The following is a 1,153,433-nucleotide window of genomic DNA, read 5'->3' on the forward strand; positions in this document are numbered from 1 at the left end:
AATGTCACAATAGCTTATCAACTATGGTTTCTTCCACCTATTCCCCATCCTAAATCCTTGCAATGTTCCTTCTTTAAGAGCCCATCCTAAAACTGGTATTTTGACCTAGAATTGAGTCATCTCCTCATGTCTCTTTCTTTGGTTTCTTCCATCTGTGTAAAACTCCTTGGAATGTTTTACTTTTTTAAAAGTGCAACTTAAGCACAAGTTGGTTTTGTTGATTTCGATAAAAATAACTTGTTTCAAATGTCATCTGGGTGCTTAATACCAAAAATCATCCAGACTCACTGCCTTTGAGCAGTGTGAAATCACGAGAGTGACTCATGCCGTGGTTTTCCTTGTGCTGTGGGTGGATATACATTTTCATTGGGTATTAATATTATACTTGCTCGGTGTGAATAGCCGGGTCAGCTCCAAACTCAATAGGTTTGAAATGTGAATGGAATAAGTTGCTCAGCATTGTTTATATGTCACTGTATAACGCGGGCCAACTATACAAACTTTCAGCTCAAGTATATGGGTTACACCAGTTTTAGTAGTATGTTCCAGACTGCCAATGTTAACCCATCAATACTGAAAAGCTTCCTTTCTCTAACCATATTGTTTTCTTACAAGACTTGGCCTTGCATGCAAGACATAAGACCATAAGACATAGGAGCAGAATTATGCCACTCGGCCCATCGAGTCTGCTCCGCCATTCAATCATGGCTGATATTTTTCTCATCCCCATTCTCCTGCCTTTTCCCCATGAACCCTGATCCCCTTATTAATCAAAAACCTATCTATTGTTGTCTTAAATAAATAAACATAAATCAATGAATAGAAAATAAATGTACATGTGTGTTGAATAATTCTAGCCATTACTACCAGGTGGCACAGTGGCACAATGGTTAGCACTGCTACCTCACAGCGCCAGGGACCCAGGTTCAATTTTGGCCTTGGGTCACTGTCTGTGTGGAGTTTGCACATTCTCCCCGTGCCTGAGTGGGTTTCCTCCGGGTGCTCCGGTTTCCTCCCACAGTCCAATAATGTGCAGGTTAGGTTAACCCTAGTGTCAGGCGGATTAGCAGGGTAAATATGGGTGGGATTGTGGTTGATGCAGACTCGATGGGTCGAATGGCCTCCTTCTGCACTGTAGGGATTCTATGATTCTACCTAGAAAATGATTTGGCCATTAATAGTCACTAAAAAAAATTTCAATGACTGAACATTATAGAGATTCTATTCCTCATCCTTCAGTGTCACTGTGACTCAATGGCAGCACTCTTGCCTCAGGTTATGTATGTTGTGCCCTCCTTCAAGGTTCGAGTGAGGAATCTACTGGAGGCATTGCATTTTCCTATCTTTCAGATGACATATTAAACTGATGTAATGTCTACCAGCTAGTTGTATATATTTAAAAAATGCCTTGATAGGTCAGTTCCCCTGATATGGGTGGCGTGGTGGCACAGTGGTTAGCACTGCTGCCTCACAGCGGCAGGGACCCGGGTTTGATTCCCGGCTTGGGTCACTGTCTGTGTGGGAAGTTTGCACGTTTTCCCCCATGTCTGCGTGGGTTTTCTTCGGGTGCTCCGGTTTCCTCCCACAGTATGAAAGATGTGCTGGTTAGGTGCATTGGCTATGCTAAATTCTCTCTCAGTGTGCCAAACAGGCGCCAGAGTGTAACGACTAGGGGATTTTCACAGTAACTTCATTGCGGTGTTAATGTAAGCCTACTTGTGATACTAATAAATAAAATATCATGGCGAACTTTATCACTCCACCCAAAGCAGATTATCTATTATTTGTTCCACTGTTGTCTGTGGAATGTTACTGTGTGCAAATTGATTGATGTGTTATCCTACAAAAACAATAGTGATTTAACTTGCGGTGAAGTGCTTTCAGATGTCCTACATTTGTGAAAGGTGCTACATAAATGCAAGCTCTTCTCACCAGATATTTATCCAGATCCTTTTTAAGTGGTTGGTTGTGCTCTCTATCAACAATTGCTGCATATAGGGTAGATTTTGATTTATTATATTTTAATGTAAATGATTGCTTGGCTAGAAGACCTAGCGCAATGCCAGGCAGAGTGAATCACACACGTCACAGAGTCGCCCCAACTTTTAGGTGTTTACGTGAGCAGAAATTGGGGTCCAACGTGGACACCTCATCCTCCCTGCCTAAATTACCCTCACTCAGGTAATTATTTATACTGATAAAAGGAAAATCTGTCCTCAATGAAAAAGAATCTACACAACTTCAAAGAAAACACTTATAATTGATCATCTTTTCACTGATTCATACTTTAAAAAGCAAAATTTCCATTTGACCTTTAGTTGGAACTGAAGGGAGAATTTGAGATCCATTAGTTGCCTTTGCCTGCTTGCTCTTTCTCCAGTCTATCAGTTGCCTGCCTCCCTTTCTCTCTCTCTCGCTCTCTCGCTCTCTCACTCTCTCACTCTCACGCTCTCTCTCACTCTCTCTACGTTCCCCCTCAATTCTTTTTTACACAAACCAACTGACAGGAAATATACCTTCAACTGGCAGAAAAACTAATGTCACATCTGCACAGGAAACTGAAGGTTCGCACCTACTCATTTCTCACATAGACTCATAAGGTCACAGTGTGCCACATGCATATTTAATATTTATAAATTGCGCCATTAAATTGTCAGAGGTTATGGTGATACAGACTGTATGAGTTCCTTAAAGCTTACATTTACTGGGTCGATCCACACCATGTTCTCATTTCACGAAGAGTTACGCTGAAGGGGGAACTATTGGCATTTTTTAAAAATGTATTCATAGGAAAAGAACATCACTGGCTGGGCCAGCATTTATTGCTCATCCCTGATTGCACTTGAACTGAGTGGCTTTCAGAGTCATTTAAGAGTCAATCACATTGCAGTGGTTTTGCAGTTACATGTAGGGATGACAGACTGGAGGAACCCATTGTGTTCTGGCTTAGAAAGAGCAGTCATGCTTAGGTTCACATCCCCATTTTTTGTCCATAACGCTGTAATTACTTCATCCTCAAGAATTTGTTCAAAGCCCTTATAAAATAATTTTTGGAATCAGCTTCCACCAGCTTTTCAGGTACAGCAGTCCATATCCTGACCACCCACCATGTGAGAGCTACCGGGCCTAATAACCTTTTACAACACTGGACCGAAGGCTCAGAGAACTGAGGCTGGCCTTCTAACTCGACACTTGTCCACCTCCATGACCACCTTTGACTGCTGCCAAAATCAGCAAGCCCGACTCAAGCATACCCTGTCCACCTTGAGCAAAAACTGTGCATGCAGGGATTATTTCCATGAAGGTGAGTCTGCCAGGTCAGCTGATCTGCTCACTCGTGCTTCCTGACTACATGGTGAAAATCCAGCTCACTATTGAGGCTGATCTGTATGAATAATACTGTATCAATGAAAATATTACTTTTAGCAATTGTCTACATGCAAATATACATGATGTGACAAAGAAAATATATATATATAATGTATCCATATATTCAAATATATACATCTTGTTGATTGCAGTTAAGTTAAACCCTATTAGTTTTACACATCACCACCCTGCAACACCCATCCCCATTCCCACCTCCCACCTCCACCAGCAACACAATGAAAATATTTGAGCATTGCCAAAATTTGTCCCCCTATGCCAAAACTATAGTTAAGAAAGCCCACCAACAACTTTCTCAGAAGACGAAGGAAATTTGGCATGTCAGCTACGATTCTCACCAACTTTTACAGATGCACCATAGAAAGCATTCTTTCTGGGTGTATCACAGCTTGGTATGGCTCCTGTTCTGCCCAAGACCACAAGGAACTACAAAAGGTTGTGAATGTAGCCCAAATCCATCACGCAAACCAGCCTCCCATCCATTGACTCTGTCTACACTTCCTGCTGCCTCAGCAAAGCAGCCAGCATAATTAAGGACCCTACGCACCCTGGACATTCTCTCTTCCGTCTTCTTCCTTTGGGGAAAAGATACAAAAGTTTGAGGCCACGTACCAACCGACTCAAGAACAGCTTCTTCCCTGCTGCTGTCAGACTTTTGAATGGACTTATCTTGCATAAAGTTGATCTTTCTCTACACCCTAGCTATGACTGTAACACTACATTCTGCACTCTCTCGTTTCCTTCTCTATGAACGGTATGCTTTGTCTGTATAGCGTGCAAGAAACAATACTTTTCACTGTATGTTAATACATGTGACAATAATAAATCAAATCAAATCAACAATTTATTGAAACAAATACATTTAGGACCAGCCTTCATTACCCAAACTTATTTTTTAACAGAATAAAAGTCTTGTAGTTTTTCCAAATTTTCATTATTACATACAACTTGTAAATATCACACATAAGATATACTTCAGACAAAGTGAATTATAAACAGAAGTAATATAAACTTTTTATATTACAAATATTTGTTCGAGGATGACTACAGAGTTTCAAAAAAGTGTAAGCTCGCAGACCATGTTATAATACAGGGTGGGGAACGTATTGAGATAGGTTATTACATGTAGAACAAGTTCACCTCATCCAAGTTATTCACAGGACAGAAAAAAATATTAATACTATTATCTATTAATACCAGTTTGATCATTACATTATTTAATAGATTCCCTTTTAAATAATGAATGTTTGCAAGTTCCTCAATGGCCTATTGCAGAATGTTTATTGCTGTTGATTCTGATAGCTACGCATGTTTGCATCACTTTCCTATATGCTACCCAGAACAGTACAATACTGAACAGCTAATGGCCCTATATTATCAAATGATATATCCTGCAGTATTGGTTTTAATGCTATCTTTTAGGTTGCTTCTTTCAATTATCATTTTATAGTTATATAGTCCATGCTAGTTTTTTTTAAAAACTTAATAAAGTTTAACTTTTTGCATACTTCCTAGTGAATATGTGACAGATTTCGACTCTTTAACAAAACTAAAGCTTAGTTGCTGTGATAACTTTAAATAACCACTTTCATGACCAAAGTAGCATACATTTAAATAATTGCAATAGATTCTATCAGCTCAGACAGTGAGAATGCCAATATTAATATCACTTACAAATATCCCCGAACCACGATTGCCACAAATCTCCACTATACTTTTTAAACAAAACTTATATATTTTGTCATATCGTTGTCTTGCATTCTTTCTTGAAACTTGGTCTAATATTGCACTTAAATGCTGGGCAATCTGATGCGGTGAAGAAAAGGACACTATTCCAGGTATTTGATACTCATCCATTTTGCTTTCATCTCCTCATGGCTCCTGATGGCTGTCCATAGTCAATACTTGGTAAGTGGCTATTGGATGGCCAGTTGCCTGGTAAACAAAAATAGACAAAATACCTACGCAGAATGTTTTTGAGTGTTCTCAATATATTTTCATTCCACATCCAGGATTTTGAACATGTGAGATGCCACCTTATTTATATCCATTCACTGAGACCTCGTTGATTAAGTCCAACAATTCACCAAAATTAGGACGTCCATCTGGTTTCTGAAAAATATTTTTTAAAAAAGCTACAGTGATCATCTGCGCAGGAACTGTCCACGAGTATACTGTGCCCCTGACCTCATCTTAAATCTCTGAGACTGAGGCATGACAACATTTGGAGAAATCCAAATAGCTCCCTGCCATTCTGTAAAGGATAGCCATGGATAGTCTATACAAAGTCTGAACAATCACGCTAATGTACTGGCAAAACGGGATAAGTAGGGAAGTGAGCGTTCATTTAAACTGGTGGGGGGAGCAGGGAACAAGAAAGCAATCAGATGGGCAAATAGAAAGTTAGAAATTGATCTGATTAATATTTTAAAAATTCCCAATGTAGCTCAGGAATGTCATGATGCCACCACCTCCCCTTAAGCTCAAGCTTTATTTCCAACCCCCATGCTGTAGTCTACCCAATCACAACAGAGTTGCGTACATGCATATTTCCCAGTAATACTCCAGTGGGTATTTTAAAGTTAGAAGAGAGCTGACATTGACATTTTAAACTGACACTGCTTATAGTAACATTAAAATTAAGTTTGAAACATTACAAAGAACCTTCAAGGGAAATTCCATTGTCACATATGACATCAAAGGTCATCTTTGTTGTTGAGACAACTTTACGAAGTATATAGTGTGTCCTAATCCTAGTTGATCACCTATAACTTAATTAGACAGTAAAGGATGACATTTCAGCCAGCCCAAGACATTGGGTGGGCTTGGTGGGGGGGTTGGGGGGGTGGGGGGGTTGGGGGGGGGGGGGTGGTTGGGATCTACAGGTTAATTCTGTCGTGCAGGGGTAGGTGCTACATTTTGGAAAGCAACCCAGATCAGAAGCTATCCTTAGGGGAGGTGTTGGCATCGTGGTATTATCACTGAATTAGTAATCCTGAGACCCAGGGTAATGCTCTGGAGATTTGGGTTTGAATCCCTTCATGGCAGATGGAAATTTTGAATTCAATAAAAATCTGGAATTAAAAGAGAAATCATTGTTGATTGCTGTAAAAGCCCATGTGGTTCACTAATATCTTTTAGGGAAGGAAATCTTACCTTACCTGCCCTGGCCTATATCTGACTCTAGATCCAGAGCAATGTGGTTGAACCTAAAATGGTTGCGCAAGCCACTCAGTGGCTTAGGGGTGGTCAATAAGTGCTGCAATACCCTCATCCCATACATTTAAAAAAAATGTAACATGGGTTGTCTTTTGAGAAAAGGTTGAGCATGTTGGGTCTATACTTAATGGAGTTCATATTGAAATATTAGATGTTGAGAGGATATTTTCTCTCATGGGAAATCTAGAACTAGTGTGCACAGTTTAGAAATAAGGGGTCTCCCAGTTAAGATGGAGATTGAAATAAGAAATGAGTAGAAAAGTTGGAGGGTTGTTGGTGTTTGGAATTCTCTTTGACAGAGGGCAGTGGAGGTTAGGTCATTGAATATATTCAAGGCTAGGTTTGACAGATTTTGGGTTATGGTTTATGGGGCCTGGGAGAAAAGTGGAGTATAGCCCACAATCAGATCAGCTACAATCTAATTGAAAGGTGGGACAGGTTTGATGGGCTAAATGGCCTACTTCTGGCTGCTATTTCTTATGACCTGACTTCACAAGTCGAAAACGCAGTGGATCCGGGTTGCTTCCCAAAATGTAGCACCTACCCCTGCACGACAGAATTAACCTGTAGATCCCACCCCCCCATCAAGCCCATCCAATGTCTTGGGCTGGCTGAAATGTCATCCTTTACTGTCTAATTAAGGTATAGGTGATCAACTAGGATTAGGACACACTATATACTTCGTAAAGTTGTCTCAACAAAAAAGATGGCCTTTGATGTCATATGTGACAATGGAATTTCCCTTGAAGGTTCTTTGTAATGTTTCAAACTTAATTTTAATGTTACTATAAGCAGTGTCAGTTTAAAATGTCAATGTCAGCTCTCTTCTAACTTTAAAATACCCACTGGAGTATTACTGGGAAATATGCATATACGCAACTCCGTTGTGATTGGGTAGACTACAGCATGGGGGTTGGAAATAAAGCTTGAGATCACCAACAAGTAATTTCCATTGCTTGATCTGTGAAAAATATTCCAACTTCACCACAAGAAATTATAAAGAAAGGTTTGTATTATATAGCATCTTCTACGATCTCAGGTTGTCTTAAAACATTTTACAGGCAATGAAGCATTTTGAACTACAGTAACTGTTGTAGGAAATTCACAGCCAATTTGCACATAGCACAAAAAACAAAGTGATAATGATGTAGGATAAATGGGGACAACAGGGAGAATTTCCCTGCCCCTCTTCAAAATAGTGCCATAGTTCTTTTTACATCTTTTGCATCCTGTGATTCAATTCATCCCAACTTGTGGGCACAAGGGAACCTTCATGCCTGGGAGTGGGAAACCCGGTCACGGGCATTCGGCCTCTGATATTCGGGTAAGCGTTCTCCAAGGCGGCCTTCGCGACACACGACAGGGCAGAGTCGCTGAGCAGAGACTGATAGCCAAGTTCCGCACACACGAGGACGGCCTCAACCGGGATATTGGGTTCATGTCACACTATTTGTAACTCCCACAGTTGCGTGGACCTGCAGAGTTTCACTGGCTGTCTTGTCTGGAGACAATACACATCTTTTTAGCCTGTCTTGATGCTCTCTCCACTCACATTGTTTTGTTTCTTAAAGACTTGATTAGTTGTAAGTATTCGCATCCCAACCATTATTCATGTAAATTGAGTCTGTGTCTTTATATGCCCTGTTTGTGAACAGAATTCCCACTCACCTGAAGAAGGGGCTTGGAGCTCCGAAAGCTTGTGTGGCTTTTGCTACCAAATAAACCTGTTGGACTTTAACCTGGTGTTGTTAAACTTCTTACTGTGTTTACCCCAGTCCAACGCCGGCATCTCCACATCGTGGGAAACCTATCATGGTGTTTCATTGGTGACCCCTTTAATTCATTAGTTGGAATTTCAAAGCAGCAACATGCCCCTAGCAAAGAAGAGACCTTGGAAGGAAGGGACTTATGAAATTTGCATTGTGATCTTCAGTGGAAGAGACAGGCATTCTCAGCAAAGTGATTGCTGCCTGAGAGGGTCAATGAATCAATGAACTTTTCCCAGCAAAGATTTTGGATCTTTATAAAGCTACTGGGGCAGTCACATTTGCTCTCAATAAAGGTGAAATACATGGCCTGAGGATTCTACAGAAATTATCCATCAGAAGTACAGAAGAGGGAGGAGCAATGCTCCTTTAAAGAGTCACTTTAATCAGGCTAGTGTCCAGCTCAAACCACTTGTTTTTCAAATTCCAGCTCCACCTCATGAAAATCTTCCCTTTGACCCTACACAAATCTAAGAATTTCAAAGCCACAATTGTATTATTTGCTGCATTTTTTTACAAATAGACAGGAACGAGGATGCCCAGTAGGCAGTGCCAGGATGCCGAGTGAGCGCTGCCAGGCTGGCACTGACCCCGACCATCTAGGGACTTCGAAAGTCTCCGATCTCCATGATGAGGCCATCATATCGGATCTCCCACTGGTGGAGACCAGCATGACATTTAAATGATGTCATTGATATTTAAATCGCCTTTGCGCCCTTTCGGGGCACAAAGCCAATTTCGCTGTCAAAACAGGGCCTGTACAAAGAACAAAGAACAGTACAGCACAGGGACAGGCCCTTCAGCCCACCAAGTCTGTGTCGACACAGATGCCTCTCTAATCTAATATTTTCTTGCCTCTACATGGTCCATATCCCTCTATTTCCCACCTATTCATGTATCTATCCAGATGCCTCTTGAACATTGTTACAGAATCTGCTTCCACCACCTCCTCCAGCAGCACATTCCAGGCATTCACCACCCTCTGTGTGAAAAACTTGCCCCTTACATCTCTTTTAAACTTTTCCCCTCCAACTTTCAACCTATGCCCCCGAGTAATTGATGCTTCGACCCCGGGAAAAAGATTCTGACCATCCACTCTATCCAAGCCAGTCATAATCTTGTAATCCTCTATCAGGTCCCCCTTCATCCTCCAGTGCTCCAATGAAAACAATCCAAGTTTGTTCAACCTTTCTTCATGGTTTATATCCTCCAAACCAGGCAATATCCTGGTAAATCTCTTCTGCACCCTTTCCATCCTTCTGGCAGTGCGGCGACCAGAATTGTACACAATACTCCAAATGCAGCCTAATCAAAGTCTTATACAGCTGCAACATAATTTTCCAATTCCTATACTCAACACCCCGACCGATGAAGGCCAGCATTCCATACGCCTTCTTGACCACCTTGTCCACCTGAGTTGCCACCTCCAGCGAACTGTGGATCTGCACGTATAGATGCTAATATTTCTAAGGGCTCTACCATTTACTGTGCACTTTCCTTCTGCAGTACACCTTCCAAATCGCATCACTACCCATTTGTCCGGTCCGATCGGGGGAGGTGAGAAACCAGGTACATTTTTTTGCCTCTCACCTGGACGTGCCACCTCACCTCGCCAGACATCAAGCAGGACGAGGTTGTAAGATCGCGCCCAAAATCAAGAAAATTCTCCTGAACATACTCTGGAAACTCTTGCTAACCTTGGCCCTTTACACTATTGTTATCCCAGTCTATATTACGATAGTTAAAGTCCACCATGTAACTACTCTATAGCTTTTGCACCTCTAGAATTTCCCTCAACTTTGCTCCTCTATATCTTTCACACTACCTCACTAGTTGGTGGCCTAGAGAATAAACCCAGTACTGTAATGGTATCTATTGTTTCTTAACTCTAACCAAATAGGTTCAATTCTTGGCTTCCGTAGCTCCAGCACTATAATATTTTCCCTAATCATTACCGTCACCACTCCTTCTTTCTTTCCATCCCTATCTTTCCTGAACCGCTAGTATCCAGAAATATTTACTACCCAGTCCTGTTCTTTATTGCCACAACATCATATTCCCATGTGGCTATCTGCACCTGTAGATTTGCCATACTTCTGTATTTACGTGCACGCACATCACCCTAATTTAAATCTTATTGCATTCCTTCTTAGTCAGACCTCACCTGCTACCTATTTCTTATTCTGATGTTATCTGCTTCTCTGTATCCTTGTTTATCGTTCTTCGTGCACACCTGGTCCCCATTCCGCTGCCAAGTTGGTTTGCTCCTTTTCTGATAGCAAACAGCAAACTGCCCGGTGGGGACAATGTTGCTGCTCTGTTCAGGTGCAATCCATCTGCACAATATATGGTCCCAATGTCCAGGAATTTAAAGTCCTTTCTTCTACATCATCTCTCCAGCCACACATTCACATGCTCCAACCCTGTATTTTTATATAGCATGGCACAGGGAGTCTATCTTTGATATCCTGCTTCTTAGTAGTTAAACCTGTCTGCAAGATCTCATCCCAGTTTCTACCTCTGAATGACGACTGGTTATTCACCTGCTTCCTCCTGCATCTGCTCAGTGACATCTTTGACACAAATACCGTGGAGGCAACATACCATCCTGAAAGATTGCCTGTGGCCACAGAAATGCCTATCCAAACTATTGAATCCTCTATCACTACAGCTTTTCTAATCTTCCTCCTGTTCCCATTCCCACCTCCCATATACAGTGGAGTCACCCACAGTGCTGTGGATTTGGCTGTGTCTGCATTCCCCAGATAAACAATCACTCCCACCTGTATTCAGAACGATTGGAGAGCGAGATACACTCACGGGACTCCTACAATATCTGCCTGATCCTTCCTGACTGTCTGGTGATCACACATTCCCTCTCTGCTTCTATACTCTTAAGCTGCCTTGTGACCATAGTGACAGCATGTTGTAACAAAGAGAAAATAGTATAAAGAGCTGCAGTAGCAACTGACCTCATGCCAGCAGCTGTACATGATTTGATACACCGTGAGTGAAGCCAGTGACGGTCGATAGAGCCGTTCTCCTCGAGATATCTCGTCCACAACCTCAGCATTTGACTTGTTCTCAAAGGGCATTCTACCCTCAGTGAAAACTTCCCACATCAAAACACCTGAAAGGAAAAAGAAAGAAAAATGGAGGATCAGTAGAGATTTAAGAATGTTAACTCAACTAATAGAATCAAAGTAGGAGACTGGGTTAGGTGGAAATTCATCTGCGCTTGTTGCTTTGCAGGCAGTGCACACAGTAAGTTGGAGTGATAAAGCTGCCCAAAATTGGATCTGATGAAGAAAGTTTCCTTGACATCAGTCCTAAATCCTTAATCACAGTGAATTTGTCTTGGCTTAACTTGAAATAGTGTCTGAGTTTCATTTATTTTCTACATCGTTTAGTTTAATTTTATTTGTTCTTTGGATATGAGCATTGCTAGTTAGACCAGCATTTATTCCCTGTGCCTAGTTGCCCTTGAGGAGGTGATGGTGAGCTGCATAGAAACATAGAAGCCCTACAGTGCAGAAAGAGGCCATTTGGCCCATCGAGTCTGCACCGACCTCAATCCCACCCAGGCCCTACCCCCTTATCCCTACATATTTACCGCCAATCCCTCCAACCTACGCATCTAAGGACACTAAGGGGCAATTTTAGCACGGGCAATCAACTTAACCTGCACATCTTTGGACTGTGGGAGGAAACCGGAGCACCCGGAGGAAACCCACGCAGACACGAGGAGAATGTGCAAACTCCACATAGACAGTGACCCAAGCCGGGACTCGAACCCAGGTCCCTGGAGCTGTGAAACAGCAGTGCTAACCACTGTGCTACCGTGCCGCCCCTGCCTTCTTGAACATGTTTCAGTACATGGTAGTGTAACATGTAGTGCTGTTAGGGAGTTCCGGGATTTTGGTCCATTGACAGTAATGGAAGGTGTTATAGTTCCAAGTCAGGATGGTGTGCGACTTGGATGGGAACTTGTAAATAGTGGTGTCGCCATGTGTCTGCTGCCCTTGTCCTTCTAGACAGTGGAAGAAACAGGTTTGGAATGTGCTTTTGAAAGGGCCTTGTTGAGTTGCTGCAGTGTGTCTTGTAGATGGCACACACTACTGCCACTGTGTGTCTGGGGTGGAGGGAGTTAATATTTAAGATGGCGACATTGTCTTGGATGGTGATGAACTTTTTGAGTGTTGCTGGAGCTACACTTATCCAGACAAATAGGCAGTATTTCATCACACTCCTTATTTGTGCCTTGTAGATGGTGGACACACTTTGGAGAGTGAAGAGGTGACTTACTTGCCACAGAATTCCCAGCTTCAACCGTGCTCCTGCAGCTACAATATATGGCCAGGGCCCAGAGCCTTTGCTCTCAGCAGTCATTTCCTGACATCACATGGAGTGAATCAAACTATCTTTAGGATGGCATCTATGATGTACAGACATCAGGAGAAGGCCGAGTTTTGCCACTCAGAGCTGCCTGAAGATGGTTACAAATGCTTCAGCCTTGTCTTCTGTGCGGTCGCCCTGGCTTCACTTATTATTGAGGATTGGGATATAATTGGAACCTCTTCCTTTGCTTAATTGTCCACCATCATTCACAACTGAATGTGGCAGGATAGTAGAACTTTGATCTGATCTATTGGTTGTGGGATTGCTTAGCTCAATCTATGGCATGCTGTTTGTCGTACATGCAAGTAGTCCTTCAATGTAGCTTCATCAGGTTGGCACCCAATTTTTAGCTATGCTTGGAGCTGCCCCATCATAATCTCCCACATTCCTCAATTAACCAGAGTTGATCCCCAGTTTGAAGGTGATGGTAGAATGAGGGATATAATAGACCATGATGTCACAAATAGTGGTTGAATACAATTATGCCACTCATGGTGGTCCACAGCAACCCATGGATGCCCAGTATTGAACAGCCAGATCAGTTCTGAATCGATATTAGTCTGTCCCATTTAGGTGTTGGTGTCTCACAACACAACATTTAACATAATCTAGATTTATAACATCCCAAAAAGGATTGCCTTCTTTTGAGATTAAAGAAACCCACTTTCTCCTTCCAATCTACCCTCATAGCCTGGTCCCGTAACATTGGAGAAGAAAGTATATAAAAGTAACATTGTGGATGCTGCATATCTGAAATAAAAAACAGAAAATGCAGGTCAGCCAACATGTGTGGAGAGAGAAATAGAGTTAATGGTGGGATTCCAGCCAATGCTTTTCCTTTCTCTGCAGATGCTGCCTGACGTGTTGAGCATTTTGTTTTAATTTTATTGTGAATATATGTAGGTTGAAATATTTCTTGCCCGGATGATCAAGGTAAAGAGTGAACTGAGAATTATACAATTTTCCCTTGATTGTCTAGCAATTATATTCTGCTGATTTAGCAATAGAGTTCAGCATTCTGCTGTGAGTTGATTGGTTCACCACATTACCTGAGAATGTTGACACACAAGTGTTAACATATCTCTTCCAAAGTCTCCTTCAACTATTTCAAAAATGTACAGAAAAAGCATGCCAAATAATGTACAGACCCTACAACCATATTCCCATGTATTACATTTCCTCCGCTGTTGTTCTATCCATTACAAAGTTGATTTCATTCCTTTTGTAGGTGCCGAATTGCCTTTAAATCAATCTTATCCCCCACAATAGCCAACCCAAACTCGCCTTCCAGACCAATGTCATCTACGAATTTGACATTGCCTGTATTGAATTTCTGGGCTATGTTTTTGTTGGAAGCAGACCGGCGCTTTGAGATTTTCCATCAGAAGGACAAAAAAGTGGGGACAAATAACATGTCCATCAAAATCTGAATGAACATAATGTAATGGATTAAAATCAGAGCAAGGTGTAACATCATGCACTTCACCTTAGGAACACTTTGAAGTCAGGAATACATGTAAGGCTATTCTGGCTGCAGTGAGGGCATTAAAAAAATCAATTACATAGGCTAAGGAGTCATTTAAAATAATTAATGAACAGCCTTAACTTTGGTCCAATGCTGAAGCCCCCAGCCATCAGACACAGAAATCTAAGGATTGCTCCCAAGGTTCCCTACCCACTCCAATACAGTGATCAGTAGAAACGAATAGGTATCAGTTGGCCTCCAAGCGGAAGGAAAAGCAAATTACATTTCTACGCACTCATCACAAAGCTCTCAGAGCTGTGTGTCTCACATGCCAACCGGCCTCAAAAAATATGTAACGCTCGAAAGAATTTTAATCCCACAAGTTCTCTGAACAAATAAGAAAACATCTTACCAAATGACCAGATATCCGACTTGCTGCTGAATTTAGAAAAGTGAAAGACCTCAGGGGGCGACCATTTGACAGGAAACTTGGACCCTGTTGAGCTGGTGTACTCATCATCAAGGACATACCTAGGAAACAGACACTGGTGTTGTTTTAAATAGAAATTCAGCAGAAAAGAAAAATTGTTTGGAAAGGAAATCAATTACATGTCAGATCAAGTTATATTTGAAACTAGAATCACTTTTTGGCATCTCAAAGTGCACAGTCCTGACTTTATTATGAAAATAATTCTTTTAGTTTAGTATAGATTAAAGAAAATTAAGATGCGAAGAAAATTATTTGAAAATTCATTGATCTTATTATGTTGACTGCTAAGCACAAACATCAAAAGATCTCTTTCAACCTCACCTTTAGCTATTTTGATAACATGAAGAAACAAAATGCCAAATAATGGGTTTCAATACCGGAATGTCTAAAGAATGACTTTATATTTGTATTGATCTACAAAGCGGATTACTGTTAGCTCTGCTGAGCTAAGCAAAATAGAATAAGTAGGTTCAAGGGACAATTTGATTTCATAGAAACACAGAAAATAGGTGCAGGAGGAGGCCACTCAGCCCTACGAGCCTGTACCACTATTCAATATGATCATGGTTGACCATGCACTTTCAGTATCCCACTCCCGCTTTCTCTCCATACTCCTTGGTCCCTTTAGCCACGTCCAGCTCCCTCTTGAACATATTTAACAAACTGGCCCCAACAACTTTCTGTGGTAGAGAATTCCACAGGTTCACAACCCTCTGAGTGAAGAAGTTCTTCCTCATCTCAGTCCTGAATGGCTTACCCCTTATTCTTAGACTGTGACCCCTAGTTTTGCACTTCCCCAACTTCGGGAAGATTCGTCCTGCATCTAGCCTGTCCAGTCCCATCAGGATTTTATATGTTTCTATGCGATCTCTCATTCGTCTGAATTCCAGTGAGTACAAGCCTAGTCGATCCACTCTCTCTTCATATGTCAGTCCTCCCATTCCAGGAATCAGTCTGGTGGACCTTCGCTGGACTCCCTCAATAGCAAGAAATTTCCTTTCGGAAGAAGGGATTGAATAATATGGTGAGTGGGTAGAGTTAAATTTACCAATTCTTGGATCATGGAATGGATCATGGATCATGGAATCCTACAGTGCAGAAGGAGGCCATTTGGCCCATCGAGTCTGCACCAACCACAATCCCACCCAGGTCCTATCCTCTTAACCCTTGTTTTCAACTTGTTAAAATTCCAGGTAGAAATAGTGTCAGATATTACTGTACAAATTCTTAATGCAATTGCATCAAATTCTTTGCTATTTTAAAAGCGATCATTAACCAGTTTGTTTTCAATTATTATTTGCCTCCATTCAGATTACATTGAGACATATTAGCATGCTCAGGTTAAATATTTATAAGGTATTGCCCACCTCATCTTCATTAACTCATCCATCACAGACAAGTTGAAGCAGAAACTGTTCTGGCTTAACTGAGTTCTGCCCACTCAATCCACAGTAGGCATGATATTCAACTGCTGGCATCACTTACATGCTTGCAGCATGTTGTCACCTTCACAGACGTCTTACCCCCATGAGATAAATGAATTTCAGGTCACATGCTGAAGGGCAATGCTGATTGGGTAGGGAGAGGGTTGAAGAAGGCAACAGGGGTTAGAAGTTGGGGGAATAAGTGAGGAGATGGAAGATGGGACAGCGCTCCTGGGTTTTCCACCCCGGTGCTGTGGCTACAATGTATACTATCTACAGCATGCACTCCAGCAACTCATGAAGATTATTTTGACAGCACCTCTCAGTTCCATAAGCTTAATCACAAGAAAGACAAGGTCAACACCATCATAAGATCACCATCACCTCCAAGATCTCCTCTAAGTAGTATACAATCCTGACTATGTCAAAATCCTTGAATTACCTGCCTGAACACTCTTGTCGGACTAGGGGTTGGCAGCAGCTCAAGGAGAAGGCCAGCTATCACCTTCTCATAAGAAATGTACAAGAAATGCTGCCTTGCTGGAATGAGAACAAGTAAAAAAGATATTCTCAGCTCTTGTTCCTCTATTGTCATGTTCTCTGATCCAAAAGTTACTTTCTTTCACAAAACTAGAAATTGCGCAGTTGTTCGTTTTACTCAATTGTTAGTACATCAGAACTGATCAGGTTACTCTTTTGGGGTGGCATTATTATTAAAAATACAAATCTGAATTACCTTACAATAATTAGTAGTTTGCATTTGGCACTGATGTTCTGAACACATAGCAGCCAGTAATTATATCATAATGAATAGCTATTACCCATAGCTGAAAAGTCTCTCAGGAAGGAAACTTGTAAAATAACATCCGGTCTACACCTGCCTGCATCAACATCTACATTTACAGACAAACACCACATCAGACTATTCTTGTATATTATTGTGAATAAACTGCAAATAAAACAACAACTTGCATCTATATAGTACCTTTAACATAGTAAAAGGTCCCCGGTGTTTCACTCAGAAATATCAAACAAATCAGACAAGCATGGATAGCGGTGGCTAAACTACTCAATTGGAGGTCCCAGCTCAAATTGAATGCATCTCCTGGGGTCACGTGTGCAAGTGCCCTGCTTCCAGCTGTCCCATTTTCAATGCAGATGAATTTCTGGACTATTGTTTGGCAATATATTTTTTCACCAAAATGCATCTAATAAATTAATAGCCGTAAAACCTGTAATTAATCTGTTGGGTTACAAACTGTCTTTCTCGGTTGAAAGGTAAGCAAGTGCTTTGTTTATGTGGATATTTTTATGAATTGGTAATTCATTGCATCCAGTATTAGTTCCTTTATTACAGGTAGTGTCTCAAATCCAGCTATCCTAAAACCGGCAATGTCTGAAAGCCAAACATGTTTTTAAACTGCCATGTTTGAATTGTTATTGTTGTTGGATAAGTAAAATAATTTAACGGCTTGTTGAGCTAGGTGCTTCATTGTGGTGGCGTGCCAACTAGTTATCGGCTTTGCGTCCCTCTCTGTACCCATGCACCAAGTGATGGGAACAACAATTGACCTAACTGATCTGGCCCAAACAGCCCAACCCAAGCTGTCTGACCTGATAACTGGCAAGATCCAAAATCCAACACAGACTCGGTCACGCAGTTGGCAGTTTTGAGACATTATATCTTGCTAGAAAAGCATGCGGTAATTCCATTGTAATTATAATCATCAAACAAGGATAAAATTACATGAAAAATATGTGAAACACATTGCCCAATGAAACTGATAACAAAACAAGATCTGAATTCCATTTGTGAACAACTCTAAAACAAATATATGGAAGAGAGCAATAATCTCATCTCAATCTTCAGATGACTACAAAAATGACTTCATTTCAGCAATTTATGAATACCTTGTTGAGTTTACTGCCTAACAAAGGTTCCATCAAGACCCCAAGAAAGTTAAGTAGCATCTGTTAGCATTCAATTGGCAATGGTAATCTTAAAGAAACTTTAAATTAAATTTAGAACTCCATTTCTGAGAAAGAAGTTACCTTGCCATTCCAAAATCAGATACTTTCACCACATTCTTGTCACCCACTAAGCAGTTCCTGGCAGCCTAGTTATAAGAAGAAAAGAACAAAGTTATTGATTAATTCCATGATTAACAGATTTCTACTTTGCCTGCGTAGTTAGATCTGTTTCTGAGTCTACAAATTATTAAATAGCATGCAGAAAAAAATTCCTATTCCCACATATTGTACCATACAGGCAAAACACATAGATGTGGATAGATTCTTGGTAAGCAAGGGGGTGATAGGTTATCGGGGGTAGGTGGGATGCAGATGTGAGGTTACTATCAGATCAGTCACAATCTTATTAAATGGCAGAACAGGTTTGAGGGGCTGAATGGCCTACTCCTGTTCCTTGTTCATAAGTTCATAATTTTACCTAATTTTAGAAGTATATTATTTCAGATTTGAAATCTAAACTAAGCATGATCCTGGATCTACAAATGGTTCTTCATAAGAGAGAGCAATGTGTGATAGTGCTATTCAGCACACACACATTTACTTTAACCGACTATCTTGTAACAGATGCTGATATTCTACAAATAGCACCCTAACAGATTGATGGTTAATACTCCTGAACTGAGTTATAACTGTAGTAGGAAGGCTTACCAAGTCCCGGTGAATGAAGTGGTTCCTCTCAAGGTACTCCATCCCTTCGCACACATCTTCACAAATACCCAGTAAGGCTTCTTTGAGGAGTCGGCCTTGTCTCTGTCGCAAATAATTGAGTAGACAGCCATTTTCCATGAACTCAGTAACTATACAGATTGGCCGCTTTTGTGTGCAAACCCCATAGAGCTGCACTAAATTCGGATGGGATAATCTCCTGAGGAAAGAAAAAAGCATTGATTAATGTCATTTTGAGCAGCATATGAAAGCTGTAGAGTTCTTAAACTCTTTTTTATGTTTGAATTTAAATTGGATCACTTGATCCAAAGACTATAATCAGTTTAATATTGATCCCAAGTTAATGGGAGCAGGTATTGACAAAGTTAAATAAATCTATAAATATATTCTCCTGATGAGACAGTGCGTGAACAAGAAAGCCACTACAAATGCTGAAATCAGTCAGATATCCAAAATTAGTGCCATTGCATTTAATATATTAACAACGAATAAACTTGAGTCTTGATTCATACTGTGTTCAGAAGCAGCCAGCTGACTGTTAAGTTAATTCCAGTCTTATGTCTTTCCTCATAATTCCCATTTTCCCATAATTAGTCTGCCATAAATCTGTCCACTCTCAGATAGTTGCATTAGAGGGGTTATTGGGGAGTGTGGAGGTGGAAATGTGATTGGAAAATTCCCCACCAATTCCTTCAACTTCCTGAATTTCTGTCAGACGTGACAACAGACATCGAATATGTTGGTCCCAGTATGAACGAATGTGATTCGAAGTCAGTGGCAATAATGGGGTACCTTTTTTGTTACAAGTTATATAATCATTTTGATGTTGATAATGTCAGCATGTTAATAGTGAAGCAAAGGGCCAATGGAAAAGCTTACATTTTAAATCCGTCCACATGGAAGAGGATCATTCACTTGAGCTCAATTCATTCTTTCAATACGTGACCTTTAAATATTAGGCACAGAATTCCTTCCCATGGACTCTAAAATTCAGCCTCTCTGGCAAAGGTGAGAATACCACTGGAAGCAGAACTGAAAAATGCAAATTGACTGTCCTCAGGATATTGTCTGTGGTCAGCCGCATGAATCTCTTGAGGATGGAGGTTCTGCCCTACCACCCTTGCCCTGACACAGTAAAAAGAAAACTTTCCACCTATGTCTTCCTTTCTTTCTTTTTCACACACATACCTCTGGATTTTTTTATACAACTAATAACACTTACATCATGACCTTAGCTTCCTCGATAAAGTCCTCTTCTGACATCGAACCTTCAGAAATGGTTTTAATGGCTACTTTATTTGTAGCTCTCCATTTTCCTAGACGCACCACCCCAAACTGTCCACTTCCCAGCTCTTTCATGAAGGTCAACTCAGATGTGTTGATCTCCCATTTTTCTGTTTGAAAAATCAACTTTAAGTAATTCAGCATCTAACAACAACTTGCATTTATCTAATGTATCCAAATGAAAATGTCTCAGGGAATCGCTCAATTTGCATTAAAAAAAACTTCATTGGAATATCACAACATGAAATGATAAAACGCAATCAACAAATGAGATAAGAAAGGTTTAGAAAGACACTGAATGCTTGTGAAGTTGTGGCAGAAGATGCTGAGGCTGAGTGCTAGGCTGGTAAGTTTGGCAGTAGACCTGTAGCTCGTGATACACTACTGCTTGATGAAATTAACTAGATCATTATAATACAATGCGTATTAACTCAAAAATGTATTGGTTATGGCAAACCTTTGAACTAAACTTGTGATTACTTTTAAACTATTCACATTATCCACAAGTAATAATTTCACAAGTTAATATATGTCTGACATGACATCCTTAGTTAACTATTCCATGCAGTGCTTCTCCACTTAGCCATTGGAAAAGCCAAGGCTCTTCCAGTTCATAGAATCATAGAATCCCTGCAGTACAGAAGGAGGCCATTCGGCCCATTGTGCCTGCACTGACAATAATCCCACCCAGGCCCTATCCTCGTAACCCCGCGTATTTACCCTGCTAATCCTCCTGACACTAAGGGGCAATTTAGCATGGCCAATCAATGACACCCACACATCTTTGGACTATGGAAGGAAACCGGAGCACCCGAAGGAAACCCACACAGACGTGGGGAGAACGTGCAAACTCCACACAGTCTCCTGAGGCCAGAATTGAACCCGGGTCCCTGGCACTGTGAAGCAGCAGTGCTAACCACTGTGCCACCCCAGATGATGAGCCAGAGAACCCACCCTCCAAGCTTCAAGTACACAAGACTTTTCAAGAATAATCTTCTTGGAAGTTAAAGGGGCAGATTTGATCACCTGAACAGACAGGATCACATACACACAATGGAGACAACACTGGCTTCCTGTTCATTGCAGCTTCCTGCTTTGGTGAATTAAACATAGACTCATAGAATCTACAGTGCAGAAAGAGGCCATTTGGCCCATCGAGCCTGCACTGACAACAATCCCATCCAGGTCCCATCCCGGTAACCCCACATATTTACAGTCCTAATCCCCCTGACTCTAAGGGGGAATTTATCATGGCCAATCAACCTAACTCACACATCTTTGGACTGTGGGACGAAACCCACGCAGACAGGGGGAGAACGTGCAAATTCCATACAGTCACCCGAGGCCAGAATTGAACCCAGGTCCCTGGCGCTGTGAGGCAGCAGTGCTAACCACTGTGCCACCGTGCCATCCCAGTGTGGGACCAAGCCAGACTAGGCACTGCTCCATTCAGACATGACCCATACTATCTGTGATCAGCTAGCAAATGTTGAAGGGCCAGATTCTCCAACCTCACCTGCAGCTGGGATTCTCCAGTCCCACTGCAGTGAATAGAGTTTTGACTAAGCGCCAAATTCTCCGTTCTTGCCGGGGTGTGAATAGCTGGAGAATTCCGGCCAAAATCTTGAATGTTTTTGTTCATCATGACCGCTTTTCATATTTACCGCCTTAATGGAAAGGGAATTAGGATGTTAAATCTTTTACAGGGATATAAAGAATAACAGACAATACCATAGCTGAAGCCAGCTGTTGCAGGAATGCATCTTCCCATTAGGCCAACAGGATAGCGGAATCTTGTGACAAGGCCTAGGCAGTGTTATGGAATAGAAAGTATAAATATGCATAGATTATTATTTCACCAACCACATTCATTTCTGTTCATCATTATGCTCAGATGTTTATAAAGTACAATTAAATTAATAACACTGTCTGTTCAAGTCAAACCCAGCAGTACATTCATGTCTTGTACAGTTATAATTGCTCTGTGTTATGGCATATGAAGTCACCACAATTAAGTGAAAAGTAACGGCATTGCTCAGAATGCCCCAAGTGCTCCACAGTAAATTACCTTTAAAGTTCTTATTACTTTTGTCCTAGGATGTGGGTAATATAACAAGACAATAAATTATTGTCCAATTGTCACCTAGTGCTGAGGGCATTAACAATCAAGCATAACTTTTTTTATACATTTATGAGATCTGGGCGTCGCTGGCTAGGCCAGCATTTATTGCCCATCCCTAGTTACCCTTGAGAAGGTGGTAGTAAGCACTCTCTTGAAAAGCTGCAGTCCCTGTGGTGTAGGTACACCCACAGTGCTGTTAGGAAGGGAGTTCCAGGATTTTGACCCAGTGAACAACGTCAATATAATTCCAAGTCAGGGAGATGAGTGACTTGGATGGGAACACCTCCCGGAAACACCCACCAAGTGTGTGCTCAAAGATGCAGCTCTAGGATCTGCCATGCAAGGACCCACAGAACCTATATCCAATAACACGGCGTTTCTTAGGCTGACAATCACACTCATTTATGAGTGATCGCCATAGAAGAAGACTCAAGGATAGCAGTTAGAAAAAGACATGCATTTACATAACTCCTGATTGCGGTTCACAGACCACAAAGTACATGTCCAAACCGCATTACACAGCAGTAACCTGCTCACAGATGCTCAGTTGGGGTTTCGCTAAAGCTCCTGAACTCATTTTAAGCTTGGTCCAAACACAAACAAAAGAGCTGATTTTAAGCAGGGAAGTGAGAGTGACTACCCTTGACTTCAAGGCAGGTTTTGACCAGTGGCACCAAGGAGCCCTAGCAAAAGTGAAGTCAATGGGAATCAGGATTGGAGTCATAACCAGCACAAAGGAAGATGGCTATGTTCACTGGGGGTCAGTCATCTCAGTCCCAGAATATTACTTCAGGAGTTCCTCAGGGTAGTGTCCTAGGCCCAACCATCTCCAGCTGCTTTATTAATGACCTTCCCTCCATCATAACATCAGAAGTGGGGACATTTGCCGATGATTGCACAATGTTCAGCACCATTTACAACTCCTCAGATACTGAACCAGGCCATGTCCACTTACAGCAACACCTGGACAATATTCAGTCTTGTCCTTACAAGTGACAAATCACATCCGAGCTACACAATTGCCGGGCAATGACCAGCTCCAACAAGAGAGAATCTAGCCATCTCCCATTGACATTCAATCACCGAATCCTCCACCCACCATCAACGTTCCCACTGGCCAGAAACTGAACTGAACTAGCCATAAACAATAAATATTGTGGTTACAAAACCAAGTCAGTGGTTGGGAATTCTGCATCAAGTAACTCACCTCCTGACTCCCCGAAGCCTGTCCACCATTTACAAGGCACAAGCCAGGAGTGTGAAGGAGCATTCTCCACTTGTCAGGATGAGTGCTGCTCCAACGACACTCAAAGTTCAACACCATCCAGGATAAAGCAGCCTGTTTGATTGACACCCCATCCACAATATTCACTCTCTCCACCACCAACACACAGTGACAGCAGTGTGTACCATCTACAAGATGCACTCCAGGAACTCACCAAGGCTCCTTCAACAGTATCTTCCAAAACCATGACCCACCTACCTCCTAGAATGATAAGGGCAGTGAACACATGGGTACACCACTATCTGCAAGCTCCCCTTCAAGGTACACACCATCCTGACTTGTAACTATATTGCCCTTCCCCCACTGTGTCAAAATCCTGGAACTTGCTCCCTCCCAGATACCCTCGCGAGATGGACTGCAGCTGTTCAAAAAGGCAGCTCACCACCACCTTCTCAAGAGTAACTATGGACAAGCAACAAATGCTGTCCTTCAATGACACTCACAACCCATGAAGGAATAAATAAAATGCAGCAGCCATCTTGAACATGGCAAGATGTTGCAAAGAGAAGAGATGAATGAGTATGCAGTCTAAAATTTAGTAGTGTTGATTGTGTTAAGCAATGTTGCCAAGGAAAGCTGCCTAGTGTTCACCACAACCATTATGTGCGGGTTACGTTGATTGGCCATGCTAAAATTGCCCCTTAGTGTCCTGAGATGCTTGGTTAGAGGGATTAGCAGGTAAATATATAGGGATATGGGGGTAGGGCCTGGGTGGGGTTGTGGCTGGTGCAGACTCAATGGGCCAGATGGCCTCTTTCTGCACTGTAGGATTCTATGATTCTATGAGATTCATAAGAGCCAAATGAATAACGGGACCAGGCAGAAAAGGCCTTTGTTTAATGACTCACCTAAAGGATGGCAGCTGCCGCAGTGCAGTACTGCCTCAGCACTGCCTGAAGTGTCAGCTTAAATAATAAGCTCAAACTCCTGATATACAGCTCACAACCTCCTGGCCCAAAGGTAAACGTGTTACCAACTTTGCTAAATTGACACTTGACATAATCATTATGGAGACTGTAGTTATTGGGGCTTCAGTCTTTCATCAAATCTATTGCTGATTAGGACTCTTGTACCATCAAAATCCAAAATGAATCAATATCGACAATCCACACATAACGGCGTTTTGTATTTCAAATATGTGCATAGCATCATATTTACACTGTACCTGCTGCGTTGTGTTCATGATACTCAATGAGTTCAGGGATGGTATCAAATAGATGTTTTTCTGCCACGTAGAACTGTCTCTTTGATGTCTGCGTCTGTTTTATGTGGTAGTGTCTGACTGATCCATTTTGATCACTGTAGAAACATATAAGGATCATAACTAAACAAACATGTTGAAATATTCCTTTCTTAATGCCTTCGAGAATATTTCCTCACTGGAAGCAATGGAACCAAAGGGAAATAGTTGTCATTAGTTACAACGACATCATTGTCGACTGCTCATGTTACTGTATTTTCTACCACAAAGTGACATTTACTAGCCTAGTAGCAAAAGTCAATAAGATAAAAATACTCTGTGTCTTTCTGTGAGTTAATGATTCTGTAATTTCTACGTTAATGCAATGTGGTTTTTGTGTCACGTTGCCACAACATTTGCTGTGGAACTGTGCTATTAAGTCATCCATTTTGAAGCAAATTTTGGCATGAAGCCTAAGACCACCTCAAGAAGCTCGTCTAATAAAATTTCGGTTTCTGACAGGTGACTATATAAATTATATATTTTCCCAAAAAATTACCAAGGGTGCGATCTTACAAAAAAATTCTAAGTGCCAAACGAGCGGGAAAATGGGAGAGAATGGCGCTGGTTTTTGCAATGAGCTGCAAGTCTGCAGACTCTCAAATACAACTTTAAAATGACAGTGTAATAAAGGAAAATGTTATACAGATTTTAATGTGTCAGATATGAATGCAACTCTGCTTTGTCTATATGCATGCAAGTACCGAGCTCTATTTCAGCTTATTACAGTGTGGGTGGAGGCAGTATAATACTCAAAGTGCAAGAATTGATGCAGATGATTCTTCCAATGTGTATCACTGTAATTCATAAAGCACCTGAAGTATTACTAGGCCACAAAATACGGAAAACAAATGGAAGACGTCCATGGGGTCTTTAGAAGCCCATGTGTTTCACCCTAGGTCTCTGAAGCTGTCATATATGTTTTGTGTATTCATTCATGGGTGTGGCGTTGTTAGCTAGGCCAGTTTTTATTGCCCATCCCTCATGTCGCGGCTGAGTGCTACACTTCAGTGAAGCTGTGACTATTCAATTCTGGAACATTCATGTCCTGTGAAAAGAGGACAAGCTTTATTTCAGGTCAGGAAATTGGCCTGAAGATTGATCTGTGATAAATCTTCCATGATGTGGAGATGCCGGCGTTGGACTGGGGTAAACACAGTAAGAAGTCTCACAACACCAGGTTAAAGTCCAACAGGTTTATTTGGTAGCACAAGCCACTAGCTTTCGGAATGCTGCTCCTTCATCAGCTAAGTGGGAGTTCTGTTCACAAACAGGGCATATAAAGACACAAACTCAATTTACAAAATTCTCAATTCTCCAAGGCGGTCTTCAAGACACACAACAACGCAGAGTCGCTGAGCAGAGACTGATAGCCAAGTTCCACACACATGAGGACGGCCTCAACCGGGATCTTGGGTTCATGTCACAACTTGCCTGGGCTTGCAAAATCTCACTAACTGTCCTAGCTAGAGACAATACACATCTCTTTAACCTGTGCTTAACCCTCTCTCCACTCACATTGTCTGTACCTTTATGACTTGATTACCTGTAAAGACTCGCATTCCAACCATTATCTTGTAAATTGAGTTTGTGTCTTTATATGCCCTGTTTGTGAACAGAACTCCCACTTAGCTGGTGAAGGAGCAGCATTCCGAAAGCTAGTGGCTTGTGCTACCAAATAAACCTGTTGGACTTTAACCTGGTGTTGTGAGACTTCTTATCATAAATCTTCCATCTCAGGTCAGAATTAGCTAGGAGCTGAAATAAGATGTGTCCTTATTTTATAGATGGCATCTGGACCCTTGCCTTGTGGACAGTAGTCATGCTGTAATATCATGATTGCTTTGATCAGTTCTAAACTCGATAAACTCCAGTCTCCATGAAGTGGAAACGCTTTCTGTCCATGTGTTCTTTAGAGTCTGGAATAATCGAGTAATATTTTCAAGGTGAAAGGGTATTGCACAAACTCGGATCAATGTGGACATGTCTACTCAAAGGGAAAGTATTGGTGTGCATAATATTGAAAAGGTTATTCTAATCTTCAGGTGGCGCATTTGAAATGAACTTTGGGCTATGCCCACTGAAGCATATCCTAACTTAGGCAAACAAAATAACAATTACACAAAAATAAAAGCGGTCCACAAAACATTACCTATTTTTATAGTTGCACACTCAAATTAAAACACATACAGTCATAATGTTACGGTTGAAATTTCATGAAATAAAATCATTGATTACCCTCCAGCTTTGGTATAAACAGACACGGTGTAAACCCCTTGCTGGCTGGAGTCTCTGACGATAAAAGCCCCTTCTTTAGCCTGAAAGAAAACATACACAAGGATATATATTTTTTCAAATAACTAACACTTGCAAAAGATTTAGGGTGATGAAAGTTCCTGCGAAAATCCCCTAGTCGCCACACTCTGGCGCCTGTTTGGGTGAATTTAGCATGGCCATTGCACCTAACCAGCGCGTCTTTCAGACTGTGGGAGGAAATAAGAGCACCCAGAGGAAATCCATGCAGACACGGGGAGAATGTGCAGACTCTGTACAGACAGTAACCCAACCCAGAAATCAAACCCAGGTCCTTGGTGCTGTGAGGCTGCAGTGCGTTAGCCACTGTGGCACCCCTTGCACTTCTAACAAACAAGCTGCCTTTTTTACACCTGTCAAATATTGCAATCAAAGGAAAAGAAAACAGCTTGGTGCAAAGCTTGCTGCCAGAAAACACAGGCAGTGAAGAGCAATTTCACACCCTTGCTCCTGAAAGTATAAATCAAGAGTTTAAAGATAAAAACAGTCTGATTAAGTGAAATAATTACTCACGTTATTACCGCTGCTTACTTAATGCAGTCCCGTGTAATAAGATAAGTGTGTGGAAAAGCTACTCGTGCTCATTTATTTTACTTTCATTTTGTCAATATTGGGCGGAATTTTCCCAAAATGTTACTAAGGGTGCGATCTTACAAAAAACATTCCAAGTGCCGAACGAGCGGGAAAACGGGAGAAAATGGCGCTGGTTTTTGCAGCGAGCTGTGAGCCTGCAGAATGTGCTAAACCACTCGTCCATGATTCTCCAGCCCCGCTCCACTCCAACACGTTCTGCGCCGGGCACGTGGTGACTGGAAAAATCAATGCCCTTGTATAGTTTGTCAAAATAGTAAAAGTTCTAAAATATATTGTGTAACCTGAATTTATATGTACATCCAAATAATATCTTTGGAATTGTGGTATAAATTACCTCTTGCCGGAGAAGCTGCTCTGCCTTAGTCCGTGTTATATTTTTACAATACCACCTGCAGAGAAAGAGAGATTACTTGCATTTCCTTTTTGCTGTCATTTCAGCAAATCATGTTTGTGAGACATTGCTTCACTGACAGTGACACTAAACAACCAATGCTTTTTTCTTAGTGTACAGATCCCTCCAACAAGTTTTTCTTTATATGAAAACTCAGAGTGTTGGGAACATTGACCAGACTGGCAGGCAGCATCTGTGGAGAGAAACAGAGTTAATGTTTCAGGTTGTTGACTCTCATTGACCTGAATCATTAACTCTGTTTCTCTCCACAGATGCTGCCTCACCCATTGAGCATTTACAGCAGTTGAATTTTTATTTCGGATTTCTATGTTCCATAACATTTTGCTTCTGTATCAGTGAGCTTTTCTCTATCCCTGCTAAAGCTTTGCCCTTTATGCTCAATTGAGCAGAATGAGGTTTTGCGGTCTACTTCACTGGTTGCTCCACTTTTCATAGAAACCCTACAGTGCAGAATGAGGCCATTCGGCCCATCGAGTCTGCACCAACAACAATCCCATTTAGGCCTTATCCCCGTAACCCTTCTAACCTACACATCATGGGACATTAAGGGTCAATTTAGCATGGCCAATGCACCTAACCCACACATCTTTGGATTGTGGGAGGAAACCGGAGCACCCGGAGGGAACCCATGCAGACACGGGGAGAATGTGCAAACTCCACACAGACAGTGACCCAAGCCAGGGATCAAACCCAGCTCCCTGGAGCTGTGAAGCAGCAGTGCTAACCACTGTGCCACCCTGCCGCCCCAAGAAAGGCATATTTCACCTTGCGCAATTGCAAAGATCACTTGAAAGGGATTAGGGCTCCAGCTGGGATCTGAACCCAGGATCTTCTGTTTACTCAGCAGGCACTTTAACCAACTAAGCCACAGACCCTGATGGTAAAGTACTGAAGGGGGCACCTGGATCATTAATGACCAAAATGAACAGCATTTAAACAGGGTAGAAGCAAACCGCAACAATGCCCAAAATTTTAATTCACCTGGGGACTGATCTGATTTGAAGCCAAAGATGAGACCATGTTATCTGCCTTATTTACATGTTAAAATTCTGATAGAAATTTCCAAGGCCCAATTTTGACTACCTCAGGAAAAATTCATAAAGGTCCTTAGCAGTCAGATATTAAAATCTTGTCTGCTGAAAGGAAAAACTGACATTGTTTGCGTTACGTGATCTTTTGGTCAAAATTTGTTCCATGCATTAGTTTGTTTTGCTGAGTAGACTTCCCTTCTTGCATTTTCTGTTTGATCCCCTGAACGCCACATTCCCCCTGCTCCCTTCCCCACAAGCACTGCAACAACTTAATTCTGAACTTTCCAGTTTACCAAATATCCCGCTTCACTTCTCAGTGAGAATGGCTATTCTATTGGAAAACCCAAATGGACTGCATAACTGGGGTGATGAAAGAGGTTTGTTAGGGACTGCTGTAACAATTCCTGAGGCTTTCTGCTAGCACCTATTATTATTCCAAGGCATGTAATGGTATTTCAGAGGAGACAGGTTTTTACCACCTCTGCATTATTAGACAGGCTGCCATATAACTGTGCCATTCGTTACCCAATGATCTGCACACTGACCCGTTCCAGAGGTGTGAAGTACGGATAACCGAAGCACAAAGTTTTTACACCACTGCATCCTTCCAAGCCTCCCAGGAAACTTCTGTCACTTTGAGCAGCCTGTAATGCGCAATTGTATCAGGGGAGACCAAAAGAGAAAATGCTGGAAAATCTCAGCAGGTCTGGCAGCATCTGTAAGGGGAGAAAAGAGCTGACAAAGGGTCATCTGGACTCGAAACGTCAGCTCTTTTCTCTCCTTACAGATGCTGCCAGACCTGCTGAGATTTTTCAGCATTTTCTCTTTTGGTTTCAGATTCCAGCATCCGCAGTAATTTGCTTGTATCAGGGGAGAGACTATTACCATCAGTATAGCAGTCCATGACACTGTTAGAGTATGCTGAACTAGACTGAAATACTAACATTGATTTGTTTTTAAAGGGCTAGCATTTGTTTGCATTCAAATAGCAAATACAGTAGTTAAATAATGAACTTACTCAAACGCCTCTATGTTATTAGATTTCTTCTCCGTCACATAGTTGCTTGGAATTAACCCTTCATTGCTGAAATAACATATGTTAATTATTTTCTGTTTCATAGGAATCTTTCAACAAGATTATATTAGAGAAATCTAAGATGAAGATACAAATGAAACAATATGAAGACATTTGGCAGTGAGTGACCGAAATTACGAGTGAAGACAAAAATTGCCTTTAATTTCACATTTTTCTGAAAGTAAAAACCTTGAGAATCCATTTTAGTTATCACAAAAGATTTCATAAGTAAAGTTAGCCTATCCTGTCAAAATGAAGCATCATAAACTAGCTGAGATGGAGAGGGAGGTAAAAAGAGATCCGAACCATGTACAAGGACAAACCGGATAATGCTCAGGACAGAACCAAGTACAAAACACAGCAGGAGTGCCATGTTATCTAGACAGCAAGACCAGACAGATAGATAGGAAACAATAATTAAAACTGAATGTAGGTATATGAATCCCAGATTATTTGAAGGAAAACAAAAGATCATTTAAAATATTCTATTCTTTGAGTAAAAATTCTTTTCCTTACATTCTAAAAGTTGCTTCTCAATCTTTTCTATTCATGTCTATTTTCACTTGGTAACTCAAGAAACTCAACACCATCCAGGGTATAGCAGCTCACTTGATTGTCATCCCATCCACAAACATTCACTCCCTCCACCACCAACACACAGTAGCAGCAGTATGTACCATCTACAAGATGCACTGCAGGAATTCACTAAAGCTCCCTAGACATGACCCATGACTGCTATCAAAAGGACAAGGGTAGCAGATACTTGGGAAGACCAAAACTGGAACTTTCTCTCCAAGTCACTCACCATCCTGACTTGGAAATATATCGTCGTTCCTTCACCATCAGTGGGCAAAATCCTGGAACTCCCTCACTAACAACACTGTGGGTGCATATGCGCCACATGGACTGCAGTGGTTCAAATCACCAGATTCTCGAGGGCAATTGGGGATGGCCAATAAATGTTGCCCTAGCCAGCAATGCTCACATCCCATGAATGAATTTTTAAAAAACATTCCTGCCTCAGGTTGTAGTGATTTATCAAGGTTTGTGTAGAAAATTTAGGTTGACAGTCCAGAACAGAATTGGGAAGAGCTGCCTTCAGTGAGGACTGTAAACCAAGATTCACCTGGCCACATCTGTTGGGTGTTCAAGATTCCATGAAGGAGAGCGGGGAGTTCTCCAGCTCTCCTCCTTGGTCAATAACACTGCAAAAATAAATTTGGCTACTTAATATTGTTTATGGAACAGTGGTGATGGAAATTGGCTGTGACATAACAACAGTTACCATTATATTGTTCTTTTATTCAAAAATAATTAAAACCTATATTTTTATGCAAATATATACATGTATGTTCGGATACTATTGCAATATAGTCAGTGTACTGAGCTACAATGTATCAGTCTGCAGCACATGCTGAGGTCTGAAAAAGTACATCGGATGTTAGCTCCAGCATTTGTGTCTAATAAGGGTAAATAAAACAATATTTTATGCTGCTAGGAATCACAAGACATAATAATCACCACACTGCAAAGTGGTATTTTGGTGGAGGTATTTGAATGATAAGTCACTTTGTGAATGTAACGACCCTGATTGTTTGATTCATGGGAAAAGTGAAGACACAGTATAGTCCAGGTTAATGTCTCTACAATTTGTGCATGTAGGGTGAGATGAGAGGGGAGGGAGAGGTTGTTTCTTGGGTAGTGCCATTCTCCCCTGTAACTCTGGGTGGAGATATGGGAATCCCTATCGAACTTCAGAGACAATAATTGCAGTTGCTATTCCCTGAATGACGGATGGAAGGAGCTTTGGATATTAGCAATTTACTCCATTCTTTTAAATTACGATCTGAACAAAACTTTAAAGTTAAAGTCATTCAGTTTCCCATACCTCACGGATGAATCCCAAAGGTTCTGCTTTGCACCATATGTTACTGGTGATTTTTATCCAGATGTGAAGTATTGTAACTCAATGTCATAGCATTGATAGTACTAAGTATGGTAAAGGAAACATCATTCTTACCCATGTTTGTCCCTCGCTTTCCACCAGTGAGGGTCAGGTTTCTGGAGAATAACATATTCTTCATATCTCTTGACACTCAGGTCAGTAGATTCCCGGGCCCAGAAATCATACAGTGCTATCACCCTGACCTCCCCGCCCTCCTCCTCATCACCTGGGGGTGGTGGTGGTGGCTTCCTTCTTGATGGAACCCCCACTGGCCTGTTCACCTGAACAATGATACAGCCAAATATTAAAAACAAATATAACAATGGCTTTATCTGTTAATCTATGCCAAAATGTACCTTATTATAATTGATTGAAGAATGCTGGTGAATTGTTCAAATTCAGCAGTGCTAAATACATTCTTCACTTTTTTGAAGAACACTCAGAAACCATTAGAGGCACAGTATCTTACAGTCTTTCTGCACACTGCATACATCTTGGAAATGCATATGTTAAAATTTGTTGCATTAATTATTTACTTTTGAAATGTATTTACTAGTGTAATATTAAAATAAATTCCCTTTGAAACTTATGGAGATCTATTTCAGGGAGACGCCCCACTACTTTGGTCCTTAATTCAGTTTCACAATGTAACGTTGACAACAGTCTATGAGGAAGGGGCCAGTCTGCTGTTATGTAAATGTACCCTTTGGCTGGGTCCGTGGACACAAATTGCTAAATCTACATTGGCAATGTTTGAAAAAGTAAGGATTTTAATACTCACACAATTCAGGGAAGCCAAACTCCACTCTGACAATGGTGAAACATAAGTTCCGATATCTTTCTAACACTAAAGGGGGTGAATTTACATGAAGCGTTCTCCCACTTGTTTGCAGGAACTTTAGCAAAAAAGTGGTGGAAATCCTGGAGAAACACATGTGCTGTCTGTCAAAGTTACAGCAAACAGAAGAACCCAGGTGAATTTCGCCCTGAGACACTTTGAAAATAGACAGCAACAGTGGACCAACACCTTGTTTTAAAACATCTTATTTTAAATATTCTCTTGGTGTAATTTCCAGCCCTGCGTGTTAACCTGTCACAGCTTTAGTATAAGAACATTCAGTCCTTTAACATATTGATCTGTCCATTTATAAACAAAGGCCCCATAGAATGATAGAATTCTACAGTGCAGAAGGAGGCCATTCAGCCCATCGAGTCTGCACTGACCACAATCCCACCCAGGCCCTATCCCCATAACCCTAGGCATATACCCTAGCTAGTCCCCTTGACACTAAGGGGCAATTTAGCACAGCCAATCCACCGTACTGTATATCTTTGGACTGTGGGAGGAAACCAGAGCACCTGGAGGAAACCCACACAGACATGGGGAGAATGTGCCAACTCCACACAGACAGTGACCCAAGCCAGGAATCGTACCTGGGTCCCTGGCGCTATGAGGCAGCAGTACTAACCACTGCTAACCATCAGAGTCATTAGTCACACATGACTTGGCGGTGAGGTTTTTCCAATCAGGGTTTTAATAAATCCACTTGACACTGACTGGATGCTCCGGATTCCTCCCACACTCCAAAGATGTGCAGGTTAGGTTGATTGGCCAGGGTATATTGCCCCGTAGTGTCAGGGGACTAGAAGGATAAATATGTGGGATTACGGGGATAGGGCCTGGGTGGGATTGCCGTCGGTGCAGGCTCGATGGGCCAAATGGCCTCCTTCTGTACTGTAGGAATTCTATGATTCTGACTGTAAAACCATATTTCAGTTGCTCTCCAATCAGGGAGCTAAACTAAGGGGATTTGTATAAGTAAATTCTATGCTTCACTGGCAAGCTACATAATCAAAAGAAATTCTATGGTTTGTCAGCTGTGTTATTGGGTCTTCACTGGTCTTTAATACAGGCATTGTGAATGAAGACAGGGCCTGTTCCACCCCAGGATCAGCTGTAACCAATGAAAGCCATGCTTCTGGCAAGCCTGCTATCTCACATATATTGGGCAGGTGGCACCCACCTTGTTCACAGGGGCAGGAATGGGGTCAGGCTGTGTTTCATACATGTTCACTTCACTGAGACAGCTGCCATTAGAAATCAGCAGCTGCCCACACTCAATGTGATTTTGGTGAGAGGTATCAGAAACCCGGTGGATGCAGATGAAAGCTGGTCTGAACTTTATGAATGCAGTTGGATAGGCAGGCTACCCTTTTGGAGAGGTAGGGTACCCCTTTGGATATGGTCATGGGACATCTTTGGGGGGGTCAGGTGATCTTTGGAAGAGTTCGGGTGTCCTTTGGGATTTCTGAAACCAGGCATGAATTTATGCAAAATGTGCATCAACTAATTGAAACTTTGAAAGTCAATGGAACTATTAAAAGCAGCTGTCAAAAGTATAAAGATGAACTGTCAAAGGGGGCTGTCAAGCTTTCAAGGCATTTAAAACTCCAATCCTTAAAGTCTTTGCAAAAACTGAAGTTTTAAAAAACAATTGCTTGCTATTTCACTCTGTCTGTTGACATAGGCCTTAGGGTTACCATTACTGGATTAATGCTGCATGACTGATTTTGCAACAGTCCATTAACACAATAGCGTACCTGACATTTCACAGTTTGCTTGGCAGTTGCAAGTGGTTATGGGTTCTTTGAAGTGGAACTATGAATTCCAATGTTTGTTTTTAGAAGGGATGTGTTGGTGTTGAAGGAAATGATTGTTGTTATAAGGGATAATATAGCTGAAGGAATGCCAATGTATTAAACGAGCGTTTATGAATGAAATTGGAGCAATAAAGGGGATGGTGATGGCATAGGGTTGGCAGGGAGGGTATGAGGGATCATAAGGGGGTGGGTGGGGGAACATGAGGTGGGTTGATACAAATGGGAGATGGGGAGTGGTAGGGGTGGTGATGAGGTGTGAGGAGTGAGGGCTGTTTTATTTTTTTCAGTTTTAAAAAAACACTTTGATTCAGTGCTGGTGCACCGAGGCAGGCCTTCCACCCAGCCCACCTCCACATTCAGCATCCTCTGCATTCATTCCAGGGCCATCTGACCCAACTCCCAGGGAACCTCGTCATACCAGAACAGAAATCTTAACTCCCAGGATACTTTCTCCTGGTCAGCCTTAAGGAGCTGGGAAATGTGCTGACTCTGTACTCCCGACCTGTGAGTGAAAATCCAGGCTAAAATCTCTTCTAATGTGCAGGTATCTTCCTATAAATGCAGCCTGAACATATATCAAAAGCATGTCACCTACTCGGTAAATATTTGAAGGATATGGCGCCTGGCGGTCATTCATAGGATAACCATCCATGAGATCAGCATTATCATCTAAACTCACTTGAGTTGTCACTGCACTGAAATTCAATAACAGAAAGAAACAAATGAATATAATGTTAATTAGAGGATTAAAAGGAGTGTACATTAAAGAAAGGTAGAAAAATCACTTTAAAAGGTATTTGAAACTTCAGGCTTACCGTTTCTGGACAGAACAGCAACAGCAGAACACTGACTGGATGTTTTGGTCTGTGGAAAGATGAGATTTCAATTCAACAACACTTCTTCAACCGCAAAGTAATGTACATTTCAGGAAAAATCAAAAGCAAAATACGGCTGATAATGGAAATCTGAAACTAAAATAGAAAATTCTAGACAAAGACAAACTTTTAAAGTTAAATTTAAGTTAACACCGCACTAAAAAGTATTTCACTCACATTATCGCTCATATAATCAATCTGTGATTACAAAACAGCATAAATATATTCGGTATTCTAACTGTTGTGCCAATCCAAATTAGACTGTCTAGAACAAGTTTTGCACTCACTGGAATACTGCTAATCTCAACTCTTCTTCCAACATACTCTGCAGGTTATTTTGAGAATGCCAGAAGCTTTAAATAATATATTAATATTCATTTGATACAATGCTATTCTCTATGCTTAGCCATACCAGTTGGGCTAATCAGACAGAATGCCTATATATTTGAACAGAGTAAGGCTTAATTGTAAAGTTAAAATATGAAAAGTGTATTCACAGCTATACCAGCAAACAATGTCATTGTTGATTAGTCAATTATGCTGTGTTGGTTTAATGTGCCATTCATTAGCGTGGAAGGAATGGGTGTTAAAACAACAAATGCTGACTCTATTCATTGATAAATATTGACCTTCACCAAATTTCAGCAACTCCAACAAAGTGAAATGATCAATCATTTTGGATGTTTCTTACATAATGGCTAATCAGATAGTCAGCATTGCATTGGACAAAGCAAAGTGATAGGCATTTTAAAAATCCTAATTTCATCCGTGATTTTTAAAATTTTGTCTTAACTATAAGGCAATCTTCTATTTGAAAATCTGCTGTTTTGTGATTAAAAATCCCTCCTAAATACCAAGATGCTTCTAGATCTACATGTGTCAAAAGATGGTCGGAGGATTAAAAGAAACATGGGGATGCTGTAAATACTCAGTAAGGTAGTATCTGTGGAGAGCAAAACAATTCACTTTTCAGGTTCATAATCTGTCATCAGACATTTTGTTCCGGTTCTTATTTTACTTTATATTTTTGTTTCAGATTTTCAACACATCAGTCATTCAATCAGATGTCATCAGAACCCTTGTAAGATGCATCAAATATTGTGCTTGAAAAGTAGAAGCTTATTTATTAGTCACAAGTAAGGCTTACATTAACACTGCAGTGAAGTTACTGTGAAATTCCCCTAGTCGCCACACTCCGGCACCTGTTCAGGTCACTGCACCTAACCAGCACATCTTTCAGACTATGGGAGGAAACCGGAGCACCTGGAGGAAACCCACGCAGACACGGGGAGAATGTGCAAACTCCACACAGACAGTGAACCAAGCCGGGAATCGAACCCAGGTACCTGGCGCTATGCGGCAGCAGTGCTAACCACTGTGCTACCGTGCCACCCCTTTGTTATTGATTGGGGGCCAGTTAGCTCAGTTGGCTGGAAGGCTAGTTCATGATGTGGAGCGATGCCAACAGCATGGGCTCAATTCCTGTACGCGCTGAGAGTATTCATGAATGTTCCACTTTCTCAACCTTGCCACTCACCTGAGATGTGGTGACATAAGAACATAAGAACATAAGAAATAGGAGCAGGAGTAGGCCATCTAGCCCCTCGAGCCTGCCCCGCCATTCAATAAGATCATGGCTGATCTGACGTGGATCAGTACCACTTACCCGCCTGATCCCCATAACCCTTAATTCCCTTACCGCTCAGGAATCCATCCATCCGCGCTTTAAACATATTCAGCGAGGTAGCCTCCACCACCTCAGTGGGCAGAGAATTCCAGAGATTCACCACCCTCTGGGAGAAGAAGTTCCTCCTCAACTCTGTCTTAAACCGACCCCCCTTTATTTTGAGGCTGTGTCCTCTAGTTTTAACTTCCTTACTAAGTGGAAAGAATCTCTCCGCCTCCACCCTATCCAGCCCCCGCATTATCTTATAAGTCTCCATAAGATCCCCCCTCATCCTTCTAAACTCCAACGAGTACAAATCCAATCTCCTCAGCCTCTCCTCATAATCCAAACCCCTCATCTCCGGTATCAACCTGGTGAACCTTCTCTGCACTCCCTCCAATGCCAATATATCCTTCCTCATATAAGGGGACCAATACTGCACACAGTATTCCAGCTGCGGCCTCACCAATGCCCTGTACAGGTGCATCAAGACATCCCTGCTTTTATATTCTATCCCCCTCGCAATATAGGCCAACATCCCATTTGCCTTCTTGATCACCTGTTGTACCTGCAGACTGGGCTTTTGCGTCTCATGCACAAGGACCCCCAGGTCCCTTTGCACGGTAGCATGTTTTAATTTGTTTCCATTGAGATAGTAATCCCATTTGTTATTATTTCCTCCAAAGTGTATAACCTCGCATTTATCAACGTTATACTCCATTTGCCATATCCTCGCCCACTCACTCAGCCTGTCCAAATCTCTCTGCAGATCTTCTCCGTCCTCCACACGATTCACTTTTCCACTTATCTTTGTGTCGTCTGCAAACTTCGTTACCCTACACTCCGTCCCCTCCTCCAGATCATCTATATAAATGGTAAATAGTTGCGGCCCGAGTACCGATCCCTGCGGCACGCCACTAGTTACCTTCCTCCAACCGGAAAAACACCCATTTATTCCGACTCTTTGCTTCCTGTCGGATAGCCAGTCCCCAATCCACTTTAACACACTACCCCCAACTCCGTGTGCCCTAATCTTCTTCAGCAGCCTTTTATGGGGCACCTTATCAAACGCCTTTTGGAAATCCAAAAACACCGCATCCACCGGTTCTCCTCCATCAACCGCCCTAGTCACATCTTCATAAAAATCCAACATATTCGTCAAGCACGACTTTCCCCTCATGAATCCATGCTGCGTCTGATTGATCGAACCATTTCTATCCAGATGCCCTGCTATCTCCTCTTTAATAATGGATTCCAGCATTTTCCCTACTACAGACGTTAAGCTGACCGGCCTATAGTTATCCGCCTTTTGTCTCCTTCCTTTTTTAAACAGCGGCGTAACATTAGCCGTTTTCCAATCAACCGGCACTACCCCAGAATGCAACGAGTTTTGATAAATAATCACTAACGCATCCACTATTACCTCTGACATTTCTTTCAATACCCTGGGATGCATTCCATCCGGACCCGGGGACTTGTCCACCTTCAGTCCCATTAGTCTACCCAGCACTGCCTCTCTGGTAACATTAATTGTATTAAGTATTTCTCCTGCTGCCAACCCTCTATCGTTAATATTTGGCAAACTATTTGTGTCCTCCACCGTGAAGACCGACACAAAAAACTTATTTAAAGACTCAGCCATATCCTCATTTCCCACTATTAACTCCCCCCTCTCGTCCTCCAAGGGTCCAACATTCACTCTAGCCACTCTATTCCTTTTTATATATTTATAAAAACTTTTACTATCATTGTTTATATTAATTGCTAGCCTAGCTTCATAGTCTATCCTTCCTTTCTTTATCGCTTTCTTAGTCTCTCTTTGTTGTTTCTTAAATTTTTCCCAATCACTTGTTTCTCCACTATTTTTGGCCACTCAGGCTAAATCATTATCACCCTCTGAGGGAGGGCAGCCTCTGGGATTGTGGCGACATTTCGTTCATTGGATTAGCTGGATGAACCCAGGGGGTGGAATTTTACTCTCCTGCCCATCACGGGAATCATAGCATGCGGGACATGGACCTCGGGTGGGATTTTCCAGCTTTGGAGTGAGAGCGGCTGGAAAATCCTGCCCAGGGTCTGTGTTTGCAGCTTGCGAGACCATTCTTAAAGGCAGTATTGTGAGCAATTAATCAGATATGCATTTTTTTTTAATTGTGCATGTACAGCTATAATTATTTTGGCAAAATGTTATTCTGAAAGTGAACCCATATTGATAATTTTTCCTTAGGAGCACAGATTCTCCATGGGGAGAATTCTCCAGTCTCCCAGCTGCATGTTTCTCGGTGGCACGCTGTTCGCTAGTGGGGGGATTCTCTGGTCTCACCACCGTCAATGGGATTTCCCATTGATGTCACCCCACACCTCCGCAAAACCCACGGGAGGGGGTGCACTGCTGGCAGTACCGGACAATCAGGTCGGAGTGAGTGGCCGGAGGAATGCCCCCAGATCTTATCAAGACCATAAGACCATAAGACATAGGAGCGGAAGTAAGGCCATTCGGCCCATCGAGTCCACTCCACCATTCAATCATGGTTGATTTCAACTCCATTTACCCGCTCTCTCCCCATAGCCCTTAATTCCTCGAGAAATCAAGAATTTATCAATTTCTGTCTTGAAGACGCTCAATGTCTCGGCCTCCACAGCCCTCTGTGGCAATGAATTCCACAGACCCACCACTCTCTGGCTGAAGAAATTTCTCCTCATCTCTGTTCTAAAGTGACTCCCTTTTATTCTAAGGCTGTGCCCCCGCGTCCTAGTCTCCCCTGCTAATGGAAACAACTTCCCTACGTCCATCCTATCTAAGCCATTCATTATCTTGTAAGTTTCTATTAGATCTCCCCTCAACCTCCTAAACTCCAATGAATATAATCCCACGATCCTCAGACGTTCATCGTATGTCAGGCCTACCATTCCTGGGATCATCCGTGTGAATCTCCGCTGGACCCGCTCCAGTGCCAGTATGTCCTTCCTGAGGTGTGGGGCCCAAAATTGCTCACAGTACTCCAAATGGGGCCTAACCAGTGCTTTATAAAGCCTCAGAAGTACATCCCTGCTTTTGTATTCCAAGCCTCTTGAGATAAATGACAACATTACATTTGCTTTCTTAATTACGGACTCAACCTGCAAGTTTACCTTTAGAGAATCCTGGACTAGGACTCCCAAGTCCCTTTGCACTTTAGCATTATGAATTTTGTCACCGTTTAGAAAATAGTCCATGCCTCTATTCTTTTTTCCAAAGTGCAAGACCTCGCACTTGCCCACGTTGAATTTCATCAGCCACTTCTTGGACCACTCTCCTAAACTGTCTAAATCTTTCTGCAGCCTCCCCACCTCCTCAATACTACCTGCCCCTCCACCTATCTTTGTACCATCGGCAAACTTGTATGAGTTGAGTTCCATCTAATTCAAAGTTTAAGGTCCTGAAATTACAAGCCTGGGTAAGATGCTCTGTCAGAGAGTTGGTGCAGACTCGATGGGCCGAATGACCTTCTTCTGCACTGTAGGGATTCTATGATTCTATACATGTTAGTTGAGACTGTTTGCATGTCTTCAGGAGTTAAAGAGGAGAATGAAGCAAAATGAGATGTCAGCTTGATATTAAAAGGGGGGAATTAGACCAAATATAAAAGTACAGAGGAGAGGTGAAAAAAGAAATAAGATGGGTAAAGGGAATATTTTTACAACTAACATAAAAGGAATTTCATGGGTATTCTATAAGCCTATTAACCATAAAACAGTTGGTGGAGGTGTGGTGGGGTCAATTAGGGACAAAAATAGAGAACTATTGGTGGAGGTAGAAGACCATGGCTGAGGAATTCAGCCAGTATTATGCATTTGTGATAACCAAGGAGGAAAACTTTGCTAAGGCTGTGGTATATGAGCAGGTTGTTAGATAATTGGATAACATTAAAAATATAGATGGACTACAAGAAAGGCTGCCACTTAAAGAGATAAGTCAGCTGGCCTGGATGGGACGGATCCTGGAACAGGATGCTGTGGGAAAGAAGGGCTTACTGAGGTGCCAACCACAACCTTGCAATACTCCCTAGATACAGAGACAGTGCTAGGGAACTGGAGTATTGCAAACCCTTTTTCCAAAAGAGAGAAGAATGAACCTGGAAATTACAGGCCAGTCATTTTAATATTGATGGTTTGGAGATTTGTAGAAACGATCTGAGGGAAAATGAACAGGCACCTGAACAAGCATGGACTAATAAAGAAGAAGTCACATGGATTTGTTAAGGCCAAATTCTGTTTGACTAACTTGATTGACTTCTTTGAAGAAGGAACAGGGAGGGTGGATGAGGGTAGTGAAGTTGATGTTGTGTAAGAGGACTTTCAAAAGGCTTTTGACAAAGTATCACATATTAAGCTGGTTAACAAAATAGAAGCCTCAGTGATAAAAAAGGATAGCAGCAATATTGATGCAAAATAGGCTTAGGGATATGAAGCAGAGATAAAAACAGAAAATGATGGATAAACTCAGCAGGTCTAGCAATATCTGTGGAGTGAGAAACAGAGTTGATGTTTCAAATCTGTACGACTCTTCTTCAGATTCCCAACATCCACAGTGCTTTGTTTTTATTTATATAAAACAGGGTATTATGGTGAACAGCTGTTTCTCAGACTTGAGAAAGACATACAGTGGAGTCCCCAAGGTTCAGTATGAGGATCGCTGCTGCTTTGTTGTACATTAATGAGTGGCCTAAAGGGTACTGGGCACAATTTCAAAATGTCCAAACGACATAATGGTGGAAGTGCAGTAAACGGTGAGAAAGATAATAATAGACTTCAACAGGACATAGACAGGCTGGTGGCAGAGGCATAGCAATGGCAGGTGAAATTTAATGTAGAAAAGTGTGACATGATACACTTTGGTAGGAAGAATGAAGAGAGATAATACATGCTAAATGGTACAACAATGACAAGAACAGAGACACTTCGGGATTTTCAGCACAAATCATTAAAGGTGGCACGATTGGTTAACAAAGCATTGTGGGATCTTGCATTTTATAAATAGAGAAAAGGACTACAAAAGGTAGGAAGTTATATTAAACCTTTTTAAAACACTAGCTCCACCCCAGCTGGAAAACTGCATCCAGTTCTGAACATCACACTTTGATAATGGCACAGAAGACATTTACTGAAAAGGTTCCATGAGATTAGGGATTACAGTTAGATGGATAGACTTGAGAAGCTGAGGCAGCAGAGAAGGAGATCTGACCGAGGTGCTTAAATTATGAAGGGTTTGGATAGAATAAATAAAGAGTAAATAAAGAAGAACTTTCAAATGGGTGAAGGGTTGATAACCAGTGGACACAGATTTTAGGTGAATCATGATGATACAAGGAAAAAACACATTTACATAATAAGTGATTAGGATTTGAAATGTGCAGCCTATAGGGTGGTGGGTATAAAATCAATAGTAGTTTTCAAAAAAAATTAGATAGATGCTTGAAGGAGAAAAAAATACAAAAATAAGGATAAAGAACAAAGTGTGGATATAACTGGATTGCTCTTTGAAAAAAGCAACGCTGACTCAATGATATTGGCCAGAATTTTACCAGCACTCCCGCCCCAGAATCGGGGCGGGCAAGACTCGCAGAACGGCATTCTCTGTTGGCCTCGGGCAGGATCTTACGAGCCCTGGGTGGGTGAGGTGGTAAAATCCCAGCAATTGAATGCTCGATGAGTCAGTTACCTTAATTAGACCTGGTATGTCGTCATTAGTAGCTGAAGGCTGAAAGATGTAGGCCGTAAGATTTTTACCCAGATAACAATTACTTGAAGTATCACATGATTTTGAAGCACATGTGAGTTACACCCATGGCTACTTTATACTGAATTATCCACGACTTTAACATTAATTCAAAAGTCCAGTCACCTGAAGCAATTCACATCCACCAGATTTGCCATGCCTCTGGGATGGAATGGTGAGTTTCCATCAGTTGAACCTGTTTGGGCTGTTTGTCACATTATGCCCAAAGCTTTAAGTGCACAGGATCCTCCACCTTTATTGATCTGCCACTGTGGTGAACAATATTCAATTGAAGCCTCACTCAGATCATTTTCTCATACTTTAAATTATTTCAAAACCAGTTCACTGATCTGCCCTTGAGCCGATGATCAGAAGTCAACTGAAAACTGTTGATCAGCCTCAAATTATTCAGCTGCAGTAATTATTTAAACAAATTTTCAGTTTAAGCCCATTTAAATTCAGTCATTTGACCCATTGGTCATGTTATAGTCAAAAATTGCTTCCGATCCTAATGTTACTGATTGCACAGATTCACAGGACATTTTATGTTCAGGTGTATGTTAATTGCAAGTTTGCTCAGAAACGTAAGCGTGACTTCAACTTAGCAAAACTGTACAGTACCCAGCACTTTCTGGGTGCATTTTCCAGTTTACACCGCTAGGAACTCCATACTGTAACTTCTATCTGCCCCGAGGATGTACCTCTGGATCTTTTTAACATCTATTCATCACTGGTTCAGGACAGTCATCTCCTACAGGAGCAGACAGCTAGCCTCCATCCTGTAAATAACTCCACCTCTGGTACTTCATTGAATGTTCTGTCTACTGCACCTGCGTTAGTAGAGTAAAGCGGCTGGATATTCAGCCTCAAGTTTATATCATCGAGTCTCAAGCAGATTGTCGGTTTAGTATAATATTGTGAATTAAATGATGTATTTAATTTTTCAGAGTGAGCGCCAACTCCCTTAGAGAAACAGTCACCAGATAAAAACATAATCTAATAGAGAGCTATGATGCATCTTTTCAAAAGTGCTTTTGCTCCAGCTTGCTTATCTCAAATCACTCATGAGTGAAACTCAACTTTCCATTTCCTCACAATGATCTAATGTTGTCTTGCGATCTAGGTAGCTTTCAGTTATGAGCTCAAGAAATGAGCAAATGGCCCTGTCCAGTAATTGCTTTTAATTACAGGACTTATTTTACATATTGTAAGTTTGTCCACCAGTCTTCAAAAATACCATTGCCCCAGACTCATTTTAAGTTTCAAGTATCGGATAAATTTATTTTAACACAGATGTGCAACCAAATAGATATACAATACTATTGAACATTTATGCATTTACAATAGACATACTTCTGCCTAACTCCTCAAATAAAGATTTAAGAATGGAACTTTCCATTTCTGTAGAGATGTAAGAGGGGAGACCATCGTCTCCAGCGTCCATCAACTGCCCCCCTCCAACCCGCCCATCAAGTCTTCTTAATTATTTAGTAAGTGACTAATCTACTAATACTCATCTCACACTTCTGCAGAAGTTGAAAATTCTGTCCTAGAAGTCCAGGAGCTTAACTAGCCCTTTGTAATTTATTTTACTTATAATAAGTGATTCATTTCCTAACCTTTCTGACCAATGTTGGAGCAAATTAACCCAAATTGTTTCTTAGAAATTTTTCACTTTTTTAACAAGTTTCAAGCTGAGCATTCTCTTTGCTCCGAGATCTTCAAACAGTCACTGCCAATTCAGAAAAAAACGCTCTTTAATATACAATTTTACTTGTGAAAATACCATAATGAGATATTTTTAAATTCATTCTTGGGATATGGGCATCACTGGTTAGATCTGCATTTATTACTCATCCCTAATTGCCCTTGAGAAGGTGGTGGTGAGCTGCCTTCATGAACTGCTGCAGTCCATCTGATGTAGGTATATCCACAATGTTGTTAGGAAGGGAGTTTTAGGATTTACACCTAGTGAAGGAACAGTGATATATTTCCAAGTCAGGATGGTCAGTGGCTTGGAGGAGACCTTGCAGGTGGTGATGTTCTCGGGTATCTGTTGCTTGTGTCCTTCTAGATGGCAGTGGTCGCGTGTTTGGAAGGTGCTAATGAACCCCTGGTGAGTTCCTGCAGTGCATCTTGTAGATGGTACACACCGTTGCTGATGTGCGTCAGTGGTGGTGGGAGTGAATATTTATGGATGGGGTGCCCATCAAGCAGGCTTATTTGTCCTGGATGGTGTCAAGCTTCTTGAGTGTTGTTGGAGCTGCACCCATCCAGGCAAGTGGAGAGTATTCCATCACATGCCTGACTTGTGCCTTGTAGATGGAATAGGCTTAGGGGAGTCAGGAGGTGAGTTACTCGCTGCAGGATTCCCAGCCTCTGACCTGTTCTTGTAGACACAGTTTTTATACAATTAGTCCAGTCCTAGTCCTGGGTAACCCCCAGGATGTTGATAGTGGGAGATTCAGCAATGGTAATGCTATTGAATGTCAAGGAGCGATGGTTAGGTGCTCTCTTGTTGGAGATGGTCATTGCCAGGTCTTTGTGTGGCACAAATGTTACTTGCTACTTGTCAGCCCAAGCCTAGACATTGACCAGGTCTTGCTACATTTAGACATGAACTGCTTCAGTACCCGAGGAGTTGCGACAGCTGCTAAACATTATACAATCATCAGCGAATATCCCCATCACTGAGGACGGGGATATTTGTGGAGTCTCCTCCTCCCTTGTTGTTTAGTTGTCTATCACTATTCACAACTCGATGTGGCTGCAGAGCTTAGATCTGATCTGATGGTTGTGGAATTGCTTAGCTCTGTCTGTCACTTGCTGATTATCCTGTTTGGCACACGAGTAGTATTGGATCTTCACCAGGTTGAGCCCTCCATTTTAGTTATGCCTGGTGGTGGTGCTCCCGGCATGCCCTCAGTAACTCTCCATTGAACCAGTGTTGATCCACTGGCTTGGTGGTAATGGTAGAGTGGGAGATATGCTGGGCCCTGAGGTTACAGATTGTGGTTGAATACAATTCTGCTGCTGTTGATAGCCCATAGTGCCTCATGATTGCCCAGTCCTGACTTGCTAGATCTATTTGAAGACTATCCCATTTAACACAGTGGTAGTGCTACACAACATGATGGAGGATATCTTCAATGTTTTGATGGGACTTTGTTTCCACAAGGACTGTGCAGTCATCACTCTTGCCGATATTGTCATGGACAGATGTATCTGCAGCAAGCAGGTTGGTATATTTTCTCCCTCTTGTTGGTTCCCTCACCACCAGGCACAGGCCCAGTCTAGCAGCTAAGTCCTTTAAGACTCGGTCATCTCGGTCAGTAGTGGTGCTACCGAGACACTCTTGGTGAAGTCCCCCACCTAGAATACATTTTGCACCCTTGTCACCCTCACAAACTGGAAGTGATGTTCCACATGGGGGAAGCATTGATTTATCCTGGCGCTGTATGTGGTAATCAGCAAAATGTTTCCTTGCCACAGTTTTTTTTTTAACTGGTCGGTGCAACATCGTGGGCCGAAGGGCCTGTTCTGCGCTGTAATGTTCTATGTTCTATGTTCTATGTTTGACCTGATGCCATGAGACTTCATAGTGAGGATTATCAGGACAACTCCTTCCCAACTGTATACCACCGTGCCGCCACCTCTGCTGGGTCAGTCCTGCTGGTGGGATAGGGCATACTCACTGATGGTGATGGTGGTGTCTGGGACATTATCTGTAAGGTATGATTCTGTGAAAATGTCAAGTTATTCCTCAACTTGTCTGTGAGACAGCTCTCTCAATTTACTGAATGGACAATGAAACCAAAATCATGATATATTGGCAGTACAAAAAATAATAATGCAAGTCCCACATTTTAACAGATTCTGTTTTAACCAATTCTGTTTCAGCAATTCAATATTGTGCAATTAAAACTTATCCAAAACTGCCTGGATAACAACAGCTGTAAATTACTCAAAATAGTTTGCAGTACCAATAAAAGAGAAAGTTAAATTTTTGGAAAACAGAAAGAAATAAAAGATGTGAGGACGGGGAACTGAAGATATTGTTGAAATATACCTTAAGGAGATTTTGGAAAGCAGGAAGGCAGATGGCAAGGTGAAGTGGAATAGAGAAAGGAAGCAAGAATTATCTGCCAATATAAGATTCAGTGGACACTTACAGCTAAACAGCTTCAGAGCACAATCACTATTTTCACATCGAAGATTCTCCTTTCCTATAGAAAGTTGGAGGTTTTAACATAATTCTGAACATAGGGAAAATATTGAAATGAAGGAACAAAGGAAGATTTGCAAACATTTTCAAAACATTTTGATTGCTAAAATATGTATAAAATTTAATACATTTTACATCGTGCTTCTGTTCGAGTTTGTAATTCCATTGACTTGGACTAAGTGATGATTTGGGTAAATATTGCAAATGCCACAAATATCAGCAGCCTCAGAAAATGCAACTTAAAAAATCCAGCTAATTCCAGCTACATGACTAAAAGCAGGTGGAAGGGAAGTTTATTGCCATACTGGTCCATTACACCTGTGGCATATGCCATTGCCATGTGGCATTAGTCAATGCCTGGGAGATGGTTATCCCACTTTCAAATGTCATCAATGCCTTTGCAGCACTTATGGCACAGAGGAAGGTTCAGCCCAACCAATCCATGCTCCCATCTTTCCCCATCTAAATCTACCATCAAAACTCTCCATTCCCTTCCCACTCATGTGTTTGTTTAGCTGCCCCTTCTCTCCTTTTCCCTTCAACCACTCCCTGAGGTAGCCATTTCCACATTCTCTACACTCTTTGGGTAAAGATGTTTCTTCTGAATTTCCTATTGGATTTCTTTGTGATGATCTCCCATTGATGGTTCTAGGTATGCTCTTCCCCACAAATAAAATCAAACCGATTGACTTTGTGAATTTTTATGATAATTTTAAACAAGTTATAAAACGGATGGTATATTTTTAGATACAGCCCCATAAACATTTTGGATATGAAACATCAGCACCACCAGCCAGGATATGAATTTCTAATTATACCAAAGCTTGTGGGAGGTGTAGTTTTGCTTTCTTACTGCTCACTTCATGAGTAAATGGAACATTAACAATCAGAGAAAAGTTCAGAGGAATGTAAATTATATAAATATGACAGATCATTTGCGGGGTTTTTGTTGTTGATGTGGTTAACTTTAAAGCTATGAAACAGAAACATTATTTGCAATCATTCTTCCCAAATAAAGCTCAAATGGCAATTTGGACAACGGCTGTCCCCTCAGACCTCAAAGCTTTGTTTTAAAGATGATTTTTCTATAAAAGCAATTCCAGTAATCCCACTATCAAACTGGCCATCGTCATTACTGGTGTAAAATCACACTTGACAAACTACTGGGTTTTTTTTGGAGTACGTAACTAGTTGAATAGATAAGAGTGGACCAGTACTTGTGGTGCATTTGGATTTTCAGAAAGTTTTTGATAAAGTTCCACATTAGTGGTTAGTGTGCAAAATTAAAGTGCACGGGATTGGGGTTCACATGGATTGAGAATTGGTTAGCAGACAGGAAACAGAGAATAGGAATAAATGAGTATTTTCCGAAGGTAGGCCATGACTAATGCGGTCCTGCAGGGATCAGTGCTTGGACCTTAGCTATTCAGAATATATATCAATGATTTGGATGAGGGAACCAAAAGTAATATTTCCAAATTTACTGATGACACGAAACTTGATGGAAATGTGAGTGGTGAGGAGGATGTTAAGACGCAGTCTGGGAACTGTGACCTGAAACTTCCTGTGTTGACCAAATATGGGAATTTGTTTACGTTGACTTAGACACGATGGCACTGAGTTTTATGGGTTTTATGTGAGCTACGCGCTATCTGGACCAAACATGATGGCATTGTTTACAAGCAATTTCACTGGCTGCTTGCGCCATGTGATCCGATTACATCATTGGCTGGGTACCAGAGAATTTTCTGGAAGCATGTGAAATCAATTTGTGGACAAAAGAGATGTTTCAGCCTTTTGGCTGCAAGGACAATTCTAGAGATCAACCATCGCAAGAAGAAGTGCCCTGAGAACATCTTCAGAGATTATGAGGACAGATTCTACTTCAGGAATGGATTTGGCCACTTCATTCTAGCCGGGTAGTGTTTGTTTTTAATTAAAGAGCTAGGCTGAAACGCGACCAGGTTCCCAGAACGGAAATCTCCGTTAGCCTCGGACGGGATTTTATGATCTCACCCGTGCAAGGCTGTAAAATCCCACCCCTAATGTCCAGTTAAAGAGCTAATACTCAATTAAGAGTTAAAGTTCAATTAGAGTTAATGTTCAGTTAAGAGTTAAAGTGTTGCTACGGTTTTAAGTTTGAGTTGGGTACCCAAAGTGTTAAATAAAGGAAGATTGTTAAGAGAATTAAGAGTCACTTCCTGTTCTTGTTTGTCACATTAACCTGGAATGCTTGGAGGGTGTTAAATTAATAGCTGAATAATAATGTATTGTCTGATATTGTTGTTGTTCTTGTTTTTAACACCATGCCTGTGTGTTTTGAACTGTATGGCAGTAAAGATAGGCGGATAAATAAACAAATGTGGATAAATGTGAAGTTATCCACTTCGGACAGAGAAACAGAATGGCAGAGTATTACTTAAATGATGATAGATTGAGAAATGTTGATGTACAAAATGTCCTGGATGTCCCAGTAAGTTTAAGTTTAAAGTTTATTTTTTATTGTCACAAGTAGGCTTACATTAACACTGCAGTAAAGTTACTGTAAAAATCCTCTAGTCGCCACACTCCGGCGCCTATTCAGGTCCACTGAGGGAGAATTTAGCATGGCCAATGCACCTAACCAGCTCATCTTTTGGGGTCTATGGGAGGAAACTGGAGCACCCAGAGGAAAACCAAGCAGACACTGAGAGAATGTGCAGACTCTGCACAGTCAGTGACCCAAGCCAGGAATCAAACCCGGGGTCCCTGGCACTGTGAGGCAGCAGTGCTAACAACTGTGCCAGCGTATCAGTCACTGAAAGCAAGCATGCAAGTACAGCAAGCAGTTAGGAAGGCAAATGGTATGTTGGCCTTCATAGCAAGAGGACTTGAGTACAGAAGCAAGGATGTCTTGCTGCAGCTTTACAGGGTTTTGGTGAGACCACATTTGGAGTATTATGTGCAGTTTTGGTCTCATTATCTAAGAAAAGATATAGTTGCCAGAGAGGGAGTGCAGCGGAGGCTCACCATCTGTTTTCTGGGATAGCAGGATTGTTGCATGAGGGGAGATTGTGGCACCTGAGCCTGCATTCATTGGAATGAGAAGGGATCTAATTGAAACGTATAAAATTCTGAGGGGGTTGGATAAACTGGATTCAGGGATACAAAAACAGAAAATCTCAGCAGGCCTATTCTCTCCCCAGCAACTGTAGGGGGAGAATTGAGCCAACGCTTCGGGTCTAGATGACCCTTCGTCAGAGCTGAGAGCAAAGAGAATCAGCAGAGATTTGTACTAGGAGGGTGGGGGAGGGTGGTGGAGGTGGGGGGAGGATGGAATGTGACAAAGGGAATGAGGATACAGAAGGCTGAGGAGGTACTAAAAGTGTCCATTAAGTGATCAGAATGTGTGAACGGCAGAACAGAGGTGCAGATTGCAGGGCAGTCAGGTGGTGTGTTGAAGTGGCAAGCAACAGGAAGGTCTGAGTCCTATTTGCGGACAGTCCGAAGGTGTTCAGCAAAGCGATCACCCAGACTGCGTTGGGAGCAGCGAATGCAATGGACTAGGTTGAAAGAGGCGCATGTGAAGTGCTGCTTCACCTGAAAGGGGTGTTTTGGACCTGGGATAGAACATAGAACATTACAGCGCAGTACAGGCCCTTCGGCCCTCGATGTTGCACCGACCAGTGGAACCAATCTAAAGCCCCTCTAGTCTACAATATTCCAATATCATCCATATGTTTATCCAATAACCATTTGAATGCTCTTAATGTTGACGAGTCCACTACTGCTGCAGGCAGGGCATTCCATGCCCTTACAACTCTCTGAGTAAAGAACCTACCTCTAACATCTGTCCTATATCTCTCACCCCTCAATTTAAAGCTATGTCCCCTCGTGCTAGCCAACACCATCCGAGGAAAAAGGCTCTCACTATCCACCCTATCTAATCCTCTGATCATCTTGTATGCCTCTATTAAGTCACCTCTTAACCTTCTTCTCTCTAACGAAAACAACCTCAAGCCCCTCAGCCTTTCCTCATACGATTTTCCCACCATACCAGGCAACATCCTGGTAAATCGTCCTCTGCACCCTTTCCAACACTTCCACATCTTTCCTATAATACGGCGACCAGAACTGTACGCAATACTCCAAATGCGGCCGCACCAGAGTTTTGTACAGTTGCAGCATGACCTCCTGGCTCCGAAACTCAATCCCTCTACCAATAAAAGCTAACACACCGTACACCTTCTTAACAACCCTATCAACCTGGGTGCCAACTTTCAGGGATCTATGCACATGGACACCCAGATCCCTCTGTTCATCCACACTACCAAGTATCTTTCCATTAGCCCAGTACTCTGTATTCCTGTTACTCCTTCCAAAGTGAATCACCTCACACTTTTCCGCATTAAACTCCATTTGCCACCTCTCATCCCAGCTCTGCAGCTTATCTATGTCCCTCTGTAACCTGCCACTTCCCTCCGCACTGTCTACAACTCCACCGACTTTAGTGTCATCTGCAAATTTACTAATCCATCATTCCACGCCCTCATCCAGGTCATTAATAAAAATGACAAACAGCAGTGGCCCCAAAACAGATCCCTGCGGCACACCACTAGTAACTGAACTCCAGGATGAATATTTCCCATCAACCACCACCCTTTGTTTTCTTACAGCTAGCCAATTCCTGATCCAAACCACTAAATCACCCTCAATCCCATGTGTCCATATTTTCTGCAAAAGCTTACCATGGGGAACCTTATCAAGCGCTTTGCTGAAATCCATATGCACCACATCAACCGCTTTACCCTCATCCACCTCTTTGGTCACCTGCTCAAAGAACTCAATAAGGTTTATGAGGCACGACCTACCCTTCACAAAACCGTGCTGACTATCCCTAATCAAATTATTCCTTTCTAGATGATTATAAATCCTATCTCTTATAATCCTTTCCAATACTTTGCCCACAACAGAAGCAAGGCTCACCGGTCTATAATTACCAGGGTTGTCCCTACTCCCCTTCTTGAACAAGGGGACAACATTTGCTATCCTCCAGTCTTCTGGCACTGTTCCTGTAGACAATGATGACACAAAGATCAAAGCCAAAGGCTCTGCAATCTCCTCCCTAGCCTCCCAGAGAATCCTAGCATAAATCCCATCCGGCCCAGGGGACTTATCTATTTTTACCCTTTCCAGAATTGCTAACACCTCCTCTTTATGAACATCAATCCCATCCAGTCCAACAGCCTGCATCTCAGTACTCCCCTCGACAATACTGTCCCTCTCCTGTGCGAATACCGATGAAAAATATTCATTTAGTGCCTCTCCTATCTCTTCAGACTCCATGGTGAGCAAGGGACCGCCAACTCCAGACGATGCCACTACTCAACACGTCTTCCCCTCACCCCTCCCTGTCAGCATTCCGCAGGGACCACTCTCTCTGGGACACGCTGGTCCACTCCTCCATCACACCCAACACCTCACTGTCTGCCCACGGCACCTACCCATGCAATAATAGAATGTGTAACACTTGCCCCTTTACCTCCTCCCTGCTTTACCGTCACCTGTCCTCATGTCCGTCCTTGGCCTTTTGCAATGTTCCAGCGAACCCCAACACAAACTGGAGGAACAGTACCTCATCTTCCGATTGGGCACTTTACAGTCTTCCAGACTGAACATTGAGTTCAACAACTTCAGAGGATGAACTCTCCCCTCCATCTTCACCCTATTTCCATTTATTTTATTTCATTTTCTTTCATCTCATTCATCCATTTTATTATCCTTCTCTCTCACTTCCATTTTTCCACTTCTCCATTCCAGCTCTCCTCCTTGCCACTACCCCACGCCACCCCTCCCCCCCACCCCCACTTCAGTGCAACTGCCACATTCCTCAGGTAGTCCTTTAACAATCTGTATCTCTGTTCTGCTATTCACGCATTCTGATCACTTAAGGGACACTTTTTAGCACCTTCTCAGCCTTCTGTGTCCTCATTTGCATTCCCTTTTCCCCACCCTCATAGTATAAACCTCTGCTGATTCTCTTTGCTCTCAGCTCTGATGAAGGGTCATCCAGACTCAAAATGTTGGCTCCATGGCGACACACGACAGCGCAGAGTCGCTGAGCAGAAACTGATAGCCAAGTTCCGCACACACGAGGACGGCCTCAACCGGGATATTGGGTTCATGTCACACTATTTGTAACTCCCACAGTTGCGTGGACCTGCAGAGTTTCACTGGCTGTCTTGTCTGGAGACAATACACATCTTTTTAGCCTGTCTTGATGCTCTCTCCACTCACATTGTTTTGTTTCTTAAAGACTTGATTAGTTGTAAGTATTCACATTCCAACCATTATTCATGTAAATTGAGTCTGTGTCTTTATATGCTCTGTTTGTGAACAGAATTCCCACTCACCTGAAGAAGGGGCTTAGAGCTCCGAAAGCTTGTGTGGCTTTTGCTACCAAATAAACCTGTTGGACTTTAACCTGGTGTTGTTAAACTTCCCACAGATACTGTCAGACCTGCCGAGATTTTCCAGCATTTTCTGTTTTGTTTCAGATTCCAGCATCTACAGTATTTTGCTTTTATCTGGAGTCAAGGATGATCTTTCCTCTGGTTGGGAGTTTAGAACAAGGGGTCACAATCTCAGGTTATAGGTGGAGCACTTAGGACTGAGATGAGGAGATATTCTTCACTTAGAGAGTGGTGAACCTACTGAATTCTTTACTACAGACAGCTTTGGAGGCCAAATTACTGAATATATTTAAGAAGGAAATAGAGAGATTTCTAGTGTAAGGGGTATGGGGAGAGTCCCTGAATATGGTATTAAGATAAAGGATCAGCCAAGATCCTGTTGAATAGCAGAGCGGGCTTGAAGCCAAATGGCCTACTTCTGCTCCTATTTTCTATATTTGTATATTTCTATGTCCTGTATCTTCAATTGAAAAATACCACAGACCAAGTACTCACATGTTTATTATCCCATTATAGACTGTGTGATCATTCAGTAAGCCTCAGCAGCACTTACAAAGATGCTTTGAACAGCTTCTCTATTTAACAATGTTAGTGTGATGGATCTGATTTGTGTTTTACTCCTGTTTTAATACTTGGGTTGCTCCAGTCCTTGGCTATATGTATGGAGCTTCTCAAATTATTAGTCAGAATTTTCCAAATGCATGTTCTGGATGCCCTGGTGCTTAATGATTTGAATGCATGACTCTATCTTGTCATCATCTGATTTTCATATGGACAGGAATCACTGGTTAGCAATCAGAAACAGTAGGCCAAGTTGATTTTTCACCTACTTACCTGAGAAACAGAGGCCAATGAGTTCAGAGCAACCAACCCAGCTCTGGCCGTGAATAGAACCTGGAGTATCTCTGACCTGGGTAACTATGTGTCATGACCAGCAGTTAATACTGAGCCAAGAGGGAAGCTAGTGGGGATTCTAAATATAATTGAAGCATAAAAGGGTCACTGCTAAGAATTTGAGCCATTCCTCAAAATATTCTTAACCTTTTAAAATAACTTCACTGAAATAACTACATTAAATCATAGAAGCCTACAGTGCAGAAGGAGGCCACTCGGCCCATCAAGCCTGCACCGACCACAATCCCATCCAGGGTCTATGCCCGTAACCCCATGCTTTTATCCTAGCTAGTCCCCCTGACACTAAGGGACAATTTACCATGACCAACCCACCTAACCTGCACATCTTTGGACTGCGGGAGGAAACCGGAGCACCCAAAGGAAACCCACGCAGACACGGGGAGAATGTGCAAACTCCACACAGACAGTGACCCAAGCTGGGAATCGAACCCAGGTCCCTGGTGCTGTGTACCACCGTGCCACTGTGCCGCCCATAAATAAACCCGTTTGTAAATAATCTTTATTTCTCCGCCTCTTAAAGTGTGCATCATTACTTCATGTGCTCAGGCCCTGAAAATATGGATCTGAAAATCCATTTTTATATTGATAATGTAACAGCAGCAGCTGGGGTTGTCACTCCATTAAAACATTCGGCAAAATCCAACAACAACTCAACTTTTCATGTGGCCTGAGCTCAGAGGCACATGATGCTCAGGGCTCTTTTTATTTGCTGTTATATGGGGACTAGTAGCATCCAAGTCTTTTATTCAAGTGCCTCTCTCGCAGACCCCTCCGGCATGAATACAAAAATATTTTCTATATCAAACTAGCAGCAGGTGCATCAGAATGGTTCATCTTATCTCATTATCTGAGTTTCTTTCTGTGGAAGTGGTTTATCTTCACTTAACATTTCCTCCCCTCAGCCAAGTCAGTGACTGCTCACTGTTCATGTGTATAACTCTAGGCCTTAACCTACAAGTTACCAAGCCGTCATACAAACACATGTAGTTCAATCTGCTGTTTCAGTGATTTATTGAAGTCAAACATTTCCAGTCCTAATTCATTAAAATATGTTAAACTATATGAAAGCAGCAAAAGAAGACAAAGTAAGTGAGAAATAGATAATATTTATGTATGTTTCATCCATAGAGAATTTTGTACCTTTTATTTTTAACAATATTTTATTCTCTAAGGGCATGTCAAAGTCTAATAGTCAGTGCACTTCTCCCTGCTCTAGCCTCCCTCAAATAGACATTTAAAATGAAGCATAATTATGTTATAAAAGAATGATGTTAACCACTTGTTGTCAGTGCTTCTTATTGGATTTAACGCTGTGGTGCATAGCATCAAACTGTTTGAAAAAACAGCTGGCAATCGAATCTTGGGTTAATGTACAAGCACAGATAACATCAGCCATGGACCCTACTTGTGATGGCACCACAAACTCTCATTGCTGCACATCTGCTCCCCTGTGCCACTGACCTCATTTCTTACTTTATAGACCTTCAAAGCCCAGCCCAAAACCAAATGCCCAAAGCCTGATTTGATCACTACAATAAAGCAATCAAGTCTTTTTTTTTAAGGTTCTTTCTCTGGACTGACCAGGTTGGCAGCCTTTGGAACTATTTTCAGTTATCAGTGGCCAAATTATAGAAACATCAAGACATCATGAAAGGCAGTTCACCGACACAAGGCTGGATTTTGTCAGGCCGACAGGGGTCTCACCTAGCAGTTGGAGAACTGGCAGGAAATCCTTCCCAGTTCTGTGGAGAAGACCTGATGGAATCAAGTACCTTATCAGGCACTTAAGTGGCCACTGTTGAGCATTCCTTGTGGCTGAGAGGCTGCTGACAGAAGCTCCACCAACCTAGAGCTGCTGACCAATCAGAGGCCAGAGGCTACTCATCACCACCAGCACCAGCAGGAACAGTGGCTGATGGGGGCATTGAACACATCAGAAATCCAGGGCCATCATGGGATCCAAGAGCAAAGAATGCTGAATGGAGATCGTGGGAGAGGGTGGGGGACAGGGGTAGCTTTCAGTGGACCCCTTTCCTGATGTCAGATCCCACTGAGTGCCTGAAAACAAGAAACACCCCAAGCCCAGGCCACTGGCAAGCCAATCAGGGTTTGCTGGGCAGCCTTCTGAGGGTACAGGAAAATTGTGTTGTAGCTAAAGCCTCCGGAATGGAGAGAAGACCTGGGAAGGTTGTTCCCTTGAGTTTCCCCTCTTACCTAATGCTTCTGCTGAGGGATCTGAGGGGCTGAAGTGAGATTATGTTGGCCACAGAGGAGAGGAAGACTTGATACACAGGGCATAATTTCAAAGCTTGCAGATGGCACAAATCTTGGAAATGTAATTAACAGTGAGGAGAATAGTAACAGATTTCAGGAGGACATAAACGGACTGATTAAATGAATAGACATATAGCAGCTAAGAATTAGTGCAGAGAAGTGTGAAATGATTCATTTGGATAGCAAGAATGAAGAAGGATATACCTAAATGGTATAACTTTAAAAGGAGTATAGGAACAGAGATATCTGAGGTTGTGCATACAAAAGTCTTTGAAAGTGACAGGACAAGTTGAGAAGACAAGACATACACTACCCTTGGCTTTCTACATTAGATACAGAATACAAATGCAAAGATGGTAAATGGTCCTAGAACAGTGATTAGGTCCCAGCTGGAGTATTATAGACAATTAGATATGATCTCAAAAACTTAATTCTTTTATTTATTCATAGGATTTGGACAAGACTGGTCAAGGTTTATTGCATGTCTTTAATCGCCCTTGAGAAGGCGGTGTTAGCTGCCTTCTTGAACCATTGCAGTCAATGCAGTATACTCACTTAGTGATGTAAGTTATAGGGAGTCTCAAGATTTTGGCCCAGCAATAATGAAGGAATGGCAATATATTTCCAAGACTTTGAGAGGAACTTGGAGAGGAGATTTATGAGAATGGTACCAAAGTTTAAATGCTTCAGCGGTGTTTAAAATCGTATTGGGTTATTATTGAATAAATAAGGAAAAGCTTTTTCCACGTGGCAAAAGGTCATCAAATAGAGGACACAGATTTAGGTAATTGGCAAAAGAACCAAAGACGACATAATGCAAAAAAATGTATACAGCAATTTATGATCTGAAATGCATGAAAGGATGGTGAAAGCAGATTAAATGGCAACTTTCAGAAGAAACTTCAATAAATATTTCAAGGGAAAATATCTGCAGGGGACTGGTACTCCTGAGTAACTCTTTCAATGAGCCAGAATTGCGCCAAATGCTTTGCTTGTGTGCTTTATCATTCTATAATTCAATGATAATGGCATTACACATGGTGCAACGCTCGTGTTTTGGCAGGTTACTGATATAGAGTTGCATTTTAAAGTTAAACATTTCCATTAAAGATGTATTGTAAAAATCATCACTACAAACAAATCCAACACATTGTACTGAATATAATGGTTAGTTTGAATATATCGGCAGAGAGAGATGCAATACCTAGTTAACCAAAGAAACTCTATTTCTTAATTTTCCCTACCACCATTTTTGAAGGTGTTCATTCCATCCAAAGAAATGGATGCTTAGAAAATATTGAATTTTATTTGAAGCTTGAATACTAACTGTGAGCCAGGTATTTTATGTGGAGGAATTCTTTTACCACTGAGAACAGTTTTTCCTTAATTACTCTATCAAAACCCATCATGATCTCCTATACCTCTATCAAATCTCCCCCTTTCAAAGGGATATAGGATAATTATTGGAATTGGAAGAGAAAGAAATTGCAGTGCTACAAGTGAAGGGTTGGGGAATGGCACTAACTGAGTTACTCTTGAGCTAGTACAGACATAAGTCTGAATGCCTCCTATTCTGCTACAACCATTCTTAATTTTATCTGCTTTACAGAGAACAATGACAGCATCACCCAATTTCTTCACTTAATTGAAGTAAATTGATCCAATCCTCATGCAATATCTACACATGTTTACCTTCAACATGGGTTATTTATTATTGATCAGGAATAGAATACTCTGGACATGTTTCCCTGCCTTAATCCAGGCACACAGCGACTAATTGTGGTGCCTTTGCCGCAACACTGGTTGAGACAAACTAACTCTGAACAGACGTGGGAATGAAACTGGGTTGTTCTTATTGCTAGATAAATCAATAATATTATTGGAAAAGCTGAATAAAAACCTTGTGTAAACAATGGGATCCAATAGATGGCAGCTTTTAATTTGATGTCACTGAATATTTACCTGTTCACCATTGTTTTATTTGTTCTTTGATACCATAGGCAATAATAGTTAGCAACATTCAAACTGATAAAGTGAGTTACTATATTAACCAGTATGACATTCATTTCCAGTAGTAGCAGAGATAAATTATTAATTCTGTGGCATAATGAAGTTTGCAAACTGCACCAATGTCAAACACAAAACAGGCCCACGTATTTCCATCAGTGTTGTTATCAAAGCAGGAAACAGAGAAATGTAAGAAAACCTACAGCATTAGCGGAAACTCCAACCTTCCTGTCTTTAAAGCATGCAGCATATCTCATGAAATTAACTCTTTCACGCTCCAAATAAAAAAAACACAACTGTTAAATGGCTACCATATTTAATCAAAATGTCATACTGGAAAGGAAGCTACTAAATAGGCAGCATTATTTAGCCTGATTATTTGTCTGAATATATAACATTACCTCTTAAAGAAAACTTACATTTAAATAGCACCTTTCACAACTCCACGGTGTGTCAAAACATTACTTTTTGAAGTGCAATAACTGTTGTAAATCAGGAATGCTAAAGGATGTTGTAATGTAGATGCTACAATAACACCGTCAATTAACTGTATTTTATGTCGCTTCCTGTCTTTCAGCGAGGTCTAACTAACAACATGATATTGATGTATGTCTCAGTATTACGGAGTATAAAAAACTTTATATATCTTTGAATAGGCTGCAGTAAATTACTTCCCAAGGCATACTTTAATAAGCATTAGACCTGGCAAATAATATTTTCCTTCCACAATTGTGTCAACATATCCATGCAATTGGTCTCTGATTTTGCTCGACAAATTAAATCAAATGAATACCTAAAGCATGTGGGACGAGGTATACAGAATATTCATTTGATCCGATCTGACAGATGTAGTTAATAATTCATGGTTCATTTGCTGTTTTTTTGTTTACTTGGTTGTCAAAACAATTTCAAGATCTTGCTAGGTGGCAAATATCAAATTTAGACACAAAAATATTAAATTAATGATCTAAAATAATAAAAGCAAAAAACAGATCTATTCAATTTTACAATATTATAAAATGTCATTTAAAACTTTGGTTTTTTTTCCAGTGTAGTAACATTATAATTGTCAATGAGTCAACTACATTTTACATTTTCAATTATTTAAATATAACTATTTACAAGTTGAAATGCGTTTTAAAGGTTTTACGTGTTGTAATTGCTTGAGTTACATGTTTGTTGTGGAGCCAACACAAATGAACCTTTTTAAAAATACAGAGCCTGAGAATGTACAATACTAACAATGATAAGTTATATCTTAATATATTAAAAGCATTTTACCCAATATTACCCAAAACACTCAGAAAAAGTTAAAACAAGCTGCATAGCTTATTTAAACTGACCAACTCAAAAAAAATATTTCTGAACTTGTCCTCTTTGTTCTGCAATTGTTTAACAAGAAAGTTCAATTTACTTACAAGTAGAAAGAATCATCTTATTTCTTTTAATGTAATTTAAATCATCCTTTTGAATGCGGACTGCTCAAGTCTTTCAATTCTTGTCATCCTCAAAGTTCTGCTTGACTCGTTTGCAACTTTGTGGTTTCTAGCTAGTAAACCAAATAACTGAGTAACACCCAGGATGTGACATAGACATAAAGAATCATTTAAACAGGTTACATTTGTTCTGCAATAAAGATTTAATTCCCCACATGATTTTCCTCACAGAAGACTTGACCACCTTAAACTTAAAATCTCTACTGTGTTTATCGCTAATGTGCTACCAAACAAAATCATTGTTTAATCAGTGCTGTGAAGTACTTTGAGAGAAAAATACTTTCACTTTGGATTCTTATTACCTATGATGGCAGATGGACTTCAACCCAGATAAATGCGTAGTGGTCCATTTTGGCAGGTCAAATGGGATGAAGGAGTACAATATAAAGGGAAAGACTCTCAGTACGGTAGAGGATCAGAAGGACCTTGGGGTCCGGGTCCATAGGACTCTAAAATCGGCCCCGCAGGTGGATGAGGTGGTTAAGATGGTGTGCTGGCCTTTATCAATCGAGGGATTGAGTTTAGGAGTCCAGGGATAATGATACAGCTATATAAGACCCTCGTCAGACCCCACCTGGTGTACTGTGCTCAGTTCTGGTCGCCTCATTACAGGAAGGATGTGGAAAAGATTGAAAGGGTGCAGAGGAGATTTACAAGGATGTTGCCTGGATTGAGTGGCATGCCTTATGAGGATAGGCTGAGGGAGCTCGGTCTTTTCTCCTTGGAGAGACGTAGGATGAGAGGAGACCTAATAGAGGTATATAAGATGTTGAGAGGCATAGATCGGGTGGACTCTCAGAGGCTTTTTCCCAGGGTGGAAATGGCTGCTACGAGAGGACACAGGTTTAAGGTGCTGGGGGATAGGTACAGGGGAAATGTTAGGGGGAAGTTTTTCACACAGAGGGTGGTGGGCGAGTGGAATCGGCTGCCATCAGTGGTGGTGGAGGCAAACTCAAGAGGGTTTTTTAAGAGACTCCTGGATGAGTACATGGGACTTAATAGGATGGAGGGTTATAGGTAGGCCTAAAAGGTAGGGATATGTTCGGCACAACTTGTGGGGCCGAGGGGCCTGTTTTGTGCTGTAGTTTTCTATGTTTCTATGATAATCAGCAGAGCCTTTTGAACAGTTCAATATTTTATGAACATATGAATTAGGAGCAGGCGTAGGCCGAGCACCTACTCCACCATTCAATAAATCATGGCTGATCTGATTGTGGCTTCAAAGCCTTTATCCTGCTTATCCTAATTCCCTTGTTAGTCAAGGATCTATCAACTACTGCCTTAAAAATATTCAATGATACTGCCTCCACCACTCTCTGGGAAAGAGAAATCCAAAGACTCATGGCCTCAAAGAGAAAATAATTCTTCTCATCTCTGGCTTAAATTGGAGACCATGATGCGGAGATGCCGGCGTTGGACTGGGGTGAACACAGTAAGAAGTCTCACAACACCAGGTTAAAGTCCAACAGCACACATGAGGACGGCCTAAACCGGGATGTTGGATTTATGTCACATTATCAGTAACCCCCACAGCTTGCCCCCTGGACTTGCAGAATCTCACTAGCTGTTCTGTCTGGAGACAATACACATCTCATTAACCTGTGTTTAATGCTCCCTCCACCCACATTGTCTGTACCTTTAAGACCTGGCTGGTTGTAGGGATTCGCATTCTAATCAGTATTCTGTAACTTGATTTTTTGTGTCTCTGTGCACTGTTTGAGAGCACATTTCCACTCCATCTGACGAAGGAGCAGTGCTCCGAAAGCTTATGGTATTTGCTACCAAATAAACCTGTTGGACTTTAACCTGGTGTTGTGAGACTTCTTATTAAATTGGAGACCCATTATTTTAAACATTACCCCCTGGTTTTTGTCTCTCCCACAAGGGAAAATAAATTTTCAGCATCCACTCTGTCCATCCCACTCAGGATCTTAAATGTTTCAATAAGATCTCCTTTCATTCTTTGAAACTCCAACGAATACAGGCATAACCTGTCCAAACTTTCCTCATAAGATACCCCTCATTCCAGAAATCAGTCAAGTGAACCTTCTCTGAACTGCTTCTAATTCAATTATATCCTTTCTTAAATAAGGAGACCAAAACTGTACGCAGTACTCCAGATATAATCTCACAAATGTGCTATATATCTGTCACAAAACATCCCTACATTTATATTCCATTCACCTTTGCAATAAATGACAACATTCTATTTGCCTGCCTAATCACTTGCTGGACCTGCGTTATAACATTTTGTCATTCATGTATCAGGACACCCAGATCCCTCTGTACCGCAGAGTTCTGCAATCTCTCTCCATTTGAATATTATGTTGCATTTCTATTTTTCCTGCCAAAGTGAACAAGTTCACATTTTCTCACATTCTTCCATCTGCCAATTTTCTGTCCACTCATTTTACTTATCTATATCCATTTGCAGAACCCTTATGTTCCCTTCACAAATTATGTTCCTACCTATCTTTATATCGGCAGCAAATTTAGCAACTACACGTTCAGCCTCTTCATCCAAATCATTGATGTAGATTGTAAATAGTTGGTCCCTGTGGTTCTCCATTCATTACATCTAACCAATTCGAAAACTACCCACTCCCTCTTTCATGTTAGCTAACGAATCATCTAACCATGCTAAGATGTTACCCCTTGTGGTGAACCATCGTTGGTTCCCACTAGATAGTACTGAGCCAGGGTCTGGCCAGTACTACAAGTATGTATATATGTTGCTGTTGGGGTTAGGGATGGGTTGTTCTACTTGTTGCTGTTGGGGTTAGGGTTGGGCTGTTACACCTTGTATTAAAGTTATTATGGTACATCCCAGTCGGGTTCCGCCTCCTGGGAGAGGTATAAAGGTCACTGCTCTGTCTGGGACCCCTCAGTCTGGGATCGTGTACTATACTTAGTAGCTTCGTTGTAACAGTAAATAAAAGCCTTTATTTCCTGAGCATCTCAAGCCTCGTGTGTGATAACGCGCATCAATTTTATTTACTGTTAAGTAAACTCTTGTCGTAAAAAAAAACGATACAGAGAGTATGGAGCAGATGTTAAAACCTGAATGTCTTACACTGGATCCACGTGTGGCGGGCGCCTCTAACACCTTCGACCACTGGTTGAAATGTTTTGAGGACTACCTGGCAGCCTCCGCAGCGGTCACCACCGACGATGACAGACTCCGGGTCCTCCATGTGAGGGTAAGCGACACCGTATACCTCGCGATCCGTGCGGCCACCGACTACACAAGGGCCCTCGAGCTTCTTAAGAAGCGTTACATTAAACCGCCAAACGAAATGCATGCTCGATACCTCTTAGCCACTCGACGACGGCAGCCAGGCGAAACGACGGAAGAATACGCGAACGAGCTCCTACAGCTAGCCAGGGGCTGTAACTGCAAAGCAGTGTCGGCAGACCAGAATATGAACGACCTCGCTCGAGATGCGTTTGTGGTGGGAATCGGATCATCTTATATCCGACTCAGACTGCTGGAGCAAGGTAATCTTGACCTCACTAAGTCGATAGAACTAGCGGATACGTTGGAGACGGCCTCCAAAAGCCTAGTATTGTATCCTGAAGACCACGTGGAGACAACGTGGCAGGAGCAGTCGCTGATCCCTCCTCGTCCCTCGGGTTCAAAAAGCTGCATGATGGCGTGCCCACACTCGGGCCTGACGACGGCAGCAGCTCCGGGCGGCCCGCGGTGTTACTTCTGTGGGGGAGCGAAGCATACTCGGCAACGGTGTCCCGCTAAAGCTGTGTTGTGCTCCGCCTGCGGTAAGAAGGGGCACTATTCGAAAGTATGCCGGTCTAAACTTACTTCTAGGAACAGCAGTGCGGCCTGCGACTCCCCGAAGCCCGGTTCTTCGTCGTCGGCATTGTCAAGGGTTTCGTCCACGTGCGAGGCCAGGATGACGCCATTACAGTCGACGGAGTCGGAGATGTGTGACCACCAGGGGTCGCTGATTTTGGCGCCATCACCCACGTGCGACCTATGGGAGCGGCCATGTTGGTCGGCACCGACCGCGAACGACCAGCAGGGGTCATCTTCGTCTATCTCAGCGGCCTGCAGTGGCGCTCACGAACCAACGGTGGCGTCGATCATCCTGGACCAGGCCAAGCCTCATAGACTCGACAAGTCTATGATGGACATTCAGGTAAACAACCACTTGATTTATTGTCTGTTTGACAGCGGGAGCACTGAGAGTTTTATTCACCAGACGCTGTAAAGTGGTGTGGCCTCCAGATCCAACCTGTCAAACAGACAATTTCTATGGCATCAAGGTCCCGGTCTGTCACCGTGCTAGGGAGTGGCGTGGTAAATTTAACGGTGCAAGGCACGGTTTACGAGCGCTTCAAGCTCCTGGTGTTGCCGCACCTTTGCGCGCCAATACTCCTCGGACTAAATTTCATGGTCCACTTGAAGAGTGTAACCCTACAGTATGGTGGGCCACTCCCTTCGCTTTCAGTGGGAGAACAGCAGCTTCCAAATTGCCCAACACCTGTAGCCTGTAGCCTCTCGATGCTGAAGATTACCACACCCTCCCTGTTCCAGAATCTTGTGCCAGGCTGCAAGCCCATTGCGACTAAGAGTAGGCGTTACAGCGCTGAGGATCGGATCTTCATTCGATCTGAAGTTCAGCGGCTCCTCAAGGAAAGGATCATACAATCTAGCGCTAGTCCATGGAGAGCGCAGGTCGTGGTGGTCAAGAGTGGGAACAAACCCCGGATGGTCATTGACTATAGTCAGACCATTAATAGATACACGCAGCTGGATGCGTATCCCCTCCCGCGCATATCCGACATGGTCAATCAGATTGCGCAGTACCGGGTGTTCTCCACCATAGACCTCAAGTCTGCCTACCACCAACTCCCCATTTGCCCAGAGGACCGACAATACACGGCTTTTGAGGCGGATGGTCGCTTGTATCACTTTCTCAGGGTTCCCTTTGGTGTCACCAATGGGGTCTCGCTCTTCCAGCGTGCTATGGACCGAATGGTGGACCAGAACGGGCTGTGGGTTACCTTCCCGTACCTGGATAACGTCACCATCTGTGGCCATGACCAGCAGGACCACGACACAAATCTCCTGAAGTTCCTACGCACTGCATCTCGCCTGAATCTGACCCACAACAGGGAGAAGTGTGTATTTCGTACGCGCCGTTTAGCCATCCTCAGATACGTGGTGGAAAACGGGGTCATTGGCCCTGATCCAGACCGTATGCATCCCCTCTTTGAACTTCCCCTGCCCACTAGTGCAAAAGCACTGAGAAGATGCTTAGGCTTCTTCTCTTATTATGCACAGTGGGTTCCCAATTACGCGGACAAAGCCCGTCCGCTCATTAAGTCCACCTCTTTTCCCCTAACACCAGAGGCTCGATTGGCCTTTGACAAACTAAAAGCCGACATCGCGAAAGCCACGATGCACGCTGTTGATGAGTCCATCCCCTTTCAGGTGGAGAGCGATGCATCTGATTTCACCCTGGCCGCCACACTTAACCAGGCGGGCAGGCCCGTCGCCTTTTTTTCCCGCACCCTCCAAGGCCCCGAAATTCGACATTCAGCGGTGGAAAAGGAGGCCCAGGCCATTATGGAGGCCGTCAGGCATTGGTGCCATTACTTGGCGGGAAAACAGTTCACCCTGATCACGGACCAGCGGTCCGTGGCGTTCATGTTCAATAACACGCTGAGGGGCAAGATCAAGAATGACAAGATCTTGAGGTGGAGAATTGAACTCTCCACCTATAATTACGACATCATGTATCGTCCAGGGAAACTCAATGAGCCCTCGGATGCCCTGTCATGTGGAACATGCGCCAGTATACAGGAGGACCGTTTGCAGGCTCTCCATAATGACCTATGCCATCCTGGGGTCACTCGGCTCTCCCACTTTGTAAAAGCCCGCAATCTGCCATACTCGGTGGAGGATGTCAGGTCCATAACGAGAAGCTGTCGGGTATGCGCGGAATGCAAACCGCACTTTTACCGACCTGACCGGGCACAATTAGTCAAGGCCACTCGTCCCTTTGAAAGACTGAGTGTCGACTTTAAGGGCCCCTTTCCCTCAACAGATTGGAATGTGTACTTCCTCAGCATCATTGATGAGTACTCGAGATTCCCTTTTGTTATTCCCTGCTCTGATACATCCGCTGCCACGGTTATCAAGACATTCCGTGATCTTTTCACCCTGTTCGGGTACCCCTGCTACATTCACAGCGATAGGGGCTTGTCGTTCATGAGCGATGACTTGAGGCAATACCTGCTCTCATACGGGATTGCCTCTAGTAGAACCACGAGCTACAACCCTAGGGGTAACGGACAGGTGGAACGTGAGAATGCTGCAGTCTGGAAGGCTGTCTTACTGGCGTTGAAGTCAAAAAGCCTTCCAGTCTCCCGTTGGCAAGAGGTGCTCCCTGATGCGCTCCATTCCATACGCTCACTCCTGTGTACGGCAACCAACGCTACTCCCCATGAGAGGCTGTTTTCATTCCCTCGGAAGTCTTCCTCTGGGACCTCATTACCGTCTTGGTTGACGTACTCAGAACCTGTCCTCCTGCGGCGACATGTACGGGCCCGCAAGTCCGACCCGTTGGTCGAACAGGTCCATCTCCTCTACGCCAACCCTCAGTATGCCTATGTGGCATACCCTGACGGGCGAGAGGACACGGTCTCAATCTGAGACCTGGCGCCAGCAGGGGATGTAGAAACCCCTGTCGCTCCCATACCTCCTGTCAGAGACCCCCCAACTATTGTTTCCCCTCCTGACACGGCGCGGGCAGCATCGGGACCATTACTTAACCCTTTTACTCCCGTGTACAGCTTGCCTGAGTCCAGAGGATGGTCGCCACTTCAGGGCGTGTCGGAACTCAACGGATTATCATCACCTCGGGGTCAACTGGCCCGTGAGACTGTGGAGGAACCGTTGGACATCGCCTTGGGGAGAACGCCACCGCGAGTGCCTACTCCGGTGTCATCACCGGTGTTGAGGAGGTCACAACGACGGTGCGGTCCCCCTGACCGTCTGAACTTATAGACTGATGACAAATTATTCTGTTTTTTTTGTACCCCGCCGGCCTTTGTCTTCAAAGGAGGGGTGAATGTGGTGAACCATCATTGGTTCCCACTAGATAGTACTGAGCCAGGGTCTGGCCAGTACTACAAGTATGTATATATGTTGCTGTTGGGGTTAGGGATGGGTTGTTCTGCTTGTTGCTGTTGGGGTTAGGGTTGGGCTGTTACACCTTGTATTATAGTTATTATGGTACATCCCAGTCGGGCTCCGCCTCCTGGGAGAGGTATAAAGGTCACTGCTCTGTCTGGGACCCCTCAGTCTGGGATCGTGTACTATACTTAGTAGTTTCGTTGTAACAGTAAATAAAAGCCTTTATTTCCTGAGCATCTCAAGCCTCGTGTGTGATAACGCGCATCACCCCTACATCATGGGCTCTTACTTTGTGTCTTAACTTTTGGAATGGCACCTTCGTGAAGGAATTTAAGTACACCCCTTTACATTGCTAGCTTCTTCCTCAAAGAACATCTAATAGATTAGTTAAACATGATTTCCCTTTCAGAAAACCACATTGACTCTGTCTGATTGCATTGAGATTTTCTAAGTGCCCAGATAAGTTACCCTCCTTAATAATAGATTTCAATGTTTTCCCTATGACAAATGTTAGGCTAACTACGGGCCTAAATGTTAGGCCCGTAGTCCCCTGCTTTCTGTCTCTCTCCTTTATTGAATAGAAGGTTTACATTGCTTATTTTCCAATCAGATGGGACTTTTCCAGAATCTGGGGAACTTTTGGAAAATTAAAACCACTGTCTCAGCAGCCACTTCGTTTAATCCCCTAGGATGAAGTCCATCACTGGTCAGCTTTACATTCTAATAATTGTTTCCATTCCCATTTCATGGTGGTTGTATTGTTTTAAATTCCTCCCTCCTTTTCACCTGTTGATTCACGATTAATCCTGAGATGTTATTGTATCTTCTACAGTGAAGATCTGTTTAATTAATCTGTCATTTCTGTATCTTTCATTAAAGTTAAAGTTTATTTATTAATCACAAGTAAGGCTTACATTAACACTGCAATGAAGTTACTGTGAAATTCCCCTAGTCGCCACAGTCCAGCGCCTGTTCGGGTTAATGCACCTAACCAGCAGGTCTTTCAGAATGTGGGAGGAAACCGGAGCAACCGGAGGAAACCCATGCAGACATGGGGAGAACATGCAAACTCCACACAGACAGTGACCCAAGTCGGGAATTGAACCCAGGTCCCTGGCGCTGTGAAGCAGCAGTGCTAATCATTGTGCTGTTGTGCCGCCCACTAATTCCCCCATTCATTCTCCAGAGGATAAATGCTCACTTTACCTACTCTTCTCCTTTTTAAATAGCTGTAGAAACTTCTACTATTTTTTTTAACTTTTAATTAACTTTCTCTCATACTCTAATTTCTCCCTCCTTAGTATTCTTGTAGCCATTTATTGTTTTTTTAAATATCCTGTCCTATCTTCTAACCTGCCACTAATCTTCACAGAATTATACAATTTTTCTTTCAATTTGATACCATTTTTAAATTCCTCACAGTAAGAAGTCTCACAACACCAGGTTAAAATCCAACAAGTTTATTTGGTAAGCTTTCGGAGCGCTGCTCTTTCATCAGGTGAGTGGAGAGCAGATGATACCAAATAAACCTGTTGGACTTTAACCTGGTGTTGTGAGACTTCTTAATGTGCCCACCCCAGTCGAACGCTGGCATCTCCACATTTAAATTCCTCAGTTGGCCATAGCTTGTGTATCCTTCCCCTGGATTCTTTCTTTCTCAAAGGAATGTATCTTTGCTGAATCTTATACAATATCTCCTTAAATGTCTACAAATATATTTCTAGGGACTTATCCCTGAACCTAATTTCACTTCAGCCAGATCTGTCTTCATACCTTCATAATATCCTTTATTTAAGTTTAAAACACTAGTTTTAGACCCACTTAACTCTCCTTCAAACTGAATGCAAAATTCAATCATGTTATGATCACTGCTACCGTGGGTCTCTTTAATTGTAAGGTCATTAATCAATCCTGTGTTGCTGTACATTACCAGATCTAGATGCTCTCTGGTTGGCTATAGGTTGGTAATAACATTAAGAATTACATTAAGGTGGTTCAAATCTTGCACCTTCTGCTTATTTTTATGCAACTGTAATCTCAACTATTGAAGTTGGAGTTAAGTTACTTGGAAACAAGATAATTTCCAGGATTGTAACTCAATATACATCAGTTAATTGACCGAGTTCCATAAAAGAACATACAATGCCAACAATTGTCACAGAACTGTATTGATTTATATGGGGTAGAAATCATAGAATCATAGAAATCATAGAAACCCTACAATGCAGAAGGAGGCCATTCGGCCCATCGAGTCTGCACCGACCACAATCCCACCCAGGCCCTACCCCCACATATTTACCCACTAATCCCATTAATCTACGCATCACAGGACTCTAAGGGGCAATTTTTAACCTGGCCAATCAACCTAACCCGCACATCTTTGGACTGTGGGAGGAAACCGGAGCACCCGGAGGAAACCCACGCAGACACGAGGAGAATGTGCAAACTCCACACAGACAGTGACCCGAGCCGGGAATCGAACCCGGGACCCTGGAGCTGTGAAGCAGCAGTGCTAACCACTGTGCTACCGTGCCGCCCGTGTGGGTAGAACATAATGCTTTGAAAACATAAACTGCAACATCAGCTTTTACTGAAATCTTTTGTCCATTTTCATGAGAATTCTGCAGGGTACTCATCTCCTGCCATGTTGATAAAGTTCGACTATATCTGCCCAACTACCTGCCCATGTAACGGGCGATGCAGTGTACCTGGTGTTGGTGAGTAACCATTGCTTTGTCCCCTTTGAGGAGCGTTGATCCACAACAGGCCATGGTTGAGATCTGTTGGCAGCAGGCAAAAGACATTGAGGCAGGGCTCTCCGAGGCAGGGATGGAGAACGGCTATCCGAGGCAAGGCAGTTGTCCAAGGCAAAGTGGGCTGGAGGGCAACTGTGGAGGGACATGTGGAGGAGGGAAGGCCCTAACACCATGGATGATCATGTAGTTGGGTGGTGTGGGGCCTTTCTGGCAGGGATAGTCAGATAGAGGTGGTCCTACATGGTGAGACCCTGTGGGTGGAACTGAAGGTACTGGGCAGTGGAAAGAACAGTCACAGTCAGAGGTGGGAATGGGATATGGTTGGATGGAAGTTCCCAGGTCAGAGTAGTGTATCGAATGGTATCATGGGAAGTGACAGAATTGTATGGTGCTAGTGGTCTGTCTCTCCTCTTCTTGGACCTGCTGTGAGGATTTGCAGTGGAGAACAAAAGAAAAATGCTTATGATTGTACACAATTGCTTTTCTCAACAGTGTTTCAGGTGTTAGTCCTGTATGTCCAGTTATAAACAGCAGATCGAAGGCACTTTCACTAAATTTCTGAGAAACTCCATTTTGTCCATAGGCACACATTCAGTCCAGATCCTTTGCAGCAAGTCCAGTGGGTGGGGATTCTTATATTGGATGGCTCTCCTCCAATCATATTGTGCTCCCTCTGATTATGAACTCTTTTCTCGTACAACGGAGAATGATGTGAATGTCATTCCAGTGTGTGCATTATGAGCACATGTGCCCATAACAACTCCTGAGCCCTCCTCACTCAGTTGGACATTGACACTGCCCCATAACTGACACAAAAACAACAGCATGAAGTGGCTCCCACACATTCTATCTGATTCATGAGGTCTGCACCCAAACTCCTGTCTGGCATCCCTCTACACTCACACATTTATACGGCTTTATACCTTTATGAGTGTCACTTTGCAATGTCTACATGGTGCCACTTACCTTTGCAGAGTGCAGCAGATTGTTCATCTTTAATTGGCCATGGACCCAGGTTTTTCTATGGGCCCCCCGGCACTGACCTGGACCCCTGTCCAGGCTGCTTTGGTCTTACGTGAGTGCCCCACTGTCATCCCTGTGAAACAAGACCTCCCAGCTTTCCCACACAGCCTGGAGATTTTACAGCAAAGCATCACTCGTTGTCTATGCTCGGACATAGCAGATCATGATCAGCAGCTGGAGAGGGGATGGCGGCATTTTAGTCCCAATGCTCCTCCATCAAACAATCCTGAATGAGCTGCAATTTTCTCCAGTTAATTATGGAGAAGACAAAAATGATTGTGTTCTGTTCCACCACTGAATCCACTCTGCATCACCCTACCTGCTCCTTTGGCCACACTTCACAAACTTGGCAAACTATGTGATGTGACATATTCTATCCATCACAAAGCGCGATCATTTCTATCTCTTTAACATCACCAATTTCCATTTTTAGCTCAGCTCACCTCCTGCTGAAACCCTCACCCATACCTTTTGTCATTACAGACTTAACCATTAAAACACATCCCTGACATTCCCCCAATCCTGCATGGACTTTACCCAACTAAACCTCTGCTGCTGTTTGTGGTGAACCATAGATGGTTACCACTATGGGTACTTGTACATATATTACTCTTGTTGCTGTTGGGGTTCGGGTTTGGGTGTTCCACCTGTTATTATTGTTTATGTGGTACACTCCATTCGGCTCCGCCTTCTTACAGGAGTATAAAGGTCACTGCTACTTCCTAGGATCCCTTAGTCTGGGATAATATTGTTAAGTAGTGTGCTCCAATCTTGTTGTGAATAAAAGCCTTTATTCCCGGGTACGTCCTAGCCTCCCGTGTGAATCAATCGCGCATCACTGTTCTCACTTCATGGCCTTACCTCTCTTACCTCTGTAACCATCTCCAGCCCAACAAACCTCAATTAATTCTTGAGTTTCCCCAAGTCTGATCTTTTGAGCATCCCCTACTCCTTTTACGCCATCAATGGCACCTTGACGTCAGCTATCAAGGTCCTGAGATCCGCAATTTGTCTGTAACCTTCTCCACCTTCTGCTCCTCCTTTAAGATACTCCTTAATACCCAGACCTATGAGCAAACCTTTAGTCATGCCTCGCAATACTTTCTTTGGCTTGATAAAATTTTCACCTAGGTTTCTGTGAAGCACCACGGGATATTGTGTGATATAAATGCAAGTTGTTTCTATTGTAGCAAATTTGCTCAGAGTTTCTCACCTCCGAGGAAACTAGTTGTGGATAGGGAGAGGGTGACAAGTGCTGTATGTGCTGATTTTGAAATAGACAAAGTTACACAATGACAGGGAAGGAGAGGCTCATGGGCCAGCGGTTTCTCCCCCACTGAGCGTGTGGGCATATGCATGGCAGATACAGTATAATGTGGATAAATGTGAGGTCACCCATTTTGGTAGAAAGACAGATTATTGCTTGAATGGGTGTAAATTGAGAGAGGTGGATACTCACCAAGACCTTGGAATCCTCATGCATCAGTTGCTGAAAGTAACCACGCAGGTACAGCGGGCAGTAAAGAAGGCAGATGGTACGTTGGCCTTCATAGTGAGAGGATTTGAGTATAGGAATAGGGATGTTTAACTGCAATTGAATAGGGTGTTGGTGAGGCCACACCTGGAGTATTATTTGCAGTTTTGGTGTCCTTATCTGAGAAAACATGTTCTTGCTATAGAGGTAGTGCAGTGAAGGTTTACCAGGCTGATTCCAGGGATGGCCGGTCTGCCATATGAGGAGAGACTAAGTCGGTTAGGATTGTATTCACTGGAGTTTAGAAGAGAGAGATGGGATTTCATAGAAACTTATAAAATTCTAACGGGATTAGACAGGGTAGATTCAGAAAGAATGTTCCCGAAGGTGGGGGAGTCCAGAACAAGGCGTCATAGTTTAAGGATAACCTTTTAGGATTGAGGCGAGGAGAAATTTCTTCACCCAGAGAGTAGTGAATCTGTGGAATTCACTACCACAAAAAGTAGTTGAGGCCAAAACACTGTATGATTTCAAGAAGGAATTAGATATAGCTCTTGGGGCTAAAGGGATCAAGGGATTATGGGGGGGATCAGAATATTGAATTTGATGATCAGCCATAATAAATGGTGGAGCAGGCTCGAAGGGCCGAGTGGTCTACTCCTGCTTCTATTTTCTATGTATATCACTTTCTGACCCTATTTCTGTTCCAAAAAGAACCAGCTGCGTCTGTTGATGCGATGCAATGAAGCCAAAATCATCTATTTTTTTAGTCTACTCAAGGATATAGAATAGTAAACAAAAACAGAGAAAGCTGGAAAACTCAGCAGATCTGGTAGCATCCATAGGGAAAGAAAACAGAGCTAACGTTGAGTCCGCATGACCCTTCTCCAGAACTAAAGAGAGGAAAAAAAGTGATTAGTGGGAGCTGGGAGAGATTGCAACAAAGATGTAACAAAACTCAGGAACAAGTGACAGATCACCTGGTGCAGGGAGGGTGAGGGACAGTTTTTACATTGGAACAGAAGAAAAAAGGTAAAGATGGAAGAGTTGGAAGGCAACTTGGGGTGGGGGGGGGGGGGGGGGGGGAGGGGTGTGGAGAAACCGCTGGTCCATGAGCCTATCCTTTCCTGCCATTGTGTAACTTCTTTTATTTCAAAATCAGCGCACACAGCACTTGTCACCTTCTCCCTAACCACCACTAGTTTCTTTGGAGGGACAGAAAACTGACCAAATTTGCTGCATAGAAATAAAAATTAGTATTCATGTTACAAAACATCCCATGGTGCTTCACAGAAACATGATGAAAATTTTATCAAGTAAAAGAAAATATGACTGAAGTTATTGGACTCAATGTTGAATCCTGAGGGCTATAACATGCCTAATCAGAAGATGAAATGCTGTCCTGCAGCTTGCGTTGGGCTTTACTGGAACATTGCAGCAGGTCAAGGACGGACACGTGGGCACGAGAACAAGATGCTGAGTTAAAATGGCAAGCAACAGGAAGGTTAAGGTCATGCTTGCGGAATGCAGTTATCCAGTCTGCATTTAATCTCCAAGATGTAGAGGAGACTGCAATGGGAGCAGCGAATAGACCACAGTGAAGTAAGTGCAGGTGAAACATTGCTTAACCTGCAAGGAGTACCGGAGGCCTTGAACAGTGAGAAGGAGGAGGTAAAGGGGCAGATGGTGCACCTTCTACGATTGCTTGGGAAGATGCTGTGGGAAGGGGATGAGGAATTAGGCACGTTGGAGGAGTGGACCAGGGTGTCACAGAGGGAGCGGTCCCATGTGGAATGCTGACTGCCAGATGGGGGGAGAGGGGGTGGCGGATGGGGGGGGGGAGATGTGTTTCGTGATAGCGCATCACAGAATCCATACAGTGCAGAAGGAGGCCATTCGGCCCATTGAGTCTGCACAATCCCACCCAAACCCTATTCCCGTAACCCCACATATTTACCCTGCTAATCCTCCTAACACTAGGGTTGATTTAGCATGGCCAATCAACCTAACGTGCAAATCATGTTGGAGTTGGCAGAAATGTCGGAGGATGATCCTTTGAATGCAAAGACTGGTGGGGTGGAAAATGAGAACACAGGGGACCCTATCATGGTTCTGGGAAGGAGGGGAAAGAATGAGAGGTGCAGGAAATGGATCAAACCTGGTTGAGTGCCCTTGGGAAACCTTGGGTTAAAGAAAGAGGCAGATACATCAGAAGCACTGTTTTCAAATGTGGCATCATCAGAACAGATACAACAGAAACAGAGAAACTAGGAAAATGAGATGGAGTCCTTAAAGGAAGCAGGGTGTGAGCTGTAGTCAAGGTAGCTGTGAGAGTTGGTGGGCTTGGAATGAATAGTGGTGGTCAGTCTAACACCAGAAATGGAGACAAGAGGTCAAGGAAATGTCGCAGATGGACCATGTGAAGCTGAGGGCAGTGGAAATTGGTCGTAAAATCGATACATTTTTCCAGTCCAGATGAGAGTATGAAGCAGCATCATTTGATTTGATTTATTATTGTCACATGTATTAGTATACTGTGAGAAGTATTGTTTCTTGCACTATACAGATAAAGCATACCGTTCATAGAGAAGGAAAGGAGAGTGTGTAGAATGTAGTGTTACAGTCAGAGCTAAGGTATAGAGAAAGATCTAGAGAAAATCAATTTAGTATATTCAAAAGTCTGACAACAGCAGGGAAGCAACTGTTCTTGATTTGGTTGGTACATGACCTCAGACATTTGTATCTTTTTCCCGACGGAAGGAGATGGAAGAGAGAATGTCCGAGGTGCATGGGATCCTTGATTATGCTGGCTGCTTTGCTGAGGCAGTGGGAAGTGTAGACAGAGTCAATGGATGGGAGGCTGGTTTGCCTGATTGACTGGACTTCATTCATGACCCTTTGTAGTTCCTTACGGTCTTGGGCAGAGCAGGGGCCATACCAAGCTGTGATACAAGAAAGAATGCTTTCTATGGTGCATCTGTAAAAAGTTGGTGAGAGTCATAACGGACATGCCAAATTCCCTTAGCCTCCTGAGAAAGTAGAGGCGTTGATGGGCTTTCTTAACTATAGCGCAGCTTGGATGGACCAGGACAGGTTGCTGGTGATCAGGACATCTAGAAACCTAAAGCTCTCGACCATTTCCACTTCATCCCCATTGACGTAAATAGGGACTTGTCCTCCACTGCACTTGCGGAAGTCAATGACTATCTCCTTCATGTTGCTGCCATTGAGGGAGAGATTGCCATTGCACCAGTTCAATAGATTCTCCATCTCTTTCCTGTACTCCATCTCATCATTGTTTGAGATCCAACCCACTACGGTGGTGTCATCAGCAAACTGGAAAATCGAGTTGGAGCGGAATTTGGCCACACAGTCATAGATGTATAAGGAGTATAGTAGGGGGCTGAGGACATAGCCTTGTGGGGCACTGGTGTTGAGGATGATCGTGCAGGTGGTGTTGTTGTCTATCCTTACTGATTGCGGTCTTATCTTACTGGTACCAGGAGTGTTCCACCTAATCTACCAAAAGACAGGCATAACTGGGGTCCAGGTGGGTATCCATGGCAACACTTTTTATTTTCAGAAAGTGCAACAAATTAAGCAAGATGGAGGAGAGCGATGGTGGATTAATCCTTCCACCCATCTCCCGTATTCTTCCTCTACCTGGACCTCACTCTCTGGCCTCTTACCTGCTCTTGAGTTTATCATCAAGCTGTGACATCAGCTGTCTCCCACCCCTCTCTTTCCTTCACATGGTCCATCTCTGACACTTCCCTTCCTTATCTTCGCTGTCTCCATTTCCAGTGATAGACTGATCACCAATATGTAGCACAAATCCACCAACTCCCAAAGCTACCTTGACTACAACTCCTCACATTGTTTCCTGCAAGGACTCCATCCAATTCTCCCAGTTTCTCTACATCAATCTGTTCCGATGACACCGCCTTTGAAAATTGTGTTTTTGACATGTCTGCCTTTTTCCTTAACCAAGGTTTGCCCCTGCCTGTGGTTGACAGGGCACTCAACTGGGTTCAACCCATTTCCCACATACCTCTGCCCCTCCCAGAACCATGATAGGGTTATCTCCATTCAAACAATCATCGTCCACCATTTCCACCAACTCCAGTATGATGCTACCATGAAACACATCTTCCCCTTACCCCACCTCAGCATTCCACAGGGACCACTCCCTCTGTGACACCCTGATCCACTCCATCACACCCAACTCCTCATCCCCTTCGCACAGCATCTTCCTATGTAATCACAGAAGATGCAATACCTGCACCTCTACCTCCTCACCATTCAAGGTCCTATACACACCTACAATTTAGTCTACTGTATTCGCTGCTCCCAATGCAGCCTCCTATATCTTGATCAATTGGGCCAGTGGGCTGAAGAATGACTGATGGAGTTTAATTTAGATAAATGTAAGGTGATGCATTTTGGTAGATTGAACCAGGCTAGGATTTGCTCAGTTAATGGTAAGGCATTGGGGAGAGTTATAGAACAAAGAGATCTAGGGTACAGGTTCATAGCTCCTTGAAAGTGGAATCACAGGTGGACAGAGTGGTGAAGGCAGCATTCGGCATGCTCGGTTTCATTGGTCAGAACATTGAATACAGGATTTGGGACGTCTTGTCGAAGCTGTACAAGACATTGATAAGGCCACACTTGGAATACTGTGTACAGTTCTGGGCACCCTATTAGAGAAAGGATATTAAACTAGAAAGAGTGCAGAAAAGATTTACTGGGATGCTACCGGGACATGATGGTTTGAGTTATAAGGAGAGGCTGGATAGACTGGGACATTTTTTCTCTGCAGCGCAGGAGGCTTAGGGGTGATTTTATAGAGGTCTATAAAATAATGAGGGGCATAGATCAGCTAGATAGTCAATATCTTTTCCCAAAGGTAGGGGAGTGTAGAACTCGAGGGCATAGGTTTAAAGTGAGAGGGGAGAGATACAAAAGTGTCCAGAGGGGCAATTGTTTCCACACAGAGGGTGGTGAGTGTCTGGAACAAGCTGCCAGTAGTAGAGGTGGGAACAATTTGTCTTTTAAAAAGTGTTTAGACAGTTACATGGGTAAGATGGGTTTAGAGGGATATGGGCCAAACGCAGGCAATTGGAACTAGCTTAGGGGTTAAAGGGGCAGCATGGACAAGTTGGGCTGAAGAGCCTATTTCCATGCTGTAAACCTCTATGACTCTATATAGTGGGGAGACTAAACATAGACCGGGGACCAAAGAACAAAGAACAAAGAACAATACAGCACAGGAACAGGCCCTTCGGCCCTCCAAGCCCGCGCCGCTCCCCGGTCCAGGATTGAATCCTGAATCCAGGATCCCCGCCCAATTTTCCAGCCTATCTACATACCAATATCCTATCCACCGAGCTGTCCCTCACAGCTACGATGCTTTGTTCATTACAACCTATTAACTTACCCCCACCCCCCCATTCCAGACCATGTGATCTCCAGGGAGAGGCGAAAACCCAGAGTGAAAAACCCCAGGGCCAATATGGGGAAAAAAAAATCTGGGAAATTCCTCTCCGACCCCCTGAGGCGATCAAAACGAGTCCAGGAGATCACAATGGCCCCGATCGGAAAATGCTTCCCAACCCGAGTCATTTCCACTTCCACGAACACCATATGAATCCCCTGCCCCCGAGACAGGTTCCCAACTATCCGCAGTCTCACTCTGTACTGGCACCAGCAAGATGATCGTAGAATGAAGCCTTGAAACGAGAAACCAGGAACAATTAGCCCGCGCCGCTCCCTGGTCCAAACTAGATCACTCTTTTGTATCCCTCCATTCCCACTCCGTTCATATAGCTGTCTAGATAAGTCTTAAACGTTCCCAGTGTGTCCGCCTCCACCACCTTGCCCGGCAACACATTCCAGGCCCCCACGACCCTCTGTGTGAAATATGTCCTTCTGATATCTGTGTTAAACCTCCCCCCCTTCACCTTGAACCTATGACCCCTCGTGAACGTCACCACCGACCCGGGGAAAAGCTTCCCACCGTTCACCCTATCTATGCCTTTCATAATTTTATACACCTCTATTAAGTCTCCCCTCATCCTCCGTCTTTCCAAGGAGAACAACCCCAGTTTCCCCAATCTCTCCTCATAACCAAGCCCCTCCATACCAGGCAACATCCTGGTAAACCTCCTCTGTACTCTCTCCAAAGCCTCCACGTCCTTCTGGTAGTGTGGCGACCAGAACTGGACGCAGTATTCCAAATGCGGCCGAACCAACGTTCTATACATCTGCAACATCAGACCCCAACTTTTATACTCTATGCCCCGTCCTATAAAGGCAAGCATGCCATATGCCTTCTTCACCACCTTCTCCACCTGTGACGTCACCTTCAAAGATCTGTGGACTTGCACACCCAGGTCCCTCTGCGTCTCTACACCCTTTATGGTTCTTCCATTTATCGTGTAGCTCCTCCCTACATTATTCCCACCAAAATGCATCACTTCGCATTTATCAGGATTGAACTCCATCTGCCATTTCCTTGCCCAAATTTCCAGCCTATCTATATCCTTCTGTAGCCTCTGACTATGTTCCTCACTATCTGCAAGTCCTGCCAGTTTTGTGTCGTCCGCAAACTTACTGATCACCCCAGTTACTCCTTCTTCCAGATCATTTATATAAATCACAAACAGCAGAGGTCCCAATACAGAGCCCTGCGGTACACCACTAGTCACAGGCCTCCAGCCGGAAAAAGACCCTTCCACTACCACCCTCTGTCTTCTATGACCAAGCCAGTTCTCCACCCATCTAGCCACCTCCCCCTTTATCCCATGGGATCCAACCTTTTTCACTAGCCTACCATGAGGGACTTTGTCAAACGCTTTACTAAAGTCCATATAGACAACATCCACGGCCCTTCCTTCGTCAACCATTTTGGTCACTTCTTCAAAAAACACCACCAGGTTCGTGAGGCATGACCTCCCTCTCACAAAACCATGTTGACTATCGTTAATGAGTTTATTCCTTTCTAAATGCGCATACATCCTATCTTTAAGAATCTTCTCCAACAACTTCCCCACCACGGACGTCAAGCTCACCGGCCTATAATTACCCGGGTTATCCTTCCTACCCTTCTTAAATAACGGGACCACATTGGCTATCCTCCAATCCTCTGGGACCTCACCTGTGTCCAGTGACGAGTCAAAGATTTGCGTCAGAGGCCCAACTATTTCACCTCTCGTCTCCCTGAGCAGCCTTGGATAGATTCCATCAGGCCCTGGGGATTTGTCAGTCTTTATATTCTCTAACAAACCTAACACTTCCTCCTTTGTAATGGAGATTTTCTCCAACTGTTCAACACTCCCCTCCGAGACACTCCCAGTCAACACATCCCTCTCCTTAGTGAATACCGACGCAAAGTATTCATTTAGGATCTCCCCTACCTCTTTGGGCTCCAAGCATAAGTCCCCACTTTTGTCCCTGAGAGGTCCGATTTTTTCCCTTACAACCCTTTTGTTCCTAACGTATGAATAAAATGCCTTGGGATTCTCCTTAATCCTGTCTGCCAAGAACATTTCGTGACCCCTTTTTGCTCTTCTAATTCCCCGTTTGAGTATTTTCCTACTTTCATTATACTCCTCCAGAGCTCCCTCCGTTTTTAGCTGCTTGGACCTAACATACGCCTCTCTTTTCCTTTTGACCAGTCCCTCAATTTCCCTGGTTATCCACGGTTCTCTAATCCTACCCTTCCTATCCTTCTTTTTTACAGGCACATGCTTGTCCTGTAGCCCTAACAACCGTTCCTTAAAAGACTGCCACATACCAGATGTGGATTTACCCTCAAACAGCCTCTCCCAATCAAGAGCTGCCAATTTCTGCCTGATCCCAATAAAGTTAGCCTTCCCCCAATCCAACACCTTACCCTTGGGACACCACTCATCCTTTTCCATCACTATCCTAAAGCTAACAGAATTGTGGTCACTATTTGCCACATGTTCCCCGACCAAAACTTTGAAGACCTGACCGGGTTCATTCCCCAGCACCAGGTCCAGTATAGCCCCCTCTCTAGTTGGGCTGTCCACATATTGTTCCAACGAACCCTCCTGTACACATTTTACAAATGCCTCACCATCCAGAGTCCCTGCCCTCAGCGATTTCCAGTCTATACCAGGGAAATTGAAGTCTCCCACTACAACCACTTTGGAGAACACCTTCACTCAGGCTGCAAGCATGACCCCAACCTTCCAATTGCTTGCTATTTTTTCCTCAGTCCCTTGCTCTCATATCCACATGTCCGTCCTTGAACTTGTGCAATGCTCCAGTGAAACCCAACGCATACTTAGAGGAACAGCACTTCATCTTCTGATTTGGCATGTTACAGCCCTCAAGACTCAACATTGAGTTCAACAACTTTATATTGTGACCTTTCTCCTCCATATTTATTTATTTTTATATCCAAAATATTTTTTGTTGTTCCAATGCAAAGACCCTCTCTCACCCTTCCCACCAGGCCATCTTTGTTGCAATCTCTCCCAACTCTCACTAATCACTGTTCCACACCCTCTTTCATATAATCACACTTTTCCCTCTCTATAGTTCTGAAGGGCCATGTGATGCAAAATGTCAACTCGGGTTTTCTCTCTCGATGGATGCTGCCAGACCTGCGTGTTTTCCAGCTTCCTTTGTTTTTGTTTCAGATTCCAGCATCCACAGTATTTTGCTATATAGTAATTTGCCCCATGGTTATTTTACACATGGGTAATGGGATCTGATATCCCACAGGGATCGAAGGTGACCAAATGTGTTCATGACTAATACTCTTACCTATGCAGGAAATAAATTAAGGAAAAATCCAATTATAATCCTAATAGGTAATGTACAAGCTGTTGGAAGGAACAACTCGTCGGTTGTCTTTGAAGCAAGAGAATATTATTGTTGCGAAGGACTGCAATCTCATCTTCCTGTTGTTTACTGGAAAAGCACAACTATACATTCTCCATTTAATTAATTAATTTATTTAGCATATGTATCAGGGCAAAGGTGGAAGTAGTACAATACATCTCAAGTTTCCAGTTTTTGTTGTTAAATATTTGAGTGTCATTACCAGCATGAGCAGCAGAAAAATACAAAGTATTGTAACATTATAAAAGTTAACCTAATTTCAAAACTAAAATAATTGATTATATTCATGACCGATTATCCCTGGGCCAGTTATTTATTTTCAATTACCGAACAAGTTTGAACTGCAAAAGGAAACAATTATTCTTGATATATTCGCATTTCCTAAATCACATTTGTGTTACATCTCTAATAATTTTTAAAAATATTTTTAATCCAATTAAAGCAACTTTCTAAACTGGAAGTTCTAAACTAAATTCGCTCTCTTATGGTAATGCTTTTCTAGTGTTGGAAAGATGCACATTCACCCTTGGTTTGTTAATCAATGTTAACAAATAATTGAAAACTTAATAAATATTACAATACAGTGCAGGATTGCATATGCATGTCAAATTGCTTTGATCTTCCCATCATTTAGTTTTTCCTTCAACAATAGGAAGAACAAACAAGGTACATGATTGCTAATGAAATCTTTGGGAGGTTTCGAGATAATTTCAGGCTATCTTGCTTCCTAACTTGTCATTTTCATGAAGAAAGCACTTACGTGCCCTTGTTGAATTTTGTAACTTATTCAGAAAGGAATAGAGTGTGGAAATATAGCCCTATTATTACTCCATTGTACAGCAATGTGTTAGTGTGCCAACTTGATACTGCCACCTGACTAATTTTAAAAGATTTTCTGGTGTATCTGTGCTATTTGACTATTGAAACATATTTTCTGCGAGTGAATGTAATATTTTTATTATTCAGCAGCTAAATCAAAATAGGTATCTTTCGATCTGGGACCTTGACATTTCTCTGCTTCAATCTGTCACTGTCCTCTACCCTAATGCTGCTGGCACATGACCTGAGAGAGCACTCCCCACATTTCGAAAAAGTAGCACCTGTGCCTTTCTAGGTGCTTCGTTGACAACTGGGGCTACAAAAAGGTTGCACCCTCCACCTCCTAATAGGACAGTCAGTTTGCTCTCAGCTACCTTGAATCTTCTGGATATTCCCAGTCTGGATACCCCTCTGGGCTGCTGCACTTATTCTTCTCCATTGACACAAACTCTGGTATCTATCCAGAGTCTGTGTCAATGTACAGGGCCTCTGCTGGCAAGACAGAGCCCATAAACAGATGTGCCAATACAGACTGAAGCTACTGTGTTCTTACCCCTGACATGTTCAAGTCGGCAATCCATCAGCAGTCAATGATGTTTCCAGGTCACCACTGATTTTCCAATCTCACTGCTCCACTACCACAAGTTTAGCAACGCAATTCTGCCCCAAGCCAAATCAGGACTTCCAACTTTGAATCAGTTCCAACAAGAAGTTTTCCCAATTCATCAGTTTTCTTCATACAAACCTAGTTACAGATTGGTACCTTTCACTCCTGTTAATTTATATGCAAATCTACAAGTTATCTTCCCATTGCTCAAGAAACATGCTGCGGGCTTGACAGAAAACAGAGGCTTTACATTTGACAGAATAGCTTGACTTCACATCAGATCATCTCAAATTAAACTTCTCATTTTGTTGGGAAACATTTCATCATCATTTGAAATGAAAAAAGACAGGTTATCATTTCAGTTGCAGAATGGATCTGATCAAAGATCTACATTTGAAACCTTTTGTCTATCTCCAGCATTTTATTTTTATGCTGTCGCAAGATGTTGGAAAGCTTGTAGGTTAATAAATATATGCAAATTAATTTGGATCGTGGGTTGCTGCTCTAGCTGTTAGCCATCAAAAAAAGCCATCAAATATGGTCCACCCAACTCAGCAATTCAGACAATAGTTCAGTAATTTAATGGGGATCATGTGGTATAGTGTTATAGAATCACAATACTAAAATATAGGAGAAAACCCAGCTCCCACAGAGGCAATGAATACTTACAGCTGCACGGAATTTGAATAGTAAAATACTTTTGGCTGTTACATTAAATTTTTAGTGAACAGAAATAGACAACGGATTAAAAATTGCGCTTAAGTGTGGATTTTGCAAAGAAAAAAATTACTCAGACAATGGTGATGATTCAGGATCAGTTTCAATGCAGACAAATGGCACTGTGTTGCAATCCAGGCTGGCAGAATCACAAGAGATAATATCACAGGAAACAGATATTCTCCTCAACAAACGTGTACGTTGATGTTTAAAACGCCAGATGGCCAATGAGCATCTGCATCAACAGATAGTCTTCCTTTAATCTTCTTAAGTGTACAATTACCTACACTTTTATTCAGATAGAGACAAAACTTTCATTTGATGTTTCCAATCCACGACAAACAGCTCAAAGAAAATCCGTCATAATACAGAACAGGATTCACTGCATCATGATTTAATTCCAGCAGTCCACAACCAACCAGGAAAGTCACTTTAACTGTCACATTCCATTATTTGATTAATCATTTGTAACAGGTCTGAAAAACTCGGTCGCCTCTCTGCTTTCTGAAAAAAGAACAAAACAGTAATTTAAAATCCAATTGAATGAAATTGCATTCCTGTGACTGAAAATTGTCTGAAACAAAGTTAATACTTTTGTTTCTCTTTTGCATGGTTCTAGAGAACCACTATTTAAATTGTGGTTTTTGAGAGACTGGATGTGTTGTGACCAGTGCTGTTTCAGTACCAGAAATAATTTTAGCCTTAGTTTTAGTCTGGTGCTTCACTCGCATTCACGACCCAATCTTCCATTTCTCCACAAAATTCTTCCTCAAACATCCATGCCCTTCTTTCCCCAACTCCATCATTGAATCTCTCCATTAAGTATTTGCTCACATGACAGCACCAAACCAAAGTCACAAGCTACATCCTCTGTGCTCATCACCATAGTACGTTGACCCTCTGAGTCTTCTCCTCAATCATTTCTGAAATATTTGAAACGGACGAATAATACTATTTTCCACCAATTTACACTATTTTCCCCAGCTGAACGGGACCAATCATAGCCAGTGCATTTTCAACACTGGCTTCTCTTTCCACACAGTCCTTCCAGTGATGGGACAAAAGAAGGGCAAATATGGGCGGCGCAGTGGAACAGTGATTAGCACTACTGCCTCTCAGCGCCAGGGACCCATGTTCGATTCCCAGCTTGGCTCACTGTCTGTGCGGAGTCTGCACATTCTCCCCGTGTCTGTATGGGTTTCCTCCGAGTGCTCCAGTTTCCTCCCACAGTCTGAAAGGCATGCTGGTTAGATGCATTGGCCAGACTAAATGCTCCCTCAGTGTACCCGAACAGGTGCCGGAATGTGGCGACTCGGGGATTTTCATAGTAACTTCATTGCTGTGTTAATGTAAGCCTACTTGTGACAATAATAAATAAACTTCAAACTTTAAGATGCACATGCAGCCAGAGTCAGAAGAATGGGTTAAGGCAAGTGCTCATGGGTTTAGGAATAATATATCAGCAAGGAATGAGGATTGGTCAATGTACAGAAAACAGAGAGGAGGAATAAACAGTCCATTTTTGGAAAAGCAGGGTCTAACTTGGGAATGGTGCAAAGATCAGCACTTGGGCCACAACTGTTTACAATCTGTATCAAATACTTGGATGAGGGGAATGAGTGTAATTTCGATGATAGAAAACTGGAGAGAAAGGCCTGATGATCATGATGTGACGAGGTTGAAAGGAACACAGAACAGTTAACAGATTAGGTAGCAGGTGGAGTATAATTTGGGGAGTGTAAATTCAATTATAGAATATGTTTTTTTAAAGTCAAAAACCAGTAAAATTGGTATGCGGATGGATTTGGAGGGTTCCTTCTACTCAAACTTAACATTCGGTTACAGGAAGCAATTAGGAAGGCATACAGGCATGTTAGCCTTTTATTGCAAGGGACTTGGAGTATAAGAGTAAGAAACTTTGGTCATAATTATACAAGTGAGACTATGGCCAGAATTCTCCAGTCCCTCTGCAGTGAATAGAGTTTTGGCTGATCACCAAATTCTCTGGTCTCTCTGGCAGCGGTGGCAGAGCAAACGAGATCGGAGAATCCCGGCCTATATCTCATATGTACGGTTTGGTCTCCTTACTTTAGGGAGGATATATTTAGAGAGGATGCAAAAAAAGTTCATTAGATTGATTCCAGGGTTAAGAGGGTGGTCCTTAAGGAGAGATTGAGCAGAATAAGTCAATTTTCTCTAGAGTTTAAAAGAATAGTTTTTAGTTTAGTTTATTTATTAGCATCACAAGTGAAAATCCCATAGTCGCCACACTCCAGCGCCTGTTCAGGTACACTAAGGGGCAACTAAGCATGGCCAATGCACCTAACCAGCACCTCTTTATGAAAATTAAAATTGGCTAATTATAAGCTCATTGCTGACACTAATCTTCCTGGGAGCTTGGTCGAGGGGAATGCTATCCTGGTTCTGATCACTAATGTCACATCACACATGGAGTTAATATGTCTATTATTTTCCCTGATCCTGCACGAGTATTTCATAATTGACTTTGGACATAACATAAAAGTTAAATTCTCTCTTCTCATTCATATCCAGAGAGGAATTTGGAGACAAATACTCAGAACAGCATTGAACTACTAATATAGTGTTTTCTAGCCACGTTAAGCTATTGTTGATTCATTTACCCTTATTAAAATTAGGAAAAGAAAATTTGGCCTATGCATTTGCATCTTCCTTTATATGTTGCCAAGTCTTTATTTTAAATATTAGCTGTTTATTGTTATTCAGTTATGCATCTTTAAAATAAAAGTATTTAAATATTGTGAAATAATAATGATTCCATGAAAAATAATTGTTGGTGAAGCTGAATGGCATTTATCTTTACCTGCTGTGTCCATATTTTCTGACATGGGAAATCATAAACTACAACAAGCACTAATGGATAAACAATGGGCAGCAGGCGCTAGAGTGTGGTGACATGGGGATTGTCACAGTAATTTCATTGCAATGTTAATGCAAGCCTACTTGTGACACTAATTTTAAAAAACCTTGAAATGGTGCACAGTGGTTAGCGCTGCTGTCTCACATTGCTAGGGACCCAGGTTCAATTCCGGCCTCGGGTGATTGTGTTGAGTTTACACGTTTTCCCTGCGTCTACATGAATTTCCTCCAGGTGTTCCGGTTTCTCCCACACTCCAAAGATGTGCGGGTTAGGTTGATTGGCCATGATAAATTGTCCCTTGGGGTCAGGGAGATTATCAGGGTAAATCACATGGGGTTACGTGGATAGGGACTGGGTAGGATTGTCATCGGTGCAGGCTTGATGGGCCAAGTGGCCCCCTTCTTCCCCGTAGGAATTCTATGATTCTATGAATAACTGAGCTAATTTATTGATTGATCGCAAAATGACAATATAATTTGTTTTGCTGTAATAGCCAAATGTGATATTTTAGAAAAACACCACCAACCTCATGCCAACATTGATTCATGATCTCATACACGGCCTTCGATGCTTGTTTTGGTCGATACAGTCGACAACCGGATGAAATGAATTCAACCACCTCAGAATTTGTTTTGGTCTCAAATGGCATCTTGCCCTCATTGTAAACTTCCCATATCAAAACACCTGCAAATTAAAACAAAGTGTTGTTTTTGACTTCACTAAATGCAAGTTATTCACTTTATATGTGAAAAACAACATTATCACGGCTGAAAGGAGGTAGGCAGAATTATCTTGGGAAATAAATAATTTTTGGTAGCAGATTCCAAAATTGGCCAGATATCAGTGTTTTCAATGCTCAGTGGAAGAAAGGGTAGGTGCGTGAGGTGGGATGGCCAGCAAAAAAATGGACCAAGCATGTGATAATTTTATTTTCTTATATTATCTCATGCCATGAAAGGGTAATTTTCCAACTATGCACTGGTTTAACACAGTTGGCTGGATCGCTGCATTGTGAGGCAGAGCGACGCCAGCAGCATGGAGTTCAATTCAATTCCCATATCAGATGAGGTTATTCATGCAGCCCCACCTTCTCGACCTTGCCCCTCACCTGAGATGTGGTGATCCTCGGGTTATATCACCCCTCAAAGGAGGGAGCAGTCTATGGTCATCTGGGAAGCATGCTGTTAGAAAACCATGCATGTGCGCTCAGGTCATATGAGGACCCTCCCAAAGATAACATGAACTTGGAAAGTTAACCTTAACTGTCAAAACTATACTGACAAAATATTGCACCTTTTTACTTGTGGGATTTATTTTGGGCATACAAACAAAAAGCACTTCGTTGGTAAAACTTAAATATAGAATAGAAACCAGAAGCAGTAGACCATTCAGCCCTTCAAGCATGCTCCGTCATTCATTATGATCATGGCTAATCATCAAATTCAATAATCTTAAACCCCCCCCTTCCCCCCATTTTCCTTGATCCCTTTAGCCCCAAGAGCTGTATCTAATTTCTTCTTGAAATCAGGCAATGTTTTGGCCTTGAGTACTTTCTGTGGTAGTGAATTCCACATAGTTACCACCCACTGGGCCTCAGTTCTAAAAGGTTTACCCCTTATCCTCAAACTATGACCTCTAGTTCTGGACTCCCCCACCCATCAGGAAGATTCTTTCTGAATCTAGCCTGTCTAGCCCTGTTAGAATTTTAAGTTTCTATGAGATTCCTTCTCTCTCTTCTAAACTCCAGTGAATAGAATCCTAACCAACTTAGTCTTTCCTCATAACTGACCTGCCATCCCAGGAATCAACTTGTTAAGCCTTTGCTGTACTCCTTCTATAGCAAAGACATCCTTCCTCAGATAAGGACACCAAAACTGCACACAATGCTCCAGGTGTGGCTTCAACAATGCTCTACACAACTGCAGTAAAACATCCCCATTCCTCTACTCAAATCCCAATGAACAAAGAACAAAGATAACAAAAAGTATGGCACAGGAACAGACCCTTCAGCCTGCGCTGATCATGATGCCCTAAATAAACTAAAAATAAAACCTCCGCCCTTACTTGGTACGTATCCCTCTATTCCCTCCCTATTCATGTACCCACCAGATGCCTCTTAAATGTTGCAAACGTGCCCACTTCCACCACCTCCTCTGGCAGTGCATTCCAGACACCCACCACTCTCTCTGTGGAAAACTTCCCCTGCACATCTTCCATAAACTTTCCCCCTCTCACCTTGAATCTGTGCCCCTTTGTAATTGACACTTCCACCCTGGGAAAAACCCTCTGAATATCCACCCTGTCTGTGCCTCTCATAATTTTGTAGACGTCTATCAGGTCTCCCCTCAGCCTTCATCTTTCCAATGAAAATAATCCTAGTTTATTCAACTTCTCCTCATAGTCAACACCCTCAAAACCAGGCAGCATCCTGGTGAACATTCTTTGCACTCTCTCCAAAGCTTCCACATCCTTCTGGTAGTGTGGTGACCAGAACTGCACGCAAGTCTCCAAATGCGGCCTTACTAAGGTTTTATATAGATGCAACATGATTTCCCAACCCTTGTATGCGATGCCCCGGCTGATAAAGGCAAGCATGCCTTATGCCTTCTTAATCACCTTGGCCACCTGCATTGCCATTCTTAGGGAACTGTGGACCTGCAGGCCCAGAGGGTTCTGCCATTTACAGTATAATTCACACCCAAATTTGATCCTCCAAAATGCATCACCTCGTAAATGAAGGCCAACATATCATTTGCCTTCTTTACTGCCTAACGTACCTGTACACTTACTTTCAGCAACTGATGCATGAGAACACCAAGGCCTAGCTGAATATCCACCGCTCTCAATTTACAACCATTCAAGCAATCTGTCTTCCTATTATTGCTAACCTCACTTGCTGATGTCAAAACATTGTGCATAATACACCAAATATACAGTAATCCCTAAATGTAAAATGCCAATTTTTCATCAATAGTTTTTTTTTACAATTTTCACTCCCAAAAATAAATAATGCAATCAGAACGATAAGGCGGTGATGTCCAGCCCTGCAGTGAAGTGCAGTCAAGTCACCTTTTCAGTTTTTGTTATCAAATGGAAGGACATGCAAACAAAACTTGGGATAAATGATAAAGGAAATAAAAGTCAACTTCTATCTTTGCCAATTTGAAGTACAAGAGAAGAAAAAAGTACACAGGCCACCATTTTGCTGACACCCCTTTCACCTTCTACTGATTCTATACTTGAGGTAATTCATGCTCTTGGATTAACTCAACATCATGAAATCAGAGAAATCCGGAGGTGCATGTACCACCCACACAATCTCTAATCACAAAATACTACAGTGCAGAAGAGGCCCTTCGGCTCATCGAGTCTGCGCCGAAGTATGAAAGGCCCTGACCTGCCCACCTAATCCCACTTGCCAGCACTTGGCCCATTGCCTTGAATGTTATGACGTGCCACGTACTCATCTAGGTACTTTTTAAAGGATGTGAAGCATCCCGCCTCTACCACCCTCCCAGGCAGTGCATTCTAGACCATCACCATCCTCCCAGGCAGCGCATTCTAGACCATCACCACCCTCCGAGTATAAAAGCTTTTCCTCAAATCCCCCCTAAACCTCCCATCCCTCAGTTTTGACTTGTGTCTCCTTGTAACTGACCCTTCAACTAAGGGGAACAGCTGCTGCCTATCCACCCTGTCCATGCCCCTCAATCTTGAACACCTCAATCAGTCTTCTCTGCTCCAGAGAAAACAACCCAAGCCTATCCAACCTCTCTTTATAATTTAAATGTTCCATCCCAGGCATCATCCTGGTGAATCTCCTCTGCACCCCCTCCAGTGCATTCACGTCCTTCCTATTATGTGGTAACCAGAACTGCACACAGTACTTCAGCTGTGGCCTCACCAATGTTCTATACAACTCCATCATGACCTCTCAGCTTTTGTAATCTGTACCCCGACTGATAAAGGAGAGTGTGCCATATGTCTTTTACACCACCCTATTTACCTGCCTTTCCGCCTTCAGAGATCTGTGGATAAACACGCCAAATTGTCACTGAATTTTAAAAACCATTATTGCTTTCTTTAAAAATGTCTTAGACTTTCCAAATAAATATGATTGAGAAAAATATTTCAAGGCATTTGCTTGCATATAAAAAAAGTCTCTCTTACCAAATGACCACACATCTGATTTACTGCTGAACTTCGAGTAATGTAGCACCTCAGGAGGTGACCATTTCACAGGAAACTTGGCGCCTGATGAACTAGTGTACTGATCATCCAAAACGTATCTAAAGATGTTGCAATTAAATAAGATATATTCGTTAATAAATCATAAAATCCTTAGCACAGAAGGTCACTTGACACAATGTAAACGGATTGGTGTTCACTCCACACCCAACTGATCCCCTTTAACCCTACTCTTTCCCTTCGTAATTTTTCCCAAGTGTTCGTCTACTTGTCAGTTAAATTTAAAAATTGACACGTTGTGTGAATGCATTAAATATTGCAATAAATTCATTAAAAATATTTCTAATCTCCCCTTTTACACTTTTTGTTGAAACCCTAAGTTAATGCTTCCTTTTTATTGATTCATTGACTGGTGGAAATAGTTTTTCACTATTTACACTCAAAACTGTTTCAGTGCCAACTTGGTTCAGTTGTTCCTGTTCTTACCTCTGAAGGTTGTGGTTTGAAGCGGTACCCCAGAATTGGAGGATATAATCTAAACTGACACTCTAGTGCAATACTAAATAGATACTCCATGGTCAGAGATGCTGGTCCTTCCGTAAATAATTAAAAACAATGCCCTGTCTACCTTTTTTAAATGGTTGGGGTGGATGCAAAGATTCCATGCCATTAGTTGATTAAGAACATTCAATTTCCCCAATATTCATTCTCCATATGAACACCAATAATTAGATAAATATCTAAGTAGCCCAAGGTGACATGATTACAAGTCGCCCCATGTACATAGGGACAGGAGTAGACCATTCAACTCCTTCAGTCAGTTCTGCCATTCAATGTGATAATGGCTGATCTGCATCTTAACTCAATTCACTTGCCTTGGTTTCATATATCTTAATAACTATGACCTGCAATAATCTAAACCTTATATTAAAATTATTAATGAACTATTAACTACCACATTCGTGCAAGAGAATTCCACACTTCTATCATCCTTTGTGTTTCCTATCTTTCCTTCTGGATGACCTGGTTCTGATTTTGAGATTATATCTCCTTGTTACAGACTCCACCACCATCAGAAAGAGTTTCGATCTACCCTATCACTTCCTTTAAAAATCTCAAAAACCTCAACTAAAACTTCTTTTAACCTTTCACAATTCCAGGCAATTTGATTCTTATAGCATTTAAGTCAGTCATATTACAAAGAACAGTACAGCACAGGAAGAGGCACGTCGGCCCATCAAGTCTGTGCCGACACAGACGCCTCTCTAATTTAATATTTTCTTGCCTCTACATGGTCCATATCCCTCTATTCCCTGCCTATTCATGTATCTATCCAGATGCCTCTTGAACGTTGTTATAGAATCTGCTTCCACCACCTCCTCCAGCAGCACGTTCCAGGCATTCACCACCCTCTCTCTGAAAACCCTGCCCCTTACATCTCTTAAATTTTCTCCCTCTCGCTTTCAACCTATGCCCCGAGTAATTGACCCTTCAACCCTGGGAAAAAGACTGACTATCCACTTTATCTAAGCTTGTCATAATCTTGTAAACCTCTATCAGGTCCCCCCTCATCCTCCGACGTTCCAACGAAAACAATCCAAGTTTGTTCAACCTTTCTTCATTGTCCACATCCTCCAAACCAGGCAACATCCTGGTGAATGTCTTCTGCATCTTTTCCAGTGCATCAACATCCTTCCAGTAAGTGTGGCGACCAGAATTGTACACAATACTCCAAATGCAGCCTAACCAAAGTCTTGTACAGCTGCAACATGATTTTCCAACGTCATACTCAACGTCCCGACCAATGATGGCCAGCATGCCATTCGCCTTCTTGACCACCTGAGTTGCCACCTCAGGGAACTGTGAATGTTCATGCCTAGATCCCTCTATATGCTAATATTTCCAAAGGCTCTACCATTTACTGTAAACTTTCCTTCTGCAATAGACCTTCCAAATTGCATCACCTCACATTTGTCTGGGTTAACTGTGCCACCGTGGGGTGGCACAGTGGCAAGCACTGCTGCCTCCAGTGCCAGAGACCCAGATTCGATTCCTGGCTTGGGTCACTGCCTGTGTGGAGTTTGCACGTTCTTCCTGTGTCTGCATGGGTTTCCTCCCACAGTCCGAAAGACGTGCTGGTCATGTGTATTGGCCATGCTAAATTCTCCCTCAGTGTACCTGAACAGACGCCGGAATGTGGCAACTAGGGGATTTTCACAGTAACTTCATTGCAGTGTTAATGTAAGCCTACTTGTGACTAATAAATAAACTTTAACTTTACTTTTAAATTCCATCTGCCATCTTTTGGCCCAGGTCTCCAGTTGATTTACATCCTGTTGTATCTTCTGACAATCCTCCTCAGTATCCGCGACTCCCCCAATTTTTTGTATCATCTGCAGATTTACTAATCAGACCACCTACATTTTGTTACATATTGTTAGTGATGGACTAGAAAATCTAGAAAAATTCAGCGAAAGAAAGCTTGAGATTGATCTGTCACTCACAACTCTATTTCTTCCCATTGAACTTGAGATAATCTTGTAAACTAATACCTTACCAGACAGGATGGTCATACCAAAGCAAGTTGTGGGAACATACACATGCTCTGATCGATTATGTGGTTTGGTTTTAACCAGTTAACCTCTAGCTGTGCCAAACTTCAGTTGATCTCACCAAACCTAAATAGCAAGATGTTTCCTTTGGAAAAAGTGTGCACTCTGTTCTAGGCAATCAGAAATTTTACAGGGCAGCTTGAAAAAACAGTTAAGGCATCCAGCATACAGTCTTATAAATAGACGCATTGAGTACAAAAGCAAGGAAGTTATGATGAAAAACATTGATTTAACAACAACTGGAGTATCGTGTCTACATTTTTGGAAAGATGTGAAGGAATTAGAGAGGGTGCAAAAACAAATTCTCCAGAATGAGTCCAGAGATTAGCTACGTGGAGAAGCTGAAGTTGTTCCCCTTAGAGAAGGTAGAGAGAGATTCGATAGAAAAGTCAGGAGGGATCTGGACATAGTAGATCGGGAGACACTAATCCCAATATTGTAAGGTTTGAGAATACTAATTGAAGGGGAATGGCAAAAGAACCAAAAGCGACACAGAAATATGTTTTAAGCAGTGAATAGTTTGGATCTTGAATGCATTTTCTGAGAGCATAGGTGATGGCAGATCTAATTATGACTTTCAAGAAGGAATTGGATGCTTTTTTGAAGAGAATAAATTGCAGGGATATGGAGAAAGTCTGTGTCAAAGAACAAAGAACAAAGAACAGTACAGCACAGAAAACAGGCCCTTCGGCCCTCCAAGCCTGTGCCGCTTCTTGGTCCAACCAGGCCAATCGTTTGTATCCCTCCATGCCCAGGCTGCTCATGTGACTATCCAGGTAAGTCTTAAACGATGTCAGCGTGCCTGCCTCCACCACCCTACTTGGCAGCGCATTCCAGGCCCCCACCACCCTCTGTGTAAAAAACATCCCTCTGATATCCGAGTTATACTTCGCCCCTCTCACCTTGAGCCCGTGACCCCTCGTGAACGTCACTTCTGATCTGGGAAAAAGCTTCCCACCGTTCACCCTATCTATCCCCTTCATAATCTTGTACACCTCTATTAGATATCCCCTCATTCTCCGTCTTTCCAGGGAGAACAACCCCAGTCTACCCAATCTCTCCTCATAGCTAAGACCCTCCATACCAGGCAACATCCTGGTAAACCTTCTCTGCACTCTCTCCAACGCCTCCACGTCCTTCTGGTAGTGCGGCGACCAGAACTGGATGCAGTTCTCCAAATGTGGCCTAACCAACGTTCTATACAGCTGCATCATCAGACTCCAGCTTTTATACTCTATACCCCGTCCTATAAAGGCAAGCATACCATAAGCCTTCTTCACCACCTTCTCCACCTGTGTTGCCACCTTCAAGGATTTGTGGACTTGCACACCTAGGTCCCTCTGTGTTTCTATACTCCTGATGACTCTGCCATTTATTGTATAACTCCTCCCTACATTATTTCTTCCAAAATGCATCACTTCGCATTTATCCGGATTAAACTCCATCTGCCACCTCTCCGCCCAATTTTCCAGCCTATCTATATCCTGCTGTATTGCCCGACAATGCTCTTCGCTATCCGCAAGTCCAGCCATCTTCGTGTCATCCGCAAACTTGCTGATTACACCAGTTACACCTTTTCCAAATCATTTATATACATCTCAAATAGCAGAGGTCCCAGTACAGAGCCCTGCGGAACACCACTGGTCACAGACCTCCAGCCGGAATAAGACCCTTCGACCACTACCCTCTGTCTCCTATGGCCAACACAGTAAGAAGTTTAACAACACCAGGTAAAGTCCAACAGGTTTATTTGGTAGCAAAAGCCACACAAGCTTTCGAGGCTCTGAGCCCCTTCTTCAGGTGAGTGGGAATTCTGTTCACAAACAGAACTTATAAAGACACAGACTCAATTTACATGAATAATGGTTGGAATGCGAATACTTACAACTAATCCAGTCTTTAAGAAACAAAACAATGGGAGTGGAGAAAGCATCAAGACAGGCTAAAAAGACAGGCTATGGCCAAGCCAGTTCTCCACCCATCTAGCCACTTCTCCTTGTATCCCATGACCTTTAACCTTCTTAACCAACCTGCCATGTGGGACTTTGTCAAATGCCTTACTGAAATCCATATAGACGACATCCACGGCCCTTCCTTCATCAACCGTTTTTGTCACTTCCTCAAAAAACTCCACCAAATTTGTAAGGCACGACCTCCCTCTTACAAAACCATGCTGTCTGTCACTAATGAGATTGTTCCTTTCTAAATGCACATACATCCTGTCTCTAAGAATCCTCTCCAACAACTTCCCTATCACGGACGTCAAGCTCACCGGCCTATAATTTCCTGGGTTATCCCTGCTACCCTTCTTAAACAATGGGACCACATTCGCTATCCTCCAATCCTCAGGGACCTCACCCGTGTCCAAAGAAGCGACAAAGATTTCCGTCAGAGGCCCAGCATTTTCATCTCGAGGACGACATATTGATGTGTATGGACAGGGTGAGTAGAGAGCAGATGTCCACTTGGTTGAGGGGTCAAGCACAAGGGGCATAGTTTTAGGGTAGGGGCAGGAGATTAAGAGGGGATTTGAGAAAAAAACTATTTCACTCAGAGGTTTGTGGGATTCTGGAATGCATTGACTGGGAAGGTAGTCGAGGCTGGAAACCTTACAACCTTTAAAAATTATTTGGATGGGCACTTGAAGTATAATATTCCAGGATATGTGACAAGTCCAGGAAAATGGGATGAGTGCGCCTTTAGTGGTAGATAGTGAGTGCAGACTAGATTGGCCGAAGGGCCTTTTCTGCACTGTATGACTCTATGACTTTAATAGCCCTTGAAGAGTTAATTAACAACAGCTATTCATCATTACGAACATAAGGAAGTGCGTTATAGATGATTGGGAAGAACAGCACAATAAATCACTTAGGAATTCAAATAAAATAGTCCACAAGAAGAAATTATGATCTCATGTGCATTGTACACAGTACATCACAGGATTCAGTCTCCCAGCTGTTGCCATTGTGTTTTGACTACTGTTTTCTCTCTGCCTCTTGTTTTCCAATTCCAGTGAATGAATGGAGCTTGGCAGAGAATTAAGGTGCCTTGGGAGCATGTCAGGGAAGAAAGCCGTGTTAAAAAACATGATTAGAAATGGAGCATCAAGCAGGCGGGATCAGATAGGAATTGCTGGGACTGAGGCAAAAGTGGGGCTGGCATTTCACACAAGACGAGTGAAGTAGAGTTGGAACTGAACTGAATTAATGTGGGAGTGGAAAATTTTGCATGTTGCACAAGCTTTGAATACATAACCATGGCTGAAAGCTCTGTCTAAAACTATTGAGTTAAAATACACAGTTGAAGCCCAGACTGAAGCATTGAACGAAAGAATTTAACAAAACAAATTCACTGGGTAAATTTAAGATTTTAATATGAAATATATAACTTTTGAATTAATGAATTTTGTGGTAAAGTTGATTTTAGTATTAAAAATTACTGTTCCTATAAGTAAAACAGTGGATGAAAATTTTAGTAATTTAATGAAATACTGATATCGAATAAGGGTTTTTGATTGTGTTTACATAGGGTTGTTTTACTGTGGCGTGTTGATATACAAATTTTCCATTATAATTGCCACACGCAAGGAGTAAGCTTAACCATACAGGCGTGTGCCATATTGCAAAGCTTTTAATTATATTTATGTATGGAGCTACGTTTTATTTTGTAAACAAACATTTAGGTTTAAGCAACTGAAGGACTTCCACAAGAAGTAGTTCTCTTTTAATGATTTGGTTCACTTGACTTCAGGATGTATTCTTGGCTCCCTCCTATTTCTCAACTATATGCTGCCCCTTGATGACATTATCCAAAAAGCAAAGCACTAGACTTCACTTGCAAACACTCAGCTTTACTTTACCACCACCTCTCTCAAAGACCACTAATTTTACATTCGGTACTGGATGAGCTGAAATTTCCTCCAATTAAATATTGGGAAGACTGCAATTTGTGCTCCAAACTCCGTTCCCCAGCTAGCAACACCACCATTCTCCCTGATGTGGAGATGCCGGCATTGGACTGGGGTGGGCACAGTAATAAGTCTCAACACCAGGTTCAAGTCCAACAGATTTATTTGGAATCACGAGCTTTCAGAGCGCTGCTCCTTCATCAGGAGAATCTGATTATTCACCTGATGAATGGGCACCATTCTCCCTAGCAACGGTTTGAGATTGAGCCATTCTGTTCACAACCACGGTGTCACATTTAAACTAGAGAAGAGCTTCTGATCTTTTTTTGCATCATCACTAAGTTCTTTCCACCTCTGTAACATCATCTGCTCAGCTGGGCTGTAACTTCCGATGGAGTGGCAATTGAATTGGTCTGTGTATGTGTGGGGGAGGAGAGGTGGTTAGAATCCCTGTGGGGTTGGGGGATCTGCACAATTGTTATCCACAAGCTGGAAATGGTTTTACTTCTAACTTTTCTGGGGAACTATTGATGTAATCTGGTCAGAACCATTTGAAGTTTGCAATTTAAATCACATTATCCAGTAGTTCCCAGTGCAGGGCAATTGTCCAAGAGAAGTTTGCACTTACCAGGCAATGCCATGCAAACATTAGCAGGGAGCCTCCGAAGGAATGGGGGATGTTCCCCAGCACATCTTTGGAATATCCTTCAAAATATGACACCCTGGAGATCAGAAGTTACGTCCCCACTTGATTGTGTCGTTGCTTCAGCTCATGTACTGGTGAAACCCTAATTCATATTTTCCTTACCTCTAGGCCTGACCATTTCAAGACACTCCCGGTTCATCTGCCACAGTCTCTGCTGCCTGTGTCTTAACTCACACCAAGTCCAATACATTATCACCACTATACTTGCTGACCTACCTTCGCTTCTGGTCAAGCAAAATCGTGATTTTAAAATTCTCATTCTTGTTTTCAAATCCCTCCAGGGCTTTGCCCCCTCTCTAACTCTGCAATCTTCTCCAGTCCCACAACACTCAGATATCTGTTCTCAGAGGTGGATTTAGAGTTCCTGGTGCCCTCATTTTAGAGCCTTCCCCATCCTAGGATCTGAAGGCCCAAGTCCACCTCTTTCACGCACACTCTCTCTCTCTCTCTCCCTCCCACCCCTTTTACATGCACTCTCTTCCCCCACCACTTTTACACACACATTCTCTATCCTCCACGCCTTTCATATACACGCTCCCGCCCACCTCCACCAGCACCATCCGTGGTGTACTGGAACATTGAGGTGCAGAAGCTGTTTGAAGATGTGTTGGCCAAACAATTTCTGAATATTTTATTATGCTGTATTCCTATGTATTAATCATTTGAATCCCCAAATATTGGTAAAACTATGCTTTTCAATTGAAAAATATTAGTGCCAGTTGGCATTTTACTTTGAACTATGAATCATTAGTCTCTAGCACAACTAGAAATTCATTCTGTAACAGTTTAATTATGTAATTAAAGCCTATTAAAATCATGAATTATAGAACTTTCCTGACAAGATATGGAACGAAACTGGATAAATAGTTAAGATACAGATCAGCCGTAATTGCAGAACAAACTCAAAGACCCAAATGGCCTTTCCTGTTCCTGTGTTCCTATCTAGATATTAATAAATGGAGCTTGGTACATGTGTGCAAGCATTCATGCATCAAGCTCTTTCTCCAGCCAATTCAAACTAGTCCAGATGTCAAAGAACTATGAGTCAACTAAATTAATGGCTCGCATAGTGCCTCTAATTTTCTACAACAGTAAAGGTTAAAGGTTATCAGGTCCAGCAACCTGACCAATCTTCCGTGCCTCAAACTAAGCTAAAGCCATTTATGCATTTACATTCAAGCAGTCAATATCTAAAATATTTGTGTCTCACACTGTATCATATTCATATTCTAGTGCTGAGATTCTATAATAGATTCACTTCTGCTTGTGATGACACAAGGAGGAAAGGACATTAATTGAAAAGCAGAATACGTTTTTCTTTCAGAAAGAATACAGGTTTCAAGTGGACTGACTTGATCTCGCCTCAGTGCTAGGGTGAGGGATTTACCTGTAAAATGAGTTTCGCTCTTCCCATGGACTGGTGACGCACCCCAAAATGCCACATTCCACTGTGATGGCGGCTGCCCTTTGAACACTGATAGTAGCCAACTGCCGGGGTGGCACTGCTGTCAGGATTGGACCACTGTTGAAGCAGCCTGGATATAAAGAGGTTTCCCACACAGTCAGCGTTTTCCTATTGGTGGATGGGGATGTGTGGGAGGGGTGGTGATGGTGGTGTGCGGGTGAGAGGGGGAGAGCAGGTGGGAGGGGGAAATGGGGGTGTGCAGGTGGGGGCGGCTCACCTCCCACACATCCCCAACCACCAGTAGGAAAACGCTGACTGTGTGGGAAACCTCTTTATATCCAGGCTGCTTCAACAGTGGTCCAATCCTGACACAGAGTCTCTGAGCAGAAACTGATAGCCAAGTTCCGCACACATGAGAACGGCCTCAACCGGGATATTGGGTTCATGTCACACTATTTGTAACCCCCACAGCTTGCCTGGATCTGCAGCGTTTCACTGGCTGTCTTGTCTGGAGACAATACACATCTTTTTAGCCTGTCTTGATGCTCTCTCCACTCACGTTGTTTGTATCTTAAAGACTTGATTAGCTGTAAGTATTCGCATTCCAACCATTATTCATGTAAACTGAGTCTGTGTCTTTATATGCCCTGTTTGTGAACAGAATTCCCACTCATCTGAAGAAGGGGCTTAGAGCTCCGAAAGCTTGTGTGGCTTTTGCTACCAAATAAACCTGTTGGACTTTAACCTGGTGTTGTTAAACTTCTTATTCAGGAAAGAAAGAACAGCACTTCCTGTGTGATTGTCTCAGCAGAGTGATTGACATGTACATTCTGGAAAGGAGTTTAAAGTAGTTCTGTCCTCAATTGGCTGCGAGACACTCGCTCATCATTTTGGAGCTCCCCTGTGGTTTGGAGACCCTGTGCCAAGGCACGACATTGTCACTGTGCTACTTTAATTCTGGCTTCTTTAGCAATCTGGACTGTAATTGCTCCATTGGTTGCCACACTTCATTTACGCAGAACCTAATCTCTGGAATACTCTCCCCCTACACATCTGTCTTTGCCTTCTTCCTTTAAGACACTCCTCAAAACTTACATAAAATAAAAGCAAATTACTGCAGATGCTGCAATCTGAAACCAAAAGAGAAAGTGCTGGAAAATCTCAGCAGGTCTGGCAGCATCTGTAAGGAGAGAAAAGAGCTGACGTTTTGAGTCCAGCTGACCCTTTGTCAAAGCTTTTCTCTCCTTACAGATGCTGCCAGACCTGCTGAGATTTTCCAGCATTTTCTCTTTTGGCCTCAAAACTTACATCTTAGCCTAAGCTTTTGGTCAATTGATCTAATGTTTCTTCACGCAGCCCAATGCCATATTTTGTTTTATAATGCTCCTGTTAAGTGCCTTGGGATGTCTTATTTCAAAAAGGCACTATATAACTAGTCATTGTAGCCAATATACATGAACGTGCTTAATACTGATGCTTGCTATTACCTGGTCATTCCAAAATCAGATACTTTCACCACGTGCGAGTCACTCACTAAACAGTTTCTGGCAGCCTGAAAAGAAAACATAGTTTTTATAAAGATATATGGTATACTTCTACCACAATTTTTAATTGTTGACATGAATGGGTGGCAATCAAGGGCTGCATTACTTAGGATAAGTGCCACTTGGATATTTGCTTCTTTTTCAAGTAACACCTTGCATATTTTAACATGTCTTATATTCACAGAAGTTAAATTTACATGGGATTTGTTCAATTGTTTCTGTAATTTCAAAAGGAAAAGGCAAACTAATCCTACTTCCATGGAAATTCAATGTCATTATTTATCATCATCATAGAAATTCAAATTTATGCACAAGGATTTACCAATACATTACGACTTTATTAATAAAATGGCATAAAATCGTAGAATCCTTACAGTGAAGGAGGTGGCCATTTGGCTCATTGAGTCTCTATCAACTCTCCAACTAAGCATCTTACCCAGTCCCAGCCCCCCGCCCCAGCCCCACCACCTCTTATTTACCCCACTAATCACGCTAACCTACACAGCTTGGGACACGAAGGGGCAATCCACCTAACCCACACATCAGTGGACTGTTGGAGGAAACTGGAACACCCAGAAGAAACCCACGCAGACACAGGGAGAACGTGTAAACTCCACACAGACAGTCACCCAAGTCTGGAATTGGTGCTGTGAGGCAGCAGTGCTAACCACTGTGTCACCTATGATTCTACATAATATTCTAATATGCTATGCGATGATGATATCCTGAAATGTTTTTTTTTAATGAAGTGTTTATTGTTAGTCTTTAACTATTCATAGATCCCATGTAATAGTCATGCATGGTACAGTCTCTATGCAGGTAAACTGCTTAATTGGAAATTTTCTGTATATATTGTTCTCTCACACAGTCTCTTACCATGTGACTACACATCATGCCATGGGCAGAGCTATTCTCCAGTCCTATGTTAACCCTTGCTCTGCTGAGCACCATTACATTACTATATCATGCAGGCACAATATTACAACATCCCCTTACTTCTCTAAAGAAATCTTATCTCCCTTCTAACAGAATATTACAATACAATCTTTACTTGCTATCCTTTCTCCCCCACTTCAGGTCTCTGACATTACAAAATAAGACGGTCTTAAGTGCTGTTGTGTTGGTCTTAAGTCTTGACAGTTCTTTCACATCTCAGTCTGTCATGTTTGGAAGAACGGTACTAGTACTCTGCTTCTGGTACTGGGCTTCACTTTTTTACTTCTTTGAGTCGCACTTCTCTTTATTAACAACTCATTAACCTTTTTGGACACTGAGTGTTTGTCCCATTCCTTCTGAGGGGAATGTGCACTCTGTCCCTACAGCAGACTCAAATTTTATTTTTCCAAGATGTCCTTCATGTTCTTGTTGGATGTATACATTTTGGAACCTTCATTTCCAATTGTTTCATAATTTCAGCTCAATGATTTTCAGTACATCGGAGACATCAACTGCTTTTTCTTCTACGAGTGCCTTTACTGTTTTCAGGTTCATTTCTGTCTTTTCTTCTGTCAGCAACAGAACTTTGTCCTTGTTTTTCAGTTTGGTTTTGCTGTTGACCAGATCTGTCACTGAAGTCTTGTTTCAGTTCTGTAATTGCGTTACTGATGACTTCATTATCCACTTGCAGCTTGGAAAGTTCTATGGCTTTTCCTTTCAGTGTATCCTCTTTTGCACTCAACTGCTTCTTCAGGTCTGTAGTTTGCTTCTTGTAACTTTTGGCTTCTTCCTGAATATTGAACATTGCAGAGTCAGTTCTGCCAACTGGTTCTTCAGTTTGTTCAGAATGACACAAAATTACTTTTCCTTTTCTCTGCAATTTTCAAGAATAATTTTTGGCTTGAGGGATTCTTGTAACATGTGAACATCTTACATCAGGTTTTCCTTTTCTTTACAAAGCTCACTAACTTCATCTGGCACTTTCCTGTTATTCAGATGAGCCTCCTCCAGTGATCCTCACATCCCACAAACATTAGGGATAAAGAAAAAGATGTACAACTAAACCCGGATTTAATCTGGATCAGCAATAACAGGATTGCTGGGAATCAAGATCCCACCGCATAAAGTAAGGTGAATTAACATGACATTGTAGGTGGTGGGGGGAGGGAGAGTGGTGAGTCAGAGGACATCAGACAAATTGCAGTTTCAGGTGGCAAGATACATGATTTGTCTGTACATTCATAGGAAACAAGCATGGATTCCTTAATCCCAAAATAACAAAAGTACAAAAGAAAAACACGACCCCAAAAGTTCTATGGGAGATTTTGCTCACTCACAACGACGACTTAAGGCAGGGTGGTGAGTAGGTGGTTTATACCAAACCACCTACCCACCACCCTGCTGTGTCGCTACTCATCTTATCTAAAAAATAAAGTGAAGAGTACTAAAATTGTACTCAGTGTAAATGCAAGGATTACAGTACATACAAAGAACAAACCAGGCAAATACCACACAGCCCTCATTGCATACAACAAAGGTAGCAGGGTGGGACAGTTGTTAGCACTGCTGCCCCACAGCTCGAGGGACCTGGGTTCAATTCCCAACTTGGGTCACTATCTGCATGGAGTTTGCACGTTCTCCCCGTGTCTGCGTGGGTTTCCTCCGGGTGCTCTGGTTTTCTTCCACAGTCCAAAGATGTGCGGGTTAGGTGCATTGGCCATGCTAAATTGCCCCCGAGTGTCCCAGGATGAGTAGGTTAGAGGGATTAGCGAGGTAAATATGTGGGGCCTGGGTGGGATTGTCGTCGGTTCAGACTCGATGGGCCGAATGGCCTCCTTTTGCACTGTAAGGATTCTATGATCCCACACAGCATGTTCCCCAATAAAAAGGAGACCAACAAACAAGCCCCAAACAAGGAAATATCTCTGTATTGCAAATACTGAAACCTAGGAATTAACACTTAACACAGGGCCAGAAGCAGAGTAGGCATCCCCTCCCCCCAGTACCAATCAGCAAAACCAAGATCGAATGCTAACAGCAATGCACCTTAGACTATGGCCTTCCTCATTCCACCGTCGGAGCATGTCAGTGGACAAACACCATCAAAAAGATAAAATAGACAATCCTGATTTTCGCAGGATAACGGGCAACAAAAGCCTCTGTGTTCATCCTTGTCAGGATTAAAGACAGAATCACAAAATCTGGAGTAAATCACAAGGGAACAAAGTTCAGGATTAATGATGAACTGCAGGATAATATAACCGTCCACAGAGCTTGAATAAGCTAAAGCCATGAAAGATCATCAAACAACATCCAGGATCCATCCAGAATTTCAACGAAGCCTCTTCACCTCCTCCATGTCATCATCCTGAAGCTCCGGTGAAGAAAACTTTAGGCCCTAGTGGGTGGAAAGACCTAACATATCCAGCTGCCTCCAACCCTTCTCGATGAACACAGAGGACACAACAAAATAAGACCAGTGGTCGATGCCTTCCACCGACCCCAGGCCTCAAAGGTTGGATACAATGTATTTCACTGAACGCAAAATGTCAAGCCCTCAAATCAAGCTTGTGAAGGCATGACAGCCAGTTCTCAAATTCAGTCGGAAATTCATATCCGGCTGCCCTCAGGAGAATGGACACGTGGATACTCCTCCAGCTCCATCTCCCTGAATCAACCAGGATGTTCTACATACCATGCAGCAGGATCTCCAAATTTCCAAGAACAAAGAACAATACAGCACAGGAACAGGCCCTTCGGCCCTCCAAGCCTGCGCCGCTCATGTGCCCACTAGACCATTCTTTTGTATCCCTCTATTCCCAGTCTGTTCATGTGGCTATCTAGATAAGTCTTAAACGATCCCAGCGTGTCCGCCTCAATCACCTTGCTTGGCAGTGCATTCCAGGCCCCCACCACCCTCTGTGTAAAATACGTCCCCCTGACATCTGTGTTGAACCTTGCCCCCTTCACCTTGAGCCCGTGACCCCTTGTGTTCGTCACCTCCGACCTGGGAAAAAGCTTCCCACTGTTCACCCTATCTATGCCCTTCATAATTTTATACACCTCTATTAGGTCGCCCCTCATCCTCAGTCTTTCCAGGGAGAACAACCCCAGTTTACCCAATCTCTCCTCAAAGCCAAGTCCCTCCATACCAGGCAACATCCTGGTAAACCTTCTCTGTAATCTCTCCAAAGCCTCCACGTCCTTCTGGTAGTGTGGCAACCAGAACTGGACGCAGTATTCCAAATGTGGCCTAACCATCATTCTATACAGCTGCAACATCATATGCCAACTTTTATATTCTATGCCCCGTCCAATAAAGGCAAGCATGCCATATGCCTTCTTCACCACCCTCTCCACCTGTGCTGCCACCTTTAAGGATCTGTGGACTTGTACACCCAGGTCCCTCTGTGTGTCTATACTCCTGATGGTTCTGAAGAACTGAAGGTGATCCCCACCAAGGAAACTGCCCTCTTGACTGATGGGATTCTCTTCTCCACGCCACCCATTCTCTTTAGGATATCTCAGTTCATCAATCCGAGTAGCAGAAATTTGTACCTAGACCATCATCCATAATAGTGGCCATCATCTCAACACTAACAGCATCACTGAAACATGTGTCCACTCAGCAGGAAAACTGTCACTGTGAACTAGGGCACACCTCGGCCGTCTCCAACTGCCTCAATCAAACATGGATGTTCTTGACTTAACTCGGCTCCCCACGTCAAAATTCAACCAGGATTGTCAAGGAACATAGCACAGATTATACACATCAGGATCGGATAATTATGGCTTGTGCATCACGATTAAAAAATGAAATAAAAATGTGTAGTGCTAGAGCCTGCGAAAACACTGCCATTTCAGTGTCTGCATCATGCAATCCCCCCAGGTATATTTAATTGCCAATCCATATATTATTAAAATTGCACTGTATTACTTTATCTCTAATTTGTTCACATATATCCATGTCAGATCCAATGACATGCAAGAGGTTAGAGAAAGGGTGCTGCTAAGCTGACATCAGAAGTTCAGAGCAAACTTGTAAAGTAGAACCTTGCAAGTAATAATTACCCAAATCTCTCCCACAAACTAGGATAGGAACAGACAGATTAGAAAAATTAGCTGAGAAAACAGAAAATGGAGGGGATGGGAAAAGAGTACTTATTAAATTGGAGGAACATAAAATATGTTCCCCAAGGATCAGTGCTTGGACAACCACTATACATAATTTATATTAATGATTTAGATTTTGGAACAAGTAACTCTACCAAAGTTATGGATGATACCAAACATTTTTGAGGGCAGGGCATAACATACATGTAATCATGAGGAAGAATGTAATATAATAAAACAAAACATTAAAAAACCTGCAGACTGTGTAATTAAGTAGCAAATGACATTTAATAGATAAAGGTGGGGTGATGCACTTTAGTAGGAAAAACAAACATCATTTGCACCGAATAGGGTAAAAGAGAAAAGGGATCAATGAATACTGGGAACAAATCAATAAAAGTAACATGATAGGTTAGCAATTAAAAATGTCAAAGCACTGGGATTTATTTCTGGGGTAAATAATTCAAAAAGTAAATGCAGTTATGTTAAACATGTTTAGGACAGTGGTTAGGCCACTCATGAGTAACGTGCACAATTCACTCTATGCTATAAAAATGATTTATAAGCACTGGAGAAATTGGAATAAAGATTTTTAAGGGTGGTACTAAAACTGACAGCTATTGTAAAAAAAAATTGAACAGGTTAGGGTGTTTTTCTTTAGAAAAGAGAATACTTAATGGTGATCTAATAGAGGTCTTTAATTTAGGTTAGACAGGGGTAGATGCAGAGAGAATGATTCCACTTGTGGGAGAATCCAAAACTATGAGCCAGTGATACAATATAGTTACTAATAAATCCAATAGGAAAATAAGAACAAATTCTATTTGTATATGGAAGGATGGTGGAGGGACCCAAGTGTCTCAGTACACGGATATGAGAACCTGCTCCCATTGGTGGAAGGGTCATGAACCAGGGGTCAGCATTTTAAGGTGTTTGACAAAAGGCGACATGAAAAGTTTTTTCACACAGTAAGTGGTTAGGATCTGGAATGCACTACCCGAGAGAGAGTGTTGTAGAAGCAAATTCAATCATGGCTTTCAAAAGGAAATTGGATAAATATCTGAGGATAAATAATTTACAAGCCTACAGGAAATGGCTGTGGGAAGAGTGGGGACAAGCTGAGTTGCTCTTGCAGAGAGGTAACATGGATATAATGGGGCACATAGACTCCTCCTATGCTGTAACCATTGTATGAGAGTTTGAGCAGACTAGGCCTATATTCACTGGAATTTGGAAGAACAACAGGTTGCGACAGGAAAAAAACTCTTAAGGGGCTTGACAGGTGGATGCTGAGAAAATGTTTCCCCAGGCTGGGAATCTAGTACACAATCTCAGAAAAAGAGGTCAACCATTTAGGACCAAAATAAAGTGAAATTTCTTCACTCAAAGAGTAATGAATCTTTGGAATTCTTTACCAGGGGAATTGTGGATGCTCAATAATTCAGTATATTCGAGATAGAAGTTGATAGGTTTTTGAGTATTAAGGGATATGGGGATAGCGTGAAGTTGAGGTACAGGTCCAGCCATGATACCGTTGAACAACAGAGCAGGTTCCCAAGTCAAATGGCATACTCCAGGTCTTTTATTTCTTATGCTTTACACTCAGACAGTGGTTAGAATGTGCAACTCACTACCACAGGAAGTGGTTGAGGCAAAAAAACATAGCAGCTATCAAAAGGAAATGAAGCGAGAACATGCTCAAGGTCTGAAATGAGGTATCTAGAAAGGGACAATACTAAACAACGGCACAGACTAGTTGAGCTGAATGGTGTAGGACTTTCCTACTGGAAGTGATTAGCAAATTCTGTTACATGCACACGGAAAGCCGTTACTTTTGGCCGACTCACAAAACGTGCATAGAGTATCAAGCTGACTCTTAGGACCAATATGCTGGTTTATAGAACACAGAACATTACAGCGCAGTACAGGCCCTTCGGCCCTCGATGTTGCGCCGACCAGTAGCACCAATCTAAAGCCCCTCTAATGTACACTATTCCGATATCATCCATATGTTTATTCAATAACCACTTGAACGCTCTCAACGTTGACGAGTCCACTACTGCTGCAGGCAGGACATTCCACGCCCTTACTACTCTCTGAGTAAAGAATCTACCTCTAACATCTGTCCTATATCTCTCACCCCTCAATTTAAAGCTATGTCCCCTCGTGCTAGCCAACACCATCCGAGGAAAAAGGCTCTCACTATCCACCCTATCTAATCCTCTGATCATCTTGTATGCCTCTATTAAGTCATCTCTTAACCTTCTTCTCTCTAACGAAAACAACCTCAAGCCCCTCAGCCTTTCCTCATACAATTTTCCCACCATACCAGGCAACATCCTGGTAAATCTCCTCTGCACCCTTTCCAACACTTCCACATCTTTCCTATAATACGGCGACCGGAACTGTACGCAATACTCCAAATGCGGCCGCACCAGAGTTTTGTACAGTTGCAGCATGACCTCCTGGCTCCGAAACTCAATCCCTCTACCAATAAAAGCTAACACACCGTACGCCTTCTTAATAACCCTATCAACCTGGGTGCCAACTTTCAGGGATCTATGCACATGGACACCCAGATCCCTCTGTGCATCCACACTACCAAGTATCTTATCATTAGCCCAGTACTCTGCATTCCTGTTATTCCTTCCAAAGTGAATCACCTCACACTTTTCCGCATTAAACTCCATTTGCCACCTCTCAGCCCAGCTCTGCAGCTTATCTATGTCCCTCTGTAACCTGCCACTTCCCTCCGCACTGTCTACAACTCCACCGACTTTAGTGTCATCCGCAAATCTACTAATCCATCCTTCCACACCCTCATCCAAGTCATTAATAAAAATGACAAACAGCAGTGGCCCCAAAACAGATCCCTGCGGCACACCACTAGTAACTGAACTCCAGGATGAATATTTCCCATCAACCACCACCCTTTGTTTTCTTACAGCTAGCCAATTCCTGATGCAAACCACTAAATCACCCTCAATCCCATGTGTCCGTATTTTCAGCAAAAGCTTACCATGGGGAACCTTATCAAATGCTTTGCTGAAATCCATATACACCACATCAACCACTTTATCCTCATCCACTTCTTTGGTCACCTTCTCAAAGAACTCAATAAGGCTTGTGAGGCACGACCTACCCTTCACAAAACCGTGCTGACTATCCCTAATCAAATTATTCCTTTCTAGGTGATTATAAATCCTATCATAATCCTTTCCAATATTTTGCCCACAACAGAAGTAAGGCTCACCGGTCTATAATTACCAGGGTTGTCCCTACTCCCCTTCTTGAACAAGGGGACAGCATTTGCTATCCTCCAGTCTTCTGGCACTGTTCCTGTAGACAATGACGACACAAAGATCAAAGCCAAAAGCTCTGCAATCTCCTCTTTAGCCTCCCAGAGAATCCTAGGATAAATCCCATCTGGCCCAGGGGACTTATCTATTTTTACCCTTTCCAGAATTGCTAACAACTCCTCCTTATGAACATCAATCCCATCCAGTCCAACAGCCTGCATCTCAGTACTCCCCTCGACAACACTGTCCCTCTCCAGTGTGAATACCGACGAAAAATATTCATTTAGTGCCTCTCCTATCTCTTCAGACTCCACACACAACTTCCCACTCCTGTCCTTGACTGGCCCTAATCTTACCCTAGTCATTCTTTTACTCCTGACATACCTATAGAAAGCTTTAGGGTTTTCCTTGATCCTACCTGCCAAAGACTTCTCATGTCCCCTCCTGGCTCTTCTTAACTCTTTCTTTCGGTCCTTCCTGGCTAACTTGTAACTCTCAAGCGCCCTAACTGAGCCTTCATGTCTCATCTTAACATAAGTCTCCTTCTTCCTCTTCACAAGAGATTCAACCTCCTTAGTAAACCACGGTTCCCTCACACGTCTGCTTCCTCCCTGCCTGACAGGTACATATTTATCAAGGACGCGTAGTAGCTGTTCCTTGAACAAGTTCCACATTACAATTGTGCCCATCCCCTGCAGTTTCCTTCCCCAACCTATGCCAGCTAAATCTCGCCTAATCACATCATAATTTCCTTTCCCCCAGCTATAACTCTTGCCCTTTGGTATATACCTATCCTTTTCCACTGCTAAAGTAAACGTAATCGAATTGTGGTCATTGTCACCAAAGTGCTCACCTACCTCCAAATCTAACACCTGGCCTGGTTCATTACCCAGTACCAAATCCAATGTGGCCTCGCCTCTTGTTGGTCTATCTACATACTGCGTCAGGAAGCCTTCCTGCACACACTGGACAAAAACCGACCCCTCTAAAGTACTCAAACTATAGCTTTTCCAGTCAATATTTGTAAAGTTAAAGTCCCCCAGTACAACTACCCTGTTACTTTCGCTCCTATCCAGAATCATCTTTGCAATCTTTTCCTCTACATTAGGGGCGGCACGGTAGCACAGTGGTTAGCACTGCTGCTTCACAGCTCCAGGGTCCCGGGTTCGATTCCCGGCTCGGGTCACTGCCTGTGTGGAGTTTGCACATTCTCCTCGTGTCTGCGTGGGTTTCCTCCGGGTGCTCCGGTTTCCTCCCACAGTCCAAAGATGTGCGGGTTAGGTTGATTGGCCAGGTTAAAAATTGCCCCTTAGAGTCCTGAGATGCGTAGGTTAGAGGGATTAGCGAGTAAATATGTGGGGGTAGGGCCTGGGTGGGATTGTGGTCGGTGCAGACGCGATGGGCCGAATGGCCTCCTTCCGCACTGTAGGGTTTCTATGATTTCTATGACATCTCTGGAACTTTTCGGAGGTTTATAAAAAACTCCCAACAGGGTGACCTCTCCTTTCCTGTTTCTAACCTCAGCCCAAACTACCTCAGTAGATGAGTCCTCATCAAATGTCCTTTCTGCCACCGTAATACTGTCCTTGACTAACAATGCCACAGGCCAATGAGGCCTGTGTTCCTGCACTTTTTTGTGTGGCTCTGAAACATGGATGGCTTGCAGCTATCAAGAAAGGAAGTTCAATAACTTTCATCTTTGTTGGTTGTGGTATATTCTGGACATCTTATGGAAGAACAAAATTATAATGATGGCTGTCGTCTCAAAGCTCCCAAATATGTTGATATTCATCAGAGGCGATTTTACTCAATTGGGAACGTTGGCAGAGTGGAAGATGGTCGCAATAGCTAAGAATTTTTATAAACCAGAGCCGGACGAACAGTAGAACGCCCAAAGCTCTGCTTCGAGAATGGGATCAAATATGACATGAAGACCCAAAACATTGATTCTCAGAAATGGGAAACACTAACTGGCGACAGAGGAAATTGGTGATCTAACTGTGGGCCAGCATGTGCATGATGATCTGTGGCTCCAACAGATACCAATACCAAAACCAACAACCTAGAATGACACCAGATAACCACGCCACATCTGACACTCGCAGCAGAACCTGCTCTCATAGATTTATCTCTTCAGCCTTCAGCACAAATGCTGAAGCTACCCTACCCCTAATGGATTTATTCACTGCTGATTATGCCATTGTGCAGATGGAAGGATGCTGTCATATGTGTTGAAAAACAAGCCCAAATTACAGAAAAGAAAATGCCATACTTGACAATATAGTTAACGCTTTTACAGGTAAAAGATAAGTCGCCATATTCTCAGATGATCATAGGTTGCTCTTCCCTTTGAGGGAGAGAGCTGACTCATGGTGATTTAACCTGAGGATCACCGCATCACAAGTGAAGGACATGGTTGAGAAGGCGGGGCCTTCATGAATAACCTCAACTGGTACAGGCTGTTGGCATCATTCACCAACTGTCCAGCCAACTGAGCTAACCAACTACCTTCTTAACAATTACTAACATGATAATCAAACATTACATACACCTTTTGTAAAAAAAGTGCTGTTTAGTTATGTTGCATAATATTTTCGACAATCATACAGCCCAAATTTGCATTAGATTCTGGTGGTCGAATTAACTTCCTGGTATAAATTTATAATGTGATAAGTAATTAAAATAATTAAAATAATTACCAGATCTCTGTGGATGAATCCATTAGCCTCCAAATATGACATGCCATGGCACACATCCTGGCACATGCTCAGTAACATCTCATTGTTTAACTGGCCCCTTCTTTGTCGGAGGTAGTTCAGCAGACAACCAAGTTCCATAAATTCAGTCACTATATACATTGGTTTTTGCTGTGTGCAAACTCCATATAATTGCACTAATTTAGGATGAGATAATTTCCTGCAGACAAAAATCAATCATGTTAGCACAATTTTGACTCTTCAGTTCATGCAATATACTTTGCATCACTATTACCACATTTGTGGAACATTTGACTTGTTTAATATAAACCACTAGCAAGTTCAGTACCAAAGAGTAATTATGCAAGATATATATGCACTTATAATTTAATTTGCATTGTTTATTTACTTTTTTCCAGCTGCTTTTCCTGCATTTATACTTTCCATTTTTCCTGAAGACCTTTAGTTTGTGTTGGGTATAGCTCAAAGGTCTATCTTGAACCCAACTTAACATTATTCACATGCAAGCCTTGACAGTGAGTGTTGAAAGACTATTCGGTCACAAGACTATCAGAACCAAACCCCATGATATCCTCCTTACCTAGTGTCCATATATATGTATGCCGAATAAGGGTCACAGAATAGTCATCAGGACCAGGAACCAAATTGGGAGGGAGAGGGGGCTAATGCCAACACCAAGCTGATACTAGGTTGTGATTGAAAACACCATATAATTTCCTGAATAAGAAACTAGAAGGAGCTCTCCAGAACTGAAATCTCTGCATTAAAACCATGGTGTGCTACCAAGTAACACTTGCATGCCCCTTCTGATCTCTCCAATACCCACCTTCCCCAATCCCATACTTGGTGTGGTGTCAGTGACATGAACCAATCTTCATCTTCTTGGTAACTGCACTGCCTTTTGGGATGCAACTGGCTCTCTAAGGGTTCTGGTGACGCAGGAGAAACTATTTTGCATAGTCCTGCTCACCAGTTTTGCAGCAGTTTGCGATTAGCACTGGAGATTCGGGTGCAAAATAGTATTTTTAATTGTGGTAAAACTCCCTTTATCTAAATCAGAATAAATATTTTGCAATGTATAAAAGGCTGTCTACCCTATGTTTAATTATATTTGTCCACAAATTGAATCTCAGATATGCGGTTTAGTGCCTCAATTGTATTTTTAAAGTAATTAAAATAATTTTAGCTAATTTGTTTCCAGTGTCTTCTCACTAGTGAATAGATGCTCTAAAATTACAAGTAGTGGCAAAAAACATGGAGGATCTAAGGGAGTGTTGAGGTGTCAGGGTGCAGCTTTCTTGGGTAAATTTTAAGTGGTTCAAGGAGTTAGTTGCATGCTAAAATGTCAACGTTCTGGCAAATTTCTGGCGACAGTCTTTAAACTTTAGTATGGCACACACACATTAGAGTGATTTGTTACTTTTATAAACCTTGCAAATTTCCTCCCTTCTCTCTTCCTAAAGCATGGAGTGGAGCTCCATGGCCCCTCACGTCCTCAGATATACAGTTCAAATAGTATAAACCGCATGCAAATTTAAATAGTGGCTATTAGCACCGTGGGAAGGATTAATGCTGAGCCCAATTCTGGCCTCATAAGCTATCCATACACAGATTTACCCGATAGTTATCAAAAACAACAACTCTGGCTGATTTTCACCTGCAATAGTAGCAGCGCGTCTGAGGCAGCTAATTTAGCAGAGACTTGGAATGTGGGATTTTATCAGACTATATGGTTCAATAACTTACTGGATAAACTTACATTATATGTAGAGTATCAGAAATTAATGTGCTGTCACTCACATCATGATTTTGGCTTCTTCTACGAAATCCTCTTCATACATTGCACCTTCACGAATTGCTTTAATTGCTACTTTGTGTTGAGCCCGCCACTTTCCTAAGCGCACCACTCCAAACTGTCCACTTCCCAGCTCTTTCATAAACGTTAGCTCAGATGGGTTTATTTCCCATTTATCTGTGTGAGCAATCATTAAACATGTTCAATTATGTAAACTGACCAGAAACATTAAAGCTATGGCAGAGAAATTAACCTACTTAACGTGCATCAATAACTTTAATTTTACTAGTGTTTTTTTTATTCATTCATGGGACATGAGCGTCACTGGCTGGCCAGTATTTATTCCCCATTTCTAGTTGCTCTTGGAGGGCAGTTTAGAGTCAACCACATTGCTGTGGCTCTGGAGTCACATGCAGGCCAGGCAAGGAAAGGATGGCAGATTCCTTCCCTAAAGGACATTAGTGAACCAGATGGGATTTTCTGACAATCGATAATGATTTCATGGTCATCAGTAGATTCTTAATTCCAGATTTCTTTTTATTGAATTCAAATTTCGCCATCTGCTGTGGCAGGATTTGAACCTGGGTCCCCAGAACATGAACTGGTTTCTGGATTAATAGTCTAGCATTAATACCACTGGGCCATTGCCTCCCCTTTGTTGCTTTAGCCAAAGTACTGACATTTGTGTCAAAAATGTTGTTAACCAATTAATAGAAACCAGTATTTGAAGAAATAAAAGCAGATCATATAGCTTTGTTGAAAATATTAGCTGAATTCCAGACACAAAAACAGATCAGTACTTGAGCAATATTTTGTAAAACAAAATCAAAGTGTTTTAAATTATGCCCTAAAATTTACATTTCCGTATAATCTGCAATGTAACATGGCCTAAAAAAGTATACTTTAATACTCAATCAAATATATTTCAATATATTTATTTTTCCAGGTTAGATAAAGCTAACATGACAGTAAATGAACAAATGTTTCAATGGAACTTTGAGTAGAAATTAAAAAGTCTGGTTCTTCAAAAATTGGAGCGAAATTAAAGGTTAAGGAAGCAAATCAGAAGGTAACAGCACTCAACTTAATCAAGAGCACCTAGCTGCAGCTCTTAAAAAATGTAGACTGGGTTCTGCTTGCATTCCTATTGATCGAATTGGGTCAAGATGATTTGCAAATATTTAACTAAAGCTCAACGGCTAGAGAACAGATAGCACTGACTATATGCTAGCTACGGAGAATAATTTACATCTTAAAAAAGATCTAGCAGCTTTTGGAAAATTAGGTAGTTACATTACCATAGCTAAAGCCAGCAGTTGTAGGTGCAGATCGTCCTTTACAGCTGACTGGATATCGCAATCGTGTGACAAGACCTAAGACAATACTTCATGATGTTAATCAATGCATTACTTCAACATATATCTATATAGTTTTATTTAATGTTCTACAATTGGTGCTAGGACCACTATTTACATGCACAACATATCTTTCTTAGGCTGTCACCTTGCACATCTCAATATCACCAGTTTCTAATTTGATAGCTGGCATACTTCCAAGAGAGATCAGGTGCAGGAGCACATGGTGTTCCAATGTTCATTTTTCATGCAAAAACAGGAAAAATAATATTTAATTTGCCCCCTAAATGCCTTTTTTTAATATAATGGGACACCTGATGCTACTCAGTCCTTTAACTATGTTAAGTTTCGTTAACTATAACTAAATGTATATTTACCACTTGCACTTTTAAGCTATGAAGCTAGATGTAAAACTCAAAACATGAATTGCTTTTGATAGAATTATAGAATGGTTACAGTGCAGGGGGCTGCCATTTGGCCCGTCAAATCCATGCTGGAACTCTGCATGAGCAATGTAACAAGTCTCATACTCCTGGCCATTTCCCTGACCCCTGTAATTCTTTCCCTTCAGGTGCTTATCCAATTCCACAAATGTCACAACTGAACCCGTCTCCATCATTCCTTCAAGCATGCTTTTTAGATTGAAACAACTCACTGTGTAAAAACATTTTTTCATTAAGTTTCCTTTGGATGTTTTACCAATCACTTCAATTATGTGCTGTTTGCCTCTTCTATCAAAGGGATCTACCCTTTCAACTTGATTTCAACTACAATTCTTTGTAGCTAGATCCACAACATTTGCACTTGCAGGAAATTATACATCATCCCTTCAAGCATTCTTGTTCCCCCAAACCCTCAGGCATCTTTCCCCATTGACTGTCTGCTCTAACTATCTTTCACTGACTGTATGCACTCAATGCCTCCCCTCGACTGGACAAGCTCACAGCCTCCCTTGACTGGAACCGCTCAGTGCCTCCTCTCAACTATAAAGTCCACAATTCCTTTCCGTTGACTGTATATTCCCAAGACAAAAACAGTGTTGACGTTCCTGGATGATGACCTGACATCTGCAAGAGTATTTCCAACAATTTCTGTTTCTATTTCAGATTTCCAGCATCTGTAATATTTTGCATTTGTACTCCCATTCCTTTCTTTTTCTCTGAATTTTAAAAACTTTATCTTAAAATACACTACAGCACACTTATCCTTGTTGAAAATTCATGTTATGTCGACCATTTTGACAAGCTGACTTCATTCTTCTAATCGTTCACAGCCACTTCGGCAAAGCTCTCACTTATGCTTTCAGTTCATTTCTATATCATACTCTCTGTGCTCAAGTACAAATTACCTACACCTGCAGTTCCCAACCTGGGGTTACATTAGACATCTCTGGGGAGAAATCATATGCCAGCAATTCCTCTCACGTATCGCCTACTCACCTACTCTCTCTTACAGACATCTTGGGCTCCGTCAGCAAGCTCTCTCACTCTCGCACATGGTCTCTCTGTACTGTGTGCAATTGCTCATTAAAATGAAACCCCTCTCACAATCTCAAGCAAGCAAGCTCTGAAGTCCCAGCATTTTCCAAAGATGTGAGGAGGAATTTTCCACAGAATATAGGCATCGCTGGCTAGGTCAGTATTTACTGTCCATCCCTAATTGCCCTCGAGAATGTGATGGTGAGCTGCCTTCTTGAACTGCTGAGGTCCATCTAGTAGAGGTACACCCACAGTGCTGTTAGAGGGGGAATTCAAGGATTTTGACCCAGCGACAATGAAGGAACAGCAATATAGTTCCAAGTCCAGATGGTGTGCGGCTTAGAGGGGAAATTGCAGGTGGTGGTTTCCCCATGCTGCCCTTGTCCTTCAAGATGGTAGAGGTCGCAGGCTTGGAAGGCACTGCCAAAGGAGCCTTGGTGGGTTTCATTATCAAGTATCATCTTTCCAACATTAGGGGGGAGGGAGATAAACCACAAGTTATTGTACATGTGGGGACACACGACATAGGGAGGATAGGGGAAGGGGATATTAGGCAGGGATTTATGGAGTTGGGGTGGAAACTAAAGGCCAAGACTGACAGAGTGGTTATCTCTGGACTCTTGCCTGTACCACGGGATAGTTTAGAGAGGAATAGGGAGAGGGAAGGTTTGAATTCATGGCTGAGGGGATGGTGCAGGAGGGAGGGGTTCAGGTACTTAAGCAATTGGGGCTCGTACTGGGGAAGGTGTGACCTCTATGAGAAGGATGGTCTACACCTTAATCAGAAGGGGACCAATATCCTGGGGGGTAAATTTGCTAAGGCCATGCAGGGAGGTTTAAACTGATTCGGGGGGGGGGAGGGATCCTGAGTAGTGGGGCTGAAAGTGAGGGATGCATGGATGGGGACTGCAATGCACGGCATTGCAGAGGTGGGGTGGAGCAGGGTTTGAAATGTGTATACTTCAATGCCAGGAGTATTCGCAATAAAGTGGGTGAACTTGCAGCGTGGATCAGTACCTGGGACTTCGATGTTGTGGCTATTTCAGAGACATGGATAGAGCAGGGGCAGGAATGGATGCTGCAGGTCCCGGGGTTCAAATGTTTTAGTCGAAGTAGGGAAGGAGGTAGAAGAGGGGGAGGGGTAGCATTATTGGTCAGAGATTGTATCACAGTGTCAGAGAGGAGGTTTGATGAGGACTTATCTGTTGAGGTAGTATGGGCGGAGATTAGAAATAGGAGAGGAGAGGTCACCCTGTTGGGAGTCTTTTATAGACCTCCTAAAAGTTCTAGAGAGGTTGAGGAAAGGATTGCGGAGTCAATCCTGCTTAGGAGTGAAAGTAATAGGGCAATTGTTATGGGGGATTTTAACTTGACTAATATTGACTGGAATTGTTATAGCTCTAGCTCGTTAGAGGGGTCAGTTTTTGTTCAAAGCGTGCAGGAAGGTTTTTTGACTCAGTATGTAGACAGGCCAACTAGAGGTGAGGCTATATTGGATCTGGTGCTGGGAAATGAGCCAGACCAGGTGCTAGACTTGGAAGTTGGTGTGCATTTTGGTGATAGTGACCACAATCCGGTTACGTTCACCTTAGTGATGGAAAGGGATAGGCATGAACCTCGGGCCAGTGGTTTTAGCTGGGCGAAGGGTAATTATGAGGCTATTAGGAGAGAATTAGGAAACATAGGTTGGACTAGGAGATTACAGGGACTGGGAACGTCCGACATGTGGAGTTTTTTTCAAGGAGCAGCTACTGCGAGTCTGTGATAGGTATGTCCCTGTCAGGCAAGGAGGAATTGGTAGGGCTAGGGAACCGTGGTGCACCAAAAAAGTTTCTTTGTTGGTTAAAAAGAAAAAGGAGGCTTATGTTCGGATGAGACGTGAGCACTCGGGTAGTGCACTAGAAAGCTTTAGATTGGCTAAGAGGGAGTTGAAGAGCGAGCTTAGAAGGGCTAAAAGGGGACATGAGAAGACTTTGGCGGATAGGGTTAAAGAGAATCCTAAGGCGTTCTATAGGTATGTCAAGAACAGAAGGTTGGTTAGGGCAAGTTTAGGGCCAGTTATAGATGGCAGAGGGAAGTTATGTGTGGAACCGGAGGAGATTGGTGAAGCATTGAACCAATATTTCTCTTCGGTGTTCACGCAAGGGGACATGAATATAGCTGAGGAGGACACTGGGTTGCAAGGGAGTAGAATAGACAGTATTACAGTTGATAAGGAGGATGTGCAGGATATTCTGGAGCGTCTGAAAATAGATAAATCCCCTGGTCCGGATGGGATTTATCCAAGGATTCTCTGGGAGGCAAGAGAAGTGATTGCAGAGCCTCTGGCTCTGATCTTCAGGTCGTCGTTGGCCTCTGGTATAGTACCAGAAGATTGGAGGTTAGCGAATGTTGTCCCATTGTTTAAGAAGGGGAACAGAGACTTCCCCGGGAATGATAGACCGGTGAGTCTCACTTCTGTTGTCGGCAAGATGTTGGAAAAAATTATAAGGGATAGGATTTATAGTTATTTGGAGAGTAATGAATTGATAGGTGATAGTCAGCATGGTTTTGTGGCAGGTAGGTCGTGCCTTACTAACCTTATTGAGTTTTTTGAGAAAGTGACCAAGGAGGTGGATGGGGGCAAGGCAGTGGACGTGGTATATATGGATTTTAGTAAGGCGTTTGATAAGGTTCACCATGGTAGGCTTCTGCAGAAAATGCAGATGTATGGGATTGGGGGTGATCTAGGAAATTGGATCAGGAATTGGCTAGCGGATAGGAAACAGAGGGTGGTGGTTGATAGTAAATATTCATCATGGAGTGCGGTTACAAGTGGTGTACCTCAGGGATCTGTTTTGGGGCCACTGCTGTTTGTAATATTTATTAATGATCTGGATGAGGGTATAGTTGGGTGGATTAGCAAATTTGCTGATGACACCAAAGTCGGTGGTGTGGTAGACAGTGAGGAAGGGTGTCGTAGTCTGCAGGAAGACTTAGACAGGTTGCAAAGTTGGGCCGAGAGGTGGCGGATGGAGTTTAATGCGGAGAAGTGTGAGGTAATTCACTTTGGTAGGAATAACAGATGTGTTGAGTATAGGGCTAACGGGAGGACTTTGAATAGTGTGGAGGAGCAGAGGGATCTAGGTGTATGTGTGCATAGATCCCTGAAAGTTGGGAATCAAGTAGATAAGGTTGTTAAGAAGGCATATGGTGTCTTGGCGTTTATTGGTAGGGGGATTGAATTTAGGAGTCGTAGCGTTATGTTGCAACTGTACACAACTCTGGTGCGGCCGCACTTGGAGTACTGTGTGCAGTTCTGGTCCCCACATTACAGGAAGGATGTGGAGGCTTTGGAGAGGGTGCAGAGGAGGTTTACCAGGATGTTGCCTGGTATGGAGGGGAGATCCTATGAGGAGAGGCTGAGGGATTTGGGATTGTTTTCGCTGGAAAGGCGGCGGCTAAGAGGGGATCTTATTGAAACATATAAGATGATTAGAGGTTTAGATAGGGTGGATAGTGATAGCCTTTTTCCTCTGATGGAGAAATCCAGCACGAGGGGGCATGGCTTTAAATTGAGGGGGGGTAGTTATAGAACCGATGTCAGGGGTAGGTTCTTTACCCAGAGGGTGGTGAGGGATTGGAATGCCCTGCCAGCATCAGTAGTAAATGCGCCTAGTTTGGGGACGTTTAAGAGATCCGTAGATAGGTTCATGGACGAAAAGAAATTGGTTTAGGTTGGAGGGTCACAGTTTTTTTTTGTTTTTGTTTTTTTTTTTAACTGGTCGGTGCAACATCGTGGGCCGAAGGGCCTGTTCTGCGCTGTAATGTTCTATGTTCTATGTTCTAACATCTACATGCCATTTAAATAGAACTGATGACCCCATTTATCACTTTGCCTGGGACTGCCAGCTAATTTGTTCAGATTAGCAGCTTTTGGGCTGCTTTTTGAAGTAATCCAGTGGAAGCTTCCAGGAGGCTCGTGAGTCATTACATACCATGTCTGACTGTAAGTCCTGTTAAAGACTGGGATGAGGAGGAAGTAATTGATTTTGCCATGTCCTATCAGTCCCAATGCAGGCACTGAAATCACTGGTGAGGCAACAGCTAATGACTCAACACGGGAATCTCAGCCTGTGAAATGAAATGAAAACTTGCCACCTGGCACAAAACAGGATCTAATTCAAAGAGATGCAAATGTAAATGAAAAGATATCCTGGGACTGGATACATCAAATCTGGAAAATTTGTGGTCACGATTTGTTAACTGTTCTCCTAATTTGTCACACCTTATTTCCCAAAACCCAAATCGAGCTACGCGCCTGATAAAAGTTCTACCCGAAAGATTGGATGAGATTTTCCAGTCCCTCCTGTCAGCAGGATCTTCCAGTCCTGCCGAGGTAAATGGACTTTTTGGCTGGCTCATTGCATCTGCCATGACGGGACCTGCCACACTAGGACCAGGAAATCCTGGCCACTAACTTGTTTCTTTCTGCCCAAGCCTGCTAAGACTTTGCAGCACTATTTCTTTTTTTACTGTAGATTCCCATCATTTGCCATATTAGGCTTTTGCATTAATAATTCTTACCTCATTGGATTTGAAACATACTGATCTAGGAAACAGCCCAGTCTGCAGGTACAACAGGTGATCAAGAAGGCAAATGGGATGTTGGCCTATATCGCGAGGGGGATAGAATATAAAAGCAGGGATGTCTTGATGCACCTGTACAGGGCATTGGTGAGGCCGCAGCTGGAATACTGTGTGCAGTATTGGTCCCCTTATATGAGGAAGGATATATTGGCATTGGAGGGAGTGCAGAGAAGGTTCACCAGGTTGATACCGGAGATGAGGGGTTTGGATTATGAGGAGAGGCTGAGGAGATTGGGTTTGTACTCGTTGGAGTTTAGAAGGATGAGGGGGGATCTTATGGAGACTTATAAGATAATGCGGGGGCTGGATAGGGTGGAGGCGGAGAGATTCTTTCCACTTAGTAAGGAAGTTAAAACTAGAGGACACAGCCTCAAAATAAAGGGGGGTCGGTTTAAGACAGAGTTGAGGAGGAACTTCTTCTCCCAGAGGGTGGTGAATCTCTGGAATTCTCTGCCCACTGAGGTGGTGGAGGCTACCTCGCTGAATATGTTTAAAGCGCGGATGGATGGATTCCTGATCGGTAAGGGAATTAAGGGTTATGGGGATCAGGCGGGTAAGTGGTACTGATCCACGTCAGATCAGCCATGATCTTATTGAATGGCGGGGCAGGCTCGAGGGGCTAGATGGCCTACCCCTGCTCCTATTTCTTATGTTCTTATGTTCTTATGCTTTCGAAAAACCGGTCCCCACTTTGTCCAGAAATATTACCTCTATCTCAGTCTATCTTGAGATAATTAAACTTATCCAAAATCATTACACATTTTCCTGAATTGTATACAATTATTATATGTTGACTATTTGATAGACAGCGATGTAATTGGAAATTGTACAATAGCCTCCCTACCTCAGCTTTATCCAGATGAAATCTAATGCCATTTAGAACATTATTTTGTGTTTTGGTGCTGTGATAAGATGCTCAATTAATGCTACCACCTCCATTCCATTGTTTTTTTCCCCTCTATGTACCTGTAACTGGCATAACCAGGAATATTAAGTCATCAGACCACTCCATACTTACAACATATTTCTGCATGTCATTCCCCTCCGTTCAGTTATTGTTACTAACACTTAATCTGATTTAAAAGGTTTTGTTTGATCACAGACATACTCAATCCTTCCTCAAATTCTTTTGGCAATCTTACGCTTTTCAACTCTTCCTTCTATTGATCTGCTCCTTACTATTTTCCTGACTGCCTTTTTTTCTTCCCTCTACCCCTTGCCTCTTTACTTTCCCTTCTGCTGACCCATTACATCCCCGCCCAAGTCATACTATTCAAACTCTCTACTACAGTGCTAATTACTAGATGCCAGTTCAATAACAATAAACTGTTAAATCAGCACCAACAAGATTTATTTTATTTCAATACCTGCTGCATTGTGCTGGTGGTATTCAATTAATTCAGGAATGCTGTCAAACAAATGTTTTTCTGCCAAATAGAACTGTACGTGAGGTCCTTTGGTCAGCTTTATATGGTAATGTCGGCTGGATCCATTGCCATCTCTGAAAAAAAAAAATTGAAGTTTTTAACAATAATACTTTTAGTCACTAAAACTGGGGACATTGACTTATAACTTCATAGGCAGCCCACTAGACAGCACTGCTCATAATTGCTCATTTCATTCTATGAAAGAGTAAAAGTGTTAAAAGTTAAAGACCCTCTCTGCCTGTTCTGCTTCAGTGGCTATGACATGTTCCTCCAATAAGTTAATGCCACTATATCTAAACTTGATGGAATGCTTTATGTCATCGCATACATACCACTGCCTCATGTTTGGGGATAATTTTAAGATGGACTGGGATAAAGGTAATTCATGCATTCAAAATAGGGGCTATCGGTTCTTATCACAGAGTCATTGAATGATACAGAACAGAAGACTCATCATGCCTGTGCTCTTTGGTTGAGCTAATCAAGTAATCTCATTTCCTGACTCTTACCCCACAACTTTGCAATATTCTCCCTTCCAAGTATTTATCCTATTCTGTTTTGAATGTTTATGTGGCTAAACGGCCGACTTCTGCTTTTAAATGTGCTAATTGGTTACTCATTTTACTGTCAATGTCTGCATCATTTCACAATTATAAATGACTTCAAACTATTTACAGGTCAATAAAACCATTCAGCCCAAGCAATCCCTAAATGTGCCTCATTCCTCTCAGCCTAGCGAGCTGCCTTTTGGAACTGCTGCAGTCCATTTGGTGTAGGTACACCCACCGTGCTGTTAGGAAGGGAGCTCCAAGACTCTGATCATGTGACAGTGAAGGAACGGCAATATATTTCCAGGTCAGGGTGGCAAGTGGCTTGGAGGGGAACTTTCAGATGTTGGCGTTCCTTTGTGTCCACAGCCCTTGTCCTTCTCGATAGTAGCAATCATGGGTTTGGATGGTGTTGTCAAAGGAGGCATGGTGAGTTCCTGCAATGTCTCTTGCAGATAATACATACTGCTGCCGCTTTGAATCAGTGTTGGAGGGAGTGAATGTTTGTGGATGGGGTGCCAATCAAGCAGACTGCTTTGTTCTAGATGGTGCCAAGCTTGAGTGTTGTTGAAGCCACAGTCATCCATCACACTGCTGACTTGTGTCTTGTAGATAATGAACAAAGAACAGTACCGCACAGGAAACAGGCCCTTCGGCCCTCCAAGCCTGTGCCGCTCATTGGTCCAACTAGACCATTCGCTTGTATCCCTCCATTCCCAGACTGCTCATGTGACTATCCAGGTAAGTCTTAAATGATGTCAGCATGCCTGCCTCCACCACCCTACTTGTCATTCCAGGCCCCCACCACTCTGTGTAAAAAACGTCCCTCTGATATCTCAGTTATACCTCACCCCTCTCACCTTGAGCCCGTGACCCCTCGTGATCGTCACCTCCAACCTGGGAAAAAGCTTCCCACTGTTCACCCTATCTATACCCTTCATAATTTTGTACACCTCTATTAGGTCTCCCCTCATTCTCTCTCTTTCCAGGGAGAACAAGCCCCGTTTACCCAATCTCTCCTCATAGCTAAGACCCTCCATACCAGGCAACATCCTGGTAAACCTTCTCTGCACTCTCTCTAAAGCCTCCACGTCCTTCTGGTAGTGCGGCGACCAGAACTGGACGCAGTATTCCAAATGTGACCTAACTAGCTTTCTATACAGCTGCAACATCAGACTCCAGCTTTTATACTCTATACCCCGTCCTATAAAGGCAAGCATACCATATGCCTTCTTCACCACCTTCTCCACCTGTGCTGCCACCTTCAAGGATTTGTGAACTTGCACACCTAGGTCCCTCTGTGTTTCTATACTCTTGATGGCTCTGCCATTTATTGTATAACTCCCCCCTATATTAGTTCTTCCAAAATGCATCACTTCGCATTTATCTGGATTAAATGCCATCTGCCATTTCTCCGCCCAATTTTCCAGCCTATCTATATCCTGCTGTATTGTCCGACAATGTTCATCGCTATCCACAAGTCCAGCCAACTTCATGTCATCCGCAAACTTGCTGATAACACCATGGATAATGAACAGGCTTTGGGGAGTCAGGAGGCGTGTTCCTCACTGCAGGATTCCTAGTCTCTGACCTGCTCTTGTAGCCACAGTATTTATATGGCTAGCCAGTTCAGTTTCTCTTCAATGGCAACTGCAGGATGTTGATAGTGGGGGATTCTGCGATTGTAATGTTATTGAATGTCAAGGGATCATCTCAACTACTCCTTATTATGTGTCCAATATTCCAAACACTTGTCAATTAAAAAGTTCTCCTTTCAATGGTTTCTCTTTCCATTCTCTTGTGGCGATCCCTGGTATATAACAAGGATCTATTCTTGGCCCTTTCCAATTTCCCATTTGCATTCTGCACCTCGATGACCCAAAAATGCAACATCAGTTTTCACAAGTACGTTGGTGATACCCAGCTCTACCTCGCCACCACCTTTCTCAACACCTCATTGTCCCTAAATTGTCAAATTGTCTGTCCAACATCCAGTACTGGATGAACGGAAATTGTCTCCAATAATTATTACTGCTATTGTGAAGGTCACCTATTTCCCTCTCAATATCACCAATAGGTGATATTGAGAGGGAAATAGGTTCTTTCCCACTGCCTCAGCTCATCTGCTGCTGAAACCCCTATCCATGCCTTTGTGACCTGTAGACGTCACAACAATGTACTTCCAGCTACCCTTACTTCTTTCAGTAATTTAGAACGTGTTCCATCCAGATCAGCTGACCTTTCTACTACCAATCTTTTAAGTGTCTCCTCTTTACTGATTTGACCCCATCAAATATTGCTACTTTCTCCTCCTTTACTGCTACATTGGCAGCATCCTCTTTTCCAGTGAAAGCAGATGCAAAGTGCTCACTTCGTAACTTCCTCATGCTCTCTGTCGACAGAAGAAAATTTGTTTATTTGACCCCTGTGGTGAACCATCGTTGGTTCCCACTGGATAGTACTGAGCCAGGGCTGGCCAGTACTACAAGGATGTATATATGTTACTGTTGGATTGTACTACTGTTGCTGTTGGGTTAGGGTGGGGTTGTTACACCTGTGTTTGTTACTGTTGTGGCACATCCCAGTCGGGCTCCGCCTCCTGGGAGAGGTTTAAGAGTCCCTGCTCTGGCCGGGACCCCTTCAGTCTGGGATAGTGTACTAAAGTTCTGATAGCTTCATTGTTAGTTAATAAAAGCCTTCTTTTACTGAAGCTTCGAGCCTCGTGTCCAATTGATGTGCATCAATTTTATTAATTAAAATTAAACTCTCGATGGAAGAAAAAAAGAAAGGAGAGTATGGAGCAAATCCTCAAGCCAGAACATCTGACGCTATATCTACGTGCGGTGGGCGCTTCTAACACCTTCGACCACTGGCTGAAGTGTTTTGAAGATTACCTGGCAGCCTCCGCAGCGGTCACCACAGATGATGACAGACTCCGGGTCCTCCATGCGAGGGTAAGCGACACAGTCTACCTCGCGATCCGTACGGCCACCACTTACCCTAGGGCCCTCGAGCTTCTAAAGAAGCGCTATACAAAACCTCCTAACGAGATCCACGCTCGTTACCTCCTCACTACACGACGTCGGCAGTCGGGCGAAACCACGGAGGACTATGCCAATGAGCTCTTACAGCTAGCCAGGGGCTGTGACTGCAAAACTGTGTCGGCTGAGCAGAGCATGTACGACCTCGCCCGAGATGCGTTTGTGGCCGGGGTCGGGTCATCATACATCCGTCTCAAACTGCTAGAAAAGGGTAATCTCTACCTCACTCAGGCCATCGAATTAGCTGAAATGCTCGAGTCGGCTTCGAAGAGCTTAGTCTTATATCCAGAAGACCACGTGGAGACAACGTGGCAGGAGCAGTCGCAAATCCTTTCTCGCCCCTCGGGCTCGAAGTGGTGTGTTATGGCGTGCTCCCATTTGGGCCAGACGACGGCTGCAGCCCCATGCGGCCCGCGGTGCTATTTCTGCGGAGGAGCAAAACATACCCGACAAAAGTGTCCCGTTAAAGCGGTAATCTGCACCGCATGCGGTAAAAAAGGTCATTATGCAAATGTGTGCAGATCGAAACCCAGGAACGGCAGTGCGGCCTGCGACTTTGAGCTTGGATCATCACCATCGTCGTCGAAGTCGTCGCGGGGTTCGTCCACGTGAGAGTCCAGGACGACGCCATTACGGTCGACGGAGTCGGAGGAGTATGACCACCAGGGGTCGCTGAGTTTGGCGCCCTCACCCACATGCGATTCATGGGGGCGGCCATGTTGGTCGACGATGACCACGAGCGACCAGCAGGGGTCCTCAGCATCGACTTCAGCTGCCTGCAGTGGCGTTCATGAACCAACGGTGGCGTCGATCATCCTGGACCAGGCTAAGCCTCACAGGCTCGATCGTTCAATGATGGATATCCAGGTAAACCATCATGTGCTTTATTGTCTGTTTGACAGCGGGAGCACTGAGAGCTTTATCCACCCTGACACTGTGAAGAGGTGTGGACTCCAGATTCAACCTGCCAAACAGACAATATCTGTGGCATCAAGGTCCCGGTCTGTCGCCGTGCTAGGGAGTTGCGTGGTAACCTTGAAAGTACAAGGCACAATTTACGAGCGTTTCAAGCTCCTTGTGTTGCCGTATCTTTGCGCGCCAATTCTTCTCGGACTAAACTTCATGGTCCACTTGAGGAGTGTGATCCTACAGTACGGTGGGCCACTCCCTTCGCTGGCAGTGAGAGAACAGCTGCAGTCTCCAAATTGCCCAACGCGCCCCGCCTGCAATCTTTCTACGTTAAAGATCACCACACCCTCTTTATTTCAGAATCTGGTACCAGGCTGCAAGCCCATCGCTACTAAAAGTAGGCGTTACAGCACTGAGGATTGGTTCTTCATCAGATCTGAGGTTCAGCGACTCCTCAAAGAAGGGATCATACAGCCCAGTGTTAGTCCGTGGAGGGCACAGGTTGTCGTGGTCAAGAGCGGGAACAAACCCCGGATGGTTATTGATTACAGTCAGACCATTAACCGATATACGCAGCTGGATGCGTATCCTCTCCCGCGCATATCTGATATGGTCAATCAGATTGCGCAGTACCGGGTGTTCTCCACCATAGACCTTAAGTCCGCCTACCACCAACTCCCCATTCACCCAGAGGACCGACAATACACGGCTTTTGAGGCGGATGGTCGCTTGTATCATTTTCTTAGGGTTCCCTTTGGTGTCACCAATGGGGTCTCGGTCTTCCAGCGTGCTATGGACCGAATGGTGGACCAGAACAGGCTGAGGGCTACCTTCCCGTACCTGGATAATGTCACCATCTGCGGCCATGATCAGCAGGACCATGACACAAACCTCCATAACTTCTTACGCACTGCATCTCGCCTGAACTTGACCTACAACAGGGAGAAGTGTGTGTTCCGTACACGCCCTTTAGCCATCCTGGGATACGTGGTGGAAAACGGGGTCATTGGCCCTGATCCAGACCGTATGTGCCCCCTTGCTGAACTTCCCTTGCCCGCTAGCGCAAAAGCACTGAGAAGGTGCCTAGGCTTCTTCTCCTATTATGCGCAGTGGGTCCCCAACTACGCGGACAAAGCCCGTCCGCTTATTAAGTCCACGACTTTTCCCCTCACGCCCAATTGGCCTTCAAGAAATTGAAAGACGACATCGCGGAAGCCACGATGCACGCGGTAGACGAATCCATCCCCTTTCAGGTGGAAAGCGATGCATCTGATTTCGCCATGGCCGCCACACTTAACCAGGCGGGCAGGCCCGTCGCATTTTTTTCCCGCACCCTCCAAGGCCCTGAAATTCGGCATTCAGCGGTGGAGAAGGAGGCCCAGGCCATTGTGGAGGCTGTCAGACACTGGCGCCATTACCTGGCGGGAAAGCGGTTCACCCTGATCACGGACCAGCGGTCCGTGGCGTTCATGTTTAACAACACGCAGAGGGGCAAGATCAAGAATGACAAGATCTTGCGGTGGAGAATTGAACTCTCCACCTATAACTACGATATCATGTATCGTCCAGGGAAACTCAATGAGCCCTCGGATGCCCTCTCGCACGGAACATGCGCTAGTATTCAGGAGGATTGCTTGAACGCCCTCCATAATGATCTGTGCCATCCTGGGGTCACTCGGCTCTACCACTTTGTCAAAGCCCGCAACCTGCCTTACTCGGTGGAGGACGTCAGGTCGGTAACAAGGAGCTGTCGGATTTGCGCGGAATGCAAACCGCACTTTTACCGACCTGACCGAGCACATTTGGTCAAGGCCACTCGCCCCTTCGAGAGGCTGAGTGTTGATTTTAAGGGCCCCCTTCCCTCAACAGATCGGAACGTGTACTTTCTAAACATAACCGATGAGTACTCCCGGTTCCCGTTTGTTGTCCCCTGCTCAGGTACATCCGCTGCCACGGTGATCAAGGCATTCCGTGATCTTTTTACCCTGTTCAGGTACCCCAGCTATATCCATAGCGACAGGGGCTCGTCGTTCATGAGCGATGACTTGAGGCAATTCCTGCTCTCATACGGGATTACCTCTAGTAGGACCACGAGTTACAACCCTAGGGGTAATGGACAGGTGGAACGAGAGAATGCTACAGTCTGGAAGGCTGTCCTACTGGCGTTGAAATCCAAAGGTCTTCCAGTCTCCCGTTGGCAGGAGGTCCTCCCTGATGCGCTTCACTCTATTCGCTCCCTCCTGTGTACGGCAACCAATGCTACTCCCCACGAGAGGATGTTCTCATTCCCTCGGAAGTCTTCCTCGGGGATATCTTTACCAGCTTGGTTGACGTACCCAGGACCCGTCCTCCTGCGGCAACATGTAAGGGCCCGCAAGTCCGACCCCTTGGTCGAACAGGTCCACCTCCTCCACGCCAACCCTCAGTATGCCTATGTGGCATATCCTGACAGGCGAGAGGACACGGTCTCGATCCGAGACCTGGCGCCTGCAGGGGACGTAGCAACTCCTGTCGCTCCCATACCCCCAGTAACACATCCATTATCTCTCATTTCTTCCCCGGACACGGCGCGGGCAGCATCGGGACCATTGCTTAACAATTTTACTCCAATGCACAGCTTGCCCGAGCCCCGAAGATGGTCGCCACCGCAGGGCGTGTCAGGATCCCCTGCACTACCGTCTCATCAGGGTCAACCGGCCTGTGAGTCTGTGGAAGAACAGCTGGACGCCGTTTTGGGGAGAACGCCACCGCAAGTGCCTACTCCGGTGTCACCGCCAGCATTGAGGCGGTCACAACGACGGTGCAGTCCTCCAGACCGTCTGAACTTATAGACTGCTGACACTTTATTCTGTTTTTGTACCCCGCCGGCCTTTGTTCTCAAAGGAGGGGTGAATGTGGTGAACCATCGTTGGTTCCCACTGTATAGTACTGAGCCAGGGCTGGCCAGTACTACAAGGATGTATATATGTTACTGTTGGATTGTACTACTGTTGCTGTTGGGTTAGGGTGGGGTTGTTACACCTGTGTTTGTTACTGTTGTGGCACATCCCAGTCGGGCTCCGCCTCCTGGGAGAGGTATAAGAGTCCCTGCTCTGGCCGGGACCCCTTAGTCTGGGATAGTGTACTAAAGTTCTGATAGCTTCATTGTTAGTTAATAAAAGCCTTCTTTTACTGAAGCTTCGAGCCTCGTGTCCAACTGCTATTGTGAAGGCCACCTATTTCCCTCTCAATATCACCAATAGGTGATATTGAGAGGGAAATAGGTTCTTTCCCACTGCCTCAGCTCATCTGCTGCTGAAACCCCTATCCATGCCTTTGTGACCTGTAGACGTCACAACAATGTACTTCCAGCTACCCTTACTTCTTTCAGTAATTTAGAACGTGTCCCATCCAGATCAGCTGACCTTTCTACTACCAACCTTTTAAGTGTCTCCTCTTTACTGATTTGACCCCATCAAATATTGCTACTTCCTCCTCCTTTACTGCTACATTGGCAGCATCCTCTTTTCCAGTGAAAGCAGATGCAAAGTGCTCACTTCGTAACTTCCTCATGCTCTCTGTCGACAGAAGAAAATTTGTTTATTTGACCCCCGAGTGGTCCCACCCATTGTCTGGATCTCTTACTCTCTACATGTTTATCAGAGAGTTTGGGGGTAATTTTTAAGGCAGCCAACAAGCTATTCTCTCTCTCTTGTTGGTCAAAAAAGTTCATTTGTACTTTTCAGGAATTCCATCCCCTTTTGTCTTTTACAATGTTACTATCCCAGTCTAAATCAGGATAATTGAAGTCTCCCATTATCAATACTCAGTAACTCTTGCTTAATTCTGCAATCTGTCTACAAATTTACTCCTTTATCTCCTTTTACACACGTCTTTTGTATATCATAATAGTTCCCCTACTGATCATTAATTCTAACCAAATAGGCTCTGCCTTTGACTTTTTGACGATATCATTCCTCTCTAGTCCTATAATAGGTTCTTTGTCAATACTCCCCTCCTTTGCCACCTTTCCCAAATTCCTTGTAACTGGATTATTAAGTTTCAATCTACCCCTTCATTGAGCCAGATTGCTGTCCAACGTGACAACTTACGCTACAGCTAACCAATCTTATTCACCAATGATAGGAATCCTCCGGCACCAGTTCATAACAAGTAGGCGATTTCTTGACACTACGTTGAATATTCAATGAAATGCTCCCTGACCCAATGTAGGGTCCACTAGAAATCTTAACCAAGCATTGTCTTTGAAATTTGATTTGATTTATCATATGTATTAACATAGTGAAAAGTATTGTTTCTTGCGCGCTATACAGACAAAACATACCATTCATAGAGAAGGAAATGAGACAGCGCAGAATATAGTGTTACAGTTATAGCTAGGGTGGAGAGAAAGATCAACTTAATGCAGGGTGGGTCCATTCAAAAGTCTGATGGCAGCAGGGAAGAAGATATTGAATTAAGGCATTGTTAGAGAGTTTGAGAGAGTCAGAGTGAAGTTTTAGAAGCTTAGAATGAGAGTAAAAAATAGAATTAGAAGGTATGCTGGGCACAGCTTGCAAGTCGCCTCGCTCCAGCGCCATCTTGGGAAAGTTTTGATATGGCGATGTACTTGCTGTCTAAAAAATTCAAAAGTGCTGGAAATAAAGGTCCTTGTATAGGTCTAAAACATTTTATCGTGCATCTTGAAAATATTTCTTTTATGTTCCCAGGGTGAAGCAGGTTAGTAAAGTAGTTTTATATTTGCCAATGAATGCTGAGTAATCTTCAGATAAAGATGCAGCACTGCCATCTACTGGTTTAAATAGTTGACTGCATATAATTCTGCCTCTAAGTGATGAGATGTCTTAACACAAATTAAAATACCCCACAAACTGATTGTTTATCCAAAGCACAAATATTTATTACAACGATGAAAATATTTGTTCAGAAACAGATTTGGTAGAAGCCGTAAAGGTAGAACATTGTTTGAGCCTGTTTTTATGCTGCTATTAGGAAGCAAAATTTAAGAGAGGCCCTTATCATCATAAAGTAGGTGGGCTGCCAGTGCTACTGACTGATCGTCTAATGTTGGCAAGTGGAACTGGGTTACCCCGATAGATTTGCAAAAAAGCCTGAATCTCTTAAAAGGTAAACTACAATGCGACTACAAGCAACTTGTATTCAACTTGCAGAAGAAACAGAAGACAGCTGGAAAAGGTTTCAGCTGCTGCATTCGAGGTGTTGTTGGAGGAGATGAACATGAGGATGGACACCATCATCCCCGAGGAAGACCTCAAGATGCTCATCCTCAGTGAGCAGGTCAGCACCAAGAGACCATTCCACAGAGAATGTTCAACTAAGCCAAATGAGTGCGCAGCAGCCTAAAAAGGTCACAAGTAAATTGGAAGGGCACTAATATCCTGGCTGGGAGTCTTGCTAGTGCAGTTCGGGTGGGTTTAAACTAATATGGCAGGGGGGTGGGGATCAAAAAATTAGGTCTACAAGTGTAGAGGCTGGGGACGAGCTTGGGGCCAGGACAAGGCTGGAAAAGAAGAAGAGCACTCTGGGGGAGGATGACCTCACTAGGCCTGGAGGTCTGGAGTGCATCTACTTCAATGCAAGGAGCGTAGCAGGTAAGACAGACGAACTTAGGGCCTTAATGCTTACGAGGAATTTGGATGTGGTTGCGGTGACAGAGACTTGGTTGAAAGAGGGACAGGACTGGCAGCTGAATATTCCGGGGTACAAGTGTTTTAGGCGAGACAGAGGAGGGGCCAAAAGAGGTGGGGGAGTAGCAATATGAAGCGCGATATCACTCACGAGGCTTGAGATGCTCAAGGAAATAAAGGCTTTTACTTACTATTACAACGAAGCTACCATATATAGTACACGATCCCAGACTGAGGGGTCCCAGACAGAGCAGTGACCTTTATACCTCTCCCAGGAGGCGGAGCCCGACTGGGATGTACCATAATAACTATAATACAGGTAGAACAGCCCAACCCTAACCCCAACAATAACAAGTAGAACAACCCACCCTAACCCCAACAGCAACATATATACAGACTCGTAGTACTGGCCAGACCCTGGCTCAGTATTACCTAGTGGGAACCAACGATGGTTCACCACACAGTATTAGTTAGAGAGCATATTACAGCGGTGCAGAGGGAGGACAATTCAGAGGGGCCGTGTAACGAGTCACTATGGGTGGAGCTCAGAAACAGGAAGGGCGCAGTCACTGTGTTGGGGGTATACTTGTGGTGAACCATAGATGGTTACCACTATGGGTACTGAACCATAGATGGTCAGCACTATGGGTACTTGTACATATGTTACTGTTGTCACTGTTGGGGTTAGGGTTGGGGTGTTCCACCTGTAGATATTGTTCTGTGGTAAACTCCAGTTGGCTCCGCCTACCTGGAGGAGTATAAAGGTCACTGCACTGCCTGGTGACCCTTTAATCTGGGATTGTATTGTTATATAGTATGCTCCATTCTTGTTACTAATAAAAGCCTTTATTTCCCGGGTACGATCTAGCCTCCCGAGTGATTTAATCGCGCATCAATACTACAGGTCCCCCAACAGCCCAAGGGAAGTGGAAGAACGGATATGTCAGGAGATAATGGATAGGTGCAGGAAAAATAGGGTTGTTGTAGTGGGAGACTTCAATTTCCCTGGTATAGACTGGAAATCGTGTAGGGCTGGGAGTCTGAATGGGGAGGCATTTGTAAAATGCGTACAGGAAGGTTCTTTGGAACAATATGTAGATAGCCTGACTAGAGAGGGGGCTATACTGGACCTAGTACTGGGGAATGAGCCCGGTCAGGTCTTCAAAGTTTTGGTAGGGGAACATGTGGCAAATAGTGACCACAATTCTGTTAGCTTTAGGATAGTGATGGAAAAGGGTGAGTGGTGTCCCAAGGGTAAGGTGTTGGATTGGGGGAAGGCTAACTTTAGTAGGATTAGGTAGAAATTGGCAGCTATTGATTGGGAGAGGCTGTTTCAGGGTAAATCTACATCTGGCATGTGGGAGTCTTTTAAGGAACAGTTGTTAGGGCTGCAGGATAGGCATGTGCCTGTAAAAAAGGATAGGAAGGGTAGGATTCGAGAACCGTGGATAACCAGGGAAATTGAGGGATTGGTCAAAAAGAAAAGAGTGGCGTATGTTAGGTCCAGGCAGCTAAAAACGGAGGGAGCTCTGGAGGAATACAAAGAAAGTAGGAAAGAACTCAAATGAGGAATTAGAAGGGCAAAAAGGGGTCACAAAATGTCCTTGGCAGACAGGATTAAGGAGAATCCCAAGGCAATTTATTCATACGTTAGGAACAAAAGGGTTGTCAGGGAAAAAATCGGACCTCTCAGGGACAAAAGTGGGGAATTATGCTCAGAGCCCAAAGAAGTAGGGGAGATCCTAAATGAATACTTTGCGTCGGTATTCACAAAGGAGAGGGATGTGTTGACTGGGAGTGTCTCGGAGGGGAGTGTTGACCCGTTAGAGAAAATCTCCATTACAAGGGAGGAAGTGTTAGGTTTTTTAGGGAATATAAAGACTGACAAATCCCCAGGGCCTGATGGAATCTATCCCAGGCTGCTCAGGGAGACGAGAGATGAAATCGCTGGGCCTCTGACGCAAATCTTTGTCTCGTCACTGGACACAGGTGAGGTCCCAGAGGACTGGAGGATAGCTAATGTGGTCCCGTTATTTAAGAAGGGTAAGAAGGATAACCCGGGAAATTATACGCCGGTGAGCTTGACGTCCGTGGTCGGGAAGTTGTTGGAGAGGATTCTTAGAGATAGGATGTATGCGCATTTAGAAAGGAATAAACTCATTAACGATAGTCAGCATGGTTTTGTGAGAGGGAGGTCATGCCTCACTAACCTGGTGGAGTTTTTTGAAGAAGTGACTAGAATGGTTGATGAGGGAAGAGCCGTGGATGTCATCTATATGGACTTTAGTAAAGCGTTTGACAAAGTCCCTCATGGTAGGTTGGTGCAAAAGGTTGGATCTCATGGGATAAAGGGAAAGGTGGCTAGATGGGTGGAGAACTGGCTTGGTCACAGAAGACAGAGGGTGGTAATGGAAGGGTCTTTTTCCGGCTGGATGCCCGTGACTAGTGGTGTTCCGCAGGGCTCTGTATTGGGACCTCTGCTGTTCGTGATTTATATAAACGATCTGGAAGAAGGTGTAACTGGGGTGATCAGTAAGTTTGCGAACGACACAAAAATGGCTGGACTTGCAGATAGTGAGGAACATTGTCAGAGGCTACAGAAGGATATAGATAGGCTGGGAATTTGGGCAAAGAAATGGCAGATGAAGTTCAATCCAAATAAATGCGAAGTGATGCATTTTGGTAGAACTAACGTAGGGGGGAGCTATACGATAAATGGCACAACCATAAAGGGTGTAGATACGCAGAGGGACCTGGGTGTGCAAGTCCACAGATCCTTGAAGGTGACGTCACAGGTGGAGAAGGTAGTGAATAAGACATATGGCATGCTTGCCTTTATAGGACGGGGCATAGAGTATAAAAGTTGGGGTCTGATGTTGTAGTTGTATAGAACGTTGGTTCGGCCGCATTTGGAATACTGCGCCCAGTTCTGGTCGCCACACTACCGGAAGGACGTGGAGGCTTTAGAGAGAGTGCAGAGGAGGTTTACCAGGATGTTGCCTGGTATGGAAGGGCTTAGTTATGAGGAGAGATTGGGTAAACTGGGGTTGTTCTCACTGGAAAGACGGAGGATGAGGGGTGACCTAATAGAGGTGTATAAAATTATGAAAGGCATAGATAGGGTGAACAGTGGGAAGCTTTTTCCCAGATCGGTGGTGACGTTCACGAGGGGTCATAGGTTCAAGGTGAGGGGGGGGCGGTGGGGAGTGGGGGGGAGGGGGGGGGGGGGGAGGTTTAACAGAGATATCAGAAGGACATATTTTACACAGAGGGTGGTGGGGGCTTGGAATGCGCTGCAGGGCAAGGTGGTGGAGGCGGACACACTGGGAACGTTTAAGACTTATCTAGATAGCCACATGAACGGAGTGGGAATGGAGGGATACAAAAGAATGGTCTAGTTTGGACCAGGGAGCAGCGCGGGCTTGGAGGGCCGAAGGGCCTGTTCCTGTGCTGTATTGTTCTTTGTTCTTTGTTTGTAAAAACAAATACCGTGAATGCTGGAGTTCTGAAAAAGAGTCATATTGGACTTGAAACATTAACTCTGCTTCTCTCTCCACAACTGCTGCTGGGATTTTCCAGAATTTTGTTTTTATTGCAGCCTAAAAAAGTGTTGTGCAGGTCTCATTGTGATAGGTAGTGTTTATGTGGTTGCGCAAATAAATTTAAAGAGGATGTGCATTGGAAAATACTAGCAGCACAGACCAACTACATTTTAAAGTGAATGTTTCCCCACAGACTTGGCTGCAATGCCACAAGAAGTTTAATGACTTGACTGAAGAAAGACTCCTAACTCGAGCCCTACTTTATCCTCTACTTAACCCGAAACTGTTTGCAATTCCAGCACTAAACACTTGCCTGACCAATTCCCAAAACTCTCCTCCAATGAGTGCCGTATATTGCGCTCCATCTCTTTCTGCTCCTAATCCCACACTCAGCACTGACTATTCTTCTTTTATTTTCCTTATTTCTTATACTGCTGTCACCCTTCACCCATCTGCATCACTATTTTCCCTTGACATGTATATCCTCAAAGCATCTCGCGGTGCTGCCACTAACATTCTTGCTTCCTTATCGCAGAAAAGACATATAAGCAAAAAGAGAGAGGAGGAGGGAGCGCCACCATTAACATCCTTGTCCGAGTTGGGGTGATCGTGGAGATTGCGGAGATAGATCATGTCAGATAAATGGTGAGGCTGGAGTTGATCTGACAAAATTCTTGGCCATCTTGCTCCCTTTCTCTCCTTGCTGATGTACCACCATCACATATTATGACAAAATACAGGTTTTTTAATGAACAGTCATTCATTTATCACCATCATCAAATTCTGACCTATTTTAGGTGAAGGTAGAGTGGGAAGATTAAAGAGCTAATACCCACGAAGACAGTATCATAACCATACCTGAGCAGATGTCAGCTCAGAGACTGGAACCCTGGCTACTCTCCACCCAGCTCTGATGTAGGTTTTTTTGGCACTATTTAATCTCATTTGGCAGAACTGCCACAAAACTTGAAGTGGAAATTATGTTCTGCAGGGATTGGGTTTCTGCAGTCTTTTGCGTTAGTTTACGCTGTGTTAGAAGTCAAAGCACCCACAGAACTGACCAGAGCCCCAGGATGAATTGGTTACTTCTGAGATCTTCTGCTAATTGTGCTCGTTTGCAGGCCATCAAGGAGCTCCAAAACTTAAGTTGTTCCTATTGGGCAAAAAGCTACTAATAGGCATGTTTCAAAAACTTCTGATTACAAAGAAACTGAGTACTGTACCTCGGCTTAACTAGCCAATGGTCATGTATATATTTTTGAAGCCATTTTCAGTCATTCAAAATCAGGTTAACCTCACAGGTGGTAGATTGTCACTGCAATTAAATTCTTAATATTTTGTGACGTACCTGTCTTCAGCTGCATTTATCAATTCTTTGTCACCACCATTTTAACAAGTGGAACCACTGTGAATGCCTGAATTAAATCCTTCAATTGAGCACAGTTGGGAAAAAAAAACTGTTGACCAGCTGTCTGGTCCCTTTCTAATAACTCCTTGATTAACTTCGAATGAACTTTTGGTTGACTGCAAGGTGCTTCACAGGAGTGTAATGTTTTTATATTAAAGGTGCTGTATGAATGTAGGTAGTCATTGTGGCCACAGATATGAAAGGTAGCATGTTTCTATTTACTGTCGCATATTAACTCAACTTAATAGTAACAAGCAGGCCAATTAAAACCACACCTTTCACCAAGACATCAATGTATGACATTACATCATGCTCGCCTGCCCCACGAGCACAAATTTATGCTAACAGGAAATTCACAACTTCACAATCTACGAGAGAAATGAAGAAAAACATTCCCTGGTGAAAAAAGAAACAAAACACCATAGAAATGGAGCTATCACTCAACATTATAACTTCGAATATACTACAGCCGGAAATTTCCAGCACCACTGTAGGCGGATCCTCCATCGATAAACTTTTGGCGGGCTGCATCGTGGCACAGTGGTTAACACTGCTGCCTCACAGCGCCAGGTTCAGTTCCCGGCTTGGGTCATTGGCTGTGTGGAGTTTGCACATTCTCCCCATGTCTGCGCGGGTTTCCTCCGGGTGCTCCAGTTCCTCCCACAGTCCAAAGATGTGCAGGTTAGGTTGATTGACCATGATAAATTGACTCTTAGTGTCAGGGGTCTAGCAGGATAAATGGGGTTACGGGGATAGGACCTGGGTGGGATTGTGGTCAGTGCAGACTCAATGGGTCAAATGGCCTCCTTTTGCACTGTAGGGATTCTATGATAAGATCCTGGGGTGGATGGACACAAAAATCCTGGCTTATGCCCCAAACAAATTTAATCAGGCTGTCTGGGACCATTTCAAAAAGGTGGCTTTATATGTCACCACTAAAATACGTCAGCTATATATCTTTTAGTGGTTAAACTAACTGAAATCACGTAAGGAAGGGTAAAAAATGGCTTTATATTTAAAACATTAAACAGGATAACCAAAATCAGTGAAATTCAAGATGATAGTACAAGCTCACCCTCCAGATTTGGTGTAAAGAGATACCGTATACATTCCAGGTTGGCTGGAATCTCTCACAACAAAACCTCCCTCTTTATCCTGCAAAATAAATTAAATAAAGATTAAAACCTCCACAAAGTAATGTTCTACCAAAATAACTGCAAAGAATTCAAGGTCACCAGTTGCTTCACTGAAAATTCCTTCCAGTTAATACTACTAAAAGTACCAGAGGTTAGCAAGACCATTAAAAAGAGCAAACAAAACGCTGTCAGGCTTTACTTATAGTGAGATAGAACTGAAAACCTGAACTGAATCTTGGTTATACCACACATAATACTCCATGCACTTCTGCAGTTTTATATTATAAAAGTAATGCAAGGACAACAGGGAGGATGCAGAGATAATTTACGGGCATGACATCAGAAATACATGGGTATACGTTTCATTAACTGGCTAGGTGCCTTTTCTCTTGTTAAAGGGCTAAGGGATAGAGGTTTTAAAGTTATGAAAAGCTTTGATAGAGCGAATTCAACGAAAATTACAGTTTCTGGGGAAGTGGCCACAATTAGTCACCTCTGCATGACAGTTACCAAGAAATTCAATAAGGAATTCAGAAGAAACATCTTTATCCAGCAAGTGGCGAGAATGTGGAACTGGCCATCACAGGGAGTTGGGGTGAAAGGTATAGATGCATTTAAAGGGAAGCGAGACAGAGGGGAAAAGAGGCTAGAGGATTATAATAATAGATGTAAATTAGGAGGGATGGGAGGAAGCTCAATAGAATCAATTCCAGCCTCCCAGACTGCCTGGATCCACTACAGTTCGCCTATCACCGCAACAGGTCCACAGCAGTTGCCATCTCCCTGACCCTGCACTTGACCCTGGAACACTTAGATAACAAAGATACCCATGACAAACCCCTATTTATTGACTACAGCTCAGTCTTCAACACTATTATTCCCACGAAACTCATCTCCAAACTCCGTGGCCTAGACCTCGGCACCTCCCTCTGTGACTGGATCCTGAACTTCCTAACTACAGACCACAATCAGTCAGGATAGGCAACAACAACACCTCCACAATCATCCTCAACACTGGTGCCCCACAAGGCTATGTTCTCAGCCCCCTACTATACTCCTATACACCTATGACTGTCTGACCAAATTCCTCTCCAACTCGATTTTCAAGTTTGCTGACGACACCACCGTAGTGGGTCGGATCTCAAACAATAACGAATGGAGTACAGGAAAGAGATAGAGAATCTGGTGAACTGGTGCAGCGACAATAATATCTCCCTCAATGTCAACAAAACAAAGGAGATAGTCATTGGCTTCAGGAAATGTAAAGGAGAACATGCCCCAGTCTACATCAATGGGGACGAAGTAGAAATGGTCGAGAGCTTCAAGTTTTTTGGTGTCCAGATCACCAACAACCTGTCCTGGTCTTGCCATGTCGACACTATAATTCAGAAATGCCTCTACATTCTCAGCAGACTAAGGAAATTTGGCATGTCCGCCATGACTCTCACCAACTTTTACAGATGCACCATAGAAAGCATTCTTTCTGGTTGTATCGCAGCTTGGTGTGGCTCCTGCTCTGTCCAAGACCACAAGAAACTACAAAGGGTCATGAACGAAGCCCAATCCATTGCGCAAACCAGCCTCCCATCCATTGACATTGTCTACACATCCTGCTGCCTCGGAAAAGCAGCCAGCATAATTAAGGACCTCACGCACCCGGACATTCTCTCTTCCACCTTTTTCCGTCAGGGAAAAGATACAAAAGTCTGAAGACACATACCAACCGATTCAAGAACAGCTTCTTCCCTGCCGCCATCAGACTTTTGAATGGACCTACCTCACATTAGGTTGATCTTTCTCTACACCCTAGCTATGACTGTAACACTACATTTTGCATTCTCCTTTTCCTCTCTATAAACGGTATGCTTTGTCTGTATAGTGCGCAAGAAGCAATACTTTTCACTGTATACTAATACATGTGGCAATAATAAATCAAATCAAGCAAACTCTTCATGTGGACTGATTTTGCTGACTGCCTATTTCTGTGGCATATACCTCATGTAATCCTACACGCGAACAAACTGAGGCACTATAGGAACATTTAAGCGGTTATTGGATAGGCACATGGAGCACACCAGGATGATAGGGATTGGGATAGCTTGATCTTGGTTTCAGATAAAGCTCGGCACAACATCGTGGGCCGAAGGGCCTGTTCTGTGCTGGACTGTTTTATGTTCTAGGTTCTATAGCAATAGTAGCTATTGTGTCAGCCTTGGTTCTGGGGTAGCACACTCATCTTTGAATCAGAGCTTGTGGGATCAAAGTCCTACTGCAGAGACTTAAGCACATAATCTTAGCTGGCAATTAAGTGCATGATGAGGCAGCTTTATGGGTGAGATATTAAACTAAGGCTCTGTCTGCATTTTAGGTCGGTATAAAAGGCCCAACTGCATTGTGAAGAGCAGGGAAATTCACCTGTCCTGGTGAATATTTGTCCCTCAACCAACACCTATAAACAATGATCTAGTCATTATTTGACTGTTTTTGGTGGAAGCTTGCACTGCACAATTTGTCTGCCACGTTTCCTACGTGACAAATCAGATAAGGTCAGCTCTGATCACTTCCTTGTATCATTTTCCACCTCTATCCCCTTCTACATTCCAATCCATCCTTCTCCATGTCTGCCCTTGGAAAAAGCAACCTCCACCACCCCATCCCAACCTCATAACTGCACTAACAAAATGTCTACAGCTGGTCAAATATCTCGCCTTCAGTTCTCCATTCACCGTGACATTCCTCTATTACATTACCTGTTTATTTTCCTCTGGCATCTTTCTGTGCAAATGCAAGAGATGCAAAAGTGGTCCAATTAGTTTTCCTAACTACTGTCCAGCATCTCAAAGTGGATTCGAATGACAATTTATCTGCATGTCCTCAAACCTATATACTGTATCCATTGCTCATCATGTGATCCCCATGATGTTGGGAAGACCAAATCCAAATCTGAAGGCCACTTTGCCATTTTTTTTCCATAATGATCTCTCTGTTGCTTCCTACTTCATTTCCACATACAAACACCGATTCTAATCTTTCCTTCTCCACTATTTCAATCAATTCTCATATAAGTTCGAGGAACTGCACCTTGTCTTTCAATTGGGTATTTTGCAATCCTTTGTTGACTTTAATAATTTTAATTTCAACTTGAGATCTCCCAGATGTTGATGTATAGAATGAGTGCGGTGCAGTGGCTGGAATTTGGGAGGGGGGGGCCCTTTTGTGCAGAACCAACAAACAGTCTGCACCGTTAATATCAGCTTGCTTTTGCCTGCTCCTCAGACTCCTGCTTGTTGTCAGCCTTTGCTGTTTCGACTTCAGATCACCCTTACTCTTGAACACCCCAATTTTTAAACTTTATTTTCCAATTATGCTTCTTCCTATCACTTCCTGCTGACATACCACCAGCCGTTTAGCCGTTTTCTGCTTCGTTTTTAAATCATTTTACAGCCAAGTTTACACATGTACACATGCTTGGCTCTAACTTCCTTCAATTTGAATAAAAATCAATTTCTGATTAAGATTACATCAACATTTCAATTGGTCATTAACCTCCCAAACTGCTTCCTGGCTTCTGCAAAGCCAATTGATTACAAAGCTGAGATCATTGGGGTTGCACAAGGGCACGCAATTCACACCTGGCATCACACAATCATAGATAAACCGCAAGGTCATTGATACTACTGTCACCCTGCTCCCATTTCTTATATTTTCAAAATAAAATTAAGATAAAGGCAAGGCAAAAGGTGAAGGCGTTTAGGAACAGAGTTGCAAAATGTAGAACCACACAGGCTGATTATTCTGCCTTTAATGTCAAAGTGAGGAAGAAGGGAAGTGAAAGAACACAGTTAGTTCAGTTATTCTCAAAAGTTGAAAGTCAGCACAGAAAGGACAGAGTTCAAATCAACATTATCTGCTTACTATATCAGCTCAACTAAAGTTTTTGTGAAACAAGAATTTGTATCAGAAAAGCCTCAACTAAAAAGTTGATGTTTTTAGCCATCTTATTCTGCCACATCTGTATGTACCCAACTTACTGCAAAAATTGCATCATAATTAAATGGTGTACTGAACAAACACCCACGTATATCCTCACCCGCATGCAATCTAATGGAAACTAACACATCAATTAAATGTATAACTGATAAATGTGCTCAGAAGACAGACCAAAACTGAGTGGCTCACATTCAAGACCATTTCATTTGAAGTCTGTGGTGGTACAAAAAGTAAACTGGAAAAAATATGGTTGAACGTTTCCAAGACATTTTAGAACCGAGTATAACAACATTTTGCACAACTAGAAAAATAAATTGCATTCAGCACCCTCCACATTCTAATTTTGGAAAATAACACTAACTCGTAAAATTGTTTCAACTTCCTACTCCCCAATTTATTTTTTCCAGTTGGAAGAGCACATAAAGCACACTGTGAAATGGATCTCCAGCAATTTCCCACATATTTATCTTATGGACTGGCATACAAGCTCTAAAGGAGGCAAAATTGTCACCATAATTCATGAACACCATTTCAGTAACTGTCATCCAATGCTTTTATTTTCTGAAGGAGAAGCAGCATACTGAGGATCAGCATCTGTTGATGGTGAGAAATGGCACTTGAGGAAGGCAGTGGCATTTAGGTGCTGACAAAATAATGGCTTTGCTGCTTCTAGTATGAAACTGGTAGTAGTTATGGGTCACTCACATTTATATATTAGCCAAGAGTTTAGCCGCTGTTTCACCAGATTTACAGCAACAAAGGAGCAGGGAAGCAGAACTAGGTGAGTCAGCATACATGTGAAAGTCGACCAATGACTTTGGATGATAATGCCAAACAGCAGTATCTAAATAATGAAGACAGAACTATTGGAGTACCTCACAAAAGGCCAGTCAGAGAAAGGGAAAGCCTGGAAAAGATTATGGGCAGATTTTAGTTGGCCCAACAGGGATCTTGACCATGGGTCTCAAGGATCGGCAGGGAATCGGAGGCCCAACGGTATTTAGTGTTCTTGAGCACATAAGTGGCCACTGCCAGATCTTTCCTAGGATTCAGGATTCCCACCATCGTCAACAGCACTGGAAGCAGAGGCAGCTGCCAGCAATGTACCATCAGAGGTTCGGCAGCTTTGAGCAGCTGATCCCCCTCTGCCCCGAATGCCAGGTCCTCAATGGGGATGGAGTGCCTGACAATGAGAAAACCCACCTCCCGCATCCAGGAGGCTGCTGACAACCTGACGGGGTTTGCTGGGCAGTCTTTGAGAGGTCCCACGTAATCTCTGAACCTCCACTGGATTGTGGTCATCAATGAGCCTAATTGACATCTTGCCGCCCGTGACTGGGAATCCCACAACCCCTTCCATCCTCCAACATTAGAATCATAGAAACCCTACAATGCAGAAGGCCATTTGACTCAGCGTCTGGACCAACTCTGAGTATTTTACCCAGGCCGTCTCCCCCACCCTATCCCTGTAATCCCACGCATTTACCATGGATAATCCATTGAATCTACACATCTTGGGTCACTAAGGGGCAATTAGCATGGTGAATCCACCTAACCTGCACATCTTTGGACTATGGGAGGAAACCAGAGCACCCGGAGGAAACCCACCCAAGGAGAACGTGCAATCTTCAAACAGCAACCCAAGGTCGGAACTGAACCTGGGTCCCTGGTGCTGTGAGTCAGCAAGGCTAACCACTATGCCGCCCATTATCAGTGGAGATTTTTGGCACAGAGCACCTCTGACGATTAGCTGGGCCCAGCTGCTATGGTGGCACCGTGATAGGCTGAATTAAATTTTGTCAAATATCTATCACTTTTCGGATGCAAAATAATACTTTATTATTCTTGAAAAAATATTTATCCTGGCTACATAAAGATTATCAAATGCTAACGTGTGAAGATTCAGAAATAGAATATTCTCTGCATATGTTGCATGTATCTAGACACCTGTATGAGAACACCATTAGCTCATACTGCCACATGTTCTTCTCCATGTGGGACAGCAAAATGATTGTAGTCCTTTTGTTTATATGGTTGTAGATTTTCCACAATCAGCAGACAGAAGAATCTATTCAAGTAGATCAGAAAAGTCTCAGTAACCATTTCCCCATCCTGACTCTCCACACCCGAGAACATCCAGACCTTGTAACTCTTACAGGGTTGATCTAGGACATAAATCAGCATCCTCGCTAGTTCAAAATGTAAAAAGCACTCTGATCTCTGATGAGGAAAATTCCAAGGACTAATGATCCTCAGAAAAAAAAAATCCTCCTCATCTCTGTCTTAATGGGACCAGTTATTTTTAAACTATGTCTTCTAGTTCTAATTCTCACATGTAAAGCCCCCTTGGAATCCATATTTCAATGAGATTATCTCTCGTTCTTCTAAACTCCAATGAATCAAGGCCTAACTTGCTCAACTTTTCCTCATAAGATAAACCCCTCACCCCAGTAATCAGCATAATGAACATCTTCTCTGAACTGCTTCCAATGACAATACATCCCTCCTTAAGACACATTTAATATCGTCTTGTTACAAAAATCACAAAAACATAAATGAAAAAGAAACCTGTTATATTTTAGTTAGTTTTACTATCACATCTAAGTTACCGAACTGGAATTCGAACTTACTTGAACGCTAAACACTAATTAAGCCATTTCCAAGTAATTGGAAGTACATATCCCGCCCTTACCTCAGATCTCAGTAAATGTTCTGCTTTACTCCTATTAACGTTTCTGCAATACCACCTAAATAAAAATGGAAAAAAAGAGGGAAATTAGGCACAATTTCCACCAAATTGGACCTTCAGCATTATTGTTTACGAACACAATCAAAAATAAAATAACTAGTCATTCACCTAGTCGTTGCATCTTGGAAGTTAATGTGTGCAAACTGACCACTCTGGACTGTGAAGTGCTTTGGGATATCCCAAGGATGTGAAAACATTTTTTTAAAACAAACATAAAAGCGTCTAAAAAGAAAATGACCAATAATGCAATGATCTTGCATCTATTTTAGATAGTCTGATCCATCAATACGACTTCGAACGATAAGAATCTTCTGCATCATATTAATCTGCAATATTAAATAGCAATGCACCATATGATTGTAAAGAGGTACAATATAACTTTTGTGACCAAGATTAGAAGCATTAAAATATATTCCGTAGTGTAATATAATAACTCATTTCAAACATTCTTTTGGAAATCGCTATAATAGCAGCCAGTATTACAGGTTGTTCACCTTCCAAAGTTCTGAATAATTCATTAGCTAAGGATACATTAGCAGTAGAAGCTTCGACAAAAGCAGAAAGATGGTAAACATGAGAAGCTGTGCTAAACAAACAAACCTCATCCCCACAATGTTCTTTACAGAACTATTCCTTAAGCATCCATGTTTTGGTATATCATCAACTGAATAGAATGGTCTATCAGCTCTATTAGAAGGGTACCCTCTGGAGGCCATTCTCTATGATGTAGCCTTGTTTTGCACGTCTCTGTTCATTTCTACTTTCTCCTAGTCTGCCTCTAGTATAAGAACATAAGGGTGTGACCATAGTGAACCCTACAGTAAGACCACTATGGCAGAAGGGTGGGAAGCAAATGACTTCCATGCCTGAAACTGTTGAAAGTAAGTTAGCAGAATCTTTTCTTGATTGGATAATTGCATAACTAAAAAATATATTCTCCTAATAGTTTCTGTCAAAGCTAATGTTTAAGACAAGATCTGTGGCTGTCAAAATCTGTGCCCTCAAGGACATTCTGACTTGAAAAGATATGCAGATAACTTACCCACTTTTCTACAAATCTAATTTGTCTGTTGCATTGCCAGTGTAATTGGTAGAATCTCAGGGACAGAAGTTTGGTCATCATTCTCTCGTGTACATACACATGAACTTGGAGGCAGGCATATCATCTGCCAGCAGCCAAATTCTACTGGAATACAGCATGTATTTTAGAATTGGTGTACCTCTAGCATCAAAACTAGTAAAGTTGTTGCACCAGAAAAGCTGAATTTTATGATCACAATTTTTGTGCCTCTCTCCATAACAAGCATTTCTAGTTCCAAGCATTATTCTAGCAACCGTTCCAGGGTTCTAACTCTTTACAATAACGGAGTGGTCAGACAGCACATAACACTCCAACCAACATCAATTTTTTGTAGAAATTCAACATTACTGACATGCTTTTACACTTAATCTCCTCATATATATGCCCATAAATTAGAAAAGTGTTTATCTGGAGTAAGGGGAAATATGAAGCCATCAGGCAGGAGATTTTTGGGTGGCACGGTAGCACAGTGGTTAGCACTGCTGCTTCACAGCTCCAGGGTCCCGGGTTCGATTCCTGGCTCAGGTCACTGTCTGTGTGGAGTTTGCACATTCTCCTCGTGTCTACGTGGGTTTCCTCCGGGTGCTCCGGTTTCCTCCCACAGTCCAAAGATGTGCGGGTTAGGTTGATTGGCCAGGTTAAAAATTGTCCCTTAGAGTCCTGAGATGCGTAGGTTAGAGGGATTAGTGGGTAAATATGTGGGGGTAGGGCCTGGGTGGGATTGTGGTCGGTGCAGACTCGATGGGCCGAATGGCCTCCTTCTGCACTGTAGGGTTTCTATGATTTTCTATGATTAGAGGCGTAAATTGGAAGGAGGCATTCTCGAGGAAAAGTACCGAAGTAAGGTGGCAGATTTTCAAGGAATGTTTGTCTGGAATTCTGCATGACAACGTTCCAATGAGACAGGGAGGTTTTGGTAGGTTACGGGAACCGTGGTGCATGAAAGCTGCACTGAACCTAGCCAAAAAGAAAAGGAAAGCGTACAAAAGGTTCAGAGAGCTAGGCGATGATAGGGATCTAGATGAGTATACGGCTTGTAGGAAGGGACTTAAGAAAGAAATTAGGAGAGCCAAGAAGGCCTTGACAGGTAAGATTAAGGAGAACCCTAAGGCGTTCTATAAATATGTGAAGAGTAAAAAGGATGAGATGTGAAGGAATAGGACCTATAAAATGTGAAGGTGAGAAAGTCTGTACAGAACCGGAAGAAATAGCAGAGGTGCTTAATGAATATTTTACCTCGGTATTCACGGTGGAAAAAGACCTGGGTAGTTATACTACAGGATTGAGGTGGACTGAAAAAGATAGATACGTTGCCAGGAGCGGATGGGATGTACCCCAGGTTACTGTGGGAGGCGAGAGAAGAGATTGCAGAGCCTCTGGCGATGATCTTTGCGTCGTTGATGGAGACGGGAGAGGTTCCGGAGGATTGGAGGATTGCGGATGTGGTTCCTATATTCAAGAAAGGGAATAGGGATAGCCCAGGAAATTACCGACCGGTGAGTCTAACCTCAGTGGTTGGTAAGTTGATGGAGAAGATCCTGAGGGACAGGATTTATGAACATTTAGAGAAGTTTAGTATGCTCAAAAGTAGTCAGCACGGCTTTGTCAAAGGCAAATCGTGCCTTACGAGCTTGGTGGAGTTCTTTGAAAATGTGACTAAACACATTGGTGAAGGAAAAGCGGTAGATGTTGTTTACATGGACTTCAGCAAGGCGTTCGATAAGGTCCCCCATGCAAGACTTCGCGAGAAAGTGAGAGGGCATGGAATCCAAGGGGCTGTTGCCTTGTGGATCCAGAACTGGCTTGCCTGCAGAAGGCAGAGAGTGGTTGTAGATGGGTCTTTTTCTGAATGGAGATCGGTCACCAGTGGAGTGCCCCAGGGATCTGTTCTGGGACCCTTGTTGTTTGTCATTTTCATAAATGACCTGGATGAGGAAGTGGAAGGCTGGGTTGGTAAGTTTGCCAACGACACGAAGGTTGGTGGTGTTGTGGATAGTTTGGAGGGATGCCAGAAGCTGCAGCGTGACATAGATAGGATGCAAGACTGGGCGGAGAAGTGGCAGATGGACTTCAACCCGGATAAATGTGTAGTGGTCCATTTTGGCAGGTCAAATGGGACGAAGGAGTATAATATCAAGGGTAAGACTCTTAGTACTGTAGAGGATCAGAAGGACCATGGGGTCCGGGTCCATAGGACTCTTAAATCGGCCTCGCAGGTAGAGGAGGTGGTTAAGAAGGCGTATGGTGTGCTGGCCTTCATCAATCGAGGGATTGAGTTTAGGAGTCCGGGGATAATGATGCAGCTTTATAACATCCTCGTCAGACCCCACTTGGAGTACTGTGCTCAGTTCTGGTCGCCTCATTACAGGAGGGATGTGGAAATGATTGAAAGGGTGCAGAGAAGATTTACAAGGATGTTTGCCTGGATTGGTTGGCATGCCTTATGAGGATAGGTTGAGGGAGCTCGGTCTTTTCTCCTTGGAGAGACGAAGGATGAGAGGTGACCTGATGTAAGTGTACAAGATGTTGAGAGGTATAGATCAGGTTGATTCTCGGAGGCTTTTTCCCAGGGCTGAAATGGCTGCTATGAGAGGACACAGGTTTAGGGTGCTGGGGAGTAGGTACAGAGGAGATGTCAGGGGTAGGTTTTTCACTCAGAGGGTGGTGGGTGAGAGGAATTGGCTGCCGTCAGTGGTGGTGGAGGCAAACTCGATAGGGTCTTTTAAGAGACTTCTGGATGAACTTAATAGGATTGAGGGTTATAGGTAAGCCTATATATAAGCCTAGGTAGGTAGGGACATGACCGGCGCAACTTGTGGGCCAAAGGGCCTGTTTGTGCTGTATTTTTTCTATGTTCTATGTTCTAAACAACAAGTCGTGTCATTTAGAAGATACTCCCTTTCACTGTTTCCGTTTATAAAATGTATTATATAACATTTCACTGCATTCAACACTATCAGACAACTAAGTGCCCACTCTATCAGCCTATCAGTGGTCTTTTGCAATTCTGTGTTTGTAGTTTAACATCTTCCTCAGATTCTGCTGAAGCGTTACCTTCTGTTGCAATAACTGACGCCAACAACTACATTGTTCACTTACTCTCAAGATGACATTTCTGCCAGTTAATTTTTTTTTTTGCATGTTTTATGGGCCTTGCTATTTCCAAAATAACATTTTGTGCTATTCTAGGCTCACACTTCAATGCAGTGCTTAGGTGGTGCTGGACTGTGAGATGTTGTCTTTCAACTGAGGTGTCAAACTGAGGCTTTGTTGGCTCTTTCAGTTCGACATAAAGGCCAGAATTCTCCCAAAAAAATTCTAAGTGTTTGAAGAAGGGAAAGGGTTCATGTTTTTTTTTGTACTCAATGTACTTTGTGCCTAAAAGGTTGAACTTTGTATCTGGAATGTATCATAAACATATCGTTTACTTGTGGCTAGTCACCCCTTTGTTTATATTGCTCCTGGTAGTAGCATAAGCCATTTGTTCATGTCTTTCATCTTTTACTTTTAGTATAAGCCATTTGTTCATGGTTCCCTCGCTTGTTTATATCATTCTGATAAAACAGACAGTTAAATATAGATGTTAGGGGGCAAGTCTTTCTTTTCCGTAGGCTTGTCTATGATTTAAACAGAGGAAGCAGCGACCAAATGGTAGAGTGCGAGAATGGCCGTTTGAAGGACTCCCCCCACTGGGACAGTTGCACTCAGTCACTCAGTCACTTCAAAGGAAACGCTGCGGGAAGAGCAGGGGACCAGAGGTGACACCTTGACTGCAACGACCAGAAGAATTGTGCTTTATGACCCAAGGATACCAGATGGTCTCTAACCATGATCCAGAGACTATCAGAAGCTGTTAAAGGAACTATAATTTATGATCAAGGACTGTTAACTGGACTTTGCTTTATGGCTTGTATTGGGAACCCTGATGTATAAATATCCACGCTTCTTGTGTTCAGAGAGAACTTTGGCTTCCGCTTTCAAGGGGTCAAGTTCTCCCATTAGCTTATGAGAATAAAGCATGACTGTATTTTGACTCATACCAACCTATAGAGGTATATTTCCGACTTCAGTGTTCAATTCATGTGAATACTGGAGTAATTCATGCTGCTTTTTTTCAGTGGGAGTCCAGACTAAAATCTCCCACACTCTGTGCACTGCAGAGGCCACCAGTGAGAATATTAGATTTCAGTGGGCGGGGCCACCTGGGAGGCTGAAACCAGTGGACCTCTGCGCATGCGAAGTGGACCCGCACTGTCAGCCTCCTGATTGCTGGCCAGCTCGATCGTTGACCGATGCCAATGACAGAGTAGCAGCGGGACCCCCCACCGATTGCCCCCAAGGCCACACGCCCATCAGGTCCCGCTCCCTTGGCACTGCCCTATGCCCAATGGGCAGTGCCAAGGTGCCCCCCAGGCATGGTAATTTGCCCCTTGGGCAGTGCCGGGGCACAGGCTGGCACTGTCAGGGTGCTCACGCCCAGGGACACCACCCCCCCCCCCACCAATTGCCTCCCCTTCACACGTTTGGTCAGGCCACTAGCTCCCCAAAAGTGGGGAGCTGGTGTAATCCCCGCTGGAGTGAAACATTCTGATGGTGGGAGGGGTTAGCGGGCCCGGAGAATTCAATTTCGGACCCGTTAATGCCATTTAAGTTATATTTTAAATATCATTTAAATGCTAGTGCAGCAGGATGGGAGAATCGCTGCCAAAAGGTCCCATGGCACTGTTTGAAGAGTCGGGGAATCATGCCTGGTGCCCTGAACAATATTTATCTTCAATCAACACCAGCAATGAAGGTTACTTGGTCATTACCACATTTAATGAGTTTGTTATTTACAAATTGGCTGCTACATATCTGACAGCATAACAGCAGCTACACGTCATTGAATCACACAATGGTTACAGCACAGGGAGGCAGCTTTTTGGCCCGTCATCCCTATGCTGGCATTCTGCATGGACTCAGCTAGTCCCACCGACCTGCCTTTTCACTGCAGCCCTACAAAGTTTTTCTCTTCAGATAATTATCAAATTCTCTTGATTGAATCTGTCCATTCCATACTCTCAGACAGCACATCCCAGATCCCAGCCATCAAGAGGGTGAAAGAGAAAGCGACTTACTTTCATCTAGTCCATTTAAGAAAGTTTTCTGTTCCATCATCCCATTTGGTAATCTATTCCGCAGTTTCATCATCCAATTAAAGAAAGCTTTAACTTCCTGTTTTCTTTCAACAGTTAAATAGCAAGTCTTCTTCACAAGTTCAGATTGCCCTAAAGCATATCAGACTCAAAGTAGTATTTTTCTGGTATTGTCACTGTTGTACTATACCAGGCAATTTGCTCATATCAAAGTATCACAAACAGCAGTGGTTGAAGAATGCATGTGGTTCAGGACACAGTAAGGACCACACATGCTTCATTCCAAAAAGTGCCATGGGATCTCTTATTTCTATTTGAGGGAAGACAGGCCTCATGTTAACATCTCATCCAAAAGACGATTTCCCTGAAAGTTCTACACTCTCTCTGAACTAAATGGAAGTGCCAGCCTAGATTCTGCAATTAATTTTCTTTGAACCGATGCCAAACTGATTCAAAATCATACTCTTTGGTTAATTAACACACAACAGAAAAATCTTAATATATAACTGCAATTTAGAAAACTGCTCGACTTACTCGTATTTTTCTAGATTATTGGATTTCTTCTCAGCTACATAGTTGCTTGGTATGTAACCCTCACGCCTGGAAAATAAAACATATTCAGAAATTTTCATGTTAAGAGTACCATCGACATTAGCTTGCAATTTAGGTTCCTATTTTACTGAAATACCAAATAAAACACTTAACTGTCAGCTTACTAAGAAAATCTATTAACATTGGCGGAGAAGTAAAAATGCACACCAGTTCAGTAGGCAGTGATGTTCTAAGACAGTGGTGATGACATGCTGCAACAGAAGAAAGGGACATCAAGTCCGGATATATCTAAACAGCAACATACAATGACAATGTTTGGACAGGAGCAGATCATTGGTGGCCCCAGCCGACCATTCTGAATCTTGTATCAAGCTCGTCGCACTGATTCTAGAACTTGCAGTTTGCAATCTCTTCCCTAATGGGAATTCATCTCATCCATTTAAGAAAGTTTTCTGTTCCATCATCCCATTTGGTAATCTATTCCGCAGTTTCATCATCCAATTAAAGAAAGCTTCAAGTTCCTGTTTTCCTTCAACAGTTAAATAGCAAGTTACAATGTTCTGAAATAAAGAAAGCATCCTCTGTATACTTTAGCTCATCCCAAGCTGCTGCCTATATTCTATCCCCCACGAAAATCCAAACACACTCTTGAGGTGTATGGATCCCATAAAGCGAAACACTAATGCTCTGCCAGTTCTTAACTTGATACAAAAATTCTACGGAGGTCAACTATTATTGATCCTATGAAATAGGTTTCATAATGTAAGCATATAGGGCTTTTGTGGTTCCAAGTCTATTCCCTATTGCAAATCAACTGCATTATACATAATGGAAATTTATATTCTCATTCCATTTTCTTTTAAAGAAACAGCTTTATTCAAAATTGTAAAAGCAACAATTTGAAACATTTAGATTGGTCTTTAAAATGATCTGTAAAACTCCAGCAGAATAGTCTCATGATAAATGGCTTAAACAGATTCTGGTTACAATTTTGTTTAAAACTTTCCATCCAAAAATGTACATGGCACACTTTTAAAAGTTCATTGACTTTTGATGAAAATATCTTCGGGGAAGAGATCTTCATTTTGAAAATGAAACATGTTTTTGGTGCTGTAACACTTCTGTGAGTGACTAAGAAATTATTTGGTAATGGATGAGTCAATTTCCTCCAGCTAAGCAATAGTAAAACTGAAGACAACACTGTCAGCCTTCCACCACAAACTCTGTACTCTGACCATCAATTAAATTCAGTCAGTGTCAGGCTCTTTGTATGCTTTGCACTATTAGATATTAAGCTAAGTTCTGCATATGATCCACCTCCATCAAAACTCAGGTGAAATGCTACTGAATCCTGAAACTTTCATCCATGCCTTGGTCACATCCAGACTCAATTATTCTCATGATCTCTACGTTGGCTTCCCACGAATCACCCTTTGTATACTTTGATTCATCCAAAACTGCTGCCCATATTCGGTCCTGCGCCAGTCCTGCTCATCTACACCATCCTTGCCCTCACTGACCAATATTAGGTTTCTGCTTCTCAACACTTCGGATTTAAAACTCTCAACCTTGTGGTTAAATATCTTCATGACCTGGCGCCTCACTGTCAATCTATTTTTTCTCTACACCCTGCAGCAGAAATGAATTCACACTGTTCCTCTCACCACAGCCTCTTGTACATTCCTACTTCAGTGCACACCGATGGCAACCGTGCGTTCAGCCATAGAGTTGCCACACTCTGGGAATCCTTTCATAAATGCTGACAACTCTTCATCTCCTCTCCTCCTTCAAGATTTGCCTTAGAACCTACTTCATTGACCAAGTTTTGATTTCTCCTCTTAATACTTCCTTATTTGGTTCAACATCCACCTTTGGATTAAGTTTCAGTAAAATGTCTGATGTGCTTCACAATGTTAATAACACTACATAAATTGTCGTATTTGACAAACTGTATGGCCTGGAAATGCCTTGGGGAATATCCTAATCTCCCACCATAACTTTACTAGGAGGGCACTAGAAATGCCAAAGAAGCAATGTGACTAGTAACTTTCAGCTGTTTAATTCATTTCATAGGATTTCACTAGTCTCCCACCAATCCCTCAAAATTTCAAGTACTACACCTTCATGGGGGCAAGGCTATAACAAGAGTGACAGCAGAAAACAATTCCAAAAACTGTCATTGCAATGCTTAAAATCTAATTTATTTTAAAAAGAATGTTTTCCTCACTTTGTGTTCTCTTGTATTCTACCCAAGTTATGAACATTAAAATAAATCCTAATATCATCACTATCTAAATCATGTGATACTTCATTGCATGTTCAAACTGCGTATAACGTCACTTCTATTTTAGTTCATGAATCAAGTGTGGGTGTTCTCTCCTAACAAAAGTAATGAAAACAGAAAAAGGGAAGCTAAAGTAAATAATTTTTTAACAAATCTTTAGAAGGCACAGCAGACTTCAGATTAGAAAGAAAATGCAGGAGCTGCTCAGCAGAACCATTACGTAGAGGTGCCGGTGTTGGACTGGGGTAAGCACAGTAAGAAGTCTCACAACACCAGGTTAAAGTCCAACAGATTTATTTGGTGGCACTAGCTTTCGGAGTCTCAGGCTCCTTCATCAGGTGAGTGAGGACTTGTGTTCTCAAACAGGTCATATACAGACACAAACTCAATTTACAAGATAATGGTTGGAATGCAAGTCTTCACAGGTAATCAATGTGAGTGGAGAGAGAGCCAAGCACAGGTTAAAGAGGTGTGTATAGTCTCCAGCCATGACAGTTAGTGAGATTTTGCAAGCCCAGGCAAGTCATGGGGGTTACAGATAGTGTGACATGAACCCAAGATCCCGGTTGAGGCCATCCTCATGTGCGGAACTTGGCTATCAGTTTCTACTCAGCGGCTCTGCGTTGTGGAGTGTCGTGAAGGCCGCTTACCTGAAGATCAGAGGCTGAATGCCCGTGACTGCTCAAGTGTTCCCTGACTGGAAGGGAACACTCCTGCCTGGTGATTGTCGAGCGGTGTTCATTCATTCGTAGTCATAGCATCTGCATGATCTCCCCAATGTACCATGCCTCGGGACACCCTTTCCTGCAGCGTATCAGGTACACAATGTTGGCCGAGTTGCAAGTGTATGTACCCTGTACCTGGTGGATGGTGTTCTCACGTGAGATGATGGCATCCGTGTCGATGATCCGGCACATCTTGCAGAGGTTGCTGTGGCAGGGTTGTGTGGTGTTGTGGTCACTGTTCTCCTGAAGGCTGGATAGTTTTCTGCGGACAATGGTCTGTTTGAGGTTGTGGGGTTGTTTGAAGGCAAGAAGTGGGAGTGTGGGGATGGCCTTGGCAGATGCTCGTCTTCATTGATGACATGTTGAAGGCTCCGGAGAAGATGTCGTAGTTTCTCTGCTCTGGGGAAGTACTGGATGACGAAGCGTACTCTGTCCGCCGTGTCCCATGTTTGTCTTCTGAGGAGGTCGGTGCGGTTTTTCGCTGTGGCGTGTCGGAACTGTTGATCGATGAGTCGAGCGCCATGTCCTGTTCTTATGAAGGCATCTTTCAGCGTCTGGAGGTGTCTGTTGCAATCCTCCTCATCTGAGCAGATCCTGTGTAAATGGAGGGCTTGTCTGTAGGGGATGGCTTCTTTAACATGTTTAGGGTGGAAGCTGGAGAAGTGGAGCATCGTGAGGTTATCCGTGGGCTTGCGGTACAGTGAAGTGCTGAGGTGACCGTCCTTGTTGGAGATGCGCGTGTCCAAGAATGCAACTGATTCCGGAGAGTAGTCCATGGTGAGTCTGATGGTAGGATGGAACTTGTTGATGTCATCAAATAGTTGTTTCAGTGATTGTTCACCATAAGTCCAAAGGAAGAAAATGTCATCGATGTATCTAGTGTATAGCATCGGTTGAAGGTCCTGTGTGGTGAAGAGGTCTTGTTCGAACCAGTGCACAAAGACGTTGGCATATTGAGGTGCGAATCTGGTCCCCATGGCTGGTCTGTGTGTCTGGAAGAAGAACTGGTTGTTGAAGGTGAAGACGTTGTGGTCCAGGATGAAGCGGATGAGTTGTAGAATTGCATCTGGAGATTGGCAGTTGTCAGTGTTGAGTACCATTAGCACGTACAAAGAGCGGTAGCCTTCTGTCAAAACTGAAAAGTAATCCCCTCAGCTGAACAAAGCAGGGGAATAGGGAGAAGAAAATAATAGGGATAGGAGATCATATTCACGGGTGAAATAGTCATCATAAAGATATGCTGAATGCCCCTGTTCTGCCGCAAGTTTGACCCTGCCTGACTTACTATTCACTTCCAACTCCCTCTTCAGCATCTCCATGCTTAGCATCCTATGTGGTTCCAAACAAACTCAAAAGTATCTAACTATTCCACAGGAAATTCTACAGCGCTTTAGATAATGTCCAAAAGTTATTGTTTAGGTTATTTCTCCCATTTCTTTGGATGCAGGGACCGTTAGGAATATAGGTCCAGTCAGAGGTGTTGGGGGATCCAGGAGGGAATATGAATGTAATAATGAGGAGTCAAGATTGCTCCGTCGAACCAGCTCCACCATTCAATAAGATCATGGTTGATCTGATTGTGGCTTTATTTTCACTTTCCTGCCCGTTCCCCATAACCTTTTACTTGTAGATCAAAATTCTGTGTAATTCAGCCTTGAATGTATTCAATGACTCAATCTCCACTGCTCTCTGGTGTCATAAATTCCAAAAATTAATGACCCTTTGAGAGCAGAAATTCCACCTCATCTTCATCTTAAATGGGAGACCCCTCATCTTGAAACTATGCCCTCTTGTTCTAGATTTCACACAAGGAGAAAACATCCTCTTAGCATCTAACCTGTCAAGCCCCCTCAGAATCTTAAATGCTTCAACAAGATCACCTCTCATTTTCTAAACTCCAATCCTATAGGCCCCTCTGAGCCAATATTTCTTGTTAAGTCTGTTATCATCATTGTGGGTCTTAGCTTAAGTTGCCCTTAAGTTAGGACTGATAGAGACTGCTGGAGGCAAGGGTGTTGGTAACTTTTATCTTTTATTAAGCATTCTTCTAATTATATACAGGACAAGGCTTAGCACAATGCTTCACACAGAACCCTCCTCAGTCGGGTGTTGTCATGTGATCTTTCATCAATCATTGACGTAGACTGTCTTTTTACATATTTAACATTATCTCTTTACACTGTTACAGTCCCAGCCTTTACACTGTTACAGTCCCAGCTGATGTTACTACCAGAGAGTCAATTCCCAGAATGGTGAAAGAAAAACCATCAGAGTGCCGAGCTCACCCAAAAGACTGGTGTGGAACACTCCCATTTTCACGTTGTTATGACATTTCAAATTTTGGGGGGAAAAAATTTCACTCACTATTTACATCATCCTACATAACCCTCCAGTCTCTGCCTTCATCCTTGGTTAGAGATAACCATTGGGTTGGTTTCACCAATTTCTCAATATTGTTTTCAGCTTTCTTGGACAGGATTGAATAGGATTCAGGTTTTTCATGTTCCCTCATTTGTTAAAGTTGCTATCTAATACAAGTTGGTATTGTTATTTATTGTTTTCTTCCTTCCCAACAGTATTCCCATGTTTTAATCTTATTCTCCTGTTGGACATCTTCCTCCAGCTGCCTGATATTGTAAATGGTTCCTTCTGTTCAAGTACTGACCCCCAACTTTTCAAAATCAACATTATTTTGTTTCACCTGTTGAAAAAAAGCACGCTCAACCCCATTCTTCAACCGCCTCTTCCTTTCAAATACATGAACGTGGTGTTGCCACACTAATCAATGCCTAACTTTCCCACAACTCCATAATTTAATCTCTTCCCCCAACAAAGTCTGTTCAACCATCATCCCTTGGCTCAGTGATTCACGTAGGCTGCCAGCCTTCGATAGCTGGTAATTGAATATTTTTATTCACACATTTCAATCCCTCCATGGCCTCGCTCATTATCTCTTTAACCCTATATAGCTCTGTTAGAGGGAATAAGGATAGTCTGATAAAATCAGGGTAGACTAATCTAGGAATGAATATAGTACAGAAAAGGTATGACGTACCTGTGATTACAAAGTTACAGATGCATAGAAACACATATAACCACTGTTCGAGATTTTAAATATGTATTTTTGAAAGAATTCTGTGCATCTTGGCCAAATACAGACTGCCCTAAGGCATAATGGGATGAAAGCTCAGTGAGAGGAACCACATTCTTAAAGAACAATATGGCCACAGAGCATGGTTGTTGTCAGTATAGTTCCAAGGCACTGTTATCAGTATAGTTCCAAGACACTAAATGAATGAGACAATTGATTTTCGACTGATAAGGGATGCTTAGCAGATGGTGAGAACGGCAACTCTTGAACTCTACAGAGACAGTGAGAAAGTTACCTTTGAATTCTATTACTTACATAATAGAGGTTGCTTGCTAAAGAGACAATGGGTGGGAGTGTCCAGATTCTACAGACCAATGAGTTCTCATGTTGCCAGAGAGTAGGATGTAATTGGCCAAGGTAAATAATTCATGTTAACATGCTTGGTCCATCCTATTAAGATGGACAGATGTCTAAATTTAATTAGAGTAATGTGAGCTGCCTTAAATTGCTTTCCCATATACATGGACCAGGCATGGGCAAAGTAAAGTACATCTTCAACCAGAATTTATTGCCTTTGTGAGTTCTTTGTATTTGCTGAGCTGAATTAATAAAGAGAAGAGAAATCTCTCGGAAAAAGCCAACATAATACTTCGGCCTCTAAAAAGCTCCTACAAGCTCCATAACCCTCCAAGAACTTGTTACTCCACTGCAGGCCTCCAGTGCATTTGCCACGTCCTTCACTCCACCATTGCCTTCAACTGTATAAGATTGAAGCTCTGAATTCCATCCCAAAAACTCTCCATCTTCCTCTGTCTAAGAATCCCTGTAAAACCTATGAATTTGGCCAAGTTTTTAGTCATACATCCTAGTTTTCACCTCTTTGATTCGGGTCAACTTTTGGATGATTCCACTTCTGTAAAATTCCTTTAGTGGTTTTCCAATGTAAATGATGCAAGTTGCTGTTGTTGCTTTACTCAGCAATTTACACATCCCTTATTTTCACCATGTCTTTTTCATGGCTGAGATAAACTTTGTTCATGCACCAGGTTTCATCTGATTCCAGGTTTACAAAAAACTATATTTTTTGCTGTCCATTTAACTTATCTACCCTTCTTCATGACAGAGTCAATATTCCTGATTTTTCATTTGTAGTTACCATTTTCCTTCTTTCACCTGTCCCACCCCGAAATCCACTTCCCGCTCCTTAGCTTTGCTGAATCAATGCTTCCACTGCCTAGAGTACTCGAGAAGGATGCTACAGTACTCAGCAAGGACCCCACAATACTCAGCAGAGCAAGTATTAAACCTGAATGTTGCACAGTCTCGCCACCACGAAAAGACAGGGCGTGACACAAGGTAAACAACAAGCAGCTAAGGAGGTGGAGGAGGAGAGAGAAAGGGGAAAAGGAAAACGTATATATAAAATTAAGGTTCAATAACATTGAACAAATATGGGTGGGGGGGTGGTGGGAAAACATTCAGCTGGGCACTGATCGAATCAGTATTAATGATACGTGAAAAGCACATGGGAGTTTGAAAAGTCCAACCCACTTTCAGGCCCAGGCCTAATGAACATTTTCTCACCAGGTTACAGGTGCCAAAGGCACACTTAAATTGGAGCTCACCAATTTCTGATGACAGAAAATCATTCGGCTGCAGTGTCCAAGGCCTGTGGAAAAGGGAGAAAACCCCGGGGAAAAACAGATTGCAAGAATGGTAGGGCAACAGGCTGGAATAATTTTGTAGGACCCTACAAAACTGTTTTAAAAAATCAAAACATATGTTTTTGGAGTTGTGTCCAGTAGTCTCTTTCAGATTTACCAGTTGGGCTTTCAATACCCAGTGAAACAGCATTAGTCACATACGATCTGGCCATTTCACTTGGAAATTTGCAATTGAGGTCTTCCAACCGTCATAGAATGCTGATTTGTATAAAGTAAAACCTCCCCATCAGTTTTGGATGGGAACGTAGGGAACACATTTAAAGGTGTATCTGAAAGCTGATTCAAGTGGCCAGCTGGATGAATGAGGTCCTCATTGGCCTACTTAGTGAAAAATGAGGGCCAGCATTTAAAAGTTTCCCTTGTAATTTATTTTGGAAGACTGCTCTACCTATGCAGTCATTCAACATCCATGTTGTAATGGGTTTCACTCCTCTCACTCTGCAGTTTACAACACTATCTCTTTATGATTGGTCATCAACTAGAGTGCATGGTGTTCAGTTCTGGACATCACTCATATTAGGGAGGATGTGAACTTACTGCAGAGGGTGCAGAAAAGATTTACAAAAGTGGATCGAGGGATGAGGGACTTCAGTTACATGGGTAGTTTGAGATGCTGGGGTTGTTCACCTCAGAGAAGATATAGAGAAGTTCAAAATCATTAGGAATCAGAGCACAGCGGATATGAAGAAACGGTTACATTTGGAGGGCGGGTTAAGACCAGAGGACATCAGTTTGTGATTGGCAAAAGAAGCAATGAAAATATAAGGTGAAACTTATTTAGTGTAACAAATGGTTAAGATCTGGAATGCACTACCTAAGAGTGCAGTGGAGTCCGGGTCATCAAGGCTTTCAAGAGGATTGGATAAATATCCAAAGAGAAACTATTTGCAGAGGAGTGAGACTAGGTGAGTTGCTCTTGCAGAGAGCCGGTAAAGACACAATGGACGAACTGCTTCTTTCTGTGTAACCATTCTATGATCTGTTGGTCACATAGTCAAATGAGCAATAAAGTTAAAAGTTATGGTTAATAACGGGGAGACAGACAATAAACAAGAAGCTTACCATGAAGATTCAGAAAAATCCTAATTCTTAACATTTCCTCATGAACTATCAAATACTAAAACTAACAATAAAACTTAAACTTTTTAAGCCAATTAAACAGTAGTCTTGAAAGGTGCCAAACAGGATGTGCTATAGCAGTCATTCTTTTAATTGACAGATGTCCAGCATACCAAGACAGTTTCAGCTATCAAGAGCCGAAAGTGCTCATTTCACAGCATAACTAATGACGATGGGTCTGACTTTGTGGTCAGCAGTGCTTTTCATTACTCTTGCCCACAGACCATCTATGGATTCTTGCACCGCAAGATCCTTCTAGCCAACAACCCAAAAAGGGCATGTGCTCGACAAGGCTTCAGGGACCTGTGTTGAACAGGATTAACAACTGTTTATCTCCTTAATCAGACTGAAAAAATTGTTGAACAGCACCATCTAAATCAGGAAGTGGAATTTAAATTGTGAATTCAATGCCAAATCAGGTACAGAAATCGAAGTAAACAAAGATTCAAACAGAAAAAGAAAGATTTTTTTTTTAAATTTAAAATCTCCATAATGAAGATCCCAAGAATGGCGACTCCCCATAATAGTAAGAGTTCCCTTTCAGTGCCATATATGGAGTTACTGCGTATGGCTTTGAGCAGTTTCTGTACTAATAGCAATGGAATTTCTCAGTTATATTCACTCTAGAATTATCATGTGCTTGATCACACCGCACAGTAAAAGTAACAGACACTTACCCATTTTTATCTTTTGCTTTCCACCAATGCACATCACATTTCTGTAACAGGACATATTCTTCACCCTTAACTAGGTTTAGATCATGGGCCTCTAAAGCTTCAAAGTCATACATTGCTAGAACCATCTCCTCCCCCTCTTCCTCCTCCTCCTCATCTTCATTTCGTGGTAGGGGAGATGGAGGCTTATAAACAGATCCTTGTTGGTTGTTACGTAGCTGTTGAATAGAATAAAGGGACAAGATAGAATACCATTTAACAGAAAGTCATTTCTGTGAATTAAATAATATCCAAATCTGGCTAAAATTATGAAATTAAACCAAAAAAGTAACCAGTGGTGTAAGTTACATCGGATTTCCACGTATTATTAGATAACAAAGCGTCTAAAGCACGAAGGTGTTTGGGCACCTTCTAGTCAGTTATCATTTGCACCTTATGATTCTTTAAACAGAAAAAATAACAGCTTGATTTTAGAAAAAAATAGTTCGCACCAAATCTGCAGGTCAACTTGAGTTTTACCCCACTTACTTAAGCAGCAAAACCTTGAACTATAATCAGACGGCCATTTTCACATGAAAGAGCACACACCCAAATACTTCCTCTGCCAAGGAAAAAGCTTGTTAAAATTCTGTGGCTCTTGTGGTAAACACATGCTGCTTGGAACCTCTCCAGATGCATTTATTAACGTTCAGCCATTTGTGCAGCCTTCATGGAGGTAAAATAGGAGTGAAACCAATGTGACAGAATAAGGTTAACATTCCATTCAAGTTCTCAAGCAGAGCACAATTTTGGTGTTTAAAACTGGATCAGAGAAACTAAATGGTCAAACCAGAATAGACAAACGACTGATCCTGTATTTCTAGCTCAAACAAAAGCAGAAAATGTTGGAAAATCTCAGGAGGTCTGACAGCATCTGCGGAGAGAGAATAGAGCTAACGTTTTGAGTCTGGATGACCCTCATAAAAGATGCTTTTATCTGCATTTCCAGGTGTTCACAATCCTATAATGAGTTGTTGAAAGATAAATGGCCTTTAGGTCAGGAGCCACCAATATCCTATAAAGAAGCACTTTGTGCAATCACTAAGAACAGCCTTCGATTGTAATGGTGCTCTTTTGTGACCCTACATATGCATTCAAGAAAACTTGAATAAAACAGTCCACTTGGGTACTTGAACACCATGTGCATACACCAATGTTTCTGTCTTACAAATATCACAGTATGGGACAAAGATGGAATTATGGATTTCCCTAGCCGAATAAACTGGGTTGGAGTAGCTTCCAACAAACCAACAGAGGAACTCGGTTTTTTTGTTGAATTATAGGCTACAAAATCCTGTCCTGGAGTAAAGGCTGTTTGCACATGTGGGTGAGCTAACCTTCAAAGGTGGTTGCTTCAATAGGTATTATTGGGAATCTGGGAGAACATGGCCATGACCGAGAGGCTTTCAGAACATTTGTGGAGCAGCTGGAGATGATTTTCACTCCTAATAAGATCCTGATAATCCAGCTGCTAATAAGACAGTGGGGAAAAGGAAATGCTGCGGTCAGACATTTTGTATAAGCTTGAGCAGCACTGCAGTTCCAAGCCAGACGAGATTGCAGAAAACCTTTAGTTTGGAACAAGGAAGCAGTTGCCCAGTAAGAATACTGGAGAGTTTATCATGGCTTTGAAAAAGCTGTCCATTCATTGTAATTTTTGTGAATTCCAAGAGAGAGCATTGCACAATGGATGTGTGTGTGGTTTAGAAAGGGAATAGACTTAGAGTCATAGAGATTTACAGCATGGAAACAGGCCCTCGGCCCAACTTGTCCATGCCGCTCTTTTCTTTTAAACCACTAAGCGAGTCCCAATTGCCCACATTTGGCCCATATCCCTCTATACCCATCCTACCCCTGTAACTGTTTAAATGCTTTTTGAAAGACAAAATTGTACCCGCCTCTACTACCACCTCTGGCAGCTTGTTTCAGACACTCGCCACCGTGTGAGAAAAAATTGCTTCTCTGGACCCATTTGTATTTCTCCCCTCTCACCTTAAACCTGTGCCCTCTAGTTTTAGACTCCTCTCCCTTTGGGAAAAGACTATCCAACTGATCCATTACCTCACATGAGCAGCACATATAGCAGCCTCCAACAAAGATCCATATTCAACCTCTATGTCTGCCTTCAGCTTTGTTTGTATAGTCTAGAAAGAGCTAATACAACATGGTGCTAGTGGTATTGAGCCGTCAGTAATTTTCTCTCCTCCATAACTTCATAATATTGTGTGTTTTTTCACAGTATAGCGATTCAGGAATCATGCTAAGTGATGCACTTATATTGATGCCCGCCAGAGTTCCATCCAATGCTGCTTAGATCATAATGTCTTGAAAATTTCTACTGGACATCCCTGAGTCTAAACCAACTCCTCATTGACCTGTCGCTGTTCGACAACTCTAAGCATTTTCTCCAGCCAGAGGTTTCTCCATTTACATTCTTGAGATATACCTTGCCAAGAAAACTCTTCTTGCAACTGTAGCACTCTGCCTTCACAAGTGGACAATTCTGTGCCCAATGTTAAAGTTTTAAAGTTTAAAGTTTATTTATTAGTGTCACAAGTAGGCTTACATTATCACTGTAATTAAGTTAGTGTGAAAAACCCCGAGTCGCCATACTCCGGCCCCTGTTCGGGTACACTGAAGGAGAATTTAGCATGGCCAATGCGCCTAACCAGCACATCTTTCGGACTGTGGGAGGAAACCGGAGCACCTGGAGGAAACCCACGCAGACACAGGGAGAATGTGCAAACTCCACACAGACAGCGACCCAAGCCGGGAATCAAACCCAGGTCCCTGGCGCTGTGAGGCAGCAGTGCTAATCACTGTGCTACCATGCCATTCAGCTGGTGAAGACCAGATGGTGAAAAAGAGAACCCATTGGAAGGGAAAATCATCAGTCGACCTTGGGCCGACACTATTCAACTGTGCCAGCTACAGAAGGGACTGCCATTCATGAACCAGCTTCTATAGCCACAACAAACCATGGTCAATACAGAAGTGACATTGACCCTAGACACAGTTGATTGTCTCCCGTGACAGCCAGAATGCTTCTTAGGTTCAGCAAGGCACGTCACTTCTTTGGAGGACAAGCTACTACTCAAACATAAGTTGGCCGGCAAGAGATGCTGGAACTGTTTTTCTCAATGATAGCAAATAACTGATGACCAATTATTTAGTTTTCATTACTAACAACTATAGGAAATATTGTTTACAGTAAGTAATAGACCATTAATATGGGCATGCAAAAAATAGCAAAATAATAAGTAAAATGAATTATTAAAATCATTTCTTACCACATCGTCTGGTGTTGGAGGAAGTGGCTTTCGAGTAACTAAAAAGAAAAAGCATTACTTTCAATAAAGAATATATTCTGGCAATCTCCAAAAGAAATCTATAAAAAGATGGCTGAAGAACATGTTTGATCATAATCAAAAGTGTTTGGTTTGTAGATTGATGGATATTTCTAGAGTCAATGCTCGAGAGAGGAACAATCAATAAATATTCAACTCACTCAGAAAAAAGCTTCAAGCCAAAAACTTAGCCTAATCAAGGAATTTGCAAGGTAAGAAAGACTCAATATTAGGTAAAAGACTAAAAATGCACAGGAATCCTGTTGAAGTACTAATTGCAATGATGTGTGTTCTTGACAGAATTTTTTTGTACGGACAGTTTGGTCATTATTTGCTTAGACATGTAATAATCATTTGTGCAATAAGCACGTCAACATTGACAGCTGAATTTACCTATAAACAATAACTACTTATTAAAAAGCAATTCATTTAGTTTAAAGCACTTTGGGGCATCCTGAGGTCAATAGAGCACATTCCGGCCTCAATGCACTGAGGCTCAAATTTTATCCAAGATGTATGATAATGGTTTGACCTGAATTTGAGCCATTTTTCTTTCAGGTGTCCCCAACAGTCACCTAAAACAGGGGTTAGGTTGCTTCATTATTTAAAAGAGGGGCCTAATACCCGTGTGGTGAACCATAGATGGTTACCACTATGGGTACTGAACCATAGACGGTTATCACTATGGGTACTTGTACATATGTTAGTCTTGTTACTGTTGGGGTTAGGGTTGGGGTGTTCCACCTGTTAGCATTGTTCCGTGGTACACTCCATTTGGCTCCGCCTTCTTATAGGAGTATAAAGGTCACTGCCACTTCCTAGTGACCCTTAGTCTGGGATAGTATTGTCAAGCAGTATGCTCTATTCTTGTTGCGAATAAAAGCCTTTATTCCCGGGTACGATCTAGCCTCCCGAGTGTATTAATCGCGCATCAATTTTATTCGCAACGAATTTTGTTCTGAAAAAAAAATGGAGCAGATGCTGAAACCTGATCGGCTAACCTTGGATCCACGTGCCGCGGGAGCGTCGAACACTTTCGACCATTGGTTGAAGTGTTTCCAGGATTACATCGACGCCTCAACAGCAGTCCAAACCGACGCCAACAGATTGTGGATCCTCCACGCAAGTGTAAGCGACACTGTGTATGCAACAATCCGTGATTCCCAAGATTACAAAGAGGCCATCGAATTACTCAAGAAGCTGTACCATAAACCGCCAAACGAAATTCATGCTCGTCACCTATTAGCAACTCGACAGCGGCAGCCCGGTGAAACGACGGGACAGAACCTGCGCGAACTTCAGCAGCGAGCCAGAGCCTGCAATTGCAAGCCGGTGTCGGCTACTCAATACACCAACGATCTGATCCGAGATGCGTTCGTGGCGGGAATCGGCTCATCCTATATTCGCCTGCGGCTGCGAGAGCAAGGTAACTTGGACCTGGCTAAGACGGTAGAATTGGCTGATGCGATGGAAACGGCCTCCAGAAGTCTTGAAACCTACCCCACCGACCACGTGGGAACATCGTGAAAAGTACAGCCACCGACTCAACTGTACCCGACGGCTCCTCGGAACTGCGCGATCATGCTTTCAACTTCAGACCTGCGGCAGCTCCAGGAGGCCCACGGTGCTATTTCTGTGGATTGGCGAAGCACCCTCATCAGAGATGTTCGGCCCAGACAGTATTTTGCTCCGCTTGTGGGAAGAAAGGGCACTATGCAAAAGTGTGCCGAGCGAAGCCGCCTTCTAAGCCAAGCAGTGCTGCGTGTGACTCCCCAGGATCCGTCTCCTCGTCTCCGGCTTCGTCGATGTCTTCAACCACGTGCGATTCATGGGCGCCGCCATTTCTGATGACGACGACGCAAGGCACGTGCGACCTGCGGGTGCCGCCACTTTCAACGCCATCGACCACGTGCGATCCATGGGCGCAGCCATTTTGGTCGACACCGGCCGCAGAAGACCAGCAGGGGTCCTCGTCATCGACTATCTCAGCTGCCTGCAGTTACACTCGGGATCCAACAGTGGCGTCAATCATCCTGGACCAGGCCAAGCCTCACAGACTCGACAAGTCCATGATGGACATAGAGGTAAACGGACGCCTGACACATTGCCTGTTTGACAGCGGGAGCACGGAGAGTTTCATCCATCCGGATACAGTGAAACGGTGCGCTCTCCGCGTACAAACTGTCAGGCAGACAATCTCTATGGCGTCGAGGTCCTGATCTGTTATCATTCTTGGGAGCTGTGTGGTAACTTTAACGGTGTGGGGCACAGTTTATGAGAACTTCAGGCTCCTCGTGTTACCGCACCTTTACGCCCCGGTACTCCTGGGACTAGACTTTATGGTCCACCTGACGAGTGTGACCCTGCAGTACGATGGGCCACTCCCTCCACTTTCAGTGGGAGAACAGCAGCCTCCAAATTGCCCAGCGCGCTCCACATGTAGCCTCTCGACACTCAAAATTACCCCGCCTTCCTTCTTTGAAAATCTCGTGCCAGGCTGCAAGCCCATCGCGACTAAGAGCAGGCGTTACAGCGCTGAGGATCGGATCTTTATTCGATCTGAGGTTCAGCGGCTCCTCAGGGAAGGGGTCATTAAACCTAGCACTAGCCCATGGAGAGCACAGGTCGTTAAGACTGGAGACAAGCCCCGGATGGTCATAGACTATAGTCAGACCATTAATAGGTACACGCAGCTGGACGCGTATCCTCTCCCACGCATATCTGACATGGTCAACCAGATTGCGCAGTACCGCGTGTTCTCCACCATCGACTTGAAGTCAGCCTACCACAAGCTCCCCATTCGCCCAGAGGACCGAAAATACACGGCCTTTGAGGCGGATGGCCGTCTCTACCACTTTTCAAGAGTCCCGTTCAGCGTCACTAATGGGGTCTCGGTCTTCCAGCGTGAGATGGACCGAATGGTGGACCAAAATGGGCTACGGGCTACCTTCCCGTACCTGGACAACGTCACTATCTGCGGCCATGACCAGCAGGACCACGACGCCAACCTCCAGAGGTTTTTACGCACTGCGTCTCTCCTGAACCTGACCTATAACAGGGAGAAGTGCGTATTCAGCAAGCACCGCTTAGCAATCCTCGGATACGTGGTGGAAAACGGGGTCATCGGCCCCGATCCAGACCGTATGCGTCCCCTCCTTGAACTTCCCCTACCCACTAGCATCAAAGCACTGAGAAGATGCTTAGGCTTCTTCTCGTATTATGCACAGTGGGTTCCCAATTACGCGGACAAAGCCCGTCCGCTCATAAAGTCTACCTCTTTTCCCCTGACAGCAGAGGCTCACCTAGCCTTTGAAGGGATAAAAGCTGACATCGCGAAAGCCACGATGCACGCTGTCGATGAGTCCATCCCCTTCCAGGTGGAGAGTGATGCATCTGATTTCGCCCTGGCCGCCACACTTAACCAGGCGGGCAGGCCCGTCGCCTTTTTCTCTCGCACCCTCCAAGGCCCTGAAATTCGGCACTCCTCTGTGGAAAAAGAGGCTCAGGCCATTGTGGAGGCTGTACGGCATTGGCGCCATTATTTGGCTGGCAAACGGTTTACCCTGCTCACGGACCAGCGGTCCGTGGCATTCATGTTCAACAACACGTTAAGGGGAAAAATTATGATAAAATCTTGAGGTGGAGAATCAAACTCTCCACCTACAACTATGATATCATGTACCGTCCGGGGAAGCTCAATGAGCCCTCAGATGCCCTGTCGCATGGAACATGTGCCAGTGTGCAGGAGGACCGGCTACAGACCCTCCACAATGATCTCTGCCATCCGGGGATCACTCGGCTCTTCCATTTTGTAAAGGCCCGGAATCTGCCCTTACTCCATAGAAGATGTCAGGTCGATAACTCGAAGCTGCCAGGTATGTGCAGAGTGCAAGCCGCACTTCTACCGGCCTGACAGGGCACACCTCATTAAGGCCACTCGCCCTTTCGAACGACTGAGTGTCGATTTCAAGGGCCCCCTTCCTTCGACAGATCGGAATGTGTATTTCCTCAACGTGGTTGACGAGTACTCTCGATTCCCCTTTGCCATCCCCTGTTCTGACATGTCCGCTGCCACGGTCATCAAAGCCCTGCGGAGTCTTTTTACCCTGTTCGGATACCCCAGTTATATCCACAGTGATAGGGGTTTGTCGTTTATGAGCGACGACTTGAGGCAATACCTGCTCTCTAAAGGAATTGCCTCAAGTAGGACTACGAGTTACAACCCCAGGGGTAACGTGCAGGTCGAAAGAGAAAACGCTACAGTTTGGAAGACTGTCTTACTGGCGTTAAGGTCTAGGGGTCTTCCAGTCTCCCGTTGGCAAGAGGTACTTTCTGATGCGCTCCATTCAATCCGGTCCCTCCTGTGTACGGCAACCAATGCTACCCCACATGAGCGGATGTTTACCTTCCCTAGGAAGTCTTCCTCTGGGACCTCACTGCCGTCTTGGTTGACGTACTCAGGACCTGTCCTCCTGCGGCGGCATGTTAGGGCCCGCAAGTCCGATCCTTTGGTTGAACAGGTCCATCTCCTCCACGCCAACCCTCAATATGCCTATGTGGCATATCCTGACGGGCGAGAGGACACGGTCTCTATCAGAGATCTGGCACCTGCAGGGGACCTGGAAACCCCCGTCGCCCCCGCACCCCTGGTTAGGATTCCTTTGCCCATTCTCTCCCCTCCTGACACGGCGCTGGCAGCATCGGGACCTCCACTTAATCCTCTTACTCCCGTGTACAGCTTGCCTGAGTCCAGGAGATTGTCGCCACCTCGAGGTCCACCGGTGCGTGAGGAACTGGAGGAGTCACTGGACACCACCTTGGAGAGAGGGACACCACGGTCACCAGAACCGGCACTGCCGCCAGTGCTGCGGAGGTCACAGAGACGGTGCAGACCTCCGATACAACTGAACTTGTGAACATATGGACAGTTCGTATTGTTTTCTTTACCCAACCGGCCTTTGTTTTTAAAGGAGGGGTGAATGTGGTGAACCATAGATGGTTACCACTATGGGTACTGAACCATAGATGGTTATCACTATGGGCACTTGTACATATGTTACTCTTGTTACTGTTGGGGTTAGGGTTGGGGTGTTCCACCTGTTAGCATTGTTCCGTGGTACACTCCGTTTGGCTCCACCTTCTTATAGGAGTATAAAGGTCACTGCCACTTCCTAGTGACCCTTAGTCTGGGATAGTATTGTTAAGCAGTATGCTCTATTCTTGTTGCGAATAAAAGCCTTTATTCCCGGGTACGATCTAGCCTCCCGAGTGGATTAATCGCGCATCAACCTGTTTTGGATATCTTTCCAGAAATTGGGAAATACAGGCATAAGAACATAAGAAATAGGAGGAGTAGTAGGCCATCTAGCCCCTCGAGCCTGCCCCGCCATTCAATAGGATCATGGCCTGATCTGATAGTGGTTTAGTTCCACTTACCCACCCGCTCCCCATAACCCTTAATTCCCTTATTGATCAGAAATCTATCTACCTGTGACTTAAACATATTTAACGAGGTAGCCTCCACTGCTTCAATGGGCAGAGAATTCCAGAGATTCACTACCCTCCGAGAGAAGAAGTTCCCCCTCAACCCTGTCCTAAACTGACTCCCCCTTATTTTGAGGCGATGTCCTCTAGTTCTTGTTTCCTTTCTAATTGGAAAGAATCTCTCTGCCTCTACCCTGTCTAGCCCCTTCATTATCTTATATGTCTCTAGAAGATCTCCCCTCAGCCTTCTAAACTCCAACAAGTACAGGCCCAATCTACTCCATCTCTCCTCATAAGCTAACCCCCACATCTCCGGTATCAACCTGGTGAACCTTCTCTGTACCCCCTCCAAGGCCAATACATCCTTCCGCAAATAAGGGGACCAAAATTGCACACAGTACTCGAGTTGCGGCCTCACCAGTATCTTGTACAATTGCAGCAAGACCTCCCTGCTTTTATACTCCATCCCCTTCGCGATAAAGGCCAACATTCCATTTGCCTTCTTGATCACCTGCTGCACCTGCAAACTGAGTTTTTGCAATTCATGCACAAGGACCCCCAGGCCCCTCTGCACAGTAGCATGTTGTAATTTTTCACCATTTAAATAATAGTCCATTTTACGATTATTCCTTCCAAAGTGGGCAACCTCACACTTGTCAACGTTATACTCCATCTGCCAGATCCTCGCCCACTCACTTAGCCTATCCAAATCTCTCTGCAGACTTTCCGCATCCTCCACGCAATTCGCTTTCCCACTCATCTTTGTGTCATCCGCAATCTTTGTTACCCTACACTCGGTCCCCTCCTCCAGATCGTCTATGTATATGGTAAACTATTTGACGCCACTAGTCACCAAATGCCAACCAGAAAAGCACCCATTTATTCCAACTCTCTGCTTCCTGTTAGATAGCCAATCCTCAATCCACGCTTACACTTTACCCCCAACTCCGTGTACCTTAATCTTCTGCAGCAACCTTTTGTGAGGCACCTTATCGAACGCCTTCTGGAAATCCAAAAACACCACATCCACCGGTTCCCCTCTGTCAACTGCACTCATTACATCTTCATAAAAATCCAGTAAATTCGTCAAACACAACTTTCCCTTCATGAATCCATGCTGCGTCTGCTTGATCGAACCATTTTTTCCCAGGTGTCCTGCTATTTCTTGTTTAATGATGGATTCCAGCAATTTCCCAACTACGGACGTTAAGCTAACCGGCCTGTCGTTACCCACCTTTTGTCTACCTCCTTTTTTAAACAGTGGCGTTACATTAGCTGTTTTCCAATCAGCCGGCACTCCCCCAGAGTCCAACGAATTTTGATAAATTACAACCAACGCATCTGCTATTACTTCTGCCATTTCTTTCAGTACCCTGGGATGCATTCCATCCGGGCCCGGGGACCTGTCTACCTTTAGTCCCATTAGCCTACCAAGCACTACCTCTTTAGTAATAGTAATCGTTTTAAGGACCTCACCCCCTACAGTCCCACGACCGTCAATTTTCGGTAAGCTATTTGTGACCTCTACCGTGAAGACCGACACAAAAAACTTGTTTAAGGCCTCGGCCATTTCCTCGTTTCCCATTATTAAATCCCCCTTCTCGTCTTCTAAGGGTCCAACATTTACTTTAGCTACTATTTTCCTTTTTATATATTTGTAAAAACTTTTACTATCAGTTTTTATATTTTGTGCTAGTTTAGTTTCATAATCTATCTTTCCTTTCTTTATCGCTTTCTTAGTAGTTCTTTGTTGTTTTTTCCCAATCTTCTAATTCCCCACTAGGTTTGGCCACTCTGTACGCATCGGTTTTTAATTTAATACTCTCCTTAATTTCCTTAGTTATCCACGGCTGGTTATCCCTTTTCTTACATTCCTTCTTTATCACAGGAATATATTTTTGCTGAGTACTGAGAAAAATCTCCTTAAAAATCCGTCACTGTTGCTCAGCTGTCCTACCAACTAGCCTGCGCTCCCAGTCTACATTAGCCAATTCTGCCCTCATCCTATTGTACTCCCCTCTGTTCAAGCAGAGGACACTGGTTTGAGACCCTACTTTCTCACCCTCTATTTGTATTAGAAATTCAACCATATTGTGATCACTCATGCCAAGAGGATCCCTCACAAGAAGATCATTAATTTTACCTGTCTCATTACACAGGACCAGATCCAAGATAGCTCGCTCCCTCGTAGGTTCTGCAACATACTGTTCGAGGAAACTATCCCGACAGCATTCTGAGAACTCTTCCTCAAGTCCACCACGTCCGATTTGAGTCAACCAATCAATATGCAGGTTAAAATCCCCCATGATTATTGCTGTTCCGTTTTTGCATGCATCCATTACTTGCTTGCTTATAGCCTGACCCACCTCAGAGTTATTATTTGGGGGCCTATAGACCACTCCCACCAGTGACTTTCTCCCCTTACTATTCCTTATCTCCACCCACAACGATTCCACATTATGCTCCTTCGAGCCTATATCGTCTCTCACTACCGCCCTGATGTTATCTTTAATTAACAGAGCTACCCAACCTCCTTTTCCTTCCTGCCTATCCTTCCGAAATGTCTGATACCCCTGGATATTCAGTTCCCAGTCCTGGTCACCCTGCAACCATGTTTCTGTAATGGCCACTAGATCATAGTAAGAGTTTTAACAACACCAGGTTAAAGTCCAACAGGTTTATTTGGTAGCAAATACCAATGGTATTTGCTACCAAATAAACCTGTTGGACTTTAACCTGGTGTTGTTAAAACTCTTACTGTGTTCACCCCAGTCCAACGCCGGCATCTCCACATCATCACTAGATCATACCCATTTGTGCCATCAACTCATTCACTTTGTTTCGAATGCTACGTGCATTCAGGTAAAGTGTCTTTATGCGAGCCTTTATATGGACCCGATTTGTTAGTGCATTCTTTTGATTGCACGCTCTGTCCGTACCTGTCGCAAACTGGTTATCCTTCCCCAGACCATCTCCTTGCACTGCGTTGACCACCTCCCTTTTTACTCTGCCTGAGCCCTTGACTCCTTTAACTAGATGAATGTCCTCATCATTAACCTGCACTCGTACCCTCTCCTTTACCTTCGATTTTGTAACTCCCCATACCCCTGAACCCTCCCCCCCACTATTTAGTTTAAAGCCCTATTTACAGCCCTGGTTATATGATTCGCCAGGACTCTGGTCCCAGCACGATTCAGACGAAGACCATCCCATCTGAACAGGTCCCATCTTCCCCAATACTGGTGCCAATGTCCCATGAATTCAAACCCATTCCTCCCACACCAATCTTTGAGCCACGCATTTACCTCCTTAATCTTATTGACCCTGCATCAATTTGCTTGTGGCTCAGGTAGTAATCCAGAGATTACCACCTTGTTGGTTCTGTTTTTTAATTTGGCTCCTAGCTTTTCATACTCCCTCTGCAGAACCTCTGTTCCTGTTCTGCCTGTATCGTTGGCACCTACGTGGACCACTACAACTGGATTCTTACCCTCCCACTCCAAGTTCCTCTGCAGCCCAGATGAGATATCCTGGACCCGAGCACCAAGGCTGTCTGCTCAGGATCCTTCAGTACTCAGCTTTAATTGGCCATGACGGCTTGGGTTGCACTAAGTTCTTTGAGCAAGATTGGTCCCCAACTCAACAGTCTTAATGATGGCTGACTTCCAAGAATCAATCACACCCCCACCCAAATCTACTCCTGGAACTTAACTTTGAGCTGCTCCAGCATGGTAAATGCTCAGTTTGCTTCCAAATAAAACGCTTATTTTGTCAGCAATAAGAAATGAAATACTTACTATCACCAAAGAGGTTATATTCCTCACATCCCGGAGCAAGTTTATCTGCTTGTCCACAACACTGCCATGATCCTTCTGTCCAGAACTTTGGATGATATTTTGGTACTATAAATTCATTATTTCTTATTTCTAATTTCAAAAGAAAAGAAAAGTACAAATTAGCTTCAAAGAATGATGGTCACACAAGCTCTGTTGAGGAAAACAGATTCTAATTTGAGAACAATCAGATCTTTTCCAAGTCTAATGCTCCACAATGTCTGAAGCAGACTGAATGTATTCTTAGAAGTAATTTGTTTAAATTCATAAGTTGGAGCTGAAAGGCACTTTCCTCATGAAACCATGGTGACTTTACTTTTAGGTTAGAATTAGCTGCCTGAGGCCCACACATCAGGTACCAGGGCCACGTGCCATGGCTCTCTGCATTGCTGATATCATCAGCACTGAAATTTAACAGAAATAAACAGTATGGAGCGACTAAAAACTTTCCAATCAAAATTATTCCTTCCACAGACAATATAGTAATAATTGTATCAATGACACTACCTAATCTAGGTAATCTTTCCAAAAGTGTTCTACAAAGGTTCTTATTTGCCAAGCTATAGCAGTAACTGAAATGGAGTTAAAGTGAAATAGTTGTCTGAATTGTTGGATCTACTCTATGCTATTGAACTGCACAGACAAGAAAGGAATCGGGTCTCTTCCCTGCTCTACTCAGGTAATTCAGCTGTAATGTTATTGATTTCAGTGCCTGAGGCTAGCCATCCAACAAGATGCAGAGAGAGAAGAAGCATCACTACCAAGATTCCTGTGTTTTATCATTATTTTGCAACCTCTTCTGAACATCAATGTGGGAAACTTGGCTGTGTGGCTGTTATGGTGACCCCTCTGCTTTTGAAGTATGCACTTTTCTCCCACCATTGTTTCACTTGCCCTTTCCCAACATCATACGTTATTCACAACCCAGGAGGGCTGATGGAACAACTACTCTAACAATTTTACTAATTCCACAAATTTGACCTTTTGCAAGTTCCATTTTCTAGTGACAGCTAGAACAGTTCAGCATGTGTTTTATTTACTTCCTTTCCTGCAAAAACCTTCCTAAAACCAGGTTCGCTACATCCCCCAGATTATAAATTCAATAAGAACCATAACCATTCAAATGTCTCCTATTACCTCCTGTCTCTGCATTCTTTTGAGACAGTGCTATTTTCCAAACATAGATACACCATACTCCCAAAGTCAAAAATTTACTCTTCAGCAAAAAGGTGAACTTAATTCACTTTCCTGGTTTTATAGTTTTCCCATACTAGGTATAACTCTATCAGGATAGCTACTGAGTGCAATTAAAGCTAATGAAGAAGCTGAAAATTTGAAGGAATTTAAAGATAAACTGTGAAATCCCACTGACATAATGGGGAATTGATTTGAGGGCACAAAAGATTAGGAATTCACCAGTATAATTTTGCATGTTTTTTTGGAATTTTAAAATTTTAAAAAGTTATTTTCCACCAATTTTATGGAGTTTCATTGATTATATTCTTCAATGTGAGTAATGCAGTCAACACCACTGAATCAAGATCCTAGATCTCCTGACCTGTGGGTACACAATCACTGCAGCAGCGGTTCAAGGCGGTAGCTTACCACCACCTTCTCAAAGACAATCAAGGATGAGCAACAAACATCAGCCTAGCATGGTTGTGCAACAACCCAAAAATCCCCGCACAAGTCGGCAACTTAAGTTACCATGTATGTGTGGCCATGCAAAAAACTGTAAAAGTGCCACACACGAAAGAAACCATCCATGCAAACAAAAATAAGAGGGAACTTAGCTGTGCCCATATTCCATAGCGAATAAAGAATGAAGTAGAAAAAGATTGTTACTTATAAATCTTACCTTCTTTTATTGCTTTCACCCACACGCTTCTGCTCTCAGCAGTTGGAGCAAAAACATATAAAGTATTACAATCGTATATAACCTGGAACAAAAAAAGTTAAAGTTACAATAATGGGGCATAAAAATTCTGGCCATTGTATCACTTACATGGAACATAAAATTGTCAGAATTGACTCATGGCTCATCTCATTCGTAAAAGTAATAAAGGACTAATAAATGTTTTGATGCAACAATCATAGTTTTGAAATATATAACAGGTAGAACAGTGAGAAATATTTAACACAGTAATCCAGAGTGTTCAAAAGAAATATATTATCTTTAAAAGAACAAACTAACTAATATTGAAAAAGTATAGGTTAATAAAAGAGATGTGGGTAAAACTTAAAACTAAAGAGAAAGGCATAATATAAGTAAATAGACATTAAAGGATTTGGTGCCCAAAGGGAATACAGATAGCAAAGGTTTCTACAAATATATAAAATGAAAAAGAGTGGCTAAAGTAAACATTGGTCCTTTAGAGGATGAGAAGAGGGATGTAATAACTGGAAATGAGAAAATGACTGAGACATTGAACAGGTATTTTGTGTCGGTCTTCAAGGTGGAAGACACAAATAATATGCCAAAAATTGATGACAGGAAGGCTATGGCAGGTGAGGACCGAGAAACTATTATCACGAAAGAGGTAGTATTGGGCAAGTTAATGGGGCTAAAGGTAGACAAGTCTCCTAGTCCTGATGGAATGCATCTCAGGGTACTAAAAGAGATGGCAGGAGAAATAGCAAATGCACTAGTGGTAATTTACCAAAATTTGCTGGACTCTGGGGTGGTTCCCGAAAATTAGAAAACAGCAAATATGATGCCACTGTTTAAAAAAGGAGGTAGACAAAAGGCGGTAACTACAGGCCGGTTAGCTTAACTTCTATAGTAGGGAAAATGCTTGAATCTATCATCAAGGAAGAAATAGCGAGACATCTGGATATAAATTGTCTCATTGGTAAGACGCAGCATGGGTTCATGAAGGGAAGGTCATGTTTGACTAATTTGGTGGAATTCTTTGAGAACATTACATGTGCAGTGGACAATGGGGAACCTGTGGATGTGGTGTATCTGGATTTCCAGAAGGCATTTGACAAGATGCCGCACCAAAGACTGCTACATAAGATAAAGGTGCATGGTGTTACGGGTAATGTATTAGCATGGATAGAGGATTGGTTAACTAACAGAAAGCAAAGAGCGGGGGTAAATGGTTATTTTTCTGGTTGGTGATCAGTGGTGTGTCTCAGGGATCAGTGTTGGGACCGCAATTGTTTACAATTTACATAGATGATTTGGAGTTGGGGACCAAGTGTAGTGTGTCAAAATTCGCAGATGACACTAAGATGAGTGGCAAAGCAAAGTGTACAGAGGATGTTGAAAGACTACAAAGGGATATAGATAGTCTAAGTGAGTGGGCGAAGGTCTGGCAGATGGAGTACAATGTTGGTAAATGTGAGGTCATCCATTTTGGTAGGAATAACAGCAAAATGGACTATTATTTAAATGGTAAAAAATTGCAGCATGCTGCTGTGCAGAGGGACCTGGGTGTCCTTGTGCAAGAATCTCAAGGAGTTGGTTTGCAGGTGCAGCAGTAATTAAGAAGGCAAATGGAATTTTGTCCTTCATTGCTAGAGAGATGGAGTTTAAAAACAGCGAGATTATGTTGCAGCTGTATAAGGTGCTGGTGAGACCACACCTGGAGTACTGCATACAGTTTTGGTCTCCTTACTTGAGAAAGGACATACTGGCATTGGAGGGGTTGCAGAGGAGATTCACTAGGTTGATTCCAGGGTTGAGAGGGTTGGCTTATGAGGAGAGACTGAGTAGACTGGGGTTATACTCATTGGAATTCAGAAGAATGAAGGGAGATCTTATAGAAACATTTAAGATTATGAAGGGAATAGATAAGATAGAAGCAGGGAAGTTGTTTCCACTGGCAGGTGAAACTAGAACTAGGGGGCATAGCCTCAAAATAAGGGGAAGCAGATTTAGGACTGAGTTGAGGAGGAACTTCTTCACACAAAGGGCTGTGAATCTGTGGAATTCCCTGCCCAGTGAAGCAGTTGAGGCTACCTCATTGAATGCTTTTAAGGCAAGGATAGATAAATTTTTGAACAGTAAAGGAATTAAGGGTTATGATGAGTGGGCAGGTAAGTGGAGCTGAGTCCACGAAAAGATCAGCCATGATCTTATTGAATGGCGGAGCAGGCTCGAGGGGCCAGATGGCCTACTCCTGCTCCTAGTTCTTATGTTCTTATGGTGATTGGAAATAAGTCAAAAAATAATGAAACAATTATGAAAGCTACAGAATTAAATTAACAAACTATAAAGAAGAGTAAAGTATGGGACAGTCATAGAAGTAACAAAAAAAGGCATTAGACCATGATGGACTATACAAGCTAAAAGTATCAAATATTCAGAAGAACACAGAGATTTGAGCAGGAGTAGACCATCAAGCCAATTGAGCCAGCTCCACCATTCAAGATCATGGTTGATCTTGGATTTCAAATCAACCTTCCTGCCCACTCATTTGAGAGAACAACATAAAATGGTTGTGCTAGAAGATTCTCTTATTGATAACATTGGGCCTGAGCCATTTGCTCACCATCCAAGCTTGATGCATCAACGGCATCCTGCAGGAGAATGGCTACCGTGATTAGATCATTTTGCACTGTATATCATGCAAAATCATGAACAGGCTGAAGGCAGTCACTTTTGGCCCCAAAATTTGCCTCAGACTGGCCTGGAAGAGTATGGTACCTTAAAAATTTGAGCAACAGGTGAGTTTAGCTGTTTCACGTTGCTACCAAGCAATAGCAACATGAGTGTTATCCACTACTAACAGGATGCTGTCATAAAGAGGCTCTGCCTAGCACAGAATGAGTAATGTGGTATATGAATCCAGTGCTGGTGTGATGCTAGGTATGCAGGCCGAACATCCCAAAGACTCGTGGATTGCATCAAACAGCATGCTCGCAACAGGCAAGATCAGACCGTACCCAACCAGCCTTTGCTTGAAAACCTCAAGAGAGTCCAACATTAGGTGCAATTCCATGATTGGAAAACATCCACTAAATAATCCTCAGTGCACTAATAATTACCCTGACACCAATTTATCATCAGTCGGATTTGCAGTGCATTTGCATGAATTACAAGCTGTATATGTTAATACAAAAGACCTTGTTCTTTGCAGACAAAGAAAACATATACACACATTGCACCTGTTTCAGTCAAGCAAATTAAGTGACAGCCATTCACTGATTCATTCCTCAGGGCAATGCCTTGACCATTCAGGGTCAAACTGCCTGGTTTAAATTTCAAATGATGTTTGGCAGTTGATACAGCCCCATGGCAGTGCCTGTAACAACCAATCAATCAGTGCTTTCTTCTCATACAGTATAATTTGTTTTTTTCCTCTTACATTGGCATTCTTGAAGTGTCTTCCTGAGTGCAAGAATGACTTCAACATGTCCCTTTTTTCAGGAATACTCAAGATCGGTAGGAACTCACTTGAGAGTGTAAGTTCATAGGCCCCCTAAAAGTAACCACAAGTAATGGGGTATACAGTAATGGGGTATACAGGAATAGTAAAGGGGTATACAGGAATAAATAATGGGGATTTGTGACAAAGTTACAGTGATGATCATTGGCAATTTTAATTTACACACATGTTGCACAAATCAGCTTGACAAGGGTAGCCTGGAAGATGAGTTCAGAGTTCTTTTGGGATGCATTCTCAGAGCAGCATGTTTAACAGCCAGAGAGCAGGGTAGTCTAGATCTGATAATGTTGACTAAAGCAAGATTAATTAATGACTTAATAATAAAGGTAGCAGTGATCATGGCATGATTAACTTTCACATTCAGTTTGAGAGAAGAGAAGAGTGGGTCTGGGACTAGTGTTTTAAATTTAAATAAGGGCAATTATGAGAGTATGAAAACAGAACTGGCTCAAATGAACTGAAAAATTAGGTCAAGGAGTAGAATGCAATGGCATTGAACGAGTTATTTCATAAAACTCAGTAAAGATACATCCCAATGAGAAAGAAAGGTTCTCGGGGAAGGACACACTGGATAGGGCTATCTATAGAAGTTAAAGGTAGTATAAAAAAAAACATAATTCCATGAAGATTAGCGGCAGAAGGTTGAACAGAATAAAAACAACAGCAAAGAATAATGAGGGAGAAATAAATGAGAAAACCAGCTAAACATAAAAACAGGTAATAAGATTTTCTACAGGTGTTTAAAAAAGGAAAGTAAGTGTTGATAAATAACAGACGGAAACAGTAAATGAACTGAACAGATATTTGCATCTGTCTTTATTGTAGAAAACAGAAAATAACAAGCCAGAAATAATTGTGAACCAAGAGGTAAAAATGATGGAGGAATTTAAAACAATTACAATCACCAGGGAAAGGGTACTCAGAAAATTAATAGAACTAAATGCTAACAAGTCCCCAGGTCTTGATTGACTTCACCCTATGGTTTTAAAAGAAGTGGCTGCTGAGATAGTGGATGCATTAGTTTTAATCTTCCAAAATTATATAGATTCCATAATGGTCCCATCAGATTGGAAAATAGTGAATGGAATTTGTCTACTGAAGCAAGGAGGAAGACAGAAAATAGGAAACTACAGGCCAGTTAGCTTAACATGTCTGATACGGAAAGAGCTGGATTCTATTATAAGGAGGTTATATCTGGGCACCGAGAAAATCTCTGTGCAATCAGACAGAGTAAAAGGGAAATAGTGTTTGTCTAATTTATTAGAGTTTTTTGAACAAATAACCAGCAAGGTGGATAATGGAGAACCTGTGGATGTGCTGTACTTAGATTTCCAAAAGACATCTGAAAAAGTGCCACATCAAACGTTATTAAACAAAGGTAAGAAATCACATATTATCATGGACAGAGGGTAGTTTAGCCAACAAGAAACAGACTGGGCATAAATGGGTCATTTTCAGGTTAGCAAAATGTGACAAGTGGAATGCCACAAGGATCAGTGCTAGAGCCTCAACTATTGTATCAATGATTTAGATGAAGGGATTGAATGTTTGGTTGATAAATTTGCTGATAGCGCAAAGGTAGGTTGGAAAGTAAGTTGAGAGGAAACATTTCTTCACTCAGAGGGCAATGAAACTGTGGAATTCTCTACCACAGAAGGCTGTGGAGACTAAGTCACTGAAAGTATTCAAGAAAGAAATAGATAAAGTTTTAGATTTTAATGACATCGCAGGATATAGGGAGAAATCAAAAATGTAGCATTGAGGTAGAGGACTAGCCATGATCATATTGAATGGCAGAGCAGGCGCGAAGGCCCAAATGGCCTACTCCTGCTCTTAGTTTCTATGTGAAAAACATAAAAGGCCTGCAAAGGGTATAAATAGGTTAAGTGAGTGGACAAAAAAATAGCAGCAAAAGATTCATGTTGGAAAATGTGAGCTTGTCCACTTTGGCAGGAAGAATTTTTTTAAAAAGCACATTATCTGAATAGAGATTATAGAGGGTGACCTGGATGTCCTGGAACATGAATCAGGAAAATTTAGCGCAGAGGTACAGCAAATAGTTGGGAAGGCACATGGAATGTTGTTACTTACTGAGGGTCAGGGATGTTTTGCTACAGTCGTACAAGGCATTGGTGAGACCACATCTAGAGTACTGTATACAGTTTTGATCTTATTTAAGAAAGGTACAACACATGCCCAGAGCTCCAGAAGAATCAGGGGGCACAGGTGAATGTAGTGGCCATCACTAAGGAGAAGGTTCTAGGGAAACTGAAAGGTCTGAAGGTGGATAAGTTATCTGAACCGGATGGAATATACCCCAGCGTTCTAAAAGAGATAGCTGAGGAAATTGTAGAGACATTGGTGGTGATTTTTCAGCAATCACTCAAGGCAGGGAGGGTCCCTGAGCTCTGGAAAGTAGCTAACGTAACGCTGCTGTTTAAGAAGGGAGGGAGACAGCAGGCGGGAAATGATAGGCCGGTTAGCTTGACTTCGGTCATTGGCAGGATTTGTGAGTCCATTATCAAAGATGAGATCGCGGAGTACTTGAGAGTGCATGATAAAATAGGACTGAGTCAGCACGGCGCTGTCAAGGAGAAGTCATGTCTGACAAATCTGTTAGAATTCTTTGAGGAGGTAACAAGGAAATTACATAGAGGAGAAACAGTGGACATGATTTACTGAGATTTCCAAAAGACCTTTGACAAGGTGCCACATAGGAGACTGTTAAATGAGTTAAGAGCCCATGGTGTTAAGGGTAAGATTCTGGGATGGATAGAGGATTGGTTGACTGGCAGACGGCAAAGAGTGGGGACAAAGGGATGTTTTTCAGGATGGCAGCCGGCGACTAGTGGTGTGCCTCAGGAGTCGGTGCTGGGACAACAACTTTTCACAATATACATTAATGGTTTGGAGGAAGTAACTGAAGGCACTGTTGCTAAGTTTGCAGATGATACAAAGATATGTAGAAGGACAGGTAGTATTGAGGAAGTAGGGGGGCTGCAAAGGACTTGGGCAGGTTAGGAGAGTGGACCAAGAAGTGGCAGATGGAATACAATGTGGAAAGGTGTGAGGTTATGAACTTTGGAAGGAAGAATGGAGGCAGAGACTACTTTCTAAATGGGGAAATGCTTAGGAAATCAGAAACACAAAGGAACTTGGGAGTCATTGTTCAAGATTCTCTTAAGGTTAACGGGCAGGTTCAGTTGTCAGTTAGGAAGGCAAATGCAATGTTAGTATTCATGTCGCGAGGGCTAGAATACAAGAGCAGGGATGTACTTCTGAGGCTGTATAAGGCTCTGGTCAGATCCCTTTGGGAGTAGTTTGAGCAGTTTTGAGCCCTGTATCTAAGGAAGGATGTAGTGGCTTTGGAAAGGTCCAGAGGAGGTTCACAAGAATGATCCCTGGAATGAAGAGCTTGTCGTATGAGAAATGGTTGAGGACTCTGGGTCTGTACTCGTTGGAGTTTAGAAGGATGAGGGGGGATCTTATTGAAACTTACATGATACTGCGAGGCCTGGATAGAGTGGACGTGGAGAGGATGTTTCGGTAGGAAAAACTAGAACCAGAGGGCACAACCTCAGGCTAAAGAGACGATCCTTTAAAACAGAGTTGAGGAAGAATTTCTTCAGCCAGAGAGTGGTGAATCTGTGGAACTCTTTGCACAGAAGGCTGTGGAGGTCAGATCATTGAGTGTCTTTAAGAAAGATAGATAGGTTCTGGATTAATAAGGGGATCAGGGGAAAGGAAAAGGCAGGGGAATGGAGATGAGAAAAATATCAACCATGACTGAATGGAGGAGCAGACTCAATGGACCGAGTGGCTTGATTCTGCTCCTATATCTTATGGTCTTATCGGTCAGAGAAGCAATTCAGAGAAGATTCACTAAACTGACTTTTGGGATAAGGGTAACCTGAGGAAATCAGATTGGGTGGTCAATCAGATCTGGCATGATTTTATTAAATGACAGAGCAGGTGAGGGAGCCAAATGCTGCACTCCTGTTCCTAACTCTTATGTTGTACATTCTAATTGTTTGCTGTACCTGTATGCTAATTTTGATTTCCTTGTTTCCGAACATCATTCACGAATTTCACACCTTTTTAAAAATATTCTGCTTTTCTATTCTTATAACCATAATTGAATAATCTCATGCGCTATCTGCTATCTTGTTGCCCACTCACATAACGTGTCTACCCATGAGAGGTAGTCAGGGAGGTGATAGTGGGAAGTCCCATGGTGGGAGTTCGAAGGAGGGTCAGGGTGGGTCAGTGGTATAGATACCTGGAAGTGGTTTTAATTCTTCTAACTTTTTTTGGGTAATGTAATAAAGTAACATGTACATAGACCCATGACTAAGGCTAGTGCATTTAGAGTCAATGAACAGGTACCAGAATGGACAATAATCTGACTACCGAGGGGGAAAATAGTGACTCAAAACGGAAAAAGGTGGGAAGTGATATTCCACAGGAATCAATGCTTAATCATTGTTGTTCGTAATTTACATTAACCATTTGTACTCAGGAATCAGAAGCATGTTTTCTAGATTTATGGATGGCACCAACCTGGGGCGTACAGTTCACACAAAGGAAGAACGTGACAAAATATAATCAATGTTGCGGGCAGGAGGGGAATTAATTTAAACAACCTTGATTTCTCCTCTCATTATCTGTCCGTAAACAAAAAGGGCTTTTTGATATCCCGCTTTCAGAAATGGTGGTGTATTTTCTCCAATCCTTAAATTTGGAGTGCTCTAATCCTGTATGATTAACAAGCACAGCAAACTGAAAATAAGATAAAACAAAAGTGTCTAACACATGCACATACAAGGGAAAGAAAAGGATACAGGGTCAGATTGCAATAAAAATACAAGGTATGTTACATGAGAATACATAATTCAGAATCAAAAGTCTAATGGAGTGTTTCTTCAAACAGTGGGTTGGTTAACTATCGCAGCGTGACCTATCTTTCCAGAAGTCTTTCCATGAGGAGAAAAGGCATATAGAGTTGAAGTACTCTTGAAGGCATCAGTTCCAAAGTTCCAGCAGTTCACTGTGCAGTTGAGGGCCAAGCAACTGAGTTCTTTCTGCTGCTACCTGTTCGATGGCAAGATGGTAGACGGCAACAAGCTGTGCACCGGGAATTACTGTTCTTTTCAGAGGTCAGTGACTGACTTGGACTCAGGTCCACATGGCAATATTACATGTTCTAACAACTTGAGGGAGGTCATGTGACATAACTCCCACCGCTTCTCCTGGGGTGTTGGACAAAGGACATATTTTCTCAGGCCTGAAATCTTAAGGTGCGAAATAGAAGTCAGGATTCCTTTTGTCCTTGGCGACAGCGGGCAGGATTTTCTGGCTGTGCTCACCCCGAAACCGGAAAATCCCGCCAGAGGTCAACGGTCTGTCATGGTCTGCCCCCCTTGCCCGCTCCGATTTCCATGGCGGGCAGGACAGCAAATTTCGCCCCAGCGTCTCTGGGGATCAGAATTCTTCTTTAGAAATGCAAGGAAGCTTTATGCTGTTCCAGGAAACGGCATTAGCACCTTTTATTGTTTAAAAATATAGCGCCTCTGATAGCTTGCCTCAAGGTTAGAAATTCCTCTGGTATGAGCCTAGTCAGGGTAACCATGATGTGGAGATGCCAGCGTTGGACTGGGGTGGGCACAGTAAGAAGTGTTTGTGAACCCAACTCTCCATTGACCTGATGAAGGAGCAGCGCTCCGAAAGCTCGTGATACCAAATAAACCTGTTGGACTTTAACCTGGTGTTGTGAGACTTCTTACTATAATCAGGGTACGGCATTGTCTATTATAATAATTTTATAGATTAGCCCAGTTGACCGAGATATGTATTAATATTTTCCTTCCTTTCTCATTAGGGCATGAATGACTTGCAACATGGGTGTTGAATGAATTTCAATATAGGCAAGTGTGAAATGGTGCATTTTAGAAGATAAAAGACGGCCACATACTGAATTACTCAGCAGGTCAGGCAGCATCTGGGAAGAGGAAAACAGAAATGCTGCAGATGGTGACAGGAAGCAGTAAATTACAGGTCAGCTAGCCTAACATCTGTCATTGGTAAATTACTAGAAGTCATTACTGAGGAGGTTATAGCAGGATATTTAGAAAATCCTAATTTGATCAGGGAGGATCAGCATGGGTTTATGAAAGGGAAAGCATGTTTAATTATTCTGAAAATGAGGAGGAAAGGCTACTGACCCCAGAAGGATCGAACCCCAGTAACACCTTAAATATTTTTAAAACTTAGAAGATTAAGACAAAAACTTAAGCACATAAAATTAAAGTTAAAATAGTCTAACAGAACACCCCCCCCCCCCCACCGCCCCCCTGCAACCACCTGTCCAAAAAATAATTGGTCAGAACAGTATTCTTGGCAACAACTCCTTTATAGATTTTTTAACTATAACAATTCAGTAATATTACTCAAGCCAAATAATTGCTGTCACTTTAATAAAGGTACACCACATGACTTCTCAAATACCTTCAATCTGATGTGGAAACCCAAAATAAAGGTTCAGAAACAGGCTGCTCCCTGAAAATGAAGACTTTTCTGGCTTGACTGGATGGCTGCTTCAAATTCACGACTGTTACACCTTCACTCAGCACAGATCTGAACTCAAGACATCTCCCTCACACAACCAGCTAAACACTTTCTCTTGAATATCTTTTTCCCTTTCAACTCAGATTTAATTGCACTCAAACATCTCTTCTAAAATATAAAAGCCTTTCGTGCTTTACTATTGCCCATATTTTCAGATCAACAGAATTTAATATGCCGCTTCCTGTTTATTTATTAAAACATTTATAAGTAGTAAATGGTCCTTGTCACTTCAAAAGTCCCCCTTAGGAATTCACCAGCTGAAAAGGCAAGATACTACTCATCTCATAATGCAAGTTTTTGATAGACAAGGGAGTCAAGGGTTTGGGTGGGTTCAGACCACAACCAAATAAGCTATGAGCTTATTGAATTGCAGAACAGGCTTGAAGGGCCAAACGGTTTATTCCTGCTCCTTAGTCCTATGTTCCAGAGTTATTCCAGCATTTTCTGCTTTTATCTCAGATTTTCAGCATACACAGCATTTTGCTTTTCTATGAGGCCACATATTGCTTGGAAAATCAGAGACTAAAGAAGAACAAAAGGAAGAGGAGAATGAATAGGCCATATGGCCCCTCTGCCTGCTCTGCCGTTCAATAAGACCTTGGCTGATTGTCAAGGTCAACCCCACTTTCCCACCCAATCCTGAAATGGTGTGATGGAACAAATCCATTCGGATATGTTTCAGCTTCTAAATTTGATGTAGTGATGTAACATATCCTGTTCTCTTAAAGTCCAAAAATCTCTTTACTTCAAATGACTGAGCATCCACACTGCTCTGAAAGATTAACAACCATTTGGAGTGAAGAATGCTACAAATACACATATATGTAAACACACAAGAGAAATTCACCCCATGTTTCTCATGCAACCGCAAAAATTAACCTTTCCATAATGTGAACAATGCCTTTTCAGCAACAGTAAATATAATATGCAAGTTAAACAAGTTGTATTTAAATTTATGTCCCAGGCATGCAGGTTTTCCTGAGATTAATCGGAATTCAGATTTTTTTTTTGTTGACTGGAGCACCGCTCTCATCCTCGATAATAATTTTAAAGAAAATTTGGTTCCGATTTTGTAATAGCGAGCATTAACTAGTCCATTTGACAATTAGTGTACAATACCCCCCAGTTTCGCGAGTGGGATATTATCCATGTTGCGATACTACATGGAAAAAAACCCACAAAATATAAAATTAGTTATAGCAATAATTAGTTGAAATAATCGAATGAATAGTTCACATTAAGGTTACATTTACCGTATATTTGCTTTGCAGCGTGAGCCACAGGTCACATTTTATTGGCAGTTTAAAATACAACGGCATTGGGCAGGAAATTGTGGAACTACCCACTTCCTTCATAGATAGGCAGCTACTCTACTGAGTAATATACATGCGGCACAGAACAAATAATGTAAACTTCTTTGCATCCAATAAAAAGCTGCTCTTTTAAACAAATTTAACTTCATGTTTCAATTGTTTTTGCACACTATAATGGACTGATAATTTTCAGAAACAGAAACTACATTCAGAATTGCTATAATCTTCCCATAATATAATGAAATGAAGGGTTGATTATCTTCTTTAGAATGAAAGTTCTCCAGATTCTGGAAAGGTGGAAAATTGATCACAATGATCCCGCCAACAGTCAGAGCTTGGGTGAGGGATGATTCTAGAGGCAGAGTAACCAAGAACTTCTGCTTCTCCTGGCACAACCAAAAACATTATTTTTAAAAATATATATTTTTAAACATATCCTAGGCTATTTTGTAAATTTCTCCTTTCTGAATTTTTAGCTCAAACATAGGACCTTGATTCCAATCTTGTCTTAGGACTCTAATATGCAAGGCGACAGCGATCAGAACAGCAATCTAAATGTGTCAGTAAGTGACCTGACACCATTTCTGAGCCACCACCATCCCAATTACACCAGGTAGAGGGAATTAGAAGCAGCCCTTGTATTTGTCTGTCCAGCTTCAGAAATACAGAGGAGCTGTTGGTTTCAATTACAAGGTGAGTGATCTCCTGATTAGCCACCACATATTTTTAAATTTCAAATGAGAATTTAGGAACCACCCCTCAATCTGCAGGATCTATTTAATGCCACTATAAAGAACAAAGAACAAAGAAAATTATAGCACAGGAACAGGCCCTTTGTCCCTCCAGGTCTGCACCAACCATGCTGCCCGACTGAACCAAAACCCCCTACCGGGGACCATATCCCTCTATTCCCATCCGATTCACGTATTTGTTAAGATGCCCCTTAAATGTCACGATCGTATCTGCTTCCGCAACCTGCCCCAGCAGCAAGTTCCAGACATCCACCACTCTCTGTGTAAAAAACTTGCCTCGTACATCTTCTTTAAACCTTGCCCCTCGCACCTTAAACGTATGCCACTGAGTAATTGACTCTTCCACCCTGGGAAAAAACTTCTGACTATCCACTCTGTCCATGTCCCTCCTAATCTTGTAGACTTCTATCCGGTCGTCCCTCAACCTCTGTTGTTCCGGTGAGAACAAACCAAGTTTCTCCAACCTCTCCTCATAGCTAATGCCCTCCATACCAGGCAACATCCTGGTAAATCTTTTCTATACCCTCTCCAAAGCCTCCACATCCTTCTGGTAGTGTGGTGACCAGAATTGAATATTATGTTCCAAGTGCAGCCTAATTAAGGTTCTATAAAGCTACAACATGACTTGCCAATTTTTGAACTCAATGCCTGACCAATGAAGGCAAGCATGCCGTATGCCTTCTTGACTACCTTCTCCACCTGCATTGCCACTTTGTGACCTGTACACCCAGATCCCTTTGCCTATCAATACTCTTAAGGGTTCTGCCATTTACTGTATATTTCCCATTTGTATTAGTATTTCCAAAAAGCATTACCTCACATTTGTCCAGATTAAACTCCATCTGCCATCTCTCCGCCCAAGTCTCCAACTAATCTATATGCTGCTATATCCTCTGATGGTCCTCATCGCTGTCCGCAATTCCACCAACCTTTGTGTCGTCCACAAACTTACTAATCAAACCAGTTACATTTTCCTCCAAATCATTTATATATATTACAAACAACAAAGGTCCCAGCACTAATCCCTGAGGAACGCCACTCGTCACAGCCCTCCATTCAGAAATGCACCCTTCCACTGCTACCCTCTACTGATCAGAGGACCTTTAGAACAAGGAATAAATGGATTAAATTAGAACAAATGGTGTTGATGGACCCTGCTTTCATGATGCCATTCTCTTTCCTTATGACCACTGATATGGTTTTCCAAACTATCCCCCTTATTCATGTCAGTTGCGAGTTGCAGGATCAGACTGCTCTAATTGTGAAGGGACAACACAGTCTGCTGAAGCCTCCTCTTTAGACTCAGAGGCTCTGTCCCAAGAGACTTATGACACCACAACACAGCCAAGTACCTCTGGCTCTCAAGGTAATAACTTAGCACATGCCAGGTTTAAGAGCATTATTCTTTCATAGATACATACGTTAGGTTCTTTGAAATAAAATACCACAAGTGTGCTTGGATGATATCCCTATTATATGAAAACTTCCAGTTTACCGAGGGATGTGATCAGAAACATAAATTATCCTTGTGGCATAGTAGTGTCATGGAACAAATCCATTCCAATATGTTTTAGCATCAAAGTTTTTTTATGTTTATATCCAATTCAATGCAATCAAAGTCTCAGCAAGTGAGACATTCCAGATCCAAGCTGACAAGACAGGCCTCTCACTTCCGGTCTTGGGCTTGATCTACATGATCCAAGCTGATTGGAGCAGGCATTGCACCTTCTCCAAGGCTTGATCTCATTTGCATCTTAGCCAAAAGGCCAAGATGCCGCTTTTAAAAATTGTTTCAAATGAAGCCTTAGTGTAACCTCATGACTTCAAACAAGTGCAGGATGTCGATACTACACTTGATCTTAGCCAAAAGGCGCTAAGTTTTTTTTTGTTTTTATTCCAATTCAATCAAATCAAGTCCAATTCAGAGTCTCAATAAGTTGAGACATTCCCGATCCAAGCTGACAAGACAGGGCTCACACCTCCTGTGTTGGGCTTGATCTACAGGATCGAAGCTGATTGGAGCAGGCATAGCTCCTCCTCCAAGGCTTGATCTCATTTGCATCTTAGCCAAAAGGCCGAGATGCCTCTTTTAAAAATTGCTTCAAATGAAGCTAAAATGTAAAAGACGCTAAGTTTGCAGTAGTGACATAACATATCCTGTTCTCTCAGTCAGATGACAGCAGCAAAAGATCTGTGGGAAGCATTTGATCTTTCTCTATTCTGGTCATGTTGCCAACTCTTGCTTTGCGATCTTGCCTGAATATAAACCATCACTTCAAGCTAGTGTAATCCACCCCATTGTATGCTTTATGCCATTATGTAATTACAAAAAACATGGACAATAGCATCAGCAATATGAGATCCAATATTCCAAGGCGTGCCTATCCTTTGGATTTTCATCTAAAGGTGTTTGCGGAATGTTTATTCAAACAGAATGGTTGCAAGTTAGTTTGTATTGCAATCCTTGATATATTGCTGCAGTTGAGAATTCTGATTAATTCTAAATACCCAACATGAGGATAATTAGCAGCTAATGTTTTAATATGTGGTTCGAGAATAATACAAAATATGTAAGTAACATCTTAATGTCTCTAAGAAATGTTTTTAACATGCCATTAAAATGAAAGATGTATTCATGAAAGATATCAGCACAGGTCAGGCACAAATAATGCCAAGTCAATTACCAATGTATATCTAAGCTGGGGAAAATAAGTCCAATAGATAAAGATTCCTTCAATAGAACCGGTTTAAATTGGTTAGAGAAAATGCTGAATCATAAGAAGCCATTTTTTGGGAGAGAACATCCATAAAACAGGCTGACAAATAACAGTTATATTTGAAGGTGTCAGAGAATTATTGATCGAAAGACATGTCATCAGTAGATTGACAGACCAATGAATGAATAAAATTGCTGTTAATTAAGTGCTGATGTGGAGATGACGGCGTTGGACTGGGGTAAACACAGTAAGAAGTTTAACAACACCAGGTTAAAGTCCAACAGGTTTATTTGGTAGCAAAAGCCACACAAGCTTTCGGAGCTCCAAGCCCCTTCTTCAGGTGAGTGGGAATTCTGTTCACAAACAGGGCATATAAAGACACAGACTCAATTTACATGAATAATGGTTGGAATGCGAATACTTACAGCTAATCAAGTCTTTAAGAAACAAACAACGTGAGTGGAGAGAGCATCAAGACAGGCTAAAAAGATGTGTATTGTCTCCAGACAAGACAGCCAGTGAAACTCTGCAGGTCCAGGCAAGCTGTGGGGGTTACAAATAGTGTGACATGAACCCAATATCCTGGTTGAGGCCGTCCTCGTGTGTGCGGAACTTGGCTATCAGTTTCTGCTCAGCGACTCTGCGCCGTTGTGTGTCGTGAAGGCCGCCTTGGAGAACGCTTACCCGAATATCAGAGGCCGAATGCCCGTGACCGCTGAAGTGCTCCCCAACAGGAAGAGAACAGTCTTGCCTGGTGATTGTCGAGCGGTGTTCATTCATCCATTGTCGCAGCGTCTGCATAGTTTCCCCAATGTACCATGTTTCGGGACATCTTTTCCTGCAGCGTATCAGGTAGACAACGTTGGCCGAGTTGCAAGAGTATGTACCCTGTACCTGGTGGATGGTGTTCTCACGTGAGATGATGGCATCCGTGTCGATGATCCGGCACGTCGTGCAGAGGTTGCTGTGGCAGGGTTGTGTGGTGTCACGGTCACTGTTCTCCTGAAGGCTGGGTAGTTTGCTGCGGACAATGGTCTGTTTGAGGTTGTGCGGTTGTTTGAAGGCAAGAAGTAGGGGTGTGGGGATGGCCTTGGCGAGATGTTCGTCTTCATCAATGACATGTTGAAGGCTCCGGAGGAGATGCCGTAGTTTCTCCGCTCCGGGAAAGTACTGGACGATGAAGGGTACTCTGTCCACTGTGTCCCGTGTTTGTCTTCTGAGGAGGTCGGTGCGGTTTTTCGCTGTGGCGCGTTGGAACTGTTGATCAAGGAGTCGAGCGCTATATCCTGTTCCTATGAGGGCATCTTTCAGCGTCTGGAGGTGTCTGTTGCGATCCTCCTCATCCGAGCAGATCCTGTGTATATGGAGGGCTTGTCTGTAGGGGATGGCTTCTTTAACGTGTTTAGGGTGGAAGCTGGAGAAGTGGAGCATCGTGATGTTTTCCGCGGGCTTGCGGTACAGTGAGGTAGCCCAATCCATCACGTAAACCAGCTTCCCATCCATTGACTTTGACTACACTTTCCACTGCCTCAGCAAAGCAGTCAGCATTAATAAGGACCCCACATATGCCAGACATTCTCTCTTCCAGAGAGAAAGATACAGAAGTCTGAGATCATACATCAACTGGCTCAAGAACAACTTCTTCCCTGTTGCAATTAGACTTTTAAATGGACCTATGTCACACGAGGTTGATCTTTCTCTACACCCTAGCTTTGACTGTAATACTACATTCTGAACCCTCCCCTTTCTTTCTCTATGTATGGTATGCTTTGTGTGTATCACGCGCAAGAAACAATATTTTTCCCTGTATACTAATACATGTGACAATAATAAATCAAATCAAATTCAAAATTCTGAAAGGTAAGTGAAAGTGGAAATTGCAGAGGCACTAGTCATAATTTTTCAGTTTTTCTTAGACTTTAGAGGACTGGAGCATTGCAAGTGTTACACCCTTATTCAAAAAAGCATGTAAAGATAAGCCCAGCGTCTGCACGCCAGATAGCTTAGCTATGGTGGTAGGGAAACGTCTTGAAACAATAATTTGGGACAAAATTAATAGTCACATGGATAAATATCATTATATTAAGGAAAGTCAACATGGATTTCTTAAGGCAAAGTCATTTTTAACTAACTTGTTAGGATTTTTGAAGAGGTAACAGAGAGGGTTGATTGGGTAATGCAGTTGATAGACTTTCAAGAGGCACTTGATACAGTGCCACACAAAAGACTTGTGAAAAAAGTTACAACAAATGGAATAAAAGGAACTGTGGCAACATGGATACAGAATTGGTTAAGTGATAGGAGACGGAGTAGTAGTAGTAGTAAGTGGATATTTTTCAGCCCAGAGGAAGATTTGTAATGGGGTTCTCCAGGGGTCAGTGTTGGGACCCTTGCTCTTCCCGATGTATACTAATGACCCAGACCTTGGTGTGTATAGGGTACAATTTCAAAATGTGCGGGTTTTACAAATCTTGGATACATTATAAATTTTGAAGAGGATAATGTAGAACTTCAAAAGGATATAAACAAGTTGGTGGAAAAGATAACAGGTAGAAGATGGAGTTCAATATGAAGAAATGAAGTTATTCATTTTGATAGGAAGAACAACGAGACACAATATAAAAGGGTGACAAAGGCAGGGTGACCTGGGTGTATATGTGCATAAGCCATTGAAGGTGGCAGGAATGTTGAGAGCGCAGTTAGTAAAGCATACAGTATCCTAGATTTTATTAATAGGGACATTGGGTACAGGAGCAAGGAGGATTTGTCAAACTTGTATAAGACACTAGTTCGGCCTCAGCTCGTATTTTGCACATCGCAATTTAGGAAGGGTGTGGAGGGATGCAGAAAACATTTACAAGACTGGTTCCAAGGATGAGGAACTTCAGGTACATAGATAGATTGGAGAAATTGGAACAGTTGTCCTTGGAGAAAAAAGGCTGAGGGGAGGTTTGATAGAGGTATTCAAAACCAGGAGGAGTCTGGACAGTGTAGATAGGGAGAAACAATTCCCACTCGTGAAAGGATCAAGAACAACTGGCCATAGATTTAAAGTAATTGTTAAAAGAAGCAAAAAAGTGACACGAAGAAAAGCTCTATTACAGAACAAGTTGTTAGGCTCTGGACTGCATGTCTGGGAATGTGGTGGAGGCAGATTCAATTGGAGTGTCTAAAGGAAATTAGACTTATCTGAAAAGGAAGAATGTGCAGGATTACAGGGGGAGGCAGGACAATGGAACTAGGCAAACTGCTCATTTGGAAAGTCAGTGCCAACAACAATGGGCCAAATGGCCTGCTTCTGTGCTGTAACATTTTTGAGATTCTGTGAACAGGTTCGACATTTATTAGCAAACACCACTACATGGACAGTCTTTGTCTGAAATAATTGCTTTATCTGGAACAATTAGAAAAATGTTTCTTTGGCCATGTTATAAAATAATCCTTTATTCACCAATTTCAGGCAACAAAATGGTTTCCTTCCCAGCTCCACCACATATTGGAATTACATTAGTTTTGTCCCATAAAAATAAATTTTAGGTCCCTTGTATTCAAGAGCATTATAGTTTTGTTGTGCACCAGGAAAGTACTATGATTTGACAGTAATCCTGTAATTTAGCAGCAATGCAGTGAGGCTGGTGGAGTTTTGAAGCATTTGGGTTCTTAGCTATTGCATCACAGTGGGAAAACAACTGAAGGTTGGTAGAACAGGTAATTAAATGTGAAGTTTGGCATACATATTGGTCAGCAGTTAGGGCAAGGGCAGGGAATGAGTTAGTGTTACAAATAGGCTTACATTAACACTGCAATGAAGTTACTGTGAAAGTTCCCTAGTCACCACACTCCGGCGCCCGTTCGGGTACACTGAGGGACAATTTAGCATAGCCAGTGTGTGCACCTAACCAGCACATTTTTCGGACTGTGGGAGGAAACCGGAGCACCCAGAGAAAACCCACGCAGACACGCGGAGAATGCGCAGACTCCGCACAGACAGTGACCCAAGCCAGGAATCGAACTTGGGCCCCTGGTGCTGTGAGGCAGCAGCGCCACCACTGTGCCACCCCAGAGTCTAACTGGTAAAAGCAAAATACTGTGAATATTGGAATCTGAAACAAAAACAGAAAACGCTGGAAAATCTCAACAGGTCTGGCAGCATCTGTGGAGAGAGAATGGGGTTCTGATGAAGAGTCATCCAGACTCAAAACGTTGGCTTTATTCTCTCTCCACAGATTCTGTCAGACCTGCTGAGATTTTCCAGCATTTTCTGTTTTTGAGTCTAAAAGCAGGATGGAGACAAATCTCGTGTCCAATAGCATCAGTTTGCAACTTTCTAAGTGACTTCTGAAAACACCAAAACTGGTGTTCTTCAATTGTCGTTCAGACAGGTTTGTGTAATCTGTCTCACCTCTAAGTATGCTAATTAGCAATGCATTGATTAATAAAACATTAAAATTCTATTTTAAAAACCTTTAAGAGAAGAGACACCTATGCCTCACTCTCTCCCATGTGACTGTCAATAGCTGTTAATTAATTAGAATGTTTACACTTGCTATCAGCAGGGGCTACACAAAATAGCGAATAGGGGCCTTTTCTATCCAATAACAAAACGGGGTGATAATGGGAGGCTTTCATTTCAAAAGGAAAGACAGTCTCGGTTCACTGAAAAAAAAGTTCTTAATCTCTTTTGTTCATTTACATGAACTGTGAACGTCAATTGAAGTTAGCCAATAACTTTTCATGCAATAAGAGAAAATGCAGGAAAATTTGAGCAGGTCTGACAGCATCTGTGGAGAGAGAATAGGGCCAATGTTTTGAGTCTGGATGACCCTTGGTCAGAGCTTTGCATGCATCAGTTCAAGCAACTGCCACATAAAAGAATTGTATCAACAACAATTTTACTCAAATAGTATATTTTTAAACCTTTTATCATTGACAAACAAAAGGCTGGTGCACTCCTACATTTGACTTATCTAATCATTTGAAAACCACACGTATATCAAGTTGTTAACTCCACCAATAAACCATTTTGGTCACTATTAGGCAGCTTTTCCATTCAACATGATAGCAAACGTACACAGTGTTGTGATAATACGGTTGGCACAGTCAACGTGTTTGCAGGTAGAAGAGATGCTGTCCATTAAACATTCAAGTTAGAACTGGAAACTTTTCATTGTTCTGTCACAGAATTAAAACAAGTTAAACCACATCCCATTAATCCCCTTCCTTCTTTTGATATGTAGCCCCAGCTGACAGCAAGTGTAAACATTCTAATTAACAGCTATTGACACAGTCACATGGGAAGGAGTGAGACATAGGGAGCGGGATTCTCCAGCCACACTCGCCTCAAAACTGGAGAATCCCGCCCAATGGATCTTTGCATAGTCCACCTGCTACAATTCCTGTGGCGGATGAGACGGGAGAATTCCGGCCCAGTAGTGTCTCTTCTCGTAAAAGTTTTTAAAATAGAATTTTAATGCTTTATTAATCAATGCATTGCTAATTAGCAGGAAAGTGGATGAAGGGAAGGCGGTGGATGTTGTCTACCTGGATTTCAGCAAGGCCTTTGACAAGGTCCCTCATGGGAGGTTAGTTAGGAAGGTTCGGTCGCTGGGTATACATGGGGAGGTAGTAAATTGGATAAGACACTGGCTCAATGGAAGAAGCCAGAGAGTGGTTGTGGAGGATTGCTTCTCTGAGTGGAGGCCTGTGACTAGTGGTGTGCCGCAGGGATCGGTGTTGGGTCCATTGTTGTTTGTCATCTATATCAATGATCTGGATGATAATGTGGTAAATTGGATCAGCAAGTTTGCTGATGATACAAAGATTGGAGGTGTAGTGGACAGTGAGGAAGGTTTTCAAAGCTTGCAGAGGGATTTGGACCAACTAGAAAAATGGGCTGAAAAATGGCAAATGGAATTTAACGCAGACAAGTGTGAGATATTGCACTTTGGAAGGACAAACCAAAGAAGAACGTACAGGGTAAATGGTAGGACTCTGAAGAGTGCAGTTGAACAGAGGGATCTGGGAATACAGGTACAGAATTCCCTAAAAGTGACGTCACAGGTGGATAGGGTCGTAAAGAGTGCCTTTGGTACATTGGCCTTTATAAATCGGAGTATCGAGTATAAAAGTTGGAGTGTTATGGTAAGGTTATATAAGGCATTGGTGAGGCCGAATTTGGAGTATTGTGTACAGTTTTGGTCACCTAGTTACAGGAAGGATGTAAATAAGATTGAAAGAGTGCAGAGAAGGTTCACAAGAATGTTGCCGGGACTTGAGAAGCTGAGTTACAGAGAGAGATTGAATAGGTTGGGACTTTATTCCCTGGAGCGTAGAAGATTGAGGGGAGATTTGATAGAGGTGTATAAGATTTTGATGGGTATAGATAGAGTGAATGCAAGCAGGCTTTTTCCGCTGAGGCTGGGGGAGAAAAAAACCAGAGGGCATGGGTTAAGGGTGAAAGGAGAAAAGTTTAAAGGGAATATTAGGGGGGGCCTCTTCACGCAGAGAGTGGTGGGAGTGTGGAATGAGCTGCCGGATAAAGTGGTAAATGCGGGGTCACTTTTAACATTTAAGAAAAACTTGGACGGGTTCATGGATGAGAGGGGTGTGGAGGGATATGGTCCAAGTGCAGGTCAGTGGGACTAGGCATAAAATGGTTCGACACAGACAAGAAGGGCCAAAAGGCCTGTTTTTGAGCTGTAATTTTCTATGGTTCTATGGTTCTAATGCTTAGAGGTGAGACAGATTACACAAACCTGTCTGAACGACAATTGAAGAACACCAGCTTTGGCATTTGCAGAAGTCATTTAAAAAGTTGCAAACTGATGTGGTTGGACGAGATTTGTCTCCATCCTGATGTTAGGAGAAGGGCAGGGAATGAGTCTAACTGCTGACAAATCTAAGTATGCCAAACTTCACATTTAATTACCAGTTCTTCCAACCTCAGGTTGCTTTCCCACTGTGATGCAATAGCAAAGGATCCAAATGCATCAAAACTCCACCAGCCTCACTGCATTGCTGCTAAATTACAGGATTACTGTCAAATCATAGTACTTTCCTGGTGTACACAAAAGTTTAATTATAAACCCAAAATTCTACTCAGCTCTTTAAAAACTTCATCCACTTGCACTCATACTTTTGAGAAACAATAAAGTTGAATCCCCCCCCCCCCCAAAGTCTTTTGTCACCCACACCATTTCGCATCTTTCCATAAGTATATAACACTCCTTCTTCATGGTTTTGTGCCATCACAACAAATACATAATTCCCCTCATCTGTCTGCTGCATAAAATTATTTTTTAAAAATAACACCACAGAAACAGGACATTTGGCTAAGTGGTCAATACTGGTGTTTATGCTCCACATGAGCCACCTCACACCCTACTTCATCCTGTCAGCATTTCCTTCCATTCTTTTCCCCTTCGTGTTTATTGAGACACCCCTTTAAAACATCTATACTATTCATCTCAACCATTCTCTGGGGTAACAAGTTCCACTTCCTTATCTCTCTGCGCAAATAAGATTCTTCTAGATCCCTGTCAGATTCATCAGTGACTATCTTAAATTTATGGCTCCTATTTCTGGTCTCCTCCACAAGTGGAATTATCTTCTATATGTCTACCCTATCAGACCCTTAGATTATTTTAATTACATCTCTTAGGTCACCCCATATCCAACTTTTTTTTCCAGAAAAAAGTAACTCCAACCTAGCCAATCTTTCTGAATTGTTTTAGACTCTTAGTTTCACTTGCATTCTAGTGGATCTTTTTTGCACTTTCACCAGAACTTCTCTGCCCTTTTTGGAATGTGGAGGCTGGAACTGTCTACATTTCTCATGGTGTGGTCTAATCAAGGTTTCTGGAAAGTTTGACAAAAAATTTCCTTCTTTTCGATTCTATTCCTCTAGAAATGAACTTGATTATTTCCAAAATGTTACTTATGGAGAGGTGGTGTTGCAAAATTAATGTCATTGGACCAGTAATCAAGAGGCCCAGGTTAATGTTCTGGGACACAGGTTCAAATCTGGCAGTTGGTGGAATTTTAGGTTTAATTAATAAAATCTTGAATTGAAAGCCAGTCTCAATAAAGGCGTCCTGAAACTATCAATTGTCTCGGCACGGTGACACAGTGGTTAACACTGCTGCCTCTCAGCGCCAGGGATCCAGGTTCCATTCCCGGCTTGGATCACTGTCTGTGTGGAGTTTTCACATTCTCCCCATGTCTGCATGGGTTTACTCCAATGCTCCGGTTTCCTCCCTCAGTCCAAAGATGTGCGGGTTAGGTGGATTGGCCATGCTAAATTGCCCCTTAGTGTAAGGGAGACTAGCTAGGGTAAATGTATGTGGTTATGGGGATAGGGCCTATGTGAGATTGTGGTCGGTGCAGACTCGATGGGCCGAATGGCCTCCTCCTGCACTGTAGGATTCTATGATTAAAATCCCATCTGGTTCACCAATGACCTTTAGGGGAAAAGAATCTGCCATCCATACCAAGATGTGATTCCGATCCACAATTGTGTGGCTCTGAAATGGCCTATAAGCCAATCAGTTCAAGGGCAATTAAGGACGGGCAACAAATGATGGCCTTGCCAGCGACATCCATGTCCCATGAAAATAAATTAAAATTAAGTTACGTTCAATCCTCATCACCAACCTCAAAGCTAAGCATTCACCATGATAAAGAGCAGACTTAACTCCAATCCCATTGCTGAACCACCTGGCGAGAGGTACAAAGTGCCATTGGACTGAGTCAAGCCTCCATTTCTTTGTTCCTCTGTATCTAGTCTACAGGAGGAGTTATGGCCATGTCCTGGGCCAATATTTATGCCTCAATAGACATCATCGAAACAGATCACCTGATTATCATCATAGCCATAAAACAGCTCCCCTGCCCTCCCAAACCATTAACAATGGCTAAGCTTAAAAAGTACTTCAAATAAAGAAAACCATTGAAGATGCTGGAAATCTGAAATATAAACAAAAAATGCAGGAAACATCCATCGGACCTGGCAGAGAGAGAGAGAGAAACAGAGCCAACTTGTATAAAATATTGGTTTGGTCTCGGAATCCTCCTAATTATTTGCTGAATCTCCATTTGTTTCATTATCTGGGCGACTTTAGTAAGATTGTACGACAGAAAACCCTTCAACCTTTTAAGAGCTGAGGAAGAATATCATTACTGATATTAATGTTTGCTCTTGTGGAGACGTGAAAAGCTACACATTTAAATCAGTGATGTCCTGTAAATTGAAGAATCCTGCAATTCCCAAAAATGGGTTTCCATTCATTTTTCCTCTGCTTTGCACCTCAGCAATCAACTGAGATGAAATACAAAGCAAAGGGAATTCAGCTTTCAATATACTGGGCAATCAAAATCTAGTATTCAAAATATTAAGAGTTAAGATTTCACTAGTATGTTTGAAATGGAGTTAATTACTTTCCACAAGTCTTCATTTTGGAATCTAAATTAGGGCACTGTATATATAGGGGATAGTATATAAAGAGGAATAGTGAAAGTAGATGTTGGCCCTTTAAAGGATGGAAATGGTGGAGCAATAAGGGGAAACTCAGAGATGGCAGAGGCACTAAATCAACACTTTGTCTCTGTCTTCACAGTAGAAGATAATAATTCTGCCCAAAACTGCAATTAATACAGTGGAACTTGGTGAAATTACTAGAACCAAGGAGAAGGTACTCAGTAAAGTGAAGGGTTTAAAAGTAGGTAAGTCCCTGGGACCTGATGGCCTACACCCTAGGGCAGTGGTTCCCAAACTTTTTTCACTGGGCCGCACTTTTGGGATAAAAATTTGCTCGCGTCACACCGAATTTTTTATTGATAAGAAATACATTCATAAACAAAAAAAAACTCCTAGCAGAGCTTGATTCATAACATAGAACACGACTACTTTATAATATGATCATGAGACATCCAGAAAGTATAAAACAATCACTTTGGAAAAATATCTAATCCATGTTTAAATGTTTCTTTGATTGTCCTTGAATCTTCCCGCCACACTTGCCATCCTCTCTTGCCGCACCCTTTGGGAACCACTGCCCTAGGGTGTTAAAGGAAGTGACAGCAGGGATAGTGGATGCATTAGTTATGATAGTCTAAAATTCCCTGGATTCTGGAAAGGTACCGGTAGACTGGAAACATGTTAATGTGACACCTTTATTCAAGAAAAGAGTGAGGCAAAAAGTGGTAAACTATACACCAGTCAGTTTGATCTCTGTGGTGAGAAAGCTGCTGGAGTCAATTGTTAAGAAGGAGGTGACTGAGCATCTGGAAAATCAAAGCTCAATTCCCAGTGTCAGCATGGTTTTGTGAAGGGCAACTCTTGTTTGACAAACCTGCTAGAGTTCTTTGAGGATGTAACCAGCAAGGTAGATAACAGGGATCCTGTGGATATGATCCATCTGGACTTCCAGAAGGAATTTAATAAGGTGCCACACAAGAGACTAATCCAGAAGGTTAGATCCCAAGGGGTTGGTAGAGTAGTGGCTTGGATTGAGGATTGGCTGACTGAAAGCAAGCAGATGGATCCTTGTCCAGTTGGTGATCTGTAACTAGTGGGGTCCCGCAGGGTTCAGTTCTCAGACTACAACTATTTACAATCCATATCATGAGCTATAAGCAGAGACAGAATGTAACATAGCGAAATTTGCTGATGACACGAAAATAGGTGGGAAAGCAGGCTGTGATGAGATAAAAAGTTTACAAATGGATATTGAGAGGCTAGAGAAATGGGCCAGAATCTGGCAGATGGAGTTTAACGTGGATAAATGCAAGGTTATCCATTTTGGCTGGAAAAATAAAAGGGCAAATTACTAATTAAACAGGAAACGGGTTCAAAAGGTGTCTGTGCAGAGGAATCTGGGTGCTCTTGTGCATGAGTCTCAGTAAGTGGGTATGCAGGTACAGAATGTTATAAGGAAGGCAAATGGAATCTTGGCATTTATTGCAAAGGGTCTAGAGTATAAAAGTAGAGAAGTGTTGTTACAATTGTATAAGGCATTGGTGAGACAGTACTGTGTTCAGTTTTAGTCACCTTCGTGAAGGAGGATATGGTGGCACTGGAGGTGGTTCAGAAGAGGTTCACGAGATTGATTCCAGGTTTGAAGGGGCTGTCATGAGGAGTGGTTTAGTGGTTGGGCTTGTACTCGCTGGAGTACAGAAGAATGGGAGGGGGGATTTGACGGAGGTATATAAAATTCTCAACGGGATTGATAAAGTAAATGTTAACCAAATGTTACACCTCCTAGAACAGTCTAGGACAAGAGGTCACAGTTGTAGACTAAGAGGGGGGAGATCAAGAGAGAGATAAGAAGCAGCGACTTCTCACAGAGGATTGTGAATCTATGGAACTCTCTGCCCCAGAGTGCAGTGAATGCAGAATCAATGGATTCATGAAAAAAATAGATAACTATTTGATCAAAAGCAGAATAAAGGACTATGGGGAACAGGCAGGGAAATGGAGTTAGGATGAGATGAAGATCAGCCATGATCATATAGAATGGCAGAGTGGGCTTGAAGGGCTGAATTTACTAATCTCGCTCCTAATTCCTATGTGGTGACCTTTGAATCTGAAGCAGTACAGTAAGATAAATTTCTAATTCTTTGAAACATCTGTGGAATCTGTAATAATTTTTAAGAATGTTTGAAAAGGGGCTTTGAGCAATTTGCATCAATTGTAAAGGGATCAATTTTAATTTTCTAGGATAACAATATTGGGCCATGTAACCTGGTGACCCTTGACCTGGAAGCAGTACCAACAAGGAGGAAGTTAAGAGGAGAAGCCACGTGGCTGACAGACATAAAGGAGGACTATAAGAGCAGGAGTTGGAGGGTGAAGGTAATTAGTGTACAGATGTGAACATAGAGAAAGCAGGCAGACAGAAAGAGGAACAGAGAATTGAGAGAAGCAGCAGCAAATCACTTAGGAAGAGGACAGCTTTTCTGCTAAGCAGAAAAGGAGATACAAGTTCTTGGAGGCACTATGCAAGCTGGCTATAAAGGTCAAAAATATGGAAAGCTGTTTGAATATCTCAAAGACGCAAAGTTGAGTGTTTTCCAGGAAGAGACCAAACCATGAACAGTTATTGGTTCATCACTTCCAAAGGAAGTCTGGAAATGTACACCATCAGGACTTTTGTGGCCCATAGGCGAGGGGGTTCACAAAAGTGTGTCTTGTTGATGTTTATCATATCAGTGAAACATGAAGGTGAAAGCTGTTAACAAATCAGACTCCTGACCTACCCCAAATAAAGAACAGCATATTGTAGAACTATGTAGTGACATAGTGCCACAATTGTGCAGGGAATGATGTGAATGCTTGTGTTTGTGTTAAGATGCATCTTTGTTGCACTGGCTATTTAAAGTGAAATTTGCCTTTTTAGTCCATCTAGTGTAGGTGTACTCCCCATGCTATTAAGAAATAAGTTTAAGAATTTTGACCCAACGACAATATAGTTAAAAGTCAGGATGGCCTGTGGCTTGGAGGGGAACTTGCAGGGTGTGGTGTTCCCATGTATCTACTGCCCTGGTCATTCTAGATGGTGGAGGTCATGGATTAGGAAGGTGCTGTTGAAGGTGGCTTGGCAGGTTGCTGCAGTGTATCTTGCTATGGCACACTGCAGTCACTATGAATTGGGGGCGGGGGGGGGGGGGGGGGGGGGGGAGGTGGCTGGGTAAAAGGGAATGCAAGGTTAAGGTGATGGGTGGGGTGTTAATCAAGAGGGTTGCTTTGTCCTGGGTGGCATTGAGCTTCTTGCATGTTGTTGGAGCTTACACATCCAGCTAAGTGGAGAGCATTCCCTCACACACCTGACTTATGTCTTATGGATGGTAGGCAGACTTTGGGGACTCAAGAGATTAGTTAATCCGGGCAGAATTCCCCACCTCTGATCTGCTCTTGCAGTGAGTGTTTTTACGGGCCAGTTAAATTCCTGGTCACTGATAAACACCAGGATGTTGACAATGGGACATTCATGGTGGTAATGTTAAAGGGAGATGGTTAGATACTCTCTTGTTGGAGATGGTCATTGCCTGGCATTGTGTGGCATGAATGCTACTAGCCACTTGGCAGCCCAAACCCAAATGTTATCCAAGTCTTGCTTTGTTTGGACAGAGCGCGCTTCAGTTCCCAAGGAGTTGTGAATGGCACTAAATGTTATGGAATCATCAGCGAACATCCCCACTTCTAACCTTATGATGCAACGAAGGTCATTGACGAAGCAGCTGAAGATGATTGGGCCTCGGACACTACTCTGGACAACTCCAGCAGCAATGTCACAGGGCTGAGACAATTGGCCTCCAACAACTACCACCATCTTCCTTTGTACTCGACATATGAAGCCATTCAACTCCTCAAACCTGCTCCACCATTTAATAAGATCATGGTTGAACTGATAGCAACTTCAAATTTGCATTCCACCTCGCCTCAATAACATATCACCCTCTTTGCTTACTATGAGTCTATCCACCTCGGCCTTAAAAATTTTCAAAGACTCTGCTTCCACAACTTTTTCAAGAAGAAAGTTCCAAAGACTTATAAACCTGAGTGAAAGAAATTTGCCTCATCTCCATTTTAAATGGGCAACCCGTTATTTTTAAACAGAGACCCCTAGATCTAGATTCTCCCACAAGAGAAAGCACCCTCTCCACATCCACCCTGTCAAGATCCCTCAAGATGTTGTATGTTTAAATCATCTCTTACTCTTCTAAACTCCAGCAGATATAAGCCAGTTTGTTTGTCTAACCGTTCCTTATAAGGCAACCCACCTATTCCAGGTATTAGTCTGGTAAACCTTTTCTGAACGGCTTCCAATTTATTTACGTATGTATGTATAAACTTACCTTAAATAAGGAGACCAATACTGTATACTATTTGCCCTTGAGCAGATGGTGGTGTCCTGCCTCCTTGAACCATTGAGCAGCTTTTGACCCAGCAAGAGGGAATGTACAGCAATATTTCCAAGTCAGGATATTACTTGGAGAGGAATTTGGAGAGGAATTTGCAGGTGATGGTGCTCACATGTGCCAGGTACACTTTAGTCTTTTAGGGGGGGTGGGGGGGGGGGGGGGGGGGGGGGAGTTCTGTCGGCAGAATGTGCTGCCGACAGAACCTTGGCAAGTTGCTGCAGTGCAGCAAGATGATGCAGTGCAGCAAGATGATGCAGTGCAGCAAGATGATGCAGTGCAGCAAGATGATGCAGTGCAGCAACAGTGCCCAAAGGAAGCTGCATGCAGCTGAATGCAGATATAATTGTAAAATATATAAACAAGTAGTAGATGGAATTCAATGTCAGTAAATCCAAGGCAATACATTTTAGTTCTAAGTTTAAGGAAGTCACAAGGAATGGTGGTGTAGTGTAAAAAGAGAGATATGGTATTCGGGTATGACAATCCCATTGCACTATTTTGAAGAACAGCAGGGGTGTTAACCGTGGCCAATCTTTCAATCAACGTCACAAAAACAGATGATCTGGTCATTATCACATTGTTATTTGTGGGAGCTTTTATGTGCGCAACTCAGCTGCAAAGTTTCCTACATTACAACAGTGACTGATGCTAATTAGTTAACCTGACTGTAAAGTTCTTTGAGGCATCCAGTGGTCATGAAAGGCACTATATAAAAGGAAGTCTTTCCTTTTTTCCCCCCTCTTCGTTAAGGTGAGTACATGCAAATAGGAAAAAAGGCACCTGGCCGTTTAAAGCTTTGCTAATGCAGCAATTGCCTAATTTTATGTTATTGCCTGTAGAAACTACTCCTGCTGAGTCAGTCACTCTTTAGTTCCCTTTCCACCTATATTAATCATATGACAACTTACAGATTGTGAAAGCGATATATTCATGACTCTGAATTTCAAACATTTCCTCCATAATTCATGACTGAGTGTCAATAACAGACCAGCATGCAACAAACAAAATGCCTTTCCTTCAGTTGTGCTTTTGGAATGTGTAACACAAAGTTAATCTTAGAATTAATGGTAGATTGGAGACACATCACATTTGATATTATCAGGAGCCAGTGAAATCTGGGGTTCTTTTCTGCATGTTTAAAGGAATATGAAGATTGCAATAGAACTTTCCATCCAGTGTCAATGAAGTCTGGCAGGAAACAACCATCAACAACAGTGAAAGCAAGAGAGTAGTCAAAAAGGGCAAGTGCAATAGGGCAATGAGCCAGAACAGTAAGAAGCAATTTGGTAATGAATCATAGATTCCAAGAACAGAATGAGGCCATTTGGTCTGTTGTGTCTGTCTTGGACACTTTATATTGAAAGAACATTTACAATGCAACACCCGGGTACACACTTGAAAAATAAAATGAAGGGTGAGTTTTTGGAGGAAAAAGAGCTTTCAAGAGTGGATCCATGCTAACTTCAGTCAAACACTCCGATTGTTCAGAAGACTTCAAGAAACAGCAACACACCCAAAAAAGGAAGAAGTGAGAAGAAAACATGCCAGCTGTCCTGGCCGATAATCGCTACTTGTCACAGTTATCTATTTTTGCTGTGTAAATAGTATGTTATAACCATCTTAAAACTCTGACTAAATTCAACATATCCACTAGGGGATTTTCACAGTAACTTCATTGCAATGTAAATCTAAGTCTACCTGTGACGAATAAGTAAACTTTAAAACTTTATTTTAAATGTTGTTTGATGATCCTGATTGACAATGCTCAACTGAAATTATGAAATTGTGTTAAATTTGAAATTTTAACATGTGGCCCAGAATTGTCCACCGGACTTCAGCTGGCATCTAATGTGATTTTTAAGGTACTCGCACTATCTCTTGGCTTTTATATTATCTGCCTCTATTCACAAACTCAAGTAATCCCTGTGTTTTTTTAAAACCACTTTAACAACTTTCCCTGCTACCTTTCAAGGATTTGAGTACATGGATACCAAGTTGTTTCTGCTCATCTACACTTTTCAAAATTATGTCAATTATGGTATACTGTCTTCCCATTGAACTACATCTATAACTATCCTCATCATGTTTTTGCCAAGTTTTGAATCATCTGCAAACTTGGCAATGCTGTTCCATATACCAGAGTCAAAATAATTTAGAGCATTTACGAAGTGGATGATCTCATCTTTGTCTATACAGAAATTTCGCAAAAGTTTTGCTCATTTGCTTAATCTATTCGTTTCTCTAGTAATTTTATGCTTACAATGCTTCATCTTTGTGACATTGGTAAACTTGGAGACTTCTGTATTGTGTCATCTGAGTCATTAAAAAAAGCGTGAATAATTAAGGCCACGCCACAAATGCCTGTGGGAGGCCACTATTCATAACCTATACCTGCCCATTAATCCTACTCTGCCTCCTAATCTAGTAAATGTGCCCCCAAATCCATGAGCTTCAACTTCAGTTAAACATCTCTATCGGCCATTTTATCAAGTGCCTTCTGGAAGTCCAAATAAAAATATCAGAGTCCCCTGTGCGCTATTTTTTCATATTTTCAAAATTTTCAAATCAGGTTCATCAGCATGGCCTAACCTTTATAAATTGATGATGCCTGTCTGTGATCAGCTGGAATTTTAAGGTGTTTGGTTATTCCAATCCCCAATTATAGACTCTAGTAATTACTTGACAACAGATTTTACATTAACTGGTCTATTATTCCCTGGTTTCTCCCCTCATGTATTATTTCACTATTTAAGGAAGGTACAATTTTCTAGTTTAAAAGAACCTGTACCTGAATCAACAAAACTTTGGAAGTTGGAACATTTGTCTCCTTCTCCCTTACTTCCAACAAATATGCAAAGTTCATTGAATTGTCACAATCCATTGATACAATCCAACAGCTGTCTCTCCCAATTCCTTCTCTTTGCCTAACCACTCTATCAAACTTCTTAAGATTTTTCATGCTCTTAACCCACATTGTTCTCTACTTTCACCCTGCACGCTTTCTTTAAGTTCATCTTGTCAATGTGACCCGCTTGCTTCTCCCTTGACCCTATTCTCACCAGACTGATGTCCGGACTTCCATTTAGTGTTTCTCCCTTTCCACACGGCACTGAACTGAAGCATGTTATGATTGCTATTAAATTAATGTTCAGACACTGTTGGGCTGATAACTAATTTGGCTTATCAAATCCAACATGACATGTCCCTTGGTCAATTTAAGGATACTTTGTTGCAGAATACAATGCTGAACACACGAAAATCTCACTACATTCCTGAAATTAGCTTGTCTCCTTATCCCAATCTATATGGCAGTGTGGGGAACCATCGTTGGTTCCCACTAGGCAGTACTGAGCCAGGGTCTGGCCAGTACTACGAGTATGTATATATGTTGCTGTTGGGGTTAGGGATGGGTTGTTCTACTTGTTGCTGTTGGGGTTAGGGTTGGGCTGTTACATCTGTATTATAGTTATTATGGTACATCCCAGTCGGGCTCCGCCTCCTGGGAGAGGTATAAAGGTCACTGCTCTGTCTGGGACCCCTCAGTCTGGGATCGTGTACTATACATGGTAGCTTCATTGTAATAGTAAATAAAAGCCTTTATTTCCTTGAGCATCTCAAGCCTCGTGTGTGATAACACGCATCAGGCAGTTAACCACTCTGCATTTACAACATGTTTGTTGAATCTCTGCATTAATGCATGCTACCATTTCACAGCACACAGAGTATAGCAGTTCAGGATGGTGTTCCACTTCAATGACAATTAAGCCCAGACAATAAATACAAAACTGCCAGTATCACCCACATCCTAAGAAAAAACAAAACTGCAAATCAGAAAAAAGAATGATGACAATTTGACATACCTGAAAAGGATACTTGTTCTGACAAGGTATAGGGCCACCGTCGTGTTTGACAATTTCTGCACACTTGATTTTTTGTAAATCAACTGAGCCCTTTTTGTATTTTTTCTGGAGAAAGATTTAAAAAAGTGCCATAAATAATGCATCAGGAATATTTTAAGTTTCAATCTCTCTTATACCATGAATTATAACAGAAGTATTTCAGTATATTCCCTTCTTAGGAGAGGATCCACACAAAAGATAGTTTCCAGAATATCATTTTGGTCAGCTGTATCAAATGGACAGTATCTCATTGGCTGCCTGATGTGTGCCCCACCAGATGTTCATAGATTTCAGTGGAAATACAAGTGTGGCATATAACAGGCCGTCAACGTGCCACCACCCAGGACGACCTTCTACCTAAATAAGTTTATATCTGCAAGTTGAGTGTCAGCATTACAATCATATTGTAGGCCCTGCACCTTTCAATAGCAATAAATAGCAGGACTCCAAAGAGTTGCATCAACTTTTAGCGAGAGGGATTGGGCGGGGGGGGTGCAGATATGAAAGTGGAGCTGAGATCACAATCAGATTAGCAATGATCTGATTGAATGGCAGAAGAGACAAGAAAGGCCAAATGGCTATTAAAAACAATTTAGGTGAGGAGAAATTCATAGGGACAATATTTTTACTTGAGGGGCTTTACACGTTTGAGGACCGGATGTCCTGTAGCAAGGTGCTATATTGACTATGACTATGGGAATTAGATAAGGTTTCAAATTCAACACAAGATTAAATAAGACCAAGGAAAGAACTACTGAGTCTTGATTTTCTTAACCTTCTCTTAAAATCTAACTCTATTTTATGCTCTACCGGTCAAAAGAAGCAGAGTTGTTTTTAGATTTCCTTGGACGATTTAATTGAACTCCACTCATTTCTTGTACTATATAATTGCCAGGCTGTGCAGCACAGTACAGCCAGAAAAATGGTGATGTAGACCAGCATACCTTGTATTGTTGTTTGGAGTGCGTAGAAGATTATACAAGTATGCACCCTCGTAGTAACTTAAAGTGTCCAATTTGTGTGAGGACTGCAGGTACTTTCAGGTTGCTTCACAGCTTCAAGGGAACATTATTGTGGATTGCCCCTTCCAATCAATCAGCTAACTAAAAAAAGAGTCTCTGGGGTTTGTGCAGCAGGCTAAAAACTAAAAGCTAACTCATCTGCTTTATTACACCTTTAAACCTAGGTTTCTGAACAACAATTGGGACCATCTGTATACTGGCAATCAGAAGGAACTGATGGCTGAGCCACCAAAAATAGATGCAAGGCTGACAAACCTGCAAATGCAGCTTATTTGCCTGTCAGGTCTGTATTAGAGATGTCCTATTTTTATTTAAATGACCAAGGACACAAATTCCAACGACCCTGGGGCTGGACAGCAGCTGTTCACATTAGGTCCAGCAGGGTAACTGCAGCAAGAAATTTTCCTTCATGAGCCTACCAATGTGTATATTGGTAATATATATATATATATATATATGGTCATTTTGACCTTGAGATTGTGGCCAAACAGGCCATCTAAAATGGCGATTTGCAAAGCACTCTGGGACAATTGGGCAAAACTAAAACGACAGGCGGCAACCTAAAGACAGAGACAAACAGGCTGCAACCTTGACGAGTGAATAAACAGGATATGGGTCATCTCCAAGATGAAAGAGACTTTCTGATCACACTGGGTTGTTTACCAGACACGAGGGCACTGTGGCCCCTTGTTTGGGGGGGGAAGGTGTGAACTCTATGTGCCTTGAGCACCTACAGGCATGGCTGTTGGGTACACACCCAGAGATCGGTGTGGCAGCACCTGATTGGGCTTTATTGATCAGGGTGATCAAGTCCTGATCGATTGATTGGCAATGGCCAAAAGGGGCGCGAAACCCAATGGGGTATAAAGGGTGCTGCGCAACCAGGAATCTCTCTCTCTCTGACCCCACGAACGGGCTACAATAATGGTGCCCATCGCCAGTGACGACCAGCACGAGGAGAGCCACCACACCCGAGAAGAAAGGAAGACCAGAGCCAGAGTGCCAGACCAGACTACGCCGAGGGCGACCAAGACCGATGCACAGATAAAGGCCAATATCTGCTTGGGTACTTGCCAGTCACGCAAAGTTAAGTCAAGGTCTTGTATTGGACTTGAATTCTAGTATTTTCTGTAAGATAACTTATTGTTGGTTGGGTGGATGATTATTGATTGTGTGTCTTAAATAAATATTGGTTGTACTAACAAGATGTCTACTCGCAGTTATTTGTCCACCATATAAGGATTAAAACAGACTGTGCAGCAGGCACAACAAGATCATGCCATATATGTTACCAATTATTGGCATAATCCTACATAGCATATAAATTCAGAGTCAACATGGTTTTCAAGGCCACCGGCAGTGCCAATATAACATTTACAACTGACAATATATCTTCCTGGTCAACCTTAATCTCTATAGTTATTCCTCATCTGCCTCAGCATGAATTGTGCAAATGGTTTGGTGATGGAGGATTACGCAGGGAATTGATCATGGAGGTCAATAATCCTTCAGTAAACTTCATGAGGGAGAATTTCAATAAGAGCTGAAAACAGATGCAGGGACTGCGGTACACGATTAATCCAGAGTGTTACAGATAGTATGTTAAATTTGTGCTGCTTGCTGTTTTAAATGATTTCTATATGCAACCAGCATTATCTGACAGTGTAATTTGTAAGATCACGCCAGTGGATATTTCCTTTGGCTGCAAGTAGGTAGCATGTTGTGTTGACAACAATATTTGACAAATATCTACACAAAAGGAGGTCACTTGCGATCTATCAAGTCAACTTCATTTTAAGTAAAAAGACATTGTCTATTTATAACATTAACGGACTGGCAGCTGTAAAAATGAAATTTTCGGAGCATTTTGTATCAATAATCTAGTTCAGCAGTAACTTGTATTTATATTGCACCTTAACAGAGTAAAATGTCTCAAAGCAGTTCACAGGACTGATAGTAGACAAAATTTAACCAAGACACCAAGATATGAGGAGGTATTAGGATAGTCTGGTCAAAGAGATAGATTTCAAAGAGCATGCTAAAGGGGTAGGGAGGGGCAGAGAGAGATGCAGATTGGTTTTGAACAGTAATTTGCAAATGGAGGATTGCAACTCCAATTGGGGTCACAGAAACAGCCATTCAGATGGCAAGTTCCGCCTCCTCCAACACTGCATCACTGTCATCACCAACAGTGTCTCAGTTTCAGAATGTTTTTTCTTTTTCAAGATCATATGAAATATTACTCAGCTGGTGGCATGGCTGGGGATAGGGGTCCCAAAGAAATCATGATGCATGGCTGCCCAGAATTGGTGACTTCAATTCGTCATTTAAATGTCATAACTTTGAACATGATTTACGAACATATAAAATAGGAGAATTGGGTAATATAGAATTTGAACTGAGCTAGCTACAGAGTTCTGATGGATCAAATAACAAGAACAGTTGAGACCTTTAAACTAAAGAGTGGGGGAAGGGATGTGAGAGGAGGTAGTAAATCAAAGGGTAACATTAGAGGCAATAGGACAGGGCAGCTATTTGGATAATAACCAGAGAGTGTGCCAGGAAGGAACAGAGATTACAAAAATATAATTGTGCACAAGCAGACAAGGCCAGAGATTGCAAAAATGTTAAGATGACAGAGTTAAGGCTCTGCATCTGAATGCACATGACATTTCATAGAATGCTTAGCATTTCTGAATGGAGGGCTGTGACAAGTGGTGTTCCTCAGGGATTAGTGCTGGGACCTTTGCTGTTTGTAATATATATACATATACATACATAAATGATTTGGAAGAAAATGTAACTTGATTGATTAGTAAGTTTGCGGACGACACAAAGGTTGGTGGATTTGCGGATAGCGATGAGGGCCATCAGAGGATACAGCAGGATATAGATCGGTTGGAGACTTGGGCGGAGAGATGGCAGATGGAGTTTAATCTGGACAAATGTGAGGTAATGCATTTTGGAAGGTCTAATACAGATAGGAAATATACAGTAAATGGCAGAACCCTTAGGAGTATTGATAGGCAAAGGGATCTGGGTGTACAGGTCACTGAAAGTGGCAATACAGGTGGAGAAGGTAGTCAAGAAGGCATACGGCATGCTTGCCTTCATCAGTCGGGGTATCGAGTTTAAAAATTGGCAAGTCATGTTGACGCCTTATAGAACCTTAGTGAGGCCGCACTTGGAATATAGTGTTCAAATCTGGTCGCCACACTACCAGTAGGATGTGGAGGCTTTGGAGAGGGTACAGAAAAGATTTACCAGGATGTTGCCTGGTATGGAGAGCATTAGCTATGAGGAGAGATTGGAGAAACTTGGTTTGTTCTTACTGGAGCGACGGAGGTTGAGGGGTGACCTGATAGAAGTCTACAAGATTATGAGAGGCATGGACAGAGTGGATAGTCAGAAGCTTTTTCCCAGGGTGGAAGAGTCAATTACTAGGGGGCCGAGGTTTAAGGTGCGAGGGGCAAGTCCAACAGCATTTGCTGTGAGGTTCGCACCTTACGACCCAGCTTCAAATGGGCTGGCAGAACATGCAATACAAACATTGGAGTCATCAATAAAAAACAAGTAAATAAGCCTCTTACTTTACATGTAGCCAATTTTCTATCGTCATACAATACCACTCCAAACATAACTACGGGATCGTGCCGACAGTTACTGATGGGATGGCGTTTATGGACATGATGGGTGGGACTTTCCAGCCACGCTTGCCCCAAGGCATGGTCCGTGTCCTGCCCGCTATGAATCCCGTGGCGGAAAGAATGGGAAAATTCTACTTAATGTTAAGTAGAATATAAATAAAGGGCTAATTCAGAAAATATGGGTTAGCATGGCTTGACAGGGGTGAGAGAGGATAGCATGACTCAAATAAAATGAAGGCATACAAAGAATGGAATGCTCTAGGGAAAAAAAGCTACAACCGCATAAGTAATTTGGTTATGGGTGTAATTGTATTCTGGTAAAGACCTATTGGGTAAACAAGGTAGGAAATCCATTGTATTGAAGAATGTGATCAGATCTGTACAGACTTGAATATATCCGTATGATCTGTATAAAAGACCGTTGTAACAGGACAACTTTGAGCAGATCCTTCTGATCATTCCCAATGGCCAGTGTAAGCCAAAATAAAGTAATATTGTGTGGATTTGCCACAATGTAGATGTTCTTTAAAAATTTTCTTTAACAATATTTCCAAACTTGGCAGGGAGGGTCTTTATAAGCTCTGTTTGTGAACAGAATTCCCACTCACCTGAAGAAGGGGCTAAGAGCTCCGAAAGCTTGTGTGGCTTTTGCTACCAAATAAACCTGTTGGACTTTAACCTGGTGTTGTTAAACTTCTTACTAGGGAGGGTGAAGGCCAGGGAAGCATCCCAAAAACAAAATCACAATTCAGGAAGAAAAAAAGTGTTTAAAGTGGAGGATGCCATCTTGGCTAGAAATTATACAGCAGGCCCAACGTGGATGGCTAGTAAAATTGAGAACAGGACCAGTCTCACACATCATAGAGGTACATGGCTGCAGGCTGAGGAAACACATGGATCATCTAAGGAGGAAACCAGCAATGGACACAGGGGATCCACAAATGACCTTTGCAGATAGTTTAAGGATACGAGGTCTGGCTACTGGGATTTCAGTAGCCAGAATGTGGGACCAGAATGTGGAGACTGAGGAACCAGAAGAGCCACTGGATCCGGTAATTAATTAGCCTACCCGTTTGGTCTGTCCAGTCTGACCCTACTGTAGAAGAGCTTACCAGAAAACTGATCCACTCTATCACAGCTCAGAAGTCTCAGGACTGATTAAATCTTTGATGAATTTTCCACTGGTTCTTCCTGACAGCCTATTTGCGCAAGGGCCTATTGTATATCTTACTAACCCTGTTCTTTGTTTCTCCTTAGGAGTATTTCAGATTTTTGGGGAAACAAGTGTCATAGCATGGCCCTTTAAAGGGGGGTTTGCATTTCCCAACAGCTATGTTAGCAGCAAGGACCCTATGGATCATCGCAGCAGGAAGCTGAGCCAATCAGCAGGAGGGTACATACCACGGTCAAGGAGAGACACTCAGTTGGAGCCAGGGAGTCAAGTAGAGAAGTCGCATTGTAATTTCTGACCTTGTATGTATATATATATATATATATATATATATATATATATATTCATTTTTATTTGGCAATAAAGCCTATCGTTGATTCAAGCCCCATTGAGTCGCCCTTGATCTATTACAAAGAAGTAGTCTTATAAAGAAAAGGTTGAGCTTAAACTCATTGTAGTTTAGAGGAAGAAGAAGTGATCTTATTGAAACATCTAAAATTCTGACAGGGTAGATGCTGAAAAGAGGTTTCCCATTGTGGGGGAAGTCTAAAGATAGGAAGCACAGTTTAAAAATAAGGGCCTCTTATTTAAGATGTAGATAAGGAGCAATTTCTTCTCTCAGAGGATTGTTCGTGTTCAGAGTTCTCTTCTACTGAGAGCAGTATAGGCTAGGTCATTGAATGTCTTCAAGATTGCAGTAGAATGGCCTACTCCTGCTTCCAGTTTCTGGAATTTGCTTCCAGACACAATGAGCTGAATGGCATCCTTCTGTGCTGCAATACAAAAAAAAAGTTCTATGGAAAATAATGCTGCCGTTTGATCAAGCACACTTTGTAGGAGCTTCCTTTTTGTATGTGTTTAACTTCCTCATTGCATCAACTCAGATATGCTGTTGTTTATGCCTCTGCTTTAAAGAATTTGAAACATCCTGTTCAATGACAAGTGAAACAAATGGGTGTTGGAATAACCACATGACTGTGGGCCTCAATCTCTTAAAGTACATGGGTCAGTGCTCTCTTTGAGTCCCTCTTTCTGTTTGAAGTTACACTGGAAGAAGAGGGTGAACTATGTTTAATCATAGAAATCATAGAAACCCTACAGTGCAGAAGGAGGCCATTCGGCCCATCGAGTCTGCACCGACCACAATCCCACCCAGGCCCTACCCCCACATATTTACCCGCTAATCCCTCTAACCTACACATCTCAGGGGCAATTTTAACCTGGCCAATCAACCTAACCCGCACATCTTTGGACTGTGGGAGGAAACCTGTGGGAGGAAACCATTAATCTAGCATTAATGTCACTAATTAAATTGTTTATAAGAAATCTGATCTAGCATGGTCATCATTCTTGTTAAAACCCGCTGTCTGGGCTGATGAACAAGGCAGAGTGCACATGCCAAAAAACTATTCCACCAATGATGGTCACTACAAACAAAAAAGAATAATTAAACCAAATGTTAATTTCATAAAATTTATAAATCTACTAAACTCCCAAATCAGTTTTCTTGTAACCTATGAAAACAGGTCACACAGATGTGTCAGACCCTCCCTCTCTTCTTCACAGCAGCACAGAGGTTAGGACTGCTGCCTCACAGCGCCAGGCACCAGGGTTCAATTCCAGCCTTGGGTGACTGTGCAGTTTGCACCATTCTTCCCATGTCTGCAAGGGTTTCCTCTGGGGTGTTCCGGTTTCCTCCCACACTCCAAATATGTGCGATTAGGTTGATTAGAGTCGTAGGAGGTTTACAGCACAGAAACAGGCCCTTCGGCCCAACTTGTCCATGCCTTGGTTTTTAACCACTAAGCTAGTCCCAATTGCCCGCATTTGGCTCATATCCCTCTAAACCCATCTTACCCATATCACTGTCTAAATGCTTTTTAAAAGACAAAATTGTACCCACCTCTACTACTGCCTCTGCAGCTCATTCCAGACTCTCACCATCCTCAGAGAAAAATTGCCCCTCTGGATCGTTTTGCATCTCTCCCATCTCACCTTAAACCTATGCCCTCTAGTTTTAGGCTCCCCTACCTATTCACCAGAAACTTAACTGAACCATCCATATAAATACTTTGGCTACAAAGAGGGGCCAGAGGCTTGGAATTCTGCAGCAAGTAACTTTAAAGTTTACTATACAAAGTCAGAAAAGTAAAGCAATAAACAAGATCTATCATATACTCTAACATTTAGAATAAACCCAAGGTAAATCTGAATTAACACAATCTGTGGTCAAAAAAAAAAACAACACTACACATTAAGTGGCAGATGCAATCAAGACAGATACCACAAATTTCTCGGCAACTCACCCAGACATCAGTGCCTACTGTTAGTCATAAAATATCACCAAAACTCTTCCTCCCTCATGAGGAATTTCAATTCTTCACTTTCAAGGCTTCTTCCCAAGCTCTGTCCAGAGCCTGCTAAACACTCTCAAGTCTTCTGCGAGCTGCAAACTACATGAGGTCCAAACTGCAAACAAACCTCTCTCCCGACAAACACACAGATAACAACTCCACCCATCTTCGTGATCACACAGCTTCTCAGTTCACCAAACGCTTTTAAATTAATTTTGCTCCAACATCCAAAAGAATCCCTCTGGACTGAACTTCCTGGCAAGCAGTGTGCACATTACATCTCATGTTCTCCAGTTAAGTAAGCCATCCAGCTTCTATGGCTCTATTATTTCTATTCTGACACTATTAAACAAACATGAGTAACCATCAGAGCTGACATTTTCTTTTAGATGTTCTGACAATCTTTAAAATGCTGGGCTTTAGTTACCTGATCACAACAACAATTGTTCCAGAATTAAACATTACCATGAGCCATGAAACTAGATCTTCAGTACCTAAGTAATATGCAGACACACTGCTTCAGGACACTATTATAAGCCTGCTTTATGGAGAACCTATCTGTCTGGACTAGAACATAGAACATAGAAAGCCACAGCACAAACAGGCCCTTCGGCCCACAAGTTGCGCCGATCACATCCCCACCTCTAGGCCTATCTATAGCCCTCAATCCCATTAAATCCCATGTACTCATCCAGAAGTCCCTTAAAAGACCCCAACGAGTTTGCCTCCACCACCACCGACGTCAGCCGATTCCACTCACCCACCACCCTCTGAGTGAAAAACTTACCCCTGACATCTCCTCTGTACCTACCCCCCAGCACCTTAAACCTGTGTCCTCTCGTAGCAACCATTTCAGCCCTTGGAAATAGCCTCTGAGAGTCTACCCTATCCAGACCTCTCAACATCTTGTAAACCTCTATCAGGTCACCTCTCATCCTTCGTCTCTCCAGGGAGAAGAGACCAAGCTCCCTCAACCTATCCTCATAAGGCATGCCCCCCAATCCAGGCAACATCCTTGTAAATCTCCTCTGCACCCTTTCAATGGCTTCAACATCTTTCCTGTAATGAGGTGACCAGAACTGCGCGCAGTACTCCAAGTGGGGTCTAACCAGGGTCCTATAAAGCTGCAGCATTATCTCCCGACTCCTAAACTCAATCCCTCGATTAATGAAGGCTAGTACGCCGTACGCCTTCTTGACCGCATCCTCCACCTGCGAGGCCGATTTAAGAGTCCTATGGACCCGGACCCCAAGGTCCTTCTGATCCTCTACACTGCTAAGAATGGTACCCTTCATATTATACTGTTGCTTCATCCCATTGGATCTGCCAAAATGGATCACCACACACTTATCCGGGTTGAAGTCCATCTGCCACTTCTCCGCCCAGTCTTGCATTCTATCTATGTCTCGCTGCAACTTCTGACATCCCTCCAAACTATCCACAACACCACCTACCTTGGTGTCGTCAGCAAACTTACCAACCCATCCCTCCACTTCCTCATCCAGGTCATTTATGAAAATGACAAACAGCAAGGGTCCCAGAACAGATCCCTGGGGCACTCCACTGGTCACTGACCTCCATGCAGAGAAAGACCCCTCCACAGCCACTCTCTGCCTTCTGCAGGCAAGCCAGTTCTGGATCCTCAAGGCAACAGCCCCTTGGATCCCATGCCCTCTCACTTTCTCAAGAAGTCTTGCATGGGGGACCTTATCGAACGCCTTGCTGAAGTCCATATAGACCACATCCACCGCTCTTCCTTCGTCAATGTGTTTGGTCACATTTTCAAAGAACTCAACCAGGCTCGTAAGGCACGACCTGCCCTTGACAAAGCCGTGCTGACTACTTTTGATCATACTAAACTTCTCTAGATGATCATAAATCCTGTCTCTCAGGATCCTCTCCATCAACTTACCAACCACTGAGGTTAGACTCACCGGTCGGTAATTTCCCGGGCTGTCCCTGTTCCCTTTCTTGAATATAGGGACCACATCTGCAATCCTCCAATCCTCCGGAACCTCTCCCGTCTCCATCGACGATGCAAAGATCATCGCCAAAGGCTCCGCAATCTCCTCCCTCGCCTCCCACAGTAACCTGGGGTACATCCCATCCGGTCCCGGCGACTTACCAACCTTGATGCCATTCAATAGTTCCAACACATCCTCTTTCTTTATGTCCACATGCTCGATCCTTTCTGTCCACCGCAAACCAGCAGTACAACCACCCAGATCCCTTTCCACCGTGAATACCGAGGTAAAGTATTCATTAAGCAGCTCCGCCATTTCTAACGGTTCCGCACAAACTTTTCCCCCTTCACCTTTTAAGGGTCCTATGCCTTCACATCTCATCCTACTGACATATTCAGCTTTTTGCTCTACTTGCAATGTCTAAAATATTGGGGACTACAATCCATCTGACTTGGATCTCTTGATATTATGTTCTGTGCAAGGAAGCCGGGAGTCAGTGAGTAGCTGTTGAGAAGATAATAAAGATGCGAAGGGCTTGTGCATATAGCACTGAGTGGAGAAAAAGTAACATGGGATGAGGTTGGGGAGTGATAAATGGAAAGAGGAGAATTTATACATAAAGAGGAAGCAGTGGTGGATGCAGTGAATGTTCAAGTGGTAACATGTGTAAAGAGGAAAAAACAGACTGCTTAGAATAAGAACAATAGTTTCAGTTTCACCTTGTGATTGGTAAATGTGGGAGCAAATTGCTGAGTGATGGAAGGATGTCAGATAATGCTGCAAAAATGCTAGCAAGTGGTGAAGACCCTCGCTTGCTGTTGCTTCTGAGGTCATTGAATATCTTTTGCATTGAAGACAAGTTCCAGGAGTGGCGATATTGACAAAGATCCTATCAGTCACCTCTTTCCAAGCCGACTTTATCCTGGCCTTGGGATACCATTGCAGATTGTGGTAAAGAACTGCTCCCTGCTGTCCCTCACTTACGCAACAGGGACCTCAAAAAGCAGAGATTAGCTGTGTGACTCATCATTTACTTTGCCAAAAAATCATGCAAACTTGTTTAACTGGAAGTGCAAGCAGGGAAAGTAACTTCACTTTAAGAGGTGCATCTCCACTTCAGGTAGGCATCACATATCATGTCAACATTTGCATGGGTCATGTAGGTAGGTTGTCTGATTCTGCATGCAGTCCAAATTTAAATAAGGTCGAGACATTAAATACTCCAGACCTCCTGCCAAGGATCTGTGGAGATTCCTGTCCACCCTAATCCACCCCAGGTTAAAATTGTGGATCATTGAAATGAGTAAGCTATACAAAGCATGATTCAAAACTCCAATAAAGGATCAAACTGTAACAGTACATGAATTTTCAGTAATTAAACTCACGGAGAAGGTGATTCCCCTCTCACAGCATTCAATACAATCACATCAGGAAAGGTAGTGCAGTTCTGGAAAAATAGCTGATATGGAACCATTGTTTCATAGGTATTCATAGGCAAGCACTGCAGAGAACCATGGGAACAATGCTGATTAAAATTGGACTCAGTTATGAATGAACTCTTCAACCTTGAAAGGAAACATTTGAGAGGTAGTCTAAAGTACAAAAGGATGTGAAAAGAGTAATTCCAGAATATCACTTTAAATTAAATTTTGAGAGCAAGACAAGGGATCACAAGTTCAAACCAATAAAATTTAGATTTATAACACAAATCAAGAAGTTCGCTTTGCAGCAGGAATGACCAACATAAAATTGATTCTTTGATAGAGCTTGGAGTTAAAAACTCGATAATCATTTATAAAATGCTTGGATGTTTCAGTAAGGCAATGAGAAATGTGAGGTTGTATCATACAAACACTTAAGACTATACAGAAATTATCCTTAAAAGGAAAAAATGCAAACAGATTGAACGAAGAAATCAGATTTTTACCCAAATTTTTTCAGGAACAGTTTTAACAATGGCATAAATGGAAAGCAAGCGCAGTAGCTTTGTGCGCAATCTTTCCTCAGTGTAAATAAACCCTTTTTTTCTAGTGTGTGCTTGCACCAGTTAACATTTATTTATAATTCACTTGGTAGAATAAAGACTCAATTCAGTATACATAAAATTGATACCCCCAATTTCCATAACAGCTCTCTGTCATTTATTTACAAGCTAGTAAGTTTCGAAATCTATGCAAAGTAGTACTATAATATTGACAATAAAACAAGAGACAGGCAAAGCTCAAGAATGAACAGCTTCAAATAGTAACCAGTAAGGCCTACAAAAAACTGGTCGCATTATGTACTGGGGTTAGCCAAGCCCTTTCCCGGCTGGATGTGTACATTCATGACTGTTCAACCTTGCATTTGATGTAAATCTGCAGTAGCTATTAAATTTAAACTGATTTCTTGTAATGTTGGAAAGGTATGTCCCTCTGTATTTCCAGTCATTTATAAATTAATTAGTTTAAACGTCTGTGTGATGTAGAAGGCCCCACAAGTGTGCCGCAAAATAAGATTGAAAGTGATTAAAATGATTAAACATTAACCTAAATAAATTAAATCTAATTTTCATTTTCAGCTCCATGGTCAGCATTTCCAAGTCCCAATGAACCTCAGGCCTCCCATGCAGGCCTCAGCTGGTAATGGGCCACACCTGTGGCTTGGATTTACAAACAAACAATATAGCATAGGAACAGGCCCTTCGGCCCTCCATGCCTGCATCAATCATGATGCCTGCCTAAATTAAAACCGTATGCACTTACGGAATCCGTATCCTTCCATTCCCATCCTATTCATGAATTTGTCTAAATGCCCCTTAAATACGCAAATTGTACCTGTTCCCACCACCACTCCCCAGGCAGCGCATTCCAGACATTCACCACCCTCTGTGTAAAAAACTTGCCTCACACATCTCCTCTACACTTTTCCCATGCACCTTAAACCTATGTCCCCTAGTATTTGACTTTTCTACCCTAGGAAAGAGCATCTGACTATCCACTCTGTCCATGTCACTCAATCTTGTAAACCTCTATCAGGTCACCCCTCAATCTCCGTTGTTCCAGTGAGAACAAACCGAGTTTATCCAACCTCTCCTCATAGCCAATACCCGACAGACCAGGCAACATCTTGCTAAACCTCTTCTGTACCCTCTCCAAAGCATCCACATCCTTCTGGCAGTGTAGCAACCAGAACTGTACACAATATTCCAAATAAAGCCTAACTAAAGTTCTGTACAGCTGCAGCATGACCTGACAATTTTTATACTCAATGCCCCAACCAATTAAGGCAAGCATGCCGTATCCCTTCTTGACTACTTTATCCACCTGCACTGCCACTTTCAGTGATAGGTGGACATGTATGCCCAAATCTCTCTGCATGTCAATGCTTCTAAGGGTTCTACCATTTACTGTATAATTCCTACATGCATTGGACCTTCCAAAATGCATTACCTCAGTTGTCTAGGTTAAACTCCATCTGCCATTTCTCTGCCTAAGTCTCTAACAGGTCTATATCTTGCTGCATCATCTGACAATCCTCTTCACTATCTGCAACTCCACAAATTTTTGTGTCGTCTGCGAACTTAATCAGACCAGCTACATTTTCCTCCAAATCATTTATATATACTACAAACAACAAAGGTCCCAGAACTGATCCCTGTGGAACACCGCTAATCACAGCCTTCCATTCAGAAAAGCACACCTCTACTCCTACTCTGTCTCCTATGGCCAAGCCAGTTCTGTTTCCATCTTGCCAGCTCTCCTCTGATCCCGTGTGACTTCACCTTTCATACCAGTCTACCATGAGGTACCTTGTCAAAGGCTTTACTGAAGTCCATGTATACGACATCCACTACCTTTCACTCATCTATCATCTTCGTCACTTCCTCGAAAAACTCAAATTGGTGAGACACGACCTCCCCTTCACAAAACCATGCTGTCTATCACTAATAAGTCCATTTATTTCCAAATGCGAGTAAATCCCATCCCTAAGAATCTTTTCCAATAATTTCCCGACCACTGATGTAAGACTCACCGGCCTGTAATTTCCTGGATTATCCCTGCTGCCCTTCTTAAACAATGGAACAACACTGACTATTCTCCAGTACTCTGGAACCTCACCTGTAACAAATGAGGACTACATTTTTGTCAAGGCCCCAGCAATTTCCGTCCTTGCCTCCCTCAGTATTCTGGGATAGATCCCATCAGGCTCTGGGGACTTGTCTATCTTAATGCTTTTTAAGACGCCCAACACCACCTCCTTTTTGATATCGACATGACCCAGAATATCTACACACCCTACCCTAGGCTCCTCATCCATTAAGTCCTTCTCTTTGGTGAATACTGAGGCAAAATATTCATTTAGCGTCTCCCCCATTTCCTCTGGTTCCCTCCACTATCCTCGAGTGGACCAACCCTTTCCCTGGCTCTTGCTCTTTACATATAAAATGCCTTAGGATTTTCCTTAATCCTGTTTGCCAAGGACTTTCCATGACTCCTTTTAGCCCTCCTAACTCCTCCTTTAAGTTCCTTCCTACTTTCTTTATATTCTTCAAGGGTTTCATTTGTCCTAAGCCTTTTAGATCTTACAAATGCTTCCTTTTTCTTTTTGACAAGGCTCATAATATCCCTCCTTATCCAGGTTTCCCGATACTTTCCACACTTGTCCTTCATCCTCACAGGTACATGCCGGTCCTGAATTCCAATCAACTGACATTTGAAAGACTCCCACATGTCGGATGTTGATTTACCCTCAAACAGCCTCCCCCAGTCTATGCTCTCCAGATCCTGCCTGATGTTGTTGTAGTTAGCTTTCCCCCAATTTAACACCTTTGCCCAAGGACCACTCTTGTCCTTATCCACAAGCACCTCAAAACTTATGGAATTATGATCAGTGTTCCCAAAATGCTCTCCTACTGAAACTTTGATCACCTGGCTGGGCTCATTCCCCAACACCAGGTCTAATATGGTTCCTTCCCGAGTTGGACCATTTACATACTGTTTCAAGAAACCCTCCTGGGGATGTTCCTTACAAATTCTGTCTCATCCAAGCCCCAAGTAGTAAATTAGTCCCTGTCAATATAGGAAAAGTTGAAATCGCCCAACACAACAACCCTGTTGTTTTTATAGCTTTCCAAAATCTGTCTACATATCTGCTCCTCTATCTCCCGCTGGCTGTTGGAAGGCCTGTAATAAATTCCCAACATTGTGACTTAACCCTTCCTATTCCTAAGCTTTACCCATATTGACTCGCTGCCTGAACCCTCCGAGGTGTCCTCGCTCAATACAGTGTGATATACTCAACCAATAATGCAACTCCCCCACCCATTTTACATCCCTCTCTATCCTGCCTGAAGAATCTAAATCCTGTTCCTCTTTCAACCAAGTCTCTGTAATAGCAACAACGTATTTGTTTCAGTACTAATCCAAACTTTAAATTCATCTGTCTTACCTGTTATACTCCTTATATTGAAACAAATGCACTTCAGACCACCAGTCCTGCTGTGTTCAACAACTACTCCCTGCCTGCTCTTCATTATCTTATTGGCCTTAGTCTGTAGCTCTCCCTCAGTTATTTCTCCTGCTGACCTACATATCTGATTCCAACCCCCCGTCATACTAGTTTAAGCCCTCCTAAGTGACTATAGCAAATCTACCCGCCAATGTATTTCTTACATTGTGTCAGGCACATATGCATTGTGTACCAACATAAACCAATCCAAATCGCACATATGCAGCCATTTCCTGGCATACATAGGAGATCCCAAGTTCTTTGGGAATTGGAGAACCCGACCACAGAATTGAAAACAAAGGCCCTTTTTGCCTGTGCAAAAACACAAGAGCACAAAAGCTTGGCAGAAGCGAGGGAGACAGGAAGGGATTGAAAAATAAAAACAGGGAAAAGTTTTTTTTAAAGTTCCCACTAAGACAACCAAGGTAAGAAACAGGAAACAGTAACAGGCTCCAATGTTGTATTTGACATGCAAATTGTGATAGGCTTTCATTGTAAACATCAAAACTAATGAAAATTTATTAAATGGTGAGCTGACATGTTTTTAGGAGATTTTAGAGATAAAAGGCTTTTGCGAGAGGGCAGTTCAGTTGGAGAAAATAGGAAATATGCATCAAAATTTTACAGTATGGGTGTGCCATGACATAAAAAGGTTGGGCACCACTGATGTACCTATAGAAAATTAGCAAACCTGAAAATGAGCGATCTGATCAGAAATTAGTGACAATTGAAACCCCACACACCAAATTCATCATATTTTACAAGATATTTGAAACAATTGTATACTGGGTAAGTAATGGACACATTTTAAAATAGAGATTCCTGTCACGTCCCCCTAACAAAAAAAAAGTGTAATAAGTTTGGGGGTCTTTTCTTTGATGTTCCTTTGATATAATGATGCTGGTGACACCTATTAGCAGTCTGAGCACCTCGAGTTTCCATGTGTGACTATACTGTTCTATATCTAAACATACAGTAACCTAACCACAGCATCCTTTGTCACCTGCGCTGAATCTGTATCTTTCACTTGAGCTACTATGTGTTTCTCTAAACCTTTTGAAGTTGGCACAAGAAAACATTTGATAATTGATGTACCATCAATCGAGCAAAGTCTAGTTTGTATGCAAGAACAAATAGGCTTTTATTAGCAAAAGACTTGGAGCACACCCATACCGACTGAGGCGGGGGGGTGGGGAGCAGTCGCCTTTATACCTGAACTGGGGGAGGGGGGGGGGGGGGGGGGGGGAGAAGGGGAGGGAGACTCCACTGGGGGGGGTGGGGGGGGAGAGGAGTCTCGGGTAGGGCCGGCAGGGATGTGTCCAGGCATGTCACATATACAGGTAATAAGCTAACAGTGGTTTACCACAATGATAAAATAATTAAGTTTTTTTCTTAAATTTCACTGCAAGAAAACATACAGAGCAACCACTATGATCAGACTCACTTAAGTTAATCAGTACTGTTGGGAAAACCACAACATTGCATATTTGGACACTTTTTTACTAAATGGTCATAAGTTCACCTTTGGACTGGGAGCAACAGTGTTTTTTTCAAAGAAATCACATGACTAGCATGACACTTGAATGGGAAAAGCTGTCTTTTGTTTTGAACTGCAATTATTAATCGATGGAGGGAAAATGAAGAAAGACTGGTGACTTACTGGAAATCACATTGATATAGACAAGCTGAGTTTTGAACTCCATTTTTTGAGTTCATTTGGGACTGAAACGAGAAAGTGAAAAGCTGTCCAGCTGGTCTTTCTGCCTCGCCTGAAATTCCAGATATGGTTATCAACCTGCAGCCAGAGAATCCTCATCTGGGTGAAACACGTCTGCATTTATAAACCGGAGATGAGAATTGATCCATCTCTATTTTCTCCTCCTAGCCAAAGCTCTGACATCAACTGAGACCAGAGACCTGATTTCACACAAGAAAGCTCCAGATCATCAGCGTCAAATCTCTGCAAGCTTGAGCTTTTTCTTATCAAGTTTTTTTTCTGACCACCCACCTCTGCAAAGATAACTTGTGTGCCCTTGTGTGTCCATATGCACATTGAGGAATTTATAGGAAGTGTTAGGAGGTGGTATTTCCAGATTACAATTGTGAATTAATCTGTTCGTGCAACTTATTAAAAAGTTTTATTTTATAATAAATCAATAATTCTGAGTTTATTGAAAGAAGCCTGGTTGAAGTCTCTTTTATTCTGGGTCTAACAGTAGTGAAGGCATGAAACTGGCTATTTTGATGGGTGAACTAAACTTTCAAATGAACGGTGTGACCTGCGGAGTAGTGGGGCTAGGTAAAATCTGTACTTCTCCAATCTCGGTTATAATAGTGCAACTTGCCTATTTGTAATAATAGAAAATAATGAACATATTATGCTTTGACAAATCAAATGGAAATCTTAATCTACTTAAACGAAATAACTCCAAACTATTCCACACTTAATGCTCAAACCTGGAAAGAGTTAATCCTTCAGTTTCATGTTTGAAAATCTTGACTGACAATATCTCTGTTTGTTTTTAAATCTTCCTGTGTTGGCAAGAGGAGGACAGCATATGCCAACCAACTCTCAACAACTTCATGTACTGTTGTATACTAGCTATGTTATTGGACTTGCATCCAGAGAACAGGAGTAGTGACCTGGAAACATGAGCTCCAATCCCACCACGGCAGTTATGAGATCTAAATTCAGTTAATTAAATAAATCTCAAATTAAAAAGCTACTATTAATAATATTAACCATGAATCTCCCAATTCAACATATCAATCTGTTTTACTAGTGTCGTTTAGGAAAGAAAATCATCGTCGAGTATATTCAAGGTTACAATAGACAGATTTTTGGGTCTCCCAGGGAATTGAGGGATAGGGAGGGTGGGTGGAAAGGTGGAGTTGAGGTAAAACAAAAATCAGCTGCAATTCTACTGGATGATGGAACTGGTTCGAGGAGCCATGTGGTCTACTCCTGTTCAGATTGTTTATGAAATTTGCCGTGCTTACCTGTTCTGGCCTTTATATGACCCCAACCCCACAATAACATGATTGCCTTGCCAGGAACACCCACACCTCATGAATGAGCAAAAGGCATCCAAAACCACAGTCTTTCCAACACAAAAAGTGTGAAACAAGCTGACAAATTATTTGTTAGTTGCAGTACAAGGAACAAAGCAGGTTTTAACTAGCTAAGTTTTAACTGGTCGCCACACTACCAGAAGGATGTGGAGGTTTTGGAGAGGGTACAGAAAAGATTTACCAGGATGTTGCCTGGTATGGAGGACATTAGCTATGAGGAGAGGTTGGAGAAACTTGGTTTGTTCTCACTGGAACGACAGAGGTTGAGGGGCGACCTGATAGAAGTCTACAAGATTATGAGGGAAATGGACAGGGTGCGTAGTCAGAAGCTTTTTCCCAGGGTGGAAGAATCAATTGCTCAGGGAAATAGGTTTAAGGTGCGAGGGGCAAGGTTTAAAGGAGATGTACGAGGCAAGTTAAATCTGTCTAACCACAGTGCTACCGTGGCTGGCACGGTAGCACAGTGGTTAGCGCTGATGCTTCACAGCTCCAGGGGCCTGGGTTCGGTTCCCGGCTTGGGTCGCTGTCTGTGTGGAGTTTGCGCGTTCTCCTCGTGTCTGCGTGGGTTTCCTCCGGGTGCTCCGGTTTCCTCCCGCGGTCCTGGGTTGTGCGGGTTAGGTTGATTGGCCATGCTAAAATTGCCCCTTAGTGTCCTGAGATGCGTAGGTAAGAGGGATTAGCAGGTAAATATGTAGGGATATGGGGGTAAGGCCTGGGTGGGATTGTGGGCCAAATGGCCTCTTTCTGCACTGTAGGGTTTCTATGATAAATTTTTTACAGAGGGTGGTGGGTGCCTGGAACTCACTGCCAGGGGAGATAGTGGAAGCAGATACGATAGTGAGTTTTAAGGGGCGTCTGGACAAATACATGAATAGGATGGGAATAGAGGGAAATGGTCCCTGGGAGGGTAGAGGGTTTTAGTTCAGTGGGGCAGCATGGTCGGTGCAGGCTTGGAGGGCCGAATGGCCTGTTCCTGTGCTGTAATGTTCTTTGTTCTTTCTTTGTTCTTAGCTTGCATTTCAGTATTTGTTTTTATTGATGTAAATACACTTGCTTTAAAGTATAACCCTTGAATGAAATTATTTGATTCCAGGCCTATAAAAAATATCCTGAAATGTGACAAGGAGTCAAACAACCCTTGGAAATTTCACTTGTCTAATACATGCGAACTCCCAAAGAAAACATTCAACTAAGGCAGTGCCAAAGAATTCCACCTTGCACAATCTGTTGGGATTTGTAGAAAGACAGAAAAGAAAAGGCTACTTTTCTTGCCAAACTCTGCTAGGGTTTTTTTGTTCAATCAACTTGGATGTAGAATTCATTTATCCATGGGGAGCAAGTTTGTTGGTAATTGTAGTTCGGTGTTTTAAATACTTTGAAGTTTTAAAGGTACATGTAATACCTTTAATTAGTCCATACATATAAATATATCTTCTATACATTTTTAGAAGTTAAACAAAGAAACTTAAAAGCACAGTTACAGAGTGCCCTTTGATACAAACATATGTTAATACATTCCTTTAAAGCACAAGGCTATAAAGGACACTGAATTGCCTTACCAAATACCTCATCAGAAACAACTGATACAAAAGTGAGTTTTAATGAGGCTGCCTTCACAGTTTCTAATCAGAGTCAGAAATACATTGTCACAGCTAACAAAAATGTTATGGTAGGGGACTTAGTAGGAACTGACAAGAATTAATGATAACATGACACCACCCCTTGAAATTGTAGGTTGTGATAAAAAGCTCAGTCATTGAATTGATAAGCAATATATACATGTGTTTCATTATGTTGGCATTAAACAAACTTATCAGGGCTATAAATTGGGGAATATGCTGAACACAAGTTGAGTTGACCACATTCCTTAGAGATTCAGTTAACTTCACTGACAAGACCATAAAATACTAATGGCTTTTGTAGACCCCCTTTATCAATTAAAGGATGCCCATGTGAGACTGTTTCAGTGAAGGTGTTTTGTGAGGCTGCTATCAAAAAAGAGACATGATGTCTGACAAAGAGACTAGAGTAAGAAGTTTAACAACACCAGGTTAAAGTCCAACAGGTTTATTTGGTAGCAAAAGCCACACAAGCTTTCGAAGCTCCAAGCCCCTTCTTCAGGTGAGACTAGAGAACAGGCTTAGGGATGATATATTGGGGCATCCCACGAGACATCATGATTTCATAGATCAGGGGTGGTTCAGTATTTTCATTCTATTGGATCAATACGTAAAGTATGTCATTTGTAGCACTTTTGATTGGATTGTGTCCAACTGACTGTGAGCTGCAGAATTGTATAAACCTGGATGATTTTCTTTGTCTGGTGGAGTGGTGTCTCTGACCCATTGTGTCAAGATCTCCCATTGCTAGCAAGTAAATAAAGACAATCTGTTGGTTAAGTATCTCGTGTTAATGTGTGTTTGTGTTAAAGTCAAACTTGGAAGTCGAGATTTTGACAGATTCTACAAATTTACATAAATTTCACTAATTTTCAATCATCAACCTCACCTCAGGACGGCCGTCATAGTACGTTAATCTTGACTTTGTCAAAACAAATAGTCTTTCTTTGTAGTTGAGTGGAGATGTTCGTTTCTTCTGTTGCGATCTTTTAATTAAGGTCTCTTCAAGAATGGGATCTGCATTCATCTCTTCCTAAGATCCTCGTCACTTCGTACCCGTGAGCAGAAAGCCCACCACACTACAGGCTGAAATATTCTAAAAATAAACAGTTCATTTATAGGTTTTCATGTTTAAAAGAATCAAACTTATAACTTTTTATTTGGTTTATCAATGATTGATTTAAAAAATGATTCACTGAAATAGATTGTTTATCTTTTAATAATTTATTTTCCAGTGAAATGCACTCAAAATTTCTTATTTGAAAATAAGCTTCTAAAATCTGCATAACTAAAAGTCAATCCCTTGTTTTTTTGATAAAATTGTGATTTCAAAATCTATTTTGTAACAGTTCATTGTCCTCCAAAAACTTCAAATTTAAATTGCATCTACACATTTCAAACCAATGAACACTAATAAATGCTCTGAAAAAAAATCATAAATTAGGCAGTATCTGTGGAGAGAGACAGAGTTAATGCTTCTGGTTGACGATCTAACTAAACTATTCCTATTTTTATTTCAGGTTTCCAGCATCCACAATATTTCACTTTTGCATTAATATACATTTACTTTTGCAATGTATTGTTGCCCTAATGTTGAACAGCAATACAGGAATTTGGCTGGGGGAAATAAGCCAACATGGTCCCCCCCACCCACCCACTCCCCACTGTTGCCTCAGCTCATCTGCTGCTGAAACTCTCATCCATACTCTGTCGCCTCCAGACTGAGAATTTCCCATGCTCTCCAGTTGGACTCATATCTGCCGTCCTCGTAAACTTCAGCTCAATCAAAGTTCTGCTGCCGATATCCTGACTAGACCCATTCACCAATCACCTCTGTGCTTGCTGACCCTTTTCCATCAATGTTCCAAAATTCCTAGTCTTTTCAAACTAAATGTCTGGTACTTCAAATTTTGCATGGCCTCGTCCCTTCCTATTTCCGTAACCACCTCCAGCTCAACAACCCTCCAAGAGCTCCGTGGTCCTCCAATTATGTCCCTTCTACATTCCCAATTCCCTTTACTCTTCTATTGATAGCAGTGTCTTCAGTTGCCTAGCCCCTAAGCTTCTTCACCTCAAACAGTCCTTAACATCTACCTCTTTGACCAATCTTTTAGCCAACTCTGCTAACATGTTATGCAGCTTGATGTCAAATTTTGTTTGATAAAGTCCTTGTAAAATACCTTGAAAGATTTTACCACACTGGCTCCTGGTGCACCAATACCTCAACCTCAAATTTCTCATCATGTTCAAATCCCTCCATGGCCTCACCACTCCCTATCAATGCAACCATCTCCAGTGTTACAACCCTGTAAGAAATTCTGACCTATTCTGGATTCCCCCGCCACTCCATGGCTTGATGCTTGTGCTTTCAGCCTTTGGTCACCTCTTCTGTTAAAACTATATCTTCAAGAAATGTGTTTTCTTTTAAAATTTAGAAACAAAGTTCACCCTGGACTGTCACCAAGCATGTCTTTTCTAAGAAATTGTATGACTTTAGCTAACTGACCAGACGGCCCTCGAGAGGGGAGAGTTGTTTGCTTATTTGAACTGCAATTACTTTAATTGATGAAACAGCTTGTGTTAAAGGCAAATGACCTTGTGATTTACTGGAAATTTACTGAACTGCCCAGCTCACACATTCTTTGCCTTGCCTGAAATATGGTGTAGCTATCAATGACCAGCTACGAATCCTCATCTCAATGAAACTCATCTGGATTTGAAAACCCAGGAGGCTGAAGACAAGGAGGATCAATCCTGCTCTATTCTCTCCCGCACCAAAACTCTGTTGGTGAGAACTTCCAGGCATCTACTGGGACCAGTGCCTTCACACAAGGGAACCGCGCAGATCAACAGCACTTTATCTTTCCTTTATATAAAATCATTTCTTCAACCACCCACCTCTGCAGAGACACAATTTGTCATGCACGTCGGTGTATGTGTGCTAGAGTGTTTTAAAAAGGATTGACAGTTACACTTCCAGATTACAAATTGTGTTAACCAGGTCTTGCAACTTGTTTTAAAAAGTTTATTTTTTATAATAAATCAATTATTGTGTTTAGTGAAAGAAGCCTGGTTAAAGTCTCTATTTTTCTAGGAGTAACTGTAACCAAGGTAAATAATTGGCCACTTTGAGGAGAGAATTAAACATTTACACTAATGTTGCAACCTGTGGAGTAGCGGGGCGAGTTAACCTGTGCACTCCTCCCATCGTGGTCATGGCAGTTCTGATATCATTTTATGTGGCTCAGTATCAGATTTTGTTTGATAATGCTCCCAAAAACAATCATAGGAGATCTCACTATAGTAAAAAAAAAATGCTATACAAATACATGATGCTGTTTATGTAGTTTTAGTTTGCACTCATTGGACCATCTTGTCATAAGGTTACAATTTACTTTGTTAAACATAGGAATTAGGAGCAGAAGTAGGCAACTTCAGCCCTTCGAGCCTTCTCCGCCATTCAATCAGATCATGGCTGATCTCTCCCTGGTCTCAAATCCACCTGTTCCTCATATTCCCTTATCCTTTTTTTTATTGGAAATATATCCATCTCCTTCTGGAAATGATTCAGAGTCCACCGCACTACGAGCCAGCGAGTTCCACAAATTCACCATCCTTGGCAAGATGTAGTTCCTCCTCATCTCAATTTTAAATCTACTGCCTCTCAACCTAGACCTGGGACCTCTTGTTCGAGATTGCCCCATAAGAGGAAACATTTGGTCTACATTTACTTTATCTATCCCTTTTTAAATTTTATATACCTCGATCAGATCCCCCCCTCATCCTTCTGAACTCACATCCTTCCTCAAATAAGATGACACAAAATGGGACACAATACTCCAGATGTAGTCTCACCAACACCCTATTACAACTGCAACAACACTTCTCTACTTTGATACTCCAGTCCCTTTGCAATAAATGCCAACATCTCATTTGCCTTTTTTATTACATGCTGCACCTACATACCTACTTTCTGCAATTCATGATCATAGTCACCCAGATCCCTCTGCCTGGAAGCATTTTGAATCAACTTTCCATTTAGGTAATGTGGTGAACCATAGTTGGTCACCACTATGAGTGCTGAGCCATGGATGGTCAGCACTATGGGTATTTGTAGATATGTTACTATTGTCACTGTTGGGGTTAGGGTTGGGCTGTTCTACCTGTTGATATTGTTCTGTGGTACACTCCAGTTGGCTCCGCCTACCTGGGGAAGTATAAAGGTCACTGCACTGCCTGGTGACCCTTTAGTCTGGGATTGTATTGTATATAGTGTGCTCCATTCTTGTTAGTAATAAAAGCCTTTATTTCCCGGGTACAATCTCGTCTCCCGAGTGATTTAATCGCGCATCAATTTTATTACTAACAAAATTTTGGTAAAAAAAAAACCATGGAGCAAATGTTGAAACCCGACCGGCTTACTTTAGATCCACGTGCGGCAGGAGCGTCGAACACTTTCGACCATTGGTTAAAGTGTTTTCAAGACTACATCGATGCCTCAACAGCTATTCAAAACGACGCTGATAGACTGCGGGTCCTCCACGCGAGGGTAAGCTACACCGTATACTCATCAATCCGCGATGGCCAAGACTACAAAGGGGCCATCGAACTACTTAAGAAACGGTACAACAAACCGCCAAACGAGATCCATGCTCGACACCTTCTAGCCACTCGACGGCGGCAGCCCGGTGAAACGACAGGACAGTACCTGTGTGAACTTCAGCAGTTAGCCAGAGCCTGCAACTGCAAGCCAGTGTCGGCGGCCCAGTATACGAACGACTTGATCCGAGATGAGTTCGTGGCGGGAATCGGCTCGTCGTATATTCGCCTTCGGCTGCTAGAGCAAGGTAATCTAGACCTCGCTAAGACAGTAGAATTGGCTGATACTATGGAAACGGCCTCCAGAAGTCTAGAAACATACCCCACCGACCACGTGGGAACATCGTGGCAAGTACAGCCACCGACTCAACTTTACTCAGCGGCTCCGAAAAACTGCGCGATTGTGTTTCCAACCTCGGACCTGATGACGGCGGCAGCTCCAGGAGGCCCGCGGTGTTACTTCTGTGGATTGGCGAAACACCCTCGGCAGCGATGTCCAGCTAGAACGGTATTGTGCTCCACGTGTGGAAAGAAAGGGCATTATGCCAAAGTCTGCAGGACCAAACCACCTTCCAAGCATAGCAGCGCGGCGTGTGATCCTCCAGAGCCTGTCTCCTTGTCTCCAGCTTCTTCGAGGTCTTCCACCACGTGCGATTCCAGAGCGCCGCCATTCCTGACAACGGAGACGCAAGACACATGCAACCTGCAGGGGCCGCCACTTGTAGCGCCACCGACCACGTGCGATCCATGGGCGCAGCCATTTTGGTCGGCACCGACCGCAGACGACCAGCAGGGGTCATCATCATCAACCATCTCAGCTGCCTGCAGTTGCACCCAAGACCCAACGGTGGCGTCAATCATCCTGGACCAGGCCAAGCCTCACAGACTCGACAAGTCCATGATGGGCATAGAGGTAAATGGACGCCAAATTCATTGTTTGTTTGACAGCGGGAGCACGGAGAGCTTCATTCACCCTGACACCGTGAAACGGTGCGGTCTCCGAGTACAGACTGTCAGACAGACAATTTCGATGGCGTCGAGGTCCCGGTCTGTTACCGTGCTAGGGAGATGCGTGGTCAACCGAACGGTGCGGGGCACAGTTTACGAGAACTTCAGGCTCCTCGTGTTACCGCACCTTTGCACTTCGATACTCCTGGGACTAGACTTTGTGGTCCACCTGAGGAGTGTAACCCTGCAGTACGATGGGCCACTCCCTCCACTTTCAGTGGGAGCACAGCAGCCTCCAAATTGCCCAGCGCACTCCACGTGTAGCCTCTCGACACTCAGAATCACCCCACCATCTTTATTCGAGAATCTCGTGCCAGGCTGCAAGCCCATCGCAACCAAGAGCAGGCGTTACAGCGCTGAGGATCGGATCTTTATTCGATCTGAAGTTCAGCGGCTCCTCAGTGAAGGGATCATTCAACCTAGCACTAGTCCATGGAGAGCGCAAGTCGTGGTGGTTAAAACTGGAAACAAACCCCGGATGGTCATAGACTATAGTCAGACCATTAACAGATACACGCAGCTGGATGCGTATCCTCTCCCGCGCATATCTGACATGGTCAACCAGATTGCGCAGTACCGGGTGTTCTCCACCATTGACTTGAAGTCAGCTTACCACCAGCTCCCCATTCGCCCAGAGGACCGAAAATACACGGCCTTTGAGGCGGATGGTCGTCTTTACCACTTTTTAAGGGTTCCCTTTGACGTCACGAATGGGGTCTCGGTCTTCCAGCGTGCAATGGACCGAATGGTGGACCAGAACGGGCTGCGGGCTACCTTCCCACACCTGGATAATGTCACTATCTGACCAGCAGGACCACGATGCCAACCTCCTTAGATTTTTACGCACTGCGTCTCGCCTGAATCTGACCTACAACAGGGAGAAGTGCGTATTTAGCAAGCGCCGCCGAGCAATTCTCAGATACGTGGTGGAAAACGGGGTCCTTGGCCCTGATCCAGACCATATGCGTCCCCTCCTTGAACTTCCCCTGCCCACTAGTATCAAAGCACTGAGAAGATGCTTAGGTTTCTTTTCATACTATGCACAGTGGGTTCCCAATTATGCGGACAAAGCCCGTCCGCTCATCAAGTCTACCTCCTTTCCCCTAGCAACAGAGGCTTGCTTTGCCTTTGAAAGGATAAAAGCCGACATCACGAAAGCCACGATGCACGCTGTTGATGAGTCCATCCCCTTTCAGGTGGAGAATGATGCATCTGATTTCGCCCTGGCCGCCACACTTAACCAGGCGGGCAGGCCCGTCGCCTTTTTCTCTCGCACCCTCCCAGGCCCTGAAATTCGGCACTCTGCGGTGGAAAAAGAGGCCCAGGCCATTGTGGAGGCGGTCCGTGGTGTTCATGTTCAACAATACGTTACGGGGCAAGATCAAAAATGATAAAATCTTGAGGTGGAGAATCGAACTCTCCACCTACAACTATGATATCATGTACCGTCCAGGGAAGCTCAATGGGCCCTCAGACACCCTGTCGCATGGAACATGTGTCAGTGTGCAGGAGGATCGATTACAGGCCCTCCACAATGATCTCTGCCATCCGGGGATCACTCGGCTCTTCCATTTCGTAAAGGCCCGGAATCTACCCTACTCAGTGGATGATGTCAGGTCCATAACCCGAAGCTGCCAGGTATGTGCTGAATGCAAACCGCACTTCTACCGACCTGACAGGGCACACCTCATTAAGGCCACTCGCCCTTTTGAAAGACTGAGTGTGGACTTCAAGGGCCCCCTCCCTTCGACAGATCGGAACGTGTACTTCCTCAATGTGATTGACGAGTACTCACGATTCCCTTTTGCCATTCCCTGTTCAGATATGACCGCTGCCACAGTTATCAAAGCATTACGGGATCTTTTCACCCTGTTCGGTTACCCCAGCTATATCCACAGTGATAGGGGCTCGTCATTTATGAGTGACGACTTGAGGCAATACCTGCTCTCAAAAGGGATTGCCTCAAGTAGAACTACGAGTTACAACCCTAGGGGTAACGGACAGGTTGAACGAGAAAATGCTACAGTCTGGAAGGCTGTCTTACTGGCGTTGAAGTCTAAAGGTCTTCCAGTCTCCCGTTGGCAAGAGGTACTCTCTGATGCGCTCCATTCCATCCGCTCACTCCTGTGTACGGCAACCAATGCTACTCCACATGAGAGGATGTTTTCCTTTCCTAGGAAGTCTTCCTCTGGGACCTCATTACCGTCTTGGTTGATGTACTCAGGACATGTCCTCCTGCGGCAGCATGTTATGACCCGCAAGTCCGACCATTTGGTCGAACAGGTCCATCTCCTCCACGCCAACCCTCAATATGCCTATGTGGCATATCCTGACGGGCGAGAGGACACGGTCTGTATTAGAGATCTGGCGCCTGCAGGGGACTTGGCAACCCCAGTCGCTCCCACACCCCTAGTTAGGGACCCCCTGACCTTTATCACCCCTCCTGACACGGCACGGGCAGTATCGGGACCATCACTTAATCCTCTTACTCCCGTGTACAGTTTGCCTGAGTCCAGGAGATTGTCGCCACCTCGAGACGTGCTCGAGTCCAGCAGATTGTCGCCACCGTGTGGTCCACCTGTCCGTGTGGAACTGGAGGAGTCACTGGACACCGCCTTGGAGAGAAGGTCACCACGGTCACCAGAACCGGCGTTACCGCCAGTGTTGAGGAGGTCGCAGAGACGGTGCGGTCCTCCAATACGAATAAACGTGTGAATATATGAACAGTTGTTCTGGTTTTTTTTTGCCCCGCCGGCCTTTGTTTTAAAGGAGGGGTGAATGTGGTGAACCATAGTTGGTTACCACTATGAGTGCTGAGCCATGGATGGTCAGCACTATGGGTATTTGTAGATATGTTACTATTGTCACTGTTGGGGTTAGGGTTGGGCTGTTCTACCTGTTGATATTGTTCTGTGGTACACTCCAGTTGGCTCCGCCTCCCTGGGGAAGTATAAAGGTCACTGCACTGCCTGGTGACCCTTTAGTCTGGGATTGTATTGTATATAGTGTGCTCCATTCTTGTTAGTAATAAAAGCCTTTATTTCCCGGGTACAATCTAGTCTCCCGAGTGATTTAATCACGCATCAGGTAATAATTTGCCTTTCGATTTTTTCTGCCAAAATGGACAACCTCACACTTATCCACATTAAACTCCATCTGCCAAATTTTGGCCCATTCTCCTAACCAATCTATGTATCTGTAAAATCTTTATACCCTTTTCACTGTCGGCTTTCCACCTATTTTAGTATTATCCGCAAATTTTGTTACGTCACACAGTGTCCCTGCTTGCAGATCATTTATATAGATTGTAAACAGTTGAGGTCTGAGGACTGACCCCTGTGGCCTCCTGCTAGTTATATTTCATCAGCCAGAAAAGGACCCATTTATCCCAACCCTCTGCTTTCTGTCAGTCAACCAATCCTCAATCCAATCTACTACTCTACCCCCAATCCCCTGCAATCTCACCTCTGGATCAGTCAAATACCTTCTGGAAGTCCAGATAAACCACCTCCAAAGGTTCCTCATTGTCTACCTTGCTGGTTATGTCTTCAAAGAACTCAAGCATGGCTTATCCTTCATAAAACCATGATGACAATGGTGGATAAAGCTTTGTCCTTCCAAAAGCTCATTCATCGCTTCAGTGATTGATTCCAGCAATTTCCCCACCACAGAGGTCAAGCTAACCGGCCTATAGTTTCCTAATTTTTGCCTCTCTCCCTTTCTGAATAAGAGCGTCACGATTGCGTGTTTCCAATCTACCGGGACCTTACTGGAATCCAAGGAATTTTGAAATATCACAGCCAATGCATCCACTATCGTTGCTGCCACCTCATTTAATACCCTATGGTGCAAGCCATCATCCCAGAAATTATCTGCCTTTAACCCCATTAGTTTATTCAATACCTTCTTCCTAGTGGTGGTTATTACACCAAGTTCCACTGCATTAACGAGAGTTTTTGGAAAATCTTCATTATTCTCTACTGTAAAGACAGAGGCAAAATATTGGCTTAATGCCTCCGCCATCTCTGTATTCCCCATTAATACCTCACCAGTATTGTCCTCCAAAGGGCCAACATTTACTTTAGCTATCCTCTTTTCTTTATATACTTATAGAAACTTTTGGTATCTATGTTTGTGCTAGTTTCCTTTAATAGTTCATCTTAACTCTTTTGATTATGTTTTTAGTAGCCTTTTGCTGAACTTTAAAGTTCTCCCAATCCTTGAGCCTACCACTAGCTTTTGTAGTTTGGTATGTCCTAATTTTTGCCTTTATGTCCTCTTTGACTTCCTTGTCTAGTCATGGAACTTTTTTTCCTTTTACAATTCCTCTTCCTCTCAGGAATATATTTTAATTGAGAGATATTCAATGCCTCCCTGAACATCCGTCATTGTTCCTTAACTGTTCTGCCCTCAATTATTTATGTCCAGTTTACTTGGGCCAACTCTTTCCTCAAGCTTGCATAATTACCTCTGCCCAACACTAAAAATCTAATATGGCACTCTGTCTTCTCTCACTTGATAAGATAGGAGTCATAGAGGTTTACAGCATGGAAACAGGCCCTTTGGCCCAACTTGTCCATGCCCCCCTTTTTATTTTAAACCCGAAGCTAGTCCCAATTGCCCACATTTGGTCCACATCCCTCTATATCTATCTTACCTATGTAACTATCTAAACGCTTTTTAAAAGACAAAATTATACCTGCTTCTACCACCACCTCTGGCAGCTTGTTCCAAACACTCCCACCCTGTGAGTGAAAAAATTGTCCCTCTGGACCCTTTTGTATCTCTCACCTCCCACCTTAAACCTATGCCCTCTAGTTTTAGACTTCTCTATCTTTGGGAAAGGATATGGACTATCTAGCTGATCACAAAGCCATGCTGACTATCCGTGATCAGTCCTTGCATCTCTAAATGCCTGTAGATCCTGTCTCTCAAAATATCTTCCAACAATTTATCCACCACAGACGTGAGGCTCACTGGCCTGTAGTTCCCAGGCTTGTCCCTGCAGCCCTTTTTAAACAAAGGCACAATATTTGCCACCCTCCAATCTTCAGGCACCTCACCCGAGACTATCGATGATTCAAATATCTCTGCTAGGGGACCCACAATTTCCTCCCTAGCCTCCTATAGGAATAGAGTATTATATTAAGAACCTTATTTCAAGATCTTCAACTTAGCCATTGTCTGTCATGAGATTTTATGTACTTCCACCTTTCTAAACACAAGTGAGTTACACACCAAGTGCTAGACTAGTTATTTATTGCAACAATAGCACCAAGATATTTCCTGAATTACACATAATCATGTTAGAAACAAAAACTACTTTGATATCAAGTTACCAATACAGTTTAGTTATGCAAAATTATACAAAATCTCCCCTCTGATTAAAGGTTTCATATTTTCACCCTTGTCCCCAACATTTCAACAAGCACCTATCTTCATAAAATAACATGATAGGGATTTTAGCTTTTTTATCATCACTACAACTACTGTAGTGAAGATTTCATACTGTTGGTAAATCTCTTAATTCCCTATCAGAATATGGATAATATTTGGAGTTTTTTTTAAAGTTATAAAAGGATCTGCAGCTCCTTCAAAACTACAACAAATATTTGTTTTGCCTGCAAATAGTGATCAGTAAATAGTTCAAGCAAACACAGCATTCAGATGCTCACATAAACAGCTTTTAAAAGTATTGAGTGAAAATTATTTTCCTGAGAATTGTGAAGGCTGCTCTCTATGTCAGTTTTATAACATTTGAAGTGAAGTCTTAATTCCTGAGCATATCCATCTATTATTTATCTAGGATATTGTCAACATATTGAAGCTAATTCACTAAGTTTCCTCATCTTGTCAATACACTCTTGCCATTACCTTCACATGTTGATCAGAAGCAGCGGGTTTCTGGTACATTTACATCTGCCCAGCATATTAAATTATTTAAACATAAAATTGATTGCTTGAATTGGAAATGTTGATCTTTGGAAGCAGTGATGAAAATTAATGTTGCATCAAAATTATCTATCTACTTGTTGATTTCCACCATTCACACAATATTGAAATATATTAATCAAATTACATTTTAAAAGACATCTTGGATAATAGATCATGCTACTGCAGTTCATCAAGGAACCATTAATTTTACAGCCTAAATAGCAGCACTGATGAAATTGGTGCTACTTCAGCAAATCAGATTCCCTACAGTGCAGAAGGAGGCCATTCGGCCCATCGAGTCTGCACTGACTACAATCCCACCCAGCCCCTATCCTCATAGCCCCAGGAGGAAACCCACACCGACATGGGGAGAATGTGCAAACTCGACACAAACCCCAAGCTGGCAATCGAACCCAGGTCCCTGGCACTGTGAGGCAGTAGTGCTAACCACTGTGCACCATGCCACCCACCTCCATTGCAGTACTGGATGAAGTCTATAGGGATATAGGCCACTGACTAGTGGGAAAGATATAGAGGAATATAATTACAATGAAATTAGAGAGGTGCAAAAACCATACCATAGTTTTTTTTAATTCATTTGAGGGACATGAGCATTGTTGACTGGCCAGCATGTATTGCCCATCCCTGATTGCCCTTGAACTGAGTGGCTTGCTAGGTAGGCCTTTTCAGAGGGCAGTTGAGAGTCAACCACATTGCTGTGGCTCTGGAGTCACATGTAGGCCAGACCAGGTAAGGACGACAGATTTCCTTCCCTAAAGAACATCAGCGAACCAGATGAGTATTTCCGACAATTGATAAAGGTTTCATGGTCATCAGTAGATTCTTAATTCCAGTTCTTTTCTTTCAAATTGAATTCAAATTCCACCATCTGCTATGGCAGGATTCGAACTCCAGGTCCCCAGAACATTAGCTATGTTTCTGGATTAATGGTCCAGTAGATGGAGACTTGAATTATCCTAATTTAGATTGAAATAATACGCGTGCATAAGAAAAAGAGGAGTTTCTGAAGTGCATTCAGTTGCATTTTCTTGACTAGTATATTTTTGGCCATGGAATAAAAGGAATAATAGCAGCATGCACACAAAACTGGCTGAGTAATAAGAAACAGAAAATAGTGGTTAACGGTTGTTTTTCGGAACGGAGGAAGACGTATGGTCATAGGTACTAGCAACACCAGGTTAAAGTCCAACAGGTTTATTTGGTAGCAAATACCAAATAAACCTGTTGGACTTTAACCTGGTGTTGTGAGACTTCTTACTGTGTTCACCCCAGTCCAACGCCGGCATCTCCACATCATAGGTACTAGAACACTGCTTTTCTTAATCTATATTAACGATCTTGCTTGGGTGCTCAGGACACAATTTCGTAACTTGCAGATGACACAAAACTTGGAAGTTTAGTGATCTCAAAGGAAGATAGCGATAGACTTTTAAATGGAATTAAACAAGCTGGCAGAATGGATAAAAACATGGCAAGTAAAATTTAATGCATAAAATATGAAGTGGTGCATTTTGGAAGAAGGAAAAGCAGTGAAAAATGAAGGGAATTCTAAATGGAGGCAGCAACAAAGAGACTTGGGGTACATGTGCACACATTGTTGAAGGTGACAGGGTGGGTTGAGAAAGCAGTTAAAAGGTTGGCTGAATTCTGAGCTTTATAAATAGAAGCATTGAGCACAAAAGCAAGGAAGTTAAGATCAATTGTTATAAAATATTGATTCAGGCCTTGTCCAACTTGATTTTAGGATGGATGTGATAGTTTAAGAGAAGATGCAGAAAGGTTAAGTACCTGAAAAAAAAATTGGATCACAGGGAAAGGAACTAACAATTGTTCATGCAGAGATCGGAGACAAACATGAAGGGTCGAAAGGTCTCCTTCTGTGCTGTAACCATTCAGGGATCCTACAAAATACTCAGCAGGCCAGGCAGCATCTGTAGACAGAGGCATAGAGTTAATGTTTCAGGTTGGCGACTTTTCTTTAGGACTAAAGCTTTTGGATCAGGATAACCCATTTCTTTCTCTCTCATATATTTGCCAAGGTTCTCTTTAAATGCATCTGTGCTATTCATCAACTACTCCTAATAAGTTTCACATTCTAATCACTCTCTCGATAAAGACATTTCTTCTAAATTCTCTGTTGATTTTTGCCAGTTAACTTAAAATAAATACTTAATCCAAAATAAACTGTCTTTCCATTAATTATTTACATTCATTTGTCAGATCACATCTCCAGTATCTCCAAAACATGAAAACCAAGTTTTCCATGTCTTTCCTTCACCATTATGACTAGGTTTGTATTTGATGACTTCTTTGTTTCTTGACAAATACAACTATTCAGGAAAAGATGTGACCAGAGAAGCATATAATTTTATCACTACCTGCTTCCACGTGAATTCTAATAGCTTGACTATGTAGCTCAACATGTTATTGACTTGATAGTCAATTGTTGAGTCCACATTGGATCTTTTTCATACCAATCCTTTGTTATCTCCACCCAATAAAACAGAAAGACAAAGTGGATGACAAGCCAATGTAAACGCTTAAGATTTCTCTGCCTGGAATGTTATCTATAATTGTTTTGTAAATTTACATACTTGTCCTACTTTTCCAAGGTGGGAACTGTCTCTTTTGATTTCACCATCTCTCTCCTGTCATTTTATCATTTTCAAATTTGAGAATTTTACATGAAGTTCTGCAATCCAGGTCATTTACATAAATTCAAAACAGTTGTGGTCATAACATCATAACCTGAAACACACACCTTGAAACATCTAATTCAATACTGTCTCCAGTCTGACACAACTTCCCTGATAAACACAATTGTTTACCACCCATTCCCAGAGTTTACTCTGAATCCCCATTGATATGACTTTGTTAAATAGCCGTTTAAGTGGAACTTTAGCAAAAGCCTGAAAAGTCAAGGTAAACTATTTCATTGCTCGTTTGGGTTTTTACTTTATCAAGGAGTTGGGGAGCTATGTATATTTTCCAGTTATACATCTTTAAATGTGTAATGGTTTACCATCCACCAGCTTGTCCAGAATCCATCTAGACAACAGTCAACTATAAATAACACTTGATTACAAGTGCTCGTGTTACCTTTGACCAGTTTGAACATACAGCTCATCCCAAAAGGCCTCAAGGGGAAGTTTGAACAGAACACCATATGAATTCAGCCTGATATCCTTCAATTTACTCTGAACTGTTTCCTTTTAAATTATTCATTGCGATTCCAAAGACTAGACGTTAAGTCTAGTAACATCGTCAGAATTTTTCAACTCAAAAGCAGACAATGTAGAGGCTACCAATTTTCCCCCAACGTGCAGTATATTACTCTTGCTCATACTGAATTTCAACTGCTATTGTTTCACCCAATTATACATTTCAGCTGGTTATTTTTGTTGGTTGTCTCAGACTCTACTGTGCCTTCATATCTAACAATTTATTAATTTAATGATTTGTATTAAGCTTCAACCCATTGCTAGATATTAACAATTGTGACTACTTTTGGGGATAGCCACTCATTTCTTCCCCGCCATCACATTTTATCTATCAAGAATCACCGTTTTCTTTCTTTCAATCATTTTAAAAATCTATTTAAAGTTGTTACTTTAAAATCCTATCAAAATGATTCAGCAGCCCTTTATCAATAATCTTGTTGAATGATTTCTGGATGACTGAAAACACAACGTCTTAAAACTGCTTGGTTTAGATGTCACTTCCTCAACAAAAGAAGAAAACGATACGTAGTGCAAGTCATGGTCACTGCAAAATGGATGCATTTAATATGCTATGACTGATTTGCAACTCATGAAAGTTGGTTCAATTGCTTTACAATATTACTGTCAGTGATATCATGTCTGTAGAAACTGAATTTGACTCTTCCATTGTTTGCCCAGATAGAGGGTTACAAGTTTTTTTTTGTTGTTACACTTGGTTGTGGGTGTTGCTGGCAAGGCCAGCAGTTGCTGCCCATCCCCAAATTGCCCTTGAACTGAGTGGCATGTTCAATTATTACAGAAGGCCGTTGAGCGCCAACATTGCTGTGGGTCTAGAGCCACATGTAGGCCCAACCAGGTAAGGATGGCAGACTTCCTTCCCTTCAGGACATTAGTGAACCAAGTGGGTTTTTAACCATCATTGACAAGAGTTTTATACTGACCATAACTGAGGCTAGCTTTCAATTCCAGATTTATCAATGGAATTTTAATTCCACCAGCTGCCCTGCTGGGATTTAAACCCATTGAACTCAGAGCATGAGCCTTGGCCTCTGGATTACTAATCCAGTGACATTACGACAATGCCATCATCGCTCCCTCAAACAACAATAATGTGCCAATATTTATGTTAGAACAAAATATTCTGTCCACAAGCACCTTCAACAAAATTTGACGAGACACCAATCCATTTTCTTCAAAGTCTTTATATGACTTTTAAAAGCTACAATTAAAAATAAAAGTAGGCCACAAGATAAGCAACACAAAATATTTATTGTCTGCCCAATCCCTTTTGGTGAAATGTTCTAATATGAAAAACTTAACAGAAATTCTCAACCTGTAGCCTGATGAGATTGTTCTAGTTTAGCATATAAAAGTTTGAAGAATCACTACTTACATTTATTAAACATAAAAAATAGCTAAAATTAGAAATCTGTTTAAGAATGGAAAGAGCAAGAATCCAGATAACTACAGACCAGTCAGTTTAATTTACATGATGGGAAATTTGCTGGAATCTAGCAGAGAGCATAGCAAGGCCAGCAGGAGGACAAAAGAGCAAAGTGATTGCATTTGAAAGAAAATCCAAGTGTGACAGCACAAGGAAGCAAGCAAGTGTTTGATTGGCAAGTATTTTTCTTTTTCAATCTCTCTAAACTAGGGGATTTGCTCAAATTAGGAGCCAGAAAATTAAACATTTCAATTGGGGCAAGTATAACTATTAGTGATTAATAAAAGTAGATGCACAGAGCAAATCTGGAGACACCAATTAAAATAAATACTGTAATTTTAACATTCTAGTTAATACCATTTTTTAACAGGGAACAGATGGCTTCTTTTTAGATCCTGCATGGACGTCTGAGAATCTTTGCTTCCAATTCCTGCAGCATGTGGGAACTTCAGGACGCTTCACCTGTCTTGGGAGAGCAGGGAGGATATGTTTCCTGGATCATAATTTCCTGGAGGTGGCCAATCCACAGGCAGAGAGAGTTCAGGATAATAGATGGGTGGCCATCAGGAAGAGTACGAAAAGACAAGTAGCACAAGAGTCTTCAGTGTGTGCGTCATTCTCAAACTAAAGACTGCTGGGAATGACCATACCTTGAAGGAGCGTATAAATGCTGTGGTTATTGAAGATCCCATAGTCAGGGGAATAGACAGGAATTTCTGCAGCTGACACGGAGTGCCAAGTGGTGTGTTGCCAGGGTAAAGAGCATCACCTGCAGAATATTCCTGCAAGAGGAAGGTCATGAGCCAGAAGTTGTATCTCATGTTGGTACCACTGACAGAGAGGACCGTTGAGATTCTACAGTCAAATATTTAGGAGTTAGAAAGGAAGCTAAAGAGTAGGACCTCCAAGATAATTATTTCTGGATTATTCCCAACATCACAGAATAAAATCAAGCAGAGATTGACAGGAAAAGCTTCAGGTGCCGACTAAGTACAGCTGAACAAGGGCGAAAGGTAGGAGAACCAAAACCCCAGGGCTTGGATAGAGTGTGAGATTGAGACTATGATGAAATAAAAGAGGGTGTACAACGCACACATTTTTCTAGCGAGAACCAGATAAAATACAATATGCTGAAATAGGAATTGAAGAGGAAAATAAGACTGGCAGTCAACATAAAGGAATCCAAAACTCACGTACTGACAAGTAAATAGTAAGCAGGTATCAAGCGATGGCGTTGGTCCTCTTCGGGAGAAAAAGGATGATACATACGTAAAGGTGCAGGGCAAGACTAGGATACGTACTGGGTACTTTGTGTCACTGTTCAAGAAAGAAGTAGAGATAGCAAGGTAATGGATGGAGTGAAAATTGACAGAGGGAAGGTTCGCTCAAGTGGATAATTGTCTAGTCTGCATGACTTGCATTCCAGGCTGCTAAAGGGAGTGGAGAGATCCATCTTGGCCTCCTGCGGAGATCCCCAAAATCACAGATGCCACTTTTGAGACAATTCAATTTACTCTACATGATATGAAGGAATGATTAGAGGCAGGGGACACAACAAAGACTTGGGGCCCTGTTAACATCCTGGCAAAAACACCAAAGACTTGAGCTCCAGAAATATCTGCACCCTATTCAAGCTATTCCAGTCCAACTGCAACAGAGGGATCTATCCAACAATGTGGAAAATTGCCCAGATATGGCATGACCACAAAAAGCAGGACAAATCTAATCCAGGCAACTACCAACTCATCAGTCTATACCCAATCATCAACAAAGTCATAGGTGGTCTTGGAAGGTCTTGTTTACAATGCTCTCCAGCACCACTTCCACAGCAGAAGCCTGCTCATTAATGCTCAGCTTGGGTTCTGCCACGGCCATTCAGCTCCTGACCACATCACAGTCTTGGTTCAAACAAGAACAAAATAAATTAATCCAAGAGATGAGGTGAGAGTGACTGTAGTTGACATCAAGGCAACATTTGACTGTGTAGTGTTATGATCACCACGGAGATCAACAAACAAAAATCAAACTAACTGAATGATGTCTGAGAAAATCAATGGACAAGATTTCATTTTGTATAACTTTAATTTTATCAAACCAAAATCAACATAAATTAAACAGTTATGAATTAATAGCTATTTGCAGACAATATAAATAACATATTAAATAGCAAATGCAAAGTATATATTATGGGTTTACTAAGCGATGCCAATCAGCAAATCACATGCCATCAATTTCAGCCACAAAGGCCTTCAAAGCTCTGAACTTCCACAAATTTCAGCTCCTTTATTTCAATGATTTAGCCACCAATCCTCATATGACAACATTTCCAAAGCAACCTGACTTCCAAGGACAGTCTTCACTAAATTTTGATTTATTACTGTCACATGTAGTATATAGTGAAAAGTATTGTTTCTTGCGCGCTATACAGACAAAGCATACTGTTCATAGAGAAGGAAATGAGAGAGTGCAGAATGTAGTGTTACAATCATAGCTAGGGTGTAGAGAAAGATCAACTTAATGCAAGGTAGGTCCATTCAAAAGTCTGATGGCAGCAGGGAAGAAGCTGTTCTTGACTTGGTTGGTACGTGACCTCAGACTTTTGTATCTTTTTCCCGAAGGAAGAAAGTGGAAGAGTCAATGTCCGGGGTGTGTGGGGTCCTTAGTTATGCTGGCTGCTTTGCCGAGGCAGCGGGAAGTGTGGACAGAGTCAATGGATAGAAGACTGGTTCGTGTGATGGATTGGGCTACATTCACGACCTTTTGTAGATCTTGGGCAGAGCAGGAGTCATACCTAGCTGTGATACAACCAGAAAGAATGCTTTCTATGGTGCATCTGTAAAAGTTGGAGAGAGTCGTAGCTGATATGCCAAATTTTGTCGCTGACATGCCTATTTCTGAGAAAGTAGAGGCATTGGTGGGCTTTCTTAACTATAGTGTCGGCATGGGGGGGACCAGGACAAGTTGGTGGTGATCTGGACACCTAAAAACTTGAAGCTCTCAACAATTTCTACTTCGGCCCCATTGATGTAGACAGGGGCATGTTCTCCTTTACGCTTCCTGAAGTCGTTGACAATCTCCTTTGTTTTGTTGACATTGAGGAGAGATTATTGTTGCCGCACTAGTTCACCAGATTCGCTATCTCATTCCTGTACTTGTTTCGTCATTGTTTGAGATCTGACCCACTACAGTGGTGTCGTCAGCAAACTTGAAAATCGAATTGGAGGGGAATTTGGCCACACAGTCATAGATGTATAAGGAGTATAGTAGGGGGCTGAGGACACAGCCTTGTGGGGCACCGGTGTTGAGGATGATCGTGGAGGTGGTGTTGTTGCCTATCCTTAATGATTGTGGTCTGTGAGTTAGGAAGTTCAGGATCCAGTCGCAGAGGGAGGTGCCGAGTCCCAGGAGTTTGGAGATGAGTTTTGTAGGAATAATGGTGTTGAAGGCTGAGCTGTCGTCGATAAATAGGAGTCTGACATAGATGCCCTTGTTATCTAGGTGTTCCAGGGTTGACTGCAGTTTCTGTTGTGGACCTGTTGCAGTGATAGGCAAACTACAGTGGAGCTAGGTAGTCCGGGAGGCTGGAATTTATTCGTGCCATGACTAGCCTTCAAAGCACTTCATAATGATGGATGTCAGAGCCACCGGCCGACAGTCATTAAGGCATGCTGCTTGGTTTTTCTTAGGTACCGGGAGGTCTCACGGCATCTGTGGAAAGAGAATCGAGCCAATATTTCAAATCCAGATGACCCTTTGGACTCAAAACATTGGCTCAACTCTCTCGCTACAGCTGCTGTTAGACCTGTTGAGATTTTCCAGCATTTTTCATTTTTGTTTCGTATCCCAGCATCCACAGTATTTTGCTTTTATCTCAAGAATTACTTGAGCCTGTTTTGCATCCCACAGCATGGGTTACCGGCCTCCAGCCAATCAGCTGGCACCTATTCCATCACAGTGGTATCAAGAATCCTTGGCAAAATTCAAATCAAATGAGAATCAGGTAGAAAATTCCCCACTGATTCGAGTCATATCCAGCACAAAGGAAGATGATGTGGGTATTGGAAACCAATTACCTCAGCCCCTGGCCATTGCTACAGTGGTGCCCTAGCCTCATCCATCTTCAGGTGCTTCATCAATGACCTTCCCTCTATCATAAGGTCACAAACTTCAAGCAATGACCACCTCCAACAAGAGTAAATCCATCCACATCCCCTTGACATTCAATGGCATTAACATTGTCAAATCCCACAATCATCGATCAGAAACTTAACTGGTCCAGCCATATTAATATTCTGGCTACAAGAACTGATCAGAGGATAGGGCAAGTAACTTGCCTCCTGACTCCCTAAAATCTGTCCATCATCTACAACAATACAAGTCAGAAGTGTGATGGAATACTCTCCATTTGCCCAGATGGGTGAAGCTCTAAAGTAATAGTGAAGTAGCTTGACACCATCCAAGATAAAACAGCTTGCTTGATCGGTGTTTTAAGAGGCCTTTATGGGCTAGGGGTATGACATCATGAGAAGGGAAACATGCCATGTGACCCTGTATTAGTTTCACCTATGTTTTAAGCAGCTCACACACACACACACACACACACCAGAGCTCTATGTGCAACAGCTCTCATGTGTCTAGATTTAATAAACGAATGTGTTTACCAAATCCCTATCAGAGAATGGTGCTTTGTACAGTAAATAAGCCCAAGGGGTATTGTATCATTGTAAGAACACAACAATTGACACCCCACCCACCAATGTAAAATTTGCTCCCCCCACCACCCAAGATACAATGGCAGCAGTGTGTACCACTTACAAGGTACACTGCAGCACTCACTAATGCTCTTTGCAAAGAATTTTCAAAACTCACGACCTCTGCCAAGAACAGGGACAGCAGACTCATGGGGACACTACCACCTGCAAGTTCCCCTCCAAGCCAAACACTGTCCCAACTTGAAACCATATAGCTGTTCCCTTCACTGTAACTAGGTTAAAAACCTGGAACTCATTCCCTAAAAGCACTGTTGGTGCACCTCCACCAGACTTCAGTGATTAAAGACGACAGCTTTTTCACCATTACCTTCTCAAGGCCAAATAGGGACAGGAAACAAACACCGGTTTTGCCAGTAACACTAACATCCCATGCAAGTATATAGAACAAATGTTCCAATTTTGAATTTAACAGCTTAAAGTGGAGTAGCCTGCTATAATTGGTGCCTGCACCTTTGTGACAGGCTTGTGGAAAACCACTGTTCCTCACAGTCAAATCATCCCTGCTGGAATATATGATATTTCATGTGACAAAACTGCACTGACTGCGATGCTCAATCATAGGCCGGAATGCTCCAACCTCACCCACGGCTGGGATTCTCCAGTCCCACTGTGGTGAATGGAGATTTAGTTGAATGCCAAATTCTCTGTTCTTGCTGGCAGCAGTGGTGGGGCATAAGAGACTGGAGTCTTCTGATACTTAACATCTTTATTCACAGGTGGAGAATGGTCACTTGGGTAGGCTGCAAATAGCAGGGAACTATTACCCTGTGTGACTCAGTGATATCAGGAATGTAGAAATGATATTTCTTAAAATCATATGTATACCTCCACCCAATTATTTTCAGCATGCAGTATTAATATAAATTCATTATGAAGATGTATTGAATAGTATTTGTACTCCCCTCGTGGTGCTAACCAGTTTTGATTTGTTACTATTATTTATCAGCAAAATCTATTTATGGTATTAAGAGGTGGTATTGGAGTAATTGGATGTTGCTAAGGTTGAAAGGCCAGAATGTGGCACCCAATGTTCATTACTGAATTTAGTTTTGTTTTGGCTTAAATTTTGTGCACCCTATTCCAAAGTCCAATTTTGAAACTTTGAAACGAAACAGGATATTCATCAAACCGTGAAAAGAAATGCTCAGACTTTGGGAATATACAGACAGGTTAACGGCACGACCAGACAAAAGTAATTTAGCACAGGCAAGTAAGAGCTAATGCAATTTGGTTGTAACAGAAGTATACTTGAAAATGAAACCCAAGGATTCAATTCAGTGTAAAGCAAATACCCTTAGAGTAAAATACCAGGACAGAAAGAGGTAGATTTCAAGAAAGGCCTAAAGGAGGAAAGATAAGTAAAATGGCTGAAAAGGTTTTGAGAGAGAATTCTGTAATTTTGGGCTGAAACAGGTGAAGGCAAGGCTAACAAATGAAGTGCCTAAAATCAACAATGCACAAGATGCAGAGATCTGTTATAGAGTTGAAGGCAGTTACACAGACCTGATGGGGCAAAGCTATTTGGGATTTGAAAACAAGCATAAAAACTCTAAAATCAAGGCTTATCGAGGCATAAAGTTGACCACAAGACTGTGATAACCCCCTTACTCTTCGTTAAATATTACACAGCCATGCGACTTTTGCTTTAACCTTGGTTTAATATTTAATCTAGCCAATAAGATTAATTTATACACAATGTTAGTTAGTTGTAATCTAAGAGTATTGGATGACCAATTATAGAAAGGACATTAGTTCCTCAAAGAACCGATAATATAGATTCATCAGGATAATGCTTGGGATGGGAAGCTGAGAGATGTACAACGCTAGAACTATTTCCATCACAGCAGAAAATACTAAGGAAACTTAATCAACATTTTTAAAAAAATTTATTTTGATGCAAGAAATAAGATAATTTTTTTTCTGTTTGGGTAATGAGATGTCATGATTTAATATCAGCAGGCATGGCAAGGAAGTCTTTTTTTTTTAATGCAAAATTTCCAGCAGAACCCCGAGACGTCAGATTGTGATCCAAATGATAATAACATTGCCCCGATGTCCTTGTACAAATTATGTTTTTAAAAAGGTTTTCACCCAAGATGTGGAGAGTGGTGGAGGCAGAAACTACCACTTAAGAAAAGAGGAGAAATATTTAAGCAGAGAAAAAGTATCGTGTTCTGTCAAGGGTGCAGCAGTTTGGTTTGTTTCGAATTGTTCCTATTAATAATGTAGCACAGCCAGGGGAGGTCAATCGGTGTTGGTAAACGTGTTTGTTTGGTTGCTTAAGGGGAAATTTTGTTTGTAAAATGGCTGCTATATTTACCAATACAAAAAGTAATTCGTTTTGAGAAACACTTTTGAGTCAGCTTAGATGGATGCTATACAGAGTATGGATGAGAATTTATATCACAAATTCGCTGATTTGTCCCTTCATTGTTTTAAAGGTACCATCTGACTGCACCCTTGTTCAAAACAGTAAAATATTTACAAACCAAAATAATTTTTCAATTTATTCAATTTGTAACAAAAACCCAAACGCAGAATTTATAACCAGTTTTCTTTAACTGAAAAGGGACTTCTGTATGATAGCAACTTAACCTTAAAAAATTAACTAGCTCTGACAGCCAAAAAAAGTCTCAACTCAATAGTTAAAGTCGCTATACAAACTTAGGCACAGCTGCTAATGTATAAAGTACAAACTCGTAAGTAAGAAGTTGCCGGCGAACAAATAATCAATGTGCCTGTCTTATGTAAAGACCTCCCAAGACCAGAGAAACTATACAAGGACATCACAGCAAATATGACGCTCTTATCTGAGATCACACTAGCTACTCTGTTGCCTTCCAGTTGTGGAATTTTCCTGGTCAAGAAGTGCTCTCACCTACTTTGATAACGTATTTGCTATGTCTTTCACACTGTTCCCTCTTTGACTTTAAAAGTGTGCGTAGCCCCATTTTAAACTGTTATTTCGCAACACCAAGAGAAATGAACAACGGTTAAACCGACTCTCTCTACACAAGTGCCGTTCTTATCAGCTCACAGCAAATATAGTAAAACACTTCCTGCGAACAAAGGGGGAGGGGCGGGAGTTCCACTTCAAACATGTTCTATGGTTTACAAAATAAACTCAAAACGGCTGGGAAAAACATAAGTTGCCGAAATTTTTGTCATAACATCAAGCCAGTTAATATCAAAGCAAGTATCGAAATTGTACAGGAGACATGAATGTTGACTTCCTGCATTTCGGCACTCATACTAATCCTCCGTCCATAATTTATCTTCACTGCCTAAATAACTCCATAGTCGATTCATTTCCACTCATATTTGTTACTTGCGAAAGAAAACGAGGAGCGGGTATTTTCCTTTCCTCGGGTTTTGTACCTTGGCTTGGATGCTGCTGATTCAGACTGAGCGGCTCGGACTCCTCGCCATGTCCGCACTCACTTGTCCCCTGGGTGCAAATCAGCCGTGCCGCTGCTCAGGTGTGCGGGGGTTCGGCTCCTCGCGCGCGCTCCCTGCACCTGCCCAGGAGCAGAGCAGCTGTTCTCGTGTGTCCCCAGTACAGCGCTTTCCGCCTGGGCTGAACCGGACACTTGCCTCCCACACACAGCGAATGCTTCAGCGGACACCGCAGCCAAACAGCTAGAGCACGCTGGAACAAGCTGTTCCTGGAAGGCTCGGCCAAAAAAAAAAGAAAAGCAGAAATTCAACTATTTAGTTCCGGCTGATTATCAAGTTCTTTCAATGAAAGTGCTTGAAGTATTGCGTAAAAGGAAGTGCACAAAAAATCGTAAGACCTTACTGTATTGGTCAAAATTTCCACTGTAGGACCGATTACACCCTATGTGTAATAGACCGATACAGTGCTAAAGAAACTACTAATTGTCGCTGTTTTGCCTAATGTTTTCAGGCATTTCGGTGTCAGTGGCTCCCTGAACTATTCACACACTTCTGGGAAGCATCTGTCCTAAGTTTCAAGAGATGGTGTCAAAGTCCATAATTTACACTCTCGCCGCTTCTTCAGGTAGCTGCGTCTAAATCCAAGAACTCTCTTCCTAGCAGTCCTATGGATGTACATTTAGACCACATGGACTGCTGAGTTCAAGAACCTTCTCAAGTTCTTGAGGCCGTGGTCAAGAAGGAGAAAGAGGCACATGACATGCATAGACAGCTGGGATCAAGTGAATCTCTTGAAGAGTGTCGGAGTAGAGTTAAGAGAGAAATCAGGAGGGCAAAAAGGGGACACAAAATTGTTTTGGCAGATAAGGCAAAGGAGAATCCAAAGAGCTTCTACAAATACATAAAGGGCAAAAGAGTAACAAGGGAGAGAGTATGGCCTCTTAAGGGTCATGATGTGGAGATGCCGGCGTTGGACTGGGGTAAACACAGTAAGAAGTTTAACAACACCAGGTTAAAGTCCAACAGGTTTATTTGGTAGCAAAAGCCACACAAGCTTTCGAGGCTCTGAGCCCCTTCTTCAGGTGAGTGGGAATTCTGTTCACAAACAGAACTTATAAGACACAGACTCAATTTACATGAATAATGGTTGGAATGCGAATACTTACAACTAATCCAGTCTTTAAGAAACAAAACAATGGGAGTGGGGAGAGCATCAAGACAGGCTAAAAAGATGTGTATTGTCTCCAGACAAGACAGCCAGTGAAACTCTGCAGGTCCACGCAACTGTGGGAGTTACAAATAGTGTGACATAAATTCTGATTCTAGGATCGCATGATAAAGACTCAGGAGGAAAAAAGCAGAAATATTTATGTGAAATAGTGTGACATAAACCCAATATCCCGGTTGAGGCCGTCCTTGTGTGTGCGGAACCTGGCTATCAGTTTCTGCTCCGCGACTCTGCGCTGTCGTGTGTCGCGAAGGCCGCCTTGGAGAACGCTTACCCGAATATCAGAGGCCGAATGCCCGTGACCGCTGAAGTGCTCCCCAACAGGAAGAGAACAGTCTTGCCTGGTGATTGTCGAGCGGTGTTCATTCATCCGTTGTCGCAGCGTCTGCATAGTTTCCCCAATGTACCATGCCTCGGGACATCCTTTCTTGCAGCGTATCAGGTAGACAACGTTAGCCGAGTTGCAAGAGTATGTACCGTGTACCTGGTGGATGGTGTTCTCACGTGAGATGATGGCATCTGTGTCGATGATCCGGCACGTCTTGCAGAGGTTGCTGTGGCAGGGTTGTGTGGTGTCTTGGTCACTGTTCTCCTGAAGGCTGGGTAGTTTGCTGCGGACAATGGTCTGTTTGAGGTTGTGCGGTTGTTTGAAGGCAAGAAGTGGGGGTGTGGGGATGGCCTTGGCGAGATGTTCGTCTTCATCAATGACATGTTGAAGGCTCCGGAGGAGATGCCGTAGCTTCTCCGCTCCGGGGAAGTACTGGACAACGAAGGGTACTCTGTCCACTGTGTCCCGTGTTTGTCTTCTGAGGAGGTCGGTGCGGTTTTTCGCTGTGGCGCGTTGGAACTGTTGATCAATGAGTCTAGCGCCATATCCTGTTCTTATGAGGGCATCTTTCAGCGTCTGGAGGTGTCTGTTGCGATCCTCCTCATCCGAGCAGATCCTGTGTATACGGAGGGCTTGTCCGTAGGGGATGGCTTCTTTAACGTGTTTAGGGTGGAAGCTGGAGAAGTGGAGCATCGTGAGGTTATCCGTGGGCTTGCGGTACAGTGAGGTGCTGAGGTGACCGTCCTTAATGGAGATGCGCGTGTCCAAGAATGCAACCGATTCCGGAGAGTAGTCTATGGTGAGCCTGATGGTGGGATGGAACTTGTTGATGTCATCATAGAGTTGTTTCAGTGATTGTTCACCATGAGTCCAAAGGAAGAAAATGTCATCGATGTATCTAGTGTATAGCACCGGTTGAAGGTCCCGTGCGGTGAAGAAGTCTTGTTCGAACAGCCATGGGGACCAAATTTGCACCTCAATATGCCAACATCTTCATGCACAGGTTCGAACAAGACTTCTTCACCGCACGGGACCTTCAACCGGTGCTATACACTAGATACATCGATGACATTTTCTTCCTTTGGACTCATGGTGAACAATCACTGAAACAACTCTATGATGACATCAACAAGTTCCATCCCACCATCAGGCTCACCATAGACTACTCTCCGGAATCGGTTGCATTCTTGGACACGCGCATCTCCATTAAGGACGGTCACCTCAGCACCTCACTGTACCGCAAGCCCACGGATAACCTCACGATGCTCCACTTCTCCAGCTTCCACCCTAAACACGTTAAAGAAGCCATCCCCTACGGACAAGCCCTCCGTATACACAGGATCTGCTCGGATGAGGAGGATCGCAACAGACACCTCCAGACGCTGAAAGATGCCCTCATAAGAACAGGATATGGCGCTAGACTCATTGATCAACAGTTCCAACGCGCCACAGCGAAAAACCGCACCGACCTCCTCAGAAGACAAACACGGGACACAGTGGACAGAGTACCCTTCGTTGTCCAGTACTTCCCCGGAGCGGAGAAGCTACGGCATCTCCTCCGGAGCCTTCAACATGTCATTGATGAAGACGAACATCTCGCCAAGGCCATCCCCACACCCCCACTTCTTGCCTTCAAACAACCGCACAACCTCAAACAGACCATTGTCCGCAGCAAACTACCCAGCCTTCAGGAGAACAGTGACCAAGACACCACACAACCCTGCCACAGCAACCTCTGCAAGACGTGCCGGATCATCGACACAGATGCCATCATCTCACGTGAGAACACCATCCACCAGGTACACGGTACATACTCTTGCAACTCGGCTAACGTTGTCTACCTGATACGCTGCAAGAAAGGATGTCCCGAGGCATGGTACATTGGGGAAACTATGCAGACGCTGCGACAACGGATGAATGAACACCGCTCGACAATCACCAGGCAAGACTGTTCTCTTCCTGTTGGGGAGCACTTCAGCGGTCACGGGCATTCGGCCTCTGATATTCGGGTAAGCGTTCTCCAAGGCGGCCTTCGCGACACACGACAGCGCAGAGTCGCGGAGCAGAAACTGATAGCCAGGTTCCGCACACACAAGGACGGCCTCAACCGGGATATTGGGTTTATGTCACACTATTTCACATAAATATTTCTGCTTTTTTCCTCCTGAGTCTTTATCATGCGATCCTAGAATCAGAATTTATGTCACACTATTTGTAACTCCCACAGTTGCGTGGACCTGCAGAGTTTCACTGGCTGTCTTGTCTGGAGACAATACACATCTTTTTAGCCTGTCTTGATGCTCTCCCCACTCCCATTGTTTTGTTTCTTAAAGACTGGATTAGTTGTAAGTATTCGCATTCCAACCATTATTCATGTAAATTGAGTCTGTGTCTTATAAGTTCTGTTTGTGAACAGAATTCCCACTCACCTGAAGAAGGGGCTCAGAGCCTCGAAAGCTTGTGTGGCTTTTGCTACCAAATAAACCTGTTGGACTTTAACCTGGTGTTGTTAAACTTCTTACTCTCTTAAGGGTCAACAAGGTCACTATGTGCGGATCCACAAGAGATGGGTGAGATCCTAAATGAATATTTCTCGTCAGTATTTACTGTTGAGAAAAGCATGGATGTTAGGGAACTTGGGGAAATAAATAGTGATGTCTTGAGGAGTGTACGTATTACAGAGAAGGAGATGCTGGAGGTCTTAAAGCACATCAAGGTAGATCAATCCCCGGGATCTGATGAAGTATATCCCAGGATGTTGTGGGAGGCTAGGGAGGAAATTGCGGGTCCCCTAGCCGAGATATTTGAATCATCGATAGTCACGGGTGAGGTGCCTGAAGATTGGAGGGTGGCAAATGTTGTGCCTTTGTTTAAAAAGGGCTGCAGGGAAAAGCCTGGGAACTACAGGCCAGTGAGCCTCACATCTGTGGTGGGTAAATTGTTGGAAGGTATTTTGAGAGACAGGATCTACAGGCATTTAGAGATGCAAGGACTGATTAGGGACAGTCAGCGTGGCTTTGTGAGTGGAAAATAGTGTCTCACAAATTTAATTGAGTTTTTTGAAGGGGTAACCAAGAAGGTAGAGTCATAGAGGTCTGTAGCATGGAAACAGGCCCTTTGGCCCAACTTGTCCATGCCGCCCTTAATTTTTTTTAAAGCCCCAAAGCTAATCCCAATTGCCCGCATTTGGCCCATATCCCTCTATACCCATCGTACCCATGTAACTATTGAAATGCTTTTTAAAAGATAAAATTGTACCCGCCTCTACTACTACCTCAGGCAGCTTGTTCCAGCCACTCACCACCCTCTGTGTGAAAAAATTGCCCCTCTGGACACTTTTGTATCTCTCCCCTCTCACCTTAAACCTATGCCCTCTAGTTTTAGACTCCCCTACCTTTGGGAAAAGATATTGACTATCTACCTTGTCTATGCCCCTCATTATTTTATAGACCTCTATAAGGTCACCCCTCAGCCTCCTACGCTCCAGAGAAAAAAGTCCCAGTCTATTCAGCCTCTCCTTATAACTCAATCCATCAAGTCCCTGTAGCATCCTAGTAAATCTTTCCTGCACTCTTTGTAGTTTAATAATATCCTTTCTATAATAGGGTGACCAGAATTGCGCACAGGTAGATGAGGGCAGTGCAGTTGATGTTATCTACATGGACTTTAGCAAGGCCTTTGACAAGGTACCGCATTGTAGGTTGTTGCATAAAGTTAAATCTCACGGGATCCAGGGTGAGGTATCTAAATGGATACAAAATTGGCTTCTTGACAGAATGTTGAGATGTCGGCGTTGGACTGGGGTGAACACAGTAAGAGTTTTAACAACACCAGGTTAAAGTCCAACAGGTTTATTTGGTAGCAAATACCATTAGCTTTCGGAGCGCTGCTCCTTCGTCAGATGGAGTGGATCTGACGAAGGAGCAGCGCTCCGAAAGCTAATGGTATTTGCTACCAAATAAACCTGTTGGACTTTAACCTGGTGTTGTTAAAACTCTTACTGTCTTCTTGACAGAAGACAGAGGGTGGTTATAGAGAGTTGTTTTTCAAACCGGAGGCCTGTGACCAGCGGTGTGCCTCAGGGATCAGTGCTGGGCCCACTGTTATTTGTCATTTATATTAATGATCTGGATGAGAATATAGGGGGCATGGTTAGTAAGTTTGCAGATAGCACCAAGATTGGTGGCATAGTGGACAGTGAAGGAAGTTATCTCCAATTGCAATGGGATCTTGATCAATTGGGCCAGTGAGCTGACGAATGGCAGATGGAGTTTAATTTAGACAAATGCGAGGTGATGCATTTTGGTAGATTGAACCAAGGCAGGACTTACTCAGTTAATGGTAGGACGTTGGGGAGAGTTACAGAACAAAGAGATCTAGGGGTACATGTTCATAGCTCCTTGAAAGTGGAGTCACAGGTGGACAGAGTGGTGAAGAAGGCATTCGGCATGCTTGGTTTCATCGGTCAGAACATTGAATACAGGAGTTGGGACGTTTTGTTGAAGTTGTACAAGACATTGGTAAGGCCACACTTGGAATACTGTGTGCAATTCTGGCCACCCTATTATAGAAAGGATATTATTAAACTACAAAGAGTGCAGAAAAGATTTACCAGGATGCTACCGAGACTTGATGGATTGAGTTATAAGGAGAGGCTGAATAGACTGGGACTTTTTTCTCTGGAGCGTAGGAGGCTGAGGGGTGACCTTATAGAGGTCTATAAAATAATGAGGGGCATAGACAAGGTAGATAGTCAATATCTTTTCCCAAAGGTAGGGGAGTCTAAAACTAGACTCCTTGTAATGGACAAGGATGAGTGCTGTCCTACGGGCAGGGTGCTAAATTGGGGGAAGGCTGACTATAGCCGGATTAGGCAGGAATTGGTGGATGTTGATTGGGAGAGGATGTTCGAGGGTAAGTCCGCGTCTGGCATGTGGGAGTCTTTTAAGGAACTATTGATAAGGCTGCAGGATAGGCATGTGTCTGTAAAAAGGAAAGATAGGAAAGGTAGGATTCGAGAGCCGTGGATAACCAGGGAAATTGAGGATCTGATTAAAATGAAAAGGGAGGCGTACGTTAAGTCCAGGCAACTGAAAACAGATGGAGCTCTGGAGGAATACAGAGAGAGTAGGAAAGATCTCAAACGGGGAGTTAGAAGGGCAAAAAGAGGTCACGAGATGTTCTTGGCAGGCAGGATTAAGGAGAATCCTAAGGCATTCTATTCATACGTTAGGAACAAAAGAGTTGTCAGGGAGAAAATCGGACCTCTCAGGGACAAAGGAGGGGATTTATGCTTAGAACCCAAGGGAATAGGGGAGATCCTAAATGAATACTTTGCATCGGTATTCACGAAGGAGAGGGGCGTGTTAACCGGGAGTGTCTCGGAGGGAGGTGTTGACCCATTAGAGAAAATCTCCATTACAAGAGAGGAAGTGTTAGGTTTTTTAGGGAACATTAAAACTGACAAAGCCCCAGGGCCTGATGGCATCTATCCTCGACTGCTCAGGGAGACGAGAGGTGAAGTTGCTGGGCCTCTGACGGAAATCTTTGTCGCTTCTTTGGACACGGGTGAGGTCCCTGAGGATTGGAGGATAGCGAATGTGGTCCCGTTGTTTAAGAAGGGTAGCAGGGATAACCCAGGAAATTATAGGCCGGTGAGCTTGACGTCCGTGGTAGGGAAGTTGTTGGAGAGGATTCTTAGAGACAGGATGTATGTGCATTTAGAACGGAACAATCTCATTAGTGACAGACAGCATGGTTTTGTAAGAGGGAGGTCGTGCCTTACAAATTTGGTGGAGTTTTTTGAGGAAGTGACAAAAACGGTTGATGAAGGAATGGCCGTGGATGTCGTCTATATGGATTTCAGTAAGGCATTTGACAAAGTCCCACATGGCAGGTTGGTTAAGAAGGTTAAGGCTCATGGGATACAAGGAGAAGTGGCTAGATGGGTGGAGAACTGGCTTGGCCATAGGAGACAGAGGGTAGTGGTCGAAGGGTCTTTTTCCGGCTGGAGGTCTGTGACCAGTGGTGTTCCGCAGGGCTCTGTACTGGGGCCTCTGCTATTTGTGATATATATAAATGATTTGGAAGAAGGTGTAACTGGTGTAATCAGCAAGTTTGCGGATGACACGAAGATGGCTGGAATTGCGGATAGCGAAGAGCATTGTCGGGCAATGCAGCAGGATATAGATAGGCTGGAAAATTGGGCGGAGAGGTGGCAGATGGAATTTAATCCGGATAAATGTGAAGTGATGCATTTTGGAAGAAATAATGTAGGGAGGAGTTATACAATAAATGGCAGAGTCATCAGGAGTATAGAAACACAGAGGGACCTAGGTGTGCAAGTCCACAAATCCTTGAAGGTGGCAACACAGGTGGAGAAGGTGGTGAAGAAGGCATATGGTATGCTTGCCTTTATAGGACGGGGTATAGAGTATAAAAGCTGGAGTCTGGTGATGCAGCTGTATAGAACGCTGGTTAGGCCACATTTGGAGTACTGCATCCAGTTCTGGTCGCCGCACTACCAGAAGGACGTGGAGGCATTGGAGAGAGTGCAGAGAAGGTTTACCAGGATGTTGCCTGGTATGGAGGGTCTTAGCTATGAGGAGAGATTGGGTAGACTGGGGTTGTTCTCCTTGGAAAGACGGAGAATGAGGGGAGATCTAATAGAGGTGTACAAGATTATGAAGGGTATAGATAGGGTGAACAGTGGGAAGCTTTTTCCCAGGTCGGAGGTGACGATCACGAGGGGTCACGGGCTCAAGCTAAGAGGGGCGAAGTATAACTCAGACATCAGAGGGACGTTTTTTACACAGAGGGTGGTGGGGGCCTGGAATGCGCTGCCAAGTAGGGTGGTGGAGGCAGGCACGTTGACATCGTTTAAGACTTACCTGGATAGTCACATGAGCAGCCTGGGAATGGAGGGATACAAACGATTGGTCTAGTTGGACCAAGGAGCGGCACAGGCTTGGAGGACCGAAGGGCCTGTTTCCTGTGCTGTACTGTTCTTTGTTCTTTGTTCTTTGTTCTAGAGGGCATAGGTTTAAGGTGAGAGGGGAGAGATACAAAAGTGACCAGAGGGGCAATTTTTTCACACAGAGGGTAGTGAGTGTCTGGAACAAGCTGCCAGAGGTAGTAGTAGAGGTGGGTACAATTTTATCTTTTAAAAAGCATTTAGATAGTTACATGGGTACGATGGGTATAGAGGGATATGGGCCAAATGCGGGCAATTAGGATTGGTTAAGGGTTTTTTAAAAAAAGGGCGGCATGGACAAGTTGGGCCAAAGGGCCTGTTTCCATGCTGTAAACCTCTATGACTCTAAGTTACCTTCTCAAGAGCAGTTCAGAGTGGGGAAACAAATGCTGGCCCAGCCAGCAATACCCACATCCTGTGGAAGAATGAAAAAAGAAACATAAATCATAGAAAGTCGATAAATGCAAAAAGCTGCAAAAATTAGTCGTCTTCAGTCTCCGAGAACCCCATTCTTAAACATGACATGCTTGATCTCTTAAAATAGGTTTGTAGTCTGTGCCCACTGTGTTCACATCTGTGCAACTAAGTCTTTGCGGAATCTTTTTGCAGAGCCTTCCATCTCCAAAAGATAATGAAAGCGCAACTGAAAATCTATTTCAGATGAGGTGTCTTCAAATGGCACTCCTTTGCTGATGGCTGAAGAGGTCAATCCTTGAGTGGCAGGTGTGAAGCTTCCAAGTGTCAGTAAGGGTAGTTGTTTTCGGCATTGGCGCCTGTTGTCAAGCTGCCATAGCCACTGGTCCATCGTAGTGGTGCACATCAACCCACAAGAGGTGGCACCATTTTCCTCTGCCATCCAGCTAGTGACTCCCCGTTGCGATAATCAATGTTTAGAGCTTTTCCTGACTTGCTTTAAGCATCCTTTAAGTGGAACTTTGGGTGCCCCATTGGCCATCAGTCTCAGACTACCTCACTGTACAGAAGGTCCTTGGTGGAACGTCTTACGCGGGCATTCATGAGCCAACAAACTCCATCTGTCTGATGAGCGTTAGTCAACCTGGGAACTCTGCCTTTCAGTGGAGTGCCATGTCCATGATTTTGCCCAGCCAGGATATGCCCATAATTCATTACAGATAGTGAAGATGGAAATTGTTGAGATTCTTTTCTTGATAGCTGTAAACCTTACAAGTTTCACAGCCATACAACCAAGTGCTAAGAACACAGGCCTTATAAGCCGCCAGCTTGGTGCGAAGAATCAGTTTAGTGTGATTCCATGCACGCTTTGTAAGTCAGTCAAAAGTGATATGCATGTACAAAGGGACAGATTGTCGCATGATGCAGAGAGCTGCAGAACTTGCTAACCATTTCCAGTGAAGTACTATTTAGTGTGATCAGGGTGGAGGTGCAGCTCCTTGTCTTGTGACCATGGCTTTCCTGATGCTTAGAGTCAGGGAGAACAAACTACAAGTCATGGGAGAGATAATCCATAAGCCTTTGTAGCTGATTTTCCATGTAGGCAGCTAGCACAGTATCATCAGCATAAGGGAGTTTTCTGATCAGAACACTTTTTTCTTTGCTTTCAGTATTATTAGATTGTCGAGCTAGCTATCTTAACCTGGTATGTAAGTAGACTCCTTCAATAACTGCGGGGAAGCCAAATGTCAGGAGCCTGGAGAAGAAGATGCCAAACAGAGGGATGGCTGGGGCACAACCCTGTTTTACTCCATTCTTCACTCTGAAACTGTTATTAGAGCCATCAAACTGTACATGCAGTGCATGTTGTTGTGGAAGGAGCAGATGAGACTGAGAAGCTTTGGGGAACAGCAAATTTTCCCCAAAAGCTGTTGAGAGTCTTGCTCTGCCAACAATGTCAAATGTGTTCATGAAATATACAGAAATAAGATAAAGAGGTATTCCTTGTTCCCTCCAATTCCCCATATAGAAAAGATCATAACACAGAAGATCACTGGCATGGAAACTACAATGCACACACTCAATACCAGTATATGTTACACTAACTGCCCTTGTAGTCTTTCTGAGCTTTTGCAATGTTTCATCAGTTTTCTGTATAGGTTCTCATACGCAGCTGAAGTTGCATGAATTCATTTGATTTAGGAATCTGACAATCAGCCAAGACAGAAGACTCTCAAATGAACAGTCTGAGCTGAATTTAAAAAACAAAGTCCACAGAAATGTTCACCCTTTAATTAAATTTTTATTTTGTCCTTCATGGCTCCAAGAGAGCAATGTGAAAAGGAAACATCTGAACATCACTCTCCCTGTTTTTACTTGCAGTATGCCACCAGATCCATTGAACACATGTAATCCAGTACTTTGCATTACCACTAACTTCTATATTCTCTTAGGTAGTCCTTTGGGACCAAGGATGACTTCCTTCTACTCTGAGTTTGCTGGTCCCATGGTGACTAAAAATTCCAATACTGGATCCATACACTCTGTCATAAGTGAAGCAGGTAGTGTTTGATGAGGCGGCTGCATGGGATGCTTGGATTTTTGTATGTTTTGTATGCTCCTTCCGTTGTTTGCATTTGGCATCCACCTGGGCCTGTCGCAGATGTTCAAAATGGTTAAGGAACCTCTGCGGATAAGTCTACTCCAGTTTGGGTGGTCTCAAGCAAGAGGTTCCCACAAGTCGGTGGGAATGTTGCATTTTTTCAGGGAGGCTTTGAAACCATCCTTGAAATATTTCCTGTCCTCCTGGTAAGCACTTGCAGCAATGAAGCTCAGAGTAGAGAGATTATTTTGGGACTCATATCAAGCACGTCGATGATGTGACCTGCTCAACATAGCTGATTAACCATAACTAGTGGATGCTGGGGATGGTGGCCTGCAAGAGGGCACTGATATAAGTGCCTATCTAGCCATTGAATTTGTAGGGCTTTGCAGAGGCATCATTGGTAATATTTCTCCAGGAATTTAAGGTGTCTGCTGTGCCACGAACAGCAGCTGTGAGGATCCACCACATTTTAGATTCTAATACTGTGGAAACTGCAAATCTCATTTCCTTTGTGCTAGCAAGCAGTGTAAGTGTCACATGGGGTCAGTAATGGCAAATTAACAAACTGAAGCTACGGTAATGAGCTATTTAGAGGTTAACACTTACTTAACAATGTTAAATTTTGAATGTAAATGAAACCCAATAAAGTGGCTAACAGTCTGGGCCAATTTCACGTGTCCTGCTCATCAAAACTGGGTTTCACAAAACATTTTGCACTTGACGTTTATTTGCAAGTTTTTACTTGCACGTGCATTGCGGAGAAGACAGTGCATTTCACACAAATCCCTGTATTATAACTTTGCATTTAGTTTATGCAGCCATAATTACTCTGCTTTTATGTGACAGATCAAAACCTCTTGCAAGATTTTTCTTATATCTGTCTACACATTTCTAGTTGTTTCCATGAATGGCAGATGCAGATATGAGATTGGGTGAATCCTCAAGTCAAGAAGAATACTCAGTGTGTGCCATGTTTTTAATGTATCTACCATTAGTGTTAGAAAGGGTTTAGACCATCACATGGTTAATATATAAAGGTTTTCAGACCTAACTCCCCTTCCAATTTGATGTTGTAATACCTAAATTAAAATTTAGGACCTTATGTCACTCAAGGAAATGTCTAATATACACTGACTAAGTTTATTGAAGGCCTCATCTGAAATTCAGGCAAACTGTCATCACTGTAAGTTCGAAGGTAGGAATTTTAGGCTGTCAACCAATTGCATAATTTGCCATCATTAGGGCCAGCAGAGAGACCAGTGCCATTTTTGTGAGGACAACTCATTAGCAAAAATAATTAAAATTAATTTAGGGGGTGTGTGTGTCGCTGGCTAGGCCAGCATTTATTGCCCATCCCTAGCTGCCATTCAGAAGGTGGTAGTGAGCTACCTTCTTGAACCACTGCAATACCTGAGCTGCAGGTATACCCCTGTGCTGTTGGGGAGTAGCAGGATTTTGACCCAGCGACAGTGAAGGGACGGTGATATTATTTCCAAGTCAGGATGGTGAGTAGTTTGGAGGGGAACCTCCAGGTCGTGGTATCTGCTGCCCTTGTCCTAGTTGGAGCGGTCGTGGGTTTGAAACTTGCTGCCGAAGCAGCCTTGGTGAGTTCCTGCAGTGAGTTCCTGCTATGATGTCATCAATAGTCGCAAGTGAGGCGCCTGAAGATTGGAAGGTGGTAAATGTTGTGCCTTTGTTTAAAAAGGGCTGCAGGCCAAAGCCTGGGAATTACAGGCTGGTGAGCCTCACATCTGTAGTGGGTAAGTTGTTAGAAGGTATTTTGAGAGACAGGATCTACAGGCATTTAGAGACGCAAGGACTGATTAGGGACAGTCAGCATGGCTTTATGAGTGGAAAATCATGTTTCACAAATTTGATTGAGTTTTTTTGAAGGGGTAACCAAGAAGGTAGATGAGGGCAGTGCAGTTGATGTTGTCTACATGGACTTTAGCAAGGCCTTTGACAAGGTATCACATGGTAGGTTGTTGCATAAGGTTAAATCTCAAGGGATCCAGGATGAGATAGCCAAATGGACACAAAACTGGCTTGATGACAGAAGACAGAGGGTGGTTGTAGAGCATTGTTTTTCAAACTGGAGGCCTTTGACCAGTGGTGCACCTCAGGGTTCGGTGCTGGGTCCACTGTTATTTGTCATTTATATTAATGATTTGGATGAGTATTTAGTAGGCATGGTTAGTAAGTTTGCAGATGACGCCAGGATTGGTGGCACAGTGGACAGTGAAGAAGGTTATCTCCAATTGCAACGGGATCTTGATCAATTGGGCCAGTGGGCTGACGAATGGCAAATGGAGTTTAATTTAGATAAATGCGAGGTGATGCATATTGGTAGATCGAACCAGGCAGGGCAGGACTTAATCAATTAATGGCCGGACATTGGGGAAAGTTATAGAACAAAGAGATCTAGGGGTACAGGTTCATCAATCCTTGAAAATTGAGTCACAGATGGACAGAGTGGTGAAGAAGGCATTTGGCATGCTTGGTTTCCTTGGTCAGAACATTGAATACAGGAGTTGGGACATCTATTTGAAGTTGTACAAGACGTTGCTAAGGCCACACTTGGAATACTGTGTACAGTTCTGGTCACCCTATTATAGAAATGATATTGTTAAACGAGAATGACTGCAGAAAAGGTTTACTAGGATGCTACCGGGACTTGATGGCTTGAGTTATAACGAGGGGTTGGATAGACTGGGACTTTTTTCTCTGGAGCGTAGGAGGCTTAGGGGTGATCTTATAGAGGTCTATAAAATAATGAGGGGCATAGATAAGCTAGATAATCAATACCTTTTCCCAAAGGTAGGGGAGTCTAAAACTAGAGGGCATAAGTTTAAGGTGAGAAGGAAGTGATACAAAAGGGTCCAGAGGGGCAATTCTTTCACACAGAGGGTGGTGAGTGTCTGGAACAAGCTGCCAAAGGTAGTAGTAGAGGTGGGTATAATTTTGTCTTTTAAAAAGCATTTAGACAGTTACATGGGTAAGGTGGGTATAGAGGGATATGGGCCAAACGCAGGCAATTGGGACTAGCTTAGGGGTTAAAAAAAGGGGCGGCATGGACAAGTTGGGCTGAAGGGCCTGTTTCCATGCTGTAAATCTCTATGACTCAATGACTCTATCTTGTAGATGGTATACACTGCTACCACTGGTTGGTGGTGGAGGGATTGAATGTTTATGGAAGGGGTACCAACCAAACAGGTTGATTTGTCCTGGATGGTGTTGAGCTTCTTCAGCTGACAACTGTGCCCAAAGTGCAAAGCAGTGTTGGAAGCAGATGAATGATCTCATCCACTCCGCCAGGATAAGTGATCCTTCAACTCCCTCCAGTATCAAACTCTCAGCATGACATTATGTACTCAAACGGCTGCTCTCTTAATGGATCTCACACATCCATTAGTGGGGGACATGTATCAACACTTATCCACTTGCAGAGACTTTCACATTACCACCATCCAATCCATCATGTTGTTCATATTCCATCCTCTGGCATTTCTGGGAAGGGCTCACCACACACAGGGGACATGCATTTAATCCAACCTCTGCTTCATCCCTCTGATCCACATGCCTTTCGTACATCTTCATACAGGCCAAGCTGGCACACAGCAAGCAAGGGCGAGCCCAGACCAGGGGATGGCCGGCAGAGATCCTTACCATGACCAAATTCGAGGAGTCAATCTTGCTGGGGAGGACAGGGATTGCTCCTGTGGGAAGGGGAGATTGGCCTTTCCCAACAATATAGTACATCACAACTCCAACCCTTCATCAAATCGTGACATTCAAAGTGAGTCAAGTGCACACTGAAATAGCTTAAGCTCATCCACTAAGACTTTTTTTTACGCACCAGCAGATCGCAAGCATCCAGGTAGCTGAGCAGCCACTATCAGCACAGAGATACATCCCTCGGTGGGTCGGAGTTCTAGGTTAAACTAGGAGTCACTTTCTGGAGAACACGTCACTGACATATCCCTGCAGCAATCGGGTCTTAGGTCTTAGACACTGGGAGGGCTGATGCAGACCAGCCAACCACTCAGTCCCAGTCAGGTGATGAGCCTCTGGAAAGGCTACTAGCTCAATGCAGCAGCAGGCTGCGGAACGTCAGGTTGAAGTTTGAGAGTCACTCAGCAGACTAAAGCAAGTGATGGAGGAGTCCATCCACACAATGTCTGATATCGTGATGTAAGTTTCAGGGCAATCCTCCATATTTTAAAAGGACTCAGGAGAAACCTGACAGTTTACAAGTGGCCAACTCTGGCCACTGGCTGATAAAACCTCCCAGAAGGCTCGGCAGGACAAACATAACCTGCCTGTGGACTGTGCTAAGGAAAGGTATGAGCCCCCAGAATATGCAAGTGGCCAGAAAGGCAGACACACCAGTGATCTAATCATCAGAAGGGCAAAGGGAGATGGAGACCAGCAGACGAACAGTAAACAGACCAGCAGGGAGACAATGGCCACGGAAATCGGCCCACCCACAGAAGACAAGAAGACCCATCCACTAATGGGAATCCCATTCAGGAAGCTCTGGAGGAGCATTAAAAAGACATTAAAGTAACGACCAACGGGGGTCAAGGCAGTTCCAGCCTTTTGTGTTTGGACTTGACTCAATTAAACCAAGACTGCCGGTGATCGAAAGCCCATTGTCCTTGAAAATCACCTATGGGGGCAGGGAAGTTGGTTGTTAAATTGGGCTGAAGTTAAGATCAAGAGAGGCAGACAAGCCAAACTGAGCTCTCTTCCAGAATCGCAAGCTCATGTGCAGAGGTGAAGATCAACAGCAGCCCAGTTTCGACCCTGCACTAAGACGTTCGAGCCTACCACAAAGGAACCCCTTTTAGAATTGTGAGTATCCCAGCCAACCTTGTGAAGCTCCCGAGGATAGGATAGAGGTTGAGGCAAGGGGAGGGGTGGTGTATTGTAATTTTAAAGTTCAGTAATCTTGTTTTGAACTGTGTTAAGTAAGATTTTACGTTGTACCCATTAGCATTTCTCCCATAGTGATAGTATAAAGTATAAGTTTTATTCATGTGTGGTGTGGTATTGGAGAGGTTGCTTCTATTGTTAAATAAATCACTGTAAGTTTTGAAACTCATTTGGAGTTTGTCTTGCCTCTTGTTCTCTCATCAGCGCACTCTGATAAGGTCACAGTTTCAATATCCCTTACCATAAATCCGGAGTCTAGAACCAAGGGTGATCTGAGCGATTCGAACCCGCTCACTCAAGGGAGACTGCTGGTCAGGAGATAAAGAACAGAGTCTCTCTGTTCTCTCTCTTGGAGACCTACTCGAGTGGAGTGGATGCAGGGTGGCCATTGTCCCACCGACAAGGGAGAGAATCATTCAGGCCTTGGTGGCGGTTTTGGGATGGCTGTGTGATATAAGTATCAGGCTACCGGTCAGGTATAAACGGTGAGCCTGGTTCAGCGCTCTCTCCTGCGGAGTTGCCCCAGTGCAGCATTCCCCGGCCTTTGAAATTTCAAGGCCTGTAAGAGAGAGACCCTCGCAGCTATCGGCAGACCCCCAAATACCGGCCTGTAAGTGGAGTAAAGAGAAGGATCCCGCTACAGTGGCTCCAACATGCAAGCACTCAAGGCTACCATGGAAAGATTGGTGATAGCACTCGGCCCTGCACTCACCCTGATGGGCACCATCAAAATATCGGCAGCATGGGGATGAAGTAAGGAGGATGCGCATTGGCTGAATATCCCAGGAGCCTCCACTCAGGACATTCTCGGGGTGAGTAGCCGCTCAGAATCTCCTGTGCCTGTGCCCATCAGCAGCATAGGCTGCCTAGGGTGCTTGTATTCCTGAACAGGAGGCCCTTATCAGGCTGGGGCCTCCAAGCCTGAGGCCACCAGAGGACATTCACCAAGGTCATAACAGGCATCAGAATGTGGCAGTCACAGGCTGCCCCCATTTCTACTGCGTGTGTTAAGGCAGCACCAATTGTAGTGGTAGAGTTAGGAAAGTTTTTAAAAATGATGTAACTTCTCATTCACGAGTCTGCTATCACTGTAACTAAACTGTATTTATTGAAATTCATTAGAATCCCCTGCTCACTTTGACAAAGTCCCACATGGCAGGTTGGTTAAGAAGGTTAAGGCTCATGGGATACAAGGAGAAGTGGCTCGATGGGTGGAGAACTGGCTTGGCCATAGGAGACAGAGGGTAGTGGTCGAAGGGTCTTTTTCCGGCTGGAGGTCTGTGACCAGTGGTGTTCCGCAGGGCTCTGTACTGGGACCTCTGCTATTTGTGATATATATAAATGATTTGGAAGAAGGTGTAACTGGTGTAATCAGCAAGTTTGCGGATGACACAAAGATGGCTGGAATTGCGGATAGCGAAGAGCATTGTCGGGCAATACAGCAGGATATAGATAGGCTGGAAAATTGGGCGGAGAGGTGGCAGATGGAATTTAATCCGGATAAATGCGAAGTGATGCATTTTGGAAGAAATAATGTAGGGAGGAGTTATACAATAAATGGCAGAGTCATCAGGAGTATAGAAACACAGAGGGACCTAGGTGTGCAAGTCCACAAATCCTTGAAGGTGGCAACACAGGTGGAGAAGGTGGTGAAGAAGGCATATGGTATGCTTGCCTTTATAGGACGGGGTATAGAGTATAAAAGCTGGAGTCTGATGATGCAGCTGTATAGAACGCTGGTTAGGCCGCATTTGGAGTACTGCGTCCAGTTCTGGTCGCCGCACTACCAGAAGGACGTGGAGGCATTGGAGAGAGTGCAGAGAAGGTTTACCAGGATGTTGCCTGGTATGGAGGGTCTTAGCTATGAGGAGAGATTGGGTAGACTGGGGTTGTTCTCCTTGGAAAGACGGAGAATGAGGGGAGATCTAATAGAGGTGTACAAGATTATGAAGGGTATAGATAGGGTGAACAGTGGGAAGCTTTTTCCCAGGTCGGAGGTGACGATCACGAGGGGTCACGGGCTCAAGCTGAGAGGGGCGAAGTATAACTCAGACATCAGAGGGACGTTTTTTACACAGAGGGTGGTGGGGGCCTGGAATGCGCTGCCAAGTAGGGTGGTGGAGGCAGGCACGCTGACATCGTTTAAGACTTACCTGGATAGTCACATGAGCAGCCTGGGAATGGAGGGATACAAACGATTGGTCTAGTTGGACCAAGGAGCGGCACAGGCTTGGAGGACCGAAGGGCCTGTTTCCTGTGCTGTACTGTTCTTTGTTCTTTGTTCTTAGAATGGTATGTGAATGTTCTGCACAACAGAAGCATTGCAATGTTGTACTTTGGAATCTCTTATCTCAAGGTTTACTCATCCTCCCACTCATGTGACTGTGTCTCATGATAAGATGAACATTCATGTGATAGAGATATATGGCACAGAAAAAGTCCCTTTGGCCCGTCACATCTGCACTGGTCAAAGGCAAACCATTAATTATTCTAATCTCATTTTCCAGCACTTGGCCCATAGCCTTGTATGCCTTGGCATATCAAGTGCACCTCTAAATACTTCTTAAATGTTATGAGGGTCTCTGCCTCTGCCACTCTTTCAGACAGTGAGTTCCAGACTTCTGCCACCCTTTGAGTGAAAAAGGTTTTCTTCGCATCCCCTCTAAACCTCCTACCCCTTCCCTTAAATCTATGTCCCTTAATCATTAATCCCTCCACCAAGGGGAAAGGTTTCTTCCTGTCTACTCTATACATGCCCCTCACAATTTTATACAACCTCTATGACTCTATAACCTCAAAGCAACCAGTCTCTGGATCGTTATGTGTTGTCTGGGAGATGTGTTTAAATCTTTCTTGGAGCTGTATGGTCAGAAACCTTTCACATAATCAGAGAATCATAGAATTGTTAGGGCACAGGAGGAGGCCTGTCTGCACTGGTGCTCCAAGTGAGCAGCATGACTTAGTGCCATTCCCATCCCTTTTCCTCAAACCCCTGCACATTATTTCTATCCAAAACATCACCTAATACCCTCTCGAATGCCTCGGTTGAATCTGCCTCCATCACACTTCCAGGCAGTGCATTCCAGACCTGAACCATTTGTCATGTGAAAAAGTTTTTTCTCACATCACATTTGTTTATTTACAAATCATTTCAAATCTGTGCGCTCTCATTCTTGATCCTTTTATATGTGGGAACGGTTTCTCCTTACCTACTCTGTCCAGCCCCTTTATCATTGTGGACAACTTCTATCAAGTCACCTCTTTCCCTTCTTCTCTCCATCGATGTGGGGATGCCGGCATTGGACTGGGGGAGGCACAGTAAGAAGTCTCACAACACCAGGTTAAAGTCCAACAAGTTTATTTAGTAGCACGAGCTTTAGGAGCGCTGCCCCTTCATCAGGTGAGCAAAGAGTTGGGTTCACAAACAGGGCATACATAGACACAAACTCAATTACATGATAATGGTTGGAATGCAAGTTTTAACAGTTAATCATGTCTTTACAGGTGCAGACAATGCGAGTGGAAAGACGGTTACGCACAGGTTAAAGAGGTGTGAATTTTCTCAAGCCAGGACAGTTAGTGAGATTTTGTAAGCCCAGGCAAGTTGTGTGGGTTACAGATAGTGTGACATGAACTCAAGATCCCGGTTGAGGCCGTCCTCATGTGTGCTGAACTTGGCTATCAGTTACTGCTCGGCGATTCTGCGTTGTTGTGTGTCTTGAAGGCCGCCTTGGAGATCGCTTACCCGAAGATCAGAGCTGAATGCCCTTGACTGCTGAAGTGTTCCCCGACAGGAAGGGAACACTCCTGCCTGGTGATTTTCGAGCGATGTCCATTCATCCATTGTCGTAACGTCTGCATGGTCTCCCCAATGTACCATGCCTCGGACATCCTTTCCTGCAGTATATCAGGTAAGCAACGTTGGCCAAGTCCCAAGAGTATGTGCCGTGTAACTGGTGGATGATGTTCTCACGTGAGATGATAGCATCCATGTCGATGATCCAGCACGTCTTCCAGAGGTTGCTGTGGCAGGGTTGTGTGGTGTCGTGGTCACTGTTCTCCTGAAGGCTGTGTAGTTTGCTGCAGACAATGGTCTGTTTGAGGTTGTGCGGTTGTTTGAAGGCAAGTAGTGTGGGTGTGGGGATTGTCTTGGTGAGATGTTCGTCTTCATCGATGACATGTTGAAGGCTCCAGAGAAGATGTCATAGCTTCTCCGCTCCGGGGAAGTACTGGACGACAAAGGATACTCTGTCCGCCGTGTCCCGTGTTTGTCTTCTGAGGAGGTCGGTGCGGTTTTTCGCTGTGGCGTGTCGGAACTGTCAATCGATGAGTCAAGCACCATATCCTGTTCTTACGAGGGCATCCTTCAGCGTTTGTAGGTGTCTGTTGCGATCCTCCTCATCTGAGCAGATCCTGTGTATACGGAGGGCTTGTCCGTAGGGGATGGCTTTTTTAACGTGCTTAGGGTGGAAGCTGGAGAAGTGGAGCATCATGAGGTTATCTGTGGGCTTGCAGTACAGTGAAGTGCTGAGGTGACCATCCTTGATGGAGATGCATGTGTCCAAGAATGCAACTAATTCTGGAGCGTAGTCCATGGTGAGTCTGATGGTGGGATGGAACTTGTTGACGTCATCATATAGTTGTTTCAGTGATTGTTCACCGTGAGTCCAAAGGAAGAAAATGTCATTGATGTAACTCGTATACAGCGTCGGTTGAAGGTCCTGTTAGTGAAGAGGTCTTGTTCGAACCTGTGCATGAAAATGTTGGCATATTGAGGTGTGAATTTGGCCCCCATGGCTGTTCCATGTGTCTGGATGAAGAACTGGTTGTTGAAAATGAAGACGTTGTGGTCCAGGATGAAGCGAATGAGTTATAGAATTGCTTCTGGAGGTTGGCAGTTTTCGGCATTGAGTACTGAGGCAGTTGCAGAAATGCCATCATCATGGGGGATGCCGGTGTAGAGTGCCGAGACATCTATTGTGACGAGGAGTGTTCCTGGTTCAACTGCGCCATGGGTGCTGAGTTTCTGTCGCGCCAAAAGCTGGGGGTTCTTTGTACGATGGGTTTCAGGATACCCTCGATGTAGCCGAAGAGGGCCTCACAGAGGGCCCCATTGGCTGTTATGATGGGATGGCCGGGTGTGTTGGCCTTATGTATCTTCGGGAGGCAGTAGAGATCTCCAACGTGGGGAATATGTGGGATGAGAGCACGGAGGGTGCTCTGAAGGTCCGGATCAAAGGTCTTGATCAGTCTGTTGAGTTGACGGTGTGTTCTTTGGTCGGATCTGCGGATAAATGTCTGTAGTCTTCCTCGTTGTTCAGTTGTCAGTACACTTCTTTGCAGTAATCCGTTCTGTTCAGTATGGACAGTGGCCCCTCTTTTGTCTGCTGGTTTGATGACAATGTTGCGGTTGGTCTTGAGAGCGTGGATAGCGTTGCGTTGTGCTTGGGTGACGTTCGGGGCTGTCTTGTGAGTGCAGTTAATGAATCTGGTGTTGACGCACCTCCTGGCGGCATGAGTATACATGTCGAGTCGAGAGCAGCGGCCTTCCGGAGGAGTCCAATTCGACTCTTTCCTCTACGGTTGTTGCACCGTGGATCTCTCTGTTGGCTGTTCCGGTTCATTGGCTGTCTCATTGGATTCATTATTGGCCTCTTGGGGTTTGTGGAAGAACTCCCGGCACCTCATTCGCCTGATGAATTTCTCTGTGTCCGCTGCAAGACTGATGGGGTCCATTTTGGTGGTGGGGCAGAAATTGAGCCCTCAACTGAGAACTTTGATTTCATCTGGTTGAAGTGTATAGTCCAGCAAGTTGACAATGGACTTCCCTGCAGTGGTACTGTTTTCTACTGTGGTACCGGGGGAGGCTTGGTTGCTGCTGATGGTGATGCCAAGTTTCTCAAGTTTCCTGTTCTTGGTGTGCATGTAGATGGCGTAGTTCCATTGTCTCGTCTGCTTGGTAGTGTTGCGCAGCTGGTCTCTCCATCGAGATCAGTCCCAATTTTTCTAATCTATCTTCATAACTGAAGTTTCTCATCCCTGGAACCATTCTTGTAAACTTCTGCTTCATTGTCTCCAATGATTTCCCATCCTACCTATAATGCGGCACCCAAAACTATATACAATATTTCAGCTGAGATCCAACTTTCATCTTGTCTAAGTTCAGCATAATCTCAGTGCTCTTATGCCCCTACTAATAAAGCCCAGGATACATTTATTAACTGCTCCCTCCAACGATCTTGTGACCTTCAATGAACTATGACCCAGTACATTCAAAAAGAAGCAAAACAATGTGGATGCCTAAAATCTGAAATAAAAACAGAAAAATGCTGGATAAGTTCAGCAGGTCTGGCAGAACTATGGACAGAGAAACAGAGTTAATATTTCGAGTCCTTATGATCCAATTCTGCAGAATGGTCATGTAGACTTAAAACATTAACTGTGTTTCTCTCTCTACAGATGCTGCCAGACCTTGTTAAGAATTGGGAAAAATTCAGATTAGAGAAATAGTAAAAGTCGGGAGTTGATTCGAGGGAGACAGCTGGAGAAATAATGAGATGTGAATTAGCCTATCGGTGGAAAACAAATATTTTACACATGTGACTAGAGAAAACAATGGGGCTATAGAAATAGTAACTTCAAAGTGGAGAGATAAGGAAATTGAGACATATCCCTGCCAAAAGTCAAATCAAAGGGAAATAAATTATATATTTGTAGAACAATAAGAAAAAAATGGAGTGTGTGTTTTTGTTTTCCTTTCAAGTTAATCAGCATTATTTAATAATTGTACACATAACAATTGGACTGTTTCCTCACTGAGTTGTACAACATTCCTCACATAATACCAAAAAAAACACCACTACGAACTGGTTTTCCAAGATACCTTCTGGTTTTGGGATAGCTTCACATTTAACAACATCTTGCACTTCCTTAAGAATTTTACCCCTATTTTATTTTGTCTCTCCATGTTCTTTCTGCCAAAATGCATCACCTCACACCTCTCTGCATCGAAGTACATCTGTCACCTATCTGTCCATTCCACCAACTTGTCTATGTCCTGTTAAAGTTCTACACTGCCTTCCTCATAGTTTACAATACTTCCAAATTTTGTATCATCAGCAAATTTTGAAATTATCCCCAGCATATCAAGATTTAGGTCATTAATATACATCAGGAAAAGCAAGGGTCCCAATACCAATCCCTGGGAAACTCCACTTCAAGTCTTTCTCCAGACCCAAAAATATCCATTGATCATTACTCTCTGCTTCCTATTATTCACAGTAAGAGTTTTAACAACACCAGGTTAAAGTCCGACAGGTTTATTTGGTAGCAAATGCCATTAGCTTTCGGAGCGCTGCTCCTTCGTCAGATGGAGTGGATATCCTATTATTCAGCCAAATTTGTATCCATGTTGCTACAGTCCCTTTTATTCCATGAGTTATAATATTTCTGACAAGTGTGTTGTGTGGCACTGTATCAAATGCTTTTTGTACACCACATTAACCCTCATTGACCCTTCCTGTTATATCTTTTAAAAATTCCAACAAGTTTGTTAAACATAATTTCCCTCTTAGAAATCCATGCAGGCTCCTTCTAATCAAGGCTGTTCCTAATCAAATTTCTCCATGTGACTACTAATTCTATCCCGAATAATTGTTTCTCGAAACTTGCCCACTCATGTTGCTAACTTGACTGGTCTGTAATTGATGCATCTATCCTTTTCTGAACAAGGGCATAATATCTGCAATTCTCCAGTCCTCTGGCACCTCCTCCATGTCTAGAGAAGACTAAATGATTATGACCAATGCCCTGCAATTTCCATTCTCACTTCCTTCAATATGCTTAGATCTATCTCATCTGGTTCCGGTGCCTTCTCAACTTTAGGTACCACAGTCTATTCAATACTTCCTCCCTATCAATTTTGAACTCTTCTAAAGACAAAGTTTCCTTGTCTGTCTCCATGGTTGCATCTGCCTCCTTGGTAAAGATTAATGCAAAGTATTAAATTGATACCTCAGCCATGCCCCCTGCCTGCATGTGTATATTTTGAACCCTTATTCCTCAAGGGACAGCAATGGTTGACAGCAGCTCATCAGCAATGATATTCGAGTGGCAATTGGGTCTCCTCAGTGTTAGCATCTGAACCCAAGAAATACACTTCCAGATGAGATCCCTAGGCTGTCCCACATCTGGTTTACAGCCATGTTTGCATCATTAGATGGTGTCAAAAGCGTCACGTCTTTTTCACAGGACTGTCATTCCACAGTGAACTTTAAGTTTAGAGAGTCAGCAATTAGAAGGTCACCATTGATCAAAGCTAAGGTCATCACCTAGTGAGTCATGAGGTCAGAATGTTCAGGTGTGAATGCAGGACTTATTCTCTCATCAATGGTTCAGCTATCACCTGAAATGACAGGGAATAGCTGAGAGGCCTAAGAGAGATGTGTCCAAATGACCTCACTTACAATCATAGAACAGAATCATAGAGTCCCTACTGTGCAGAAAGAAGGCATTCGGCTCATAGAGTCTCTACCGACTCCGAAAGAGCATCTTACCCAGGCCCAAGCGCCGCCCTATTCCCACAACCCGATGCACTTACCCTGCTAATCCCCCTAATCTACACATCTTGGAACACTAAGGGGCAATTTATCATGGCCAATTTAGCTAACCTGCACATCTTTGGACTGTGGGAGGAAACTGGAGCACCCTAAGGAAACCCATGCAGACACTGGGGAATGTGCAAACTCTACACAGACAGTCACCCAAGGCTGGAATCGAACCCGGATCCCTAGCGCTATGCCACCATACCACCCTACTTAACTATATTCTTCCTGGAACCTGTCAGCTATTAAAGTCTCAAGGACATGTCTCCCATTTCGACATGGCATCAGTGCGCTTATATTGTCCCTCAGTGGTTCCCTGGGCTCCTATTCCTCCAAGTGTTCATTTTCCGATGTGCTCTCATCCTTCTCCAGTTCACCTCCTGGCAAGGTCTGAGCTCTTTGCATTGCCAGATTGTGAAGGACACAACACATAGCGCTCATGTGAGAAACCCTCTCCAGTGTGTATTGCAGAGAGCCACCTGAGCAGCCCAGGCATCTGAAGGACATCTTCAGAAGCCCTATGGTCTGCTCTATAAGGGAGAGTGTGGAGTTGTGGACAACGTTGAACGTCTCCTCAGCAGAAGTCTGATGGTGGTGCACCAGAGTCTTCAGCCAGTGTTTAAGAGGGTAGCCCTTATCGCCTAGCAACCACCCCTGCAGACATTCTGGCGTCTCAGAAATCCCAGGCAACTGGAAGCGATTGAGGATGTAGGAGTAATGGTAACTGCCAGAGTACATTGCATGCACATGCAGAATGTGCTTGCGATGGTCACACTCTAGTTGCACATTGATGGAATTTACTGTAGTTATACAGGGCCTTGTAGTACCTGGAGTACTGCATGCAGTTTTGGTCTCTCTCACTACCTAAGAAAGGATATACTTGCCATAGTGGGACTGCAACAGAGTTTCACCAGACTGATTCCAGGGTTCACGGTCCTATTAGGAGAGATTAGGTCAATGGGCCTATACTCACTAGAATTTAGAAGAATGCAAGGAGATCTGATTGAAATGTATAAAATTCTAATGGGGCTGGGCAGACTAGATGCAGGAAGGATGTTTTGCCTGGTTGGGGAATCTAAAACTAGGGGACACGGTCTTAGGAGACCGGCTGGACCATTTAGGTCTAAGATGAGGAAAAATTTATTCTCTCAAGGGTGGTGAACATGTGGAATTGTTCACCACAGAAGGCTTTGGAGGCCAAGTCATTGAATGTATTCAAGAAATAGATAGATAATTTTTTGGATTTTAATGGCATCAATGGGTATGGGGAAAAATCAGAAATATGGCATTGAGATTGAGGATCAGCCATGATCATATTGATCATGGAGGAGCAGGCTCAAAGGGCCGAATGGCCTGCTCCTGTCACTAGTTTCTATATTTCTATGAATCGTAGTCCCTGTGGTTAATAAACACTAGGGGTACTGTCAGGGAACCCATATATCTACATGGGTGTAGTTTATTGCAGTCTTAGAATCATAGAATCCCTACAGTGCAGTAGGACACCATTTAGCCTATTGAGTCTGCACCAACCACAATCCCATCCAGGTCCTATCCCCATAACTCCACTTATTTACCCTGCTAGTCCCCCTGACACGAAGGGGAAATTTACTGTGGCCAATCAACCTTACCCGCACATCTTTGGACTGTGGGAGGAAACCAGAGCACCCAGAGGAAACCCACGCAGACATGGGGAAAACATGCAAACTCTACACAGACAGTCACCAAGACCGGAATTGAACCCAGGTCTCTTGCGCTGTGAGGCAGCAGTGCTAATCACTGTGCAACTGAGTCACCTTTCTTGGGAAGTCTAAGATGACTGTGAAGCCAGTGAATCTTTGAACCTGGCTATCTTTATCCAGAGCAAACCTGACATAATGATGGGCCTTCCTGAAAGTGCATCAGTGACCTCTGTGATGCAGTGATGTGTTGTGACATGAGAGATGATGCATAGGTCCTGTGTTGATCCCTAGAAAGACCCAGGGGCAAAGAAAGGAGTTGAGTCAGTGAAAGGAGTAAGTCCATGAGTCCAGCCACACCATGCCATCCATGAAGACCAGCTTGGCATTGAGTTGGAGGCCATAAAATGGTCTGCCCCAGCAGAGAGGCATTCAGAGCAGCATGAATGGTGCAGTACTATGGCAGGTAATCAATGCATGTGGCACTCAGCTCAAAGTCTTGAGAAGGTGTGGGGAAATTCCAGTGAGTAGCTGTTTTAATGAGCACTCATGAGATGCAAACAAATGCAAATGACATTTTCATCGCTAGGCAGTGGGAAAACCGAGCCGCTATGAACCCATTATTGGGAGAATTGCAATGTGTTTTTATGTCACTGGCTTTCTGACTTTTTGCCTCCCATTAGGTTCTCCACTCCTACCCACCACCAAAACTTCCATAGGCAGGATAGAAGAATTCCACCCATTAACTCTGTTTTTCTCTGGGAAGAGTGTCCTGCTGTCTGCAATGCAGTAAGGCAATCTGGGAACAACGTGCTGCAATCAGAATCACAATGAAGCAGACTTGAAAGAGTGTCCTGCAGTTAGCATAGAAATGAGGCAGACTGGGAAGATTATCCTGCAGCCAGTATTGCAGTGCAGCAGTCTGCGAAGAGTGTCCTGCAGTCAGCATTGCAGAGAAGCAGTCTGGGAACCTACTGATTGATAAATAGGAACTGGTGAGTGTCTATTCAATTGTTTGATAGTATAGTAAGAAAACAGGTAACATAGAAACTAGAAGCAGGAGTAGGCCATTTGTCCCTTTGAGCCTGCTCTGCCATTCATTATGATCATTACTGATCATCAAATTCAAAATGTATTTATTAGTCACAAGTAAGCTTACATTAACACTGTGAAAATACCCTAGTCGCCACACTCTGGTGCCAGTTTGGGTACACTGAGGGAGAATTTAGCAGGGCCAATGCATCTAACCAGCTCATCTTTCGGACTGTGGGAGGAAACTAGAGCCTGATCAATATCCTGATTCCCCTTATCCTTTGAGCCCTTTAGCCCAAAGAGCTATATCTAATTTCTTATTGAAATCAGACAATGTTTTGGCCTCAATTACTTTCTGTGGTAGTGAATTCCACACATTCACCACTCTCTGGGTGAAGAAATTTCTCCTCACCTCAGTCCTAAAACGTTTACCCCTTATCCTCAAACTATGACCGCTGTTCTGGATTCCCCCACCATTCTTTCTGAATCTACCTTTCTAACCCTGTTAGAAATTTAGCAGTTTCTATGAGAACCCCTCTCATTCTTCTAAACTCCAATGAATACAATCCTAACTGACTTATTCTGTCCTCATATGCCAGATCTGCCATCTCTGGAATCAGCCTGGTAAACCTTTGCAGCACTCCCTCTATAGCAAGGACATCCTTCCTCAGATAAGGACCACCAAAACTGCAAACAATACTCCAGGTGTGGCCTCACCAATGCTCTATACAATTGCAGTAAAACATTTCTATTCCTATACTCAAATCCTCTCGCTTTGAAGGCCAACATGTCATGTGTCTTCTTTACTGCCTGCCGTACCTGCTCACTTACCTTCAGCAACTGATGCACGAGGACACCAAGATCTCATTGATTGTTATGTTTTTATGCTTAGGTAAGGTCAGTTGTTACAGAGTCAGCATCTGGTGGAGAAGAAGATCCTTCATGTTTTTAATGTTCTTGAACTTGGAACTAGTAAAGGGGGGTGATCTAAGGGCAAGTCATGACAGGATAGCTTGACCACAGGGACTGCTTCTCCTGTGCTATGTGGGAAACCAGGGACACTTCCAGTGTCCAGGTTGAGCATGTGTGCAGGAAGTGTTTCCAGTGGTAACTACTGGAAATCCATGTATCAGAGTTGGAGGGTGGCTGGAGTCACACTGGAGCATCTGTGAGGCTGAGATTTTCTTGGATCACATGTTTAGAGTGGTGGTCACATCCTGTGATATTTCTCCACAGGCAGAAGGAGAATGGGTGACTGCTAGGCAGAGTAGAGGCAGGCAGATAGTGCAGGACTCCCTGGGGCCATACCCCTCTCAAACAGATATGTTGCTTTGCAAACTGTTGGGGGTAATGACATCTCAGGGGAATGCAGTGAAAGCCAAGTCCATGACACTACAGGTGGTCCAACTGCACATATAAGGAGGAAAAAGAGGGGGTAGGGCTATAGTGATAGGGAATTCAAATATAAGGTGAGCAGATATGTGTTTCTGTGGCCTCAAAAGTACTTCCAGGATGGTATGTTGCCTCCCTGTTGCTAAGTTCCAGGATGTCACAGAGTGGCTGCAGAATATTTTGGATGTGGACGGCGAGGAGCCAGCAGTCGTGGTACACATCAGTACCAATGACATAGGTTAAAAAAAGGATGAGATCCTGAAAGCTGAATGCAGGGAGTTAGGTGATAAATTAAGAAGTAGGATCACTCAGGTAGTAATCCCAGGATTACTCCCAGTGCCACATGCTATTGAGAGCAAAAATAGAAGGATAGGTAGGATGAATGCGTGGCTCGAGGGGTGGTGTAGGATGATTGGATTCAGATTTCTGAGGCATTGGTGCAGGCTCTGGGGAATGAGGGTCCTCTACAAATTACACCCCAACAGGACCGGAACTAATATCCTTGCAGGTTTGTTTGTTACTGCTATTGGGGAGGCTTTATCCTGATAAGGCAGGGAGATGTGCACGTGAACAGGGAGTTAGAGGAGATGGAAACTGCATTAGAAACAAAAGGCAGATAAAATGGAAGGAAAAGAGAAAGGCAATAAAATAAAAGGCAAAAAAACTAACAGTGGTTTTATTGTCCTTTGGGATGGTCTTAGTGTAAGGAAAAGTGGTAAAAAAAACAAAATTTAGAGTTCTATATTTTAATGCACGTGGCATAAAAAAAACTAGATGAATGAGCTGATGCCAGAAATTGAGTTAAATAAGTAAGATCTGATAGCCATTACTGAGACATGGGTGCAAGGAGGTTAAAGTTGGTAAATCAATATTCAGGGTTATTTGACTTTTATAAAGGACTGGCGGGAAGGACAAGGCAGTGGGATAGCTCTGCTCATAAGAGAGGAAATAAGTATAGTTCTGAGAGATGATCTAGGCTCAGAGGATGTGGAGTAAATTTGGGTAGAAGTGATAAGTGCCAAAGGAAAGAAGAAAGTGGAAGGAGTCTTGTATAGGCCCCCGAAAAGTAGCCATATTATAGGAAAGAGTGTAAAACAAGAAATAACAAATGCATGCAGAAAGAGCACTGCATTAATTATAGGCGACTTTAATTTTCAAATGGATTGAGTGAATCAAATTGGAATTGGCAGCCAAGAGAATGAATTCATAGAGTGCATTCAGGATGATTTCTTGCAGCATAATGTTATGGAGCCAACTAGGGATCAGGCAATTTTGAATCTGGGACTGTATGATGAGGTAGGTTTAATAAATGATCTCAAGGTTAAGGATCCCCTAGAAAGTAGTGATCACAGTATGATAGAATTTAGCATTCCGCTTGAGTGTGAGAAAATTGGGACTGAAAAATCAATGTTAAACTTAAAGAAGGGGAATTACGAAGGTGTGAGGATGAAATTGGTCAAAGCGAACTGGTCATATAGATCAGTAGGTAAGGCAATAGGTGAGCAGTGGCAGACATTTAGGAAGATAATTCATGACTCTCAGCAAAAAGTACATCTCAGTGAGGAGGAAAAACTCTAAGGGGAGAAAGAATCTATCAAGGGTAACCTAGGACGTTAAGGAGGGCATTAAGTTGACAGCAGAAACATATAAGATGGCAAAGGTTAATGGTGGGCCAGAAGAGTGGGGTAGATTCAGAATGTAGCAAAAATGGACTCAAAAAATAATCAAGAAGGGGAGAATAAGCAGGAAGGAGAACAAACTAGCGAGAAACAGGAAGAGCTTTTTTAAGTACATTAAAAGGAAGAGAGAAGGAAAAGAAAGCATTAGCTCCTTAGAGAATGAAACTGGGGAAGTAACTATGGGAAACAAGGAAATGGCGGAGGATTAAACAGATATTTTGCATCAGTCTTTATTTAGAAGATACAACAAGTATCCCAGAAATCGTTTAAAAAAATACAGGGCCGGGGGGGGGGGATTAAATGCAATCACCATCACCAGAGAATTAGTTTAAGACAACTTAACAGGGTTAAGGGCTGACAAGTCCCCTGAACCTGATGGTTTGCAACCTAAGATTTAAAGGAGGTAGATTCAGAGATCATGGATGCATTGGTAGTAATTTTCCAAAAATCCTTGGATTTTGGTACTGTGCCAAAGGATTGGGAAACTGCTAATGTGGTACCTTTGTTCAAAAAGGGAAGGAGTCAAAATACAGGAAATCACAGGAAATTTAGTCTAACTTCAGTTATTTGAAAAATATTAGAATCGATTATTAAGGAGAGAATAGCAGTGCATTTGGAATGTCATAATCTGATGAAGCAGAGTCAACATGGTTTCATCAAGGAGAAATCATGCCTGACTAATTTACTAGAATTCTTTGAGGAGGTATCAGCAGATGCATCACTCGCTTCACCCATTTTTCCTCAAAAGTGCAATCTGGATCCTATATATATATATATTATATATATATATATATCAAGTGACAATGAGGGCAAGATTTTCCTGGAAATTGGAAAAGCCCGAAGGTAGGCAGGAAAAGTGGAGTTGAGCCCATCAACTGCAATGGCGGTATTTCCTGTCACATAGTGTGGAACTTAGTGCTAAAAATTTTCATCCATGGGTTCCACACCTTATCGATGGTGGGTGGCCTCTGATTTGCCGGCCCTGTCATTGCCTCAGCACGACAATCCCCGAGGGCACTACATTTAAAGGCCACTCAGCACTTACTTAAATGAGTTGATGGCACAAATCATCATGAATGAGTATGATTTAGTGGCCTTTACAGAGACATGGTTGCAGGGTGATCACAACTGTTTAATATCCAGGGGTGTCAGACTATTCAGAAGGACAGACAGGAAGGGAAGGGAGGTGGTGTAGCTCTGATATTTAAGGATGACATCAGAATGATAGTGAGAGATGATGTAGGTTCTATGGAGAAAAAGGTTTAATCCATTTGGAAATCAGAAATAGTAAGCAGAAAAAGTCACTGATAGGTGTAGTCTAAAGGCCACCAAATAATAACATCACGGTAATGCAGACAATAAACAAAGAAATAACTGATACATGTAAAAATGGTACAGCAATTATCCTGGAGGTTATAATTTACATGTTGATTGGTCAAACCAGGTTGGTCAAGGCAGCCTTGAGGAGGAGTTCATAGAGTGTATCCGTGACAGTTTCTTCGAACAGTATATAATGGAACCTATGAGAGAGCAAGCTATCCTAGATCTGGTCTTGTGTAATGAGACAGGAAAAATGATCTCACAGTTAGGGATCCTCTCGGAAGGAGCGAACACAGTATCGTTGAATTCAAAATACAGATGCAGCATAAGAAGCTGAAATCCAATACCAGTGTCTTGTGCTTAAACAAAGGAGATTACAATGGGATGAGGGAGGAGTTGGCTAAGGTAGACTGGGATCAGTCGTCACGGTGGAAGACACCAGTGGGATGCCAGAGCTCCAGGAGAGTCAGGGGGCACAGGTGAGTGTAGTGGCCATCATTAAGGAGAAGGTTCTGGGGAAACGGAAAGGTCTGAAGGTGGATAAATCACCTGGACCAGATGGACTACACCCCAGGGTTCTAAAAGAGGTGGCTGAGGAAATTGTGGAGGCATTGGCGGTGATCTTTCAGGAATCACTGAAGGCAGGGAGGGTACCATAGGACTGGAAAGTAGCTAATGTAACACCGTTGTTTAAGAAGGGAGGGAGGCAGCAGATGGGAAATTATAGGCTGGTTAGCCTGACTTCGGTCATTGGCAGGATTTTAGAGTCCATTGTTAAAGATGAGATCGCAAAATACTTGGAAGTGCTTGATAAAGTGGGACTGAGTCAGCACGGCTTTGTCAAGGGGAGGTCATGTCTGACAAATCTGTTAGAGTTCTTTGAGGAGGTAACAAGAAGGTTAGATAAAGGAGAACCAGTGGACATGATTTATTTAGATTTCCAGAAGGCCTTTGACAAGGTGCCACATAGGAGACTGTTAAATAAGTTAAGGATACGATCCTGGCATGGATAGAGGATTGGCTGACTGGCAGAAGGCAGACAGTGGGGATAAAGGGGTCTTTTTCAGGATGGCAGCCGGTGACTAGTGGTGTGCCTCTGGGGTCGGTAGGATTTGGTGGAAGGAACTGAAGGCACTGTTGCCAAGTTTGCAGATGATACAAAGATATGTAGAGGGATAGGTAGTATGAAAGAAGCAGGGGGGCTGCAGAAGGACTTGGACAGGTTAGGAGAATGGGCAAAGAAGTGGCAGATGGAATACAATGTGAAAAAGTGTGAGGGATGGAGGCAGAGACTATTTTCTAAATGGGAAATTGCTTAGGAAATCAGAAACACAAAGGAACTTGGGAGTCATTGTTCAAGATTCTCTTAAGGTTAATGTGCAGGTTCAGTCGGCAGTTAGGAAGGCAAATGCAATGTTAGCATTCATGTCAAGAGGGCTAGAATACAAGAGCAAGGATATACTTCTGAGATTGTATAAGGCTCTGGTTAGACCCCATTTGGAGTACTGTGAGCAGTTTTGGGCCCCATATCTAAGGAAGGATGTGCTGGCCTTGGAAAGGTCCAGAGGAGGTTCACAAGAATGATCCCTGCAATGAAGAGTTTGTCGTATGAGGAACAGTTGAGGACTCTGGGTCTGTATTCGTTGGAGTTTAGAAGGATGAGGAGGGATCTTATTGAAACTTACAGATAATGCGATGCCTAGATAGAGTGGACATGGAGAGGATGTTTCCACTAGTAGGAAAAACTAGGACCAGAGGGCACCAGCTCAGGCTAAGGGGACGATCCTTTAAAACAGAGATGAGGAGGAATTTCTTCAGTCAGCGAGTGGAGAATCTGTGGAACTCTTTGCCGCAGAAGGCTGTGGAGGCCAGGTCATTGAGTGTCTTTTAGACAGAGATAGATAGGTTCTTGATTGATAAGGTGATCAGGGGTTATGGGGAGAGGGCAGGAGAATGGGGATGGGAAAAATATCAGCCATGATTGAATGGCGGAGCAGATTCGATGGGCCGAGTGGCCTAATTCTGCTCCTATGTCTTATGGTCTTATGGGAGCAAAAAACGTTATGGTGGGACAATTGAGGAACAGTGGAGGACTTTTAAAGCAATTTTTCACAGTGCTCAGCAAAAGTATATACCAGTGAAAAGGAAGAACTGTAGGAAAAGGGATAAAACAGCCATGGATATCTAAGGAAAAAGAAGAGGTATCAAATTGAAAGAAAATGCATACCAAGTGGCAAAGATTAGTGGGAAACCAGAGGATTGGGAAATCTTTAAAAGTCAACAGAAAGCCACAAAAAAGCTATAAAGTAAAACTAGCTCAGAATATAAAAACAGGCAGCAAAAGCTTATTTAAATATATAAAATGAAAAAGAGTGGCTAAGGTAAACATTGGTCCTTTCGAAGGTGAGAAAGGGAATTTAATAATAGGAAATGAGGAAATGGCCGAGGCATTGAACAGGTATTTTGTGTCGATCTTCACAGCGGAAGACATAAATATCATGTCAAAAATTCATGACAAGGAGGCCATGGCAGGTGAGAACCTAGAAATGATCATTATCACTGAGGAGGTAGTGTTCAGCAAGCTAATGGGACTAAAGGTAGACAAGACTCCTAGCCCTCATTGAATGCACCCCAAGGTACTTAAAGAGATGGCGGAGGAAATAGCAATTGTGCCCGTGGTAATTTACCAAAATTCGCTGGATTCTGGGGCAGTTCCGGCAGATTGGAAAACAGTAAGTGTGATGCACCTGTTTGAAAAAGGAGGTAGACAAAAGGCAGGTAACTATAGGCCAGTTAGCTTAACTTCATGTAGTAGGGAAAAATGCTTGAATATATCATCAAGGAAGAAATAGCTAGACATCTGGATAGAAATTGTCCCATTGGGAAAATGAAGCATGGGTTCATGAAAGGCAGGGGATGTTTAACTAATTTACTGGAAATCTTTGAGGACATTACGAGCGCGGTGGATAATGGGGAACCAGTGGATGTGGTGTATCTGGATTTCCAGAAGGCATTTGACAAGGTGCCGCACAAAAGGCTGCTGCATCAGTTAAAGATGCACGGCGTTAAGGGTAACATATTAGCATGGATAGAGGATTGGTTAATTAATAGAAAGCAAAGAGTGGGGATAAATAGGTGTTTTTCTGGTTGGCCATCAGTGATTAGTGGTGTGTCTCAGGGATCAGTGTTGGGACCGCAATTGTTTACAATTTACATAGAGGAATGTGGAGGAACAGAGAGATCTTGGGGTTCATATCCACAGATCTCTGAAGGTTGCCACTCAAGTGGATAGAGCCGTGAAGAAGGCCTATAGTGTGTTAGCATTTATTAACAGGGGGTTGGAGTTTAAGAGCCGTGGGGTTATGCTGCAACTGTACAGGACCTTGGTGAGACCACATTTGGAATATTGTGTGCAGTTCTGGTCACCTCACTATAAGAAGGATGTGGAAGCACTGGAAAGAGTGCAGAGGAGATTTACCAGGATGCTGCCTGGTTTGGAGGGTAGGTCTTATGAGGAAAGGTTGAGGGAGCTAGGGCTTTTCTCTTTAGAGCGGAGGAGGATGAGAGGCGACTTAATAGAGGTTTATAAGATGATAAGGGGGATAGATAGAGCGGACGTTCAGAGACTATTTCCTCGGGTGAATGTTGCTGTTACTAGGGGGCATAACTATAAGGTTCATGGTGGGAGATATAGGAGGGATGTCCGAGGTAGGTTCTTTACTCAGAGAGCGGTTGGGGTGTGGATTGAACTGCCTGCTGTGATAGTGGAGTCAAGCGGTTATTGGATAGGCACATTGAGCACACCAGAATGATAGGGAGTGGGAGAGCTTGATCTTGGTTTCGGACAAAGCTCGGCACAACATCGAGGGCCGAAAGGCCTGTACTGTGCTGTACTGTTCTATGTTCTATGTTCTATGATTTGGAGTTGGGGACCAAGTGTAGTGTGTCAAAGTTCGCAGATGACACTAAGATGAGTGGTAGAGCAAAGTGTGCAGAGGACCCTGAGAATCTGCAGAGGGATATAGATAATTTAAGTAAGTGGGCAAGGGTCTGGCAGATGGAGTACAACATTGGTAAATGTGAGTTCATCCATTTCGGCAGGAATAACAGCAAAATGGACTATTATTTAAATGGTAAAGAAATTGCAGTATGCTGCTGTGCAGAGGGACTTGGGTGTCCTTATGCAAGATTCACAAAAGGTTGGTTTGCAGGTGCAGCAAGTAATTAAGAAAGCAAATGGGATTTTGTCCTTCATTGCTAGAGGGATGGATTTTAAAAACAGGGAGGTTATATTGCAGCTGTAAAAGGTGCTGGTGAGTACTGTGTACAGTTTTGGTCTCCTTATTTGAGAAAGGATATACTGGCAGGAGGATGCAGGGGGGATTCCCTGGGTTGATTCTGGAGTTGAGAGGGTTGGCTTATGAAGAGAGACTGAATAGACTGGGACTATAGTCATTGGAATTTAGAAGAATGGGGGGGATCTTATAGAAAATATTAAATTATGAAGGGAAGAGATAAGGTAGAAGCAGGGAGGTTGTTTCCACTGGCAGGTGAAACTAGAACTATGGGGCAGAGCTTCCAAATAAGGGGGAGCAGATTTAAAACTGAGTTGAGGAGGAACTTCTTCACCCAAAGGGTTGTGAATCTGTGGAATTCCCTGCCCAGTGAAGCAGTTGAGCCAACCTCCTTGAATGTTTTTAAGGCAATGAAAGATAAATTTTTAAACAATAAAGGAATTAAAGGTTATGGTGAGCGGGCAGGTAAGTGGAGCTGAGTCCACAAAATGATCAGCCATGATCTTATTGAATGGTCAGATGGCCTACTCCTGCTCTTAGTTTTTATGTCCTTACCAGCCAGACTTCTTAGATGACCGGGAAGTGTTGGCTGCCAAGAAATTGAATCCACTGAATCCCTACAGTGCAGAAGGAGGCCATACGGCTCATCAAGTCTGCACTGACAACAATCCCACCTGGTCCTACTTCTGTAATCCCACATATTTACCCTGCTAATCCCCTGACACTAAGGGTCAATTTAGCATGGCCAAACAACCTAATCTGCACATCTTTGGAAACCTGCCCTGAAGTTCTTTGACACCTTCCTGGCGAGACATTTTGAAGCAACAGAGGCCCAACATGATGTCCTTTATCTGTGTTCAGGAAGCAAACCCAGCCAGCAAGATCATCAACCCAGTATGGAAGGCAGTGCCAGTGGTTATGAGTGCCAATACCCTTCAGAAGAGCATAGCCACCCAGTGCAGGAAGAGGATGAATGATCTCCTCTGTTCTGCCAGAGTAAGTCATTCCTCTCATCACTCTCAACCTGTACACTCACACACCCATCACACATCCACAGAGATCTTACTCACCACCCTCTGTGTAAAAAATCTGTCTCATACATCTCCTTTAAACATTGTCCCTCGCACCTTAAACCTGTGCCCCCTAATAATTGACTCTTTCACCCTGGGAAAAAGCTGCTGACTATCCACTCTGTCCATGTCTCTCATAATCTTGTAGACCTCTATCAGGTTGCCCCTCAACCTCTGTCGTTCCAGTGAGTACAAACTAAGTTTCTCCAACCTCTCCTCGTAGCTGATGCCCTCCATACCAGGCAACATCCTGGTAAATCTTTTCTGTATCCTCTCCAAAGCCTCCACATCCTTCTGGTAGTGTAGCGACCAGAATTGAACACTATATTCCAAGTGCGGCCTAACTAAGGTTCGATAAAGCTGCAACATGACTTGCCAATTTTTAAACTCAATGCCCCGGCCGATGAAGGCAAGCATGCCGTATGCCTTCTTGATTACCTTCTCCACCTGCATTGTCACTTTCAGTGACCTGTGTACCTGTACACCCAGATCCCTTTGCCTGTCAATACTCGTAAGGGTTCTGCCATTTACTCTCTGTATTAGACCTTCCAAAATGCATTACCTCACATTTGTCCGGATTAAACTCCATCTGCCACCTCTCTGCCCAAGTCTCCAACTGATCTATATCCTGCTGTATCCTCTGATAGTCCTCATCGCTATCCGCAAATCCACCAACCTTTGTGTCATCCGCAAACTTACTAATCAATCCAGTTACATTTTCCTCCAAATCATTTATATATATTACAAACAGCAAAGGTCCCAGCACTGATCCTTGAGAAACACCACTCGTCACAGCCCTCCATTCAGAAACACACCCTTCCACTGCTACCCTCTGTCTTCTTTGACCGAGCCAGTTTTGTATCCACCTTGCCAGCTCACCTCTGATTCCATGCAACTTCACCTTCTGCACCAGTCTGCCATGAGGGACCTTGTCAAAGGCCTTACTGAAGTCCATGTAGACAACATCCAGTGCCCTACCCTCATCAATCACTTCCTCGAAAAACTCGATCAAGTTCGTGAGACACGACCTCCCCTTCACAAAACCATGTTGCCTCTCATGAATATGTCCACTTACTTCCAAGTGGGAATAAATCCTGTCTCGAAGAATCCTCTCCAATAATTTCCCTACCACTGATGTAAGGCTGACCGGCCTGTAATTACCTGGATTATTCTTGCTACCCTTCTGAAACAAAGGAACAAGATTGGCTATTCTCCAATCCTCTGGGACCTCCCCTATAGCCAGTGAGAATACAAAGATTTCTGTCAAGGCCCCAGCAATTTCCTTCCTTGCCTCTCTCAATGTTTCTCAAGAACCCCAATACCTCCTCCTTTTTGATCTCAACATGACTCAAACTATCTACACATCCTTTCCCAGACTCATTTTCCACCAAGTCCTTCTCTTTGGTGAATACTGACGCAAAGTACTCATTTAATACCTCACCCATTTCCTCTGGCTCCATACATAGATTCCCTCCCTTGTCCTTGAATGGGCCAACCCTTTCCCTCACTACCCTCTTGCTCTTTATAGGTGTACAAAAAGCCTTGGGATTTTCCTTAATCCTGCTGGCCTTTTAGCCCTCCTTGCTTAAGTTTCTTTCTACTTTCCTTGTATTCCACACTTGCTTCGTGTGTTCCCAGCCTCCTAGCTTTGACAAATGCTTCCTTTTTCTCTTTGACTAGGCTCACAATATCTCTCGTTATCCAAGGTTCCTAAAACTTGCCATCCTTATCATTTGCCCTGGTATGCATGCTGTTTACACTTTCTCCATCTGTCTTCATGTAGTAAATGTTATTTCACAACAAGAGGGAACATTCCCAGATGGAGTGAGAGATGCCAGAACTAAAAGTCTTCATGGACCTCAAGGACAGTGCTCATTTCAGCCCATCATGCCATTATTAGTTTGTACCATATCACACTCTCTATCTCAAGGAGAAGACCAGGGATCCTTGGATCCCCATTGGGAGGGGGAGGAGTTGGTGCACGCCCCCATGCCATCCATCCAGGTGACTCCAGGAGTGTGCTACATACTGAAATCCCCTCTTCCTGTGGGCACTTTGGCTCCTGCTCCACATGCCGAAGAGGGTGGCATTGTCACATAGCAGGACCCCGAAAGCAGTCCGAGCCTTTCATGTCTCGGCTCTTCAGAGGACACCTGACAAAGTCATCACAGACAACAGGCCTGACAGATAGCAGGCTGTCTCCACCTTCACTGTGGATGCTGGGGATTCACCAACATGTAATGGCAGGGAAGAAATGTTAAGAAGCTTCAGTTCTGGTTGCCACACTCTAGGAGGGATGTGATCACACTGGCGATGGTACAGAGGAGATTCCCTTGATGGGAAACTTACAGGTGGTGGTGTTACCATGCATCTGTTGCCTTTGTCCTTCTAACTGGTAGAGGTCACAGGATTCAAAGGTATTGTTGAAGGAAACTTGCAAACTAATCATTATGTAAAGCAATGTTGGATACGCAGGGCTCTGGCTATGATGGTGTCCTTCATGGACTCCTCATCTCCTCAACGTCAGGTTGTCTGCTTCACCTTTGGGATTCCCTCCTTTGGGTGTCCCTTCTCACTCTCCTTTTTTACCTGAAATTCTTCTTCCTCCTCCTCCTCCTCTGAGAGCCTCACTTCTGTTGTTCCTCATCTGAGGAGCGGCTCTTTTCCTCGGCCTCCTTTGCTGGGGCTCTTTGCTGACCCAAGTTATGGAGCATGCAACAAGCTACAATCAATTGCGATAGCCTGAAAGATGCGTAACGTAGAGCCCCCACCGCCGCTTCCCCCACCCACCCCACCCCCCCCCCCCCCCCCCCCCCCCCCCCCCCCCCCCCCACCACCACCGCCGAGTGATTGAGGGATCTGAACAACATTTTGAGCAGCCGGGTGGTCAATTTGCATCCTTTTATGAAGGTGGCTTTCATTATATTTTCTGTGGACATATTTCTGCAGTTGCTGTAATGGTGTGATACCCACCTCCTTACGGGATACCTCTTGTCTCCAAGTATCCATCAGCACCCCTGTGGAGTTGCTTGGAACATTCTCAGCACCTACTAATTCCAGTAAAATAAATTAACATGGGCACTGCCAGGGTAACAAGTGCAGATATGGAGAAACTTCTTGCTATGGTTACAGAGAAGCAGCACCTGCAAAGAGTGGCAATGCTTTTGGTTAATATACTAGTCTGCATTCTGTGTGGGAGCCCCGTTTGCAATATGCATGCAGTCGGCCATGCCCTGCACCATGAAAAATGGCCACCCTGGTGAAGTGGGCATTGGGGACTGCGGGGTGCACTTGTACGCTGCTGACTGCAAGATGCCACAGAGGTCAGCTGTGGAGCCTTAGAACAAATGGTTCCTGACCTGGCAGAAATGATCACCACTCAATGTGTTTTTTAAACTATGGCAAATGAAAATTACATGTGAAAGGAAATATGAAATTGCTGCACTTCCTGTAATGGTAACCATGACGTCAGTGGATGTGTGTGCTGAGTCATGACCCAAAGCCTTCCTAATCCATGGAAAGGCCATGCAACAATAGCACAGGGTCAGGAAGGGACTGGAATTCAAATTTGCTACAAACATTTTGAGGCTTTTGACTTTCCCCACTCTATTCCCTCAGTGTATAGAAATGTGACCCAAGCAATCTAGGAGCTGGAAATCACCCTGTAAATAATTTAGGTGCAAATGAAAACATTGTTAAATACTGTTTGGGTGGTGATAACAATTCTACATAATTCTACTGTTGGGTCGAACACTGCATGACACCAGTGCAATTTTTTGTTTAAATGGTGTTGATAGCATCAAACAACAGCAACTGAAATATATTTATGAAATCTTGTCTCCCTTGGTGGCAGCAGAGTCACCGCTGAAAAGTGTGTTGTTAAAATGGTGCTGGACAGAAGGGCATCAGAAATGCAATGGTAATAATGGGCCTGATTCTCCCGTCGCAACCCATAACTTTTCTAGCAGATCCAGTTGGGAGAATCGCGTCGTCGGTACATGCGCTGGGAATGCATGCGCATCTCCCAGAGCCGGAGAACAGTCAGAGTCCAGACCACGCTGGAAACCGGCAGGAAGAGAGTTTGAATCTTTTTTTAATATGTTTTACATGTGATCATCGGGAACTTGCTGGGCCCGATTGAATCTCCCACCCTGCCAGGAGTACTTAATTCCGGCGGGGTTTAGAGTAGCTCCCCAAGTTCGGGGAACTAGCGGGAGACCCGCCAGAATGAAAGGGGGGGGGCAATTGGGGCCCACCAGGGGCTCGGGCGGTGGGGCATGATGCCCCCTGGGATGGGCACCCTGGCAATGCCAGCCTGTGTCTCCTGGCACTGCCCAAGGGGCAAAGTGCCCATGCCCAGGGGGCACCTTGGCACTGCCCATCGGGCATCGGGCAGAGCCAAGGGGGTGGGGCCTATTGTGGTCAGGACTCAGGGGCAATCGGTGGGGGTGGGGGGTCCTGCCACTCTGCATTGGGATCGGTCTGGGCTGGAGGGAGGCCAGCAATCAGGGTGGACAGGGGGAGGGTGCTCTGCCGCGGGGGTGGACCTGCCTCCCGGGGGGGGGTCTGCCTCCCGAGGGAGAGGGGTCTGACCCAGGGGGGTCAGCGGTGGGGGGGGGGGGGGGGGGGGGGGCGTGAAGTCTGTCAGGGTGAGAGGGGTGGGGGGTGAGCTGGACATCGGGGTGCTCCAGGGCGGGGTCAGGGCTGGCCTGGGAATTGTTGTGAGGGCCGCAATCGGGCCGTGGGAGGGTCGGGGGGGGGGGTGCTGGAGGAGCAGCATTGCGGGGGTCCTGGTCTGGCCAGCGATCGAGCTGGGAGTCTGACAGATCGGAGCCACTGCGCATGCACAGAGTTCCAAAACTGTCAAACTCCAGCGTGAATAGGCCCCACCCCCCTGGGTTTTTAATGAGATTCACGATTGTGACCTCTGCATTGCTCAGAGTGCGGAGATTCAAGTGAGAAGCTGCACTGAAAAAACTGTCGTGATCTAGAACAGTTTTCCCACCAATTCAGCATTTTTGTGAGAATCGCCCCCAATGTTACTGCTGTTTTAGTCATCCACTCCCCCGTTCCTATAGGGTGCAAGCTTAAAAGGAACTTCCAGTTTCAAAAGCATTCAGATTCAATGTGCTTATTTCCTTGTTAATATTTGTATGTTCTGCAACTGAAATATACTGAAGCTGTACAGAAGAAATCCAGTCATTAAGTAACTTTTTATGAAACATTTGTAAACCACTTCTGTGTACTTCTTTGGTGGGCAATATGATTAAGCAAGTAGCAGTAGGCCACAGTATATGCATTATTATCAAGGTCACACTTTGATAGATTCTGTTGCATTGTTTAATGGGAAGTGTTGAATTATGGCATTATCCAGACAGATTCTAATTTAATCAATCCTTTTCTGGACATAGGTTCTGCCTTGCTTTGATCAATATTAATATTACCAAATACAATGGGTGGAATCTTCCCATAATTTGTCAGAGTATCAGTTTCAGTGAGAAAACCGATGTGTAGCTCTCCAGCTCTCCAGATGGGTTTTCTCTCCAGATTCACTGACAGTCTATATACAGAGAGTCTGAGGGCATGGTTTTTGCTGTCATTCTGGTGAGGCGGGTTGGGGTCTGATACGGCCAGCAAGACTGGCTTCACACAGATCTGGGCAGCAGTTTTAAAAGGTGTTGAAAAAGCCTCCCTCCCCTCCCCCATAGACATGGGGAACCCCTCCACCAACATCTGTAAATGTTGGTGAGAGTCACAGCAGACATGCCAAATTTCCTTAGTCTTCTGAGAAAGTAGAGGCATGGGTGGGCTTTCTTAACTATAGCATCAGCATGGAGGGACCAGGAAAGGTTGTTGGTGCTCTGGACACCTAAAATTTTGAAGCTCTTGACCATTTCTACTTCGTCCCCATTGATGTAGGCAAGGGCATACCCTCCACTACACTTTCTGAAGTCAATGACTATCTTCTTCATTTTGCTGACATTGAGGGAGAGATTATTGTCATTGTACCGGTTCACCAGATTCTCTATCTCTTTCCTATACTCAATCTCGTCATTGTTTGAGATCTGACCCAATACTGTGGTGTCATCAGCAAACTTGAAAATCGAGTTGGAGGGCAATTTGGCCACAGAGTCACCATGGGGCTCCCCAGCGGACCTGTACCTCGCACTACCACCCTGGGGAAACATATTACTTGGAAAATCAGGAAATGAAATCTTGCTGGCTGGATAGACCATATACAGAATCATTTGGTTTTGTGCATGAGAATCTTAAGAATATATCTAAATAGCAAACATGAGGCTCGTGTGGAAACACTACCATTCTGTTGGTTGTGAACTAGTTGCAACTCAACATTGCTGATTGTTTGAAGTGCAGAAAAATTCATGTTTGAGTTCAGTTTAATTGCTTAATTGTAATCAATGCAGGACACTATAACCATGTGACTGCCCCTTTGTCTGCAGTTGCAACCTGACTTGACAAGTGAAATACACCACATGACCCTAGGCCAATGTAAAGCTACATATTTATAGTTTAATTACAGAACAAATGTTGCAAAGCACATTAAGGTTGGATGAGCTAAGCTCTGGGATCTGGACTCCTCAGCAATTGAGACTTACGGAATTGTATTCAGTCACCTAAGACTCAAAAGTCTATTGTATGAAGAAAACAGGTGGGAAGTTTCAAGGATTCAGCCTTGTGTCTTAAGTTAGTTTAGTCTTTTAATGTATAATGTCTTAAAAAGAAGCAGTCACTTCCTTTCAGATTATTTAACAAGCTACATATTATTTTGGTTTCGGAATCCATAATCATTTTTGTAGCTTTGTAGTTATTTTGCTCTTATTGTTTCTCAGCATGTATCAATTGAATATACTGTATGGATCCTACTGTATTTTGTAAACATACCTTGCTACCTCATCTTTAGATGTTAATTGTCTTTGTGCATAAATTTTTTAATGTATTATGTATAGATTTTATGTATGAAATGACTTTAAGGCTGTGTGCCTCTTTGCATTCTTTTAATCAACTTTGTCCCAGGCTTTAGCACTGCTATAGAAACCTACCCCAGTAAGCAGTTCTTTCAGCCAAAACACTGATAAGCACTTTGCCTTAATGAGAATTCTACGTGACACCTAATATTGATACCTGTATATCAACTCAGAGTATGGAACAATGAGCCGAGAAGTTAAGCATTGGTACATTGACACCACATGCTCTCTTATCTCAAATTAGCAGACACAGAAATTATCTAAGGTGCCCCATTATCTTAGTAGAAAGTCATAAAATGTAATGAAAGGACAGAAAAAGCTATAATGAGAGGGACAGCTTAGGAACTCAGTCAGGAGAAAACAGCAAGGGACATGAGTAGACAACCTTAAGCAATCAACTAGAAACCGATCAGAGAACATAGAACATAGAACATAGAAAGCCACAGCACAAACAGGCCCTTCGGCCCACAAGTTGCGCCGATCACATCCCCACCTCTAGGCCTATCTATAGCCCTCAATCCCATTAAATCCCATGTACTCATCCAGAAGTCTCTTAAAAGACCCCAACGAGTTTGCCTCCACCATCACCGACGTCAGCCGATTCCACTCACCCACCACCCTCTGAGTGAAAAACTTACCCCTGACATCTCCTCTGTACCTACCCCCCAGCACCTTAAACCTGTGTCCTCTCGTAGCAACCATTTCAGCCCTTGGAAATAGCCTCTGAGAGTCTACCCTATCCAGACCTCTCAACATCTTGTAAACCTCTATCAGGTCACCTCTCATCCTTCGTCTCTCCAGGGAGAAGAGACCAAGCTCCCTCAACCTATCCTCATAAGGCATGCCCCCCAATCCAGGCAACATCCTTGTAAATCTCCTCTGCACCCTTTCAATGGCTTCAACTTCTTTCCTGTAATGAGGTGACCAGAACTGCGCGCAGTACTCCAAGTGGGGTCTAACCAGGGTCCTATAAAGCTGCAGCATTATCTCCCGACTCCTAAACTCAATCCCTCGATTAATGAAGGCTAGTACGCCGTACGCCTTCTTGACCGCATCCTCCACCTGCGAGGCCGATTTAAGAGTCCTATGGACCCGGACCCCAAGGTCCTTCTGATCCTCTACACTGCTAAGAATGGTACCCTTCATATTATACTGCTGCTTCATCCCATTGGATCTGCCAGAATGGATCACTACACACTTGTCCGGGTTGAAGTCCATCTGCCACTTCTCCGCCCAGTCTTGCATTCTATCTATGTCTCGCTGCAACTTCTGACATCCCTCCAAACTATCCCCAACACCACCTACCTTGGTGTCGTCAGCAAACTTACCAACCCATCCCTCCACTTCCTCATCCAGGTCATTTATGAAAATGACAAACAGCAAGGGTCCCAGAACAGATCCCTGGGGCACTCCACTGGTCACTGACCTCCATGCAGAGAAAGACCCCTCCACAGCCACTCTCTGCCTTCTGCAGGCAAGCCAGTTCTGGATCCACAAGGCAACAGCCCCTTGGATCCCATGCCCTCTCACTTTCTCAAGAAGTCTTGCATGGGGGACCTTATCGAACGCCTTGCTGAAGTCCATATAGACCACATCCACCGCTCTTCCTTCGTCAATGTGTTTGGTCACATTTTCAAAGAACTCAACCAGGCTCGTAAGGCACGACCTGCCCTTGACAAAGCCGTGCTGACTACTTTTGATCATACTAAACTTCTCTAGATGATCATAAATCCTGTCTCTCAGGATCCTCTCCATCAACTTACCAACCACTGAGGTTAGACTCACCGGTCGGTAATTTCCCGGGCTGTCCCTGTTCCCTTTCTTGAATATAGGGACCACATCTGCAATCCTCCAATCCTCCGGAACCTCTCCCGTCTCCATCGACGATGCAAAGATCATCGCCAAAGGCTCCGCAATCTCCTCCCTCGCCTCCCACAGTAACCTGGGGTACATCCCATCCGGTCCCGGCGACTTACCAACCTTGATGCCATTCAATAGTTCCAACACATCCTCTTTCTTTATGTCCACATGCTCGATCCTTTCTGTCCACCGCAAACCAGCAGTACAACCACCCAGATCCCTTTCCACCGTGAATACCGAGGTAAAGTATTCATTAAGCAGCTCCGCCATTTCTAACGGTTCCGCACAAACTTTTCCCCCTTCACCTTTTAAGGGTCCTATGCCTTCACATCTCATCCTTTTACTCTTGACATATTTGTAGAAAGCCTTGGGATTCTCCTTAATCTTACCCGCCAAGGCCTTCTCATGACCCCTTCTCGCTCTCCTAATTTCCTTCTTAAGCTCCTTCCTACATCCCGTATACTCCTCTAAATCCTTAACACCTCCTAGCTCTCTGAACCTTCTGTACGCCTCTCTTTTCTTATTCACCAGGTTCATCACAACCTTCGTGCACCACGGTTCCCGTACCCTACCAACACCCCCCTGTCTCATCGGAACGTTGTCATGCAGAGCTCCAGACAAACATTCCTTGAAAATCCTCCACTTTCCTTCGGTACTTTTCCCCAAGAATGCCTCCTTCCAATTTACCCATCTAATTTCCTCCCTGATGACACTGTATTTCCCTTTACTCCAGAGAAACACTTTCCTAGCCTGCCTGATCCTATCTCTTTCCAATGCTATCGTGAAGGAGATAGAATTATGATCGCTATCCCCAAGATGCTCACCCACCGAGAGATCCTCCACCTGTCCAGGTTCATTAGCCAGCACCAGATCAAGTACAGCCTCTCCTCTAGTAGGCTTATCCACATACTGTGTCAGGAAACTCTCCTGGACACACCTAACAAACTACTCTCCATCCAAACCCCTAGCCCTAGGGATATTCCAATCTATGTTTGGGAAATTAAAATCTCCCATCACGACAACTCTGTTATTCCTACATCTCTCCAGGATCTGTTTCCCCATCTGCTCCTCAACATCTCTGTTACTATTGGGCGGCCTATCGAAAACACCCAGCAACGTTACCGACCCCTTCCTGTTCCTAACCTCCACCCACAGAGACTCCGTAGTCAATCCCTCCACGGCGTCCACCTTCTCTACAGCCGTGACACTATCCCTGATCAACAGTGCCACTCCCCCCCCTCTCTTGCCTCCCTCCCTGTCCTTCCTGAAACATCTAAAACCCGGCACCTGAAGCACCCAGTCCTGTCCCTGAGACATCCAAGTCTCCGTAATGGCCACCACATCACAATTCGAAGCCGCAATCCACGCTCTAAGCTCATCCACTTTATTCACTACACTCCTGGCATTAAAATAGACACATCTCAGACCTTCAGCCTGAGCACTTCCCTTCTCCATCACTCGTCTAACCTCCCATACCCTGTTTACATTCCTTATCTATTTGCGAGCTAACCTCCTCGCTCTCAGTCCCCTCATTTCGATTCCCTCCCCCCAACCTTTCTAGTTTAAAGTCTCTCCAGTAGCCTTAGCCAACTTTCCCGCCAGGATATTGGTCCCCCTGGGATTCAAGTGCCACCCGTCTTTTTTAAACAGGTCACACCTGCCCCTAAAGAGGTCCCAATGATCCAAGTACCCAAATCCTTGTCCCTTGCTCCAGTCCCTCAGCCACGCATTCATTCTCCACCGATTCCTGTTCTCACTCTCCCGCGGCACAGGCAGCAATCCCGAGATTACTACCTTTGCATTCCTCTTTCTCAGCTGTCTACCTAACTCCCTATATTCTCTTTTCATGCACCACCTAAGCCATCAGGGACTGATCATGTACTTCCTGAGATAATCAAAGTTCAGGAATCAAGATCATGAGGATGGACTGCGTCCTAGCAAGGGCTACCAAACACCAGCTTTTAGTTACCAAGTTTTAAACTGAAGACAAGAAACTGCTTTCCAGCTGAGAGCAGAAGACCACAGAAATGACAGAGAGAAGACTACATGTCACCTTGCACCCAAGGCTGAATTGAGGAGCAAGAACCACGTTGAGCCAGTAACGTCGCTGCCTAACTGTGCTGCATTACCTTTTGTTGCTTAATAAATGTTTCCTAAATTACATCACCAGATTGTCTCCTATTGCCTGAATGATTAAAGTCTCAAAAAACAAATTAATGTTAAGTGTGTGTAGACTCACAGAATTGGATTTGAAACACACCAAGACTTACAGAAGCTTTTATCTGACTCAGAAGTAGCTAAACACCCTTTATCATTCTTGAAAATGCAGTCAGCTAAAAGGAAAGTTAAAGTCGTAGAATAAATGAGCAAATGTAGATTTTATTCAAAATTAAATAAAATGTTATGCACAATTCAAAATAGGCAGTGATTTATAGAAATGCAGGAATGCAGGATTTTGTCTAACAAGTCATTTCATTTTGCAACCGACTTGAAATAAGCTCATATGTTTTGGTGCCTCAGGTAATTCCTTCTAGCTTCATATAGTTCCTTATTGACTGTATACAAAAACTATGATTGATCAAATTGCACAGACTATAATTTAATTAACTGTCCTCCTTGCTAAAGTATCAGATTTCAATGCACAAACACAATGAAACATCATATTCGCTAAAGACAACTTCCTGGCATTTTCCCAGTGAAATGCTGGCTCTGAATAATGGGTGATATCCAATGATGCTTCAAATAGTTGCAAGTGACCCTTCCTCTCCCCTCTATCCACTCACACATCCTACCATTACAAGGAGGCTCTTTTCCCTTGGTTGAAACCCACCTTGGAAAAGGTGCTCCAAAGATTTTTTTTAACTTGTCAGGAAGGCAGCAGAAAACTATCTCAGTTTCTATTAGCTTTTGACTTGAGTTAGGACCTACTGTAGAGCAGAACAGTTCTTTAACTTGAAATAGTGTTCACGGTTAACATTCCGCTATTAAATTCTGTATTATTTACCTACTTTAAAAGCTGAGGAGTCCAAGTTTTAACCTTTCTTCATGGCTCAATTCTTGAGTATAAAGGATCACCCGAGCATTGAACAAACAATGTAGGAAAGAATATAGGATGTAGGAGCAGGAATGGGGTATTTGGCCCTTTGAGCCTGCTCTGTCATTCAATAAGGTCATGGCCAATCTGTTTGCGGTCTCAGCTCCATTTTTCTTTCTGCCCCCCATAACTCATGATTCCCTTATCTCTCAGAAATCTATCTAACTCAGCCTTGCATTGCTTTTTGGGGAAGGAAACCAACGTCTCTCTTGGAGAAAAAAAATCCCCCCCTTTCTGTCTTAGAAGGTAGACCTCCTAAACTATGTCCTCAAGTTTGTTCACTCACAAGAGGAAATATCTACTGATATCCATTCCTGTCAGCTTTCAGGGAGCTGTTGCTGCTCTATTTAAAGCCTCGGTCCGCATTGGACCAGATGCCCAATAGACCCCCAGCCCGACTGGCAGCACTGAGTCTATTTCCAGCTGCATTTCAGTGATAGCCATGATGTGGAAATGTCAGCATTGGACTGCAGTGGGCACAGTAAGAAGTATCACAACACCAGGTAAAAGTCCAACAGGTTTATTTGGTATCACGAGCTTTCGGAGGCTGTCCCTTCATCAGGTGCGTTTCACACTAGCCAGCCCTTAATTAGTGAGTCAGCATGAAATTGCATGTCAGTTGAAATCAGTGGAATCAGAACCTGATATCACAGCCGCTTTTTGGTCTGCCTATCACACGCACGAGATGTGTGCAAAATTCAGGGCTATATGTTTCAATAAGACCAGCTCGCATTCTTCTAAATTTCAATGGTTGTAGGTCCAACCTTTGCAACCTTTCTTCATAGGATAAGCCCTTCATTCCATGAATGAGTCACGTGAACCTTCTCTGAACAACTTCCATAACAATTATATCCTTTTTCATATAGGAAGACCAAAACTGTACATTATGTTCCAGATGTGGTTTCACCAAGGCCCTGTACAGCTGCAGCAAAACTTTTATATTCCTTTCTCCTTGCAATAAATACCAACATTCCATTTGCCTTCCTAATCACTTGCTGTACCTGCATTATAAATTTATGTGATTAATGTACCAGAACTCAATGATCCTTCTGTACCACCAAGTTCTGCAATATTTCTCTATTTAAATAGTACACTGCTTTTCTATTCTTCCTGCCAAATTGAAGAAGTTCACACTTACCATGTTATCCTGTATCTACCTAATTTTTCCCACTCATTTAACCTGTCTATAATATTTTGCAGATGCTCTATCTCTTCTTGCCAACTTAAATTCCTACCTATCTTGGTGTCATAGGCATATTTAGCTCCCATACATTCAGTCCCTTCATCCGAGTCATTGATATAGGTTGTAAAGAGTTGCGAACCCCAGCACTGTCAATCTGAAAAAGATCCATTTATCGCTGACCTCTGCTTCCTGCTAGCTAACCAATCTTTTATTCATGCTGACATGTTACCCACCCCCCCCCCCCCCCCCCCCGGCCCCCCCCCCATATAATGTGAGTTTATCTTCTGTAGTAATCTTTGATGCGGCACCTTATCAAATGCCTTTCAGAAATCTAAGGACACCTTTCATCCACCTTGAATGTTACTTCATTGAAAAAGCTCTAATAGAATAGATAAACAGAATATTCCTTTCAAAATACCATGTTGGCTCTGCCTGATCGTATTCTGATTTTATAAGTTTCCTGCTATAACCTCCTTAATAATAGTTGCTAGCACTTTCCCTATGACAGACTTTAGGCTAATTGGCCGATAGTTTCCTGTTCTCTGCCTCCCTCCTTTCCTGAATAAAGCTATTTTCCAATACACAAAACCATTCCAGAACCTAATGAATTTGGAAGATTATAACTAATGCATCTATTATTTCCACTGTGACTTCTTTTAAAACTCTAGGATGCAGGCCTCCGGTCCTGGAGGCTTGTCAGCCATTAGGTCTAATTATTTTCCTAGCACATTTTTCCTGGTGATCATGATTGCTTTAAGAACATAAGAACATAAGAAATAGGAGCAGGAGTAAGCCATCTAGCCCCTCGAGCCTGCCCCGCCATTCAATAAGATCATGGCTGATCTGACGTGGATCAGTACCACTTACCCGCCTAATCCCCATAACCCTTAATTCCCTTACCGATCAGGAATCCATCCATCCGCGCTTTAAACATATTCAGCGTGGTAGCCGCCACCACCTCAGTGGGCAGAGAATTCCAGAGATTCACCACCCTCTGGGAGAAGAAGTTCCTCCTCAACTCTGTCTTAAACCGACCCCCCTTTATTTTGAGGCTGTGTCCTCTAGTTTTAACTTCCTTACTAAGTGGAAAGAATCTCTCCGCCTCCACCCTATCCAGCCCCCGCATTATCTTATAAGTCTCCATAAGATCCCCCCTCATCCTTCTAAACTCCAACGAGTACAAACCCAATCTCCTCAGCCTCTCCTCATAATCCAAACCCCTCATCTCCGGTATCAACCTGGTGAACCTTCTCTGCACTCCCTCCAATGCCAATATATCCTTCCTCATATAAGGGGACCAATACTGCACACAGTATTCCAGCTGCGGCCTCACCAATGCCCTGTACAGGTGCATCAAGACATCCCTGCTTTTATATTCTATCCCCCTCGCAATATAGGCCAACATCCCATTTGCCTTCTTGATCACCTGTTGTACCTGCAGACTGGGCTTTTGCGTCTCATGCACAAGGACCCCCAGGTCCCTTTGCACGGTAGCATGTTTTAATTTGTTTCCATTGAGATAGTAATCCCATTTGTTATTATTTCCTCCAAAGTGTATAACCTCGCATTTCTCAACGTTATACTCCATTTGCCATATCCTCGCCCACTCACTCAGCCTGTCCAAATCTCTCTGCAGATCTTCTCCGTCCTCCACACGATTCACTTTTCCACTTATCTTTGTGTCGTCTGCAAACTTCGTTACCCTACACTCCGTCCCCTCCTCCAGATCATCTATATAAATGGTAAACAGTTGCGGCCCGAGTACCGATCCCTGCGGCACGCCACTAGTTACCTTCCTCCAACCAGAAAAACACCCATTTATTCCGACTCTTTGCTTCCTGTCGGATAGCCAGTCCCCAATCCACTTTAACACACTACCCCCAACTCCGTGTGCCCTAATCTTCTTCAGCAGCCTTTTATGGGGCACCTTATCAAACGCCTTTTGGAAATCCAAAAACACCGCATCCACCGGTTCTCCTCCATCAACCGCCCGAGTCACATCTTCATAAAAATCCAACATGTTCGTCAAGCACGACTTTCCCCTCATGAATCCATGCTGCGTCTGATTGATCGAACCATTTCTATCCAGATGCCCTGCTATCTCCTCTTTAATAATGGATTCCAGCATTTTCCCTACTACAGACGTTAAGCTGACCGGCCTATAGTTACCCGCCTTTTGTCTCCTTCCTTTTTTAAACAGCGGCGTAACATTAGCCGTTTTCCAATCAACCGGCACTACCCCAGAATGCAACGAGTTTTGATAAATAATCACTAACGCATCCACTATTACCTCTGACATTTCTTTCAATACCCTGGGATGCATTCCATCCGGACCCGGGGACTTGTCCACCTTCAGTCCCATTAGTCTACCCAGCACTGCCTCTCTGGTAACATTAATTGTATTAAGTATTTCTCCTGCTGCCAACCCTCTATCGTTAATATTTGGCAAACTATTTGTGTCCTCCACCGTGAAGACCGACACAAAAAACTTATTTAAAGACTCAGCCATATCCTCATTTCCCACTATTAACTCCCCCCTCTCGTCCTCCAAGGGTCCAACATTCACTCTAGCCACTCTATTCCTTTTTATATATTTATAAAAACTTTTACTATCATTTTTTATATTAATTGCTAGCCTAGCTTCATAGTCTATCCTTCCTTTCTTTATCGCTTTCTTAGTCTCTCTTTGTTGTTTCTTAAATTTTTCCCAATCACTTGTTTCTCCACTATTTTTGGCCACTCTGTACGCAACTGTTTTTATTTTAATACTCTCCTTTATTTCCTTCGTTATCCACGGCTGGTTCTCCCTTTTCTTACAATCCTTGTTTTTTGCTGGAATATATTTTTGCTGAGAACTGAAAAGGATCTCCTTAAAAATCCTCCACTGTTCCTCAGCTATCTTACCTGCCAGCCTGCTCTCCCAGTCTACCTTAGCCAATTCATCCCTCATCCTATCATATTTCCCTCTGTTCAAACAGAGGACACTGGTTTGAGACCAAACTTTCTCCTCTTCCATCTGAATCAGAAATTCGACCATATTGTGGTCACTAGACCCAAGAGGGTCCTTCACAATAAGATCCTTAATTCTACCTACCTCGTTACACAATACCAGATCCAAAATAGCTCGTTCCCTCGTCGGTTCCGTAACATGCTGTTCAAGGAAACTATCCCGACAGCATTCTAAGAACTCTTCCTCCATTCCACCCTTACCGACTTGAGTCTGCCAGTCAATGTGCATGTTGAAGTCCCCCATGATTATTGCCGTTCCGTTTTTACACGCATCCCTTATCTGCTTGTTTATAGCCCTCCCTACCTCAACATTATTATTTGGGGGCCTATATACCACACCTACTAGTGTCTTTCTCCCTCTACTATTCCTCATCTCTACCCATAATGATTCCACGTTTTGTTCCTCAGAGCCTATGTCATCCCTCAGTACTACCCTGATATTATCTCTTATTAATAGCGCGACCCCACCACCTTTTCCTTCCTGTCTATTCTTCCTAAACGCCTGATACCCCTGGATATTCATCTCCCAGTCCTGGTCACCTTTCAGCCACATTTCTGTAATGGCCACTAGATCGTACCCACTTGTGCTGATTTGCACCATCAACTCATTCACCTTGTTCCGAATGCTTCGTGCATTCAGGCAAAGTGTCCTTATTCCAGCTTTTATCTGGACCCGCTTTGATGAGTCGCGAACACCCTCTCCCTCTACTCCCTTATCTAAATTACCGCCTTCATTCACTTGCACCCTCTCCTCTACCATTAATTTTGTAATTCCCCTTACCCCTGCATCCTCCCCCCCATCAATTAGTTCCTTGATCCTAGTCAACTCTTCTAGCTCCCCTCCCCCCAACCTATCTAGTTTAAATTCTCCCCAGTAGCCTTAGCCAACCTACCGGCCAGGATATTGGTCCCCGTGTGATTCAAGTTTAACCTCTTGGTTATCAAATATCTTTGGGAAGTTTTCTACCATGAAGACTGTGGTGATTGTCCCTTAAAGGGCAACACAGCAGAGTAAGAGTCATCTGGCTTGGGAGACCAATGGGGCACAGAGTGGGTAATCAACCCAAGCGTGGAGTCCTCTCTTAGGCAAGAGACACGTAGGGGAGCAAGGGCAGCAGTGTGGCTGCTGCATTGCACTGTTGTACAGTTTTTCTTATTAGTAAATCGTTTTCGTGTTTCTAATGAAGTGTAAGTGCATCATTACAGAGACAGACACAAAAAACCTGTTCAATACCTCCACCATTTCTTTGCTTTCCATTATCAATTCCCCAGATTCACTCTCTCTGGAGACCAACTCTAGCTTCAGTTACTCTTTACCTATTTAAATATTTGTAGAAACTATTCCTCTCTGTTTTATATTACTAGCTAGCTTCCTCTCACATTCTTCCTTCTGCACCTTTCTTATCTTTTTAGTCATTTTAGTGACTGAAGGAAACTTCAGTATGGAAGCTTCCAAACAGCAGGAGATTTCCAGCTTGCAACAATCTGTCATTTGCAGGATTACTGTTCTGCAGCAAGTTGGAGCACCAATTTTAAATAAATGTTCAACAAATGCAGAACTGCACTAAAAAGGCCATTGGGGATTGGTGTAGGTAATACCATTCACTTGTATAATTTTACTGTCCTTAATGAATCTCACACATGCTTGAAACATGGCCTCAGAAAATGTAAATTATTACTGGGTCTCTTTCTCTCTCGGAATCAGGAGTTGAACATTGAGCTCAGCATTGATTAACTACTTTGAACAGGGGGCCATTCCAATTGGGGAATCAATTGTTAAGTACATTTTTATAAAAAGGGTTTATAATTTTACGGAACATGACACAGAGGGGAAATATTCCCATAAGCTATCCGTTGAGGCTATTTTTATTTAGGTTTCAAAGACTTTCTCTCATAATATATCCAATTCAATCAATAGTCAAGTCTTAATTTTATTATTAATGAGCTGTGGGAACCTAAGGTCCTTTTCTTTCCTTCTGTTTGTTGTGTAATCCAGTTTTAATTTAAATGTCAAATTTAGGCATGGGAATTCAATTTACAAATTTTTATGTGCAGCATTGATGCTTACTTTAAATGTTATATTCATGGATAATGATGTAGATCTTCCATTGTGCTTAATCCCTTAACTCAGCTTGAAAGCTGGTACCTCTTTACTGAGGGATATAAAGACAAAATCAGGTGAAGAATCTTCAAAATGTTGCTCACACTTTCTAATAGTTGCTCAAGGATGTTTGTGTACATGCACTTCCAGCTCTGTGTGTCAGCAACCTCTTTAAAATTGTACCAGATTGTTTAACTTTTGGCTGTCCTCATTGTTCCCATCACAAACTTCATAATCCTTTGCATTAACTTTCATCTGCCATGTGTCTGCCTATTTCATCAGTCTATCTATGTCCTCCTGAAGTCTGCTACGATCCTCCCCACTGTTGGTTATATTTCCATATTTTACACATCTGCAAATTTTTCCATTTATACCCAAGTTCAGCCCATTAATAAAAGTGTTAATAAACAAAAACCAGAAACAGTACTTCACACTTCCCTCCAAGCTGAAAAATAACCATTTATAATTACCCTCTTCTTCATGTCTCTTAACCAATTTTGGATCTACGCTGCCACTGCCACCTTATCCCGTAGGCTTCAATTTTACTATCAAGTTTATTATTCAGTGCTTTATTTTCTGAAAGTCCATTTGCACAATAACTATCATGTTAACCGATTCAACCATCTCTGTTATTTTGTCAAATAATTCAAACGAGTTAATCAAACACAATCAACTTTAGATTTTGTCCTTTCTCTTCCATCTTAAACCCCCCTTCCTTTTCTTTTTTTAATATTCCATACATGTATTGCCTCAATGCAAAATACCACCTGCCCCTCTCACACCTGCCCTTCTGTTAATTGTTCTTAAAGTTGCTACTTTTTGTTGCAGTTTCTTTTGCTCTAACATTCTCCCTCCTTTCAGTTCCGATGAAGGGTCGATGACTCAAAACGTGAACTCTGTTTCTCTCCTGATAGATGCTGGCGGACCTGCTGAGTTTTTCCAGCTTCCTCTGTTCATGCTTTAATCAGACATGAGTTGTCTTTCACAAATCCATGTTTTATGGTGTTAAGTTAATAATTCAACTTTCTCCAAGTGCAGATTAATTTTAGCTCAGTTGATTGCAGTGGTCTCTGAGTCAAAATGTTGGGCAAGATACTCCGATCTAGTCCATGGCAAGACCTATTGTGAGAGAGAACAGAAAATTTGGCGTGTCAACCAAAAATCCATTCACTTTCAATAGCACTGGAAAATCCCAGCCGCGAATGAGGACAGAAGATTTTGATCATTGTGCATTCAAGCTTCATTGCAGAGGTTTGAACACATTTGTCTCACTGCTGCACACAAGTTGCCTGCCAGGTTTCGTACATCACAACAGTAACAAGATCTCCAGAGTATTTAATTAACTAGAAAGTGTTTTGGGAAATCTCGAGATCATGAAATATGCTATGTAAATGCAAGTCTTTTCTTTTTTTATAGTCAGGTTTATCCTGCTCCTTGTTTTAAACAGACATATAATATTTACAATTCTCTATACCTCTGGCACCACTTTCACATCTAAGATTATAGTCAGCATCTCCACAACCTCCACTCTTACTCCCCTCAACAACTGAGAATGCTTTCCAACTGCATTGGTTGACTTTATTACTTTGAGCATTGTCAACCTTTTAAGTATCTCCCTTTTTAAAAAAACAACTGTAATACGTGGTTTTAAGAACATTAACCACAATACAGTTGAATGCCATTTTATGCAAATTGACCAATCACACCTATTTGTAACCAATCATTTTGAAAGAGATGACTGAATTTAAAAAGACATTAATGACTAAACTGTAGATTGCAAATATTAGTCTGAACAGGAGTAATAATTTTCTGATACTTTTTGTTTTGTTTCAAGGATTTAACTCAATCATTTCATCAACCACAAGACCGTTTTCTTTCCCTGAGCTGAAAAGAATTGTAACTTTTATTTACAAAACTTTAATGCAACAGGACACAAGCCAAGTTTGCTTTGTCTTGCATTGAACTCAAAGACACATCCTGGAGAACTTAAGCATTATGCGCCAGAATTCTTCCACCTCGCCCGCCCAGAATCGGAGCGAGTGAGAGTCCAACAACAGAAATCTCAGTTGACCTTGGGCGGGAAGGTCCGGTCTCGCCCAAGCGAGGCTGTAAAACCCCGCCCATGTCCACTTTAGTTCTTCATTTTTTCCTTCCTCTTAGGTAGTCCGTTAGGATACAGAATGATTGCTTCCACTTTAATTCAATGGATTCTGAGATAGCTGATAAGCTCAATGCACAATCTGCAGACTGCCACATGCAGGCCAGGTAATTCTTGAAGCGTTTGGCGGATGGGTTGTTTGGAGGTTTGTGCACTCCTTCTGATGCCTTAACTTTGCCTCCACAGGTTCCCAAAGAAGTCTCTTAATGTGTTCAATGTTTTCCTGAATGAGACTTCTCCGTTTTGGTTAATGCAAGCCAAGGTCTCCCGTGAGTCGCTGGGTATGTTTGGCCTCTTCAGAGATGCTTTGAGGACATGCCAAAAGGGTTTCTACCATCCTCCTGGGAGTCTCCTGCCAGAATCGAGTTCCGAGCAGAATAGGTACTTCAGAGGTCTGGTGTCAGGCATACGAATGACATCACACTAGTGGAGTTGGGTTCAGGGGATTCGCACTTCAATGCTGGGCAAGTAGACTTGGGAGAAGACACTGCTATTGGACTACCTTTCTTGTCACCAGATTTGGAAGATTTTGGAAAGGTATCGCTGGTGGTACTTCTCCATTGCTTTGAGGTGCCTGATGTAGGTCATCCAAGTCTCCGAAGCATGTAGGAATGAGTGGGGATCATTGCTGCCCATGACCTTAGCCTCACTTTACATACAAGTTCACTCACAATTTCAAGTCATGAAGCACAAGTCTTGAGAAAACAAATTTCCTGCTTCAGGTCAAGAAAGGAGAAAACATTCAACCAGAGTTTCAAAGCTCTTGTTTGCTACTCAGTGACCCTGTAGTTATGTTTAGATTGTTAGACCACACCCAAGCACAAATTATTGGAAAAGCAAGTCTGATTATTTATCATTTTATCATATTTTGAGCGTTGTAATTTTGTTTGGAGAGGAAGAGAATAATTTATTCCTATATTGTCCAGAGAGGAACAGGTAATGAAACTGTCTATTAATCCTGTTTACATGGGGTTACAAATTGATTTGTGTGCTACAAAGCATCATGAACCAAGAAAAGCTTCACAATCACATTTACGAAACCTACATAGGGCAACCAAGGGAACTCTTATCTCTTGATCTTTACTGGAATTTTCAGTGAAATTGGTTCATATGTTGTGGTTTCAGCCTGGTTTCCAAACCTGGCTGGTATAATATCACTGTATCATTGCTTCTATGTATGCAGGTGCTTACATTTGCCATTGTTGATTAAGTTCTCAGACTCCATATCTAAATTATGTTGATACCACAAGCAGCAATAAGATGAATGACCAGTTAGTTGGTTTTTCAAGATTGATAAAAGTTGAATGTTAAAGGTTGAATATCAGCCAAGACATTGGGGAAAAAATCCCTCCTCTTCTTTGAACCATGAAAAGGGAAGACTTTCAATGAATACTGGTCTTACAGAAATATTTCAACCTATAAGTTACTGCTTCTCAAACCTTTTCCCAGTGTGGCCCCATTTTAATTTATTGGACTTTGTGCGACCTGAGTGAAAATTGAGGGGACAGGCTAGGGAGTTGTTGAGTTGGGTGTGGTGGTTTAGAACTGCTGTTTCATTTTAAAATCCCTCTTTGTTATTTTTATAGTAATAGCTCAGAATGACTCATTTCCTAACTTTCTGATGACATCACAAAAATGGGTTTTCAACTCCACAGAGGTTCCTCTGCATTTAATAACTCAATCTCAATAGGAAATCAAAAATTCTGAAGATGTGCTTTTTTGATCTGTTTTTCATTGTGGTGGTGACCATTTTAAAAGTGCAATTTTCTGAAGTTGCTCCAGAAGTTTAATTGATAAATATATTATTTGAAATGTATGTTTGACCTGAGACAGCAAAACCAAAGCTCTGTCAGCTTAGGGTTAGCTTGGATTTGATTTGATTTGATTTATTATTGTCACATGTATTAGCATATAGTGAAAAGTATTGTTTCTTGCGTGCTATGTAGACAAAGCATACCATTCATAGAGAAGGAAACGAGAGAGTGCAGAATGGAGTGTTACAGTCATAGCTAGGGTGTAGAGAAAGATCAACATAATGCAAGGTAAGTCCGTTCAAAGATCTGATGGCATCAGGGAAGAAGCTGTTCTTGAGTCGGTTGGTACGTGACCTCAGACTCCCGTATCTTTTTCCCGACAGAAGAAGGTGGAAGAGACAACGTCCGGGGTGAGTGGAGTCCTTAATTATGCTGGCTGCTTTGCCGAGACAGCGGGAAGTGTAGACAGAGTCAATGGCTGGGAGGCTGGTTTGCGTGATGGATTGGGCTACATTCACGACCTTTTGTAGTTTCTTGCGGTCTTGGGCAAGCAGGAACCATACCAAGTTGTGATACATCCAGAAAGATTGCTTTCTATGTCTCTATATTTCTATAGTCTGACATAGATGTCTTTGTTATCTAGGTGTTCCAGAGTTGAGTGCAGTGCCAGGGAGATCCGCCGTGAATCTGTTGCAGTGGTAGGCAAACTGTCGTGGATCCAGGTAGTCCGGGAGGCTGGAATTGATTCGTGCCATTCAAAGCACTTCATAATGATGGATGTCAGAGCCACTGGCCAATAGTCATTGAGGCACGCTGCTTTGTTTTTCTTAGATACTGGGATGATGGTCGTCTTCTTAAAGCAGATAGGGACCTCAGATTGTTATAAAGAGAGGTTGAAGACGTCTGCGAATACCTCCGCCAGCGGATCCGCGCAGGATCTGAGTGCTCATCCGGGTACCCCATCTAGGCCAGTCGCTTTCCGTGGGTTGACCCTTGAGAAAGCTGCTCTGACATCTGCAATGGTGACCCCAGATACAGGTTCATCCAGGACTTCCAGGGTGGAGGGCATGCTCACGCTGACCTCTTGCTCAAAACAGGCTTAAAATGCATTGAGCTCATCAGGGAGGGGTGAATTCGAGCTGGCAATTTTACATGCCTTCATCTTGTAGCCTGTTATTTCTTGCAGACTTTGCCATAATCGGCAGGGGTCTGTGTGGCTAGCCTGGGATTCTAGCTTGGTCCGGTACTGTCTTTTGGCATCTTTGATGGATCTCCTTAGATCATATCTGACTTTCATGTATAGGTCAGTTTTGCCTGACTTGAACGTCTCAGCAAGCAGTGAATATCCCTGTTCATCCATGGTTTCTGGTTGGGAAACACATGGATTTGCTTTTTTGGCACACAATCTTCTACATACTAATGAAGTCAGTTACTGTAGTGCTGTACTCATTCAGGCTGGTCGCAGAGTTTTTAAATACTGACCAGTCCCCTGACTCCAAGCAGCCCCGTAGGAGATCATCCGATTCCTCAGACCAACATTGCACGACTTTCTTTGATGGATTCTCCCGCTTCATTTTTTGCTTGTAAGCTGGGAGCAGGAGCGCAGCCTTGTGGTCTGATTTGCATGAGTTAGTTGCAAAATCCATGGAGTAGAAATTAATCTGGGTCCAGTCTCAGCACATTAAATACATGAAGTTTAAGAATCAATTAGAAATTGGTCCTCAGGCCCTGATTTTATAATTGGGAATGGTCTACTGTCACTGGCTGCTTCTCCATAGGCAGATGTTTGATATTTGCCCCCGTAAAAATTGAGGACTCGCCTTTTTCACGCTGTGGTTGTAGCAACAATCAGGTCACAGAGAACAGATGATTAAGACATGCCCACCAACAGAATAAAAAACAAATATATAAAGGAGCCTCACAGCTGACAAAATGAATCCAAACTCCATGGCCACCATTGCTATCTCAGAGCTTGTGGCCCCAAAATCTTCTCCCATGAATCCACAGGGGTCACAACCCATAGTTTGGGAACCCCTGCTTTACACGTTGGCTAAATTGAGCTTTGGAATGCCTGTATTCTTAGGCTCTCTGAACAATTAAGATTCAAAAATGGGATCTTGAGTATGTGTACACACTTGGTAAAGGGATTTGTGCATATTTGCAACTAACTTGGCGTGTGCAGAGCAGAGAGAGGGTGATGTGAATTCAAGGGCAATGCTGAAATAAGGAATTTGAATGACTTTATAAATTTGTTAATGGGATGTGCGCATCACTGGAAAGGCCAGCATTTGTTGCCCATCCCTAATTGCCCTTGAGAAGGTAGCAATGGGCAACTTTCTTGAATTGCTGTGGTCAATCTGGTGTAGGTACTATGCTGTTAGGAAGGTAATTTCAGGATTTTGACCCAATGACAATGAAGGAACAGCGATATAGGTTCGAAGTCAGCATGATGTGTGGCTTGGAGGGGAGCTGGCAGGTGGTAGCATTACCATGTGAGTCTGCCATGGCCCTCTAGGGGGTAGAAGTTGTGGGTTTGGAAGGTGCAGTTGAAGGAGCCTTGGTTAGTTCAGCAGTGTACCATGTATATGATACACTCTGCTGCTACTTGCATTGATAGTGGATGGAGTGAATGTCTAAGATGGTGGATGGGGGACAGATCGAGGAATTGTTTTGTCCTTTTTGCTGTGGAGCTTCTTGAGTGTTGTTGGTGGAGGCAAATGAAGAGAATTCCATCACACTCCTGAATTGTTCCCAGTAGATGGTGGACAGGCTTTGACAAATCAGAAGGTGAATTTTTCACCACAGAATTCGCAGCCTCTAACTTGCTTTTATAGTCGCAGTATTTACATAGCTAAGTTTCTGGTCAACAGTAGACTCCAGGATGTTGATGGTGGAGAATTCAGCGATAGTAATGCCATTGAATGTCTAGGGCAGATGGCTAGATTCTGTCTTGTTGGATGTTGTAATTGTCTGGTACTTGTAGGGCATGAATGTTACTTGCCACTTAGCAGCCCAAAACTGAATATTGTCCAAGTCTTTCTGCAGACTGTTTCAGTATCTGAGGAATTGTGAATGGTACTGAAAACCGTGCAATCATAAATTAACCTCCCCACTTCCGATCTTAAGATGGAGGAAAGGTAATTGATTGGGCTTAAGAGAATACCATGCAGAATTCCTTCAGTTCTCAAGCTGAGATGATTTGCCTCCAACAACCGCAATCATCTTCCTTTGTGTTAGATATGACTCCAACCAGTGGAGGCTTTCCCCATGATTGCCATGTCTTAATTTTGCTCAGGCTCCTTGATGCCACACTCAGTCAATTTCTGCTTCGATGTCAAGAGCAATCATTCTCACTTCGCCTCTTTGAGTTCTGTAATGAGCTCAGGAGATGAGTGGCTCTGGTGGAAACCTAAACTGAGTGCCACTTAATAGCACTGTCAACAATACCTTACATCAATTTGATGATGATCGAGAGTTGGCTGGTAGGGTAGTAATTGGATTGAAATTTTCCTGCAGTATAGTTGCTGGATTATGTCTTCTGGTGCAAACTTGGCTAAAGTTTGAATAGTTTAGAGGGGATGGTCTGGCTGATTTTTGATGTACTTCTTGTTTCATTTTCGATGTTGTGCTGAAAGAAGTTTCTTCAAACATTGGTGGCCTGGTGTGTCTTCCTCTGGATTAAACATGACTGAGAGAATGAAGAAAGGCCACACAAAACAGGATAAGCTATTAGAAGAGGGAGGAGGAAGGGAAAGGAAGGACCCTTAACAGGTCTTCAGGTTGAAATTCTCATAAAAGAAAAAGTAGGATGAACATTTATATAACACCTTCCATGACACCCAGACATAAACTGTTTCTGTGTCACATTAAATGTTTTTGAACATCTCCCATTGATCTTCTATTTAATCCATTAGCAGATTTACCCACTTGATTGTGAGCAGTCTCTGTCTCAGCACATTGAAGTCAACCTTACTTAAACCTAGAATCTTAGCAGCCGTTTGGAATTTCTCCCTTCCAAATGCTACATCAAAATTTATCATATTATGATTGTTACCAGAGAAATCTTCATTCACCCTTAGGTTATTAACAAAATCTAGCTCATTTCTCATTATTAAAACAGATATGTCTTCATGTTGGTTCTAGAACATGTTGCTGCAGAAAACTATCTGAGCTCAATCAAAAATTTCACTCTCTTGTACATGTACTAAACATGTACAACTCTGTTTAGCTTGGATGCTCTGGAGGATCACAATGAGTGATCTCACCCTCTGGTGAGCTGGTGTCTGCACTCTCCTTTTACCCTCTACTCTGGCTCCTGTGCATTTGTGCCTGGTGTCTCACCACCTGCAGGTCCCTCCTCAATCCTAGACTTTACAATCAATATGTGCTATAGGTGGAAGATCAAGTAAAGGTCTCGCTTCATCTTTACAGTCTTCTTCCTCTTTCTCCTCTGACTGAGCAGATTCTAGTTCTTCACTATCTGGGATGAAAGAGACAAGAATTTAGGTTGTACTGAAAGTTGAGCAGAAGGTAAGGAGTGCATGCTCACACCTTCTGCAGCTTCTCAGCCGGAAGAGAGATTGCGGGATTAGGGAGAAGTGGAATGAAAGGAGGAGCATTAGGGATACAGATCCCTCATTATCGATCCTTGCCACCCTGCCAATCACAATGGCCTCAATGATGTTCCTTCCCATGAAGACTGACACAGTCTCCTCCATGGGGGTTAAAATATGTAGACACACACATCCTCCTCCAGTTCTTTCCTGCTGCCTTAAGTTATGTTATGAGTCAGTTCCTGCTTGAAGAAAAAGGACATGAGTCAGCGAGTGTCCTGCGTTATGTTTGGGTCATGTGTTTGTTGTGATTGAATAGCTGTCAGTATGTGAGCTTTTAGTTGCAGTGTGAAGATTGCAACTGACCTAAATATGGGAGGGTGATATAATTGGCAAAAAAAGAGACATTCACCAGTGGAGATCCTGCGTCAGACAGCTGGTGGCCAACACTGTAGTCCCAATAACACCTGTGTCAATAGTTGCCAGGGATGGAACTACAAGCAGTCCCCAGATTGTAACTGGATCAGGTAAGGGTGGATGGGGAGGTGGGGTGGGGGTTGGTGGCGGGGTGGGGAGGAGAGATGAGGCTCTGGGGGAGGGGTCTGAGGAGAATAGGTTGTGGGACATGATGAAGAGGCCAGGGGAGGAGGAAGCACCTATGGAAGGCAGACATTGGTGGGAAGCGGCTAATGTGGAAAGGGGATTCTTGAGGGAGGTGCCCTCCTGCCTTTTTGCACAATGGCCAAGCAGGTTAACCAGCCGGGCTTCCCCCAGCCCCTAAATTCCACCCACCAGCCTCAGAAATGAGGCCGGTCAAGTAGTGGCCCTTAAGTGGCTAATAATTAAGCTTTAATTGGGAAGTGAGCCAGCCTAGATCTCACCCATCTGACATAGAATTGTGGACATGTATGGGGAGGGTAGAGAGCGGCAGGAGGGCCATACAGGGAATTTTATGGTCACTCCCATCTGCAAACCCCTACCCCCAGTAGAGGACCGTAAAATTCTGTCCCATGTTCTTGGAGCTGGATTCTTGGCATTGACCTTACTGCTACTTACATAGAACATAGAACATAGAACATTACAGCGCAGTACAAGCCCTTTGGCCCTCGATGTTGCGCCGACCTGTGAAACCAATCTAAAGCCCATCTAACCTAGGCTATTCCAATATCATCCATTTGTTTATCCAATGACCATTTAAATGAATGTTGGCGAGTCCACTACTGCTGCAGGCAGGGCATTCCACGCCCTTACTACTCTCTGAGTAAAGAACCTAACTCTGACATCTGCCCTATATCTATCACCCTTCAATTTAAAGCTATGTCCCCCCGTACTAGCCATCACCATCCGAGGAAAAAGGCTCTCACTGTCCACTCTATCTAATCCTCTGACCATCTTGTATGCCTCTATTAAGTCACCTCTTAACCTTCTTCTCTCTAACGAAAACAGCCTCAAGTCCCTCAGCCTTTCCTCATAAGACCTTCCCACCATACCAGGCAACATCCTGGTAAATCTCCTCTGCACCCTTTCCAATGCTTCCACATCTTTCCTATAATGCGGCGACCAGAACTGTACGCAATACTCCAAATGCGGCCGCACCAGAGTTTTGTACAGCTGCAGCATGACCTCCTGGCTCCGAAACTCAATCCCTCTACCAATAAAAGCTAACACACCGTACGCCTTCTTAACAACCCTATCAACCTGGGTGCCAACTTTCAGGGATCTATGCACATGGACACCGAGATCTCTCTGTTCATCCACACTACCAAGTATCTTACCATTAGCCCAGTACTCTGTATTCCTGTTACTCCTTCCAAAGTGAATCACCTCACACTTTTCCGCATTAAACTCCATTTGCCACCCCTCAGCCCAGCTCTGCAGCTTATCTATGTCCCTCAGGATTTAAGTGAAAAACTTTATGCTGACACTGCACTGTAGGACTGAGGGAAGGCCGTGCTGTCTTTCTGATGAGTTGAAACAAGGCTCTGTCTGCCTGCAGCTCCGGTGAATTTAAAAGATCCTATTGCATTATTTCAAAGAACAGAGGAGTTATCTATCTGCAGTGTATGGACCAATATTTATCCCTCAATCAGTATTATATAAACAGATCATTTGCTCATTATATCACTGCTGTTTGTGAGAACTTACTATGTGTACAATTAGCTGCTGTATTTTTTACATACAACAGTGGCTGCACTTCAAAAATACTTCATTGGCTATGAAGCACTTTGAGACATCTGTTGGTTGCAAAAGGTGCTGTATTAATGCAAGTCTTTCTTTAACTGACAGGGTCTCGATTTTACATCTCATTCAAAAAGCAACTCCTTTGATCATGCAACAAGTTTTAGTGAAGACGATATGTTGGACCCTTGACCCTCAGGCATGAGTAGTATCACTTAGCCAAGGCTGATACCTTCGGCAGAGCAAGTGTGATTCTAGTTCTGGAAAGTTAATTTTGGGGCTTCTGTGCACCCACAAACTGAACGATTTCATCAAGTGGCTGTGGTAAGACAGAATACTAAAATGCAGCAAATAGCACCACCTGCTGGTCTGACTGAGAGCTATTTAATCCAAAGACTGAGACCCTATGTCCTCACTGTAGTGCCTGGGTTCCACTTCTGGTTTCCAGTTGCTTTAACGAAGGAATGGGATGGAAACCTATGATATGGGTCTCTATTTCCCTAATAGATGTAATCTCAGTGTTGCAATAGAAGCGAGGTAGCTTGTATTGTTCATAGGCCTCCAACCTCAATTTCCTTAGTCTACACCAAAAGGGCAGTTACTTTAACAGCTTCCCAGGTAACCGAAGCTAAATTTTGCACTATAACCTCCCATCATAACATCTCATGAAGCCCATTAGAGAAGCAAAGCAGATCTGAAAAATAGTTGACTCTTTCCCTTATCAAAGAATTTTTGAGCCTTAAGGATTCTAACCGCAGTCCTCCAACAAGGCCTGTAGCTCCTGATGTTGCCTTGATTCCCAACGCAAACCCTCACTGGGTGTGGACTAGTCTGACCTCAGACAACAAACTTGGGTGTATGGCATTCTGGATATTGCAGGCGTTCTTACTCCACCTATTCTCTATGTGAGCTGGAGTGAAGGGACATTAGGCTGGTGGATTCCAATATTCCACATCTGTACCTTTAACCAGTTTAACCTGGCAGCAGGTAGCTTCGACAGTAGAACTGAAAGATCAACATGCTGTTCAGTTGCACATATAAGCTAAGAAAATTGTTCTTCATTTGAAAGCAAATATATGGCCATTTCAATTACCCTTGTGGCTGACGTGCAGAAACCAATCACTGCCCAGAAGGAAAAAACAGTTCAGACAAGTGTTCTTATTTCCCCGGTTTTACTGTTTTTCTCTTCTGGGGTAGTTGAAACTCTCCAAACCAAGTGACTCACAAATCCATGTAAGTACGATCTTCTGAAAAAGCATCCCAATACATAGAATTTCATGAGAAAGAAAATCTCCAAATCTGGAGATCGATTTTTACTTTTACCTCTCCATGTGACATCAAGAACCTGCTGAGTGCATTAGACACAACATCCCGATTGATAGGCTGGAGGGCTGTGCTCCAGAACCAGCCAGTACAGTTGCAACACTAGCATTGCCTAACAATGTGGAAAACTGCATATGAGCCGTGTCCACAAAAAGCAGGACAAATATACTCCAGCCATTTCTGCCCAATATCAATCAACAAAGTGAATGGGCAATAATGCCAATCTTGAAATTAACATCCACATACATCTTCACACTGTTAATATGGAGATATTTGGATTAAATACCTGTGACTGACTACACTTCCCAAGTCTTATCCCATGGATATACAACTACTTTATTTTACTTCAAGTCTTACATTGTTATAAGTCTTGTCCATTCACCTTATTATTACAACCAATATTCCAATATTATTGCTATTTCAGTATTCACATTAACAACATTTTTGCTACCCCACCTCCTCCCATCAAGTCCTTGAAGTTAGAGGTTCAGGCGGTCTGGAGGCCTTCTAACCCTTGCACATCTCAATCGCCATTTGGTCTGGAGAGTGGTGGACTCTAGTGGTTGTGGTTTGTGTTGTTGGCTGGGAGGTTGGTCTGATGTTGAGGTATGGGTTCATCCATTTCTCCCATTGTTTGATGTCAAACCTTTTCTTCTTTTTCCATTTTCGCCATCGGGAAGCTTTCTGCGGCTGATAAAGGGCGTTCCTGTGGCAAGAAGAAGGTCGATTAGCATGCTCACCTCTGTTTTTCATTGTTGATGGTGCCAGACTGCTCTGAGATTCCAGCATCTATTATGGTTCTGATGTGCTGGCTGGAAGTTGCCATGTGCATGCATAGAGTCATGGAGTTTTACAGCATAGAAACAGGCCCTTCAGCATCCAATTTTTACCATTAAGCTAATCCCAATTGCCCGCATTTAGCCCATATCCCTCTATACCAACCTTATCCATGTAACTGTCTTAATGCTTTTTAAAAGACAAAATTGTACCCGCCTCTATTACTACCTCTGGCACCTTGTTCCAAACACTCACCATCCTCTGTGTGAAAACATTGCCCCTCTGGACCCTTTTGTATCTCTCCCCTCTCACCTTAAACCTATGGCCTCTAGTTTTAGACTCCCCTTCCTTTGGGAAAAGATGTTGAATATCTAACTGATTTGTGCCCCTCATTATTTTATAGACCTCTATAAGATGACCCCTAAGCCTCCTACGCTCCAGGGAAAGAAGTTTCACTCTATCCAGCCTCCCCTTATAACTCAAACTGTGATTGTTGTGTCTGCCAACAGTGCCATCATCATTGCTGCAGGTGCGGGTGCCGCAGACTGTTGATCCTTCTCTGGTATCACTTCCAATAGAGGTACTATGGTAATCTCGTGTGCAGTAGGTTGGTCTGACCATTAGGGCATTTCCCAGACCTAGAATGATGATGGAAAACCCTGCTTCACAAAAAGCAAGAAGAGATGATTGGTGAATTCAAAGTCTGAATACTCCTTAGTGTTTGAGGACTCAAGACCAAGCTGTTCTGGCAGGGACTGGCTAATGATAGTGGTAGACTTGACATTGTCTGCCATCTGGAGGAGATCTAGGGCTAGGAAGGCATCTCTGTTCAGAACAGAGAAAGACTGATTCTGGACAACATATATTAGCTCAAAGATCTGTTTGTTGTCAAACATCAGTGGTTCAAGGATCACTAACCAGGAGTCAGACTCTCTCTGTTCCATAAAGTGTCCATTGTTCGAATCCAAAAGCCTTGGAGCTATGGTTCCTTGTCTGACAGAATTGTGAAGCTGGCTCCTGAATTTAATTTAAAATTAGTTAGGTGACCATTTACCAGGATGTCAGAATTCTGAAATGAAGAACTGTATCCTCTGATGTACAAAATTATGAGGAATGTAGATAGGGTAGTTAGAAAAGAATTTTTCCCCTTAATAGAGAGGTCAATAACCAGGGGGCATAGATTTAAGGTAATGGGCAGGAGATTGAGAGGGGATTTGAGGACGACTTTTCACTCAGAGGGTGGCAGGAATCTTGAATACACTACCTGGGAAGGTAGTGAAGGCCAGAAACATAAGAACATAAGAACATAAGAAATAGGAGCAGGAGTAGGCCATCTAGCCCCTCGAGCCTGCCCCGCCATTCAATAAGATCATGGCTGATCTGACGTGGATCAGTACCACTTACCCGCCTGATCCCCATAACCCTTAATTCCCTTACCGATCAGGAATCCATCCATCCGCGCTTTAAACATATTCAGCGAGGTAGCCTCCACCACCTCAGTGGGCAGAGAATTCCAGAGATTCACCACCCTCTGGGAGAAGAAGTTCCTCCTCAACTCTGTCTTAAACCGACCCCCCTTTATTTTGAGGCTGTGTCCTCTAGTTTTAACTTCCTTACTAAGTGGAAAGAATCTCTCCGCCTCCACCCTATCCAGCCCCCGCATTATCTTACAAGTCTCCATAAGATCCCCCCTCATCCTTCTAAACTCCAACGAGTACAAACCCAATCTCCTCAGCCTCTCCTCATAATCCAAACCCCTCATCTCCGGTATCAACCTGGTGAACCTTCTCTGCACTCCCTCCAATGCCAATATATCCTTCCTCATATAAGGGGACCAATACTGCACACAGTATTCCAGCTGCGGCCTCACCAATGCCCTGTACAGGTGCATCAAGACATCCCTGCTTTTATATTCTATCCCCCTCGCAATATAGGCCAACATCCCATTTGCCTTCTTGATCACCTGTTGTACCTGCAGACTGGGCTTTTGCGTCTCATGCACAAGGACCCCCAGGTCCCTTTGCACGGTAGCATGTTTTAATTTGTTTCCATTGAGATAGTAATCCCATTTGTTATTATTTCCTCCAAAGTGTATAACCTCGCATTTATCAACGTTATACTCCATTTGCCATATCCTCGCCCACTCACTCAGCCTGTCCAAATCTCTCTGCAGATCTTCTCCGTCCTCCACACGATTCACTTTTCCACTTATCTTTGTGTCGTCTGCAAACTTCGTTACCCTACACTCCGTCCCCTCCTCCAAATCATCTATATAAATGGTAAACAGTTGCGGCCCAAGTACCGATCCCTGCGGCACGCCACTAGTTACCTTCCTCCAACCGGAAAAACACCCATTTATTCCGACTCTTTGCTTCCTGTCGGATAGCCAGTCCCCAATCCACTTTAACACACTACCCCCAACTCCATGTGCCCTAATCTTCTTCAGCAGCCTTTTATGGGGCACCTTATCAAACGCCTTTTGGAAATCCAAAAACACCGCATCCACCGGTTCTCCTCCATCAACCGCCCTAGTCACATCTTCATAAAAATCCAACATGTTCGTCAAGCACGACTTTCCCCTCATGAAACCTTAACGTTTATTTATTAGTCACAAGTAGGCTTACATTAACACTGCAATGAAGTTACTGTGAAAATCCCCTTACAATCTCTAAAAAAAATTTGGATGGGCACTTGAGATATCATAACATTCAAGGATATGGGACAAGTACAGGAAAATGGGATTAGCATGTTTTTAGTTATTGTCAATGCAGACTCAATAGGCCAAAGAGCCTTCTCCGCACTGTATGACTCTATGACTCTATGACCCAGAGGGTGCTGGGAAATCTAATACTCACTGCCTGAAAGGGCGGTGGAGGCGGGAACCTCACAATATTTAAGAAGTATTTAGATGAGCACTTGAAATGCCATAGCATTCAAGGCTATGAACCAAATGCTGGAAAATGGGATTACAATCGTGTTTGATGGTTGGTGCAGGCATGATGGGCCAAAGAACTGATTTCTGTGCTGTATGTCAGTTGCACTGGAAGCATTGGGCTGTGCTCGCGGGACACAGACCTACCCTGTGAGGGAAACTTTGCACCACAGCGATGGCAAGGTCGCTCTGTTGGGTGGTTCAGGAATTGCTTTCCTTGACTTGGATGGTCCCTGCATTTCTGTGAACTGATGTGATGGATTGAAGGTTGGTTTCTGCCCCAAGTGGTGTTCTCTCCCCTTAGGATGGGCCTGTGTTGTTCAGGTAGCTCAGATAACAAAACTAGCTGGATTACCTTGTCTAGGCTAAGATCATCTTTATCATATAATAGGTCAGAGAATGAATCATCTGCAACACCCACCACAGTTTTGTTTTGGATTAAATTTGGGCGGGATTTTCCGTTCCTGCCCGACGCCAGGATTGTCCAATTCATTGAAAGTCAATGGATTTTGGTTGGTCCACCTCATTCCCTGTGGCAGGTCCACCACGATGGGTCTAGAAATTCCCGGCCTCAGTCTTTAAATCATCATATTCACATCCCTCTGCCAGTCTCTTTAGATTATGAAGGAATCAACATGTTCCCTAGGCAGTTGGACTTTCTTATTAAACTTGGCTCTCTTCAATACTTTATAGAATATCAGGTTGAAATAAACATCATGGGATTTTTAAAAATCGTCAAATTTGACAGAGGACTCATTGATAGCAAATTGTGCAATGATGTCATCTGCAACTGCCCCATAGAATCCCTACAGTGCAGAAAGAGGCCATTCGGTCCTTCCCGGGTTGGAAGGAGGAGTGTGGAGGATCCGCCCGGGGTTTGTGGGTGTGCAGGGTATTCCGTGTGATGTTCAGTCTGGGTGTTTAAATAGTTACGCTGAAGTTAGAAGTAAATTTTTTCTTCTAACTCTTTCAGAGTAACTATCCGGATAAAACTGAAAGTTAGCCATTTGGATGGTTCCCAGCCCAGTGCAATTGTCTAAGGGAAGTTAGCCCTTCTAGATAATTGCCAGGTAAACCCTTACCTGGGAACTCCCGAGATGGATTCCCCAGCACATTCTGTGAATCTGATCATTGAGATACCCTTAAATGAGACGCTGGGGAACCAGGAGATTTTGGCTCATTATTAGGCATGGAGGGGCCAATTTTCTAATACACGGCCACCTATTTCACACTTGAAAACCCAATAGCCAGCAATTGAATTCCTGTTGGCAGGTGGTGGAGTGGCAGCTCAGCTATTCCATTGAAGCCCATAGTCTGCCTGATGCACAATTCTGTGGTACAAATCTATGTCAGAAAGTAGTGTGTTGAAGTTCCAATCCAAAAACCTACGCCCAGAATCAAGGCTGGCATTTCAATGCAGAATGAGGAAGTGCTGCAATGCTGGAGGTGACTTCTTTCTGATGAGATGTTAAACTGACGGTCCTGTTTACCCTCAAAGGTGGATGTAATAAAGCTTACAACATATTGGAGGAAGAGAAGAGAAGCTTTCCTTGTGCTCTGGCTAACATTTTGCCTTCAACCAATACCTAGAACAAATTATCTGGTTGTGTATTTCATTGTTGATTGTGGGAGCTTGCTGTACAGAAATTGGTCCTTGCGATTCATATCTTATAACAGTGGCTACACTTCTAAAGTACTTAATCGGCTGTAAAGCACCCTGGAACTCATGACTTTGTGAAAGGCATTGTTATATAAGTGCAATTTTTTTGATGCAATATTGAAATGAGCCTGTCAATGAGGCAAAAGCTCATCTACTTGAAACATTTGAGATACTGCATAAATGTGCCCTGCCTGGATTTAGGGCTATGATTGCGATTTACAAGTATAACTAAGTAGATTGTGCACCCTGCAGGCTGTTCCCATTTGTATCAGTTATTATGGGTGTTACTCAAAAAACAGCCAATGAAACTTAAATTTCTTTTTCGTGGGCCCAGGGGGTGAGGTCCCCCTGAGACCCAAAAACCTCCCAACCACTCTCAGCCCATCAGAGGCGCTCTCTATTTCTCCAAGGAAAATCCAATTGTTTCTTTTTAAAGAAAGGGGATAAATATTTGAAATAAAAAGACTGAATTTGTGATGGTCAGTTCTGACCAGTGTGAGGGTTTCAATGTCACTGTTTGAGCTGACTCCTCTGATCAAATCCTTGCTGATTAAATGTTACTAAAGTCTTCCCCCACACCTCAAGTCCCTGCTCCTCTATCAGAGGAAATAATAAATGGTCAGACTGTGCAATGTGAAGGAACCTCTGCTGGAGATTCCAATATTTCGAATCACAGGACATCATGTCGGTAGAATGAGCAGATAGAGCATGGAGGTGAAATATTGACTTTATCGTTCAGTTTTGGTTTTTAGAAGCCACTTAACCTGTGACATATTTGCTGTACACCAGGCTGGGGTCACTTGATGACGATGTTGGCTTTTAGCTCTTCGCATACTTATAGAATCATAGAATCCCTACAGTGTACAAGGAGGTCATTCGGCCCATCAAATCTGCACTGACTCTCCGACAGGACATCTTACCCAGGCCCTATCCCTCTAATCCCACACATTTACAATAGCTAATTCTCTAACCTACACATCTTTGGATACTAAGGGGCAATGTAGCATGGCCAATGTACCTAACCTGCACATCTTTGGACTGTGGGAGGAAACTGGAGCACCCGGAGGAAACTCATGCAGACACAGGGAGAAAATGCAAATTCCACACAGACAGTCACCCAAGGCCGGAATTGAACCTGAGTCCCTGGTGCTGTGAGGCAGCAGTGCTAACCATTGTGCCACTGTAAATCACGGATGGTGATGACATCTCTCCTGGGGCCTTCTCTCTCATGCTTCTTTGCCTCAACCAGAGTTCTGCAGCAGTAATTCATTAACTATTAAAATCAGGGAGTTATCTATCTTATTATTATAAATTTCTTAGCTTTGACTAGAAGAGATGCAGAATTTTAGTCCGCAAATCTGTTATTGATGAGAAAGGAAGAAAAAAATTAAGAAAATTTGATTTTGAAACTTTATGAACTATCGTCACTGTTGTAATGTGGGAAACATGACAGCAGATTTGCAATAAAAGCAGAAAATGCTGGAAAAGCTCAGCAGGTCCGACAGCATCTGCGGAGAGTGAAACAGAGTTAAAGGGCCCGATTTTACCATCAGGTTGCGCCCGTTTCCGGGCGCGAAAAATTGGTAAAGTCGGGCATGAGGCAAGTAGCGCGATCCGCACCCACCTCCGCGCCGGTTCCTCCTTTACCAAGGCCCGAAAATGTCCGTGATAGGGACCGCAGTCAAAACGGGCACGACAGCCATTTTAATGCATTTGCATGCATTTAAATTGACTCAGTGGGCTGCACGCCCAACCTTAACAGCACTTCCCACTTTACCATCACGTTCGCCCATCCAGATTCGGCGCAAAACAAACATGCTCTACAAAAGTCCAATTCAGGCACTCCAGCTAGTGAGGAGGTAAGTGCCGAGCGTCCGATGGCTCTCTGCTTGAGATGGGTGGGGGGAGGGGGCGGGGGAGGTCCGCTGCCATTCTGCCTGTGAGCAGTGGGGGGAATGGGGGGAGGGGGCCGCGATCGGTCTGAGTGGCGGGTTGATGGGGGGATAAGGGAGTCAGTAATGTTGTGAGTGTGGGGTAATATCTATGGGGCCAGGAGGAGGCATTATCCGGCCAGGGAGCGAATGCACAGTTGGAGGCGCTGATCGGAGCTGCAGGGTTTCAGGTGCGTTAAGTCCCACCCACAGGCTTCTACAGTGAGATTCGCAATCGCTGATATTTTTTCAGGCAGAGTGCGTGCGGGGGCACCTAAGAACAGGTCTAAAAGTCGGATCTGAAACATTCCCAGTTTCAAGGTCTGTCCAGCACTTAGAATCAAAGTGGTAAAATAGGGCCCAAAATTTTGAGAACTCTTCTTCAGAAGGTCACACACACATCTACGAGATAATAACCAGATAATCTGCTTTAGATTTTGATTGAGGTATAGTATTAATGTTGGCTAAGGTATTGACGCAAACTTCCCAGCGTTTCTTCAGACATTGCCAGATGGGTGTCACCTGATGAGAGCACAGGAATAGTTGTGTTTCCATGAGCACTGTCGCTGCTTGAGTTTTAATCCCTCTTTTAACCTGATGCATGCCTCATAATCATTTTATCCGGGAGTGTATACTCTGTGCTATGTCCTGGGAACATTTTTGGTGGAGTATTGATAACAGAATATTGAGGAATGTCAAGAAAACCCTCGATAAAAAGGAGCAGTCGGAGGAATCCAGGGCGCAGCATGGCGACCTGGCTGGGAAGCAGGCTGTGGGCCCAGTGCTCCTGAAGGCATTGCAGAAGGTGACTACAAACATTATCTAATTTATAGATGACAAACTTGGTGTTTTGACACAGAACATTAATGCTCGCTCGAATGAACTGTAGAATACAGGCAAGAGGCTTAGCAAAGTGGAAAATAGAATACTTAATGTTGAAAGTGCCACTTCTTTGGTCGCGACTCGACTGCAATCCTTAAAGAAGCAGCTGCATGGTAGGTCAGGTATCCTGATGGCTCTGGAAAACCAGGGCTGGAGAAAGAATGTCTGTGTGATCGGTTTTCCAGAGGGAGCTGAAGGCAGGTTTCTGGTTAAAGATTTTGAAGATTGGCTGCCACATTATTTTTTAACTTCGACATGAAGGCGGGGCAAATCAAGCTCAAAAGGACACATCATATCCTACCCCTGGGGCCCAGGGGCAACCCACATTCATGGCCTATTATCATACATTCCCATAGCTTCAGGGACCACTAGAGAGTTTTAGGGGTTGCCAGGTGTGGTGGGACTTGGCTCTGTGATGAGGCAAATGTCACATTCTTCCAGGACTTCTCAGCGGCAATGCAGCAGGAGTGCAGAGGCTTTTATGTGGTCAGAAAGCGTTTCAAGGCTTTTGGCATTCAGTATGCCCTAAACTATCCTGCCGTCCTGAGGATCACCCTCAAAGGGTGCATTAGGATGTTCGGCAATCCTTCTGAGGCTGTGGCCTTTTTATAATCTGTGAAAGGCAATAATTTCGAGTCGCAATCTGCAGCTTCTTGTTAATCGTCGACCATACCCTCTATAATTATTTCCTTGTGTTAATCCTGTACGATGCCTATTAATACTGATGGGGACAATCCTGTGACTGACTCAAGAGGTGTACTTCGCCAACTATCCTGTTTAGATTCACATTCTGCAGTTTTTTGTTAATCCTTGTTCATTGTTGAATGTAGGTCCTGTAATTCCATCTCTTCATTGATTCTGTTACGTGATTTATCACAATGATAGAGGCAATCCTATGACTGAATACGCTAGCGAATCTTCGCTGGTTAACTGTTATCCTGATGGTCTAATGAGTCGAAGGACAGTCATCCATTCATCCTTATCGTCTGTAATTTCATCGTTCCTTTTTTAGTGAATAAAAGACTTCTGTTTCTGGCAACATCAGCTTTGTCTATTTACCAGACGCGCATCACTAATATTCTGTATTTTTTGTAGCTAAAGAATAAAGTTTTGCTCCTGGAATGTGCAGGGAATTCATCACCCTATTAAAAGAAAGAAGACCTTGTATTTTCTTAAGAAGGAAAAAGTTGACGTAGCTCTATTGCAAGAAACTCATTTGGATGACAGTAAGCAGCTTAAACTCAAGAAGGATTGTTTGGGATGGGTGCTTTTTGCTTCCTTTTTGACCAGCAGACATACACAGAATAGAATCATAGAATCCCTACAGTGAAGAAGGAGCCATGTTATACAACAGTGATTGTATCCAAAAGCAGCAATTTATTGTTTGTGGAATGTTTCAGGCTGTCAAATGAATATGAAAACTGTAAATGCAATCTTTTGTTTCTACATTTACTAATGGTGTCATGCTTATCTCGCCTTCTCCAGGTTAGACAAAAAGCATTATTAAAGGAATCAGCTGTGGTTCGGAAAAAGTTTGAATGTCACAAAAGCTCTTGATTTCTTGAGTATGTTTTATTGTGATAAACAGATGATGTGCGAATGTCATGGGCACGGTGGCACAGTGGTTAGCTCTGCTGCCTCACAGCGCCAGGAGCCCGGGTTCAATTCCCAGTTTGGGTCACTGTCTGTGCAGAGTCTGCACGTTCCTCCCGTGTCTGTGTGGGTTTCCTCAGGGTGTTCCGGTTTCTTCCCACAGTCCAAAAGATGTGCTGATAACATGCAGAGGCTATGCTAAATTCTCCCTTCGTCTACCCGAACGGGCGCCCCGGAGTGTGGAATTTTCACAGTAACTTTGTTGCAATGTTAACGTAAGCCTACTTGTGACACAAAAAAATAAACTTTAAAAACTTTGCTCTGACTTCTTGAGTGTGCTTTATTGTGATAAACAGGTGACTGGGAGAAGTTAAGCCAGTTGCTGCTGCAAGTGATTGAGTTGCAGGACAGAGACACAAGATAGGCACCAGCCACAGTACTGAGTTAGACAATAGGACTGAGGTGACCCCATGCAGATGACGCGTGGCTGGGGTGCGCGCTGACATCATGAATGGGAATGTGGGTGGAGCCCGTGACGCAATGGCGCTGTGGGCGGGGCGGAACCCTCTGACGTCAGGGGGCGGCAGGAAAATGGCGGCCGAGCCGGAGTTGGGCGTGGGAACCGTGCGGCTGTGATCGCGGGAAGGCCGGCCGGCCGCGAGCCCGCCATGTACCGGTAGGCGAGGAGGAGGGAGAGAGAAAGAAAGAGAGAGAGGAGAATAAACACCGAGTGTGGAAACGTCGAGAGGATGGAGGACGTTAACTCCAACGTCAGCGCCGACCTGGAAGTACGGAAGCTGCAGGAGTTGGTTCGCAAACTGGAGAAACAAAACGAGCAGCTGAGGACCCGCTCCACCCTCCTGAGCCCCAAGCAGCAGCAGCCTCCTCCCCCCGCCAGCGGCCAGGCCTGGCAGCCCCTCCCCAGCTCGGGCCCAGGCCCGGCTCCCGGTCTGGAAGGGGAGGCTGTGTCCCACTTGCCGCTTGCCCGGGCAGGAGGAGGCGGCTTTCAGCCGGTGTTGGGCGGCAGTGAGTGCCCCGCCGAGCAGGCCGAGTGGACGGTGCTGGATGAGGTGGCGGCGCTGGATCTGGAGACAATGGCTTTGGAGGATCAGGAGGAGGAGGAGGACAGCTGGTGAGTGAGGGAGGGGACAGGCTGACAAATGGCACTCCCCTGAGTGTCTGACTCCAGCACCAACCTCTGACAACATGTCTGGGCAGACGGATGGGAGTGACTGCTTTTCCCTCGATTCTGTCCCGGTGTGTCTGCCTTTTGGTGTTTTAATATCGTTAGGTATTTTAGGTTATTTTTCGGGACAAAAACATCGCTATATAAAACCAGAGAGATCGATTGGGGGACAAGTGCCAGTTGTGAGTTATTGCCTGAGGATGACTCAAATTTATTTTCATTCTTAAAAGTCTGCATCTAAGGATGCAATAGGTACTCTTTCATGATGACAATCCCTAATTGCTCTCTGGGCAAAGGCTGGAAAAATGGAGCGTTGATCACGGAGTGAATGAAGAACTTCTTTAAGAAGTTAAATGAAAACACATTTATTTCATTCATTATTGTAGATTACAGTAGTAGGTCTGTATATGGCTTTATAATGTGACTTATGTCTGCAGCAACCATAGTGTAAACGACCCTTGTCCCACCAACATAGATGAATGAAAATATGCCTGCACAAATCTGTTATAGTGGAGTCAGTTTTAATACCACCAAGAAAGCTGTTTCAAACATTTATTGTTCATATAATCTATATAAAACAAAGCAGCTGCTCCTCTCCTGAAGTTACATGTAAGAATACAAGTGCCTTGAGATCATCATTGCAGCTTAGATTTGGCAATCAAGACTGCAGCTCACTGATTAATTGCATCATCTTCCATGTTTAACTAATGTCCCTTGGTTATAGCCATTATGGCACAGGAGGCGGCAGCCATTTGGCCCATCAGGACCAATTCAGCTCATTGAGCAATCCAATCAATCCTGATTAATTCTGAATACAGTAAGAAGTCCAACAGCAGCAGGTTAAAGTCCAACAGGACAACAGACTGTTGGACTTTAACTGGTGTTGTTAGACTTCTTACTGTGTTTACCCCAGTCCAACGCTGGCATCTCCACATCAATTAATTCTGAAGCAAGACGAAGTAACAAATCAAGTGTCAATCTTTTACATACTGATTTGTTACGTAATGCAACATTACAAATGTCCACCTTGTCCCTAACCAACACCCAGTACACCAGAAGCACCATTTCATATACTAAGTACAATAATCAAATTAACCCCTAGGTTACTGTAGCAAAAACAAACTTTAGCAGACCCTTATTAAAATATAATTAAGGGGTCTGATGATGCAGTCCAGCTCAGGGCATCTGCCATTTGAAGAAGGCCCCAAGCATACCAGTGGGCACAGTGTTCCACCTCCAGGGACATGGATGAAACCGTGGGAGAGAGACGGACAGTATAACCCCCTCGACCACCTTCTGCCTAAACCTGTAAATGGGCCAGGCTCAGGGACAGACCCACGAGGAAGTCCTCTGGTCTTCACTCTTTCACTGCCATCCCCCCACCACTCTTGTGCAAACAGATTAACTAGTTGACAGCCCCTTGAAGGACACTAAGAAAAATCGAAGCGAAGGAAACTAATTCATTTAGATGAAAATATTGTTTCCATCTGATGATGAACTCAAGCCCTTGGGGTGTCCAACAGTGTACCAGCAGAGACACCACGTGCTTCCTCTTCAAGGCCACCCAGGCACAAACACAGCACAAAGAGGCAGGCACTGAGGACGAATGACCCCCTAAACATGAACCTGTTAATAGCCAACCTGGGAAGCCACTGGAGCAGGTTAATAAAGTCTGAAATCTACCCGGCCTCCCCTTAGTCTCCTTTATACTCTTGAATAAATTAAAACCAACACTAACAAATCAGTCTTTATACTCTTGAGCATATCAATAAATCTAATAGCATCTTAAAGGGACACTGGAACAAAAATAAAACTTGAAAGGAAACTTTTAATTCAATCAAAATGTCACTTTCTTGGCTGATGCACTCCAGTGCCTGTGGGGTCCACCCGGTCACAGAAGGCCTAAAGCATACAGGCAGACACCATGTGCCTCCTCTCCAAGGCTACCCGTCTGCAAATGTAGCCATGGAAGAGTGAGCTAAAACCAAATAAATGAGTTAACATATCTCTTTAAATGCACCAAGTGTTTGTTCAGTGTTCTTTACTTGTGTATTCTTAACCTGAATAATGCAATTAACATTTGATTTTGATTTGATTTATTATTGTCACATGTATTAACATAGTGAAAAGTATTGTTTCTTGCGCGCTATACAAACAAAACATACCATTCATAGAGAAGGAAAGGAGAGAGTGCAGAATGTAATGTTACAGTCATAACTAGGGTGTAGAGAAAGATTAACTTAATGCATGGTAAGTCCATTCCAAAGTCTGACAGCAGCAGCAGGGAAGAAGCTGTTCTTGACTCGGTTGGTACATGACCTCAGACTTTTGTATTTTTTTCCTGAAGGAAGAAGGTGGAAGAGAGAATGTTGGGGTGCATGGGGTGCTTAATTATGCTGGCTGCTTTGCCGAGGCAGCAGGAAGTGTAGACGGTCAGTGGATGGGAGGCTGGTTTGCGTGATGGATTGGGCTACATTCACGACCTTTTGTAGTTCCTTGCAGTCTTGGGCAGAGCAGGAGCCATACCAAACTTCGATACAACCAGAAAGAATGCTTTCTGTGGTGCATCTGTAAAAGTTGGTGAGAGTTGTCACTGACATGCCAAATTTCCTTAGTCTTCTGAGAAAGTAGAGGCATTGGTGAGCTTAACTATGTCAGCGTGGGGGGACCAGGACAGGTTGTTGGTGATCTGGACACCTAAAAACTTGAAGCTCTCGACCCTTTCTACTTCGTCCCCGTTGATGTAGACAGGCCTGTTCTCCTTTACACTTCTTGAAGTCGATGACAATCTCCTTCGTTTTGTTGACATTGAGGGAGAGATTATTGTTGCTGCACCAGTTCACCAGATTCTCTATCTCATTCCTGTAACATACCATTAACAGTCCTATTAATCCTGTAAATGTATTTCCCTCGGGTCCAATTTTCTTTTGAAATCATTTATCTCTTTAACCACTCTTATAGACATCCAATTCTAGGTCAGTACTACGTGCTGCATAAAAAGAGTTTTTTTTGTCACATTTCTCTGGATCTTGTGCCCAAAACTTAAATCTTTGACTTCTAGATTGTGTATCACCTGCTAATGGGAACAGCTTTTCTTTGACTACCTTACGCTAAACCTGTCTTAAACTTATACTATCAAATCTCCTGTTCCAAGGAGAACAACCCCAGCTTCGCCAACCTAACCGTGGAGATAAAATCCCTCGCCTCTGGAACCATTCTGGTAAATCTCCACTGCACTTTCTCAAGGATCCTTGCAAACTTGCTAAAGTGTGACCAGAAATGGATTAATTAGTCTAGTTTTGGCCTCACCAGGGCTTTATACAAGTTCAGCATAACTTCCTTGCTTTTGAAATTTGACGCTTTGCAAGCTGCTCTTTTAATATGTCTTGCCACCTTCATAGATCTATCCACATGAACCTCCAAAATGCTCTGTCCCTTTAGCATTGTGCCATTTAGTCTATATTGCCTTCCCCTCGTCTTTTTGTCAAAATGCATCATTTTAGCTTCGTGAAATTGCCATCTGCCACTTGTGTGCTATTCTTTTAGCCCATCTATATTTTGTTGCTGATGGTTTGTATCATCCTTGCTATCAGCCACTCTTCCGAGTTTGATGTTATTGGCAAATTTAGAAATTTTCTGACTTTCAATATTGAAATTATTTATATATTAAAACGGTACTGGTCCTGGCAGTGATCCTTGTGACTGCCTACCATCCACCAATCTGCAAAAAGGAAATCGACCATGGCACACTTTTTTTTGTCCTTAAGCCTTTTTTTATCCAAGCTGAGACTGAACTTCCTCTTCCATGAGCCTCAATTTTGTCAAGTGATACTTCGTCAAACATTTGCCTAAAATCCATTTAGACAACATCCATTGAATTTCCTTCATCAACCTTCTCTGTCATGTCATCAAAAAAATAGTAAAGCAGGATTTGTCTTTTACAAATCCATGCTGGTTATCCTTAATCAAACCTCTCCAAGTGCCTGTTGGTTTTTTTTCATTCTGATTACTGTTTCTAAAATCTTATCCATGACAAACTGACTGACCAATAGATACTAGGATTGTCCTTGCACCTGAAGTTGAATAAAGTTGTCACTGTCGTCTTGATTCTTATGTGACTTGATTTCATATTTTGTTTTATAGTACATCTGTGAAATGCCTTGGGGTATTTTATTATGTTAAAGACACCAAATGAATATAATTTGGATTTATGTAGCACCATTGGTATTTTAAACAATGACGAGTTCCTGCATGTTACAGATAGTATATTTAATCATTTTAATTTTTTTTGAAAAGCACCCAAAGAATTTTGCACCAGTCTTCTAATCCTGGAGGAAACTTTGCTTTTGCGTTTAGGTGAATGAGGTTAGCCCAGTCATTGCCATACAAATAGTTGTTCATTCGATTGTTGCTCTGTATTTCTTATTAAAGGATTATAGGAGTGAAATTGAGTTTTTGTGCACACTTCTGTCGTGTATTGTACTGTGTGAAGGTGCTAGCACGAGAGCATTTGATGTCCACCAGATTTATGCAGAGCAGATAGGTATGATGTCTCACACCATCCAATGTTAATTTGACATGAGTACTGTCATTTTGGGGCTCCACAGTCTAGCTGACTTATCTTAAACCCTTAATGTATGATCAGCTATGTAAGTGATTTAAGGGGATCATCAACTACCAAAGAGGTTAATTGCCAGTTAATTCTGTCTGTGGCCACAATTCTGAAATTGTTCAGTGTTTTCCAGAGTGTTTTAAGTTGGAAAAGGCTAAGGGAGTAATGTAGCCAGGTGAAAATAGACTTGTATTTTGCAGTACCTTATGGCAGCCATTTTGCATACCACAAACTCTCTCAACATAATGCCTCGGTAACTTTTAAATTATTTGTTGAGGAATAACTCCCTTGCTCTTTTTTGAATTCTGCCATGGAGTTGGTTATGTACCCCTGAGAGGCAAGGCAGGACTTTGGTTTAACATATCATCTGAAAGACACCTCTGTGCAACACTCCCTCAGTACTGCCGAGTGTTAACCTTAATTTTTGTGCTCAAGTCCGATAGTGGGACTTGGACATACAACTTTGTGGCTCTGAGGTGAGAGTGCCACCAAATAAATCATGGCCAACAGCCATGTTTGATAGACCTTTTGCTGTCTTCTAGGCTTCAGCACAAACATGAGTGCAGTAGCAGGCTTTTCCCTTGGAGCATGACTAAGAGCATGAGAAGATGCCATACATAAGGACAAGTGCTGGAGAAATAATATCAGCAAATTGCTCCCTAAATACCGCACGGTATTTAGGGAGTAATTCTTCTGAACCTCTGCAAGGAACTAAATTAAGAGCTATCTGTGCTTAAACAATGATGGCCCCACTAAAGTCTACTGACTGCTGCAAACAAATATCCAAGTTCAAATGGACAGGGACCTCATTACCAGTGCCTTAAAGATGACAATGGTCATGAGGTTTTTGTGTGTCTGGCTCCTTCCAGGCTGGAGATGTTAGCAAAGTCTTGCAGTTTGTCATCCACTGTTGCAGAAGGGAGGTTATTGAGGCTGTGTTCAAAGGGAAGCAACTGCATTTGATTCTTGTCAGAAACAAGTAGGAGGAATGAATGCCAATGTTTGCATGCTTCCCCATGTTGCAGGGTAGCATTGACTTGATGCACATCATGTTGCTGGACTTGCATGACAACTCTGCATGTAACAGAACTGAAAGGGATTTCACTGATTTGATTTATTATTGTCATGTATTAGTATACAGTGAAAAGTATTGTTTCTTGTGCTATACAGACAAAGCATCCTGTACAGAGAGAAGGAAAGGAGAGAGTGCAGAATGTAGTCTTGCAGCCATTGCTAGGGTGTAGAGAAAGATCGATTTAATCCGAGGTAGGTCTATTCAAAAGTCTGATCGCAGCAGGGAAGAAGCTGTCTTCCACAGATGCTGCCAGACCTGTTGGGTTTGGTGTTTTATTGCTGTCATCTTCACTGGCTCCAGCCCCACCATTGGCAGTGGCCTCAGTGATATAGCAAAGAATGGTACAGCACAGGAACAGGCCCTTCGGCCCTCCAAGCCTGCACCGACCATGCTACCCGACTGAACTAAAACCCCTACCCTTCCGGGGACCATATCCCTCTTCCCATCCTATTCATGCATTGTCAAGGCGCCTCTTAAAAGTCACTATCATATCTGCTTCAGCTACTTCCCTTGGCAGAGTTCCAGGCACCCACCACCCTCTGTAAAAAAGAACTTGCCTCGTACATCTCCTTTAAACCTTGCCCCTCGCACCTTAAGCCTATGCCCCCTAGTAATTGACTCTTCCACCCTGGGGAAAGGTTTCTGACTATCCACTCTGTCTATGCCCCTCATAATCTTGTAGACTTCTATCAGGTTGTCCCTCAACCTCCATCATTTCAGTTATTCTAGTAATGACCAGCACTGTCATCTCAAAGTGGGTTAGGACGTGCAGGCACTTGATCAAGTTGTGTATCACCTTGACCTGTAAGGGAGAGGGAAGTGTTGTTTGTGAGTGTTGTGCAGTCTGGGTGATCTGTCATGGCTGAATGACTGATGGTGTGTGCAAACTGACATGTTGGTAGGAGGCTTAAAATTACAAAAACATTGTGATCCCCATACCTTTTTTTGGAGCTATCCAATTTTGCACATTTGTGCTCGATTAAATTAGTTGTACAATGCACAGAAAGGACGCTCGTTCTTTTTATTTTTTTCATCCTTTTACTGTGAAATGTACAGTTTTTTTGCTGATTTGAATTATCATCAACAAATCCTGTGACTTTGGCATTAGAGACTGTAAGAGTGAAGCTCACTAATTTGGTCCCTGGGATGAGAGTGTTGAGAGACTGAATAATTTGGATCTATGTTCTCTGGGGTTTAGAAGAATGATAGGTGATATAATAGAAACATTCAAGGTTGTGAAGGGATAAAAGCAGAAAATGCTGGATTAACTCAGCAGGTCTGGCAACATTTGTGGAGAGAAACAGTTAACATTTCGAATCTAAATGACCCTTCTACAGAATTGAAGCAAGATAGAAATTACAGATTAATATAGTTGGAACGGGAGCAGGGGAGGTGGGGCATTCGTAGAAAGGTCACTTGGATCTGAAAAATTAGCTCTGTTTCCCTCCAGATGTTGCTAGACTTAATGAGTTATCCTGCATTTTCTGTTTTCATTTCAGATTTCCAGGATCCACAGTATTTTGCTTTTGTTTCAAGATTACAAAGGGATTTGACCAGGTTGTTTCCTCTGACAGTAGAATCTAGAACAAAGGGGATAAGTTTCAGGATATGGAGCCAATCATTTAGGACTGAGATGAGAAATTTCTTCACTGACCGTTTTGTAAATCTTTAGAATAGTCTGTCCCAGAGTGCTGTGGTTATTTAAGGATGAGTTTTTTGGTGCCTCTGGAAAAAAGGAATATGGAGAGTGGGTAGGAAAGTAGAGTTGAAACCCAAAACCAGTTATGATCATACTAAATAGTGGAGCAGGCTTGACAGGTTGTATGTTTCTACCCTTGCTCCCATATGTTCAAAAGTTTCAAAATTATGACCAGCAACATTCAATTAAACATTTTTGTGTTGAGCTCACAGGTTACCTTATTTCACTGCATGTGTAATACTGGAATAGGTAGATTTTATTTTCAGTATCAGATAAGTGGACCTATAATCATTCTTTTACAAAATATGCTTACTTTGGCACATTCTTGTGTATCTATTTTTCTGAAATTGTAAATTTTGAATCATTGAGACAATTTCATATCTTGTCCTGGTTTTATCTAATGTGCTATATTGAGAGAAATGCCTTATGATCACAATTTTCATGAAAATAACATTTGAGTTATTCTGTTTAAAGCAAACGACCACTGATATATAATAAACAAATCATCTTGGTGAGGATTTCCTCATATTTCAAATATTTAATTACTTTTTGAATCACTGAAACTTTAACTTTGAATCTCTAAACTTATCCACCTTTTGAAATTTAAAATTTACCATTTGGGAGAAAATTTTGAGAAATTGAGCAGTATCTTTCAATGCATAATTTAAAACCCTAATTAAAATATTGATGCCTGGGTATAAGCAAATGTGCATTTATCCTCACTTGCCATGTAACTTTCCATTGCTGTTTGTACGTTTCTATTAATGCACATGTGTACTCACTGTCACCAGACTTCTGTCAGCATAGGAAAAGAAACCCACAGTAAATGCCAAAACATTTTTGAAATGTATTAATGACTTGCCCTTTTGACCTTCCTAGAAATTGCTTTCCTGCTGTCAGACTCCAGAATAATTTATAAAAGTCTCACTCTCCAGATTGGAAGAATAAATACTTGAGTAAAAGTATTAGTAAAGTTCATTTCTGAAAGTGCTATTCTTCTCTTACCCTTGTATTTAATTTGCCTTGTGGTAACAAGTATAACAGCTGGAGTCTGATGATGCAGTTGTATAGAACGCTGGTTAGGCCACATTTGGAGTACTGCGTCCAGTTCTGGTCGCCGCACTACCAGAAGGACGTGGAGGCTTTAGAGAGAGTGCAGAGAAGGTTTACCAGGATGTTGCCTGGTAACCTTATTTATCTTAGCTATGAGGAGAGATTGGGCAGACTGGGGTTGTTCTCCTTGGAAAGACGGAGAATGAGGGGAGATCTAATAGAGGTGTACAAGATTATGAAGGGTATAGATAGGGTGAACAGTGGGAAGCTTTTTCCCAGGTCGGAGGTGACGATCACGAGGGGTCACGGGCTCAAGCTGAGAGGGGCGAAGTATAACTCAGACATCAGAGGGACGTTTTTTACACAGAGGGTGGTGGGGGCCTGGAATGCGCTGCCAAGTCGGGTGGTGGAGGCAGGCACGCTGACATCGTTTAAGACTTACCTGGATAGTCACATGAGCAGCCTGGGAATGGAGGGATACAAACGATTGGTCCAGTTGGACCAAGGAGCGGCACAGGCTTGGAGGGCTGAAGGGCCTGTTTCCTGTGCTGTACTGTTCTTTGTTCTTTGTAACAGTTGATGGGTTGAGTGAGGTTCGTTTTGTTAACCAAGGTCAGTAGGAAAATATCACCCACCATGACAGCAGATTTATGCCATGAATATTTTTCTTGCATCCTAGGGGCAAATTAATTATTATTCAGAAATTGTGGGATTTCATTATTATATGCTGTGACCCTATTACTTGAAGGGAAATTCTACAATAAGCCATGCTTATATTTTCTATCTACCTTTGGCGCACCACTTTGTACTATCCGTGTCAATAATAGTAACATGAAACGCTAACCTTATTTTTCTCATCAATTAATTTGGTTTGCCCTGCTAAAAGAGCAGCTCATTTGTTTTTTGTTTTACAATTGCCCATATTAGTTTTTCTATGCTAATATTGTAAACATCAATTATTCTCTTTTCCTATTAATATGCTTACAGCTGACCGTTGCACACTAAATGATGCAGTGATGAGTTTTACAAACACTACTACATTGTGCAACATGTGGCAATTTGAACCAGGCAAAGAAACCTTTATAAATTGACTTCACTTGCCATGAAGTATGATTATTAACTGTATATCAGTTGGGTGTTTAATTGTATTTGGGTGGTCAGCATTAAACTGGGGACTCACCTATAAGCATATGTACATTGTGATATGGAAAATGTGTTATGTTTACCTAGCTTAAACTATTTACTCAGCAGAACTGCCCTTTTGTTCAAGTTCTTCTGTTTCATATTGTAGTAATGATTTCATACCCGCAGAAGATTCTTGCATGTGAATGACTCGTATGTTATATATTGTTGCATAAAATATTAGCCATGGATGGGGTTTTAAATTTTAACTACTTTTATGATAGTACTGTGTGTAGTGCACCCTTGCATCACCCTCAGTCAATTATTCTTTATAGAATGCAATAATTAATGTTAAATAATAATTGATCTCCCTCAATGTACTTGAACAGGTGCTGGAGTGTAGCGACTAGGGAATTTTCACAGTAACTTCATTGCAGTGTTAATGTGAGCCTACTTGTTACACTAATAAATTTTTAAATGTATGACCACTTGACCTTTGGAGGGAGAAATGTTGTTGAGGTATTTAGGAAACTCACCATTGCCCTATGGATAGTCTCATCTGAAGGATGGCGCCTGTAACAATGTAACACCCCTTAAGTACGAATTGTCAGTCCAGATTATGTGCTTAAACTCAACCTTCTGTCCCACAAGCAAGAGTGCCACCAGCTGAGGCCAACTGACGCTCAAACTGATTTTGTGCTACGTTCATAAAATGTTTGAAAATATTGAATGATAACAATGAATGAGAACCTACCATAAAATTTTTAATTTGAGTATCGAGAGTACAATACAGTCCACCACAGATCTTTTCTAAGTGTCTTGTGAGAAATTGTCCATGGGCTTTGCATATACAATATTGTCAATCCTTGAAACCCAATCTTTTCAGCTGTTAGCATCTAGAGTGGATGGTGAAGATCGGAACTTATTCAGGGCCATCCCTTTCAGTATGTAATTTTATAATGTAGAATGAACTTTTTTTGAGGCCTTCTCTGTCCTGCGCAAGAATGCCCTTTTTACTCCAATAACTGCTGGAAATTTGAGAAGAATGTTTGCCCTTTATGCTAATCCAGTGTGGCTTACTGAGAATGTGATTGATGTATTTTGGTACTATTGAAGCATGTCCATTTATTAAATTATATTGCCACTTAAGTTGTCAGTACGGAGATTGCATATTCAGTGTTGTCATCCCTTTTCTATTCAGATGTGCATTCTCATGAACACCCTTGTGAGGTGCTGGTTCTGCTGAATTTTGTCTTGATTACTATCTGTGATGAGACCCAGTCTTTGGTGATAGTGATTAGCACTGCTGCCTCTCAGCGCCAGGGACCCAGGTTCGATTTCCAGCTTGGGTCACGGTCTGTGTGGAGTCTACACATTCTCCCCATATCTATGTGGGTTTCTTCCGGGTGCTCCGGTTCCCTTCCACAGTTCGAAAGATGTGCTGGTTAGGTGCATTGGCCACGCTAAATCCTCCCTCGGTGTACCCGAACAGGCACCAGAGTGTGGCGACTAGGGGATTTTTAGAGTAACTTCATTGCAGTGTTAATGTAAGCCTTTGTGACATTAAAATAAACTTTAAAAAAACTTTAACATCATTGGTGAGCGAGCTTCTTAAAACAATTATTCCGGATGGAATGAGTAGCTGCATGGGACAGTGTAGGTTGATTAGGAAGAGCCAGCATGCATGTCGAAAGGGGAAATAATGTTTCAACTTGCTGGAGTGTTTTTGAGGAGATAACCGGATGGATGAGGGTAATGCTGTTGATGGTGGTATACATGGATTTCCAAAAGGCACTTGATACAGTGCCATGGAACAGACTAGTGAGAATTTTTAGCTCATGGAATAAAAGGGACAGTAGCAATATGAATACAAAATTTCCTGAATAATAGGAAACAGAGTGTAATGATTGAATATTTTTTGGGCTGGAGGAAGGTTTGTAGAGGACAGTGTAGAACTTCAAAAGACATCGACAAGTTGGTGGGGTGGGCAGATAGGTGGTAGATGAAGTTCGAAGTGGAGACGTGATGCATTTTAGTGAGGAGAACACGGAGAAGCAATGTAAAATTCTTAAGGGGGTGCAGGAGCCGAGGGATCTGGATGTGTAAGTGCATAGATAATTGAACGTAGCAGGACAGGTGGAGAGAGAAGTTAATAAAGTATATAGTATTCTGAGCTTTATTAATAGTGGCATAGAGTACAAGAGGAAGGAGGTTATGCTGAACTTGTACAAGATGCCAGTTAGACTTCAACTGGAGTATTGTGTACAGTTCTGGGCGCCACACTATAGAAAGGGTGTGAGCACACTGGAACGGGTTTACAAGAATAGTTCCAGGGATTAGAAATTTCAGTTATGGAGATAAATTGGAGAAGTTGGGACTGTTCTCCTTGGAGAGAGGAAGGCTAAGAAGAGATTTGATAGAGATGCTCAAAATCATGATGGGGCTGGACAGAATAGATAGGGAGAAACTGTTCCTGCTTGGAAAAGAATCAAAAGCAACAGATTTAAAGTGATGTGAGAAATCATTTTTTCACAGTGAGTGGTTCAGGTCTTGAATGCTCTGCCTGGAAGTGTGTTGGAAGTATGTCAATCGAGGCATTCAAGAGGGTATTAGGTGATTACTTGAATAGGAACAATATGCAGGGATACGGGAGAAAGGCATTAAGTCATGATGCTCATTTGGAGAGCTGGTGCAGACACGATGGGCCAAATCACTGCCTCCTGTGCTGTAACAATTCTGTGATTCTGATTTTTGTGATTTTATTCATTCAGTGTGATGCAAAAGATATATTTTTCAAAACAGTTAAAATAGACATCTCTGAACGAGAAAGGATAGGAATTAAAATTATGGTAAAATGTATAAGTAAATAGTCTTTTTTCCCGTCCCTTATCTTGAGGCATATGTCTTCAACTTGACTTTTTTAAAATTCCAAGTCCGTATTCTGCTTTTCACTTCCAATTAATAGAATTAAGGAATGCTAGAGCAAAAAATAGACAGGAAAGGCTGTAAAATTTGTTACAACTTGTAAAGTGGAAAAGAAGACTACAGCTATTTTGATATTGCTTTAAATATCAAGGTTGTTTTTTTTTTCAATCTTGAACTTGGAAATCAATGAAACTGATGGTGTTGAATTATGAAAAATGATGCTCAATCATATAATTAACCAACCATTTTTATTTTGTTGTCAATTTTAGGTTGTACACATCACCAAAGAGGTTGCCAACCCCAGTTCAAAAAGCTTTTAGTCCATTGCAATGGTGCAGACAGGTGCTGGATCATCCAAACTCAGATATTGAAACAGCAAAAAGATCATTGATACATAGGCTTGATCAAGCGATAGCAGGTAAATATTCAAATTTTTTCCTCTCTGCTTTTGTGTGAATTTAAATTTGTAGTTATTTCTGACAACCAATGTGTGAAAAAATATTGTTGTTCAAATTGTGCATGTCGTTTCTCACCTTTTCAGAGTCCAGTTTGACATGTGTAGATAAAAGTGTACATTGCTGTTTTCAATTTTGAAATTATTTTTTGACTAAACTATGGTACATTCAATATTTATTCGGTATTGGCAGCATAGTAAGCACCAAGTACTAAACCTGTATATAGTCTTAATGTTGGATTTGAGATGGCAATGCCTTGCGATATGAATCTTCATTCTGTTATATTGTCCTTTTTTGTTCTGCTTTAAATGTGCTCATTGCAGCTCAGAATCATTGCATTTCACTTTTTAGCTCTTACTGATGACCTAGTTGTAGCCAATTATCAAGAGTACCGTGTGATATTACATGCATTACCTAATATTCTCTAAGGTTATTGCATTATCCTGTTTTGGATGGTGGAAATCAAAGTTCTAGAATAAACTTGTCCAAACCTTTTGTAGCTGGGATTCAAATACACCTGTTAAATCCAAATCCAGTGATTCGGCCACACGTAACGTGCAATAATGCAAATCTCATACACAAAATTAAAGATTCCCTTATTAAAAAAGAGGTCCCGCATGCACAACTAGCTTTAAAAAGCACCATCTTTGCATGCAAAGAAAACCAAATATCCTTGTCCCCCATTTATTTTCCCTGCTATTGAGTTCCACCTTACTTTTACCTTAATTCCTCTCCTTCCATTCTGTTCCATGTACTTACAGCTTTTTTAAAAAGATGCTAGTTAATGTTGTGGCGGTTTAGTTCAAACCCTACCAATAAACTATATTTTCTCTAGGTCACGAACATTTTTTCTCCCAAAAATGGGCACACAGAAAAGCCAGATATTTTGATCTGCATTTTACATTTGTGGAACTAATGACGCAAGAGCTAAAATAATTGCTGTATCTTTATCTCTGGCTAATTTTGGATCTGAGAATCTAATTGCATCAGTATCCCACCACAAAATTACTGTCCTTCCTAACCATATGAAAAATCATACCGCTTAAAGACAGACTCTGAAGACACACCAGCATTAGATTTATGCAGTACACAATGATGAGATCTCTAACTTATGGAAGTAAATTTCTGTACTGGTGTGAGATCTTAATGCAAAGATTGCATTGCAAGCTTCAATTGGAATAAGAATTATGAACTTAAAAAATGTAATTTGGATTAAAAGTTGCATTCAATAAATTTTAATCATTAAGGTTCAAATTTATATTCCAGTGCAGTCGATCTGGACTTATTTAATCACTCTATGCTGACTGAATTATTTTCCAGTAATCAATATAATTTTGTTTGCAGTCATAACAACATTGAATATTATGAACCAGCTTGAATAGATTTCAAGAAAATCTGAGTTTCTAGGGTATTTTAATCTTTTAAGCTTGGTGATTTTAACTGCTGTTTCTTGCAGTCTGGGATTGAATTATATTGTAGTCCTGACAAAGAGCATTATGTATCTAGGTGAGTGGTACCCATTACAGGACCAAACTGGTGGTTGTGTTGTAGGTAATTTGCCCTCTTTTGGATGTAGGAATGAATTAGGGTGTCCGGGGGGAAAAAATCCAGACACCCATATCAAGCTCAAAGTTGATTATAGAACATTACAGCGCAGGACAGGCCCTTCGGCCCTCGATGTTGCACCGACCAGTGAAACCAATCTAAAGCCCATCTAACCTACACTATTCCAATATCATCCATATGTTTATCCAATAATCATTTGAATGCTCTTAATGTTGACGAGTCCACTACCGCTGCAGGCAGGGCATTCCACGCCCTTACTACTCTCTGAGTAAAGAACCTACCTCTAATATCTGTCCTATTAGGTTGCTGATTGCAACTGAGACACCTGGGCAAGCAGTTAAGAGTAACATTAACACACTGGTGTTAACAGTTCTGTGCTTTAGGCATGTGATAAACTTATATAACAGTTTTCAGTGATAACTACTGGAAGTTAGTATAAGAGTATTAAAACTAAGGCTTTATTAAAAATGTTGGTATAATGTCTTCAAGCAGTGGGAAAATATTGTTTACTGCACCAAGCAACTGAGTGAAGTGCTGAACTAAGGGAATAACAGATCATTTATAACATACTTTGGGATATGTGCCAAATAAGTTGCAAGGTTACTACCATGATATCTATTTCTGATAGTGTTAATCAGCCTGTTTTAGTTATGACACTCTGCCCTTGCATTAAGCAGCGTTCCAATATAACTTCATATGACAAAACATTTTTTTTTCCATGATCACACTGGACCTCAGCTTAGGAAAATAAATTACAGCTAATGAGCAATATAGTGGTGCCTGAAGGGGTTAGATACTGCATCCTAACTTCCTATTTCTAAAACTAACTTTTAACATCAATTTGATTGAAACTGTGTACAAGTTATAATGCACAATGGCATATTTTAATCACTATTTAAAGGTGTAAATCTAATAAAATTTAATGGGAGAAAGTGGATTCTGCACTATTAGTGGGGCAACAGAAGTTCATGCCCAGCTCCTAAAAGCTATTGTGTGTGTTCTGGATCTTAGATCCATATCAAGATTCGATGCCTGATGAGCCTTGAAATCGCCTTTCTGAGGCTGATGAGTAAGAAACTGTGTTTCCAAGTGTTTTTCTGTTTTTTATCCAAAAGGAAGGTCTGAATTAAATCAAAAACTATTGAGACCTTGTGCTTATGTTAGTGGTTGTTAAGGTGATCTTCAACTTGTGACCTCCATATTGATTGCTTTGGTGGTCTCGGCATAATCCGAAAAAAGTGGTTGAATTTTTGCTCTCGGAGAGCCTTAAAATAACATAACAGTTGACAGAGTGCAGTGACAGCAGCATGTTTTATCTAATTGAGTCATATATTACAGTACAGAAGGAGGCCTTTTAGTCCATCATGCCTGTGTCAGCTCTTTGACACTATCCAATTAACCTCATAATCTAGTAAATGATTTATTTTTAAATATTCAATTCCCATTTCAAATTTGTTATTGAATCTGCTTTTAGGAGATGCATTCCATATCATTACAACTCTCACCCAATGTTTTTCCCTCCTCGTGATGCTTCTGGTTCTTAGGCCAATTGCCTTAATTCTGTGCGCTCTGGTTACTGTCCCTTCTGCCATTGGAAACTATTTCTCCTATTTGCTCTATCAAGGCACTTCAAGATTTTGAACATCTTTAACCTTCTCTACTGTAAGGAAAATATCCCCAGTTTCTTTATAACCGAAATCCTTTAGTCTGGTGTCATTCTAATAAATCTCCTCTTTACCATCTCTTGTGCCTTAACGTCCTTGAAGTGCAGTGCAGAGTCTTGGTCATCTGCAGGGGAACATACAAATTTGGAACAAGATTAGACCACTCAGCCCTTAAGCCTACTCTACTATTTGAAAAGAACGCCTGATCAGGTTGTGGACTCTACTTTCCTATCTAACCCCCCGACTTCCATGTCAATCCAGAATCTATGTAACTCAGTCTTGAAAATATTCAATGACACTGTCTCCACTGCTCATTTCGAAAGAGAATTCCACAAACTAAAGATCCTCTGAGATGCCTTGCTAATCATTTGTTGTACATGCATACTAAATTTTTAAGGTTCATGTACTAGAGAACCCAGATCCCTCAGTACCATAATCCTGCAATCTCTCTCTATTTAAATAATATGCTGCTTTTCTATTCTTCCTGCCAATGTTTATAAATGTGCATAAATTCTCCCATATATTCCATCAGCCAAGCCTTTGCCCATTGACTCAACCAAAGTGAATGACCCATGATTTTCTCAGGGTTTCATGTAATTTGGTTTTTTTACCCAAGAGCTGGGTCAGACCCTCACCCACTCTGCCAACTCCCTCCCCCCACCCCAAGCAAAATGTCTCTTACTTTTTCACCAAGGTAGTTAACCTATCTGTATCTCGTATCCATTTGCAGAGTCCATATGTACTCTTCACAACTTACACTTCTAACTAGCTGTCATTCACCTGATGAAGGAGTGGCGCTCCGAAAGCTCGTGCTACCAAATAAACCTGTTGGACTTTAACCTGGTGTTGTGAGACTACTTACTGTGCCTACCCTAGTCCGACACCGGCAACTCCACATCATTCACAAATTTGGTCTCTTCTTCCAAATTGTTGGTGTATATTTTACATAGTTGAAGCCCCAGCATTGATCCCTGTGGCATTCCATTCGTTACAGCTTATCAACCTGAAAATGATCCATTTATCCCTATTTTCTGCTTTCTGTTATATAACCAATCCTCAATCCATGCTAATCTGTTACTCACTATTCCATGAGCTCTTATTTTGTGTAGTAACTTTTGATTTAAAGTTAAAATGTATTTATTAGTCACAAGTAGGCTTACATTCACACTGCAATGAAGTTACTGTGAAAATCCCCTAGTCAGCACACTCCAGCGCCTCTTTGGGTACACTGAGGGAGAATTTAGCTTGGCCAGTGCACCTAACCTACACATCTTTGGACTGTGGGAGGAAACCCATGCAGACTCGGGAAGAACATGCAAATGCCATACAGATAGTGACCCAAGCCTGGAATCAAGCCCGGGTTCCTGGCGCCGTGAGGCAGCTGTGCTGACCACTGTTGCCATCGTGCCACCACACCTTATCAAGTGCCTTTTTGGAAATCCAAGTACACCACTCCTACAGTTTTCCTCTTTATCCACATTGCTTGTTACTTCCTCAAAGAACTCTAATAAATTAGTCAAACACTACTTTCCTTTCATAAAAACCATGATCACTTTGTCGGATTGCATTAAGATTTTCTATAACCTCCTCCTCTTCTAGCATTTTCCCTATGACCGATGTTAAGCTAACTCATCTGTAGTTTGTTGTCTTCTATCTCTCTCCTTTCTTGAATAAAGTGTTCACATTTGGTATTTTCCAATCTGATGGGACCTTTCCAGAATCTCGGAGATTTTGGAAACTTAAAAACCAATGCATCCACTATATCAGCACCCACCTCTTTTAAGACCTAAGGATGAAGTTCTTCAGGACTTGTCAGCCTATAGTTGTAGTAATTTTCTCAGTACTCTTTCCCTGGTGATTGTAATTGTTTTAAGTTTGATTCTTTTTTTTGCTTGTGCCAACATGTTTTTCACGTTTTTGCTTATGGACAGAACTGTTCATTATTCTGCCATTCCCACTCAATCTAGACAAATATTTTGTTTCTTCAATATAACAATTACTACTCTTGTTGTTCCAGGACATCTTTATCATTTAATCTCACCCATCCTCTTATTCATTCCCTTTTGTTTTTCTTCCCTCTCCCCTTTAACAGTACAAAGCCCATCACGTTTCTACCTTCCTTCAGTTCTAAAGAGAAGTCTCCTCAAACTTAAAACATGAGCTGTTTTTCTCTCTCCATAGATGCTGCCAGTCCTGCTATGTATTTCCGACACACTTGTGTTTTTATTTGAGATTTTCAGCATCCACAGTATTTTGCTTTTACTTTAGGCTAATATCTGTTTCGGGCTCCTGCTACTAAATTACATTCTGATGATGCATCCTGCCCAGCTATCTGTGGAGATTCAATGGGTGCCAACGGCTCATCGAAGCATTCTCTGACGTTCAGTTCTAGCCTGCCTCTGGGTCAGATTGTATGCTGTTTTAAGAACCACTGGGCATGTGCAGGAGAACAAGACATTTTTTAGGCCCCTATTTGTAACTGGACTCATTTCTGTAACCTAATCCAGTTTGGTCTTTTTAGCCTACTTGGCCTTGTGAATATTGATTTCTTTCCTAATCTCTGTCCTTCTTTGTTGCCCTCCTTCAAACCCACTTCTTTGACCTCGCTTCTCATCAACCCTCTGATTCTGTCCTGTCAGCCTTTGTGGAAAACAAATTGATTGGTGTTGTGACACACAAATGACCAAAGTGTAATGATAAAGTGAAGTTGACATCACAAAAATATTTGGCTAATTTCAGAGATATTTTTTCCAGTTCTCCTATTGATCACTTTTTTTTCATCTTGCAGAGAGCAAAAGGCGGAGTCTGTTCAGTAGTTCTTATTATCCTGCTGGTTACCCAAGTTCTTTCAGCCCCAGTGGAGGCAGCAGTCCCTATGGCAGCGGCTTCAGTTCCCCATCCTCCACACCAGTCCGATCGACTCCACTTGTGAAACAGTTGATGACACCTGGAAGTGCAGGTATAGTGACCTTCGGATCACAGTGTTCATTTAATCAGTTTTGTTATTGTACACATGCTATTGCATAATAACTTGGGTTCTTATTAAAACCAGCACATATGCTTGCAGGGAAATTTGATTTTGATACCATTATCTGCTAATGGTTTTAAAACCTTTAAGCTTGGAATTCAGGCACCAGTCCAGTAATTACAAGATTCCTGCCTAACATTTTACTTCACCATATGCTGGTAAGATCAAATGATGAGTTGATACTATGTTGGTTGTGCATTTTCCTGTGGAGAATACATAAAATTCCCGTCTTACTCCAACCATAGAGCTCTGCCTTTGCTTGTGGTTTTGGTGGCACAGTGGTTAGCACTGCTACCTCACAGGGCTAGGGGCCAGAGTTCAATTCCGGCCTCAAGTCACTGTCAGTGTGGAGTTTGCACATTCTCCCCGTGTCTGCGTGGGTTTCCTCCGGGTGCTCCGGTTTCCTTCCACAGTCCACAAAAATGCAGGTTAGGTTGATTGGCCATGATAGATTGACCCTAGTGTCAGTCGGATAAGCAGGCTAAATATGTGGGTCAATGGGAATAGGATGGCATTGTGGTTGGTGCAGACCCAATGGGCCGAATGGCCTCCTTCTGCACTGTAGGAATTCTATGATTTTTCTGGGGAAGAGAGAAGGGAAGACTTCCGGACCCCAAAATTCAGTTCAATAAGGCCAGTGATCCCTGTGCTACAGGAGCTGGTTCAGGTTCAAAAGGAAGGGGAAGATGGGGCTCCCTGCTTGTTTCTGGTCCTGCATGATAGAACAAAGAACAATACAGCACAGGAACAGGCCCTTCGGCCCTCCAAACCTGCGCCGCTCCCTGGTCCAAACTAGACCATTCTTTTGTATCCCTCCATTCCCACTCCTACAGCATGATCACCATGCTGTAAAAGTTGTGATGCATTCATCCTCCATCTGCCTATCGTTCTGGCCACTTTCAAACCATCACTTTTAAAGCAGAGGCTGGCTGCTCAGTGAAAAGGCTTTATGCTGTCCTCAGGACTGACATGGAAAAGGAGCAGGACGAGGCCATTCGACCTTTCAAACCTGTTCCGTCATTTAATAAGATCATGGCCGGTCTGCTAGCCATAAATCTACATCCTGTCAGGAAACGGAGGCAGTTTCAAATCTATATTTGTGGTGTTGGATATCAGAAATAAGGTATAGATTTAAGTGCAAAGCAAAAATAAAAGCAAAATACTGTGGATGCCGGAATCTGAAACAAACAGAAAATGCTGGAAAATCTCAAATCTGACAGCATCTGTGGGGAGAGAATAGAGCCAATGTTTCAAGTCTAGATGACCCTTCGTCAGAGCTAATTGCAGATTTAATTGCATTTAATTTAGTGTTTGTGTAAGAAGGGGTTAAAACTGGTTAGCTTCAGGTTTAGCAAAGATGTTTGTATGTGGGGGCTTTGGTTTCATTTCAAATTATGTCTGCATTATGGGTTTGAGAGTCCACGACATGAAAATCAAATGAGCTGAAAGAAAGATTCAGCTGTTTGTTGCTTTAGCTTAGGAAGGATTTTTGAGTTTAATTTGAACTGCACCCAAGGCAGTAGGAACTTAGCAGCTAGAGAGGAAACAGCTTTCATAGCTCTGTCAGAAGCAAAACAGTGGAGTAATGGCCAAGGAAACAAGTCCCAGGAACTAAAGGACAGTTAGTTCTAGAAACCAGGGAATGAAAAAAGGTCCCAAGAAGATTTAAGTCAAAGGGGAAAAAAAAGGAACTACAATTTAAAGAAGGTATTATTCATTGAAGTTGAAGACAGCTGAAACATGCAGACCTGGTAAAGTTAGCTAGAGGACTTTGTAGCCTTTGAAACAGTAGTGTTCTATTGACTTGGCTGAGTATCAGAAAGATTGTGTGGCTTGAATGCACGTGGCACTTCATAGCAGATGAAACCCAAAAGAAGAGTTGGAAATCCTAGAAGTGGATGCTTGCTGAAAACGTTGTTTGGAAGAAGATTCTAAAGTGAGTCTTTGAGAGTGGAGTTTGGAAACATTTCATGTGATGATCATCTGGGGGAACTTGAGGAAAAATTGAGGGAATTTTGATTGGGTGACATCTGCTATTTGGTTTCAGCATGTCTGACCATAGTTAACCTGTTGGTTTACAAGGACTATGTATTTACTGAAAACATTACAGCCTAAGATATATTTTGTAATCAGTGTTATCCTTGAAATCTACGAATATCTTTGAAGTGGGAGTGATGGATTATTGTATTCAAACTTTATATGTTGAATAATGTTTTTGTTGTTAAAGACTAATTGGCTGTCCTGTGACTCTGTTCATCCACGGTTTCTAAAAACGCATAAAAGTTGCACTCTTCTGAACCAGGGTTCCATTCTGTGACCTTCCTATCCAGTACTAACATTAACTGGAATCGTAACAATTCTACCTACAGCTGATAACCCATCAACTCTTTGCTTATCAAGAATCTATCCATCTCTTCCTTAAAAATATTCAAAAACTCTGTTTCCACCACCTTTTCAGAAAGAGATTTCCAAAGACTCACGACCCTCAGTTTAATCTGTGTTTTAAGTGGGCAGTCGCTTATTTTTAAATAGTGAATTCCCAGTTCTAGGTTCTACTACAAGAGGAAGCATCCTCTCCCTGTTCAACTTGACAAGATGCTTCATCTTGTATGTTTCAATCAAGTCTCCTCTTACGCTTCTAAACTTCAACACAAGCCTAACCTATTCAACCATTCCTTAAGATAATCAGCCTATTCCAGGTATTAGTCTGGTAAACCTCTGAATTACTTCCAACACATTTACATGCTTCCTTAAATAAGGTGACCAATTGTACACGGTACTGCAGATGTGGGCTGGAACACGCCACAGAGAGGCCAGAGAATCTTTTCCTCCAGTGCTTCAACGACCACTTTGGGAGGAAGAGGTAACTGGCATGTGCAGAAAGCACCGATGTAAAGCGCTTGCCAAAGGTACCAGTGGCAACACAAATGTTTTATTATTGAGTTGTCTGAAGGAGTGGTGGAAACCGATTCCGCAGTAAATTTCAAAAGAGAATGGATAAATACTGAAAAAAAACTAATCAATCTGGAAAGAGCAGAGATGAATTGAGACTAATTGGAACCTAATTGCTGCCACCTGTGCTGGATGATGTGCTTCTATGATTGTTATCTGATTGTCTTGTGATACCATTTGGCTTGATTCTGTTGCGACCTCTTGGAATTTTTTCCATTGTGCAAAATGGGATATGGGTTAGTAGACAATTCCATTGATTGTATAGCATTCTCCCCTGCAGAGATGCTTGGTGTTTTTCTGTTGAATTAACTATTGCTGTTGTTAATAAGAACATTGAAATGTTATCTAGCTTTTGCAAATGCAGGGGATCAGAACCATGTAGCAAAAACAAACTAGCAACTTCCTCCTCTTCTTCATATTAGGTCATTTTAAAGGTTCTGTAGACCAGAATCCTCCCATTAGCCCTCCATCATCTGTGGATAGTGAACTAAGTACTTCAGAAGTAGATGACGATTCACTGGGCTCTGGTTACAAGCTTGCTGATGTCACAGATGTACAGATCCTAGCTCGGATGCAGGAAGAAAGTAAGTATTGAACTAATATTTAACATGAATTGTGAATTTCAAGTAAAACACAAGTTGGCTGAAATCAATAAATTTAACAATGTTAGTTGCATGCCTTCTAACACCTACTTTAATGTAAAAGTACTCACTCAGAGGATGCTTCTTATGTAGACATTTTTTGTAAGAAATATTAAGTGTGTGGTTTTTGTTGCACAATGTTCTTTTTTGAATTAGTTCCTTCTGCTGCATATTGGTACTGCTATCTGGTGGTTCTCCAACATATTCTTTCTGCGTATTGCATATATGTCTCACATTGGAGCTGAATGAACTTTATTGAAGCTCAATAATTCAGTGCAAAGCTGTTATCTAATACCTCCGTTAGATAACCAGTTAGAAGCCAAGACACCTCAGTTGCAAACATGAAAATTGGATAAATAAATGATGACATTATATTGCATAACAATTTCCATTTATATAGTACCTTCAAGATAGTAAAACATCTCAAAGGCAATTTGCAAGAGCATTATCAATCAAAATTTGACACTAAGCCATATGAGATTTTGACAGACATCAAAGACTTGGTCAAAGGGAGAGGTTTTAGGGAGCATCTTAAATGAGGAAAAAGAGTACAAAGGTTTAGGGAGAGAATTCCAGAGTTTAAGGCCTTGGCAGCTGAAGCCACAGTCACCACTGGTGGAACCGGTCAAATCGGGCAATGTGCAAAAGAGCAGAATTGAGGGAATGGAGCTTTCGTAGAAGCTTTTGTAGGGCTGGAGAAGGATACAGAGATGGGGAGGTGAGAGCCAATGGAGAGATCTGAAACTAAGGATGAGAGTTTTAAAAGTGAGGTGTTGGTGGACTGAGAGCTAATTAGATCAATGAGTAATGGATGAATGGAACTTTGTGCAAGTTAGGACATGGTGTGAGTTGGGACATGAGCAGCAGAGCTGTGGTTGAGGTCAAGTTTATGGAGGGTGGAAGATGGGAGTCTGATCAGGAATGTCTTTGAATAGTCAATTTCTTGAGATAACAAAGATGTGCAACATTTTGCACAGAATAGGATTTTGGTCTATTTTGTGGAACAGCAAACAAATTGAATTAACAAATCACTGAAATTGTCTGAACAATACTTTGTATTACTAATGTTTAGCAAACTAAGTTTTGTAACTCAGATCATTGTAATTTATAATCACTGGTTTTTGGGTGAAATTAAAATGGATTATTTTAAGTTAGCTTTATTTCCCCCACTACCTATACTTCAATCCATGAAAATGCTATTCATTATTTTTTCATTCAGTTTAGAAGCTAATACAAGTGTAATCAGATTATATTGGAATAACTTTGGTTGAGGCTCTTCTTTTGTTTATTGCACTAGTTGAAATACTGTGGTCTAGTAAATTAAAGCCACATTCCGTATCCTTTTGAAAAAAATTTGCACTCGAGCATTGGAGAAAATTTACTGTTCTGTTAATCTTGCAATAATTCAGTTATACTTGTACTTACTATCCTTAGGTCTCAGACAGGAATATGAAGCCACTACCTCAAGACGTAGTTCAGGTTCTTCCTGCCACTCCCTGAGACGAGGTACATTCAGTGATCAGGAGTTTGATGTTCAAAGTTTAGAAGATGAAGAAGAATGTGTTCCCCATGCTCTGCATCCTCCCGTGAACAGATTCACTCCATCTCCACGGCACACCCCTCGAGCTTCACCAAGACACTCACCTCGGAACTCTCCACGTTCACGCTCTCCTGCTCGGAGCCTGGATTATGGGAGAGCATCTGTCTCACCACAGCCCATGATCAGTCGTCTACAGCAGCCTCGTCTCTCCCTGCAAGGCCATGCTACAGACCTCCAGTGTAATGTTGTAAAAAATGAAGGTAAGTGGTTGGTACTAAATTAAATCATTTATGATATAACTGCTGCATTGATCACTAATAATATCTGTAATAAAATCCAAATCTACAACTTCAAGTTATATGAACATTTTGTAAATGCACTCATTCTCTAGGTTTTACATATTAGTGTACTGTTGTTACAAATAACCTGGCTGTTTGATATAATGTCATAGTTTCATGGACTTTGTAACATTATGGCAGAAACACTAACCATTGTTTCCCCATTGCACTTGTACTTGCAAAAGTGATGAGAAACAAAGAACTGACAAATCATGTCTGTCAAATTTATTAGAATTCTGAGGTGGTAACGAGCAGGATAGATAAAGGGGAACCAGTAGGTCATAGAATCCCCACAGTGCAGAAGATGGCCATTTGGCCCATTAAGTCTGTACTGACTCTGAAAGAGCATCAAACCCAGGCCCACCACCATCTCCCCCCCCCCCCCCCCCCCCCGGTAAAGCACTTCTTCCCTGGGTTGGATGGAGCCACGAGCCTTTCGTTTAACAGTCAAACCCGACAATGCAAAACTTGGATTTCCAAGGCTTTGATAAGCTAGCACATAAAAGGTTACTTAAGATAAGAGTGCACTGTTTTGTGAGTAGTGTATATTAGCATGGATAGAGGATTGAATAACTGATAGAAGACAGAGTTGGGATAAGAGGGGCATTTTCAGGATGGCAACCTGTAACTAACTAACTGGTGGAGTGCCACAGGGATCAATGCTGGGACTACAATTATTTACAATATATCTTAATGATTTGGACATGGGATGTTAATGTACTATTGCCAAGTTTGCAGATGACACTAGAATAGGTGCGAAGACAAGTGGTGAGGATGACACAGGGATATAGACAGGTTAACTGAGTGGCCAAGAACTTGGCAGATGGAATATCAGATCGGAAAATGTGAAGTTATGCACTTCAGTAGAAAGAATGAAGGACCTGAATGTTGTTTAAATGGAGAAAGCTGCAGCACGTATTTGTGAGTCCTCGTGCATGAATTACAAAAGGCTAGCTTGTAAATTCAGTAGGTAATAGGGAAGACAAATGGAATGTTGCCCTTTATTTCAAAGGAAGTGGAGTATAAAACTGGACAAGGCACTAGTTAGACTATACCTGGAATACTGTAAACAGTTTTGATCCCCTGATCTAAGGAAGGAAATACTGGCATTGGAGACAGTCCAGAGAACATACACTCAGTTGATCTCAGTTCTGGAGTGATTTTCTTACTAGGAGAGGCTCAGGTTTTCCATATACTGGGTGAAACTTTCCTTCTGAAAGTAAGTTGTGAAGCATAAGGACAGAAGTAGGCCAATTGAGCCCCTTAAGCCCGTTCTGCCAAATGGTAATGGCTAATCCGTATCTTGACTCATTTATCTGCCTTTGCTCCATAATCATTCATAGAATTATCCAACAAAACGCATCAATTTCAGTTTTATGAATTTCTGTTGAACTGAAAAGATCTGGATAACTGCATAATCAATGGAATATGATAGTATTTTTTCAGTCTTTCTATTCAATATTACAGATACTGAGAGTATATATGTTAGGTCATCTTGGTCTGTACGGTGATAAATTCCCTGTTGACAGGTAGTTAGTTAGATAACCAGTTAGAACTGGTTCCTCAACCAGCAGTACCTGACTCAGCTCACTGGAATTTCCACAAGAGGTCTTGCGAGTGCACAAAAGAAGTAAACATGAAGTCTATAGCTTGAGACAATACAGCAAGGCTAGGTGCTTAACTTTGGGAATTTACTAAACGTGGCAATGCCAGTGCAGTGAGGAAACTGGTGCTGTTCTGATCTAGCACAAAAAGTGATGAGCGAGAGAGAGCCAGAGATAGCGATACCGGAAAGCTGAAGCTTGGTGATATTAATTAGAAAAGCAGGTTGGTGATTGCTGACAAAGCTGAGGCAGCGGTTTAAACTGGTACTGTGGAGCTATGCATTTATGGCATTATTAGTTGAGCTCAATCATGTAATTAAGGATAATTGCTGAGTAATTTTTTGAAATAAAACATAGTAAGTATGACGGGGCAGGTGATGTGTTGCAGCTGTGGCATGTGATTGCTGTTGGGCACCTGTGTGATCCATGGCAACTACATATACAGTGTTTGCAGCTCAGGAAACTTTGGCTCAGAGTTGATGAGCTGGAGTCCGAGCTTTGAACACATGCATCAGGGAGGAGGTAATTACCTGGGTGCTTTGTTCCAGGAGGTAATCACAACCCTTCGGCTAGGTACTTCAGGTTTAACGTGTGATCAGGGACAGGAGGGTGTGAATGCAATGAGAGGCAAGTATGAGAATCCCAAAGGTAACAGTGGAAAAACCTTGACCCTTGTAGTTGTCCAATAGGTTAGATATTCTTGCAGTTTGAGTCGACAAGACTGCAGGATTGTAGACAGGTATTTAAACTAAATAGTGGGTGGTGGCAATTTTTAAAGTTTGGTGGGAAATAAAGGAGTTTATAAGCATTAGAGTGCACCGGGAAAAATAAGACGAAATACAAGACTCTTTGGTATGAATGCTGCATGCATTCAAAGTGGATAAATTGATAGCACCAATAGAAATAAATGAGTATGATATCATACCCATTACAGAGGCATGATTAATGAGACAGTGGCGTGGTAGGAATGCCATTGGATGAGTAATCCAGAGATGCAAGTTAATGCTGGGAACAAGTCTTGCTATAGTAGCTGATGGAATTTAAATTCAGTTAATAAATATAGAATTTTAAGCTAGTTGCAATAATGGTGACCATGACAACCATCATCAATTGTTGAAAAAACCCACCTGGTCCCATTTGAGTTGGAAACCTGCCATCCTTGCCCAGTTTGACCTACATGTGACTCCAGACCCACAGCAATGTGGTTAACTCTTAACTACCCTCTGAAATGGCCTAGCTAGCGACTCCATTCGAGGGCAATTGGGGATTAGTCACAAATGCTGGCCTTGCCAGTGACATCCACGTCCCATTCAAGAATTTTTCGAAAGTGACCACTTCTAAGACAAATGTTCACGGTATTTTGTAGTGAAAAAGAGGTGGGAATGCATCTGTTAATAAAGGATTTGAATAAAGATTTTGAACAAGTATTTTGTATCTGTCGTCTTGGTAGATGTCACAAAAGGCATCCCGAGAATAGTAGGCAAAAGGGAGAAACAAACTTTAAAAAATCACAATCACTAGTAGATAAAGTACTCGGGGCAAACTAATGGTTTTGAAGGCTGACAAATCTCATTGACTTTATGGCCTACAATCCTAGGGTCTGAAAAGAAGTGACTGCTGAGTCAGTAGATGTATTGGGTGTAATTTCCCAATTTCCCTAGATTCTGGAAAGGTCTCAGCAAATGAAAAACTGTAAATATAACACATCTATTCAAGAAAAGCAGGTGGTAGAAAGCAGGAAACTTGACATCTGTCATTGGGAAAAATGGTAGAATCTATCATTAAGGCGGCAGTAGCAGGGGATTTGGAAATCATAACACGAGCTGGTTGTGGGTGATGTGTTAGCTTGGTTGGAGGACTGACTAATTGAAACAAGATCTGGATAAGTGGGTCATTTTCAGGTTTCCATAGTATTAACTAGTGGAATGCCACAAGAATCAGTGTTGGGCTGTCAATCACTAACAATCTGTATTCATGACTTGGATGAAGGGACCAACTGTATGGTAGCCAGATTTGTTAACAATATGAAGATAGGCAGTCTCAATGGCCACATGGCCTTCTTAATTGTTATGAACTTTGGAAAGTAAATTGTGACGAGTACAAATCTACAAAGGGATATAGGGTTAGGAGAGTGGGTAAAAAGTTGGCAGGTGGAGTATGGTGCATGAAAATGAGAGGTTATCCACTTTGGCAGGAAGAACAACAAAGCAGTATATTATTTAAATAGATTGCAGAACTCGGTGGCACGGAAGAACCTAGGTGCCTTGCACATAAATCACAAAGCTAATGTGCAGGCATAGCAAGGAATTAGGAAGGCAAATTGAATTTTGGCCTCATTACAAGGGGGTGGAGTCTAAAAGTTGGGAAGTCTTGATACACTTGTACAGGGCATTGATGAGACCACACTTGAGTACTTTGTCATTTTGGGTCCCCTTACTTGTGGAAGATTGCATTTGCATAGGAAAAAGTTCAGAGAAGGTTCACAAGGCTGATTCCTGGAATGAAGGGCTTGTCTTACAAGGAAATGTTGAACAGGTTTGGCCTGAGGGTATAGTTGGGTGGATTAGCAAATTTGCTGATGACACCAAAGTCGGTGGTGTGGTAGACAGTGAGGAAGGGTGTCGTAGTTTGCAGGAAGACTTAGACAGGTTGCAAAGTTGGGCCGAGAGGTGGCGGATGGAGTTTAATGCGGAGAAGTGTGAGGTAATTCACTTTGGTAGGAATAACAGATGTGTTGAGTATAGGGCTAACGGGAGGACTTTGAATAGTGTGGAGGAGCAGAGGGATCTAGGTGTATGTGTGCATAGATCCCTGAAAGTTGGGAATCAAGTAGATAAGGTTGTTAAGAAGGCATATGGTGTCTTGGCGTTTATTGGTAGGGGGATTGAATTTAGGAGTCGTAGCGTTATGTTGCAACTGTACACAACTCTGGTGCGGCCGCACTTGGAGTACTGTGTGCAGTTCTGGTCCCCACATTACAGGAAGGATGTGGAGGCTTTGGAGAGGGTGCAGAGGAGGTTTACCAGGATGTTGCCTGGTATGGAGGGGAGATCCTATGAGGAGAGGCTGAGGGATTTGGGATTGTTTTCGCTGGAAAGGCGGCGGCTAAGAGGGGATCTTATTGAAACATATAAGATGATTAGAGGTTTAGATAGGGTGGATAGTGATAGCCTTTTTCCTCTGATGGAGAAATCCAGCACGAGGGGGCATGGCTTTAAATTGAGGGGGGGTAGTTATAGAACCGATGTCAGGGGTAGGTTCTTTACCCAGAGGGTGGTGAGGGATTGGAATGCCCTGCCAGCATCAGTAGTAAATGCGCCTAGTTTGGGGGCGTTTAAGAGATCCGTAGATAGGTTCATGGACGAAAAGAAATTGGTTTAGGTTGGAGGGTCACAGTTTTTTTTTTAACTGGTCGGTGCAACATCGTGGGCCGAAGGGCCTGTTCTGCGCTGTAATGTTCTATGTTCTATGTTCTATGTTCTAAACTCACTGGAGTGTAGAGATGTTCTTATTGAAACATACAAGATTTTGAGAGGCCTTGGCACGGTAGATGTTGAGAGATAATTTTTCCCTTTGTGGGGGAATCTAGAACTAGGACACAATTTAAAAATAACTGGTCTCCAATTTAAGATGGTAATGAGGAGGAACTTCTCAGGTTGTTAGCCTTTGGAATTCCCCTTCCACAGATAAGAGGAGGCTGGGCTGAGTCACAGATTTTTGACCTACAAGAGAGTCGAGAGTTAGGGGGCATAAATGTAGACAGGAAATTGGAGTTGACGCCAAAATCAGATCATCTATGGTCTTATTGAACGGCTGAGCAGGCTCAACGTACCAAATAGTCTACTCTTATTTCTTGCCTTACATATGGTTAGCACTGCTGTCTCATCACACCAGGGACCCAAGTTCAATTCCAGCCTTGAGTGACTGTCTGTGCGGAGTCTGCACTTTCTCCCCGTGTCTGCGCGGGTTTCCTCCCATACTTTGGAAAACGTGCTGGTGAGGTGGATTAGCCATGCTAAATTCTCCCTCAGGTGCCAGAGTGTGGCAACTAGGGGATTTTCACTAACTACATTGCAGTGTTAATGTAAGCCTACTTGTGACACTAATAAATAAACTTTAATTCTAAAACCTCCAGCTTTTTTAATCCATGCACCTTCAATTTCGTTTGCAGGAAAGTTGTTCCAAATGCCAACTAAACGAAAGGGGCAAAAATTCTTCTGATCTGTTTTCAACTTTAATTATATAATTATTTATATAATTAATGGGCGGCATGGTAGCACAGTGGTTAGCACTGCTGCTTCACAGCTCCAGGGACCTGGGTTCGATTCCCGGCTTGGGTCACTGTCTGTGTGGAGTTTGCACATTCTCCTCGTGTCTGCGTGGGTTTCCTCCGGGTGTTCCGGTTTCCTCCCACAGTCCAAAGATGTGCGGGTTAGGATGATTGGCCATGCTAAAAATTGCCCCTTAGTGTCCTGAGATGCGTAGGTTAGAGGGATTAGTGGGTAAATATGTAGGGATATGGGGATAGGGCCTGGGTGGGATTGTGGTCGGTGCAGACTCGATGGGCCGAATGGCCTCTTTCTGTACTGTAGGGTTTCTATGATTTCTATGATTCTAATAGCTTACTGCATAGAGTGAGCTTTTATTTGCATTATATTTTCTATTGGTTAAAAACCTGTTGCAGTCTTTTCCATTTTTCTTCAGTAAGGGTAAGATTGTACCTTGAGTTGCAAAACAGTCAAATCAACGTTGGTAGTGACGATAGTAGAGTGACTGAGGTTATTTGTTCAGTGAGAATATAGGATGAAAAGACCTGGAGATTCTGTTTATTGCACAATGAACTGCCACTTTTCTTTTAAAGAGAATGCATGTCCTATTAACATTTTGATCAGTGTTTTGTGAGTAAGGAAAAATCATTTTGCATAATTAATTTGTATTAAGATTGCGCACTCATTTTTTTTTTGTGTAAGTGGGTAACCTTTGCCATTTTGTCTTTGTTTCTGTTCTAGAAAAGTTGAGACGTAGTCTTCCAAATCTATTCAGGACTTCTAATGCACAGTCAGCAGAGTCTGTTAAAAGCAGTAGAAGTTGTGACTCAAATTTACAAGTGCCAAATGGGGGAATACCCCGAATTCAGCAACAAGTTTCAGCGAGTAAGTCTGCATTAAAGTCTAAACAAATAAGTTTATACACAAAGTTTCAAAAGATGTTCAACAAGGTACTACATAGTGGATTCATGATTTAAGATCAGAGCTTGTGACATCAGGAGACGAGTAACAGAGTGAATAGCAAATTGGATATAAATCCGAAATTAGAAAGCAGGAGTTAACAAAAGAGTGACATTACTCATGCTGGAACCACAATTGTTCACCTTATGTAAATAGTTGGGACTCAGAAATCAGAAGAGCAATATCAAAATTGCAGATGTAGCCAAATCAGGGGATATAGTTAATACTAAGGGAGACTGCAGCAACGTGCAAGATGACTTAACAGCTTGTAGAATGTGTGTGTAAATGGTAAATCATTTCTGTTAATGTGTGAGATGGTGCGTTTTAGCAGGAAAAGTAGGTAGGCCACCTGTTTCTCGGAAAATAGGAGTCTAACTGAGGTGGAAGCATAAAGGATCTATGGGAACAGATTCACAAAGTGTTCAAAGTAGCAAAAATTATCAAATCCGTAAATGCCTCGGGTTCATTTCACATTTGGAGCACTCTGCCTTTCTGGTCTCCATATTGTGAAAGTGCAAAAAGACTTTCAGGGATGATTATGTGCAACTATATAAACACTGAAAAGGCTGGGTTTCTTTTCTCTCGCAAAAGGACCGACAGTGACCCTATTACAAAGACATTTGATAAAATAGTGTGTCCAAATCTAGGGGCTAGAAATATAATAAAACCAAAATATTGCAGATGCTAGAAATCTAAAAAGAAACAGAAAATGCTGGAAAATCTCAACAGCATCTATGGATAGAGAAACAGAGTCAACATTTTGAGTCCATGTGACTCTTCAGGGCTTTAAAGAAGGACCATAAATGTAAGATGAGGAAGTCAGGAGAAATTCCTTTCCTTGAGAGTGGTGAGAATGTGGAATTTATTACCACATCAATAGGTTGAGGTAAATAATATAAATTCAATTAAAAGTAAAATGGATGGGGGGTGGGTAGAAGGAACAGCAGACTGTTGATAGGGTGAGATGAAGTGGGTTGGCAGAAGACTTGTGTGTTGGGTTAAACATCCTGTTTCTGTGGCATTAAATTCCATTTAATTGCACGAACAAGATTACTTGTAGGCTTTTTTTGATTTGATTTATTTAGTGTAAGATAGCCCTTGTTCTTTTATCTAATCGATTTTTAGATGTACAAGTAAGTTTTTCAATGACTCACTGGAAAATCCTTGTTTAAACCAATGACCAACAATGTAATTTAGTCCTAACATTTCAAGATGGGGACTTGAGCAGTTTCAGTTGACAGCATCTGTGGACTTCATTATGAGCATCAACATCCACTCGTAATCTATATTCTGTTTTTGTTCTTAGATCCTGTTTGAAACTGTTCATCTATTTTTCAGCTCCACTCTGTCTAAACTGTGATGTGATTTTCTCTTGTCTTCCTGGGCGCAGCGATAATTGTTTCAATTGATGATGCTGTGCTTTTTGCTCTCTTGGGAAATTGCCAGCTTTCCATTCACTGTCTAGTCTTACAATCAACATCTTATGCTTCATTCACTGGCACTTTAACTCATTTTAATTTTTAAAAGTGTCAATAAGATTAATGGGTTGCTGTACCAGTGAATAATTCCTGCATAGTCAGCTGGAGGCAGAGCAATTCACAGTTCTTCCTGTTGAAGAATATGACCAGTAAGAGGAAAATTTGCCTGTTGTGTCTGATAAATTTTGGGATCAAGTTTTATCAGCACTGTAATTCATTAAACAGTGTTTGCAATCTAACCTAACAATCTCCTTTACAAATGATTGATTGATATAGTGTGCCATTGATTGCTGCTTTAATTCAGTAATTTTAAATGAACAATCAAGAAGGGTTGTGGAGATAATACAGCTAGAAAGGAAGAGGTAATTGAAGGAAGTGTTGATGTTTCTCTTTTTTTTCCCTCAAGTCCGTGGTGTCTGCTTTCTCACAGCTGAAATAAGTTTAAAGGAATTTGGCATATCTGGCACATGGTGTCTAAATTATGCCCTTTTTCATCGTGTAGTTCATGATATGATGCAATACAGAAGGGGCTCATTTGGCCTTTCATGATTGTTCTGGCCCTTTTGTAAAGCTATCCAATTAGTCTAATTCCCCTGTTCTTTGCTCATGGGCTTGCATTTTTCTCCTTTGCAATATTCATCCAGTTTCCTTCTGAAAGTTATTTTTGAATTTGTTCCCACCATTTCTTTAGGCAATACATTCCAGATCAGAACAACTTGTTCCATAAAAAGTGTTTCTTCATGTCTATGTCCTCTCTTTATCTTTTAATAGACTGGTAATTGTCAGAGGTTATTTTATAGAATAGACTTTTGTTTCCCTGCAGCTCGGAGAATGAAGCTACCATTTTCACATGCCCCAGAATAATACTGTATATTTGCACCAAAACTAGCAAGGGCGATAAATAGTTCATTTTCAATGAGAAGAAGTAGAAAATAGCCAACACTTATGATAACTGGTACTTTCACTTCCTTACCATATAATATTTTACTTTTAATAAGTGTCATCAAGGAATGTAGTTGTCAGTAAAGTTATTCATAAATTGTGAATTTAAAAAATGTTAAATTGGCAGGGTTGCAGATCTCTATGCTCTTTGTAGATCTAGCCAACAGTCTCTTGAACACCAACTCTGACCTCTAGGGCAGATTGTAAGAGGTATCTGCCCTTATTTAGCAAATCCATCTGAACGAAGAAACCAGGATTTGATCATTACATTTTTCAAATACTAAATCTGTGACCATATGAGAACAGTGGTTTTAACTGCTGAGAAGCCAGTGAAGATGAGGAAGTGTAGAGATAGCCAGGGAGCAAGACGTATTGTGGGATAGGGCTGGATAGCTTTGGCGCTTGTGCTGAACTAACAATGTGTAGTGAAGTATGGTTGGCGAGCAAGAAGTTTGGAGAAGTAGCCTCTGAAGGTGACTTACAGGTGTGAGTGAGTGATTCAGCAGTACTGGAAAGAGCAGGAGTGGGTGAAGCTTCAAAGTTAGTAATAGGCAGTCTTGGCAAATAGTGGGTGGAATTGTCACCAATTGTGGCAGGCGGGGGCAGAAAGTTTGGTAAGAATCAAAAAGTCAGTTTCCCAACGTCAAGAAATTCAAGAACCTTGTTCTCCCATCTTTCATGGTTGGTTAATGGTGGGTCAACTTTCCTGTTGATGAACGTTGGGAATCCATTTTGCATCTTATGATTACTCATTACCAGGCCAACAGATTGGAAGCTTAATCTCTCTCTCTCCCCAAATGTGGAGTGCACCTAGTGCGGGAGACATCCAGGACTTACTGGCGCTCAATGTTGCCTTCCCCATTCTTGAACACTGCTCCTGGGTGCCAGAAAACATCAACGCAGGAGATGGTATTTGTGGGGAGGGGTGGAAGGCATAGGGTTGAAGACATGAAGGAGCAGGTGGAAGGCTGCGAGGAGGAAAGAGTGTTTTATAGGTTGGGGCCTGTAGAGTCAACAGTGGAGTCCTGGGAGGAGAACTTAGAGTATTGATGATATGAGGGAACAGTCACAGTGAAAGGGGAAAATGGGATATGGTAGGGTGGGAAGGCCTGGTTGTGTCTTTGTAGTTCTCATCAGGATGGATAATGGCAGTGTGGGCAGTGTCAGACTAGGCATGGGCATAATAACAGATGAAGGCTCCAAGAAGTGGGAAGGCATGTGGAGGTTCATCATGATAGTGTCCAGGGTGATTTTTGGGGGTGGTGGTTCAAGGGTTGGAGGGGAGAGTAAAGATTACATTGGATGGGTCCTTGGTGATGGTGAAAGCGAGTGGGTTTGGTGGCAGACGTGCACGATCTCTGCAGCAGAGCAGCTCATCAACAAGACCATGTCCTCTTGTGTCCAACGGCAATACACCAAGGCGGGAGTAGGGTCTTGGTGGATGGAGCTCAAGGTCAGCACAAGTGGCCAAATAAAGGGGCACACTAATAATCGTGTAAGGGAGATATGGCCATTTGAAATCTTTAATATGGTGAAGACCACAAAGCAGCAGATCTGGGCCAGAAGCTTCTCATAACCACGAGATCCTAGCAAAGTTCTGAGCCTTTGGAAACCTCTTCCTCAAAAGGTGGTGGAAGCAGCATTTCAACATTCTCAGAGTAGACATAGATTCTTGATAAGCAAGGGGGTGAAAGGTTATTGGGACTAGGCAGGAATGTGGAGATGAGGTTGAAATCTGATCAACCATGATCTCATTGAATTGTGGAGCAAGCTTAACAGGATGAGTGTTGTACTTGTGTCCCTAGGACATTTATGTTTACACATAAATAGAAATGGATAACAAAAATGTTAGTTCAGCCACATCTCTCCAACTTCCTGCAGTGGTTAGCACTGCTGATTCAGTGTCAGGGACCTGGGTTCAATTCCTGGTTTGGGTCACTGTCTGTGCGGAGTCTGCACGTTCTCTCCTTGTCTGCATGGGTTTCCTCTGGGTGCTCCGGTTTCCTCCCACAGGTCAAAAGATGTGCTGGTTGAGGTGCATTGGTCATGCTAAATTGTCCCTCAGTGTACCCGAACAGGCGCCAGAGTGTGGCGACTAGGGGATTTTCACAGTAACTTCATTGTGGTGTTAATGTAAGTCTACTTGTGACACTAATAAAATAAACTTAAAATGAAGAGTAATACGAAGCGGCTCAGTTTGTCCTTCCCTGTGGGAAAACTACAAGGGTGTTTCTCATCTGCACCCTTTCTGTTTGCCCAGTTTCCATTATGAGTAAGAGCGAGACATGGAGGAAATTGCAGTTGTGCTTACCTCCATAAGAAAGCTGTTTGCAACCCTTGATTTCTTCCCGCAGATACGCTGGAATTTTCCTTGGGCTCTCCTCTGCCCTGACTCATTGTGGTTGCAAGGATAAGTATAGACTGAGATGATCAAATACTTCATGTGATGCCCTGCTGTCGAGACTGCAGCAGTGGAGGAATGTTGTTGGAACACAAATAATGATTAAGAATAGAGTTGCATTCTGCAATTTTGTTTGATCCTTCAGATGTCAGGTGCATGTTCAGACATTTAATCGGTGGATTAGAGTTTGCAATAGAGGAATTTCTATAATTCCCATAAGTAGCAGGTTTAGTGAGTTAAATACTAATTTTTCAAGTGACTTTTTTAAAGATTTTACTTATGACCACATATTTGTGAAAAAATATTTTTAGTACTTTGTATGCCTGAGTGCTGCCCCAGGTTTAACTTCAAAATATTAAGTATTTGATGAATTAGATCTTTGTCAACTTCTAATTCTAAGATTTAATTTGTAGAAAGGATTTCACAGATATCAGTAATACATCAAAACGTGCAATTGTGGCAGTATGATTCAGTTACTGCAGTAATTGCATTCTCTGCCATAACTGTCGAGAATTGTTTTTTTGTGCATAACTGTTTGTTATCATAGCTGATGTTATGGGGAATGGTTGTTACCCGAAGGCAAACTGATCTAAGCTTAGTGGAAGATTGAAGGTGGCAACAATGACAGAGGGCCAAGTTCACTTGAAGTCTCTCAGCCACTGTTGCCACCTGTTTTCTCCTTGTCTAAATTCACGTGATAGTCCTGTCCCTCCCCCCACCCCATGTCTGTGGCTTTCCTCCGGGTGCGTTGGTTTCCTCCCACAGTCCAAAGATGTGCGGGTTAGGTTAATTGGCCATGTTAGCTTAACCCTAGTGTCAGGGGGATTAGCTGGATAAATATGTGGGGTTACAGGAATAGGACCTGGGTGGGATGTGGTCAGTACAGACACGATCGGCTGAATGGCCTCTGCTGTACTGTAGTGATTCTGATTGGTTCAGCTGTTTAACAACGGTATTGGTCAGTCAGATAGCAGCATTGATGGAGGCAGATGAAAGGCTTTCACTATTTGACAGAGGTTCTTGGAAAACTCTGGGTTAAATCATTCAAATCAATTGGAAAACAAACTGATATATAAAGGATTTAAAATATATTATCAGTAAAGCTTCTGTTACTGAACTTCCATTCTTTATAACGGTCTATATCTTGTTAGATTTAAAGCCTCTGGTAAGATGCTTCTTGAGTCCATGTTGGTATTTCAGTTTAAGATTAAAGTTTATTTATTAGTGTCACAAGTAGGCTTACATTCGATGAAGTTACTGTGAAAATCCCCTACTCGCCACACTCCAGCGCCTGTTCAGGTACACTGAGGGAGAATTTAGCATGGCCAAAGCACTTAACCAGTCTTTCAGACTGTGGGAGCACCCAGAGGAAACCCACGCAGACACAGGATGAACATGCAGATTCTACACAGACAGTCATCCAAGCCGGGAATCAAACTCAGTTGCCTGGTGCTGTGAGGCAGCAATGCTAACCACTGCCATCCAGTTTTCCAAGCAAGGGATTTCCAGATGTAGTCGGTAAAGAATGAGGAGGACAGCAATGGATTTACTGCAAAAAGAACAGAGAATCCTGGAAAAACTCAACAGGTCTGGCAGCATCTGTAGGGAGAGAAAACACAGTTAACTTTTCATGTCCATTTGGCATCTGCAGTATTTTGCTTATTTTTAGTTGATTCAGGCAATATATTTACATAGTCAAACAAAGCAAACACTAAATACAGTCATAGATAGTCATCCATACTCTGAAAAACCAGCATCAGCACAAGTTAAACATGGATTAACAGGGAAACTACAGTTGGTTATTAGCTATAAATTGTACAGTAAATGGCATCTGCAACTAAAACAGACTTTGCGAATTGGTATGACATTCTACTTGCCCTATATGTCATCACTTCAGTCACAAAATCCTTCAAAACTCTACCTTAAGAGGAATTATAGCTCCTCCAGAATTTATTGTGATCCCCAGCAGACAGCAGTGCACCACCAACCACTGGGACCAGCAGTGACTACTAGCTTGGATGGCTGTGTCCTTTAATATTTATGTGGACATACCTGTGTCTCTATTTGCCTCATATGTATTTTTGTGGATGGCCATGATGAAAAATTCCTGAAACATTTTTCTCGCACCAAACAAATGCCATAATTCTGTGCATTACAGGAATGTAAATTGATTCAATTTATTTGAATGCAATAATCATAAAATGTTAACAGCTTAAAAATTGCTCATTTTATCGGGAACAAATAATTGTTGTATTTGACCACTTTTATCTCTGCAATTTCTGTATCATGATGTGGAGATGCCGGCGTTGGACTGGGGTAAACAGAGTAAGAAGTTTAACAACACCAGGTTAAAGTCCAACAGGTTTATTTGGTAGCAAAAGCCACACAAGCTTTCGAAGCTCTAAGCCCCTTCTTCAGGTGAATTCACCTGAAGAAGGGGCTTAGAGCTTCGAAAGCTTGTGTGGCTTTTGCTACCAAACAAACCTGTTGGACTTTAGCCTGGTGTTGTTAAACTTCTTACTATTTCTGTATCATCCATTATGGAGAGGAACATTGATTCCAGAGCCGCCTTTCTATATTTATAACTCTGTAAGGATTCTAGTGTTTGAAAATCTGTGTGGATTCAATAAGGCTTTTTCATCACAAAAGTTTAGGTTGCAAAACTTCAAAGTAATTGTGTGAAGTTAAATTACAAGGGTAGTAATATCAAAATTGTTGTTAAATGCAAATGAGTTGTTCAAGAATAATTACATGTAGCATTTTCGTTTCTTTTGTAGTACCTTCTCCAAGTAAGCTCAGACATCCTACTACACCATCTCCATTGGCCCTCCGACAGCCACTGAAAGCAATGGCCAATCCAGGGCCTGTTTCCACAAATTCTGCATCTAACCACAATAGTTCTGCATCAGGGCCCTCTGTTCAGTCTCTCAGTTCTCCAAGTCACACTGCTGCAAGTGGCATCAATCCTAATAAAGGACAAGTTGCAGGGAGTCGGAGTGGCTTGCCGCGACCTAGTGCCTCTACTGGAGGGGGGATACCAGTGCCTCGGAGTAAGCTTGCACAGCCTGTCAGACGGTAAGAGTTTTAACAGTCAAATTCTTCATTTGCATGAAATCGAATCTCTCAAAATGCTAATCAAGGAACGTTGAGAACCATTTCAAAAGGCAATCTGGAAACCAAATGAGCATAATTTCAGGCAGAATAATTGAATTAATTTTCCTTTTCTATCACTTTTTTTTTGCCAAACTTGGAAAAATAAAGGCTTTGGATGGTGTAGAAACAGAATTCTCTGCCATGTGGGATTTTTTTCTTAATCTATTTTTTTGATACGTTTATTGACAATTTTCTTAAATTTACATAGCAAACAGATACAGATCCACACCGTGCTCGCGTGTACATTCCAACGCGTCTGGGCACAGGACTCCCCATGGCTAGGGGACAAGCCCCTGGTACCCCGGCACCCACCCCGCCCAAGTGCCATCTGATTGCATCGGTAATGACGGTAATAATATAAAAACAAAAAGGCAGAGGAACGCCACTGAAGAACCAACTGAGCGCCAAAACAGCCCAGGCTATAAACTAGCGAGCAGAGAAAAGAAAGAGAGACAGCGTAGGAGAGAGAAGAGTGAGAGGGAAAAAAGAAAAGTTCTCGTGTTGGTCCCTACACCTCGGCAGGGTGGGCGGATGTACTCGGGTAAAGGGCCAGGGTGCGTCCACCAATGAGGGGGGGAGAGGTTTCTGTGGAAGCACCCAGGGTCCTGGGGCCATCAAGTATCTACTCACCCGGCTCCAACTGCAGCGTCCCAACATGCACTATAAATGGTTGCCAGGTGTTATAGAACCTAGTAGTGGACCCATGTAGCGTGCACCTTATCTTCTCCAGCTTAATGGTATCTACCATCTCCTTCACCCACTGAGTGCGTCGGAGGTGCACCTGATTTCCACCTAAACGGGATTAGTCATCTTTCCAGGAGTGTAGTGAAAGCTACAGAATCCGCTTGGAATTTCAGCAGCGGTAGATTTAAAGGCACGGCTCCAAACAGGGCAGCCTGGGGCGGGATGCATTTATGTCCTGATTTAGTGTTGCCGCAATCGTCTCAAGTATCAATGTCCAGTAGTTATACAGTGATGGGCAAGCCCAGAGCACATGTAAGAGGGTGGCGGGAGCTTGCCGGAACCGTTCACAAATGGGGCTTATATCTGGGTACATTCTAGAGAGTCTAACCCTTGTTAGATATGCTCTGTGAAGGAGTTTACGTTGTATCACACCCAGCTTGGCACATATTGAGGAGGCATGTACTCGATGCAGCACCATGTCCCAATCCTCCTCCTAAAACTCCTCCCCCAGATCTCGTTCCCATAAAGATTTAACCACAAAGTTTTGTTGGGACAGATTTTGAGAATAAAGAACAGAAATGATACCACGCATCGTAATAGAAGGCACTAAGAAGATGTCAATGGAGGCACGAGGTGGGAGCGTTGGAAATTGAGGGTCGGCCCTACGCACAAAGCCTCGAATTTGCAAATATCTGAAAAAGTGCATTGCAGGTAAAGCAAACTTGTCCACCGCCTGCTGGAATGACGCAAACCTGCTGTCCACATACAAGTCCCGAAATGTTCTGATCCCGTGCTTGACCCATAAAACAGACGGAGGAAAAAAAATAGTTAGCTGGTACCAGGAAGGCCAGCGACCAGGCTTGAAACTCAGTGGCGTGTAAATTGTGTCCAAATTCTAAGAGTTGACTTGACAAGTGGGAGGAGGGAAAATTTACCGGGGAACATATCAAGGCAGCCAAGGAAGATGGAGCACAGGAGGAGGATTCTAACTGCAGCCAACAAGGACCCTCCTGTTGTCTCTCTCTCTCTTTGCACCCAATACATTACCGCTCTCATTGGCTGCCCAATAATAGAAAATTGGGCAATCCCATACCCCACCCCTCCCATTTGGGGCTTGGCAAGACTGTCCTCCGCATTCTTGGGTTTCCCCTATCCCAGACAAAGCTTGAAATGAGCCAATCACGTCTGTAAAAAAGGGATTTGGGGATGAACACCGGGATGCACTGAAAGAGATGTAAAAACTTAGGTAGTATGTTCATCTTCATCACATTGATATGGCTCACTAACGATAACGGGAGGATGGACCAACGTTTGAGGTCCTGTTCCGTCCGCCCCATGAGTAGAGCAAAGTTAGCTCCAAAGAGCCCACTAAATTTGCTAGTCACTTGCACTCCCAAGTAAGTAAACTGCCTAGTGACAATCTTGAAAGGCAGGGTGTGGAGCAGGAGACTACGAGCAGCTGCATTCAAAGGAAGGAGTTCACTCTTATTGAAGTTAAGCTTGTACACCGAAATACGACCAAACCCCTCTAGTATAGATAAGACTTCGGGAATCGAGTTGGACGGTTCGCCAACATACAATAGTAGGTTGTCTATATACAGCGATACTCTCCACTCGATTCACTCCCGACCAATCCCCACCACTCATTTGCTGTTGCGAAAAGCCGCAGCAAGACGTTCAATAGCAATGACAAAAAACGGGGGAGAGCGGGCATCCTTGCCTGGAGCCCAGGACAAAGGGAAAAAATGCTGAATGCACATTGTTTGTCTGGACCGAGGCTGGAGGGGCGGAGTACAGGATTTTGATCCAGGAGATGAGCTTTGGGCTGAACCCAAACCTCCCGAGAGGATAAAATAAATAATCCCATTCTACCCGATCAAACGCTTTTTCAGCGTCCAGCGAGATTAACATCTCTGGTAGTTTGGAGGTGGCAGGTAAATACATAATGTTAAACAGCTGCCGAATATTCGAGTACATATGTCTATTTTTAATTAACCCAGTCTGGTCAGGCAAGATGATAGAGGGCAGAATGTCCTCCAAGCGAATGGCCAGAATCTTAGAGATCAGTTTGAGATCCACATTCAGCAATGAGATCAGTTTGAGATCCACATTCAGCAATGAGATCTTTCCATAAGAGCTGCAGATTTGCGGGTCCTTATTCTTTTTAAAGATAAGCGAAATTGTCGCTTGCCTCAAAGTCTGTGGGAGAGAGCGATTCTCATGATTCATTGATCATGCGCAGTAGCAGGGGAGCCAACCTATCCATTAATTTTTTTGTAGAATTCAATGGGGCACCCATCTGGTCTCGGACATTTCCCACTCGGCATAGTTCTGGCTGCTCTAACAATTTCTTCAACGTCGATTGGTTTCTCCAGTGCCGAGACCTCTCCCCTGTTGACCCTGGGGAGATTCAGTGCCCCAAAGAACTCCTGAAAGTCTGCCTCATTGGCGGTAGACTGAGCAATAGAGGGTTGAATAAAAGTCCCTAAACAGTTCATTTATTCATTATGGATCAATAGAGACACCATTCGGAGTCTGCATTAGTGGTATGAGACTTTTGGCGGAGAATTGGCGCAGCTGATGAGCTAGTAGCTTTCTTGCCTTGTCCCCATGCTCATAGTATGTATACTTAGATTGGAACAGCATCTCTTCCGCTTGACGTGAGGACAAGGTCTCGAACTCCACCTTTAGTAGTAAATGTTCCTTATATACCTCTGGGGAAGGGCCCACAGTGTACGCAGCACCAACTTGGGCGATACTCCCCAGCAATTCCGATAACCTCCTACCTCTCTGCTTCGCCTTGTGCGCTGAATAAGATAAGATCTGGCCCCTTAAATAAGCCTTCAATATCTCCCATAACGTGGCTGCAGAGACTCCTGGAGCATCATTAAACTCTAAGAAATCATCGATCTGGGTTAACAGAAATCTAACAGATTCAACATCAGAGAGCAGGCAAGTTGTAAATCGCCAAGGCGTACAGGGCCCCATTGTCCAGTCCATTGTCAAGGGAGCATGGTCCTAGATTACAATGGTTTTGTAGGAACATGAGCGCACAGCTGTGAACAACTTATTATCTATCAAAATGTAATCTATTCGTGAATATGTTCGGTGGACAGGTGAAAAAAAATAGTGGGGTTAAGAAACCTCCATGGATCCGCCACCGCGTATTCTGTGAGAAATGATTTAATAATTTCTGCCGACTTGGAAGATACAGCGGTCCTGGGGGAGGAGCAGTCTAGGGCAGGATTCATCCAACAGTTGAAATCTCTGCCCAGTATCAACTGATGTGAATTCAAATCTGGAAGAAGTGCGAAAAACGACAAGAAGTTTTCACAGCCCAGTTTGGGACATACACATTGACTAACACCAGGGTTGTCCCATATAGTTTACCCATGACAATGACGTATCGGCCATTTGAGTCAGAAATGACATTGGCTATTGCCACGCTCTCCACCCCGCGCCTTGGTGTGAAAAGTTGAGTGAAAGCATTGACCCCTCCCCCCAATCCTCTACGGAGCCTAAAATAGTCCACTGGCCTGAGGTGGGTCTCTTGGAGAAATGCAATTTTGGTACCCAGTTGTCAAAGATGTTGAAATATCTTGCTGCGCTTAACCGGATGATTTAATACCCTGACATTCCAGCTAGTGAAGTTGATGGCTCGAGGTCGGAGTGTAAGGGCCTCCTAGCCAGCATTCCACATACACCATACCTCAGAACCCCCCCACAAGTCACGAGGAACCAACCACGAGAAAGAGGGTGGACCTGAGTGGCCAAACCACACCCACAGAGAAAAAAAGATAGAGCAAAGAACAAAAACACCCACACAGACAAAACCCACAAACACAGCATCCCCCTCCCTCCGCACGTGCCCTCCCAAATAGGGTGCCTGTGCCTCCGCCTCCAACACCACCTTACCGCGGCGCCTTCACAGCTCTCCACATGGGACACGATCTCCACCTCCATTCCCATCGCAGTCACAGGTGCTATAACCTGAAAAGGTCTGTAGAAATACCAAATACTTAACCTCTCAGCCGCAAAACCCATTACCCTTTCTTGGCTGACAATTCGATCCGGGTATAGCATACAGGTTCATAAAAAACAAATATCAGTTTACATCCGCCGAGCGGTCACCCGATTCAAAAGTCTGTTCCACAAATTTCATCGCCGCCGCCGGATCCGTGAACTTGTGCTCGGTTCCATTGAGAGTAATCCTCAAGCAGGCCAGAAAGCGAAGCCCAAACCTGACCCCAGGACAGTCACACAAGTCGTTTGACATCAGCGAAGGCCACCCTTCTCCTTGTCACCACCGGGGTAAAATCTGGAAATATCTACAGCTTACTTTCCTGGTACCTCAGTGGAGCCTCTGCTGCTGCCGCAGGATTCTGTCTCGTGCTGAGATGTAATGTACTCATGCAATAATGGGCTGAGGAGCTTCTCCCAGCATGGGCTTTGCCCGTAACACTGTGCGCACGATCCAGAAGCGGCTCATCCTCAAGTTCCAGCACATTCTTCAATAGCCGGGCGACAAAGTCTGTGATATTTGGCCCTCTATTCCCTCCGGAAGTCCTATCGGACGGATGTTATTTCGTCTTTGGCGTCCTTCCATCTCATCACATTTCTCCCTTAGGGACTTAGCCTCCGATGTCAAACGAGTAACTTGGCTCTTCAGCTCAGAGATGGTGTTTCCACTAAATGCTCCGAGTCCTCCAGCTTCTTCAAGCGGTTCTCATGGGCGACAGTGACACCTTAGAGAGATTTAACAGATGATCGAGCTCCTCTCTCAGCTCGTCTATCTTGGCCTGCAATTCAGTGGCCCACCAGTCCAACTTGCTGTCCAATCTTTGCATGGCCTCCATAATAGTTTCCCCTGTCCTTTCGCACAGCATGCTCTGCTCAGGGATCCCTCCAGGAGAGCGTGGTGGGGACCCTCCTTCTGCCCCTATGGTCCCACTCTTCGATTTTGGTTTGCCTCCTGCCATTTTGCCAGTGCCAGCGCCCGTGGGCTTACCCATTTCCTCCAGCCTGGAACGCTATTTCTTGGTCCAAGTATCAAGCTGTCTCGCTGTTCGATTTACCAGAGTTCTTAAGTGGGTTGTTTTTCACCTTACTTCATCCTTAACTAGGCGAACAGAAGCAGCAAAGGGTTCCCAGCCGAGCTGTAAGTTGCAACTCTTCTCCCTCACTTTAATTCACCCATGGTTGGGTGAAAAAAGAAACAGCAGTTGATCTGACGGTTGCAGTTTTGATGACACGGAGTTCTTCCCTGGGCTGCCCCCCACCCTAAACCAATTCACACTTGACTGAGTGAAAAAACTACAAGAAGGTCCCAGGCTGAACTGCAAGTCCCAACATGCCCCTCATTGCGCTTTAGCTGCAAAAAAAAGCAATCCAAAAGTAGAAATAACAGCAGGACCTCAGTTGCTCCTGCTTCCCACTTTAATTCATCCTTTCTTGGGTGAAAAAAGAACAGAGTTTGCAGACAGCTGTAATCCACAGCCCCTCCCCTGCTGAGCACACACAGGAAGGAATCTAACCTTTACCAGCTAGACTTTTGAAGTTCTCTCTTTGCAACTGTCCTCCAGGTATGTTTAAAGCTTGCTTGATGTACATTAACCTCTTTCCAGACCTCAACAAACAGCCGGATTTCAAGAAGGATCTTGCCACCTGTGGATCATGCTTCCCCTTGCACCAGCGCCATCTTTGATTCCCCTTAATCTATTTTTTGGAGTGAATTTTCTGATAGATGCGTCCTATCAACTATCTGGCTGCTTTGAAATTAGCAAGTTGTGAGCAGTTTGAGAATTTCCCCTTGTATTTTAATTGGCAAAATGTGCATATGAGCCACACAGGTCAAAAGTTTCCCAATTAAGTCTAACTAGTTAACTAGGCTCAAATGGGGACAGCTGAGCCGCAACAGTTCGTTCCTGTGCCCTTGGTCTAAAGAGCGGAAAAGTAGGCATGCTTCTGGCTCTTGTTTCTGATTTCTGTTCTAAAGACATGCACAGTTATCTAGTCTTGATGGTCATGTAGCATGGTTATAATAATGTCTTGGTTCACATATGGGGAATTTACATGTTTTTAGCAAGACTCCAGAGAGAAAGCAGTCTCTCTACTACAGGGAAAGTCAAAGCTGTCTTTCCAAAAAAATTGAAGCAAATCTCTGAAATTCACCAGAAGATACAGGGTCAAAACTGCTTACACTTCAAAGAATCGACTTGCATTGCACTAGAGGAGGCAAGGTTTGAAGTTGGGTCCCAAGAGTACAATGTATAACTCATTGATCCACACTTTATCTTGTCCTTTTTAAAATAACATTTTATTCATTCAGAGTGAACATTTCATTGAAAATTGCAGTGTGGAAAGCTCCTGGTCTTATTACAAAAAGGATATCGAGTCACTGAAAGTGCAAAATGAGTTACAAAGATGATACAAGAACTGAGGTTATAAATATCAGGAAAGACTGAACTGAATTCGCTCTTTTTTCTGTAAAAGAGCAGGCTGAGGTATGGCCTAAAAGAGGTCTTTTAAAATTAAGAAGCAGTTTGATAGATAGACATGAGGATGTTTCCGCCTGTGGGGAATTCAAATCTAGGGGTCATAGTTTTTAAGAAAATCACTAAATCCAACAAGAAATTCAGGAGAAACGTCTTTACCCAGAAGCTAAGAATGTGGAACTTTATAGCACCGGAAATACTTGAGACAAATAGATGCATTTAGATGAAATGAGATTAGTTCATGAGAGTGAAAAGAATAGAAAGATACACTTGATAGCATTAGATTAAGTACTGGACGGAAGCTTGCATGGAGCATAAAAGGTTGTCTAGATAGGCTGAGCTCAGCAACCTGTTTCTGGGTTGCAAATGCTGTGTAAAAAGCAATGTCATAATTTGCTGCAAAATTGCACCTGCCATTGGTTCAATCTTGTCCTTGAATATTCAGCTTTTAAATTTTTTGTTGATGGTGAGATTTCAATAAAAATCTGAAATGAAAGTCCATTGTCAGTTGTCATAAAAACTGATCTTGTTCACTAATGCCCTTTAGGGAAGGAGATCTGTCATCCTTATCTGGTCTGAACTATGTGACTCTAGACCCACAGCAATGTGGTTGATAAATTCCCTCCGGGATGGGCAATAAAGCCTGGCCCTGCTAGTGAGGCCCGCACCGCATGAATGAAAAAAATACAAACTTAACAATACAAAAACTAAAAGAAGTTCAAATTAGAGTGGGTGAATTCAAGTCAAATAGGGAAGAGAAAGTGAAAGATTGAGTAAAGAGACGGACAGAATGGAGAAGTTTTTTTTTTCTGATTTTACTTTAAAATTTCCTACAATTTAAATCTAAGGAAATGAGATTGTTCACATAGGTTAAGATTCCCTACCAAAGATCAAGTCATTAAATGGACATGTGGCAAGTTCCATCATATCTACCGTGTAAGTATAGATATTCGATGCGGTCCAGCGGCAAGTCAGTTGGCGCAATGCAAATTTCACTAAAACCCTCTCAGTATCCTTTGGATTTCCAAATTTAATCATGCAGCTGGCCTTGTTTGAAGTTGCTATAGTAGTTGTCCCAGAATTACAGCAAGCATAATTAGGTTTACCATTACTTTGACAGAAAATGATCAGCTCTGGTTAGTACATGCAGTTCCTATAACTCCTGTAGACAGCAATATAATGAATGCCTTCAATGTTAAATGTGATCCACAACATTTGCACTTCTGTAGTGAGAGCATTGTACAACATGCCCTGATTCCTCTGGTCCTGAAAGCCATACTTTTACATATACTCAGCCTATCACTTTCGGAGAGCCGGTGCAGACTCCATGTGCTGAATGACCTCTTTCTGCACTGTAGGGATTCTGTGGTTCTATGTTCAGATCCCATGTAACAGATGAGATCAAAGGGCACTTGTGAAGAAATAGCACCCACGTTGCAGTTATGCTGAAGGAGGGGGTCGAACGTCCATAGTTCAACCAATGGGTGCATCCCTCAACATGCCGTTTTAAGTATCATATTCACACTGAATGGAATTGGTAGATGGTTGACAGAGAAAAAAACCTTCACAAAGAATGTAAATATGCATGCTGCCCACTTGATATTTTGTGTGATTGTGTCATCAAATCATGGGGATAAAATACATTTTTGCATTAAGAGCTTCCATCCCACTGAGATGGCTTCAGGCAACACACAACAACCCACTCTGCCAACTCTGTTCACATTTTGACAATTGTGACAAATTCCACCACAGCATTTGAGACAATCTAATATTCTAAACAATCGGCCTCCTAGATAAAACAACCCACAACATTATTTTTAAAAGAAGACAATTCACTCTTCTCTCCCAATATTACTTGATCCTTTAAACTGATAGGATATGGTCCCAAGTTTTGTTGAAATTTCTCCCTTAATTTTTGGGATATGTTGTTCGCAAACAGACTAATAGGGGCAAAAGCATTACTTCCTCCCACCTGAAGTAGCAGAAATAATTATGAAAACCAGAGTGAATTTAGTCTAACGGCATCAGTAGCCGCACATTGATTTTTAAATTAGTGCAGAAATTCGACTTCCATATATATGAAGGTCCACAATCTTGTATTGATTTGCCCAATTTTTGAGTGTGTCCACTGTCAATAAGTATAACCTAGAGTCATAGAGGTTTACAGAATGGAAACAGGCCCTTCGGCCCAACTTGTCCATGCCGGCCCTTTTTTTCTAAACCACTAAGCTAGCCCCAATTGCCCGCCTTTGGCCCATATCCCTCTATACCCATCTTACCCACGTAACTATCTAAACGCTTTTCAAAAGACAAAATTGTACCCGTCTCAACCACTACCTCTGCCAGCTTGTTCCAGACACTCACCACCCTCTGTGTGAAAAAATTGCCCCTCTGGACCCTTTTGTATCTCTCCCCTCTCACCTTAAACCTATGCCCTCTAGTTTTAGACTCCCCTACCTTTGGGAAAATATGTTGACTATCTAGCTGACCTCTGCCCCCCATCATTTTATAGACCTCTATAAGATCACCCCTCAGCCTCCTACGCTCCAGAGAAAAAAATTCTCAGTCTATTCAGACTCTCTTTATAACTCAAACCATCAAGTCCCGGTAGCATCCTAGTAAATCTTTCCTGCACTCTTTCTAGCTTAATAATGTCCTTTCTGCGATAGGGCGGCCAGAACTGTACACAGTGCTCCTTCTAAAGGTGGCTTTAAGTGAATAATTAACAACTTATTTTATTCAACCAACCCGGGAACTTTAACTAAACCAGTAACAATTTTAATTAAAGGATGGTTCGAATGAAATGCTGTTCAAATAAAGATAAGGATCATTTAGTACCAAAACAGTAATAACAGAATCTTAGTCACTCTCAAAAAAACTAGATACAACCAGGTCTGGTGGCTTGGAATAGATTTGGAGGTTCTTCTGTAGTTGTCCGCTGTCTGTAAGCGCTGTCCAATTGGGTACTTTTCGCTGGTTGAATGGTGAGTTCTCTTAAGGCATATCTGAAGCTGGCAGAGTTAAGGACTAACTGTTGATTGAACTGCCTTTAACTGCTTCAGCTGACCTAGGGTAAGCTGTATCCTCATTTTCTGTGTAAAGTTATTTAGCTTTGAACAAATGTTGCTAATAATGTAGATTTAATAAAATACCACCAAATTTCACAATGTCATGCATTGGTTTCTAAACATAATACATATTTGCCATTCAATAAGAATTTGTAAATTAACATTCAGGAAGATTCACAGCAGATCTCAAAAGATCAGGCAATTTATATTTTTCATATGTTGGTTTGTTTTAGAATTTTGCAGCCGTAGAGATTTGGGCAACGGTTTTTCTTAGCTATGGTTATAATCTGAGATTAATATCTATTTGTATGAGGAACTTGGACTATAAATTTGACAGAAGCATGGATTTAAATTTAATACATGGCTAACAGAATTTAGATATTCCTGTTTTACAATGTCCAGAGCCTCCTACAACTCTTTACGTCAAAGTGACTATTCAATGAAGGGTTAAGTTATGCCCACTAGCCACTTCATACATAATGTTTATGATGGAAATATAAGGTGTTGATTTGAATGTTTAGTATCAGCTTTGTTTTCCCATTGTTTATTATGTAAATTATGTAACAGAATTAAATGATTTAAAGCTGTGCAACTGTTAAATTGCAATCAAAGTACAATAAGTGTGTTGTCAAGTGTATTAATTTCTCTTATAACTTGACTTCCAGGTCATTGCCAACTCCGAAGACTTATGGCAGCATTAGAGATGAAAGCTGGAAAGATGGTTGCTATTGAACTGATTACGTAAGAGTCTGAAGCTTGCTCCGCTACTATTCCTGAAACAAAAGGACTTTTTACTTAAAGACTGTTCAGAGAGATTTAGTAGGATTTGAGAAAATCCAGTTCTCTGCCATAAATCAGCACAAATTGGTGGAGATCATGGAGTAGCACTTTATTGACATTAAACATCAGACTTTTTCATACATGTACAATCAGTTTTTCCATGACTGTCCATTGTTTTGATGCTTATGAGCAATTTGTCGTCATTCAAAAAAAGAAGTCTGGACACAATCCCAAAAATGCCAAAGAAAAAGCTTGCAACAACCATTGGTAGGGGGAAATGGATAACTAACATTGTTGAGACTTTAGAATAGTCGCTAAAAGACTAATTGTGGAATCCTGTTTTGTACAAATCAGATATTGTACCAGTTACAAATTTGATGTTCTGGAAGTAAAGCAGGGCACAATTCCATTATCATGGGCAGATAGCGTCACAACAATCCACAGCCCACTGCAGTCTGATTTATTTCAGGACATAAAGGAAAAGAATCCCAAGTGTTACAGTTCTGAATACCTTGAGTGACATACAAGACGATAACACATTTTTCTAATTTTATTTGTGAAACTTTGGGGAAGGGGTTGGAGAGCGTTATTTTAATTTGTCGCAATTTATTTTAACACCCAACAGTAATGTCACACTAAAATGTTAGCTTCACAATTTTTTGCTCACTTAAAATTAATATTGCACCAATAAGTTTTCATTGTAAAAGCTTAAATGTATTATGGGCAAGTTAATGTAATTTTTGACGCTCTGCGGGTGATCACTGGAGTTGTGACCTGTTGTACTTTATAACGGACTGAAAATTTAGTAGGAAAAGACGAGTTGTAACCTGAATGGTGCTTTGTGCAGATAAGATACATGTGGATAAATGGCTTAAGTTGAAAGTTGAGTGTATATTGTAAGTGAGACACTTTGTTTAACTTTTGCCCACATCAAGAAAAAATATTGGTAGGGAAACCTTCAGTATCTGTTTTTTTTTTGCAGTTGACAATTGTTGTTTAATTGCCAAAGGGCTTAGTGTCAAGTGTGTTTTACACAATTGCTTTTGTCAAATTGTACAGCACTGGCTCAGGAAAGAGTGGCTTTAATGTGCAGCCAGGTTTTCAGCATGCAGCGCATTAATAGGACATGTCTGTTTTGGTAACTTATGTTTCCTTAAAGGGTAGGCAGTGAAAACTTGGTCCATTCAAGTTGTAATCCGATCACACCACAGTGCTTAAAAAATAATGCAACATGGTTCTATCTATGCACTCATATCCTGTTATACAAACACAGTTGCTTGGAGCTGTTCAATAAATACTGCAGCCTGGTAGGTACTATATCCAGTAATTACAGTGTTCAACGACATCACTACACTTGTGTATATTATGAAAGATTGAGTTTACACTTAAGTATATTTTCATACTACATGAGTAGTATGTTTTAAGTTTAATTTGCAGGTGATGCCATAAAATAGCTTGAATTGACATTCATGTTAATCATAGGCTAATTGTTCAAAAAAAAGTATTTTTGGATTTGTTTACAGGAAATATTCCTTGCAAATTTAGAAGAAAGCCTTTCCAAATGCCCTTAATATTCATGGAGCCAATAACAAATGGTGTGTTAGGAAGAGGTGGTCAGTGAAAGAGTGTGGTAAATATGAAAGTTATGAGTGAGTAGACAGTGAATGAATGAGACGGATGTGGGATGAAGGATGAACAGATGAATAGGATGACTGAGTGAATAGTGAAGAGAGATGGGCATGGGTTACAGATGATTGGGTTTGCAGTTAGTGTGGAGTGAACATGTGATACCATGTGAACAAATAGTGGGTGAGTTGAATGTTGATTTTTACACATTTGTTTACCAACCTAAATGGCCAACTGAAGTAAAGTTGTCACGTCATCTCAATTCTACAAGTTGGATAGATCTGAAAATCTCTGGACTTGAAAATATAGTCATGTGTTGAGGGGAAAGAACTTGTTCAAATGTAATCCTGCATAACAGCTGTTTACTGTCAATATATTTTAAATATATACCTATGAAACTTCTTTGCCCTCTGTTAAGTAATTTCCTAAATGAGGAAAAAATATTTATTATATACTTTCCAAATTGCCTTTTACTATCTAAAAAGTAGCCCAGCGAATGGGCAGTGTAGTTCCAAATTAATTAATTCCAAATTAAACATGTGGTTTCATTACAAATTATATTATTTCTAAATTCGTGTTGAGGTAAACGGTCTTTTCAAAAGTTGGAGGTTGGATTAGTCCTTTCCACAGGAGGGATGTTATGTTCGAAAACTTAATGTAGAATGAAGGCTGGAAAAATCTTCTAAGCAGCACCTTGTGGGAGTGAAGTGACGTAACCACAAACCCATTCCAAGTTGTGGAACTTCCTTCAGAAAATTGCTATGAATGTTGACAGTGCACAATAGTGGGATTCTTTTGTTTTTAATGGAAAACTTTGTTTTAACACATTATACATACACAAGTATACACTTGCACACTGCAGTACCATGAGACACAATTGGACAAAAATAAAACCTTATGGTAATTTTAAGAATAAATTAATCAGTAAAATTAAAGGCATGTTATCCCACAGTGATTTAGTTTGGAGGAACTAATCACAAATGTGACACACAAACAACATTGAACTAAAATTCTGTGGGCAAAATAAACTTGCTTTCACTCGAAGTGTGGAATTCTTAATTTTATATATAAAAAATAGTGCCTATAATTTAAACTCATTTTTGAGATTATGATTTTGTTTGTTGAATGTGGGTTATTTTTGTGCCAATAGCTTGGAGTAGATAATACTCAAATGTAAATAAATGGTCATCTATTGCTTTCAATATTTAATTTTTTGCTCTGCTATGTAACTTTTGTAATGTTAATGAACTTGTTTAAAAAAAAAATGCAAGAATCATCTTGTTTGGGGGGAAAAATAAAGTTCTTGACATTGGAAAACAATTTCACATTGTATTATTGAAATCTATTTCTATAGAACAGAGGAAGGTTTCTGACCAACTGGTTTGTAACTGTTCATATACATTCTGGCATTCTATCAACAATGAAAAAGGAAAGTAACAACTGGCGAATATAGTCTTGATCAGAACCATTGTAAATTGTACATTTGTTTAAATTATCTTAATGAAAATTAAGTTGCTCTGATTTAATGCAATTGCTATATTGGAATGTAACTCTTGCCACTGGGGCTTGTCAGATCTTCTGATTTTTATGCCAAGTATTGTTTAGGTCAGGGAGGGTGGGGGTAGTTTAAAAGATGAAACTATTTTCTTTCATTTAAGTCAGAACTGGATGATCTTTCTATATCATTATTTATGCTGATAGTCACTGAAAGTGACTGGTAGATTCTTTCATTACCTCTTGAAATCTGTAACTAAAAATCCAACTACTCCATACAGTAAGATGATGGGGAAGTGAAAGAATTGGATAGTGTCAGGAATGACATCCTAACCTTGGGAAAGTAAAAGCCACCTTGACTCATTATTCCTCCTTTGCTTACAGAAACCTAATGTTCCCTAACACATTTCGTTGGCTTATTGTTAAATACTTTACTAAACTCCATTTTTTTTCTAAAATTACAAATAAATTAATCCTGGAAATGTTGGTCACTAAGATCTTTGCAACTTCCTCCCTCAACTCCCAATTCCGTCTTCAAACACAGGAGGGAGTATCTAACTGAACCTGGATCGTGGAGCATTGAATTCCTTCATTCTGAAAGGGAATTTGAAGATAATTGCACTCTTGCAGGATGTTGGGGCTGAATAACAGGCTCTTGGTAAATCTCATCTTGCAGTCAACTTGCGAAAGAGCTTATATGCTTCCATTGTTGGAATACCAATACTTCAGGTAATCTTACTATCAAAAGGGCTGCCAATGCCAGGACAGCTAAAGGTTAGAGGCAAGACCGAGCAACCACACAATTTGACCATTCTGTACGGGGATTCAAATTTAGAGCTTCAGGATATCCAAGGATCCTAACTACTATGAAATCTTCCCAGTATCTTAAGGTGTGATGAGTTTGCTGCTTTCTCATGAATGAATTCCAGTCATGTTGACTAATACTAAACTCAGAAATTGGAGAATACATCAACTTGTAATCAGCATAATTCAAATAATTTCTATGCTGGTTTTTCCCTTGTTGAGGGAGATTAAATAAAGCAATGTGGTGATGGGCATCTGCCAGCAGCAGGTTTGATAACAGCCATAACTGCAGACTTGAATGCAAGAAGTGTGGGATCTTGATTGCTCAGTGCTGGACACATCCTGTAGAACTAAGCAGCCCTGCTCAATTGCATTTGGTATGCCACCCTTACTATAGAGCAGACAATAAAAACATTTGATAGACACGATAGAATAGAGAATTGCATTGTTAACACCACAGCTGCCTTAACGGTGTTTGGATCACTGCACTGAGCAAGACTGGACTAGCTGGAAAGGTGGAATATTTTCATCTTGTATGGCCAGTTGCAGACATGATGGGCTGAATGGCCTCTTCCTTAGCCATAACTTCTATGGTTCTAGATGAGGCACCCTGTGCAAGAATATGATTTACAAAGGTATTTTGAAGTTAGATGCTCTTGCAATGGATTATCTCAAAAGCTGATGATGACACTACCACAAATGAGTGCTACGCCATTGGTACCTACACATCAGTGATAGTAAATGAAAATCGGGTGAAGGAGAGATTTTATGGAAATGAAGGTGATGAAATTACTGCAAAATCAACAGGCAAAACTTTCACACTTCAGTATGTAGGTTGGTAGAAATGTCTTATTCATTCATTCATTCATAGAATGTGCATTGCTGGCAAAGCCAGTATTTTTATTGCCCATCTGTAATTGCCCATGAGAAGATGGTGTAGTCACCACCCTTTAACCAAAGCAATCCATGTGCTATAGGTACATCCTTCGCTGGTGGAAAGTAGTTCCATTGTTTTCACCAGGCAAGTGATTGAACAGTGATATTTTCCCAAATAGGATTGATGATGGTGGTGTTCCCATTGTGAAGATACTGGACCAAAGCCCCAAGGTAGCCAGACTAAACCCCAACAGTTTTTCTATTTTGGCATAAATGTGAGAATATGATGCTTCGCTACAGAAGTAATTCAACAGACCAATTAGGGAGCTTTTAAAGAAAAAACAACTTTATTTAATAAAGCTCAGTTGAAGGGTCATCCTGACTCAAAACTTTGGCTTCATTCTCTCCACAGGAGCTGTCAGCCCAGATGAGGTTTTCCAGCATTTTCTCTTTTGGGTACCTATAAAAATTTTCTGTTTAAGAAAATGTTTAAAATACGGCTTTTTCTGCAGGTACCAGATGTGTCTGAAAAACATTTAGCTCAGATGCTGGGAGAGCAGGATAATTACTTACTTTAGCCTTGTACTGTTTACTTAGGATAGAGCTAATGGATTTTTGTTTATAGGTGAAGATTTCCCTTGGGGTTTTGATTAAAGGAATGGATGGTGGGTTTAGATATGCAGGATCATGTGATGTAGTTAATGGGAGGAGCTAGGTATGTCGCAGAGAAACAGATTTTCAGTTCTGGCTGGGAATTGCTTGAAGACAGGTTTTCTGTAAGCTGCTGAAATTCAATCTCTAGAAGCTTCAAGACTGCCTACACTCAGCAAGTATAATTAAAGTGGCATCGTAAAGCTGCAAGTGGGTGTTGCTTATTTGGAACTGAAACAGTGATGAGTTAGAAATTAAAGCTGTTTCTTTTCATTTTTAAATATTATTCAACTGTTACTAGTTTAATAACTCTAACATAAAGCAGTTTAACTATTAACAGTTGAATAATATTTAAAAATGAAAAGAAACAGCTTTATTTTCTAACTTATCACTTTCAGTTCCAAATAAGCAACATCCACTTGTAGCTTTACGATGCCACTTTAGCTACAGTTGGTACCCATAACTATACTTGCTGAGTGTAGGCAGTCTTGAAGCTTCGAGAGAGAGATTGAATTTCAGCAGCTTACAGAAAACCTGTCTTCAAGCAATTCCCAGCCAGAACTGAAAATCTGTTTCTTCTGCTACATACCTAGCTCCTCCCATTAACTACATCACATGATCCTGTATATCTAAACCCACCATCCATTCCTTTAATCAAAACCCCAGGGGAAATCTCCATCTATAAACAAAAATCCATCAGCTCTATCCTTAGTTAAACAGTGCAAGGTTAAAATGAGTAATTATCCTGCTCTCCCAGCATCTGTATGTTTTTCAGACACATCTGGTGCCTGCAGAAAAAGCTGTATTTTAAACATTTCCTTCATCAGAAAATATATATATATATATATATATATAGCCAAAAGAGAAAATGCTGGAAAATCTCAGCAGGTCTGGCAGCATCTGTAGGGAGAGAAAAGAGCTGACGTTTCGAATCCAGATGACCCTTTGTCAAACCTCTGGACTCACCCTGGAACTGCAGAGAACTATGTCTGTCCTCCTGACTGTACTTCCCTGACAACCACCACATTCCTATTAACACCCTCTGCTAGAATGGCTTCTTGTAGCATGGTGCCATGCTCAATTTGCTCATCCAACTTGCAGTCCCCGCTCTCAACCTTACAAGCTGCAAGAACTGCAAGCAGGTTGGGCAATTTCAAGGGCTAAGGTTCCTCCACTTCTATTTTCTCTATTCCCTTACCTGCCTCAGTCCCTGTCCCTGACCACAGACCAATTTGGATGACCCTATGCTAAAGGGTATGACTGCTTTCTGAAACAAAGTGTCCAGGTAACTTGCCCTTTCCCTGATGCATCAGTGTCTATAGCTTGGCCTCCAGTTCATTGACTATTAACTGAAGTTTCTGGAACCATGGACACTTAAGCAGATATGTTTGCTCTGGATCACACTGGCATCCATCAGCACCACATACAACAGCTGCAACACACCACCTGGCTATCAAATGTATTATGCGCTAATTTATTTTTCTTAATTAATAAACCCTACTACTTCTAATAATTATTAGTCCCGCTAGTAAACCTTACTATCCCTTACAATCATTAATAAATTACCCAGATTCCAGAAGAGAAATGAGAAAAATTCTCACTGCAGATTGCTGACCTTAGTCTAGTCAGGGAGAATGAGAGAATAATTGAGTTATAAGGTACTAGTTACACCGGGGCATCGGGAGGAAGACACGTGGGTCACAGTTAGGAGGAGTAAAGGTCAGAAGGGTAACGTACCAGAGTGTATTCCAGTGGCTGTCTCTCATAATAGGAAGGGCTCGGTGACAGGTGTGAGAGGGGAGGGGAGTGAGCAATTAGTGGAGGGGGTCACCTGTGGTTGTCCCACTCCAAAACAAGTATATTGTTTTGGATAGTGTGGAGGAGGATGACTCTCCAGGGGTAAGCCACAGTGACCAGGTCACTGGCACAGAGTCAGGCTCTGTGGCCCGGAAAGGAAAGAGAGGGGTTAGGAGAGCAATAGCGGTGGGGGATGCGTCAGTTAGAGGCACGGGCAGGCGATTCTGTGGGTGCGAACGGGACTCCAGGATGGTAGTCTGCCTACCTGGTGCTGGGGTAATGGATGTCTCCAAGCGGATAGGAGGCATCTTAAATGGGGAAGATAAAGAAACGGATGTCATTGTACACATTGGTGCAAATGACGTAGATAGGAAGAGCAGGGGGATCCTTCAAGAGCAATTCAGGGAGTTGGGAAATAGACTAAAAAGTAGGGCCTCCAGGGTGGCCATCTCTGGGCTGCTCCCAATGCCTCGTGCCAGTGAGGCTAAGAATAGGGAGTTAGTACAATTGAATGCTTGGCTAAAGGACTGGTCCAGGAGGGAGGGCTTCATTTTCCTAGATCAATGGGAAGTTTTCAGGAGAGGATGGCACCTGTACAAGAAGGACGGGTCACAACTAAGTTGGAAGGGCACGAATATCCTGGCTGGGAGTTTTGCTAGTGCAGTTCGGGGGGGTTTAAACTAGTATGGCAGGGGGGTGGGGATCAAAATATTAGGTCTACAAGTGTAGAGGCTGGGGACGAGCTTGGGGCTGGGACAAGGCTGGCAAAGAAGAAGAGCACTCTGGGGGAGGATGACCTCACTGGGCCTGGAGGTCTGGAGTGCTTATACTTCAATGCAAGGAGCGTAGCAGGTAAGAAAGACGAACCTAGGGCCTTAATGCTCACAAGGAATTTGGATGTGGTTGCGGTGACAGAGACTTGGTTGAAAGAGGGACAGGACTGGCAGCTGAATATTCCGGGGTACAAGTGTTTTAGGCGAGACAGAGGAGGGGCCAAAAGAGATGGAGTAGCAGTATTAGTTGGAGAGCACATTACAGCGGTGCAGAGGGAGGACAATTCAGAGGGGTCGTGTAACGAGTCACTCTGGGTGGAGCTTAGAAACAGGAAGGGCGCAGTCACTATGTTGAGGGTATACTACAGGCCCCCCAACAGCCCAAGGGAAGTGGAAGAACGGATATGTCAGGAGATACTGGATAGGTGCAGGAAAAATAGGGTTGTTGTCATGGGAGACTTCAATTTCCCTGGTATAGACTGGAAATCGCTGAGAGCTGGGACTCTGAATGGGGAGGAATTTGTAAAATGCGTACAGGAGGGTTCTTTGGAACAATATGTAGATAGCCCGACTAGAGAGGGGGCTATACTGGACCTAGTACTGGGGAATGAGCCCGGTCAGGTCTTCAAAGTTTCAGTAGGAGAACATGTGGCAAATAGTGACCACAATTCTGTTAGCTTTAGGATTGTGATGGAAAAGGATGAGTGGTGTCCCAAGAGTAAGGTGTTGGATTGGGGGAAGGCTAACTTTAGTAGGATTAGGCAGAAATTGGCAGCTCTTGATTGGGAGAGGCTGTTTGAGGGTAAATCCACATCTGGCATGTGGGAGTCTTTTAAGGAACAGTTGTTAGGGCTACAGGACAGGCATGTGCCTGTAAAAAAGGATAGGAAGGGTAGGATTCGAGAACCGTGGATAACCAGGGAAATTGAGGGACTGGTCAAAAAGAAAAGAGAGGCGTATGTTAGGTCCAGGCAGCTAAAAACGGAGGGAGCTCTGGAGGGGTACAAAGAAAGTAGGAAAGAACTCAAACGGGGAATTAGAAGGGCAAAAAGAGGTCACGAAATGTCCTTGGCAGACAGGATTAAGGAGAATCCCAAGGCATTTTATTCATACGTTAGGAACAAAAGGGTTGTCAGGGAAAAAATCGGACCTCTCAGGAACAAAATTGGGGAATTATGCTCAGAGCCCAAAGAAGTAGGGGAGATCCTAAATGAATACTTTGCGTCGGTATTCATAAAGGAGAGGGATGTGTTGACTGGGAATGTCTCGGAGGGGAGTGTTGAACCGTTGGAGAAAATCTCCATTACAAGGGAGGAAGTGTTAGGTTTGTTAGAGAATATAAAGACTGACAAATCCCCAGGGCCTGATGGAATCTATCCAAGGCTGCTCAGGGAGACAAGAGATGAAATCGCTGGGCCTCTGACGCAAATCTTTTGTCTCGTCACTGGACACAGGTGAGGTCCCAGAGGATTGGAGGATAGCTAATGTGGTCCCGTTATTTAAGAAGAGTAGGAAGGATAACCCGGGTAATTATAGGCCGGTGAGCTTGACGTCCGTGGTGGGGAAGTTGTTGGAGAGGATTCTTAGAGATAGGATGTATGCGCATTTAGAAAGGAATAAACTCATTAACGATAGTCAGCATGGTTTTGTGAGAGAGAGGTCATGCCTCATTAACCTGGTGGAGTTTTTTGAAGAAGTGACGAGAATGGTTGACGAGGGAAGGGCCGTGGATGTCGTCTATATGGACTTTAGTAAAGCGTTTGACAAAGTCCCTCATGGTAGGCTGGTGCAAAAGGTTGGATCTCATGGGATAAAGGGGGAGGTGGCTAGATGGGTGGAGAACTGGCTTGGTCACAGAATAAGAAGTTTAACAACACCAGGTTAAATACACATCTTTTTAGCCTGTCTTGATGCTCTCTCCACTCACATTGTTTTGTTTCTTAAAGACTTGATTAGTTGTAAGTATTCGCATTCCAACCATTATTCATGTAAATTGAGTCTGTGTCTTTATATGCTCTGTTTGTGAACAGAATTCCCACTCACCTGAAGAAGGGGCTTAGAGCTCCGAAAGCTTGTGTGGCTTTTGCTACCAAATAAACCTGTTGGACTTTAACCTGGTGTTGTTAAACTTCTTACTGTGTTTACCCTAGTCCAACGCCAGCATCTCCACATCTTGGTCACAGAAGACAGAGGGTAGTAGTGGAAGGGTCTTTTTCCGGCTGGATGCCTGCGACTAGTGGTGTTCCGCAGGGCTCTGTATTGGGACCTCTGCTGTTTGTGATTTATATAAATGATCTGGAAGAAGGTGTAACTGGGGTGATCAGTAAGTTTGCGGACGACACAAAATTGGCAGGACTTGCAGATAGTGAGGAGCATTGTCAGAGGCTACAGAAGGATATAGATAGGCTGGAAATTTGGGCAAAGAAATGGCAGATGGAGTTCAATCCTGATAAAAGCGAAGTGATGCATTTTGGTAGAAATAATGTAGGGAGGAGCTATACGATAAATGGCACAACCATAAAGGGTGTAGATACGCAGAGGGACCTGGGTGTGCAAGTCCACAGATCCTTGAAGGTGGCGTCACAGGTGGAGAAGGTGGTGAAGAAGGCATATGGCATGCTTGCCTTTATAGGACGGGGCATAGAGTATAAAAGTTGGGGTCTGATGTTGCAGTTGTATAGAACATTGGTTCAGCCGCATTTGGAATACTGCGTCCAGTTCTGGTCGCCACACTACCAGAAGGACGTGGAGGCTTTGGAGAGAGTACAGAGGAGGTTTACCAGGATGTTGCCTGGTATGGAGGGGCTTAGTTATGAGGAGAGATTGGGTAAACTGGGGTTGTTCTCCCTGGAAAGACGGAGGATGAGGGGAGACTTAATAGAGGTGTATAAAATTATGAAAGGCATAGATAGGGTGAACAGTGGGAAGCTTTTCCCCAGGTCGGTGGTGACGTTCACGAGGGGTCATAGGTTCAAGGTGAAGGGGGGAAGGTTTAACACAGATATCAGAAGGACATATTTTACACAGAGGGTGGTGGGGGCCTGGAATGTGCTGCCAGGCAAGGTGGTGGAGGAGGACACACTGGGAACGTTTAAGACTTATCTAGATAGCCACATGAACGGAGTGGGAATGGAGGGATACAAAAGAATGGTCTAGTTTGGACCAGGGAGCGGCACGGGCTTGGCGGGCCGAAGGGCCTGTTCCTGTGCTGTATTGTTCTTTGTTCTTGTTCTTTGTAATCACTTACCTGTTTCCCTGGGGTGCCACACTTTGATTTGCTCAGAACACAGTTGGTCTGCTCCGGAGCCACAAACTGGCTACTTCCCTTGTGCTCTTTTACCCTGTGTTACCTCCACTCACTCGTACCCTGCATCTCCACTGCCCTCTCGAACTCTTTTACTCTGTGTGGTTTTGACAATATGACAATATATAGTGGGATAAATCGTATTCTAGCATAGCCAATACCAGGCTTTAATTATCTTTAAACAAATAAATTGATAATTTATCTCGTTTACTGTTTTTGGAGCTTTGTATTTCCATTTGCTATGGAGGACCTGTGGCACAATAGGTGGCGTCCCTGCCTCTCAGCCAGAAGTTCTGGGTTTGAGTCCCATCCTGGGGACTTGCTGGTCATGGAAGGCTCCTAATGCAGCCAAACAGCCAATCAACCTGCAAATCCTGTCAACACGCGCCAATGGCAGGCAGTAACAGCGGGAGAAATTCCTGGTCAGCCTTGCCATGAAAAGAAAGTTGAAGCGCCTACCATCACTATCCACAGCTCCAGACCACAGCATGCATGTGAAAATGTAAGTTGCCCCAGTAGCTCAGACTCCCTGAGCAATCTGTAACACACCCCCACCACACACATTTTCCACCACACTTGCCTATAAAAAGTGAGGAGAATCTCAACTTGTGAGCCCATGTTTCGTTTCCAATAAACATAAGAACATAAGAAATAGGAGCAGGAGTAGGCCATCTAGCCCCTCGAGCCTGCCCCGCCATTCAATAAGATCATGGCTGATCTGAAGTGGATCAGTTCCACTTACCCGCCTGATCCCTATAACCCCTAATTCCCTTACCGATCAGGAATCCATCTATCCGTGATTTAAACATATTCAACGAGGTAGCCTCCACCACTTCAGTGGGCAGAGAATTCCAGAGATTCACCACTCTCTGAGAGAAGAAGTTCCTCCTCAACTCTGTCCTAAACTGACCCCCCTTTATTTTGAGGCTGTGCCCTCCAGTTCTAGCTTCCTTTCTAAGTGGAAAGAATCTCTCCACCTCTACCCTATCCAGCCCCTTCATTATCTTATAGGTCTCTATAAGATCCCCCCTCAGCCTTCTAAATTCCAACGAGTAAAGGACCAAGACACTGAAAGTCCAGTCGTAATCTCACGTGACTTCTGCAGAGAATCATATTAGACTCAAGATTATAGTTCTGGCCTTGATCGTCTCATTTCCACCAAATTCCCACCAAAAGTCAATGCACATTTTGCTGAGTCGTCAAATTTTCAGTCCACCTGGGAAGGGTCCGGGCCGGCAAATCCCGATCTGTTGCTCTCTCCGCAGTTGTTGCCAGTCCTGCTGAGTTTTTCCAGCATTTTCTGTTTTTATTTGTGATCTGCCACCTTTCACTCACACAATTTGTCCATCATAGCTTTGAACTGGGACTGCGTCCAGTGAGGCAGTTTCTAATCTGAGATTGCCAATTAAAGCACCTTATTGAAGGTCTTGCCACTATTAAGCACCCAGACATGTTTGCCTAGCCTGGTGTTCTATTCACCAGATTCTAAATCAGTCACAATCGTGATTGGGATCAATCTGGAAGGTGCCATTTCCTGGTGATATTGAAACAGGGCTTCAGCTTCTATGGTGGCTAGTTTATTTAGACTGTGCCCTGCTTTTGCACTTTTCTGGGACATTTGACTGCTGGAATTGGCAATAATGAGTTAGCAGAAGGGTTTTTGGCATGACATTTCTTGCAAACTTCTGATTGGTCTCAGTGAGTTTGCTCATTTTACCGACATTCTGGTTGGAAAAGGAGGATGAATGAACAGGTCAGGAACAGCGGAGCTCCAGCATTCTACAAGCTTCAGTGTTCTCGATAGAAGCGCACCTTGCAGGAAGCTCTGGACCCACGCCTGTGAGTGTGTATGCCCAGAACGTCTTACAGTTCATCAAGTTGCTGTGTGTGCAGAAGTTCCACTTTACAAAGAAGTTCTCATGGTTCTCATGTTACTGTTACTGGATTAATTGCCGCCCAGCACAAGGGTACATGTACACATCCTTGTCTATGATTATCAAATTCGCAGTGGCTCTGAACATTTATGCCTCCGCGTCATTCTAGGCTGGAGAAAATAACATCTGCAACACCAGCTAATCAGGTGTGAAGGTTTGACAGATGTAGTGTAGTATGTTTTGGGAGTGAGGAGTCCCGTGAGGGTGGGGTGGAGGGGCATTCAGGACGGGGGATACTCTAGGGGATGGTTAGTCCAAGTGTGTGAGTGCCTGCTCCGAGGGGGATGACCCCTGGGGGCGGGGGGTGGCGGGTAGTCTGGGTCTTTACAATAGTTATCCAGAAGACAGAAGAGGTTTTAATTCTTCTAACATTTTCTGGGTAACTATGAGTGTAACCCTATCGGAATCATCCGAAGTTAGCTATTGAAATCACATTCCCGAGTGGTTCACAGCATAGTGCAGTTGCCCAGAGGAAGTTTGCTCCTGTGAAGTTCCGAGAGAGATTCCCCAGCACATTTTGGGCCATCCCCTTAATCTGACGCTGGCAGTTTAGAAGTTACAGCCTCAATGGTTTGATGGATCAATCATCGTCAATATTGGGAAGCAGGAACATTGGACTCTTGAATAAAAACAGAAACTGCTGGTCAGATAGGATCTATGATGAGAGGAAGGCAGGGTTAATGTGTGGGTAGATGACTTTCTGTCAGCATTTAGACAGCTTATAAGAAGGAATAGAGCCAGGAGGAGGTGGGGGTGGAGGGGAGAAAGAATGTTCTTTGATTAGGTGGAAGAAAGGACAAGATTAAAGAAGAAATAGTGAGAGAAATGAAAGAAATAACAGATGTAATCGAGTTCTGGAAGACCCAGTCCTGCATTGGCAAGCTGTGACAGACCATATTATCTCATCTGCTACAGCAGTTGTGTGTACTAACATCTCCAATGCAGAAACCAAAGATCGTTCCTTACACTCATGCAGGCGGTAACATGCTATTTTATTTGATTCACAAAGGCTGTGGGAAAGGCTCTCGTACATTAGACTAAGTATGAGGCACAGTTTCAAATAAAATCCCAGGTGTGTTCTTGTCAGAATTCACAATTAAATCCATCCATATTGTTCTGACATAGGCTGTCAGGTTTCAGTCTGTACGCCTGGGTCAGGAATGTAAAACTGTCTGCTTCTGTTTAAAATCTTTGATGGTGTAGTTCCATTCCAGCCAGCAGATGGCCTTCCAGTCGTTCACCACAAATCAACACCGAAACATACTGACATCGCACTCATTCTGGATTTATATTTTCAGCAAAATTTATTGTGATTATTTGATGCAATAGTTTGCAGAATGAAATGCCAATGACTTCATTTAATATATTAACCTAATATTAATACAAAGAGCTTATATCAATCATTCTTCCCTAAGCAACAGATGCAAGCTTGTCAGCATTGGCCAGATCTTGCAAAGGATTGCCATGTGCATTTAAAAGGATGCTTATCCTAGCATTGATTTTAACGCGAGCAGAATCTGTTATACAAACACAGAAACCTTGTATTTTTCCAGCTTTCTTTATGCAAGGTATGTCAAGTCCTGAAATAGCACAAAGATCAAACTAGAGCAGCTAGGCAGATTTGAGGAAGCAGCAATCAAAGTGCAAACAGCATTCATTAGCCCCACCTAGGCCATGTCTGAATGACTTGGTAGAGTGCATTTCCAGGACAATCAGTTTGTCTCAATTGCCTGTGGCCCTTCAGTGTGTACGTGGATGACAGATAGCCTCTTGAAGCAGAACATTCAATCAGACTCTGGGCAGCATTCAGTGCTTTGCTGTTTGGTACAACACCTGCAACAACGCAGAGACTTTATAATAAAATCCAAATTACATTTGAAGAAAATTGAATTAAATCACAAATTATATCAAAGTTGAAATAAACGAAAATCACATAAAGTTGCAGTGCTAAAAGACACATCTTATTGGTCTTGTATCTCTCTTCATGTTGTATCTTTGGTTGCTAATCATGCTTCTCCATACATTTCTATCCCTTATCAGTCTTGCTGTGATATTACAGATGGGCAGGGAGAAGGCCCCACATTGAGACTGATAACACACCATCAGCGTTAAGCCCCACATTCTGACCACCTCAGAACTCATTCTTACTGGTTGCAACAGGGAGAAAAATCAAATGGAAATTTCTAAAATATCTGGAACTTGCTTTTTTCTAAGCAGCCAGCAGTGGCCCCTTTAAACACTGGTGGTTAGGTCACTTTACGCCTTATACCATTCAAAGGAGCAAATACAGCACACAAGCCACCATTAGGTTGCTCCGAATTGTGTTGGGGAATAGAGTTTTAGATGAGCTAAGAATAATGAAGGTGAAGGATAGGAAAGCAACCGAAGCTCAAGAGATTAGTTGAACCTGGAGGTGATAATGACAGGCTGAGGGTTGGGCAGAGGCAGGGAATCTTATGGACATTGGAGTTTGTGATGGAGAGGATGTGGGATCGTAAACTCAGCTTGTGGTTACATGAGATTCCGATGTTCAAAAAGTCTAGCTCATCCTGGGACAAGTCACAAAAGATGAATCATAAAGGAGTTAATACTGTAGATAGCCAAGGGGAGTATAGAAAGTACAGGGGTGAAGTTAAATGAAATTGCAAAAGCATAAAGTCATAGAGTCATAGAGATTTACAACATGGAAACAGGCCCTTCGGCCCAACTTGTCCATGCCGCCCTTTCTTTTTTAAAACCCCTAAGCTAATCCCAATTGCCCGCATTTGGCCAATATCCCTCGATACCCATGTAACTATCTAAATGCTTTTTAAAAGACAAAATTGTACCCACCTCTACTACTACCTCTGGCAGCTTGTTCCAGACACTCACCACCCTCCGTGAAAAAATTGCCCCTCTGGACACTTTTGATCTCTGCCCTCCCACCTTAAACCTATGCCCTCTAGTTTTAGACTCCCCTACCTTTGGGAAAAGATATTGACTATCTAGCTGATCTGTGCTCCTCATTATTTTATGGACCTCTATAAGATTACCCTTCAGCCTCCTACGCTCCAGAGAAAAAAGTCCCAGTCTATCCAGCCTCTCCTTATAACTCAATCCATCATGTCCCGATAGCATCCTAGTAAATCTTTTCTGCACTTTTTCTAGTTTAATAATATCCTTTCTATAATAGGGTGGCCAGAGTTGCACACAGTATTCCAAGTATAGCCTTACCAATGTCTTGTACAACTTCAACAAGACGTCCCATCTCCTGTATTCAATGTTCTGACCAATGAAACCAAGCATGCAGAATGCCTTCTTCACCACTCTGTCCACCTGTGACTCCACTTTCAAGGAGCTATGAACATGTACCTAGATCTCTTTGTCCTGTAACTCTCCCTAACATCCTACCATTAACTGAGTAAGTCCTGCCCTGGTTCAATTGACTAAAATGCATCACCTCGCATTTATCTAAATTAAACTTCATCTGCCATTCGTCAGCCCACTGGCCCACAAGATCCCATTGCAATTGGAGATAACTTTCTTCACTGTCCACTATGCCACCAATTTTGGTGTCATCTGCAAACTTACTAACCATGCTTCCTATATTCTCATCCAAATCATTAATATAAATGACAAATAACAGTGGACCCAGCACTGATCCCTGAGGCACACCACTGGTCACAGGCCTCCAGTTTGAAAAACAACCCTCTGCAACCACCCTCTGGCTTCTGTCAAGAAGCCAATTTTGTATCCATTTAGATACCTCACCCTGGATCCCGTGAGATTTAACCTTATGCAACAACCTACCATGTGGTACCTTGTCAAAGGCCTTGCTAAAGTCCATGTAGACAACATCAACTGCACTGCCCTCATCTACTTTCTTGGCTACCCCTTCAAAAAACTCAATCAAATTTGTGAGACATGATTTTCCACTCACAAAGCCATGCTGACTGTCCCTAATCAGTCCTTGCGTCTCTAAATGCCTGTAGATCCTGTCTCTCAAAATACCTTCCAACAATTTACCCACCACAGATGTGAGGCTCACTGGCTTGTAGTTCCCAGGCTTTTCCCTGCAGCCCTTTTTAAACAAAGGCACAACATTTGCCACCCTCCAGTCTTCAGGCACCTCACCCGTGACTATCGATGATTCAAATATCTCGGCTAGGGGACCCGCAATTTCCTCCCTAGCCTCCCACAATGTCCTGGGATACACTTCATCAGATCCCAGGGATTTATCTACTTTGATGCGCTTTAAGACTTCCAGCACCTCCTTCTCTGTAAGATATACACTCCTCAAGACAAAGCAAAGCGAGCATATGAAAAAACATTGACAGGTAAAATCAAAGAAAATTCTAAGATGTTTTAGCAATATATTAAGAGCAAGATAATAATTAAGGAAAAGGCGGGGCCTATCAGAGATGAACATGATAACCCGTGTGTTGATTCAGAAGATGTGGGCAGCGTTCTCAATATCTCCATCCACATTAAGGAGAGGGATACTGCAGACATTCTAATTAAAGGAGAGGTGTGTGAAATATTAGACACAATAAGAAAAATGAGACAGGAAGTACTGGAGAGACTGGCATCCTTGAAAGTGGGTAAATCGGCAGGACCAGATGGATTTCAGTAAATGCATTTGACAAGGTCCCACATGGCAGACTGGTCAGAAAGGTGAGATCTCATGGGATACAGGGGAAGGTGGCAGGTTAGATCCAAAATTGGCTCAATGACAGGAAACAAAGGGTAACGTTGATGGATGTTTTTGCAAATAGAAAGTGGTTTTCTGTGGTGTTCCACAGGTCTCAGTCTTAGGGTCCTTGCCGTTTGTTGTCTATACTAATGATTTAGGATTAAATGTGGTTGGCATGATTGGTAAACGTGCAGATTAAACAAAAATTGGCCGTGGAGTTGATAGTGAGGAGGATAGCTGATCCAGAATAATATCAATGGTTTGGTTGAGTGGGCAGTGAAGTAGCAAATGGAATTCAATTTGGAAAAGAACAAAGAACAAAGAACAATACAGCACAGGAACAGGCCCTTCGGCCCTCCAAGCCCGCGCCGCTCCCCGGTCCAGGATTGAATCCTGAATCCAGGATCCCCGCCCAATTTTCCAGCCTATCTACATACCAATATCCTATCCACCGAGCTGTCCCTCACAGCTACGATGCTTTGTTCATTACAACCTATTAACTCACCCCCACCCCCCCATTCCAGACCATGTGATCTCCAGGGAGAGGCGAAAACCCAGAGTGAAAAACCCCAGGGCCAATATGGGGAAAAAAATTCTGGGAAATTCCTCTCCGACCCCCTGAGGCGATCGAAACGAGTCCAGGAGATCACAATGGCCCTGATCGGAAAATGCTTCCCAACCCTAGTCATTTCCACTTCCACGAACACCATATGAATTCCCTGCCCCCGAGACAGGTTCCCAACTATCCGCAGTCTCGCTCTGTACTGGCACCAGCAAGATGATCATAGAATGAAGCCTTGAAACGAGAAACAAGGAACAATTAGCCCGCGCCGCTCCCTGGTCCAAACTAGACCACTCTTTTGTATCCCTCCATTCCCACTCCGTTCATATAGCTGTCTAGATAAGTCTTAAACGTTCCCAATGTGTCCGCCTCCACCACCTTGCCCGGCAACACATTCCAGGCCCCCACGACCCTCTGTGTGAAATATGTCCTTCTGATATCTGTGTTAAACCTCCCTCCCTTCACCTTGAACCTATGACCCCTCGTGAACGTCACCACCGACCCGGGGAAAAGCTTCCCACCGTTCACCCTATCTATGCCTTTCATAATTTTATACACCTCTATTAAGTCTCCCCTCATCCTCCGTCTTTCCAAGGAGAACAACCCCAGTTTCCCCAATCTCTCCTCATAACCAAGCCCCTCCATACCAGGCAACATCCTGGTAAACCTCCTCTGTACTCTCTCCAAAGCCTCCACGTCCTTCTGGTAGTGTGGCGACCAGAACTGGACGCAGTATTCCAAATGCGGCTGAACCAACGTTCTATACATCTGCAACATCAGACCCCAACTCTTATACTCTATGCCCCGTCCTATAAAGGCAAGCATGCCATATGCCTTCTTCACCACCTTCTCCACCTGTGACGTCACCTTCAAAGATCTGTGGACTTGCACACCCAGGTCCCTCTGCGTCTCTACACCCTTTATGGTTCTTCCATTTATCGTGTAGCTCCTCCCTACATTATTCCCACCAAAATGCATCACTTCGCATTTATCAGGATTGAACTCCATCTGCCATTTCCTTGCCCAAATTTCCAGCCTATCTATATCCTTCTGTAGCCTCTGACAATGTTCCTCACTATCTGCAAGTCCTGCCAGTTTTGTGTCGTCCGCAAACTTACTGATCACCCCAGTTACTCCTTCTTCCAGATCATTTATATAAATCACAAACAGCAGAGGTCCCAATACAGAGCCCTGCGGTACACCACTAGTCACAGGCCTCCAGCCGGAAAAAGACCCTTCCACTACCACCCTCTGTCTTCTATGACCAAGCCAGTTCTCCACCCATCTAGCCACCTCCCCCTTTATCCCATGAGATCCAACCTTTTTCACCAGCCTACCATGAGGGACTTTGTCAAACGCTTTACTAAAGTCCATATAGACAACATCCACGGCCCTTCCTTCGTCAACCATTTTGGTCACTTCTTCAAAAAACACCACCAGGTTAGTGAAGCATGACCTCCCTCTCACAAAACCATGTTGACTATCGTGAATGAGTTTATTCCTTTCTAAATGCGCATACATCCTATCTTTAAGAATCTTCTCCAACAACTTCCCCACCACGGACGTCAAGCTCACCGGCCTATAATTACCCGGGTTATCCTTCCTACCCTTCTTAAATAACGGGACCACATTAGCTATCGTCCAATCCTCTGGGACCTCACATGTGTCCAGTGACGAGACAAAGATTTGCGTCAGAGGCCCAACGATTTCACCTCTCGTCTCCCTGAGCAGCCTTGGATAGATTCCATCAGGCCCTGGGGATTTGTCTGAGGTAATGTATTTGCGGAGGGCAAACAAAGCAAGGGAATACTCAATAAACAGGAAAATATTAAGAGGAATTGAGGAAGTGAGAAACCTGGGAGTGCATGTCCACAGGTCCTTGAAAATGGTAGGACAGGTGGACAAGGTGGTCAAGAACACATATGGAATACTTTTCTTTATTGGGTGAGGTATTGAATATAAAAACAGGGATGTAATGCTGGGAATAAACAAAATACTGCGGAAGCTAGAATCTGAAACAAGAACAGACGATATTGAAAAATCTCAGGAGATCTGGCAGCATCTGTAAGTAGACAAAGCTCCTCGTCAGAGCTGAAGGGAAGGACAATGCATTAGATATTAAAGTGTAGCCGTGAGAGATTGCAATAACAAGTAGCAACTTTAAGAGACAGATGGCCTGGTGTGTGGGGGGTCAGCGGGGAGGATTTTCTGTTTTTATTTCACATTTCCAGTACACACGCTTTTATTTGTGATGTATGATATTCAGAACAAGTGATTGATAGTTTGAAATTGCTGGGAAATAATGGATTATTTCACCAGAGTTTAGCAATGATGTGGAGATGCCAGCATTGGACTGGGGTGGGCACAGTACGAAGTCTCACAACACCAGATTAAAGTCCAACAGGGTTTATTTGGAGTCACGAGCTTCCAGAGCGCTGCCCCTTCATCAGGTGAGCATACCACCCACCTGATGAAGGAGCAGCGCTCCAAAAGCTCGTGATTCCAAATAAACCTGTTGGACTTTAACCTGGTGTTGTGAGACTTCTTACGGAGTTTAGCAAGGTTGAGCATATTTAGTGTTTTCATTGATATAACACAAATTGTTTGGCAAAATATTCAAACATAGTTACTCACTTGTAAAGTTTCCCATGAAGCTTATCCCGATGCTGACATCATTGTATCCACGGGTTTGGGCTCCCCTTTTGGTCCATCCTCGGCCTTCATAAACATTCCCATCCTCCCCAATGAGAAAACTGATAACATGAGAGCGAAATACAGTTAGCTCGTTTAAAGTATATTTTTCCTTTGAGAAATAATTCTGTACATACCCAACTTTCTGAATTAGTAGATTTGTAGAATTAGAAAACACTGGTTAAAGAAAATAATTGAACATTTTTTAAGTCTCTTTTTTGCAAATAGACTAAGAATCATTTTTAACTCCTTATGCCATATAGCAGACAAAAGATTCCACGTAACTAAAACTGTTGGCTGGAATCTTCCGCCCGGGGCCTGAGAGCCTGAGAATTTGGCAGGTTGGTGTTGAGACTGATACTCAACATCTTCCCACCTCCAATGGAAGTGAGTTGTAGACAGGAAGGCCCATAGTGGTCAGCCTTCCCACCCCACCTCCATTTGAGTCCCTTACCACTTCCACTGCAATCAGCCCAGCTCCAGGCGGGTGTACATGCAGCTTCCACGACTGATCAAACCATGTGCGCTGCATGTCAGCTGGGGTGGTGGTGGGGTGGGAGGGGGGTCCCTCCTCGATCTGCACTAATCTGTGCCTCCTTTTACTCAAATGGGAAGCATGAGGTTATTTGTTTCTGTAAGTAAAAGTAGGAAAGTAGAATTTTTATTTTAAGAATTAAACTTCTAAATGTTGATGTTCAGAGGGATGTGGGTGCACTCTTCCAAAGGAACACAGAATGTTAGCATGCAGATATAGAAAGTAATTAGGAAGGCAAAGGGCTTTGTTGGTTTTGATTTCAGGAGGATTTGAGTACAAAATTAGACAGGTCTTGTTACAGTTGGGATTTGGTGAGGCTACACTTGGAGTACTGTCTGCAGTTTTGGTTTCCATATTTAAGGAAGAATATACTGCCTTGGAGATGGTACAACCAAGAATCGCCAAGTTGTTTCCCGGGATGAGAGGGTTGTTCCATGATGAAAGGCTGTGCAAATTGGGCCTATAATCTTGGAGATTTAGAAGAACAAGAGGCATTGGAACATACAAGATTCGGAAGTGGTTTGACAGGATAGACACAGATGTTTTTTTCCACTGGCTGCAAAACCTAAAACATAGGGATACAGTCGCAGGGTAAGGGTCCAATTGTTTGGAAGATAAATTTCTTTGTTCAAATGTTTGTGAATCTTTGGAATTCTTTACTCCAGAAGGCTGTGGATGCTCTATCATTATTTGAGGCTGAGATGACATATTTCCAATCAGTCAGGGAATCAAAGGAAATGGGGAGCAGGCAGGAAGTTGGAGTTGAAGTTGAAGATCAGCCATCATCGTATTGAATAGTGGTCAGGCTCAGGTGGCTGTATTCTTTATTCCTGCTCTTATTTATTGTGTCCTCACTTGCTGTGTAAGTTAATATACAAATGCAAATTATTTTCTACATTTTGTGCTCCTTGTTAATAGCCACCTAAATGAAACAGCCCATTGTTTATAGATCTGAAGCCAATTCTTCTTTTGCAGTATCATTTTGTGATCTCAAATGTAAAATTTAATTTTGATTTAGAGTTGGTTTGTAGTTTAGTTTTGGGGGCATTAGTCAAATAATCAAAACATGTCAACCCACTATGTTTTATGTTGAAATCTGGGACACTAGCTCAGCACATGACGTGGCCCTCAGCATGACATTCACACTTGACAAGGAAGAAGAGAACATATGACCCCTGAGCCAGTGATGCAAGACGTCAAAGTTGAACAACAAAGTTTAACAAGGGCTTGGTTATGAGGAGAGATTGGGGAAACTGGGGTTGTTCTCCTTGGAAAGACGGAGGATGAGGGGAGACTTAATAGAGGTGTATAAAATTATGAAAGGCATAGATAGGGTGAACGGTGGGAAGCTTTTCCCCGGGTCGGTGGTGACGTTCACGAGGGGTCATAGGTTCAAGGTGAAGGGGGGGAGGTTTAACACAGATATCAGAAGGACATATTTTACACAGAGGGTCGTGGGGGCCTGGAATGTGTTGCCGGGCAAGGTGGTGGAGGCGGACACACTGGGAACGTTTAAGACTTATCTAGACAGCTATATGAACGGAGTGGGAATGGAGGGATACAAAAGAGTGGTCTAGTTTGGACAAGGGAGCGGCGCGGGCTAATTGTTCTTTGTTTCTCATTTCAAGGCTTCATTCTATGATCATCTTGCTGGTGCCAGTACAGAGCGAGACTGCGGATAGTTGGGAACCTGTCTCGGGGGCAGGGAATTCAGATGGTGTTCGTAAAGCAGAAGTGGAAATGAATAGGGTTGGGAAGCATTTTCTGATCAGGGCCAGTGTGATCTCCTGGACTCGTTTCGATCGCCTCAGGGGATCGGTGAGGAATTTCCCAGATTTCTTTTCCCCATATTGGCCCTGGGGTTTTCACTCTGGGTTTTCGCCTCTCCCTGGAGATCACATGGTCTGGAATGGGGGGGTGGGGGTGAGTTAATAGGTTGTGATGAACAAAGCATCGTAGCTGTGAGGGACAGCTCGGTGGATAGGATATTAGGATGTAGATAGGCTGGAAAATTGGGCGGGGATCCTGGATTCAGGATTCAATCCTGGACCGGGGAGCGGCGCGGGCTTGGAGGGCCGAAGGGCCTGTTCCTGTGCTGTATTGTTCTTTGTTCTTTGTAATCCACCTCCCTGGCGATTAAAACCTATCAGCACCATTCTCCAAATTCAAATACCCATTCTACAAAGAAAAAGAAGTGTTAAAACATTCAGCCTTGTGCTTCAAATTAGTGCAGTTTAACTTGTGATGTTTAAAAGAATCATAGAATTCCTACAGTGCAGAAGGAGCCATTTGGCCCATCGAGTCTGCACCAAACACAATCCCACCCAAGCCCTATCCACATAACCCCACTTACTTACCCTGCTCCTAAGGGGCAATTTTAGCATGACCAATCAACATAACCCGCACATCTTTGGACTGTGGGAGGAAACCGGAGCACCCGGAGGAAACCCATGCAGACACGGGGAGAATGTGCAAACTCCACACACACAGTGACCCGAGGCCAGAATTGAATCCGGGTCCCTGACACTGTGAGGCAGCAATGCTGTGCCATCCTGTGAAAAGAAGAAGTCACCTTCTTTCAGTGTATGTAACTGTTTTTGATTTTGTAAGTTTAGAATTAAGTTGTGCAATTAGCTTTTGTAACTCTACAGTCCTTTTACATTTTAATATGTACCAGTTGAATATGTTGTGTTGTATTTAGCATACCAATCATCCTCAAGCATTGCTTTGAACATTTTCATTGTATACCATGCTGATCCAGCAAATCCTCTGCCTCATCCCCACCGACCTTGCTGAGTCTTTCATCCCTTATCCCCTCCAACAAAAAGACTGCCTGCTTCTAACTTTATTGAATCACATTCCCCAACTTTAGTCCACCCACTATTGAAATACTCAATGAAACTCCTTATACAATCAGGTTTTCTTTCAAAAGGAGCTATCTCTCCCCTGGAATGACAAGCCGAACCCTTTCAGTGCTGTTGCTTTGCCCGATTTTGTACATCCCAGCCAATTACAGGCAACCTGCATCTTTTCAATCAGCGGCACATCTGAAAATGGAGCAAAGGGATTTGCTTCCATTCACTGAGTGGAACTGGTCTTCCCCACTGGCAGAGCAGATGTTCCTGTACCACTTCACTGATATTTCTGTACTTCCAAATCAAGGCTTAGGTGTTCCTGGAGACCATTATTGCAAATCTAGCACAGAAAGATCGGCCCGAGTTACTGCAATAAAATGAAGCTGTGAAGCATTGACATTTTCTGGAGCAACAAAAGGAAACAAAGTTGAGGATTTCCTGGCAGAGACTTACTTGTAGCCAATATCGCACCAGCCACGTTCGTCCATGTGGTAATGTTGGATATTCTGCAGTTGCCTCTTGCATGCTGGGAGGGTGAAGCAGGGATTGCCATCAGTGTGATGAATCACAGCATATTTAAGAGAGGTCGGCAGACTATGGGTGCAACGAGAAGCCCGTGTTGACCATTGAGAATGCTTTATAATCGGTGGGCAGCCTGTGAGAAATGTGGGAGGACAGATCAATATTGCAACCATGGAATGATACAACACAACAGGAGGCCACTCAGTCCACCATGTCTGTGTCAGCGCTTTGAAAGAGTTATCCAGTTAATCTCATTCCCCTTGCCTTTCCCATAACCTTGCATTTTCCCCTTTGAGTATTTATCCAAATCGATTTTGAATGCTCTTAATGAATCTACTTCCACCACCCCTTCGTGCAGTCATTCCAGATCCTCATCTTTATAGATTTGTGCATATGTACCCCAAAGCCCTGTGTTCCTGCAATCCCTTTAAAACTAATGTTTATCTTATATTGCCTCTCCTCATTCTTCCTAACATCACTTCACATCTTTTTGGGGTTTTTTGCCCTGAATACCAAATCCAGGTAATTATTATATGTCAAAACCTTCTCCTACTAACCCCAGGGGAGACACCACTGTGTATATCCATCCAGTTTGAGCCATTCACCACTACTCTCTACTTTCCATTTCTTGGTAACTTTCATATCCACAATGCCACTGCCCCTTTAGTCACATCCGTTTCAATTTTACTATAAAGTCTATCATATTGTACTGCATGAAACACCTTTCAAAACACCCAGGACATCAACTAAATCAATCAGGTTTGTTAAACATGACTTACCACCAACAAATCCTTACTGCCTTTCATTTATTAACTCATATTTTCCAAGTGCCAGTTAATTATGTCCCAATTGATTGTCTGTTTCCTATCACAGGTGTTAGGCTGTCTGACCAGCAGTTGCTGTGTTTTTACCTCTCCCACAGGGCTATAAGATTAACAATCCCATAGTCCTCTGGCACCACTGAACTCTCACTCTCCTCCATTACAGGAACAGCTTGAACACTGACCTTCCTTCACCACAGGAACAATGAACAATTCATTAGCAAAGTCTAGTCACTCCAAAAGAAATCTGGCACCTTGATGATTCCATTTTCTAGTGATCCTGTTGCCATGCTGGGTCAAATGCTGCCTTGATGTCAAGGGTAGTCACTTTCACCTCACCTGTAAAGGCAGCATTTGCCCACGTGTCAGGGTTCAAGGAGCCATAACAAAATTAAACTCAATGGGAATCAGGAGGAAAACTCTCTATTAGCTGGAGTGATTCCTAACACAATGGATGATGGTTGAAGTTGTTGAAGGCCAATCATATCAGCTCCAAGACATCTCTGCGGGGTTTCTCGGGGTAGTTTCCTGCAGCACTCCCTCAGTACTCCAACAATGCAGCGCTCCCTCAGAACTCCAAAAATGCAGCGCCCCCTCAGTACTCCAACAATGCAGCGCTCCCTCAGTACTCCAACAATGCAGCGCTCCCTCAGTACTCCAACAATGCAGCGCTCCCTCAGTACTCCAACAATGCAGCGCTCCCTCAGTACTCCAACAATGCAGCGCTCCCTCAGTACTCCAACAATGCAGCGCTCCCTCAGTACTCCAACAATGCAGCGCTCCCTCAGTACTCCAAAAATGCAGCGCTCCCTCAGTACTCCAAAAATGCAGCGCTCCCTCAGTACTCCAAAAATGCAGCGCTCCCTCAGTACTCCAACAATGCAGCGCCCCCCTCAGCACTCCAACAATGCAGCGCCCCCTCAGTCCTCCAACAATGCAGCGCCCCCTCAGCACTCCAACAATGCAGCGCCCCCTCAGCACTCCAACAATGCAGCGCCCCCTCAGCACTCCAACAATGCAGCGCCCCCTCAGCACTCCAACAATGCAGCGCCCCCTCAGCACTCCAACAATGCAGCACCCCCTCAGCACTCCAACAATGCAGCGCCCCCTCAGCACTCCAACAATGCAGCGCCCCCTCAGCACTCCAACAATGCAGCGCCCCCTCAGCACTCCAACAATGCAGCGCCCCCTCAGCCCTCCAACAACGCTGCGCTCCCTCAGCCCTCCAACAACGCTGCGCTCCCTCAGCCCTCCAACAATGCAGCGCCCCCTCAGCCCCCCAACAATGCAGCGCCCCCTCAGCCCCCCAACAAGGCAGCGCCCCCCTCAGCCCCCCAACAAGGCAGCGCCCCCTCAGCCCCCCAACAAGGCAGCGCCCCCTCAGCCCCCCAACAAGGCAGCGCCCCCTCAGCCCCCCAACAATGCAGCGCCCCCTCAGCACTCCAACAATGCAGCGCTCCCTCAGCCCCCAACAAGGCAGCGCCCCCCTCAGCACTCCAACAATGCAGCGCCCCCTCGGCCCTCCAACAATGCAGCGCCCCCTCAGCCCTCCAACAATGCAGCGCCCCCTCGGCCCTCCAACAATGCAGCGCTCCCTCAGCCCCCCAACAACGCTGCGCTCCCTCAGTCCTGATCTGTGCGCTCAAGTACTGGCATCTGACTTGAATTCATAACCTTCTGATTCAAAAGGAGAGAGTTTTACCAAATGAACCATGGCCGATGCTGAGTTAAGTTTCCACCAATATTCATGACTGGATGTGACAGGAATGCAGAGCTTTTTTGTGGTCCATTAGTTGTAGAATACTTAGATTTGTCTATAACATGCTGTTTGCATGCATATGATTGTAATGTAGCTTCAATCAGGTTGGCACCTCATTTTCAGGCACTCCTGCTGTTGTTTCTGACATATTTTTCTTATTGAACCAGGGTTGGTCTCTGGACTGCATGGTAATGATGAAGTGAGGGAATCTGCTGGGCCATGGGGTTACTGATTGTGGTGAGATTGAGTTCTCCTGTTGTTGGTGGTAGAAAGCGCTCTCGCAATGCCCAGTTTTCAGCTGCACGATTCTGATCACTCTATCCCAGAAAAGGTGGGAAGGTGTCATCAATGTGACTTGTATCCATTGAGTGGTAGTCACACCAACCAGTGTTTTCTCAGACTGATGCATCTGCAACAGGTAAATTCCTGAGGATGAGGTCAAGTATGTTTTTTCCCCATCATTTATTTTGTCACCTGCCAGAAACTTAGTCTGCCAGATATGTCCTTCACGGCTCAGCCAGCATGGTTAGTGGTGGGGCTACCAAGTCACTCAGTGCTAGATATTGAAGTCTCCCCCTCAAAATACATTCTGATCTCTTGCTACCTCCGGTGCTTCTTTCAAATAGGATTCAGGAGGGCAGAAGTAGGTAATCTTCAGGGGGCTTCCTTGTTCTTGTGTGACCTGATACTATGAGACTCCATGGGATCTAGGGTCAAAGGTGAGGATTCCATGGATCCCTCCCTCCCAACTGCAAGGGCTGAATCTTTGCTTTGGGGGCTTGGGACACGGATCAGGACTGTTCCTGGATACTGAACCTGTCTCTGGGCGGGGAGGGGGGCTGATGTAGTCATAGACCTGGGATGTTCATGGAAATAGAAATAAGGAATATGACAGATGAGTCAGCATTTATGCTTATATAAATCCTGGAAGATACAGCATACTATTACCCTGGACAGAATTTTACGCTGCCTGGTGGGTAGGTTTGCAGGCGTGTGTGTAAGGACATAAAATGCCATTGGTGCCTTTTTTCCACAACTTTCCAGCCCACCCTTTTCACGCTGTAGTTTTACAAATAGCCAGATAGCCCTGTGTATCCACTACAGGAGTGCTGGCCACGGCTGGGACTGCATCCATCCACTCACTGCCTGTAAATCCATCCACAGGGGGGCATATAATTCTGCCCAGGGTCATTGCATGCTGCATGTTCAATGACTTACATAGACTGGCTCATCTATCATATTCCTCTTTTCCAACAACAACTTGCATTTACATAGAAGAAACACGGTCAAATGTCTCAAGGCTTTTCACAGGAATATTATCAAGCAAAATTGAACACCAAGCCAAAGATTGACCAAAGAGGTACGGGTGTCTTAAAAAGTGAAGATGATGGTAGTGAGGCAGAGATGTTTAGGAAGAGAATCCCAGAGCTTAGGGCTTAACAGCTGCCAAAGGCACAGCCACTAATGGTGGAGCAATTGAAATAGAGCATGCACAAGAGGCCAAAAGTAAGGGAGCATCAAGATATCCGAGGGCTCTGGGGCTTAGGAGGTTACAGAGGTAGGCAGGGAAAGTAAATGGAGGGAGCTAAAAGCAAGGATGAGAATTTTAAAACTGAAGTATGGTCAGCTCAGGAACTGATGTTGGTTACAGAAGCACAGAGGCGATTGGTTAATGAGACTTGGTGTGAGTTAAGATACTGGCAGTAGACTTTTGGATGGCTTCAAGTTTACAGGTGTGGGTAGTTGGTGGGGTTGGAGGTAAGGAGGGCTGCCAGGAGAGTGTTAAAATAATCAAAGCTAGGGATAACAAAGGTATGGATGAGGGCTTCAGCAGCAGATGAGTTTAGGTAAGGGCTAACATAGGGATTGTTATGGAGGTGAAAGTAGGAAATCCTGATGATGAAGCAGCTATCTGGTCTAAAACTCATCTCATGGTCAAATGTGACAGTAAGGTTGTGACTTATCTGGTCCAGCCTCAGACAGCAACCAGGGAAAGGGATGGAATTGGTGGGCAGAGTTTTGTCAGGGTCCAAAGTGATTTTACTCTTCACAATATTTAACTGAAAGGAATATAACTGATTTTTGAGAGAAGGTACTTAGACAGAATGATAGTCTGATAAACATCATCCAAAGCGGTTAATGAATTCTTACTATGAAATATGAGAAACAGGATTATCAGTTAATGCTCCCAATGTGTGTGATGAATTGTGTCTGTTTACCTTGGACTGCAAGGAAGATTCCAGAAATCACAAGGAGGATCATCATTCTCTCAACTAAAACAAAAAGAAATTTAATAACTAGCCTTTTAAAATAAACACTTTTGGCTCTTAAAAATATAACAGGAATGGACTTTTCCAGGTTCAGTTTGTTACTTAAGTTCACTTGTAAAAACATCCTCATCATTCAAAAAATTTGATTGCAGACATTTCAGACTTGTGCAGTGCGGTAATGGAGACGTACCTTACGTGTATGAACACAGATAATATATGCAGAGGAGATCATGGCTACAATCATGACCTCAAGTTGTTCGGTGAGCAGCAAATGCATTTTTTATTCATTCATGGATGTGGACAGGCATCAGTGACTTCATTGACCTGAACACATGCAAGTATAAATGATGAAAAAATGTATTTGCTTGCTGCTCAGAGCGAATGCATGCAGTCACCAGGAGAAATCCCTTGTCTCAGCCATTAAAATAAATTGCGGTGCCACTTCTGGTTTAACCTCACAGCAGAAAACCTGCCATGAAACCACTGGTAAAGAAGTCAAAAATAATATACTGAACACACTAAAGAGTGAGGAGAGTCTGATCTCTTCCCCCTCTCTATATCTCACTCACTAAACCGTTTGTAGGGTATGAAGGCTTGTCCTGCAGGGTGCTCCCCATGAATTTCCACCTTTTGGTTAAGATCAAGCGTGAATCAAGCCCAAGGTGGGCCACAATGCCTTATCTTGTCAGCTCGGATCTTGTTTGCCTCTCTTGTGGGGACCTTGAATTGGATTCAATTGGAATTTGAATTGAGTTTTTGGAGCAAGCAAGGAATGGATTCGGATTTGCACGGTCCACTCTGAGCATTTGTAACTTTAAGGATGGAGTAAAAACATTTTTAAAAAAGTTCTCCGTGAATTTCCAGCTTGTCCTCCAAAACCTGACCCCCACCCCTGCATTCTGTCCCTGCTGGCAAATCAGATTGTCCCGTAGCTCCCGAAGGTGGGACTTCCCTTCCCTGAGTTAATACTCCCAGTGTGTCCTCCCTGCCCATTTTAAGATTAGTGAGCTGGGAGGGGAGGCAGGAATTCCTGATAAAATTCATCCCAACATTTCTGTTTAATTCAGTGAGTTAATTCTGAAGTCAGTCTCGCATCTTTGAGATAATATCACAAAGTGAGAAACATCATTCTGTATCACATCGCATCTAAGCTGTATTAGTTTCTTCAAGCAAACTCATTATTCATCATCCAACATCCTTTCCAACATAAAAAACAAAATAATATTATTCAACGAGCAGGATTTGATCTTGATTTGCTAGAAAAAAATCAGCAATGTAATATTTCCAAAGAACAGTCAGTGTTTACCTCCAGGTTGGAGCATGGACCACAATATCAATAACGTTCGGGTGAAAACTTCAAGCCTCAATCCCATTAAATCAGGCACTACAATAAACAAAGCAAAATGGACCGCATGGGAAACGGGCTCCCAGCCACCAATGGCCTGTAACATTTCCTGGTGCAAAATGCTACCAGTGGACATGGAGCTTGGAATAGGATTGAGGGGTCGGAATGTCTGCTGGTCACTGAAAGCAGAGATGGAGAGGATAGAATAATGAAGATTCCAGAAAACAGACTCATGTTGAAAGAACAGCCTGGAAAAAATTAGCACGGGAGGTGGCACGGTGGCACAATGGCTAGCACTGCTGCCTCAGAGCACCAGGGACCCAGGTTCAATTCTGGCCTCAGTTACTGTCTGTGTGGAGACAGCACGTTCTCCCCATGTCTGTGTGGGTTTCCTCCAGGTGCTCTAATTTCCTCTCACAGTCCAAAGATGTGCGGGTTAGGTTGATTGGCCATGCTTTATCACCCCTTAGTGTCAGGGGGATTAGCAAGGTAAATGTGGGGTTATGGGAATAGGGCCTGGGTGAGATTGTGGTCAGTGCAGACTCAATGGGCCAAATGGCCTTCTTTTGCACTGTAGGGATTCTATAGGAAACATGGAATTATGTGAATTCAAAGAGTAGGGGATGCCAATAGTGACATGGAAAGCTTCAAACTATTGCAAAGGGCTGGGAGTTATCCTAGTTGGTGTCTGAACCAAATTCCCTCAATCAGCATCACAATAAGGTCACTATTTCATTGTGCAAAATTGGCTGCTGTGTTTCCCACATTATAATAGTGACTAGACTGGCTGAGTTTGGGTGATTGTGAGAGACGTTGCATAAATGCAATGTCTTCTGTCAAATAATATTTGTCAGTCTCAACACAGTGAGCTTGCGCGTACCAGTGGGAGAGAGACTACAGCCGGAGTGAGATTCAGCCAGAGTGAGGGTTTAAGGAATTTGGAGCTGAGTGGGAATTCGGTGCTGAGGGGAAAGAGATGCTCATCTTCGGGAGGAGCGGAGAGGCAGACCTGCGAGGGAAACTCAAGGACAAGTGAGGGGTAGAAAGAAATCGAACCGTGCATCACAGCCAGTAGTAAAGTGATTGGCTGGTGACTGGTAAGTCGTTTTTCCTTTCTTTTTCTCTTTTTTTTGTCTTGGGATTGTAGTTGTTGTTGTAAGTTAACTTAAGGGTTAAGTCATGGCAGGAGATCCCAGACCTGTGACATGCTCCTCTTGTGTTATGTGCAAATTCAAGGACCCTTCCGGTGTCCCTGGCTCCTTTATGTGCAACAATTGTGTCCAACTGCAGCTCCTGTTCGACCGCTTGACGGCTCTGGAGCTGCAGATGGATTCACTTTGGAGCATCCGCGATGAGGAAGTTGTGGATAGCACGTTCAGTGAGTTGGTCATACCACAGATAAAAATTACTGAGGGAGATAGGGAATGGGTGACCACCAGACAGAGAAAGAGTAGGAAGGCAGCGCAGGGGCCCATTCAATCATCTCCTCCAAAACAGATATACTGTTTTGTATATTTTGGGGGAGATGGCTTACTTGGGGAAGGTGGCAGCAGCAAGGTTCATTGCAGCATGGCTGGCTCTGCTGCACAAGAGGGCAGAAAGAAAGAGTGGCAGAGCTATAATGATAGGGGACTCAACTGTAAGGAGAATAGACAGACATTTCTGCGGATGCAGACGAGACTCCAGGATGGTATGTTGCCTCTCTGGTGCAAGGGTCAAGGACAACTCAGAGCGACTGCAGGGCATTCTGGAGGGGGAGGGTGAACAGCCAGCTGTCGTGGTGCATATAGGCACCAACGATATAAGTAAAAAACAGGATGAGGTCCTACAAGCTGAATTTAGGGAGTTAGGAGTTAAACTAAAAAGTAGGACCTCAAAGGTAGTAATCTCAGGATTGCTACCAGTGCCACGTGCTAGTCAGAGTAGGAATGTCAGGATAGCAAAGATGAATATGTGGCTTCAGAAATAGTGCAAGAGGGAGGGATTCAAATTCCTACACATTGGAACCAGTTCTGAGAGAGGTGGAACCAATACAAATCGGAAGATCTGTACCTGGGCTGGACTGTAACCAATATCCTAGGGGTGGTGTTTGCTACTGCAGTTGGCGGGGGTGGGGGGTGCGGGGGGGGGGGGGGGGGGGGGGGGGAGGGGGTTTAAATTAATGTGGCAGGGGGATGGGAACCAATGCCGGAAGTTATTAGAAAGTAAAGTGGAGACAGAATCAAAAGGCAGTAAGGGGAAAAGTGGAAGACAGAGAAACCAAAGACAAAAATCAAAAAGGGCCACAGTACAGAGTACAGAGACTGTGGAGAACTCAGTGAATGGGTCCAATTAGGCTAAGAGAAATAAAACACAGGGAGAGTGTACAAAACATGACAGGACAAATGGTCTGAGGTGTGTTTGCTTTAATGCAAGGACTATGACAGGTAAGGTGGATGAACTTAAAGCTTGGATTACTACATGGAACTATGATGTTGTGGCAATTATGGATGAAAGAAGGACAGGACTGACAGCTTAGCATTCCAGGATTTAGATGGTTCAGGCGAGATAGAGAGGGTGACAAAAGAGGTGTTGCTTTATCAATTACGGAGAATGTCACAGCTAAACTGAGGGAGGACACCTTGGTGGGATCATGCAGTGAGGCCATATGGCTGGAACTCAGGAACAGAGCGATGCAATCACACTGTTGGAGTTGTACTACAGACCTTCCAACAACCAGTGTGAAGTGGAGGAACTGAAATGTCAGCCGATTACAAGAAGATGTAAAAACAACAGGGTTGTTGTGATGGGTGATTTTAACTTCCCCAACATAGACTGGGATTCCTTTAATGCCAGAGGCTTGGACGGGGCAGAGTTTGTTCAGTGTGTCCAAGAATTCTTCTTGAGGCAATATGTAGACAGTCCAACTCAGGAAGGGGCTATCTTAGGCCTGGTTCTGGGAAATGAGCCTGGACAGGTGATTAATGTCTCAGTGTGAGGACCATTTTGGGAACAGTGATCACAATTCTATAAGTTTCAAGATACTTGTAGAAAAGGATAAAAGTAGTCCCAGAGTGAAAGTACTAAATTGAGGGAAGGCTAACTGCAACAGTATTAGGCAGGAGCTAGGGAATGTAGACTGGAGGCAGCTTTGAGAGTAAATCCACATTTGATATGTGGGAGTCTTTTAAAAGTCAGTTGTTAACAATTCAGGACAAGTATGTCCCTGTAAAAATGAAGGGTAAAGATGGCAAGATTCGGGAACCCTGGATTACAGGAGAGATTGTGAGCTTAGTGAAAAAGAAGAAGGAGGTATACATAAATTTCAGGAAATTGAAAATGGATAAGGCTCTTGAGGAGTACAAGGATTGCAGGAAAGAGCTTAAACAGGGACTTAGGAGGGCAAAAAGGGGCCATGAAATGTCCTTGGCAGGCAGGATTAAGGAGAATCCCTAGGCTTTTTATGCATATATAAGGAGGAAGAGGGTAGCTAAGGGAAGGGTAGGTCCACTCAAGGGGAGTGGAAGGAATTTGTGTGTGGGGCCAGATGAGGTGGGTGAGGTCCTTAACAAGTACTTTGCATCAGTATTCACAAAGGAGAAGGATGTGGTGCTTAGTGAGTGTAGAAAGGAGGATGTTGACATTCTAGGACGTATTGAGATAAAAAGGGAGGAGATATTGGAGGTTTTGAAAAACATTAAGGTGGACAAGTCTCCAGGGCCAGATAAGGTCTATCCCAGAATACTGAGAGAGGTGAGGGAAGAAATTGCTGAGGCCTTGGCCAAAATCTTTGTATCCTCTTTAGCCACGGGTGAGGTACCAGAGGATTGGAGAGTAGCTAACATTGTTCCACTGTTTAAGAAGGGCAGAAGAGACAATCCGAGAAATTACAGGCCTGTGAGCCTTACAGTGATGGTGGGGAAATTATTGGAGAAAATTCTTAGGGACAGGATACACTTACAACTGGAAGAGATTAGGCTTGCTTATTAGCGATAGGCAGCATGGTTTTGTGAAGGAGAGGTCGTGTCTCACAAACTTAGTTGAGTTCTTTGAGCGAAGTGACAAGAAAAATTGACCAGGGCAGGGCAGTGGATGTTATATACATGGATTTCAGTAAAGCTTTCAATAAAGTTCCTCATGGTAGGCTGATACAGAACATGAAGTCATATGGGATCCGAGGTGAGCTGGTAAGATGGATACAAAACTGGCTTGGGCATAGAAAGCAAAGAGTAGCAATGGAGGATACTTTTCTAACGGGAGGTCTGTGACAAGCGGTGTTCCACAAGGATCAGTGCTGGGACATCTGTTGTTTGTAATATTTATAAATGATTTGGAGGAAAACATAGATAGTCTGATTCATAAATTTGCAGATGATACAAAAATTGGGGGAGTAGTGGATAGTGAGGAGGATTGTCAGAGGATACAGCAGAATATAAATCAGCTGGAGACCTGGACCAAAAGATGGCAGATAGAATTTAACCCAGGCAAAACTGAGGTGATGCGATTTGGAAGGTGTACTGCAGAAGGAAAGTGCACAGTAAATGGTAGAGCCCTTAGAAATATTAGCATACAAAGGGATCTAGGCGTGCAGATTCACAGTTCCCTAAAGGTGGCAACTCAGGTGGAAAAGCTGTCAAGAAGGCGTATGGCATGCTGACCTTCATTGGTAGGAGTGTTGAGTATCGGAATTGGAAAATTATGTTGCAGCTGTATAAGATTTTGATTAGGCTGCATTTGGAGTATTGTGTACAATTCTGGTTGCCACACTACCGAAAGGATGTTGATGCACTGGAAAGGGTGCAGAAGAGATTTACCAGGATATTGCCTGGTTTGGAGGATATGGACTATGAAGAAAAGTTGAACAAGCTTGGATTGTTTTCACTGGAGCATCCGAGGATGAGGGGGGACCTGATAGAGGATTACAAGATTATGACAGGCTTAGATAGAGTGGATAGTCAGAGCCTTTTTCCCAGGGTCGAAGCGTCAATTACTCGGGAGTATAGATTGAGAGTGAGAGGGGGAAAGTTTAAAAGAGATGCAAGGGGCAAGTTTTTCACACAGAGGGCGGTGAATGCCTGGAACGTGCTGCCGGAGGAGGTGGTGGAAGCAGATTCTGTTCAAGAGGCATCTGGATAGATACATGAATAGGTGGGAAATAGAGGGATATGGACCACGTAGAGGCAAGAAAATATCAGATTAGAGAGGCATCTGCGTCAGCACAGACTTGGTGCGCTGAAGGGCCTGTTCCTGTGTTGTACTGTTCTTTGTTCAGCGCAGTTTCTAGTCATTGATAATCAGTCCCTGGAAACCGGGAGTGTGTCAGGCTGCGTATCCTCAAGTGACTCAGCAGATTCATCCCAGAGCCACACACCCACTGGCAAAGAGAACAAAGAACAAAGAACAAAGAACAATACAGCACAGGAACAGGCCCTTCGGCCCTCCAAGCCCGTGCCGCTCCCTGGTCCAAACTAGACCATTCTTTTGTATCCCTCCATTTCCACTCCGTTCATATGGCTGTCTAGATAAGTCTTAAACGTTCCCAATGTGTCCGCCTCCACCACCTTGCCTGGCAGCGCATTCCAGGCCCCCACCACCCTCTGTGTAAAATATGTCCTTCTGATATCTGTGTTAAACCTCCCCTCCTTCACCTTGAACCTATGCCCCCTCGTGAACATCACCACCGACCTGGGGAAAAGCTTCCCACCGTTCACCCTATCTATGTCTTTCATAATTTTATACACCTCTATTAAGTCTCCCCTCATCCTCCGTCTTTCCAGGGAGAACAACCCCAGTTTACCCAATCTCTCCTCATAACTAAGCCCTTCCATACCAGGCAACATCCTGGTAAACCTCCTCTGTACTCTCTCCAAAGCCTCCACGTCCTTCTGGTAGTGTGGCGACCAGAACTGGACGCAGTATTCCAAATGCGGCCGAACCAACGTTCTATACATCTGCAACATCAGACCCCAACTTTTATACTCTATGCCCCGTCCTATAAAGGCAAGCATGCCATATGCCTTCTTCACCACCTTCTCCACCTGTGACGTCACCTTCAAGGATCTGTGGACTTGCACACCCAGGTCCCTGGCTGGAGTTGTCCTAGGGAACCGGGAGGGGTGAAGGAGGTTCTCACTCGCTCAGTGTTTTTCCGCAGCAGTGTATCCGGCTGTGTTGTGGCCTGTTGGATGAGACAGTGTCACATGGTCCAGTTTGTGCATGTTCTTCCACTGAACCAATTTCAAATTCCCCTCTTTGAACCGTCTTGGTAGAGAGACAGAGAGGCAAGCAGACCCTCCCCTGGGACTTCTTCCCAATCCGGGAGGAAGCTTCTACTCGGGAGAACCCTTGCACTTTTACATGTCTGGTAGGCAAGAACTCAGAGCAGTGAACTGTCACCAGCGGATTTGGCAGTGACATTGAGGAAAGGCCCTTCTAGCAAGTGTAATATCTCAGATGGACAAGTTGCAGCGCATTCTCCTCCAGTTGGGGCGAAGTCCTATGGTTGGGATAAAATCAAAGAGGATTTTACTCTGCAATTGGTTCCCTCTCTGCCTGTCCTGGAGGGTCACTTTAATAAGTGCAGGCTATTCAATAAGGATAGATTTGCACTTGCCATTTCTTCAACATTTTAGTTCAAGCTTCAGGGACTGATGCTCCCAACTGCGGTGAGTTACTGAACCTAATGGCACCAGGAATTCATTAAAGTGCAAGAGAGAACACATGGCTCTCTCTGAGGCTGGAGTCGCTGTCAGGCTCAGTAACCCCAGATTTCACCCCATGTCAACACCTGATATTTTAAAAAGATTGAAAATAAACAGGCGCAATAAACATTCAGAAGCAAGTTTGGAGCTAATGGGATTTGTTTCTTGCTTCACAAGAAAGGGGTTTAAAATTTTTTTATCTCGCTCTGTGGACTCTGATGCTGAGTTTTACCTTCATCTGATTTCAGTGGCTGCCTTTCTTCAGAATAACGAGCACCGCGTTTCAAAATTGTTGGGGGCCCAGAGACGATCTACAGAAGCCTTTCCGTGAACAACTGATCCCACATTTCCCGCAGAAACAGCGGGGGAAACTCGCCAGCCGCACGGGCGAGTGTGGATCTCTCTCCCAGTCACTCACTCACTGCTGACAATGTGGGCAGCAGCTCCCAAGTGAGCATCGGGGGAGGGAAATCAATTGAAATGAGGAGAAATATCATCATTTCCAGGGAAAGCAACCGCTTTCCTCGGTGTGTTTTTTTTCCCCTGACAGAGAGGATGTGGGGTTGAAAAATAACCTAAAGCGGGAGGAGTCTGGGTATTTACTAACTGAAAGTGACCAGTTTCCATCCACACATTTCACCTACACACCTCTGCACTTCCTGCACACACAGAGTACAAGAATAGAAAGAATATGTGTCGTTCCACTGCCTCGCTTTAAAATATCAAATAATTAATAGCACCCAAAGAAATCGGCATGAAATAGAATTTACATTTATTATCAGTAACTTGTTGGAGTGGTTCCCAATTCTGTAATTTCTTACCGAGTGGAGATCGTTCTGCTTAGTTCCAGAAATGGAAATCTCGATTAATACAGAAAGGACAGAGAGAGGAGAGGGGGGTGCGCTCATAAATCTGTGTCCTCCCTTGAAGAAGATGCTAATCAGGCTTTCTGTTGCTTCGGTCGTGTCCAAGAGTTCTCACTCCCCAATAAACTCCCCCTGGAAGAAACCATCGATCGGTGGGCTCAGGGGATTGTAGGTTGCTGATATAAATATAGTGTGTGTCCTGTCTGAGACAGAGACACAGCTTACAGAAAGCTCCATAGAGATGGAGAACAACACTTCAGCAGAAAATGTTACCTGGGTCCCGGCAGTTTCCTCGGATATTTTGAATTTCACAGATTACTATAACAGCGACGCTGTGAGTTTCACCAGCCTCTGGAGCCAGGAAAGTTCCACCCTGGGGGATGTTACCCCCAGTGAGCTTTCCCCTGCCAGCCCCGCCGCAGCTTCCTGGGACTCTGCCCTGAACCAGGGCATCAATGTGCTGGTGGGGGGGATTCTGAGCCTCACCATGCTGGGCTTGGGCTGCACGGTGGAGACTAACCACCCGGGATACCACCTGGGGAGACCCGTGGGGGTGCTGCTGGCTGCTATCTCCCAGTTTGTTATCATGCCTCTGGTTGCCTTTCTCTTGGCTTTGATCTTCTCTCTGAGTGAAGTGGCTGCGGTGGCCGTGCTCCTGTGTGGTTGTTGCCCTGGGGGAAACCTCTCCAACATCATGTGTCTGCTGGTTAATGGAGACATGAACCTCAGGTAAGAAACTCCGGCCGCACCGCTCAGGGAGCAGCCAGTCCATCATTTGATATATTACACCAGCCACTGTCCACATTAAATCATGTCCGCGTAAAACTAAACCAAACTGATAAGTTCAAAACACCCGCACCATTTAAGGAGAGGGAATAACTGGGAGCAGGAGCGGGGGCATGGGACAGGGGCATGGGGGAGAGGAGCCCGCAGAGGGCGGGGGGACGGTGAGGTTGGGAGGACATGGGTGGAGGTAAGGGAGGTTTTGGGTAGGGGTGAGTGTGAGGGTGAGAGAGAGTGGGGGTGAGGGAGGGTGAGGTTGAGGATAGGGAGCTGGACAGGAGTGAAACCTCTTTGTGAGAGGCCGGGCTGAATATGCTGATGTGGTTATTGGGTCCACATTCCCTCTGATTGGAGGGTGGTCCTGTCGAGATAGTGAATGGTGCAGGGACTGCCCTGCTGCCGGATCCACACACTGCAGTGTTTGTCTAATCTGTCTCCCCTTTCCCTTTTTTTAGTATCATCATGACCATCTCCTCCACGCTGCTGGCCCTAGTCCTGATGCCCTTGTGTCTGTGGATGTACAGCCGAGCCTGGATTAATACCCCTGTCGTTCAGCTGATGCCCTTCGGGGCGATAACCCTGACACTCTGCTGCACTTTGATCCCCATTGGCCTGGGGGTGTTTCTCAGACACAAGTACAGCCGAGCAGCAGCCTTTCTCCTGAAGGTACAGTGACCGGAATGGGCGGAGTGTGGTGTACCTCCCTTGTGTAATCCTGGCACCAGCCTCGCCATAGTTTGTTCAAACAATACAAACTCAAAAAAGCAGAAACTAGAGCAGAAAGTGCTGGAAGAACTCAGCAGGTCCGGCAGCATCTGTGGAGAGAGATAGAAAACATAGAAATCATCAAAACCCTACAGTACAGAAAGAGGCCATTCGGCCCATCGAGTCTGCACCGACCACAATCCCACCCAGGCCCTACCCCCATATCCCTACATATTTTACCCGCTGATCCCTCTAATCTACGCATCCCAGGACACCAAGGGGCAATTTCTTTAGCATGGCTAATCAACCTAACCCGCACATCTTTAGACTGTGGGAGGAAACCGGAGCACCCGGAGGAAACCCACGCAGACACGAGGAGAATGTGCAAACTCCACACAGACAGTTAGAGAATGTGCAAACTCCACACAGATAGAGTTAACGTTTCCAGTCGAATATGTCTATTCCTCAGCCCTGACGAAGGGTCATCCAGACTCGAAACATTGGCTCTATTCTCTCTCCACAGATGCTGCCAGAACCGCTGAGATTTTGTAGCATTTTCTGCTTTTGTTTCTGATTCCAGCAGCCGCAGTGTTTTGACTTTTACATCAGTGCCAAAAATCAGAAGCTTTTTCTCCTTCCTTCTGGATGAAGCAAACAACCTGCTAAATCGTGCGAAATTTAAACATGAATCAGGGTCAGGATTTGATCATGTGAACATTGGCAAAAGCATATTATATATATGTAAAAATTAGAGTCTGCGATGCCTGCATTTAAAGGCTTGACTCACAGCAGATCTGACATCAGATTTAAGATATCATCCCACCTTCAGCAAACCCCATTAGTCATTCATCCAGCCATGGTAAAGGTGACCTAGCTAAAAAATTAAATTTGACTGCGACGTGCTCGTGATTTTATGTTGATATATATTTCCGATCTAAACCGACACATGGAGACTCCAACCTAGTCCAGTGGCATTTGCAAAACAAAAATATCTTACAAATGTAGACTCTTATAGGTTTGTCGATGGACCTGGGCTCTCGAAGTCAACTGAACACTGAGAACAAAAAGCACATTTCAACAGATAATTGAGATCTGAAATAAAAATTAGTTTTCGTGGAAATTCTGAGCGGATCAGGCAGCAACTGTGGAGAGACTAGGCTTGTTAATGTTTTGTGTACGGACCCTTCTTTGAAAACAGTTTTGGAGTTTTGGCACACTCTGCCTTGCCAGGAGGTATATAATATGCTTGGTGAATGCAAGTATGATGTTTAACTCCTCAACCGCCAATTCTTCATTTTAGAAAGAGTGAACCATATCATTTGTTTTGTCACAATATTAAAACACTCAATACCAGTGTTATTTAGATGCCGAGGTAACCCAAAGGACCCTTTCAAACACGTTTTCATATTTGACTGGGATTGTACTCACCTTGTGTGAAACCTAAGTAGTGTGAAGCAGCGCGTTAGGAAAGGGTTCTTCCTTACTTTGCTTTAATGTATTGCAGAATACAATTCCCATCAAAGTGCATCAGAACTACTTTGCACTATTGCAAGAACTGGTGCTTTAACAGCAATTTTATATTATTTCAACGACTTTCTTGTAGCTCTGTATTTACCTCCTTCAAATGAGTCCTGTGTCAGGTCTCAATCACAATTCTCTGGTGTGGAAGTCTAATATATTAAATGCAAACAAAGATTTAAACATAATGTTATTACTTCTCTCACTGTTGAAAAATAGCAAGACCAATACCGAAGTTTATTTAAACGATGGATAGAATACCAGTGCAGGTTGTGTTACTCTTGCCTCTGACTCAGAAGGTTGAGAGTGCAAGAGTCATAATAAATTTATCTACATAATTTATGCTGACATCCGGTGCAGTTGGTGGTTCTGTCCTTGGGATACGATTTAAAGAGATACACTCTCTAACTCGGAGATTCGGGTAAATTTGAAAGGTCTCGCAACACTATGTTATCTTAATAATTTATTTTAAAAAATGGTAAAGAAAACAAAGATGCGTCACAACTCACATACCTTTGAGCAGTGTTCTCCTGTTGGAGGTTATTGGGAATAAAAAGCAAAATAGATGTTCAGGTCAGTGCACGAGCAGCATGATTTCACCGCTTACTGTGAAGTGGCGACTTGGTTGAAACCTTTGTTTAGCAACTTCTTCATTTCACTTCCGCATGGGGTAAACAGAACTTCTGCCTTTTCTAAAACAGTTCAATTGCAGGTTTCACTTCTGGACTGTGAAATGTTTGTTTGACTGCACAATTTGGTAATTCTATACCTTTGCTATTGTCGCTTCCACTATTATGTTAGAAGATTTCTAATTTGCCTTAATTCACTGTTAGAAAATCGGGTACATACTGCCATCAGTTTTTGTGAGTATAAATATGATACCCTACTTCAAAAGCCTTGCAAAGCAGAAATTAAATGTGATGCAAGTAAACACTTCATAGTAACCCACAGGACTCAAGTCCTCAAATTTATTTTGCCACATAGCAAACAGAAAAGGGAACTGCATAGATTCAAATGGTATTTTATGGAGTCTCATATTCCAATCCCTTTGTAGTAAAGAAAACAACAATTATATAGGGGCTTAGTGAGATCATGCCTGGAAAACAGTGTACAATTTTGGTCCCCTCACCTGAGGAAGGATGTATTCCTGGATGGAGTGTGATGAAGATTCATTAGATTGATTCTAGGAATGCTCTCTGGGAAGATATTGAGTAGACTTTGCCTACATTATCTAGAATTAAGAAGATGTGAAGATATCTTATTGAAACATGGGGTTTAAAATTCTAAAAAGGCTTGACGGAGGTTTCTGAGAGAATTTCCCCCTAGTTGGAGAAACCAAAACCAGAATTCCAGTTTCAGAATAAGGAGTCAGAAATACAAGATTGAGAAGAACAAAAATGTTCATACTGCATGTGGCAGGACTATAGAGGTTAGATATGATCCATTTGTTGTAGGATTACTTAGCTGTATGCATTGCATGCTGCTTCTGCTATTTGATATGTGAGTAGTCCTGTGTTGTAGCTTCACCAGGTATGCCTGGTGTTGCTCATGGCATGCTGTTCTGAACTTCTCATTGATTCAGGGTTGATCCCCTGGTTTGATGGTAATAGTACCATGGAGGATTTGCTGGGACATGAGGTTACAGATTGTGGTTGTATACAATTCTGCTGCTACTAATGGCCCACTGCGCCTCATGGATGTCCAGTTTGAGTTGCTAGATTTGTTCCAAATTTATTCCATTTTGCATGGTGATAGTGCCACACATGATGGTTGGTATCCTCAGTCTGTCGGTGGGTTTTGATTGCACAAGGTCTGTGCATTGGTCACTCCATTAATTGTATCATAGACAGGTGCATCTATGATAGGTAGAGGGTGAGGACAAGTAGGTCTTTCCCTCAGCATTTTCTGCAGTCTGGCAGAATTTCATTCAGGGTTTGCTTAGTCGTGGATAGAGACATCTGGGATAGTACCTGTATGGTATGGTTCTATAAGCATGACAATGGCTATGGAAGGTCATTGCTTGACTGATCTGTGGGATGGCTCTCCCAATTGTATACAACCACAATCTGTAACCTCATGTCCCAGCAAATCCTCCATGGTACTATTACCATCAAACCAGAGGATCAACCCTGAATCAATGAGAAGTTCAGAACAGCATGCCATGAGCAACACCAGGCATGCAGTGAACAGTGCATTATGATGATGAAGTTCCCCAACCAGGGTATATTGCAACCATCAGTGCTTCTTCTAAGTGGTATTCCATGTGGAGCAGCAATGATTCATCAAGGGAGGTAGGTGGTAACTGGCAAGAAGTTTCCTTGTTCGATGATGTGAGATTTTGTGGGATCTGGAGTCAATGTTGAGGACACATCTCTTCTGACTGTATACTACTGGCCTGTCTCAATGGCTGGACAGAACTCAGGATAGAGACATCTGGGATAGTACCTGTATGGTATGGTTCTATAAGTATGACAATGGCTATGGAAGGTCATTGCTTGACTGATCTGTGGGATGGCTCTCCCAATTTTGGCTTGTTAGCAGGGAGGATTTCGCAGGATCGGCTGGGCAAGCTATGCTGGTGTGATTTCCAATGCCTTGGTCAATACCAGGTGATCTGTATTATTCTTATTTGACTTTTTCATAGTGGTTTGGTGAAGCTGAACATTTCAGATGAGTTAAGAGTCAACCTCATTGTGTGGATCTGGAGTTCCATGTAGGCCAAACCAGATAAGAATAAATGATAGATCTAATGAACCAGATGTATTGTACTACAATGGTCACCATTACTGAAACTAGCTTTTAATTTCAGATTTATTAATTAATTGAATTTAAATTTCACTAGTTGCTATTTTGGATTTGAACTCGTGTCCCAGAGCATTAGCCTCATTAACATAACCACTATGCCACCATCCCCTTTCCAAAAGTGTGGTGCCCAGAATCACACATAGTACTCCAGGTGTGCTTCAACCAGGGCTTAATATAGCTGAAGTATAACTTTCGTTACTTTAAGTATAAAGGTCAGCATCCCATTCATCTTTTTGATTACTTTCCTGTCTCTAAGTCACTTTGGACCTCTGCTGTATCGAGCCTTTTGCCATTCAGAAGGTTCAAAGTGGCTGATTTCACATTTAGAAAATTAATGTGAAATATTTAAACCAGTAGAATTTGCACATGGTGAAATTATTTTTAAAACAGTATTCCTTTTCTAGGTTTCCCTCTGGTCCTTGACGGGCACTCTAATACTCCTCTTCATCCTCACTGGCACCTTGCTGGGACCTGATCAATTGGCCACTATCCCAGCTTCTGTGTACATTGTGGCTCTGCTGATGCCTCTCACTGGATATGTCGCTGGTTATGGTCTAGGCGCTCTCTTCAAATTGCCTCCCAACTGCAAGAGGACAGTTTCCTTGGAGACTGGATGTCAAAATGTCCAACTCTGTACAGCCATCCTGAAATTAGCCTTCCCGCCCGAGATAATTGGCGGTATCTACATGTTCCCGCTGCTCTACGCGTTATTCCAAGCTACAGAAGCTGCCTTGTTTGTGTTGGCATATAGAATCTACAGAAGAGATGAGTTAGACAAGAAGCCGGCAGACCAAGAGGATGACACAGACATTTCATATAAGAAGCTCAAGGAGGAAGAGGTGACTGATTCAGCCTATGGAGCTGTGAGTAGCAGTGAACAGTGCGTTATGATGATGGAGCCCACTGCTGGTAGTCGCTGACTGCAATAAAATGTGATGTTAATGAGCTGACACAAGTTTGACGATTGCCAGCTGTTATCCACTAAAACCCTTTAATAGGGCAATTGGTCGTTAGTCTCATCATTTCTACATGTTCTGCGCGATCCAGTTTTTGTGTTTTGGGGGAATTAATAAAGTTCAATTTAAAATTAATAAACTTTAACGATTAGTTTGAGTAAAAATGTCAACTATTTTGTAAGCCGTTGGGCGCAGTGTAAATGACTGGTAGTCTTTAATATGTCAAGAAGTGATTCCCCAGGACACAGCTGTGTATCCATATACTCCACCTGCTCATTTAAAACATGTTGGTGTTTCATGAATAATATTAAGGAAAACGTATTCTATGTTCATTTGCAATATTTCTAAATTAGCAGAGACCATCAACGCTTTTGAAATTTCTCTAGAATTAGCGGAGCCACACTATATTGTACCTCCCAGTGCAGTTTTTATTTTTAATTGCCATGTTTTGTTCGCTCATTGCTAATAAAAGTTGTCTAAAAGCCGTGACTGGAGCTTGTTAAATGAATTGATTTAACTAGTGGGACTTTGCAATTGACTGGTTGGGTGGCCTATTTAAAAAAAGCAGCGGGGGTAGCACCTCAGCCTTGAGACTATGGCTACCTTAGGTGAAGATGCGTTTGATTACATTTACTCACCGTTTAATCCCTATTCTTACCAATATATAAGCAACCGAGCAAAAGGTTCCACTTGGAGACAAAGGAATTACCTGAGCAGTTATGGTGATCCTAGCGAATATTTTGACAACTATCAGAGAGCCCAACTTAAAGCGATCTTATCCCAAGTCAACCCCAACCTGACCCCAAGAGTGAGGAAAGCAAACACGAAAGATGTGGGAGTCCAGGTTAATCCCAGAACCGATGCGTCTGTGCAATGTTCCTTGGGCCCCAGGACACTCATGATGATGACCATGAGGCGGAGGGGAGCGTTCAAGCGTCGGCCTTCCCAGGTCCAAGTGCAGGGGAGTCAGGCCAGCATGCCCAGAAATGTCCGCTTTCGGAGGACTATGGCCATCTACTCCCCCATCATCTCCCCCAATCTAAACACCTTCCTGTCCAGAGGGGAGCCGCGGGATGTTGGCAAAACCGATTCCAAAGAGCCAGCAGAGAAACCTCCGCAGGAAGAAAAGGAGTGTGAAGTGGTGGAAGAGGAGGATGCGCCAAAGATAGAAACGGCACCCGAGCAATTTGAAGAGAAAGGAACTGCAATCGGGGATGGTCCAAACAGGCCGATTACCGAGCAGCCTGAAGGTCCAGTTATAGAGGAGAAGGAGCAAGACCCCGGTAATGTCCCGAAAATAACACCGAGCGAGAAACGCTTAAGATTTCAGGTGAGTTCCTCTTTTTCTCCCTCTACGTTCAGGTCTGGCAGCATTTGTGGCGAAGTTAAATGTTTCAATTGGAATAAGACTTGATCAGAGCTGGTAAATTAAAGTAACATTGATTTCATTGTCGGCTAGACTATTGGGACAGAGGCAGGATTGAATATTGAAATACAATGGGCTACCTATTTAAATCGCCAATTGACTTTCTACTTCCTACAACTTGTTTACCTGCGCCTTTAAGGTAAAGCGCCCCAAGGTGTTTGAAACCTTGTTACCCTCCCCGGGCCACAGAGGGCAAGATTAGGATAATGTTTCCGCCTTGGTTAAAAACATATGAAATTATCCTCGCGGTCTGAAATTTATCATATCGCAGACTCCAAAGCAAACTCCTGCCAAATCTAAATAGTTTTTATCCATGGAGAGCACCGTTATATGGATTCATCCACTAAACTATTGGGGAAAGTGTATTAGAAGCTGCAGTCTAGTCAGTAACAAAAAGCTGTTTCTATTTAAGCCAGCTCCAATAACTCTCAAATCCAATCACATTGTTACTTTGAGCGACCTTAGTCCGGCTCTGCTTTCACTCCCCGCCCCGCGCCCATCACTTTCCATTAAACAATTGGGGAAAACCTGGAAAGTTTCCGCTGAGGCTTTGGCCGGAGATGGAGGAGGCGGCAAAGCCTTTACCTGGCACGGGTAGCACCAGAAACACTTGCCGACTAATGACATTCGCCAAGAGACTAAGTTTACAACTGTGGCCACTTCTACACAAACCTGGATAAACTGCAGCTCTATCCTGACTCCAGACTGATGGAGATGCATTTAGGGACAGTCTTTGGACGCTTAATGAGAATCTTTGATTTGGATACAGTACCTGCAGTTGGATTGCTGGTAACAGTCCTAAACATTTGTTTCATTTTAGTTCCTAGAGCAGAAATACGGATACTTCCATTGTAAAGACTGTAATGCTCGCTGGGAGAGTGCTTACGTCTGGTGTGTCCAAGGCACTAATAAGGTGTGTAAAAAGGTGGTTGTGTTTTTAAGTGTGTAATCTATTGAGAACTATCTACATAACGGATCTCCTTGACCCACAGGTCTACTTTAAGCAGTTTTGCAGAACCTGCGAGAAGGCCTACAACCCTTACCGTGTCGAGGACATCACCTGTCAAGTAAGTAGCGCAGGAAGCACACAGGCTGAGTAGACGTTTACTGAGGAGTATCCAGCATCCGTACAGTGAGACTTGTTTTTTCCTGCCCATCAGACCTGCAAACAGACAAGATGTACATGTCCCATCAAAATGCGCCACGTTGACCCAAAGAGACCACATCGCCAGGATCTCTGCGGGAGGTGCAAAGGCAAACGGCTCTCCTGTGACAGCACTTTCAGCTTCAAATATATCATTTGATTTCGACGGTAGCGTTAATTTTCTGCCGGGACTCGAGTTAATGGAACGCAGGAATCAACTTTATTTTTGTCCTTTTTGGTTTCTTTAAACATTCAAATGGAGCTGAAGGAAATAAAGTGTGTAAAAAGCACGTTTCTCTTGCCGTCACTTGAAATGGGGCATTCTGTGCTTGCAATGTCTGAGGATTAAAATCCTATCTAACCACTACTTTTCAACAGGGTTAATACTTGAGGGAAACGGTCCAGTTTCCATCATGACAAATTATCCTATCTGACGGGGATCATAAGCAAAACCTGGCATAGGCACCGGATTTTCCTCGAGGACTGCTTCGTAAACATCCACAGAAGCAATCAAAACCTAGAGTGGGATTCTTCCTATTGGCTGGATACTTGTTCAAAAGGGAGCCGGGTTGTTGGCATAAATTGACACCAGCTGGAGAGAAGTAATTGGCACTTTATTGAAAACTGCATTCAGTTCAACATTGTCTCAATTTGGTCTAGTTAACATGGATTAATAATTCCTTCCAAATTTGACAACGCTGGCAGTATAATTCATAGAATCCCTACAGTGCAGAAGGGGGCCATTTGGTCCATTGACTCTGCTTTCCCCCCCCCCCCAATCCTACCTAGCCCCATGTATTTACTCTGGCTAGTCCCCCTGACACTAAAGGGCAATTTAATACAGCTAATCAACCTAACCCCCACACTTTTGGACTGTGGGAGGAAACCCACACAGACAAGGAGAATGGAATTGAACCCAGGTCCCCAGTGCTGTGAGGCAGTAGTGTTAGATATCATGCTGCCCCAATTGTAATTGCTACAAAAACAAAGGTGTCAATTCTAATAGTGGTAATCTAGCTTTAATGGAATGTGTGTAATGTGTATGACCCAAATTAGTTTAAACTCCTTTTTAATCCAACATTTGAGGAAATAATGGCTTGTAAAGGCTAGGAGATGGATTTGACCAAATGAATTTTTCAAAATGAACTAGGTGCATGATCTAAAATCACTGAATCCCTACAGTGCAGGAAGTCATTTGGCCCACTGAGTCTGCACCAACTGTCAGATCCCATCCAGGCCCTTTCACCTAACCCCATGTAGTTACTCTGCTAATCCCCCTAACCTACACATCTTTGGACATCAGGGGCAATTTGGCATTGCCAATCCATATAACATGCACATCTTTGGACTATGGGAGGAAATCCATGCAGGTACAAGGAGAATGTACAAACTCCACATGGTCACACAAGGCTGGAATTGAATCCTGGCACTGAAGCAGCAGTGCTAACCACTGCCACCCTAATCTGTCAGCGTAGCAATGTTAAAACCCAATTTTTCTTTAAACTGGAAGGGACAGGAATGCCATTAGTTCATGGGAAATATGTTCCTCCGTGGCAAGGAACTAATTTAATACTATCCTCAAATGCTCTGTAGGGCTGGGTTTGCTGCCATGCAATGAATGCTATATTAGCTGCATGTGTTGATGAGGACACATTCTTATACAGCAAGATTGTGTTAGGGTTGCTAGGTAATTTGGTGTAAACAAATGGAATATGTAAACTAAATAAAGCCCTACTGCAGTTTTCAAAATTTTTCATCTTTCCCACCACACCCCCAGGCTATAATTTTACTGCTCTAATCACACTAGCCTAAGTGGATTATCTTGCAAATCTTTCAAAATAATTTGACAAATTAGTTCCTGACCATCTGGTCTTGGAATATGGAAATACTCAAATCTTTAAGAATTAAGAATGTCTAGAATTTGGATAAATGGCCCAAATAAGAATCTTTTAAAATACAGATCATGCCATGGTTCAGACTGAATCATCCTGTCCATCAGGAAAATAACTGTAAACTGTTGGTTTGTAATGTGAAAACAATTTACCTTTTATGGGAGGTGATGGTCCAGTGGTATTATCACTAGATTATTAATCCAGAAACTCAGCTAATGTTCTGAACACCCAGGTTTGAATCTCGCCACAGCAGATGGTGGAATTTGAATTCAATAAAAATTATCTGGAATCCAGAATCTACTGATGAACATGAAACCAATGTTGATTGTCAGAAAAACCCATCTGGTTCACTAATGTCCCTGAGGGAAGGAAATCTGCCATCCTTGTTGTTACCTATGAATGACTTGAGCCACAGCATTGTGGTTGACCCGCAACTGCTCTCGGGCAATAAATGTGATGCCAGCCAGTGATGCCCATGTCCCACAAGTGATTGAGACAAAATCTGGAGTTAGCAAAAATCTTGACATCTTACCAAGTTGTGTGAATCTTTTAGATGAGCAGTTCTCATCATTCAAGCTCTACTTTGGGTAAGGTGGGCTTTTAATGTTCTACACATGAAGGTCAGTAACTAAAGTCTGTTGCGTTTGACTGATCAAATGAAGAGAAGCTACAGGATTTTTGGGGCGAGGAGGTATAATTAGAGACTAAAGGGGCAGCTAGTGTTGGAATAGAAAAAGTGAGAAAAGAGCTAAGATACTATCCCTATCCAGATGGTAAGCAATTATTTGCGAGAGACCAGAGTAAAGGGAGCTTAGTAGATAAGCTTGCTCAAAGTTGCTGAATGTCCCCGTACTCAGTTGAAACATCATACTTTGATGTGGACTTAACCATTTAGCTCAAGTATGTAATTAAATATTGAAACAGCCATAGTACCAAACTGCCAACAAAATAATTTATCATTGTTGAAGAATGATTACAGTGATTTGTTAATTTGCTATGACTGGTTACAGAGCCTTAAATTATGTTAACTACTGTTTGCAGTCTGATAGCATGCACAGTGCCTTTAAACTCATACAATTCATCACAATTATTCCTGGTCTATAGTTCACTTTCTCAAAAGGCAAATGCTAATAATTGAACAGTACATTCTACACTCCATGGTATAGAGCCCATAAAAATCACAGTGGATAGGATAGATGCATATTATAAGCAGGGTCATTCCCAGCAAACAGAGGCAGGTACACCATCAATGGGTGATTTTTACATTCAATATCTTTCCCCACAGAAAGCCACTGCTGTGAACGGAATCTCAAGTATGAAAGCTGGAGGATTGCAGCATTTCAGTCCTTTGAGTATGTTGAATGTTGCGTATTCAGTCTTTTGACGTTCTTTTCCAATAATGAAGAAAAAGATGGTCCCAAAGTTCAAAGTCCGCTGGAAACAGATGAGTAGACAGAACAGTATCTGCTTTCAGAAGTATCTGTAAATTCACAGACTGCAGTGACAGCAGATAAAGACTCATTACCAGTACTTAAGTTTTTTGTTTTGCATTAGTTTTATACACCTATTCTCATAACAGTGCAATGCACAAATGTACAAGAAAAACAATACTGATTTTACACTATACAGGTCTAAAATATTTACAGAGTAAAATAAGTTAGGTGAGTTCTCCTAATAAATTGCTAGGCTGAAGCACTTTTTATTTCTGTTGCCATTCAGTTTTAAGTACCTACAGGCAAATTTTTGGTTAGATACCACCAGTATTTATAACAACTACTGATCAGAGAACATCTAATGCCCACTGAACAGTAAACAAAATAACAGATGTAGAATTAGTTTACAGTGCTGAGTAAAACTCAGTTTAAATTTACCTGTCACGTATCCTAACTTTGTATAAGATTTTCTACAGCATACCATGGATCACGTTAGTTCTAATATAAAATAAATTTCTTCAAAAATGATTTTTCAGGCATGCTTGACTTTATGAACTATTAACATTTTATATTATAAAGCTTGCAGTCAATTTGTCATAAATCAAGTTTTAACCTCTTACATATAATAATTTTGCCACATGGTAAGTGGCATTAACTGGTCTGTTTATGCAGGTGTTTGATCTGTTTTTGTCCACAGACACTATGAAAACAAAGTTAAATATTCTTGTTTGCCTTAAAGCCTTGCAGGTTATTCAGCCTAAAGCCATTTCCCAGATGATTTTAGCATCATTCCACCTGCTGCAGAGAGCCTGAATGTCACTACTATACATTATTACAAGGGAGCTGGCTTGTCTTCAGAAAATGAAGAATAATACCCCTTTCCTCCTTCCATGCCTTTATCTTTCAGTATGACTGACAGTACGAGTGCAATGAACCAATAAATAGTTTGCACAGTCAATCCTATATGTCTTGTGCACATGGAGTGATTTGCTGTTAATTAGTCCCATACAGCTTATTACTCTTTCCTGTTTTAATATTTGATTTCATGTGCATGACTTTCTATAAATAGAGGCAATCTGGACAGTTCAAAAAGTTGAAGCCGATGTGGTTAATATACATGATGCACCTTCTTATCAACACTGAATGGGATGAATTTTGAGTCAGAGTTTCTTAAAATCCAGTACTTAGAACATCTGCTGCAGCTGTTGCCTTTGCCAGAAGCTGGTACGATTGCACTGTTCGGAGAGACTCTCGAATCTGCAGATTCAGCTCCATTAGTTTGGAGCAGACTTTGGTTAAGTCCTGGTTAGACCCCACCACAGCAAAGCTACCGGTTTGGCCCAAGGTCTGATGGCGGAAATAGATGTGCAGGAGAGTTTGTACTGGATCATCATCACAATTCCCAAAAATATCATTGGGCCACACAGATCTGTGGATAAAATATGAAATATTAATTTACACTAATATAAAACTATCAACTGAATAATGCATTCAAATTCATGGTTGTTGGGTCTCTCACTTAATTAATTACTTCTTGAACTTGGTAAAAGTTTCAAACTGGACATTGAACAAACAGATTTTTCATTGTCAAATTTTAATTGTGATGATAAACTGACGGCCCCAAGGTGTTTCACAGGAGCAAGAAGTTGACACCAAGTTATACAAAATGATATAGGAGGATGACAAAGTTCTTGGTCAAAGAGGTGGGTTTTAGAGTGTTGTATAAAGGAGGGAGAAGCAGAGGTTAAGGGATGAAATTCTGGAGTTTAGGGCCTTGACAGATTAAGGCACAGCCCCTATGGCAGTGCATTTAAAATTGAGGGAATGGAAGAATACAGATATCCTCAACGATTGTAGGATTAAAAGCGATTGAGATGGCGAAGGAATCAAACTCGTTAAAATTGAGACATTGCTCAACTGGGATCCAATGTAGGTCATCGATTGCAGGGTGATGGGTGAATGGAACCTGGGTGCGAGTGAGGACATGGGTGACCTCAAGTTAATGGAAAATTGAATGTGGGAGGCCAGCCAGGAGTACATTGTTACCTCCAGAATGGACTATTCCAATGGCATGGATAATAGTTTCAGCAGCACATGAGCTGAGGTGGGGCGGTGTTGTGATGTTACAAGGTGGAAATCAGTGTTCTTAATGAAGATGTCGATATGCAATCAGAAGCTCATCTCTGGGTCAAATATAACACCAAGGTTACCTATATTGGCTCCTGATTAAACAATGCCTCCATTATATAATTCTTATCATGGTTTTCTGATCCCTCCATGGCCTTTCCCCTTCTAATCTCTGTTTGCAAGTCAAGACTGGAGGAGATTACAGTCATTTAAATTAGTAAATGTAGGGTTGAATATGAGGTGAGCACAATTGAGTAACCCAGTTAAATATCAAGATTACAGTTCTATTATTACTGGCTGTAAATGTTCTACACAAGTTTCTACGTATTAAATAAAGGCTTATTTTGTTTGGATAGGAGATTGGGTGGGGGGTGGAGGGGGAAGTCATGATACAGTTCAACATAATAGTGGATAGGTAAATTTGAAAGTAAGCAAATTAATTTGGACTGTGCACAAGACTAGCGGACAAGTACAATATTCAAAAGCTTTGGTCAAGTTTAGAAAGGAGAAAAAAAAATGATAGCATATTAGACATTCAAAGGTGGCATTGATTTGGGGCCAACTGATACTTGAAGGCAGTTGATTAATTCTGAAGAGATTGAGAGTTAGAGAAATATTAACAGTACTAATGCATTTTCTTTTCAGGGAGAGGGGAGGAAGGAACAGTGTTTCTTAGAGTGAGAGAGTAAGGGATTAATAGGTGAGTGGGATGGAAAAAGTCCACAGGATAAAATACGATCAGGAATGCAGTATTAGTAATATGGACAAGCATCAACATGGATAATCAAATATGTCTTGGAGCAAATTCAAACAATTGGGACAGAACATAAGATGCCCCACTCCGGCAAATTTTGGGCTATTGATCCTTCTGCTGCAGGGCAATAAAGATGTCAAACATAGACAGCTCAAGTTACATTTGACAGCCAGGCAGAAATATTTCAGAAAAATTGATTAATTCACAACAGAACAAATTACGAATGAGCAGAATGGGTCAAATAGTATTTGCTCAGTCCATGCTTTCCAATATGCTCTTAAAACTCTTATATATTCACCAATAATGGTGTTGGTGAAGGGTGCTTATGCATGAATTGCAAATCATACACAAATAAAACTAACAGCCATTTAGTATCAACCTAATGGATCATACTGGATAAAATGTAATTTAATGCAGCAGTTTTTTTTTGAAAAATGTACACTATAAATACGGATGTAGTTAGCTCGTACAAAATACAGTTCAAACTAGAGACCAACTGCATTTCAGAAGTTTTAAATTTAAAAAAAGCATGACAGACTCCTTCAGTTTATGCCAAAGCATGCAATGTCGCTCGAAGAATCTCTACAAGTGGTCTTGCTTGCCGCCAGTTTCTTGCTGACAATGACTACGATTAATTGTGTGAATTACCTGAATGCTTTGACCTGAGCAAGTGCAGATGGAAACTCCTCATTTCTCAAGGTCTCAATGAGGGAGTGAATGGCAGTCTCTGTGCATGTCTGCAGGGCTTCAGAGACTTCAACTTCATTACTGAGACTTTCTGCTTCTTTCAGGCTGGCTTCCAACCGAGCCAGTTCTTCCGACATATTTATAACCTGAAAATTGATAAAAATGAGGAAACTTCAGTTGTGACATTTCTTGAAACATTCCGATCATTCAACCCCCTTTGTTACCTAAACTAGTCTGTAAATAACTGAAAAATAGGAACTTCCAGTACAGAACAGGATGTTCCAAATTTCTATCAGATAACAGCTGAATGATGAAGAATAGACAAGTCTACAATTTGGAAATTATATGTAAATACTATTGTAATAATTGTAAACATTTCCCTATTGATATTGTATCTTTTGTCACTGGGCTGTTGACTGCCAGTTCAACTGCATTACTGGCAAATGATGTACGCTTACTATGGAAAAATATGGATGTCACAAATGATGGGGTGTCAAAAATGAGCCTTTTTTCTGACTGATCAGGAAATAACATTAATTTTTATTGTTGAGAAATCCATTGCCTATTGCTACATTGTAAAAGAGAGGACTGAACCTGTCTCTCAGAACTGATTTCAATAATTTTCTCACCACCGAAGTCCGACTGACTGGTCTATAATTTTCTGCCCTATCCCTCACAATCTTTTAAAATAATGGTACAATACTCACAGACCTCCAATCCAGAATCTCAGAATTGTTGCGGTGCAGGAGGAGGCCATTCAGCCATTTGTGTCTGCACCAGCTCTCTGAATGAGCATTACAAGTTAGTGCCATTCTCCTGCCTTTACCCAGTACCCCTGCACATTACTTGGATAGAAACAATCATCTAATGCCCTTGATTAAATTTGTCCCTATCACACTTCCAGGCAGTGCATTCCAGACCCGATCCACTGGCTGTGTGAAAACTTTGTTCTCTCACATTATGTTTTCTTCTTTTGCAAATCACTTTAAATCTCTACTCTCATTCTCAATCCATTTGAGTGGGAATCGTATTTTCCTATCTACCCTGTCCACCCCCCCTCATGATTTTGATCAAATCTCCTTGTTCTATAATTTATCTTCATAACTGAAGTTTCTCATCCCTGGAACCATTCTTGTAAACCCCTTCTGCACTCTCCCCAATGCATTCACACATCAGAACTATACCCAAAACACCAGCTGAGGTACAACTAGTGTCCTATACAAGCTCTGCATAACCTCCTTGCTCTTATACTCAAATCCTCTATGAATAAAGCTTCGGATATTGAATGTTTTATTTACTGCTCTCTCCACCTGTCCTACCAACTTCAATGACATGCACATATACACCCAGGTCTCCTGTTCCTGCACAGCCTTGAGTTGTACCCTTTATTTGGTACTGTCTCTTTATATTCTTCCTACCACAATCAATCACCTCATACTTCTCTGCATCGAACCTCATCTGCCACCTACCCTGACCATTTCACCAATTTATCTAAGTCTTTTTGAAGTTCTACACTATCTTCCTCACAGTTTGCAATGCTTTCAAGTTTCATCCACAGACCCTGAAACTGTTCCCTGCACACCAAAATCTAAATCATTAATATGTATCAGGAAAAGTAAGGGAACATCACTACAAAACTTCCTCCAACCCCAAAAAAATCCATTGACCAGTGCCCATTGTTTTCTATTACTTAGGTAATTTTGTATCAATGTTGCTATTGTCCCTTTTAATCCATGAGCTATAACTTCTCAAGTTTGTTGTGTGGCACTGCCTTTTGAAAATATATGTACACCACCAACAGTATTACTGTTATCATCCCTCTCTGTTAACTCTTCAAAAAACTCGAGCATGTTAGTTAAACATGATTTTCCTTTAAGAAATCTATGTTGGCTTTTCCTAATCAACCCACATTTTTCCATGTGACTATTAATTCTATCCCAAATAATTGTTTCTAGAAGCTTCCCCACCATAGAAGTTGAACTGGCTGATCTGTAATTGCTGGGTTTATCCTTACAGCATTTTTAAAACAAAAGTTTAATATTTGCAATTCTCCAGTCCTCTGGCACCTTCCCCGTGTCTAGGGAAGACTAAAAGAAAAAGGCAGTGCCCCTGCAACTTCCATTCACACTTCCTTCAATATCTTTGACGGCATCTCATCTGCTCCTGTTGCCTTGTCACTTTTAGTACTGACAGATTATCCAATTCCCTCCTCATCAATTTTGAACCCTTCCTGCTCCGTCACCATGGTCAGGATAGCATCTGCTTCCTTGGTAAAGACAGATGCAAACTATCAATTTAATTACGCAGCCATATCACCTGCCTCCATATGTAAATCCCTTTTATGGTCCCTAATTAGCTCTACTCATCACCCATTTGCTATTAACGTGCCTGTAAAAGACTGGGATTCCCCTTTATGTTGGCTGTCAGTCTTTTTTCATAATTCCTCTTCACTTCGCTTATCTCTTTCTTCATCTTTGCTCTGAACCTTCTGTATTCAGCTTGGTTCTCAATTGTATTTTCTACCTGATACCTCTGATAAGCACACTTTTTCTTTTTTATCTTAAATTTCCATCTCTTTTTTTCATCCGGGCAGTTCTGGACTTGTTTGCCCTTTGTTTTGCCCTTTTGAGGGAATAAACTTTAAATGTGCCTGAACTATTTTTTCTTAAAGGTAGCACATTGTTCAGCTACAGTTTTCCCCGCATACTTTTAGGTTCCAGTCCAGTTCTGGTCCTGACGTGCTGAAGTTGGCTCTCCCCCATTATTCTTACTCTGGAATCTTGTTGGTATCTAGTGAGGATTGGAAAATGATCCTCACAGCATCTGCTATTTTCTCCCTGGCTCCTTTTAACTGCCTGAGATGCAATCCATTCGGCCCCAGTGATTTATCCACTTTCAAAGATGTTCATCCCTCCAGTACTTCCCCTCATTATTCTTATTGTATCTAATATTTCACACTTCTCCTCTTTAACTAGAATGTCAGCATCATCCCTCTCCTCAGTGAAGAGGGAGACAAAGTTCTCATTGAGAACCCTGCCCACATCTTCTGAATCAACCCACAAGGGATGGCATGGTGGCAATGTTGGCACTGCTGCTTCATAATGCCAGGGACCCAGGTTCAATTCCGATCTCAGGTGACCGTCTGTGTGGAGTTTGCACATTCACCCCATGTCTGCATGGGTTTCCTCTGAGTGTTCCAGTTTCCTCCCACAGTCTAAAGATGTGTGAGTTCGGTTGATTGGCCATGGTAAATTGCTCCTTGGTGTCTGGGGATTAGTAGGGTAAATATGTGGGGGTACGGAGATAGGACCTGGGTGGTATTGTTGTTGGTGCAGGCTCGATGGGCCAAATAGCCTCCTTCTGCACTCTACAGGTTCTATGATTCTAAGTTACCATGGACATCTCTGATAGGACCTATCCTTTCCATATTTTCTTGCTCTTAATGGATTAGTACACATCTCCGTGTTAACTTTTATCTTACCTGCCAATACCTTTTCGTATCCTCTCTTTGCTTACCTAATTTCATTTTTTACTTCAATAATGTACTTTCTACAGCTGAAGACACTGGATACTGTAAAGGCTATGGACACTAACAACATTCCAGCAATAGTACTGAAAACTTGTGCTCCAGAACTAGTCACACCTCTAGCCAAGCTGTTCTAGTAAAACTGCAACACTGACATCTACCTGGCAATGTGGAAAATTGCTCATAAAAATCAGGGCAATTCAAACCCGGCCAATTACCACCATCAGTCCACTCTTGATCATCAGTAACATGATGGATGGGGTTGTTGAAAGTGCTATTTATACAGCACTCACAATAACCTGCTCATTGATGCTTAGTTTGGGTCCCATGATGGCCAATCGACCTTGGTCCAAATATGGACGAAAGAGCAGAACTGCATTTGACCAAGTGTGACATCAAGGAATCCTAACAAAACTGAAAACAATGAAATCTGGGAGTAAACTCTCCACTGGTTGGAGTCATACCAAGTACAAAGGAAGGTGATTGTGGTTGTTAGAGGTCAATCATCTCAGTTCCAGGACATTGCTGCAGGAGTTCTTCAGGGTAGTGTCCTAGGCCCAATCATCTTCAGCTACTTCATTAATAACCTTCCTGCCATCATAAGGTCAGATGCAGGGATGGTGATTGCACAATGTTCAGCATCATCCGTGACCACTCAGATACTGAAGTGATCTGGATCCATATACAGGAAAACCATGGTCAACATTCAGGCTTAGGCTGACAAGTGGCAAGTGACATTTTGCACCACACAAGTGCCTTCACCTTCAACAGGAGTGAATCTAATCATCTCTCCCTGACATTCAATGGCATTACCATTGCTGAAAACCCCCACTATTAACAACTTGGAGCTACCATTGACCAGAAACTGAACTGGACTAGCTATATTAATACTGTGGCTACAAGAGCAAGTCAGAGGTTAGGAATTTTATTGCTAATGACACACCTTCTAACTTCCCAAACCTGTCCAACATGTACAAGGTACAAGTCTGGATGAATGCAGCTTGAAGAACATTCAAGAAGTTCTGCATCATCCAGGACAAAGCAGCCTACTTGGTTAGCATGGCATCCACCACCAGAAATTTACTCCTTCCACCACTGATGCACAGTGGCAGCAGTGTGTACCATGTACAAGGTGCACTGCAGCAACTTACGAAAGCTCCATTAACAAATCCCTCCAAACCTGTGACTTCTACCACCTAGAAAGACAAAGGCAGTAGATGCATGGGAACACCGCCACCTGCAATTTCCCCTCCAAGCCATACACCATCTTAAAAGTTTATTTATTTATCAGTCACAAGTAAGGCTTACATTAACACAGCAATGAAGTTACTGTGAAAATCCCCTAATCGTCATATTTCATCGCCTGTTCGGGTCAATGCACCTAACCGGCACATCTTGACTTAGAACTATATCACCATCCCTTCACTGTCACTGGGTTAAATCCCGGAAATCTCTTCCTAACAGCACTGTGGGTGTACCTATATGATGTGGAGATGCTGGCGTTGGACTGGGGTAAACACAGTAAGGAGTCTAACAACACCAGGTTAAAGTCCAACAGGTTTATTTGGTAGCAAAAGCCACTAGCTTTCGGAGTGCTGCCCCTTATACAGGTGTACCTATATCACATGCACTGCAGCAGAAGGCAGCTGACCACCACCTTCTCAAAAGATAGTTAGGAATGGGCAATAAATGCTGGCCTAGAAAGCAATGCCCTCATCCCGTGAAAAAATTAATAAAAGAAATTCCCCATTCATTTGTTCAAATATAACATTATTCTCATTCATTGGTCTTCTTTCCGTCCTTGCAGGAAAAGAGAGGACAGAACATGAAGGAGAGGCAGAAAACTGGAGGTAACCATCTAGTTACTGACATTTGTAGAGTTGGTGATTCTAGACACCAGTAAAGTCTTGGAGTGGAATTTTACAGCCTCTGCGCCTGCTTTGCCATGGGAAAAATGTCTCAAAATCAGGTGTAAAGCGGCTAGCGGGAATGGCGCCCGTTTTCACACTTGTTGCAATTTTACAACACCTGGATTTCTGGCGCGGTCACCCTCCCGCCAGAAATGGACAAGAGGCTGATTAATTTATTTAAATTTATTAAAATAGTGTTTTGCATGTGTTTAGTGAGCCCGGTGCTCAACCATCCAGGCTCGCTTGCCTTTATGGCCTCGCTGAGGGTTCTCTCCAGTGAGGAAAACACCTGCTCCCCATGAACAGGAACAGTCGTGTTAGCCTCGCCGGTGGAACTGGAGGCCACTGAGGCGCCCTGGGGTGGCCGAGTGCAAGGCGGGTATGCCCCTTGGGCAGTGCCAGTCTGGCAACTTAGCACTGCCAGCCTGAGACCTGGGCAACGCCCACTGGGCACCTTGGCACAGTTCACCGGGCAGTGCTGGGGATGGGGAGGCCACTACCATTCTGCCTGCGATCGGTGGGGGATGGGGGGGTGGGGGATGGGGGGGGGGGCAGGGGAGGCCCACTGGCACTCTGTCTGTGATTGGTGGGGGAGGCCACGATCGGTCTGGGCTACATCTCAGGCCCCCACGATTGCGGGGGTGCTAGTTGAGGCTGCCTGCAGTAGCAGGGGCCTGACAGCTCTCTCTCTGTCTGTCAGACCCCTGCTACGGCACATCTGCAGCATCAGAGGTCTGCACATGCGCAATACCTCCATTGACAGGCTGTCTGGAAAGTCAAGCCCAGCCCACAGCCTCTCTGGCGAGAAACTGACTAGCCCATCTTTTCAGAGACAGAGTGCATAAGATTGGGTGTGAAAACGCGCCCAAAAAACAGACCTGGAACTTTCCCATTTTCAGACCAGCTGGACACTTAGAAAAGATCTTGTAAAATTCCACCCTTGGTGTGTTGGCCATTGGAGTTGGGGGCTTCCCACCTACCTGGTCACAGAATTAAGCAACATACAGCTGCATGGCATATAACACTCACTCCGACTGACAATATTTACCAGCAAGTGACTTATTCATATGCACAATGATCACTAAAGCATTTTTACCTTTACAGTCTTAATTCATGTCTTAATCACCCACAGAAACTGGTGCAGGAGGACAATGGCCAACTCCTCAGTGCAGGTCACTTATTCTGAGGGTGCACTGTCAGATGCGAGCAAGACCATGCACCACTCAGCTACTCACACAGTGAGGTCAGAAAAGAAGTTGAGCTTTCACCTGGTGACTCACAATCACATGTGAGCAAAAACAGATGCTGGAGACTGGACCTGCTGTGGAGAGTCCGCATCAAAGGACACAGGATGCAACAAGCTCTGCTCAACTGGACTCAAGTGCTGAACCTTGGGGCTGTTGATGTAAAGCAGTGGTTCCGTGCGGCGCGCCAGACTGGTGCGGCGAGAGAGGATGGCAAGTGTGGCGGGAAGATTCAAGGACAATCAAAGAAACATTTAAACATGGCTTCACTAATTGGGTGGTTCTTGTGTGATTTCAGCAATGTGTTAAGTGGGTATTCTTCATCTGAAGGGCATTCTTCATCTTAGAGCAGCCAGCTGCTATGTGTGCTTCAAGGTGCAAAAAAAATAGGGAGGGTGGATTGCAGTCAGGCAAAAACATCATTGCAGAGCATAAGAAATAGGAATAATAGACCATAGGGTCTCATTTGAGCCTGCTCCAGCATTCAATATCGGGTGGATGGAGCTATTACAAGCGGGCATAACTATAGGGTTCGTGGTGGGAGATATAGGAAGGATATCAGAGGTAGGTTCTTTACGCAGAGAGTGGTTGGGGTGTGGAATGGACTGCCTGCAGTGATAGTGGAGTCAGACACTTTAGGAACATTTAAGCGGTTATTGGATAGGCACATGGAGCACACCAGGACGATAGGGAGTGGGATAGCTTGATCTTGGTTTCAGATAAAGCTTGGCACAACATCGTGGGCCGAAGGGCCTGTTCTGTGCTGTACTGTTCTATGTTCTAATATGATCATGACTCAATTTTGGCCTCAGCTCCATTTTCTCACTCTGTCATCTCAGCCTTAAATATATTCAATGATGGATCATTCACAACCCCTCTGGAATAAAGAATTCCATAGATCCACAATCCTTTAAGTGACACTGGTTACACCTCAGCTGGAATATTGTGTACAGTTTTGAGCACCATACTATAGGAAACATGTGAACATATTATAGCGAGTGCAGAAGAAGTTTACAAGAATGGTTCCAGTGATGAGAAACTTACAGTTATATAGACAGATTGGAGAGGTTGTGACTGTTCTCCTTGAGAAGGAGAAGACTAAGGAGATTTGATGGAATTGTCCAAAAACATGAGGGGGCTGGATAGAGTAGGTAGGGAGAAACTGTTGTCAACAATGTGGAAACTCTTCAAATATGTGATACTTAGAGTATAAAATAAATATATTTATGCAAGGTGAAAAAAGGATGCATGAAAAATGAGGTCTATGGATAAACTAGGAAATTAAACTAAACTGAAACTTAATAGGGAGACATTTGATAAAAGCTGAGACTAACACTACTAAAGGTAATAAAGATAATTATAAAAAGGATATTAAAGCCATAAGTTTTGTCAGCGTAGATTCACTGATGCTGTTAATCAGTGATGGAAAAGTATAGTTGAGGGTTGAAAGATCAGAGGGCCAAATAGGAATGAGAAAAAGTTAAGCAAATATTATGAAAGGTAATAGTAAGCTTTTAAATACATTTAAGTAAACCAATAATTAAGAGAAAATAGGAAGGCTCAGGAATGAAGGAGTAAATTGAATTGCAGAGAGTAAAAGTATGGTGGACATCAAAAATAATCAGTTTCGACAAAGATTTACTTTGTGGAACAACTTATTAAGACATGACTGTTGTAATGGAATTGGTTCTGAAAAAATTTTATAAAATAACTCAAGGTGGATTAAGAAAGGGCTTGGTAAGGTAACACACAAAATAATTGAAAATATTATTCAAGTTACCTCAGCTTTTTGCTTGATGGTGTCTACTTGACTGATGAGTTTACAGTAGGCCTGATACAAGAGCAATAGTTGGAAATGAAGTTTGTATAGTCTTCGACACAGCTCCAGCTCCTAAAGAGAACACAGGCAGATTAGTATCTTCCTTAGCCTACTGCACATGCAGTAATTATGCAGTAACTTGAAGATTAATCACAGTCAGCTTTCTGCAATGAAAGATTAAAATTGGTTACTGGCTAATTACGCAGAGCAGATGCCAGCTTAAAATGAGCTGATACAACGTAAAGCTGATGGAAGGGCAGATGAAAGCTGACCTTTGCACTACAGTCACAGTTACAGCTCCAGCACAGAAAGCAAAAATAAATCAGCTCACTGGCACATCTGACACAAAGCAGCCAGCATTGCTCTGACAGACTGTTATCTAACATCAAGTGAAACAATTGTTAAAGCCATGGTATTCGGAAATCACTATACCACATCATAAAATATTTCCCTCAAAATAATTTTAAATCCCATTGCTGAACTGATATCTGTGAAATTAAAAAAAAAGGCAAAATGTCAGGTTCTGACTGAAAACCAGCGCACTTCTCTCCAGAAACACAACCAGGTATTCTCACCAGATCCTCTGACACTCTGTCATAACAAAATCGGGAGCGTGGTTTGCACCATCACTCTGGCAAGGCGAGGTGTGGACTGATAGAACCGGTCAGCTGTGCAGAGATTCCATTCCGCCTCCGCCCCCCTCAAAAGACTCGGAAGACACATAGGTAAGGAGGCTGCAAAGGTATATAGATAGGTTAAGTGAGTGGGCAAAGAACTGACAAATGTAGGAAAATGTGAAAATGTCTATTTTGGCAGGAAAAGTAAAGGGAAGGAAAATGGTGAGAGATTGCACAGCTCTGAGATGTAGGGGGATCTAGGTGTCCTAGTGCATTAATTACAAAAGGTTTGTATCCAGGTGCAGCAAGTAATTAGGAAAGCTAATAGAACATTATTATTTATGGTACATTGAATACAAAAATAGAAAGATTATGCTTCAGTTATATAGAACATTGGTGAGACCACATCTGAAGTACTGGTCTCCTTGTTTAAGGAAGGATGTAAATGCATCAGATACAGTTTGGACGTTTACAAGACTAATACCTGGAATGGGTAGGTTGTCTCATAATAAAAAAGTTGGACAGCTAGGCTTGGATCCACTGGAGTTTAGAAGCATAAGAGGCAACTTGATTGAAACATATAAAATCCTGAGGGGGCTTGACAAGGTAGATGTGAAGAGGATGTTTCCTCTTGTAGGAGAATCTAGCACTGTTTAAAAATAAGGGAGGTCCATTTAAAACGAAGTGAGGAGAATTTTTTTAATTACGGAGGGCTGAGAATCTTAGGAATTCTCTTTCTTAAAAAGGTGTTGGAAGCAGAGTCTTTGAATATTTTTAAGGCAGAGGGAGATAGATTCTTGATAAGCAAGGGTATAAGAGGTTATAGGAGGTAGGTGGGAATGTGGGATTGAGGTTTCAGTGAGATCAACGATAATCTAATTAAATGGTGGAACAGGCTCGAGGGCGGAGTGGCCTAATCCTGCTCCTAATCTGTACGTATGTAGGCATATTGGAACTCATCATCGTCCTCTTGAAAAATGAAACAGTTAAAAAGAATCAAAATTATAATTACGAGAAGTAAAGAAACTAGTTCTTTATTCAAAAGGTGATAAATATTTGAAATAATTTGCTAGCAAAGATAGTGGAGATAAATGCAATTGAAGCTAGGTTTGGATTGGATTGTATGGATATCAGAGGGCTATCAATTGTTTGGGTACCAGAGGGATGAGTATCAATGGATCAAATCATTAATGGTGAATATTTTCATGATTTTAAAACTGCCATATATGCTTTGTGACATCATTGGACAACAAGCTGTGTACTTGATCATTGACCTTAATAAGCAAACAACAGCGGTAAATAGTATTTTCACAAGATTTCTTTTTATCCAAGTAAACTTAGAATTTTTAGCAAGAGTCATACTTATTTTCTGAGTAATAAGTACTGTGGCTCATCATAACTGTTAATCTTAAAACTCAACTAACTCAAGAGACTATCAATAGGAAACATTACACATACTTTAGAGTTTAATTGCTAAAAACACAATTCTATTAAAAACACTTAGAAGCTTGGATCTCCTGAGGAGTGGCAATCATTGTCAGATTGTCACTCTGCTCCTATTTGCCAGTTCCTAGACAATGCTCCAATTTTCTGGCCAGGTCTTCCAAGTCCAGTGTACAGTCCATCAAGGAGCTTCAACGTAGTGTTGGGGCTGGGGGAGAGACAAGCCCATATTCCCTTTTTACGGCATTAGCTGCCATATTCGGGTAAGTGTTTAAAGGTCCCAAAGCTTCTCTGTATTAATGTATGAGTGAATGGTGAGTGGGTGAATGTGTAGGTAGTAGGTCTAAGTGGGTAGGTTTGCGAGGTAAGTTGGCAGGTGGATAGGGTGGCAGCTGGGTGAGTGGGTAGATAGGTCAGGGAGTCGGGGGGGGTGGAGTTGGGTGGTGGACAATAGTCAAGTTAGGGGGTGCGGAGAGTCAAGGGGTGGGTACCAAGAGGGTCAATGGGTAGATTCAGGATTGGGGGCAGGGTCATTAGAAGAAAACAACGTTTCTGACTATTTCATTCTTATAATGACGTGTGTTCAGTGTGCTTTCAAACCTGTTCAATGTATTATATTATATTTTACCACAGTATTTCAACACCAGACCATAGACTTTGTGCAGAGTTATTGCTTAAACAAAAAAACCAAAGCAAGAAATTAAATGCTAAATTCAATGAAGAGCTGTTATGTATATTTAATATCACTAAGTTGTTCTGACAAAAGATAGGGAACATTGTAAATATCTGTTGGTACATAGACACAAACTACAGCATAACACAAACAGTGAGAAACAAGATAGATTTTATAGATCAGTCAACCTGAGTTGGTAGTGGGGAAAATTCTATCAAAGATTATATAGCAGAGCACTTGAAAAACAGTGGTAGAATCGGACAGAGTTAGCATGGATTTACGAAAGGGTAATCATGCTTGACAAATCTACTGGAATTCTTAGAGGATGTAACTAGTAGAGTTAATGAGGGGGAAGCCAGTCGATGTGGTTTATTTGGAACAAAGAACAGTACAGCACAGGAACAGGCCCTTCGGCCCACCAAGTCTGTGCTGACACAGATGCCTCTCTAATCTAATATTTTCTTGACTCTGCGTGGCCCATATCACCCTATTCCCTGCTTATTCATGTATCTATCCAGATGCTTCTTGAACATTGTTATGGAATCTGCTTCCATCACCTCCTCCAGCAGTGTGTTCCAGGCATTCACCACCCTTTGTGTGAAAAACTTGCCCCTTACATCTCTTTTAAATTTTCCCCTTCTCACTTTCAATCTATGCCCCCGTGTAATTGACCCTTCGACCCCGGGGAAAAAGACTCTGACCATCCACTATATCCAAACCTGTCATAATCTTGTAATCCTCTATTAGGTCCCCCCTCATCCTCCGACGCTCCAATGAAAATAATCCAAGTTTGTTCAACCTTTCTTCATAGTCCTCCAAACCAGGCAACATCCTAGTAAATCTCTTCTGCACTTTCAAGATGGTTTATGACAAAGTCCCACATAAGAGATGAGCATGTAAAATTAAAGCACATGGGATAGGTATTGAAATGGATAGAAAACTGGTTGGCAGACAGGAAATAAAGTATAGGAATAAACGGGTCTTTTACCAAATGGCAGGCAGTGACTTGTGGGCTACCACAGGGATCAGTGCTGGGACCCCAGCTATTCACAATATATATTAATGATTTAGATGAGGAAACTAAATGTAATATCTCCAAATTTGCAGATGACACAAAGCTGGGTGGGAGGGTGAGCTGTGAGGAGGATGCAAAGATGCTTCAGTGTGATTTTGATAAGCTGAGTGAGTGGGCAAATGCATGGCAGATGCAGTATAATGTGGGTAAATGTGAGCATTTTGGGAGCAAAAACAGGAAGACAGATTATTATGTGAATGGCTACAAATTATGAGAGGGGAATGTGCAACAAAACCTGGGTGCTTTTGTAAATCAATCACTGAAGGTAAGCATGCAGTGGCAGAAGGCGGTAAAGATGCCAAATGGCATGTTGGCCTTCATAGCAAAAGGATTCGAGTGCAGGAGCAGGCCTGTCTTGCTGCAATCATAAAGGGACTTGTTGAGGCCACACCTGGAATATTGTGTGCAGTTTTAGTCTCCTTATCTGAGGAAGAATATTCTTGCTATTGAAGGAGAGCAGCGAAGGTTTACCAGACTGATTGCTGGGATGGCGTGACTGATACATGAGAAGAAATTGAGTCAGTTAGGATTATATTTGCTGGAGTTCAGAAGAATGAGGGGGAGTGTCCCAGTGCTAACAAAATCTATTTACCCACTACTGTGCTACAAATTGAACCTAAATCCCTTGAGATGATTGTTAGATGATGCATTTTTAACCTGAATTTTCATTACATTTCATAAAGCCTCCTTTAATTAAAACTGGATTTTAAATGTTTCTCATAGAAACTTATAAAATTCTAACAGGACTAGAATGCTCCAGATGGTGGGAGTGTCCAGAACCAGGGGGTCATAGTCTAAGGATATAGAGTAAACCTTTTAGGACCGAGATGAGGAGAAATCTCTTCACCCAGAGAGTGGTGAGCCTATGGAATTTGCTATCACAGTGAGCAGTTGAGGCCAAATGGAATGTTTTCAAGGAGGAGTTAGATATAGCTCTTGGAGCGAAGGGGATCAAACGAAATGGATGGAAGACGGGATCAGGCTTTTGAGTTGGATAAACTGCCATGATCATAATGAACAGTGAATCAGGCTCGAAGGGCCAAATGGCCTACGTCACTCCTATTTTTTATGTTTCTATGGAACAATAGTATGATTCACTAAATATTTTCTACACACATCTTTTCATTAATGTACATAAGTTGGTAAGTTTTACATACTGGAAAACAAACCAGCCTCTATAACTTTTTAATTCTACATTTCTAGCTAATGGTTTATGTATTCTATATTTAAAGAAAATAATTTTCATTAGTGCTCTGCCACACTTCTCAAATCTAATAAATTTATATGGGGAATAAAGAATTCTTAAGTCTGATAATAGAATACAAATAATCATAGAAATACGGTTTGCTTTGAAGCTTGTCTGAAGTTTCACATTTTAAAAATTTCTGTTGCTGATTATGGATTCAAAATAAAAACAAGGTTATACTTTCTATATTTTGGTTATACTGTATCTAAATTTGAAATTTACACAAAGTAAAAGTTCATAGTCTAAATTGTTTCATAGAAAAAAGAGCTTACTTTAAGTTTAAAAATAATATTTTCGAATATCTATCTTCTGCACAAACAAACCACAATTTTGATATCCTAAAAGACTTTGAGAGTAGTGATAATAAAAAAATAGACTTTGTTAACATTTTTTTGTCATCAGCTTTAATTTCTGAAGTATGCTGTCAGTACCACGTTTGTCATAGTCATATGTACACAATTCAAGAACAATACTGCCCACTTGTTATATATATCATCTGTAGAATCCAAAATGTGATACTTGCAATGTTATTTATTTCAGCATTCAGTACGTAATATAGATGTTTAATGAAAGAAAATTATCTTTTTTCTTTCAGCAATTATTTATTGAAAGGCTACAAGCACGTTGTATAATTGTCATCAAAAAGCATGAAAGCAACACATTGCATTCTTTGGCAACTGCACAACATCTACACACATATATGAATGATGTCAGACACATTGCAGGGTTACAAATGTAAACGCGGCAAACAATGGTCAGCTTGCGATTCCAACACTGTTAATATGTCTAGAAGACAAGAACCATCACTTACTGCTAGAACTTCCATTTGCTAAGCAAGAAGGTGAAGTCACAAAACAAAGAAAGAAAAAGAGATCAAGAATTAGTGACAGTTAAACCTCATACAAGGTCAAAGATGTCCCAGTGTTAACAGAACCAATTTACCCACTACTGTGCTACAAATTGAACCTAAATCCCTCGAGATGATGGTTAGATGATGTATTTTTACCTGAATTTTCATTACGTCCGAGTCATTTCATAAAACCTCCTTCTTTAATTAAAACTGGATTTTAAATGTTTCATATTAAACAATTACAGAGTCAAAACCATTTTTGGTTTTGTGGTAAGTTTACAATATAATAAAGCTATGAATTGGTTTACGATAAGATCACACTGCTCATTGGAAACCCACCTGCAGTTGACAAGTTGGTAAAATCTTATATTTTGAATTATCTTAGATTTTACCAAAACCATACTTACATATTTAAATCCAATTTCAGCTTTAATGGTTGCAATGTGATAAAACGATCAATTTAATATTTCTATCCTAGTAATGGATGTAAATCAAGATAATTTTACTGTGTGGCTTTAATAATGCAGAATGAAGTATAGAATGCTATATTTCATTTTATTGATTTTTAAAAATTAAAATCTGGATTTAATGCCTTCCTACTTAAATACCTTCCATTTTTAAAAAAACTAGATACATTCAAGGCTCTCTCTATACTGATTCTCTTGGGACAAAGTGAATTGATACAACTCTGACTCACATTACAGCAAAAGCAAGCCAATCCCTCAGTTTCTTGAAATTATACTAACTGCAGGAGTCCAGCCACTACAACATTTTGAAGGACTAAAATAGAACACGTTTATTTTCTAACCTTAAGAATCACAATCGTATAGTGAGTCACTGACTTTTGTAGGCTGCCAATATAACCTGGATGCAATTTTAAGTTCTTTCCTCACTAACATTTAAGATAAAATTACCTGAGGTGGCATAACATGTTTCTTAGTTTCCAAGTGTAGGTTTTTACAGCCAATTTTCTCCATGCTTACATAAAAAAATAATGATGCAGAAGGTGGCCATTCCAGCCATCTTTTTTGTGCTAGCTGTAAAAGAGATAACTAGTATAATTTCACTGTGCACCTCTTGGTCTGTAATGTTGTGGCATTGCCAAGGAGAATTAGCTCAAATGGTAGAGCGCTCGCTTTGCATGCGAGAGATACTGGAATCGATGCCCACATTCTCCACTCTGATTTGGGGGCGGCACGGTAGCACAGTGGTTAGCACTGCTGCTTTACAGCTCCAGGGACCCGGTTTCGATTCCTGGCTTGGGTCACTGTCTGTGTAGAGTTTGCATGTTCTCCCCGTGTCTGCGTGGGTTTCCTCCGGGTGCTCCGGAGGTGCTTCCTCCCACATTCTGAAAGACGTGCTGGTTAGGTGCATTGACCCGAACAGGCGCCGAACTGTGGTGACTAGGGGAATTTCACAGTAACTTCATTGCAGTGTTAATGTAAGCCTTACTTGTGACTAATAAATAAACTTTAACTTTACTTTATGACACCTCAAGTGCACATCCAAATATTCTTAAAATGCAATGAGAATTTCTGCCTCTACCAATCTTTCATGGAGTAAGGTTCCAGGCCCTCATTACCAACTGGGTTAAACATTTCCCCCTCATCTCCCATGTTTTCCTTCTACTAACTATTTTAAATGTATGCTATCTGTTTATTGATCTTTCTTAAGGGAAATAGGTCCTTCCTATCCATTCAATCTGGGCCCCTCAATTTCATTCATCTCATTCAAATCTCTCCCCAGGCTCCTCTGGTCCAAAGAGAACACCCTCAGGTTATCCAATTTTTACTCACAGCTAAAAATCTCCATTCCTGAAAACATTCCTGTAAATCTCCTTTTACCCTCTTTAGTGCAATCTTACCTCTCCTGTAATGTGACGACCAGAATTGTGGGCAGTACTCTAGCGTGGCCTAACTGATATTTATACCATATTGGCATAGCCCTTTGCTCTTATGCTTTGGCCCCAGTCTGCTGCAGAGAGTCCACCTCCAGGCAGTTGAAGGTTCATCTATTCCTCCATATTTCTCCAAATCCTCCATTTATTGTGGATTTCCTTGCTTTATTTGCCTTCCTCAACAGCATTACATCACAATTTTCTGTATTAAATTACATTTCTCACTATTCTACTCACCTGACTAGTCCATTGATAGCTTCCTGCAGTATACAGCTTTTTCCCCCTCACTATTGCCTATACTGCCAATTTTCATGTTATCTATAAACTTCTTAATCATGCCCCCTATAATTAAGTCTACATTATTGATATACACAATTAACAGCAAGGGATCCGTTACTGATCCTTGTGGAACTCCATTGGAAGTAGCCTTCCTTTCACAGAAACACCCATTTCCCAATACCATTTGCTCCCTGGCATGTGTCATTTTGGCTCCAACTCACCATTTTTCTTTGGATCCCATGATATTTTAACTTTCTGACCAAGTCTGCTGTATGGTACCAAGTCAACAGCCTTGCCAAAAAACACATAGATGACATCAAACACATTATCCTTATTACGTCCTAAACAAAATCAACCAAGTTAGTCAGACACAGCCTTCACTCAACAAACCCATGCTGACTGTCCAGATTAAATGACAATTCATATTGCCTCTCAGAAATGTTTTGAATAATTTTCCTACACTGAGGTTAGGCTGACAAGCCTTTAATTATTTGGGCTATCCCTTTCCAGTTTTTAAGAAGAAGGTATAGCTCTCAGGGCGAAGGGGATCAAAAGGATACGGAGGGAAGATGGAATCAGCCTACTGAGTTGGATGATCAACTATGATCATAATGAATGGCAGGTTGAGCAGGCTTAAAGGGCTGAATGGCCTACTCCTGCTCCTATTTTCTATGTTTCTTTCTCCCTTTTTAAAACAATGATCCAAAATTAGCAGTCCTTCAGTACCTAAAGCCAAAGAGGATTGGAACTGATGGTCTTGCCTTTGGCATCCAGTTGGGGTTCTTTAGGTTTGACTGTTTCCATAACAAAGTTACTTAAGACTGTATAAAACCATTATTACTTATTTATAGCTAAAGGTACATCTCAGTAACTCTACAAGAGGTCAGACTTCTCTTACCCTCCAGATCCCTGTTACTTTGTCCTGTGACATTGCATTATAGTTACATCAGCATCAGACGCTTCTGATGTTAACTATTGACTCTACATCTCCCCCCAAGTCTTTATCCTAATTATACACATCCTTCCACGTTTCTCTGCATATTTCACAGGGTTTGTCTCCGAGGTGCTTTGACAAACCTCCCTAATCTTGTTCTGATCTCATTCTGAGGTCAAGAACTATTCTGCACTCTCGATTCTTTTGAAATGAGTGTTGTGGGTGGCTACAGAGCCTAGTCTTGATTCCTGTTTCCATCCAGATCTCAGTAATAAGCTAAAGTTCAGTTTGGCTTTCTGTCCAATGATATTAAGGCGCTTAGAGTTCTCCTGCTATTTCCCTGATCGTCTCAATCTTATAAGATGTTGGGTTGTTGAGCAGTTTTTATTATTCTACCTTCTTTATGTTTTGTTTCTACACTCTCTCCCAGGCTGCAGCTGTTTTAAGTCTCGTGTTCTGTGCCTAAAGTTGAAGTTATGAGCCGGTTTGTGTCTCTGTTGCTCCTCATGCTTCTCGTGATCATTTGAGATAATGTTAAATTGTAGTTTCTGTTGCAGAGCTGGAATTTGAGTTCTTAGTCACCTTCCTATTAAGAATTCCCGTTTTGTCATGGTGAGGTTCCGTAACTAGGAAGGTTTAAGTTGATATCTTCATTCTTTTTCATCCGTTCTTTGATTGTTAGAACCCCCTTTTCAGCTTCTCAATTTGCAGATTTGAGGATTTTCAATTTGAGGATATCTAGGTGAGCCAGTTTATTCCTTTGCAAAGTTATAGAATAATTTGTTAGCAAACTGTGGTTTATGGTCTGAGACTACAATGTCTGGGATGCTTTGTGCCGCAAAGATTCTCTTCAGTGATTGATGACTGCCTCCACCTTGATGTTGTGCCATCTGTTCACTTCAAGCCATCTGGAAGAGTAATCAGTGATGATGATTTGCCTTTAAACACAAATTAATCCATTCCAGGTGCTCTCATGGCCTCGATGGTAAAGTGGAAAGTGACAGTGGTTTGCTATGATGTTAGCTATTTACTGCACACACAAGGCAATTCAAGATTGGTTCTTCTATAGAATGATGAATGCCTGCCCACCAGACTGATTGCTGGACTCTTGCTCAACATGTTGCAATCCCCAAGTGACCCTGAAGAAGTTTTTGAAGAATCTCAAATTGAAGTGTTTTAGGGACGACTAGTCTTTAATTAAAAACTGAGAAACCAAAGATTATGGGATGCTTTCTCTGTTCAAAATACTGCTGTAGTACTGGGTTGTAAGGAGTATAATTAGGCCATCCTTTCTTGCAGTATTCCATTATTTGGATACATTTGTCAACCTGCTTGTTTAATCTCCTGTAGTCTCTTTTCGGTAATGTTGTTTGGTAATGAGTGAAGTATGCACTTCCACTTGATTAAATTCTAATCTTCCATGTTGGTTTCTTCCTCTGGTATTCTTGATAGTGCATCTACTATCATCTAGTACTTCCCTTGAACATACCCAGTCAATTAATCATACCTTATTAGTCTTGGTCTAAAATGTTGAATTCTAAGTGGCAAATTTGCAATCACTTTTAGGTTAAGAAGAATGATCAAAGGCTTGTGTTCGGTTTCAATTTTAAACTGCAATCCCATCATGTAATCGGAGAACTTCTCACACACCCATGTTGCTGCTAAAGCTTTGTTCTGAATTAATGCACACCTTTTCTCAGTGTCTGAGAGCGATCTCTTAAGGCGTAATAAACTGGTCTTCTTTTACTATCTTTTTGAACTTGAAACAATACTGCATCCAGACCAGTAGATGATGCATCTGCTGCTATGATGGTTGTCATGATGTGGAGATGCCGGCGTTGGACTGGGGTAAGCACAGTAAGAAGTGGAAAGTGACGTCCACTCCATCTGACGAAGGGGCAGCGCTCCGAAAGCTTATGGTATTTGCTACCAAATAAACCTGTTGGACTTTAACCTGGTGTTGTGAGACTTCTTACTGTGCTATGATGGTTAGCAGTTCTGGATCCATGTGCGTTTGAAGTTCAGGTGAAATTAGAGGATTTTTGACTTTGTTAAAAGCATTTTGCTGGTCTACATTCCAGCACCACTGTTGACCTGGTTTCAGCAGCTGTCACAACAGGTCATTAATTTCTGCCAAATTTGGCAGAACTTCCTGACTTGGTTGACTATCTCAAGGATTCTTTGCAGAGCTGTAACATTGAGTTGTGTGAACTTTCTAATCACCTTGGCTTTCTGTGGTTTGGACAATGTGCCCAAGGAATTTAATCATTGACTTTGCAAATTCACATTTCTCATTCAATGTCAAACCTGTTTGCTATAGACTTTGAGGACTACTCTCACTCTGTGGTTCTGTTCTTCCCTCAGAAACATGTATGAGTATGTCGTCAGTATTGCATATTACTCCTTCAATGCCTTCTAGGGTTTGAGACATAATTCTCTGGAATATTTCTGGTGCAGGAGCAATTCCAAATGGTGATCTATTAATGCAATAATGACCTAATTGCATTATGAAAGTGGTCAGCAGTCTGGATTCTTTCTCCTGAGGCAACTGCCAAAAAACTCTCCTTGCATCTAATTTAGTGAAAAGGGTACTAATTTCTAACTTGCTGGGTGATTTTCATAGTAACTTCATTGCAGTGTTAATGTAAGCCTACTTGTGACACTAATAAATAAACGTTAACTACTTTAAAATTTGGCAAGTTTTTCATCCACTCACTGATGCCATCAGGTGGATCTCGTAGAATCATAGAATCCCTACAGTGCAGAAGGCGGCCATTCAGCCCATCGAGTCTGCACTGACAACAGTCCCACTCAGGCCCTATCCCCATAACCCCATGCATTTACCCTAGCTAATCCCGATGACAAGGGACAATTTAGCATGGCCAATCCACCTAACCTGCACATCTTTGGACTGTGGGAAGAAACCGGAGCACACGGGGAAACCCATGTAGACATGGGGAGAATGTGCAAACTCCACAGAGACAGTGACCCAAGCCGGGAATCGAACCCGGGTCCCTGGCACTGTGAGGTAGCAGTGCTAACCACTGTGCCACCCCAACTCATGTTCCACTGATTTGTTTACAGTCAGTTCCACACAAATTCTAAGTGAGCCTTTGGGATTGTGACCATTCCAGAACACCACTTTGTTGGTATGGTTACTAGAGAGATAACCCCCTGCTATCCAATACGATCTATGGAGATCCATCAAAGATGCCAAAAGGCAGTACCAGACCAAGCTAGAGTCCCAGGCTAGCCACATGGACTCCCACCGACTGTGGCAAGGTCTGCAAGACATAACAGGCTACAAGATGAAGGCATGTAGAATCTTCAGCACCAATGCACCCCTTCCCAATTAACTCAATGCATTTTATGCCCATTTTGAGCAAGAGGTCAGCGAGAGCATGCCTTCAGCCCTGGAAACTGTGGCCGAACCAGTATCCATCACAGACGACAGATCCACCTTCTCAAAAGTCAACCCACGGAAAGTGATTGGCCCAGATGGGGTACCCAGATGAGCGCTCAGATCCTGCATGGATCAGCTGGTGGGGGTATTCTCAGTCATCCTTAACTTCTCTTTACATCAATCTGAGATCCCTATCTGCTTCAAGAAGATGACCATCATCCCTGTACCAAAGAAAATCCAGGCAGCGTGCCGTAATGACTGTCGCCTGGTGGTTCTGACATCCATCATTATAAAGTGCTTTGAAAGGTTAGTCATGCCACAAATCAATTCCAGCCTTCCAGCTTGCCTGGATCCACTACAGTTTGCCTATTGCCACAACAGGTCCACAATAGACACCCTCACCCAAGCCCTACATTCAACCCTGGAACACCAGGATAACGAAAGACACTTATGTCAGACACCTATTTATTGACTCCAACTCAGCCTTCAACACCATTATTCCCACAAAACTCATCTCCAAACTCCGTGGCCTGGGGTTTGGTTCCTCCCTCTGTGACTGGATCCTAGACTTCCTAACTCACAGACTGCAATCAGTAAGGATAGGCCTCCTCCATGATCATCCTCAACACCGGTGCCCCACAAGGCTGTGCCCTCAGCCCCTTACTATATTCATTATACATCTATGACTGTGTGGCCAAATTCACCTCCAACTCTATTTTCAAGTTTGCTGATGACACCACCATAGTGGGATCTCAAACAATGATGAGACAGAGTACAGGAAAGAGATAGAGAATCTGCTGAACTGGTGCGACAATAGTCTCCCTCTCAATGTCAGCAAATGGAAGGAGATGATCATCGACTTCAGGAAGCGTAGCGGAGGACATGCCCCTGTCTACATCAACAGGGCTAAAGTGGAAATGGATGAGAGCTTCATACTTTTAGGTGTCTAGGTCACCAACAACCTGTCCTGGTCCCTCCACTCCGATGCTATAGCTAAGAAAGTTCACCAATGCCTCTACTTTCTCAGGAGGCTAAGGAAATTTGGCACATCCACCACGTCAATAGTTAAGAAAGCCCACCAACGACTCTACTTTCTCAGAAGACTAAAGAAATTTGACATGTCTGCTATGTCTCTCACCAACTTTTACAGATGTACCATACAAAGCATTTTTTATGGTTGTATCACAGCTTGGTATGGCTCCTGCTCTGTCCAAGACTGCAAGAAACCACAAAGGGTCGTAAAAAAAGCCCAGTCCATCATGCAAACCAGCCTTCCATCCATGGGCTCTGTCTACGCTTCCCGCTGCCTCGGAAAAGCAGCCAGCATAACCAAGGACGGCATGCACCCCGGACATACTCTCTTCCACCTTTTACCATCGAGAAAAAGATACAAAAGTCTGTGGTCACGTACCAACCAACTCAAGATCAGCTTCTTTCCTGCTGCCCTCAGACTTTTGAATGGACCTACTTCGCACTAAGTTGATCTTTCTCTACATCCTAGTTATGACTGTAACACTACATTCTGCACCCTCTCCTCTACGTAAGTTATGCTTTGTCTGTATAGCGCGCAAAAAACAATACTTTTCACTGCATACTAATACATGTGACAATAATAAATCAAGTTAAAGTCACAGACCTAAAATGTAAACATTTATCTCTCTGCAGTGGAGTATTTTTCTATTCTGCCAGAGGATTGGGAAAGTTTTAAAAACCAACAATAGATGACCAAAGAAAAATAAAGAGGGAAAAGACCAAAGTGAATACAGACCACTTAGCAAATGAGACTGGAGAAATAATAATAGGGAACCAGGAAATGGCAGAGAAGTTAAACAAATACTTTGTGTCAATCTTCACAGTAGAAGTATCATAGAATCCTTAGTGGAGAAGGCAGCCATTTGGCCCATCGTATCTGCACTGACTCTCCGACAGTCCATCTGACCCAGGCCCATCGCCCACCCTATCCCCACGCATTTACCCCGCTAATCCTCCTAACCTATACATCTTGGGACACTAAGGGACAATTTAGCATGGCCACCTAATGTCCCAACAGCACATCTTTGAACACGAATAACATTCCAAAAATACTAAATAATGAAGGGGCAAAAGGGGAGAGGAAACAAATACAATAACTATCACTGGAGAAAATATACTACGGCAACTAATGGGGTCATAGGCCAAGTCCCTTGGACCTGATGAGTTGCATCCAGGATATTAAAGGAAGTAGCTACAGAGATACTGGATGCAATGGTAGTAATCTTCCAAGAATCCTTAAATTCTGGAAAAGTACCAAGGGATTGGAAAACTGCCAATGTAAAACGGGGAGAACGTACAGATTCTACACAGACAGTGACCCAAGCCGGGACTTGAACCCGGGTCCCTGGTGCTGTGAGACAACAGTACTAACCACTGTGCGGCAGCCCTGTACTCATTGGAGTTTAGAAGAATGAGAAATGACCTTATTGAGACAAAAAGGATTCTCAGGGGGCATAATCTCAGAGTAAGAGTTGCTCATTTAAGTCAGAGATGAGGAGGAATTTCTTCTTTCAGATGGTAGTTAATCTGTGGAATTCTTTACCACAGAGAGCTGTAGAGGCTGGGTCTTTAAGTATGTTCAAGGCTGAGATAGACAGATTTTTAATCAATAAGGGAATCAAGGGTAATGGGGATAATGTGGGAAAGTGGAGTTCAGGATTATATCAGATCAGCCATGATCTCATTGAATGGCGCAGCAGACTCGATGGGCCAAATGGCCTAAGTCTAATGGTTTCATATATCAAAGGAAACTTATACAGCTTGAAAGATGGATTCTGAATATGTAAACATACAATCAAATTATCTAAAAATGAACACACTTAGATAAACCTGATAATTAAATTATGAATTACAACAGTTTCTAATTGAAAATATACTTAACTACAACTTTATGAAATTCAAGTACTACTTACTTTTAAATAGTTCCCTCATTTGATACAAAATGCTTTACTATTCATGTTATTTATAAAAAGAGACTTTTCACTACATCTTGCCAGTTTTTGCACAGCTTTATTGAAACCTTGCAAACTCAAATGCTGGTTAAACAGCAAGGGCAGAGGTAGCCCCAAATTAAAAGTGGCTTAGATATTGGATTACAAATAATCAGCTTAGACAAGAGTATAAAATTCTAAACTGGTTCGAGATTTCAGTCCAATGTATGTACTAGGTAAAATATCAATGAACTTTGAGGTGGTATTCAATAAGGTATCTCGCAACAGACCTGTAACAAAGTAAAGAATGTAGAAGCATAGATAGAAAACTGGTTTACAGACAGAACCAAAGAGTTAGGATCAATGGATTTTGAAATGGAGAAAGCTTAAAAGTGACACACCTCATAGGTCAGTGCTAGGTCCACTTTTCCTCTCGGTATTAATAGATGATTTAAGCTTGCATACAAGACACAATCTTGAAGATTGTTGACACCAAGAAAGGAAAATATGGGCATGTTATAAGAATGCCAGTAAAGTAGCAGATGCAATTTAATGTGGATAAGCAATGGGTGTGTACGGTCAATGACAGGACACTGCATGGATAAATGGAGAGATCTAGAGATTAGTCATAATTCCCTGAAAATGTCAGGGCAGCCATGAAAAAGACTGATAAAATTCTGGATATTAAAAATCAAGTAATAATATAGTTATATAAAATAACGATTTCGCCACAAAGAGTACTGTTCAGTTTTGGGTACTTCACTGTAGAAAGATAATTAAAATCCATGAAAGTATACAGTGCAAATTTATTAGGAGGGTGCCAGGGATGGGAAACAAATAATTATGAGGATAACTTGAAATACTGGGACTATTTTCACTGGAGCAGAAAAAGGGAAAGAAGATTTGGAAGAAGTTTTTAAAATTATGAAGACAAAGAGTGTGAATAAAAAAAAGTTACTTCCTTCGGTTGCAGACTGAATGACGAAAGGACATTATTTCCAAAATTTCTAAAATAAGCAAGAGAGATGGGAGAAATTTCTTGTTGCAGATGCAATATTTTGCCAAAGGAAGTGGTTCAGGCAGAGACCAATACTCCTATTAAAGGAAAATTGGATGAGAAGGTGGCACGAAATGACAGGAAAAATATAAAGTACTGAGATTAGTTTTGATTTGCCTTAACACAGAGTTGGTAAGGATATGATGTGTTGAATGGCTTTTCTGTTCTGCAAATTTCCGTTTTTCTGCTGTAAATGCCAATGTTGAAAATGATGATAGTTAAGTATCAACACAAAACTTCTACAACTCGCTTACTTATTTCATTCAGAACTTTTCAGAGGAGACATATCTCAGATGGTATATAAGATGTATATAAGTACCAAATGGACCGTAAAGATTTTCAAAATGTACTGTCAAAGTTGCTGTTGGAAGAAATGGTGGTATTTACATATAGCATATTGATTGGATATGTAGAAGCTTGATTTTCGGCACCTACACCATGTGAGCGTACAGTTCAATTTTCAAACTTGGTTAGTAGATTTCCCATGTGGCCAAGAAATAGAGGATTTTAAGTACAGAGATTCTCTAAATGACTAATTAACAATTAAAATTTGCCACAGCAATGCCATGAAAAAAAAGCAGTGGCTGAGTCTTTAGTGAATTGCTGTGAATCAACCTGGTTGTCCAAACATTGACCACCCCATTGGCTCAGCGAAAGCCTGTTATTTCCATCAATTTATGTCAAGTAGCTGACAACCCTTCAACTTCAGAATGTCAATTGGCACATTTTGGCAAGGATAAAGGCATTGCATTCCACCCCCACAACACATCCTCCCATTCAGCTCCATTCATAATAGCCTGACCCCAGCACTGCAATCAGAATGTTTTGTGGCTGTTCCTGCAGAAGCCATCTTCAAAATCTTCCCAAGAAGGCCATTGCAGAACTTCAGACTGGGTATGTTTTGGATGCTTGTGGGGAATGTCAAATAGTAGAAATGAAGCTCACCTGATATGAGAAACATTACACTTTTATATTCAAAATATCAGGACACGTTTTGCAAATACCTGTTAGCACCAAAATATCTTTCAATTTCAGGTAAATCATATCTATTTGTATGGATCGATTCTGTATTCATGGGCCAGATAGGCATGCCAATGCAGGCACACGGCATGATTTATTGTTCATGAAAATTCATGTCCTCTGTGTGAATGTCACTAGCTGCTGAAACTGTGGAATCAGTAACGGATAGCATTGTTTACGTCTTAATGTTGAGCTGGTCATTTCTTCATTTACAATATTACAGAACGATAGAAAGTGAAACAGAGCAATTGAATTAATGTTTTACTAATTATTTGGGTGACAGACTAAACAGACCAGTTAGAATATTCACTGGATGAAACTACCAACTGACCATTGATTTTTGCTTATTTCTGTAACATAATGACCGGTAGTTCCGATGGAATGACTTTTGTTTGATCAACATGAGTGCAAAACCATGTTTACCCACGCATATGAATATGGAACAAGTTACATGGACATCAAACAATTTGAAAACAGGAAACCACAAATACCGTAAAAATACGATTTAATTCAAAATGGTGTAGAGTAATATTCACAAATAAATAACGAAACCACTTGCGGGGATTCAAACCTCACTTTTATTTACATGGTTTCCTAAGGGTTGGTCAAGATTTATTTTCCTGTGCTCTCCATCATTAATAATGAAAATGGTCAAGGCTTTTGAGTTATTAGAGAAAGTCTGTTGCAATTAGCCGCATTTGTAAAAATTATGTTCAATAGGAATAATCTTTTAGCATTATCATAAAATTGCTGAAATGGAAAATTATGTTTTAAAATTGTGTATATTAATGCTCCTTCTTCCAATTTCTCCTGAGGTTTGTTCTGTATCCTAGTATACAAGGGAAGTAGAAAAATGGATAAGGTGGGTGGGGGTGAGGCAGAATATTGGGGAGAGAATAGAAAAATTAGGTCACTCACCTGTGCATCTCTATTTGTTGTTTGGAGACCATCCCCTGCGCCAAATGTTCTTTTACAGTTTTCCAACCACTGCAATAGAAAATGTTCAGTCATATTAGTAAATAAACAACTTAACAGGCACAAAAACTATGATATCCTCATATATGCAGTTATTCATTCATAAATCAAGGGTGACCACCCCCAGTGCCCAAAACCAGAACACTATTTAAATAGCAGGTTCATCAACTCCAATCACCTGCAAAGTTACAGCACTTACCTGTTGTCTAACAATGGCAGAGCTTAGCATCTGAATGTAAAAGACAAGGCTGAAGCACCTATCTTCAGCCATAAGTGCCAAGTGATTCATCTTGGTCTTCTAAGATCCCCAACAACTCAGATGCCAGATTTCAGCCAATTCAAGTCACTCTATGTCATTATGAAGAAACAGCTGAGCCCACTGAATACAGCAGAGACTACGGGTCCTAACAAAATACTGATTTTTGTTTGTTCCATAACTAGCTATGTCTTTAACCAAGCTGTTATGGTACAGCTACAAGACTGGCATCTACCTGGCCAAGCAGAAAATTGCCCAAGTAGGTTCTTCCCACTAAAAACAGGACAAATCTATCCAGCCAGCAATGCTATCAAGTGGCCCTTACTTACCAAAAACCTGCTCAACAATGCTCAGTTTGGATTATGTTGGGGCCACTCAAATCTCAACCTTATTACAGCATGTGTCCAAAAGTGGACAAAAGAACTGAATTCCCGAGGTGAGGTCAAAGTCACTGGCCTTAACACCAAAGCTGTATCTGACCAAGTATGACATCAAGCAGCCCTAACAAAATTGAAGTCACCAGGAATCCAGGAGGAGAGGCATAGGGGGGATACACCTTTGCACAGGCTGAAGTCATACCTAGCTCAAAGGATGATGGTGGTGGTTATTGAAGGATAATCATCTCAGCCTCAGTACATCAGTGCAGGAGTGCCTTGGGGCAGTGTCCTCGGCTCAACTATCTTCAGTTGTTTCATCAATGACCCTCTCTCCATCATAAGATTAGAAGTGGGGATGTTCGCTGATGATTGGACAGTTGCAACTCTTTCGATAAGAAGCAGTCGATGCTCGCATGCAGCAGGACCTGGGCAATATTCTTATACTGGTATGTGGCAAATAATACTCTCACCGCACAAGGGACAGGGTAAAAACTATTTACAACAAAGAGAGAATGTTATATCTCTCTTGACATTCAACAGCATTACCATTGCTGAATTTCCCACCATCAACATGCTGGTGGAGGTTAACGAGAAACTTATCAGCCACACAAATTACCCAAAGCCTTTCTGCCATTTACAAGACATAAGTCAGAAATGTGAAATACTCTCCACTTACCTGGATGAATGCCACTGAATCTCTTTCTAGCAGCCTAATGGTCAAGATGTATTCTGTTTATTCCACTAAGCAAGCTCAATAGATGTTCAGCTTCTTATGTTGTTGGAGCTGCATTTATGCAGGTAAGTGGAGAGTATTTCACCAATTTCAAGCTGATGTCATAGGGAAGGAAAAATAAATATCTAGATTCCCATCCCGGCTAACTTTTTACTTTGGGTACCATTTTCTTTCTCCCCAGTCAATTTCCTTGTTATGCTGTCATGGTATAGACATGACAAGTGTGAGGTGATGCATTTTGGCAGAAGGGATAGGGTGAGGCAATGTAGACTTAATGGTGCAATTCTAAAGAGTACGCAGGATCGCTGACCTGGGGGTGCATGTATATAGATCAGTGAAGGCAGCAGGACATAGAGTGGTTAGCAAAGGATATGGGATATAGAGCTTCACAAATAGATGGGTCGAGTACAAAAGCAGGGAAGTTACACTGGACCCTTACAACACTTTGGTTAGGCCACAACTGGAGTATTGTGCCCAGGAAGAATGTGAGCATCCTCGAGAGAGAGAGTGCAGAGGAAATTTCCCAGTATGGTTCCAGGGATGGTAGATTTTAGCTACAGAGTTAGGCTGGAGAAGGTGGGGTTGTTCTTCTTGGAGGAAATGAGGTTGAGGAGGTATTTGGTGTTCAAGATTATGACAGGTTTGGATAAAGTAGACAAGGAAAAACTGTTCCTGTTAGCTCATTGTACAAGGAAACAGATTTAAGGCCATAGAAATGATACAGCACAGAAGGGGCTATTTGGCCCATCTTGTCCACGTTGATCCAGAGACACTCAAGTGCCCTTTCTAATCCCATATTCCTGCACATAGCCCATAACCTGGCAGCTTACAGCACTTAAACTGCAGATTCAGGGACTTTTTAAAAGAGAGTTTGGGGTCACTGCCTCCACCAGCAACTCAAGCAGCGAATTCCAAACACCTCTGCATAAAGAAGTTTTTCTCATGTCCCCTCGAACCCTTCTGCCACTTAGCTTGAATCTATGACCCCCTGGTTTTTTAACTCTCTGCTAAGGGTAACAGGTTCCTCCTGTCGACTCTTTCTCTATCCTTCACAATTTTGGATACCTCAATCATGTCACCCGTCAGTCTTCTTTGCTCTAAGGAAACCAACCAGAACCTCTCTAATCTATCCTCTTAGCTACAATTTTCCAGCCCCGGCAACATTCTAGTAAATATTTTCTGCACTCTTTCCAGAGAAATTACGTCCTTCCTGTAATGTAGTGACCAGAACTGCACACAATACTCCAGTTATGGCCTTATCAGTGTCTTATACAGAGGAGATGTTATTTCACAAGAGGGGTTTTGATAAAGGGTTGTCTGGACTCGAAACGTTAGCTCTTTTCTCTCTGTACAGATATTGCCAGACCTGCTGAGATTTTCCAGCATTTTCGTTTTCAGATTCCAGCATCCGCAGTAATTTGCTTTTATCCAGTGTCTTATACAGTTCCATCATTATATTCCTAGTTTTGTATTCTATACTTCTGCCAATGAATGAGAGCATTCCAGATGCCTTCTTTAGAACCTTATAAAACTTTACTGCTATCTTTAGGGACCTATGCACTTGCACACCATGATCTCTCACTTCATCTACCCCTCTCAGTATAATACCATTTATTGTGTATTCCCTTTTACTGTTTGACCTCCCTAACTCAATGGCCCAAAGGGCCTTTTCTGCACTGTATGACTCTAAATGCATTACCTCACACTTTTCAGAGTTGAACTCCATCTGCCACTTTCCTGGTCACTCCACCAATCCATCTATATCATTTTGGAGCTTACAGGCAACCTCTGCGCTATCCACTACATGGCCAACTTTTGTGTCATCTGCAAATTTCCCAATCGTGCCCCTCACATTCCATGTCCAAATCATTAATATATAAAACAAACAGCAGGTGTCCCAACACTGAGCCTTGAGGAACACCACTTGAAACAGCTTTCCATTCGCAAGGGCAGACATCGACCATTACCCTTTGTTTCCTGTTACTAAGTCAGCTTTGAATCCAATTCGCCACAATACCATGTCCCATGGGCTTTTGCTTTTTGTGGGACCTTGTCAGATGTCATACTAAAATCCATGTAGACAACATCCACTGCACTACCCTCATTGATCCTCCTTATCACTTCCTCAAAGAATTCAATCAAATTTGTAAGGTATGACCTTCCCTTAACAAAGCCATGCTAATTATCCCTGACTAGTTCATGCCTTTCTAAGACACATTTTATCTGCTCTTTGAGGATTAATTCTAACAATTTGCCCACCAGTGATGTAAGAATAACTAGCCTATAATTGTTTGGCCTTAGACAAGAGATGCAGGGAGAATGTGAAGGAGAACTTTTTTTTAATGCAGAATGATGCTGACCTGAAATACTCTGTCCATGAGGGTGGTAGAAGCAGAGCTGATCAGTGTTTTCAAAAATAACTTGAATGGGGAACTTGAAGGGAATAAACTTACAGGTCTTTGGGAAACAAGTAGGGCAATGGCACTGAGTAGATTGTTTCAAGAGTGCTAGCACAGACCTGATAGACTAAATGGTCTCCTTCTATGAATTAAATGACTGTGACGTTAGGCCATTCAGACACTTAAGTCTGGTCCACCATTCAATTAGATCAGGGCTGATCTGTACCCCAACTCCATTTTTCACCATTGATCTACATTCCTCGGTAGCCTTGAGACTAATAAAAATCTGTTTACTTCAGTTATGAAAATCTTAACTGATCCAGGATCCACAGTCTTTTGGAGCAGAGAATTCTCGATCATCATTACCATGAAAAAGTACTTCCTGACTTTATTTCCGATAACCTAGCTTAAATTTTAGGATTTATGTCCCCTTATTCTGGATTCCATCCCCTAGAGGATACTGCTTTTTTATATCCACGCGATCAAACCCTTTTATCACTTTAAACACTTTAAACCAAAGTGTCCATGTTCCCTTGGGACTGACAGATCTGGAGACTTACTTTCCATTTATGTTTCTAAATTTCTCATTTAACTCTTGAATATCTTTACCACAAACCTAACCATCCTTCAAATTTTCAAAATCCAAAATTGCTCCAAAAGTTTCAAATCCCTTATTTCTAGGTTGTGAGGAAATCTTGCTACAGGAAGTCCATCTGTGAACAATGACTCATTAAACTATAATCCACTTGGGCAGGTACAAATTTAAAAGGGCTGATATATTTTTAAAATACAAGTCCATAGAGCACTTAGAGATTTCTTGTTAACAATTATGGTCATTTTGTCCACGAGAAAACAATATTGTATATATAAGCACCACCACAGCTACAAAAATCATTGTAATTCTCGTGACAAACAAGGAAGCCAATTCTTCATTTAATCAATTTAAAAGGTATACCAGAATCTGTAAAGTAAATTTGATGGCATGTGCTAAAATTGATGGAATACTCCAGAGATTGCAGCATCCATTTCAATTAGTGAATGGATTTCAAGTTCCATTTGTAAATCTTATTATGCTTCCAATGTGACCTGATTTAATTATATTTATGAGACAGAGTTCACAACAGGACATGCTTGTGAAATGAAGCAGGTCCTTTTAACCCATCACCTACTAGTCATATATTTAAATAAAGGTTATAAAGGTTATATAAGCTTTATAAAAGTCATAAAGCTTAAGTATGCTAAATGTGTGCGTGTTAGGTGCAGCAGTGGTCGTGGTGGATGGAGTGAATTTTGAAGATGCTGTACAGGATGCCAATCAAATCGGTTGCTTTGTCCTTGACTGTGTCGAGTTTCTTGAATGTTGTTGAAGTTGCACTCTGCAACTGGGGAGTGTTGCATCATGTTCCTGACTTACATCTGGTAGATGGTGGACAGGTTTTGGGGAGTCAGGAGGTGAGATAGTTGCCGCAGAAATCCCAGCCTCTGACCTGTTCTTGTAGCTGCATATTTATATGACTGGTCCTGTTCAGTTTCTGGTAATGGTAACCCCAGGAAATTAATAATGGAGGATTCAGCAATGCTATTGAATGTCAAAGGGAGATAGTTGGAGATAGGCATTGTCTGGCATGTGTGGAACATGAATCTAACTTGCCAATTTTCAGACCTAGCATACATATATATATATCAGGAGAAAAGTTACTAAAATTAGCTTTTAAAATTCATGTCCAGAATCACCATTCTAAGTCTCTAACTTTTGAAAGAGACAGCAACCAAACATGAAAAATCGTAACAATGGAATCCTTCGAATGCGCAGGCTCTTTGGCACATTTCCCAATTGTGCAATCACTGTATAATGAAAATCCAACAAAAGCCCAAACTTTGCACAGATTTTTTACTATGAACATGTCAATTATAAAGTCAATGAAAACAAAGAAGAGGCTCTCAAGAACTCCTTACTCACCCATCCCGGTTAAAATGGAAGTGACTGTGCTTGCAGCAGGTTTCCCATTTTTCCTCTGCGGCAAGGGATGAGTGGGGTGAGGGCTTGAAAGTCTCCCCAATGCATTGGGGACAAAGAATGTGAATGCAGAGAAATTGCATAATGCATTAAGATGGAAGTCTTTAATGGTAAACAAATTTATTTTTCCCATTGGTGATTACTGAAGAGTCAATCAGATGTTCCAGAGGTCTTATCTACCAAACGCTCACATTTTAAAAGTTGCAAACTTAAATACAGCATTTAGAAGATGGATTAAAATTCAAATCAAGTCACAAAAGGAAAATTATTTATTGATTGAAGGTGAAAAGTAGCAAGCATAACATCTATCACTAAAAGAGGTGGCACAGGATGAGCCTTGAAATTACAGATGATTGAGCCTAACATCTGCTGTAGGTAATGTATTCAAAGGCATTCTGTAAGACAGAATCATGAAATACTGAGGTAGCGTGGTATGGGAAAGGATCAACATAAATTTACAGAAGGAATTCTTGTCTAATACATTTATTGGAATTTCTTGACAAATAATGTTGACAACAGAAACTCTGTGAATAAGTTGTGGCTTTCAATACCATACCACACAAGCAATTAGTTCAGAATGTAGAAAAACAAAAAATATGAGGCAAGCTTCTGAGGTTTCAGGAAAAAAAATAGTTATAAATAAAACTGCACTCATATGGCAAAGGTTTCAAATGAATCAGTGCTAAGGAATTGCTTTTTGTATATAAATTAAGAGCCAGGACATAAATCAATCTGCCTAAGCTTGCAGAGGCCACCAAATAGGGTGGTGTGTGTGCGTGTGTGTATTCCAACAATTAGGTAAAACAAGTACAAAAAGATCAGGTTGGTTTGGAAGGTAGTCTGATTGAGTGAAAAGTGGCATATAATGTAGACAAATGCAAGGTAATAAGATTTGGGAAGGAAGTTAATAGCATGAATATCAACTAAGTGGCTCATAACTGGACACAATAAAGGATAGAGTGGTCTCGGGCACTGGTGGATCTGAAATCAACAGGGCAGTCAGCAGCAGCAGAGAGCTTGTTGGATCATGGAATGTAAAGCCAAAGAAATAGAGCATAAATTTCAAGAGCTGACAAGAGTCTCAAGTACACAGTAACAACCACAGCTGGAGCGCTATGTGCAATTCTTTTCAGTGCACTAAAAAGGATACTCAGACACTGGAAGGGATGCAGAAAAGGGCAATTAAGCTTCCAGTATAAGAGGCTGGAGAGCCTAACATTGTTCACACAGAAAGGTCCTTAAAAGAATAGATAAATTAATCACCCATGGCTTGGAAAGAGGAAATGCATTGTCCGAGAGACCAGTGGTCTGCTTTGTTCAGTATTCCTCTTGCACATGTTGGACTGCTAAGATAATTTCAGTTGTAGATCTTCCAGTCCTGAAACCACACTGCAATTTAGGGCAACTATGTTCAACCAGAATTTGAAGTCTCACAAAGGGGAAAATAGGCAAATACCTTTTCCATAGTGGAATAGAAATGCCCCAATAGTTGTTGTAGTCACTGCAGTCATCCTGTGCTTGTACAGGGTCACAATCTTTGCATCACGCATAGATGAGCAGTTCCCCCTCCCTTCAGCACAGATGTATGTGCAGATATCACAAGAATGCTAGCTTCCCATGCCTGATGAATTCAGTCAGTATATGGAACTTTGACCATGGCAAGTAAGTCAATAACTTTGATAAGCTCCTCGACATCCAGCTCTGCCATGACAGATAGGCTTTCTATGGAGTCATGTTTCCTTCGTGACTGTATTCTCCCTAGAGTACAATGCAAGATAGTGTTCCATCCATCTCTCCAACAGTTTATTGTTGTTGATGATCTCACTATTTGTTGGAGCGGTTTTCTTTGCTAATGGACCTATTGCTCCATTGGTCCCTTCATATTTGCCTCTAGCATTTTGTATCAAAGGACATCTGGATATTCTGGCAAAGTTGTAACCAGTGGTCATTGGTGCACCACCAGCAGTCTGTTGGACTTTACTTTGAGCGGCTCTTAGTGCATTCAGAGTCTTCTCACTTGGACTTCTCTTGTAATTAATGACAATGGATTGGTTGGCTTCAATGACAGGTATTATTACAGTAACAATGGCCTCGAATCGGTCAGCAATTTTCTGCTCCTGTTTTCCATAGAGAGAGAGTGTGGTAGTGTAGTTGGGGAAAGGAGACAAAGCAGACCACTATCTTTACCTTCATCAATTTCACCATAACATTCAACATTTGAGCAGAGGGAGACGATTCAAGCTTCTGCGGAAAACTGGCTATCCACTCAGGTTGCTCAATGAGATCATCTCTTTCCATGACAACACAAGGTCAGCTATGACAAGGTAACATCAGAACTCTTTGAGATTTGCAGTGGAGCCAAACAGGGTTGTATTTTGGCATTGATACTTTCTGGCATATTCGTCACTTTGTTGCTGTCATATGCCTTTACGTAATCTACAGAGAATGTCCACTTACATATCGGAACTGATGGAAAGCCATTCAGCCTTGCTCATCTTAGATTCAAGACAAAAGGTGCGCCAAGTCCTGAGAGTTGCTCTAGATTGATGATGCTGCATCCATACTTAGGAACACAGTCAGCGGCAAATGAATAGACTGTCTCAGTGGCAATCTGTCACTTGATGCTGAAACCAACATGCACATTGCAAAAGCTGTAGCTGTTATATCTAAGCTGAGAAAGAAAGTATGGAACAACAGTGACCAGACCGTGAACACTAAAATGAAAAATCTACCAAACCTGCAGACTCAGTGCAAGCTTCTTCAGGGAAGAGAACCGGACAACATACAGTAGGCAGGAGAAAAGGTTGAAAAGTTTCCACCTTCACGGTCTCAGATTTATCCTCACCATCTCTTAGCAAGACAAGGTCATCAAGTCAGAGGTCCTGAAAGTGCACTAGTTACATCAGCATACACTCATTGCAAAGCCAACAATGTCTGTGCTGACTCCACTATGTTCATCTGACAAATGACAGCTGTATATCCAAAGACCTTCTGTACAGTAAACTGGCCACTGGGTCCATCCCTCTGCTACAAGCCCAGCTGCAAGTGAAATATGAAGATGGTGGACATTGATACTGACAACTGGAAGACAATTGCTCACAGCTGTGACTTACGGGAGCTGATTAAAAGGCATTGGAAGGGGTGAGCAGAAACGAAAAGCTCAGCTGACCCAGGAGAGGGCCCAGTTAAAATACAGGCCAATGATCATACACCTTCTCAGCTCAATATCTTCCTCTGCAGTAAATGCATCAAAGACATGCCCTAGTGGGGCTCTTGAGCTGCATCACGCGATGCTTAATGGAATTCATCACCATAGTGTGAACCATTGTCTTCTCAGATTGAAGGTTGCTAAAATGAAGGTGCCAGTGGAGGTCGGCAGTGTGGGAGAGAATTAGATTTTTGAGGGAGACTGAGGTGCATTTATCTGGCAATTGCCAAATTGACAGCAGTGCTTTTTGTAGCTCTCTAATTTTCTACACAACTTGCTCTCTAAAACCATAGATACCTTTTCTGTTCAAACTTGTCAGGTTCTCCTTTAAAGCACCACAGAAACTTCCTTTCATCATGTCTTGGCAGCTTGTTCATGATGACAATTACTTTGCAAAAAAATACTTCCTGGCAACTAATTTCCTGGCAAACACTTTGCATAATGATTTTATAGGAATGACCTCTAATTCTACCGTCCCTGTACATTTCAAATAATGCATCTGACAGGACTGTATTCAATCCTTTCATCAATTAAAAATATAATTCATGTGACCTCTAGACCCACCATTCTCTAAATCAAACATCTAATTTTTGGAATGACCCTCATTGCTGATAATTCTAAGATTTGATTTAATTTTGTTTGCACTCTCTTTAGAGCCTAGATATTCCTCAACATATGTGTGGTCCTAAACTGGACAAATTACTCCAAGTACAGATATACCTGAGCTTCATACATTCCAAATTATTGGGTTCCTTATTTTGTATTTAATGGTCCAACTACCATTTGTGTGGTTTTAACAGGAGATCAGCCAGTATCCCCAGGCTTTGTTCCTGATATATGTATTTAAATTGGTTTTCCTACATAAATGCTATGAATTCAGGCCTGCCCCAGATATATTCTCAGATACAGTGATGCCAGTAATTTCCTTATATAGTAAATGTTCAGACATCTTGTAAAAGCTTATTTTCACTGCCTTGTGGGCAGCACGGTGGCACAGTGGTTAGCACTGCTGCCTCACAGCACCAGGGACCCGGGTTCGATTCCCAGCTTGGGTCACTGTTTGTGTGGAGTTTGCACGTTCTCCCAGTGTCTGCGTGGGTTTCCTCCAGGTGCTCCAGTTTCCTCTCACAGTCTGAAAGACGTGCTGGTTAGGTGCATTGACCCGAAAAGGCGCCGGAGTGTGGCGACTAGGGGAATTTCACAGTAACTTCATTGCAGTGCTAATGTAAGCCTTACTTATGACTAATAAATAAACATTAAAACTTTAATTTTGTAATCCTTTGTGCAATAGCAGGTCACAGGAACATAATAATAAAAAACAGAAAGGGCTGGAAATATTTAGCAGGTGTGGTAGCATTTGGAGAGAAAAGCAGAGTTAATGTTTCGAATAGAATATGACTCTTCTTTGGAAATCTAAAATTAACACAATTAATTGTTAATTTTAGATTTCTAGCATCTGCAGTATTTTATTTTTATATTAGCATAACAATCCTTTAATCTTTCCAAAGGAGGACTGAAACCATAATAAGGGAGGTGAAGTTCATGTCAGACTGCTTTATTGTACAATATAAAACAAACACACAGAGAATATCTTGCAATTAAATTACCTACAAACCCACAAGTCACGATGGGACTATCTTGAGAAACTAATCTTTTGGTAAGAATGGGAGAGAGGGGAGAGGAAAGGAATTGAGACTGGAAGGAGATTGGATAAGGTGGGGGTGTGGGGAGAAATAGAAAAGTGAGGAGAGGAGCATGAAAAAGAGGCAGAGGGGTAAGTGAGCAGGAGAGGAGCAAGAAGAAAATGGGAGAGAGAAGAGAAAGAACAAGGGTAGGGAGATAAGGGGAGAGAGACTGGTGGGAAGAAAAAGGAGCATGAAAAGGGAGAGGGGAAGAAGAGAGAGGTGTAAGGCGAGCTGGAAAGAGACACACACAAACCCTCAAATAACTTTCCAAGGAATCAGTTTTGAAGTTCAGTTACAGTTGTAATGTAGGGAAAAGCAGCCACCAACTAAGATCACACAAATAATAGTAAGGTATTGGTCAGATAATCAGTTTTAGTTATGCTGGTAGAGAAATAATTAATTATGGGCTGGGATACCAAGAGAACTCTCATTCTCTTTTTTGATGGTGTCATGGCAACTTCTGTGACAACTCGAGAGGGTAGATAGGTCAGTTTAATGTCACACCCTTTAGAACTGCACTGAAACATCGGGCCCTATTTTACCATTGCCTCGCGCAAAACGTGGTAAAGACGGGTGAGAGGCCATTATCGCGATCCGCATCCGCGCAGACTGCCACTTTACCAAAACCCGGGAATGGCGGCGATTCGATTCGCGCCCAAAACAGGTGCAACGACGATTTAAATGCATTTGCATGTATTTAAATAGAATTAATGAACTGCCCGCCCAACTTTATCAGCATTTCCCCCTTTACCACCGTGTTTGCCAATCCGGAACTGCGCCGTAATGGACTTGCTAAATAAAAGTCTGAAACGGACGCTCCAGCTTCTGAAGGGCCCGTTCAGTGTTTCCAACGGCTCTCTGACTCAGATCAGTGGTGGTGGTGGTGGTGGTGGGGGGAGATGGATCTCTGGCGGTGGGGGGGGGGGCAGATGGATCTCTGGTTGGGGTGGAAGGCAGATGGATCTCTGGTGGGGGGGCAGGGGGGTCCGCTGCTACTCTGCGGGCAATTGGCGGGGAGGGGAGGGGGCAGGGGTGGCGATCGGTCTGGGTAGTGGGAGGGGGGGGGTGGATAAGGGGGACAGTGATGTGTGTGGGTAGTGGGGGGGTGGATAAGGGGGACAGTGATGTGTGTGGGGGCCATCGCTCCCAGTTTTCGCTCCCAGGCCGCTTTCCGCAGCCCGGGAGTGTTCTGACTCAGGCGCGCCTTTTCAAATTTTTTTCAAACTGCGCATGCGCAGTTCAGAGCTCCGATCGTTTTGGCTGCGCTAAGCTCCGCCCACAGCGCGAATGGGACTGGAGATGGCTGAGAGCGTATGGGGGCGCCTGAAAGCAGATTTCTAAGTCGGATCTGCATTATGCCCAGATTCGGCACTTAGAATGAAAATGGTAAAATCAGGCCCATCGTGTCAGGTTATGGAGTGGGATTTGAATCCTTCTGACTCAGGGCTGAAGAACAGAACCCCAAATGCGCTTCTGAATATGTGAACCATTGGATCACAATTAGGTATTCCATTTCCTTAAGAACTCTGGGGAAATGTTCTTACAACATAGAACACAGAACAGTACAGCACAGAACAGGCCCTTCGGCCTATGATGTTGTGCCGAGCTTTATCCGAAACCAAGATCAAGCTATCCCACTCCCTATCATCCTGGTGTGCTCCATGTGCCTATCCAATAACCGCTTAAATGTTCCTAAAGTGTCTGACTCCACTATCACTGCAGGCAGTCCATTCCACACCCCAACCACTCTCTGCGTAAAGAACCTACCTCTGATATCCTTCCTGTATCTCCCACCACGAACCCTATAGTTATGCCCCCTTGTAATAGCTCCATCCACCCGAGGAAATAGTCTTTGAACATTCACTCTATCTATCCCCTTCATCATTTTATAAACCTCTATTAAGTCTCCCCTCAGCCTCCTCCGCTCCAGAGAGAACAGCCCTAGCTCCGTCAACCTTTCCTCATAAGACCTACCCTCCAAACCAGGCAGCATCCTGGTAAATCTCCTCTGCACTCTTTCCAGCGCTTCCACATCCTTCTTATAGTGAGGTGACCAGAACTGCACACAATATTCCAAATGTGGTCTCACCAAGGTCCTGTACAGTTGCAGCATAACCCCACGGCTCTTAAACTCCAACCCCCTGTTAATAAAAGCTAACACACTATAGGCCTTCTTCACAGCTCTATCCACTTGAGTGGCAACCTTTAGAGATCTGTGGATATGAACCCCAAGATCTCTCTGTTCCTCCACAGTCTTCAGAACCCTACCTTTGACCCTGTAATCCACATTTAAATTAGTCCTACCAAAATGAATCACCTCACATTTATCAGGGTTAAACTCCATTTGCCATTTTTCAGCCCAGCTTTGCATCCTATCTATGTCTCTTTGCAGCCTACAACAGCCCTCCACCTCATCCACTACTCCACCAATCTTGGTGTCATCAGCAAATTTACTGATCCACCCTTCAGCCCCCTCCTCTAAGTCATTAATAAAAATCACAAAGAGCAGAGGACCAAGCACTGATCCCTGCGGCACTCCGCTAGCAACCTGCCTCCAATCCGAAAATTTTCCATCCACCACCACCCTCTGTCTTCGATCAGACAGCCAGTTACCTATCCAATCGGCCAACTTTCCCTCTATCCCACACCTCCTCACTTTCATCATAAGCCGACCATGGGGGACCTTATCAAACGCCTTACTAAAATCCATGTATATGACATCAACTGCCCTACCTTCATCAACACACTTAGTTACCTCCTCAAAAAATTCTATCAAATTTGTGAGGCACGACTTGCCCTTCACGAATCCATGCTGACTATCCCGGATTAATCCGCATCTTTCCAAATGGTCGTAAATCCCATCTCTAAGGACCTTTTCCATCAATTTACCAACCACCGAAGTAAGACTAACCGGCCTATAATTACCAGGGTCATTTCTATTCCCTTTCTTAAACAGAGGAACAACATTTGCCATTCTCCAGTCCTCTGGCACCATCCCCGTGGACAGCGAGGACCCAAAGATCAAAGCCAAAGGCTCTGCAATCTCATCCCTTGCCTCCCAAAGAATCCTAGGATACATTTCATCAGGCCCAGGGGACTTATCGACCTTCAGTTTATTCAAAACTGCCAGGACATCCTCCCTCCGAACATCTATTTCCTCCAGCCTATTAGCCTGTAACACCTTCTCTTCCTCAAAAACATGGCCCCTCTCCTTGGTGAACACTGAAGAAAAGTATTCATTCATCACCTCGCCTATCTCTACTGACTCCATACACAAGTTCCCACTACTGTCCTTGACCGGCCCTAACCTCACCCTGGTCATTCTTTTATTCCTCACATAAGAGTAAAAAGCCTTGGGGTTTTCCTTGATCCGACCCGCCAAGGACTTCTTGTGTCCCATCCTAGCTCTCCTAAGCCCCTTTTTCAGCTCATTCCTTGCTAACTTGTAACCCTCAATCGAGCCATCTGAACCTTGTTTCCTCATCCCTACATAAGCTTCCCTCTTCCTTTTCACAAGACATTCCACCTCTTTCGTGAACCATGGTTCCCTCACTCGGCCATTTCCTCCCTGCCTGACAGGGACATACCTATCAAGGACATCCAGTATTTGTTCCTTGAAAAAGTTCCACTTTTCATTAGTTCCTTTCTCTGACAGTTTCTGTTCCCAACTTATGCCCCCTAATTCTTGCCTAATCGCATCATAATTACCTCTCCCCCAATTGTAAACCTTGCCCTGCCGGACATTGAATGTCTTCATATTTAAGCCAAAACTGTCTAATATACAAACTAAAAAGTTATATTACAGTTACGATATACTCTAGTATCCTTAACCACACTAATAATAGCTAATGCATTTATGGTTACTTTTAACTTTTATATTATTCATTCCTGGGAAGAAAGCATCTCTGCCATCCTTAGTTTCCTCTGAGAAGGTGTGTAATTGAACCACTGCAGCCCATGTTGTGAAGGAACAGGGTGGAGAAACACGGTTCACAATCAATGCTGTTGTGGGGAGTTGGAGGATTTTGAGCCAGTGACAGTGAAAGGATGTTGATACATTTCTAAGTTAGGAAGATATGCGACTTGGAAGGGAATTTGCAGGTGTGCTGTTTCCATGCGCTTACTGAAATTGTTCTTCAAGAGGAGAGGTTCTTTAAGGGAGAAGTTGGGAGGTTGGAAGATGCTGTCAAAGGAAGCTTGCGAGTTGCTGGTGAGTCTCATGTGGATGGTGCACACTGCTGCAACAGTGCACCAGCGGTGAAGGGAATTAATATTTATGGCAGTAAATGGGGTGTCAATTAAGTAGGTTGCTTTGTTTAACATGATATTGACCTTTTAGAGTGTTAGTTCTTCGCTTATCAAGCAAGGCAAGTGGCAGGTATTTCATCACATTCCTGACTTTACCTTGCAAATCATGGAGAGGCTTTGGGGAGTCAAGAGATGAATTACATGCAACAGAATTACCAACCTCCAACCTATTTTTGACCTACAATTGAATTCCACATTAAGTTTGAAAGTGACATACTTAAACTCAAACAAGAAACTTAAACTTAAAAAGCCAATTACAAAGGTATGAGAGGAGAGTTGGCTAAGGCTGAATGGGTAAATAGACTAACAGATATGGTGGTAAATAAACTATGGGAAGCACTTAAAGAAACAATTTAATATGTTCAAAAAAAAAATTTCATTGAAAAACAAAAACTGAGCAAGAAAGATCCATGCGTGGTTTATTAGGATAATATTAGATTAAAGAAGGGACTTGTAATGTAAAAAAAATAGTACTAAGTCTGAGGATTCGGAGTGTTTTAGAAACCAGGAAAAATGAACAAACCGTCAGGATTTCAGAAGAAGGGAGAAGTGGAAAGTAACACTAAATTCATAGTATATTGGAGGAGCCAAAGTCTTTGCACTTGTTCAACAGGTTCAATGCTCTTGTAGCCTGTGTGGATGAGAGCAGAGGCTGCAAGATGAATGAGCAAAACTGATCAGCGCATCATGGCGCGGGGCCATTCAAGTGGGAGTGTAAAAGGGAAATTAGTTGTTCTGGGGACAATATAATTTGGGGGTTTAGATACTGCTCTCAGCAGCCTACAGCACTCATGCTGTAACTGCAGTAAGCTTGCGCAAGCCAGTGGAAGAGAGACAGCAGCGCGAGTGAGATTCAGCCAAAGTGAGGGTATCGGGAATTTGGAGCTGAGTGGGTAACTATTGGTAAGTGTTTCTCTTTTTTTCTCTTCAAATTCAGTAGTCCAATTTAGAGGTCAAAAAGCAACTGATCCAGTTAGATAAGTGGCAGTTATTTGTCAATCAACCGAAGCCCGATTAGAGCCTCAATAGGTGTGAACACTTAGGAAATTTAAACTGGTATGTAAATCAAGAGAGAGGTTGAAAGAAATCAAACTGTGACGTCAAACCAGCATGCAAGTGATTGGCAAGTAGTTTTCCCTTTCTTTTTTCTCTTTTTTTTTGTCTTGGCATTGTAGTTGTTGTTGTAAGTTAACTTAAGGGTTAAGTCATGGCAGGAGATCCCAGACCTGTGTCATGCTCCTCTTGTGCAACTTGGGAATTCAGGGATTCTCCCGGTGTCCCTGGTTCCTTTACATGCAATAAGTGTGTCCAACTGCAGCTCCTGTTCGACCGCTTGACGGCTCTGAAGCTGCAGATGGATTCACTTTGGAGCATCCGCGATGCTGACGAAGTCGTGGATAGCATGTTCAGTGAGATGGTCACACCGCAGATAAAAATTGAGGGAGATAGGGAATGGGTAACCACCAGACAGAGGAAGAGTAGGAAGGCAATGCATCTCCCTCCAAAACAGATACACCACGTACCTGGCAGCAGGCTCTGCTGTGCAGGGCGGCAGAAAAAAGAATGGCAGAGCTATAGTGATAGGGGGCTCAATTGTAAGGGGAGTAAACAGGCGTTCCTGTGGACGCAAACGAGACTCCAGGATGGTGTGTTGCCTCCCTGCTGCAAGGGTCAAGGATGTTTCAGAGCAGCTGCAGGGCATTCTGGAGGGGGAAGGTGAAGCTGTCGTGGTGCATATAGGCACCAACGATATAGGTAAAAAAAAAACAGGATGAGGTCCCTCAAGCTGAATTTAGGGAGTTAGGAGTTAAACTAAAAAGTAGGACCTAAAAGATAGTAATCTCAGGATTGCTACCAGTGCCATGTGCTAGTCAAAGTAGGAATGTCAGGATAGCTAAAATGAATATGTGGCTTGCAAGATGGTGCAAGAGGGAGGGATTCAAATTCCTAGGACATTAGAACCTGTTCTGGGGTAGGTGGAACCAATACAAATCGGACGGTCTGCACCTGGGCAGGACTGGAACCAATGTTTTGGGGGAGTGTTTGCTACTGCAGTTGGGGAGGGTTTAAACCAATGTGGCAGGGGGATGGGAACCGATGCAGGAGGTCAGAGGGAAGTAAAGTGGGGACAGAAATAAAAGGCAGTAAGGGGAAAAGTGGAAGGCAGAGAACCCAAAGACAAAAAGGGCCACAGTACAGAGTACAGAGACTGTGGAGAACTCAGTGAATGGGTCCAGTAAGGCTAAGAGAAATAAAACACAGGGAGAGTGTACAAAGTATCACAGGACAGATGGTCTGAGAGAGCAGGGCAGAGAGCAAGGGAAGTCCTAGATTAAACAGCATTTATTTCAATGCAAGAGGCCTGATGAACTCAGGGCATGGATGGGCATATGGGACTGGAATATTATAGCTCTTACTGAAACATGGCTAAGGGAGGGACAGGAATGGCAGCTCAATGTTCCACTGTACAGATGCTGTAGGAAAGAGAACAGGAGGTAAGAGGAGGGAGAATTGCGTTTTTGATTAGGGAGAACATCAGGGCAGTACTGAGGGGATCTCTCTGAGGGTTCGGCCACTGAGTCTATATGGTCTATATGAACTGAGAAATAAGAAGGGAAAGATCACTTTGATGGGATTGTACTACAGGCCCCCAAATAGTCAGCAGGAAATTGAGGAGCAAATATGTCAGGAGATAGGGTGGTAACAGTCGGGGACTTTACCTTTCCCAACATTGATCGGTCAGCCATAGCATTAGGGGTTTAGATGGAGAGAAATTTGTTGAGTGTATTCAGGAGGAATTTCTCATTCAATATGTGGTTGGCCCGACTATAGAGGGGGAAAAACTTGACCTCCTCTTGGGAAATAAGGAAGGACAGATGACAGAAGTGTTAGTGAGGGATCATTTTGGGACCAGTGACCATAATTCTATTAGTTTTAAGATAGCTATGGAGAATGATAGGTCTGTCCCAAAAGTTAAAATTCTAAATTAGGATAAGGCCAATTTTGATGGTATTAGACAGAAACTTTCAGAATTTGATTATGGAGTCTGTTGGCAGGCAAAGGGACATTTGGCAAGTGAGAGGCTTTCAAAAGTGTGTTAACCAGGGGTCAGGGTAAGCACATTTCTTTCAGAGTGAAGGGCAAGGCTGGTAGAAGTAGGGAACCCTGGATGACTAGGGATATTGAGGCCCTGGTCAAAAAGGAAGAGGCATGTGACATGCACAGGCAGCTGGGATCAAGTGGATCCCTTGAAGAGTATAGAGGTTGCTGGAGTAGCGTCAAGTGACAAATCAGGAGGCCAAAAAGGGAACATGAGATTGCTTTGGCAGATAAGGCAAAGGAGAATCCAAAGCGCTTCTACAAATACATAAAGGGCAAAAGAGTAAATAGGGAGAGAGGAGAGCCTCTTAAGGATCATCAAGGTCATCTATGTGCAGATCCACAAGAGATGGGTGAGATCCTAAATGAATATTTCTCATCAGTATTTACTGTTGAGAAAGGCATGTATGTTAGGGAACTTGGGGAAATAAATAGTGATGTCTTGAGGAGTGAACATATTGCAGAGGAGGAGGGCTGGAAGTCTTAAAGCACATCAAGGTAGATAAATCCCTGGGATCTAATGAAATGTATCCCAGGACATTGTGGGAGGCTCGGGAGGAAATTGCGGGACCCTAGCAGAGATACTTGAATCATCGACAGCCACAGGTAAGGTGCCTGAAGATTGGAGGGTGGCAAATGTTGTGCCTTTGTTTAAAAAGAGCTGCAGGGAAAAGCCTGGGAACTACAGACCAGTGAGCTTAACGTCTGCAGTGGGTAAGTTGTTAGAAGCTAACAACTGAGAGGGAGGATCTACAGGCATTTAGAGAGGCAAGACTGTTTAGGGACAGTCAGCATGTCTCACAAATTTGATTGAGTGTTTTGAAAGGGTAACTAAGAAGGTAGATGAGGGCAGTGCAATCGACCTTGTCTACATGGACTTTAGCAAGGCCTTGGACAAGGTACCATATGGTAGGCTGTTGCAAAAGGTTAAATCTCATCGGATCCAGGGTGAGGTAGCCAATTGGATACAAAACTGGCTTGACGACAGAAGAGAGAGAGTAGAGGGTTGTTTTTCAAACTGGAGGCCTGTGACTAGCGGTGTCTCTCAGGGATCAGTGCTGGGTCCACTGTTATTTGTTATTCATATTAATAATTTGGATGAGAATTTATGGGGCCTGGTTAGTAAATTTGCAGATGACACCAAGATTGGTGGCAGTGAACAGTGAAGAAGGTTATCTAGGATTGCAACGGGATCTTGATCAATTGGGCCAGTGGGCTGATGAATGGCAGATGGAGTTTAATTTAGATAAATGTGTGGTGATGCATTTTAGTAGATCAAACCGGGGCAGAATCTACTCAGTTAATGGTAGGGTGTTGGGGAGAGTTATAGAACAAAGAGATCTCGGAGTACAGGTTCATAGCTCCTTGAAAGTGGAGTCACAGGTGGACAGGGTGGTGAAGAAGGCAGTTGGCATGCTTGGTTTCATCGGTCAGAACATCGAGTACAGGAGTTGGGACATCTTGTTGAAGTTGTACAAGACATTATTAAGGCCACACTTGGAATACTGTGTACAGTTCTGGTCGCCCTATTATAGAAAGGATATTATTAAACTAGAAAGAGTGCAGAAAAGATATACTAGGATGCTACCAGGACGTGATGGTTTGAGTTACAAGGGGAGGCTGGATAGACTGAGACTTTTTTCTCTGGAGCGTAGGAGGCATAAGGGTGATCTTATAGAGGACTATAAAATAATGAGGGGCATAGATCAGCTAGATAGTCAACATCTTTTCCCAAAGATATGTCTAATACTAGAGGGCATAGGTTTAAGGTGAGAGGGGAGAGATACAAAAGTGTCCAGAGGGGCAATTTCTTTTACACAGAGGGTGGTGAGTGTCTGGAACAAGCTGCCAGAGGTAGTAGTAGAGGCAGGTACAATTTGGTATTTTAAAAAGCATTTAGATAGTTACGTGGGTACGATGGGTATAGAGGGATATGGGCCAAATGTGGGCAATTGGGACTAGCTCAGTGGTAAAAACTGGGTAGCATGGACATGTTGGGCTAAAGGGCCTGTTTCCATGCTGTAAACCTCTCTGACAATGGGCAGGGTTTTACGGCCTCGCTCGGGTGAGAACGGAAATTTTCACTCAAGGTCAATGGAGATTTCCGTTGTTGGACACTCACCCGTGCTGATTCCGTGGCGGCGAAATGGTACAGTTCCAGCCTATGACTGTGCTGCCTGCCTGGCACCATGGCTGTGGACATATCCTCAGGGCTGGAGAAGAACTGGGAGTGGAAGGGGAAGGATCCAGTGCTGTGGGTACCAACAACATGGGTAGGGCTAAGGAAGAGGTTCTGCTCGGGTAACGTGGGCAACCTGCAGCCTGGTGGTGAAATGCGGTCCAACTGTGGTCTAAGTGTGGCCCACGAGATATTTTGTTGACCGTTGCCCACATGCAGAGATGCTATGTTCCGCTGATTTCCAACAGTGTTTTTTTTTCCTGCCGGTATGTCTGAAGTGATGTACGCGTAAAGCAAGGGCAAGTGAATTGAGGTGCATGCTGATTACACACAAATGTCCTCAGCAAATTCTACCCCCTGATGCTACCACAATTGCAAACTCAGAGCAGGGCAAGAACAGCATTGCCAGTGGCTGTGAAGGTAACCAGGACTTTGAACTTTTATGTCTGTGTAGATCCTTCCAGCGTAAGAGTTTTAACAACACCAGGTTAAAGTCCAACAGGTTTATTTGGTAGCAAATACCATTAGCTTTCGGAGCGCTGCTCCTTCGTCAGATGGAGTGGAAATGTGGAGCATCTCCACATCAGATCCTTCCAGGCCAGAACTAGAAATATTTGCGACATCTTGCAGCTTGCTGGCCACTGTTATGTAGGGATGATCAGTGAGCCTCTCTAATCAAAGAGAGCTAACTACATTTCATTCTGCTTTGTCAAAGACCAGAAGGTGGAGCAAGCATATAGCTTTGCCGAGGTTATAGATTTCCTTGTGGTGCAGGGTGCCATTAACGGAACACATTGTTTTACAAGCATCTCATCAACTTTAACATATTCTGGAACTGAAAGGGATTCTATTTCCTCAATGTCCAGCTGGTGTGTAAATAGGCAGTAAATCAGGCAGGTCAACGACCAGTATCCTGACAGCAGACATAATGTTTTAATTCTGTTCATTGGAGCCAGCACAGCAAATTAATGGGTAGCTACAGGGTGATAAGGGCTATCCACTGACGATATGGCTCAAGCATCTCGTGTAGTGAGCAAACAATGAAAGCCATGCTGTCAAACAGACCAGTGAGATATGTGCTTTTTTAAATTCATTTTTAGGGTAAGAGTGTTACTGACAAGGCCAACATTTTTTCCATCCCTAATTGCCCTCGTGAAGGTGGTGGTCAGTGGTCCACATCTACAGCCTGGACCACTCTGGAAGAGCACTGCAGTTGTAGCTGGCAGAGCAATATGCTGCACAAGCTTGGCATCATGAGTTGCAGCCCTTCCCACCATCTACATAGCAAGCAGCTGAGGATCAGTATCATGGGAAAGAGGAGGAAGAGGAAGGGTGAAGGCAATCTAGCCAGTCTCTTTCTGCTCAGATTATCTGTGAGGGGCTAATTCAAGCATGATATGAGTAACTGAAACCGCTGCTTCTCTTCCACCAACATCCCCACGACTTTCCTTCCCTCTGACCACAGTGTCCATAAGACCATAAGACCATAAGACATAGGAGCGGAAGTAAGGCCATTCGGCCCATCGAGTCCACTCCACCATTCAATCATGGTTGATTTCAACTCCATTTACCCGCTCTCTCCCCATAGCCCTTAATTCCTCGAGAAATCAAGAATTTATCAATTTCTGTCTTGAAGACGCTCAACGTCTCGGCCTCCACAGCCCTCTGTGGCAATGAATTCCACAGACCCACCACTCTCTGGCTGAAGAAATTTCTCCTCATCTCTGTTCTAAAGTGACTCCCTTTTATTCTAAGGCTGTGCCCCCGCGTCCTAGTCTCCCCTGTTAATGGAAACAACTTCCCTACGTCCATCCTATCTAAGCCGTTCATTATCTTGTAAGTTTCTATCAGATCTCCCCTCAACCTCCTAAACTCCAATGAATATAATCCCACAATCCTCAGACGTTCATCGTATGTCAGGCCTACCATTCCTGGGATCATCCGTGTGAATCTCCGCTGGACCCGCTCCAGTGCCAGTATGTCCTTCCTGAGGTGTGGGGCCCAAAATTGCTCACAGTACTCCAAATGGGGCCTAACCAGTGCTTTATAAAGCCTCAGAAGTACATCCCTGCTTTTGTATTCCAAGCCTCTTGAGATAAATGACAACATTACATTTGCTTTCTTAATTACGGACTCAACCTGCAAGTTTACCTTTAGAGAATCCTGGACTAGGACTCCCAAGTCCCTTTGCACTTTAGCATTATGAATTTTGTCACCGTTTAGAAAATAGTCCATGCCTCTATTCTTTTTTCCAAAGTGTACGACCTCGCACTTGCCCACGTTGAATTTCATCAGCCACTTCTTGGACCACTCTCCTAAACTGTCTAAATCTTTCTGCAGCCTCCCCACCTCCTCAATACTACCTGCCCCTCCACCTATCTTTGTATCATCGGCAAACTTGGCCAGAATGCTCCCAGTCCCGTCATCTAGATCGTTAATATATAAAGAGAACAGCTGTGGCCCCAACACTGAACCCTGCGGGACACCACTTGTCACCGGTTGCCATTCTGAGAAAGAACCTTTTATCCCAACTCTCTGCCTTCTGTCTGACAGCCAATCGTCAATCCATGTTAGTACCTTGCCTCGAATACCATGGGCCCTTATTTTACTCAGCAGTCTCCCGTGAGGCACCTTGTCAAAGGCCTTTTGGAAGTCAAGATAGATAACATCCATTGGCTCTCCTTGGTCTAACCTATTTGTTATCTCTTCAAAGAACTCTAACGGGTTGGTCAGGCACGACCTCCCCTTACTAAATCCGCTTGGTTACAATGTAAAAATAAAAGCCACCACAAGATAACCAAAAAACCAAACCAAATTTATAAATAAAATGATGCCACATCACAAACAAATGTAAACGAATCACTCTTGTGTATTGTGTCTATCTTCCATTTGCCTTAAGACAAAGGCAAAAGGCTGCGGATGCTGGATGCCTTTAGTTCTATTCTCTTTCCACAGATGCTGTCAGACCTGCTGAGATTTTCCAGCATCTTCTGTTTTTGTTCCATTTGCCTGGCTTACCTGATGCTTCTATGCAGTGCAACCCCAGTGGCTGCAATAAAGCTGGTGGTAAGCTGCTGGTGTTCAGTAAAAGAGACTGCAGCCAGTCTTCAAGGACCATCTTGATCCAACTCTGGAACTCTCGGGCCCAGATGCAGACTGCAATTTCAGCATGGGTATCAGCAGTCCGGTCTGGCTTGCTAACAGACCGGAGGAAAGGCATGTGTGGGAGGATGCATGTGATCATTTTGAGAGAGGTCAGTCGGTTCATGCTCCATGGAAGCCATGTCATTCTCTTGGGCCAGTGCCTCAGTGAATCTAGTAGTCAGTTGATGGACAGATTGCTGGACTGCCATGACACACTGCAAGCCCCTTTGCACACTAATCACACACTGATGAAAACAGGGGCTTGACTCTTAGTATTGATCTCCACACTATCTGCTCCAACTACTTCTTGACCATTTGTTGGGAGGGCTTCCTGTACATTGTGGATCTCTCCTCTTCTCTACGAAGACTGTCAATGCAGTACCCCAAAACCTTGAAGCCTGGACTTTCCTATAATGTGCCATTTCTCACTGATTCCCTGGGAGAAATTAACTTCCTGTGCAACTTGCAGCAATTGCTCCAGCCAAGTGTGCTTCCTTTTTAAGAGATGAAAGCTAACATTAAGTGATATTGGGAAGTTACAATTTTATGTCCCCTGCTAATGTGTGCAGTCGATGAACAGTGTGCATTTAGTGTTGGATGAACACAAAAATAATTCTAATAGACAGGCAATGGGAAGTTGGCAGTTGCCTGCATTTCAATTAATAGAGGTGGGTTAATCTCTCATTGTTATCCATGTGCCTGCTTTTAGGTGTTAACCACCATGATATTTCAAGTGGTATACACTATTCCAGAAGCAAATTTACCAGCAAACTTTTCATGATTGCATTATGTTTGATATCAAAACATAGAAACTCGACAGTGCAGAAAGAGGCCATTTGACCCATTGAGTCTGCACCAACCACAATCCCACCCTGGCCCTATAACCCCATGTATTTACCCTAGCTAGTCCCCCTGACATTAAGGGGCAATTTAGCCTGGCCAATCCATCTAACCAGCGCATCTTTGGACTGTGGGAGGAAACCAGAGCACCCAGAGGAAACCCACGCAGACATGGGGAGAACATCCAGACTCCGCACAGGAAGTGATCCAAGCCAGGAATCAAACCTGGGTCCCTGGTGCTGTGAGGCAGCTGTGCTAATCACTGTGCCACCGTGCTGCCCCTAATAACAAATATAAAACATTATTGGAAATACCCTTATTCTGGTTTACAAATATTCTAAACAAGAGAGAAAAACTAAAAAAAAAATACAAATAACTGACCATTTAAGTGTATTAATCACTTCTGATTTGATCTTGCCTCTTTACATATGAATTTAGGCAACAAAATGCTATACTTGAGTTTGCAGTAACCAATATTTTCACAACAGTATGTTAAAAAAACACAGCAAACAGAACTCATAAGGCTCTGCAAAACACAATCTATTTTATTTTTCATTCCTGACCCTGTGTATTTTTAAAAATTCTTTTTTATGGGATGTGGGTCTTGCTGGCAAGGCCAGCAGTTATTTCCCATCACTAATTTCCCTTGAACTGAGTGGTTTGCTGGGCAATTTCAGAGGGCATCTGGAGTCACTAGTCAGCCAGACTGGGTTAGGATGGCAGATTTCCTCCCCTAAAGAACCCCGGATGGGTTTTTACAACAATCGATGATCACCATTGATGAAACTAGCTTTATATTCCAGAATTATTTATTGAACTTAAATTACACCAACTGTCATGGTGGGATTTGAACTGGTATCTCCAGAGCATTAGCCTGGGCCTTTGGATTACTAGTCTAGTGGCATTAACATTACACCACCATCTCTTGGGTATATACCTTAATGTTTCATTCCAATGTGCGAATTTTGTCATGACTACAAATTTTTGTCAACTTTGAAAATAGGTTGGTGTAATTGGGTTTCGAGGTGGTAAAGGTAAAAAAAATCCAAGCTTGATCGTTAATTAACATTTATCTAATGGAATTTCTGCCATGCTACCAGCTTACAAGGTAGTTCTTCCAATTTGTCAGCTGAAAAAATTGTAAAAAGTATCACAATTGTACTCCAGTCTACCCTTTGTCTCAGTGAAACATTTAAAATGCAATAATTGTTAGAAGTTGGAATGAAATGAAAGGTAAATAATTGGATAAAAATAAATTGATAGAGATTGAGCTGCACTGAAGACTTGAGAGATGCAGATTAGCTTAGTAGTGGGGTAAAAACAGACACTTTGTTAAACAAAATGGAGATTAGCAGTCTAGAGACCTAGATCATAGCCAGTCCTGTTGCAAAGCAGAGCTCTTTCAGCGAATTAAATTACAGTTCAGAAAACAAAGTAGAAGAAGTCTGTCTTGTGAGACCCCATAAATTCCATTCGAACCTAGAAGAGAGGCTCCCAAAAGAAAGCTATAGGTCCTGTGTGGTAATTATTTGCTGGATTTGGATTATAGTGTTAAAACCTATGGGATGTTGTTTGGGGAAAGGTATATTCGCGGCATTTAGTAAAATAGGGAGATTTAGATTGGGGGTTAATTTAAACATACTGTCTGGGTAATCATTATTCTAGTTAATTGTAAATGTTACTGCTGCCTTTCTTGTGCGTTGTAAAGTTTAATAAATGTTTTGTTATTTGAATAATTTACAAGACTGCTCCCTTTCCTCACTGGGTTTCATCTCTTTTATCACACTTTTTTCCAAATTGCAAAAATAAGTAGTTTAAGAAACGGCATTCCAAGTTTCCCATCTGGGATTTAGGATGTTCTCACACTGACTTTGGTGGGACCGGAAGATTCCACTGGCAGGAGGGGATGGAAAATTCTGGCCTATGAGTCAGAAAATCAGGGTAAAAATGTTCTTGCACCATCTTCAACCAATACTCTCTTCAAGAAGTGATTTTGGATTGGGATAGTGAGAAAATGGAAACAGTACCTAGTTTTTCCTTATCAAGTACAGGCACAGTAAATTATATAAATAAAAATTGAGTATTCTGTTCTGCAGATTTTAGCAAATTCTAAATTTTCATTCAACTTTACATTCCCAACATTTAGCACTCTAAAAAGAAGTAGGACACTCCTTTACAATGATAATAATAAACGTGTTGCATTCACCAGTTCGGTGTTCTGGAACAAATATGGTCCCAAGCACTAGGTTAATGGAGAAAAGAGAAGTGTGAGGAAACAGTAGTATCAAGTTTTTCCTTCCTTTCAATGTTCCATACTTTTCAAATGTTTGATCCCAATATCAGTGGAAATGTGATTCTGTAAAGATTGCCACATATAAATCAGAAGTGCAAATGTAAGAAAAGGAGAGTTTCTATGGCTCACCTGCTCTGCTCCTTCCCTTTTGGCATTGTAAGTATCCAAGTGCTCTTGTAGCTCTAAAACGCTGAACTTTAATGTCTCTAACAATCCACAGGAGACAAGCTGCAAAGAAATGAGCAAAAACAATCGTGAACATTATATACTCCTGTTATACTTTAAATAACTTGAAAATTAGAATGTATATTTATGTCAGAAATAATGTCAGAGACTGGTGAACAGACTTGTTCAGTGGTTTAACACACTTGTGTTTGCAATTCAGGTTCCTGGTTAACATCAAAAATCATGAAGTGAGGAAAACTAGGGTGCAAGTTTTCCTCAGCAACTCTGCATGGCCAGTTCAATAACACTAGTGGTGAACTGGATAAAAAATTGCTCGTGTGCCTTCTCATTTGTGGACTGATGGATGGATATAACCCTTTCACATCTATTGTGGCAGGTGGAGGAGAGGTGGGGAAGAAAGAGGTTAAATAAAGAAACCGAGAAACATAACTGGCATCTTAAAGATATAGACTGTTCCACCTCCTCCAGAATTTTCTTCTGCTTCAATTTCTTGCAGAAACTTGGCAAGGTTTCCCATTTGTTCACAGAATTCCTGGAATCCTTATAGTGCTGAAAGAGGCCATTCGGCCCATCAAGTCTGCACCGACTCTCCGACAGAGCATCCCACCAAGGCCCTATCCCTGTAACCCCTCATATTTACCCCGCTAATCCCCCTAATCTAAACATTTTGGGACACTAAAGTGCAACTCAGCATGGCCAATCCACCTAACCTGCACATCTTTGGACTATGGGAAGAAACCAGAGTACCCATAGGAAACCCACACTGACACAGGGAGAACATGCAAACTCCACACAGACAGTCACCCAAGGTTGGAATCGAATTTGGGTCCCTGGCACTGTGAGGCAGCAGTGCTAACCATTGTTCCACTGCGCCGCACACTTGTTCCTTTAAAACATTTCACCTTGATCTGAGCCAGTGCCATAGACTTCCTTAGGGAAGTGCTTATCTCACTTGCATGTCATTAGGAACTTATGAATGATAATGTATGTTACATATAAAAGTGTAATACGCTATATATAGATGACCAAGATCTTGGACTACAGAGTAGAATTTCAAAATTTACCAATGGTACTGTAATATAATTCTAGATCATTTTTGGAGATGAAGGCATGCAGATGCAAACTCTTGTAATGAAACTTTATTTGTAGTCAGCACTTAGTGCAGGAACTGGGTAGCATTTTCATGTCATTCTGGATCAATTTGATAGTTCCCATTACATGGGCAACTGCTGAAGGAAGTAACTTGTGAACAGCAAGTTTAAGTTTACACATGACTTAAATTGGATGAAACTAGCAGAAGGCTCAAAAATATGACTAGCAAACAATTTTTAAGAATTACTTTCAAGAAATGCAACCTACATTTTCTAGAATAGAGCTTTATGAATACATGTGATAAAGTTGCCTTCTGTGCTGTAACCACTCTGGTTCTATGATAGGAATGCCATAGCATTTTATAACAAATTAGTTTACGCCATTTTTATACAACTGTTACTAATTTTATTGTAGTAAAAGTCTAAAACTTACAGTTTCAGCATCCACAAACACAGTAGGGCAATCTGAACACATCATCATTATTTCCAATGAGCTCTTGAATTTCGATCCAATCCTCTGCAGACTGTCCCCCAAATGACTGACTGAATCATGAGTTATGGCACAGAATTTTTTCTGAATGTTCTGTAGAAACAAGCAATTGGTTATCAACATCACTTTTTACTCTGTTCCTATCATATATTAAAATTTAAAATGTTTTCACATCAGCACAAGGTTTATGTAGATTGGTGCAAAGCCATTTTGGCTTCAAAGCAATGTTAAACTTGTAGTGTAAATCAGGGAAGGCAGTGGCACAGTGGAATTATCACTGCACTAGCAATCCAGAGACCTAAGGTAATGCTCTGGGGACCCAGGTTTGAATCTCTCAACAACAGATGGTGAAATTTGAATTCAATGAAAATCTGCGATTAAAAGTTTAATGATGACCATGAAACCATTGTTGATTGTCATAAAAAACCATCTGGTTCACTGATGTTCTTTAGGGAAGGAAATCTGCTGTCCCTACCTGGTCTGGCCTACATGTGACTCCAGAACCACAGCAATGTGGCTAACTCTCAAATGCCCTCTGAAATGGAGGGCAGTTAGGGATGGGCAATAAATGCTGGTCCAGCCAGCAATACCATATCCTGTAAAATTGAATTAAAAAATAGGTGGCACTCTATTAGTTTATGTATTCAATATTAGATTTGGCTGGACCATGGACCTTTTGGGCCACACTCTCTTCTGTCAAATCCACTACTCCAGGACAATCCTAGAGAGCAAAGATGACCTGCTTCTTTCTGCAATTCAGGAGCAGGTCTGAGCACCGCTGTTAAAAGAGTGGAATGCACAGGAGGCCATACTTGAAGGAATAGAGTTTTGGGGAAGTTGCAAAGCTGGAGGAGGTTTGAGCTAGAGAGCAGGAATGATAGGTGGCCAATTGGTGTTGGTGGGTTAATGGGAGACTAGTCGGGGGTGTTGGAGTTAGTGAGACATGACCTCCCCTTTCACAAAACCATGTTGTCTCTCACTATAATACGTCCACTTATTTCCAAGTGGGAACAAATCCTGTCTCGAAGAATCCTCTCTCCAGTAATTTCCCTACCACTGATGTAAGGCTCACCAGCCTGTAATTACCTGGATTATTCCAACTCCCCCGACTAGTCTCCCATTAACCCACCAACACCAATTGGTCACCCATCATCCCAGCTATGGCCTCCTGTGCATTCCACTCTTTTAACAGCGGTGCTCAGCCCTGCTCCTGAAATTCTCTTAAGCTTCCTCACCTTTCTTTACCCTTTTAAAATCCTCTGCAAAACCTACATCTGTGAGCAAGCTTTTTACCACACCTTCTATTTGCACCTCCTCTGGCTCATAATCCAATTTTTGGCTGATTACTTTTCAGTGAATCATTTTTCTACGATAAAGATACCATATAAATGTAAGTTGTTGTTGTCTCTGCATCAATGAGAGATATTACAAAAGGATTAGAGAATATAACTTACTGGACCTGCCTCATATATTAATTACAACATAAAATTGGTGTAGATAGATTGCAAACATAATTTTGCCACCTAGAATGGGGAAATATTAAATTTCTTCCCCTTAATGCAACTCTTGTCTGAAGACACTATTTGTAAAATATTCCAAAAGCATTGCTTAAAGGCCTTGTATTTTGCAGACACTTAATCTTACCTAAATTATACTTTTATTCAAAAGGCTGAGACATCCAGAAATACATAAATAGTCTGGACTATTTTCACTTCAATAATATCTTCATATCATTGTTAATGATGGATGACTTATAGGATGTCAGTCAGAACATTCCAATTGACAAATTCAGTTTCAATAATTTTGAGTAAAGCAAACTTCACTGACACCACATTTACTGCACTTCCTGAATCTGTCATCTCCTCAAAAAAATTCTCATCAGGTAATAGACTACTGACCTGAAACAGTCTAGAGAACACATGAAATGTATGCACCGCACAGGATCCATCTGTATCTGACAGCATCTGGTTGACATGGCAACGCCAGGCTTCCTCCTCATCCTCATAAGCCACTGGTTGGAAAGCAGACAAGATAGCTGACAGGAAAGGTGATGGTGGTGGTGAGGCTTGAATCTCAGGAAACCCTTCTTGGTCTCCTTCATCTTGACTGAAAAAAGATACAAAATAGATGATCAAAGCAAAGCATCTGAATTAGGTAGAAAACCAACTCTATAATTGATAGTCCATTGTACGTCTGGAAAACCAACATCACTGATGCTTTATATTATAATCCTGAAGCCTAATTCCAATATGCTTTTGTGATTATGCTGGCAAACAGTGCTGCACTGGAAATGAAATGGTTAGTTATATTTTTTAATAATTCAATTCCAAGCCTACACGGGGACACACAAATTTCCTTGCATAGATTGTTTCTGGTTTATATTGTTGAGGAAAACATTTTATTAAAGTCTCAAAGGAAATTCAGTTTCTAAATCCAAAATCATCAGCTGCAGGGCAATTTTTGGTTGTTTCTTTCGAAAATAACAGCACACTAAAGACATAACTTAAGAAATGTTCACTTTAATAAATATATTACTTTTGGCAGTTGATAATTATTGTAATAAAATACTGGATTATCAAATTGGAAGAGGTGAAACATGCAAAACCTGACATCAACTGTCATTTTAACTCATAAAAAAGTGCCGGGACTAGTCCCAACATTCAGCACACCCTGGGTAGATTATATTGACACCAGTCATGGAGAAGTCAGTGTTCTAAGTTTTCCCACTTCTCTGTCCTAAAGGATGCCAGTGTTATAATTTAGGGCAGCAACGAGCTCTAAAAAGGAGTGGGAACATAAAAATACACAGGATACATTCCTTAAGCCATGACTGCAATGTTACTAGTTTCCAATCAGTTATAATGGAGAATAAGGATAGCCTTTTATAATTTTTCCTATAGGTGCATATATAATCACACACAGTCTCTGCAGGAGCATTCTAATGTTAAATATTAAAGTAACATTTGAGAAGTAAAAACAGCCACAGGGCATTCTCTGAAAGTTAAAACTTTTTAAAATTTTGGTGCAGAAATACCACGAAAAGCCTGAAGGAGTAATGCACACAGTAATAAATGACAATAATGCTGCAGGGTGGAGAGCATAATTTAATTTAATCCTTCTTTAGGTGCAACCTCCTCTATCATATTTGATTAGAACAATGTAATTACATATTAGTTTACAGAATCTTTTACTACTGGTAAAATCAATAACCTGATTAAATTATTCTTAAACCAAAATCATTACTAAAAAGATACTGTGAAATTAAAATACATGCCTATATATTTGTTTCCACTCAATGTATATTTTGTTCCAGAGAAAGCTAGAAAATGGAGGAAATCTACCCAAATAATAAATCATAATTTACAAAAATATATACTCACTGTTCAAGTTTACTGAATATTCTTACAAAGCATGCAGAGTAAATATATCTGAGACTGTTCCTGCTTAATGCAGATAACATTTCTACAAATGTTAGACAGCACTTTGGTTCAAGTGCATTCGAACAGCTACTATGCGTTAGCTGGAAGATTATCTGCATATAGACGCAGTTGGTCGCTGCATGCACTAGTGAAATGTTTCTCTTGGAAAAGGCACAGACCTTTTGCTGTCGTAGACAGTATTTTTAATTATCTTAAGTAGGGTCTGTTTCAAGAGGTTTGATGCATCAACATGTCAATTTGCAAGCACAATCAATTTAATGGGATTCACAACTGTCAAATTCCTTAACATTTCCTCTTGGTCATCTATCTTTTGCTGTTAATTGACATACCAATCAATTTTATTCATTTTACTCAGTGAATTATTTTATTGCACTTGATGTATATACTGAGGTTAATCACTTGTTCTTTATCTTTCACATTGATGAGAAAAGATGATGGGATTAAATAATCTCACAGAACAAAAAACAATGAGAGATCTCAAAACAATCTGCTTCCAATTGCTGCAGAGCCAAAACAATCTGCTTCCAATTGCTGCAGAGCCAGAACAATCACTTCACAACAGCACTGAGAAAATGGCATGAATTTCGTCCTTAAATGGCTTGGGTTTTCTATTTGAACATCACAACAGGAAGGCTGTAAATGCAGTGGCTGCCAAACTTTAAGATCTCTCATCTAATGGTTGCAGCAATTTTATAATAAATCTTGACAAGACAGTGCAGAACATCAAAAGTGTACGCTAAGAGATAAATCAAACAGAAGTGTTTAGGTGCAGCAAAGCCTGGGTTTTAAAAGCCCAGTGGATGCAGAAGAAAAGGAAGGCTGAGGGGCACAAGGAGCTTCTTCCTTTCCAGATCCTTAGAAAGTATATTGTAGGAAAATATGAAGCGTTGCAATGAGTCTTAGTTTAATGCAATGATATTACATGAATCAAAATGTTACTGACAGTTGCTACCCTTGCCATCAATGTTACTAACCCCAGCTACATACTATCTGGTGCAGTCACTTTTCCCTAAAGCAGCAAATCTTTTGGACTCCACTAGGGGGCACAGGGTTCTTGTTTTGGATTGCATACTTGTGACTCTATTCAAATACTGAATAAAATGGATGAATTGGCAACAAGCAGAATAAATAACATCCCGTCAGTAGTATAGTTTGTTATCCGAACCAATCATGATCAGAATGTTTTCCCAATTTTTGGCAGTTTCCCATGAATGAAGCAAATTCTGGAAAACCAGAGGATAAAGGAGGCTGACCTCCTTTCAAGGATTAAGGATCAATATCTCTGACAGAATTTGTAGAGGGGTCACATTTTAGTGCAATCCAGGGCGAGGGTAGACAAATGTAAGCTTTAGAGCAAGAGATGCAGGGATAAAGAAAAAGGGTCAGTCGTTTAAAACTGAGGTGCATAGAAATTTCTTCTTGCAGAGGGTGCTGAATCTCTGGAATTCTCTGCCCCAAAGGATGGTGGAGGCTGGATTATTAGAAGCATTCAAAGTGGAGGTGGATAAATATTTGATGGATCAAGGAACAGAGAGCTATGGGGAAATGGCACAAAAAGGAATTGAGATCTGCATAGATCAGCTATGATTGTATTGAATGAGGGGCAGGCTTAACGGACCTGGTGGTCTACTCCTGCTTCTATTTCGTGTATTCTTGTGATTGGAGGAAAAGCAGTGAGTGATAATGACCCGGAAGTTTCTGCCTACAAGAGTGGTGGAAGCAGAACCAGGGTAAAATAGGGCATAGTCGGCATGATGTCATCAAGGGGAGGTCATGCCTGACAAATCTGTTAGAATTCTTTGAGGAGGTAACCAGCAGGTTAGACAAAGGAGAGCGAGTGGATGTTATCGACTTGGATTTCCAGAAGGTCTTTGACAAGGCCGCACAGGAGGCTGCTGAACAAGATAAGAGCCCAAGGTGTTAGAGGCAAAGTACTATCATGGATAGAAGATTGGCTGACTGCAGAAGACAGAGAGTAAGGATAAAAGGGTCCTTTCCAGGATGTTGGCCAGTGACTAGTGGAGTTCTGCAGGGGTCAGTGTTGGGACCACAACTTTTCACTTTATACCAATGACTAGTGGAGTTCTGCAGGGATCAGTGTTGGGACCACAACTTTTCACTTTATACATCAATGATCTAGATGAAGGAACTGAGAGCATTGTGGCGAGGTTTGCTGGCAATACAAAGATAGTAGGAGGGATAGGTAGTATTGAGGAGGCGGGGAGGCTGCAGAAAGACTTGGACAGGTTAGGGAGAGTGAGAAAAGAAGTGGCAGATGGAATACAATGTGGGAAAGTGTGAGGTTATGCACCTTGGTAGAAGGATAGAGGCGTAGACTATTTTCTAAATGGGGGAGAAAATTCAGAAAATCGGTAGTGGAAAGGGACTTGGGAGTCCGAGTTTAGGATTCTCTTAGGGTTAACTTTCACGTTGAGTTGGTAGTTAGGAAGGCAACTGCAATGTTAGCATTCATTTTGAGAGGACTAGAATACAAAAGTAGAGATGTATTGCTGAGGCTTTATAAGGCTTTGGTCAGACCACATATGGAGTATTGTGAACAATTTTGGGCCCTGTATCTAAGGAAGGATGTGTTGGCCCTGGAGAGGGTCCGGAGGAGGTTCACAAGAATGATTCCAAGAATGAATAGCTCGACATACGAGGAGCATTTGAGGCCTCTGGGTCTGCACTCGATGCAGTTTAGGATGAGGGGAGACCTCACTGAAACTTGCAGAATACTGAAAGGCCTGGATAGAGTGAACGTGGGGAAGGTGTTTCCATTAGTAGGCAAGACTAGGGTCCGAGGGCACAGCCTCAGAATAAAGGGACGACTCTTTAGAACTGAGATTAGGAGGAATTTCTTCAGCTAGAGGGTGGTGAATCTATGGAATTCATTGCCACAGAAGGCTGTGGAGGCCAAGTCATTGAGAGTATTTAACACAGAGATAAATAGGTACTTGATTGGTAAGCGGATTAAAGGTTACAGGGAAAAGGCGGGAGAATGAGGTTGAGAAACTTATCAGCCATGATTGAATGGCAGAGCAGACTCGATAGGCCGAATGGCCAAACTCTACTCCTATATCTCATGTTTTATGAAATGATGAATGATTTCAAAAGGAAATTGGACGGTATTTGAGGGAAATAAACTGGCAGGGCTACAGGGACAGAACAGGGGAATGGTACTGTTTAGATTGGGCTACAGAAAGCTGACATCTGAGCTGACACCATGACATTAAAAAACATTTTTTTGAAGATGCAAATGTCCTCAATTTCAGTCACCGAGGTGATCCCTCATAAAATATCCTCCTGCAACCAATCCATGTTTCAAAGTGGAAGGTATACAAATGTATTGAAGCACAATGAAAACCAGTTAGTTGCTTCCTGTAAATGCTAAGCTAATACAAGTACATTAATACATGACGCAAGTTCCTTCATTATCCCAATCACCAACTCAAGGAATAGAATTAAATGATGTGAACCATGGTTCACTCTAGCAACATAATCTAGGCTGACACTTAAATGGTATACTGCAGAAGTGCTGTAGTTTTGGAGGATCTGATCTGCTGGATGTAAAATATCTAATGGTCTTATTCCAAGAGCAGGGAATTCTTCTGGTTTGCCAGTATATATTATCTCACTGCTGTTGGTAGAGCTGCCTTGTTTTCCCGCATTACTACAGTGACAACACTTCCAAAGTACTTCATTAGCTCTGAAATGCTACCAGATCTCGGAATTTGTCAAAGGCACTCTGGAATTGTAATATCTTTCTTTAAATGTCTCCTTCTTTAAAGAACCTTGAAAAGAGGTTGACCTCCATGTGCAGCAATACCCTGCTCATTGATGCACTGTTTGTGTTCTGCCAGGCAACTCAGATCATGACCTCATTACAGCCTTGGTCTAAACATGGACAAAACAGCTGAATTCAAGAGGGGAGGTGAGAGCAACTGCCCTTGAAATCAAGGCAGCATGAGATTGAATGTGGCTTCAAGGAGCCCCAGCGAAATGGAAGTCAATAGGAACCAAAGGGAAAACTCACAGCCACTGGAGTCATACCTAACACAAAGAAAGATGGTTGTGATTGTTGGAGGTCAATCATCTCAGTCCTGGGACATTGCTGCAGGAGTTCCTCAGTGCAGTGTCCGAGGCCCAACCATTTTCAGCTATTTAATCAATGGTCTTTCCACCATCATGTCAGAAGTGAGTGTGTTTGCAGATGATTGTATTATGTTCCCATTTATGACTCCCCAGATACTGAAGCAATCCGTATCCATATATGAAGCCAAAACTTGACAATATTCAGGCTTTGCTGATAAGCAGCAAGCAAAATTCTTGCCACACAAATATCAGGTAGTGATCATCCCCAACAAGAGAAAATCTAACCATCGCCCTTTGACAATCAATGGCATTGTCACTGCTCAATCCCCCAATACAAACACCCTAAAGGTTACCATTGACCAGAAATTGAACTGAACAAGCCAAATAAATACTGTGGCTACAACAGGTCAGAGGCCATGAATTCTGTAGAGAATAACTCATCTCCTGACTCCGCAAAGCCTATCCACCATCCACAATACATGTTAGAAGTATGATGGAATACTCTCCACTTGCCTGGATGGGTGCACCTCCAACAATACTCAAGAAGCTTGACATCATCCAGGACAAAGCAGTCCACTTGATTGGGACCCCATCCACGACTTCCAATGTTCACTCCCTCCACCACCAATGCACCATGACAGCAACGCGTACAATCTACAAGATGCACTGTAGGAACTCATCAGGACTCCTTCGACAGTACCTTCCAAATCTGCGACCCCTACCACCTAGAAGGACAAGGGAGTAGATGTATGGGATCACCACCAATGGCGTTCCCCTCCAAGTCACACACCATCCTAACTTGCAACTATACCGTCTTTCCTTTATTGGTGCTGAGTCAAAATTCTTCCTCAAAGCACTGTGGGTGTTTTTGCGTGAGCTGCAGCAGTTCAAAAAGGCAACATGCCATCATCTTCTCGGGCGCAAGTTACAATGGGCAATAAATACTGACCTAGTCAGTGATGCCCATGTCTCAGAAACAAATACAAAAGGTTTGAATAAAGGACGCTTGGAACCTGTATTTTTGTTGCCTCCTTTTAAAATCTGTGTCAAAGGAGATCAACCTTCTTTGAAATCCACAGTCACTAAGCAGAGAAATAAGTAGTTTTATGATCAACTCAAAAGGATCAACTAACAAACGTTGCGTGGGTATGAACAAAGCTCAATTTAAAATTTAGTTGTTCTGCATGGCTCTTTTTTTTTTGCAGTGCATAGCCCTTTCAAATACTTCTGCGCAGCTTTGAATATACGCTCTATTCATCACGAAACAAGGCCTGATTAGTACCTTTCAGTCCAGCAGGTACATAGAGCATGAGTGTGACAGCCAAACGCTCTGGACCAAGTACCAAACCAGAAGTTCTAATAGGAAACTATTTTATACTGATACTCAAATTCCGAGCGAAAGTGCTTTTGTACTGCTGCAAAATAGCCAGTGGCTATTTCTGCTTCAGCCATTATTAAAAGTGTATACGAGAGACACAGATGACTGTGCATGACACCAAGTTCTTCCCCCCAGCTTTGTAAGCGGACATGGAACACTAAGTTTGGTTATTACTTCTGAAGTAACATGATCCAAAGATGGGCAGTACTTCTACATACTAAGCTCAATACTTCTGCTTCTTTGGAGTTTTAGCCTGTGCTTTAATACTTTCAAGCAGGCTGTGTACCTTTTGCTGCAAAGATCCTACTGACCAGAGATTAACATCTGACTGGAACAAATACTTCCATCAGAGCAGTGGTATGGATTGACCAAAGAACACGAAAGACAAAAAGAACAACAGTGTTCTGAAACTGAAGGATCAATGCTGAGAACTGGGGATAAAAGTACTGAAGAGAAATTGCAATAATTTTCTGAAAAAACACTTGCTCAAATTAAACACACAGTTAAGCTGGAAAGTACCATGCAAACAATATTTTAAATCCAAGTTCTACTTTTCAGTACAGCACTGTCTCAGATCAAAAAGAACATGGGGGTAAGAATTCATAAAAAAGTTGTGATCCTAACAATGAATACTGGAATACTGATGATCCTATATCTTTCAAAAACACTGAAATGCAATCAGAATTACTTTTATGACCACGTGTGGACGGTTTCAATGGAGAACATAAAGTATAAATTGGTTATAACATTGTGTCACTTGTTTGGAAGGAGTTAAAGATGTTTGTGTTGATTATTACTATTTATCCTATGGTGAACATCAAACTAATGCCATATCATCAGCTCCACATAATAGCATGACCATATTATATAATCTTGATTAAAAATGTTTCTATTCTTACCACTAGATTCAAATATTAATCTACATTAGCCCAGAATTTTGGCTTCCAATGTTGGCAAAACTTGCAATGTTCGCCATCATTCCTGTATAAAATTGACAGCAATACCTGGTGCCTGCACACGTGCAGCTAAATATGGAAACCTGGAGTTGCCGTCAAGTGATAAACTTCTCAACAGGGTAGATGGTCTTTGCATATAAATTAACACATAATGAGTAAATTGATGCCAACTTCAACTTTTGACACATTATGGTTGCTGTTAAAAAAAAGTGTCTTTGCGAAGACTTTTTGAATAGAGGGTAACTGAATTTTTTAAATGGCTCAACTAAAAGTCATAATTACAGCTGAAGAACCCGTCTGGCCCCAAAAGGGTAATTTTAGAAGTGTGGAGTGGCATTCCTTCACAATATTTAAAAATGCCATTACTTTTAAGATAATAACACTTGTTTTTTAAAATTTGATGTTTTAGCTTAATTCCATATGTATACCCCAATCTATATTTAACTTCTCGCAAAATGATTAAAACGTGAATTCTAAATTCCTTTAACTTCCTGATTTTTGTGACTGAGAGAATTTTTCAACCCAATAGACTGAACAGCCTCCCTGATGACACCACTGTTGCTACATGTGACACATGGTGCCAGATTCAAAGTTAGTTTGGAATGGGGAAAACCGATGCTCTAGAGCGGGCCAAATCTTTGTGGGTGGTTTTCTTTGCTGTCAGTCAGTATGAGTGATGTCCCTTCTCTGATACTCGCAAAATCTTGCTCATTACATATACTACAATGGGTTTGGTAAATACGTGGCTATTACTCTTCCAATTTTAAATGTAACAATAAAAAGTAATGCGCTAATTGGAAAAAATAATTATATTTGGCACTCTCGTGTTAGCTGGGTAATATAGAACTAATACCTTGAATGACTTGAAAGATCTGCTTCCTCTTCTTCACATCTCTCGTCAAGCTCTTTAAGTGCAAGGGTGACATCCTCATCACAGATGGACTCTGGGGAACTCCCAGGAACAAGATTCTCTTGGATCTTTGGGGATTCTTGGTTAATATCTGAAACTGTGTCTTCACCAACAGTGTTAGCCAGTTCATCCTTCAGAGCTACACTGGCATCCTGCAATCAAATACAGAACTAGAAATACAGCACCAAACATAAATTGTTGATGATATTTTCACAATTACATTGATCAATTAGGTTTTAAATATCCAAAACTAACATTTCAACATACTAAGATGCAATTTTAAAAATGGAGTCTTGTCATAAGTTACGAACAGCTGATTAATTTCAGGAGAAAGTAGAATTTCTCCTGCACGGTAGCACAGTGGTTAGCACTGCTGCTTCACAGCTCCAGGGTCCCGGGTTCGATTCCCGGCTCGGGTCACTGTCTGTGTGGAGTTTGCACATTCTCCTCATGTCTGCGTGGGTTTCCTCCGGGTGCTCCGGTTTCCTCCCACAGTCCAAAGATGTGCGGGTTAGGTTGATTGGCCAGGTTAAAATTGCCCCTGAGATCCGTAGGTTAGAGGGATTAGCGGGTAAAATATGTGGGGGTAGGGCCTGGGTGGGATTGTGGTCGGTGCAGACTCGATAGGCCGAATGGCCTCCTTCTGCACTGTAGGGTTTCTATGATTCTATGAATTTGGCTTTCTAAATGTTGGCAATGTTTATGCTGCTTATACCTTGGTTTGGAACTATAAAGAAAGTCCAACTGATAATCCAATTGATCAGGCAGCACAGTGGTTAGCACTGTTGCATCACAGCGCCAGGATCAGGGTTCAATTCCAGCCTTGGGTTACTTTTTGTGTGGAGTTTACACGTTCTCCATGTGGGTTTCCTTCCGGTGCTCCAGTTTCCTCCCACAGTACAAGGATGAACAGCTTAGATGGATTGATCATGCTAAAATCGCCACTTTAGGTTAGATTATTAATACATGAGAGTATTAACCCCAAAGAAAATATGACTGACAGCTCTGGCTCTCTGATCTATGCTGTCAATTTCACCAAGTTTATTTATAAAAGATTTAAAGTTCCTGCAGATTCAGCTACTGAAATGTTAAAGACTATGGATGATTAACACTTTGATTGGACTGGGAGGTTTTTCAAGTAGTTGGAAAGCTACTAATAAATGACTGTTTAAAAAGTATTTTTAAACCACACCTTATTGTGTACAGTGCATGGACATGGCTTGAGAGCTGGTGCAGGGGGCAGGGATTTAGATTTTTGGATCATTGGGATCTTTTCTGAGGAAGGGCTGATCTGTTCAAGAGGGATGGGTTACATCTGAACTGGAGGGGGACTAACATCCTGGCGGGGAGATTTGCTAGAGCCACTCGGGAGGGTTTAAACTAGTTTGGCAGGGGGGTGGGACCCAAAGCAGTAGGGAGACAGAAGAGAAGTTTGAGGACAGCACAGAAGTTAAAGAGAGCATATCAATTAGTAAAGGCAGTGTCAGTAATCCGAGTACAAGACAGGTCAGGCAAAAGCAAGACAGAGAGCAAGGGAAGTCCAGATTAAACTGCATTTATTTCAATACAAGAGGCCTGATGGGCAAGGCAGATGAACTCAGGGCATTGTTGGATGCATGGGACTGGGATCTTATAGCAATTACTGAAACATGGCTAAGGGAGGGACAGGACTGGCAGCTTAATGTTCCAGGGTACAGATGCTATAGGAAAGATAGAACAGGAGGTAAGAGAGGAGGGGGAGTTGCACTTTTGATTAGGGAAAGCATCACGGCCGTACTGAGAGGGGATATATCCGAGGGTTCAGCCACTGAGTCTATATGGGTAGAACTGAGAAATAAGAAGGGGGAAATCACTTTGATAGGGTTGAACTATAGGCCCCCAAATAGTCAGCGGGAAATTGAGGAGCAAATATGCAAGGAGTTTGCAGATAGCTCCAAGAAAAATAGGGTGGTAATAGTCGGAGATTTTAATTTTCCCAACATTGACTGGGACAGCCAGAGTACTAGAGGGTTGGATGGAGAGAAATTTGTTGAGTGTATTTAGGAGGAATTTCTCATTCAGTATATGGATGGCCTGACCAGAGAGGGGGCAAAACTTGACCTCCTCTTGGGAAATAAGGAAGGGCAGGTGACAGAAGTGTTAGTGAGGGATCACTTTGGGACCAGTGACCATAATTCTATTGGTTTCAAGATAGCTATGGAGAATGATAGGTCTGTCCCAAAAGTTAAAATTCTAAATTGGGGCAAGGCCAATTTTGATGGTATCAGGTAGAAACTTTCAAAAGTTAATTGGGGGAGTCTGTGGGAAGGGACATCTGGTAAGTGGCATGCTTTCACAAGTGTGTTAACCAGGTTTTAGGGTAAACACATTCCTCTTAGAGTGAAGGGCAAGGCTGGCAGAAGTCGGGAACCCTGGATGACTCGGGATATTGAGGCCCTGGTGAAGAAGAAGAGGCACATGACATGCATAGGCAGCTGGGATCAAGTGAATCTCTTGAAGAGTATAGGGGGTGTAGGAGTAGAGTTAAGAGAGAAATCAGGAGGGCAAAAAGGGGACACAAAATTGTTTTGGCAAATAAGGCAAAGGAGAATCCAAAGAGCTTCTACAAATACATAAAGGGCAAAAGAGTAACTAGGGAGAGAGTAGGGCCTCTTAAGGATCAACAAGGGATGGGTGAGATCCTAAATGAATATTTCTCATCATTATTTACTGTTGAGAAAAGCATGGATGTTAGGGAACTTGGGGAAATAAATAGTGATGTCTTGAGGAGTTTACGTATTACAGAGGTGGTGGTGCTGGAAGTCTTAAAGCGCATCAAGGTAGATAAATCCCCGGGACCTGATGAAGTATATCCCAGGATGTTGTGAGAGGCTAGGGAGGAAATTGAGGTTCCCCTAGCCAAGATATTTGAATCACCGAAAATCACGGGTGAGGTGCCTGAAGATTGGAGAGTGGCAAATGTTGTGCCTTTGTTTAAAAAGGGCTGCAGGGAAAAGTCTGGGAACTACAGGCCAGTGAGCCTCACATCTGTGGTGGGTAAATTTTTGGAAGGTATTTTGAGAGACAGGATCTACAGGCATTTAGAGATGCAAGGACTGATTAGGGACAGTCAGCATGGCTTTGAGAGTGGAAAATCATGTCTCACAAATTTAATTGAGTTTTTTGAAGGGGTAACCAAAAAGGTAGATGAGGGCAGTGCAGTTGATGTTGTCTACATGGACTTTAGCAAGGCCTTTGACAAGGTACCGCATAGTAGGTTGTTGCATAAAGTTAAATCTCACGGGATCCAGGGTGAGGTATCTAAATGGATACAAAATTGGCTTCCTGACAGAAGCCAGAGAGTGGTTGTGGAGAGTTGTTTTTCAAACTGGAGGCCTGTGACCAGCGGTGTGCCTCAGGGATCAGTGCTGGGTCCACTGTTATTTGTCATTTATATTAATGATTTGGATGAGAATTTAGTAGGCATGGTTAGTAAGTTTGCAGATGACACCAAGATTGGTGGCATGGTGGACAGTGAGGAAGGTTATCTCCAATTGCAGCGGGATCTTGATCAATTGGGTCAGTGGGCTGACGAATGGCAGATGGAGTTTAATTTAGATAAATGCGAGGTGATGCATTTTGGTAGATTGAACCAGGGCAGGACTTACTCAGTTAATGGTAGGGCATTGGGGAGAGTTACAGAACAAAGAGATCTAGGGGTACATGTTCATAGCTCCTTTAAAGTGGAGTCACAGGTGGACAGAGTGGTGAAGAAGGCATTCGGCATGCTTGGTTTCATCGGTCAGAACATTGAATACAGGAGTTGGAATGTCTTGTTGAAGTTGTACAAGACATTGGTAAGGCCACACTTGGCATGCTGTGTGCAATTCTGGTCACCCTATTATAGAAAGGATATTATTAAACTAGAAAGAGTGCAGAAAAGATTTACTAGGATGCTGCCAGGACTTGATGGATTGAGTTATAAGGAGAGGCTGAATAGACTGGGACTTTTTTGTCTGGAGCATAGGAGGCTGAGGGATGACCTTATAGAGGTCTATAAAATAATGAGGGGCATAGACAAGGTAGATAGTCAATATCTTTTCCCAAAGGTAGGGGAGTCTAAAACTAGAAGACATAGGTTTAAGGGGAGAGGGGAGAGGTACAAAAGTGTCCAGAGGGTGGTGAGTGTCTGGAACAAGCTGCCAGAGGTAGTAGTAGAGGCGGGAACAATTTTATTTTTTAAAAGCATTTAGATAGTTACATGGGTACGACGGGTGTAGAGGGATATGGGCCAAATGCGGGCAATTGGGATTAGCTTAGGGGTTTTAAAAAAAAGGGCGGCATGGACAAGTTGGGCCGAAGGGCCTGTATCCATGCTGTAAACCTCTATGACTCTAAGTGCCATTCCTTGGCAAGGGTGATTGAGGAATGTGTAGGGAGGGGAGGGCTGTGAGGAGTTAGAGCTGGAAGGCCTTTTTTAATTTTAATTGGGACAAAGTTCACAGCACCAAGGTGGGTCTTTTAGGCTGCCTGCCGTGACACTTGACAACCCCTGAAGGTTTTCCCAGGTTGATTGGCCTGTTCTTACGGGTACTTTCTCCTGAAGTGGGCAGGCTGAGCTGGGAATTTTCCCAACTCCTGCTACCTGTCTCGAGGATGAAAATCCAGGCCTACTTGTCCATTGGCCAAAATAATGCAATGCCCACCTGTTTTGGGGTTTTGTCACCTCTGCCACAACTGTTAAAATGTTCTTCATCACTTTGATTAGTCTATACATTGTTTCAAGTTGATACAAGTCAACAATATAAAACTGTCTCACAATTTAGCACAAATAGTTACCAAGTTACCAACCTTACTCAATATTTGAGATGGGAATGTGAAAATCACACACTGGTTAAATTTGTTTTAAGGCACTTTGTTCGGCTAGGAAGATTTACTCCCCATCTCAAATATGCTTAAATTGATTCGTAAACACTTGATGCAATCAATAGGAGCAAAATGAGAAATGTTTAACCATATGCATTATCACTTTGCACTTTGAAAATATACTTTCCTTCATAAAAGTAAAAGGAATTCAGTTTTAGTTCTATGCGCAAATGCTTAAATAACAGCAATAAATTTAGTAGGAATTTTAGTTGCAATATTTAGAAACTAAAAATAAGCAATTGAAAACTGCCAGACATAAATTATCAAATGTATATTAGTAATGTAGTATGAAAGGAATGTTATACTTACAAATCAGGTTTAGCCCCAAAGGTGACACTAACCAGCCTTATTTCATAGGCCTATACATTGTCATTTTAGTGACATGGATGATATGCTAACACAGCAAGCCTGAGGCTAGTACCCAAAATTTCAACCCACAATCAAAGTGCAAATGCAAAGCCAAGAAAAGATTAACATTGCCAAGCCCATAAATCAGATTTCTTAGGATTAGTTACTTAGTAAAATCACCATCACCCTTGAAGACCACAGAATTAACCAAGAGAGAATGCAAATTTCTTCTTCAAATTGTATCTCTGCAAAAGTGTTGCTTAAATCTCTTATACAAAAGGATTTTTTTAACCCATGCAAACAATTCATGCATCTAAAGACAACCCTTTAAGGATCATATAATAGATACATCTTGTCTAAATACTGTCACAGGTTAAAAATATTAAAACTTCATATGGCTCTGTGAATCTGCAATGTTTGATCAACTTTCAGTGCAGAAATATACAAGGAATAAATGTCATTAGAAAGATCCCAAATCAGCCATGCACCAACCCATATTTCTACCCACATTGCTTCCCACCTCAGGCAGCTGGCTGTTAGCGCTATCTGGAAGAGGTGTCTCTAAATTTGGGGTCTCAGCTCTGGGCAGTGGTGTTTCGTCAGACACCACATTGGTTGCTGTGTCTTTTAAGTGCAGCAGAGAATCCACATGGTTTGGAGCAGCATCATCTGTTGCTGAGTCACTGTTTAACTAAGGGAAGGACACAGGAAATTACAAATGAGAATAAATCCATTAGAATTTGTTTCTGATTACTAGAACATAACTACACCAATGAAAAAAATAGTTCACTCAATATAATGGTTATTATAACCACAAAGCATGGTGATCCAGAAACAAAGTTTGATGCTGAATATTTGAGCAATGTATTACATCAGTGGGCTTTTACTAAACATTCAATTAGCTAATTTTCAAGAGAAATTGCAAAACAATTGGTTCCCACTGTCCAAAACATGTATGCTAATGTATGGACTTATATATATGTACATGAATGCCTTTAAATTTGAAATCTCCGTTCGAAGTGTTTTTGGTGTAGAACTCTCACTTTGTCCAAATGCAACAGAAAAATGGGTGTTTAAATATCCCAGTAGAAACTGTACGAACAGGGAGAGGCAGCATTGTAGAAATCATTCAGCAGCAAGCATGCTTGAGTTCTTCACAAGTTCTCCAATTACCTGAACTTGTTTGAGCTCTTTTTACTGTATATTTATTGAAATTAAAATGTAAGTTTGCTAAGTTATATATTCTGATAGCCATGCGGCCAATTTTGCAAATTGCTGAAGTTTTTATAACCAGAGCCAGGAGGGAAAGGACATAAATGTGAAGGAGTTTGGGTAAGCACAGAGCAGGGTGGGCATGGGGATCAGTGAATGAGGTTAAAAAAACTAAAGTGATGTCAGCACAAGGAAAAGTGTCGACTGTCGAGTAGCTATTGAATATATTTTTAAATTAAGTCTTCAATTTATTTCAGCTTAGTTTAGTTAGTCTGATAAATAGAGGTATGGCAGGGCACCTCATTCCTGTGGGATGCACATTCTGTTCCATTTGGGAACTCCAGGAAAAATCTGGATAACTACATGTGCAATGTTTTAGAGCTTGAGCAGCAGCCTGTGTTACTGCAGTGCATCTGTGAGGCGAGGAGCTACATGGATTGCTTGTTTCGACAGGTGGCCACTCCACAGATTAAGGGTATGCAGGCAGAAGGGAAATGCATGACCACCAGATAGTCAAACAAAGACCAGGCTGCAGGGGACTGTATCTTGCTCTGCAACTAATAAGGCAATGGCTCATCTGGGAAATACTTCCTGAACCTTGGCCATACCAACAGAGGTGCAAAGGAGGGGTGGGGTTTCAGTACAAATATATTCCTTATAAAAAGAGTGGAAGCCAAATTTAGCCGCCTGGATGTCAATAATCATACAGATTTGGATAATTGAAAAATAGCTTATATCAGAGATGCCAAAAACCTCAATATTACTAAAAGAGTGTGGGATGAAATTAGAAAGGGAAATTAGGAAAGCAAAGAGAGGGCTTGTTAATTATTGATAAGGAAGATCAAGCAAACTCCGAGAAGTAAAATCAAGGAAAGATAATGATGTATTAAGAATACATAAAGAGCAAGAGGATAACTAAGGAAACGTATGGCCCAATTAGAGACCAAAAACTTGTGGGTGCAGGTGGAAGGCATAAGCATGGTTGTTAATGAATACGTTGCATAATAGAGGGGGCAAAACAAAGATAGTGGTTAAGGAGCAAGAGGTTTGTGAAATATTTGACAAGATAAATAATGACGGATTAAATATTAAGGTGTTTTAAATCACCAGGCCAGGTGAAATATACCCCAGGTTGTTCAGTGAATCAAGGGAGGAAATAATGGAAAGCTCTGATTATAACATTCAAACTATGTCTGGTTTCAGGCATGGCGCTGGAGAACTTCAGGATTGCTATATGTTGTGCAATTGTTTAAAAAGGAACAGACAGCCCATGTAATTACAGGCCAGTCAGCCTAAGATTGGGATGGGCATATTAAAAATTCTCAGGGACAGTAAAAATAATAATTTGCAGAAGCACAGATTAATCAGCATGGATTGATTTGGGGAAGGAGGTCATGTGGTGAACTCGATTGAATTTTTTGAGGAGGTCACAAGAAGGGTCAATAGGGGCAGTACATTTGATGCAATCTAAATAGGTGTTGACAAGATCCCACCAAGCAGACTGATCAGAAAATTAAAAGCTCATGGGGTTCAAAGGAAATTGACAAGTTGGATTCGAAATTTTTCAGAGACAAGAAGCGAAGGTGTCATGCCCAGTAAAAGATTGTCATGGATTAAATATGAATTGTATTTCTGGAATTACCTTCTTTTAAAAATGGACATCAGAAGGCTGATGTGATGGCTGCTGAGGGTCAGGGGACTTTCTCAATTTCTGCATAGACTCAATTATCTCCAGTTTCCAGAAGGGTCCTGATTGAATATCAGGGACCTTGGGCATGCACTTAAGGTGAGATGGGGAAAGTGCAAAGGATATCTGAGGGGCAAGTTTTTTTTACAGAAATTGGCAGGTGTCTAGAATGCACTGCCAAGGATGGTGGTGTAGGCAGATACAATAGAGGCGTTTAAGGAGCTTTTAGAAAAGCATTTAATATGCAAGGAATAGAAGAATATGGGCCAAGGACAGGCAGAAGGGATTAGTTTAATTTGGTGTCGCATTCAGCACAACACCGTGGGCCAAAGGGCCTTTTCCTGTGCTGTACATTTCTATGTTCTATGAATAACTACAGGTGGAGTGCCCCCTTTACATGAACATACCAAGAGGAAACCATCTCTGGAATTCATACCTTCTGTTGTTGTCGACTTATCCAAAATTCAAAATGAATAGACTTTCAGGCACTCTGGGCGGAATTGTACTCCCGCTTTATGCCCATTTTGGGAAAATTCGTGAATGACGCCGGTTTTCGCGACCGGCGTTAATTCTACTAGACCCGGATTTCTGACGCGGTCAGCCTTTCATCGGGAATGAGGGAGAGGCTGGTTAATTTATTTAAATTTATTAAAATAATGTTTTGAATGTGTCGAGCAAGCCCGGCACTCAATCGTCCGGACTCGCTTGCCTTTACGGCCTTGCCGGGAGAGGTTCTCTCCGCTGAGGAAAACACCTGCTCCCCATGAACGGGGAACAGTCATGTTGGCTTTGCCAGTGAAACCGGAGGCCACTGAGGCCCCCCGGGGAGGCCGAGGGCAAAACGGGGATGCCCCTTGCGCAGTGCCAGACTGGCAGTGACACTTTAGCACCTTGGCAATGCCAGCCTGGCATCTGGGTAATGCCCACTGGGCAGTGTCAGGGGCAGGACCAATGGATGGGGGGGGGGTCCACTACCACTCTGCATGTGAACGGTGGGAGAGGGCATTGGGGCAACAATCAGTGGGGGAGGGAGGGGGTCCGAGATCTCTCTGGGTGATGGGGGCTGCCCCCCCCCCCCCCCCCCCCCCCCCCCGATTGCAGGGAGCCGGCCGGGTACTACTTGAGGCTGCCTGCAGTAGTAGGGGCCTGACAGCTCTCTTTGTCTGTCAGACTCCTGCTACTGTTAATGCACATATGCAGCATCAGAGGTCTGCACATGCACAATACCTCCCTCTACAGGTTGTCAGGCGCATTAAGTCCTGACCAATGCCTTCTGTCGCGAGAAACAGATTCACCCAAAATTTTAAAGACAGAGTGCATAAGATTGGGCCTGAAAACACACCCAAAAAATGGATCTGGAACTCTCTCAGTTTCACGCCCACCCAACATTTAGAAAAAAATCTTGTAAAATTCTGCCCACTGTTTCAAAGCTCGATACTGAACAAAAAAGAACTGAGAAACCAGTTAAACATAAGGTGTGAATAACCCATCCATTTTCTCCATTGTGCAGCAATAGTTTTGGACTTCCAAGCCAATCTGGGTGGATAATAGAAGTATTGATCATGTGATCAAAACTATCTTCTGATAACAAATCTTAGAAACCAGTCAGTCTAAAGGCAACAGGACAATAGGGACTATAGGGAATTTCACAGTAACTTCATTGCAGCGTTAATGTAAGCCTTACTTGTGACTAATAAATAAACTTTTACTTTTACCATTCCTCTAGTCAGGAGAACAAAACCCTGCCTGAAAACCAGTCAGCTTATTGAGACTAATTGGTTTTCACTTGCAAAGATTTGCCTCCTTGAAACCTGGTCATAACTTCTTCCAAAATCCAGAGACTTCCAACTTCAGTTCAACTCCAAAGAATCATGAGAGTGAATGCATTCAGGACTGCACTATGTACATCTTAAAGGATTCAATCTGCATGAGATTTGTTTCTTGAGATTCTATCTAGAATCCACATCTACTTGTATGCGCTTGCCTAAGTGAAAGGAGTAAGTGCTATTTGTTGTGTTTACATTTTGGAATTGTGTGTGAAAAATCACAATTTTTTTCTGATTTAAACTTACCCGAAAGTCTGCTCCATGTCCATTATTAACATTCACAACAAAGAAAATCACGAAACATAAATCTTGTTCCTGACACCCAACAGGTATCCCACCATTTCTTTCCCCATCCATAACAAAGGGTTATAGTGAACAAGAATCTTTGTGGCTGGAAGGCTATTTTTAATTGGGTACCACATGACTCAGTATTGGATCCTTTGTTATTTGTGGTTTTATGAATGATTTAAACTTAAATGCAGGGGGCACGATTAAGAAGTTTGCAGATGATATGAAAATTGACTACATGGTTGATAGTGAGGAAGAAAGCCGTAGACTGCACGTAGATATCAATGAATTCGTCAGGTGGGCAGAAAAATGGCAGTTCAATTCTGAGAAGTGAAAGCAATACATTTGGGGATGACAAACAAAGCAAAGGAACACACCAAGATTATGAGAAGTATAGAGGAACATTTGGATCTTGGAGTTCACATACGCAGATTCTTAAAGATAGCAGGACAGGTAGAAAAGATGGTTAAAAAGGCATATTGGATACTTTTCCTTATTAACCAACGTTTGGTGAAAAAGAGCAGGGATATTATGCTAGAACTGTATGAAACACAGATCAGACCACAGCTAGAGTACTCTGTACATTTCTGGTCAGTGCATTACAGGAATGATGCAATCGGACTAGAGAAGGTACAGAGGAGTTTTATGAGAATGTTGCCAGGAATGGAGAATTTTAACTATGAGGAAGGCTGAGGGAAGATTTAATTGAGGCGTATAAAATTATGAGGGGTCTAGATGGAATGGGTAGGAAAGACGCATTTCTATTATCAGAGAGGTCAATAATCGACAGAGAACTAAAATAATTAGTGGAAGGATGAGAAGGATGTTGAGGAGTATTTTTTTTAAACCAGAGAGTGGAGGGGATCAGGAATTCACTGCCTTAAAATGTAGTAGAGATGAAAACCCATGATGCATTCAAAAAAACACTTGGGTATGCAATTAATATGCTGTAACTTCTAGGCTATGGCCATAGAGCTGGAAAGTGGGATTAGGCTGGATGGGTCTTTTTTGACTGGCACAGGTACAGTGGAGCCACCATAAATCTTTCTATTATTTTAGATAAATCTGTGGCAACCCGATAGTTCAGGTCGTTGTGGTATTGAGATGTTGGTTTCTTTCCCTCTCAATGTCACCCAAACATTTTGTACAATGTGCCAAGTAGACCCAACTACTGTCCAAACATCATATAATCATAGAATCCCTACAGTACAGAGGGAGGTCATTCAGCCCATCAAATCTGCACCGACAATAATCCCTTTCGGGCTTTATCCCCATAACCCCATGTATTTACCCCACTAAACCCCCTGACATTCAGGGGCAATTTAGCACGACCAATCCACCTGACCTGCACATTTTTGGACTGGAAAACCTTAGAGTAATTGTTAAGGTAATTTGATGAGAGGTTAAGGAGAAAAGCTTTGTCTTCATAAACATATTAACTTAGTGCCTCTTTCTCATGCCCACATGTCCATCCTTAACCTACTGCAATTCTCCAATGAAGTTCAATGCAAGCTGATGGAGCAGCATCTCATCTTCCATTAAGCACATTACAGCCCTCATCGAGTCCAACAACTTTAGATTGTGACCTTTCTCCTACAACTTAAACCTCTTTTCTAAAAATATTCCATATATTTCTTGTCTCAGTGCAACAACCACCCCCGCAAATCAAGCCATTTGTCTTTTGTTCATAAAGTTGCTACATCTTGTTGCAATTCTCTCAACTAACACATTTCTCCCTCTCTATAGTTCTGAAGAGCCAAATTGACTCAAAAAGGCAGATGGGAATGGTATAGAATCATTGAATCCCTACGGTGCGGAAAGAAGCCATTCGGCCCATCGAGTCTGCACTGACAACAATCCCACCCAGGCCCTATCCCCGTAACCGCACACATTTACCCTGCTAATCTCCTTGACACTAATGGGCAATTTAGCATGGTCAATCAACTTAACCCACACATCTTCAGACTGTGGGAGGAACCTGGAGCACCTGGAGGAAACCCACGCAGACACGGGGAGAACATGCAAACTCCACATGGACATTCACCCGAGGCTGGAATTGAACACAGGCAGCTAACTGTGCCGGGTGATAATGGAGACCAGGCTCAAAAAACGGCATAACTGGGTACTAAATATAGCCAGATACAGAGTGTTAAGGAATGACAGGAAAGGAACAAAAGGAGGTGCAGTTACAGCAGTGAGTTAGGCAAATATATTTCTGGAGTGAGATGTCCTGGATGGATTAGGGTCAGAATCTATTTGTTGGCATTAAGAAACACTAGGTACCATCACACTATTCAGTGTATTTATATTTGTGATGACAGAGGGCTGGAGAACTGCAAATATTACACCTAATAAAACCAGCAACTATAGGCCAGTTAATTTCATCTTGGTTGTGGAAAGCTTGTAAATATAATAATCCAAGACAAAACTAACAGTCATTTGGTCAAATGTGGATTAATTAAGGAAATCAAGTTAAAGGCAAATCATGCTTACATAAAAACATAGAAACATATGCTTCATTTTTTGATGCGATTCCAGAAAACGTTGATGAAGGTAAAATATAGTTGATGTGTTGTCTATGGGCTTCCAAAAGACATTTGGTCAAGCGCTACATAATAGCTTTGTCAGCAAAGTTGAAGCTCACGGAATAAAAGCAGCACATGGACAAAGTTGCCTGAGTGATAATTTTCTTGATGTACATTAATGACTTAGACTTAGGTATACAATTTCAAAATTTGCAGCTGACAAATTGGAATCATTGTGAACTGTGGGGAGCATGCTGATAAGACTTCAATAGGATGTAGACAAACTGTTGGAATGGGCAGACGTGACATTAAATTTAACGCAGAGAAGAGTAAAGCGAAACATTTAGGTTGGAAGAGGAGAAGTAATATAAATGAAAAAGGTACAAAAGGTACATGTGCACAAAGTTTTAAAGGTAGCAGCTCTGTTTGAAAAAAGGCAGAGGGGCTCCTGGGCTTTATAAGAAGTCATGATGTGGAGATGCCGGCGTTGGACTGGGGTAAACACAGTAAGGAGTCTAACAGCACCAGGTTAAAGTCCAACAGGTTTATTTGGTAGCAAACGCCACTAGCTTTTGGCGCGCTGCTCCTTCGTCAGGTGAGTGGGAGTTCTCTTCACAAACAGGGCATATAAAGACACAAACTCAATTTACAGAATAATGAATAATGATTGGAATGCGAATCTTTACAGCTAATCAAGTACCTTTAAATCTGTACCTTTAAGACTTGATTAGCTGTAAAGACTCGCATTCCAATCATTATTCAGTAAATTGAGTTTGTGTCTTTATATGCCCTGTTTGTGAACAGAACTCCCACTCACCTGACGAAGGAGCAGCGCTCCGAAAGCTAGTGGCGTTTGCCACCAAATGAACCTGTTGGACTTTAACCTGGTGCTGTTAGACTCCTTACTGTTTATAAGAAGTGGCATAGAGTGCAAAAGTAAGGAAGTTGTGATGAATGTTTATGTAATGCTGGTTTGGCCTCAACAGGAGTATCGTATGCAATTCTGACATTTTAGGAAAAATGTGAAGGCATTAGACGTGTGGGTTAGGTTGATTGGCCATGGTAAATTGACCTTTCGTGTCAGAAGGATTAGTAGGGTAAATACGTGGGGTTACGGGGATAGGGCCTGGGTGGGGCTGTCGTCGGTGCAAGCTCGATGGGCCAAAAATGGCCTCCTTCTGCATTGTAGGTATTCTATGATTAGAGAAGGTGCAGAAAAGATTTACGAGAATGGTTCCAGGATGTGGGGCTTCATTTAAATGGATAGACTTAAGAAGCTCCTTAGAGAGAAGATTGAGAGGAGATTTGATAGAGGTATTTAAAATCATGAGAGAGTAGATAGACATAAATTGTTCCCATTAGCAGGAGGATCAGGAACCAGAATTTTAGGATGAATGGCAAAAGAAGCAAAAGCAAAATAAAGAAAAACATTGTGACAAAGTGAATGGTTAGGATCTTGAATGCAGTGCTTAAGTGAATGGTGGAGGCAGATTGAATTGTGGCTTTCAAAAAGGAATTGGATAAGCACTTGGAGAAAACAAGAATTTGGGAAAGAGCAGCAGAGAGGGAGTAACTAATCTGCTCTTGCTGACAGCCGGCAACTGGGCAGGTTGAATGGCCTCCTTCTGTGCTGTAGCCACTCTTATGATATGGTACAAGGAAACAAAACCAGCAGGATTAGCCCCACTGTGCATTGATGACAGCCATGGAGAAATCTCACTCATAAACAAATAAAAATAGCTGCAGGCAGTACTGGGGATTTGGAAGGGAGAAAAATAATGCCACTAATAAGCAAAAGATAGCTTTTTAAAAAAATAAACCAATAAGGAGACACCAGTTTTCCCTGGTGAAATCTAACAAAATATGGAAATTTATAAACTTAAATAATAAATCAGTATGGGATTTAAGCATACATACCTTCCTGGATAACATTTTTATTTAAACTAAGGTTCCAAAATACACTTTTAAAATGTGTGTTTCATGCAATGTCTTGCTCTAATTGCATAATTCACGTCATTGCTTTGTCAGTCAGAATTACTAATTATTTTCATGTTAAGAAACCAAATTTTCTTTTGAGAAACAAATTTAAAGTTGCTTACAATACTAATTTTGATCCAAGAGTAGCTCGATTTTGATAAAATTGCAAAAACTTAGGGAACTCATTTAAAAAGGGAGGAAAATGCTGGAAAATCTCAGCAGGTCTGACAGCATCTTTGGAGAGAGATTAGAGCCAATGTTTTGAGCCTGGATTACCCTTCATCAGGGCTGAAGACAATAAAAAATAGGATGAGATTTATATTGTTAGGGTGAGGAAGGAGAGGATTGACAAAGATGTCACAGACAAGAAGACAAAGGTAATGTAAATGGTGGGTGATCATGGCCAAGAAGCGTGCTGATGGCAGCCATTAAGAGATCAGAATGCGTAATTGACAGATCATCAAAAACGGAATTGAATGGACACAAATCTTGGAAATTCACATCTTCCTTAAGTTCGGTCAATGTATCCATTATGATAACATGACAAACAAAACTGTAAAAATAAAAAGACTGTTTAACACAAGAGAAAAGCATTGACTCACCATCTGTGACCGGGTTAAGATCTGACTAGCAGTCAGCACCTCCTCTTCAGATGACTCGTCAGTGTCCTCCTGATTGGTTAAGTTTAAACTGGGTGTGCTTCCGGAATACTGGAACTCCTGGAGTGATGGTGTATCTCCCTTCTCAATGCTGTCCAATGAACGCCTCCGCACACCCCAATTGAAGTTGTCCATGCTTTCACCCTGCAACAGTTTTACTTTTAATTTATTTTTTCTTAACAGGATTTTTCTTAAAACTGCATTACAAAAGACAAATTTATATGCTGCCAGAGCATTATGAGATTGCACATTACAGGTGTGTTGAAAATAGTTTATTCCCTTAACATACTGCACCAATTCAGCTGTAAATCCCTTGTGATTTACTGAAATACCCAGAAGTAATAGTGTGCAACAATACATGAAACATGCAGTCAACCACATTAATAAACATGTAGCTCATTATACTCTATCATGGTACTTTCTGTAAGTAGATAACCAAATTTTGAACATACTTCACGGTATTTAATATTAAAATTCCCTGAAGAACAAAGTTAGCTCGTGCTTTTACATCAGTATATTGTTTGTTAATTTTGTTTTTCACATTTATGTGCAGGCATGTTCTAGAGAGGGCCAAAATTTGCACACAACTATAAACAGAACACTAAGGCCCTGCACAGTAATATTACACCATTAATTAACATTCAACATTTATCACACACAAGACAAAGACTGAACAAAACACCGCACCAGGCTGCAACTTACCTGCAGCTCCTGGTTAGCAATGAGGAAAAGAGATGACCAGCATTAAAAAGTAAGAAAAGAGAAATATTTGGCACGATGTAAGAAACAGGAGTATGCCTTAATCTGAACAAACATCTATTACATTGAATTTAACAGGCAGTTTAGTTAGGGTGTGACACTTCAAGGAACAAAATACATGCAGGAAGCGCAGCTCATTTTTTAAACATTTGTTTATTAGCTGCATATGCTATTTAAAGACATCACCTAAGTCACTAGAAAGGACCCGTGACTTGTTGTATCCTGAACCTCCCTTTCTCTCTAGGGAAATCCCACTTATTTCAACTTGTCTTAAAATAGAAGGCCTGAGTGATATTAGGAATGAATGGGAGCCACTGCCACTCTCTGATACAGTCTTCTTGTACACCAAGACAATGTACCATGTCATTTCAACACTTTTTGTTTTAGTTGGAAAGGTACTGTATAAATGTGAGACAATGCACTGCGGATAAACACTGACGTGGAGTGAATATCATAGTAATCAGTGACATTCTCCTGCAGTATGGTCACTGCTATGAAGGTAAATACAGAAATCAACGTTTGCACAAGATTCCAAATTAATATGAGTAAAATGGGCAGTTAATCTATTTTGCTGGAGCAGGTTGAGAAGTTTCCCAAACTTCCTTGAATAGCATTATGGCATCTTTTACAGACACTTGAATAAGCAGTTGGAGCCTTGGTTTATGAACTCAAAGATACCTCCAACAATGGAGTGCTCCCTCAATACTGCAATAATGTGTCAACACGGATTATATGCTCAAATTCTACAGTAGGGTTCTGTTTGAACCCATGATCTTTTCAGTAAGAAGTGATACCAGTGAGCCAACTTGATACTTAAAATTGAATCACAGCTTATTAAAAGTGAATCCAGGAAAATGTTCTGCATGCAAAGGGTTGTGACACATCATCCTGGAAGACGATGGATATAAAATCAATCAGGGTATTTAAAAGCAAAATCAATGAGGAGTAGATGGGCCACATGTTCTTCCAGTTAAACACTGAAGACCAAAGCCATTGTGTTTGACCCTGATTGCAAACTCCATACCCTCACTACCAAATTCATTTTCTTGCCTGATCTTTGCCTCATATTGAATCTGTTTGCAATTTTGGCATTCCATTCAATCCCAAATTGAGTTTCCTACTTAATAAATTATGAGGGACATAGATAGGGTGAATAGGAAGGAACTTTTCCCCTTAGCAAAGGGGTCAATAACCAGGGGGCATAAATGGAACTCTCAGCCTGAAAGGGTGGTAGGGTCGGGAACTCTCACAACATTTTAGTTAGATGAGCATTTGAAATGCCTTAGCACACAAGGCTCCAGGCCAAGTGTTGGAAAATAGGAGTCGAACAGATAGGTGCTTGATGGCTGGCATAGACATGATAAGGCCAAAGGGCCTCTTTCCATGCTGTAAAACTCTATGATTCTATATCTTTCCAGCATAAACATTAGCTATGACTACCTCCATAATATCAGCCACCTTCATCCCTATCTCTACCCATCTGCAAGTGATATCTTATTTATGCTTTTGTCATCTCCAGACTCATTATTTCGCTGGCTATGCATTTCTTTTATCACAACCCCAAAATGCTTGGAGGCATTTTTCTATGTTAAAAGCACATTAGAGATGCAAATTGCCACTGTAAAGTATTAGGAAATAATGGCTGGGTGTTACACTCTGCTTTTAGCGGGGTTAAAGGTGGGAAGGCACAAAAAATCCAACTTTCCCACTATGTAACCTGTCCACCCCGACCGGTCTAAAATTTTATGGAGGGCAGGGAGGGAGAGCGTGTCCAGCAGCTTTCCTGTTCTTGGGTGTTATGAAGCCATTAAATGTACAATTAAGAGCCTCATCACACTATTGTAATTTGCCCAAGGTGGGGAGTGGCTCACACCATACACAAGGCCTGCAGTTTTAACTCAGCAGGCTGATGTCGGGTCATTTGGGGGAGGCACGGTACCTCCCCTGGGTTCATCAGAGGCAGGCTGCCAAGGTCATCTGCCTCTTAAACATTCCCATTGGCCGCTTAATCCCACTGCCCCTCCCCACTCACCCCATCACAGAGACCCCCCACCCCAGCCCCTGACCCAGAACTTTCTTACCTCCGCATCTTCCAGTTCGACATCCAAGAAATCGAAATCCTTCAGCACTCCAAATTGCTGTTCAGTATTAGCATCCTCCACTGGTATTTCCTCTTCTCTGATTGGATCTTCAGTTGTGGAAATTAAACTTGTCTGTTGTTCTGCAATGTCTAGGTCTTCACTGGATGAAAATATAACCTAAAAAAGTGTTTTCTAATTATATACAGGTGTATCATGCATTTGCAAAAACATGTTTTTACATTAAACATTTTTTTGCCAATCGTCAGGCCCCCTTGCGTCACTGCCGCTTCCCTGTCTAAGGCTGGATATGTGACCAGCTCCTAAACCTGTACAAAAGATATCCTGTACCTGGGTCCCAGGAAATGTGAAATGAACTACTTTCTTTCCCAAATGTACAACCTCCCTGGGACCAGCAGAAGTTGTATCTTAAGTTGAGCTGTGAGGAGGATGTAGAGATGCTTCAGTGTGATTTGGACATGCTGAGTGAGCAGGCATATGCATGGCGGATGCCGTATAATGTGGATAAATATGAGGTTATCCATTTTGGTAGTAATAATAGAAATGTAGATTATTTGAATGGATGTAAATTGAAAGTGGTGGCTAGTCAGCAAGACTTTGGTGTCCTTGTGCATCAGTAGCTGAAAGTAAGCATGCAGGTACAGCAGGCAGTAAAGGAGGCAAATGGTATATCGGCCTTCATAGCGAGAGGATTTAAGCATTCAAATAGGGATGGTTAACTGCAATTTTATAGGGTGTTAGTGGGGCCACACCTGGAGTCTTGAGTGCAGTTTTGGTGTCCTTATCTGAGGGAGGATGCCCTTGCTATAGAGGTAGTGCAGTGAAGGTTTACCAGGCTGATTCTTGAGGTGGCAGGTCTGTCACATGAGGAGAGACTAAGCCAGTTAGGGTTTTATTTGTTGGAGCTTAGATGAGTAAGAGAGGATCTCATAGAAATTACACATTTCTAACAGGGTGAGACAGGGTAGATTCAGAAAGAATATTCCTGATGATGGGGGTGTACAAAACTAGGGGTCATAGTTTGAGGAATAAGGGGTAAACCTTTTAGGACTGAGGTGAGAAGAAATTTCTTCACCCAAAGAGTGTTGAATCTGTGGAATTCACTACCACAAAGTAGTTGAGGCCAAAAAATTGTGTGATTTCCAGAAGAAATTAGATATAGCTCTTTGGGCTAAAGGGATTAAGGGATATGGGGAAAGGCAGAATCACAATATTGAATATGATCAACCATGATCGCAATGAATGCTGGAGCAGGCTTGAAGGGTCAACTGGCCCACTCCTGCTTCTAATTTCTATGTTCCTAAGTTTTGATGCTCAATGACCTACACTGGCTCCCAGTCAACCAATGCCTTGATTTTAAAATCTCTTAATGGCCTTGTCCCTCTTTATTTGCATAACCCCCTCCAACCCCACAATACTCCAAGATATCTGCCTCTCTAATTATGGCTCGTGTATTCCAAACTAAAATTGCTCTACCACAGTTGGCCGTGCATTCATTTGCCTTGGCCCCAAGCATTGGAATTCCCTCCCTACACCTGCCCGCCTCATTACTTCGCTTTCTTCCTTTAAGACACTTCTTGAAGCAAAACTCTTTCACTAAGCTTTTGGTCACCTGATCTAATATCTGCTTATGTGGCCTGGTGTAATACATTTTTTATAATGCTCCTGTGAAGGTGTCTTGGGATGTTTTGGTGCTGTTAATTATTTAATAAATGAACAGTGATAATTATTGCTGTTGCTGTTTTGATATAAAGGCTACATGCATAGGGCTGAATTAAATGAATCTGAACCAAAATAGATTTTGGGGGTGATCGTACTGGCTTGTCACGCCGGTCGATCGGTATGGCAAGTAGGCAAGATCCCGAGAGGCAAAAAAACCAGCTTCGCGCCCAGTCTCCCGATCTTTCCAATCTGTCGGTGTAATATTTTTAATATTCATAAGTTAATTAGAATATTATTAGTGAAAACCAGGACACAAGTGTCTGGGCTCACTTGCCTTAATGGCCTTGCTGGTGGAGATCCTCACTGGTGAGGATCACGTATGTCCCCAGCAATGGTGACTGGACGTGATGGCCTCGCTCTTGGGACTGGAAGCCATTGAAGCCCCCCAGATAGTCGGGGGCAGGCAGTGCCTGGGACCCTGGCAATGCTAGCCTGGCACCACCAATGGGACTAAGGGGCAGGGCCTGAAGGGAGGCAGTGCTTGGGGCTGCCCATAGTGCATCAGGGGTCACTGGAGAGGGAGAAAAGGGCAGGCAATGTCCTGGCCGGGGGCGGGGGGCACAATCTCCCAGCACACTGTCTACTCTTGAAACAGTAAACTGGGAGATCAGGCGCATGTGCCCAGCAGTTAGCAGCCAGCTTCCCGGCGTGAATAGACTCCATCCACTCCCCCAACTGGTGAGAATCACATTTTGCCTCTTTTTTCTAAGTGTCATAGGATTTGGGTGGGATTCTTCATCCGTGTTTGCCCCAAAACCGGAGAATCCCACCCGAGGCCAATGGACCTTGCCTCCTGGCCTGCTACAATTCCCGTGACGGGCGGGATGGGAGAATTCCTTAAATGTTTTCCCTCACTGAAAAATCAGATCTGAAACTCTCCTGTTTTCATGCTCATTCGGCACTTAGAATTTTTTTGGTAAGATTGTCCCCTTTATATTTATATGCTGCATTAATAAGAAAGGAAATAAAATCAATTGGTTTCAGATACTATATAACTCTTAGCGGAATACATACATTAAAGGAGGGAGTATTAAGGAATTTAAGCAGTTAAGGATAAGGGTTGTGGGGAGAAAAAGACAGATTATAGCAGTAAAAAGTGCTCGATATGCAGCAAATGTTTTTTGTGCCAGAGATAAAGAACATAGGCAGCAATTAGTTGCAGAAGAAAAGATGCCAGGAGAGAAATTAGTTTTGGGGTGGTGTCCATACTAAAATAAAGGACAGAGAGAGAAGTCCAAAATTCCCAAAACAAAGTTTCTTCAGTGTTTTCAACTTTTCAGATAGAAACATAGAAAATAGGTGTAGGCCATTCTGCCCCTCAAGCCTGCACTGCCATTCAATGTTATGATAATATTCAGTCTCAGCTAGAGCATTGCATCCAATTCTGGGCAAGCTAAATGATGATTATTTTTTCACTTGTGGGACATGGGCATCACTGGCAGGCCAGCATTTATTACTCATCCCTTGTTGCCCTTGTGCAGAGGGCACATTGTTTTATAAATGGTTGGTATTGCTTTTGGAGTAATCATGTTTACAAAGGACAATCAAAAGGTAACCAAAAAGAATAGGAACAAGCACATTATCTAATATATTGTACTAAAGGAGCAGCAGTGGAAAACAGGAGAAAATTTGAATGGCGCTGGCAATAGTAATGAGAACATGTTTTTGCTTTTGCAAATTTTGATTTGAACAAAATTCTTGTTAATTGGGAACTTATTAGCGAAACAGTCAAATTCTTTAAATCAAGAAAAGCAGTGTCCCTTGTACCAACAACCGACAGCATTGGGGGCTAGCAAATAGAACTCAAATTTTAAAAGTGAAACCAATTAAATTTAACTATCAACAAATAAAATAACTTAAAGTAGTAGAAATGAATCAGCTGGAAGACTGTTTAATTATTAAACTAACATTGTACAATCAGCTGTCACCGTTGGTTATACCCTTTTCTCTGAGCAACAGGCTCTGGGTTCAAGTCCCACTTCAGGGCTTGAGCACAAAAATCAGGGCTGATACTTCAGTGCTGTACCGCAGGAGTACTGCACTGTCACAGGTGCCATCTTTCAGATAAGACATTAATCTGGGTCTCATCTGCCTACTTGGGTGGATGTAAAAGAACCAAGAGCACTATTGTGAAGAATAGAATGAGAAATGTCCTGGGCAATATTTATCCTTCAATTAATGTAACAAAAACAGATTCTTTTTACAAATCTTTGTACATTAAAGGTGCTCGATGAACACATACTTGTATTTAGTATTTGGATGACCCAACCGATTTTGGACAACATATAAATACTTGCTGGTACTTGGGTCACTGCTTTTCTTTATTTAAATTAATGAACTAGACTGTTCAGCTAATAAGCCCTCAATGAGCAAGAATTTTGTTCAACTCAAAATTTGCAAAGTCAAAAATACTGATTGGTTGCTGACTAAAACACTGCACTGCAGCATTCAACATCCTTCCTATCTCTGCTAGCTCCCTCATACTGAAACTAGAACAGTGCAATCTAGATATTAAGTGTAGTTCTAATGGTAATTTGATGCTAGATTGCATTAGTTAAACATACTGCAGGAATAAAATCAAAGGGGAGATTCTGTATTGTCCTTCTTTTCTCCTGATATTCTTATGAATTAAATAGTCGTTCATTTCATACCAAAGACACAGGATGCCAATTTTTAAAGAGCTATTGCAAAGCCATCTTTAAGCAAAGATTCTATTTAAAAATATTGTATAGTACAGTGAGCTAGAAATGTACTTTAGATTGAATGAAAAAATTTAACTTACTGATGGGTTCTTCGGGAGACCAACTTCTTGGCCACAAAGTGAAAGTACATTCATTAATTTCTCTCTTGTCCTCCTCTAAAATAAAAAAAACCCCAAATGTAAGAAGATTCAAAACATGTTTTAAAAAGCTTATTCAATCAAACTGAAGTACCACAACATTTTAATATGATCAGATTACACTTTGAATACAAACAGGCTACTTCACTACTTTGTACTTTAATTTTTTTATCCCTATATTTCCACAAAAAATGGGAAAGCTTGAGTCAGAATGTCACCTCATCTAAGAACAACATCAGTTGTCAATGGCTCAATTGCATTGATAATGCTGCACAGCAATATCCATTATTAAAGGCTCCCTCAAGTGTACAGTAATAAAATAACAGTTGCTTACATGAAGGAAACATGGGGGAAGAAAAAGAAAACTTTTGAATATTTAATTTAAAATGATGGTTCATAAGATGATAGCAAATTCTTCAATGAAGTGTCTTTGGAAATTTTCGTACATTAAAGATGCTCTATGAACACATACTTTTATTTAGTATTTGCATGGCCCAACCAATTTTGGACATCACATATATACATACTTTACAGTTATAACCAAAGCTAATAAGTTTTGGTGAATTTGTGTGTTCATCAAAGCATGATGCAAGTGCTAGCAACTGTGATTTTATCTAATTCCGACATCCAGAGGCAGCATCAAATAATTCAAAGGTCAGTTATAGCACAGAGTTATGTTTGCTTTTTGCTGTTTTACTATCTACATCAAAAGCTCTGAAAAGCATTCTGACTACACCAGCATGACTGTCTATTTTCCACACTGAATAAGATAGTCAATTAGTGTTGAATTACTGTGGAATAATTACAGCCCAAGACTTTGGTATATTAGGAAAAAAACAATAATTATATTGAGAAAATATAATCTCATTTTTAATGCACTGGATTGGGAATGTATAATTTATCCAGACCAACTGAGTTTGGTTTGGGTAGAGTTCGCCGTACCTGGGATAGCTGTGGCCTTTTCCAGCTGACGGGCACTAAGGCATTTGAGTTGGACCCTGACGATGTAGAAGAAGTACTCCGGGTGACAGCAATGACTTTTGGTTTTCCATTTCGGCATGCAGCACTGTGTTGGTCACCATATTTCTGTCCTATAATTGGCGTCTATAGAAATCAAATGGCATTAGAATAAAATCAACACTGTATACTTACAGAAGTGGTTTCAGTGAACTTTCTTTAATGCACATACAACACAAACATTTACATTCCCAAGCTAAGATCTGCAACAGCAGGCCAGTGGAATACAAGAGTAAAAACATCATCCAGATTTTTCTGTACTAATACAAAATTGCACTATAACATTGTACTATACAAAACAAAAACCGCAATAAAGAAAATGACTTAATTGGTCCTTGGTAGGACATTGGCAAGCATTGGCTAGGAGGATCACTATTAATTATCTTCAATAAGCCGTGAACAGTAATTACATACCTCAGAGATGTCAAAATGGAAGTCGAGAGTCTTTCCAGGCAGTTCTTTTGAAGCATTGTTCCAGATTTTGGTGAAGGAAATTTCAGGAGATGTAGACAAATCCCCTCCATAATTTGATCTATGCACTTCATCTGGCACAACAAGGCTGGCTGAACGAGATACCACCAATTTCAGAATATTAAGTGCTTCTTTCCAGTATGGGCTCTAAATAAAATAAATAAAACAATAGTACAGCTAGAAAGCTTACTTATACTGTATAAACTGTCAATAGACAATTGCAAAATATGCTGAAATCCGATTACAGCATACAATTGCGATGAGGCAAAACTGTTATCCAAGAAATGCAAGACTGAGTTAGCTTTGCGACTTTGAGGCCCCAGTGAGGTTAAGAACAGATTTACATTGATGCAAAATAAGGAATGGGCAATAAATGATGGTCCTGTCAGTGACTCCAGCATCCCATGAATGAATAAAACAGTTTAGGATTTTTTTCTTTTTACCCTGTTCCTTTTCTCTGCTTTCTCCTTCTCTGTGTGCCATTCATTACTTATGGTCTTGTTCCCATACTTTGGACAACACCATTCTAAAACCAGCTGATGGGATGTACTAAAGGTTATTTCTGAGTAGCTTTCTCTTTGATTATCTCACTCCATTCTACGAAAAACAACATGGATGTGTGAAATGAGATAAAGTTAAAAATCAGCCCATGGGCATGAAGTTTTTCAGATCATTTCAAGAACTGTGTCCCATGTTCCAAAGTGATAAGCTCCCACCTCCATGCCATGTTTTTAAAAATCAAATACTCTTCTATGTGCAGGTTCCTAATATCTTCTTGGTACCACAATAATGAGTCAAAGTGAATGTCACAGGTGTGGTCACTAAAACTAGCTTGTCCTTCCTTTATTTTAAAAAATGAATTATTTTTCTAAACTGGTGATTTTCTCTTTTATTTTGCTTAATAACTACAACCCAATCAAACCATACACACAATGCAAATCAACTGCAAGTGATGAAATTATTCCAAGATCAGATCAAACTAAATACTGTGTGGCTGCCTCTATTTCTTTAATTAGTAAAAATATTGTTAAATGTAACTTCCCCCAACTTATGCAGGTGTTTTTTCCATCTTCAGTGAAATATATTCGCAAAATGTGATAGGTTCACTTCAATGTCTGCATGACATACTGTAAATTGAAATATCAAAATTTGCATCTGTACTGTCCACTCTACTCTATCCAATTTATTATTCCCTTTCGCAACTGACACTCAACTGACAGTCGAAATTCCTTCAAAGTGCTTTCAGACTTAAATGACCATGGAGGATAACAGCAAATCTAAATATAGTGACCATAAAAATTAAAGCAATCACTGAAACAGTCACTAAATTGACAAGCTTCTCTAGATAACAGCTTAATGACTAAAGTGCCACGCTATTAAGATCACTGTCACAATCATTCAAATACAGGCTCTTTGAATAACAGTTCATTGACCTGCCATATGTATTTTTCTAAGGATCTATTCCAATGAAAAGATAAAAATGCACAAGGTGAAAAAATGTGAAACAAGCAGCATGCTTTAGACAAAGCTTGAATGCATCCATTTCTTCTGTAGGCCTCAAGCTCACTGCATTCCAAAGGATGACTCTTTGAAAGCAACCAAAGCAAAAAGTAAAATCCCCTTTAAGATATTCATTTTAAAATAGAGATGTGTGTTGATTTACACTGTTCCCCTACTACCATTAATGCTGAATTGAAATCATCCTGAGGAAACACATCTATATTGTGAGAAAGCACTATACATAAAAAGGAATTGCCTTCATCCATTTTCTGGATATTTTAATCCACTGTGATTTAGATGGAATTATTTTATGACATGGCACAAAGAATTTGAAATGCAAGAAATTGTGTCTCAATTTTTGAGATTTCTTGTGCAAGATGGCATAAAAGGCCAAATTACCCCATGTATGAGCTAAAACTAAAAGTTTCACACAAAGTTATATGATAAAGTGCACATTGGCTTGAGCTGGTTTATAAATAAAGGCATCATGACTGAAAATGAAGTTGAATTCATCTATTTTCGCAACCTACTTTTTTCTGAATATAACCATAAAACCTCAATGAAGTACAGATGTAGATTAAAATTCGAATTTAAATGTTCTCAAAATACCTGTAATAGTATGCAGTTTCTCCACAATGGTAACCAATTCACTTTGAGGAACTGTGAAATGTACACATTTAACTCTCTGTCCCACTCTCTCTCTGTTCTCAGCCTCCAACATTGGCCTCCAATGAAGCACAAGCAAAATTGAAGAACAGCACCTCATCTTTCGATTAGGTGTTTTGCAGTCTTACAGACTCAACATTGGGTTGAACAATATTAGGTAATTTTTTGTTTTTATTTCAGATTTCTAGTTTTAACAGTTAGATTGTTGAGTTTGGTTCCTATCCGACATGAACAAATTCTCCATTGTTGCAAGATTCCTGCAGGCATCAAGTCAACCTATATGGTTGGCTTGAGTGAAGACCTCTAGATACGAAATGATAGTTGTTGGCCTTCTGGTTTAAACTATGTATTTGTGTGACAAAGATGTAGATGGATATTGGTAAAAAGTCTGCACAAATAAAAAATATTCATTTTTCAATTTTCATTCAGTAGTTACACGCTCTGTTGCCCAGGGACTGAAAGGGGCAGCAAAAGTCTGCAAAGGCTGCTTGAACTGCAGTAACCTGAAACTGGTTTGAACTTGTTAAGCTTATTTAGTTCTGTAAAAAAGACAAAGGAAATGGTGCAAGGCATAAGCCTTATTTAGCCAGACAGCAATGAGACAATCCTACCTAGGACCTTGGACTGGGGCCAATGAGGGAAAGATATGAAATAATTGGGCAAGTTTACACCAACAAGGAAGAGGCAGGCACATCTTGGAAAAGATAACCAACAGGATAAGAATGAAGATTCCTGAACAAGGAGCAGCGAAACTCCAGAGATTAACAATGCAGAAGACGACCGTGCGTCGGGGATGTAGAAACGGCAGATCGAGAGGGAGGGCTAAATGCCTAGCCAGCGTCAGCTCTCCTGATTGGGTATTATCTCTCATATTCCGTGATTACTCAGGGATTGCCATGGAAAACTAGTGGGTGTGCATTTAGACTGCATAGTTTTGATACAAACTGCATGCTTATTTTCTAACCAGACGTATGATTTATATGTATACTGCCTAACAACAATAATAAAGTGGATTACTAATTGAGGCAGGTGACTCTTTTCGTACCAAGCTGATAATCACTGCCAGTAAGATGCAGACAACAGCTCTTAAGCTCTCATCTTACTTTAATAATTACGAAGCAAGAACTTCAACAATTATAATTTTCTCCAGATAGGTATATTGCATCTAACAAAGGAAATAACTTTTAACACAAAATTGTTTCTTATGACTCACCTGCACGTATTTCCCAATGATCTTCATGATCTCCAAATTGAACTGTTTTACTGGAGCACCAGACAGATCAATATGACTCAAAAGGCTATAGATAATTTGTAGTAATGACTGCTGCATACTAGTTAGGCCCTTTTCTAATAGCTGTGGAGAAAAATTACAGAGAGGTAATACCTTTATTGCCATTTCAGTTATGAATTAAAATAATAATGGTAGCATTTTGAAAAAACATTTTCATTAATTACCATCAATATTGCATGCAAGCACAAGGTTTAGCTTGCTAAATTCTCCCTTCATGCATGCTACTTCGAAAGTTTTCAATAAAACTACAGCATCCCCAATAGCTTTGCTCACACCTCGTCATGGCAAAAGAATTTTCCCTCAGTGCATCATAGATGTAGGTATGTGGATTTACAGAATCTGGAGTTCCTTGCACTTCTTTGACTGATTGTAATGTGCAGCTATAGATGTAACTGCGTGTGACCGAATGTGATAACCAAATAAAGAGTGCAGGACATACATGGCAAATTTAAGATATTTCAAACTTCCCTTATTTTAAAAGTCCAATATTTCAGTACACTAAATTGGGGATGCGTAAAGATAAGTAGATTGAATTGGAAGAAACAAGTCTTTCATTTGTTCACTAAAGGGGATATAAATAGAGTGATTTGTGCATTGTGATGGGAGTTGCATACAGTAAGAGCACGTCATCTGAAGGAAGTTGATAAATCTAGAGTGACATCATCAACAAAATGTTGGGATTGTGTTGCATGTTAAATGGAGAGCATAACTGATACAAAACAAAATACAAACTGGGATACAGGGTCGAGAACAAGTCAATTAACCAAAAAGGAGTGATATAATGGGATCCTCAATTTCAACAAAAATAGAAGTCAGTCAGTCTTGGTTCTTGACCAACACCAGTCAACAAGTAATTTAAAAAAAGAATCTGGTATTTCTTCCATGCTTCTACCAAGTCATCCTCTACAACCAACATATCAATTAGATAGACAAAATTACCTCAGCTAAGTAAGTGACCAGGTTAAAAGTGATATCTGAGAATGCATCGTGGAGGTATCGGCAAACCACATTAATCCAATTTGCACTGTCTCGTGAATAACTGTGTGCGCTATACAGGCTCATCATGTGAGCCAAGTTGGAGAGTGTGGCTGTCTTTTCTTCTGCACAGACCTAGGATGAAAATATTACATTATTCAACTACAAAAACAAGTAAATTCAAGCATTAACTTATTTTATTGCCTGGCAGCTTTGTTACCTAAATTCAAAACCAGAGTGTCCATTATTTCAGCTTCGCTTTTTTTTGCAGTAGCAAATGAGAGAGATAAAAACATACTTCAACAATCCTGTTGTAATATTTCTGCTAAAATTCTAGGGTACTTGACTTCTAAATGGGTGGCTCGAGTTTATAGGAAATAAAAATAAAAGTAAAATTCATCAAGTTTTAGGTTTCATTTTCACACAATACATGTTTATTTTTTCACCACTAATGACAGAATATACTTCAACATTACCACTCCTTTCAGACCTTAAGCATTCATTCCCACCACGCCAATCACTAATACAAACTGGTTGTATTCTGTATGACCTACAACAATCCACCAAGGATCTTGGCATTAGCAACATGCAAACTTGTAACCTTTAATATCAAGAAAATCAAGAACAATAGGCAGATAGAAACACCACTGTCTGCAAGTTCCCCTTCAAATCACACACCAATCTGACTTGGAAATATATAGTCATTGTGTCCACTGTCTCAAAGGCAATTAGGGGTGGGGCAATAAACAATGGCCTAGTGTTGCCCAATTCCCATGAATTCAAAAGAAAACTTCCCATGTGGGTGATTAGAAATAAAAATTGCTGCAATCTAGCATGGCCAATCAACCTAACCTGCACATCTTTGGATTCAAAGTATGATGCAGTTTGATGGCCAAATTGTAGTCATTTTGAACAATTAGTAGCATACTTCTCCAAATCATTGTCAATGCTGCTGCACCTCAAGAGCTTCGGAGTATCTTCAAAACGTTTTTGGTCCACAACAACCCATCCTGATGTGATGGAGCAAACCTCCAAGTGCCAAAAGTGGATTCCCAACTGCCAAAAGTAGCCTCTCAGTGAAGGTGCTGTGAACAAACCCTCCGTCACAAAGGGGTAGGACAACAGCTGTGAGTACTGAGTATTTATGGGCACATTTCCTCAAAATTGATTCAGCCTCCTCAATCGCTGCACTATATTTGCCTCGTTTTCACCAGCGAGTTTCAGAAGCCTGGGAAACCCATGCATCTGACACTAATGTAAAAAGTTTGCATTAATCCAGTTTTAACTGAACTATTAATATGATAATTTGCAACTTGTTTCACCCTAGGAGGTTGCACACAAACAGCCAAATGTATTGGAACTAAATGCAGCTGTAGGTGGGTCAGAGTTAAGTTTCCAATGTGCCCTCATTTTTCCCAGTTGTAACCTCACACTTGCATTTAAACCCATGTGCATGTCCAGATTAAAAGCATTCCTGTAGTGTTTTGTTACACTGCTTTTAAAATTGTATACACACACACACAATCACTTATTAAATATCTGGGATTGTGTTCCAAAGAATAAATCATTTATATTCAGCATTCCAATACTTGTGCACTTATTCAGAACTGTGTACATACCTTTGCTATTCTATCAGCAGTTTCCTTGCAGAACTGGGTAGGGTTATCAAAATGTTGAATTAAATGAGGTAGCAGGCACAGAATATTTAATGGGAATCCTGAAAAATAAACACACGTCTAGTCAAATACAAATTACATCACAGGGATTTTTGTATATTTATCGAGATAATCAGGAACAAATAAATGCCCATGAATTAGATTCCCCATATATTAATACTGCACTAATATAGCACAAAGTGCGGAATTTTCATTTATTTAGTGCATTTTTGAGCTGGTAAGTTAATTAAGCTGGAAGATTCTTCTCCATAAGTAATATTACTGCATTTTTTCAATAATTACTGAAATTACTATTATTTCTAATCATTTCAGAGTGAATCAAATACATATGAATCAATGCAAATACTTAAGTTAAATTAATCTCTTTCAATATTGTGAAGTGTAATATTTTGGATGTTTTTAAGTTTATTTATTAGTGTCACAAGTAGGCTTACATTAACACTGCAATGAAGTTACTGTGAAAATCGAGATCTAGGATGAGCATGCAAGCGAACTAGATCCATGGTTTTTGTTCAGCAATTTAAAATGATCTTGATTTAACACAGCTGAAAGCAGGCATGAATTCATGAAATTTAAACAAGATGTACTGAGCTTTCAAACTGTTTGTGCAAAATGACCCAGCACTTGTCAGCCTGCAGCTCCAACAATCTACTCAGAACCACTTCTCAGGTGATTCCAATTTTCCTGAGTTCCTCCCTCCCTTCCACTTCCTGATTTATAGCTGCTTCTGGGATCTTGGATCTTCTACAGTGAAAGCTAATGCAAAATATCTGTTCAATTCATCTGCCGTCACCTTGTTTTCCATTAGCAATTCACCAGACTCACTTTCTATCCGGTCAATGCTCATTTTATTAACTTGTTTCCTTTTCAAAATATTTATAGAAACTCTTATGGTCTGTTTTCATATTTCTAGCTAGCTTTCTCCCACAGCCAATTTTCTCTCCTTATTAATACTTTAGCCTTCGTTGGCTCTCCCTTATATTCTGCCCAATCTTCTGACATTCCACTAGTATTTGCATGTGTATATATTTTTAATAAAAATTATAAAGATAAGCTCATCCCTATATCTTAAAAATTGAAACAGGACAAAGATGTGGCGACACAGTGGTTAGCCCTGCTGCTTCACAGCTCTAGGGACCCGGGTTCGATTCCCGGCTTGGGTCACTGTTTGTGTGGAGTTTGCACATTCTCACCGTGTCTGCGTGGGTTTCTTCTGGATGTTCCAGTTTCTTCCCACAGTCCAAAGATGTGCGGGTTAGGTTGACTGGCCATGTTAAATTGCCCATAGTGTCTCGGGATGTGTCGGTAGAGGGATTAGCGGGGCGGTTGTGGGGATAGGGTCTGGGGTACGATTGTTGTCAGTGTAGACTCGATGGGCCAAATGGCCTCCTTCTGCACTGTAGGGTATCTATGAAAGACCTTAAATACTGAATCTCTTTGTGACCTCTGACAAAAGGAGCTACCTGGCAGTATTGGATAAACTTGCAACTTGTTATCTCCGAAGAGCCACTAATTACCCCTTGTGGGCTGCACAAACCAAATTCAAAACGAGCTATACAAGGCTAATTTTGTTTCACAACCCAGGCTGGCCAAGTAGAATCTACTTGTCTGCTACAGCAAAGGACCCCACAACCTTCCTTTCAATTATTAATATTGAGACATTTAACCATCTCAAAGATCCCAACGAGGGATACACATCCTTGCCAAAGACACTGTGAAGAGATGGAAGTCATGTGACACTCGAGTTAGTGAACATATTGCCTGGTGGAACTACAAAAACAGTGTGCTGTTTACCATCCTACAAGAAGCCTCACAAAAGAAACTCTGTCCAAGCTGGACACTTGATCCAATCGACACGGCTTCTATCTGAAAGCCGTACCATCGCTTAGAAGACTGAATCATTTCTGCATGCCTATCTCAGTGTGTGAAATCTACACCACCAGAAAAGTGAATTAACCAGCAATGGGTTTCAGCTCACAGGCCTCCATAATGGACTATCTCATTGGACTTTGTTTTGCATGGAGTAGAGTCGAGAATCAATATTTGTTTTCTTTGTGGTCTCTGCTCTGTAAATCTTTCTCTTCTCTAACCCTCTTTTACTGTATAAATGTTGTGCAGATGCCAGTGTTGGACTAGGATGGGCACAGTAAGAAGGTTTCACAACACCAGGTTAAAGTCCAACAGGTTTATTTGGAATCACGAACTTTCGGAGCGCTGCTCATTCATCAGGTGAGTGGACTCCAAATAAACCTGTTGGACTTTAACCTGGTGTTGTGAGACTTTTTACTGTATGAATGCAAAGGAGGCAACTTGCAACCCTTCTCCCATGTTTTGAATGGGTACAAAAAGACTAACCCTTTGAGTTTGCTGTGGGGTTATTAATAGAAAATTGGATCACACCAAAACTGAGGGGTTGAGAAATACACCACTGCTTATATAGGCGGAAGCTAATTATAAAAACCTTTCTGTTAATGGATAAATGGTGAGAGGAGAATTTATTTTTATTTATTTATGGGATGTGGGAGTTGCTGTCCAGGCTACCAAGTTATTGCCCTTCCTTAGTTGCCCTCGAGAAGGTGGTGATAAGCTGCCTTCCTGAACCACTGCAGCCCATGAGGTGTAGGTACACCCATAGTGCTGTTAGGGAGGAAGTTCCTGGAGTTTGACCCAGCGATAGTGAAGGAATGGTGATATAGTTCCAAGTCAGGATGGTGAATGACTTGGAGGGGAACCTCCAGGTGGTGGTGTTCCCAGATATCGTCCTTCCAGATGGTAGTGGTTGTGGTTTGGAAGGTGCAGTCTAAGGAATCTTGGTGAGCTCCTGCGATGCATTTTGTAGATAATACACATGGTTGTCACTGTTTGTCAATGGTGGGAGGATTGAATGTTTGTGGGAGGAGTAGCAACCAAGTGGGCTGCTTTGCCCTGGATGGTGTCAAGCTCCTTCAGTGTTGCTGGAGATGCACTCACCCAGGCAAGTGGACAGTATTCCATTACACTCCTTACTTGTACCATTTAGTTAGGGGATAGGCTTTGGAGTCAGGAGGTGAGTTACTTGCTGTAGGATTCTTAGCCTTTGACTGCTCTGGTAGTTAACAGTATTTATATGGTTAGTCCTGTTCAGTTTCTGGTCAATGGCAACCTCAGGATGTTGATAGGAAGGGATTCAGCGATGGTAATGCATTGAATGTCAAGGGGCGATGGTTAGTTCCTCTTTTGTTGGAGGTGGTCATTGCCTGGCACTGGTGTGGCATGAATATTACTTGCCACTTGTCAGCCCAAGTCTGGATATTGTCCAGCTCTTGCTGCATTTGGACTTCAACGGCTTCAGTATCTGAGGCATCATGAATGATATTGAACATTGTTCAGTCATCAGCGTGCAGTCATCAGTGAACATCCCCACTTCTGACCTTACAGTGGAAGGAAGTTCATTAATGAAGCCACTGAAGATGGTTGGGTTGGGCCTAGGACACTACCCTGAGGAATGCTCTGACAAAGGGTCCGATTTTACCAAAACTCCGCGCCCGAAATCGCGGTAAAGTTGGGTGTCGGGCCTTTAACGCGATCTGCACCCGAATCAGAGCAGGTTGCGGCTTTACCGACACCCGATTCGGGCGCGGGTCTGGCCCGCACCCAAATCGGGCGGCCCGACGGGGTGGGGGTGGGGGGGAGGCGGTGGGAGAAGCGGGGGGGGGTTTCATCCTCTGGGGGGGGGGGGGGGGGGGTGACGTTTATCCTCTGGGGGGGGGGGGGTTCCGCTGCCAGTCTGCGGCCGATCCCCCCTCCCCACCGGAGGAACGATTCCCTCCGCCGGAGTGGCTGCATACTTCAAACACCAAGACTGTCATCATTCACCTCAGCGGAATGCAACAGTGCCACACTTTCTTTGCAACATCTGTTCAGGGCACTGATGCAGAATCTATTTGACGCCCGGATTCGGCACTTAGACTCAAAATGGTAAAATTCCCCCCAAAGGGTCATTTAGACTCGAAACGTTGGCTCTATTCTCTCCCCACAGTTGCTGTCAGACCCGCTGAGATTTTCCAGCATTTTCTATTTTTGTTTCCGATTCCAGCATCGCAGTATTTTGCTTTTACCCTGAGGAACTCCTACGGTGATGTCCTGGAGCTGAGTTGATTGACCTTCAATCACAACCATCTTCCTTTGAGCCAGGTATGACTCCAAGCAGCGGAGGGATTTCCCTCTGATTCTGGTTTTGCTAGGGCTCCTTGATGTCATACTTGGTCAAATAATGCTGATGTCAAGGGCAGTCACTCTCACCTCTGACACCTCTGTTGTCCATGTTTGAACCAAGGTTGTAATGAGGTCAAGACCGAGTGACCCTTGCGGCACCCAAACTGAGAGTCCATGAGCAGGTTATTACTGAACAAGTGCAGCTTGACAGCGCTGGTGATGACCTGTTCCATCACTTTACTAATGATCGAGTGTAGACTGATGGGACGGTAATTGGTTGGGTTGGATTTGTCCTGTTTAAATTAGCCCTTCCTGTCTGTAACACTATCTTCTGGCATTTTCTCAATCCTTTTCAAAAACGTACCAAATTCAGTTTTAAGCAGTAGCCACATGTAGCAAGGAATTGCATAGCCGTCAGTGCAAAAATAAAATTACTTCTCACTCTGGTGTTCTTAAATAACGCGTTTTCCATTCTTCCTTGTGCTGATTTGCTAAATACTGGAAACAACCGTTCACCATTTATCTTCTCAAAATCTTCATTAAATCTCTCATTTGTTTCTATCGATAAGACACCCCTGTCATTTTCAGGCTTTCATCATAATCTCTCATTCGTGGCAAAATCCGAGTGAGTCCCCACTATACCTTTTCCATGACTCTAATATCTATTCTATAAAGTGGTTTTCAAAATGGAGGGCAGTACACCAACAATAGCTTAACCAATGTTTCATACCAATTCAACATCATTTTTTATGCTGAATGTACTTGTGCATAAAACCCAGAATACCATATTCTTCTCATGGTCTTTTCTAACTTCGGTCCCGGTTCTCGGCTTCTGCAACGTTAGGTCTCGCTTTCAAAAGAATGGAAGTTGGTAACGAAGTGGGTAAACATAGTTTTTTTAGGGCAGGAAAAATGGATGTGCTACAATGTAATTGCTGACATTTCTAAGGTGGAAAAAAGAGTAATGGGCTAATTATGTATGGTTTTAAAACCATTACATTTTGGGATATCTCCTAGCTCACTATAAAGGAAGCTTTCATATCTCAAGCTTACCCTCATGCATTTTTTGTTCTGGATGTAGGGATAACAAAGCTCTCTTCATTGCTGAGTAGGGAAGGACAATATAATAGAATCCCTACAGTGCAGAAGGAGGCCATTTGGCCCATGGAGTCTGCACCGACACCAATCCCACTCAGGCCCTATCCCTGTAACCCCACACATTTAACCCGCTAATCCCTCTAACCTATGCATCCTGGGACACTAAGGGTCAATTTAGCATGGCCAATGCACCTAACCCGCACATCTTTGGACTGTGGGAGGAAACCGGAGCACCCGGAGGAAACCTACGCAGACACAGGAAGAACATGCAAACTCCACACAGTGACCCAAGCCGGGAATCAAACCCAGGTCCCTGGAGCTGCGAGGCAGCAGTGCTAACCAGTGTGCCATCGTGCCGCCCTAATGTCTACCCCTGATCATTCATCATTGAATAAACAACACATTACTAGAAATACATTTCAGGGTAAATTCCAAATTATTTAATTTTTAAAAAATATACGGAGATGCAAGCTACGTCAGCATGCCAAAAAATTAACAGAGTATTTAACTCTCACTTTAATACTTGAAGCCGACTCTTTTGATCAGCTTTTTACATTTCCATCTGCACTCTTTTCTGACTCACCAAAATCACATGAAAATACAATTGAACTGAATCAACTAAAGAAAATAAGCAATCACAAAAAAGCCTTCCATTTATCCAAGAGGCTAATTGCTTTGCTAGCAGGGCACCTCAATGTCACTGCCATTACAGATAAAGGATCAGTCTCTTTCACGGAATTCATCAATCCAATTTTATCCTGATAAGGATTTGTCTACAAGTAATTGATATAAACTGAGGTAGGATTGATTTCTTTCGTAATTAATACCTAAACTCCAAGTATTTGCCTCATGCAGGCAGCAGAAATCTCTTCCAGAAGATAATCAACACAAGCTAGTTTAAATTTGACATTAATTTTTGACAGCTCCAGATCGTTTTATAATCTTCCTCTGTACAGGTTATCAAACTAAACAAAGGAAAACCTAACAGGAACAGCATCCAGACCTCTCTACAATTGAAATGAGAGGACATGATCTACAGATGTAGCAACTAGTAAAGGATGGAACGTCATTTCAATTACAGTAATTAGAGCCTAGGTGATTTAAAGAATGTTTCAGATTTCCAGCGTAGGCAACTTTATTTGTTTTGGTTTCCATCAGACTTATAACACATAGGGCAGCACGGTGGCACAGTGGTTAGCACTGCTGCCTCACAGCGCCAGGGACCCGGCCTCAAGTCACTGCTTGTGTAGAGTTTGCACATTCTCCCTGTGTCTGCGTGGGTTTCCTCCGGGTGCTCTGGTTTCCTCCCACAGTTGAAAGATGTGCGGGTTAGGTGGATTGGCCATGCTCAATTGACCCTAGTGTCAAGGGATTAAAAGGGTAAACACGTGGGGTTACAGGAATAGAGCCTGGTTAGGATTGTGGTCGATGCAGGCTCAATGGGCCGAATGGCCTCCTTCTGCATTGTGGGGATTCTATGATAATTGACTGATCCGGCAAAATAGCTGATCATTCCATTTGCTTTGCCTGATGCTCTGAAATGACTGAATATGATCATTGTTGAGTTGACAGTCTTCCAACCTCTCCTCCAGCTTGTTTGAATCAGTGATCAAGTCCCTGGACTCTTCTTTCAAATGGCAATTGTACTGAAATTCTTCTGCTGTAACCTTGATCCACTTGCAAATTTTGTGTAAGCTTTTTATGAGCATTTTTTTTGCAGTTTGTTCACTACTTCAAATTAAACTTCTCATTCTACTTTAGGATCACCTGTGAATTTGGCCAATATATATTGGATTTCTGAATTCGAGTTACGTAGTTCAGAAAAAGAAAGCAATCTCTTGGGCACACCACAAAGTATATCTAACCAGACCAAAACAAAGCACTTCACAGCATTGGGTCCATCATACCATTTCAGTTCTCTGTAATGAGCTGACAACTTAGTCCCAATTGCCTACACTTTTAGTTGTTTTCTTTTTCAAATACTTAACAATTGTTCTTTTCAAAGTTATTGCAAATTCTGTTCTTTTCAGTGTTTCTGTTAAGGCATTATATGTTCTTGTAGTTGCACTATTAATAAAATTGAGGATTTTTTTTGTACAGCTTTTACCAACATGTTCGCACATTTATAAGAACATCTGGATATATTGGGAGATATTAGTTTTTGGAACTGGGCAAGTGGAAAACATTTTTTTTCAATCTGCACTTGTCACGTTCTTAGTTGTTACAGTGCTGGTTTGAACCTGGGCTTTGCAGGAGATAAAGGAGAATGTTTTATATAGGTTTCTTCACCATTCCAAAATTCCTACTTAAATATAGTAAGAATGTTAGAAATAATAACTGGTAAACTAAAAATGACATGAAAAATACTTGAAAACGAAAATAACAAACATACCTGCCACCTGAGCTGGATCCACCAGAGTGTGTCTCGAGATGGAAATTAGTTTGCTCAGCAAATGGACAGTCATCTCCTGAGTGGAAGCTGAGGTAAAGCCCTTAAGGAATAACTGCTGGAGGCCAGGAAAACTGTTCCACTTCAGTTTGCTTTGCACTTTTTCAATCTTCTCCCGACTCTCTGCCTTATCCAGAGGCAACTGCGTGAGCAGTTTGTGGAGCAGTTTTAGTGCCAAAAGGTATTCATATTCATAGTCAGACTCTAGTAGAGCCGTAGCTATCCAGAATATGGTGGCCATCAGGCTACTTGGGTCAGTAGTTGGCTGCTGGTCAGGCATTTCTCCCTCTCTAAGAGAGGATAGGCTTCGAGTCCTTGCTAGGTTACCATAGTTCATCCTCCCATCCAAAATATCCAGTGTATTACTTCGACGCCTGTCACACCGTCTGTCTCCCAGTAGACTGGCTCGCAACGAGTTACTTCTCGCATGACAACTGTGATGAGTTAGGAAACCACTGGTACTGAGTGGGCTTGTGCTTAGGTTTAATTGCCCAGTGCTTTTCCTGTTAGCTGCCAACTTAGTGCCCATTAAGGGATCAGTTAAATGTGTTCTGTAATAAGATGAAGACAAATACAAAAGATCATTTGCATGTTTAAGTCAGATACAAATTTTGATATTAGGCTGTAAATACAAGCAGTGTAGATTATGATAACTTGCTTTCTGTACATTCATTGATTTTCTATAAAGCTCAGTTTTAAATCCTTTCATAGTTTGGTTTCACCCATGTTTAATAATTCACTCCACAACTGTATAGTGCAGCCAGCCTACATCCACCACTTTGAATTATTGTTTAAGGTCAATCATTCAGGGCCACTTTCAAGATCATTTCCAAATCATGTTATCTTACTATTGCTATCCCCCCTTTAAAGATCTCTGTGACCATGCTTAGTTTCTTTGATCTAATCTTTAACTTCTCCCTTCCCCTTAATGTGTGCGAGTCTTCTGATCAAGAAGCACATTATAAATATGAATATATATCATTGACAAATATGGAATTACATAATGTGCACATGGTGCGCTCAGTCACAAGCAGCTTAATACATTCTGAAAGCATTTGTACACAGGTTTCAAAGTAGGACTGTATGCAAACTGTTGACAGTTGATTTGAATGTTAAATGTATATCTGTCCTGCTTTAGGCTCATTTAAGTTCTTTTCCCTCTTGCACAATTCCTTCAGGCAAGCAACAAATGCATCCAGGCCATAATCCATGTTGTTGTCCTAAACCAGTTCGTGGGATAATTGTTCCTCCCGCTACTCTCTCCATTTGGCATTTCCCTAAACAACATGGTGATCATAAGGTCAATATGTGGGAAGTGGAGTAAAGTTGCACCTTTCTAATCATGCTAGTGAGTTGTACTCCAAGTTGGTATCCCATTATATTACCTAGTTCCTTTCTCCTAGTGAGGCTATTGGATATCAGCCTTTACTTGGCATACCAAAGTATGCCAACAGGACATTATAATTTGGCGTTTTGAATTACAATTACATTTTTTAAAAATAAATTGAACAGTAGCTTGCTTTTTTGGGGCAGTGTTATTCAGGTTATTTTTAAAATATAAAACAAAACTACACACGAGTTGCAATATTCTGTTCAGCACATAGGGGTTTCCTGCATCTTAGAGACTCATATTATTCCATCTCCTGCACTCCACTGAACAGTGTGCTTCCAAACAAATGACACAAATTTTCAAATGATGGAAGGGTTTAAGCTTCTGAGAGTGCCAGTAAAATTTAAGGGAGATCAATGTAACTCCTGGATACAGAAAAGCCACATAACTAGGTTCTCTGCATAACATGTACTGGAGAATGTTTTGAAGCAAACATCCACAACCTTTAGTTAGATGTATTTAAATATTAAAAAGATGTATGCTTGGGTTATGCTATATAAGCTTTGAAGACAGAGATAACATTAAATAGATGTCAATAGTCAAATTATCAAAGAACACAAAGTCAAAAGTACTTACTGAGAAAGTGCAGAAAGCAGATCATACTGCTTTATAGTGTCTGCTAATGTGTCAATGGCAGACTCAAGAGTGAGCAGCAGTTCTATAACAAAACCCTGTTAACAGAAACATTAACATGAAATCTTACAATTTGAGGAATACAAATACAGAAATACAGAGGTTGAACAAATTTTTAAGAGGCTAGATGACGGAGAATGAATGAGAAGAAATGTTTTCTTCTTAAATGAACTTTCCAGAAAGGTCACCGGATAGGAGTCAGGATCAGGAACTGCAGGTAATTTCCCCCTGCCCAGCTGAATTGAGTTAAGATCAATTGTACAACCTCAAACACAACTTTAGCTAGGAAAAGCTAACTCGACATAGAGAAAAGTTGGGTTCCTCTTGAGTGAAGGACTTAATGCAAAGCGGAGCAGGAAGTTCAAATTGACACCAAATGTACTGCTGCAGTAAACTGACGTCATTGATATAAATGTTTTTTTAACTCTGCATTTAATTATATGAAACTGTATTATATAGGTATGTAAATGTGTCAACCCCAATTAATTTTTTCATTAACCATATCATTGTGGTTTCTGGTTCAGATCTTTTTTATGTTATGAATACAATTGTGCATTGAGACACAGTCACAAACTGAAACACATTTTCCACAATTGATACGCAGAGATATTTTGTTACTTCAACTACAAGTTTGCTGATTTACCTGAGCCTCTTCCCCTGCATCTCCAACTGTTTCAACAAGTCTTGACAGTACATCAGACAGTGTAGTTACAGTCAGTGGCTGTTTCAGGGCTCTGAAGATCTGGAATGACCTTCCAGCATAATGTCTGTTAGAACATGAAAGTGCTGTCTGCAAGGCCACTTCACTGAGAAGCTGCTCCAGCTGAAAACCTAGTTTAATCAGAAATAAAAATACCAGAAAAAAAACTAGATTAACATTTAAAGGGTTCAGATCGTAAAAAGTATATTTAAGAATTTGCAATAAGAGTGTGCATTCTGATTACCTGATCTTGACTGCTTGAATATGGAAATTACATGCTTTAAAAACACAGTTAACTGTTCAGCAGTTTTAATGTTTGGATTCTTAGGAGAGACATCTTCATGATTCCATAGTGGCCCTCGTTTTCTTTTAGAAGTGAAGATATATAAAGTTGTTATAAGTATCAAAATATAAACAGTTATCATTTTCCGTTATACAAGATAAATCTAATTAAATGTGGAGGAGTGAAATTTCCTGTGGGACTGTATTCAGGAAATTACCCTCAAAATCACACCCATTTACTTGATCTCAAAAAATGTCCTGTGAATCTAATCTGACTATGCTGAAACACAAGAGTGAGTGCAAATAGTCAATGCGGTTTGAGCAAAATTTGAACACAACCTGACGAGGCCTTTATGTGTTAGGGGGAATCCCATAAAACTGAGGTTTCTTTCCCCCTTCAGAGTGAGAACGTAAGGTAAGTCACAGAGAACTCTGTCCTAAAGATTTTTCCGTAATTCACTGAAATTGTTCAATGGGGAGTCCACATTGTATCAAAAACTTTAGTTCCTCATGATTAGATCAGCTATCATTGCCATGAAGGCGGCCTGCTATTTTGTGGAGAGTAACATGCAGGCGCTCCTGCATGAGATAGAAAGGGGTATGAACAATTACTTAACTCCCAACTATACTCGAACCATCAAGCATAGATGGAAGGTGGACATGGAAGGATGTGACAGAAGCACTCACTACCACATCCACATTCCCTCGGGCAATGGTGTAATGCCAAAAGATTTCAAGGATCTGACAAATGCAGGGAACGCAAGATACTCAACATGCTCTCCTTTCCTTCCCAACTGCTCTGTGAGTACTGGCACATTAGTCTGTGAGGCGAAACAAATTAGAACATAGAACATAGAAAAAATACAGCACAAACAGGCCCTTCGGCCCACAAGTTGAGCCGGTCATGTCCCTACCTACCTAGACTTATCTATAACCCTCAATCCTATTAAGTCCTATGTACTCATCCAGAAGTCTCTTAAAAGACCCTATCGAGTTTGCCTCCACCACCACTGACGGCAGCCGATTCCACTCACCCACAACCCTCTGAGTGAAAAACTTACCCCTGACATCTCCTCTGTACCTACTCCCCAGCACCTTAAACCTGTGTCCTCTCGTAGCAGCCATTTCAGCCCTGGGAAAAAGCCTCCGAGAATCCACCCGATCTATACCTCTCAACATCTTGTACACCTCTATCAGGTCACCTCTTATTCTTCGTCTCTCCAAGGAGAAAAGACCGAGCTCCCTCAACCTATCCTCATAAGGCATGCCACTCAATCCAGGCAACATCCTTGTAAATCTTCTCTGCACCCTTTCAATCATTTCCACATCCCTCCTGTAATGAGGCGACCAGAACTGAGCACAGTACTCCAAGTGGGGTCTGACGAGGGTCTTATAAAGCTGCATCATTATCTCCCGACTCCTAAACTCAATCCCTCGATTGATGAAGGCCAGCACACCATACGCCTTCTTAACCACCTCCTCTACCTGCGAGGCCGATTTAAGAGTCCTATGGACCCGGACCCCAAGGTCCTTCTGATCCTCTACACTGCTAAGAGTCTTACCCTTGATATTATACTCTTTCATCCCATTTGACCTGCCAAAATGGACCACTACACATTTATCCGGGTTGAAGTCCATCTGCCACTTCTCCGCCCAGTCTTGCATCCTATCTATGTCACTCTGCAGCTTCTGACATCCCTCCAAACTATCCACACCACCACCAACCTTCGTGTCGTCGGCAAACTTATCAACCCATCCCTCCACTTCCTCATCCAGGTCATTTATGAAAATGACAAACATCAAGGGTCCCAGAACAGATTGCTGGGGCACTCCACTGGTGACCGACCTCCATTTAGAAAAAGACCCATCTACAACCACTCTCTGCCTTCTGCAGGCAAGCCAGTTCTGGATCCAAAAGGCAACAGCCCCTTGGATCCCATGCCCTCTCACTTTCTCGAGAAGTCTTGCATGGGGGACCTTATCGAACGTCTTGCTGAAGCCCATGTAAACCACATCTACCGCTTTTCCTTCGTCAATGTGTTTAGTCACATTTTCAAAGAACTAATTGATTGGCAAGTTACCCAATTTTTAATCAACTTACCTTGTGGTTATAAATTCGATGAGTGTTTTCACCTTCTCATCTTGATCTGCAGAAATATCCACTTCATTTAAAATGGTGGGAGTGAGCTGGGGAATGGCAGCACTGGTAGTTCCTAAGCTGATGCTAGAAGAGGTAGAGCTTGAGCTGAGTCCTGAGTCGGTCATTGGCGATGGCTGGTAATCTGGTGCAAATTCACTGCCACCTGCTGGAAGAATATTTTTAAAAATTAAACATATAAATAACAAAGGTTATCATTATTTTAAGGTTGCTTATACAGTAACACCACAAGTCTTGGCCGAACTGGAAATTATTGGGTAATTCCTCCATTCATTACGCCAGTCGTAAGTAACAGGCATTGATTTTATGCACATAATTTGCAGAAACATAGGCAGAAGAGGAGGTCATTTAGCTCCTGAAGCCTACCCTACCATTCAATCAGAGCATGGCTGATCTGTGACACAAATCCATATACCCACCTTTGCCCACATCCCTTAATACCTTTGTCAACAAAAAAATGATCGCCACTTAGCTTCGACCAATCGGCCTGGGCTGGGGGCAGGGTCTGGGTGGAAACCACCCCCTCAGGGGCAGGAGAGAAATGGGTCTGTGCTGAAAAGGGGGAAAAATACCGTGCGCAGAGAAAAAAATTCTGCTGGGTGCAAATGTTTTTTTCAATAACCATCCGCACAGTTACAGACTTGGCGAAACAATGAGGGGGCAGTTTCCCCATTTTCTGGAACTTTCAGCTTAGCTCTCCCCTCCCGCCCCTCTTATTTAGTTTTAAATCCCGGACGTTAAAAAAAAAGTTGTTTCCACGCTGTAAAACAATCTATCAATCTCAGCTTGTTATGATCCAGACTTTTGAATGGACCTACCTCGCATTAAGTTGATCTTTCTCTACACCCTAGCTATGACTGTAACACTACATTCTGCACTTTCTCCTTTCCTTCTCTATGAATGGTATGCTTTGTCTGTATAGCACGCAAGAAACAATACTTTTCACTGTATACTAATATATGTGACAATAATAAATCAAATCAAATCCTCAAGTCTCCAACAACACTTCCAAAACTTCAACCTTTACTACCTGGAAGAACAAGGGCAGCAGGTACATGGGAACAGCAGCACCTAAAGTAAAGTTTATTTATTAGTCACAAGAAAGGCTTACATTAACACTGCAATGAAGTTACTGTGAAATTCTCGTAGTCGCCACACTCCGGCGCCTGTTCGGGTCAATGCACCTAACCAGCATGTCTTTCAGAATGTGGGAGGAAACTGGAGCAACCGGAGGAAACCCACGCAGACACAGGGAGAATGTGCAAACTCCACACAGACAGTGTCCCAAGCCAGGAATCGAACCCAGGTCCCTGGTGCTGTGAAGCAGCAGTGCTAACCACTGTGCTACCGTGCCGACCTGCACATTATCCTCCAAATCATGCATCATCCTTATATGGAACTATGCTACCCTTCTTCCACTGTGACTGAGTCAATATCCTGGAACTTCTTCTGAACAGCAGTGTGAATGCATCTTTCAATACATGGATTACGGTTCATGAAGGTCGTTCACCAACACTTCTTCGTGGGGTACTTGGCCAATAAATTTTGGCCTTGCTTTATGTCCATTGAATGAGTAATAAAATAATTATTTTCTGTTCTTATTCATGACATTTTAATAATCTGTGTACTGAGAGAACCAAGGTCCTATATTTCTTTGGACCCTCACTGTTTCTAGTGTTTACCATTTAGAAAGTACCATGTTCTATCCTTTAATAGTCCAATGTAGATGACCTCACATTTTCCTACATTCTAATCCATTTTCGACAGTTTCAGTTGTCATTAATCTCGCTGTAACTTTACACTTTGATCATCACTACGTAAAATGCTTTCTATCTTTGTGCCATCAGTACATTTGAATATGTAGTTTGCTGTTCTTTCATTTAAGTTTTTAATAATTACAGAGAACATTAGAGGTCCCAGCATAGATCCTTGTAGGATATCACCAGTCATTTCCAATTAACCCCCCCACTCCCTGCAAATATTCTCTGTCTCTTACCATTTCACCTATCTATATGCTGCAACTACCTTCTACTCACTGCATTTAACAAGAGATATAGGACAGGATTGTCGGGCCTCCACGTGGCGTCTTTCCTGTGGTGGGAGGTGGCGCACTGTTGGCCGCTGGCAGGATCTTCTGTTCCCATCGCTGTCAAAGGGATCTCACATTGGCACCTCCCCACACCGCCAGGAAACCCACAGTGGAGGTGCGCAGCGGCGGATCCTGCTGGCATGAATAGCTGTAAAGTTCCAGCCATAATTCCATTATACTTGGGAGACAGGTGTGAATAAACTCTGTTTGCTGTAGTTTGAGTAAATTTAATCAGAGGTTCTGTCCCTGCTTTAAATTGGTGGTTTGTTCTAAAATCATATATTTGCCCAAATGAAAACATGAGCAGAATTTCATGGTTTCACTGGTGGCGAGCTTAGAGGTGGGAAGTGAACTGGAACTCTGCAATTTTCCTGCCTCCACCAGAAATAAATTCTGGGTGGGAAGGCCCTTGGTTCCCCCCTTCCTGCCTCGCTACCTATTAAGACCCTAAAGTGGCCAATTAATGACCGCTTAAGGACTTCGTCCCATGACGGGTGGGCCTGTTGCCCTGTGGCATGCACTGCAGCTAAATCCATGCGGTCAGCTTGTCATTTCCAGGGAGGTGGTCTCTCAATCAAAGGCCTGATTGAGGGAATAAACACCAGCAAGAAGGGGCCCACTGAGAACCAGCTTCTGCCCTTGCTGCCGACCCCACCACACCTCTCTCCCTGCACCATCCCCAGGTCATGGGCAACACACGGCATATTCTACAAATCACACGTCATAAATAGATGACTGCTGAAAGCGGGATTATTCCTAGCATAGATCTGCTATCATTTTTGACAATTTTGGTCATTTTTCTGTTCTAGAGAAAAATTTCCAATTAGACTTGCTGAGTTAAAACAATATATTATGGAAGATATCAAACATATTGGAAATATATGAACATTTCATTTCCCCAAAGTATTGAGTCTTGATCAAATATAATTAGCTTCTGCTAGTTTCAAAGTTGCTGCAATTCAATAAAATACTATATATTTTTAAGAATACTTTAAATTTGGAAATGTGATACTGTGCTTGAATTCTATCTTTTACAAACAAGTGGCACCATCTCCTGGAGTGAAAAAGAAGCAACAAGATCTGGGGTATATACAACAGTCACTAACCTGTAAAACTATACTCTACATGAGTGGTTGGTTTGACAGTGAGCACCTTCGGCTCAGTAAACTCCCTGTTCCTGAGAAGAACGGAGGCCATAGCTTGAACATTACTGTTATAGGCCATTACTATAAGCAAGTGCAGCAGCAGTCGCTTACAATGTTCATATACTTCAGGATGCTGGTGATCAAATCCTGTACAGACAGACAAAGAAAACTCGTAAGATAATTTATGGTTTGTTATCAACATTTCATTCAATTCAACCTGACTTTTTTTCAAAACTGTATAATACAAAACAAATATTTTGTTTTACATTACCTCAAGTTCTAAAACATATTTGGATTTGTACCATTAATTAAAAGAAAATTCCCATTTGCTATACTGCAGAAATTTTTTCCATTGTAAGACCATAAGCCATAGGAGCAGAATTAGGCCACTCGGCCCATTCAATCATAGCTGATTTTTTTTCTCATCTCCATTCTCCTGCCTTTTCTCCATCACCCCTGATCCCCTTATTAATCAAGAACCTATCTATCTCTGTCTTAAAGACACTCAATGACCTGGCCTCCACAGCCTACTGCGGCAAAGAGTTCCACAGATTCACCATTCTCTGGCTGAAGAAATTCCTCCTCATCTCTGTTTTAAAGGATTGTCCCTTTAACCTGAGATTGTGTCCTCTAGTTTTTTCTACTAGTGGAAACATCCTCTCCACTTCCACTCCACTCCACTATTATAGCTCAATTGGCTAGAGAGTTAGTGTGTGGTTCAGAATGGATTTAATTCACTAATGGCCGAGATAGACTGGGGACATGCCTCCCTGCCCTTTTCCCAAGAAAGGAAGGCAATGGTAAACCACCAGTGATATAAAATCTGCCATGAAGACAGCTCAAGGTGAAGTAGCAGTTGAGGGGAGCGATTCTCCCACCCGGCTACACTAGTTTCCTAGTGCAGCATGGTGGGAGAATCTCGCATCCAGGCATGCTCGGCATTCAGGCATGCATTCCCGCCGCGCGCGCATCTCCCAGCGCCGCATTTCCGGCACCATCAGATCCGCGCTGGAAACTGGCGGGAACACCAGTTAAGTAATTTAAATCTATTTTTAATGTGATTAGTGGGCCCGGGACTGAATTCTCCAGGCCCGCTAGCCCCTCCCACCCCACCAGAGTATTTCACTCTCGCGGCATTTACACCGCTGGAGTGAAGGAGGGGCAATTGGAGCCTCCCAGGGAGTTGAGCGGCGGAGGGGTGGTGCCCCCTGGGCATTGGCACCCTGGCAGTGCCAGCCTGTGCCCCCAGTACTACCCAAGGAGCAAAGTGCCAATGCCAAGGGGGCAGCTTGGCACTGTCCATCGGGCATGAGGCAGTGTCAAGGGGACGGGGCATGGCTTGGGGGCTGCAATCGGACTGTGGGGGTTGGGGGGCAGCACTGCGGGGGTCCTGGGCTGGCCAGCAAACGGGAGGCTGTCAGTTCGGGACCACTGCACATTTGCAGAGACCCACTGGTTTCAGCCTCCCAGGTGGGAAGAGGCCCTGCCCTCTGAAATTTAATGATATTCATGTTGGTGGCCTCTGCAGTGTACAGAGTGCGGGAGATTCTAGTCTGAACTCCCACTGAAAAAACCAGCGTGAGTTACTCCAGTCTTCCTGCAAATTTGACACTTAGAATATTTTTGGGAGAATCGCCCCCGAGGAGTCCAATTGTGCAGTAGAGGCAAGCTGAAGGAGAAGCCAGATCCAGTTGCTGCAGCTGTTTCTGTTACATGAAGCTTACATTGGCGTATCTATGCCATCTAGAGTTTTCAAGGATTTTGTGACTAAATTTGATTACCTATGTATCATGTGAACTGCTGAGCCAATTTGTAAGATCTGCCTCAGTTGTATCTGCCATTAAATGTGTAATTTCTATTTTATAATCAACCACAATTTGCTTGTTAATTCATGTTAAAGTTATGGCAATTCTTGGTTGTAGGGTATCAGCGGTTAGCTAAAATAATATTTAATGTTTGCTTTGTTCAATTCTTGTACAGTAAATGTTCTTTCGTTTTTAACAAATGGAATCTCATGGCTTCCTTCTTTTTAGTAAATAATTAGGATTTTGGATTTCTTTAAAAAAAAGTAACTGGCCTGTTAGACATGACAGGCCAAATGCCCTCCGTTTGTTCTGTAACCATTCTGTGATTCTTTAAAATTCCAACACATCAGCATGTACAGAATGGGCAAACAGTATGTACTGTTTTCACAAGTGTTCAAAAACAACACTACTTGGCATGTTTCTAATTTCTACCTTCCTTTTACAAAATGTATTAGCAAATATCATATTCTTTATGATTGTAACTACACTTATGGCTTTGCTGAAGTAGTGAACAGAGATCATTTTCATACAACTTTGTTTAAAGTCAGTTTCCATTTGATGGTCTGGCTGAAATTAGTATACAGGAAACTATGGGCCATTATTCGATCACAGTGTCCTAGATCACCCCAACTATAGCGTGCCGTGCCAGCAATGAAAACAAAACATTTTTACTTTCTAATTACCTATAAATATTGCATGAAGCAAAAGATGCATGTAGTTCCCCCATTCCACCTTTACGCTGTGATCAACGATTAGGTCTGTCAGAAGGATCACTGCTATGTTACACCTAAGAACAAAACAAAACAGTTGCAGTTTTAGTACAGGAATGGAATGTAACTGCCTAAAATATTAGCAATAGATTTCTGAAAATTTAAACAACGTAACTGTTGAATTTTTATGGCGTAATTCATTTAGTGGCAAGACAAATAATTGACAATCTCAGTAAGCAGGATTGCCATACAAAAACTGATTACCAAACCAGGTGTATATACTGCAAAATATTCACCAATTTAAATAAAACATATTGAACATTTTATTTCGTATTTCAATAACACAAATCCAAAATGTCTGTTTGTTTTCCTCCCTTACAAATTCTTCTGGTCCCTGAGGAGCAGGACATCAGGCCGAAAGGATGGAATACATCCATTCTAATAGTCTAATGCCACCTTGTGGAGTACAACTGTTACTCAGCCCTGGGTTTACTCGTCGATTCCCACAACATATGGGGCGGGGTTTCCGGCAGCACGCGCCCCAAGATCGGAAAATCCGACCTGAGGTCAATGGGTGTCCCACCCACCATGATTCCCGTGGAGGGCGGTACAGGAAAATTCTGCCCATGGTTTCAAAATAACTTTCTCTGATAAAGTCAGTGCAAGTAATTTTTAAAAATGCTTTGAAGTAGGCAAACATTATTCACATTGACCGTGGAAAAAAGATGCACTTTACTGGAAGGTCAACCGCTAGACTTCATCACAAAATTAATACGTATTTTCTGTTTATCCAAACTGTGGCACTAAAATATTGTAACAATTAAAAAATCCAACGTGTATTACATGGAAACAAGTTCGTTCAGACCCATTCTAAGAATTTACCTTGCCACTGCATTTCTCCACAATGCCATCACGTACATATTTCACTAAATTGGTATGGTTTTCGTATTTTGTATATAGGATATGAAATCATTTAATCATAATAGTCTGTACAAAGCATTAGTGTATTATTTCAATGTTCACTGACCTCTGTAGCGGTATCCCTGGGGTACCAGTCTCAGGCAGATAATCAGCCAGTGGTGACCAACTTCCGCCAGTGGGAGGAAATGGCAATGGCTCTGCTTTGTTGAGTTCCATTACTTTCAGCCTCCAGTTTGCATAAATGGGCATAGAATCACCTATTAAATACACAGTATGGAATAGTGGAATTAGAACAGGCATCTAAAATGGTTGACTGTTCCTTCCCAGATACCAGAATAGTCTTTATAAAATGAGCATTCCTTGCATTCAGGTACAAGAAGGAAATAGTATTAAAATATGAGAGTCTTGCAAGCCTTAAAGATGTGTTTGCTAAAATTTATATTTGCAGAAATATAAATTAAAGTTATTTATTAGTCACAAGTAAGGCTTACATTAACACTGCAATGAAGTTACTGTGAAATTCCCTGAGACGCCACACTTCAGCAGCTGTTCAGGTCAAGGCACCTAACCAGCACGTCTTTCAGACTGTGGGAGGAAACCGGAGCACCCGGAGGAAACCCACGCAGACACGGGGAGAACGTGCAAACTCCACACAGACAGTGACCCAAGCCAGGAATCGAACCCGGGTCTCTGGCGCTGTGAGGCAGCAGTGCTAACCACTGTGCCACCGTGCCGCCATAGTTTATATGATCCCAACCATATTTATCATTTAATATTTAATTAAGTATTTTATTTTTAACAATGTAATTGCCCAGCAGACTTACAGTCCAAATAATAAATTTTATATGTTTGAAACCTTAAAGGGATTCAATGATCTATAAAACACTTTAATATATATTCTGTGAATAAGATACGTACTCTTCTCCTCTTCATAGGATCCTCCAGAGCTGCTGCTGTAACGAGATTCAAGTCGGTGATGCTGCCGGTTTAGGTTACTGTTCAGCCCACTGTACATATCGAGATGTCCATAACTATTTAGAGAACAATTAATTAAATTTGAGTATATGGCCCCACAGGTGTAAAACTTAGAAGCAAAAGTTCTAACAATGCTTTTAACCTCGCTACAATTTGCATACGTCCTCCTCAAATTATTTTAGATGAAAGATTTCAATACCACCCCATGAGTCTATTTTTGATTGTCAACAAAGTGATGCAAGGTGTCGTTGACACCAAGTGCAAACTGCACTTGCTTGGCACTAACCAGCTCACCAATGCGCAGTTTGGTTTTCGGCAGGGTCACCTGACCCCTGGCCTCATTATAGTCTTGGTTCAAACATGGACAGTAGTACTGAACTCAAGAGGCAAGGTGAAAGTGACTGCCCTTGGCACCAAGGCAGCATTTGACCGAGGGAATCAAGGATACCCACTAATGGCAATGACCATTCCCAACAAGACAGAATCTAACCATCTCCCCTCAATATTCAGTGCCATTACCATCACTGAATTCCCCACCATTAACATCCTGAAGGGGTTACCATTGACCAGAGATGTAACTGGACTAGCTGTATAATTATATGGCTACTAGGGCAGATCAGAGGATGGGAATACTGCAGTGATTAACTCACCTCCTGACTCTCCAAAGCCATTCACCCACTTAAAGAAACATTCATTCATCCACTCCCTTCACAATCAATGCACATCAGCTGCAGTCTGTACCATCTACAAGATGCACTGCAGCAACTCACCAAGACTCCTCCAAACAACATCTTACAACCCATGACATCTACAGCTGAGAAGGACAAAGGCAGGAGACAAAGGGGAACAGCACCATTTGCAAGTTCCCTCCAAGCAAGCACCCAAAACAGCAATGAAAGTGAAATAAATGATTAGATTATCTATTGTAGGTGTTGGTTGACGGATAAATGTTGGTCAAATTGGACAAATTTCCCTGCTCTGCTTTGAAAAAAATGAATGAGAAGTGGAAGATGAGAAGCAGCTATACAGAGATATCAGAGGCAGATGAAACAACATAATCTTCAACTTCAAAACAATTGGCACATTAATAAACCCTACAAAAATTCAATAAATTATAATGCAGTTTTTTTGAAATACTACATACTTATCATCAATAGCAGAATCCTTTGTTAGCTTACTGTCCTGATGACCATCGTGACCAGCTACCATTGTATTGCTGCTGGAAGTGGTACCTACACATAGCAGAAATGGATAAGAAATCAAAAGAATCAAATTTTAAGAACCTTCCTTTGCCAGTTATTTATTTCATTAATGCTTCGATGTTGCAGAGGATTCTATGTCACATATGTATTTTCATTTAATTAACTATTTTCTTTTTCTTGAAAACAATTAAAAAGTATCCTTAAAAAACAAAGTGGATTTAAATTTACCAGAAGTAAGCCTGACCACCTCAATGTTGATGCTCAGCTATAAATAAAATTTGGAGTCATTTAAGCTTAATAGTACTGGTGCTAAGCAATTAATCTGTAGACACAGATCCAGAAGTGAATTATTTTGTTAATGAAAGCTATTACATATAAAAATAGGAATTGCTAAAAGAAAAAGACCAAGATTCATCAAGTTTGACTTATCGTCTCCTGATAGTTGCATGACACAATTATACATTAGAGAAAGAGAACATTTTTCCAATGCGTGAATGGTAATAAACCAGAGGGCACGAATTTAAGGTGATTGGTGAAAGAACCAGAGGTGACGTTTTATGCAACAAGTGGTTAGGATCTGGGATGCATTGCTTTTAAAAAGGAATTAGAGAAAAATATTACAGTAATATGGGGAAGGAACAGGGGAGTGGGACTAATGATATTGTTTGCCCAAAGCACAGACTTAACAGGTTAAATGGCTTCTGTGCTGTACTATTCTACAGTTCTATTAATTAATTTTGAATTCTATTCATTACTTTGTAAAATTGGAGTTAGCTTTTACAAATGTTGGCTAAGATCCTAGGGGAATCTTCTGCTCTTCTTTGAATATCATTGACATATCTTTTATGTCATATATCTGGATAGAAGGCATCTCAATTCAAAAGATACTACCTCTGACACTATGATTTTCTCAGTAATGCACTGAAGTGTTACCCTAGGCTGTGTGCTCAATCCCTAGTCTTCTGACACAGAGGTGAGAGTACCATCAATTAAACCAAACTAACACAAAGTATGTCCAGGACCAAGTCATTGTTTGAAAGTTCAGGGATAGCAGTTAAGCATTTAGAATCATAGAATCCGACAGTGCAGAAAGAGACTATTCGGCCCATCGAATCAGTCCCTTCCAGTCTGCTCCGCCATTGAATAAGATCCTAATCGTGGCATCAACACCACATTTTCACCTACCCTTGATACGTTTACACTCCCTTGTTTGTCAACAATCTATCTCCCTCTACCTTAAAAATATTCAATGACCCTGCCTCCACCGTTCTCTGGGAACGAGATCCCACCCAGGCCCTATCCCCATAACCCCATACATTTACCCTAGCTAGTCCCCCTTACACTAAGGGCCAATTTGGCACGGCCAATCCACCTAACCCGCACATCTTTGGACTGTGGGAGGAAACAGGAGCACCCGGAGGAAACCATCTAGTTGAGCATTAACCTCAAAGGAGAATCATCCAGTTTATATTGGTTACAGGTACTAGCTATCAGTATTTGTCACCCTTCCTTTTAATGAATCAACAGTCTGCTGTGATATAGGAGTTATCAAATTCAGAAAAACCCTTGAGTGTTGGAAACATCAATTCAGTTAACCAGAGAAGAAGAAGGTTTTACAGTAAAATCTATATATAAGACATCAGCTGAGAAAAAAGCTCTGGATATGCTGCATTCAATCGTGCAAGGATTTTATTATTTTTTAAATAGCTTCTGGTATTAAGTGAAGCCCTTGCATGAAGAATTGACTTGGTGGGGGGAGAAGCAAAGAGAAAGATGGTCACCTCAAGTTCTTCCAAGAGGTAATAATAGCTCCATTTCAAATCGATTCTTCAAAACGGGAAAAGTAAAACTGACCATCGAATTCTGATTCCCTATAAACTCATACCTACTACATCAACTGGATGAAAACCACTCAAAAATCTCTCTCAAACCTCAAATGCTGATTGGTGTAACTGTATGCTATGGTAAGAGGTTCATGTGCAAGTACACATTTCCCTGATTATAGTGCTTCTCAGATCAATTGTTTGCAAATGAAATGTCATTTACTGCAAGGGGAATGGAATATAAAAGTAAGAATGTTTTGTTGTAGAGGGTATTTGTGGGACCACTTCTGGAATACTGTGCACAGTTTTGGACAGGCTGGGCCTGTATCCATGGGAGATTAGCAGAATGAGAGGTGATCTTATTTAAATACAAGATCCTGAGGGGACTTGACAGGCTGGATGCTGACGGGATGTTTCGCCTTTTTGGGAAAGACTAGAACTAGGGGACAAAGTTTAAAAATAAGGAGTCGTCGATATAAGACAAAGGTGAGGAAAGATTTATTCTCTCAGAGAGTGAACAGTCTTTGAAAATCTTGTTCCCAGAGAACGGTGGAGGCAGGGTCATTGAATATTTTTAAGGTAGAGGGAGATAGATTGTTGACAAACAAGGGAGTGTAAACGTATCAAGGGTAGGTGGAAATGTGGTGTTGATGCCACGATTAGGATCTTATTCAATGGCGGAGCAGACTGGAAGGGCCTATTCCTGATCTTAATTTTGTGTGTTCATATTGTAATTCTAGATGCACTCTTTACTATTGGCTGTAGGAAAGACCAGAGCTTCTGACTTGCTACATTACAGGCCATGACTTGACCAGTACTTTTAAACTGTCCTGCTAATCAAACTGAATCTCTGACCACAACTATTTTAAATAAAAGTTTGAACTGCAAAATTTATTCTAAAATTAACAGAGCCCATTCTTCCCACCCTGAAGAAAAACATCTCTCAGCAAGATTTGAAACAAACTCCCCATTGAAGGGAGTGGGTCAGGAGAAACATTTGATCTTGATCACTAGAAAGCTGGCCAAAGTTTCAGAATGTAGACTCAGAAAAGTTTTTTTTCTCTTTTGCCCTTCCTTTGTTTATATTACAGTATTCATTAGTGAGACTGAGGAAGTGCAAGCGAGCTGAGATAGTATTAAATTTCCTGTCTCCTTAACCTTCCCATAGCTGAACGACAAGCTCATAAACAGCTGTGTACAGACTAAACAAAAAGGAAGAATCTTTTCTTCTGTGTGCAAGTGATAAAGTTTTCAGACTTATCTGAACTTTAGTACCCAGCTAAATGCAAGTTACCTGAGGCGATGGAGGGGATTTTGTAGCTCGAGGTGATGCGGTAGTAGGGTGGGTTGTCCATGTGAATGACAGCTGAGCTAACTGGATCAGTCAATTGCAGTTCTGCCACCAGCTCCTCCAACAATTGCATCGTTTTATCTCTGCCCAGATACACAACCACTTTTTTGATCTGTGTAGGACAATGACATGAAAATTATTTTTCACATTTTTAAATAAAGTTTTGCCTGGGATTTCTGCAGACTCCATAATTCTTCCACCTTCTCAATGAATTCGTTTATTGAATCTAAGTTGTTACTTCATTGCAATAACAAATTATTTTGTGCCATTCCTCAATAAAATTATACTCAATTTAACAATATTACCACAAACATTGTTGGCATACTCAGTAAACTGAACATTAATTCTACTTCAACTTAATGTGTAATTGATCTGATCTGCTATTAGTATTTTAGGACAACTTCGTTTTTCTCTTCTTGTAGAGTTATCATCAATTCATTAAGTAAATTGGGCAGGACATGCTATAGTGCACATGGCCCAGTATAGTAACAGTGGTGCAGCATTGTTGCTACCATTGCAGGTTGAGAGAGAGTGTTTAATACAAATAGAAGAAATATTTATTCCTAAGCAAAGGTTTGTACAGTTTTAACAGGCTAGTGAGCAATGCTATCCAGCATTGCTATGCTCTGCCGTTGTTAATACAAAGCTTTCAATTTAGCAGGAAGAAAAATAAGGTAGCAAGAGAGAAAAAAATAAAAAGTTAAAAAGGGAATTGAGCAACAAAAAGAAAAAGCAAAGACTACTATGAAATGGAAACAAAACTGGGTGACTGTCCACCCGTTTGGCAAATTCAATAAACTTGATTGAATGGATTAAGTTTGTGGGATAGTGTTGCTGCTGGTTACATACTTCCAATCGCTATTTTTTAAAAATAACATTCCCTGGGTTTTTCTCCTTCAGCTGTCACTGCATGTTATTTCTCAGCATGTAATCCCTAGTACAAGTCTGGAGTTTTCTAATAAAGGTTTATAATTATGTCCATCAATCAAATCTTTATGTTCTATCACTGCTGACATTTTTGTCATCTCATCTCGTGTCTTATTACAAGAAATGGCCATCTTTAATTATGCTTGGCGAAATTCAGTCTGTGAAGCAAAATTGAAATGTGAGGATAATGCAGCACCAAGTATGGTTGTATTGTGGGGTCCCAAAGAAGCAGTCTACAGCACCACCACCACAAAATAAAATGGCTGTAGGATGTTCCAAAGCACTTTGCAGCCAATACAATATGTTTAAGTATAGTCAGTGCTGTAATATAGAGAATGCAGTAGCCAACGTACACACAGGTTCCCAACAACAGCAATGACATAACGACCAGATAATCTGCCTAGGAGATATTGATTGATGTGCAATTATTGACCAGGACACCAAGAGAGGGCCTCAGTTTTACATCCAATCCAAAAGAGTACATCTCCAACAACAATGCACTGCCTCAGTATGGCACTGAGGTGTGAGTTAGATTATGTGACCATGTCTCTGAAGTGGTGAGAAAATCATACGGCAAAATAGCCCAGCTGCTCTCAGACACTGTCATACAATGATTTTGGAGCATCACTGACAAAGATCTGGGATCATATCAGCCTTCGGAGGTGAGACGAAATAATCTAAATGAGCAAATGGATGAGAAGCATAATATAACTCAAAGACACAAAAGGAAAGTGGGAAGGAAATACTGTTCCTTCAGGATATTCATTATCTTAGTGATACATTCAAATTCACAAAGATAACAAACATGATGACAAGATGGCTGGAAGGAGGTGTATCTCTTAAGAAGGGATGATGTGTTGGCCTAAAGTGCTCCTACTGTGACTAAAACTAATATTCTTTTATGAAATGGACAAGCAAACATCATGTTAGCAGTATTGAAAGCCTGAGATAAAAATGCATAAGGAGAATTAATTTCCTTAAAGACTAACAAGGATGCACATTCCTTACTAATATTTCTATATTACTGTTTCTTACATTTTTAAGGAAAAAAGGATACAAAGTGAATATGTATTATAAAACTAAACGTAAAGCATTATTTACTGATGGTACAATTGATAATAACAGGAATTAACCAGCTATTTTGAAAATCAATAAACAAATATTATTCCCTATTTCTACCCTCAAGAGTATGTAGTATTTACTTACATACGGTAGGAGACTGGGTTCACTTGTCACACCACACATACTGATAAGGAAGTGCAGAATTATTTTTAGGTTTTTGGGCCAGCTGTCTGCTAGCGTTGTCCATACATTTTCTATCTCTGACCATGCTAACTCGTCACCATACTGTACAGAAAAAAAGTGCAAATTATAATTAACAATGATACACAACTTTTGACACCACATTATAACTCTTTTTCACACTAAGAATAAAGTGCATTTCCTATATTTTATGGTCAAAACTGACATGCATTAAAAACAACGTTGGCATCATTGTGTTAGCACTTTCTTAACCCCAAGGAAGTTACATCAATAGCTTGTCAAGTTATAAACTTTCACTATTAAATTTAGTGGTAGAATTTTATTTTTACAATATGCCTTTTCAGTTTCAGATAAGATTATGTATCTGTGAAAACATATTTCCTGCAATAATCCTCCTGAGGTTATTAGCATATTTTATACTTAGTTTAAATTTCAGAATTCAGCCAGACCTATCCCCCAATTCCCAGTCTCCAGATTTGATTTAACAGTTGATGGGACTGCAAGCTTTTTAGATCTGACACTGTACCTCACACTGCCTTGGAAAGGTGCATTGCTCAGTCTGTCAACATGGTTCTATTATCAATGCCAATAAGAAATCCAGCTGGCAAAAGCTAGTACTGTGGAATTTTTCCAGCTTTTCTTCTTCTAGTGTATGATGTTGTGCAGTTTTACAAGTTAAAGTCCAAGTCACAGCACTGTGTTATTAGGTGGATTGTCCTGAATGCTGTGGAAAGTTTTTGTAAACCACGTTAAGTCATAATTTGGTGATCTGGATGGCCATAGTCACGTGCTAGGCCACCCTTGACATTCCATTTGTGGAGGCAGTGTGATGTCCTTGCATGGAGGTGCAACCCCTGTTTGAAGGAGGTCAAACCCTGAAAGCTGATCACTCGCCAGATTTTTGTGACACTATTGGTATCAGCCCAGTGGTTGCACCACTTGCCCTTCATGTCAAAGCCTGCAATGCTCCAAGCATTCAGAGCACCAGAAAGGTCTGTATGATTTAAGTTGCATATGCAGTAGATTCCAAAGGTCTTCATGAATTGCCAGATCTGGATAGGCTTCAATGCAGACAAACTCTTATGTGTTTTAGCCTTCCCGTGCATGTGAGGTGGGATGTTAGACAGAACTGGGAACCATTATACAGATGCTGATTTTAATGTAGCATTGATTACTCGCATTAATGTGTTGAGGACAGTGCCCCAGCTCCAATGAAAGGACATTGACCTGAAATGTTAACTATTTCACTCTCTACAGAGTACTGTCTGACGTGAGTATTTCCAGCATTTTCTGTTCGTATTTCAGATTTCCACAATCTGAAGTAGTTTGCTTCTGTAAGAAACAGAACTCCCTGAAGAAAATTCAAAAATCAGTTTGCACTTTTTTTAATGCTACAAGTTTCAGGGTGTATTTTTCATGATATTGTAGATGAGAACACACTTACTTTTGCTGTCATATACATCAGGTTATTTAGCACCATGATAGTAGCCTGCGGAGATCCCCAACCTTCCCCCTTTAGCCAGCGTCTGCTGTTTGTCATCATCTCCCTGTCCTTCATATATACTTCATCAGTTTCATCCATAGTCTTTGTTGATGGCAAAGGTTTGAAATCGACCAATTCAATGTTATTCATCCAGGGAAGGAGATAGTGCAGCATCACTTGTCGACCAGCAGGGTGCGCTGTTTGGATTCTATGACTTACTTCTGTAAAGGTTAAAATGCAATATTATAAAATCCAAGCTACAGCTTGTAATATTTTGTGTTTGATTCAAAATTATCAACCTCATTTCAGGACCAAGACTAACATCAAAATAACAAGAAGTTCAGCAAAAATAAAATCACATCAGGAAGAAATTTGTCAAATTGCATTTGTCAAAGCTCGGAGGCTGGGAACACATGAAGCAAGTGTGGAATACAAGGAAAGTAGAAAGAAACTTAAGCAAGGAGTAAGAAGGACTAAAAGGGGTCATGAAAAAGCATTGGCCAGCAGGATTAAGGAAAATCCCAAGGCTTTTTATACATATATAAAGAGCAAGAGGGTAGCCAGGGAGAGGGTTGGCCCACACAAGGACAAGGGAGGGAATCTATGCGTGGAGCCAGAGGAAATGGGCGAGGTATTAAATGAGTACTTTGCGTCAATATTCACCAAAGAGAAGGACTTGGTGGATGATGAGTCTGGGAAAGGATGTGTAGATAGTTTGAGTCATGTTGAGATCAAAAAGGAGGTATTGGGGTTCTTGAGAAACATTAAGGTAGACACGTCCCCAGGGCCTGATGGGATTTACCCTAGAATACTGAGAGAGGCAAGAGAGGAAATTGCTGGGGCCTTGAGAGAAATCTTTGTATCCTCACTGGCTACAGGGGAGGTCCCAGACGATTGGAGAATAGCCAATGTTGTTCCTTTGTTTAAGAAGGGTAGCAAGAATAATCCACGTAATTACAGGCCGGTGAGCCTTACATCAGTGGTAGGGAAATTATTGGAAAGGATTCTTCGAGACAGGATTTATTCTCACTTGGAAATAAATGGACGTATTAGTGAGAGCCAACATGGTTTTGTGAAGGGGAGGTCGTGTCTCACGAACATGATCGGGTTTTTCGAGGAAGTTAAGAAGATGATTGAGGGTAGGGCAATGGATGTTGTCTATATGGACTTCAGTAAGGCTTCTGACAAGGTCCCTCATGGCAGACTGGTGCAGAAGGTGAAGTCGCATGGGATCAGAGGTGAGCTGGAAAGGTGGAAACAAAACTGGCTCAGTCATAGAAGACAGAGGGTAGCAGTGGAAGGGTGCGTTTCTGAATGGAGGGCTGTGACAAGTGGTTTTCCTCAGGGATCAGTGCTGGGACCTTTGCTGTTTGTAATATATATAAATGATTTGGAGGAAAATGTAACTGGATTGATTAGTAAGTTTGCGGATGACACAAAGGTTGGTGGATTTGCGGATAGCAATGAGGACCATCAGAGGATACAGCTGGATATAGATCAGTTGGAGACTTGGGCGGAGAGATGGCAGATGGAGTTTAATCCGGACAAAAGTGAGGTAATGCATTTTGGAAGGTCTAATACAGATAGGAAATATACAGTAAATGGCAGAATCCTTTAGAGTATTGATAGGCAAAGGGATCTGGGCGTACAGGTACACAGGTCACTGAAAGTGGCAATGCAGGTGGAGAAGGTAGTCAAGAAGGCATACGGCATGCTTGCCTTCAACGGCCGGGGTATTGGGTTTAAAAATTGGCAAGTCATGTTGCAGCTTTATAGAACATTAGTTAGGCCGCACTTGGAATATAGTGTTCAATTCTGGTCGCTACACTACCAGAAGGATGTGGAGGCTTTGGAGAGGGTACAGAAAAGATTTACCAGGATGTTGCCTGGTATGGAGGGCATTAGCTATGAGGAGAGGTTGGGGAAACTTGTTTTGTTCTTACTGGAGCCACGGAGGTTGAGGGGAGATCTGATAGAAGTCTGTCTACAAGTTTATGAGAGGCATGGACAGAGTGGATAGTCTGAAGCTTTTTCCCAGGTGGAAGAGTCAATTACTAGGGGGTTTAAGGTGCAAGGGGCAAGGTTTAAAGGAGATGTGCAAGGCAGATTTTTTGCACAGAGAGTAGTGGGTCCCTGGAACTCGTTGCCAGGGGAGGTAGTGGAAGTGGATACGGTAGTGACTTTTAAGGGGCATCTTGACAAGTACATGAATAGGATGGGAAGAGAGGGATATGGTCCCCGGAAGGGTAGGGGTTTTTAGTTAAGTCGGGCAGCATGGTCGGTGCAGGCTTAGAGGGCCGAAGGGCCTGTTCCTGTGCTGTAATTTTTTTTGTTCTTTATAAATAGCAGGTATGATCAGAAACAAACTAAATTACATGTTTTTAGACAATAGATGCAATAGGTTACAACTTCTAAAGCCAATCATGTTGAATTGGCGACCTAATAATGGCAAAGCAAGTATTTTACTAAATCTATCGCAAGTGCTGTTTAAAGCATAATACAACTGAAATACGTAGAAGATGGTACTTAATACGAAAGGAAACTGCTGTGTATTGTTTACTTCTGCACATCCATGAGGTAGCAGGCTCCCCAGGGTCACAGATGTCCAAGGGACAGACTGAAGTCTGAAGCCATCCAAGACCCCAGTCAGTGACATTACAGAACAGACCCTAATGAGAAGGATGTTTGGCTTTGTAGGCCACCATCAGAGAATAGAATCACAGAACTGTTACAGTGCAGAAGAAGGCCATCCAGACTATTGTATCTGCGCTGGTTCTCCAGTGAGTAACTCACTTAGTGCCATTCTCCTGCCTTCTCCCCTTAACCTTGCACATTCTTCCTTTTCAGTTTACAATCCAATTTCCTTCTGAATGCCTCAATCGAATTTGCCTCCACCACGCTCTAAGCCAATGCATTCCACACCTTAACCACTTGCTGAGTGAAAAAGTTTTTTCTCATGTTGCTTTTGCTTCTTTTTCCAAATATTTCAATTCTGTTCCTACTCGTTCGCTATAGTTTCATGAGAGGGAACAGCTTCTCCTTATCTACTCTGTCCAAACTCCTCATGATATTGAACACCTCATATGAAATCTCCTCTCATCCTTTTTCCAAGGAAAAGAATCCTAACTCCTCCACTGTCTTCGTAATTTAAATTCCTCATCCGTGGAACCATTCTTGTGAATTTTTCTACACTCTCTTTAATACCTCCATATCCTTCCTAAGGTAGAGCGCCCAGAACTGAACACAACACTCCAGCTGAGGCTGAACTAGTGGATAATAGAAGTTCAACATAACCTCCTTGCTCTTCTCAATGCCCTTCATAATAAAGCTAGGGTACTGCATGCATTATTAATCGCTCTTTCAAAAACCAAAAGAGAAAATGCTGGAAAATCTCAGCAGGTCTGGCAGCATTCCTTTTAGCTTTGACAAAGGGTCATCTGGACTCGAAACATCAGCTCTTTTCTCTCTTTACAGGTGCTGCCAGACCTGCTGAGATTTTCTCGCATTTTCTCTTCTGGTTTCAGATTCCAGCATCCACAGTAATTTGCTTTTAACCGCTCTTTCAAAGTGTCCTGCCACATTCAATGACTTATGCACATCTACAGTCAGGGTCCCTTTGCTCCTGCACCTTCTTGTACCATTTATTTTATATCTTTTCTCCATTTTCTTCCTTCTAAAATGAATCATTTCACATTTCTCCACATTGAACTTCACCTGTTCCCTCATTCCCACCAACATATCCATGTCATTTTGAAATTCTGCATTGTCCTCTTCAGTTCATGATACTTCCAAGTTTTGTATCATCGACAAATTTTGAAATAAGGTCTAGTTCATTTGACATTTATATTTTGGACTCTCTTTTGTGATTGGCCTCTTCTACATTATTTATGGATATTTTAAGATACAGTTTTTGTCACATAATTGGCAACATCAAAACATGGAAAACAACACACAACCCAGTGAACTCAAACCTATCTTTGATGGCATCTAAGCAAATTGACAACATTAGGCAGGTATTCAGTTAGAAATGCCTTTGTTTTCAATTACGTCTAAACAAAAGGAAAAGGAACGAGTGGAATTGTCTTACAAACAGAAAGTAATTCATAAAGGGTTTTGCTAGTCATACGTTATTACACAAGTTTGAATGGTCATTTCTACAGAAAATATTGAGAAAATCTATTATCTAAGAAACCAATAAAATGTACCTGAGAAGACTGGGATTGTGAGTTCTGGGTAAGTCCTTGCCAATTCCTCTGACAGTTGATAGTAGGAAACAGAATAAAGATGTGGCAGTGGAGAAGGATGATTTAGTATTCCATCAATTCGCTGCACTTCCAGCTTGTGGGCATAGCGAAATAGCTTGGGCTCCAAAATCTGCAATGAGTAAAACTAACACGTAAAACTTTAAAAAAAATCAATAGTTAGGATATCTAAACATTAGTTTTATATATTGGTGATTTTTAAAGGCAGGGAGAGAAGCAGTAACTCAGAGATTTAGGCAGTGAATTCAAAAGAGTAGGGGGCCATTGGATGGCTTATTGTAATTCAAGGTTTGTGAAACAAGAATTATTTTATAATTTTTCATAAGTAACATTTAGAAATATTACCAAAGCACTTTCTTAACCACAAAATGGCAATGCAACTCCTCAACATGATTCTAATGAATACAAGTTCAAAATTTACTTAAATTACCTAGCACATTCAAAAAAGATTTGGTCAATATCACCATGTACTTTCGTATCAACATCAACACATACAATTAGAGGAATTCATAATTATCCTCTCATCGTCCAAGCCTCCACAAATATTCTCTTGTTTTCTCAAAAATCTATACAGACAGCATCCATTACATTTCTTTTGTTAACCTTCTCTGTTACTTCATCAAGAAATTCATTAGATTCGCCAAGCACGACTGACTTTTACAAATCTGGCTGGCTCTCCTTAATTAAGTCAAATCTCTCCAAGTATCTGTTAATGTTTTCCTCCTTTCCTTTTACTCTAACATTATTCTAAACAATATTTAGATCATTTAAGTTTTTCCACATCTCTCAGATTTCCCTGCAGATTTGCACTTCTATCTCTCACTATTTGGAGGCTGACATTGTGATTATAGCTTTCTTGTTTCTCAACTCTAGCCAAATGTGTTCTGTCCTTACCCCCCCCCCTTTTATTTCCATCACTAGAATATTTTCCCTAATGAGTACTGCCACCCAACCTCACTTTTTCTTTTCCTATCTTTCCTGAACACTTTGTATTCTTGAATATTCAACACCTAGTCCTCACCATTTTTAAGCCACATTTACATTATTGCTGCTACATCATAAACTGACATGGCAATTTGAACATCAGCCTTATTCACCACACTTCATATCTTTACATACATGCATTCTAAACCTGTCTTTGTCATCCTCATATCCTTCTTACTCTGTTCCTATTTCACATGGTGCTACTGTATTTCACTTTCTAGTACTATCCAGGATTGTCTTCTACTTCGATGTTTTAGTGTCCATTCCTTTGCCAATTTAGTTTAAGTTAAAGTGATCCATTTTGTAGAAAACACAAAGAAAGGCAATATAAGATTACGGATGAATTCTAAAGAGGGTGCATGAGCAGTGGGATCCTGAGGAAATATGTGGACAAATTGTTGAAGGTGGCAGAGTGAGTTAATAAGGGATGCTGAACTTTAAAGATGAGGATATGGAGCACAAAAAAGCAAGAAAGCCATGGTGAACTTTTATAATAAACACTGGTGTGACTTCCACTTGAGTGCAGTGTCCAATTCTATTTTTGGAACCATGCGATGGCATTGGAGAGAGTGAAGTAAAGATTTACAAAACTGGTTCCAGGAATGAGTGACTGCAGTTACATCGATAGATTAATGAAGTTAGGGCTGTTCTTTTTAAAAAGATAGTTGAGAGGAAATGTTACAGAGGCATTCAAAACCACCAGGGATCCAGACAGAGTAGAAAGAGAGAAACTGCTCCCACTGACAGAAGGTTCAAAATCCAGAGGACACCAACTTAAAATGACTGGCAAAAGAATATGAGGAAAGACTTTTTTTATGCAGGAAGTGATTAGGATCTGGAATGCTTTGGCTGAAAGTGTAGTAGAGGCAGATTCAATTATTGCTTTCATAAGTTAATTCGATTATGATCTGAAGAGGATAGATTTTCAGGGCAAGGCCAAGTTGTTTTCACAAAAGAAGGCCATTCAGCTTCTGTCATGTCTGTTTTTTGTGCTGTAATATTTCTAGGATTCTATGAATAGTTTTGATAGATTAAACAAAGAGGAACTGCATCCAGTGGTGGAAAGTTAGTAACCAGAAGATTCAGAATTAAGGTGATTGGCAAAAGAACCAGAGATCATAAAAGGATACGTTTTATTTTGCACAGTGAGTTCAATAGTAACATTTTTAAAATGAATAAATACCTGAAGGGAAAAACATTACAGACATTTTGGGACTAAGAGCAAGGAGCAGGAATAATTAGATAACTCCACCAAAGAGCCTGAATAGTTATGATAGACTGAATTACTTTCTTTTTTGCTGCATTAACCTTTCATTCTTTGATTGGATTGATATGGCCACCTTTAAGCTCGAGAAATATTTTTCACATCCAACAAGGACACAGAAAAACTAACTTCCTAGAGATAGGAATCTTTATTTCCATGTGCCCGGAGGGACAAAAAGTGACTGAACAAATGCTATCTGACAACAATGAAATTAATTCATGTGTGTATTATTGCACATGGTTTCAATCTGTAATTTTTTTGAGAAAGAAAATAAACAACTGAAATAAAAAAAGCAAAAATCCTTGCTTGACTGCACAATGGAATCCTGAACTTGTGGCAGACTGCTGGAGGGCATAACCATTCATGTTCTCAAATGCCACCCAAAGATCGGTCTTATGGGAAAAGGTGCTACTAAAATCCCAAAGATACTCAAACAGGCAAAGATCGGTGGCACGGTGGTTAGCCCTGCTGCCTCACAGTGCCAGGGATCCGGGTTCGATTCCTGGCTTAGCTCACTATCTGTGTGGAGTTTGCACATTCTCCCCGTGTCTGCGTGGGTTTCCTCTGGGTACTCCGGTTTCCTCCCACAGTCTGAAAGACGTGCTAGTTAGATGCATTGACCTGAACAGGTACCGGAGTGTGGCGACTGGGGGAATTTCACAGTAACTTCATTGCAATGTTAATGTAAGCCTTACTTGTGACTAATAAATAAACTTTAAACCTTTTCCATATCCAGCGCTCTGCCTCCTATAGGCCTCAATTTTAGCAACATCTCAGATAGTCAATACTTTGAAAAGCATCATAGTTTCTTTATCCCTCCCAAATACATCAAAGTCCCAAAACTTCAATGGTACCACTACAAATGTTGCCGATGGTGCAGGGTTAGTCCTCTTGTCATTGAATCAGAAGGTTGTGAGTTTAAGGACTCAAACACATAGGCCTGGATTCAACAATGGTAGCTTAAAATATTAAACCTGATATTGCTCCCAGGAAATTGAGGCAAATGACTGTCAGGTTACAAACAGTGACAAATGGAAATATTCTGTGATTTTCCGTACTTACAGATGGGCTAATTTGGATATTTATAAAACTATGATAATTGTCAAAATTAAAACCTTTGAATTAAACCTGAAGCAACGCATTGGATGAAAACATCACTGCTTTCATATCAAATCATTCACAAACCTGCAGCAGTTGCATGGCAATTTCATAGATCTCTCTGGATGAATCAGCTGCTTTGAAAAGTATCAGGTTCAGAAGGGTCACAGTGTCAAACTGGTAATCCCTGTGAAGAAGTTCCAAAATTTATTACATTAACAGAGTATATTTTTTAGTTATAGTCTTATGATTAGTTTAAGTAAAGCACACATGAGCAAAAGCAAATACTAAATCAAACAACATTATCCCAAGATAAATATGTCAGTTTGTTTAAACAAAATATGTACACAATAGTTCATGAAAGTTCAACTTGAAGAGCTTGTTTTAGCCAGAGGACTAACATCAGGAAGAAACCAGAGATAAATTGAAGTCACACAGGACGTATAATGCTAAATCCTCACACAATGTAGGTTCATTAAATTAACCTATTATAGGAAAATAACTTCTGAAGATTCATAATTAAAGAAATGAGCTGCCAGCAAGATTCTTCAAAACATTTAATACTTGACTAATGTACCTTTCTAAGATTTCAAATTTTACTTCCACAACTTTGTGAATTCTAACGGGTCACAGATATCTCACCAATTCTGACAGCACAGTGTAAAAAAAAAAGTTTGACATTAGTTTCCACTGTAAACAGAACGGTGTACTTCAAGCAACTTTTCAGTTTGTAACTAGCTTCAATTTGTTCCTTCATCGCCTTCCACGTCCACAGTCTGTGATAGGTATGTCCCTGTCAGGCAAGGAGGAATTGGTAGGGCTAGGGAACCGTGGTGCACCAAAAAAGTTTCTTTGTTGGTTAAAAAGAAAAAGGAGGCTTATGTTCGGATGAGACGTGAGCACTCGGGTAGTGCACTAGAAAGCTTTAGATTGGCTAAGAGGGAGTTGAAGAGCGAGCTTAGAAGGGCTAAAAGGGGACATGAGAAGACTTTGGCGGATAGGGTTAAAGAGAATCCTAAGGCGTTCTATAGGTATGTCAAGAACAGAAGGTTGGTTAGGGCAAGTTTAGGGCCAGTTATAGATGGCAGAGGGAAGTTATGTGTGGAACCGGAGGAGATTGGTGAAGCATTGAACCAATATTTCTCTTCGGTGTTCACGCAAGGGGACATGAATATAGCTGAGGAGGACACTGGGTTGCAAGGGAGTAGAATAGACAGTATTACAGTTGATAAGGAGGATGTGCAGGATATTCTGGAGGGTCTGAAAATAGATAAATCCCCTGGTCCGGATGGGATTTATCCAAGGATTCTCTGGGAGGCAAGAGAAGTGATTGCAGAGCCTCTGGCTCTGATCTTCAGGTCGTCGTTGGCCTCTGGTATAGTACCAGAAGATTGGAGGTTAGCGAATGTTGTCCCATTGTTTAAGAAGGGGAACAGAGACTTCCCCGGGAATTATAGACCGGTGAGTCTCACTTCTGTTGTCGGCAAGATGTTGGAAAAAATTATAAGGGATAGGATTTATAGTTATTTGGAGAGTAATGAATTGATAGGTGATAGTCAGCATGGTTTTGTGGCAGGTAGGTCGTGCCTTACTAACCTTATTGAGTTTTTTGAGAAAGTGACCAAGGAGGTGGATGGGGGCAAGGCAGTGGACGTGGTATATATGGATTTTAGTAAGGCGTTTGATAAGGTTCACCATGGTAGGCTTCTGCAGAAAATGCAGATGTATGGGATTGGGGGTGATCTAGGAAATTGGATCAGGAATTGGCTAGCGGATAGGAAACAGAGGGTGGTGGTTGATAGTAAATATTCATCATGGAGTGCGGTTACAAGTGGTGTACCTCAGGGATCTGTTTTGGGGCCACTGCTGTTTGTAATATTTATTAATGATCTGGATGAGGGTATAGTTGGGTGGATTAGCAAATTTGCTGATGACACCAAAGTCGGTGGTGTGGTAGACAGTGAGGAAGGGTGTCGTAGTTTGCAGGAAGACTTAGACAGGTTGCAAAGTTGGGCCGAGAGGTGGCGGATGGAGTTTAATGCGGAGAAGTGTGAGGTAATTCACTTTGGTAGGAATAACAGATGTGTTGAGTATAGGGCTAACGGGAGGACTTTGAATAGTGTGGAGGAGCAGAGGGATCTAGGTGTATGTGTGCATAGATCCCTGAAAGTTGGGAATCAAGTAGATAAGGTTGTTAAGAAGGCATATGGTGTCTTGGCGTTTATTGGTAGGGGGATTGAATTTAGGAGTCGTAGCGTTATGTTGCAACTGTACACAACTCTGGTGCGGCCGCACTTGGAGTACTGTGTGCAGTTCTGGTCCCCACATTACAGGAAGGATGTGGAGGCTTTGGAGAGGGTGCAGAGGAGGTTTACCAGGATGTTGCCTGGTATGGAGGGGAGATCCTATGAGGAGAGGCTGAGGGATTTGGGATTGTTTTCGCTGGAAAGGCGGCGGCTAAGAGGGGATCTTATTGAAACATATAAGATGATTAGAGGTTTAGATAGGGTGGATAGTGATAGCCTTTTTCCTCTGATGGAGAAATCCAGCACGAGGGGGCATGGCTTTAAATTGAGGGGGGGTAGTTATAGAACCGATGTCAGGGGTAGGTTCTTTACCCAGAGGGTGGTGAGGGATTGGAATGCCCTGCCAGCATCAGTAGTAAATGCGCCTAGTTTGGGGGCGTTTAAGAGATCCGTAGATAGGTTCATGGACGAAAAGAAATTGGTTTAGGTTGGAGGGTCACAGTTTTTTTTTTAACTGGTCGGTGCAACATCGTGGGCCGAAGGGCCTGTTCTGCGCTGTAATGTTCTATGTTCTATGTTCTACAATGTGCACAGTTGGTCAGGACTCTGTCATTGATGCGGCAGCTCGGGCATTGCAGAAGTTGGTTCAGCCTCTGATTTTTCCTCATGAGGACTGTTTGTTGCAGATAACCTTACAGAATTTGGTCTTCAATTTATTGAAATATCACAGATGTGAACTCAAATCAGTACCGTTGCACAACCAAGTGGAATTAAATAAATATTAGGTGTCCAGCAAGAAGCAAAATACTGTGAATGTTAGACATCTGAACTAAAAATAGAAAATATTGGAGAAACTCAACAAGTATGGAAGTAACTACACAGAGAGAAACAGAGTTTCAGGTCAATAACTTTTTTAGAACTGGATAAAGTTACAGATGTAACAAGTGTTAAGCAATATAGAGGCAGGAAGAAGGGGAGGGCAGGAAAAGGACAAAAGGTCTAATAGTGTGTGGAAGGCAGGAGCTTTAAATGGCAAAAGAAATTATGGTGCAAGGCAAAAGGGGATGGTAAAGGGACAAGAAAATAAACAAAAGATAAGTTCAGAAGAGGTGTAAAGAGTACATCAGTAGGCTGTAAAAGTGCTTAATTGAAACAAGAGTTTACACTGAACTCCACTGGAACAGTGTAGGAGACTAAGCACATAAAGGTCAGAGTGGGAGTAGGGTGGAGGATTAAAATGACAGACTATTAGAAGCTCAGGACCACAGATGCTCAGAACCACAGATGTGCTGCAAATCAGTCACCCAATTTGCATTAGGTCTCCTCTATGTACAAGAACTGCTTCATGAGGAGCACATATGGTATACTAAATCGAAAAAGGAGGAAATAGCTATGGCCCTGGACAACAGAAAAGGCTGGTGTTGTTTTGTCTGTGTTTGCATGAAATGGGGAGGAGGGTTGCTGAGGATGACTGAGGAGTGGTTATCATATCAGATCAGTCTTGATCTCATTGAATGGTGGAGCAGGCTCGATGGGCCGAGTGGCCGTCTTCTGCTCCTATGTCTTACGGTCTTGTGGACCAGGGTGTTATGGAGACAACAGCCCCTTCAGAATGCTGAAAAGGAAGTGAAAGTGAAGATGTGTTTGATGGCGGCATCCATTGGAGATGGTGGAAATGAAAGAGGATGATCCATTGAATGTGGAGGCCGGTGGTTGAAAGAGAAAGGCAAAGGGAATCTGATTGTGATTCTGGGAGGGAGAGAAAGGGATAAGAGCATGAGTGTGGCAATGGGTGGACATGGTCAAGGGTCCTGTTGACCACAGTGGAGGTGAATTTTCGGTTGAGGGGAAAAAAGATGCCAAAATCACTAATATGGAATGTGGCATTGTCAGGTTAAATGTGAGGGAGATGGAGAAACTTGGAGAATTGAATAGAAATTTTACAAGAAGCAAGGTAGGAGGAAGTGTAGCCGTTTAGCTTATATTGAACTTTGGTCTATTCCCAGAAAATGAAACTGAGAAGTTGAAGGGTGGGAAGAAGTTGCAGATGGATCATGTGGAGGCAAGGAAAGGTGGAAATTGGACATATTTGTTAAAATTTACAGTCTGGGGCAAAAGAAGGAAACAGGACCAAGCCAGTCTCAACATGCTGAAAACAAAAGGTGATCAGCACCGGAACAAAGAGTGCTCCATGTGCGCAGGCAGAGTTAAGATCCATTTGGGTTCTCATGATAATACCCTTTATTAATAAGACATAAGTGAAGTCAAATAAGTTGCTCAACTTAGTTGAGCCAGGTGGAGAGTGGTGATGATGAATGGAGAGGCCTCCATTCATGGAAGGAGGTCTCAATCCATCCTTGTGAGGAGTGGCAGTGTATACAAATTATCCTTGACGAAAAGGAAACAGGACTGGGAAATTGTGCTGTGGATGCAGGTGGGAAGGGATGGGACTATGGAAGACAAATAGAATGTGGATATGAAGAAATAAGTTTCATGGAGTAAAAACAGGCTGAAACAATGGGTCTACCAAGGCAACCCTGTTTGTAAATTGTGGAAAGGAAGCTGAAGTAGGCTGCATGGGGTTGGGGGATTGAGGCTGGAGGTCACTGAGGGACAATGCCTCTCCAGAGGAGTTGAGGTCAGTGATAGCATGAAAAGTGATGGCGTGAAGTTCGGTGTGATGAGAAATGCAGTTTGATTTTTTGGGGGATTATGTTGGTATTCTGTGTAGGTAAAGAAAGCTGTGTGCTTATTTGTGTGTCCAGGTTAATCAAACAGGGGGAGTGTTACTAGAGACAGGTTGTCTGTGAGGGCTAAGAGTTGGAAGGTTAAAGATGTTATTTTGGTGCATTTGTAATGAGAGGTTCTGGTAAGTTTGAGTTACATGCAAATAGATTGGCTCTAAAATCAACATTGTGAGAGAAATGGGAAATTTGGTTTTTTGAGCTGCTGAATTTCGAAAGGGAGCTCAGAGGTGATAAGGAACCTTTATATCTTACAAAGGTTTAATCAATGAACAGGAGAAACTTTTATTGACCTGAAAGTAGAGGCAAAATCGAAAAACATGAAAGATTTTTATTTTTGAAGAAGTTGAGTTCAAAGAGTGTTGCGGACAATGGAACCGGAGATAAAGGGGAAAAAGTCAGTTAAGGAAAAATATTTTAACTGAGTTGTGTTGGTTGTGGGGGAAGAGGGGGGGATCCCTGAGGACCAGCTCCTTTGTGTGGGAGAAGTTGTGAAAATCTTGAATTAGAGGCAGCCACCCAATGTTAAGCTAAAAGAGACTTTGTTTTTGAACCTCCTTTCTGGAATTCCACACCAGAGTGAAAGTGTTTAAAAAGTTGTGCATATACCTTTACTGAAGTGACAGAATTCTTTGACTTGGTTAATATTACAAGAGTTTTATGGTTAAAAACTATTAAGGGCGTTGTTGCCACAAAGGTAAATTCACTGGTGCACTTTTAACTAAGCAGTTTTTTTGGGGGGAGGGGGGGGGGGATTCTTCTGTAAAACTGTTTTAACTGTGTAACTTTAATGTTGTGTGCTTAAGTTTTTTTAAAGTAAATCTTTTAATTTTTTTTAAATGTTAAAGATGGTACTGGAGTTCTGTGATTTTGGGGTTAGTAGCTCTTCCTCCTCAATTTTTACAATTAGTGGTAGGGGTTATGCTCCAGGGAAGTTAGGAGGTGGTGTTGAAGAGTTACCGATCAGCCACCGCAAGACCTGTTTGTCAAATAAGAAGTGTCTTTAAACTGCTGGGTGACAATGTTAGGGTTGGACTGATAGAACAAAGTGTTGCATGTTCATAGGGAGCTAAGTTAATGCAAGAAAGTGGAGTAGAGTAATGGAGATTGACAATGTCATACCAGCTAAATTACCAATGCAGAGATCTAGAGAGGGCCTGAGGCCAGATTGAGGGGTCCAGGTCGAACAAGGATTCTGAAAATAGGAGAAAGGGTATGCTATGCAGAAGATGATGCTGGCCAAAAAGGCAGGTGTGGAGGTGAAGTGAACAGAAAAATCATAATTTAATGAGCTCCAAATTCAATTGAGATGCGGAGATAAGTGGATGAGCTGAAGCTTTTGCTGAAAGCTAACTGTTGCAGTGAGAGAGGGGATGGGGTCAGAGGAGATTGTGCAAACATGGAGAGGGGTAAAATTGGAAGGATAATTCAGATCTTCCCTCCCAGTGACCAATTGAAATAATAGTTATTTAATCAAGCTAGCCTGCCTACAAAGGTTCAATGCTCCTAAGATCCAATCAAGCTACCTTAGTTCCAGCTCACATATCCATTTTTGCTTAGCCATCAATACGAGAATAGCTTAATTCCTACCTGTTATGAAACACATTGGCTATTGCCTTGAAACATCCAGCTGCAACACGCCTTGAACCTGTATAGCATCGATCTACAGCCCAGTACATCAGATTACTTTGGTCTGGATTCAACTCTAGTAAAAGCATTACAGCTTCACAGCCTAACTGGTGAACCTAAAGAAAGCATGCATAATACAGAGTTAATATTTAAACGAGAAAAATAAATTTATTTCACAGATTATTTCAATGCTGACTGTTAAAGGCAGGCACAATTAATTGTACAGATGCATGCAACTAACAGCTTGAGCAGCCAACTGAAATCAATTTTGCCATGAAAGAAGTCAACCATATTCGTGCATCTTGTATAAAAACAGCCTTTACAATACTATCTTTAAGTATTGAGTTTTCAGAACATAAGAGACCAAAGACTACATTCAAGTTCATTTGATTTTTCATATTGCTCAAATTATTACTTTTATACATGATATTTATCGTATACATCTATGATCTACGAAATTCATCTCCAAACTCCGTGGCCTGGGCCTCAGCTCCTCCCTCTGCGGCTGGATCCTGAACTTACTAACCCACAGACCACAATCAATAAGGATAGGCAACAACACCTCCTCCACGATCATCCTCAACACTGGTGCCCCACAAGGCTGTGTTCTCAGCCCCCTACTATACTCCTTATACACCTATGACTGTGGCCAAATTCATCTCCAACTCGATTTTCAAGTTTGCTGACGACACCACCATGGTGGGTCGGATCTCAAACAATGACAAGACAGAGTACAGGAATGAGATAGAGAATCTGGTGAATTGGTGCAGCGACATTAATCTCTTCCTCAATGGCAACAAAACAAAGGAGATTGTCATCGACTTCAGGAAGCGTAGGGGAGAACATGCCCCTGTCTATATCAATGGGGACGAAGTAGAAGGGATCAAGAGCTTCAAGTTTTTAGGTATCCAGATCACCAACAACCTGTCCTGGTCCCCCCATGCCGACACTAGTGTTAAGAAAGTCCACCAACGCCTCTACTCTTCAGGAGACTAAGGAAATTTGGCATGTCAGCTACAACTCTCACCAACTTTTACAGATGCACAATAGAAAGCATTCTTTCTGGTTGTATCATAGCTTGGTATGGTTCGTGCTCTCCCAAGACCGCAAGTAACTACAAAAGGTCGTGAATGTTGCCCAATCCATCACGCAAACCAGCTTCCCATCCATTGACTCTGTCTACACTTCCTGCTGCCTCGGCAAAACAGCCAGCATAATTAAGGACCTCATGCACCCCGGACATTCTCTCTTCCACCTTCTTCCATCAGGAGAAAGATACAAAAGTCTGAGGTCACGTACCAACTGACACAAGAACAGCTTCTTCCCTGCTGCCATCAGACTTTTGAATGGATCTACCTTGCATTAAGTTGATCTTTCTCTACATCCTAGCTATAACTGTAACACTACATTCTGCACTCTCGTTTCCTTCTATATGAACAGTATTCTTTGTCTGTGTAGCGCACAGGAAACAATACTTTTCACTGTATGCTAACACATGACAATAATAAATCAAATCAAATCAAAATACTTTTCAAGATAATGCTTACCTTTTTTTCTTGAGAATCCAGGATGTTATCCAACCACTTGTACAAGTAGCCATCTGATGACAGACCTACATTGTCAGACACAGGCCCACAACATAGCACAGCTGACATAGCCTATGGTGATGAAAAATGAGATTGACATAAATGATTCAAGGAAATAATTGTGACAATCCTCCTGGGCCAAAACAACATAGGTTTAGTGCTAACAGTGCCTGTAGTACAAGGTTGACAATAGATTACTATTAGAAATATCAACTATTCATTCTTTTGTTGAATTTAAGATGAAGGTAACAGTATGTTTAACCGCCACTACTTGTTTGTACTTACCCACGCAATTCATCACAAGACTCCAAGTATTTTTTGAATTTTCACTTTTTAAACTGATTTTATCAAAGTATATTTTGCACTACTTGGTGCACTACAATTACTTGAAAAAGAGGAATTCGACCAATTAGACTTGCCAACTCCCACACCTAAGTCTTAGATCCACAATCTTGTTAAGCAGGCTCCATACCAGGAGCCCCAGTGGATTAACCCCATTATCCTTCTTTAAAAACATATAAAAATCCATTATAAAAATAGCATATGTAGCCAACTAGAGCGATATTGTGAAGAGGGTCCCTATAAATATGCCTTCTCATAACAGTGGGATCAGTGACTCTAGGTATCAGGTAGACATTTTCACCATGTGTAAATTATTCAGGTGACATTATCACATTCAATTTGTATTCAATTAGGCATCTATCCCGGAGATAAACAGCTGCACCTTAAGTGTACATTAGTGCTGTCCAACTGTGATAAATATATTATCAAAAGTTTAAATTAAGTTAGTGCAACTGGAGTCCAAACAGATTTGTGCTGTCAGAAGGGGTCAATATTTATCTTGCATGTAATTGAACATACACAATTCATTTACTGCTGCAATACTGTAATTATTTAGTTTGCTCCTTTCCCCAGACATGAAGCTCAACTCTTCAATGATGAATATATACATACTAATTCATGAACTTACACTTTTACTGTATATAAATTTATAATGCCTGCTAAAATTAGCTCATATCTAAATTATACAGGATTTGTGTTTTACTTATCACCACATTCCTTTCAATATTACTCAAGACACAATCTCTGAAGTGCAATGCACTAGGAAGTATGGGAGAAAAAGGAAAAGGGTGGCTCGAGAAATAGTGCAAGAGGCATTGAGACTGATCCTGCAGCATGAGGGGCCTGTTCAAGATAGACAGATTGGGACCAGAATTGTCATTAGGAGGTTAACTAGTGCTGTGGGGCAGGGTTTAAACTAATTTGGCAAGGGACAGGCAATAGCTTGAAACATTAAAAAGGAACACGGTGCACAGAGGACTGAGAGAGAAATGCGGTCTTCAGTTATAAGAAACTGGAGAAGTTGGGGCTGTTTTTCTTCGAGCTGAGAAGGTTAAAAGGAGATTTGAAAGAAGTTTTCAAAATCTTGAATGATAATGAAGTTTAAATAAAGATGAATGGTTTCCAGTGGCAGAAAGGTCAGGAACCAGAGGATATAGATTTTTGATTGGCAAGAAGCTGGAAGCAGCAAGAGATTATTTTTATGCAGAGTTCCTGTGGTTTGGAATGTACTACCTAAATTTCCAGTTAATGGACGACAAATGTGCCAAAACAAGTTGAATGAAGAAAGAAGCTGATTTGAGATGTTTTGAACACAGCCATTCCTTCACATGTGTAAAAGCCACAACCATGACTAAAATAAAACTGAAAATTTCTCTGTTGTAGTCAATAGGCATATATGGTTTATTTAGTGCCGGTAGTTGTTGGGCATTAAATAGAAAGTCATGGCTTTTCACTATCACCGGTGTTCAACTTCCTTTGACCCAGAAAAATATTGATCACTAATATTTGTCAAATGACAGGAAGCAACTAGTAGGATATAACATAATGCTAATACTAGAATTACATAATGCCACTACATATAGAATTAGGTTAGCAAAACATATGAGATATTGTCTGTACCTTTAATGCAGAATACTGGTGCCGGTTAATTTGCATGTTCCTATCACTGTATCTGTCCAAAGGAGTAAACATTATGCTGAAAGGACCGGCCCAGTGACTGAACAACATAAACAGACTATGGCGCAAACTCTGCTGTGGAAAGATGGCCCTGCGTTGGTGTACTGTAAGGAATGACAAAAAAGTAAAATGAATCACAGAATGTCTCCTGGATAAATTAAGCATTGTATAATATTTACCTTCAAAACAATTTAAACAAAAATCTCTTCTGATGCATGACTGCTAGACAATGTTAAAAAAAGTAGTTTATTTTCTTTGGCAGGAGTCAGATTTTGGATCTAGTGTACTCTCATACTCATAGGTGAAGGCTTGTGTAGAACATATTCATTTCAAAACTACATTAGCCTTGCTCAATCTGACTGGTAAAAATCATTGGCATTCTGATTACTGGACTAAATTCCCACTGATTAGAGCAGGTATGTTGCTGTCAATGCAATTTTCCGGTTATACACGATGGCCAGTGTAGCCAACAATTATTTCTAAAGAACGGAAATAATCCCCATTTTTTGCCTCCCCACGGTGACAGGTGGCTAAAGACTGTTGGCTGCCTGAAAGATGAACGGGTATTCACACTTTAATGAGGCACAAACAACTGCTAGAATTGCTCAAAATAGTCCACTTTCATAGTGGTTTGAGCAGTGCCATGGTAATTGATGCCTATGATAATGACAGATGATTTGTACCAGTTGCCTGATACAGGTGGTGAGTGTTGAGCTCTGTATTGAGAAAGTCCCAACTCGTCTTCAAATAAGACTGCCTCAACTTTCAAAGTCCAGAAGATTTCTGCTGACTTGCTCATCTAATTAAATGATAACATTGATTACTATGATTATATGTCTTCTGCGATCTTTAGTTTTAAAGCCTGTTTTTAGAATAACTTTAAGGTTATTGGTTTTTGCTCCACCCTGAATTCCTTTTTTATTTTAAATATTTACTATGTTATTCAAACATGGGTCCGGATCTTTCTAGCAGTAGCAATGATCGTCAGCTTGCCACTTTGCTCCTAAATTCTCTGACCCGAAGCTTCTCCACATTTCTTCGGGGACCTTCCAAGTCCAGTTTTCCCAGAAATGTGCAGCATCCCTCATGGAACTCTACTGCAGTGAAGTAGAATCAGGGGAAGACAGGTCACACCTTTTTAGGGCACCTAGCTGCCTTATGGCAAGTCTAAAGGTCAGTGTGAATGTTGGCAAGGCAATTTTCACATCACGTCTCAACACGTCACGCGTGATAATTGGGAGATCAGGACTGCGGAAGGGGGGGAAATCGAGGCGCCCCGGAGTGGGGGTCAGGGCTGACCCAGACAGATCCGGGAGCCCAGTGCTCGGAGGGTGGGGGTATCGCATGGCCAGCGTTGCAGGAATGCGGGGCTGGCCAGCGAGTGAGCTGCCCAGCGATTAGAAGACCAGCAGTGCGAGGCTACTGTGCATGCGTGATCTCGGCGCTGACAGATCAGCGCATGTGCAGTGGGCCGCTCAGCGCTACGCTGCCAGCCTCTCCAGCAGCAATACTGCCTACTCATTTTAATGAGATTCATACTAGTGCACTCTGTAGTGCACAAAGTGTGGGAGATTCATTTTGAAAATCCCGCTGACAAAACCAGTGGGATTTACTCCAGTTTTTATGCGAATTTGACACTTAGAATTTTTTTGGAAGAATTCCACCCATAGTGTGCTCCAGTTCATTTATATTTTGTAGCTTTCCTTCTACAACTAATAGTTCTTGTATCACTTCCTTACCTTCTTATATTCTAGTTCTTCAGGGTACAATTACACTCCAAAAGTTTAAACTGGCACAGTATAATAGCAAAGTTGAGGCTTAACAAGATTTACACTGTAACTGATATTGATGTTAAACAAACTTGCATTACACTGATGTTACAGGTTTTGGGTAAATACACACTAAGGGCCTGATTTTACCATCAGGTTGCACCCATTTTTAGGCACAAAAGCTTGGTAAAGCCTGGCGTGAGGCGAGTAGCACGATCTGCGACCGCCTCCGCGTCCGTTCTCCCTTTAGCAAGTGCCTAAACTGGCCACGATCGAGACCGTGCCTAAAACGGGCGGGACGGCAATTTAAATGCATTTGCATGCATTTAAATTGACTTAATGGCCTGGGTGCCCAAACTTACCGGCATTTCCCTCTTTACCACCACATTCGCCCATCCAGATTCGGCGCAAAACAGACATGGTCGGCAAAAGTCCGATTCGGGCATTCCAGTGACAGTGGTGGTGGTAGTGGTGTTTGGGGGCGGGGGAGAGGCAGGTCAGCAGGCTCTCTGGTGGGGGGAGGAGGGAGGTGGGTCAGATGGCTCTCTGCGTGCGATCGGTGGGGGATAAGGGGGACAGTTATGTTGTGGGGGTGGGGCAATGTCTGTGGGGGCCAGGGGGGGGGGCATTATCGGGCCCGGTAGCGATATGGCAGGGGAGCGTTTTCCTATTTTATTTTACTGAGCACGCGCAGTTGAAGGGGCCAATTGGAGCTGCAGTGTTTCAGGCGTAATAAGCCCCGCCCACAGGCTTCTGCAGCGCAATTCAGAATCGCTGCTTTTTTTCAGGCAGAGTGTGTATGGGGGCGCCTGAGAACAGGTTTAAAAGTAAAAGAAACACACCCAGATTCAGCACTTAGGCCCGATTTTACCATTTTGATTCTAAGACTGAACCAGGTTATGTTAAACTGCACCTCTCATTATTATAAATATTCTAAATTAATAAATATTACTGGCTCCCACTAATTAGAAGAAAGGCGACCATGTATTTGTTAACATTTAGAGTCTTACTGCATATTATTTAATAAAAATTGTTACCATATTAACACATTGCTTATTTTGTAATTATGCATACCTGGGACATTTTGAATAATATTTGCCACCAAGGCACTGAAATGGCATCGGATATCCTTCAACGTGTCAGAATCCTTGTCGTTCTCAGCTTCTAGCAGCTGCCTTGTTAGATCAACATACTCCAACAAAGTGTTATTAAGGGAATGTGTTTCATTATCAAGGCCTCCACTTCCACTGATATTTGGGGGGGGGGGGGGGGGGGGTGGTGGAGAGAAAACACAAAGAATACGTAAGAAAACCAAAAACACAAAAAACGAATTAACTTTAAGAAAACCTATGTTGTCATTATACCAATATATATGAGAAAAATATATGGTGCTAAATTTAAGTAAAATTCCAAGTATTGAACAGATAAATTGTGCTTCAACTGTCATTGCTCTTCCTTAATCAGAAACACATATTAGAATGTTCAACACTGGAATGATGCCATGCTATCTCCAGAATAACATACAACTTTAACACAATACCTCCAAAAGACTGCACACCCCAATGCCAAAAGTGTGTTGAATTTACTCTGTTTTGGTATAAGTACTCCCAACTCACGGATAACTTCTCTGCACTAGTGCTGGTAAAGATAAAGTCACCATAGTCCCAGGTGACCGTAGGCTGTTATCCCCTTTGAGGAAGAGAGCCTGACTGGTGGTGAATTAACCTGAGAATCACCATACCTCAGGGAGAAGCAAGGTTGAGAAGTGTTGGTATACACAGCACAGCAGGATATAGATCAGTTGGAGACTTGGGCGGAGAGATGGCAGATGGAGTTTAATCCGGACAAATGTGAGGTAATGCATTTTGGAAGGTCTAATACAGATAGGAAATATACAGTAAATGGCAGAACCCTTAGAAGTATTGATAGGCAAAAGGATCTGGGTGCACAGGTACACAGGTCACTGAAAGTGGCAATGCAGGTGGAGAAGGTAGTCAAGAAGGCATATGGCATGCTTGCCTTCATCGGCCGGGGTATTGAGTTTAAAAATTGGCAAGTCATGTTGATGCTTTATAGAACCTTAGTTAGGCCGCACTTGGAATATAGTGTTCAATTCTGGTCGCCACACTACCAGAAGGATGTGGAGGCTTTGGAGAGGGTACAGAAAAGATTTACCAGGATGTTGCCTGATATGGAGGGCATTAGCTATGAGGAGAGGTTGGAGAAACTTGGTTTGTTCTCACTGGAGCGACGGAGGTTGAGGGGAGACCTGATAGAAGTCTACAAGATTATGAGAGGCATGGACAGAGTGGATAGCCTGAAGCTTTTTCCCAGGTAGAAGAGTCAATTACTAGGGAACATAGGTTTAAGGTGTGAGGGGCAAGTTTTAAAAGAGATGTACGAGGCAGATTTTTTACACAGAGAGTGGTGGGTGCCTGAAACGCGTTGCCGGGGGAGGTAGTGGAAGCAGATACGTTAGTGACTTTTAAGGGGCGTCTTGACGAGTACATGAATAGAGGGATATGGTCCCTGGAAGGGTAGGGGGTTTTAGTTAAGTCAGGCAGCATGGTCAGTGCAGGCTTGGAGGGCCGAAGGGCCTGTTCCTGTGCTGTAATTTTCTTTGTTCTTTGTTCTAAATGTGTCCCTTAGTGAAGAAGGCTACACTGATTGCGAGCTTTGCTTTCCTTCAAAATTTGGAATGTTATAATGCATATGAAAATCCATTCATCTGGCAGAATTTGTGATATATAATGTGCTGGCATATGCTCAGTAATGCACTAAACTGCAGTTTCATGGCAACAAATTGAGGAAACTGGACAAATCATGCAAAGTAGTTTATTTAATATGACGTTCAGTACGAATGCTGAATAAGTATTAGAAAGGCTATTTATTTCTTTCCCAACTATCATTTTAAATTTATATCAAAAGCAGAGTTTCACCTCTTGCAATGGAAGAATTACCATTGACTAATGTAAACACTTATTTAAAAAACAAACTGTAATGGCAATACAGTTTAAACCAAAAACTGTTTTACAACTTAATTGACACAAACGTCATATGGTTCTTTTAATTTAAGTTATGTGTAAATTAAATACGAATTCCTTGCCAAGTGATGAGAGGCACTGGCAGTTTGCACCTCATTTCATTTTTGAAACAAATTCACAATGCAAAACATTCACAAATTGGTAAGGAAAATATTGTACTTTTAGACCAAAAATTGGTCTAAACTTTTCCAAAGTCAGGAAGTTATAAAGTATACAGCATAAATATTTCCTTCCTAAGCTTTTCCTTCTTTCTCAGTGATTGTTAAGAACTTACAGCTTCGCTTTGTGAACATTTCCTTTCTATAACCAGAGAACAAAATGAAAGAAATTACACCCAACTACTTCTGCTTCAAAAAACAGGTCAATATACAAAACAGTGCAGTAAGATCTGACACGATGGTACATGGTGAATAACTGAAATTGATAGCTAATCAATCAATCTGTGCACAAAAATAGTGGTGCATCCCACAACATAGATATGGAAGTAAAGGATAAACAAAATAAAAAGTAAATGTGTTTTAATAATGCATAACTTTATGTTTAGTGGAATATAATCTTTAATCATATCAATGCACTAGGTCAACTGTCACTCCCCCTTGGAAGCAGCAACCACTGCTGCTCCATTTTCTTTTGTCAACCCTCACATTTTGTTTGCCTGATGCCAATCCTGTAAACCTTCTTTGCGCCCTGCTCACTGTCCTTCATCTCCTCTTTGGACTCTGCCAGAGCATCAACAATTACCACGCTGCTCCACATTCCCCTCGAGAATGTCCATTCTTAGAAAGCAAACCCATTTCCATCTGAATCTTATTTTGGATGACTGGCTCACAGTTGGTAATGCCTCATGTCTTCATGAAGTTGCCAGTGCCTTAGTATACCTTCCAAGACCCCCTTTGCCCAATCTGCTGTCCTGACAATGTGACTCATCTAAAGATCACACCTTGGTCTCACCTCCTAATCCTCTAACACCGTCCCCTCCTTTACTCCAAGCCTTCCACCGCCCCAATAATATCCTTTTCCAGCCATTCTCCCCAGTTCAATCATGTGTTTCCCACCAATATACCATTCCTCAACCTCTGAACTAACTCCTTATCCTTTATGATTTCAATGTCCATCTCTACTCACGTTGTCAACAATCCTCTTAGGCTGCCTCTTCCCATCGTCCCTTAATTCCTATCTTCATACAAAGCCTCCTACTCAAACTCACAGGCACCACGTCAACTTTGGATACATGAGAATGTGGTCAGGGCTGAAGATGATTCTTTTGCGTATTCCTACATAATGAATGTCATTTAAATTACTCAACTATGTGGGACACCACCACAGAAAACAATCCTGACATTTTCCCCTCCCCAATCACAAACACAGAGGTCAATTTCATGACATCTCTTGCAAGCTCGTTTGAGGTCAACTACATGAGCAGGCTGGGATCAAAGCTGAGATACTTCTCGTCTTCATAGCTCAATATCACATCAGTCACAGCAATCAAAAACCATGTAGTACATTTCTAATAACATAATTTTTTCCTTGTAATTGTTGACATAAAATTGGAATCTAACTATATGTCTGTTACTTACCTGTGACTAATTACACCAGCATCTGCTAGTAGCTCAAAGATCCTCACGAGTTGCACTCGCAAAATATCTCGACGCCTGCGTCGTTTCATATTCTGCATCACAGACACAAGTATTACTTAGTTTCTGTGTTTTGAAGTTCTACAATACACCTGACAATACAGGTAAAATGAAATTGCTGCCTAAAGCTGCTTCAACAACTCACTAAATAAAAATTATAGCAAGTGTCTGATTATAGCCCATAAATTTCCAAAGATGCAGATATTATCACAGTCAAATTGGAATCATTATGGACATTACTACAAAAAAAATCTCTTTAAACCTTGGTGTATAAAATATGCATGGAAGCTTTCAAAATCTATCAATATCAAGTTTCTTTCGATATTTATCACATTTTTATGAAATTAAGCTCCATTTTCAAATTACAGTAGTTAGAAATTGACAAATCATGTTGGTGGCTGTTAAACAGTGTATTCTTTTTCAATAGGTAACTTCTAACAATATAGCCCAATTTCAGCTTTTATGGGCTGGTTTTGATTTGGTTGCAAAAAGCTAAAGGTGTTAGTGAAGCTACAAAACATAACCATTCCAATACAGAATAGCAAAGTCAAATATGTGCAAAAACTGTACAAAATACTTAACAAAAATTACACGCTCTGAAATCTCTACCATATCATGAGAGCCAAGCACAACTCTTAGCTGAAATATTGAATGGGAATAGAGCTACAAAATCGTTTCATGATATACAGATAGATCCACAGTTTCTGATTTTCTTCATTTACATAAATATATTTTAAAAACTACAGCCATCAATTGTATAAATTGAGTACAAAACAGGTTCCAAACAAACACAACTCAGTTGTGACTGTTGCTTGTGCACTGAGGTCAATTCCACTTATTTAAAGAAAATATCGTACCAATACTTGCATTGCATTTTCGGAATTAAATTGCTACCTTATCTTCTTTTTGGTGCAAAGATCAGATCAAAGAATAATCTTCTTACACCATATTATGCCAAAGAGGCAATTTTTAAAAATAATTTAAGAACAGATGACAAATAATTACCATAACACTTCAGTAAAATATCTTCATTCATTTTTCAAATGCCACTTATTTTTATGGTAAACAATTATTAGTGTGGTTCAATTATATAAACCAGTCTATACTCTGGCTTGGAAGATTGGGAAGAGAATGAGAATGGCTGAGGAGAAGTAAAGGAAGAGTGGAGACAAAAAAAAGTTAAAGGGAGAAGAACAGCAACAAAAAGACTTGCTGACGATATGAACATGTGGTGGTGAAAGCACACAGAGGAAGGTTCATGGAGCTATAAAGGCACACCTGTATGGTGACACACAACTGGGCTCTCTGAACAAGTTCATTTGAAGGGGGAGTGCATGGAAACTTAAAAGAGGGTGGCATACTACTTCTTCAGAGGTTGTTGTGTAGATGATTGTGGGAGGTGGTGGTGGCAGCAAGAGGTGACTGTACAAATAAGAGCGCAATCTGAGGTCTAGGCGATTAAAATTTGGTCATGATGCTATGAAGGGAGGCATGTTACATGAACTGTTGAACAAACTTTTATTCTGCACTGCCATCTTGTGGATCTACATCAGCTGTGGCTCATTTGTAGCATTCTCACTTAAGGTCAGAGGGTTGTGGGTTCAAGTTCCTTTCCAAGACATGAACAAAAGATCCAAGCAGACACTTCACTGCAGCACTAAGACAGTTCTGCATTGTCAGAGATCTGATCTTTCAGACCCAAAATGTTAAACCTAGCTTGTTTACTCAGTTGCATGTAAAACATCCAATCGTATTATTTGAGGAACAGCAAAAGAGTTAGTTCCCCCTTGTGTTTTGACGCATATTCATCCCTCATCCAACATCTCTAAAACACTGGTCATTACCACACTGCTATTTGTGAGATATTGCTGCGTTCAAATTGGCCAACAGGCTAACAAGTGTTACAACATGACCACAAGAAGCAAAGTAACAAGTACACATAGACACGAGCTTTTTATATATTATATTTTGAAACAGCCAAGAAAGAATTAATTTATTTAGAAGCACGTTTCACACTGAATGAAAATATTTGAATTTCTGTGAAGTTACGTGCGCTTATATAGCACCTTTAATTAAGTAAAAAAAAAACTTCAAGGCGCTTCACTGGAACATTATCAAACAAAATTGATACCAAGCTATATATGGAGATATTAGGGCAGACAACTAACAACTTGGTCAAAAAGGGAGCCTTAAAGGAATGTTTTAAAGGAGGAAAGCGCAGAAGACAAGTGGAAATGGTTAGGGTGGAAAGTCAGGATCTTAGGGTCTTGACTGATGAAAGCACATCCGTCAACGATGGAGTGATTTAAGATAAGAGGATGAAAACTGGAGCAGTGCATTAGAATAGTCAGGCCAAGGTGCAATGATGAAGGTTTCAGCAGCAGGAGGCAGGTCAAAGTCGGGTGAAGTTTTGAGATGGAAATGGGCAGCGTTATTGACAGCACAGTTATCTGCTTGGAGGTTCATCTCGAGGTCAAATATGACACAAAGGTTGCAAACAGTCTGGTTCAGCCTCATTCAATTGCCAGGGAGAGGGACAGCACCAGTGGCTAGGGAATGGAGCTTGCAGTGGGGACCAAAGATTATGGCTTTGGTCTTCCTGGTATTTAGAGGAAATTTCTGCTCATTCAGTACAGACTGTTGGTCAGGCACTTTGACAATTTAGAGACAGTGGAGGGGACAACAGTGGTTCACATGAGGCAGTGGTGGTGGTGAAGTAAAATTCGATGTTTTCAGTTATGCATACAGACACTTTTGCCGGAATTTTACTGGCACACCCGCCCCAGAATCAGGGTGGGCAAGGCTCGCAGAGCGGAATCCTCTGTTGGCCTCGGGTCAGATGTTACGAGCATCGGGCAGGTGAGGTGGTAAAATTCCAGCATTTGTTTTTGGGTGATGTCACCAAAGGGCAGTATGTAGATAAGTATAGAAGGGTGCCAAGGATAGATCCTCAGGGACCAGCAGATGATCAGAAAGAGAAGCTGCACCGGCTACAGTAAGAATGGAATCAGGTGGGTGCAGTCAACTCAGCTAGAAGATGGTGGAGAAGCATTAGAGCAAGAGAACGTGGTGAACTATGTCAAAGGCAGCAGACAAGTCAAGAATGATAGGAAAGATTAGTTTAACACTCTCAGTCATACAGAATATCACGTGCACTTTGATAAAAGTGATTTCGGTACTGCGGAAATCTGATTGGAAGGGTTCAAACAGAAAGGGCAGGGAAAAATTAGTACAGTTTTTGGCATCGACCAAAAATTCAAAATCTTTTGAGAGGAAAATGGTCAGAGATGGGGCAGTAGTTTACTTGGATTGAGGGGGTTAGGGTTGCTTTTTGTAAAAGAGGATTGATGACATCAGGTTTGGAGGAGAGGGAACAATATCTGAACAAAGGGAACTGTTAATAGTATGAACTAACATGGGAGCTATCTAAGCTGGATGGTCAGCAGTTTAGTAGGAATAGGGTCAAGAAAGCGGGAGGGGCAAGATTAGCTTGAAGAAGGCATGAAGGCATATAGGTGAGAAACTGGACAAAGATGCAAATTCAGGGTTAGGGCAGAGGGGAACCTTAGAAGGTCTGACCTGATGGAAGAGGGGAGCTTGGGGGAAACAGCTGAGCCAGCTGATCACAGCTTCTTAATCTTACTGACAAAGAAGCATTCTCGCACTTCTTAGAATCATAGTCATAGAATGGTTACAGCACAGAAGGAAACCATTTGGCCCACTGCATCTGTGTTGGCCCTCTGAAGGAGCAATTCACCTAGTGCCACTCCTCTAACTTTTTCCTGTAGCCAGGAACAGTTTTCCTTTTCTCAATGATCCAATTCCCTTTTGAAAGCCTCAATAGACTTTTCCTCCACAACAAAGAACAGTACAGCACAGGAAACAGGCCCTTCAGCCCTCCAAGCCTGTGCCGCTCATTGGTCCAACTAGGCCATTCGTTTGTATCCCTCCATTCCCAGACTGCAAATGTGACTATCCAGGTAAGTCTTAAACGATGCCAGCGTGTCTGCCTCCACCACCCTACTGGGCAGCGCATTCCAGGCCCCCACCACTCTCTGTGTAAAAAACATCCCTCTGATATCTGAGTTATACCTCGCCCTTCTCACCTTGAGCCCGTGACCCCTCCTGATCATCACCTCCGACCTGGGAAAAAGCTTCCCACGGTTCACCCTATCTATACCCTTCATAATTTTGTACACCTCTATTAGGTCTCCCTTCATTCTCCGTCTTTCCAGGGAGAACAAGCCCAGGTTACCCAATCTCTCCTCATAGCTAAGACCCTCCATACCAGGCAACATCCTGGTAAACCTTCTCTGCACTCTCTCTAACGCCTCTACGTCCTTCTGGTAGTGCGGCGACCAGAACTGGATGCAGTACTCCAAATGTGGCCTAACCAGCGTTCTATACAGCTGCAACATCAGACTCCAGCTTTTATACTCTATACCCCGTCCTATAAAGGCAAGCATACCATATGCCTTCTTCACCACCTTCTCCACCTGTGCTTCCACCTTCAAGGATTTGTGGACTTGCAGACCTAGGTCCCTCTGTGTTTCTATACTCTTGATGGCTCTGCCATTTATTGTATAGCTCCCCCCTACATTAGTTCTTCCAAAATGCATCACTTTGCATTTATCTGGATTAAATTCCATCTGCCATTTCTCCGCCCAATTTTCCAGCCTATCTATATCCTGCTGTATTATCCGACAATGTTCATCGCTATCCGCAAGTCCAGCCATCTTCATGTCATCCGCAAACTTGCTGACAACACCAGTTACACCTTCTTCCAAATCATTTATATATATCACAAATAGCAGAGGTCCCAGTACAGAGCCCTGCGGAACACCACTGGTCACAGACCTCCAGCCGGAAAAAGACCCTTCGACTGTTACCCTCTGTCTCCTGTGGCCAAGCCAGTTTCCTACCCATCTAGCCACCTCTCCTTGTATCCCATGAGCCTTAACCTTCTTAACCAATCTGCCATGAGGGACTTTGTCAAATGCCTTACTGAAATTTATATAGACGACATCCACGGCCCTTCCTTCGTCAACTGTTTTTGTCACTTCCTCAAAAAACTCCACCAAATTTGTAAGGCACGACCTCCCTCTTACAAAACCATGCTGTCTGTCACTAATGAGATTGTTCCGTTCTAAATGCGCATACATCCTGTCTCTAAGAATCCTCTCCAACAACTTCCCTACCACGGACGTCAAGCTCACTGGCCTATAATTACCCGGGTTATCCCCGCTACCCTTCTTAAATAACGGTACCACATTCGCTATCCTCCAATCCTCAGGGACCTCACCTGTGTCCAATGAAGAGACAAAGATTTCCGTCAGAGGCCCAGCACTTCCTCCCTTGTAATGGAGATTCTCTCTAACGGGTCAACACCTCCCTCTGAGACACTTCCAGTCAACAAGTCCCTCTTCTTTGTGAATACCGATGCAAAGTATTCATTTAGGATCTCTCCTATTCCCTTGGGTTCTAAGCATAATTCCCCTCCTTTGTCCCTGAGAGGTCCGACTTTTTCCCTGACAACTCTTTTGTTCCTAACATATGAATAAAATGCCTTAGGATTCTCCTTAATCCTGTCTGCCAAAAACATTTCGTGACCTCTTTTTGCCCTTCTAACTCCCCATTTGAGTTCTTTCCTACTCTCTCTGTATTCCTCCAGAGTTCCATCTGTTTTCAGTTACCTGGACCTAACGTACGCCTCTCTTCTTTTTGATCAGATCCTCAATTTCCCTGGTTATCCACGGCTCTCGAATCCTACCTTTCCTATCCTTCCTTTTTACAGGCACATGCCTGTAGACACTCAGGAATCAAACTCCAGATCCTAACCATCCACTCTGTAAAAAGGTTTTTCCTCATGTGTCCCTTGCTTCTTTTGCAATTGCTTTAAATCTGTGCCCTCTTGCTATCAAGCCTTCCACCAATGCGAACAGTTCCCCCCTAATTACTCTGTCCAGCCACCTCATGATTTTGAATACCTCTAACAAATCTCCCAGACTTCTCTTCTCCATGGAAAAGAGTCTCAATTTCTCCAATCTACCTTTATAACTGAAGTTTCTCATTCTTGGAACCATTTTCGTGAATCTTTTCTGCACTCTATCCAATTCTTTCACATTCTTCCCAAGTGTGGCACCCAGAACTGGACACAACACTCCAGCCTAGCCAAATCAGTGATCTATGCAAGTTCAACAAAACAGTATTGCTTTTGTACACCATGCCCCTATTGACAAAGCCCATTATTGTTGGAGATGAGGGTGAAGCAGACACTGAAGAGAATTTAATAGACAGTGTGCTACAGAGAAAATAGATCCTGGACTATTTTTGTATTTCAGAATGATCCTGGAACAGTGAGTAGTTTCAGCAGACACAAATTCTGGACAACATCCTGCTTTATGCTGTTCAGCCAGATCTTGTGGTGAATGGCTTGCCCAGATATTTGCCATATCCTTTCAAGTCCGTGTCCCTCTCACTTAAGGAAGAGGGGATGGGAGCCATTTCTGGAGGAACAGGATGAGAGAGTACTGTTTTAAATGGGGACTGGGTCATTGAAGGTGTGGGTGTGGAGGAGCAGATCATAAGCCGCAAAATTGTCATTGTAAATCAGTGGCTAATTGCTGGACATTTTGGATTTTGAAAGGGTAGTTTTAGTGAATTGGGAGAGAGTTTGGCAGAATGCACTCACTTAATGATAAATATTGTTTGCTCAATCATTTGGATGCTATGGAACTGAAGAAAATTGCTTTCAAAATGCCAAACTCAGAAAAAATAGCTGTCAGGTTCTTTTACTTTTTGAAAATCCTGTGCACAAAACGATTCACAACAAAAGCAAACTTTCTAAGCAGATCATCTGGAAAATTACCAATGAAATATGAGCCCAGTTCAGTTTTTAATTACCTCTGGTCGCCTTTCAAGTGCTTCTTTTATAATGGGATGAAGTTCTTCTATTAAGTCTCTGCAAAAAAAAACAAGCCAAATCTAAGCTACTTAAAATTCAGCATTTATGGATTAAAAATACCCTTGAAATATCTGTTGTACTTAGCTTGCAATTTTTTATTTTATTTATATCTTTCATGGGATGTGGGCATTGCTATCAAGGCCAGCATTTATTGTCCATTCTTTATTACCCTTGAATCGAATGCCTTGCTAGATCATTGCAGGGGGCAGTTAAGCGTCAACCACATTCCATGGATCTGGAATGAGGTCTAGGGTGGAAGATTTCTTTCACGAAAGGACATTAGTGAACCAGATGGGTTTTTTACAGCAACCACCGGTACTTTCATGGTCACCATTACTAAGGCTAGCCTTTAATTTCAGATTTTGTGAATTGAATTTAAAATTCCCCCAACTGCTGTGATGGGATATGACCCATGCTCCCAGAACAGTAGCCTGGGCATCTGGATCGTGACAGTACCACTATTCCATCATGTCCCCTTAAATTGACAACAAAGACTAGAGTTCAATATGAAGAAAAGATAGCTGTCAGCTGAAGCTTTTTTATTCGATGGAATTCTTCTATGAATTTTTCTCAATCAGCTGGAAAACTGAGCTCAATCCTTTCTTCTTTTTAAAATTATATTTTTACTAAAGTTCTTTTCATTTTATACAAAAAAATGCATCAAACTCTCAAAGATTGGTACAGTACAGCAGGACACCCACACCCACGCCCCCAATCCATTATTCGAGTTTTCGGGTCATGGAAGAGCACAAAGTAATGTCATTACTTCCCAGGACATAAACAGCTGGAGATAGTAAATAAATGTAACCAACTGACTTTTGAACTGACTCCCAAAGATTATGGATATTTGGGTAATCCTAAACTGAAGATGCTGATCTCCAATATCTTGAAAGAGAAACCAAATTAAATGTCCGTTAATGTGCTTTGCTGCTGCTGACAAAGAATAAGTAGTATGAAACTTGTGCAGTGAAATGCTCTTACCTAAATGCTACAGGATTGGTCCTGCCAAGCCCCAGCACCAGAGATTCTGTAATTTCCATGCTCTCAGAGCGCATCATTGGAACTATAAACTTGAATAATGAGGATGGGGATGGAATGCCAATTATCTGAAATTACAAATAAATTAATCACAAGCTATTCACATTAATACAAAGTTCATATCTTCAGAATTTCCTGCTACCTATTCCACTAGTTACTATTGGAAATGTCAAATGGACTCAGTTGGTAGTACTCTTGTTTGAGTCAGACGTTTGTGGGTTTAATCCCCACTACAGTCATGACCTCAGCTAACATTTCAGAGTAGTACTATGGGAGTACTGTATTGTTGAAGTGGTATCTTCTGGATGAAATGTTAAAGTAAGGCCCCAAATGCCTGCTCAAGTGAGCACTAAAGAAGACAAGGGCATACGGAAGAAGAGTACTGCAATTTCCTAGTGTCCTGGCTAACAACCTCCGCTCCCCACCATCTCCCCAAATAAAAACACATTCGTTGTTTCTGGGATCCTAAATCAGCTACCATGTTTCTCAAAATAATTATGGACAAGGAAGAGGATTGTCCGTTTTGATTCGCCTTTAAGGAACCCAGACCGCTAGAATTTTAAAAAATTAATTGCTTGCCTTTTGCTGGCACAAATCCACACAAAAGACTATGCCATATGATGAACATTCTTTGCTTGAAGATTATCTTGCAAGCCATTGTACATTTACTCTAAACTAATATGAACGTGTGGTCCCATGTCCTGTTCTCAGTTTAATTTTGGATTTATCTGCTCAATCCCTTGGTTATATACATATCAGTGGCTGCACTTCAAAAAGCGACTCATTTATTGAAAAGCACTTTGGCAAGTTCTTATTTGTCTATATTTGTGGTCCACTGGGTGGGTTTACGTGGTAGTCAGCAAGTCTTCTGTCTGCAACATTCTATTCATAACATTCGCACAAACCTTACTCATTTCTCCCAACACTGGATTTATACCCTTCAAAATGCAATCTGCAACCAAAAATGAAAATGAAGCAAGTGCCCATTCCTGCACTGTTTATTGCAAATGTTAATGCCTTTTCTATCCGCTTCCTTTACATTTTTTATTTCCAGCAGTAAGAAAGCAATCTGCACAAACATCACAGACATCGGGCTTAACTGAGCTACAGTTCAAACAGTTCTTATGCTGTAAATTGCTGCAAGTATGAGTTGATAACTGTGCAGTAAGGTCAACAAGTCATCTGAAATCTTAGTGAATGGCAGGACCAACAGTTTCTTAACAAATGGAATTGAGAAATAAAATGAGGAACAATAAAGAAGGAAATAGGATAAATCAGAGTCAAATCAGGAACCAAAAGAGAATTAAAGAAAGATTTGATTTAGTCAGAGAAAAAAAAGTAGTATATCCATCAACACCATCGCATCAGCAAATAAATTGAAAATGGGGCAAGACTACAGCAGACAGCAAAGCAAACAATTTTTTTTAAACTCAGCATCCAGGAATAACAAAACTATATTTAAAACAATTTACTTAAAAACAGTGTTTACAACTGCAAAACTCAGCAACTTCTCCCAATAAAAACAGCAATTTCTCTAGCAAAATGCACTGAGTGGCAGACAGTTACATAATATGAATAAGTGAAGAGGACACTCAGTACATCACACAGCATTATTATAATTATGACCCTTTTCCTTGAAGTTTTCCCCTGCCTAGTTGGTGCTTTGTAACTAGAATCAGAGAATCCTTACAGAATAGAAGGAGGTCAATCGGCCCATTGAACCTGCACCGACAACAATCCCACCCAGACCCTATCCCTGTAACCCCACTAATCCCCCTGACACAAAGGGGCAATTTAGCATGGCCAATCCGCACATCCTTGGAGCTGAAAACAAAAATTTTTTGATTTAAGAACTCCCATCTCACTGAGGGGGCTTCAGGTCAATCCATGTCCAACAACCTGAGAGTTGAGTGTCTTTGGAACTCTCTTCCTCAAAAGGTGATGGAAGTTGAATCTTTAAGGAAGAGGTAGATAGATTCTTGATGAGCAAGAGCTGAAAGGTTCTCCGGGATAGGCAGGAATGTGGAATTGAGAATGGTGGAGCAGGCTCAAAGGGCTGAGTGGCCTATTCTTGATTTGTATGATATTAGTGAACCAGATGGGTTTTTATGACAATGGTTTCAATAGTCACTGTTACCAAGACTAATTTTCAATTCCAAATTTTTATTTACATTCTGAGGTGTCTTGGGGATTTGAACCTATGTCCCTTGAAATTAGTCTGGACCTCTGCATTACTAGTCCAGCGACAATACCACTATGCCACCACCTCCCCTGCATGTTAACTTTGTTTTTTGAGTGCTGGATATCCAAATCCTCCTGAACTCCAGCATTTACTATTTTTTAAAAAAAAATGCTACTTTTCCATTCTTCCTACCTCACAATTTACTCATCATATTTCTTTGCAGCCTTTTTACCTCCTCCTCACAGTTTATTTGCCCATCTGGCTTTTAATCAGCAGCAAACTTGGATACATTAAACCTGGTTCCCTCAGCTGTTAACAGATTGCAGAGTCCAAGCAGTGATCTTTATAAGTACTTCATTAGTGTTACCATGCCATTTCAAAATATAGCCCTTTTATTCCACTCTGTTTTCTGCAGCAACATTGTGAATGGCTTTTGAAACCAAATACACTAACATCCATTGGTTCCACCTTATCTATCCTGCTAGCGACATCTTCAAAACAATTCTAGATTTATCAAAGTCCAAATTTATCAAAAAACCACATTGACTCTGCCTGATCATGCTATGAATTCTTAGGAGCTGTATTCCATGTCCTTAATAATAGATTCTAGCATTTTCCTTACTGCTGCTATCAGCCAAACCAGCCTATAATTCCCAATTTTCTCTCTCCCTGTTAAAACAGCAAGTGTTCAGGATAGGACTAGTTAAAACAGCGAGAGTTCAAAGTGGGACTAATTAAATCAGTGAAAGTACAGATGAAAACGGTGGTTGTAGGATGGATGAGCAAACTGACCATGGCATCATGGTACAGAAAGTCACTCAAGAGGGGGGAGTTAATAGAAATGTAGTGATAGTCGGGGACAATTTAGTCTGGGGGTAAAGGAGTGGTAGTGATTTGCTGGCAGTAGCAGGCAGAGCAAGCCAATCCAATGGAATTCAAAACAATTTTGGAGAATTTGTTACAGGAATAATGGTCAAGCAGGAACACAGGGCATGTTACCACTCACTGGAAATATTTTGTTCACAATCACATTTTCTTAAGGTTTTCAGATGCAGAGAACACAAATGCCTAACAATTATTGATATTGGTTTTCACAGGGATCTATGAAAAAGCCTTACCAGTAGATGTGAGTGCATTTTTGAAGATAATTTGATTGCATGTGGATGGAAGGCTAATTCTTAAGATAAAATAAATATAATTTTGCAAAAATGGAACATTAATGCCCCAAGATGTTTTCAACATGCCCAACAGGACAGTGAAATGAGACACGTTCCAGAAGCCATGTGCAGAAAACATTCTTTCTGCTCTACCTGTGAATGTTTTTAAACACTAACTGCTAAGCCATTTACATATATAAATTGCTTTGACAGAGAATGAGGGCACAATCCAGGAATTTATTTCCCTTTCTCCATTCTGCTCAAGAGAGTTCTTTATTAATTTTTGGACAATGAAGATGTGCTTACCTTAGAATCCAAACTATATCCACTATCAGGAGTTGACGCCAGCGTCTCAGGAGGGGAACACCGCACTGACCCTGAAGTAGCTGTGTTACATGTTGCTGCACTGCAGCAAAGAATAAGGTAGTTTCTCCAAAGCCCAATGTACGAATCATTGCCAATTGTGGTGCTCACTTTTTTGGCATTTATAGGACTACTGTATGGAAACAGAGGAGGTTTAGAACATAAATACTTCCATTAAAAAAATTACTCAACATTAAAAGCACTCAAATTTTTAAAGTGTGTTTGTTATTGAATCATAGAATGGGTGCAGCACAGAAGGAAATAATTCAACCCACTTTGTCACGGCAAGAACAACCCTGCCAATCCCACACACCTGCCGTTTTCCCATTGTCCAGTTATTTCTTTTCTATGCAGGTGTTTATCCAAATCCCCTTTGAATGCCATAATTGAAACCTGTGTCCACCACAATCTGAGTACATTTCAGATCCTAACCACTTGCTGCATCATATCTTCATTGCTTCTTTTGTCAATCGCTTTAAATTGTTCTCTATTTTAATGCAGTAGGAGCAACAATACAGGATGGAAGAAAGGTGTGGCAGATGGAGCAAAGCAATTAAGGCAAAGAGCATGAGATAGGGTCTTGGTCAAAGGGACCTTGTGTTGTCCTGTGGCTACCATTTAGTATAGGGCTGGCACATCAGGTTCAACAACAATTAGCTGTGATCTGTAAGTTGACTTAAAGGCAGGGGAAACAGAATAAATAAAACAATTGAGCATTACTGAATGGAGTAAAGGAGGATGAGGCACCATCTATGGAGGATTCATCATACATGATTGATAAATTGGAATCAAAGATTGGCAACCAAAACTGTGACGGAACAATGGACTCTATTTAAAGAGGCGATGACTTGGGTAGAGTAAAATATATGGGAAAGGAAGGGCCAACAAAGCGAGAGCTCCCAGGATGAAGAAGATGAACAGAAGAAGTGTGCATATGGCAGATGTCAGGTTGATAATACCTGGGTGAGAACCAGGCTAAATATAGTAATTTCAGAAGGGAAGTGAAAAATAATTGAGAAGCAAAGAAAATGTGAGAAGACATTGGCAGATAATATAAAAGGAAATAGAAAAATCTTCTATAAACATATCAAAAGTAAAAGGGTGGTTAAAAAAAGGGGTGGGTTCTCAAAATGTGGTGGAGGCAGGTTCAATTGAAGCATTCAAAAGGAATTAAACTGTTATCTGAAAAGGAAGGATGTACAGGGTTACATGGAGAAGGTGGAGAATGGCACTAAGTGAATTGCTCATTCAGAGAGACTCCATAATGAACTGCACGGCCTCCTTCTGCATTATACCAATTCTGTGATCCTCAAAACGACCAACAAAATAACCAAAGGACAAGAGTTCACGTTTTAAAACATTTACTGTAACAAACTAACATCAGATAGATCAAATATTAACAGACAAATCATACATCAAACTAAAGAAAAGCAAATAGCATGAACTAATTTATGCAATTGAGGTAAACCTGACAACTCCTTCCACTGTGCAATGTACTTCAGGCAGATATATAGCATTAGAAGATCAAGTTCCAAGTTACTCCCAATTTTCCAGCAGGCTCATTCTGCCACCCCCTCCCCCATAACATCAGATCAAATCTTCCAGTCTCTTTCAAAAATAGTTTCCTCAGCCTGAGGAAACTGACTTCCATCAGCAGGCCCACCTAGACAACTCCTGGTTTCTTAAATCCCCAAAAGTTCTGTCTGTTCCATCATCTTTTTCTCGAACAAAGAATCAGCTCTCACCAGTATCATGCTTGGTTGCTAACAGAAAAATGGTCTTTCTTTGTTCTTCACAGCAGAAGCTGTATTGTTTCTCTCTCTCTGATTACCTATGCCTTTGTGTCCAAAAAGCAGCTGTCCCTTTTTCTGTGTCAACAATTTAAAAGAGTCACAATTTTCAAAAGATTTTGGTTTTTCTTCCATGACAAGTAGGTCACAAGCCTGTTTCTGGCAGAGGTTTAGTATGACAAGCATCCTGTCCCTCCCTTTTATCCAGAGGATTCTCAGGTTAAAGGAGACATTTTAAAGCATAGCCATCTTGTAACACCATGTAGCAACCCTGGGGAACTCGACTGTATATCTTGCTCCAGTCTGAAAAAACAACTGTTTACCACTATTCACCGTTTCTTGACACTCACTCAACTTTTTACCATCCCATTTATTCCACGAGCTTCAACTTTGATGGCAAGCCTATTATGTTGCAATTTGGAAGACCACATATACCATGTCAACGACATTAGCTTCATCAATACTTTATTACCTCATCAAAAAACTAAATAAAGTTGACCAAATTTTGTTCTGTTTAATCATTCCTAAAACCTTTCCCACCACTAAGGTTAAGCTGACAGGTCTGCAGTTGTTGGGTTTATCCTTGCATTTTTTTTTGAACAAGAGTGTGACACTTGCAATTCTCCAGTCCTCTGGCACAATCCACATAACTGAGGATTGGAAGATTATGGTCAGTATCTCCACAGGTTTCACTCATTTTTCCCTCATTATCCATGATACATGGTATCTGTCATCGTATCTGACCCACACTTCATAAGAATGTGGGAAATAAGAGGTTAAGTGGCCCCTTGTGTCCATTTTGCCATTTAATATCAATGCTGATCATCGTCCTCAACTCAACTTTCCTGTTCGATCTCCATATTTCTCAATTCCCTTAAGAGTCTGAAAGCCTCAGTTTTGAATATAGTCAGTGATTCAGTATCTACAGTTCTCGAGGGTAAAGAATTGCACAGATTCACAGCCCTCAAGAGTGAAGCAATTTCTTACCTCAGCCTTGAAATCATGCTGTTAATATCCTGAGACCAGGGTCCCTAATTCTAGTTTCTGGTCTGTGACCATTTATCAAAATGTCTGGGTCTCACCCTCAGATACTGCCAGACCTGCTGAGTAATCCCAGTATTTTCTGATCCTATTTCAGAATTCCAGCATCTGCAGTATTTACTTTTGGTCCCTAGTTTTAGACTCACTGGCTGGGGGAACTGGCCTCTCAGAATCTACCCTGGCAAGTCCCTTCAGAATCTTGTACAATTCAATGAGATCACCTCTCATTCTTCTAAACTGCAGTCAATATAGATCCATTCTACTCAATCTCTACAAATGATGCTGACCCCTTCATCCCAAAACAATCAAATGAACCTTTGTTGCACACTTTCTAAGACAAGAATTTGCTTTCTTAGGTACAGGTGCCGAATAAAATTGTTTAAGAAGCTCATAACCAATATTGATCAATAATAATTTACCACTTATAACCTGAATTCTAAATTCCCAAATCTAATAAACTAAAAGATGCAGAAAAGGGATCACTCATGCATATCACTAACTGATAAGGGAACACAGTCATGGCTAGCAATAAGTTTCAGAATCAGTTCAGAAAGACTTACTTTATGTCCACTTGTGGAGAAAGCATCTGTAGGCGAATATATGAAAACATCCATGCATAACTCAGTGCTGATGGACAGTGTTTGGGCAAATTTTCTTGCTTGAGAAAGCTTGATAAGCTAATTACCCAAGGGTCCAGACCCTGTGTCACATGTGCAAATATCCAAATGTGTGAAGGACTGACCACATCAAACTGATGACTGATGGGAGAGGAACTCCATTCTGCAAGTGTTTGGAGGTCTATCCCAGTGGGGCAATACAGCAAGTTCGTCTGATTTATGGGCAAAAAAAAAGTTTTTTAGAATATAATATACATGACTTTAGAAAGTTATGTTCAATATGAAGCAGCAACAAAAGAAAATATCTCCCATTCCTAAGCATACCAGCAGGTTTAATTTCCTTCCCTCATGAAAATACTGGATTCTTGCTGGGTTATGATTGTATGTAGCCTTCTTTGTAGTTCACACAATAAGTCTTTATTGATGTGTGCCGTTATGCTATTGAATTATGAGGGACATAATGACCAAGTGTGATCTTGTTCTCACCTGGTATCTACATTGTTGTTTCAGTGGGGAGAGGCGTGCCACCAGATATGAAGAGCAAAAATCTTTTATTTGTCCTGGGAACCATACTATCACAGTAAGAAGTCTCACAACACCAGGTTAAAGTCCAACGGGTTTATTTGGTAGCACAAGCCACAAGCTTTTAGAGCGCTGCTCCTTCATCAGGTGAGTGGGAGTTCTGTTCACAAACAGGACATATAAAGACACAAACTCACTTTACAAAATAATGGTTGGAATGCGAGTCTTTACAGGTAATCAAGTCTTAAAGGCACAGACAATGTGAGTGGAGAGAGGGTTAAGCACAGGTTAAAGAGATGAGTAATGTCTGAAGCCAGGACAGTTAATGAGATTTTGCAAGCCCAGGCAAGTCGTGGGGGTTACAGATAGTGTGACATGAACCCAGGATCCTAGTTGAGGCCGTCTTCATGTGTGCGGAACTTGGCTATCAGTTTCTGCTCAGCGCAAGCCCACGGATAACCTCACGATGCTCCACTTCTCCAGCTTCCACCCTAAACACGTTAAAGAAGCCATCCCCTACGGACAAGTCCTCCGTATACACAGGATCTGCTCAGATGAGGAGGATCGCAACAGACACTTCGACACTGAAAGATGCCCTCATAAGAACTGGATATGGCGCTCGATCGACAGTTCTGACACGCCACAGTGAAAAACCACACTGACCTCCTCAGAAGACAAACACGGGACACGGCACACAGAGTACCCTTCGTCATCCAGTACTTCCCTGGAGCGGAGAAGCTATGACATGTTCTCTGGAACCTTCAACATGTCATCGATGAAAACAAACATCTCGCCAAGGCCATCTCCACAGCCCCACTTCTTGCCTTCAAACAACCGCACAACCTCAAACAGACCATTGTCCGCAGCAAACTACCCAGCCTTCAGGAGAACAGTGACCACGACACCACATAACCCTGCCACAGCAACCTCTGCAAGACATGCCGGATCATCGACACAGATGCCATCATCTCACGTGAGAACACCATCCACCAGGTACACGGTACATACTCTTGCAACTCTGCCAACGTTGTCCATCTGATACGCTGCAGGAAAGGGTGTCCCGAGGCATGGTACATTGGGGAGACTATGCAGACGCTACGACAACGGATGAATGAACACCGCTTGACAATCACCAGGCAGGAGTGTTCCCTTCCTGTTGGGGAACACTTCAGCAGTCACGGGCATTCAGCCTCTGATCTTCGGGTAAGCGTTCTCCAAGGCGGCCTTCACGACACACGACAATGCAGAATCGTTGAGCAGAAACTGCTAGCCAAGTTCCGCACACATGAGGACGGCCGCAACCAGGATCTTGGGTTCATGTCACACTATCTGTAACGCCACAACTTGCCTGGGCTTACAAAATCTCACTAACTGTCCTGGCTGGAGACAATACACATCTCTTTAACCTGTGCTTAACCCTCTCTCCACTCACATTGTCTGTACCTTTAAGACTTGAATACCTGTAAAGACTCGCATTCCAACCATTATTTTGTAAATTGAGTTTGTGTCTTTATATGCCCTGTTTGTGAACAGAACTCCCACTCACCTGATGAAGGAGCAGCGCTCTGAAAGCTTGTGGCTTGTGCTGTCAAATAAACCTGTTGGACTTTAACCTGGTGTTGTGAGATTTCTTACTGTGCTTACCCAAGTCCAATGCTGGCATCTCCACATCATGGCAATCATACTATCATCCAGACTGGAATTAGTTAACTTCCGATAGAATGGATCCTGAACCCAAGATGTTATTGCTCTGTGTGGTTCAGCTACTCAATGGGTAAACTCATATATATATGGGTGAAAATTAAGATAATGATAATGAGCTATGTTTCATAAAACAAAATAGAACCACTGATATAGAGACAGCAAATTATTCATACATTTGTAGCCTTCACAGTGAGGTGTGATGTAGTGACTCATTAGTCATTTTACCAATTTAATCACATTTCAAATCACAATCATACTTTGATATGTGGGTTGGTTGATTATTTTAAATCTGTCGTACTCCACGATATTCTTGAACTAATTACAATATATGCTCCTGTGAGGTTGGAAATTTCACAGTTGATGTACTTATAGGCAATTGGATGTCTTCTCTAGACAGCCTTGATCTGCTGATATTTTTAAATTGCAAAACCATTGAAGTTGATCAAAAACATATTCTGATGATGTCTGAATAATTACTAGCCCATTAACTGGAGGATTGTTTAGTTGTTACCATTTTTGGCTGAAAACAAAGGTCTGAAAGGACAATCATGTCTTTGAACCCCACTCTGAATGACAGTTGCATCTATTTGTAGAGATAAAACTTTGATTCCTCTTATCTATAATTAGATGAAATTCTTGAATGCAAATAATTATTTTCCAACTAAGAGGGGCCCTACAAGGTGTCACAGAGGCTCGAGGTTTGTGGTGGGGGTGAGACAAAAGGAGCAGTGTTTCACCTCTCCAGCTAGGGCAGAGAGATGACTGGGACCATCTCTCTCAGTTACCAGTTCTACCTTTTATCAATTGGTTTAGAATCTACAGTTCACGTGTATATACTTTTATAACAATCCTCGGCTTTCACAAATATAAAATATATACTTCTGAAGTCTATAGGCTTTAACCACTTTCTAAAATCAATTAAATGGCTGGAAGGCTCAAGTCATATTTAGTAAGCTAAATATGGAACCGGGTATCTGTTTGACCCAAGGGCAACATTGTGCTAAATGTATATCATGCATTTAGAGTCACGCAGAGGAAGCCAGGACCCATTTACAGATGTGGTCTTTGGCCCAGCACAGGAGAAAAATATATGGCAAACCAGGGTCAGCTTTTATACACAGCTTCATCCCATAAAAAGTAACAAAATTAACGATTAGTTATTTTTGGTGATATATTTTGAAGCAGCAATATTGGCCTGGACACTGAGAAAACAATCCTGCTCTTCAGGTAGTGTCATGAAATCTTTGGTGTCCAGCTGAACCAGTGAAACAGTAGATTTCAGAACAACAGATCAATGGGGAACTATAGCTTCGGCAACCTGTCTTGTTTTGCAGTAATATTCAAGTTCTGTACTACCAAACGGCTGTTAGGTCAAGTTCCATGGAGAAATTAGCTGATATTCTTCAATGATATTACCAGTATTGCACATATTACATCTTTGCCATCTGTCTTTAGTTTTTCTTTTAATTTACATTCCAAAAACTTGCCAAAATAAAAGATTAATTAAAATTGACACAAGCCAGAGCTTGTTACATCCGAATATACACAGTATGTTTCTTAAATAAAAGAACAAGGCTACAAGAGAGGCACAAGATAGGTTCTGTGTTCTTGGTGAGACAGAAAAAAAGAACTTTAATTCTTGACAGACACAGAAGTACCCAAGAGCAGCTAAAATAGGAACATAGGGCTCTGTCCAGTTTTTCAACCCGCCTGAAAGGAGCACCTGCCTCCTGGTGTAGCAAGGCACAGGTTAATAGTTTGTAGTGTGTGGAATCATGAATGAGAATGAATATTTATTGGCCATGGCCTCTAATTCATTGTATAAGCTATATTATCTAATACTGTACCCCCAGGAGGACAACATATTCACCTAACGTAACAATTACTTTATTTCTAATATAGCCCACTTCATAACCTTGGATCACAAGACATAGGACGATCAATTATGGAATTTATTATTTTGTTTTGGTACATCTTATTCTAACGCTAGGGGATGTTTGTAAGTTGTTATGCACCTTTGGCATTCACTATCTGAAAGCATGACTAATGTTATGAGAACTGAGTAATAATTTCTAAATATATAAATGAGGTTCACATTTTTATTCATATTGTCAAAACTGTCAATACTATATTGCCTTCTAACTGTAAAGTATCAATTTCCGCTCACTGATCTACCTGGTCTGCTCCAGTGAGGTGTATGAAGCTTTCCAAGATTGAAGGGCTTAATCGATCCATGACATCAATTGCAAGCTCTTCGTCTCCCTGAAATAAAAGGAAAATTATCTTATCTTGTATAATGTGCTGAGTAATGGATTTGGGCTGCAGTGCAAAAACATCAAGCATGCAGTCTTACCTACTAGGCAAACTGGCAAGAATGTTACCAATAAATTAGGTTGGAATTCTAATAAAATACAAGCGATTAATGGGACTCGAGGACCTTGGTTTTCCAGGTGTTTAGTAAAAGGCCCATTTTTTCATATGCTTTACGAAAGCATTTCATTTCTGACTAAACACACAGATAAGCTTCATCTACATACTGAAGCTCAATGAGGTTGGAGTGATTTTGGTTTTGGATTGAAGGTGGTGTAGGTTTAATAGTTTCCCATTTGTTCTGTAAATTATCTCCATGCTTCAGTAATTACTGAAGGCAAGCTGCAGTATTGCAGCAAGGAAAACAAAGGGGACAGTTGGTGTAATGGCACACCCTTGCTTTTGACCCCGGCCCTCACCGAGATGGGGTCTTCAGCAGTTTGATTGGTGAGAAGCACAGCTTGCATGTTATCATGGAGCAGGCTGAGGATGGTGACAAATTTCGAAGAGCGTCCAGATTTGATGAAGATACTCTAAACCAACGTGTTTGACAGTAAAAGGTTTTCTTGACTTTGGAAAAGACCATGTACAGCAGCTGATGCTGCTCCTTATTTTTGTTGAATTTGCCGTGATCCCCCTTCGGTTATGATCAATGTGAGGATATTGGAAAATGGCAACCATTTTCCATATCTTGGGAACCTCCTCTCAACGAAGGCAGAATAGATAACGTAATTCACCACCATGTCCAACATGCCAGCTCAGCCTTCGGACTTAGGAAAAGAGTATGAGGACCAGGATCTCAAACTCAGCACTAAGGTACCATTCAGGCAAAATGAGCTTCATGGAGTAGAACACTGTGTGTGTATGATTGATACCAGACTCCTAAGCAACTGTTCAATTTGGAACTCAGTTGCAGTAGAAAACGCCTAGCACAGCTGAAATACCATAAGGATGTCCTCAATACACCCCTGAAGACTTCAAACATCCCGGCCAAGTCATGGAAGTCCCTGACTTGTGATGGAGGTTTGTTTGAGAAGACAACAAACAAATCAAGAGATTTTATTGGCAGCACATAGGATGAAGTAGAGGTGTAAGGTGGCATGGTGGCTGCCTTACAGCGCCAGTGACCAAGGTTCAATTCCAGCCTTGGACGACTGCCTATGTGGAGTTTGTACATCCTCCCAGTGTCTGCATGAGTTTGCTCCAGGTGCTCCATTTCCTCCCACAGTGCAAAGATGTGTAAATTAGGTGGATTAACCATGGTAGGAGGTCTGCCCAATCTTTCAAACACCACCTGTCTCACATGTGGCAGAGTGTACAGCTTGCGCTTTGGACATAGCAGCCATCTCAGAAGTCATTGAACTGGAATGGAAATAAGTCATCCTCAGTCCTGAAGGGACTGCCTAAGAAGACTGCATGTTATGTATTTGAATTTTCAAGATAGGTGTTACACATAAGATTATTACCCAAAATTAGGGCTCATGGGATTGAGGGCAATATATTATTGTATTATATTATTGTAATATATTGCTTAATGGACAGAAAACAGAGTCGGAATAAAAGTGTCATTTTTGGGTTGACAGGCTGCAACTAGCAGGGGGTAAAACAAGGATCTGCACTTGTGCCTTAGTGACTTACAATTTATATCACAGACTTAAATGAAGGGACTGAGCATAATCTATGCAGGTTTGTGCTAAACATAATAAAGTCAGGTGGAAAAATAAACACAGGGAAATGTAAAAGGGTTGCAAATGTTAGAATGTAACCAATGATAACACTGGATCTGTGAGGGTCAGCTGACCAGGTAAACTATGTAACCAATGACAAAATGATGTGGTCATCAGCTGACTCAGTATAAATAGGAAGCAGCTGGAGATTATGAAAAGCTTGGAAAGTCCTTGGAGTAATGAAGTTTCTTTATTAAACCCTATCCTTTGATTTATTAGTTGGAGTAAGTTTTGTTTTATTGCCTGCAACTGAAGAGTCCCTTTTGCTGGATGAATAGCAAAGACATAGTTTCATTAACTTAGTGGGCAGGAGATGGAGGAAGTGTGAAATTATCCACCTTGGAAGGAAAGAGAGAAAATCAGAGTTTTTCTTTACAACTCTTCTTTGAAATAGGAATTTTTTTACGTATGCCTGAGAGGACAGATGGGAACTATGTTTGATGTCTCATCGAAAGCCAGTATCGCTGACCGTGCAGCACTGCCTCAATATTCCACTGGAATATCAGCCTAGATTTCTATGCTCAAGTCTTAGAGTGGGACTTAACCTTCTGATTAAGAGCCAAGACTGCTGCCAACTGAACCACAGGTGACACTAAATGATATGTTGGCATTTATGACAAAGGAATGAAGTATAAGAGTAAAGAAGTCCTGCTGTAATAATACAGGGTTTTGGTGAAACTACATCTGAAGTATTCTGTACAATTTTAATCTCCTTACCCAAGGAAGGATATACTTTGAGGAAGTTAAATGAGAATGCACTAGACTGATTGCTGGGATGGCGAGAGATGAGGTAGATTTGGTCTATATTCAATCAAATTCAGAAGAATGAGAGGTGATTTCACTGAAACATAAAATTCTTAAGGATAATCTATGCTGTAAATTTTGCTGGTCAAACCTATCCTTTTTTTTTCAAAGATCAACACATCAGTAAGTTTTGGATACTAGAAGTAAGGACCAACATTTTTTTTTAAAATTGGCTAATAATGAGCAATATAGAATCACAAATAATACAGCACAAGGAAGCCAATCAGCAGATCAATTCTGCATCACACAACTGTTAATAATAAACAGAAACCTATTAGTAGCACTAACCTTTGAAACTCCCAAAGCTGTGAACAAAGTTCTAATTTCTCTTAGAATGTTGACAGCAAGTCTCCTGGTGGCTGGCCGACAGCTGCAAAGAACCACTAAGGCAAAACCTTCTGCTGCATGGAAGACAGAAGAATAAGGGCTCCGTTCTAGTGGAAGCGTGTGGGAAGCTCCATTGGGAACAGCACGCTGTGGATAATATGGAAGTGTTAAGTCACAAACAAAATAGTGGTTGATCTGTAATGAAGTCTTTCACTGCAAATTCAATGTGAATTTTGTCTTTACCTGCAAATCTTGACTTTTCATTTGAGATTGAACTGCTTGTTTCCAATGGTTTATTAATTGCACTAACATCTTGACAGAGTTATCTAGGAGCGTTGGATGGACGTCATTCACCTCTCGGACAATGAATGACACAAACCCTGACAGAACATCTTCCCTCCAGTCAGGAAAGTCAACCATTAAAGCCTGTAGAGTAGTGAATGCCAGACCTCGAAGCTCTTCATCCATGTGAATGGTGAGTCTGTAAAACAAAATGAAATATATTCCAATTACTATGAGTAAGAGTGTATAACATATACATCTTGAGTTATAAAGATGCAGGTTACTAAATGTCCGAAGTAAAAACAGAAAATGGAGGAAACATTCAACAGCTCTGGCAGCATTTGTAGAGAGGGAAATTGAGTGAATGTCTCAGGCCGATTAATCTTTCATCAAAGTCTCAAAATGGCTGCCACTTTCCAAGCTCCATTTGTTTTTCTTCTTTGAAACTAAAGTTGAAGCTCTCTTAGTCTCAACAGCAACTTTACAATATTGGACAAGTCAACCAGGCACGCTCACTCAGTGGATGATTTGATTAACCAAATGAGCAAAGGAAGGTTTCATTTTGCTCCACTTTGAAGTCTTATGATTGATTTTATGTTTTGCTGCCAGACATGGTGCTCATCTAAGCAAAGCAAAACTGATGCATCATTTGCTGTACTATTTTCTATTCTATGTAATTCAATGCTTTATGTATTAAAATAGGATTACAATATGATGATCCAACATGTAAAACCACTATTAATTTTTGGTGAAATGAATGCATCACCTTGCCAAGAGTTCAACAAGTTCTGCCCTACTCATGCCATCTGGAATCAGCCTGGGAATAGCAGCCACACATGTCCGGAAGAGATCAATCTTAGGCTTTCTTTCACCCCTATTAAAACACAAAAACATTGAAATGATTAACCACAATAATTCTTACGACCAGAAAAAGTTGCTGAAATTATTTCTGATTTTTTTTCACCTTAGTGTTTTATGGTTTGCTAATTGTAGAAAGTCTCCCCACTGACTTTAGCATATTACATTGGAAATCTCCTTTGTGCACCAATCATCAGGGAATGTTAAGGAAATGTGGTTTAATTTTTTATGAAAAGAAGATAAAGTTAAAGTGTATTTATTAGTCACAAGTAAGGTTTACACTGCAATGAACCTTGCTGTGAAATTCCCCTAGTCGCCACACTCCGGCACCTGTTCAGGTCAATGCACCTAACCAGCACGTCTTTCAGATTGTGGGAGGAAACCGGAGTATCTGGAGGAAACCCATGCAGACGCAGGGAGAACGTGCAAATTCCACACAGACAGTGATCCAAGGTGGGATTCGAACCCAAGTCCTTGGCGCTGTGAGGCAGTAGTGCTAACCACTGTGCCATCGTGCCGCCCCCTACTGAGGTGATGCAGTTTATTTTCAAAACTCTGAAGGCAATTGACAAAATTCATCTTGGCAAATTGTTCACAAATATCAGCAAACCACTACTTAGAAGAATGAGACGTAATGAAAAGATGTATTAACGCAGTTGAGTTATAAAGAAAAGCTGTTTGGAGAGAGTGCTGCAACTTGGCATCTTAAATATGTAAACAATGAAGGATTTTGAATAAATATTACTACTCATAAGAAACATAAGAAATAAGAGCAGGAGTAGGCCATCTAGCCCCTCAAGCCTGCTCCGCCATTCAATAAGATCATGGCTGATCTGATAGTGGGTTCAGTTCCACTACTCATCACTACTAAGAGGTACTCATCACTAACAAACACACTAAAAGAATGGATTATATGATTTCAACATGTATTACAATCCGAACAAGCATCATGTTAGTCGATACAAGTCTGTCATCTCGACAGATTAATTTTTACTAAGTAGATTTATGATACTTAATCCAAATGTGATGCAATTAAAATATAAAATAGTGTGTTTGAAAACTCTGAAATTTGTATCCAGCAGAAATCTCAGCAGTAATTAGCTTTAATCATTGGATCATATGGCATCAGAGAGGTAATCCAATCCATTGGGCAGACTTTTAACCTATCGACCTGCTCGCAGTGCAGGGGTACTCCAGCAACTGGTCAGAAACCTGAAAGAAAGTGGAACAGATTTGGCCATGGCTCTTTAACTGAGCCACGTCATGAGCATCCCACTTCTGGATTTCTTGACCATTTGAGAAGAGCAAGCATGATCACAGCCATTACCTGGCTGTTAACGATGCATCAATTGACCCACTCTGCAATTGACAGGACACAAATAAGAACATTACTGATGGGGACCCAATGTGGAATGACTGCTCAACAGTTCTCTGAGGCATCCCAGGAAGTAATGCTGTGAGTTGTAAATGTGGTGGCTAGAAGGAAGAGGTCAGCTTTTGATAGTAACAGAATTATGGTCTGTTGTTTGTAGCTACAGGCTGAAAGTATTCCAATGGCCTTTTCAGGGCAAGAAAGTGACTGGCACATTACCTTCAAGTGCCAATCCCCTCAATGACTTTCCAGCTTTCTCCTGAATAGCACTTCTCAACCAAAACACCTTGCAGATTCACCCACTCACCTCTTTCAAGATAGCTCCTCACATCCCATATAAAAACCAACACTGAAACACACCCTCATCTTACTGATATCTCACATCTATCTTTCAGTCATTCTCCACAAATGTCATCCTCCATTCCTCTCAAACATTCTACTTCTCTCATTTAGCTCTCTTGCTTACTTCCTTGCAGAAGAGAGCACAGAATATAGGGGAAAGACACAAAACCCGGGAGTGGCTCTCCAGTAAATACTACTTTGACAGCTGTGAAGCAGGTGGTGATGGAGTGCATTGTCATTGTAGATGGAAGATGGAGGTGCCTGAAGGTAGAATTAGCTATCATGCAGTCAGTGGCACCCCACATTCACTTATGTTGACGTAGTACTGCCTCTAACTAAAACATGATCATCTACACAATGATACTTTCACCCCTTTCCCTAGTTGGGTCTAATTCATGTCTTTCATCTCTCACAGGCTCTTCAAGCATAATGCAAGTGTACAAAGTACCATCACACAATCTACCAGCTCAGATATACAAAACTTGGTGTGGTCTCCAAGACAGGTAGTTGGGTTATCATATTAAGTTCTTCTCTTTTTGAGAATAGTTGTAACTGAGGAAAATTAAAGTACCTATTTTAGGACTGTGATCGAAATGCCTTTCAGCCAATATAGGCCAAGGGGCTCCTAACCAGAAAAAGCCCTTGGACTGACTATAATTTCTAACTGTGTGTAACTCTATTAAAGCACCACACAGTGCAATTTGACCAATGTACATAGTTTCATAAAGATTTCTGGACTTGTACTGAAATATATATAATGGTCTTAGACTGAACACTAAATTTTGATCTCCTGGAAAATGTAAATATGATCGCAAATTACTGTGGTAATGATTGGAAATGTTTTTATAATCTTTTTCAGATTATATATGAATAAAGTATATTTTTGAAATAAAAAACACTACTTTAGGACTCTGGCATACTTTTACATAGATCAGCCATGATCACATTGGATGATGGGGCAGGCTTGAAGGGCCCTGTGGCCTACCCCTGCTTATATTTCTTGTGTTAAGCTTGATGTGTTTTATAAGGGAAGTAAGCAGTAAAAATAGGTGCGTAGCATACATAGTTATAACTTTTATTGTAAAACTATATTGTAAAGACTGTTTTAATTCTTGAATACATAACATTTTTGTTGAAAAACAGTTAATCTTGTGGTGTTATTCTCTTAATTACCAGTTATTCAGATTTTTCTTAATGTTAATTCCCTAAATGGATCATGACCCCAGAAACATGAGCATTTATTTCTTCTTAACCTCCCACACGCAGTTACACCCATCCTCCCTGACTTTCCACTATATTTGTGCCAGACTTTTGAAAGAGCTATTTGATTAGTTCCACTCCCCTGCACTTTACCTACAGTAGGCCAAATTTTACTGTGAAGTGTATTTTCAAATCCCTTTTGAAAATTGAGTATACTTCCATCACTCTTTCAGGCAATGCATTCCTCCTCATAACTTGCTTCATAAACACTTTTACATTTCTCTCCCAGATGTCTTCCCCTACCCCTCCAAAATATCTTACATCTACGCCCTATGATCATCCTCCCAGTGGAAACAATTTCTCCCCATCTCTTCTATCAAACCTTTCATAATTTGAAAACCTTTATAAAAATCTGCCTTAACTTTCTCTGCAATAAGGATAACAATCCCAGCTTCTCTCATATCTCTATATAACTGACCTTCCTCAGCCTTTGTATCATTGTGGTAAATTTCCACTGCGATAATATGATTAGACCTGATCTTACATTCATAGCACATTTGCAGTTCACAAATGAACATAGCGTAATTGATTACAGCTTTAGACTGTAGTAGGTTAAAAATTAAGAACACAAATTTTATCAAACAAATATTCCTCAAGGAACTCTGAACTAAAGTTCAAATTCAGCTGAACCAAAACAAGGTGCAATTCACCTACCCAACCATTCTATAATTCTTCAACCATTTAAAAAAAGCAAATCAGCCTTGAAGCTCACAGTTAGGGGCATTAGGAATTCAAGTCTCAATTCCACTGGCCACGAATAAATCTGTAGCACATACTATTGAAAGCTCCCCAGCTGAAGAGAGGCAGACTGGGGAGGCTTTGAATGCAATAGAATGTTTTATGAGCAGTTCCCCTTTCATATAGGGATATAAAAATAATCAACCCACACAAATTAAATTCAACATAACATCCTGATCCTGCACAAAGTGATGCAAAAGCAGTTGTCTATGATATCAAATTGTCTCTTAGCTTATGCATCAGACTGGAAACAAAAGTCAACCCATGTCAAGACTTTACATTAACACTAAAAACAAGGGCAAAGAAATGAAAGTTAGCATGAATTGTTGGGAGTCTAAAGCTGTAGTCAATTATATGGTGTTCAGTTGTGAACTGCAAATGTGCTGTGAATGCAAGATCAGTTCTAAACATATTACTGCAGTGGAAATTTACCACAATGATACAAAGGCTGAGGAAGTTCAGTTATATAGAGATACGAGAGAAGCTGGGATTGTTATCCTTACTGCAGAGAAAATTAAGGCAGATTTTTATAAAGGCTTTCAAAATTTTGAAAGGTTTAATCGAATAGATGGGGATGGGGGGGGGGGGGAAGAAATCTGGGGGAGAAATGAAAAAATGTTCATGAAGTAAACATGTTAACCTAATTAGATTGAATTACTTGATGCAAGAACGGTTGATAAAGTAATGCAGTTGACGTTGTTTATATGATGTGGAGATGCCGGCGTTAGACTGGGGTAAGCACAGTAAGAAGTCTAACAACACCAGGTTAAAGTCCAACAGGTTTATTTGGTAGCACAAGCCACAAGCTTTCAGAGCACTGCCCCTTCATCAGGTGAGTGAGAGTTGTTATATGTTGTTTATATGGACATTCAATTGGCTTTTAAGTAAATACCACAAGAGAGGGTACAGCTAAATTAATAGTCGTGGAATTAAAGGGACACTGGCAGTGTGGATACAAAATTAACTTAGAGACACTAAACTGAGTAATGACAAATGCTTTTTTTTCAGATGGAGGGGTAATACATTAGTTGTGTTCTCCCCGGGGTAGTATTGAGATGCCTGCTCTTTTCGTTACACATCAATGTCCGGTACTTCGATACACAAACCATAATATTAATGTTCACAGATGGCATGAAACTCAGAAGTGCAATAAATTATGAAGAGAATAATAACAGACCACAGAAAATAGTTTTATGAATAGGCGGACACTTTGTAGATCAAATTTAACACAGAACAGTGCAAGGTGATATATTTTGGCATATAAAATGAGAAAAGGCAATATAAACTAAATGGTACAAAAGGCAGTGAAGGATGAGGGAAAGATCTGGGGCACCTATTTTTGAAGGGGGTTGGACAAGTTAAAAGCTGATTTTTTAAAAAAAACTTATAGGATTACATTGGTTATAGTAATAGAGAAAAGGGGTATACAGCAAGGAAGTTATGTTAAAACTTTATAAAACATTGATCAGGTCTCAGATGGAGTGTGTGGTCAATTCTGGGAATCATACTTTAGAAAGAACCAAGACTTGAGGGGAGATGCAGAAACGATTTGTTAGAATGACACCCAATGAGGAACTTCATCCAATGAAGAACTATAATTCTAAATGTTAGTCGTTATCAATGCTCACATCCTCAAAGGAGATTTTATCCATTTCTGATTTATTTTTAAAATGTATTTAGTGCTTACGTGATCATGTCCTCAGGCTCCTTGTTGGACATCTGCACGTTAGTCATACTCATAGATCTTCCCACTTCCTTGTCCAAATGTCTGAGAATGCTATCAAGAGCCTTCCTCACTTGTGGATAGTAAAACGACATCCCTAGTGGACAAAGATGATTTGGCATTGTTATCACACTGGCTCGTTCAAATTTTTTAACAAAAACAAAACGATGAAGCAAACACGAAATGTCAATCGGAAAACAGTTTGAAACAATATTACAAGTAATAGATGCAGCAGGTTACATTCATTTTTAAATGAAAAGCTTTTTGGAGACATAACCAGCAATAGTTATTAAAAATATGAGAAGCACATCTGATTAATTACGATACAAAGGCCTGGATTTTGCAGTGGTGATGATGGGGAGGCCATCAGCATTGGCTATCATTGCTCCTCAGAAACTGACAGAAACTCTGGGAATCTGCACATGGTGTAAAGTTGATGTCAGTAACTCTATGCTGTTGAGAATGCCCACAGCATGCAATGTTGTAAAAAATATTTTTTACGGGACCTGAGTGTCGCTCGCTGGACCAGGTATTTATTGCCCGTCCCTAACTGCCTTCCAATTAAACTTAAACTTTAAAAATTTTAATGCTATAAAACCCACTGACAGAGTTACACCTTATGGAATGAGTCACAACATTGTTTCTAATAGCATTTTAACTTCATAATTACTGCTAAACAGTCAGCTTGAAAAGCTCACTTTATATATTTATGGAATGTCAAATTTCTCCATGATAAAATCCACAATTTCAAAAGTTGTTTACAATATCTTAGCTTCCATCTTATTCTAATCATCATTCTTAATTTCACTTTCTTAAATTTTTAATTAAAAGTGAAGCAAATCAGTGTTTTTAACTTCCTGTTTGCTGAGAGAATACTGCAATGTGATTGGCTGCTTACCCTGCTTGCTGCCATCACTTGAATTGATGTTAGACTTGAGCTATTGTCAAGGGGCAAACCTCCCAGCTTGAGCTTGGAGGCAGTGAAACATTGTAATCTTCCAATGCTACACATCTGTCCTGCAGTCTTGCTACATCCAACCATGGAGGTTAGCGAATGTTGTCCCATTGTTTAAGAAGGGGAACAGAGACTTCCCCGGGAATTATAGACCGGTGAGTCTCTTCTGTTGTCGGCAAGATGTTGGAAAAAATTATAAGGGATAGGATTTATAGTTATTTGGAGAGTAATGAATTGATAGGTGATAGTCAGCATGGTTTTGTGGCAGGTAGGTCGTGCCTTACTAACCTTATTGAGTTTTTTGAGAAAGTGACCAAGGAGGTGGATGGGGGCAAGGCAGTGGACGTGGTATATATGGATTTTAGTAAGGCGTTTGATAAGGTTCACCATGGTAGGCTTCTGCAGAAAATGCAGATGTATGGGATTGGGGGTGATCTAGGAAATTGGATCAGGAATTGGCTAGCGGATAGGAAACAGAGGGTGGTGGTTGATAGTAAATATTCATCATGGAGTGCGGTTACAAGTGGTGTACCTCAGGGATCTGTTTTGGGGCCACTGCTGTTTGTAATATTTATTAATGATCTGGATGAGGGTATAGTTGGGTGGATTAGCAAATTTGCTGATGACACCAAAGTCGGTGGTGTGGTAGACAGTGAGGAAGGGTGTCGTAGTTTGCAGGAAGACTTAGACAGGTTGCAAAGTTGGGCCGAGAGGTGGCGGATGGAGTTTAATGCGGAGAAGTGTGAGGTAATTCACTTTGGTAGGAATAACAGATGTGTTGAGTATAGGGCTAACGGGAGGACTTTGAATAGTGTGGAGGAGCAGAGGGATCTAGGTGTATGTGTGCATAGATCCCTGAAAGTTGGGAATCAAGTAGATAAGGTTGTTAAGAAGGCATATGGTGTCTTGGCGTTTATTGGTAGGGGGATTGAATTTAGGAGTCGTAGCGTTATGTTGCAACTGTACACAACTCTGGTGCGGCCGCACTTGGAGTACTGTGTGCAGTTCTGGTCCCCACATTACAGGAAGGATGTGGAGGCTTTGGAGAGGGTGCAGAGGAGGTTTACCAGGATGTTGCCTGGTATGGAGGGGAGATCCTATGAGGAGAGGCTGAGGGATTTGGGATTGTTTTCGCTGGAAAGGCGGCGGCTAAGAGGGGATCTTATTGAAACATATAAGATGATTAGAGGTTTAGATAGGGTGGATAGTGATAGCCTTTTTCCTCTGATGGAGAAATCCAGCACGAGGGGGCATGGCTTTAAATTGAGGGGGGGTAGTTATAGAACCGATGTCAGGGGTAGGTTCTTTACCCAGAGGGTGGTGAGGGATTGGAATGCCCTGCCAGCATCAGTAGTAAATGCGCCTAGTTTGGGGGCGTTTAAGAGATCCGTAGATAGGTTCATGGACGAAAAGAAATTGGTTTAGGTTGGAGGGTCACAGTTTTTTTTTTTAACTGGTCGGTGCAACATCGTGGGCCGAAGGGCCTGTTCTGCGCTGTAATGTTCTATGTTCTATGTTCTATGTTCTAACTGTGAATGGCAGTAGGCATTAAACAATTAACACGAGGCGGTGGCTCCATGAATATCCTCAACCTTAGTGACAGCAGAGCCCAGCATGTGAATGCAAAAGGCAAGGGTGAAGAATTTGCAACCATCGTCAGTCAGAAATGTTAAGTGGCTGATCCATCTCAGCCTCCTCCCATTATCACAAATGCCAGTCTTTAACCAAAAGTATTAAGCTTTTCAGCAAAAATAACAAGAAATGTTATTTCTTGTTATTGCAGTAAAGGGTGCGGGTCCCAAAAACATTCCAGATGTAATGCTGAAGAGTTGTGCTCCAGAATTAGGCTTATCCTTAGTCAAGCTGTACCAGCTTGCATCTGCCCAGCAAAGTGAAAAATTGCACAGGTATATTCTGTCCACAAGAAGCACGACAAATCCAATCTGGCCAATTACTGCCTCAGAAGTCTCAGTGCTCAAACTGATGAAAAGTACCTTCAACGGCGCTATCAACAGCACTTCATCAATAACTTGTTCACCAATGCTTAGTTTGGGTACCACCAGGACCATTTAGTTCCAACCTTATTTACAACCTTGGTTGAAACATAGACAAAAGAAATGGATTCCAAAGGTGAAGTGAGAGTGGATACCTTTGATATCAAGGCAGCATTTGACCAAGCGCAGTATCAAGGAACTCCAGTAAAACTGAAGTCAGTGGGAAAACTCTCCACTGGCTGGAGTCCAATCCAGTACAGAGAAATATGGTTTTGGTTGGAGGCTAACAATCTCAATTCCAAGACATCACTGTAGAGGTTTCTCAGGGCAGTGTCCTAGGCCCAACCATCTTCAGTTAATTTCAGCAATGACCTTTCTTCTGTTCTAAGCTCAAAACTGATATTTTTCACTGATGATTGCAAAGTGTTCAGTTTATTCACAATTTTTTTGTGAAACACTCCATGCTCACGTGCAACAAGACCTGGGTGGATAAGTGGTAAGTATTATTTGTTCCTTACAAATGTCAGGCAAGACCATCTCCAATAAGACAGTGTCAAAACACCTCCCCTTGTACATTCCATGGCATTTCCAAAGTCAAATTCCCAATACCAACCTCCCAAAAGATTAACCAGAAACCTGGACCAGTCAGTTGGCTGCAAGGGGCCAGAACCTATATATTCTGTAGCAAATAATTCACAGCCCAATTCCCCAACACTTCCATCACCTACAAGGCAAAAGTAAGCAATGTGGAGGAACATTTTCAACACCATTCAAGATGCTCGATATCATCCAGAACAATGCTGCCCTCTTTATTGGCACCCAATTCACCATACTAAGCATTCTTTCCTGCCACCACAGACACAATGTGGCTATACTATTTACAAGATGCACTACAGCAACTTGTCAAAAGCTTCTTTGACAATACTTCTCAAACCTACAATCTCTACCACCTACAAGAACAAGCAGACCTGAGAGCACCACTTTCAATTTTTCCTCAGAGTAACACACATTCCTGACTTGAAAATACATTGCTATTCATTAGAAACATAGAAAATAGGAGCGGTAAGCTATTTGGCCCATTGAACCTGCTCCACTATTCAATATGATCATGGTTGATCTTCTATCTCAATGCCATACTCCTGCTCTTTCTCTGTATCCCTTGACAACTTCAGTGTCTAGAAATCTATCTATATCCTTTTTACATATATTCAGCGACTTGGCCTCCACAGCCTTCTGTGGTAGAGAATGCCACAGGTTCACCACCTCTAAGTGAAGAGGTTTCTCCTCATCTGAGTCCAAAATGGCTTATCCTGTTTCCTGAGACTGTGGCTCCTTGTTCTAGACCACCCAGCCAAAGGAAACAATATCCCTGCATCTAGTCTGTCCAGCCCTGTCAGAACTTTATACGTTTCAATAAGATCCCCTCTCATTCTGCCAAATTCCAGTGAATACCAGCCTAGTCAACCCAATCTTTTCTTATTCCACAATCCTGTCATCCAAGGATCAGTCTGGTGAACCTTCACTGCACTCAGTGGATAACTGGTCCATAATTCCATTTTCTCCCTCCCTCTTTTTTTAAGTGAGGTTACATTTGCCACCTTCCAATCTGCCGGGACCATTCCAGAATCTACAGAATTTTGGAAGATGACAACCAACGCATCCACTATTTCCACAACCACTTCTTTTAGCAACCTGGATATAGATCACCAGGCCCTGGGGATTCCGTCTCCAGCATTCCCTAACAACACTGTGGGAGCACCTTCAACACACGGATTGCAGTGGTTCAAGAAGGTGGGTCATCATCATCTTCTCAAGGGCAATTAGTAAAAGACAATAAATGATTGCCTTTCCAGTGATGCCGTTTAGCTGTGAATAAATTGAGGAACATAAATCTGGTGGTTAACTCAGCACAGAGACCAAAATTCACACTGGTGATTTTTTTTTCATTTAATCCGACATCAAGTGGTCAACTTATTTTATGTTGAGAAATTATGTTCAGAAAGAGCGTTCCTGATGGTGAGGGAGTCCAGAACTAGGGGCCATAGTTTATTATGTTCAGAAAGAGCGTTCCTGATGGTGAGGGAGTCCAGAACTAGGGGCCATAGTTTGAGGATAAGGGTAAACCTTTTAGAGCTGAGGCGAGGAGAAATTTCTTCAACCAAAGGCTGGTGAGCTGTGGAATTCACTACCATAGAAAGTAGTTGAGGCCAAAACATTGCCTGAACTTAAGACAAAATTAGATATAGCTCTTGGAGCTCAAGGGATCAAGGGATATGGGGGGGAAAAGGGGATCAGGATGTTGAATTTGATGATCAGCCATGATCATAATGAATGATGGAGCAGGGTCAAAGGGCCGAATGGCCTACTCCTGCTTCTAGTTTCTATGTTCCTCCGTTATGACCCATTTCTTCCAATAAGTGCACACTGATTTCCATCCTTCAGCCAGTTTTTTTCCACTTTCCAGATTGCTTCTGCATCACCATATCTTTGAGCTTGACAAGCCTTTCAAGAGTGATTTTGTCAAACGTCTTTTCAAAAGGTGAATTTTGTCAAATGCTTTTCCAGTTGATTTGGGCATTGCTTTTTTAAAGCTGCCAAAGAGGGTGACCAGACTTGCTGCTTTTTTTCCTGAACCAGTTTTGGCTACTATTTTCTCGGTGATATTACTCAATACAGATATTCTTCAAATTCACTCATGACAATCTATTCCAGTGTTTTACTTGGAATGGAGGTGAAAATAATGGGTTTGTAGTTTTCTGTTCTTTCATTCCTTTGTGATAAAGGAGAAGTATTAGCATCTTTCTACTCGACTGGAAACCAAACTGTCTCACTCAGCCATCTGCATCCACCCATTCCCAAAACCAAGTGCCCCGTATATCCCTCATCACCTTTGGGTATTTCACAAAACCCCTTTCTCATCTCTATTAGCATTCTGTGAATTGAAAAATGCAAGACTTTTGCTTATTTCGCAACTGGGCGGCACCGTGGCACAGTGCTGAGCACTGCTGCCTCACAGCGCTGAGCACTGCTGCCTCACAGCGCCAGGGACCCAGGTTCAATTCCAGCCTCGGGTCACTATGTAGCGTTTGCACATTCTCCCAGTGTCTGCGTGGGTTTCTCCGGGTGCTCCAGTTTCCTCCCACAGTCCAAAGATGTGCAGGTTAGGTGGATTGGCCATGCTAAATTGCCTCTTAGTGTCAGGGAGACTAGCAGGGTAAATATGTGGAGTTACGGGGATAGAGCCTGGGTGGGATTGTTGTCGGTGCAGGCTCGATGGGCTAAATGACCTCTTTCTGCACTGTAGGGATTCTATTATTCTATGACTGACAAGAGATGTCTCAAAGTGCTTTACAGTCACTACTGTCATGTTGGAAATACGGCATCCAATTTGCTCACAACAAACAACAATGTGATAATGACCTGATAATCTGTTTTTGTGATGTAGACTGGGGGTAAATGACACCAAAAATAACTCTTTGTTCCTCTTTGCAATAATGCCATGGGATTTTTATACCCACCTAGGGCTTGGTTTAACATCTTATCTAAAAGGCAGCATCACAGTTTGTCATTCAGAAGTGAGAATGCTACCAACTGAGCCACAGCTGACACTTAGTGCCATTTTTCTTCTAGTGACTTGTTTATTTTGAGCCCTTTTCACCTGTTTAGTGCTTCCATCTCATTACAAGTCTTTGACTGTAATTTTGGGTAACACATTATTCATGTCTTCCCTTGTGAATGACACAGTAATTCAAAATTTTAAATGATCTTTCATTCACAACCAAGGTGTTTCTGTTTACATTTTATGATTTTCACCTCTTTGACTGCCCTTTTGTTGTTTTCAGTAAAATATTTTTTATTGCTCATGTTTATCTTCTGCTGATGCCTTCTTCTCCAGGTCCCTCCTTCCCACCATCATTACCCTTTTAACTCATTTGTGTTTTGTTGTATTAATCCCACTTAACCACTTCACCTCTGCAGGATTTGGCGAGGTTATTTTATCTCTTTCACCTTCAATTATCTTGTCAATCCATTTTTGATCAAGTTTGTTTAGATTGCGTTTGTCCTGCATGTTCAGTGTGACATCTTTAAAGGGAATGGAGTACTATTCAATGTATCTATTTGCTTTAGTTGTTCACGGAATTCAGTTTACAAACCTAGCTTCTGGTCTGGATATTTCTGACTCTCAAGTCATGTTAAATATTATCATATTGTAGTCGCTGCCCCTTAAACTTAATAAAATTGATTCCTGTACATTATCCTTTACATGACCCTTTACAGACAACAGGTCAAGATGACACTCGGTACAGTGATAAAATAATTGTACATTATATTTACCAACTCTGTACAACATTTGGGTTTTCCCAGTTTATATTTGGTTGATGGATGGATATCTTCATTGAAATGGCTTTCCTATTTTCATAGTTTTCATAGAGCATTTCACCTCCTTACACCATGTGATCATGATGAATTAGAATTCTGTAGTCTTCCTACTTCCACTGAATGAACTATTTATTTTCCAAATGTTCCTGACATATAGGCTGCAGGAATATCTTTTTTGCCCTTTTCTTTACCCTTCGGCAAAAGTAGCGTCTTTTCTTTGCCACTGTTAATTTATTTGTTTATTGCTTAATAAATCCATATGATAACTTAAGCCATTGTTTAACTCATAGAATCCCTAACAGAGCATCTTACCCAGGCCGTATCCCGCAACCCCATGTATTTACCCCTCTGATGTCCTTAACCTACACATCCTTGTACATCTAAGGGGCAATTTAGCATGGCCAATCCATCTAACCCACACATCTTTGGACTGTAGGACGAAACCAGCGAACCAAGAAGAAACATGCAAACTTCATATAGATAGTCATGAAGGCCGGAATTTAATCTGGGTCCCGGGCGCTGTTGAGGCAGCAGTGCTAACCACAGTGACATCATGCCATCTATGAACCATTTGTTTTACTGCTTTTTGATATCAACCAGATCTTCACTTCATATACCTAACAAGCCAATTGCAGCGATAAAGATTTCTTTTCCAGCTCTGACTGATTTATTTCGAAATTGGGCAATTAAAATGCATGCACAGATTATGAAAGAACTCATTTATTGCAACGGCATGCAATGTTGAATCAGAGAAAAATACAAAAAATGTAAGAATTTTGCAATTTAAATATAATGTAACGAGAAGGCTGCTAAAAGAGGCTAACATATACAAATATAACTTTCAAGTACGCCAAACCAACCTATCACTTTAGCTTCTTCATCTGTGAGGGTTTTGTTCAGGAAGATTTTCTTTACTCGCAGTGTACTACCTGATGGAAGAACAACTCCTGTTGTTGGCATTGGAGGTTCCCCATCTTTCTGCTGTAAACTATCGGCAATTACAAGGAATGCTCTCAAACCTATGTTCATTCTCTGTAACAGAAACATAACAATGAGCAACAATCAATTCTTTCAGGAGTAAGAAATGTAATCATGATCAACCTCTATTCAACAAGTGGCAGAATTTCAATTTTATCTTTAGTCATCCACTGATCAAAACATTGCTTAAAATTGTACTGTATGCATCATCTAATTCTCATATCCGTTGATTAAAATATTCTTTATCGTGCACTGAAAAGGCCTAAATACATGTGTGTGAGATGTGTGTATGAATTCCAAGCATTGTTGTATATGCTGATTTACCGGTGATGGATTCAATTTTAACCAAACAGAAGTTATTGTTTAATCGGTGCTTTCAATTTATTCAAGGACATGCTGGATATTATTACACTATTATTACACTACATATTATTACACTACGTATAACTTTACTCAAAGAAAAAGAGGACTTGATTACATCCTCAATGTGAAATTTGACTGAAAACTTAATCAGTTTTGAATGAACAATTGAAAAACAAATGTGAAAACGCAGTGACAAATTACTGATTATACAGTTAAATAGAAATAAGGTAGCAGCTCTAGTTTCAAGGTTATTTAGAAATGTAGAAACTAGAAGCAGGAGTAGGCCATTCAGCCCTTTCAGCTTGCTCGCCATTCATTTTGATTATGGCTGATCATCAAATTCAATATCCTGATCCCGCCTTCCCCCATATCCATTGATCCCTTTCGCCAGATAGAAATTTCTTGCTCAAGGAGCAAACATTCATAAATAAAATACTCAAATTTCTAGTTTTGTTTTATTTCATCATTTAAATAATTATCAGTGCAATGAAAGACACTTATGGGAATATAACTGGCAAGCAATTGATTCTTCTGTGCAAAAGTACTTCATGATGACAACAGGTTTGCATCTACTCTGCATGTACAAAAATATATTGTGGCGTGGGAAAATATTTGTTTTAAACATTTTTTTCCCAATAGTGAAGAAAGACAGGGGCATAGTGGTAACGTCACAGAATCACAGAATACTACAGTGCAGAAGAGGCCCTTCAGCCCATCGAGTCTGCACCAACACATGAAGGGCCCTGACCTGTCCACCTAATCCCATTTGCCAACCTTGAATATTATGGTGTGCCAAGTACTCATCCAGGTACTTTTTAAAGGATGTGAGGTATCCCGCATCCACCACCCTCCCAGGCAGTGCATTTCAGACTGTCATCACCCTCTGGGTAAAACGTTTTTCCTCAAATCCCCCTTAAACTTCCCACCCCTCACTTGTGTCCCCTCGTAACTGACCCTTCAACTAAGGGGAACAGCTGCTCTCTATCCACCTTGTCCATGCCCCTCATAATCTTGAACATCTCAATCAGGTCGCTTCTCACTCTTCTATGCCCCAACGAAAACAATCCAAGATGATCCAACCTCTCTTCATAACTTAAATGTTCCATCCCAGGCAGCATCCTGGTAAATCTCTTCTACACCCCCTCCAGTGCGTTCACATCCTTCCTATAATATGGCAACCAGAACTGCACACAGTACTCCAGCTGTGGCCTCACCAAAGTTCTATACAACTCCATCATGACCTCTCTGCTTTTGTAATCTACACCCCGATTGATAAAGGCGAGTGTGCCATATGCCTTTTTCACCACCCTATTAACCTGCCTTTCCACCTTCAGAGAGCTATGGACAAACACACCAAGGTCCCTTTGTTCTCTGGAACTTCCCAGTGTCAGACCTTTCATAGTATACTTCCTTGTCAAATTACTCCTTCCAAAGTGCGTCACCTCACACTTTTCAGGGTTAAACTCCATCTGCCACTTATTCACCCATTTGCCCATCTTGTCTATGTCTTCCTGTAACCCAAGACACTCAACCTAATGTCGCTGGACTAGTAATCCAGAGGCTCAGGCTAATGTTTTTCCATAAGCAACAACTCAATGTGGCAGCAGAAGCCAAACCAATGCTTGACATTACTTTGCAACTATTGTTCACTCCAGAGGATCAGGAAGTATGATCAGCATGGGTAGAGATAGGAAATAACAAGGAGCCAAAACACTAGTGGGAGTGCTCTATAGGTTCCCAAATGGTAGTTATAATGTTGGACAAAGTGGTAATCAAGGAGCGAGGAGATTGCATTAAAAATACTGCAATAATCATGAGGGGCCTTGACCTTCATATTGGCTGGACAAATCATATTGGCAAAAATAGTTTGAATGATGAAATCATGGAATGGAGTTGAGAGGGTTTCCTTGAGCAACATGTCATCAGACCAACTAGGAAATAGATGGTTTTACACCTTATCTAGTGCAATGAGACAGGAGTTAATTTGTAATCGATTGTAAGGGTCATCCTGGAAACAGTGATCATAATATAACAGAATCTAGTGTTCAAGGATGACCTACTTAAGTCCAAAAGTAGAGTCTGAAGCATAAATATAGATGAGAGGGGTGCATGGGCTAAAGTAGGATGTGATTAAAAGGGATGATGGGAAAAAATACTTTATAGTTCTCAACAAATTGGCCATCCATTGAGAAACAAAATTTCCATGATAAACGAGATCCAACCACGGCTAACTGAAGTAGTACAATATCAGATTAAAAAGAGATTTACGTTGCCAAGAACAGCAGTAAGATTGAGGACTTTGAGAGTTATAACAACTAAAAAAATGATGATTAAAGCATTATCTGGCATGTTTGCTTGCATGCTCCCGGAGGAATTCCTCGTTCAAAGGTACTCAGTGCCAGGTGTGAACATTTTATGCTTTGCTCCCAGTAAGTCTCACCCTGGGCTTTCCTGTTCTCATAGGGCCCGATTTTACCAAAATTTGGCGCGAAATCGCGGTAAAGTTGGGCGTCGGGCCTAAAATGCGATCTGCACCCGACTCATGGCAGATCGCGTCTTTACCGAGCCCCGATCGGGCACGGGTCTGGTGCGTGCCCGAATCGGCCGGCGCGACGATTTAAATGCATTTGCATGCATTTAAATCGACTTAATGAAGCTCACGCCCAACTTTACCGATGAATCCGACTTTACCAGGTTGCAGCCCATTTCGCGTCCGCGCATTAAACGACCTGCTAAATAAAAGTCCGAATGGGACTCAAATTCAGCAGGGGAACCGCCGAAGCCAACCCCCCTGCCCCTCCCCCCCCAATTGGACCCCCCTGCGAGGCAGGCCCCGCCGGCAGACCCCCCCCCCCAGGATTGGACCCCCCCTGGGAGGTAGCCCCCCCCCCGGAGGCACACCCCCGACCTAGCTTGATCGCCGGTCTCCCTCCACCATCCTTCTGATCTGCAGTCCGTCGACCCTTGCTCTGCCTTTCCCTGGATGGAGAAGGGGAGTGACGTGTCTGCCCCCGGGGGGGGGGGGGGGGCGCTCTGCCAGTCTGCCACCGATTCCCCCCCCCCACCCCCAGGGGCAGACACGTCACTCCCCTTCTCTCTCCGCACCCCCCACCCCACACACACACAGCAGAGAGGATGAAAGGAATTCCCTCTGGAGGATAATGTCCAAATCACAGGGACTAAAAACCTGACAGTCCAAAATCTGGGATAATATTTCAAAATGTATATCCCGCCATCCCTGTCCTGTAATATTATCCCAGATTTTGGACTGTAAGGTTTTTAGTTCCTGTGATTATAACGTGGACATTATCCTCCAGAGGGAATTCCTTTCATCCTCTCTGCTGTCTGTGCTGCTTTGCCTTTCGCGCCCGGGCGCGCTACCTGGGGTCTGTTCCGAACTGCACATGTGCAGTTGGAGCTCCGGCCGCTCCAACAGCGCTAAGCCCCGCCCAATAGGCCGGCGCCGAAAAAAGGCGTATGGGCGCGCTGGAGCGCGGCTGCCGGGCGCGGATCCGTTTGACAACCGGACCCGGCACTTAGTCCCGATTTGGTAAAATCGGCCCCATAGTAACCAAGCTACCCATGCTCATTGTTGGGCAGAACTCATAGATCTTATGACCTTCTTCACTATTCCATTTTAACTTGAATTAGCATGACAATCTTATTCATTACACATTATTGAAACAACAACAGAATTGAGACAACAACAGAGGTATCTCTCCAGGTGTTCTGACCAATATATATCCTTCAACCAATATTACTAAAACAGATCACCTGGTTTACTGGTATGGATATTGGTACAATAAATCTTAATTAGATGGGCTTTTGTCTGCAAATGGGATTCAGGGTTAGAATACTGTGGATAAGCAGGCTAGGGCGATGGACAAACCTAAAACTGTTTGTATGCAGTTTCATCTCACTGGTGACTTCCATGAACCCATAAAAATTTCTCATATCACTTTCATCACATTTGATTCAAAGGCTCCCAACCTTTTCAACTGTAGCTTGTTGCCATTTTACTCAGAGCTAATCAACAAAATACAATTGAAATGTGACAGCAAATATGTGCGGCTCTGATAAGAAGTGTGTGCGCTACATGGAAGACCTTAAATAAATTAGAGTTACAACGTACAAATCTATATTTGATCTGCAAAGGCATTGTTCACAAATAAGTCCAAGTCTGGAGTACACTTGGAATGTTTAGCTATAAAAAACAGAAAATGCTGAAAAAACTCAGGTCAGGCAGCATCTGTGGAGAAACAGAGTTAACGTTGATGGTCTTCTATCAGAACTCACTGCTGAGTATTTTCAGCATTTTCTGTTTTTATTTCAGATTTGAAGCATCCACCACAATATTTCACTAGTGCCGGAATGTTTAGCTGCAGACTTGACTTGTCACTAAGACCATTGTTGTAAACAGGCAAAATGTAGGTTATTTCAGCTAATTGCAAATTTCAGAATCCACTTTTAGGGGCATTATAACTGCTTCCATATTGGAATAACAGAGAAATTCAAAACCCAGGACAGCAAACATTACTTTTCATACTAAAAGTAGAATTAAGTAGAAGCTTTCTTGTAGAACATTAAAATGTGAATATCCCATAAATATTTTCCATCAGTAGGGATATTATTTCATTATGAAAAGACTACAAAAGATTTGTACAATTTATTGTAACAAAGAAAAAATATCCTACACAATCATAAGTTCTATCTCAACTGTATATATGTACCCTTGATATGCCAGCTATTAACATGCTAAAAGGTAGATTACTTAGGCAATAGTCTTACCTCTGGATTAATGGCAAATGTTTTTGATGGCTTTCCAACACAAAGTAGATCAAATATGATTTCTTTCATTGCAAAATCAAGTCGCTCCTGTTGTTAAAATAAAAACAAGTCAAACTTTCAAATGTGTCCATTTGTTTTCAATCCACTTACAAGCAACAACAGTTTCTCCCTATCTACACTGTCCATCCCCCTCATGATTTTGAACACCTTGTTCAAATCACCTTTTGGCCTACAGTCCCACCTTTCCCAATCTATCTTCATAACTGATGTTTCTCATCCTGGAACCATTCTTGTAAACCTCTTTTGCGCTCTCTCCAATGCATTCACATCCCTCCTATGGTGTGGTGTCCAGAACTGGACGCAACACCCCAACCTAGACTGTACATAATACTCCAGCTGAGGTCTAACCACTATCCACTGCAAGTTCAGAGTACAAGAACTTCCTTGTTCTTGTATTCTATGCACCTATTAATGAAGCCTAGGATATTGCATGCTATATTAAATGTTCTTTCAACTTGTCCTGCCACCTTTGACGACCTAAGCACATATACACTTTGGTCTCTCTGCTCCTGCACATCCATTATTTGTACCCCTTGTTTTATATTGTCTGTCCATGTTCTTCCTACCAAAATGCATCACCTCACACTTCTCTGCATTGAACTTCATCTGTCAGCTATCTGCCTCTCCGCCAAATTGTCAATGTTCTTCCGAACTTCCACACTGTCTTTAAAGATTACGATGCTTGGGAGTTTTGTGTCATCTGCAAACTTTGCAATTGTCCCCGGCACACCAAGATCTAGATCATTAATTTATGTTTGGAAAAAAAAGGGTCCCAATAGTAACCCCTGGGGAACTTCAAAACAAGCCTTCCTCCAACACAAAAAATATCCATTTGTCATTATTAGCTGTTTCCTCTTAGTCAATTTTGCCTCCCACATTGATATTGTCCCTTTTATTCCGTGAGCTACAATTTTTCTCAAAAGTCTATTTTGTGGCACTGTATCGAATGCCTTTTCGAAGTCCATGTACACCACATCAATATCATTACCTTCAGAATACTTCCCCATTACCCCTACAAAGAATTTCAGCAAGTTAGTCAAACACAATCTTCCCTCAAGAAATCGATGCTGGCTCTTCCTAATCAAGCCACATTTTTCTATGTAACTATTAATTCTATCCCAAATAATTGTTTCTAGAAGCTTCCCCACTATCCAATTTAAAATAATCTGTAATTATTGGGTTTATCTTACACCCTTTCTTGATTGATCCATCAGTCCTCTTGTCCAATACCTCTTTTGAATGCATTATTAAATGTGTGTGGCAATGCCTCTGTTATGACTTCACTAGATTCTCCAGCATAGAACGCTGTATGATTTTGTCTGTCCCATGCTAATTAGGTAGCATACTAGTCCTGCAAGCTCCAGCCAGGGTCATGTTGGTGGATTCTGACAGGCAGGAGCTGGACGTAACTGTTGGGATTTTGGAACAAAATGTTTTGGCCTCATTTTGTCTAAATGTCTAAAGATCCACATGCAAATAGAACTCCAAATTTGCACAACTTCAAGAAATAACTTAAAAGTTGTATGCAGATCCTTTAAGGCAACTAGGCATTTAACGAAGAACCAGGATCTCAACTGTTGGTTAGGGAAAAATACTAAAAGGATTGTCGATGAGATTAATTTTCATGAGACTTTTAAAAGCAAAGAATATAACTGTATGCAGAAGATATTAGGAAGAGTTTTCTAAAGAAGAGAAAGAAGTGAAAACAGATGAAGCCATTAGTGGTGAACCGGAGATGCACAGGAAGGGGGACTGAAGTACTCAAGACTATGGGGTCCCAAGTCTGGGATTTAAAGTTAGCAGTGATTGCAGAGGTAGGTAAGGAGAGTAAATGAGATCAAAAACGTAGAATTCAATGCATGGGGGCAAAGGGAAAATAGGAAATAGGAAACCCCTCGAACAAGGAGCAAATACATATGGGTGAGTGGCAGGCAGGCGTGCGTGTGTCCATGTGTGACACACACACACACACACACACTCCCACCCACGGGTTGAGAAATGGACATGCTGAGTGAGGGAGGTGGGTAGAGAAAGAGGTCGCCATACAAACAAGTGCATCCTCCAGGAAGCAAGTGTTCTGAGTGTGTGTATGAATACATATACACATACAAACACACGTGAAATATTCAGACATATTAGAAAAATGAAAGCTCAGCAGATTCTGCCTTCAGTATAAAGGTGTTTGGAACATGAATATGTAATCATATGCACACAAAATATTGAGAAATATTTTAAAAGCTTAACAGACATTGTTTAAGTTAATGAAGAGTAGAAATGTTATACCTGCTCATGAAATTTCGATACTTGGTTTAGATTTTATATGATACAGAAATCAAAGCTTTTTCCTCTGATGGAGAAATCCAGCACGAGGGGGCATGGCTTTAAATTGAGGGGGGGCAGTTATAGAACCGATGTCAGGGGTAGGTTCTTTACCCAGAGGGTGGTGAGGGATTGGAATGCCCTGCCAGCATCAGTAGTAAATGCGCCTAGTTTGGGGGCGTTTAAGAGATCCGTAGATAGGTTCATGGACGAAAAGAAATTGGTTTAGGTTGGAGGGTCACAGTTTTTTTTTAACTGGTCGGTGCAACATCGTGGGCCGAAGGGCCTGTTCTGCGCTGTAATGTTCTATGTTCTATGTTCTAAAACCTTTTTGAATAATCCAGAACTACACCATAAATATTACTACTGAAATCATACCTGAGCAATAAACTGAATAATCTTGACAAATATGTTCAGAGGCGTGTCACGGGGAACCACACTGCGGGAGCCTTTGGGAAAAAGTGCTGATACAATGCTCAAAAGGCGACTGTTTAGAAAGTCAGAATTGAAAAACATGGATTAAAAATGGATCAATACCAGAATGGACACAATAGGCGAGTTGCACATATTTTAACAATAAATTTTTAAGAAAGATGAATTATTTGAAGTCTGAATGTATGTACACAATACCAAACATTCCAAGAAAGCTAACAGGTGTGCAATGTTGTCTCAGAACATTGCATGCAACTGTAATTTGAGATATTCTAACTTTACAAATCAATGAATCATTAATAAACAATCTACTTTGAAAATATCAGACTGATTTCTCCGTGGCAAAATTTAGATCAGATGGATTATTCATCAGATATGTAGAACATTTTTAAAGAAGTATTGTTGTTACTAAAAATATTACTTTTTGACTGTAATTATCAAAGAATTTGTCACATGCTAGTAAATCAGCAAGAAAAATAAAACTTAAAAATTCAGTAGTTTCCCAAAATGTACAAAATAAACATAGAAATAAACAGGTTGCCTTGATTGTCATTTGCAAACAACTGCTGCTCTTCTATGTTGCTGAATGAGTTGAGATTAAATATACCATTTGTTTTAATTCATGTGAGACATGGTTGAAAATATACAATATAGGTCAATCATTGAGACTTCCGAAGTGTAACTACATATTTATGAACTAGGCCCAAACCCTACCCTAAAGATTTCAGGTGCGCCATCACATTCCTAGCATTTGGTACACATAATTTGTTAAGTGTAACTATCCCAGGCATTTATTTTTGTAATTTAGAAGGTGCTTAATGTTACTGTATCTTAAATGAAATACAGATAGAATACCTCAAATCAGGCAACCTCTGGACTGAGTCTGTCGGATTTCAGAACTTGCTGATTTTTTGAGGGGACAAAATCACAACACCTTAATTCAAATCGAAATACCTTAACTCAGTGACCATGGGACTAAGAAAAACCAACTGATTTGATTACAAAGCACTTTAGATTAGTGGCCATGTCTTTGCTAATAATAATTCACTTCTCACACATTGGAGTTAATAACTCTTTCATGCCTCCCTCACTTCCCTACATCAAGAGACCTATGTAAAATGACAAAAGATCAATCAAATTGAAATTTTGTTATAAATGCCTGCAGCTGTAACTGAAACTATTTGTTTGTTATTCATGCAATACTGTAGAGCACTCTTCAATAACTTTCTTTGAACTGATTTGGGCCAGCTGTAAGATGGCAACCAGCACCCATGGAACTTAAAAGCTTTTTGGAATCAAGTGCATAGTTTGAACTTAAGCCTGTGGGTTTCTACTTGGGTGGCCTTAATGGCATCAAATCTCAATGCAGGTATTCTGTACTGTAGCAAGAATTGACTTATGGCCTGATCCCAAGTACAATACATAGCTTTCTACCTCACTGAACACGACAAAAGTCTTTTGTTCTTGGGTGAGTTCAACCATCTCTGTCAAATCTGCACTAGGTCAGGTAGAGTCAAGGTTCACTGGAGCATGGGAAAAATCAGGCATGCAAAGCTGATCAACTCTGCACTTCTGAGCTGCATCAGGTAAAATTAAGGTTCACTGGAGCGCAGGAAAAAAAATGTCTATTTTTCAGACACCACTGGTTTTTGCAGTACCCTACTTTTAAAGTTTAAAGTTTATTTGTTACTGTCACAAGTAGGCTTACATTAACACTGCAATGAAGTTACTGTAAAATCCCCTAGTCACCACACTCTGGCGCTTGTTCGGGTACATTGAGGGAGAATTTAGCATGGCCAATGCATCTAATCAGCAGGTCTTTAGGACTGTGTGAGAAAACCGGAACAAACCCACACAAACATAGGGAGGACATGCATACACTGCAAAGTGACCCAAGCTGGGAATCGAACCTGGGTCCCTGTGCTGAGAGGCAGCAGTGCTAACCACGGTGCCACCATGCTACCCAGCTTGTATTTCAGTCAAGTAAATACTTTATAATTGGGTGAAAGTTTCAAAGATCGCCGCAGTAGTTTGGCTATGTTAACTTTCTTCCTTACGCAAAATTTCTGATACTATTATTAAAATGGCATTTTGCTTCAACATAAGTGTCTAATTCAATTCATTGATCTTTCTAAAATACACTTGCTTATCTATACCCACCTTTGTGTTACAGTGTTGCTTTCACATTTAATTCTGATTACATAAACCCACAGCAACCTATACAGTGATTCCAGTGCAACTCGAGACATTTTGGGATCTTTGTTCTATAAGAAGAAACAAAGGAATGTTTCAATAGAAGACAAAGATGTACCATGTTCATGCAGTTTCCACACAAAACATTATTTGCACCAGTCCAGGTAAAAAATAGACATACAAAACACCTGTAAACATTTTGATACTGGAACAAATATCTAAGAAACTGTTTAAATTATACAGGAAGTGACTCTATCTCGAAAGATTTGGTTTGTTTCATTATTACTGTTACTGATTTCCTTCATTCTTATTATTACTACTGACATCCATCTGTCTCAGGAGACGATGGACTGCTTGCTCCATTACTCAGAAATTGATGTACTGACAATTAGATCTTGATTTAAATTTTCAGTGCATAAAGTGCATTTTAAAAACCTTCCAAGTATATTATGCTATTCAATAATCCATGAAGTTTGCAACCCTTTGCAAAGCTGCACTGATCAGTCAAACAATATTGCACTTTTTACAGTTAGTGTAAAACAGTCTGCTTCATTGGAGGATGTAAATAATTTAGTAAGCATATATCATTTTACTCAACACAGAAGTATTTGAGGTCTTTCTTTAAAATCTAACAAAAGTATTTTTTTACAAAAGACGGCATCACAAATGCATAATTGCTTTACTATCAACAATGACTTGCAGTTATACAGCACTACAATGTAATAAAATGGTCTAAGGCAGTTCACAGACATGGCAAACAATGGAACCAGCGAATGTTTGGTGGTGATAGCAGAAGGGCTAGAATCTAAGCACACGTGAGGAAGGCAACAGGGTACCACCTCATGAATGATTCCCCTAGTCATATTGCTCACTGGAGTTCAAATTGCTAGGCTCTTACGGGCAACTGAACAGGAAAGCTCAGAGCTGCAAGGTGTGGATAAATGAGCAGAGAACATACCCTTATGTAAATCCCGACTACTGCTTCACAGCAACATTATAAAACACAGATCGACATTGAGCCACATAAGGAGATAGAAGACCAAAAGCTTTGTCAAAGGGCTAGGTTTTAAAGAACAAGTTGGAGGAGAAGTGAAAGGTAGAGAGGCAGCGAGGTTTAGGGAAAGCACTCTAGACCTTCAAGCCTGAACAGCTAACAGCACAACCACAACCATACAGCTAATTAAAATCAGGGATTTTCAAGCGGCCAGAATTAGAGCAATGCAGGCATCTTGGAGGATTGTAGGGCTGGAGATTACAGAGATGGGAAGAGGTGTGATCATGGAGGAATTTGAAAACAAAAATGAGAATTTTGAAATAGTCTACTTAACAAGGAGCCAACAAGGGTTAGAGCTTCCGGTGACTGGTGAACCGGATTTGGTGAACATTAGGACATGGGCAGTAAAGCTCTGGATGACCTGCGGTTTGCGGAGGATAGAACGTTTTCATTCACCTTCTTATTGAACTTTAGTCAAAGGTGCATGAGTTGGCCATCAAATTAATTGTGTCTGGGGATAAGGAACCTTAAGATTATAGAGAATCATGTGACTAAAGAGTGCATTTACAATACAAATTTAAATAAAAAGCTTACAGAGCAAAGTCAAAGGCAGGGCCCAAGCCAACACTGGAATTAGAAGTTTTAATAGAAGAAGTGGAATTTTCAGATCAGCCATGGTCTTAGTGAATGGCAAGGCAGGCTCTATGGACCAAATAGCCTACTCCTATTTCTTATGTATTTCAATGTACCTACTCCTGTTTTAATTTGTACACTGTGAACCTACTACTACTTTCATAATTACTGGGCCCTGTTTCCCACTAGTTTCTTTCACATCCTTACTAGGCTAAATTGGCACCAAGATTATTACTTCAGTATGTCACACACTAATATCCACCCAGATTTTTGCAAGACAAGCAACTCATCTCCTGACCCACAATGTCTGTCCACCATCTTAAGGCGCAGATCAAAAGTCTCATGTTATATTCCCCCCTTCCTATCAAGTGTTTAAGAATTTAGTGATAGATTTGGGATTAGTTTTTGTTTTATTCACAGAATGTGGGATTCATTGGTAAAGCATAAAACTCCATCCCCAATTATCTCTCAATCATTCAGTTAAATTTAGCATAGTTTATGATAAAGGACAGAGGAAGTCCATGTTTAAAATGTTGCAAAACTTTAAAAGGAATCAAACCTCAAGTGGTTTAATGCCATAGTCTTAACTGTCCAGCTGCACGTGTAAAATAAACCTATCCTCTTAATTTAACTTATGTCAAGTTTGCTGTGGGGTTATTAATAGAGGATTGGATCGCTCCAAAAAAAGGCTTAGGGAAAATACACCACCATTTATAAAAGGGGAAATCAAAAATCAAAAACACCTGTTCACAGACAGGTGGCAAGAGGAGAAATCCTCCCCCTGTCCTTAATAACATTAACAATCTATTTTGGTAGATATTATTTAACTACTAATATAGTTTTACTCAGTTTCACTATTTTTGTTATGCTTGAAGTAATGGTGAAGACCTTATCAGGTCACTTCACACAATTAAACGTGAGGCCATCCTCATGGAAGATTAACAGGTGTAATGCAATCACTGCAATTTAATGAAGATTAGTTTGCAGCAGAGTGCAAAAAAAAAACTACCTGTGTGAAGATATATTTATATATCATCTGTTTATTACCAACTTTCTAGACTTTATATGTGTGAAAACTTGACATGCATACTCACCTGCAGAGTTTCTATTTGCTTTCTGATAGTGTTGTTAGATGGCATCTGAATAAAGCAATGCAAGACAGCAAAACATAAACAAGCATGAGAATGGGATGTCCATGCGTGTTAGATGGGGAACAAAGCACAAACATAAATTCTTAATGACATTTGATGAACGAATGCAAGTACAACATACAGCAATGTGAACAGCTCATGTTAAACATAACAAAAAGCACTACAATGCACTGCTAGCATTATAACTTGGAGTTAAACTGGAATGTTTAAAATAACATCTTTGGAAGACATGACTTAAATAATGAAACATGCTATGAACATCATAAGCATTTTTCCGCTTGAGAGGATTTTTTGATGCTGGATATAAGCAGAAATTAAGATGTAATTGAGTTAGTAGGGAGTTCAGCAAGACAAAACGATACAGAATATACATCTACAGCCACAAGGAGCACCAAGAATAAATTGAATGATATTCATGCATAAAGAGTTTCCGAATGAAACTAATGTCTGGAATTCACAGCAAAAACCATCTCTAACCATTCAGCTTATTTAAGTAGCAGCAATACTCAAGTCCAAAACAAATTTAATGGAAACAAAAATAAGTACAGTAAACAGTATGGTACATTAAAGAAGAAATAAACATTACTCTCAGGGGCCAAAATTTAGGTTAGTTGCTAATCCAGTGGTGCTACTTCAATTTTGAAGTTCAAAGTAGCAGCGAATAAATAGAAAATCAAAGAGGAGAAAATTATCTCTGATTCTTAGTTTGTCTTGTTATTTGTGGCTTATTGGAAAAATAAAAAAGACTTGGTCAAAAATAATCATCTTTGGCTAAACAGAAAGCAAAAGGACAGAGGAAAATGAGAAGAAGAGATGTTACAATTAAAGCACTTTTAAAATTACACCTTTCATATGATTACAGCATTTGAACCAGAAACTTGCACCCAAAGACCAGCAGGTTTCTTAGCATGATAGTCTTGATCCATCAAATCAAAAATCATTTCATGGACGAAAAGAAATTGGTTTAGGTTGGAGGGTCACAGTTTTTTTTTAACTGGTCGGTGCAACATCGTGGGCCGAAGGGCCTGTTCTGCGCTGTAATGTTCTATGTTCTATGTTCTATTGTGACCCGATCATCATGAATTAATCTCATTTTGCTAACTTTTGTTAAGGAATCTATAGTTTCTCTGTTTTTCTTGGTCAAATGGATCTTGCTCATTGTGTAGTCCTTACCTTTAAATGAGACAGACAATTCTGAAGGAATATGTGCCAGTTGTTGAGAAAGAACTGTTTTTGACTGACGCAAAGCAGGCAGGTAACCAATGGGTACAGGGCCTGAGAAGACAGACAAAATTAATGACAACAGTTATGAAAGAGAATAGACAGATATTGCAAAATTATCCAAGAGGTAAGTAACCAGCAGAAGTTAGACAGGGATCAAAATTTAAAGTTTTGCTGGTCAATTGTGAAGTTTACTCAGTCATGCCAACTCTTACAAATGGATCAGGAAACTTGCAATTTCTGGGTAAAACTTCAACTCTTTTGTGATCTTGCAAAAGGTTTCCAAAATCTCAGGATTCTCTGAATGCAACTATTGAAAGGTAATGTGAGATTGAAGTAGAGATGGGAAGTTGGTGGCAGCTGTGTACAAGAACTTGCAACTGTGGGCAAGATGGAGGCCTGAGGAAGAGTGCAAGAGTGAGAGTTCCCTCAGGTTTTCTCGCCTCCTCTTCTGACGGCAATGCCTCATTCTATAATGGGTTCCATGGGTGCTGGAAATCTGGTAACTTCCCCAATGTCCATTTTTTCTTGCACCTGCTATATATCGAGTATGACTGGTATGGTACTTGGTAAGGTTTCTTTCCATAGTTTTTCACTTGGGAATTTTCACACAAGGTGCACAATGAGTAAAAGTTGACAGTGTCATTAATTTTAAAAGTCCAACAGATTTTTCTTAAATGAATCCTTCGCGGGCACGATGATTAAGGTTTGTGGAAGCCTGTTCGTCCCTAATTTGCTACTTGATTTGACAGCATATCAGACACGAGCTGTTTCCAGGTATTACTGGATAATAAGCAAAAGCAAGAATCCTGGATTATATTTTCTCTCTCTCCCTCCTCCATTTCTGTAATTAATCATAGTCCACAATGATTCTAAGACCTCCGTGGTAGGGAGGTTACATTTTGGTCACGCAACATGCAGGGTAGGATAAGATTTTTTAAAAGTTACATTAGATTGTGAGAGCTCAGTACTGCAAAATGCCTGAAGATTTGAAATTAAAAACATTAGGAAAGCAGAGAGGGCATAAAAACATACGCAAGTAACATCAAGTATAACCCAAATATGTTGCATAAATACACAAAGAGCAAGAGACTAACTAAGGAAAGAGTAGTAGGGCCTATTAAAAAACTAAAAAAGGCAAACTGTGTGTGGCGGCAAAGACATGCGAATGGTTCTTAATAAACACCGTGCCTATCTTCACAAAACAAATGATGGTGCTAACATTGTAGTTAGGGAGAATGAGTGTGAAATCCTGAATGGGATAAATATTGTGATAGAGGAAATGTTAAGATGCTTAGCATCTATGAAAGTTGATGAGTTGCCAAGCCTAGATAAAAATTTATCTGAGTCTGCTGAGAGAAGCAAGGAAGGAAACTGAAGAGTCTCTGACCATCATTTTCCGCTCCTCTTTGGCTACAGGTGTGGTGCTGGAAGCTTGCCAGCACATCTTTTTTAGAAAGGGGGATATAGATAGAGAGAGTAACACAGGCCTTACCGCGGTGGTGTGAAATAATTGGAAAAATGGATAGGATAAACCCTCACTTAGAAAGACACAGATTAATCAAGATCAAGCAGTATGGATTTATTGAAGAATTGTCATGTCTGACTATCCTGATTGAGGGTAGCATGTCTGGTGTAATTTGCATGGACTTTAGCAAGGCTTCAGAGGTCCCACATGGCAGGCTGGTATGAAAAATAAAAGTCCATGGGATCCCAGGGAAAGTGGCAAGTTGGATCCAAATGTTGACTCAGTGACAAAAAGCAAATTGTCGATGATGATTTTGCGACTTGAAAGCCATTTCCAGTGAGAATCTGCAAGGCTCAGCAATGGGTCCTTTGCTTTTCTTGTTGTACATCAATGATTTAAACTTAACCAAAGGGGGGCATGATTAAGAAGTTTGCAGATGATACAGAAAATGGCCGAATGGTTGATAGCAAAAAATTTGCAGAATGAAGTCAATAGATTGACAAGCAGTGAAGTGGCAAACAGAATTCAGTCTGGAGAAATGTACGGGGATACATTTGGGAAGGATAAACAGATCAAGGGGTTATAGAATAAATGGTAGGACACTGGAGTGCATGTCTACAGATCGCTGAAGGTAGCAAGACATATAGATAAGGGAGTTAGTGCTTAAGAAGGTATATAGGATACTTTCCTTTATTATCTGTTGCATCAAATATAGTAGTAGAGAGGTAGTGTTAACATTGCATAAGACACTAGATAGGCTCCAGCTCGGGTGCTACATATAGTTCTGATGACCATGTTAAAGGCAGGATGTGATTGGACTACAGAGGTGATTTAAAAGGGTGTTGCCAGGTATAAGGAACTTTATCTCTGAGGAAAGATTGGATAAACTTAAGTCGTTTTCTTTGAAACAGGAGGATGAGGGGAGATTCAATTCGCGTATATAAAATGAGGAGAAGAATTAAAATGGATAGGAAGGAGTTATTTCCCTTAGCAAAAGCTGCTCTGATTCCTTGAGAAGGGTCCAGAGTGAAGTCTTCTCCCATGTATTGTTGCTGGATTTCTTCTTTGACGAAGCTGAGGGTTCCCTCCCAGTTAATCTATGTGAAGTTATGTTCAATATTTGAAGGCATTGTATTGATCGCTGTGATTGAGGGATTGTGCTAGAACGTTTCTTTTTGAATTAGAATTTTATTTAAATTAAGATTTTGCCATGGATTTGTAAAATATGATATAGCAAAAGTCTGTAAGTATCAAGCCACAAAATAAACACTTGGAGGGCTTCTATGATTAGGCCAGGTTACCAATTGAACTCAAGTCTTAAGGTTTAGGTCTTGTATAAATTTATGACTAGCAAAGAATGACGTTCAAGTATCATCTGTTATTATAGCACCAAAACATTGATAATTTTTCCAATTAGGCAATAAGGAACTAGATTAGTATGATACTAGTAGAGATGTCAACATTGTGAAATATAAAGAGTAAGTCTCATCATCATAAGTCTCACAAAAGATAAGGCAGATTGAAGTTTCATTTACATGTATCGAGTTGCGTCTGTTTTAAATACAAAAGCTATGCAAATCAAAATAGTTTCAATTTAAAATTAAATTTAAAAAAGGCAAAGAAATTACACCAAATGCTTGGCAAATCTAGCCATCACATTCTCATGCCACCCGATGAAGACAGAGGGTAGCAGTGGAGGGATCTTTTTCTAATTGGAGGTCTGTGACTAGTGGTGTTCCGCAGGGCTCTGTACTGGGACCTCTACTGTTTGTGATATATATATATATATATAAATAAATGATTTGGAAGATGATGTAGCTGGTCTGATTAGTAAGTTTGCAGACGACACAAAGATTGCTGGAGTTGCGGATAGTGATGAACATTGTCAGAGAATACAGCAGGATATAGATAGGCTGGAAAATTGGGCGGAGAAATGGCAGATGGAATTTAATCCAGATAAATGCGAAGTGATGCATTTCGGTAGATCTAATGCAGGGGGGAGCTACACAATGAATGGCAGAACCATCAGGAGTATAGACACACAGAGGGATCTGGGTGTGCAAGTCCACAGATCCTTAAAGGTGGCAGCACAGGTGGAAAAGGTGGTGAAGAAGGCATATGGCATGCTTGCCTTTATTGGACGGAGCATAGAGTATAAAAGTTGGCATATGATGTTGCAGTTATATAGAACGTTGGTTAGGCCACATTTGGAATACTGCATCCAGTTCTGGTCGCCACACTACCAGAAGGACGTGGAGGCTTTGGAGAGAGTGCAGAAAAGGTTTACCAGGATGTTGCTGGTATTATCTATGAGGAGAGATTGAGTAAACTAGGGTAGTTCTCCCTGGAAAGACGGAGGTTGAGGGGCGACGTAATAAAAGTTTATAAAATTATGAAGAGCATAGATAGGGTGACCAATTGGAAGTTTTTTCCCAGGTCAGAAATGACAAACACAAGGGGTCACAAGTTCAAGGTTCAATACAGATATGCGGGGGACGTATTTTACACAGAGGGTGGTGGAGGCCTGGAATGCACTACCAAGCAAGGTGGTTGAGGCAGACACCCTAGGATCATTTAAGACTTATCTAGATAGCCACATGAACAGACTGGGAATAGAGCGATACAAACGGATGGTCTAGCTAGGAACACATGATCGGTGCAGGCTTGGAGGGCCGAAGGGCCTGTTCCTGTGCTGTATTGTTCTTTGTTCTTTGATGTGAGATCAGGTTTGGGTGTAGGATTTGTCAAGGTAGCTTCTACTGGGGTTATTAGTCTGAGCTGCTACATATAGCTTTATAAAAAGTAAAAGATATACTTTCAAATGGAAAGATAAAATAATGCAGAAAAGCAAGATTCACATTCATCACAAACATGACAATTTAAAAGCACTTACCAATGAATGTTTCTTTCTTGATGAAAGCTCAAAGGTGGTCTGATAGAGCATCTCTACAAAATTTTTCAGACATGGCACATTCACTTCATTTTTAACAGCCTAGACAACCAAGTTTGGTGAGATTAGTGTAGTATCTAAATACTAGGTTCAATGATTTTTTAATTTTAATTAAGCTGAGCTGACAAGACCAGCATTTGCTGCCCATTCCTATATGCCCTCAAGAAGGTGGTGGTAAGCTGCCCATTTTTTCTTACATCACATTGAAGTCATCAACCTTTTCTAATTCTAAACATCTGCAAGTCTCCGCATATTGTAACTTCCAAATTGTGCCGTCCCAGAGATTCATGGCATCCCGGTAACTGATATTATCATGTCCCCTCACAGGTCATATGGTTATAAACTTGTACAGATTTGTCCCATCATTACAGACTGTCCTATCTTTGTTAATGCTGCAACTGCACATACTTAGCACAAAATGTGAAAAGTCGTGGCTTTAAGAATGCTTCAGACATTTTGCATCCTGTCTGACACTGCTGCGATTTGAAATTGTAGTTCTCAGAACATGGATAGCATTCAGAAAGCTGCATCGATCTCTAGCTGCTCTGAAAGATGGTGCTGGATCTTGTACCTGAAACATTAGAGCCCTTGTTTGTGGTGGATGTATAAAATCTAGTTCAGGCTTTCACCCTGCATTCACGTCTGGATTTAGAGTCAATTGGATCTGGTCAAACACAAACTAGTGTTGGTGGCCAAGTAATTGGCAGGTAAGTCCTGAACAACTGAGAAGACAACCAAATCTTTGTAATTAATTGTTATGAGAGGTGTACTATTTTATTAATTGGAAAACCTCTGTTTTAAAACAAAAAGAGTCCTTTAAGTTAATTCTCAAAAGTAGTTGCCCTATTTTATTTTTAAATTCTGGAAATCTTAGATGATAATGGAATAGCAATGTTCAGGGTAAGTATAGCTAATGCACTAAACTGCAAGTCTCTGCCCAGTTTAGGTGCACCGCATTTTGTACATGAACATTTCTGTTAATTTTGCTAGGTGGCCTTGAATCTTCACTAATAAACGACAGTAATTATCCTACTATAGCCTGTACCTTATCAAGGTGTTAGTTAATGCAATCATGCCACTGATCTTTGCCGAATGACATAGCATTCTTGCAATCCCTAATATCAACAATCTGTTTCAAGTCCACTCAGTCTAAAGAGCTTTTCCAAAATTTACTCATCATGCGCTACGCTTCTGATTGCATGTCTATTATACATTCAAATTCAATACCACAATCCCTTCAATTATGTATGGACCAAGTTTGATTCCTTCTGATTCTTTGATAATAGTATCATATTTTAGTATTGCTGAAAAATTACACATGCCAGCTAAGCATCTCGTCTCATTCATCGGATAATTTGCAAGAAATTGCCAAACTGAAATAGAGGAACAACAATTAATATTGCATGAAAAGAGGGTGCTGATTGGTTGGCAAGTAGACTCTGCTTGGTGCAGGTGCGGCATGGAGAATGCAGCATCAAGCAGTTAGCTGCCCAGCATTGTTCAAATTGTAAAAATTGGGCAAATTGACTCTGATTGGTCATGGCATTGCCTTGGGGAATGAATGTTCCCTAAGCTTCTGTTTAGATGAAGAAGGTATAAAGTGTGGGCATGTTCCTTCTGTCTGCTAAGAACAAGGTACTGTTTTTGAACATATGTAGCTTCTTACATGCGTAAGTGAGCCCATCTGATTTATCTTAAATTACTTTCCAGTGTAATTCTTAGCACAATCAGGATTGTTTAGCAGGCGTAGTCCAATCATAGAATCACATCTAATGTTGGACAATATGTTTCGAGTTATGCAAGCACAGATTGATTGGGTACCCGTCAGTACCTAACCAACAGCTGAAGGTACGTGCTGTTTGATATGATCTGGCAATCATTGGGACATTTGGCCTGTAGACCTGGCATCACACCGGCACTATAATTCATACACCACAGAACATCTTTTCAGCTTGACGCAGCATCCTGTTAGTGGAGAATACCATTTGTGCTACTGCATAGTAACAATGTGCAATGGCTAGCTCAAAACTTTGAGACATCTTGCCGTTCAGGGTAATCAAAGGTAGACTGGGCACTTTTCAGGACCAAAAGCTTAGATAGCATATGCATTTTCCCAGTAATACTCATTTTCTGTACTACTAAACAACTATTAATGATATTTTAATCTTTAAAGAGAATGCTTACCTCATGATTCATTAAATGATTATGGCTAAATCACATTTTCTTTTGTAAATTGTTAATTATAAAGTCTGCAGTGACAAATTATGTTTCATAGAATTGAAAAGAAAAGTTACACACTATTTAACTAAGCTGAGCTCATGAGTATATTGGGAACCAGTAAATGATATTTGATTAAAAAGTTTAAAGTCAATCATTTGAATATTATTCCCAATGTTACTTTTCCCTTTCTGACAGACATTTGCCCTAAAATTACAAATGTTCCTTCCTACAAGACAAAACATGAACATAGCTACAGAATAACAAAGCTTTTGAAAAATATGCGGGGCAATAGCATTCGTCAGTTATCCATTATCTCCTTATCCATTTCCATTTCTCCTTATAAAATATTAGAATAGAAAATACTTACAGCAGCTACAGGAATTAGAATTTCCACAAAGAGTCCAGCAAGTGCATGTTTTATGTCCTTATCTTTCACTTCATGGAAATACTGGGCACATTCCTGTAGAAAATAAGATCTAGTTAAAAATTTCTGAATCCCATAACAAAAACCCAAAAACAAGCAAATACTGGCTTCCAAGAGAGATTTGTAACTAATTCATAAAACTCTACCCTATTGAAATGAATGACTGTTCAAAGGCAGAAAATGGCAGTGAAGCCTTATCTAGTTCAGTGATAGAATGCACAAAATCTTTGGATGGATGAAAATCCCAAATTAGCAGGGTTATGATAATAGACCACAAAAATAAATTTACAACATTTAAAAATATCACCAGGCAGCAAAGCTTGTTGGAACTCCAACGTACACTGTCATAGTAAAGAGGTTGTATGTTCTACTTCCTTCTATTCCTCAGGTGGCCAGTGTGTAGGTCAGGCTCTTCCTCATCAGAAGAAAATTACAGAATGAGACATCACCACATCAATCTTGAACACTAGGAATGCTGCCGAACAGAAACAGGCCTTCAACCCTAAGTCTATTTGGCATTTTTCATCATGAGCCAACTAGTCTAATCCCACTTTTCTACATACTCCCCATATTCTTAAACATTTCTCTTTTTCGAACTGACTATACAACTAGCTTTTAAAAATATTTATGGATTCTGCCTCAACAAAGGTGGACGGCAGAGAATTCCAGATTCTAATTACCCTCGGAAACAAAATACTTTCTAATCTCTCAATTTTTCATGGTTTCACTTGTGCCCTTTCATTACTGCCTAACTAATTTCAGGAAACAATCAGTATTTATCTTATTGCCTTGAAGATGTCTATATATGCCAGTGGTTTTGCCACAGGATGATGTTTTGTGTCGCGTGCAGTTGCAGGACCCACTGCCACTGGCGAGCTTACTGTGGAAAAAGTAGTCAATGGTGTAAGTCTCCTGCCAGAAAACAGTAATTATGGCGCTGAGTGTTGAGTCTCCACCTGTGATCAGACTGAACAGCACACCACAGGATCCAAATTCTACTCCCTTGGATCATGGTGACAGACAACCGTGCTTTGCCAAAGAGCTCAGCACATGCATTGGCAAAGTAGCCATCAACTTTGCCCGACTAACAAAATGAGCAGGGAAAAACAACAAATTGACCCACAGGACCAAGTTGCTTATCTACAAGGCCTGTATGCTCAGCACATTGCAGTATGGCAGCAAAATCTGAACAATTTACACCTATCAAGAATAGAGGCTTAGTATTCTCCATATGACACATGCTTGGCTTCACACAAAGACAAAGTCACCTTTCTTGGGCAAATATGCCAAGCATTCTCGAGTTAATCGCGAAAAGAAGGCTTCACTTGTACACAGGATAGAGGATGGCTGCAACCCCAAGGATATGCTATACAGGTAAGTGGCCCATGCCCAGAGACCAGCACAATCACAAAAATGTTACAGCACAAGAGGAGGTCATTTAGCCCATTATGTCTGCACCAACTCTCCAAATAAGCATTTCACTTCATGCCATTCTCCTGCCTTTTCCCCGTAACCTTGTACATTCTTCCTCCTCAATTAACAGTCTAATTTCCATGTGAAAGCGTCAATTGAATCTGTCTCCACCACACTCTCGGGCAATAAATTCCTGAACCACTCACTACAGGGAAGTTTTTTCTCATAGTTTTTACTTCTTTTGCCAATTACTTTAAATCTGTGGCCTCTCATTTCAATCCTTTGACGTGTGGGAACAGTTTCGCCAAAGCTCTCTTGATTTTGAATACTTCTATCAGGTCTCCTCACGGCATTCTCTTCTCCAAAGAAAAAAGTATTAACCTCTCCAATCTATCTTCACAACTGAAGTTCCTCATCCCTGGAAGCTGATGGAGAATACGATTGCAAAACTTAAAGCTATCTGTTGGCGGAACCTTTTTGTTTGTAATGAACATGACATAGCATTTTTTGGCATTTATTGCCATCTTCCATTGAACATAGAACATAAAACAGTACAGCACAGAACAGGCCCTTCGGCCCACGATGTTGTGCCGAGCTTTATCTGAAACCAAGATCAAGCTATCCCACTCCCTATCATCCTGGTGTGCTCCATGTGCCTATCCAATAACCGCTTAAATGTGCCTAAAGTGTCTGACTCCACTATCACTGCAGGCAGTCCATTCCACACCCCAACCACTCTCTGCGTAAAGAACCTACCTCTGATATCCTTCCTGTATCTCCCACCACGAACCCTAGTTATGCCCCCTTGTAATAGCTCCATCCACCCGAGGAAATATTCTTTGAACGTTCACTCTGTCTATCCCCTTCATCATTTTATAAACCTCTATTAAGTCTCCCCTCAGCCTCCTCCGCTCCAAAGAGAACAGCCCTAGCTCCCTCAACCTTTCCTCATAAGACCTACCCTCCAAACCAGGCAGCATCCTGGTAAATCTCCTCTGCACTCTTTCCAGCGCTTCCACATCCTTCTTATAGTGAGGTGACCAGAACTGCACACAATATTCCAAATGTGGTCTCACCAAGGTCCTGTACAGTTGCAGCATAACCCCACGTCTCTTAAACTCCAATCCCCTGTTAATAAAAGCTAACACACTATAGGCCTTCTTCACAGCTCTATCCACTTGAGTGGCAACCTTTAGAGATCTGTGGATATGAACCCCAAGATCTCTCTGTTCCTCCAGTCTTCAGAACCCTACCTTTGACCCTGTAATCCACATTTAAATTAGTCCTACCAAAATGAATCACCTCACATTTATCAGGGTTGTCATTTTTTGCAATCAAAGCTCTGACGAAGGGCCATCCTGGCTCGAAACATTGGCTCTATTCTCTCTGCACAGATGCTGTCAGACCTGCTGAGATTTTCCAGAAGTTTTACTTTTTATTCACAATAAAAGCAGAACTTTTGTTTCAAACAAGATTGTGCTTTTATAATTCAAGATATATGACTAACAAATATTGTATGCCCAGTTAAATTAAATAAATCCACTACCTTTCTGACTGGCATGACTCACACATACATTGCTTTAATGAATATAAATACATTATTATTTGTTTTCTACAATTTCTCATCTCCTTAACACACTCCTTGCAAGAATGTGGTTCCTTGGATGGTGATAAACCACAGGTACCCACAAAGTACCAAATTAACATGCAAGCCTTAGAAACATCAAAAAGCTATTACACTGTAGGGGCATCACAACTGACTCCAGCTTTCCTTGTCTCAGATCAAACTTTGTCAAGTCTACAAAGCTCAGCAACTAATTAGATAAATTTAATGAGCTATCAGGGAATCAATGAATAATAAATCTGAAAAGACGCAAACAAAGGAACCACTGTGGAAATAGACATTTCTTTGGCACCAGCTGTGGCTCAATTCAAGTACCACTTGAATGTTTGAGCACAGAAATTAAGGCCGACACTCCAGTGCTGTACAAAGATGTCCAGTGGCAAGGAATGAACTTCGAAAGATAACATGTCATGCTGAGGAAGCACTGCAAAGCACGCTTGTCCATGGGAATGGCCATTGTCTTGTCTGGATCTGGATCACACCATTGGCTGTAAGTGACCCATGTAAGTAATCTGGTTGACACTGAATCTGCATTTAGCAGGGTTAAGATTTAGTTGTATGCCCCTAATTCTGTCATGGTGAAGACAAGACATGCATCATGTTCTTCATAGAATTATAGAATCCTACATAGAAGGAGGCCTTTCGGCCCATCCAGTCTGCACCAACCACAATCCCACCTAGGCCCTATCCCCATAACCCCATGCATTTACCGTAGCTAGTCCCCCTGACACTAAAGGGCAATTTAGCATGGCCAATCCACCTAACCCACACATCTTTGGAGTGTGGGAGGAAACCGGAACACCCGGACGAAACCCATGCAGACACGGGGAGAATGTGCAAACTCCACACAGACAGTGACCCAAGCCGGGAATTGAATCCGGGTCCCTGGCGCTGTGAGGCCAGCAGTATGAACCATGGTGCCACTTGTATAATACAACCCCAAACCAGGATGTCATCGACAATGATTTCATAGGATTGGCCTACAAAGTGCTGCTCCATGCACTGCTGGAAATCCTTGCTGCCAGTGAAGATCCTATAGGGCATATGACTGGATCGTAGACTTCCTAACCCACAGACCGCAATCAGTAAGGATAGGCAATAACATCTCCTCCAAGATTATCCTCAACACCGGTGCTCCACAAGGCTGTGTCCTCAGCCCCTTACTATATTCCTTATACACCTATGACTGACTGGGTGGCCAAATTCCCCTCCAATTCGATTTTCAAGTTTGCTGATGACACCACCAGAATAGGTTGGATCTCAAACAATGACGAGATGGTGTACAGGAAAAAGATAGAGAATCTGGTGAATTGGTGCAACGACAATAATCTCCTCCTCAATGTCAGTAAAACGCAGTGGAAGACATGTCCCTGTCTACATCAAAAGGGACGAAGTAGAAATGGTTGAGAGCTTCAGGTTTCTAGGTATCCAGATCACCAACAAGCTGTCCTGATCCCCCAATGCTGACGCTATAGTTAAGAAAGCCCACCAATGCCTCTACTTTCTCAGGAGGCTGAAGAAATTCAGCATGTCGCTACAACTCTCATCAACATTTACAGATGCACCATAGAGAGCATTCTCCATGGTTGTATCACAGCTTGGTATGGCTCCTGCTTTGTCCATGACCGCAAGAAATTACAAAGGGTCATGAACGAAGCCGAGTCCATCACGCAAACCAGCCTCCCATCCATTGACTCTGTCTACACTTCCTGCTGCCTCAGAAAAGCAGCCAGCATAATCAAGGACCCCACAAACCCGGACATGCTCTCTTCCACCTTCTTTCATTGGGAAAAAGATAAAAAAGTCTGAGGTCACATACCAACCAACTCAACAACAGTTTCTTCCCTGCTGCCATCCGACTTCTGAATGGAACTACCTCATATTAAATTGATCTTTCTCTGCACTCTAACTATGACTGTAAGACTACATTCTGCACCATCTCCTTTTCTCCTCTATGAATGATATGCTTTGTCTGTATAGCACGCAAGAAACAATACTTTTCACTGTTTACTAATACATGTGACAATAACAAATAAATCAAATTTTAAAAAATGGTAACTGCCTACCAGTGACATTTATTTTATTCATTCATGGGACATGGGCGTCGCTGGCTGGCCTGTATTTGTTGCCCATCCTTAGTTGCCAGTGGGCAGTTGAGTGTTAACCACATTGATGTGGCTCTGGAGTCACATGTAGGCCAGACCCAGGTAAGGACAGTAGATTTCCTTCTCTAATGGACATTACTGAACCAGATGTTCATGTAGTAAGCTTAGAGGATTCTTCATCGAGAAGGATTTGCCAGAACCCACATTTTGCATCCAAGATGCTGAAAACCATAGCTTTGGGCACGTCAGCTATCACCTGTTCAGCACCATCCAGATCAAAGCAGCCTGCTTGATTACTACCCCTTCCACAAATATTAAATTCCTCTACCAATGATGAACAGTGGCAGCCATGTACATCTACAAGATGTACTGCAGGAACTCGCCAAGGTTCCTGAGGCAGCAACTTCCAAACCCGTGATCACCAGCATCCAGAAGAGTGAGAATGGCAAATACCTGGGAGCATCACCACCTGGAAGTTCCTGTCCAACCCACTCACCATCCTGACTTGAAAATATATGGGCGTATTTTTCAATGTTAAACGCATGCTTGTCAAGTCTATTCTTCAGATAGGGAAAGGGGGTCAATTTAAACTGCCCTGATTTCCCCGCTCATTACCCGTCCGTGAACAGAATGGTGTTAAAATTCTGATTTCCCCCTTTATAAATGGTGGCGTATTTTCTCCAACCCTTAAATGTGGAGTGTTCCAATTCTCTAAGAACAATATATACAGCAAACTTGAGGTAACAAAATAAAAAGGGCTGGTTTATTTGTTTTACACACAAACACATGCGAGAGGGGTTTTACAAAATCTACCCAAAAAGGGAAAAGGAACAGAGTTCAGGGTATGACAATAAAATACCAAGCAGGGTTTTACATGTGCCTAGAATTCAGAATCAGAAATTAACAAAACGTTTCGAGGGGAGGTTGACTGATTGTAGGGTGATCCGTCTCTCCAGAGTGATACTTCCACGATGGGAGAAGGCAGCAGAGAGCGAGTTAGTCTAGGAGGCATGAGGCCCAACGTTCCAGCAGTTGGCAGTTTTGATGAGAGCCACTTCTTTCTGCTGCCACCTGCTTGACGATAGACAGCACGGGCTGTTATCTTGAGTTTTGCTTTCCTGGACATCAAAACCATAACTACCGGAGTTCAGTTCCACTGGGCAATTTTACAGGGCAGCTTGGAGAGGTAATGTGACATGCCTCCCACTACTCCTTGTCGATGTGGGACAAAGAAGGTGCATTCCCATAACTGGAATGTTAAGATGTTTCATTGCCATGATGTGGAGTTGCCAGCGTTAGGCACAGGAACCTGTTGGACTTTAACCTGGTGTTGTGAGACTACTTACTGTTTCATTGCAGTCAAGATACCTTTTGTTCTTGCAGACACTGTTTTTAGGCTGACTAAATGAAGCTCCCTGCTGGAACCTGTGTTAGAACAATTAATGCTTAGGCCATTGACACCATTCTTGGAGATTCGGACGTACCAAGTATAATTACCAACCTTTCGTGGAAGCAGGGAGGCAATTTACATCGAGCAGCCTGTAAGCCAAGTTCTGGCTAGCAGACCAGAAGCATGAGTGCTGAAACCTTCATGGAGGCAGTTAAAACCATGTCTTTACTGAACAAGAAGTGACGTTTCCAAGAATAACTGCCCAATCTCATGCAGTGGCCACAATAAGCTGGCCTTTACTGATAGGTCTATTTAATTGGATTTTGTTTGGGAAGAGGGAAGTCCTGAAAGAGTTCAGATCTCATAAATATACATATGGGCGACATGGTGGCACAGTGGTTAGCACTGCTGCCTCACAGCGCTGGGGACCCGGGTTCAATTCCAGCCTCGGGTGACTGTGTGACTGGCATGTTCTCCCAGTGTCTGCGTGGGTTTCCTCCGGGTGCTCCGGTTTCCATCCACAGTCCAACGATGTGCAAGTTAGGTGGATTCGCCATGCTAAATCAGCCCTTCGTGTCAGGATTAGCAGGGTAAATACATGGGGTACAGGGATAAGGCCTGGGTACAAGCTCGATGGGCCAAATGGCCTCCTTTTGCACTGTAAGGGTTCTATAATACTTTAGATTAAAAAAGGTGATTTTTACATATACTGTGTGGGTGTGTTTAGTAGTTCCTATACGTGACTGTCTTAGATCATTATAGTCCTATTTGTGTATATGTGTCTTTTCTTTATTGTAATACAGAGTCTTTAATAAGTGTTACACTATGATTGGGCTGGTTACTGTTCTCGCTGGACCTTGCATGTGACTCCTCACACCATTCCTGTAAACAAAATTATACATCACCACAAACCAGTGTTCCAGGTTGAGACACCCTTGCAGATAACATCAGCCGGGTTCATAGTAATATTTTCCTCCATAATTTAAAAATTGGTAACTAAAAATGGTGATCATGTAACAAGATTCCACTATATGTAATTCAATGTTTTATACAATTATGTAGGGTAATATTCCAAATGGTACTCAGGTAATGAAAATTCAGCATGATTTACTTCGAAAATGACCTCCTTCTACACTGTAAGGGTTCTATGATACTTTGGATTAAAAAAGGTGATTTCTACATATACTGTGTGGCTATAAAAAATAGCACACTGTAATGATTAATAATTTGGTCACTAAACTTTCTCCAGTATTAAATGCTGCGTGCTTGATTTCCCTTTTTAATACTATGTCTATATTTCTCAAGATGTGGAGATGCCGGCGTTGGACTGGGGTGAACACAGTAAGAAGTCTCACAACACCAGGTTGAAGTCCAACAGGTTTATTTGGTAGCAAATACCATAAGCTTTCAGAGCGCTGCTCCTTCGTCAGATGGAGTGGAAATGTGCTCTCAAACAGTGCACAGAGAAATCAAGTTACAGAATACTAATTAGAATGTGAATCCCTACAGCCAGCCAGGTCTTAAAGGTACAGACAATGTGGGTGGAGGGAGCATTAAACACAGGTTAAAGAGATGTGTATTGTCTCCAGACAGAACAGCTAGTAAGATTCTGCAAGTCCAGGGGGCAAGCTGTGGGGGTTACTGATAATGTGACATAAATCCAACATCCCGGTTTAGGCTGTCCTCATGTGTGCGGAACTTGGCTATCACATGAGGACGGCCTAAACCGGGATGTTGGATTTATGTCACATTATCAGTAACCCCCACAGCTTGCCCCCTGGACTTGCAGAATCTCACTAGCTGTTCTGTCTGGAGACAATACACATCTCTTTAACCTGTGTTTAATGCTCCCTCCACCCACATTGTCTGTACCTTTAAGACCTGGCTGGCTGTAGGGATTCGCATTCTAATTAGTATTCTGTAACTTGATTTCTCTGTGCACTGTTTGAGAGCACAGTTCCACTCCATCTGACGAAGGAGCAGCGCTCCGAAAGCTTATGGTATTTGCTACCAAATAAACCTGTTGGACTCTAACCTGGTGTTGTGAGACTTCTTACTATATTTCTCAATGCATAGAATCAAAGTAATTACAGGGCAAGAGGTGACCATTTGGCATCCAACAAAATTTTAATTGATAAATTATTTTTGATATATTGCCCACTTTGCAAATGAAGGTGCCTGTGATATTTTGGCTGGTTTTATTTTTGTTGCTTCTGAAAAGCAAGACAAATCCTTTTGCCAAAGGCCTTATTTCACTTGACTGCAATAAAAATTAAAAAATAGCACATTGTAATGATTAATAATTGTTCTCTTCACTACTATAGTTCATAGTCTTCAGAAGAAAATTCTGTCTATTATAAACTAAAAAGGTGCAACATTATTAACTACACAAAAATGCTGATGGCACCAGACAAGCGACAGAATATCTATGAAACCTGAAAATAAAAGATTGAATTTTGTGATCAATGGTGAACGACTCATTGAACTTGCAACTCTACACACACAGACTTTCTGTGCGATTTTGCACTGCAATTTATGGTGGTAAGCAATCTATTTCAGCATCGCAACCTCTAGAGGGAACTGAAACCTGGTGAACAAGGCAAACAACTGTGTATCTTCTTCACTAAACAGACTAAAGAAATGGTTAATTAGATGCACAGAGTCTAAACTAGGATGCACAAGTTAAAGTTAGCTAATTTAACGTCAAATCATGCACAGAAAGAAAAATAAAGCGATGGAAGAAAGCTGGGATTAGGAGAGAGGTACAAGCAATAGAAAGAAAAGGTAAAGAAAATGATCATCTTTTACTTTTAAATCGGCAATGATTAAAATCCATTGATTAAACTTTCATATTTGTAAATTAGTTAACACTAGTTAATTTTTAGTGACACATGTTGTTTGGCAGTAATTAACGAATTACCACATTGTTATAAATCTACCTAAATTAAAATTGACAAACCTAAACTTTTTCTGGTGAGTTTAGTAGGTACCTAAGTAGCACAACTGCATGTTTTTCCATGTATTTGGCAACCAAGTCTCTTAATGAGACATTGTTGCTGCTGAGCTTTTAGGAGAACAGAGCAACCCAAAAACAAAAATCAGGAAGTTGCTATAAACTATGCACATGTGGTCGCTGGAAATTGTTGTCTGATTTACACCTTGGTAACAAATGAGTGCTGAGAGCCTTGCCATTATTTTCTTAAAATAGTTAGTACCTATACAGCACCTATAATGTAAGAAAATGTACTTTTGTTTCCCATAATTTTTCATGTATTATCCAACTTCTCTTTTCATTTAGCTCACTTTCATGTTAAATTTGCTTTAATACTCCTGCACTACACAATGTTTCTGGCCAAAACTTGGCAGGCTAACTCCTTCTAGCTCCTGTCAATGCTATTCTCAAGTTGAAAGCAGGAAGATAAGTTGAGATCAAAGGTCAATGATCCATCAACTTTGTTTCCCACACTGAAGGGCAAATCCACTGTTTTACTTTATTCCTCCTCCATGTGTCCAAGAACGGTAAAAATCTTCCATAGTCATTTCTCAATTTGCCATGGTACGGTACATTGCATCATATGTTATAGCAACTAGCTGTGCAACTACACTACTTTTGCTTCATTTGAAAGGCTAACTTTAAAGAAATATATATTATTTCTTCTCAAATGATGAGACTTGGTAACAACCAGAACTTTTGAACTTTGTGACAGGAGGAAATAGTAAATTTTCCAAGTCAATTAAAGGTTTATATACAAGTGATTGATAAAATAAAACGTCCACTTTACCTGCATAAACTGAAATGAAGCTTCAAAATCCTCCACAGGATACATTTTGACCCGGAAGAACTTCATTCCCATGATTAGACTGATGATGCTTTGCACTACATGAGGGCTCTGCTCTTTCTGACGTAGTTCCTTCAGTTCAGTCATAAACTTTTTTCTTACTGCCTGAAATCTAAAAAAAATTGAAGAATTCATGCACTGCAGATCTTTAGAATTCAAGTATCAAAGTCTGCAAAGAAGTTAATTACTTTTCTTCTCTCTCCATACTCAAGTAATGAAACATGGACAGTATTCTCAAGATACTTAAAATCAAACAATCTCGGCATTTATTTTGGCCATATTTCAAATAAAGGTTTTCTCAATCACTTATTTGTTTCCTGTGCTCTACAAACACACTTAGATGCAACTTCTTGACCACTCCACAACTACCTCATAAAACCCAAAGCAGGAAAAGCACACTGATTCAAACCTCAAAAGAAAAGGCTGAGCTAAATGATAGCAAATACATACATTTTTGTGGAGGCAGTATTCATCTCAATTTGGTACACAAAATTTCATTACAGCTCACGAAAACATGAAACTAATTTAGTAAAAAGGTAATCTATTAACAACATGTTTTGTTTTTCTTGCATCCTCATTTTCCATTTGAATGGCTACAAACAACCAGCTCATTAGGTCTTCTTACATCATTTTATACAACTCTACACATTCTTTTGGGGGAGGGTAGATGGTTAGAGGTTGTTGGTCCATATTGGGTAAGAAAAGTAATGAGTTTGTCAAAGCAAATTTTAGGGAGTTAGGAAGTCAATTAAAATGTAGGACTTCAAAAGCAGTAATCTCAGAAATAAGAAAGAACATTGAGCAGTTCAACACAAACCTGGAGGAATGGAGTAGGAGGAAGGGCTTTAGATTTCTGAGACATTGGGACTGGTTCTGGGGCAGGTGGGACCTGTACAAGAAAGACCGGTCTGGGAATAACATGCCCGCAGGGAGGGTTGCTGTTTAAACTAGATGGCAGGGGGGTTGGAACCAAAGGGGAAATTCAGAGTGCAGATGAGAAAAACTGGCAGTGGGAAGTACAGAAGTATTAGCTGATAATCATAGAATCCTACAGTGCAGAAGGAGGCCACTCAGCCCATCAAGTCTGCACCAACCACAATCCCACCTAGGTCCTATCCCCATAACCCAGTGCATTTCCCCTAGCTAGTCTTCCGGACATTAAGGGACAATTTAGCATGGCCAATCAACCTAACCCGCACAGCTCTGGAGTGTGGGAGGAAACTGGAGCACCCAGAGGAAACCCATGCAGACACGGGGAGAATGTGCACACTCCACACAGTCACCCAAGCCGGGAATCGAACCTGGATCCCTGGCACCGTGAGGTAGTAGTGCTAACCACTGTGCCACCATGCCGTCCTGATCAGGAGGATACATCAAAGTATACAGAATACTTTGATTTGATAGTTTGGTAGCATTAGAGAAGGCATAAGTAAGTCATAAGATGGCTTCAGAGTAGGGGGGAAAGAACATAAAAATGCCTAAATCAGAATTAATGTGCATGTATGTGAATGCACAGTGTGATTAATAAGGCTGGTGAACTACAGGCACAGGTTGACAAATGGAACTACAATATTATTGTTACATTAAAAAGGACAAGGAACAATACAGAGAAGGGATAATTATTTTGGGGAAAACAAACATCGATGGAACGAGAATGCATCTGAGTTAGAATCATAGAATTCCTACAGTGCAGAAGGAGGCCATTCGGCCCATCGAGTCTGCACCGACCACAATCCCACCCAGGCCTATCCCCGTAACCCCATATATTTATCCTTCTAATCCCCTGACACTAAGGGGCAATTTAGCACAGCCAATTCACCAAGCTCGCACATCTTTGGACTGCTACACAACAGACTTAAGTAAAATTCTAGCTCATGGAATAAAAGGGAAAGTAGGCACTAAGGTAAGAAATTGGCTGAGTAACAGGAAACAGGAGTGTAATAACAAAGAACAAAGAACAAAACAGCACAGGAACAGGCCCTTCGGCCCTCCAAGCCCGTGCCGCTCCCTGGTCCAAATTAGACCATTCTTTTGTATCCCTCCATTCCCACTCCGTTCATATGGCTATCTAGATAAGTCTTAAACGTTCCCAGTGTGTCCGCCTCCACCACCTTGCCTGGCAGCGCATTCCAGGCCCCCACCACCCTCTGTGTAAAATATGTCCTTCTGATATCTGTGTTAAACCTCCCCCCCTTCACCTTGAACCTATGACCCCTTGTGAATGTCGCCACCGACCTGGGGAAAAGCTCCCACCGTTCACCCTATCTATGCCTTTCATAATTTTATACACCTCTATTAGGTCACCCCTCATCCTCCGTCTTTCCAGGGAGAACAATCCCAGTTGACCCAATCTCTCCTCATACCTAAGCCCCTCCATACCAGGCAACATCCTGGTAAACCTCCTCTGTACTCTCTCCAAAGCCTCCACGTCCTTCTGGTAGTGTGGCGACCAGAACTGGACGCAGTATTCCAAGTGCGGCCGAACCAACGTTCTATACATCTGCAACATCAGACCCCAACTTTTATACTCTATGCCCCGTCCTATAAAGGCAAGCATGCCATATGCCTTCTTCACCATCTTCTCCACCTGTGATGTCACCTTCAAGGATCTGTGGACTTGCACACCCAGGTCCCTCTGCGTATCTACACCCTTTATGGTTCTGCCATTTATCGTATAGCTCCTCCCTACATTATTTCTACCAAAATGCATCACTTCGCATTTATCAGGATTGAACTCCATCTGCCATTTCTTTGCCCAAATTTCCAGCCTATCTATATCCTTCTGTAGCTTCTGACAATGCTCCTCACTATCTGCAAGTCCTGCCAATTTTGTGTCGTCCGCAAACTTACTGATCACCCCAGTTACACCTTCTTCCAGATCGTTTATATAAATCACAAACAGCAGAGGTCCCAATACAGAGCCCTGCGGAACACCACTAGTCACAGGCCTCCAGCCGGAAAAACACCCTTCCACTACCACCCTCTGTCTTCTGTGACCAAGCCAGTTCTCCACCCATCTAGCCACCTCCCCCTTTATCCCATGAGATCCAACCTTTTTCACCAGTCTACCATGAGGGACTTTGTCAAACGCTTCACTAAAGTCCATATAGACGACATCCACGGCCCTTCCCTCGTCAACCATTCTAGTCACTTCTTCAAAAAACTCCACCAGGTTAGTGAGGCATGACCTCCCTCTCACAAAACCATGCTGACTATCATTAATGAGTTTATTCCTTTCTAAATGCGCATACATCCTATCTCTAAGAATCTTCTCCAACAACTTCCCCACCACGGACGTCAAGCTCACCGGCCTATAATTACCCGGGTTATCCTTCCTACCCTTCTTAAATAACGGGACCACATTAGCTATCCTCCAATCCTCTGGGACCTCACCTGTGTCCAGTGACGAGACAAAGATTTGCGTCAGAGGCCCAGCGATTTCATCTCTCGTCTCCCTGAGCAGCCTTGGATAGATTCCATCGGGCCCTGGGGATTTGTCAGTCTTTATGTTCTCTAACAAACCTAATACTTCCTCCCTTGTAATGGAGATTTTCTCCAACGGTTCAACACTCCCCTCCGAGACACTCCCAGTCAACACATCCCTCTCCTTTGTGAATACCGACGCAAAGTATTCATTTAGGATCTCCCCTACTTCTTTGGGCTCCAAGCATAATTCCCCACTTTTGTCCCTGAGAGGTCCGATTTTTTCCCTGACAACCCTTTTGTTCCTAACGTATGAATAAAATGCCTTGGGATTCTCCTTAATCCTGTCTGCCAAGGACATTTCGTGACCCCTTTTTGCCCTTCTAATGATGAATGGTTGTTTTTCAGTTTGGAAAAAGGTTTACAATGGTTTCCCCAAGGGTCAGTGTTGGGATCCTTGCTCTTCCTGATATCAAGTAATGACCCAGACTGTGGTGTTGAGGGCATGATTTCAAAACTTGCTGACAAAACGAAGACTGGAAATGTTGTCAACTGACAAGGATAGTCTTGAACTTCAAAAGGACATAGATATATTTGTGGATTGGCCAGACAAGTGGCAGGTGAAGTTCAATTCAGGAAGTGAGAGGTGATTAATTCTGGCAGTAACAAAATGAGAGCCAGTGTAAAGAAAAGGGAGAAATTCTAACGGAGGTGCAGGAACAGAGGGACCTCTGTGTGTATGTACATAAGTCATTGAAGATGGCAAGGCATGTTGAGAGAGCAGTTAATAAAGCAGAAAGTATCTTAGGCTTTATTAATAGGGGCATTAAGTACAAGAGTAGGGAGGTCACGTTGAACTTCTCTAAGACACTTGTTAGGCTTCATCTGGAATGCTATGTCCAGGTGTGGATGTCATATTTGAAGAAGGATGAGAAGACATTGGAGAGAATACTGAGGAGATTCACAAGAATGATTCCAGGGATAACAAACTGTTGCTATGAAGATAAATTGGAGAGGTTAGAGCTGTTTTCCTTGGAGAAAAGAAGGCTGAGACGTTGGAGGTATTCAGGATCCTTAGGGGTATGGATAGGGGAAATAATGAGTAACTGTTCCCACTCAGGAGAGCATCAAGAACTAGAGGGTATATTTTCAAAATAATTGGCCAAAGGAATAAAAGTGATGTGAAGAGTTTTTTCTTTCACCCAGAGGATGTTTGGAGTCTGAAATTAACTTCCTGAGAGGGTGGTGGAGGCAAGTTTGATCGAGGTATTCAAAAGGGAATTGGATTGTTATCTGGAAAGATAGAAAGTGCAAGGTTACGAGGATAGGACAGGGAAGTTGGACAAGGTAGAATGCTCCTTCAGAGAGTCAGTGCTGATTCAATGAGTTGGATGGCTTTCTGCACTGTAAAGATTCTGTGAACTCACATGAAGGTGAGTTCTGTGGACCATTACAGGTCTACTTGTACAAAGAGTTACGACAGACAGTACTCCTGACTTGCATTGTCAACTAAGATAGCAAATTAAAACATCAACATTGTGGGGGGGTTACCATTGATCAGAAACTTAACTGCAGCAATCATATAAATACTGTGACTACAAAAACAGGTGAGTAACTCATCTCCCAATTCTCCAGAGCCTGTCCACCATGGACAATCATACTTGCCTGGAAAAATCTCGGCAGGACAAGGCAGTCTGCTTGATCTGGCACCCCATTCACCACATTAAATGTTTATTCTTACTACCATTGATGCACAGTGTCAGCAGTGTGTACTGTATACAAGATGCACTGCAGCAACTCATCAAGTATCTTTGGACAGCATCTTCCAAAACTGCATTCTCTACCACCGAGATGAAAAAGGACAGCAGACGCAGAACACCACCAATTCTAAGTTCCCCTCCAAGCCACACACCATCCTGACTTGGAATTTTTATCATTATTCCTTCGCTAGGTCAAAATTCTAGAAAAAGTAGTTAATAAGGTACACCAGATCCTATACATTTTAGCACAGAATACAAAAACAAGGAGGTTATGATGAACCTTTATAAAACACTGGCCCTGCCACATTAGGAAAGAGTACAGTGTCCAGTTCTGGGTCCCACAATTTAGGAAGCATGTTGATTTTAGAATAGGCAAAAAAGATTCATAAGAAAGTTCCACGGATACAGGACTTTTCCTGGATAGATTGGAGAAGCTGGGTTGTTCTCCTCAGAGAAGGTTGAGAGGAGACTTGATCGAACTGTTAAAAATCATAAAGGGTCTGGATACAGTAGATAGAGAGAAACTGTTCCCATTGGTGGAAAGAGTCAAGAATTAAAGGGCAACAATTTAAAGTGAATGGCAATAGAACCAAAGGCAACATGAGATAAAGCCTTTTATATGTAGCAAGTGGTTAGGATCTGAAAGTGTGATTGAGGCAGATTCAACTGTGGCTTTCAATAGGGAATTGGAAAATACCTGAATAGAAAAAACCCCACAGATGGCTACATGGTAATGGGGTAATTACATGGTAATGCCAGGAGAATGAGGCTGCAGAAAACTGGCACAGACACGACAGGCCAAATGGCCTCTTTCTGCATTGTAATGATTCTATGGTTCCATTGTGGGAGTTGTCCTGAACATATTGAGAGATTAATATCTGGACAATGCCTAAAAAATGCAAAGAAGATTACAAATATATCTCCTTACTTAGATTGTGCAAGAACTCCAATCACCTCTGCATACAAATCTGCAATAATGTGCATATTCCCAGTGTTGGGTCCTGAATACCTGCAAAAGTAAAGAGAAGGCCGATGAAATAAAAATGTATGATCAGAATAGATTATTAAAAAATGCCCAGCTGGACCAAATTTAAACAAGATCAAAGTCAAAATTAATCCAAATTAGAATCCTATAAAACAAAGCAAAAGATACAATACAGTGCTTTTGTATCAGACAGGAACACACTATTTCAATTGAACATGTGTCATTTAAGTGTTGCACTCAACAAATTAAGAGTTGCAGCTAAATAACATGCAATTCAATTTCCTCAAGTTCCTTTAAAATATAATATCCCAAGTTGTATGTGGTTTTATCCAGAAATTTAATTCAGCAAAAATAAATCGCAAGTCCAAATTTGAAAGGCATTTTTTTTGTTGAAAGGCAAAACAAAAAATCATTACTCAGTAGTGAAGAAAATCTACTTGTTTTTATTTTTTAACAATAAATGCATTGTTCTCTGTGAATCACAGAAAAGTCTTCAAAACATTACAGCATTGTAGCGGTCATGAGCTTGGCACAGTTACAGACTACATTTGCATCACATTCATAATTTTTGTTATTTTGCTTTTTTAACTATATAGTTGGACAAGTCTGAGATTGCAGTGTCCACAATCCTCAAATCTAAGTCTTCCAAACAATTTTGGCAACAGTGCTCGTTTTCAAATCATTCTTAGTTGTCTCCTCTTGCCAAAACATCATTAAGTTGAAAATGTTTTGGTATGGAATGTTCCATGCAGCCACATTTCATTCCTTGTAGCAAAGCTTTTAAAATCCATTGGATACAATAGATAAATCCAAGAATATACAACATGCATCCCTAAACCGCCTCAGGCTACAATATGCTAACTTGTCCTGCAATTCATTTCCTAATTTTCTAACGCCTTCTCACTGTTCTATTCACCAATGAAGACAATCTAACACCATTTAACTTATTACAGCTGACAGGAAAATGCCATAATTTTTCAAGTTTCTTCACAATTGCTATTGATCATATTTGGTAACATTTCTCACCATTTAATGTTTACTTTTGTTCTAAATCCAATACTTCATCTTCTTTCAATGGATTGCATCTGTCATCTATTTATCCTAATCTGCTAGTCTAAATACTCATCTGCAGTCTATCAATCTTAAATTGTAATTTGCCCTTCAGCCGAATTGGATGAAATCAACAAATTTTTAATAAATTTCTTTAATTTCCAAGTCTACACTGTTTATGTAGAACACCTAGATAACAAGGACACCGATGTCAGACTCCTATTTATTGACTACAGCTCAGCCTTCAACACTATTGTTCCCACGAAACTCATCTCCAAACTCCGTGGCCTGGGCCTCGGCACCCCCCTCTGCAACTGGATGCTGAACTTCCTAACTCACAGACCACAATCAGTAAGGATAGGCAACAACACCTCCTCCATGATCATCCTCAATACTGGTGCCCCACAAGGCTATGTTCTCAGCCCCTTACTATACTCCTTATACACCTATGACTGTGTGGCCAAATTCCCCTCCAATTCGATTTTCAAGTTTGTTGATGACACCATCATAGTGGGTCGGATCTCAAACAATGACGAGACAGAGTACAGGAATGAAATAGAGAATCTGGTGAACTGGTGCAGCAACAGTAATCTCTCCCTCAATGTCCACAAAACGAAGGAGATTGTCATCGGCTTCAGGAAGCAGAGAGGAGAACATGCCCCTGTCTACATCAATGGGGACGAAGTAGAAAGGGTCGAGAGCTTCAAGGTTTTAGGTGTCAAGATCACCAACAACCTGTCCTGGTCCCCCCATGCTGACATTATAGTTAAGAAATCCCACCAACGCCTCTACTTTCTCAGAAGGCTAAGGAAATTTGGCGTGTCTGCTATGACTCTCACCAACTTTTACAGATGCACTAGAAAGCATTCTATCTGGTTGTATCACAGCTTGGTATGGCTCCTATTCTGCCCAAGACCGCAAGATCGTGAAAGTAGCCCAATCCATCACGCAAACCAGCGTCCCATCCATTGACTCTGTCTGCACTTCCCACTGCCTCGGCAAAGCAGCCAGCATAATCAAGGACCCCACGCACCCTGGACATTCTCTCTTCCACCTTCTTCCTTCGGGAAAAAGATACAAAAGTCTGAGGTCATGTACCAACCAACTCAAGAACAGCTTCTTCCCTGTTGCTGTCAGACTTTTGAATGGACCTACCTTGCATTAAGTTGATCTTTCTCTACACCCCAGCTATGACTGTAACACTACATTCTGCACTCTTTCATTTCCTTCTCTATGAACGGTATGTTTTGGCTGTATAGCACGCAAGAAACAATACTTTTCACTGTATGTTAATACATGTGACAATAGTAAATCAAATCAAAGTATAGAGAATGACAGCAACTCGAATAGAAAACACATCTTTCTATTTTGACATACCTCCTTTTACCTCTACCTCCTTCTGAGGTCCATCGCATCACTGCTGCCAATCTTTAGCCAATTCAATGCACTCCACATGATGTCAAGAAATGGGTGAAAGCACTGGATATTGCATAAGCTGCTAGCCCTGGCAATAGTAGTGTACAGCTACAACATAATACATCCCTGACAATGTGGAAAATTCCCAGGTTATATCCTGTCCTCAAGAAGCAGGACAAGTCCAATTTGACCAATACCACCTCATCAGCCTCCTGTTGGTCATCAGCAAAGTGATGTAAGGTGTCGACAACAATGCTATCAAGCAGCACTAACCAGCCTACTAATGCTCAGTTTGGGTTCTTCCAGGGCTAATTAGCTCTTGACCTCATAATAGCCTTGGTCCAATAAAGGACAAAAGTACTGAACTCAAGAGGTGAGATGAGGTGACTGTGACTGCCTTGGCATCAAGGTAGCAATTGACAGAGTGTGGCATCAAGGAGCTCTGGCAAAATTGATGTCTATGAAGCCAGGGGGAAAGTTCTCTACTGTTTTTGGCCATATCTAGCAAAAAGGAAGATGGTTGTGGCTGCTGGAGGCGAATCAACTCAATCCCAGGACATCACTGCAAGAGTTCCTCAGGGTACTGTCCAAGATACATCTATCTTCAGCTGCTTTGTCAACAATCTTCCCTCCATCAGAAGAATAGAAGTGAGGGTGTTCACTGATGATTGCACAGTACCGTCTGTGACTCCTCAGATACTGAAGCAGTCCGAGCCAATACACAAGATCTGGGCTACATTCAGGCTTTAGTTGGTCAGAGGAAAGTAACATTCACACTACACAAGTGTCAGGCAATGACCATCTCAAATAAGAAAAAATCTAACCATCTCCCCTTGACATTCAATGCAATTAACATCGCTGAAATCCCTTTATCAACTGGATCAGCTATATAAATATGGCTTCAAGAACAGGTCTGAGATGGGGAATTCTGAGGCAAGTGATTAACCTTCTGTTTCCCCAAAGCCTGTCCACCATCTGCAAGGACATGAGTCAGGAGCATGGTGGAATACTCTTCACTGGATGAGTTCAGCTCCAGCAACACTGGAGAAATTCAACATCATTCAAACCAAAGCAGTGTGCTTGATTGGCATCCCATTCCCAACCTAAACTTTCACTCCCTCCACCACTGATGTATTTTTGAAATAATGAAAAGCTGGAAACAGAGGGGATCCAAAGACACTTTGGAGTCCAGGTATAGAACAGATTACAATGTCATAAGCAAGTACAGAAAATAATCTAAAAGACTAATCAAACATTAGCCTTTATATCAAGAGGACTATAACACAAGGGTCTGTAAATCATGTTTTAACAGTACAAAACCTTACTTAGACCACACTTCAGAGTACTGCAGATAGTTCTGGATACAACACCTTAAGATGGATATAATGGCACTGGAGGGAGCGCAATGTCAATTTACGTGAGTGATACTTGGGCGAGATGACTTTACAAACATTAGGGTTGTAATCCTTGGAATTTAAAAGATTAAGGAATGTTTTGATCAAAGCTTTTAAGATATTAAGAGGAATAGATAGGGTAGATTGAGAGAAACTATTTCCAATGGTCAGGGATTCTAGGACTAAAGGGCCTAGCCTAAAAATTAAAGCCAGACCTTGAGGAGTGAAATCATAAAGGGTGATAGAAGTTTGGAACTCTTTTGCTAATGGTCAATTGCGAGGTCAATTGTTAATCTTAAATCTGAACATGATAAACTTTTGTTAACCAAAAGTATTAAGGGACGTGGGGAAAGGGCAAATGTATGAAGTCAGGTCATAGATCAACTATGATCTCACTGAGTAGTGGAACATGCTGAAAAAACTATATGGCCTCCTCCTAAATGGCCTATGTTTCTCCAAGTGCTTAGTCATTTCATCGTGCTGTATAACCTCTAGGAGTTTACCAACAACTAAACTAACACTTAGCTTACAATTTCTTAGTTTAACCTGGTCTCCTTTTTCTTTGCCACCAGTACAGTTTGACTTTTTGCTGAATTTTTAAAAATTCTGGTCACAGCCTCAGTTGTTTCTTTCCAAGCTTCCTCGGAATCCACAATCTGTCTGTCAAACATCAATCCGCCATGATCAAATCAGTTTCGCCAATAACCTACACCCATATCTGATAGTACAATAATTTAAATAACTGCCTTTTCCATGAAAGAAGTTTAACAACACCAGGTTAAAGTCCAACAGGTTTATTTGGTAGCAAAAGCCACACAAGCTTTCGGAGCTCCAAGCCCCTTCTCACCTGAAGAAGGGGCTTGGAGCTCCGAAAGCTTGTGTGGCTTTTGCTACCAAATAAACCTGTTGGACTTTAACCTGGTGTTGTTAAACTTCTTACTGTGTTTACCCCAGTCCAACGCCGGCATCTCCACATCATGTTTTCCATGAAATCCAGTGCATGTAAAAAAAATTCTGCCACTCCCTCACTCCACTACAAACTTCTCAATTTCCGAGCAGCCATTAACAACCCTAATTACCCTCTTGCAATAAACATGCCCTATCGAAAGATTCCTTCATCTTTTTAATCAGTCATCCAAGTATCAAATGACTTTATTAAATTCATCTTTGACATAATCTAATTTAATTTCCCTAATTATCAATGGAGCTGTAGCTTTTAGTACACCCTTTTTTTGCTTCCTGAAAAATAATTGATTCATATCTTTTCCATCTACTATTCAAGCACTTTCCGTTGCTGATCTATGGTATTATTTTTAATCTTCCATTCATTTAATCTATTCTTTTCATCTTGTTGTAACTGCATTGTTGTTAGTAAAGTACTCTTGCCCTCAATTTGTATTCTCTTAAGTAGGTTTATACTGAACCTAACTATATTGTGGTCACTGCATGCTTCCTGTTGTTCTCCATTATTTCAGGAACAAAACTACTCCACCACATTAGCCAAAATCAGATTAAACAATGCTTCTTTGTTGAAGTAGCAACATATTAATTGAAAAGGGGTTGAACGTAGCAAATATTCTTCCGTTTTCTTATCCCAGTGTAGAGGCGTCCATGGTTCCTCGCTGTGGTGGACTGCATGCCACCTTTTCCAATTGCACTGCTGGGACTAGCATCAGTTTGGTCAGTTCTCAGAGGCTGTACTTCCTCACACTTTCTCACACATGGGGTCAAAAGACTTGTTCACACATAGGGCCAGAATCCTGTTCCAATGCAAATAGTGGTTCTTCAGCCATAAAATTGGCCCAGAGTGCTTGCCTCTGACTTTTAAGCTGGGGGTGGATGTGGCCCTGCCTTTGCCTAAAATCCAGCCCAAAGTCCTATCTCTCTTCCTTTTCTTTCTTCCTTATAATTTTTGAAATTCTTAAGTGTATTCAATTGCCTATTCGAACACAGTTACGACCATATTTCTTCTATCATGACTTTCTATTTTGAACAATCAGCCAAGTTCGTCATTTTCTGTCTTACATTCTGTGCAATTAATTCTATTTTTCCTTTGACCTATTATTTGCACTGTATGTACATATCATTTTACATGAAAGTGTTTTGTCGTTAATGATTGAGTAAACTGTTTTGGCCAGTTCTCTTGATTTTGCAAATGTTCCTTTTTCTTTTTCCACATTTTGATTTTTTTTTGTCAAACTTACCCTATTTCACCTTCTCTATTATCTATATTACTCTCCCTTCCATGCAGTATATTCTCCCTTATTAGTTTAAACCTTTCATGACAGCTCCAGTTAACCTTCCCTTAATGACATGTGTCCCAGCCCTCCATTCGGGTCAATTGTCTCAATACAGTCCACTCCTGCCTCAGAGTTAGGCGTACAGATTAAATGAGTTTTTCTTGTATTATTTTCTTTCTTTGAGATGTACGCTTCACGAGAAAGGCTGGAGTTTGTTGCCCATCCAAGATGTCCCTGAAAAGGTGGTGGCGGTCAACCTTCTTCTAGAGTGGCTACTGTCCATGTGCTGATGATGAGTTCTAGGATTCTCAGCTTGTGACGATACTTTGAACCTTTCCTTCCTACAGCATGTATATAGCAATAAGCTTGTCTCCCTACTAACTATGGATTGACATTATTAGTGCAATGACCTGGAATTTACCTATATAACCGAATACTTTTTCCAAAATGTTGAACTCTACATTTTGTCACATCAAAACAGCAGGGCTAAATCCGGGCTGAACAGCAAAAGAATTTGGGTGGCAATCAGTAAACAAAAGGTTTGCAGCTAGGGTTGGATTAGTTCTGTGCAATGCACAAATATTGTTTGGCATTGTGCAAAAATAGCTTATTTTTCCTCTTATTCCATTTACACTGAGCTAATATAGAAATTTGGGGGTCTCAAATTCACACATCAGAACTGGAGACAGTTCAATCAGGTGAACTGACCTATGGCAGCTCAGGAGGACAAGCCTTGGACCTCACAAATTTAGGGGCCTAACTCAGTTTCTCAGGCAAAGTGAGCACGAGGGTTTCAGCAGGAAGGTAAAGAAAAGCAATAACCAGCTAATTTTCTCAAATAGCTTAGCTGGAGAGTGAGCCTATAGCTCAAGAGAAGAAGGTGGCATATTTTAATATCGTTCCAATAACAAGTGTAATAAAGTAACTGTTCACATTTTGGAAGTTGTGTAAAATCCATTCACCTTTCACATGCAAAGTAAAACAGTTTATGGTTTAAAGTTTTTGTGTCATCTTGATACGAGTACTTTCCAATCTGCCCGGGTCATACCATTATCGAATTAGATACTCGACAATGAAAGGTGCTCTTCATGCATGAAAGGCGAAGGTGGTTTGCTTCTGGGAATGATCAACTATATCCAGAATACTTGGCATAAAATCCTGAAAATTGTTACAATTAGTAACCATGAGATTGATACTTTCAAGATCCTGTTTCTTCAAACTCTTCACACTTGGAACTTTTGCTTAAGAATCTGAATCCAATTCCTCCCCATATCATTGGCACTGACATGAACAAATACTTCAAGTAGTTCGCCCCACCCCACCGAGAGTTTCTGTAGCTGTTCTGTATGATTCTTATTTGGAAAACAACACAGTATCCAGTCACAATCATAGACAGCAAAACAAAGAAAATAGTCACCATCACAGAAAATTTGTTTATAATAGAAACATGTCATATTCCACTGGGGAGAAAATTTTCAAATTCCATGCAATCCTGGGGTGCGGTCAAAACAATTCAGTCAGAATTGTCATTCCTAACTGCCAATGACTAATTCCTGCTAACAAGGGCACACATTGGCAATTTTGGGCTTAAATGCAATGCTCAGAAAAGGAAGAGGAGAAAATAAGAGAAATAAGCTTTAGTGACTGTGGAAATTACATATTTATAATCAGATTCACGTGTACTGAGAATACTGAAAGACTTCAAAATATAAATATGCAGCCCAGTTAAATATCTGAATGAAATTTGCACCTAAAGTGCTAATGTAACAAGAACAGCATCTTTCACACACTGCCCAGTCTGCTGTACATCTGAATGTTTCCCATCAGCCCCCATCAAATTAAATCTGTTTATATCACATTACAAACAAAACTAACAAGCACGGGACAACCTGCCTGATGCAGACCTGTCACAGGTTAACCAGTAGCAGAACAGATCCTTAATCTGCATGAGAAAATAAACTGTTTCTAGCTGTTCAGGCTTACGGTAATCATTTGTCAATTTCAAGTATGCCTTTCAAAATACTCTGCTTGGTACCAAGGATAAAACCTTTAGTCTGGCAACCTCACAATTCCACTTTTCTTGTGTTTGGAGGTTAAGAGTCAATAACCAAGGGAAAAGTTTTACTCAATCATTAACAACAAAACACTTCCATGTAAAATGATATGTACACACAGTGCAAATAATAGGTCAGAAGAAAAATTGAATGAATGTCTCAGGTAAAGTGATCTTTCATCAGAAGTTCTGATGAAAGCTCACTCAATCTAAAATGTTAACTGTTTTTCTCTCCAGATGCTGAGGTTTTCCAGAACTTTTGCTTTTATTTCAGATTTCCAACATAGAACAGAATCATATAATTGCTACAACACAGAAAAAGGCCATTCGGCTCAATGAACTGACATAGCCCTGATCCTGCAGCATGCAATTTCATACAAACGTATGAATTAGGAGTAGGCCATTCGGCCTTCTTCTCATCTCAGTCTTAAGTAGGAGACCCCTAGTTTTTAAACTGTGCCCCTAGTTCTAGTCTTCTCCACAAGGGGAAACATAATTTCAGCATCCAGCCTGTCAAGTGCTTTTAAGATCTTATACATTTCAATAAGATCACCTTACATTCTTCTAAACTCCAATAGATACAGGTCCAGCTTGTACAACCTTTCCTCGTAAGATAAACCCCCAACCAAGGTATCAGTCGAGTGAACCTTTTGCAAACTACTTCTAACAAGAACTGCAAACTGCTCAAATAGAGAGATCAAAACTGAACACGGGGTGGCATGGTGACTAGCACTGTTGCCTCACAGCGCCAGGGACCTGGGTTTGATTCCTGTGTGGAGTTTGCACGTTCTCCCCATGTCAGCATGGATTTCCTCCAGGCGCTCCAGTTTCCTCCCACAGTCCAAAGATGTGCAGGTTTGGTGGATTGGCCATGCTAAATTATCCCTTGGTGTCCAAAGTTGTGTAGTATTAGCCAAGGTAAAGCATGGAGTTATGGGAAGGACCTGGATAAGGTGCCCTTTTGGAGCGTCAGTGCAATGGGCAGAATGGCCTCCTTCTGCATTCTAAGGATTCAATGGAACTCTAGATGCATTCTCATCAATGCCTTTTACAACTATAGCAAAACATCTCTACTTTTATATTTTATTCCCCATGTATTAAATAACAACACCCCGTTTGCTTTTCTAATCACTTGTTGTTCCTGCATACCAACTTTCTGTGATTGATATACCAGAACACCCAGATCTCTCTGTCCCACTTGTTCTGCAAATCTCTCTCCATTTAAATAATATGTTGATTTTTTATTCTTCCTGCGAGAATGGACAAGTTCACATTTTGCCACGTTAAATTCCATCTAGCAATTTTTTTTCCCCATTCACTTAACCTATCTATGTCTCATCACAATTACTTTCCTATCTATCTTTAGGTCATTAGGAAATTCAGCAACAATATATTCTGCCCCTTCATTCAATTCATTGACATAAATTGTAAATAGTTGAAGCCCCAGCACTGATCCCTATTGCACGCCACTCGTCACATCTTGCCAACCTGAAAATTACCCATTTACGCCTCCTGTTATGTGTGGGGTTATGGAAAGTACTTGAAAATTTCCATTTACCCCTCCGTTAGCCAATCTTCTATTCATGCTAATATGTCACCCTCTACACCACGAACTCCTATTTTGTGCCGTAACCTTCAATATGGCATCTTGTCAAATGCCTTCTGAAAATCTAAGTACATCACATGCACAGATTTTCCTTTTAATTATATTGCTTGTTACTTCCTCAAATAACTCTAATAAATTAGTCAAACATAATTTCCCCTTCTCAAAATCATGTTGACTCTGCTTGATTGCATTGAGGTTTTCCAAGTGCCCCGCTATAACATTCTTAATGATAGGTTCCAGAAATTTCCCTATGACCTGTTAAGATAACCAGTCTGTAGTTTCTTGCTCAACAACAACAAAAACAGAAAATGCTGGAAAATCTCAGCAGGTCTGGCAGCATCTATGGAGAGAAAATAGAGTTGAGGTCAGCCAGACTCAAAATGTTAGCTCTATTCTTCCTCTACAAATGCTGCCAGATCTGCTGAGATTTTTGAGAATTTTCTGTTTTTGTTTCAGATTCCAGCTTTATCAATGCCCTATACAATTGCAGTAAAACATCCCTATTCCTATACTTAAGTCATATCGCTATGAAAGCTAACAGACCATTTGCCTTCTTTACTGCCCACTGTATCTGCGCACCTACTTTCAGCAACTGATGCACAAGGACTCCAAGGTCTCATTGAGTATCCACCTATTCAAGTAATAATTTGTCTTCCTATTATTGTGATCAAAGTAGATAACCTCACAGTTATCCACATCATACTGCATCTGTAATGCATATGCTCACACACTCAACCTGTCCAAATCACGCTGAAGCATCTTTGCATCCTCCTCACAGCTCACCCTCCCACCAACTTTGTATCATCTGCAAATTTGGAGATAATACATTTAATTCCTTCTTCCAAATCATTAATATATAATGTGAACAGCTGGGGTCCTAGCTCAGATCTCTGCGGTACCCCACTAGTCACTGCCTGCCAATCAGTAAAAGACCTATTTATGCCAACTCTTTGCTTCCGATCTGCTAACCCAGCTTCCTATCCATCTCAAGACATTACCTGCAATCCCTTAACTTTACACAGTAGTCTATTATGTGGGATTGTGGTCGGTGCAGACTTGATGGGCCGAATGGCCTCCTTCTGCACTGTAGGATTCTATGATTCAATGTGAGACCTTGTCGAAAGCCTTCTGAAAGTCTAAATAAACCGCATCCACTGGTCCTCCTCCAACCCTACTAATTACATCCTCCAAAAATTCCAATAGATTCGTCAAGCATGATTTCCTTTTTGTAAATCCATGCTGACTTGTCTGATTAATCATGCCTCCTTCCTCTCATTATTCAAACATCAATTCCACCTGCTATTTATTGGTCAGCAAGGAGAACAGGAGTACATTTCAGTACTGCTCTAGTGATTCACTGATTACTTCTTTTAGAGGTGCATTTTTCTTCTTCAACAGCAAAGTACTGCAAATGCAAGAAATCTGAAATAAGAACAAAAAATGCTCGAAAAATACAACAGGTTTGGCAGAATCTGTGCATAGAAACAAAGTTGACTTTTCAGGTCAATGACCTTTCAATCAGAACCAATAGGCAAGTCAGATTTCATTTGAGATCAGATATGGACAGTGATTTTCTGATGAAAGATCATCGACCTGAAGCTTTAACTCCATTTCTCTCCACAGATGCTGCCTGACCTGCTGATTTATTTTTCCCAGCATTTTGTGTTCTTAATTAAGTTTATAACGCCTTTGTCCACAAATCCCTTCAGAGACCTGCTCACCCCATCTCTGAAATGTTGTTAAGCCCCAAATCAGTCACAACTGTTGGTCTGTCAGCTCCAACTTTTCTAGTAATTTTCCTTACTACTGGTCACAGAGCCTCAGCTATTTTGGTCATACACTCCAGAACTATTGAAACCTCTGTCTCTCCACCTCTCTCCCCACTTTTTAAAACCTTATTTTAGTCTATCTATTGCACCAAATTTTTAGCGACTCCTCCCAATCTCCTTTCATAACTCAGTATTTGTTCCCTGATTTATCCCTCTGAGAAGGGCCTTGAAACATTTTGTTAACCAGTAAATGGCATTGTAATTGAACGGTTATTAACTAAGGGAACACTGTTCACTACAGAATTCTACGCGTCAGTTAAAGATTAATTGAACTTGCGTGGGTAATGAGAGTTTGACATAGAATATTGGCAAAGCACTACATTTCAGCAAGCAGCCACAGACTTGTACATAAAATACTTACTGTGAAGGCAAAAAGCCAACTTACCCTTCCCTGTGTTTAAAGTGCTTAAAAGCCAAGTTCAGAACTTCATGTACTAAAGCATCTGGCACTGGATGAAGAGGAATCTGTAAAACAATCAACACATCAGCATTGTTATGGAATGTATGTTTCTAAACTGTAGGTAATCCAGGCAGCATGTTTCTCTGCTACACAGACTAGTGAAAATGTACTTTCTCCATCTCCTTACAAATCATAACTGCTAAGCTTCAATGAGTTTAAGACTTTGCAAAACAAAACTTATTCCACCCCAATCCCTCACATTTCCTTAACAAAATTTAACAGTATAATTCCACCCCACCTCTTCTGAGCATCAGCATTTTATACCTTTCTATTTCAGTTGTAGATTAAAGTAAAAGGCACTTTTTTTTTGTTAACGGTATGTGAAGAAAGAAGGTGATGGACCTGTGGTATTATCAGTAGACTATTAATCTGGAAACTCAGCTAATGTTCTGGGGACCCGGGTTTGAATCCTGCCATGGCAGATGGTGGAATTTCAATTCAATAAAAAAACAATCTAGAAGAAAGAATCTACTAATGACCTTGAAATCATTGTTGATTGTCAGAAAAACCCATCTGGTTCATAATGTCCTTTAGGGAAGGAAATCTGCCATCCTTACCAGAGTTGGCCTAAATGTGACTCCAGAGCCATAGCAATATGGTTGATTCTCAGCTGCCCTCAGAAATGGCCCAGCCAAGGGCAACTAGTGATGGGCAATAAATGCTGGCCAACCAGCGACACCCATGTCCCACGAATGAATAAAATAAATGTAGGTATTGTTAGAGGATCAGCATTATTGATGATGCCAAATTGCCCTCAAGAAAGTGGTGCTGAGCTGCCTTCTTGAACCGCTACAATCCATGCGGTGCAGGTACACCCACAGTGCTGTTAAAGAGAGAGTTTCAGGATTTGAACACAACAACAGTGAAGGAATTGCAATTTATATTCCCAAGTAAAGGTTAGTGAATGGTTTGGAGGGCATCTTGGTGGTGGTCTTCCCGTGCATCCACTGCCCTGGTCTTTCTAGATGGTAGGGGTTGTGGGTTTGGAAGGCGCTCTTTAAGAAGACTGGTGAGTTCCTGTAATGCACCTTGTAGATGGTACGCACTGCTGCCACTACATGTCAGTGAAGGAGGGAGTGAATGTTTGTTCGGGATGGTGGAAAGCTTCCTCAGTGTTGTTGAAGTTTCACTCATCCAGGCAAGTGGAGAGTATTCCATCACATTTCTGACTTGTACCTAGTTGATGTGTTTTTGGGAAGCAGGATGTGAATTACTCGCCGCAGGATTCTGTCTGTAAAATTATTGCACTACTGTTTCATTTAATATTAAGTATGCATTATACACACATCTTGGAAATAAATGAAAGATGGCAATATACAGAAAAACACATGATTGGAAAAGATGAAATCTTATTCCCACAAATGTAAACATTTTGGCAATGTGGCAAAAAGTTCACATTAAGTTGCTTAGGTCAGTTATCATTTTGATTATTTATTTTTCCTCCCAAAATTTTGGCCATTAATTTAAAAAATGATGAATAATTAAAATATCCATAATCATTCCTTAATGTTGGTGCCTAATTTTGCTGAAATAAAAAGCAAGGGGGGATGCAACTTTTATGATGAACACTACTGGTATGGAAGAAACAACTTATATTTGCATAATATCTTCATCACAGAAAAACAACCCAAAATGATTCAGAGAAAAATTGATACCAAGTGGAAAATATTAAGAGGGTTGACCAAAAGTTTAGTCAGGGTTTTATGAAGGGTCTTCAAAGGAGGAAGGGAGGTGGAGAGGCAAAGAGGTTTAGGAAACAAATCCAGAGTTTCGGACCAGGATAGCCAAAGACTGGTGGGTGATTTAGCGTGGAGTCACCAAGGAGTCATGAAATAGAGCACTTCTGAATCCATGGAAGTTTTTAGAAACATGGTTCATCCACAATTATGCTATTATCCATGGTTAATCTTAACAAGTCACTTATTTAATCACACGCATCCTTCTTTACCATATCCAGTGGCACATTAAGTAAGTTACTTATTCCACAGTTTACATGGGCATGTCTTTAGTCTAAATGGCCTTCTGGGGTGGAGGTGAAGCCAGAGGTGTAAACACAACCTATTAAAAATGCCAGCTGCATTGGCTAAACAAAACTAGCTTACCTGTTTTAAAACTTCTATTAAAACTAAACAGAAAATGAAATCTATAGCTAAGTCTCTTCTCTCAAGCAGATAATCTCTATCACGATGTTGTTCATCCCTAAAAAAGAGAAAAACAAATTAGTGAAATATCAAATCAACAATTGCTGATTTTTCACAATTCTGCTTTACAGATATTGAAAGTACTTGCACTTGGTGTGTTTCATGTTTCTGTACATGGACTGACTAATCAATTCCAATTATTTAATTTTAATAATTATTGCAAAGTGGACTCTCGTTAGAATGAATTGCCGAGGGGATTTCCAGGAAAACACTTTGACACCTTGGCAAGCAGATTCCAAGGTAAGTGGCAAGTGCTGACATTCCATTTCTGAAGGGGAAAAAAATGCAAGGCTCCAGGGAATCTTCTAATGAGTAGGACTTATTAAGTTGCTCTTGTTGAGAGTTGGCACGGGCTTGATGGGCCAAACAGCCTCCTTCTCGGTTGTAACCATCCTACGATTCCCTCTCAAATCCTGCTTCCCTCTGTGCCCATCCTTTGAAGGAAACTCTAACCCAATTCACTTACAACTGTACTTTCAAAACCCCAACTGCTTAGCTTTTGATTCTACATTCAGCACATTTCTGTGGCTGCTGATGTGCTCAATCACATCTTCACCTCCAACTTTGAGGCCAAAGGGCCTGTTCCTGTGCTATATTGTTCTAAAACCATTATTTTTTTATCATCTTGGCCATTCCAGCAGCATAACCTTCAATTCTACTTTCTCAAGACCAAGGGACAGATACAAAGGACATCTGGTTCAGCCATTCATCACCAGTTTTAGCTGGGCCATATAAAGCACTATTGGATCCTCTGTATGTCAAAAATGCTCACTATTCCAGGATTCTCCTTGAATGCAAACATAATGCACACCTTCTTTTCCCCACTGCAAATTATCTTCTTGAACCCCTCTTGCCCATTTCCTCCAACTTCACCAACAAGTGTGAGGACTAATGGATTTCTTTGTCACTCAGATTGAGACCAATTGTTTAACCTTTGCCACTTTTCTCCCTTCAAGCCCCTTGGGATAAACCTTTTTTCAGGTTCCCCTCTCTGCCATCGGGTTTAATTCAAATAATTCCTTGTGTGTCTTACCTAATGCCCTCTCCAAACACATCTAATCCAGGAGACCCATCTTGATTCTATTTTCACTAAACTGATATCCACTCAAATTCCCTTCCTGGCTCTTACTTTAGTGGATATTAATGGTTTACTTCAGGTAATGGCCCTCTTTCCTTTAAATGTCCCATATCACACCTGCCTCAAAAAACCAACCTCTGAAATCACCGTTTTTGCAAATGAGTCCCATCTGCAACCTCCCTTTTCTCTTCAAAGTCCTCAATCGTGTTGGCACCTCCAAAATCTATGCCCATTTTCCCCAGATCTCCAGAATCAAATGCGGCTAACCATGATTCAGTCCCTGACACAATGCTTTTATCAAAGTCACAAATTACATCCTATGCATCTATGGCAAAGGTAAACTGTTCCTTCTCCTGTCTTCAGCCTTTGATACAGCTGACCACACCACCCTCCTAACTGTAGCCAGTGCATCATTTGTAATGGCCTCGCCATATCCCCACGCCCAACATTCCAAATTTCATTTGCCCACCACCCCTGTGCTTGCTGACGTTGGCTCACAGTTAAGCAATGACTCAATTTTAAAATTCTCATCTTTGTTTTCAAATCCCTCCATGGCCTCACTCCTCTCTCTCTCTCTATCTTCAGCCCACAACTCTTCAAAACAACTGCTCTCCTCCAATCCCAGCCTCCTGAACATTGTCATTTTAATTGCTCCATCATGGGTGCAAATGCCTTTAGATACCAAGACCCAAAGCCCTGGAATTCTCTCCCTAAATCTCTCTTTTCTCCTTAAAACTAAGCTCTCTTCCCAACCTTCTAGTTTTCTGCCTGAGCATCTTGAAATGTGTGTCAAATGTTTGCTTTAGAATGGTTCTGTGAAGCATCCCAGGATAATTTACCACACTGAAAGTGCTGTATAAATTCAAGCTGCTGTTGTTTTTGTTAGCATATGAGCAGGTTCTTAATCTTTTTTTACCTTCGACCTTCTGTTTCTATTTACTGTATAATAGTTCACTCAATAATATTGCCATATTAATCTCCCCACCTAACTAGCCAAATTTCTCAGCAGAGATCTGTTTATATAACTGAGATACCTCTGAGAAATAAACCACAGAATCATAGAAAAATTACAGCACAGAAGGAGGCCACTCGGCCCATCTTGTCCATGCCAGCCTGAGGACACCCAGGTACCATTTTAAATCCCACCTTCCTGCACTCGGCCCATAACCCTGTAGCTTACAGAACTTAAGGTGCAGATTCAAGTACTTTTTAAAAGAGTTTAGGGTCTCTGCCTCCACCACCAACTCGGGCAGCGAATTCCAGACATCCATTACTCTCTGCCTAAAAAGGTTCTCCCTCATGTCCCCTCTACACTCTGTCACTTATACTAAATCTATGTCCCTTGGTTCTAGAATTATCTGCAAAGGAAAACAATTTTGTCTTGTTCACTCTATCCCTTCCCGTCATGAAAGTGTACACCTCAATCAAGTCACCCCCTCAGCCTTCTTTGTTCCAAGGAAAATAATCCCAACCTATCCAATCTCTCCTCATAACTACGCTTTCCTAGCTCTGGCAACATTCTTGTAAACCTCCTCTGCACTCTCCCCGGAGCAATTACTTCCTTCCTGTAATATGGTGACCAGAACTGCACACAATACTCCAGTTGTGGCCTCAGCAATGTTTTATGTAATTCCAACATTAGAACCTTACTTTTATATTCCATACCCATGCCAATGAAGGAGAGCATTCATATGCCTTCTTTACAACCTTGTCTACTTGAACTGCTGCCTTTAGGAACCTGTGTACTTGCACACCAAAATCTCTCACTTCATCTATCCCTCTTAGCATATTCCCATTTATTGTGTATTCCCTATAATTGTTTGACATCCCTAAATGCATTACCTCACATTTCTCTATGTTAAAATTCATCTGCCACTTTACCACCCACTCCACCAACACATCTATATTGCGTTGGAGATTACAGCTATCCTCTGCACTATTCACTACTTGACCAATCATTGCCTCATCTGCAAATTTTCCAATCATGAATCCCGCCCCTCCAACATTCACGTCCAAATCGTTAATATATAATATATATACAGCAAGAGCCCCAACACCGAGCCCTGTGGAACACTACTTGAAACAACTTTTCATTCACAAGGACATCCATTAACCCTTTGTTTCCTGTTACTAAGTGAACTTTTTATCCAGTTTGCCACGTTATCCTGTATCCCATGAGCTTTACTTTACCAATAAAGGTAGCTGTGTTCAAAGCAATGTGGACTATAATCCATAAAAGGTTACATAGGAAAAGTTGTAGTCGGGATCATTATTGAACTATTCTGTTACAATAACTGCAGGTTATCTAAATAAACAGGGACATTGTTGAAGTAATACTTTCCACTGAAGGTTAAACATTAAGTATCCTTTGAGCAGCCAACCAATTTTGTTGCCACATGATTTTTGTGCAAAATGTTTACTAAGTACTCAAGTATTATTACTATTCGAGGGCAAACCTTTGGAACAAAACTTCACCACAAAAACAACATTCCCATTGTTCAAAAGAACAGACTTTACAACAAACTGTTATTGTCTCTTCTACGATAGAAGAACTTCCAATGAAAAAACATAGGACAGAGCAGCACAGGACTAGTAATCCAGAGGCCTGCATCCAGAAACATGGGGCAGAATTTTACAATATCCTATTTGCTGGGTTTGGATGCTGGGGCGGCAAGTAAAATTTCCCGGGTGGCTTTCCTGATGCCTTCCTGCCCAAAATATTACGGTTGGATGAGGTGGGGCGACCAGCCTGCCCTCGAAATTGAGGTGGTTGTGGCCAGTTAAGGGACGTTTCCTGCCCAGTGCTGAGAGGAGGAGTTCAAGGCAGAGAGAAAGCCCAGCAAGCCTGGGCTTTTTCTCTGCCTTGACAAAGGATCATCCAGACTCAAAACATTGCTCTATTCTCTCTCCACAGATACTGTCAGGCCTGCTGACCATTTCCAGCATTTTCTGGGATTGTTGCAAAATCCCATCTGATTCACTAATGTCCTTTAGTGAAGGAAATCCTTACCCTGTCTGGTCTGTGGGTAACTCCTGAGAAGGTCTAACAACAAGTCAAGTAAGCCACCCAAGAAGTTTTCAAAAAGCATTGAGACTATTGCGTCATATTGCATCAAATCCATCATTTCTCATACTCCCATTTTAGGAAATGATGAAGTCTTTAGCAGAGACTGAATGGTTTCTCAGAGACAAAAGGAACAAAAACATAAATTCACCTCGTTCTCTTCTAAGGTACGGTTACAAATCTTATTGTAATGAGATGATACATTAGTGTTACCACAGAACTGGGACTTGACTCTTCACTAACATTTACGGGAGAAAACAATAAATACATAAATAAAATATGACATTCTTGGGAATTTACATTAAACATTTAGTAATATTGTTATTGAACTGTATTTTACAAAGCAGTTCCATTTAAAAATATTGCCTTAAATTTAATATAACATTTAGGATTCTGGAAGTGCCCCAGCTGGGTGACATACCTATGTAATCTGGTTGCCTTGGGGGAGAAACTCAAACAGAATCCCAATGAAATAAAGTGACAGGTTTCACACCTTTCCACACTGCCTCACATTAGATATTTTTCAGACTCAGAGGAAGAGTAGATCTGCTGTGAAGGCGCAGAAATGTTTTGTATCAACAGCCAAAAAGGATGCTTGTGAGAGTTTATTTTCCATTCAAAAGAAAGGGATGGAACAGACAGGAATTTTGGAGATTTCAGGAACAAGGAGTCGCTGAAGTGGGCCTGGCATGGGAGGGAAAAGTGAGCCTGCTGTAAAACTGGGAATTGCTTTGGACTTGTTCCAGCAATTTTACTATCTGTCAGAAGTTTGTCACAGTAAGAAGTCTCACAACACCAGGTTAAAGTCCAACAGGTTTATTTGGTAGCTTTCGGAGCGCTGCTCCTTCGTCAGGTGAGTGGGAGATCTGTTCACAAACAGGGCATATAAAGACACAAACTCAATTGTCCAACGCCGGCATATCCACATCAGAAGTTTGTCACACAGTGAAAGGGGTTGTAAGACCTATTGCGACTGCATCAGTTAGATAATGCGAAAGTACCTTTTCTTCAGTTTGTTGTGTGTGGTGACTTGTAATTAATGTTTGATCTATGTTTATTTTAGTTTATTTGTTACAGCAAAGTCTCAAAAAATGAAATTTTGTCCATTAGTTTATTTCCATTAATCATGCAGGAAATTCATCTTCTTTTAAAAATTATCGATCTCCACGCAGATCATAATAACATAAATTTTTTAAAGATTTTTAAAAGCAACCATGGATTGGTTAATGTTCCCTGGTTTTTGAGAAAAAAAGGAAAATAAATTACCCTTTTGATTTTGTACTTGACCGCGGCCGATATTCATAGGATTCATCTTCTGTTCCATTCTGCCGCCTGTACCAATCAAACAAGGTGCGAAGTAGAGAGGGGAGACAGTGTTCTGCTACTGAGCTCATAGAGCTAATCACCTGCAAAACACGAATAAAACAACTTTCAAGACTAAAAACATCCAAAGGTCTGTGCTCTTGAAACGACAAAATGAACCATTCTTATTCTCAGCGCAATCAAGATCATTTGCCTTGACCATAAAACCATAACATATAGGAGCAGAATTAGGCCATTCGGCCCATCAAGTCTGCTCCACCATTCAATCATGGCTGATTTGATTCTCAACCCTTCTCCTGCCTTCTCCCCATAACCTTTGATCCCCTTATTGATCACGGATTTATCTATCCCCATCTTAAAGACACTCAATGACCTAGCCTCCACAGCCCTTTGTGGCAATGTGTTCCACAGATTCACCATCCTCTGACTGAAGAAATTCCTCCTCATCTCAGTTTTAAAGGAGCGTCCCTTCACTCCGAAGCCCTCGTGTTCTTGTCTCTCCCACTAGTGGGAACACCCTCTCCACATTCATTCTATCCAGGCCTCTCAGTATCCTGCAAGTTTCAAATAGATTCCCCCCTCATCCTTCTAAAATCCATCGAGTATAGACCCAGACTCCTCAACCGCTCCTCATATGACAAATCCTTCATTCCCCAACCCAACACGAATCTGCAGTAGTTTCTTTATGCATTAATTTTTAAAATATTTCTCAATGAATACTGAGACTGGCACTCAGGAATCCTCACAGCTGGCTTGGAGCCCATTGTAGTAAGGAAGATTTATTTCGAAGTCGAATCATAGAATCAAAGATTCCTACAGTGCCGAAGGAGGCCATTCGGCCCATCGAGTCTCCACCAACCACAATCCCACCCAGGCCCTATCCCCATAATCTTATGCATTTACCCTAACGAGTCCTCTGACACTAAGTGGCAATTTAGCATGGCCAATCCATCTAACCCACACATCTCTGCACAGCGGGAGGAAACCGAGGCACCCGGAGGAAACCCACGCAGACACAGGGAGAATGTGCAAACTCCACACAGACCGGGAATTGAACCCGGGTCCCTGATGCTGTGAGGCAGCAGTGCTAGCCACTGTGCCACCATGCTGCCTCTTTTATTTATTCTTCGATACGAGTATCTCTCTCAAGGTTGGCATGTTATCAGTAATCACATTGCATAATGAAACAGATTGCATACAAACCACTTTGCGACATTTTAGAGATATATTGGTGAATAAATGCATGTATTTCCCATCCTTAACAAATGAAAGGCTTGGTAGACCAAGTTGGAGGATAGTTAAGTGTCAACTGTGTTCCACTGGACTGGAACTTATATTCATGCGCCACGGGATAAGGACTGCAGCTTTCCTTTCCTAAGGACATTACTGAACCAGTTGGCTTTTTATGACAATTGAACAATTTATTCTGGTCACTCATACCAGCTTTTTATTTCCAGATTTTCTTTAAATTTAAATTTCCAAACCTCGTGGCAGGATTCATTGAATATTAGTCCAGGCCTCTTGATTATTAGTTTAGTAACATAATCACTAGTAAAATAAAATAATTGTGGATTACTTGAAGTGGGTGTACTCTTTATATTTGAATGACTATGTGGCCAAATTCCGCTCCAACTCCATTTTCAGGTTTGCTGATGACACCACCGTAGTGGGTCAGATCTCAAACAATGATGAGAAAGAGTACAGGAATGACATAGAGAATCTGATGAACCAGTGTGATGACAATAATCTCTCCCTCAATATCAGTAAAACAAAGGAGATAGTCACTGACTTCAGGAAGCATAGTGGAGGACATGCCCCTGTCTACATCAACGGGGATGAATTGGAAATGGTTGAGAGCTTCAAGTTTTTAGGTGTCCAGAACACCAACAACCTGCCCTGGTTCCTCCACGCCATGGTATAATTAAGAAAGCCCACTAACGCCTCTACTTTCTCAGGAGGCTAAGGAAATTCGGCGTGTCCACTACAACTCTCACCAACATTTAAAGATACACCATTGAAAGCATCCTTTCCAGATGCATCACAATTTGGTATGGCTCCTGCTCTGACCAAGACTGTAAGAAATTACAAAGGGTGTGAACGTAGCCCAGTCCATCATGCAAACCAGCCTCACATCCATTGACTCTGTCTACATTTCCCGCTGCCTCAGAAAAGTAGTCAGCATAATCAAGGACCCCACGCAACCTGGACATACTCTCTTTCATCTTCTTCCGTCAAGGAAAAGATATTAAAGTCCGAGATCACATACCAACCGATTCAAGAACAACTCCTATCCTGCTGCCATCAGATTTTTGAATAGACCTACCTTATATTAATTTGATCTTTCTCTACACCCCAGCTTTGACTGCAACACTATATTCTGCACCCCTCCTTTCTTTCTCCCCTATATATTCTATGAACAGTATGTTTTGTCTGTATAGCACACAAGAAACAATACTTTTCACTGTATACCAATACATGTGACAATAATAAATCAAATCAAATCAAATCAAATCAAGGAAAAATAAAGTGCCACAAAACTTAATGTATAATTTAGAATCTGGTCATCAAAATTTGTGAGCCAGGTATGTAAACAGTTCAAGTTTCACTCTGCATTGTAAGCAGACACATGGATTTAACTCCTGAGCCCCTCTCTCATTACCCACACCTGACACTGTTCTCTCTTTGTAAATTAGCTCTTTCAACCATTACATTGTATTCAAATACTTTCTCAGATGCACAAGGCCTACCTCAAGTAGTTCAACTCAAATTACTGGATAATTAAAACTGCACTAAAGAAATTTTGAATTCTGTTTGTTCCAACTGCTCATCAGTTGCAAAAGTAAATCTTTGAATTATCAAAAGCTGGTCACATTTACTTATCAATGCAATGTCTTTAATTATTTTATTTGTCTGATCGGTTGGTTCCTCTGGATTTGGTCTCCAATGTAGGTGGAACTATGCTTGCTTACCCATGAGATCTTACAGTTGCATTTTGACGATTGCAGAAACCGAAGCTTCAAAATGATTTGCAAAGCTGGTGCCTTTGCTCCTCTATGACTGGATTCCCCTCACTTTAAACTTGACCCCGACTCACTTTCACATTCCCAATCCCCAGCCATACCTGCCTCCTGTCTCAATCCCCAACTAACCTTGAGTCCCTCGACGTTCTTTATACCTTTACAATCAATACTGAGTCTGGCTCACGGCAACTCTAGAGCTCGGCCAGGGGTTGATCTGTAACTCAGGGGAATTATTTCCAAGTGCTTCATTATTGTAAAGTAGATTGAGACAACTGGAAATGCAAGTTATTACTTTTCAAAGATTTTTCCCAAGAAATCATTTCTAAAGAAAACTATATCTTAAGTAAGCACTTAGTTTTATTTTGATTAATTCAGGTCATAATTCCAAGTCATTGCTTAGTTAATTAATTTAAGAAGTTCTTCTTCTCCATCCAAAGAGCCATTTGAGTCACAGCCACACATGCACCTGTTCTTTTGTCCTCTGCTCTCTCTCCTGCTGCCAAACCATTCCCTTCCTTCTCTTTCCACCTGCCCTCGGAAATCATCCTGTGAAATCTCCCACAAGAATATATTAAAATCACAGTAAGTTAAATATTGCCCCACTCCCTGGGGCTTGGAACTCGGTCCTCAAGGGGATTCAAGTAGTTGACATTTCAACCTATGAAGCTGAAAAGGGAGCAACTATGGGCTAGTTGAGCACAGATTGCATTACAATCAGGTCCAACCTGATCATCACTACACCTTCCAGAAAAGGAAGTGGGAGACAAGGATCAGAGGGAAACGCCAAGATAGCAATCGGATTTGGAAGCTGAATACATTTTTTAACAGTATCTCACAGCCTCTCTCTTGTGTTCTCATACTCAGCAGCCACATTCCCTACCTCCCTCCCCAACAGTGCTCCCATACCGGCAAATACATTGCCCGCCTTCTTGCTGCTGCTCCCACAGCAAATATCCACAAACCCTAGGATGGTCCAAGCTGCTATCCAGCTTGTTCTTAATTATATGATCATAGGACAGAAACATAGACATTAAAAAGTAGCCTCATTGGCCCTGGATTTATAAGAGGGAAGCTGGCTATGGTTCCTGCACCTGGTAGCAATCCAGTGATCCCTGCTGGAATTGTACACACATGGAAATGACAACATTGGCTTCAAATACGATGCACATGGGATCAAGGACCCCGCAGCTTTTATTTAATAATTCACTGCATCTGCTTTATTAATTGCTGCTTTATAAGGACTGCATATTGCATACCAAGTTCATTAGCCCCAAAACCCTACCAACTTCATCTTAAGAGAAGTTACTTCAACAAGAGTTCACAGAAAATGTCACTCATTGGTCTTTTCAATATATAGTGTCGAACTCTTTACTTTATTGAATTCCATCAGCCCTTGCTCTGGCCATGAATAGGCTTCTGTTTCATGTTGGCGATTTGAGGGGATCAATTTAATACCTCTCCATCTTTGGTAAAATTTGCAAAACTGACCAATTTGCATTCAATTTCTCAATCAGGGCATTATGACGTTTTAGAAACTGTAGCATCATCAGCCAAATTCCATCAACCTAACAAATGCCTTTTAACAAATGTTCATTTCTATATTTCTTTCAGCTAATTTACTTTATTGCTCTTACCTTGGAATACCAATTTACACTAGTGCAGCAGTCTTTCATGCAAACCTTTGTCAAAGGCATAGAAATTTAATTATACCATTTCAAGATAGAATCACAGAATTATTATGGCACAGAGATCATTTGGCCCAGCATGTCTGCACTGGCTCTCCAAACGAGCATCATGACTTAGTGCCATTCTCCTGCCTTTTTCCTGTACCTTTGAACATTATCTGAACATAAACAATCACCTAATGCCCTCTTGAATGCTTTGATTAAACCTGCCACAACCACGCCTCCAGGCAGTGTATTCTAGAGCCGAATTACTCGTATGACAAAGTTTTTTCTCTCATCACATTTGCTTCTTTTGCAAATCACTTTAAATTTGTGCCCTCTTGTTCTTGATCCTTTTACGAGCAGGAGCAGTTTCTCCCTATCTACACTGTCCAGCCCCCTCAGGATTTTGAACATCTCTATCAAATCTCCTTTTAACCATCTTCTCTCCAAGGAGAACAATCACACCCTCTCCAATCTGTCCTCATAACTGAAGTTTCTCATCCCTGGAACCATTTTTATAAACCTATTCTGCACACTCTCCAATGCGTTCACGTCCTTCCAACGGTATGGCACCCAGAAATGTACACAATACTCCAACTGAGGTCTAATTAGTGTCATAAGGCCATAAGACATGGGAGCAGAATTAGGCCACTCAGCCCATCGAGTCTGCTCTGCCATTCAATCGATGATTTTTTTCTCATCCCCATTCCCTTTTCCCCATAACCCTTGATCCCCTTATTAATCAAGAACCTATCTATCTCTGCCTTAAAGACGCTCAATGACCTGGCCTCCACAGCCTTCTGCGGCAACGAGTTCCACAGATTCACCACTCTCTGGCTGAAGAAATTCCTCCTCATCTCTGTTTTAAAGGATTGTCCCTTTAGCCTGAGATTGTGCCCTCTGGTTCTAGTTTTTCCTACTAGTGGAAACATCCTCTCCACGTCCACTCTATCCAGGCCTCGCAGTATCCTGTAAGTTTCAATAAGATCCCCCCCTCATCCTTCTAAATTCTAACGTGTACAGACCCAGAGTCCTCAACCGTTCCTCATACAACAAGCTCTTCATTCCAGGGATCATTCTTGTGAACCTCCTCTGGGCCCTTTCCAAGGCCAGCACATTCTTCCTTAGATATGGGACCCAAAACTGCTCACAATACTTCAAATGGGGTCTGACCAGAGCCTTATACAGCTTCAGAAGTACATTCCTGCTCTTGTATTCTAGCCCTCCCGACATGAATGCTAACATTGCATTTGCCTTCCTAACTGCCGACTGAACCTGCACGTTAACCTTAAGAGAATCTTGAACAATGACTCCCAAGTCCCTTTGTGTTTCTGATTTCCTAAGCATTTTCCCATTTAGAAAACAGTCTATGCCTCCGTTCCTCCTTCTAAAGTGCATCACCTCACATTGTATTCCATCTGCCACTTCTTTGCCCATTCTCCTAACCTGTCCAAGTCCTTCTGCAGCCCCCTGCTTCCTCAATACTACCTGTCCCTCTACATACCTTTGTATCATCTGCAAACTTAGTAATAGTTCCTTCAGTTCCTTCCTCCAAATCATTAATGTATATTGTGAAAAGTTGTGGTCCCAGCACTGACCCCTGAGGCACACCACTAGTCACCGGCTGCCATCCTGAAAAAGACCCTTTATCCCCACTCTCTGCCTTCTGCCAGTCAGCCAATCCTCTATCCATGCCAGGATCTTACCATTAACACCATGGGCACTTAACTTATTTAATAGTCTCCTATGCGACACCTTGTCAAAGGCCTTCTGGAAATCGAAATAAATCACGTCCACTGGTTCTCCTTTATCTAACTTCTTTGTTACCTCCTCAAAGAACTCAAACAGATTTGTCAGACATGACCTTCCCTTGACAAAGCCGTGCTGACTCAGTCCTACTTTATCATGCATTTCCAAATACTCTGCGATCTCATCTTTAATAATGGACTCTAAAATCTTGCCAATGACCAAAGTCAGGCTACCCAGCCTATAATTCCTCGTCTGCTGCCTCCTTCCCTTCTTAAACAGCGGTGTTGCATTAGCTACTTTCTAGTCCTCTGGTATCCTCCCTGCCTCCAGTGATTCCTGAAAGATCACCACCAATGCCTCCACAATTTCCTCAGCTATCTATTTTAGAACCCTGGGATGTAGTCCATCCAGTCCAGATGATTTATCCACCTTCAGACCTTTCAGTTTCCCCAAAAAACTTCTCCTTAGCGATGGCCACTACACTCACCTGTGCCGCCTGACTCTCCTGGAGCTCTGGCAACCCACTGATGTCTTCCACCGTGAAGACTGATGCAAAGCAACTATTCAGTTCCTCTGCCATTGCTTTGTTTCCTATTATTACTTCTCCAGCCTCATTTTCCAGTGGTCCAATGGCTATTTTTGCCTCTCTCTTATCTTTTATATATTGAAAAAAAACTCTTCCTCTCTTCTTTTATATTACTAGCTAGCTTACGCTCATGTTTCATCTTCTCCCCCCTTATTGCTTTTTAGCTGTCCTCTGCTCGCTTTTAAAGGCTTCCCAATCCAATGGCTTCCCACTAATCCTTGCCATTTTGTATGCTTTTTCTTTTGCTTTTATGCTGTCTTTGACTTCCCTCATCAGCCATGGATGCCTCGTCCTCCCCTTAGCATGTTTCCTCCTCCTTGGGATGAATTTCTGTTGCGCCTCCCGAATAACTCTCAAAAACTCCTGCCATTGTTGTTCCACTATCTTCCCTGCTAGGCTCCCTTTCCAATCAACTCATGCCAGCTCCTCCCTCATGTCTTTGTAGTTACCTTTATTTAATTGTAATACCATTACATCTGATTCCAGCTTCTCCCTCTCAAACTGCAGGGTAAATTCTATCATATTGTGGTCACTGCTCCCTAAGGGTTCCTTCAGCTTAAATTCCCTAATCAAGTCTGCCTCATTACACATCACCAAATCCAGAATGGCCTGTTCCCTAGTGGGCTCTGTCACAAGCTGCTCCAAAAAACCATCTCTTAGACATTCCACAAATTCCTTTTCTTGGGATCCACTACCTACCTGATTTTCCCAGTCCAGCTGCATATTGAAGCCCCCCATGATTATTGTAATATTGCCTTTTTTATCTCCTGATTTATTTTCTGCCCCACATCCTGACTACTGCTAGGAGGCCTGTACATAACTCCCATCAGGGTCTTTTTACTTTAGCAATTCCTCAACTCTACCCATGGAGATTCTATGCCTTCTGATCCTATATCACTTCTTGCTATCGATTTAACTTCATTTCTTACTAACAATGCAACCCCGCCCCCTTTGCCCATCTGCCTGTCCTTCCGATAGAACACACATCCTTGGATATATAGATCCCAGCCCTGATCCCTTTGCAGCCACGTCTCTGTGATGCCCACAACATCGTACTGGCCAATTTCAATGTGCACAACAAGCTCATTTACCTTGTTCCGTATACTGCGCGCATTTAGGTACAATACCCTCAGTCCTGCAGTGACCATCTCCCTTCTCAAACTTGTCACCCTTTTTGCTCTGCCTGAGGTTAGATTCCTGCCACCTTCTATACTCTCTGTTCTATTAGAATCATAGAGGTTTACAGCAGGGAAACAGGCCCTTCGGCCCAACTTGTCCATGCCGCCCTTTTTTTAAAAACCCCTAAGCTAGTCGTAATTGCCCGCATTCGGCTCATATCCCTCTATACCCATGTAACTATCTAAATGCTTTTTAAAGGACAAAATTGTACCCGCCTCTACTACTACCTCTGGCAGCTTTTTGCAGAAACTCACCATCCTCTGTGTGAAAAAAATTGTCCCTCTGGACACTTTTGTATCTCTCCCTTCTCACCTTAAACCTATGCTCTCTAGTTTTAGACTCCCCTACCTTTGAGAAAAAATATTGACTATCTAGCTGATCTATGCCCCTGATTATTTTATAGACTTCGATAAGGTCACCCCTCAGCCTTCTACACTCCAGAGAAAAAAGTCCCTGTCTATCCAGCCTCTCCTGATAACTCAAACCATCAAGTCCCGGTAGCATCCTAGTAAATCGTTTTGGCACTCTTTCTAGTTTAATAATATCCTTTCTATAATAGGGTGACCAGAACTGTACACAGTATTCCAAGTGTGGCCTTACCAATGTCTTGTACAACTTCAACAAGACATCCCAACTCCTGTATTCAATATTCTGACCAATGAAACCAAGCATGCTGAATGCCTTTTTCACCACTCTGTCCACCTGTGACTCCACTTTCAAGGAGCTATGAACCTGTACCCCGAGATCTCTTTGTTCTGTAACTCTCCCCAACGCCCTACCATTAACTGAGTAAGTCCTGCCCTGGTTCAATCTACCAAAAGGCATCACCTCGCATTTATCTAAATTAAACTCCATCTGCCATTCGTCAGCCCACTGGCCCAATTGAGCAAGATCCCATTGCAATCCAAGATAACCTCCTTCACTGTCCACTATGCCACCAATCTTGGTGTCATCTGCAAACTTACTAACCATGCCTCCTATTTTCTCATCCAAATCATTAATATAAATGACAAATAACAGGGGACTCAGCACTGATCTCTGAGGCACACTGCTGGTCACGGGCCTCCAGTTTGAAAAACAACCCTCGACAACCACCCTCTGGCTTCTATCATCACGCCAATTTTGTATCCATTTAGCTACCTCACCCTGGATCCTGAGAGATTTAACCTTATGCAACAACCTAACAGCGGTACCTTGTCAAAGGCCTTGCTAAAGTCCATGTAGACAACATCAACTGCACTGCTCTCAACTACCTTCTTGGTCACCCCTTCAAAAAAACTCAAATTTGTGAGACATGATTTTCCACTCCAAAGCCATGCTGACTGTCCCTAATCAGTACTTGCATCTATTATGTGGTCTGGAAACTTTATTAACCTCTCCTGAGCCCTCAGCTCCATAACCTGCACTTCTACCCTCCCCTTTAATTTAGATTTTCTAATTATCCATACAAGTGAAACACCCCCCCCCCAAAGCCCTATCTACAACCCTAGTTACAGAATTCACCAGGACTCTGGTCCCAGCACAATTCAGATGAAGACCATCCCATCGGAACAGGTCCCCTCTTCCCCAATGCTGGTGCCAATGTCCCATGAATTCAAACCCAGAGATTATTACCTTTTTGGTTCTGCTTTTTAATTTAGCTCCTAGCTGTTCATACTCCCTTAGCAGAACCTATCCTGTATAAATTCAGCATAAGCTCCTTGCTTTTGTACTCTGCCCCTATTAATAAAGCCCAGAAAACTATACACTTTATTAACTGCTCTCTTCACCTGTTTTCTCACTTCTAATGATCTATCCACCCAAGTCCCTCTGTTCCTTCATCCCTTTAAGAATTTTACCTTCAGTTTATATTATTTCTCCATGCTCTTCCTCCCCAAAATGCATCCCCTCTTTGCATTGAACTTCATCTGCCATCTACCTGCCCACTTCACCAACTTGCCTGTATCATTTTGAAGTTCTACACTGTTCTCAATTCATAATCCACATAAACGGTCATTTGCTTAAAAATAAGTTGTGCTGGTTGAACAAAACTGATCTCTCTTTTCCGAAGTTGTACTGGCTACTTACTGAGTTAATCTTCAAATTCGTTCCTGAAAAAATAGTTTCAATATTTATCGTTACTGATATAAAACTTCAGAGACCCGGGGGTCTCTTGTGATTTCTTTCAAATATGAGTACTATGTCAGTTTGTTTCCAATCTCAAGGGACCTGGCCAGCATTCATCAACATCTTCCAACAATTCACAAATTTCACCCTGCATATCTCTTGGGATTGCTAAGTTCCTGTTAACACTATCTTGGACACCTTCACATCGATGTCAAAGCTATGCTGATTGTCACCAATAACGTAAGACATGCTTGCAGTTTATTTCCTTTTCAAAACTAATAAAAGTAGTTGGTAAGTTTTAATGATTTTATATTCATTGGTATTTTCATTGCTGATAGACTATTAACTTTTTATCTTCTAAATATTTTCGACTTTCTCACAACTAGGAGACAACACAAATATTTCCACCCTGGAGCCCAGCATATCAGTACAAAGGCATTTCCAATCATTTTCAGCAAGTAGTGGCAGTTGCAGAGATTAGTAGTCCCAAGTAAGGAGAAAACATAGATAGCAGACCAAAGCAAGTGGCTGTGGGGCTGGAGGAACTTTACAAGATAGGGAGGAACAAAGCCATGAAGGGATTTCAACACAAGGACAAGAATTTTAAATTGGAAGCAATGTGTGTTTGAAATCAATGTAGGTCAGAAATAAAGGAGTGATGGGTGAACAGTCCTAGATAAAGGATTAGAAATGAGCAGCAGAGCTTGGGATGAGCTTTCCCTTTATGAAGGGTGGAAAGCCAGTCAAGATAGGATTGCAACAGCAGAGTTTGGGGGTGATATGCACATGAATGAAGGTTAAGGCAGTGGCCAAGTTGGGTGATACTATGGAAGTAGGAGTAGGATGTCTTTGTGAAGCAAAGGATAGGGACTCAGAAACTCAGCTGGGGTAATGGTGGGAGTTCAGATAATGCATTGCGGATGTGAACAGTCTGATTCGACCTGAGATAGGTACTAGGAAGGAATATGGAATAATTGCAAAAATGGCAAGGACCAAAGAGGATGACATCATTCTTCCCAACTGGAAGTAATTATGACTCATCCAAGACTGGAAATCAGCTAAGAGGTTTGACAACACAGAAGCATATCGCGGTCACAAGAGCTGGTGAAGAAATAAGAGCTGGAAGAGGAGGTGTCAAAGAATTGATCCTAAGGAAATGTCAAAGATAACCTCAGGAATGCAAAGATAAACCATTCAGTGTCGTAACAGGAGCAGAAACCTGCTCGAGTTTTTCAAACATTGAACAGTGGGAAAGAAAGACATGAATTTAGGAATGCACAACAATTCAGGAACTTTGGGGCAGAAAAGGTTGAAGATGGGGCAGTGGCTTACTAGAACAGAGAGTCAAGGGTTTTCTGTGAGTTCAGGTTGCTAATATTTATAGGGAACAGTACATGAGAAAATGGAACCATTTACAATGTCACCTAGCATGGAAGCCAGAAAGGGATTTTTTGGTGGTTATCAGTTAAATAGGATTGGAATTGATTGAGCAAGAATTGGTCTTGTAGACAAGATACACTCAGAGGGCTTGACAAAAGTAAAAGGAGAAATTGGAGATGGATGCAGATTAGGGCACGAGAAGCCTAAAGGATGGTTTCACTTACTGGGCAAGGCAGCAGCAAGGGCAACCGAATGGATTGCCTCAATCTTAACAACAAGATCCATGAGGGCTTCATGCTTGCTAGAGCTGAACATGGAGAGGGCAAAAGAGGGGTTTAAGGAAACCCGGGTGTTCTGGTTTCCTCCCACAGTCAGAAAGACGTGCTGGTTAGGTGCATTGGCCATGCTAAATTCTCCCTCAGTGTACCCGAACAGGTGCCGTAGTGTGACGACGCGGGGATTTTCACAGTAATTTCCTTGCAGTGTTAATGTAAGCCTACTTGTGACATGAATCAATACATTGAAACTTAAACAGTTTGCAATGCTAAAGAGACTGGCAGTTAATTTTGCTTTGCATAGTGAGCCTGAAGTACTGGGTGATTTTGGCAAGAGAGAGGTGCCTAATGTTACATTGTTTCTGCAGATACCCTCAGAAATAAAACTGACAAAATCTATTCTGTTCAGTTTGTCGGTTTCAAAGACTCCAAGGAGCATCAAGCGTTTGATTATGGTGCAAAAAGATTCAAGAATTTCAACTTGATCTTGTCTGAGCTAGTCATGCATTACTCAAATATAGCCTTTTGTTCTAGAAATTGCATATATTAATATTTTATGAAGCAATCATTGAATGGATGAATTGTACAATACCATTCCTCGTACTCAATTTCCTTTCAGTTTGACTATTTTACACTGTCAAGCTTTTTAATTTTTCATGGCTATGATACAATTCACTAAATTCTTCCTGGAGAAGGCTTTCAACTTTGCTTAAATAGAAATAACAATAAGGTCTGGAATGCAGTGCATGAGAGAATGATGGAGGCAGGAACGTGCAAGGTTATGGAGAGGAGGCAGGGGAATAGCACTAGGTGAATTGCTCCTCGGTGAATGGCCTCCTTCTCTGCTGTAACAGTTTTGTGATTCTCTAAGTGCGCTGCTCAGTTTACAATTGCACAGTTCACATCAGGAAGGCCCTGAGATCACTCTCCTCCAATATGGAGTTAATTGGTCTCAGTTAAGGCAAGGCCATGATAAATGGCTTTAGAATTTCTGTAATATGGAGGGGTGAAAGAACAAGTCAGTTAAGTCTCCTGTTCCTGATCACCATCCCAGTGATTTCATATGTGCAAACAAGGCCAAATGATGGTCCTACTCAACACTGTCACTTTGAATCGCAACGGGCTATAACACAAAATCAAGTCATTTTAGCCCAGCATGTCTGAGAGAAAGATGCACACAAACCAAAACACGAGTGCAAATTTAAATTCAAATACCTACTCAACAAGAGGATTTTCACAGTAACTTCATTGCAGTGTTAATGCAAGCCTACTTGTGACACTAATAATAAGTGATAAACAACATTAATTGTACTGTGGCTTCAAAGACCTGAGTACACGTTGGCACTTTTCCTACTCCATGTTAGTTAATGCTGGCACTCTACTTCCTACCTCATCAACCTACATCATTTCAGATACTGCCCATACCCCTTCAATACAATCCATTTCTTCTCATTCTTCCAAACATGTCAGTCCTATCCACAAAATGATTTCACTTGATCTCACTCTAATCAACCTCACTCTCAATACTAATGACAGCAACTCTACCATTCATACACTGTAGGAGGGGTTTTATGTTTCCTGAGAAAACCCATCTATGTGTACAGCCCATAATTTCTTTACAAGTAACTTTCAGAGCAAAGGAACTAGAGCCAGTCTAGTAGCAATTAGACATGAACAAGAGCTGGAGAAGGATTAAAGAAATATGTGCCCTACCTACTGATATCTTTCAGCAAATCATAACATGCTCACTGGGCATCAAGGTAAAATGCTGTCAGCTGCCATATATGAAGACAGCTTGTGGTAGGAACCAAAACACCAAAACACACTTCTCGACGTATATGAAAAGTTAAAATAACTGAATAGCAAAATGGCTCATTATACTTGGCATTTTGAAGCATTGTTCAGGTATTCCAGTATTACTTCCTATATACTACAGTAATGACTGTGTCATCTTCCTTACAAAGTTAAAATACTGCAGTACATATAGCTTGAATACCAATCAGATTAAATTAAGAAAAACTAATTTTAGGTAGCATAAATTAAACACCAAAATTTTGCATTTTCAAAAGTATCAAAACAAATTATAAAGTATACATGATTATACATACTAGATTGCAAAATAGAAAGTGTTGATTTTGGGAGTATGAATATTTCCTTGGTGTGACAAAAGATCAGTTTTCTTACCTGATCAAACTGTAAATCTTCACCTCTTTGCAATGATCTGGACAATGGTTTCTCCTGAAATACAAATAATGAGAAAAAATAGTGATGACACTGAGGCTTTCAAATAATAAAAATAATTTTCCATCAATAGTACTTGAGGCTATCGGCCTTAAACTACAAAAGGGGAGTCTTTACATTTGGTTCAATGGCAGCAGTTCTCACAAAACATTTTCATTCAGATGGTGCTAAGTTAAAATTCTGACAACTTATCACCATATCAAGTACGAATCTACAAAATACTGTCCAGGAAGACAGGTTTCAGGTCAATGACCTTTCATCAGAATTGTGAAAAGTTAGAAATTTAAAAGGTTTTAGGGGGAGAAGGTGCAAAAAAAGGGCATCCACCCCAAGAATGAAGGGGCCTTCCACCCCATTACAGTCCTTCCCTTTCATCCTTTTCCCATCATCTTCCCTTTCACCTATTTAAAATTTATTACTTTTTTAACTGATTCCATTCCGAATGAAAGGTCATTAATCTTTCCCAGAAATGCTGCCTGACCTACTGGCATTTCCATCATTTTCTGTTTTTATTTCAGATTTACAGTATTTTTGTTTCCCTGAGTTATATCATAATATGACTGTCAGCACTTTTACAATGCAAGCATTAAACAACAAGTCAATTCTAAATCATAGCAGTGAAAAAAAACAGCAGGTGGGATCTTCTTTTAAGCACTGTGCCTTTCAAGACCAGGAAAAATTGTGTTTTTAGTTGATACCTCACTGCCTGAAGTACCAATCTCCCTACACCAACGAGAAGATCAATTCAACAGAAATAAACGCATTCTCAAGAATGAAGGGGCCTTCACTTCAGCATCCAGATTACTGCTCAACAGCAGATTTAAAGGCCAAGAACTTGGAGGTGTGGCATACAGGGAGGAGACAATTAACTGTAATTGAGAATAAATTGACTAGCAACATAGACAGAAGAGGCGCATATTACATTCAGTGCAGAGAAGTGTGATTTCTACAGAAGAGATAAAGACAGGCAATATAAACTAAATGACACAGTTCTAAAGAACTTGTAGGTAAATTGGTCCTGGGGGGTTTATGTGCGTAGGTCTTTGAAGGTGATAGAGCATACTGAAAAATTAGTTAGGAAAGCAAAAGTTATGAATAAAGTACAAAAGCAGGAAAGTTATGTTGAATCTTTATAAAGCACTGTTTATGGCACAACTGGAGTACTGTATTACATTCAGTTCAGACCACCAGGCTTTAGGAATGACGTGAAGGTCCTTCAGAGGGTGTAGAGGATGTTTACCAAAATCCTTCCAGGGATAGGGAATTTTAGCCACAAAATTAGGTTGGAGAGGTTGTGGTTGTTATCCTTGGAGCAAAGAAGATGGGGAGTTTTGATAGACATGTACAAGATTATGACATATTTAGATAGAGAAAGAAATGCTGTTGCATTTCTTTAATGCGCCCTAATCATGTTAAGTTTCTATGAGATCCCCTGTCACTCTTCTAAACTTCAATGAATATAATCTTAACCAACTTGGTCTCTCCTCATATGACAGACCTGCCATCCCAGGAATATGCGAGGCCTGCATAGAGTGGACATGGAGAGGATGTTTCCACTAGTAGGAAAAACTAGAACCAGAGGGGACAACCTCAGGCTAAAGGGACGATCCTTTAAAACAGAGATAGAACATAGAACATTACAGCGCAGTACAGGCCCTTCGGCCCTCGATGTTGCGCCGACCAGTGGTACCAATCTAAAGCCCCTCTAATCTACACTATTCCAATATCATCCATATGTTTATCCAATAACCACTTGAATGCTCTCAACGTTGACGAGTCCACCACTGCTGCAGGCAGGGCATTCCACGCCCTTACTACTCTCTGAGTAAAGAACCTACCTCTAACATCTGTCCTATATCTCTCACCCCTCAATTTAAAGCTATGTCCCCTCGTGCTAGCCAACACCATCCGAGGAAAAAGGCTCTCACTATCCACCCTATCTAACCCTCTGATCATCTTGTATGAGGAGGAATTTCTTCAACCAGAGAGTGGTGAATCTGTGGAACTCTCTGCTGCAGAAGGCTGTGGAGGCCAGGTCATTGAGTGTCTTTACGACATAGATAGATAGGTTCTTGATTAATCAGGGGATCAGGGATTATGGGGAAAAGGCAGGAGAATGGGGATGAGAAAAATATCAGCCATGATTGAATGGCAGAGCAGACTCAAAGAACAAAGAAAATTACAGCACTGGAACAGGCCCTTCGGCCCTCCAAGCCTGCACCGACCATGCTGCCCAATGGAACTAAAACCCCCTACCCTTCCGGGACCGTATCCCTCTATTCCCATCCTATTCATGGATTTGTCAAGACACCCCTTAAAAGTCACTATTGTATCTGCTTCAACTACCTCCCCTGGCAGCGAGTTCCAGGCACCGATCACTCTGTGTAAAAAACTTGCCTTGTACATCTCCTTTAAACCTTGCCCCTCGCACCTTAAACCTATGCCCTCTAGTAATTGACTCTTCTGGGAAAAAGCTTCTGACTATCCACTCTGTCCATGCTCCTCATAATCTTGTAGACTTCAACCAGGTCGCCCCTCAACCTCTGTCGTTCTAGTGAGAACAAACCAAGTTTCTCCAACCTCTCCTCATAGCTAATGCCCTCCATACCAGGCAACATCTGGTAAATCTTTTCCATACCCTCTCCAAAGCCTCCACATCCTTCTGATAGTGTGGCGATCAGAATTGAACACTATATTCCAAGTGCAGCCTAACTAAAGTTCTATAAAGCTGCAACATGACTTGCCAATTTTTAAACTCAATGCCCCGGCCGATGAAGGCAAGCATTCTGTATGCCTTCTTGACTACCTTCTCCATCTGCGTTGCCACTTTGTGACCTGTGTACCTGTACACCCAGATCCCTCTGTCTATCAATACTCTTAAGGATATTGCCATTTACTGTGTATTTCCTACCTTTATTAAACCTGCCAAAATGCATTACCTCACATTTGTCCGGATTAAACTCCATCTGCTCTATCTCCTCCCAAGTTTCCAACCGATTTATATCCTGCTGTATTCTCTGATGGTCCTCATGACTATCTGCAAATCCACCAACCTTTGTGTCATCCGCAAACTTACTAATCAAACCAGTTACATTTTCCTCCACATCATTTATACATATAAACAGCAAAGATCCCAGCACTGATCCCTGAGGAACGCCACTTGTCGCAGCATTCCATTCAGAAAAGTGTCCTTCCACTGCTACCCTCTATCTTCTATGACCGAGCCACTTCTGTATCCACCTTGCCAGCTCACCTCTGATCCCATGTGACTTCACATTCTACACCAGTCTGCCATGAGGGACCTTGTCAAAGACCTTACTGAAGTCCATGTAGACAACGTCCACTGCCCTACCCTCATCAACCATCTTCGTCACTTCCTCGAAAAACTCGATCAAGTTCATGAGGCATGACCTCCCCTTCACAAAACCATGTTGTCTCTTGCTAATACATCCAGTTATTTCCAAGTGGGAGTAGATCCTGAATCGAAGAATCCTCTCCAATAATTTCCCTACCACTGACATCAGACTCACCAGCCTGTAATTACCTAGATTATTCTTGCTACCCTTTTTAAACAAAGGAACAACATTGGCTATTCTTCAATCCTCTGGGACCTCACCTGTAGTCATGATGTGGAGATGCCGGCGTTGGACTGGGGTAAACACAGTAAGAAGTCTAACAACACCAGGTTAAAGTCCAACAGGTTTATTTGGTAGCAAAAGCCACTAGCTTTCGGAACAGGCTGTCCCTTCGTCAGGTGGGTGGGAGAACTCAGGCATAAGTGGAGTATAGAAGTCCGATTGTTACCTGCCTTTTTTCCAGTAATACTTAAATGACAATCTGTTTTCTTAAGCTTTGTGTAAGAAGTTAAATAACTTGGCAACTCCAATGAGCTTGTGCAAGCCCGTGGGAGAGAAACTGCAGCTGGAATGAGATTCAGCCACAGTGAGGATATTGGGAATTTGGAGCTGAGGGGAAAGAAATGCTCATCTTTGGGAGGAACGGAGAGGCGGACCTGCGAGGGAAACTTGAGGACAAGTGAGAGGTAGAAAGAAATCGAACCCTGCATCATGGCCAGTAGATAAGTGATTGGCTGGTGACTGGTAAGTCGGTTTTCCTTTCTTTTTCTCTTTTTTTTTGTCTTGGGATTGTAGTTGTTGTTGTAAGTTTACTTAAGAGTTAAGTCATGGCAGGAGGTCCCAGACACATGTCATGCTCCTCTTGTGCAATGTGGGATTCTTCCAGTGTCCCTGGCTCCTTCACATGCAAGAAGTGTGTCCAACTGCAGCTCCTGTTCGACTGCTTGAAGGCTCTGGAGCTGTGGATGGATTCACTTTGGAGCATCCATGATACTGAGGAAGCACGTTCAGTGAGTTGGTCACACGGCAGATAAAAATTACTGAGGTTGATAGGGAATGGTTGACCACCAGACAGAGGAAGAGTAGGAAGGCAGTGTAGGGGTCCTCCCCGGTCATCTTCCTCCAAAACATATATACCAATTTGGATACTGTTGGGGGAGATAGCTCATCAGGGGAAGGTGGCAGTAGCCAGGTTCATTGCACCATGGCTGGCTCTGCTGTGCAGCAGGGCAGAAAAAAAGGGTGGCAGAGCTATAGTGATAGGGGACTCATTTGTAAGGGGAGTAGACAGGCGTTTCTGCAGATGCAAACAAGACTCCAGATGGTATATTGCATTCTTGGTGCAAGGGTTAAGGTTGCCTCGGAGCAGCTGCAGGACATTCTGGAGGTGGGGTGGGTGGACAGCCAGGTGTCGTGGTGCATAGAGGCACCAGCGATATAGGTAAAAAATGGGATGAGGTACTCTAGGCTGAAATTAGGGAGTTACAAGTTAAACTAAAAAATAGGACCTCAAAGATAGTAACTTCAGGATTGCTACCAGTGCCACGTGCTAGTCAGACTAGGAATATCAGGATAGCTAAGATGAATACGCAGCTTGAGAGATGGTGCAAGGAGCAGGGATTCAAATTCCTAGGACATTGGAACCGGTTCTGGGGAGGTGGGACCAATAAAAATCAGACGGTCTGCACCAGGGCAGGACTGGAACCAATGTCCTAGGGGGAATGTTTGCTAGTGCTGTTGGGGCGGGTTTAAACTAGTGTGGCAGGAAGATGGGAAGCGATGCAGGAGATCAGAGGGAAATAAAATGGGGACAGAAACAAAAGGCAGTAAGGCAAAAAGTGGAAGGCAGAGAAACTAAAGACACAAATCAAAAAGGACCACAGTACAGAGTACAGAGACTGTGGAGAACTCAGTGAATGGTCCAGTAAGGCTAAGAGAAATAATACACAGGCAGAGTGTACAAAACATGACAGGACAGATGGCCTGAGGGCAGAGAGCATGGGAAGTCTAGATTAAACAGCATTTATTTCAATGCAAGAGGCCTGACGGGCAAGGCAGATGAACTCAGGGTATGGATGGGTACATGGGACTGGGATATTATAGCTATTACTGAAACATGGCTAAGGGAGGGACAGGACTGATAGCTCAATGTTCCAGGGTATAGATGCTGTAGGAAAGATAGAACAGGAGGTGAGAGAGGAGGGGGGCTTGCATTTTTGATTAGGGAGAACACCACAGCAGTACTGAGGGGGGATATATCCAAGGATTTGTCCACTCAGTCTATCTGGGTAGAACTGAGAAATAAGAAGGGAGAGATCACTTTGATAGGATTGGACTAAAGGCCCCCAAATAGTCAGCGGGAAATTGAGGAACAAATATGGAAGGAGATTACAGATAGCTCCAAGGAAAATAGGGTGGTAATAGTAGTGGATTTTAGCTTTCCCAATATTGACTGGGACAGCCATACTATTAGGGGCATGGTTGGAGAGAAATTTGTTAAGTTTATTCAGGAGGAATTTCTCATTCAGTATGTGGATAGCTCAACAAGAGAGGGGGCAAAACCTGACCTCCTCTTGACAAATAAGGAAGGGCAGGTGACAGAAGTGTTAGTGAGGGATCACTTTAGTGAGGGAGCAGTGGCCATAATTCCATTAGTTTTAAGATAGCTACAGAGAATGACAGGTCTGGCCCAAAAGTTAAATTTCTAAATTGGGATAAGGCCAATTTTGATGGTATTAGACAGGCACTTCCAAAAATTGATTGGGGGAGTCTGTTGGCAGGCAAAGGGACATCTGGTAAGTGGGAGGTTTTCAAAAAAAGTGTGTTACCCAGGGTTTAGGGTAAGCACATACCTTTTCGAGAGAAGGGCAAAGCTGGTAGAAGTCGGGAACCCTGGATGACTCGGGATATCGAGGCCCTGGTGAAAAGGAAGAAGGAGGCATATGACATGCATAGGCAGCTAGGATCAAGTGGATCCCTTGAAGAGCATTGAAGTTGTCGGAGTAGAGCTGAGAGAGAAATTAGGAATGCAAAAAGGGGACATGAGATTGTTTTGGCAGATAGGGCAAAGGAAAATCCTAACAGCTTCTACAAATAAAGGGCAAAAGAGTAACGAGGGGGAGAGTAGGGCCTCTCAAGATCAACAAGGTCATCTATGTGCAGATGCACAAGAGATAGGTGAGATACTAAATGAATATTTCTCATCGGTATTTACTGTTGAGAAAGGCATAGATGTTAGGGAACTTGGGGAAATAAATAGTGACGTCTTGAGGAGTGTACATATTACAGAGGAGGTGGTGCTGGAAGTCTTAAAGCGCGTCAATGTAGATAAATCCCTGGGACCTTATGAAATGTATCCCAGAACGTTGTGGGAGGCTAGGGAGGAAATTGCGGGTCCCCTAGCAGAGATATTTGAATCATTGACACAGGCCACAGGTGAGGTGCCTGAAGATTGGAGGGTAGCAAATGTTGTGCCTTTGTTAAAGAAGAGCTGCAGGGAAAAGCCTGGGAACTACAAACCAGTGAGCCGAACATCTGCAGTAGGCAAGTTGTTAGAAGGTATTCCTACAGGCATTTAGAGAGGCAAGGACTGATTAGGGATAGTCCGCACGGCTTTGTGAGTGGAAAATCATGTCTCACAAATTTGATTGAGTTTTATGAAGGGGTAACCACAAAGGTAGATGAGGGCAGTGCAGTCGATATTGTCTACATGAACTTTAGCAAGGCATTTGACAAGGTACCGCATGGTAGATTGTTGTACAAGGTTAAATCTCACAGGATCCGAGGTGAGGTAGCCAATTGGATACAAAATTGGCTTGACAACAGAAAGCCAGAGGGTGGTTGTAGAGGATTGCTTTTCAAACTGGAGGCCTGTGACCAGTGGTGTGCCTCAGTGATCGGTACTGGGTCCACTGTTTTTTGTTATTTATATTAATGATTTGGATGAGAATTTATGGGGCATGCTTAGTAAATTTGCAGATGACACCAAGATTGGTGGCATACTTGGATTGCAACGGGATCTTGATCAACTGGGCCAGTGGGCCAATGAATGGCAAATGGAGTTTAATTTAGATCAATGTGAGGTGATGCAATCGGGGCAGGACCTACTCAGTTAATGGTAGGGTGTTGGGGAGAGTTATAGAACAAAGAGATCAGGGGTAGAGGTTCATAGCTCCTTGAAAGTGGAGTCGCAGGTCGACAGGTTGATGAAGGAAGCATTTGGCATGCTTGGTGTCGTTGGTCAGAACATTGTCTACGTGAACTTTAGCAAGGCATTTGACAAGGTCAGAACAGTCCAAAGATGTGCGGGTTAGGTTGATTGGCCAGGTTAAAAAAATTGCCCCTGAGAGTCCTGGGATGCGTAGGTTAGAGGGATTAGCGGGTAAAATATGTGGGGTTAGGGCCTGGGTGGGATTGTGGTCGGTGCAGACTCGATGGGCCGAATGGCCTCCTTCTGCACTGTAGGGTTTCTATGATTGAATACAGGAGTTGGGACGTCTTGTTGAAGTTGTACAAGCCTGAAGTAAGGCTGCACTTGGGATACTGTGTACAGTTCTGGTCACCCTATTATAGAAAGGATATTATTAAACTAGAAAGAGTGCAGAAAAGATTTACTGACATCTATCAGGACTTGATGGTTTGAGTTCTAAGGAGAGGCTGGATAAACTGGGGCTTTTTTTCCATGGAGCATAGAAGGCTTAGGGGTGATCTTATAGAGGTCGATACAATAATGAGGGGCATAGATAAGGTAGATAGTCAACATCTTTTCCCAAAGGTAGGGGAGTCTAAAACTAGAGGGCATAGGTTTAAGTTGAGAGGGGAGAGATACAAAAGGGTCCAGAGGGGCATTTTTTCACACAGAGGGTGGTGAGTGTCTGGAACAAGCTGCCAGAGGCAGTCGTAGAAGCGGGTGCAATTTTGTCCTTTAAAAAGCATTTAGACAGTTATATGGGTACGATGGGTATAGAGGGGTATGGGTCAAATGCAAGCAATTGGGACTAGCTTAGTGGTAAAAACTGGGCGGCATGGACCAGTTGGGCTGAAGGGCCCTATGGTTTTGCAGTGTGGGGAGGATGGAAGACTTGGAATATACTCGGAGTGGCCACCTGCAGATTCAATGGTCTGGTCATAGGATGGGTAAAACATGAATTAGACCACCAGGAATGATGGATATTACTGCCCGAACAACCTATGAAGGTGATTTTGATGGAAGCAGTGCTAATTGCTGATCAATACATACCATGGCCAAATAATCAAAAACAATGATTATAGACATTTAGGAATAAAACAAAAATAATTTGAAAGTACTAGGCAGGCTGCAAAATTCACTACTAAATTGCTAACCAAAGGAACTATGTAAGTTGAGGCAGAACGATTATAATTTAAGCCAACAGAAAAAGAACTAATTAATGTCAGGTGTCTCAAAAGGCTGATGACCAGAAAAAGTTTACAGGACAGTGTTCATAATTTACTTATTCCATCAGCCCTCCAAAAAAGGATGCTAGTTTATTAATTTGGAACCATTGGGCAAAGTGGTCCATTCAGCCCATCATGTCTACTACACCAGCTGAAAGAGAAAATAATAAACTCTTTCCAGCACCTGGTCTGGAGCCTTGCAAGTTATAGCATTTTTGGTGCAGATTCAGGCACCTTTTAAACAAGATGAGGATAAACTGGGTGGCACGGTAGCACAGTGGTTAGCACTGCTGCTTCACAGCTCCAGGGTCCCGGGTTCGATTCCCGGCTCGGGTCACTGTCTGTGTGGAGTTTGCACATTCTCCTCGTGTCTGTGTGGGTTTCCTCCGGGTGCTCCGGTTTCCTCCCACAGTCCAAAGATGTGCGGGTTAGGTTGATTGGCCAGGTTAAAAAAATTGCCCCTTAGAGTCCTGGGATGCGTAGGTTAGAGGGATTAGCGGGTAAAATATGTGGGGGTAGGGCCTGGGTGGGATTGTGGTCGGTGCAGACTCGATGGGCCGAATGGCCTCCTTCTGCACTGTAGGGTTTCTATGATTCTATGATTCTGTCTCCACCATCAAATTGGACAGCAAATTCCAAATACCCACTGGCTGAAGAAGTTTTTCTTCATGTCTCCTCTAATCCTTCGACCAACCAACTTAAATCTGTGTCCCCTAGTAATTGACCTATCTTCGAGGAGAAACAGGGCATCCTTGTCCATTCTATCTCGGGCCCTCATAATCAATGAGGTCACACCTCAGCCTCCCAGTTCCAAGGCAAACAGCCCCATCCTATCCAATCTTCACTCATCGCTGAAATTTTCAATCCCTGGCAACATTCTTGTCAATCTCCTCTGTACTCTCTCCAGAGCAATTATGCTCTTCTTGTAATGTGCCAACCAAAACTGTACACAAAATTCCCGCTGTGGCTTAACCAGTATTTTATATAGTTAATTTACTATATCCCTGTTTTTATATTCAATTACTTGTCCAATAGCATTCCACATGTTTTCATTACCACCTTATTCACCTGTCCTGTCACCTTCAAGGACCTATGGGCATGTAATCCAAGGTCTCTCACTTCCTCTACTCAATATCCTCATCAATATCCTCCTGTTTTTGAGTATTCCCCTGCTTTGTTTGCCCTCCCCCCAAATGCACACCTCACACTTCTCTGGATTGAATTCTATCTGCCACTTTTCCACTCCCTCAACCACACCATTGACATTATTCAGGAGACATTCTTTTCATTATCAACTACACAGCTAATTTTTGTGTGATCTGCAAATTTCCCAGTCATGCCACTCATACCCAAGTCCAAATCATTAATATAGTCAACTAAATGTACGGGACCCAACACTGAGCCCTGTGGAACAGCACTGGAAACTGTTTTCCATTCACAAAAACATTCATCAACCATTATCCTTTGCTTCCTGTCATTGAACCTAATTTGGATCCAACCTGCCATCTTCCCCTGTATCCCGGGGGGATATGTAGATTATGAACAAATGAGGAAGAAGCTATATTTGATGTAAGATCACACAAACTAAATTAATAAACTGTGATTCTGTGAAATTACAACAGAGAAGCAGGCAGTTTGATTCCTTGCCTTAATTCCACTTTCCTCCTTTGTGGCAGTAGCATTTTAATTTTTCTCCTTCTCTGCCTCAGAAACTGCTAGTGAGTGCCTGCATGTTTTCAGACCTTGTGTGAAAACTTTCTCCCTGATTTGATGCATAACATACGATGTATCATACATGAGCATATGAAATTGCAGTACTAGAAAAATAGCGATGAAGGTTTTTGTTTGATCCCTGGACTGTCTACAAATTACTTACATATTTGGCAGGAAAAGATACAATTTGGATCACAAGACTGGGTTCAGTTGAGACATGTAATTTCTGTGTAATTCAAACACAGGAACTTACTATTTAGTTCAGCCAGTATTATGTGGCATCTGTCCTGTTGACAAATTCCCTTATTTTATTTTCTTTCAACCCCTACTCACTGATTCTTAAATGCCTGCTGCTTTAGTGACTAACTTTGAAACGTTCTACAAACTACAGTACAGAAATAACATGGAGATGTTAAACTCCACACAGACAGTGACCCAAGCCGGGAATCGAACCCAGGTGCCTGGCACTGTGAGGCAGCAATGCTAACCACTGTGCCACCATGCCACCCATCTGGTGTCACATGTAGGTCAGGCCAGTTAAGGATGGCATATTTCCTTCTCTAAAGGACATTACTGAACCAGGATGGGTTTTTGCAACAATCATTGATATTTTCACAATCACTATTGTTGAGATTAGTTTACAGGCCAGATTTTGTTAACTGAATTGAAATTCTATGAGCTGCTATGGTGGGATTTGAACCCATGTCCCCAGCGAATTAGCGTGGGTGTCTGAATTACAAGTTCAACAACATTACCCTACACCATCAGCTTCCCAGGTTATGACCAAGACCTGAACTGTAACCAGGGAGGAGACTATCCTCACTTGTTTTTGGGATGGATTGAAACTCTAGTCACTGACTACCACTATAGAACAACATTCCAAATCGGTAGCTCTCAGAAAAGGTTGTTGGTACTTCTCAACTGGCTGATAGATAAAGACTTATAATGTATAGAGCATGATTAAGATCAAACACCCCTATACTTCATGTCAGTCAACTACAAACCAGCATTAATAACTAGTGGAGACATCAGTCTACCTAATTGCTCCACATTGGTAGTTGGAGAAAACAGAATGGCAAAAGTTAGCGTATTTTTTAAAAATTTGTTCATGGGATGTGGGCGTCACTGACAGCATTTGTTGTCCTTCCGGGAGGGCATTTAAGAATCACAACTCCAGTTGGGCAGCACGGTGGCACAGTGGCAGGGATTTGGGTTTGATTCCCGGTCTGGGTCACTGTCTGTGCGGAGTTTGCACATTATCCCTGTGTCTGCATGGTGTCCTCCAAGTGCTCCGGTTTCCTCCCATAGTCCGAAAAAAGTGCTGGTTCGGTGCATTCTAAATTCTCCCTCATTGTGCCCGAACAGGAACCGGAGCGTGGCGACTGGGAGATTTTCACAGTAACTTCATTGCAGTGTTGATATAAGCCTACTTGTGACATTAATAAAATCAAAACTTACTGTTGTGGGTCTGGAGTCACATACAGGCTAGACCAAGTAAGGACAACAGATTTCCACAAAGTGAACCAGGTGGGTTTTTATGACAAATGACAATGGTTTCAAGGTGATCATTAGGACTTTTATTTCCAGATTTTCTTTAGTAAATTCAAATTTCACCATTTGCCATGGTGGGATTCAAACCTGGGTCCCCAGAGCATTTCCCTGGGTCTCTGGATTACTAGCCCAGTGACAATACCATTATGTCACTGCCTTCCCTTAATAGTTAAAATTGGATGGGGACATGTGTAAAGACTTTCAAATTTGTGTTAATATTCAAACCTGAAAACTTAGAATGATTGACATTATTTAAATGCTAAATGAGTAGCAAATTTTAGGAGCGTAATTGTAATATCAAGATTTTATGGAAAACACATTCACTTGAAACACATTATCCCACAGCATTTTATTTGCCAATAATTATTTCAAAGGAAATAAAAAAAATCTAAGGAAGCATATTTTTCCTCAAATCCCTTCTATCTCTATCCCTTTTTTAAAAAAAGGTGACAATCTTCGTAGGAATTTACTCAATTTGGTTTTGATAAATGTCAATGATCTCATCAATATAAAGACTAACAAAGTAATACTGCCTGATAGTCGGCTGCAGAGGCTTCAATTATGGACAGTAAACTTGGTGTCTCTGATAGCTCCATTATAAACAAGGACAAGACTTAGACAATCTTATGGTAAATTCAAAGCCCCAGGAAACCAAGTTTAGAACATAAAATTCCCACTGGCAGTTAAACTTAGGGCCTTTTGATCAGTTTGGCTTTGCTAAAAACAAGAAATTGGAAGAGGACAAGATCAGATGGTCCTACGAACAAGCTCCATCATCAAATACAATAATGGAGATCTTTTGCCTCAACTCTACTTTCCTGCCTGCTCTCCAGAATCCTCACACTGAAAACCAAAAAATTATGTCTCATACTTAAATATACTCAATGACAGAACATCCACAACCCTCTAGGGTCAAGAGTTCCAAAGATTCACAGCGCTCTGAGAAAATAAATTTCTCCTGACCTCAGTCCTAAAAGATTGCCCTCTTATTTTGAGATTTTGCCCAGTATTCTAGATTCCCTAACCAGTGCAAATAACCTCTGTGCTTACCCTGTCAAACCCTTTCAGAATCATGTTTCAATAAGATCAATTCCCATTCTTCTAACCTCAAAGGGGTGTAGGCCCAATTTACACAGCATCTCATCACAGGACAATCCTCTCATCCCAGGAACCAATCTAGTGAACACTCACTGACCTTCCTCAGATATGGAGACCAAAACTGTGTATAGTACTTTAGGAGTAATCTTAATTGTCACAAGAATTCCCTTGTCTTGTACTCTAATCCCTTTGCAATAAAGGCCAACATGCTATGTGTCTTCTTAATTGCTTGCTGTATGCCTGCAAGCTAACTTTCTGTATTCCAAATGAGTACACAGAAGTCTATCCGAACATTAACAATTAAAAGTTCATGCCTTTTGAAAAGTATTCTGTTTTTCTACTCTTACTACACAAGCGAATAACCTCACACTTCCCCACACTACACTCCATCTGCCGTCCTGTTGCCCATTCAATTAACCTGTCCATCTCTTTTTGCAGTCTCCTCAAGTTTGCATTCCGAATGGGCGGCACGGTAGCACAGTGGTTAGCACTGCTGCTGCATTCCGAATGGGTGGCACGGTAGCACAGTGGTTAGCACTGCTGCTTCACAGCTCCAGGGTCCCAGGTTCGATTCCCGGCTCGGGTCACTGTCTGTGTGGAGTTTGCACATTCTCCTCGTGTCTGCGTGGGTTTCCTCCGGGTGCTCCGGTTTCCTCCCACAGTCCAAAGATGTGCGGGTTAGGTTGATTGGCCAGGTTAAAAATTGCCCCTTAGAGTCCTGGGATGTGTAGGTTAGAGGGATTAGCGGGTAAATATGTGGGGGTAGGGCCTGGGTGGGATTGTGGTCGGTGCAGACTCGATGGGCCGAATGGCCTCCTTCTGCACTGTAGGGTTTCTATGATTCTATGAATTTGCTTTGTATCAGGAAACTTGGCACATTACTCTCAGCCTTCGCTGTTAGACTTCACCTAAATCATCAATGTACATTGTAAGTAACTGAGATTCCGCTACTGACCCTTGTGGCATTTCACAAATAACAGCCTGCCAACTTGAAAATCCCCCATTTTATCTCCACTCTCTGCTTCCATTCTGTTAACCAATCCTCTATCCAGACTTGTATATTACCACCAACTCCAAAAGCCCTTACCTTGCGTATTAATCTTTAGTGTGGTGCCCAAATGCCTTTTGAAAATCCAGATTAACTACAACTACTGGCTTTCCTTTATCTCCCCAACTGGTTACATCTTTAATAATGCCAATAAATTTGTCACGGACTATTTCTCAAATGCTTCCCTACTTCTGGGTGAAAATCCTGGAATTCCTTCCATAACAACATTGTAGGTACATCTACACCACAAGGACTGCAACGCTTCAAGAAAGCAGTTCACTGTCACCTTCTCAAGGACAATTAGGGATGGGCAATAAATGCTGGCCTAGCAGCGATGCTCACATCTCGTGAAAGATTAAAAATTTAATCATGTTCACTCTGCCTGATCATACGGTGATTTTCTAAGTGCATTGTGATGACTTCTTTATAAATAAATTCCAGCATTCTCAGTGACTGGTCCATAGTTTGCAGTTTTCTCTCTCCATCCTTTATTGAACACTATTATATTTGCTAATTCCTAATCTGCTGCGACCATTCAAGAACCTGGGAAATTTTGGAAAATCATAACCAATGCATCCACTATCTCTGTGACTACCTCATTAAAAAACCTAGGATTATAGGCCATCATGTCCTGGGGTTTTGGTCAGATTTTAGTTACTGATGTTTCTCTAACATCTTTTCTCTGCTGATATTAATTACTTTAAGTTCTGCATTCTTATTAGCCCCTTAGTAACTCTCTATTTCTGTTTTGTAACTTGTGTCTTCGACTGTGAAGGCAGACACAAAATATTTATTCAGCATTTCTGCCATTTCCTCATTCCCCATGATAATTTCTCCTGTCTCCAACTCGAAAGTACCAATGTTTATTTTAGTTATGCTCCTCATACTAGCTCTTACAACCAGTATTTATATCCCTTGATGCATAATACTCACTCTATTTTTTCAATTTTTAGTCAACTTTTTGAATGCCCTTTACTGGTTTCTAATGTTGTCCCAATCCTCAGGCTTACTATTACTCTTCACGGAATGATAATCTTAATCTAATAGAATCCAGGAGGCGGCCATTTGGCCCATCAAGTTTGCACCAACACCCCAAAAGAGCACCATACCCAGGTCCACCCCAATCCCTCCACAGACTCTCCCCACCCATCCCTGTAACTTCACACATTTACCATGGCTAACCCTAACCCTTACCCACTTAGCTAAGAGATCTTTTGGACACTAAGGGGCTAAGGGGCAATTTAGCATGGCCAATTTATCTAATCTACACATTTTTGGACTGTGGGAGGAAACTCGAACTTCTCTAGTAAGCCAAGGATGGATGTTGTTCACCACATTTTGTTTTTTAATGGAACATATTTTTGTTGATCATTTTGATTAATTTCTGTTGAGTCTATTTACCCAATCAACCACAGCTAGCTCTGCCCTCAGATCTATGCAAGTATGGAATTCAAGTGTACCATTTTTCCCAGATGATCTTTTACTATGAAATTACTACTTTTCGCTGCTTCATTATACAATACAAATCCAAAGTTGCTTTGCCCCAAGTTGATTCCACAACATATTCATACAGATCATAGAATCCCTTCAGTGCAGAAGGAAGCCATTTGGCCCATTGTGTCTGCACCAACTCTCCAACAGAGCATCTTACCAAGGCCCACCCTCCACCCTGTCCCCATAACCCCATGCATTTACCCTGCTAATCTCCCTAACCTACACATCTTGGGGCACAAAGAAGTAATTTAGCATGGCTAATCCGCCTAGCCTGCACATCTTTGGACTGCGAGAGAAGCTGGGGCATCCGGAGGAAACTCACGCAAACACTGGTAGAATGTGCAAACTCCACACAGGCAGTCACCCAAGGCTGGAATCAAACCCAGGTCCCTGGCGCTGCGAGGCAGCAGTGCTAACCACTGTGCGACCATGCCGCCCTTAATTGTTATTGTTGTAAGAAGCTGTGGTAAAAGCATTCTGCAAACGCATCTTCTCAAATCTTCACCAATTTGACTTATCCAGTTGATAAGAAGATTACAATTCCCACCAACAATTATTACATTGTCTCTGCTGCAAGTTCCAATTATTCCTTGCTTAATGCTCTGTCCAACAGCATACTACTGTTCAGAGATCTGTGAACAATTTCAGTTTTGTGACCCCTAATTGTTCTCAATTTCCATCCATTTTAATTCTATTCCCTGCTCTTCTGAGACAAGATCCTCTCTTAATATTGTCCATGTGTATTCCGCATCAGGGCTACATCCCCTCTTTTTAATTCTGCCTTTCTTTTCGCAATGTTGTGTACGGTGAAATATTTTTATAAACCTTAATTACCTTGCAACCATGTCTCTGCAATAACAATTCTATCAAACCCACTTATCTCTATTTGTGCCACTATTTTGATCATCTTGTTAAAAAAAATTAGATAAACAGCTTTTTAAAGTATTTTACTGCTATTATTTGTACAGACCTCATTGGCTGATGCATTATTATCTCTAAACTTCCTGTACCAATTTGTTTGCCTTTACCCAAACCACTACTGTTCTATTATCTGAACTTTTCTCTTTAGATTTCTAAATCCTCCTCGACCTGACTCCTCCGCTCACTCTTTTAGTTTAAAACCTTACACTTATCTTTAAAAATGTGCTGTGAGAATGTTTATTTTCCAATTTCAGTAGAAATGACATATGAAAAGGACATTATTAAAAGTCCATCATTTGTGCAAATATTAACAAAAAGCTGATATTCCATTTTCCCAAAATCAACTTCATATCTTTTGGAATATTCTGTTTAGATACAGCTTTTCAAATCAATGGAGACAGCAAAAGGGAGAATCAAGATTCATGCAGTATGAAATCAAGGGTTGTGCTGAAGTCACTTCATTCTATTGGTCAATTATTCTGAATGAAAATTATACATCACCATTAAAGCCAATGCTTGTAAACAAGTATAGAGGTCACAAGCATGAAGGTCACAAAAAGAGGAATTTGCATTCTCTGATGCAGCAATTGCTCATAATAATCATCTCATGGTAGTTTTATCATTCTGCAACCTCAAAAAAATCCTTCCCAGAATTAGCAAGCTGTCCAAGAAAGCCAGCAATAAAAGGATAATTGCAAAAGAAGTTTGGATTATTAATATACCCAAGCAGGCATAGATCACAGGATTCTTTCCAGCAGGCCAATTATTATTTGTTTACTGATGTAGATTCCGAAGCAAGTTGTTCCCAATGGTGCTAATGAGGAACTATTGTATTTTATCACAGCTGGCTATAATTTTCTTGGTTTAATGGTCATTATTATGTTGCAATTTGCAAAACATATTCCACAATCTACATAAAATAAGAGATTCATATTTATGGCCCTGTTTCTCAACATCTATTGTTTGCGGAAAATGATGCGTGTTAACTAGTTCAAAAAAACTATTTCATAAAAGCAGGCAATACTACCAAATGCTCACTGAATCAATGTGCTCCATGTTATTAGGTGCTCCAAACAGCCAGCCTGAGCAAATTTAATAAGTTTGCGCTTGGACAATCGTTGGATGTCATAGAATCATGGAATCCCTACAGTGCAGAAGGAGGCCATTCGGCCCATCAAGTCTGCACTGACCACAATCCCACCCAGATCCTACTCCCACAACCCCACACATTTACCCTGCTAATCTCCTGACAAGATGCCTTTGGATAATTTGTTTTATATTGGTGCAGCAAGAAAATTTGTCATTCTTATATGGCTCATCTGAAGGGAGAGAACAAACAAGAAAATTGTCTGAAAAGTAATACAATTTTGTACACTTAAAAATGTGGTAATATATTCTGCTGTAGCTATTGAGAGAGCCGCACCAGAAGATACAAGGTGGAGGATCTGAGCATTTCACTAAATTTTTGAAGGTAGATCCTAGTGATTACAGCTTCTTTAGTAGCTCAGCTATCAGGCTATTACTCTTTTCTGAGTATCAACAGGCTCAACCACTGTTCTCTGTTAAGTCCAATACTATCATAATGGCATTATCTCACCCCACAAACATTTGTAAATGTAACTGATAGGCTAGAAATTAAGGGGCATGGGAGTGTAATAAGTTATTAAGCATGATATAAATTATACCTTTCTTTAAATCATTCATGGGGTATAAGCATCACTGGTAAGGTCCATCCCCTAGTTGCCCTCGAGAAGGTGGGTGATGTAGATCCACCAATGTTATCAAGTAACAGAAACAGCTACAGCAATGGCATCTTGGTTTATTCTCAGTTTCCAGATCTAGCCTCTGTATTCTTCAGGAAGCACAATGGCACAGTGGTTAGCATTGCTGCCTCACAGTGCCAGGGACCAAGGTTCAATTCTGACCTTGGGTCATTGTGACTTTGCACATTCTCCCTGTGTCTGCGTGGGTTTCCTCCAGGTGCTCTGGTTTTCTCCCACTCATGTGCAGGTTAGGTGGATTGGCCATGCGTGTCGCAAGATGTGTAGGTTAGGGGAATTAGCAATGTAAATATGTGGGTTTACAGGTCAAGGTCAGAAGCTCTGTCGGAGAGTCGATGTAGACCCGATAGTCCGAATGACTTCCTTCTGCACTGTAAGGATGCTGTGATTCAGCCCATCTGTACAGCATCATTGGACATATCACCTACTCAGCTGTCTCTTTTTATATAGCTTCACCCAGAAATTTTGATTTCCAATCTCAGTTTCATTCTTATTTCCCTTAGAAACTGGGAGAGGTCCTTCCCCAATTTCCCTTTTCAACTAGGAACTGTCTCAAAAAGTTTTGAAACCACAGATTCAATCGCAAATGCAACTTGTAGATGGTTCACACCATGCACTGGTGGTGGTGGGAGAGAATGGTTAAGTTGATAGATAGGGTGGCAAAGGGGCTGCTATGTCCTGTACGGTGTTGAGCCTCTCGAGTATTGTTGGGACTTACAATCATGGAGGCGAGTGGTGTGCATTCTTTTAAATTCCTGATGGTGTCTTGTAAATGATGGACAGGCTTTGAGGAGTCTGGAACTGAGGCACTTGCCACAGAATATCCTGCCTGTGACCTACTCCTGTAGCCACAATATCAATGTTAAGTTTCTGATGAATGGTGACTTCCAGGATGTTGATAGTGGAGTTTATGCTACCAAATGCCAAAGGTGAGCTGGCTAGACTCTTCTGCTGTAATGGTCATTGTCTGGCACTTGTACAACATATCAAAAATTTGAGATGGGTTTGTAAAAATATTTTGATTCCTCAAGTCATGGTACCTGCATGAGCTTATGTAACTCTGGTAATCATTTTTATTAAATCATTTATAATTTAAGCTGTCCTCCCTCATGCCACATGCTTAGTTACAAGTATGTAATTTTCATTACAACTATTTCTTCAGGATTACTGTAACGCACACTGGTCAGCCATCAAACTAAACTTCACAACTACCATGTGACTACACCAAGTATAACATCTCAATAGCAAAAATATTTAAATAATTTCTCCTTCAGTCTTAGAAACAAAATAAAACAAACAATCTGTTATGTCATGTTTTTGCATTTGGAGAATAATTTGGTCACAACTGGGAGTAGCGCACTTCTAACGCCTGCATCTTATCAGCTTTCCAAGTCACCAGTATCGGGGCCTTTTGAGCATCCTTGATTGAGCTGTCAACCTACATCAAAATGTCAGTCAAAACCTTATAACAGAAATGTATATCTGGTCGTCAGTCTAATCTTTTCATTAAAACACTGAAATAAATTCATGACTGAGGACATACCACCAAAAGGTGAAGAACCACAATGGGCAAATAGCCAATGGCATTTATGCTTCCCAGGTTTGGTGAAATGAAAAATAAAATCACTCAGGGGCGTGCAGCTAACATCAGCATTTCCGTAATAACTGCTTCTTAATACTATTCCATGAGTACTACATATGTAGAGGTTTTTAAGCTGGCATTATAAAGGTGCCTATTTAGCTAGGATCACATTTGTAAGAAATCTGCTCTCATCTTCAATGGCCTACAATGACGCACTTTGCTTAATTTTCACAGCTTGGATCTTCAGTTCAGGGTAACCCTTAGCAGGACTTATGCTTGAACAATCAATGATTTCAAGATGCCACGACATTTTATTGTTCACTAATGTCTTAGGCCTTTTATTAAGCATAATGTTAATCAAAGTGGCCAAAAATTGACCCAAGTGCAAGATGGTTCTGGTCCAGTTCTGTTGCAGAAAAATATTTTGTGAAGTATTTTGGAATAACTGAACCTCGAGTAAAGCATAAGTGCAAATTTGTTGTTTCATTATTTACAAAAAATGAGGGGCAAAATCTTATTCTATGTATCGCTTATATTTGAAATTTTGAATGTGATTATGGAATGTCTGGACATTGTGAAAAAACACAATATAAACAAATTTGTTCTTTTATTATTCAGAGAAATTAAAGAGACATGAAATCTTAATCTGCATATTGCTTATGCTGGAAATTTATTTTTAGATAATGCAAGGTTCCCAAAATTAGCCACCATAGAAATCAGATATGTAACAAGAACCTACATTTATGTAGCACTTTTAACACAGTCAAATGTTCCAACGAGCTTCACAGGAGCTTCAGTCAAAATTTGACAGCCACGCAAAGAAATATCTGGGACAGGTAATCAAAAGCTTGATTAGAGATAGGTTTTCAGTGGCAACAAAGGAGGAGAGAAAAGACGAAAACCAGAGAGGTTTAGGGATGGAATTCCTGACAGTGATCATAGAGACAGGGAGTTGGTAGCTAAGGAACAAATTCTGTGATGGGGGCTGAAGGCAATACCTTCAGTCTTCCCGTTATAAAAATCAGACGAACATTCCATAATATAATGTTCGGATTTTATTTGTGGTTGATTCAGTAAATTAACAAGACCAGATTTATTTCTGTGCAACCAACATTATTTTGGATTTAAATAGTACACCTCCAGCAGTCCAAACAAAAGTATTTCAAGATTTTAAACCAAAGTGACAATCAACTATCATGGTCCATCATTTTGATTTTGGGGAATGATCAAATATATATTTGAGGTATCCTTGCTAGCCATCAGTAAACTGTAAATCTACACACCACTTCTCTTATGAAGCTTCAACACTGCACTTGGTACTAGATCTCATAGAAATCTCATAGGTTTCTATGAGATTCCCCCCTCATTCTTCTAAACTCTAGCGAATATAATCCTAATTGACTCAATCTCTCCTCATATGTCAGTCCCACCATCACATGTAAAACCAGTTACATCTGCTATCGTTTCCAGTGCTGATGAAAGCGCAACCAGAAATGTTAACACTGATTCTCTCTCCAAAGATGCTGGCTGTCCATTTCTGTTTTTATTTCAGCTTTCTAGTATTTGCAGTATTTTGTTCCAGTAAGATGAGTCCACATTGAATATAAAGTTGGAGATGTGATGAAGGCACATGTACAAAATTCATATTGCTGATAACTATCAAAAAAGTTCATCTGAGCAACTTTTAAAATTTCAATTGCATTTAAAAGTTCCAGTGTAAGCTTAATTTTTCCCTCCCTCAACATTTTGTCTCCTCCCCTATTGCTGGAGAAATATGGAAGTTGATTTACAAGAACTGAGAGTCAACAATTATCAAGAAAGACTAAACTAGTTGAGTTCTCGTCCCTAGAAATTGATTTCAATCAACTGTTTCTGTGTTGTAAATTCTACGTTGTCAGGCTGATAGCAGCAAATTGTGTTTGATAACACCATTGTGAAGCATCTTGAAACATTTTATTACATTAAAGACTCTATATAAACATAGAAAATAAAAGCAGGAATAGGTCATTCGGCCCATCGAGTCTGTTCCACCATTCATTATGATCACGGCTAATCATCCAACTCGGTAACCTGTTCCCGCTTTCCCCCCATATCCTTTCATCCGTTTAGCCCCACGTGTTTATATTAACTCCTTCTTGAAAACATACACTGTCATTGGACTCAACTGGTTTCTGTGGTAGTGAATTCCAGTCTCACTACTTTCTGGGTGAAGAAATTTCTCATCTCAGTACTTAATGGTTTACCTGCATCCTTAGACTGTGACCCCTGGTTCAGGATTTCCCCACCATTGGGAACATCTTTCCTGCATCTACCTTATCTAGCCCTTTTAGAATTTTATAGGTTTATATGAGATTCCCCCCTCATTCTTCTAAACTCAAGCGAATATAATCCTAATTGACTCAATCTCTCCCCATATGTCAGTCCCGCCATCACGTGATTCAGTCTGGTAAACCTTCGCTGTACTCCCTCTATAGAAAGAATATCATTCCTAAAATAAGGAGACACCAACTGCATACAAAATTCCAGGTGTGGTCTCACTAAGGCCCTGTATAACTGCAGCAAGACACCTCTGCTCCTATACTTGAATCCTCTTGCTACGAAGGCTAACATATCATTTGCCTTCTTTACCGCCTGCTGCATCGCCATGCTTACTTTCAGCGACTCATGTACAAGGACACCCAGATCTCGTTGCGCATTCCGCTCTCTCAATATAGCCATTCAGATAATAATTTGCCTACCTGCTTTTGCTACCAAAGTGGATAACTGCACATTTATCCACATCACACTGCGTCTGCCATACACTTGCCCACTCACTCAGCTTGAGCAACTCACACTGAAACATCTTTGCATCTTCCTCACAGCTCACCCTCCCACCAGCCTTGTGTCATCTGCAAATTTGGAGATACTACATTGAGTTCCCTCATCTAAATCATTAACATATATTGTGAATAGCTGGGATCCTAGTACTGTTCCATCCAGTACCCCACTAGTCACTGCCTGCCATTTGGATAAGACCTTTTTATTTCTACCCTTTGCTACCTGTCTGCCAACCAGTTTTCTATCCATCTCAATACATTACTTCCAATTCCATGCACTTTAATTTTACATGCTAATCTCTTATGTGGGACATTACGTAAAGCCTTCTGAAAGTCCAAATAAATCACATCAACTGGCTCCCCCTCATCAACTCTACTAGTTACATCCGCAAACAATTCCAGTAGATTTGTCAAGCACAATTCCCCTTTCATAAATCCATGCTGACTCTATCCGATGCTGCCACTGTTTTCCAAGTTGTTAAATCTTTTATAATGAACTCTGGAATTTTCCAAATTACCGATGTCAGGCTGACTGTATAATTAACTGTTTTCTCTTGAGCTCTCTTTTTAAACAATGGGGTTACATTATCTCCCCTCCAATCTGTAGGAGTTGTTCCAGAATCTATAGAATCTTGGAAGATGACTATGAATGCATCCACTATTCCTAGAGCCACTTCCTTAAGTACTCTGAGATATAGATTCTCAAGCATTGGGGATTTACTGGCCTTCAACCCTATCACTTTCCCCAATACCATTTCTCTATTAAAACTAATTTCCTTCAATTCCTCCCTCTCACTAAACCTTGTGTTCCTCAACATTTCTGGTACATTATTTGTGTCCTCCTTTGTGAAGACAGAACTAAGGTATGTATCCAGTATTTTAGCCATTTCTTTGTTCCCTATTATAAATTTCTGACCAAAAGGAACCTACATTTGCTTTCACCAATCTTTTCTCTTCACATACCAATAGAAGCTTTTACAGTCAGTTTTTATGTTCCCCGCAACCTTATTCTTGTATACTGCTTTCCCCTTCTTAATCAATCCCTTTGTCCTCCTTTGTTGAATTCTAACATGCTCCCAATCATCTGGTCTGTTGTTTTTTTCTGGCCAATTTGCATACCTCTTTCTTGAATCTAATACCATCTCTGGATCTGCTTCGCAAGCCTTGGTTTGGCCACCTTTCCAGTTTTATTTTCACACCAGACAAGAATGAACAATTGTTGCAGTTCACTCGTGAACTCTTTGAATGTTTGCCATTGCCTAACCACTGTCCTTTAAATAACCCTCCCAATCCATCATAGCCAATTCCCACCTCATACCATCGCAATATCCTTTATTTAGATTCAAGACCCTAATCTCAGAATCAACTATATCGCTCTCCATTTTGATGAAGAATTCTATCATATTACATTCGTTCATCCCCAGGGCTTCACACAACTAGATTGGCAATTATTCCTTTCTCATTGCATAACATCCAGTGTAGGATGGCCTGTTCTCCAGTTCGTCTCTCGAACTATCCAGAAAACCATCCCATATACACCCCAGGGATTCCTCCTCTAAGGTATTGTTACTAATGTGACTTGCCAATCTACATGCAGATTAAAGTTACCTATAATTACAGATGTTCCTTTATTGCATGTTTCTCTAATTTCCTGTTTAATGCTATTCAATTTCTCAGCTCTATCCGTAAAGATTCTGCATCATCGGAGCTAATATCCTTCCTCACTATTGTGTTAACTTCCTCTTTAGCCAGCAATGTAAAACCACTGCCAACCCCCCATCCCCGGATGTTCAGTTCCCAGGCCTAGTCACCCTGCAACCATGTCTCGTAATCCCTACTATATTATACCCATTTACATCTATTTAACATGGCCATTCACCCTCCCCCTCCAGAATATCCTGAAGCCGTTCTAAGATACCCTTGACCCTAGCGCCAGGGAGGCAACATACCACAAACATAAATACAAGTTGTTGTTGATTTTGAGTACGTACTAGGAGCAGTCCCGAATAACTCAGCTATTTCCCAACATTAGTACTTTTCCCATCTGTCCGAAACCAAGAACCACTGCCATGACAGCACATCATGCTAAACCATGATGTAGTAAAGATCACTGCACTATTCTCAATTTCATACAAACGTACAACATAGAAGAAGTAGGCCGTCCACCCTATGAGCTTGCTCTGCCTTTCAATAAGATCATGGTTGATCTGTTTGTGTTGGGAGTTCCACATTCCCCATCTATCCCCAATAACCTTTGATTCTCTTGCACAACAAGAATCCATTTACCTTTCCCTTAAAAAAATTCAGTGATCCCACTTCCACTGCCTTCTGAGGCAGAGTGTTCCAAAGTCGCATAACCTGCAGAGAAAAATGTTTTCCTCATCTCTATCTTATAAAAGTGACCCCTAATTTTAAATTGATGCCCCCAGTTCTGGACTTATCCGCAAGTGGAAACATTCTTTCAACATCCACCTTGTCAATACCATTCAGGATCTTATACACTTCAATCAAGTCACCCCTCATTCTTCTAAACTCCAATGGAAACAAGTCCAGCCTTTCCAACCCATCCCCATAAGGTAACCCACTCATTCCAAGTATCAATCTAGCAAATGTCCTCTGAACCACCTGCCTCCAATACATTTGCATCCTTCCTTAAATGAAAGCAAAACTGAACACAGCATTCAAAATGTGGTCTCACCAATGCCCTGTTTAACTGAAGTAAAACTTCCTTCCTTTCTCTCATAATAAAGGATAGCATTCCATTAGCCTTCTTGATTATATACTGCACCTGCATACTAATGTTTTGTGACTCATGGGCAAGAACAATTAAATCACTCTGCATCTCAGCATTCTGCAGTCATTGGCAGGAAAAATTATTTTAAAAAGAGATTATTACTTAAATGGGCCAAGTGAACAACTTCACACATTCCCACATTATACTCCATCTGGAGATTTTTGCCTACTCACTCAATCTAGCTGCAAACTTGATGTCTTTTTCACAACACACTTTCCTACCTATATTGTGTCATCTGCAAATTTAGCTACCATGTCTTCACTCCCTTTATCTAAGTCCTTGATTTAAATTGTAAAAAGTTGAGGACCCAGCACAGACCCCACTTGTCACATCCTGCCAATCAGAAAAAGACCTAGTTCTGCACAACACTGTTTTCTGCCAGCAGTCAATCTTCAATCCAGGCAAACAAATTAGCGCCTACGCCATGAGCTTTCATTTTCTGCAATAACCTTTTTGATGTGGCACCTTATCAAATGCTTTCTGGAAATCCAAATATGTCTGCAGGCTCCCCTCTATCCACAGCACATGTTACTTAGATTAGTTACAAATGAATTCCCTTTCATAAGACCATGCTAATTCTTCCCAATTACCTTGAGCCTAAGTGCCCTGCCGCATCCTCTTTAATGATCAATTTTAACACCTTCCCCACGACAGATGTCAAATCAACTGTTTTTTGCCTCTTTCCCTTCTTGAATAGAGGGATATTTGCTGCTTTCTAGTCTGATGCAACCCTTCAAGAATCTAATGAATTTTAGAAAATTAACAGCAATGCATCTACTATCGCATTAGCCATCTCTTTTATGACCCTAGGATGAAGTCCATCGGGACCTGGAAACTTGCCAGCTCACAGCCCCATCAGTTTGCTCAGTACTGCTTCCCTCATGACTGTAATTTCACCAAGTTCCTTTTGCCCCTCAATCTCTCAATTTTTAGCTATGACTGGGATGTTTCTTGTCATGAATACAGAATCAAAATATCTGTTCATTTCATCCACCATTTCCTTACTATCTAATATTAGCTCCCCATTCTCACTCTCCAGAGGACCAATATTCAGTTTACTTACTTCGTTCCTATTTAAACACCTGTAGAAACTTGTGCTATCAGCTTTTACATTGCTTGATTTCTTTCTCCTGATTAATCTTTTAGTCATTCTCTGCTGTTCTTTACAATATTCTGGCCTGTCACTCATGTTTGTGATGTTATTTGCTCTTTCCTTAAGTTTGATGCTCCTCCCTTTAAGAATTTTTTCTTCACAGCAGGAATATACTTATTTTGAGTATTCTGAAACATCTACTACTTCTATTAATTCATCCCTAGCCTAGTACCCCAGTTAACTTCACCAAGCTCAGCTTTCAAGCCCACATAGTTGCCCTTATTTAAGCTTAACATGCTAGTCTTAGACCAACTCTTCTCCCTTTCAAATGGGATGTAAAACTCAATCATATTGTCGCTGCTATCTAGTAGTGCCTTTACTCAAGGTCACTAATTAATCGTGTCACATTACACAATACCAAGTCAAAAATAACCTGTTCCAAGAAACTATCTCAAAAGCATTCTAAGAATTCCTCATTCAGGCTGCTGCTGCCAACCTGAATTTTCCAGTTTATACGTAGATCAAAGTTACCCATGATTATTGGCATTCCTTTATCACAAGCACCCAATATCTCCTCTTGTATACTTTGCCCTACGTTGTGGTCACTATAGGAAGAGACAGAGAAGAGGCTGAGTTGCTTACGTTCACTGGAGTTCAGAATAATGGGGGCGGGGGGGGGGGGGGGGGGGGGGGGGGGGAAATTTCACTGAAATCTATAAAATTCTAACAGGGCTGGACAGGGTAGATGCAGGTAGGATGTTTACAATGGTGGGGGTGTCCAGAATCAGGGGTAATAGTCTAAAGATAGAGGTTAAACTTTTGAAGACTGAGACGAGGAGAGATTTTTTCACCCAGAGTGTAAACCTCTGTAATTCTCTACCACAGACAGCAATTGAGGTGAACACATTGTATATTTTCAAGGAGGAGTTAGATATAGCTCTTGGGGTGAAGGATATCAAAGGATATGGGGAGGGTAGGCAGGATCAGGCTATTGAGGGACAATCAGACATGAAATAAGGAATAGTGGAGCAGGTTTGACGGGCCAAATGTCTACTCCTGCTCCTATTTTCTTTGTTTTTTATGTTAGGGGGCACATAGGTTATGCCCACTTGTGACTTCTTTCCCCCTACTACTATTCATCTCCACCCAACCTGATATCCTGAACTAAGCCCATCTCTCAACTATTGTGTCGATGCCATCCTTGATCTCACATTCCAACCCTCCACCAGCTTCCTATTCTTCTTGAATGACATATACCTTAAAGTAAGACATCCTTCACACTCAGTTTTTTAAATTTTCTTCTGAATCTGTTATTAACATTCACCAACCTTAACTAGGTAGATCATTTATGTATTAGCACATCAAAATAGTTGATAAGATTTATAAAAGGAACTATTTCTATACATCCAAATGTTTCAATATGCAGGTGGACTGGGTAAATAATGTTGCCAGTGGACCCAAAGAAAGGGAATTCATTGAATGTTTACAGGACGGCTTTTTGGAACAGCTTGTGATGGAGCCCACGAGGGAACAGGCTATTCTGGACTTAGTGTTATGTAATGAGCCAGACGTGATAAAAGATCTTAAAGTAAGGGAACACTTAGGAAGCAGTGATCATAATATGGTAGAATTCAGTCTGCAATTTGAAAGAAGGAAGGCAGAATCAGATGTGAAGGTTCTACAGTTAAATAAAGGTAATTACAGGCGCATGAGGGAGGAACTGACAAAAATCGACTGGAAGCAGAGCCTAGTGGGAAAGACAGTAGAACAGCAATGGCAGGAGTTTCTGGGAGTAATTGAGGACACAGTGCAGAGGTTCATCCCAAACAAAAGAAAGGTTATCAGAGGGGGGATTAGGCAGCCATGGCTGACAAAGGAAGTCAGGGAATGCATCAAGGCAAAAGAGAGAGCCTATAATGTGGCAAAGAGTAGTGGGGAGTCAGAAGATTGGGAAGGCTATAAAAACAAACAGAGGATAACAAAGAGAGAAATAAGGAAGGAGAGGATCAAATATGAAGGTAGGCTAGCCAGTAACATTAGGAATGATAGTAAAAGTTTCTTTAAATACATTAAAAACAAACGGGAGGCAAAAGTAGACATTGGGCCGCTCCAAAATGACGCTGGTAATCTAGTGATGGGAGACAAGGAAATAGCTGAGGAACTTAATAAGTACTTTGCGTCAGTCTTCACAGTAGAAGACATGAGTAATATCCCAACAATTCAGGAAAGTCAGGGGGCAGAGTTGAATATGGTTGCCATCACAAAGGAGAAAGTGCTAGAGAAACTAAAAGGTCTGAAAATTGATAAATCTCCGGGCCCAGATGGGCTACATCCTAGAGTTCTAAAGGAGATAGCTGAAGAAATAGTGGAGGCGTTAGTTATGATCTTTCAAAAGTCACTGGAGTCAGGGAAAGTCCCAGAGGATTGGAAAATCGCTGTTGTAACCCCACTGTTCAAGAAGGGAACAAGAAAAAAGATGGAAAATTATAGGCCAATTAGCCTAACCTCAGTTGTTGGCAAAATTCTAGAATCCATCGTTAAGGATGAGATTTCTAAATTCTTGGAAGTGCAGGGTCGGATTAAGACAAGTCAGCATGGATTTAGTAAGGGGAGGTCGTGCCTGACAAACCTGTTAGAGTTCTTTGAAGAGATAACAAATAGGTTAGACCAAGGAGAGCCAATGGATGTTATCTATCTTGACTTCCAAAAGGCCTTTGACAAGGTGCCTCACGGGAGACTGCTGAGTAAAATAAGGGCCCATGGTATTCGAGGCAAGGTACTAACATGGATTGACGATTGGCTGTCAGACAGAAGGCAGAGAGTTGGGATAAAAGGTTCTTTCTCAGAATGGCAACCGGTGACAAGTGGTGTCCCGCAGGGTTCAGTGTTGGGGCCACAGCTGTTCTCTTTATATATTAACGATCTAGATGACGGGACTGGGAGCATTCTGGCCAAGTTTGCCGATGATACAAAGATAGGTGGAGGGGCAGGTAGTATTGAGGAGGTGGGGAGGCTGCAGAAAGATTTAGACAGTTTAGGAGAGTGGTCCAAGAAGTGGCTGATGAAATTCAACGTGGGCAAGTGCGAGGTCGTACACTTTGGAAAAAAGAATAGAGGCATGGACTATTTTCTAAACGGTGACAAAATTCATAATGCTAAAGTGCAAAGGGACTTGGGAGTCCTAGTCCAGGATTCTCTAAAGGTAAACTTGCAGGTTGAGTCCGTAATTAAGAAAGCAAATGTAATGTTGTCATTTATCTCAAGAGGCTTGGAATACAAAAGCAGGGATGTACTTCTGAGGCTTTATAAAGCACTGGTTAGGCCCCATTTGGAGTACTGTGAGCAATTTTGGGCCCCACACCTCAGGAAGGACATACTGGCACTGGAGCGGGTCCAGCGGAGATTCACACGGATGATCCCAGGAATGGTAGGCCTGACATACGATGAACGTCTGAGGATCGTGGGATTATATTCATTGGAGTTTAGGAGGTTGAGGGGAGATCTGATAGAAACTTACAAGATAATGAACGGCTTAGATAGGATGGACGTAGGGAAGTTGTTTCCATTAACAGGGGAGACTAGGACGCGGGGGCACAGCCTTAGAATAAAAGGGAGTCACTTTAGAACAGAGATGAGGAGAAATTTCTTCAGCCAGAGAGTGGTGGGTCTGTGGAATTCATTGCCACAGAGGGCTGTGGAGGCCGAGACGTTGAGCGTCTTCAAGACAGAAATTGATAAATTCTTGATTTCTCGAGGAATTAAGGGCTATGGGGAGAGAGCGGGTAAATGGAGTTGAAATCAACCATGATTGAATGGTGGAGTGGACTCGATGGGCCGAATGGCCTTACTTCCGCTCCTATGTCTTATGGTCTTATGGTCTTAATATCAATTGTTACATTCACAGTTGGTATTATAACTCAAAAACTCATAACAGTTATTTTTTTTTAATCAAACGTGAAGAAAATAAAGTCACAGCATCGTGAATTAGTTTTTAAACACACAAGGAAAACATTTATTAAACACTGAAACAATGGATAATAGAATACTCCTTTACTCCTCCTTTAGCTCAACACTCACACAAGGTTAATATGGATGACAAAATACATCGGAAGCTACAATCATCTCACCAGCACCCAAAGTCAATATTTGATTTGATTTATTATTGTCACATAAATTTGGATACAGTGAAAAGTATTGTTTCTTGCGCGCTCTACAGACAAAACATACATAAGAACATAAGAACATAAGAAATAGGAGCAGGAGTAGGCCATCTAGCCCCTCGAGCCTGCCCCGCCATTCAATAAGATCACGGCTGATCTGAAGTGAATCAGTTCCACTTACCCGCCTGATCCCTATAACCCCTAATTCCCTTACCGATCAGGAATCCATCTATCCGTGATTTAAACATATTCAACGAGGTAGCCTCCACCACTTCAGTGGGCAGAGAATTCCAGATATTCACCACCCTCTGAGAGAAGAAGTTCCTCCTCAACTCTGACCTAAACTGACCCCCCTTTATTTTGAGGCTGTGCCCTCTCGTTCTAGTTTCCTTTCTAAGTGGAAAGAATCTCTCCATCTCTACCCTATCCAGCCCCTTCATTATCTTATAGGTCTCTATAAGATCCCCCCTCAGCCTTCTAAATTCCAACGAATATAAACCCAATCTGCTCAGTCTCTCCTCATAATCAACACCCCTCATCTCTGGTATCAACCTGGTGAACCTTCTCTGCACTCCCTCCAAGGCCAATATATCCTTCCGCAAATAAGGGGACCAATACTGCACACAGTATTCCAGCTGCGGCCTCACCAATGCCCTGTACAGATGCAGCAAGACATCTCTGCTTTTATATTCTATCCCCCTTGCGATATAGGCCAACATCCCATTTGCCTTCTTGATCACCTGTTGCACCTGCAGACTGGGTTTTTGCGTCTCATGCACAAGGACCCCCAGGTCCCTCTACACAGCAGCATGTTGTAATTTCTTTCCATTTAGATAATAATCCAATTTGCTATTATTTCTTCCAAAGTGAATAACCTCGCATTTGTTAACGTTATATTCCATCTGCCAGATCCTCGCCCACTCACTCAGCCTGTCCAAATCTCTCTGCAGACCTTCTACACCCGCCACACGATTCACTTTTCCACTTATCTTTGTGTCGTCTGCAAACTTTGTTACCCTACACTCAGTCCCCTCCTCCAGATCGTCTATATAAATGGTAAATAGTTGAGGCCCCAGTACCGATCCCTGCGGCACGCCATTAGTTACCATCCGCCAACCAGAAAAGCACCCATTTATTCCGACTCTCTGCTTCCTGTCGGATAGCCAATCCCCAATCCACGCTAACATCCTACCCCCAACTCTGTGTGACCCAATCTTCTTCAGCAACCTTTTGTGAGGCACCTTATCAAACGCCTTTTGGAAATCCAAAAACACCGCATCCACCGGATCCCCTCCGTCAACCGCACTAGTCACATCTTCATAAAAATCCAACAAGTTCGTCAAGCACGACTTTCCCCTCATGAATCCATGCTGCGTCTGCTTAATCGAACCATTCTTATCCAGATTGCCTGCTATTTCTTCTTTAATGATGGATTCCAGCATTTTCCCAACTTCAGGCATTAAGCTAACCGGCCTGTAGTTACCCGCCTTTTGTCTATTTCCTTTTTTAAACAGCGGCATAACATTAGCCGTTTTCCAAGCCGCCGGCACTACCCCAGAATCCAACGAATTTTGATAAATAACCACTAACGCATCCGCTATTACCTCTGACATTTCTTTCAGTACCCTGGGATGCATTCCATCCGGGCCCGGGGACTTGTCCACCTTCAGTCCCGTTAGTCTACCAAGCACTGCCTCCCTGGTAACATTAATTGTATTGAGTACCTCTCCTCCTACCAACCCTCTATCGTTAATATTCGGTAAACTATTTGTATCTTCCACCGTGAAGACCGACACAAAAAACTTATTTAAAGGGCGGCACGGTAGCACAGTGGTTAGCACTGCTGCTTCACAGCTCCAGGGTCCCGGGTTCGATTCCCGGCTCGGGTCACTGCCTGTGTGGAGTTTGCACATTCTCCTCGTGTCTGCGTGGGTTTCCTCCGGGTGCCCCGGTTTCCTCCCACAGTCCAAAGATGTGCGGGTTAGGTTGATTGGCCAGGTTAAAAATTGCCCCTTAGAGTCCTGGGATGTGTAGGTTAGAGGGATTAGCGGGTAAAATATGTGGGGGTAGGGCCTGGGTGGGATTGTGGTCGGTGCAGACTCGATGGGCCGAATGGCCTCCTTCTGCACTGTAGGGTTTCTATGATTTAATAAAGACTACTGAAAACTGAGTGGAGTAATTTTGGATAAGAATTACAGACTGCCTTAAATATATTATAGAGGTACTATGTAGAGGTCTGCATAGAAACACATAACCACAATTAAAACATTTAAACATGTATTTTGGATTTTTAAAAATATTTCAGATGTACACTTTGGCCAAAAAGCAGGCTGCCCCAAGGCATAATGGGAAGAAAGCTGAGTAAGACAGGCACATTCCTTTAGAACAATAGTCATAAAGCACAGTTCTTATCAGCAATAAGTCATAGAAAGTGCAAATTCTCAAAACCAGCATGAATAGAGTTATTCACTTTTTGCTGATAAGGATGGCTCATTAGGCGACGGGATCAGACCTCTTGAACTCTATGATTTGTGTCATAGAAGTTGCTAAGAGATGGTGGGAAAGACACCTTTGAACTCTATGATTAGCGTTATAGAGGTTGCTGGAGACCAGAGGTTAGGAGCTTCCAGATTTTATGGACCAATGAATTCCCATGATGTCAGAAGACAGGATGCAGTTGGCTAAAGTATATGACATTTATTAACAACGATTGATGATTGATTCATACCTGGTAGGGAAAAGTGAATTCGGAAAAGTATTATGTTGGCAAATGTAATGTAACTTCAGTGAGGCATTGGACTGCCTGTTGCCTCCTCCCATCATACATTGGTCAATAAAGAACGTCTTTCACCAGGGTACTGCTGTGCCGCGAGTCTTTACATTAGCTAAAGTTTTGGCAATACTTAATCTCTGAAAAAACCCCATCTACACTTCCCTAATAAACATTTTGTACAATGTGCTATAAAATAGATCAAAAAGTGAATTAAACAGACACCGATCGTTTGAAGTCAGGAATGCTGAAAATAAATTAAATATTTGCCATTGTTTTCAATAACTGGGTGGTATGAGTGTGGAACAGGTTACAAGCAAGGGTGATGGAACAGAAATTCAGGGCAAGTTTAAAATGGGGGACTGAACAAATAGCTGTCACGGAAGGAAATATGAAGGAGTTAACTCGAGAAAATTGTAAAGAATCTGATGGAAGATTTGGAAGCGCAGTTCAGGTGGTCCAATTCTCCTCCCAAAACATGTTATTAAGCAAATAGCTGAAGTCAGTGCCAAGAGGCCTGGATAGAGTGGTTATGAGGAAATGGCAGGAGAATGGGGTTGAGAAACATATCAGCCATGGTTGAATGGTGGAGCAGACTCAATGGGCCAAATGGGCCAATTCTGCACCTATATCTTCTGGTCTAAGTGCTTCACACAGAGAAATCAAGTTTGACTTTAGAATCAAAGTAGCAGATTGTTAGAATTTTATATTCCAAATTTACAAATGTTATTGTCCTCTGCAAGGTATGGCTGAGGAGGTATTTATATTGAAGATTTACTGAGATGACTATTTCTTGGCGTACAACAGCGGCAAAATCTCAAACAGTTAATTATAGATACAAAAGCCAATACAAAATATAATTTTAGTCACAAGGACTTTTTCCTGGAGTAGTCAAACATGTCGGAGCAGCTCTGACATTTTCAATACAAGCAAATTTACAAGATGATCTGATAATCTCTCAATTTTTGGACTAAACATGTTACAGCAAACATTACAGTAATGAAACTGCTTATTAATCTTACAAATGCAAATAGTCCACTGTGCAAATGTACACAACACACAATGTCCTTCTCTATTGACATACAACTAGAATAAAAAGAGAGTATGGGCAGAAGGTAATATTTAAGACATTTAGTAGTCCTTGAGTATTGCTGAAAGAAAAATTGGTGCCAAAATTTTCCGTCTTACACTCAACAGAGTAGCACAAAGAAATACTAACAGTAAAGGGAACAACAATTTATACTACATGAGAAGAGAGTACCGATTGGCTGGCAAGTGGGCTCTGATTAGCAGAGGCATTTTCATGGATAATGCAGCAGGAAAAAGCTAACTGACAAGCCTTTGTTCAAATTCAAACCAGGCAGATCGACTCTGATTAGTCAAAGTATTGCCATGGGGAATGAACAAGAGAATGGCTTTTCAAAATGTGTGCGCTACAGAATTCCACGTTGATATCTTAGGCCCATAGTGATCATGTGATATAAATGGGTAGCACGGACCAATCAGCAACATGATAGGTACCAACAAGTCTTTCAAATCTTTCTACATTCTTAGACAAAATCTCTAATCTTTATTCTGTTACAATTATGAGGATTAAAAGACTGTTGTGTTTTGGAACTGTCTTTAAATTTAGGGCAAAATGAATAAGGTCATGTGATCTGCTCTGAAGTGTGCCTGACAGTAAGCCTGTGTGGTTTGATTGTTAGAGACCAAAGGAAGGCTCAGAGTGTTTTACTGGGAAGAAACTGCAAGGTGTTTACACTTGTAGACAGTGGCAGCAGTCTTTGTGTTAACTGTAGCTTTAAACTGCCCATTTAGTTCCAAGATAGAGAGCGTTGGGATCTCCAGATAGATAATTAGCATTTCTACCTGGATACAAGGCCCACATGATTCACTTTATCATGGGAAAGGATGCAGAGAAAACCACTGTAAAGATCAGGTTACAGGCTTTCCTAGAACATCACTAAATATCACAGACAGTGTTTTGAATCTGCCTGGATCTTGGAGAAAGGAAGCAGTTAAAGGCTAAAAAGATCTCTAAGGCTCACCACATAGGAAAATGGGTGTAAGATCATTTAGATTGAAAAGAGCAAATTCATGGGGAGTTAAACCAAGGCTAGAAGAGACACCTAGCTTGTGCGAGAGCAAGAGTCTCTAGTGGAAGAAAACCTTACTGTAAAAGACAGTTCTAAGTTTGCATGTTACCAGGTTGAGTAAATAAAATAACAAGAATAAACCCTAAGGAGTCAAGAATCACTTTGCAATTATTCAGGGTAAATTGAATGTTAAAGCACAGTGTAAAATATTACTGTAAAGTGTGTTTTTTCAGTTGGGCTAAGAATTAGAGCGTATTTCATTCGGTGGTTTAAACTTTAGTCGCTTACAAAAATACTGTTTTGTCAATAGTGTTTTTAGTCATTTGTCATCTTAGTTATCTTAAAACATGAAATATCGTTGTGCTATTGTTTCAGCTATTAACTGGAGGTTCAAATTTATGTTTTGAAGTTTTCTGCTACTACTGAGACCATAACAATTCCTGCAATTGACCAGCTGGACCTCAAAACAATGGATCAACTCAGTCTGCCTGTTAAACACAGTGGTAATTTAGAATGTTATTTGAAAATCAGTTCCAGCTGTTGTAAGATAACAAAAGGTTTAATCAAACAGATAAATGGCAGTCTTGTTTGTTTCTGACAAATGTGATGTAATGGTCGAAAGGTATAGCTTCAAATCACTGAAGATGCAAAGTGCAGCAGTTCTTTTGCAAGCTGTACTATTTTCCTCCACCTCAGCCTCTAAAGACTGTAGGTTACATTATATTTAAGATCCTGTTCATAAATTTAGTGGACAAGTGTAAGAATAGCAGAAAACTACATCTACAGTGAAATTAGTATCTTTATTGCAACAGCAGTTTTTAAAATTCTCATCCCATTTGAACCTTTCCATGCCATACCTGTCACAATCATCCCTATTTATCATATTATCTCCATCCCATTCCTACCTCTCACCTTCATCATCCCTATACCCCAATGGAACAACAAAACAGATTTCATATCTAGCAGACAGAAACAAATATAACATTTAAAATTTATGTCTTATTACTAAAATGTTTGAAAGAAGAGGAGGTCGGCAAAGACTCATGGGAGTGAGTAGATGCTGCCTACCCAATAGTTTTCTGAAACCTTAAAACAAATAAGCAACTCGTTATCAAAAGCATATGATGCTGATGTAATGATGTCATAATACAACCTGACTGAGCAATGGAGATCTGGAGGGAGCAGAAGTTCCAACCTCATGCTGAGGTCACAATGGGTATACAGCAGCTCTAAATAAAGAGTGATGGTTTTAACAAACTACAGCCTTAAATAATTTCCTTTGGGAAAATAGACAAACCCTAAAGAACCTGAACCATAACAAAACAAGGAATTGTATCTGTGTATCAGAATCCTGTCTCATTCCAAACACTACTGGGTTGGCCTTTTCACTTTGAGGCTAGAATTATATTATTAGCTACTTATGGAATTGCAATGCTGAATTTCAACTAAATCATCAACTTCCCAGAGCATTCAAGCATGCTCAAATCTCAGAGATAATCCATGCATTTTTGAGGTATTCCCAATTTCTGAGATTAAACAGCATCTTTTAGAAATAATTCATGCAGATCCTTTGAAAGGCCTTCTTGAGCTATTACATGTTCAACTCAAATCTATTTATTCTTCATGCAATAAGAACCATGCTTTCAGCTTTTCATTATTTTTAGTAGTCAATCCAATCCCCTCACCCACAATCACAATTCCCACTGAAAGTGTCAACAACATAGAAAATCCTACGGTCAAAAATTTTTTGATCAGGAATAACAACATACAAACACAAATTAGACCCACCATGAATGTTGATCAAGGGAAATCTGGGAATTGCAACAGTTTCTGATTATGTACTGAGAGGGGATATATCCGAGGGTTCGCCCACTGAGTCTATGTGGGTTGAACTGGGAAATAAGAAGGGGGAAATCATTCTGATAGGATTGTACTATAGACCCCCAAATAGTCGGCAGGAAATTGAGGAGCAAATATGTAAGGAGATTACGGATAGCTCCAAGAAAAATAGGGTGGTAATAGTAGGGGATTTTAACTTTTCCAACATTGACTGGGACAGCCATAGTATTAGAGGGTTGGATGGAGAGAAATTTGTTGTGCATTCAGGAGGAATTTCTCATTCAGTATGTGGATGGCCCGACTAGAGAGGGGGCAAAACTTGACCTCCTCTTGGGAAATAAGGAAGGGCAGGTGACAGAAGTGTTAGTGAGAGATCACTTTGGGACCAGTGACCATAATTCCATTAGTTTTAAGATAGCTATGGAGAATGATAGGTCTGGCCCAAAATTTTAAATTTTAAATTGGGGCAAGGCCAATTTTGATGGTATCAGGCAGGAACTTTGAACAGTTAATTGGGGGAGTCTGTGGGAAAGCAAAGGGACATCTGGTAAATGGGAGGCTTTCAAAAGTGTGTTAACCAGGATTCAGCATAAGCACATTCCTCTTAAGAGTGAAGGGCAAGGCTGGAAGAAGTAGGGAACCCTGGATGACTCGGAATATTGAGGCCTTGGTCAAGAAGAAGGAGGGGGCACATGACATGCATAGGCAGCTGGGATCAAATGGATCCCTTGAAGAGTATAGAGGGTGTAGGAATAGAGTCAAGAGAGAAATCAGGAGGGCAAAAAGGGGACACGAGATTGTTTTGGCAGATAAGGTAAAGGAGAATCCAAAGAGCTTCAACAAATACATAAAGGGCAAACGAGTAACTAGGGACAGAGTACGGCCTCTTAAGGATCAACAAGGTCATCTATGCGCAAGAGATGGGTGAGATCCTAAATGAATATTTCTCATCAGTATTTACTGTTGAGAAAAGCATGGATGTTAGGGAACTTGGGGAAATAAATAGTGATGTCTTGAGGAGTGTACTTATAACAGAGAAGGAGGTGCTGGAAGTCTTAAAGCGCATCAAGGTAGATAAATCCCCGGGACCTGATGAAGTGTATCTCAGGACACTGTGGGAGGCCAGGGAGGAAATTGCGAGTCCCCTAGCAGAGATATTTGAATCATTGATGATCACAATCACAAGTGCCTGAAGATTGGATGGTGGCAAATGTTGTGCCTTTGTTTAAGAAAGGCTGCAGGGAAAAGCCTGGGAACTACAGGCCAGTGAGCCTCACATCTGTAGTGGGTAAGTTGTTAGAAGGTATTTTGAGAGACAGGACCTACAGGCATTTAGAGACGCAAAGACTGTTTAGGGACAGTCAGCATGGCTTTGAGAGTGGAAAATCATGACTCACAAACTTGATTTGAGTTTTTTGAAGCGGTAACCAAGAAGGTAGATAAGGACAGTGCAGTTGATGTTGCCTACATGGACTTTAGCAGGTTGTTTTTCAAACTGGAGGCCTGTGACCAGCGGTGTGCCTCAGGGATTGGTGCTGGGTCCACTGTTATTTGTCATTTATATTAATGATTTGGATGAGAATTTATGAGGCACGGTTAGTAAGTTTACAAATGACACCAAGATTGGTGGCATAGTGGACAGTGAAGAAGGTTATCTCGGATTGCAACAGGATCTTATCAATTGGGCCGGTAGGCTGACGAATGGCAGATGGAGTTTAATTTAGATAAATACAAGATGATGCATTTTGGTCGATCGAACCAGGGCAGGACTTACTCAGTTAATGGTAGGGCATTGGAGAAAGTTATAGAACAAAGAGATCTAGGGGTACAGGTTCATAGCTCCTTGAAAGTGGAGTCACAGGTGGACAGAGTGGTGAAGAAGGCATTCGGCATGTTTGGTTTCATTGGTCAGAACATTGAATACAGGAATTGGGACGTCTTGTTGAAGTTGTACAAGACATTGGTACGGCCACATTTGGAATACTGTGTATAGTTCTGGTCACCCTATTATAGAAAGGATATTATTAAACTGGAAAAAGTGCAGAAAAGATTTACTAGGATGCTACCGGTATTTGATGGTTTGAGTTATAAGGACAGGCTGAATAGACTGGGATTTTTTTCTCTGGAGCGTAGGAGGCTTAGGGGTGATCTTATAGAGATCTATAAAAAAACGAGGGGCATAGATCAGCTAGAAAGTCAATATCTTTTCCCAAAGATAGGGGAGTCTAAAACGAGAGGGCATAAGTTTAAGGTGAGAGAGGAAAGATACAAAAGTGTCCAGAAGGGCAATTTTTTTCCACACAGAGGGTGGTGAGTGTCTGGAACAAGCTGCCAGAGGTAGTAGTAGAGGCGGGTACAATTTTGTCTTTTAAAAAGCATTTAGACAGCTACATGGATAAGTTGGGTATAGAGGAATATGGGCCAGATGCGGCAATTGGGACTAGCATGGGGATAAAAAGGGGGCAGCGTGGACAAGATGGGCTGAAAGGCCTGTTTCCATGCTGTAAACCTCTATGACTCAATGTTTAGTACAGTGCTACTGCCCAATGCAGCAAAACTGTTGATATATCATGACTGAGCTGAAGTGAAAATATGATACAGATTACCGATTCATGTCATATTCATGAGGCCTGTATCTAACAATCCTTTAGTTTGCTTAACATGGAAGTAACATTTTCTAATTGACTTTCACATCTTTTGGTACCCTGAGTACAGCGGTGATGGATTGTGACAGGATTCTGATACACGGATACAATTCCTTGTTGTTTCATTCGCTGGATATTAGCCCAGTACCATGATCACTACTCCACCATACAACATCCTCACTTCCCCATAACCAGTTTGCCAAGTTATTCAGATGGTTAGAAACTTAAAAAAATATATTTTCTCTTTGTTTTCCGCAGTAATCTAATTTTGTTGAAGCAGAGCACCAGAGTTTCTTCTCAGCATCTACTCCCCAATTACCTATACTTTGAACAGGTGATCATTAGCAATCATTCAACATGCTACAGACCTGACTAAAGAGCTAACTACCAAACTTTATCTTTCCTCATCAACATGTATGTTTCTTCCAGGCGGCCACAAGTACTGTGTGTGTTTTTATTTAAAATATCATTCAATCTCGGTTTCATTTATCCTTTATTTGCCTGATGTAGTCCAGCTATTTGCCTCTTTTCTTCAATGCCTGCTGGAAATTACTTTCATCCTATCTCACCTGATTTTTTTCAGCCCTGTCATTCAAAATCTCCCACCCATGCTGTGTTTCTCATTAAACTTAGTGACACAATGCATATTGGTGGCCACAGAATCAAATTATTTTGTCAATATATAACAACAAAATTCATCTCACCACAAAGGTTAGAACATTTTTCCTTTACAAGAGGAAGTTGGGTGAGTTTTGGAGAGTCAAGAATCTCAAAATATAGAAAGCAGCACAGAATAACTGAAGTTATTAATTGAAGATGCCACTTTTTCCTAAGCTTATCTGAATAGCTCTGGAAATTGCAGAGCTTTATTTGTCCATCTCAGGAGATTGCATGGCTGGTTGGGAAAGGCAGGGGTGAGAGGGATGGGACCAGGGGGAGGTGGGGTGCACTGGGCATGGTTGGGATTGCTCATATGTTACGTCATGGAAATGGCCTGATTACTCTTTTCCTTTTTTGTTTAAGTCAGTTTAGATGCAAAACAATAAAAATTTTAAATAAATAAAAATGTCTGACTGGGCAAGTGACCTTAAGTGTTTGCTTTAAATCAGATCAAGCCTATGTTACTGAGGCAGCATGTAGGATAATCTTTGATCATGCTGCAAAAAAACTCAATTGTAAACAAATCTGTTCGCAGTGCAAATCAGTGCAAAAATTAAATGGTCTAAACTCCACAGCCTGACTGAATGAAACATTTAAAATGCACATGTTCATGCAAAGGGCAAGTTAAAAAACGTGAAGGCAATTATTCTGAAACGTGTGGCACTGCAGAGGGAAAGGAATCTACTCTCTCCCTTTCTGCAAGCCCTTTGAGCCATTTGTTTTAAAAGGAAACATAGGTAGACAAAATAAATATAATTCTCTTCTCTTTTCTGGGAACATTTCTCTGCTCAAGTCCCACTCTATTTCCTTTTCACCAGCATTATCTGTTTTCCACTCTTGCTCTAGTTATTCCGAACTACCTTGCTCACTGTCAACCTGTATCCCTTTTTTTTTGTATACCTTTCGTTATGATTTTAAACATTTGCTCAACTTGTATATTTTTATTTATCTTAAAGCCAAGTGTGCACACCCTAACATGCCATATGTAGGTTGCACAATTACAGCCAAGATTTTCCTGTTCACTTGCACTGTTGTAATGTCACATCTACAGGAGAGGGAATCTTGAACATTGCAAAAGAAGAAAATTATTGCTAGGTGACCAACTCAGAATGGGTGCCCGCTTGGGGATGCAGGAGGGAAGTACAGTGGTATTTGTAAATGAGTCTCAATTATTTCTATCCATGAATGTGACTGCTCTTTGTTGTTACTTGACATGGGATCTGACTGGGCACTGGCATTATGTGATTAGCAGGGTCTGTTAGGTGAGCACAATAATTTTAATATAAATTATCAGTTGAAATGGTCATACATCTGCAGAGTCCATTTAAGAAAACAAAACCATGCAACTGATAATTCTTTCTCACTGCAGCAAAAATAAATAATGCAATAGGAACATACATAATGCCAAATGCCGATGAGTGTGTGAACAGCAAGCCACAGAAAACTATTAATTATTTTAGCAACATTATAAAGATTTGGCGAGGGGGAAATAAACAGCATTTGAAGGAAGCCATATTTTCCCAACTTCGTTATGGCAGAGAGAGTTTTTTAAAAGGGGAATAGTTAACTGTTTATGCAATAATTTTCCTCAAGTTAATTAAACGTGTCTATTTGTTACTACTATCTTTCTGAATATTAAGTCAGTACATGGCATTTTTGCACTAGGACACTGGGCGGTAAAATTAACAGCGCCTGAAGAAATCCATATGGTATGTTTGCTTGGGAGCTCAGCATTTGTTGAGCCTCATTTAAGGATCCCCAGAAACATCATGCAATATACCTCCCTGTCATTCAGTTAATCTTTCTTGTAATTTCCTGACTGAGTCATTCACAGCTAACATTATTATTATTGCCCTGCAGTTTGTGATAAGATTAATTAATATCTAATATATTAATTAAATAATTAGTAAAGATCATAACATGGCAAAGCAGGTGATGTGTCACTGCAGCAAGTGGTGACCCATGGATACTGGTGTTATCCAGCACAAATACATCTGCAGTAAGCATGTGCGGCTTGAAGAGTTTTGGCTCAGAGTCATTGAGTTGGAGTTTGAGCTGCAGACACTGCAACACTTCAGCAAGGGAGTGTGCTACTTGGACACTAGTCACACCCCTTAAGATAGAATCTTCTGCTTTGGAAAGTGGTCAGGGACAGGAGGGTGCGACTGCAAAACAGGCATGTAAGGGGACACAGAGGGCATGAGGGCAGGAGTGTTAGCCACTACAATTGTCCAACAGGTTTGAGGTTCTTGTTTGGATCAGAATGGGGTCTGTAGGGTGGATGAGCTGACTGACCATGGCACTGGGGTACAGGAAGCGATTCAAGTGGGGGAAACACATAAGGTAGCGGTAGTAGGCGACACAACACTGTTCTCTGTAGCAAGAGTCGAGATGGCTGAGCTGCCTGCTCGAGTGCCAGGGTTCGAGACATCTGCTCCAGACTGAAGAAGATCTTGCAGTGAGCAGGGGCAGGATCCCGCTGTTGTGGTCCATGTAGGTAACAACAACATAGGTAGAGCGAGGAAAGAGAGTTTGAGGAGCTGGGCATTAAACAACAGAACCTCCTAGATTGTGTGTGGATTAATACCTGAGGCACATGGAAATAGGCATAAGATGCATAAAATGAGAGAGATGCATACGTGACTCAAAGACTGTCGTGGGAGAAATGGGATTCTGTTCGTGGGGCACTGGCATCAGTACTGGGGAAAGTGGGGGCTGTACCATCGAGATGGTCTGCATCTGAACTGTGATGGGACCAGTGTTCTTGCAAATAGCATAACCAGGAAGTGGGGAGGGCTTTAAACTAAATAGAGCAGCGGAGGAGTTGGGCCCAGAAAGGGAATATGTAGGTTTACAAAACAAAAGGATATGGCAGCATTACAAAGCAGCTACTTAGGTCATGATCCCCAGAGTGTGACAGGAAGGGACAGAGTGTACAAACATTAAAAAAAGCAAAGAGTCAAAAAGGGAAAAAATAGTAACAAGGCAAAATTAATGGCTCTTTGCTTAAATGCACAAAGTATTCAGCACAAAATGAATTAATGGAACAAATTGAGGTTAATGGGTATGATCTTATAACTATTACAGAGATGTGGTTGCAAGGAAATCAAAACTGGGAACTAAATAATCAGGGACATGTGACTTTACGTAAGGACAGGCAGGAAGGAAAGGGTGGTGGGGTGGCTTTGTTTGTACAAGATGGAATTAAGTATGACAGCAAGAAATGGTCTTGCATTGGAGTCTATAGTTTCACTAACAGTAGCTACACTGTACGATGAATAATAAATCAGGAGATAAAAAGGGCATGTGAAGACAGCACTTTAATCATGGATGACTTTAATCTTCATGTGGATTGGGAAAATCAAATTGGTAGAGGTAGCTATGAGGAATAATTCATGGTAGGTATTTGGAACAGTTATCTAGAACAATATGTTGTGGAGTCAACCAGGAATCAGGCCATTTTGGGTCTGGTAATGTGTAATGAGGCAAGTTTAATAAACAATCCCAGAGTAAAAGATCCCCTAAGAAACACAGGCGATATCATGTTAGAATTTATCATTCAGTTTGAGAGTGAGCAACATGGATCAGAAACAACTGTGGTACACTTAATTATTTATAAAGGAATGAGGACAGAATTGGCTGGAGTGGACTGGGAAATGAGTTTAGCAGGAAAGATGGTCAATCAGCAATGGCAGACGTTTATGACTTGCAACAAAGATATATCCCAGTGAGGAAGAAAAATTCTAGGAAGGGGTAAATCAACCACAGTTAAACGAGGAAGTTAGGATTCATTGTCCTTCAGGGAAGGAACTCTGTCTTCATTGCCTGGTCTGGCCTATATGTGACTCTACAGCAATGTGGTTGACTCTTAAATCTCATCAGGGATGGGCAATAGTTACTGGCTCAGCAGCGATGCCCACATCCCATGAACAAATAAAAAAAAAACCACACAATTTTATACTCATGGAGCTCGGGTCCCTACTGTCCGCAAGCAAAGGCTTGAAACTACATTTGTCAAATGCGAGGTGATGCATTTTGGTAGATTGAACCAGGGCAGGACTTACAAAGAGATCGAGGGGTACATGTTCATAGCTCCTTAAAAGTGGAGTCACAGGTAGACAGAGTGGTGAAATAGGCATTCGGCATGCTTGGTTTCATCGGTCAGAACATTGAATACAGGAGTTGGAATGTCTTGCTGAAGTTGTACAAGACATTGATACGGCCACACTTGGAATACTGTCTGCAATTCTGGTCACCCTATTATAGAAAGGATATTATTAAACGAGAAAGAGTGCAGAAAAGATTTACTAGGATGCTACCAGGACTTGATGGATTGAGTTATAAGGAGAGGACTTTTTTCTCTGGAGCGTAGGAGACTGAGGGATGATCTTATAGAGGTCCATAAAATAATGAGGGGCACGGATCAGCTAGATAGTCAATATATTTTCTAGGGGAGTCTAAAACTAGAGGGCATAGGTTTAAGGTGAGAGGGGAAAGATACAAAAGTGTCCAGAGGGGCAATTTTTTTCACACAGAGGGTGGCGAGTGTCTGGAACAAACTGCCAGAGGTAGTAGTAGAGGCGGGTACAATTTTGTCTTTTAAAAAGCATTTAGATAGTTACATGGGTACGATGGGTATAGAGGGATATGGGCCAAATGCGGGCAATTGGGATTAGCTTAGGGGTTTTAAAATAAAAGGGCGGCATGGACAAGTTTGGCCGTAGGGGCTGTTTCCATGCTGTAAACCTCTATGATCTATGACTATGTGACTGGAACGAAGCAGAGGACAAAGTAAGCTTTTGAAGTGAATGCTCCCTTAAAACATTCATTAGAGAATACTACAGCAATATGCCCAACAGTGATGAGAGTAATCCTTGCAGATTTAAAGACATTATCAATCATGACATGGAAGTGCCTGCATAGGGATAATGGACTAAAAGTCCCAAGGAATTATAATTTCTATTCTAAATTAATACAAACTGGGGATATCATTTACGAAGCACCAATGATTCCTTACCTATTACAATCTTCTTTTTTAGAGACAGAAATTTGTGGTCTAAAACACCAAGGATGTGCATCTCTCAAACAGAACCATAGTTCCTGATTTGAGGAAAAAAGTTCTCGACGTCAGAGGAAATAGACATCACTTGGTATTGATCTCCTGAAATGTCTTACCATGTCCTGCAGGCTTGGAGCTGCATTTAAGGAACGATGGCCAATGAGCTCTATGAGTCAGAGTCTATATTTTGAAGTCAAGAAAATAGTGGTAAAACACACAATTTTATACTCATGAGCTCTGGTCCCTACTGTCTGCAAGCAAAGGCTTGAAACTACATTTGTCAATTATTTAAATAATTAACTAATGATATTCTCTTTAGGTGGAGAAGTAGCATTGTGAGCGGCAATGGGGATAAAACATCTAGTTACCAAACCTGATGGAAAAATCAGGTCAAGAAGATGGATGACCTTTTTCCTGTGTCATCAATGGGACCTGAAGTGGTAATTTGTCAGCGGGATCTGGAATTCTTCCAAGGTTCATTACTAGCTATAATGCAGGGTTTCTAAAATTTTACCTTTGTATCATGAAACCTGGAGGGTAATATATATAGTTTTAAAATATACGCTGCCATTAATTGCTGGTCCTAACAGGTTTTGGTTTTCTGGTTTAGGGCTTACCTTGCAATGAAATAACTGAGCTAAATACAGCCTCCATTCCATACCACCAGGATCACAAAATTGAAATGGACAAAGCACTATTTTAAAAATAATGCAAAGATACCTTCAACTACAGAGACAAGAATGCCAGATTTCAAAGAATCATAATCTGAATACCTTTTCCCCCATCAGTATGGTAATCCGGTCTAGATTAGTAAACTATAAAATCTGATTAGTAGGATTTCAAATGAATTCTGGTGCTAAAACTGTTTTCATCAAAATGTTTTCTATCACAAGTTATTTGTGGCATACTTAAATGGAAATAGTGTATTGTGAATTGCCACGCTGCAACAAGATGAACCATCTCACACTTCTCATCAACATACCTTTAGTTTGTTCCCTTAGTCTCAACCCAATAGACGCCGAAATAAATTCTGCTTCAGAAACAGTCACTCACATTAATCCTCTACTAAAATTAACACAAACCTTCACTTATTACACACTCACTTATTATTTAACTTTTAATTTGGTGTATTATCCATAAGTTTTTACAACATGGAAGGTGGCCATTCGGCCCATTTTGTCTGTGTCCTGTATTTAATGTTTTGACTAATTTTCTCCCTTCCACAGTGAGGATCACTCTGCATTACAAAAAACTTTGTGGCATGTATGTAGCTATACTGGCACACCTGAAAAGAACTAGAGCTTTGTAAAGCGAAAAACAAAATCCAAAATAATTATTATCTGTTAAGGTAACTGAAGTTGATTGGTTTAGAAAACCAACTGACTCAATAAAAACCAAACATAAAGTTGTTCCAGGCACTGGACAAATATTGATCAAAAAAACAACTATCCCTACAAAAAGAACCAAACCTATCAACTCCCTCTGTCGAGTGAGTATTCAGGGACTACAAACTTGACCAAATGGTTCAAATAATTTCCTCCAACTGCTTTGAGCAGCCAGATTTTGAGAGTGCTAACTGTACACATCTAACAATGAAATTACTAACATATGAAACAAGAACTTGCATTTACATAATGTTTTTGTGGTAGAAAAATATACCAGAATGCTTCATAAATGAGAAAAAGGAACAGAGATCTAACCATTGAGAACTAGGAAAGACAGCTGAAAACTTTATTGAAAAATTGTTTTTGAAAAGATTTTTGAAATCAGTGAGCGAGGTAGCGTTAGGGATTTGAGATTTCCATTGGGTTAAGGTTCCTCTGCCTGCAGTTGGGCAGACACGCAACAAATCTATAGAATCAGTTGCCCAAGGCTACTCCCACAGAATCAGATATGGAGTAGCTTTAATGAGATTGTCACAGCATTTCTCCAACCATTATTCTTGGTTGGTGAAGGTGCTCCAGTGCTGCTTAAAGGGTTATAGGGAAAATATAAGAAAAATTAATCATCGTCTCTCTTTTTAATTGCTTTAACTCAAATTTGACTTACCAATGGTTCAGCCATCACAACTTCAATCTTTTTTTCAGCCTGAACTGTGAATTCTGCAAAGAGGCTCTTAATAACATATTCCCCAGGTTTGATGTCCGGGTCAATGGTGATGTTTGACATTGTGACACTCTTCTTCTCCCAGGTGGGATTACTACCTGGAGAAATACGGCGTCTGGTTACGGTACTAACAGGTGCTGATGCTGCATAAAAACACAAAAATATATAATTATTTACGGCTGGCAGGAAGTATGCAGTGCAGTATTGTAAGCAGCTTAAACTATGACAACTGAAGATTATATATCAATCAGCAAATTAACAACATACATTTCTACAGCATTCCCAGAGAAACATATCTCACAACAATTTAGAAAGAAAGAAAAAAATTAGGTGGAACGTTTGAAAACACAATTAAACCAAAAAAGCTTTTAGGTGCTTTTGACAGCAAATAGTGACAAGATGAATAGATTTTGAAATTCCAGAAGCCAAAGACAAAATGGTTGTAAGAACGGCATAGTGGACTGCAGGGAACAGGGAACAAGATAATGATCCAATTACAAAGAAGTTATTTGCTTGGGAATGATAGAAGTAATGGGTGTGTGGGTCTTTCTATGGGGAAAAATATAAACTGCTGAATGTTGACTTAGTTGAACTTGTGGAACCAGGGATGCTAGCAAGGAGATGGGTGAAGAAGTCGCAGCTTGAAGTGATAAAGGAGCAATGTGGATTTCACAGCAGTGAGAGAGAGACTGTGATGAAGGCAGACAATGTTCCAGCAGTGAAAGAAGAGAATCTTGTAATAGATTGATGTGAGAAAAGAAACTCCACTTGGATTATAGAAAATACCATGGTTCAACAAATCCAGAATTAACATTACAATAAAAAGACCAGATGACAACTTAATCGGATGGTTTCTGTTTTGGTTACAAACAAATTCATGAACTTTTCTCATCAATAGTGCAAAAAAAGGGCACGGAAGGCAGGTGATCAAGAGAAACTTCATGTGATGGAGTAAGCAAGTTTGGTGTTGTTCCAGCAGTCCAGGGGTGAAATCGGAGCAAAAATAGGATTGTGTGCCAAGAGTACAACCTAACTGCTCAAAGTTAAATCTGACATGGGTTAGTCAGAATGGTTATGGACCATTTCTATTCTACAAGTCTGAAATCATGTCAAGATTGTACCAGCTGGGACAATGGGCGTGACAGACAACCCAAGATATGGTGGAAATGAGAGTGTAAAGACTGAAAATAAAGAGTTAGAGCAATTCTATGGTGAATATTATGTGATACTGATAAGGCGATTAGGGGAAAGAATTTTGCAGTAGCAAAGAAAGATAGTAAAAAGATTTGGGGTAATGAGAGGGATGTGTCAGAGGAAGATTTGGAGAATCTGCTACCAGTCTGCTACCAGGGTGGCACGGTAGCACAGTGGTTAGCACTGCTGCTTCACAGCTCCAGGGTCCCGGGTTCGATTCCTGGCTCGGGTCACTGTCTGTGTGGAGTTTGCACATTCTCCTCGTGTCTGCGTGGGTTTCCTCCGGGTGCTCCGGTTTCCTCCCACAGTCCAAAGATGTGCGAGTTAGGTTGATTAGCCAGGTTAAAAATTGCCCCTTAGAGTCCTGAGATGTGTAGGTTAGAGGGATTAGCGGGTAAAATATGTGGGGGTAGGGCCTGGGTGAGATTGTGGTCGGTGCAGACTCGATGGGCCGAATGGCCTCCTTCTGCACTGTCGGGTTTCTATGATTTCTATGATTTCAGTCAGAGAGATCTTCAAAGAAGTATGGTCTTTTGTAATAAGGTTGAGGAAGACAAAAATGTCAAGGAAATCAAGAAGCGACGGAGGGTGAACTCATGAAAAAATTATAGGGCCTAACGATATTATCGCTCGACTATTAATCCAAAAACTCAACTAATGTTCTGGTGACCCTGGTTCGAATCCCGCCACTGCAGCTGGTGGGATTTGAATTCAATAAAATATATATTGTTGGAAAAACCCATCTCATTCACTAATGTCCTTTAGCCATCCTTACCTGGTCTGGCCTACATGCGACTCCAGAGCCACAGCAATGTGGTTGACTCTCAACTGCCCTCTGAAATGGCCGAGCAAGCCACTCAGTTCAAGGGCAACTAGGGATGGGCAATAAATGCTGGCCAGCCAGCGATGCTCATGTCTCACGAATGAATAAAAAACAAATAGAGGGAAGATAGTAGCCAGAAGAAATGCATGTCCAAAATCCAAAATATAGGTTATAAAACGAAGTTAGGCATCCAAAATTGGAATAGAACAAAACAGGCTAATTTTCACACACGATATATTTGGAAACTTGCTTCTAACTTTTTCTCCACTTTTCTATTTTACTGATCGTTATCCCCACCTTGGTCCAGATATTATTGTTTCTTTTAATATTCTAGTACCAAAACTCATGGAAAGACTCAGTGATTGTATCTTTATAGTAGTCAATCTTTTTGGCCTTGAAAAAAATGGGAAACACTTGTGTCTATAGAAATAACTTGTCAGGTCAAAGCAGTATCCTGTGCACGCTCAAAATTGCTAGTTAAATTTCTCATACATGAATCAACTTTTTGCTACTCCAGTACAAACTACACAGAAATTATTTAAAATCAATCTAACAATGCAGCATGTAGTCAAGTCAATTCAAAGCATTTCAGAATTAACTATTTAATTAACAAGGGCCTCAGTAATGCTGTGCCACTGTTTATACCCAACATGGTGAAATAGCAGCAGACCAACAGGATTACATGTATTTACCATCGCTTAGATTGCAGGATTTCACTGCTGTTTTTACTGCAAAATTCGGCCAATGTGGCTGTCAGCACCCATTATTGTTTGAGTGTAAATCGGAGAGCAGCTTCTAGCAGTTAAACTCTTAAATCAGGAGGCTGGTGTCCAAGGTGCTGTGCTCTTCCAGAAGCTTTGCTACACCAGCATCTAGTCAAAAGACTTAGGGTTGAAATCCACTCAAAGGCCTAAAGTGCTTACTTGATAGTTACCCACTAAACGCTGCAGGTAAAGTTAAGAGTTTGAACATTCCAGTCTAAGTTAACTTTTAGCAGTGTGATAAGTCCTAATTTCTGAAAAACAACCTCTCTGGCACTAAAAAGTAACTTTTACAATGTGTGGAATCTCATTCCACCAGATTCTAAATATTGTTGGATTTTTTAAAAAATGTAAATACTTTTTCAAACATATTTTCTTTCTGTGTCTATTATTTGCCTCTCTTTAAGCTCATCTTTCTTTTTCTCTCCATTTCACTTTCTATGCATTAAATCAACTATTCTAACTTACACTTCCTGGCTCAGACTGCATGGTTCAGTGAGGATTGTTCAATCTGATTGGTTAAGGACATATACAATTGTTTTGCCTGAGGTCCCAGATCTCCTCCAGAGAATGCGTACTGTTTTGAACCAGAGTACAAAAGTCTGTGAACAAGTGTAACGAAAGGTGAGCACCATCTGTTCACTGCTGACCACAAAACCTAGATGTTTCAGCTGTCAAAGTCTAGGTTCACTTGGACGATCCCCAGCAGGGAGCGATTGGCTCATGATTGAGTTGCCGTTTAGAGTTGCACACTCTCGACTTTCTCCGGCAGCAGTGAATGCTCCCGGTGTCCTGCTCATTTTCACCGTCTGCGGCCAGAGCCAAGCCCCAGCTTTCCTTCTTCAACCCACAGAAGCGAACTAATTCCAGCGGTCTCCACCTGGCAGCAGGTGAAAGAGAAGCAGATTCCGGGAAAGTGGAACTCCCGCCAACCCGGCTCAGAGTCAGCACCTGCTCCTGGGACACTGTCCTCAACCCAGCTGCCTGATCCTGACAGAAATTCCCCTAAATCTAGAAAATCACCCCCTCAATCTGAGAAACCACCCCCAATACGTAACAGGAGCTCCTTAATACGTAACATCCAAAATCCAAAATCACTCAAAATGAAAATCACTCACTCCCAATCGAAATGACGCCAGACAAGGCGACTTCTTGCAAGCTGTCCTCAAGCGTACCTACTAATTCCATCTTTTACTCTTGTTCCGTGCTCTTGAACTTAACTCTAACTCCTTTAAAACTTTCTATATTCTACACCCTCTCCTTTCCTTCTCCCCTATGTACTCCATGAACGGTATGCTTTGTCTGTATAGCGTGCAAGAAACAATTCTTTTCACTGTATCCCAATAATAAATTTAAATGAGGAAAGTTTAAACAGGTTGGCACTCCACACATTGGAATTTAGAATAATGAGACAGGATCTTATTGAAACATATAGGATTCTTCAGGGTTTGACAGGGTAAATAATCAGAGGATGTTTCACCCCATGGGAGAGTCTAGGACCTGACGGCATTGTCTCAGAATAAAAGGGGCGCTAATTTAAGATTGAAATGGGGAGGAATTTCACCTCTCAGAGGGTTGAGTGTCTTTGTAACTCCTTGCCACAGAGAGCTTTTGGGGCAGAGTCATTGTGCATATTTAAGGCTGTGATAGATTTTTGATCAGTGAGAGAATCAAGGGTTTCAGGGAAAGGGCAAGAAAAAGGAACATGAGGAATGTTGGATCAGCCATGATCCTATTGAATGTCGGAGCAGGCTCGAGGGGCCTACTCCTGTTTCTATTCCTTCTGGTCTTCAAGTGCCTACCCAATTTATTTTTGATCATCTCTGCTTCCACCACCCTTGCACAGAAAGAGTTAGCACAAACGAGTCTTTTTCTGGTTTGCAGGAATGTAATGAGTGGTGTGCCACAGGGATCAGTGCTGGGGCCTCAACCTTTTACAATTTATATAAATGACTTGGATGAAGGGAAGATACGGTTGCTAAATTTGCTGATGACACAGATAGATAGGAAGCTAAATTATGAAGAGAACGTAAGAAGGCTACAATGGGACATGGGTTAAGCGAATGGGCAAAAATCTGGCAAATGGAGTATGATGTGGACAAATGTGAAATTGACCATTTTTGCAGGAAGAATAAAAATGTTTGTTACTTAAATGGTGAGAGATTTCAGAGCTCTGAGGTGCAGCGGGATCTGGGTGTTCTAGTGCATGAATCACAAAAATACACAGGTACAGCAAGTATTTAGAAAAGCTAATAGAATGTCATCATTTATTGAGGGGGGGGGGGGAACTGAATACAAAAGTAGGGAGGTTATGTTTCAGTTATACAAGGCATTGATGAGACCACATATGGAGCACTATGTACTGTATTGGTCTCTTTATTTAAGGAAAGATACAAATGCTTTAGAAACAGTTCAGGTTTACAAGACTAATACCAGGAATAGATGGTTTGTCTTATGAGGAAAAGTTGGAAGAGGCTAGGTTTGTATCCACTAGAGTTTAGAGGAGTGAGAAGTGATTTGAGTGAAACATTTAAGATTCTGAGGGGTATTCGCAGAGCGGATGTGGAAGGGATGTTTCCTCTTGTCAGAGAATCTAGAGCCAAGTGTCACTGTTTAAAAATAAGGGTTGTTCATTTAAAACAGAGATGCGGAGAAATATCTTCTCTGAGGTTTGTCAAGTAGGTGGAAGGGACATCAAGGGTAGGCAGGAATGTGGGATTGAGGTTACAATTAGATCAGCCATGATCTTATTGAATGGCAGAGCTGGCTTGAAGAGCCAAGCAGCCTGCTCCTATCCCCAATTTGTATGTTCATATGTTCTTCAACACATGCTTCCTGCATTTCTTGACCAAAGCCTTTAATGTGTCTGAGTTCTTATGACATCAGCCAATGGAACTGCTTTTTTTTAGTATATCTTATCTAAATCTGTCAAAATCTTATACACCTCTGTTAAATCTCTCCATAATCTTGTTTGCTTGAAGGAAAACCACACCAGCTTCTCTAACATAAGAATCTATTAATGCATTTGTAGTTAAGTTACATGAAACACAACAATTTTAAAATGTTCACAATGAAGAAAAGCTCGAGAATGGACTGTTCCTAAAACTAAGCATCAACCTCTCATAATTACCCAATTGCAGTTTTTCAAACTCTGTATTGAAAATCCTGGAACCTGCAATTGAACTTGGAGCAGCTCTCTTATCTGTAATACAAAGCTAGAAGACAATCTATCTAACTATTAATGCCTCCATATACAGCCTTGTCGCCCTCATGGAATTGGGGTGGAATGTTTTGATTCCCTGAAGCAGAACCATCCTATACTCCCAAAACTGCACTGAATCAGTTAGTTCTTACAGTGCTTGTGCCTAAGTACCAAACATTCTCAGGACATGGTGCTGATTAGTTTCAACGATTCCCTAAAATTACATCCGTTAAAACTGGGGGGAATAAAACATCAATTGGAATAAGTTGGGTTTTTCTTGCAAGTATCTCGACAGGCACACTTTTCTTAGCCATCAAATTCCTTAAACTGAGTTCACTGCAATTAATTTACAACATGATTTTACAAAAGTAAATGCTCTCAACACAAGCACTCATTTTTGCTATTTAATCCTTATTGCTGGAGAATACTGCAGCTATCATCCATTTTCCACATTTATGCATTCCACTTTATAATGCTCAAAACCTTATGTGCACACAATAAAATTAAAACAATATTTTAAAATTAAACAAGCAATACATACTGGAAAGGGTTAATCTTCCAAAACAAAATAACATGACAGTTTACAATCACTTATCATTTTTGTTAATTAGAGTACACTATAGTGTGTGCATATAGGGCTTTCATATAAACAGTATGGCAATTTTCAATCATAACACTTAATGGAACAGGAAATGTCTGCCCAGTGATTAGATGGTTGCTAAGAGCAGCATAGTGTTTTGGCAAATTAATGGAATGGTAAAACAACACAACTGGCTCATAAGCAGTTCATGAGTTCAAAAGTCAGTGTTTTCAGTGCCACAGGAGATTAGCAGATTCTCACACCCTCAGGCGGTACCAGGCTATTCATTGTGCAATGGGCTAACCCTTTCTTCCAAGAATAAATTCTGGGATGGTTACATCAATTTTACAGTTTTTCCCATAACTTGATTGCGTTTTTTTCCAATTTTCCCATGCTCACGTACAGTTTCATGACGGCTCTCCAATATGTAGATGCACTTAAGGGGAAGCAAGGGAAATACTGCAAAAATTCCTGATAGGAAGAGATGAAGTAGGGTGGGAGGAAGCTCATATGGAGCATAACCATCACAGACCAGTTGGGCCAAATGTTTGTGTACTGTAATTTCTATGTAATTCTGGCTAGGGTTTCCAACCTTTCCAAATTGCCCAGGGGTCACCAAGAATGAATACTGATCTCCAAAGTACTGGTGCTTGAAATCCAAGCGAAAAGTACTTGCAGCTGTGTCTCATGCCTGTGTGCCTATGTACTTTCACTTCTCGTGTGACCACAACCTGCACCCTACCACTATGAACCATTTCTTTCCTCTCATTTCAGGAAGGATGGAATTTCCATTGACCACTGGTCCCACCTGGTCAACATAACTTCACTGGAAATGTGACTTTGCCACACTAATGTGACAGCAGTAGATGGACCAGGACCAGCAAATTCCAGACTTAACGTAGCAAGAATTTCAACTACTCAACCAAATGTGGTTGAAACAGGTAAGAAACATCATTCTGATGATGAAAGGAGAGAATAAGGACCTTTTCTTATGCAATTTGTCACTATTGATGTACCTGCTATAAAACCTGCGCTCCAAATTGGTCACGGTGGCCAATAAGCAATATCTACAAAGTATGTGAAGTGGCGTGTTAGAGGTGTGACAGAAGTGGAGGCAGGGAAAGCAGAGAGGGAAAGAAAGGACAACAGGAAATATCTGCAACAGGCTGGGAAGCAGAAAAAGTGAAATGACAAGAGAGATGATGGTGCAAGGCAAAAGGGGATTATGTGAAGAAAGTGAAGAAACAAAAAGATGAACCTGGAGGAGGTGTAAATAAGAAAAGCTGAATCATCAAACATTACTACCAAAAGAAATGGGGACAGTGGTTATGATCTGGAATTGTTACACTGAACGCTGAGCCTGGAAGGCTGTAAATGCCTAACTAAAAGAAGAGGTGCCATTTGTTGAATTTGCAGTGAACATCACTGAAAGTGTGGGAGACCAAAAACTTATCCAGTCTCTTCTCACTTATATCCATAACTTTTCCAAAACACTCCACCATTTTTAAGTTTCCTGATGTTTACCATCTCTTTCAGCACAGACATCTAATCCCTCTCTACCTCCATTCCACAGTAGAATGACTTAACAGCCCTCCACTTCTTCCTTGAATATAGGCGAAAACAGTCCCCACTCCATCACCACCCTCCTCTGCTGAAACAATCTTATTCTCAAAACGAACACTTTTTCTTTGATTGCACTCACTTCCCCCAAATAAATGCTGTTACTATGGGAATGTCTGTGGATCCTAGTAGCTATGCCTGCCTTCTGTGCGTTACGTGGAGCATTCTTTATTCCAGTTATATTCAGGTCACCTCCCTTACCTCTTTTTCCAGGACATCAATGGCTATCAGTGCTGTTTTCTGTTCTTGACCTAGCTGGAAAATTTGATCAACTTTGCTTCCAATTTCCACTTTTCCCTCACCTTCAATTGGTCCAACGAACTCTCCCTTTCCTCAATCTCTCTAGCTCCATTTCTATTAAACAATACCCATTATAAACTTACTGTTCTCCAGAGCTACCATGACTGTACTTCCACCCCCGCAAGTATCCTATGAGAACTCTATACCATTCTCATATCTTGTCCATCTCTGTCACATCTGCCCTGATGATACCACCTTCCATACCGGTGCTTCCAATAAGTCTTCCTTTTTCCTCAATCTGTGCCCATTGCATTTCTTGCATGTCTACTCTCATCCCATCCCATCCCCTCCCTCCTCCCAGAATCTCTTTTTTTTACTCCATAAGCCTCCACATCAACAAATCTCCCTCTGGAATTTCCATCACCTCTTTTGTGACACATCACCAAAAGCCTCCAATACGCATTCTTTCAAAATGGTACTGTTGCACAGGTGCTTTGCCCTGCACTGAAACGTGATGTGCAGGGGCTAACATTTTCAGCACAAATGTGTGCCCATGCAACAATCTTAATGGGACCACACAGACATAATTACCAGGCCATGCACAAGGAAGGGACATTAGAGGGAAACATTGTTTCTCTCCCCTCCCCTTTCAGCTTTCCAAAGAGGTTGCTCTCCCCCATGATATCCTTGTCCTTCCCTCAAATTATCTCCAATGTTCCACCCTCTTCCTGTGCAAGTGCCTTTTTAACCTCCTCTCTTCCCACTGTCCAGAATGCCAAATGCTCCTTAAATACAAAGCAATGATTTATATGAACTTTCAATGGAGCATACACTGCTTTTGTTGTTTGTGTTGTGGTCTCCTCTATATTCATGTCTTTGTTCTTTCTTTACTTGTCTCATTACTATCCCCTATCCCTTTCCATTTAAATGTTCCAGTATTCCACCTCCTCACAGACCTTTCCTTTGGTTCTTTGTTCTCCCACCACCTTCCTGTCTCTCCTTGCTTAACTCCTGTTATATCTTAACTTTTACCGGTTCTAATGAAAGGTCATGACCTGAAACATTAAGATAAAGATAAAATACTGTGGATGCTGGAATCTGAAACAAAAACAGAAAATGCTGAAGAAACTCAGCAGGTCTGACAGCATCTGTGGAGAGAGAATAGAGCCAATGTTGAGAGTCTGGATGACTCTTCATCTGAAACATTAACTTTGTTTCCCTCTCCGTTGATGTTCCCTGACCCAAGTATTTCCAATATTTTGTTTTTTTGAAAAAAATTCTCACATCTAGATGATTTTATATTGTTATAAAGTTTGGACAGGGAGAGATGTGTGATAATTTCTTGTTTTTCACCTCTTAGCTGAACACAACCAAAGTGTTTTTGAGAAAAGTGTTTCATTTCAACCCCTTGAGTGGTGTGGCTTTAAAGAACAGACACAAAACAGGCTTTCATGCAAATTTAAATCAAAAGAAAAGATGAACACTTGAAATGCAATTGCACAACACTCACTTGTCACACATACCAGATAAATATACACAAGAACGGATAATTTCTGAAGGTATAACATGTGTGAGAATAATTTATTTGATTAAAAAGTGTCACTTCTAATCAGTCTTCAAGATGGTAATTGAAATGTTGCAGGCCTGAAAAATGTCTCATGATGCAATGAGGAAAACTGAACTGAAAGTCAGAGGTTTCTGGTGATGAATTCACATTGGTTCACCCCAAACAACAGCAAGCATCTGGCTTTCCAGTCAAAGCTGGTCGAGCTCCAGGAATGAAGACTATACTTGGCAGGTAAAAGCGACAAGCTCCAATTCTCCATCTTTTAAGGGAGGGTCCTCCACTTGGGAAGGGCTTAAGATTGCTTCCCATCTCAACTATGTTTTTGTATCCAGACTGACCTGCCCTTTCCTTGTGGATTAATGAAGTACCTTCCAGGTATTTCTTATCACAAGCCAGTTTCCGTTATGTTACAACAGTGCCACTGTTTTCCATTGTCCAGAGAACAGGTTGACAGCTAACCACTCACCATACAATGGTGGCATTCACTACCTCATTAACATTCCAATTACTGTTAGGCTCTGAAATATCTTTATTTGAAAGATCTTCATGGGGCCAGCAAGTCTAGCAGCCAATGTCAAATGGTTAGCAATAATCAACACCTGGAAAGGCTATTTGCATGTTAATTTTACCTTTGTTCAATGGTTTCTGTGGAAGTACAGAAACCATTGAAGAAGTCACCTGGAGACCATTGTGTGAAAGTACTGTTCATATTCCATGGTGCTTTTAAAAAGTAAAATATCCCTCTCCCAACAAGCTTTACGGGCATATGACATGACAATCATAAATTGTAAATTAGCCAGTTACAACAAAGCAGCTCTATGTAATCTATGCAAAGTGGCTGTGATATATGAATAATTTTCCAGACTTTGTCCTGGAACACAAACTCCTATCTACATAACACAATTCAAAAATGTTTCTAAGTTTTATATCTAGTTTGAATAAATTCTTGAGATCTATGACATAACTGTATTGAGAATGCTTGAGTACCAAAACACTTAACTAAGGTGAGTACAATAACATTTGAAAACAGTGGATAAGCATCACGTGATTAAATCTCAAATATTACAGATTGGACAACCCCATGCTTGATATCATCAGGCTATTTGACTGAGAAAGCATCACAGCTCAGCATAATGCTACATTCATACGAACATTTGAATCAGGAGAAGGCTATTCAGCCACGAGCCTCCTACACCATTCAATAAGATTATGACTGATCTGACAGTGGCCTCACCTCCACTTTCCTTTCTACCTCATACCCTTTGACTCCCTCATCAATCAACAATATAACTCAACATTAAAAATATTCAATGATCTTGCCTCCATAGGTCTACACAACCTGCAGGCCACATGTTCCTTTCATGCAGCCTTGGTTACAACATTTCCGAAGGCCATTTTTTGTGCTGTATTTTGATGATGAATTGATTGCCTAAGCCAGGTGTTCGCAAAAATCCGTAAGCAATGGGGGGTCACAAGTTCCAGTGTCAACTGTGAAGCAGAGACTCTGGCAGGACAGCCCTGGGATCAGTACCAAGTCCCAAGGCATGTGCTTGATTTATTTTTTCTTGCTTTGTGTTGGAGGATGTAGCTTAAGGGAGTGAGCTCTTAAGGCCTCAACACTGCCTTCATCAAAGCCTGCAAAATAATAATTGTGGGGAAAATGCCATTGCTTCCCGTTCTCAGAATTCTACTCACTCACTCAATACCCACCATCCCCCACTTTCAGAACTCACTCCCACACATCAACCAAATGAGGTGCCAGCGAAAGGAAATATATGGAAATGTATTTGAATAAGTGCCAAGGTTGCCAATGCCCCCCCTCCAGAGTATTTCTAGCAGCTGCTTGAAGAGAACAATCTTCATATGCTGCCAGTTGAGCTTAAGTGGAGAGAAGCACAAACTTTTTTTTATTTTCTTTTGGTTGACTGCCATATGGCCAGATGTCCTTTGAACATTTTTCTCTTATTTCCAGTAAATATGTCACCTTAAATGCTCTTCGTCTACCCAATATGGCCACTGTATTAAAATCAAAATTCATTTCACAGTCCCCTCCTCTAACTAACTTTTCTAGGACCACAAACCTGAAAGCTCATCACCTTCATTCTTTCCCATCATTAAACTTCAGACTGTCAAACTATATGTATTTGAGACAAGTTAGACCCAAATGGTAGTTATAAAGAATGTACAGAGACAGAAGGGCCTTGGGGTTCATGAAATTTGAAGTTGACAGAGCACGTAGAGAGCAGTTAGCAAAGCATATGGGATCTTGAGCTTCATAAATAAGGGTCTTCATTCCAAAGCCATGGAAGTTATGTTGAACTTTTATAAAGCTTTGGTTAGGCCACAATGAGAGTATTGTGTCCAGTTCATTAGAAAGGATGTGACAGTCCTTGAGGAGATTTACTAGAATGTTTCCAGGGATACGGAATTTTAAAGACAAGCTTAGGTTGGAGAAGCTGGGATTTTTCTACATGGAGCAAAAGAAATTGAAGAGAAATCTGACAGAGGTATACAGGATTATAACAGATTTAGATAAAGTAGACAAGGAAAATATGTTCTCATTAGCTGACGTTACAAGGCCTGGGGGACAAACATTTAAGGTTTTGGACAAGAGATACCAGGGAGATGTGAGGAGATACATTTTTATGCAGCTAGTGGTAATGATCTGAAATGGTAATGACCTGGAACTCGCTACCTACAAGGGTAGTGGAAGCAGCGATGATGAATGACTTCGAAAGGTAACTGGATTACTACTGGATGGAAATAAACTGGCAGGGCTTTGAGGATAGAATGGGCAGAAGGGACTGATTAGATTGTTCTGGTGGTAGTGGCATGGACTCAGTGGGCTGAATTATCTCCTGCTTTATCATAATGACTCCATGAATTAGTATCACCTAATCTCAAATTTCTGATTTACATCTTTATCCATTTCAGCTATGACTATGTATTTTGATTTCACAAAAAAAGGACTTGCATTTATATCAAATTTGCATTAATTCCAAATGAACATCGCATTCTCTCAGGTTCATTATCAGATGGCAAAGTTGGACACATTTTTGTGGTTCATTAATTCCGTCATCAGGTGAAAAGAATTACCAACATCTTTGTGATAGTGGGTCATTTGAAGTTTATTCATTTGTGTCACAAGTAGACTTACATTAACACTGCAATGAAGTTACTTTTAAGAAGTTAAGAAAATCCCCCAGTCGCCACATTCCGGCGACTGTTCAGGTACACTGAGGGAGAATTTAGCATGGCCAATGCACCCAACCAGCACATCTTTCAGACTGTGGGAGGGGAAGCCAGAGCACCCAGAGGAAACCCACGCAGACACGGGGAGAACGTGCGGATTCTGCACAGACAGTGACTCAATCCGGGAATCAAACTCGGGTCCCTGGCGCTGTGAGGCAGCAGTGCTAACCACTGTGCCGCCCAGAGGTCACCACTGACCAGAAGCTTAGTTGGATCAGCCAAATCAACATTGCAAAAAGGCTGGGTACTCAAGACACATGACGCATTATCTGACCAAACCTTTCCATCTTCTACAAGGCTTGTTATACATATAATGAAATGTTTATTCTATATTAATTTGAGGGGTACAACAGAAGCTCAACACTGTCCAGACCATGTAGTTCATTTGGCCAGTGCTCCACCACAGCATGCACCACCTACAGGTTGCATGCAGCAAAACACCACCATAGAGCCACATAATCTCTACTACAAAGAACAACAAAGGCAACAAGATCATGATTAATGCCATCAGCTCTAAATTTGCCTCCAAGACCCAAACCATCTTGGTTTGTATATAACTGCTGTTTTTTCCGCATTGGCATAATTCTGGAACTCCCTGGCTGGAACTCTACCACCTCACCCACCACAGAATCGGAACGGGCGAGGGTCCAACAATGGAAATCTCCATTGACCTCGGGCGGGAATTTCTGGTCTTGCCCGAGCGAGGCTGTACAATCCCTCCTCCCATCTAATACTAATATTCAGAAACCTTCTCCAGGGAGGACAAATCGTGAGTGAGGAGAAGAATGAGGCCAAGGAGAGTGGGCATAAGAGTACAATCCAGATTGCAGCAATAAAAACCATATCATGTTGATGGGCCAGATTTCAACATTTTGTGCATCTTTATTGATTGAAATTTGTCAGGATAGCGAACACCAGCATACAATATTTAAACAGTGATTCACGAACTCTCTAACTCTGAAAGATTGGCAAATTTTGAAAAATATTGAAGAATTGCATGAAAATGAAACATGTTGACACACATTGTTAATTTGGCAACTGTTCACCATTTTATGTGGCAAAACGTTTCATTTCAAACTTGTCACCAATTTAGCTAGTTTAGAGCACCAACCACAAGCTGTGTTGCCAAATACCAGTATGTAAATTAGAAACCCCTCCATTAAGCAACAAAAACATAGACTCACAATTTCAGAAAAATGATCAAATGGATACAAGTGTTCCACTTTCAACTTTCATTTCTGAAAGCACTTCCAATGATAATATTCATTTCCTGCAGTTCTTGGAAAAGTTTGAACATAAAACAGAAATGTAATGTCTCCACCCTTGTAACAGACAACTGCAGGGTAATCATTAGTGAATTAACACCTGTGAATCTGTATCTTACACTGAACTAACTCATTAATCTTGAGCCAAATTTGACTCCAAATTCTAATATTTAATTAGCATTGTGTGCATGGTAATTTAGAGAAGTCCAATGCTGATTACAGATCTTGCATAAAAGTACATTACTGGTGCCTGTGAGTGTGTTTTATAATGTGTTAGGTTACAATTAATGCTATTTGACTTAAAGTTTTTTTGGAATGAAGACCAAAATTTCACCAAAGAATGCTACTGACTTCAAGTATGACCTAACAAGAACCTTTATGTTTGATCAAGTGTTAAAGCATTTACCACCACTTGCATTTGTATACAAAATATGTTGCAAGCAGTTTCACAGATGGTTGGGGTGGGTTCATGATGGGATTTGAAGAGCAGGGTTATGCATTGCGAATCATTGCTCTGATAGATAGAGAACTGAGAACAGGAATGATGGATGAGACACTGTGGGACAGGGCCTGTGTCACGCATGTTTGGGATGGACTACTAAGCCAGTTACATGCAGGTACATTGGAGTTTATGCATTTCCAGTGACATAGCCACTCCCAGAACCTCTGCCTTTAACGTTGTGCACTTTGCCTGACCATTGGTCTTATGCCTTGACATTGGACTTATTCTTTTATAAAATGCCTCAGGATGCCCTGAATGTTAAAGGTGCTTTATAAATGCAGGTTTTTGTGGGAAAATAATGCAAAAATACTTAAGTTCAAAGCGTTTCATCACTGTATGCCGAGATTCGAGTGTCACTTCAAATCAAGATGCTTGAAATAAAGCATTTTGTTAAGGTCTTTTTTTTGCAAAGTTGGAGGTAAAATTTCAATTGATTTTGTTGTTCAACAGTGTAACAGATAACTTAAAATTCAAACCATTCTGCAGTATCCTAACACCAAGTTTACCAAGTTACAATTTTTTTTGTTTTTTAGTTCAGGTTGATATATATTTATATTTTTGTCGAGGAATGAGGACACAACCCAGCAGGATGCAAAAAGAGGTAAAGGGACCAACAGCATGACCAAAGAAATAATACTTTACTTGGAGAATTTTGGAGGGAGGGAGCTGGCAAGACAAAGCTATTTTAGGAAGAGGTTTCAAGGAGCATGAGCATAATAATGGAAATTTCAACCTCCAATTGTGTGGTAAAGAATAAGCAGCAATCAACAGTCAAGGAAGTAGAAGAGGTCAACTCGCTATTAAATAAAAGTATATCACCAGCATGAACTTGTTGGGCCAAATGGCCTGTCCTGTGCCCTACATATCCTATGTACATTTTCTGAGGTGTGCGCTCAAATGACCCTAATTTGAATATATAGCTAAAGATGTTCCTGGAAAAGGAGCCAGAAGCACAATGGAGCAGAGCAAAAATAATGGCTTCAGAGTTTTTGATTTGATTTGATTTATTGTCACATGCATCAGAAGGATCTTGGGGTCAGAGTTCATAGGACGCTCAAAGCAGCTGTGCAGGTTGAGGCTGTGGTTAAGAAGGTGTATGGTGTACTGGCCTTCATCAATCGAGGAATTGAGTTTAGGATCATGAGATAATGTTGCAGCTATATAAGACCCTGGTCAGACCACACTTGGAGTACTGTGCTCAGTTCTGGTCGCCTCATTACAGGAAGGACGTGGAAGCCACAGAAAGGGTGCAGAGGAGATTTACAAGGATGTTGCCTGGGTTGGGGAGCATGCCTTACAAGGATAGGTTGAGTGAGCTCGGCCTTTTCTCCTTGGAGAAGCGAAGGATGAGGGGTGACCTGATAGAGGTGTATAAGATGTTGAGAGGTATTGATCGAGTGGATAGTCAGAGGCTTTTTCCCAGGGCTGAAATGGTTGCCACAAGAGGACACAGGTTTAAGGTGCTGGGGAGTAGGTACAGAGGAGATGTCAGGGGTAAGTTTTTCGCTCAGAGGGGGTTGGTGCGTGGAATGGGCTGCCAGCAACGGTGGTGGAGGCGGATTCGATAGGGTCTTTTAAGAGACTTTTAGAGAAGTACATGGAACTTAGTAAGATAGAGGGTTATAGGTAAGCCTAGCAATCGCTAAGGTAGGGACATGTTCGGCACAACTTTGTGGGCTGAAGGGCCTGTATTGTGCTGTAGTTTTTCTATGTTTCTATGTATTAACGTACAGTGAAAATATTGTTTCTTGCACGCTATACAGACAAAACATACCGTTCATAAAGAAGGAAACGAAAGAGTGCAGAACGTAGTGTTACAGTCATAGCTAGGGTGTAGAGAAAGTTCAACTTAATGCAAGGTAAGTCCATTCAAAAGTCTGACAGCAGCAGGGAAGAAGCGGTTCTTGAGTCGGTTGGTACGTGACCTCAGACTTTTATATCTTTTTCCCGAAGGAAGAAGGTGGAAGAGAGAATGTCCAGGGTGCATGGGGTCCTTAATTATGCTGGCTGCTTTGCCGAGGCAGCGGCAACTGTAGACAGAGTCAATGGATGGGAGGCTGGTTTGCGTGATGGATTGAGCTACATTCACGACCTTTTGTAGTTCCTTGCAGTCTTGGGCAGAGCAGGAGGCATACCAAGCTGTGATACAACCAGAAAGTATGCTTTCTATGGTGCATCTGTAAAAGTTGGCGAGAGTCGTTGCTGACATGCCAAATTTCCTTAGTCTTCTGAGAAAGTAGAGGCGTTGGTGGGCTTTCTTAACTATAGTGTTTCTTAACTACAGTTACTTGTTAAATTGAAAAAATAGTTCATCCAGGACAAGCATGCAAGTAACCTCTGGTAACTTCAACAAGATTGAGAAGTTATACACACATATGAAAGAAACTCCATATTTGAAAATGGAAATCATTCAAAGTCTGCACAAACCACAGTTCATGATGCTGGTGTCATTCATACAAAAATATGTTGCAGCTGCAATTGAAATAATAGTTAGGAAACTAGGCATGCACGGTACCATGAAAAGGGGAGAAAATTGAGCATTTAAGAGATATGAATCCTAGCTACTGGTGAATGATTAAGGTGATCTCAATAGATAGAAACATAGAAACATAAAAGATAGGAGCAGGAGGCCGCCATCTGGCCCTTCGAGCCTGCTCCGCCATTCATTACGATCATGGCTGACCATCCAACTCAATTGTCTAATCCTGCTTTTTCCCCATAACCTTTGATCCCATTTGCCCCAAGTGTTATATCCAGCTGCCTCGAATGCATTCAATGTTTTGGCATTAGCTACATCCTGTGGTAATGATTTCCACAGGCTCACCACTCTTTGGGTGAAGAAATGTCTCCTCACCTCTGTCCTAAATGATCTACCCTGAATCGTCAGACTGTGACCCCTGGTTCTGGACTCCTCCACCATCGGTAACATCCTCCCTGCACTGGAGAACTCAAGAGGGAATGTTAAGAGGGGATAGCAGAAATATGGTTGAAAATAATGCAGTCAGGACCCTAGAAAGAAAAGTTAAGAATAGGAATGGTATTTTTTTAAAAAGCAGAGGGACTAAAAGTCATCAGGGCCTTTCTATGCCATTGTAGTTGTCTCCCAACAATGAGAAAACAGGATTGAAGTGAGCTAGATTGGTAAGAAACAAAACAAGTGTAATCATGTTTGTAGTCCAGGCCTATCTATGGTTGTAATTGATGATATTTTGTAAACTATTGATGCATTACAGCCTAATCCAAATGCTTTATCACCCAACACACACCCATCCTTTCCATCCTGCTCCCTACCCGGGGGATACTGGATATTGATCAATAGAGAGATCACATATTCCTTTCCTTAATCCACAGGCACTAAAGGACTTTAATATAATATTATTAGTGATATACTTCCAATTTTAAGTGCAGCAGAAACCATTCTTCAGCAGTATATATTAGCTAAAGCCAATTTATGGTGTTCCAGTTAATTCAGCAAATACTGCAATGAATCTGGCACTTTCCAAGTGTTATTCATTAATTAGATTAATTTTCTTACATCTATTCTGAAGCATAGCTTCTGCTTCTCTAAATGCAATTCACCAATAATTTTGAATCAAAAATATTGAAACCCAAACTAAGCCTAATGTAATTGTCACAGAGTACCCAAAATCTAAAACTTATATTCTTTAAATAATCTCTACTGCAAATAACCAATCAACCTGAACAGGTCTAACGAGGAGTAAACAAGGAGGCGGGGGGGCAGGAGGGAGCGGGAGGGAGGAAGAGGGGGCTGGCGGGGAAGGATAGGGGGGCTGGCGGGGAAGGATGGGGGGCTGGCGGGGAAGGAGGGGGGGCTGGCGGGGAAGGAGGGGGGGCTGGCGGGGAAGGAGGGGGGGCTGGCGGGGAAGGAGGGGGGGCTGGCGGGGAAGGAGGGGGGCTGACGGGGAAGGAGGGGGGCTGGCGGGGAAGGAGGGGGGCTGACGGGGAAGGAGGGGGGCTGACGGGGAAGGAGGGGGGGCTGGCGGGGAAGGATAGGGGGGCTGGCGGGGAAGGATAGGGGGGCTGGCGGGGAAGGAGGGGGGGCTGGCGGGGAAGGAGGGGGGGCTGGCGGGGAAGGAGGGGGGGCTGGCGGGGAAGGAGGGGGGGCTGGCGGGGAAGGAGGGGGGCTGGCGGGGAAGGAGGGGGGGCTGGCGGGGAAGGAGGGGGGGCTGGCGGGGAAGGAGGGGGGGCTGGTGGGGAAGGAGGGGGGGGCTGGCGGGGAAGGCTGGCGGGGAAGGAGGGGGGGCTGGCGGGGAAGGAGGGGGGGCTGGCGGGGAAGGAGGGGGGGCTGGCGGGGAAGGAGGGGGCGGGGAAGGAGGGGGGGGCAGGGAAGGAGGGGGGGGCAGGGAAGGAGGGGGGGCGGGGAAGGAGGGGGGGGCGGGGAGGGGCGGCGGAGAAGGAGGGGGGGCGGCGGGGAAGGAGGGGGGGGGCGGGGAAGGAGGGGGGGCGGGGAAGGAGGGGGGCGGGGAAGGAGGGGAGGGCGGGGAAGGAGGGGAGGGCGGGGAAGGAGGGGAGGGCGGGGAAGGAGGGGAGGGCGGGGAAGGAGGGGAGGGCGGGGAAGGAGGGGAGGGCGGGGAAGGAGGGGAGGGCGGGGAAGGAGGGGAGGGCGGGGAAGGAGGGGAGGGCGGGGAAGGAGGGGAGGGCGGGGAAGGAGGGGAGGGCGGGGAAGGAGGGGAGGGCGGGGAAGGAGGGGAGGGCGGGGAAGGAGGGGAGGGCGGGGAAGGAGGGGAGGGCGGGGAAGGAGGGGAGGGCGGGGAAGGAGGGGAGGGCGGGGAAGGAGGGGAGGGCGGGGAAGGAGGGGAGGGCGGGGAAGGAGGGGAGGGCGGGGAAGGAGGGGAGGGCGGGGAAGGAGGGGAGGGCGGGGAAGGAGGGGAGGGCGGGGAAGGAGGGGAGGGCGGGGAAGGAGGGGAGGGCGGGGAAGGAGGGGAGGGCGGGGAAGGAGGGGAGGGCGGGGAAGGAGGGGAGGGCGGGGAAGGAGGGGAGGGCGGGGAAGGAGGGGAGGGCGGGGAAGGAGGGGAGGGCGGGGAAGGAGGGGAGGGCGGGGAAAGAGGGGGGGGCGGGGAAGGAGGAGGGGGGCGGGGAAGGAGGAGGGGGGCGGGGAAGGAGGAGGGGGGCGGGGAAGGAGGAGAGGGGGGGGGGGGCCGGCAGGGAAGGAGGGGTTGCTGGCGGGGAAGGAGTGGGGGGGTCGGGGAGGGGGGGGGGGGGTGGCAGGGAAGCATTCCACTCAGGATTTTGTTCATTCAACAATGCTTGCCCTGGTCTACAGACAAAGTAAATGCTTAAAACAGTGTGCTTTGGCTCATCATGTGACCTTCTATCACCAAATGGCCAGTGAACCAAATATGGTCATAACCAATATATTCCAATTTAATCTTGATTCGATCAAGACTGGGAATTCCTTTAATGTCCACGCATTTGAGTACCCAGGTGATTGTCTTCAGTTTGCTCATGGGATAGGTGGTGGCCCCCATTCATCTCTTCCAGGGCAATTGTTCATGATGCGATTTTGCAGCCAGGCTGTCTGAATTTCACAAATTTTGGATCATAGAAAGTATCTTTGACATTTTTGTATGCTTTCTCACATTTTGTTGTCCAATCCCATGACTGTTTCACACAGTAAATTATGCAATGGTTTCAATAATGTTGCTAAATTAGTAACAAATTTGCAATAATGATTTACTAATCCTAGAAAGGTCCTCAATTGCATCACATTCACCAGTCGCAGTGCTTCTAAAATAGCGTCCTTTTTTTTTTAGGTGCCTGATATATGCCTTTACTATCAATAATGTGACCTAAATACTGCACTGAACGGGAAAAAAAAATCACACTTTTCTTTCTTGACACACAGACCATGTGCTTGAAGGCACCCCAATGCTGCTTCTAAATTATGAAAGTGCTCTTGTTTACTTGACCCTTCATTGCAACATCATCAAGTTAACATTGTACACCAGAGAGACCGCCACTTAAAATTTGATCCATTGATCTTTGGAGTCGGGCTAGAGCGGATGTTACAATGAAAAACATCTCCATGAGTAATGACGGTAAGCAATGGTTGTGATTCAGAGGCTACATTCATCTGTAAATGTGCTTGTGAAAAATCAATCTTGCTGAATTTCTGCTCACCTAATAACCCAGCAAACAAATCTTCAATTAAAGGAAGCGGATATTGATCAACACAACAGTGGATTTATGACTATTTTAAAATCACCACAAATGCGAACTGAACCATCTGTTTTCATAGCAATTACGATGGGGGTAGCCCAGTCACTCATCACAACCAGCTCTAACACCCCAGTGTTAACAAGTCTTACGAATTCTTCTTTGACCTTGGGATGAATTGCTTACGGCACCACTCTTGCTTTGAGACTTTTTGTTTGACTATTAGGCTTTATCTTGAGTTTGACTTGAACTCCCTTCATTGAGCCAACTGCCTCTTCAAATACATTCTTGTAATTATCCAGGTGGTGTCTTGGTCGGTTTTGGCATTGACCAATCAGTTGACAGCACTGTAGTTAAGCTTCATCTTCTCCAACCATGACCTCCCAAATAAAAGTGGAAAATTACCACGGGCCACAATGCTTCACCTTGTTAGTATGTAGTTGCAGGAATTAAAAATACAGCAACATCAATATGAACTGCCACCCTAATAGATTATCCGCTTAACTTCAGAATCATCCAGAATCTATGTGACCAACCCCTCGGGTTCGATTCCCGGCTCGAGTCACTGTCTGTGCAAAGTCTGCACGTTCTCCCTGTTCCAGCATGGGATTCCTCCGGGTGCTCCGGTTTCCTCGCACAGTCCAAAAGACGTGGTTCAGTGCATTGACCATGCTAAAATTCTCCCTCAGTGTGCTCGAACAAGCATTGGAGTGTGGCGACTAGGGATCTTCACAGTAGCCTCATTGCAGGGTTAATGTAAGCCTACTTGTGACACAAATAAATAAACTTAAACCTGAATGGAAATGACGTTCAATTAGAGCTGCTCTTTATTGTTCTTGGCATTCTCTTCTTCATAATTATTTTCTTCCATGTTGTAAATTCTTTTTGTAGAATGCAACTTGTTCATCTTCTTGAAGATACCTAGATTCTTCTTCTGAATATTATTCTCAATGGAAGCTGGCCTAGTCTAATAAGATTTTTCAATGTGACTCATTTTACTGCAATTCTTATGTTAAATATCCTTGCTCCAGCATTCACTTGCTGAATGGTCCATTTTGGCACATCTGTGACATGCTTGTTGCTGTTTTGACTTCTTATGAGCAGTTCCCAATTTGTGATCTTCATTCCTGCACCAAATTATGAGGCCTCTTTAGCAGCCTTTAGCTGTTTCATCAACACTGCAATTTCTACTGCTGTCTTTGAAGTCAAAGCATGTTAAGTCATCTTCTTTGGATAACCTAATTTTGAAGACCACAAACTAATCGATCTCGAAGTGAATCTTCTAATGATTCGGCAAACTCAATGTTATGCCAGCTTTTTGAAGATTGCTACAAACTGAGAAATGCTTTGGTCTTTCATTTGATTCCTTTGGTTGAACCGGAGCCATTCCACGATGATAAATGGCTTTGGAGAATAATGCTCTTCAAGGATCTTTTTCAAGTCATTCTAGGTTTTGGTTCCTGGCTTTGCTGGATGGAAGTTCCAGAGAAAATTGTAGGTTTTGCTTCGTACTGCACTGGAAAAAAAACTGGTACGAGCAACTAGTTTTCAATTTTATTTGCTTGTACAAAGTACGGAAAACGCTCGGCATAGGAGCTACATGCTTCATTTTCTTCATTGAAAGGCCCCATGGATCCCAATTGACCTAACATTTCTCTTCCAGGCACTAGCAACTCGAGACTGCTCAGTATATTTTTTAATGTCTTCCCAGTACTCCCCTTTCTACCCCCAGCCATACAGCAAAGCATGCCTCTTTTCAAATATGCCAGATACTGCCTCGCCTCTCACCCTTTTCTGATCGGAAAAAATCCCCTCTTTTAAAGCCACACAGAGAATTTCTCTTTCTTGGCCTTCCTGCACTGGCACTTCAATCTTTAATGCTGTTATTGATTCTCCCAGCCTTCTAATATTCGAAGTGTGAGCACCCACAATGATTTTTCTCCACCTTAGGATATTTTCTCGATATTCTCAAAAAGCAAAATCCCATCTTACTGCCAATTTTCTTTCTGTAACATTCTAACTATGTTAGGCGTAGTGGGTTTTACACATAAAGAAAAGACTTGGTTTGTACACGTAGATTCAAAGTAACACAACAGGTTTTATTGAAAGAGATGTTCTCTGGGCTGCAGAGTATAAACTGAAAGTAAAACAGCCGCCTGTGGTAACACCCTAATGACATCAAATCATGTGATCAGCTTTTAAAGCAACCTGCAACCCTTTGAAATATATAACAGCTCCTGTTACAGGTATTTAGAAATCTGTCAATTTCTACTTTAAACATTCTCAATGGCTGAGCTTCCACATCCCTGTGGGATAGAGAATTCCAAAGATTCACAACCCTCCAATTTAAAAAAAATCTCCTCCTTTTGGTTCCAAATGGATTATCCCTTATTTTGAAAATGTGTCCATTGTTTCTAGACTCTGCAATCATAGAACATAGAACAGTACAGCACAGAACAGGCCCTTCGGCCCACGATGTTGTGCCGATCTTTATCTGAAACCAAGATCAAGCTATCCCACTCCCTATCATCCTGGTGTGCTCCATGTGCCTATCCAATAACCGCTTAAATGTTCCTAAAGTGTCTGACTCCACTATCACTGCAGGCAGTCCATTCCACACCCCAACCACTCTCTGCGTAAAGAACCTACCTCTGATATCCTTCCTATATCTCCCACCATGAACCCTATCGTTATGCCCCCTTGTAATAGTTCCATCCACCCGAGGAAATAGTCTTTGAACGTTCACTCTGTCTGTCCCCTTCATCATTTTATAAACCTCTATTAAGTCTCCCCTCAGCCTCCTCCGCTCCAGAGAGAACAGCCCTAGCTCCCTCAACCTTTCCTCATATGACCTACCCTCCAAACCAGGCAGCATCCTGGTAAATCTCCTCTGCACTCTTTCCAGCGCTTCCACATCCTTCTTATAGTGAGGTGACCAGAACTGCACACAATATTCCAAATGTGGTCTCACCAAGGTCCTGTACAGTTGCAGCATAACCCCACAGCTCTTAAACTCCAACCCCCTGTTAATAAAAGCTAACACACTATAGGCCTTCTTCACAGCTCTATCCACTTGAGTGGCAACCTTTAGAGATCTGTGGATATGGACCCCAAGATCTCTCTGTTCCTCCACAGTCTTCAGAACCCTACCTTTGACCCTGTAATCCACATTTAAATTAGTCCTACCAAAATGAATCACCTCACATTTATCAGGGTTAAACTCCATTTGCCATTTTTCAGCCCAGCTTTGCATCCTATCTATGTCTCTTTGCAGCCTACAACAGCCCTCCACCTCATCCACTACTCCACCAATCTTGGTGTCATCAGCAAATTTACTGATCCACCCTTCAGCCCCCTCCTCTAAGTCATTAATAAAAATCACAAAGATTTTTGTGATTCACAAAAATCACAAAGATCAGGGGAAACAACTTACTTGCATCTATCCTGTTCATCCCTTCAAGTATTTTTAGGTTTCAATAAGATCACCTGTCATTCTTCAAAGAAGTCAACCTGTCCTTGAATGCTGCAAAAAGAGTTCCCCCAATCTCTCTTCAAGCCAGGAACTCTTCACTGCATTAATCAACCTGACGAAAGCATTTGATTCAGTAAATCTGAAGCTTTGTGACTTAAGCAAGAGATTTGGATATACAAGAAACTTGATTACGATCCTGTAATTGCTCATGATAACCTGACTGCAACTGTCTTGAGTAGGAGATCAAAATAGATGCTTTCAAAATTTGGCTTGGGAGCCAAGCAAGGCTATATGTCAGTCCCCATACTATTTACAATCTACCAGACTGTGGTTATTCGATTCAGCAAAGATCAACTGCTCTCTGGTCTGTGTATTAAGTACCACCTAGATGGAAAATTCTTCAACTTCAGTCACCTCCATAGCAAAACTAAACTGACCATCATAAACATGCAGGATCTCCATTTTGTGGATGACAGTAGTATTATTGCCATTTTGCAATGGATTTGCAAGCCACTCACTGCATACAAAGAAGTTAGCCTATCCTTGAGTGCTGCCAAAACAAAACTCATATTAATACACATCTCCCATATATGTTACAGGAGACTCTGGAATATGTTGAGCACTCTCCATAGCAGCCACATCTCTCAAAAGGCCATCAATGACAAGGAAATCCAACATCACATCAGCTGTGCTAGCTCAACCTTCTATGAACTACAGCAGCAAGTGTTTGCCGTCAAAAGGCTCCCCAAAAGAGCCCCACTGTAGCACACTGGTAAGTACTGCTGCCTCACAGCACCAGAGACCTGCGTTCGATTCTGCCCCTATGCGACCGTCTGTGTAGAGTTTGCACATTCCCCCAATGTCTGCGTGGGTTTCCTCTGGGTGCTCTGTTTTCCTCCCACAGTCTTAAGATGTGCAGGTTAGGTTGACTGGCCATGCTAAATTACCCTTCAGTATCTCAAGATGGTAGATTAGGGGGATTAGTGGGGTAAATGTTTGGGGTTACGGGGACTGGAGGTGGGTGGGCCTGAGTAAAGTGCTCTGTCAGAGAGTCAGTGCAGACCCAATGGGCCAAATGGTCTCTTTCTGCACTGTAGGGATTCTGTGGTTCTATAGGACATTCTTGCTTCATGTGCTCAAAGATTTATGAGTTGAGACCAGCCCACTGAAGACCCATAGCAAGGCTATGGCCCTCACTCGTCATTATCCTCAAATTGAAGGGCAGCTGTCAACAATGATCATCTCTCGCATGGATGATTACTGAATTCCCAGGCAAATCCTATATGGGGAACTGTCTCAAGGCAACATTAAGGTGGTAAATACAAACGATACAAGGAAAACTGTAAAACTAAAGCTTTCCAACCTTCTGCATTGCAGACCACCTCTCTTGGGAAATACTGCAGCCAACTGGATCACATGGAAGCAGCAAATTCACAATCAGATCTTATTGAATGGCGAAACAGACTCAAATGTCTGAATGGCCTACTTCTGCTCCTATTTTGTATTATCTTATATCACAAGGGGATCCAAAGAGCTTAAAGTCATTTACAGCTTGGACATACTCAAATGAGAAGTCTACCACGTCTAGTCACAAATCAAAAATCGATCCTTGAAACACCACAAGACAAAAATCAAGGTGTTCTTAGCTGCCTTTTTTTATGGTCACCATCAACATCACATTGTGATCAATTGTTATTGCAGTGCTGTTACTGGAAATTCGCTTCCAGAATCCAACCCCATCCCAAGCCAACTGCCAAGGCCACCAAGCCAAATTCCAACTGGCAGCCCAGCCAATAAAAATTGTTGAACTTCCATTCTCAACCAAGTTTCAAATACAAATTCAGATTGCAACCATACTGACTGGCACATCCTGCAGCAGTGTAATTTTCAAATTCTAAAGCAACTGTATCTACAAATTCTGACTCTGCTCCTTTAAATGTAATTTGGAATTTGTGGCAATTCGGACATTGCCATAGTACGTTGAGCAAACATGGCCTGAAGTGTCCTCAGAGCTGTTCCTGCCTAGTCACTAATTTTGCCACAAATGTGATGGAAACCATGGTTGGATGCAAAAACAGGTTTGTCTCCACAATTCCGCTCAGATTATGACAGCAACGTGGGAGTACCTCAAAGGAAATTCCTAGCCCATAAGCAAGACAGTCAGTGACAGAGCCCAAGGTCAATGTCCTGAACGTAATAGAAAATATTTTTATAGAACGAGCTCAAATTTGAACTTCTATTTGGAAGAATAACATTGATTGTATAACTTAAATAAAAGAAGCTGGCCTTGAGTATATTAAACATGTAGGGTTTGCCTTAGCAAGTTCTCGAATAGTGTCAGTTATCAACCTTATTGCACTGTGCTTCTCACAACAAAAACTAAACAACTTAGGAAACAAGAGGTCAGCATTCTTAATTTGACAGCACAGCAAGATATTGTACACTTCTTGGCAATAACATTCAAAAACCACATGCAAATCTATTTTTGTAGTAAACATGTCTGCAACAATGGATAATTGTAATAATGTTCCATAAGATGAAACAATATCTAACTTTATTGTTTGGGTGCTGGACCAGAACCCCAAGTTACATTAGAAAGCCAGACTAGACCCCAATAACTTTTTTTGGCATAAATATGAAGGTAACTTTTTCTCTCCAGGGCAGTCATTCACACCTCCTCTGACATACAGCACTTCTGGCAGCATAGCTCTTTCCCAGTTCTGCACTGAGGTGTCATCTTAGATTCTGTGCAAAAGTTTCTAGAGTTGGAGTTCAACATACAAACTATTGATTAAGGTTGGGGTGCTACCACAGAGATAACACTTCCAACTTAATCAATAGTTTGCGTCTTCAACTTCAACTCTAGACACTATACCAGAGAAGGTGAGAGTGACTGCCCTTGACATCAAGGCGGTATGTGACCAAGTGTGGCAGCAAGGATCCTTAGCAAAATTGAAGTTAATGGAAATTAGGGGGATAACTCTCCACTGGTAAGAGTTATGCCAAGGAAGATGGCTGTGGCTACTCGAGGCTAATCATCTCAACCAACTATCTTTAGCTGCTTCACTGGCCTTCCCTCCATCAAAGGGTCAAAAGTAGGAAAGTACGCTGATGATTGCACAATGTTCAACATCATTCTTGACTTTGTGCCATTATGCAGCAAGACCTGGACAATATTAGGCTTGTGCTGATAAATAACAAGGAACATTTGCTCCCAAGTGCTAAGCAATGACCATCTCCACCAAGATAGAATCTAACTATTGCCCCGTTACTATTCAACAGCGTTACTAAATCCCCCACAATCAACATCCTCAAATGATATTAATAGTGTGGCCAAAAGATCTGGTTAGAGGCTGGAATTCTGCAGTGAGTAACTCACCTCTGACTCAAATTCTTGGCCACCTAGCCGTTCCCATGCAAAGCTGCTCCCCACATAGAAGACACAATTCAGTAGTGTGATGGACTAATCTTCACTTGTCTGAATGCAACAGTTCCAACAACTGTTAAGAAGCTTTAACACCATCCAGGACAAAGCAACCCACTTCATCAACACATTGTCCACCATTGTAAACGTTAACTTAGCAACACTTGCTCGGGAAAACACCTACCTATTTGAAAAGTTGGTTATATTTTACTGACTCTTATAATCTGAGGTTGTGACATGATCAAATTGGTCACTGCAAGAGTGAGCACAACAGTCTTTGTTATAATTCATTTCAGTTTGCAACTGCCAATGACTGAAACAAATGACAACTAAAGCTGAACCTAATTAATTCTATTACCATGGATGACTTGCTGCGGAATAGCCTCTTGGTCATTGTGAATGATAGCTGGTTCTCAATTGACTGACGTAATTAACCAAAGGTTAAACAAAAGTTGAATAAGTAAATAAACAAACAAAACAGGACATTTTTTTTAAAAAACAAACAAAGCCATTGACTTAAAATAGATGCCACAGGTCATCAGACATATCTGGTATTACAAGTTGGTCCGATTCTGGCAGTTTCCAACATGGATTACAATTGGGACATGCCACAGCAAATCTCCAAAGGAACTGAATACCTGCTGATGTCAAGAATTACTTCAGAAATGAACTGAAACCTGTAACTGGCTCTCACCATCTGCATTTCTATATTCCATTTCAGGCAGAGACAGAAGATCTACCAAGATAGTGGCTATAGAGAAGGTGTTGAAATGTTCATCCTCGCTCATCTTATGGAAGAATGGTCTAATCAGAGATGATGATGAGCACATTAAAGAAATTAACCACCTAGGCATAACGCAATAGCATATGTCTGGACAGACCTTGGCTAATCAATTAGCTTCTGTGGAATACCCAACTAATTATACAGAGAGACATCATATGACTAGAGTAACCATTTTGAAATGTCTTTTATTACAACATCCTGGTTGTTTTAGTCTAGACGAAGCTATCTATTGAAGCGGTAATACCTCTTTCCCTAGTGCTCTCAAGTTCAAGAGCCTATCTCTGATACATTTTTCAATCTGTCACAGAGATAGTGAATTACAACCAAAAAGAACATTAGGTGCAATGGTATTCACTTTTGAAAAAGACAGATTGCAGTTTACATCGGCCTCAGTCCTCCTATAATTTCAACACCACTATGAAAAATCTGCCTCAACCGCAAACAGCAGCCAAGGAATCATAAACAGCGAACTCTCTTATGCTTTTACACTTTATTATTGAACTTTGGTTTGACCAAAGGTTAACTTTCTCTACTGCATAATTTGTAATTTTGCATGTTTGTTTAGTGCATGTCCATTGTGAAGGTCAGAGCATGTGCTTAAATTTAACATCCTTGTATGTTTCCCTGGAAGGTTTTTAACCCAAATAAAATGTTAATATCTGTGTTTAAGCTCAAGAAAGTCCGTCAGACTGAGTTCTTCCAAATCAGCACATCTCATCAGCACACGGTTAAGTACAGACATTGAATTAATATCTTCATCCTTATATTTGATGCCTCACAGCACCAGGGGCCCGGGTTCGATTCCTGGCTTGGGTCACTGTCTGTGTGGAGTTTGCACATTCTGCCAGTGTCTATGCGGGTTTCCTCCGGGTGCTCTGGTTTCCTCTCACAGTCCAAAGACATGCTGGTTAGGTGTATTGGCCATGCTAAATTCTCCCTCACTGTAGCCAAACAGGTGTTGGCACGTGACGACTAGGGGATTTTCAGAGAAACTTCATTGCAGTGTTAGTGTAAGCCTACTTGTGACATTAATAAATAAACTTCAACTAATTACTTTAAAAAACTCATCATGATTAATCGAGCAGTGGGAAAGAAATGCCAAATCCTGCATGTGTCCTCAATGGTCATAACAAAAAACACAAATTTGACACGGGCAGTTATGAGTTACTTGAAATAAAGAAAACTTTCTTTATTTAAGTAAATCGATATAGGCAACACCCAAATAGGTCATTTGAATAAAATTTACACAATCTCTCTTGTTGGTGTATTTGTTAGAATCATAAAAGATTACTGCTTGGAATTAAGTCATTTAGCCCAACTGTAACAAGCTTTTGTCACTGAGAAATAAAGGAAATATTTAAGCCTGGAGGCAGTAGAGAGAGTAAAAAGATAGTCATGGAAAAGGTGGGGTCATTTGGAGATCAAAAAGGAAATCTTGTGGAGGTCACAAGGTAATGCTAAGGCACAAAGTGAATACTTTGCATCTGTTTTCGCAAAAGAGCAGCATTATGTCCATGTGAAAGTAAACAAAGGGATTGAGGAACTACACAGGATAAAATAGATAAAAAGGAAATAGTTTGAATAATTAAAATAGAAAAGCCACCTTATCCAAATAGGATGCATCCTCAGTTGCTGAGGAGGTAATGATGGGAATAGCTAAGACTTTGGCCACAATTTTTCAATCCTCCTTGGATATGGGAGAGGTATCTGAGGAAGGTTATAAATGTAATGCACCTGATCAACAAAAGCAAAGAGGTATCAAGCCAGTAACTCTGGGCCAATCATCATCCCATCAGAAGTGGGAACATTCAGCTGGAAGAGCTGAAAGGCTCACCCTGCTCCTCGTTCGTATGTTCATATAACTCCAAGAGACCTTAATGGGGGACAACATAAATTATCACTTGGAAGAACATGGAACAATAAATGATGGTCAATGTGGATTCGCTAACAGCAAATTCTGTTCACAAATTTGATTGAATTCTTCGATTAAATACAGCAAGTGTTGATGAAAGTACTATAGCTATGCTGTGTACGTGGATGCTCAAACCGTGTTTGACAAAGTGCCACATAAACTTGCTGGCAAAAAAACTGAAGCCTATGGGATTCACGGAGTAGTGGCAAGATGGATGCAAAACAGGTCAAGAGACAAAAGGCAGTCGATAATGGTGAATGATTCTTTATCAGATTGGGGGGGTGGGGGCAGTGCGGGAATAAATGTACAGGGATGTCCCCTAGAGTTAGGTATTAGGAACATGGCTTTAATATATATTAATAATTTGGGAGTGATATAGGATTTGATTTGTCACATGTATTAACATACAGTGAAAAGTATTATTTCTTGCGTGCTATACAAACAAAGCATACCGTTCATAGAGAAGGAAAGGAGAGGGTGCAGAATGTAGTGCTACAGTCATAGGGTGTAGGGAAAGATCAACTTATATGGTACGTTAATTCAAAAGTCTGATGGTAGCAGGGAAGAAGCTGTTCTCGAGCTGGTTGGTACGTGACCTCAGACATTTTTATCTTTTTCCTGACAGAAGAAAGTGCAACAGAGTACGTCTGGGGTGCGTGGAGTCCTTGATTATGCTGGCTGCTTTTCCGAGGCAACGGGAACTGTATACAGAGTCCATGATGGAAGGCTGGTTTGCGTGATGGACTGCACTTCGTTCACAATCTTTTGTAGTCTTTTGCAGTCTTAGACAGAGCTGGAGCCACACCAAGCTGTGATGCAACAAGAAAGAATGCTTTCTATGGTGCATCTGTAAAAGTTGGTGAGAGTCGTAGCGGACATGCCAAACTTCCTTTACCTCCTGAGAAAGTAGAGACATTGGTGGGCTTTTTTAACTCTAACATCGGCTTGGAGGGATCAGGACAGGTTGTTGGTGATCTGGACACATAGAAACTTGAAGCTTCTACCATTTCCACCTCATCCCTGTTGATATAGACAGGAAGAAGTCTCACAACACCAGGTTAAAGTCCAACAAGTTTGCGACCAAATAAACCTGTTGGACTTTAACCTGGTGTTGTGAGACTTCTTACTGTGTTCACCCCAGTCCAACGCCGGCATCTCCACATCATGATATAGACAGGAACATGTCCTCCACTACGCGTCCTGAAGTCGATGACTATCTTCTTCATTTTACTGCCATTGAAGGAGAGATTATTGCCATTGCACCAGATTCTCTATCTTTTTCCTGTACTCCATCTCATCATTGTTTGAGATCCGACCCACTACAGTGGTGTCATCAGCAAACTTGAAAATCAAGTTGGAGGGGAATTTGGTCACACAGTCATAAGTGTATAAGGAGTATAGTAAGGAGTTGAGGACACAGCCTTGTAGGGCACCAGTATTGAGGGTAATCGTGGAGGTGGTGTTGTTGCCTATCCTTACTGATTGCAGTCTGCGGGTTAGGAAGTCTAGGATCCAGTCGCAGAAGGATGGGCCGAGCCCCAGGCCACGGAATTTGGAGATGGGTTTTGGAGGAATAATGGTGTTGAAGGCCAAACTGTAGTCAATAAATAGGAGTCTGACATAAGTGCCTTTGTTATTCAGGCATTCCAGGGTTGAGTGTAGGGCCAGAGAGATGGCTTCTGCTGTGGAATTGTTACGGCAATGGGCAAAATGTAGCGGATCCAGGCAATTTGGGAGGCCGGAATTGATCCGAGCCATGACTAACCTTTCAAAGCACATCATAATGATGGATATCAGAGCCACCGGGCAATAGTCATTAAGGCACGCTGCATGACTTTTCTTTGGTACAAGGGATGATGGTCATCTTTCTGAAGCAGCCTTACACCGACCTCAGATTGGTGTAAGGCAAGGCTAAAGATGTCTATGAATATCCCCACCAGTTGGTTCGTGCAGGATCTGAGTGCTCATCTGGATACCCCATCTCGCCAGTGCTTTCTGTGGATTGACTTTCGAGAAGGTTAATCTGACATCTGCGATGGTGACCTCGGATACTGGTTCGGCCAAGGCTACCGGGGCGGAAGGTGAGCTCTTGCTCAAAATGGGCATAGAACTCATCGGGGAGGGGTGCATTGGCGATTCTACTGGCCTTCATCTTGTGGCCTGTTATGTCTTTCGGACCTTGCCATAGTCAGTGGTAGTCCGTGGGACTAGCCTGGGACTCTAGCTTGGTCCGGTACTGTCTCTTGGCATCTTTGATGGTTCTCCTTAGAGGCACACACTTGGAAATTTAGACAAACAGCTACATTGGGCAGACACATGGCAGGTGTAGTTTAACACTGAAATGTAAAGTAATGCACAGTAAAATGTGTGTCACCCAGCACTTCAACAACTGGAATTCTCTAGTAATTAAATTCCTGACAGTTCTATTATTTTTAAAAATCAACTGCTGAACTCACTGCTAAAGCCAAGAGACAAGGATAAACCAGAAAGTTAAAAAGTCAGCATGCAGGAATTTGAAAATGAGGCCGATGATTTAAGACAGTTCTCTAGGCCTTCTGTAACGCCAAAGCCGAGAGAAAAGGACAGCGCTGTCACTCCAGTTCAAAATTGGCAACCTGATTACAAAAATTACAAGATTCTGCAGCCCTCTTGCAAAATCTTGAGAGTTGGTATGCCTGGGGATGACAACAGGCAGAGTCACAAATTAATATATCCACGAATACAGTCAGAGGCTTATTCACAGGCTAATGGATCCATGGAAATGCTGACAACCCTTACATTTCCTGCATGTATCCTCGAGTTCGAGATGCTCCAATTTCAACAACAGAAGAGCTGTTTCTCTGGTTTGCCTAAAAGGATGGATTTATATGGTATTGCGTACCAGGAGATCATCCCGGATCAGTTGAAAATTGAACTCTTAGGTAACCAACATTTTGATGAACAATGTGTCCAATTCTCAGCACCACAATATAAGGAAGGATGCAAAGGCAGAAACTTACTAGAATGAGAGTTGAGGTTGTATGCAGTGAGATGACAGATGTTGCGATTGTTTGAGAGGTCTGAGGGTTAATAAAGTTTCACAAAATGAAGACTTGTTAAATTAGATAGGGGGAACTATTTCCAGTGGCAGAGGGTTAATAATCAGAAAACACAAATTTAAGACAAACAGCAAAAGAATCAAGGTGAAGATAAGCAGGAATGTTGTTATGCAGCGAGTTATGATTTGGAATGCACTGTGAGGTGCATACTGATTCTACACAACATGGCGGCACGATGGCACAGTGGTTAGCACTGCTGCATCACAGCACCAGGGACCTGGGGTTAAAGTCCGGTCTCGGGTCACTGTATATGTGGAGTTTGCACTTTCGCCCATTCTGCGTGGGTTTCCTCCTACAGTCAATAGATGTGCGGGTTAGGTTGATTAGCCATGCTAAATTGACGCTAATGTCAGGGGGATTAGCAGGTTAAATGAGTGTTACAGGAATAGGGCCTGGGTGGGATTGTGATCAGCACAGACTCGATGGGCCAAAATGGCCTCCTTCTGCACTGTAGGAATTCTATTTTAAAAAACTGACTTGGGATCCATGCGCTCCCTCTGCACCCAAAGTGTAAATATTTCTTTTGTTTTTACCATTTGAAGTTAATGACAGTTCTATTAAGATATGAATGATTAAAGCATTTTCTATAACTAGTTATGAAATATTCATCATGTATTAAATGTATTCACTCTTATTCATGGCCTCATGGTTCGTAAAGAAGCCCGACTTCAATCTTGTGCCCCACTGAGATGTAGGGCCATTCATGCGACCTACTCACTAGCCTGGGTTGCCCATCACTGGTTTAAAGTCATGGGGAATGACTGATTCGATAGGGGACACCCAAGAGATAATTTGTAAAGTAAATAAAATAATCAATGATATAAAAAGTTAATCAAGAATACTATCTATTAAATTGCTGGAGCAGATCTAAACTATCAATAAATAATTTTAAAACCAATATTAGAGGGATCAACAATTAGAGTGGATTTCCAAGCAAAATGGGAAGGGTGAAAATCCTGAATTATTTAAGAGACAATTAGATGATGCAATGGGGAGCATAGGATTGTCTAGATGGATGAATTAAGTATGTGTGGGAGAGTCATCTTTGATTTGATTTATTATTGTCAGATGTATTAACATAGTGAAAAGTATTGTTTCTTGTGCACTATACAAAGCATACTGTTCATAGAGAATGAAACGAGAGCGTGCAGAATGTAGTGTTACAGTCATAGCTGTATATCTGTAGATGTCTTGTGAATTTTATGCTGCCTTTTTCCTCCCCATGAGTGTCCTCGATTAATCCAATTCTCCTGCTTGCTCTCTTACCCTTTCAGAGACCCTTTGTGCCTTCGCCTTAAAATGTAAGGATTGTTTCATTAACAACTTGTGACAGAGGTTTCCACACTATCAATATTGGTTGCACAAAGGCATTTTATTTAGCCTATGTAATTTAATTATAATAATTTTTATTCCTATGGGTACTAATGACTAGATAAATACATGAAGGAGAAAGGAATAAGAAGGTTATGCTGATAGGGTGAGGTGAAGAGTTGTGGAAGGCTGTTTGCATGGAGCATAAACATCAACGTGAATTGGTTGAGCCTAACAGCCAGCTTCTGTGCTGGACATTCTCTGTAAAGTACAAAAGACAATTTACTCTTAAAAAATTTTAATTTTTGATCTCATTAGTTAAGAAGTTTCAGCAATATAAAAGCTGTTCATTCTTCAAGAATGGCTCAGTAATTTCATTACTCACTGAATTCTGAAAAATTGCACTGTCAAATTGGTCCTAGGTTAGGTGGTGAAGGCAAACAAAGAAAAATCTACTTGTCCAACCCCAATATACCTTTACAGACAATTTTGTCTACAGCTACCTCAAAGTCGTTTTGAAATTTCATTTTCACAATAAGGACATCCTCCCCCTTGCAGTGTGATACTATCATAACAAATGGTACAGACTGAGGACATATAAATGGTACCCCAAAACTGAGCAACTGTTTGTTCTATGCAAACACGTTCTGTAACCTCATGCCCCAACAGATCCCTTACTCTTATAACACCATTAAGAGGGGAGACCAATCTTAAATCAACAGAGGATTGGGAAAGACAAGCACCAGAAATAATTCCGACACAGAAACAAAGATATTGAATATATTATCCAGGACTGCCCACATGCACAACACCAAAAACTGCAGGTTCCACATCAGTAAGTCACAGGGGAGCTTTGGAGATCTACCACGGTCAGTGCAGAATGTTGGTGGACAACTTAGCAAATAACAGGAGCAATAGTTCAAGGAGAAGGCCTACTGCCAACTTGGCATGATAACCAGAAGTGGATAATAAATGCAACCCGTCAGTGTAATTCATATCCTTTGAGAAAATACATTTTTAAAAACTAACATGGAAGACCACAAAAATCAGGCATGTGGTTCCAAGGAGTTGGGACAAAATGGCTATTGCTGCTCTCCTTCGAGAAGCATTTTTTTTGCTTCTCTCCTTCCTCTTTTGGCACAAATGAGAGGGTAGATGGCTAAGCTGTTTCTTTCCAATGTCAAGCTATAACTGCGTGTAACAAAGTGGCCAAGACCAACCATCAGGGATTTACCCTTTGGCCCCAAGTTGAGTGCTTAATCTCGGTTTGTTATTTAGCCTCAGGTGCTGCATGAATAATTGAAATCCCAGTTTCTACTAGCATCTGACTTCCCTGAGGAAATAAATATGTTTGAATTATTTGGAAATTAAAGGAAAGGATGAATACTCTTCTAGCTCTCTCAAGAACACCTCATGGAGATTAATTAAAGGTGGTTCAAAAATACCCTTTGAGATTTTCAACCACTGCAGTTTCCTAACCAGCAGATGAAATACACAAAATTTAGCCATGACAATTTTATAAAGTTACAAATATACAATACCATCTGTAAAATCCTCATGAAGAAAAGCATTAACCAAAAAATTGCTTTTCTCCCACTATTGCCCCATTCTGGTTTACCAATTCCTCTGTTATCATCTCTCAGGCTGACAGTTGGCAAGTGAAGCAATGTAACATTCACTATGTTCCCCACCCCCACCTCCTGCCTCTCAGCCGGGAGCTCAACTTACAGCATAATAAATCCAAAATAATTCTGTTATTCAACTGAAAGCGTTATATCACCTGATTTCTTAATACAGTATAGAGGTCAGGCCCAATATGTTTTTTGAGTGCAGCACTAAACCACTGGTAAAGGATCATCTTTAAAATGCTGACAGTGAATATGCTCAAATGATTAGGATCATTAGCCTCAAAATGGGTGAGTTACTTTCCAACCGTAGGCCGGCACATCTACCAATATTGCAACCTTCATTGCCACGTTTTTTGTCGGTGGTCAAAACATTGTTAATCCAGTATGTGTGTCTGTGTCTGTGTGTGTGTACGCTTGTTTGAGGGGGGGGGGTGGGTGGGAATGATAAACAAAAGCACTTACAACATGCAAGAGACAGCTGTTTCACATAATGTTCCTGACAAAAAGTATGAACTACCAGCATTCAAAATGTTGGCAGAAAGTGTGCATACCAAAAGCCAGCCATATTAATGTCACTTCACTGCTGTTGCTGAATAGAAAAAGCAAAACTATAATCAAACAGCAGCTAGCTATGCACTTACATTCTGTACTCTGAGCCAGGTCATAACATTGGAATGATATAGCTCTATATCTGGCTTTGCAAAAGAGAACTTAGCACATATATCTGTGAACGTTTCATAACATTTCCTAATGGTGAATAAGCTGTGCTGCATTATCTGAATTGTCAAAAACATTAACCCCCAGCTACAAAATTAACTCAGCATATAAATATTGACTGATTACAACTAATTATTAATGTATTTGAAATCATAGGCAACAGAACACTAATACTGTGGTTGCAATAGAAATAAAACCCAAATCGCTGGCCACATATTGTTCACAGTACCAAGGTGGTGAATAAAATGTATAAAAAATTGAATGCAGTGACTCCATAGATTAATGCACATCAGCTTATTTACAGCAAAGGGAATGACACAAAAGATCAACAGTGAATAAATAGGCAGTTAAAGGGTTCATATTATAGATAATTTTCTTCCATTCTTACACAGCTCTTAAGATATTTAAATACCAAGCTCTCACTTGGCACAATCACATTTATTATTTGAATATATAGATGATTTTTTTTACTTACAGCTACTGCTCCAAGACTTCAGCAGAGACTTGATGCCGATTTCAAAAAACACAGAATCCTGTAGGCTTAACATTTTGCCTTTTGATGAGTAACAGCAACAAGAAGATTTACCACAACAGTTTGCCCTGGCTGTGTGTTTATTTCGTCTCAAATTGCTGTCCCCTGACTCCTTTCAACGGCAGAGCAGTTCTGGCCTCAAGTGTCCCTTTCTCATTATCATGCAGTCTTTCTATGTGACGCACATTTTGAGTTCCAGCAATGCTGAATGCAGATGAACTCTTAAGCCAGCCAGGAAACTTACTCTACATGGAGGGTAGTTTGAAGGACAATTTCATCTTTCATAGGGCACAACAATATGCATCTTCCGCAAAGACTGAACCATATGATTCACACAGAAAGGGTAGTCTTTAATGGCTAAATCGAACAACTGTTACCAGCTGCTTCCTATGATGTTGGTAAATACAGTACAGAAGGGTGGAGCTCAGAACTATTGAAAACAAGTACTTAGTTCCAGCTACCCGAGAAATAAAATACACAGAATGGAACCACCAAAGCACATCCCGTCGTATAGCCTTGTACAACGGACAACATTTCACAAAGTCATCACTGAAGTACATTCTTTGTCGCTGCCTGCTTCTGAAAAGCCTGGCTGCAGTGTCGCTTCACAGCAGCACATCACTTCCTACAGCACAGCCCACCCAGTCAATAATCAGCGACTTCTCAGCATGCTTGTGATGACGCATGATACAGCATCCCATTTAATCTCCCAAAGATAATGCTAGCTGCCTGGCTTTTGCTTGGGGGGGAGGGGAGGAGGAGGGTGTAGGGTGATGCAATCAATACTGTGGTTTTTCAGCCTATAGTGCAGCTTTTCATCTTACCTCACAGAAATCTTTTCCTCTCTATCAGCTCAAACAAAATTTCTCTTAAGTAGAACAGAAAAAGATTATAATGTTAAATCCATCACAGAAGCAAATTTACTTGGATGATTTTTAACTACATAATGCACCATTTTAACAACAATTTTGTCTGAATCTTAGCTAAACATTTAAAGTATTCAACAGAAGCAGTTTATTTTTATTAAAATATTGTCCAATTAAAAGATTATGCCCCATCTCAGTTCCATAAAAAAAGCGCTATGACAATAAGAATTTATTTTTATGTAAGGATGTTAATGCAGGAAAACATCCCAGGACACTTACTTCAGAGATAAAAGGTGATGCAGAGCCAAGAAAGCAGACAATAGGACAGGTGGTCAAAAGCCTGATCAAAGAGGTGGGTTTTAAGCAGGGTCTTAAAGGAGGAGAGAGATGTGGGGAGAAAGGGAGATTTGGTAAGGGGGCTTTTAGAATGTCGGACCGAGATGGCTGAAGGTAAAGGCGGCAATGGTGGAGCAAAGGGATTGGGAAAGCACAAAGACGTTCAAGAGTTTTAGGGCTGGACGACATTAGAGATAAGGACAAACCAAATAGGAACACTAGGAAACTATGTAGCCCATTAGGCCTGCTCTGCTATTCAAGTAGACATGGCTGATCTTCAGCCTCAACTTCACTTCATCAACCATTCCACGTATCCTTTGATTCTCTGATACCCCAAAGATTTCTCAACCACAGCCTTAAATAATGTCAATAATGGAGCATTCTCAAACTCTGGAGTAGACAATTCCAAAGATTCACAACTCTGAGTGCAGAAATTTATATTCATCTCGGTCCTAAATCCTAACCTGAAACTGTGCTCTTTTGTTCTTGGTCCCCCAGCCTGGGGGGGAAAAATCTCTCAGTGCCTATCCTGTCAAGCTCTTCCAGAATTTTGGATGCTTAAATGAAATCACTGCTCATTCTTCTAAACATCAGGTAATTATAGACCTAATTTACTTAGCCTCTCAACATAGGGCAATCTTTTCATCCCATGGACCAACCGAGTGAACCTGTGCTATCCCAGGGACCAATTGAGTGACCCTGCACTGTATTGCCTCCAATACAAGTATACCTTATTTAAACATAGAAACCAAAAACTGCACACATTAATTCCAGGTGTGTTGTCACCAAAGCCACGTACATTGTAACAAGACTTCTTTATTCTTACACTCCAATCCCCTTGCAATGAAACTCAACATGCTATTTGCTTTCCTAATTGCTTTCTATTTTTGCATGTTAACTTTGTGTTCCTTGGACAAGTATTTCCTACTTCCTGAACATCAACATTTACAAGTTTCATGCCTTTTAAAAAATTCCACTTTTCTATTCTTACAACCCATGTGAATAACATCACACTTGCCCACACTATATGCCTTCTTCAAATTTTGCCCACTCATGTAACCGATATGTATCATGCTGCTCCTTGTGCAGTGGCTACAAGAGTGGTAACCACTAACAGGATACTACTATCAGTCCAAAATGTTGTTCTACCTATCATACAATCAAGCAATGTCCTACATTAATTTCAGTGCTGGTGTGGTGCCAGGTGTGTAGGCCGCACATCCTAATAATTGACTGATTAAATCAAACAGCATCTTTTTTTGATTGTTCGCAAGCAGCAGAGCACAGACCATACTCAATCCGGCCACACTTGCAAAACCCAAAGCTAAACATCTACGGCTAGATGTGACTCTGTAAGGGGAAAGTACTTACTGAACAAACCTGAGTATGTCAACAGCTACACTAACAACCAATTTAAAATAATCAGTTGAGCTTGTAAGATGGCTCACTTATGCTTTCTGGAAGTGACATACATTCAAGACAGGAACCTGGTTTCTGCAAACAAAAGGAATATATTCAAGCCTTGCACCTCTTTTGAATTACCCAGGAACTTGGGGAGCCGATAGTTCCCCGTTGCTTTCTCCATGGCAATACCTCAACCATCAGTGAACCTGACAACCAATCAACACCCTTTTCTTCTATAGTACAAATTGTAATTGTTTGAAATTTGGCATTCTTGCAATTGTCCTGATGTCTACAAAGTGAAAAGCTTCAGCAACATGTTCATTTTTAGCAATACTCAAATACTATACGAGCAAGCAGCCATCTGCCTATATTTCTTTACAGCCTCTGTGTCCTCCTCATAGAATGCATTCCTACCTAGCCTTGTCTTGACATTAATATAGATTGCACTAATGAGGAGGAGGGAAGCCATGATTTGAACTGGAGGATAAGATTTTTTAAATACTGTAGTTGGTGGACCAGGAAACAATTTACGCCACTGAGCGCAGGGTTGAGGGGTGTGCAGGACTTGATGTGGGTTAGGATCCGAATAGCTGAGTGTTGAATGAGTTCCAGTTTATAAAGAATTGAGAATAAGAAGACGAGAAGAACATTGGAGTAGTTGAATCAAGAGGTAACCAAAGTGTGGATGAGTGCTTCAGCAGTAATTGAAATGAGTTAGTGGTGGAGACAGGTGATATTAGAGGTGGAAGTAGGCAGTCTTTTGAAATATTTGTTTGTTCTTAGAATATGTGACACTGGTGAGGTCAACACTAAACTCCCAAGTTGTCTCAAAAGGTGATGGGCCTTCTCCCAGTATTGCTGAAGTCTGAGTGTCCCCAAAATATTGCAATGTATGGAATTCCAGGATATTGGACCAATATTGGACCAATAATGGATCGATATTTTATTGATTTTTGCCATGCCTCATGCAGACAGGACATACTATATTGTTACAGCAATTGCTCCTATCCAGTCAAGTGGTCCAAGCAAAATATGAAGCAGCTTTGAATGGTCGGGTGAGCTAATTGCCACAGAGGATTCAGCCTCTGTGCTATGCTGGTAGCCACAGTGTTATTATGGCTGTTTAGGTAATCATGATGTGGAGATGCCGGTGTTGGACTGGGGTACACAGTAAGAAGTCTCAGTAAGAAGTCTTAACCTGGTGCTGTGAGACTTCTTACTGTGTTTAAGTAAAGCAGTGAATCTGCCTCCACCATACCCTCGGGCAGTACATTCCAGATTCTACTCATTCACCGCATTAAAAAAAACTTATCTCATCATTGGTTCTTTTGCTATTCACCTTATATCAGTATCGTCTGGTTCTCAACTTTTCCACCAAAGGGAGCAATTGCCCTATATCTGCTCAATCATGATCCCTCAATTTTGGACAGCTACATCAACTTTCTCTCCTCTCAATTTCTGTTTTCTAAGCAGAACAATCCTTACTTCTCCAGTTGTGTATTGTAAGTGAAGAGCTTCATTACTGAACTCAAACAGGCCCTGCAACTAGTGGACACAAGGCAGTGCTGTACTGCGCCTCAGGTTTGATTCCCAGGAAATCAGAACTGCTAAACAATTGAGTATTTGTTCTCACCATTACCTAGGGATCTCTGCTGGAAGTGTGTTTGGATGTTGAACAAGGTGTGTATTTGTCTCAGTTTATCCTCCCCTGCAGTCAAATAGCCTGCCAACGTTCAACATATAGGCTCACACATGCAAAATAGCCACTTGGTTGAGGTATCACAGGATTAACAATCTACGACAGCATGAGTCAGCATCTTTAGAGAAAAATTGTTTAAAAAATGAATGGAGGAAAAAAAGGATTTGTATGCCACATTTTTATCTCAGTTCAGTGACTATTTCAGCGACTCAATTGATATAAAATGCACCTAAATAAAAGTTAAAATAATCTTCAAAAGAATAATGTGCAAAGAGCAACTAATAATGTCACTTAAGGTGAAATTAATACAACAAGTACACAGCTGTGAAAATACAAATGTAAAGGAAATATTATGCTTTAAGCTTACATATACATTTAAAGCAGACCAATGCTCAGCTCAGGGCTGAAAGCTCCTCTTAGGAGGCTGGTGCTATGGTGTTTGTTAGCACTGTGATTCAAACCTTTTATCATAGCATTTTTCTTGAAAAGCTGAATTGAATAATTCACAGTGTTGTAAATTCAGATTATTTCAAAATTGAGACCTGCAACTGCATTCTTGAAGACAGGGTGGCACAGTGGCACGATGGCACAGTGGCTAGCATGGCTGCCTCACAGTGCCAGGGACCCAGGTTCAATTCTGCCCTTGGGTGACTGCCTGTGTGGAGTTTGCACATTTTCTGATGTCTGCGTGGATTTCTTCCGGGTGCTCCGGTTTCCTTCCGCAATCCAAAGATGTGTAGTTTAGGTGGATTAGCCACTTTCTCAGGAGGCTAAGGCAGTTTGGCCTGTCCACTACGACCCTCACCAACTTTTACAGGTGCACCATAGAAAGCATCCTTTTTGGTTGTATCACAACTTGGTATGGCTTCTGCTCTGTCCAAGACCGCAACAAACTGCAAAGGGTCGTGAAGAAAGCCCAGTCCATCACGCAAACCAGCCTCCCATCCATTGACTCTGTCTACACTTCCTGCCGCTGCCTCGGAAAGGGAGCCAGCACAATCAAGGACCCCACACATCCCAGGCATACTTCTTCCATTGGGAAAAAGATACAAAAATCTGAGGTCACGTACCAACTGACTCAAGAACAGCTTCTTCTCTGCTGCCAGACTTTTGAATGGACCTACTTTATATTAAGTTGATCTTTCTCTGCACCCTGTCTATGACTGCAACACTAACATTCTGCACCCTCTTCTTTCCTTCTTTATGAACGGTATGCTTTGTCCATATAGTGCGCAAGAAACAATACTTTTCAAAGTACACTAATACACGTGACAATATAAATCAAATCAAATGTAAAATATGTGGGGTTATAGGGGTAGGGCAATGGGGAGGACCTGGGTTGGATGTTCATTTCAGAGTCGGTGCAGACTCAATTGGACGAATGGCCTCCTTCCACACTGTAGGGATTCTATGATTCTATTTCAGTCTATTCAGTTTGTGCACGTGAAGTAGTCCTAGAAGCTTATTTTTACTGGGATTAAACAACACGCAGCTCTATCTTATGATGACCTCTCTTCACTCCTCCACTCCGGTAAATTAACAGACTGCTTAACCAACATCCAGAACTAGGTGTGCTGAAATTTCCTCCAATTAATTCTTGTGAATACTAGAACCATTGTTTTCGGACCCCGCTCCAAACTTGGTTCCACAGCTACTGACTCTTTCCCTGACAATAAAATATTAATGATGTGGAGATGCCGGCGTTGGACTGGGGTAAACACAGTAAGAAGTTTAACAACACCAGGTTAAAGTCCAACAGGTTTATTTGGTAGCAAAAGCCACACAAGCTTTCGGAGCTGCAAGTCCCTTCTTCAGGTGAGTGGGAATTCTGTTCACAGAGCATATAAAGACACAAACTCAATTTACATGAATAATGGTTGGAATGCGAATACTTACAACTAATCAAGTCTTTAAGAAACAAAACAATGCGAGTGGAGAGAGCATCAAGACAGGCTAAAAAGATGTGTATTGTCTCCAGACAAGACAGCCAGTGAAATTCTGTGGGAGTTACAAATAGTGTGCCATGAACCCAATATCCCGGTTGAGGCCGTCCTCGTGTGTGCGGAACTTGGCTATCAGTTTCTGCTCAGCGACTCTGCGCCGTCGTGTGTCGCGAAGGCCGCCTTGGAGAACGCTTACCTGAATATCAGAGGCCGAATGCCCGTGACCGCTGAAGTGCTCCCCAACAGGAAGAGAACAGTCTTGCCTGGTGATTGTCGAGCGGCGTTCGTTCATCCGTTGTCGCAGCGTCTGCATAGTGAGGCAGACGCTGCGACAACGGATGAATGAACACCGCTCGACAATCACCAGGCAAGACTGTTCTCTTCCTGTTGGGGAGCACTTCAGCGGTCACGGGCATTCGGCCTCTGATATTCGGGTAAGCGTTCTCCAAGGCGGCCTTCGCGACACACGACGGCGCAGAGTCGCTGAGCAGAAACTGATAGCCAAGTTCCGCACACACGAGGACGGCCTCAACCGGGATATTGGGTTCATGGCACACTATTTGTAACCCCCACTGAGTTTCACTGGCTGTCTTGTCTGGAGACAATACACATCTTTTTAGCCTGTCTTGATGCTCTCTCCACTCACATTGTTTTGTTTCTTAAAGACTTGATTAGTTGTAAGTATTCGCATTCCAACCATTATTCATGTAAATTGAGTTTGTGTCTTTATATGCTCTGTTTGTGAACAGAATTCCCACTCACCTGAAGAAGGGGCTTGCAGCTCCGAAAGCTTGTGTGGCTTTTGCTACCAAATAAACCTGTTGGACTTTAACCTGGTGTTGTTAAGCTTCTTACTGAATAAAATATTAAGCCAATCTGTTTACAATTTTCACAATCAACATCTGATTAATCTCAAAATGAGATTCTAACTTCATATTTGTCCCATCACTAAGACAGCCTATTTCCACCTCTGTAACATCACCAAAACTTCATCTTTGACTCAGCTCATCTGCTGCTGAAACTTATATACATCTTCATTACCTCTAGATTCAACCATTCTAATGAACTGCTGGCTTGTCACTTACATTCTACCCTGTGTAAATTTGAGATCATCCAATACTCTGCTGCTCATGTCTTAACTCTTAGTCTTATATCCCTATCACTCTCCTGCACTTACTGGCTCTCAGATAAGCAATTTTTAAATTTTAAAACAATAATCCTTGTTAAGCGCCAAGAGAAACAGTAAAGGTTTATTCAAACAAGTTGTTTTTAAAATCTCTCCATGGTCTCACCCATTCCCATCTGTCATCTCATCCAGCCCCACAACCCTCCAAGATATCTGCAATCTCCAATTCTGACTTCCGGTGCATCCCCAATTTTAATTTCTCCACCATTGTTGGCCATGCTTTCAGTCGTCGAGATCCCAAATTGAAAGGCAGCACTGTAGCATAGTGGTTAGCACTGCTGCCCCACAGTGCCAGGGACCCGGGTTTGATTCCCGGTTTGGGTCACTGTCTGTGCGGATGCACATTCTCCCCGTGTCTGCGTGGGTTTCCTCCGGGTGCTCTGGTTTCCTCCCACAGTCCGAAAGACGTGCTGATTAGGTGCATTGGTCATGCTAAATTCTCCCAGTGTATCTGAACAGGCGCCGGAGTGTGGCAATTTTCACAGTAACTTCATTGCAGTGTTAATGTAAGCCAACTTGAGATACAAATAATAAAACCCTCCCTACATCTCTCATTTGCCTTCTTTAAGGCACTCCTTAAAACGTACCTCTGACCAAGCTTTCAGTTACCTGACCTAGTCATTTTACACAGCTCTGTGTCGCAACTTAATTTATAATGCTCCAGTGAAATACATCAGATCGTTTCATTACATTAAAGATGCTATATGAATGCAAGATGTTGCTGTTTGACAAATATGGAAAGAAGCTAGGTTAGATACTTAGCTGCTGAGATCAACTTTGACTTGCATTTATAGATAGCAAATTATACAAGTCTTGAAATATTCAAGTGATACTATAATCTCAAATCATCAGGAGCATGCAAGACAACAAATAGTTCTTCTATATATTAAATGCAGGGGTAATAGGGCGGCGGAGTGGGCCTGGGTAAGATACTCTGTCAGAGAGTCGGTGCAGATTCAATGGGCCAAATAGCCTCTTTCTGCACTGCAGGGATTCTATGATTCTAAATACAGTAAAGGTTGATAATATGGATGAAAAATTAGGATTACTGCCACTTAGTTCAAAAAGATTTTAGGTGCCCAACTGGCAAACCCTGAACCATCTCCAATCTCCCCAAGGAGGCCGATTGCAATGTTTGAGGACATAAGGCCTGGGCGTTTATTTAATGTTCACTCTGAAAGTTGGCCCTTGCACCCAGTTTCCACGTGCACCGTTTATTTCCCTTTCCCAATCTGTCAGTTTCAACATCAATCTACTTTCTTCCTGTCTTAATTGATATGTAAGGACTGGAGGAAATACAGTAAGTGTAACTTTTTTAATGAACAATGAACTGAGCTGTTTGATGTGATTGTAGAAATTATACAAAGGTTAGGAAATGTTTAGACTTTGATTCTTAAAACACTAGGGTAGGCATTGAGGTACATGAAAAAAATGTACATTTTTTTAAGGCCATAGATCAGGGTCAACATTTACAAGAAGATCAACTTTTACACAGGTGCACAGAACCATAGAATCCCAACAGTCCAGGAGGCCGCCATCCAGCCCATCGGGTCTGCACTGAGCCTCCAAAAAAGCAACCCTGCCAGGTCTACCCCATGCATTTACAATGGCTATCCATCTAACTACGCATCTTGGGACACTAATTGATTGTAGCCAATCCACCTCTTTGGATTGTGGGAGGAAACCAGAGCATCCAAAGGAAACACACGCAGACAGCGGGGTGGGGGTCACCCAAGGCTGGAATTGAACCCAGATCCCTGGCAGTGTGAGGCATACAGTTGTACTGAACACTGTGCAATCATCAGCAAACATTACCCATTTCTGAGGGAAGGCCATTTCTGAGGGAATAAAGCCGCTGAAATGGTTGGGCCTAGGGCACCCTCCTGAGGAACTCTGCAGCAGTGTCTGGGGCTGAAATGATTGTCCTCCAACAACCACAACCATCTTCCTTTGTTCAAAGTGTACTCCAACCAGTGGAGATTCACCTCATCATCCAGAGATGAGCCCCACAGACTCTCTGCTCCTCCTAAGATTCCAGCTTCTTATTATTTGGTCAATCTTTCTCAAATTGATAATCTCATACTTGTCCACATTGAACTCCATCTGCCACAGTTTGACCACTCAATCTATCAACTTCCTGTTCCACTCTGCAATATTTGCTGTGCCACCTAATTTGACATCAGTAGCATATATGGTTGTTCAGGTTTCTCTATTCCTTCATAAATGTCATTGATAAATATGGTGAAAAGCTGAGGCTCTGGTAGATTTCTAGAGGACACCTCCATTCATATCCTGCCAAGTGTTGTATACAACCATATCTCTACTTTATGTCTCCTATATACGAACCAATTCCATGTCCATGTCAATAGATTGTTTCCAATTCCATGTGAATTCATTTTTGCTAACATTTATTTGTTGGAATCCAATATTTTCTGAAAGTCCACTAAGGCTTTCTGAACATTTAACAACAATAAAGTACAGATATAACTGTGCAAATGTTTCAGGTTGGAGAATTTTTTAAAAATGCAAATGTTGGATAGGAGACAGAAATAGATATTGTTAGAAATACACAGCAGCTCCATCAATATCTGAAGAATGACATTTTAAATTAGAAACCCTTCTTCAGAATTGGTATAGGAAGGATAGTCCTTTAAAGGGAGGAAAAAATGAAAAATGTTGCTATTCTTCTTCAAATAGTGCCAGGAGATCTTATGACTGCCTGAGAAAGGGAACGGGGTCTTTGTTTAATGCCTCATCTCAAAGATAAAACAATTAACTGCCTGCTTACAGCAATCTACATTTATGTGGTCTTGATCTTCACCTGCTGTTCTTTGTTATTCTCTTTGATTTGGTCATTTTTAAATGAAAGCTCCCATCCTGCCAGTGCTAGCTTTGATGAAGGATTTCATGCAGAACATTTATCATTTATCTTCTCAAAACTCAGACCTACTTTATATATCCAGCATTTTCTGCTAGTAACTCATCTATTTTGGCTATGCCAATCAGGAAGCAATAGAGGATGATTATAAATGCAAAAATGAAGCAAGAAATACAAAGGCAGAGAGCAGAATTACAACCTATATGGAGAACACATTGTAATGCACTGGATTAAATCATAACTTTTTTTTGGTAGTTGGTAGAAACCTCTATGGATTTGAGGGATGGAAAACAAAAAAAAAACCACTAATTGAAGGGAAGGAAGGCCTGGAAAAAAAAATCCACCGACTAACGCAGATAAACAGTTTTTTTTCCCCTGAAAGGCAAAACAGATGACAGGAACATTACATCACAGGAAATTCAAAAGACTTGAGGTGACAAAAGGGAGTACCAGAGAGTACCAGAATGTGAGGAAGAGGTAAATCAGAAGGGCTCAATCAGGGGTGAGAGGCAGAGGTGACTGGTTAGAATAGAAACAAAATGAACAACACAGGAAATTCAGGAGCAGCTGAGGCTCCCCCCCCTCCCCCCCTCCTAAACCATGTGCAAAGAACAGGTAAAGTCAGCAGCATTCAGGGTCATTATGCTGAATAGAGCAGTTTGGCAATATTGATACTGAACTCCAACCAACTGCAAAGAATTAGTGTAGCATCAGTAGCATTTCTAACAGTGTTATTTTTAAAGAAATCAATTAAAATGACAAAAATTTTGATCCCCGTCACAAAAGTACATCTTTAGCAATTAGCAAAACAAAATGTGACATAATCCTGCAAATAGGGGCAACACAGGCTTGACATTTTTTTAAATTTCCAGTAATTCAGCATCAAGTGATAGTTATGCTAGCAGTCATAGTTGTGCATTATGTAATTTTATATAGAATGGTGCACTACTACTAAAGCAAGATTCCAAAAGAGTAGTAATGCACTGTGACTGCAGCTGGTGCACAAACACGCTGTACTGTATTTAGGTCTTAAATATAGCTGAGTCACACAGCCTGTCAGTTAATGGCACATTAGATGTGCTGCACATAATGCAGCAACAGCCACATCTCAGATTCGCTATGAACTGAAAAAATGCTTGAGTATAAAAAGACAAGTAGCTCTCTTTTGGGTAAAAGATTCAATCATTCTATTACCGGCTTTAAATAGTGAATAAATAAAACTAACATAAACAAGTTAGGCAAAATTAAAATGTAAGATATATCATTATAAAGGTTAAAGTCAACAGCTTTCAAACTCAGCTGCTCCTAATCCTATGGTTGTAATGTTCAAATCTAAGGTGCTATGAACTGAACAGGCCATGACTTCAGGAAGGAAGTATGACTCAATCTGCATACAAGGAAGATTTAGCATATTAAATCAAATTCATAGTTTCATAGAAATCATAGAAACCCTACAGTGCAGAAGGAGGCTATTCAGCCCATCGACCACAATCCCACCCAGGCCCTACCCCCACATATTTACCCACTAATCCCTCTAACCTACACATCTCAGGACTCTAAGGGGCAATTTTTAACCTGGCCAATCAACCTAACCCGCACATCTTTGGACTGTGGGAGGAAACCGGAGCACCGGGAGGAAACCCACGCAGACACGAGGAGAATGTGCAAACTCCACACAGACAGTAACCCAAGCCGGGAATCGAACCCAGGTCCCTGGAGCTGTGAAGCAGCATATATTTTCTGTGTTCAAATTAAGTGCTGTACAGGATAGTTTGTAAGTTGTTTCTTTTCTTTGAGCAAGTCAGGAAAGCAATTTGCCATCATACAGCAGGGTAATAAAGCCAGAAATGATTTTAGACTCACTATCACAAGTTCTCACGCACAAGTCACATTGTAAAATTTATCTTGTTTGGGAGAGAGATGGTCAGCATGGGGCTTTTGTTCTTGGGATTTAAATCATGTGTTTGGAAGTAGATATAGGCAAACAAAGATATTGAAAGATACTCCAATTCATTACACATACTTTTCAAAATTTATAGCGCTGCAGACAAATTTAATAGTAGAGGGTAAGGATAGAATGTTAAGATGACAAAGAAAAACGACAATAACTTACACACCAGTACCCTTTTTTGACAAGAACAATTAAATAATGGAGAATTACTGCTTTTTAACCATCTTATTTTACTCTCCTTTCTTCAAAGGATTGCTGCCAATAGAGAACTTAGAAGGATAAGTGCAGCAGATGCATGGGAACACCAGCACCTACAAGTCTCCCTCCAGGTCACACAGCATCCTGCCGTGGAACTGTATCACCATTTCTTCGCTGTCGCTGGTTCAAAATTCAGCAACTCACTTTCAACAACACTATAGGTGTGCCGACCCCATGAAACTGATGACTCTCCGCCATTTTCTCAAGGGCAATTAGGGATGGGCGATAAATGTTGGCCTCGCCAGCAGGCCCAAATCCCGTGGACAAATAAAAAAACAAGCTCCAAAAGTACAAATGATGTCCAACACCAAACATGGAGGGTACCTATCACTCTGGAAGTCCAATGTACTGTCCCATTATATAACAGGAAATCAACATATATAAAATGAGTGTACAATAACTCAGATTTAAAGAGCCAAAAATATTCATCTTGGCTGGGTTGATAGGATTCTTGCTTTTAACTCTGCAAGTTGTCGATACAAGCCCAATGTGAGACATCAGCATTGAATTGCCCTTCTTCAGTGTGCAAAATGGCTGCCATTTTGCCTCCATAATTATAATCAATAACCCTCAAAGTAATGCAATGTATGTCCAAGATCTTAAGATATTGAGTTATGACAGCTCTTAACTGCAAGTTTTTCCTATTCACCTAAACAATGAGGAATAAAAATTATTTTAGATTATTCACATTATAATAAAAAAGGCTACAATGCCATTAACTATTTCAGGTTTTTAAATTTATAGTACAGTAACTGGGGAAACGTGCAATTTGGCAACATGAAGAGAAAGGCTAATGTACAATTTAATTTACTACCCAAGTAAGAATGGTGCGGGCACCAAGGGAGGAGTGAAATCTCTGGAGTTGCTTGCACTGGGAAGGAATGTGAAAATGGGTTGGGGTGGTTTGTGGCGATTGCAGGAAAGAGATCTGGTTTTGTAGAGGTTAGTTCTGGTAGCATTGAAGGTAGGCAGCAGAGAATATGTTGGCTTACCTACTGGGGCTAGGTCAAGGGACATACAGTACAGCACCACCATGGCTCCTAGCCCAAAGCCAGTTTTAAGTTAAGAATGTACTTTCGTCCTCTGATTGCCTACTGCACGCGGCAACTAAAACAGCTGCAACTAATTAGAATGTCTACCAACAGATGTCACAGGTGATGTAATTACCTTATTAAATGCAAAGGCTAAAAATAAATCAGTATAGGCAATGTAATTAACCTGGGTTATATTGTTGTTTCTTTCAGCATCTTCACTCTAGATATATTTTGGCTTCCACGTCTTCACTTTCCCTGAAATCTTGTTAATTTTGCAAGTGTAGCAAGAATAATGCAAGGAGAAGCATTTTATAGATTTGTTCACTGCTTGTTCTATTCCTAGCCTCCATCGTATCTTTCTCATTATGAAAGCCAGCAAAACAGCATAAAAGTAGAATTTGTCATAGGTTTAAATTTCCCCCATAAAGTCTAACATGCCAGTCGGCAAATTGACAGGAAGGAATGCAATACTGGTTTTACAATCGACCCAAATGAAATCATAAAGAGTAATATCAAGCAGGGTGTAAATCTAGCAATTCAACCAATCCTGCCCATTTCCCAGCAGGTTCATTAGATTAAAAATTTCCCCCAGGGGTCAAGAAGATTTAATGAACGCTAATTGAACAAGTGAATACTAGCACGAACATTTTTATAAATTCATATATCAGGATGTGGGCATCACTAACATGGAAAATAGTTATTGCCCAATCCAAGAAGTATGGGTGAACAAATCATTAAAAACAGCATTGCAGGTTAACGAAACAATTAACATTGAAAAGTACAAGAATTTATTTCTAGGAGTAAAGAATTCAAAAGTAGTGAAGTCACATTAAACTTGTATAGGACCCCAGTGGCCACATTTAGAATAAGCATAAGCATTGTACACAATTCTGGCCTCCGTACCAAAGAAAGAACATAGAAGCACAGGAGACTGTGCAACAAAGATTTACAAAATAATAACAGAACTGAGAGATTACAGCTATTCAGAAAATTGAGCTCTTTCCTTTAGCTCTGACCATCTGTAAAATTATCAATGGGTTGGACAGCACAGGTCTGAAGAGAATGTTTTCACTTTGGCCTGGGACCATAAATGCAAAACAATTTTTAATAAATCCATTAGGGAAATGAGGAGAAATGTCTTTACTCAGAGTAGTTAGAATGTGGAACTCACTACCACAGGAAGTGGTTATGGCTAATGGTTTAGACACTTCCTAAAGAAAACTTAGGTGAGTACAACATAGAACATAGAACATTACAGCGCAGAACAGGCCCTTCGGCCCACGATGTTGCACCGACCAGTTAAAAAAAAACTGTGACCCTCCAACCTAAACCAATTTCTTTTCGTCCATGAACCTATCTACGGATCTCTTAAACGCCCCCAAACTAGGCGCATTTACTACTGATGCTGGCAGGGCATTCCAATCCCTCACCACCCTCTGGGTAAAGAACCTACCCCTGACATCGGTTCTATAACTACCCCCCCTCAATTTAAAGCCATGCCCCCTCGTGCTGGATTTCTCCATCAGAGGAAAAAGGCTATCACTATCCACCCTATCTAAACCTCTAATCATCTTATATGTTTCAATAAGATCCCCTCTTAGCCGCCGCCTTTCCAGCGAAAACAATCCCAAATCCCTCAGCCTCTCCTCATAGGATCTCCCCTCCATACCAGGCAACATCCTGGTAAACCTCCTCTGCACCCTCTCCAAAGCCTCCACATCCTTCCTGTAATGTGGGGACCAGAACTGCACACAGTACTCCAAGTGCGGCCGCACCAGAGTTGTGTACAGTTGCAACATAACGCTACGACTCCTAAATTCAATCCCCCTACCAATAAACGCCAAGACACCATATGCCTTCCTAACAACCTTAGAAACAACATAGAAAGGGACTCGATGCTGAATGGCTGAGATGAGGAAGGCAGAATGAGAAAAAACTTGGGTGAGGTACAAACACCAAGTTGGAACAAATGGCCTGTTTTTGTTTGGTAAGTAAAAGTAATCTTTTCTCCTGCCAGTCACTGTAAACATTTTCCTCCAACCCCCACTGACCAGTTTTACTCAGGTTGATTAGTCCTACATGCAGGTCAAATTCTGTCTTGATGTCAAGAGCACTCACCCTATCTCTAGAATTCAGCTAATGTGTCCCTGTTTGAACCAAGGATCTAACAAGGTTTGGAGCCAAGTAATTCTGATAAAACACAAAATCGCAATAATACATCATTCGTATGCAACTGCTACTTGAGAGTATGGTTTATGACTACTGACATGACTTTGCCGATGATTCGGATTAGGCCAATGGGTGCTAATTAGTCAGGTTGGATTTATCCTTGCTTTTGCAGACAGTGCATACTTCAGAATCACAGAATTATTACAGTACAGGGGGAAGGCATTCAGCCCATCGTGCTGGCATCGGCTTTCCAAATTAGCGATTCCCTTCATATAATTCTCACGCCTTCTCCCCCAACCCTGCATTTTCTTCCTCTTCTGATAATAGTCCTATTTTCTTTCTGAACACTTTGATTAAACCTACCTCCACCATTCAAGCAATGCATTCCACCAGACCTTAACGGCTGGCTGCCTAAAATCGTTTTTTATCATATCACTTTCAATTCTTTTGCCAATTACTTTCAATCTGTGCCCTTGTTTTCAAACCTGCCGTAAGCAGGAACAGTTTCAGGTTTTGACTTTCCCGGCCCTTCGTGATTTTGAATACCTACATAAAATCTCCTCTCAGCCACCTTTTCGTCAAAGAAAAAAGTATCAACCTCTCAATCTACCTTCATAACTCAAGTTCCTTTTCCCTGGAACCATTTTCATGAATCTTTTCTGCATTTTCTCCACTCTCTTCACATCCTTCCTAAAATATGACACTCAGTACTGGATGCAATATTCTAGCTGAGGCCAAACCAGTGTCCTATACAAGTTCAAAAAGTTCCAAGTGTCAAATCATCTTCAAGATTTGAAACTGTGCCCTGTAATGCCAAGGTTTAGGTCATTATGTACATCAGGAAAAGCAAGGGTCCCAACATCAACCCCTGGGGAACTCAACGACAAACCTCCGTGCAGCTCAAGAAACATCTATTAACCACTACAATTTTGTATCTATGCTGCTACTATCCCTTTTATTCCATTAGTTATAGCTTTGTTAACAAGTCTGTTGATTGGCACTGTATCAAACACTTTTTATAAGTCCATGTACAACACATCAATTGCATTGCCCTCATTAACCCTCTCCATTACTTCTTCAAAAACTACAGCAAGTTCGTTAAACAAGATTTACCCATAACAAATCCATGCTGGTTTTCCTTAAGTAACCTACATTTATCCATGTGAATATTAATTTTGTCCCAGATTACTGTTTCTCAAAACTTCCATTGCTTCTCAAACTGTGGATCAGGAGTCACAAGCTCAGAAACAGCAATGACTGCTGTGGTGTTTCGACTGAATCCTTGCATTTACACTGGGGGAATATATTTATTGGTACCCTTCACTTTATTTATAGATGAGATGAGTAGCACCACAGCTGGGTGGTAGCTCCGTGGTTTGATATAGAGGCGATTGGTATGGCCTTATAAATCCTCACTGTAGGCGAGGAAAACCCCCATAGAACAGTTGCTGTCACTTTTCTCCTTTGTACTTGTTATTTTACGATTAAGGAATCTTTAATTGTCTCCTATGAAGGTACATGTATCCTGGAAAAGACTGAATTTTCTTTGCTGTCGTTGCTGCCTCTGGTATTGTTGGAACTGGGGGAAATATGTACTGGTGCACGTCTAGGGGGCATGGTCAGCTAATCCTTTCTTGGACATCTTAGCTTTTCTTGGATTGGTCTTCTATGTTTACTTGGCTGCACAGGTTGTGACAGTGGTTACATGATTACTTGGCTTGTAGAATGTATGGTGGACATATCCTGTCATTAGGGTTTCTTTGATGAGGGAAAATGGGCCGAATCTCGTTGATGGTGAGGCCTAAGTAGCGCCTCTGGGGTGCCTAGAAATAGGAGTAATTTGCCATGTATAAGATTGATGTGAGTATTCTTGACCTATTGTCTCTTATTCTAGTTTAGCTCGATTGAGTAGGTTAGGACCGTAGTAACAGTGTTTACCTGGGTCAGGTGGAGGGTATTTTGGGCAGGGGAGTAGGCTGCCCTCCCCTGAAATGGGTCCTTTTGAGGGCTTCTGGACTACTCTGCTTCTTGAGACTTGGCTCCCCTGGGATGTAGTATCCTGTTGGCTGTGGGGCCCGAGTGTGAGCCTAAATGCATTGGCACAACATTGTTAGATTCTTTCTCCAGTTGGAGATTAGGTTGGATCGAGAAGTAGGTCGTCCTTCTCCAAGTGGCCTTATATAGGGATTTCTGGGGGGCGGTGGGGTGATGGGGGGGGTGGAGACAGTATCCCATTTCTTATGAGGTTATGCTGTTCTGTTTCTGGAAACTTTGTGCGAAAGTGTACACTGCTAGACTATGCCAGGAGTCTATTGGCTAATCCTGATGTTCTTCGCTCTTTCTTTATCTGGATAGGTGAGGTGCTGATAGAGGCTCTGATTTTTTTTATATTTAGTTCGAGGATTTCCCTTATCTTGTCAGGAGGAAGAGGACTGTATCTCTCCCCGAGATATCCACTGATGGGTGTCTTGACAATTTTTCTTCTCCTTGTCAATGAAGTTTCCTTGATGGAAAATGGGTTAGGTTTTCTGGTGATGTTGGAGCCTGAACTGTGCCTCGGATATGGTTGCAGAGGAGTGAAGTCTGTTGTGTTGAGGGTCTTGACATGATGCAAGAATCCTTGGCTTATTGTCTCCTGTATACGAGTGTACACTGCCATGCTACGCCTTGTGCCGATGGCGGCATCCTGATGTTCTCCTTATGCTGAGGATCCTTTCATTGCTTGGAAGTCTTGGGATGCTGAGTTAGATCCTGATTGGTTGTATTTTACCCCATAAGGGATCCCATATATTGTGTAGCTCTGTCTTTGTTATCCTGTGGAGGAGGGCATGCATCATGGTGCCATGTAATCTCAGCTTTATCCTGTAATCCTGAGACTCCTCCACTCTTTCTGGTATCCTTTCAATATCTGTATGAAAGGAGATGATGACAACAACAATATAATCTGGACCATATGTGACTATTTGCTGGTCTCTTGTGTGTGTATACATGGAATAATGATCACTCGGTACTGCACTAGATTTTGGGAATTTGTTGCATCTTGCGGTAAAATGTGACATGAAAAACCCTCAATAAAAATACTGATAAAAAAAATAGAAATGTAACAACAACAATTTCCAACATTAACAGAATATAACATCCCAAGGCACTTAACAGGAGAATTATAAAGCAAACTTAGACACAGAGCCACATACAGTGCAGAGCAAAGCAAATGGCCAAATGGTTAGAGAGAGCTAGGTTGAGGGGAAGGAATTTGGGTGATGTTACAGAGGTGGAAATAGACAGTCTTTGTTATGGAATGAATGCATGGTCAAAAGCTCACCTTGGGGGCAAATAAGACACCATTGTTGCAAGTTTGGTTCAGCCTCTAACAGTTGCCTCGGGGAGGGATGGAATTAATAGCTAGGGAAGAGAGTTCAGAACAGGAGCTGAAGGCACTGGCTTCTGTCTTCCCAATATTTAATTGGAGGGAGTGACTGCTCATTCATTACCAGGTGCCAGGTAAGCAATTTATTAACTTAGCAACTGCAGAGGACTCGAAGAGGTTAGTGCTAAGGTGGAAATGGGTGTTGTCAGCATACATGAGCTCTTTGAGTTCACCAGAACTGCTATATAGGTTGACAGTTTACTACAGTACTTCCTTCCGTCCTTTGGTCGTCCACTTAAAAGTAACAAAATTCATTTTGTTGAACATGAGACTTTAGTAAAAGGATTTTCTCAACCGTCCATATAGGTTCATGTTCAGCTTTGGACTCTGGGAAAATAAAAATCTTTGTCATCGAGTTGTTTTCCTAATTTAGAATCAGAAAGCATGGCAATACTCTCAAAATCACATTAAGAGTTAATGTTTTCTGTCCTTTGAGGATCCCAAAAACTTACACTGGAATTTTAAAATATACATATATTATACATACATTTCCTTTTCTCCATTTCTCTCCTGAAGCAAGTGATTCAGTAATAGAAACCATTTCAGCCAGGAGATGACTTTTGATCCAGATCGTCCATCCCCTCTTGGTTTTAACTCTCTCATTCTTCTTTACAAATCCGACCACGGTCTCGCTCCTCAAACCTCTGACATATCTGTGTTCCTGTAGTCTGAGCTCCTAAGCATCCCTGCCTCCTAACTGAGAGAGTTAAAACCAAGAGGGGATGGGCTATATGGATCAAAAGTAATCTCCTGGCTGAAATGGTTTCTATTACTGAATCACTTGCTTCAGGAGAGAAATGGAGAAAAGGAAATGTCTGTATAATATATGTATATTTTAAAATTCCAGTGTAAGCTTTTGGGATCCTCAAAGGACAGAAAACATTAACTCCTAATGTGATTTTGGGAGTATTGCTCATGTTTTTTGATTCTCCTAAGCATCCCTGATTTTAATTACTCCACCATTGGCGCCTTCAGCTATCAGTGGCTTAAGCTCTTAAATTTCCTCCTTAAATCTCTTCAATAAAGGAGGCCTGTGACCAGCAGTGTGCCTCAGGGATTGGGTCCACTGTTATTTGTCATTGATATTGATGATTTGGATGCGAATTTAGGAGTCTTGGTTTGTAAGTTTGCAGATGACATAAGATTGTTGGCATAGTGGGCAGTGAAGATTATCTAGAATTGTAACGGGATCTTGATCAATTGGGCCAGTGGACTGATGGATGGCAGATGGAGTTTAATTTAGATAAATGCAAGCTGATACATTTTGGTAGATCGAACCAAGGCAGGACTTGCTCAGTTAACGGTAGGGTGCAGGGGAGAGTTATAGAATAAAGAGATCCAGGGGTACAGGTTCATAACTCCTTGAAAGTGGAGTCACAGGTGGACAGTGTGGTGAAGAAGGCATTCAGCATGCTTGGTTTCATTGGTCAGAACATAGAATACAAGAGTTGGGACGTCTTGTTGAAGTTGTATAAGACATTGGTAAGGCCACACTTGGAATACTGTGTACAGTTCTGATCACCCTATTATAGAAAGGATATTATTAAACTAGAAAGAGTGCAGAAAAGATTTACTAGGATGCCACCGGGACTTGATGGTTTGAGTTATAAGGAGAGGCTGGATGGACTGGGACTTTTTTCCCTGGAGCACAGGTGGCTTCGGGGTGATCTTATAGCGGTCTATAAAATAATGAGGGGCACAGAACAGCTAGATAGTTCCAAAGGTAAGGTAGTCTAAAACTAGAGGGCATAAGTTTAAGGTGAGAGGAGAGGGATACAAAAGGGTCCAGAGGGGCAATTTTTTCACACAGAGGGTGGTGAGTGTCTGGAACAAGCTGCCAGAGGTAGTGATAGAGGGGGATACAATTTCAATTACAAAAATCAATTAGACAGTTACATGGGTACGGTGGGTATGGAGGGATGTGGGCCAAACGCAGGCAATTGGGACTAGCTTAGTGGTTGAAAAAAAGGGACGGCATGGACAAGTTGGGCCGAAGGGCCTGTTTCCATGCTGTAAACCTCTATGACTCTATAATTCTCTTTCCTTCTTTAAGACCTCTATTTGACCAAGCTTTTGGTCTTCTGCCCTAATATTTTCCAAGAAACATAGAAAGTTTATGGCGCAGAAAGAAGTCATTCAGTCCATCTTGTCTATGCCATCGGAAAAGAGAGCTATCCATCTCAACCCCCTCTACAGCTCTTGGTGACAGCACAAAGTATATTTCAAAATATTTTTTAAATACCTCATGCATACAGTGTCCAATTTTGTTTGATAATGCTCTCATGAAGCAGCTTACTATAGTAAAGGTATTATATAAATGCCCAGTTGTTGGTAAAATAAAGCCATGACATGAGTCACAGTCTTCAGGAGAGATAGTGGTGGGGAGAGGAGAAGGATGGAAAATTCAGAGAAAAATATGCAATGCTATTAAAAGACAATGCTATTAAAAGGTGAATCACAATTAACTCTTTGTCATTGTAGAGCTGCCTGTTTACACTAATGATGTTCAAAGGAACCAAGTTGCTGAATAGCATCTTGAATATTTCTCTAACTATGGCATCAATGGAAAAAAAATGCAAAACCACAATAATAGTAACTTGTCCTGAATACATTACACAACAGTCAGAGCTTTCAAAAAGTCACTCAGTACAAAGCACTTTGAGACACTCTTCCTTGTTAAGTTACTATAAAATGCAACTACTTTATCTCGTTGATGAAAATGGAACAAGATAGTACAAGAGCACCATTCCACGTGACAGTATACGCAGTATATTCGTCAGGGCTAAAAATATTTGCATGAAATATTTCAGGGTCAACTACAGCTCTGCAACTATTTGTGTTGGAAGCAATTTAGAATTTAGCATGGCCAATGCATTTCTCATTGGCCAGTTCCATGTTTGCTCATTTCAAGACACATAGATCATAGTATTGACCATCTCGACCATCATGCTGACAACAGGATTTCAGTTGATCAGTTACAGTTTGTTTTCATAAATTAAAACTAAAATAATTAAGCAGTGACTTGTCATTATTGTATTTTTGCGACTTGCATTGTGGATTTGAATTTGAATTCATCAGTTACAGGTTGTGCTTTGTTCCTACATAAATGCAATTTTACAGGCAGAGAGAAGGTATTAATTTCTCTTTATGGGACCAAGTTTACATCAAAGCTCAGATAATTTCTTGTTCCAGAGCTTTAAAAATGATCAGCATTCATCTGTGACAACAGTAAAATGATCTTTTCTGATCTTTGTCCTGCTTCTTACATTCCTACTAGACAGTGAGTGATTGCACAGTTTGCAGTCTGATTATCATTATCAGGATACTAAAACAGATGTAAGCAGATCATTGTAAAGAGGATTCAGTCATCATTTGCTCTTGCCATAGCTTGCCTCCAAGGAGCTTAGTCCTCTAAAACTGTGATTCCGAACATTTTCTGCAAAATGGTGAATAAAAAGCCAATGATAAAAACAAAAACAGAACATGCTGGAAAATCTCAGGTCTGGCAGCATCTGTGGAGAGAGAATAGAGTTAACATTTCGAGCCAGCTTTGGCAAAGGGTCATCCAGACTCTAAATATAAGCTCTATTCTCTCTCCACAGATGCTGTCAGATCTGCTGAGATTTTCCAGCATTTTCTGTTTTTGTCTAAACCCAATAAGTTACTTTATCAGTAATGTGTTTTTTTTCAATAGTATACATCTTTTACAATCATTATTGCCTGTGGTAAAGTTTAATTGCATTATATTATAACCATGATGGGTATCCAATTTAAATTGTAATTATTCATCCTTAGTGTATGACCTCACATTTCCTGACAATAAACTTCAGTCTTGCCCACTTGTTCTGTGTACTTTGTGTGGATGGGAGGAGGAATTCACCAATGTACTGTCTCTCCTAACAGGAAGTAACTTGCAAACTTGGATATGCTATTGAAGGCAGTGTCGTGTCTGAACTGAAGAAGCTGCTGAAATGATTCACAGAAGTGTCAGAAACATTTTAATGCTATGGAATTTAAGGTTGTGATCGATCAGTCAACATATTCCTATAGGTTTCACTCCTGAGAGTACAGGTTAGAAGCATTTAATCAGACTGTCAGAAGGTGGGACATGTGTTCGATGGCCCGAGGGTTGGGGCCACGGCTGTGCACCATTCACATGAATGATTTGGCTCAGGGATTGGAAGTATAATTTTAAAAATGCAGATAACACTAAACTGGGAGGGACAGTAATGCTGAGAAAGATCGCAAAAAAAAATATGACGACCTTAATACAGGGATTAAAATAATTTTGAGAACTCTTTTTGAGATATAAAACTGTCCAGCTTAATTTTTGAGATCTACTTTTTGAGTTTCAGGAGTTACTTTATGCCAGATTGGGTAAAGACAGCAGTTTTTCTTCCCTGAAGGACATAAATGAATCAGTTTGATTTTTATGACATTCCAACAGCTTCATGGACATGTTAAAGCCCAGGCCAGAAACTCCATTGGCATTAGTGAGCATAAAGTGTTTTACTCCAGGTATGATTCAAATGACTCACTAGGAAGCTTTTATCAAACAAAGTTTATTTAAAAACAGTTTGAACATAAAAAGAATTAGCATAACTTTTACCAATTACAGGACTTAAACATGACAGTATAATTCTTAGCAGCTAGCTATCTCTGTTGTTTCAATTTTAAAGCAATATTCAGTAGACATACACCCATCATAGAATAGAAACCCTACAGTGCAGAAGGAGGCCATTCGGCCCATCGAGTCTGCACTGACCACAATCCCACCCAGGCTCTACCCCCACATATTTACCCGCTAATCCCTCTAACCTACGCATCTCAGGACTCTAAGGGGCAATTTTTAACCTGGTCAATCAACCTAACCCGCACATCTTTGGACCCATCTTCAGAATTAGTTAGCATTAAAACAAGTATGCTCACATGACACTAGGCTTCCAGCTTTTAACATCTATGGACAAAAATCCACACAGCAGTTTACAGAGAAGGATATATCCTCAAGATAGCAAAACAGAGAAGTAAATCAGCAGCTTCCAATCTTCAGACTTCAGAGACAGGAAAGGATACCTCTCTCCCTCAACTCCAAACAGCATTTGAAAAAAAAAACTAAGCTGGAATCCTCTGTGAAAGCCAAGCTGTCCCCAATCACATGACTTGACCTGTCAATCATCCCAATCAAGCTCTACTCTGCAATCCCAGGGGAACACTAAAACAACAGAACACTGCATCAGTTCAGATTAAAACAAACATGATGTCAATTGTACTATTTCAGTAACAATAGAGAACACCAGCAGCAAACAAAATGATTCTGACAAAATGCCAGAGACTGCTTTAAACATCCTGCAGAGAAACATGATCAAAATACATTTCTTAAAGGCACAGTATCGTCAGACATTTTTAACTAGCTTTTATTTCCAGACTTTAAAAACTGGAAATAAAATTCACAAATTGCCATTGTAGGATTTGAAGTATTTTTCTTTGAACAATTAATCAAATCTTCTATCAGTCCAATAACATAATCATTACACTGCGGATGAAACACATCAATGAAACACGTTTATCCTGACATGGACAGAATTCTAAATATAACAAAATACACAGATACAAGTTATTTTTAACTCTGCAGAATGCTATACAACAGAGAAAGAGTGAGGTACACACGATTACTCTGGTTCACAATCAAAAATTGACGTATAAATGGGCACTTTTTAAAGCTGAAAACACTTGGTGCTTTCTTTTTCCCTTTATTAAAATATCCAAGTTTTTTCAAGATTGTGTATGTTCAATTCGTTCACTCCACGACTTAAGAAACATGATAGAAAACAAAACAAGGAATTGTAAACCAGCTCGCCCAACATCTGTTGTCTGGGAAGTGAATGGAGTCTATAATTAACCCTAGTTTGTGTGAGGTCTCCTTCTAATTTAACCCTTGGAGTCAGAGTTTAATTCCTGTAAATCCAAGGCCAATATATTCTACCGAAGGTGGGGTGCTAGGGTGACTGAACACTTGAAATTTTTCAGCTATCAGAGAGAACCAACATGCACTTGTAAAGAGATCATGCCCAATTGATTAACCCAATTGAATTATTTGAATTGGTGGCTAAAGGAGTGATCTTTTTAAAGATGGGGTCTTTTTACATAGATTTTCAGAAAGCATTTGAAAAAGTCCCTCTCAAAGAAATTGTTGGCTGAAGTTGAAATTCCTGGAATTGAAGGCAAATTATGAATCTAATTAGGAAACTAACTGAGTGGCACAAGACAAAGGGCAGGGACAATGGCAGGGAGTCTAACTGGCGGGATGTGACCGATCATGCTTCACCTGGATCTCTGTTGGGGCCTCAACTATTCATTATATTTACTAATGACTTAGATAATTGGATTAAAAACACATATCCAAATTTGCCAATGACAGAAAGATAGGCAGCACAGTAAGCAAATCAATGGAAGCTTAAAATTAAAAAGACATTAATAGAATAAACAATAGGGAAAACTGTGGCAAACAGATTTTAAAGTAGGAAAAAGTGAGGGCATCCACTTTGCCAGTGGAGGTCCAAGGACATTGGGAGTCCAATTATACAATTTAAAATTTAACAATCAAATACAAAATAATCAAAAAAAAGGCCAATGGAATGCTGGACTTCATATATGGAATACAAGGTGGGAGAAGTCATGCTTCAAATATAGAAAGCTCTGGGTGGACCTTACCTGGTGCACTGAGAGCCGTTCTTGGGCACCTCAAGGAGGATAAACTGGATGGAGTGCAAAATAGACCTATCAGAATGATACCCAAGCTCCAATGAAAATTACAAGGAGAGATTACACTAACTTGGGCTTTATTTCCTAGAATTTAGATGTTTAGAAGCAATTTAATCCAAGTTTTCAAGATATTAACATGAACAGATGCAGGAGATTGAAAGAAAGCATTTCTGCTGGTAGGGAAATCGAGGACGAGAGAGGCATAGTATAAAAATTAAAGCCAGACCTTGCAAGTTGAAATTAAGAAACATTTCTACACATAAGTTTGGAACTCTCTTCCATAAATAGCAATTGATGCTCGGTCAATTGTTAATTTTAAAACGGAGATAGATTTTTGTTAACCAAAGGTATGAAGGGATATAGAGCACATGGTGATAGATGGAGCTAGGTCACAAGTCAGCCATGACTTCACTGAATGACAAAACAGGCGAGAGGGCAGCACGGTGGTACAATGGTTAGCACTGCTGCCTCACAGCACCAGGTACCCAAGTTCGATTCCCGGCTTGGGTCACTGCCTGTGCAGTTTGCATGTTCTTAGAATCTTAGAATCCCTACAGCACAGAAAGAGGCCATTCAGCCCATCGAGTCTGCACCGACCACAATCCCACCCAGGCCCTACCCCCATATCACTACATATTTACCCACTCATCCCTCTAACCTACGCATCCCAGGACACTAAGGGCAATTTTAGCTTAGCCAATCAACCTAACCCGCACATCTTTGGACTGTGGGAGGAAACCGGAACACCCGGAGGAAACCCACGCAGACACGAGGAGAATGTGCAAACTCCACACAGACAGCAACCCAAGCCGGGAATCGAACCCAGGTCCCTGGAGCTGTGAAGCAGCAGTGCTAACCACTGTGCTACCGTGCCCCCCATGTCTGCATGGGTTTCCTCCAGGTGTTTGGAGATTTGGACAGGCTGAGTGAGTGGGCGAGGATATGGCAAATGGAGTATAACGTTGAGAAATGCGAGGTTATACACTTTGGAGGAAATAATAACAAATGGGATTACTATCTCAATGGAAACAAATTAAAACATGCTACCGTGCAAAGGGACCTGGGGGTCCTTGTGCATGAGACGCAAAAGCCCAGTCTGCAGGTACAACAGGTGATCAAGAAGGCAAATGGGATGTTGGCCTATATTGCGAGGGGGATAGAATATAAAAGCAGGGATGTCTTGATGCACCTGTACAGGGCATTGGTGAGGCCGCAGCTGGAATACTGTGTGCAGTATTGGTCCCCTTATATGAGGAAGGATATATTGGCATTGGAGGGAGTGCAGAGAAGGTTCACCAGGTTGATACCGGAGATGAGGGGTTTGGATTATGAGGAGAGGCTGAGGAGATTGGGTTTGTACTCGTTGGAGTTTAGAAGGATGAGGGGGGATCTTATGGAGACTTATAAGATAATGCGGGGGCTGGATAGGGTGGAGGCGGAGAGATTCTTTCCACTTAGTAAGGAAGTTAAAACTAGAGGACACAGCCTCAAAATAAAGGGGGGTCGGTTTAAGACAGAGTTGAGGAGGAACTTCTTCTCCCAGAGGGTGGTGAATCTCTGGAATTCTCTGCCCACTGAGGTGGTGGAGGCTACCTCGCTGAATATGTTTAAAGCGCGGATGGATGGATTCCTGATCGGTAAGGGAATTAAGGGTTATGGGGATCAGGCGGGTAAGTGGTACTGATCCACGTCAGATCAGCCATGATCTTATTGAATGGCGGGGCAGGCTCGAGGGGCTAGATGGCCTACTCCTGCTCCTATTTCTTATGTTCTTATGTTCTTATGTTCGGTTTCCTCCCACAGTCAGAAAGACGTGCTGGTTAGGTGCATTGGTGCTGCTAAATTCTCCCTCAGTGTACATAAGAACATAAGAAATAGGAGCAGGAGTAGGCCATCTAGCCCCTCAAGTCTGATCCGCCATTCAATAAGATCATGGCTGATCTGATAGTGGGTTCAGTTCCACTTACCCGCCCACTCCCCATAACCCTTAATTCCCTTAATGGTTAAAAATCTATCTGTGACTTAAACACATTTAACGAGGTAGCCTCTATTGCTTCATTGGGCAAAGAATTCCAAAGATTCACTACCCTCTGGGAGAAGAAGTTCCTCCTCAACTCTGTTCTAAATTGACTCCCCCGTATTTTGAAGCTATGCCCCCTAGTTCTTGTTTCCATTGTAAGTGGAAATAACCTCGCTGCTTCTACCCTGTCTAGCCCCTTCATTATCTTGTATATCTCTATAAGATCTCCCCTCAACCTTCTAAACTCCAATGAGTACAGACCCAGTCTACTCAATCTCTCCTCATAATCATCTCCGGAATCAACCTGGTGAACCTTCTCTGTAACCCATCCAAAGCTAATATATCCTTTCTTAAATAAGGGGACCAAAATTGTACACAGTACTCTAGGTGCGGCCTCACCAGTACCCTGTCCAGTTGCAGCATGACCTCCCTGCTTTTATACTCCATCCCTCTCGCGATAAAGACCAACATTCCATTTGCCTTCTTGATTACCTGCTGCACCTGCAAACTGAGTTTTTGTGATTCATGCACAAGGACCCCCAGGTCCCTCTGCACAGTAGCAAGTTGTAATTTTTCACCGTTTAAATAATAGCCCATTTTACTATTATTCCTTCCAAAGTGGATAACCTCACATTTACCAATGTTATACTCCATCTGCCAGATCCTTGCCCACTCACTTAGCCTCTCCAAATCTCTCTGCAGACTCTCTGTGTCCTCCACGCAATTTGCTTTCCCACTCATCTTTGTGTCATCTGCAAACTTTGTTACCCTACACTCGGTCCCCTCCTCCAGATCGTCTATGTATGTGGTAAATAGTTAAGGCCCCAGCACCGATCCCTGCGGCACGCCACTAGTCACTGATTGCCAACCGGAAAAGCACCCATTTATTCCAACTCTCTGCTTTCTGTTAGATATGATGTGGAGATGCCGGCGTTGGACTGGGGTAAACACAGTAAGAAGTTTAGGTGTTGTTAAACTTCTTATTCTGTTAGATAGCCAATCCTCAATCCACGCTAACACTTTACCCCCAACTCCGTGTACCTTTATCTTATGCAGCAACCTTTTGTGAGGCACCTTATCGAATGCCTTCTGGAAATCTAAATACACCACATCCACCGGTTCCCCTCTGTCAACCGCACTCGTTATAAGCTCAAAAAACTCCAGTAAATTAGTCAAACATGACTTTCCCTTCATCAATCCATGCTGCATCTGCTTGATGGAACCATTCTTTTCCAGGTGCCCTGCTATTTCTTCCTTAATGATAGATTCCAGCATTTTCCCAACTACGGATGTTGAGCTAACCGGCCTGTAGTTACCTGCCTTTCGTCTACCTCCTTTTTTAAACAGTGGCGTTACATTAGGAAAGTGGGTCCCAGTTAGGAAAGGGAAGAGTCAGGTGGTTCAGAGTACCCCAGTGGTTGTGCCCCTTAAGAATAAGTACTCTGGTTTGAGTACTGATGGGAGGGACAGCCCACTTGGGGGAAGCAGCAGTGGTCGTGCCTCCTGTGCGGGGTCCAGCCCTGCAGCAAAAAAAGGTAAGGAAAGGAGTAGGAAGGCAGTGGTGATTGAGGACTCCACAGTGAGGGGGTCAGACAAGCGTTTCTGTGGAAGAAGTTGAGAAGCGCGGATGGCGGTTTGCCTCCCTGGAGCCGGGATCAGGGATGTTTCTGACAGGGTCCAAGAAATCCTTAAGTGGGAGGGAGAGGAGCCAGAGGTCGTGGTGCATACTGGAACTGCCAACGTAGGCAGGAAAGGGGAAGGGGTTATGAAAAGAGAATATAGGGAATTAAGTAAAAGGAACGCTAAGGTAGTAATCTCAGGATTGCTACCTGTGCCACGAGACAGTGAGGGAAGGAACAGAATAAGGTGGAGGATGAATGAGTGGCTGAGGGATTGGAGCTGGGGGCAGGGATTCAGGTTCCTGGATCATTGGGACCTCTTTAGGGGCAGGTGCGACCTGTACAAAAAGGACAGGTTTCACTTAAATCCCAGGGGGACCAATATTCTGGCGGGAAGGTTTGCTAAGGTTACTGGGGACGGTTTAAACTAGAATGGTTGGGGGGTGGGAATCAAAATGTGGTGACTGGGAGAAAGGAGGTTCGAGTAAAAATAAGAGGGGCTGGTCGTCAGTGTGAGAGGGAGGATAGGCAGATGATGGGGAAGGGGAGCTCTCAGACCGAAGGCTTGAGGTGTGTTTATTTTAATGCAAGGAGTATAGTGAACAAAATGGATGAGCTTAGCGCATGGATCGCTGCTTGGAAGTGTGATGTGGTGGCCATTACAGAGACTTGGTTATCTCAGGGTCAGGACTGGGTACTTCAAGTGCCGGGTTTCAGATGTTTCAGGAGGGACAGGGAAGGAGGCAAAAGAGGTGGGGGAGTGGCACTGTTGATCAGGGATAGTGTCACGGCTGTAGAAAAGATGGATGCCACGGAAGGATTGTCTACGGAATCTCTGTGGGTGGAGGTTAGGAACAGGAAGGGGTCGGTAACTTTACTGGGTGTTTTCTATAGGCCGCCCAATAGTAGCACAGATGTGGAGGAGCAGATTGGGAAGCAGATTCTGGAGAGATATGATAATAACAGAGTGGTCGTGATGGGAGATTTTAATTTCCCAAATATCGATTGGAATATCCCTAGGGTAAGGGGTTTAGATGGAGAGGAGTTTGTTAGGTGTGTTCAGGAGGGCTTCCTGACACAGTATGTGGATAAGCCTACAAGAGGAGAGGCTGTGCTTGATTTGATATTAGGGAATGAACCTGGACAGGTGTCAGATCTATCAGTGGGAGAGCATTTTGGGGATAGTGATCATAACTCTATCTCCTTTACACTAGCATTGGAGAGAGATAGGATCAGTCAAGCTAGGAAAGTGTTTATCTGGAGTAAGGGCAGCTATGATGCTATTAGGCAGGAAATTAGAGGCATAAATTGGAAGGAGGTTTTCTCAGGGAAATGTACGGAAGAAATGTGGCAAATTTTCAAGGAAAATTTGTCTGGAGCTCTGCACGTCAAAGTTCCGGTGCGACAGGGGAGTTATAGTAGGCTACAGGAACCGTGGCGCACGAAAGCTGTAACGGATTTAGTCAGGAAGAAAAGAAAAGCCTACAAAAGGTTCAGGGAGCTAGGTAATGTTAGAAATCTAGAAGAGTATACGACTAGCAGGAAGGAACTAAAGAGGGAAATTAGAAGAGCCAGGAGGGGACATGAGAAGGCCTTGGCAGGCAGGATAAAGGAAAACCCCAAGGCATTCTACAAGTATGTTAAGAGCAAGAAGATAAGATGTGAAGGAGTAGGACCTATCAAATGTGACGGTGGGAAAGTCTGTATTGAACCGGTTGAAATAGCAGAGGTACTCAATGAATACTTTGCTTCAGTATTCACAGTGGAAAAGGATCTTGGTAGTTGCAGTGCAGACTTGCAGTGGACTGAGAAGATTGAGCATGTGGGCATTAGGAAAGAGGATGTGTTGGAGCCGTTGAAAAGCATCAAGTTAGATAAATCGCCGGGACCGGATGGGATGTACCCCAGGTTACTGTGGGAGGTGAGGGAAGAGATTGCTGATCCTCTGACGATGATCTTTGCATCATCAATGGAGACAGGAGAGGTTCCTGAGGATTGGAGGATGGCGGATGTGGTTCCGTTATTCAAGAAAGGGAGAAGAAATAGCCCAGGAAATTATAGACCGGTGAGTCTAACCTCAGTGGTAGGTAAGCTGATGGAGAAGATCCTGAGAGGCAGGATTTATGAACATTTGGAAAGGAATAGTATGATCAGAAGTAGCCAGCACGGCTTTGTCCGAGGCATATCATGCCTTACGAGTCTGATTGAGTTTTTTGAAGATGTGACTAGACACTTAGACGGCGGAAGAGCGGTAGATGTGGTTTATATGGATTTCAGTAAGGTGTTTGATAAGGTGCCCCATGCAAGGCTTATGGAGAAAGTGAAGGGGCATGGGATACAAGGGGACGTTGCTCTGTGGATTCAGAACTGGCTTGCCCACAGAAGGCAAAGAATGGTTGTAGATGGGTCTTTTTCAGAGTGGAGGTCGGTCACCAGTGGGGTGCCCCAGGGATCTGTTCTGGGACCCTTGCTCTTTTTGATTTTTATAAATGACCTGGATGAGGAAATGGAAGGATGGGTTGGCAAGTTTGCTGATGACACAAAGGTTGGAGGTGTTGTGGATAGTGTAGAGGGATGTCAGCAGTTGCAACGAGACATAGATAAGATGCAAGACTGGGCGGAGAAGTGGCAAATGGACTTCAACCCAGATAAGTGTGTGGTGGTTCATTTTGGCAGGTCGAATAGGATGAAAGAATATAATATTAAGGATAAGACGCTTGGCAGTGTGGAAGAACAGAGGGATCTTGGGGTCCGGGTTCATAGGACGCTCAAAGCGGCGTCGCAGGTAGAGGCTGTGCTTAAGAAGGCGTATGGAATACTGGCCTTCATCAACAGAGGAATTGAGTTTAGAAATCAGGAGATAATGTTGCAGCTGTATAGGACCTTGGCCAGACCCCACCTGGAGTACTGTGCCCAGTTCTGGTTGCCTCATTACAGAAAGGATGTGGAAGCCATGGAACGGGTGCAGAGGAGATTTACGAGGATGTTGCTGGGATTATGTGGTATACCTTATGAGGATAGGTTGAGAGAACTAGGTCTATTCACCTTGGAGAGGTGAAGGATGAGAGGTGACCTGATAGAGGTGTATAAGATGTTGAGAGGTATTGATAGAGTGGATTCTCAGAGGCTTTTACCCAGGGCTGAAATGGTTGTCACGAGAGGCCACAGGTTTAGGGTGCTGGAGAGTAGGTATAGAGGAGATGTTAGGGGTAAGTTTTTCACTCAGAGGGTGGTGGGTGCGTGGAATCGGCTGCCGGTAGTGGTGGTGGAGGAAGCGGATTCGATTGAGTCTTTTAAGAGACTTTTGGATAGGTTCATGGAGGTTAGTAAGATAGAGGGTTATAGATGGGCCTCGAAGGTAAGGAAATTGTTCGGCGCAACTTGTGGGCCGAAGGGCCTGTTTGCGCTGTAGCTTTTCTATGTTCTATGTTCTATTAGCTATTTTCCAATCAGCTGGCACCTCCCCAGAGTCCAGTGAATTTTGATAAATTACAACTAATGCATTTGCTATTACTTCTGCCATTTCTTTTAGTACCCTGGGATGCATTCCATCCGGACCAGGGGACTTGTCTACCTTTAGTCCCATTAGCCTACCCAGCACTACCTCTTTAGCAATAGTGATCGTTTTAAGGTCCTCACCCCCTACAGTCCCAAGACCGTCAATTATTGGTATGCTATTTGTGTCCTCCACTGTGAAGACCGACACAAAAAACTTGTTTAAGGCCTCGGCCATTTCCTCGTTTCATAGAACATAGAACAGTACAGCACAGAACAGGCCCTTCGGCCCACAATGTTGTGCCGAGCTTTTATTTCCTATTATTAAATCCCCCTTCTCATCTTCTAAGGGACCAACATTTACTTTAGCCACTCTTTTCCGTTTTATATATTTGTAAAAACTTTTACTATCAGTTTTTATATTTTGTGCTAGTTTACTTTCAGAATCTATCTTTCCTTTCTTTATTGCTTTCTTAGTAGTTCTTTGTTGTTTTTTAAAGCCTTCCCAATCTTCTAGTTCCCCACTAATTTTGGCCACTCTGTATGCATTGGTTTTTAATTTGATACTCTCCTTTATTTCCTTAGTTATCCATGGCTGGTTATCCCTTTTCTTACATTCCTTCTTTTTCACTGGAATATATTTTTGCTGAGTACTGAGAAAAATCTCCTTAAAAATCCTCCACTGTTCCTCAACTGTCCCACCAATTAGTCTGTGTTCCCAGTCTACATTAGCCAACTCCGCCCTCATCCTATTGTAATCCCCCTTGTTCAAGCAGAGGACACTGGTTTGGGACCCTACTTTCTCACCCTCCATCTGTATTAGAAATTCAACCATATTGTGATCACTCATTCCAAGAGGATCCCTCACAAGGAGATCATTAATTTTACCTGTCTCATTACACAGGACCAGATCCAAGATAGCTTGCTCCCTCGTAGGTTCTGTAACATACTGTTCGAGGAAACTATCGCGACAGCATTCTAAGAACTCTTCCTCAAGTCCACCGCGTCCGACTTGAGTTGACCAATCAATATGGAGGTTAAAATCCCCCATGATTATTGCTGTTCCATTTTTACATGCATCTGTTATTTGTTTGTTTATAGCCTGCCCCACCTCAGAGTTATTATTTGGGGGCCTGTAGACCACGCCCACCAGTGACTTTTTCCCCTTACTATTCCTTATCTCCACCCACATTGATTCCACATTTTGCTCCTTAGAGCCTATATCGTCTCTCACTACCGCCCTGATGTTATCCTTAATTAACAGAGCTACCCCACCTCCTTTTCCTTCCTGTCTATCCTTCCGAATTGTCTGATACCCGTGGATATTTAGTTCCCAGTCCTGGTCACCCTGCAACCACGTTTCTGTAATGGCCACTAGATCATACCCATTTGTACTGATTTGTGCCGTCAACTCATTCACTTTGTTTTGAATGCTAAGGCATTCAGGTAAAGTGTCTTTATGTTAGTCTTTCTTACCTGGACCCGATTTGTTAGTGCATTCCTTTGTTAGTACCCGAACAGGCGCCGGAGTGTGGCGACTAGGGGATTTTCACAGCAACTTCATTGCAGTGTTAATGTAAGCCTACTTGTGACACTAATGAATAAACTTAAACTCAAGGTGTAAAATGGTTTACTTCTGTCCAAATGTTCTTATGAGACTATATGGACACAATACAGAGTACACAAATAACACTTCTAATCAATAATTCAATATTTCCCATACATGATTTTACTGAACTTGATACTAAAACACACTCTTATCTTTAATTATGCCTAAACAAAAAAGGACTTGCAGTTAGATATTGTAATCCCACAATAGCAGGGGTCGCACAGCAACAACATAATTTTTGAATGAGTGACAGGAGAACCTCGTGCAAACTGGTAAAGGGGAAAAAATGTCTGGGGAACCATAATTACCATTACAAGTGGTTAGTAAAATGAAAACTCACTTTAGCAATGCTGTGATGCTGGATGGCAGGTTAATAGATCTAAGTTGAGGAAATACATTGCTGGCGTCAAGATGTGGTATTACAAAGTGAATAAATATATACTTCATTTCCGATCTCGGTGTGCTCAATTGTAGCAAAATAGCTAATCAACAAGTCAGGGATCTCCTAAGAATAGATGAGAACGTTAGATGAGAAACTTTTATTGAACTGCTTATGCACTTCCTGGCATTCGACCATGCAAGTTTGTCAGCAAGGCAGTTTCATTCACCTCACTTTCTCAGGAAAAAGCTGTAGTTTTCTGTTTTTATTTGTTGACTTGTTAAAGCTCATGTCAATTAAACTAAAATGAAAGAAGAGTCATATTCACACAAATACAAATACAGTGGAAATCTGAAATAAACAGAAAATGCTGGAAATATTCAGCAGGTCAGGCAGCATCTCCAGAGAGAGAAACAGTTACAATTTAGGTCAATTACCTTCCATCAGGATATTAATCAACCCAAAACATTGGACAGCATCTTTCAGATGGCAGGATTTCCAGCCCCGCCACCCAGAGTTGTGAGGAATGAGGGCGGGGGAGTGCACACATTAATTCATTTTGGAAAGGAGGCCATTGAGGAAGGCAACCCTCTCTCACCCAAGGCCAAAGCAGGGTGACCTAGGATTCCTCCCTGCCCTTTAACTCCTCCCACCAGCTTCAGAATGAGGTCATGGGCAGGATACAGCCATTAAGTGGATCATAATTATCACTAAGGGCATCAGTTGGAACAAGAGTGGACAGGCCACCATAGGTCTCTCCCATTCCACCTAAAAGTTTGGACAGGTCAGCTAAGTGGGAAGGAGAATGATGGGAAGGCTACCCAGGAATTTTACATCCCCCTACCTACTTATTTTTTTAAAACACATGCAAACCTGCTAGCGGGAGACCATAAAATTCTGCCCATTAACTTTCTTCGTCCCCAGATACTGCCTAACTTGAGTATTTCGAGCATTTTCTGTTTTTATTCCAACTTGCCAAATATGGATTATGAACAAAGCCACACAACCTTCAGTGGTATTCAAAACATCAAAGATGCTCTTTTCCTGCAGTGTATGTAATTAAAGCAAGAATGTTCAAAAATCAGAACAGTTCTGCTGAAACAACAGCTTGCATTTATATAGCCACTTTAATATAGCAAAAACATTCGAAGGCGATTCACAGGAGCATTATCAAACAAAATCTGGGACTTAGCTGTATAAGCAGATATTTGTACAGCTGACCAAAAGCTTTGTCAAGGAGATAGGTTTTAAAGAGTGCCATAAAGAAGGAGAGGATGCAGAGATTTAGGAAGGAAGTTCAAGTCCTTAGGACTTCAGCAGCTAAAGGCAGGGCTACCACGGTGCAACAAGAGATGCACGAACGAGAGGCCAAAATTGAAGAGATCTCAGACATAGAAACATAGAATCCTACAGTGCAGAAGGAGGCCATTTGGACCATCGAGTCTGCACAAACCACAATCCCACCAGACCCTATCCCCATAAATAGGGATAGGGTCCATGCATTTATTCTAACTAGTCCCCATGATGGACTAGTAAATGGACATTTTTATCCACCTTGGTTATTAGACAGTGCTTTGACATGGAAACCTTATGCAAGTTATACATCTCTCCTTTGTTTGGTGGAATAACATGAAAGCAACACTATCTTTTGATGCAAGTTTGCTCGCATTCAACAGATCACATTCTTGAAGTGATTAATTTAGGTTTAGAAACAGATTTCAAAACTAAGATTGCAGAATCACAAAATATAGTATGAGCAGCTGACTAAATACTGTCACAATCCTATCAACATCACAGAAATGTTAAATGCACTGTGCATATTTCAAAATATAAATTGATAATTTTGAAGACCATTCAGCTCCTCAACAGATCAACAATAATTGCTCCACACAGGGAGATACTGAGTCATACACATCAAGCCCAGTCACCTAGAATATGTTCAGTTTCTCACGTCATTAGCCTCGGACTGGGGAAGCATGGAAAAAAGTAATTCCCATTCCTAGTCAATATAAGTGCACATGTCCAGAAAGGACTGAATTAATGTCTGTTATAATGTCAATATTTTGAATAGCCTGCTGTCATGCGAGGATCCATTACTAGAACGCTTTATGGAACATTTATTACAGAAAAAGGATTTTTTTAAAATCCAGTGCAGATTGTTGTTGTTCATCCATAGTCGTCGATGACGACCTCATCACCATTAGTCATTATGAGGCTGGATGCGGTGTGTCCGAAGATGACTGATCAGGCCAATTCGTGCACGGACTGTCCTGGCACATATTGGGCAAACTTGTGTAGGCGCTGTCGTTGTTGCGCTGGTGGCTCTGGACTTGCGCAGCTCGCGCTTAAGTTGTGCTTCAGCATTGCACCTTGCTTCATAAGCTTGACAGCCCTTATGGATGAGGCAGCGCCAGGTAGGGTGGTTTTGTGCCAGCGTTTCCCAGGTGGTTGTGTCTATGTCAAGTGACTTCAGGGAGGCCTCGAGTGTGTCTTTGTAATGTTTCTTCTGCCCTCCATGCGAGCGTTTTCCAGCAGAGAGTTCCCCAAAAAGGAGCTGCTTGGTATGCGCTCGTCCAGCATACGGATGACATGACCTGCCCACCGGGTCTGTGCTCTCATCAGCAGTGTGTGGACTGATAGTAGACTTGCTCTAGAGAGAACTTCAGTGTCTGGTACTTTGTCTTGCCATCTGATGCGTAATATTCTGCGAAGACAAGTCATGTGGAAATGATTGAGCTGTCTTGCATGCCTTCGATACACAGTCCACGTTTCACAGGCATACAGGAGGGTGGTGAGTACCACGGCACTGTAGACCTTCAGTTTTGTTGCTGGGCTGATTCCGTGACGTTCCCATACAGTGGAATGCAGTCTACCAAAAGCAGAACTTGCCTTTGCTATTCTGCAGTTAACTTCTGTATCAATAGTCACTGCTCGGGAGAAGGTACTGCCAAGATAAGTGAACTGGTCCACTGCCTGTACTTTCTGCCCTTTGATTGAGATTATGGTTCTGTGTACGATGCATGACGAGCAGGCTGGTGCATGACTTCGGTTTTTTTAATGTTGATGGGGAATCCAAAGTTGTCACAAGCCGTAGAAAATTTGTCCATACCGACTTGCATCTCTGGCTCTGAGCAAGTATACAGGGCGCAGTCATCGGCAAAGAGGAAGTCTCTCAGAACAGTCTCCTTCACTTTGGTAATAGCTTGAAGTCTCCTCAGGTTGAAGAGCTTCCCATCCACTCTGTACTTAAGGCTGATTCCAGCAACACTGTCCTGGAAGGCATCATTCAGCATGGCAGTAAACATCATGCTGAACAATGCGGGTGCGAGCACACAGCCCTGGTTGACACCAATGGTGACTGGGAATGCCTCAGAGGATTCTCCGCCGTCCAGTACTCTGGCCATCATGGAACTGGCATACCATCTGAATGAATTTGGGGGGGGGCAGCCGAACTTTGACATGATCCTCCACAGGCCTTGTCGGCTGACAGTGTCGAAGGATTTCGCGTGGTCAACAAAGATTGTGTAGAGCTCGCGTTTCTGCTCCTGACACTTCTCCTGAAGTTGGCGCGTGGCAAAAATCATGTCAATAGTCCCGCGACCTTTGCGGAAGCCACACCGTGACTCTGGAAGCAGGCCCAGCTCCAGATGAGTGACCAGACGAATTAGCAGGACTCTTGCGAGGGATTTTTCTGCGACGGAGAGCAGCGAGATTCCTCGATGGTTGTCACATACTTGCCGATTGCCCTTCCTCTTGTAGAGGTGTACGATGGAAGCATCTTTAAGTTCCTGAGGAATGGATCCTTGCTTCCAAAAGGACTGGAACAACACGGTGAGCTTCTCGATAAGTACAGGACCAGCAGCTTTATAGATCTCTGCGGGTATGACGTCTGCCCCTGGGGCTTTGCCACTAGATAGCTGGCTAACAGCTTTTGTGACTTCGGCTACTACCGGTGGGTCATCCATGGCGCTGTTGATATCGACCTGGGGGATCCTATCTATCGCCTCATCGTTAATAGATGACGGTCGGTTGAGGACGGCTTCAAAGTGTTCAGCCCATCTCTGCAGGATCTGAGCCCTTTCTGTAATGAGAGTTGTACCATCTGTACTCAGGAGGGGGGAACTCCCAAGAGATTGAGGTCCGTAGAGAGTGTTGAGGGCTTCATAGAACCGTTTCAAGTCGTTTATGTCAGCGTATCCCTGTATTTCATCTGCCTTGGCGCTCAGCCAGGCATCCTGCATTTTATGCAGTTTGTTCTGGACTGTCCTGCGAGCACTGGTAAAGGCGTTTTTCTTGGCAGCTGATGATGGGTCGTTCCGACAGGATTTTTTAAAAATCCAGTGCAGATATAGTATCAAAGAAAACGCACTAATATGCTGTCAACAATGCATTGTGATTGCATTTGCAATAATGATTATATACATCAAATAAACAAGTTCATGAATACTGAAATTGCTGACTGAATCAAGAACTAACATTGACATTAGTTGCAGTAAGAAATTTGATATTTTCTGACACTTTACTCCCAAGTTTTTTGATTTGTTCATCCATAACTGAAAAGATAGGTTTATTATTTTCTGTATTGGGTCTTCCTTCCAAACAGACTCCTGATACTCATTTTTGAAAGACGTTGCTGTCATTGTAGACAATGGTTTTATATCAGCTTCGATTTATACACGTTTGTCGTAGAAGATTACATCAAAGCACTTCATAGAAGCATGTAGGAAAAGAAAGGCAGGTAGCATGAAGGAGGAAGGGTTGAGTTTGGAGGGCCAGAGTCAGGAATGGAGAGTTTGGGATGTGGTGGGGAGAGGTAGTAGGGGCCGTTTGTAAGACCCAATCTTTTGGCTAAGATGGAGTCTAAGATGGAGCGGCACGGTAGCACAGTGGTTAGCACTGCTGCTTCACAGCTCCAGGGACCTGGGTTCGATTCCCGGCTTGGGTCACTGTCTGTGTGGAGTTTGCACATTCTCCTCGTGTCTGCGTGGGTTTCCTCCGGGTGCTCCAGTTTCCTCCCACAGTCCAAAGATGTGCGGGTTAGGTTGATTGGCTATGCTAAAATTGCCCCTTAGTGTCCTGAGATGCGTAGGTTAGAGGGATTAGTGGGTATAATATGTAGGGATATGGGGGTGCAGACTCGATGGGCCGAATGGCCTCTTTCTGTACTGTAGGGTTTCTATGATTTCTATGATCTAGCGTTGGATCAAGCACAAGATAGGGTGTAATGCCTCATCTGGTTAGCTTGGATCTTGTTTGTCTCTCTTATGAGGACCATGAATTGGATTCAACTGGAATTTGAATTTGATGCTTGGAGCATTCAAGATGGATTTGGGTCTGCCTGGTCCACTCTGAGCATTGGCTTTGTAACTTTAAGAATGGAATAAAAAAAGCTTTAAAAAGTAGGACTTAAAAAAAGGTACACTGATGAGGGGTGCTGAGGCCAAGAAGGACTCAGACAAAGTTAAGAAATTTAACCCAGAGTCATTAAGGAATGGGAAGCTAATAAGCTTTAGGACCAGTAGTAACAAAGATGATGGCTAAAACTGGCTTGCGTAAGGTGGAATAGGACGTTGCACAGAAACAGAAAATGCTAGAAAAACAGAATCAGGTGTGACAGCATCTGTAGTATAGGACATGGTTTTCAAAACAGTCCAGAGTTTCCAGAAATGAAACTTCAAAATTTAATTCACATGAGGATTTGATTTCATGGGAATTGATGGCCATTAAGTTACTAAGTTTCAAGTGAAAGTCTCAGGAGAGTGCATCAAGCTACTTAATCATCTTCTCCCACACTGCTGAGCTCATTCTGTTATCCATGTGCATAGAATCATAGAATGGTTACAGCACAGAAAGAGGCCATTTGGCCCATCGTGCCTATGCCCCCTCTTGGCAAGAGAAGCACTTCCCTGCCTTTTTCTCATTGTCCTGCAAACTCACTTTCTTCAGATAATTATTCAACCTATTTTGAGGGCCTCAACTGGATCTGCATCAATCATATTCCTTAGCAGTGCTTTCTAAATCCTAACTACCCACTACATATCAAAGTTTTTCCTCATGATGACATTTTTTTTTGCCGTTCTTAAGTCGGTGTCTTCTGGTTCACATATACACACTTCTCCCACACCATGCAAAATAGCAATTAGGAATGGGAATCTTAATCAAATTTTCCTCTTCCTGGTCTAGAGAACATCGACGCACTGTAAAAGCCTAGTTGTGACCTGCTAACTCAGAATAAACCAACATTAAACTTGGATCTTGCTAGCCTGTATGGACAGTAAGTAGTCTCACAACACCAGGTTAAAGTCCAACAGCTTTATTTGGTATCACGAGCTTTCGGAGCGCTGCTCCTTCATCAGGTGAGAGGAGAGTTGGGTTCACAAACAGGGCATATATAGACACAGACTCAATTGCAAGATAATGGTTGGAATGCGAGTCTTTATAGGTCTGCTTTCTTGCATCTTTGTAGAAACTTGATGTCTGTGTCGATATGCGCTATCTTCTTAGAGATCCTCTCCACTTTGAACAAGGGTAAATTAGCTCGCATCAGTCCTCTGCCCGTTCCCTGCACTCCTGCAATTTCTTTCCCTTCAGGTGCTTATCCAATTCCCTTTTGAAAGCCACCACACGCAGGCACTCTCAACCACTCAATATGCAAAATGCTTTTTCTCTTGTCGCTTTTTGATCTTTTCCCAATCACCGTAAATTGATGTCCTCTGGTTCTCAGCCCTCATGCTAATAGAAACAGTTTCCCTCTATCCATTGTGTCTAGATCCCTCATAATTTTGAAAACCTCCGTCAAATCCATTCTATCAAATCTCCTAACAACCTCTCTTCTCTAAGGGGAACAATCCCAGCTTCACCAATCTAACAATTTAACTGAAGTCCCTTACCCAGGACCATTCACAGAAACCTTTACTGCACGCTTTCTAAACCCTTCAGACTCTTCCTAAAATGTGGTGCCCAGAATTGGGTACAATATTCAAGTGTACTCTGAACCAGAGTTTAAAAGTGACAGAATAACCCCATGCTTTTGTACTCCATGCCTTCACTTAGAAATTCAAAGATTCCCTACAGAGTGCAAATGGCACAAAACTTGTATTGTGAATTGTGAAGAGGTTTGTGAGAGATGTCAAGATGACATTAGCTGGTGGAGTGGACTAACATGTGGCTGAAATTTAATGCAGAGATGTGACACATTTTGGCACGAAGATCAAAGCAAGACAATATAGAAGTAAAGGATACAATTCCAACAGAGGTGCAGGAGCAGAGGGACCTGGGGATACATGTGAACAAATTATTGAAGATGTAGGACAGTTTAAGAAAGTGGATAATAACATACTGTGTATAGAATGGGCAGCATAGTGGCAAAGTGCATAGAGTCCCTACAGTGCAGGAGGACATTCGGCCCATCGAGTCCACACCAACTCTCCGTAATCCCACTAATCCCCCTAACGTACACATCTTTGGACACTTAGGGACAGTTTATCATGACCAATCCATCGAACCTGCACATCTTTGGACTATGGGAGAAAACCCATGCAGACACGGGGAGAATGTGCTAACTCCACACAGTCATCCTCAACCAGAATCAAACCCAGGTTCCTGGTGCTGTGAGGTGTCATAGCGTCTGCATGGTTTGACAACAGATGAATGAACACCGCTCGACAATCACCAGGCAAGACTGTTCTCTTCATGTTGGGGAGCACTTCAGAGGTCACGGGCATTCGGCCTCTGATATTCGGGTAAGCGTTCTCCAAGGCGGCCTTCACGACACACGACAGCGCAGAGTCGCTGAGCAGAGATGGATAGCCAGGTTCCGCACACGAGGACGGCCTCAACCGGGATCTTGGGTTCATGTCACACTATCTGTAACCCCCACAACTTGCCTGGACTTGCAAAATCTCACTGGCTGTCCTGTCTGGAGACAATACACATCTCTTTAACCTGTGCTTAATGCTCTCTCGACTCACATTGTCTGTACCTTTAAGACTTGATTAGCTGTAAAGACTCGCATTCCAATTATTCATTATTCTGTAAATTGAGTTTGTGTCTTTATATGCCCTGTTTGCTGTTTGAGAGCAGATCTCCCACTCACCTGACGAAGGAGCAGCGCTCCGAAAGCTAGTGGTGTTTGCTACCAAACAAACCTGTTGGACTTTCACCTGGTGTTGTCAGACTCCTTACTGTGTTCTCTATGGTGCCATCCTTAGTATCCTCCTTGCTTCTCACCTACATATAGCCTCTCAATGACATCATCGAAAAACACAAACCACCTCAATCTCAAACCACCACCTCTCTCGATCCCTCTACTGCCTCTCATTTGCCCGACATCTAGTAGTGGATGATCACAAACTTCCTCCAATTCAATACCTGGAATCCAAAACCATTGTTTTCAGCCCCTGCCACAAATTATATATCCACTATCTGAGAGTGAACCAAACTGTTCACAACTTTAGTGTCCTATATGACCCTGATGCAACCTTCCAACCCCATATTTTCTTCATCACCAATACTGCCAACTTTCATTTCCATAACATTGCCCTCTCCGTCCCTGCCTCGGCCTATCTTCTGTTGAAATCCTCATCCATACTCCATACTTCTAGATTCAACTAATCCAAACTTCTCCATGTCAACCTCCCATCTTTCTCCTTCTGCAAGCTTCAATTAATCCAAAACTCTGCTGCCCATACTCTAACTTGCCTTGGTGGCATGATGGCACAATTGGAAGCACAGTGGCACAGCAGATAGCATTGATGTCTCACAGCACCAGGGACTCTGGTTTAATTCTGGCCTTGGGTGACTGTGTGGAGTTTGCACGTTCTCCCTGTTTTTCCTCTGGGTGCTCCGGTTTCCTCCCAAAAGTCCAGACGTGTGCAGGTGAGGAACATAGGAATTAGGAGTGAGAGTAGGCAATTCAGCCCTTCAAGCCCACTCCACCATTCTATATGATCATGGCTGATCTCCATCTCATCCTAACTCCACTTCCCTACCTTTTCCCCATAGCCCTTTATCCTGCTTTTGATCAAATATTTATCTATCTCTTTCTTGAATCCATTGATTGATTCTGCATCCACTGCACTCTGAGGCAGTGAGTTCCATAGATTTGCAACTCTCTGGAAGAAGTAGCTTCTCCTTATCTCTGTCGTGAACCTCTCCCTACTTACTCTACAACTATGACCTCTTGTCCCAGACTGTTCTAGAAGGGGGAACATTTGGTTAACATTTACTTTACCAATCCCGTTGAACATTTTATACACCTCAATCAAATCCCCCCTCATTCTTCTGTACTCCAGCGAGTACAAGCCCAAGCTGCTCAAAACTCCTCATACGACAGCCCCTTCAAACGTGGAATCAATCTAGTGAACCTCCAGTGCCACCACATTATAAGAGGAAAATGGGGAAGGTGGCTCATCCATAGCTAACAAGGAAAATCAGGGATAGTGTTAAAGCCAAAGAAGAGGCATATAAATTGGCCAGAAAAAGCAGCAAATTTAAAATCCAGCGGAAGAGGACCAAGGGTTTAATTCGGAAGGTGAAATAAGAATACGAGAGTAGGCTTCCAGAAAACATGAAAACTGTCTGCAAAAGCTTCTATAGATATGTGAAGAGAAAAAGACTGGTGAAGAAAAATGTAGGTCCTTTATAGTTAGAATCAGGTGAATTCATAATGAACAACAAAGAAATGACAGATCAGCTGAACAAATACTCTGGATCTGACTTCACTGTCAGAAGTCTGAAGCAGGACACAAATAACTTTCCAGAAATGCTAGGAAAAAGAGGGTCTAGCATGAAGGAGGAACTAAAAGAATTCCTTAAGAGTCAGAAAATTGTATTGGAAAAACTGCTGGGATTAAAATCCAGTAAATGGGCTTGATGCTCTGCATCCCAGAGTACTCGGTGGTGGGATCTATTAATTAGGATGCAATAACTGAGCATTCGGTGACAAGACATTCGGTCTAAGTCAGCATGGATTCACCAAAAGGAAATCGTGTTTGACAAATCTTCTGGAATTTTTTGAGGATGTGACCAATAGAGTGGACAAGGGTGAACCAGTGGCTGTTGTGTATCTGGACTTTCAAAAGGCTTTTGACAAGTCCCACACAAGAATTTAGTGAGCAAAATTAAAGCTCATGGTATTGGGGGTAATGTATTGACATGGATAGAGAACTGGTTGGCAGACAGGAAGCAGAGAGTTGGCATAAATGGGTCCTTTTCAGAGTGGCAGGCAGTGACTAGTGGGGTACCGCAGGGTTCAGTGTTGGGACCCCAGCTATTCACAATGTACATTAATGATTTGAACAAAGGAATTGAACGCAACATCTCCAAATTTGCAGATGACACTAAGTTGCGTGGCAGTGTGTGCTGTGAGGAGGATGCTAAGAGGCTGTAGTGTGACTTGGACAGGTTGGCTGAGTGGGCAAATATTTGGCAAAAGCAATATAATGTGGATAAATGTGAGGTTATCCACTTTGATGGCAAAAACAGGAAGGAAGATTATTATCTGAATGGTGGCCACAGTAAGGAGTCTCACAGTAAGAAATGACTCACCTAATGAAGGAGCTGCACTCCGAAAGCTCGTGATTCCAAATAAACCTGTTGGACTTTAACCTGGTGTTGTGAGACTTCTTACTGTGCCCACCCCAGTCCAACGCCAGCATCTTCACATCCTGGATGGTGGCAGTTTAGGAAAAGGGGACACGCACGTGACCTGGGTGTCATAGTGGAACAGTCACTGAAGGTTGGCTTGCAGGTACAGCAGGCGGTGAGGAAAGCTAATGGCATGCTGGCCTTCATAGCAAAGGGATTTGAGTATAGGAGTAAAAATGTCTTGCTGCAGTTATACAGGGACTTGGTGAGACCACACCTTGAGTATTGTGTGCAGTTTTGGTCTCCTTTTCTGAGGAAGGATGTTCTTGCTATTGAGGGAGTCCAGCGAAGGTTCACCAGACTGATTCCTGGAATGGCAGGACTGACATATGAAGAGAGAGTGGAGTGACAGGGCTTGTACTCACCGGAATTAAGAATGAGAGAGGATCTCATAGAAACATATAAAATCCTGATGGGACTGGAGAGGCTAGATGTGGGAAGAATGTTCCCGATGTTGGGGAAGTCCAGAACTAGGGATCACAGTCTCAGAATTAGGGGCAAGCCAGTCAGGACTGAGATGAGGAAGAACTTCTTCACTCAGTTGTGAAACTGTGGAATTCTCTACCACAGAAGTAAATCCATGTGCTCCCCAACCAGAAACTACGGATGAACAGGGATATCCACTGCTTGCTGAAGTCCAGGTCTGAGGCGTTCAGGTCAGGCAACACTGACCTATACAAGAAAGCCAGATACAATCTAAGGAGATCCATCAAAGATGCCAAAAGACAGTACCAAACCAAGCTAGAGACCCATGCTAGCCACACCGACTCCTACCGACTATGGCAAGGTCTGTAAAACATAACAGGCTACAAGATGCAGGCATGTACAATCGCCAGCTCCAACGCACCCCTCCTCGATGAGCTCAATGCATTCGACACCCGTTTTGAGCAAGATGTCAGCAAGAGCATGCCCTCCACCCTGGAAGAACCTGTATCTGGGGTCACCATTGCAGATGTCAGAGCAGCTTTCACAAAGGTCAACCCACAGAAAGCAACTGGCCTGGATGGGGTACCTGGACAAGCGCTTAGATCCTGCACAGATCCACTCGCGGGGGTATTCGCTGAAATCTTTAACCTCTCTTTACAACAATCTGAGGTCCCTATCTGCTTCAAGACGACAACAATCATCCCGGTCCCTAAGAAAAACTGAGCAGCGTGCCTTAATGACTATCGGTCGGTGGCTCTGACATCCATCATTATGAAGTGCTTTGAAAGGCTAGTCATGGCACGAATCAATTCCAGCCTCCAAGACTACCTGGATCCACTACAGTTTGCCTACCGCCGCAACAGGTCCACAGCAGACGCCATCTCCCTGGACCTGCACTCAACCCTGGAACACCTAGATAACAAAGACACCTATGTCAGACTCCTATTTATTGACTACAGCTCAGCCTTCAACACCATTATTCCCACCGAAGTCATCTCCAAACTCCGTGGCCTGGGCCTCGGCACCTCCCGCTGCGACTGGATCCTGACCTTCCTATCTCATAGACCACAATCAGTAAGGATAGGCAACAACACCATCTCCTCGATCATCCTCAACACTGGTGCCCGACAAGGCTGTGTTCTCAGGCCCCTACTGTATTCCTTCTACACCTATGACTGTGTGGCCAAATCCCCCTCCAATTCGATTTTCAAGTTTGCTGATGACACCACCGGATCTCAAATAATGACGAGACAAAGTACAGGAATGAGAGCGAGAATCTGGTGAACTGATGCGGCAACAATAATCTCTCCCTCAATGTCAACAAAACGAAGGAGATTGTCATCGACTTCAGGAAGCGTAAAGAAGAACATGCCCCTGTCTACATCAACGGGAACAAAGTAGAAAGGGTCGACAACTTCAAGTTTTTAGGTGTCCAGATTACCAACAACCTGTCCTGGTCTCCCTATGCCAACATTATAGTTAAGAAAGTCCACCAACGCCTCTACTTTCTCAGAAGACTAAGGAAATTCGGCATGTCAGCGACGACTCTCACCAACTTTTACAGATGCACCATAGAAAGCATTCTTTCTGGTTGTATCACAGCTTGGTGTGGCTCCTGCTCTGCCCAAGACCGCAAGGAACTACAAAAGATCATGAATGTAGCCCAATCCATCACAAAAACAGCCTCCCATCCAATGACTCTGTCTACACTTCCTACTGCCTCGGAAAAGCAGCCAGCATAATTAAGGATCCCACGCACCCCGGACATTCTCTCTTCCACCTTCTTCTGTCGAAAAAAAGATACAAAAGTCTGAAGTCACGTACCAACCCACTCAAGAACAGCTTCTTCCCTGCTGCTGTCAGACTTTTGAATGGACTTACTTTGCATTAAGTTCATCTTTCACTACACCCTACCTATGACTGTAACACTACATTCTCCACTCTCTCATTTCCTTCTCTATGAACGGTATGCTTTGTCTGTATAGCACACAAGAAATAATACTTTTCATTGTATGCTAATACATGTGACAATAATAAATCAAATCAAATCAGAAAGCTGTTGAGGCCAGTTCGTTAAATATAGTCAAGAGGGAGCTGGTAGCTTGTAGCTATAAGGGATCAAGGAGTATGGAGAGAAAGTAGGAGTGGGATGCTGAAAGTGCATGATCAGCCATGGTCATATTAAATGGTGGTGCAAGCTTCAAGGGCCAAATTGCCTATTCCTGCATCTATTTTCTATCCTTCCTCAAAGAAGGTGACCAAAACTGAACAGAAGACTCCAAGTGTGGCCTCACCAATGCCTTATACAATCGTAACAACATTTCTCTACTTTTATACTCTAGACCCTTTGCGATAAATGCCAAGATTCCATTTGCCTTCCTTATAACATTCTGCACCAGCATACCCACTTTGAGACTCATGCACAAGGACACCAAGATTCCTCTGCACAGACGCCTTTTGAATCTGTGGATTGACTATGCTAAATTGCTCCGCAGTGTCCAAAGATGTGTAGGTTAGGTGGATTAGCTATGGTAAAATGCACAGGGTTATGGGGATAGGGTGGGGGAGTGGACCTGGCTAAAATGCTCTTCATAGAGTTGGTGCAGGCTCAATGGCCGAATGGCCTCTTTCTGCGTTGTAGGGATTCTATTATAATCTCCTATTCACCAATCACCCCCTTCCCAAACCCCACGCTTGATAATCTACATTGGCTCCCTCCTCAACAACAGCTCAATTTTAGAATTTGTATCCTTGTGTTCAAATCCCTGCATGGCCCCACACCTGTAATCTCCTCCAGCCCTATCCAAGAACTCTGCATTTTTCCAATTCTTGCTTCATGTGCATCCCCAATCTCCTTCGCTCCACCACAGTTGGCCTCCCTTGAAGTGTCTAGGTCCTGAAGTAGTTAATACAAAATTATCCCCCTAAATCTCTGCATCTCTTCATCTCCTTCAAGATGCTTCTTAAACCTACCTCTTTGTTCAAGCTTTTTGGTCAACTCTCAATATTGCCTTATGAGTCTCAGTTTCAAATTTTCTCTGCTCTTGCTCCGTTGAAGCCTCTTGGGGCACCTTACTGCATTAAAGGTAATAGATAAAGCAAGTTATTGTTGTTTGGGGTGGAAACTTATTCTGGGTTCCTGACGTTCAAACAACATCACAACTAATATACGATCAAGTAACATGATATTGTCAAAATTCCCCAAATCTCCATTTGAGTGATTTCTCAGATCACCACTATAGAGATGGAAACTTAGATCGTTACGACTGTAATCCTACATCATGTTGACTGCTCCACCTGATCTACTTTGAGCATAATGTTTTTGTGAGCTTAAGGTTTCAGGACACAGAATCCGGACATTCTCAATGTCAGAACAACCACCTGATGCGTTGGAGAGCTACATTTGAAGCAAGGTGCACACCTTGCAGAGGCAGCAGCAAAAAGAAATTCATGAGGATCAATCAGGATCGGAACCACATGTTCAATGCAAATCCCTAAAACCGGGAGCTAGAATCAACAGTCAGTAAGAATTCAACTGCACAGGTATCAACCATAGACAAACTTGTAAAAACCTCTTAAAATTATTTAACAAAAAAAGGTTTGACGGTGTATTATTACCACCAGACGAGTACAGAAATCTTTAAATCGGATTTGCTTTCCCTGGCTTGATCATTTTTAGTTGTTCAGTAAAAGACAACCAACCAGCTGTTCAGAACAGGCCAAGAAACATAACACTCATGCTGTTTGCTGATTATATTTACATGCGAAGTAAAGGTCTTCTGCTATCCTTATGAAAGGTCCTGATCAACACCTGTTCTAAACCATAAACAGTTAATACTGATGAAAAAGCAAACATACCCTCCCATGACTATTTGTATTAAAGTAATTAACTTAGATTATTAGTTCAAATACACCTACATGTAATACAGGTAAATCAAGTTTTTAAGAGTTTGCTTAGATTTCTCAATCTGTAGCCTAGACAGTTCACAAAATTTCAGATAGAAAATTAACAAATTCAATTTTTAAACCCTAAATTTCTGAGTTCCTTTTCTAAGTGAGCAAGCATTGCTGGAGAATTTGTCCTTGATCAATCCCGATCATTTGTATGGCAAATCAGCCTCCAATGCTTCTTGGTGTTAGAAAATTAAATCTAATTTCAAGTCTACCATTTAGCTATATTGTTGAAAAGATTTCAGGAAAATAGGTTGTGGTGAACAAATGACTCTACAAATGTTTCTACAATTAGCACACCATACATAATCATCTTTAATTCTTAAGATTTTAGAAGAGCACATTATACTAATACCATAATGGCTACTTAACCACCAATGGTAGACCTACCACACATTGAAATTATAAAGTGCAACTCTAATGTACCTTTCGATTGTTGCGGTTCACATGGTTGAATTCTGGAATTCATTAATTTTTTCTCATCAATTTCTTCCAATGTCTCTCCTATAGAAAGCAAACTCAAACGTCTCATTTTTAAAAGCCTGGGGGCACTATCACAATCAGTAGCCCCAACATCCCCAGATATAACAGCAGGTACTACTCGCTTCAAAAAATCCATTTTTCACCTAAAAGTGCAGCAAAGAAACAGAGCAGCTTAGCTGCTTTACTCACAAATAAAAGTGCTCATGCAAACTTCCTTTATACATAAAGGTGGAATATTTGCAGTGGAGTTCACAGTGATGTCATGAAGGAATTGGGTGGTGCCTAAAAGTTGCAGGTCAATGTGCTATCACCAAACAACTTCTGGGATACATGCCCTGCCTTATAAAATGATAAACATGCAGAATACACAAATTGACAAGAGGCCTGGACGTATATTTCAGCAGGAAATGTATATTTTTTTAATTAGCAGACTCTGCATTAGTTACAAATCAAGAACTGAAGAATTACACGATTTCTTTAAACATCAGATATTTTAGGACCTGTCGAGAAACATGAACTCAGCTTCTGTTTGTCAAATACATTATTCTCTCCTTCAAACTTATTCATTGTGGGTGGAACCTCATATCTCCAACAGTAAAAGCTGTTTTCTAGAGATAATATGTATCATTTTAAATGCTATATAAACACTGTACATCTAAATTTATAGTCCAAACCATGCACTTTTATTCAAAATTAGAACATTTATATCCAACATAAAGCTGTTTATGTCAGGAACATAGTACCACAACAGTTCAAGCTGTGATTAAGATTTCTTGAAACACTCCTATGATGACGCATATGAAATCAAAAGGTGCTGTTTTGCAACAATGACTTATAGTTTATAAAATGCCTTTAATGCAGAAACAGTAAGTGCTTCAGAGGAGAAACTGATGAAATGAAGAGTTAGAGATGACTAAAAGCACAGTCAAAAAAGGTGTTTTGAAGAGACATTTTAAACCAAGAGGAGAAACAACAAGACGGAGGTGCTTAAGCTGAGGCTCGTCCAAAGAATACAAACACATATTTGAAGAACAATTCAACAACTTGCTTGTTTGATGGTTCATGATTGGGAGATTTTCCTGTCTCTGCTGGAAATCAACAGGACTAACTGAAATGTGATTATTTGAAGTTATTCAACTGAAGGCAACAGGTATTTCACATATGATATACACTTGCATAGCTAAGGCTTATGGTGTAAGATTTAATTCTCTTAGCATAACACAGCTCACGGTAAAAAAGGATGATACTTTGTTTCATGATACGAATGTTATGACCTGTTATACACTGCTCATTCTCCCATTGCATCTAGATCTGATTGAACCAATGGTTTTCCCGTTTAGCATTTTAACACCAGAATAAATCTTTGTATCTACTGAAAACTTAACAGTTCCTCCAACATCTTTAAAATCATTAACCTAGTGGAGCAATGGTCCTAATATGAAATGCAAAATGATTCGCCATGCAAAACCATTAATAACAACCCCCTACTTATGAAAATGTAACAAATTCCTTATCCACCTCAGGCTCGTCCCTCCAATATCACAGGATCTGCTATACCGCATCCAGAAAACAGGCTTTTCTGAAAATCCAAATGTACTACATAAACAAGACTACTTTCATTCAGCAACCTCTCCAAAAAATTCAACTATGTTATTCAGTCATAGGAACATAGAATTTGCTAAAAAAGCTCTCTTCAGTTCACCTCCATTGTAACGGATAGTAAATGATAATGTAGCTGTTGACTATTCATGACAATGAGCCATTATCAATTAGTCCACAGTAGACCCAAACATGAGATGAGGAAATCTCCTGTCATGGAAGATTTTGAGAACTATGGGGGCAATTCTCCCATTCCGCCAGAAGAATCGCGTGTGGGCTGATTCGTGAGATTCGCGCATGCTTTCCCGCTGCGCACGCATCTCCGAGTGCCGGATATCCAGCGGAGTCAGGACCACGCTGGAAACCGGCGTGAACAGCAACTAAGTGATTTAAATCTGATTTTCATGTTATTTTCATGTGATTAGTGGGCCAGGGAGGTGTTCAGCCTGGGGGGGTCTGCTGGGGGTGGTGGGTGTCTGCCTCCCGTGGGAGGGTGTGGTGGAGATCGGGGTGCTCCAGGACGGGAGGGGGAGGGGGCATCAGGGCTGGCCCAGGAATGGTCATGGGGACTGCGATTGGGCCATGGGTGTTCCGCGAGGGGCCCGGGCTGGCCGAGCGATCGAGCTGGCCAGCAAACTGCAGGCTGACAGCTCGGAACCACTGCACATGCGCAGAGGCCTGGAACTATCAGACTCTAGCGTGAATAGGCCTCGCACCCCGAGCTTTTAGTGATATTCCCGATCGTGACCTCTGCATTGCACAGAGTGTGGGAGATTCAAATGTGAAATTGCACTGAAAAAACAATCGTGATTTAGACCAGTTTTCCCACAAATTCAGCACTTAGAACTTTTTTGGGAGAATCGCCCCTATAGGTTCATACTCAATGAAAACATTTATGAAGCCAAGCCACAGAATGAAAAATCAAGATAAATGGCTAAATGTTTGATCAAAGAATTTTGTTAAAAGGATATAAACATACATGCATTTATACTGCATAAAGAAATAACTTTTATTCATTTACTGTCTTTCATGACCTCAGTAAGTCTTAAAGTGCTTTACGGCCAATAAAGTACATGTAGTCACTATTGTAACGGAGGAAATGTGGCACACAATTTGCACTCTAAATTCCACAATCAGCAATGAGATAATGATTAGATAATCTGTTTTAGTGATGGTGATTGAGGGATAAATATTGGCCAAGACAAAAAGAAGAAAACCTCCACTCAGCCTACTGCTGTTACAGGATAGAGCAATGGGATCTTTTACATCCACCTGAGGGGGCAAATGGGGCTTTGGTTTTGTTTAAACATCTCATCCTAAGCACAGCTTCTCTGATGATGCAGCATTCCCTCAGTACTGCACTGAAGTACCAGTCCAGATTATGAGCTCAAAACTCGAGTGGTACTTAAACCACTGAGTCACGGCTGACATGTTTTAATATGCATTTGAATGAACACTACTTCCACCATCTCCCTGTCGACCCTGGTCCATTGATTTACATAAACTACACAAAGATTTATAACACAGAAACAGAACATTCGGCTTAACAGATCTATGTCTATACCCCACATGAGCTCTCACTCATCTTTCTTCTTCTATTCTCCCTTCTACTCTTCTAGTCTCCCTGACATACTTATCTACCTTTCAAAGCTAACTGCCTCAATTACTCCCTGTGACAGGAGGTTCCACATTCTCATAACTTTCCAATTAAAGAGGTTTTTTGTGAATTCCTCACTGCATTTATTAATATTTTACCTTTCTGGCCTTTTGGGTTGGATTCCCCCACAAGTGGAAATATTTGTACATCCCCCTATAAAATCTTTCCATAATTTTGAAGATCTCTATTATGTCACCTCACAATCAATTGTCCCAACCTATTATAAACAATTTATATCGTATAAAAAATAATATGTAGGCCACGTATCTGTTTTTACAGATTAGCTTTTAATGTACCCACATCAGGCGTAAGCCCTGATTACCTCTGATTCTACTATTCTGGACAAGGTTATTCTGCAGAAGTTATGTTAAGAACCTTTAATAATCCCATCTCATCTTCAGGCATATAGAGTATGTGCAATCATCCCTTCCAACTATAGAATAGAAATTGACAAAGTAATGCCAGACATTGTGAACTGTTGAAAGCTGTCAAAAAGATAAGAGTCCCTTGCTACAATTTTTAATCTTCATTAATATGTAAACTATGCCACTGGACTGGCAAGTAGCCATTGTAGCAGCCTTTGCGCAAAACAGATAAACTAGGTAACTATAGCCTAGATGGTTTAATACCATTTATGAGCAAAATCTTAAATTCCAAGATAAAACTAATAAAAAATTAGAAATGCATGGTTTAATCAAGAGAAGCCAGCAAGGAGTTATTAAAAGAAGGTTGCATGCAGTTCAAGATATGCAATAAGGTGTCTCAAAAGAGCCTCATTAGAAATATGCAGGCAAATGATAAAAGAGGAAATGTAGCAGCACAGATAAAAAGATGATTGGCAGTACAGGAATTAGGACAATTTGAAGCAGTCTTGAGCAGGTATTACACACAGAACATGTGTCTTTCTGGCAAGTTGGTAAAATAATAAGGTCTTTTTAATGAGAAGTAACAAAATCATGCATAGAAAAACAAAATACAGCAGATGTTGGCATCTGAAATCGATCATCAATCTGACAAACGGCCATCGGCCTGAAATATTAACTCTGCTTCTCTCTCCTCAGATGCTATCTAATCTGCTGAGGATTTCCAGCATTTTCTGTTTTTTAAAAAACATGCATATCCTTACACAAAATTGGTACGAGTTCTGCTGATTCCGTTACCACAAATTTTTTCAAATCCCCAAACATATTGGGTGCTTTATTTTAACAAAAATGGTTACATTGTGTGTTTTAAGGTAATATTCAGGTCAACATTTTTTAAACATGTACCATTATGCCTGAAATCTTATTTTTAAATATCTTGACAAACTTTAAATCTAGTTTAAGAATTCCATTACTGCTGACAAACGTTCCAGCTGCTAAGTTCAATTTAAGAGCTCATAAAGTCAAATAGAGACCAGTGGACACCCTATTCCTAAATTTTCATTTGTCAAGGGTGGTTGCATTTTTCCATTATACTGTCACTGTAGTTCAACTTATGATTAAGTACATTCCTGCAATGACTGAATTCAATAAAATATTATACCTTCCCTAAGACACCAGTGGATTACTTTTACATCAGCCAGGAGACAGCAATTTAACAGCATGGTCCAATCCAATGCTATATGCATCAAATCTTTGAAGGCAAGGGACAAAAGTTTATATTAATATATGAACTTTTTGATGGGCCATGTTGTAACATACATGAAGCTCCAATTTTGTGTGGAAAACTTCCACAGGAGTCAAAGTTTTCTTTAGTCTGGCATCTGTAATTACTAGCGGTTGTTGATTCATAAATAGCTGTTTACTGCTAAAATACAACTCCAAAAATGATTAATGTGCAAAACATAACAAGTACAAAACATTATTTCAGATGGATCTGATGACATTATAATTCACAACACAGGGTTGAGAATCTTTGTAATTCTCCAACCCAGAAGGTAATGGATGATCAGCCGTTGAGTACATTCAAGTCAAAGATCAATTGATGTTTGGACTCTAAACTAATCCAGGGTTTAACACACTTCAGCCCCAAAATAGCACCATTAACAGCTCCTTTGCCCTATGTCCATGACATCATTGTCAAACTCTCCTTAGCTCCCACCATTCACTGACTTTCCATTCTGTCCCACCTCCCTCTCCAGGTACACAATGCGTCACATTTCTTTCTATCCCTTTTCAGTTCTGTGGAAGGGTCATATGGACTCAAAATGTTAACTGTGTTTCTCTCTCCATAGATGCTGCCAGAACTGCTTAGTTTATCCAGCATTTTCTGTTTTTATTTCAGGGTTCTGGGGATCAGGCAGTAAAGTGAACTGAGGTTGAAGATTAGCCACAATCTTGCTGAATGTCAAAGTAGGCTGGTCTACTGCTTCAAGTGCCCTTGTATCATAAATGAAGACAGAACATACTCAGATCATTAGTGTGTCTGTCCCTTATGCATTACATATCTGAACACCTGACAGTGCTTTGGCAGAAATTTGAAGCAATTTTTAAAATTCTTTCTTGGGATGCGGTACTGCCAGCACGGCTTCACTGACAGTAACTTCTGAATTTTCACATTATTCTGCTCATGTCCAAACTCCGAAGGTTGCAGTCAGTTTCAGTAGAGAAATTATGTCGAGTGTTGACAGCTTCACAATCATTACCACCACAAAATCCAGGTCAATAATTTTTTAAGTTTGGATCTGTTCCAAAATTTCCTGAAAAAATTGCAATTAAACTTTTCATGAGGCTATGTTTTTGAGTCCAGAGTCTCCATTATCTGGTGTTGAAGAGTTGCTGGCCTTCTTAATTCAACCAACCTTACCCAAGTGGCTTAATTTTGTCCCAGATTATCATTCCTAATAACTTTCCACCACGGAGATGAAACTGACTGGCTTGTAGTTGCTGGGTTTATCCTTGCATCTTTTTTTTGAACAACAGTGTAACAAACAGCGTTGTTTGGTAGCACAACTCATGAAACAAGCAGTTTGACCACCCGGTTCATGAAATGGGCATCGGAAAACTTGCCCAGTTCATGAAATGGCCAAATTTTATTTTAAAAAAGTAAAATTTAATTTACAAATGTACAATCTGCTTACTGTTTACTGTCTTTATCTATCATCCAGTATTATATCCAAACTTCTCTCTTGAGAGTTTCTGTCCAATTTTTTCCATGCTTGAGGACAGTAATAACCTGTTCATATTCAGCAGACCACAAAACAGCACAGGTCTCAATGGTCAACGATCTCCAGTATCTGCAGAGGTTATGCTAGTTAGTAAAAGTTTTATGCTTATGTACTGGCTCTACAAGAGGGATGAATGCCATCACATTTTCATCTGGGTACAACAAAGGAGAGATAAACTTGTCACCAATGAACTGTTTGCCATTTGAGCCTTTGAAGTCAACCCCATGTTATTTTCACTTCCAGTATGGAATCCCACATCTTCCATCACCTGCTTTGAAGTAGAATAGGCAGATGTGAACTGGTCCTTTTGAAGCTTTTTTTTTTAACACTTTACACCTTCTACCAACCACCATCTCTGCCTTTGTAGACAAACTTGCTTACCCAAATTTACAATGTTCATGCTGTTATTGAGCAAATTAATGGTGTTCGGCTTGAACACTGCAACAGGCTTGAGCAATAATTTCACAAATAAGATTTTAAAACTCTACATAACAGTGGCCATTTCATGAAAGGGACAGTCAAACTGCTTATGGTTTGCCCATTTCATGAAATAGGCAGTTGCACAATTGAGTGTAATAGATACACAACTACACGGCAGCCTTTTGAATACTGCGCGGGGCTTGGCCTATGTTAAATACTGCACGTGCATGGCTGCTCAAAAAAATCTAATGGCACAACAAGTCCTCACTTAAAATTACAGTTGCAATCCTGATAACGGCAAATCAGACTTTCCCATCAAAACCAACGTAAAAGCGTCTGAAACCAAACATTAAAACATTATACCCTCCAAGCTGAAATACCTTTCATTTCAAAATTCCTACATTGGTAAATAGACACAGAAACTAGGAGCAGGAGTAGGCCATTCAGCCCATCGAGCCTGCTCCGCCATTCAATATGATCATGGATTATCTTCGAACTCAATGTCATATTTCCGTTTTCTTCCCATACCCCTTGATATCATTAAAATCTTTTTAAAATCTATCTTTCTTGAATACATTCAGCGACTTGGCCTCCAGAGCCTTTTGTGGTAGAGAATTCCACAGGTTCACTACCCTTTGAAGGAAGAAATCTTTCCTCATTTTAGTCCTAAATGGTACACGCCATAGCTTGAGACTATATCTCCTGGCTCTGGATTCCCCAACCAGAGAAAACATCCTCCCTGCATCTAGTTTCTCCATCCCTGTTAGAATTTCATACATTTAATCAGATCTTAGAATCCCTACAGGGCAGAAGGAGGCCATTCAGCCCATCAAGCCTGCATCGACAACAATCCCATCCAGGCCCTATCCCCGTAACCCTATGTATTTACCCTCCCTAGCCCCCTGACTAAGGGGCAATTTAGCATGGCCAATCAACCTAACCCACATATTTTTGGAGTGTGGGAGGAAACTGGAGTACCCAGAGGAAACCCACGTAGACACGGGGTGAATGTGCAAACTCCACACAGACAGTGACCTGAGGCCGGAATTGAACCCGGGTTCCTGGTGTTGTGAAGTAGCAGGACTAGCCACTGCACCACTGTGCTCCCTCTCAACCTTTCAAACTCTAGTGAATCCAGGACCAGTCGAACTAAGCTCTCCTCATTGGACAGTCCGGCCAATCCTGATATTAGTGTAGTGAACCACTGCTGCACTCCCTCTATGGCAAGTATATCCTTTCTTAGGTAGAGAGGCACGCAATACTGCAGATGTGGTCTCACCAAGGCCCTGTATAACTGCAATAAGATATCAGTGCCTGTCACTTGTAAAGACTCATTTATTCCCACACTTGGTTTCCTGTTTGTCATCCAATTCTTGATCCATGCATTAACCTCTATCCCATGTGCTTTAATTGGGCCCACTAACCTCTGATGAAATAACTTCAAAATAAATTTTAAAATGGAAAAGAAATTTGCTAACTTTCTACTTAACATTCGCTTGCAGCCACACCTGCTTGCCTAACTTCACACTTGCTGCATATCCCAGTCCCTGCAGACTCGTCCTCTCGCTAATATCTGGCACATATCTTCCACTACTTCCTCACCCTCCCTCTGGCTGCTGACCCTCCAGTTTTCAGCCTCCATCGTTCCGATCCTCCTGGTTACTGCAAACCGTTCCTCTTGCCGGACTTCTGCTCCCCACTTCGATCTCTGGAACCCTCACTGTGAGTGAGGGCTCTGAAGATGAGCAGGAAGCAAGCTGGTAGCTACAGAGGTAGTGACAGGGACAGTCAGAGAGTGACAAAGGCTGTGAACTGGATAATGGGTGGCAAGCGGCAGATTCAGGAAGTGGCAGACACTGCACACCAGAGTGTCAGTAGTGAAAAGCAGGGTCAAGGAGTGGCAGGGGCCATGAGCCAACGTTCTATTAGCGGGTACGAGAGTCAGGGAGTGGCCGTCCAAAATGGCACCAATCAGATCATGTGGCCCTATGTCAGAGCCACCGTGGAACAATTTTAAAATAAAACACACGACGCTAAATGCGAGGATAAGCCCCTTTTATTGAATGACGCTATAGCAGAACGACTTAAACATGCACCATTGAAAAAACATTAGGTGCCAATAGCGCATTAGTCATTCAAGCAAACAAAACGTTGTGTTCTTTTATCTCATTTAGTTACACCTTCCCAAGGTTGCTCATAAGTTCAAGCATAATAAACAATTGTAAAATTTTATACTGTCATTCATGTAAATGTTTCCACAATATTTTACTAATTTGCTTGCAAATTAGTGTTTAGTCATTTTAAACTGGGAAAAGTTGGTATGTCAACAATTACCTAAGCAATGAATTCACTGTCTCCTTATTCTTTCCTTCCTCAAATGGATAAATGACAACACTTGCACTTGAGTTGAAAACCAAGTAAATATGTTTCTTCACAGTCGATTATTAGAAATAAATGTTGGAAATGGAGCATCTCTAAATGAGGTTTATTTTTGTACTTTCATTAATTTTTCATGCTTAAAAAAGCGCCACTAGATTTTTGCACCTACCTAAATTTCCTGCGATGACCGTCTTGCCTAAATTCCATAGAGATGGGCTATATCTTCCTCAAATGGTAAAATCACAATGGGATAAGAAAATCTGCAATAAAAAAAAATGCACTGTAATTATTTAGAGTGAAATCTAAATGTGCAAATTCAATAGAAGTGATGAATCTGATGGTCAGTCACAATATGAAAATTGATTCCTTCTTTTGAAGATCTGAAAATTAATGCAAGTAGGGAAACATTTTTTTACAAAATCTAAACAGTTGAGTGTTCTTCAATTTTGCCTCTGCCAATCTGCACCAAAGCTATTGACTTGGGTCAATATAGGGTGTCCCTACAGGGAGCGTGGGCACCACGAAGAAAAAAAATTTATTGTAGATTTCTCAGACATTTAGATTGGAAACTTAAACATGGGGGTGAGTTTCTGCATTTGTAAGATACCTGGTTAACTAAAAAAATTAGTGCATAGTGGACCAAATCAAACATGTGAATTTCAGACACGAAGTAATACAAACCCGTTTTTTGGATCATTGAGGATTGATTTCGACATTGAACATTTTTTTCAAACATATGGTGTCACTCTATTTCTCTATTCTTGTGTGGCAAGTGTCACTGCCTCACATTAAGAATGAACCGAATGATCTTATCCTCCATTCCCAACATCTATCCCAGTCAATCTGCTCCTTGCGTAACCTTCTCTAGATGTAGTGGTTCAATTAACACTCTACATTGCAAAAAAAGGGATCACAGCATTACTGCAGATGATCTACTGGATTCATAGCCCGGACACCAACCTGTTTAACAGCTGTTTTTTAGTTTATTTATTGGTGTCACAAGTAGGTTTACATTAACACTGCAATGGAATTACTGTGAAAATCCCCCAGTCTCCATATTCCGGCGCCTGTTCGGGTACACTGAGGGAGAATTTAGCATGGTCAGACTGTTGTTGTTCGTCCATCGTCGTCGATGAGGACCTCGACACCATTAGTCATTATGAGGCTGGATGCGGTGTGTCCGAAGATGACTGATCAGGCCAATTCGGGCACGGAATGTCCTGGCACATATTGGGCAAACTTGTGTAGGCGCTGTCGTTGTTGCGCTGGTGGCTCTGGACTTGCGCAGCTCGCGCTTAAGTTGTGCTTCAGCATTGCACCTTGCTTCACAAGCTTGACAGCCCTTGTGGATGAGGCAGCGCCAGGTAGCGCGGTTTTGTGCCAGCGTTTCCCAGGTGGTCGTGTCTATGTCAAGCGACTTCAGGGAGGCCTCGAGTGTGTCTTTGTAATGTTTCTTCTGCCCTCCATGCGAGCGTCTTCCAGCAGAGAGTTCCCCAAAAAGGAGCTGCTTGGGTATGTGCTCGTCCAGCATACGGATGGCATAACCTGCCCACCGGGTCTGTGCTCTCATCAACAGTGTGTGGACTGATAGTAGACTTGCTCTAGAGAGAACTTCAGTGTCTGGTACTTTGTCTTGCCATCTGATGCGTAATATTCTGCGAAGACAAGTCATGTGGAAATGACATGTGGAAATAATGCTCGGGCCCTCTACCCGCAAGCAGCATGACTGGTTCGATGAGAACGATGAGGAGATACTGGCTCTACTTGTTGAAAAGCACCATCTTCATCGTGCCTGTTAGAACGACCCATCATCAACTGCCAAGAAAAACGCCTTTACCAGTGCTCACAGGACAGTCCAGAATAAACTGCGTAAAATGCAGGATGCCTGGCTGAGCGCCAAGGCAGATGAAATGCAGGGATGCGCTGACATAAACGACTTGAAACGGACCTCAATCTCTCGGGAGTTCCCCCCTCCTGAGTACAGATGGTACAACTCTCATTACAGAGAGGGCTCAGATCCTGCAGAGATGGGCTGAACACTTTGAAGCCGTCTTCAACCGACCGTCATCTATTAACGATGAGGCGAGAGACAGGATTCCCCAGGTCAATATCAACAGTGCCATGGATGACCCACCGCTAGTAGCCGAAGTCACGAAAGCTGTTAGCCAGCTATCTAGCGGCAAAGCCCCAGGGGCAGACGCCATACCCGCAGAGATCTACAAAGCTGCTGTTCCTGTGCTTATCGAGAAGCTCACCAAGTTGTTCCAGTCCTTTTGGAAGCAAGGATCCTTTCCTCAGGAACTTAAAGATGCTTTCATCGTACACCTCTATAAGAGGAAGGGCAATCGGCAAGTATGCAACAACCATCGAGGAATCTCGCTGGTCGGACTGTAGGAGGAAACTGAAATACCCGGAGGAAGCCCATGCAGACACGGGGAGAACATGCAGACTCTGCACGGACAGTAACCCAAAGCAGGAAGCGAACCCAGGTCCCTGGTGCTGAGAGGCAACAGTGCTACCCACTGTGTCACTCCAGACAGACAGGAACATGTGGCCACCCATTTTATGAAATTCCTTTCAGGCAACAACAATGGGCATTGTTCTCGTTGACAAGTAGATCTCAGCCTCTTCTGACTCGTCCTGCAGCTTTCCCCCAAAGCATCTAGCATTCTTCCATTCTTCCTGCCACAAGTCAATCTAATGTCCTCCTAAACTCACTAGCATCTTGTTCATTGGATTGACATCATTCTCCCTTTCATCAGCTAGCACCAAGGAATTCCTTGTGTTGGGTGATTTCAAAATTGAGTACAATTTGCTCCCTCTGGTTCCTGTCATAATTTAATTTCAACTTCTGCCTAGGGCTATCCTCTTGATGTCGCCATCTCATGTTGCATCTCAATTTCCAAGTGTGTGAGACCAACACCTTTTGAACATCCACTACCATCAATTCCTCCTGTCTTCTACAATCACAGTACTTTCATCTTTGTCTTGGGGGAAAAAACTTATCCCCACCTCCTTCAAAATTCACACACTACTTTTCCACTGGCACCACAACTGTTTCAACCTAGAGCAAGCCAATGGCCTAGTGGTATTATCGCTAGACTATTAATCCAGAAACTCAGCTAACCTTCTGGTGATCCAGGTTCAAATCCTGCCATGGCAATGGTGGAATTTCAATTCAATTTTAAAAAATCTGGAATTAAGGATCTACTGATAACCATGAAACCATTGTCGATTGTCGAAAAAACCCATCTGATTCACTAATGTCCTTTAGGGAAGGAAATCTGTCGTCCTTACCTGGTCTGGCCTTCATGTGACACCAGAGCCACAGCAATGTGATTGACTCTCAACTGCCCTCCAAAGGGCAACTAGGGATGGGCAATAAATACTGGCCAGCCAGCAACACCCATATCCCACAAATGAATAATAAAACATCTCTCCCACTGTTGACATGCTCAACTTTTCCCTCACCTCTGTTTTTGATTCCCTTATTCCCACTAAATAATTTTCTCCTGCACCTGCTGTTGCTTCCGAACTTATTTTCTTATGTCCGTTCCCTACCTTGTTCATACCAACAAGAGTGGCCTGGTCAAGTTCACAATTAATGCTCTGTGACAAAAATGCATCAAGACTCCTTATCTCTCAACAGTACTTGAGATGATTGACTATGCCCTCTTCTTCCATCACTCCTCTTCCATCCAGTTGCATGGGACTACAAATACATAGTTCCTCTCCTCTCTTTGTGTTAGTTGTGGCTCAGCTGGTCGTGCACTCATATCCGAGTCACAAGGTTCTGAATTCAAGCCCCACTGCAGGGTTTGAACATAAAAATCCCAGCTCACACTCCACCGTTGCTCCCTCTGTCTTTTAGATGGAACATTGAACTGAAGCCCCAGCTGCCTATGGGTGGATATAAAAGATCCAATGGCATTAATTTGAAGAGTAAGGGACATGCTATTCATCCCCCAACCAACACCATAAGAAAATCTGGTCATTATCATATTTTGTCAGATTTTGCTGTGCATAAAGTGGCTGCTGCAATTCCTATATTACAACAGTCTCACCTCTTTTAAAGTATCTCACTGGCGACAAAGCACTTTGAGACGTCAAGTGATCATGAAAAGTGCTATATAAATACATGCTTTTCTTTCTTTCTGCTCTAATACAGTCAATGCATTGCTAGCAATGGTTTCTCTTCCAGCCAGAACTATTTCTGGTGCTTCAAGTGCTACCCTCTTTCTCATTAACTTGCTGCATCAGTGACATAATTTGCATGGATTCATCTTGCAAACCAACATCAACAAGCCCATCTTTCCCTTACTCCACAACCATCGCCATACTATCAGATTTCCAAACTAAAATCAAGTCAACATTTCACCCTAATAAGCATGAGGAAGACCAGAGATATTATTTTCAGCCCACACCATGAACTGCGCTCCTTTTGCCACTGATTCTATCAGTCTAAGTGGACAGGTTGAAATATTGTAAAATACTAGCATCCTGTTCAATCCAGAATTGTTTCAAAGCCCACTTTTTCTTTATATCCTAGTTGCAACTCAATGGCAAGAACGGTTCACACATTCTTAAATTCTAGTTTATCTGATCTCTGTTGTACCAAGTTTCATACTGTGAGCTTGTAATATGTTTGCCTTAGATTACAAAATATTCCACTACCACTTGAGTTTGACATTTCAATTTTAAGATGCCACTCAAGAATTAAATTAAATATTTCTGACACTGCCACCTAGTGTTACTACTGTATAAGAACTAACAAGAGCTTGTGGTGTGGGAATAACATTAGCAAGAATGGAGATTGTTTAGCTAACAGAGTAGACATAAATGGGTCATTTTCAGGTTGGCAAGATGTGACGGGTAAAACGTCACAGGGGTCCGTTCTGGGGCCTAACTATTTACAATTATATCAATAACTTGGAAGAAGGGACTGAATGTATGGTTGCTAAATATGCTGATAATACAAAGATAAGCAAGAAAGTAGGCCCTGAAGCGGACATAGGGAGTCTGTAAAGGGATATAGAAAGCTTAAGTGATTGAACAAAAATTTGGCAAATGTTTCCCCATGTGGGAGAAGCTAGAACTAGGGAAATGAGAACAATTTTTTTCTCGCAGATGGTCGTGAGACATTGGGGCTCTCTTACCCAGAGAGCAGAGGGAGCAGGGTCATTGAATATTTTTAAGGGAGAGGTAGATAGATTCTTGACTAAGAAGGAAGTCAAAGGTTATCAGGGTATAGGCAAAATGCGGAGTTCAGACATAATCAGATCAGTCATCATCTTATCGAATAGCAAAGCAGGCTCAAGGAGCCAAATGGCATACTCCTGGACCCAATTCATATGTTATATTATTAATGAACAAAGCTTGCTTCTAAGCTAATACCTGCTAATATTTAATAAAACAAGGCTAACAATCAAGTATTAATTCACTATCCAGAGTCTACAATCCAAAGGATGGTCCCTCAAACGCCTGGCTGGCAGTAAATGCTTCAATAATATAAATATTATTTGCACATTCAGGGATTCTTATTTAAAGACAACCTGGCTAGCAAGTAAACAATCACTGTGTTGTCTTCTAATTACCCCATTCACTGCAAGAGATAGATGTATACTAATGGATCTCTGATGGTGTATTTCATCTTATGGAGGTCTATAAAATAATGAGGGGCAGAGATAAGGTAGATAGCCAACACCTTTTCCCAAAGGTAGGGGAGTCTAAAACTTGAGGGCATAGGTTTAAGGTGAGAGGGGACAGATACAAAAGGGTCCAGAGGGGTAATTTGTTTCCCCACACAGAGTGATGAGTGTCTGGAACAAGCTGCCAGAGGCAGTACTAGAGACGGGTCCAATTTTGTCTTTTAAGAAGCATTTAGACAGTTATGTGGGTAGGATGGGTAAAGAGGGATATGGGCCAAATGTGGACAATTGGGACTAGCTTAGTGGTACAAACTGAGGAGCATGGATAAGTTCAGCCAAAGGGCCTGTTTCCATGCTATAAACCTCTATGACTCTATAACAAGTGGAGTTTTATCAAAGGTCATTGTATAATCCAATACAAAAGGAAGCCATGCAACCAATCATGCTTGTGCTGGCTCTTCCATAAAGCAATCAAATTAATTCCATCTCCTTGCTCTTTCCTCATTAGCCTACAAATTTTTCACTTCGGCAAATGTATACACAGTTCTGGTCTCCTTATGGAGACCAAAAAGGATGTACTGGCACTGGAGGAGATGGAGAGAAGATTCACTAGGTTGATTCCAGAGTTGAGAGAAAGTAGGCTTATGAGGAAAGACTAACTAGGCATGGACTATACTCATTGGATTTAGAAGAATGAGGGGTGATCTTACGGAAACACATAAAATTATGAAGGGAATAGATAAGATGGAAGCCAGGAGGCTGTTTCCACTGGCGGGTGAAACTAGAACTAGGGGGCATAGCCTCAGAATAATGGGGAGCAGATTTAGGATCGAGTTGAGGAGGAACTTCTTCACCCAAAGGGTTGTGAATCTGTGGAATTCCCTGCACAGTGAAGCAGTTTTTTAAGGCAAAGGTAGATAGATTTTTGAACAGTAAAGGAATTAAGGGTTAAGATGAGCAGGTGGGTAAGCGGAGCTGAGTCCACAAAATGATCAGCCATGATCTTATTGAATGGCAGAGCAGGCTCGAGAGGCCAGATGGCCTACTCCTGCTCCTAGTTCTTATGTTCTTATGCATCCAATTTCCCTCTAAATGTTACTTTTGAATCTGCTCCAACCGCCCCTTCAGATAGTGCATTCCAGATCACCACAATTCATTCTGCAAAGGAGTTTCCTCATGTCACCTCTGGTACCTTTATCAATGACCTTAAATCTGTGTCTTCTGATTACTGACCATTCTGCCTCTGGAAACAATTTCTCCTTATTTACATTCTGAAAATTCTTCATAATTTTTAACACATGCACCAAATCTCTTCTCAGCCGCCCCTGCTTCAAGATGAACAATCCCAGCTACTCCAGTTTCTTCACATAACTGAATTTCTTCCATTTCTGGCACCATTCAAGCAAATCTCTTCTGTATCTTCTCCAAGGTGTCAACATGCTTTCTGAAGTGTGCTGCCCAGAATTAAAGACATTTATACCACCAATGACATCCCCTATGTTTTACAAAGGCTGAGCATTATCTATTTGCTTTTGTAGTCTGTTCCTACTAAGAAAACAAAAGATCTCATGTCTTTTTTAACAGCCTTATCAACTTGTCCCATCAACTACAAACATTTGTGTCTTCACCCCGCAATATCTCAGTGCGTCCACACCCTCTAAAATTGTGCCCTTAGTTTATTATATTGCTCTTCATTCATCCTACCAAAATCTATTGCTTCACACTTCTCTGCATTAAATTCCAGGTGCCACTTGACTGCTCATTCCACAAGTTTGTCTATGTCCTCTTAATTGATCCTCCTCATTTATTTGCTACATTTCTAAGTTTTTTCTGTAAACTTTGGAACTATGGTTTGTATATCCATCCATATCATTAATATAGAGTAGAGGTCCCAACACTGATCCAAGTAAGCCTCTCTCCAGTCAGGAAAAACAACCATTCACCATTATTCTGTTTTCTGTCTCTTACCGTGTCAGCCATGGTTAAGAAGGTAGTACTTCCACCTCCAAGTCAGGAGGTTGAGGGTTCAATTCCCATTCAGGTGTGAGCAGAAAAAAATCAAGGCTGACACTCCAATGCAGTGCTGAAGGAGTGCCATAACATTAGAGGCGCCATCTTTTAGATTAGGTGTACTGAGGCTCGCTTAGCTAAAAGTACATCCCATGACTCTATATCAAAGAACAGGACTTATCCCTGGTGTACTGACCAATATTTCACACTCAAATTGATGGCCTCATTTTCTACATTCCAACAGCGATTACACTTCAACAGTATATCACTGGCTGTAAAGTGCTTTGAATAACGGGTGAATACAAAGGCACTATATAAATACAAGACTTTAGTTTTCGCTTTTTCTTAGTCAATTTTGCATCCACTGTACCACAGTCCCTTAAATTCCATTAGCTTTAATTTTGCTAACAGGTTGATTATGCAGCACTTTGTCAAACACCTTTTGAAAGCCATATGCACAGCATCAATGGACTTGTTACAATCCCATTCGAGACCATTAATGTTTAAAAAAGAAATCCAAACACCCAGCAATTAACCAACAGAACTACACCACAAAATTTCACATTTTTTAAACAAAAACTAGCTTTTATCGTACATAAGAATTAAACAATTGTTCACTTTACACTATAGTTTACAAATACTTACATTATTAACTCAGCTCTACTTTTTATTTCCCTCCCCCACCACCACCTCAAGAATTCCCTTCTATAGTGCAATAATCATGAAGGTGCATTCAATTCTTTACAGAGCAACCCCACAGTATGCCACAGTCCTCTGGTATTTACTTTAATTCTCCATTATATTCCAGCTTTCTCCAAGGTACAAGATTTATGGATCCTTCCATTCAATTTTGGCTAACGAACCCTCCAAACATCTTTAAAGATTTTGTCACTTTAGGCTTCTTCATTTCCTTATCATGATTTTTTTCCTGTCTGCTCCCACAGCTCCCGTGCAGCTTATCCCAAATTAATGGAGAGATGACAGCATAGTGGTAATGTCACTGGACCAGTAATTCAGAAGCCCAGGTTAATGTTCTGGGAAACCGGAGTTCAAGTCCTAACATGGCAACGAGTGAAATTTAAATGCAATTAAGTTTTTTAAAATCCTGAATTAAAATTTAGGCTCAGTACCGGTGACCATGAAACTATTACTGATTGTCTTAAAAAAAAACCATCCGGTTCACTAATGTCCTTTGGAGAACGAGATCTGCCATCCTTACTCATTCTGGCTACAAGTGACCCCAGGTCCACAGCAACGTGGTGGACTCTTAACTATTTTCTGAAATGGTCCAGCAAGCCACTGAATTCAAGGGTAATCAGGAATGGGCAACAAATGCTGCACATCACATGAAATAATATATTTTTTAATTTGACTGCTTTCTGCAACAAGGGTCTGTGAGTCCCACTTTTTCCCCCCCCACAATCAACTCTGACCCTGTAAGATAAACACAGGTTACCTTTTAAGTATAATAAATCCAGGTTTGTTTGTATTGTATTTGCATCAGAATTATCAGTTTCTTAGGTTTCTAATTATTTTACATTTAGCACTTTAACCTCCAATCTAAAAGTTAAAATTCCTGAAGCTGGGCGAGACCCCTCAATTTGTCACCATCTGACTGGGATACCCCCAAGTTGTACAAACTTGGGTGAGAAGGGATGACTGGCTCCATGTCTTCATTCAACGCACCCTGTTCTGGTTGCAACAAAGGATTTCTTTTATCTTGGATACCTTTTCCAGATCCGATAACTATGTTTAAAAAGAAGTCAATTTAACCAGGCTTTCTTGAGTTAAGATACAGTAAGTTTATTAACTACAAGAAAGGCAAGGATAAAACTGATGCATCTACATTCATACAGATTAGAACTCAGAATTGAGTCTAATAGTAAGTAAATATAAATAAAAATACATGGAACAGTCCTTGAGTTGCAAAGAATAGGTGAGTGTTATGCCCAATAAGGGGTACTGCCAGTAGGTGACACGCACATGCACATACGCACAGCGGTCAGCTTTTAACCCCCACCTTTGTGTATTCAAGTCCAGTAGTCATTATAGGCAATTATACCCAGGGTCTTTGAATGAGGTAGCATTATATTCCTTTGTCTTTACCAGAAATGGTAATCAGTCTTTGGATTCTTTTAGAATTACCTTGTCTGGAACCACAGGGAGGGAAGGGTTCCATTGTTCCTTCGAGAAACACACTGCAGCCATTCCTGTCAGTGCTAGTGGTACATTCTTAGCCATCTTCAGGGTCTGCGTCCTTTTCAAAAGTATAAAATTCAGGTCTTTTTAAAGTCCCATATTTCCATGTATAATTCCAAGGTTTCTTCTCCATCATAACACAAGTCAAATTCCATTTTTATTATGTGCTATTCTTGGGTTTTTACTGGGATTCTTTGAGAATTGAATTAAGCAACTCTGCCAAAAAACAAGTGAGTGGTCTTAATTTGATTGCTACGGTTCACCATTTTAAACAGTGAGAACATACAGCAAACTGTAATGGAACAATTATAGAGTAAGTGAGGTTTAGCCACACATCAAAACTGTACTATGCTTTGGAAGCCTGTGTTTCAGCAGAGCATGTTTCCCCAGTACTACCAAAACCCAAAACTTCAACAGAACAAAGTACAGCCCTGAAATTTGACAACATTCTAATTAAGCTTCTGCAATCTCTGTGGAAGAGGATTTGGTTAAAGGTGTGCAGATCAGATGGATTGGCCATGCTAAATTGTCCCTTAATATCAAAAGGTTTGTAGGTTAGGGGGATTAATGGGGTAATACGAAGGGTTACGGGAATAGGGTCTGGTAAGATGCTCTGTCAGAGATAGTTGATACAGACTCGATGGGCCAAATGGCCCACTTCTGCACTGTGGGGTTTCTATGGTAGAATTGTGGGAAACAAACAAGTTTCACTCAACCGGGCTGTGATGTGTCATCAACTTACTATTGATATCTATTAGAGAGAAGAAAAAGGGAAAGGCATGAACTGACGACAATGCTGTGTGCTGAGATCAAATGTCTGACAGAGCTGTTCACAATTTATTTTATAGAATTCATGTTAATAATGAATTGTGCACATAATTCTGAAAAGTCAATGTATAGAAACCACTAGAAGCTAAAGTAAAAGCATTCCAACAGTTCTCCGACTGAATGACACTGACACATCCAGTGAAATTGAATGTTTTGCAAACATTGACACTGCACAATCTGAAATAAACTAAGAGCATCACAGCTGCGTCACAAATATCAAGTTCAAGCCCAAACATCTGGGAAAGGCTGAATATATGCTTTAGTGAAGACATTAAATAACATAAAAGACCAATGGCTAAATGAACCACACTATTGTGGAATATGTAATTATTTTACTTCAGTTTTGCTGAAACCCTTACTTTGAACATTAAACACTTCAGTTACTAGGGGAAAAAATGATAGTTTCTTTGAAGAAACTTGAGTAGCTTGACAGCTTGAGGAATACAGCGCCTACTAGTGGATTCAGTTTGTAATCACACAATTACATTTGGCACAGGGCTTATCCCTTTTACTTACTGTCATGAAAGTGGACTTCAGCTTCACTATCTATTTACCAGCACATTGGAAATTTTACAGCATTCTTTTATTTTAAAAGCCAAAAAACACTACAAAGGCAGTGATGGCTGATACAGTAAAGTGACCATTTTTCTGGGAAATTCCTGTGTGGAATTGACATACCTGTCCTGAGAAGAGATTCTTGAAAGAAAGGCTTGGAAAATGCAAAAATCTGGACTTTGATCTCCTGTGTTTATGGAGACAGTGGACTGTTTCCTACATCTTATCAAAATTCCAAAACTCATCTTCTTCTGATTTATATCTCAGAATGTGTAAAAAAAAGCTGAGGAGATGAAAGCAAAATGGAATGTGGACGCAAAGCATGCCTATTTCCCTCTCCAGGAATACACAGAGGAAGTGGGTTAAAATTGGCTGAAGTCCAGTGAGTGGCAGAGCAGAAGATAAAAGAAGCAAGATAGACCTCCCTCTGTCTCTCGCTGAAAACACATACATGCCTTTAAGATGAACAGAGAACACTGCTGAAAAAGCAGGATCTTGGTCTCTCGCTCTCTCTCTCTCTCCCTGAAGACAAGTTTTGCAACGGAGTGAATTCTTCAGCAGAGTGCAAAACTGAACCAAACCAACAAGTATTTCTAACAGACTGTGAAACTGCTAACTTCAGCTCCAGAGTTCCACCGAAATACCAAAGTAACTGTCACAACCATCCATGGTTCACAGACAAGCCAAGGACTGATTTCTATATTGCTTTTAATTTTTATTTGGACTCTTGCTCATTTCTGATGTGTCTGCGTGTGCTGCACCTTTATTATTTTTCCTCAGGTTTAGTAACTAATAAACTTACTCTTTCTTTGACTCAAGAAAACCAAGTTGAATTGGCCCCTTATAAAAGTAAGCACATTTGGAATGTGAAAAGGTATCCGGGGGAAAGATTTTTAAACAAGCCTATGTTGCAACCATTTGAGGGGGTTGACTAAAAAGGGGTGCCAGCTCATTCCCCCTCACCCGGTTATAACAATATGAACATAGGTACTTATAACTTTATTGCTGGCCTCCCAAATTCTATCCTCCAAAAACGTGAGGTCATTTAAGATTCTGCTGCTCATGACCGTACTCACACCATATTTGTTTGTCATTCGTTCATCACTCCTGTGCTCGCTGATCTAGTGGCTCCTGGTTGAACAGCACTTCAATTTTAAAAATTCTCATCCTTATTTTCAAATCCCTCCATGGCCTCAAACCTGCACTTCTCTACAAGCTCCCCTAAGCCCAATAACACCTCAAAACATCAGCACTCATCTAATTATGGTCTGCTGATCATCCTAGATTTAAATTCTCTGCAAACAAAAGAAACATGTTCATGCTGAGTGTCTTTATGAATTACCCAGGGACTTGAGGAGCCTATGGTTCGCCTTTGTTTTTTCCATGGCAACGTCCTGGCCAATCAGTCTTCTTATCAACCAATCGGTGCTCTTTTCTCCGTTATATAAATTGTAATTTATTAAACTTTGGAATTCCTGTGTTTGTCTTGAATATTTGCACATTGAGAAATTGTGCAAATTCCACATGCTCAAAATACACAATTGCAATTGGAAGCTCTCGCAAACTGTTCAGTTGAAAATATCCTCAGCCTCTCTCAAAAGGTTTCTGAGAAAGGTTGATGTTTTGAACTTAAAATTTTAATGAAGCTAAAGCTTTGGGTTGTAATGTGGGAGGGAGTTGAGGGGATGGACCTGGACCGAAGGTATCAAAGCAGATGGGGTTTGGGAACATTGGGATCTGGAACACTTTGTCTGGAACCTGGGAGGACTTTAGGATGGCTGGTTCCTATAATAAAGATTATCAAGGGACTGCAATAGTACATAGCAACAGAGAATACCAGGGCTACAAGGTTATACACGTCAGGAAAGGATCAACAGCCTGCCTGACCTATTTTCTCTTCAACTGATAAGAGTCTTTAAAATTATGAAACAGTTTGGTAGAGTAGACACAAGGGTGTTTTCACTTTTGTCGAAGAGCAAAACCAAAGGCAAACAACAAAATATAGTCACCAAGAAACTAAATAGGGAATTCAGAAAATACTTGCTGCCACATGGAGTAGTTGAGGCAAATAAAACATAAGAAATAGGAGTGGACTATGTGACTCTTTGAGTCTGGAGGGAAGACAAATGATGAAGCAGCTGAGGATGGTTGGGTCTAGGACTCTGCCCTGATGAAATCTTGGAGCCGACATGATTGGCCTCCAACAACTGCAACTATCTTCCTTTGTACTTGGAGAATTTCCCACCGTACCTCCCAGGCCCCTCCACCCGATTCCAATTGACTTCAATTTTATTAGGGCTCCTTGATGTTTCACGATGTCAAAGGCAGTCAACTCTCACTACACCTCTGAAATTCAGCTCTTTTATCCTCGCCTAGGCAAGACAATAATGAGGTCTGGTAAAACAAACTGTGCAGTGAACAGGTTATTGGTGAGTAAGTGCTGCTTAATGTAATGCTTGTTGATGAGATCTTCCATCATTTTGCTGATGATTGAGAACGGTATCAGCCAGATTGGATTCATCCCTGATTTTTGTGACCAGGACATGCCTGAACAATATTCCACATTATTGAGCAGATGCTAGTGGGACATCAGTTCTGGAACTGCTCAGTGAGGGATGTGGCTATTTCTGGAATACAAGTCTTTAATGGTATAGACAAGATGTTTTTGGGGGCCCATGTCCACTTTGACAGGTTGATTTTTTTTTTGTTCATGGGATTATAGCCATCATAGGCAAAGCCAGCAATTATTGCCCACAACTAACTGCCCTCGAGGAGTAGGTGATCAGCAGCTGCCTTGCACCACTGCAGTCTGGGTGGTGCAGGCACAGCCACCCTGCACAGGTAGGGTGTTAGAAGATTTTGACCCAGTGTCACTGAAGGAACTGTGATATATTTCCAAGTCAAGATGGTGTGTGAATTAGAAGGAAACTTGCAAGTGGTGGTGTTCCCATACATCTGCTGCACTTGTTCTTCCAAGTAGTAGAGGTTGAGGGTTTGGGAGAGGCTGTTGAAGGGGCCTTGGGAAGTTTCTGCAGTTCATTTCGTATGTAGTATCTGCCATTGTTGTAGCTGTACTGGAGCAACTTGGATGGAATCACATCTATTTACGGATCACTAGTCATCAACACTGCAGCCAGGATTTTCTCAGGGACCCATCAACTTCACTGTACAAGTGTGCGCAGCCATTTCTTGATATCACATGCAATGGACCAAACTAGTTTAAGACTTGCTTCTGCGATGCTGGGACTCGGGACAAGGCCAAGATGGATAATACATCTGGCACTTTTGGCTGAAAATGGTTGTAAACGCTGCAGTCTTGCCTTCTCCACTGAGGTGCTGTGCTCCACCATCACAGAGGATGGGGATAGTTGTGTTTAATTGGCTGCTACCAATCACAACTGTCTAAGACAAGACTGCAGAGCCTTGATCTGAATCATTGGTTGTGAGATTGCTCTGCACTGTCTACAGCATGCTGCTTCCACTACTCAGCCTGTTTGCTACTTGTGCTGTAACTTCACTCATTTTGTAGAATGCCTGCTGTTGCTCCTGGCATAATCTCTTACATTTCCCATTGAACAAAGGCTATTTCCCAGCTTGATGGTAATGGTAGAGTGAGGAAATATGCCAGGCCATGGGTTGACATATTGTGGTAGAAAACAATTCTGCTGATGACCTCATGGATGGCCAATTTTGAGCTGATTTTGATTTGATTTATTGTCACATGTATTAACATACAGTGAAAAGTATTGTTTCTTGCACGCTAAACAGATAAATTATACCGTTCATAGAAAAGGAAACAAAAGAGTGTCAGAGTCATAGAGCTAAGGCATAGAGAAAGATCAACTTAATGCAAGGTAAGTCCATTCAAAAGTCTGACAGCAGCAAGGAAGAAGCTGTTCTTGAGTCGGCTGGTACGTGACCTCAGACTTTTGTATTTTTTTCCTGAAGGAAGAAGGTGGAAGAGAGAATGTCTGGGGTGTGTGGCGTCCTCAATTATGATGGCTGCTTTGCCAAGGCAGCAGGAAGTGTAGACAGAGTCAACGGATGGGAGGCTGGTTTGCATGATGGATTGGGCTACATTCACAACCTTTTGTAGTTCCTTGCGGTCTTGGGGAGAGCTGCTAAATCAAATCTAAATGTTAGTCATTTAGCACAGAAGTATTAGCATGTGAAGTGGTCAACCAATAATATCCTTGACAGATGCACCTATGACAGGAAGACTGGGGAGGATGAGGTCATGTGGTTTTTCCATCACGTTGGCTTTCATCACCCGCAACAGCAAAGATGGAGAAATACATTCTTCAAGATTCAGTCAGCTCAGTCAGTAAGTAATGGTATACTAAGCCACTCATGGTCATGAACATTGCAGTCAGAGTCAATATTGAGGAATTTCCAGCGACACTCTCTCCTGACTGTGTACCACTGTGCCACCCCCTCTGGTTGGTCGGTCCTGCTTGTGGGAAAGGGCATGCCTAGGATTAGTAACAAAGAAGTTTGGGACATGGAGTGGCACAGTGGCTAGAACTGCTATCTCAGCGCCAGGACCCAGGTTCAATTCTAGTCTTGGGTGACTATCTGTGTGGAGTTTGCATGTTTTCCCCATGTCTGCGTGGATTTCCTCTGAGTGTTCCGGTTTCCTTCCACAGTCCAAAGATGTGCAGGGTAGGTTAATTGGCCATGCTAAATCGTCCCTTAGTGTCGAAAGGTTTGTAGGTTGAGGGGATTAATGGTCAATTAAGTACGTGGGATTAGGGAATAGGGTCTGGGTAAGATGCTCTCTCGGAGAGAGTCGGTGCAGACTCAATTGGCCGAATGGTCTGGTTCTGCACTGTAGGGATTCTATGATTGGCAGTTAGGTATAATTATGTGAGCATGACTATGTCAGGCTATTGCTTGACCACACCATGGAGCAGCTCTCCCAGACCTTTTGCAGATCAATGGGACTCAGTGTACCTTTTTCATATCTGATGCCTGGCTCAATGCCAAGTATTTCAGCTGGTTTTACTCTTTCAACTTTTCAGATGTGGTCTGATACAGCTGAGTAGCCTGCTAGACTATTTCAAGTGGCAGGTAAGAGTCAACCCCAGAGTTATAGGATGTGGAGACTTATGTAGGCCAGGCAAGATAAGAGCGGCACATTTCCTTCCCGAAAGGATATCAAGTGAACCAGATGGATTTTTAATGACAATCTGGTAGTTTCATGGTCATCATTGTGGCTAGCTTTTTATCCAATTCAACCCTTTTATTGTTCCCCCTTCCTTGCACTGTTGCCATTCACTTCATCACTAAACCTCCATTCACTCCAAAAGCAAGCTGGGCCCCTCACACATAACCAGTTTGCTTTCTCCCCATTCCAATCTGTCCACCTTAAAAACACTATCCCTCTACATTACAGTCTTCAACACATAAACCACATTATGCTCATTGAACACCTGCCCTCCATTATTCAACTTTGTGAAGTTGTCATTACTTACTACCCTCTTACTATTGGGTCATAACTAACAACTGCTTCTCTACTGACCCTCAGTCAGAGTCACCTCCATCCCTGAAAGATCCATCCATGTCCCACTTTTTCCTATCTATGTGGCGCCCTCTGGTGACATTCAATGACACAACTCCATCTCTACCACAAAACTACATCGGTGTGATCAGACTGCTTTGCTAACAGATATCCTAAGTGATAACAACATCATAAGCTAAGATATTTTTTCTCCTACAACTGGAATGTAATGCTTTGAGGAACAAACACAGATACTTTTTCAGAACTTCAAACAGGTTTAAATTATATTAAATATATCAAACTATTTGTCTATTGCTGATATTTTATAGACTCAAGTGCCTTTTACACATGAAAGCCAAAACAGCAAAGTGTGGAAAAATAGGTTGAACTCAATTTTTTAACAGGTTGAGATAACTGTCAAAGACAATGGAGCCATGTTCCAAAACCAGAATATAGTGGACTGCCAAATGGGATCTTTCAGATTGTCTGACCAGGTGCAGAGTTTTAGACCAGGTGCAGAGTTTTAGTTTGTGCTCAGATAACAATGGTGTACGGTCACATGATGCCCACCAAGTTATTAAAAACTTTTCAGGATCAGTGGATGCTGAAAATGTTGTATATAGCTTTGGATAAATGTCAGAAACAGAAAGGGTTAATGAGGATAGCACTGGCCTTGACTAAAAGGTTCTTTAATATTGTATTGTTTTTAACATTGTATCTGAGTGAAATGTTGGGCCTGAACTTTCTCAGAGTGGCAATCGGCATTGGATTGCCATTTCACTCCAATGGAGATGACAGGCGGTGAGCATTGGGGCTGGGGTCAGGAGTGAGGGGAGAGAAGAATCCCCGTTGAGGTAGTGGGGTGGGGAGGGAAATCCTGTGGGTTGGGCAGTTCCAGTTGGAGGTGTAGTCCCTTAAGGGTGGGTAGTCGGGGGGGGGGGTTTGGGGAACTTCCAGACTGGTTTGGGGTGTGAAGAGAGTCCAGTATGCAGGGGCAGGGTTGACCCTGGGTTTTGGGGATTAGAGGGGGTGAAAGATTCACTAGGGGGTCAGTGTGGGTCTGTGCAATAGTTACCCAGGAGTTAGAAATGCTGAGGTTGGATGTAGGAGAGGAATTTCTAAACCTCTAGGTTCAATGACTTTGAATTGAATAGTTGAGAAAAGGACATTTATAGTTGATACAGTTGATAAGTGTTGACTGCAACAACATAAGCAGCAAAAGGGCACCATCCATTGAGACAAATGAGTTCCTGTGAATACTGATAAAGAGGAGGGAGCCGCAGCAGGGCTGTTACATAGCAGAGATAGAAAGGGGAGTGAGTCAATACCTAGCTAGGGAGCTACCGTGAATCATCCACAGATGAAGAATCCTCAGTTGGCATAGATCCAAGATAGAGATATTTACTGTGTCCTGCTTGTAAGTCAATCAAGCACTATGTCCTCTTACTGCTGTGGTAATGCAGCTGCTTTGCTGGTACTTGTAGTCTGTTATAAATTAAGATTAAACTGACCTTTCAAAAAAGTAGATTAAAAACAGACAAATCCATACCCAAGTAACATGTCAACCAACACAAGGCCTTAAATGTTACTGATCTAAGTATGATTATGATTTTAAACTAATCTATATTAAATTTTAATTTGAACAGACTCCCTTTTCTATTATAACAGCCTTTTTTTGGGATGCTTGTAATTGTTCTGGTGCAACCAATGAAAAACTGATCAACAACTACTTATACAGTGCCTTTAAATGTAGTAAAGTGTCCCAAGGCACAAAAGCAACAAAACAACTGCATACCAGGACCACAAATTGTGACCATAAAGCCACACCCAGCACACACACACACACACACACACATATATATACACACACACACACTGAGGCCTCACCTAGAACAAGGCAAATGGTGGCACTTGGGCATAAACAAATGAACCAAGCAATGCAATCACTGACACAAACATCTGAACCAATACAGATCGAGAACAGTGTAAACCTGCTTACATATAAACATCAGCACTAGTGTACTATCTTGCCTTCTACATACGCGAGTCAGAACCTGAGCCAAGAGCACATTATAATCATTCTGACAGAGGACAGATCCAAATCTGTGACAATATTAACACTTGTGCAGATACACGTACACATCAGAATCACACCCAGGATACTATAAGCAGAGACACTTGCAAGAACCAAATGAGACACTGTCAATACAGATAAAATCACAACCACACAGACAAACCCAAAACTGCTTTATATTTAGTAGTTTTGTCAGTTATATTTAGCACTTTTTGTCAATTAAATAAGGGAGTCTGATATGTGTGTGCCAGTTCTCCACATTTAAATTTCTAAATCAAGATCCCAATAACAGATCAGAGAGCTGGACTTTTGGAGGCCAATCATTCTGGCCTTCGAAGGAAATTAATTCTAGTAATGTAAACATAGCATGCAGATGTTGTAGAACCTTACTCAGTAGAGCCCTGAAATACGTAGAGGAGAGAAAATGGTAAGAGACCGAACAAATCCAAACAATTATGAGCCAGTTTAATATCTGTTTGAGAGTATTTATCTGAGGATAAAACTGCCACATATCTAGATAAAAGAAAATGATTAGGTGTAGCCAACACAAATTTCAGAATTCTTTGAGACGGTAGCAGGGCAAAATGCAGTGGTTGTGCTGTTCATTGACTTTAAGAAAGCTTTTAACAAGATACCACATGAAAGATTATGAGAGAAGGTTCAATGGTATGAAATTAGCAGAGGACTGCAAACTGGTTTAAAAATTGGTCATAATCAAGGACAGATTAGGATTTAAGGTGATTGTTCAGTGGTTGGAAGTGGGTAATGGTGCCCCTCAGGATTCAGTTCTATTCATTGTGCATGTCAATGAGATGAGTGTTGTGCAACAGGATTTCAATGCTCATCATAATTGAGGCAAGCAGGTCACCACATGATATAAAGAATGCAATATTAATAAAAACAAACATGCAACCCTTTAGAACTACATTTGAGGTTTTAAACCATCAGCAATCAAGACTGATACACACTGCGACAGCCAGGTGAACAGCTTCCAAAAGGCTTTTGCAGTCCAACCGTTCCTCAAAGCAAGCCTACTGTATATATTCTCAAAGGTAGTGACAACTTGTTAACTGAAGTTATCTGTTTCTGACGGTGTGCTCTAGTTTATTTCAAAAACACAAACATCTTCAAGAGTAAACTTCCTTTATTTATCAGAATTAGTATATTAGGACACAGGGTTGGTTGGATGGGGGGAAGAGAGAGAGAGAGAGAGAATCAACAAACCTCTACAAATTGGCTTCGGCACTCACTTTTGCCTTGTTTACACTGCAACTTACCATTTCCAAGCACCGTGCTGGACATTTAATAAACCTTTGGCTCATGGCCGAAACGCTTGTGGCTCTCCTTTTATGACAATAGTGTCCTATTCCTTATAATCACTCACTTCAACAGATTTATTAAGGTTAAGGATGTTGCTGCACTGCCCAGCTTGCCAAAATTGCACATTTCATCATTTATTGGCAGTCATGTCTGTCACTCTCACAGCTCAATGGTTTTGCAAAAACTGCCAATTAAAGCTAAACAAAACCAAGTTCTTGAGTTAGCATTCCCACAGAATATAAAAATATAAATTGGAGCAGGAGTAGATCACACGGCCTACTCCACCATTTAATACAATCGTAGTTGATCTTTGGCTTCAACTCTATTTGCCCGCCCACTCCACATGACCCTTGATCCCTGAAAAATAAAAATATCTGTCTCAACCTTAAGTATGGCAGGATATAAATCGGCTGGAGACCTGGGCCGAAACATGGCAGATGGAATTTAACACACACAAATGTGAGGTGATGCGATTTGGAAGGTCTACTGCAGAAGGAAAGTATACAGTAAATGGTAGAGCCCTTGGAAACATTAGCATACAGAGTTATCTATACGTGCAGATCCACAGTTCCCTGGAGGTGGCAACTCAGGTGGACAAGGTGGCCAAGATGTTATATGGCATGTTGGCCTTCATCGATCAGGGCATTGAGTATAGAACATAGAACAGTACAGCACAGAACAGGCCCTTCGGCCCACGATGTTGTGCCGAGCTTTATCTGAAAAGGATAGGAATTGGAATTGGAAAATCATGTTGCAACTATGTAAGACTTTAATTAGGCCGTATTTGGAGTATTGTGTACAATTCTGGTCGTCATACTACAGGAAGGTTGTTGATACATTGGAAAGGGTGCAGAAGAGTTTTACCAGGATGTTGCCTGGTTTGGAGGATATGGACTATGAAGAAAGGTTGAACAAACTTAGATTGTTTTCATTGGAGCGTTGGAGGATGAGGGGGGACCTGATAGAGGATTACAAGATTATGACAGGCTTGGGTAGAGTGGGTAGTCAGAGCCTTTTTCCCAGGGTCGAAGGGTCAATTACTCGGGAGAATAGGTTGAAAGTGAGAGGGGGGGAAAAGTTTAAAAGAAATGTAAAGGGCAGGTTTTTCACACAGAGGGTGGTGAGTGCCTGCAACATGCTGCCGGAGGAGGTGGTGGAAGCAGATTCTATAACAGCATTCAAGAGGCATCTGGATAGATACATGAATAGGCAGGGAATCATCGAATCCTACAGTGCAGGAGGTCCTTCAGCCCATTGAGTCTGCGCCAACCACAATCCCACTCAGGCCCTATCCCCATAACCCCATGCATTTACCCTAACTAGTCCCCCTGACACTAAGGGGCAATTTAGCATGGCCAAATCACCTAACCCACATATCTTTGGACTGTGGGAGGAAACCGGAGCACCTGGACGAAATCCAAGCAGACACGGGGAAAATGTGACTGAGAGCGAGGAGGTTAGCCCGCAAATAGAGAAGGATTGTAGACAGTGTAAGAGGGAGAATAGACGGGTGATGGAGAAGGGGAGAGCTCAGACCAAAGGTTTGAGATGTGTCTATTTTAACGCCAGGAGTGTAGCGAATAAAGTGGATGAGCTTAGAGTGTGGATCGATGCTTGGAAGTGTGATGTGGTGGCCATTACGGAGACTTGGGGACAGGGACAGGACTGGATATCTCAGGTGCCGGGTTTCAGATGTTTCAGAAAGGACAGAAAGGGAGGCAAAAGAGTTGGGGGGGGGGGGGGGGGGGAGAGAGAGAGAGAGAGAGAGAGAGAGTGGGAGAGAGAGAGAGAGAGAGAGAGAGAGAGAGAAAAGATATCAGGGATAGTGTCACAGCTGTAGAGAAGGTGGAAGCCGTGGAGGGATTGTCTATGGAGTCTCTGTGGGTGGAAGTTCGGAGCGGGAAGGGGTCGAGAACTTTGCTGGGTGTTTTCTACAGGCCGCCCAATAGTAACAGGGATGTTGAGGAGCAGATAGGGAAACAGATCCTGGAAAGATGTAGTAATAACAGGGTTGTCGTGATGGGAGACTTTAATTTCCCAAACATCGATTGGAATATCCCTAGGGTAAGGGGTTTGGATGGGGAAGAGTTTGTTAGGGGTAAAAAGACAGGTTAGTTCAAGCAAAATGACAAATGGAAGGGTTAAGTGTGGTGGAAATAATCTTTTGAGATGTGTCTATTTCAATGCCAGGAGTATTGTGGGGAAGGCAAATGAGCTGAAGGCGTGGATAGACACATGGAAATATGACATTATAGCCATTAGTGAAACTTGGCTACAGGAGGGGCAGGACTGGCAGCTCAATGTTCCAGGGTTCCAATGTTTCAGGCGGGATAGAGGCAGAGGGATAAAAGGTGGGGGGGCTGGCATTGTTGGTCAGGGAAAATGTTACAGCGGTACTCAGGCAGGATAGATTAGGGAGCTTGTCTACAGAGGCCCTATGGGTGGAGCTCAGAAACAAGAAAGGTATGACCACATTAATGGGGTTGTACTATAGGCCACCCAATAGTCAGCAAGAATTGGAGGAGCAAATCAGCGGAGAGATAGCTGACAACTGCAAGAAACACAAAGTTGTGATAGTAGGGGATTTTAATTTTCCACATATAGATTGGGACTCGCATACTGTTAAAGGTTTAGATGGGGTAGAGTTTGTAAAATGTGTTCAGGAGATTTTTCTACATCAGTATATAGAGGTGCCAACTAGAGAGGATGCGATATTGGATCTCCTATTGGGAAATGAGTTGGGGCAGGTGATGGATGTGAGTGTGAGGGAACACTTTGGATCCAGTGATCATAATGCCATTAATTTCAACGTGATCATGGATAAGGATAGATCTGGTCCTCGGGGTGAAATTCTGAACTGGAAAAAGGCCAAATTTGATGAAATGAGAAAGGATCTGGGAAGCGTGGATTGGCACAGGCTGTTCTCTGGTAAGGATGTAAATGGAAAGTGGGAGGCCTTCAAAGGAGACATTTTGAGAGTGCAGAGTTTGTATGTTCCTGTCAGGATTAAAGGCAAAGTAAATAGGAATAAGGAACCTTGGTTCTCGAGGGAGATTGTAACACTGATTAAGAGGAAGAGAGAGTTGTATGAAATGTACAGGCAGCAAGGAACAGATCAGATGCTCGAGGAGCATAAAAAGTGCAAGAAGCTACTTAAGAGGGAAATCAGGAGGGCTAAAAGAAGACATGAGGTTGCTTTGGCAGACAGAGTGAAAGAAAATCCAAAGAGCTTCTATAGGTATGTTAGGAGCAAAAGGATAGTGAGGGATAAAATTGGTCCTCTTGAAGACTAGAGTGGTAGACTGTGTATGGAACCAAAAGAGATGGGGAGATACTAAATGGTTTTTTTGCATCCGTATTTACTGAGGAAACGGGCATGGAGTCTATGGAAATAGGGCAAACAGGTAGGGAGGTCATGGAACCTTTACAGATTAAAGGGGAGGAGGTGCTCGCTGTCTTGAGGCAAATCAGAGTGGATAAATCCCCAGGACCAGACAGGGTATTCCCACAGACCTTGAGGGAAGCTAGTGTCGAACTTGCAGAGGCCCTGGCAGACATATTTAAAATGTCAGTATTCACGGGGGAGGTGCCGGATGATTGGAGGGTGGCTCATGTTGTTCCGTTGTTTAAAAAAGGTTCCAAAAGAAATCCGGGAAATTATAGGCCAGTAAGTTTGACGTCGGTGGTGGGCAAGTTATTGGAAGGTGTGATAAGGGATAGGATCTACAAATATTTGGATAGACAGGGACTTATTAGGGAGAGTCAACATGGCTTTGTGCGTGGTAGGTCATGTTTGACCAATCTATTAGAGTTTTTCGAGGAGGTTACCAGGAAAGTGGATGAAGGGAAGGCGGTGGATGTTGTCTACCTGGATTTCAGCAAGGCCTTCGACAAGGTCCTTCATGGGAGGTTAGTTAGGAAGGTTCAGTCGCTAGGTATACATGGGGAGGTAGTAAATTGGATTAGACACTGGCTCAATGGAAGAAGCCAGAGAGTGGTTGTGGAGGATTGCTTCTCTGAGTGGAGGCCTGTGACTAGTGGTGTGCCGCAGGGATCGGTGTTGGGTCCATTGTTGTTTGTCATCTATATCAATGATCTGGATGATAGTGTGGTAAATTGGATCAGCAAGTTTGCTGATGATACAAAGACTGGAGGTGTAGTGGACAGTGAGGAAGGTTTTCAAAGCTTGCAGAGGGATTTGGACCAACTAGAAAAATGGGCTGAAAAATGGCAAATGGAATTTAACGCAGACAAGTGTGAGATATTGCACATTGGAAGGACAAACCAAAGTAGAATGTACAGGGTAAATGGTAGGACTCTGAAGAGTGCAGTTGAACAGAGGGATCTGGGAATACAGGTACAGAATTCCCTAAAAGTGACGTCACAGGTGGATAGGGTCGTAAAGAGTGCCTTTGGTACATTGGCCTTTATAAATCGGAGTATCGAGTATAAAAGTTGGAGTGTTGTGGTAAGGTTATATAAGGCATTGGTGAGGCCGAATTTGGAGTATTGTGTACAGTTTTGGTCACCTAGTTACAGGAAAGATGTAAATAAGGTTGAAAGAGTGCAGAGAAGGTTCACAAGGATGTTGCCGGGACTTGAGAAGCTGAGTTACAGAGAGAGATTGAATAGGTTGGGACTTTATTCCCTGGAGCGTAGAAGATTGAGGGGAGATTTGATAGAGGTGTATAAGATTTTGATGGGTATAGATAGAGTGAATGCATGAGGGCATGGGTTAAGGGTGAAAGGAGAAAAGTTTAAAGGGAATATTAGAGGGGGCTTCTTCACGCAGAGAGTGGTGGGAGTGTGGAATGAGTTGCCGGATAAAGTGGTAAATGCGGGGTCACTTTTAACATTTAAGAAAAACTTGGATGGGTTCATGGATGAGAGGGGTGTGGAGGGATATGTTCCAAGTGCAGGTCAGTGGGACTAGGCAAAAACTGGTTCGGCACATACAAGAAGGGCCAAAAGGCCTGTTTCTGAGCTGTAATTTTCTATGGTTCTAGGTGTGTTCAGGAGGGTTTCCTGACACAGCTTGTGGATAAGCCTACAAGAGGAGAGGCTATACTCGATCTGGTACTGGCTAATGAGCCTGGACAGGTGTCGGATGTCTCAGTGGGGGAGCATCTTGGGGATAGTGATCATAACTCCATCTCCTTTACGCTAGCATTGGAAAGATATAGGATCAGGCAAGCTAGGAAAGTGTTTATCTGGAGTAAGGGGAAATATGAAGCCATCAGGCAGGAGATTAGAGGCATAAATTGAAAGGAGGCATTCTCGAGGAAAAGTACCGAAGTAAGGTGGCAGATTTTCAAGGAATGTTTGTCTGGAGTTCTGCATGACAACGTTCCGATGAGACAGGGAGGTTTTGGTAGGTTACGGGAACCATGGTGCACGAAAGCTGTGCTGAACCTAGTCAAAAAGAAAAGGAAAGCGTACAAAAGGTTCAGAGAGCTAGGCGATGATAGGGATCTGGATGAGTATACGGCTTGTCGGAAGGGACTTAAGAAATTAGGAGAGCCAGAAGGGGTCACGAGAAGGCCTTGGCAGGTAAGATTAAGGAGAACCCTAAGGCGTTCTATAAATATGTGAAGAGTAAAAGGATGAGATGTGAAGGAATAGGACCTATAAAATGTGACGGTGAGAAAGTCTGTACAGAACCGGAAGAAATAGCAGAGGTGCTTAATGAATATTTTACCTCGGTATTCACGGTGAAAAAAGACCTGGGTGGTTGTACTACAGGATTGAGGTGGACTGAAAAGGTTGAGTATGTGGACATTAAGAAAGAGGATGTGTTGGAAATTTTGAATAGCATCAAGATAGATAAGTCGCCGAGACCGGATGGGATGTACCCCAGGTTACTGTGGGAGGCGAGGGAAGAGATTGCAGAGCCTCTGGTGACGATCTTTGCCTCGTCGATGGAGACGGGAGAGGTTCCAGAGGATTGGAGGATTGCGGATGTGGTTCCTATATTCAAGAAAGGGAATAGGGATAGCCCAGGAAATTACCGACCGGTGAGTCTAACCTCAGTGGTTGGTACGTTGATGGAGAAGATCCTGAGGGGCAGGATTTATGAACATTTAGAGAAGTTTAGTATGCTCAAAAGTAGTCAGCACGGCTTTGTCAAAGGCAAATCGTGCCTTGCGAGCCCGGTGGAGTTCTTTGAAAATGTGACTAAACACATTGACGAAAGAAAAGCGGTAGATGTGGTTTACATGGACTTCAGCAAGGCATTCGATAAGGTCCCCCATGCAAGACTTCTCGAGAAAGTGAGAGGGCATAGGATCCAAGGGGCTGTTGCCTTGTGGATCCCGAACTGGCTTGCTTGCAGAAGGCAGAGAGTGGTTGTAGATGGGTCTTTTTCTGAATGGAGGTCGGTCACCAGTGGAGTGCCCCAGGGATCTGTTCTGGGACCCTTGCTCTTTGTCATTTTCATAAATGACCTGGATGAGGAAGTGGAGGGATGGGTTGGTAAGTTTGCTGACGACACGAAGGTTGGTGGTGTTGTGGATAGTTTGGAGGGATGTCAGAAGCTGCAGCGTGACATAGATAGGATGCAAGACTGGGTGGAGAAGTGGCAGATGGACTTCAACCCGGATAAATGTGTAGTGGTCCATTTTGGCAGGTCAAATGGGATGAAGGAGTATAATATCAAGGGTAAGACTCTTAGCAAAGTAGAGGATCAGAAGGACCTTGGGGTCCGGGTCCATAGGACTCTAAAATCGGCCTCGCAGGTAGAAGAGGTGGTTAAGAAGGCGTATGGTGTGCTGGCCTTCATCAATCAAGAGATTGAGTTTAGGAGTCGGGAGATAATGATGCAGCTTTATAAGACCCTCGTCAGACCCCACTTGGAGTACTGTGCTCAGTTCTGGTCGCCTCATTACAGGAGAGATGTGGAAATGATTGAAAGGGTGCAGAGAAGATTTACAAGGATGTTGCCTGGATTGGTTGGCATGTCTTATGAGGATAGGTTGAGGGAGCTCGGTCTTTTCTCCTTGGAGAGACGAAGAATGAGAGGTGACCTGATAGAGGTGTACAAGATGTTTAGAGGTACAGATCGGGTGGATTCTCGGAGGCTTTTTCCCAGGACTGAAATGGCTGCTACGAGAGGACACAGGTTTAAGGTGCTGGGGAGTAGGTACAGAGGAGATGTCAGGGGTAAGTTTTTCACTCAGAGGGTGGCGGGTGAGTGGAATCGCTGCCGTCAGTGGTGGTGGAGGCAAACTCGATAGGGTCTTTTAAGAGACTTCTGGATGAGTACATAGGACTTAATAGGATTGAAGGTTATAGGTAAGCCTATATATAAGCCTAGGTAGGTAGGGACATGACCGGTGCAACTTGTGGGCCGAAGGGCCTGTTTGTGCTGTATTTTTTCTATGTTCAATGTTCTAATGTGCAAACTCCACAGAGACAGTTACCCAAGCCGGGAATCAAACCCGGGTCCCCGGTGCTGTGAGGCAGCAGTGCTAATCACTGTGCCACCATGTCAGGGATATGGATGATGTAGAGGCAAGAAAATATTAGATTGGAGAAGCATCTGTGTCAGCACACACTTGGTGGGCCAAAGTGTCTGTTCCTCTGCTGTACTGTTCTTTGTTCTTTATATATTCAAAGGTGAAGCGTCCACAACCTTTGGAGTGGCGAATTCCAATTATTCACAACCCCTTGAAATATCTCATCTCAGAAATGATCAAGTCCTTCTCCTAAAACTGCACCCCCTTAATCTAGATTCTCCACCCAGGGAAAACAACGTTTCAGGGTCCACTCTTTCAAGACCCTGCAGAATCCTGAATGTCTCAATGAGATTATCTCTTGTTCTTATAAACTCCTGAGAATATAGACCCAATTTACTCAAGACTCTCACCGTAGGACAACCTCTCATCCCAGGGACCAATCCAGTGAACCCGTCACCATATTGTCTCCAATACAAGAAATTTTATCCTTAAATGTGGAGATCAAAACTGAACACAGTATTCCAGGTATGGTTTCACCAAAGCCCAGTAAAGCTATAGCAAGATTTTGTACTCCAATCCCATTTCAATGAAGACCAACATACCATGTGCTTTTCTAATTGCTTGCTGTACATACATGCTAACTTGGTGTTGCTTGTACAAGTTCTCTCAAATTCTTCAAACGAACATCATTTTGTACAAACTTCACACCTTTTAAAAACATTCTGATTTTCTATTCTTACTGATTGAACATTCTCACATTATAATTCTGCCGACTCTCAAACCTGTATATACCCTTTTATAGCCTGTATCCTCCTCACAGCTTGCATTCCCACATAACTTTGCATCATCAGCAAACCTAGATGCATTACTCTGTTGTTAATAGCTTGTAAATAATTGCGGCCCTGGCACTGTTTCTTGTCATGATGTGGAGATGCCGGCGTTGGACTGGGGTAAACACAGTAAGAGATTTAACAACACCAGGTTAAAGTCCAACAGGTTTACTTGGTATTTGGCATTTGCTACCAAATAAACCTGTTGGACTTTAACCTGGTGTTGTTAAAACTCTTACTGTTTCTTGTAGCACTCCAGATTGAAAATGTTGGTCTTCATTGAAATGGCATTGGAGTACAAAATCTTGCTATAGCTTTACTGGGCTTTGGTGAAACTATATCTGGAATACTGTGTTCGGTTTTGATCTCCACATTTAAGGATGAAATTTCTTGTATTGGAGACAATATGGTGAAGGGTTCACTGGATTGGTCCCTGGGATGAGAGGTTGTCCTACGGTGAGAGTCTTGAGTAAATTGGGTCTATATTCTCAGGAGTTTATAAGAACAAGAGATAATCTCATTGAGACATTCAGGATTCTGCAGGGTCTTGAAAGAGTGGACCCTGAAACGTTGTTTTCCCTGGGTGGAGAATCTAGATTAAGGGGGTGCAGTTTTAGGAGAAGGACTTGATCGTTTCTGAGATGAGATATTTCAAGGGGTTGTGAATAATTGGAATTCGCCACTCCAAAGGTTGTGGACGCTTCACCTTTGAATATATAAAGAACAAAAAACAGTACAGCAGAGGAACAGACATTTTGGCCCACCAAGTGTGTGCTGACACAGAAGCCTCTCTAATCTAATATTTTCTTGCCTCTACGTAATCCATATCCCTGACATCCCATTTATCCCTACTCTTTGCTTCTTGGTCTGTTACCAATTCTCTATCTGTGCTAATATATCACTCCAACTCTATGAACCATTATCTTGTCTATTAACCTTTTGTGCAGCACCTCATCGAACATCTTTTGGAAATCCAAGTATACAATGTCTACGAGCGCTCCTTTAACTATCCTATTATCTACCATCAAAACATTCTAATTAATTCGTGAAATAGGATTTCCCTTTCATAAAACCATGCTGACTTGTCGGATCATATTACAATTTTCTAAATGCATCATTAAGATTTCCTTAATATTTCAACACTTTAGCAACGCCTAATGTCAAGCTCACTGGCCTGTAGTTCTTGTTTTCTCTCTTCATTTTTTCTTGAATAGTAGTTTTACATTTACTAACTTCCAGTCCGCTGAGACCCAGAATCTAGGGAATATTGCTGAAAAAGAGAGACATGCTGTCAAATCTTTTTGTCTTGCACTCATCAGGGCGGATGCAAATCTTCAAAATTTCAAAAGGGAGCAACAATGTATACTGCATGAGAAAAAGGTGCTGATTAGTCAACCAGCAAGCATACGTGAGCCATACTGCACACCCAACTGATAATCTTAAATTAGTTGTTAGCGTTCAATCACAGAATGACACCTAACGTTGCACATAATGTTTTGAGTTTTGCAAGCAGAGGCTGGTTGAGTATGGCCAGCACTTTGTCTATTGTGAACAGCCATGATGTGGACAGCCAAAGGGATGTGCTGTTTGATACAATTTGCCAGATGTTGGAACATACAACCTAGAATTCTGGCTTTGCAGTAGCACTGAAATTGATATATCATATTACTCATTTGTGTGGTAGGCAGAACATCTTTTTGATTTAACGGCAGCATCCCATAAGTGGAAAACACCAATCATGCTACATGTGCTAGAAACTATATATATTAATGTCTTCTTCAAACAAAGGAAGATGTCAAGGTATTTTTTGAATTAAACAAAAGCATGGGGAACAACAGTTCAGTGGTGTATTTTTCATAGCAACACCTCGACACCTTTTTCAGCAGTATTCCCTAGATTTTGGGTCCCAGTGAATTGGAAGTTAACAAATATAAAACTACTATTCAAGAAAAATGGAGAAAACAAGAACTACAGGCCAGTAAGCCTGACATTAGTCATTGATAAAGACTTGCCAATCAATTAGCACCCTTTTCTCATGCAATATAAATTGTTGCTTCATTTGAAATTTGATGTGTGCAAAATGAAAAGTCTTGTCAGCATGTCTCTTTTTCCAGCAGTTCTGGACTACCATGCGACAATTTAGGGATTGATTTGGAAATCATAACTAGCGCAACTATTACCTCTGCAGCTATCTCTTTCAGATTAGGACACAGGACATCAGGTTCTGGGAATTTGTCCTTATTAGTTTTTTTTTATTCTTCCGTGGGATATGGGCATCACTAGCAAGGCCAGCATTTGTTGCCCATCTCTAACAGCCCTTGAACTGAGTGGCAATTAAGAGTCAACCACATTGTTGTGGATCTAGAGTGTTGTGGATCTAGGCCAGACCAGTTAAGGAAGGCAGATTTCCTCCCCTGAAGGACATTAGTGAACCAGATGAGTTTTTACAACAATCGACAATGTTTCATGGTCTTAATTTAGACTCGTAATTCCACATTTTTGTTGAAATCAATTTTACCACCTGCCATGATGGGACTAAGTCCCAGATTCCCAGAGCAGTACCCTGAGACTCTGGATTACTAGTCCAGTGACAATACCACTATGCTACCGCCTCCCTCAAGTTTCTCTAGTTCTCTGATATTTTCCCTTAATTTATACATTTTATTGGCCCCGAGGTTACCCTCTATTTTTGGTATGCAATTTGTGTCTTCCATGAAGATAGACAAAATACTTGTTCAATTTCTGTCATTTCCTTATTAAGCATGATAATTTCTCCTGTCTCTGCTTCAAAGGGTCAAGTATTTACTCTAGCTACTTTTCTTTTTATATACTTGCAACAGCTCTTACAATCTATTTTTATATTCCTAACTTACTCTCGTATGCTACTTTTTCCCCCTTTTAGCAACATTTTGATGGTCCTTTGTTGATTTCTAAAACACTCCCAATCCTCAGGCTTACTGCTATTCTTTGCAGCATGTAAGCCTCTTCTTTTAATCCAATATAATCCTTAACCTCCTTAGTAAACCACAGATGGATCTTTCTTGCTGAGTTTTTGTTTTTCAATGGAATGCATTTTTGTTGAACATTTCCAATTGTTTTGTTACATCTTTCCCACTGTTTATTTACAGTTATACCTTTTAGTCTATTTACCCAGTCAACTTTAGCCAGCTTTAAGTTTCAGATTGGACCAGATTCCCCAAGAAAATTGAAAGCAAATCAAACCACTGTCCTTCCAAAAGCTGGTCCTGTTTTCACAGCGCGGTCCTATAGATCTAAATAAATCATCATTCAGAAGCACCGAGAGAGAACATGAACAGGGAAGGTAACCAATAGCAAACAATTTTTCTTATGTCATTCCAGGTCAAGAGAAACCCAACAACTATATTGTGATATACATAGATCTGACCAATATATAATCACCTGTCTAACAACAACGTGGTTGATTATTCCTTACTTAATTATGAATGGAAGAAAAATAGCTGTCTCGCAAGTGACATGAATACTCATACCCACTTCTGCAACTTTAACACAACTCACTATTGTGTGGGTCTAAAAATGAATGTGATTTTCCATCTGTCTATAGTTGATTCACCATTTGTAGCAAGTGTATTGAACAACATTGATATGGATGCAGGACTAGCTGGAGTGCTATCCAGATTTTATGACACCAAAGTAGGAGATATAGTAAATTCTGTAAAAGATCAAAGGAAACAGCATTGGGATGTTGTTAGGGAGGGGGAAAACTAAAAGGGTATACTTAACTTGAAGAGTGCAAAGATTCAGCAGATTGATTCCTGAGATGAAAGGACCATCCTCTGAAGAGAATTTGATTAGACAAAGCTTATATTCTCTTGAATTTAGAACATGAGATGATCTAATTGAAACATAAAATTCCTAAAGGGCTTGAAATAGGAGATGCTGGGAGGACGTTTCCCTTGGCTTGGGAATCTAAAATTGGGGGTAACAGTCTGGAAGGATTGAGAATCTTTGTAATTCCCTACCCTCAGTGGGCTGTGCTCAATTCTTAAGTACCTTCAGGATAGAGATTGAGAGATTTTTGGATACTCAGGGAATTAAGCATATGATGGATAATGAAAGAAAGAGTTGAAGTAAAACAGCCGTAATTTTATTGAATGTGGAGCAAGCTCCAAGGGCCAAATGGCTTCCTCCTAGAATCATAGAAACCCTACAGTACAGAAAGAGGCCATTCGGCCCATCAAGTCTGCACCGACCACAATCCCACCCAGGCCCTACCCCCATATTCCTACATATTTTACCCGCTAATCCCTCTAATCTACACATCCCAGGACACTAAGGGGCAATTTTAGCATGGCCAACCAACCTAACCCGCACATCTTTGGACTGTGGGAGGAAACCGGAGCACCCGGAGGAAACCCACGCAGACACGAGGAGAATGTGCAAACTCCACACAGACAGTGACCCAAGCCAGGAATCGAACCCAGGTCCCTGGAGCTGTGAAGTAGCAGTGCTAACCACTGTGCTACCGTCCTGCCCCTAATATTCTCACGAGTAAATGAAATTAAATTTACCAAAAGTAAGAAATACGTAGAAGTTATATAAATTTTGAGATTATGCTTTTCAGTTAATATCAGTAATTATACTCGATTCAAAGTAGGTGTGATGTTCTTCAGGAGCAAAGAGCCCAAGGGGTAGAGCTTCTTCATGCAGTGTTGTGAATCATAGAAATCCTACAGTGCAGGAGGCGGCAATTTGGCCCACTGAGTCTGCACCGACAACAATCCCACCTTGGCCCTATCCCTGTAACCCCACATATTTACGCTGCTAATCCCTCTAATCTATGCATCCCAAGACACAAAGGGCAATTTAGCATGGCCAATGCACCTAACTTGCACATCTTTGGACTGTGGAAATAAACGCATCAGGCATGGGGAGAACATGCAAACTTCACACGGACAGTGACCAATGCCGAGAATCGAACCCAGGTCTCTGGAGCTGTGAGGCAGCAGTGCTAACCACTGTACCACCATACCGCCCAAAGACGTGGAATTCACTCCTTCAGTTCATGGTTGAAGCAAAAACTGTGGCAACATTCAAGGCTAGATAAGTGAATGAAGGAAAGGGGATCTAAGGGACATGAGATTGAAAATATTTGTTCATTTGGTTGCACTAATACAGCATTCTTCAATGTTGTAACTTCTATGTATTTCTATGTCGATTCAGACCATTAAATCATGAAATTTCCACATACAGACATGTAACGGAGACCTTAATTCTCCATTAACAAGCGCCACATCCAACAAATGCAACTTGATGCCGCCAATAATAATTCCAAGGTCCGCAATTTCATCGCCGACCAGAGGTGGTATAAGCACTCAGCCTGTCCTTACAAACTAACAAAACACTTTTCATCTTCTGCTGATACCAGAGAAAATCCCAATTAGTGTCTGAAGTGACTTATACATTTATTGCACACACAAATGTAGTTGTTTTAAAGTTGAGCTTGCAAACTTTGTACATTGTTCCATTGCTGCAAGTTGCATCTCACAGTATAAATGTGATATATTCAGCAGCAAGAGAACTGGACAATACCTATAATATAAATGGAACAGCTCTCAGAAATTCACATAACGATAAAAAAGCCTTTTTCAGAGAAGTACAATAGGAACTCAAATCATAAAGAGCAAAGAAAACTTATCAAATTAGATAATAATGTTGTCACCAATATCTAACATCCACTTCAATCGCTGCAGTCTATTGATCATAGAATCCTTATAATGCAGAAAGAGGCCATTCAGCCCATCAAGTTTGCACCAAATACAGTCCCACATATTTACCCTGCTACTCCCCCTGAACTAGGGTCAATTTAGCATGGCCAATCAACCTAATCCGCATATCTTTGGACCGTGGGAGGAAACCAGAGCACCCGGATGAAACACACGCAGACACGGGGAGAACATGCAAACTCCACACAGTGACCCCAGGCCGGAATTGAACCCGGGTCCCTGGCGCTAACCACTGTGCCGTCCATCAAGCCCATTGTTAGCAGTGCTAACAATCACAGTGGCTTTCATTTAACAAATACTACATAGCCCTTTCTCCTGGGCCACCTGCATCATTTGAATATAAGTGGAATACCCTTTTGACCAACAATGTCAAAACTGCATTGCTGGACTACAGAAGAGCTAAAAGGGACAATACAGGTGGGACAAGTAACACTTGCTATTTATATAGCATGTTTTCAAAAATACATTCCGAAGTAAATTCTCAATAAAGATAACAGTGCCGCAAGTAGTACTACACATTAGCTTACAGTGGGAAGATATAAATAAAAAACCAAAACATGCTGGAAACACTCAGCAGGTCAGGAAGCGTCTACGGGAAACAGGGCATAGGGTTAATGTTTCAGGTCCACCATCACGTTTTATTTCAGATTTGTTACATTTTGCATTTCATCCTACAAGATAAAATTAGTCTCGTGTACACATCAGACGTCGGCTCACAAATCAACCAAGTGAAGTGTTCACGCACACCACAACCAGGGACAGAACAACCCAAAGGACCCACCGATGGGTAAAAGTAAAATACTGCGGATGATGGACATCGGAAATAAAAACAGAAAACGTTGGACAAACTCAGCAGGTCTCAGTCATATGAACTCGAAACGTTAACTGTCGCTCTCCGCATAGATGCTGCCAGACCTGTTGAGTTCGTCTAGCATTTTTTACCCACAGACGGAGTCAGGATAACAACTACTTGCATTTATAGGGCGCCTTTAAAGTGGCAAAACGTCCCAAGATACTTCGCAAGCGCTTTATCAGTCAATATTTGACATCGAACCACTTAAGAGATAGTGAAAGAGGGAGGATTAAAAAGCATCTTAAAAGAGCATGGCAGAAAGGCTGGAGGGAAATCTAGAGATTAGGGACTCACACACTTCACCAGAGTAAGGATAACCCAGAGGAACTCTCTCATTCACATCCCAGAGTGAATAAAGCCCAGGGCTTTTCTCTCTCCCTCTCTCTCTCACACACACACACACACACCACCGGTCTCACGTTGATCTTCCATACCGATCAGCTTTGTTCACTCGCGGCCCCAACCGAGCTTGGCCTCACGCTCATTCCCAGGCGCTTTGTTCACTTTCTTTCCAACAACAACGCCGCCTGTTAATTTTATCTTTGAAGCCAGTAGGCAAGACCCGGCCTGCCGCCCGCCAAAGGCTCTCCTATCCCTCTGTGTGAACCATTGAGGTAGGTTCCCCACCGCCTCCCCTACCTGTGGAGCTGGGGTGGCTGGCTGGCTGGTACCGGGACGCTCTTAGCCCGAACAGGTTTTCCGCTACCGCTCTCACTCTGAACACTCAGGGGCCCGGCCGCCGCCGCCTCCTTCTTCACCCGATCGCTCGCCCCTCGCGTTATTTTTTTTTCCCTCCGTGACAAGCGGACTCGCTCCCTCTCCTGGTCCCGCCCCCGACCTTGCCGGATTGGTGCGTCGACGTCACATCGCACGGCTCCCTGCCGGCAGTCAGGCTGCCGATTGGCGGAGGGATCTGTCAATCATCTGGCGTCACGGGGCCTCGCGAGGTTAATCATTTCCGGTCCGCCGTTAGTTTAAAGGCAAAACGAGGAAGTGTGGATAAAAGCAGGAATGGAATAGCGGGAGGGAGTCTGCGGGTTTATATAAAGAAAACACCGCTTTTTGTTCATCTATTTTGATAGTGTCGTAAATTCTTTAATGTTTCCATTTCTGAGAACATGAATCAGTAATGGGGGGGGGTGAGAGAGTGATAGTCAGGGGATTGTTATCGCCTCCTGTTTGATGGTGTGAACATGTGACCATTGCAGCCTTTGTCCACGCTTTCGTTTCCGGGATCATGAGCGATTTGAAAGAATCGTTTCCGGGCTCGGCTTGGGGACGGTCGTTGGGGAGCCGCGAGCGCTGACCGTTAATGGCGCGAGCTCCCGCGAGGGGGGTGGAGGAGGAACAGCCGGGGCCCAATCCCGGAGCCCGGCTCGGCTCCGCTAAGGTATCCGCCCAAGGGCACCAGGTGTCTCAGGCGTGACATTGGGAGGCCGAGCTCCGGGCCGCTCTGGCCCAGCGGGAGTGATCAGATGGCGGGCTGATTGATTTTTTTTTTACTTTTGCGGGGTGGTGGTGGTGGATAATCGTTTCCGCGCTGCTGCGGCGTCCCCGGGGCTGCTCGGAGCGTCCCCAGCCGTAGCACCCTGGGAGTTGTCAGTCACCCTGCCCTTCTAGTAGTCACGGTGCCTTGCCGAGCTCCTGCCCTTGTCCCAGGCTCGACTCCTGCCCTTGTCCCAGGCTCGACTCCCTCCTGGATAATTATTTCACTAACTTCTGTAAGGGACAGGTTTGGGGGGTCTTGGAGAGCCCTCTGACTGTCCTTGGGTGTGGGAAAGATCTCATCCACCAACACCCTCTGCCTGGCTGAATTTGTTCCCTCATTGATCAATTTATCTTTGTACTTGTATGTTGTGGCTAGCTGTATATGTCCTAACTATGTATTTTGGGCAACGTCCCTTGTTTCAGTCCTACTTGGGCTCCCTCTAACCCTTTTTGGTATCGATGCTTCCTAATTTTGCCCAAAATTTGATCAACTTTGCTGGATTTCAATTCCCTCAACTTGATATGGTCCATTTATGACAGTGCTCCCTTTCTTGATGGCTCTGACTCCATTTCTCAGGCTAGACTATCCAGTCATGTTTGTGAACTCACCATGCTTGACTGTACTTGCTCACATCCTGCTTCCTGTTTTAAAAAAAATAAATTCCATTCCATTCTCCCAGTTTTTCCATCCCTGTTGCACTTGTGGAAGGCTACATCACCAATACAACAATACCCTTTCCATGATGTGGAGGTGCCAGCATTGGGCGAGGGTAGGCTCAGTAAGAAGTCTCTCAACACCAGATTAAAGTTCAACAAGTTTATTTGGTAGCACGAGCTTTTGGAGCGCTGCTCCTTCATCAGGTGAGTGATGAAGGAGCAACGCTCAAAGTTTTTGCTACCAAATAAACCTGTCGGAATTTAACTTGGTGTTGAGACTTCTTACTACGCAGTACCCTTTCCCTCAGTGCTTGAGGGGGCCCTCAATTATATCTGACCAATTTCCTGCATTTCTGCTCTCAACCCTGCTCCTCCTTCTTAGAGTCATGTTTGCAATCCCTTGTCCTCACTTTCTATCCCACCAGCCTTCACATTTAAAGGATCACCTCCAGCCCTAACACCATTCTCTTCCCTGTTAGCATTCCAAAGGGACTGTTCCCTCTGACGCCTTGATCCAATCCTGTCATTACAAATACCTTGTCCCTTTCTCACTGCAGCTTCCCATGCAATTGGAAGTGGTTTAACATCACTTTTGCCTCCCCTCTCTTTGCCTTCTGAGGCCCCAAACATTCCTTCCAGGTGAAGAAACAATTACTTGTACTTTCACTTTAATACATTGTGTTTGCTGCTTACTATAGTCTTCTCTACATTGAGAAGACCAAATGCAAATTGGATGACTCTTTTGCTTTGTGATGAGTTGAACAATTTTTGATTGTGAATTCTGTTTCTTCTTCTCTCTCTTCTCTCCTCTTTCTCCCCCCCCCCCCCCCCCCCCGCCCCATTTGACTTTTGGCACTTGTCTGGATGAATTTTGTTTTTCGTGGTTTTGCTTTTGGACAGAGCTGTTCAATACACTGGGTGACTTCTTACCCTTGGTGATTCCAGCCTCCATCTCAATTCATCATGCTGTAATTTTCCGCACATCTATTCTCCTTTGTGTAAACTCCCCCATCTTTATTAAATAAAAGCCAATTACTGCAGATGCTGGAATATGAAACTAAGAGAAAAATGCTGGAAAATCTCAGCAGGTCTGACGGCATCTGTAAGGAGAGAAAAGAACTGATGGTTTGAATCCAGATGATCATTTGTCAAAGCTAAAAGGCATAGAAAGTGGGAGGGGGAGAGGGAATGAAAGATGAGTCATAGCCATAGAAACCAGGGGAAAAGACTGCTAATAGCTGTCCATAGAGAGAATAAAGGGTGTGAATGGCCAAACGGCAGGGAAGCTGTAAACTACCAGATGCAAATTTGGGGGGGGGAATGGGACAGAGGTAGAATGTCAAAGGTGAAGTGGGGAAGGAATAAAGGGAAGGAGGATGAAGTTTGAGGGGGGGGGGGGGAAGAAAAATGAAGAAAGACAATAAAGAAATGAAAGGTAGAGAACAGTTTTTTTTAAAAAATTAAATAAAATAGAATGAAAATAAAGGGGGCTGAGGTGGGGTAGAGCAAATCATCTGAAGTTGTTGAATTCGATGTTGAGACCGGAAGGCTGTAAAGTGCCGAGCCAGAAGATGAGATGCTGTTCCTCCAGTTTGCGTTGAGCTTCACTGGAACATTGCAGCAAGCCAAGGACAGACATGTGGGCATGGGAGCAAGATCATGTGTTAAAATGGCAAGCAACCGGAAGGTCAGGGTCCTGATTGCACACAAACTGAAGGTGCTCAGCAAAGCGATCACCCAGTCTATGCTTGGTTTCTCCAATATAGAGGAGACCACATTGGGAGCAGCGAATGCAATAAACCAAATTGAAAGGTACAAGAGAAATGCTGCTTAACCTGGAATTAATGTTTTGGACCTTGGATGGTGAGCATAGAAGAGGTAAAGGGGCAGGTGTTACACCTTCTGTGATTGCATGGGAAGGTGCCATGAGTGAAGGGAGAGGTGTTGGGTATAGTGGAGGAGTGGACTTGGTTATCCCGGAGGGAACGGTCTCTGCGGTATGCTGACCGAGGGAGTGAAGGGAAGATGTGTTTGGTGGTGGCATCACGCTGGAGTTTGTGAAAATGGCGGAGGAATATGCTTTGCATGTGGAGACTGGCAGGGTGAAATGTGAGAACAAGAAGGACTCTATCCTTGTTCTGGGAGAGAGGGGAGGGGGTGAGGGTCGTGGCGCAGGACTGCACGCTGTCGAGGGCCCTGTCGACAACTGTAGATGGAAATCCACGGTTGAGGAGAAAGGAGCACATATTAGAAGCACCACTTTGGGAAGTGGCATCATCGGGACAAAGGTGAAGGAGCTGAGAGAAAGGGATGGAGTCCTTACAGGATGTGGGGTGTGAAGAGCTGTCGTCCAGATAGCTGTGGGAGTCAGTGGGCTTGTAATGGACATTGGTGGATAGTCCATTGCTGGAAATGGAGACAGGCCAAGGAAGGGAAGGGAAATGTCTGAGATGGACCAGGTGAAGGCGATGGAGGGGTGGAAACTGGAAGCGAAATTGATGAATTATTTGAGGTCTGGATGGGAACATGAAGCAGCACCAAAATAGTCACCGATCGCCACCTTTATTCATGGCCACCCAATTGACCTTGCCATCATGTGTGCCTCACTACTTCCATCATATCAATCACCACTAAGACACTTTACTCACTTCCCTGTATTGCTCTCTTACATAATCTGTTCCTTTTCTCAACTCTTCCTTCTGTTTCTGCCTCTGGAAAATGTTCTTTCTCAATTGACTAACAACTGCACTCAAAAACCCAACTGTCTAGCCTTTGATCCACTATTCATCACAGCTTTTCTGCAGCTACTGAATTGTTCAACCACATTTTGGCCTCCACCTTTGCCACAGTACTCATTACAATCTCTCACTCTCACCATTCCCCTGGTACTACCTCATCTCTGTTCCTTTAGTCCGAGGTACTCAATGCCTATGACTAATTTAGGCACCAACCATCAGAAATACAATTCCAACGGAGGTGCAGGAACAGCAGGACCTGGGGGTTTATGTGCACAAATTATTGAAGATTCAGGACAGTTTAAGTAAGTGGACAATCATACATATAGAATGGGCAGCATGGTGGCACAGTGGCTAGCACTACCTCACAGTGCCAGGGACCTGGGTTCAATTCTGGCCTTAGGTGACTGCCCGTGTCTGCATGGGTTTCCTCCCACAGCCCAAAGATGTGCAGTTTAGGGGGATTAGTCAGGTAAATGAGTGGGGTTATAGAGAATCGATGCAGACTCAATGAGACAAATGTACTTCTGCATTGTAGGGATTCTATGAATGCCCTGGACCCCACAAAGCACAATGAAGTCCTGCTGTTGTTTGCCAAAACTGCTCACTATTCCAGGAATATTCCTGGAAAACTTAGATAATCTGCAAACTGTTTTAGATTCATAAGACTCAGTAAGAGAATTGTCCTAATGAGGCCTAGACTAGACCTAAATTCCCTGGAATTCAGGAGAGTAAGAGTTGATCTAATTGGAACGTGCAAAACTCTTAAGGGCTTTACGGGATAGATGCTGAAGAGTTGTTTCTGCTGGCTGAGAAATCTCGAACAAGGTGTCACATTCTCACAAAGGGTTGGCCATTTTAAGGTTGATCAGGAGAAATTTCTTAACTCAAAGGGTTGTGAATCTTTGGATTTTCTGCCTCAGATGTGGTTGTTCAGTTGAGAATATTCAAGAAAAGTTGCTAGATTTTTGATAAACGAGGATAGTGTGAGAAGGTGGAATTGGGGTAAAAGATCATCCATGAGCTTGTTGGAGCAGATTCTTAAGAGCTAAATCACCTGCATCTGCTCCTATTTATGTGCCATCCCTACTGTCGCCCAGCTGAGGGGGACTGCACTTGCTTGGTTTTGTTCATATCCAACTAACATATGTATGCTGTCTGATTTGCTGAGTACTTCCAAAATTTTCTGATTTCGAGCATAATAGTATTGCGCTTTTGTAACCATGGTAATCAGTAAGAGTGATGGGCTGGCAAGTATTTGAGTAGGCAAGACTGTTTCTGTCAAAATAGGTTAATGTTTCTATAATTACTACTTGGGTGAGTCTAACTCTGACTTGTCCTCAGTTTACAATATTCCAGGTTGCACATTTTGGATCTACTCCGGGTTTCCATTTTCTGCATTCATCTGTGTCCCTTAAGTGTACCGGGGGTGAACCTGGTCGATATTGACATATGTTACTTTCAAATTGTGATATAATCACTCTTTCCCAGCAGATCTTTGACTGTGATATTAAATAACCCTATCAGACTAGATCCAAAATAGCTTTTTTTCTACTTGGTTCCACAACGTACTGCCTCAGGAAACTCTCTTGAACATTCTACTGACTCATTTTCTAGGCTACCGTTGTCAATTTGGTCCAGTCTACATGAAGATTGAAGTCCCTACAATTATTATATTGGCTTTTTTTACAAACTCCAATAAGTTTTGTTTAATGTTGTGTCCAGTGGTATAACTACAGTTTTGGTGCCTATAAACTATTCCTGAACATTTTCTTACTCCGGCTATTCCTAATTTCCATCCATACTGATTTTGCTTCATGATCTTCTGAGCCCAGCCTCTTACTCAATAATGTTGTTACTATCGGGGCTACCCTCCTCTTTTGCCATTCTGTTTGTCTTTCCAAAATATTTGTGCACCTTGGAATATTTATTTCCAGTTATGGTCACCTTGTAACCATATCTCTGTAATGTGATTAAATTTAAGCCATTAGCCTCTTTGCGCCACTAGTTCATCTAATTGCAAATGCTTTACACTTTGATTTTGATTTGATTTATTATTGTCACATGTATTAACATAGTGAAAAGTATTGTTTCTTGCACGCTATACAGACAAAACATACCGTTCATAGAGAAGGAAACGAGAGAGTGCAGAATGTAATGTTACAGTCATAGCTAGGGTGTAGCGAAAGATCAACTTAATACAAGGTAAGTCCATTCAAAAGTCTTACAGCAGTAGGGAAGAAGCTGTTCTTGAGTCAGCTGGTACGTGACCTCAGACTTTTGTATCTTTTTCCCGAAGGAAGAAGAGAGAATGTCCGGGTGCGTGGGGTCCTTAATTATCCTTAAAATGGGATGTTGGCCTATATTGCGAAGGGGATAGAATATAAAAGCAGGGATGTCTTGATGCACCTGTACAGGGCATTGGTGAGGCCGCAGCTGGAATACTGTGTGCAGTATTGGTCCCCTTATATGAGGAAGGATATATTGGCATTGGAGGGAGTGCAGAGAAGGTTCACCAGGTTGATACCGGAGATGAGGGGTTTGGATTATGAGGAGAGGCTGAGGAGATTGGGTTTGTACTCGTTGGAGTTTAGAAGGATGAGGGGGGATCTTATGGAGGCTTATAAGATAATGCGGGGGCTGGATAGGGTGGAGGCGGAGAGATTCTTTCCACTTAGTAAGGAAGTTAAAACTAGAGGACACAGCCTCAAAATAAAGGGGGGTCGGTTTAAGACAGAGTTGAGGAGGAACTTCTTCTCCCAGAGGGTGGTGAATCTCTGGAATTCTCTGCCCACTGAGGTGGTGGAGGCTACCTCGCTGAATATGTTTAAAGCGCGGATGGATGGATTCCTGATCGGTAAGGGAATTAAGGGTTATGGGGATCAGGCGGTTAAGTGGTACTGATCCACGTCAGATCAGCCATGATCTTATTGAATGGCGGGGCAGGCTCGAGGGGCTGGATGGCCTACTCCTGCTCCTATTTCTTATGTTCTTATGTTCTTATGCTGGCTGCTTTGCCGCGGCAGCAGGAAGTATAGACAGAGTCAATGGATGAAAGGCTGGTTTGCGTGATGGATTGGGCTACATTCACAACCTTTTGTAGTTCCTTGCAGTCTTGGGCAGAGCAGGAGCCATACCAAGCTGTGATACAACCAAAAAGAATGCTCTCTATGGTGCATCTGTAAAAGCTGGTGAGAGTCGTAGCTGACATGCCAAATTTCCTTAGTCTTCTGAGAAAGTAGAGGTGTTGGTAGGCTTTCTTAACTATAGTGCTGGCATAGGAGGACCAGGACAGGTTGTTGGTGATCTGGACATCTAAAAACATGAAGCTCTCGACCCTTTCTACTTCGTCCCCATTGATGTAGACAGGGGCATGTTCTCTTTTACGCTTCCTGAAGTCGATGACAATCTCCTTCATTTTGTTGACATTGAGGGAGAGATTATTGTTGCCGCACCAGTTCACCAGATTCTCTATCTCATTCCTGTACTCTGTCTCTTCATTGTTTGAGATCTGACCCAATACAGTGGTGTCGTCAGCAAACTTGAAAATCGAATTGGAGGGGAATTTGGCCCCACAGTCATAGGTGTATAAGGAGTATAATAGTGGACTGAGAACACAGCCTTGTGGGGCACTGGTGTGGAGGATGATCGTGGAGGAGATGTTGTTGCCTATCCTTACTGATTGTGGTCTGTGAGTTAGGAAGTTCCGGATCCAGTCGCAGAGGGAGATGCTGAGACCCAGGCCATGGCGTTTGGAGATGAGTTTCGTGGGAATAATGTTGTTGAAGGCTATAAATAAATAGGAGTCTGACATAGGTGTCCTTGTTATCTAGGTGTTCCAGGGTTGTGTGCAGGGCCGGGGAGATGGCGTCAGCTGTGGACCTGTTGCGGCGGTAGGCAAACCGTAGTGGACCCAGGTAGTCTGGGAGGCTGGAATTGATTTGTGCTGTGACTAACCTTTCGAAGCACTTCATAATGATGGATGTCAGAGCCACCGGCCGATAGTCATTAAGGCACGCTGCTTGGTTTTTCTTAGGTACCGGGATGATGGTCGTCGTCCTGAAGCAGATAGGGTCCTCGGATTGTTGTAAAGAGAGATTGAAGGTGTCTGTGAATACCTCCGCCAGCTGATCCACACAGGATCTGAGTGCCCGTCCGGGTGCCCCATCCGGGGTAGTTGCTTTCTGCGGGTTGACCTTCAAGAAAGCCGCTCTGACATCTGCAATGATGACCCCAGATACAGATTCTTCCAGGGTGGAGGGCATGCTCTCGCTGACCTCTTGCTCAAAACAGGCGTAGAATGCATTGAGCTTATCAGGGAGGGGTGCGTTGGAGCTGGCGATTTTACATGCCTTCATCTTGTAGCCTGTTATGTCTTGCAGATCTTGCCATAGTCAGTGGGGGTCGGTGTGGCTAGCCTGGGACTCTAGCTTGGTCCAGTATTGTCTTTTGGCATTTTTGATGGATCTCCTTAGATTGAATCTGGCTTTCGTGTATAGGTCAGTGTCAACTGACTTGAACCCCTCAGACCTGGGCTTCAGCAAGCAGTGGCTATCCCTGTTCATCCATGGTTTCCAGTTGGAGAACACACGGATTTGCTTCTTTGGCTCACAGTCTTCTACACACTTACTAATGAAGTCAATTACTGTAGTGGCGTACTCATTCAGATAAAGAACTGTTCACTTTATTTCTTTACTACTATTCCGTGCATAACCTTACTCGATGCACAATTACTGTTAAACTGTCTTCCTGGCCCACTCTATTGGTCTTTCCCCACATGACTTCTCAGTTCCATTGCCTTAACTTTTAATTTTGGATCTCCCTTACTGGAACCCTTGAATAGCATCCTGCATCATGGTGCCATGGTCAATTCACTCATCCATCCTGTAGCCCTACTCATCCACTCAGGTAGTAAGTACCTCACACCTGATTGGTCAAAGGCAGAGACTGGGGTCCCCCATCACTGCATGAGGACTCCCATAAACTTTCTGACTTCCAATCACATTTCCTGCCCCTGACCATTGACCAACTCAAGTTCTGCCTAACATAAGTCGTATGACTGCCTCCTGAAACTAATTGCCCAGGTAACTCTCCTCCTTTCTGATACCCCACAATGTCACTCCAGCTGCTTAAGCCGCTGACACTTAGTGCAGATATAGTTGTCGAGGAATGCAGTGTATTTCATAGATTCCCACATGTTGCAGCCACAATCCCTGCTATGTCTATCTAACTTTATTTAATTAGCTATTAACTTGCACAGCTAAAGTAATAAGTTACAGTCTCCTAGCTTGGAAACAAAAGAATGCTCATCAGCTGCAAGACCACCAATTTTTCTCTCTCTACATCGAATTCGCACATGTACCAAATTCTCAACTTAGCACTCGGTCTACATTGCACTCCAGCATCATTTCCACACTGTGATACCATTTGTGAAAGTGGAGAAATGTGACAATAATACATTGAACACTGTTCTGGTTTTAATATGTGGAGCAAATTGATTAAAATATACAATGAAATAAGGAATAAGTAATACAAATTTCTATGTTTTACAATAGAGACCTTGCTTGTCTCTCTCAAATGAAAAATAAAAAGTTGTAATCTAAATCCTAAACTGTTCTTGTATAAGGAACTTGTATATACATAGCTCCCCGCCTTTCTCCTTTTACATGTTGCAGAAGCAATTAAATTTAACCTGCCTTTCTGTGAAGATTTCAATTTATTGTACTCTAGTCACAGGATGGTACTCCATTTTCTCCTTTAGATTTTTATAATCTGTTGCCAAGGCATATTTAGGAATTCATAACTTCTGATCTAATTTAAAAATAATTGGCTTCCATATCTATAAACCATGTTAGACTCCCTCGAACTGTTTACAGGGAAGCAGTAATGACAATCCTCACGTTTATTATAATGTTGGCTGGTACCCGAATCGGAAATTGATCCTTGGATCTACTTGGTCTGAATGGTTCAGCTGCACACTTGGCAGTGCATTGATCAAATCAGCCATGAAGTTTACTATGAGCAATTAAGTTTTGTGATTTCTGATCAGATAAGGAATGAATCCCTTTTGTCATTCCCAAGGGTCCAATGGATGCTTCATACATTCCTACAGAAGAAGAAAGGAGAGTATTCAGAGAATGCAATCAGGAGAGCTTCTATTATAGATGTATGTATCAATTCTTGGTCACTTGTATTTGTTGAACTGACATTTCAAATTTTATTTCAGTAGAAATTTACTTTAGTGTAAAAGCAGCATCACATTTGGATCTGTAAAAAAGAAATAATCTTTCAAATTAAAATAATTTCAAGGTATACTGAATTCTGGTCTGGGATGTATTTCTCTGTGGTGACCAGTTGAAAGACTTTCAGATTTGTAGGATTCGGCATGCAATAATGATGCACATTCATCTATTTGCTCCTACTTACATGGTGGCATCACATTGGATGATTAAGTAACAATTTTAATAAGTAGTTACCTATAACTATTGAATGTTATCTGTGCTTGAACAATAATTATATATGAAAGCATATCTTTATTTTTAATATTAATTTAAATACCAGGCACTTGAAGCAGTTTTTTTAAACAGTTCCCAGTTTAAATTTTTGTAAATTGTATTTAACTGCCCAATTTGATATATTTATTTTTCATCTCCCTCATCTTCTGCCCCTGCTCAATTAAATTTTGAATTGTGTAATATTTTTATTCCAAATAATAGGAGCTAGTAAAAGTTCAATCTGCAAGCAGAGGTAAATCCACATCTGGCTCTCGAACATCTGTAGTAGTTCTTCTATTTTAAATTATTTAAGAGAACAGGTGTCAGCCTTTGCTCAACATTCATAATCATGCCTTTGAGTGAGAAGGTTAAGGGTTCCTGCCCCAAGCCAGTAACTTGAGCACATCTATCAGGTTGATACCATAGCATTGTACTCCAGAAACACGCAAAGCTGCATTATTCAGATGAGGTTTACATCGAACCCTTATTATCACTTTCAAATGGCTGTAAAACTAATGATAAGGGAGTTCTCTGCAATAGTGTCCTGCTTTTCCTCAACATATATCCCGATTGGTCATGCTGTTTGTGAAGCCTTGTTTACAAATTGGCTACCGTATTTCCATATATTACAATACTGCTAAAGTGGCTACTGTAAATCTTAAAACTTGTTTTTGAAGCTCTTTGGGTCATGCAGAGGCACAAGTACAAGTCCTTTTGTTTTCAATCATCCTCATGACAGTATTGTTGACTTTTCACCTCAAGCAACCACTTAAATTAATTTGTCAGGTTTCAATTTTAAAAAAACGGTTGGGTACTATCAGAACATGAATGTAATTCTATTTTAAGGTTCGGGTTCCAATTATAAACAAGGAGTGAAACTTAATCATTCAGACATCAGTATGTTGTGATCATATCCAAAGTTCATTTTTTTTGTGTGTCAGATTGTCTTTGCAGTAATCTATGCTCAGGCCTGCTGTGAACAGATGTAGATTACCCAAAACTCTACACCTTAAAAGCCTTCAGAGAGAAGAAACCTTTTCTTGCATTTGTCTCTCCCACTTCAAAGTCAGTAACATCACTTTTAACAAATGGACTCGCTCAGCCCTTGTGTGGAAATATCTTTATAATTTTATTGTGGAGTTTTTTTGCATCACAGGTTAGAGTTGTAGTTTTTAGTCACTATTCAATCGTTCAGTAATTCAAATTAATTGTCAATTTGTTTGAATGCACTTTACAGCATTGCCTTTTTCTGGGATGAGCATGCTGGTAACTCAAGTCCTAATCTCTCGAGGTAACTTTTAAAGTAATTAACATAATTTTTGATTATTATTGTATTCATTAAATTGATAGTGTTTCTATACTTCCTATTTAGGAATCCTTTCTACTTCAGCTCGATTTGGATCCATACCTAAAGTTGCATGTAAGTGAAGTTATGCATTCCTTAGGCAAAAGTTAACCAACTTGAAATTAATGCACATTGTTGGTCTTCTAATTCCATAATAGAAGAGGAATTTTTCTTACTCTGGTGGAAACAGTCTTTTCATGATGGAGATAAATCCAGAACGATAGTGTTCAAAATATTTATTTTAGTTTCTGCACAAAGTACATTTTCAATATTAAAAGTTGGGAAGTCTGGACAGAATCTAGTTTTTTTTAGGATTAAGCACTCAAATTGGATAGGAATGTGAAATTGACAATGAAACAAAGTAAAGCTACTGATTCCCCAATAATGGCTTAACCAGAGCCTAGTGATAAACAGCAGTTTGCCTTGAGTGAGCTGTTGGAAGAATCCCTAAACCTCATGTTTTTGAAATTATTTGAAAAATAGTCCAAGTACAATCTTCTGCCTTCATAATTGGTGTAAGATTCTTCCATGCTAGAGGAAGTGATTAAAAAGTGGTTCAATGTGTGGCTAATCAAAAGGTATTAGAATAGAATCATAGAATGATACAGTGCAGGAAGTGGCTATTCAGCCTAATATAACTTTGCTGCTCTTTGAAAGAGCTATACACTTGCCTTCTGATTCCCTGTAGCTTTGAAAAATTACTGAAGTACTTATCCAATTCCCTTCTGGAAATTTATTAAATCGACTTTCACCACTCTTTCAAGGAATGTATTCCAGATTATTGGAACTCAGCATTTTTGTGCTTCCAGTTCTTTAGCTAGTTACCTTTAATCTGTCTTCCTGTTTTCTAACCCTTCAGCCTAGAAATACATTTCTCAATTTGTTCATAATTTTTTTAAGCATCTATCATTATCTTCTCTTAACCTTCCCTGCTCCAAGAAGTCCCAGTTTTTATAATCTCTCCACATAGTTGAAGCTTTTCATCCCTGGTACCATTTAAGCAAATCTCCTCTGAATCCTCCATAAGGCCTTGGCATCCGGTATGAAATATATCGCTAGAATTAACCGTTGTACTCCAGCTAGGATTTAACCAGTGTTTTATGAAGGTTTAGCTTCATTGTTTTACTCCTGTGTCTCTATTTATGAAGTTTTTTCAACTTTCTCAATTTGACCTACCCCCTTCAAAGATTTTTGTATGTACCATTACACCTCCACCATGGCACGGTTCCTCTCTTCTACACCTCCTTTAAAGTTATACCATTCATTAGTTCTGTAATGTTCTCTTAAATTGGTACTATTTTCCTCACCATTTACTACATTTTTAACTTTTGTGTCATCTCCAAACTTTAAAATAAGGCCCAAGCTTAGGTCTTTAAATATATCAAAAGGGTAGTGGTGCCAATACTAACCTCTGTGCACACTACTGCATACTTCCATCCAGTTGTTTTCTGTCCCTGTGTCCATCCTGCCACTTTTCGTGTAATCTCATGGGCTATAATTTTACTAAGCCGCATATTATGTGGAACTTTTGAAGCCTCAAATATGTATCAGGTACACCACGCTCATCAAGCCCCTCTTTTTTTTTCATCAAATAATTCAATCAAGATAATCAAAACAGTAGTTTCCTTTAACAAATGTGTGCTGGCTTTTGTTTATTAACCCATACTTTTATAAGAGCAGTTAAATTTGTCTCAGATTATGATATCAAAGTTTTCCCACAAATGATGGTGAGTTCCTGGACCTGATGTTTTATATTTTTAAACATAGGAACACAGAAATTAGAAGCAGGTGTAAGCCACTTAATTCTTCGAGCCTGCTCCACCATTCAATAAGGTCACGACTGATCTGATTATAACCTCAACCCCAAGTTTCTGCCTACCCCTAACAACATTTCACCTTATTAATCAAGGATATAACATTTGCGATCCTCCAGTACTTTGGTGCCACTTCCATATTTAAGGATGATTCAAAGATAATGGCCAGTGTGATGGCAATCTCCATCTAAGTTGTCTCAGTAAGCTAGAATACATCACGTCTGGATCGGGTGTTTTTTCAACAATACTCCCAAATTTTTGGGTACATTCTGTTTATTTTCCATCCAATTTCATTGTTACTTGCTTTACTGTGACATTGGCAGCATCTTCTTTAGTAAAGACAGATGGAAATTAGTCATTTAGTACCCCAGCCATGCCCTCCCTCCACTAGGAAATCTTTTATGGTCCCTAATCAGACCTATTCTTTCTTTATTTAGAAAAGACTGTCACCCACTTATCTATTCTCTCACTTTTTTGTTCCTCTTATTTCTTTTCTCAATGGTCCTCTGTATGTCTTGCATTCAGATTCTCTACTGAAAATAAATCTGACATTTATCATGTGCTGCTTTTTCTGCCTCTTTTCGATCTGTATATTTTTAGTCATTCAGGGAGCTCTCATTTCTTCCTCTTGGGAATATGTCTGGAACGTGCAGAAACAATCTACTCATTGAAGACCTTCAATTGCTCATTTACTGTTTTATTCCATTCTTGATTCTAATCTATATGCATATATCCCTTTTCAACTCATTCAAATTAGTTCTCGGATGAGTATTTTCACATTTTATTTTTCCTTTTCCAGAACTGCTTTTTTATGATTTTCCCAAATGCTGACCCACTGAAACTTGCTCTACCTGCCTCACTTTATTCCCCAAGAGTAGATGCATAGAAACATAGAAACCCTACAGTGCAGAAGGAGGCCATTCGGCCCATCGAGTCTGCACCGACCACAATCCCACCCAGGCCCTACCCCCACACATTTACCCGCTAATCCTCGCATCTCAGGACTCTAAGGGGCAATTTTTAACCTGGCCAATCAACCTAACCCGCACATCTTTGGACTGTGGGAGGAAACCGGAGCACCCGGAGGAAACCCACGCAGACACGAGGAGAATGTGCAAACTCCACACAGACAGTGACCCGAGCCGGGAATCGAACCCAGGACCCTGGAGCTGTGAAGCAGCAGTGCTAACCACTGTGCTACCGTGCCGCCCATTGCAGCATTTCTTCCTACCTCATTGAGCTAGAAACATACACATCATGAAAGTTCTCTGGTACACATTGCAGGAATTACTCCCTCTTTTTGTTCTTTACACTCTTTTCTTTTTCTGTTTATGTTAGGATAATTGACATTTCCAATATTCACGACTCTATAAATTCTTGCATTTTTCTGCAATTTGCCTTCAAATTTTGGTGGCCTATAATCTATGTCCAGGAGCATCAACACCCTCTCATTCTTTTAATTCTAACCAAATAGATTATCTTTGAATCCTCAAATACATCATCCCCTGTGCTGTAACTGTATCTGATCAATACTGCTGCTCACCCTCCTTTTATCGCTTCCCTATGTTTCTCGAATACCTTGGAGCCAGGAATATGAAGTGGCCATTACTCTGGTTGTTTGAGCAAAGGCTTCATTATTACCACTATCTCATAATTCCATGTGGCTGTTTGTTCCTGAAGCTTACCAACCTTATTTATTATTTATCAATATCCTTGCATTTGTGGAGTACACTCATCGCTCACCTTATTCCCTCTTACATCATCACCCCCCCGGCAAGGCCAGCATTTGTTGCCTATCCCTTATTGCCCTTGAGAAGGTGGTGGTGAGCCCTTTCTGGAACTGCTAGAGTCCATATGACACAGGTGCTCTCTCAGTGCTGTTAGGAAGGAGCTCCAAGATTTTGGTCCAATGACAATGAAGGAACAGTGATTTATTTCCAAATCAGGATGGTGTGTAGCTTGGAAGAGAATTTGCAGGTGGTGTTCCCATACATCTGTTGCCCTTATCCTTCTAGGTGTTAGTGGTCATGATTTGGAAGATGCTGTTGAAGGAGCCTTGGTGAATTGTTGCCATGAATAATGTATATAGTACACCTATGCCATTGTGCATTAGTGGTGGGAGAGAGTGAATGTTTAAGTTGGAGGATTGGGTGCCAATCAAGCTGACTGCCTTCTCCAGGATGGTGTTGAGCTTCTTGAGTATTGTTGGAGCTGCCCTCATCCAGGCAAGTATCATCAAACTGCTGACTTGTGTCTTGTGCACAGGCTTTGGGAAGTCAGGAGGTGAGTTAATTACCTCAGAATTCCAAATATTTGACCCCCACATATATAATTTATATTATGACTGGTCCAGTTTCTGGTTGATGGTAACCCACAGAATGTTTATAGTGGGGGATTCAACAATGGTAATGCCATTGAATCAAGAGGAGATGGTTAGATTCTCTCTCATAGGAAATGGTCACTGCCCAGTATTTGTATGGCACAGAATGTCAGTTGCCAATCAGCCCAAGCCTGAATCCAGGTCTTGATGCATCTGGACATTGACAGCTTCACTATCTGAGGAGCAGAGAATGGTACTGAATGCTGTGCAATCATCAGTGAAATCCCCATTTCTGATGGAGAGAAGGTTATTGAAGAAATAGGTGAAGCTTTTGGGCTTGGACCCATCATTTTATACAGGTTTCTGCTGCTCAATTCCTCCAGATACATGTTAACCTCTTCCTGCTCCTCAAGTCACTAGCACTTGGCACAGGGAGTAATTTAATTATTACTATCTTTTAAGGTTCTGCTCTTTAACTTCCTACCTAGCTCCTGAAAGTCTGCCTGAATGACTTTATCCTTTTCCTACCTTTGGCATTGGTTTCAACTGTCCTCTGGCTGTTCCCGTTCACCCTGCTTAATGTTCTGCACCTTTACAGCGGCATCCTTTACCCTGGCACCAAGGCGGTGACAAATCACATAACCTTGGTTCAGTTGATGTTGTCCACATGGACTTTAGCAAGGCCTTTGACAAGGTACCACATGATAGGTTGTCGCAAAAGGTTAAATCTTACCCTGGATCCTGTGGTACCAAATGGATACAAAATTGGCTTAATGAAAGAAGACAGGGTGGTTGTAGAGGGTTGTTTTTCAAACTGGAGGCCTGTGACCAGCGATGTGCCTCAGGGATCAATGTTGGGTCCACTGTTATTTGTCATTTATATTAATGATTTGGATGAGAATTTAGTAGGCATGGTTAGTAAGTTTACAGATGACACCAAGATTGGTGGCATAGTGGACAGTGAAGATGGTTATCTAAGATTGCAACGGGATCTTGCTCAATTGGGCCAGTGGGCTGACGAATGGCAGATGGAGTTTAATTTAGATAAGTGCGAGGTGATGCATTTTGGTCGACCGAACCAGGGCAGGACTTAGTTAATGGTAGGACATTAGGGAGAGTTATAGAACAAAGAGATCTAGGGGTACAGGTTCATAGCTCTTTGAAAGTGGAGTCACAGGTGGACAGAGTGATGAAGAAGGCATTCGGCATGCTTGGTTTCATTGGTCAGAACATTGAATACAGGATGTCTTGTTGAAGTTGTACAAGACGTTGGTAAGGCCACACTTGGAATACTGTGTACAGTTCTGGTCACCCTCTAATAGAAAGGATATTATTAAATTAGAAAGAGTGCAGAGAAGATTTACTAGGATGCTACCGGGACTTAATGATTTGAGTTATAAGGAGAAGCTGGATAGACTGGGACTTTTTTCTCTAGAACATAGAGGCTTAGGGGTGAACTTATGGAGGTCTATAAAATAATAAGGCATAGATCAGCTAGATAGTCGATATCTTTTCCTAAAGGTAGGGAAGTCTAAAACTTGAAGGTATAGGTTTAAGATGAGAGGGGGGAAATACAAAAGGGTCCGGAGTGGCAATTTTTTTTCAGAGGGTGGTGAGTGTCTGGAACAAGCTGCCAGAGGTGGTAGTAGAGGTGGGTACAACTTTGTCTTTTAAAAAGCATTTAGACAGTTACATGGGTAAGATGGGTATAGAGGGATATGGGTCAAACACGGGCAATTGGGACTAGCTTAGGGGTTTAAAAAAAGGACGGCATGGACAAGTTGGGCTGAAGGGCGTGTTTCCATGCTGTAAACATCTGACTCTATGGTGCTTGCAGAAATACCAGTCTATCACCTGGCTCTCAAATTCCCAATGACAACTGCTTTTCTACACTTCACTCTGCCCCCTTGCACAATCATTTGCCTCACGTGCTGTGGATGTACACTCCCCTGTCACGAGCAGCGGAATTCAGTGCTGAAACTAATTTGAGTACTAAATTTCCAGAGGATTCCTCTGCCACCACCTTCTTCCTACCTTCCCGCATAGCCACCCACACTATCCTCCTGCACCCTCTGGTTGCAGGATGACCACTTCCTGGAGCACGTAGTTGGGCAAACAAAATGATACCGTTCAAGGAACTCTATTTGTAGATGCTCAAGGGAGGGGTATAAAAACCATCTGTAGAAATAAACTGGTATCTTGCATTGCTAGATATAATGGGGATTAAATATCTGAAACACTGCATTTTGGGTGGGAAAGAAACTGGGAAGTGAAATACTAAAGTTAGAAATTGTTGTAAGAATTTTTTTTACTGCATTTTTTTCTCAGTTGCTGGTGTTTGTGGTTACCTGGTAGGAAAGATTTCCTATATGAAGACATGCCAGGAGAAGTTCATGAGACTGGAGAATTCGCCACTTGGAGATGCTCTACGGCAAGGACGTAGAACATTCCAGCATCAGTCAGTTGCTATTATTTCATGTTTTCCAGCATTTTCATTCAGTTATGTAGTCACAGAATTCTTTGCATGTTAAAAAGAAAATAGTGGTCTGCAATTACTCTCCTGAAAAAGCTGGAGATATATATTTGCACTTGAATGTCCTCAATGTGAAGTAACACAAAGCAGCTTCTTTGCTCTTGGAGAGGAGCATTCTGCTTGCTTTTTCTAACAGCAGCAAGGGTCTTCAGCTGGGCATAAAGAAAACTCCTCACATCAGAGTGGACTATTCAGTTTATACTAATGAAAACAAAAGCAGGATAACTAACTTCACAGCTATGAGGAAATGTCTCACTAAATTTAGATGTTCCAACATCTTAAATAATGTTAGTTTTAATAATACATGTTAACAATATTGACAAATATTTCTGAGAGCTGATATAAAACAAAACATGCTAGAAATGCTGAGCAGGTCAGACAGTATCTAAAAAGAGAAAGAGTTAAGATTTCAGCTCGATGACCTATCGCTAGAACAGGTTTTGATTCGGAGGACAAGATGATACCCGTGTGATTCTGTACAATGCTTATAATTGATCAAATTAAACCATAACCAAGGAAGAAATTGATAACATATAGCTTGAATGCAAAATGTTACTGCACTGTCCATGCCCCGAATAATTGTAGAAATGATATGTTTGTAGATCCAGGTAACTTATCACCTGAATTACTTTACTGAATGTAGTATATGACATCAAATGTACTCTGATAAAATGACTTATTTGTAAAGAAACAAATAATACACTTATCTAATTTATAAGCAGTATTATCTTTTCACTTGAATGGCATTGATAACTAAATAATTTCTTGTCTTTTAGGGCAATTACACTGTGCATTTGCATTTCCTTCAAGTGTTTTTGACTTTGCAGCATTGCTAAATACGCAGTATAATTACTGTCAAAGCAACAGCCCCAAGTTTAGAAATTGCTTCATCTTTGGGGAAATAGTTTCCCACAGCTTTAGGTTTTCTCCGCTGTATCATCTTTAAAATTCCTTTTGTCGATAAAGTGCTGATGGTACAGCTTACTCTTCACTAAACATTTAAAAATTCCATTGGTTAACAAATCTATTCAAGTGTGCATGTATAACGATCTAGTATCTCCTGCTTATAGAGGTGTGAAATTTCTGCCTTTTGACAAAATTCCTCCTCCTCAGTTATGGAATCCTGCCTTTAAATTTTTTATCCAACTTCCTCTCCCTTTCCATAGTGCTTTGTTTCACATGTAGCTAATCCAGCATAATTTACATTGTCAAAATAAAAACTCTGGCCTAGAATTTCAACATGCACCATTATGTTGCCTACCAGACGAGGCGTCTCCCTTAGGGATGTGATAAGTACTTGTCTACCCTGCCATTAAAAACTGAGTTTGATATAATATGCTCAAGGTGCGAGTCGTCCTCAATTTGTGTCTCCACCTCTCTCTTCCTTAATGACCTTCCTTAAAACTTAACTTTGACCAAGCATTTAGCCACTTGTTCTAATATTTCTCCCTTTGCATCGGTGTCAATTTTTGTCTGCTTATGCTTCCGTGAAGCCATTTTTCTACATTAAAAGTATAGTTGCAAGTTATTCTTGAGTGGTATGATGAACTTGAATTGTTTTGTTCCTACCTAAGATCTGCTAAAAGGCAAAAGCGAGCAGGTCAGTTAGAACAGTATAAAACTGAAAGATTTATGAACAAAATTTTCAAGGGCATGTTGGTATTTACTGTATTACACGTACTGATCCCAGTGTAAAACTAAATGAATTTATTGTACGAATTATCTTGTAAGGCAGGGGTCTAAGATGATGACTGTCCCTTCTCCCAGTTATAGGTTTTGATGTTGTAATCAAGGGTGGATCAGAGTGGAATTCAAAAACAACCTTGGAATTAAATGTCTGTGTTGAATTAATTTGGATTTTGAACATTAAGATGTATTTTTAGTTTTGGTGTATTTGAGGTTAGCTGAGGAATTTTGCCCTTGGTTACAATGTGATATAAAATCATGCAAATGAATGACAAATACTTAACATTTTAAATTAGGTTATACTTTTGAATGTTTCATCTGGGCTCCACTCTAGCATGAAAAGTTGTTGTTTAAAGGAGCATCATTAACCTTATGGTGAGAAATAAATTGTCATGAGGACATATCATCCGCATGTCTAAGTACATTGCCTTGCAATTTCTATTGTTTCTCCCCAGCCCTACCCACTTTCACAATCCTAACAATCTAGCGGCAATAAATGTTCATTTTGTATTACAGACGTTCATATCAGAAGTCAGAATTTCCTGACCATGCTGCAGAACATTTACAACCTGAAGTAAATACCTCCTCCTCCTACCCTAGTGATTACAGCGACAGTAGCCATGCTGAACCCAATTTTGAGTCCGTTCCGTTCAGTTCTACGCTCAGTGATTCAGCTCCGACTGGGATTGATGACAGTCCAGGAGGTATTTTGTGTGCTATTTCCCTTTGCAATAGTCAATTCTTTTGAAGAAGGATGTAGCGGATTTTTAAATAATAGATCTATTTAATGATAGATCACTAATTTTAAGTGAGCTTGATTCACTGCAACCTGTAAGATTATCAAATACTTTAACAAAGTACTTCAGAAAAGCAGGCTCATTAATGTCAGTTATTTAAAGTCTTTGTGCAGCAATAATCTGAGACCATATCCATTTATAGTAGTTTCATAATGTAGAACTATATCAACTTAATGCTAATCTATAAAACTTCAAACTCAACAGCTTCAAATAAAAAGCTGACCACTTAAATCTAAAAAAGTGAACTCTGCAAAATAGGAACAGGTGTCAACAGTATGGCCTGTTGAACCTGCTGTGCAATTTAATACGATTGTGGCAGACCTTTGGCTTCAAGATCACCTTCCTGCCCACTCTCCATTTCCCTTGATCTCCTGAGACCAAAAATGTGTCTATGTTCAACCTTAAATTTCATTTTGGAGCATCTAGGACCTTCCGGGGTAGAGAATTCAAAAGATCTACAGCCCCTTGAGTCAAAGTGTTGTCCTCATTTCAGTCCTGAACAATCAGGCCCTTATTTTGGGACTGTGCCCCCTTGTTCTAGATTCTCAGGCAATGGGAAACAGCCTATGCATCCACCCTAAGAGGTCGCTTCAGAATGTTTCATATTTCAATGAGATCATATCCGATTCTTTTAAACTCCAGTTGAATAGATTACTCAGCTTTTCATTGGCTAACTCTCTCATCCCAAGGACCAATCTAGTGAACCTTTGCTGTACCAATGCAAGCATATTTTGGTGAACTTGAGGTCAGCTGAGAAATTTTGCCTTTGGTTACAATGTGAAATAAAATCATGCAAGTGAATGAGAAATACTTAACATTTTAAATTGGGCTATGCTTTACTGAACTGAAATAGTATTTCACAAATTGATTTGAGTTTTTGAGGATGTAACTAGCAGGGTAAATAGAGGGGAACCAGTAGTTCTAGCATTCCTGGATTTCCAAAAACCATTCAATAAAGTGTCACACACAAGATGAACGCCCAGGGAATGGCTCCACTCTTTTAAGTTTCTTAAGTTTAGAGACCAAAACTGCACACAATACTTCTTTATTCCTGTACTTGAATCTCCTTGCAATATAGGCCAACATGCTGTACCTGCATGCTAACTTTCTATATTTCTTGAACTTCCAAGTTAAATGCCATTTTAAAAAATATATATTTTTCTATTCTTACTGCCAAAGTGAATAAATAACCTGATATGTTCCCAAATTATACTCTTGCTACTATTACCCTCTCACAACTTGTTTATATCTTTTTGCAGCCCCTTTGTGCCTGTCTCACAGCTTGCATTCATACCTAGCTTTGTGTCATTAGTAAAATTAAATATATTACTCTATCTCTTCATCCAAGTCATTAATATAGATTGTAAAAAATCTGAGGCCCCAGCATTGATCTAAATTAGCCAAGTACTGACCCTACACTGCTGCATGCCAACTTGAAAATTCCCTTTGCTTCTCATCCATTTACCAATTCCCTATCCTTGCTATATGTTGTTGCCATTCCCTGAGCGTTCATCTTGTGTACTAATCTTGTGTGTGACACTTTATTGAATGGTTTTTGGAAATCCAAGAATGCTAGAAGTACTGGTTCATCTCTGTCTACCCTGCTAGTTACATCCTCAAAAACTCTAATCAACTTGTCAAATACTATTTTAGTTCAGTAAAGCCATGTTGGCTTTAGAACATAGAAAAACTACAGCACAAACAGGCCCTTCGGCCGACAAGTTGCGCCAAACATGTCCCTACCTACTAGGCTTACCTCTAACCCTCTATCTTACTAACTTCCATGAACTTATCCAAAAGTCTCTTAAAAGACCCAGCCGATTCCACACACCCACCACCCTCTGAGTGAAAAACTTACCCCTAACATCTCCTCTGTACCTACTCCCCAGCACCTTAAACCTGTGACCTCTTGTGGCAACCATTCCAGCCCCGGGTAAAAGCCTCTGAGAATCCACTCTATCAATACCTCTCAACATCTTATACACCTCTATCAGGTCACCTCTCATCCTTCGCCTCTCCAAGGAGAAAAGACCTAACTCTCTCAACCTATCCTCATAAGGCATGCCATCGAATCCAGGCAACATCCTTGAAAATCTCCTCTGCACCCTTTCTACGGCTTCCACATCCTTTCTGTAATGAGGTGACCAGAACTGGGCGCAATACTCCAGGTGGGGTCTGACCAGGGTCCCATACAGCTGCAGCATTATCTCCCGATTTCTAAACTCAATTCCTCTATTGATGAAGGCCAGTATTCCATACGCCCTCTTAATTACAGCCTCTACCTGCAACGCTGCTTTGAGTGTCCTATGAACCCGGACCCCAAGATCCTTCCGATCTTCCACACTGCCAAGCTTTGTCTGATAAAACTATGGTTTTCAAAGTGCACTGTTAAGACTTCCTTAATAAATTACAGAACTTTCCCTACAATTGTTAAGAAGCCTGTACTTCCCTGTTTTTCTCTCTGCTTTTTACAGATTTTGTTCCCTTAAATTTCTACAGTACATTTTAACCAAAGATATTATCTTAATTTTTTCATTCTTATTAGCTCCTAAGCTACCCTCAATGTTTGGTATGTAACTCTTATCTTTTATTGTGAAGACTGAACAAATATTTTGTGTCTATGTCTTTGTTATTTCCTTATGATAATGTTTCCTGTTTGTGGCTGGGATTTTCCACTCCCATTTTCATCAGGCGGGTTCAGCGATGGGAGCAGAAAATCTTGCAAGAAGTCCAAATCACATTTCACAGTTATCCCCCCCCAAAATCACATTTCACAGTTATCTCTCCTCTTCCCTCCCCCCCACCCCACACCAGTGACATTGCTTACATTAACACTGCAATGAAGTTACTGTGAAAATCCCCTAGTCGCCACACTCCGGCGCCTGTTCAGATACACTGAGGGAGAATTTAGTATGCAACGCATCTAACCAGCACATCTTTTGGTACGTTTAACATCCATCGACTACCTTTGCCAATTTAATTGGTCCAGTCTATGTGAATATTCAAGTCCTCACAATTATGGCATTGCTAATTCAACTTAAAAATCTAGCCTTGATTAAGGAACTCAGCAGTAAATTTATTTTAATACATTGGGTTTCAGGAATTTTATCCAATTTTTTTGGGGGGATAGGAGATTGCTCCCTCCACACCACCCTATTAGAAAACTTGGTTGCGAATGGACCAATTTTTTAAAAAGGCTCCCCTGCAGTGATATTGCATTGTGGACAGCCTTGAGTTCAACAAGGAACTTACAGCCCTCACTGGAAACAAATCTCACCCTTAAGAGCTGCTGGTCAATCTGAAGATGGCGTGAATCCCAAACCCAGGTAAGTTTGGGGATTTTTGGACAGGGAGGGATGGAGTACCCTAGGGAAGAGTGGGGTCAGATTTTGGACACCAGAGGGAAGGCACAAAAGGAGGGGTACCATCTTGGGTGGGGTACCCCTGATGTATAGTACAGAGCACCCTCAGAAAGGAGGTATTGCCCTCCCCTTCCTGTTTTTGCATCGGCTGATGAAAAAGCAGTCTACCCACTCTTGCCCATCTTCCACCACCAATCACATTATGGTATCACTTGGCTTGTTAACCAGCTCAATTGCCCCTGAATGAGTTTTTTCCTAAGTGGTGGGTGGGCTGCTGATTTCAACGGCCAGCCAACTACCATATTATGGGATACCAACATGTTGATGTCGGGTTTGTGACCTGACATCATCCTACCATGTTTTACACGTGCAGGCTGGCAGCCAACCCAATTTCCTTTTGTAAAATTCTAGCTGATGCTCTGCTTTTTTGTAATGGTGGATTTATATTTTTTGAAAGGGAATGTGAATTCTAATATAAAATGTTTTCAATAATTATGTAAGACAGCATGCTGCTCCAAGAGTTTGATTTTTTAAAAATATAAACTTTGGTACCTTTTGAATTACATTTTGATTAAATATTTGGAGCCAAAAGCATACAGCTGTATTCATTCTACAGATATGATTAGGAATGTACACTCTGAGCCGCAAATTTCCGTTCTTGAGTCTGAGAAATTAAGGTGCACTCTGTTTGTGACAAGGCATTTAACACTAGGTTTCAGAAGATGGAAATGCATTTATCTGCATCTCCTCCAATAGAATAAAAGCATCAATTTCATCTTTCAAGCACTTTTTTAAAAAAACATAAAGGCTAATTTTTAATTGAAGTGATTTCTTTTGAATAAAATGCCTTTTAGCACGACAGTCTTTTTATGTACAAGTAGCTGATGCTCTGTAGTTGCCCAGGAAATCAAAAGTTCCTTCTAACGGTAAACCATTAATAACCTTTTGGTATTATTACTTCTGAGAATTGTTTGCTTTGAGGTATGCTGAGAAGTGTGGTTTATTAGTTCAATCTATAGTTGGAGCTTCTCTTAGTTCTAACATTGGAAATCCTATAATAAATTGATATTCAATAATTGCTATGATTTGCTATCTGTCTATTTGCTATATTATAAATAATTAGCCATAGCCCAGCAATGACTATCGACATGTCTGTCCATTAGAAGCAGACAATTTGTATCTTGAGGAGCACCACTCCACAAATGTGGGGCAAGGTGTAGAGGAGGCCTCCATAAACTACCACACATAGCAAGATGACTAATAATAAATTTCACTTGTTATTTTCGTGAAGTCTTGTGAAACGTCAAAGATCCTGAATTTAGACTTTAGCTGAGAGATGAGGCTTTACTTGACAGATTTGGTTGGGTATGGCGCCCTTGTGTCCTGCCAAGACATGGTTTTGCAGCCAGAGCAAACACCTCTGGTCAGCAGGATTATCACCCGTCAGTGCATTACTCGCTTTCTTTGTGTTTATCAGAAATGATGTAAGGGTTGATTAATTAGTCTTCCTATATTTTTTATTGTCCTATAAAGTCTTGAGTGACTTTTGAACACTATTCCAAATGACACTCAGCATCTCTTCCTCCCATTGCTTTAACCTTCACTTACCCATCAACAGTGCCTGTACAATTCAAATACTGCTTTGCAAAGAATTTCCAATACTGTTTTAAGTCCACTTTTAGCATGCTTTGGGATCATACCTTGTAGGTCTTCATGGTTTAGTTTCCCAAACATATTTCGTACATATTCAGGAAGGTCAGTGATGTTCCCATATGTAGTGTTATATATTCCTGTAGAATTGGTTTTCTTGATCATACTATTTTGTAGAGCGAAAGATCAACTTCAAACATGATTGAGTGCTGCTTGCACATTTTTATTTTTGAATTATAAGCTATTTTTATCACCGCAGATGTTTTTGTGCCTTCATTTAGGACAGAATTTCAGATTCGCCTTTTTGAAAATTATTTGAATACAAACAGCATTATGAATTTGAGTAATATCACAAACCACGCTGATGTCATCTGTGAGTGTGTCTCTTCATGGTGGGTTTTTTTTTAAAACGGTGTGCGGAGTCACGTGAAACCACTCGTGAGAATACAATTCTACTCACAATTTGACCCCTCATCTTCCTCCTGCTTTATTGCTAACAAGACCTCATGCTTGTTCTCATCTCCTCTGACCTAATATCTCTTTAACATGTTTACATAACACTCTGATTTTCATCTATCTGGGGTGCATGCCAGATAGTTTATCTCGCTCAAATTTTTTTCTATGTGATATGACCCACTAAATATAGTTTTCAGCGGTTTGCCTGACACAGGTAATAACACAAGTGCGCGCTCTGTCCTGTTGCAAAACTGAGTTCAAGCCTTCCTATCAGCCCTTGCTTTCATTCCCTGCTGGGCTCTATATAAATATCTTCTCTCCACCTCACAAACCCCATTCAGTCATTCCCTGAAGTTTGAGATGTATTCTAAAAGAGTAGACTCTGACTTGGGACTTAGCAACTTTTCACAAATAAATTTCATTGGTCCTCTGACCTCATGTCCTTTCGAATTGGTCTACAGACAAGTTGGTAGACTCATTTGGTGCATCTCCAATGGCAAATAACAGAAATTGAATCCCTTTGTCCCAATCGTGAGGATAGTCTTGGCTATAAGCTCTCATCATGATTTTCAAGTCTGGTGCCCCCTCTCTTTGCTCCCTTGGACTCTGGATTTATGCCAAAGATTTGTACTGTTTGATCTCCAGGTTATTCATGACCTCTTTGAATAATCCTGACAAATTTTGACCCTTGGTCTGATTGTATATCCTTTAGTAAGCCATATCTAGTGAATGATTTTGTTAGCTCCTCTATTCCTCTCCTAGCTGTATTTTTTTTTAAGGGTGTGGTTTCGGGGAATTGGGTGATATATCCATGATAGTGGGCAAATATTGATTCCCACTGTGTGTTCTTGGCAAGGGCCCTACACAGTTGATTAGGACCCTGGTAAAAGGATAGGGAGGAAGAGTGCTGATTTGATTACCACTTGTGGTTTCCCTATTAACTGCCAGATGGCAGGTTCAACAAAAGGTGACTACATCCTTGTGTAGTCCAGGCCAATAAAACAGTCATTGAATTTTGACTTGAGTTTTCTTTATTCGAGGTGTCTCGCTAATGGAATTTCATGAAATATCCTCTGAATCTCCTTCCTATACTCAAGAAGGCAATACAATTTGGTGTACCTCTGTCCATTTGTCCTCTGCACTGACATGTGGTGGCCTTCATTTTCTCATTAATACGCTCTCTTGTACATAGTATTTGGGAATGCATTGAACTTCTAATGCTAAGTACACAGTCTGATAGAGTTGCTTTAAATTTAGATCTTCTGCTTCAATCATCCTCTCCGAATTGAACACGTCATTTTCGTTTTGTTTGCTAAAAATAGTATCAGATAATCTGATCTCGCTGACCTCGTCCTGGTCGCAATTCCCCCTCTTTTGTCTTAACTGATGAGCCTGTGATTACATCACTACACAATATGGAAATACCCCAGGATGGTCTATCTGTAATTTTATGGTGGCTGGATTCTCTAGTGGCTATTCGGCTACTGTAGCCATCACCACCATTTGTGATCCTGCTATATCATTCCCTTGAATGAATTGAATGCCAGCCGTAGGCAAAGTTTCCTCTACACGTATTACAACTTCCCCTGTTTTAAACTATTCTTTAAACTTATTTTTACTAAAGGGATTTCACTCGTTTTCCCCATGAATGCTGCTGACCGAAACCTTTTCCTTCAATACTCCAACTGGACAACAAATATCTTGATCCCATAGCATTAGGGATTGACTCGCACCTGTATCTTGTAAAATTTTCTTGTGTGGCCCAATTTATTGCAGCAAACACATCTAACCTTTTTCATACCCCCCACCCTTACAGCAGACTCTTTTAGTTTGAGATGAGCCTGCCTTGGCAGCTCCAACCACTCCCTCTCTTGGTGGCCTGTCGTGTCTCTCATCTTTCCAATTTCTCGCTTTCTCCAATTTATAAGTGGGTCTAAAGAAAGGCTTTGGTATAAGAACCAGCTTGTAGTCGTCTGCAAGTTCCATGACTTGTTTGGTCATTCTAACTTTCTGTTCCTCAAAATAGTTCTAATCGTTGCAGGCAACGGATCTTTAAATTCCTCTAACAGAGGTACCTCCAAGGGCATCATAGGTTTCTGCTATTTATAGCGCTTGTATCTGCCTATCAAAATGGCTTTGCCTTTCGAATTCAATGCAAGTCTGTTCAGATTGTTTTCTTACAGCATGCAACTTTTGCCTCTAAGCCTCTGGTGCCTGCTCATAAATACCCAAATAGCTTTCTCCACTATGTCATAGTCCTCAGACTTTTCCTCTGCCAGAAATACATAGTTTTCATTAACCCTATCTCCAAGTTTAGTTTGTTAGATTAGAGTCCAAATGCCTTTTGGCCAGTTCAGCTGTTTATCTACGTTCTCAAATGCACAGAAAAACATCTCCGCGTCGTTCATCGAATTTGGGAAGGGCTTCTTCATATTGAAACATCTTCCTACTGGTTTCCTGCCCAGAGCAACCTTCCTCCACCATGTGTGTCAACCTTTCTTTATCTGCTGCCTGTGCGCAATGTTGGAAGTCTCTTGTCCCTTGCAGCTTTCTCCATTTCCCTTTTAAACTCTCTCTTTCCTCTTGTTCCCACTGGAAAGCTCTCTCCTCTTTTCCTCTCCTCTTTTTTTCCCCCTCTCTTTCTGGCATCTCTAACTTAATTGCTTTGTCTCTTTCTACTTGCAGCTTAGCTAGTTCAATTTCCTCACTTGTTGAAATATTGGGTCTGGCTAACCTCGTATGTTTAAATGTGTTGCTAAGCTTTCAATTATCTCAGCCTTCTTAGCACCAGTAGATAAGTCTACTTCCAATTTATTTGCCAATTCCATCAATTTGGTTTTTGGCACTTTTTTAAAAAACTTGCTGTTGTCATATTGTTTATGTCCAGATAAGATTGAGATATCAAGTGCCATTTTGCAGCCGCCTTATTTTAACAAACACGTTCTCACTTGGTTGCATGTGGTCCTCCCTCTTGTTACATTTTAAAAGTCAAAAATCCCCTTCACCCAAAGAATTAAGCTTGTTAAGATGAACCATGCTGATGTTATCTGTGGGGCATCTCAACATGAGACACCAGTTCGTGGTGATGTATTTTATTTCAAATAAAGAACAAAGAAAATTACAACACAGGAACAGGCCCTATGGCCCTCCAAGCCTGCATCGACCATGCTATCCGACTTAACTAAAATCCCCCTACCCTTCCGGGAACCATATCCCTCTATTCCCATCCTTTTCATGGATTTGTCAAGACACCCCTTAAAAGTCACTACCGTATCTGCTTCCACTACCTCCCCAGGCAACGAGTTCCAGGCACCCACCACCCTCTGTATAAAAAATCTGCCTCCTACATCTCCTTTAAACCTTGCCCCTCGCACCTTAAACCTATGCCCCCTAGTAATTGACTCTTTCACCCTGGGAAAAAGCTTCTGACTGTCCATGCCTCTCATAATCTTGTAGACTTCTATCAGGTCGCCCCCTCAACCTCCGTCGTTCTAGTGAGAACAAACTAAGTTTCTCCAACCCCTCATAGTTAATGCCCTCCATACCAGGCAACATTCTGGTAAATCTTTTCTGTACCCTCCCCAAAGCCTCCACATCCTTCTGGTAGTGTGGCGACCAGAATTGAACAGAAGTGCAGCCTAACTAAGGTTCTATAAATCTGCAACGTGACTTGCCAATTTTTAAATTCAATGCCTCGGCCGATGAAGGCAAGTATGCCACCTTGACTACCTTCACCTGCATTGCCACTTTCAATTACCTGTGTACCTGTACATCCAGATCCCTCTGCCTATCAATACTCTTAAGGGTTCTGCCATTTACTGTACATTTCCTCTCTGGATTAGACCTTCCAAAATGCATTACCTCACATTTGTCCGGATTAAACTCCATCTGCCATCTCTCTGCCCAAGCCTCCATCTGATCCAAATCCTGCTGTATCCTCTGATGGTCCTCATCGCTATCCGCAAATCCACCAACCTTTGTGTCGTCCGCAAACTTGCTAATCAAACCAGTTACATTTTCTTCCAAATTATATGTATGTATGTATGTATGTGTGTGTGTATATTATATATATATATATTTATTAAAATATATATATTTATTAATTAATTAAAACAGCAACGGTCCCAGCACTGATCCCTGAGGAACGCCATTTGTCACAGCCTTCCATTCAGAAACACACCCTTCCATTGCTACCCTCTGTCTTCTTTGACCGAGCCAGTTTTGTATCCACCTTGCCAGCTCACTTCTGATTCCATGTGACTTCACCTTCTGCACTAGACTGCCATGAGGGACCTTGTCAAAGGCCTTACTGAAGTCAATGTAGACAACATCTACTGCCCTACCCTCATCAATCATCTTCGTCACTTCCTCAAAACTCGATCAAGTTTGTGAGACACGACCTCCCCTTCACAAAACCATGTTGCCTCTCACTAATATGTCCACTTATTTCCAAGTGGGAATAAATCCTGTCTCAAATAATCCTCTCCAATGTAAGGCTCACCCGCCTGTAATTATCTGGATTATTCTTGCTACCCTTCTTAAACAAAAGAACAGCATTGGCTATTCTCCAATCCTCCGGGACCTCCCCTGTAGCCAGTGAGGAGTCATGTGAAACCACCCATGAGAATAAGCAGCCCAGTTGTAGTGTACCAATTACTAAAGACTGCTAAATGGAAGAAAAAACAATTGTACACAAAAAGGACTGCTCCCTGATAGGGCTGTTTACATCTAATCTCATCTAGATGTCTGCTGATCTCATTACTAAGAAAAAGACTCATCTCTGTGGGCTGATGCAGATTCTCCCTTGTTGCTGAGTAGATTACATCCTATCATTCTTTGTTAATTCTGGGTCTGGTTGTTACCAGTCAAATCCATCACAGTAAACTTTCAAAACCACTATTCACTTTTTTCCTTTTAAAAGCAACTCCTAAAAACTGAGGGGTAGTCAGAACAGCCATAGTAGCCACTGAAGAATCAAAGCTTGAGATTTAATCATGTAATTTTATTTTCTGTTGTTTTCAAAACGTTTTGGGAGGAATAATTTTAATTTTGAAAACTTTTCAATGAAGAGGAGGCTGATGTATCCTAAAAATTGTAGATATTTAGTACTTGTTTTTCAGAAGCTAATCTGTTATCTGATTGTAAGCACTAATTACAATTGCATTTTCGAGTTTACAAATTGCAGCTGTAATACTAAAGCCATTTTCACTTGAAACCAGCATCATTCCTGGAACTGAGGTGCCTGTCTGCGAATGTAGAGCAGGGATGCCTGATGGCCCATAGCAGTCTGGGCAAGTCAGGCCACTACTCCTGGGCCAACTTGATGGCCCAAAGCAGTTTGGGGCAAGTCAGGTCACTACTCCTGGGCCTTCTACTTAATGCTGCAAGACCCAGACTTTTCCCAAAATGACATTGCATCCTGTAAAGCAACACTTGTTGTTTTGCATTGTATTTTTCATTGGAGGACACTGAACAGGTTTCTTTAACCTCTTCTAAAATACGTGTACTTGCTTCTGACCACAGGTTTCTTTAACCTGTTCTAAAAAGTTTATTTGCTTCTAACCACAGCACCTGGTCCAGAGATAGAAGAATCAAAACCTCAAAGGAAATCAATGACATACGACGAATTGAGAAACAAAAATAGGGAGCTATACGAAGTGACAGTGGCACAAAAAGCAGAATCTCTTCACAAACCAACTCCACAGAGATCACCTAACAACAAAGGAGGTCAATTATGGATTTTTTGAAAAATTTGTCCTTGCTAAGACACACTTGCACCTTTCCCTGAACTGCTTCTTGAACTGCTGCTGTTCTTGCAATGGTTTTCCCTTCATAGTGTTCAATCAGGAATGACAGAATTCTGAGTGAAAAATATCTATCCAAAATTATGTATGTCTAACTCACAATCGTGTATGGCTTGGAGGGGTTTGTGTTCTTAAATTGGTTAAGCCAAACCTGGCTGGATTGTAATTGGTTATGGTGCAAATGATTGGTAATATATCCAGTTCTGGCTGCTGTCTGCAGCCCTATTTTTTTATGTTCCAGGAAGATGAGCTTGCCACAAAAATGTTTTGAAAATTTATTATACATAGGAACCAAAAGGTAATTATATTCTGTAGAAGATGGTAGGTTAGTGTATGGTTTGCTGTCTGGAGTACTCCATTTTTGAAAGAACATTAAAGCCACAGAGCATAAAGACAGGGATTGGCAGCCTTGAGTTATAATGAGAGAGGAGATGGGGCCATTTTCACTCCAGCTACAAAGAAAAAGAATCGTTTTTTTTAAATAAGAGCCCATCTCCACCTTTGCCTCAGTTGATCCACTGCCAAAATGACCCATGACTTTATCTCCAGAGTAAGAGTTTTAACAACACCAGGTTAAAGTCCAACAGGTTTATTTGGTAGCAAATGCCATTAGCTTTCGGAGCGCTGCTCCTTCGTCAGATGGAGTGGAAATCTGCTCTCAAACAGGGCACAGAAACACAAAATCAAGTTACAGAATACTGATTAGAATGCGAATCCCTACAGCCAACCAGGTCTTAAAGATACAGACAATGTGAGTGGAGGGAGCATTAAGCACAGGTTAAAGAGATGTGTATTGTCTCCAGACAGGACAGCCAGTGAGATTCTGCAAGTCCAGGTAGACAACGTTGGCCGAGTTGCAAGAGTAGGTACTGTGTACCTGGTAGACGGTGTTCTCACGTGAAATGATGGCATCCGTGTCGATGATCCGGCACGTCTAAGACGCTACGACAATGGATGAATGAACACCGCTCGACAATCACCATTAAAATCTATTTATCAATCAAACTCCTGTATAGCACTCCTAATTTTATTTACCTGCTCAATGTTGGTCTTTCTCTCATTATGTTTCTGTGAACTGCAGTGGGACAATTTCCTACTTCAAGGTCCTATATAAATGCAAGTCATTTTAACAGGGTAAATAAGGACGCAAACACTCCGTTGTGTGGTCAGTGGTGAAGTCATTAACTTTATCACTTTTTGAATAAGAGCCATGATGTCGAGATGCCAGTGTTGGACTGGGGTGGACAAGATGAGAGGTCACATGACACCAGGTTATAATCCAAATGGTCTATTTGAGATTTCAGATAAACCCGTTGTATTATAACCTGGTATCGTGTGACCTCTCGTTTTGAATAAGAGGGATAGGGAGAAATTATTACACCCTGGATCAATTGAGGCAAAGTCTATTGCATCTTTTCAGAGAACAGTAAATATTTGAAGTTGAGGAAAATTCAGTGTTGTGGGGACGTAGAGGCAATCCAATCAGATTGTGACAAGAGTTGGACTGGCGGGATGTGCCAAAGTGGCCTTGTGTAGTTTTTATTTGGTGTACAGTAAAGTTAAACTTTGAAGATTCCTGGGAATACTTATACAATGGATTGTGTAGTTCTGTTGAAAATTTATATTTGTATCCAACAAGAATTTTGAAATAGTGATTAGGATCATGCCTTATTTGATTATAATGGTTTATTTCTAAGTAAGCAAACAAATCAATGCAGGTAGTCATCAAACTTGGGACACAATTGGTTCCTGAAAACCATGTGACAAGTCGAAGCGTTGAAAGTCAGAACAGATTTTCCCCATAGGAGCAATGTTATAAATGGGGTATTGGTTCCTGAACCAAGGCTGGAAATCACTCATGGGGTGCCCGCAGTGTTAAACGCCCTCAACGTTTGCCCTTTCAATTCACTGAGGTGACTGTTAATACCTGCACACCTTAGCGCAAGATTGTCAGTTAGTGTGGAGCTATAATAAAGCCGTTGATCACTGTCAGATGCCTGTGTAACCTGGAATTTGAGTGCTTATTAGGTGATTCATTGAGTGCTGCTGCGACAGTTGTGCCAAAACAAATCTGACATTGGCGTACAGGTGAATAGAATGATATGCTAATTTCTAACCTAATGAAGACTGGTGGTTGGAGTAACATTGTCCAGCCATAAGATTGGGCAGTACAGAACATTGATGTGCAAGTATGAACATGCTGGCAAGGTGATGTAAAGTTGAAACTGATATTAAGTGGAAACAGGGTGTCAATTTATAAATGAATTAAATGCCACTCATCATAACTCGCACCCTGTAAATCGAGGACTAATGATCAGTGTTTCCTGCTATTACATGTGGGCCATAACTTGCTGGTTTCCAAGCATCTGATTTGGGACATGTCCCAAAGATACACTGGGAAACCCTTTTTGAAACTTTCCAGGTAAGAATTAGCACGGCAATTGTCCAGAAACACTAACTCCCCCCCAAGGTAATTGCAGCTTGGAGCCATCCGACAAAGTAATTTAAATAGCTAATTTTGGATGGTTCCACCAGAGTTGCACTAACGGTTAGTCAGTAAACGTTAGAAGAAAAAATACAATCCCTCCGCCCCCTGCTGGGAGAAGGCAATTGCCTTGGGCAAGTGAATGGGATGTCAAGGGTAGAGGTTTGGACCTGGAGTGAGGGTGGGGGAGGGGGAGGGGGAAGAGTCAGACATCTGAGGGGGTCATGTCGTGAGGCATTGGTAGAGTCAGGCATCCAGGGAATGGGCTGGGATGGATCATGGAGGGGGTGGGGGTTTCGCCGGGAGGTGTGACTGAGAAAGTAGGTTCAGGGGATAGGGCAGTCAGCTTGAGGTGGAGGAGGGCTTCCCATGTGCGGGGGGTGGAGTATGGGCAAGCCTCCTGGGGGATGGTTAGGGGTGTGGTATGTGCTCTGTGGGGTTCGGTCTGAATTTTTAAAAATAATTTGAAGTTCGAAGTGCTTTTATTTATTCTTTCAGAGTAACTATTAGCATAACACTGGCAGAACCATCTGATAGTGATTTAAATCACTTTGTGGGATGGTTCTCTGTGCAGCTCAATTGTCCAGAGGATGTTGGTGCTTCTGGACAATTGCCAGGTAAATCCTTACCTCCCCCTTCACCCCCACCAATTCCAACACTGGGGAGCGAGGAGGCTACAGGCCATTAACTTTGTTTTCTCTCTCTACAGCTGTTGCCAGAGCTTGCGTTTTCAGCATTTTTTGTTTTTGTGCCACAAGTTGGTTTTATTGTAAGTAACTGATCAGAATCTTCTCAAATTATTGCTAATAATCTCTTGTCTAATATTTTTTCCAGCAGCAAAAACAAATAAGTATGGAGATTCCTGGGAAGAATAAGGAAAACTCTGCGGGCAAGAAGCAAGTGAAGCCAGAATGTTGGAAATATTCAACAGATGTATTTAATCTGAAAGCTTGAAGTGTGTTTTTAAAAAGTTTGATCCCAACCTGATTAGATTATAAAGATCTTTTGATCTGTCTTTTTAATGGAATCCATTTGACCTGTTTACAGAATCACCTGTCAAAGACTTCTGTTCCATTTCTCATAAAAATTATGATTTTTTTGAAAACACTGCTGAAGTTTTCTTGCTGATACTCGTGCTCAATTCTAAATGTAACAATTTTAAACAGGGAAGGTGTGCAGAGTAAAACATTGCTTTCGTTCAAGGGTATAATGGACAGCTTCAGTATGGATAATTGTATATTTATTCTGAGCTGTCTTGTTGCTGTTAATCAAATTAAACCAAAGTGATGGACTGTATTTCAGAAATACTATGTATATTCCATTTGTAACCATGAAGCTACTGATCCAAGTATAAATTTAAAAATTATGAACTTAATTAAATGTACAGTGCTTTGTTATCCGTGCTTTTTTTATAAGAACAATCTCATAATTTCCTTATTGAATAATCTTTTCTCTATTCATTCATGGGATGTGGACATTGCTGACTCGGTCAGCATTTATTGCCCATCCCTAATGACCCTTGAGAAGGTGGTGGTGAGCAGCCTTCTTTGGACCACTGCAGTCTATGGTATAGGTACACCCACAGTACTATTAGAGAGGGAATTCCAGGATTTTGAACCAGTGAGTGAAGGAACAGCGATATATTTCCAAATCGGAATGGTGTGTGCCTTGAAGGAAAACTTGCAGGTGATTGTGTTCCCGTGCTTCTACTGCCCTTGCCTTTCTGGATGGTACTGGACGTGGGTTTGGAAGGTGCTGTCTCAGTAGCTTTGAGTTCCTGCAGTGCATCTTGTAGAAATACACACTGCTGCCAGTGTGTTGGTGGTGGAGGGAGCAATTGTGGATGGGGTGCTAATCAAGCAGGCTGCTTTGACCTGGATGGTGTCAAGCTTGAATGTTTTTGGAACTGCACTCATCCAGGCATAGAGTATTCCATTGCATTCCTGGCTTGTGCCTTGTAGATGGTGGACAAAATTTCCGGAGTTGATGGTGGGTTGTAGTGAGGGAAGAGTTACTCACAATAGGATTGCTAGCACCTGAGCTGTTTTTGTAGACACAATAAATGGCTGGTCCAGTTGAGTTTCTGCTCAATGGTAACCCCCTTGATGTTGATAGTGGGAGATTCTGTGATGATAATGCCATTGAATGTGAAGAGGTGATGGTTAGATTCTCTCTGAAAGATGGTCATTGCCTGGAACTACTGTGCTGTACATGTTAATTTCCATTTGTCAATGCAAGCCTGGATATTGTTTTGCTCTTGCTGCATTTGGATGTAAACTGCTTCAGTATCTGAGGAGTCGCAAATGGTGCTGAACATTGTACAATCAGCAAACATCTAACCTTTAGCTGCTTCATCAAAGACCTTCCTTCCATATAAGATGGTTGACCCTAGGACATCTGTGCAAAACTTTTATATTTTAATTCAAAGATAGGTGAAAGAATTATGAATGCTTAGGGAGGTAGAATCAGTAGCAAGTATATTAGCCTGATATAAGATATTTCAATTTGTTATAATTGAATTTATCAGACTGAAAACTTTGGCTAAAGTTAAACTAGAAGTTTTAACAACATCAGGTTAAAGTCCAACAGGTTTATTTGGTAGCAAATACCATTGGCTTTCGGAGCGCTGCTTCTTCATCAGATGGAGTGGAAATCTGCTCTCAAACAGAGCATACAGAGACACAAAATCAACATCTTAAAGGTATACTATCCATAGAAAAATAGCTCACCATTACCAAACTGATAGCTCTTCCTGCCAGTATTGCAAAGCCTTGGGTGTTACCTATTCAATATAATGGAGTGATTTGATCTACTTTTATATAAATTCATGATGGTTTTGTAGGACATGGAGCAAAGGCAGGTAAATGGAGTTCAGCCATACACTGGCCATGATCTTTGAAGATATAACGAATTATTTGAAGATGTAACTAGTAGAGTTGACAAGGGGGAGCCAGTCAATGTGGTATATTTGGACTTTCAGAAAGTGTTTGACAAAGTCCTGCACGAGATTATCGTGCAAGGCAATATTGCAATAATCATGGGGGACTTCAATATGCAGGAGGGCTGGGAAAATCCGGTAGGTAGTGGATCCCAAGAAAAGGAATTTGTGGAATGTCTCAGATGGTTTTTTGGAGCAGCTTGTGACAGAGCCCACTAGGGAACAGGCAATTCTGGATTTGGTGATGTGTAATGAGGCAGATGTGATTAGGGAACTTAAGATGAAGGAGCCCTTGGGGAGCAGTGACCAGCACATGATCGAATTTACCCTGCAGTTTGAGAGGGAAAAACTGGAATCGGATGTAACGATATTACAACTAAATAAAGGTAACTACAAAGATATGAGGGAGGAGCTGGCCAGAGTTGATTGGAAAGGGAGTCTAGCAGGGAAGACAGTGGAACAGCAATGGCAGGAGGTTTTGGGGGTTATTCGGGATTCACAACAGAAATTCATCCCAAGGAGGAGGAAACATGCTAAGGGGAGGACGAAGCATCCATGGCTGATGAGGGAAGTCAAGGACAGCATAAAAGCATAAAATATGGCATGGATTAGTGGGAAGCCAGAGGATTTGGAAGCCTTTAAAAGCGAGCAGAGGACAACTAAAAAGCAATAAGCGGGGAGAAGATGAAATATGAGAGTAAGCCAGCTAGTAATATAAAGAAGATGGGAAGAGGTTTTTCAAGATATAAAAGATGAGGGGCAAAAATAGCCATTAGACCACTGGAAAATGAGGCTGGAGAAGTAATAATAGGAAACAAAGAAATGGCAGAGGAACTGAATAGTTACTTTGCATCAATCTTCATGGTGGAAGACACCAGTGGGATGCCAGAGCTCCAGGAGCGTCAGGAAGCACAGGTGAGTGTGGTGGCCATCACTAAGGAGAAGGTTCTGGGGAAACGGAAAGGTCAGAAGATGGATAAATCACCTGGACCGGATGGACTACACCCCAGAGTTCCAGAAGAGATAGCTGAGGAAGTTGTGGAAATTGTGGTGATCTTTCAGGAATCACTGCAGGCAGGGAAAATACCAGAGGACTGGAGGTCATGTCTGACAAATCTGTTCTTTGAGGCGGTAACAAGGAAGTTAGATAAAGGAGAACCAGTGGACGTGATTTATTTAGATTTCCAGAAGGCCTTTGACAAGGTGCCGCATAGGAGATTGTTAAATAAGTTAAGTATCCATAGTGTTAAGGGTAAGATCTTGGCATGGATAGAGGATTGGCTGACAGGCAGAAGGCAGAGAGTGGGGATAAAGGGGTCTTTTTCAGGATGGCAGCCGGTGACTAGCGGTGTGCCTCAGGGGTCAGTGTTGGGACCACAACCTTTCACAATATACATTAATGCTTTGGAGGAAGGAACTGAAGGCACTGTTGCTAAGTTTGCAGATAATACAAAGATATGTAGAGGGACAGGTAGCATTGAGGAAGCAGGGGGGCTGCAGAGGGACATAGACAGGTTAGGAGAGTGGACAAAGAAGTGGCAGATGGAATACAATGTGGAAAAGTGTGAGGTGATGCATTTTGGAAGGAGGAATGGAGGCATAGACTTTTCTAAATGGGAAAATGCTTAGGAAATCAGAAACACAAAGGGACTTGGGAGTCATTGTTCAAGACTCTCTTAAGGTTAACGTGCAGGTCCAGTTGGCAGTTAGGAAGGCAAATGCAACGTTAGCATTCATGTCGAGAGGGCTAGAATACAAGAGCAGGGATGTACTTCTGAGACTGTATAAGGCTCTGGTCAGACCCCATTTGGAGTATTGTGAGCAGTTTTGGGCCCCATATCTAAGGAAGGATGTGCTGGCCTTGGAAAGGGTCCAGAGGAGGTTCACAAGAATGATCCCTGGAATGAAGAGCTTGTTGTATGAGGAACAGTTGAGGACTCTGGGTCTGTACTCATTGGAGCTTAGAAGGATGAGGAGGGATCTTATTGAAACTTACAGGATACTGCGAGGCCTGGATAGAGTGGATGTGGAGAGGGTGTTTCCACTAGTAGGAAAAACTAGAACCAGAGGGCACAACCTCAGGCTAAAGGACGATCCTTTAAAACAGAGATGAGGAGGAATTTCTTCAGCCAGAGAGTGGTGAATCTGTGGAACTCTTTGCCACAGAAGGCTGTGGAGGCCAGGTCATTGAGTGTCTTTAAGACAGAGATCGATAGGTTCTTGATTAATAAGGGGGTCAGGGGTGATGGGGAAAAGGCAGGAGAATGGGGATGAGAAAAATATCAGCCATGATTGAATGGCAGAGCAAACTCGATGGGCCGAGTCGTCTAATTCTGCTCCTATGTCTTATGGTCTTATAAGGTTAAAGCACATGGGATTTGGGGAAGTGTATTGAGATGGATAAAGAATGGGAGATCAATATTAGTAGAGGAATGGTGCTGAGAAAATTGATGGGATTGAAGGCGGATAAATCCCCAGGGCCTGATAATCTACATCCCAGAGTACTTAAGGAAGTGGCTCTAGAAATAGTGGATGCATTGGTGATCATCTTCCAGGATTCTATAGACTCTGGCACAGTCCCTGCAGATTGGAGGGTAGCGAATGTCACCCAATATTCAAAAAGGGAGGTATAGAAAAGCAGGGAATTATAGGCCAGTAAGCTTAACATTGGTAGTGGGGAAAATTCTCAAATCCATTATCAAGGACTTTATAGCAGAGCATTTAGAAAGCAGTAGCAGGATCAGACAGAGTCAGCATGGATTTCTGAAGGGGAAATCATGCTTGACAAATCTGTTGGAATTCTTTGAAGATGTAACTAGTAGAGTTGACAAGGGGGAACCAGTCGATGTGGTATATTTGGACTTTCAGAAAGTGTTTGACGAAGTCCTTCACAAAAGACTATCGTGCAAGATTAAAGCGCATGGGATTGGGGGAAGTTTATTTGTGATGGATAGATAACTGGTTGGCAGAGAGGAAACAAAGAGTAGGAATTAATGGGTCCTTTTCAAATTGGCAGCCAGTAACTAGTGAGGTGCCACAGGGATCGGTGCTGGGACCCCAGCTATTCGCAATATATATTAATGATTTGGATGAGGGAACAAAATGTAACATCTCAAAGTTTGCAGATGATACCAAGTTGGTGGGAGGGTGAACTGTGACGAGGATGCAGAGATTCTTCAGAATGATCTGATCAGGTTGGGTGAGTGGGCTAATCAATGGCAGATGCAGTATAATTTGGTTAAGTGTGAGGTTATTCACTTTGGAAGCAAAAATAAGAAGGCAGATTCCTACCTGAATGGCTGTAAATTGGGAGAGGGGAGTGTGCAGCGGGACCTGGGTGTCCTTGTGCACCAGTCGGAAGGTAAGCATGCAGGCGCAGCATTCGGTAAAGAAAGCAAATGGCATGTTGGCCTTCGTTGCGAGAGGTTTCGAGTACAGGAGCAGGGATGTGTTGTTGCAATTATATAGGGCCTTGGTGAGGCCACACCTAGAGCATTGTGTGCAGATTTGGTCTCCTTTTCTCAGGAAGGATGTTCTTGTTCTCGAGGGAGCGCAGCGAAGGTTTCCAGGCTAGGGGACTGATGTATGAGGAGAGATTGAGTAGGTTAGGCTTGTTTTCCCTGGAGTTCAGACGAATGAGGGGGGATTTCATGGGGATTTATAAAATTCTAACAGGACTAGATGGGGTAAATCTAGGGAGGATGTTGCCGATGGTGGGGCAGTCCAGAGCCAGGGGTCAAAGTCTGAGGATTCGGGGTAGACCATTTAAGACGGAGATAAGGGGACATTTCTTCACCCAGTGGTAAGCCTGTGGAATTCATTACCACAGGAAGAAGTTGATGCCAAAACATTGAATGTATTCAAGAGGCAGCTAGATATATCACTTGGGGCGAATGGTATCAAAGGTTATGGGGAGAAAGCAGGATTAGGCTATTGAATTGGACGATCAGCCATGATCGTGATGAATGGCGGAGCAAGCTCAAAGGGCCAAATGGCCTCCTCCTGTTCCTATCTGCTATGTTTCTATGGTGGATCTGGCTTGTGGGGCTAAACAGCTTGCTATGGTTCCTGTATTCCTAATATGAATCGTTCTGTTAAAGCATCCAGGTGTTTGATAGTCTGAGGTCCAGCTTCAACCATTATTAGAACAAAGAACAGAGACCAAAAAAATTACAGCACAGGAACAGGCCCTTCAGCCCTCCAAGCCTGCACTGACCATGCTGCCCGACTGAACTAAAACCCCCTACCCTTCCAGGTACTGTATCCCTCTATTCCCATCCTATTCATGTCTTTGTCCAGACGCCCCTTAAAATTCACTATCATATCTGCTTCCACTACGTCTCCCGGCAGCAAGTTCCAGGTACCCACTACCCTCTGTGTAAAAAACTTGCCTCGTATATCTCCTTTAAACCTTACCCCTTGCACCTTAAACCTATCCCCCCGAGTAATTGACTCTTCCACCCTGGGGAAAAAGCTTCTGACTATCCACTCTGTCCATGCCCCTCATAATCTTGTAGACTTCTATCAGGTCGCCCCTCAACTTCCGTCGTTCTAGTGAAAACAAACCAAGTTTCTTCAACCTCGCCACATAGCTAATGCCCTCCATACCAGGCAACATCCTGGTAAATCTTTTCTGTACCCTCTCCAAAGCCTCCACATCTTTCTGGTAGTGTGGCGAACAGAATTGAACACTATATTCCAAGTGCAGCCTAAATAAGGTTCTATAAAGCTGCAACATGACTTGCCAATTTTTAAACTCAGTGCCCCGGCCGATGAAGGCAAGTATGCCATATGCCTTCTTGACTACCTTCTCCACCTGCGTTGTCACTTTCAGTGATCTGTGTACCTGTACACCCAGATCCTTCTACCTATCAATACTCTTAAGGGTCTCTTAAGGTTGGCACGGTGGCACAGTGATTAGCACTGCTGCCTCACAGCTCCAGGGACCTGGGTTCGATTCCCGGCCTGGGTGACTGTCTGTGTGCAGTTTGCATTCTCCCCGTGTCTGCGTGGGTTTCCTCCGGGTGCTCCGGTTTCTTCCCACACTCCAAAGATGTGCGGGTTAGGTTGATTGGCCATGCTAAATTGCCCACAGTGTCCTGGGATGTGTAGATTAGTGGGGTAAATGAGTGGGGTTCTGGGGATAGGGCTTGGGGTGGGATTGTTGTCGGTGCAGACTCAATGGGCCGAATGGACTCCTTCTGCACTGGAAGGTTTCTATGATTTCTATGATTTACTGTATACTTCCTATCTGTATTAGACCTTCCAAAATGCATTACCTCACATTTGTCCAGATTAAGCTCCCTCTACCATCTCTCCGCCCAAACCTCCAACTGATCTATATCCTGCTGTATTCTCTGATGGTCCTCATCATTATCCACAAATCCACCAACCTTTGTGTCATCCGCTAACTTACTAATTAAACCAGTTACATTTTCCTCCAAATCATTTATATATATGTTACAAACAACAAAGGTCCCAGCACTGATCCTTGAGGAACGCCATTTGTCACAGCCCTCCATTCAGAAACACACCCTTCCACTGCTACCCTCTGTCTTCTATGACTGAGCCAAATCTGTATCCACCTTGCCAGCTCACCTCTGATCCCATGCGACTTCACCTTCTGCGCCAGTCTGCCATGAGGGACCTTGTCAAAGGCCTTACCATGTAGTCTATTTTCCATGTAGACAACATCCACTGCCCTATCCTCATCAATCATCTTCGTCACTTCCTCGAAAAACTTGATCAAGTTAGTGAGACATGACTTCCCTTCACAAAACCATGTTGCCTCTCACTAATATGTCCACTTATTTCCAAGTGGGAGTAAATCCTGTCTCAAAGAATCCTCGCCAATAATTTCTCTACCACTGACATAAGGCTTACCGGCCTGTAATTACCTGGATTATTCTTGCTACCCTTCTTAAACAAAGGAACAACATTGGCTATTCTCCAATCCTCTGGGACTTCCCCTGTAGTCATGATGTGGAGATGCCGGCGTTGGACTGGGGTGAACACAATAAGAAGTCTCACAACACCAGGTTAAAGTCCAACAGGTTTATTTGGTAGCAAATTTGCTACCAAATAAACCTGTTGGACTTTAACCTGGTGTTGTGAAACTTCTTACTGTGACTTCCCCTATAGCCAGTGAGGATACAAAGATTTCTCTCAAGGCCCCAGCAATTTCCTCCCTTGCCTCTCTCAGTATTCTGGGGTATATCCCATCAGCCCCTGGGGACCTGTCTACCTTAATGTTTCTCAAGAACCCCAATACCTCCTCCTTTTTGATCTCAACATGACTCAAATTATCAACACACCCTTTCGCAGATTCATCACCCACCAAGTCCTTCTCTTTGGTGAATACTGACGCAAAGTACTCATTTAATAGTTTAGGAGTCATGATTAACAGCTTGGTCATGATTCCTAAATTATTCTTACCAACCCTTTCCGGCTATGGATCAAGTGCGAAGTAAAGAAATGCTTCAACACCTGTCCTAAATATTCCTGCACAACCTTGAACCTAAACATTCTCATCTATAAATCCCTTCATGGGTTTGACCCTCTGACCTCCTCCAACCATAAAATCCTCCCCACCCCAACTCTGTACATTTCTCACCCAATCATTGGTTGCCGTTCCTTCAGTGCTGCAAGCCCCATACTCTGGAATTGCCTATGTCAACCCCCCTGCCTCTTCCACCTGCTCTCTCCTCTTTAAAGACCCTTCTTAAAATCCAGTTCTTTGACCAAGCTGTTGGTCATGACTCCTAAACTCTCCTTCGGTTTAGTGTCTTTTTTTGGTTTGCAGCTTTTTGGACTTTTTCTTCATTGGCGATATATAATTTAAGTTGCTGGTTTTTATATCTGTAAGGTTCCTTCTTGAGATGTATTTGCTTTAAGTTGAAGAGCAATGGACTTATCTACTTTGTTTTCACAGCCAGGGGGCTATAGACTTGAACCCAAAAATCCCTCTGTACATCAATGCTGTTCAGGGTCCTGCCATTAATTGTATTCTTACCCTAACATTTGATCTCCCAAAGTGCAGCACCTCACACTTGCCCAGATTAAACTCTATCTACCATTTCTCCGCCCATATCTGGAACTGATCTATATCCCGCTGTATCCTTTGACAACGTTCTACATTATCCACAACTCCACCTACCTTTGTGTCATCTGCAATCTTACTAACCCACCCATCTATATTTTCATCCAAGTCATTTATATATATATCACAAAGAGCAGATGTCCCAGTATGAATTCACGTTGAACACCATGAGTCACAGACCTCCAGCCAGAAAATATATATGAGTCATGAACAACCTTGTGTCCAATTCTGGGCATTGGGAAGGACATGAATACTTGGAGAGGTCACAGACGAAACATGCTTGGATGGTTGTAGGGAAGAGGGATAACAGGAGAAGCTGGGGTTGTTCTAGTTAGAGCAGAGAAGGCTAAGTGGAGATCTGATAAAGATGTTTAAAACCATGAAGGATTAAGATAGAATAAAGAGGAAATTTTATTTAAATTGCACCTTTAATGTAATAAAATATCCCGAGGTGCTTCATAGGAGTGTTGTAAAGCAGAAATTGATGCTTATTCACATAAGGAGTTATTAGAGCAGATGACCAAATACTTGGTCAAAGGTAAGTTTCAAGGAGAACACTAAAGGAAGAAAGAGAGCTTAGAGCCGTGACAGCTGGAGCTTGACCAGCAATGATGGAACAATTAAATTTAAAGATGTTTAAAAAGCTAGAATTGGACAAGTGCAGATATCTCAAAAGCTTGTGGGATGAAGGAGATTTACATAAGTGCTATGTGAGGAAGTGGGAATCGAAACCATGGAGAAATTTGAAAACTGGGATATGAATTTTAAGATCTTGGTGTTGCTCAACTAGGAACCAATGTAGATCAACACATATAGCGATGATGTGTGAATGGGACTTTGCAAAAGTAAGGACACAGGCAACAGAGTCTTAGATCACCTGAAGTAAACAGAGGGTATGAGAGGCTGGTTGGGGATGCCTTAAAATAGTCAAGACTAAATGTAAGAAAGGTATCACTGCCAATGTGTCAAAATGGCTGGTTATGGGCACTGTTATGGCAGTGGAAATAGATGTAGGCAATCTTAGTAGAAATATGTGGTAGGAAGCTTATTTTGTGGGTTGAATGTGACACCAAGATTGTAAACAGTCTGGGTCAGCTTCACACAGTTGCCAGGGGCAGGTATGGAGTTGATGGCTACAGAGTGGAGTTTGTAGCAGGGTTCAAAGACAATGGCTTTAGTGTTCCCAGTATTTAATCGGAGGAAATTTAGAGACCATGGAGGAGTTGAGAGATGTGGTGGTGTGTGTGAGAGAGAGAGAGAGAGCTGTGTGTTGTCAGTGTACATGTGAAAACTGTCTCTGCTCTCAGATGATGTTCCCAAGGGGCAGTATCTAGGTGAAAAATAGAAGGTGACACAGAACATAGAACAGTACAGCACAGAACAGGCCCTTCGGCCCACGATGTTGTGCCGAGCTTTATCTGAAACCAAGATCAAGCTATCCCACTCCCTATCATCCTGGTGTGCTCCATGTGCCTATCCAATAACCGCTTAAATGTTTCTAAAGTGTCTGACTCCACTATCACTGCAGGCAGTCCATTCCACACCCCAACCACTCTCTGCGTAAAGAACCTACCTCTGATATCCGTCCTGTATCTCCCACCAAGAACCCTATAGTTATGCCCCCTTGTAATAGCTCCATCCACCCGAGGAAATAGTCTTTGAACGTTCACTCTATCTATCCCCTTCATCATTTTATACACCTCTATTAAGTCTCCCCTCAGCCTCCTCCGCTCCAGAGAGAACAGCCCTAGCTCCCTCAACCTTTCCTCATATGACCTACCCTCCAAACCAGGCAGCATCCTGGTAAATCTCCTCTGCACTCTTTCCAGCGCTTCCACATCCTTCTTATAGTGAGGTGACCAGAACTGCACACAATATTCCAAATGTGGTCTCACCAAGGTCCTGTACAGTTGCAGCATAACCCCACGGCTCTTAAACTCCAACCCCCTGTTAATAAAAGCTAACACACTATAGGCCTTCTTCACAGCTCTATCCACTTGACTGGCAACCTTTAGAGATCTGTGGATATGGACCCCAAGATCTCTCTGTTCCTCCACAGTCTTCAGAACCCTACCTTTGACCCTGTAATCCACATTTAAATTTGTCCTACCAAAATGAATCACCTCACATTTATCAGGGTTAAACTCCATTTGCCATTTTTCAGCCCAGCCTTGCATCCTATCTATGTCTCTTTGCAGCCTACAACAGCCCTCCACCTCATCCACGACTCCACCAATCTTGGTGTCATCAGCAAATTTACTGATCCACCCTTCAGCCCCCTCCTCTAAGTCATTAATAAAAATCACAAAGAGCAGAGGACCAAGCACTGATCCCTGCGGCACACCGCTAGCAACCTGCCTCCAATCCGAAAATTTTCCATCGACCACCACCCTCTGTCTTCGGTCAGACAGCCAGTTACCTATCCAATCGGCCAACTTTCCCTCTATCCCACACCTCCTCACTTTCATCATAAGCCGACCATGGGGGACCTTATCAAACGCCCTACTAAAATCCATGTAATGGTGTGGGAGCAGGAATAGAAACCATTGCAAGTGATTTTCTGGCTATGATTAGATAAATAAGTATATAACCAGAAAAGTGCAGTCTCACTCAGCTGGACAACATAAAGAGGCATTGGAGAAGGATGGTGGATAACTTCAAAAGGATGTAGGCTGATGGAACTTGTGGACAAGTGCCAATGAAAGTTAATACAGAGAAGTGTGAAGTGATTCATTTTAGTAAGAAGAATGAGGAGAGGCAATATCAAATAAAAGGTGTGCAGGAGCAAACAGAATTAAGAGTAACAAAAACAGAAAATGCTGGAAAACCTCAGCAGGTTTGACAGCATCTGTGGAGAGAGAATAGAGCTAACGTACTGAGTCAGGATGACCTTTTGACAGAGATCTGAGCTCTTTGATCTGAGCTCTTTCCATGACTAAAGGTTATGGTCAGCTGTAACAGGACAAGATCGGAACCCCTTTCAGATTGCAGTGGGGTCAAAAAGGATTGTGTTCTGACACCAACACTCTTTGGCATATTATTGTTCCACACTAATACCAAGGAACACCTTGAGCTTCAAATGAAGAAATTCACACCTATAAAGGATTTGGTTCAACCATCAGTGTCAGGGAGACAATGTCAGGATGCAAGATTTTGCCATACTGCCATTTACCAGCATTAACAGTGAGATGCTGGTAGATGTTGATAGCATCACATATCTAGGCTCCTCAAATTTGGCACGTGGGAAAATGTGCATTTGACCACTTCAGCAGGAAAAATAGAAAATCAGCATATTATTCAAATTGAGATAGATTACAGAACCAGATGGCACAGTGGTTAGCACTGCTGCCTCATAGCACCAGGGACCTGGGTTCGAGTCCCGACTTGGGTCACTGTCTATGCAGAGTTGCATGTTCTGCATGGGTTTCCTCCAGGTGCTCTGGTTTCCTCTCACAGTCCGAAAGACGTGTGGGTTAGGTGCATTGGCCATGCTAAATTTTCCCTCAGTGTACCCAAACAGGTGCCAGAGTGTGGCGACTAGGGGATTTTCACAGTAACTTCATTGCAGGTTAATGTAAGCTTACTTGTGACACTATTAAAGAAACTAAACTTTATAAAGGGATCTGGCTGTCTTTGTATATGAATCACTAAAAGATAGTATGCAAGTACAGCAGGTGATTAGGAAGGCAACTGGAATATTGTTGTTTCATTGCAAGGTAGGTCAAGTAAAAGAGTAGGGAAGTGTTGCTATTGTGTTGCTCCTTACTTAGGAAAGGATATAATTGCATTAGAAATAGTTCAGAGATGATTCACTTGACTGATTCCTGGAATGAAAGGTTGGACAATTTAGGCCTGTATCCAGCTGAGTTTAGAAGAATGAGAGGTGATTTTATGGAAACATAAGATGCTGAGGGGACTTGAAAGGGTGGATGTTGAGAGGCTGTTTCCCCTTGTGGGAGAGCCTAGAACTAGGGGACACAGTTTAAAAATAGTGGGTCTTCTGTATTTTTTCTCTCCCCAACAGAGGCGAGGAGAATCTTTTTGTCTCAAAGGTTTGTTTGTCTGTAGAGTTCTCTTCCCCAGAGAGCTGTGGAGACAAAGTTTTTGAATATTTCTAGGCTCAGTTGATAGATTCTTGACTGCAAGGGAGTCAAAGGGTAGAGTGGGTAAGAAAGAAAGTAAAGTTGGAGCCACAGTCAGATTATTGAATGGTGGAGCAGGTTCAAAGTCCCAAATGGCCCATTCCTGCTCCTGACTTGTAAATATGGAGCTAGACATAGTCTGGAACACGTCACAGTTTCCTGTCAAGGGCCCAGAGCTGCCAAATCCAGGAAAGACCAGTGAGGAGTGCAACAGAATGTTGTTCAATAGGCTATGTTGCAATGTCAAGATACAAAGATGAAAGGTTTCTTAAGTATTATAAATCAAACCTTAATGTTGTGATGTTTTGAAAATTGCATTGAGCATTTGTATGTCTAAGACTACCATACACCTAAACCAGCAAAAGGAGTCTGAAAAGGAAGTAAAAGATTTTTGTTTTAACTGCATGTGCAGTTCTAATTCTGAATGCATCTTTGTGGACCTCAAGAATCTCGCAGATATTATAACACTTACCGTCAACTGAACAGTTACATAGAATTACATTGAATATAGGGCAGCACAGTGGCAGTGGTTAGCACTGCTGCCTCACAGCACCAGGGACCTAGGTTCGATTCCCAGCTTGGGTCACTGTCTGTGCAGAGCCTGCACGTTCTCCTGTGTCTGCGTGGGTTTTCTTTGGGTGCTCTGGTTTCTTCCCACAGTCCGAAAGATGTGTTGGTTAGGTACATTGGCTATGCTAAATTGCCCTGCAGTGTACCCAAACAGGTGCCGGAGTGTGGCCACTGGGGGATTTTCACAGTAACTTCATTGCAGTGTTAATGTAAGCCTACTTGTGACATTGATAAATAAACTATACAGCACATTAACAAGTCAATTGACCCAATTGGTACATATTGGAGCTTATGCTCCACATAGCTGCCTCTCATCTCTCTTCATCAACCTCTATTGCTATAATCTTCGATTTCTTTCTCCCTCATGTATTTATCCAGCTTTCTCTTAAATGCATCTATGCTATTCACCTCCATTTTTTCCTTGATTTTCAAGATGCTGGTGTGGCTTTAACAGGTTAAATTTAAATTCACCATATTGTTATTGGTTTTCCAACATTGAGACCAACCTTTAGGTAAAGTAAGTATAAATATATATAACACTGTTCCTTGAACAGCAGGCCAGTTGAACATTGGCCATATTGGTCCTTTGGGGTAAGTCTGCAAATAGTCACTGTTGTCCTTGGTTGTTTGCCTCTCTTCCAGCTTTAAGTAATCTCATGCGTGCTGTATTTTCCTTGGCTATTCATTGCACTTCCCTTGTGTTCAGAAAATTATGTACTACTGAATCAAAATATTAGAACACACATTGCAGTCCCCACTTCTATTCTCATCTGAAATAACTGCCTGACTTCATACTTTTAACCTGTCCCTCGAGTTTCAAGAATCTTCTATCATCCTTCACAAATCTAGTTTAATAAGGCAAAACCTTAAACTACAAATGAGAAAACCATTTGAGCTGATCCACAAATTGAACTACATGGATCAAGTTGATGATGCCATTGAACTAAATGGGTATGTCTTAGAAACTGTAAACACCAGATGGAGAGAGAACCACACAATGCTTATGTTATTGGAGAGGTACTGAAAGCATCAGAGTGAAATCAGATAAAATAATGAGGATGTTTTATTTATATATCTATTTATTATAGAACAACAGTTCTGACAACCGAGTGTTAGAATTTTCCAGTTAGCGTAACATTTGCCAAGTACTAGAACCAAACTGTATGCTCACCTTCTGAGTTCAGTAGCACAATGATTCCTAAGAGTGGCTCTCACAATAGTCTGCTTGTCTTTCACTGAACCAGGAATTTTTCACCCCAGCAAGCCCATACTAATTCTCATTAAATAGTAGCACACTATATTGAACCTGTTCTGTCTGCATTTTGGAAGGCAGGTGGGAAATACTTGTCTGGTATGAATACAACTATTAATCCCAGAAATATGGTGCCAAGAGCAGTGAGTCACTATGGCTGCATTTAAAGAACAATCAGCCTGTTCAACATAAATTAGAGTCTGTGCATCATTGGTAGTGGCATGTCCTGTACTTAAAAAAATGTGCTTAAGTACAAGACGTCTATTCAGGGAGCGCTCCTCCGCCCAAAATAACCTTTCCATAATATTTTCCTTAGCTTGATTTTTATCCTTTTATAGTCACAAAGTCATTTCTTTGAGGGGAATACAGGGTTTAGTGAAAGGGAGGAACTGAAAGAGATCAGTGTTAGTAGAGAAAAGGTGCTGGGATAACTGATGGGATTGAAGGTCGATAAATCCCAGGACCTGATAACTGACATTAAAGAGTACTTAAGAAAGCGGCCTGAGAAATAGTGGATGCATTGGAGGTCATCTTCCAAAACTCTATTTCTCTGGAACAGTTCCTAAAGATTTGAGGTTAGCTAATGTAACCCCACTATTTAAAAAGGTGAGAGAAAACAGGGAATTATAGACCAGTAAGTCTGACGTCGGTAGTGAGGAAAATTCTAGAATCTATGATCAAAGATTTTATAGCAAAACACTTAGAAAACAGGGGAAGGATTGGACAGAGTCAGCATGGATTTGTGAAAGGGAAATCATGCATGACAAATCTACTGGAATTCTTCGAGGATGTAACTAGTAGAGTTAATGAAGGGGAACCAGTGGATGTGATTCATTTGGACTTTCAGAAGGCTTTTGACAATGCCCCACCTAAAAGATTAGCGTGTAAAATTAAAGCACATGGGATTGGGGGTAGTGTATTGAGATGGATAGAAAACTGGTTGGCAGACAGGAAACAAAGAGTAGGGATAAACGGGTCTTTTTCCAAATGGCAGGCAGTGACAAGTGGGGTACTAGATGGATCAGTGCTGGGACACCAGCTATTCACAATATATATTAATCATTTAGATGAGGGATTGAAATGTTATATCTCCAAATTTTAAGATGAGACAAAGCTGGGAGGGAAGCATCTGTGAGGAGGATGCAGAGATCCTTCAGTGTGATTGGGACAAGTTGCGTAAGTGGGCAAATGATTGGCAGGTGCACTATAATGTGGATAAATGTGAGGTTATCCACTTTGGTAGCAAAACTTGGAAGGCAGAATACTATCTGAATGGCCATAAGTTAGGTGAGAGGAATGTGCAATGAGACCTGGGTATTCTCGTACACCAGTCACTGTTCTTGCTCTAAAGGCTGTCGAGAGAGGATTACCAGACTGATTCTGGGATGGCAGGACTGACATGAGGAGAGACTGAGTTGGTTACGATTGTATTCGCTGGAATTCAGAAGAATGAGGGGGATCTCATAGAAACCTATAAAATCCTAACAGACTAGACAGGGTGGATGCAAGAAGGATGTTCTGATGGTTGGGGTATCCAGAACCAAGGGTCCCAGTCTGAGGATACAGGGTAGATAGTTTGGAACAGAGAAGAAGAAAACTTTCATCACCTAGAGAGTGGTCAGCCTGTGGAATTCGCTACCACAGAAAGTAGTTGAGGCCAAAACATTGAATGTTTTCAAGAGGCAGTTCGATATAGCACTTGAGGTGAAAGAGATCAAAGCATATGGGGGAAAGGCGAGATCAGGCTATTGAGTTGGATGATCAGCCATGATCATAATGAATGGTGGAGCAGGCTCAAAGGGCCGAATGGCCTCCTCCTGCTCCTATTTTCCGTGTTTCTATGCTGCACTTTTTAAGTATTCAAATAGCACAGAAGTTATTCTGCAACATCTGAATGAACATACAAGCCTGGAATTTTTTTTAAATTGTAAGGGTTGAGGGCACGTATTACATGACACACAAATTGGCAGGCTTTTTCACATCTTATGTCTTTAGATTTATTCTCTCATTTTTCCCAGACTTTTGATGTAACCTCTATTTGAAAGCATTATCCTATGAATGCTTTGGAACTGGCAGACTTTTCCTCATGCTGGGGCTTCCTGCAAAAATCAAATATAGAGTGGCACCCAGCTCTCCCACACAGCACCATCAAGCTAGCCAATAGCACCCTGTGGTAGGTGAGGTTGAGTACGGCACATCAGATGAAGCATTATTCACAAATGAAGACAAGTAAGTGGAAGAGAATAGAAGGGGAATATAAAAAACTGGAGTATCAGCTCACATCATATTACAATTACATGGGTTAAAGTTTAAACTTTATTTATTGGTCACAAGTAAGGCTTACATTAACACTGCAATGAAGTTACTGTGAAATTCCCCTAGTCGCCACATTCCGGCGCCTGTTCGGGTCAATGCACCTAACCAGCACAACTTTCAGACTGTGGGAGGAAACCGGAGCACCCGGAGGAAACCCATGTAAATATGGGGAGAACATGCAAACTCCACACAGACAGTGACCCAAGCCGGGAGTCGAACCCGGTCCCTGGCGCTGTGAGGCAGTGCTAACCACTGTGCCACCGCCCCAGGTCTTTGGGGTTAGATCTTTGATATCCTACTGAACCTGATTTCAGACACAGATTGATGCAAGAACACCAAGCAATGGGCTTTCCAAGGGTGTCTGCATGAGCAGCGTGCAGCAGTTACCTGAAATTATGCTGTACAGCCATGAAGGGGAAGTATGAATGTTGGAAATAAGCAAGATTCTTTTGTAGGCACTGAGATAAATTTGGATTCTCCCCTACCCCCACCTTGTTTATTTTCTCATTGGTATTTTTGGCAGAGGGAAAGATTGTAAGTAGAAAGAAGAATGAGCGATCAGCTAGATCACCAGGAAAACAACCATTGTTTTGGAGTGGAGAGTGCAATGTTACAACAGCTTGCAAATGTTGACAGTGTTGACCAGTTGTGTGGAAATGTCCCATCTCAGAAATCTAAACGGTTAACTGTTGTTCTAGTATCCCAATTATGTATTTCAGTATCAGTTGGGTACTGGGATAGCCTCTGCAGCCTCTGTTGTGCACAACACAACTCTGTGTTGTGTTGGAGCTCGAACGTGGAGTTCATCCTCCATAAACCTAAGCTCATCCAAAACTCTGCTACTCACGCCACATCCCGTTCACCCGTCATCCCGGTTCTTACTGGCCTCACCCTTGTTTTGAACTCCCTCCATGGTCTTGCCCCTTCTTATCTCTGTAATCTCCTCCAACCCCACAATGCTCAGGGATTAAAGGAGCTATATAAATGCAAGTTGATATTGCTGTTAAAGGTTGGGAGTCATGAACATCTCTTCTAATAGTTGGGTAGTGTGGCCATCTGCAGTACAAAACAATCATGGATATTCCCTGAATAGCGTGAAATGAAATACAGGATGGAATTTTTGTGATCACTCTTTTGATACAGTGAAATGTTTTGCTATACATTTTGATGTTTCAGTTGTGATGTGGAGACATGCTGGCCCTCTTTATGCCCTGAGTTATTGTGAACACTTCTCGGATCCCCCTTGCTGTTCTCCTCTTTACAGTAGAAAAAGAGTACATGATTCACATGGACATATGTAACATTTTCTTTGATGCCCATGAGTTGTAGACAGGCTGATATGACAGATAGCCACTCCAGCCATGAGAAAAGATTACTTTCTACTTCCACAGCGACAAGTAAAACAGTTGATTAATGTGGTCTTAAATCAGAAAACAGCTGATGGCAATGTCCTGTCACACATCTGCAGATCAGAGGTCTGTTACGATCTGGTTGGAGACCCGTAACATTTTGTTTAAAGTAGACAAAGTGTGAAATCCCACTGGGAGACTAAAGCCACAGGTTTTAAACAAACAAAATAAACTTTACTATACAAAGTCAGAAAAGTAAAACAATCTGCAATATCTATCAGATACTCTAACATTCAGAACTAAGATGAGGTAAATATGAATTAACAGATAAAGTGGTCAAACACACCACACTGCACAATAAATGGAAGATGAAACCAAAACAGATCCCACAGATTTCTCAGCATCCCATCCAGATGTCAGTGACCACTGTGAGTTGCAATGTCTTGTTACTCTTTACTAGCTTCACAAAGCTGGCATTGCCCCAGGGTTTCTCCAAACCCTAGTTTCCTGCACCAACCTATAAATGACCCTCAAGGCTTCTCTGAGCCCTAACTGCTTGGAGTCTACCAACCACTCTGAGGGCTTCTCTGTGAGTTGCAAGCCATATGAGATCCAAACTACAACCACCAACCCTAGCAAGCACAGAGATAAATTAAAACAAGAGAACCTTCTTAAGTTTCATCCATCTCATGACTATGTAGGCACAGTAAGAACAAAGAACAAAGAACAATACAGCACAGGAACAGGCCCTTTGGCCCTCCAAGCCTGCACCGATCATGTGTTCCTAACTAGACCATCCGTTTGTATCCCTCTATTCCCAGTCTGTTCATGTGGCTATCTAGATAAGTCTTAAATGATCCTAGTGTGTCTGCCTCAACCACCTTGCTTGGTAGTGCATTCCAGGCCCCCACCACCCTCTGTGTAAAATATCGTCCCCCGCATATCTGTATTGAACCTTCCCCCCTTACCTTGAACTTGTGACCCCTTGTGTTTGTCATTTCTGACACCCTATCTATGCCCTTCATAATTTTATAAACTTCTATTAGGTCGCCCCTCAACCTCTGTCTTTCCAGGGAGAACAACCCTAGTTTACTCAATCTCTCCTCATAGCGAATACCCTCCATACCAGGCAACATCCTGGTAAACTTTTTCTGCAATCTCTCCAAAGCCTCCACGTCCTTCTGGTAGTGTGGCGACCAGAACTGGACGCAGTATTCCAAACGTGGCCTAACCAACGTTCTATATAACTGCAACATCTTATGCCAACTTTTATACTCAATGCCCCGTCCAATAAAGGCAAGCATGCCATATGCCTTCTTTACCACCTTTTCCACCTGTGCTGCCACCTTTAAGGATCTGTGGACTTGCACACCCAGATCCCTGTGTGTCTATACTCCTGATGGTTTTGCCATTTATTGTATAGCTCCCCCCTGCATTAGATCTAGCGAAATGCATCACTTCGCATTTATCTGGATTAACTTCCATCGGCCATTTCTCCGCCCAATTTTCCAGCCTATTTATATCCTGCTGTATTCTCTGACAATGTTCATCACTATCTGCAACTCCAGCAATCTTTGTGTCATCCACAAACTTACTAATCAGACCAGCTACATCTTCTTCCAAATCATTGATATATATCACAAACAGCAGAGGTCCCAGTACAGAGCCCTGCGGAACACCACTAGTCACAGACCTCCAATCAGAAAAAGACCCCTCCACTGCTACCCTCTGTCTTCTTTTGGCCAAGCCAGTTCTGTACCCATCTAGCTAGTTCACCTTTGATCCCGTGAGATTTAACCTCTTGTACAAAACCATGTTGTCTATCGCTAATGAGATCATTCAGTTCTAAATGTGTATAGATCCTATCTCTAAGAATCTTCTCCAACAATTTCCCTACCATGGACGTCAAGCTCACTGGCCTATAATTAACCGAGTTATCCTTGCTACCCTTCTTAAATAACGGGACCACATTTGCTATCCTCCAATCCTCTGGGACTTCACCTGTGTCCAATGAAGAAACAAAGATTTCTGTTAGAGGCCCAGCAATTTCATCTCTTGTCTCTCTCAGTAATCTAGGACAGATGCCATCTGGCCCTGGGGATTTGTCTACCTTAATGCTTCTTAAAACACCTAACACTTCCTCCCTTGTAATTGCGATTTGTTCTAACGGGTCTACACATCCCTCTGAGACACTACCAATCAACGTGTCCCTCACCTTTGTGAATACTGATGCAAAGTATTCATTTAGGATCTCAGCTACTTCTTTGGGTTCTAAGCATAATTCCCCTACTTTGTTCTTGAGAGGTCCGACTCTTTCTCTGACAACCCTCTTGTTCCTAACGTATGTATAAAATGCCTTGGGATTCTCCTTAATCCTGTCTGCTAAGGACATTTTGTGACCCTTTTTTGCCCTTCTAACTCCCTGTTTGAGTTCTTTTCTACTTTCTCTGTATTCGTCCAGTGCTTCATCTGTTTTTAGCTGCCTGGACTTCATGTATGCCTCTTTTTTCTTTTTGATTAGACCCACAATTTCTCTGGTTATCCACGGCTCTCGAATCGTACCTTTCCTGTCCTTCCTTTTTACAGGCACATGCCTGTCCTGCACTCTTATCAACTGCTCCTTAAAAGACTCCCACATGCCAGATGTGGTTTTACCCTCGAACAGCCTCTCCCAATCAACAGCCATCAAATCCTGCCTAATCCGAGTTTTCGGAGTGCTGCCCCTTCATCAGGTGAGTGCAGCACTCCGAAAGCTCATGCTACCAAATAAAATCATTGGACTTTAACCTGGTGTTGTGAGACTTCTTACTGTGCCTACCCCAGTCCAACACTGGCATCTCCACATCATGATTATGTAGGCTTTTGGGGTTCACTGCACGTATTTAAATTAATTTAGCTTTAACTCCCAAAACAAAGCATCTCTCTGGATTACACTTCTTTGCAAGCAGGGTAGACATCATATCTCCAGTTCTCCTGCTAAGTAAACCCACCTACTGTTTATGGCTCCATCTCTTCTCTTAAAACATACATGGGTAACTTTCTGACCTGCCATTTTCCTTTAGGTGTTCTGGCAATCTCTAAAGCTCAACATTTTAGTTATCTTACCTCTTACAACAATAATCTTCCCAGAACTAAACATTACCTCTAAAATATTAACACAAACCATAAACCAGATATTCATAAGAGGTTTCATCAGAGATGCCAAGGTGATCAACATGGTCTATAGATTGGGATCTGCGGCAGTGATGGCTTCACACCTGCAGATGCTGCTTCACCTAAATTTGATTCTCCTAATGAAGATGCACGAGAAGAGGAGGTTACAGGGCCAGTCCCATTCTGCCACTTTCCTCGGTGTGACCTCCATACCAGCCAGATGAAGAGAGATGCAGCAGAAACTAAATTCAGACTAAATAAAACTAAATAAAAACACAATGTACTCAGTGAAGCCCCCAGGAAATTTTTGCTACCAAAAAAACTCTTGCAGGAATGTTAAATAAGTGTGCCGGCTCACTAACTGTGGTCTTGTTGGGGCTGGAAATCCAATGTATATAGAGCAGGAATTCAAAGTGGAATCAATTTCTGTGCCTTTCTAGCAGTGCTGACAACTTCCAAACAGGTAGGAGAGATTCTGATTCCACTTATCAGCATTCCAGTTGCTATCACATTTAGGGGTGGGACTGGCAGCATCCTGGGCTTCCCCAGAAATCCCAAAACTTATGACTTGATCATAGCTAGGTATGTACATAGCTTGTATACAAGTAGTGTATTAGGGCTCAAATTACCTTGTTCTTTTTGCAGTTAATCCAGGATTTTAGGTATTGCGCCCACCAGCAAGTGAGCAGCAGTAAAGCTAAATTGAGGATTTTAAGTTTTCACCAAAACTGATCTGTGCTCCGCCAACTGAGTAGCAAGAGGAACAGATGCCCCATTTGTTCCATTACTAAGGGGACTAATTAAGTATCATCTGGAATTCATAATCTAAACGTTGTTCGGTATTTTAAAAAATTCATTCATGGGACGTGGGCACCTTTGGCTGGTCAGCATTTATTGCCCGTCCCCAGTTGCCCTTGGCAGGCAGGTCAACCACATTGCTGTGGCTCTGGAGTCACATGTAGGCCAGACCTGGTAAGGATGGCAGATTTCCTTCCCTAAAGGAATTAGTAAACCAGATGGGTTTTTCTGAGAATCGACAGTGGCTTCATAGTGATCAGTAGATTTTTAATTCCAGATAATTCCAGTAATTTATTCCAGTATACAATAGCTGTTTGATATTTTCATCCACCTTTAACCCAACTGATCCACATATGAGCATAAATTCTTGCTGCAAACTGTCCTAATAAATTCATGAGCATGTTAAGAACTTGGTCCCCTTCAAAGATAATATACTGTGACAGTGAGCCTTATTTTGTGTTGGAAAACTGTAAGCAGAACTGGAAATATAAATGAATTTGCCTTTCAAACTGTATCAATATTATTTGAACTTTTGTCATTAGTGCAGTACAGGAGGTTCACAGATTGTTTCCTCTGATCTGTGTATATGTTGATTGATATGTTGGTTGCTGAATGCAGTGTGGTAAATGGCTGATGAATACAAATCACACTTTCAGAAGCTCTGTAGTATATTTACTTTATTAGCAATTGAAAATAACAAATACCACACATACTACTCAGCTTTGTCTAACTGTTCCTGTTACAACTGCACGCTTTCCTCTTATTATTTAGAGCAATGATCAGTATTTCAAACATTGAAAGTAATATGATTCAGAATGTAATAGACTGTCACTTCAGAATTTCTCCACCAAGTCGCAGACACAGTGAGTATTTATTCTTCAGGGATCCTTTGAACTGTGGGGGAAAGAAAACTATTATTTGATTTCATTCAATAGTTAAGGATTCTCCTGCCTAGAACACTCAAACAATGTGGCATGCACACAGTTAGAATGTAAAACCTAATCCATAAGAAGTCACAATGGAAATCACTTGTCAGGATGGCCGAGTGGTCTAAGGCGCCAGACTCAAGGATTCAGTCCTTCCCATTGCGGGCCGGGTGTTCTGGTCTCTGACTGGAGGCGTGGGTTCGAATCCCACTTCTGACATTACCTTTTTCAATCCTGATAAATGCGAAGTGATGCATTTTGGTAGAAATAATGTAGGGAGGAGCTATATGATAAATGGCAGAACCATAAAGGGTGTAGATACGCAGAGGGACCTGGGTGTGCAAGTCCACAGATCCTTGAAAGTGACGTCACAGGTGGAGAAGGCGGTGAAGAAGGCATATGGCATGCTTGCCTTTATAGGACGGGGCATAGAGTATAAAAGTTGGGGTCTGATGTTGCAGATGTATAGAACGTTGGTTCGGCCGCATTTGGAATACTGCGTCCAGTTCTGGTCGCCACACTACCAGAAGGACGTGGAGGCTTTGGAGAGAGTACAGAGGAGGTTTACCAGGATGTTACCTGGTATGGAGGGGCTTAGTTATGAGGAGAGATTGGGTAAACTGGGGTTGTTCTCCCTGGAAAGACGGAGGATGAGGGGAGACTTAATAGAGGTGTATAAAATTATGAAAGGCATAGATAGGGTGAACAGTGGAAAGCTTTTCCCCAGGTCGGTGGTGACGTTCACGAGGGGTCATAGGTTCAAGGTGAAGGGGGGGAGGTTTAACACAGATATCAGACGGACATATTTTACACAGAGGGTGGTGGGGGCCTGGAATGCGCTGCCAGGCAAGGTGGTGGAGGCGGACACACTGGGAACGTTTAAGACTTATCTAGACAGCCATATGAACGGAGTGGGAATGGAGGGATACAAAAAAATGGTCTAGTTTGGACCAGGGAGCGGTGCGGGCTTGGAGGGCCGAAGGGCCTGTTCCTGTGCTGTATTGTTCTTTGTTCTTTGTTCTTTGAGATGAAAAGTCTCTAAACGTTTAAGAACATAACATATGAAATAGGAGCTGGAGTAGGCAATAGGCCACGTGAGTCTGCTCCAGCATTCAATACGATCATGGTTGATCTTCTGCCTCAGTTCCACTTTCCCACCCATTCCCCATTACCCTTCCTTCCCCGAGAGATCACAAATCTGTCTATCTCAGCCTAAAATATACTCAAAGATGTATCAGCAACTCCTCGGGGAGAGATTTCCTAAGATTCACAACCCTCTGAATGAAGAAATTTCCCCTCATCTCAATCCTAAATATTGACCCCCTCGTCCTGAAATTGTGTGCCCTCATGTTCTAGATTTCTCAGTAAGAAGTCTCTCAACACCAGGTTAAAGTCCAACAGGTTTATTTGGTAGCACAAGCCACAAGCTTTCAGAGCGCTGCTCCTTCATCAGGTGAGTGGGAGTTCTGTTCACAAACAGGGCATATAAAGACACAAACTCAATTTACAAAATAATGGTTGGAATGCGAGTTTTTACAGGTAATCAAGTCTTAAAGGTACAGATAATGTGAATGGAGAGAGGGTGTTGTGAGACTTCTTACTGTGCTTACCCCAGTCCAACGCCGGCATCTCCACATCTAGATTTCTCAGTCAGTGTCTACCCTGACAAACCCCTTCAGAATCTTGTACGTTTCAAAGAAATGCTTCTAAATTCCAGAAAGTATAGGCCCAACTTAATTTCATCATAGGATAACCCTCTCATCCCAGGGACCAATCAGGTTAACCTATGGTCTAATATCTTAGAACATTGCAGAAGGAGGCCATCTGGCCCATCGAGCCTGCACTGACAACAATCCCACCCAGGTCCTATCCTCATAGCCCCACATATTTACCCTCCTAATCCCCCTGACACTAAGGGGCTATTTATCATGGCCAATCAATCTAACCCGCATATCTTTGGAGTGGATCTTCAATGCAAGTATATTCTTCCTTAAATATGGAGACCAAAACTCTGCACATTACTGCAGGTGTGGTCTCACTAAAGCCATGTGCAGTCTTAGCAAGACTTCTATTCTTGTACTCCATTTCCCTTGCAGTAAAGGGCAAAATGCCATTTGCCTTTATTATTGCTTGCCGTACCTTTCTGTAATTATTTCATGCAATACAAGTGTCACTGGAAAAAAGACAGTTTTTATTAGCATCCCTAATTGTTCTTAAACTAAACATTTCAAAGGGCAGTTAAGAGTCAACAATCAATGATAGTTTCATGGTTACTATTACCAAGATAAATTTTCAATTCCAGATTTATTAATTGAATTTAAATTCCAACAGCTACTATGGTCGGATTTGAACACATATCCACAAAAACAACAACCTGGATCTCTAGTCCAATAACATTACTACTGTGCCACCATCTCTCCTGATTTTAACTGTATGCTGACTTACTATGTTCTTTGTACTAATACACCCAAGTCCCTTTGAACATCAACATTTAGATGTTTAATGCATTTTTAAAATTATCATACTTTCCTATTTTTACTACCACACATTTTCACATTATACTCCTTTGCCATATTGTTGTCCACTCACTTAAGTTGATTATATTGCTTTGTAGCTTCTGTGTCCTCACAGCTTACATTCACACCCAGCTTTGTATTGTCAGCAAACCTGGATACTTCACTCAGAGTCTTCATTGAAATCATTAGTATAGATTGTAAATATCTATGTTTCCAGCAATGATCTTCAAGGCACTCCCATTAGTTACAGCCTGCAACTTGAAAATGCCCTGTTTATCCCTATTCTCTACTTCCTGTCTGCTAACCATTCCTCCATCCATGCCAATATTTTACCAGCAACTCCTTGTACTCTCACCTTGTGGATTAGCTACCAGCCAATCAGATTGGTTGACAGTTCCCCAGTCCCTGCAGTGATGAGACCTGAAGAGGAAGTTCACCAACATGCCAGCACCTAGTCCCAGGACCAGGGGACAAAGTAACTTTAAAGGGTTCCAGGGTGGGGAGAGAATGGAAGGCCCGGCAAAGTGCAAAGGGGCATTCGGGTTGTCAGGGGAAAGGCCAGAAGGGAAAGGAGCTCCGGTGGTCACTGGACCTTAAGTGGGGACACCTGCTGTCAGAAGGGGGCTTCTGATAGGTGTGACACCTCATTTCCTCTCACCTCCAAATTCTGCCCAAAGTCTAGGTCTGTTTTTTTTGGGCTTCCCCTATGCCAGGTAAATCCTCCTGCTAAACTAAAAACTGGAGTTGAGTGGGAAATGATGTTTAAGTGGATTTTAATTGGCCATTTAAGGGTCTCAATTGGGGCAAAATAGTAGCGAATGTCCTAATCTTTCCTTCTTTGGCATACTGTCAATTTTTTATCTAATGAGGCACCTATAAACCTGTGTTAAAGGTGATTTATAAATGCAACTTATTGTCATTTGCTTTTGTACTGGTTCAGTATTTTTCCACCCAGGGGCATGTTTCTACACTTGCTTATGTTTTATGATCATTTACATATTTTTTGGTTGGCAGGAGGAAAGAAAAGAAAGTAAGAGGACGTGGGAAAGCACAATTTGGGTAGGAGCTTGCATTTTCCTCCCAGCTTCCCTAGATATTTTCTGATGGATCCAGAGCAGGCAAATGCAGAAGTAGCTCAGAAGTAGTTCTGCCTTATCCCCACTTTTCTGTTTGTCCGCCCCCCACCCATTTCTGTCAGACAATAAGCCCTCCCAAACATAGAAATTCAGTGCAAGAGAAGGAAATGTGATGAGTGATTTATTTCCTTCCCTTTCTGTCACCCTAACCTGGGGACACTCTTTGGTTCCATACTGCCAGTGAAACAGAGGACATGTTGGGGAGGCTGCTTAATATTTTTGTGGCTGTTGAATCTTTGCGAACATTCTCATACCTAATCTGAAAGGTAGGATTATTAATTGCTGAAAACCTTTCACAGGTTGCACGAGAGACGGGAGTGTGACACAACAAACCTCTTCCCCAATTCCAATCGAAAACTCTGGCAGAAGCTAGGGGACTACTTTCAAACTTCAAAGGAAGGTCACGAGATGCTGGAGCAAGTGTAAAATTCTCATTCCCATGGAAATGCACCCCAGAACCAGAACAGAAAATCTAGACCTAATATGCTTCGATTTTTTTAAAGTTTGTCTTTATTTTTGAACTATGGTATAAACATTCTTAAACTAATTCTTACATATTACAGTAACAAATGTTACTCAAAGATCAAGAAGCAACATACCTGATGTCAGTGGGGTCTGGGGTTGGCTGTTGAGGTTTATGGTCTGGGCATCCATGAGGTCCATTTTTACCTTCAGCACGGTCACAGCCGTGATGGTGTTTACTGGAAAACATCATCTTACAACTTAGTACAACTAATAAGCATGTTCACTAATGCAGAATCATTGGTCACTGAACCAAATTGGACAGAATCTTGTTGCAGAGTCAGGGGTCTCGTCTGCCAGACGGAGACCATCACGTGGGAAAGTACAATTTGGGTAGGAGCTTGCCTAGATATTTTCTGATGGATCCAGAGCAGGCAAATGCAGAAGTAGCTCAGAAGTAGTTCTGCCTTATCCCCACTTTTCCAAAGGGCCCACTGAACCAATCAGGCAGAGGCGGGCCTTCCCCTTGAATCAAGAGCTTGGGGGCAGAAGTCTTGCCTGCCGAGAGCTGTCATCCAATCAGAGACCAGCAGCGCCTGTGCTCAGCAGTGCCACTGGGGAGGCTGTGGCTACCACTGGTAGGACAGGCACCGGAGTCCCATGATCCTGCAGTGACCCAGGTGACCCATAGGTAAGTAATTTGGGGAGTGGGGGCGGGGGCGGGTGGGGGCTTTAGAGGTTGGGGGTCATGGGGAGAGGGATGCAGTGGGGTTGGCAGCAAAGACAATGTGGTGGGTCTCAGTGGACCAACTCCTTCCCATTGTCCAGTCCCTTAATCAGACACTGGGCAGCTTGGATCGAGCCCCTTCCTCTAAAACTTTGGATGTGACAAACTCACTGCACATTTTTAACTGTCATACATACCACATTCTGGCCACTAACTCTGTTTCTCACTCCATAGATCCTGACCTATTTTTGGTATAGCCAGGCATCATGCTGTGTGGCATTACCACGTGCTGTGTGGGTTAGATTTAGGACAGATCGAGCTGCCCAAAGCTAGACGTTTTGAGGCATTGTGGACCCTCAACTGTAGCAGAACTGTGTTTCACCAGAATCTGTAACTTCACGGCCAGGCATATATCGCACTCCATCATTATCATCAAGTCTGGGGGCCAACCCTGGTTCAGTGAGAAATGTTGAAGATCATGCCAGGAGCTGCACCAGGCATATATGAAACGGAGATGCCAACCCTGTGAAGTGACAACACGTGCATGCTAAACAGCAGAGGCAGCATGCAACACAGATCAAATATTTCAAAGGAAGGTGAATAGATGCTGGTGTGCATCCTACAGTCAATGGAACATATCAAAGCTCTGCAATCCTGCAAATCCACTTATGAATGGTAGGAGACAATTCAACAACTTCTTTGGCAGTCCCTCAGGGTTGGGAATGACTTGCTTCCACTCTGGGGAGGTGGGTTCTGCAGTAGCTGAATAGTCGCAGACTCTGCCACAGGTCTGGCAGGTGATGTCTGATGAGGTGGGTGGTTGAAATGCTCTGGATTCTGTGCTCTCTTTCCACTGTTTACACTTGGCCTCTGCGTGCTCCACCCACTGACACTCAAGGTGACTGGCACCTTTGCGGATGCTTCTTCGCCAGTTTGTGTGTTCTCAGGCAAGCGATTCCCACCTGTCCATGAGGTTGTTGCATTTATTTAGGGAGGCTTTCAGAGTGCCCTTGTAACATTTCCTCTGCCCTCCTTGTGATCATTTGCCATTGTGGAGCTCGGAGTAGAGCACTTGTTTCAAGAGTCTTGTGTCGGGCATGTGGACAGTGTGGGTTGCCCACCACAGCTGGTCAAGCACGACCACTGCCTCGATACTGGGGATATCAGCCTGGGACAGGATGCTCATATTGGTATGTCTATCCTGCCAGTGGATTTGCAGGATTTTGTAGAGGCAACATAGGTGATATCTCTTCAGGGATTTGTCATGTCTCCTGTACATTGTCCATGTTTTTGATGCATATAAGAGGGCGGGGACCACGGCTGCCCTGTAGACCATGAGGTTGGCGCTGGATTTGAGGTCTGGGTCTTCAAACATTCTTCCTCAGGCGTCAAAGGCTGCACTGGCTTACTGGAGTCGATGTTGAATTTATCGACGTCTGCACATGCCGAGAGGAGGCTCCCAAGGTATGGGAAATGATTCACGTTGTCCGGGGCTCACTGTGGATCTTGATGTTTGGGAGGCAGTTTTGTGTGGCAGGTGCAGGCTGGCAGAGAACCTTTTTTTTCTGGATGTTCAGTCTGAGGCCCATTCTCTCATGTCATTGTGGAGCAGGCGGAGAATGGTGACGAATTTCTGCGGGCAGCCAAATTTGAGGAGGATGTTCAACAATTGTTCACAGTTGACAGAACCGAAAGCCTTTGCAAGATCGAAGAAGGCCACGTACAGAGGTTGATGCTGCTCCCTACATTAAGTTGATCTTTCTCTACATCCTAGTTATGACTGTAACACCACATTCTGCACTCTCTCATTTCCTTCTCTATGAATGGTATGCTTTGTCTGTAAAGCATGCAAGAAACAATACTTTTCACTGTATGGTAATACAGGTGACAATAATAAATCAAATCAAATCAAATCAAATCAGACCACTTCTCCTGAATTTGTCACGCGGTGAAGCTCATGTCCATTGTGCCTCTTGATGGACAGTAACTGCATTGAGACTCAGAGAGGAGCTCTTCAGCTATAGGGAGCAGCGGTTGAAGAGGATTTTTCGAGATGACCTTTCCCATGGCGGAGAGCAGGGAAATCCCTCTGTAATTTCCGCAGTCGGACCTGTCTCCTTTCTTGAAGATGGTCACAATTAAGGCGTCTCTGAGATCTCCCGGCATGCTGTCTTCCTTCCAGACAAGGGCGATATGAGGTTGTGGATTCTTGTCAAGAGTGCCTCTCCAATTGCATTTTAATACTTCAGCAGGGATTCCATCTGTGCTGGAGGCCTTGTTGTTTTTCAGCTGTTGGATGGCTTTTTCAACCTCACAGCAAACTGGGATTCTGAGAGAACTGGGGAACTAAGGGTGCACAGTGGCACAGTGGTTAGCACTGCTGCCTCACAGCGCCAGGGACCTGCGTTCAATTTCAGCTTTGGGTGACTGTCTGTGTGGAGTTTGCACATTCTCCCCGTGACTCTGTGGGTTTCCTCCAGGTGTTCCAGGTTCGTCCCACAGTCCAAAGATGTGCGGAATAGGTTGATTGACCATAAAAGTTTCCCAGGATTTGTAGATTAGATGGATTAACCATGGTAAATGTGTGGGGTTACAGGGATAGGGCGGGAGAGAGGGCCTGGGTAAGATACTCGCTGCATAGCCTCTTCTGCACTGTCGAGATTCTATGAAGCATAACCTCTCTGCAATGAGATCACTCATTCAGAGACTGACTGCTGGAGGGAAACAAGTCTTCCCATTTGGTTGGGCCCTACTTCCATCCCATTAAAGTGTTGCGCACCTGCTTCCTGTAAGTGCTGGGTCTGTTTGGGGTGCCACAGGTGGAACTGATGGGAACTCTGATAGGTGATGTCATCCCACCACCCCTGCCTCCTTTTTGTCATCACCTGGAAAGGATTAAATGCAAGAAGCGCCAGTTATTCTGCCTGTGGAAATTATGCCAAAGACAAATGGAGTGCAGACTCAGTGTAACTGCGCCCCACCCTCAATCTTCATTCCCCAGTTCACTCCAATAAAGGTTTCCAGTTTCCCTGATCCCTGAGGTAACTTTGTGCCATACTGGATGCTTTACCCTACCAGATAAGGAATAAAACATATATCCGAGGAAAGAGGAAGATTTAGAAGATGGATCAAAACAAAAAACTGCTTAAAGTTACCGCAGATTAAAAATTCTGAGCATGGTAACACGCAAGACTGTGGTTTTGTGAGGCCAGGAGTTCTGAGGAGATTGTTAACAAAGTTTGGAAATATTGCTAGAGCGACATCGCTAAAACGTTATAATTAAGTTTGAGATTAAATACTTTATGTACATAAGATTATGGTAAATTACTCACCTATAGTTGAAGTTTCTAAACCAATGAGGACATTCATTCCCAAAAGGAGCAAATCCTGCATCTTGAAATTTTTTACGGCAAGCCCCCATATATGAAGCTTTTCCAATCACAAAACCAAGAACTCCAGCAACTGGAGAACAAAATACAAAGAAAATATCGGAGAACTGAGCTTTATTGCAAAATGGGATTATTTTGTGAAATATGAACAATAACAACTTTTATTTATCTAAATCATTTTGTTACATTAAATGTGCTAAGACACTAATCAAGAGTGATATCGATAATAAAAAGCTCCAGGGACATCAAGACACTTGATCAAAAGCATGACCAAAGAACTAAATTTTAAGGAGAATCTTAAATGTTGAGAGAGAGCTAGAGTGGTGTGGGTGTTTAGGAAGTGAATTCCAGATCTTAGGACCTTAATTGAAAGCATGGCCATCAGTGGTGTTGTGTTAATATTGGGAATGTGTGAGAGATCAGAAATGGAAGAGTCCAGAGATCTGGAAGGTTTATGGGGCTGGAGGATGTTATGAGATAAGAAGGAGAAAGACCTTGAAGGAATTTGAAAACAAGGATAAGGATTTTAAAGTTGAGACATTGTTCGATCAGGAGCCACTTGAGGTCAGTAAGTAGAGGGATGATGGATGAACGTGAATTAAGCTATGAGAGCGTGGTTTTGGATTGGTCCAAGTTTATTTAGGAAGATGTGTTGTTGGTAAGGAGAGCATTAAATAGTCAGGTCTAGTGGTAACAAAGACATTGCTCAAGGTTTCAGCAGCAGATAGAATGAGGCAGGGTCAGAGTCGAGCAATATTATAAAAGTGGAAGTAGGCAGTTTAGCTTTGACAATGGTGCAGTTATGTAATTAGAACTCAATCAGGGTCAAACACAACACCAATTATGAATGGTCTTACTCAGCTTAGGCCCTCAGTCAATGAGCAAACGTCAGACTGCCACTTCCCAGATTCACTCTCACTTTCTCCATGCCAGCTTCACAAATACTGTAACTTGGCCAGCAGGAATAAAAACCTGCTGTGGACTGGGACCACAATTCACAGCTGCCATTTCCATGAGATTAGTGAGGGGAATAGGCAGAGGAGGTACCAGAAAGGCTGAGGGGAAGGAAATGGTGGTCAGGCTGACAAAGCAGCCGAAATCCTCATTGGCCCATTTTCACTCTGCTTTTTGCCAGAATCACAGAAGAGACTCTCACCATAGAGTGTACCCTACTGAATGTAAGCTATAATATGGGCACACACACATTACAATGACCTGAATTTCCAGACTGTGTTTCTGCGTATTGCCATTAACAGCAATAAATGACATTATAATCAGACAGTAAAATAAGTCATAGCTTACGTGCGACTTTAGGGATTGATCCAAACCTCTTTGAGGGCGAAAAAATTCCTACACAGGAAATAGAAGAAATGATTCCAATTTATTGCATAAATTACTGATCCTTTGATGAAAAAGTGATTTGCTTTTGGAAGTATTGATTCCCCAAATCTATAGCCTGCGAGGGAACTAAAACACGTCACTCTCAGAAATAAAATATTTTCCTTAGCAAATATTTACAAATCCACCCTTCAAAAAGAAATCGCCTCTCTTTGATGAGCTTGTTAGATTTTTTTAATGCTGATTTATGTAATGCTAATTCTAACCCCTGCATTCCTCAATGGGAATTCTTAATCTGCTTACTTGAACAGCCATGAAGTGTTTACCCTGCTCACATATCCTTCAGGTACCCAACTGAGGTCACCACTCTGCTTTGGACACCCGACGATATCAAGTTCCTGATCAAAAACCCGACAGAGATCAATGGGCAGCTGTAAGCTGAAGGAACATCAAATGCCATTGCTTCATTACTGAGAGCAAAACTGAGGCCCATTTCACTGGGGTTTCTGTGGATGTTCTGCCTAAACTACAGTGGTTAGCTGTGAGAACCCTATGGAATTTTAGCCCAAATTTATGCAATGGATCAACTTTGATAGAACAATTTTATTAAGCGTAGTGCTAACTGCTCATCAAACCTTTATATTACCTTTGTACACCAGTCCTTGGGTAACAAGCATACTTCCAAGAGACAATGGCAAAGCTGAAAATCAAAAGGATTCATAAGAGAAATTCCATTCTAACAAATATTAAGTCAAATGCAAGTCCAACATCATGCAAGCATAATTATATTCAAACGCACGGTGAGCAGGATGCTGAAGATACATGGTTGAGTGGGAAAAGTTTGAAGTAAATTTCCCCTTTTGTCTATTTATTACCTCCTTTGCATTTGATTTATTTTAGACTATGTACAACAGAGCTCACTCATACTAGACGGTAGATGTAACTAAGAGTTAGAACATGGAGGAATGGTTTGGATTGGGTAGAAGTGACGGCGGGTGGGTGTGGGTGTGGTGGGGGGGGGGGGGGCGGTGGTGGTGCAGGGACATCAGTAGGTGATGGGAAATCATCTCCTTGCTGTCAGCTTTCAGGTTTTCCCCAGTCAGGATAAGTGGTGGACAGCCAACCTGCCCCCAGGAGGCGAGTTGGCATTTTAAATGAGATTACCTGCCTCAGCTTGCCAGTTCTGAAGAAGAGTAATACAAACTTGAAACATTAACTCTGTTTCTCTTTCCACGGATACTACTAGGCCTGCCAAGTTTTTCCAGCATTTTCTGTTTTCCTTTCAGGTTAAACCTGCTCTGCAGTATTAACTGGTTGGCTGGGTTTCCTTGGCAATTGCACTGAGGCAAGGACAAAGAGAAGCACCGAGAGCACTCTCTAGGAGGAGCGGGATTTCTTCCTTAAACCCTCGGTGCCTCCATGATCAGAATCCGCCCCCCCCCCCCCCCATACAAAGTCACACAGGAACAGTCTCCCTCATCCCCAAAGTAAGGGATTAGATCCCTGAGTGAGATCAAACCCCCAAACGCTGTGGATCAGATTCTCCTAGTCTCCACTTTTGGTGTCAGGGATTGGATTTATGTGGTCCTGCAGCCTCTTCCTCCAGTGTTCCCTGTCTAACTAGAAGCTAATCAGGTGGATATTAGGGCAAGGAATCTGTCAGTGATATATAGCACATGTTATGACTTCCAGGCATCCCACCTGCTATCTGGCCATCCTCCGTGCTCAATACATCAAAAAAGTTAAATTCTCCCCTAACTGTCCACAATTATTGTTAGAGATCAGGGAATTATGTGGATATGTCAGGGTGTAGCGTCAAGAAAATAATCCCCAAAGTATCAGAGTAAGAGCAATTGTGTAACACAAATCTATACATAATCACTGCCAGGAACGCGTATCCAAATTGATAGTTCATATGATCAAGTAGCTTTGAATCACTTCGTTTGCAGAAACACTAGAAAGGAAGGACGCTACAGTGTGACAACTTTTCAGAAAATAAGCAATCAAAACTTGCCTCTATACCAGAAACTCTCACTCTTACACTCCATTATAATCTTTCCAATTTTCTCATCAAAAAAATATCGGCTGACACACTCATCCTGTGTATAAAAAAATCAATTGTGTTGTCAGTCATAAGCAATACGAAATATCTCAGTCTGTGGATGATTAAATGGTTTTACAATTACTGAAATCAGCAAGAAGATAAGAAAGTTTTGAATAAAGAAAGGCAATCAGAACATCATTCCTTTGAAGAACCCACAGTTGGCATGAACCTAATTAAGTACTTGAGGGAGTTGAATAAACACAGATAAAATATCTGGTGCAGCAAAGCTTTTGGATGTCTCTTCCTGACTTTTATCTTTAAATATGAAAAATATTATTCTAACCTAATTACTTCACCAATGATACTTTCTTGTCTGTAATATTTATTCATCAGGGGGGGGGGGGCGATTTTCTGACCTCGCTGCACCTGGCGGAGATCGGGCCGATCCCGGAAAATAATGTGCAGGCCTAAAAATTGGTTTCGTGCCCAGCGCAATCATCACGGCCCCTTTCTACTGGTGCAAACCAGATCTCGCCCAGAAAGGACGCAAGGCGGATTAGCATGAGATTGACTTGATTTCAATCTCATTAGCGAGTTCGGCATGTGATTGTCCCCCCTTCCGGAATGCTCCCACATCTCCGGTGGGAGGTCACACCGTCGTCAATAAGTAACTGTCTCCATTAGCAGAGACTAGGCCAAATGGCCACACCGGGGGAATCGGAGGCCATTGAAGCCCCTAGGGTGGTCAGGGGCATGGCCGAGCATTGCTCTGGACACCCTGGCAATGCCCAACGGACACCCTGGCAGTGCCATGGGTCATGATGGGAGGGGGCATGACGGACATCATAATGGGGGCATTTCGGTGTCCCATCAGGTGGGCCATGATGCCAGCAACTCGTGTGAGGAGGGGATGGGGGAACATGCTGCTGATGAGGGTGGGGCCCGATGTCCGTGTGGGGAGGGTTTGCCAGTGCACTTTGAGATTGGGGTGCTCTTGCGAAACTGCGCCAGAGCTCTCTGCAGCTGGGCTCATTGGCATGTTTAGGCCCTGCAATCCCAATACCAGCATGCACCGCATCTCTCTGCAAACAAAGCAACTGAACATAGGATGATTGCAATCCAGAGTGTGCCTGATGGACCTGTGTGGAGCGCTCCAGTATTCTCGCCGTTATGACACTGAGTTTTTTTTATGTCACTACTCATGCATCAGTATTATTCTCAAGCAGGACTCCAAACACGCACAGTCCCAATCCCAACACCGTCCAGCCCTGACCCATCACAGTCTGTGGGATCCTTGGGAGGACCTCTCATTGTAGGGCCCCTAGTGAGCGATTTCTTTATTATGGGCTCAGCTCAGTGCCTGCTGCTACCTGGGGGAGGCCTCCCTGAATTTCCCACCCTCCTTCAGCCCTTTCACAGGTGCTGATAATGGAAGTTTATTTTGTTTAAAGTGTATGTTATCTGTGGGAGAGGGTGGGACACTGGGATTCATTTCAGATTGCTGTGGAAAAGGCTCATTGTCGACACAATGGACCGAAGATCACCTTCTGTCTTGTAACTTGAAAATATATGTAGAAGTTACAACACAGAATAAGTCATTCGACCAAGCCGACCTACTTCAACTTTCACTCTGTATGTGAACAGATCATGTTTACCCACCAAATTCTCATAGCACTTCACCCATGTTTCCTTTGTCCAACTATCAAATCCCAACTTGAATGTTACCAGAGTTTCAGCCCCTCCCTATTTAGCTTTTATGGTTCTGTGTAACAAAGCAACTTAAATCTTCAGTCATGCAGAGCCTCACTGAGCATGGCTATGTTGTGATGGCTGAAGGGATATACACACCGTGACATCTGAGTACAGGACTAGAAAACTTTAAAAAATAATTCCCTTCGGTCGAGGCCTTTATTTCATGCTACAATCGACAAGTTACGCTAGCCTTTCACCTCCCTTGTTCAATATTTAAATTTGTTTTTCATTTTCAGTTAAACAAACATAGGCTGAAGTTCTGCTGGAGTTCCACTTGCCTCTGACCAAGTTTCCTCAGCAGTTTCACCCCGCGCTTCAAATCTCAAAGTTGCTGCTATATTTTACTCTACACAACGTGACCTCCATACTTACTCTGTGCCTTGTTGGTGCAAGCTGTTGGTTTGGAGGGGGTGAACTTTCACTCGACATTGTTGTTCTGCCTAAGCAGTAATTCACTCTGCTGACAAACTGTGTGCAGCCTGTCTGTAACTTTCACAATCGACAGCGATTTCCTACTTGGGTAGATTCCTTTGTTCTAATCTCCGCCTAATCTCGTTACCAACCTTCCTTAACTCTTTCTTCTCTCACTCAAAGTAAATTTAAGAAGACGTTCAAGTGTCAGTGAATTTGTGATGCCGAAAAGTTCAGCATTTTCTTAACACTCCTTGAACTGGAAACTGCTGTTTTAAATTGTACATTTTTAAATAAGTTATGCAGCCCAAAACATTTTATTTTACCGAGGCATTACTTACAGAGCTTTGAAGTAAGTGTCAGAGCCTGAAAATCGTCAGGTTTATGCTGACCTCACATCACGACTCCATCAGAAACCCCCCTGGGAAACACCAGACGCACAGTTGCCCAGGGTCTCCATTGTTTGAGAGTAATGAACTTCTGTCCGCTACTTGCAAGGTAGGGCTGGGGCTAAACCTCGCAAGGCAAAAATTTCTGCTCATATTCTACTATATTGATAACTGCTATACCCAATAATAAAGGAAAGATGATATCTTGGCAGGTTCCTCAACTGAGGTCAAATGGGCTGATCTTAAAAACATTATGTCACGGGCATTCAGCCTTGGATCTTCAGGTAAGCGTTCTCCAAGGCAGAGTCGCTGAGCAGGAACTGATAGCCAAGTTCCGCACACATGAGGACGGCCTAAACCGGGATGTTGGATTTATGTCACATTATCAGTAACCCCCACAGCTTGCCTCCTGAGCTTGTAGAATCTCACTAGCTGTTCTGTCTGGAGACAATACACATTTCTTTAACCTGTGTTTAATGTTCCCTCCACCCACATTGTCTGTACCTTTAAGACCTGGCTAGCTGTAGGATTCGCATTCTAATCAGTATTCTGCAACTTGATTTTGTGTCTGTTTGCACTGTTTGAGAGCACATTTCCACTCGATCTGACGAAGGAGCAGTGCTCCGAAAGCTTATGGTATTTGCTACCAAATAAACTTGTTGGACTTTAACCTGGTGTTGTGAGACTTCTTACCTTAAAAACAAAAACAGGGGAAACTTTGCTGGGAGTGTATTGCGGTCCTCTCCAAACAGTCAGGGAGAGATACAGGAGCAGATGTGCATGTAAATCTCAGAGATGTGTAAAAATAGTAAGGTAATAATAGGAGATTTCAACTTCCCCAAGATTAACTGCGATAGTCAAAGTATGAAAGGCTGAGAGGAGGCAGAATTCTTAAAATACATCTAGGAGAGCTTTTTGAAACAGCACATGGGAAGTTCGACAAGAGAGAGGGCAACACTGGACTTAATGTTAGGGAATGAAACCGGGTAGGTGATAGAAGTGTCAGCGATAGTGACCATAACTCAGTAAGATTTAAGCTGGTTACGGAAAAGGACAAAATGGACCGGAAGTAAATATTCTGAATAGGGGGAAGGCCGATTTTAATATGAGAAGACTGGATTTGGCCAACATGGTCAGGATGCTGATTGTGGGGATTCAGCAAAAAGGCCATTGAAAGTCAAGAGGCAATATTAGATTCTCTCTTGTTGGAGATAGTGATTGCCTGGCACTTGTGTAGTGCGAATGTTACTTGCCAGCCCAAGTATGGATATTATCTAGGTCTTCCTGCATTTGGATATGGGCTGCTTCAGTATCTGAGGAGTCACAAATGGTGCTGAACATTATACAGTCATCGAACATTCCCATTTCTAACCTTATGATGGTAGGAAGATCATTGATGGAGCAGCTAAACATGCTTGGGCCGAGGACACTGCCCTGAGGAACTCCTGTAGTGATGTCCTGGAGCTGAGATGATTGACCTCCAACCACCACATCCATCTTCCTTTGACTTCAATCAGCGGAGGATTTTCACCCTAATTCCCATTGACTCCAACTTTGCAAGGGCTCCTTGATGCCACACTCGGTCAAATGCTGCCTTATTTTTACTGTTTTTATAGCTAATTTTCTCTTATAAATTAATTCCTCCCTCTTTATTATTTTTGGTCATCCTTTGCTGCTTTGTACAATTTTCCCTGTCTTCTGGCCTACCAATCTTTGCAGCATTGTACACCTTTTCTTTCAATTTTATACCAGCCTTAACTTGCTTAGTTAGCCACGGATGGTGCATCCTTCTCATAGAGTCTTTCTTTCTCAAGGATGGTGAGGCCATGAAGGAATCTAATAGAAGTTTCTGTACTACTAATTTGAGGGTCTGGGGGCCAAAGTATGCTGTTGAGCATAGAAGTGTTGGGTGAACAAGAGTTTGCTTGAATTAGGATATGAGCAGTAAAGCCTTGGGTCAGTTGAAATTTATGGAAAGTGGGAGGTCAGCCAGGAGCCCACCTAGGTGCCATCAAATGGTACATTTGTCCTAATGAAGTAGAATATTCAGGGAGTTAGTGCTTTAAAATAATATTCATAAATCGCCATAAGAATCTGGGATGCTTTACAGGCCCATTTTCTTCAGGCAAAAATGAGATGGGAGCAAAGTGTTAGTTTTCGCTAGATGAGCTAGAATATTACTTTACATTAAAGGTGATCCTATTGATGGATCTGTGCTTTTTGCAGTATCAGTTGGTTTAAAGAGTCTTTTCTAAGAGCCAATTGTGCAGAACTTATTTATCTGATTTAACTTCAGTATAATTTGGGTCAGTGCACTTTTCCCTCACAGTTCTGCTCACATTATTGGTTCCCCTGTGTTGTCCCCTACAATTGTGCATACAATGTTGGCTCCCATTGCTCCACACCTCTGCACTCTATTCTGTCTTTCAGTTGAGATGTTAAAATGAAACTCTTTCTGTCAACTCAGGTGGATGTAAAAGATTCCCTGGCAATATTTTGAACAAAACCAGGGATGTTATCTATTTGTCTTGATCGATACTTAGCTCTCAATCATCATTATAAAAACAGATTTTCTGGTCATTATCACACTGCTGTTTGTGGAAGCTTGCTGTGCGTAAATTGGCTACTGTTTTCTACATTACAACAGTGATTACACTTTAAATGTACTTCATTGGCCATAAAGTGCTTTGAGAAATCTGGTAATTGTGAAAGGCAATTTTTAAAAGTCAGCCTTTCTTATTTTTCACAGCACTAGCTTCCAGTGTGAGTCACCTGTCTCTGCTGCTCCCCCAAACTCTATCCCACATTGCTGATTCCTAGATTGTTTCCTCCCCTCATCCTGCACTCTTGTTCACAACGCTGACTCCCAGATCGTCTCTCCCGCACTCTCACTCATTATGTGTGATCCCATCGCCCTCCACGGATTCTCATCCACAATGCTGGTTCCCTGATCGTCCTCCCTGCATTCTCGGGCACTATGTGTGATCCAACCATTCTCCCCACACCAACTTTCGCAATGCTGGCTTCCAGATTCTCTCTCCCACACTCTCACTCATTATGTGTGAATCCACCGCCCTCCACGCACTCTCACCCACAATGCAGTCTTCCATTATTCCAGGCCTGAACTCTCACCCCTAACATCGACAGCTCCTGTTCTGGCTTCACTGTTTTTTCTGATTTGAAATGTTTGGTCCTGGAGCTTTGGAAGGTTCTGTTATCAATATTCTTTTGATGGAATTAAAAATTTACTATGTGTCCTGGTCAATATTTATCTCTCAACCAACGTTACAAAAACAAATTTCCTGGTCATCATCGCACTGCCGTTCGTAGGAGCTTGCTCTGTACAAATTGACTCCTGCATTGCCTACATTATAATAGCAAGTACAAAATAAATAAAACGGGAGCATTTTTATTGAATCATGAGGGGTTCTTAGAAATAAGACCTGACCTGAATGTCTTAGTGAACCATTTTTGGTCTCCCTGATTAATTTAAGTAGAACAGGTGAGCCTCCAACACTACTCCTCGGTTGAATCAAGCAAATAAGAACATGAGAAATAGGAGCAGGAGTAGACAGTTCAGGATGTTAAGCCTGCTCCATCATTCAATATTCATTGCAGCTAATTTTCTACCACAGCTACACTTTCCTGCCTGCTCCCCATATCTCTTGGTTGTCTGAGAGATCAAAAAATCTAATCATCTCAACCTTGAATACACCCAATGAAAGAGCATCCACAAATCTTTGGGTCAACAATTCCAAAGATTCAAAACACTTTGAGTGAGGAAATTTGTCCTTATCTCAGTCCAAAATGACCAACCACTTTATAAGACGGCACTTGTGTTCTAGATTCCCAACCAGGGGAGACAAACTTCCTAGCAAGTTCCTTCAGAATCTTTTATAGATTCATGAGATCACTTCTCATTCTTCTAAACCTATATAGGCCCAATTCATCATTTCGTATCATAGGATTATGGTGTCATCCCGGGAACAATCTAATGAATTTTCCCTGTACCGCCTCCCTGGCAAACATATTCTTGCTTAGATATGGAGACTGAAATTGTGCACAGTGATCCAGGTAATGGTCTCACCAAAGTCCTGTACAATTGGAGCAAGACTTGCTTACATGTCCACTCCAATCTCCCTGTTCTAATCAGAATGCTGTTTACCTTCCAAATTGCTTATTGTACCTGCATAATACGTATATTTTCCTTGCATGAGTACATCCAAGCCTCTGTGAATATAAATATTTAAAAGTTTCACACCTTTTAAAGAATATTCTGTTTTTCGACGAAGTGAATAATCTCACACATCCTCATATTATACTCTCCATCTGGGTGGCATGGTGGCACAGTGGTTAGCACTGCTGCCTCACCGCACCAAGGACCCGGGATTCAATTCCTGGCTTGGGTCACTGTCTGTGCAGAGTCTGCATATTCTTCCCATGTGGGTTTCCTCCGGGTGCTCCAGTTTCCTCCCACAGCCTGAAAGACATGCTGGTTAGATGCATTGGCCATGCTAAATTCTCCCTCAGTATACCCGAACAGGCACCGGAGTGTGGCAACTGGGGGATTTTCACAGTAACTTCGCAGTGTGAATGTAAGCCTACTTGAGACATTAATAAACTTTAAACCATCTGCCACCTTGTTGCCCAGTCACCTAACATGTCTATATCTATTTGCAGCCTCTTTGTGTCCATGAGGGATAGGTATTCCTAGATGCTCTTTGGTAAGGATTTTGACCCAACAACAATGAAAGAACAGTGATCTATTTCCAAGGCAGGATGATGTATGGCTTGGAGGGTAACTTAAATGTGGTGGTGCTCCTATCCATCTGCTTTTCTAGGCCTTTTAGATGGTAGAGCTTGTGGGTTTGGAAGGTGCTGTTGATGGAATCTTGACAAATTGGTAACAGTGCATCTTGTCAACGCTGCTTTCACTGTAAACCAGTGGTGGCTGAAATGAATGTATTCAATCAGCTTCATGCTGGATGTTGGAAAACTTCTTGAGTGCAGATGCACTGATCCAGGCAAGTGGACAGTACTCTATTAGGCTTCTGGAGTTTGCCTTCTAGATAGTGGAAAGTGTTTGGAGAATCAGGAAATAAGTTACTCACTGCAGAATACCCAACCTCTGACCTATTCTTGGGGCTGCAGTATTTACGTGGCCGGTCCTGTTAAATTTCTGGTCAATGGTGACACTCAGGATGTTGATATTGGGGAATTTGCAATGCCCACAGCTAATGAATGTCACAGGAGGGACTCACACTTTGTCCTGATGGAGATGGTCATTGCCTGGCACATGTGTACTGCTATTTAGTTGCCCACCGCAGCCGAAACTTGACAGCTGTCCAGATCTTGCTGCATTCAAGTGAGGACTTCTTAGAAGTTGCGAAAGGAACTGAACATTGTGCAATCATCTGTGAATATCCCCACTTCTGATGTTTGGATGGTGGGAAAGTGATTAATAAAGAAGCTCAAATGGGTTGGGTCTGGGACACCACCCTGAGGAATTCCTGCAGCAATTTGCTGGGGCTGAGGTCTATGGCCTCTAACAACCACAACCATCTTCCAATGTGCTAGCTATAACTCCAATCAGTCAAATGATTTTCCTCTGGTTCTCATTGATTTAAATTTTGCTAGGGCTGCCTTGATGTCAAGAGCAGTAAGTCTCACCTCACTTCTAGAATTCAGCTCTTTGGTATTTTGGACTAAGATTGTAATGATGTCTGGAGCTAAATGGCCCCAGTGGAACCGAAACTGAGCATCAGTAAACAGGTTACTGCTGAGTATGGGCCACTAGGTAACCATAGAATTCCTATAGTGCAGAAGAATGCCATCCTGGGGGAGCCATCTTACCGCAGCCAAACTATCCCAGTAACCGTGCACATTTATCATGGCTAATCCACCTAACCTACACATCTTTGGACAGCGTTTATGACACCCTCAATTACTTTGTTGATGATTGAGAGCAGACTAATGGGGCGGTAACTGGCCAAATTGTATTTGTCCTGCTTTTTGTGTACAGGACATAGAAGAGCAATTTTCTATATTGAGAATCTGGTGAAATGGTGTGACGACAATAATTTCTCCCACGATGTCAGTAAAACGAAAGAGATAGCCATCGACATCAGGAAACATAGTGGAAGACATCCTCCTGTCTACATCAAGAGCAATGAAGTGGAAAGATTCACTTTAAACCTATCAGGAGAAAATCTAATGTTAGCAGAGTTCATTTTTAAGGGGTGTCCAGATGCAAAATAAAAATTGAAAAAACCCAAGGACCCCACAGAAATGGGACCCTACCCACCCCCTCACCCCCACCCCCGGCCAGGACATGGATGATACCACCCCCCCTCACGGCACCACAGACCCCGCCCCTTCCCACCACCATGGAACCCCAACCCCCATCACCGCAGACCCCCTCCCACCACACACCATGGAGCTCTTGGCACTTTCTCCATGAAACCCCCCTTGGCAGTGCCCAGGCAGTGCCTGGGCATGACCCTTTCCCCCAGGGGCTGTATGCACCTGTGTGCCCCCAGTGGATCTGTTCAGCAGTTCCCCATTTTAAAAAACCTGTTGTAAACTGTGCCGATGTGACATTGCGCTGCTGGGGAGGGTGCCTTTTCTACAATGGGGGATGTTACAGTGGGGAGGTTCACTAATTATATTTAAATTCATTATAATGGGGTTCGTGCCATTGCATTGCAGGAAGCCAGTTATGTCATGGCTGGTGGGGTGGGGGCGGGCCGGGGGGGGGGGGGGGGGGTGTGAAAGCCATTTTGGGACTCCCACTCCATTCTCCGCCATTCCTGCTCGCTGAAAACGGGGGCAGAAAGTCCCCATCCAGGTTGTTGTTGGTTATGTTTCTAGTCAACCAAGAGATACGAACGACATCAAGAGGTGGGGTTGTAGACAGCTTGTAGAGTGTCGGATGCGGTCTGTGGGAACTACAGGATTTCAGACTTGAGGGCCTGTGTCAATGAGAATGGTATGTTGGCTTAGAGCCAGTTGTATTCTTTGAGGAGGATGCTCACCTTGTGGACATTAGGAGTTCAATGTGTGTCAGCAGAGGAAGCCACTCAGGCTGTGCTGGTCACAATGCCTCATTGGCCAATTAGCTTAACAGCTGTCATGGGGAAAATGTTAGATACCATTATTAAAGATATTATAGCAGGGCACTTGGATAAATCCAAGGTAATCAGGCAGAGTCAACATGGTTCTGTGAAAGGAAAATCAAGTTTAACCAATTTATTGGAGTTTTTTGAAGGAATAACAGGTGCTGTAGATAAAAGGGAACTGATGAATGTACTGTACTTCGATCTTCAAAAGGCATTTGATAAGGTGCCTCATCAAAGGTTATTGTGAAAAATAAAATCTCATGGTAACATATTGACATCCATAGAAGATTGACTAGTTAACAGGAAACAGAAAGGAGGCACAAATGGCTCATTTTCTGGTTCTTTGTGAAGATTTGAGGCTCCAGCACTGCTCCCTGTGGCACACCATTGGTCACAATGGCCAATGGTGTGCCACAGGGAGCAGTGCTGGAGCCTCAAATCTTCACAAAGAACAAAGAACAATACAGCACAGGAACAGGCCCTTCGGCCCTCCAAGCCCGCACCGCTCCCTGGTCCAAACTAGACCATTCTTTTGTATCCCTCCATTCCCACTCCGTTCATGTGGCTATCTAGATAAGTCTTAAATGTTCCCAGTGTGTCCGCCTCCACCACCTTGCCTGGCAACGCATTCCAGGCCCCCACCACCCTCTGTGTAAAATATGTCCTTCTGATATCTGTGTTAAACCTCCCCCCCTTCACCTTGAACCTATGACCCCTCGTGAACGTCACCACCGACCTGGGGAAAAGCTTCCCACCGTTCACCCTATCTATGCCTTTCATAATTTTATACACCTCTATTAAGTCTCCCCTCATCCTCCGTCTTTCCAGAGAGAACAACCCCAGTTTACCCAATCTCTCCTCATAACTAAGCCCCTCCATACCAGGCAACATCCTGGTAAACCTCCTCTGTACTCTCTCCAAAGCCTCCACGTCCTTCTGGTAGTGTGGCGACCAGAACTGGACACAGTATTCCAAATGCGGCCGAACCAACGTTCTATACATCTGCAACATCAGACCCCAACTTTTATACTCTATGCCCCGTCCTATAAAGGCAAGCATGCCATATGCCTTCTTCACCACCTTCTCCACCTGTGACGTCACCTTCAAGGATCTGTGGACTTGCACACCCAGGTCCCTCTGCGTATCTACACCCTTTATGGTTCTGCCATTTATCATATAGCTCCTCCCTACATTATTTCTACCAAAATGCATCACTTCGCATTTCTTTGCCCAAATTTCCAGCCTATCTATATCCTTCTGTAGCTTCTGACAATGCTCCTCACTATCTGCAAGTCCTGCCAATTTTGTGTCGTCCGCAAACTTACTGATCACCCCAGTTACACCTTCTTCCAGATCGTTTATATAAATCACAAACAGCAGAGGTCCCAATACAGAGCCCTGCGGAACACCATTGATGAAGACGAACATCTCGCCAAGGCCATCCCCACACCCCCACACCCCCACTTCTTGCCTTCAAACAACCGCACAACCTCAAACAGACCATTGTCCGCAGCAAACTACCCAGCCTTCAGGAGAACAGTGACCAAGACACCACACAACCCTGCCACAGCAACCTCTGCAAGACGTGCCGGATCATCGACACAGATGCCATCATCTCACGTGAGAACACCATCCACCAGGTACACGGTACATACTCTTGCAACTCGGCCAACGTTGTCTACCTGATACGCTGCAAGAAAGGATGTCCCGAGGCATGGTACATTGGGGAAACTATGCAGACGCTGCGACAACGGATGAATGAACACCGCTCGACAATCACCAGGCAAGACTGTTCTCTTCCTGTTGGGGAACACTTCAGCGGTCACGGGCATTCGGCCTCTGATATTCGGGTAAGTGTTCTCCAAGGCGGCCTTCGCGACACACGACAGCGCAGAGTCGCTGAGCAGAAACTGATAGCCAAGTTCCGCACACACAAGGACGGCCTCAACCGGGATATTGGGTTCATGTCACACTATCTGTAACCCCCACAGTTGCGTGGACCTGCAGAGTTTCACTGGCTGTCTTGTCTGGAGACAATACACATCTTTTTAGCCTGTCTTGATGCTCTCTCCACTCCCATTGTTTTGTTTCTTAAAGACTGGATTGGTTGTAAGTATTCGCATTCCAACCATTATTCATGTAAATTGAGTCTGTGTCTTTATAAGTTCTGTTTGTGAACAGAATTCCCACTCACCTGAAGAAGGGGCTTAGAGCCTCAAAAGCTTGTGTGGCTTTTGCTACCAAATAAACCTGTTGGACTTTAACCTGGTGTTGTTAAACTTCTTACTGTATCAACACCATTAGTCACAGGCCTCCAGCCGGAAAAAGACCCTTCCACTACCACCCTCTGTCTTCTGTGACCAAGCCAGTTCTCCACCCATCTAGCCACCTCCCCCTTTATCCCATGAGATCCAACCTTTTTCACCAGCCTACCATGAGGGACTTTGTCAAACGCTTTACTAAAGTCCATATAGACGACATCCACGGCCCTTCCCTCGTTAACCATTCTGGTCACTTCTTCAAAAAACTCCACCAGGTTAGTGAGGCATGACGTCCCTCTCACAAAACCATGCTGACTATCGTTAATGAGTTTATTCCTTTCTAAATGCGCATACATCCTATCTCTAAGAATCCTCTCCAACAACTTCCCCACCACGGACGTCAAGCTCACCGGCCTATAATTACCCGGGTTATCCTTCCTACCCTTCACAATTTACATATATAATTTGGATGAAGGGATTGAAGGTATAGTTGCTAAATTTGCTGATGACACAAGATATGCAGAAAAGTAAATTGTGAAGACGACATTGGGAGTCTACAAAAGTACATAGATAGTTTAGGTGAGTGGGCAAAGATCAGGCAAATGGAGTACAATGTGGGAAAATATGAAATTGCCCATTTTGGCAGGACGAATACAAAAGATGCATATTATTTAAACAGTGAGAGATTGCAGAGCTCGGAGATGCAATGTGATCTGAATACCATGGTCTATGAATCGCAAAAGATTAATATGCAGGTGCAGAAAATAATTAGCAAAGCTAATAGAATGTTATCGTTTATTACAAGGGGAATGAAATACAAGAGTAGGGAAGTCATGCTTTAGTTGTACAGGGCACAGGTGACTCCACATCTGGGGTACCCTGTACTGTATTGGTTTTCTTATTTAAGGAAAGATGTAAATGTATTAGAAACAGTTCAGAGAAGATTTACTCGACTAATAACACAAATGGGCGAGCGGTCTTATGAAGAAAGACTGGACAGGCTAGGCTAGTATCCACTGGTGTTTAGAAGAGTAAGAAGTGATTTGATTGAAGCAAGTAAGATCCTGAGGGGACTTAACAGGGTAGATGTGGAAAGGATGTGGAGAACATAGAACTTGTGGGAGAATATAGTACTCGGGGTACCTGTTTTAAAATAAGGGTTCGGCCGTTTAGGACAAGAGCTGAGGAAAAAATTTCTCAAGTTGTTGTGAGATTTTGGAATTTTCTTCCTCGAAAGGTGATTGAGGCAGAGTGAGATAGATTCTTGATTGGGGTTGAGAGATTATTCTGTTGTTGGGTTTTGAAGTATATTAAATTAAGCTTCAATTATATTACTTGGCTGTCCACAGAATTTCCAAGAAGGAGTGCATTTAAGGAGTCATATTGTAAGATTTTTAGCAGCAGCATTATCAGAAAAATCCTGAATTTTTATATCTTGTGCTGCATTTTGATTCGCTTAATTGGTCAGCAGCCTTTGTGTCAATTGTTCTGACTTTGCTCTTTATTTTATATGTCTACAATTACAAGGAACATAGTTTTCTCAATAATGGAAAACTCTGGATCCTAGACTTCCTAACCCACAGAACGCAATCAGTAAGGATAGGTAACAACACCTCCTCCACGATTATCCTCAACACCAGTGCCCCGCAAGACTGTGTCCTTAGCCCCTTACTATACTCCTTATACACTTGCCAAATTCCCCTCCAACTCGATTTTCAAGTTTGCTGACGACACCACCATAGTGGGACGGATCTCAAACAATGACGAGACGATTAGTGAGAGGCAACATGGTTTTGTGAAGGGGAAGCTGTGTCTAACGAACTTGATCGAGTTTTTCGAGGAAGTGATGAAGATAATTGATGAGGGTAAGGCAGTGGATGTTGTATACATGGACTTCAGTAAGGCCTCTGGCAAGGTCCCTCATTAAGAAGTCTCACAACACCAGGTTAAAGTCCAACAGGTTTATTTGGTAGCAAATACCATAAGCCCTTCGTCAGATGGAGTGGATATCTGTTCTCCAACAGTGCACAGAGACACAGAAATCAAGTTACAGAATACTAATTAGAATGCAAATCTCTACAGCCAGCCAGGTCTTAAAGGCACAGATAATGTGGGTGGAGGGAACATTAAACACAGGTTAAAGAGATGTGTATTGTCTCCAGACAGAACAGCTAGTGACATTCTGCAAGATCAGGGGGAAAGCTGTGGGGGTTACTGATAATGTGACATAAATCCAACATCCCGGTTGAGGCCGTCCTCATGTGTGCGGAACTTGGCTATCAGTTTCTGCTCAGCACCATGCAGACGCTACGACAACGGATGAATGAACACCACTCGAGAATCACCAGGCAAGACTGTTCTCTTCCTGTGGGGGAGCACTTCAGCAGTCACGGGCATTCAGCCTTGGATCTTCAGGTAAGCGTTCTCCAAGGCGGCCTTCACGACACACGACAGCGCAGAGTCGCTGAGCAGAAACTGATAGCCAAGTTCCGCACACATGAGGACGGCCTCAACCGGGATGTTGGATTTATGTCACATTATCAGTAACCCCCACAGCTTTCCTCCTGATCTTGCAGAATGTCACTAGCTGTTCTGTCTGGAGACAATACACATCTCTTTAACCTGTGTTTAATGTTCCCTCCACCCACATTATCTGTGCCTTTAAGACCTGGCTGGCTGTAGAGATTTGCATTCTAATTAGTATTCTGTAACTTGATTTCTGTGTCTCTGTGCACTGTTGGAGAACAGATATCCACTCCATCTGACGAAGGGGCAGCGCTCCGAAAGCTTATGGTATTTGCTACCAAATAAACCTGTTGGACTTTAACCTGGTGTTGTGAGACTTCTTACTGTGCTTACCCCAGTCCAACGCCGGCATCTCCACATCAAGGTCCCTCATGGCAGAAGGTGAAGTCGCATGGGATCAGAAGTGAGCTGGCAAGGTGGATACAAAACTGGCTCGGTCAAAGAAGACAGAGGGTAGCAGTGGAAGGGTGCGTTTCTGAATGGAGGGCTCTGACAAGTGGTGTTCCTCAGGGATCAGTGCTGGGACCTTTGCTGTTTGTAATATATATAAATGATATGGAGGAAAATGTAACTGGATTGATTAGTAAGTTTGTGGATGACACAAAGGTTGGTGGATTTGTGGATAGCGATGAGGACCATCAGAGGATACAGCAAGATATAGATCGGTTGGAGACTTGGGTGGAGAGATGGCAGATGGAGTTTAATCCGGACAAATGTGAGGTAATGCATTTTGGAAGGTCTAATAGAGATAGGAAATATACAGTAAATGAGAGTATTGTTAGGCAAAGGGATCTGGGTGTACAGGTACACAGGTCACAGAAAGTGGCATTGCATGTGGAGAAGGTAGTCAAGAAGGCATACGGCATGCTTGCTTTCATCGGCTGGGGTATTGAGTTTAAAAATTGGCAAGTCATGTTGCAGCTTTACAGAACCTTAGTTAGGCCGCACTTGGAATATAGTGTTCAATTCTGGTCGCCACACTACCAGAAGGATTTGGAGACTTTGGAGAGGGTACAGAAAAGATTTACCAGGATGTTGCCTGGTATGGAGGGCATTAGCTATGAGGAGAGGTTGGAGAAACTTGGTTTGTTCTCATGGAGCGACGGAGGTTGAGGGGAGACCTGATAGAAGTCTACAAGATTATGAGAGGCATGGACAGAGTGGATAGTCATAAGCTTTTTCCCAGGGTGGAAGAGTCAATTACTAGGGGGCATAGGTTTAAGGTGCGAGGGGCAATGTTTAAAGGAGATGTACGAGGCAGATTTTTTACACAAAGAGTAGTGGGTGCCTGGAACTCGTTGCCGGGAGGGGTAGTGGAACCGGATACGGTAGTGACTTTTAAGGGGCGTCTTGACAAGTACATGAATAGGATGGGAATAGAGAGATATGGTCCCTGGAAGGGTAGGGGGTTTTAGTTAAGTCGGGCAGCATGGTCGGTGTAGGCTTGGAGGGCCGAAGGGCCTGTTCCTGTGCTGTCATTTTCTTTGTTCTTTGTCCTGAAACCGTGAAATCTCGCCCGAGGTCAACAGACCTTTACGTGGTCCGCCCCTCGCCCACTCTGATTCCCATGGCAGGCGGGACGGTAAGATTCCGGCCTGAGAATCTGGTGAACTAGTGCGATAATAATAATCTCTCCCTTAATGTCAATAAAACGAAGGAGATAGTCATCAACTTCAGGAAGCGTAGTGGAGGACATGCCCCTGTCTACATCAATGGTGATAAAGTGGAAATGTTCAAGAGCTTCAAGTTTCTAGGTGTTCAGATCACTAACAGCCTGTCCTGGTCCCCCCATGCCGACGCTATAGCTAAGAAAGCCCAGCAATGCCTCTACTTTCTCAGAAGGCTAAGGAAATTTGGCATGTCAGCTATGATTCTCACCAACTTTTACAGATGCACCATAGAAAGCATTCTTTCTGGTTATATCACAGCTTGGTATGGGCTCCTGCTCTGCACAAGACTGCAAGACACTACAAAGGTTTGTGAATGAAGCCCAGTCCATCACACAAACCAGCCTCCTATCCATTGACTCTGTCTACACTTCCCACTGCCCCGGAAAAGCAGCCAGCATAATTAAGGACCCCACGCACCCCAGACATTCTCTCTTCCACCTTCTTCCATCGGGAAAAAGATACAAAAGTCTGAGATCATGTAACGACCGACTCAAGAATAGCTTCTTCCCTGCTGCAACCAGACTTTTGAATGGACGTAGTCAGCCCTGCGACCCCACAATGATGCTTCTCTGACGCCCCTAGCCCCGATTGCTGGCCTCCCTGACATTTCCAGGCCAACCCCAATCCTCCCCGCCCTGGCCCATCTCAATTGCTGTCCTCCCTCCCTCTGTCACTGATCCCAAGTGCAAAATGGCAGCTGGATCCCCCACTCTCACCAATCTCACCCCCCACAGGCCCTGCCCCTCAATAGGCCTGCCCCACTTGGCCCCACCCCCATGGCACAACCCAATGCCTGGTGCCCCCTGGGCATTACCACTTTGCCCCTTGGGCAATGCCAGGGATCCAGGCTGGCAATGCCTAGGGGGCAAAGCAGCAATGCCCAGGGGGGCCCCCCTTACCCTCGACCTCCTGGAGGGCCTCCATTGCCTTCCTCCACTCCAGCAGGGTGGGGCTGCCAACTCCCCATTAGTGGGAGCTGTTGTAAACCCCTCTGGAGTGAACCACTCCAGGCGGTGAGGGGAGAGGCTAGCAAGCCCAAAGACTTCAGTCCTGGGCTCACGAATCAGATTCAAATGCTTATTTAAATATTTTAATCAGCTCCGCGCTGACATCCAATGCAGAGCTGACATTGCCGGAAATCTGGGGCCCAGAGACGTGCGAAGGCCGTGGTGTCCAGCGGGATGCCTGTTAAACGGCCTCTGCTTATGTCTCCCGGCCCTCTGCGCTTCTCTAGCAGCGCAGCAGGTGGGGAGATTTGCCCCCCCACCCCTCCCATATCTGCCACTGTAACACCATTTTCTGCACCCTCTGCTTTCCTTCTCTCTCATGTACTCTATCAATGGAATGTTTTGTCTGTATAGCGCACAAGAAACAATACTTTTCACTGTATCCCAATATATGTGACAGTAATAAATCAAATCCTTTTCCTATTTTATTGAGCAATTGAGGTATATGAAGCAGATCCAAGGCTAGCTGAATCACCTGCCAATTACCTCCCATTCAGCTTTATAGACAGAGGTGTAACTGACTAAAAAGACTGCGTGTCGACAGACAGACATTGCAGAGGATTAAGATTTGCCATTTATTGCAAGGACACCTGCATCACAGCAGGTTACAGTCAGTTGTGCTCTTAGCTATCTTCTCCCTCATTTCAGCTATGCATTGCTGTTCATGCATTGGAAAGTACAATCATGCTCCTCAACAACAGCACAAACCACAACAACTCCACTTTGCCAGATACCAAATCACAGTGGCTATGGCGAGGGATTGGAGTATTACAACACTCCATCGCTTAACAACTTGGTTTCCTGCCTTCCTATTTATGACATTGACAAGTGGATTTTTCCAGGTGCTTTGTTACCTCACCAGTTATTGCAAAAGCTGAAAATATAATAAACCAAATAATCAGCCATTTCCAATGCATGAACAGCCTTTGTAAAGACAACTAGCATTTATTTTCTCTATCCTTTTACATTCAAGAATTTGACCATGTAAAATTAGGCATGATCAGCACACTAACAGTTGTGTGAGCATTAATAACTCACTACCTGGCTGAACAGGCCCAATCAGAAAGTGTACTCCACTGTGAGCAGTGAATCATAGAAACCCTACAGTACAGAAAGAGGCCATTCGGCCCATCGAGTCTGCACTGACCACAATCCCACCCAGGCCCTATCCCCATATCCCTACATATTTTACCCGCTAATCCACACATCCCAGGACACTAAGGGGCAAATTTAGCATGGCCAATCAACCTAACCCACACATCTTTGGACTGTGGGAGGAAACCGGAACACCCGGAGGAAACCCACGCAGACACGAGGAGAATGTGCAAACTCCACACAGACAGTGACCCAAGCCGGGATTCGAACCCCGGTCCCTGGAGCTGTGAAGCAGCAGTGCTAATAACCACTGTGCTACCGTGCCACCCTGGAATCTGTTAATTATATTATTAAACTTGGTTGGATTTAAGAATGCTGGATTTATCAAGGTAAGCAACTCTTATTCATTTCTGATATTAGTCTTCTGCAAGACTGCTGACATTGTATTAAATTTTAAACAGTATTGTTTTATGAGCATATATCTAAAAATGACTTGATTAACTTTTGCTTAAACACATTCCACTGAGACCTTACAGACATAAGACAGAAAAGACTTACCAACTATTTGTCCATCAGAGGGAGCAAGACACCAATACAATATTCACTACTTTTGTTTGATGTGTGATTCAGCATGGTGCAGTAACACACAAAATAAAGCAGACAGTTATCTTATAATGGCGATTTACTTAGTTCCTTCAGAATACAATCTATTGTGTGGATAGAATTTGTTGTAGATTTTTCTTTTATAATAACAAGCAGTCGGTGGCACGGTGGCACAGTGGTTAGCACTGTTGTCTCACAGCGCAGGGTTTGATTTCCAGCTTGGGTCACTGTCTGTGTGGAGTCTGCACGTTCTTACGTGTCTGCGTGGGTTTCTTCCGGGTGCTCTGGTTTCCCCCCACAATCTGAAAGACGTGCTGGTTAGGTACATTGGCCATGCTAAATCCTCCCTCAGTGTACCCGAACAGGCGCCAGAGTGTGGCAACTAGGGGATTTTCACAGTAACTTCATTGCAGTGTTAAGGTAAGCCTACTTGTGACTAATAAATAAAACTTTAATATCAATCATTTCAGAGCTGTTTTCAAGAGTAGAAATGGGAACTGGAATGACAGTTTACTTTTGTAACTTACATCTTATTGTGTTGTTATACTTATATAAACGCCAATCATTCATAAAGGATATGTAGACACAATCTGAATTCATTTATTTAGAATAAGTGCATGACAACATTTATACATAGGCAGAAAGCTAGAAGACATCGGCAGCAAAGCTGTGTTTGTGTGCTCTGTTCAAAGGCAAAGATTAAACTAAAACTGGATCACATGACACACTTTCCTTCAAGTGATGTCATTCAGCTATCCCTTAAAGACATTTTACAACACATTTATTTCAGAAGATCAGTATCATTTTTATTTGGCCGTTTGTGGTCCGTCTTTGCTGCTCCATGGAGCTCAATTCCAGGATGGGCAGAGGTGATGGATTGTGCCAGGAAGGGTTCACAAGTTCACCCAAAACTTTACCTAAGCTTTGCTGAGAGTGCAGGTGTTTGTGCCATGAGTTGAGAGACCAGGTACACCACTACCCGACATCACTGGGTCTGCCCACTCTGCTCTCCTTCAACTCCCAATCACTGGGTTTGCTGCAGGTCTGTGTTAGCCTGGTAGCCTCAGCTGCTTCAGGTCTGTAGGTGCAGAGGAGGTCACTGGCTGGTTGTGAGTTTGTTTGCAGTTACATGATCCTTCTCCGGGAGGAGCAGGACATAGCAACCTAAGAAAGACAAGCTTACAGGAATGCAAGTGGAAAATCCAGAGGTTTCAGAGCTCTGTCATGAGTTAGCGAGAGAAGGTTAATTTTACTCAGAAATCCTCTTGTGATAAAAATGCAAGAGTTGCCATGAGAATTACCAGAATTAGAACTCTAGTCATATATTGAATGAGTTGTGTTGGTGTTGTATGGTTAAGTGCAAGTATTAATCATACCCACCGACTTAGAAAATTATGCAAAAGATGACCAAAAGGATAACAACACAAAAATGACCGAGCATAAATGCATTGCATGAAAAATATTGTGGGACACGAGTTACTAACATAATCTATAGTTATCCCCCTTTGAAACAATAACAGTTCTTCACTTTAAATACACGAATTTACAATGGATAGAAAATTGTGCGGGCTAAAAATTAGGCGTTCTGACCTCTGCAGCTGAACCTTTAAAATGCTGTCACTGTATGAAGCCAGGAATAAAATTTAACACCAAGGGCCTGATTTTACCATTTTCATTCTAAGTGCTGAATCTGGGCGTAATTCAGCCTAAAAAAAAATTGCGGGTCCCATTCACGTTGTGGGCGGGGCTTAGCATGCCCGAAACAATCGGAGCTCTGAACTGCACGTGCGCAGTTAGAAAAAAATTTGAAAAAGCGCGCCCATGTCAGATCGTTACCAGGCTGCAGAAAGCGGAGGAAGCAGCCCGGGGGTGGAAAGCGGGAGCGATGGCCCCCATAGACATCACTGTCCCCCTTATCCACCCCCCCCCGCTACCAAGACCGATTGTGACTCCCTGCCCCCTTCCCCCCCACCGATCGCCCGCAGAGTGGCAGTGGACATCCCTGCCCCCCCCACCAGAGATCCATCTGCCCCCCCATCAGTGAGCGATCAGGCCTCCCCCCCGCCCCACCTGAGATACATCTTACCTGCCTCCCTCTCCCGCCCCCGAGAATGATCTGGCCTCACTCCCCTCCCCCCCCCAGAGAATGATCTGGCCTCACCCCCCCCCCCCCAGAGAATGGTCTGGCCTCACTCACCCCCCCCCCTCCCCAGAGAACGATCTGTAGCAGCTGGAGTGCCCGATTCAGACTTTTATTCAGCAGGTTCATTTTGGCGCGATTCCAGATCGGCGAACGCAGCGGTAAAGGGGAAATGCTGATAAAGTTGGGCGAGCAGTTCATTAATTTAATTGAAATACATGCAAATACATTTAAATCGCTGTTGCGCCCGTTTCGGGCGGGAAGCGGATTGCGGCCATTCCCGGGTTTCAGTAAAGTGGCCATCTGCGCGGACGCAGGTGCGGATCACGTTAATGGCCTCACACCCGACTTTACCACGCTTTTGCGCCCGAAAGCAGGTGCGACACAATGGTAAAACAGGGCCCCAAGTGTTAAATATTCCCATCGCGTTGCACTTAGTTTCAACTTTGTCTCGAAATTTAACTTTCTCTAGACTTGTCGAAAAAGGGTGAACATCTGTGATAGATAAGGTATTTCCACTGCAACTCCTGCCACTGCTAAACAGGGAAAGGAAATCAGCTCCCACTCCACCTGTGGTCCACGCACAGTTTCCCAAGTCGCTACGGCAGTAATGTGCGTCTGCCACACACTACCCACTCCCTCCCCTTTCCATTCCCTCCCATTCCCTGCTTCCCCTCTCTCACTTCAGAAGGAGGAAGTGGCAAAGAGAGGCAGACAGTCCATGAGGCAGACGGCATTGGTGGGAGGGTGGTAAGGGGAGAGGGGGAGAATGGGAGGGTGCAATAAAAGGAGCGAGGGAGCAGAGGAAGCAGCAAGGAGAGCAGGGGAGCCAGGAGGGAGCAGAGGAAGCAGTGAAAAGAGCAGGAGTTGTGATGAAGGGAGTGGGGGAAGCAGCAAAGGGAATGGGGGATGTGTTGAAGGGAGCAGGAGAGAAGGAGCAGAGGAATTGCGATTAAGGGAGCGGGGGAAGTGACAAAATGAGTGGGGGGAGTGGAAGGGAGAGGGTAGAGTGGGAGAAACTGCAAAAGGAGTAGGGGGAAATGGTGAAGAGAACGGAGGAGTGGGTGGAAGTGGGAAGGTGCAGGTGGAGTAGGGTGGAACCATGAAGTGAGCTGGGGAAATAGTCAAGAAAATGGAGGAATTGGAGAGAGGGAGTGGGGGAGTGGTGAAAATGAGTGGGGAGGAAGGAGCGGCTTAACAATAAAGGGGAGTGGAGGAAAGCAATGAAGATAGCGGCGGACTGGGAAGGAGCCAGGGCAGTATAGCGTGTTCTTTTGATTGACCTGCATCATCTTTTTAAATAGGCAGCTTCCTGGTATGTTGTTGTCAGAAGGCAGCATGGTGGCACAGTGGTTAGCAGTTCTGCCCCACAGCCTCAGGGACCCGGGTTTGATTCCCGGCTTTGGATGACTGTGTGGAATTTGTATGTTCTCCCTGCGTTTGCGTGGGTTTCCTCGGGGTGCTCTGATTCCTCCAACAGTCTAGGTTAGGTGGATTGGCCATACTAAATTGCTCCTTTGTATCCCAAGATATGTAGGTTAAGGGGATTAACCATGATAAATGTGTGGGGTTATGGGGCTCGGGCTCGGGCCTGGGTAGGGTGCTCTGTCAAAGAATTGATGCAGATTCGATGGGTTGAATGGCCTCCTTCTGCACTGTAGGGATTCTATGATTAACATTGACTGTGTGGGAGCATGCCCTCTGCAGTTGGGCGTCAGCAAATGCAGCCAGGTAGTGTCAAAGACAATGTCGATAATTGTCCCTCCATATGGTGCACCTGTATGTTGACACAACAAAATGGCTTAAACATGCAGAAGATCATACAAGTCTTAGCTGCAGTGCGGTTTTAGCAGGGATATGGAAGCCGAATAGGAGTTAGGATGAGTGAGCAGGAAAGCCCAAGGGTTATTAAATGTTGAAACATCTATGTTAATATATAAATTTTAAATAGAAACTGTAACGCATGGGGAGCAGGACACTTATACCAGCTGAACTAAAGCTATTTAAAATCATCATGGAATCTATTGTAGTGCTAGATATATGGGTCAGGGCACATATTTATTGATACACATGACTGAAGACATGAAAATATTCTTTAAAAAATCTGAAGCCACACAACTAAGGAGAAAGGGGAATGTATATATACACACATTAACGCATATGGATGTAGATGTACACATATGTTTGTAATATATATATATATATATCCCAAATTAAAAGTAAAAATGCTGTGGGACATTAGTTGCCTGATTCCATGACAGGCAAGATGTGATACTGCCCTCCCACCTCTCCTTTGCCTAAGGCATTAACTGATGCTACAGTACAATAATGGGTTTATATATGGGAGAAAACTTCCAATGCACATGTTCAATGAAAACTGCTCCCCGTGTAGTAAATGACATATCTAATAGACAAGGTAACCTAAATCTGGCTTAGTTAATTGGTCGGAGACAGCAGCCTAGAGACACAATGTCCCAGTTCAATTTTTAGCCACTTTCTGCTTTAAACAAGTGTGGCTCAAGATTTTCACTGTTCAACATTTGTATCAAATTTGTAAAGATCGGTTTAGATTTAACAAATTTGTCCCCGGAACAGAACTTTCTGTACCTGAAGCACACCAGCAACTTTGGGCTTTGCGTTCAGTGATCCTGCACCTTTCATTAAAATGTATTTTCTGCAATTAAAATTTTGGCTCGCAAGGTTAAATAAAGAACAACGAATTAAGTATGTATGGTGCGTGCAACGCGCTCGGAGTTTTCAAATCTGCTTCTATTGAATTCTGCCCACAGTTTTAGGCTTCTAAAAAAAAAATCAGGGCAATAGGAACAACTGAATGACAACCTGGAATATGAGAAGAAACTTGGGCTGTTGGAATGAACATGTAAATAAAGTGGTTCGTGTCAAAGTAAGCATGAACTGGGCTCCATGGAGTTGAAGGAGAGTTTTGCCTCTTGCTTTGCACCAGACACCAGCACCAGGCACCAGCTGCACCAACACCAGGCACCAGCAGACAGCAACACCAGGCACCAGCTGCACCAACACCAGGCACCGGCAGCAGCACCAATACCAAGCAGCAGCTGCACCAACACCAGGCACCAGCAGACAGCAACAACAGGCACCAACACCAGGCACCAGCAGCAGCACCAATACCAAGCACCAGCTGCACCAACACCAGGCACCAGCAGACAGCAACACCAGGCACCACCAGCAGCACCAATACCAAGCACCAGCTGCACCAACACCAGGCACGAGCAGCAGCACCAATACCAGGCACCAGCTGCACCAACACCAGGCACCAGCAGACAGCAACACCAGGCACCAGCTGCACCAACACCAGGCACCAGCAGACAGCAACACCAGGCACCAGCTGCACCAACACCAGGCACCGGCAGCAGCACCAATACCAAGCACCAGCTGCACCAACACCAGGCACCAGCAGACAGCAACATCAGGCACCAACACCAGGCACCAGCAGCAGCACCAATACCAAGCACCAGCTGCACCAATACCAGGCACCAGCAGACAGCAACACCAGGCACCAGCAGCAGCACCAATACCAAGCACCAGCTGCACCAACACCAGGCACGAGCAGCAGCACCAATACCAGGCACCAGTAACAGCACCAGGCACCGAGAGCAGCACCAGCACAATCGTTTTAATAACCTATTGGTTATTACCAACAGCTCCAGCAGCAGACAGCATTAACACCAGCGCTACCAGCAGCAGCACTTCTCCTCTCCCCGGCAGGTGGAGGTCTCCTGGCCTGGCCTGGCCCCGCCCCCCCGCGAGCGCATCCCGACAGGTGTGTCCCCGCCCCCTGTGCTCAGGTGGCTCAGTGATCAGCAGCAGCAGCAGCAGCAGCGCTGTCCTCCTCCTCCAGCATCCAGCTCAGTTCACTGAACACTCCCGCACTCCCCCCTCTCTACCTGCTGCCAGGTGTGGCAAGATGCCTGCCTTACACAGGGACCTACTGATGGAAGTTTTCTTGGGTAAGTTCATTGCCCTTTTTTAAAAGCTTTATTTCTTCGGGAATCACACGTAATTCGCTGAAGATCAGTCAGCTCTCCGAGAAAACAATTCGATCTTATATATTTACAATAGGTTATTAAAACGATCATTTGAAAATAAGACAATTCTGCTGCATTTAATACTTTACGAAAACATTATCTGGGACTGTTTAAACAGTCTTAGAAACCATATGCATTATTAATTTATGATTGGTTTGGAGTACTGAAGACGAAACGATTTAAAACATTTTCCTTTTGCAGTTATTTTTACTGCCATTATTTATCACAACTGATACCAAAGCACCTAGTTCAAATTAATAAAAGCCGCACGTTTTATGATTTGATCGTTCTTGAGAAGTCAATAGTTATTGGTGATGGTTATGATAACAGCGATTTCTTCTGAATCAGATATGATTGAACAACCATGTTTGCAAAGAATATTTTTATTTTTGATCATATTCAAAACTAAATGTATGTTATGGTGCTTGTTAGGTATTTGATAAAGTTGAGCTTGCATAAGTTATACATAAGTTATGTATATGTAATGTTGGGAGACTGGTTAGCTCAGTTGGCGAGATGACCAGTGTGTGGATCAACCACACGGGGTTTGATCTCCATTCTGACTGAGGTAGGCTCAGGACCTGCCTCCTCTCCCTATCCATAGTAAAAAACATTCATGATACTGAGCTGTGGTGGGGTGAATATTCACCAAGAACCTCCCTTCAGGCAGATAACTCAAGAAGAATGGTTTTGTTACTAGACAAGTATTAGACAGATACCTTGATTAATAATCCAGACTATGGCAGTTTGAGAATTTGAAGTCAGTTTTAAAAATTGGAAAGGAATTTGAAGGCAATTTTAAAAATCAGGAAGCATCAGTTAATATAGCCAGATCACAGTTGGATTGTTGTAAAAACCTTTAGAGAGGAAATCTGCCAACCTCACCTTGTCTGATGTAAAAGTGACTGCAATCCTACATCAGTTACCCTCTGAATTGAATGTTGCTGAAGTCAAACTAAATGTGGAATGGGTCCAGATAGACCAACCACCACGGTCTTCACATCACAACTAACTTCCTGAAAATGAACTAATAACTAATTTAAAAAATATATAATTTTAATCAATGATATGAAGTCTATTTATTGGAGTATTATTTAAATGGTAAAAAATTGCAACATGCTGCTGTGCAGAGGGACCTGGGTGTCCTTGTGCACAAAATGTTGGTTTGTAGGTGCAGCAGATAATTAAGAAAGCAAATGGAATTTTGTCCTTTATTGCGAGAGGGATGGAGTTTAAAAACAGGGAGGTTATGTTGCAGCTGTATAAGGTGCTGGTGAGGCCACACCAGAGTACTGTGTACAATCTTGGTCTCCTTGCTTGAGAAAGGATATACTGGCACAGGAAGGAGTACAGAGGCGATTCATTAGTCTGATTCCGGAGTTGAGAGGGTTGGCTTATGAGGAGAGACTGAGTAGACTGGGATTATACTCATTGGAATTCAGAAGAATGAGGGGAGATCTTATAGAAACATATAAGATTATGAAGGGAATAGATAAGAGGGAGGTTGTTTCCACTGGCAGGTGAAACTAGAACTAAGGGGCATGGCCTCGAAATAAGGAGGAGCAGATTTAGGACTGAGTTGAAGAGGAACTTCTTCACCCAAAGGATTGTGAATCTGTGGAATTCCCTGCCCAATGAAGCAGTTGGGGTTGCCTCATTGAATGTTTTTAAGACAAGGATAGATATATTTTTGAACAATAAAGGAATTAAGGGTTATGGTGAGTGGGCGGGTAAGTGGAGCTGAGTCCACAATAAGATCAGCCATGATCTTATTGAATGGTAGGGCAGGTTTGAGGGGCCAGATGGCCTCTCCTGCTCCTAATTCTTATGTTCTTAAGACTATTGCATTATTAAAAAACTTATAGCTGAGAATAATTTCAATATTTCAATAATTTTGGGAATTCTTATTGAAATCGCTCCTGCCCTCCACCTTAAGAACATAAGAAATAGGAGCAGGAGTAGGCCATCTAGCCCCTCGAGCCTGCCCTGCCATTCAACAAGATCATGGCTGATCTGAAGCAAATCAGTTCCACTTTTTGAAGATCTTCCCACCCCCATCTTTTCTGCCTTAGTTCTTGCTTAAAAACCTGTTCCATCTGTAACATTTTTCACTTCTAATGAAAAGCTCACAGATTTGAAACATTAATTGTTTCTTTTTCCACAGATGCTGCCTGCTGAATCTGTTGGTGGGGGGGGGGGTTTGGGGGTGGGGGGGGGGGGGTTGGGGGTCGGGGGGGGGGGTTGGGGGTGGGGGGGGGGGGGTTTGGGGGTGGGGGGGGGGGGGTTTGGGGGTGGGGGGGGGGGGGTTGGGGGTGGGGGGGGGGGTTGGGGGTGGGGGGGCAAGTCTTTGGCTTTGATTTGATGTAAGATCTGCCTGCCCCTTTGCACCACCCAGGGCCAGACGTGACCTCATTGAAACATTAAAATTCTCAAGGGGTTGAAAGGGTAGATAGACACTGATGGGCAAACTTTCTGGTCCTGCCCACCACAGGAATTATCGTGAGCAGGTGGGAAGGATGGAAAATTTGACAGACCATTTAAAGGTCGGTTGACCTTGGGCCGGAATTTCTGGTCTTGGGGTGGGCGCGGTCGGAAAATCCTGCCCTGAGAAGTTGTTTCCCCCAGGCTGGGGAGCCTAGAACAGTTTCAACACAAGGGGCAGATCATTTAGGGCTGAGATGAGGTGAAATTTCTTCATTCAGTGGGTTGTAAATCTTTGGAATTCTCTACCCCAGAGAATTATGGATGTGCCATCATTGAATATATTTAAGGTTAAGATTGACAGATTTTTGGTCTTTTCAGGGAATCAAGGGATATGGAGAGCAGGCAGTAAAGTGAAGTTGAGACTGAAGATTAGTCATGATCAAATTGCATAGCGGAACAGGCCCAATGGGCCATATAGTCTACTCCTGCTCCTATTTCCTATGTCCAGTTAAGCCCCACTGTTAATCACTTCAACTATAGATGATCTGTTGCATGAGGGAACACAACATCCCGCTCCTCCCAAGACTGGTATTATTTAAAGGGCTAACTATCCAACTACCAGGTGATATATCTTTGACTTTTGCTGGTGCAGAGTTAGTGGAAGTACTTTGTTGTGTTCTTGGAGGAGTTTTGTTAAATTTTTGGAGTTTCAATTTTCAAGATTCAGCAAGGGAAGTCAGAGTAGTTTTTTGCATTGTCAAGTGAAAGCCTGCTTCAGTAATGGGGGCTCATGGCAGCTATCCTCTTGAGCATGTTTTAAAATGGAGCTTAGACAGCAGAGAGAGAATGCTGCATGCAGAGGAAAGAGGAGGAAGGTTCTCAGCTGAAGACCTTACCCAGCAAGAGTCTCTTCCTATCTCCACCTCAAGCAGTTTGGTATAATGTTTGAGGCATCTACATTCCACCAAGAAAGTGGCCATTGAATTGTGCCACCACCTGTAGCCTCAGAGTAGGATGAGAAAAGTCCTGCTAGTGGCTGTGAAGGCCACCATTGCCTGAAAATTGGATCCTTCTGGGTGGAAGCAGGAGACACCAGTTGATTTTCACAGTCTGCCACCCATTGCTGCTTCAGGGAGGTCACAGTGGCCTGACTACTCTATGCTCCTTGACAGTAACAGGAGGCTGCCTCGCAGGCCAGGCAATGTATCAAGCATTTCAGAGTGCATGGCCGTCAGCATTTTCCAGTATGCTATCTCATCAAAGTCCTCATCTGAGTCTTCTACATTAGTACTCGTCTGCACCCTCATTCTCCAGTGAGCTGGCACGTGAACTATCCATTCCTTCTGGCCTGGTTACGGTGCCATTGTGCCTATTGACTCACCACATGTAGATCACAACTCCATACTATCGTGTGAGGTATTCTCAATGCCAACATTTGAACTGGTGGTTGTGAGTGTTAAATCAAGTGATGGTACTTAGTCACCAGAGATCTGGAGCGAGATTTTACAACCTCGCTCGGGCGAGACCGGAAATTCCCACCCGAAGTCAACGGAGATTTCCAATGTTGGACTCGTGCCCGTGCCAATTCCGTGGTGAACGAGGGGGTAGAGTTCCGGCCCTGATGTTGCTCTCACCCTCCCTGATGACGTTGCAGTGGCTGGCTAGGTGGCGGTTCTTGGGTAGATTTGGAGAAGAAATGGGGTGGTCTGGAAAGCAAGAGGTCCTTGGTCACACCATCAGCAGCTTTCACTTCACATCAGGTGGCAGAATGAGGTGGGATTTGAGAAAAGACGGACCTTCACCTCGAATATTCTCAGTAATGTTGGATTCATCAGCATGTGTCACAGAGTCCCTGTGAGGCAGAACACCCTCGCTTCTAGGGGGCTTGTAAGTTGCAGTACTGCCCACAGGTTCTGCTCTGCTTCCTCCTGTAATGGGCCATCTTGTGCTGCCATAAAGAGAGAAGAATTTCAGTCAGTCTGTCACAATGTGTTTGGGTGATGTGCCTGCCATACTGAATAGCTAGAAATATGTGGAAACTTGCAGAAGTGGATGTGAGATTAACTACATTGGTAGGTGTATAAGGATGAGGTGGAGTACTAGAATGTTAGGTAGTTTTGAGTGACTAAGTGATGGACTTTGGTGCATTGAGCAGTGTAAGAGTTGGTGTGATGGGGGGTACGTAATAGTATGTGAAGATACTCTCAAAGACTTTTGACAACCTGCATGAGGTCATTGAACTCTTGCAGCATTGCTGTTGTGTCCTTGGGGCTAAACTCTGGAAGTTCACCTCCCTTGCCACCTGCTCTTATTCCTTTTGAAGGGATTTCCTGCCCTCTGAGGATATATTGTTTCTCTCCAGCTGTATTAATGCCTCTTACACCACATCAGAAAACCTCAGGGTCCTTTCTCTTGCTTGCTGCTACATTTTCTGTATTTTTGAGTCTCCAAATCTTCCATAGGCAACATGCAGCAACTTCTATTGAATAAATGCATGCTCTCCTTTAAAAGGGGGCAGGCTGCCTTTAACTATAACAGGCTGACTTGCAGGTCAGCTGACACCCCTTTCAGCGTGCAGCCAGTCAGCAGTGTGGGTCATGTTCAAATGCAACCTGAAATAATTTAGGCAAGGACGCAGCACTCTGTGAACCTAAAAAGATTCTCAACAACCTTTCCCACATTGCCTTTGATAGTAAAGTTCTCTCGTCGGTCTTATTTAAAATTTAGGATATAAACAAAAATGTTAATATGTTGGGTTGCAAGAGATTATGATATATTTATAAAATTCTAATATATTTACAGTAAATATAATGCAACACAATTCTCATTAATTAACTACTTTGATAATACATTATTCCCATCATTTTTATCACATTTTATTAAGTTTATGGCATGTCAACTCTGGAAGACCAATTCAGCTAGTTCCACTTTCCTGTCCTTCCTCTGGGTAACCCTGCACATTTCTTATCTTCAAGTGCTTATCCAGTTCTCTTTTGAAAGCCACAATTGAATCTGCCTCCACCATTCACTCAGACAGTGCATTCCAGATCCTAACCACTTAGGTTAGTGGTAATGCATTTTGGAAGGTCTAATGCAGATGGGAAATATACAGTAAATGGCAAAACCCTTAAGAGTATTGATAGGCAAAGGGATCTGGGTGTACAGGTACACAGGTCACTGAAAGTGGCAATGCAGGTGGAGAAGGTAGTCAAGAAGGCATGCGGCATGCTTGCCTTCATCGGCTGGGGCATTGAGTTTAAAAATTGGCAAGTCATGTTGCAGCTTTATAGGATCTTAGTTAGGCCGCACTTGGAATATAGTGTTCAATTCTGGTTGCCACACTACTAGAAGGATGTGAAGGCTTTGGAGAGGGTACAGACAAGATTTACCAGGATGTTGCCTGGTATGGAGGGCATTAGCTATGAGGAGAGGTTGGAGAAACTTGGTTTGTTCTCACTGGAACGACGGAGGTTGAGGGAGACCTGATAGAAATCTACAAGATTATGAGAGGCATGGACAGAGTGGATAGTCAGAAGCTTTTTCCCAGGGTGGAAGAGTCAATTACTAGGGGGCACAGGTTTAAGGTGCGAGGGGCAAGGTTTAAAGGAGATGTACGAGGCAGATTTTTTACACAGAGAGTAGTGGGTGCTTGGAATTCGTTGCCAGGGGAGGTAGTGGAAGCAGATACGGTAGTGACTTTTAAGGGGCGTCTTGACAAATACATGAATAGGATGGGAATAGAGGGATATGGTCCCCGGAAGGGTAGGGGGTTTTAGTTCAGTTGGGCAGCATGGTTAGTGCAGGCTTGGAGGGCCGAAGGGCCTGTTCCTGTGCTGTAATTTTCTTTGTTCTTTGTTCTTGTTCTTTGTTCACTTGCTACGTAAAATCCTCATGTCGCCCATGGTTCTTTTGCCAATCACTTTAAACCGCTATCCCCTGGTTCTTGGTCCATCGCTACCCTGTCCAGATTCTTCATGATTTTGAACACCTTTATCAAGTCTCCTGTCAACCTTCTCAAATAAGAACAATCCAAGCTTTTCTAATCTACCCATGTAACTGAAGTGCCTCGTTCCTGAACCCTTCTTATAAATGTTTTCTATACCTTCTCTAAAGCTTTTACATTAATGTTTCTACACCTATCCAACCCTTTCCTCTCCTGCACCTCATTTTCTTTGCTGCATTATTGGCATTTAGGCCTTCAACTGAGCTCTGGAAATCCCTCCCTCTATCTCTTTCTCTTGATCTTCCTTTTAAGATACACCTCAAAACCTATCTTTGGCCAAGCTTATGGTCACATATCCTTATGGGGCTCAGTATCAAATGTGTTTGATAATGCTCCTGTGAAAAGCCTGGGTTATTTTATTATGTTAAGGTGGGGGGGCTATAGAAATGCAAATTGTTAGAGTTGTTCAGAGATTTCATAGAATCATAGAATTCCTACAGTGCAGAAGGAGGCCATTCGACCCATCAAGCCTGCACCCACAGCAATCCCACCCAGGTCCTATTTCCGTAACCCCACTTATTTACTCCACAAATCACCCTGACACTAAGGGGCGATTTAGTATGGCAAATCCACCTAACCTGCACATCTTTGAATGTGGGAGGAAACCTGAGCACTCGGAGAAAACCCACACAGACACGGGGAGAATGTGCAAACTCCACACAGACAGTCACTCAGGGCTGGAATCAATCCCGGGTCTGTGGCACTGTTGGGTGGCTAAGCACTGTACCACCGTGCTGCCCCTCTCAAAACTGGTTACATTTTCACAAATTTGACACCTGCTCCTTTCATCACTATCTTGCTATCTACACTTTCATAGAATCATAGAATCCCTACAGTGCAGAAGGAGGCCATTTGGCCCATCGTGCCTGCACCGATTCTCCGAAAGACCTTCTTATTCAGGCTCTATCCCTGTAACCCCATGTATTTTCCCTGCTAATCCCTCTAACCTACACATCCTGAGATATTAAGGGACAATTTAGCCTGGCCAATCCACCTAACCTGCACATCTGTGGACTGTGGGAGGAAGCCGGAGCATCCAGAGGAAACCCACGCAGACATGGGGAGAATGTGCAGACTCCGCACAGTCACTCAAGGACAGAAGTGAACCCAGCTCCCTGGTTCCAAGGCAGCAGTGCTAACCACTGTGCCACGGTGCTATCCCTTTGTTGAGCTCCTCTTGGTTAATTTGACATTTGACTTGAGTAATTTTCCCTGCACCTGAGCAAAGTACTGACTGTTTTATTACTGGTGGGTAACTTATTAAACAGGTGTTGATTCTGTTGGGTGGCAAGACATCCAATGCAGTTTTGTTTTGCAGCCAACTAGCCAACAACATTAACGTAAGATTCTGAGAGCCCTATAGCTGCTCAATGTTGAGACTGGCGGTTCTGGGGAGACTGAGATTACACAAGGGGGCTCTTTTGAAGCCCTTTCATTTTCTATTGGAATTCAGTTCCCTGGCAGCATCACTAGCCTCCCCTAGACTGCCTGGGTATTGATAGGGGATACGACATGAACACTGATCCTTTGTCCCTCCTTCCTTGGGAGACACACAAACAATGCTGCACTTTACCGAGCATTGTCCCCATTAAAGACTAATCTCCCTAAACTCAGGAAATGTGGAGGCTGCTGCTTGGCTTCAGGGATTTGCAATCGCTTAAATAAATAATTGATGCTGTCTTCCTTACCATGTTATTGATGCTGTTGGATTTTGTGTTTCTGCTGAACTGTCTGGTCAAGAGGCCATACCAGGTTAAGTTTAATGTTTATTTATTAGTGTTATGAGTAGGCTTAACACTGCAATGAAGTTACTGTGAAAATCCCCTAGTCGCCACTCTCCGGCACCTGTTCAGGCACACTGAGGGAGAACTTAGCATGACCAGTGCACCTAACAAACATGTCTTTCGGACTGTGGGAGAAAACCGAATCACCCGGAGGAAACCCACGCAGACGCGGGGAGAATGTTCAGACTCCGCACAGAAAGTGACCTAAGCCGGGAATCGAACCCAGGTCCCTGGCGCTGTTAGACAGCAGTGCTAACCACTGTGCTTGGCTTGGATGGCCGCTAAGATCATTCATTAAAGTTCTTGGTGCTCAACACTGTGATGTATGAGAAAGAGAAAAACTGAGATAAATATCATGGGGAGACTGACTGTCATGGGCTGTGAGTAGGATGACTGCGGACTCATTGCTGACTGTCACAGCCCTTTGCAACCAAGCAGGTATTGACTGTGTTTAAATCAAAGAGTGATTTTATTTATGGAAACATATTTTGAAAATTTGTTTACAATTTCCCTGTGAGAAACAATACATTTTCATAGCCACTGGTAGTCTCAAGGAGCTTTGCAACCAATGATGTACTTATTTTATAGTGTAGTCACTATTGTAATGTAGGGAATGTGGGAAAACACATCGGAAACTTCCACAATAAGTAACGTGCTAAGGATCAGATCAGCTTTTGTGTGTTGATTGATGGATAAGAATTGGCCAGAACACCGGGTATTACTCCCTTGCTCTTCTTCAGTTAGCATCGTGGGATCTTTTGCATCCATTCAAGCAGGCAGATGGGACCTAGGTTTAACATCTCATTAATGTTAAGTGTGTCACACTGTGTAACACACAAGAACTGCAGTTAAGAGTTCAATATGGTGAGATTGCCCAAAATGCTATCTGACGTTTTCATCCACTGTTTATGTGCAGTAACTGAGATTTCTAATATCCAAGATTAGCACTGGAGCAAAATAAGTGTTTAACCATATTCACAAAATGAGTATGATGTCCAAATAGCAGCTGTGATGCCCACCAAAAATCAGCTCTGAGAAGCCTGAATAATTTTCAGGTTCAGTTCTTATTTGAAGGCAGCCAGTGAGCTAAGACTGTTATATCTGCACTCCATTGCAGCTCACCTGTTGGGGAAAACAGCCAACTAGTTGGGCCAAGAGTGGAGGCAGGTGGTTAGGAGAATAAGAGGTGATCATATTGAAACATGTAAGATCCTGAGGGGGCTTGACAGGATAAATGCTGAGAGGATGCCAGGAAAGTTTCAGTCTCTTGCTGTAGTAGTTCTCCGACTGCTTCTCCAGATAGCTCCGTCTTTGGCAGCATGGATTGTGCTGAGCCGATGGCTTCTGTTGCCTTTCTGCCTCTCATCCCTCTCCTCTGCCCTCCTGGTGCCCGGGGCGCTACCTCTCCTGCTGAGGATGTTGCCCTTCATCACCACTGGATCTGAAATAACAAAGAACAAAGAAAAGTACAGCAGAGGAACAGGCCCTTTGGCCCTCCAAGCCCGTGCCAATCATGATGCCCTAACTAAACTAAAAACAAAACTTTCTGCCCTTACTTGGTCCGTATCCCTCTATTCCCTCCCTATTCATGTACCCATCTAGATGACTCTTAAATGTTGCTAAGGTGCCTGCTTCCACCAAATCTTGTGAGCCGTGCTGTCACTGCCAGATGCTGCTGTCCTAGGGTCAGGTGGCCTGTCAATTGTGTCTCGAAACCTCTTCTTATGCCCCTGTAATGGCAGGAGGATAAGGACCCCCTCTCTCCCCGAATGCGAACCTCCCACTCTTATAAAATGTGTATAAAATTATGAAAGGCATGGATAGGGTGAACGGTGGGAAGCTTTTCCCCGGGTCGGTGGTGACGTTCACGAGGGATCATAGGTTCAAGGTGAAGGGGGGGAGGTTTAACACAGATATCAGAAGGACATATTTCACACAGAGGGTCGTGGGGGCCTGGAATGTGTTGCCGGGCAAGGTGGTGGAGGCGGACACACTGGGAACGTTTAAGACTTATCTAGACAGCTATATGAACGGAGTGGGAATGGAGGGATACAAAAGAGTGGTCTAGTTTGGACCAGGGAGCGGCGCGGGCTAATTGTTCCTTGTTTCTCGTTTCAAGGCTTCATTCTATGATCATCTTGCTGGTGCCAGTACAGAGCGAGACTGCGGATAGTTGGGAACCTGTCTCGGGGGCAGGGAATTCATATGGTGTTCGTGGAAGTGGAAATGACTAGGGTTGGGAAGCATTTTCCGATCAGGGCCATTGTGATCTCCTGGACTCGTTTCGATCGCCTCAGGGGGTCGGAGAGGAATTTCCCAGATTTTTTTTTTCCCCATATTGGCCCTGGGGTTTTTCACTCTGGGTTTTCGCCTCTCCCTGGAGATCACATGGTCTGGAATGGGGGGGTGGGGGTGAGTTAATAGGTTGTAATGAACAAAGCATCGTAGCTGTGAGGGACAGCTCGGTGGATAGGATATTGGTATGTAGATAGGCTGGAAAATTGGGCGGGGATCCTGGATTCAGGATTCAATCCTGGACCGGGGAGCGGCGCGGGCTTGGAGGGCCGAAGGGCCTGTTCCTGTGCTGTATTGTTCTTTGTTCTTTGTTCTTTGTTATGCACACCCAGGCACCTGTATGCCAATGACTAAACGTTACTCTGATCTGTGCTCCCTTCCGTAGGCCCAGAGATTTCATGGGTGGCCTTCACTGGCCTTCCGCTGTGTTGCCTCCTTCATGCACCTGATCTGCCCCTAACCCAGTGTGCAGTCCTTATACTCCACCAAAATCTCAACGTGTCCTTCTACCAGCTCTCAGTGAGCTCTTTAACTATTTTAATTGGATTCATTTGCAGATCAGATGGTTCTCGGAAGCGGCCTTCCCCATCCTGATTAAATTCACTAATGGAGGGAGCGCAGATGAGAAACCAGCAAGCCAGTTGGCACCGCTTTGTCATCATCTGCCCCCACCCCCCCCACCCCCGCCGACCAGCCCCTTCCATTCCCGCCTGAAAATCCAGCCCAGAGAATTAATCTTATATATTAGTCTAGCTTTATTGTTAATTATAAAATAGTTTCATTTTTAATCAGCTGCACACCACAGGAAAAGACATTGTTAACTTTTATAACTCCAGACAAACCTATACTTTCGGTTCGTTAATCATTACTTCTCTTTCACAAGTCAAGTGTTCTTCAGAGAAGATTAATCAGTAACTCAGTTTGCAGTGACATTTACATTAAACTGTTGGAGATAAGTCCTTGCGGCAGAGAGAATTTTTGATATACTGTAAAATATAGCCACTAATATGACTGTGTCTAATTGAATTTCCTCTTGGAAGGGATATTGAACAAAACGTCATGAGGAATATTTTGTAGACTTATACTTGTTTTCCTTAGAAACAGGTTAGGGGTGGATTTTAGAAAATCACATCCTAGTGCGCAGTTCCAATGGGGAAATACATCCTGTGAAGTGCAAACAAATTCTAAACATTTGGGCGGCACGGTGGCACAGTGTGATTAGCACTGCTGCCTCACAGCAGCAGGGACCTGGGTTCAATTCTGGCCTTGGGTAACCGTGTGGAGTTTGCATGTTCTCCCCATGTCTGTGTGGGCTTCCTCTAGGTGCTCCGGTTTCCTCCCACTGTCCAAAACTCAATTGCCCCTTAGTGTCAGGGAGATTAACCAGGTAAATAAATGGGGTTGTGGGGATAGGGCCTGTGGGGGATTGTTGTTGGTGCAGGCTTGATGGGCTGAATAGCCTCTTTCTGAACTGTAAGGATTCTATGATTTACCCCAGCAGATGATGCGCCATGCCAATACCTGATGCCATAACATTGGTCCTTTAAGATGAATATGGATTAATATTAATGTGTGAGTTTTCCCTTTGTGTCAGAAGGCAGTGGACTCAACCACCAGACAAGAGGCTTGCTTGATATTTTAATGATGTGGAGATGCCGGCGTTGGACTGGGGTAAACACAGTAAGAAGTTTAACAACACCAGGTTAAAGTCCAACAGGTTTATTTGGTAGCAAAAGCCACAAGCTTTCGGAGCCTTAAGCCCCTTCTTCAGGTGAGTGGGAATTCTGTTCACAAACAGGGCATATAAAGACACAAACTCAATTTACAGAATAATGGTTGGAATGCGAATACTTACAACTAATCAAGTCTTTAAGATACAAACAATGTGAGTGGAGAGAGCATTAAGACAGTTTAAAGAGATGTGTATTGTCTCCAGACAGGACAGCCAGTGAGACTCTGCAGGTCCAGGCAAGCTGTGGGGATTACAGATAGTGTGACATGAACCCAATATCCCAGTTGCCATCCTCATGTGTGCGGAATTGAGTTTGTGTCTTTCTATGCCCTGTTTGTGAACAGAATTCCCACTCACCTGAAGAAGGGGCTTAAGGCTCCGAAAGCTTTTGGCTTTTGCTACCAAATAAACCTGTTGGACTTTAACCTGGTGTTGTTAAACTTCTTACTGATATTTTAATGCCATGTGGAGAGTGTTCTGCATTACAGGATGTGCTGTCCTCCAGATGGATTGTTGAGCCAAAATCATTTCTATCTATACCAGAATTTCAGGTGGATATTGAAGATTTCATGTTACTGTTTGAAGAAGAGCAGTAAACTCTGTTATTGTCTTAGCCAGTGTTCCTTCTTGAACCATTACCTACTTATTCATCTCATGTATAAAAAAAATGTCTGCCATGTTTATCCACATGTAACTGATTATTCTTAAGGTGTTTTGGGATATTTCTGGGAGAGGTGATAAATGCAAACCTTCATGTAAATTTAAGGAAGTTATTTAAATGAAATAACGACCACGGTTCTAAAGGGAAGCAAGAAGAACAAAATCGGCATTCTCGCTAGGATTAAAATCTATTGAATTTTCTTTTATTACTACACCTATGTAGAAGACACACCTATCAGGAGCAGTTAATGATTTGTGGAAATAAAGCTTATCAAAGGGTTACAGTAAATCTGTGACTTTCAGTGTCAACATATTGTAGAGAATCATTAAAAAATGTAAAAAGTTAATGTTGGCACACATAACAAAACAGGAGATTACAAATGTACCAAAGTAATGCAGAGGCATTGGGTGGAATTATCAGCCGAGGTGACATTTAGTGGCTCTGGTGAAAACCTTTCCCTTAGGCCAGAATGGTAGTATTCTGCACCAGATTCTGTACTTCGAACCTCATTAATTATGCACAGAATGAGTTCCTCTCTGACTTTCTTGGCTGGTCACCAGTTGATTCGTCTTCCTGCCATCAGCTGCCAGGTTTGAAGGTCCCGGCACCATATTTAAACACCAGTCCAGCAGACTCATATCACTCTCTCTAGCCTACTTGCCTTCACCAGATCATGCAGGATGCCAGCAACCCTGAGGAAAAAGGCTAGCAGCCTCAAGAATAAGTCTGTTCCTCAAAACAACCACCCTCCCCCTAAGCCCACCGCTTGCGAGGCATCCATGTCCCACTTGGACCTCTACCCACTGCATCTGGAGTCTTTGTGCATTCACTTCCAGTAAACAATGTGATATCCCTTTGAGGCTCTTGTTTGTGAGCTTTTCATGCAGCTTTGTTGGAGTCCAGATTCCCTCCCCTTGGTCTTCCATTGTTTGTTTTCTTCATCCACCTCCTTGCCTCTCTGCCTGTCATCATGAGCCCCCACCCTTCCCTTGCCTCCTCTTTACACAGCCGTCCTTCCACACTGGTCCCCTTGCCGACATCAGGCCACCCCAGTTGACCCCAGTTTACACTCCATTGACCCGTTGTTGCAGTGGCTTTATGAGTCTCACAGCACAGTGCTGTCCAGATAGACTGCTGTGTGGCACCAGGGGGAAGGAGATCCCTTTACTCCCCAACCCAGGTGCAGTATTAATCTACCCCAGTGATACAGGAGGGTCCATGAGTCCAGTAGCAGTTGCTGTCCATGAAGACCAGCTTGGCATGGAGATGGAGGGTAAGAACCAGTCTTCCCCAGCAGAGTGGTGGGCAATGCGTCAGGAGCAGTGCAGCACTATAGCAAAGAGGTTTTGTTGCACTCAAAATTTTTGAACTGAGGACTGCCTTATTTATGCCACTCTTTAGCAATCAGGTTTCAGACCAACATAATTTTACGCTGGTCTGATACATGATTGAAAGGCCTGATGGGACGCTGGGGGGGCACCTGTTTTAATGAGCATTCATGAGATGCAAATGGCATTCACACCATTAGGCAGTGGACCACCAACTTGCCACTGGGGAAATTGCAACGTGATTTTAAGCCGGCAGGCTTCTAAGTTTTGGGTTCCTGTTAGATTCTCACCTGCCCTAAAATTGAACTGCGGGATTCTACTTAACACACTTCAAAAGGGACAATTGGGCGGTGCAGAAAATTGCAGGAAGACCAACTTTGCATATATAAGGAATAGGCATAAAGAAAGCTTCGAGAAGGAATCTATGAGAGTGTGTTGTGAGCATATATAAAGTGCTGATATAAAATATTGATAGCTTCATGATGAGACAGACTAATCAACAAGAGAAAATCCATAGGCTGAATGCCTGGACTGCAGTGGAATTAGGTTTAGAGTCAGACATGCTGGTAGTATTTGAGTAGCTGGGTGAGGGCCTGTTTATAGCAGAACTTCTTCCCACACCAAACCTCAACACCCCTGACATTTCATGGGAGGGAATTCCCAAATCAGATACTTCCTCATTTCTAGCATGGTTTACATTGAGCAGCTGATGTTCTGGGCTCAACCCAGACTTGCCTGAGGGTTCAGATAAGGGATTCAACCTGTACTCCACCAATAAATTATTGCCACCTTCTGTCTTTTTGAAATCAACCCTTTTTGGTCCTGGTGCCAGCAGCACTTTGAGCAGCTGCCAGGGTTCCATTTCCTACACCACTCCAGGCACCCACCAGCCCCCACCCCTGGACTAACAGGTGCACAAGATGTGTTCATAGTAACAAGAGTGCCCAGTGGCCATCTGTTAAATGAGAGAACCTACCTGTGACTTTGGATAGTCTTCCTGGGTCAGGTGTGAGATTCCTAGCAAATGCTTACCAGCACTTACTATGTGGAATAGTTCCCAAGATGTCTGAATGCTTAGAGTATAATAAATGTTTGGAATAAAGTAACAGACAGATAATGGAATTGAAAATATTAATCACAATGCAGTTGTTTATTACGTTGGGGGAATTAAAGAGCTGTGCTGATGCGTTTAGATGGCTGAAAGGTCGCCTCTCTTGACAAGATTGAATCTTGTTATAAGGAATTGTTTGGGTAACTCTTTCAATATAGGATTGAAGGTACAGAGACTTGAATAATCCAATATCTATGATTGCACGTCTTTTAGGATCCTTGAAAATCTACAGTTTCTTAGGTTTGAATAGTTTGGGATAAAATGTTATAGAATATATATACTGAATTTTTTTACATATGAAAAGATATTGCCATTATCTGGATACTTAGATAGATGCTGACATGGAGTTATTTTAAAAGAAAGTCATAAGTTCACCTTGGACTGTCAATATGTGTGCCTTTTCTAAAGAAATCACCTGACCAGCATGGTACTTGAGGGGAAGAGCAGTTTGTTCGTCTTCAAGTACAATCACTTTAGTTGATGGGGAAAAGACTGGTTTAAAAGCAATGACTAGTGATTTACTGGCAATCACATGACAGAGACACAGTATACGTTTTAGACCTGTGGTTTTTGAACTTTGTCTTGGGAAATAAGCTGAGAAGGAAGGCTGGTCTAACCCGCTCTCTCCCTGCCTTGCCTGAAGTTCCGTGTGTGGTTATCAACTTGCAGCCATAGAATCCGCACCTGAGTATAAGTTGTCTAAATACAGAAACCTACAAAGCTGAGACCAGAAGAATTGATCCAGCTCTATATTTTCCTCCATATTGAATCTCCATTGGTGAGAACTCCAGTCATCTACTTGGATCAACAGCCCGTTTTCACATGAGGGAACTCTAGATCAACAGTGTTGAAACACTGCGAACTTTGTCCTATAACGCCTATTCTCCAAAGCCCCTCTCTGCAGAGACCCCTATCTGTTTGTCCTTTGTGTGTCAGTGTGTGTGCTGGGGTATTTTGAAAAAGGGATATATAGTTATACTTCCAGATTACAATGATGTGTTAACCAATTCTTTCAGCCTGTTTTCATAGGAATCATAGGATCCCTACAGTGCAGAAGGAGACCATTTGGCCGAGCAAGTCTACACCAACAGCAATCCCATCCCCCTGGGGGGCCCCAATTGACCCCCCCTTCACTCCGGCGGGGTCTCCCGCTAGTTTCCCGAATGTGGGGAGCTACTCTAAAACCCGCCGGAGTGAAATACTCCTGGTGGGGTGGGAGATGCTATCGGACCTGGAGAATTCAGTTTGGCCCCGATAATCACATTTAAATAGCATTACAAATAGACTAAAATCACTTACCTAGTCTTCCCGCCAATTTCCAGCGTGGTCTTGACTGCGCCTGCTCTCCGGCGGTGGGAGACGCGCATGCGTCGGGAATGCATGCTCGAATCCCGCACAATGGCCGACACATGCATCTCTCAACCCGATGCACCAAAACAATTAGTGCGTTGTGACGGGAGAATCGGGCCCAAAGATTCTGCTTCCACAACCTTTCCAGGAAGAGAGTTCCAAAGACTCACGACCCTCTGACTGAAAACATTTAGCCTCATCAACGTTTTAAATGGGTAACCCCTTATCTTTAAACAGTGATTCCTAATTCTAGATTCTACATCCTCTCCACATCCACCCTGTCAAGACTCCTCAGGATCTTGTATGTTTCAATCAAGTCATCTATTACTCTTCTAAGCCCCAGCAGATATATAAGTCCAACCGTTCTTCATAAGACAGCCCACCCATTCCAGATATTACTTTGATAAACCTCTGAACTGCTCCCAATGTATTTTCATCTTCCCTTAGATAAAGGGACCAATATTGTGTTTTGTACAAGCCAATAAAGGGGTTTGGACAAACTCTAACTGGAACACTTCAAGTCACAAACATAACACAGAAGATTGGGGTACACGGAGTTAGGGGTAAGGTGTTGGCATGGACTGGGGATTGGCTATCTAACAGGAAGCAGAGAGTTGGGATAAATGGGTGCTTTTCTGGTTGGCAGTTGGTGACCAGTGGCGTGCTGCAGGGATCGGTGCTGGGGCCTCAATTGTTTACCATTTACATAGATGATCTGGAGGAGGGGACTGAATCTAGGGTATTCAAGTTTGCTGATGACACGAAGGTGAGTGGGAAAGCGAATTGCGTGGAGGACGCGGAAAGTCTGCAGAGAGATTTGGATAGGCTGAGCGAGTGGGCGAGGATCTGGCAGATGGAATATAACGTTAGCAAATGTGAGGTTATCCACTTTGGAAGAAATAATAGTAAATTGGAATATTATTTAAATGGAGAAAAATTACATCGTGCGACTGTGCAGAGGGACCTGGGGGTCCTTGTGCACGAATCGCAAAAACTCAGTCTGCAAGTGCAGCAGGTGATCAAGAAGGCGAATGGAATGTTGGCCTTTATCGCGAGGGGGATAGAATATAAAAGCAGGGAGGTCTTGCTGCAACTGTACAAGGCACTGGTGAGGCCGCAACTGGAGTACTGTGTGCAGTTTTGGTCCCCCTATTTGCGAAAGGATATATTGGCCTTGGAGGGAGTGCAGAGAAGGTTCACCAGGTTGATACCGGAGATGAGGGGTGTAGCTTATGAGGAGAGATTAAACAGATTGGGTCTGTACTCGTTGGAGTTTAGAAGGATGAGGGGTGATCTTATAGAGACATATAAGATAATGAAGGGGCTGGATAGGGTAGAGGTGGAGAGATTCTTTCCACTTAGAAGGGAAGCCAGAACTAGAGGGCACAGCCTCAAAATAAGGGGGGGCCGGTTCAGAACAGAGTTGAGGGGGAACTTCTTCTCTCAGAGGGTAGTGAATCTCTGGAATTCTCTGCCCATTGAAGTGGTGGAGGCTTCCTCGTTGAATATGTTTAAATCACGGGTAGATAGTTTTCTGATCGATAAGAGAGTTTGCACATTCTCCTCGTGTCTGCGTGGGTTTCCTCCGGGTGCTCCGGTTTCCTCCCACAGTCCAAAGATGTGCGGGTTAGGTTGATTGGCCATGCTGAAAAATTGCCCCTTAGTGTCCTGGGATGTGTAGATTAGAGGGATTAGTGGGTAAAATATGTAGGGATATGGGGATAAGGCCTTGGTGGGATTGTGGTCGGTGCAGACTCGATGGGCCGAATGGCCTCTTTCTGTACTGTAGGGTTTCTATGATTTCTATGATTTCTAAGGGAATTAGGGGATATGGGGAGCAGGCGGGTAAGTGGAACTGATTTGCTTCAGATCAGTCATGATCTTGTTGAATGGCGGGGCAGGCTCGAAGGGCCAGATGGCCTACTCCTGCTCCTATTTCTTATGTTCTTATGTTCTTATGTTCTTATGTATATATCTATAAAACCTAAAATAGTATAATGCCCTAAAACATTTCTCAGAAGTGTTGTAAATCATAATTCGAGATTGAGCTGCATAAGAAGATATTAGGACGGATAACTAGAAGATTGGTCAGCGAGGTAGGTATTAAGGAGTGTCTTAAAGAAGGAAAAAGAGATAGCGGGGTTTAGGGCAGAATTTCCAAAGCTCAAAGCCCAGGCAGTTAAAAGCACGGCCATGAGTTATGGAACAACCAAAAAGCAAGGATGTGAAGAGATCTCAATTCAACGAATGCAGAATATTGTGGGGCTGGAGAAGATTACAGAGATGGGGAGGGGTGAGACCATGGAGGAAATTGAAAACAAGGATGAGAATTTTAAAAACAAAGCCTTGGTTAACCAGGAATCAGAGTAGGTTAGTGAGCACAGAAATGAACTTCCTGCAAGTAAGGACATAGGCAGCAGAGTTTTGGGTGACCTTTGGCTGAATTTTATGGGGAAGTGTATTGCTTGTTCGCCCTCTCTCTTCCCTCGCCCTGCCCCCACCTCGCCGCCATTAGAAAATTGGTGGCCTTAACAAGCTAAGAATGGGACTTCCACCCATCAGTGGAAGAAAATTCTGCCCTTGCGAGCTGCTGGCCAATCTTGTAGTCCCAGCTGTGTGCTATAACTCAGTAGTACGCACTCCTGGGACTGCAAGGAGGCCTGGGAGGAAGATTGAATGGATCAAAGTGAGTCCAAGGCCTTTAAGGCAGAGCGGGGATTGTGCACCTTAAGGAAGGGGGTGGGGTGAGGGGTTTTGGATGCAGGGAGGCACCAAAAGGTGAGTATGATTTTAGTGGGTGGTGATATTACAACTGATGCGCACAAGGCACCCCACTTAAGAGGATACATTCCCTTCCTTTTCGTTTTTTTACCAACTCTCATTCTTGCCAACTTTCCAATGCCCAATGTATTGTGACAGTTCAGGTGGATTGAGGCCCTTAAGTATCTGTGAATGAGGGTTTGCCGTGTGGCCTTCCCAGGTAGTGTGTCTTCCACTCCCTGGCCATCATTGGTTGAATAAAGGCCTGAATTGGCCTCTGGGTGGGAAGGCCACCCTCTATCCTTCCTACCTGAAGCTTGATTGATGGGAGTTGGGGTAACCACCCCATACCCTCTAATCCAAGTATCCAAACCTGCTTTGTGTGTGTGTGTGTGTGTGTGGGTGGGGTGGGTGGGTGGGGGGGAATGTTTGATTGGGAGTCATTAAATTCCACTTATTGTGAGTGTTGCTAAGTAAACATTAAACCACATCAAATGTATTTTACAATCTTGAAGTTTCCCAGCAAATGGTAAGCTTTAGTTGAAGAGACATATCAAACCAATTAACTTTTTCTTTTAACTTTTCCAATTTTTATGTTTCTAATTTTTTTTTATTAATTTCAGGTTACATTTCCTGCTCCCTTTACCATAGCTTGGCACCAATGCTTTGGTACTTCCCACTTCAGATTTTGGGACTCACTGGCTATGAAATCTTTGCTGCTGCTTACGTCTCTCCCTTAATATTAAACATCACCCTAGTCTGGAATTTCGTTAACAACAAATACGTCCTGGCTCTTCTCAGGCTAATTAGTCTAGGTAAGTGAGTTCTTTGTTTTTCGATAACTGGCAAACATGTGACCTCTCATTTATACTGGTACCTGCACCTGCTCAATTCTAAACTACTGTGGGTTACACCTGAGGCAGACGTGAATCAACCCATATAGATTTCATTGCAGAGCAGGCTGGTAACGTAAATAAATCCCAGTAGTACTATATGTGCACAAACATAAAAACATCAAAGTCATGACACATTGTCTGATAGGCCATGCACTGACTAATCCAACACGGTTATCTATGTCTTTCATAGATTGCATGAAGGACATCATGAGGTACAAAATCAGTACCTGGTTATCCCCCAATTCTTTCAACACTCCTCAAGCCTTCTGACACCTCACTTCAATATCCATTCTTCATGTGTGAGCCGAGGCGGCAAATATTGGCAGGTTATTTGATCTCGGATGTTTTGGGGTATTAAAGCTGAGCCCAATATTTTCTAGCTTGATAGCTGCGTGCACAGTGTACAGAGTAAATCCCAGCAGTGAAGTAACTTGAATATTTCAAAAGTAATTGGTTTAAGGTTAGTTTATTTATTAGTATCACAAATAGGCTTACATTAACACTGCAATGAAGTCACTATGAAAATCCCCTAGTCGCCACACTCCGCCATCTGTTCGGGTACACATAGGGAGAATTTTGCATGGCCAATGCACCTAACCAGCACGTCTTTTGGACTGTGGGAGGAAACCAGAGAGCCCAGAGAAAACCCATGCAGACACGGGGAGAACATGCAGACTCCGCACAGATCCAAGCTGGGAACCGAACCCAGGTCCCTGGCATTGTGAGGCAGCAGTACTAACCACTGTGCCACCGTGCTATCCCAATTGGACAAGGGCGTAAATATTTTCTCTGTTGGTTAATAAAAAAATTAGCGTAAAACTAATTAATTTTAAAAGTAGTGGATTAGGCCAAGTGGTTGCAATAATGTCATGCTTTAGACTTTCATTAAGAAAACTAAATTAGATGCTTCTCTCTATACTGTACCCTCAGCCAAGACAAATCATAGTATTTGTGGATGCTCAGTACATTCAAGATTGAGACTGATACATTTCTGGGCATTAAGGAAATTAAGGGATATGGAGAGCAGGTGGTAAAGTGGAGTGGAGGTTTAATATTTGGCATGATCCTATAGAATGACGGAGCAGGCTGGAGAGGCCAAATGGCCCACTCCTGCTCCTATTTCTTATGTTCTTGTTTGATAAATGATCTGAAAATGTTCAGCAGGACATACACACAGCATCTGTGAAAAGAGAATCAGAGGTAATATTTCAGATCCGTGATTGCATTCTCATGAACTGGCAGACAAGCTAGTCTTTCTCCCTGGGCTGGTTACACCCCACTTGTAGTCGATGACTTACCATATACTGACCCCAGCTCTACACTGCCTTCATAAATTAATGCAGTGTGCCCTATTTTACAATTTTGATTCTATGTGCTGGGCCTACTTGAAACTGGGAGTGTTTCAGATCCGACTTTTAGATCCGTTCTCAGGAGCCCCCATATGCACTCTGCCTGAAAAAATATTACTGAACCCGAATCGTGCTGCAGAAGCCTGAGGGCAGGGCTAAACGCGCCTGAAATCCTTTAGCTCCGATTGGCGCCTCCAACTGCGCATGCGCAGAAAACAAATGAGAGAATGCTGCTCCCCTACCACATTGCTCCTGGGCTGGATAATGCCCCCCCCCCCCCCCCCCCAGTCCCCACAGACATTCCCCCTCCCCCACCATTACTGAGCCCCTTATCCCCCCAACCTTCGCCACCCAGACCAAATGCAGGCCCCTTCCCCCCTTCTCCCCCAACGATCTCAGGCAGCTTGGCAGTGGACCCCCCCTTCTCCCCCAGTGATCTCAGGCAGCTTGGCTGCGGACCCCCCCCCCAGCAATTTCAAGCAGAGAGCTGTTGGACGCTCGGCACTTACCTCCTCATTAACTGGAGTGCCCGAATCGGACTTTTATGGAGCATGTCTGTTTCATGCCGATTCTGGATTGGCGAACGCAGTGGTAAAGGGGGAAGTGCCAGTAAAGTTGGGCGTGCAGCCCATTAAGTCAATTTAAATGCATGCAAATGGTCCTGATCGCGACCATTTTTGGGCCTTAATAAAGGGGGAATCGGCGCGGCGGTGGGCGTGGATCGTGCTACTTGCCTCACACCCGACTTTACCAAGTTTTCGCGCTCGAAAACGGGTGCAACGCGATGGAAAAATTGGGCCCAATGTCTGTATCCGAGCTGGTGGTTGGGAATGTCAGTTCAAGTGGTGGTGCGTTTTCTCAGAACAATACAGTTCTTGCCCTTCCTGCTGGGGCTGCTGCCCAGGGGACAATGCAGAGCTATTAAAGGTATAGAATTAGAAGGGAAGGATTGGAGTGAGGGACAGGAGTAGGGTGTAAAACTATTGTTCCATGGACACTAATATGCAGCTTAGACTTTAAAGCTCCAAAGCAAGATGAGGGTGAGGAGGGAGCTGAGAAGGGGAACAAGGCATTAACGTGCAATCACTCTTAGTCCTCTCTGACACTAGGCAGGTTTTGTTGCAGCTGGCCCCATGAGGTGGAACACCATCTCTGGCAGACTTGTGTTGAAGGTATGCCGGACTCTGCCAATTCTTTACTACTCCCTTGTATTTTGTGCTACCTTGTCCTGCAAAAGAGAGAGCAGAATGTTGGTGATTGTATTGTAGTGTGTTTGGATGATGTGTCTCTCATACCTCCAGCTATTCAGATATGTGGAGGCAGCAAGAAGTGGGTGTGAAGTGCATGGTGCATTGAGCAGTGTCAGAGGCTGGTGGCGTGGAGATGTCCTGTGAAGATGCATTTATTGACCTTGACCATTTGTGTGACATCATTAAACGCCTTCTGGCATTATTGCCATGTCCTTGGGACCAGATTCTGGACCTCGATCTCTCTGGCCATCTATTCCCGTTCCCTTCTGGAGGTGGTCCTGGAGGGCTTCTTCACCCTTGTGAAATCTTGGCACCTTTCTTCCTGTAGATTTTCACGACTATGGCCTCTAGCTTTGCATTCTTGGAACTGTGTTGCCCTCTTTCTGCCCTGGTTTTCAGTTTTCATTCTCTCCATTTGCAGCACTTACTGTTAGCAACAAGTGGACTAGACTGTCTAAGAGCTGGTGGCTAGCTGAAACATGTACCAGCTTCATATACTGCTAGGCCTTTGATGACCATGCAACCAGCCAGCAGGGGAGGTTACAATTGGATGCCTGTAAAAATCATGGCAATGGGGAAGCAGCATGACATTGCGTGCTGTCGACCCCAGAGGGAATGGGTACTGGGAGTCGCAGATCTCCCGCATCCAAAAACAAACCTTAACAAGTTTTAAGTCCAGGGTGTTTAAAAAATACTTGAGCAACTTTCAGCTTTAATAACTTTGAATGTACACATGATGAAACAGTGTGTGAAAGCATCATTTATGTGTTTGAACAGAATGTGGTTCAAATTTCTAGACTTAAACATAACCGTCAGCTTCCCTGATACACAGTTCAATCTGATTTTCTGACTTTGTGAAAACGTTCTCCACTCGCAGCAGTGTGATTTCGAAAATTTAATTAGTGATCCAACTTCATCTAGATAAAGAATGTGACTTTGATGAGTATGTGAAGTTCAGGCGAAACGAGGACTTTTATAAACATTCTGCACTACTTGCTATCCTGTTTATACTAAACTAAGCAGCAATAGTGAAACTCACTTGAACTGACGGCACACAATTGTGACCCCTGATATCCCCAAACCCACTGTATACATGCAGAGAATATGTCATAAGCTGTTGCTGTGTTTGAGTAGTATCACTTGACTCTATGCACACTGGTGAATAAATGTTCCTCTTTCGTGGCCCAGACACAAAGCTTGATGTGCTGGGAGTACATATTGGGAAGTTGGGTCTGTGCATTTAATAGACAGAAAATAGTGAAAGGCACAAATCTGAATTTGTAGAATGTGTCTTTGCAAATCTCAGTGCCAGGAATGCTAATATTTACCTTAATGTTGACCTCTTACAGTTTGAAAGTCAGATTTACATTACATTAAGCACAGGATAGTTTAAATGTTGCCATGTAACCGAGCATTGCATTTTGGGTAGTTTTGTCAGTTTAACCATAAAAATCACTGTAAATGCGATTGAAATGTTTTGGCCTAGGACTTGATTGCACTGTAAAACAGATGGTTCAATTTTGGTTCAATGTTGGTTAGGTCTCCCAAGTTGGTGTGCAGCACTTGTATATTGGAGGAATAACCTTTTTTTTTGGGGCTCTTTGCAAAATTGGATTAGAATGACTGGTCTGACACTGGACGGTGTCCAGTGTATACTGCCAGATCAGATGTCCCTAAAGGGAACATTAGTGGCTGCCAGCCAACACGTCAGTTAAACTTTTTAAAATCACCTAATTGTGGAACCAAGATGAGTAGGAGTTTATTTAGTTTTTGTTCATTCATGAGACGTGCTCATCTCTAGGTTAGCATTTATTGTCCATTCCTAATTTCCCTTGAGAAGGTGGTGGTGAGCTGCCTTCTTGAACTGCTGCAGTCTACGTTGTGTCGGTACACTCAGTGTTGCTAGGGAGGGAGTTCCAGAATTTTGACCCAGCGACATTGAAGGAATAGCAATATATTTCTAAGTCAGGATGGTGAGTGGCTTGGAGGGTAACCTGCAGGTGTTCCCATGTACCTGCTGCCCTTGTCCGTCTAGATGGTAATGGGTTTGGAAGGTGCTGTCTAAGGAGCCTTGGTGAGATCCTGCAGTGCCTCTTGCAGATGGTACACACTGCTGCCTCTGTTCGTTGGTATTGGAATATTTGTAGATGGGGTGCCAGTCAAACAGGCTGCTTTGCTCTGGATGATGTCAAGCTTCTTGAATATTGTTGAAGCTGCACTCACCCAGGCAAATAAAGAATATTCCATCATACTCCTTACTTTTGCCTTGTTTATGGTGGACATCAGGGTTTGGGGAGTTAGGCGAGTTACTTGCCACAGGATTCCAAGCCTCTGATTGTTCTTGTAGACAGTATTTATATGGCTGGTCGAGCTCAGTCCCTGATCAATGGTAACCCTAAAGCTGGAGGATTGGAGGATTGCGGATGTGGTTCCAATTTTCAAGAAGGGGAATAGGGATAGACTTGATTGGAAATGATTGCACAAAGTTCAGGAAATTACCGACCGGTGAGTCTAACCTCAGTGGTTGGTAAGCTGATGGAGAAGATCCTGAGGGACAAGATTTATGAGCATTTAGAGAGGTTTAGTATGCTCAAGAATACTCAGCATGGTTTTGTCAAAGGCAGATCATGCCTTACGAGCCTGGTGGAGTTCTTAGAAAATGTGACTAAACACATTGACGAAGGGAAAGTGGTAGATGTGGTTTAAATGGATTTTAGCAAGGCGTTCGATAAGGTCCCCCATGCAAGGCTTCTAGAAAAAGTGAGAGGGCATGGGATCCAAGGGGCTGCTGCCCTGTGGATCCAGAACTGGCTTGCCCAAAGGAAGCAGAGAGTGTGTATAGATGGGTCTTTTTCTAAATGGAGGTCGGTCACAAGTGGCGTGCCCCAGGGATCTGTTCTGGGACCCTTGCTGTTTGTCATTTTCATAAATGACCTGGATGAGGAAGTGGAGGGATGGGTTGGTAAGTTTGCTGACGACATGAAGGTTGGTGGGGTTGTGGATAGTCTGGAGGGATGTCAGAAGTTACAGAGGGACATAGATAGGATGCAAGGCTGGGCGGAGAAGTGGCAGATGGACTTCAACCTAGATAAATGCGTCGTGGTCCATTTTGGCAGGTCAAATGGGATGAAGGAGTACAATATAAAGGGAAAGACTCTTAGTACTGTAGAGGATCAGAAGGACCTTGGGGTCCGGGTCCATAGGACTCTAAAATCGGCCCCGCAGGTGGAGGAGGTGGTTAAGAAGGCGTATGGTGTGCTGGCCTTTATCAATCGAGGGATTGAGTTTAGGAGTCTGGGGATAATGATGCAGCTATATAAGACCCTCGTCAGACCCCACTTGGAGTACTGTGCTCAGTTCTGGTCGCCTCATTACAGGAAGGATGTGGAAAAGATTGAAAGGGTGCAGAGGCGATTTACAAGGATGTTGCCTGGATTGAGTGGCATGCCTTATGAGGATAGGCTGAGGGAGCTTGGTCTTTTCTCCTTGGAGAGACGTAGGATGAGAGGAGACCTAATAGAGGTATATAAGATGTTGAGAGGCATAGATCGGGTGGACTCTCAGAGGCTTTTTCCCAGGGTGGAAATGGCTGCTACGAGAGGACACAGGTTTAAGGTGCTGGGGAGTAGGTACAGGGGAGATGTTGGGGGGAAGTTTTTCACAGAGGGTGGTGGGCGAGTGGAATCGGCTGCCGTCAGTGGTGGTGGAGGCAAACTCAATAGGGTCTTTTAAGAGACTCCTGGATGAGTACATGGGACTTAATAGGATGGAGGGTTATAGGTAGGCCTAAAAGGTAGGGATATGTTCGGCACAACTTGTGGGGCCGAAGGGCCTGTTTTGTGCTGTAGTTTTTCTATGTTTCTATGTTTCTTCTATATACATAGTGGCGGATTCAGTGATGATAATGCCATTGAATATTAAGGGATGATGGTTAGTTTCTCTCTTGTTGGAGGTGATTATTGCCTGGCACTTCTGCTTGTCAGCCCAAGTCTGGATACTGTCCAGGTCTCGTTGAATTTGGACATGTATTCCTTCAGTATCTGAGGAGTTGTGGATGGTACTGAACTTTGTGCAATCATCAGTGAATATCTGCACTTATGACCTTACGGTGGAAGGAAATGTTTCACCTGGCTCTAAATTAAACCTGCTTGCTGCTTCAAGCCACCACTTGTTCTCTGAGCTAATTGTTTCCCTCTTGGACTCTCCTACTCTTCCTTGAGAACAAATAGTTTAAAATGTCACAAGGCAATTTGTGTAGCATATTAGCATTCCAACTCATTACATCATATTGTGATAGAATATGTCCTTGTGGCTGCAAGTTCCTTCCTCTACCCAGTAAGTGAACTTAATTGTTTTGAGTGCTCAGCACAGAATGATGAAGATTAAAAACTAGGCGTTGGTCAACTCTTTGTTCTTTTCATTAAGAAGTGATGCAAGTAGATCTTAGGAGCAGAGGAATAAAAATTTGCGATGATAACTAAGTACATTGACACTATTTTGCATATAGATACAAATAATTAGGCTATAGAACTTGCTGTTGTACCATATTATCCAGTGCAGGTTAATTTAGCAAGGCTTTAATTAACCATCAATTCATTTTGTTTAGGGAGTTCCCCACTCATTATGTTACATCAGCAAGGTTCCATTTTAAGTATGACTGAAGGTCTCAAACCTGCAGAACATGTTGTATAATTTTCTACTGGAATGCAGGTTTCTGAGTGTTTTGCAATATTGGATCCATAGGAATGAGCCATTTAGCCCTTCGAGCCTGCTCCACATTCAGTAAGATAATGACTGACTTGGTTGTGGTCACAGCTCCATGTTCCTGTCTGTCTCCCATATCCCTTCTCAATCAAAAATCTGTCTTAATTCTGCCTTGAGTGAATTCAGGTCCCCAGCTTCCTTTGCTTTCTGGGGTACAATGGACATAGAGTACCCGTCTCTGCCCATTTGGCTAAACCAGTCCATGCTAACATTATGTTTCACTTGAGCCTCCTCCAATCTTTCCTCATCTATATCTATTATCATAACTCTCCATCCCCTTCACCCTCATATACTTGTCTAGCAGTCCCTTATGTGCATCCATGCTATTTACTAACTACTCCCCTGCCTGTGGTGGCAAGTTCCACATTCTCACTACTCTTTGTAAGTATGTTTCTTCTGAATTCTTAGCTGGATTGCCTGGTCACTATTTTATATTGACATTGTCTATTTATGCTGCTTCCCAAAAGATGAAATATTTTTCTCTCTGTCTTCCATTTTATCAAATTCTCTCATCACTTTTAAAGTTCTCTATTTAGATCATGTCTTAGCCTTTTTTCTTCAAGACAAAAATGAGACCCAGCCAGTTTTTTTCAAAAAACATCCTTTTATTCATAAAAATTATAGAAGGGAAACACGGTCAGCACAGAATAGATAAGATAAGGGTTCCCCCTTGTGAAAGGATCAGGTATGAGGGGATCAGGTATGAGAGAGCATTGTTTTAAAGTAATTGATAAAAGAAGCAAAAGTAGCATGGGGAGAAACTTTTTCCTGCAGTGAGTGGTTCAGGTCTGGAATGCACTGCATCAGAGTGGGATGGAGGTAAGTTCAATTGAGGCATTCAAAAGGGAATTAATTAGACATTTATCAGCAAAGGAACAATGTGCAAGGTTATGAGAATAGGTGGGAGAATGGCACTAAGTAAATTGTTAATTTGGAGACCAGTGCAAACATGGGCCACATGGCATCCTTCTGCCCTGTAACTATTCTCTGAAGTACAATACATAACAGTTGAAAACTTGACATTACAATTTATGTACAGTTCAATTTCTTTCAATACAGTATGTCACACTCTGAAGTGCTTCACTACACTTACAGGTTACGGGCGGCACGGTAGCACAGTGGTTAGCACTGCTGCTTCACAGCTCCAGGGACCTGGGTTCGATTCCTGGCTCGGGTCACTGTCTGTGCGGAGTTTGCACATTCTCCCCGTGTCTGCGTGGGTTTCCTCCGGGTGCTCCGGTTTCCTCCCACAGTCCAAAGATGTGCGGGTTAGGTTGATTGGCCAAGCTAAATTGCCCCTTAGTGTCCCGGGATGTGTAGATTAGAGGTATTAGTGGGGAAATATGAGGATTAGAGGGATTAGTGGGTAAATATGTAGGGATATGGGGATAGGGCCTGTGTGGGATTGTTGTCGGTGCAGACTCGATGGGCCGAATGGCCTCTTTCTGTACTGTAGGAGTTCTATGGTTCTATGGTTATATTTACAATATATATTTCCTGACAAACATTCTCTGGTGTATACACCTGGGTTCTCCCGTTCCTCCTATAGTCTAAGGATGTGCAGGTTAGGTAAATTGGCCATGCTAAATTTAAATTGTCCCTTAGTGTTGGAGTATTATCAGGGTAAATATGTGGGGTAATGGGGAAAGGGCCTGGGTGGGATTGTTGTTGGTGCAGGCTTGATGGGCTGATTGGCCTCCTTTTGTACTGTAGGCATTCTATGGTTCTCTCCGATCTATCCTTATATCTGAAGTCTCATTCCTGAGGCCATTTTTGTAAACATCTTCTGCAGTCTTGTTTTCACATCCTTCCTTAAGTGTGGCACCTAGAATTGTACACTATACTCCAGCTGAGGTCTAACTAGTATCCTACACAAGTTCAGCATAACCTCCTTGCTCTTGTACTCAATGCTGCTGTTAATACTGTATGCTTTATTAACACTTCTCTCCACATGTCTTCCCACCTTCAATAACTTATGCACAAGGGGATCCAGGTCCCTCTGTTCCTGCAAACCCTTCAGAGTTGTACCCTTGATTTTATACTGATTCTCCATCTTCTTCCTACCAAAATGAATCACCTCATGTCTCTACATTGAACTTCACTTTATCTGTAACATATCTGCCTGCTCCACAAACTTGTCTATATCCTTTTAAATTTTTACACTGCCCATCTCAAGTTTACAATGCTTCTAAGTTCTGTATCATTCATAAATTTTGAAATTGTTCCCTGCACTCCAGGTCTAAATCATAATATATAATCAGGAAAAGCAAAGGTCCCAATACAGACCCCTGGGGAACTCCACTTCATACCTTCCTCCATCCTGAGGAATATCCATTAACTATTACTCGCTGTTCCTTTCACTCAGTCAATTTCTTAACCAAGCACCTACTTTCTATTTTATTCCCTGCGCTAGAATTTTGCTCACAGATCTGTTGTCTGACGCTGTATCAAATGCCTTTGGAAGTCCATGTACTCCACATTAACAGCATTACTCTCAACCTCCTGTTATCATTGAAAAACTCCAAATTAGTTAAAACACCATTTTCTCTTAAGAAATTAATGTCGTCTCTTCCTAATCAATCCGCATTTTTCCATGTGACTATTAATTGTTTCACAGGGATCAGTTATCAACATGGCACTATGGTAGACTTTTCTCACCTTGCCCTTTATCCAATATACTGACAAATAAACCACAATATATTTGGCTTCAACCAACTAGAGGTTTTCTGCAGCTAAAGGTGCTTTTCACTCCCCTGTTAATTTTCTTGGCTTCCTGGATCAAATTACAACATTTATCACTCTCTCCTACCAAAAATATGAATCTGTGGTGCTCGAAAACCCGTCCGGTGATTGGCAAGTGAAGCATCGCTGAAGATGATCAATCACATCATCTGGTTCACCCAGGGCTGGGAACTTGATTTCTCCAAGTCCAATTTTTAAAATATTTTGTTCTTAGAACTTCTTTTACTGTGGCATGCTTCATCATAGTATTCAGTTCCAACATGTCATTGTTAGGATCAGGTCTAGTCTGATTGCATAACCAGTTCAACTGTCCAATTAAACTCCTCAATTGATTGGTTTCTTCCTTGGGCACTAGCTCTACTTTGTGAAGATCTGACCTAATTTATTGGGATATGATTAACATTTTCTGTATCGAGTGACATCGAACTAACAATCCTGACTGGTTTTGCTCAATGTTTAAACCTACATATTTAAAGGTCCCTAAAACTTGGCTTCCAATCCTGAATTCCTTCATCACCTATTGTTCAAATTCTATCGAATCACCCCACAGAAAATCATTAACATTCATAATAAAGATTTGTACTGGTCTCTCCTTATGATACCAAATACAACATCGTAGAGTCTGCTTTTACCTGAAAGCAATCCATTTTCAACAAGACTGACTTCACAAAAATACCATACTATTGATGCCCCATTCAATCAGTAAACGTTTGTTTAAATTCTACAATTTTCCTTCTATAATCACATGCTTTAGGTGGTTTGAAAAATACTTTGAAATTGTGCACCCTGTAAAAATGCTGCCTTTATATTCATCGATCTGCATTCCCAGGAGTATGTTGCCAAAATAGCCTTTCCCTGCAATTGGGGAGTCCATGCTGATATCTTGATCCCTAAACGTTTCCTCAAAATCCCAAGTTACCAGTCTAGCTTTCGTCTTGTATGTGCCCACAGGGAACATAGCCACCTATGTGACAAGGCTGGCAATCCCCTATCTGGGATTTCAGTATATATCCCAAATTCCTTCCAACTTTCTAGCTCTTTGTTTGGCTTCTTTTATCACCTTATTGAAAGCTTCTAAAATGTCTCTATCATTAGCGGCTTCTACTTCCAGTGACATTCCTAGTCTGTTCTGTAGTTCACTCTGGTCAAGCTGTGACCTCTACCTTCTCTTCCTGGACTGATGCTATTTGATCTTTTCACATGTGACCAGAGTCCTGTCTGCAAGTCTGAGATCTTTTCCTGATTTTACAATCTCTTTCTGGTTCACTGTTGTGACAATACTGTGCCTTTAAGGAATATACTTGTGTTATGTTGCTTGTGCAGGATTTCTTTTAGAAGTCGGTCCAATTTACCCGGTGCCGCTTTTCTATAACTGGCAGCACATATGTTCATACTGCAGAAGCATAATTGATCCTAATTGCTGGAGTGTGTTTGCTTTAATCTGGGTTTGGTTATTTTAGTGTTTTCCCCTGGGGTTTGATTAGGCTGATTGACAGGAAAAATCATGTGACTGGGCAGGGCGAGGCTCAGAGAGAGAAACAAGTACTCTTGTTGCTGCTTGAGATCTTGAGAGAGAGAAGTAGCTCTCTGCCTCTCCTTGGAGATTGGAGTCTGGGTCTCTTTCTCTGAAGTTCTGCTGTTTGAAGATAGATCTTTCTCTGGAGGCTGCTGTGTGAGAGCCAGAGACAGGTGTCTTTCTGTATCTCTGTCCAGAGATCTATCTCTGCAGGCTGCTGTACAGGAGTCAGAAGACAGATATCTTTCTGTATCTTTGTCCAGAGGTCTTAGAAGGCTGGAAGTCTAGCACTCATGTAACTCTATGGGTGGAACTTTACGGCCTCACTCGTCCTGAAACTGTAAAATCTCGCCTCAGTTCAACGAACTTTCCATGGTCCACTCCTCGTCTGCTCCAATTTCCATGCTGGGCGGGACGGTAAAATTCTGGCCTGTATGTTTTGTGCTATCTGATTCTCAAGAGGGATTTATGTCTGTGGGGATTTTGCTTAAATTTGGATTATAGAGATAGCTAGCAATTAAGAATTATACCTTGTCATGTTTAATTACTTCAATTGGTAAAGGCTTTGTTAATTTTATTATATTTTAACTGTGTTGTTAAATGTTTATTTTAATAAAAATTTCCTAGCGGGTGAAACACCTTATGCTCACACTAATGTCAAAATAAAAAAACTTGGGGTCTAGTTTAACTTCTTATATTTGGAGTTTCTGATCTGGTTCCTAACACTGGCAGAACTTATAATATGCTTCCTGGCCTTAATCTTTAACCAATGCTTATATTTACTAGTGTCTTTTTCCACTCTTCCTATGATGGTGGCATCCCTCCACACATCTCTGGTATGTGTGTTATCTTTGTTCCTTCTTTGGGTAGTTGTCATTTTGAATAAATACGCTTGTCCTGTTCTTCAGTGTTACTTTGTTCATCAGTCAATTCTTTATTTGCCATTGGCAGTTCCTCAAATTGTCCATTATGTGCATGTGAGGTGCATGGCACCTCTTTACACCTTGTTCAAATGTGTGTGTTTGATTCCCATGTTGTACAATTACTACTTTTCCTTTAATGTCTATCACTTTTCCAAGGCCTTTGCACATTTCTCTTTTGTAATATACCAGGTCTCCCTGTCTAAGCTGTATTCCCGATGACCTTATGCAGTGCTATAAGCTTTGCCCAATTTTCTCTGAAACCTCGGCTTTAGAGTTTGCATGCAAAGCATTCAGATGAGCAGAAAAAGTAGAGTTGTTCCCTTATAGAGCAGGGGGAGCATTTGCTAGGACTAAACGCTACTTCAGATTCCTGCGGTACACCGATAGATACAGACTGTACCCCTTAACCATTGCAAACAGTTCTTTGCATATACTGCCTTTCCCAGCACTGTTTGTAATTTACAATCTGGTCGAGCAGTCAATATTTTATGTAATATGTCATATTTCATTCATGGTTTCTCTTGCACAGACCACTACCAAATAAGCTCTCAGCTGTAGTGTGCATAACTATGATGTTTAGATTTCCACACATCTTGAAATACCTTCCATATCTGTCAGAAAGTTTGCTGCCACAGCATCATTAAATTCCCTAGTTAGTGACGAGCTCAAAACAGAACACAATGGTGTCTTCTGATATTTTATACAAATTTCACACAGCTGTAATTTACTCAACAGGGTCATCATATTCTTTATTAACCGCGCCAGCATCTCGCAGTAAAACCTTCATGGTCTTTTTAAAAAATCAACTGGATTATTATTCCCAGAAGTTAGCAGGACTTCATGAATTCTTTGAGAAAATTCTGGCTTTTTTAATGGCAGGCAATAATGCTCTGATCTAGTAAAATGTAGCTCCACAATCTTCCTGAACACAACACTCTGATATTTTTCATGTTTCGTGCCATCTGGGCTTTCTTCAACAAATACCTGTTTAACAGGAGAGTGTGTCGCTAGAAACCAAATCAGTACTGACGGAAAGGCTGATCTCAGCAATCTTACAAGGGAGGACTACCCTTTTGGATGGTGTTAACCTGACATACATAGAACTTACATACTACTTGACTTCCTGCCTCATCAAGAGATTCCAGATAGCATTTAAGTCAGTCCACCCCACACACTGTGGCAGTGCAATTGCTATCTACGACCACAGTTGGATGAATCAGGCATCAAAATACTCATCATTGGATTCAAACTTTCAGCGACCAAGAATTCCTTCATGGCAATTCCCCCTCATCATTTTCAGCCTCAGAATTCTCTGCTTCATGTGTTATTTCAAAAAACTTGGGCAACGCATTGCATAATGATACTTGGAACCACACCGATAACATCAATGAACCATTCCCCATACATTTCTCAGCTTCGAACATCTGCAGTCACTATCCCAGACCTGCTTTGTCTCAGCTGTCAAATTGGTTAAAGGTATAGCCATCTTCAGACCACCTATCAATAACCCCATCTTTGTACTGAAATCTACATCTAACACCTTGATGATTTCAAATCTCAGCCATCACTGAATCCTCCACCTTTTGCTTTATCACAGAGTTGCCTGAATTCTATAGGAAAGTTGCTGGAAAAGACGGTCTGCCCAAAAGTTTAATACGGCGGCAGCCATTTGGTCTAAAAGTGTCTTTGCATTGGATTTTAACTCCCTTTAGTACTAAAAGTCTATCAACATGAGAAATACATACACAATCAAGTAACTTAAATGCCAGTATAGACTTCAGGATGCCAAACTCAAATGTCTTCAGCCTCTTATACCATCAGTCAAAGTCCATGATATATTCCTCCATGGACTGTTCATCTGTTTTCTTAAATCTGTCAAAGGCTGACCTGGCTTCATAAGCTACTAAATAATCCTTTTTGTAGAATTTATCTAAAAACTGTAACCAAATCATTCACATTCCACTCTGAAAACACTTTACTCCTAATTTTACTCTTTGCTGGTAAAGCCAAAGCCATACTTTGCTTCTTTTTGGATAACGAAGTGACCTGTGTCCACATCGCTTCTATCGCTCCACCTCTGAGAAGATTGGTGGACAATCAAAGCCTGACATTTTGCATCTTCTTTCTGCCATCCTGCAACTTAGGCTTGTCAGCAGCAGTATACTTTTTTCCTTCAGAGGGCAAATACACAAAGAGAAACTTACTTTACAGCAACCAAGGCTTAACATTTATCCTCTGCTACCATGGTAATATCAAATATATGGGAGGAACAGTACAGCAGCTTGTCTTTTATCGTCAAAAGGGTTTTTTTTCTGCAGTGCAACTCTTTATAATTCCCCCATACCAATTGTTACAACTGTGTCCATTTATACTCTTTTGGAGATTGAGCCAATGATCATAACCTGTCTTTAATACGACAATTAGCTTAACAATGTAATAAGCAAAGCATGCACTTGCTGATACATTGACATGTTGACACATCCTTCACAACACCAAGGACAAATAGAACCTCAGCACATACTGACATTTAGTCTCTGTACTGAGGATCTCCATGCAGTTTGGTGCAGCAACACACAAAAGTGGCCATCAGGGTGAGGGTGACTATGAATACCACCCTCCCCACTCTGTTTGGGCAGCTTCGGTAACGGGAGTGGAAAATCTGGTGAGAGACCCGGATGGTGTTTTTCATTGGTGCAAAGTCTCGCTGTGATTGTCCCTACCCCACACCAGTGATATAACAGGAATCTTGACATTCAACATTAAGAACTCCATTAAATAAATTTTAATGTATTTTATCAGGCCTCTACATCTGATCATCCTCCCCATTAGATAATCTATTCACGTCGACATGAGGGCATGCTGGCGTGAATTACCACTGGTCTCCCATGGCATGCACCTAGAGGGTAGACGTGCCGGAGGAACTCAGGTGAGTGCATCACTTGGGAGAGAGGTTCATGCACGGGCAGGACCCTGACACTGCCCAGACACTGTCTCCTGGCACTACCTGGGGTCAGCATCCAGACAGTTCCAGGGGGCAGTGCCAGGAGCAGAGCCCAGGTAGTGCTTGGTACTCAGGCAGTGCCGTGGGAGATGTTGCATGGGGGTTGGCTGGGGGCTCGTTTTAAATTTTGTGTATTGCCATGGTCTTTAGAAATGGTGGCCCAATCTTTAAAAATTGAAGTTGCTGGCGACATGATGCCTTGGATCCTGCCCCTTCCAGTATTCTTCAAGTTCCAAGCAATATAGCGGAGAAAGCTGCCACTGGGGCCAATGGCTTCAATGCTGCTTTTCCCACCCACTAGAATACTCTGCAATAAAATGGAAACAAGGCTAATGAAGTTTTTCAATTCAGAGTGAGAGCAGGACATGGCACCAATACAGTCATCATTACACTTGAAAAAGAATTGTAGAAGTGGGCTCAAGTAGAATTGGAACAATGAATGTTCTACATATTCCAGTAAAAAACAGACATAACTAGGATCCATATGGGTACCCATCTTTTGATCTTGACCCACCCACATATAGCTCAAATTTTATAACATCTTCCCAGTTCTGGCGAAAGATCATTGCCTTTGGCCTGGGTTTTCACCAAGCCAGGTTGACCAGGGAGCCCTTTAAAATTGGCGGCCGGATTCCGATTCCAAGTTTCCCAACCCCATTCCTGGGCCATATGATTTTTGGGAGTGCCTTCAAAGGTTGCGGGCTGCTTCCTGCCAGAATGCCGCACCTGGCACTCCTGACCTGGCTCCGTTTTGAAGGTAGGTTTTCATGGAGGTGGGCCAGCTTTTTAAAGCGTCATGGTTCACAGCCCCTCAGAGGAGTTGTGAACCCTAGTGTGCAAGAGGGGACCTTTTGAAAGAATAACCATGTCAGGTTATGCTCCCCACCCACCCCCATGTCCTCTCATGTCCGCTATGCCAAGATCTGCCCTTCTACCCCCCCCCCCCCCCATCTCCCCTTATGCCCCCTATGCCAAGCACTGTCCTTCAACCCATCCTTTCAGGCCCCTCATGGTCAGTATGCCAAATTCTGGCACTTCCATATCCGCTGACCCACCATACCTTTTCTAGAACCAATGAACATCTCAGTGTATAGTGGGAGCTATTTGAAAAAACGTTATTTGCTGTAAAATATTATATTTACGTTCCAGGGAGCATTGCTTCGTATCAGGCCTCTGATCCTGTCAGCCGGCTGCTACTGCTGGCTTGTGGTGTATCTTCAGCCCTGCTTGTTCAAGCTGTCACTTGGTGGTCAGGAAGCAATCAGCAAAGGTATCAACTTCTTTTTGTCCTTTGTACTACTTTGTATCCTTTTGATGTGGACCAAATAGAATTTAAACAAAAAATATAGCAACAAAACCAAAAAGTGTATTTAATGGTCTTGCAATTGCTAACTTGACATATGTAGTCAAAAACTACTTTGAATTATTACATATCAATAGTAAATTAATAACACATAAGGTTTTGTATTAATATGTAAGTGGCCATTTATACCTTTTCAAATATGGGTGTTTAGCAGCATTCATATGTGTATGTGTTTGTGATCTGTGAGGATACCCAAAGAGTCTCTTTCGCAAGTAACCCTGTTACATTGATACTGATGCTATATGTTCAGAAGTTATGGATTGAGTTTAGTTTCTCATTGTTGGTCATTCCCAGCGAGGTTGCTTACAGGGGTGATGTGCTCCATGTTTTGGGAATGAGGTAGAGGGTGGGAGAAGTGGGGGGAGGAAAGAATATAAGAAATGGGAACCAGAAGAAAATCATATAACCCATCAAATCTGCTCCACCATTCATTATCATGGCTGATTTTGGGCAATGTCTCCACTTTTCTCTCCATACCTCTTGATGCCCTGAGAGATGAAAAATCTGTCTATCTCAGCCCTAATTATGTTCGATGATAGTCCATCCATAACCCTCTGGGTATGAGAATTACAAAGATTCACAACCCTGTGAGTGAAGAAATTTCCCCTCATCTCAGTCCTAAATAATTGACCCCTTGTCCTGAAATTGTACCTCTTTGTACTAGATTTCTCAGCCAGGGTAAACAACCTCTTGGTATCTACCCTGTCAAGTCCCTTCATGATCTTGAATGCTTCAATTAGATCACTTTTCATTTTTTTTTAATCCAGGGAATAAAGATCCAAATGTCTTAACCTCCCTTTATAAGACAATCCTCTCCTCTTGGATCAATCTCATGAATCTTTATTATACTTCCTCCAATGCAAGTATATCCTTCCTTTAATATGGAGACCAAAATTGCATACGTTATTTCAGGTGTGGTCTCACCAAAGCCCCATTCAGTTGTAGCAAGTCCTCTTTATTCTTGTATTCCCAATTCCCTTGCAATAAAAGCCAACATGCCATTTGCCTTCCTAATTGCTTCCTGCACCTGCACACTAACTTTTGTGATCCTTGTACGAGGACATCAAGGAATGTCAACATTTACAAGTTTCATGCCCTTTAAAAAATATTCTGCTTTTCTATTCTTATGACCAGAGTGAATAACCTCACAATTCCCCATATTATACTCCATCTGTCACTTTGTTGCCCACTCACCTAGCTTGTCTATATCTCCTTGTGGCCTCTTTGTGTCCTCACAGTTGCAGTCCCCTCGAGCTTTGTTTGATAAGCAAACTTAGTTACTTTATTTTATGTCCTTTCTAAGTTGTTAATATAAATTGTAAATCCTTGAGGGTCTATTAGTGACATCCTGCCAACTTGAACATGCCCTATTTTTCCCTACTCTCTGCATCCTGTCCATTAACCTATCCTTTATCCATGCTAATGTATCACCCCCACTTGCCATGAGCCTTATCTTGTGTATTAATTTTTGTGTGGGATCTTATTGAATGTCTTTCGGAAATCCAAGTATACTACATCTACTTGTTCTTCTTCATCTATCCCACCAGTTACATCTTCAAAAATCTCTAAGTTTATCAAATATTATTTCCCTTTCATGAAACCATGTTGACTTGTTCTAATCATACTGTACTTTTCCAAGTGCATTGTTGAGATTTCCTTAATGATAAATTCCAGCACTTACCTGATGACAGAAGAAAGGATAACAAGCATGTAGTTCTCTGTTTTCTCTCTCCCTCCTTCCTTAAATGGAAATATTATATTTGTTAATTTTCAATCTGCTGGGTCTATTCTGCAACCTAGGGAAATTTGGAAAATCATAGCCAGCATATCCACTATCACTGCAGCAATCTCTTTTAGAATCCATGGATGTAGGTCATCAAATCCTGGAAGTTTGTTGGATTTTAGTCCCATGAGTTTCTCCAATACTTTTTTTTTGCTGATATTAATTATCTTAATTTCCTCACTCTTATTAGCCCATTTGGTTACCCTGTATTTCTGGTATGTAACATGTGTCTTCTACTGTGAAGACATACATGAAATATTTGCTCAATGTTTTGCCATTTCCTTATTTCCATGGCATATTGTTCCTCTGTCAAGCATAACTTTTGTTAGATGATTTGGAAAACTATTGATATCGGGGAAGAAAGTACCTGTGGCCCATATCAAAATACTCTTGGCTAAAGGATGTGGAAAGTAGTGAAACGGGTCAAGCTAGCGTCAAGATGGAGTAAGAGTTTGTTGATAAAGTAAAATTGTACTAAGGAGAAATTATTGAAAACTGAATGTAAAATGATTAGTTTGACAAGTACATAGTTCCTCAAAAGTGACTCTCACTAAACTCAAATTTGTTGCCTTGTCACAAAGGGTAAACAGATATTAACATTTTATTGGATTTTATACCTGCAGGCTCTGCAGAATCTGGGGTTTCATTTTGGGTCATTTTCTGCTACTTGTACTAAGGATCTGGTGTACCTCCCTGAATCCAATATGGACATGCAACACATTCAACACTTTCATACTGTCCCTGGGCGCCATTGTGACATTGGACAGAATACATTCAGGTAAAGAAAACACTCAAGAAATGCAGTATTGTAATTTTCAAGGAGGTTATAATGTTCTTCTGGCTAATCCATGTGGAAATTGTTGGCTGAGCACATTTATTATTGCGTTCTCATAGACCCTCAAGATTTAAAAAAAAAGTGAAAAGTGTATTTTTCAAAATACTTAAGGTTTGCCAATGGAATCTTTTGACCAGGTAGTAATCATTTGGTAGGTTTATTTGGCATTCAACTGTGACTTAGGTAATTTTTTTACACGACAGAAAACAGTGGAAATACATCTGAAATGTTGGGTCTTTTTACATTAGAGAAATATAGATTATGGGACGATATAATAGAAGTAATTAAAAATTATGAAAGGATAAAATTGGGTATACAGAAGCAAACCATTTTTTTTCCCAGTGGTTGAGGGTTTGAGAATGAGGGACCACAGATATATAAGCTAATGTAAGATATTTACAATAGCGGGCAGGTATTCGCATAGATTGTTGTGAGGCTGTGGTATTCACTCTAAGGACAAGTAACTGGAGAAGAATCTGTGTGTTCAAGATTGGATGGATTAGATAGATGGATAAAGGAAAAAAGGTTGAAGGCATATGTGAACAGGGTGGGTAAATGTGATTAGAATTATTTTCTCATTTGGAAGGTAAACCTCAGGGTGGGCGAAATTAATATACTGTGGATGCTGAAAATCTGAAATAAAAACAGATAATGCTGGAAAAACTCAGCAGACTTGAAAGTTTGGAATGAATTTTACAAGTTGGGTGGGGGAAGGTTATTGCTTACCCCTTCCCTCCCCAGCCACCACAAAAGTTGGTCACGAACCAAACTGACTGGCTTAAAAAAAAGAGTGGGACTTCTACCCCTCAGTTAGAGGAGATCCCATTCTCGAGAGCTCAGCTCCAACAGTCCCAGCAGCACCAGAGCTCAGTAATGGGCACTGTTGGGATTGCAAGCAGGGCCACAAACAAGAGCAATGGATCCCAAACTCAGGCAAGTCTGAAACTTTTGGTCAGGGAGGGAGGGATTGAGTACCCTAAGGAGCGAGGCAAGAGAAGGTGGAGGGTGAGTTTTTGAAGCCAGGCAGGAAGGCACAAAGAGTGGGTAATCATCATGGGGTTAGGGGTGGGGGGAAAGAGAGCCTCTGGTGGGCACAGGACACTTCCCCCAAAGGATGTATCCCCGCCCACCCCCATTCCTCCTCATCTTTTTGTCTTAGATGGTAAAAATATAGACACCTCACTCTCACGTGCCTGCCAACGCCAACCACCTAATGGCGAGGGCAGCATAATATTTGGGTCAGTTGGTTTGTTGAAAAGCTTAGTTGCCTGTCAATGATTTTTTTTCCCAAATGAATCAGATTCCCAATATATGGCTGGAAGATGCCTGTCAAAATTGGTAGTTCACCTGCCATTTTTTTTAAAAGGGAGGAATGTTGACACAGCAGTGAAAGGAAGATAAAAGCAAACACTGCGGATGCTGGAAGTGAAAGGAAGATTCTTCCTTGTTTCATTAAATGTTATAATTTTGGCTGATACAAGATTTTAGAACAACAATGATGCTAGTATTCTACACAATATACAGCTAGATTTGTTATAGTCACTACCGATCTGCCAGATTGAGGTTGAATTCTTGGAGGCCAGTATTTATCAGCCTTGAATCATATAAATGTTTAATAATAAGGGTGTGGGTTGCAGAGAGTTCATGTGCACTGATAAATAAATGATGCATGCAAATTAATTTACAACATTTTATTTTTTGAAGCTGCTCTTCCTCATTCACTAGAGTTTAATTAATTTAATACTGGAAAGTCACCTAAATGCTTTTGTGTGGAGATACGCACCGCGTCACGGTATCAGTTTACATTGGGTGCTATTGCTTCTGGAACCTAATGTTGTGTAACAACTGTCAGTGGCCTATAACAGTGCCACCTAAAGGTGTCCTGGGTACTGCAACTTAATATGGACACTTTTAGAATGCCTTTTGTGAAAGAGATTGATGACAGAGGGGTTTTCAAGGCATTTTAATCTAGTATCCCACCCAAGGTTAGTGATATACAATAGTTAGATGCCAGTTTGTTTAGCAATAGTACTTTCACCTCTGTCAGAAGGTTGTGGGATCAATCCCCATGCTGGAGGTTTGAGTATGTAATTGAGGCTGACACTGCAGTGCTGATGAAGGCTGCACTGTCAAATATTACAACTTCTGAATGAGAAGTTAAATAGTTCTGGTTTGGGAAAGTAAAAAGCGGTGGGGGTGGGGGGTGGAGGAGGGTTCTCCAGCTATTCTAGCCAATATTAATTCCATGAGAAACATTATTAAAATTGATTATCCTGATTTTTTTATATCTCATTGCTGTTTGTGGAACTTTGCCATGTGTGAATTGGCAGCTGTGGTTTCCTATAATACAACACTTCAGAAGTACCTAATTGGCTGTGAAGCTTTTTGGGATATGTTGTGGATATGAAAGGTGCTACATAAATGCAATGTTCATACTTTCCTACAGTAGTGATTATTTGTAACTCATTCTGCTCTATCTAAATGCGCAATTCTTGACTGTACAGGCAGAAAGAAGTTTCCAGTCCTGGAATTAGCAGCTAGTAAAACTGACTCAGCCACCATCCTTATGTGTGAGGAATGATGTGGCCTCTGTTTGTGCTATCTGCCTAAGACACAGCCAAAAATCAGGACTTTGTCACAACTGACCAAAAATACTTCTTTATATTAACTGTTTCCTTTGTGCCGTTAATGAAATACTACATGGGCAGTTATGAATGCAGACAATAATTAATTATATCTTCCACAACTTTATTCTGAATCATGTGATCTTCCTCATTTGCCCCCATCATTTTATGATGTATGTGTTTGTTAATGTACAAAGGTGATTGGATCATCTTAAGTTCCTCAGGTTTCCTCACAGCATGACTGCTGATAACTGATAAGTGACCTCAACCTGTTATAATTGTCATTGTAATCAGAGGACAGGAACCACCCCCCCCCACCCGCCCCCCCCACCCCCGCCCCCTTCCCACACCCCACTTTCCCACAGTGTGATTTCTGGCATTGGAGATGGTTTGCCATTAACCGCTGGTGGGATCATCCAGTCCTGCTGAGGTATATGGCATTTTGCATGACTTGCCCAACCTGCCATGAGGGACCCCACCACAGTGAGGTGGGGGTGGGGGGAGGGGGGGGGGGAGTTCAGCGGGACCGGAAGATCCGGTCGGTGGGAAGGGCTGGAAAATCCTACCCAAAGATTATTTAAAAATGAAGTTACTGTGATTTGTGTCAGATTTTCAGAAGCAACCACAGGAAAGAGAGGAAATTAAATCCACAGGAGAAAAGAATGAGCCTGATGTCCAGCATAGCTGGTTAGTCAGCGGGGCAGCGTTTGGGAGTTTGCAGCTCCTCACACACTGGATATTTGGAGAAGTTTCACTTGTTTCTCGATGGGCTGTGAGTGGTCACCCAAATACTGGACCGGATCCTAATCCTTATGGGTAAGTAACACCATATGTTCCATGGTAATTCCACTTTTTAAGTTACAACTAAATGCAGCAGCATATTCTGTTGTCAGCTCAAATAATTTTTTGGTACAGTCCTAACACAATCATTTTGCCTGCAAGGACAAATTCTATTGATAAAGCCTCAGAATTTTGGGTTCTTCGACACAAATAATGCACTGCCGTTCATCATCTTTACCATTTTAGGTGAGTATTGGTCTTGACCCCTGAAATGCTCAGTGGCTGCAGCTGCATTTAAGCAACCATATTTTACTGCATTGTGTGATTATTGAAGTTTTGTTTATGGCCTCCTGCTTCTGAATGGATATGTGTGAGGCACACTGAATATTTGGCAGTGAGTTTCTTGATCTTTGAAGCTGTGAATAGTCAATAGGCATCCCCAGGCAGCTCACTGGAAAAGAGGTCTTGAGTTCGATGCTGTGTCATCACTAGTGGCCCTCAGTTAAATCCTTTCCTTTATTCTTTCATGGGATGTGGGCATCATCTGCAAGGCCAGCATTTGTTGCCAAACCCTAATTTCCCTTGAACGGATTATCTTGGTGGGCCATTGCAGAGAGCAATTAAGAGTCAATCACATTGCTGTGGATCTGGAATCATGTGTAGGCCAGGCCAGGTAAGGAGGGCAGATTTCCTTCCCTAAAGGACATGAGTGAGCCAGCTGGATTCAGGTTGCCTATTTTCTTGCCTACACCAAAATGGCAGATGAGTGTTTTAAACTCGTAATGAGTATGCGCTTCCTGCCTGCCATTTTGGAGATATGGTGCTTGTTTAGAAGCTGAAAAATGGGCATGCCATAATCAAATTTCTAGGTTCTCAGTTCTAGTATTGCACTTTAGAGAAATAGAAATTGTGAACTTGAAATAAAAACAGAAAATATGGAAATTTATCGCAAAGTGTTAAATATCTAAAAAAGATATGTTAACATTTTGTGTGTGATCTATTCTGATGAAGGGTTCTATAGGACTTGTTAACTTTCTTTTCCAATTAACCTGATGTGCTTTTCCAAAGTATTTTAGTTTTGTACCCCTATATATGATTTTGTTCCTTCATGTGTAGTCTACCTAAAAACAGGTCCCTGGATCTTCATTCATTCGGAATCATTTTCTTTAGCAGGTTTGTCAGTGGTGGTTTGCTTTTCCAGGGGCATGGTGAGGAGGTAGGCATTAAGTCTACCTCAGCTGGAACAGGAATTGATCCTTCCCTGTTGGTGCTAATCTGAACCACGTGGTAGCCATCCAAGCCAACTGAGCTAACTGGGCCCAATGATGTTGTTACTCTGTGATAAATGTATTTTGCCTGTTTTGTTGCTAATTTGGATATCATCTTGATCAGACAGCCTGGCTGCTGTCACTGTGGGAAGGGGATATTTAAGGTAATGTTTTGCTTTTCTATTCACTGATATTTTAATGGTGCCACCAACGTAGCAAAGTTTTCTCATCCTTCCTGACAAATTTCAAATTGTTTGTGGCTTTATAAGGGTATTAAGATCGCTTTTTAAGCCCTATGCATGCAATGTTTTTACCTGACTGTACCACAAATTTATTTGAGATTCTGATTCTGTTCAAGATTTAATGGCAAAACAATTCTTAATTGTAATTTTAAATAAGTTAATTCTTTGAATTGTATCCTTTCTGCAAATTTTGTATTTGAAATGTCCATCATGCTCTTCAAATATCCCGAGAGTTTCTGTTTCCAAGACTTCTTTTTTCCATTGTCCTTTTCACAACATCCATTGGCATCTCCCTTCAGTCTTCCCGAGTCTCTGGGTCTGCTGAATGTCTTTCGAACTTCATAACAAGGGGCCTGTGAATTGAAAGAAAGAAAAATCTAGCTTAATAATTACCACAATATTGGCTATTCCTACCAAAATGGATGACCTCAGTAAATGTGAGGCCATCTATTTTGGTAGGACTAACAGCAAAATGGGCTAATATTTAAATGGTAAAAAAATTGTAGCATGCTGCTGTGCAGAGGGACCTGGGTGACCTTGTGCATGAATCACAAGGAGTTGGTTTGCAGGTGCAGCAGGTAATTAAGAAGGCAAATGGAATTTTGTCCTTCATTGCAAGAAGGATGGGGTTTAAAAACAGTGAGGTTATGTTGCAGCTGTATAAGGTGATGGTGAGGCCACACCTAGAGTACTGTGTACAGTTTTGGTCTCCTTACTTGAGAAAGGATATACTGGCACTGGAGGGGATACCGAGGAGATTCACTAGGTTGATTCCGGAGTTGAGAGGATTGGCTTATGAGGAGAGACTGAATAGACTGGGGCTATACTCATTGGAATTCAGAAGAATGAGGGGAGATCTTATAGAAACATATAAGATTATGAAAGGAATAGATAAGATAGAAGCAGGGAAGTTGTTTCCACTGGCAGGTGAAACCAGAACTAGGGGGCATGGCCTCAAAAAAAGGGGGAGCAGATTTAGGACTGAGTTGAAGAGGAACTTCTTCATATAAAGCGCTGTGAATCTGTGGAATTCTGCCTACTGAAGCTGTTGAGGCTACCTCATTGAATGTTTTTAAGGCAAGGATAGATATATTTTTGAACAGTAAAGGAATTAAGGGTTATAGTGAGCGGGCGGGTAAGTGGAGCTGAGTCCACGAAAAGAGCGGCACGGTAGCACAGTGGTGAGCACTGCTGCTTCACAGCTCCAGGGTCCCGGGTTCGATTCCCGGCTCGGGTCACTGTCTGTGTGGAGTTTGCACATTCTCCTCGTGTCTGCGTGGGTTTCCTCCGGGTGCTCCGGTTTCCTCCCACAGTCCAAAGATGTGCGGGTTAGGTTGATTGGCCAGGTTAAAAATTGCCCCTTAGAGTCCTGGGATGCGTAGGTTAGAGGGATTAGCGGGTAAATATGTGGGGGTAGGGCCTGGGTGGGATTGTGGTCGGTGCAGACAAGATGGGCCGAATGGCCTCCTTCTGCACTGTAGGGTTTCTATGAATTCTATGAATTTTATTGAACAGCGGAGCAGGCTCGAGGGGCCAGATGGCCTACTCTTGCTCCTAGTTCTTATGTTCTTAATATTTTAAAAGAAGCAGAAAAGTTACTTCTTTTCTTCTAAATTTACTAGTTTTTGTAACTTTTGTAACCTCAACACCACATTCCTGCCTATCCACTATGCCCTTTGACTCCCTTGTTGGTCAAGAATCAATCTGCCTCCGTCTTAAAAGTATTCATTCCCCAAAGGCAGGAGCTGGAATTTACGAGCAGCTGGCAAACTACAGACATCAACAGTGAGCTTCTACTTCACCAGGTGGTGGACACAAAGTTAATGTCGTTCAACCTCCACACGATCAGTCGCCTTAATCCCAGGTGTCTCTCCTGTTTCTATCTTCTCACATCGTTTTCTTCCTTTCTCACTTTCTGTTCTCTCTCTTTCTCTTTATTTCTCCCTTTCCTCTTTTTCCCTCTCATTCTATTCTCTCTCTTTCTTCTGTTTCTTCCCTCCTTCATCAGAAATTGGAAATCTTGCTTGAAATAGGGGGTTTTGAAGTTGGATCGATATGTTGTTAAGGTAAGAGCATTGTTACAATCCGGTTTCTCAATTGTGCAACCTAATAAAAAGAGCTTTTTGTTCCTTTTTTCAGAGGTGTGATTTTGATTGCCCTGGCTCTCGGTGTGATGTTATCATTTTGGCCTTCCATTGTTCACAACCTTGCCTTTTGGCTAATAGGTACGGGATTCACAGTATCTGATTTTGCATCATTAGAAAAACATGGATTTTTCTTTCCTCTTACTTTCTTCCTTTGCTGATGACTCATGTGGTGTGTAGACCTATGGTACCAAGGTTGACATTGTTCATGTGGGATAGTCAATAAGTACTGGCTGTCACCTCTCAACTGAGGAACCAGTAAATACAAACCAATGGATATACGCATTAGGAGCAGGAATAGGCCAACATTTAGCCTCTTGAACCCGCTTCACCATTCAATAAAATCATGGTTGAACTGATTGTGGCCTGAACACCACTTTCCTATCTATCCTCTATGCCCTTTGACTCCCTTGTTTGTCAAGAATCTTATCTACCTCCGTCTTAAAACTATTCAATGACCCTACCTCTCCTGCTCTTTGGAAAAGAGTTCCACAGACTCACAACCCTCAGAGAAAAGATTTGTCCTCATCTCCACCCTAAATGGGAGACTCCTTGTTTTTAAACAGTGTCCTCTCCTTCTGTTCTCTCGTACAAGGGGAAACATCCTCTCAGCATCCACTCTATTAAGTTCCCACAGGATCCCACAGGAAACAGATGAAGCACTGGAGGAATACAGAGAAAGTAGAAAAGAACTCAAACTGGGAGTTAGAAGGGCAAAAAGGGGTCACGAAATGTCCTTGGCAGAAAGGATTAAGGAGAATCCCAAGGCATTTTATACATACGTTAGGAACAAGAGGGTTGTCAGAAAGAGTTGGACCTCTCAAGAACAAAGGAGGGGAATTATGCTTAGAACCCAAGGAAGTAGGTGAGATCCTAAATGAATACTTTGCATCAGTATTCACAAATGAGAGGGACACGTTGATTGGTAGTGTCTCAGAGGGATGTGTAGACCCGTTAGAACAAATCGCAATTACAAGGGAGGAAGTGTTAGGTGTTTTAGGAAGCATTAAGGTAGACAAATCCCCAGGGCCAGATGGCATCTGTCCTAGATTACTGAGAGAGACAAGAGATGAAATTGCTGGGCCTCTAACAGAAATCTTTGTTTCTTCATTGGACACATGTGAAGTCCCAGAGGATTGGAGGATAGCAAATGTGGTCCCGTTATTTAAGAAGGGTAGCAAGGATAACCCGGGTAATTATAGGCCAGTGAGCTTGACGTCCGTGGTAGGGAAATTGTTGGAGAAGATTCTTAGAGATAGGATCTATAAACATTTAGAACTGAATAATCTCATTAGCGATAGACAACATGGTTTTGTACGAGGGAGGTCATACCTCACAAATTTGGTTGAGTTTTTTGGGGAGGTGACAAAAATGATTGATGAGGGAAGGGCTGTAGATGTCGTCTACATGGATTTTAGTAAAGCATTTGACAAGGTCCCTCATGGCAGGCTGGTGCAAAAGGTTAAATCTCACGGGATCAAAGGTGAACTAGCTAGATGGGTACAGAACTGGCTTGGCCATAGAAGTCATGATGTGGAGATGCCAGCGTTGGACTGGGGTAAACACAGTAAGAAGTCTAACAACACCAGATTAAAGTCCAACAGGTTTATTTGGTAGCAAAAGCCACTAGCTTTCGGAACATGCTGCCCCTTCGTCAGGTGGGTGGGAGTTCTGATTACGAACAGGGCACAAAGACACAAACTCAATTTACATGAATAATGATTGGAATGTGAGTCTTTACAGCTAATCAAGTCTTAAAGGTACAGACAATGTGAGTGGAGGGAGCATTAAGCACAGGTTGAAGAGATGTGTATTGCCTCCAGACAGGACAGCCAGTGAGATTCTGCAAGTCCAGGCAGGTTGTGGGGGGTTACAGATAGTGTGACATGAACCCAATATCCCGGTTGAGGCCGTCCTCATGTGTGCGGAACCTGGCTATCAGTCTCTGCTCAGCGACTCTGCGCTGCCTTGTGTCGTGAAGGCCGCCTTGGAGAACGCTTACCCGGAGATCAGAGGCTGAATGCCCGTGACCACTGAAGTGCTCCCCAACAGGAAGAGAACAGTCTTGCCTGGTGATTGTCGAGCGGTGTTCATTCATCCGTTGTCGTAGCATCTGCATCGTTTCCCCATTGAGATTGCTGGAGTTGCAGATAGTGATGAACATTGTCAGAGAATACAGCAGGATATAGATAGGCTGGAAAATTTGGGCAGAGAAATGGCAGATGGAATTTAATCCAGATAAATGCGAAGTGATGCATTTTGGTAGATCTAATGCAGGGGGGAGCTATACAATAAATGGCAGAACCATCAAGAGTATAGACACACAGAGGGATCTGGGTGTGCAAGTCCACGGATCCTTAAAGGTGGCAGCACAGGTGGAAAAGGTGGTGAAGAAGGCATATGGCATGCTTGCCTTTATTGGACGGGACATAGAGTATAAAAGTTGGCATATGATGTTGCAGTTATATAGAATGTTGGTTAGGCCACATTTGGAATACTGCATCCAGTTCTGGTCGCCACACTACCAGAAGGACATGGAGGCTTTGGAGAGAGTGCAGAAAAGGTTTACCAGGATGTTGCCTGGGATGGAGGGTATTATCTATGAGGAGAGATTGAGTAAACTAGGGTAGTTCTCCCTGGAAAGACAGAGGTTGAGGGGTGACCTAATAGAAGTTTATAAAATTATGAAGGGCATAGATAGGGTGAACAGTTGGAAGTTTTTTCCCAGGTCAGAAATGACAAACACAAGGGGTCACAAGTTCAAGGTAAGGGGGGCAAGGTTCAATACAGATATGTGGGGGGATGTATTTTACACAGAGGGTGGTGGGGGCCTGGAATGCACTACCAAGCAAGGTGGTTGAGGCAGACACGCTAGGATCATTTAAGACTTATCTAGATAGCCACATGAACAGACTGGGAATAGAGGGATACAAGCAGATGGTCTAGTTAGGAACACATGATCGGTGCAGGCTTGGAGGGCCGAAGGGCCTGTTCCTGTGCTGTATTGTTCTTTGTTCTTTATATGTTTTAATGAGATCACATAAGAACATAACAAATAGGAGCAGGAATAGACCACACAGCCCTATGAACCTGTTCCACCATTCTGTATGATCATGGCTGATCTTGGGCTTCAACTCCATTTGCCTACTCATTCCCCATATCCTTTAATCCCTTGAGAGACAAAAATCTGTCTATCTCAGCCTTAAATGTGTTCAGCAATAGACTATCCATAACCTCTGTAGGGTAGGGAATTCCAAAGAAACACAATCCTATGAATGAAGAAATTTCTCCTCGACTCAGTAGATTCCCCGACCAATGGAAACAATCTCTCAGCATTCACCTCTCTTCCTCATTCTTCTAAACTCCAATGAATGCAGGCCCAACCTTCCCTCATCCCCAGGAATCAATTCAATGAACCTTTTCTGAACTCCTTCTAATGCAGTTATGCCTTATGTCTTAAATAAGGAAACCAAAACTTTACACCGTACTCTGGATGTGGTCTCAGCAATGCCCTGAAAATTTGTAGCAAAACATCTTAATTTTGTATTCCATTCCTTTTGCTATAAATTACAACATTCCATTTGCTTTCCTAATCATTTGCTGTACCTGCATACTAACCTCTTGTGATTCATGTACCAGGACACCCAGATCCCTCTGTAGTTCAGAGTTCTGCAATCACATTCCATTTAATTAATATGTTGCTTTTCCATTCTTCCTGCTAAATTGGACAAGTTCATATTTTCCATCTTCCAAATTTTTGCCTATTCACTTAACCTATCTATATCTCTTTGCAGACTCCTTAGTCTTCTTCACAACTCACTTCCCTACATATTTGGGTCATCAGCAAATTTAGCAACTATACACTCAGTCCCTTTATCCAAATCATTGATATAGATTCTAAATTGGTGAAATGCCACTGATCGCTGTGGCAGTCCACTTGTTACATCTTGCTGACTCAAAAATGACTCATTTATGTCTACTTTCCATTTCCTGTTAGCTAACCAATCCTCTGTTCATGCTAATATATTACCCCCTACACCATGAGCTCTTATTTTGTGAAGTAAACTTTGATGTGGCACCTTGTCACGTGATTTCTGGTTCACAGGTTCACCTTTATTCATGTTGCCTGTAATTTGCTCAAAGAACGCTAATAAATTAGTCAAATATGATTTCTTTTTCACAAAACTATGTTGACTGTCTGGTTGCACTGAGGTTTTCTAGGTGCCCTTCTATAACCTCCTTAATAATAGGTCCCAGCATTTTCCCTTTGACAGATGCTAAGTCAAGTGGCCTGCAGTGGGAAACTACAGGCCTTTTATGAATAGAGGAGTTGGATTTGCTATTTTCCAATATGATGGGACCTTTACCTTGGAAGTGTTCTGCAGCAGCTCCAGCTGATGTTGATTAATTCAGTACAAAGCAGAGATCAAACTGCAGACCTTTCTGTCCATTTCAATGCCCCAACTTACATTCAAACAAATGAATTAGGAGCAGGAGTAGACCATTCGGCCCCTTGAGCCTGCTTCACCATTTGATAATGGCTAATCTGATTGTGAAGGGCATATTTTCCTGTGTTCTCTTAACCTTTGTCAGCCAATAATCTATCCAACTCAGCCTTAACAATGTTCAATGACCCTGCCTCCACTGCTGTCTTGAGAAGAGAATTCCACAGACTAACAACTCTCAGAGAGAGCAATTACTCACTGCACTATAACGGGACTTATTTCCTGATGTGTGCCTTGCTTTATACTTGTATCAGGACCTGTAACTGATGTCCCATTTCCTGATATTTGCCCACGGGAGGGGCAGTAACCGTTAATTAGAGGCATTAATTGTTAAATCACGACCATAAACAAAACTATCTCCTCTTTGAGATATTGCAATCTTAGTAGTTAATGTGGCACCAGTGGTGGGATTCTGTCCAGTAGGGAACATGCTTTTTTTTTTGCTAGTGCTGTGAAAATCATTACTTGTTTTTAGTCAATATGGTGCAATATAATGGTGCAGTAACAAGTGCCTAACTGACTAGAGGCAACTTGTGTATCCAGCAATAAGGGACCATGTCAAATTATTGCTGCATTTCCTATGGTACAATAGTGACTGCACCTCAAAACACTTCAATGGATGTGAAGTGTCATGAAGGACACGTTATAAATGGATGTCGTTTCTTCCTTCAGTCATCAGCTTATCTCTGGTAAAATGATTTGTCTAGAGACAGCGCTAGAAAATTACTCTCACCAACTTTTATATTTCATGGTAATTTATTTGATCGAAACAATTTTGATAAACTCTCTCATAAATGGTAATGACCAGGAAATAACCCTGATGAAGCAGGGACTGAAAATAACAAGTTAAGAAAGTTGCTAGCTCCTCGCCCAATTCCTGTGCATGCAAGATTCCTGACCTGGTTTGCTGGTAGGAATACTTTGTGTAATAGCTTCATTAGACAACTAAGTTTTATTCACATCAGGATATAATGAAGCAGCCCACAATTTCTGTTTTTCCAACTCATTCCCAACTCAGCACTTACTGCCGCCAGCCCTCCGGCGCCTGGGTGGTGTTGCTCATCATCTTCCTCCTCCTCTTCCTCCTCCTCCTGCTGGGCGGCCTCCTCCCCAGCGACGCCCAGCTGATCGGCCTCCACATCCTCCTCCTCAAAAAGGTCTCCTCGCTGCTGCGCCAGGTTGTGTAGGGCACAGAGCACCACCACAATGCGGGACGATATCAGGGGGCTATATTGGAGGGCCCTGCCAGAGCGGTCCAGGCACCTGAACTGCATTTTGAGGAGCTCTATGCACAGTTCCACTATTGAACAGGTGGCAACGCGGGCCTCATTATACTGGGTCTGTGCATCAGTCTCAGGCCTCTGCACAGGCATTATCAGCCAAATCCGAAGCGGGTACCCCATGTCCCCCACAAACCATCCCTGCACCCTGGGCTCCTCCTCGAAGATGTCCGGGACATCAGAACTCCTCAATATGAAGCTATAATGCATGCTGCCAGGAAATCTGGCGCAGACATACATGATGTTCAACTGGTGGTCACACACTAATTGCACATTTATTGAGTGGAAGCCCTTTCTGTTCACAAATCTTCCTGGATTCTTCACCGGAGCCTTGAGGGCAACATGGGTGCAGTCTCTAGCCCTCTGCACATTTGGCATCCCCGCGATGGATGCAAATCCTGCAGCCCAGGCTTCCGACTGGGCCTGGTCCAGGTAAAATTTAATATACTGGCCAGCCCGGGCATCCGTGACCTCCTTCTCACTTGTGGATGGATGGTTGGGAAATACCATAAAGGTCTCCACTGACAGTCTGGAAGGACCCGGTAGCGTAAAAGTTTAAGGCGGCCGTCACCTTCACAGCCACCGAGAGTGGGTGCCCCCCTGTCCCCTGAGGTGCCAACAATTGGCACAGGTATCCAACCCATCTCCCACCTGCAACATTGTTTGCTGCTGCCACCACTAGGACCCAGAGTCAGCACTAAGACCCGAGGTCAGCGCTCTGCGATAGGTCTGTGCTGAGAGTCCGAAGTCAGACTTCGTGAACAACAGCAACCCCCCACACACTTGCAGCCCCCTCCCTGACCTGAAGCTCAACATGACCACCACGAAACCACCCCCTCTGTGCAGCACAGGGCAGTTTGAAAGCAGAGACTTACCTCCTCGCTGACCCTCTCTGCTCAACACCTGAATGCGACACTTAGACTTGGTGTTTTCCCGACCGATCCAGCTGCAGCAAACAAGGTCATTGAGGCAGGTGAGCTGGGATGACTGGGAGTGAAGCTCACTTATTACATTGTGATGAATGCAAAAAAATGGAAATTGATGTTTTGCTCGTTTTGGGCGGGCTCCCGATCGTGCTGATTTTTTTATTGGTAAAATGGGAATGAGCGTGAAAATGGGTACCATTCCTGCTAGTTCCATCACGCCCGATTTTACGACATTTTCCCGCCGCACAATGGGCACGATGAGGTCATAAAATTCCACCCATTAAAGAATTTGAGGAAAGCGAAGAAGAGTGGAATTAAAATCAGGGGACTCATGAAAATTCAGTGGTGCAGAATGACCAAATGTCCTAGTTCTGTGAGGTAACATACTTTGATCTCCCTGCACTGCGTCCTTCCTTTCTTTATATACCACTTGTCCTTGCATGGATGGGTGACAAAGGGGCTTATCAGCCATGTATGGAGGGGGTATCTCTTGTCTCTGAGCAGCCACCCTCTGTTCTCTGTGGTGGCCTGAACTTGCTGGGAATAGCAAACTGTCTGAGGATAACACCATTCTAGCTGCTGTCAGAATAGTGGGAGTTTATTGGTATGATGGTTTGTGCATAATCACACACTAAGCACCTTGAAAAGATGGACCATATTTTGAATTCTGCATGCAAAGAAGAACCCAAATCTTGAAATCTGGAAAGCACTAAATTGTGGGACATCCTACCCCATGCGCTCAAAGGTCTGTGGGTAGAGAATCACTTGTTTAGTCACAAGAAGACCTATGGCAGAAACTCGTGATCCTGATTAGATGTCATTCCCCATTTGAGGGACAACAGGTGACAAGCCAAGAAATGGAATGAAATCTATTGCAGTTCTTACTTCTCTCTATGTTCATACATAGGGCCTGCAGATTCACATGCATACAGTCAATGGCTCCTTGCACATTAGGAATTCTGTTACCATGGTAAAGTCATGTATCTGCTCGTCCTTCTTCTCTCTGCTTAGCAGGAACGTAGTGAGATCTCCTCTCCTTGCATACAGGGTCTCCATCACTTCTTGCTTGTAGCTATGAATGGCGAACTGGGATATCTTTACTATTTCACCTCCGTCCATCTGCAAGGATCAGGTCATGTAGAAGTTTAGAGCCAAGATAACCTTGATGACCACTGGCAATGCAGTCCTTTTTCTGGAGCCAGGCTGTAGATCTTATTGAAGGAGGTGGCATATTTCAGTGACCACATCTTTGCTGAATCTCAGGTGGCTCAGTTATTGCTCCTACCTGAAACAGAGGTAAATAAGTTTTCCCTGTAAACTCATGATGGGTAGGGCATTCTGTGAGAGCTCTCCTCCTCCTGCTCCCCCTCCTGTGCAGAACTTCCCTCCTTTGCAGCATCTGGTCCATTTGTCTGTCATGTTGCAGACCCAGAGGCAACCACAGCCCAATAATTGTTGGAGCCTGTGTGTGAACAGGTCACCAAAGCACCGGTCAATCCATGTGAGGATGCAGCCAAACTCCCTGCAAATTCAACAATCCACCGCATCCCCTCAAAGCAGCCCGTAGTGCTTACAAATTTTATAGGAACGGAAGTCAGTGAAATGCACCTCACCTGCATGTTGGCTGCTAGCCCTGAAATAATGCGAATGGGATGTTCAGCTGTGTGCGATTAGCACAGGTGTACAAGTTTCAAAAATGTGTCAAATCAGCTGGAACATCTGTGGGTTTTTTGTGTTTCTGACGTTGAGAGATTCTGGCGCTTGTATGGCACACATGTATAGAATGGGGTATCAAGCAGATTTTTATTGTCCTAATGGATTTCTTTACTGTTATTACAGGAGTGGCATCAGCAATCGGTATCTTCTACCTTCGGAGGGAAGGAGCGTTTACTGCAGGAACTGTCTTGGCCATTTACACCATGTCACTTTGGCCTCACTTGACTATCCGTCTAATCAATTCAGGATATCCAGGGAAGGCCTTGACCACGGCTATGTTGGTGTACCTGCTGGAGATGCTTGGTACAGTGTGGTGTACAGCTTATAACTTTGTTCCTGGAGGTGCCATTGCTAGAGAACAAACAATGGTAGTTTTAGGTATGTGGTTTAAAGTAAAATATGGCTTGCACTAATCATTAGACATGGAGAAACACATTCTTGTAAATCTGAAAACAAAATGAAGAAAAAGCTTCTAGCTATACGTTTTTCCTATTTTAGTGTCAACTTCTTAAAATGATGACCCATCATCGCTTTAGTTTCAGTGGAGAGTGTAATGATTTTTTAACAATTGGTTCACAGATTTAGTAATTTAGTACTTTATAATTAGAATGCTGCCCATTTAAAGTAAATGCCAAAAAAATGTTGTTCACTGTGGACCAAAGCAAACACTGATTCATGCATTAAAAAAATAAACTTTTTTGGTGTGAACCAAGGTGGAGGTTACCATTGGAGGTAATAATACACTATTTACTTTTTGGGCTTGAAATGACAACAGTCAGTGCAAACCAAGTGTTCCAGTAATGCCTGCAGATTTCAGAAAAGCACTGCTTCCTGTGCTGGTATGAATTAGCCCATCCCTATTCTTATTTAATGAGATTGATAATTTAGTATCAAATTATGGCCAGGTTTATTCTGAGAATTTGGGTCTGTAAGGTAGTCACACAATTGATACTTTACAAACAGCAGAAGAGAATTTCATAGGTTAGAAATCCCAGCATGAACACTTATCACAGCTGTACTACATTCCTATGTTCCTAATTTTATACTTGTTTGAACTAGCCTACTTCTTTTCAAAAGGTCTTCCTGGCAGTTATCCCTGGTGAATCTGGGGAGTTGTTATCCTCTGTTGAAAATTGATAACGCCAACATCCCACTAAAGTGAAAATGGTCACTTGTGCATTTTCTCTCCAAATTCCACTGATTCACTGCTGATGTTATATTGGGAATTCAAGGAAGCCCTCCAGCAATACATAGCCATTCGATTAATTTATTTGCTGTCGCAGCTTCCTAAGAAATTACATTTGCATGCATTTTATTCGGCTATTGTAGCCGTACATGTACATTAACATTAATGTCATCAATCTACAACCTTTTCATATTTATTTTAAATTACTGTTCATTTTCATTGCCCAGTTCTATGGGTTTCGAGGGCCGAAGGGCCTGTTCCTGTGTTTTCTTTGTTCTTGTGGAAGTAATGATTTGGTAGGTCAGGCTTTTTAACATGATTACACATGGGGATTGAGGCAACTTGTTTGTTCTTGAGTTCTGGGTGTTGGAACATAGGAAGATGTGATATAAAAGCAGACCATATGGTTCAATCAACTTGCACCACCATTCAATAAGATTATAGATGAAATTTTCCCAAAAAATGGCAAAGTGCCCGGTTCTGACTGAAAACTGGAGTGTTTCTCCCCAGAGAAACAGTTGGTTTTCTCTCCCAATCTTCTGACACTTTGTCATGAAAATGCTTGGCGAACCTTTTTATTTCTACATATGCTTCATGACAAAATCACTTTAAAATACATCAATATACAAAAAAAATGACATCCATCCTCATTACTTTATAATTTTCTCTTGCCGCAAATAAAATTTTTGCCAGATAGATTTTTAATGAAGATTTTATCCTTTTAATGTGGGAAGCATGAATGATGTAAATGAAGTTAGCTGTATGTAATATTTTAATTTCCAGCGTGTAAGGATGATCCTTTAGCTTGTTGTCATTCCTACACAACTGTTTTCTCTTTCAACTTGCTTTTCTAGACAAACTTTTCTGTTTTCATTTCTTCCAGTTGTGGACTCTGTATGGTCTGTATGCCAACTCCTACTACAGGGCACTCTGCATTTCTCTTCCTCTGGCAACATCAGAGACCTACCCTATAAGTAAGACTGGGTTATTTGCAGCTTCTGTATGCAAATTGCACATTTGCCTGCTGTGTCAACACTGAGTTTCTTTAAATTTGTCTGTTTCTATTAAACCTGGTCTGAGTTAAGGCTCATTGTTGCACTCCAGCCAAAGTAATTGGATAACTGGGGTGAAACTTTCACTGAGATTTGTAAATGCTTGATGATACTGCTTACCCCCACCCTCGCATCCACCTACACCCTACCACCATGATTCAGTGGGAAAATTTATCATGTGGTGCAGTAGTGAGTCAACAGGCCAATAAAACATGAACTTGCTTCCTATGTGTGCTGAGTTAACCAATTTCAACTTGAGTAGAAGTGGGGGTACTACACTTGACTCACTCGGCTTAGGGTAGGAATAGGTGACATACAGTTCTGTTGCCACTCTTGATTAATATCCAGCGGCTCCTGCTGGAATGATAGATAAGGGTATATTGAGTTTGGTTCTGATACCCACCAAGCCCACTGACACAGCCAAGGCTGACATGAAGAATAATCACTGGAGAAAAATATTGGAATGCGAGCAGTACCTTTGATACCATTCTCTAGCATGAGCATTGGCTTCAGAAAATGGAGAGAATTGCAGGTGAAAAAGAAAAGTTTGCTAACATTCACCGAAATGTTAAGCACCATAAGACAATAAGTGAAGGAGGCCAGAATATACATACCTGTAGGCTTTTTAAATTTCTCTGGGTTTTTTTCAAGTTTACTTACATTGTGAGTCTTAACATTTTTATCTACAGTAAATAATAGCTGGCGGTGGTGAAAGTGGGAGTTGTAGTGATTGACCCTGGAAAGATTTCAGAGGCTGCCACTTGTGGAGGTGGGCTGGGCAACAGGCAAGCCTCGGTGTTGCAGCTTTTTGTTGAAGATGCGAAAAAGTGACCAAAACAAATAACACCCTGCAGCCTTCATTCCTCATGCCCCTCAGTCCACCCACACACTTGCTATAGTCATCCATATAATATCCATGCCAAACTCTGTCCCTCCAACCACCCCATGAACTTCATAGCTCCTATGCCAAACTATACCAGTCCATGCTCCCCACCCTTTGCCCTTGCAGCCTCCATGTCAATTCACCCATTACCCAACATGGGCAGACCTCATGTTGAGGTTAAATTAAGTTCCTAAGTGTCTACTGATGAATTCACCAAGTAAAAAAACCCACCCAAACTGAGAAGAACCTTTTCCATACATTTAGGTTCCTTCAAATATTTAATCTCTTATGAAATCAGTCATACAGCATTAACCCTATAATGGTAACCCTCTGGCATATATCAACAGACAATCTAGTTTTGTTTCCAAATATTTAAAGAGCAGGTGATTTAAATTCCTTTCACAGTTTCAATGAGCTTGACAGTTCCAATAAGTTTATTCACTTTTAATGAGTAATGTCTAAATTTTACAATCCCAAAAGGCACCTTACTTCTCCCAAAGGTGTCCTGGTGCGTATCTCCTATCTCTCCAAAAGGGTATCCTATCTTTCCAAATAACTTTGCCAACTTTAGACTCTCCTATCAGGTCTGAAGTACACAAACCCTATTTTTGATATCTCATTAGCCAAAATCAGATCAATCTGAAGACATTTTAACATGTGCAGTTGTCACTGTGAACCACAGATGTGTAAATTAGAACCTGCCACAGAAATGGTGAGGGCTGTGTTCAGGAGAGGGACTTCCAAATCCGGGCTTCTGCCATTTTCATAAATATGAAGAGCCTTTCCATCTGTGCAAAAATTCAGGCCAGAGTTTCCCAACATTTCGGTAGTGCTTGCTGGATAGTTACCCAGGAAATATTCGACAGATTAAAACTTAGTCTAACACCTAGGTAGCTACACGACTGACCCTCCCCCCAACTACACCCCCCCCATCTATTCACCTGACCATCCCATGACCACACGACTAATCATCTGACCCAACCATCCTTCTGACCACCAAACTACACTTCCAACCCAACTAACTTCTGGACCTGACCAGATTAGAACCCCAGCCCAGATGATCTGACTATTTCTACTCAACTACCCACCAACCACCCAATTACCTCTATCCAGACCTGAATACCTGTAAGACCATAAGACATAGGAGCAGAGTTAGGCCACGCGGCCCATTGAGTCTGCTCCGCCATTCAATCATGGCTGATATTTTTCTCATCCCCATTCTCCTGCCTTTTCCCCATAACCCCTGATCCACTTATTAATCAAAACCCTATCTATCTCTGTCTTAAAGACACTCAATGACCTGGCGTCCCCAGCCTTCTGCGGCAAAGAGTTCCACAGATTCACCACTCTCTGGCTGAAGAAATTCCGCCTCATCTCTGTTTTAAAGGATCGTCCCTTCAGCCTGAGGTTGTGCCCTCTGGTTCTAGTTTTTCCTACTAGTGGAAACATCCTCTCCACATCCACTTTATCCAGGCCTCGCAGTATCCTGTAAGTTTCAATAAGATCCCCCCTCATCCTTCTAAACTCCAACGAGTACAGACCCATAGTCCTCAACCATTCCTTATATGACAAGCTCTTCATTCCAGGGATTGTTCTTGTGAATTCCCTCTGGACCCTTTCCAAGGCCAGCACATCCTTCCTTAGATACGGGGCCCAAAACTGCTCACAATACTCCAAATGGGGTCTGATCAGAGCCTTATACAGCCTCAGAAGTATATCTTGCTCTTGTATTCTCGCCCTCTCGACATCAATGCCAACATTACATTTGCCTTCCTAACTGCCGACTGAATCTGCACATTAACTTTAAGAGAATCTTGAACAATGACTCCCAAGTCCCTTTGTGTTTCTGATTTCCTAAGCATTTTCCCATTTAGAAAATAGTTTATGCCTCCATTCCTCCCTTCAAAGTGCATAACTTCACACTTTTTTCACATTGTATTCCATTTACCACTTCTTTGCCCACTTTCCTAATCTGTCCAAGTCCTTCCACAGCCCCCCCGCTTCCTCAATACTACTTGTCCCTCTACATATCTTTGTATCATCTGCAAACTTAGCAACAGTGCCTTCAGTTCCTTCCTCCAAATCGTTAATGTATACTGTGAAAAGTTGTGGTCCCAGCACTGACCCCTGAGGCACACCACTAGTCACTGGCTGCCCCTTTATCCCCACTCACTGCCTTCTACCAGTCAGCCAATCCTCTATCCATGCCAGGATCTTACCCTTAACACCCATAGGTACTTAACTTATTTAAGTCTCCTATGCGGCACCTTGTCAAAGGCCTTCTGGGAATCTAAATAAATCACGTCCACTGGTTCTCCTTTATCTAACTTCCTTGCTACCTCCTCAAATAACTCTAACAAATTTGTCAGACATGATCTCCCCCCTTGACAAAGCCGTGCAGACTCAGTCTTACTTTATCATGCACTTCCAAGTATCTGCAATCTCATCTTTAATAATGGACTCTAAAATCTTGCCAATGACCGAAGTCAGGCTAACTGGTCTATAATTTCCCATCTGCTGCCTCCCTCCCTTCAGTTCTCTGGTACCCTCCCTGCCTCCAGTGATTCCTGAAAGATCACCATCAATGCCTCCACAATTTCCTCAGCTATCTCTTTTTAGAACCCTGGGGTGTAGCCCATCCGGTCCAGGTGATTTATCCACCTTCAGAGCTTTCAGTTTCCCCAGAACCTTCTCCTTACTGATGGCCATTGCACTCACCTGGGCTCCCTGACTCTCCTGGAGTTCTGGCATTCCACTGGTGTCTTCCATCGTGAAGACGGATGCAAAGTAACTATTCAGTTCCTGTGCCATTGCTTTGTTTCCTATTATTACTTCTCCAGCCTCATTTTACAGTGGTCCAATGGCGAATTTTGCCTCTCTCTTACCTTTTATATATTGAAAAAAAAGACCCCTCAATATGACTACCCAATGACCCACCTACCGACCTCACCCACCTTACCCACCTGTAAGAGCTTTTCATGTATTATGCTGGCTTTCATGTGAGAGATTTCTCTTTATTAATTACAGCTCTACAAATGCAAAGAACTCACGGAGATAGTAATTATGGTTGAAGACGTACTTTATTGTTACCCAGGCCAGGTCCACGTGTGTGGGAGAATGATTTGGGGCAGCCCAAATTATTCTAAATTGCATTGTTATTAGTATTACAATTATACACTTTTCAAAAATCATTTGCCTGCCTCTTTGCTCATCCTAGCTGGACATGAGTCAATCATTTTATTATGAATCATTTACCTTGGCCAATAACATTTTACTCTCTGATAGCATGAGAATACGTAAGTTCATAGAGTTTGAAAGTCTTTTTCCCACTGTCTCCTAGAGACCCAAATATGTAGGTCCATAGAATTCAAAAGTTCCTTTCCCATTGTCTATTTAGCAATCCTTTATCAGGAAAATTGAATTACTCTGTTCATTCTTCTGTCTGGGAAGTTTGTACATTCTAAAGCCCACGCTGATAAGAGAGTTCCTTTGCTTCTCTCAGTAGCTGTATTGTTTTTCAAGGAATGTGGTTCTTCTTACTTAGCTATATCCCATCATGCTTAGAGCAAGATGTATGCTTTAATACAGAATATAGTATGTTTTCAAAAATACATGTTTAAATTCTCTAACAGTGGTTATATATCTTTCTATGCAAACAATACCTTTGTAACTCCAAGTACTTTGTATTTTTACTATACTATATTCACTCTAAATTAACCTATTCTGATCTATTAGTCTTTTAGTCCCAGATTATCCTAAACCCCTCTAACACCACCTCACCCAGTTACTTACCTTACGCACCCTATCCACTTGCACACGTTACCTAATCCACCTATTCACCTACCCTCCAATCTCACCCACTCTATTCACTCATTCACTCATCTATTCACCAACATTAGATTGGATCTTTAAACTTACCAAATGGCAGCAAGTACCAATAAAAAAGGGGACATGTCCTGCTTTGCCCCGACTCTACTTCACTCTGACAGAGTTCCATGAGGGTTGCTGCACTGTGTATTTCTGTGGCAGCCAGGCTCGGAAGGTACTGGAACAAATAGGGGAGTTTTTGAACACAGCAGCAATCTGGTAATCATTGCTCGGAAGATCCCGCCCAATCTAATTAGGTTACTTATTCTGCTTTCTCTTTCGCCTATACTTGCCATATACTCTTCTATATCAGAAAGACTTCTGGATCTCAGTTGTTGTTTGACAGTTTTACCATAGGCCTTGAGTCCATATGAGAATTGGTTAAGCCTTGGTTATTATAACTGATTAGTTTATACTCCATTGCAACTTTTATTTCTAGAATCCTTATCTATCATCTGTTTAAAAACATGTAGAAAAGCTAAATTATGATGAAAACTTAATTTTAACCCAAATGAACAGAAATGTTTGTTAATTTATTAGTGAAATTTCCTATCATTTTGTCTGTAGATTAAAAAGAACGATATTTAATAGAGTGACAAAGTTTGCGAACCAAGTCCTCAATTTGTACTTTCCCCTATTTTTTTCAGGTGTCATCATGCACTTGATTGGATTGGGAGTATTCTTTGGTCGAAAGTCTAAATCAGTCCCATCAGAAACTAATAATGTGACTCTTTTCAAACTCTTGGCGAAGTATGTCAAACTATGTAAGTGGCATAATTCAGCTACACTGAGAAAATATAATGGCACTTTGTCCTGTATTCTTTCACATAACCTCAACACAGATGTACTTCTGGTTTTAAATTTAATTGACTTGAGAAAATCCACATAAACAGTGCTTGTGTTTTAGAAACATGAAAGCAATATGCCAGCAAGGTTAAATCCCAAAGAACAAAGAATGTTGGATCCGATGGAATAACAGGGAAAGTTGCATCAGGGATACAAAGTTGGCTGAGTGCCAGGGAATAGAGAGTAGTAGTGTACAATTATTTTTTGGACAAGTGGAAGTTATGCAGTGGGGTTCCTCAGGGATTGGTTGTGGGATCATTGCTTTTCTTGATGATGTATAATGGCCTAGACTTAGAGATATGACACAAAACTTGGGAGTATTGAAAACTGAGAGTAGTCATAGAGTCACGTAGTGCAGAAGGAAGCCATTCGGCCCATCGAGTCTGCACTGACTCTCTGGTAGAGTATCTTACCCAGGCCCAGTTCGAGTTCTTCTCTTTAGAGAAGATTAGGTTGAGGAGAGATTTAATAGAGGTGTTCAAAATCAATAGATAGAGTAAATTGAAAGAAACTTAGAAGGGTTGTGAACTAGAGAACACTGATTTAAGGTGAATGGCAAAAAGACCAATGACGAGAAAAAGATTTGGAAATGTACTGCCTGAAAGTGTGGTGGAGGTGGATTCAATCATGGCTTTCTAGAGGGAATTGCTAAATACCTGAAAAGAAACCATTTGTAGAGCTAAGGAAAAGGTGAGATGGAGTGGCTGAGCTGCTCTTGCAAAGACTGGGATGGACATGATGGGTTAATGGCCTCGTTCTGTGTTATAACCATTCTGTGATTCTATGTTTAAAATTATGAATATGGCATTGAAACCAGACTATCTCTAATAGTTGTGGGGTCTAGATGACAGGAGCAGTGGCCACTGCTGAGACTACAAGCAATTTCATAAGTAAGTCACAGAGGCAGCACTCTTGAGTTGGGAAAGATACAGAGGCTTTAGAAAGGGTATATTAGAGGACAATGGTAAATGGTGGGGGTTGTGATAGCGGGAATAGAAGGGGCAATCCCAGGAAAGGAGAGAGGGATGTGGGTCTTGACGATAAGCTGGGGTAGGAAGGAGCACTAGTAGGGGTGAGGAGGGGATGGTCCCCATTGGGAGCCTTTGATTGAGAGCCCCCATCCCTTGCTGCCCGTGGCTCAAGCAGGGTAACCCCCTGCCCCTCTAGCCTGACCTCCTCCCACTGGTCTCAAAATTGGGACCAGGAGGGACTTGGCCATTAACTGACCACACAAAGATCTCAACTGAGGTGAGGGCAGGCCCTAGGCCTCGTCCACCACTCTTCCTGTCCACCATCATAGGCAACAACTCTTCCCCCCCCCCCCCCCCCCATCCGCTGTTAACTTGCCAGATCAGAGGCTTGAGGGTGGTGGGAAGCCACCTATTTTAACCCCCCCCCCACCCCCCCCCCCCCCCCCCCCCCCTGCCCCCCACCTTATGCAAATCCACCAATAGGGCCATTGAAGTTTCTGTCCATGGTACTGCTTGGTTTTTAGATGATAAAAGGTAAAATTCCATTCGCCTTTTTGTTATGGCCTTAATAAGCTGAGGTGCCTTTAATGTGCCTGTACCTGTATCTCAAATCTCTCTCTTCCTACAGTTAATTCCATTGATAATCACAATGTTATTTCTTTCATACCAAAGTGCATCATCTCACCATTTACTGACATTGAACACTAAATGCCAATTCTTACCCTATTCCCTTGCCTTGTTGATTTCGCTTTAGTCTCCTAAGAAATTAATGATGTCTTTTACTTGCAAATTTTAACTCCATTTCCACTAAATCTAGATGCTCATCATTGAAATACACAGTGAATAAAAGTAACACTGGAACTGAACCCTGAGGGACACCATGGGTGGCACGGAGGCACAGTGGTTAACACTGGTCCCTCACAGTGCCAGGCACCTGGGTTCGATTCTGGTGTTGAATGACTGTGTGCAATCTGCACGTTCTCCCCATGTCTGTGCGGGTTTCCTCCAAATGCCCTGGTTTCCTTCCACAGTCCAAAGATGTGTAGGTTATGTAGATTGACCATGTAGTGTTACTCCTGCAACAAATTCTAAGCGAACTGTCCCGTAGTTACCTTTTCAGGTTGATCATTAGCAATTTCTGTACATTTCTTGGAGTATAGTATGCACATTGGCTGGGATTCTCTCAAAAGGATTCTAAGTCCCCAATTTGTGGAAAAATGGGAGTAACTCCTGATTTTTTCAGCATGATTTCTGGAATGAATCGACAATGTTCTGTGCATCAGAGTGCCCTAGCGGGATTACCGCTGAAAATTACTGGCCAGGGCCTATTCCCGCTCGAGAGGCTGGCAGCATAGTGCTGAGCGGGCCACTGCACATACACCAATCTGTCAGTACGGAGATCACCGCACGCGCAGTAGCCCCGCACTGCCGGCCTCCCGATCACTGGCCAGCCTGATCGCTGACCAGCCCCACAGCTCCCAATCGCTGGTCTTGCAGAGCCCCCACCACCTGATTGCTGACCTCTCGAATCTCCCTGAGCCAGCCCCAATGTCCCCACCACCCACCCGGCCAGCCCTGTTGTCCCGATCCCCCCCACCCCACTCGCCCCCCCCCCCCCCCCCCCCCACCCACATCCTCCCTGTCCGACAGTCCCGACCCCCTCGCTAGCAGCCCTCACCCTCCCTCCCCCAACCCGGATGGCTTGCTCCGATCGCCGTCCCCCTTTCTCTGCCTGCAATCCCTGTGCAGAGTGACAGCGGGACCCCCCACCCCCACCCCCACCAATTGCCCACCCAATAGGCCCTGCTCCCTCTGGCCCCACCCCCTTGGCATTGCCTGCTGCCCTGTGGGCAGTGCCAAGATGCCCCTTGGGCATTGCCAGTTTGCCTTTTGAGCAGTGCCAGGGTGTCAGGCTGGCACGGCCAGGCTGGCACTGCCCAATGGGCATTCCTCTTATCCCCAACCTCCTGGGGGGCCTCAATGGCCTCTGTTCCCTCCAGTAGGGTCGGATGCTTGTTCCCCATTAGTGGAGAGCAGTTGTAAACCCCACTGAAGTGAACCACTCCCGGTGGGGGACAGGGGGTTGGGGGAGGAGAGAGACACTAGTGGGCCCAGAGACTTCAGTCCCGGCCCTGCTGATGAAATTTGAATCCTGATTTCCATATTGTATCTGGAAATCTTAGCCGCGGAAACGCACGGAAGTCCGCAAAACGGCCTCCGCTGATGAGAATTGCTCCCGTTGTCTTTATTTTTCAGTATGTATCACTTTATATTTGTCTGCATTAGATTTCTCCTGTCTGACTTTGCCGCTGCCTCAGCTTGTCTGCTGCTGAAACCCTCATTCATTTGCTTTCATTCCCTCCAGACTCGAGGCAGCGGCAAAGTCAAACAGGAGAAATCTAATGCAGACTATTTCAACACACTCCTGACTGCTGTCCCACATTCTCCCCTCCATAAACTTGAGCTCATCCAAAACTCCTCTACATATCTTAATTCAAAGTAAGTCCCATTCATCTATCACTCCTGTGTCAAATAACGTCTTGATTTTAAAATTATTATCCTTTATTTCAAAATCCCACCCCAGCCTTGTTTCCTGCCCCTCAACCCGGTTCTTATCCATGCCCTGAATCCTCACCATTTTTAATTTAATTACCTTTCATGTGGAACTTTGACAGAAAGATTTGGAAGTCGGGCTATACCATGTCAAAGGTCTTACCACAGTTGACTTGGGTTATCACTTCCTTGAACAAGTCAAGAATGTTGTTGAGGCAGGGTGTCCTCTTTCACGCTGTTGTCAAGTAGTTATTATTTTACAGGTGATCCTTACATTTACTCCTGGTAATTGAGTCTGTGAAATAGAAGTAAGACTAATTGGTCAGTGGTTGTCTTTGTCTGTTTTGTCACCATTTTTGAATATGGTTATTACATTAGCCCGTTTTTAATCTTTTAGTATCTCCCAGTGAACTATGTTTCTCTCATAATAATTGTTAGTTATTTACAAATCTTTTTCTCTATTCGCTTCTAACACACTGGGATAAATACCATCTATCCCTGGATAAGGTTGGAAAATTGATTCATCATAAAATTATATAACCTTTGTGTTTCCAGAAATCCCATTATACAATTTATTGTAAGAAAAATCAAAATGATGCCAAACTGACAATTTGAATGTCTGAATGTTGTGTACTTTCGGTCTTTCAAAGAGTCTTTGCTTTTGTGCCGTTTACAGTATTTTGCTTTCATTAAACAACTGTTCAAATTAATACTCTCATTTTTAATCTGAAACTTTTTTTCTTTCAAACGCTACACTATTCCTGTTCAGTGCTTTGGCTATTTGTCGGTTTGGGCCTGTTAGGATTAGGACATCGATATATGTTGTATCAGAAGAAATTACTCAACCAGGTGAGTATCTGGTCTACCTTTCCCTTACACTATATAAAGTTTACTGTATATCACTTCAGAACTTTTACCAGAATGGGCAAGTGATAAAGAGAAACAAAACTGCTTATGGAAATTACATCATTTGTGGTATATACTTAATAAAATTAGATAAAATATACAGCACAGAAACAGGCTCAATGGCCAGAATTTTACCAGCCCACCCGCCCCGGGAATCGGAGAGGGCGAGGGGCGGAGCACAGGAAGGTCCATTGACCTCGGGTGGAATTTTACGGTTTTGGGATGAGTGAGGCCATTAAATCCCGCCCAACGAGTCCATGTTGGCATGTGTGCTCCACACCCCCATACCATTCTTCCTCATCCAATTTTTATCAGCATAAAGCTCAAATCCCTTCTCCCTCATCAACTTCTCTTTTTTCAGTAGTCCTTTGATGCTAGGAGAATGTTTGCCATGGAGTAAATCCTGTAGCAAGCACCTGCATGTGGAGCCTTTCAACATGGGGAGGCTGTTGCATTGTAGTTAGCACATGGTTCATGCTGACCAGGAAACTTTCCCGCTCTTACCACCTGCCATAGGCATATCAGAAGGATTTGCAGATGATAATCAACCTGCTTGGCCACATTATAAATGCACCTTCCATGGCCATCAAGTCCCAGAAAGTGTCTCAAAACCAGTGCTTCTGTCTGAGAGGTAGAGATGCTGCTACTATGTCACAAGGCCTCCTATAAACTTATCTAACCTTCCCTTAAATTCATCAGTACTATTTACCTCAGCCAGTCCCTGTAGTAGCAAGCTCCACATGTCTGTTTGGTAGTACAGAACTCAAGTATTGTTGAAAAAAGAGAAATGCTGTCAAAGCTTTTCATCTTGAATACATCAGGACAGTTTGCAAGAACACTAATAGTAAATGAACATCAGTTTATACTGCATGAGAGGAGAGTACTGATTGGTTTGCAAGTGGACTCTGATTCGTATAGGGTTTGCCATGAAAAATGCACCAGAAAACAGTTAACTGCCACGCTTTTGTTCAAATTCAAATCAGGCAGGTCGACACTGACTGGTCAAGACATTGCCTTGGGGAATGAACCAAAGAATGGTCGTCCCCTAAGCTTTTGTTTAGTTGAATACATGGACATGCACCTTCTGTCTATAAAGGACAGGGCCTTGTTTGTGAATACATGTAGCTTCTGGCATACATAAGTGAGCCGGAATGTGAACCTGATTGATAATAAATTATTTTTCAGTATAATTGTTAGCACAATCAGGATTGTTTAGCAAATGCTGTCCAATTACCCAATCACATCCAATGCTGGACAGTTTTGAATTTTGCAAGCATGGGGTGGTTGAGTATGATCTGCACTTTGCCTGTTGTGACAGCCAAAGGGACATGCTACTTGGTACAATCTGCCAGTTGTGGGAATGTATGGCCAGCATACATGGCATTGCACTGGTACTGAATTTTGGTGTTGGTGAAAAATTGGTCCAGGACTAGAAGAAAGAATTCACTGTGAGGAAGATGCTCAGAACCAAATGCACCATGAGAACAGGAACCTGTCACTGGCCTGATTTTGAGAATCATGTGTTCAAAAACTGTCAGACTGCCTAGATCGTCATTACAAATGTAGGCCACGAATCTCCCACCACGACCCGCAACTTTTCTGGCAGGTTGGGCCGAGAGATGCACGTGTTGGCCATTTCCTGGGTTCCCCGCCAGCTTTTACGATCCATGTGCATCTCCCAGCTGGAGAAAAATGGCGCTGCCGGGAACCCGCTGAAAACCGGTGCCCCGCTGATTAGCATGAGTTTACATACCTTTACATGCCATTATCGGAATCCACACGGCAATCTCTGCCCACTTCTGCATCTCCCATCACTTTGGCGTGATGTAACTTTGGCGCAAATCAGACTAGGTATTTAAAAGTTGCAACCTGGCATGGCAGCCTTGAACTGGCGTGAGGTGATAAGTGCTGCCAGCGGAGTGCAGGGGATGTTGCAGACAGGCTTTGGAGATGCCTGGTGGCCTTCCTCCTGCTGCCTTCAGGTATTGGCCCATGGGCCAGTGATATCTGTGGGGGAGGGGGGGGGTGGCTCCCGCTTTCCCTCCCTTCCTGGGCAGCTCTGTCGCGCACTGTGGGAAGCAGCCTCGAGGGCTCCCGCTCACCCTCCCCCTCCACAGCACTTTACAGTGGCATTGTCTCGCCACGGGATGTGGTCAGGGACTCTACTAAGTGCTGGTGTTCCAGGGTGGGGGAGGAGTGTACCATGTGCTGACTGAGGCCTAACCAGATGAAGCAGCTGCTGCTCCAGGCCGGGGTGCAGAGGTTCAGCCATGGACTGCATGGAATCTGCTGTCACTGGGCACACATCTGGTGCTGATTTGCAGTCTGTCCCTGCCCTGTGACAGGGACCACCAACACATGCCTGTAGCAGATGCTGCAGTTCCACACATAGCAATGGCTCAAGGGCGCGAATTGCCCACGGCTGCACACCGACCTGCATAATCTGTGTCAGCATTTGTCATGATGGGAATCTCACACCACCCTAATCGGGCCACGCACGGCGCTATGGATTGTGTGGGGTTCCCAGCTCCCACAAGTGGGGATTCTGGCCCAAGTGAGGGATTGGGGTGTTGCTGGGTCTATGCAGCCAATGAGAATAATCCGTCATTCTATGGAAAATCTCAGCAGGTCTGGCAGCATCTGTAAGGAGAGAAAAGAGCTGACGTTTTGAGTCCAGATGATCCTTTGTTAAAGCTTTTACAGCATTTTCTCTTTAGGTTTCAGATTCCAGCATCCGCAGTAATTTGCTTTTATCCGTCATTCTCTGCTCTTTCCAAACCCACTGTGCAGATGGATCTCGGTTTGCTCGATCTGGAGCTGGCCATGTTGGTGGCAACGGGGACGGAGGAGGAGGGGGCGGCGGCTCAGGAGGTGGTGGGCGTGGAGAGACCACCACAAGAGTAGCCACCACCAGACCCTGAGGAAGGAGGGCAGGGGGCTGCTGCTGAGGGCCAAGAGGTGGGTGGGCAGCCTCCCGAGAGGATGCACAGCAGGCGGAGGATGCCGAGGGCAAGGAGGTACCAGCCCCGCAATTCCTTCAAGGCCCTCTCGGAGGAGATGTGCTGTCGCCGACTGTGCCTATCCAAGACCACATTTGTGAGGTGCTCTCACACCTGGCACCTCAGGGGAACGGAGGCCACCCACTCCCTGTGGACGTGAAGGTGAGGGCAGCCCTCAATTTCTACGCCTCAGGGTCATCCCAGGCACCCAGTGGTGACCTAGCTGGGATCTCCCAGGCCTCTGTGCACAGATGTGTGCAGCAGGTCACAGATGCCCTGTAGACCCGGGCAGGACAGTTCATTAATTTCGATGTGGGCCGTGCACAGCAGGAGGCCGGGCTCTCGGCTTCCCATCCATCGCCGGGATTCCGAATGTGCAGGGAGCAGTGGATGGGACACACATCGCCTTGCGGGCCCCCCATGCAGGGTCGTGGTAATTTTTGAATGGGAAGGGGTTCCACTCCCTGAAGGTCCAAATTGCCTGCGACCATCAGCTGAAGATCATGCAGGTTGATGCACGCCACCCAGGGAGTGTCCATGACAGCCTTGTGATCCGGCAGTCGGACATCCCTGGACTCTTTGAAGACCAGCTCAGGCTCCCAGAATTGCTACTGGGTGACAAAGGTTACCCGCTAAGGTCATGGCTGATGACGCCTGTGCGGAGGCCCGTGACCGAGGCAGAGACTCACTACAACGAGGCCCATGCAGCCACCCGGTCCGTCGTTGAGCGGCATCGGCCTGCTGAAGATGCGGTTCCGCTGCTTGGACTGCGCTGGGGGGCCCTCCAGTATGACCCTGTGCTTCACGCATCGTTATCGTTTGCTGTGCTCTTCACAACATTGCCCAGCAGCGGGGAGACCAGCTGGAGCAGGAGGAGGAGGAAGAGGAAGAGGAGGAGGAGGAGGAGCAGGAGGAGGAGGAAGAGGAAGAGGAAGAGGAGGAGGAGGAGAAGGAGGAGCGGTAAGGGGGCGAGGTGGATGCCCCGCCATATGAAGAGCCGGAGGAAAGAGGGCGGACGGCAATAGGAGGTGTCCGGCAAGGAAGGGCAGCGAGGGACGCCTGATTGCAGCCCGCTTCACCCAGCTGGTGCTGTGCAGTGAGGGGGCTGCAACCAACACACATCCACCACACCCCAGGAGCAAGTGCAGCTGCTATTCCCCCTGCAAACTGACCTGGGCCCTCAAACCACCACATCACCCTTCCCCTGCTCCTGTCATCCCACCACCATATCCCCCAGAAACATCCGACCCTATTAATGTGTCTGGGGTGGCAATGGTTGCGAGTCTTGGTTGAAGGCTGGAGGATGATGATGACTCGCTGTTGTGCTCACTGGGATCCTGCCCCTGGTGCACCTCAAGTCTGACTCCTACCTGTTCTCTGAATGCACGGTGCAACCCTGACCCATGTAGTTGTAAGGGTTGGGGACACATGTTTTTTGGCCAAGACGGGACAGGAGGTAGGGGGGGTGGGGAGGGGAGCGGGGGGGAGGGTGGCAGGGCACTTGCACCAATGGTCTGGTGGATGTTGGGGAAGGTAAGGCAGGCACTCTGAAACATGTGGCTGAGTCTGCAAGGCTCAACAGACAGCACCTCTATGTTTGGGAGTCGGGAACACTGAGCTGTGTGTGGGAATCAGAGACACATTAGTCACATCGTGATGTGCAATTAAGAGCTTATTGTGTTCTTAACGTAAATGATTTCCAAACCCTGCCTAATGCTGACTTTCACCTGTGCCCTCTAGTGAACTACAACTTTCTAACTTTGTGCTGTCTACTGCTTCTTCTAGGTGCTACCCCAGGATGCACATCGGAGGTGGAGGTGTCCAGCTGTGATGCCCTTGGCGGATGTCTCCTGGGTGGCCGGGACCTGGAGGGCCCCGGCTGACTTGCGGATGGCACTGTTTCAGTGCCACCCTGTTCATCTTGCTGGCAATGAGATGCCTTGGTGTGAAGAAGTGGGGAATCGGATGGTCTCTGGACATCCGGGATCTCCTGGGTGGAAGACACTGGCATGGGCTCAAGTCCTTCTTCCTCCCTTGGGTTGCCTAGAGGCCCCGGGGGCCTCCATGGGACACCAGGGTAGCTGGATTGAGCTCCCGAAGCTCTGGCGTCACCAGGCTCTGCCAGTCCTGGAGGCCTAGATGCGCCTGCCCCATGATGTGATCCCTCAGCCCTGGCCCTCTGAGACTCGGCCAAGCTCTGGAGTCCCTCCACTACAGCATTCTGTGGGCAAGCCAGGCTCTGGACCCCCTCAGCAGTAGCCCTCTGAGCCTGGGCTAGGTTGTCAAGGCTCACAGACACGGCATGCTGTGTCTCCAGAATGTACTTCATCACTTACCTGATGAAGGAGTAGCGCTCCGAAAGCAAGTGGCTTGTATTACCAAATAAACCTGTTAGACTTTAACCTGTGTTGTGAGACTTCTTACTGTGTCTCCAGAATGCCAGCGAGAATCCCAGCCATGGCCAGCAGTGTCTCCCACACGCCCCCGACACCCATGGCCATCGAACACTGTGCCTCCTGGATGCCGGAAACACACTCGCCCATGGCCCATAGTGTCTCCAGGATGGCTTGGACCCTGTCACCCATGAGGACAGATCCATGAGCCAAACTTGCTACTGCGGTCGCCACCCTTGCAGTGTTGGCCTGGGTCTCACGCTGTGTCGGCACCACCTCCTGCAACAGCACTCTGTTTGACTCCCCTAAACAGCCTTGCAGTCGCAGCATGGTTGCTGACAGCCCTTCCACAACTCCCCCGGTTTCCTGATGCATCTCCACCAGCCTTGGGAGGAACAAACCCAGAGGCCCAGCAGCTGGCTTGGGCACAGCTGAATCCTGACCTCCAGCAGACCTCCATGTGCCCGAGCCCTTGGATGTGCCCGCCTCCAACTGATATGCATCAGCGGCTGTGATGTGCTCACCAGATCGTGACCCAGAAGACTCAACACCGTGGTGATCGTCTCTGTGTTGGTGGGTTGTGTGGTACATACTGGTGACACTTCAGTAGTGCTGCCCCCGGAGGATTCCTCAATGCCCCCCTCTGAGGTGTCATCCAGGGGGTCGTGGGCAGTTTGCTCCAAAGCAGCGGGGGCACCAGCAACACCGAAGGGCCGGACTCCTCTGGGTCCAGCGCTGGAAAAAACAACACACATTAGGGGGAGGGAGGCAAAACATTCCATGCAGCATCGCACTTATTTAGAGGAGGACCTATGTTGAGGGTGCGCTTCTGCTGACTTGCATGCTGTACGTCGACCTACCTGTCCGTGACCATTCGGGATGGCCCATCACCCCCTGCCAGCTCCATGGCACATTCCTCCATGCTAATCAGCTGCCGCAGGTCAGGCACACCACCACCAGCCTGTGTCATCTCCCATGTGTTGTGGATTTTCTTTTCCTGTGGGAACATAAGGTGGATAGCAAGCATTAACATATTGCAGTGCATGGTGCGCTATGTGTGCCTGTGTCTCGGGCGTTGTGCTGATAGTTTTGGGGAAAGTGGTCACCACTGAAGGGTGTTCGTTGAGGGGTGAGGGGAAGGGGAAAGATTTTGTTCCTGAGGGAAGGGTAACTTGTTGCATGGCCTTCAGGTGTCGAAGCAGGGTTGGAGATCCATGCCTAGCATGTGCGGAGTTCCAATTGGGAGGTTCACTCATCCTTGCTGCTCGAAGAAGGTTGTACATTTTTTTGTGGCACTGCCGGTCAGAGCGCAGTGTCAGGCTCCTGGCATTCACCACTTCTACCACCTCCTCCCACAATGCCGTGGCAGATGCACCCTTGGGTTAGGGCCCTGGCCGGGGAACAGACGATGATGGCTCTCCTCCCCGGCATCTGGCAGGTGCTCCTGGTCAGTCTCTGAAAATCTGGGAGCCGGTTTCTGTGCAGCCATCTTTGTGGCGTGACTGGCTGTGTGTCCATTCCTGCAGCTTATATACAACTCTGGCTTATTAGGGGAGTGCAGGTGCAGGATGCTGATTGGCTGCCATTCAATAGGCTGCTGTGTCCAGGGGGGGTGCAATACTCAGGGGTCCCATTCAGGAGAGAGAATGATCACAAGGTGGGGTTGTGCATGTCAGCACAATGCTAGTTCTCTGCAGGGCAGCAATAAGGAGAGTATGTTCAAGGGATGGAGGGTTTGGGTACCCGCATTATCTGGATCGATGGGGGCATGAGGTGAGCGGGCAGCCATGTCTGTGTGTGGGGGGAGATGGGGGGGGGGGGGGGGCAGCAATGAGGCCAACAATCTCTGTGGGGGGGTTGTGGGGGCCAGCAATGAGGCCAGTGATGTGTGTGGGGGTTGTGGGGCCAGCGATGTCTGGGGTTTGGATGGCAGTGATCTGGATGCTGGGAGGTCTTTTCAGCGATCTCCCGACAATGTGCACATGCGCGGGTTCCCGCTCATCCCACCGATTTCAGGCTCTTTGGGGTGAATAGGCTCCGCCGCTCCCTGTGTTTAATGATATTCATAACTGGGACCTCGGCAATGCTGCGACTGCAAGGCTGTTTAGGGGAGTGAAATGCTTGAAGGATCTCAGTGGAGACATTTTAATAGTTCTGAGCAAACTCGGATAACATTTAATATTAGAGCATCAGTGGAAGACAAATCTTGTGAGCAGAAGCAATTCTAGCTATCGTTCCAAATAAAAATGGCTAAGTAGGGATAGGGATCCATCCAGTTGCATTGTGGAGATTCGGGTGAGAAGTTGAATTGAGTCGGGATTTAGAACAGTTCCCCCACCAATTCAGCACTTTTGGGAGAATCACCCCCGTAATGTGTGTATGTGCACTCTAGTAGGTCAAATCAAACCGTGAGTAATGCAAATATTTCAGAGCAACAGATAGTTGGTGTAGCTGCTCTATGGAATGAAAATGTCTGGTGTTGCGGCAAAAGACCAAGAGTGCTCAGAGACAACCAAAACTGTTTGATGCCAAAATTACCATTTTCCAGCAATTCATCATCAGACAGTGGCAAAAATACAAATATCCATTCTGTCACATCGACAACATGGATAAAACACTCAAGAATTTCGATATGCCCTGCAACCAAACATTCAGATCATTCAAAATAATGTGGAATATCCAATTCAATGGATGGAGAGGAAGATGATTTGTGAAAGGATGATTATGAAATAAAGAGGTGCCACATCTGATCCAGTGTAGGATCGTTATGGTGATGCCATAGTCAAAATGACTCAGGATGCATTCGATGAAGTTTTTGAGTCAGAGACTGAAGACCAGAACCTGATGGTTTTCAAAACATTATGGTTGTAGTTCAAACTATCCTTATGGAATTATTTCATTTAAGATACATTGATTTAATTTGAATTAACGTTAGGCTTTTTTCACATTTCAAAACAGGTACCATCTACCAGCAGTTCACATTTTATACTCAGTGTTTAAGTCGACTCCCATTTTTGGAAGGATATTTTGAAGCTTCAAAAATTGACTTACATGCCGTGATCCATTGTATTTCCATGTATTTTATTAATTTTCTTTCCCATTATTGCTACCTGTTTAAACCAGACTGCAAAGAAAGACATTTCCGCTATGATATGGTCGTACAGATTCGGATATGACAATCAAGGTTGGCCAAGCTTAGAAGGATCTGCTAAACTTATTGAACAGACAGGTATGTGTTTTGCTTCAGATGCAAATCACTTAATAATTGCGCACACACAGACACACACACACACAGACAGACACACACACACACAGACAGACACACACACACACACATACATACACACACACACACACAAACACAGACACGCACACACAAACACACACACACAGACACACACACAGACACACACACACACACAGACACACACACAAACACCCCAGGGGATTCTTATGGCCTTTTTTGGAGGTTGGGGCCAAAGCAGGGCCTCGCTTTGCAGCCAGAAGGCCGCCTCCAGGGCCTACCTGCCAGGGCTTTGCCAGCTCCAGATAACATCCTGGCAGCATCTCCGATCTGGTGCCAAGTGGCTAGTAAATTGCTACTAATTAGTTAGCCCCCCTCCACCTCCCCCCACCCCCATCCCACTGCTGGGCAGGTAGTCAGTTTCAATGCTCACCCGACCAGGGACAGGAACATGATGGCTCATCCACCTGAAGACGACCTTTTGGGATTTACCTCTCAGCCCCACCTCTGCGGAACTCAGAAGATCCTGACCGCCTTTTCCTAGCCAGGAAATTCATATTAACAATTTCCACTTGGAAATCGAAAACATGATTTCTAAATTTGCAGTTGACACCAAACCAGTGGGTTCTGTGACCAATAGTCAATGCTGAGAAGTATTGCAACAAATTACAAAAGTAAATTAATAAACTTGCAGAGTATGCATATAATTGACAAATGGTTTTCAACACAGCTAAGTATGTGGTATTACATTTTTTAACAAAAATTAGGAACTTGCTTGTTACATAAAAATGTAAAAGGGTTAGAGGAACAAAGGGATCTGGAAGTCCAGAAATGCAAATCATTAAAAGCAATAAGACCATAAAAAAAGCAAACCAAGCACTTAGGTTTATTTCTAGAGGGACCAACTAAAACTAAATAAGTTATGCTAAACAAGACTGGAAGGTTGATAACTTTTTTGATCTCTTAGGGAATTAATGGAAATGGGCAGAGGGCAAGAAAATTGAGTTGAGGTAAAAGATCATCCAGGATCTTACTGAATGGCCTACTCCTCGTATTTCTTATATTCTTGTATCAAACCTTGGTTAGGCCACATTTGGAATACTGTGCACAGTTCTGGTTGCCCCATCGTAAAATGGATGCAAAGGCACTAGAGAAGGTGCAGAAAAGATTTACAAGGATGGCACACCAGAAATTTGAGGTGACACCAATCAGAAAAGAATGACCAGGCGGGGTTTCTTTACTCCTGCAAAAACAAGGTCGTGGTGACCTCATTAAAGTCGTCAAAGTTTGAAAGGTTTTGATAGAGGCGTCAAAAGTGTTTCCACTTGTGGGAAAGAGCAAAATAGAATCCATCAATATAGGAAAGCAACCAAAAAAATCAAACAGGGAATTCAGAAGAAACTTCTTTACTCAGAGACTGGTGAGAATGTGGAATTTGCTACCAAGGGGAGTACTTGAACTTAATAGTATAGAAGCATTTAAGGGGAACCATGATAGGGATATGAGGAAGGAGGGAATGGGGGTGTTATGATGACCAAGAAGGCCTTGGAGAATCATTGGTAGATCTACCCATGCGCTTCATGGGGTATGAGCTGCCTTACTGAGCAAGTAGAGGCTCACTCAATGGGAAGTAGCCAAGAAGTGTTTTTAAAGCATGTAACTTTACCCAGACCACCGGTGTAGGTTCTGAGATGAAGACTACCTGACAGTAAGCTATGGGAGTGGCCTTTTCCTTTGATGCTGACAAAAAAAAAAGCTGGATGTGTTTCATGCTATCAGGGGGTGGGACCACAACATGCCAGAAATGCCCAGCTGCACTGAGATCGAGGCACCCTGTTTAAAGGGTGCCCCGATCAGAGCAGGAATGATCCCCCTCACTCCCAGCCCACCATGGAGGTCTCAAGGATTGGCATCCCCCCCTTCTCCTCCAACATTGGACATCTTCCTCCCACCTCTCCTCCCTCCACAACCAACTGTTAATGCTGGCAACCTCTCCGCCTCCCGCAGAACATTGGACCCCCAAACAGGGGTGCTAACTTGAGATGAGGAGGAATTTCTTCTCTCAGAGGGTTGTGAGTCTTTGGAACTCCTTGCAACAAAGTGTAGTGGGGCAGTGACCTTTGGGTCGATCCTACCAAAATATTGTGAAAATAGTGTGAAAATGGGAGAAATTCGAGCCATTTTTTTGGGCGACTTAAAAGTTGAATCTTAGCACACTCTGACAAAAAAATTGCAACAAACTTGAAATTCGTCAGTAGGCGGAGTGGACAGAGCATAGATCATCCAAAAGCCGGCTGATAGCAGCAGGGGGCACCATTACGCGTGTGCAGGTTTCTGTGCTTTGAGAACAACAGAGATCTGTAACTGTCTCTGCTGCTACAGCAGGCCACTCCTCTTCCCCCCACCGATTGCCATTGCCAGGCTGGCACTGCTCAAGGGGCACCCCCCTGTGCCTGACCTCAATGCCCTCCAGTTCTACTGGCGAGGCTGTCATGTCTGGTCCCCTTTGATGGGGACCATACATGATCCTTGTCAGAGAAAACCTTCCCCAGTGAGGCGACAGAGGCAAGTGAGCCTGGAGGATTCCGTCCCAGGCTTGCTAATTACATTCAAATTAGATTTTAAATTCATTTAAATAATATATTCAGCCTTGTGCCTGGTATCTGCTGCTGGTAAGATCATGAAAGGTGAGAAATTGGGCACGATCCCGATTTCCCGGCTCTTTCATGATCTTGCCGCCTTGCCCCACCCATCAGCCGGCGGGACGAGAAGGTAGGATCACGGCACTTGTGCATATTTAAGACTGAGATAGATAGATTCTTGATCAGTAAGGGAACCAAGGGTATGGGGAAAGGGCAGGATTAGGTGTGAGGAATGTTGGATCAGCCATGATCCTGTTGAATGGTGAAGCAGGCTCGAAAGGCTGAATGGCCTACTCCTGTTCCTACTTCTTACGGTCTTATAGGTGCAGAGCATTAAATTCCACGCAATGGGTGCGATTTTCCGGCCACACTCACCCTGAAACCGGAAAATCCTGCCCAAGTACAACAGACCTTTCCATGGTCCACCTCTCACCTGCTTTGTTTTCTGTGGTGAGCGGAACGGGAAAATTCGCCCCGATGAATTAGGATTGACTTGTGAGGTCATTGAACTTTTTTTCAGCATTGCAGACATGTCCGGAGAAGAATACTTCCAAAACTTCCCTACTCCGCCAACACTGCCTACTACTATCAGTCATCTTCAGCAACGTTGCCTGCCTTGTTTTAAGAGGCTACCTTTAAATGATGTTAACAACATGTGATATTGATACCCGAGTTACATAGTTATACATGGGCTTTTAATAAAACCAATTCCATTTATTTGAAAGCGTGGTTGTCTTAAAGTAAATTAAGGAAGATTTTAGTACCTTTTTGTGTACAAGTTGTGTAATTTTTCAGTTGTGAACAGTGGAGCCTCTAACCTTACTGACTGCACTCTGATCTTGATAGGTGCTGATTTTATAACCATTTTGGAAAGTGATGCCTCCAAGCCATTTCTGGGAAATAATGATCTCACCATGTGGCTGGGAGAGAAACTGGGTTTTTACACGGATTTTGGTCCAAGCACGAAAGATCACACCTGGGGGTAAGTCTATGATGGTAACTCTATACGAAATTGGGTAGTTAGTATCTCAATTTATAATCTCACACTGAGTTAAATGATTGAGTGATCCCTGGCTTCACTTACAATGGATAGACATTCTTCTAGTAATTGGCGGTGGTATTTTATTTATTACTTAGTTTTCAGGTTTTGAATAGTCTGATTAACTGTTGAATTTTCTTCTACTTTTATTCACATCGATGACCATTACAGTCAAAATTATTATGGTGGGGAAAAGGTGGATTTCTGTTAAATTGAGCAGATGATGGAATATTTTCACTTTAGCATATTGGGTGGCAGGTGAGATGGGCCCTCATCTGCTATAAATGTTACTCCAACTCTGTAAACTGAGCGGAATAGTGTCGACCACTTTCTCTGTGGCGATTAAAGGTAATTACACATCGTATTTCTCGAAGAGGGACAAGCTGCCCTGAAGGGCAGGCTAGCTGGAATACAATGCACACTCAACAGGATGCTGGCCTTGCATCCTGTTGAGTGTGCAGGCAGCAGCAGGGGTTGTGTTTTGCTGTGCATTTCTATTATTTAAATGAGGAAGCAGCATGAAATTTGTGTGTGTGTCAACCTCCACGACAATAGAGTTGGGCAGGTCATGAATTGCAACCCCTGCATTCATAAAACAATATTTCATAGAAACCCTACAGTGCAGAAACAGGCCATTCGGCCCATCGAGTCTGCACCGACCACAATCCCACCCAGGCCCTACCCCCATATCCCTACACATTTACCTGCTAATCCCTCTAACCTACACATCTCAGAACACTAAGGGGCAATTTTAGCATGGCCAATCAACCTAACCCGCACATCTTTGGACTGTGGGAGGAAACCGGAGCACCCGGAGGAAACCCACGCAGACACGAGGAGAATGTGCAAACTCCACACAGACAGTGACCCAAGCCGGGAATCGAACCCAGGTCCCTGGAGTTGTGAAGCAGCAGTGCTAACCACTGTGCTACCGTGCCGCCCTTATTTCTAGCCCTTTATCTCTACATAATCATTTAAAGTGTCTGGCTTTGTTCTTTAGTGTATTTTTCAGAGACTGAATGAGCTGATAAAATGTGAGCATACATCTCAGAGCGGTTCAGAGAGTCCTGTTTTCGGGAAAGCTGTTACAGGAATCAACTGCGCTTCAAAGCAGGCTTGAGGGGATCTGTGTGTTCTCCAGATTAGAATGGAAATCTTCCCTCACATCCCGATTCTCTAGAAAGTTCTGGACCCAACATTCCTCCAGAATCACTGCACTCACAGATCCTGGTATGCCTTTCACCTCTTTCCTCTCCTTTAGACAGGCACAATACACAATGGTCCTGTTGTTCTGTATTGAGGGAAAGACCCTGTTTCTCTTGGTGCCTCTCAACCTCTTGTCAGTCTCCATGCCACTGATTTTTGGTTGTACATTGTGGCTTTTAAAAAGTGACAATTAAATTTCGAACTAAGTAAGGCTGGGTGGTATGGAGGAACAGAAAGATTTGAAAGTTCAGGTTAATGAGATTAACATCAGTAGTGAATGTTGGCGAGGCTTTAAAAACTGATGGAATACTGGGTTTTATGGCAAGAAGTATAGAATATAAAAGTTGAAATGTAATGCTGAATCTATAGAAACTTTTAGTAAGATCACAGTTGGAGTATTTTGTGCCATTTTGAATCCTACACTATAGGAAAGATATTGAGGCAATAAAGATAAAACTGCACAATTCACTGCCTGGTATGAGGAAATAGAAAATACAAAGAAAAATAGAAAGGTTGCAGCAAATTTAATTAAGAAAGATTACAGGGTGATTTAACAGAAGTGTTTACAATTGTGAAGGATGGAACAGGTAAGATAGATACAAATTGTTTACAACTCTGCGACTGGACCAATGATTCTGATCTCCCCTACGAGGCCTCCAACCTCCCACCACCAGTGTCTGATTCTCCTCCTGGATCCCTGAAGCATCCTCTCCTGTCTTCCCAATTCGCCTAGACCTGAAGCCTCCACACCTCTCCCCAATGTGCCTACTTGGGATGCAGACCTATCTGGTACTGCAGCAACCCACCTCCCGACAGGGAACTTATAGATGGTCATAGTTTTAACTCCACCACATGTGTGGGAACTGAATTTTCCTGCCAGTTTCTCCTTTCACACTCCTCATTTTTCACTTCATGTTTTGAAGCTGTTTTATCCTTTATATCACCTATTGGCTGTCTCTTTAAAAGTTTATTTATTAGTGTCATGAGTTGTCTTATGTTAACACTGCAATGAAGTTACTGTGAAAATCCCCTATCATAGCAATTAGCATCTCTCAACTTTGACCTTTACCTGTTGTTTTCTCTCTGTCCCTCTGTTTTAGACAATGAGGATTACAGTAGCTTTCTTTACCAGTTTTGAGAAAGGGTTTATAGCCAAGAATCACTATCTTTTGTAATACGATTTATCTAGTTTTGTTTTAAATTTGGGAAATTGGGTCAATAAACTCATCTTGTTCTTTGATTTAAACTCAGAAAACATGTCTGATTAATTCTTTATAATCTGAAAGTGAACATAGTGGGATTCCTGCAATACTGGCAGAGCACGTCCTCATTAAATTCACAACTGAACCCTGTTATGACCAGACCCGGAGTGGTCAGTTTTTACCCCTCCTCATGTGGTCATGACAATACTGTACTATTGCTACTTTTAAAGATGTTTGTGTTCTTGAAACAGCTCAAAGTTGTGACTCTTACATCTGGTGCAATGTCAACATTTGTATTAAGTTCAAATAATAATAATTCCATAGTTAACAATGTTCTAGTCAAAATGAATGTACAGCTGCTAACTTAACCTGAATTCTTGTGTTTAGGACAATGCTTTTGTCGAGGTATCCTATAGTTCAATCCATGCACCATCTTCTTCCATCCCCTCAAGGAGAGCTTGCTCCTGCCATTTCAATGACAGTCAACATTTCAGGAAATCTCATGGACTTAGTTGTTGCTCATTTTGGCAATGCAGAGTAAGTGAATTTTCTCATTGATTTAACAATTCAAATGTTCCTGTCCCTTACTTTATATATCTCTCTACATAATAGCACTGCTATAGGCTCATCTGAATTTGTAACAAGATGGATGAATAGATAGCACAAATAGAAATGAGTATCATATGATAGCCGTTACAGAGCGGTAGTGCAAGGTGATCAAGGCTGAGACCTGAATGTTCAATAATGTTTGACATTCTAGAAAGACAGGAGAAAATAAAAGGTGTGGTAGCTCTGGTCATAAAGGATGAGATCAGTACAGTAGTGATAAATGACCTTGGCTCAGAAGATTCATTTGGGTGGAGATAAGAAATAGCAAAGGAAATAAGTCACTGGTGGGAATAGTTCCTCGGCCTCCGAACTGTAGCAGCACAGTAGGACAGAGTATGCATCAAGAAATAATGGGTACTTTCAAGAAAGGTACTGCAATAATCATGGGTGACTTTAATCTTCACATTGATTGGACAAATCAAATTGGCAAAGGCAGCCAGGAGAATGAGTTTGTTCTTACATTCAGGACAGTTTCATAGAACAATATGTTCTGGAACCTAGCAGGGAACAGAATATTTTGGTCCTAATGATGTGTAATGAGGCAGGATTAATTAAAGACCTCAAAGGAAAGGACAAGAGTAATCATAACCTGATGGAATTCCACATTCAGTTTGAGAATGAGAGATGTGGGTCCATAACTAGTGTTGGCAACTTAAATAAAGGCAATTACAAGTGTATGACGTCAGATTTGAGCAACGGGGGGTGGCAGACAAGTAAGGTGGGATTTTACTGCCTCGCTTGAGCGAGACCAGAAATTCCTGCCCAAGGCTAATGGACATTTCTGTTGTCCGCCCCTCGTCCACTCCAATTCCGTGGCAGACGGACAGTAGATTTCCGGCGGTAGTCATTTTGTAATTCTCAAAAAAGTTATATTCTATTGAGGATGAAAGACTTTACCAGAAGGATGTACCATTCATAGCTAACTGAGCAAGTTAAGGGTGGTATTAAATTGAAAGAAAAGGCATACAATGTTGTGAAGATTAATGGGAGGCCAGAAGATTGGAAAGTTTTAAAAACCAGCAATAGATGGCTAAAAGAAAGATGAAGAAATTGAAGTAGGAGAGAGAATTAGCAATTAATATAAAAACAGACAGTAAAAGTCTACAAATATATAACAAAGGAAAGGAATAGCGAAAGTGAGCATAGGTCGGAGGGTGAGACTGAGGAATTAATAATGAGAAACATGTGAAGTAAGGAACTTTGAACAAGTATGTTCCATCTTCACAGTGGAAGGCACAAAAGGTATCCCAAGAATAGTAGTAAGAAGTCACACAGCACCAGGTTAAAGTCCAACAGGTTTATTTGGTATCATGAGCTTTCGGAGCGCTGCTCCTTCATCGGGTGAGTGATGAACTTCACCATCACTAGAGAAAAAGCAATGGGAAGATTAATGGAACTTAAGGTTGCCAAATCCCCTGAACTGGATAGCCCCAGTCTAGGGTCTTTAAAACAAAAGTGGCTGCAGAGATAGTGGATGCATGGATTGTAATCTTCCAAAATTCTCTAGATTCTAGGGAAATGTAAGCTACAAATGTAATACCTCTGTTCAAAAATGAGGGAGACAGAAAGCAGGAATTTACAAACCAGTTAGTCTAACATCCATCATTGGGAAAATGCATGAATCCATTATTAAAGCGGGAGTAGCAGGACATTTAGAAAATCATAAAACTGTCAGAGTCAACATGGTTTTGTGAAAAGGACATTGTGTTTGACAAATTTATTAGAGTTCTAATGGAATTAACAAACAGGATGGATAAAGGGAAATCAATAAATGTGGTGTATTTGGATTTCCAAAAGATGTTTGATGAGGTGCCACGTAAAAGGTTACTGCAGGAGATAAGAACTTTTGGTGTGGGTGTATATTAGCATGGATAGAGGACTGGCCAACTAACAGGAAACAAAGAGTTTGGATAATAGATCATTTTCAGGTTGGAAAACTAGCTAGCGGAGTGTCACAGGGATCAGCACTGCGGGCTCAATTATTTATGATCTAAATTATTGACTTGGATGAAGGGACCAGCTGGATTGTAGCCACATTTGCTGATGATTTGGGGCAGTATGGTGGCACAATGGTTAGCACTGCTGCCTCGCAGCGCCAGGGTCCCGGGTTTGATTCCCAGCTTGGGTCACTGTCTAGTGTGGAGTTTGCACATTCTCCCCTTGTCTGCATGGGTTTCCTCCGGGTGCTCCGGTTTCCTCCCACAGTCCAAAGATGCGTGGGTTAGGTGGATTGGCCATTCCAAAATGCCCCTTAGTTTTAAGGAGACTAGCTTGGGTAAATGCATGGGGTTATGGGGATAGGGCCTGGGTGGGATTGTTGTCAGTGCGGACACGATGGGCCGAATGGCCTCCTTCTGCACAGTAGGATTCTATGATTCTATATGAAGGCATATAAAAAGCAAATTAAGACAAGTATCTGCAAAGGAATAGAGATAAGCTAAGTAGGTGGGCAAAAATATAGCAGATGAAATATAATGTAGGAAAATGTGAGGTTATCCACTTTGGTAAGAAGAATAGAAAAGCAGTACATTATTATAAGGAAAGAGACTACAGAATGCTGCTTTACAGATAGGCTGGTGTCCTTGTACCTGTATGACAAAATGTCAGATTGCAGGTAAAGCAAGTAATTAAGGATCCAAGTGAAATATTGGCCTTTACTGTGACTGGGATGGCGTATGATAGTACGGAAGTCTTTTTACAACTGTACAGGTCATTGGTGAAACCACATGTAAAGTACTGTATAGAGGTTACCTTACTTAAGGAGGTACATACTTGCATTGGAAGCATTTCAGAAAAGGTTCACGCAACCGATTCTTGAGATGAGGAGTTTGTCTTAGGTGGAAAGGTTGGATAGGTTGGGTCTATACTCATTGGGATTTAGAAGGATGAGAGGTGATTGTTTTTGAAACAAGATTCTAGGGAAGCTGGACAGATTAAATGCTGCGAGGATGCTTCCTCTCATGGGGAAAATTAAATTTGGGGGGGGCACAGTTTAAAAATAACTGGTCTCCCATTTAAAAGTTTATTTATTAGTGTCACAAGTAGGCTTACATTAACATTGCAATGAAATTATTGTGAAAATTGCCTAGTCGCCACACTCTGGCGCCTGTTCGGGTACACTGAGGGAGAATTTAACACGGCCAATGCACCTAACCAGCATGCCTTTCGGACTGTGGGAGGAAATTGAAGCACCGGAGGAAATCCATGCAGACACAGGGAGAACGTGCAGACTCCGCACAGACAGTAACCCAAGCCAGGATTCGAACCCAGGTCCCTGGCTCTGTGAGGCAGCAGTGCTAATCACTGTGCCACCCAGAGATGAAAAGGAATTTCTCCCCTGAGGGTCGCTGGTGTTTGGAATTCTCTTCTGAAATGCGCAGTGGAGGCTGGGTCAGTGAATAAATTCAAAGTTTAGTTAGATAGATTTATGATTGATAAGGGAGTTAAGGGTTATGGGGAACAGGCAGGAAAGTGGAGTTAAGGCCATAATCCAATCAGCCATGATCATATTCAATGGTGGAGCAGGCTCATGGAGCCAAATGGCCAACTCCTACTCCTATGTCTTGCGTTCTTATGTGTGAGACTAAATTATGGATGTCACCAAATGATGGACCATCACCACCACTCCTAACCTTGCACTTGCCTTTGTTGCAAACATGCACATTATAGTAAAACAACAGAGTCAGGAACTGTTGTCTATTCATAAAGACTCCAAAATTTTGCAGATTTCAACATTTCAATTGTTCTTGCATTGCGAGGTTTTCTCATCTGGTTTGCTTTTGTCAGGGATGATTTAGACAGGAAGTTGCAGGCACAGTACATTTCCAACTTGCTGAAGGAGATCCCACAGCCTGTTGTATTTCTGGGTTACATTACTTCTGCACCTGGCTCCAGAGACTATAAACAGATCAGAGAAATTGGAAATGTAAAGGTAAGAACACATTTATGAAAGTGAACGGTGTAAAAATTACTCGTTATGTTCTAATATTTTAATTTTAATTATGCCTTCTTTCATGCAATGGAGGCATTGCTGGTAATAGAAATGCCAGACTGTTTTGTAATCAGCAACTCCCACCCTTGAGTGGATGTCTGTTAGCAAAATCTAAAAAGTACATTGATGTGATTGTGAATCAATAGATTGTGTTGAAAATTGAGCCATTACTCAGTTACTGAAGAATCACTAAGCAGTTTATTGAAATGAATGGAACTTTAAAAGAACCCAGGGTAAAACAAAATGGACTGTTTGTAGCTTCATTATGCCAAACACCTTTCCCAAAGACATTTTCCTTCATCATTCTTTTTCTTTCAGGATATAGATCACACTGATCCAAATAGATGGTGTGAGTACATCATGTACCGTGGACTAATAAGGTTAGTTGCAGTATTTTGGCCTCAAATGTTGCGACAAGTTATCTATGAGAATGAAGAATAAGCACATTGCTCATGAATCTATAGCTTCACAGAATGTGGTGCCACAGTGGCACAGTGGTTGGCTCTGCTGCCTCACAGCGCCAGGGAGCCGGGATCGATTCCTGGTTTGGGTCACTGTCTGTGTGGAGTCTGCACGTTCTCCCTGTGTCTGTTTGTGTTTCCTCCAGGTGCTCCGGTTTCCTCCCACAGTCTGAAAGACGAGCTGGTTACGTGTACTTGCCATGCTAAATTCTCCCTCAGTGTACCTTGAACAGACACCGGAGTGTGGCGACTAGGGGATTTTCACAGTTAACTTCATTGCTGTGTTAATGTAAGCCTAGTTGTGACACTAATAAATAAACTATCTTCACAGTGTAGGAGGCCATTTGGCCCATCAAGTCTCAAATAGCACTTTAGCTAGTCTCACTCAGCTGCCCTATCCCGCACATTCTTTTCAGATATCAGTTGAATACCTTGATCGAACCTCCCTTCACCACCCTTTCAAGATATTTGTTTCAGACTCTAACCACCCTTTGGGTGAAAGTTGTTTCCTCGCATCACTTCTGTGCCCTCTAATTCTTGACGCTCTCTTGAGTGGAAACAGTTTCTCACTATTTACCCTGTTCATATCCCTCAGGATGTTGCATACCTCTATTAAGTCTCCTCTCAGCCTTCTTTTCTCCAAGGACAACAGTCCTAACCTCTCCAATCTATCCCCATAGCTTGGGTTCCTTATCCCTAAAATCATTCTTGGGAATCTCCTTTGTACTCTCTCCAAAGCCTTTGCATCCTTCTTCAAGTATGGCGCCCAGAACTGGATGCAGTACTGAAGATGAGGCTTAACTAGTGTCTTATACAATTTCAACATGACTTCCTTACTCATTTACTTAATGCCCCTATTAATAATACCTAATATACCATATGCTTTATTAACTGCTCTCTCAACATGCCCTGCCATTTCCAATGACTTACACAGAGATCCCTCTATTCCTGCACCTCTTTTAGAGTTTCTCCCTTTATTTTATACTGTCTCTCCATTTTGTTCCTGCCAAAATGAATCACCTCACACTTCTCTGCATTGAACATTATCTGCCACTTTATCTGTCCAATCTACCAACATGTCTATGTCCTTTGGAAATTCAAGATAATCCTCATCACAGTTGACAAGGATTTCAACATTAGCCCCTGAGGAATTCCACTGCAAACCTTCCTCCAATTTGAAAAACAACCAAATGGCTGTGTCTGTCAGCCAATTTATTATGCAAATGCTTACTTTTCCTTTCATTCCATGAGCTAGGATTCTGCTCACAAGTCTGTTGTGTGGCACTATTATCAAATGCCATCAACTGCGTTGCCCTCATTAACCTTCAGTGTTACCTCTTCAAAACCTCCAGCAAGTTAGCTAAACATGATTTTCCCTGATGAATCCACACTGGCTCCTTAATTATTCTGTACTTGTCGAAGTGACTGTTGATTTTGTCCCGAACCATAGTTTCCAGAGGTATTTCTACCACTGAAGTCAAACTGATTGGTCAGTGTTGCTAGTTTCATGTTTTAAATTTTTGTTAATTATTAACATAATTTAAAAACATAATGTCCAACAATCTAGAATCATAGCATTCCTACAGTACAGAAGGAAGCCATTCAACCCATCGAGTCTGCACCGACTCTGACAGATTTTTTACCCAGGCCCTCTCTCCCACTCTATCCCCGTAATCCCACACATTTACCAGGGCGAATTCATCTCACCTACATATCTTGGGACACTAAGGGGCAATTTACCATGGTCGATCCACGTAACCAGCACACCTTTGGACTGGAATCTATCTGGAGAACGGAGTGTGTCTGTTGTTTATCATAGAATCATAGAATACCTATAGGACAGAAGGAGGCCATTCGGCTCATTGAGTCTGCACCAACAACAATTCAACCCAGGCCCTATCCCTGCAACCCCACACATATTTCCTGCTAATCCCCTTGACGCTAAGGGTCAAATTAGCATGGCCAATCCACCTAACCTGCACATCTTTGGACTGAGGGAGGAAATCGGAGCACCCAGAGGAAACCCACAAAGACATTGTGAGAATGTGCAAACTCTACACAGACAGTAGCCCAAGGCCGGAATTGAACCCAGGTCCCTGGCGCTGTGAGGCGGCAGCAGTTCTAACCACTGTGCCACCGTGCCGTCCCTGTTTATATGTCATATGTGTCAATCTTGCAATCTGTTTATAGCTGCATTTCCATCTAGAAGAGAAATTTGCAGTGACCAGGAACAAAATGGCACAATACATCACTGAACTCGTCAAAACCATGCCCAAAACATTTTGTACAAATGGGTTCAAGCTTAATTCTAATTTATTTTAACAAATATTTAAGACATAATTTATTTATATGTTACCAGTGAGTTAGAATTCTGTGATAACAAAATCTATTTGATGTATGTGTAGGGACATATTGAAATATTTCTCCCATACTTTCCCAAAGTAACATTTTGTTCCATCGCAAGTTCTATTTGCATAAAGTGTCCGAAATTGTAAAGAAGGGAACAAATTGTAAAAATCAACACGCTGTTCACATTTATTCCTATTTGGTCCATAAGTTACTCAGAGAGACTCCTACTTTGCTACCTAACTTTGGCAGTGTAATGTCCTAACTATGTTAGGGGTTCTGGGTTTTAACAGAAATAAAAAAATGTGGTTTGCACATGTAGATTCAAAATAACACACCAGTTATTTGATGGGATATGGAACACAAAATACTACTTCATGCAGCTGACATCCTGCTTATGTCAACTTTATCACTTGCTTTCATAACTTAGAATCACAAATCATAGAAGGAGCTGCTTCTGGTGTCAACCTAAAAGATGAATCCTCTAAAATTACTATTTCATTTTTTAAACCCTTGCTGCCTCTCTGCTGCAGTGTTACTTGTGATTTCCCTCTCTCCTTGCCCTTTCCGATATCCAGGATAATAAACCAATTGGAAAAAAAGGTATCTAGGAGTTTGCTGCATCTCTTCTCAGAGTCTTTTTTCTCTCCCAGCAGACGGTCAACATATCTCTTTCTCAGCTGTCACTCTGTTCTTTTCTATCTTAAAGTAAACATACATTTTCTCCCCAGTCTGTGTATGGAATGTCTCCAGTTGTTTCTCCAGCTCTGGGTCGATTTTGAGATGTAGGATATCATCCTGTGTCTGCATTAAAAGAAATCTTGCAAACTGTACCTCTGCTGGACTATCATGAACTGCAGAAATTCCCACACTGTGCTTTAACTATCCCAACATAGCTAATGACTAAGAAAAGCTTCAGATTCAGGTTGGTCCACAATGACACACAATGGCCTGTGCCTGCAACTGCATTCAGGCATTTCTGATTTCTGTGTCTGTGCCCTGTTTGAGAACAGAGACCACTCCATCTGACGAAGGAGCATTGCTCCGAAAGCTTATGGTATTTGCTACCAAATAAACCTGTTGGACTTTAACCTGGTGTTGTGAGACTTCTTACCCTGCAACTGCATTCAGACGTAAACAATTTTTGTTGAACTGAATTCTCAATTTACCATATCCTACTCCTGCCAAGTTTCTCTCTCTCTCTTCTTGGCTCCCTTAATGAGTCTACTGCCTTGCTCCCATAATTTGGAGGACTAGAACTCTTTCCCCTTATTCTGTAAAATAAGTGACTTTTAGAGGCTGGTTAAATTCAAAACATAAGATGACGAATGGGTGACTAGCTTCTGGTAGATGTGGGTTGACTGTATCCTGTTGCCTGTGTTTGCGTTCAAGGCATAGATAACTTCAAGTGACGTCTTGGTGGGTGATAGATTAGTTGTTACTTCGCTGACCAGCTTTCTCCAGGAAAACCCAATCTTGAGCCCAAGGTTTCAATTTATGATCTGAATTCACTTGCAATGTTTAAGTTTACTTCTCTCAGCAGCACACTCTCTCTCAAGCTGTCAAAGCAAGTATAGCCTTCAAACAGCTGTCTATGAAGGAAGAGAACCAAGTGCCTACAAAAGTGAAAGTCTATACGGCAATAGCCATGCCCACTATGTTCTACGGACTTGAACTGTGTACCAGCATCATACAAAGACGCGCAACCACTTTTACTTGAGCTGCTTTTGAAAGCTTCTGAAGATCAGATAGTAGGACAAAATATAAGATACTAAAGGCATTCCAACCATCCACACAGTCACGACTGATGTAACTAGAATGCCTGACACTCTCTTACCAAAGCTAATATTCTATTCAGAGTTGGAGTCTGGGGTGTGGTCTCACGGAAGTTAATGGAAGCACCACAAGGACACTCAGAACCTGGAAGATCTTCATCAGGACTCAAAACTCAGTCCCGTAACCTTATGGGCATAAAAGGGTCCACCCACGTGGCCACCAGAAACCTACCAAACATTCCAAAAAATGAATGTGGTCATCTTTACCTCGAAGGAAGAACAAGACATCAAAATGATGCTTAGGTGACATTGAGTAATCAAAATGCCTTTTTGAATACCACCTCCATATTCCTTTTGGCACCAGTCAGCTTTAGCAAGTTATGAGGCAAAACCTAAGATTCTCAAACGTTCTAAGTGCATAAATAATTTACTTCAAATTATCTTGTTTCCAGAACTTGGCACTGAAAGTTTGGATCCCAGGATGTACATGTTAGTGACTGGATTTCCATTGGTTAACCTTCAAAATATGTCAATAACGTATTTTCTATTCTGCCAAGATGAATATATAATTATTTTAGATATTATCAGATATAGTAAAATGGGAATCCTGAAACAATTAATTCTCAGCAATTCTTCAAAACTTGCAGAAAGCTTAAATGAATAATACTGGAAGTGATTTAATTGGGTTTTGTTGATGAAAGACCCATAATTCATTTTGTTATCCAAATTTATGCCTTAGCCAAAACATGGGAGAATTTTTCCTCAAATCTGAGGCGAATTAAAGCACCCACCATTCCACTGTTCAGATGAAGACAGCTAAAGCAGCACAAATTGGGTATTAACTTTTTAAGAAAAAGTCTCTACTACACTTGTTATTTTAACTTAATGGGCAGGATTTTACAGCCTCGCTCATCCCGAAACTGTAAAATCCAACCTGAGGTCAACGGACCTTCCCAAGTTCCACCCCTCGCCCACTCCGATTCCCGTGGCAGGCAGGCTGTTAAAATTCAGGTCAATTTGTCTGTCAAGGTACTTGCTGTAATAATGCACAAATACTACTAGTTAACTCACTAGCAGATATTTACCGTTATTCTAGGTTGGGCTATGCCCGCATTTCTCATGGTGGTTTGAGTGATACAGAAGTCCAGTTGGCCAAGTTTCGGATTCCTGATGATCAAGATCATTATGAAGACAATGATGAAATTGAAACTGATCCTAAAAATGTGCCTGAAGAAATTCACTTTAACCCCAGGTTAGTAGCAGAAAATATTGCATTATGGTTAGCACATTGGGAGAGGCTGGTAGAGAAAGAAAGAATCATAGAACCCTACAGTGCAGAAGGAAGCCATTCGGCTCATCGAATCTGCACTGACCACAATCCCACCCAGGCCTATCCTCATAACCCCATGCATTTACCCTAGCTATTACCCCCTGACACTAAGGAATAATTTAGCATGGCCAATGCACCTAACCCGCACATCTTTGGACTGTGGGAGGAAACCGGAGCACCCAGAGAAAACCCAGAGGAAATTCACTAAGTTGGTTCTGTAGTTGAGAGGGTTGGCTTATGAAAAGAGACTGAGTAGACTGGGATGATACTCATTTGAATTTAGAAGAATGAAGATCTTATAGAAACATATAAAATTATGAAGGAAATAGATAAGATAGAAGAAGGGAGGTTGTTTCCACTGGTGGGTGAAACTAGAACTAGGGGGTATACCCTAAAATAAGGGGGAGCAGATTTAGGACTGAGTTGAGGAGGAACCTCTTCACCCAAATGTTATGAATCTGTGGAATTCCCTTCCCAGTGAAGCAGTTGAGGCTTACTCATTGAATGTTTTTAAGGCAAAGATAGATAGATTTTTGAACAGTAGAGGAATTAATGGCTTATGGTGGGCGGGCAGGTAAGTGGAGCTGAGTCCACGAAAAGATCAGCCATGATCTTATTGAATGGCGGAGCAGGCTCGAGGGGCCAGATGGCCTACTCCTGCTCCTAGTTCTTATGTATTAAAGTATTTTTTAACTCATCACTTTCCTAAATTAACTTGGAGCAAGCAATGAGCACAGGCTGACAGATCAAGTGTCAACCTTGAATTGCTAATGTGAAGCCTGGTCCATTTTAATTCCAGGCCACACCCTATTTAAATAAACATGTCAGACTCTCTTGAAAAGCCATCAACTGGTGGGCAGTTGGGGATCCACAGAAAGTTTGAGGCAGGAGGTACTGATTGTTTGTGGAATCCAGGAAAAAATTCCTGCTCCTTGTAGCCCACCATCCATCCCCCGAAGGACATCTTTGAAAACTAAAAATATCGAACCTGTTCTGGGTCTGCTGTTCCTGACCGCTGGGATTCTTTGGCAAGACCTGCCACCCTTGCCGCTGGTGGTTAAAGTGTAGTTAGGCCTAAATTTCCATAATCAGACTCCAACTTTAGAATTGGAATGAGGGCCTCATGTACTTGTTAAAATAGCACAGAGTGAATATGCTCTGAAAACATGTCAACTCACCATCTCATAAATAAAATTTGGAGATTTGGTATAAAAACTGAATTGCTACTTTTCCTCCCAAACATAAACAAACAGATTGACTTCGTTTAGAAACCTCTAATAGGTCAGTGCTCTTTACACTTGAAAAGGCTTTAAATGAACTTATTTAAAACATTACCTACTATCAGTTATGCATTATGCTTTAGAAGACAGAAGAGCTTGGTTTGTGGAGTTGATGAATGAGAATGACTTCTGGGAGGTAAATAGTTGAGGGTGGCAGGGCAAGTTTGGAAAATGGTTAATAAGACATATAGGATCCCGGGCAGAATACAAAAGCAAGGAATTTAAGGTTAACCTTTATATAACATTGGTTCAATAGTGGTTTTCAAAAGGATATTGGGTAATTATCTGGAGAAAAAAATCTGCAGGGCCACAGCAAAAAGGTAGTAGAGCGGTACTCTGATTTGCTGTTGTAGAGAGCTGGCACAGACAGGACAGGCCAACTGACCTCCATCTATGCTGTAACCATTCTAGTGTCTCCAACTGCTTGAGTTCAGGCATTCAAGCTTGAGGGGCAGCTCGAGTTACTGCGGGCACCAGGGAGATTGAGAGTTTTCTGGATTGCATGTTGCAGGAAGTGACCACCTCACAGGCAGTGAGAGTTAAGGAGAGTAGATGGATGCATTTTTTCAGTTGTGACCATGTGTGCACTTCAGTGCAGGGCTGCAGAGAAAAATTGAAAATGGGCCTGTGGAAACAATTTGTTTTGTTGAGCCTAAAGCTGCCTGACCACCTGCCTGGAGCCTGAAGCTTCCTTGCTGCCTTCCTTGCTTTGCCTGAAGCTGCTTGCTGCCTGCCTTGTCTGGAAAAAGTTGGTTTGATCTGGACCCACTGTTTTTCACTGCTTACATAACTGATTTGGACTTGGGAATTGGAACAAATTTTAAGATTTGTGAAGGATACCGAAATGCTAACTAGTTAATACAGAAGAGGACTGTAACAAAATGCAGGAAGACATTAATACATTTGCAGAAATGTTATGTAATTGACGAGCAAGCTAATGAACTTCAGTATGAAGTGTGCATTTGTATATTTAAAAAGAAGATAATGAAGGCCACTTAATCCTCAGTAGGGAAGTGTCTAAATGGGTTTGAGAGTACAAGTACACAATTCATCAGAAATAGCAATCATCAACAGAAACATAAAATAAAACAAACAGATTATCTGATCATTTGTTTCATTGCTGCTTGTGAGACTTTCCTGCGTGCAAGTTCCTGTCAAAATAGTGACTGAAATTCAAAAATATGTGAAAGAATTTGGGATGTCCTGTTCTGCATTGTTTATTTTGTTTTCTGAGACATTGCATTGAATTAATACTATTATTAATTCCTAGATTTGGATCATTTATGAGTGGGCACAACAGTGAACACTTTCACCACTTTCACATGGACACACCCAAGTACTTCCTTCAAAATAATAGAGAAGAACAAGTTCTAATGTAGATGTTATTGCATTAATAGTAACATGCTGATGTTATACATATACATCCTGTTTAAAACATAAATGGTGTATCTCTGCATTTAAGGAAAGATGTATTATTGTTGATTAAAGGTGGTATTGTATGATGGCAAGAACATGAAAAGTACGTAACCAGAAAAGGTTATTCAGTTTTATCATAGACTATGCCCCATCTATTACAAAATTCTGCAACACTTCAGAAAACTTAGATAACCTTACAATATATATTGAGTCTTCACTTTTTCTTGGCAGGACTTTCTTCAGATCCCAATAATTAAAAAACTGTGTTCCATATTCAACTTTCTATCTATTCTTATCATCTTAAAACTTGATCCTAATGAGATACTCAACCAACTTTTTGGTTTTAATTTACACAGTTACTTTATTTTGGAAGTTCATTCATCTTATTAAAAGTAAAATTCATACTAATCTGATATTCATATCCCATCTAAAACAAATGCCACAATGTAAAGTGAATGCAGAAATGCGTCTTAGTTAATTTTGAACGATATTGACAATTGAAACTAATCTGTAAATATAACACTAATCATCAATTACATCAAGAGTGTCTGCCTTTGATCTTGCCACCCTTACATTCTGGGTGGAAGTGAATACGTTAACACATTGGGGAAAGGAGGATTTGGGTGGCTTGGAATCATCTACCTCAACTTGCTTCATTTGAACATTATGAAATAGGAGAAGTAGGCAAGCAATATCTACTGTTCATTGACCAAACTTGTCTCCTACAGAGGAAGAAGATCAAGTGGTTCCCTGAAGAGAAAAAAATGATAAAAATTGGAGATGGTTCTTCCAGTTTCACACTCGTAGTTACTCTGAAGGAGTTTGATGGAAAAAAAGCACTTCTAACTCTAGAGTAACGACTTTAAAACGGGCAGACCAACCCCACATGGTACGTCCCCCACACCCTCCAACTAAGCAACAGTATTCCCACCCACTCGCCCTCAATCTGATCCCCAATGATTTGACTGAGTCCGAACCCCCACTAACTACAACATCCCTGAAGTCCAACTTGCATCCTCCGCCAATTCTGAACCCCCACATCCTATCCACTTACCTTAGAAACTTACCATCTCCGATCAATTGAGACCTTTAGATTAACCTGTTTTATGGCAACTAGTGTCGTAAAAAGTGGGCACGTCTTCCTTTATTCCGCTCCTTTTGCACTTCGCTGCTGGAGCCGCGACGCGCTTCAGTTCTTCACCCAGCCTGAATCAGGAAGGTCAGGCAAGATAGGCCTTTCCATTTTAAGCTCAGGGAAGTCACTATGGAGTGGCAACCCAAAATCCCAATTCAACTCAGGTAGATTTACCTGGAGTTTTATTTATGATGTATTGCTTTCAGTTTCTTTACTTTGTTGGAGAATACCCTCACTACAACATGTACGCACTTTGTATAAACTCTCAAAGATTTCATGTGATATTTGTTGTAAAATTCAAATGAAAAAACATAACGCCATTGATTGCTAAATTGGTAGTCAAGGGTATAATGTCCGAATTGGTACCCAAATAAAATGTGATTAAGAGGTTTTTTTAAATAGCAAAAGGCTGTTAGAATACGAAAACCATTAACACGAATGAAACAATATTTCATTTATAACAGCAAAACGGGTCGTGGGGAAAGATTCTGCATGTAATGCCTAACACAATCATAAACTAGTTATTTTCAAAGGAGAAAGGATCGTACAATTATGTCATTTCAGGAAAGGAACTGGAGATGCATTCACTGGGGTAGAAAATGTTCAAATGTTGAAAGCAAATGAGCTCCATTGACAGTGAACTTGTAGTAAGGGGTGTAAAGTCAGTTAGTACCAGAATCAAATGAGATCAGTTTTTTTTAAAGCAAAATGCGATATTAAAATATGGAATCCATTCATGTAAGTGACTACTAGAACGAAGTCAATTGTAACACTTAAGAGAAATAAACAAAGAAAAATATTAGAAGCTAATGGGGAAAAAGCAAGGAATTGGATTGATGTTAGTAGTCATGGAGGGGTATGAAATGTATTACATTGAATAACCTTGTGTACTGAAATTTCTAAAATTTGTTATTTCCTTTAATAAAATTATTTTAAATTTATGATATCAACATGACATTTCATTGAAACATTTGCTTTACGTACCAAAATGCACAATCTACTTTTTTCTTTTGCAAACGTGAATATTTAATCTGTAAAAAATTAGTAGTTATTGGTCACAGAGACCAGTCAGAAAATGGAACAGTTAGGTGGTTATCTTTATAAAGTTTTCTTTCATAATTTTCAATTTCATCTTTTTTGTATTTTCTGTCCTTGATTTTATCCCAAGTTACTGTTTCAATTTTGAATACAATTCCCTCCATTTTAATATGTTTTCATTCATGGGATGCGGGCATCGCTAGCTAGGCCAGCATTTTATGTCCATCCTAAATTGCCCTGCCTTCCTGAACTGCTTGAGTCCATGTGTGTAGGGACACCCACACTGTTAGAACATAGAACATTACAGCGCAGAACAGGCCCTTCGGCCCACGATGTTGCACCGACCAGTTAAAAAAAAACTGTGACCCTCCAACCTAAACCAATTTCTTTTCGTCCATGAACCTATCTACGGATCTCTTAAACGCCCCCAACAACACTAGTTGTTAGGGAGGGAATTCTAGGATTTTGACCCAGCAACAGTGAAGGAACGGGAATATATTTCAAGTAGGATGGTGAGTGGCTTGGAAGGGAACTTGCAGGAATTGGGGTTTCAATGCATCTACTGTTCTTATCCTTCTAATTGGCCGCGATCATAGGTTTGGAAGATGCTGTCAAAGGAGCCTTGGTGAGTTCCTGTAGTGAATCTTGCAGATAGTGCACACTACTGCCACTGTGCGTCAGTGGTGGAGGGAGTGAATGTTTATGGATGGGGTGCCAATCAAGCGGGCTGCTTTATTCTGGATGGTGTCAAGTTTCTTGAGTGTTGTTGGAGCTGTAATCATCCAGGCAAGTAGAAAGTGTTCCATCACACTCCTCATTTGTGCTTGTAGAGGACAGGCTTTGGGGAATCAGGAGGTGAGTTACTCAGCGCAGGTTTCCTAATATTTGACTTGCTCTTTTAGCCACACAATTTATATGGCTAGTCCAGTTGAGTTTCTGGTCAATGGTAACCCCCAGGATGTTGATAGTGGGGGATTCAGCAATAGTAACACCACTGAATGTGAAAGTGTGATGGTTAAGATTCTCTCTTAATTTGATTTGTCACATGTATTAGTATACATTGAAAAGTATCATTTTGTGCACGCTATACAGACAAAGCACACTGTTTATAGAGGTAATGAGAGAGTGCAGAATTTAGTGTTATAGTGTTAGCTAGGGTGTAGAGAAAGATCAACTTAATGCGAGGTAGGTCCATTCAAAAGTCTGATAGTAGCAGGGAAGAAACTGTTCTTGAGTCAGCTGGTACGTGACCTCAGACTTTTGTATCTTTTTCCCGACGGAAGAAGGTGGAAGAGAGTATGTTCGGGGTCCGTGGGGTCCTTAATTATGCTGGCTGCTTTGCTGAGGCAGCGGGAAGTGTGGACAGAGTCAATGGATGGGAGGCTGGTTTGCGTGATGAATTGGGCTACATTCACGATCTTTTGTAGTTTCTTGCAGTCTTGGGCAGAGCAGCAATATCAAGCTGTGACACAACCAGAAAGAATGCTTTCTATGATGCATCTGTAAAAGTTGGTGAGAGTTGTAGCTGACATGCCAAATTTCCTTAGCCTTCTGAGGAAGTAGAGGCGTTGGTGGGTTTTCTTAACTATAGTGTTAGCATGGAGGGACCAGGACAGGTTGCTGGTGATCTGGACACATAGAACATTGCAGCGCAGTACAGGCCCTTCGGCCCTCGATGTTGCACCGACCTGTGAAACCAATCTAAAGCCCAACCACCCTACACTATTCCAATATCATCCATAAGACACCTGAAAACTTGAAACTTTTGACGATTTCTACTTTGTCCCCGTTGATGTAGAAAGGGACATGTTCTCCACTACGCTTCCTGAAGTCGATGACAATCTCCTTAGTTTTATTGACATTGAGGGAGAGATTATTGTTGCACCAGTTCTCCAGATTCTCCATCTCGTCATTGTTTGAGATCCGACCCACTACGGTGGTGTCATCAGCAATCTTGAAAATCGAGAAGATGCTTGGGTATAGAACACTACCCCGAGGAACTAGTGCAGCGATGTCCTGGAACTTAGATGATTGACCTCCAATCACTAACCATTTTTCTTTGTACTAACAGAGAACAAAGAAAATTACAGCACAGGAACAGGCCCTTCGGCCCTCCAAGCCTGCACTGACCATGCTGCCTGACTTAACTAAAACCCCCTACCCTTCCGGGGACCATATCCCTCTATTCGTGTACTTGTCAAGATGCCCCTTAAAAGTCACTACCGTATCCGCTTCCACTACCTCCCCCGGCAATGAGTTCCAGGCACCCACCACTCTCTGTGTAATGGACTCTCTAGGTAGGACTCCAGTCAGTGAAGGGTTTTCCCTCTGATTTCCATTGACTCCAGTTTTGCTGGGGCTGCTTGATGCCGTACTCAGTCAAATGTTGCCTTGTTTGATGTCAAGGGCAGTCACTCTTGCCTCAGCTTGGGAGTTCAACTCTTTCGTCCACGTTTGAACCAAGGTTGTAATGAGGTCAGGAGCTGGGTAGCCCTGGCAGAACCAAATCCTGACTTGTAACAATATCATCGCTCTTCACTGATACAGTGTCAAAATCCTGGAACTCCCTTCGTAACAGCACTCTGGGTGTACCTATGGTTCAAGGCATTGGCTCTCAAGGATAATTTAGGACAAGCAACAAATGCTGGCCTTATCATTGACACTCACAACCCATGAAAGAATTGAAAAAGGGTACCAAATGAGTACCTTACTCATCTTTATCAAGTAAAACGCTGCCAGTCATAGTGAAGGTACAGTTGTGACACTGGATGGGCTAAAAGTTCATAAATGGGAAGCATTAGAAAGGCTGGCTTTCTAAAGTGTAAGTCACCAGGACCGAATCAGATACATCTGAGGATATTGAGGGAATACAATATCCATAAACATCAGTTTGATTAAATGCTTGCAGTCCACAAGACTGGAGTGAAAACTTTTGTAATGTTGAATATTAAATATATTGCAGTAATCTTAACATAAATGATGGGGTTGCTTTCCACAGGAGGGTACAAAGAAAAGGCCCAAATCACACTTCCAAATGAAAACTGACCAACAATTTCAGATTAGGTTGATGTACAGCACATTAGACAAGGTAATTTGTATACTTCTTCATGCTACATGCATATATAGTTACAGAGTCATAAAAAGTTGGCACATCATGTCTGTACTAGCCAAATAACAAACCACTCAGCCTAACCCAGTTTCCAGCACTTGGTCTGTAGCCTGAAGGTTATTGCATTTTAGAGGTGCATATCCAGACACCTTTTAAAATTAGTTTAGGGTTTCTGCCTCTACTATCCTTTCAGGCAGAGAGTTCCAGACCCTTACCCCCATGTCTTATAAACATATTGGGTGCAGAGGTATTAAATAGGGGCTGAGTGGCACTCAAGAGCCAGTATGCAAATCAATTTGAACAAATTAAACCCACATACATTTTAAAAAGTGACAAGAATCAAAATATCTCACTTTCCTTGAACCAGAGTGATTAATGCTCCCATGAATGGGATTAGACAAATCGTTGATATAAACACAAAATACTGCAGATGCTGGAACCTGAAACAAAAACAGAAAAATTCTGGAAAATCCCAGCAAGTCTGACAGCATCAATGGAGAAAGGATAGAACCAATGTTTTGAGTCTGGATGATCCTTCGTTTTTGTTGGACAAATCATAGAAATCATAGAAACCCTACAGTGCAGAAGGAGGCCATTCGGCCCATCGAGTCTGCGCCGACCACAATCCCACCCAGGCCCTACCCCCACATATTTTACCCACTAATCCCTCTAACCTACGCATCCCAGGACTCTAAGGGGCAATTTTTTTTAACCTGGCCAATCAACCTAACCCGCACATCTTTGGATTGTGGGAGGAAACCGGAGCACCCGGAGGAAACCCACGCAGACACGAGGAGAATGTGCAAACTCCACACAGACAGTGACCCGAGCCGGGAATCGAACCCGGGACCCTGGAGCTGTGAAGCAGCAGTGCTAACCACTGTGCTACCGTGCCGCCCATTGCTGAGCTGGAGTAAATCTAATTCCAGATTTATTGAAAAAGTGTAACCCATAGCCATGACTTCAACAGCACAATCCAGATAAACTGTGTCTCCATCCCACCCCGTAACCAATGTAACAGCCCCCTTACCTACACTCTAACTGCTCCAAGACCTTTTCTGTTACTTGGATAGAAACGCATTCCTATTATTTACAGTAAGGAGTCTCACAACACCAGGTTAAAGTCCAACAGGTTTATTTGGTAGCACGAACTTTCGGAGTGCAGCTCTACGGGCACGTAAGCAGATTTATTGAAAAAGTGTAACCCATAGCCATGATGAGTCACCTGATGAAGGGGCAACGCTCCGAAAGCTCGTGCTACCGAATAAACCTATTGGACTTTAACCTGGTGTTGTGAGACTTCTTACTGTGTCCCACCCCAGACCAACACCGGCATCGCCACATCTTATTATTTACTGTAACGTCGAGGAGGCACCGTCATTAGAACATAAAAGTTAGTCAGATAAATAAATTAAACAGCGACACCGCCGACATGACTGAGATAAGGGCGGGTTTGTGTAAGCTCCTGCCCTTTAAACATATGCTGCCTTTGAGGGGCTCGGTACCAACGATGCCGCACTGCAAGCGGGAGCCCAGCCAACCCCTGACCTGACCCCAGGGCTGCCCCCTGTGATAGACATTCCAAGCAGCCAATCGAAGGCCGCCCTGAGGGTGAGGTCAGGCGGACGGGCTGGTTGGCCGGCCAATGGGCGCGGGGCAGAGGCGGGACTTCCGTTGTTACTGGCTGGCTTCACCGGCGCGAGCGGAGCGGTTTGTCCAGCGCGTTCTAACCCGTCCCCGCATTGAAAATGCACGCGGATGCAGTCAGTAAGTATCGAGGCCGCGGCGCCGGCTGCCTCTGTCCCCCGATGGTGCATATACACACACACACACGGCTTTGCCTTCCCAATGTCAGCTGTGGTGAACGGGCACGTAAGCTGATTTGTTTTTGTTTACATTTGGTGCTAGGGTATTCTCTTTCCCCCCCTCAGCCTCTATTTAAATGGGGATGTTTGGTGTCTGACAGGAAAAAGGGGGGTGACGCAGTTTCTTTCTCTCCAGTGTCTCTGTGTGTGTGGGCAGACTGTTATTTTCCTTGTGGAAGGTGAGGGATGGGACAGTGAATCATTGCGCAGTGATGCCAAGGTGGTGGCGACGGTCTGGAACAGGATGATGAGTATTTCATCCCCCCCCCCACCGGTGCAGGCAAACCTGGTTAACTCTGCTGAGAAAGCTGACTGGAGTTGTATTATTTCAGGATGTCGGCCCGGGGGGGCGGGGTGGGAGAGGAGGGATGTGTACGCCAACGCGCAGGCGCAGCGTTCGTGTTGTTTTCTGGGAATTGTAGTTCTGTGACGACACGTTCCAGGGTGACGCGGCTTTTGACGTCACAAGGGGACTGCAATCCCCAGGCTGCTTTGCGCGCTGTAACCTGGGGAAGTGTTTTGAAAGCTTCTCTCGTCAGGAGCGCCCCTCCTTCCCAACTCTGATTGGCAGACTGGCTCTCAGTGCGCTGCTCTCTGGCCAGGCTTTCCTCATCTTTGGTCAGCCTCAGTGTCAGTCATTAAAATCTATCTATATTTTTCTTTGCGTATTGGTTGTACTTGAGAGACATTTTATTATTTATTTTTCATTTGAACGGGACTTACTTGGAAATTACCCTGTCCGCCATTGGCATACTCACCCACTGATGTGGCTATGCAAGATATGGTGATAATTCTGCGTTCAGGTCAGTTGATTTCTACTGCGGAATTTAAAACAAGTGGCAGCAAGTGTCCTAGTTCTGTTTATTTGTAGAAATGGTTTAAAAGAGCAATGCCAATTCAGTTGGACCCATTCTGAGTGAAAATGGGTCGTCTTGGTCTTGTCAACTTGGGTTTGATTTGGATGGTCAACCAGCTTGCACTGGGAACAAAGTTTCACCATCACTAATTGTTAGTGCTAGGTTACATATTTTTGTGTACTGTAAGAATACAGCGCAACCTTTTCTGTCTGTAAGTTTTGCCAAATTGGTGTCATGACAGTTGCCACTACAAGTTTTGTTTGGAGCATAATTGTCATTCTTGGTTTCTCTTCAGTGCCTCAGAGTTTTTGTCATAACCATGGGCCAAGTGCTGGAAAGTGGGATTGGTGTAGATTTAGTGTAGTTTTGTCAGTGCAGACTCGATGGGCCAAATGGCTCTGTACACAGTGCTGTTCAGATGAGACTAGCATTGTCTTTTGCAAATGTTCAGTTTCAATCCACATTTTGAAAGATGAAGCTTGACTTGTTAAATTGAGGATGAAAACTGAAGTTGTTTTTAAAGTAATTTACAAGTTCTGATGAAGATCAGTTTTATTGTGCAGTGACCTTTTTAACAGAGAGCAGGATGAAAAGAAACAAAACCCAACACTTAGCAGGGTTCGATACAAATTATATTCACACAGTTGTAATTGAGTCAGTGCAAATGGATACATTCTATATTTCAGTTAATAGCAGAGTTCTTTGAGGAATTCTGTTTATAATTAGAGTACAAAGTTAGTTGAAGGAAACACGGCTAGGTTCGCAGACTGTCAGTATTCAAGAACTTCAAATGTAAAATTTTGAAAATTTAAAGCAAATAAGACATAACATTTATGCATACAAGACAGGTAACCCATGAGAATAATGGATCACCCTTTTGAAAAATGATGCACTCCTATGTAGGCCTCCCTGTTTGATCTGTTGCCAGGACTCTACAGGGTGGTAAACTTGATTTTGTTATGTGTACTGATAACTCTGGCATGTATTTCTTGCAATGTGTATAATAGATAAGGAGGGTGAAACCAAGAGATGGAAAGTACAGGCCAGACAGGGCAGAAAAATGGAACCAAGTGCAAGTGAGTGCACTTTCAGCATGTTCTATGGTATCACTCACCAATTATTCATTTTTTTTAAGTTTTAAAGATTTTTAAAAAAGTTAAAGTTTAAAGTTTTTGACGTTTATTTATTAGTGTCACTGCAATGAAGTTACTATGAAAATCCCCTAGTCGCCACACCCCGACATCTCTTTGGGTACAATGAGGGAGAACTTAGCATGGCCAATGCACCTAGCCAGCATGTCTTTCAGACTGTGGGAGGAAACTGGAGCACCCGAAGGAAACCCACGCAGACACGGGGAGAACGTGTAGACTCCACATGGACAATGACCCAAGCTGGGAATTGAACTTGGGTCTCTGGCGCTGTGAGGCAACAGTGCTAACCACTGTGACACCGTGCAGTCATTTTAGGCGAATTCCAACTTTGAACCAGATCAGAGTGATTTAGTCTTCCATCCTTGTACGTGAATATACAGGACCTAAATTATTACTAAGTAGAGGGAAAAGTAGCTTTACACATTATTTGGGCTTGGTTTGGTACAAATGAGCTTATAATTGATATATTAAAAAAAAGTAATCTGACAAGATAAATGCATCATTATTGTTTTACTCTTAAATGTGACCACTGTGTTAAAGTTTCCTTTTGAGGATTACAGTGATGTAATAATAACATGATTCATTTTTGAAATTCTGGGTAAGGTACTCTGAATTAAATCTATTGTTTTACAGTTCATTTATGAAATAATGGTGAACTCGGTGAATTATAATGCAGTAAGCCAATTAAGAGATCTTAATGATTTCCTGAACTCAAGAGTAGAGCTTGAGCAGTTGGTTAACTGAAGACTGAAAGCAGACCAATTCACTGAAAGGTATTTGTTTTTTGCACAGCAGTGAAGTTTCTGTGATTTATCATCCTTATTGTTGTCACTGTTTCCATAGCAAGGTAACTAAATCATGAAACTGTAGGAAAATGCGCTACTCTGTGTGGATTCTTTGAACCTTCTTACTACAGTATTAAAAGTTAACTGATTTTTCTAAATATATTATCTTTTTAAAAATGTTTCTTTGTACCATCTCTGCCAGGCTGTTTCAATTGTATCTATACTCATGAGTGCAAATAAATGATGTAGAGCTTTTGAAATTTGTTGGAAGATAGTTCCTGGGTAGCATTTTAGTCATTTTTATTTTAAAATGGTTGTTATTTAATTGGTGTTTTTTTTTTTGGTAATGAAAACTAGTAGTAATTCTAATTATCCTTTAACTTAAATTCTGATCTAATCCAGAGATTTTTTTTTGTTGTTTAAGTCCCACATAGATTAATTATTATGATTAGTCAAAACTCCATTCTTAGTCCCTCAGTGTTGAGGGTACTTGCTTCCACACTAAAGATCAGTTCTCAAGTGACTGAGGAATCCAGTGTGCGACCTACAGTCTCTGTCATAGGTGGGGCAGCCTTTGGTTAGAGGAATGGATGGGGTGGGGGTGCTCCTTTTGCTGTTGATGCTTGGCTTCAGCTTGCTCTCAGTGATGTAACTTAAGGTGTTCAGCTCCTTCCCAGATGCTTTCTCTACACATCTGTTGGTCATGGGTCAGGGATTCCCAGATGTCGGTGGGGATGTCACACTTTCTCAAGGAGTTTCCTCTGCCCTCCTGGGGCTCATTTGCTGTGTCGAAGCTCTGAATAGAGCGCTTGTTTTGGGAGTCTCTTGGCAGGCATGCGGATGATATGGTCTGTCCAGCAGAGCTGACCAGGTGTGGTCAATTCTTTGACGCTGGGGATGTTGACCTGAGTGAGAATACTGACATTGGTGTGTCTATCCTGCCAATGGATTTACAGAATCATGTGGAGGCACTTCTCCAGGGTTTTGAGGTGCCAGCTGTACATCGCCCACGTCTTTGAGCCAGAGGGTGGGTATCACTGCTGCTACATTTGGTGAGTTATGTTCAGTTATGGTGAGCGGGCAGGTAAGTGGAGCTGAGTCCACGAAAAGATCAGCCATGATCTTATTGAATGGCGGAGCAGGTTCGAGGGGCCAGATGGCCTACTCCTGCTCCTAGTTCTTATGTACATAGATCATGAGCTTGCTGCCTCGGCTGAGGTCCTGGTCCTTAAACACGCTTCCTCAGGCGACCAAGTCCTACACTGGTACACTGAAGGCTGTGTTGAACCATCATCGAAGTCTGCCCTTATTGGCAGTAGGCTCCCAAGGTGTGGAAAGTGGTCCACGTTGTCCCAGGCCTCATTGTGAATCTTGATAACCAGGCGATAGGGGATCTTTGTCTCATGGATGTTTATTATAAGGCCTATGCAGTCATGTGCCTTGGTGAAGGTGTTGTTGATAACTTGGAGCTCAGCCTCCCAAGTCTGCATCGATGCAAGCATGTCTGCACTGTAGTTCAATGACAGAGGATGGGACAACCTTGGATCTAGCCTGCAGGTGACAGGTTGCACAGATTCCCGTTTGTTCTGTAGTTTAGCTCCACTCCAGCAGGGAGCTTTGAGGGTGAGATGGAGCATTGCAGCAAGGAAGATCAAGAAGAACATCGCTGCAGTGATACAGCCTAGCTTGACCCCAGACTGAACGTGAACTGGATCTGTGGTGGATTTGTTGGTCAGGATCATGGTTTGCATGCCTTCATGGAGCAAGTGGAGGATGGTGACAAAATGTTGGGGGCAGCCAAAACAAAGGAGGACACTCCATAATCCCTCACGGTTGACAGTGTCAAAGGCCTTTGTGAGGTCAAAGAAGGCCATGTACAAGGGTTGGTGCTGTTCCCTGCATTTCTCTTGTAGTTGCCACGTTGTGAAGATCATGTCCACTGTGTCCCTTAGTGGGCGGAATCCACATTGGAACTCTGGGTGGAGCACTTCAGCCACAGGGAGAAGGTGATTAAAGAGGTTTCTTGCGATGACCTTTCCTGTGGCCAACAGCAGAGAAATATCTCTATAGTTACTCCAGTCAGAATTGTCACTTTTCTTGAAGATGGTCACAATTACACGCTCTTTGAGATCTTCTAGCAAGTTCTCCTCTGTCCACATAAGGGAAATGAGGTCATGTATTTGCGCTAATTGTGCTTCTCCACTTTGTTTCAGTGCTTTGACAGGGATTCTGTCTGCTCCTGATGCCTTTTTGTTCTTTAGCTGTCGGATGGCCTTTTCTACCTCATGCCTGGTTGTGGTTGTGCTAAGATGGTGGTGGGTAGTTTGCTGTGGAATAGAGTCGAGGACACTTGAGTTGATGAGTCTCTGTTAAGGAGGTCTTCCAAGTGTTCCTTCCAGCGCATGCTGACTGCCTCTCTGTTCTTGGTGAGCACCTCTTTATCCTGGGCCAGCAGTGGGGTGGGCCCCAGGGTACATGGGCCGTAAGTGACCATAACTTACCTTGCGCATCATGGTTGTTGGCTAACTGCTGGATCTCCTGCATTTTCTCCATCTGTTCTTTAGGTCATGGGTTTTTGCTGAACTTCAACCATCTGTAGAGCTGCTTTCTTGCTCTCGAGTTGGGTTTCTATATCAGGTTCAGAAATGCCTTGCACATGTGGCTTATCAGATACTGGATCTCCTGATCGTTCTCATTGAACCAGTCTTGATGTTTCCTGATCGAATGACTAAGTGTCTCTTCATAGGTGCTGATTATAGAGGCCTCGAGGGCAGACCAGAAGCTGTGGACATTCTGGATCACCGATAGTCATTAGGTTTGTAATGAGTTGCTGGCTGAATTGGGCTGGCTGATCAGGATCTTTGAGTTCCTCAGTGTTGATTTCCCTGTGGCATTGATTCTGTTGTCGTCACTGCTTTGGGGCTACATTGATGTTGATCATTTGACTTATTATTGTCACATGTATTAGTATACAGTGATCACAGAGCAGATCATATGGTGGTCCATCCAGCAGTCATTGTGTCCTGTCATTCTATGGATGATGTGTGCACACTCTTCCGGTCCCTTGCTCGGACAATTATGTAGTCAAGCAGGTGTCCAGTGTTTGGCGCAAGGATGTTGCCATGAGGCCTTGTATTTGTCTCGCAGATGGAACAGGATGTTGGTTGTGACAAGGGTATGTTCTAGGCATTTTGTCAGGAGCAGGATAGAATCATAAGAACTAAGAGCAAGAGTAGCCTACTCTGCCATTTAATATGATAACGGCTGATCTCGGGCCTCAACTGCTCCTTCACTCTTCTAGGTGGTGCTAACTGCCTCTGGGTTTTCTTTCCATTGTTATCGTATCGAATACCAAGGTAACAGACAGTAAAGTAGATGGACCTTTAGTCCATTTTCATCTAGTAATTTCTGTGGCTGTTTCAACAATATGGCTGTTCCACTATTTTACCGTACCTTTGAAACCCTAATCTCTCAGATATGTTTTGGTAAAATAATAGTCACTGTCTTTTTTTTCTTTCATGGAATGAGGACGTGACTGGCAAAGCCAGTATTTGTAACCCATCCCTACTTGTCCTTGAACTAAGTGGCCTTGAGGGGCCATTTCAGAGGGCAGTTCAGTGGCTCTGGAGTCAGATGTAGGCCAGACCAGGTAAGGATGGTAGATTTTCTTCCCTACAGGACATTAGCTAACCAAATGGGTTTTTATAATAATCAATAGTTTCATGGTCGCCATTACTGGGACTGGCTTTATATTCCAGATTCTCCCCGTGTCTGCGTGGGTTTCCTCCGGATGCTCCGGTTTCCTCCCACAGTCCAAAGATGTGCAGGTTAGGTCGATTGGCCATGCTAAATTAACCCTAGTGTCGGGGGGGTTAGCAGAGTAAATATGAGGGGTTACGGGAATAGGGCCTGGGGGGATTGTGGTCGGTGCAGACTTGATGGGCCGAATGGCCTCCTTCTGCACTGTAGGGATTCTATGATATATTAATTGAATTTAAATTCCATCAACTGCTATGTTGATACAAACCCATAACCCCAGCACATTAGCCTGGGCCTTGGATTACTAGTCCAATGGCCACTATGCTACCATCTGCCCTTGGAACTTCCTGAATGGTATTGTAAATGTACAATTTTCTGGTACTCCCCTTAAGTTTCTCATTCTCTCTTTTGATGGCCTGTTCTATATTATCTATTGCATTAAGCCAAAGGACTTTGACCTCTTCCCCTAATTCCTGCTTGATATGTGACTTCTCCCATTTTGCTGATAATTCCATTGTATCTCCATGAACATCATTGTGTAGTGCTTTTATAGTGCAGTGTTTTAATTGCTGCACCTTCATCACAATTACATTTTTTGCAATTCTTTACAGACTTCATGTCTTAAATCTAACCCAACAGCTACGACCTGTTACCCTTTAATGGTTGCAGCTTTCGTCTTCTTTCTTTTATCTTTCATTAAGCCCACTACATCTTCACTGCTAAAGCTGGGTATGAAAGGGTTGATTTCTTGTTTGTGCAAACCACTGCCTTTCCTTTCAACAGCACCTAGTGTTGGCTTGAATGCCACTTTGGGTATTAGCACTTTGGATAGAGTATGAGAAAAGAGAAAATTGCTTCTCTTGTAGATTAACTCTTTCTGGCCTCCACTTTCTAGTGAGTGTTTCATAGTCATAGATTTGATTTGATTTATTATTGTCATGTGTCATACAGTGAAAAGTATTGCTTCTTGCGCGGTATACAGATGAAGCATACCATACATAGAGAAGGAAAGGAGAGGGTGCAGAATATAGTGTTACAGTCATAGCTAGGGTGTAGAGAAAGACCAACTTAATATGGAATAGATCCATTCAAAAGTCTGATGGCAGCAGGGAAGAAGCTGTTCTAGTGTTGGCTTGAATGCCACAACAGCAGTTGGTACATGACCTCAGACTTTTGTATCTTTTTCACAATGAAAGAAGGTGGAAGAGAGTATGTCCGGGGTACGTGGGGCCCTTGATTATGCTGGCTGCTTTTCCAAGGCAGTGTTTTGGAGCACAGAATGAGGCCTCAAGCCCATTGTGTCCGTGCCAGCCATTAAGCACCTATTTATTTAAAGCTCATTTTCCAGCAGTTGGTCCAAAGCCTTGTATGCAATGGTGTTTCATGTAGTCCTCTAAAGGCTTCTTGAATGTTGTGAGGCTTCCCACTTCTACCACTCTTTCAGGCAATGAGTTCCAGATTCCCACCACCCTAATTTTTCTTCCAATCCCTTTTAAATCTCCTCTTTACCTATGGTCATTGACCCCTATACTAAGGGGAAATATTCTTTCCTATCTATGTCCCTCATAATTTTGTACACCTCGAACAGGTTTCCCTTCAGCCTAATCAGCTTCTCTTCATAGCTGAAATGCTCCAGCCCAGGCAACATCCTGGTGAGTTTTCTCTGCACCTCTCTAATGCAATCACATCCTTCCTATAGTGTGGTGACCAGAACTGCACGCGATACTCTAGCTGTAACCTAATGAGCAATTTATGCAACTCTTTCATAACCTCCCTGCTCTTATATTCTAATGCCTTGTCTAATAAAGGCAAGTATCCCATTTTCTTCCTGAACCACCTTATCAACCTGTGCTGTTGCCTCCTGGTATCTTCGGACATGCATCCCAAAGTCCCCCGGTCCTCTGTACCTCCTGCCATCCTATCATTTATTGTGCATTCTCTTGCCTTGTTAGTCCTCCCAAAGTGCATCACCTCACACTTTTCAGGGTTAAATTGCATTTGCCACTGTTCTGCCCATCTGACCAGCCCGTTTATATCATCCTGTAATGTAAGGCTTTGGTCCTCGCTATTTATCATTCTACCAATTTCCGTGTCATCTGCGTACTTAGTGTTCATACCTCCCACATTCACATTTAGCTCATCAATATACGCTACAAACAGCAAGGGAGCCAGCACTGATGCCTGCATAATACCACTGGACACAAGCTTACAGTTATAAATGCAACCTTCACTTCGACCTCTGTTTCCTGTCACTAAGCCAATTTTGGATAAAATTTGCCAAATTGCCCTGGATCCCAGGGGTTCTTATATTCTTGATCGGTCTCTCATTCAGGGCCTTGTCATTCTGCACATCCTTCTGTGCTTATCAAAATTTTTGTATCTCTTTATTTAATCAATAATAATCTCCAAATATGTCAATCTGCATGCTCCTTCCTTCCCTTGTACGTTATTCCTCATTAGCTCAAATTGGAATTCAATGCTTTCTCAGTTTTTCATTTGTAATTTTGAACCTTGAGCAAAATGCCATCTGACTTACTGCACTTTTTATTTTCAGCTTTAGTGTTGGCCTGTACTTGGGACCTTGGTTCTGTGCCTGGTTTTGGAATATCATGCAATTATTTTGGGGCTGCATTAATTCAAGCTTCACCCATATATTTAAACGGGGAAAAGCTGAAGCCTTCTAAATAGTTTTTTTAAAAACTTGTGTAACAAATTTAAATATGAACAACTATAACCGAACTGGGTTTGTAAGGCAATGATGGGAATGTTCTTTGGGGGATACTCAGTAAACAGTGAAGTCAGTTTCAGGAAATTGAAACACTGGAACTATCTCATTCCAATAGGTTGTAAAGATTTTATTATGATGAAGAGAAAAAGTGAGATTAAGAGATACTAAATTCTAAGATACAGCTTAAGCATGGGTTGGGAGTTTTTTTTCCTTGCAGGAAATTGCCTCACTCCTGGCACTGAATGAAAATATATCAGAAACAGTTGCAAACTCAGTGGCTGGTGATGCATGCACAACTGTTCCAGATGCCCCTCTGGTTGGTAGTAGGAGCATCAGTGATGCAGCCTTCTTTAGGCAAGTCAATTGTGAACTTGTTCAAGGAAAGGTTTTGTGGAGGGAGTTCCTATCCAGCCAGGCTAGTTGGTAATTAATGGGGCCATGTAATCCCAGGGTCATGGTCTCAAACCCCACGTTAGCTGATGAAATTAAAGTGAAACAATGTTTAAACAGTTTTTAAAAAAAGTTCTTATTTTTGCTATTAAAAGAAAATGGATATTAAAATGCGCTCTGAGTAGTTGCAATTGTTTTCCATTGACTGATTTTTGTGGTAAAGGAGACGGACAGAAGACAGCAATTGCAACAAAATGCTCAATTCAGTGACAAAGCAGAGCTGCACTTAGAAGCTTATTTTACTTTCTACAGTCATGGTTTCTGAAACGCTGACAGTGCATATGCAGGAAGTGCTACCCGAGTATTGTAGTACAAATAGACACAACCTTTCTTTATACACTGGAAGAGATTTGCAGTAATGCTATTGCCAGTTTTTGTTGTGTGGAATCTGCTATCCAATATTATGGCTTTTATGATGTCAGCTAGAGGTGGTTGATAGTACTCTTCTCCAAAGTCAGAAGAAGGGCGGCACAGTGGTTAGCACTGCTGCCTCGCAGCAGCCGGACCTGGGTTCGATTCCCGGCTTGGGTTGCTGTGCGGAGTCTGCATGTTCTCCCCGTGTCTGTGTGGGTTTCCTCCGTGTACTCTGGTTTCCTCCCACAGCCTGAAGGACTTGCTGGTTAGGTGCATTGGCCATTCTGAATTCTCCCTCCGTGTACCTGAACAGGCGCCGGAGTGTGGTGACTAGGGGAGTTTCATAGTAACTTAATTGCACTGTTAATATAAAACTAGTTGTGACTAATAAACTTTACTTTAAGAATGTGGGTTCAAGTCCAACCCCAGAAACTTTAGTCTAAAACTTAGAGTAACACTTCATTTCTGCGCTGTGCTATCAGAAGCTTCCTTTCATATGAAATGTTCAACCAAGGCAAAGTCAGTGCTCTCAGTTTGATATCAAAGATCCCATGGCACAATTTTGAATAGGAACAAGGACTCCCGGGTGCCCCGGCTTCCTCCTACAGTCTGAAAGACCTGCTGGTTAGGCCATGCTAAACTGACCCTCCGTGTACCCGAGCAGGTCCCGGAGTGTGGCGACTAGCGGATTTTCACAGTAACTTCATTGCAGTGTAAATGTAAGCCTACTTGTGACACTAATAAATAAGTGCTAAACTTTTTGCTATCCTTGCCAATCTTCCTCCTTCAACCAATCAAGGTAGATAAATCCCGGGACCTGATGAAGTATCCCAGGACATTGTGGGAGGCTAGGGAGGAAATTGCGGTCCCCTCGTCGAGGTATTTGAATCATCAGTAGTCATGGGTGAGGTGCTTGGAGAGTGGCAAAGGTTGTGCCTTTGTTTAAAAAGGGCTGCAGGGAAAAGCCTGGGAACTACAGGCCAGGAGCCTCACATCTGTGGTGGGTAATTTGTTGGAAGGTATTTTGAGAGACAGGATCTACAGGCATTTAGAGATGCAAGGGCTGATTAGGGACAGTCAGCATGGCTTTGAGTGGAAAATCATGTCTCACAAATATAATTGAGTTTTTTGAAGGGGTAACCAAGAAGGTAGATGAGGGCAGTGTAGTTGATGGTGTCTACATGGACTTTAGCAAGGCCTTTGATAAGGTACCGCATGGTAGGATGTTGCATAAGGTTAAATCTCACGGGATCCAGGGTGAGGTATGAAAATGAATACAAAATTGGTTTCTTGACAGAAGCCAGAGGGCGGTTGTAGGGAGTTGTTTTTCAAACTGGAGGCCTGTGACCAGCGGTGTGCCTCAGGGATCAGTGCTGGGCCCACTGTTATTTGTCATTTATATTAATGATTTGGATGAGAATATGGGGGGCATGGTTAGTAAGTTTGCAGATGACACCAAGATTGGTGGCATAGTGGACAGTGAAGAAAGTTACCTTCAATTGCAACGGGATCTTGATCAATTGGGCCAGTGGGCTGACGAATGGCAAATGGAGTTTAATTTAGACAAATGCGAGGTGATGCATTTTGGTAGATTGAACCAGGGCAGGACTTACTCAGTTAATGGTAGGGTGTTGGGGAGAGTTACAGAACAAAGAGATCTAGGGGTACAGGTTCATAGCTCCTTGAAAGTGGAGTCACAGGTGGACAAAGTGGTGAAGAAGGCATTCGGAATGCTTGGTTTCATCGGTCAGAACATTGAATACAGGAGTTGGGACGTCTTGTTGAAGTTGTACAAGACATTGGTAAGGCCACACTTGGAATACTGTGTGCAATTCTGGTCACCCTATTATAGAAAGGATATTATTAAACTAGAAAGTGTGCAGAAACGATTTACTAGGATGGTACCGGGACTTGATGGATTGAGTTATAAGGAGAAGCTGGATAGACTGGGACTTTTTTCTCTGGAGCATAGGAGGCTGAGGGGTGATCTTATAGAGGTCTGTTAAATAATGAGGGGCTCAGATCAGTTAGATAGTCAATATCTTTTCCCAAAGATAGGGGAGTCTAAAACTATAGGGCATAGGTGAGAGGGGAGAGATACAAAAGTATCCAGAGGGGCAATTATTTCACAGAGGGTGGTGAGTGTCTGGAACAAGCTGCCAGAGGTAGCAGTACAATTTTGTCTTTTAAAAAGCATTTAGATAGTTACATGGGTACGATGGGTATAGAGGGATATGGGCCAAATGCGGGCAATTGGGATTAGTTTAGGGCAGCATGGACAAGTTGGGCCGAAGGGCCTGTTTCCATGCTGTAAATCTCTGACTCTGACTCTATAACAGTATGGAAAAACATATTATCTGGTTTTTATCATGTTGATGTTTGTTGAATCTTTCTGTGTGAAAATTGGCTAGTGTATTTCCTAGATTAGAGTGGTGACAATGGACATAAGACAGCTTCAATTAAAAGAAGTGAAGAATTCACAAGATTGAAGCTAGTTTGTGAGTGAATTGTTCTCTTACTGGAGTCAAACCATTCTAACTCAGTTGAGTTGGAATTTATCAGACAATAATGGAAACAAGGAAGATCAGCATAGTTTTGTGATACAGTTCGACGGATAATTCATTCAACAATTATTTGTGTTATTTAACTAAATGTAACATAGTCCATTCTTAATTCTGAATAGTTCATTAGTCTCCTTTGTTTGAATAAAACTGCTTGATTTGAACTACTGAATACATTGATTCATTTGAATTAATAGGAATAATAATAGATGGAGAGATTTAAGTTTTCAATCCCATTTGTTAATAGCTAGAGTGGATTTAAATAGTATGTTTTACATTATAAAACTGAAAGAATGTAGAAACTTTGACACTGTTATTTCCAGAGTTAATTTATCTCTTGCTTCCAATGTTAACATGAAACTTTTTTCCTTTCTCCTAGATTTTCCACTAACTTCTCACCTGTCTACACTGGCTAATATTCACAAGATTTACCACACCTTAAACAAACTGGTAACTTCATTTTTTTATTAATACTCAGCAATACTCAGAATAATGGGGTGCAAAATATTTATTCACTGGCTGGATAAAAACAAGTTTCAAAAACACCAGCTTAAGTACAAATGACAACAACCAAGTTGTAAAGTTATTCTGCTATGAATATATCGTTGAAAGCATGGTTTTAGTGTAATGGTTTAAAGATCAGTCAACATGGACAGAAAAAATACATTGAATACCAAACTTTGAGAACCACAAATGGGGAACGGGCTGATCAAATATAGAACTTCGATAGAATGTCCTCTAATGTGCACAAGTGTCAAGGAGATTGGGAAAGCATACGCACTGGCAATGTAAACTATGGGCATTATTCTACAGGCTGTGACAAGAAAGAGCTATTTTGGGGAACTGGTGGGTATCTCCTTGAATTATCAGGACAGTAAAGAAAGAAAGGTGTCAGGCTTTGTAGCCAGAGGATTGAGCATAAATCTTAAGCAATTCTGTCTATACGAACTTGGAGCAGGCCACCTGGCCCTTTGAGCTCGCTCTGCCATTTTGAGAGAAAACATTTCTTCTCATCTCTTGTTTTAAATGGGCAACTCTTTGTTTTAAAACAGTGACTGCTAGGTTCTCCCACAAGAGGAAACATCCATTCCACATCCAGCCTGTCAAAACCCCTCAGGATCTTATATGTTTCAATCAAGTCATCTTGTACTCTTCTAAACTCCAGTGAATACAAGCACCAGCCTTTCCCCATTCCTGGTATTGGTCTAGTAAACCTTCTGTGATCTGCTTCTAATGCATTTACATCCTTCCTTAAATTAGGAGACCAATACTGTACACAGTATTCCAGATGTGGTCTCATCAGTGTCCTGTACAACTAAAGCATAACCCCCCTACTTCTGTGTTCAATTCCCCACATAAATGATAACATTTCATTAGCTTTCCTAATTGTTTGCTGTACCTGCATACTAGTCTTTCATGATTCATGTATAAGGACACCCTGATCCCATTGAATCTCAGAGCTCTGCAATTTCTCACCATTTAGATAATATGCTTTTTTATTCTTCCTGCCAAAATTGACAGTTTCACATTTGCCCACATTATACTTCATATGCTAGATCTATGCCCACTTACATAACATATTTATGCCCCTTTGTAGCCTCTTCACCACTTGCTTTTCTACCTATCTTTTTATCATTGGTAAATTTAGCAATCATACCTTCGAACCCTTCATCCAAGTCTTACAAATTGTAAAAAGGCAATCCTTGCTCATCTGATTTTTCTAATCTATGTGTAGATTAAAATCATTCATGTTTATCACCATACCTTTCTGACAAGCTCCCATCATCTTTTCCTTTTTACTCTGTCCTCCATGTAGTTACAATTCGGAAGTCTGTACACCAATCCTACAAGTGACTTCTTGCCTTTAACATTTTTAATCTCGACCCACACCGCTTCTACATCCTGGTTTCCTAAACTTATGTCATCTCTCTCTATTGTGCTAATACTGTTGTTAATTAGCAAAGCCACTCCTCCACCTTTTACTACCTTCCTTTTGTTCCTAAGGGGAATGTACCCTTCAATATTCAGGCCCTAATCTATGTCATACTGCAGCCATGTCTCTGCAATGGCTATCATATTGTATTTACGTACTTTTGTACTTGTGTACATCTATGTACTAAATGCTTGTTTAACTCAATTGGAGTACCATGTATCATCAGAAAGATTTTGGAGTGCATGCAGTAAAGGACAGCTAAATTGATAGCTAAGCTTAGACATCTTGACTGAAGGGGAGAGGCTACAAAACCTGGCAATCTCCTGGAGACAAGGCTTGGGAATGAGATTACAGAAATATTCAACATCCTGAAGATTGGAACGGGCGAGCATTAATATGGTTAACATGGTCGTACGTTCTATAATGAGAGAATTAGCTAAGAAGTGGAATGGTGAAAAGATTGATTCCATTATCCAAAGGGAGGTGAATGTATGGAATGGAAACAAAGGCTGATAATCAGCAAATTCCAGGATAAATACCTGGAGGAGAAAAGGAAGGGGTGTATGTTTTATCGTTGAAAATATTATTTCCTACGTAGTGATATTCCATGTGGCTTGCTCTGCTTTAGTTTTGTTCATCGGATGTGGGCATTGCTTGCAAAACCAATTTTGTTGTCGATCCTTAATTGCCCTCAAAGGTGGTGGTCAACTGCTGCCTTGAACTATTGCAGTCCATGTGGTGTAGGTACTCCTGCAGTGTTGATAGGGACCCCCCAATTTTCTCGCTGGGATCACAAGAAGTCTGATGCATTAAAACCAGGAAAAAGTATGGGAAGCACTGCTCTTGGTAGTGGTTTCACTGACTTTCTTTGTAATTTGTAAATGTATTTCAATGTAATGAATTGCATTTTTATTTATTTTGAACTGTCATTTGTACACTTAGAAAGTTCCTGCTGATAAATTTTGTTTGTACATATTTGAGCTGCTGGTGCTAATATGCCAGTATTGTGTATATTTTTGTTAAACTTTTCATTCTTTTTCCCTCATCCTGCCATCAGACTGAATTATTTGGGATCTTCAACGGACTGTATTGTTAGTTTGTTGCTTGTTATAAGGCTGCATCGAACAAAGAGTACCATTTCTGAAGCAAATTGCACAGATTAAGCCTGGATAATTCCTGTAGTAAGTAAATTAGATGACTCATTTGCCCCTCTCACACACACTATCCTGCATTGAGAGTCACTAAGGGAAATGCAGAAGGACTGAAATAGTAAGTGAATCCAGTACAAGAAGGCCAAATCTGAAAATTAGAATTAGGTCATTTAAGAATGAATTTGCAAAGCATGTTTCCAAACTCAAAGTGAAAATCTGAAACTTTCCAAAAGGCTAAGGATGCTGGATCAGTTGAGATTTTAAGACTGGGATTGATAGCATTTTGTTAGACAAGAGTATCAAGGGATATGGTGCAAGGACGCAGAAAATGGGGGCAAAACGAGCCTGCATTACTGCATCACTATGATCCTGGCTGATCTTAGGCCTCAATTCCACTTTGCTGCCTGTTCCCCATCTATCTTGATTCCCTGAAAGACCAAAAATCTGTCTGTACCAGCTTTAAAGGTCTTTATCCTGAGACTGTACCCCCATGTTTTCGATGCCCTGACCAAAGGAAGCAATCTCTCAGGGTCTACCCCATCAGCCGTTCAGAATCTTGTAATTTTCTATGAGATTACCGCTAATAGATCCAGTTTGCTCATCATAGGACAATCTTCTCATCCTAGGGAATAACTCAATGAATCTTTGCTGTACCACCTCCAAAGCAAGTATATCTTAAATGTGGCGATCAAAGCTGGATACAGTATTGCAGTTGTCGTCTCACCAAACCCTGTGCAACTCTGAGCAAGAATTCTTCATTCTTGTACTTAAAATTTATTATTGTAACAAGTGAGCTTACATTAACACTGCAATGAAGTTACTGTGAAAATCCCCTGGTTGCTATGCACTGGCGCCTGTTCGGGTACACTGAGGGGGAATTTTAGCATGGTCAATACACCTAACCAGCAAGTCTTTTGGACCGTGGGAGGAAATCGGAGGAAACCCACACAGACACGGGGAGAACATGCAGACTCCGCACAGACAATGACCCAAGCCGGGAATCAAACCCAGGTCCCTGGTGCTATGAGGCATCAGTACTAGCCACTGTGCCACCGTGCTGCCCTTTGCAGCCCTTGCAGCCTTTTGGCTAAGATCAAGCATTTAGTCAAGCCCAAGATGGGGTGCAAAGTGTTATCTTGTCAGCTTGGATCTTGTTTGTCTCTTTTGTGGGGACCATGAATTGGATTCAATTAGAATTTGTTTTTTGGAGCAAGCAAGGAGATGCTTTCAGGTTCGCCCGGTCCACTCTGAACAATGGCTTTGTAACTTTAAGAATGGAGTAAAAATTAAAGAAAACATACTCTTGCAACAGCTCTCCTTGCCATAAAGGTCAACACTGCATCTCGGCCTTTTGGCTAAGATCAAGCCCAAGGTGGTGTGCAAAGCCTTTTTTTGTCAGCTTGGATCTTGTATGTCTCTCTTGTGGAGATCATAAATTAGATTTAGTTTGAATTTGAATTGTTTTTTGGAGCAAGCAAGGAGATGGATTAAGGGCTTGCTCTATTCACACTGCACATTGGCTTTGTAACTTTAAGAAAGGAGTAAATATCTTTTTAAAACTTCAGTCCCCTTACAATAAAAACTTAATGCCAACATGCCATTTGCCTTCCTAAATGCTTGCTGTACCTGTATGCTAACTGTTTGCGTTCCTTGTGTGAGCACACCCAAGTCTCTTTGAACATTAACACTTGAGGTTTCCAAAAGAAAATCAGCTTTTCTATTCTTTCGACCAAAGTGTAAACAAAGGCAGCTAAATGGAATTGAGGTGTAGAGCGGCACTGATCTGCTGGAATAATGGTGTTGCTGAATGGCATTTTTCCCCTGTTTCCCATGTTCCTTTAGGATTATATTTAAATTGCTTTCCTTTGATCCCCAATCATGAGTTGGTGGATATTTGATACTTTTTGGGAAGGTCATTCTGCAGGGAAGGACAAAATACTTAAATATAGTGGTAGAATGTTCCACAGGGAAGATTTCTGAACTTGATAAAATGTTTTCATTTTGTAAAAGTGTAGTCTGCAGGTTTTGACCAATCCTCTATCTGAATCTGCCATCCTTGATTACTTTACCAATGAAGGTCTTGAGCTCTTGGGTTCCCAGTGTTGACCACCTGGACGATTTGTCCAATCCAGTATCTGTGGAATCAGCAGACTTGTTTTCCCTCTTTTATTCATTTTGGGTTGATGCAGTGAAATGAAAGTGCCATTTCACTCCATGACCTACAGGTGCACACTCCAGGATCTCTTCCTCACCTTGTGTTTTTTTTTGCTCATTCATGGGGGTTGTGAGCATTACTGGCAAGGCTAGCCTTTATTGCTGTTGAGAAAGTGGTGGTGAGCTGCTGCCTTGAACTATTGCAATCCTTGTGGTGTAGGTGCACAACAGTGTTGTTAGAAAGCAAGTTCCAGGATTTTGATCCAGCAGTGGTGATGAGATGCTGATATACTGCTAATTCAGAATGGTGTGTAACTTGCAGGTGGTGATGTTTCCATGCGCCTTCTGCACTTGTTCTTCTGGATGGTAGAAATTGCAGATTTGGAAGATACTATCAAAGGATCCTTGGCGAGCTATCGCACTGCATCTTGAGGATAGCACATACTGCTACATTTGGTACCACTTGTGAAGAGAGTGAATGTTTAAGGTGGTCAATCCTTCAGGCTGTTTTTTTTTGGTCCTGAATGGCATTGAGCTTCTCATGTTGTTGGAGTATTCCATTACACTACTGACCAATGGCTTTGTATATGGTGGACAGGTTTTGGGCCATCAGGAATTGAGTTACTTATGCAGAAGTTCCAACTTCTAACCTGCTTTTGTAGCCACAGTGGCTGATCTGGCTAAGTTTCTGGTCAGTGGTGTCTCTCAGAATGTTAATGATGGGGGATTGGTGATTTATAATTTCAGGGAGAGGTGCTGGCTTAGTGGTATTGTCACCTAGATTAGAATCCAGAGACCCAGGATTATCCTCTGGGGACCTGGGTTTGAATTCCACCACAGCAGATGGTGAAATTTGAATTCAGTAAAAATCTGGAATTAAAAGTCCAATGATGAACATGAAACCATTGTCAATTGTCATTAAAAAATCCATCTGATTCACTAATGTCCTTTAGGGAAGGAAATCTGCTGTCCTTACCCAGTCTGGCCTACATGTGATTCCAGATCCACAGCAATGTGGTTGACTCTCAAATGCCCTCTGAAATGGAGAGCAGTTAGGGATATGTAATAAATGCTGGGTCCAGCCAATGATGCCCACATCCTGGAAAATTGATTTTTAAAAAAAAAATGTGGCAGGTGGTTGGGTTCTTCCTTGTGGGAGATGGTCATTGCCTGGCTCTTAAATGACACTTTGCATTCACACCTCACACCAATTCAAGCCTGAATGTTGTCCAGGTCTTGCTGCATGGAAGCACAACTGCTTTGTATTGCTTCGTTATCTAAGGAGTTGCGAATGATGCTGAACACTGCAATCATCAGCGAACATTCCTACTTCTGACCTTATGATGGATCAAGGTAATTGAAGCAGCTGAAAATGGTTGAATCCAGGATGCTGCTTTGAGGTACTCTAGTTACAATATCCTGGGACTCACATGATTGAACTACAGCAACCACAACTATTTTCCTTTGTTGTAGGTAGACTGCAGCCAGTGGAGAATTTTTCCAATGATTTCCATTGACCGCCATTGACCTCAACTTGCCTAGACCTCTTTGATGCCACACTTGGTCAAATGCTGCCTTGTATACAAACATACAAATTAGGAACAGAAGTAGGCCATTCAGCCTCTTGAGCCTACTTCGCTATTCACTAAGATTATGGCTAATCTGAATGTAACTTCCTTCCTTCCTACCCCGATTACCTTTAACCCCTTTGTGAATCATGAATCTAACTAGCTCTGCCTTAAAAATATTCAAAGACTCTGCTTCCACTGCCGTTTAAAGAAGGGAGTTTCAGAGACTCCAGACTCTGAAGATGTTTCTCCACATCTCTTGTTTTAAATGAGCAACCCCTTATCTGGCAAGAGGGATCATCCTCTCCACATCCACCCTGTTAATAACCCTCTGGATTTTAGATTTTTTGATCAAGTCGCCTCTTACTCATCTGAACTTGAGTGGATATAAACCTAACCTCTTTCCTCATGAGACAACCCAACCATGCCTGGTATTGGTCTAGTGTTAAGGCCCAGACCAGAAAACTAAGGTATTTTATGCAGTTAGCCTAGACCTCCAAGAATGAAACTTATTTCCTGGCAGATTCTAGTCCCCAACTTCAGAGAAGGGAAAAGAGAGACACTGCTCTCTCTCAACTCCAAAAGCAGCATCTAAGCTTGAAAATTCCTTGTAAGCCCAGCTTCACGTGACCATACCTGCCAATCGTCACAATCAAGCCCCACTCTACAAAATCCCAGGGGAAAACAGAACAGCATTAGTACAGGTTAAAACCAAAATTCTAGCCATTAGAAGCAATTATGCTATTGGAGCAACAATGCAGGATGCTGGTAGACAGAGAGGCTCCCTGAGTGCATAAAACTGCTACAACAGATCCTGCACAAGAACATGGCTCAGATACATTTCTTAAAGACACAGTATCGGTACACAAGTAAACCTTCTCAACTGCTTCTATTGCACTTAAATGTTTCCTTAAATAAGGAGACCAATACTATAGAAGTAGGAGTAGGCCACCAGGTCCTTCGGATGGGATCTCACCAATGCTGTGTACAACTGAAGTATAACTTTCCTACTTTTGTAATCATTTCCCCTCGCAGTAAATGATAACATTCTATTCACTTCCCTAATTACTTGCTGCACCTGAATGCCAGCTTTTTGTGATTCATACACCCAGATCTCACTGCACATCAGATCTTCGCTATCTCTCACCATCTAGCTTAATTTTTATTCATACTGCCAAAATTGACGATTTCACATTTGCCAGAGATTTTCTCACTCCCTTAATGTATTTATGTCCCTTTGTAGCCTTCTTAAGTCCTCTTCAAAATTTACTTTCCTGCCTATCTTTTTGTCATCAACAAATTTAGCAAACATCTTCAATCCTTCATCCAAGTCATTTATATAAATTATAGAGAGTTGAGGCCCCAACACTGATCTCTGTGGCATACAACTCATCACATCCTGCCAACCAGAAAAAGACCCATTTATGTCTACAGTTTCCTGTTAGCTAGCCAATCGTCTTTCCATGTCAATATGTTACCTCCTATACCATGAGTTTTTATTTTCCACGATAACCTTTGGTGTGGTAGCTTGTTGAATGGCAGAGCAGACTTGATGGGCCGAATGGCCTACTTCTGATCCTGTGCCTTATGGACTAGCTGATTGAGTTTTTAAAATTTTGCCCTGCTTGGTGAAGTTGACACTCAATCTCCTTTGTTTCATCTTAAATCTTCCAGAGTTCTAGATTTGATGTTTGTATTGCAGGAGCTCAATTGAGATGATCCCCTCAGATTTTCTATCTGTATCATTTGCAGCTAACTGCTTGAATGAATATGCATTTTTTTTCTTGGCCTGTGGCATATACTGCAGCTGGATGGAAACGAATGAAAAAAAGTGACCGTGTCTTGTGATGTGACCCAGCAGAGTTTAGGAGACTGCAGTAATTGTACTGGATATGCTGGGAAATTGCAAATTTACAATTGTCCGGAGTGCAGTTTATTAACTTTTTCCAACAAGCTGCTCATTAGCTTTAAAATTCTATATTAATTATAAGCGCTACACCAACCTAATTGTGGAAGGTCCTTTTTGGGCACTAACTTCACATGTTGGATAAGTGACAGGAAGCTTTGTCATTGAAATTCTTCACAGGCTGAAGTAAGATAGAATAGAGAAGCAATTGCAGGAATTGTTTCCTTTCGTGTGTTGACAGCTATAGGTGAATTACCTCAGCAGTGTTTTTTCTAGGGCGTAAATTATTTCCGAAAGACACTGGCTCATATGCACTCCGATTCTACGGCACTGACAGCCTGTGGTAACCCATCTTAAATGTGGTTTATTGCTGCCTGAAGTTTGGGTTACATAGTATTGCGTTGTGAATTCATTAAATTTGGCTTGGCGTGCAAATTGAACACATTTCACATCATCACAAAATTTCCTCCCCTCATCTGTTTTTCTCATTTGACTTTGAAAATTGTGTTTTCTTTGTAGCTCTCTTAATAACTCTTGGAGTAATAACTCTTGTACTTGGAGAAAAGTTGGGTAAAATATTTCACAGATGACTAAGTAGTTCTTTGAAAAATGAATACAACAGCACAATTTGGAATCCTTTATTAGATTGTGACACAAATAGCTTCATTCTCCTGATGATTTATGATTACCCTACTTGCAGCAATCTGTATGCTTAATCACATTTATCTGCATGTTGCACTGCACACTCTTGGAACCAGGCGAAGTAACCTAAATATGTATTTACAATTTAAAATAATTAACAAGCAGCAAGTTTTTAACAGCTTGAATGATGTTTCTAGATTCACAGATTTTGCCAGTTGATTCCTACAATACTTAATTAAATACAGTATATTTCTAGATTTAGTGCAGTTTGTTTGTATAGCTTTATGTAATCAGGGCAGCATATTGAATAAATTGTAAGGTAAGGGTTCAGGAACAATCTGACGTTTACAAATCTACAGCTGTTAGCAGTTCATTACAACAGTCACTATTTTAAACTGATGCTAGCAAATTCCGCACATTTGCAAAGATTTAAATAGTTAATTTATTACATAGTGATTGAAATAGTTATTAGTACCATACCATGTAGCCACTAAAATATGAATGGCATGCAATCTTATTAACAAAGGAAATCTTATAAATAAAACAGCTCTGATGAAGGGTCATCCAGACTTGGAACTATTCTATTCTCTCTCCACAGATGCTGTCAGACCTGCTGAAATTTTCCTCTTTCTGTTTTTGTTGTGTTAATAAAGTGACAGCTGACTGAAAACCAGCTTTTGCTCTGAAAGTCTGCCTGGAGATCTAGTTAGTGAAATATCAAATGGACTATGCTTGACAATCCTGCCAAAAGCCAATTTTTCTAGTTGAAAGATTTTCATGGATTTTGAGGTTTGGCATCTGTTTAATTTTCCTAATCATGGCTAGGTATCAACTTCTAAGTATCAAGCTTTTTCCCAGGGTGGAAGAGTCAATTACTAGGGGGCATAGGTTTAAGGTGCGAGGGGCAAGGTTTAAAGGAGATGTACGAGGCAGATTTTTTACACAGAGGGTGGTGGTGCCTGGAACTCATTTTTGAAGCAGGGTTGGTCTTTGCTATCTTTCCAGATTCCTGTCTGAATTAATAGCTGCCAATTCACATTTTAAAAGTAGTTTAAAAAAAATTGAATTGTTCCATTTGCCCTGAGACAAGATGACAATTTACTGAGTTGAGGGTGTGTTGCTCAGCAAAATTATGTTGTGGAACCTATGCTTTAGGTTAAGATAAACTGTACCCCAACAAATATTGTTTGCATAGTGGATTGTATTCCAGAGTGCTTTGCTGTTAATCTGAACAGATTTGCATAACTTTCTTTTCTCTTCCCTTTATTGCAGAATTTGACAGAAGACGTTGGCCAAGACGACCAGCAGTCAGGTATGTGTGATTTTTCTTCCCTTTTCGTTAAATCAATGGGATAGTCAGTGGGAAAGTATAGTTCTACTAGCACCCAGACAGATGCTTGAACTTGCTTAGGTGGATTAACAGCTATAAGTCGCTGTCATTGAATTGGATAGTTCCAATGATAAAAACGAAATACCATGGATGCTGGAAATTTGAGTTCTAACAGCATCTGGAGAGAGAAACAGAGTTAATGTTTCAAGTCCATATGACTCTTCATCAGAACTGAACAGTCATATGGACTTGAAACATTAACTCTGTTACCTTCTCCACAAATGCTGCCAGACCTGTTGAGATTTCCCAGCCTTTGGTGTTTTTATTAACTCCAATGATTAATGCATTTGAAAATTTGTGGGGTATACACATTGCTCGCACAAATGTGGAAATATTTATATATTTAACCTGATCTACATCTTGTCATGATTGATGAAATGCAGTTTGACAAAAACCAACTTAGAATGCTGGAAAGTAACATACAGTTTGAGTGAAGATCCTAGTTGCCAGATTAGATAAAGCAAAATCAGTGCATGTGTGTATGTGATTGCCTTGAAGCATTTTTATTGGCAAATGGAAGTGTGCAATTATAGCTTCTTTCAATGTTTAATTTTCAAAGAGGATTGAGGTCGGGGAGAGGGGCTGATGGCTGCTTTAAAGAAATGCCACCACTGCAGTTTGCATAGACATAGTTGTATTATGGAGCTACCTTAGCACCTGCAGACCTTGTTTCATTGGTCTGATCAACCCACCAGAGTGTGATCATGAGTACAGTGATGTTTGATAAGGTAGCTGTGCCCTGTTTGTGAACAGAACTCCCACTTACCTGATGAAGGAGCAGCGCTCCGAAAGCTAGTGGATTTTGCTACCAAATAAACCTGTTGGACTTTAACCTGGTGTTGTGAGACTTCTTACTGTGTTTACCCCAGCCCAATGCCGGCATCTCCACATCATTCCTTCATTGACATCAGACACCATGATTTTGGGTCAAAGGGACCTTCTGATGATTGTTAGCTACTGTGCCCCCCTTAGTTGATACTGAACATCACAAAGGAAAACAAGTACATAAAATGCTATCTCTGAGCGGGCAAGTATCAGAATGAATATTGAGTGGGCTCCAAGTAGAAAACCAAGAGTAGCAATTATGGGTAACATTTGACATAAGGTGGGAAATGTTGTTCCACTGGAATCAATGCTAGGACCACTGTTGTTCACAATTTACCTCAAAGATTTAGACTTGGAAAGTTTATTTCAATCTCAAATTTGTGGATGATGCCAAATTGGGGAGTTAATATTGAGGAAGAATGTTGCAAAATACTAGACAGCATTAATAAACTTGCAGAGTGGGCATTCAATTGGCAAATTAATTATGGTAGGAAGAAGTAGGGAAAGCAACATACTGCATGAATAATGAGATTTAAATTGACTGCAGAACCAAGGAGCGTCAGAGCGCACAAATCTCAGTGGTAATGCAGATTAATCGGGCTAGCTTACAAGCACTGGTGTTCATTTCCAGAGCGATTGTTGAACTTGTGTAGAACCTTGGTAAGATCACGTGGAAAACAGGTGACAGTTCTTGTCTCCATGCTGTACAACGGACATAGAGGCACTGGAGAAGATGAAAATAAATTCACAAAATTGGTAAGATCAGAGAAATATAATTGCCAGAAGAGGATGAACAGGCTGGGATTCTTTTTGAGAGAAAAAAGGCTGAGGGGTGATCTACTTGAGATCCTTAAGATTATGAAAAGGCTTCATAGGATAGACACAGAGAAAATGTTTTCACTTGGGGAATTCAAAACTAGAGATCATAAATTTGGCCATTAATAAATGAGATTAGGAATACAGGAGAAACTTTCTATATGAAGTGTGGTAAAAATGAATCGGCCACAAAGAATGGTTATGGCACGTGGCATCGATGTTTTAAGGGGAGGCAATTGCATGAGGGGAAAGGAATAGAAGGATAGATATGTTGTTCAGAATTCCAATGGCTTTGTCAACTGTTGATCTACATGTTTGTATCTATTGAGTGTTGAGCCTATTAAGACTTCTGAGGCTTTGAACCCTATTCTTATCAGCATCATTAATGGAGTACATTTTTTCTTAAGTTCTTGCCCGCATTAAATGTTATCTACCATTGTTTGACATGGCATTCAACTCGTTCTGTCATTTCTGTCTCTTTGATTTCCCCCTTCAAGTTTGGTTTCAGCTGTAATTTGATTACTTTGCATTGAGTTTCTGAATACAAGACATTGATGTAAATTAGAAACAGCAGTCAGATCTGAATATTGACTCTTGGGGTCACCTCGCTCAGTACTTCCTACCCTATTCTTCCACCCCTTGACTGAGTCTTACCAATCCAACTGGAATTTGTCATTTTCAATTTCTCTTAATTTCCCATTCATAGTCACATTCCTTCAGCTTTCACATCTTTTGGCTTAAGGTTGTAAATGTAAGAGGCATATTATTCTAGCCCTCTGTTTGAGATCCTCCAATAATAGATTAACCCGTGCAACCTACCTGCAACATGTCCAACCTTTCCTCATAGGAAACCCCCCTCATTCCAGGAATCAGTCAAGTGAACCTTCTCTTAACTGCTTCTGATACAAATGTGTCCTTCCTTAAATAAGGAGACCAAAACTGTACACAGTATCCTAACTGCAGCCTCATCAATGCCCTGTACAGCTCTAGCAAAACATCTCATACTCAGTTTCCCTTACAGAAATGACAAGTTCCATTTGTCATCCTACTCACTTGCTGAACCTGCACACTAACATTTCCTGATTCATGTACCAGGAGACCCAGATTCCCTCTGTACCTCAAGAGTTCTGCAATCTCTCTCCATTTAGATAATATGCTGCTTTTTTTATTCTTCCTTCTAAAATATTAAAGTTCACATTTTCCCCACAACATACTTCATGTGCCAAATTTTTGTCCACTTGCTTCACCTGTCTATATTTGCTGACTCCTTGCATCCTATTTACAACTTACTTTCCTCCCTATCCTAGTGTCATCAAATTTAGCAATTACACGTTTGATCCCATCAAGTTGTTAATATCAATTGTATATAGTTGAGGTTGCAGCACTGAACTCTGAAGCACTCTTCTCGTTATATCTTGCCAACCCAAAAATGATGCCTCCTATGTTTTTGATTAGCTGACCAATCCTCTGTTCATACTAAGATGTTATCCTCTACACCATGAGCTCTTATTTTGTGTAGTAACCTTTTGATGTGATATCTTGTCAGACACTTTCTGGAAATGTAAGTACACTACATCCATAGGTGCCCCTTTGTCCATATTGCTTGTTACTTTGTCGAAGACCTCTAATAAATTAGTTAAATACTTATTTTCCTTATACAAAACCATGTTGACTCTGATTAATTGCACTGAAACTTTTTTAAAGTGCCCTGCAATACTCTTGAATTGAGGAGTTACATTTGCTATTTTCCAATCTAATGGGACTATTCCAGAATTTGGGGAATTTTGGAAAATTAAAATCAGTACATCTACAACTTCTACTACTTTTAAGACCCTAGAATGAACTCTTGTCAGCTTAATTGTTTTAAGTTCCTCCCTTTCACCTCCTTGATAACTTACTTCAGGGATGTCATTTGTAACCTCCCCAATGAAGACATGTACAATATGGCACAGTGGTTAGTTAGCACTGCTGCCTCACAACATCAGGAACCCGGGTTCGATGCCAGCCTTGTGCAACTGTATGGAGTTTGCACACACTCCTTGTGTCTGTAGGTTTCCTCTGTGTGCTCTTGTTTCCTCCCATGGTCCAGAGATGTGCAGGTTAGGTTGATTGGCCATGCTAAATTGCCCCTTAGTGTCCAAAAATGTGTAAATTAGCTGGATTGGCCGTGATAAGTGTGCAGGGCTATGGGGATAGGGCAGGGGAGTGGACCTGGGAAGTTGCTCTTTCAGAGTCTGTGCAGACTTTGTGGCCTCCTTCCGAACTGTAGGGATTGTATGGTCCTTATGGTCTTAATGTCTGTTCAATTCATCTGCCATTTCCCTTACTTCCATTATTACTTTCCTTGACTCGCACTCCAGAGGATCGTTGTTCACTATTCACTCTTTTCATTTTTAAATAACTGTAGAAACTCTTATTATCCATTTTTATATTTTTAGCCATCTTTTCCTCGTACTCTAATTTCTCCCTCTTTTTTGACATTCTTGCTGTTTTTGTTCCATCCAATCTTTTAACCTATCATTAATTTTTGAATCAAATTGAAAGAAAAAGCACACAATTTCACCATCTTTAGCTACCTTAGTTAGCTACAGATGGTGCATCTTTTCTCACTGGAATATATCTTTGCTGAGCATTACAAAATATCTCCTTAAATGTTTGCTACTGCATCTCTGTTGACTTATCCCTTAACCTAATTTCCCAGTTCCCTATTGCCAGCTCTGGCTTCATAATTGGCCCTTATTTAAGTTCAAAACACTAGTCTGAGACCCACCCTTCTGTCCCTCAAACTGAATGCAAAATTCAATCATGTTATGATCACTGCCACCTAGGTGCAACTTTACGATGAGGTTATTAATCAACCCTATCTTAATGCTGTTTGGTTGGCTGTAGCATGTGCTGCTCTAAGAAATTGTCCTGAAATCGTTCTATGCACGCCTCTTCCTGGCTACATTTGCCATTCTGATTTGCCTTTATGTAGATGTAATCTTTATTTAGATTAAAATCACCCATGATTATCACTTAACTTTACCTTTCTTTCAAGCACTCATTATTTCTTCCTGAATATTCCATCCTACAATATGGTTACTGTTAAAGGGCCTATAAACCACTCCCACAAGTGACTTCTTACCTTTAGTATTTCTCATCTCTACCCAAACTGATTCTACATTTTGATGTTTAGAACTAAGGTCTGTATTGTACCCATGTCATCCTTAATTAATAGCGCTACCCCTGCACCTTTTCCTAGCCTCCTGTCCTTCCAAAATGTCTTATACCCTTGAATATTCAGGTCCTAGCTCTTGCAGCCATGTACCTGTAATGGATATCGGATTATACTTATGAATTATCAACTCAAATAGGAATAAATCTCCTTTGTTATGAATGTGATGTGCATTCAGAAAAAAACCTTCAATTCTGTCGTCTTAGCATTTTTTGTAATCTATAACTGCTGGTGCTCTCAAGTTTATACACTCTGTCCTTTCCTGCCATGCTCTGATTATCATTTCACTTATTGTTACTTTGCTCTCTGGCCTTGTCTTCTCTCTAATTGATCACTTTTCCCACAATTGATCCCTTGCCCCCACTATTTAGTTTAAATTCCACTCTACCACCGTAGTTGTATAACTTACTGGTCCCAACATGGTTCAAGTGAAGACCATCCCAATTGTACAGCTCGTACTTTGCCCAGTACAGGTGCCAGTGTCCCTGGAATTGAAACTCATTTCTACCACACCAACCTTTTGAGTCATGCATTCAATTCCCTAATCTCATATCCAACCTAGCTGCTCATATTCCCTAAGCAGAACTTCTTTCCTGGTCCTACCTATGTCATTGGTACCTACATGGACCACAACCGCTAGATTCTCCTCCTCCTCCTCCTCCTCCCCACACCAATGTTTCTCTTCCAGCCCAGAGCAAATGTTCCAAACCCTGGCACTGGGCAGGCAACACAGCCTCTGGACTCTTTCAGCTGAGAGAACTGTGTTTATCCCCTTGACTATACTGCCCCCCAATACCACTACATTCTTATTAACTCCCACTACTTGAATAGCCTCCTGATACCATGGTCATTTCATTCATCCACCCTGCAACCCCCACTTTTATCCATTCAGGTAGAAAAAACCTTGCACCTGTTAAACAATTGCAAAGGAATAAGTTCCTCTGCATCTACATTCTGGGTCCCCCGACCTACCTCACTCACAGTCACACCCTCCTGACCGAATCAGAAGATACTATCTCAAGGGGCATGACAGCCTCCTGGAACAAAGTGTCCAGGTAACTTTCTCTCTCCCTGATGTGTCACAGTGTCTGCAATTCTGCCTCAGCTCAGTGACTCGGAGCTGAAGCTCTTCAAGCCCCAGACACGATCTACAGACACGTTTGCCCTGGATCACACTGGTGTCCAAGAGCTCCCAATTACACAGTTGTGAATACATCACCTATCATGCTATCTTCATTATGTATTAATTAATTTATTATTAAACACCACTACTCCCAGTAACCTTTAATACTGCTAGTAACCCTTATTACAATTAATAAAGCTTACAATTATTAATGAATTACATGAGTTTGAAGATAAATTAGCAAAATGTTCATCAACCAATACTTTCCTGTTTTCCTGAAAGCTTTCCAACATCAAAAATGCTGAAGTCAGGAGTGGAATAGAATATTCCTCATTGGATGGGTGCAACTACAGCAGCATGTAAGAAGCTTAGCATTGTCGTGACAATAGATGTCTCCATCTCAAATCTCTTTGGCTTAATCATTGATATGGAGTGTGAGATGGAGGCATTCTGACACATTGAGAGTGAGAGGATTATCTGGGCAATATGCTACTTCAGTCGCATCTGAGTGCTGCAGGATTAGAATAGGCTTAGTGAGGTCCATAGTGCAGAGTAGAGGAAACCCAGATGAAATAGAGAACAAATATCCTGAGAAACTGATCCTGTTCAACAATCACCTGCAAGTTCCCTTCCCAGCCATGCACCATTCTGACTTGGAACTATAGCATTTTTCCTTCATTGCTTGTGTCAAAATCCTGGAACTCCCTTCCTAACAGCAAATGGACTGAAGTGGTTTAAGAAGGTGGCTCACCATCACCTTCTCAATTAGGGATGGGCAACAAATGCTGGTCTAGCCAGTGATCCCCATATGGTGTGAAAGAATAATTTTAAAAATTAAGTACAGTGTCCTTGCTTCCTGTGAGAATAAGGATTAAAGAATGTAAGGATTAAAGAAAGGCGGTCAGAATGCTTACCTGAAGGAGGAGGTAGCATAATGGGTTAGTCTCGGGATTCAATAGTTAAAGAGATATATAGCATCTTGAGTAGTGCTGAAAGAATATATTTTGTTGCAGCTTTTCGTCTTGCACTTATCAGGACAATAATAAGAAAACCAATGTCAGGGGAAACACAGCTTTATGCTATATGAGAAGTGAGTGCTGATTGGTTGCGAATTTAAGATGTTGCCATGGAAAATGCCCCAGTTAATAGTGACTGACTGTTAACATTGTTGAAAATTTAAACGAGGCAGCTTTTGCAAAGCATGGGCTGGTTAGCAGTATTCTGTACCTTGCCCATTGCAAACAGCGAAAGGGACATGTTGTTTGATACAATCCGCCATTCTTTGAGATCAGAGAATCCCTGCAGTGCAGAAAGAGGCTATTCGGCTCATCAAGCCTGCACTGACAACAATCCCACCCAGGCCCCACCCCACATTTACCCCCTGACACCGAGGCTATTTAGCATGGCCAAACAACCTATCCTGCACATCTTTGGACTGTGGGAGGAAACCAGAGCACCCGAAGGAAACCCAAACAGATACAGGGAGAACGTGCAAACTCCACACACAGTGCGCGAGGCTGGAATTCAATCCAGGTCCCTGGTGCTGTGAGGCAGCAGTGCTAACCACTGTACCACCGTGTATCCCATTCATGAATTCACTTGGTATAAAGTGCAAAACAACTGATCAGGGTAGCCATTGTTCTGCAGCATGTCTTTCATGTGCCCTATTTCAACATCAAGCTTACATTGTGAACAAATGGCTCGGACCCTATTTGCAAGGTTGATGATAAGATCAATCATAGAGCGCGTGGAACAGTAAGAATTCCTCCAAAACGTGCATTGACCAGTGAAATAAAAGTGAAACACTGTGGATGGTGGAAATTTGAAATAAAAGCAAAATAAATGCTGGAAAAATTCAAGTAAGCCTGGTGGCATCTGTAGAGATAGAAATTGTTAAAAGTTTCAAATCCATATGACTTTTATTCCAAGCTAAAGAGAGGGCGAAATATGATGGATTTTAAACGGTTTAAGTGGGGTGGGTGGAGAAAAATAGACAGTCAGGGATAGGTGGGAGCTCAAGAGAGAATTGACAAAGGTGTCTTGTGTCCAAGACATCTTTTTCATTCTCTCCTGCACTTCTACCTATTCCTGGTTTTTCTATTTTGCTCCATTCACTCTTAGACCAAATAAAATCCATCACACTTCTCCCTCTTTTTAGCTCTGAAGAAGTCATATGGACTTGAAACTTTAACTCTGTTTCTCCCTCCACAGCTGCTACCAGACTTGCTTGAATTTTTCCAGTATTTTTCTGTTTTTGTTTTTTTGTTATTGTTGATAATCAGTGAAGGTAGGCGTGCGATAGGCTACGGTAGAGAGAACACTCAAGCAGATTTCTCAACCAAGATGTCGAGGAAATAAAGTTCATTTCTCTGCAAGACTGAATTTGAGTGCAGGATAGAATCCATTAAGACATGCCAGCAGATTATTACATGCTGCCATGGAGTTAAAAATAGCAAATGTATCATCCACATTATAAGATATATGTAAGAGGTGGGAGGTTAGGTGTCATTCCATCGAAGACCCGTTTCTCAGCTAAGCAAAGTAAGTGAAAGCCATTCGCTGGTTCATTCCTTTGACAATGAGTCTATCTGCCTGGTTTAAATTTTTAACAGTGGCAGTTAACTGTCAGTCACCATTAACTGGTCCACTCTCCATGGCAACACATCCACTTGCCAACCAATTATCACACTCTTCTTGCACAGTATAATGTTGTTTCCCCTGAGATTGGGATTCTTGTGATTGTTCCGATGAGTGCAAAGCGATAAGCTTTGAATGTCTTTTTTTCAAATCTCAAGTTTTGTACTACCAAACTATTTATATATAGTACCCTTTATAAGTGGAAGGAGTCCAACTGTATATTTCCTACCTCACACTCTGAATTGGCTTAAAAGGATATTGAAGGGGGAGGATCCAGTTGTTATCACTCATGTTGGTTAGAAGAACATACAACAAAGTATACAAGAGGTTCTGTGTGGAGAGTGCCAGAACCTAGAGCTTTTTTTTAAAAAAAGAGAAAGCACCTGAAGTGTTCAAATTTCTGGACTATGTGCACCAATTTGGGGAGTGAACAAGTGGCTTAAATTGTAGTGTGGGAAAGATGTGTTACATTTTCTGGAATGTTGACCCCATATTGGAACAGAAAGACATTGTGCCATTGAGGCAGGCTACAACTGAAACAGGCTGGCCCAGAGTCTTAGCAGAAAGAAAAATAATAGGGTGGTCATGAAAGCTTTAAACTGATAAATGATATGGCGGGTTCAGGTAGAAATGGTAATATTTGGAAACAAAAGAGAGAAACAGTCAGAAAGGATGCTAAAGTTTTTTTAAGTTTTAAAGTTTATTTATTAGTGCCACAAGTAGGCTTGCATTAACACTGCAATGACGTTACTGTGAAAATTTAGCCTTTACTTGTAAATGGAAAGCTAAGATGTTAAAGGTAATTGAAGCAGGAGAATGAAATAACACTCGAGCAGAAGGTTAGGTTATTAGGGTGTGTGGCCCAATTAAGCCCACTTTATGCAAACGGTGTGTCAATGTTAATGGCATGGCTGGTAAACGCCGGGTTATTCCAAATCACAGAGGGGAAACTTGAAACAACTACCCTCCGTTGTATTTTGATATAATGTGAGGAAACATAGAAACTAGAAGTAGACCATTCGGCCCTTTGAGCCTACTCCGCTTTAAAGGAATTACCATGAACCCTCAGATTAAAAATCTAATGCTTGACCAACAGAGCTACCCAGGCAACCAGGAAAGAATTGAAACCCGAAAAATGATGTCTCTGTTTTGTGATGATTTTAAATATAAATGTTTCTAAACAATAAAATAAACAAAATGAGTACACTGAACTAAAACAATGGCTATACCCAGTATCACTAACTTTACCCAGTTCCAAACGCTTGTATTTCACTACTTTCAGAGCTATTTCTCCCCAAACCTCTGTTAACGACCAGATCAGAAACCCCCAAAGTATTTTACGAAGTTGACCTAAACCATAACTTTTACATTTGATTTTGGCATTAGGGTGAGCAGAAGGTGTTTCACTCCAGGTATGAGTCAAGTAACCCACTAGGAAGCTTTTATCAAAACAAACTTTATTTAAGAACAGTTAGAATATAACAAAAATAATTAGCATAACTTTAACCAATTAAAATACTTAAACACGACAAAGTATAATTCTAGCTATCTCTATTGTTCCAATTCAGCAGTATCCCCCCACCTAGATATAAATCCCATCCTCAGAACTAGTTAGCACAGAAACCAAAGATGCTTACCGTAGGTATTAGGTTTCCAGCTTTTTGATACTTCTGGAGAGTGATCCAGTCAGCCACCCGTCTTCTAATTTTCATGCAGCAACTTTCAGAGGAAGCTCCACCCTCAAACAGTAGAAGCTCAGGTTCTGGACTCCAGTCTCCACTTCAAACAGAGCAAAAGATGCAGAAAAAGCAATCTGTCTCTCAAAACCCCAAAGCAGACTGCCTGGCATTCTCTATGAAAGCCTAGCCCCACCCTGTCATACGAATCCACCTGTCAATCAACCTAATCAAGCACTACTCTGCAATATCCCACGGGAAACACAAAACGAAAGATCTTGTATTAGTTCAGAATAAACCAAACACTTGATCAATTGTGTTGTTGCAGTAACAATACAGAGCTTCTGGATCCAGACAAAACTGCTCCGAATGTATCAAACAGACCTTGCACCAGAAATGTGACTAAAATACATTTCTTAAAGGCACAGTATCATCACACTTCCACAATATCTTTTAAGTTTTTAAGAACTATAAATTATTCCAGTAACAGTAACCACTGCAGGTAGTTATCTCCTTGGGGTTGCTTCTGAGGTAGAACAAAACGACTTTTCAAGGCAGGGTTTCTTCACAGACACACATTTCTGGGAGTTAAGACAACTATGCCTGCTATTGACAGATGTCTCAAAATAGCTCCCCTTGCATAGATTCAATGCTTCTTGATATACAGTTTTTTTTTTTCATTTTGATCTTCCCTTATTTCAACCAGCCTCTTCAAAAGTCAAACTTAATTGCCTTTATTTTGTGAGTCTACCTTTGAGAATGTAAATGCAAAGTTTACACCTTGTCTTCTCCTTTGAACCTCTAACACCCTTTTCAAATCATTTAGGCTTTATTCCCCATTGTTACTGGCTTGCCTTAGGTAGTGATGCTAGGCTCACCTTATCAAAAGCATTATTTCAATTATCACAACTAAATGCCTATATTTTTCAATGCTTTATTAAAAATACATAACCAGCAGGAAAAATTCAGATTTATTGGATTTACTTGATTTTTTATGTCATTATTTTTCCAGACAGTAAGGAACAAATTGAATGTATTATATTGCAAATTAAACTTTAAAGGCAAGACATGGTAGCCATTACTGCAACATTGCTTCAAGACAGTTAGGACTGGGAGCCAGTTATCCCAGGGACCTATTATACTAGGAAATAATTTACAGAAAAAAAGGAAAACTGTGAGGGGTGGAGTAGTCCTGGTGATTTATAGATGAAGAATCACTTCTAAAATAAGAAAGGATATAATGAGAGTTAATTAAAGCATTGGAAACTTCCTGGGTAGAAATAAAAAATGGGCGAAAATGATTCAAGACTGGTAGCTGTTGATAGAGGTCTCCTGGATGATCGGTATGTAAAAATGATTTAATTTGATTCATTATTGTCACATGTATTCGTATACAGTAAAAAGTATTGTTTCTTGTGTGCTATACAGACAAAACATACTGTACATAGAGAAGGAAAGGAGAGGGTGCAGAATGTAGTGTTACAGTCATAGCTAGGGAATAGCGAAAGATCAACTTAATACGAAGTAGGTCCATTCAAAAGTCTGAGATTGAATTAGAGTACTTGTTACAGAGCTTCAGAATTTTAAAAGCATAGAACGAGAGTAAAAGATAGAGTTGGAGGGTATGCTGGGCACAGCTCGCAAGAAGTTGCCAAGCTCTGGCGCATTCTTGGCTCTCGTTATTAGACAAATTGAATTAGACAAGCATCTTGCAAAGACAAAGTAGTTTTAATGGTGAATTTTAACTTTGTATAGATTGGGACAGCCAGCTCAGCAGGTCAGAAAAGTTGTGAATTTCTCGTGTACAGTTGTTTTCTGCAGCAATATATCCTAGAACCAACAAATAGGCAGGTCATACTGGATTTAAAATTGAAGTAGATTTAGTTAACAGTTTGATGGGACATGAACATTTGTCAAGTAATGATCATAATGTGATTAAGTTGAATGTGAAAGAATTATGAAGTTTCTAGATTTGGGATGGCTGACTTCAATGAGATGAGTCTGGAGATCAAGTGTATGGTCGGCACCCCATTGTCGGCCGCACTTGGTCGAGGTCATTGGGTTTCATATGAAGCAATTTTTAAAAGCGGCATCTCGGCCTTTTGGCTAAGATGCAAATGAGCTCAAGTCTTGGAGGAGGAACCTCCCCCTTCTCCAATCAGCTTGGCTCATGTAGATCAGGCCCAGGACAGGGTGGTTTGGTCGCTCGCCCTGTCTTGTCAGCCTGGATCTGAAATGTCTCAACTTGTTGAGACTCTGAATTGGATTTGATTTGATTGAATTGGAAAAGTATTTTTTTTTAAATGACACAAAATGTACACTTTAGGAAGGATAAATTGTCCTTAGAGGGAGTGCAAAATAGAAATTATCTGGTTTCCAAAGATTAAAGTATAAAGAGTGATTACAAATCTAAGGTTGTATTTCCTGGAATTCAGAAAGTTAAAGGGTAACCTTATCAAGTTTTCAAGATATTAACAGCAACCGATATGGTAATAGAGAAACTATTTCAACCGATTGTGCACCTGGTGTTACACAATCGAGAAAAATTGGAGCCAGAACTTTCAAAAGTAGTGAAGAAGCACTTCTATATGCAAAGCATGGTAGAAATTTGGAACTCTGTTCCACAAATAGCAGTTGATGCTAGGTTAATTAATTTTAAATCTGAGATTGGATAATAAAAATCTATTAAAGATATTGGAGGATGAGGGGAAAAGGTGAGAATATAGGAGTTAGGTCACAGATCAACCATATTCTCATTGAATAACAGATCAAGCTTGCGAGGCTAAATGACCTGCTCCTATTCCCATAGCCCTCGGAGTCCTCTTGATTGCAGCTCCCACCACAGGACTCTATCCTGCTCCATAATACCACTAGGGTACCTTGGTTATAAACACGCGATTTACAGGAAGTGCAACTACAATTTACCAAACTGGTTTTGACTTCCAACATTGAGCCCGTTGGACTTCAATCACTGAGAAGGATACATAGCCATATCATTTAGTCAGAGGTACAGTTATACTACTGGATTTATTCTGTGGGCCACCAAGTAGTGGGAAAGAGGGAGGAGCAAATTTGGAGGGAAACTAGAGGGATGCATAAAATATAAAGTAGTAATAATAGGAGACTGCATTACTATCTCAGCTTGTCTAAGGATAAAGGGAAGAGAGGGGGGAAGAGTTTCTAAAGTTTAGCCCATCGTGGAAGCAGGCATTGTTGGATCTTGTACTGCAGAATCAGGTGGGTCAAGTGGATCAAGTGCCAGTAGGGGAATATTTAAGGGACATTGATCATGGTATCATGAAGCTTAAGTTGGTTGTGAAAAAGGACAAGGAGAATCCAGAGTAAAAATATTTTACAAGAGAGACCAATTTTTGAGGTTTGAGAGCAGACTGTCCCAGGTAAATTGGAATCCAAGATTGTCGGCAAAACTATAATGGATCAATGGATGGCCACTAAAGTGGAGATGGTTCAGGTATAGTGGAGATACATTCTTACGAAGGAACAAGGTAGGAAAAACAAAAGACAAACTTCCTTGGATAAGAAAAGAAACAAAGCAAGAAGAAGCAAAAATAAGGTGAACGTGGCAGATGTCAAGTTGATAATACAAGTGACAACTAGGCTGCTGAATATACAAGTTCAGAGGGAAAGTGAAAAAGGAAATGAAAGAATTTCTAAATAAACTGACAGCTAACATCAAGGGGAATCCAAAAATCTTCTATCGGCATATAAATAGTAAAAGGCTGATTAGCGACCATAGAAGGAGGATCAATGCACACAGGTAAAGGGCAGGGCTGAGGTACTAAATTAACACTTTAAACTTGCCTTTCCCAAGGAAGATGATGTTTCTGAAGTCACACTGAAAGAGGAGCTAAATGAGACACTGGATGGGCTAAACATTGATAAAGTGGAATTATTAGGAAGGCTAGCTGTACTTAAAGTTGATAAGTGATGTATGGATGCATCCAAAGATACTGAGGAGATTATGGAGGCACTGGCCATAATCTTCCAGTTCTTGGGTAAGGGGTTGGTGCAGAGAACTGGAGAATTACAAATTTTATTCCTTTGTTCAAAACCGGGCATAATGATAAACCCAACAGTTACAGGCCAGTCAATTTAACCTCAGGTGGTTGAAGAACTTTAAGAAATATTAATCCGGGACAATATTAAGTCACTTGGACAAGCATGAATTAAGAGAGCCAGCAAAGCAAATCATGTATAACTAACTTGATTGAATCTTTTGATGAGTGTAATGTTGATGTCATGAATGTATACTCCTAAAAAGTGCCTGATAGTGATAATAACAAAGTCAAAACTCATGAAATAAAAGGCAAGGTGGTATCATGGATATGAAGTTGGCTCAGTGGTGAACAATTGTTTTTTAGATTGGAGGAAGATGTACAATGGAGTTTCCCAAGGGCTGGCATGACTAATGACCTAGACTTGGATGTATAGGTTACAATTTCAGAATTTGCAGATGACACAAAACTTAGATGTACTGTGAGCTGTGATAATGATAAACTTCAAGAGAACATAGGCTTGTTACATGGCAATTGAATTTAATGCAGTGATACATTTTGATAGGAAGGACAAATAGATGCAATAGGAAATGAAAGGTGCAATTCTAAAGGGGGTGCAGGAACAGAGATGCAGGGGGGTATATGCACATCACGCATCCCCGTAATGTCCAAGTGCTCCTTCCAGTCACAAAGACATGATTGTTGAATCAAAATTCTGGAATTCCCTACCTCACATCATTACCACAGTCGCCACAGCCTTGGACAAGACACACCATCAGGGCCACTAGACTTAAGCAATATGTAGTCTTGCCAGCAAATCCTAAGAATAAATTCTAAGAAAAGTGCTATTTGAATACAAAGAACAAAGAAAAGTACAGCATAGGAACAGGCCCTTTGGCCCTCCAAGCCTATGCTGATCATGACGCCTTAACTAACTTAAAAAAAAACCTTCTGCCCTGATTCAGTCCATATCCCTACATTCCCTCCCTATTCCTATAAAATTAGATGATGTGCATGCCCATTTCCAAATGCAATTTTCCACATGTTCAGGAGAATGCGTCGAAAGTCATAGGCTGGTGAGCACAGGAGCGGGAGAGACTTGCTGCAAATTGTCATTAAATCGAGCTAATGCCTGGAGAAAATTTAACTATTCAATACATGCTGTTATCTCAATTTAAAAATACCTGAAATTCCATTCCAACTTGAGCGTTCAATCTTCTACCACGTAATGTTGTGCAGTGTATGTATGGAAGAATTGCCTCTTTGAAATTAACTACTTGGGTATATTCCCTGTGTAAATATTTGCTCATGGGAGTATCAAATTCTTTAAATATCGGTATATATAAATGCATGATGGCTATTTGTATTCATAATTTTTATCGTGCAGGAAATCTTCGGTCTTGCAGTTGTCCCTCCGACTGCTGTAGCAAGGGAATGCCACCCAGGAAAAAGAGGAGACCCACAGTAGCAGATGATTTGACAGCTAAAAAAAGCAGGCATGATGGGTATGTTTTTACTCTGGTGGAAAAAAATGAAAGCTGAATGTCTTCAACAATTCTGTATAAACTGTTGTCAGCATTTAATCATCTTATAAATAGATAATTATTGGGGGGGGAAGTAGTTAAGAAAATGCCTTGCAATAGCATTCCTATTCCCCTCATCCTCTTTAAATTTTGACACTTTGTCCTGTAAATTGAAATTAATCATATTAGTTTTGTTGGTTGATTCTGATGTCGGGTACAATAGTTTACAACCCTGTTATACTTCTTAAAATTTTTCCTAGGCAGTTACATGAAAATAATTTTCCCATTTTCTCATAAATCACAGAGAGATGGTTCTACCACTCTGAAACATATAAAGGAAAGTAAAACGTTCTGTCTGCCATCAAATAAACTAGACTGTAGAGTCAAGTGGAAGAATTGAAGCTAAAGAGGTGTCACCCCAGAATCTAATTTCTTCATGTTACCGACTTGTGGGGTGATTGATCCTTTATTACAATTCAAGAATATATTGAAATATAGAAGCATTTGTACCTGAATAATCAGTCACTATGCTTTTGGGTTTTTTCCCCCTCCTTAAAAGAGAGCGTGCATTTGTTACTCAAATGAAAAAGTGGAAGACTGGGCTAAAGCATAGGAATGCCTCACCTTAAACTATAGCAGACGTATACTAACTTCTCGTTTATGGATTACAGTATTTTTTTTTTTAACTGCAAATGGCCATGATCAGTTTTTTCTCTTTCTTGTTGATCTGAAAGAAAGCCTTAGTCGATGAAAATAATTCTGTTTTAACTGGTCATGATTGGCAACTAGTCAATTATGTATTTATTTCCCTGTATGGAAAGGCAGCTCTGTATTTTGTTTAATAGTTCTGAAATAGAAAATTATTTTCCATTGTCACCAGTAGAACATATTAAGCACTCATTTATTGTTTTGCTAGATTGTGTTAACTTTACTTGCTTTCATTAGTCCTAACATTTCAAAAGTTTCACCTTTCATTTGAAGAAGAGATAATCTTTCAAATATTGTGGAAGTTGGTTGGAGCTTTTTCAAGCAAGTATTTACAGGCCTGTAGCATAAGGTACCAGGGAAGATGTTAAAGCAGATAGTGTAAGTACATTCAAGGAAGTTGGATGCATTTCCAGGAAGTGATTGAGTGATAGAAGCTGACTAATCAAGTTATCTATCAGATGGTCAGGCTTGTTGGCTCTAATAGTTATTTTCCTGTTCTTAACTATCTTGGCTCTTCCAACATGTCATTGCTTGTTTTTATTTGGAACAATTGATGATGAGGGCTTATGCTGAAGATGCTGTCTTTTGCACCACTATCAAATTTACCTAAGCCTTGTGTGAAAACACCAACAAAGCTTGAGGAAATAGATAATCCATTTTGGTTTTCTCTTGCTTTTGGGCTATTGCGGAACCAACTGAAAGCTGAAGTCTGGACTTCCAGCTGATAACTTTTTAATCAATTCCTGAAACTTCCATTCCTTTTTTTTAAAGTTAACCATATCCTACTGAGGGAATAGTTTTTGTGGATTTGAGTGCTCTTTGATTTGGATAATGGTCATTACAGACCAATTTTGAGTGGAGGATCACTTCAGCAGGTATACGTTGTAAACAAGCATTGAATACTTAGGACAAGCTCTTCTGACATTTTACAGTGTGACTGAAAAGTTTCATATTTGCATTTTGTACATGCACTTGTGCTTTGAGCCCTTATTACTTTATGGGCTACGTTTAGGTGCAATGGTCAAGTACCTAGAAATTCCCATTGGAATTTATTTGTGAATTTCAGCTTGTAAAACTGGACTTAATTCTTGCTGACAAACCTGAACTGACATTCAATTTCAGCCAGCAGTTTCAGAACATCAAGGGTAGTTCTTGATGCCCTATAGTGCAGTCTTTTATTCGCTGTTTGACAAAGGAGATTGTAGGATTTCATATGACCAAGAACATTGCTTTCATCTTTTTCTACAGACTCTGAATACTGATTGAAGAGCGAATGACTTGCTTGATCCAAGCTGAAGAGTGAATGAATGACATGCAATGGGGATGCCATTTGGTGCCTCCTTTCCAAAGAGCTAAGGACGTCAGTGCTTAATCTACAGAGACAAAATATTAGGTTTTTCACTTGCATTTGCCTTATTGTCTTTATCACATGCTTCAGCTCTGACTAGATTGCACTGATGATACGTATAACAATATAGTACTTTTAAAACACTTCCATTTCCCATTGGACTGCTATATGATAACTTCCGCTGGCTTAGGTTGGTTTAGTAAACTTCAACAAAATGATACATTTAAAGATGTATTTGTTACCTTTTTATAATTGGCTATCTGACCTTTCGAAGCCTTTCAACCATCTGCAAGACACAAGTCAGAAGTGTGATGCAAGACTTGCCTCCCCCCTATATAGGTACAGTTGCAACAATGGTCAAGAAGCTTGGAACCATCAGGAATAGAGCAGTTGGATTGGTGCCCCTGCTACTGGGCACTCCTGCTACTATTTGCACACTGGTGGCAGTATGTACTATCTGCACAATACACTGCAGCAAAGTACCAAGATTACATCTTCAGCATCACCCTTTCATATGGTCTCTAACACAAAGAAGAATAAGAGCTCCTTATACAACTTATATATTACGACAATAAGGGATAATAGAAATACGTGAATGTGCTTCAGAAGTGTGAAAAACAACATGAGGAATACCAGCAGATATGCTATAACTGAAGGCGTAGTTGAAGTATGTTTTCAGGATGCTTTTGAAGATTCAGAGGGATATCTTGGTGGAGCAGTTTAGGACAAAAGTGTGGGACCAAGGCAACTAAAGGTCAGCCACTGAAGATTGGAGAGGGAAGAGACACAAAAATAGTGAGTGTCAGAAGAAGTTAGTGGTGTGGATGCTGGAAGAAAAGGAGACAATGTCATAAAAATATATTGCAAAGGCACATTTTTGGATGATTGTAGAGAGTCAGTAGAGGTGGACAAGTATAGGGTGAATAAGGAAATTGAACTTAATCTGAACAGAGAGAGAGATTTCGTCAAGCTAAAGTTTATGTAGTGCTCAAGGACCACTCTACATGATGAACTTTAAAGTCTGTCAAGTAAATAATTTGGGTAGCATGATGGACAAACATTGGTTGTTGAAATGTTCGGCCAATGGCTTTTCCTCATTCTTGTATTGTGGTTATCTTTAGGATGGACCTTCTTGGACTGTTTTGGAGTTTAGTATCCTAGTTGGATAATGGTTCCTGAGTCTACAACAGATAGCTTTGCTCATGTGAAGAGTGACCTATTGGAAAAACATTTTGCCCTTAGTAACAAAGCATGATTAAAACTCTTAAAACTTCTCACATTTAAGGCCTATGGCTCCAAATTTTGTAGTTACTGTGGAAAGTCAGGTAAGTAGTATCAGATAAGATAAACTGTTTATATTACATATTAGCCTAACATTTAAGATTATCTATTTGGCTTGCAATGTGGCTCACTTAATCGTGTTAGAAGCCACAGTCTGTAGGCAAAAGGAACATGTCCAGACATTGCACCTTTTTAGATTTAAACAAAAGCATGCAGGACAGTCTCCATGGCAATGCCTGAACCAACCAGAGTCAACTTGCCAATCAGCAGCACCTTTCTCAGGCAGCATGAATTGTTGCTACCTATGAAATTTAGCATTCCTGGGTTTGAATTGAATGCAAGACAGAAATCTTAGACTGCATTTCTCTTGTTTCAGCAATATATTTAGCCTAATCTTTCATATTGTCTTTACTATAGCACCTTGTACAAGAAGCAAGACTCAAATAGGATGAAGCCTGAAGAGGAAGGGTTCTCCACCAAGCGATGCTTAGAGTGGTTCTATGAATATGCAGGTGTGTTTAAATGCTAAAGTTCAGTGCTAACTCATGGACATGCACCTAAGATGGTAGTTCTCAAATTGGAGTCCATGGATTCCTGAAGGTCCCTGGAGACTCTAGGATTTCCAATAAATAATTCCTAGTGGGTGAGAGAGAAACACATTGGGGTACGGGAAGGATTTTATAAAATAATGGTAGTTCGTGTTAGTCCCACATGAATAACTGACAAGTTATTAACTGCTGGTTAAAGGAGAAATTAATGCAATAGAGAGGAAGGATATTAGCTCCGATGTGAAATCTGTCTAGGTAGAACTGAGAAACACCAGGGGGCAAAGAAATGTAAGTGGGGGTTGTATATAGACCCCCAAACTGTTGTGATAATGTTGGGGATGGCATTAAACAGGAAATTAGAGATGCATGCAATAAAGGAACATCTGTAATTATGGGTGACTTTAATCTGCATATAGATTGGACTAATCAAATTAGTAACAATACCATAGAGGAGGAGTTCCTGGAATGTGCATGGAATGGTTTTCTGGATTAATGCTTTGAGGAACTAACAAGAGAACTGGCCATCCTAGACTGGAAAGGAATTATTGGCAATCTAGTGCGAGGCCCCAAGGGGATGAGCGACCATAATATTCTTCATCAAGATGGAGCATGACATAGTTGATATTGAGACTAGGGCCCTGAATCTAAATAAAGGAAACTGCGATGGTGTGAGGCACAAATTAGCTATGATGGATTGGGAAATGTCACTTAAAGGGATGAGGGTGGATAGGAAATGGCAAACATTCAAAAAGTGCCTGGGTGAACTGCAACAATCGTTTATTCCTGTCTGGAGCAAAAAATAAAACGTGAAAGGTGGCCATGCTAAATTGCCTCTTAGTGTCCCAAGATGTGTAGGTTAGTTGGGGTTACAGGGATAATGCAGAGGGGAAGGCCTGGGTGGGATGCTCTTTCAGAGAGTCAGTGCAGACTGAATGGGCTGGATGGCCTCTTTCTGCACTGTAGGGATTCTAGTCTATTAGATATCTCAAATTTGAAGATGACACAAACCTGGGTGGGAGGTGAGCTGTGAGGAGGATGTCGAGATACTTCAGTGTGATTTGGACAAGTTGAGTGAGTGGACAAATGCAAGGCAGATGCAGTATCATGTGGATAAATATAAGGTTATCAACTTTGGTAGCAAAAACAGGGAGGCAGATTATCATCTGAATGCTCAGAGTGAGAGAGCGGAACGTGCAATGAGACCTGGGTGTCTTTGTACACCAGTTGCTGAAAGTAAGCAGGCAGTAAAGAAATCAAATGGTATGCTAGCCTTCATAGCGAGAGGATTCAAGGAAAGGAGCAGGGGTGTCTTGCTGCAGTTATACAAGACCCTAGTGAGACCACACATGGAATTTTGTGTGCAGTTGAGGAACAATGTTTTTGCTATGGAGGGAGTGCAGTCTGGTTTACCAAAGTGATTCCTGGGATGGAGGGACCGAAATGAGGAGAGACTTACTCAGTTAGGATTATATTCACTGGAGTTTAGAAGAATGGGGTTGTGTGTGGTCGGGGTGGGGGGGAGGTGGAGGAATCTCATAGAAACCTATAAAATTCTAACCGGACTAGACAGGGTAAATGCATGAAGGATGTTCCTGATGGCAGAGGAGAGGGTATGGGGTAAACCATTTAGCACTGAGGAGAAATTTATTCACCTAGGGAGTGATGAATTTGTAGAATTCTGTACCACAGAAAGCAGTTGAGGCCAAAACATTGTTTGTTTTCCAGAAAGAGTTAGATATAGCTCTTGGGACTAAAGGAATCAAAGGATATGGGGGGGAAAAAGTGGGAACATTGGATGATTCAAGTTATTCACCATCCTGACTTGGGAAATATATCATCGTTCCTTCGCAATCGCTGGGTCAAATCCTGGAATTCCCTCCCTAACAGCATTGTGAGTCAACCCACAACATGTGGACTGCAGCGTTTCAAGAAGGCAGCTCACCACCTTCTCAAAGGCAAGTAGGGATAGGCAATAAATGCTGACCAACCAGTGACACCCATGTCGCACAACTGAATAAAAATCATCCATGATTATAATGAATGCTGCGACAGGCTCAAAGGGCTGAATGGCCTCCTCCTGTTCCTATTTTCTATGGCCACTGTTGGTCAGTGGTGGAGGAAGTGGATGTTGAAGGTGGTGGATGTGGTGCCAATCAAGCAGGCTGCGTAGTCATGGATGGTATTGAGCTTCTGACTATTGTTTCATTACAGTCCTGACTGACTCCCGTAAGTCAGCTTCATTTAGGACTAAAACTCCATGTTTGGTGTTTAAGAAGCAGAAGAGAAATGGTATACTAGTGAAAACCGATCACAGTTGGGGTTGCCCAATCACTACTTTTGCCCAACTTCTTCGATCCTGCTAACTTTGTAGGCAAATCTTTGGAGGCCTGTGCTCATCATCTCATCTTCCGGTTGGGCACGTTGCAGCACTCTGGACTCAAAATTGAGTTTGCAGCTTTGGATTGTGACGTTTCTCCTCCATCTTAAACCCTAATTTTTAATATCCCATACATGTGTTGCCTCAATGCAAACTCTATGTACTTTGCTCTTAAAGTTGCTACGTTTTGTTGCAATCTCTCACGGCTACACTTTAATATCTAACACATTGTCCCTCCCTTCAGTTCTGTCAAAGAACCAAAAGAACTCCGTGTTAAGTCTGCTTTCTCTCCATACAGATGATGCCAGACTTGTGCATTTTTCAAACATCCTCCTCTTGTTTCAGATTCCAGCATCCGCAGTATTTTGCTTATCTTAAAATACCTAAGTATTTTTCTATGTTGCAGGTAGTGATGATGTTATAGGCCCTGAAGACATGGAGAAATTCTGTGAAGACATTGGAGTTGAACCTGAAAATGTAAGTGCTTTTTGGCATTGGTTGGGAGTAAATATCTTTGTTCTGGCAATCGCTTTTCAGCACTTTAGGAAATTGAACATGAAGTTCCACTGGTCACAGCTATACGGTGTGCAATGTACAACCAAGACTGCACCTGTCCAGAAGGCAAAACAGCCCATGCAGATGGCTACAAATCTGCTCTCTGAAAGGGAACTGTCTCCTCTGTGACCTGGAAACAGACCTTACTACTTGCGACAAACCATAAAATTAATTTGTTATTTCATGAGATGTGGGCACTGCTGGTAAGGTCAGTGTTTGTTGTCCATTCTAGGTGCCATTCAAGTCAGTGGCTTTCTAGGGCTATTTAAGGGGGTAGCTAAGAGCCAGCAGTGGGTCTGGGGTCATATGTAGGCCAGATCAGGTAAGGATGGCAGATTTCATTCCTTGAAGGGCATTAGTGAACCAGATTAGATTTTACGACACTTGTTGATAGTTTCATGGTCGTCATGAAACTGTTTTGATTCCAGATTTTATTAGTTGAATTTGCATTCCACCAGCTGCCATGGTGGAATTTGAACCCAGATCATCAGTCTGAACCACTGGATTACAAGGCCTGTGACATTACCACTTTCGGTGCAGCTCATAAAAGGTGTTCTTGCCAATGAGTTGTTCAGATAAGGACAAATAATGTGCAGTTCTGCAGAAAAACTGCATCCTTAGATGGATACTCTAAAACAAAATACCTGGCACTTAAACTGAAGGTCGATAAGTCCCCTGGGCCTGATGAAATGTATCCTAGGATTCTGTGGGAGGCAAGGGATGAGATTGCAGAGCCTTTGGCTTTGATCTTTGGGTCCTCGCTGTCCACGGGGATGGTGCCAGAGGACTGGAGAATGGCGAATGTTGTTCCTCTGTTTAAGAAAGGGAATAGAAATGACCCTGGTAATTATAGACCGGTTAGTCTTACTTCGGTGGTTGGTAAATTGATGGAAAGGGTCCTTGGGGATGGGATTTACGACCATTTAGAAAGATGCGGATTAATCCGAGATAGTCAGCACGGATTCGTGAAGGGCAAGTCGTGCCTCACAAATTTGATAGAATTTTTTGAGGAGGTAACTAAGTGTGTTGATGAAGGTAGGGCAGTTGATGTCATATACATGGATTTTAGTAAGGCGTTTGATAAGGTCCCCCATGGTCGGCTTATGATGAAAGTGAGGAGGTGTGGGATAGAGGGAAAGTTGGCCGATTGGATAGGTAATTGGCTGTCTGACCGAAGACAGAGGGTGGTGGTCGATGGAAAATTTTCGGATTGGAGGCAGGTTGCTAGCGGTGTGCCGCAGGGATCAGTGCTTGGTCCTCTGCTCTTTGTGATTTTTATTAATGACTTAGAGGAGGGGGCTGAAGGGTGGATCAGTAAATTTGCTGATGACACCAAGATTGGTGGAGTAGTGGATGAGGTGGAGGGCTGTTGTAGGCTGCAAAGAGACATAGATAGGATGCAAAGCTGGGCTGAAAAATGGCAAATGGAGTTTAACCCTGATAAATGTGAGGTGATTCATTTTGGTAGGACTAATTTAAATGTGGATTACAGGGTCAAAGGTAGGGTTCTGAAGACTGTGGAGGAACAGAGAGATCTTGGGGTCCATATCCACAGATCTCTAAAGGTTGCCAGTCAAGTGGATAGAGCTGTGAAGAAGGCCTATAGTGTGTTAGCTTTTATTAACAGGGGGTTGGAGTTTAAGAGCCGTGGGGTTATGCTGCAACTGTACAGGACCTTGGTGAGACCACATTTGGAATATTGTGTGCAGTTCTGGTCACCTCACTATAAGAAGGATGTGGAAGCGCTGGAAAGAGTGCAGAGGAGATTTACCAGGATGCTGCCTGGTTTGGAGGGTAGGTCTTATGAGGAAAGGTTGAGGGAGCTAGGGCTGTTCTCTCTGGAGCGGAGGAGGCTGAGGGGAGACTTAATAGAGGTGTATAAAATGATGAAGGGGATAGATAGAGTGAACGTTCAAAGACTATTTCCTCGGGTGGATGGAGCTATTACAAGGGGGCATAACTATAGGGTTCGTGGTGGGAGATACAGGACGGATATCAGAGGTAGGTTCTTTACGCAGAGAGTGGTTGGGGTGTGGAATGGACTGCCTGCAGTGATAGTGGAGTCAGACACTTTAGAAACATTTAAGCGGTTATTGGATAGGCACATGGAGCACACCAGGATGATAGGGAGTGGGATAGCTTGATCTTGGTTTCAGATAAAGCTCGGCACAACATCGTGGGCCGAAGGGCCTGTTCTGTGCTGTACTGTTCTATGTTCTATATTAGAGCAAGTCCCTATATATATTGGGATTTTGTTTCTCTTTATTTGACCACTCCAATCATAGGCCATTAATTGATAGGCCATTCAGTTTAAAGATTTAAGGTTTATCTTGCACATGGGCAATAGTCCTAATAATGTGCCCAGTTACTCATGTAACTAATTGTATTAAGCCTGTCAAAATTGTAGAATGGATGTTTCAAGAGACTAGAACAGCTCGAGAGTGTAGAAGTGTGGCCAAACAAAAGTAAACTAATAGAGTTGCAAATCTACTTTTTTCTCGACCAATCTTTCCCTTCTAAACTCTGCCCGCCCTTTGTTAAATGAATTTTCTTTCCAATCAAATACGTTTTTAAAAAGCTTTTCAGTTGGTAAAGGATCATAAACCTAATTATTTGTTATTCCTGATTTCATTGGTCTTTTTCCTGGACACACTTCTTCCCAAGAAGCCTATATAGCTTCTGCCCTTTTTAGATAAAAATGTCCCTGTCAAAAAAAACCTTTGTAGAACGACTATCAGAACACAGTGGATTGACATTGTCCTCTTATTTTCATTCATACCACACTGAAGTGCCTACAGATTTCCAATGGATAGCATTTGATATCTCAATCACAATGATACTTGGGTTTTTTCGATTTTTCTTTTTGGAGAAGGATTTAATTGGGAATGCAGCAATATCAGAAGTATTCCTGTTGGAAGTTCAGGGTTTTTTTTGCATTCATCAGCCATCAATTCAGAAAATACTTGTTCAATTTGCATCATTTATCGGTGACAAATAAAAGGAATAGAAGGATTGAATGCAAAATGCCTTGTTTATCTCTCTTCAGTTAATGACTTAGGCTATGCTATTAGGCTGTAGTTATTGCAATGTTTGATACCCAAAGTTAATTAAAAAAATTAAACTATTAAATATATTCTAGGGATTCTGATTGCAGAACAGCTTTCTAAAATAAGAATCTGACTCTTACGCCATTATTGATCTGTTGTACTTATTTTAGGTGGTGATGTTGGTGCTTGCCTGGAAGTTGGATGCCCAGAGCATGGGTTATTTCACTCTACAAGAATGGTTGAAGGGAATGACCTTATTACAGTATGAAATGCTTCTGATTTAGTTTACTTTTATTTTGCAATAGTTTCCAGTCAACTTGAAAATTATGTTTTTTGTTCATTGTTAAGATTGATAAGTGTTTAAACCTTTAATGGCTATACCTATGGTTAAATTTTAAAAGGCATAAAATTCAACTACACCTCTTCAGAGTATATTTTTATATTGAGTTTCTCAATTAAGAAAAAAATACAAAATAAGATTATTTCAATTCTTCATATCTGAAACACTGCTAGATTCATACCATCTTCTCTGCTAGTTGGGTCAAATATTGAGATGTGTCTGAGCAGCATCTTATTCAATTTCTAATGGGTATTAGCCTACAATGCAAAATTATCTCTAATCCAGCTGTAATTGGCAATCTCACTCTGAAACTAAAGGATAGTTTTGTGAGAAACAAGGAAAAGGCAGTGCTCTTCTGTAGTTGAGGCTGAAGCATGTTGCTGGAATTGAGTAGACAACACTTTGAACCTGGATTCTTGACCTAAGATCACTTATAACCAATATTGGCTGCCTAAAATGAGAAGAGTTCCATTCTCTAGCATTGCCATCCCTTGTAACAGTGAGCATAAAGTTTTTAAATGTTTTCCAAACATAGGAGTGGGAGTTTGCTATTTAGCTTCTTCAGCCTGTTCTGCCATTCAGTGAGATCATGACTGACCTAATTCCTATCTATCAGGCTATATCCCTTAATATCTTTGGTTAACTAAAATCTATTGATCTCCAATTTTAAAATTCACAATCAATTGCCATTTGTCAAAGAGAGTTGTAAACTTCTTACCATGGCATGTAAGATTGTTTCCTAACTTCACTCTTAAAGTATGGCTCAATAGGCAGTGCCCAATAGTTTGTCTCCCAACTAGCTGAAATGGTCCTTGCTTTTGCCCCTCCCCAATCTTGTTGTCATCCCCTCTCCCTATCCCATCTCTTGACCTCATAGTTGAAAGGTCCATGGCATGTTCCTGAGCCCTCGTCACCTCGCCCTCGTCACCTCGCCCTCTCTGCTATATCACTCACCAAAAATAAATACATTCGTCATTTGATCTGGAAACCTAATGTGGTTTTGGATGTTAAAGGGCAAAATAAGCTTATTTTTCAATTTTATTCCTTTTTTCAATTTTAGATGTGACACAACAGAGAAACTAAGAAATTCACTAGATTACTTGAGATCATTGTTGAATGAGCCCACAAATTTTAAACTTATATACAGATATGCCTTTGATTTTGCACGGGTAAGTGACTTTATTGTATGAAAAACTTAAAAATGTAAAGCAACTGAAGTGCCAAGATTTGTGCCATAAGGCCATGGCTATTGTCTCAGAAAAATATAGCCGTTTTGGTTACTTTGTCTATTTGATATATCTGAATGCCGCTAAAATTGCCGTCCCCACAAGATATTGAGTGATGCCTTTAAAATGACAATCATTTTAATTTAATTACAATAGTTCTGAAGTTCCTGTACCTATTTAATGTCTTTAGTGTAGAATAAAAGGTTAACTTAAGTGGGGGAGAAAGTTAGAGTTGGATGAAAACTGTAAATAATACATGAGATTAACAGTTTGTCAGAAGGGGAGATGTAGAATAAAATTAACCCAATGATAGCTGCTTACGCACATGCTCAGTAGCTGTGTTGCAATGATGTCAGTCACTGTACGAAAATGAGTGTGAAGTATTTTGGAGATTAGTTCCAGCTATATCTTGGGCTGTCTTAACCTTTGTAAATATTATGTAAATAAATGCCTTTTCAACAAAATACCATTGCCTCCAACAGAATCTCTTCTCAAGTAAGAAGCTAACTCTAATCCCAAGATAAAACCACAATAGCAGATTAAAAATTTATAATTGGAAACTTGTTGCAATTTGTGATAAGTAGGTGAGCATACTGAGCAAGCACCATGTTGTTGTGTTAGAATATAAATTCACATCAGGGATTCTTGTGTAGCTTATTTTCAATCTTGCTGAACTACAGGAGGAGATAGTGAGTGGAGGTTATAAAGTAAAGTTTATTTGTTAGTCACAAGTAGGCTTACATCACACTATTGAAGGTACTGTGAAAATCCCCTAGTCACCACACTCTGGCACCTGTTCGGGTATATTGAGGGAGAGTTTACCATGGCCAATTAACCTAACCTGCACATCTTTGGACTGTGGGAGGAAACCCATGCAGACACAGGGAGAACGTGCAGACTCCGCACAGACAGTGACCCAAGCCAGGAATCAAACCCGGGTCCCTGATGCTGAGGCAGCAGTGCTAACCACTGTGTCACCGTGCTGCCCCAGTTAGGTGCACCTTTAGTAACGAAGAGGAAGAATTGTCTGGAATTCTCAACAGTGGTTAAAGTAGAACTTCTCAAAATGAGGAAAGTTTCTTTCTCTGTTTCTCTCTTTGCCAACAGCCACTCTTGAAATTTTTGCTTTTTAACTCTGGTCTTTCCTTGTACCTATTGAAAGCAGCAGCTTAGGTTTTGCTGTCAGAAAAAAAATATTCATTTTTCAAATAAATTGAACCTGGATCCCTGGTGCTGTGAGGTAGCAGTGCTAACCACTGGGTGGCACTGCGGTTAGCACTGCTGCCTCACAGCACCAAGGACCTGAGTTCAATTCTGGTTTTGGGTCACTGCCTCTGTGGAGTCTGCATGTTCTCCCCGTATCTGCGTGGGTTTCCTCCAGGTGCTCCTCTGTTTCTTCCCACAGTCTAAAGGTGTGCAAGTTAAGTTGATTGGCCATGTTAAATTACCCTTAGTGTCAGGGGGATTAGCAGGGTAAATACATGGGGTTACGGGTATAGGGCCTGGGTGGGAATGTTGTCAGTGCAGACTCAATGGGCTGGATGGAATCCTTCTGCACTGTAGGGATTCTATAAAAAGATTTGAGTTGGTGAATAGACAAATTCAGTCCACATTTTTGAATGATCTGTTATTTCAGAGTGTTGGTCAGTTTTTATTGCTAAATATAAAAGCTTTTTAACAAATTTATTTTTGTGTCCCCCTTTTTTAAATGCCAATCAGTGGCGGAAGTATGACTCCCCAAAAACATGGGTAAATTTAGCAAACTCATTTTTTAAAAGAACTGGCCCAGAATTTATTTGTGATGGGCACCATTGCAATGATGCATCAAGATTGCAGAACCTAATGTACAGCATCTCAAGAAATTAGTAAGTTCAGTTGCTGGTTATGCACTTCCTTATTTCCTGAGACTTTCTGTTCTCTGTCCTTTTCCTAATTGAAACAGTTGCATAACTAACTGTTGTAACTAACCGCACCCCCAGCCCCCACCCCCACTTAGCCATCTCATTAAAATCAATAGTATGATCACAGCACCCCATAAAATACAGCCTCATTTTACCACATATTTGTCTCATCTTAGTTTAGCTTAAAAACTGAAAACTAGTTTAGTTTAGCTTAATCCAGAATTATTACTGCTGCAAATCTCTCTAAATTGCTCACAGATCTTACCCTCCCATTTTCTCCCCAGGCATAATGGTTATACTCTTGCAGTATAGTAACTGACCTTATGTTATTTCTGAACTTTTACAGTCTCCATCCAGGTTAAGGTTGCCAATCCTGGTTTAGTGTATTACTGGAGGTCTGATCATGTAATCTTCAGTTATATGACATATGATCACACACCTTTTGCTCACAATTTGCAAATGTTATTACCCCACAGTTTTTGCTACATTTTAAAGTAGATTTTTATACTAATTTTTGGGATGTAGGTGTCGCTGGCTGTGCCAGCATTTATTGCCCATCCCTAACTGCCCTCCATTTCAGAGGGCATTTGAGAGTCAACCACTGTGGATCTGGAGTGATATGTAGGCTAGACCAGGTAAGGATGGCAGATTTCCTTCCCTAAATGGGAAGCATTCACAACAATGGTTTCATGGTCATCGTTAGAATTTTAATTCCAGATTTTTATTGAAATCAAATTTTACCATCTGCCATGGTGGGATTTGAACCCGGTCCCCAGACCTTGCCCTGGGCATCTTGATTACTAGTCTAGTGACAACACCTCCCCTACCACCACACCACCACCTGATGATGCAGACAATTTGTAAAACTGTAGATTGGAGTTAAATCTACCTAATCCAGAACTCTGATGTTGATTATAGACCAGCACCTGAGATAATAAATATATCTTTGAGGATCAGAGGAACAATGTTGACAGGCTGTGCCGTTTCAGTGCTATGCTTAACCTATTTACTGCTATTGAGACCATGGCAAACATATCTTGGTAATAGTTAACTGGCCATCAAATTACTTGAAATGCAAAATATTACAGCTAGTAAATCAATTTTCCAAGATTTTTAGTGGCATGGCCCAGGAAATCCTATAGTATAAACCAAACTTGCCCCGAAGAAAGTGATGTGGTTTATCATTAAAATAAAGTAAGTAGAAAGATTAGCATCCCTGGGGGCAATTCTCCCAAAAGTGCTGAATTGGCAGGAAAACTGTTCTAAGTCCTGACTGTTTCAGCTTCTCACCTGAATCTCCGCACTCTGCACTGCAGAGGTCACAGTCATGAATATCATTAAAATCCAGGGGGGTGGGGCCTATTTGCGCCAGAGTTTGACAGTTCTGGAACTCTGCACATGTGCAGTGGTCCCAACCTGTCAGACTCCCCGTTTGCTGGCCAGCTCAGTCGTTGCTCGGGACTCTTGCAGTGCTACCCTCCAGCCCCCTCCCACGGCCCGATCGCAGCCCCTACAGCAATTCCCGGGCCAGCCCTAATTTAAAATGGTAGTGTGTGGAGCAGGGGAGTTTAAAAGTGATCACACAAGAGGGTAGGTTTTGTCAAGCTGTGAGCATTGGGTGTGAAGCATGAACCAAGTACTCAAAACCCAACTGAGAATGGAATAAAGTAAAGCTGAAATTGGAGGATCACACCTCACTCCGGCAGTACATTGGATACAGGAACTGCTAACCACACCTTCAACGCTTCAAATATTAGCAGCTGCAACACATGGAGTGGAGAGGGGGGCTGAAGGACATTAACCTCCACCCACCTCCTTCACTATTTGATTGGGATCTCCTCGGCATTCTGGCCCTCTAGCAGCCAAGGCTGCCAGGATCAGGACATCCCTTTCTCAACTGAAAACAATCCCAGAATATCAACGAACTTTGAAACCCAAGAAACAGAAAATAAAATGAGCTGACTTCACGTGCTGCTGGCACGGCTCCAGAATTAGGCACAACCCCAGGTGAGAGTGGTTTTAATAATGGAATACCACAGGGGACCCAGCTTATCCTGAAATATTTGACATATCCTTACTATAAGTAAGGATTAAAAAAAGTCACCTTATTCAAGATTTTGGGTATTCTAAATTTATAATTTTACTGGAAAGTTTCAACTGATGATTTATTTCCTATCCACAAAGTGGCTGAGGCAAGAAACAACTTACTCTGCCTCCTCTGCTGCTATGTGCTGGTTTCCTCTCAAATGCTTGGATGTATTTCTGGCAAAGCTTTCAAATCATAAAAGAATTTCTTTTTTCATCAAACTAATTTGCATTAGTAATTTTGAAAATATTCATATATTGTATCTTATTTGTAGCTTTTAAAACTGTGGGAGAAATTCATTCGCGTAGCGTCAAATTGATTCACTATTGATATCACTGAAGTGGACTGCAAAGGCAGCAAGCAGCCTGTGATGTTTGCTGCTAAGGAATGGTTTGAAGTCAGGGCGTTAAATGAGTTGACTTTAGTGCAACATTTAGAGATAAATTATGTCGTGCCAAAAAATCAGCACTTGAAACAAGTACAATTATATAATATATATTTTATATATATTATATATATTAAAACAGCCCATTAATATAACAGTATTAAAATATTGCTGACATCTTTGAAAATTAAGTGACTTATTTCCCTAAAAGTGGCAACACAAATGGCCAAGGTGATTAAGAAGTCATATGGCATGCTTGCCTTCATCAACCGGGGCATTGAGTACAAGAGTTGAAATCATGTTGCAACTATATAAAACCTTGGTTAGGCTGTATTTGGAGTATTGCGTGCAGTTCTGATCACCACACTATCAGAAGGACGTGAAAGTTTTGGAGAGAGTGCAAAGAAGGTTCACCAGGATGTTGTCTGGTCTCGAGGGTGTTTTATGAGAAGAGGTTGAATAAACTAGGTTTGTTTTCACTGGAAAGACGGAGGCTGAGGGGAGACCTGGTAGAGGTCTACAAAATGAGGAGAGGCAGAGACAAGGTGGAAGTGTCAATTACAAGGGGGCATAGGTTCAAGGTGAGGGGGAATGTTTAAGAATCATGAAATCATAGCGCGGAAGAGGCCCTCCGGCCCATTGAGTCTGCACCGACACATTAGAAACACCTGAATTCCCAGCTAATCCCATCTGCCAGCACTTGGTCCAAAGCCCTGAATGTTATGATGTGCCAAGTGCTCATCCAGATAGTTTTTAAAGGATGTGAGGCAACTGGCCCCCTACCACCCTCCCAGGCAGCGCATTCCAGACCATCAGCACCCTCTGGGTAAGAAAGCTTTTCCTCACATCCCGCTAAACCTCCTACCCTGCCCCCCACCCTGAACCTATGTCTCCTCGTGACTGATCCTTCAACTAAGGGAGATGCACGGGGGAAGTTTTTCACAGTGGTGGGTGCCTAGAATGCGCTGCCACAGGAGGTGGTGGAAGCAGGCACGTTAGTAACATTTAAGAGGCATCTGGATGGGTACATGAATAGGGAGAGGTATGGACCGAGTAAGGGCATAAGGTTTTTAAGTTACGGCATCATGATCGGCACAGGCTCGGAGAGCTGAAGGGCCTGTTCCTGTTCTGTACTTTTCTTTGTTCTTAATGACTTGCTCTCTAATGCACTTGTTTATGTTTCCCTTTAGTATATATTTTATGTTTATATTTTCCCTTAACAGGAAAAGGACCAGCGCAGCTTGGAGATTAGCACGGCTAAATGCATGCTCGGACTACTTCTAGGAAAAACCTGGCCACTCTTTCCATCCTTCCATCAGTTCCTTGAGGTATTAAAATGTGAACCTTTGTTAGCTGCAGCTAATTATGCCACTATTATTGTTAAATTTGAATTGAATGTGTAAAAGATGTTCCTCCAAGACTGGGATTTCATGTACTCTATCCAAAAATGTCAAAGAATATTTAGAGAAACTAAATTAGGTGTTATTTATTTTTCAAAATTGTTGAATCGTTACCTATAATTCAAACAACGGGATCTATTTTCAATTGTTTAAAAATTTTTAAAGTTATTGTTGCATGGCTTAGTATATTTCCTCTCCTGAAGATGGTAATTGCACAGTTGCTAACAACCCCAGTGAACTTGCCCAAATGGCTGACCGTTTTGTGGCCAAACACTCAGCTTTCATCAAGAGATTTAGAGTTAGAGTCAAACAGGCCCTTCGGTTCACCATGTCTATGCTGACCATCAAATATCAATCTATACTAATCCCATTTACCAGCACTTGGATTATAGCCTACCATGCCTTGGCAATTTAAGTGCTTGTCCAAATGCTTAATTTATTGCGAGAGTACCCGCCTCCACCATTTTCTCAGGCAGCATATTTCCACCACCCAGTGAGTGAGAGAATATTTTCCTCAGATCCTTTAGATTTTCTCTAAACCACTTACTCACCTTACACCTATGCCCTCTAGTCTTGGGTACCTCTGCCATGGGGAAAAGATTCTTAAGATCTATTGTGTCTATGTCTCTCATGATAGACCTCTATCAGATCACCCCTCAGCCTCCTCTGCTCCAGGGAAAACAAACCCAGCCAATCCAGTCTTTCATAGCTGAAACTTTCCATTCTAGGCAACATCCTGGTGAATTACCTCTGCACCCTCTCCAGTGCAATCGTGTCCTTCTGGTAGTGTGGTGACCAAAATTGCACACAATACTTCATATGTGGCATATGCTATGTTTTATACGGTTGTATCAGGACTTCCCTGCTCCTATATTCTATGCCCCAGCTACTGAAGGCAAGCAATCAATATACTTTCTTCACCACCCTAGAGTCTCATTGGCAGCCACAGAAATGCCCGTCTATGCCCCTGATTATCAAATCTCCTACTACCACCACTCGCTTGGACTTAGCCTGACCCTGCTCTATAGCAGAACCAGTTGTGGTGCCACAGGCCTGGCTGGTATTTTCCCCTGAAAGGCTTTCTTCCCCACCCTCTGACAGTATTGAAAACAGTTTACCTGTTTGAGAGGGGAATGGCCATAGGGGACTCCTTCCTTACCTGCCTGTCTCTCCTACTGGTCACCCATCTACCTGTCTGGACCTGTGGTGTGACCACCTCCCAGAAGCTAATGTCTATCACACTGCCCCCTGTATGCTCCACAGTGTGTCCAGTTGCTGCTCCAACCGAACCACGTGGTCTATGAGGAGCTGCAGCTGGTCACACTTCCCGCAGACGTATTCGTCAGGGGCTTTTTTTTTGTATCTCCTACTTTTTCTTTCCCCATATATTTCTGAAATGCCTTTTGATGATTTTCCTACAATGCCCAATATATTGGCCACTAGCCACAACTAGGAATCGAGATGTTAATTACATTTCTGATTAGTAAATAAGTGAGTTATAAACCTCAATGATGCTTACCTTTTCTGTGCATTTGTCAGTAAAATAATGAAGGCGAGCAAGTGTTTTTTGATTGTGATTGCTTTACGTCTTTCATTACTCAGTTTGCATGCTAAATATATATAGGTAAATGTGCTTTACATGTATATTAAGGCCATTTCTACTAAATATGGTACATGTGCAGCAAACTGTCACCACAGCCATATCTGTAATCAGTCACCCATTTAGAATCATAGATTCTAGATACTGAGTAACATTCCCACATCAAAACACACAATGTTTTGTACTAATGTCTTAGTGTAATGTTGCATGCCAATGTCAAACAATTTTATGTTTCAAATGAATTGGATCATAGGCAATGATGGGCTTCATATAACTTGACAATCCTGGTTTAAACCTCCAAAAAACGGTTCTTCAATTCATTTGGTAACACCATGGCATCTTCTTGTTACACTTCACTGAAGTATTCCACTTAATTTAGGTGCTGTAGCAAAAGCCAAATATGAGCGGTGGAAAATATGCTAGCTTATATTTTTGCCATAACATTAGCCCAAAATAGAATATATTTGTTTTTCTGCATCATAAAGACGTGAAATGATTCTATGGCATCTTTAAATTTTATGTTCCATACAGCAATCTAAATATAAAGTGATCAACAAGGACCAGTGGTGCAATGTGCTCGAATTTAGCAGAACAATTAACCTTGATCTTAGCAACTATGATGAAGATGGGGCTTGTAAGTACATTAGTCGGATCTCTTTAATTGTCTTTGTTTTCTCCTTGTCGTTTTTCCCTTTAGCATCCATGGTTGACGGAGTGAGAAACAAGTGACTGCTGAAAAAAGATGCTCTAAGATCTGATGTTGCACAGACTAATCAGTGATGACTTTTTCTAACATGTTTCCTTTCGTCCAGGGAAACACCAAGCTAATTTATTAGCCTCTCCTCATAGTATTGAAATGGAGATTGAGAATGTGATATGAATGGATTGCAGGTGTAAACCATTGTTCCACATTTTGTCGTTCACCAAGGCTTTATCACACAAATAAAGCAGTAGAAAAGTTCAGTTCTTAAAAAATAATAAAATAATTTAAGATTATACATGCACTGGAACCAGTAGCATATTGGAGTTGGGAATACATTGCAGTCCTGATAGAGTAGTTTGAAAGCTCTGTTTTATTGTGTATTTTTAACTTGGAACACTTTTTACCAACCTGGAAAGAGAGAGAAAACTCTCCAATGCTTCTAAATACTCTTGTCCTCTTTAACATCTCAGGATTGTTATTTTAACCAGCATGAACGCATATTAGTCCATCACTAGTTTCAGCTATTTTCTGTACCCTACCATCCTTTTGTTTTTCTTCCTGTGATGCGTTGTGGAGAAGTTGTCTTCACAGATGAGCACTCTATGCTGTTTTACTAAATTAAGTGCTTGAAATTGGCGTTGTAGTATACTTTTAGAAAATAGCACTTGGCCCTCATCCATGCCACACACCAAGCAGAACTATCACCATGGAATGACCTCATTCCAAACTCTAATGGGTTTCTATTCCTGGTTTATGTTTCTCTTCTAATGAGAACCTTCAAAGAATGTTTGACTGTGCCAATCTCTTCCTAACTTAGTATTGATAATTGTTATGCAATGATACTTATACAATAGGTATTTTCGTACAGTTTCACCTGTGTGTTATAAGAGTTCTCAGCGTTCAAACTTCAGAGCTTTTGTACTGCTTAGTCAGCTGCCAATTGTGGCTCCAAATTTGTTGATGTACTTGTCAAAGCATGGTAAATAAACTTGGTGAGCTACAGGTGCAGAAAACCCCCACATGGGAATATAATGCCATGGTGATAATGGGGGCTTGATTCAAAATAGAATGGAACTGGCTACAAAGTATTCCTGGATAAAAAGTATCCAAGAAAGATTGAAAAGGGAAAGAGTCGTGGCAATTTTGATGATTTAAGGAGTGCTGGAGAGAATAGATATCCTAGAAAGGTCAATGACAGAATCTATTTGGTTAGAGTTTGGGCCACTAATTAATGGAAAAGACATAGAGGAGAGAAATTGTAGGGAAATTAAAGGTGGGGGCAAAAAATTTGAAGTATAGATAATAGGAACTTCAATTATCTTAATATAGATCAGGATAGTAATAGTGTAAAGGGCAGAGATGGGAAGTGTTTTTGTTGTGTTGAGAAGAATTTTCTTGATCAATATTTCTGGCCCATAGAGGAAAGTAACATTGCTGATCAGATTCTGAGGAATGAGGTGTGTCAAGTGGATGAAATGTCAATAGGGGAACATTGTTAACCTAAACTTTATGATGCTATGGAAAGGATAAGGAACAATCCAGATTGCAAATGCTTTATTGGAAGAGGGTTAATTTCATAGGACGAAAATAAATTTTGTCCCGGGTAAATTGGAATGAAAAATTGCCAGGCAAAATATTAACTGAACAATTGGCTGTCTGTTAAAAAGGAGATTGTTTGGATACTGATTAGGTACATTTCCACAAATGGGAAAGGTAAGGCAGTCAAAGCTCCCTGGGTAAGAGAAGAGGTAGAGTGTAAGGTGAAGGAAAACAAGTGTGAGAATGACAGATATCAGGTTGATGACGCATGTGACAGGATAGCTTGCATTTAAGAACAAAGGAAAGTACAGCACAGGAACCCTTCAGCCCTCCAAGCCTGTGCCAATCATGATGCCCTAACTTAAAAAAAAACCCTTCTGCCCTTACTCGGTCCGTATCCCTCTATTTCCTCCCTATTCATGTACCCATCCAGATGCATCTTAAATGTTGCTAACGTACCTGCTTCCACCACATCCTCTGGCAGTGCGTTCCAGGCACCCGCCATGCTCTGCATGAAAAACTTCCCCCGCACCATCTCCCTTAAACTTTCCCCCTTAAACCTTGAACATGTACCCCTTTGTAATTGACACTTCCACCCTTGGAAAAAGCCTCTGACTATCCATCTTATCTATGCCTCATAATTTTCAGGTCTCCCTTCAGCCTCCGTCTTTCCAGTGAAAACAGTCCTAGTTTATTCAACCTCTCCTCATTGCCAACACCCTTGGGACCAGGCAATATCCTGGTGAACCTTCTTTTCACTCTCTCCCCAAAGTTTCCATGTCCTTCTAGTAGTGTGGTGACCAGAACTGCACGCAATACTCCAAATACGGCCTAACCAAGGTTTTATATAGCTGCAACATGATTTCCAACTCTTGTACTCAATGCCCCGGCTGATGAAGGTAAGCATACCATATGCTTTCTTAATCACCTTGGCCATCTTTGTTGCCACTTTTAGGGAACTGTGGACCTGCACGCCCAGATCCCTCTGTATGTTAATGTTTCTAAGGGTTCCGCCATTTGCAGTCAAATTCATATCTAAATTTAAACCTCCAAAATGCATCATCTCGCATTTGTCCGGATTAAACTCCATCTGTGCCCAAAGTCTCCAATATCTATATCATGTTGTATCCTCTGACAATCCTCGGCACTACCAGCAACTCCACTATCGGCACTATTAGCAATCTTTGTGTCATTTGCAAACTTACTAATCAGACCACCCACATTTTCCTCCAGATCATTTATATATACTACAAACAACAAAGGTCCCAGCACTGAGCCCTGCGGGACACCATTAGCTACAGATCTCCATTCTGAAAAACACCCTTCCACCACTACTCTGTCTTCTATAACCAAGACAGTTCTGTATCCATCTGACCAGCCCATCCTGAATCCCATGTGGTTTTAGTTTTTGTACCAGTCTGCCATGTGGAACCTTGTCAAATGCCTTACTAAAGTCCACATAAACTATATCCACAGCCCTTCCCTCATCAATTTTCTTTGTCACCTCTTCAAAAAACTCAAAACAAGTTGGTGAGACATGACCTTCCCCGTTTTTAAAAAAAAAACCATGCTGCCTGTCACTAACTAGTCCATTTTCCTCCAAATGTGCATATATCCTGTCCCACAGTATCTTCTCCAAAAGCTTTCCCACCGCTGATGTCAGGCTCACTGGCCTATAATTTCTTGGATTATCCCTGCTTCCTTTCTTAAGGGAACGACATTGGCTATTCCCCAGTCCTCTGGAACCTCACCTGTGGTCAAAGAGGATGTGAAAATATCTGTTAAGGATCTGTTTGAGAATACTGATGGAAGTAAGGGAGGAAATTATGAAGGCACTGGCCTCAAATACAGGAGAAATGCCAAACGATTGGAGAACTGCAAATGTTCAAAGAAGGATGCAAGGATAAACACAGTAACTGCAAGCGAGCCAGTTTAACCTCGGTGATGGGAAAGCTTTCAGAAATAATCTAGGACAAAATTAACAGCCACTTGGACAAAGGATTTGTTAAAGGCAAATTGTGTTTACCTGAATTGATTGGAGTCTTTTGATAAGGTAACTGAGAGGTTTGATTAGGGTAATGCAGCTGTTGTGGTATGCATGGACTTGCAGAAGTAATTTACAATGTGCTGCATAATAGACCAGCCAGCAAAGTTGAAGCTCGTGAAATAAAGGCAAATGGTACGTTGGCATTCATTGTGAAAAGGTTTGAGTTCAGAAGTGGGAATGTCTTACTGCAGTTCTACGTAGCCTTGGTGAGACCATACCTGGAGTATTGCATGCAGTTTTGGTCTCCCTACCTTAGTAAGGATATACTTGCCATAGCAGAACTGCAATAGAGGTTCACTAGACTGATACCAGGGTTCACATTCATTGTCCTCTAAGGAGAGATTAGTTCAACTAGGCCTATGTTCACTCGAGTGTAGAAGAATGAGAGGAGATGTGATTAAAACTTATAAATTTCTAACAGGACTGGACAGACTAGATGCAGGGAGGATGTTTTCCCTGGTTGAGAAATCTAGAACAAGGGGTCACAGTCTCAGGATACAGGGTGGACCATTTAGGACTGAGATGAGGGAACATTTTTTCACTCAGGGTCGTTAACCTGTTGTATTTTCTACCACAGAAGGTTGTGGAGGTTAAATTACTGAATGTATTCAAGAAAGAGGTTTTAGATTTTAATAGCATTAAGGGGTATGGGGAGAAAGTGGGAATATGGCATCAAGATAAAGGATCAACCATGATCATATTGAATGGTGGAGCAGGTTTGAAGCGCTGAATTGCCTACTCCTGCTACTAGTTTCTATGTTTCTGTAAAAGTGACAGCATGGATACAGAATTGACTGATTAATAGGAACAGCGTCGTGGTGATCAGACTTTGAGACATTTTTTGGATGACTGCAAAGCATCCCTGAAGAGATCAAAAATCCCTGCCATTTCATGGTCCGTCTCAAGCCGGGGACTCCCAAACATACAAGATAGGAGCAAAAGTAGCCCGTTAGTCCCCTCGAGCCTGCTTTCAGAGGGTAGTTTTGGGAAGGCATCAAACACGTCAGAAGACTTTTTCGGGAGCACTGAAAGAGAGGGAGCGCACAAATGTCCAAAAATCTCATCTGCCCAACTCTTGAAGTACCACCTGCCTTGCATATGGCAAAGTCGACAGACTTATCAGCTATCTTGGAACCTATCAAAACCAGGCAGAAGCAAATCTTTCTCCATCCCAAGGCTGTACTTATGTCATTTGGTAGGAAGAATGAGGAGAGGCAATATAAACTAAATGATACAATTCTAAAGTGGGTGCAGGGATAGAGACCTGGGGCAAATGTGCACAAACTGTATGAGAAAGTCAGTAAAGGCAGATTGGACCCTGAGCTTCATAAATAGAAGCATAAAGTAAAAAAGCAAATAAGTTATCATGAAGCTTTAGAAAACATTTATCTTGCGTTTTGTGTCTAGTTCTGGGTACCACACCCCAGGAAAGATGTGAAGGTTTTGGAGAGGGGGTAGGAAACATTTCTGAGAACCGTTTATGATGAGTGATTTCAGGTTTGTAGATAGATAGAGAAGCTGGGTTTCTTCTCCCTAGAGATGAGAAGGTTGAAAGGAGATTTGACAGAGGTGATCCAAATCATGGGGCATCTAGACAGAGCAGATGGAGAGAAACTGCGCCTATTGACAGAAAGGTCAAGAACCAGAGGACTGTGATATAAGGTCAATAGCAAAATAAACCACAGTGACATGAGAACCATTTATTATTTGAGTTATGAGGATTGGAGTGAACCTCCTGACTGTTTGGTTGGGGGAAAATTCAGTTATGGCTTTCAAAAGGAAATTGGATAAGCACCTGATGAGGGCGAAGCCCTAGAACCAGCGGAGTTACTCTTTGAGAGCCAACTTGGACATGATGAACCGAATGGCCACCTTATGTGTTGTAAGCAACATATGATTCCAGATTCTCCATAAGTGATGTGCTTGCCAGGTTGACAATCTCTCAATTACACAGTCACTAAAGCACACACTATACTAATTTGCAGTTGAGCACAATCTCTTACTGAAAATAAAATGTAAGCTGCTGTACTGTGACTATAACTGTTCATGCTTTGGACTTTAATAAAGTCTGGCATTTTGTATTTTTCTTTACGGAATGATATGCTACATGGGAACTATAACATCAACTACTACAACTGCCGTTTTATCAGGAAAGATGTTTTTGATGGACAGTTGATAGAATTGCCAGACAATCTTAAGTACCAAACAGAACATTTGAACAATATCAGGAAAGATTGTGAAAGACAGAGCTTCTGTTTAGGCTGTTCCTTATTCACACCACATGCCATCACAAAACTCGCTGCAGTAACAGCTTTTTGGTGAACTTCATGACATCAGGGCATCCCAAAGCACTTTACAACCAATGAAGTAAGTTTGAAGAGTTGTCACTGTTGTAGAAAACAAAGCAGCCAATTTCTGCATGGCAAGTTCCCCAGACAGGAATGTAATGGTAACTAGAACATCTGGTTCAGATAAATATTGGCCAGATCACTAGAGGAGATGCCATGTGTTTCTGCTGTATTAGTATGTTCATTTGGTATGCAATCACACACTGCAGAGGGTGATTTAAATGAAGATAAATTACCTAAATTTGTAGGGTCTTTATTCTTAAAATAAAGGACATCCTCCACACACCAGATCCCCCTCCTAAGCATCTCAACAGGATCTGCGGGGATGTGAATTTTTTTTTTGGTGGGGGGGGGTGTGTGGTGGTAGTTCACAGGGATTTAATACTGGCTCGGTTTCAGTTTCGCTTCAGTGAATTATCACAGTTGTACAGGAGCTTTATAAGATGTGGAAATAGATCGTTAGCAGTGCAACCTATGTATAATGTGATATTTTCATACATGCACTAAGCACGTGGCTTCCACAGAACCAATAAAATTGAACTTCTCTTGCAGTGTGTAGCGAGCCATTATTATTAATCAAAGAATGAAAACCTTACATGGTAGGTTATTTATCCTGGCTGGATGGATTTTCTCTGTTCCAAATTGGACCACAATACATGGAATATTTAATTATGTTTGGTCTGCTAACATAACCTTCAATCCTGTCTCAATTTTCCTGAATGAACAACATTTTTTTTTTAGTATTCACTTATAAGTTGTTGTTCACTTCGGTAAATCTGTTTTGATAGTATCCTCAAGCAAGGAATGATGAAAATCTTTCAACCTTAGTCTTGCTTGAGGCATTTTATATTTGGATTTGTGTTTTAGTTCTCCAGTCACAGTTCAAGTTAACTGTCAATGGGTTTCTGACAGGAAAGATTCATGTCTGCCCACAGCAGAATGAGGGCACAGTGATTTGAATTGCAAAGTTGCAGAGTCCATGCTAGTGAACGCTGAAATTTTCTATGGGGAACTCCTGCACCTCTAGATTCCATAAAGGAAATCGGTGAGAAAAAGGCAAAATTCTCCTAGATCGGCTTTCAATCATCAGCTTTGATTTTACCCACTGGAAATCTGCAGCGACTTCCCCTCTCAGGTCAGGGATAAAATAGGATTAGGACAATAACATGTGTTATTGGACCCTGATTATTTCAAGTGGGATCCTACTGGCTTCAGACTGTTGTCTTTGCTTCATGCTTAAGCGCAGGTTAAAATTGAAGACAGCATGATTCAGGCAAGACAGCAAGTAAGTCAATGGCTCAACTTTTTAACTAGCTATCCACCAGTTTTCAATCACATGAACAAGGTAAGTAAATAACCCCAAATTAAGTAACCAGCATTTTTTCTACATTGTCCAAACTTCTCAAATTCTTTTGACATTTGGGTTATGTTGCAGCAGTCTTCATTTAATAATAATGTTGAAATGCAAGTCTCTCAGCCCAAGTTTGCCTCTGATTCATAAGTTGTTCTTGCTGCTCGCTGTAAGCATTTTCTATTGCATTAAGTTGGATTGTCAAATTACATCCTGGCATTCAAAAGAAGTCCAGACAGGGTGAACGAACTTTACCTTGCAGAGGCTGAATGCCAACTCTCCATTATTTCCTCCTAACTCACATTGGAGACATTGTTTCCAGAACAGTCACTGACCCTAACTCCTTTGGTGATCTTCCCCCACAGCTTCCCGCCTCAGTTCCCCAATCCCGTTCAACTTGTTTCTACCTCCTTCCCAAGATCCATAAACAAAATTGCCCTGATGAAAGGCCACCGACCTGAAACATTAATTGTTTTTCTCTCAACATAAATGCTGCTGCCTAATTTTTTTCAGAATTTTTTGTTTTGGCATTTATTCTGCATGGACTTGAGTAAATATGAAGAAAGGACTTCATCTTAATCAGCTTTCTTTTTCAAGGGGTTTGAACTTCTAAACAAATTGTTATTCTACAGGAAATCGTTTGGTGGAAGTCTGTATGTAGCATTTAATAGGCATTCAAGATGACTGATCTGTAGCCTAAATAAACAGGAAAAATAAAAATGGTGTCACTTTAAGTTTCTCTAATCCCACAACTTGTTTGGATAGATGCACCATATCAAAAACTGATTCAAATAATAAAAATCTAGGAAGACAGACTGGAAAATACTATTTAAGGTCTAATTCACCAGCCCCTTGAGAATCCTTTGTAGGCACTCCCTGTTGCTCTGCTGCCTAAACCCTGGAATCTGTTTAGTTGCCCTCAGTTGTAATGTAGTGACCAGAATTGTGTGCTGCATTCCAGATAGGTTCAAACCAGTGCTGTATATAAGCTTATTGTTTACCTTTTTAGATAGTTATAGGACCGTTTGTGAAAGTTCACTAAGGAAATAGAAGATGCAGATGTTTTAAAACTGCACAGTATGAACTTAGTATATTTACTGTGGTGAAATCTACACTGTTCTGAAGTACTGGTTGTAATAAATTCTAATTTAATTGCTTTCTTTCAGGGCCAGTCTTATTGGATGAATTTGTGGAATGGTTTAAAGACCGACAGATGTCCTAGCACTTTTGATTCAGAAACAACAGCCCAACATCCATATTCAAAATTAGCCATAAAAAGACCTAGGAAAACAGATTTGGAATGCATTTTTGTTTTGGTGTCCCTTCCCCAACCCTCCCCCAAAAACATTGAGTTGCAGAAAGCATTAAATATCTACGAGCACTGTGCCACAAACACCTAATCTAGTATCAAACTTTCTTCTGAGCCTGCTTTGCATTTTTCAATAGGACTACAATTATGGTACCACAGACCACAATGTGATATCTTGCTGTTGACATTGTGAATTCTGTGTTGTAAGCTGTTTCATGCAGAAAGCTCTGTTTTCCAGAGGGATTGTGAATTTCAAAGAAAATTGTATTAAATGGTTAAAAGTCTTAGATGAATATTTGTTGAAAAGATTTCTTAATATTATCCAATGTATGTCTGCAAGTAGAACTGTTCTGTACAACTTAACTGATTAAACTCAAAATTCGTTTTTTTTTTAAAAGTATGAATTGTTGGGCAATGGTACAACATTGTTTTGATTCACTGCACCTAGCTGTGATCTGTTGAAATGACTAATGCACCACATGGGTTGCTTAACCCTAATTTTGCCTTGTACTTCCTGGCTAATAAGCTAGGCTGCTATTTTTTTGTGTTTTGCTTTGTGTAACTAGTTGCAAACATTAAATTGCCCTTTCAATGGGCACATAGCTTGATAATGTTACCAAGTTTGCACGTTTTAAAGTTATTAGAATATTTGAATGTCAAATGTACAGACCAACTAGTATTCAGGTATGTGTTTTGAATCATGTGTATAATTTTTTTTTCTCCCCCTTAGTACCACTTCCTGCTAAGTGCTGAATCAGACTTTCTTTTAAATCTGGTGTTACAGGTCAACAGCACTAATGTAACTTTGCTGGTTTGACTTTGATTTAGACATTGGATTGCGATCAATGTAACCTGTATCATAATGTGACAATGCATTAAAGCTACCTTTTGATCATGTCAGCAAGTGGAAGTCTGTACATCTAAGCAAGTGGATTTTTTTGAGTGTTGCATTTTTCTGTTGCCTTAGCCAACTTCTGCCAAAGACCACAGTTATTGCCTATCTACCTGTATACAGACAAGTAATAAAATCCGTTCACTTCTTAAATTGGACCTTTACTATAATTATATGCCACAGTATCTGTTTTTAATTAACATAATTCACAAATTTCCATTGATTTGGAAAACGATGAGAACTTACACCTGAAATATAGCTCAGTATGAGGGATAACAAAATATTTAACTTAAGGTTACTACCAACAGTAAAATATCTTTAACAATGCTGGAAAACAAAATTATACCAATAAAGCAAATATTATTTGAGGTTAATATGTATAACAAGCAACTGTTCCAAAGTAAACTTCCCCCTTTAACAGTTGGAAATGGTATCCTGCTAAAACACAAGTTATAATAGAAAGGGCCATTTTAGAGTACTACAGTACATTTATTTCCAGTCTGGCCTTATAACCATGATAATATTGTTAATTGCACTTCTGATATTTTACATGTCTTATACAGGCAGTACATAATATTCCTAAGCTTTAAATACACTTGCAGGTCAGTTCTTGCGAATCTGGTTTAACATTTGAGTGATGATTTAAAAATCATATGAAGACAGTTTTTCATAGCTGCTGTGAAAAATCTTTCCAATCTTTGATTTTTATTATGTCCTTTTGTGTTTTGAAACTGACAGAATCATGCATATTGAAATACAGTCTTCAATGGAAACAAGTCTCATGCAAAATTGTCACTTCTGTTTGTTTGCTCCCAAAAGCACACAATGGAAAATGAAGCTTAATCACTTTCTTTAATTAAAAAAGTTGGCAAAACTGTTACATTTCCACCCACTGTTGAGATATGCAAGGTCACTCATAAATTCATAAGCACACAAGTTCTGTCTTCTGCATTTCCACAAAGCTTTTAATTTCTAAATCAATTTTAAGCACCTGACTATAGCATGGAAAGCTGAAGAATTGTTACCTCCTTTTTTCCAAGCGCAGCAAAGATGCACCTTGCATATGTTTTTGTATTTTAGATGGTGTTTAACATCACCATTGACCATGCTCATTTTACTGAAGTAGATTTTCAACCAATAATTCACAATCTGTTTTAATGTTGCTTGTAACGTGACATACTAAGGTAATGGCCTAGTGGTATTATCGCTAGACTATTAATCCAGAAACTCAGCTAATGTTCTGGGGCCCCGGGTTCGAATCCCACCACGGCAGATGGTGGAATTTGAACTCCATAAAAAAAATCTGGAATTAAGAATCTAGTGATGACCATGAAACCATTGTCGATTGTCGCAAAAACCCATCTGGTTCACTAATGTCCTTACCTGGTCTGGCCTCCCTGTGACTCCAGAGCCACAGCAATGTGGTTGACTCTCAACTGCCCTCAGGCAACTTGGGTTGGGCAATAAATGCTGGCCAGCCAGCGATGTCCAGGTCCCATGAATGAATTTTAAAAACTTGTCATATTTTAATTTGTCAATGATCAGCACTGAATATGTTTAAGGTCAAAAGGGGAGTTGATGACCTAGTGGTATTATCGCTGGACTATTAATCCAGAGACTCGGCTAATGTTCTGAGGACCTTGGTTTGAATCCCGTCACGGCAGATGGTGGAATTTGAATTCAATAAAAAATATCTGGAATTAAGAATCTACTGATGGCCATGGTACTATTGTCAATTGTCAGAAAAACCCATCTGGTTCACTAATGTCCTTTAGAGAAGGAAATCTGCTGTCCTTACCTGGTCTAGCCTACATGTGACTCCAGAGCCACAGAAATGCGGTTGACTCAACTCCCCTCGAGCAACTAGAGATGGGCAATAAATGCTGGCCAGCGTGCGACACCCATGTCCCACGAATGACTTAAAAACAAACAATGTCAATCCCATATATTTGCTCATTTTAAAATCTATCTAGATGGTTCCAGTTATCCAACCTTGGCTTTTCCTTTTCAAAATTTACTTTTTTTGCATCTGTTCTCTGCCATTCCCACTAGGAATGCCAGAAAATGGCATTATTTAGACAAAAATGAATTGTTGGAGTGGTCTATACATTTACATATAGAAGATTCCCTGTTCACTTATGTTGCAATTACGTTTTGTACTTTGATTTAATATTTCGATTTGGCAAAGGTTGAGATGACATTTTTCTCATTTTAAATGAAGTTGATTGTTGAAATGTTTGCACAATGATGAGTACCTGTGTAAAAAGAAAATACCCCACCTCTGTAGCACTTTTTTGTTAAGGATGTTGGATAGCTTGCGTTTTATGCATTTTCAGACTTGGAAGCCCCTTGCAATGTTTTACAAGAGCCATCTCATTCATTGTGGTATGTTTGTTGATTTTATTTTTTAACTGAAATGTTCTTCAGTCCAAAACATTGAGAAGCTTTTTTAAAATCAGTTTGCCAAATTGGATATTATGTTTATATCCATCCAGGTACAGTGAAACCTGTGTAAACTCGCACTCCATGGGAGGATTCAGTAATTTTATAAATAAGAGCCCCATGAGCTACTGAGTCTTCACAGATGAAAGTTTCCTACAGCTGCAGAGTTCCTGTTCCACTGATCTGCAAGATTATAAATTACCTGATGCTTGATATAATTTATTCAGAAATGAAACCTAACTGCCTGTTAATTATTTGAGCAATGTCTACATTATTGTGTGTAGACAAATACATTTTTCACTAACCTATCATGAGTTTTGATAATGCATTACTTCGTTTTATAGAATATCATCTGTAGTAAATCTTCCGCACTCCCAGAATAGACTAGTACATGCTCTTTGGATCCCAAAGATTGTCTCATAGATTGATGCATCTGTTTTCTTTAAAAGTGCAGTCATTTTCAAATGATGGCTAAGCTACTAGACATTAAAAATTTGAAAACCAATAACTGCTTTGAGATTTTGTTTCTTTTCGGCAGGTCCACAAAAAGGATTTTTTTTTGGTTCTCTTTTGATAATTCTGTTTTATCAAGTTTTTTTGTATTCTTTGTTGCTGTGTGTAGGTATACTTTTTGGGGTTCAGTTCTTTGGAATGAGGGAGTAATGATTGCCTATTCAGAATAATCAAATGCAAAAGGTTCTCTGCACTGTTTAGTCACACAATATAAAGTATGTTAAGTGCACAATAGCTTTTCAATTAAATGGTGCTCCCATTCTTGAATGTTTTATAATTTTAAAGTCTTCCTTCAATTGTAAAAATGACTTGTTAGCTGGGTGCGTTTGTTTCAAATGTTAAGCTTGTTTTTGTAAGCGCACAGTATCTGTATTGCCTTAGTGTTATTAAATAATGGCTAAATGAAAAATGCTTTAATTTTTTTTCGTTTTGACTTTATCCATCTTATAACAAAGACTTTCAACCACAAACCCCATTTAAATAGACATGGTCAATAGATCTCTTGGAAGAAAGGGCCTAAGCTGTCTAAGCTAGTTAACTGAAGTATGTTACAACCAGATGGGAGGAGTGCACAATTTATCTAGCCCCACTACTCAACAGGTCAGTCACATCATTGATTTAAAAGTTTAATTCATTCATCAAATGGGCAATTATCTACCTCCTTCAGTACTGTTAGACCCAGAATAGAATAGACTTTAACCAGGGTTCTTTCAATAAACTCAGGATGATTGTTTTAGTATAAAACAAAATTTATTTTTGCAGCAAGAATGGTTAACACAAATTCTAGTCTGAAAGTGTAGCTAGATATCTCTTTTAAAATACCTCTGCAATGTTGAAGAATAGACTTCGAGGGGAAAGTTTGCAGCTTTCAATGCTGTCCATCTGGAGCTTTGGCGTATAAAATATAGCTGGATCAATCCTTCTGGTCTCAGTCTCTTGCATTTCCAAAGACAGACAAGTCCCACTGATTAAGATTCCAGTCTGGATACTGATAACCACTCTATTTCAGGCAAGGAGAATGCAGGTTGGACAGCTTTTTACTTTCACAGTTCATTCCCAATTGAAATAAAAAAACAAGTTCAAAACTTAAAGCTCATCCAGTGATTTCCAGTAAATTACCAGTGTTTACCTTTAAACCAGTTTTTCGTCAATTAAAATCATTGCAGTGCAAATAGGGGAACATCTCTTTCCCCATCAAGTACCATGTTGGTAAGGTGATTTTTTGCAAACGGTAAGCTTTCCAAGAAATCACCTTATCAGTCCAAAGATGAACTTTATGATCTTATTATAAAAATAAAATCCAAGAATCCCAATCATGCAAATCCAAATTTTGAAAGAAAAATAGTTTGTGAAACTAGATTCCCCAACAAGTGGTACTATTTTTTTTAAGCAGGGATAGGCAATAAATGCTGACCTAGCCAGTAACACCCACATCCTGCGAAAGATAATGAAAAATGTTGCCCTCAAGTGGTCATTGATATTTAGTTTTTACAAACTGCTGACTACGGGACCTACAAGAATTAGGCAGTAGGTTTGCAGAAACGTAGCTGTTTCACACTTGTGTCTCCTGGGTTGTTCCATGTCAGAGTGGGAGTCGGGCAGAGAACTAACATCACAGGCCACTGGGAATTTGGGATCATGTTTGAGGATGGAGCAGAAGTGCTCTGACAAGTGATCAACCCATTCTGCATTAGGCCTCATGAATATCGAGACCATATTGTGAGCAGTGAACATAATATTACAGAATTGAAAGAAGTGGAAGTAAATCACCTTCACTTGGAAGGAATGTTTGGGGCCCTGGATTTTGTGGAAAGTAAAGGTAAAATTCAAAGTATTGCACCTGCTGCACATGCATGGAAAGGTAGAGAGTGAATGGGCAAATGGAGGGGGTGGGGGGGGGGAGAGTAACCTGAAGCATCACCTAGAGTAGCACAAAGGGAACAGTTCTTTTGGATGGCTGAAAGGAGAGGGAAGGAGAAAATGTGCTTGGTAGTAGCATCACACAGGACATGGTAGAAATGGCAGAAGTAAAACCTCACTATCCTTTAAAAGTACTGGAAAAATTGGCTACTTCAAGTGCCGGGTTTCAGATGTTTCAGGAGGGACAGGGAAGGAGGCAAAAGAGGTGGGGGAGTGGCACTGTTGATCAGGGATAGTGTCACGGCTGTAGAAAAGATGGATGCCTCCGAGGAATTGTCTACGGAATCTCTGTGGGTGGAGGTTCACAACAGGAAGGGGTCAATAACTTTACTGGGTGTTTTCTATAGGCCGCCCAATAGTAGCAGGGATGTGGAGGAGCAGATTGGGAAGCAGATCCTGGAGAGATGTGATAATAACAGAGTGGTCATGATGGGAGATTTTAATTTTCCAAATAGCGATTGGAATATCCCTAGGGTAAGGGGTTTAGATGGGGAGGAGTTTGTTAGGTGTGTTCAGGAGGGCTTCCTGACACACTATGTGGATAAGCCTACAAGAGGAGAGGCTGTACTTGATTTGGTATTAGGGAATGAACCTGGGCAGGTGTCCGATCTCTCAGTGCGAGAGCATTTTGGGGATAGTGATCATAACTCTATCTCCTTCACATTGGAGAGAGATAGGATCAGTCAGGCTAGGAAAGTGTTTATTTGCAGTAAGGGCAATTATGATGCTATTAGGCAGGAAATTAGAGGCATAAATTGGAAGGAGGTTTTCTCAGGGAAATGTACAGAAGAAATGTGGCAAATGTTCAAGGAAAATTAGTCTGGAGCTCTGCACAGCAACGTTCCAATGAGACAGGGGAGTTATGGTAGGTTACAGGAACCATGGTGCACAAAAGCTGTAACGAATTTAGCCAAGAAGAAAAGAAAAGCCTACAAAAGCTTCAGGGAGCTAGGTAATGTTAGAAAACTAGAAGAGTACACGACTAGTAAGAAGGAACTTGAGGGAAATTAGAAGAGCAAGAAGGGGTCATGAGAAGGCATTGGCAGACAGGATAAAGGAAAACCCCAAGGCATTCTACAAGTATGTTAAGAGCAAGAAGATAAGATGTGAAGGAGTAGGACCTATCAAATGTGACGGTGGGAAAGTCTATAGAACCGGTAGAAATAGCAGAGGTACTCAATGAATACTTTACTTCAGTATTCACAGTGGAAAAGGATCTTGGTAGTTGCAGTGCAGACTTGTAGTGGACTGAGAAGATTGAGCACGTGGACATTAGGAAAGAGGATGTGTTGGAGCTTTTGAAAAGCATCAAGTTAGATAAATCGCCAGGACCGGATGGGATGTACCCCAGGTTACTGTGGGAGGCGAGGGAAGAGATTGCTGAGCCTCTGGCGATGATCTTTGCGCCATCAATGGAGACGGGAGAGGTTCTGGAGGATTGGAGGATTGTGGATGTGGTTCCGTTATTCAAGAAAGGGAGAAGAGATTGCCCGGGAAATTATAGACCAGTAAGTCTAACCTCAGTGGTTGGTAAGTTGATGGAGAAGATCCTGAGAGGCAGGATTTATGAACATCTGCAGAGGAATAGTGTGATCAGAAATAGCCAGCATAGCTTTGTCCAAGGCAGATCATGCCTTACGAGCCTAATTGAATTTTTTGAAGATGTCACTAGACACATAGATGAGGGAAGAGCGGTAGATGTAGTTTATATGGATTTCAGCAAGGCATTTGATAAGGTGCCCCATGTAAGGCTTATTGAGAAAGTGAAGGGGCATGGGATACAAGAGGACATTGCCTTGTGGATTCAGAACTGGCTTGCCCACAGAAGGCAAAGAATAGTAGTAGATGGGTCTTTTTCAGAGTGGAGGCCGATCACCAGTGGAGTGCCCCAGAGATCTGTTCTGGGACCCTTGCTCTTTGTGATTTTTATAAATGACCTGGATGAGGAAGTGGAAGGATGGGTTGGCAAGTTTGCTGATGACACAAAGGTTGGTGGTGTTGTGGATAGTGTAGAGGGATGTCAGCAGTTGCAATGAGACATAGATAGGATGCAAGGCTGGGCGGAGAAGTGGCAGATGGACTTCAACCCAGATAAGTGTGTGGTGGTTCATTTTGGCAGGTCGAATAGGATGAAAGAATATAATATTAAGGGTAAGACGCTTGGCAGTGTGGAAGGTCAGAAGGATCTTGGGGTCCGGGTTCATAGGACGCTCAAAGCAGCGTCGCAGGTAGAGGCTGTGATTAAGAAGGTGTATGGAATACTGGCCTTCATCAATAGAGGAATTGAGTTTAGAAATCAGGAGATAATGCTGCAGCTGTATAGGATCCTGGTCAGACCCCACCTGGAGTACTGTGCCCAGTTCTGGTCGCCTCATTACAGAAAGGATGTGGAAGCCATAGAATGGGTGCAGAGGAGATTTACAAGGATGTTGCCTGGATTAGGTGGCATGCCTTATGAGGATAGGTTGAGAGAGCGAGGTCTTTTCTCCTTGGAGAATCGAAGGATGCGAGGTGACCTGATAGAGGTGTATAAGATGTTGAGAGGTATTGATAGAGTGGATTCTCAGAGGCTTTTACCCAGGGCTGAAATGGTTGCCACAAGAGGTCACAGGTTTAGGGTGCTGGGGAGTAGGTACAGAGGAGATGTTAGGGGTAGGTTTTTCACTCCGAGGGTGGTGGGTGCGTGGAATCGGCTGCCGGTAGTGGTGGTGGAGGCGGATTCGATAGGGTCTTTTAAGAGACTTTTGGATAAGTTCATGGAAGTTAGTAAGATAGAGGGTTATAGGTAAGCCTAGTAGGGAGGGACATGTTCGGCGCAACTTGTGGGCCAACGGGCCTGCTTGTGCTGTAGCTTTTCTATGTTTTATGTTCTATGTGTGCATGTGGAATAATCACACCATTTTACAGAATGTGTAAAAGTGACAACTATGAGAAATGCAAGTGACAGTAAGCAGGGACTACCATTATTGAATAGGAGAATGAAATTGTGAATATTATAAAGATGGTTATTCAAATAAAACTTCTTTTTAAAAAAATGTAATTGGGCTTGCAGCAGTATGTGCCTTATTTAAACTGGCAGCTACCTATAAGCATTTGGATACTTATACTTGCTGCAGTCTGGAAATTTAGGAAAAGGAATTGTAACAGAATTAATAAAAGTTGCAGGTCATTAAGAAATTGAGGTGAGATGCTGTTGTAATATAGCAAATGCAGCAACCAATTTGTGCACAGCAAGATCCAACAAATATCTGTAAGATAATGACCAGATGATCTATTTTAATGATGTTGGTTGAGGAACGGTTTTGGCCCGAGCATTGGCATTGGTTCATGAGACCTTCTGCAGCCACCTGAAAGGTCAGTCGAAGCCTTAGTTTAACGGTCATCAGACTTGCTTCCACACTAAAAATGAGTTCTCAGGTGACATAGGAGTCCAATGTGTGACC

The 1,153,433-nt window shown here is 42.1% G+C and overlaps 11 protein-coding genes, 1 non-coding gene and 1 pseudogene across 41 annotated transcripts; 8 read left to right on the forward strand and 5 right to left on the reverse strand.

Annotated features, from left to right (window-relative positions):
- Window positions 1–4,214: 4,214 nt before the first annotated feature.
- On the reverse strand, window positions 4,215–60,512 carry LOC144496106 (tyrosine-protein kinase TXK-like). 2 transcript variants are annotated; one of them, XM_078217087.1, is made up of 15 exons: window positions 60,399–60,512; window positions 35,624–35,672; window positions 35,488–35,503; window positions 32,223–32,428; window positions 30,146–30,211; window positions 28,019–28,073; window positions 27,016–27,095; window positions 24,703–24,836; window positions 21,862–21,936; window positions 20,069–20,240; window positions 18,829–19,045; window positions 18,202–18,266; window positions 14,648–14,766; window positions 11,345–11,502; window positions 4,215–5,499 (listed from the first exon to the last, which is right to left on the reverse strand). In XM_078217087.1, the coding sequence occupies exons 1-15, from the start codon at window positions 60,412–60,414 to the stop codon at window positions 5,425–5,427; spliced, it is 1,503 nt and encodes a 500-aa protein (XP_078073213.1). In that variant the 5' UTR covers window positions 60,415–60,512; the 3' UTR covers window positions 4,215–5,424. The 2 variants fall into 2 exon arrangements, with proteins under 2 accessions (XP_078073213.1, XP_078073204.1); XM_078217078.1 differs by having other exon boundaries at window positions 35,404–35,503.
- Window positions 60,513–81,862: 21,350 nt separating this feature from the next.
- Window positions 81,863–254,682, reverse strand: LOC144496092 (tyrosine-protein kinase Tec-like). 2 transcript variants are annotated; one of them, XM_078217060.1, is made up of 18 exons: window positions 254,318–254,682; window positions 230,830–231,036; window positions 209,563–209,667; window positions 176,839–176,920; window positions 174,945–175,073; window positions 165,607–165,644; window positions 162,281–162,495; window positions 152,643–152,708; window positions 145,836–145,890; window positions 139,093–139,172; window positions 122,862–122,995; window positions 115,331–115,405; window positions 114,038–114,209; window positions 112,220–112,436; window positions 101,116–101,180; window positions 90,981–91,099; window positions 87,337–87,494; window positions 81,863–84,415 (listed from the first exon to the last, which is right to left on the reverse strand). In XM_078217060.1, the coding sequence occupies exons 2-18, from the start codon at window positions 230,965–230,967 to the stop codon at window positions 84,344–84,346; spliced, it is 1,920 nt and encodes a 639-aa protein (XP_078073186.1). In that variant the 5' UTR covers window positions 230,968–231,036; window positions 254,318–254,682; the 3' UTR covers window positions 81,863–84,343. The 2 variants fall into 2 exon arrangements, with proteins under 2 accessions (XP_078073186.1, XP_078073195.1); XM_078217069.1 differs by lacking the exon at window positions 152,643–152,708 and having other exon boundaries at window positions 254,318–254,658.
- A 77,221-nt stretch (window positions 254,683–331,903) lies between these two features.
- Window positions 331,904–385,992, forward strand: slain2 (SLAIN motif family, member 2). 3 transcript variants are annotated; one of them, XR_013498374.1, is made up of 9 exons: window positions 331,928–332,490; window positions 345,300–345,448; window positions 351,504–351,674; window positions 355,118–355,279; window positions 356,771–357,136; window positions 363,828–363,971; window positions 371,645–371,942; window positions 373,261–373,415; window positions 382,932–385,992. XR_013498374.1 is itself a non-coding variant. In XM_078217097.1 (8 exons), the coding sequence occupies exons 1-8, from the start codon at window positions 332,108–332,110 to the stop codon at window positions 382,996–382,998; spliced, it is 1,740 nt and encodes a 579-aa protein (XP_078073223.1). In that variant the 5' UTR covers window positions 331,904–332,107; the 3' UTR covers window positions 382,999–385,992. The 3 variants fall into 3 exon arrangements, 2 of the variants coding, with proteins under 2 accessions (XP_078073223.1, XP_078073237.1); XM_078217097.1 differs by lacking the exon at window positions 373,261–373,415 and having other exon boundaries at window positions 331,904–332,490; XM_078217111.1 differs by lacking the exons at window positions 363,828–363,971; window positions 373,261–373,415.
- An 11,288-nt stretch (window positions 385,993–397,280) lies between these two features.
- On the reverse strand, window positions 397,281–425,507 carry LOC144498545 (peptidoglycan recognition protein 1-like). 3 transcript variants are annotated; one of them, XM_078219859.1, is made up of 6 exons: window positions 425,395–425,472; window positions 424,385–424,425; window positions 412,942–412,995; window positions 408,074–408,275; window positions 404,174–404,292; window positions 397,281–398,138 (listed from the first exon to the last, which is right to left on the reverse strand). In XM_078219859.1, the coding sequence occupies exons 3-6, from the start codon at window positions 412,985–412,987 to the stop codon at window positions 397,963–397,965; spliced, it is 543 nt and encodes a 180-aa protein (XP_078075985.1). In that variant the 5' UTR covers window positions 412,988–412,995; window positions 424,385–424,425; window positions 425,395–425,472; the 3' UTR covers window positions 397,281–397,962. The 3 variants fall into 3 exon arrangements, with proteins under 3 accessions (XP_078075985.1, XP_078076075.1, XP_078076168.1); XM_078219949.1 differs by lacking the exon at window positions 424,385–424,425 and having other exon boundaries at window positions 425,403–425,507; XM_078220042.1 differs by lacking the exons at window positions 424,385–424,425; window positions 425,395–425,472 and adding an exon at window positions 421,839–421,976.
- Window positions 422,371–428,614, forward strand: slc10a4 (solute carrier family 10 member 4). Its single transcript, XM_078238168.1, has 3 exons — window positions 422,371–422,612; window positions 423,122–423,332; window positions 428,099–428,614. Exons 1-3 carry the CDS (start codon window positions 422,371–422,373, stop codon window positions 428,612–428,614), a joined length of 969 nt encoding a protein of 322 aa, XP_078094294.1.
- A 631-nt stretch (window positions 428,615–429,245) lies between these two features.
- On the forward strand, window positions 429,246–431,380 carry zar1 (zygote arrest 1). The gene is made up of 4 exons (XM_078238309.1): window positions 429,246–429,980; window positions 430,897–430,989; window positions 431,069–431,143; window positions 431,237–431,380. The coding sequence occupies exons 1-4, from the start codon at window positions 429,246–429,248 to the stop codon at window positions 431,378–431,380; spliced, it is 1,047 nt and encodes a 348-aa protein (XP_078094435.1).
- Window positions 431,381–434,045: 2,665 nt separating this feature from the next.
- Window positions 434,046–878,222, reverse strand: fryl (furry homolog, like). 18 transcript variants are annotated; one of them, XM_078217182.1, is made up of 64 exons: window positions 878,023–878,186; window positions 842,517–842,607; window positions 744,485–744,684; window positions 696,488–696,541; window positions 682,285–682,424; window positions 676,778–676,874; window positions 674,601–674,680; window positions 662,571–662,651; window positions 656,403–656,571; window positions 646,032–646,124; window positions 643,388–643,486; window positions 638,979–639,080; window positions 637,749–637,793; window positions 634,995–635,098; window positions 632,781–632,889; window positions 630,024–630,110; window positions 624,755–624,926; window positions 616,530–616,662; window positions 611,039–611,146; window positions 610,234–610,471; window positions 609,952–610,137; window positions 606,998–607,084; window positions 602,540–602,808; window positions 599,092–599,281; window positions 595,390–595,514; window positions 594,348–594,405; window positions 587,388–587,479; window positions 583,841–584,013; window positions 580,941–581,101; window positions 578,940–579,050; window positions 577,354–577,508; window positions 570,861–570,960; window positions 567,371–567,539; window positions 563,127–563,386; window positions 561,626–561,766; window positions 559,436–559,604; window positions 556,261–556,348; window positions 555,060–555,172; window positions 554,248–554,398; window positions 553,194–553,297; window positions 550,667–550,852; window positions 547,415–547,619; window positions 545,276–545,397; window positions 544,975–545,162; window positions 544,275–544,369; window positions 542,252–542,859; window positions 534,511–534,608; window positions 532,856–533,026; window positions 531,839–531,979; window positions 528,403–528,606; window positions 527,914–528,075; window positions 526,915–526,989; window positions 522,393–522,569; window positions 519,496–519,696; window positions 509,887–510,069; window positions 504,069–504,277; window positions 495,248–495,455; window positions 493,293–493,442; window positions 491,712–491,810; window positions 464,988–465,056; window positions 452,478–452,495; window positions 446,574–446,684; window positions 438,075–438,259; window positions 434,046–435,974 (listed from the first exon to the last, which is right to left on the reverse strand). In XM_078217182.1, exons 3-64 carry the CDS (start codon window positions 744,602–744,604, stop codon window positions 435,716–435,718), a joined length of 9,057 nt encoding a protein of 3,018 aa, XP_078073308.1. In that variant the 5' UTR covers window positions 744,605–744,684; window positions 842,517–842,607; window positions 878,023–878,186; the 3' UTR covers window positions 434,046–435,715. The 18 variants fall into 18 exon arrangements, with proteins under 18 accessions (XP_078073308.1, XP_078073309.1, XP_078073257.1 ...); XM_078217183.1 differs by lacking the exon at window positions 637,749–637,793 and having other exon boundaries at window positions 878,023–878,222; XM_078217131.1 differs by lacking the exons at window positions 842,517–842,607; window positions 878,023–878,186 and adding an exon at window positions 833,088–833,333 and having other exon boundaries at window positions 599,092–599,278.
- Window positions 878,223–878,359: 137 nt separating this feature from the next.
- On the forward strand, window positions 878,360–914,405 carry ociad1 (OCIA domain containing 1). 3 transcript variants are annotated; one of them, XM_078217186.1, is made up of 8 exons: window positions 878,360–878,773; window positions 888,345–888,429; window positions 889,995–890,048; window positions 890,130–890,177; window positions 896,565–896,694; window positions 898,972–899,159; window positions 910,289–910,447; window positions 913,844–914,405. In XM_078217186.1, exons 1-8 carry the CDS (start codon window positions 878,696–878,698, stop codon window positions 913,882–913,884), a joined length of 783 nt encoding a protein of 260 aa, XP_078073312.1. In that variant the 5' UTR covers window positions 878,360–878,695; the 3' UTR covers window positions 913,885–914,405. The 3 variants fall into 3 exon arrangements, with proteins under 3 accessions (XP_078073312.1, XP_078073313.1, XP_078073314.1); XM_078217187.1 differs by having other exon boundaries at window positions 913,847–914,405; XM_078217188.1 differs by lacking the exon at window positions 910,289–910,447 and having other exon boundaries at window positions 878,417–878,773.
- Window positions 914,406–937,289: 22,884 nt separating this feature from the next.
- ociad2 (OCIA domain containing 2) lies at window positions 937,290–951,420 on the reverse strand. The gene is made up of 7 exons (XM_078220176.1): window positions 951,289–951,420; window positions 949,135–949,219; window positions 947,767–947,820; window positions 947,085–947,132; window positions 945,726–945,855; window positions 941,804–941,905; window positions 937,290–937,520 (listed from the first exon to the last, which is right to left on the reverse strand). The coding sequence occupies exons 1-7, from the start codon at window positions 951,343–951,345 to the stop codon at window positions 937,505–937,507; spliced, it is 492 nt and encodes a 163-aa protein (XP_078076302.1). The 5' UTR covers window positions 951,346–951,420; the 3' UTR covers window positions 937,290–937,504.
- trnal-caa (transfer RNA leucine (anticodon CAA)) lies at window positions 937,658–937,771 on the forward strand. Its single transcript has 2 exons — window positions 937,658–937,695; window positions 937,726–937,771. It is a non-coding gene; the product is annotated as a tRNA-Leu (tRNA).
- A 42,892-nt stretch (window positions 951,421–994,312) lies between the features above and the next one.
- LOC144498716 (PGAP2-interacting protein-like) lies at window positions 994,313–1,071,824 on the forward strand. The gene is made up of 15 exons (XM_078220318.1): window positions 994,313–994,466; window positions 1,011,242–1,011,362; window positions 1,013,862–1,014,016; window positions 1,017,306–1,017,513; window positions 1,021,127–1,021,212; window positions 1,029,682–1,029,936; window positions 1,037,194–1,037,310; window positions 1,041,686–1,041,765; window positions 1,050,338–1,050,443; window positions 1,053,947–1,054,082; window positions 1,056,935–1,057,084; window positions 1,060,943–1,061,087; window positions 1,061,466–1,061,527; window positions 1,066,826–1,066,981; window positions 1,069,610–1,071,824. The coding sequence occupies exons 1-15, from the start codon at window positions 994,313–994,315 to the stop codon at window positions 1,069,716–1,069,718; spliced, it is 2,040 nt and encodes a 679-aa protein (XP_078076444.1). The 3' UTR covers window positions 1,069,719–1,071,824.
- A 4,868-nt stretch (window positions 1,071,825–1,076,692) lies between these two features.
- Window positions 1,076,693–1,148,482, forward strand: dcun1d4 (DCN1, defective in cullin neddylation 1, domain containing 4 (S. cerevisiae)). 5 transcript variants are annotated; one of them, XM_078217191.1, is made up of 11 exons: window positions 1,076,693–1,076,804; window positions 1,089,927–1,089,997; window positions 1,100,174–1,100,213; window positions 1,115,989–1,116,106; window positions 1,119,879–1,119,973; window positions 1,122,793–1,122,863; window positions 1,126,159–1,126,250; window positions 1,127,389–1,127,497; window positions 1,133,150–1,133,254; window positions 1,135,458–1,135,560; window positions 1,144,081–1,148,482. In XM_078217191.1, the coding sequence occupies exons 1-11, from the start codon at window positions 1,076,786–1,076,788 to the stop codon at window positions 1,144,134–1,144,136; spliced, it is 879 nt and encodes a 292-aa protein (XP_078073317.1). In that variant the 5' UTR covers window positions 1,076,693–1,076,785; the 3' UTR covers window positions 1,144,137–1,148,482. The 5 variants fall into 5 exon arrangements, with proteins under 5 accessions (XP_078073317.1, XP_078073320.1, XP_078073316.1 ...); XM_078217190.1 differs by lacking the exon at window positions 1,076,693–1,076,804 and adding an exon at window positions 1,077,687–1,077,705; XM_078217193.1 differs by lacking the exon at window positions 1,076,693–1,076,804 and adding an exon at window positions 1,083,229–1,083,344.
- Window positions 1,093,967–1,094,185, forward strand: LOC144501722 (U2 spliceosomal RNA; annotated as a pseudogene).
- Window positions 1,148,483–1,153,433: the final 4,951 nt, after the last annotated feature.

Source organism: Mustelus asterias, chromosome 1 (assembly GCF_964213995.1).
Source record: "Mustelus asterias chromosome 1, sMusAst1.hap1.1, whole genome shotgun sequence".
Lineage (NCBI taxonomy): Eukaryota > Metazoa > Chordata > Chondrichthyes > Carcharhiniformes > Triakidae > Mustelus > Mustelus asterias.

What these genes read in the sequence shown, in the direction of transcription:
- fryl (XM_078217118.1), bottom strand. Translation starts at nt 833,280, where the DNA reads ATGGATTTTTTGAAGCGAGTAGTACCTGCTGTTATATCTGGGGATGTT. An exon ending in ACCTCACTGGAGCAGACCAG is followed by an intron (nt 602,809 to 606,997) that starts GTAGATCAGTGA and finishes CCCATAAATCAG; the next exon opens with ACGAACTTGCTGTATTGCCC. An exon ending in AACCCAGTCTCCTACCGTAT is followed by an intron (nt 559,605 to 561,625) that starts GTAAGTAAATAC and finishes TGTCCTACACAG; the next exon opens with ATCAAAAAAGTGGTTGTGTA.
- slc10a4 (XM_078238168.1), top strand. Translation starts at nt 422,371, where the DNA reads ATGCTGGGCTTGGGCTGCACGGTGGAGACTAACCACCCGGGATACCAC. An exon ending in AATGGAGACATGAACCTCAG is followed by an intron (nt 422,613 to 423,121) that starts GTAAGAAACTCC and finishes CCCTTTTTTTAG; the next exon opens with TATCATCATGACCATCTCCT. An exon ending in CAGCAGCCTTTCTCCTGAAG is followed by an intron (nt 423,333 to 428,098) that starts GTACAGTGACCG and finishes TTCCTTTTCTAG; the next exon opens with GTTTCCCTCTGGTCCTTGAC.
- LOC144496106 (XM_078217078.1), bottom strand. An exon ending in TGCTGTTCTGTCCAGAAACG is followed by an intron (nt 35,504 to 35,623) that starts GTAAGCCTGAAG and finishes ATTGAATTTCAG; the next exon opens with TGCAGTGACAACTCAAGTGA. An exon ending in GTTTATACCAAAGCTGGAGG is followed by an intron (nt 24,837 to 27,015) that starts GTAATCAATGAT and finishes ATGTTTCTACAG; the next exon opens with TGATCAAAATGGATCAGTCA.
- zar1 (XM_078238309.1), top strand. Translation starts at nt 429,246, where the DNA reads ATGGCTACCTTAGGTGAAGATGCGTTTGATTACATTTACTCACCGTTT. An exon ending in AGAAACGCTTAAGATTTCAG is followed by an intron (nt 429,981 to 430,896) that starts GTGAGTTCCTCT and finishes GTTTCATTTTAG; the next exon opens with TTCCTAGAGCAGAAATACGG. An exon ending in TCGAGGACATCACCTGTCAA is followed by an intron (nt 431,144 to 431,236) that starts GTAAGTAGCGCA and finishes CCTGCCCATCAG; the next exon opens with ACCTGCAAACAGACAAGATG.
- ociad1 (XM_078217186.1), top strand. Translation starts at nt 878,696, where the DNA reads ATGGCGCGAGCTCCCGCGAGGGGGGTGGAGGAGGAACAGCCGGGGCCC. An exon ending in GATTGATGACAGTCCAGGAG is followed by an intron (nt 899,160 to 910,288) that starts GTATTTTGTGTG and finishes TTCTAACCACAG; the next exon opens with CACCTGGTCCAGAGATAGAA. An exon ending in ATCACCTAACAACAAAGGAG is followed by an intron (nt 910,448 to 913,843) that starts GTCAATTATGGA and finishes TATTTTTTCCAG; the next exon opens with CAGCAAAAACAAATAAGTAT.
- dcun1d4 (XM_078217191.1), top strand. An exon ending in AAGGGAATGACCTTATTACA is followed by an intron (nt 1,126,251 to 1,127,388) that starts GTATGAAATGCT and finishes TTTCAATTTTAG; the next exon opens with ATGTGACACAACAGAGAAAC. An exon ending in CCTTCCATCAGTTCCTTGAG is followed by an intron (nt 1,133,255 to 1,135,457) that starts GTATTAAAATGT and finishes TGTTCCATACAG; the next exon opens with CAATCTAAATATAAAGTGAT.
- ociad2 (XM_078220176.1), bottom strand. Translation starts at nt 951,345, where the DNA reads ATGTCGAGTGAAAGTTCACCCCCTCCAAACCAACAGCTTGCACCAACA. An exon ending in CCAAGGACTGGTGTACAAAG is followed by an intron (nt 947,133 to 947,766) that starts GTAATATAAAGG and finishes TTTCCTGTGTAG; the next exon opens with GAATTTTTTCGCCCTCAAAG. An exon ending in TTTAGAAACTTCAACTATAG is followed by an intron (nt 941,906 to 945,725) that starts GTGAGTAATTTA and finishes GATGTTTTCCAG; the next exon opens with TAAACACCATCACGGCTGTG.
- slain2 (XM_078217097.1), top strand. Translation starts at nt 332,108, where the DNA reads ATGGAGGACGTTAACTCCAACGTCAGCGCCGACCTGGAAGTACGGAAG. An exon ending in TAATGTTGTAAAAAATGAAG is followed by an intron (nt 357,137 to 363,827) that starts GTAAGTGGTTGG and finishes TTTCTGTTCTAG; the next exon opens with AAAAGTTGAGACGTAGTCTT. An exon ending in TCAGCAACAAGTTTCAGCGA is followed by an intron (nt 363,972 to 371,644) that starts GTAAGTCTGCAT and finishes TTTCTTTTGTAG; the next exon opens with TACCTTCTCCAAGTAAGCTC.
- LOC144496092 (XM_078217060.1), bottom strand. Translation starts at nt 230,967, where the DNA reads ATGAATGCAGATCCCATTCTTGAAGAGACCTTAATTAAAAGATCGCAA. An exon ending in AACATTTACTGAGATCTGAG is followed by an intron (nt 139,173 to 145,835) that starts GTAAGGGCGGGA and finishes TTTATTTTGCAG; the next exon opens with GATAAAGAGGGAGGTTTTGT. An exon ending in GATTCATCCACAGAGATCTG is followed by an intron (nt 101,181 to 112,219) that starts GTAATTATTTTA and finishes TTTTCTTTTCAG; the next exon opens with GCTGCCAGAAACTGTTTAGT.
- LOC144498545 (XM_078219949.1), bottom strand. Translation starts at nt 412,987, where the DNA reads ATGATGATCCTCCTTGTGATTTCTGGAATCTTCCTTGCAGTCCAAG. An exon ending in AATCTTCCTTGCAGTCCAAG is followed by an intron (nt 408,276 to 412,941) that starts GTAAACAGACAC and finishes CATTTCTCACAG; the next exon opens with GCTGCCCACCGATTATAAAG. An exon ending in CTTCATGGGAAACTTTACAA is followed by an intron (nt 398,139 to 404,173) that starts GTGAGTAACTAT and finishes GCGTTGTTGCAG; the next exon opens with GTGTTGTACCAAACAGCAAA.
- LOC144498716 (XM_078220318.1), top strand. Translation starts at nt 994,313, where the DNA reads ATGCTTTGGTACTTCCCACTTCAGATTTTGGGACTCACTGGCTATGAA. An exon ending in TAAACTTATTGAACAGACAG is followed by an intron (nt 1,050,444 to 1,053,946) that starts GTATGTGTTTTG and finishes TGATCTTGATAG; the next exon opens with GTGCTGATTTTATAACCATT. An exon ending in ACGAAAGATCACACCTGGGG is followed by an intron (nt 1,054,083 to 1,056,934) that starts GTAAGTCTATGA and finishes TCTTGTGTTTAG; the next exon opens with GACAATGCTTTTGTCGAGGT.